We start from the raw sequence: 1034819 nt of genomic DNA, 5'->3' as shown, positions 1-1034819 counted from the left end.
AGGTTTATTTGAACACAGGCTTACGTATTCATTTACATATTATCTGCAGCTGCATTTCTGATGTGACAGACCTGAATAGTTCCACAAGAGATCATATACCCGAGAAAGCCTCAAACATTTACTCTCTGGCCCTTTGCACAAAAAGCGTGCTGACCTGTAGGCTACCACAAATCGTTGGTCACCAGAAAGTTGAAACACAGATTGTATTAATGTAATTCAGCTCAGTATGAAATTTGCCTTACAGCATTTTACTCAGCTCCTGAGAGGAAACAATATAACCTTCCAACCCAGTCACTTTTCTTCCAAGCCAGGACACCATTCTTCAGCATTCCTCAATCATGTGGGCTTCTCGTTCCTTGCATAAGCTGGTATTTATTTAGACCGGTCTCACTAACCCCTTAATGTTTCAATTGTGTCCAGGCTTCCAGTCCCATGAAAGTCTCCTGGCCTCCAGAATCCCACCCTAACCTGTGTTCTGCCAGATGGAAGCAGTTGCCCTTCTGCCCTGCTGGAGCATTTAGGCTGTGAGGTCAGATCATCTAGCCCTGATTAATAATGAACTGTTTCTCATTGCTGTCAGCTGTGTTGAGTGTCTGCTGAAGTCTGAGGGGAGCGCCTCCAGGAAAGAGCCTCTCCTGAGCACTTTTTTCTGTCCCTCCTACCTAGGGCCACCATGCCCATTAGTACACGATCAACATGCATTTGTTGATTGATTCATTGGTGGACTGATGGAGCGGCTGGGCTAGTGGAGGAGCAGCTTGGGGTAAAGGAGGAGTGATCAGAAAGACCTTTATGTGGGCTGTGCCTTGGTAAGTGTCCATTAGTTTCGTGCCCTTTCTCCTTCATGCCCCTTCTGGGTTCACTGGATTTGAATTGCGTTTGAGAAGGGGAGAAGGTGGTGCAAGTGAACCAAAGCAACTTAACTCCATCTGCCTTCGATTCGAAGGCTGAGAAAACATTTCCCAAAGGCCTGGTGCATAAGAACCTGACATGGTGACAGGACGTTCTGTCTTCCTCTTGTTACACAAGCAAGCGTGCTGCGTCTCGGCAGCCTCATAAATCCTGAGGGCCTTTTCCAGCCGCCCTGTTCAGGTCACCTGCCCCCATTCCAGGAAAGGGATGCTTTGAAACCCCCATCATAAGAGAACATTGTGTTCTGAACATCCGGTGCCACTGGGGGTTGACTTCTCCCAGTGCAGTTAGCATGGGCCAGCCAGTGAGGTCAGATGTGCTTTATGCTTCTAAAGCTCTTGCCTTTCAGAATTTTGCAAGAAAATATAAGCTGCCCAACACTGCACAGTGCTATGTTTGAGTGAACTGAAATATGTATTATAAATTCATGTCTTGAATTTTCCAGGAGGAGACCCAGAGATGTGTGGCCCAGGGGTTAACACAGAGTGGCTGCTTGCAGAATGGAACTGGGATGAAACCAGGGCCCAGGGAAGGGGTCAGGAATTCGTATCAGGTCACTGGCAAGAGGAAGAAAAGTCTGGGGCCCGGCATGGAGGAAGAGGAAGGGAAGAGGAAAGAGAGAAGCGGGGACACTCATAAGCCAGACACCAAGCCCAGGCCCCTTCACAGACTCCCACACCCACAGCAATGGTATCTTGGTACTGCCCCCTTTTCTACTTCTTTTCTCATCAATATTTGTGGTGTTTCTGGCCACACATAGAGTATTTGATGTTTGGTGACCCATTTTTAAAACACATACAAAAAAAACATTATGCCGGCAAGGTACCGAGTTCCGGTTTGGCAACGCATTTAAAACACACACACACACACACACACACACACACACACACACACACACACACACAAACGTGCCAGGAAGGTGCTGAACAGCAGGTTCTCTGGTGTGAGACCTTAGCAAAGCATTATGTTCAGTTCCTTCTTCTATAAAATGAGAGACCATAGTATCTACCTCCTGGTGTTACCTTGAGAGTTAAGTCAGACACTGTCTGTGAAAGTACTTTATTCACCACTATTCAAGCAGAAAACGTTACTAAGAAGCCTGGAGTACTAAGTATGTGGCTACAGATACACCTACTATGACTAGGGCCACTAGCCCTGCAAATATTACTAGACATGCCAATCAAAGGGACAGATGACAAAGTGAAGAATCTGGAAACCACATCATATCTCAGAGGAACGGCTGAATAACCCAGCTGGCACTGGACTGTACAAACATCTCAGTGGGAAAATAACTATCTTCAAAGATGCAAAGGTTTGTCATGTGGAATAGGAGGTGGCCTCGCCCCAAGAGCCTCCAGTAAAAACTCAAGACCACAGAGCAGGATTAGGATTAGAATTTTTCACTGGCAAGTAAACAAAAACTATTTTATTACAGGACAAGGAGAACTTGCTCTTAATATAATGTCAAACAGTGCAAAATACCATCATGGGACACAATGAAGACGTTGTCTTGGGAAATGCCAAAGGAGAGAGATGAACATCTATACAGACAGACTTCAGTCATTCAGCCACTGATTTACTTCTATGACAATGTCTATTGATGGCCTTCTGAATGTCAGGCAGTGCTTTAGGTACTGAGAACACCACAGTGAACAAAACCGATTCTTGCACTCATAAATGGTCCATTACATAGGGCCCTGGGTGGGAGGGCGATGCTGCATCACTATAGCCATTTTTTATCACTCCTATCATTTCTCTTTTAGAACACTACAATTTCACAGGTATATGATTAAATGGGAAGAAGGAAACGATTGACTCATATCTTGGTTTCTTGCTTTGTACGTTGATTCTCCCTCTCTCTACCTGGTAGAGAATGGTCCTGGCAGTAGGGAATGAGTAGTGAAATAATCCTCCAATTCCCCAGGAACCCTTTCTTTTTACTCAGTGGCTCTCCCTTGATGAAAATGGCCTGCCCACCCCCAGTGAGTTTCAGGTAATGGCTATCCTGAGAGCTGGACTTCCAGGACAGTCCTCCAAGGAGAGTTCCTGAAAGATGAAAAGCCCTAAGCCCCCAAGACATCTAGGAAGCTCCTGCAAGGGGAAGAGCAGGGTTCCTGCACACGGGCACAGGTGACTGCAAACAGGATGGTGTAACCCTACTCTGCCTAAAATACATCTTCTCTTGCCCGGAAGGTAGTCCACAATTCTCCCAGGCAACCTCTCTTAAAATGCAAACATTCCTGACAGGAATCCTCCTTATTGCCCAAATCCAAGCTTGGTAATTCCTGAAGGTTCACCCTCCTAAAACTTCACCTGGCTCTCTCTCCTCCCCTGCACCACCACTGCCTGGCCACATCTTGCCCAATGTGTTCTAACAACCTCTCACCAGTCCTCTTGCCTCCTACTAAAACTTATGCCTGCCCGAGCAGCAAATCTTTGTAACACTGGAGCTCCTCAAGAGCCTGCCACTTTCTGAGTAACTTTCAGTGGCTCAAGAGGGAGTATACATGCCCCAGGACTCTGGGAAAGAAATACTAGAACTTCTCCGAATATGTTTTCCTAAAAAGTAAGAAAAATTAATCTTTACCGATAGAGCTAACATATAGATGAGGGCAGGTGAAGTCTTTACAAGGAAAGGAGGTAGCGCATACCAGATGATGGCCCCCTTCAGGTGTCTATTGGCATTAGGACCCTGAGACATAGTGCAGTTAAGTGGATTTGACATTATACTATTTAAACTATCTAAACCAGCCTCCACACATGAATAACTGGTTTAAACAATTTGCTACTTCAAAAACTCCTGCTAGTTGAAGAGATGAGGAAATGTGTGAGTAAACAACAAGATAAAATAGAATTGTCGTTTGCCTCATTGTGCAGTTATGAGGAAACGTATGAGTAAACAAGATAAAATAGAATCGTGGTTTCCCCAGGTTTTATCCACTGTATGACCTTCATCAGCTCCAGTACAAAGTAATAACAATAACCTAAACAATAACAATAGCCTAAGTTACAAGAACCTAAAGACATCTGACAAGGAGGCTAAAACATGTTTTAAGTCCCTAAGAAGTCTGCTCCAGACCCGTGTTTACATCTACCACAATTAACACTAGACTACTTCTTAAGATCACATCCTGAGCATATGAACTGCCTTGAAACATAATCAAATAATTATATGATAATTAGCAGGACATTTAAAACCTTAGGAGTCACCATTTCATAAAAGAAAAAGAGACAAATAATAATATGCATATATTTGTATATATGCATTTGCTCTATTTGCATAAATAAATAGTAGAAAGGGTTTATTTGTATAAATAAATATTAAAAGGTAATAAAAGTTGTTCACCGTGTGGGCAAAGAGGATGAATGGATGGGGCTGGGGTGAGAGAGACTTCTCATTTCATACCTTCCGAAATCACAGTGACTTTGGAACAATATGACTATTAACTATTCAAAATATTAAGTGAAAAAAGCTTTGACAACACCATGTCGAACTATGAATCTTTAGCAAAATTTAGAGTCATGTAATAATCCAGTTATTTGCAAAATGTCACTAAAATTAATAACAACGTATAGAATCCTTGTTTATATTTTCTTAAAAATATGAATACAGTGGAACATGTATAAAATTTAGAAATACCTAAAGATCAATATATTTGAGATGCCTACTCAAAATTGTTTTATAGACAGTTGTGTGAAGACACAAATATTTGGTAATGACTGGCCTAGAGGGTTAAGTCCAAACTCTCAAGGCTGTTCTTCTAGACACTATCTTAGCCTCCAGTCCTTCCCTTTCCACATTCATTCTATGCTTCAGCCACATTTTGGCCACTCCCCTGCGAGAGACTGAATATACAAATGGACAATGGTCAGACCATATATAAAAAGAGAAAACTTGGCCGGGTGCGGTGGCTCACACCTGTAATCTGAGCACTTTGGGAGGCCGAGGGGGGTGGATCATCTGAGGTCAAAAGTTTGAGACCAGACTGGCCAACATGGTGAAATCCCACCTCTATTAAAAATACAAAAAAAATAGTTGTGCATGGTGGTGAGCACCTGTAACCCCACCTACTCAGAAGGCTGAGGCAGGGAAAATTGCTTGAACCCAGGAGGTAGAGATTGCAGTGAGCTGAGATTGTGCCTCTGCACTCCAGCCTGGGCAACAGAACGAGATGCCATCTCAAAAAAAAAAAAAAAAAAAAAAAAAAAAGGGGGAAAACTTTAACCCATGACCAACAGTAACCTGCCCAGAAACCAACCCCTTGTTGACAACCCAGGAAAAACACACCTAGTCTAAGACTTACAGGAAGCCAGATCACTTTCTCTAGTGACAACTTGGGATGCTAAACAATAACTTCTGTAACAATTAGTCCAAAATGGCCAGGACTCTAGTAATAATGGACATTTCCCTAATTTTTGACCCTGTTTCCAACGTAGGAGCAACCAGCAAAAGACAAATATGCACTTCTAACCAATCACATGCCAAATATTCAATGTACCCATCTATTCATCTCTTCATCTATTTTTTTTTCTCCCTTTCTCCTTTCCTCTCTTCATCCTCTCCCTCCCTTCCTACCTTCTTTTGTTCCTCCTTTCCTTCCTCCCTTATTTTTCCCCTTCCTTCCTTTCTTCCTTCCTTTCTTCCTTTCTCCATATTTCTTTGTTTCTTTCTTCCTTTCTATTAGGACTACAAGAAGAAAGAGAACAGCGCCACTGAGAAGTAGGAATCTAACATTAGGAGATCATTTCCTCAAGCGCACAAAGCTCAGTTCCTAAATGAAACCCTGAACTTCAGGGGCCATCAATAGGTGGGATGATGGCCTGAGATATGCAGGGAGTGTGGAGTTTGCAATTTTACAAAAGAGCTAAATATAATAGTAATTGACAGAAGCAGTTAGATCAAAATAAATTATTCGCTAGGCAGTTTCAAAATCAGAAAATGCTTAAAATGCAAACCACAAAATGAAGACAACCTGAAAGGTTAATGAAAACCTGCAACAATAGACAAAGGAAATGAAGAATTGCAATAGAGCCTCCTCCCAAATCTATTAAGCAGTCATACCAACAGCCTTCCAAATGGGGAATGCTATCCAGCTCCATTTATTCTGCCTTGGAACTGCTGAAATAAGGACAAGATGTTAAGATAAAACGCCTCAGTGGCTTCTCTCTCCACCAGACCAAGAATAAAGACACTAGTCCCTTCAAACATTGCTGAGACAGCACTGGCTTGTGCAGCATGGCCTAGTAGGTGTCCCGTGAGAATTTGCAGAATGAATTAAGAGTCCATGGGTCTAGCCAGTTAAAAAGGGCAGAGAAGAACTAGGGAGAATAGAGGAAAAGAAACTGTGTGGTGGGTCTAGTGCAGAGCCAAAAATACTTGTCCAGGGAAGGAACTCAAACAAAGTCAAGAAGTCTAAGCTCATAGGAGTGACTATTAAAGTTAAAAGGTAGACACAAGGAGGCTGAAAAAGTAAAATTGGGTAACAGGTTCTGGGTTGACAGAAGGGAATTCAGTGCTACGGAGAGTACAAACTCAAGATTCAGAAATTTAGGAGGATGCTTAAGTCTGAAAAATAGAAGAATATTCAGCCCTGGGAATAGGAATGGAGACAAGTAGACATAGGCCCTGGGGCACACAGACGGGCGAGTTGCCTCCAGATCTGTAGGATTTATATTCGTAGAACCTGGCCCTATTTTTGTCAGAATGTATTCTTAAAACAGCACTATGTATTGTAGTCTGGCAATGAATGCCTGAAAATCAAGAATTCTGGCTTTATGCTAATGTCCTGTTCTGTACCCTTAGAGATGCCACTGAAGTCCACTCACTACAGAAACAGGAAAAAAAAAACCTGGTTCCTGAATGATGAAATAGCCAGGCATAGGCAGGAGAGAAAAGCCATTGGACGGTTGTCAGGAGTTCTGGTTCAGAGCCTGGCTCCATAACCAATTTATGTGTGGCCTTGGACAACCATCTACACTTTTTGTGTTTTAGTTTGCCCACCAAGAAGATAGGGATGAAATGCCCTATAACTTGCTCCTGTGTTTATTGTGGGATCCAAGTGAGATCCTGCAGGTACATGTCCTTTGGAAACATAAAAGCACTATTCAGACATGTCACTTATACTTATAAGTCAACAGTAGGACAACTAGGTTTGTAACTATTACTTAGGGCACCACCAAGCACTATCCTAAAATCGTTCAATTTCTTTCCAAGGAAAGACTGAATTTTGTTGGGTTGGGTTTGTTTTATTTGCCTCCCTCAAATTTTTAAGTTACACCTGGGAAATTGGTGGCTGGCCTGATCCAGGCCTGCAGGCTCCTCCTTTCCTTTGCTTGGCATGGGATTTCAGGTGCTTTGATGTCAGATGCTTTGCTTGGCGACTCCAGCATGGGCAGCATTTTCCTTGTCTCACAAGCTGTCAGGACAACAGGAAATTTTAGAGTTGGCATGGGAGTATAACCCAGCCACCCTGGACTCCGTTTTCTCCAAGAGATAAGCTTAGTTGACCGTGAAGACAAATGGAGGGTAATTCTGCGGAAAATCGCAGGGAATTGGCCCATTTGGGTGCCATGTAGTTGGGATTTTGTGCTCATTGGGTGAATTGATTTTCAATAAAAACATCACCTCTGTCTGTTCCTTTTTTGCTGACAGCACACAGGAGGTATGCTGAGCCAGGAGAAATCAGTTGCAAAGTTTACCCTGTGGTCTCCCTGACACCCAGTCATATAAACATCCACTGGCAGAAGCAGCCTCTGGTCAGGGAAGCTCAACTGCAGTATGATTATAAGTTAACCAAGAGTCAAAATGGCCAAGAAGACAAAATTGGACCCTCAAGCCCATGAACCTTCCTTTTATGCCTTTGCTCTCTTCTGCCTCTAAACGTTGTTTTTCCCCTTATGCTTCCTCAAAGTTTGCTTTCCTGAGAGTCTGATATTATTAATGAAGCCTTAGAGTGACATGCAAAGCAGTGAGCCAAACATTGAATCAAAGGACTTGGGTTTAGTCTTTAGTCTTCCACTGTGCACTGGAGTGACATCATTGCCATCTCTAAGCCCAACTGCCTCCAGTATCAGCCGAGAAAGGGATAATATAACCAGAGCTTCTCTCTTACTTCATGCAAGTGTGAGAGTCAGACGAAACTAATAATGGAAGGACACTGTGAAAAATGGAAAGTTACAGTACTTTTGATGGGTTTTTATTAGTAAAAATATTTGTATTGGGAGTAGCCATAGGAGTAGCATTAGTAGTAGCAGTCTTCTAAATATCAGAAAGAACCAACATCTTCCCAGTCTAACGCTGTATCAACTACTAACCTCATTACCATAATTACTATTTTATATGCATCTCTCATTTTATTTTTTCTATGGCATTCTCTTAAGCACAACTGATGTCTTTCTATTCTCTTCCATGTCTCTCCTATTCAAACTTGCTCTTGGGAAAGGATTTGATCTCAGTCAACAAAACAAAAAGGGTAGCTGTGGTAGAATAAAAATCCTAAGCCTAAAGAGGACAAAAGTGAAAAAGAAAGAAAGAGAGGGGCAAAAAAAGAGAAGAAAAGCATTCTCTAGGACTTAGAATCTCATGGAGAAAAAAGAAAGAGAGGCTATGTTTAAGGTGTCATCAGGGCCTCCCTCCTCCACTTCTGTAGGCCAAGAAGAGTTTGTCCAGTGGTCATTTTCTTGGCTGGCTTAGACTTCCTCAATATGGAGAAAGAAAGTCCTTATAAAAGTCCCAGGAGGATTTGAGTAAACGTGGTCCTGCAATTCAGGGTAAAATCTTTGTGTTATTTTACACAATTAATTGCTTCCTCCACATTTGCTGTTAAGATGCTATTTTAAGAGGCGAGTGAGCCACAGGAAGCACTGATACTCCCTGTGCTGAATGGATGGACTGTGTCCTGGTGATCGAAATTCATTTCTGAGTTATTTCCTGAAATGGTATTTTGACACCTGGGTCATATGTTAGTTTTATGGAGTTCCTCTGTGACATGCAATGATGATGCAGATATGTGATAGAACATTATTCACAGAGCGGTAACTTGGAAGTTCATTGCTGCTTGTCAAACTGAAGTAAGTATAGGGAAAGGTTTAAGAACTTAGATTTGCTTAAATGCAAAGGATTAGTTTACTTTTTAGTTGCGATGACTTTCTCCTGTGGCATCATTCCCAATCCAGTTGTCGGTAGCAGAGCCTTCACAAGGCTAAATTATTAATTATAGGGCTACATGTATTAAGGGTAGAAGGATCCTGAGGGATCACCTTTTTCAGACTTCTGCTGCTGAAAAACTGCCATTATTGTCCCCAATTTCCTGATAAGCAAACTAAGGCACAATAGCGTAAGTGAGCCAGCTATAATCATGCAACTGACAAAGGCTGGGTGACAGGCTCAAACCCAGAGCTCTATCCCAGGTGGAAAGCAGCCTCTAACTTTTATCCATAAGTATCCTGGACTACTGTTGCAGGGAACAGTGAAATATCCTTTACCCCAGGCTTGAGAAAGATGTAGAAAAAGGTCAGTCACCTGGTGTGTTTTGTATCATAACTGTTGGTGTTTTCTCCTCCCTCAATGAGCCAACCTCATGAGTTGGCAAAATAGGAAGCGATCAACAGAGTATGAATAACTTGGCAGCCCGCCAGGGCCTCCAACCCCCAAAATACCTTTACCAGGGTCAACACCTTTCTTTCTTCAGTAAGTGCTAGACCTGGAAATGCAGATCTTCATGTGGTAGCGTGCTACCATGATTAAGAGAACAGTTTTCATATTTAGAAACACCCAGGATCAACTGGCTTGTCACCTACTAGCTGTGTACCCTACAACAATTATTACATACTGTAATCTGGTTTACTTCTTTGTTAAACAGTAGTACATCACCTATCGTGTGGGGCTGGTAATTGGTTAAATGAGATTGTGAGAGCCTGGCACATCAAGTGAATTCACCGGTTCCATTCTGCCCAGATGGAGAAATTGGGCAGTCTTTGGTTTCCTCTCCCAGATGAACTCTTGAAAAACTGTAGGAGCAAGAGGTTAATATGGATTTCAGGAAATAATAAGAACCACAAGTGAAGAATATCTGGGAGACTAATGTAGAGAGGTATGTGGTTACAGGGTGCAGCTAGAGGTAAAATTGAAGAAAAATGTTCAGTTCAGCACTATTCACAATAGCAAAGCATGGAATCAACCTGATGTCCACCCATGACAGATTGAATAAAGGAAATGTGGCACATATACACCATGGAATACTATGCAGCCATAGAAAAAGAACGAGATCATGTCTTTTGCAGGAACATGGATGAAGCTGTAGGCCATTATCCTCAGCAAACTAATGCAGTGACAGAAAACCAAATACTGCATATTCTCACTTACAAGTAGGAGCTAAATAATAAGAACACATGGGCGCAAAGAGGGAAACAACAGACACTAAGGCTTACTTGAGGGTAGAGGGTTGGAGGAAGGAGACGATTAGAAAAAATAACTATTGGGTAGTAGGCTTAGTACCTGGGTAATAAAATAATCTGTACAGCAAACCCTCATGACACAAGTTTACCTATATAACACACATGCACGTGTACCCTGAATCTAAAATAAAAGTTTTTTTAAAAAAAGATTACATTTAGCCCTCGCCTGTTCCACCAGTAACATTCCTTTGGGACAATCATTGCCTGAATTTTGTACCATAAGTCTGCAGCAAGAACCCAGACCACCAGGGCAGGTCAAAAGCTTTACTGGATGAGAAACTGAAAAATGGGTACAAGGGACCAGGTATGGTGGTTCACGCATGTAATCCTAGCACTTTGGGAGGCCGAGGTGGGCGGATCACCTGAGGTCAGGAGTTCGAGACCAGCCTGGCCAACATGGTGAAACCCTGTCTCTACTGAACATACAAAAAATTAGCTGGGCATGGTGGCAGGCGCCTATAATCCCAGCTACTTGAGGGGCTGAGGCAGGAGAATTGCTTGAACCTGGGAGGCGGAGGTTGCAGTGAGCCAAGATCACACCACTGCACTCTAGCCTAGGCGACAAGAGCAAAAGTTTGTCTCAAAAAAAAAAAAAAAAAAAAAAAAGGTATAAGGGTCTGGTTGTCTCTGGCATTCATTGCCCCACAGACTGCCAGTTGTTGTATTAGTTTTCTATTGCTGCCATAACAAATTACCACAAGCAACTTAGTAATCAGTCCTGTGTGGGGAAAGTCTGGGTACAATCTGGCTCAGCTGGATCCTCTGTTTAGTCTCGCAAGGCTGGAATTAAAGTGTCAGCAAGGCTGTGTTTCTAAGGCCCTGGGAATAAATCTGAATCCAAGTTCATTCAGATCATTGGCCAAATTCAGATCCTTGCAATCTGGGGACTGAGGTCCCTGTTTCCTTGGTGGCTGTCATCCAGGGGCCAATCTTTTCTCTTACAACCTGCCTGCATTTCTTATGCTTTCAATGTGGCCTCTTCCAGTAACAGTGAGTGAAGTTCCTCTCACACTTCAAATTTTGGAAACACCTTTTCTCTATTGTACCTGTCTGACTTCAGCCAGAGAAAGTTCACTGCTTTAAGGACTCAAGTGATTAGATTGCACTCACTGGGAGAATCCAGGCGCGTCTCCTATTCAAAAGCTCAAAACCTTACATGCACCTGCAGAGTTTCTTTTGCCATGTAACATGACATATGCACAGGATTCCAGGGATACAAGTGTGGACACCCTTGGGGAACTCACTCTGCCCGTCACAGCTGGCATGCTTATAGGACTATTTTATCAACACGAAAGACCTGTTTCATCACCTGCTCCTTCTAATCCCTTCACCTGTAGTCTAGATTCTTCTTCTCCTTCCCTCATCTGTTATTTTCTCTTTTGCATATATTTATAAACTGTTTCCCTAGGGCTCCTTACTCCAAGACTGTAAACATCTACTGGTTTCTCTCCAGCTCTTAAAACCCTCTGTCAGTCCTTATCCCCTCTTACATATGCTTTTCTCTTTTTCTATACCCTGTTTCAGATAACATTTTTCACTCGTCTTTGCCATTCCCTCATCTGCTCATTTCTCTGTCCCCATAACAAGACTTTGGCCTCTAGAAATCCAAGGAAACAGCTTGAGCACATATCACCAATGACTTCCTAGGTTTCTAACTGGAATGTAATCACCGTAATCCCCACGTGTCAAGGGAGAGACCAGGTGGAGGTAATTGAATCATGGGGGCAGTTCCCTCATGCTAACTCTCATGATAGTGAGAGAGTTCTCACGAGATCTGATGCTTTTATAAAGGGGTTTTTCCTTCTTTGCTTGGCACTTCTTCCTGCTACCTTGTGAAGAGCGTGTCTTGCTTTCCCTTTGCCTTCCACCATGACTAAGTTTCCTGAGGCCTCCACAACCATGCTGAACTGTAAGTCAATTAATCTTCTTTCCTTTATAAGTTACCTAGTCTTGGGCAGTTCTTTATAGCAGTAGGAAAATGGCCTACGACAGGGACCAAGTCCTACCCAGTATACTCTATTTCTTTGGCACCTTTTACATCTTTACATCCTCCATCCCCACTGCTGTGTCTTTATAGGAGCTACTATTTGTGGAGTCCCTATATATATGAGATATTGTGCGATATTGTTAGGCCCTTTGTTTTTTGTTTGAGACGGAGTCTCGCTGTCACCAGGCTGGAGTGCAGTGGTACAATCTCGGCTCACTGTAACCACTGCCTCCCGGGTTCAAGTGATTCCCCTGCCTCAGCCTCCCAAGTAGCTGGGGCTATAGCTGCATGCCACCACGCCCAGCTAATTTTTTATATTTTAGTAGAGACAGGGTTTCACCATGTTGGCCAGGATGATCTCGATCTCCTGACCTTGTAATCTGCCCCACCGTCAGCCTCCCAAAGTGCTGGGATTACAGCATGAGCCACCGTGCCTGTCCTTTATACCTTTTTTTTTTTTTTCCCTTTGAGATGGAATTTTGCTCTTGGTGCCCAAGCTGGAGTGCAATGGCGCCATCTCAGCTCACTGTAACCTCCACCTCCCAGGTTCAAGTGATTCTCCTGCCTCAGCCTCCCGAGTAGCTGGGATTACAGGTGCCCGCCACCAAGCCTGGCTAATTTTTTGTATTTTTAGTAGAAACGGAGTTTCACCATGTTAGCCAGGCTGGTCTCAAACTCCTGACCTCAGGTGATCTGCCCGCCTCAGCCTCCCAAAGTGTGGGATTACAGTTGTGTGCCACTACACCCAGCTAGACTCTCTTTGAAGATTATTTTAGTTTATCTTCACAACAATCTGGGGAGGTAAGCAATATTAGTTCTATTTTACAGCTGACAAAATGTAGGCATAGTTAGGTTAAGTGATTTAGCATGGATCAAATAGTTTCTAAGTAGCATCCCAGATTTATCTAGTTCTTAAGTCAATGCTCTTTCCAAAGCACTGTTGCAATATGGCATTTGAGATCTTAGCATCCTTCCTATGGACTCCTGCGATGTTTTCTCTAAACGGTCTCCCTACAGCCCTTCTTGTTCTCTTAATCTCTCCTCAACACATGGAATCAGAGTAATTTTTATAAAACAAAAATTCAAGGATATTACTACTTAGCTTAAAACCTGTCCATGTTACTACCTGGCTTAAAAAAAAATCTCCTATGCCACACTGAGATCATTCTTACCTCTTTAAACCTCGTTTTTGTTTGATTTGCTTTTGCCTCAAGCTTATTTTCTTGTTTTACTCCTATCTGCTCCCTACATCAAGCTCCTAGCCACTCCTATACTCACTTCCGTATTTCTCACTGCAACCTCCACTTGGGATTCCCTTTTCTAACTTGTGTTCTGGAGAACCTCTGTCATTCAAAATTAATCAGCTCAGCTTCCTCATTGAAACTATCAACCTCCTAGTAGAAAGCTTTCTAGGTTTTTCCAAGAAAAATGCAATGACACACTGTTTTCGTGTGTATGCATGCACCATGCCCGTACATTTTTCTCTTGTTGAACTCAACTTTGGTTCACTTATGTTTGTTTACCTTTCTTCTTCCTTCTATTAGAAGTATAAGGTCCAAGAGTCAAGGAACACATATTGCTTGTATTTACATTCCTACTACATGCTTGTCACATGTGAGGATTCAATAATTATTAAATGCATGAATTCATGAAAGACAGAGACTTGAAGGCAAGACTAAACAGTCTGGATTTTATTCCCTAGATTAAAAAAAAAAAAAAAGGGAAAGAAAAAAACAGTCATTGAACTTTTGGAGAGGTTTTTGGCTTGCTTTTGCACATGAGAGTACCATGTTCAAGGTGGATGTAACTAGCAGCAGTATGCAAGGTGGACCGACATGGGGGGCACTAGATCCTGGGAACACATTACTAGACCACTTCTATAGACCAATAAGCGGATAGAAATGTGGTGGAGGAAGACACTGATAATGACCTCTAAGACACAGTTATTCGACAAATGGAAAATGAGAGCATCATAGCGATTGTGCATTACTATGCTCTTTTGATGTGATGCACCAGCAGGCAGTGACTATGGAATAAAGCAAGAATTGTGTCAAGTGTGATTTCACAATGCCTTTGGATTTTGGAAATGGTGGATGGATTGGCGGGGGGAGTTTATCATGTCGTTTTATACAAATCATAAATCTCCTTGGCACCAATTGAAAGTAAAGGCAGCAGCCTGAGTGTTTATTTAGATTTTATGGTCCATTTATTGTCTCATATTCCTCCAGTCAAAGATAATTATTTCTTAATTAATCATACGTAAACAGTCTATATCCTTTGCAGAACTACTACTTAAAAGAACATTTAGCACAGCAATTGGTCCCATATACCCAACTGCAAATCACCCACTTTCAGCCGATTTTGCAGCAATCGACTCCTGATCATTTTTGTGTTTCTGATGGTTTGGGGAAGGCAGAGGCACAGAGATTGGAGGAGGCCAGAGGAGGGATAACATGCATAATTATCCTTTTTTCTTGTTAATTCCCTTTAAAAAAATGTACGAGTATAGAAAAAACCCACCTCCGTATATTGAGATATTGGCCATTTGTCTTGGAGTTGTTCAAAAAGTTATTTCAACCACAAGGAAAGCTCCATGAAGGGTTCCCCCCAGAACAATGCCACCACCATACTATTCAATTTTCTGGAGTAATATTTATAAATGATCTAAAACTGTAGTTGTGGGTTAGTGCCATCTTGGTATGGCTTATATGATATTGAAAGGAATGCACTGAGTATTTTATCCTCATGGGCTCCCCAGTGAAAATGCAATCATAGCATTTTGGCATTGAATCCAGGAATCTCTAGTCATTTTGTCTTCTAGTTCTCCAGTCTCTTTAGAAAGTACTAACTAGCTTTCCCTACCTTGTGGGCAATAGCTGATTGATTAGCAATGTTAAAGATTTAAGTTAGGCTAAAGTCCCCCTACAGAGACTAATCACCCAGGTTGTCCAGTTAAGAAGACTTTGTCTTAGAGACCGTAGTGAACCCAACCCTATGTAACTAAGGTAAGTCTAGAAAGCAGCAGCTTCAGCCATCATGTGGATCCTTCTCTTTGAGAGCAAGGACGCGATCTAATGGATCTTCATATCTCCTCTAGCACTTAGCTCTGTTCCCGGCTCCAAATAACAATGACAAGGATAGCAAGTATTTATGCAGAATTAATTAGGGGCCAAATACGATTCCAAGTGTTTTCCACATATTTAATCTTATCAACAGTCCCAGGAGGTAGACTTCTATTGCTATTCGTATTTTACAGGAAATTGAAGTATCAAGAAGGCGATTCACCCAAGTTTACAAAACTAGTATGTGCAAGTGCTTAATACATGTAAATCAATTGGGATTAAATTGTGAGTTCAAAGATGAACTGAGTCAGTTTTTCTCAGTATCTGTGTTGCTGTTTATAGTGCCTTAGATCCATGAGGGTGTTCCCTTCCCCCCATCATATTTCTGAGATAAAGGTTAAAAACAAAGTCATTCACCAGGCCCTCTCTGCTGCCAGAAAACCCACTGGGACAGGTTTCTCAGTCAACTTCATTGTTCCCAATGGAACATTCTGTCCATCTCGTTCAAGTGAAGCCTTTAAGAGGTTTTCTTTTCTCCCCTTTTTCTTGGCCCCCTCCTTTGCATTTTCGCTGCCCATATCTAACCTGTAAATTTTTCCAAAGAGCAGTGATATGTTCCATTTATCTTTTTTCCTAACTCCTTTTTATATAGTAGGCACATAATAATAAATGCACGTTAAATATCTTAAATATTTATATAGCAGGCACATAAATGCACATTAAAGAAATATATAAAGATTTTAAATATTTTAATATTTTTAAAGTGGCAAGCTTAATGAATTCCTTGAGGGCATTAAATTGCAACAATTGTACCAACAACACTTTGTAAACTGTCTAGTCTAATTCTCCTTGCTAAGAAATGAAGACACTGAAGGCTGGGCGCTGTGGCTAACACCTGTAATCCCAGCACTTTGGGAGGCTGGGGCAGGCGGATCATCAGGTCAGGAGTTTGAGAACAACCTGACCAACATGGTGAAACCCCATCTCTACTAAAAACACAAAAAAATTAGCCGGGCGTGGTGGCGCGTGCCTGTAATCCCAGCTACTTTGGAGGCTGAGGCAGGAGAATCGCTTGAACCAACGAGGCAGAGGTTGCAGTGAGCCGAGATTGCGTCACTGTACTCCAGCCTGGGAGACAGAGTAAGTTTCCATCTCAGAAAACAAACAAACAAACAAACAACAACAACAACAATAAAACGAGGACACTGAAGTTCACTGGAGGAAACTGATCTATCCAGTGCCCAGTTGGTTGATTTGCAGGAACCTGAAAATCAGGCTACTATGAAATTCTCTTCCTTCTCCCTCTTCTTCCACTTTCTTGCTTCCTTCCTCTTCTTTCCTATGATCGTGTGCATGAAAACATGGGAAGGGTTCCACCTATATAGTTAGACCTATTAAAAACCGTGTAAACAGGGTATTTTTCCCCCTCGTTCTGTAGATTTAGAAATTTAAAATTTACTAGAGTTAAAAAACCCACTTAAGGCACTTAAACAGTAACTGTTGAAGCTGCGTTTGTCTGATGCCAAATCCTGTGTTCTTACGTCGTTTACTGCAAGAATGATATGACTTCCTGAAAGAAACTTTCTTTTTGTATTGATATGGAAAAATCACCCAAGATATACTAACAAAAGATCATCAAGATATGCAGAAGACAGTATAGGGCATGGGACTTTGTGTAAAAAAAGAAATATATGAAAACATGTATTTCATTGGATTGAACATGCCAAACTATTTACAAGAATGGAAAGTAAATTAATCATAGGGATTACTTTGGAAACTTGGCAAATAAGGCAAGAGTGGGAGACTTCTCATAGTACTTTAAAAATACAAGTTAAAAATAAAATCTGAAACATACACATGGATTATCTCAATTTTTTTAAATTTAAAACAGGGTGTACAGAGTATATGGCTTTTTGTCTTGGCCATTTTGACATGGGGCATTTTTAACCTGGTCATTAATATACAACTACTGTAACTGTATAATTGCGCGTCAGACACACTGCAATTATTCATCGCTGAGCCATGCCAAATCAAAACCAGTACAGAAGCCTAAAGACTATGTCCAGAGCTTCTGCTTTTACCAAAAGTACATGAGGACTTTGAGAGAAAGGCATTGTGAGGCCAGCTTCCCAGTCTTTAGCCACCCGACTGCCACAAGGCCTCACGTAGTTTTGCCAGGTTGGAATAACCCCTGCCCATGGTCAGTTCTTTGGCCTCATAATGCTCATTCACTTTTGTTTTCCTCTTGACCAAAAGTAGATCTGTATCACCAGAATAGATTCACATTATCTAGGTTTACAAGAGCCTGGAATATAAACTACAGAGCCAGCTTAGTAATTTATAATGAGACATATAACAGAAGAGCCAACACATTCTCTCCCTGTAGGCAAAGACACATGGTGGTGCAACCTGTATTAACAGATTGCTTCATCCATATGCTGTGAGAACAGGGTGGATGAGCTCTGTGCTGGTGAGCAGTAGTTCAAGGTTGATACTACTATCTCTGCAGTAGGAATAGCTCTGCCACCAGGACCCGGTAGGTTCTGTCCTCAGGTCTGGACACATCACCCTGGGTCATGGTTTAGATGACCCTGGAACTCCACAGTGTTATGCTTCTGATAGACACGTTCTCCCTCTTTAGACCTGTTAAAATGTTCAGCCTGGTTACGTTTGACCTGGTGACTATTTGGATCTTTAAGATGACTTAGCACAGTTTAGTTCTAATCGCTACTTGATTGAATTACACGAACCTGCAAAGGCCAGCCTCATTTACCTTAATCTCCAATTTTAGTGTCTCCTTCCTGTGAACTTCGTGCCACCCCTACCATGAACATTCTACAGAACCCCTGTCTCCTGACCCCACTCCCAGGATTTTTCATGTACCCTTCCTGAGAGCTGACCAGCTGTAAGTGGTGGCCAACTGAAAATACTCAAGTCTGATATCCAATCCTGAGGCTTTGTTTCCTTCAGTCTGGAAAACTATATTTTCAATTCTTCTGTTTACATGGAAGGGAAATAGTTTATTTTTGTATTAGGACTATATACCTACATAAGAGTGAGTTGGCCTTCACATTAAGTGTCAGAGAGGACAGAAAAGAACCATAAGAAGATTCCTCCAGAGAGGAGGTGAAAGGACTGGACAGAGCATCTCGTTTACTACAGAAGGTGGTGAAAGAGCCACAGAGAGACTTGAACAATCTCACACTTTTGCTGATAGCTGATGCTGTAAGAGAGCATCCGAGGGAATTGAAGATCCTCAAGTCTATCCTCACTTCTGCTAAGGGTGGGTCCCTGGCAATTTTTTTTAAAAGCAAATTCCTCCAGAAAGATCATATATTCAAAGTCAAAAGTACAGAAGGATGTATGGCAGTGCCTGTCTGGGAACTGTTTTTTTTTTTTTCCCAACGTGAGGTCCTTCCTTTTTTGTTAAACTACATCGTACACATTCATTACTTGTTGTACACAACAGAAATTCAGAGTATAAATTAAAGAGTTAGAAACTTCTGTAGCAATATGACATTGCCTCTACATCCAAGCATGAAACAAGTGAATGTTGGCCCAGGAAAAGGGAAAAAATGGGTTTGAACATTGTCAAAGTCATGTGGTAAGTGGTACATAAAGCAAGCTGCATAGAAACATACATAATAGAACCATGCACTGGTCTGTAATAAATGAGGGGGGAAATACTTGTTCTTCTCCCACACAGGTAGCTTGGAAAGCACTTCTGTATGGTGAAAGTCTTGTTCTTATTCCTCAGCTATCCACTTCCTTCCTGGAGGCAATCAATGGTATTGGTCTCCTGTGTTTTACACACACACACACACACACACACTAGCTTATTAAATGTTCTGTATCTTGCTTTTGCTTTTTTCATTTAGCAATATGTCTTGAAGATTTTGTTTGCAACTTTTAAAATAGCTGCAGAATAACCACTTGTACAGAGGTTCTATATTTTAGCCAATTCTCTGTTTTGTTATTAAAATACTGCTTAATGAATAATTGGAAGTATTTTATTTCACACATGCAAATAAAATGTTTGACATTGAACAGTTGTGTTTTAAAGCAGGAAGCATGCATTTGATATGCATAGTAATTGTTTAATGAATGCTTGTTAAGTTAAAAATGCAAAAATTGGTGAAGCTTTTGAGGAGAGATGAGCAGATAATCTGTGGAGTCTTAAGTGCAGGGAGAATTCGGCCTCATAGGGTGGAGATTTTATGAAGTGGGGGACAGCTCACAGAGCACTCAGGTTTACCTCTACACTGCCTTGTAGGAAGGCAAGAGATTAGGAGGACTGAGCCTCAAACTCAGGCCCCTCCTATCTCAACTTCCTCCCTCTTCAGACTCCTGGGATGCTCTGCTCCTTTCTTTTTGTTAAACTACATGTGCACACCCATTACTTGTTGACTGGACTTACATCTCTCTGTAGCAGGACGAGCTGCAGACACTGAATTGTAGAAGGAAAGGGCTTTATTCAGCTGGGAGCGTCAGCAGACTCATGTCTCCAAAAACCGAGCTCCCTGAGTGAGTGATTCCTGTCCCTTTTAAGGACTTACAACTCTAAGGGGGTCCGTGTGACAGGGTCGTGATCGATTGAGGAAGCAGGGGGTATGTGACTGGGGGCTGCATGCACATGCACCGGTAATTAGAATGGAACAGAACAGGACAGGGATTTTCACAGTGCTTTTCCATACAATGTCTGTAACCTATAGATAACATAAATGATTAGGTCAGGGGTCTATCATTACTAGGCCCAGGGTGCAGAGCTGGGCTGTCTACCTGTGGGTTTTAGTTCTGCCTTTTAGTTTTTACTTCTTTTTTCTTTGGAGGCAGAAATTGGGCATAAGACAATATGAGGGGTGGTCTCCTTCCTTATCTCCTGTGCTTTTTCAGCTTCAGGAAGACACAGTGGAAAAGTGGAGTGAGTTTAGGCTTTGACATAGATGCAAGGTCCTGGCTTTAAAGCCTTCTCTACCTGTGGGACTTGGGCCAGTTGTTGCACCTCTCCATTTCTTGTGTCTAAAATGCAGACTGTAGTGTGTCCTCACAGAGAGGGGAAGTATGAATTAAGCTGGCTCATGTAACGCTCCAGTGCTGGTGTGCAGGTTGTAGTAAGCTCTCAAAAGGTTTTGCCCCCTCACTACCTGGAACACCTGCCCAGATGCTCTGTAAATGCTCACTAAACTGAATCTGGTCACATGAAACTTCACAGTACATTTCTGTATCTCTTCCCTATCAAGGTGGCTGCATTGTGACCTCAGATCTTCAGATTCATTTACTCCCAAAGAGCTTGGGAGGCCAACTCTTAGAGGCTCATTGCATTAGAATGAAAAAAAAGCACAAGAGGCTGATTTTCCCCCAAGGAGAAACAGGCAAGATACTGAAGGAAAGGGAGACTGCTGCTCTTCTAGGAGTTCAATGAGAAACAGTCATTAGAGCCAAAGCCTGCTGTGTAGAAAACAGACTGGAGTGAGCGTTTTGGATTCAATGACCTGAAGTTCATGCTTCCTGACTATTTGCTGCATTCTTATATTACCTTAAGAAATGTCAGCTTAGCTGTTGAATGTACAAATGGTGCACCGCACAGAATGCACTGAACATGTTTTGAGCTCAATGTTGATGCCTCCAAAAGGGCAGGGTGGGAAGGAAATGACCAGGGCTAAAGAGCCAAAGGGGCTAAAGGGTGCTCTGTTGCAAACTGGTCAATTGAGAGTTGTTTGCTGGGACATGCATTCTGGTGCGGGCTGGTGGTGCACTGGCAGGCTGTGTAGCTCCTGTTGCATCTAGTCCATGAGCTCCTTAGCCCAAATGCACTCAGATGCTCACAACAGGCTTTTAAATAGCACTTGCTGGATGAATGACAAGTGTGTCTTTGCAGTCTCCTGCAGGATTAATTAGCAGTTTCCTGGACTTTGGTAGGATGTCCTTAATGCTCAGCAACAATCCAGCACAAATCAAAACCTGTGTAATGGTCATTACCATTAGAACTCAATACTAGGAATCCTCACCTTTTGTTATAAACTATTTAACTGCCTCTGCCTCTAAGAAAAAGCACATTTTTGAAATTAAAGCTGCATTTACACCCTTAGAGAAAGGTGTTTTGTTTTAACTTGAATACTGAAAACTAGTCAGCCCCTCAGCTAATGTGAACATGATCCCCTTGTTAGTCTTTTGCTTTTCCCATGTAACACAAATGTCAAAGTCCTCAAAACCAATACAAATCCCCTGCTCTTGAAAAAGACTGGTAAAAAAGGATAAAGATGTGAAGAAGAGGATCTGGCCTCTCCAGGGGGACTAAGCAGAATTCATAAGAATGCCAAACTTTTCGACTGAGGCTTTAATCATTATCCATCCATCCACCCATGCATTTAACAACTATGGGGCTTCTACTATGCCAGAAACTGTGCTTTAGATAAAGGATGAAGAAACCAGTCTCTGTTTTCAAGCTTCTAGTTATGAGCATCCACCAAGAAGTTAACATAGGTAATCTTGTCAGATGACAAGAAGTCATCTGAATTCAGAGCAAGGAATTAGGGATGAAACCAGAGAAGGCCTGAGTAGTCATGGATAGAAGAACATCTATCTCCCTCAATACTTTTGTGAAATGACCAGTTTTCTGAGTCCTCTCCCTTTACTGGTAATAACACTAGTTAAAGATTGATTGCCTGATTTATTCCTTTTGGTTCCCACCTCTGAAGGTAAGGATTCTGCTTAAGGAATGTCTAGCAATTAGTGAACACCTAGAGCATAAGACTCGTGTCTTCTAGAATGCCAAGCTTATTGCTAAACACATGTATAACTAATAGGTGCCTGTCTGGCCTATTGTAGCTTTGGTATAATCTTCATTAGGTTCCATGAATACCGAGTAAGAACAGGACACTGGCAAAAATGGCAGTCATTTCTTTACCTGCTGTTTCTTCTTCATTCACACCACCTTCTAGAGAACCTCCTTTTTGAAATGTAACCCCAAGTACCAGAAGCTCCCCAAGCCCTGCCATGGCTAACTACACCCGATGAAGCTGAGGAAATCCATGTCTCTTCTCAGAATTAAAAAGGAATGCCTAGATTAAGTAGATTAAATTAATCAGTGTCTGTGCTTTAACTAGAAGCCTATATAGACTCAAAGGGTGTGGCCACTTTTGGGTACTGCTCTGATTTACATGATAAATGCATGAGTAGAGAAGCTCATCTGTGACAAAATAATGAAGCAGAGATGACAAATTCTTACTGCCTCCCAACTCTGCAGGTCCTGTGATGCCCCATTTATGTAGCCATTGGGTTCTATGAGATATATCTTTACATGTATAGCTTCTTTCTAAAATTTAAGCTAGTTTGAATAGACTTCTAGTGCCCATAACCAAAGGATAGCTGACTAAGGAGAATAAAGGTCTTGGTTCTTATTAGGAATTTATTAAGATGAAAGGCTAGATACAGAAGGAATATGAACTGTGGAGGTCAGAAAGAACCAGTCTGTGATAATCCAATAATCTTACAGAAACAGGAGAAGACATCAAACCAACATCAGCTTTTACCTGTTTTAGATTTAAAAACTGAAGCATTTGGTCTATTTCTGCTTTCCTGATGATCTATCTGGTATGAAATCTTGCACTGTCTTTATCTACAGCTGTTCCAGCTAGTTGGTATGGAGACACTGTGGCTTTACCACTGCAGCAGCACTGCCCAGTAGAACTTCCTGTGATGACAAAAATGTTCTGTGTCTGCCCAACATGAAAGTCACAAGTCACATGTGGCTGTGGAGCACTTGCAATGTGACTAAGAAACCGAACATGTCATTTACTTTTAATTAATATAAATGTAAATAGAGTCACATGTGGCACTCTTGTAGCTACTGTATTGGCTAGAGTGGCTCTGAAATACTCTGTCAAATCCCAACACTGTTATCTCAATGCTACAACCCACTTCAACAGCAGCCCAGAAGTTCCTCTCTTCTCTCTGTTACTTCATTATATGGCCATTCTTCATAAAGCTATGGGAGAGAGCTTCAAAAATACAAATCAGCTTAGGAAACCCTCCTGTTGAAATCCTTCCTATGCTTTATCTTTAAATTTGTAATAAAATCTAAACTTCTACAGCCTGAAGGTCCTACCTGGTCTGACGCTTGCCTACCTGTTTTGTTGTATCTCCTTCCAACCCTCCTACCACTCCATCCCATATTCACCACACTCCGGGGTCACTGGCCTTCGTTTTTGTGCCCTGGACACACCAAGGACACCATAAGCTCAGGACTTTGATTTAGCCTCTTTATGCTTAGAATATTCTCCCAGATCTCACTGTGGCTGGCTCTTTCTTGTCATTTAGATCTCAGTTTCTAAGATAATTCTTTCCTGGCCACCCTGCCTAAAGAAGCTTCCACAGTGGATCCTTTCTGTTAACATTTATTTATTTTCATCCTGTTTCATTTTCTTCATAGGACTTAGCACTTTCTGAAATCATCTTATATATATATATCTACCATACTACTATATCTCTAACCACTTATCCATCTACTCATCCATCCATCCATCCATCCATCCATCCCTCTATCTTCCAGTGCTCATAACCAAAGGATAGCTGACTAATATAAGGAGAATAAAGGTCTAGGTTCTTATTTTTTACCATCCATCTTGTCTTTTACTATCCACCTTTTACCTCTGTATCCCTTCACAAAAAGGTAAGCCCATAACAAAAGAGGATTTGTCTGTCTTAGTCACTATTGTAGCCTGAGAGCCTAGAGCACTGCCTGGAATACAGTAAGTGCTCAACAAATATTTTCTGATGGATGGACTGAGTCACTCATTCATAGTTTGGAACCCTTGGCTGAGGCCCTTGCAAGGACTTCTTCTCACACAGCACTGGATCCACCAGGAAGGTACTGATATATCAAAAACTGAGCTCCGACCTTCCCCCAAAAACTGACTCCTCTGCAGTTCTCTCTGTCTTGATTAGTGATAGCATCATTCTGGTACTGATTCAAGCCAAACACCTCTGTCATCCTTGACTCCTCACTTATCCCACATCCTATCCATCAGCAAATTTTGGCTTCAACGACCACTTCTGACTACCTGCACTGCTACCATCTCAACTAAACCACTAAAATATCTTCATCTAGTGCCCAGATTATGGTAGGGCTCTCTTAACTTCTCCTACTTCTAACCTTGGACTCTTCATTCTAGCTCAACAGCATGATTCTGTTAAAACATAAATCAAATTATGCTACTTCTTTATCCAAAACCCTACAGTGCCTTTATTTTACTCAGAGTAAAACCCAAAGTTCATTTAGAAAGACCCACAAGTCCTACACCATTGACCCCATCACCTCTCTGATCTCACCTGTAACCATGCTTTCTTCTGCTCACTTCTTACACCACACTGGTATCCTTGTGCTAATAAGATGCCAAGCACACCCCATCTTGGTGACTTTTACAGCACTGCCTTTAAAAACTAGAAGTCTCTGCCCAAGCCACTCCTATTCTCTTCCCACTTTATTTTTTCACTCTAGCACTTAAAATCTTTTAATATATTACATAATTTTTAAATTGTGTTGTTCATTCCTCATCTGCTTCTCATAGAACATAAACTCTATAAGGACAGGGACTTTTACTAACTTATTTGTTCTATTCACTGCTATAGTTCCTATAATAAGGCCTGACTCATAGCAGAATTCAACTCATCTTTGCTGAATGAATGAATGAGTGGCACATAGCCAGAAATTTAACTTAACTAATTTAAATAGCTAATGAGATAATTTTCCTGATAAAGTGACTTTGTGTTCTACATAGATGGAAGTGTCATCAATTGAACAGGATGCTAAAGGATCAACTTCTGTACCAAAGTATTGAGTCCACTGAGAGTCCAAGTTGATTGGCTCAACTACTCATTTTTCAGAGCAGAATATTCTCCTTCACCATTGGCACTTAACACTGAAAGATCATCAGAACAACTTGGCTAACACAGTATGCCCATCAGTCAATGACAAACACAGGGAGGAGGAGATCTTTGTAAATAAGTCAAGAAAGTGAATTAAAAATCTCCTCAGTCAGGATTTTCTTGTTAGCATTGTTTATAAACTGCAGGCTCTTCACAGCTGCTTGCCACCCTAGGAGATGGGGCCAGAAAGTAACAAAAGGGGGCCTGGCGTGGTGGCTCATGCCTGTAATTCCAGCACTTTGGGAGGCCAAGGCCAGCTGATCACAAGGTCAGGAGAAGGAGAGTGGAGATGCAAACACCTCAATAAATGAAAGGTCACTTCAAGAAATGGAGGAAAGGCAGCCTGGACCCATAGCTGCATCACTAGTTTTCCTGTCACCTCAGTTGTGCCAAAATGCAATACTTAGCTTCAGGCTACTTCAACAATACCAACAATAAAGGGAGTGAAAGTGGTGTCTTCCATTTTAAAATAATAAATCAAGGGTTCAGAGAGGCCAACTAGTTTTTGATGTATAAAATCTGCTTAGTGCATGTAGTAGAGCAGCCACAGAAAATCTCTCATCACATCTGTGAATTCCCTACACTCCTTACTGACATTCATAAGTTCGAATGAACTGAAGCTTTCTTATTTTAAGTGAGCATCCAGTAAACTACTGGCTTTCCTTGACTCACCATGCATTTCAGCTCTCCACTTGTGGGATAAGAGAGAAGAATCATTCCCTAGGAATTGTGATGATCTTGTAAAGCATTTTATGATCTGGCTCCACTATTTCATGTCTTATCTGTGGAGTACATATGTATTGAGTATCTATCTGCTTCGTGCAAAGACCTAAGCTAGGAATTGGATCTACAAGGACAAAAGAGAGACAGGACTCTGGTGACAGAGTCCAACCTGTAAAGAAGTAAAGGCAGAGGGACAGCCCCCTGTGGATGAACACTGACGTCGGAGAGCCATCCCATCTGAGGAATAGTTTCTAAAGCCAGAAAATACGATTTGAAGTCAACATTAGCTTGAAATATCTTAGGAAATACCACAGTGAGAACCAACTTAAAACTTTTTAGTAAGTCTATCTCAGCCAGTTTTTCCACCAGAGAGCTCTTTCCTGGCTGAGCACCAATGAAATGATTGGCTTTTGTTTAGGGGCCTTGAGAATACAAAACAAAACCAAAATGAAAACATGAAAAAAATAAAAAGAAAAATAAAAAAAGAAACCCTCAGACAGCAAAATCCTGGTCAATGTGGGAAGATTTCCACAGAACAAGGGTCACATGCAAACTGAGACTATCTCAGACCAGACACTCATGAAGGAGAATGAGCTACAGAATCACCATATTTTGTAGCTTAATGTTGATCTTTCCCTATTTTGGCTAAGCCCACGTAGCTGGGATGAAGTCCAGTGCCTGAAGAAGACAACAGGGTGTTACTATGGGTTGGATGCTTTGTATACTTTTCTAATCTTTAAAATTCATATACAAGATATACATCATTAGCTTCATTTTATAAGTCAAGGTGGTGAGGCATCGAGAGGTTAGATAACTTGGCCAGGGTCACACTGCAAGCAAGTCAAAGTCTTTGTTATTAGTCCCAGATGGCAAAATAAAATTGGATAAGTTTAGGATAGTCTAACAAAAGTATTTTCAAAGTGTGTGCAGGGTGTAGTGAACTACAGCAGATAGTGCAATATCCTGGTGTTACCCCAGTAAGCCTGAAGAAGAGAAGGGAGTCATAAGGAGAATGTGCAGAGCACCACTGATTGGGACCATGTTTCCCTTGAGGGATGCAGATAACTCAGGTGACCAGGCAGGGAGGGAGCCAGGGGAATAAATATTCTCCAACTTCTTTCCATTCTCTGTCTCCTCTCTCTGTCTCTGCAAGGTTCCTCATTAACTGAACCCGTCAGGAAGCAGAGGGCAAAAAATGGCTTTTGATATAGTCTGTGCTGTCAACCTTCTGGGACACTGAAGAGGGTGCATGGTGAGTCAGGAGCGGTGAGTGGAAGCTATCCAGCACAGTTCTCTGCCAGATAGTAAGTCATTCCTTCAAGTGAGCGATAGCGGCGTTCTCCTCATCTTTATATTTCACAGAACAATGTCTGTCATATTATAAACTAACAATTTAAGAATGCAATAATACCCTGTCTTTCTTTCCCTTTCTGTTCTGTCTCCAAGATGAGAGGCCAAAAGCAAAATATGGTATTAACAGCCAACTGTGGGCTGCTCGTGGTTGTCTAATAAGAGAAAGTGTTGTGTTCCTCTCCGCCCCCACCACAGTTTGCGTGGCGCTAGTGGAGAACATGCTAGAATGGGATTCCCTCTGGTAAAGACTCCATGTTCCTTGCCCTTTTGCAGTTGGCCTGGAGGCTGGGAACAGGGAGGGTAAGTGTTTCCTTTTCTGGGGATGCTTCCAAGCCATTTTGTAGAGCATCAGCAACTTTAATTTGGGTCAAGACCAAAGTTTGAGAACCAAGCTATTCAGCGAACTTCTTTACAAGATGTTGGAGAAAAAAAAATAACGCTATTTTCAAGGGATCAAAATTGTTGTAGAAGCACTTCAGGTTGAATCATATTCATGATAAAATGTTGCAGAAGAGAGCTGTATATCTGTTTCTTCAATTAGTACCTACTGTCTGTCAAGTTCTCTAGTACCATAAACAATCAGCTAGAGAGAACATTAAGGAATGAATAGACACTAGTTTAAAAGCTCCAACTAAGAACATTTTTTCTTCTCAAAACCCTTCCCAAAAATCTATGTCTCAAAAACTGGACAGTTATGCTCTGAGGAGGTTGTTTTGCTCTACTTGGAGTATTTGTTTCTGACAAACCTTTCATATGGTGTTGATGGTCTTTTAACAACAAGCAGATGGGATCTCACTATTCATTAAAATTTCTCTGGGCACATTTGCACAAGAAGAGAATGTGTAATGAAATCTTCAGGCTTAAAGGTCCCAGAGAGGTCATCTGGTATGTCCCCTGTCTTTTTGTACTCACTCTTTCCCAAACTAGTTGATAGGAATCTTCCTGAGGGTGAGAGCTTTGAAGAAGAAAAATCATCCTCTCTTCCAATTTGCCTTGTCTTGCTACAAGAAAGCAGCCTGCTACCTTTGAATCTTGTGCCTGTTCAGAATTAAAAATGGAAAGTACAATATTTTAATACGTTTTATGACCTTCATGTTTTATTAAATTTCATAAAGGCATTCCATTCAAAAGAGGGTCAGATTTTAAATTAAGGCTGTACAACAAATATTTAAACTCAGATTTAATAAAAAAGTTATTGTGTATTTATGCAATCACAATTGATTATAAAAGACTTAGGGACTGAAATTTTAAAAGGGTAATAGATATTGCAAATGGATAATAATGTTTAACAGGACACTGAATTTGGTATTTATCTGATCTATTTTAGGTACATTTTGAAAATTTATGGAACAATGCTAATTGTTTTTTAGATACAAGTGCTTCACACATAGAAAAGGCATAATAAATATTGATTTGAAAGAATGCACAGATTATATGAGTAAAAAAATCTGCAAACTTTATGATGTCTTGTGTTATGAGAACTAATACACTTTAATTAATTCAATGTGACAAAATTTCATAGGGAGTGTAATTTGTTCTAGCATTGTGCCAAGCTTTGAAGGAGCTACGTGAAATGTTCATGAGAGAGTCTGTATCCTTAAGGAGGGGGGCATTGAGATGAAGAGGCATGACCTATACAGACATAAAACACTGTGAGAATAAGAAAAAGAGACACTTGGCTCTGTTGCAGCTCTCAGGGGAGCTGGAATGGTGAGATAAGATTACTATGGAAGAAGTGAAATTAAGGCAGGTATTGAGTAACTTCCAAAGGGGCATATAATATGCTCTCCCATTTTATCGTAACAAGCATTTAAAGATTGTCAAAGGATTTGCCAAGGATTCTCAGTAAAGCAGTATCTAAAGGCTATTTAAAGAAATCAAACTTCCTCTCTCAGCCAGTATTTCTCTCTATGGAAATTTTATCTTCAGTTGTGTTTCCAGAAGTTTGACTCTATAGTGCCTGGATATAACACTTTTGTGTTTTTACCACTTATGACTTACTGAGCTTCTTAAATATGTGGGTTAGTGTCTTTCATCAGTATTGGAAAGTTCTTGAGCTTTTCCCCCTCAAATACTATTTCTTTCCTATTGTCTTAGTAATACAATTACATGTATATTCGATGGCTTAATTCATCTCACATATTCCCTTCTGTTTTGTTCTTTTCATTCTTTTGTTCTTCCCATGTTTTGGTTCAGGTATTTTCCTATAACCTCTCTTGAGATTCAATAATCCTGTCCTCTGTCGTGTCCACTCTGCTGTTAAACACATGCAGTGTCTGATATTATATTAGTACTCCTAGAATGTTCATTTAATGACTTCTTAATAGATTCTTACTTGTTACTGAAATATTTTATGTGTTTATCTATCCCACCCATTTTTCGCTCTATTTTCTTCAACATAGTTTTATAGGTTATCTCTGCATTTTATTCTGCTAACTTGTCTTATCTCTTTATTGTGAGTCACTTTTTCTGTTTCATTTTATGTCTAGCAAATTTTGATGGTATAGTGGACATTGTCTATAATGCAGTGCAGAGGTTTTAGATTATGTTATCATTTTCTAAGACATTGAATTTTATTCTGGCAGGTCGTTAATTGCTGGTGAACCCCTTTGATTCTTTTCAAGCCTAGTAAAAGTTTTGTTAGAACAGAGATATTTCTGTTTTTTTAAAAAAAATTAATATTCTCAGGCACAGTCCTTTTATAGAATGGCCATTTCAGAATCTCTAACTGGTGAGAGTGTTGCTCAAGGTACTGCTATACTGGCTGCCATCTGCGAGATTTCTGGAATCACTGATTAGCTCTCAACCTCTCAGCACCTGCTATCTCTAGACTTCCTATAGTCTCATGCTGTACTTGCACAAGCAAGGAGTTGGTCTAGGGTGTGATGCATATTTCCATACAGACTTTTGAGATGCTCCTTCTCTGGCAACATGCCTTCGAAAGTCCAGTTACCTTAGCAGGCACAAATTCTAATTTTGCGTCCTTTGGCCGTTAAGATCACTTATTCATTTATTGGGCTCCTCTTTCATGCATCAAATCCCAAAAGAGTCATTGGGAGAAAGTCTGAGTGAATCTGGCTATTATCTCCTCTGCCTGCTTCTCTTAAAGAATACACCGTTTAATTTGTTTGTTCTCTGATATCTGCAAACAAATGATTTGATACAATTTATACAGGTTTTATAGTTTTCTGATGAACAGAAGAATGTAGTACCAGTTCCTCCATCATGGCCAGAGTCTCCCTACTAAAGAGAAGTTCAAACTCATTTATACACATGCATAATATGCATGTTTAGTTGTATTCTCACATACATATGTGTTTGCATATGCATATATACATGCAGGTTTTCTTATGTGTGTAGATATGCACATACATATAAATGAACAGGTATCTATATATCTACATGCATACAGGTTTAATTATAAATATACACATGTATGAGGATAACTATGCACACACAAACATGAACGCAATTGAGGGTTAATTCATGCAGGCAGAGTTAGCTTTGTGTGGTTAGAAGGTAGAGATTTTTCTCCCCACTGCCGGGTAGTCTATTGGAGACTTATTTGGTTAATTGAGGATTTTCTTGAGGATTAGTTCACCAGCCATTGACTCCTTACTGTGAATTCCTTGAAATACTCTCCCTTTCTAGCAAGGTCCCATAAGGGTAAAGGCTAGAACTGGCGTTCCAAAACAGGTCTCAGCATTCCACTTCCAGTGTTCCTCCTGCTGTGTGAAATTGTGTGTCTCAAGAAGGAATTGGTTTTTTCTACTATTCTTCACTCCACAGATACATAGTTCTTTGCTGCACTGAGAATTGACTACTAATGGAGATGTTCTAGGCAGCACTCTGGAGATTCCACTCTGTCCCTCTGCCTGAAACTAATTTCAGGAATAAGCTTTAGCAAATTTTCCTTTAATTCTTTCTCACAACAAAAGAGGCTCTTATTCACTCAAGCAGGGTGAAGAATAAAAAGAAAAACTAACATTTAGCCAGAAGGAAAGGCTGGAATTAAGCAGAAAAGGAACCACAGCCCTGAGTGACTTTTCAGTTCAGAGGCTTTTATTTCTTATCCTCCCTGTTCTCTACATCTGATCTTGTCCCAGTCATGGTAGCATTCAAGCCTTCTCAGTATTCTTCCCATTCTCTTCTAACCCTCAGTTTCCTATAAAACTTCAATTTGAAGTGATAATAACCAGTAATATTAAGCTGAAATCTGTTCCCCTTGAAGACACTTGCATCTCAACAAAGGATCTTCTCCTTGAGCTAAATAAACAAAATTCCAAAGGCAGTATTTCTAGCATTAGAGAGTAAGTGAGGGAGGATTGGGCCAGAGCTTAGTGGGAGGCAGAAAAGTCTTTGTGCATCCCGGAAGTCATTCTCCACAGTAGAATCCCTGGGGACTAATAATATAAGATTGCTAAAATCCTAACATTCTACTCTGAGTCTAGGTCCATTGGAGAGGAGGCTATTTTCAGTCCCAGAGGGAGGGAGGATTACATAAAGAGACTTTGTGAAATGAAGAGAAAAAGAAACTCCCTGAGGTGCTCATTCTTTGTTTTTTTTTTTTTTTTTTTTTAATTCAAAAGCCGATAAAATGATTAGTCTGATCTAAGTTTAACAAAATTGTTTATACATCCTAGGAAGTGTTTATACATCCTAGAAAGCTATATGGTAAGAAAAAATTAATGTATTTAATTCTTACAGCAGTCAAATTTGTCTTTTAAAAATGTGAATCATATCATGCCTCATCACAGCTTAAAAACCTCCAATGTCTTCCTGTTGCATGAAGACTGGACTAGCAGCACCCGGTGATCTGGGCTCTGTCTTCTTCCTCTCCATTTCCAAGCTCCAATCATGCTGACCTTTCTGTTTGGAAGCCCAGCTTGTTTCTGCCTTGGAAATCTCACTTTTTGTTTTCATTTGAAGAAAGAGCCTGAACAGCTCTTCCCTCAGATCTTTCCTCCTCCTTGTCATTCAAGATTCACTTCCAATGTCATCTTAGAGTGGTTTCCATAACCCTTCACGCTCCATTACGTTCTCAGATTGCATTTTTCTTCAGCAACTCTGGATTTTTGTGCAGTCGTGGTCTAAGCCCTTTCTTCCCCATGAGAACGCTCGTTTTGGGGGTGGGGTCCCATTTTTTTCTCGTCTCAAGTATATGTTTGATTGGCAGAACAGTTACTGGCTTGGAGCAGGTTTTTAGTTTAGTGTGTGAAATGAAGGAATTAATGAACCAGTGAACAAATAGTTCATTCCGATAGGCTTACAAGAATTGCATTCATGGAGTCATAAAATGCCTAAACTGAGAAGCCCACAGAAAGGCTCTCATGTACTTTTCACTTAATGCAGCTCCTACACCTCCTTCAGCATTTTGATAGCTGCTTCTGCTTAAAACCACAGCTTTATGCAACAGCTCGTCTTGCTCAGACAGCCTTCTTAGTCCCACACTCACTGTGTGTTGACTTTCATTTACTGAACAGTTTTAACATGTTCTTCTGGTTTCCAAGTCCTTAGGAGACCTACAGCACCAGATTAGGAGAAGGAGGGGACTGTCACTGAGATAGGAGGAAGATGAGACATCTCATAGTTGACAGTGGAAGAGAAAGACAAAACTCTCTGAAGAACTCATAACCTGGAAGCTGCACCCATTTAGTTAAGGAAATAGTTGTAAGTGCATTTAGTAACTGAAAAGTATCATAATATAAATGAGGAGAGTACTATAAGAACCTAGACATTGTCACTGAACTGATTTGGGTTCAAGTCCACATTAATAAAGTGGCTTCAGATAACAAAGTTTACAAGCCCCCAATTGTTCCCTTGTACATTAGAGAAATAAGTCTTTTCCTGAGAGATACTGTACAAGAATCTTTGTACAATACTTGGCCTTCTGTACTGCCATGAAGTAAACCTTCAATAAATGTGAACTACTCTTATTACAATAATGTTCATTTTGATGGCCTTATATTATAGATAAAAGGATAAATTCTGTGCAGTAAATTTTACATATACCTAGTGCTATTACTTTTTAGGTTTTAGTATAAAATAAGTAAAACTTCAAACACCAAAATGACCTGACACAATTCATGTTAATACTAATATGTTTTATTTTTATAAATTTTATATTTTATAAACCCCTTTCATAGATATTCTCTCATTTGATGATTCACAGCTGCTCATTCACTGAATAATGTAAAGCTCTAGCAATATTTGGAATAAAAGTTACCTGTATTCTGGTTCAAGAAACAGCTGCATCTCTTCAGTCTTAATGTTTAGTTTGGCTGAATCAGACCTCCTATGCCAGAAAGTACAGAGCCAATTTGTTCTCTTGAAAGTTCAAATGTTAAAGGTAGGGAAGAAAAGTCTTTACCTTTAAAAGGCAGCTTGGAGATATCATTTAAATTTGCTGCCACCCACAGATGCTTAACCTGGAGAAATCAGAAATAATGGAGGATTAAAGATTATGTGCCTACAGTAATTTTGGAAAATGAAGGAGTCCCTCAGGTAGAAACATGATCCATTAGCCCCAAACTTTTCAAGTTACAGCCTATAAATATTTGAAGTGTTTAACTTCTAAGGAGGCAAAGGAATTACTCAACCTAGTACAAGGAGAGGTGATGAGGAGTAATGGGATGACATTAACAAAGAGAACATTTCCTCAGTGGAGGGGAACCGATAACTTAAAGGCTTTGCTTAAAATGGAGACTCTGTGACTTCGAAGAGTTGAAGCAATATGGCACTTTATGACTAGACCTGATGGCTGAGTCCCATTTTCAGTTCCTGTGGCTGGTCACCTGCTCAGAGTTCATGGAGGGATTTTTTAATGGTTCACTCGACACCTTTTAGTTTGGATTTAGGTGAACTAGTATGAAGGAAGAAGAGTCAGAATGAGTAGAAATATTGATGCTTCGTAGCACATCGACATCCACTTTTGCTGTTTTTCTTATTCAACACTGCCTATTGACTATACCCCATGTTACCAAGATTGCCTGTTTCCTTGATGGTTTTTAATGATGACTGAATAAGAAAAGGAAAAGACAAGAGGCAGGGGCCGGAAGAGAAAGGTGAATATGAAACCAGCTGTCATACACATGCAATCATTGATAAATATTCAATATCACCCTGAACAACTAGCACACAGGCAACTGTTTCTATTTGTAAATATATACTTCTTTCTGGTTCCCTTTGTTGAGTCTTTATCAGCAAGCCTGCCTTTTATATTAAATACAAGAAGAGAAGAAAACAAATATCAATAATAAAAGAACTAGAGTTGGGATATTTATGTCCTCCAATGTATCAATTTTGAATTTGATAACGATGCTTTAAAATATTTAGATGATGAAAAAAAAATAAATAAAATAAAATATTTAGATGATGCCAATGCAGTTTAAAAAATATTGGAGGATTCCATTTATATGAAGTATCCAAAATAGGCAAACTCACAGAGACACAAAGTGTAATAGAGGTTAGCGGAAGCAGTGGAGAGGGCACTAGGAGTTATTGCTTAATGGGTACAGAGTTTCTATTTGAGATGATGAAAAAGTTCTGGAGATAAATGGCAGTGATGATGATTGTATCATGAGAATGTACTTAATACCACTAAACCGTGTACTTAAAAATAGTTAAAGTGGTGAATTTTATATTATGTCTGTGTTAACACAGTTTTAATAAAGTTTTTCTTAAATTTTTGAATGTTAAATCTGAAGTCAAGGGATTAAGTATAACTGAATTGCTAGCTATAGGAAATTTTTTCAAGAGAAGACGGTTTTCACACTCCCTAGACATCCGAATCATTTCTTAATACCTCGTTTCCCTATTACCACTAGCAATAACTTTCTAAAATTTAAATTAATCTTTAAGATTAAATGCTAATATTTATTATTAACCATGTATTGATTTTAAATTTATAGCATATTATAATTTATGGTAAGATAAAATGTATTCATTTACTAATTCAAGCAACAAACACATTTTAGCACCTGTTGGTGAAGACTTTATTCTAGGTAGTAAATTAAATGAGGGTGGTATATATAAAGATTGGTGATATTAGTCTCTACTTTTAATGAGCCTAATATCTATCGGAAAATAAGACATGTATGTCAACAATTGAAAAAAATAGAAGTTAATATATGTTGAAGATACTGCAGCTGTATTTAAATTAATATACTGTAATGAATAGTTTCAGTTTGGAAAACATACTTGCATAAAAGGAGAATTTGTTTTAACATCACATCTTCATTGAGGGCTAACATTTCATCTAGGTCATAGAAGATGGCAGCATATTAATTCCCATTTTGTAAATTATAAAACTTCCCATAGCTATGTACAATCTAACAGTTTTGGAAAGTTTATAGATCTATAGTTCTAAAAGAAGACATGGAATTTGGAATCAGAGCTAGACTTAACTTCTAACTCTACTGATTACAACTATGTGATTGATGGCAAATTACTTAATGTCTTGGGAGTTTCAATGTGGTGTCCCATAAAATGGAAGCAGTAACTCCCTAACGGGCAAGTCCTGGTGACTGAGATAACGTACATAAAGTACTCAGATGTAGCAACTGCTCAATAAATATTAGTTGTCTTCTCTAGTCATGGTTGTTGTAGGTTAAGTTGTTATAACATAAGGCTGATTGATTCTGTGATTTACTTGGTGTGTTTCCTGAGTCAGGCACACCAGTCCCAATTATAACATTGTTTCTATCTAAAAGTATTACTTGGTTCTCAGTGATCTGCATTTGATAATCTTTGTGGATAATCTTTGTGGTGTGGTTTCCAATGGCATGACTCCATGAAAAGCAAGAACTGTCTTTTATATAAATGTGTGTGAATACACATATATAAAAGATATATTTATGCAATTTTCAAATATTTCAAGTAATGCAATCTAGTGTCTAACAAATTGTTAGAGAACAGGGCTCCTACCAGATGTGTTTGAATGACTGGATATCAATCATTTGTAATTAGCACACTGTATGTAAATTTATGCAACTTAAGTGCTTGAAAACAATTCATTCTTGTAAGTAGATTAAATTGTCCCTTTTACAATCCTGTTTACATCGGTAATTTATTTAACAGACCCTCATTTCATTGATGGTAAACTTTACCCTGCCCAAGTTCAAATTCTCTCAGTTTGGCTAAGTGCCATCTGAATTCGTGAGGTTATATTGTACTAAGGAAAAAAATGGTGGAGTACCAAATTCCATCAATCAAGTGTTGGCTGTCAGTGACAGGAAATTGGCACAAGTACAAGGACCCCTGACCAGATGGTAGACATCTGTGCTTTTCTCATCAGCAGGGCCAGGTCAACTGTGCACCCTCCGCAGATAGGCCTCAAAGAGTCAGAGCCCCATGGGTGGACGGCTCCTCAGGGCTGTTAAAACATTTTGGTTACGAACAGCAAAGAGGAAACTGACACCTTGGGATGCCTTGAACTTTTTTTTCTTTTAAAAATTATGTCACAGAACTTAGGGCAGAAGTTAAGTTTGATCTCCTTGAGAGTTGTTAAGACTGGGTTAGTGTCTGCATCTCCAGAATGCAGAGAACGGCACAGAGAAGCAATCTTCCAGCAGGACATTCTCAAAGGTATCCTGGGAAGGAGTGTGGGGAACTCTGGCTCTAACCGGAAGGGAGAACTTGGGCTGTTATATAGTTTGGAGTCTCAGTTTTTCTGTGCAAAATGGAACATATGCTCTTTGGTTTTTCTGCCTTCCAGGGAGGATTGGAGGATCCCATAAGCTGAAGAGTATATTAATGTAGTGCTTAAGTCCAGAGAGAACAGGAGCAAGTATTGCTCCACAATATGCTTCACCTACTTAAATCACAGCCACTCCATGACAAGATTAAGCATTATGTTCTCCATGAAAACTACCCCCATTCTTTCTTTTTCTTTCTTTTTCTTTTCTTTTTTTTTTTTTTTTTTTGAGATGGAGTCTCACTCTGTTGCCCAGGCTGCAGTGCAGTGGCACGATCTCAGCTCACTGCAACCCCTACCTCCCAGGTTCAAGCAATCCTCCAGCCCAGCCCCACTAGTAGCTGGGATTACAGGCACACACCACCATGCCCAGATAATTTTTGTATTTTTAGCAGAGACAGGGTTTCGCCACGTCAGCCAGGCTGGTTTTGAACTCGACCTCGGGTGACCCACCCACCTCGGCCTCCCAAAGTGCTTTGGGATTACAGGAGTGAGCCACTACACCAGTCTGAACCACCCCCATTCTTACCACGCAGGTCATGCCTCTTATGTCTGAAGTGCTAGGACCTCTAAGATCTAACCGGGACTTGTACTATTCTGGACTGTACCCTGAAATGATAAGGAATTTGAGCACAGGAGCCATGTCTTTTCATCCTCTTTCACAGGAAGATGCTAAATAAAAATGTGTTAACTGATTCATAGCTCTGACATTTCCACTCATATTCACAGCCCACTAGACTGCGGTACTTTTCCCTCAAATCTCTGGCTGAAATCCTGTTAAAAGGACAAGCAGGATATTTCCATTCTCAGGGATTGTCAGTAAGCACCAGCGCTGCCAATGCCCACAGATGAGTCCCTGCCTCTTCTGTTCTGTGAAAGTGAGGGGGACCCTATAACCAGCTTCTCCCACTCAGAGAAAGTCATCATTGAGCTCCAAAAGCTCTTGCAAATCTGGCTCTCTCTTTAAAGACTGTTGTTATTGAATTTTGATCACCAACAGTGGTAGCAAGGACAACATATGAGAAAGATAGAGAAAAAGATGGGGAAAGAGAGAGAAAGAGACTGATTCCTTATCCTTGTGGTGATTAAAAAAAAAAAAAAAGGCATAAAAATTTAGAGACCTGAAATCAAATTATAGTTCTGCTTTTAACCAGCTCTGTAAGCTTAAGCAAGTCATTTCATGAACTTGAGCCTCAGTTTCCTTGCTTCTGAAATGATTATTTGAACTAGATGGTCTCTAATGACCCTTTCCATTCTACCATGTAATGATTCCAAATGGAAAAATCACAGATAGCAAGTTATAAGAGGGTATGCAGGGAGTGGTGATGGGAAACGTGCTAACTCTTGAACTCTTTTCTGGAAAAAAGAAACAAACAAAAAACTGTGTAGTTATTTATATGTCAGCAGAATTAAGTCTCTGGTGCAGCAAACTTCAGAACTCTACTTGGGCAAATAGGGAGATTCCATGGATGAGCATGACAGGACGTTTATTTATTTGCATGTTTGCTTGTGAGTACATGTGCATTTATTCATCCATCATTTACATATTTACTTCATTGTTCAACAGATATCTATTGAGCATGAACTGTTGCACTGGGGCTATAGCTGCACACAAAATAGATAATCCTGGCTTTCATAGGACTTATATTCCAATATTCCAGTGGTGACAGATAATAAATAGATAATACATGAGCTAAGCTTAAGAAATCTGAATAAGAATAGGAAAAGGATATACAGTGAGGAATAGGAAAGGTGCTAGACATACTTGATGTGTTTGAGGGACAACTAAAAACACAGTGTGTGGAGAGTACAATAAGAAAAGGTGGGAAATGAGATCAGGGCAGTGGCAGGGACAAGTATTATAGCATCTTATAGGAAGGCAGGTGTGTGTTTGGGCGTTTATTCTGAGTGAGATGGAAACCATTGCAGGGTTTGGAGTAGAAGAGTGCCACAATCTTACTTAGGTTTTACAAGGTTCCCTCTGCTGCACTGTGGTGAACACTGTGAAGGCAAAGTGGGAAGCAGAGAGATGGAAGCAGAGAGACCAGTTGGGAGACAATTTAAATAATTTGGGAGAGAATGGATGGCTTCAGATTAAGGGCACAGCAATGGAAATGGGGAGACATGTTCTGGAATCTAAATACATTTCCAAGGTTGAGCTGACAAACAGTGCTGATGAATTATATGTGTGGCATCAGAGAGAGACAGATGTTAAAGATGACTCATATTAAGGAGACTTAAAGTTTTTTTCTTTGAGCAAGTAGCTGGTAGAATGAAGATGCCATTTGTGTTATAGGAAATAGAGTGAGAGCATGAGGGTTTTGGTTTAAGGCTTCAAATCAGGAGTCCTGTGTCAAACACGTAAAGCTTGAGTTACCTTTCAGACCTCCAAGTAGGAGTGTGGAGAAGGACATCATAGTCATGCATCTGGGGATCAGAAAGAGGTCAAAGGTAGAGATATAAATTTGGGCATCACTAGCATATAGCTAGTATTTCAGCCATGAGACTGAATAAATTCACCAGATAAAACAGATGAGGAGGATGACCAAAAACTAAGCCCTAGAACTCTCTGACACTTAAAGGTGAGAAGGATGATGAGAGAGTGATCATCTCAGTCAAATGATTCAGATTCTGGTAAGTCTAGCAGGATAAGGGATTTTATTTAGAATACCCATTGTGACACAGGTAACTTTTCTTTTCCCTCATATGCAATTGTGGTTCCAACCAATAGCCTTTCCTGCTCATTTGAATATAAGAAATGACCACCAAAATGAAACAAAGGCTCTGGTCCACTGCCATCCACCACTTGCATGAAGGCTCACGAGTGGCTTCTGTTTGGGATCAATTAGTGTGTGGGTGGGGATGTATGTGTGTGTCAGGGAGGCGGTGGTGGTGCCTGAGAGAAAGAGAGATAGAGAGATACAGAGAGACAGACAAGTTTTGTAGAGAAGCACAATAGAACTACACACTGTCCCTGGCCTTAAGTGCCTTCTCTAGAAAGACAGAAAAATCCCAAGTGGATGTAGATCAAAATATACTTAAATAACTGACTACGGAAAACCAAAATGGAGAGACTTAGCAATTAGACAAGTGCTATGGAGCTGGGAAGGCATTATAATGCCTGAAAATTATTGTGACTCTGCATTGGAAAACTGAAGAATTAATTTATTTTCAGGAAGCCATGCCTCAAAGTCATTTCTCAAATTATGTTAGTACGTTCTAGCTTTTGCTTAGAAATGTCCAAGGGTGTTCCATTTTCTGGAGGATAATCTTTCCCCCAGAACACTGACTGTCACTGGAGGTCTTTCAAAAACTCATCCCACTCAGTCCTTCTAACCATTCTAATTTATAGTGAGCTCCGCCTTCAAACTCTTAGATCACTAATTACCTGTCTATCATTCATTAGATGTTTTGTCTTTTAACAAGTGTGCTTTATCTCTTCACACAGATTATAAGCGATGGGAGAAATGAAACCTTGTTTTACATTTTTTCCCTGTTCACTATTACAGAACTATTATTAAATGGGTATTTAATAATGCTTCTTGAATGAATGCACAAAAACTTAAACATTTCTTTACCTGCCATTTCTAGTATGGAAATGTAACTAGGAAGATAATGAACAGACTTATTCTGGGGCGGTGGATGCACCATTGCTAAGGTATTGAGCTGTCATATTTTCCATATTTAAACAGAATATAACATGAAAGAGTTTAAACCCAGAGTTGGTGTGTGTCATTTGCGTTCTGAGAATTTCATGAAACCTATCTCAAAGCTGCCCTCTCTTTTACCAGTTAAATCGTGACTGACTTGTTGTTACTGTCATTCACAAAAAAGCAATGCCTTAACCCATGGGCCTTACATAGACTAATCTTATAATTTATAATCTAGGCTGGGACAGTTTTGAGAGTGAAAGAATATGCTAACAAAAATTATCTCAGACATTACTTTGGCATGGTGGCACACATTTGTGTTCCTAGCTACTCAGGAGGCTGAGTAGGGAGGCCAAGGCTGCAGTGAGCTGAGATTGTGCCACTGTACTCCAGCCTGGGTGACAGAGTGAGACCCTGTCTCAAAAAACAAACAAAAAAACAAACAAACAAAAAAACCAGATAAATAGACATAAACCAGGGCTATCCTGCCTTTTTGCAAATTCTCCTTGCAAAAGGATGAAAGTTATAGTTACTTTTTCCAGAAATAATTTAACTTATGTTTTAGGATATTAGGCACCACCATAGCCTATTCAAAATCACTGCTTAAAAATCTTTGACCCATATTACCTCATGTCCATTTAAGTGTGTTGCTCACACAGTAAACTCACACATCCACACTAAAGAATTAATATGATCTTCAAAGGCCCCAAAATAAAACCAGCTGAACAATACATAGGTACTGTTTGCTGTGCTTGATGTATGCTACCAACTAAGATGTCTGTGAAGTTTATTTCTATGGAAAATAAAAACCTATTTTCTGCAGCATTTTAAAGAGGGAGACATGTTCCCATTTAGGGGAAAATTGTTAGATATTGTTCTATTTATAAGAGCATAGTAATTACTTTTGAAATAGATTCACGCTTTTTCAGTACTTTCAAATATAACCCTAAGTCTTTTGTCTTTGAACTCCTTTTGGCCTCCTTGATACCAAGTTATAAAGTCAACGGACCTATAAGTTGTAATCTCTGAGGAAGCCTGGTGACTATAGCACATCCTGCCAATCACTGTAATATGCTGGGCTTCTCTGGGAACAGTTCTTATGCTTTATATTTTTTGTATGATATTAAATTTCCAACCATGAGTTTGTAATAACCTCATCACAACACATCAAGTAAGACTTATTGTGTATGCCCCACTCTATTCATTTTGTCCCTTCAGTTTTCTAAATATAATGAGCAATTAATGAAAATAAATGTTTGAGGAGGCACAGTCATAGGATGCTGCCAGTTGCTTGTCCTAAAAGATCTTTCTGTATGCGCATGCATAGACACATATATGTTAATATTTAGGATGGACTTTTATGTCTCAATGACTATTTTTAAAAATAAGATTTTAAAAAATCTCAAGTAACTATAATCTCATTGTAGAACATTTGAAATAAGGTGATTTAAACATTTTCTACCTATAAGTCCATCCAGCGGTAACCACTAATAGCATATACCTATTAATTTTCTATTTTTTCATGTATAACATACATATAAATAGCTTGGGCAATTTTTATAAGATGAATATTTATTTGTGTATATGTATGTACATTTATTTGCATTTTTAAACTCAGATAAAGGCATAAGCGCTTTCCAAAAATGTAGAACTTAGACTTAGAAAATAAAGATCTTTCTTCTTGTTTAGCGCTATTATATTACCGATGAAGAAATTAAGACATGAAATTCACATCCACTTTTTGATTTTTAAATTAACAAACACACAAAGAGCCAGTATTTTAGTAAGCGAATATATATATTGATGTTATAATATCAAATTCAGATGTTGTGGAGTGATTCAATAAACATATAGACTACTATGAGTACAACTATACTTCTTTGAGTAATACTTGAGAGATAAATAATGTTTTGGTATGTTAACTTCTTTAATCTCCAGAATATAGTAAATACCATTATTACTATAATTTTAATTTTAGGTATTAGGTAATCAAGGTTCGGTTCAGTGAAACAACACACCAAAATCAAGTAAGAACTAGATAGCTGAGCTGAAACTTGAAGTTCAATGCTCTGATTTCAAAACCTTGTTTTTGGATAGTATTTTGATCCAGGTGCTAAAGTTTACAAAATATGTTCTGCCATTAAGCATTCTTCCAGTTTTGCTGAAGGGACAATGGTATGGTTTGGCTGTGTCCCCACCCAAATCTCATATAGAAATGTAATCCCCATAATCCCCACATATCGAAGGAGGAACCAGGTGGGAAGTGATTGGATCGTGGGGGCAATTTCTCTCATGCTGTTCTTGTGATAGAGAGTGAGTTCTCACAAGATCTGATGGTTTCATAAAGCAGTTTTCCCTGATCTTACTCTTGCCTGCTGCAATGTAAAATGTGCCTCCTCCCCTCCACCATGATTGTAAGTTTCCTGAGGCCTCCCCAGCCATGTGGAACTGTGAGTCAATTAAATCTCTTTCACTTATAAATTACCCAGTCTCAGGTAGTATCTTTATAGCAGTGTAAGAATGAACTAATGCAGACAAAATGTATTCGTCAGACTACATGAACACACAGGCAAACAAAAATAGCTACAATTTACTGAAGATTCACTAGGGACCAAGTACTATGCTAAATAATTTTCTTTTATTATCTAATTTAATCCTCACTTCTAAGGTAGGAACTCTTATTAATAAGATGAACTTATTCACTTTACATGCAAAGAAATTGAGAGATCATGCAATAAACTAGTAAAAGAAATAGGGTTTGGTCCCAAGCAGTCATATCACAGAATCATAAAGCTGAATAATAATCCAAATATGATGAACTTTCTTTGCTGAAAAACTGAAGTTCTGTTTTTTGCCATTAAATCTGACATCTTTCCTGATGCTGGGAGTAGTAGAAAGAAGCTTCATAGAAATTGTAGAGTGTCGGACTATTGAGAGTCAAGAAGGGACTTAAACTCAATTTTGACATTGAATAAAAACACATGGATGAATTGAGTGTAAGAATAGAACTGTTGTCATTGCAGATGCAGACAAGAACAAGAGACAGATAGGACATGGTATTTATGGAAACAGTAAGGCAACTCTATAGACAGAATTCTGAGACCACAGCATGAGCAAATGTTTGGAGCCAGATTGCGAAGGGCCAGGAGTGCCTGGATGAAGAGTTTGGGCTTTGCCTTTAAACAGTTCAGGGCCATCAAATATTTCTAAGTATGAAAGTCTGACAATGGTGTGCCATAAAGCTGGAAGGAGGAGGATGTCTAGGTTAGTATAATTGGCATTGAGCAGGAGCAGCTGTCAGGAGCTTCAGTTTAAAAGCTCATCTTTGGTTTTGCCTACAGAGTTAAGGAAAAGAATCATTGCTGTCCATGGTTCTATTGTGACTATGCCCTGGGGCAAGGTTGAAAAAAAAATAAATGTCAGTCTGATTTATTCTGTTGAAAAGCAAGGAAGAGAGCATAAACTCTGCTCTGTGTTAGCAGTGTGAATTTTAGGAATCACTTTTCAATGGTTCTCAAGCCTGGCTACATGTTGAGTTACCTAGGGCAGTTTTCAAAAGCATGTATGCTCCTGACCTATCCTCAGATACTGTGATTTAGTTTCCTTAGGGAGGAGCCTAAGCACTGGGAATTTTATACACACACACACACACACACACACACACACACACACACACACTATATATTCTTGGATACAAGTACAGAATGTGTAGGTTTGTTACATAGGTATACATGTGCCATGGTGGTTTCCTGCACCCATTAACCCGTCATCTACATTAGGTATCTCTCCTAATGCTATCCCTTCCCTAGTCCCCCACCCCATGGCAGGACCCTGTGCGTGATGTTCCCCTTCCCATGTCCATGTGTTCTCATTGTTCAACTCCCACTTATGAGTGAGAACGTGTGGTATTTGGTTTTCTGTTCCTGTGTTAGTTTGCTGAGATTGATGTTTTCCAGCTTCATCCATGTCCCTGCAAAGGACATGAACTCATCCTTTTTTATGGCTGCATAGTATTGCATGGTTTATATGTGCCACATTTTCTTGATCCAGTCTATCATTGATGGACATTTGGGTTGCTTCCAATTCTTTGCTATTGTGAACAATGCTGCAATACACATACGTGTGTGTGTGTCTTTATAGTAGAATGATTTATAATCCTTTGAGTATATGCCCAGTAATGGGATTACTGGGTCAAATGGTATTTCTGGTTCTAGATCATTGAGGAATCGCCACACTGTCTTCCACAATGGCTGAGCTAATTTACACTCCCACCAACAGTGTAAAAGTGTTTCTATTTCTCCACATCCTCTCCAGCATCTGTTTCCTGACTTTTTAATGATTGTCATTCTAACTGGCGTGAGATGGTATTTCGTTGTGGTTTTGATTTACATTTCTCTAATGACCAGTGCTGATGAGCTTGTTTTCATATGTTTATTGGCCGCATAAATGTCTTCTTTTGAGATTCTGTTCGTATCCTTCTAAATGGGCAATAGCTGGAAGCATTCCCTTTGAAAATGGGCACAAGACAAGCATGCCCTCTCTCCCCACTCCTATCCAACATAGTATTGGAAGATCTAGCCAGGGTAATTAGGCAAGAGAAAGAAATAAAGTGCATTCAAATAGAAAGACAGGAAGTCAAATTGTCTCTGTTTGCAGATGACATGATTGTATATTTAGAAAACCCCATTGTCTCAGCCCAAAATCGCCTTAAGCTGATAAGCAACTTCAGCAAAGTCTCAGGATACAGAAGCAATGTGCAAAAAGCATTGAGAATTTTAAAAGCTCACAGCTTCTTCTAGGTTGAGAACAATTGTTTTAATGGATGATATTAAAACCGGTACTGGAACACCATATGTATGACTTTTCTTATAGCCTTAAAACAAAATCTCCTTTCCAAACCCATTAGTTAAACCTGAGCTCCCAGCCTCTTCCAGCCAAGTATTTTAGAAAATATATTTGGATTCTTTTTTTAAAAAAAATTTCTGTATAATTTTGCTACAGAATCCAAGAGAAGAAATAGAAAACTTAATTGTCCTGCCTGTATTTATTTTTCTCATCTTACATCTCTCAAATATAAAAAGTTTGAATTTTCCATCCAGATCTACCTTTCTGACTCATTTTCTTATTTTTCCTCTGGTAGCTTTCCCTAATTCACCACCGCTTATCATGTTATTTTGTTTTCAGCAATTGGGGTACAGTTTAAGGAAGAGATTCCCTTCCCCCAAGAAACCTTTGTCTGAATCATTCTTCAAGGCTCAGCCAAAGCAAGTCTTACCTCCTTCATGTGTTTATCCCTGGTGGTGGATTCTGTCCTGAAATCCTATTTTTCCTCACTTATTGGTACTTATGACATTAACAATATCTTGAAGCATCAAGCTTTTTGTACGTAAGTGTTTTATCTTTTCCTCCTCAAATTGCAGTGCCTTCAGTATCTTCATATACTGCTTGTGGCAGGTGTTCATTGAATCTCTTCTAATGGTCTTCTATGATGAACTTCTCCCCACATTCATGACTCTTTAACGCTGCTTGTGGGTCCTGATGCTTAGGTTGTATCACGTTTTCTCACTACTGTTAATTTTTTCACTGCTCATTCTAATTAGAGTAAATGACTCATGGTTTGTAGCATTTTCTGAGGCATTCTCCACAGATCTCTGGACCCTCTTCTTACAAGGAGACCTGAAAAACTGTATATTTTTGTAGCTCGTAGATAGTTTTGATTATTAACCAAGTTTGCAAAGAACTTCCTAGAGCAATATTTTAAATTTCTTCTGCTACAGTGCATAGGAATATATTTTTATACTCTGACCCAGTGCCCCACACACCCATAATTGAAACAAAGAAGTATCTACCTTTATTATATGTGAGATATTCTGATGTTTTCTATTCTATTTTGTTTCATATTTGTTTTTAAATAGTGATCTTACAATTCTCTGTTGGATTGCAACCCTTAGTCTGAAAATATACTCTCCAGAATATAGCAAGAGTTATATAGTTGTTGTTGTTTTTTTTAAAGCTAGTGGTATTGATTTTTATCTTTCTGTTATGCCATTCTGAGAAATGGTTTTACTTGAAAATATTTTTATTTCATTTATTTCTTTCTTAAGCTAAGTCATGAGTATGAGCCATTTCCCTCAGGCTTACTCTATTTCAGCTCTATGTTTCTTTAAATGTCTAGAAAGTCTTAGTGCTTCTAGGAGATGTCTCTTTGAAGAATATCGCCCATGCTCCAACCCATAAAGACGAGAGAGTGGTTGCTTTTAACACCATAAGGATCTTATAAATATCTCGATTTGTGTTTACTGTGCATTTTCTTTGGCGGACTTCAGCCTTCTAGAGAATACAGTTTTTGTCTGTTCCTATCTCTATTTCAAGAATTTGAAATACTGCTGTATGCCATTTCGTTGATTTCATTGTTTAATATATAGTTGTTGAGTGGTTGTCTTGTGCCTTCTAGCTTGGTCTATATGTAATAAAACTTGACATCAATTTATTCAAGCAGAGACCTCTTAATATACCATGCTGTCACTTCTAGCTTTCCAGTTGAAAGACAAGATGGCTGACACTCCTACCAAGGTGGATTGTGTCACTGGTTCTCCAGCGTGAGAAAGTAAGAACAGGAGCTGAGCCAAGACAATAAAAATTACATGGCCCCATTTATTTTTTAATTGCTTTTTGTAATTGCACAATGAGATCCTAAAAATCTTTGGCCAATCAAATCATTTGGACAGAGATAGAGATTTAAAAAAAAGTGCACCCTCAGTTTTTCTGTCCTGTGTTAATTGGACCAAAGGTGGGGCTAAGGAGACCCCTCAGAGCTTGAAGGAGTCTCTGTCACTTAGCAAAAAGCTGATGCAAAACACCTCACATAGCTAGTTGGATTGCACTTGGATATTATGGATGCTGCCTGGAGCAACTATCTAGATTAAAAATTGGCTATGAGTAACACACTACACTCTGGATGAAATTCATAGGGTTGGATTTAGGCTTGCCTTTTAAAATGTTTCATTTTAGACATCCAGGTTATTTTAAGCTACATCATGACCATCTTACAGAAGGTATGTAGAAAAATAATAATAGTTAAGAAACAGAACATCTTTATGCTGAAAGGCTGATTTTTTTATAGTAAGATATAGTTAAATTTATAGGTCCATATTTTATACACACACACACACACACACACAGAGTTAGCAAGACTAGCTCACACCATCAAAGAGGTCCAAATTCTGTTGGGCATGTGGAGCTGTGCAAGGAAGAAAGAGAATGAACTCCTCTGAACTGACTATTGATAATTGAAACTGATAACTTCTTTGAATGAATTGGATTAAATCATTGCATGAAGATCTTAAGATACAATTTTCTTTTGATTTTTATAAATTTGTTTTACAGATTTCTTTTAATTCATTCAACAATAATTTATTGAGTACTCATGATGTGTCAGGCAAAATGCCAGGTTCCTGACATTAAGGAGCTCTCAATCTAGTGAGAACCATGTAAACAAAAAGGCTTTTCGAATGATAAGCTTCAATGGAAAACATAATAGAAGCTATGTCAACTGATATAATCTGAACCAGTATTTTGTGTATTGAGAAAGTTAAAAAGAATTGTAAAATTGCTAATGCTATAAATACTGTATGTTTAGCTTAAAATGATCATTAATCAATTATAATGTAACATCAATGCCTTTTGTGTATGGGTTCAATAGCTGGTGTTTTACATGGTCTTTTTACATAAACCATGTCTAAATGCATTATGTTCAATTTCTAATTTTAGTGTTTTTGCTTTGAGGAAGAGTGAAAAGTTAAAGATATTTGCATCAAAACAATCTGAATGCTGAATACCTCTAGAACGTTTTATTTTTAACCCCACTGTTTTATAACTTTTCACTCATACCTAATTTGACTTGCTTTTATCAAGTCTTTCCAGACCAATTAACTTAATTTTCAGAAAAACAACAACCTTTATTTTTGACACTCATATCATCAGTTTAATACATGATTTAATTACATAATCACAATGAAAAGTTCAACTACCAAACCTGGGAACACACAGTCGGTTCTCAGGACCAAGGCACTAGGCAGAGGGTACCAGCCTCCTACTTTCAGTGTGCCGTGTCAGCTATTTTACAGGGGAAGAAATCCAGAAGTTAATGTGAAAATTTTGTCATTTGAGACATCAAAAAGCTTGATAGGGCAGTAAATGCTGTAACCTAGGGTCCAGCAAAATGGAGTAAGAGTGACTAAAGGACGGGGCGGGGGGGGTTTGGAGAAGGTTTCATAGAGGTGATGATATATGAACTGGATCTTCAAGTTTGAGTAGGAGTTTTCTTCATGAAGAAAGGAGCAAAAGTCATCCCAGCTGGAGAAAGCAGCTTGTTTAAATGCAGAGTCAAGAAAGATATAGAATGTTTGAGGTGAAGTTGGAAGTTGAAGGTAATTAAGCACAATAGTCAATGGATAGAGTAGCAAAAGATGAAGTTGGAGAAGTAGGATGCAGTAGATTGTAGAGGGACATATCAATTAATTAGAGATTCAAAATGTAGATACATGATTAATTATTAAAGTAGGCAGGGTACTCATTAGGTATTTACTAAGTGAATGCAAAGGAAAACAGCTGAGTGCCTATTAGTGTACATCACTTTTTAAAGAATAACCAGGTCAAGATTAAATTTTATCAAGAATGTAATATACAAATATTTTTTAAAATTATCTTCCAAATAGAAGGCTTGAAGTAAAAGCAAAAACACTGTATGTCCCAAAACTGAATATTTTTAAAAATCCAACTAGAAAATGGGCAAAAAACTTGCACAGACATTTCGTTAAAGAGGATACGCAGATGCCAAGTAAACACATGAAAAGATAGTAAGCATCATTAGCCATTAGTGAAATGTAAATTTAAACTACAACAAGATATCACTACACACCTATCAGAATGGCTAAAATGAAAAATAATGGCAAGGGAAAATGTTGGCAAGGATGCATAGAAGCCAAATCACTCATACATTGCTGGTGGAAATGTAAACTGATATAGCTACTTCAGAACAGTTTGGCAGTTTCTTTCAACACTGAAAATCTACTTAACATACACCCAGAATTTTCAGTCTTGGGTATTTATTCCAGAGAAATAAAGTCTTATTTTCATGCACACAAATGTTCATAGCAGATTTATTTATAATAATCTCAAACTGGAAACTACCCATATATCCTTCAATGGGTGCATAGTTAAATAAACTGTGGTTACCCATACCATGGAATACCATTCAGCAGGAAAAAGGAACAAATTGTTGACAAATAAAACTTGGGACAAACCTCAAGAAAATTATGCTAAGTGAAAACAAGCCAATCTCAGAAGGATACGTATTGGTTCCATTATGTAACTTTCATGCAATAATATACTTATAGAGATGGAGAATAAATTAGTGGTTTGAAGGGATTAGGGATATTGGGAAAGGTAAGGAAAGAGTGAGTGTGGCTATACAGGATAGCACAAGAGAAATCTTCATGGTGATGGTATGGTCGAGTGTCTTGATTGTGGTGGTGGTTATGCAAAGCTACACGTGTGATAATATTTCACAGAACTATAAATTTGCATCCCTCAACATACACAAATGAGTGCATCTGTAACTGGTAAAATTTGAATGAACTATGGATTATACTAATATCAAGTTTCTGGCTTTACTATGGTGCTAGAGTTGTATAAGATGTTAATATTGGAAGAGGCTGTGGAAAATGGTGCACTGGACCTTCACTGTACATTTTTTTTTTTGCAGCCCTCTGTGAATATATAGCTATTTCCCAAAAAATGATTTTATAAAACTTTGCATCTACATGTTATAATTTATATATGTCTAATCCATTGTGGCAAGTCGCTATGCTGAGCCATATCTGTCACCTTGTGGCAACCTCTGTGGTGGTAATTCTTTGTTAGGATGTGGAAAATCTATTCAGGATCAACCTTAAGCCCTAAGCCACAATACATGTAATGGTTGTATCTATCACCCTCAATGACTATAAGCGATAGACTTTGTGACAGCTGGCTTCACCACATGCTACATACCTTGTATAGAATAGGTCTTGGATATAGATAATTGCTCGTGATACATATGCATTGATTATACTGACATCTGCCAATGTTCAATCTCAACATACTATTGGATCTTTTCCTTAGGTAAGGGACAAGAGCACATTCCAAAATAAAGTAACTGAAACCTAAACATGATCTCAAAGATGGTTTTCTGCCCTATATATTAATGAAGATAAAAAAAGAAACACATGAATTCAGTAGAATTCTAATATCATTCCTAAAGAGTTCAAACTTTTAGAAAACCTTTGTTTGCAGGTAGAGAAGGGCGAGGTTTCAGGATTGTCATCAAAGATGCTGGTTTTTATACATCTTTTTCTTGATGCTAAAACTTTTATAACTGGGAGAAAATATTCTTCCTTTCAGATGGAGAAATCAGATGCACTACAAATCCCCCTAGAGGGAGGATAAATGATACCTTAATTTTTTCTTGAGTTAAAAAATACTAATATAAGGCACATTAATGATTAGAGGTGTGATTAAGAAGGCCAAGGGCCACCTGAAAAGGGGCTAGAGAATAGGGTCATGGCCTCCAAAGAGAGGTAAACATGGAGATGAAAGATGGAGGAAATGGCTGACAGAAGACTCTGCGGACATCCTAGTTGGGTTTCAATCCCAGTTTGTTGCTTGATAGTTGGGCTAGCTTGGTCCTTGTGACACCTTTTAAAACAGATATATTCACAGTAACTACCTCACATGGAAGCTGTAAGAGTACAGAAGTCCAGGGCCAGCTTCCTAAGGGGCCCACAGTCAAAGGTAGCCAGCAATGGTGGTGGTGATGATGGTTTCAGGACTGTTGAATCCAACCCAACACAGTATGTCTTGCATGTACTCTTTTTCACATTTTCCACCTTGGCTCTACGCCATAGAAAGGACAATACAGATCACAAACCCTGGTCTCCCACAAGTTCCACTTTCAACTAAGAAAGATAGAATTCTGCTCAATAAGAAAAACTCTCCAACTCAATTATAATTCCCTGAAAAGCAATCACTTTCTTGTTCCGTGTTTTATGTCTTCAGCAGGGTTTAGTCTGCTACTCACAGCAAGTGACCAATAAATGTTTGTTGACAATCATGAAGGGATTATTATAGGGGCTGGCTAGGTCCATGAAACAGAAACCCACTAAAGCCAATTAGCAAAAAGATATGGGAGAAGTGCATAGAACCCATTTGTACTTATACAGTGGTTATTATGCTCACCACCTGAAAGTTGTCAAAAGGCCATTCTTGGCCGGGCACAGTGGCTCACACCTGTAAACCTAGCACTTTGAGAGGCCGAGGTGGGTGGATTACCTGAGGTCAGGAGCTCAAGACCAGGCTAGCCAACATGGTGAAGCCCCATCTCTACTAAAAATACAGAAATTAGCTAGGTGTGGTGGAGGGCATCTGTAATCCCAGCTACTCAGGAGGCTGAGGCAGTAGAATCGCTTGAATCTGGGAGATGGAGGTTGAAGTGAGCCGAGATCATGCCACTGCACTCCAGTCTGGGTGACAAGAGTGAAACTGTTTCAAAAAAAAAAAAAAGCCTTTCTTTCTCCATCATCGAGACTCAGCTTCTCTCTGTACTGCTGGAGCTTTTCATTCTCCTTTCTCCATTAGGACATCTGCAAGGCTGTTAGATTCTGCTCCCCTATAATGTTGGCATGAAAGTGGCTCTTGTATCCTGGCCCAGTTCCACCTTATCAGTTCTGGTGCCTGAAACTTTAGACTGCCTCAGTCTCCATACTTCATTCCACTCTCCTGAGAGAGAGAATATGCCCGACCTGCTTCAATGAAGTTTTCATTTCTGGTTCAAAGAACTGTGGCAAAGGGGCAGGATCATGTGGTTGGATGCTGTCCTTGTTGGGCTATGAGTAGAGTAGCTTCTGCACAGGAAAGGGTGAGCAGGAAGGGCAAAATGGCTGCCTCTAGAACATGAATGCAAATATTTTATTTTCTCCAGAAATAAGTGTCAAAGAATCCTCAAGTTGCGTATGAATGCAATTTGCTAAGTAACTTCCAGGATAGGGCTCGGTATTGCTATGACGACTTTAGATTCAGGTTATGAATCTAAAGGTTATGAGGAATGTGCCTGAGTGTGCAGCATGAGTACGTGCTCCCCTGCATTCTGTAGACTGCAGGGCTAGCAGGAAAACATCCTGCTTTCAGAACCTGACCTTAAGACAGGCCCATTATTCTTGGATGATCCAGTGCTATGCCTTTTAGCACTTTTGCCCCAAGTGAGAATGTTCCTTCTTTCTGCCATAGATTGAGATCTCCCCAGTACCCAGCTCTTCTGCCATCTCAGGCAGCAAGGAAAAGAGGGCAGGTAAGTCCCTGCAGCAGCCCTGATGCACCACCATGTCATAGATTCTGATCTGTTCATACATTCTCTTAGCCTTGTTTTCTTGGTTCCTGGCGCCTCAGCTGCTCTCTGCAGCACGTTAAAGACTTGCCATCTCTATTAGCCACCAATAATGCACTAATACATTCGTCCTCCTATTACCTCGGACACTAATTTGGTGGAATTGGATAGTGACAGCACATTGATGTTGTTGAAGTTAATGACCCAGCAATTTACAAGATAAGTCACATTAGTAGTCAAATTGATTGTAATCATTGTTTCACTGAACAGAATCTGCATTAAGTACAGTATGTTGTGCTCTGTCCTTCACCACCCCATTAACAGAGAGAAAGAAAAAGATGATCAGAATCTTCTCCTTCATACCTTCTTTCGTGCCTCTGCAATGAATATGTTGGGACTTCTGCTTTCTCTTATAGCTTTCATTGAAAGATGTTAAGCACATACGAGAAACGATGGAATTTAACTTTATATACCTGTGAATACAACTAGGCTCTTGAAAGAGTTATAGTTATTCATCTCTTCTTTATTGGGCATCTATAATTTTCTTGGTTTTGTGATTTGTACTAGAGATTCCAGAATAAGTTGTAAGATGTAATTTCTGTCTTCAGGGAGCTCACATTTGATTAAGAATCCTGTAACAGCCAGGCGAGGTGGGTCACACTTGTAATTCCAGAACTTTGGGAAGCTGGGCAGATCACTTGAGCCAGTAGTTCAAGACCAGCATGGGCAACATGGCAAAACCCTGTCTCTACTCCCCCAGCTCCAAAAAACAAAAACATAGCAAGGCCTGCTGGCATGCACCTGCTCCTAGCTATTCGGATGGCTGAGGTGGGTGGATCACGTAAGCCCAGGAGGCAGAGGTTGCAGTTAGCAGAGATGGTGCTTTCATAATCCAGCCTGGGTAACAAAGTGAGACTCTGTTTTGTTTTGTTTTGTTTTGTTTTTTTGTTTGTTTGTTTGTTTTTTCTAAAGGAATTATGTACCAGATGATGAGATGGTAGGAGACATAGGAGACAATCTCAATGGGTCAAACAATCACTTCTGAAGAGAGAGTTGAAATAGACAGGGAGAATGTCATACTAGAGATGACATTGTCAGTAGGCACTAAAATATTTCAAAGATGTTGATAAATATCAGTAAGTAAGTCTTTATTCTTTAATTTGTAGTTAGAAAATATTTAAAATATACTTATCCCTTGCAGTTGTACAATTTTGCAAAGTATTAAACCTTGTTTTCCTCCTTTATTAAGTGAGGCTAGTATTGTTGGTTTCATGTATCTTTAATAATATGAGAATGGTCAAAATGGACATAAACTTCCTGGCAGAATGTTTACATATAGTAAGCATTTAAACAAAAGCTATTTGAGTCCATATCTGATTTAATTTTTAGGAAAATTAAGAGCCACTTGGAGCCAAGATGGAAATAAGGTGACTGGTCAGACTTAGAGATACAATTTGGGTTATGAATAAGCAAGATGTATCCCTGAAATGATTGCCTCAACTGTGTGTATGTGTGTGTGTGTCCATGTGTACATGGGTGCATATGGCCATGCATGTAAATAAACTCTGAAGGCACTGAAAAGGGGCATTCTAGAACTGTATTGAGTCAGGAGAGTAGCATGGCAGCATGCAAAAGGGGATTGAGAACTGATAAACCATGTGGTACAAACTCTTAATTTTGCAAATGAAGAAACACCCACCAAAAGAGGGGCAGAGGTAGATTGTTCCATGACATATAGTTATGGAACCACAAAGCCTGGATTAGAACCCCGATGAACTCATTCCTAGAAAAAATATTATTTCCACTACTTCAAGATGCCAAGGTATCTCTTGTGAAGAACAATATTGGTCATATATTCTGATCTGTTTTCTGCATGTTTAGTCTTATTTCTTTACCTTCACACATCCTATAAGAACTCTTCCTCTCATCTGGTTAATAGGGTGTTATTGTCACTCTTACATGTCTCTGAAACACAGGACCACCCACATCCTGTCTGTTGCCAAACTGAACTTGTCACCCTTCCTTTACCTGCTAATTATATCACAAGCTTCCTTGATTATAGATGAGTGTCTTGATCTGGGCTGAGAACCCCATTATGCCTGGTCCTGGTGGGTCCTCAAGTGACTTCCCCACCTGTTTTTGGAAGCTGGACAATCACAAATCATTCTCATGTCCTTACAAATTAGAAAAATTATGTTTGATGTCTTCTCATTTGAATTTCTGCTTTTGTGCTGTCAGCGGGCCTGGGGCATGCATCACGCCTACCTTGTGACTAGATTTCTGCCTAGATAAAGCCCAGGACCCTTTAGTTAATGCTAATGAAACAGAAGAGTCAGAAACAATATCAATAATAATCACAATAATAATAGCAATACATGAGTTCCTTCCAGTTTAGAGCAGCCAGAAAGAAAGGCATGTCAGGGACTTGCAGTGTGATATATTGTGGGAATGCAACCGTCCACCCTTGAACAACAGCACATACCAATTATTAAAAAAAAAAAAAAAAAAAAAAAAGACAGGCTTCACTGCCTGCTACAGATACAGCCTGGAAAAAATGAATAGGAGAATTACTGTCTGCCCAATGTTATACTTCTTATTAATTCATCATAATTAAAAATTACTGGGATGTTATATTCCCCTAAGATTTTTTGTTGGTCTCCTTAGTACGTTCTTGTGGTTTAAGATTCAAATAGGACTGGGTTACTGTGGTGTAATGATGATGTTAGCCAAAAAGGACCAACATAATTGGATTCTACAATGTTGGTAAGATATGAAGGAATGTGCTCAGGCAGGACAACACAGTTAAGTTAGGTGAGGAGGAAAGGTTGGCTCCTCGGGAGGATATCAAGTAATGTGGAGGCAGCAGGAGAGCAGAAACTGATTCCTACACATGATGGGAATGAACAGGAAGAGTGTAGATCACCAGGCTCAGCATCTAGAGAAACAGTCAAATAGTCAAAAGAACAGATGCCCAAGAGGCTTTAGAGCTTTTGAGATTTAAATCTAGACCTCAGAGCTAGTACAAGACAAAAGATGGTTCAGAGAGAATGGAATAAGTACCAAAGTCTTGCTAAGGTATGACATGTTAAAATGTTAATACTAGGACACTGGGATCAGTGCCATCTGCCCATTTAGTACTCCCCAGTTTTATGTAGCATTTCTAGAAGGCTGAAAAATGTTGGCTAATGCGTTTCTCTTTCATACTAGGATCAGGGTGCCTAGGAATGTGGATTGCCTCAGCCTCCTGAGTAGCTGGAGCTACAGGCATGTGCCACCATGCCGAGCTAATTTTTTTTTTGAGATGGAGTCGCACTCTGTTGCCCAGGCTGGAGTGCAGTGATACGATCTTGGCTCACTGCAACTTCTGCCTCCCCAGTTCAAGTGATTCTCCTGCCTCAGCCTCCCAAGTAACTGGGATTACAGGCACCCGCCACCATGCCCAGCTAATTTTTGTATTTTTAGTAGAAACAGAGTTTCGCCATGTTGGCCAGGCTGGTCTTGAACTCCTGACCTCAGGTGATCCACCTGCCTTGGCCTCCAAAAGTGCTGGGATTACAGGTGTGAGCCACTGCGCCCGGCTGCTAATTTTTTTTTTTTTTTTTTTTTTGAGATGGAGTCTCACTCTGTCACCCAGGCTAGAGTGCAGTGGCACGATCTCAGCTCACTGCAAGCTCCACCTCCCAGGTTCAGGCCATCCTCCTGCCTCAGTCTCCCGAGTAGCTGGGACTACAGGTGCCTGCCACCACACCGGGCTAATTTTTTTGTGTTTTTAGTAGAGATGGGGTTTCACCGTGTTAGCCGGGATGGTCTCAATCTCTTGACCTCGTGATCTGCCCGTCTTGGCCCCTCAAAGTGCTGGGATTACAGGCGTGAGCCACCGCACCCGGCCTCGGCTGCTAATTTTTAGTAGAGATGGGATGAGCAGCCTGTGGCCCTTCTCAGATGTCCAGTCTTAAACTTTTTCAGACATCAGAATTGTTACCCAAATAAATATTTTTTTCTTTATTTTTAATTACCCAGTCTCAAGTATTCCTTTATAGCAACATAAATGGACTAAGACAGTGTCAGATTCACCATTAGCTCTGGGTCTTCTCTTTGTGCCTAAGGCCCAGTGAATCTCACTCTGGTTGTTCTTGCCTCTCCCTTCCACTTAAACTGATGTTATTTCTTCCTCAATATTTGCTAGACTGGTTGGGAAGGGAAGAGCAGGCCAGAACTCTCTGTTGTCCTTATTCAGCCTTAGCTTTAGTCGTTGTGTTGCCCAGGCTGGACTTGAACTCAGGGGCTCAAGCAATTCTCCCACCGCAACCTCCCAAATTGCTAGGATTACAAGTGTGAGCTACCACACCCAGCCCTGGATATCCTCCTTCTAGCTCTTTGAAACTATGTATTATTGTTAACTATAGCTATCCTACAGTGCTGTACAACACTAGAACTTATTCCCCTTATCATGTTGTAATTTTGAATCCTTTAGCACATCTCTCTTTATTCCCCTTTCCCCCACCCTTTTCAACTTCTAATATCCTCTGTTCTACTTTTTACTGGTGAAAGGTCAAATTTTTTTAGCTTCCACATATGAGTGAGAATATGTAATGTTCGACTTTCTGTTCCTGGCTTATTTCACTTAACATGATGTCCTTTAGTTCCATCCATGATGCTTTGAATTAAAAGATTTCCCTTTTATTATGGCTGAATAGTATCCCATTGTGTATACTAAATTTTCTTTATTCACTCATCTGTTGTTGGACACCTAGGTTGATTCCATATTTTGGCTATTGTGAATAGTGCTGTGATAAACATGCGGGTGCAGAGGTCTCTTCAAGATACTTATTTCTTTTCCTTGAGATAAATGCTCAGTATCTGAATTACACGGTAGTTCTATTTGCAGTTTTTTGAGGAACATCCATACTGTTCTTCATAGTGGCCGTACTAGTTTACATTTCCATCAACAATGTGTAAGAGTTCACTCTTCACATCCTCACCAGCATCTGTTCTTTCTTGTCTTTTTGATGATAGCCAGGCTAACTGGGGTGAGATGATACCTCACTGTGGTTTCGATTTGCATTTCCCTGATGATTAGTGACACTGAGCGTTTCTAATATATTTGTTGGCCATTTGTATATCTCCTTCTGAGGAATGTCCATTCAGATCATTTGCCCTTTTTTTTTTTTTTTTTTTTTTTTTTTTTTTTTTTGCTGTTGAGATACTTGAGTTCCTTGTATATGCTAGATATTAATTCCCTGTCAGATGTATACTTTGCAAATATTTTCCCCCATTATGTAGGTTGTCTTCTAACTGTATTGGTTGCTTCCTTTGCTATACAGACACTTTTTGGATTCATATAATTCATTTGTTCACTTTTGCTTTTGTTGCCTGTGATTTTGAGGCCTTATTCATAAAATATTTTCTCACACGAATGCCCCAAAGTGCTTTCTATATGTTTTCTTCTAGTAGTTTTACAGTTTCAGGTCTTACTGAAGTCTTTGATTCATTTTGAGTTGATTTTTTTATAGGGGGAGAAGTAGGGGGTCTAGTTTTATTCTTCTGCACATGAATATCCAGTTTTTCCAGCACCATTTAGTGAAGAGATTATTCTTTCTCCAATGTATGTTCTTGGTGCCTTTGTCAAAAATCAGTTGGCTGTACATAATAGATTAATTTCTAGGGTTCTCCATGCTGTTTCATTTGTTTATGTTTCTGTTGTACACTATTTTATCTTTATTATTGGCTCATTATTAATATCTCTTTTAAAATTTTCTTTTCAGCAGTTGCCCCAGGATTTACAGTACACATCTTTAATTAGTCACAGACTGCCTTCAAAAGATAGTATGCCACTTCATGTGTAGTGTAAGCACATTATGACACCATACTCCCACTTTTTTCCATCTGTCTTTTATGCTATAGTTATTATACATTATGCTATTACTACATGCAACAAACACAAAATACTTTGTTACTATTTTGCCTTAGAAAGTTATATCCACAGCAATAAAAATTAGAATAAAATAAATTTTATATTTACCCTATGTTATTTCCATTGCTTTTTATTTCTTTTCACAGATTCAGTTTATTCTCTGGTATTATATTCCATCTGCCAACAAAACTTCTTTTAACATTTCTTGCGGTGTTGTTGGTAGTGAATTTTGTCAATTTTTGCTTGTATACGAAATATATTTTAGCTTTATTTTAGTTTTATTTTTAAAAGATATTTTCACTTGGTAGAGAACTCTCTATTGACATCTTAAAAATTTAGCAGTTTGAAATTACTCTCCATTCTCTTGCGGCTTGCATAATTTCTGATGAGTAGTCTTCTGTAATTCTTCTCTCTCTTTCAATATAGGTAATGTATCCCCCATCTACTTTCCCCCAGCTCCCTCTAGAGTTTTCTCCTTATCTTCAATTTTCAACAGTCCAAATATGATTTTTGTAGGTGTATTTTGGGGATATAGATAAATATATTGATTGATGTTCTCTAAACTGTACTTCTTGGAATTGTGATTTGGATGTTTTCATTAATTTTGAAAAATTTTTGGTCATTATATCTTTCACATATTTTTCTCCTTTTTCTTCCTATTATTTTTCTGAAATTTCAGTCATATATACATTAGACTGTTTGACATTGTCCCACAGTCCTTGGATACTCTTCTGTCTCTCTGCTTTTCTTTTCTTTTTCTTGCTTGCTTGCTTGCTTACTTTTTCTATTCTTATTTCTTTCTGTTTTAGTTTAGGTGCTTTTTGTTGATCTATCTTCAAGTTCACTGATTTTTTTTCTATTCTCTGCTATTTTTATGAGTTCATCAAAGACATTTTTGTATATTTTGTTTCTCTTTTATTAATTTTTGGCATTTTCATTTGATTCAGTCATATAATTTCCATCTTTCTGTTCTCTAAAATTTTTCTATATGTTCATACATCCCTGCCTTTTCTACTAAAGCCTTTAGCCTATTAATTATGGTTACTTTAAATTTCTTATCAGGTAGTTGAAGCATATGGGGCATAGCTGAGTCTGTTTTTATTGATTTTTTTTCTTGATAGTGTGCTGTTTGAATTTTTGCTTTATAATATTTTTTGGAAGATGAGCATTTGTGTAGGACTATAAAGGCTAAGACAAATACTATTTTTGTTAGAAATTGATATGCTTTTTACTTTATCATGCCTATGCCTTTAGCTGTGGTGGTGGAGATGTTGAGTCAATCTAGTTTGGAGTTGATCTGGGTTTGGATTTTGTTATTGCTATATTTACCTTCTGTTTACCACAGGCTTCAAATTCCTCTGGCATTACCTTGCACATGAAAAAAGGAACTGGTTTTGTCAGGGTTATTTTCTTAATGTCTGCTATAATTTGGTTTGTCTGACTGCTCCAAATCTTATGCTAAAATTTGATGTCTCATGTTGGAGGTGTGGCCTAATGGAAAACGTTTAGGTCATGGGGGTGGATCCCCCATGAATGACTTGTTTCCCTCTATGCTGTCCTCATGGTAATGACTGAGCTCTATCTCTCTATTCATTTCCACAAGAGCTGGTTGTTAAAAAGAACCTGGCACCTCTATCTCTTACTTCTTTTCTTGCCGTGTAATCTCTGCACAGCTGGCACCCCTCTTACCTACTGCCATAAAACTCAAACTCCTGACCGCAGGTGATCCACCCGCCTTGGCCTCCCAAAGTGCTGGGTTTACAGGCATGAGCTATCATGCCTGGCCGTGAATTTTTAATTTTTAGTAGAGATGGGATTAGCAGCCTGTGGCCCTCCTCAGATGTCCAATCTTAAACTTTTTCAGACATCAGAATTGTTACCCAAATACACCTTTTTTCTTATTATTAATTACCCAGTCTCAGGTATTTCTTTATAGCAACATAAATGGACTAAGACAATGTCAGATTCACCATTAGCATTGGGTCTTCTATTTGTGCCTAAGGCCCAGAGAGACTCACTGTAGTTGTTCTTGCCTCTTCCCTCCCCTTAAACTGCTGTTATTTCTTCCTCAGTATTTGCTAGGCTGGTTGGGGAGGGAAGAGCAGGTGGAAATTCTCTGTTGTCCTTATTCAGCCTTAGTCTTAGGAAAAGAAAATTCTTTGTCCCTGCGTCTTATGTACAGGTCCTTCTCCATGATCCTGCCTCTCCCTCAATAGTACAAGTTCTTTTACACTAATCAAGTGATGTTTTTCTGACCTCTTCCCTTCCCCAGGGATTAAGATTTTTTTTCTCTTCTATTCCCCCAGCTATGATGTGTTTCCACTTGTGCCCTGAGCAGTGCGAGGTTTTCTGTACTTCCTGCAGCAGCTTAAGCCTTTTGTTCTGCGGGGCAGCTAGAAGAGTAGAATCCAGGTGGGACTTGTTGCCTTTCCTAAAGTTACTGCTTCTTCCCTCCTCCAGGCATGCAACACATAGGAGGCTTTCTCTAATCTTTCTCACCTTGCCCCCATCTTTCTTGTGAGTCAACAGTATGGTCTGTGGAAAAGATCTTTAGAGTTTGTACTCATTTTTTTTTATGTCTGTGTCTCCGAGTGTTTCCATATTTTCACATTATCCTTTAGTAATGATTATTCTTTAGCAATTGTTACAAATTTTAGTTGAGTGTTTTTTTTACCAGATTGCAGGATGCCTGGCACCTACCCCTGATGAGCAAGTGCTGTGTCCTGTCTTTCCTTGGAGACTTCTCCCTTCCTTTGGATTTCAGGCTACTCAGTTGTCCTGCAAACTCAGCTCTCTGAGGTCTTCGAGAAAAATAATGTTTTCATAGATTATCCACTTTTCTTCATTCTAAGAGTGAGGATACATTTTTCAGTTTTCTGCATCCTAAGCAGAAGCCAGCTATCTGTAAGTTGTTGTTGTTTAATTTGCCAGCCTTTTTTGGGGGGGTCTCCTATTCCCTAAATATATTTTCTAAAGCTTTTAATATTTTTTATACATAGATGTAGTAAACATGGTTATTTTGTAGTATTTATGTGATTTTATGTAACTGTAAATTCTTTTTTTTTTTTTTTTTTTTTTTTTTTTTTTGAGACGGAGTCTTGCTCTGTCGCCCAGACTGGAGTGCAGTGGCCGGATCTCAGCTCACTGCAAGCTCCGCCTCCCGGGTTCACGCCATTCTCCTGCCTCAGCCTCCCGAGTAGCTGGGACTACAGGCGCCCACCACCTCGCCCGGCTGGTTTTTTGTATTTTCTAGTAGAGACGGGGTTTCACCGTGTTAGCCAGGATGGTCTCGATCTCCTGACCTTGTGATCCGCCCGTCTCAGCCTCCCAAAGTGCTGGGATTACCGGCTTGAGCCACCGCACCCGGCCTTTAACTGTAAATTCTTTGTGAGTGTATTTTTTTCTTTCTGATGTTTCTGCTGCTTTGTGGATGTATTCACTTATTTTGTGTCCCCGTTTATTCTGATGGTGGGCTAGTCCTCTCTCTCGAAAACATATCTGTGTAGGTTCCCAAAATCTTAGGATGAATATATTTTCCTCTAGAAAAAGTTTACTTTTTTTCTGGATCCCCAGGGCGCCATAAGCTCAGAATCACTTTAAATCTATTCTCGCATGGTTTGTGGTTTCTTTGATCATCCCAGGGATTAAAAGATGGGACATATATCCATACATAAGTATGTCCTCTTGGAATTAAACTCTCTTACTCTCTTTTTTCTGTCTCCCCCTTCCTTCCCTCCCCTGCCCCTTTCCCTTCTTCTCTTTAATAGCAAGGCAATTGTCCCCTACTTTCAGAAAGGAAAGCCTTCAGGATAAAACACTAGAGAAACTCATTTATACAGATATATGGAGACTTAGAAGGACAGAAATATTTGAATCCAAAGAAGCAATCCTTTATGATAAAATGTATCCCCACAGAAATTATTAAATGGAGTAGTCTATGGAAAAAAAGGGAGACAAAGAGAGACTCTTCCATGGAACCCTCCATCATCTTATTACCTATCTCTCTTACAAAGCCAGGTAACTGTTGGCCTAGAAGGCCAACTTTAATGTGAACTATAGACAGAAGAGAACTGGATGCTGGATCAACAACTTGCTGGATAGTCTACACCCGGAGAGTAGAAACCTGTGTGTGGGCAGCATTATTACTTTATTCAGTGGCTAGGCTGGTAGTTTCAATGAGATGGAATGCACTCTACAGAGGTCACTGAGATCTGGCCTGATTCCAGCTGCATGAAGCTAATCATTGGTTCCCTGTGCTTCTCTGAATGTTGGTTACTGAATCTTTTTTCAATAAATGTGTTTTCCATATCTTCTGCAGATCTTCAGCAAAGAATAAATGTTGATTCTACACATTTTTTACATAAAAATATATACTTCTATGGCTTTCCCTAAAGCAAGACAGAGTTAAGAGTTTATCAAAATCAATAAAGTTTAAGGAAAGGAATATCATTAAAGCTTGGCAAATCGGGAACCTTAAAAAGGGTCAGTTTTCCCCATTTCCTACCTTCTCCCAGTAGGCGTGAACTTCAAGGCCTGAATTTATCTTTTTGCTCCTCAGACTCAACGACTTCAGGATTGTTCTTTGAAATTTATACCTCAGCTTTGTTTCAGTTTGCTCCTATTATGAAGCAAAAGAAGAACTTTGCTCCTGCTTTTCTACAAAGAACTCTGCTTACATTTTCTGGCATTCATAATACAGGAAAACTGCCAGACATTTCCCAGAAAATCTAACCCTTAAAGTTATGGTGAATCCCTAGTCCCATACTAGCCTTATGTTATAGAATTAGATAACTAAAGAACAATGCAAATATTATTTTTATTAGGAGGGATTTTTTTTTTTTTTTTTTTTTTTTGGTCTAGAAGAGACTTTCAGGTACCTTACCAGGATATGTTAAAAAAAAAAAAAAAGCAAAATGGTAAATAAAGGAAAGAAGGAATTAAGGAGGAAAGGAAGAGGAGGGAGAGAGAGAGGAAAGAAGTAAAGGGAACCAAACATTTCACAAATACTTCCTATGCGTTGGCCACAAATTTGGTTATAAGATATAATTTAGTTTCCCTTGAAAAAAAACTGATGAATCATGCAAATTATATATTGTCTTACCAGGTTCAAAAAGATGACTTGTTCAGGAGACCCAGAACTCTCCTAACATTAACAGTAATTAGGAATGTCTCTTAGGAGGACTACTAACCATCATAAAGAGGACTCTGGGTAAAAGAATTAACAACCCCCTTTACAAAATCATTTGGGTAGCAACACAGCACACACTCCTTGGAAGCTTTTCTTATGAGATCCCTGAGCATTGACCAATGACACCATACAGAAATACAATCTATATAGGTAACACCACAGGAGAATAAAACAGTATATAATGGGGCCCCAGACATGCAGGGGTATTTCCGAGTCCTGGGAGATAATAGAATAAACTCACGGAGGACCTGTCCTTGAAGATGGATATTTGGACAAAGGAAATGATGATGTCAGACATCAATGTTTTGTATCTATTTTAAGTCTTTTAAATGTATTGAGTAAATACATGAGGAATATGGAAAGTTAGTTTTCCCAGTGACGTCAAGTGTTTTGAGGGATGATGTGATAAAACTTTGTATCCATAACACAGTGTCTAGGATATAGTAAATGTTCAATAAATAGTAGTCATTGAATTAAGCCAAAATAAAAGGCAAAAATGTACACAACTGGCACATTGAATAGTAAGAAGACTGGCCTGACTGAAAAGGAAGACTAGGTGGAGAGGAATTCAAATATTTCCTCTTCCAGGAAGCTTTTCTTTTTTAAAAATTGATTTTTTGTATACTTAATTTGTCTAAACATTTATTTTAGGTTCAGGGGTACATGTGCAGGTTTGTTATTGTGTATTGTGGGAGTTGGTGTACAGATTATTTGGTCAACTAGATAATAAACATAGTACCTGATAGGTTGTTTTCAAATTCTCACCCTCCTCCCACCCTTCACCCTCAAGTAGGTTGTGGTGGCTATTGTTCCCTTCTTTGTGTTCACATGTACTCAAAGTTTAGCTCCCAATCATAAGTGAGAACATGTGGTATTTGGCTTTCTGTTCCTGTGGTAGTTTACTCAGGATAATGGCCTTCAGCTCCATCCATGTTGCCGCAAAGGACATATCTTATTATTTTTTATGGCTACATAGTATTCCATTGTGTATATGTACCACATTTTTTCATTTTACTCTACCACTGATGGGCATTTAGGTTGATTCCCTGTCTTTGTTATTGTAAATAGTGCTGCAATGAACATACTTGTACATGTGTCTTTGTGGTAGAACAATTTCTATTCCTTAGGGTATATACCCCATAATGGGATTGTTGGCTTGAACAGTTATTCTGTTTTAAGTTCTTTGAGAAATTGCCAAACTGCTTTTCACAACGACTGAACTAAATTACTTTCCCACCAGAAGTGTATAAATGTTTCCTTTTTTCCAATGTTTCTTTTTTTCCACAACCTCACCAGCATCTGTGATTGTTTGACTTTTTAATAGTAACCATTCTGACTGGTGTGAGATGGTATCTCATTGTGGTGGTGATTTGCATGTTTCTACTGATTAGTGATGTAAGCATTTTTCATATGCTTCTTGGCCATGTGTATGTCTTCTTTTGAAAACTGTTCATGCCCTTTGCTTACTTTTTAATGGATTGTTTCTTTTTTTGCTTGTAAATTTAAGTTCCTTGTAGATTTCTGGATATTAGACCTTTGATGGATGCACAGTTGGCAAATATTTTCTCCCATTCTGTTGGTTGTCTGTCTACTCTGATGATAGTTTCTTTTGCTTTGCAGAAGCTCTTTAGTTTAATTAGGCCCCATTTATTAGTTTCTGTTTTTGTTGCAATTGCTTTTAGCATCTTCATCATGAAATCTTTGGCAAGGCCTATGTCCAGAATGGTATTTCCTAGGTTGTCTTCCCACAGTTTTTATAGTTTTAGGTTTTATGTTTAAGTCTTGAAACCACCTTGAGTTGATTTTTCGTATATGGTATAAGAAAAGGGTCTGGTTTCCATCTTCTGTGTATGGCTAGCCAGTGATCCCAACACCATTTATTGAATAGAAACTCCTTTCCCCATTGGTTATTTTTGTTAAAGATCAGATGGTTGTAGGTGTGCAGCAATATTGCTGGGCTCACTATTCTGTTCCATTGGTCAATGTGCCTGTTTTTGTACCAGTGTCATGCTGTTTGTGTTACTTAGCTTTGTAGTATAGTTTGAAGTCAGGTAACATAATGCCTCCAGGTTTATTCTTTTTGCTTAGAATTGCCTTGGTTATTTGGGCTCTTTTTTTCAGTTTTATTTTTTATTTCTATTTTATTTTATTTTATTTTTTATTTCAATGGATTTTTGGGGAACAGGTGGTGTTTGGTTACATGAATAAATTCTTTAGTGGTGGTTTCTGAGATTTTAGTGCACCCATCACCTGAGCAGTGTGCACTGTACCCAGTGTGTAATCCCTCACCCTCCTCCCCTTTCCCTGAGTCCCCAAAGTCCATTGTATCATTCTTATGTTGGGCTCTTTTGGTTCCATATGAATTTTAAAAGTTTTCTAGTTCTGTGATGAATGTCATTGGTAGTTTAATAGGAATAGCATTGAATCTGTTGATTTGCCTTGGCAATATGCAGGAGGCCTTTCTTATTCACTCAGCCTAAAGATTATTTGGTCAACTAGATAATAGATGCCACTTCTCCTGAAGACTTATTTCTCTGCCTACCAGGGGCTCCTACTAGGGAATTTTGAGACAGTGTTATAATTATTTGCTTACCATTCTGCTCCCGTTTACTCTCCCCACCTGCCAACCCAGGAGTTCCTTGGATACAAAGACTCAGAGTTTTATACTGTTGCATCCCAAGCCTAAATTCTTAATGAATATTGACTGAATGTGTAGGAAGATTGGGCCTGATTATTGGAATAATTTTGAAGGAGTTTGATCTCCATCCTTTACAAAGACTTTGTTCTACAGAAAAAAAATTAAGTTCCTTGAGCAAATGAATTAAATAAATATTCTTTTCTAGGAATATGAATGCTTTTATGTCTAGGTTTGCATAAGAAGTTATTAGAAATGAGACCTGTTGTAAGAACACAGGTCTGGAATGACAGGAAGCAGAATTATAGTAAACAGGTAGAAAACAAAAACAGTTGTCTCAGCAGGTTGTTTTTCATATCAAAATAGCTCATGCAGGGGGGAAAAAAAAGTTTAAAATGAAGTTTTGGGCCAGGCGCAGTGGCTCACGCCTGTAATCCCAGAACCTTGGGAGGCAGAGGTAGGTGGATCATGAGGTCAGGAGTTTGAGACCAGTCTGGCCAACATGGTGAAACCCCATCTCTACTAAAGATACAAAAAATTAGCTGGGTGTGGTGGCGTGCGTCTGTAATCCCAGCTACTCGGGAGGCTGAGGCAGAAGAATCGCTTGAACCTGGAAGGTGAAGGTTGCAGTGAGCCAAGATAGTGCCATTTCACTCCAGCTTGGGTGACGGGTGAGACTCCATCTTAAAAAAAAAAAAGAAGTTTTGGTTAAATTCTACTTCTTTCTTTCCTATCACATGAAAAATTATTGCCCCAAGTCCAAAAATAAATGTCCCTCCCATGATTATTCATATATCTTTAATACCCTTGGAGAAAAATCACAATAGCAGTATGAATAAGTCAGTAATGAACTGCCCTAAGGCTTTTCTGCCTTGAAGGGAATGAGGATTAAAGGGAACTCACATCTCTGAAAGAGTTGGGCTTGGGCTTTTCTTCTCCTACAACACTAACATTAGAAAGTCACTTACCCTCTCCTGGTGTCTACTTCTTTATTCATCAAAGAAAGGATAATAATATTTTCCATAGCTTAGTTATGGAGCTACTGAGAACTGAGACCTTGTCTTATGTCTGACTACTTAGCACAATGTAGTACTAGACAATCAGTGTATATCTGTCCGAAGAATGGATAAAGGAGACAATGAATATTATATTGCTGAGACAAGTCTACAGATCTCATAAATTAATGCCATTATAAAAAATAAAGCTATCTAATATTTGTGCCATTTCATGTTAGAAATCAGTCACGAAGAGAGAGGCAGTTTTTTTCCTCACACTGCGCTGCTTGTTTAAGTGTAGCTAGTGGTGGGGCAGGGATAGGGGATACTGATGTGAAAGAAATAGTGAGACACTTTATTTCTTCAGCCTCAGGTATTTTAGGGGATGTCTATAGAGATTGGCCATTTCTGTAGAAGATTCTAGATTCCACCCTGCTTGCCAGAGGCTTCTGTGTCAACAGCCGGAATGGACGTATGTCTAATCTTAACTCAAGTGGAGCAGACATTTATTTTGGGAAGACGGGATCCTTTTGAGAATGGCTGCATTTGCCTGTGGGTTGGATCAGAGTTGAATTTCTTGATCATTTTGCTTCACTAGTGGGGAAGATATTATTGAATTTTTACCTGGCTCTGATATGATCTCTTCCTTTAATGTTCTAAAGGATGATTAGAAGAATTTATTTTTAATTCTTCAAGATGCCTTACCTGTTGCACACTTCCTGGAGTCTTTATCTGATTTAGCCTTCATATATGGCTGAGGGAAATGTTTAAGCAGTAACCTTTGATAGTGTTTTAGGGGACCACGTTTCCCTCATCCCCCAGGGCACAGCAGCTGTGAAGAGAGAAGGAAACAGTGGATTAAGAGTTAGACTAGGAGTTCCTTCCAAGATCTTCCACTTATTGGCACATAACCTCAGGCATGAGAACTACTAAAAGCTCCCATTTATTCTTACATAAAATACATATATATGTGGAGATATATATATATATATATCTACATATATTTATATAAAATAATATTGCTTTTCTTGACTCCATAACTATGCCTGGAATTTATGTCATTCATCTTACACCTAAACCTTTCAAGACATATGTAACTTATTATTCTTGGAGTCTGTAAGGTCTGATTCCACAGTGATTCTTTATACCTTTTTATACTGCTTTAAAGACGGAATTAGGCATGAACAAAAAGAAAAGGATAAAGGAAATTTCAAAGAATTTCTTCCAGATAAGTCTGCCTCTGTTTGGAAGCCAGTGATAACAGTAAACACCCTAAAATGGCAGAACAACTTCTTGGCTAGGAGCTGGTGCCATCTTCCTCCCAGAGGAATGAGTACAGATTGGTGTATTCTCAAGAGCCTATGACCAAGTGCTGTTGCAGAGGTACCTACAGGCCCACAGGGCAACTTCATTCTAAGAAGCATTCTATTTGAGTTGAGGAATGTCTGCTTGAATCTTCTCTATGCCTCAGTGTAGGCTATATGGTGCTGGGATAGTATAAGAAATGGTCCTTGACCTCTAGGAGTTCACAGTTTACTGTAGGTGTAAGATATAGACCAAAGAGACAATCATAAAGCAATGATAAACAAAACAAGGTGGATAACAAAATGTAAGTGAAATGCAATCCAAGTAGGGTGACAGAGCAATGGAATGTCTGAAATGCCAGCTCGGATTCCACTAGCTCTGTAAGCTTCAGAAAATCACTTTATTTCTCTGGGATTCATTTTGCCATCTTTTAAATAAGGGGTGTATGTACAGATAAGAGGCAGATAGACTTAGATCTCTTGCAGTAAAAATCCCAAGTGTGCCTTTGACAAATTAGAATAGGACATCCTTTTCCCCAGGCAGGGCACATTGTTGGCTTGTTGAGCAGAGAATAGGTTATCAGGTCTCACTTTTCCTCTTCTTACCCCCGCTTTGCACAGTGCCTAACCTGCACAACTGTATACTGCAGTCTTTGGTCTATCCTGGCTCTGATACTGTACCTGAAAAATGGGAGAATTTATGTCTACTTAGCAGCATTGTTTTGAGTATAAAGTTTAATAGCCAATATAAAATGTTAGGCACAAACTAAGCATTTAGTGTCAGTTATGAGTGAAATCATTGAGACAATGTGGAAAATACCATGAGTATTAAATAAGTATCACATTTTTGAAAGCCAAGGAGAGGATCAGTATGAGCTAGATGTGACTTCGTGCAGGAGATGTGCCTGCAGGTGGTCCTTGCAGGATGGTGGAGTTCTGATTAGCATCTACTTGGGATCACGTATTTAAGGCATGGGAATCTTCATCGAGATCAGGGTAAGTGTAGTGTGTGACAGAGTGAGTGAGCAAATCCGCTTTCTTGGAATAGAAACTTGATATCAGGAATGTCAAAAAGAGGGCATGGGTATTCAGATGCTTCCGAGGATATTTAGATATGAAAAAGAACTATGGGAGGGATAATGATTGCTAAAGAAATTATTTGTAGAACTCCTATTAAATGCATTTGGAATTTCTAGATCAAGTTTCTATAACACTTAGTTTTGGTCTCAAGTTTCTGTTTACCTATCCTCTGTGTGAATACAACCTAACATCTACCTTACTGGTTTGCCCTTCAGCTGTGTCTGGATTTTTTAATTATATATATTTTTTATTTATATTTTTAAAACTCTTTTTTTGTCATAGGTACCTGCTCTTTTTTTTCCTATTAGTTTTTGGGAAACAGGTGGTATTTCGTTACATGAATAAGTTCTTCAATGGTGATTTCTGAGATTTTGGTGTACCCATCACCCGAACAGTATACACTGTACCCAATTTGTAGTCTTTCATCCCTCACATCCTTCCCCTAGTCCACAAAGTCCATTGTATCATTCTTTGCATCCTTAAAGCTTAGCTCCCCACTTATGAGTGAGAACGTACGATGTTTGGTTTTCCATTCCTGAGTTACTTCACTTCGAATAATGCTCTTCAATTCCATCCAGGTTGCTGCAAATGTCAACATTTCATTCCTTTTTATGGCTGAGTAATATTCCTTGAGATACATATACACATACACACACACACACACACACACACACACACACACACACACGTATAAAATGTTTTCTTTATTCACTCATTGACTGATGGGCACTCAGGTACCTACTTTTATTTTAATCTCCTGTTTTTGTTTTGTAGGCTGTTTTTCAAGAATATTTCATCCATTATCTTTCTGAGGATATTTAACTATCTTAAGAGCTTTTCAAATTACTCTGTTATCTCTGTTTCCTTTTATGGTGTTAGCTTTCTTCATATTATTGGTAGCTGTTGGTTAAATGTTTAGCTTCAAGAAAATTTTTCCACATAACTTTCCCACTCAAATTTTCATTATCTGTGGAAGTCTTCCTGTCAAGTGGCAAAGTAATGCTGTTCTGTCCTCATATCACCACCATGCTTTCTCCTGTCTGTTTCTCTTTTGAGGAAGTTTCTTCATTTTTTTGTTTATAATACAAAGTATGACTTCGTAGTAATTGATTTCTTTCTTACATATGCAATGATTTTGTGCAAGAAGTGAAGATTTCAAGAAGTACCCAGTCCACTTTTTAGAAATGAGAAATCCAAAATTATCTCTTTCTAACATGTCCTATATGTCTAAAATGTTATAATTCTTTATGTTTCCTTAGGCATATAACTACATGTTAAGGCACATTTTCTAGGTTTTAAATATTCTTTTTGCTTTCTAGTTCTTAAAAAGGTCAAATTGGTGTTTGCAAAACAGAATGGAGTCTGTACTAAAATATTACTGGACACTGATTTTTTTTTTTTGAGGTTTGTGTTTAGCCTTATTTGTTATTCATTTCCAAATAAAACCAATGCCACGTTTAATTTTTCCACATGGTTTAGAACTGCTGTATCCAATACAATAGCCACTAGCCACCCAGGGCTACTCAAATTTAACTTAATGAAACTAAAACTGAAAATTGAGTTTCTTAGTAACACTCACCACATTTCAAGGGTTTGGTAGCCAGTGGATAGCTGTTATCACAAAGGACAGCACAGATATAGAACATTTTTATCATCACAGAAATTTCTGTTGGATGGATAGTTATTTGGATCATTGAGATTCCAGAGATATAAGCAGAATCTCTCCTAATATATGTATTCGTGTGTATGTGTGTGTGTGCATGTGTGATTTCATGTATAATGCAGAACTTCTTCAGTAAACAATATGGAATATGACTAGCAAAAAACCAAGAACATAGTTTTTTAATATATTGACTGTATTTGTTTAGATCCTTTAGCTAAGACCATATGAATGGGCTGTGAGTTCTTTACTGACGCAAGTCCATTTGGAGTGGTCTCAACTCTACTGCTGTCTGTGCCCTGTACCTCCCTCTCCAGGATCAAGAACCCAGCAGGGTTCGTATCCTCTGAGGCTTCCTTTCTGCTTAACTTGCAGATGGCCATTCTTATGCTGCCTCTTCACATGGTCTTTGCTCAGCGTGGGTTCTTCCTTGCCGTTTCTTATGCCTGTCCATATTTTCTTTTCTTATAAGGACACCAGTCAGATTGAATTAAGGCCCACCCTAATGTCCTCATTTTAACTTAATCAGCTATTTAAAGGCCTGATCACCAAATACAGTCACATTTAAAAGTACTAAGGGGTTAGGGATTCAACATATGAGTTTTAAGGGAACACAGTTTACCTCCTAATAGATAGTGTCCTTAGAACTGAAGAAAATATAACCAACTCATGATATACTTAGAAGGCTATGAGTTCCCCTGATGAATTTAATTTTTTGTATAATTGCAGATCAAGTAGAAAATCCCAGTGGTTCCACCATGTTAGTTCCATGTAATTAGTCTGCTGGTTATCGGTATTTATTTTTCCTCACTAATGAGGGTGCTTGGGACCTGGGAGTGAATATTTCTTCTAAAATCATGAAGAAGGTTGAAGAGTCATCTTAGGATTGTCATTCAACTTCTTTGTATCTCTGTATCCTCCACTGTAACATGGAAATAATCACAACTGTCTTATAATGCTGTTTTCAGAGTTATTGTCTACAAAGCATCTATCACAAATCCTATTTCGTAGTTCATGCTTTATAAATGTCTTTTGGAAAAAGAGGAGACTAAGTCTGTACTACTTCCAGAAAACCTATATTTTAAAAAATTTCTTTGGCTAGAATTTTCTTCCCCTTTACTGGCAAATTTGAATGCTCAGCCAATGCAGTAAGGTCCATGTAATTAAGCACTCCAGTCAAAAGAATTCTAGCTTACTAAGATTTAGTGAAGAACTCAGAAGTATTCAGATGCAATAGATATAAGATTTTTTTTCTCCACCAGAAGATTACTGGCCACCCTTGCACAGAATACCTTGGGCTAGGGGAGTCATCTAGTTTGAAACAACCTCTATTCCTGTAAGTTTTCTCCAGGGAGAGCCATGGTGCGCTTACAATCCATCTGGAAGTCCCTGGAGGAGCTTGCTCCATTATGTGTCTCTCAATTAATTATATCATGCCAAGAAATAACTAAGACACCAATACTTTTGAATTGGAAGGAAATCTAATCCTATCTCCCATCCAATATAGGTGCCCTTTCTCCTACACTCCTTTCCTCCAGCATCATGGGCACTTAGGCATATCAAACTCACCATCTGACAACATACCCCAAGAATTCCTACCACACATTGAGATAAAAATATCCCTGTCTATCACTTTCAGTCCTGGAAGCAATTGCAATTCCCCTAAGCCCAGCCTTAAAAATGGCCTTTAAGCCAAGTTTATGGACTATAAAGAGAACAAACTCATTGATTTAATGAGATCATCCACGTTTTGCGAGGAACAGTTTTAAAATGCTGTTCTGAGAATCATTCCTGCAGTTCAAATTTGCCTGTTGTGAATTGAGTCATTACAGGTGTGTGGGTGAGTGGATGATGCCAACCTTATGGAGAGCTGGTTGAATGATTAATGGTCTTGGCTTCTGATTTTAGAGGTTCCCATTAATTACAAGGGATTGAGTCTTTTTCATGAAGACTCTGTTAGAGCTGCTCCTGCCATTTCCTCACTTCCTTTTAAAGTGAGTAAGATGGATATTTTTGATTTTGGAGTGTGGAAACAATTTCTTATAATTGCCTTTGGAACTTTCTGGACCAAATTACCCTAAAAACACATTTCTTAATCCTATACTATTTGAACCATTCTGGAACAAGAAGAAAACTGGTAAAAATGCCAAAGAATGCACTACTGCAGCTTGGTCTGTGAAGTTATTATCTTTATCATGGGGAATTTCAAGGACAGCATTTACAGAGGTCTTAATAAAAGAAGAATACCACTATCATTGGAATCATTAAAATGTCAAAGAAGCTGTATTTACCACCATTACTGTCTCTTGACCATGGATGGATAAAGAGTTACATGAGATGAGACCACAGTGAAGGGAAATTAGCCCCACAATGGGAAAATAATATTTGTGGTCAAATCCCAGTGCTGAAATTGACTGGCTTTGTTGCATATAGCTCCTACCTGCCTCCATTTTCTCATCAGAAGTAACAGAAGAGGAATCCAGATAAGGTTATTTGAAGACTATGGAAAAATCTGTATAAATATTAGATTCTTACCTAAACTTCACTGACTTCTTTCTTCTGTCCTTTATGACTCCAAGATTTTAGTCATACTGTGCAAAATTGAAGTGGTTTGCTCGGATAAATTTTCAAAGTCAGCAGCAAGTTGACCAATGGGACTGAACAATAGCATAGTGAGATGGAAACAAATGGCAGTCATACATTCCTGAGTTCAAATTCTCACTTTACTTGCCCATGTATCCTTAAGTAACTCCACTTCTTTCATTTAATCTTTAAAATAATATTTACTTCATAGGATTATTGTGAGATTAAAATAGATAATATATATCTAAAATAGTTGCATAATGCCTGGCACCCATTAGGTACTCATTAAATATTATAAATATGTAAACGCCTCTTCCCCTCCCTCTTTTTCTTCCTTCCATAAAAATCACCTAATCTCTGATCAGTCAATGTGGAACTTGTGATAGGGAATAGAGGAGACAGAGGATAGAGTGAGCAGTAGATTCAGCTGGAGCCAGAGAGTCTGCAGGACAGTAAGACAGTCTACCATGATCTTGCCCATCTGTTAAGGAATAGGAATTCTGTAAGAAATTTATTCTCACCTCCCATCACAGACCTCTGATGGGTCTTCCCTGCAATATGGTGGAGAAGCAGAAGAAGGGACAAGGAAGGATTCTTGATCTTAAAAGTTTCTACTACCGCCCTCCTACAAAATCTCATTTCCTAGGCCAGGACACTTGGCTGAAAATAAACTGTGAAGCTCTCTGAGCCACTTGGAAAAATGCCAAGAAGTTGCATTTTGACTTGTAATTCAGATAGAAAATGAGAGCATTTCAGATTTTGTTTGCATGTAACTGTATTGAGGGTTCCCTTCTTCTCAAACTGAAGTTACTTGGAACCTCTTCACAGTAATATTTCTCTACCATGAGTAAGTCATAAATACTCAGGGCCATTCCTGCCAATCTAACAAACCAAGCTTAAGTGGACCCCAGTAACTGTTGACCTCAGGGCTCATTGGAGGGGACTGGGTGAAGTTTTCATTAGGCAGGCACCTGGAAGGCTTAGGAGGGCTCAGAGGCAGCTCCAGGGCATGTGAAGAGCTGTGTTACAGCCTCAGAGACATGGATACTAGTCCAGACTCAAACGTGACTTGTTCGAGACCTCAGGTGGGTCTGTTGAGCTTTCAAGGACTCAATATCTCCTCTTTAAAATGTGGATAATGACCATTATACCACTTTACCTCACAATGATGGGGTGAAGATTAATGCAGATTATAGGTGATTATAGTTGTGAAAGTGTATAAAAACAAAACACTATTATTATCTCTAGTAATAGTCTTCTTAAGTCTTGCCATAGTTGCCCTGGGACTCTAATCTATGGGACCACTTTATAATGAGCTCTTTTGGGAATTCCTCTAACCAAATTTCCTTGGATGCCATTCAAATTGGACCAGTATCATAGTGTTACAGAGTGTTAAGAGCTAGAAGCAATCATAATACATCTAACCCTCTCATTTTACAGAGGAGAAAGAAGAGTCCTAAAGAAAGAGAAGAACTTGCCCTAGGTCACCCAGGTACAAAATAGAAAAGTTAGTGTAGGAGCACACAGCCGTACATAGTGAACACACTGAATTCTACTTTTACACGAAGTGTACATAAACCAAACCCACTTCGTCCTTTCATAGCAGCTATAGCTATGGATTGATCCCTCCCCCTTTTGGACTTTGAGTCTCAAAATAGTCCTCCCTAGTTTTCAGTTTGCCAGTGCCATCTCATTTTACTTACTGCCACATTGAGCTTCTTAAGGCACGTGTCTGATCACAACACACACACACACACACACACACACACACACACACACACACATTTTAAAGCTTCTCCACTATCTTCAATATAAAATTATTATTTTTTAAGTAAAGGGAATAAGCCATGCTAGGAGCAGCCACCCTTCCATCTTACTTTTAGGCTCTCTTTCACATGGACTTGACCCTCTGGGTCTCCTGACCTTGCCATTTGCCTGGCATGCTTTCTCTTCTTCCCTTTACTAGTTATCTTCTCTCTCCCTCAAGTCTTCTTTACCCACTCCGTTATGTAGCAAATTTCCCCCCAGTCGCCCATTATGCAACCTTCTCTCCCCACTCCCAAGCCTCTAGTCATAGGTACTTTATTCTCACCCCACACACCTGCTTATTTTTACATCTGCACAACTTGCAAGTTGGGAAGGGGAGATCAGGGTTGGCATAACTGAACTTTAAAGTCTGTGTGAATTCCAAACTTCTATCAATTTGTGCAATCATTGAGGAATGGAGCTTTGGGGAAGACTTTTGATGTAGCCATAGAAATTTGAAAGATAAAGGAGTTTGAAAAAAGCCGACAGAAAAAGATATATCAATATTTGCTTGTTCATATAATGTTTTATAAGACACTTAAAGCTGTCACCCAAGTTATGTTATAATGTCCTTTACAGCCAGAGTGCATGCCTAATTCTCGACTCTTGCTCATCCCTGTACCTTATGCCCAAACCGTGCTCTATATGCAGGGGTGAGGTGGTACAATTAGGCATATTTGTCTTAGAATATTGCAAAGAAAAATAACACTACTCTGTCAGTTTGGCTGCATACTGTCCTCTCTCCTTTCTCCTCCTCCTTTCCCTCTTACTGTCACTCTTCCTTCTTCAGGTACTTGTCAGGGGAAGGCATAGGAAGGCTAAGAAAGAATGTTCTAGATCACTCAGAAGGCACTGTTCAGTTGCTTTTGGTAACCCCATTCCATCCTAGACTAAGTGAAGAAAATGATTCTAAAAACACAACTCAGTAATTATAGAATAGCTCTACAGACTTTTGTGCCTATAATGTTCAAAAGCACCATTATTAGATGTCATAAAAACCTCTGCAGCAGGTGGATACCAATGTTATGATGACTATGTATCAGACAGAAAAACTGAGTCTAAAGGGGTTTATGTTACAGACCTAATTGGAAATGCTTGCCTTGGAAACCAGGGCCCTGACTACCTATTTTGTGATCACCAAGGGCAAAGTGCTTTCACAGACAGAGAGAACTTGAGCCTCCTATTTGCCCCTTTGGTGATGGAGGACATCCCCACCCTATGTTAATACTAGATGGCTGCACACCTACAATGACACCATGCAGATGAGGCTGGCAGCAGTTTATTAGTCATGTGTACTCACAGTCTAGGGGATGAACGGGGGAGAGGACACCACACATCATATAAGTCCACCTAGGGGTTGCACTCAGGACAGAGGGAACCAGCAGGAGATGTGGGAGGTAGGCTTTGTAATAACAAGAGGGTAAGGTGACCTCTGGTTCCCACAGGAGGATGCGATTGGCTTGTTTGTATAACTGCTGGCTGGAAGGGAGGTGAAACCCATTAGGTTAAGGACTGGGAGGGGTGCAGATTGTCTAGTTGATAGTAGAAATAGCCAGGTGGGAAACCTGTCTGTTGGGTTGGGGACATCTCTGGAGAGAGCAGAGGAACTCACAGTAAGAGCCTTGTGGTCCTAAGAGGCTCAAAGATGTCAAGGCAGCACATGAAATATTAAGTCTTACAATGCAGCTTTCCTTCCCTGTTCATAGAGCATCTGCTCTGCAGAAAATACTTTAATTCATTGGCACTTCCCTTCAGGCTTTCACTAAGATCTTCTCTCTCACACAAATAACTGTTCATAAAAGAATCCTGTCAAGGAGCTGACCTGTCCCTTGATGGCCCAATAGATAAGGAGGCCTGACGTTTAATTCATTTGCCTAATGAATAACATGGTAAAGTCTTGGTTTGATAAGTGCACCACTTACACCAAGGTCTTTCATTCACATTCAGCTTCATAAAATGGACGTCCCTGTAGAAACCAATGGAATATTGTTGGTGTCTGGGATAATGAACAATGTCAGCACACTTCGAAGATTAAAGAGCCACACCAAGGGGAAGTGGCAGCAGAAGAGATGAGCTGTGCTTAGTGAAGGTCACCATGGCCTCTCATGCTTGGACCATTTTCCCCACTGAAGGCATCATGATAACCAAACCACCCTCCAGTTTTTCTTTTCTAAAAGCCTACAGCTTTGAATCTCAAGATTTCATTGAAAGCACCTGATTTCCAAGAATGTTCATGTTCAATGACACTTACAATAACTCACAAGACTAAAAATTTACCTGGTTTTCCAAACAGGTTTTATATTATTTTTAGGGTTATGTTCTGACCCTCCCCTTACCCCCAAATCTCCTAATATTTACCCAAGGCGTAATTAGTGGGCCAGATAGAAATAGAAGATGTTTGCATCTTCTCTCCTTACAGATGTTGTCTCTGTACTAACATTTGCAAAGGATAGTGAATTTGTAGTGGTCCCATAAACTGGTACCTGGGGACATATGGACTCCTCTGTCTTTCTCTTTGCTACATTGTGATGAGCAATACAATTTGGGATTTATGCAGCAATAGAAAATGGCCGGACTATGGAAATTAAGATGTTATGTCCAATTAAATGCTTCTCATCCCAGTCTGCACACGAGAATGATTTGTGGGGTTTTTCCTGTTGTTTTTTGATGTTTTTTGTTTGATATTTTGTTTGTTTTACATGTTCCTGTACTCCTTCTATTTCTACTGAATTAAAATTTCCTGGACAGAGGCTATACAACAAACTGCACATGTGATTCACATGCTACTCTCATGCATAGCCAGAGGCAAGAATCCCTGATACCTTTTGAATAGAAAGGCTTTAGTGGTGACTACACATCCAGAAAAATCCATAAGTTCAGATCAGGGACCAGTTAATATGGAGAAAAGCAAAGAGGTCCAGAAAAGAGAAATCAAAGACAGTAAAAAATTGCTAGGAATGAAAGTAAAATTTAAAATCAAGCAATAAAGAGAAAACTGAAATAAGGAAGATTATAAGAATGGCTTTAGATGTGAACACAGTGCAACCTTTATTCTAAATACGACCTTTTTCCCCAAAGCCCTAGTTTTATATTCTACCAGGGCTCACAGAAGTCAATTTGGAGTTGTAGCTGGAATATAGTGATGCAGATTTGGACAGATTCAGATTCCAGAAGAAGCCCAAGGGTGGGAAGGGTGGTGAAAGGGGGTTGGCACAATAAATTCTACAAGGTAACACACAGATTCCAAATAGAGTAATTTTAGAATTTTTATATATATATATGTTCAACATCTGTCCATCTTGAAAGTTATTGACACAATTAACTACTTTTACTTGTGAGTGACTTATACCAAAATTTTACTAGGAGTATTTTTTAAAAGTAAAAATTACTGCACTATCCTCAGTGAATTAAAAATCTGGTTTTGGAGGCAATTCTCACAAAGTGTTGATTATGTGATTTAGCCTTATGCCAAAGAGGGAAAAGTTAGGATTGGTTAAATTCATCTCTTGCTGTTTCCCCATGTTCCTACACTCAGAGAAGCCAGAATGTAGAAACATGACTTTTCTTCTTCCCTTTACAAGTGATCTTCGACTTCTAGTCTCCTAACATGCCAGGCAGTTTCACATCTTCCTGTCTTTACTGGTGCGGCTCCCTCTGTCTGAACTGGCCCCAAACTTCCATAGCTGCCCAGCAATGCCTTTGCTTCCTGAGCAATTCTAACTCAGTAACATCCCTCCGTTAATTCTCTTCCTGACCTCTATCTGTCCTCAGAGAACTGACACTTCCTCGTTTGCAAGCCTGTCTTCTTTCAGGAGTGAACCTTTTTGGTTCTGACTGGTTAGAAGTTTCACCCTCAGACCAGGTCATGCCTGTTACCTGTTGCCCATGGGTGGTTTCCCTCATGGTATTGCAGGGAGATGGGAAATAAACATACTGTATGGTTAAGACAATTCCTTTTTCTGTTTGTTTTGATTTCTAGAGTCAGTCTTATGGTAAATATGCATCATATAAGAAAGAGCAGAAGTACTGAGAAATGCCAAGACCATACTACAGTCATACATGAAGAAAAACCAGGATTGGAATGAGTGAATGGAAGTCAAGTAACTTTGACTACATTCAGCTCTTAAAGCAAGGCCATTTAATTATCTTACTATCACAAAAGGAAATATCTTTGTATGACTATTTTCTGATTTTAATTGTATATAAGATATTAACTTCCTTAATATTATTGAGTACTCACTCTGTACCAGGAAATGTTCTGAGTTTTACACACATTGGTCCATGTTATCCACACAATGTCACTATAAGATAGGTTGTTTTGCAGCTATAGGAGCTGAGGTTGAAAGCAACATAGCCAAGAATGAGCAGAGATGGATTTTAAACCCAGATTGTCTGGTCCTGCAACCTACACACATAATCATTATGCTTTGTTTAGGGTAATCACCTGTCCTGGTTTCCCTAGAATTAAACAGGTTCCTGTTACCTAGAATGTTCATTGCTAAAAGCAGGAACGTCGTAGGCAAACTGAAACCAGTTGGTCATCCAGTTGTGCTCCAGGATCAGGGCAACTGCATGAGGTCTTGAGGGAAATATTTGTTTGCTAGGGCTCCTGTAAAAAAGTATTACAAACTGGCTGGCTTATACAACAGGAAGTTGTTGTTTCAGAGTTCTAGAGGCCTGAGCTCTAAAATCAACCTATAGGCAAAGTTAGTTCTTTCTGAGGGCTGTGAGGGAGGGATCTGTTCCAGGCTTCTCCCCTTGGCTTATAGATGGCTTTCTTCATGTTCACATGGCATTCCCTCTGCATATGGGTCTGTCTCCAAATTTCCCCTGTTTTTAAGAATGCCAGTCATACTAGATTAAGGCCTGCCCTAATGACTTCATTTTAATTTGATGATCTCTGTGAAGACTTTATCTCCAATAAGGTCACATTCTCAGGGGGTTAGACCTTCACCATATGAAGTTTGGGAGACACAATTCAACCCAATGCAAGGACCATTTGATAATCAGGAGTCAGGGTCAAGGTCAGGCCATCAAGTATATCTTAAGTCTTCCGTTTTGCTGTATGTTCAATTCACCTACATAGCATACAAATCAAACAACAGAAAACATTGCATTCAAGCCCCATACCTGACCAATTAAGTTGGAATTTTGATCATGGAGCCCCAGTGTTGGAAAAATTGTGAAAGCTCCCCAGATTAGTTTAATATACATCCAGGGCTGAGAATCTATTTGAGCTGAGGACCCTGCAACTAGCGGGATCAGAAGAAACAAGGTTGAGGGAAAGTGTTAGACAAAAACCTAGAAGGGAAAAGTATGATCAAGGGTTTGTATTTATAGCAAAATCCCCCATTGGGATTGGGAGTGTGGCACCAGGGAGGTGAGGGGACAGAGGAAGGTGAGACAGGGTCAAGCAAAGAGGTAGTGAACAGAAGCTATGTGCTGACCTGGGCCCCGCTCTTCAGCCCTTCAGACCTGGGAGGAATCATTTACTGGCAGATAATAGAAAGCAGCTGGTCAATGGCCAAATCCAGGAGCTAGATTTGCTCAAGTGTCTGTCAGAGGCTCTGTCTGCCCCTCTGCTGCTGCCGTTTATACACATCACAGACTCAGCCAGCCTACAGACACCTCTAATTAGGAGGGACATGAAGGATGATTTAATGTCTGAAAAGTGGAGGCTCACAGGTACCCCACTTTCAGCAGATACACAGTGTTTCAAAATCCAGATTTGTAAAATGGATGCATTAGAGAATATTTACTCCACAAAATGATTCACAGTGGGACTCCTTTAAATAGCCTGTTTCCCCTGGGCCAACTGATTTTATTTGCCAGAACTCATTGCACACGATGGTTTTCCATAAGCACATCTGGCAAGAAGAATCATGAACTAAGTTTTAGAAGACAATAATTCTTGTGTTTCTGACACCGGTTTCGAACTTAAACACATAGTGTACCTCTCTGAGACTTCATTTTCTTTTCTGAAAAATGAGAGTATGGGTCCTGACCAGCATCTTTAAGCAATGAAATATGTGTGAAAATAATTAGAAAATGCTGAAATGTTTTAACAAAATATATTTAAGGAAGACCATTATTAATACTAACATGTGGCTTGAGGAAATCTTATGATTCTATCGTTATTCAGCTCATAATATTGGATGTGATGAGATGGAGATGCTTGCTGCATCGATGGCTTCAGGGAGGATGCTTTATGGCCTGAGCTCTGTTCCAAATTAGAACAATTAGGAAGTCTGTCCCTGACTTCATCACAGCGAAGAGGAGAGAAAAAGTTCAGCAGAGAGAATATAGGCAGGGCAGAATTCTGAAGCTGGAGTGGAAGGGAACTGCAGGCACATCAAAGTCATTTCTAGAATTAAGAGCAGGCAGCTAGCCTTTTCGACAACAGAGGAAGGAAAGTCAGCGTTCCCTCCAGGAGCGTAAGCTCCCATTGAAGTTTGGGCATCTGCAGATGGAAAAAATTAAAATTATTAATAAGAGCCCTGGAATGGAAAACAATCAGTCCAGTGAGGAAAGACTGTGATGAATCAGCAGAAATGGGATGTAGGAGAAGGGGCACTGCTGTCTGATCCAGAACAAACAATAATGTTGTTGGTGACCTTAGGAAAAAGTTACCAACATGTCTGTTTTGCTTTTTTATTTTTTTAAATTATACTTTATGCCCTTGGATACGTGTGCAGAAAGTGCAGGTTTGTTACATAGGTATACATGTGCCATGGTAGTTTGCTGCACCCATCAACCCGTTATCTACATTAGGTATTTCTCCTAATGCTATCCCTCCGCTAGCTCCCTACCTCCCCAACAGACCCTGTTGTGTGATGTTCCTCTCCCTGTGTCCATGTGTTCTCATTGTTCAATTCCCACTTATGAGTGAGAACAACCAGCATATCTCTCTTTATGAGGCAAAACTAGGAGATGATATTAGAACGCCACTGTACATTATTGATAGCTAATTATTCATAAACTTTATTTTGTAATGAAATATAGTTATCATTAATAGTTCATTTTTAATCATTCTTTTGGGTTAAATCATGATGTTTTATAAACAATCGCTCTTAGTGCTTTCAAGTAAAGAATAATCTTGCCTAACTTTTGAGACAAGCTGCTGAGGTCCTGGCGGACACAACCAAGGCCAGCATCCCTTATGCAATAGGGTTGGACAGAGGCTTCTGGAGGTCTGTCCAGCCTATATATCGCACACACAAACCCCTTTACTCCTCCCTGACCCACACTCTCACCCCGTAACTTCTGTGAGAAGTTACAAACTGAGGACCAATCAGATTTTCACTTCTCTCTTCACATCCCTCCTCAGCAGCAGCACGCATATACAGGGGTAGAACTCAAAGCCAGAGGGAACCAAGCAGATGCATAGTGAAGATAAAACACCTGGACAGTATTGCAGGGAAGTCTGCACCTGAAGAATTAGTAGTTTATGCCAAGCCACTTGGGAATACATTTTCGTAAAGAGAATGGAAATTAATTAAAATGGGAACCAATTGTGTAAAGAAAGGGTTGAAAGTGTTACAGAAGGCTCGTCAGCAGGATTGTTTCAACACTGGCTCATCCTCCTTCTCTGAGTCTAGGTGTTTCTCATTCTGTCTCTGCTCTATTTTCAGAAAGATTCGAGAGGTAAAACAGGACTGAGCCACATCTGGAAATTTGAGAGGGAAACTGACGTTTGTTAGTGAGTTGCATGGAGGGTACAATAGACCATCAAAGGGTTTGCTCCTGACCACACCGTCCTCCAAATTCTTGAAACCACAAAGTGTGTTGAACAGTTACTGTCTACAGTCATGAGTTGGGTCAGCTGGAAAAAGTTTTTCTGGAATACAGAGCATTTGATGATAGACATGTCTAGGAAGCATCTAAACATTATCGTGGGAGTCAAGATAAATGAGTTGTCTGACTAACTTCACATGTTTCTTCAAGCAGGAGAGAATATATGTTTTGGAAGGTCTCTAGTGGCCTTGCCTAAGAAGTTTAAAATACTGTACAGACTAATCTAAAAGTGAATTTGGCATGACAGTTCCAGCTTGGGTGGATTCCTCTCACCAACATTGGAACCTGCTCTCAAGAATGTCAAACTTGCGACAGGGCTCATGTCTGAGGATAAGGTTCTCCAGGATAGGATGGTAATAGAACTTATGATCTGACTCACAGTGTATGCTCAGGTCTTTTATAATTGTTTTCTTTCTTTTTGTAAACTGTATTTTAAAATGTGATATAACACAAACATTACACAACATAGGCACATTGTCCTCAATATCTTTCTTGGCCCTGACTCAGATTCTGTTCTTGAGTTTAATTGGCTGAACCCAGTAAAGATGCTGATCTGCTCTGATATCAACAGACTGAGGCCAAATTCCAATCTCAGGACTCACCAGACTTGTGGCATCAGAGCAGTTCACATAAGCCCCATATGTGCCATAGTTGCTGCAGAAACAGCAATGCCAGCATCTTGTAACAGCCGGGAAGAATGAAGCAGCAAATACAGAGGTGGCTCCCAATACCAAAACTCACTCCCAATGCAAGATCATTAAAGGTTATTCTCATGCCAGCTAAAGTAGATGTGGTTACTTATCCTGTTCTCCCGAGGCCTCAAGCCTTGCCCCTGTCCCTGGGCTGGTTTGGCAAGAGGCCCAAAGAGGGCAGCACCAGCCTGGCTGACTCGGTGAGGTTCAGTGGCTCTCTGGTCAGGCCTAATAACTCTCTTGATGTGGTGAATTAGGCTACTGTCAGGAACCTGGAGCTGCCCATCGGGATTCCTAGGGAGATGTTATGGTCAATGGAGGGAAAGTCAGCTAGCAACATCTGGCCCTGCATTGTGACAACTGCTCAGAGAACATCCTTATCTCTGCTTCCTACTGCTCAATAAAGAGGTTATTGCCTCAATCAACCTCTTGATATATTTTATGTTGACAGTGTGGGATGTAATGACTTTCAAACATATTGACAGTTTGTTTTTTACTACACACCATATACTACTGAGTGATATCACTATTCTTGTTGATTTTTATGTTCAGCTGAGTCAACACCAAGCCTTGGTGCAACCCTGGATGTCAGATCTTTACCACAAGCCATTGAGTACATCTCTAAACAACAACTGAACACAACCAAAAGGAAGGCAAACCAAGCATTTGGGGCTAATGTGTTCCTCCTATAAACTCAAAGTTTAAGAATACACATATGCAACAGTATCGACAAACAATTATTGCACTCAGTGTGTGAAGCATCAGGGCTACAAACCAACTTGAGTTGTGTGGTTTTCTTATCAAGGCTTTTATAGAGATGGTGAGACACATTTATAAATAAATCTGTAATCCCTGTTTCCCAGGATATGGATGTCTGGGCATGAACAATCAATGGGTGGTTTCTGGCTTGGGAACTCCCCATTGAAACTTGGGAACTTAGACCAGCCACCTCTGAGTCTCACCTTGCACTCAAGCATCCCATGTAATCCACCTACCTGCTAGCAGCAACTGTGCTACCCTTCTGATGACTTTGGCTGCTCTTTGTTCTCAGTTGTTGCCTGGTTTGTCTCAGACAGGATGTTCTTTGAGCTCTCTGTATGGGAAACCACTTGAGACAATGCTGGACACATAAGCATTGCTCATTTCCCAGTTAAGTTCTATGGCTTTGTGTCATGACCTGACTGGAGCTCATATCTTCTGTGTAGCCCTCTTCTATATGCTTTCCTGCTGCTTCGCCATTTGTGTAACTGTGAGCTTGGTAGAGGCATCGTTGCAGATCTGCTACTACTAGGCATGGCCAGCTCAACAGAGAGCCAGTTTGTTAAACAGCTTGGTGGGGGAGTTCATCCGTCTTGATGTTGCCCTGAATCTACAACTTCATATTCAATATGCTAAATAATCCTCTTTTCTTTTCATGTGATTCATGATAGTGTCATCCTTATCAAGCTTTATCTTTCCCATTTCTTGCAATTTTCTCTTAAGGTAATACATAACTGGCAAAAAGGTAAGTTGCTTTAAATCACCACTTTAAAGTTTTAAATTTATTTCCTAAATTGCTCCAGAGGGAGAGAAAACAATATGATTTCTAGTATGAAATTTCTATTTATGGTGAATACCATGTGGGCTTTGGAGCCAGACATTTGGTATTTGAATTTTGGCTGAACCTCATACTCGTTTTTATATATGTAAAACACTGAGTGCCTCAGTTTCCTCAAGTGTAAAATGAAAATAACGAGTCATGCCTATTCCTTAGAGTTGTGTGTAGATTAAATTCAACCACAAAAAGAGTGAGAATAGGAGGCATATAAGAAGCACTCAGTAAATAATAGTGTTTAATAATATTTTTGAAATGTACTTATATTTGAAGCATAGAATTTATGTACATGAGCCTTTATATCTTGGCAAAAGTGACTTCCTTTTGAAAATTTACTATGTTGCGATCTAAGTGCTTAGAATATGGTTTATCATGAGAAATCTTTCTCTTTTGATGAAGCACTGAAATCAGGGCCTTGTTTTAGTGGAAAAGGAACTTTTTTTATGAAGCACTCAGTGCCCTGAACATGATGCTCACATCTGATGATGAAACATTCTAAAAATGAAAAAAAGGTTTTCATTATAAAATCTCCTGCTCTCTATATGTTAAACCTTTTTGGATATTTAAATTCTCGTGTCAAATGGTTTATAAAGGGTGTTTTTATAGTTTTGCATCATGAGACCAAATTCAGTGATGATAGAGGTCATGCCTGTTTCACTCTCTGCTGCATATGGTACCTGGATCCATGTCTGACACTTGGATGTTTGTTGACTAGATACACAACCATGGAAGGCAAGGATTTGAGAGTTTGACTCACTGAGAGATTAGTCATATGTGGTCGTTGACTCTAAATACATTCCTCTTATTTCAACATTTTGGGGGAAAAAATTGGAAAGAAAATGATGTTGATAAAAAGCCATGTTCTTTAAAGTCAGTTAATAGCCACAAGGTAGATTGTTGATGCAAAACTTCCCATATGAAGTATAATTTTTTCTGAAATTTGACTAAGTGTGATCTGCTGTTGTGTGGAATTTTTGTTGTTGCTCTTTGGTGAGCCAGTTCATTCTGCCATTGAGAGCTGAGGCTGCCCCATGTGCACTTATACAGTTCACTCCATAATTGTTCTGATGCTGATATTGACACTGCCAGCTCTCACTTGGCGCTTTCCTGCCTCTTGCCAACTCATTCCTCTTCTAAGGTTGCTCCCGAAGGTGTTACCTCTAGAGCTTTTGGATAAGGCTCTAATCACAGAGTCAGAGTTACATTAGGTTTTAGCATTTTATGTATCTCTCTTTATGACAAGTTATCCTGGGCTTAGGTTGAATATAATGAGATAAGATGACGTTCTGCCCAAGACCATTTCTTCTCCACCATACTTAACCTGTAACCCTGGAATCATCCAGAAAACCCTGCTCCCTTTTCCCACAGTGGCTTCTTTACCCTGAACACTGCCCAGAAGGTTAAGGATAGTCATAGCCCTTGCTTACGCAAGCCTTCGTCACATTTCCTAGCTACTGGGTGATACCATCTACTCATTATTCTTTTCAGTTGCACCATCAGGCCATTAGGAAAACAGCACCACAGGGACCACCCAGTATCCTTGCTCTTAAAACAGGGATTAGCTTTCTCTCAGAACCTGGCCAATAACAAAAACACAACCTAAAAAGGACTAAGTATCTCAAGAGGGCTACAACCAAAATGTCACCTGAGGTTAGAAGAGACAGAGAAGAAATTTCTGGCTGCAATGATGGGTCAAATCTTTCAGAAAGAGATGGTATGGTAGCTAAAGATGATTCTTGAAGAAGGAACATGGAAAGGGAACAAATCAAAGACTTTGGGGTCACTTTTGAGTCATGGCTCTATCACTCTGTTGCCAAGAGTTGTTGTACAGATCTGAGGTTCATCATTCTTCGTAGTTAAACCAGAATCCTAGGGATCCTTTTGCTCTACAACTTCACAGACCAGTGACTCTATGAATGGTGGGATTTGGAGAGGCAGAGATGAGGAGCATTGGAGACAGAAGCAGAAGGGCGGGCAAAGGTTCAAGGTGTGTTTGGGAAATGTTGAGTAATCTGTGGAAGGAGGTAAGACTCACAAGGGAAAAAAATAGATTCAGTATTGAAAGGAAGTTAAAGTAAAGAACTTTATTTTGAGGAGAAAAGCAGGTTGGTGCCCTTGGATTTCTGGGAGCAGGGATATACAACATTGAGTGTTTGCACATGGACACAAAAAGGAACTCAGGACCTTACAAGACATTTCAGATATGTGAGGAGGTTGGTTCAGTGTCCTACAAGACAGAAATTGTAGGTTAAAGGGTAGCTAGGACAAAATTGGCAAGCCAAAAATGCAGCTCTGCAATGACCTCATAGAACTTTTTAATGCGCTAGTACCTTCTATTTCTCACTGTTGCTGGTAATACTGATCAACTGCTCTGGACCCAGTGTTAATTTTCGTTGAGTCTCATTCTATTTTCCTATGGGTCTAGGCAAATGTGACATGATTATGTTGTCTGAGTCTGCTTGAGGAAGAGGCGGCCCATGTTTTGATAACTGGGAGCAAGTCCATTGGTTGTGAAGGAGTCCCACAGGAGTCTACCAATTACAAAATGATAAAAGGTGCCATTGGGGGTAGGAGAAGATGCAAAATGTGGAACACCCAGTTGTGTCTCTCACAGGATTTCTAATCTAGTTAGGGAAATCAGACAGACACAGACACTCAAAATGATGAATAATAACGTAAGTACACATGGAATGAGTCAAGCAGAGATCTATAGGATCTGGGGAATAGAAGAGAGAAGTCTGGTCAAAGATAGGGTAGTTAGAGTTGGCAAATCAAAATACAGGATGCCACTTACATTTGAATTTCAGATAAATAACAGATAATTTTTATCACACATATGTTCATGAAACATACTTGCACTAAAACATTATTGTTTATCTGAAATTCAAATGTAAGTGGGTGTCCTGCATTTTCTCTGACAACTCTAGTCAGGGGAGATTTTAGAGAAAAAGTCTAGTTTATCCTAGGGCTTTGTGGATATAAAAACCTTTAGAAAAAAAATCAGATCTTTAGTGGAAAAAGGAAGGTGTATAATGTTTAAAAGGTGACTCCCATTTGCAAAGGGAGGGTAAGTAAAATATATAGTCTAGAATTAAGAATTTATCTTGAAGAGAAATGTGGGCTGGCAGGAATTTACCACCTGAATTACATGGAAATTTTCAACTGCTAGGTTCAATGACTTCTGGATTGAAGATGTGAAATTTAGGTAGATATGATTCTTTTGTTTTATAAATAAATGTATGGACTATTAATGTGGAAGAAACACTGGCAGTCATCTCTCCCCTCGTTTACAGATGGAAAAAGCACAGCCCTACGTCATGGAGCCAGAACCAGAATTCTGACCTCCTAATTCTCAGGCCAATGTTCTTCCTCTTCTCCATGCTAGTTACATTCTTCTTCTTTCCCAAATGAGTAATACCAGATAAACAATGGGCCAAACCAACAATTTTTTAGGACACGGTGGTGAAAGCTAAGTAGTGAAAGTCTTTGCTAAATTCTGTCATGAATCACTCAAATCTTCTCAATTTTGGAAATCTTTCTTGGGTGTTCAGATTATTCCGTAAGGCCCTACTTCTTTCGTTAGCCCTCAGTGGGTCAAATTACTACTGATATAAAGTTTAGGGAGGCAGTTTTTCTCCTGAGTTCTGGTAGTTGTTATTTTCCACAGACAACTAAATTCTCCACACACAGATTTGTGCCAGAAAATAATCTTCCATGTGTATCAATGTCGTAAGCAGCAACTGGCCTGGGCTGAGCATGCAAATAAGATTTGGCTTCACTCAAATAATTATTCCCTTAGTTACTTAACTCCTCTTTGCACTCCCCGCAGGAACCCTTGCACTGACCTAGGAGTAGCTCATGTGACACCCTTTCCTAGGCCTACCAATACATTCAACCATCATCAAAACAATTTCTTGAACCCAGTAATTCATAAGGTTAAGTCAGTGCTCCCCTTCCAGGTGTGATAACACTTATAATGAGCCAGCATCATTAATGCCATAGAATACTGAAGAGTCTAAAATGGAAATGTCATCTCAGAAGTCACCAAGGATTGAAAGTCATGTTTGAGCTGAATGTTCATGGGTATTGGTGGTAACCGAACATTTTCTGGCAACCCCGAGCCCATGTCTTGTGGATAGTTATCTACCTTGTTTATATGTTTGTTGGGTCAAAAAAATCAATTCATTCATTCATTTATCAGTGGTTTGGGTATCTTCCATTTGTATTGCACTGTCATTGCCTCATTAAAAGCTACAGCTGGGGAGAGGTGATGTTTAGAAATTGTCTAGTCTTCTCTCTATTTTACATACTATTAGGAAACCAAAACTCAGGGAAGTGAATTTCCTAAAGTCACATCTTATGAACAAATCTTATGGCAAAATCCTACTTCTCCTGTCCTCCAATCCAGACTCATCCATAGATTGTCTCAACCTTGATGGAAATCAGTTCATAAAATGTAACAATTGGAATTGCATCCCCAACACAAAATAGCTACTAAAGATTACAGCTGATGTTTGGCACTTTTACTGTTAAATAAACACTAAATTGACACTACCAACTGCCAAATGCTTTCTGCTAGTTTGGAGAAAGTGGTGATCTTAGGGAAAGTCACTCTTCTTTTTGAGTTTCATATTCCTAATAGTTTAGGATGAGAAAAGGCATAAAGAACAATGGGTCAATGTCACACTGCTTTTAAAGGGATAAAATGGGAAGCCACATACTACCATTATTAAGATACCAATGTGATTAGCTGCCTGTACAGTAGTGAGTTTCTTGTCAGCTGGAGTATTCAGCAACTACATGACCCTTTGGCAGGGATACTGTATAAGACATTTTGAAATGGGTGGGAGATGGAGCTGGAAGATGTATTTAATGTTTCTTCCATCTCTAAGATTCTGTGATCGGAAATACAAAACACTAAAGGAAAACCCACATCTGATCATTTAAATCTAGAAGCCATGACAGTAACAACATGAATGAGGCATCATATAGGACGCCTAATCATAGTACTGGCTCAAATATGGAAATCCAGTATCTATATAATCATGTTTTTCCTTTCATCCTCATGCAAGTAAGAGTCAAAGTGTCAAGAGTAAAGGAGATTGCCCGAGAATTTCTCTTTTTACAAAAAGGAAAAAAAAAAAAAAAAAGGAAAAACTTACTGGATGGAAGTGGGAAGATGACTCAGCAAAATAACCTGAGAGAAGTCAGGTCTGCTGTGAACCCAGGTGTTTGGGTGCTGATGGGCTAATGAAGAGGCCAATAACTTGTCAGTGGCAACTGGGAAGGTTTTAGAACCTGACTTCGAACTTGAAGCATGAATGGATGACCACAAATAATTTTCAATTATTTTTCCACTAGTAATAACTACTATTTAAAAGTAAATTTCCTTTAGATGCTTAGAAATGAAATGTATGGCTCTGTTTGCTAGCAAGCTGGCTGTGGTACTACAGAGAATCTTAATGCATGAAGCTGAAAGAGGGGCCTGAGATGCTGCAACACACCCCTCCCCATTTTGCAGAAGAGGAAACTGAGCCCAAAAGTAGTTCAACAACCTGTCTCAGGACACATAGCTAATAAGTGACAGAGCTTAGATTAAGATCAAAGTTGCCTGGTTTTATTTTGATTGAATTGGTGGTCATATATTAAACCATTTCCTGAGTTTCACTTTAAAGGGTATTATGGAGTAAGCCATTACCTCATGTGAGTGTATGTTACTAGGTCAATTTTTGCATTGATTATGTTTCCCTCCCACCCCAGGGCAGCCCCTGACCTGGGCTCATCATTTCTATTTTAAAGCACAGGGCAGATCAGATATGTAAACCTAGGAAATGAGTTTTCTTCCTGGCAGGGAGTGTGTCACAGAAGATCTCTCCCACCATGTCAGCATCTCTATTAAGAATGACACTCACTCTGCCTTCCCCCAGTGATGACAGAGTCCTGGCCGTTTTTCTTCTTTACCGATGGATTTCCAGGTGACTGACAGGTGGTTGTAAGGGTAATTCCTCCTCGACAATTTCCCCCAAATTCTATTCTTTGCCCCACCATTTTCCTAACTACTATCTTGAGAATAATTGTTCTAGGGGGACCACTCTAGCAAGGTTACACATATTCTCTAATTTGCACATTTCTCTCAGAACTGGGAAGAAATAAAACCCTGCTAAAGTGGAGAGAGTCTGCCAGAATCACCACTTAAAAAAAAGGCAGAGTTTGAATGTCAGTCCTAAATTGCCATCCGTCCCTGCTTCGTTCCACTTCTAATAATAGTCTCATGTACCCTTCTGCACACACACGCTCATGTGCTTATTAACAGAGAATTCAGGAAAGAATGGGTCTTGACCAAAACACAAGAATTGGATCCTAGGATGGTGCATTGAAAATTAGGCAGGGTAGCAGGGGGCAGGAGAAGGACTGGACATGTTTAAAATATGTGAGACAAGGAACAACCCAGTGGATGGATGGATCATGCATATGAACAGAGAGCTAACAGAAAAGGAAATGCAAAAGGCTCTTAAATGAAAAGATGCATGAGCTCATACATAATAAGATAAATGGAAATTAAAATCACACTGCAATCCCATTTTTTACTTATCAGATTGGCAAAAATCCACAAGATCACAAGCATACCCTGTTGTCAAGGCTGTGGGGAAACAGACCCTTTTTAGACATTACTGGTGGGAATTTAAATAAGTACAACCCCTATGGAGGGCAATTTGGTGATATCTGTCAAAATTACAAATGTAAATACCCTTTGACCTGTAATTCCGGTCCTGGGAATTTATCCCACAGATATGCTTGCACAGGTGCAAAATGATACACCTACAAGGTTGTTAATTGCAGCCTTGTTCATAATAGCAAAGGACTGGAAACACACCAGGAGTCTGTCAATAAGGGCTTTAAAATAAATCATATATCCACACAGTGAAATAATATGTAGCTTTAAAAAAGAAAGGAGTTCTTTGTATACTGATTTAAAAAGCTCCCCAAGATATTTTTTTAAAAGGTGAAAAGAAGTCAGTGTCATAATATACTGTATTTAGTGATTTGTAATGTAGGGGTAAGAAAACAAAAAAAATTCTCTGGAAGATTCAGGTGTGGCCAATACCATTAGTTGTGTGTGGCAATGCCGAGGTCTTTGTGTGTTAACTGGGCAGGTGGGGAAAAAGGAATGGATCTCTTCACTCTTCATACTGTTGAACTTTTGTGACTTTATGAATGGATCATGTTCCATGGAAAATAGGACCACAGGCCTAAGGTCTTGAATAAGCTGTTTTCTAAGGTGACAGGAGGGAAAAAAAATAAGACTCAAGTTCAGTAAGTCACACCACAAGCTGTTCATTGTGACGGGTTACAACACTGTGGAATATTCTGTGGTGCTGACTTATTACTGGGCCATGAGGTGAGCAACCTTGAAGAGCCTGCTGTAAAGGGTGCTGACAGCATACTTTTGAACGAGGTTATATTATTTGTTCAGGGGAGTAAAACATAAGGGTTTTATCAGCTTGCTGAGCCCTTAATTGGCATTCTATTTGACAAGTAGCTCTGTCTATTATAAGGGGCTGATTACTTCTTCAAGTATCTGGTCAAATAAATAAAATTTTAAAACTATACCATACGACAATTCTCTGGCTAATAACTTTCTATTACTGCCCTGTAAAATTCATGTGAAGAAACAGAATAGAGAATATATCCTTGCAACCAGGTAAAAGGCTGCCAATGAGCAGACTGCCAGGGAGGCTCCACTGAGGTCTACACTGGCTGTCTGCCTCTGCCAACCCCTAGGAAGAGAATGAGCTTGCCCACTTGAAGTTGTAAGCACAGCTAATAATCACTAAAGGTTGCTAAGCACCAGGCATCGGCAGGAATACTTTGCAAATGCTGATTCACTGAATTCTCACAACCGTAATATGTGATAAGTAATATTTATATTTCCATTTTATATTTGAGGAAACTGCACAGAAAACTTGCTCAAGTCTCCTTAGCTAGCGAAGAAGCAGAAGCAGGATTTGAACCCAGGCAGTCTAATTCCAGAGTCTGTGTAATCTTGACCCCAATCTTAGCCCCTTTCTCTGGTTGAGAAACAGGATTTGCACCATACAGAAAATTTCCATACCATTAGTACTCATTGTCCAGCCTGAATTTTTTTTTTCACTTCCTCCCATTGCCAACTAATACTTCCATTTCTATGGCTTTCTATGGCTACTCACAGATGGAAACCCCCCAGAATGACATTTTTTACAGTCCTGGCTAGAAAAATAGGAAAGAAAGGCTAAAGGTGACAAAATGTCTTATTTGACTTGTTGACCATTACTCCTTCCAGAAGCCCCCTCTTCCCGTGGCTGCATTCGCCCACCCTCTCCTGATTTTCTCTCAGAATTGTGGACCTCTCTCGCCTAATCTGATTTGCTGGCTCATTCTCCTCCCTAGCCAATGAATGTGGAGTTCTACATGGCTTGGTCCTAATATGGAAGTTAATTCCTCTTTCTTGGAGATCTCAAGGACATCCAAAGCACAGGTCCATTTGCCAAAGACTCACAAATCTCCCAAATGAAGCCCAAACCTTTATTTTGAGCTCCAGATCTGTATTTTAACTGCCTTTTGACATTTCTACTTGGATGTCTTCAAGGCTCCTCTAATTGCAATCTTACTAAGAATAACCTCATGCTTTCTCTTTCCAAAACTATTTTTAAAATTTATCTCAATGAAAAACTCTGCCAGCAAAGCTGCACAAACCAGAACCTAAGGGGCATCCTTGACTCCTCACTCTTCTTTGTCTCCATTCTTCCAGCACATTTTGTTATGTTGCTCTTCACAAAATCTCTCCATTCTGCCCACTTCCTGCCATTCCTACCCAACTACCAGCTCCTGGCTGGTCTGTGTCCATGGTTGACACCCTAATTCATGTTCTTCTCTCCAATCAGGTTGATCGTCTAAAGACTAATTCTAGCATATCAATCACTACACTGCTTAAAACCTGGTTAGTGGCATTTCATTGGTTTTAGAATGAAGATCAGTGTCCTTAAAAAGAGCTGGCAGGGTCCTACCTGAGCTGGCCTAGGCTACTTTTCCAAAGCATTGTATTATATCCTCCCTTTTATACATCGTGTTCCAGCTGCAGATTTTCTTTTAGTCCTACCCCAGTGTGTGTTGCATGTACTGTTTCCCCCACCTGGAATGCTCTCCCTCCCATTCTTTTGATTAGCTCCCATTCACCCTTCAATTATCAGATTAAATGTTAGTGCCAGAGGAGTCTTCCTTGATCACTTCCAAGATTGGATTTGTTTTTGTTCTGGAATATATATTCATTCCATTACTCTATTGTATCCTTACAGTGTACAATAATTCACAACTATATATTTGTGGGATTATTTGTGGGTCCTTCCTGAGACATGCGATCAAATATATTTTTATTAGTAGGTTATTACTGGTGCTTGGCATAGAGTAGACATGCAATTCATAGTTACTAAATAGCCATTTGTTTTGAATGAATAAATGAATAAAAATGAAAAGGTAAGCCAAAGTAAAGATTTTGAGATGAAGGCAGAGTAAGGACACTAGTACCACGATATCCCCTGGTTTTTCATGTATTTCAAAGATGAAATTATAGAAGATGGAGAAGTTCCCTATCAGAAAAATGTCTTCTTCAGCCTATGCTTCAGCTGCCAACCCAAGATTCTACTCACACCCAGGAGGGTAGAGAGAAGAACCACAAGTAAACAACACAGCCTGCTTGTGGGTAACTAGAAGATTGGGCTCCATGTCTCTTCCAAGGAAGAAGCAGCAATTTGTTTTCTATTAGAATCCACAAACACACAAAACACTTAAAACAATAGTAAAATTGCATATCAAAATATAAGAAAAGTGAACGGCTATGAAAAACCATTTAGTATAGAAACAAGATGAAAATCTGAAAACAGTTTTGCATTCTTAAGAAGCACTAGAATTCAGTCTACATAAGAGTGACAGTCATATTAGGAAGGAAAGTAATGAAATAAAAACATGAGTGGATGAAATGAGAGATGGGTAAGACTAAAAAAACTGCAAGAAAACATAGCAGAATAAAAGCACACATTATTGGCATTAAAGAACAAGGAAAATATAATAAACCAGTAAATTAGAGAACAAACCTGAGAAGTTTTACATTAATATGAAATGAAAGCAAAGTAAATTATGAAAAAAGAGAAAAGATATAAATGCTTCCGAGTAGAGAAATAGCAAAAGAATTATAGGCATTCCCGAGGAAGGAGCTAGAATAATTGGAATAGAATCACTAGTCAAATATGCAACAATAATATCAAATTTTATCAAACCCTTGTGTTGTGCCAGGTCTGTGCTAAAGCATCATCATAAGCACATAATTACTGCCACATGGAACAGTACAAGTAGAAGCAAAGTTTTATCTCTACAAATAAGAAAACCGAGGCACCAACAGGCAAAGTAATTTGCAAAAGGATCTTCAACTTACACATGAGAAATCCTTGATGCATACCCTAGCTATTTGACTCTAGTGCCTGTGATCCTATTTACTATGATTATTTAATAAAATATTTTTGAGCTGAAGGAAACATCTGATCATGTAGATGGAAGGTGTTAATCACTTTCTCAGTAAAATCGGTCATTAGAATACTGCTACAAGTCTACAGAGAAATTTGTAAAATAGATGGTTGCTGGAAATGTCACCTGGAGCCTCCTTGCCTCTGACAGATACAGGTAAACAGTCTTTAATCCCTAAGTCTGTTGCCTGCGACAAACTGAAGTCTTCTCAAGTGACTTCTGAAAATTCCCAGGGAGCTTACTTACTCTTTAGTCTCTTCCCAGACACTGCTCATTACACCCTTATCAATTTGCTTGGTAGACTCAGGCCCTTCATCAGTTTCCATGGATCCTGTATCACAGCACACCAATCTATTTGCATCTATGAGTTTAGAGACTTGGGAAAGGTCGGAGAGGCCATTGCAGAGCATGATGTGGCCTTTTGTCATCACAGTGGCTTTCCTCTCTCCCATCAGCCCATTTCTCTCCTGTCTCCCACCATGGCCTCAGGCTGCAAGTCTAACCAGCTTCCTTTGCCATAGGAACATGCCTTCAGAGTCTCACCTTCAAGTTCTGGCAGTTTCTCAATGCACTCTTTTGAAGAAGGAAGAAAAAAAAAGAGAAAACAAAACACAGGGTTCTTCCTAAAAGTTATTCTGTGAATAATGCTTCTGCCACATTGTAAGAAGAATAAAGATTTTTTAAATTCTCCTAAACATCCAGCTGACATCAGACCTTTCCTCAGTATCACTGAATGCTGAAGGAGAACACAGCAAGGTTATCGCAGAATTTCTTTTTGTTTAAAGAATATTGTGCAGGTGAACTTAAACACAGTCTGGATTTCATAAATGAAAGAAATTAAAAACCATTCTCTGGAATATAAGGGTTCAGAAAATATACTACAAAAATATTGTTTTTGAAAAAAACCCGACAACCTATAGAAAGATTAATTAAAATTAAGAACTTACAAATGATAGGAAGCAGAGCAGATCTGGAAAAAAAAAAAAAAAAAAAAAAAAAAAAAAAAAAAAAAAAAAAAAAAAAAAAAAAAACAAGGGCTGAACACAATGCCTCATGCCTATAATTCCTGCACTTTAAGAGGCCAAGGCAGGTGGATTGCTTGAGCCCAGGAGTTCGAGGCCAGCCTGGACAACCTAGTGAGATCTCGACTCTATAAGAAATAAACAAAACATTAGCCAGGTATGGTGGCACACACCCATAGTTCCAGCTACTTAGGAGGCTGAGGTGGGAAGATAGCTTGAGCCTGGGAGGTTGAGGCTGCGGCGAGACATGATAGTGCCACTGCACTGCAGCCTTGGCCACAGCGTGAGACCCTGTCTGAAAAAGAGAAAATGAAACAAAGAAAACATGGGCCTGGAGCCTGATTCACTGCTGGGTTTTAAATGCTGTCTCTGTTGCCAACTAGCCATGTGACTGGGCAAGTTATTATCTCTGTGCCTCTGTTCAACTGTAAAATGAGGACAGTATTAGCACTCATCTCATAGGACTGTTGTGAGGATTAACTGAGTTATTATTCTAATGTGCTTAAAATTCTTAGTACCTAGAAATGACTATGCAGGTATTTGTTAATTATAAGAAATGTGGAAGTTGAAGTATTAAAAAAATGGGAAAATAAGCATTGAAATTATTCACTTAAACATAGAATTAAAACTGAATAATTCTTGTAAACATAGTAGCTTAAAAATATCAATGTTACTGAATTTGAAACATGAGTTAAGAATTGTAAAAAGAATTTGGGAGGCTGAGATGGGCGGATCATGAGGTCAGGAGATCGAGACCATCCTGGCTAACCCGGTGAAACCCTGTCTCTACTAAAAAATACAAAAAACTAACCGGGCGTGGTGGGGGGCACCTGTAGTCCCAGCTACTCGGGAGGCTGAGGCAGGAGAATGGCGTAAACCCGGGAGGCGGAGCTTGCAGTGAGCTGAGATCCGGCCACTGCACTCCAGCCTGGGCCACAGAGCGAGACTCTGCCTCAAAAAAAAAAAAAAAAAAAAAAAAAAGAATTGTAAAAAGAATAGTGATTTATTAACAGGCTTTGTAAAAACCTCAGTTTATATTTTAAAGGAAAAAGGGATGTCAAGGAAGTATAACAAAACCATGCTAAATCCCTTCCCTTGTTCAGCTAGGATTCAACAGATTCCATTCCATGTTTTTACTTTAAGAGTTATAGAAATATCAACTAAAACTTAGTAAAATGATATTTTTGAAAAACTGAAGAATTCAGAACATGGTATAATCCTTTCAAGTCTCTGGGACATATAAAATCAAATAATATATTTTACATAGCAAAATAAGAAAATAAAAAAGTTTACTGAAGCCTCATGAATAGAAAATGGGAAGCAATGTGTTATTCAGAGACACTCTTGGGCCATCTAGGGTGAGAAGGGGATTCAGGGAAGAAGGGGCACAGGACGCTGTCCCAGCTGACTGGATGGAGAGCTGGTATGCTGCACCACTGTGGGCCTGGTTGTAGTCTGCTCCCCAGCCTCAGGTAGCTCCCCAACCAGAGCACTTGTTCCCTCACTGGTTCACCACTGCAGGCCATCACTGTGTCCATGTCACCATTTAATGTCCCCAGATGCCATCAACTGATTGCTCTCTTATCTCCTCCCCTCCATAGGACTTGCACACAAAGTCTGTATGTCCACAGGACTTTGTACATCACTCTCGCAAAAGGACTCTCTTTGCCTTGCTTTCAAACTCCTTCGGGTGAGGGAATAATTGAGTTTGCCCACTCAACACTCTATGGGGTAACCTGTTGAGATCTTGGGTACAACCATTTCAGAGGCTCTCTTTGGATCAAGCGCTACTCCCTGCTCAGGGTGGCAGAGGTATAAAGCCTCAGGAAGGCAGTGTGGGTGGGGCAGGCACTGTGGCCTCACAGAGGGAGGTAGTTTCACGCACTGGATCTCCGCATGGTCTTTTCAATTACCCCCACGGAGGGCCAAATAAAAGATGGCAAGAGGGAATGTAAATTCTCCCAAACCTGCTTTTATCAGACTCTCGGTTTATAAAATTCCCAGGTACATATGTAACAGAATCAAGCAAATTCAAGCATTAAAAAGAACAAATGACAATATAAATTTCAGATAAACTAAAATTAAAAGAAAAATTGCACAAAATAAGACAAGGGGTCATTGTAATTGATAAATGATGTGTTCTGAAACAGATTTATGTACCAATTAATAACATCAAAATGTATTTGAAACCCATAAGCAATATAAAAAGAAATTTACAGAAAAACAGGTTACTTTAATATATCTGTGCAACTCTTTATTAAGTAGATTAAGATAATTTGAATATCATAATGAGGTTCCATTAATATGTAGTAAACAAGAGTTTATTTTTTAACCTGTGCAGTTTCTCTTTAAAAACTTGGGATAAGAGGAAATCAAAAGTATAATTACAAACTGGTTAAAAAGTTCCTAAAACGAGAGAGTATTTATCAAAATATATGATTTATGGGCAACTGGCAAAATCACACCATTATATGTTTTTGTTTATTAAGCAATAAGAAATGAAAGTAATTAAGCAGCCGAGTAAGTTTCAGAGGATTACCACGCTAACCTAAAAAACAGAGTAAAAGAGTATGTGTAAAATAAAAATTAGTGAATTATGAAATAGGAAAATTAGATAAACAGACTTTTAAAAATAATATTTGGTACATTAGAAAAAATAATCACAATAAATGACCTTAGGAAAATTGAATCAGGAAAAAAGAGAGGATAAGAGACACAGTACTTTTAAAGTAACACAATATTGTATAAAACGCTATAGTGATAAATTCAAAGAAATTGATCGTTTTCTTGAAAACGACTTTTCAACATCGATTTAAAAGGAAAAAATAACTGAAAAGAATTTCTTAAAGACTGCAGCTGATTTGAAAAATGTGTTATTCAAACTTTGAAAAGATAAATAATTCTTATGTTTTACCAGGGCATAGAAAAAGATAAAAAGTAATTAGTAAAAAAATTGACTTTAAAACTCCTAAGGCCAACAAGAGTATTTTATAATATAAAAGATACATAAACATCAGAAGCTTTCCTATATTTCACAAAAAAACAGAAAATATTATTAAAAATCCTTTTAAAAAATAAAAATATATGAAGCAACAACAAAAAATATATTAAGTAGAAGAGTATAAAATATGCTATAGTTTCATTAAGAAAATCACACAGCTGTCTGAAAAGCATGAAATATGACTTAATACATGAGAAATATGCTACATTTGTACATAGGAAAATTCATATAAATATGACAGTTCTTCTCATTGTAATTTATAGGTTAATTCAATCTGAAGTGATTCTAGAATTTATCTGGAAGAATAAAGGCTACGGATTGCCAAGAAATTTTTTTTAAATAAAAATCATGAGGGAATAATTAAAACAGTACCGTATTGGTGCTAGACTTGACAGATTGGTGACTAGAACAGTATAAATGGCCAAAAACAGAGACTGGTATAGATTAGAATTATGAACAGTTAGATTTGGAAATGTAGTTCCTGGGTCCATCTGTTCATAAGCCCAAGTGATGATGAGGGTACTGTTTACGCTGGCTTCCCCCAGTGCGTTCCCACTGAACCAGATTGAGAGGTCGTCTTTCAGTGCTTTAAACCCAGGCACACCCTTCAGCTTCTTGCTGATCCTCCTGCAATGGCTTATCCTTTAGGAAACCATGTCAGTTCCGTGAAGGCTGATAACACCTCTCAGGGTAGGCCGCTCCCTCCTTGAACATCTCTGTATGTGCTTGGAGACCCTCAGCAGTTAAAATAACCTCAACTTTTATCTTGCTGCACACTTTGATGTGCTGATTTGAATAAGCCTTGAACTGGGATGGATCAGCAGCCTACTAGCACCATATAGAGCTTTTATTTTCTCAAACTCCTGTCCTCTCAGAACATTTACCAAACAAGCCTCTGATGTTCATCATGTTTCTTTAGCCCACATCCAAAATATTTCCCATTAGCTTTGTTTGTTAGTGTAGATTATTTTTTATTACAGAAGAGTCTGACACTTTCCTAGGCTGCACAATTTGCTTTTGTCCATCTGAGTCTTTTCTTTCTTTTCTTTTCTTTTCCTTTTCTTCTTTTTCTTTTCTTTTCTTTCTTTTTTCTTTTTTTTTTTTTTCTTTCTTCTCTCTCTCTCTCTCTCTTTTGAGACAGGGCCTTGCTTTGTGGTTCAGCTGGAGTGCAGTGGTGTGATCATAGCCCACTGCGGCATCCAACTCCTGGGCTCCAGCTATCTGCCTCTCAGCCTCCCAACAAGCTGGAACTGTAGGCAGCACCACCTCACCTGGCTAATTTTCTAATTTTTTTTTTTTTGTAGACATGGGGTCTCAGTATGTTTCCCAGGCTAGTCTCAAACTCCTGGCCTCAAGCAATACTTCAATTTTGGGCTCCCAAAGTGCTGAGATTACAGGCATGAGCCACCATGCCCAGCCATCAGAATCATTTCTGACTGTGGAACTCTTCATTGTACACATGTGTGCAATATTTACCAGTTTCTGAGTGCTTGCAATCATTAGTAATGTTCTATTTTTTAAAACTCTGCTTAAAAATGGTCTTTACTTTTGTTTCTGTCATTATCTTACTATATTCACACTGCTATTGTGTTTTTCTGATATAATAGGGTTAATGATGTTAGAAAACTCAAATTTAGCAATGAAAAAAGCAAATACATATAGTAAATGAACTAAAATGACCACAGGTAACCACTAATGCCACTCTTTGGTGGCAAGTGTAGTCAAAATACTCTTGCTCTGGAACATAGCTTGATTCCTATTGAAGTTCATAAGGAGAGGAGATTCTATAATAATGTCATCACCAATCAGGAGAAATAAAAAATGAAGAAGTGGTTTGTGCAGACACAGTACTTAATTATTCAGAATGGGGTAAAGTTAGATCCTTGCCTCACACCATGCACACAAAACAATTCCACATGGATGAAACATCTAAATTTAAAACATTGAGATGCCAAGGAAGAAAACGTAACTACTGACTTATTTAATCTTGCAATAGAAAACCACTTTTTAAGTATAAAAGTAAAGGGAAAAAAATCACATATCGTAACTGAAATATTAAACAAGGCATAAGTAGTAAACTTTCAGCTGCAATTCACAGAAAATCTAACTTTTGAATGGCTTAAACAATAAAAAATAGTATTGTTTTACAACATCCGAATCCAGACGTAGAGCAGCATTGACTTTGTCCAGTGGGCTCAGTTCCTTCTCTTTGTGATCACTTCAGCTTCACCCATGCCTGTGGGTTGGCTTTATCCTTCAACAAGTTCCTCTCATGTTGGGAAAATAAATATAGTAGGTTCAGGTTTCACATCTGCACACCTTCTTAGCTTGAATTTCCCAGAAGGAAGGACGTATGTGCATGTATTTTATTGGAAAGTATAATTGAAGGGAAGTAGGAGTGAGGAAAAATGAGAATGGAGTAGCAACGAGTGGAGAGCCAGTTCCCTAGCTGGCCTCTGCTTTGAATCGGGCAACATGGATTGTTTCACTGCGTCTCACACTGGATCCACTTAGTGCTCCAGAAACATTTGTGTCTCCTAACAGTCCTTCCTAGGAAGGGAGAAAAAAGAATGTATTTGTCACTTGTCTCAAGGGTCAAAGGATTGTTCTGCACGGGGATATTTTTCTTGAACTTGCAGGTTGTGCACACTTTGAATGGTTCATGGTCTCTCATGCTTCATATCCACAGAGAAGATCTAAAGCTTGAGGCAAAAGGCATGCAGTGTGAACCTCTCAGATAGTGGCCACCTGAGGCTGGCCAGAGTCTACACAGACATGGTTACCTCCAAGGAGCCTGGTATAAGAATAAGCGACCTTTGCCCCAGAATCGGGAGGAATAGAAGGAAACGTCCTCAATCTGATGAAGGGCATCTACAATAAACCTACAGCAAATGTCATGCTTAATAGTGAGACACAGAATGTTATCTCTCTAAGGTTGGGAAGAAGACAAGGATGTCTACCCTATCACTTCTATTCAACATGGTGCTAAAAGTTCTAGCCAGTGAAATATGGCAAGAAAGAAATGCATCCAATTTTGAAAGAAAAATATAAAACTATCTTTACTTGCAGAAAATATAGTTATTCATGTAAAAAAACTAATGAAGTCTATGAAAAAGCTACTAGAACTAATAAGTGAATTTAACAAGGTATCAGGATTAAAAAATATATATACAAAAATCATTTCTATATACAAGCAACAGCCATAAACTGAAATTTGTTTTTATTTATTTTATTTTATTTTGAGACAGAGTCTCCCTCTGTCGCCCAGGCGGGAGTGCAGTGGTGCGATCTCAGCTCACTGCAAGCTCCGCCTCCCGGGTTCACACCATTCTCCTGCCTCAGCCTCCCGAGCAGCTAGGACTACAGGCGCCCACCACCACGCCCGGCTAATTTTTTATATTTTCAGTAGAGACGGGGTTTCACCGTGTTAGCCAGGATGGTCTCGATCTCCTGACCTCGTGATCTGCCTGCCTCGGCTTCCCAAAGTGCTGGGATTACAGGCGTGAGCCACCACACCCAGCTTAAAATTTGTTTTTAAATTCCACTTATAAAAGCATCAAAATGTGTAAAATATTTAGGCATAAGTTTGACCAAAATAAGACCAATACAAAGAAAACCACAAATATTGCTATGAGAAAATAAAGATCTAAATAAGTGGAGCAGTATACATTGTTGATAAGTAGGCAAATTCAGTATTGCTGTCAGTTATTTTCATATTAGTCTCTAAATTCAATACAATCTCAATAGAGATGCCAGCAGTCTTTTTTGCTGTTGAAATTGGCAAAATGACTCTAAAATTCCTGTGAAAATGCAAAATACCTACAACCCAAAACAACTTTGAAAAACACAAATTTGGAGTAATAATATTATGTGATGTCAATGCTTTGTATAAATCTGCAATAATAAAGACTATATAATACTGGTTTAAAGATAGACATAAGGTTAATAGGACAGAGGGCCACTTTTATATATGACCAATTGTTTGGTGCAAAAGCAAACTAAATGGGAAAGGATAGGCTTTTTTTCCATATATAGTGTGAAACAATTGGATATTTATAGGCAAACAGTATTTCACATCATCTACAAAAATTAACTCAGATTTAAATGTAAAACCTGAACTATAAAACTCATAGAAGAAAACATAGGGGGAAACTCTGGAGACTTCCAGTTTTAACCATGCATGTAGACAGCCAGGAAGTCCTCATTTCCTTCCTTACAAGAAGAGCTGGACAAACAGAATATCAAGAATTTTTCTGGACCCATCAGAGGACTGCAGTTGCAGGACAAACTGCCACTCCCAGATCTGGAGAGACAGAAGCATCCAGAGAGTCATAGCCAAGATTCGCTTAACTGGAGCATACACCGTTACAGTCATAAACTAGTAAGAATACTTACAAAGTAGTTGTGAAGAATTGTTGAAGACTGGGTGTAACCTACTATGAGAGGAAGAAATTCCCAGAGGCTGCCATCTTAGGGAGAGCCCCCAAATTTCTGTGAACTTTCCATCCAGGGATTCTACCATGTTTTTATGGTGAAGATCCTCTCATGGCTCTGTCTCCTGTAGCTGAAACATCACATCACTCCAAGACACTCCTTCACCATGAGATTCCTTGATATGAATCACTTTCTCTGCCAGGATAATCCCCTGCAGTCACTGCAGGGAAGCCATTCGATGGTTTTCAGAAATTACTGTTGCCCACCACAGCACAGCCTGGGTGCTTTTAGAAAGCATGAATTACTCAAAAAGTTAAATCACCACCCAGGAATATTCTGCATTTCCTTTTATCTCAGAGTGTTTAGTATACTTTGGTAACTGTGGCAGAAACACAAAAACCTAAGCAATGTCCTGTATGGATCAATCACAGAGAACCAAAGGAGATTTGGATGAGTTCTGTGGTTGACTGGGTAGACAGACAACCTCAAAAGTTTAGATGGAGCCTTCACATTGCCAGGGACCATGTATGCAGCCCAATTTTAAAGACAGCTTTTGAGATTGAGGTGGAAAGAATGCCAAACTGAATAAAGTGAAATCTCTGCCACCAACTCCAACATAATAGGACTCCCAATTAGAATTAAATTGTGGAACAATAAAGGTTTTAATCTGGGGGAACTAAAATTGTGAACTATGATATATCCCCTGGGATACTCCTCTTAGGATGAATAACTATCATTGTTTACTGGAGGCTGAGAAGGAAATAATCTTGGCACCATGGTGTTGAGTGATGCTTTGATCATCTAGCACTTTTATGGCATTAACGTGTGGTTGCCAAGAGCCCCCAAGAAGATGAAGCCACCTGATGCCCATCCAGAAAATTATCTATGACTTGGGCCAAAGGCATAACTTCCAGATCACTCCTTCTCTGTGTTCTGCTAATTACTCCCTTTCCTGATTTCTGCTTCTGATTAAAAAAAAAAAAAAATAGTTGTTTGGTAATAAGAGAATTCTGGTTTTGGAGAATATTGTGGAAAATGTTTATCTTTGTGAAAATATATCTTTTGAGGTGAGATTGAGTCATCTTATGCCAGTGGGTGTTACAAATTCAGAAAAGTTTCTTAAAGAGTCTATGAAATAGTAGGTTCCGGTTTTTTCCTACATTATATTGGGACTTCAGGACTTCTGTGGCTACTTAGGAAGTGTCCTGTCAGTGGAAATGGAGGGTATTACCTAATTTATCAGACCAGTCTATGCTATAGCAAGTCACTTCACTGCAGGTTCTTTTATTTTTAAGCCAAGTGAACCTTCAGAGCAGTCTCCATGGGCAAAGTGAGACTTAGATTAGGCTACACAGAATGTTTACATATCCTGGGTCACCAGATTTCCGTGTTGGGAGGGTGTAATTTAAAGGGTGTTAGAAATTAAACAATTGAGTATGTCTGTAATTCAAGGGCCCTTATAAATCAGACGTGGACATTTGAATTCAAGATGGTAGAAGATGAAGAGTTAGTGTTGGTAAACCAAAAATATAGTTTGAAGGAAGTATAAGAGAGGTAAAACTTTGTGGGCAACTGAAAGTAGTGCTGTATCTTGCCCCATTACCTATCTCCTATTCTGCCAATGTTCTCAGGTAAGAACTTAAAGAATCTTTGGGCACCTCCTCAGTGATGATCATCACTAATTCATCCTGGCCATTGATCCTGATCTTGTTGATATCCTGTGTCTTGTAAGTAGGTTACCATCTTTTCTTTTATGTATAATTCCCGGTTTTGGTAACGTACCTGCAAGCCAGGGTGCTCTGGGACTCCAATTGAGATGCTCCTAGAATTTTCTACCCTTATCTGTTTTCCAGCTACCTGTCTTCATAGGTTCAGGGTACTGCTTAACGGCATTAGTATTGCCCATCACAGGACCTCCAGGATCCCAGATTTCAAGTCCCTGCCTGAACATCTTTTCTTTCACCTTCTCCCAGATTTTCCTGCTCCTAAGAACTGTAAGTCAAATTCTGCAGTGAGGGTTTTCCTTGTCCCTCCCAGACTTGAAACTTTCTTTCCTTGCCCAACCAATTCTGCCTTCGATGGAGTATGAAGGCAGCCAGACCTAGGAAATTTCCAAAAAGAGAGATTAAGTATGAGCCAAAAATCAAAAGCTATTTGGACAATTGAGAGTTCAGGACACCCTGTGGTGTCAGAAGGCAATACAAAGGCAAGGTTGGAAATAAAGTATGAGTTATCTGACAACGTTCCAAGAACAGCTGAAAGTGGGAATACCTCTGCTTGCAGACCTCCTGTTGAATGATTCCACAAATATTTTTTGAGCTCTGTTACATGCAATGTAGTATGCTAGTTTGGTACATGCCTTTTCCTAGGTTTGGGTTTTGTAACTGTTTTCCGGGCAAAAGCCAACCTATAATCCTGATGTGGAAACAATTGATTTATGTGAAAAGCTAGTAAGTGGCAAACTGGATGTGATGTGTGATGAAAGATACTGACAAATATTATAGAGGACTGGAATTATGCTCAAAGATTACATGCTTGAGCTTTGTAGTCAGAAGACTTGAGTTCAAATCCAGACTCAATAATTATGAGCTCTGTAACCCTGAGAGCAAAATTCTCTCAGAATCAGGTTATTTCAGTTAAATGGGGATAACAATACAACCTGCTTTATAATGTTCTTATGAGGGTTGAATGGGATAAGGCACAAAAGCACCTGGAAGTGTCCCTGGCACGTTACAATACACCAATAAGTGTTGTCTTTCTTGTTGATAGAAAATAAATCTGGCAGCCAAATGTAAGAGGATATAGCCTATGGAAAAACTGTCATCAATAGATAAAATGTAGATATTGTAAAAGTATGAAAAAGTAGAGTAGAATGATCGAGACCTTGGGTCTTATACTTGGACTTCAGTGGTCTCATTAGTTGTGTTACATTGGCAAAATTATTTAACCTCTCAGAGTCTGACTTCATACATCCATTAGGTGTGATAATCATGTATGTTTCACATAACTGTTTAGACGAAGCATGCCAAATGCTTAAAGCAGTGCCTAGTGCTTAGTAAGTGCTCAGTGACAGATGATGAAATCAGTCATCCATGTGGGGGGAGTTTAGGACCTTTGCTTGGGTGACAATGGATGCAAAATCACAAACTGACAAAGTAATAAAGAGCCGGGGTATGTGTGTCAGTAGGCAGGCAGTCCCATCCCTAGGGCAGTCCCATCCTAGTTTACATTTAGATGAGCCCCAGCTCTCAGAGTTCCCTGGGAAATGTCACCTCTTGGCCACAGAAGATTCCCCAAAGCACAAAAGCTGAGATGATGGTCCTGGTTTTCCATAAGATACAGCTGATACCTGGGTCCTGAACAGGACACAAGTCTGTAAGCCACATTTGAACATAGGGGAAGGCTTTGCAGGTGAGATAAGAATAATTTGTAATTAGCACATTCTCTGTTTAGCAGAATTATTTGCATACAAAGTGATTTTTATAATTACTTGGGAACCATTTGTTGACCTTTCTTCTTTAGTAGGCTAAATATTTTCCTGTTCATATAATAATTATCTCTATAAACTCTTCCTTTAGATATTGCTTGGAGAAGCAGCATATTAAACTATAAAAGTTCTCCAAATCCTTTTCTGGGGATAGACAAATAAATTAGTATTGGCACTTTGTGTTTAAACTGACAGATCTCAAAGGACGACACATTTACAAATCCTGCTTTAGATTCCTGGAGTAGATGTGAAAAACATAGTTTCCCTCCTCCCATCCTAGGCTGAATGAAATAGAGCCTCTGGGTGGTTCTAATAGTCTACATTTTAAACAGATGTCCCAGATTATGAGTGTGAGCAGTTGGGTTTGAGGATTAGTATTTCAGGTCACTCCAAGTGGAATTTCTGCTACTGAATCAAAAACCAAATTGGTCAACTGGTTCACCTCCTGGTTTGTAATAGAGATGGGCCATGGCAGTGATATAAAGTTCACCAGAATCCACATCTCCTGATCCCCAGGCCAGCATCTTTTCATCGCATTCAGTTCAGTGAGAACCAGACACGTTTCTACCAATCCCATGACATGAAGTCTACCCTGCCGGCTTAGTTTGTGCAAAGCATCCACTAAGAGTCAGGCACTTTTATCCTAAGGGATATCATTTAATTGATCAACCAGAAATGAAGGTATAATTATTATCCCGGTATTACAGATGAGAAAACTAGCACTCAGAGGTGGGCAATAATTTGTCCAAGGCCTCACAGCTAAGAACTCCAGGGCCAGGATTATAAACCAGGTCAATTTTCTGCTACTCCATGTGGCCTTTTATTAGAAGGAAAATGAATCATGTTTCCCTTGTTCCAGGAAGGGCATTTTGGCTCTCAGTGGCATGTTACAGAGGGGGAAAACGTGCTTCTTGAGCTGAAGTACCTATAGCTCAATGGGGAGACAGGAGGACAGCCCCCATGGTGTCCCAGCTGGCATCCAGCTCCATGCCCTCCCAGCTTTCCTCCTCTGGGTTCATCTCTCCCCAAGTCACATTCTATACTAGATTCTGACCCCAGTCCTCTCACCCAATAGACTAAGCTCCTTGAAGGCAGAGGCTGTGCCCTGTTGAGGTCATGTTCATCCCAATTCCCCTCTGTTAGCCCAGCAATGCTGCCTGATCCATAGTCTCATTCACACATTATATGCAGTGGATTGTGTAAGAGAATAAATAAAATGGAAGCATATGAATTAAGGAGTCCCAGATATGTCTAAATCAGAGAGACATGATTCAACATATCTCCTGAACTGTCAGTTCTTCCTGGGGTTCCAGAAGAACAGGAATGTCCAAGGTAGAAATTACACAAATGTATACATCCATATAACAATTGTTTCAGAATACCTTCAATTATGGAACAACTTCTAAGTCATGTCCCAAAGGAAATGACATTTTAAGTAACCAATTAAATGATGTATCTTGGTTGTCAAGTCCAGTTCGGGCTGTTTCTCAGGGACTTCAGCCAGGGCACTCTTTTGTCTCCACAAACTAGGTCCCTTGGAGGGAAATTCTAGGGCTTTCTCCAAATAAACCTGCCCTTTCATCTTAACACTGAGACTCTGGGAGCTTGTCCTCACTTGTGGCATGAGACCTAGGGGTGTCAAGCAGACACCGCTGGGTGTCCACCCACCCACTGGGTAATTTATGTAGTGAGTGGGAGAAACCAGGTAGAAACAAGAGGAAAAAACCATGAGTAGATCTGGAAAGGATATCTTGCCTCTGCAGAAATTGGGAATGTTTATTCTGGACAAGAGGTATCCTAAGAGGAGTTAGGACAGCTGCCTTGGTATATTTGATGAACTGTTAGGAGGAAGAAGGAATAGCCCCAAAAGAGGAATTACAATCTGTGTGTGTAAATAAAACTTGCCTATTGAGGAATCCCAACTCATGAGAATATCCATATGCTATGGCTTTTTATTTTTCTTGTCTCAGCTTTCAACTGTGCTTCATTGAACCCCTCTTCCCTGCAGAGTAGCAACAGACATCTTGTCCTGATTCTAAAATAGTGAAATTTACTCTAGTCCCTTTTCATTTTCTTTTTAGTGTACTTGGAGGTGTGGTATCCGGCACATGTTCCAAACATTATTTTTCAGTTTTACTGAAGCCTAATTGACATATTACAAACTGCCTACACTTAAAGAATACAATTGGATATGTTTTGACATATGTATATACGGTTGTTTCCACTTCTTGGCTATTACCAATAAAGCTGCTGTGAGCATCCATGTGCAAATCCTTGTGTAAATGTATGTTTTTATTTGTCTTGAGTAATAAGGATTGGAGTACCTAGGATTAGAATGGTGGTAGGTGTTGTTTAACGTTTTAAGAAATGCTACATGGTTTTCAAAAGTGCTTGTATCATTTTACATCCCCACAGCAGTGTTCTGTTTCCTTCGCATCCTTGCCAATACTTGGTATGCTAAATCTTTTTCACCATTCTAATAGGTAGTGGTGTTTGTTTGAGGTGGAGTCTCGATCTGTCACCCAGGCTAGAGTGCAGTGGTGCAACCTCAGCTCACTGCAACCTCACCTCCCGGGTTCAAGCAATTCTCCTACCTCAGCTTCCCAACTAGCTGAGATTACAGGCATGTGCCACCAGGCCCAGAAAATTTTTTGTATTTTTAGTAGAGACAGGGTTTCACTGTGTTAGCCAGGATGGTCTCGATCTCCTGGCCTTGTGATCCGTCACCCTGGCCTCCCAAAGTGCTGGGATTACAGGCGTGAGCCACCACGCCTGACTGGCAGGTAATGGTATCTTATTGTGGTTTTTATTTTCCTTTCCCTAATGAGTATCTTTTCATATACTTATTTTAAACCTTTTGTCTTCTTTGGTAAAATGTGTGCTGAAATCTTTTGCTCATATTTGTATTGAGTTGGCTATTTTATTATTATGTTTCAAGAGTTCCTTATACATTCTGAATACAAGTCCTTTAGCAGACACGTGTTTGCCAATATTTTCTCCCAATCTGTAACTTGTCTTTTCATTCTCTTAAGAGTCTCTTTCAAAGAGCAACATCTGTAATTGTTATGAAATCCAGTTTGTTAAATTTTTCTTTTATGGATGGTGCTTTTGATGTTATACATAAGAAATTATTGCCTAAGCTAGGGACATAAAGTTTTTCATCTATTGTCTCCTAGAAGTTTTATTGTTTTAAGGTTTACATGTATAACCCTTTTTGATTTGCACATAGGACAAATAATAAAGTTCACTTTTTTTTTTTGGCATGTCTTTATCTAATTATTCCAGCACCTTTTCTAGGAAAGATCATCTTTCCACACCGAATTTTGTACGTTTGCAGAAAATAAGTTGGTCATATGTGTAGCAATCTATTTCTGGACTCTCCATTCTGTTCATTGATATATTTGTCTATCTTTCTGTGACTAGCACACTGTTTTTTTAATTATTATTATACTTTAAGTTCTAGGGTACATGTGCACAACGTGCAGGTTTGTTACATATGTATACATGAGCCATGTTGGTGTGCTGCACCCATTAACTCGTCATTTACATTAGGTATATCTCCTAATGCTATCCCTCTCCCCTCCCCCCTCCCCACAATAGGCCCCGGTGTGTGATGTTCCCCTTCCCGTGTCCAAGTGATCTCATTGTTCAATTCCCACCTATGAGTGAGAACAGGCGGTATTTGGTTCTCAGTTCTTGTGATAGTTTGCTGAGAATGATGGTTTCCAGCTTCATCCATGTCCCTACAAAGGACACGAACTCATCCTTTTTTATGGCTGCATAGTATTCCATGGTGTATATGTGCCACATTTTCTTAATCCAATCTGTCACTAATGGACAATTGGGTTGATTCCAAGTCTTTGCTATCGTGAATAGTGCCGCAATAAGCATACATGTGCATGTGTCTTATAGCAGCATGACTTATAATCTTTTGGGTATATCCCCAGTAATGGGATGGCTGGGTCAAACGGTATTTCTAGTTCTAGATCCTTGAGGAATCTCCACACTGTCTTCCACAATCGTTGAACTAGTTTACAGTCCCACCAACAGTGTAAAAGTGTTCCTATTTCTCCACATCCTCTCCAGCACCTGTTGTTTCCTGATTTCTTAATGATTGCCATTCTAACTGGTGTGAGATGGTATCTCATTGTGGTTTTGATTTGCATTTCTCTGATGACGAGTGATGATGAGCATTTTTTCATGTGTCTGTTGGCTGTATGAATGTCTTCTCTTGAGAAGTGTCTGTTCATATCCTTTGCCCACTTTTTGATGGGGTTGTTTTTTTTTCTTGTAAATTTGTTTGAGTTCTTTATAGGTTCTGGATATTAGCCCTTTGTCAGATGAGTAGATTGCAAACATTTTCTCCCATTCTGTAGGTTGCCTGTTCACTCTCATGGTAGTTTCTTTTGCTGTGCAGAAGCTCTTTAGTTTAATTAGATCCCATTTGTCAATTTTGGCTTTTGTTGCCGTTGTTTTTGGTGTTTTAGACATGAAGTCCTTGCCTATGCCTATGTCCTGAATGGTATTACCTAGGTTTTCTTCTAGGGTTTTTAGCACACTGTTTTAATTACTGTAGCTTTATAATATGCCTTGAAATCAGGTAGTGTTAGCCATTGACCTTTATTCTTCTTTTTCAAAGTCGTTTTGGTTCTTTTAGGTTCTTTGTATTTCCAGAGGAATTTTAGCACCAGTTATTCAATTTCTACAAAAATTCCTAGAGGAGTTTTTATTGGAATTACATTGATTCTAGAGAGTAATCTGAGGAGAATAACACTTTGACAATATTGAGTTTTCTATTCCATGACTACAGTATCTCTGTCTATTTCTTTAGGCCTTCTTCAATTTCTCTCAGTAACATTTTGTATTTTTCAGTGTATACATCTTGCCCATATTTTGTCTGATTTTTCCCAAATATTGCATTTTTTTGATGTTATAAATGGCATTTCCTAAGCTCCAATTCACAACTGTTATTTGCTAATAGAAAGAAATAATGTTGATTTCTGTATATTGATTTTATATTCTGCAACCTTGATCAACTCCCTCATAGTAAACTTTTTTGTAGATTCCATTGGATTTTCTCCATAAATGATCATATCATCAGTGAATAAAGATATTTTCCATTCTTTCTTTCCTATATGAATGAATGCCTTTATTTCCTTTCTTTCTATATTACACTAACTAGAATCTCCAGTACAATGTTGGCTAGAAGTGATGAAAGCAAAAACCTTGCCTTGTTCCTGATCCTAGGGAGAAAGCCTTGAAATCTTTTACCAGCAGGTGTAAGGTTAGTTGTCCATTTTTTTGTAGGGTCACCATCAGGTTGAGAAAGTCTGCTTCTATTCCTAATTCATGACAGTTATCAGAAATAGATGTTAGATTTCGTCAAATGCCATGGAAATGATCATGTGGTTTATTTTTGCTCGCTTGTTTAGATTTTACTTTTTCTTGATAAGGTAAATTACATTTATTTTCCAGTGTTAATTTAACTTTGTATTCTAAGGGTAAACTCTACTTGGTCATGAAATAGTCTCCTTTATATGTATCATGAGATCTAATTTGGCGAATTTGTCTTATTGTCTTTACATCTCTATGAGGGATATTGGTCGTAGTTTTTGTTTGTTTTTTTCTTTGTTTGTTTTTTGAGATGGAGTCTCGTACTGTTGCCCAGGCTAGAGTGCAGTGGTGCGATCTCAGCTTGCTGAAAACTCTGCCTCCTGGGTTCATGCCATTCTCCTGCCTCAGCCTCCCGAGTAGCTGGGACTACAGGCACCCACCACCACACCCAGCTAATTTTTTGTATTTTTAGTAGAGATGGGGTTTCATCGTGTTAGCCAGGATGGTTTCAATCTTCTGACCTCGTGATCCACCTGCCTCAGGCTCCCAAAGTGCTGGGATTCTTTTCTTTTAATATCAACCTTGCAGACTTTCCCAAATCTTTATAAATAATACTCTTGGAGATCTCCCTTACCTGGCTTCAGGTGTGAATTGGCAGAGAAAGAAGAAACTTCTTTCACTAACACTGCATTCCATAAAGGCAAATGTCTCAGTTTTTTCCTGCAGTCCTCTCCTTACTGAGACTAGTGATTCTAGCCTCTTCCTATTTAGATCTGGAGAAAGAAGAGCTAGTAGCATAATGAGGGAGGAACTATCTGTGGCCTCTCAGAAAGTCCTGAAGGGAGTGTCTGGCCACAGTGTTTCATAAGGAGTGTAGACTTTGGCCTTAGCCACAATCCAGGACAATAGGAGATGCTCCAAAAAGCACCTGGTTACAGAAGTTACAGAGAAAGAGTTCCTTATCAAATGTGCTAAAGAACTTCTTACCAGTTAGAAGATTGCTAAAAAGGTTGAAGCAGATACCAAATGATTGGGGAATAAGAATTTTTTTTTTTTCTTTGAGACAGAGTCTTGCTCTGTTGCCCAGGCTGGAGTACAGTGGCATAATCTTGGCTCACCAAAACCTCCACCTCCTGGGTTCAAGTGATTCTTCTGCCTCAGCCTCCAGAGTAGCTGAGACTACAGGCACATGCTACCATGCCCAGCTAATTTTTGTATTTTTAGTAGAGATGGGGTTTCTTTATGTTGACCAGGCTGGACTTGAACTCCTGACCTCGTGAACCATCCGCCTTAGCCTCCCAAAGTGCTGGGATTGCAGGCATGAGCCACCATGCCCGGCCAGGAACAATAAATTCTTATCTGGAATGTGGGGAAAGTAATTTCTATATCAGAGTCATGAATTCAAAGTAGCTGCTCACATTCAACATCTCTTAAAATATAATAGAATAGCATACAATGGGATAGGATAGGATGAAATGGGATGAGACGGGATAGGATAGGGCAGGACAGGATCTAGTAATATAATATTGTTAAAAATATTAGACAAATTAAATTGAACAGAGTTTAACTGAGCAAAGAACAATTTGTGAATCGGGCAGCCTCCCAAGCCAGAATAGACTCAGGGAGACTCCAGCACAGTCACCTGGTGGAAGAAGGTTTATGGACAGAAAAAGGAGAGTGACATACAGAAGATGGAAGTGAAGTACAGAAACAGCCAGATTGGTTACAGCTCAGCTTTTGCCTTACTTGAACACTGTTTGAACAACTGGCCCCCTTTCATTGTCCAAAACTCAATGACTGGCACAAAAATAGGTTACAGTTTGTTTACACTTCCATTTAGATTATAGTTCACTATGTACCCAGAAATGTTTAGACTAGAGTTAAAAGAGGTAAAGGGGCAGTTTTATGCTAAAGTTGATTTAACAATATCAAATGCACCACACACGGTAGTTAAGAGTTTGCTGAGACTTTTTTTCATTATCATTCTCTTTCTCTCTCATTCAATCACATGTATGTACTAGGTCACAATGTAAAAGGTGTTTCTTATTGTGGATCATAGTTGAAGATTTTTGAAGCTACTCAGCTAAAGGACTTTCCCTCTGTGAAGCTGTGATTCTCTGAAGTGGCCAAAGAAATTATGCAGTAAGGTAAGGTTTACAGCTATTGCTGAGGTTCTTTCTCTAAGTCAAAATCGGCTTTGAGTTTGCCAACCTTACTGTGATATTGAGGAATATTTCTTAAAACAGACAGCTGCCTTTGTAGGACAGTGGGGAAGCATGATTACAGACCATCTGAGGGTGCTCTGTGCCCCAACTTAACCCACCAAGTGTGACTTTGAAGGAAGCCCAAGCCAGAAGAGTGAATGTTGTGTCTTCTCTCAACAGCAGTCAATCAACACAAAGTTAATTCTCTAGTGCCTTGTAGGTTGTCAGCAAACTTCTCAAACTGTGTTTCATACCTGGAGCTAGGGGCTGTTCTCAAGGGGCTTTTCCATTTACTTGGCAAAAAGAACTAATATCCTTGAAATAACTCACACACCAAGACAACATACAAACAAGAGCTAAGCTGCATGCAGCATAATATAAGTACAAAAGGAGTTTAGCAGCACAGAAAACGAATGAGCCAATGGGGAAGACATCTCTAAGGTAGACTTGGACTAATGTTGGAATAATTACAAGGGTGTGCTGGCTTCAGGAATCCAGAGGAAAAAGGTAGGGGCATTTCAGAGTCAAAAGACATTAGACATAGATTTTGATGTGCCACACACATTTATCTTCCATCATGTCCACACTCCAGAAAAAAACAGCCTATTGTGCATTCCAACTAAGTCACTAAGCTGGGAGTTAGTCTAGGACCATGAAGAGAGAATTTTCCTTGTATCTAAATGCATAATTATATTTTAGATTACTGGTTACCTTTCTCATTCACTTGTTCTATCTCAAAAACCTGTGGTGTGAGACATTAACTTGGCTCTTTAGAGAGCTGCATGATACATAAAAGACCTCTATGCTCAGATTTTGTCCAACTGATGAGGAAAAAATGTGACCCAGTAAGAGAAGTGAGAGCCTATCAGTATCAGTCAATAATATTCAAGCTGTCCAGCTCTATAAACAAGGAAGACATTCAGGGTCAAAAATAGGTCACGGTGAAGAGCAGTATAATCAGAGAAGACATCCTGGAAGAAGTTGAGTTTGTGTTTGTGACAGTCTTGTGGGTTCTATCCGACCAACTCTTCTCAGCAGTGACTCAGCAAATTGATTTCAGAGGCAGCCTCTGAGCACTTACATCCCACTGATGGTTTTATAATGAAAATGCTGACGCATTCCTAAGTCAAACCAGGACTCTTGAGCAGCACTACAGAACTGAGTGCGTCATTTCCCCCTGAACAATGCATCTCATTCATTGCTTGAAGTGAGACCATTCATGTTGAAAATGAAATTCCGCAGAGTGATCTGTTTGGGGAAATTATTCCGAGCTACTCACTTAAAGATCTTGCTATCTTTTGTGGTTCTCAATTAAGGCTCACAAGAACCTCTCCAGGGTAAATTGGTGCCCATCTAGACATTGAGAGTAGAAGAAAAAATGAAAATCTAAAGCTCGTAGGAACTTTCAAAAGTCATTTCTAAGGCCCCTAGGGAGTAGATAACATACAGACCAAGTTATACTGAATATAAGTTATACTGATTATAACTAGAACATCTAGAATGTTGGTATAATGAATGAAAATAAAACATGGATGTGAAATTAGGAAGTGTTGGTCTTAGCCCTGGTTCTGCCTATAGCTACCTGGGTGCTTTGGAGTTAATAAATTATTAGACATAGAATGATAATCCAGTCCAAATATTTTTTGTTAAAAACAGAAAAACATAAGGTATGCAAAGGAAAGTTGAATAATACCTGGGTTTCTTTCACCCCTAATTAATAATCATGAATATTTTGCTATATTTATGTTGTCTCTTTTTTAATACACAAATCATAAACATATAAAGTTTACCTGAACCCCTCACCCAATACTCAAACACTATCATGAGTTTGATGAATTTGATTCTTTCAGTCTATTTAAAACATTGTATCTAGTTGATCACATATATGCTGCATGCATATTATAATTATTAAGGATTTTAAAATTTTACATAATAGACATCAATGCTATATACAAAGTCTTATTCTGTAATTGCTTCCCCCATGTACCTTTGGATTTATTTCTACCACTTTATTTTCTGTTCTCTATATACTTTTGCTTTACTTCTCTATTTCCCTCATTAACAGTCTTTTTTGAAATGATACAACATAATTTCCTCTCTTTGTTCTTTTCTCTCTTACACGGCTTTGTAAGTTATACATTTTATTTCTATTGTATTAGTGGTTGCCCTCAAATTTTTAACGTATCTGTGCCGTTACAATTTTTTTTAACAAAATGCACCAAAGAGGACCTTAGTATACTTCATATCCCTTAGATCGCCTCACTCCCAATTTTCCTGCTACTACTGTCTGGAATTGTAATTCCAACACGTTTTAAAGATAAAGAGAAGCATATTTTCTCAATTATTTACAGTAAACACCTATGTATTTTTATCATCACAATACTTAGTTTCTTTGTGCACCAATTTTCTTGATTCCCACTTCTTCTGGATTTAATTTTTTTCTGATGAATTATGTCCTGTAGTAGTTTTTGCACCATCTGATTTGATAGTATTAAACTTAGTCCTTAAATGTCTGAAGATGTCTTCCCATTTTACAATTACTCTTGAAGGAGTAAAATTGTACATACACAATTATTTTCACATAACACTTTCACCAGGTTCTTTTGTTAATGAAAAATAAGCTGCCAACCAGATTGGTAGATTTTATGGTCTCTTTGTTGCAATGCCCATGTGTAGGTTTATTTTTATTCCTCCTGCTGTGTGCACATACTGGGCTTTTCTAATCCGGAGGCTCCTATGTCTTTAATTTTAGAAAATTTTAGTTATTACCTAACTCTTTTAGACCGCTTCCCAATTATTTGTATTTTCCTTTCTTCTAAAATTCTTACCAGACAGATATTGGTGCTTCTTAGCCTCCAAGTCTGTTAATTTCACTTTCACTTTTAAAAATCATGTTGTCTCTCTTCATCTTGAAAAATTTGTTCAGTTCTTTCTTTCATTTTACAATTTCATTAATTGTGTCAGCCTAGTATTTAACTCATTGTTGAGTTTCTCACCTCCATCCATAATTTCTTTAAGGATTTCATAGACACTCATTTTAAAACTTATTTTCAGATTTTCCCATTATTTCTATTTCCTTGAATTAGAACCTCCCATTTCTTTGGTTTCACTCATCTCTCAGGAATTTTTCTCTTGTGCTCCTTCCTGTAAAGCCATTTGATGTCCCCTCAAACCTCTTGGTTGTATGGGTTGTCTGGATTCATAGGGCTCCTTATATTAGCAGCTAAGCTGAAATTTTCCTTTCACAAAAAGCTGGCAATTCCATTCTTAATGCTCATACCTACAGTAGCCTGGGAACCATGATCATGTGAGAATCTTGACTTTGGCAGTAGGTTTTGGAAAAACACCATGTTTCTAGAAGCCACCCTGGGCAGACAAGAGGGGATGTTCCAATCTCTATGAAGTGCAGTCTGTGTCTGATCAGGAGCCCACATGTCCCCATTAAAGGACCCCAGCTGGGCCATCATATGGAGCTACTTTCAACTCCCTGGTGGCCACGGGGCTTTAACCTCTGCCTATACCTATAGATTTTCTTTCTTTTGGGATCCTTGAATTTTTTTCTTAATATTTAGTGCAGTTTTTTATTTTAAAATATAAATATATTTATTGTATTCTTCGTGTTTGGAGTTGGGGAAAAGATTATACATGAACTTTTCTCTGCTATGGAAGTATCCTTCATTTTTCAGACAGGAAAACTAAACCCAGGAAAATGGAATCAGCTTGCCTAAGCCACAACCTGATTGTGGTCAATATGTAGATTAGGAAACACTTCTCTGCCTTAAATACATTCAGCATGTGTCTCTTTGCCCCAAGATTTGGATGTTCAAAATGGAGAAACTAATGCCTGCCTTACCTTTATCAATACATTAGTGCAGTAATTTGAAATTGCAAATAAATGTGAAAGTGTTTTGAAGTAAAATTTAGTCTCTTATGAGCATTATCATTTTAAAGTTCTGCTGTGTGTATAAGTAATGGCAATATTTTCATTGCTGAGAAATTATTTCTGATTTTTCTACCATAGAATTTACTTTTTTCATATGCCATTTCTACCCTCAAAGTCATTTTTAGTATTAAAAAACTCTTGGGTAGAAAGTTACTTTGGGTAAACTCATAGAGACTAAGGAACAAATTTTAGTTTTTCACATTCAGTAACACCTGTTGAATGCCATTGTTCTCATGCACTTAGGCTTTGCATGGGATGCAATATGTAGATTTCTTTTTTAAAAAGAAACTTAAAGAGTAGTTTTATACTTACAGAAATATTGCAAAGTTAGACCTCCCAAATACCCAATGCCTGCTTGCCTCTATTAACAGCTTCTATCATTATGGTATATTTATCACAATTAACAAACCAATATTGATTAATTATTATACTTTTATTAGTGTTTACCTCTTCTTTTCTAGGATCCTATCCAGGGTACCACATTACATTTAGTCATTATGTCTCTTTAGGCTTCTCTTGGCTATGACAGTTTCTCAGACTTTCCATTTTTGATGACCATGACCATAACAGTTTTTAGGACTATGGGTGAGGTATTCTGTAGATTTGTCTCATGTTTTAATTCTGATTAGAGTGGTGGTATGGTTTTTTAGAGGAATACCACAGAGAAAGGTGCTATTGTCATCACTTCCTATCAAGGATACAAAAAGATGATATCATTTGTGATGTGAGGTAGTGTTAGTCAGGAAATCTCCCCTTTCCCCTGAGCATGCTGTATGCACTGTTTGGAAGGTAATCATTTTGGCCAGCCCACTTAAAGAATAAGGAGTTATGTTCTATATTCTTGAGGGCTGAGTATCCACATCAATTATTTGGAATGGTTCTGAATGGGAGATTTGACTATTCTACTCATTTATCTATTTAGTAATTCATTTATATCAGTATGGGCTCATGGATATTTATTTTACTTCACTTCTTTATTTGTTTTTCAAGTTGTTTCAACTTGAGCCATTGGAAGCTCTTGGCTCTTGTGTTCCTTTGACATATCTAACACCTCCATGTATATATGTGTGTATTTTGTGTGTGTGTGTGTGTGATTAAATACTTCTTGCTTTCTGGGATTGAAAGATTCTCTATGCTCATTTTGTATATTTCCTGTTTCAGCCTTAGAATCAGCGACTTCTCCAAGGAATCTTTGTTTTAGTGAGTAGATTATTGACTAAAAGGAAATATGGCATTGAATCCAACATGACTGGACATTATTTTCTTTATTCACTCTCACAAAATATTTGGTACTTTTTCTCCTGTCAGTTTCACAGGAATAGGGTGAATGGCCTTATGAAATCATTAAATTTATTTGAAAGGGGAGACTTTCAAAATGGAGAAATGTAACTCCTGGAGAAAATTAAGAAATTCAGCCAAGATAACAGAGAATTTCACCCTTAATTGGCAATTCAGACCACCCATCTCTTCTAAGAATGGGTATAATAATGAATTATCAAATGAACATTTCTTAAATGCAAGAACAAATTAACTTGGAGATATACTAAATTTCAAGAAACAAAATCCTTTTTCTTTAATCAGAACTAAGGGCAATACTTCAGCAGGTATTAATAAGCTATTGTTGCTGTTTTAAACAAAACAACTTAAATGTTTATTGTTGCAATGTATCTTTTATGTGTGCCCAGACTCCAAAGCCTGATTTTATTTGTAAGGTTCCCCAACAGAGTGGTTGCTATAGATATAGTAAAAACCCAAGGGACAGCATGCTGAGCCTTTGGAAAAACAGTTTCATTTCCAAAGGCAAGGAATAGATATTGAGGCTTAAAGAGAGTTGATCCTTAGGATGAAGTCATAGCTAATGTAAGATTTTCAGAATAAAATCTAATATTTCAGAGAAATCTAGGGACCAATTATGTGATGTTCAAAGGAAACAGTGAATACAAGTGAGCCTGAGTTTTTACCCAACACTTGAGGCAAATATATGCAAGTTGTTCTGCTCACTGTTATGAAACATAACACTGGGGAGTAAAATATTATTTTTGTTTCTTTTTGTGATAATTACAACAAAGAGGAGGAGAATGAAATGAGGATGATGAAGTCTGGGGTTCTAGTCTCCTAGTTTTAAGTTACTCAGTTTGGAAATTACTGCAGTGGTGTAACTGGATTTCAGTCTGGTCCTCTCTCAAAGAGAAGGGAATCTGATTCTATGGGAAGAGTTTCTCTTGATCTCTTCTTTGAACCTGCCTCTCCCACCTGAGTTTCATCATAAAGTATGCTCATGTACCAACATTCAACATAGCCAATTAGTTTCTCAAATGGAGTTTTCCACCCGGAGAAGACCAGGTGTACAAGTCCTCCTTATCTTCCATCAGCTCAAAGACAGTAAGATTTGTAAAAATTTAACCTCTCAGTAATGTGTAAAGAAAAAAAAAAAAAAAGGAGGAAACCATATGGTAGAGGGGAGACCAAGCAGAACCAGAGTGGCCAGAGGAAGAATCACCGTTCCAGTGGTTCTGGAGGGGCCGCTGAGATGGTTTGTCTGGCTACTTAAGAAGCAAATTCTCCAATGGGAAAACAATCAAGTCCTTACATATCACTTGGCCATTGAAGGAGAACAGGATGCTAATGAGAATAGTCCAAGGAGAGGTACTTCAAAAGCAAATCTCCTGAAATGACAGGCCCACATTAGTGCTGAGGGACTAAGGAGTGGGGAAGGACTGAGTGAACCAGGAGAGCAACCCAGGAGAGCAAGCCCCTGGACACCTACGTGCCTTCCAAGACGGCTGTCTTCTTTGCCTTGATCACCTGAGAAGGACTCCACATTCTTACCCAGTGTGGTCTCTTAGGTGACATTGACTACTCTTCTCAAAACCATCACTTCAAGGTTCAGGCGGAACTGTGGGGTAAGGCATAGCTCTTTCTTTAATGTTGTCTCTTCTTACTAACGTTTAGAAATCCTTCTTTTCTACCTCCACATGGGAGACATTATTGATTTCTAAGTTTCTTTTCATTTCCCTTCCCACCTACCAAAATAAAAATACAACACTGTGTGTATGTATGTACATCATCACTTTCCTATTATTAAAATATCTGATGTGCTTGTCAGTCAATAGTATAGATAATTTGCAAGCCTTTTGAAGATGGGATACTACTTTTGGTGGCATGGAGTAATACAGTTGTGATTTCACATATGGCATCTTTCAATTTCTAATTCGTTTACTTTCAACAGCCCCCCATACCCTAATCCAACACCAATTTAGATTATAATGTTAAAAATATTATCATAAAATGTAGCCTTATGCAAAGAGATGATCTAATTATTCAGCCTTGCTGTATCAGCCTAATGAATTATGCGGTCTTGCCTGCAGTATTTCACCTGAGAGAATGAGTGTGTCAAACACTATAGTGCATGAATTCTCCAACCAGTCTGTGTAGGTGCCAGAGCAGTGAGTGTTTAGTGCCACGATCTGAGAGTTAGTTTTACAGAGCTTGAAGAGTGAATATTCGTAATTCACATTTTTTTCCTGTAGGGGTTGGGAATAGGCATTATCCTGAGGGGCTTGTATGCACATAGAATATACTACATGTGATAATTGTTGTATATTTAATAATGTTCATTCAAACAAAGGGTTGACTGTTACATAATTATTTGCACATTATTCCAGAGTGGTAATAAGAAAATCTAAAAGGAATCCCCCAAGAGTTCCAACAAGTTTATTTGGGACAGATGAAAATCAACCTCTTGAGGCTCCCGTCAGGAGAACAAGAGGACATATTTACAGCTCCATCTGTGCACATGGGAGAAAGCTCAAACATCTATTCCAGCTCTTTAGGTGTACTGAATGGCCATTAAATGGAAACCTTTGGGCCTACCTGATTGTCTGTTCCACCGTCACCATGTGTGATTGTAGAGCTGGCTTGTGCAGTCCCTGTAGGCTGTGGAAACTTTTGACTGGTCTGACGGGAGAGTTGGCATTTGATGACCTCTGAGAACATTGCTTATCAGTGCATTTAGATTCGGTATAAGTGTGGGTTTAAAGTCAATGATAGTGACCATGTATTCTTATTTTGTCTTATAAATAACACTCTCAAGAGTAATGCATACATTGTAAATTTATTGTGGCTAAAAAGCCAAGTGCTCATTGGCATTAGCAATAAAAGAGTGATGGTCAACAATTTATTGCCTGATATTCAGGTTAACTGGCTGATGTCAAGGGAAAATTTATTGGACATATAAGCCATGATTTTATATCAGTGAGCCAAATTCAACCAATGCATTTTCACGAATTAAAAGCAGCTTCCAATTTTAAACCTATCATTGAGGTTTAAAAAAAGAAACAAAACACCTTTCCCAGAGAAGGTACTTACCTCATTGCTTGCCAGAAACTTTCTGCCTCACACTCCACCTATGCTAATGTTGCATAAAGAGAGAAGTTTGCATGAAGAAAAAGGGAGGAGGAGAGTTGGCTGAGTGAGGAAATACCTCCCTTGGGTATCAGCTCCCTCAGCTTTGATCAGAAGACCTCAATAGAAGATGTAAGTATTAAGGCACAATTATGTCCTTGGCCATGGTATGGAACTAGGTGAGAACTGGGAATTTCCACTTGGTACTGGACATAGGGACCTCTCTGTGTCGAGATTCTTTTCCCCAGCATGCCGGCATCCTAATGGCATGGGGGCCTAGACCTTCCCCTAGCAGCACCAGCTTTCAGGCAGCATAAAGGGCCAGGGATTAGTATCACCATTCATCCACTGAGGGATGATGGATGATATTCTCAAATCAGCAGGCCAAAGGTGGTTTAGGTATAATTTATACAAGTACAGGTTGCATGAACTTTAAGCCAGTGAATGCGAAGGATGGGCTGGACTGTTATTTTATCAATTACCTGACAGAGGATCTTTAATGACTTCATGCTGTAAGTTGCAAAACATTTTATTAGCATCAACTCTAAATTATCTGGGGATGGAAGGAGCAGACAAAGATGTACATCAGCATTTGTTGAACTGAGCCATATAATGAGGACCACTGGGGGTTAAACACAGTAGTAGGGAAAAGGTCATTGTGGTGGTGGTGCTTAAGAGCCCTTGATGGAAAAATAGATTGGGTAGATGCAATTCAAAGACACACCACTTAAGACTTCACTTCTTGCATTGAAGCTAAAATCCTGTCACTAGCGAACCAACATAGTGGGTTTTAGAAATCTTTTCTGTGTTTCACATATTATAAACTTGAAGATTCCGTGGATCCTTCAGAGAACAAGGCCTTAGAGAATGGTCCCTGGCTGGACCAATCCAGGAATCCATTCATTCTTTTATTGAACAAACAGAGTGAGCACTTACCCTATGTGAATCCCTGTGATTTCAACAAAGGAATCTGTTGCTCTCCCCTTCCATGCTAGTGCAGGAGGACAGCATTATGGAAAGAGGGAGGGGAATCCCAAAGAAAAGAGGAAAGTAATGACTTAGTCCACCAGTTCCAGCCTAGAGCTCTGCATTAATCAGAAGACTCTCCATTTACTGTGAATCCAAAAGATGATTTGAAGAGGCCAGTGGAGATGGATAGGCCATGAAAATATAGGAGCAAAATGTGTTGTTTCATCTGCATATGTGAGAGGGTGGTCATGGAAAACAGAGTTGATCTTTACACTGAAATTTAAAAGATAATTGTTCTAGTAGACCAGATGGTGATGAAATCAAGTTTTTGACCTTTTCATGTAGTGTCCCATATAGCTACTGCAGCTCAGTCACTGGAGAACATACTTTCCTGAGAGACTGTTGGTGCAATGGAAAGGCTGTAATCCTGGAAATCTGAAAGATCAGATTCTTGGCTCACCTTTCCCATCTCTCCTGGTCCGTTTTTCATTTGTGACATGAGGGTATTCGATTAAAGAAGCCCTAACAATGATCCTCCAGAAATATCAGTAAACACACACACAGAGAGAGAGAGATTTGGCCTAAAAATGAGTCCTGCCTAAGACTATTCAGCAAGGTTAGCCTTACTGTGCAATAACTTGCAAATAACTTTATTATATTTCATCCGGTTTGAAAATTCTATGATTACATTTTTATATGCCTTTCTCCTTTATAATTGAGCATCTATTGCAAATCTTTTATTTCCTAGTGTATATTACTTTCCCTGTGTAGGTTTTAAGGAAAGCTGAAACACTACATTTTAAAGACAAAAATAATCTGAGCAGTTGAGTGCCATAAAGAGCTGGTAGGCAGGTACTAGTTTGTGGAGTTCTGCAACTCAGGCCTCTGGACGGGGGGTTACACACACCAAGAGCTAAGGATACCCACAGGATGCTGACTTGATCCATTAACAGATCAGCAGTCTACAAACTGAATATCCAAAAATCAGAACCTGTTGTCTTTCAATCCATTGTGGAAATAAGGGCCTTTATACGGACTCCAAGAGTATTCTGGTCCAGTGAGGCAATAATTCTCATCATATCATAGAAAATGTATTGCCCTAATAGGACATGGAATGCCTGGGAATGTTCTTCAGTATTCAAGTAATCTGCGTAGTAAATAGCATATTAACGATATCATTTACTCTGGCACCTAATGGTAAATAGCATACAGTTAGGTATATTTTTTAACTACTAGAGCATATCTGTGTGCTCTAGAAAAAATGGTGAGGCTTTGTAAGCATTTTAAGTAGACAGGGGCAAGGTAGAGGTAAAATATCCCACTTTAGTCAAAGATTCATGTGGCATTTTCTTATTTGAATGTGTATAGATTCTTGTTGGAGGAAAGGGAGAGATGGTGACATGAAGGAAAGAAGAGAAAAGTAGGAGAGAGAGAAGGAAGGAAGACAAAAAGGGAGAAAAGGAAGGATAAGGGAGAGAGGGAGGGGAAAAGAAAGGAAGGAAAGGGAGGGAGGGAGGAATAGAGAGAGAGAGAAAGGAAAGAAAAGAAAGAAAAAAAAATAAGTGTAGAGGATGGAAGAGGGGAAGGAAAGTGAAGAGAAGGGGAGGGGAAAAATAAACCTAATAATGTGTGTGCATATGTGTGTGTGGCACGTGAGTAGTTGAAAATCTAAGGTTGGAATCAGAATCTAAAATGGAAATTTCAGTCATAATACTTAACTGGGTTGCTAACAACAGCTTGACCATCAGCCTTCAAACAATAAAGAGAATAATTTTTTGTTAAGAAGTTGACTCTGCCAAATGTAATGTGAAGAGAGTTAGAGATGGGTCATAGAGCAATTACACAGACATAGGGGAATCATGTTTCATGGTAGAAATTAGTTTAGGGTGGTTAGAAATACTTGTAGTATTGCATGTTTTTTAAAAAAGCTAGAGATGCCCAGAATGTTTTCTTAATAATAACATTTGCAGAGCCTCTTATAGTTGACAAGGCATTTACAACAATTATCAAAGTGAATTCCCACAGTTACCCTATGAGTTTAAATATTAGACTTCCTATTTTACAGCTGAAGGAACTACTACTCAGGAGGTTAAGGGGCTTTTCTCAAAATCATTCAGGAGTCGGCCATAAAACTGGGACCCAAAGCCAGACCTTTTCACTATGAATTGCCCTCTCAGCCTCTCTGCCTTCACATCCATTGAGGCTTCTGCAGTTACCTCTCTATGACAAAGCTGTAACCACCTAGAGAACAGATATGCACTTCTCACAAGTCCATGGCCACCTAAAGCTACTTCTATAACCAACACAAAAACTTGGGCTTGGAGATCTAGCATTGCAATAAAATTGTTTAAAATACAGAACTAAAATGTATATATTTTTTCTCAAATGCAATTCTTTGAAGTATGCCTAACTTCTATAATAATAAACTTTGTTGTGATAAAGAAATAAAATCATATGAGTTGCTGAGTCATCAACAGTGACCCTGCTTGTGGACACTCATTTTTGAGAGACATAAGAGCTAATGTCAGGCTTATGAGTTAACACAGGTGGCCAACTACAGTGGTTACAACATCCCTGGGTCCACCTCTGCTTTCAGAGGAACCTGCAATAAGAGATGTTAAAGGCAGGGGACTCAGGAACGTGTGTGCCCTGGTTAGGGATCAGAGTAAGCCTCATTAGTTAAACTGAAGGGCCCACCTTACAGAGCATCAGAGTGAGAACCGAGAGAGAGAGACTGAAATGGCAGACTGAGAAGTTGGGTTTTATACTGAGAAGAGAGGGGTGTCATGATGGATGACAGAGTAGAAAGAGGGCAGAGTGAGTGTACTTAGGGAAGACAAATCTAGTAGGAGCATGGAGAATCAATCAGATATAAAAAGTTGGGGGTTTGGGGGACCTGTTGCAAAGATATGGTAGTATTATGGAATGAGGTAGTCTGAACGTAGAAATACCGGTAAAAAGAAATTATTATTTCTATTATTAATAAGCAACATTGTCAGAACTGGCTTTGAATCATTTTGAGATGTATGATCAAAAATGCATTTTGAGGAATACTGGTGCCTCTGGAAACTAACAGACATTAAAAAAAAAAAAAAAAAAAAAAAAAAAAAAAAAACACTGTGGCCGGGCATGGTGGCTCATGCCTGTAATCCCAGCACTTTGGGAGACCGAGGCAGGTGGATCACGAGGTCAGGAGATCGAGACCATACTGGCCAACATGGTGAGACCTCGTATCCATTAAAAATACAAAAAAAAAAAAAAAATTAGCCGGGCATGGTGGTGGGCACCTGTAGTCCCAGCTACTTGGGAGGCTGAGGCAGGAGAATGGCGTGAACCCAGGAGGCAGAGCTTGCAGTGAGCCAAGATCACGCCACTGCATTCCAGCCTGGGCGACAGAGCGAGACCCCGTCTCAAAAACAAAAAACAAAACAAAAAAAAAACTGTGGTCAAAATGTATAGAAATTACAGGTAAAATCAGGTTTTACAAATTTAAAGCAGGATTTATGAGAGACTTTACTATGTAAAATGTACATTTTTCATTTCTGAAAGGATGATAGAGAATGCTGCATTTTCTGAACATTTTAAAGTAATTAGAATCTCCCCCCGCCCCCCGCTTTTTTTTTCCTAGTAAAGAATCTTTTAGAATTTGTGGAAATGTCTTAAAGATTATTCTTCACTGGGAAATCAGAAACCTAGGTTTCAAGTTAGTTAGAATCTAATGGTGTAACCTTGGACTGCTATGGACCTTGATTTCTTCATTCATCTTGCTAACCTATTTTTCAAGATTAAGAAGATAAAAAGAGACTGCAGGGAAAGAATCAAGCTATTTGATTCAACAGCGAGTATAGCTGATGGACATGTTCTCTTATTGAGGCAATAATTAATTGGTTGCAACTATGCCCAGTGCTCCTGATTCCACTTGCTATAGTCCTCTAATACCTCAGGAAATTATCTACTGGAAACAAGGACAAGCTTTAGAATTTTCCTTTAGTTTTACAACTTTATGCATACCATGTCAGTATAAATGCCCCCCAATGGGATGGGAAAAGAAAGCCCCATAGCATCAGAAGTGTTCCTTCTCACCAACGCATGTCTTACCTCCTCAAATATCCATGCAGGCAACCCCTACTGTTGTCTCCAGATCATGGTCGCTTGAGCCCAGGGAAGGATGCTAGGCTTTTATGCCAAGATATAGGGTCTGCAGAACAGAAGCATCCAGGATAGAATGAATATTTCATACCCATAGATTGAAGTTGGTATCACTTTCTGCACCTGATATTCTCCAAAACTGTGTACAGATTGAAATGGAGCTTTACTGAAAGAGATAACACTCCAAGAGCAGTACTACTTTAAATAAAACAAAGGTGGCCTGGCATGTTGACTCATTCCTATAATCCCAGCACTTTGGGAGGACAGCCTGAAGCCAAGGGTTTGAGGGCAGCCTGGACAGTATAGTGAGACGCTGCCTCTATGAATATTTAAAAATTAGATGGGCATGGTGGTGTGCACCTGTAGTTCTAGCTATTCAGTAGGCTGAGGCAGGAGGATTGCTTGAATCCAGGAGTTCGAGGCTGCAGTGAGTGATGATTTCTCCACTGCACTCCAACCTAGGCAACAGAGCGAGATGCTGTTTTGAAAGAAAGTAAAGCTGAGTATTGTCATATGCCTACGGTGTGCCAGGCACTGCCACAGGCATTTTGAATGTCATCTAAGTGCAGTATCATGGACCACAAAATTGGTAGTGGCTTCAGCTTACCCTTGGTCTTGAGTTTTTGCTCTGCCATCTACTAGTGTAACTTTAACCAAACCATTTAAATTTCTCATCTGTAATATGGTACCAATGTATAGGGTTGTATTGAGCATAATGTGATATAAAATATGGAATGTGGTGCTGTGCATTCTGTAAGTGATTCATTCATGTTAGGCTTTATTAACACTACTACTATTTTTCTCTCAATGTAACTTCAAATATTCTCTAACACAAATGAAAGAAACAAAGACTGGGGCCCAGAACGACAAAAATCTACTTAGGAAATTTGCTAAGTGGAATTTTATTATTAAAGGCAACAGAGAATATTTTCCTATATCCCCTTTTCCTGAGTTGTGGTCTCTCATTTCAGATAATGTACTTTCAGATCTGAAGCACCAGAGAAAATATCTCTATTTTGCTTTGACTTTTCTAGAGGGAGCTATCATGACTTCCATCCAGTTTTGGAGTGCCAGAGTTCACCCTTTATCATGCAGCCAAAAAGTCAATTTCTTAACAGCACAACCAACATATTTCCCAGTGCCCAAAGTACAACTTGATGGAATGCTGTTTGCCTTTCTCCCCCTTTTCAATCCCACAGTCTCAGCCGGGGGCTCAGTTCTTAGCACATTAGTCTTTAGCCTATAGGAAAACTAACCAATCTTAGACCAAACAGAAAACTGCACGAAGTTTAAGGTGAAAAATAGAATGATCTGCAGTGTGCAAGGCAGATATTTCAAATTCCACATTGTTTGAAATGACTTATTTAACATTTGGGGAGAAGAAAAAAATTGCAAATTAATTCAAATTTATTGTCTTGTTGATCTCTCCACAATTCTACCCTCTTGTCCTCATCATCTTCTTTCTTCTTACCTTCTCTTTCCTCGTTACTCTCCTTCTCCTCTCTGCTCTCTCCCTCCTCTGCCTCTTTTTTCTCCTTCCTTATAGCCATCATAATCACTAGTGTTGACTTTTATTCAGCACTTACTCTTTGCCAGACACTGTGCTAAACACTCAATGTACACTACATTCTTTAGTCTGTCTCACAAAAACACAATGTACAGAATAATGCATTTTCTGGACAAAAAGAAAGTTAAAAGGCTGATGCCCAAAGGCTACCAAGTCTCCAGTGACAATAAACCAAAGCCGAGTGGGCTGAGTTAAGATGAGAGCCAGCCATCTCAATAGAAAAGGTTTTTCCTACATCACAAATGGAACTTGTATTGTTACCTTAATGCTAATGTATTTTTAGGAAAGTAGTGAATGGCTTCATTTAGGTATACATGTGGATTTGATATATCCACTTTAAAATTAGTTAATATTCTTTTAAATGACTCTCATTTTAATTGAATCACATATTGGAATTAATACTTACGTATTTTTCTGTTATAGGGGTCTTTAATAATTATCCTGGGGTGAAGAGGGGAAAGTGGAATGCCTTATTTATTCAACTTTTTATGTATATTTGTAGTCCAACATAAATCAACTTTTGCATTGAAGTTATTTTCATTTTGTATAATGCACATGCGAGTACTATTTGTGCAAACATACCACAAACCATATTCCCTGGAGTTAATTTGCACATTGTAAGAAACTGTAGCGAGTCAATGTGGTATGAAGCATGACTGTATTATGGTTTTGAAGCTTAGCAGAACTGGATTTTAATCCAAGCCCTGTAACTCCTTAGCTATGTGACCTTGGACAAGTTCCTTAACCTATACAAAGTCCATCAAATTTCCTTTGGTGAAAATGGGGCAATAGTAGGCACCTCTTGCAGCTGTTGTGAAGGTTACATGAGAAAGCACATGAAAAGGCCTGGCACACAGTACATGCAACAGAATCTAATCCCCTTCCTCCAACGTGATTCTTATTTATTGTAATAATGGCCCCCAATCTGTAGCTACACCTATATTGATCCCATATCTACGTAATCTAATGTGCATGTGTGTTATATTGTATATGTGTGCACATGTGTAGAGATACACTCACAACCACAATCATACTCCAAAGAACACACACATATGCTGCCCCAGGTGTGCCCTACAATGTAAGGTCAAACCTAAGGAGGTATAAAACACCCACATACACCCACTTTAGTCCGTTGGTACTCCATTAGGACCTGGCCTATACAGAGTTGTGAAAACTGATCCCATCCCTCTGTTCTGCCGTGGTAACAGTACCCACGTTTGCCATCGATGTGTCCTGGCGCCATCTAGTGGGGGAATCCAACTTTCTGCCCCATAGTGCCTCCTTAGGCTTGCTCCAGCCATTGCTCCCACTCACCATTTTGTAGGCTGCCTCCATCATCCTAAAAAGCTACCAAGCTGAAAGAGCTCCTCTGTATTTCTTTGCAGACCCTTTCCAGTTTTCATCCTGGGTGTTTCTGAACAGGATTATATCTCATTGAAATATTTGCACCTCTACCTACAGACAAGGAAAAGGCTTGGAGCACCTCCATTCATTGTGCCAACAGGACCTGAATGACCGTGAGTTGACCTGCATCATTTATAAGTCCATGTCTTCAGGATCTAGAAGGAAAACTCTGTATGCTGTAATTATATGACTTTCTGAATTCACTAAATTTAGGAATATTTTATATATTTTTTTCAGGAAAAAATATATTCTTTCTTTCAATAAGAATATTGACCCACAAAAAGATGCCACCAGTCAATTGTTTCAAAGAGATGAGATGGAACTGGTCATCCTTTAGCTATGAAGGAAGCCAAGGTGGTTATAGGAATTGTTACTACTATACCTAGATTAACCCATGTTATTCAATTTTCATTTTTTTAACTACTAGATTTTATATACCAAAAGCATTAATAATAGCGGAGAAAATGCAGGCCATTATGGCTCTGTCTATACAGCTAATTAGTTTTAAGTTCTTCATCCCATTCAAAATGTTAAAGGTGACTCAGCAACGTGGAAGAGGATGAGGTGAGGAGTAAATGTACTAGTTTAAATCTTATTGATTGGTTAATTAGTCCACATAACTAGTAAATGTTATTAAAAACCAGTCAAATCCTTATCAGTGTTCCAGTGAAGTGACCAGTTAAATGAATAATCCTGTTCAGGCTGCTTAAGTAACAGTAATGCATACACAGTTTTGGGGGAAAGTATCAACCCATGATTCTTGCTTTCCCATCATCTGCCCCAGATCTCTGCCAGGGCCCAGGGAAGTTTGGACTGACTACTTTTATTATTGTTTCACATTCGTCAGACCAATCGTAGTGCTGAAGATGTTACCTATAATACGATCAATAGAAATGGCCGAGCTTTCTGCCTAAGCATGCCCCACCTGCCAGGATGAAAGGAAGGGTATAGGTAGGGAAAGGGTATAAGAGTGGCAGAGATAGGTGAGATGAAGTTCATTGCTGGATAGATTTGACCCAAACTTCTGCTACATTACTATGCCAAACCTTATTGAAGAAGATAGGAATTCAGACAAGAAATAAGTAGATTATTTTACTCTTTGTGTGTACGTAAATGAGAATTGCATAAATTTACTCAACCTGACTCATATCATGAGAACTTAACTCATTTGAAAGGGTTGGGTTCGTTTTGGCAACAGTCGAATGCTCAGGTTTGCCTTCCTGCTCCTTTGTTTAAGGGGCAAGTGACGTGCATTCTGTGTATCTTGAGGGAAATCAGAATCTCAGTCTCTGGTTTGGGGAGATAGGGAGGAAAGGAAAGCCCTGTGCTTTCATTATGCTTGAAGTTACTTATTTGCAAAGAGGTTCTTCATCAGATGAACATATCTGTTATTCCACAATGGCCTCTCAGTTCTGCTGCCTTTGTTGTAATGTTACATTTTGTATCTAATATTTCTTGCTACTGCTTAGAAATCACTGTGACTACATTGGTCTTTATCGATAATTTTATGTAGTATAATCCATCACCATGTTTGATGTTGGGGCAGGGAAGAGGGTATTACTTTGTCTTTCACTTGGTGCTCAGACAGCTCTCTCACATTGATTTCTTGGCTTGCATGTTTGTTAAATGATGATTTGCACTTTTCCAGTATTGTGTTTATCCAGATTATGTTTCAGATGTGTCTATAACATATCATCATTAACAACAAACATTTATTGAACACTTACGGTCTGTGGATCAGGCTCCAGGCTAGGTACTGGGAATAATAAGAGAAATATAATGTGACCCCTACCCTGGGGGGTTTTATTATCTATTGGACCGTGTCTGTTAAAAAAAAAAAAAAAAAGAAAAGAAAAGGAAAAAAAGATACCTAACAGCTTATGTCCAGTGAGTGCTACAGGCAATAAGTACTCTTGGAGTTTAGAGAAGGCAGTGATTGGTGAGGACTGGATGGTCAGGGAAGGCTGTAGGAATGAGACGAAATTTGAGAGGCTTCTTAAAAGATGAGAAGACTCTTTTTATGGGATACTGAATATATTGAGTTTCTGAAAACCATCGTGCCAGGGAAAAAAAAAAGCAATGCCTGTATCTTTAAACTAAAATTGCCTTATACATTATTCATGAGTTTAAGACTAAGAATCAATATTCACCTGCTTTCCACAGGGCTTTGTGCTGAGTTCTATTGTTAGTAGCCTTGCACGCCTGTCTTGCACACCAAGGAAAAGTCAGCCCTGTTAAGTTTGTCATTTAGATTTCTGTAGCCTAGTCAACTTTTAAGATTGTCTTTTGCTTTGTCTAAAATTTGCCCTAGTTTTTCCCTTATTGAAAGCCTTAGTCAGAAAAAAAAAAAAAAAAGAAAGAAATGGATGTTCAATGACTTCTTAAGGTTAAATGAATTTTAAGATAAGAAAATAGGAAAGGGGAAAAAAAAGTGTGACTTCCTTGTGAATGCTGCTTCATCGCGTCATAAGAAGTCAAGTTTGACCCTAGAGAGGATATTAGTCCCCCAAGGGAAATATCCATTTATGAGAAGTTCTAGGGGTTTTCTTCCATAGGGGAGAGATGCTCAAACATTTTTGAAGATTGAAAACTTCGCTTATTACTTCTGTGGGACTTCACTGGTCTAGATAGATATTTGCCTCAGCTTATTGACAGAAAGCTTTGCAGGAAGACTGTCTGTGACTATGATTATTCGTATTCTAAGGACTAAGCTCTATGACTTTCCCAGTACCAGTTCTTTTTACAGAACTCTCTCCGTGATTTCTATAATGGTATTTTTTTTTTTTGTCTCTCTGTTTTATAATTTATTTTGGCTTTGGTGGAATGAGAGGCAGGGAAGAAACGAAATCCATATTTTCTTCTTTTTGTTTCTTCATACAGCGTATATTTAGGGACACCTATTGAGTACATAACATGAAGCATTCCACAGATCTCCAGGAAACTCTAGCCTGTTTGTTGTGCCAAACATGTAAAAAGGAGTGAACATTCACACACTCTGAGTTAATGGGTCAAAAAATAAAAGAATAAACTTTTTTTTCCCCCATAACCGCTATCCTCACTTCTACCAATAGTAGTGGGGTAGATTTAAGTATTCCAATTAAAGCCATTTCAATCTTTTGTATTTTAAAATAGTTTTTTTTTTTTTTTAGTGTGATTTGGTCTAATTTGGGCAAATATTTAGGGAATTTCAAGTATAAATGCTCAATCAGGTTTATTTTCCCTTTTGCAAGAAGCACCTCTGTGTCCCTTCCCAAGACGTCAATGTGTGCAGGGAAAGCTATGTCTTCTGGGACAAGGGGGTGCCTGTGGGCTGTCCTCACTGCTGGCCACCAGAGTGAGGCTGGTCTGGTCTGATTCCTGAATATTTTGTGCTGGCATCTGCTTGCTGTGGCTAATCTCATCGGTTTTTTGGGGGTGATGTGTTGGTGCTCACAGCTGAAGCCCATAGTCATTGAAATATATCAGTGTCGGAGAGGCCGTGGACTTTTTATTCTTCTCATCTAACTCACTGTTACAGACTCTCAGCACCCCTCTGTCCCCCACCCCACAATATGCGGTATATGGGAACTCACAGTACCCCTGCATGCAATGCACACATCATGTGTACTCAGAGCTCTCTCTGAGACCCACCTATTTGAGACTTCCCTCCATTTTGGACATAGAGGGGCCAAGCAGCAGTCCTGGGTGTTCTGGAAGACCTCATTTTGTCTAGTCCGATGTTTCAATCAACTTACTTCCCACCTTTAGCCAAGGCCCAAGAAGGGTAGAGCCTTTGATTCTCAGAGAAGCAAACTATATTCTTATCCTGGGGACATCCACACAAAATCCTCCTCCTCCTTATCTGGAAAAGAACTCTCCTCTTCCTATCTGGTGAGAACTTCCCTTCTTGTCTATTCTCTACACTCTAAGTTAGGGTAATAGTCTAACATTGAGTTGCCGGGATTGGCTGCTGATCTGGAAAGAGGAGATTTTGGAATTTCAAAAAGCCCTTCTCTCTTGGCCAAGCTTGATTTTCATAACCCTTATGTCTCTATGGATTCAAAACCCAATTTTCCTCCTTTTCCTTGCACTCCTGTTTTAATAATCCTTATCATCCCCAAAGCAACAGATGTTTCTAACCAAATATGGAGAGCACATTAAACTACATAAATATAAATATTTATATATGTTTTTATATATAAGCCAAGTTACATATCTAATATATAATATACATATATTACATATATGTATATTATATGTATATATATCATCGTATATACATATATAATGTACATATATTACATATTGTGTAATATGTAATATATATATATGCCAAGTTACAACATCTATCAAAAACCATTGAATAAGAAGAACAAGTCTCCACATAGTTATGAGTGTGATTATAGTAGCCACAGTGGGTTAGAACAATGAGGAATGGCTTCTTTTAGGCAGTGGGTCTTGATCTGGACCTCAAAGAAGGAAGAAATAGCGTAGGTGAGAAGAAGAGGGAAAGGGTTCTCAGACTTCATGTCTTCCTCCCCCACATGCCTAGAGCTCTGTATTTATAACTCATGCACATTTAGCACAGTCTTTGTTATCACCAAGTTACTCACAGACATGTTTTCCTGTAACATTATAAATTACCTGAGGATTGAGATAACAGCATTTTGTATTTTGTATTTCTGTCTGTAATATTTTCTGGCTCTGTGCTTGTATATGGTTGGTCCTTCTATATATTCAAAAGTTAACATGCTAAAAACTTAGGATGTTAAAATTATTTTTCTCTTAGCTCTCCATTTCAAAGTTGCTGTGTTGTTTTACCTTCTATATCACAGAAGAATATTTTCAAAAAAAATATCCAGGGAGAGATTTGCCTTAAATGTTCTTCAAATACCAGTTATTCAGAGTCTCCTTTCTCTTCATCCTTCTGATCTGTGGGATTTCCATAAGGTGATCACCTCCAGTTACTTTTTTTATTGTAGTAAAACATAAATAACATAAAATTTACCATTTCTTTAAGTGTACTGTACATGAGCATTAAGTACATTCACATTGTTGTACAGCCATTGCCCATCTATGTCCAGAACTTCATCTCCCCGAAGTGGAACTCTTTAATCATTACATTTAATAACTCCTCACCCCTTCCTTAGCCCCTGACAACCACCATTATTTATGTCTTTATAAATTTCATTCTAAGTACCTTATATAAGTAGAATCATAAAATAGTTGTTCTTTTGTTCTAGCTTATTTGGCTTAGCAAAACATCTTTAAATTTCATCCATGTTGTAGCATATATCAGCATTTACTTCCTTTTCAAGGCTGAATAATATTCTATTGTATGCAGAGGCCACATTTTGTTTCTCTCTCATCTCAAGTTCATGAAGAAGATAAAATGCTTCTTACCATCCAATCGGCATCTATATGCATGCTAGTATTTTTGGTAACCTGATTCCCTTTATATTGTGAAATATATGACTGTTTGACTTAAAAGCTTGAATACAGACCTTCCTAAAAATATATGCCATGTGGTACCAACCAGAAATAGCATTTCCTCTGGGGCAGTAAATAGTAATTCTGAGGTCAAGTCGAGTAATAGCTTGGATTTTTAAAAGAAAAACAAAACTTTTAAAATTTTATGTCTTTAAGCTTTCTTTCTTCTGCAAGTCTTTGAAGTGGCTAGAGACATCAACCACTAACTGGAAGAACACTAGTTCCTCAGACTACTCATCCTAAAAAGATGCCCTGCACGAAAGCAGTATGGAAGGTCAAATCGATTTGCGAGTGTAGCTTTCAGTAGCATCCCTTGCAGGTCCTCTTGGTCCACATGTACTAAATCTCTGAGAAGTCTTGCTGCTTTTTTTTTTTTTTTTTTTAAAGCTTCATTGATTTTACTCAGTGATTTCCAAACACATCTGAATTCAGAATTAAGTTTTAGTTGTTATTTTGGTAATACTTTGAAATATGCTGGATTAAAACAGGATAAAATCTTTAAGAAGACAACAAAAGTCGGGGCATCTGAAAAACAAAAATGTATAAGTGAGTCCTCTCAAAGCGCTGACCTGAGTGGACTGTGATCCATAGACAAATTTGCCTCAATTTTCCCATCGTTAGGACAAAGTTACTTAGATTCATAGCCAGATAATTCATATTATTCATTTTAAAATCCTTTAGCTAAACTGAAGAATTTTTCTTGCCTGCATAAAGAACATGGAAAAACCAATGCAGTAAACCCTTTTAATACCCTTGTCTGCATTTTTGTGAAAGACATATAGCAATGGTATTTATATAAATTTGTTTAAATAAAATGCTGTGTAAATAAAATTTTTTCTATAGTCTTTTGCTCTATGGAGAAAGTAGTAAGTGAAGGCAGTTAAGTCCTTTGTTAGAAGCATATTCACAACAAAGGAAACTGATTATTAACCATGGGGTCGGTCCTCATGTGGTAGAATCTAGAGAGTAAGAGGAGGTGAAAGGCAAAGGGTTATCAAAGCCATGGGTGAAATATTCAGTGGGGGCTATATGAGACTCATGGAGAAAGATGCATTTGCCAAATAGCAAAGACAGCTGAAAGAAAAATAGTTCCTTGTTTTCGTGCCTCTGAAAACCTGAAATACCAGTTACAAAGGACTTTTCACAACTTAGTAAATTTCCTATTGTTTGTTTCTAACCTGCATTTCAAACTTTCCTAAGTAAATATCTTTAGTTTACTTTTAAACAAGCATCAGGGTTATTGAGGGACAGGGAGGTAGGAAAATACATGTGGAAACTATGTTTTAGGAAGGGGAGAATCCCTGCAATAGAATGGATGAGTGGGCAGTGATAGGAAAAGACTGCAGAGAAGGAAAAACAACCAACAAACAAAATCAAATGTAAATAGACCACAAAGCTATTTAAGGTTGAAGAATTAGTCCACATGGCAGAGGGTTAAGACTTGCAGAGGGTTAAGACTTTGAATCTTAGCTCAATGATAGATTTTCTGTCGGAAGTTAAGGTGGCCATGCTACTTTGTTTTCTGACAGCCAGTAGGCTTGCAGTAGCTATCTGGTAAATGAATGAGAGTCTAACCTAGACTTAGATCACATTATTAGATTTTAAAAAAATGATCTTGCTCTCTATCAGCTAAAGTCATCCTAATAGAGCTAGGAAGTACCCATTCCTGATAGTAAGCAAGTAGCTGATTTGGAAGTTGGAAAAATGTCCCTGGAAGGATCACCTGGTCTTAGCCAAGTGACCACCTTCACTGGGTTTATCTTGCAGGAGAGTCTGTGTGAGGTAAACACCATCTAGAAGGAAATGCCAAGTGGTTTTTGCAATCAGTTATCAGGCCCTTACTATGCACAGACTTAAAGTCAGTTTTGTCATTACTTAGTCCCAGGTTTCTGGATTCTTTTAAGGGGAAAAGGTGTTTAGCAAACAAAAAATTGGGGGCAGCCACTAATTCATCAAACTGAGGCAGGGTTTTGAACTTGCCTGTTTTAAGCTTGACCTGTGTCCCTAAATGAGTCTACAGTGAGCCTGTCTATCTTTCTGTTATCACAGGCATTGGACCTTGGGACAGGATAAGAAGCCATTTGGGATATAAGTCACCATTATATTTGCTGAAGGCATTTGACATCCTGCATTCGTGTCCTTTAATTGCGAGACTTAGAGACTGATCATGAACTAATCTGAACTAAAAAGGGAAATGTTCGCATATGTATTAATTTGTTAGAGCTGCCACAACGAAGTACCATAGACTAGGGGGCTTAAGCAACAGAAATTTATTTTCTTGTGGTTCTGGAGGCTGGAAGGCCAAAATTAAGATGTTGGCAAAATTGGTTTCTCTCTTTTTGGTTTACAGAGGGCTACCCCCTCACAATGTCTTCACATGGCCTTTTCTCTGTGTATGTACATTCCTGGTGTCTCTTTTCTGTGTCCAGACTTCTTCTGTTAAGGACACCAGTCATACTGGATTAGGGACCATCCTAAGAGTCTCATTTCAATTGAATCACCTCTTTAAGAGCCCTATCTTCAACTACAGTCACATTCTGAGATTTTGGGGGTTCAGGGTTCAGTATATGAATTTGTAAGATGAGGGCACAGTTCAGCCCATAACAGGGTCGTTTGATCAAACCATCTAACTGCCAGGGGTATAGCTGGACCAGGAAAATGAGAAATCATACATGGTCAAGATTCTTTTCTTCTAAATGTTGTCTTTGCTCTTTCCTTTCAGTCTGCTTCGTTGTTCCGGAATAGCTCATGGCTTCTAGCACCTCTGGCCTCATATCCTTATTGCATTGTTAAAGATAAAAAGAAGTGTCCTCCTCCCAGTTTGTGTTTGAAAAATCCAGGGGAAAGACTCTGATTGGTCTATCTTGCATCCTGTGGTCTCCTACGGGCCAGTGTGGCATGGGAGTGAGACACTTTTACTGGTCCAGAATCAGCCAGTGCTCACTACCAGATCAGTCACTGCAGCCAGGGAGGCAGAGTGTAATCAAAATAGCAGCCCTCATCTGGAACATATTTCAAGAATGAGTGGGATGGGAGGAGGAGGAGTTCTCCCAGAGAAGCTTACCACCAGAAAAAGTGTGACCCATACAGATACTCAGTGTGTCATTTGGGGGTCAAAAACTGTCAGGTCAGCAGGAAAGTTTCAATGCAACATGAGAAGTACCCTGAATAGGGATCTCATGTAACCTTCAACAGAAAACATGCAAAGGATTTTACAACAGCACTTGGTGGGAGCCAACAGTGTCTTAGAGTGTGTAGAGGTCAGCAAAGACTTCGCATAGGAAAGGGTCTTCAATCTAGCCCAAGGAGAAGAAAGCTAGCCACATAAAGTAAGGCATGGGAAAGATAGGCAAAGGCTTATGTAGGAGCTTTAGGGGAACTCTAGGAATTTCACAATAGTGGCATGAAATATAAAAGTTGAGGATGGGGAGGGTACACATCCTCAAAATAAGCAAATGTTGGAAGACCCACGGTGGATCAAAAATGAGCATACATTTCTGGCTATTTTCTCAATGAAACAACAAAGGTCAGAAGTCCATTAAGATACAAAAAGAGAAGACAGAGAACATAATTTGGTTTGGTTCTCTCATGGAGTTTAACATATCCCATAGCTTGAGTACAGAACTACCAGTCTGGGATTTGACATTAACTGTGACTTTGGGCTAGAAACTTCTTTTCTTTGGTTCTCAGTTTACTTGTTTATTTCAAATAAAATTTGGACTGTATGAATGTTTAGGATCCTGCCAGGTCAATTAGTTGCTACTTATCTTTCTGTCCAAAAATGTATTAGTATGTTGCTTGAATGCTGGTTATCAGCTCCATCTGGCCTCAGTACTGACCTGGTTTTGTGGAATGCAAAAATCTGCATTTGGCATGAGTCCTGTCCATGAAGAACTGCAGACTAATCATTGGGTCTTAAATGTGAACAATGGCATATTAGTGCTAGGTCACCATACTGAGACTGACATGTGAGAAGTACAGACAGTTCTGTTTTAAGGGCTCAGAGGAAGGAGGGGGCATTTGGAGAACAGTGGTGAGAAAAGCTTGACGAGAAGTGGGATTTCAACTGGGCTTTGAGGACGATTGCGATTAACACAAAGATAAGGAGAGAGGTCATAGAGAATGGGGGTTGGGTAGCAGTGTGAACAAGAAGGCAGAGGTGAGAAAGAGAAAAGCTTATTCAAGGAAGAGGCATTCAGGCCTGCAAAGATCACCAACTGCCCTTCTGATATCACTGCACGCTATCTATTTTATTCCTTTATTTTTATTCCTTTATTTAATACTTCTTATTCACCTGCTTGGATCAACTTCCCTAGAAGTTGGTCCTACTCATATAAAGCAGCCATTTATGGGGCTTGGATAGTGTAAGATGGTCTCTCCCTTTCTCAGTGCCTGCATTCCCCAGTGATACTCAGCTGAGGCCACAGAAAACCCTTTACTTCCCACTCAGTCCTGTGCAGGGCCTCAGCCAGCCCATCAAGACTAACACTACACGAGGAGGGTGTAAGGACTGCCATCTTGGCCTTCATGCTTATCACCATGGACCATCATGGCCAACAGGACTACATGCTAAGGTGTTATAGTTACTATTTCATTTAATCCTTCCAGCAGCCCTATAAGGTGGGGTCTGTATTATCTCAAATGAGGAGAATATTGCTTAGAGAGGTTCAGTGACCCACCCAAGGTCACAAGATGGTAACCAATGGAACTGGGACTTAGGCTCTTGTCTCTGATGGCCGGGAGCTCACAATCACTGCATGGAGGAGGTCACAATGACGGAAGTTCAGGAAGGGAAACAGCCCACCAAGGGTCATGTATTAAGCACCATGGAGAAAAGGAGAGAAAGACAAAAGAGGATCCTTTGATAGATGTGTGTGTGTGTCTCTGTGTGTGTGGTCTCCCACCTAGAACACGAGGGAAAAAACATTTCTTTATTACTGGCCTGAATGTCAGAAATAATTAGGGAAAACCAAATACAGTCAGAAATCCTGGTCTCTGCTAGTGGATAGTCAAGGAGGAAACTCAATCTCAGGCTCTTCTTTCCAATGGTTAGTTTTCACGGTGTGTGTGTTGGTGGGAGGTACACACACCCCCTCCCCTGGCTAGGCTTCCATGGCCAGTCTCCCCAAGGAGTACTTATGTGGGAGGTAGCACTCTTTCCCACTGACCAATGGGAACACAGATGCCCTCTCCTAGCTCCCTTAAGGACTCTAAGACTCAGCCAGCCCTAAGGTCCAGGGGCAGGAGATCAATTGCCTTGGCCAGAGCCCTGAGGTGGGGCTTTGGAAGCAGGGAGACCTTCAAGGCTCTAGACTCATCGGAGCTGAAGTTGATCTCTGTGGGGCAACTCCAGGGAAACAGGCCCTTTGTGAAATGCTCCTTTGATGAGAAGCATAATATACATACAAATTGCTCTTATGTCAGCTTCTGAGAAGCCACTTCAATCCATTTGGGCACCTTTGATTTTTTTCCCCTCCAATTCCTTTCCTTCTTTAAAAAATTTAATAAGAGCATGTTTTCATCTGGCCTCAAGAGAGTAATTTATTTATTCAAAGTAATAATAAAGTTTCAGCATAATCCTTAGTTCCCAAGGGGTAAAGAGACTCTTTGAACAATTTATTTTTCCCATTCTTGAAGTGCAAAGGAGACCAAGAGGCTGCTGTGCGGTGTCCTAGAGCCCACTACCATGGCAACAGCCAAAGCCTCTTGACTGCCCAGCCGTAGGCTGCTGGGAGGCAGAGAGATGGGAAGTGATCTCGTAATGCTCTTCTTCCCCTCTCTCTGCTACAAGTCCTCTCTTTAGGAAACTGATGGACAGAATGGATGAAGCCCTGGATCAGCTGTGGGAGTAAGAACAGCAACCCTGAAAGCTTATTACAACCAATCAGGCACCAGGTTGGAGGCCCACAAGAAGCAGGTCAGGACAGATGGGTGGGATGATGGCTCTGAATTCACATTCACACTATGGAGTCAGAACATGGGGCTCTGAGGGCTGGGTGAGTGGGCCCAAATATGGGAGACAGGAAACCTTCAGAAATCTTGGTCTTCAGTGAGTGCTGTGGGATGATAGAACCACCTCTACCAGGAAAACCAGTGCTATTTGACACTTATCTGCCAGCCAGTGTTTTAAGCATTGTATGTTCATTATCTCATTTAGTATTTATATGAGCATATAACACTGTTATTCCTATATTTTGGATAAGTAAAACAAAGTTGTGGAAATTAGGTAGCTTGTCCAAGTTCATACAGCTAGTAAGTGACAGACCTGGGATTCAAACCTGACTGGCCTGTAGAACTCAGTTTTGTATCCATTACGGACATTGCCTCTTGGTTTGAACTGGTTAGGGAAGGCTGATGAGGGTAGTTCTATCAGTTAAGAATAGTTTCGTCAGATGGGTAGATTATAAAAATTTTCTCCCATTCTGTAGGTTGCCTGTTCACTCTGATGGTAGTTTGTTTTGCTGTGCAGAAGCTCTTTAGTTTAATTAGATCCCATTTGTCAATTTTGGCTTTTGTTGCCATTGTTTTTGGTGTTTTAGACATGAAGTCCTTGCCCATGCCTATGTCCTGAGTGGTATTGCCTAGGTTTTCTTCTAGGGTTTATGGTTTTAGGTCTAACACTTAAGTCTTTAATCCATCTTGAATTAATTTTTGTATAAGGTGTAAGGAAGGGTTCCAGTTTCAGCTTTCTATAGATGGCTAGCCAGTTTTCCCAGCACCATTTATTAAATAGGGAATCCTTTCCCCATTGCTTATTTTTGTCAGATTTGTCAAAGATCAGATGGTTGTAGATGTGTGGTGTTATTTCTGAGGGCTGTGTTCTGTTCCATTGGTCTGTATATCTGTTTTGGTACCAGTACCATGCTTCTTTGGTTACTGTAGCCTTGTAGTATAGTTTGAAGTCAGTAATGTGATGCCTCCAGCTTTGTTCTTTTGGCTTAGGATTGTCTTAGCAATGCGGGCTCTTTTTTAGTTCCATATGGACTTTAAAGTAGTTTTTTCCAATTCTGTGAAGAAAGTCATTGGTAGCTTGATGGGGATGGCATTGAATCTATAAATTACCTTGGGCAGTATGCCCATTCTCATGGTATTGATTCTTCCTATCCATGAGCATGGAATGTTCTTCCATTTGTTTGTGTCCTCTTTTATTTCGTTGAGCAGTGGTTTGTAGTTCTCCTTGAAGAGGTCCTTGTAAGTTGGATTCCAAGGTATTTTATTCTCTTTGAAGCAACTGGGAATGGGAGTTCACTCATAATTTGGCTCTCTGTTTGTCTGTTAATGGTGTATAGGAATGCTTGTGATTTTTGCCTATTGATTTTGTATTCTGAGACTTTGCTGAAGTTGCTTATCAGCTTAAGGCAATTTTGGGCTGAGACAATGGGGTTTTCTAAACATACAATCATGTCATCTGCAAACATCCAGAATCTACAAAGAACTTAAACAAATTTACAAGAAAAAAAATCAAACAACCCCATCAAAAAGTGGGCAAAGTATATGAACAGACACTTCTCAAAGGAAGACATTTATGCAGTCAACAGACACATGAAAAAATGCTCATCATCTCGGCCATCAGAGAAATGCAAATCAAAACCACAATGAGATACCACCTCACACCAGTTAGAATGGCAATCATTAAAAAGTCAGGAAACAACAGGTGCTGGAGAGGATGTGAAGAAATAGGAACACTTTTACACTGTTGGTGGGACTATAAACTAGTTCAACCATTGTGGAAGACAGTGTGGAGATTCCTCAAGGATCTAGAACTAGAAATACCATTTGACCCAGCCATCCCATTACTGGGTATATACCCAAAGGATTATAACTCATACTGCTGTAAAGACACATGCACACGTGTGTTTATTGCGTCACTATTCACAATAGCAAAGACTTGGAACCAACCCAAATGTCTATCAATGACAGACTGGATTAAGAAAATGTGGCACATATACACCATGGAATGCTATGCAGCCATAAGAAAGGATGAGTTCATGTCCTTTGTAGGGACATGGATGAAGCTGGAAACCATCATTCTCAGCAAACTATCACAAGAACTGAGAACCAAACACCACATGTTCTCACTCACAGGTGGGAATTGAACAATGAGAATGCTTGGACATAGGGTAGGGAACATCACACACCGGGGCCTGCCATGGCATGGGGGGAGGGTGGAGAGATAGCATTAGGAGATATACCTCATGTAAATGACGAGTTAATGGGTGCAGCACACCAACATGGCACATGTATACATATGTAATAAACCTGCATGTTGTGCATATGTACCCTAGAACTTAAAGTATAATAATAATAATAATGAATAGTTTTGATTGCAAGTAATGAAAACTGGACTAATTGTCACTTAAATAAATAGAAGTTTATTTTCCTCTCCTAATAAGAGTCCAGAGGTGGGCAGCAGCTGGCACACACTCAACAGCTCAGTGACAGAGGCTATTCTTGTGCTCTTTCTCTCATGCTCAGCACCTTCTTGTCACAAGAAGGCTGTGCACCTCCAGACGTTACATCAGTATTCAAGGCAGGAAGAAGGAAAGGAGAAAAGGCTGATGCCAGCACTATCTGTCGTCTTCTAGCAGGAAAGAAAATGCCTTTCTCTCCCCAGCAAAAGCAGACTTCTATGTGTTATTGGTGAGAGTCACACTAGCCTCCCCAGCTGAAAGGCAGGCTGAGGAATGCAGGAATTTGTCTTTCCATGCCCTGCAGTGGAAGGACAGGAATGGCTTTTTGCAACTACTTTCCAGCAAAAATGTGAGCCGGGCATTGGATGGTCAAAAAGAAGGACGGAATGCTAAAGGAGAAAGTTGCAAGTATGATGACAGTATCTCAGTCCATTTGTGCTACTATAACAGAATACCACAGACTGGGTACTTTATAAAGAACAGGAATTATTTCTCACGGTTCTGAAGGCTGGGAAGTCCAAGATCAAGGCACCAGCATTTGGTCTGGTTAGATCCTTCTTGCTTCATTATCACATAGCAAAAGGCAGAAGGCAAGCTAGCCAAAAGAAGCCTCTTTTATTTGGGCCTTAATCCCATTAATGAGGGAGGAGCCCTTCTGGCCTGATCACCTCTTAAAGGCCCCACATTTTAGTACCATCATATTAGCAATGCCTGACTTTTGGAGAGGCCACATTGAAGCTGTGGCAGATGGTGAAGCACTTCTAGGTCTGGATCTGGGGTTAATATGGAGAACCGGTGGGAGAAAAAATTGGAAAACCAACTGGGGCTTAGGCTGTGGTGCAATGTAAGTACCAATCCAGAAAGCCAAGCTTCATCTTTACAAGCATGTACTGTTTCCACACTCCTGTCAGCCCTATTCTCTTGCTCCTGTCTTTAACAAGATACATGTGTTAGTTATTTTAATTTGTTAAATTTCAAAGTACTTATCCCAAGGCTTGGAGCTGGACTTCATTGCAGGAAAAAAGTTCTAAATTCATATATAAAGAGATCCTTTGTGTTTCATTTAAAGTGGATTGTATCACTTTAAATCAATAATAGATTAATTCTTCCTTTTCTACTTCCATTTTCTCATTGCCATTGGCAATGTTCATTCTATAAGACAAGAGAGAATCTGCCATTGATTAAAGGGATTAAGAGACAATGACAATAGTGGTTGTGTTAGGTGACAGGATATGGGTTGATTTAGTAGTATTACAACATTTTCATGAAAGTTGAATTTTATTTTGTTTAAAACAAGAAGGAAATATTTAAGATCATTGGAAAAGAATATTTGGTCAAATTACTGTGACAGTGATTCTAGAAGAGAAGGATGAGTCTTAATAAATATAATGGTCAGAAACTTTTCTGGAAGGGGAGCTGTTACCACAGGCTTAGGGGTGGACTCTGGGAGTCCTCTCTTAGCTGTGCCTTGATGTGTGGATGCCCTTCTCCCCAGGTGAGCCCACTGCCACCATGGGAGACCTGCTGTGGCTCTTGGGTTCTTCCAGACTGGACTCTAAGGCAATTGTAATCTCTGGGTGACACAGAGTTCATGCCCAGGTGACTGCCATGATCTCAGGACACAGGTCCTCAGTGTCCCTCTTTGTAGGAGATTTCTTCAGAGGGATTTCTGGGCCTTCCCTCTTCTCTTCTCAGTGAGAGGGTGGGGAAGACATCCTTTACTAATCTGCAGGGAAACCAAAAGTTGAGGGTATCTCCAGAAGGCCCTCTCTTGAACTCTTCCTTGGCATCAGATTGTCTTTCACCCTCATCATATCCGGATGTAAAATGCCACTGGTCACCATTTTCCTTAAGAAAGCTAATTGTGTTCAACACTCTGTAAGCTTAGGACCTTGACAGAGGCTTTGAGAGGCCCCAGTGCATATGGCGAAGGCTTTGGCTGTCTCGCCTGAACCTCATGCTTCTCAAGCCCCTCTCTAACATCCATATTCCTAAGCATTGGCTTGGTTCCAGTGTTTTCCAGGGCCGTCCCCAACACACACATCCCCCATAACCGTCACCATCTGTCCCAGAAATCATGGAAACTGCCCAAATCCTGTATCCAAAGACCCTCTCCAACTTTTAGAAAGACCATTTACCATGTGTATGTTTCCCTACTTTTGCACTGGGAATTATTGGCCTGTAGTCTTTTCAGAAAGTAGACAAGGCACACATCCTCAATAAAATACGTTCAAGAACACATGACTCAAGTCATGTTACTGAATTCTTTTCTTGGAAGCTCCTGTGCTGATTTAGGCTCTGTAGTAGATGCTGGGGATACACGCAGATTGAAGCCAGGTCCTGCCTTCTGGAGGACCAGAAGTCAGAGGCCAATAACTAAGAGGTTAAATGTTAAGGAAAAGAATCGGAATTTGAAAAGTAGATACTAGATATAGATCACCTGGGAGTTAAGACAGCAATGATCCCTTTAAGTTTTTGTTTGTTTGTTGTTTGTTTTCTTAAGCCCTCTCCCACTGCCTTCCCACTCTTGCTTTCTTGATAGGTCAGGCGAGGGCTAAACAAGTTCTGCAGTGTCACTCCTTCACTCTGAAACCATCTATAGCTTCCATCTATCTATAGATTAGAACCTGAGTGCCTAGCATGGCCATACCTACATGATTGTTTTGAAGCTACTTTTCCTGCTTGTATATACTGGTATACCCTCCTGCACTCTACATGGTGCCAGCTCAAACTCTTCATCTTTCCCCAAGCACAGAGGTGTTCCTATGACATTGTTCATGTTACTTGAGCTACATAGTGGCCTCAATGGTCTGTTTACTCAAAATCCTACTTACCAGTTCAAGGTCAAGCAACCTTATTTAATCTGGGAGGTTGCTTCTGGGTTCCCAGGTGCAACTCTTCACCCTGTGGAATGAACATGATTAAAAGTATAAGTTCTGAAGCCAGAACGCTTAGATTCAGATCTTGGATTGGCACATGCTTGCTACGTAGCCTTGGGCAAGTCAGTTAATATTCTCACACCTCGGTTTCCACCTGTAAATAGGGTCAACAATAAAACATATCTCAAACATTACATAAATTAATCTGTATGTTGCTTATGATGGGGCCTGACATGTGGTAAACACTATTTGAGGGTTATTGTAATCATCATCATTGTCATTAATATTATCGGCTGATCCCACTCTTGCAGAATTAATCCCAGGTGCCTTTCATTGTTGTGATTTCTCTCCTTGTTCCTCCTTTGTTACTTCGTGAGGTCTGTATTAGTTTTCTATTGCTGACAATAAAAAATAACGACAAGTTTGGTGACTTAAACACCCCAAATGTATTATTGTAAAGTTCTGTAAGGCAGAAGTCAAACATGGGGCTTGCTGGGCTAAAATCAAGGTAATGGCAGCATTCTGGGGACCTTCTAGGGAATAATCCATTATCTTGCTTTTCCAGGTTCTACACTACCTACATTTCTTGGCCTGTGGACCCTGTCTTTCATTTTCAAGGACAATGACATTGCGTCTGTCTATTCTTCCACTGTCATTCCTCCCTCTCTGGTCACAGCCAGGAAGGGTTTTTGTGAAGGAGTTGTGGGATCAGATTGTACCCACCCAGACAGGTTAATCCAGAAAAATCCCCCCAACTCAAGGCCCTTAATTTAATCACATCTGCAAGTTTCTGTATCCATGTAATGCAACATATTAATAGGTTCTGGAGATTGAAACGTGGATATCTTCAGGGGCCATTAGTCTGCCTACCACAAGGTCCTTGAAGGCAGATCTTCTTTTTCCCCCTAAGTATTCCTTGTAAGGGTTGGCATAAAAATGCTTTTAAGAAATGTTGAACTGAATCTGGTTCTCAGAGTGTCAGGGAAAGAAGACTCCAGGAGAGTTCCAAAGAGCTGGTGGTTGTCTTCCAGAACATAGTTTCTTAATATTATTTGTACAAATTATTGGAATGAATAATTATGCTCTTTTGAGTTAATACCTCAGGCAGGAAAAATATTTTTTGAGCCCAGGTTTCAATTATGTTAAATGTTTAAAAAGAACAACAACAAAAAAGGTGTATTGGCAAGAGTGCCAAAGGCTAGGGTGTTTTACATTATCCTACCAGCCTCCTGGAAACATCAAGGATTAGAAGGGCATTACTATCCATGCTTTGCAGGGTAAGAAATTGATGCACAGAGAAGTTAAGTAACTTGTCCAAAGTCACAGTGGACAACCCAGAGGCAAAAGCTGAAATATTAACATCTTGATACCTTTTTTAATTTTTATATTTATTTATTTATGTATGTATGTATTTATTTATTTTGAGGTGGAGTCTTGTTGTGTCACCCAGGCTAGAGTGTAGTGGTGCAATCATAGCTCACCACAGCCTTGACCTCCTGGGCTCAAGCTATCCTCCCACCTCAGCCTCCTGAGTCCCTGAGATTACTAGCATGCCTGGCTAATTTTTTATTTTATTTTTTTTGTAGAGACAGGCTCTTGCTATGTAGTCCAGACAGGTCTTGAACCCCTGGCCTCAAGCAATCTTCCTGTCTTGGTCTCCCAAGTGGGAAGTGCTGTGATTACAGGTGTGAGCCACTACACCCCTCCAATCATGGTATCCTGATGATTAAGCTAGTCCTTTCTCACAGCTTGTGACACTAAAAACTCTTCTTTGTCTCCAGTCAGGGTACTGTGACCGTTCCTTTTTCATCATTAAACACTTGAATTATGCCCAATTCGTTGTCTTCATGCCATCCATGACATATTCTCCTAATATGGCCATATGCAAATGGCATGATCAATAATAGTGCAGGCAAGTGGGAGGCATGTTTGGAGAATGACACACATTTCAGTTATTCTATGCTATGGGGTGTGTGTGAGGAATTTGGTAGTTCATTCAGTGAGTAGTTACTGAGCATCTGTAAGTGTTATGAGTTCCCCTGCTGTCCTTGTGGAGTGTTTATAGTGTGGTGATGAAAGCAATCCTTCAAATAAATAAATATGTGTGTGAAAAGTGTTAACAAAGAAGAAACACAGGCTTCTCTGGGAAGAAGCAACTGATGAAGCTGGAAGCCTTTCATATGATGCCTTGAGAACCAAGCTAAAGGATATCAACTCGGAGTCCATTGCGATAGTGAAAAAAGCAAAATGATGAGTGAGTGAACCAGAGTTGAAGCTATGGGAGTAGAAAGGGAAGTGTATTGTTTATTCTCACACTGCTAGCAAGAACTACCTGAGACTGGGTCATTTATGAAAAAAGAGGTTTAATTGACTTACAGTTCCACAGGCTGTACAGGAAGCATGGCTGTGAGACCTCAGGAAACTTACAATCATGGTGGAAGGCAAAGGGGAAGCAAGCATGTCTTACATGGCAGATCAGGAGAGAGATAGTGAAGGGAGAAGTGCCACACACTTTCAGCCAATCAGATCTCGTGAGAACTCACTATCATGAGAACAACGAAGAGGAAGTCCATCCCCATGATCCAATCTCCTCCCACCAGGTCCTGCCCCCAACATTGGGAATTACCATTCAACATGAGATTTCAGTGGGGACACAAAGACAAGCCGTATCAGGAAGAATCAACTAGGTGAAAATAGTAACTTGTCTATACCAATTGTTCTAATTCTCCGGCATTCTAGCAATCATTTAGACATATGGAAGAATTAACCAACTTGGTTCCAACTTTGAAGATTCATTTGTCAAACCAGGGTACACCAGGCTGTCACCATAGACAATCTCTTTGTGAACCAACTCAAGATACTATGTACATTTTGGATTGTTACTTTTAATAAGTCTGTCATAACTTCAGCTTAATTGGTTAAGCCAAAAGGGCTTTAAGAGCTCCTCCTGTGTAGCCAGCTCAAGGCTAAATGTCATGGGAGATGCTATTAAGCAGCTTATAGGCCCATTTTGAGGCACATTCATGAAACCACAAAAGGGTAATGTGACTGAAAACATAGACTCAAGTTCCAGGCTGTGTGTAACTGGCTACCAGTGCTGTGTTGGTTCAGGAGGGCCATGAGATGAAAAGGTATAGGTTGACTTCTTGCACCCCAATTTTTCTCTACGTTAATTGTCTGTAGGAGATTTTTACCACTTGAAACACATTCCTTTTGGGTGAAACAATTTCCCCCTCTTGCAGTTGTCTTTGAACCTGAGAGAAGTGTTAGATTCCTTTAGTTTCACTCTAGGGAACAACTTTCTAACACTGAGAATGGTTCCACAATGGAATCCACACTTCGGAGTGGTAGTGAGTTCCTGTCGCTGGAGAGGCTCACACAGAACCTGAGTGAACATCTTCCTGCAACATTGAAGAAGGGATTTCTGTGTTGTTTAGGAGATTTCACAAGTTGACCTCTTAAGGTCAGCATTCTCCTAATCTGTGCTCATGTAAAGAACAAAAATGTATTGTTGGAATGCTACTTGTTCAAGATAAACTATCCCCTCCCCAAAATCAGCTCTGGTTATACAATTTATGTGACTCTTTGACCCTGATGAATGTGTTGTCTTTTTCTCTTCATATGGGTGACAGTGTATCATAGGAGTATTGGACACCTAGAAGCACTGGAAGAAACCGAACAAAGAAGTCCCCTATTTCATGGTCTTGCCTGGGCTCCCTCCGGTGTATCATGAAAATGTTTAGGCAGAAAAAGCAATCTCTGTGGCTCTGAAGAAAAAGTTAAGTTGTGATTGGACAAGTGTTTAACACCCTCATTAAGTTCCTAGTTTCCTTAGGCTTGTTGGGTTGATCTTTCTAATTGTCTCTTAGCCTTATTGCCTCCCGAGGTGGTCTCTATGTTTCTGGGTCTATTTCAAAGTACTCATCATTTTTTTCCCCACCCAGTGCCCCCATCTAAAAGCATTTTTCAGTGGTCACGGGGCCTTTATGTAGAAAAGTGGAGTTGCTTCTCACCTTCTCACTTCCACACATTTGCCTCTGTGTGTTTTTGGGCAAGGAGTGAGTTTAGAGCTACCTATGAGAAAAGTGAGAAATTAGCTCATTAGCAGAATGCAAGCTTAATAATAGATAAAGAAAGACCACCAAGACTATTCATTGTCTAGACTACTTACAGCCTTCCAGGTATTATCAGAGGTAATTTCTGCACACTATACCTCCAGCCAGAATCAATTATTCTTACTGTTTGAAAAATTAGGAAAAATTAAGTGCTGGTAACTAAATTCCTTAATCTGCCCAGCACCATCAGATCATTCATGAAGCTCACTGGAATTGTAGATACAATCCTGGGCTAAGAATATGGAGCCTTGGCTACCAAAGATGATTGCCCTAAGATATCTCCAGAGGGCTCATGTAGGGGTTGTTAGGTGATCTGCAAGGTATGAACTCATTTTGGAAAATTACTATTTATCTTTGAATGCATATAGTCTTAGAGTGTTCAAATACTCCATTTCAGTGGATTTACTTATTGGGCATCTGTTCAATCTTTACTTACACAAAGCATTCTGTGACTAAGAACATTTTAAAACTACTGATTTTAGTCTAACTCCTTTAGTTCACATTTAGGAAAGAGATCCCAAAGTGGCTAAGAGACTTCTAAAATATCAGTCAAAATTTTGGAGGTAAAGCTAGAGACCAGCAGTTATTTAAGTGGAGATGCATAGACTAGGTGTAAATTAGTAACACTTTCCTTCTAAATGTTTTCATTTCAGTCATTCCATTCTTTTGGCTTCCCTTCTGTGTTCACACCACGAATCAAGCATGCTTTATCTTTAACCTTTCGTGGGGAACCCATTTTAATTCTCTACTGCCTGTTGGGAAACGCTATCTGCCTGGAAGTTTCCCTGAAGTTTCTAGAACCAAACTCTATTTCTACTGGGATGAATTATTTATATAGCAGCATTTTGTTTTTATTATTTAGTGATTTTTTTTTTTTTTTTTTTTTTGCTTTTCAAAATACTTGTTTCTTTATCCAATACCTTACTTAGTCCTCACAACATCCCAGTGAGACAGATGAAGCAAGTGTTAGTAAAGAACATCACTCAAATAGCAAAGTGTCTGTGGAGGTAGAACTTTTGGTGTGTGTGTGTGGTTTTTTTTTGTTTTGTTTTTTTAAACAAGAGACATTGTCTTCTGTTTCATTGTGTAGATGGGCATAGAAAGTCACTTTGGAACTCTTCAAATCTGCCTCTTTTCTGAACAAACAAGCAATTCTTCTAATCAGGCAAATGTAAGATGTGAGGGGCTAAGCCTTTATATGCTTTCAGCATCTTATAGTATGCTTATCTGGAAAAGAGATGAGGAAATGTGCATACGTGCCAAGGGGTCCCCTGGCAGACAAGGGACACTCAGATTCTAAACAGATTCTCCTTTTCTTTTCATTAAAATGCTTTGCTTGTATTATTTTAATTGACACATAATAATTGTGCATATTTATGGGATCCAGTGTGATATTTTAAAATATATATATTATGTGTAATGATCAAATCAAAGTAATTAGAATATCCATCACTTCAAACATTTATTTCTTAGTGTTGGAAAAATTAAAAATCATCTTTTCTAGCTTTTAGAAAATATATAATAAATTGTTGTTACTATAGTCACCCTACAGTACTATAGAACACTAGAATTTATTCCTCCTATCTAACTGTAATTTTGTATCTTTTAACCAACCTCTGTATATTCCCTTTGCCTCTCTACCTTTCTTAGCCTCTAGTAGCTACTATTCTACTCTCTACTTTCTATGAGATCAGTTTGTTTGGTCCCCATTATATGACTGAGAACATGTGATATTTGTGTTTCTGTCCCTGGCTTATTTCACTTAATATAATGTTCTTCAGCCTCATCCGTGTTGCTGCATTCGTTTTTACGGATAAATAGTATTCCTGTGTGTGTGTGTGTGTGTGTGTGTGTGTGTGTGTGTGTACACAGACACAAGGGAAAGAAGTATATATGTGTGTGTGTATATATATATGTGTGTGTGTATATGTGTGTGTATGTATATATATACACACTTTTTCTTCATCCTTCATTCATTAATGGGCACATATCTTGATTCCATATCTTAGCTATTATGAATAGTGCTACAATAAACATAGGACTACATATCTCTCTTAAACACAGTGATTTCCTTTCCTTTGGCTATATACCCAGTAGTGGGATTGCTGGATTACACGGCAGCTTTAATTTTAGTTTTCTGAGGAAGCTCTATGCTGAAACATTCCCTTTTAGATCTTCTATGATAGCTTAGCAGAGTCAAACAATGTCTGTTGGTGGGAAATCACTTTAAACATCTGAAACTGTTGGTCTGGTCTCAACCCTGGGGCCTGGAAGGCTTGGGGGAAAGCCCAGAACTTGCGCTGCTGGGCATATGAGTTTAACCACTGACAGCTATAAGTAGGAGGTCACAAGTGAGGAGACCCACTACAGCCAACAGCAGAATGGAGACCAGAAAAAGACACCAGCTCAGCCACAGAACGAACATAGAGGACTGTGTGGTATACAGCTATTTTCATCTGGTGGCAATAGAAACAAAGGCAGCTCAACTGGAGGCTCACCAATAAATACACGAGGGCCCCAAATTCTCTCTCTTCTGACATTTGAAATGAAAATTAGCCTATTTGGCAGAAGTTCTTGGATAATTAAAGAAGCCTCAAGAGGAAAACACTAGACCCCTTGCTTTTATGAACATCCAGGATCCCCAGGAGGGTGTTTCTGGCTACCTATAGATGAGGTGAGGTATAGGTTCTAGGTAAAGAGTTGAAGGACTGTGCCCAAGATCACATGGCTAAGCAGATCCCAGCACTCAACCTTCCTTTCCAGCCCCTTGCTAGTTCTCTAGTTGGCACAGCATGCTTGATTCACTCCTAATGACTCTGCCTTAACTACGCTCCCCATTTCTCATGCCTCTGAGTGGAAATGTGACCTTGGAGTGGTGGCGAATCATAAATCCTCCTGAGCCTTTCTCCTGCCCAAGCGTTGGCTGTTTCCCATCTAATTTTTCATATTGTTAGGGACAGTTCTCGGAAACCATTAGATGTATCATCTAAGGGCCCTTAGGCACAGTTCTGAAATGCTGAGAACTCTTGTCTTGTTTGTGGGAGTCTGGAGGTAAAAGCTGATTCTCCTTCTCCAGACGCTTCCTGAGAGGCTGACAGTAAGACCAGGGGCACCTTAAGGTTTCAGCAGAGTCTGCAGGGCCCCTGGGAGTGCATTGTCCTGGATCCCACAGACTTCCATTGTGGTTGGTAGTATGCATGATAATGGTAGTTTAGTTCTTTTCCCTTGAAGATAGCTTTTAAATGTGCTCTGTTGGCCTCTTGATGAAATAGCTTCATGCATATTAATGACATCTTTTATTTACTGAGCAGCACCATTAAGCACTTTGAAATACCAGATTCCACCCAAGGTCTCCGGGGAGACAAGCCAATATCTCTTAGACTTATTGGATTAATTGGAAACTGAGGAAACAAAAAAAGCTCAGTAACTTCCTGAAAGCAACACAGAAAGTCCCTGAGCTACATGTGTTGTCTGCCTAGCAGATGGTTATGGTCTTGATTGGGTAGTATTATATCAGGCTTCCGGCATGTCCATTCATTCTTATAACAGGCTTTTATTGAGCACTTGCCATGTGCACAGCACTATATAGGATACTGAGTGTGAAGGAAGGTAAATACAAGACTAATAAGGCACAAAATGAAAGGATAGACTCTTTAAGAAACAGTTCAGTCTCTGCAAACCTGAGAGAGCGGTTAGAGTGTAGAAAGCAAGATCCAAAAGGTAAGATGGCAGCACACTGTTGAAGACTTTGAGGGATTGCTACTTCCACGTGCTCATGTTCCTTGACCCAATACTCTACTTCTAGGAATATAGCCAGGAACAAAAATGAGTTAGACACGGGTGACTTGTAAAAAATGACCTTTATGTAGCATTCAATGGGGAAAAAATCTTCAGACCAATGATTTGATTTTTATAAACTGCATATGTACCTGTTTGGGATTGTATGCATATATTATGCATGTAGATAAATAGATGGGAATAGATAGGTAGGTAGGTAGGTAGATAATAAAAGATAAGCAAAAGAGAGGTAACTAGAAAAATTAAGGAATTTCAGGAAGCATATACATACAACTAACGGCAATGTTGGCAGGGATAGAGGCACATTCTTGTTTCTAATTTCACATTGTATTTTAACAGTCAGGTTAGAAATGATTTTGTTTGTTTTTTAATTTTGCTTGTTTTTAATTTTTAAAATTAAACAAATTTAATTTTAAAATAATGAAATAATTTTAAAAAACAAATAAAATAAAATTTAATTTAATATTAAAAATTTTATTTTAATATTAAATTATAAAATTTTTAATATTAAATTAAACATTTTTATTTTTTTATTTTTTTATTTTAAAAATAAAATACTCAAAAATTAAGAAGGCATTGTCCCCTCAAGGACCTTATAGCCTAGGACAGAAGACAAAGAAGCATTAACTACACTATCAGAAAGAATAAAGCAAAGATACTATTAGCATATGAAGGATGTCTTCAATAAGTGTATATAAGATAAAAAGAAAAGGTGTATATAAAAAAAATGTGCACATATTGAAAGAAAGTTTCCTACTAGGAATGTTGACCAATGACTTCTTTCTTCCCTTTCTAGAGTAATACCTGCTAGTAAATCCACTCTTTAGGTTCTAGGGTGGCTCCTCCCAGATCCACTCACCTAAGGAGGAAACTACAAGCCAGTCCCATATGCACCAGGTAAAGCGTCAAAGATGAACCAACTCTTTCTAGGCTCCCATTCCAATCCCACTACCACTGTCTGTCTGTTGGAACAGAGACCGTAGGTGTATTAGGGCTGATCTAGGGAAAGATTTTGATAGCTTTGTTGATGTGAGTTTTCCCAGGGATGTTGAGCTTTGCTTACCATGTGTCGAGGCTAACTAGAGATAAGGTAACATAAATGAACTTTTTACCATGTGTGTATGCAACCCAGGGCAGGATCCCAGAGGTGGCACACGTTGAGGGTAAGGACGGCAAGCTAGGCTGATGTTCCATGCAAGGTGCCTGCTACGCTCCTGATGCTGCTGAAAATCATGCCCATCAGGGCACAGACACATGTTGTACAGCAACAGTAAAACTTCATAGACAAAAGCACATGTGGAGGGTGGAGAGGGCAAAGAATGGTGCCTCATTCTGACTGAAAAATCTGCGATGGCTTCAGTGGGGAGAAAACTCTTGTGCTAATCATTGAAGGACTGAATTTTAATTAGTAGCGAATATGGGAAGGGTATTCTAGAAAAACGAAATGCAAAATTTAACACTCAAATAGGAGCTAACATTTAAATAGCCCTTACCCTGCAGGTACTAACCAAGGATCTTCACATAGAGTGAATGAATGAATCCTTGTAACAATCCAATGAGGATTATTATACTTACCATCATGTCCTCCAGGCTCATCAATGTCACAAATGACAGAATTTGATTCTTATTTATGGCTGAATAATGTTTAATTGTGTATCTATACCACATTTTCTTTACTCATTCATCAGTGGACAAGTAGGTTGATTTCATGTCTTGGGTATTGTGAATAGTGCTTCAATAAACATGAGAGTGCAAATATCTCTTTAATATACTGATTTCCTTTCCTTTGGATAGGATGCCCAGTATATCTGTGATAGCTGGATCACATGGTAATTCTATCTTTAGTTTTTTGAGAAACCTCTATACTGAAACATCCCCTTTTAGATCGTCTATGATCTAAATACTGCTATTATACCCATTTTACAGATGAGGAAACTGAGGCACAGAAAAGTTCAGCAGTTTTCCTAGGGTCTTGGAGGAAGAAAGTGGTAACACTAAACTTCAGCCCAGGGAACCTGGCTCTAGAGACTTGCTCCTACCCTCTGAGAACCTTTAAGTGGAAGAATAATGAGCTCCAGGAGGAATAATGAGTGAGACAGGAAAAGGAACGGCATAGAGCACCAAAGGTAAAAAGTGCAGAGTGGCTACTCCCCTGGCATGGCTGCAATAGAGGCAGCAGCCTTTGGGTGATGAGCTGGCACTGCAATGGGGTGGTCCTCAGCCACTGAGTAAACAGCTAGGAACTTTATTTGAAGAATCAGGAAGCCACTGTACATGTTTTCAGAAAAGGAGTGACGTGCTCTGGCTGCTGTCTTAGGAAAATGCCTCTGCTGAGGACAGGAAGGCTGAACGTGAGAGGAGAGAGAATGAAGACTTAGAGGCCAGTTAGGTAAGAGATGCTGAGGGCCTGAATCAGGTAGCATTATCTGAGTGACAGAAGACAATGGAAACAAAAGGCCCTCTGTAGATGATAAATCACCTTCTATCTGCTTCCGCTTTGCCATTGGGTCCCTGGTAGGAAGTGAATGGTGAGCACAGAGGTGCAGCCTGAAAAGAGGCAACAGCCAGCAATGGCTACCATCTCCAAGCAATCTTCTGGCCTCTTCTCAGCCTTCACTGACTTATTTGGTTTTCTTTTTTGTTTTCTGTTTGTTTGTTTGTTTGTTTGTTTTGAGACAGAGTTTCACTCTTATTGCCCAGGCTGGAGTGCAATGGCACAATCTCAGCTCACAGCAACCTCTGCCTCCCAGATTCAAGCGACTCTCCTGCCTCAGCTTCCCGAGTAGCTGGGATTACAGGCATGCACCACCATGCCCAGCTAATTTTGTATTTTTAGTAGAGATGGGGTTTCCCCATGTTGGTCAGACTGGTCTCGAACTCCCGACCTCAGGTAATCTGCCTGCCTCAGCCTCCCAAAGTGCTAAGATTACAGGTGTGAGCCACAGTGCCCAGCAACTTACTTGATTTTCAAAACAATCTTCCTCCACCAGCATCTTCTCCTAAAACTCTCCTTTTCCCAACCTTGAAACTAAAAACTTCTGCATTCTACACGCCTAGGACAGTGTTTCAGAGCACTTTACTGCACAACAAAGCCAAAAGCAGCTGGCATGATTTTGGCTTTTTCTGGTCCAGCTCCTGGGGGAGGTGGCTTGAATAATTCCTGGGGGTTTGGGAACAGATGACACTAAGCCCAGGCCCAGTTTGCTCTACTCCAGTTGTAATTTCCTCACATTGTAGATTGTAGACATTATAGCCGGGCACTCTCTTTATGGCTTACTTTCATCTTGAAATGTTCCCGTGCTACATTTTCATGTAACTTATGCACCTCAAATGTTGTAAAAACTGCCGTAAAAGTCAATATAAATGCAATAATGTCACGTCAGTCAAAGGCGGCGGAGCAGCCTTTTGAGCAAACAATTGGGAAACTAGAGGGAAAACTCAATTGCTCCATGTTGCAAATTGATTAAAGATATGAATCAGAAAATTAAAGGGCTTTTGGAGTTTAGGTTATTACTAACTGCTTTACTTTATGGAGCAATTACTTTGATTCTATCTTGAGTCCAGTAAAGTGACTGCCGGCATATGGTGAGATGGGGCCCTGTGTCTTTCGTATTAATGTGAATTACTCAAGATCGGGCTAAATGCATGCATACATGCGTCTTAGCCATGTGAATTCATTTCTTAAGCACTGTATCTAAAATTGTAAAGAAATAATTTATACTTAGGGTCACATCTCTATTAGCCTAAACCTGCATGTTCTTCTCTGCCAGGAATACAAACCTTATTTTCAAAGAGTGAGATGTTGCAACAAATCACCTGTATATTTAGTTTATATATTTTTAGGCTATGTTGGAAGTGCGGGGAAGCAAGGGGTATTGTTTACATGAGCTGGTTTGTGCTACTCCCAGGTTTGGCCTATTGAGCTAGGTATTGAGATGTCAGCCTCATCTGATTATCTCAGTATCTGAAACTCCATAATGAGATAGCCTTCCTTTAAAGTTTAAACCTTTTTGTACTGAGTTCCTTGTGTAAGTATCATAGGATTGAAAAAACTGGGGCTCAGAAAAAACCTTAGCAATAATTAATCTGGCCCTTTGGGCCTTGGCAGCTGGGAAGCTAAGAGCTAAATTTAATATTCAGTTGTAGTAATTACCCTGCAATGGATTCCTGGCCTACCATGAGGCCAGGCACATTCATTGGGTGCTCAGTGAGGGAAGGCTGAATAGAAGCATGAGAGATAATGAATAATAGTCACGATTATTATTGCTTACTGTGAGTGAGAGCTTGCAAGTGTGCCAAGTGCTTCACAAACGTTACCGTAATTAATCCTAACAATAGTCTCCTCAGCCATTTTCATGACCATTTTACAGATGAAGAAGCAGGCTTGTAGAAGTTAAGAGACTGATCCATGTTCACCCAGCTTGGATTTGAAATCGGATCTCTATGACCCCAGAACCAGCAGTCTCAGCTCCCACCCCAAGGAATGATAGATAACATGGGTGCTTCACAAGGACTTGAAATGAGGAAACTAGGGTTGCCCTGAGCGTTATTTAGAAAAACATGGCATATCCGAACAGAGATGAGCTATTCCTTGTAGAGAGAAAAGTTTCCAAACAAGAAGGTTTTGACTGTAAATGTATTCGGAGTTTTGAGTCATCTTTAGGAAAAATGGATCAAGAAGGAATGTTGTTCAGCCAGAGAAGCACAGATGCACTGGAAATCAAGGAGGCTGGTGTGGGAAGTAGGCACCCAGTTGTGGCTGAGAGACCAGGTGTCATAACTGGGCCTTGCACATCACAGTTCTGTTGGCATCTGAATATACATTCATTAATTGCCAGAATTCCCCTGTTCTGTTACTGTGATCACCAAGAAGCCTTCTGGTTTGGTTTTGGCGTCCAGGTATGTCAGTCTACAGGCAGACATGTACTGGCTATACCCAATCTGATTGGCACAAGAGTTATAGTATTTGGGGTAAATTAATTAATGAAGTATCTGATTTATATAATGTCTCTGGGGTTAATTAGAGACCATTCCTGGCCAGCCTACTCATTCATGGGAGCTTACCAAACCGGGTTTCTGAGACTGCAAGACTGAGAGTCAAATCCTGGACTGCCAAGTTCTGGAAGCTTAGAAGGCAAGTCTCCGAGTCCCCTGGGCAGCCCGCCAATCTAGCCCTTCCTCAATATATAACTTCACATTTATTCAAATGTTTACAGATTACTTTATAAGTTATTATGCTCTGCTTTCTTTAACAATGATTCTGAGTCTGCGGGACACTATTTTATTTGTTCAGTTTTAGACACGTCTATGAATAGTTATTTCAGACTCTTTAAAAAAAGGGGTAGGTGGTGCTGGGCACAGTGGTTCATGCCTGTAATCCCAGCACTTTGGGAGGCCAAGGTGGGCGGATCACGTGAGATCAGGCGTTTGAGAACAACCTGACCAACATGGTGAAACCCCATCTCTGCTAAAAATGCAAAAATTAGCCAGGCGTGGTGGCACACCCTGTAATCCCAGTTACTTGGGAGGCTGAGGCAGGAGAATCACTGGAACCCAGGAGGCAGAGGTTGCAATGAGCCAAAATCATCCCACTGCACTCCAGCCTAAGCGACAGAGCAAGACTCTGTCTCAAAAGACAGAGGAGTGGGCGGATGGTGGGGGCGGGGGGCAGGCGGTGCTTTGAAATAGACATGCCTGTATGAGGAAAGCCCAAATCAGCAAGAAAGATTATATGGCATCCTGCTCTGATCAGGGTACTGAAGGAATAAGATACAGGGAAGTTTCGGTACAAAGAGGCAAAAAAAATAAAATAAGAAAGTTTTAAACTCTCTAAAATTTTTGCCAAAGGAAGACCCAATTGTCTCACATCTATTCATTCATCCATCTGTCTACTCATCCATCCATTCTTTCATTCCAACCAATACCTACCAGTAAGGAGTCATGTGCCAAACACTGTTGAGCCTAGGAATGTAAGTGGAAGGTGGTGATTCTGTCGGCCGGGCAATCCAACTCTTCTGGCTAAATGCTTTATGCCATGTGCTATACTCAGACATACTCATCACACAACGGCATGAAGGGTGCCTCTCTCAAGTTCCTGTGACTCCTTCTATCCTAACCTTTTCCTGCACCTCCTTTCTGCAGGAGGATCAAGGAGTATATAACAGGCAATGGAACAAACTTCTAATTGAGGTTTGCAGTTAGAAGTGGGAAAGGGGTTTGAGGTTTAGGCCCTGGGAATTTCTGTAGCCCTTGAATCATTTTATAACCCTGGCTTGCCTTATGTGTGAATACTTTTAAGAATGTAGCTGGAGATTTTCCCTAGGACTTCACGGTAGCTGGAGTCTGTGAGGTCTCCACTGTGTTCTCTGTGCTGTAGCAACTGCTCATTCTTATCCCTTATCACCATCGCTGTGACCCTTGCCTTACCATTTCTCCCTCGGACCCCATAATCATCTAATCTCTTGAATTTACCAGAGCTCTAGGCAGTATAATTTCATCAGAGGCAGTGTCAGAAAAACAAAACCTATTGGCCATTTGGGAATTCCTGAAGCTTTCTGAGCAACCTGTCTTCATGCCTCTTGATTGCTGTGCACACTCTAACTTGGCCTTTACTTGCTGGTCACAACTGGCCACCAAGTGGCCAAGTAGAGTGTAGATGAAGGGAAGGTGTTTTCAGTAAGTGCTGCCAGTTTGCTCTGTGGAAACAGTATGGAGAAGAGATCATTTCCACACAATTTAATTCATCATTCCTTCATAAAATACTATCCACTCATTCAGTCATTAATCATCCGTTTCTAATTATTCATTCATCCCTGTATTCATGTATTGAGTTCTATGGAACACCTCTTCAGACTACAAGCTGGTGGAATTTTCAAGTTCCCAGGTTTGGTATATTTTCTTCAGGAGCATGTACTATTGTTTTGCTCTTTTAAAAGATTCTTTGAAAAATAAGTCATGTTTCTAGAGCAGCTTCTGCGTAGATTCTTACTGAAATGGGGTTATGAACTGAATTGTATTTCCTCCCGGTCACAAAATTCACGTTAAACCCATAATCCCCGGTGTGATTTTATTTGGTGGAGTCTTTAAGGAGACAATTAAAGTTCAATGAGGTCATAAAGGAGGGGTCCTAATCTAGTAGGACTTGTATGCTTACAAAAAGAGGAAGAGACACCAGGAATATGTTCATATAGAGAGGAAAGGCCATGTGAGGACACAATGAGAAGGTGGCTATCTGCAAGCCAAGAGAGGAGACCTCAGGACAAACGAAACTTACAAACACCTTAGTCCTGGACTTCAACCTTCAGAACTGTGAGGAAGTAAATTTCTGTAGTCTAAGCCACACAATCTGCAGTATTTTGTTAGGACAGCCTGAGTAGACTAATACAGATGTTAAGAAAGGATAATGTAGCATGGTCCTAGGTAACAAAAAACTTACAATATTAAATAATACATATTTTATATAGCATATTGTTAGTATCTTACAGTGATGTTAAATTTAAACTGTCTTTTCATAGGCTCATCTCATTTCAAACTTCTCACGAACATTGCAGAGTAGAAATAACTGTTTTTGTTGTTGTTCTTGTTGTTGTTGTTTTTGAGACAGACTCACACTCTGTCGCCCAAGCTGGAGTGCAGTGGTGCCATCTTGGCTCACTGCAACCTCCGCCTCCCAGGTTCCAGCAATTCTCTTGCCTCAGGCTCCCAAGTAGCTGGGATTACAGGTGTGCGCCACCATGCTGGGTGCAGTGGCTCTCGCCTGTAATCCCAGCACTTAGGGAGGCTAAGGTGGATGGATCACAAGGTCAGGAGTTCAAGACCAGCCTAGCCAAATATGGTGAAACCCCATCTCTACTAAAAATACAAAACAAACAAACAAACAAAACACCTATTATTGTAATCCCCATCTTTGCAGAGGAGGGAAATAAGACTTAGCAGAGATAAGATACCTTGTTCAGACCATCCAGTTTGAAAAAGAAGAAACTGGAAACTGAACTCTATATACCCCAAAGGACTGCCTCAGCTGCAGTAACAGGAAAACACCCATGATACAACCAAAGATGTTTTTCAGAGCATCAGATTAACAGTACATCAAGTTTAATGTGTAGGTTCTTCCCACTCTGACACCCTCTAGAATTTCAGCACACCCAATATAAAATGTGTATTCAAACACAAGGTAAATTCTAAGGCTATTTCAGCACTGTTAGCAGAATTACTACTTTGTTTTAAAGGTCATTTCAACACCAAACTCCCCGGTATAGTCAAAATTTGATTCTCTCTTTAGAAAAATTGATTTACACACATTTTCCATAAACATATCTATTGTATAAAAAGTTATATAAGGTTTGTGAGAATCGAGCAAGTAATGTTGAAGAGATGCTGATAAGGAGAGTAATGGTGTGTGGCTTCCTTCAATGGATTGTGGAGGCCTGGAACCCATGACCTAAACATCCTTGGGTTCTGGCCTCAGTTACTTATCTGTATTCAGATTTAAATGTGGGAGAGAGATTTGTTTTACAAGCATTTGTTGATTTCTCTGATAAACATACATAACTTTGTCTATTCCTTCTTCTAGAAATAGAGTATTCCTCTTCCTTTCTCATTCAGTAGTTCCAGTGGGATCTGCCATGCTCTAATAGATCTCACCTGCTGAACAAGCTGGACCAATTAGAGAACCTTAGCCTGCTGACATCAGTTGGTTATTCTAGTAATGTGGGCCGGTTTTTTTTTTTTTTTTTTTTTCCATATTAACACAGTCAAAGCACTTCTTCAGCATTTTTTAATTCAGGCTCCAAAAGAAATTCTCTGGTGATGTGATATGAGGTGCTGGAATTGTAAGCAACCATGTCTCTCATGACCAAAGAAGCTAATCTATGGTAGGAGAGAAGGGACCTGACGTACACAGAAGCATCCATGAGAGAGGAAGGTGCTGGAATTACAAGTCCTGATTCCTGGTGTCCCTGGGGCCCATAACATCCATGCCCTTCCAGCATCCAGTTGAGCTCTTAGGTTCTCTTTGTGCCTAAACTGGCTCTGGTTGAATTTGTTAACAGGGAGCAAAAGACCCCTTTCTATCAGTGAGGTTCTGAGAGCACATATCAATAATTCATTGAGAAGATGGTAGCAGGACAATTTAGATTTGTGCAGTAAATGCTTAGCTGGCAAGAGTCACTGCTTGGAAAAGGAAGGAATTGTAGGGAGGTGGCAAAAAAACAATATCCTCTCTCAGTTTTGCCAAGGATAAACTTTGCCTTAGAGAAGAAAGCCCCTCCAACACAGAAAAATGTCATAGTCATTGTCAAACCCATTTTGCCCTCCCATAGCAAATACTGGATGCTTTGATTTGATTTTTATTTCTTCTGTTCTTGAGACATAAGTGCCTGAGGTTCATGAAAGGCACTAGTCCATGCAGACAGTTCGTGATCCCTGGGCTCAAGGGATTCAAGCTTGATTATTCTTATCCCAGCGTGAAACAGGAGGACTTGGCCTGTTCCCCCCAAAATCTCAGCCGTCATAAGACCCCTGAACCACAGAATATGGTACTAAAAATGTTGGTTGAGCTTGTTCAAACAAAGTCTCAATTTCCCGACAAGCGGTTGGAACTTGGGGTTACATGTTGAGGTAGACTTCAGACTATTTTAATGGCATGCAGAGACATGGCTCTCCAACCAATTGGCATTCAGGAAATGTTTATCAGTTCTGACAGCCACAAGTTCCACCCCGGCCAATTTTAGCTCCTGTGACTGGAAGTGACTTGGATGTTTGAAATTCTGTAAAACACAGGCTAGTTTTGAAATGGAGCCACAGAACTTCAACGGTATTCTGGCTCAGCTCTTAGGCAATTTAGGTCAAAATTCTCCTCTCTCTTCTAAACAGGGAAAAGCTTCCCTGAAAGGACTGGTGATAAATTTTCAATAAATCTGCAGGGTGGCGGGAAATGAGAGAAGAATTTTTTAAATGATTTATGAACCTGAGTGAAATGATATTTTCATTGCTGTCCACTTTCCATAATTTTTCTTTTTTAAATTCCCTTTAGTGTCTTTTCAAGGAAATAGAAGAAAGGAGCCAGTGTCCTTTAGGGGTTACCTCTAAGATAGCAAGCACAGCACAGAACTATATATAAACATGTGTCTGTTCATGTGTGTAAGCAGCTTCACTTGGGAGCAGCTGATAACTCTGTCTATCAGTGTGCTTGCTTCAGTATCAATAGAGAAGGAAATATTTTACACAAGTACATTTTTGGAGAAGTTTCCTTTATTAAGAACTCTTATAGAAATTTTCTTGCATAGTAATAGTCAATGCTCCAGCCTTATTTTTTGTTATCTGCCCTGTATGTACATGCAAAGGGTCGGGTGTTGCTAAATGTGTGTATGTGCCTGTGTATGTGCTGAACGTGCGTTGAGCACCTGCTCTGGGTTTGTGCTATTTACTTTATAAGCATTGGTTTTTTTTTTTAATATTCTCAAATATTCTTGAAACAACTATTATAACATTCATTTGAGAAAGGCATAACTGATCTCAGAGAGGTTGAGTAACTGGTCTGAATTTCAATGAATGTGTGGTCTTTTAAGAAACATCTGTCCTCTCTGGTTTTATCTCCTCTTCTGTCCAATGACTAGTCTCTCTCCTTACATCCAGGCACAAACCTTGACAGCAATGAATGGTATAACTCCTTTAGAAAATATCTATTTGGCCAGGCATGGTGGCTTACACCTGTAATCCCAGCACTTTGAGAGGCTAAGGCAGGAGGATCGCTTGAGCCCAGGAGTTCAAGACCAGCTTGGGCAACATAGCAAGACTCTGTCTCTACTAAAAATAAAAAAATTAGCTGGGCATGGTAGTGTACACCTGTAGGTCTAGCTACTAAGGAGGCTGAGATGGGAGGATCCCTTGTGCCCAGGAGTTCAAGGGTGCAGTGAACTATGATTGTGCTGCTGTACTCCAGCCTGGGTGACAGAGCAAGACTCTGTCTCTAAAAAGAAAAGAAAAAAGTGTTGAATTCATTCGATGAATCAGAGTCATTGACTAAATTATCAACCTAATAGCCACCAGAAGAAAAGATGGACCCTCACTAAGGCCAGATCTTGGATTTGAAATAAAAGAAAGTGGAATGTAAACCCACATGTGGAAACTCACACAATATGATTTACTAATAAGCATTGATAACACTATTGAAAATATGGTCACTTTAAAGAAACAAGTGACTAAAATCAACACAAGGTTCTTAAAGCAGTACTATTGAGCATCTATATCATGTTTTTCTTCTCAGAGCATTAGCTCCAGTTTGATCTTTGGTTTTAGATCATGAGTACCATTTACAAACACACACACAAGCACACATTTGGGGCCATATTTTTAACTAGTCCTCTTTGGTATTTTAATCTCATTTTTATTCCATGACTACTTTAAAACACTTGATTGTCATATCTAGCCTAATTCTTCCCCCCTTATTAATTCTATTTTTATTTTCTCCTCTTTGTTCTCTTTTTTCTCTCCTTCCTTTGTACTAATTTTTATGACTCTTGTTTTCTCTCTCACTTTGAGTTTTCCTATCCATCCTTGCTGTACTCACTTCCTGTTCTTCCTACTTTCTAAACATCCTTCCCATTTCCATTGTCTCCAAAGCTGTATCTGGGGATGTGTAATATTAGATAAGGATTTTCCATGGGTAACACACTGAATGGTGCTGCCCCGGGACTGAGAAAGGCCCAGGAGGTCAAAAGGGCTGAATGTTCCTGTACTTGTCTTACAACTGAATCCTCTGACTAGTGGCTTCGTGGCTGCTTTATTTTATTTTATTTTATTTTATTTTTGGCTTTGAGACATCTTGGGGTGAGAAAGAAGTATTATCTTTATAGGAATGGTTTCCTGAATTGAAAGCCAGTTTGAACATTATGGGAAACTTGAAGATGAGATGCCTGAGGCAAGTTAACTGGAAAAATGTGTAGGCCCCACCAGATATAATATTCACTGCTCCTCTGAAAGAGTTAGCAGAAGGCTGCAGAGAAATCAGGTTGAGAAAACTTCATAATTCAGCCACAGACATTAGAAAGGAATCTTTGTAATTTTTGATTTCCACAGGTTTTGGGGAACAGTTAAAGTACTTGGTTACGTAAGTTCTTTAGTAGTTATTTGTGAGATTTTGGTACACCCATCACCCAAGCAGTATACACTGAACCCAATTTGCTGTCTTTTATCCCTCACCCTCTCCTGCCCTTTTCCTCTGAGTCCCCAAAGTCCACTGTATCATTCTTATGTCTTTACATCCTCACAGTTTAGCTCTCACTTATGAGTGAGAACATACTATGTTTGCTTTTTCGTTCCTGAGTTACTTCACTTAGAATAATAGTCTTCAATCCCATCCAGGTTGCTGCAAATGCCATTATTCATTCCTAGAAAAGAATCTTACTCAGAAATACTTTCCACTATACTTGAGAGGCCCAAACTACCCTCTTGTTCAGAAAAGGACTCTTCTCCTGGACATGCATCATGATTCACAATCTGGGTAGTGTATCAGTTTCCTAGGATTGCCATAACAAAAAAACACATACTGAATGGCTTAAACAACAGATATTTAAAGTACCAATCCTGGAAACTAAAAGTCCAAGACCTAGTTGTCTGCAGGGTTGTTTCTTTTGAGGCCTGTTTCCTCGGCTTGCAGAAGACCATCTCCCTGTGTCTTCACATGACCTTCCCTCTGTAATGTATATATCTGTGTCCTAATTTCCTCCTCTTATAATGACATCAGTTGTATTGGATTAAGGCCTATGCTAATGACCTTGATTTACCTTAATTACTTCTTTAAAGACTCTATCTCCAAATGCAGCCACATTCTAAGGTACTGGGGTAAGGCTTCAACATATGAATTTTGGGAGCACACAGTAAGCCCATAACATGTAGTGAATAGAGTATCTACGCAAATACAGCAGCCTCCAGTTAATGATGATGACAGAGTCTCTCCTGGTGTAGAGTCTGGAGAATCTGAGAAGCATTAGCTTGTAAAATATTAAAATCATGATGGAGGAAACACATCCCTCAAGTCTTTGCTTTAGTGCAACAGCTTGCCTCAGAGGCTGTGTTACTGATGAAAGGTATTTCTGCAGTAGAAAGCCGTTGGTCTCCACTGTGACCAGCAATGAGAATCCTATCAAGGGTATGCTGATTTTCATGTCGAGCTCTGGCCTGGACAGACCCTGCACTCTGAACATCCGTATCAGAACCACAGACTTATTTTCTTCATGAAAAAGCCCAGGAATCAATTCTATCATGAGAAGATTTGAAATCTATTTTCACCTGAGATTGGGAAAGTAGAAAGATGAGGATGAGATGATAGAATTTTGAAAGCACACAGAGACCTTGGAAATTACCTGTATCTGTGTTTCCTGGACTTCTTGCATTTTGCCACTAGCAATTTTTAAGAGGAGTGTCCCTCAGAGCTCCCAATTTTTGCTTTGTCAAATATAGATAGACATCAATGAATGTAAAGAACATATTAACAAAAAGTTAGATGGATCTAATCCAGACCATAAACAGATATTTAAATGGAGTCATTTGTCCTAACAAGCAGGCAAACAAATGCAAACAAGACAAAAACAAAACTCTCTTCACTTAAACATCTTGCCTTACTCTGACAAGAACTTCAGTGTGGATCAGGAGCTGTCTGCTGACTCACGTTTGAAACCCTCACTGTTCTAGATCAATGATGTTCCAACTTGAGAAAGCTCAGACTGTCTACAAACTCAATTTGAGAAACATTAAAATCAAAGTTAGATGTTTCACTTTGAATTTTACCTTGGTGCAACATACTCAGAGCAATATTGACCTTTTTTTTTTTTTTTTTTTTTTTTCTGCAAATGAGAGAGCCTAATAGAGAGAGATCATAGGAATTAAAAAGCATGATTAGGCTAGGATAGAACAAAAGTCACAAAAGATGCCTGTTTCCTCCCATCATGTTTTTAAATATAAGATTTGAACATTTCTACAGATCAGCTAACACAAGGACAGTCATTCAGAAAAGATGGGTGTTGAGGAGCTCAGGAAACAAAGCCATGACTGATGAAATAATAAAAGGGTGCATCCATCCACCCTACAGTCTTTTCCTGCTCCAATTCTTAATCCCTTCTGCATCAGAATCACCCAGAGGACATGTTAAAACCAGATTGTTTGCCCAAAGTATATCCAGAGTTTCTGATTCCACAGGTCAGAGTAGGGCCCAATATTTCACACTGCAGTGATTTCCCAGGTGATGCTATTGCTGTTGGCTGGAGGGCAACACTTTGAGAATCCTTGCTCCAACACAGTCCGAGAAGTGGAACATCCTGACCACCCAGTACTGAGAGGCAGGAAAGAGCAAATGGGAAGATAGAAAACACAATGGAGGAAGGACAGAATGCAGACCAAGAAGCAGCTCCAAGAGAGTGCAGAGAGATCCAGGGATTTGGGAATATGAGCAGATTACTTCTACACAATACTTCTTAAAATAGTTGATCTCTGCATTATGCTGGATGCTTTGAAAACAGACATTCATTACAACTTTAAAAGTCAAATGACTGAAAAAAAAAATGTTAATTTGAAAGCACAGAGCCCAGGCACTTTAAAATTTGGTGAGCGTGCATGATTTTCCATCAGCAGCTGTTAGGAGGATAATCAAGGATTAAATTTTCATTTAATCATTTTTAGATATGAATTTACTTCCCTCTCCTTCACCCCCACCCCAAGCCATTTGAAAGATGGAACTGAACCTCTGGCTCCAAGTCTTATCTTCAGAGAACAAATAGATTTACTTCAATTTTGTAAACTCATTAAAGTGATTTTAAGAAATATTTGATTTAATTCCTATTTTCTAAATTTAATTTTTATAGTAAATAATAGTTTGTTTTCTTTTTACTATAGAGTTCTCATGTACCTGAATGGGTGAGGAGATTTTATTCTATATCTAGAAAGAAATCTGGGCAAATTATATCTTATTTGAATCCAAGGTTTGCTGGAAATTGGTGAAAGCGGACATGAGGGGGACATGAGGAAGTTTCTTAGCAGAACCGAAGAACCGAATGCTAGAAGGGGCCCTAGGGGTCATTAAGGCACATAGCTTTATTTTACAATAAAATAAAGGTGGGGTATCCCAGGTCTTGGGACAATGCCTGTGCCGAACATCACACAGCCAGGCAGTGTCCATCCTGGGACTGTCAACCAGCTCGTCTCATTCATAGTCTGAACACTCTTGCCAGCTGGTCGTGTGCCTCCTCAAAGAACCAATAGAACTCCAGCTGTATTAATTGGGTAAATTGTCTGTTAACTGGGTAAATTGTCATGTCCTGTATTTGGTTTTGACTCCAAGTCCAGGCACCCTAGGGAGGGACACAGGAACCTAGAGAAGCTTGAAAGCAGCCTGAAGACAAGCCCTGGGCACATGTCAGCCACTGGGCATCTCCAGCCCAGAGCAAGTGAGCTAACATATGAGAGGCCACACACATATTTCCATCACATGAGCTGAGATGCCGAAAATTTGGAAAGGGGTACTCAGGGGAAGAGGAGAGAAGTGTAAGTATAAACCATCCAATTACACAATTTGGTGAAGATTTTGCTTACATAGACTGTAAAACAACCTCAATTTTCATGCTTTGAAGGCCTGCAGGCAGCGGACTGGATTTTGCTTTTTCTCTGGGAAGAATCCACACTCCCCTGTGTCTATGTTTGAGGAGAGAAATCCTCTACTTGAATCTTCTTTATTTCAGCAATCTTGGTGAAAATAAGAGGTCACCGAGGAATGGGGTGTGGGGGACCCTAAGCCATCCTCAGGGGCCTGGGTTTCTATCTGCAGCATCCTGGAGTGGGCCATGTTCTTCCTGCGCCCCACAGCTGCCCCAAGGAGGCCGGTGATGCTGGCAGGCTCAAGCTGGGCTTTGCCAAACCAGAGGGAAGGACTTCCCACCCCTTCCCTGGGGCAGGCCTGGGCAACCGCCCACATTTACTCCGATTGATTCCAGCTGCACGGTGCCTGGCTGGCCTGGCCTTCTGCATTAGTAATGCTGTGTGAAGGGAAAGGAATATCAGCACGCTCACTCCCCTACTCATCCCCTTACCTCCACCTGGCCATCTTGCCAATTCTCTCCCCATACTCACTTCCATTTCCTACTTCTTTCCTTCTCTCTCTTCTTTTCCCATTCCCTCTCTCCACTTTTCACCTTCCCATTCCCCACAAACACACTGTGCTACCCTTTCTCTTTCTCTCTGCATCTTTTCTGGCTCTGCCTTTATATCCACCCAGCCTTTCTCCCTCTCCCAGGGGCTTGCTGCTGTAGCACCCCACTGTTTTCTGTTCCTACTGCTGGCTCACATCACCTCTGCGTCACACCAGAGTTAAGCCATCCTCATTGCTCCTTTTAAATAGAGAGATCTTGATTCTGCACAGCTGCAAGCAGGATTGAGCAAGACGGCTCTTTACAACATGGTCTTTTGTGGCCAAAAAGGGAGAGTGCATTTGTGTGTGTTTAGCAGCTTTGTCCGGGGCTCCATTGTCCAGCATTCAAGAGCACAAGAGCAGATCCCTAATTTGCCGGAGAATCACAGACAAATAGTCAATTTGCTTTAAAAGACTCTTGATTGAAACCTTTGGAGAACTCTACCTCTGGCCATGGTTTCAGAAAGTGATTGCCTGTCATCTCAAGATGTTAGAGTCAACAGCAGGTCTGCTCAGGACCACATGTTTATTTTCCACAGTGGCATGTGCTAGGTCACGTGGTGTCCATTTAATTTCCACGACTGACATTCCACAGGTCTGAGATTTCATTCCTCTGGGATTATTTCAAATACTTGTGGTTTTAACTAGCAGGGGAAATATATATTTAAAAAGGAAATGCATAAGCCACCAGCCCCAGCACCTCCTTCAATTGTGTCCTTGGCAGAGCTTTGTGGGCAGCTCCTCCACCCTTTACCTCTCAGAAACCTCCAGGCAGAGGGATCCCAGAGAGCATAGAAAGGCCCAGATGTATGCTTTCTAGAGATCTTAAAAGACTAAGCCTTTTGAATCGACTTCAGCTTTTCATAATTGGGGCAGTCATTGTACCTTTGATTCCTGACACCTGCCTTTGTCTCGCCCACTGACAAGCTGGGTTATGGGACTCAGCATTCTGGAGGTGCCAGAATAAATGTCCACCCCTATCCCCAGGGTACTTGATTTTTCCTGGTGAGGAGACTGGTGGTACCTTTTATCTAATATTCCCTAGTTAGATCTCAGACTGTAGAGGAGAGAGGAGAAAACTCTTATTGAAGTATTTGGATTGTTGATGTCTCACTGGGAGTTAAAGGAACAGAAATAGATAAACCATGGCTGCTACAGAAGAATGAGGTGTCAGTGACTGGCAGGGCCAGCCCAAAACTAAACTGTGGGGAAAAAAATAAGATGACATCATCTTCATTTCAATCACCCCTTTCCATCTCTTTGAATTCCACTGAAACCTGGCACTTCTTTACGATAGTCCAACTGCCTGGAGAACTCCTTATAGGTGTGTTGTGCAGGGCCAAGAATGGCCTTCTGTGTCCTGCGTCTCCTTCTCTGTGATTCTTACAAGTCCAGTGCTTCATTCCCTCTTAGCTAATCGTGTGCTAAGGAACAGTTAAACTTAATTTAGTGAAGGCATCTTAATGGATCATACTTTTGTGTTGCTTCTCTGATGTGATAATTTCATTTTAACAAAGGGTTAGTTACCAATGATAGAACTATCATTAAGACATATTCTAGAAGGTTCAAATCCAACAGGAAACTTGATATCACCAATTGATAACCAAAATCAGCAGAAACTGGTTGTGGTGATACATTTTCAAAGAGATAGAAGTGAACATTAAACTGATCACTGCATTTGGATCCACTGACTCTATAAAGTGGCAATTTGACTTTGGAAATTAATTGTTCCAGGGATGATGGACACTGAGGAGTTTTAGATAAATCCACACGTAATAGACTAAGTTGTCTAGGAAAGTTATTCCTAACTTTTTATTTACCAGTGCATGAGACACATGTAATCCTAATGCATACCTTATGGGCCTTCTGCCATTATTGAGATTTTGTATGCCAGTTCTTAAGCTCTTCCTCTCTTAATAAAATTGCAGGTCATCTGTTGGCCAAGGAGAGAAAAAAAGTCAATATTTCAATCAGTTTTAATCAAATAATGAGCTAATAATTAAAATACGCAAGTCATGAGTTTTTAAAATTACTCACAATATGGTTAATATTATTTCCAATTGATTTCCTTATTTCTATGTAACTCTTGGCAAGCTTAAAATATCAGTGTATTGGAGATTTCCTCCATTTCTTCAACCTCATAGAGGAGGTTCCCCGAAGTGAGAAGGTATAAGATCACTGGTATTAAGTAGGACCCAAGGGCCCCAAAGGCAAGTATGTTTATATTACCTAGGTTGGCTAAAGTTCAATCTCCTTCTTTAAGGACTTCTCCCAAGTTTCAATACTTATGTGCATTGTTTTTCATGGCAATTATCACATATTTGAACCACAGAACACCCTCTGGGAGGAATATCAGGCACAACTAGTGCACACAAGGACTGTTGCTCCCAAATGAAGCACTTTGGAAAACACTTGTAATAATAACAACAGCAGTAGTCACAACTGTCACGAGCATTTACTGAGCACTTAGTATATGCCAAGCACTGTTCTTCATACTTGGCATGTCCTAGACACTCGTTTCATCCTCACCACCATCCTATGAGAGCGCTATGGTTATAACCCCCAAGGCATAAAGGACATAAATCACTTTTCCAAGGTCACCTGTTGTTACTTTTGGAGATGTGATTTGAATGAGGCTGACTGACACTAAAGCCCAGACTCTGCACTCTCACATTGGGCTCCCATCCCTCCTTTCTGTGATGGGAGGTTGACAATGGTAGGACACAGTGCCCAGGAGCCTACCATAAGCCAGAAGCACAGATGCCCAGAATTGCCCACATCTCACAGACCACCCCTCTTGCAATAGTGAAAACATTACCAATATCAGGAGTAGGAACATTTGGTCAATATTATTATTTCCTATCTGAAATATTTAAACCTCTGAAATCTTAGAACCATTGCAATATACTACAGCCCACAATTTAGCACCTGAGTTGATTTGCTTTCTTATGGATCCAGCTGTGCAAGTCTGGACAAGCTAGGTACTTTTGTCCTCTCAACTGAACTTTAAGCTTCTTGTGGGCAAGGACCTTTCTTAATGCTTCTTCCTGACGTGTAATAAGTGCAAATTATATTGATCAGTTGATTTGGATGACCATTGTAATAACCATCCCTTTATTCTTTGTTATAGAATCTTATTTTCCAGTAGCGTCATCCACATGGTCCTTTGCAGTTTGTAAATGCTTTGACCTGAGTACGGAGATCATTGATCCCCATTACAGCTCAGTGAGGGAGATGGAAGCTGTCTCTCCCCTTTCCAAAGATAACTAGGGATGTGACTTGATCAGGCTCCTAGAGAATTTGAAAGTGGAAGAACTGGAACTCAATGTAGTTTCTTCACATCCAGGCCTTGCACTTCTCTCAGCTGCCTTGATCTCTGCATCACCTCAGAGAAGTGCAGCATCTCATCCAGGAACTACCATTCTCCTTGGAGTGTGTCCCCACATGCTGGCACTGGCACACTCACACATGGGTTCCCCTGAGCTCTGGAGCTACACTGCCTTCTAACCCGCACAGTTGCTCTTCAAATAGAAGGCAGTCGTTTTGACCTGCAAGACATCAGGCAGAAAAGAAAAGAAAAGGAGGTCTGGAAGACTTCAGAGCTACAGTCTTATCTCCTCTCTCCTGCTCAGAGGGTGGGGAAGGATCCCTATCACTCTGGAATAATTTTTAGGGTTAGGACAGCAATAAAGTTCCTTGGAATCATGAATTATGTCCACTGTAGAGTCATAGAGGCAAAACAGGAAGAAATACGTTGGAGAGAAATGACAACCCAGGGCAGGGGAGAGAAACAGCATTTGGATAATTCACCACAGCACAATTGCTGCTGTCTGGAAAAAATGAAAGGAGTTTGCAGTGTGCCCCAAATCTACGGGAATTCATTTCACATAAATGGCACCAAAATAATGATCATAAAGATAGCTACAGACTCAGGATTCCAAGTTGGCTGCCTTATGTTTGGCCAGAAATAATTTAGAAGTATGTAAGTGAGAGAAATACAAAGAGAAGGAAAGGTGAAGAGTAAAGATAAGAGTGATTCATAAATTGAATGAAGATTTTTTTTTCCTATGGAATAATGCATTCAGTAAGGAAACAAGTATGACTTCAAGGGCACTGAAGGAGCACTGCACTTTAGGTATTCAAAATGGAACCAAGAAGAATGTGGCCAAAATGCTTAACGAGAAGGGTGATATTTTATTTCTTTAGTAATTGCCAAGCATTGAAGCTCAAGTTTAGTCTGAAGGTATATTCTTGGAAGAAAAGAACATAAAGGAATAATCTGGGGAAGTGTATGGCAGGATTTGTTTCGTCCCTCAGACAATAGAAAAAAAAAGGGTAGAGCACAAAGCTTGAGCATTGAACTCACTATTTCTGAATTTGTCTTCTCAGATACGGTGCTAATAGAATGATTTTTTGGTAGAGGGGGAATGGGAGGGAGGGATGTCAAAAAGCTAACTACTCCCTTAGCAAACTCTGACAGAGTTCAGGAAAGACCAGTTCTAGCACTAGAGAATTTTCTATTTTCCAAGTTTGTTAAAATATACAGATGACAAGTTGGCCTGAAGCAAAATCGTGAAATAGGAGAACATTGGCTTTAGGACCTTATGAATCAATCCATCATCAGATATTTGTTGAGCAGCTCCTCTGCACAATGCCTCATACTAGGAAAGGCAAAAACACAAGGCACATGTGTCCCTGCCCTTGAACAACCTATGGTTTAGTTAGGAAGGCACAAGTTGCTATACCCAGAAGAATTAAATTGTATTCTGAGTCACATCATGAAGTAACAGGAAGAAAGATCTTACTGAGATCTTTAAATGTGAAGAGCAAACACTATGTAGCATTTACCATGTTTCAAGTCAACTTTTAAAAACTTCACACCCAGTAACCCTACTACTGGATATATACCCAAAGGAAAATAAATGGTTCTGCCAAAAGACATGTGCACTCATATGTTCACTGCAGTGCTATTCACAATAGAAAAGACATGGAATCAATCTAGGTGCTCATCAAGAGTGGATTGGATAAAGAAAATATGGTACATATATACCATGGCATACTACTCAGCCATAAAAATAATGAAATCATGTCCTTTGCAGCAACATGGACGCAGTTGGAGGCCATTATACTAAGTGAATTAACAATGTAGAAACAGCCAAATACCACGTATTTTTACTGGCATTTGTTGTAGAATCAACAATGTACTGGCATTTACTGGGAGCTAAACATTGAATACACATGGTCATAATGATGGTAACAACAGATACTGGGGACTATTAAAGTAGGGAGGAAGGGAGTAGGGAAAGGGCTAAAAAACTCTGCATTGGGTATGATGCTCACCACCAGGGTAACAGGACCATCCATACCCCAAACCTCAGCATCATGCAATAAACCTATGTAACAAACCTGCACGTGTACCCTCTGAATCCAAAATAAAATAAATTTTAAAAATTAATAATAAGAAAATATAAAAACTTTACAAATTGCCTCCTTTTATCTTTAAGACAACCTTATGAGGTCAATTCTGTCACTATCCTCATTTTATAGATTAGGAAATTACGACACAGCTGGTCAGCAGTGGAATGGGATGGGAACCAGCAACGTAAACCTAGAGCCTGGGCCGTCCACCACCTGTACATGCTGCCCCTTGTGAAACACTGTGATGTCCAGCAAAAGGGGAGTTAGCCAGGCAATCATACTGCAGGGATTCTGAGGAAGGGGATGCTAAGGTCATCATTCTGGTCCGGACTTTCATTGTGTGCTTTGAGCCTAACCATAGCCCTGCGAGGTAGGGTGGGTAGGCCCCTATTAATTAATGCCCACATCTACAATTGAAAGGATTGACCAACTTTTTCAAGGTCATACCACTCCAAACAACAATTTGGTGAAGCCAGAAACTGATAGAAATAAGATCCCCTTCCTGATAATCAGAACTTCCCACCCTGGATGGGGGAGCCACTTTGTAGTCCAGGCACAAGGCCCTGTCCTGAGTACCTGCTGTCTTACTGTCGTTCCTTCATTCGACAACATTAATTGAGCACACTGTTACAGACTGAACATCAAGGAGAGGATGGAACAAAGGCAACTCCAGCATGAGACAGAAACAGTGACTGACCCCTGAGACCTTGATCATGGCTTTAAACTTTATATTTTGAAAGAATTTTGGACTTAGAGAAAAGCTGGAAAAGTAGTACAGCAAATTCATACACATGCTTCCTCCAGCTTCTACTGTTAACATCTTACACACACATAACACATATCAAAACTGAGAGATTGATGTTGGTACAATATTATTCACAAATTCAAGCCTTTATTTCACCAGTTTTTCCAGGTTTTGTTTTCTGTTTCAGAATCTAATCCAGGGACCTATGTCACATTGAGATCTCATTGTTCCTAAATCTCCAATCTGTGTCAAGTCCTCAGTCTTTCCTCATCTTTCATGACCTTGATACTTTTGAAGAGTCTTGGTCATTAATTTTGTAGAATGTCCCTCAATGTGAGAGTGTCTGATGTCTTCTCATGATTAGATTCTAGTTATGCATTTTTACTAAGAAATTTACCAAGGAAGTGATGTATTCTTCTCAGTGTATAAGATCAGGGGCTTATTGATAGAGCCTTTTACTGGCGATATTAACCTTTATCACTTTATCGCTTGGTTAAATTGGTGTTTGCTGAGTTGCTCCACTGCAAAGTATCTTTTCTTCTCTCTTTGAAATGTATGGGTATCTTAGAGGAGATACTTTGAGATTATACAGATATCCTGTTTCTGTTCAAACTTTTTTGTTTGAACTAATTTTAGCACACATTGGTAGATCTTGCCTGTACCAATTCTAATGTAGAGTTTTAATGATGATTCCTTATTTCCCTCATTTTTCTACATTTACTAAGTAAAATTCTTCTGGAAGGAAGAGCTGTTGCTTCTATGTTTTTTAAGTGTTTATGTATATCAATTTGGACTCATGGATATTTATTGTATTCTGTTGTTACAGATCGGGTCATTGAGAACTCCTTCAGGTTGGTGTTTCCACCCTTTTAATCTGCCCACATTTCATTTAAAGCACTTTCTTGCTTTTGGCCACTGCATTATGTTCCAGGATCGTTTTGTATTTTCCTTACCACAGCTTTGGAATCAACCAGGTCTCCAAGGACACTAATGAACCAGGACTCCTTTTATTGGAGAATGGCATTTAGAAACCAAGATCTGGGCACTAGGTATACCCATTGCTACTATTGTGACATTACTCCTAAGTCCCCTCAGCAGACAGAGCTTAAAAATATACTAATGGCTATTAACACAAGCATATGCACTATCTTTTCTATCTGTCTATCTATATCTGTCTGTCTGTCTATTCGAATCAAAGGTGTCATTGTGAACAGTAATTGAATCAAAGGTGTCATATCAATCTACCTATCATCTATCTAATTATCAGATATGAGCTCATACTGACACCTCTGATTCTAACCCAATACCACAGAGTTCATTTTAGCCTTCCTATTTTTCTTTTTTATTTTTATTGCTCTTTATTTATTTATTCATTCATTTTCCAACAGTAAAAAGGAACAGTTTTTACAAACAGGACTTTAGGTTTTTCCAACCTGACTCTCATTTTCTACAATATATTACTTCCTCAAAACTATAATGCACATAAAGTGTTTTCAGAATTATTAATCCTTACTCTTTTGAGAAATAAATTTACTAACTATATTACAGTATTTTTATGTAGTTCATTTTATCTTTAGCTTTAATGTATTAGGCAGTTTTTTTCACTGCTGATAAAGACATATCCGAGTCTGGGTAATTAATAAAAAGAGGTTTAATGGACTCACAGTTCCACATGGCTGGAGTGGCCTCACAATCACAGGGAAAGGCAAAGGAGGAGCAAAGTCATGTCTTACGTTGTGGCAGTCCGGGGAGAATGAGAGACAACCAGAAGAGGAAACCCCTTATAAAATCAATAGATCTCGTGAGACTTATTCACGACCATGAGAACAACATGGAGGAAACCACCTCCACGATTCAATTATCTCCCACCAGGTTCCTCCCATAACACATGAGAGTTATGGGGGCTACAGTTCAAGGTGAGATTTGGGTGGGTACACAGCCAAACCATTTCACTTAGTATATGATTTCTGAGTTTTGTAAAACAGAAACATACCTTGAGCTTTCAGCTGTATTGTTCTCTGTGCTGGCCATATCTCTCATGGAGGGTTATGTTCTAGAGATTTCACTTTAAGAGGGACACCAGCAAAGCAGAGAATATCCAGAAAAGGATGGTTAAGATGGTGAGAAGTTCAGGAGCAAGACATCCATTAACCCAGTGAGTGGGCCATGTCTTTGTATGCACTTGTACATCCACTCAGTTATCACTGGTCCACTCACCCATTAAAAATAATTTATTTGGGGTATATAACACACCATATTCTATTAGCAACAAAATAGTGGGATTTTTGAGGTTGGCTCAGAGTCAGAGTAAGGCTATGACAATTTTCTTCAAGCTTGTGAAGAGCTCTCATGTAGAATAGGAATTAGACTTTTTCCTAAGTAGCTCCACAAAGCCAAACCAAGACCAATGGGCAGAATTTAGAGTGAAGCAAATTTTGGTAAGAAAGAATAATTCTTAGAATGGTCCAACAATTAAATGGGCCATCTTGTAGAGTTATGATCCTCATTACTGGAAATCTCTGTCAGAGGCTAGGAAGTTGGAAACAAGGTCCTCTAAGGTCCTTTTGAAATATGATTTTCTCTGGTTCTATAACACACCCCTTCATAGCCAGATATTCATTTGCTTTGTGTCTGCCTACCCTTTCATTTTATTTGGACTGTTGTCAAAGGCACTTGGCTTGATAGAGCACCATCAGAGACTGCAAAACCTGCACATGAATAACAGATTCTGTCATATTAAGAGGGAGAGAAAATTATAACCTGGACATTTAAAAATGGATGATTTGGCCATCATTTAGTATTCACTGGCTGAGTAAAAGGTGCTTCAGGAATAAGCCTGAGGAGAGGGCAAGCCCATCATTTGGGAAAGAAGTGGAGACAAAGGTAATTTATAAGCAGAGAATGAGTTGCCCTGTTGTTACTGTTTTTAGAATTTATTTCAGGTCAACAAATATTTGTTAAGCACCCGTAATGTGTGCTGGGTATCATTTTACATGCTAGGGAGAGAACAGTTATCAAAATAAACAAAAATCCTTGCTATCATGGAATGTGCCTTCCACTAGGCAGAGACAAACAGTAGTTAATTAAAGTATATGGTAGATTAAAGTTGATGCGTAAAATTGAATAACAACAACAACAGCAACAACAAAAAGCAGGTAAGGAGAATCAGGCTCACCAGGGTAGGAAGTTGTGGTGTAAAATGAAGTGGAGTTCAGGGTGAATCTCCTGAAGTGACCTTGACTTGAGACCTACAGGAAGGATGGAGGTCATTGCTGCCTGCTGTGCATCCTGAGGAGTGTACTGGAACTGTACTTCCTGGTTCCCTACTGCTTCAGTAAGGCCACGCCATCAGTCCCAACTAATGAGCTAAGAGAGGAAGTGGGCATATTCCACCTGTGCTGGTGCATCTAATGACATTGAATTTGGGGAGTTTGGGTTTTCAATTCTGACTGGTTCATCTCCCACTCACATTGCACTAAAGCCTGAGAAGGGGAGGAGGTCTTGGCCATGTCATGCTAACTATAGGGCTCTTTCAAGTCATCGGTTTTATTCACAGATCTGGGATCCTTTCATTTATGTTCTCCAAACTTCCATCCAGACAGAGTTAACTACACTTACTGAATGTAGGGCCTCTTCATAATTATTAACCAAGGCTTTATTTTCATAGAGAATTCAACCTAAACTTCCTTCAAAAAAAAAATCAGGTTGTTGATACTTTCCTCATAGCCTTTTATGGCCATAATGCTATGAAAATCTCACTGCAAACTAGTGATTATCAGTTGGTATGTGGCAGTTCTCTGGGTGCCAGTCACCCTTTGCAGACACATTCCCAAATCTTATATACAACTACGTGTACAATACCTTCATTACAACTGAGGACCCATAATTGTATAACTATGGCTGTCTGGCCAAATGCTGAGCTGGGTGATATGAGTACTTCTTGCTATCGGTCAGGGTAAGGAATATAGTGTGTGATCAAACAACTACCAGCCTAACATGCTGTATTTTTTATAACATGTGAGAACACTGCCTTTTGAGTTAACAAGAGAATGGAGTCAGGGCAGTGGCACGTCTCCTCAAACATGACATAGATCTGAAGGGAAACCAGGCAAACCGTGCGTACATTAATGTGGAAGCTTTTATGGGTACTGGCAGGTTCTCCAATCGTACTAGTAATGCATTCGCCTCATGGACAGCTTGTTTAGGAACATTTAGTGTTCAGTGTTCTACCAAAAATTCCAATTATTCAATTCAAAAAATTCTGACAACACATCCGGACACAGGCCTGTCCTGTAGAGTCATGTTTTCAAACATGAGGTAGGTGGGTGTGTCATAGCAGGTCTACTGAGATCTGATCTTCCTCATGCAGCTGATAGGAGATGGAGCTGAGAGCCTAACTTTGCTCCCCCAGTTCCGACCTCTGAGTCTCCTTGCTCTGCGACCTCATTTGATAACTCCACAACATTTTCTGAGCTCCCACCCTTCTGGTTATCCTCACCACACTCTTTCTGGTCCGAGCATCATGATGATACCACGCTCTATTCCACTGTGCTATCAATCCTTTTAGACTCATGGCATCCATTGTTGGGGAAACTGGGTATTTTTAGGAGTATGAGCTAGGCTACACATCAGTAGGCAATCATTTTCAAACATTGATCATTATCAATAATGCAATTATTATTGAATGTCTACTATGTGCCGGTGCCAGACACTGAGATCTCATGAACTGCAAATGTTCAGATGTCAGTGAACATCAGACTTGTTGTTTCTAGAGTTCTCTGGATCCTCTGAATCACACCCTTACTTGCCATTTATGTAATGTGGAGGACATTCCTGGACAGAAATATGACCATTATTGTTATGGGAAATATAAAGGCAAGAAACCAAACAGCCTGACACTGAGGACACTTAGATTGCAAAGGTGTTTCCCAATGACTGTGATGGAAACCGGATCCTTAGCAGCATTCAAGACTAGACTAAACAGAATTATAAAGAGATAAATTGTAGAGAACAGTTTGGCATGGACTAAAGGATGGGCCTGTTTTGTGTTCTTTCATCTCAAGTCCATGACTGTAAAAATTTTATTTTCTTAGGGATTTTGGTTTGTTTTTATGCCTCTATAGCAAACATAGTTCAATGCCCACAATGCAGCACTTGACCATAAAATGTCGTGCATTCATCTCTATTTGTTTCATGCTCATTAATCATGTCCACCCTCTCCCCTGCAAAAAATTGTAATCTCCAGAGAAGGGAGAGCATCGTAAAATTTTATTCTTTAAATCTCACAGTAACTAGAACAAAGTTGAAGCAAATACCAAGTGCTGATAAATATGTGTTGATAAACTGTGGGTTTATTTAACACAAATATCTGTCTAAGCGCTACACTAGGCTCTGGATAATTTAAATATGTTTCTTCCTCAAACTACGGAGAAGTAGAAGGCTACAAGTAGTTAAATGTTCGTGTAAAAGTTAAATAGAAATGCTGATAACTAATACATATAGCAAAAAGATCAAAACAGTCTCTAATACAGGATAAATTAATGGTACGATATGATCTACGCAACCACCTTGAGTGCTTTGTTTCATAAACAGTTGGACTCAAACTCACAGAAGATTTTGTCTCAACTGAAGTGAAAAAGAATGCTCTGATATTTTCACGCTTTGTCCTGGTGTCTCTTTGTGATAGCAACACAGTTACATGAAGTCTAAATATGTGGTTTGTGAGAGATTTGGAAGCCCCTAGTACAAGCAATTATGAGCAGCTATGGTCTTGACTCAAAGGTAGTGGACAGGTGGTAAAAAGGCTGGACTTCAGGCATTTCATCTATTGAATGGAGAAGGGTAGAGAGTTGGTATACACCATGGCTCAGACTGGCCAAAGATTGAGCCTCATATGACAGATGAGGCTGGACAGTCAAGCATGAACTATGATAGTATTTGTAGGTTAGAGCAGCAAAGGTAGAGGAATGGAAGTGGAGGCACCGAGGGGAGTTCTGATTTGGGTGGAAAGAGTCTTCAGCATCACTTTGTCTCCTTTATGCTGTTGGGGTGTGTGTGTGTGTGTGTGTGTGTGTACAAAATGGGATGGGAGGAGGCATGGGTCACTAACAATGATCATTGACAGAGGGAAGGAAACCCTGAGGGGGATTCCTTCTTCCCAAAAGAGACCTGAATGATCCAAGCTTTACAGGCCAAATCAAGATAAAACTATGAGAATGATTGGACCTCATTGTCAAGGCTCTCCCCTTTCATTTTCACTGCTAGGGCCCTTTTCACTCAAAAGCAGAGTGGATGGGCAGGATTTCAGTTGTGCTAGGAAGATTCTTCTCACTGTGGCTGATGCCTAAAGGGCATTCCTCTGGTATAAGACTTTGTTTTAAAGTAAGGATATGCCATGTAGAAAAACATGATAAGGTTTTAGCTGTCATTTGTACATTAGTGAGGCTGTTCTTCAAATCCTTCCATTTAGGGCAAGAAGTAGAGGGCAGGCATTGATAGATGGGGAGTGTAGCTAATAGTGCTAGTGTCCACAGCCCCCAGTGTCACTGTCCCCCATATGACATCTTACTGCAATTCCCTGAGACTGCCAGAGGTTCATGCCAAGCTCCAGCCACCAACCCCTCCATCATCAGTCAAACTGCCTTTGACTGATGATGAAATAGATGAAATGCCTGCAGTCCAGACTTTTTACCACCTCTCCACTACCTTTGAATCAAGACCATAGCTGCTCATAATTGTGTATACTATGTGCTTCCAAATCTCTCACATGCCACACATTTAGACTTCATGTAACCATGTTGCTATCGCAAAGAGACACCAGGATAAAGGGGGGGAAATCATTATTTTTCACTTCAGCTGAGACAAAATCTTCTGTCAGTTTGAGTCCAACTGTTTATGAAACAAAGCACTCAAGGCACTTGCATAGATCATATTGTACTATTTATTTATCATATATTACAGACTGTTTCTGGTCTCTTTTTTGCTATATGTGAGAATTAGTTCTCAGCATTTCTATTTAACTCTTATATGAACATTTAACTACTTGTGGCCTTTCTTCTACTTCTCCTATAGTTTGAGGAAAAAACATATTTACATTCCCCAGATCCTAATGTAGGGCTTAAACATATATTTTCATTAAATAAACTGCCTTTGACTGATGATGGAGGGTTGGTGGATGGAGCTTCCTCGTCGTTTAAGAGGACAACCTCAGAGCATAAACCATACACTCTTCCTAGTGTCCCCAGCAGAGTTGGACCCTACTTGCCCTTAGCAAGCAGCTACTCACTAATGTACTCTATGTGGGGTTTCCTTTACTTCTTATCACCTTTTGCCACTTTTCTACTGGTGCTTTTATTGTTCACACTCCAAATAAAAATTTGCACCCAGTTTTTTGAATTAAGATATGCTCCTGGGAAAACTCAACCCAAGACAGGAAGGGAAGAAAGTACTAGAGGGAAGAGAAGCCACTTTCTGCTATCTTCCTAATGTTATTGAGGTCTGCCCCAACTTCTTCCTGGTGCTGCATGGATGCTACTCTGCTGAGAGCCATAAAACTATAAATCATTTGGTTCTAAAACTTTATTTTATAGACTGAGTCTGAGAGGCAAAACAACTCATTCTAGGTTACTTTGACAGCTAGTGGCAAAACTTGGACCAGAACCCAGTTGTCCTTAGTTCCTCCAATAAACTGTTAGCTTGTGCAAAAAGTTTGTGCTCATTGGATCTCTATCATAACAATAACTGACACTGATAAATAAAATTGATATTTGTTTTGTCTACGTTCCATCCATCTTTGGATATTTCTATGAGGTCTTAAGAAGTATTCAAGTCCAGAGCCTGCCAAGAAAAATCAGATTCAGGTAAAAATGTAGCTAATAATGGAATGCAATTGGCTAAGAGATGGAGTTACTGGACTCTCTAGCTCAAGCTAAGTCTACAACTAGATCTTGGGCTTCACTCACCAAAATCAGCAAATGCAAAAATACTCTAAAAAAGTGAGAAAGCCCAAAAGAAAGCCTTGTTGATTTTAAGCAAATACAAATTTAGCTTTCAGCAGGGTAACAGTAAATATAGCAGGAAAATGCCTTCCTTTGAGTGTGTAAGGTAAAACAATTCTGCAGCAACTTCCCTTCTCTGCTTCCCACACACTTGCTTCCCCTGAAGCTTAGATGGTAGATCTCACTTTCAGATGAAGAACATTGATGTATCCGCTTGAAAATCAAGTGACATTTGCAGAGCCTAACCAAGTTAGAAGAGCAAAGGAAAAAGTAATTCTTATCTGAGCAAGTAGTCCTTGTCAGCCTTTCCCCAAGGGAAATGCCCTCTGTTGTGTAGACATCTTAGTGGCTGGGCCAGTCCTGTTTTAGTTCTCTCTAGCAACGGTTGTTTTTTCCTTTTCCCTTGGGAGGTGATTCTAGGAGCTAAAAGACCATGTTAGCACAGATTGTAGAAAAATCAGGAAATTTATGACTTGAATGGAAATACAGACTGATGATTAACTGTAATTCATGGCATTATACAAAAGAAGATAGCAGCTGGAAAGCAACTTTAAAAGTATCAGCAAAACATGCAGTGATAAAAAGCTACCTACAGTGAACAATCTGAAAAATCAAAAAGTAATTCCCTTTACAATAGCCACAAATAAAATTAAATATGTAGAAATTAACCAAAGAAGTGAAAGAATTCTATAATGAAAACTATAAAACACTGATGAAAGAAATTGAGGAGAACACCAAAAAATGGAAAAATATTCCATATTCATGGATTGGAAGAATCAATATTGTTAAAATGTCCATACTACCCTAAGCAATCTACAGATTCAATGCAATCCCTATCAAAATATCAATGACATTCTTCACAGAAATAGAATAAAAATATCCTAAAATTTATATTGAACCGCAAAAGACCCAGAATAGCCAAAGCTGTCTTAAACAGAACAAAACTGGAGGAACCACGTTGCTTGACTTCAAATTATACTACAGAGCTATAGTATCCAGAACAACATGGTACTGGCATAAAAATAGACACATAGACTAATGGAACAGAATAGAGAACCCAGAAACAAATCTGTACATGTATAATAAACTCATTTTTGACAAAGATACCAAGAACATACACTGGGGAAAAGAGAGTCTCTTCAATAAATGGTGCTGGGAAAACTGAATAGCCATATGCTGATAAGGATGTAGAGAAAAGGGAACCCTTGTACACTCTTGGTAGGTATGTAAATTAGTACAACCACTATGAAGAACAGTTTGGAGGTTCCTCAAAAAACTGAAAATTCAGCTACCATATCATCTAGCAATCCCACTGCTGGGCCTATACCCAAGAGAAAGGAAATCAGCATATTGAAGAGATAGATGTCTGTACTCCTCTTTGTTGCAGCACTGTTTACAATAGCCAAGATTTGGAAGCAACCTAAGTGTCCATCAACAGATGAATGGGTAAAGAAAATGTGGTACATCAACATGGATGGAACTGGAGATCAATATATTCCATCCATGCTGTTGCAAATAGGGTGACTATAGTCAATAATAACTTAGTTGTATATTTTAAAGTAACTTAAAGAATATAATTGGGTTGTTTGTAATTGGAAGGATAAATGCTTGAGGGGATGGATACCCCATTCTCCTTGTTGTGCTTATTTCATATTGCATGCCTGTATCAAAACATCTCATGTACCCCACAAATATATACACCTACTATGCACCCACAAAAATTTGCTTAAAATAAAAGCCACCTAAGTCAGCAACTGAATCCCTTGTAGAGAGCCTTGTCATTAAGTGAACTCTATACTGCAATATTCATCAGGAATCTTGCAATTGCAAATATCAGAATAATGGACTTGACTGACTTAAACTAAAGTGTGATTTTTTTTTTCACTCATCTATCTGAAATGTCTAAGAGTTTCAAGCTCAGATGGATCGAGGTGTTCTAATATCATCAGAATGGGGTTTTTCCTCCATCACTCGACTCTTGCTTTGCTATGTACTGGTTTTATTTTCAGTTGCTTCATCCATTGCAGAAGTAAAATGACCACCCGACAGTTCCGAGATTACATCCTCATAGCTGTAAGATCAGCAGCAAAGAGAGAATTATTTTCTCGAAGTAGTCCCGGAAGTCTTGTAACTGCCTTGTTGGCTCTGATTGGGTCACATTCTCATCCCTGAACCATTCACTGTAGACAGGGAAATGGGATGCTATGATTGATTACGCTTGAGTTATCTTCTCTGGAGGTAAAATCAAGATAACATTCAAACCACAGAGACTTTAAATGGGTAGGGGAAGAATTTCCCAGGAGAAAAGGGTTGTCCTACAGATGAAGAAGGAACAGGTAGTGTGCAATACAACCATCAAATACTTCTACGCTCTAGACTTGACATTTTTTTCTGATAATGTGTGCATATTTGTGGAAAGGAGTGGCCAAGAGGAGAAGGGGGAAGCACAAACAGGTGAGCAGAGTAATTGGGTATGCAAAGAAAGTCCAATAGTCTTTCTTAAAAAAGCATTAACCAGGAGCTAGGAGGCAAGATGTAGGCCAACAGCTTGAAAAACAAGCTGAATCCAATGTGTTAGCACAGATTGTACTATGGGTGACACAAAATTCTCTTCTCGTTTGGAAATTAAAGCTTAACTGTGACATCTGCAAGGCATTTTTTCCTCTCTGGACTCTGTGTGAGCATCTATAGAACAGCATCAAAGGGTGAAGAAAATTTAGATCAACTGAATACTAAGATTCCATTATGCTGTAAATTTGTTATATTTAGCATTTAATGCATTTTATTTAATTTGAGTTTTAATTCTAAGACAGGACTAATGAGAATTAGGTGCAAGAAAAAATGCAATACAATGCGCACTGCTTTCTCGTATCTTTGATTCCATTTATGTGATAACAGGCTTGCCAGGAATCCCTGTATTGGTGATAGCACAACCTAACTTGACCAACAATGACACCCACAACTCTGAGGTCTTCTGTTAGTGTGTGGGGGTAGGGGAGGCCAAAGTACATGAATCAGCTGTGATTTGGCTGGATTCTCTCACCCATGTAGACCTTTCCTGGGTCAATTCATGCAAGATGTGTGTTGTTCTTGTTAATGAGGCTAAACATCTGGCTGAAAGAAAATTTTAGTCTGCTACTTGCTTAAATAGCAAAATCTAAACCATCTACTAAGCTGAAGGGTTTTTCTTTCTTCTTTATTTTTGGAAGTCTTTGGGGTTAAATGATGCCTTGACCATTGTTTGCCAAAGCCAAGACTCAGCTATAGATCTTTTTATAATCTTTCCTTATAGTTGTAGTCCAAGCTTTCACAAGGTCCAGGTTTTCCAAATCTCTGATTACTCCACAGTTATGAATGCAACATTTTGTTAAGCTGCCTTTGTTCTTTGAGTTACTCACAGGGTAGGAAATCCAAGCTCTAACAGATTCTTACTTTCTCAGGGCAGGATACTGCCAGTCAACAGATGTCTGGGTTGGACTACCACAACCCAAGATACAGCAATGTCCTCAGATCCAAATCTATAATTAATTCTCTAGTAGTAGTTTGAGCCTTGCCCAAGGGAGTCTGGCCCACTTAATCCTCTGTGACTTCCTTGATAATTCATTTGTCCTCTTGAACATCATTTGCTCCTTATTGAACACATCCCAGTCTCCCTTGAGAATGTTATTTCTGGTGTGTGTTTCTCAAGCAGAGTTCTTCCAAGAACAGTTTTTCTAGACTTGATTCCCTGTTTGATAGATGCACTGGAAGGTCTCTTCCAGGGAGAAGTTGCAGGGATGCATTGACTGAATTATCTTTCTTTTTTTTTTTTTTTTTTTTTGAGACGGAGTCTTGCTCTGTCGCCGAGACTGGAGTGCAGTGGCCGGATCTCGGCTCACTGCAAGCTCCGCCTCCTGGGTTTACGCCATTCTCCTGCCTCAGCCTCCCGAGTAGCTGGGACTACAGGCACCCGCCACCTCGCCCGGCTATTTTTTTGTATTTTTTACTAGAGACGGGGTTTCACCGGGTTAGCCAGGATGGTCTCGATCTCCTGACCTCGTGATCCGCCCGTCTCGGCCTCCCAAAGTGCTGGGATTACAGGCTTGAGCCACCGCGCCCGGCCCTGAATTATCTTTCTTAAGATTTCTCCTTAGTTATGATTTTTCCTTTTTCAAACGTATGATTATATTTCTCTGTAATACTTTATTAAATCAAAACATTATAGAACATAGGGCTTGGGCAGGGGTTGGGGGTGGAGGCAAGTAAAGCTCTATTTTTCACATTTCAGAGAACGTGTGGTAGTTCCACATTTGCAGTGACTATTATTCAACAAAAATGAGTAATAATGAAAAAGTATGTGCAAAGAATAAAAAGATGAAACAAATACTTTGAAATTTTCTTATAGGGTTTTGAAAAAATGTATTTCCACTACATTGGAAAAAGTGTCATATTTGTTCAATTCATGTAAGACCAATGGTTGTGTTCATCTCTCACAAAGAAAATATATAAGATAAACTCAATAAGTACTAAATGAATTGTTGACTAAAGATGATGAAGTAGTTTTGCAAACCAGTGTTACTCACCTTCATGTATTCCACACACTGCTTCTCTCTGTCCTGCAACAATGAGATGGTGCAAAGACAGCAGGGTATAAAAGAAAGTGCATGGGATTTGGAAGGAAGATAGCGGTTTCCTCTTTTTAAATTGGGGATGAAATTACCCATATGCCAAAGCTGTTGTGATCAATGAGTTAGACAGTATATGTAAGGAACTTAAAATGGTGCATGCTTATTTAAGGTGCTCCAAAAAAGTGACTTCCCCTGGAAGTACTATGCCTGCAGTTCTGTTCTCTACCACCAGGTGGAAGTAGTCTCATTAAAGATAATAATAGATTTCATTTATTTTTTACTAATAGAGTGATCAGTTGTTTACTATTTGGAGATCAAAATCCCTGTCTTCACTGAGCTCACATTTCAATGAGGGAGATAGGTAACTCTTTTTTAAAATAGATCAATGTAAAATGTGCAGGTAATTGAGAAATGCTAAGAAGAAAAAGCAGGTTAAAACAGAATTTAAAAATAAAGGTGCTGTTTTTGACTATATGGTCAGGAAAACCCGTTTGCGAAGATGGCATTTGGGCAGAGATCTAAGTCAAGAGAGGAAATGGGCCATGGCAGATAACTGAGGGAAAAGTGCTCCAGACAGCTGCAACAGCAAGTGCAAAGGCCCTGAGGCTGGCTGCTTGTGGACAGTGGGTTTGGATGGAAGTGTGTGAGGCAGAGAGTATAGGTAAATGTAGTCTGTGGGGTAGCTGGGGCAGATCATCTAGAGTCTTGTAGGTTGTGGTAAGAAAATATTTCACAGGAAGCATATTTCATTTATTTATTCCTTTAGCAAGTTCCCTCATGTGTGAATCAGATGCTATGCTAATAGGGATCCAACAGAAATACAGAATCTTCAGTGCAGGTGCCTGGTTACTATAACACAGGTGTGTACAAAGTGTAAAGGGGATGTAGAAGAGGCTGTGTAAGGAAGTCAAGAAATACTTTTAGAATATCAGCTTTGAGAAGTGAATGTTGAATAGGAGTTTTCTAAGCAAACAAAGAGGGGGAGCAAGGAAGTTTGGATAAAACTACAGAAAACAGCAGTCAGAAATTGGAGTGTGGTGTGTTCAGGAACATAATTGATATCTGATAGAAAAAGCCTGCAATACTGCATGTGATTTAATTTTTTTAAGTTACATTGAACAAAAAGTTATTAGACATTACCTATGTTAACATTGGGTTAGAATACAGTTTGGAACAAGCTTAAAGTAAATTGTATTCCTAAACACAGATTGGTGACCTAGAAATAAGTGAATTATCATCAAGTACTCTTAAGTTACATTTTATTTTGTTGCTCTGCAACCTCCAATGCAAAACTGAATTACTGTACCAGTGCCCAGGACAAGCTATCAGAAAGGCGTCTGATGTTTAGACCCGACTTTCCACTGTAGCCCTGGCTGCTTCAACCAGTGATATCACTTTGCTTTAATTGCTTGTCTTCTCTGGTAGACTTAGATCCAGTCTCTCTTTATTGATGTTAATAATAATGATCCTGGACCTTTGGCTTTTATCTTCTTCATTCTCTCCTATTAGTTAAAACTGTCCTGAAAACAGAGAATAACACAAATGTACCATTTTCCTTAGCCTGTCATTGGAGCCAATCAATCATCTCAGGAAGAAATACTTCTTAGCTGACTTTCCCAGAGGATTGACACCTACCACTTGAATTTCCTTGGTAGAAAAGAAAGAAATAACCTACATATAGCATCTTATGGTTTCCAGTTCTGCTACATATTAGCTGTATGACCTTGGACAAGTAACCATATTTTATTAATTTAAAAATCTAAAGATTGTCAGATGCATCCTTAATTCAGACACATTAAAATATAAAAGAAGAAAAGCCCAACACATTATAAGATGCCACAACTTTATAATGCGTATCTATTCCAGAATGTTAAAATGTGAAACTGTATTTGTTTAAAATCTGAAAAATACATAGTAGTTGTTATTTTTTTCTTTTTTTAGAAACAGGGTCTTGAAGGCTGAAGCACAGTGGTGCGATCATAGCTCACTGTATCTGCCAACTCCTAGGCTCAAGTGATCCTTCTACCTCAGCCTCCTGAGTAGCTGGTACTATAGGCATGTGCCACCATACCCAACTAGTATTTTAATTTTTTTGTGAGACAGAGTCTTGCCATGTTGCCCAGGCTGGTCTTAAACTCCTGGGCTCAAGCAATCCACCCGCCTTGGCTTCCCAAAGTGTTGGGCTTACAGGCATGAGTCACCGTGGTCGGCCTACCTAGTTTGTCTAAGCCTCAGTTTCTACCTAATAAGGTTGTTTTGAAGATAAATGAGAAAGCATATGTAACACAGGATATGATACACAAGAGGGACACAAAAATATGCAGAGAACAAAAAGTTTCTGTACTTTCTTCTTTTCTGTTCTAAAGGGATTTCCTTTTTCCTATCTTCTGAACACACTTAACATTTATATGAACAGTCCCACATTGTGGATTTCTCCCAGTAAGTACACCCTGCTTTTACTCCACCTCCCACCCCATGCCAGACTGACTCCTTATAACTGAACTCACACAAGAGGACTTTACCTATGAGGTCAAACTCATATATAGTTAGGGCGTTCCCCAAACACTCCTAAATTCTGTAATAACCATTGTGACTCTGAGGTTTAGTGAACATACGGTAATTGACAAAGAGCTATTTCCAGGAGTTTTTCATTGTAACTCACAGCCCTCGAGATGAATCAATGACTTCCTTGTAGAGGGTGGGGTTTTCTGATATTTATTCAGTGTGACATTCTTGTGCTTTTGGTGGAAAGAATCTGAGATTCCCTGTTAAGGCAGGGTTTCTCAATCTTGACACTAGTGATATTTGGGGTCGGATAAGTTTTTGTTGCGAGAGCCTGTCCTGTGCATTGTATGATGTTCAGCAGAATCGTTGGCTCTGACTACTAGATGCCAATAGCACCCACCAGTTGCCAAATATCCCCTGGGGGAGAAAAATTTGCCCAATTAAGAATCACTGTGTTAGAGCATCAGATGCAGGAATTCTGACTTTGACCCTGGTTAAGCACCTGAGTTGGGCAGGAAACAATAAACTTGGCTCACCCATATCACAGGTCACTGTGATGGGCCAAAGGGAGGGAGCTTATGAAGTGCTGTGCCAATATAGTCATTCCTCAGTATACAAAGGGGAGTGGTTCCAGAACCCCTAAGTATACCAACATCCATGCATACTCTAGTCCCATAGTCAGCCCTGTGGAACCTGTATATACTTGGATTTCACATCCACAAATACTGTATTTTCCATAGTGTCTAGTTGAAAAAAATCCATATATAAATGAACCTGCACAGTTCAAACCCCTGTTGTTCAAGGGTCAGCTGTATTATCGATTGTAATTTTCCACCCAAAACCTGAAGGGAGATCATTACTTGGTTTACTTTTCTAAATAGCATGGTTGCTGACTGGTACTTACAACAGAACAGCCACTGTATGGGAAGCGTGATGTAAAACACTTTGCATACATGATCTCACAACAGTCCCAAAATGTTCTATCTATCCAGAGATAGAAACAAGTACAAGAGGCATAATAAGTAACTTGACCAAGGCCACATGCAGTAAATTGGGGAGGTGAAACCTGCCCAGGCATACTGGCCCAGGGCCTGGTTCTGGTCAGTTCTGCAGGCCACATGGAGGGTTCAGCTCCTCCTCAGCAGACATCTACTGACTGTCCAGTGGGCCAGGTTCTATGCGTGACATCAAGGGATTAAAGGGAACATGCCAACAGCAGTAACAGGTTGTCTGAGATATTTTAGGATAATTATGAGGGAGCAATAGGAAGATTCTGAAATTTGCCTACAATATTTTCTAGCAAAAACAGGTCACTTGAAACATTTCTGATGAATTTATGTGCAAAGGTGAAGTGTCCTCAGACTGCTCAGGCCTTCCTCATATATCATTTTGAGGGCTTGCAGTAAAAAGAGACGGTTGGAGTCAAACAGCCTTTCCTTTGTTGGCAACCTGTTGGAAAGCAGGGACTTGGCTGTATTTTTCTCTTTTGAACTGTTTTCAAGTGATCTGAATGTGGTTTCCATGTGATCATCTTCTACTATTGGGTTTTGTTGGGGGGTGGGGACACAGAGTATGTCGTTTACTTCCATCTCGTGCCTTGAGCAGATGAACCAGCGGTACCAAAGCAGATGATCTTTTTGCCAGGAGAGTCAGTCTCTTCTGTGATTCCTTTTACCAAGCAGGTGACTTTTACCAAGACTTTTGCCAAGCAGACTTTCGAGGCTTTTTATTGTGCAAAGCTCCAAATGAGAAACAAAGAGGCTTTAGACAGAGCCTCTGCCTACCCTTAAGAAACTTACAACTATCCAAGACTCACATACATAAAAAACACAAAGTGACCCATGAGAATAGAAGCTGCCATCAATGAAGAATCCACTCTGCACAAGACATTTAATAAGGAACCTCAGCACTGTTCACATTCTAGGCTGCATCATTCTTTGATGTGGAGGTTGGAGGGTGTCCTGTGCCTTTGGGATATTTAGCAACTTCCCTGGTCTCTACTCACTCGATGCCAGAATCCACACCTCCACCCCTACATACTGGCAAACGTCCCCTGGTGGGAAAGTGCTGATGTAGTTCTAACAAACCTGCTATTCGTGCTGCGTACTGTTCACTCCTCAAACCAGGAAACTGAGGCTCCAAGAGGGTAAAACCTTGTTCCAGAGCACACAACTAATGAGAGGCAGAGGTAAGATTTGAAAGGAGCCTTCCTGACCTCAGTGGGGTTGTAGCCCCACTGCCTGCCAGGAGCTAAAGGCGCTGCTGGCATGCACAACAGAAATCACAACAAAGACCCCACAGCCACCTGTGGAGGCCTGGCATGGTGGGAGGAAAAGGGGCCTCAGTTCAGACAGGAGGGATCAGGGAGACAGGCAGACAGCCTGGCTTCAAAGGCGTGTAAGGGTGTTAAGGGGGCCACAAGCAGGTTGGAAGCGGCAGGGAATCGTTTGATTTTGGTCGATTGAGGTTACACAATTGTCGGGGTGATATTTCCACCACTACACCGGGGTCTCCAGCCTTGAAGGCCACAGATTGCAGTGTTTTGATACCAGTCCAGGTTCTAGTTTCCATTCTGGGTGATGTATCTACAGTCCTGGGAAAGGGATTCTTTCTTTCTGGATGGCTGCCTCTGGTTGAGCTCTGTTCCCTGACTCTCAGCTCTCCTGGAGGCATTTGTCATTGGGGTTTCCCTTCCTGGAGCACTAAGCAAGCTAAACTCAAGGTGCCACACGCTTTGAAGAGAAATAAAGCCCTGAGAAGTGATGTTTATCCCCCTGTGGTCTGGCTTTTGACCCCTGCCTTTTCCTCTTGAATAATCTCTGAAAAGGTAGACCTGGTAAATGTAATTCTGCCCTTCTCACCTAACCCTGCCACCAGCATCCCACCATCACCCCACCATCACTGCGCCTTTATCTTTCCTTCCGTTCTCTCTCCTCCCTCCACTTCGAAAAGAATTCCTGTACAGGCTTGTCAATCTGTCACCGAGGTCTCCAGCCTCCTCCCCTCCCAATGCGCCAAGCCCCACCAAGCAGCCCCTCCTTGGCACTGTCCTTTGAACATCAGTCTAAACAGTCATTCTGTGTCTGTCAAAATACTGACAGCGCTTCTCCCTGCTCGGAGAGCATCAGATCCCATCTGTATCACAAGCAGTCTTCCAGGTTTATTTTGCCTATCACGTCTGAACACTTGCTATTTAAATTCCAAATCATTTTTCTGGGGGTTAACAGTGTCCCTGCTATTCTTGGAGTTTACTCACTACATCTCCAACTCAGCAACCTTATTTGTATGCTGCTATATCATATATATACACACACTTACACACACACGTGCACATGCACAGACACATCAGCAATGACTCCGCCATACCATCACTGCCATAAGCACCAGGCAGGATTATCGTTGGTGTCTGCATGTTACATGAACAACAAAATGTCTGAGATCATTCCTGCTTTCAAAGGCCATTTGAATTATTGGGAAGAAAAACAAAATATGGAATAAGTTTAGATACTTTTTGTTTGTTTCTTCAGGCTCTTTCCAATCCAAATTTCATTTTGTGACTGTCAGTTGAAATATGTTGAGAACGGTTGTCATCATTCTCTCTCTCCTCTCTTGGGGGCTGGAGGGGGGGGCAATTTAGAAGTATATCTTGGTAAATAAAACATGCCTATCATTTTCTATACTTAGTAGAAACAAGGCCACTTAATGGCTAAGGAGGGTGAGGTCATCCTGCCTGGGTCAGGAGTAGGAGTCTCTTACCAAATCTGACAGCTTTCTGTTAATGTGAAACACTTCTAGGTCTAATCATACCACTGCCATGCAGCTGAGAGTGTAAAATAGGTAGGGGAAACAGGATCAGGGGTCAGCCTTGTTCAGCAGAGTTCAATGGCTCAGCCTCTCACCTGCCTGAGCCCAGACACCTGGCTGCCTCCCCTGGCATCTCTCTGACCTGGTTCCTACTTGCGGCCTCTTCCTTCCCCGTGAAGCTGATCTCCTACCTACCTTGACTTCTTTTTTCCCAAATCTGTGCCTGGAATGCTGAGTCTTGGTGCAGCTCACTTCCCTGTGGCAATGGGAGCCTTTGGTCTTGGAGGTGACATCACCGGGCTAATGCAGACAAAAATGACATGCTGAGCCATTGCACCCCAGATCTGAGTCCAGAGAAGGGTTTGAGAGCTGGTGACAGCTTCAGAAGAGAAGGCCATCAGGCCCTTCTTAGTCCAGGCTGGCTTGAAATGGCCTAAAGAGTCAACTGTGAGTGAGAGAAGACCAGCAGCTGGGGTGCTTCAGTTACAAGTCATAGGGTGCTCAAGAGCTACTTGGACCCAACTTAGTTCTGTGGGTTGTTTTTCTCAAGCCTGGAGTTATTCTAAGAATTGGGGAACTGTCCCTGATCTATGATGGGCTCATCTGGCCTTGGAGCTTAGGTTCTACTTTTCCACCACACCAACATTTCCCCATACTTTTAAAACTATGTGCCTGTCCTTCCCTCTTACAAAAGCCAACCCAAAGTTCTGCCTTCAAAGAATGGTCTCATGGAGGACACAGGACTGTCAAAAGTAGATCCTGTGCCAGAGGGTACAGAGCAATGCTGGGGCCAGGCTTATCTACCCTGGAGCGCATCTGCATGTCTAGGAGACACCACCCTCGCTGTGTGAGGCTGGACAGTGGGCAAACCATAAAGACGGGATTTCAAAAATACAGCAGGGCATCTATTTTGTTATTGTACTCTGTGTGGGGTCAACTTATACTAGTTGTATATTCTGCTTTTGTTTGGTTCCCTCTAATTTATTTCTTCCCTTCCTCCCTCCCTCCCTCCCTTCCTTTCTTTTCTTCCTTTCTTCTCTACCTTCTTTCCTTGGATCTTTCTCATTAACTTGTGCATTTGTGCAAGTCCCCTTTGTGATTTTACTGAGTTTCAAAAGAATGCAAAAACATTTGTAAAATATGCATAGGGCGTGAAGACTAGAAATACAATCAACAGTGATGGACCCATGGCCCAGTTAAAGACATGTGAGATGGTCACAGCTTTAAGCCCCTGCCTCATTCTTTTCCCCGCTCCATGAGAACAAATTATTACCCCACATTGTGTGTATCTGACTGTGATCCTCCTGACTTATCGAGACTTCTCTAAGCCCAGAGTGCCCAGACACTGAATTAATACCCACTCTAAGGAAAATTTCCCTCCAACTCTGAGAAGGGCACATGAGAGAAGTTTCTGAACATGTCGAGTCTCCTAATTGATAAAAGTGGAAGCTATTAAAAACTAATATATCATCATCCAACGTCATCCAAAAAAAATGCTGCAGTCACTAGCACAGCTTATAATGTTGAAGCTCATTAATATGATGTGTGAAACAGTTTTAAATGTTATTAAATCTGGTATATATAGCACTGTTTTTCTCAGACTTCTACGATGCGTATTCAACAGGTCTCCATTGTGTTTGCTTCTTCCTCTTTCAATTCTGAGTTCAGTAGGAATTTGTTGAAACTTTCAGTTAGACAAGGTCTTTTTTAAAATATGGAAATATGCTCCCTCATGGGTTCTTGTCTTACCTCAAGGATCTTATACTCTCCCAGAGCCTGAAACCATGAGAGATCACTGGAAGCCCTTAAAGCTGTGCTTTCTAGTAGGAAGCCACTAGCCCTCTGTGACTACTGAGAATGTCTAAATCGAAGTGTGCTTTCAGTGTAAAACATATACTGGATTTCAGAAACTTAGTATGAAAAAATGGAAAAGATCTCATTTAACCTGGTAATATTGATTACACATTCAAATGACAATATTTTGGATATACTGGATGAAATAAAATGTATTATTAATATTTATTGCATGTACTTTTATTTTTAAATGTGACTATAAAAAATTTAAAGTAGCATTTGTGGTTCATGTTTCATGGCTTGCATTATATTTGTATTGGACAAAATATACAGTCAGGCATTATAGTGTGTTATACAGCTAACACATGGAACACTGTAAGTTCTTGGCCTTCTGCCTGCAGAACCAGTCCTTGTATTCTCCTGACTTCGCTTTGTATCACACAGGGGCTGACTCCTGTAATACCTTGTGTCCTAGATATCCATGACATCTGGCTTTTGACTTGTTTTGGCCAATGGGAGGCACTGTTGGGAGACTGGAGGGCAAGAAGAAAGGAGGAAGTAGTATGTTTCTCCCCCTCTCTGTCTTGGGCAGTGTTTTGGCAGGCGCTGTCTCCTTCATGTTCTAAGTCTCTACTCCATGCCTTGTCCCACCCTGCCCTGGGCTCCAACTCCCACCAGGGAAAGTGGCAGCTGGACTCCAGGCTCTACTAGCACTACCTTCTCCCTTCATCCTTCCAGCCTACAGAGAGTGACTTCCTGCTGTTTCCATTGCAGTCTCACTCTCATCTCCCCATTTCACTTTTCATCTTTTGCATTACTTCTGTCACAGATTCCCTGTTTCTTTTTCCCTAGTTGGATGTTGACTGATGAGAAAACCTGAATGAAGAGGGAGAACAGAAAGGGCTGGAGGAGATGGTGAAATACAAAATAAGAGTCTGGGGACTGAAAGAATCCAAAGGTTAGTTAGTGCATCTATGAACTAGAAGTACGGAATGCAAATAGGAATGATGAGGGAAGAGACAGAGGGAAAGGAAAAAAAACATTCAGAAGAGGAGGCTAGCCCAGGAAAAACTCAAACATGTTGATTTGTATGACCTGTTCAGAAGACAGGGAATAAACCACCCGGTGGGATGGGAAGGTTCTTTTTTAAATAAACTTTTAATTCTGGAATAATTTGGAGCATCCCAGGTTTTCAAAAAAATTGCAAAATTAATATAGAGATTTCCCATACTCATCTGACCTAGCTTCCCCTAATATTAACATCTTACGTAACTCATTCCTTGGAAGGTTTATTTTAAATGTGGAGGGTGATATGTTCTATTGGTAGAATAGAGATAGATTATAGAGGATCTGTATCGGTTTCCAAATTTTAGAATTTGAAGGGGTCTTGGAGATTGAATGGTTTAATCCTTTAAATTTTATCTATTTTTTGATATAAAAAAGCTAATGCCCAAAGAAGCTAAGTGACTTTTATTCATTTACTGGATATGAATTACAATCCAAGTACTGGACTACAGTGAAGAACAGTTTGCACGCCAGTGATTGTTCCATCAGTCACTGTACTGTACTTGGAGCAGATTAATTTTTTTTTTTTTTTTTTGAGATGGAGTCTCACTCTGTTGCCCAGGCTGGAATGCAGTGGCACAATCTCGGCTCACCGCAACATCCGCCTCCCAGGTTCAAGCAATTCTCTTGCCTCAGCCTTCCAAGTAGTTGGGATTGCAGGCACGCATCACCACACTCAGCTTATTTTTGTATTTTTAGCAGAGACGGGGTTTCCTCGTGTTGGCCAGGCTGGTCTCGAACTCCTGACCTCAAGTGATCTGCCCGCCTCAGCCTCCCAAAGTGCTGGAATTACAGGCGTGAGCCACTGCTCCCAGCCGGAGCAGATGAATTTATCTACTGACAAAGGGAGTCACAGTCAGAGTTTCATGCATGACATGTCTCAGGGCCTGGGCCTGTGTGGTCTCCTCTTTGGGGCACAGTTTGGCCACTGATTGGAGGATTCTGCACTACATTTCCTCAGAACAGCGGTTCTCAGCCGTGGCTTCCCATTAGAGTCACCTGGGAAGTTTGCAAAATGCCTGCGCCCAGGCCCAGCTTCTCACCTAATTGGTCTGGTTTGGAGCCTGAACACTGGTAATTTTAAAAGGCTCCATACCACTGCCCTAGAGGGTACAGTAGCTTTAGAAGTTGACACTTTCTGGCTTAACAATTTCTGTAGCTATTCTGGGGAGCTGAATACTGATCTGAGTGAAAATCTTCATTTTCACCGTGTATTGGCCAGGTGCTCTTCCAAGACAGGTCTTCCAAACTTCCTAGGAAACACTCAAGCTTTCACCTGGGAAATGCCCAGCCACCTTTATCACTGTTAGCACCCTCTTTACCATGTTCATTATTTCCATCTTTCTTCCTATAATCACATGGCCTTGATTCAATCCTCAGAGATGCTTGGATTCAGCAATGTGTCAAATGTAGTCTCTGGCACCTCCAGCCTCCTCACTCAGTGCCACTTGTTACATCCCACGTTTGCGCATGCCCAAAGCTCATTTTATGGTGGCCTTTCTTCTCTCCTTTACTAAAACTTGATTTGTAATTTCTCATTTACACCGAGTTCCAAATCTTAGAATCCAAGAATGTTGGTGATGGATAAAACTAAGACGATATCTACTTTCATTTTATAGAGGACTAAAGGTGGCTGCGTTAATTTTAGATCAAATATTGCCTTTGCTCATCTCCTACTTCTATCTCTAAGAAGTTGAGAAACTGAGGGGGTTTTCCAATGTTCCCAAATTCCTCTTTTATAATTGACATTCACAGTTTTAATGCATGCATAACACACTCTCTCTCTCTCTCACTCTCCCCAACTTTGTGTGTGTGTGTGTGTGTGTGTGTGTGTGTGTGTGTGTATGTGTGTTTGTGTTATGGTCTATAATATATAGTACTTCTAAATGCTCATAGATGGTATGGAAATGACAGAAGGGCTATGCAAATCTTGCAAACACCAAGCATGCATTATTCTAAGACTTTGGCTCCCCACATGTGAACCTGTAAAAACAGGTGATAGATTTATGTTCATATTAAACAGGCCACCCAGCCCCAGTGTAAAATCAGGGTGACAACTGAATACATCACTGTTCCCAGCAGCTACCTGTGTGCACTCATTACCCAGTGGAAAATGGGCCAGCCTTGTTCATTAGAGCTCCCTTCTCCTAAGGAGAGCCATTTGCACATTGTCTCATTTAAAACAAACCAACCAACCCCACAGAGACTCAAAACAGAAAGACCTTTTCCTAAATAGCCTCTGGAAGGTATTGTGTGTTGTTCCTGTTTGCCTGTGTCTAAGCTGTCATGGATGAAGGATAGCTGCACGCCTGCTTAGAAGAGGGAATTGTTTCCTTGTGGGAGGAGGGATTACCTGCCAGCATTAATTAGAAAGAGGTAGAATCTGGTAAATATTTTTGGGAGAAATTACTACAACTTGCAAGAACAGTATATTGATTGTTACCCACGTCAGCTCAGAGAAACAAATGGACTGATTGGATTTGGAGTGCAAGTGTTGTGAACCTAGCGTGCTGGTCAAGACCCTGCAGGGCAGGGTGAAGCGAGGCATGTGAAGCGAGGCAACTCGTGGCCCACAGCAAGGGGGTGCATTGTGAGACTGGTGGAGCTCATGGGGACAGGGTAGGAGTGGGGGCTGTACTGGACTTTGCTGCCTGTGGCTTTCCTCTCTCAAGTTCTGATGCTATGAAAATTCTGTGCAATTCAAGGATGGAAGCAGAGGCCACAGAGTGGGCATGAAAACTAAACGATCCCTCCTCATTCTGCCTATCCTCCTGCCTGCCTATGTTGCTGGCTGTTGTGAACTTCCACCTTCCCTGGCTTCCAGGCCCTTTGGATCCTTGCCCGGGCTTCCTGCCTCTCGAGCCATGTGGGCAGCATTCTCTGCATTGACCTTCTTTCAGATACCACCGAGTCTTCTCCCTCTGCTGATACCAGCTGCTGCGGATGAAGCATGGTCTTCCCCAGCCCCACAGGACCTACACTAGCACAGCCAGCCATGGCCATCCTTGACCCCAAAGGATACTGGACAGTCCTAATATGCCATCCTAAGAGCAGAGTAACTCGCTTGCAGTCCTAGCTCCCTTTGTCTCCTGCCCAGTGGCTTTGAGCAAGTTGCTTTAATTCTGTGTGCCTCCATTTCTCCTCCCTACACAGGAGCAATATGGGAGTAACCATCTTAGATACAGAAATATTTATTTCATAGGGCTTCTGCAAGCTTAAAATGAGATGAAGAAAGTGAATGCTACAAAGCTCTTCACTAGGGCAAATGGTAGCATTTGTTGATACTGACCCTCCTCCTCAGGAATGCTTCCTTGTGTTTCTGATGGGTTTACAAGAGTTCATCACCAAAAACTCAGGCAAACCTCATATCCTCCCAGTGATTAACCCTGTGCTTCAGGATCAGTTCTACACGTGGACATGTGAGCTGTCTCACCCTAGACTCGAGCAAACAGATGTCATGCAAGGCTCCACGCTGCACTCTCAGTGAGGCAGGAGTAGCGATGGTGACGATAATGTCTTGCACTTTGGGGTATAGTTGACTCTCCTTGTCTGAGGAAAGGCCCTTCCCCTACAAGTACGTCTGTTCTGGTGCCCTGGCAGCTTCTGGATAGAAGTGGAACAAGCATGAATATTCTTTCTTATAATTTCTAGCTTCTCTATTTGGTCTAAGTTGCCAGACACCCCAAAACAGATCAGAAGATTGAGGAGGCTACAACCTTTGGCCATTAGGCAGCTGCAGAAATGGGAAGAATCATAGTTCCTTCCTCATCCCAATTTTGAGGGTCAACTGAGATAATTCTTCAGTGACTCACAGAGCGTCATTCCGCAAGTGCAGACAACCTGCACTTTTCCTCTTGATCAACACAATGGATCTTGCCATTCCCGGTCCCCACCTGCCTCCCTGCTCTCACCTCCAAGAGGATATATGGAGACAGGGCTGGAGGTGCCCCTAATCCTACTTGTAGTTCCTGTGGGGATTCATCCCACCTTAATGCAGTAAGATCATACTCTACAAACTCATGTTAAATGTAAATGAAGGAGCCCCGGGGCTCTTTGCCTGCTGCTCACTAACCCAGGATCTCATTGCCTGAGCAGATGCTGGGAACCTTCAAGAGTAATCCCAAGCCCTGAGCAAACTGGGGCCCTGGACACTTGCTGTTCATTCTCAGCCACCTCAACAAGAACAGCCACCTTTCTTTTCTACAGGAAAGGTAGACAAGTGCTGGCAGGGGCTGGATACGCTGCCCATCATTTGCTTTAATTATTATATCCACCTCTCTTTCGTTATATTTTATTGCTTATTTTCTGATCACATTTTTAATCTTCTTTTTTACCTTTTCCTTTTAGCCTGGTAGATGATCCACACCAGCCCAAGGTGGGAGGTAGTGAGGGGGCTGCTGAAGCACTCAAGCAAAGGAGAACTGGCACCTTACCCCCACCTCCAGTCACCTCCATAGTAGTTCTTTGAGCCCCCTTGAAGCTAGAATTTAATGAAAATCCCTTAATTAAATCTTCTGGGGATTCCCCTGAAACAAAAATCTACCTATCAATATGAAAGGGTGACAATCCTATTTTTTTAAAAGCTCACAAAGCTGATAAACCCTAATGAACCACAGGTCAACTTTCCTGACTGTTTCCCCATCCTTTAGCCAGGGCAGCTAGGAGTCTTGCTTTAGGTACAATTTGGCTAAATTTCTGGAATATAATATATGTCCCCAAATGAAAAACTCCTTTGGCATCCTGTGTGTTCCCTTGTCTATCCCAAGCCTGTGTGTTTCCCCTAAAAGCACCCTTCTCCCTGGGCTGAGCAGAAAGGAGGCGGTGTCTGTTCCCCTGGACGAAACGTTAAGTCACAAAGACTCTCTCCTTTTAGAAGTGCCAATGTGTCGTGCAAGGATGGGTTTTGCTTCCTTTGAACATCACTTAAATGGTTACTGTCAAAGTCAGATGCAAGACCTGAACAACTCGAGAAGATCGCTCAGTGGCCTGATAGATGAGTTGTTTACACTGAGAAAGAGAAATATAGTACCTGGAGTGAGGCCTCCCTCAAGGACAAAATGGACAGATTCAATGAGTTCTTGATAATAACTTTGACAGACCTTCAATTGCCAAGATTTCATCTGTGGCTCATCTTCTCTCTCCCATCAGCCTTTAAAAGTTTTCGTTGCACTATTTTTTTTATTGTTTTGAAGTTCTTTTTTAAAATTTCAACTTTTATTTTGGATTTCGGGGGCATATTTGCAGGTTTGTTACACAGGTATTTTGCTTGGCACTGAGGTTTTGGGATATGACTGATTCTGTCCCCCAGGTAATGAACATGGTACCCAATAGGTAATTTGTCAACACTTCCACCCCACCCACCTCCCTGCTCCCACCAGTGGTCCCCAGAAGTCTTTTGTTCCATTCTTTATTCCCGTGCCATTGCAAAAATTTTTATGCCCACATTGTTAAAACCAAGACAAACTAGATTTTTCCTGAGACTTCTTAGAGGCTTTGTGTGACTAGGGTCTTTTCAGAGGCATTTGCTGGGTTGGGCTTATGGCTGAGGTTGACATGCAACAGGGAGAGAAAAGAATATTGCCCAGAGGGTTAGGAGATGTGGGTTCTATTCCTGGCTTGGCTACTAACTGGCAATGAGACTTTAGGCCTGTGCTGTTCAACACAGTAGGTACCAGCCCCATCTGACTAAGAACTTGAAATGTGACTACTCCCAACTGAGATGTGTAAGTGTGAAACACACACTGGGTTTTGAAGACTTCACATGAAAAAGAATGTAAACTATCTCGCTAATGATTTTCTTATTGGCTACTTGTTGTCATGATATTTTCGATATGTTGGATTAAACAAAATACTAATTTCATCTGTTTATTTTGACTTATCTAATGTGGCTACTAGAAAATTTATAATTTCACATGTGGCTTGCATTATATTTCTATGGAAAATAGAACACAGCGCTGCCTGAGACAAAGCTGTACAGCTTCTCTAATTTGGAAAATTAGAGGCATTAGAGACCATCTCTGACAATCAGTAAATTTCCTTGCATGAACTTTGTCCTCCAAGATTCATTGCTTTCTTTCATATTTTAAAAATGGTTCCCAGCATCATCAATAAATGTTAGAGAATTTTGAATGTTAGAGAGTACTGTCATGTGGGTTGAGTGTTGGCAACCAGGCACTATATAGACATGAAAAACACAGTTCCTACCTTCAAGTCACAAATGCTAGGGGTGAAGATATAAGATGTGAAAATATAAAGCAATTACTACTGATACATAGTCATGTGTGAGTAATTGTCGAAATAGTTTTTCTCACAGTATAGGATGCATAAGGCTTTAACAGGTTCAGAGCACTTCAAATTGGGAGACTACTCAGATCGAGTAAGAGTGAGAACAAAAACAAAGATGAGATGATTCTTTCTTTCTCTCCTATAAACATTGCATGGTATTAATGGGGAATGATGAGTGAGCGTGAAGGAACTAAATGTGTTATTGGTAACGAACATGCCTTCAGATCCATTACCTGTCCCTCCAAGAATATCTTCCCAACTTTTTCCCCATCAAGATCAGGAAATTTGGGTGGTGCTTCTTATTGCCCCTAGTTACGCAGAACCTCAGCCGTTTTCTCCTCACCTCGCAAGTGTGGGAAACCAGGAACCATGCCAGTGTCCTCAGAGGCAAGAGGGGACGATATTAGAAAATCTTGACAGCAAAGGACAGTAAAGGTATCGGCCACTCTTCAGGAGAAGAAGAAAGTAGTGGTTGAACACCACCCGTTGGCACATTAGGGATCTTCCCGTCTGCTTTGTGGATGTTCCTCCCCCACCGCACAAGAATGAATCCCCCCTCAGCACATCAACCAGAGCATTTCAAGCCTACACAGGAGTCACGGTGACGAATCAATCGAATTGTCGTCGTGCTATTCTGGGTTTCTCCGGGGGGCGGTGGGGGGACATGCTTTGGAGAAAACCACAAACTGGCCAACATCCTCTCTGTCCTTCAAAGTTCTCCTCCCAGATAATTCAGGAAATAGCATCTCAGAGGTTCCCATTCTGGCATGTGTGGTGTTTTTAAATCCTTTCTAAATGGCTAAGAAGGCAATTCTTTTCAGCCATTCGCTTTGTGCAGCCCTCCCCTTTCCTGGCGGAGACAGTGTATGCACTCTATTAGAGCATTTTTTTTTCTCCATATAATGGCACCAATTAAATTACCTTGCAGCCCGACCTTAATCTGGCAGGAATGATTATTCCATGAAACAGTTAGGGCTCTAATTGACATGAAGTGCCTGCAAAATATGTCTTTTGCAGCAACCCCTGTCAAAGTCACATTGATATGCTAATCCCTATAGCTGGCAGAATCACTTCATAAAGAGAGACATTGAAAATTGAATTATTTCAATTTCAGTACCTAGGAATCTAGTGATCTGTCTGTATATGTAACTAAGTAGGTGCAATACTTTATATGGGTAAACAGCTGTACTAGGGCGTTACCATGGAAACTGCTTGACTCATGGCAGTTGTGTTAGTGATGAAGTCATTAGCAGTGTGAAATGTACTTTGAGGTTGTCAAGTGTAACACTCCGGGAATATTTCAGTGGTATTAGTGGAGCCTTTTCATTTACATAATTTAGGCTTTCACACATGATCTCATTATGGTGCAAGAAAGGAGTGGGATGTGGGGGCAATTGTACCCAGACCAGATGAATCTCCATTACACCATTCAGTTATTATTCTTTCTCTTTAAATAGGGTCCCCCAAATAAGTCTTACGGGAAATTGATAACTCCCTGCTAACAATGACTTTGAAACCCTGTTGGTGGTGGGACAGGCTACATTGGCCTAGATATTGCCTGAGCAATTAGAAACCATTGACAAGATTGGGATGCATTAGTTACTTTTGTTCTGATGTTTCATTAACCTTGTAAGTTAGGAAATAAAACATTCAAGTCAAGACACTCATTTTTAATCAATATTCAAGTAAGTGTTGCCCTCTTTCATGTACACTCCCAGTGGCTCCTTAATGATCTTCAAGATTATCTGTGATATGCAAGAATTTTCAGTTCAAAAATTGTGCTCCAAGTTAAGTGACAAGCTTTGTTGCTTGACCCCCACCCCCCAAAAAAATATGACTCCGTCCATGCTTTCCAGATTCAGGTCTGCATGATTTCTGCTGTTTCATGAAATCAGAACACTCTGAATCAAGCTCTAAAGATCCTTCCAAAAGGAGAATTCTAAACATATTTAAGGCAGTAAATACATCAGAAAATATCCCATGGAGAACTTTTTTGATGTGCAAAACACTCCAATGTGTGTACTTAGGTGTATGAGTTTATAGCCACATTTCAGTTTTAAGTCTGGTGTTATTTCTTTCATTCATTCATTCATTCATTCATTCATTCATTCATGTATTCATTCATAAATATTTATTGAGTATCCATAAAGCACATGCCAGGAAGAGTTGCAGGTACTGGGGGGAAAGTGGTCAATGTAATGGACACAACACGTGTCTTCATGAAGTTCAATTTAATAGGGGAAGACATACAATAAAATATATGTATGCAATTATAAGAACCAGAGACAATGAGAGAGACTAAAGGCAAATGCCTATTTCGATTAGAGGTGTCAGTCAAGGTCCCCCCAAGAAGTGCTATTTAAGCTGAGAATTGGGAGAAGAAGGGGCAGTGAGGGAAAAGTAGGAGAATCATATTTCACAACATTAACTTTGTCCTATTCAGGCCACACAAGTTTGCTGAGCTTGAAAATGTAGTTAAATCAAGACAAGTTTGATCTTTAAAGTGGGATTCCAGGTTTGTAAGATGCCAGTGTGTGGTGTGTTTCTTTATGAAGAGCTTGTATTGTGCAGCCAAATATATTTGATCGTGGAAAATTATTTTCAAGTTATACCTATTAACATTTGCAAAACTCCTCTGCAGAAGACAACATAGCTTAGGAAGCACTTAAAAAATGTATGGGGTCCAAGCAAGCCACGTTGCATATTAGTTATCTTTTATACATTCCTTCCAGAAATTCTACAATATCCATATAGTTCCAGAAGATAACTGAGCGAGATGCAAAACAATAGCTTGTTTTGCAGAATTTAAACAGAATTTAAAGAAAGTAGGTGGGATCAAGGGGAGAGTTCACCATATCCCTCACATTTGGGGAAAAATAGATACTGTCTTAAAAGGGTCATTTATTTTACCATTCATGTGAATGGTGAGTTATCAAAGGATGCCCTCCGCATAGAATGAGAGTCTTCACACCTTTCAGAAATGTAAATATGTATTAAAATATCAAATAGCCAGATATTTTTATGTCTGCCTTTTTGTGTGGGAATATGTATATAGAGAGAGAGTCATTAAGCAAGTATTAGATTTTTACTTAAGAAAGTAACTTCTCAGCTATGCCATAGGGCCTAGACTAATTTATTTACTTCTCTTAACTTCTAAATACAGTTTCTTTCTAGTGAAAACATCCTGTATTTTGTGTATCCTTGTCAATTTAAGGGATGAATATTAGCCAGTATTAATGTTAGATTACCTGTTTCTGTTCAATTGTAAGACATTTAAGGACAAAAACAAGCTGTTATTCATTTTGCATTTCGCTCAGTTATCTTCTAGAACTATAAGGATATTGTAGAATTTCTGGAAGGAATGTATAAAAAATAACTAATATGCAACGTGGCTTGCTTGGGCACCATACATTTTTTAAGTGCTTCCTAAGCTATGTTGTCTTCTGCAGAGGAGTTTTGCAAATGTTAATAGGTATAACTTGAAGATGATTTTCCACGATCAAATGTATTTGGCTGCACAATACAAACTCTTCATAAAGAAACACACCGCACACTGGCATCTTACAAACTTGGAAACCCACTTTAAAGATCAGATTTGTCTTGATTTAACTACATGTTCAAGCTCGGTTGATCTTGGACCTTCCTCCATCCCCACTCAATTTTTGACCAAACATACGGCAGTATCTGTGAAATGCAGTCTGGGGAACCCAGTTCATTTTAAAGCTTTTTAAAAAAAACATTTGAAATACGTATATTTGTTTTTCACTTTTTTGAAAGCATACAACATTCTTTAAAGTGAATCCTTAATGAACCATGATACTTATTGTTTCATTCCTTTACTCATTTACATGCATCGATTAACCTCCAGTGGGCAGGTAATGTGCTACAAGCCCACACTTCAAGGGCAGCAGCTAATAAGAAAACCTGCTCTTGCACAGCAAAGCAGTAAGTGGTGCTGGAGTTGAGTCCCCGGGCCACTCCTGGCACAGAGGGACAGGCCTTTCCCATTCTGTTTTGGACCACTGGGAGACTGTGATATAGACCAATGATGGGTTATTTTCTCAAATTGGTTCTCCATTGTCCATTCACACAGCATCCCCTTAACATGTAATTAATATACATTTTTAAAGCGTGTTTTCTAGGAATAGGGGAATACTCATGGAAAATGCAGCTGTTCACTGTCTTCTAAGTCCCTGGGCCCTCCACTGGCAGTTGCAGTTGTGACTGTGACCATGACAAGCATTATAATGGTTTGTCATATGGCTGCCCAAGGTCATCATTAAGTAGCTGTCCATTCTTTTCCCAGTCTGTAGCTTTCCACCGCTGAAGAGGAGAACTAGTAAAGAGCCCATTACAAACATTTTCCTAGATGTGTTTTCCTTAGAAGAGGTCAGGGCACAGTCACTGCCAGATAAGAATCAGCACATTTCTCGGAAGCAATCCCAATCCTTTCCATCAGTCCTCCCAGCAAGGCATGTCATGTTCAGTCCATTTTTACAGGCCTTATCTATCTGAAGCCTGCCTTTTCACCTTGATAACTGATTTCTGCACCACCAATCACATTGGCTGTGGGAACTATCTGAAGGACCACAGAAGTGAGTGAAAGACTAGATTTACACTTGCCCTTTCTGGTCTCTTTTATCAAAGAAACACGTTTCTAGATCCCGACTTTAGCTATAGGACTGCATTAACCACTAAATGTGCCCATCTGAAAAATGGGAATGATAACTAATACTGACCTCAGGAGGCTGTTGTAAGCATAAATACTATGACTAAAGAAAGATACTTAGTGAGGAATCTAGTGGATAGTGAGTACTCAATCTAGTAGGTAGTGAGTATGAGCTATATTTTTACTCTTATGATTTCTTAGCTGTTTTTGTCAGAGACAGGTTTGGAAGTAATTTTTGAAGCCTCGCCTTCTCTTTGCATTAAACAAGCTTAACTGAGCACCAGACATGCAATTCAGCAAATATTTGATAACTACCCATAATGTGCAAGCCTTTGCACAGGGCTCTGGGGAAACAAAGGTAAACAGGTTAAGAACTCTGCCTCCAAAATGAAGTAAAAGAGAGGGGAACTTCCGAGTTCCTTCCTGTGCCGGGTCCTGGCGTGGGGTGGGATAGGTATAAATGTAGGAAAGAACTGTTCTTGCCTTCCGAAGACCCTAAACCTTCTCTGCGGTACAGAGACATCAGCTTTTTATTCAGGTAGTAAGTAAGTTGGGATATAATTGAATGCCAGATTGACAGGAGTGTTTCTCTAGCATTAGATAGAGAACCCAGATGTGAAGCTAACCTGGTTAGAACATCTGGCACCCAGGAGTTAATGAAGGATTAGCTAAGCCAGTCTCCTGATCCTTTCCATCTTCCAGGTGACCACCTCAAACTACATGCTGGATCAGGGAGTCAGTCTTCCCTCTGGAATGTTGTTCTTGGGCCCGTTAATTATAAGTAACTGTATTCCCCTGCTAGGCACCCCAGACAGCTCTCTAGACCCACTGGTAGAGGTAAGATAGTCCCTAGGCTCTGTTTTCAGGGAAAGTGATGGAGGCTTGTTTCTGAAGAGCTGTGGTCTTGACTTCCCCACTTTAGGGAGAAATGTATGACAACTTTTTTTCTGAATGTATTTTTCCCAGGGTAACCATCATAAAAATGTCAGTCTCTGCTGGCTGAGATATTTTTCTCCTTTTCAGATAACCTATTGTTATTTTCATGTTTATTGTTTCCTTTAAGCCTCTTTGATAGCTTCTTTTTGAGGGCTTGTAAGATATTTTGATACTGAGTCAGGAAGCCAGATGTGAGACCCTCTATTATTCTGCCTCTTATTTTGATTTAAAGTTACATGCTCCCCTATGGAAGAAAACAATAAAAGTTCAGTGCTGGAAGAAGGAAAGAAGGTTGGAAGATGAATAGGAAGCTGTATCATTGGCAAATGAAAGAAGAAAAATATTGGACATTAACAATCAATACAAGAGATCATGGGTGATGTGTAGATAGTCTATCCACCCAGTAATGCCTTGTTAGAAGGTGGTATTTCTTGAAGGTGCAGCAACTACTGAAAGACAATCTAAAACTGTGGTTTCTCTTGATATGTTGTCTAATTCAGTGTAATCATCATCTTTTATGTATTAATTACAGTTTAGTTTAACAATGGAGATGAATGACAGAGCTGGCATCAAATCAGGCCAGTTTTGATTAGCATCCTTCAACAGGATGGCATTTTGAAGACTGTGTCTTCTAAGAACTAATGTGGATGAGAGTGTTTTGCTGGTAAAGATGAGTGGGTAGCATATCAGCCTGGATGCTCTGTGCTGGAAGTTACTCAGTTCTAGTCCCTACTCTATTACCTGCTAGCTATGGATTTAGGACAAATCACTTGATCTTCCTGGTTCTCAATGCTTAATCTACAAAATGGAAGTAAATATATCCACTTGGTTGATCCAACAGGATTGCTGGGATGGCTCACTGGAAAAAAATATACATGAAGGTACATGTTCTAAACTTTATTTTATTTTATTTTATTTTCAGGTATATCAAGCCCACTTTTTTAAAAAATATACTTTAAGTTCTAGGGTACATGTGCACAATGTGTAGGTTTGTTACATATGTATACATGTGCCATGTTGGTGTGCTGCACCCATTAACTTGTCATTTACATTACGTATATCTCTGAATGCTATCCCTCCCCTCCACCACCCCATGACAGGCCCTGGTGTGTGATGTTCCCCACCCGGTGTCCAAGCAGTCTCATTGTTCAATTCCCACCTATGAGTGAGAACATGTCATGTTTGGTTTTCTATCCTTGCGACAGTTTGCTCAGAATGATGGTTTCCAGCTTCATCCATGTCCCCACAAAGGACGTGAACTCATCCTTTTTATGGCTGCATAGTATTCCATGGTGCATATGTGCCACATTTTCTTAATCCAGTCTATCATTGATGGACATTTGGGTTGGTTCCAAGTCTTTACTATTGTCAATAGTGCCGCAGTAAACATACGTGTGCATGTGTCTTTATAGCAGCATGATTTATAATCCTCTGGGTATATACTCAGTAATGGGATGGCTGAGTCCAATGGTATTTCTAGTTCTAGATCCTTGAGGAATCGCCACACTGTCTTCCACAATGATTGAACTAGTTTGCAGTCCGACCAACAATGTAAAAGTGTTCCTATTTCTCCACATCCTCTCCAGCACCTGTGTGATCATTAAGAAGTCAGGAAACAGCATGTTCTAAACTTTAAATTGTTAAACATGTTAGAGTCAGTTCCTGAATGACCAGAGACACCATTCCTGGCTGGACAAATAGAGATATCTTGACCAGTCTTTTTCAGGGTCCAGGTCAGGTGTTTCTGCATAGAGCAGGCACCCACAGAACTGACCACATGGCTTGGCTGCTGGGTATAGGCATCACCCTGAATGAGAGACTTTACAATCCTATTTAGGAGACAGATAAAATGTGACAAGCCACTCACTCAAAAGGTCAAAAGAAGTTCACTTTAAAGACAAAGAAGCATTTTGAACTTTATGCCTGTGTCTCCGTTTTAAAAGCAAATGGAACAATCCTTCAAAGACAAATTTACTTCATCAAGCCACAGTTAGAGCCATGAAAACCTATAATCATAATATAATATCTTCTGAATATTTATTACCTTTAACTACACATAAGCACCATTTAAAAAAAATTCCTAACACCATTCCCTATAAAATGGCGAGAGAGATCATTTAAGATTTAGGAAAATGTGTTCCAGAATCATTTGTTCGAGGAGACATCCCAGTAATTGGTGGAGTAACATGGGAAAAGCCAGTCATCCAGGAACAGGCTTGTTGCTGTTACTTGGAGAAAAGGCTCATGAAATACCCATTTATTTTCAGCGGTTTGCTTGCTTGTTTCCCCTTTGATGCAAATATAACCATGTAGCATACAAAAATCTACTGGGAGTCCAGGCTACACCAATCCAAGGGCATAGCAAGAAGTGTGGTGTGAAGACCTGTTTACTCCCTTCTGATCAGATCATTTCAACATAGAATTTTCTTTCCTTGAGGCCCCTTTAGCCCACTTTCCATTCCCCAGCCCATGGCCCTAATCACTTAATTTTCCTGCCTCCTGTTTAGATTAGTAAACCTGATCAAAGACCATCTGTCTACTGGCTTTCAACTGAGGTTAGCACACGTCAGAATGTGATTAACGTTTGATTGTATATTAGCATCATTCTAATTATGAAAATGGAAAGTTAAAAAAGATACCCAATTTAAATCTCTCCTACACTCAGCCTTCTCTATGATTCTCTGGGAGAAAAGGAAAGAGGATTCTCTGACCTAATTCAATGGGAGGACCTTGTGCCCCCAGAGACCTGGTTTTATTCCTTGCTTTTTAAATACGACAATGACATCTTTCTCAAGGAAGAAACAGTTCTCAAAAGTTTTTGTGTTTTCAAAGACGCAGTCTGGAGTTGAGTTACTTGACCCATTGGTTGAAAAGCCATTATTTAGTTGTTAAAAAAAAAAAAAAAATGCAGAATAACTGATAAAGCCAAACACAAGCCTTCTGGCTAAAAGGTAGTTTTGCTTTGCAAATTAGATTCTTTGACACATTAGGAATTCGGTAAAAGAGATACAGCATTCAGCCTGGGTTCTGAATAGGCAATGTTCACCGGAAGATAGCTCAGCTCCTAATACATAAACCAGTGGGGTACATTCAAGCTCCACAGTAACTGCTGACGAGGCCAAGCTGCCCCTGGTGAATGAGAATCCCTTTCTTTTTAGAGAGTTCCAGCATTCTGCACATTAGCAAGTTTCTAATGTTCTGTGTAAAGACTGGGAATTAGAGAGCAATGCTTTGCATGCCAGGTTGCCTATTGTCTTCTTGCCATCTTTTTCATTGTCCTTTGACACAGATTAGCTCCCAGGAAAAGCCAGGGGCGCGCACACACATGCACATGTGCGCACACACAAACATCCTTCTTACTTTATTGTTTTGTTTTGTTTTGTTTTGTTTTTTCGTTTTTTGTATTTTTTGAGATGGAGTCTTGCTTTGTCACCCAGGCTGGAGTGCAGTGGCACAATCTCAGCTTACTGCAACCTCTGCCTCCTGGATTCAAATGATTCTCCTGCCCCAGTCTCCCAAGTAGCTGGGATTACAGGCACACATCAACATACCTGTCTAATTTTTGTACTTTTAGTACTGTTAGGGTTTTGCCATGTTGGCCATGCTAGTCTTGAAATCCCAAAGTACTGGGATTACAGGTGTGAGACACCGTGCCTGGCACATCCTTCTTACTTTAAAATGCAGTTGAGGAAAAGGCAGCAGCACCAAGTCCCCTCCACCCCCCATGTCTTGTCTCAAGTCCTGGCCTGAGAGAGGCAGAAAGTTTCTAGTACTTGTCGTGTCTTGGCCTGTTCTCTGAGGCTGTCCCCATAGGTGCTGATACTTGTGGCTGGGGTGAAGACGTGCAAGGGGGTGATATTTTAGTTACTTGGCTGGTAATTAGGTTTGTGGTTTCACCTTATGCATCTTGGGCAGCAAGAGAAGGAGCCTCTCAGACATCTTAATCAGACATCCTTAAGCGTCCGTCTCCGGATCAGGCCTAGGTTTGACCTGGGTACATTTGAAAAGAGAAGGTTATCATGAGAAAGGAAAAAAACAAGATTGACCATCCAGTCTGGCGTCACTTTGTTCTTCCTCACAGTTATCCTTCTGGTCAGGGTTGAGCCCTCTCTGAGGGGCTGCAGGCTCCTATGTGTTGTATGTTTACCATCTCTTCCCATTTTTCAACAGGACTAGTGAGTTAGGGACTGTTGTATCTTCATTTTACAGTGGAAGGCACTAAGGCTCAGAGTGGTTAAGTAACTGGCTCAAGTTTGCACAGCCAGTTAAATGACAGAACCTGCTGTGTCTGTCTCAAGTTCTTGTAATTAACCAATATGCTGGTCTGCTGAACCCTCCCAAATTAAAGTCCTAAGAAGTTGCAAAATTTCTTTTCCATTTCATGTGAAACTAATGACAATCCTGACTTGTATTCAGTTATTTGCTTAATCAAAAAAAGTTTATTACACATTATGTGCAGGTCACTGGGCTAGATGATGCAGGGGATGTGAAGTTTTTTAAAAAGCACCTTTTTTCATAAATAAAAATAATTGATAGCTAATGTTGACTACTTTGATCTTATAAACCAGGCACTCTTTTAAGCATTTTATATATATGAATATGATTAATCCTTGGAGCATCTCTGAGGTAGGTTCTACTATTATCCTCATTTTACAGGTGAAGAAGTAGAAACATAGATGGGAAGTGCATTCCTTGCCTAAGATCACATAGCTAGTGTGAGTTAGACCCTGGATTTGAACCCAGTGATGTCTGATGGGAACCTATGCTCTGCACCCTCCAGGCTCCTCTCCCCCGGAGCTGGCAGCCTGATAAAGGAGGCAGATGTGTGCATGAACGTCTCTGCTATACCACAGGAGACGCTGCCTACCTGACAGGAGGGGGAGATTGTGACTTTGGCATTGAAGCATAGGAAGAATTTGGGGCCGACAACAAGTAGATGATGATGTGACTTCCTATATAAGCAGGTCGTCTGCCTGATGGCTGGGCCAGAGGCACAGTGCTCACCACTCTTCTTAACACACTTTGCCATTTTATAAAGCATCTTCGTGGTAATGTGGGCAGGGTGAGCAATAGTATTCCAATTTAGAGATCAGGAAACTGAGGCTCAGTGAGGATGAGGAACTTGCCAAAGATCATGTAATGGTGTTAGTAGTTGAGTCAGGACTAGAACCCCGACGCTGTGTTCTCAACTCTGCCATCTCAAGCGAATGATTTGCTGCATCAGTCTTCTGTCTCAGCCCCACTGAGCTTCCACACTGGGATGGGAGGTGACCACTTCCAGTGGAAAAAGACAACTTAGACTTTCAGAGGCAGCAGAAGTAGTCCCTGGAGTCCCACTCGCCCTAGTCAGAGGCCACCTCCATTCACAGAACCCTGTCAGGCCTGTGTCCTGAGGCCCTACCTCTCTGTCTTACCCTTTTGCCATAGATAGTGTAACTGATAAAAACTAAGGAAAATTGGTTATTGGCCTCACAGACACCCATATCTGTGCCTGCATTTGGCTTAAAGAATTGTGACTGATATCAGAAATTTGTTTTTGCACAATTCAATCAAACTGATTTGTGTGGTGAAGCTAGGAGCCAAAGTAACAGCTTTGAAAAAAGAAAATACAATCCATTGACCAGGTTGTTTTATCTCCATAACATCAAATGGTCTGTTGGAATGATTTTGTATCCTGAACAGTCTTCTGTCACTTCTCCCTGGAAACCTTTGTCCCAACCAGTCTGGCCCATTTATTTGTCCTTGATTGTGCCATAAACATTCTCACCATCATACTTTTACTTATGATTCTCTCCTAAGTCCATCCTCCTCTTTTTCAGGTCAGACCCTTCTCTGAAATTCCACCCCAGAGTCACCTGTCTTTGAAACTTTCTCTACAGGGCCAGCCCTGAAGTCTCACTCCCTCTGTTGGGTTCCTGCAGGTCTTGCACGGCCACCTTGTTGGGTATTTATCCTTTCTGCATCATAACCATCATCATCTGTGTTGAAGTCTCCTGTCTCATCATTTGTACTGGAAACCTCATAGAGGAAGAGGCCATGCCTGATGCTTGGTACTCCTTTCAAAAATATAGCATCATTCAAGGCTCTCGGGCAATATTTGTTACAATTGATGAAAGATAGCTTGAGGTTGGATCTTCAATGGGTCAGTTTTTTAGATGACAATGTCTCTGACTGCTGTGGGTTGGAATAAGTGGAATAAGAGTTGGTCTGTACTACTGCTTGCAGGCAGGTCGGAGCCATAAGAATTATCAGATGTCAGCACTAGTAGGAGCCCTACAGAATAGCTTTTCCAATGACTTCATTCTGTAGATGTGGTCACTGAAGCCCAGAAGGAAAATAACTTTGTCCAAATTCTCTCAGAAAGTTATGGACAGAGGCTTCAAGATTCTTTGTCTGGGCCCTTTGTCTATTTTCCCATCTCAATATCTAATCTTTCCACAATGTCTGCCTTCCTGACATTCTCTAGGAACAGAGGTCTTTATTTTGTCTATTCTTTGTATTTGTCAATCCTGAGTTAGGGTCTTCTTTCTATAGCCAACGGACACTCAGGTTGAAAGAAAAATAATATTCATTGTAGTCTCATATGCCTGGTGTACAGCAATCCACTATGGGAAATTCAGAATATATTAGATGCCGTCTTTTCTTATAAAATACATGTGGAATAATATGTAAGGAGATACGACATGTTTATATAAAATGTTAACAAAAATATAAAGTAGTAAGTGATGAATATCCAAATTGCATTAACCAGCCAAGCTACCAAAACAATTCCTCAGGAAGAGCTCTCCTGTAGCAGGCAGTGCTGGGTAGCTGGGGGTAAAAGCCAGTCTTGCATAACAGATGACAAAGCCAGGGTCTTAGGTTGTGGTTGATCAAGGAAATTTCACTTGATTAAAAAAAAAAGAAGAAGAAAAAGAAAAAAAGAAAAGAAAACTTCTGCCAAATTAAATTTAAAGGAGTTTAATTGAGCATTGAAACGATTTGCAAGTTGGGCAGCCCCCATAATCACAGCAGATTCACAGAGACTCCAGCGCAGCCACATGGTGGAGGAAGATTTATAGACAAAAGGGAAATGACGTACAGAAATCGACAGTGAGGCACAGAAACAGCTGGCTTGGTTACCAGCTGGCGTTTGCCTTATTTGAACATAGTTTGAACACTTAGCAGTCTATGAGTGGTTGAAGTATGGCTGCTGGGATTGGCCAAGACTCAGTTATTGTTACAGCTGCATACTGCTAAGTTAGGTTTTCAGTCTTGTCTGACTATTAAGCTGGGTTACAGTTCATCCACAAGGACTCAAATATAGAAATACGGAGTCCTCGGGCCATATTCAATTTGCTTTAACGCACTAAAGTGTCCAGGGTTGGGGAGCTCAGGCAAGACAGGGCCTCGTGTGGACATTGCTGGGAATAGTCACCAATGCTGACTGCTGCTCTTGTCCTGGTGGCACATACACAGGCTTGACATGTGTCCATGATGTGCCATAAGGGGAGGCATCTCTGCTTCTCTCACAATGACTTATATTCTTAATATTCATGGGTCTGGAATATCTTGATAATATTTATGACAGAAACACCTTGGCAAATCCGTGATAGGCCAGTTGAACCAGTGGATCATACAGTGTTACTTTTGTAAATGTGTCTATTATCAATATGTTATTTTTGGTTTTGCTCCTTCCATTTGACCGAAAGATCAAGTTTCCAGCTAAAAGATCAAGATGGTCCGTGGAACACTAATATTGGAGTAAGGTTCACCCCTTCCCACCAGTCAATGCTCCCACTGCTCCTCTAGCATCTAGCACAGAGTCTTGCAAACAGCAGAAGCTTTAGCAAGATGTGGTGATGAATTAATAACTGAAGGGTTTTTCTAATTATTAGACATCCCAACTGATGGAAGAGATGACTCAGAGATTACATTATTCAGGGTTTATATTATTTTTCTACAAATGAAGCTTAAAGATGTAGAGCAGAATTTTCTAACCTGTGGGCCACCATTCTCTAGGAAGACCAAGGAGCCATCGCGAGAGAATTTTAATTGCACACGTACGTATACATTTTCCTCACAGACACATAACAAAAGTCAACTGGGAGTATGCAAAAATGTATTTTACTTTTTAAAAGGATTTTTCCACTAAAATTATTAAGAATCAATGTAGAAAAATGTAAGAACAGTGTGAGACTATTCCTTGTGGGTTTCTCATGGCATAAGGGATGGAAATGGTGAGACTAAATGAGCCACAAGCCCACTGGTTCTCCTTCATGGACAAGGATTGTGCTTTGTGCTGTGGCCAGCAATGCGGTTTTGTTTTTGTCTCTGTTTCTAAGCTGTTTTCAAGAAGGGATAGGCAAGTCTGCACTTAAATAGATGCTGAAATGAGATATTTTGAGTGGTATAAAGAAAGTTCTAAGGCCCTTCAGACTTTTCTGCCACTTCCATGGTTAGAACTTAGTGTAAGGCATTGTGACTTATTAAAATGCAAAGCCCAGATGAAGGGTGGTCTGTGTATTGGGAAGGGAGTGATCATTCTTTATCACAAATGAACGGAAGATCTATAGCTGGTATTGGAAGCAAAAGACAAGACGAGACTCTGAGTGCTGAGGAGAGAGTAACCTAACTATACAGTTCTACCCCAGGACCCTGAGATGTAGACAACAGTCAGGATATAACCCCAGTCCGGATTCAACAGCCAGAAAAGAGGACTCAGAGGCCCAAGAAGTTCATGAACCCTCTCTGAGTGGAAGCCTGGCTCCCTGTTTCATTGAGGAATGTGGGGTAACTCTTCCTTAGCATGTGAACCGTGTCTAACACAGCTCAAATAGTGTTTTGTTAGAGAATACATACGCATTTCCTTGCCCTTGCAGGGCCTGTACGAGACTGTTGGAGAGGCAGAAACAACCCCTGAGAATCATTCCACAGTGTTTGTGGTCAAATACAAATGAGTGCCTCTAGCCTGACTTGTGACCTGGGTTGGGAAAGTGCTGATCCAGATGTAGAAAGCTAATGGGATGGGGCTGGGGAGGCCAAAGCATTTCAGGAGCAACAGCAAGGTCTAGGTGAGAGGTAGGGCAGACAGCCTGTTGTTTGGGAGACAGGATAAGGCACAAAGTGGGCCTGTGGGTTAAGGAAGGAGTCTGAGGTCCCTGAGCCTATTTAGGGGGCACCCAAGGGTGAGTCAAACCAATATGACTGTTTAATGTTATTACCGCTTTCCGGCTGAATGTGTCCATCAGTGGTCACTGGATTTCAAAGTCTTACTACTGATGCGCACTGGGATGCCATCTAGTTCAGCATTCACTTGGAGTGGGACTCTCCACCCCAGGATCCTGGATGGAATCCTCTGCTGAAAGTTCTTGCTCCTTTCAGATGGGTTTTAGTATTAATATTAGACTTTTCTCCCTCTGCCTCTCTGACGCTTCTCTTCTCCTCTTTATCACCAACCCTCCCCAGGCCTCCCTGACCCACCACCCATTCCACTTCCGCCCATCATGTGAACTCTCAATTAGACCTGGCATCTCTGCCTAAGTCACTAACGCATGGCTTCTTCTTTTATTAATTGCTGTGTGTAGCGAAGATGATTTTTTTTCCCCTGCCAGATTTCTTCTCAGCCTTATTATTGTTCGGAAACCATAAAACTGAAAACTGCATTTTTATGACTCCAAATGACCTTCAGAATTCCAGACATGGCTGACTCCTGCTTGGCTATAATATTTTGGCTCATTAATTTCAGAGAAGATATTTCGATTTACAATTTTATTAAGTTTCTGAGGATTTTTAATACTGTGTTTCTAAATATGATGAACTTCTCGCCACCAAACTTTAATTAGGGAGCATATTAAATCCTCAATTAATGCTTGCAGTAATGCATATTTAATATCTAATAACATTTGATCAGGATCCTTTCAGAGAGGGAGGGACTGAGGCATAGGTTCCTTAGTTCTCACTGATGGATGGAACAGGCACGTCTTCCTTTCTGTCCACTCCCTTATCAGTAGAGTAGAAGCCCATTATGAGATATTGGGCAGGAACACAATTAACACTCTAATTATTAGATTCCCCACTGCAGTGAGAAGGAGTGTTGGGCCACTGGGTATGCAGGATGCATAGCTCAGATTTTCTGAACAAGTCCATTCAAAGCACAGAAAAGATTTTTAAAACTAAGTGCCTTAAAGGTACCTCATATCATCTTTTCACCTCAAATCTATTTCCCTATGCATAGGAGTAAAATGCTTTAGTGCAAGTATCTTCAACATTTTTGTGCAAAGGTCCAGAGAAAAAAAGATCTGAGGGTGCAGAAGCCATTTAGTCTCTGTCATAGCTACTGGACCCTGCCCTCGTAGCATGAAGGCAGCCATAGCTAATACGGAAATGAATGAGACTGATAGTATTCCGAGAACACTTCATGGGCACTGAAATTTTAATTTCATGTAATTTTCACATATGATGAAATACTATTCCTCATTTGATCCTTTTCAACCATTTAAAAATGTAAAAACCATTTTCATGATTTGGCCAACGGTCATAATCTGCCAACCGCAGCTTGAGTAGAAGAGACCAGAGTCGAGGTCAGTAGACCTGGGTTCTCGTTCCTGCTTTGCCACGATGTCACTGAGGCAAGCCACAGCATTATCTCGGGAACAAGCTTCTTCATTTGTAAGGTAAAGGTTTCAGCTGGGTGGCAGCTAAGATCTTGTTCTAAAGACAAGTGATTCCTTATGCATGAGTCACTTGTTCAGGTACTCTTTCTGGGGTCCGCAAGAACTGTCTGTTCTCATTTCTTTCTCTCCTCTTAAAGTAATCCCTCACCTCCACCATCAGAAGACAAATTAGAACTAGGACAAAGGCAGCCAGGCGAGCTCAGGAATGCTCACGGCTCATGATCTGCAGTGCAGGAGTTAAGAGCTTCACTCTTGCCTGGGCTGCCATAGGAAACATTTCTTCCTCTGCTCTCTGGAACCTCCATCTTCTTGAGAGCATCAGTCTTCATTCAGAAAACCCACCTAGAAAGACTAACCTCGGCCAGGTGTGGTGGCTCACGCCTGTGATCCTAGTACTTTGGGAGGCCGAGGGGGGCAGATCGCTTGAAGTCAGGAGTTAGAAACCAGCCTGGCCAACACGATGAAACCTTGTCTCTACTAAAGTACAAAAAATTAGCTGGGTGTGGTGGCAGATGCCTGTAATCCCAGCTACTTAGGAAGCTGAGACAGGAGAATTGCTTGAACCCAGGAGGTGGAGGTTGCAGTGAGCCAAGATCTCGCCATTGCACTCCAACCTGGGTGACACAGACTCTGTCTCAAAAAAAAAAAAAAAAAAAAAGAAAGAAAGAAAAGAAAAGACTAACCTCTAGGGGAAGCACAAAGAATTCAGAGGCAAATGGCCTGCTGTGGAGCGGAGAACATATATCTCCTCCCAAAGGCTGGCCCTCAGCTGTGTTTTTAAGACTGAAATGAGGCTGCTCTCCCCCCAGCACTCCATCGTGGCTCTCTATCCTTCCACAGCCAGGCTTCTCCCTTCATACTCTTCTACTTTCTATAAAAAACCTACCCTCATAATAAGGACATAATTTCTTCACTAATGTCAAGATGAAAGCAATTGTTGAAAACTTGTAACACTAGAGAAAGCAAGAGAAATTTGGCCTTGATAACTATAAGAACCAACATTTATTGAATGCTATATTAGCCAGTTTGTGTTGCCATAAATACCTGCAACTGAGTAATTTATAAAGAAAAAGGGTTGAATTGGTTTATGGTTCTGCAAGCTGTACAAGAAACGTGGCACTGGCATGTGCTTCTGGTGAGGACCTCAGGGAGCTTCCAATCACAGCTGAAGATGAAGGGGTAGCAGACACATCACATGGCAAGAATGGGAGCCCGAGAGAGGTGAGAAAGGTGCCACGCTCTTTTAAATAGCTACAACTCATGTGAATTCAGAACGAGAATATCGCTTATTACCATGAGGAGGGCACCACGCCATTCATGAGGGATCTGCCCCATGACCCAGTACCTCCCAGTATGCCCCACCTTTAACACTGGGGATCACACACCCAAACCATGTAAGTTTCTTACTATGTGTTAAGCTCTGCATGCATGTTTATGTGTGTATGTGCGTATTTTTCCACCTAAAAATCCTCATTTTGCAGCTGAAGAAGTCAAGATCTAAGAAATCTAAGTAACTTGTTCAAGGTCACCGCCTATTAAGTGGCAGGGCTGGAATTTAAACCCACGTGGTCTAACTCTAGGACTCCCACTCATATCATACTGAATAGTGAAATTTGGAGAATCAGTAAGTAGAAAAAACATATTTTAAGACCTGGCCTGAACCACCATATTACACATCCTGTGTAGCTGCCCCTCCTTTATTTCTGCATGAGTTTACCTCTCCAGTCACACGATTTCCTCCCCTCATTCACAATTTGCCCGGAGGGAGGGTGCTTCTGTCCTGGCATCTGGGAGGTGATTTTCCTTGGAGCTGTTAGTGACGCCTCCCTCCCTTCCTCTCAGGTTGCCTTGCCATCCCTTGCAGTGTGATTCCATCCAGATGGCCAAATCATAACTCCATTATAAAGATAATTGGTTAACTAATGCTAATATTTATTATTTGATTCAGGATTTTCTTTCCCCCTGGTCTGAACATAACAAAAACACAATACTTTAAAATGCCACTGTGGCCATCTGGCTGTTTCCTATCCGTTCTTGACATCATTTGAGTGGCTTGTTTATTTTGGGGTTTCCATGACTGGGATAGCACAGGAGTCATTTTAGAAAGTACTGGGACTACTGAACAGGAACTCAGACTTAGGAGGGACCCAGGCGTCCCGACTTCTCCCTTCCTTGTTCTCCTAGCATTATTTCTACAGAATACCTAACAGGTAGAGTTCAGCCTCAGTTTTGGAGATTTCTGATCCAGTCATTGAGAGATTTGTTTTTAAAGAAGTTCTTCCTTTCTCTATGCCAAGGCTCTATCCTCTGGAACTACACAGTATAAGGGGCTTCACATGGGAGGCTGCTCCAAAATTTTAAAACCACCATCATGTCATTTGGAAGACACCCTTATTCCACAGGGAGGGTTTTTTCATTTCTTGTCCTCGCTTTCCTAATCTTTCCCCTCCCATTGGACTCCAGGATTTCTCTTAATATGGGTAACTATAATTCTCAGAAGCACTTTATTTTTTTATCTTTCAGAAAGCATCTTTCTCTGTCAGCTAGACTGGAGTGGCACAATCATAGCTAACTACAGCCTCCAATTCCTGGGCTCAAGCAATCCTCCTGCCTCGATTCCCATTGTACAGATGTATAATTCCCATTGTACAGATTAAAAAAAACTGACTCCAAGGTGGATGAAACCATGTGTTCAAAATCAACCCCTGATTTTTTACAGTCCAGTGGAAAGTCACTCCTTGTCCACTGTTCTTTTCTCTGTAGACTATTACCTGCTCATGGTGTAGGACTTTGTGATAAAAAGTGCTCAGAGCATTAGTTTTCTTTTTAAAAAAAAAATTTGTTGCGCACTTTTAAGTGAAATACTTCAGATACATTACAAGAGTTTGATTAATTGTGTAAGGAACACTTTTGTAGCCACTACCCAACTTCAGAAATAAAACATTACAGAGATCAGGTTGTATATCCTTGTGTAATAACTCCTATCCCATGTCCCTCCTTTTGCCTCAGAAGTAATCGTTATTCTAAATGTGGTGTTCATCATTCTCCATTTATATATATATAGCCCTACACAATAATATCAGTCTGCAGTTTATTAAATTTCATAGCTATCTATAATGTAGGTATCCTGATTTTTTTTTTCACTCAACAGTTTGGTTTTGAGATTCATCCATATCGATACATAGGACTATAATTCATGCTTTTCTATGGCCTATGGTATTCTTGTCGATGGATATTGTATTTATTTACTCTACTTACTGTCAATGGACATTTAGGTTCTTTTTCATATTTGTCATCTTAATGATGCTTCAATGAACATTGTACTTGTCTTCTAAGCTCTTGTTTCTCTAGGGTTTGCCTAAAAGTAAAACTGCTAGGTCATAAGGTATGTGGATCTTCAATTTTATCAGATATCACCATATTGCTTTTGCATGTTATGTCCACCAGCAGTCACTGAAGGGCTCCATGGTGCTACCTCTTCACCCACACTTAGTTGTATCATACTTTGCCAGCCTGATAGGTATGATCATCAGTGTTTTGGGCAAAACAGGCATCATTATTGCTAATTTATATTAGCATGTAGAAAACTAAACTTAATTGAAGTTAACTGGCCTGAACAAGCTACAAAGTCCAGACGGGAATGCAAGCTCTTTGGCAGGAGTTAGAATTTGGTCCACTGATATCAGCCATTACCAATATTTCCTAGATATTGGCTTAAAAAGAACACTAACCTAAGTGCCATGGGGCATTGCTAGGAAATATATTTGCATGTGTTAGTGGAGGCAAGGGACAGGGAAAATGGATTTACAGTTTGGACCTGTGCTGTTTTCAGAGATGTAAGTGACATGTGCACTATGTCAGTCTCTGTAACAGCAAGACATGTAATCATGAGGTTCTATTGATGTGGATGTACCCCACACTCTCAAGGAGCCTGTCACTGAATAGAGAAGCAAGTGAAAACTATGAGCATAGCCCAGATGGAGGGTAAAGAGTGTGGCTGAAGTTGAAGTTATAGAACTAGAAAGTCAACCCTACTTTAAAGATGTGCTCAAAAAGATGTGTCCTGCTGGCCTGTGGGTGACAAGAAGGCACAGATGACCAGGGCAAGGATATGATGACTTACTGGCCAGCAGGGCTCAGGCAGATATTAAAGCCAAAGCAGATCAGTGACTGCAGGAAGAAGCAAGCAGGACGGCGGGGTACAGCAGGCCAAATGCTAGTGGGGTTACGAGAACAGTTCCTTAGAGAGGGTTTATAGACAAATAGCACAGAGATGGCAGTGGCAATTCCCTTGGCACTGTTTGTTGGCCTAGAGAGGCCCGGGGCAATGGCTACTAATCAGATCCAGAAGCTGAGGCCTCTACAAACTTCTGCTGTGTGCCTGCCAGCTTCAGACACTGGCAGGTACTGAGATAATAGGTATAAGACCCAATTCTTGCCTCGGGCTTGGTATCCAGTCAGCCAACAAGAACAAGAAAGAAAAAAGCATTTTAGGCTTTGCATACACAGCACATACTAAAAAGAAATAAACATGATGAAAGAGTTTATGGTAGGGAGTAGCAGCACTAAAGCTGAAGGGAAAAGTCATAAGGCTGTGATAGGGAGCTTTGAATGCTGAGCGAAGTCACTGAAATATCACTTAGTAATTATATCAGCATACTTAGCCCCTGCTATAGTCTAGGCACTACACACTCTAAACACATAATCTCATTTAATCCTTTCAGGGACTGTATGAGATAGGTATACTCCTATCCACATTTATAGAGGAGGGAACTGGGCACAGAAAGGTTCAAAGCCTTGCCCAAAATCTCAGTTTTCCAGTGACAGAGCCAATCTTTGGACCAAGGCAGGGTAACTATAGGATCTGGGTTCCTGATCACAATACTCTACTCCCCCACTGTAAGATCTTGGAGCTCCTAAGTAGAGGTGAGTTAAAGACATATGACTTATATAAAAAATATTCAAATGCCTGGTCCCACCACTGGACATTCAGATTTGACATTTCTGAAGGACGGAAAAACTCCTTGGGTAATTCTGACGTGCATGCATTCTTGATTGACAGCCACTGCGTCAGCTGTTGTTAGCCACTTGGGTTCTGATAAGCCAACATCCTCAAAGTTAAGTTGTTGAGAAAGGGAGTGTTGTAACCAAAGTAATGTTTTAGGAGGACTGATCTGGCAGTTGTGCTTCTTGACAGGGACTAAGGAAGTCAGGGGAATAGAGATGGGGAGAGAGTGGCAGATTGTGCAGAGGCCAAGACGTGGGAGATGAGAGCTGCGTCAGAATGGGAGAACAGAAATGAAATAAGCCATTGATGCTGGAGACCAACTATGACTATCTAAAAATAGTCATGGATACGTTCAAGTCAAGAAGGCTTAGCGAGTGGCCAAGTCCTTATGCCATTGAGTCCAACACAGTGAGTGACATATGGGCTCTGGTTCAAATCCTTGCTCCATCCCTTACAAGCTGTGTGACTATGGGGGAAGTTATCTAACCTTTCTGGACTTTGTTTGGCTCATTTATAAAATGAAAATAATGATAGGCCCTCCATCATTGGGTGATTACACATACATAGCACTTAACGTAGTGTTTTGTTTTTCTCACAATGCACTATAGTAAATGTAAGCTCTTATTATTTTTATTGGTAGGATAGGTAAAATGGTTATGTGAGCAATATGAGAGACAAACAGCTAGGATTTCGAGATTTTGGTCTTAGATGTGGCAAGATCTCTGATCCTCCTACAGGCTACCTTCAGACTAGGGGAAAAAAAAAAAAAAAGCCTGCTTTTTTCAAAACGACAGCAGCTTCGTTTTCAATGAAAATGATGCTAATTACTGGGTATTGACCCAAGATGAATTTCTCTTTGATGAACTCCATAGTGCTCTTCAGAAAACCTAGCCAAATCATCTCAAATACCAGGAAGTGTGGGGTAATGCAGTAAATGGGGGGAAAATGTGGATCAGAAAAAATTATTGCTACAAAAATATTTTCAGTAAGTTTGTTCCCTTCATAAATAGTGTGAATGGAATGCCTCTGCAATCAGCTGAAAGCCTGATCTTCGCTGTGGGCTAATTGCTCGTCTGGTTAGTGCAGAATTTAATTTGTGCTATTGTGCAGGCAAGGCTGAGAGCGTGAAATAAACAATGTGTGTTAATTTCACGTTTTCCAGTCTACTTAGCCAAAGAGAGAGCTCAGGCTCCTCTCAGGCCTCACTCAACCCCCTCCCCAGCTTCGCATCCCAGAGTTGCAGACCACAGAGGGGCGGGGGATGTGCTGATTGCAGGTGCAGGGTTCTTGCCCCAAGACCAAAGGCTCAGGGAAGCCAGTTGGCCTGGGCAGTGATACTGATGGAGTACACGCAAGGTGCACACCCTCCACCACCACACGCCCAGGGTTGGTGCTCCAGATCTTCTGAGACAAATGGGCACCTGCTGATGCAATGCAGCTGGCTTTATCCTCTCAAGTTTGATGATGTCCTTGGTCCCCTGTGGAGCTTTCACTGGGGCAAATGTAGAGCCACCAAACCGGATGACATCCATACTGAACAGACTAATTTGATGAGCTGAGGGGATTCTCCTCTGGTGAGGGAAGAATACATATCTTCATCAAGAGGGGGACAAGATGCCCACTTCTAGGATGGGATTGGAGGAAGGCTGGGCTGGCCTCCCTTCCTGCTCCACACTAGGAATATGAGGAATGGGAGCTAAGTTACCCCCACCTTCTTTCTCCATGACTGCAGGGCCTGAGACCCAAGAGAAGTCATTTGCTCAGAGTCATAGAGGCAACTAGATTCTTGACTAAGCTTCAAACCCACAAAGACCCCATTCCCCTCCCAGTACTTTCTGCTATACCATCTCTCATTAGGTCTATATAATTTTGCTATATAATAAGCAAAATTATATAGACCTAATGAGACAATTAAATATCTTCTCCTTGATAATTATGAGCAGGGATCCTGGAGTAAGACTGCCTGAATTCAAATCCTAGTTCTAGCTCAGTAATATTTCACAAGCTACCGTGCCTCAGTTTCCTTACCTATAAAAAGAGCATATAGTCCATAGGGTTATTATGACTATCAAATGAGTTAATGCACATAAAGTGCTTAGAACAGTGCCTGGCATAACAAAGTGCTCAGTAAACTTTAACTATTATTAGTGTTATTATTTGGGATGTTTCAACATCTTACCTGTTCTTATCAGAAGATTATTTGTCTGTGTGTGATCAGATATTTCTGTTCTCCTAGAAAAGGGCTTTCTGTTCCCTTGCCTTCACTATGCCATCCATCCTGTTTTTTTTTGTTGTTGTTGTTGAAAATCTAAGAGGGGAATTTCAGTCTTCAGAAAGGCCTGGGGTTCTTTTCTAATTGAGAGAAGAGCAGATTTAAAGTCATGGAGGCCCATCCGTGCAATGGCAGGAAGGTTGCCTTATTTGTCCCTGTCTCTCCAGTGACCAGCACAGGGCTGACACAGTGTGTCTTGAATATGTGCCAGAATACCAGACAGCACAGCAGAAGAGGCCAGATGTGGTCTTCATGGCCACAGAGGTCAAAGAACAAAGTGAAAAGAAAATATCCTTGCCCTTGATCATGAGGATGACTGGCATTTCTTCTCAGGGAAACGATATCAGTCTTACTTTAATCCATTAAACCTTAGGGTAGAGGCACCTTGCCCCTGTCCAAGATACACCACTGCATATGTTCTCAGTGGAATCTCCATAAATATGTAGTAAGCCCCTGCTGGTTAAAATATGAAATACTGAAGATACAGAGATTGTGACTGTCCTCAGGGAAGCCATAATCCTCATAGGCCTCACTCAACCTCACATGGAAACAGCACCCTGCAGTTTGTAAAGCACTGTGTGGACAGTTTCTATACTGCAGATCAGGACACCAGGATAATGAAGGGTTGAGGGACTTGCCCAAGGTCACACAGTTGGGATGTGACCCTATGTCTCTTGCCTTGAGGTCCTCTCCCCTCTCCCCTGCACTGATCTATACCTCCATGAAATAAGGAGTATCTGTTCTGACAAACTTGCTCCACTGACTCTTGGCAATTGCAGAGAATAGGCACATTTTTTGATGTACTAGGTGGGACTGTGTCACCTGGAGGTAAAAGACCAAAAATCCTTCAACAATGTTGTAATGTCCTTCGAAGTCTGGGGAAATTTAATGGTACTAACAATAAAGCAACCACAAGCTAAGGAGCATTTACTGCATGTGAGACACTGGAGTAGAGTTATAAAAGGGGGCGCAAAGATAAGGAAGATACTGTCCCTGCCTTCTGATGTATCACAAATTAAGAAGATAATATGAGTGTCCACAGAAGCAAACCTCATGTTAGCATGTGGTAGCTGACTACCTGGGTTGCATGGACTGAATGTGGCTTCCAGTCTGAGAGGAGGTTAGTCTACAAATGCTGGGCTAGAGTTAAGCATATAAAAACAGAACTAGGTAAGAGATGACCCCAGAAGGCACATCAATGGCTCCCTGACAATAAGAGGAACTGTATCTCACTGCAGGTAGGAGTCATCAGAGGAAGCCTCAGGAAGCAGGGGAACCTACAGGGACCTCCAGAAGGGAGAAGTTGAATCATTGGAGTAGTGGGACAAGTGATTTCAGACAGGAGTGTCAAGATCAAAGACACCAGAAAAGGCAGGATGCATCAGATCTGATTCCAGTTGTAGTCTAATTGGAAAGGTCATTTGGCTGTGATGACAGGCAGACTCTAACACTCTAGCATGGGGAAGATGATTGTTTAGTGCTTTGCACAGCAGAAGGTGGGGGGGGGGGGAAGAACGAACGTTTGGAATAAAAACACTACCATCTGAATATTCTACATGACTTCCCTGTTTGGCCAGTGCTCAGAGGTTAGACAATGAATGAGTGGAGCCTGATTAGATAGGTAAACAAGAGGCTGAGAATTTTCCTGGATTGAAGGAACCTGAGCAAACCCCCTCCCTAATTATATCTTCGTGTCTCAGAACCATCCCATCCCATGGCCAAGTAATGCATGATTACTCCTGACTGGGGCTTGAGGGTTCCCTAAATGCTGGTATGTTGGCCGTAAGAAGAGAAGGGAATGAGGTGAGATTCAAGTGGTCCACAAACCCTCCACTATCCTCAAGCAGGCGTCACATGGTAGTTCTGTCCTTCAAGGTTCTCCTGAAGTTCATTTGTAGCTGATTTTCCCTAGATGGAAATATGTCAAGCTAAAGGAGAAGAGGTGGGTGTGGAAAAGGTAGCACACAGTGCCTTCCGAAGCCATATTCCATTGCTCCTTTTGAATTAGATGTTACCACAGTGAGAACATAAGCACCCCTGGGAGGGGGTCCCTATGAATTTCCATCTGCATTTAGGAGAGATTTTGCTTGTTAGACTTTTCTCTGTGCTTCCTCTCTGAGAGCTGACTTTTATGGGAGCTATTCTCAGGGACCCCAGATGGAGCAGGTGCCCCACACTCTATGCCATTATCTGCCTCCCTCCCGGCTTGGGAAGCTGTTGAACCAAAGGAGAGCCCAGAGGAGAAAAGTACAAAGCAGAGGCCAGCAGAGTCCCCACAGAAATTGCTGCAGCCTCACAATCTCTCAGCAGGCTAATGTGGGCTCTGTCTCCAGCTTTCCTTCCTAAGAAAGCCCTAGGAAGGACCTAAGGTCTCAGTCTGAAAAGACCCTCGGAGGGAGAGCAAATGACGGCCACCAGGAGGCTGCCTGCACTGCAGTGCATCAAAGGTTGAGACAAAGAGAAGAGGAGGTCAGAGTGTGGGATCTCAGAGGTCAAGTGACCCAGAGGGGAAGGTGAAGGGTTTGCCCTAGGCACATAGCCATTTGTTTCAGTAAATGCATCAGTGTGTCTGGCATTTGAAATCTAACATAGGAAATCGGATTTGTCCTCAGTTCCAAAGAAACTGACTGCTTGAGGGCATCTGAGGACCCGATATAAAGGTTTGGAGATCCTGCATTTAGACTTCTCATGATGCATGGACCTCCCTGGAGCTTCAAAAATTTACAAGTGTGAGAATTCTGAAGTGAGGTTTCAAGGAGAGTATAGCAGTACTCTGGGTGCTCTGACCTTTGCAGTCACCAACTACACACATGACCTGAAGGACTCTTTGCACAGGAAGCTTCCAAAGACAGAACTACCCTTCCCTTCACCTCCAGCTCCCAAACGTTTTCCATCCTTCAGGAATCAGTTCAAGGACACATCTCCATGAAGGCATCTGCAAATAGCCAACACTAATCTCTGTGCTCTCCTCCCAAGGGTGAGCTAGTGAAAGCACCCAGCTGAAGAGTGTTCACTCCATAGGCCCTGCAGTAATCATGGCTTTCCTCATTTATTTTCACAGCAAACCTATGAACTGGGCATTCCTCTGTTCACTGATAGGAAAACTGAGACACAAAAAAACTAAGGCATTAGAACCTAGGTCCAGCTGATTCCAAATTCTCAGCTCTGTACCATTGCATTCTAATGCCTCCTCTAGCCCTGACTGTGTGCATTGTGGTGTTGATATTAAAACAACCTTAGATTATAACTTACCTTGCTAGGCTCAGTGGGAAAATGAAGCACTATAAGATACACATCCCCTTTTGTTTAGGAAACTTAGAGTCTAATAGATAGATTAAGCATATAAATAGATAGTGAAGACATGGTGTGCAGATGCACACTTTATATCATGATATCAGCCCATAGTCATTGAGTATCTACTGTGTGTCACATACCATGCTAGGTTCTCAAAGATCTTAAGAGAGATCTCAGTCTATGCCCCAGTAAAGCTTGTAGTCCACTGTGGAAAATAGTCCTTAAGGAAAACGTTAGCCAATAGCTCTATAATTTACAGTATAAAATGTTAGGCAGGGAGAGAAAGATCCGTGAGATAGAATAACGGGAGCCTGTTTTAGACGGGAAGGTCAGAGAAGGCCTCCCTTCTAAATTGTCATTTTAGCTAAGATTTGAAAGATGAATAAGGGTTGGCAAAATATAAGGAGGTTGTGATATGGGGAGGAATGATTTCTGGTCAGAGCCCTGAGGCAGGAAGAAACATGGAGCTCTAGAAAATCTCTTCTAGCCCAGGCAGCCAGCTGTGTGTCCCCAGCTTTTGCCATCCTTTTTGGGTTTCTGGAGCCCCAGGACCCCACACTCTGAATGCCCTGGGCTTGGCAGATGGTTCCCCTTCTGTCACCTCTGCTGGTTTATTTCTGATGATGTTACCCACAGCTTCAATCTGAGCTCAGTCTCTTGCTTTGTCCATTTCCTCCTTTGGATTGCAGTGGGGGCTTCTGAGTCACATGGATGACAAGGCTCATGGTTCATGGGCCCCACCTCGAGAGCTTTGGAGCCCCACCTTTCCTTTGGAGCCCCACCTTGAGAGCTCTTTCCTTGTGTCTACCCCTTCCCAGCCTCGGCGGGTGCTAGGACCTGGGAAGGACTGTAAACTGTATATATTATTTCCTTTTTGATTAGGTGAATAAATAACTTGATTGAGACGCGCCTCTTTGGAGGGTGATGCTGGCAGGCTTCCAGGAGTGGGAGGCAGCTGGCTGTGAGCACCGAGGAGACAGCAACAAAGGCCCAAGGGACAGACACATTGTGGGGAGGCTTGGGATCCAGCCTAGACCTGGAGAGGACCAGCCAGAAGCACTTAGGGAAAGCGGCTTGCTCCTTCCCTTCCATGTGAGAGGAGGCCCAGGTTTGGGATGCTTTTCTCAGCACTAGGTCACGTGCTCCAGGTCCTGCCCTCCTGAGGAACAAGCTTCTCCTGAGAGAAAGGGACACAGGCTCAGGGCAGCTGACAACTGTTGTACAGCCCAAGTGAGGGAGTCCGTGTGAAAGTTCTTCATATATGCTAGGTATGACTGTTAAGGAAGACCTCTCGAGCGAGGCGCGGTGACTCACACCTGTAATCCCAACACTTTGGGAGGCCTAGTTGGGCAAATCACCTGAAGTCAGGAGTTCGAGACCAGCCTGAACAACATGGTGAAACCCCATCTCTGCTAAAAATACAAAATTAGCTGGGCATGGTGGCAGGTGCCTGTAATCCCAGTTACTAAGGAGGCTGAGGCAGGAGAATCGCTTGAACCTAGGAGGTGGAGGTTGCAGTGAGCAAGGATCACACCACTGCACTCCAGCCTGGGCAACAAAAGCAAAACTCTGTCTCAAAAAAATAAAACTTCGCAGGTCCTCCCCAGGCTGGGACATCACTCAGCCCCAGTCAGCGTGCTTGCTTCCAAGGAGGCCTCAGTGAATGCCAGGAAAGGCCAAATGTGCCACCAGATTTGGAGCCACCCCTGAGCTCATGGGGATGAGGACATTGTCAAAGGGACTAGAGAATCTGATTCTGAGTTGAATCAGATCCAACTCAGAGACCCCACTACAGAGACCCCTGTGCTATCTCTGCAGCAGGTTCCTCGTTCCTGCCAGGTGAGCCTCAGGCTGGCTACCAAGTGAAGACTTCTCACTCATATGATTTCTGCCCACCTTTGACCCTCACCTCCAGTTTCTCCATGAGCCCCAGCTCCTCTTTAGGACCACTGACTGTCCATTCCCTTCCATGCTTTGAGGTTCAGCTCAAAGACAGCCTCGTTGATGAGGATAACCCTACAACCCTCCATCTTCTGTTACCCACTCCTGTGATAGCACTACCACCTTGTTATATATATCTGCCTTCTGCTTCAGAAGGGAAGCCTCTTAAAAGCGGCATTGGTTATATTCCCAGCATCTCACATAGTGTCAGGCATATAATGGGCTCTTGTAGAAAGAATTCTCTGACCTCTACCATACTGCCTATCTTGGTTGGCTATAAAATCTCTGTACCCTTGCATTACACAATTCACACATATAACATGATGGGGACTGTCTGTATATTTGTGTGCACCATCCAGTAGGCCAGAGCACCAGGAGAACCGGGACCATGGTCATCTTTCCATTAGCCTAGCACATGTCTAGCATGGAGGAGGTATTCAATAGATACTGTTGAGTGAATGAACAAGACAGTCTGGGCTTCTGAAGACCAATCAGGTTATAGACTGCCTGGGTTAGATGTTTTATTCCAGTAAACACCTTGTTCTCTCAATCTAGGCCCCCTCCCACCATACTTGATCTGCCATTGTCCAGAATCCCAACATCATAAAACTGTGCTCACCTCACGTCACTGTGCTGGGGGAAGTAGCTGTAGATAAATAGCTTCAGTAGGGTATATTATTGTTTTTTTCAAAAAAAGCTGAGTTTTCTCCTTTGTTCTGGTACAAACAGAACATCAGCAACTAATGAGCTTTTTTTCTATTACATACAAGGAGAGAAGATAAATATAGTGTATCCAGTGGTAGGTTTGGTACTTTAAAAGATTGAGAAATCTGTGAGTGATGTCTTAGAAAAAGTTTTCTTCCCAGGAGTCGGGAGACCAGACTCCACCATTAAATTCCTGTGAGACCTTAGCAGATTCACCGAAGTTGCCTCAGTTTTCCAGTTTGTTTAATAATTATCGCAAAAATTTAAAAGTACTCTCACAAGTACCACCTTTTAAATGTTTATGAAGCTTATTCATGTGCTTTATCTCTTGTTTCCCAGAACTGTAAGCTAGCTAGGATAGTGGAATTATTCTTAATAAGGAGTCTAGACTGGATGATCTCTCATTTTTGGCACATCTTTCATTTTCTAAAAGGTTTGAGTTTAAAGCGTTGTACCCTTTGACCTCTAGGCGAGATCTCTTTCCCAAGGTGAGGCTAATGACTTTCATGTACTCCAATCACATGAGTCACAAAACCCAAACTCGTCTACATGGAATGGTAAGAAAGAAAATACAGAGGGGTTTATTCCCCAAAGACATGACTCCCTGGTGGAGAAATTTCCCCCAGTCATGATGGTCTTTTTTGGCAAGAATGTCTCCCTGCTTTCCTGTAAATCCCAGACTGGGGCTGACACCTTGCAGTGCATTGCATTGACCTTGCCTTGTGATCCTGGTGCTGGGTTTTTTGAGCCTGGCAGGAATGGTGAGAGTGTCAACTCTGAGATGGTCTGGACTTGCAGCTGAGGTTCAGTTAAGGACCCAAATCAAGTACTTTCAGCCACATTCCATTGCTTGCCATCATAAGATAAGGCAGCTATTTTACTATACTGCTTTTGAAATATGGTGCTTAAAGAGGTACAGCGACTGGCCCAAGAACCCCCCAAAATTCAGTGGTCAGGATACGTCGCTACAACATCCACTCCTTTTCCAGAAGGAAAGCTGACTTCTCATCTAAAAGTGCCTTTGAACGCTGACTAGCAAATAATCTGCATAAAGATTGCATCATCAGTGCTTATGGGCTTGAACTGAGTGGAAGCTATGTGATTTCCCATGGGGAAAATTCTGGGCAACAAGACATTGAACCAGGATTCTTAGCTGCAGCCCTAGTTAGAGAATTGCTTCCATATTCTGGGCCTGTTTTCTTGTGTTTACACAGGAGAATTGGTTGGGAGAAGTGGTTCTCACTATTTGGTCTAAGGATCGACTGCATCCAAATCATCTGGATCCATGTTTATAAAGACAGATCACTGGGCTTCTCCAAGATCTATTGACTCGGAATATGAAGGGGTAGGTCATGGAAATCAGCAGGTGATACAAGCTTACTATGGGATTGGTAAGCAAACTAAAGTTCAACAACCACAACAGGGGAACTATATGATCTCAGAGCTTCCATCCAGAAATATCATCATACGATTTTATGAATATATCATTACTGCAAGGCCCACGAGAAACAATAGCTAGGAACAGAACTATACTTTTGACCTCTTGATATTTTATTCCTCACCCATGCACCCCAGTTCTATGTGGAAAGTGGATGCATTTTCAAAAGCTTGTCCATTCTGTGGGAAACTGTAGTCACTGACACATCCTGAAGTTCCCTCTAGGCTGTTCTGGAGCATGGAGCCCTGAATGGTGGGGTGAGAGAAGAAAGCGGCTCTGTGTTCTGAGGGAAAGACAGAGTCCCTATAAACAGCAGTCCCGGAATTATCCTCCAGCGCCCGCGCTATTATAGAGAAGAGCTGACACAGCAGAGTCCGGGGGATGCTGTGTGTCTGCAGAGCACTAATCACGGAGGCAGGCAGGCTAAATGCAAAGAGAACATTTGCACAAACAGCACCTGTACCAAACAGTCATCACTATTTTTAGAGCTGCTGCAAAGAGCAGAGGGACATTTGGAGAGGCTCCTAAAGGGCACCAGTCAGTAGGAAGGTGGAGAGGTTTTGGCATGTTCTGTCTGGCTGATTCTGCAGTGCCCTGTCAGCTGAGTCATTGAAGACTTGGGCAGTCTGACATTTTTGTTGTGCTTTGGTTTTTGTTTGAGAATGGGGTGGAGACATGCTGGATGGTGTGGAACAAGGGGGTGACAACGAGAATTATTCTGATCGATCAGTGACGCTTTTGATGGCAGAACACATATTTAAAAGTTTAGATTATTTTGATCCTAGAAAATAGAAGAACAGTTTGTTCTCCAGGGCTTAATCTGGAGCAGCCCAAAGCGGGAATAAATGGCAAATACTTTCATCTTATTCATTTTATCCAGCTGCAAAAAGTCCTCCTGGTTGAGATTGTCACATCTTACATTTGTGGATAGAATAAATTATATAACTTAGTGTTGGACATATATTGGTTAGGTCAGCTTAATTAGAGCCTGGAGCCTGGAGGTTGTGGCCATTTAGACAGAATACCTAAACGCTCTGAGACTCAGTGCATCAATTCTTATTTTCAAATAAGGAATAATAGTGAACACTAATTGAGGGCTTAAAAAAGCATTTCCAAGGACAGGCCCATTGACAATTGGCTAATGACATCAACTCCGTGCATAAGAATAGAATGGGACTTACATAATGTTCTGACATGTGGAATTTCCCATCAAAGTGAACACTATCGATTTGATAAATGTTACACATTTGTTTGACCTTTCAGGTAGATTCGTAATACATCAGGTCAGCAAATGTCATTTCCTGATCTACCACCTCCTCTTCTCCCATTTGCAATTAGGAAATTCTTTTTGTTTTTAGTGTCTCAAGGAATTTTGTGTTGAACTCTCATGAGGTTTCTGGTCCATTTCTATCCTAATATGGATTAGCAAAATACTCTTTATCAAGACTCCTTCTCAAGCCCACACAGCAATCTATTTGCAGTTAGCTTGAAACCTAGATATGTGACTCCCAGCCCAGCACTTTCTTCACTTTATCAGAGACACTGAGGTTCTTTGAGTTGGAAGAACCTGAGAAGTCATCCAACATAACCTGTTATTGTCAATGCTTAAATTGATAAACTGAAGATCACACAAACTTTTTCTAATAATTATTTTGAAATCAAAATTAGACAACAGAGATGAATGCAAAGTTGAAATTATATTCTTTTGGTCCCGTTTGATGTAAAAACAAAACAAACAAAAATACTACCTGGCCGCATACTAATGAATAGTGGTCTTGAGGTGTGTGATTCAGACCTTATGGACCTCACAAGGCTATTTTTTCAGGGTAAACTAATTATGATGGGAACCAAGCTAGGCTTTTGGTGTGTAAATACTACGTATGTTCATTAATGCATTCTAACTAATGCAAACATATTGAGACTGTTGGAAAAATAACAACAGTAAACTTATTATTTACAGAACTATGAAAGAACAAAATACATCATTTGCAATGTCCCCTCTTCTTCCCAATTATTTATCTCTCTTCCTTGTGTCAGGCCTCTCCTCAGAAACCACCATTGTGTTAAACATCATCCTTCAGAGTCTTTCCCTCAGCCAGCTATATCCTCCCTTAAAGTATTTGCGCATAAAGATTTAACAAGTTTGGGATGGACAAGGGGAGGAGGAAAGAGAAATGGAGGTTTAAGAAGTACAGATTCCTAAATCTACCATATTTATTCTCTCTCCTTCTTTTGATTGTGTTTGCTTTCATTGTGGCTCTTTCAAATTCTACTTTATATTAGGTTGAAGCCTCTAAAATGGTCATTTTTGTAGTTCAAAACCAGTTAAACATTAGCAGTTTAATAGGATTTAGCCTAATGACATTGAGTCAATGTGTTCTGGGGAGACCAGGGATGTCCCACAGCATCCAAGCACTGTGTGCCACCTGATTAAATTAAGGTTCCTGTCTCAGTGGACTTGTTTGCCAAGGTAGGTTCCAAACACCAGTAAGTAGTCTCAGCCCTGCCATCCACCTCCCAAGACCAAAAATACATCCTGTTTTCTGGGGCATTTGCACTAACAGACATTGAGAAGTTGGAGGTTTTTCTTTGGGTTTTCATCACTCTTCTCAGAGATGACTGTTGAACTACAGTTAGTACTCCATGTAATATGCATGCACTGGGGAGTTCAAGTTTAATGGCCATAGGAAAGGAAGGCAAAAAAGAACGTGTGAAAGAGACATTATAATTTGAAAGCACAAAAACACTTTCTTTAGTGGTTTGTGGGGTATATGCCCATCTATTAAATTGGAGTAAGCTTCTCAAAGATAGGTATTGAACTTTCCATGCCCCATATATTAGTAGAAACATAATAGCTGTTCAATAAGTATCTACTGAGTCAAAGTAGAACACTTTGTTAAGGATCCTCAGTAGTGAGCCCATGGTAGTGGATCCAGAATGTCCTTTCTTCAGGCATTTTTTTAAACCACGCCATGGAGGCATCCACTGTTTCCTTGTACTTGTGAAGCCAGCTTTGATCCAAGTTTTTTCAATCTTTTTACTCTTTTCTGCACCAAGGCAATCTCCAACAATTATTTTAAGCAAGATTCGCATCTCTAAGTCCTTTTTTATTCCTCCCCCAAGGACTCTAAAAGCAAAGAAAACAAGAAGTCAGGAAAGTTGAAGCCTCTGAACTCCATCCTGGCCTCACCCCATCACGTCACACCCTCCTAGCTTCTGCAGGATAGGCTCAGCTCCCCTTCCTCCCCCTCACCCCACCCCCTGGGGCTGTTACCCTATCCCAAGAAATTCCAGCAAGTCTTGGAACAAAGACTGGCAGCACATGTAATGCCCTGTCTGGACTGAGACTAGAATGCAATTAGCCAGGGAAGGTTGTGAAATTTGTTTTTAAATGCTATGAATATTTTATCTCCTAACCCTCACCTCCATAACATTCCCCTTTCAGCCACCGCCCCCCCGTCCCCACCGCCCCCCCCCCACACACACACACAAAACCCCTTCACACTGGGTCTTTGCAAAGTAAAGTATGACCTTTAGATTGAGACATTCTCTGTTGCAATATGTTGGAATATGTTCCAACGCCGTAACTCGAGATCTATTTACTAAACTGGCACATTCAGCACATCCTGGGGGAATTGTTGGCGGGACCTGCGGTGCGTTTTTCACTCCTCCCTGATGCATTACCAGACATAAGGTCATCCCAGTCTAGCAAAGATGGGTGCTGTGCAGGGCTCATTACCTCGCAGCAAGCCAGCCAGATGAGGCCGTGGGATGTTTTCTCTTCATCATTCAAGCTTGAAGGGAGACTGTCAGCCTCCACTTGCTCTTAAAACAATGAAAATTTAGATGACAGCACTCTCATTAGCTCAATGGAAATGAAGGTTTCTAGGCAGAGACTTCCCCCTAGAAGTCAATGGGTGAGTCTCGGCTTCTGAGGAATGGGTGGTGTCAATGTCAATGACCCACACTCAGATGTCCAGAAACTTTCAGGACACACAGCTTCTGAGCTGGGGAAAATGGGCAGGTTTTACATAGGTGACAGGTTTTCCACAGCTCCCTCTTTGCTGGGAAATGGATACATTCATAGGACTGTCCTCTTGTGACTTACATGCATTCACATGACCAGAAAACAAGCAAGGGTATTATTACAATGGTGCATCCTCTCCCTAGGAGAAACTCAAGCAAAAGTGCCAAGTGTCAATCCTATTCTCCAGACTTACATTGCAGAATTTCTAATCTAAGAGGGTTTGGTTAATATTTGATGAACCACTTGGATAATGCACAGAATTATGGGAGTCCTAAAAAATGCTTACATTTGTATAGCACTACCTTCTGGGACATCCATATGCATTATTTTCTTATTTAATCCTTGTAATGGCCAGGTTGAATGTTCTTGGTGGGTATTCAGTCTGTTTTTTAATAGAATCATAGGAATACTAGAACTAAAGGTGACCTAAGCTGTAATCTTGATCAACGGATGCTAACCAGGGATGCATGTTAATTTATCCAGGGAAATGTTTCCAAACCTGTGTGCCTCTGTTCCCCTCCCCAACAAACTCCTCAATTCTTACTGTACCCTCCGAAATACACATGTAGAGTCTGAATCAGTGAGTGAGGGTGAAGTCCAGACATAAATACTTTTTAGAGACAAATACTCCAAGTGATTTCAAAGAACTTCCTGGTTTACACCACTACTCTAGATTCAGGCTGATGATTCAAGCAGAGATGTGATTTACTCAGAGCCACATACAATGGCAGAGCTTGCATTCACACCCACCCAGGCCTCCTGATTTCTAGCTGGGTGGCCTCCCTTTCACACTTTCCTATCATCTTTCTGAATTAAAAAGGGGATTACCAAGATGGTGCCATTTGTTTTAAACTATTTTTTTCTTGCATTGTCCTAGGCAGAAGAAAAACAATAAGAGATTGTCCAGAATATACATATGAGTAAAGTTACAAGTGCCACAATGTTCCACCTGAATGCATGTTTTTCACAGGTTTTACTTATCAGTCCCAAAATTTGTCTAAGATCCTCATAAATAATGATTCCCTTTTTCTCTTGGTGGCACCTCCTTTGGATTCTCTGTATCTTCTCAAAACTACAGGAGTATACCATTGAATGTGGGAATCATGGTATCAATATCTAAAAGGTATAGGAAAGCACTAATGAAAAAGAGGAAGGACTCCAGACTGCATATAAATTACGCTGAGGACAGGAGCAAAAGTCCTTCTCCCCAACTTCTCTGCCCCTTCAACCATTCCTTTTGAGTCATCTACCCTATGGTCCTGGCACTCGGAGAGGCTAATTGAACTAGGTAGAGGTAAGGTCCTTTTTGCAGACACATTTTACTAGTGAGCAGGGTTACTATGTGAAAGGGCAGAATGCTTGTCCTTGTGCTTCCTGCACCCAAGTACTAAGGCACGGAGGCTGGCCTTTCCAGGCACACCTCTTTCCTCGTGCAGGCTGGATAAGTGGACTTAGAGCAGGCTCTACAAATTTCCTACCCCCAATTCCTGTCCAAGAGTAGGAAGCCTCATTGAAGCCTCATGCCTAGACTGTATTTTTTAGTTTAGATTTTAGTAGAGGGTCTTACATGAGGGTGAGGATGGAGAGCAGGAACACAGAAAATCAGCTTTTCCTATAACAGCCAGGACTTCACAGAACCAGAATTTCCTTCTCCTTTATTGGAGGTATCTCTATATATCAATCAATCAATCCTATCTATCTACCTACCTACCTACCTACCTACCTATCTATCTATCTATCTATCTATCTATCTATCCATCCATCCATCCATCCATCCATCTATCCATCCAACCAGCCAGCTTTCTCATTAGGAAATTCCTGGCAGTGGAGGGAGTAGAGAGTTACCCAGCTCTCTTCTTAATAAAATATGCTCAACCCAAGGTGTTCCTGATTTAAGCAAGGTTCTAAGCACCACAGTTCCCTATTACGAGCTAGCTATTCTACCTCATTGGTAGGAGCCATAATATAATTAGTGTATTTTTTTACTCTTGAAGAATGTGCATTTGGGCTCTTTTTCTAGTAATAAGGGCCTGGAAATCAATAGCTCAGGTGCTTTTTTTGGTAAAATTTACATACAAATTTTACCATTTTTACCATGCTAAATGTCCAGCTCAGTGGCATTAAGTATATTCACAATGCCATGCAACCATCACCACTATCCATCTCCACACATTTTTCATCATCCCAAACAGAAACTGTACTCAAAGAGGAACACTTTACCCATTCAAAAACCCTCAATCTCTCTTCTCCTCTGCATTACAGTTCCTGGTACCCTCTATTCTACCTCCATCTCTATGAATTTGACTACTCTAGGTACTTCATATAAGTGGAATCATATACATATTTGTCTTTTTGTGTCTGGCTTCTTTCACATAGCATAAGGTTTTCAAGGTTCATCTACGTTGTAGCATGTGTCAGAATTTTCTTCTTTTTTGAGGCTGAAAACATTTTGTTTATGTATTTATCCATTGATGGACTAGGCCAGGCACTTTTATCATGTCATTGGTTGGTTGTGATGTATATTTGCCTAAATTATAGGGGTAGGGGTAAGGGAAGGGAATGATAAGGCTTGGAAAATTTATAGAGAGCCTCTGAATGAGGCTTCATAAACTGTAGAAAGATTATGGTGCCTACCTTTCTCTGAACTAAAAATGAGAAGGACATGACTTGACAGATATCATGTTTGTATGGGAATAGCTGAAGAGAATGTTGGAAGTATACTAGCTAGACAATTAAGAATTAAGCAGGTTTGGTAAACATAGTCCTCTTAGCAACTGAAAAAACAAAGTGGAAGAAAAAAAAAGTTGCTCCATAGGGATTTTCCTCCTGGAACAAAGGCTTTAGAGCTGCCTGTTCCCTGTCCTCCTCATGCTCCCTTTTCCCAGGCCTGGTTATCTGACTCTTTACTTATGCCTCTCATATGAAAGCAAGTACGTTCTCCTCCTGAAGGTGCTTGTGTCTGCAGAGCCAAAAGGAAGTATGGCCCTGGAGTCCCCAGCAAAAGCATCTCAGAGAAAGTTGCTCGTGGCTCAGGTAGGAGGTCTGTGTCATCTTTCAGCCTTATAGGCCCTCTATCTTGTTATCACTGGACATCAACCACTGGGCCAGAGGCAGGAATGATGGGCAAAGCCCTGGATAGCAGCGCAGGACAAAACCCAACTCTGTCAGAGCCTTTTCAGGACTTCAGTTGTGCTGAGGTTATGCCCTGAGACAGCTGCTGTTGAGCTCAGATAAGACAACTCAGTCCTGAGATTCATGAAGTCTCAGTAACTCCCTCAGGGGCTGTGTCAACTTCTTGGAGGGGTATTTGGACATCAAGAAGTTGATAGAATAACAATAGTATTAAATTTGTGATTTGGTAAAGAACAACTTCCCAGAAAATCTTCCTCCTCTTCCTTGACCCTACCTGGTGGATTTCATGTTATGTAAGAAGCATATGCCTAACACTAAAGATGGGAGCTCCTCCTGCAAGGTGATAGGGGAGCACTGGAGGAGGAGCCAATTGGTTTTTATGAAAAGCAAAGGAATTATGAAAAGCACATTGCAAATCTTGTTATTTTTTCTTATAATACGTTCCAAACCCAAACAAACTCAAAAAAAGTATGTGTGCAAAAGCAAACCTTAAACCATTTTGCGAATCCCACCCTAGATTTCACATTTCTCCAGTGAGGCTCACATTCCTTTATTCAGATTCCAAAAGTAGAGATAATTTGTTCCAAATGTTTCCAAAGCCGACCAGCAGAAGGGCCTAACGATTTTTCCAGAGCTGGAGAAAACTGTGAAATTTTCTACACTCTAATGGAGCATTCAAAGTGAAAGAAAAAAAGGAGACAAGTGAGGGGAAAGGGAAAAGAAATGTTTTGATGATCTATTTGTTTATTTTGTTACAGTTATGGCTCTTTGACAAGGTCTGGGGAGACATGCTGATTGCCAATGTCTTATTTCCTTTGGCAAGGTAGCATTTCTTCTGTATTATGGAGCAGATTATGATGGAGGAAATGGCCATACAGTTATATATTTCTTGCAAGATGGTAAGGCAAGTTCATTTCAAAGAGACTGAACTTGGGGAGCCTTAGGGATGATGAGTGTGTATGTGTGCATGCTGGCAGCACCCCACCTCTACAGTGATCCCCATCCTCCTCCCTAGCATATCTTCAAATAACCATCAATTTGCAGACTACAACATGCTCTACAAATAGAAAAGACTGTGTCCCAGGGAAGCTTCCATTTAGAAATGTACTTGAGCATTTGGGGCCAAAGCTGGTGATTGACACCTGAGGTAATTTATAAGGAGGCGGTAAGACTCAGTGGAGTAAGAATGAAAGGTTTTGTTTTTTTTTTTTTTTCACTTTTCTCAATTGCCACTAGGCTGTATTGTTATCCAATTGTTTGATATGTGTGTACCTTGCCTCTGCTGTGAGATTCTAAACGCCTGCAAGTCTGGAAGTGCATCTTTCTCTTCTTTGTAACTCCCACAGTGCCCAGTGCAGTGCTTTACCAGAAACAGATGTTTATTTGGGAAGGAAAAAGATAGAAGGAGATATTATACTTACATGGAGCCAAAACAAACAAACAAAAAAACAAAAACAGGTAAACTCAACTAAGCAGACACCCAGGTTAAATTCCAAGTCATCATGGTTTGCAATATAATAAATAATACTTGTAAACTTATTATCATCTTTGCGATCATGGACACCATTTATTGAGGTTATACTGTGTGCAGTGACAAGTGCTTTATATACATCATCTCACTTAACCTTCAAATAACCATTCAGCAAAGAGAAAATAAGTATCTCATTCTACAGATGAGGAAACTGAGGCTCAAAGAATTAAATAATTTTGGATTTCGGTGACTGAAGGTGGGTCCAAACCAGCTTGGTTGATGAGTCTTTGGGTGTAAGCTGAGACCTGGAAAGCAAGTAGAACTGATATCCCAGCCAGCTCATTCAGTAGGGTCAAGCAAGGAACTAGTGAGGCCGGGGCCATGACTGTGATTCTGGTGTTTGTGTTACATCAAGACAGGCTCTTTTTTTGGCTTCCAATTATACCCCTAAGCCTGGCCAGCTGGACTTGAAATTGGTCACAGACAATTGGTCACAGGCAAAAGAGTGTGGGTAGCTGGGGGAAATTTTATCATTAGGCTTGAGGCTGCATTTCAGAGCACATGGCTTTCTGATGGGAGGCTGGGAAAACATTTTTGTGTGTAAGTGATGACAGTGCATCTGCACAGCCTCTGGCAAGACGGTGCAATCACTCCTTGCCAGAGGCTGAGGAGTGATGAACGTGGAATGTAAGCCATGCCCTATCTTTGAGTGATAGAGGATATACTAAAGAAGGCAGAATGCCTGGCCATCCTAAATAGGCCACAGGAACATGGAATATGGACTTCATGAATTAGCATACACAGATCCTTTTCGAGCTCTGCACACAGACATGAGGTCATGAATTTGATGTACCCAGGCAAGTCTTCACTCTCCCGCCAGAGTCATCACCCTCAGACCCTTAACATGCTGTCCCTCGGGCCGTTTCCAATTCAGAAAGTCTTGTATTAGAGAAAGAGAATATTGGGTTTGAAATAAGAAGATCAAGATGCTGGATCAAGTTTTTCATTGCCACTCACTGGCTAAAGAAGTCATTGCACTGAGTCTACAATGCTTGAGCTAAAAGTTCGGGATAATCTCTGCCTTCTTGAATTTATGTGGTTGTTGTGAGGATAAAATGACACATACCACACCAACATGGAAGTGCTTCATGCATTTTCAAAAAATATGTGACTGAAAAAATATACGAATGGTGATATAACATAAAACCCAAGGAACATAAGAAAATACATAGCTAAAATTATTGATAAATATTTTTGTGCCCCCAGTTCTGTAAGACTTTTGGATAAAATAATTGGAGACATATATGACACCATTCAACCCACAACAGCCATATTCCTAACAAGTATTGCATCCATATTCAGGCATCTGTCTTTAGAATATATGGACAGCTAACTCCCTTTGTCTTCAGATTTGGGAACCCAGTGAAGTAAAACCTAAAGCCAAGTCTCCTGTAATATCCCCTTATACAAATACAAACTTATTTTAAAACTGCATGAAAATTTTGACAAGCAGCATGGAGCTGCTTTTCCTTCAGTGAGTTTCTAAGGATGGTGAAGAAGTAACCCTCTCTTTTTTAGTTTTTACATAATTTTAAAAATATTTAATCCTTCAAACATACACAGAATAGTATATATGCCCTCATGTACCTTTACTTGAACAATCCTCAACATTCTAGCATTCTTGTTCCATCTACTTTCCTGCACCAGAAACACAAACACAAAACCCTCAGACCTGCTCTGAAATATTCTAGGAAAGCAAATAATTTTTACTCCTAAATATGAAGTGATCTCTTCTTATCATTGGAGTTCAGGCTATATTTGACTTTCTTCTGTGCAGACAGCAGGTGGGGTTAACAATGAGAAGCATCATCTCTGCTCTTGAATGGCAGCTGGGTGGGTCTAAAAAACTTAGCTATTTGTAAACAATAAATCCTATCCCCTTCAAAATCCATGTCTACTCTTACCTCTCTTCTAAAACTTTTCTGAAGTTAAGGGAAGCTGTAACATTCCAATCAACTAATGTGGTGGATTTGCATTGTTTTCATGCTGCTGGATTTCTCCTTGGCAATCAATTCTGGTTTCAAATACAGTTGGCCCTCTGTATTTGTGAGTTATACATCTGCAGATTCAACCAACTGTGGATCCAAAATATTTGAAAAAAATTGCACCTGTGCTAAACATGTACAAACTCCCACAAATACTAAGGAATGACTGTATATTATAGTGCCCACTAATAATTAAGGAGCAGGTCCTGGATGGATGCTGCAGAAACTTCTCTCAAGAGACTTAGAGACTTCCAAAATAGTAGAAGAGAGGAAATAAGACAAATACACACATAACCATACATCAAAGAGAATTAAAAACCCAAAGAGAGATAAAAAATTACAAAGTTGAGTCAAAGTCTCAATCCAGGTTGACAACTGCTATCCTGGCCTACAGAGATATTTTTGGAATTATGGTTCCTAAACTAAGTCCAGAGCTTAGATCGAAATAAAAGTGCTGGCAACCGTTGAGGTGACACAATTTTGCACGAGGAGAACGACATAAAGGCTTGGGCCTGGTGACATTTACACAGTGAATTTCCCAGCCATGTTTCTCAAGATTCAGACCACCTTTGGGAGCAAATGCAGCCATTCAGATCTTTCCATTTCAAAGTTCTTTCCTGAAGAATTCATAAAAATGCAGCTGGGGTAAATGGGCTGAAATCTCCTGAGCTACATAGCTCTGGCAATTTATCATTCAGCAAGGCTTTTCTCCAACTCAATTTGGCTTTTTTCTCTTTGCTAATAATAGAGTGTTTAGGGTGGTTTGTGGTTTCAGGTTATCTCCTTCCTCAGCCAAATTATACTCCCAAATGCATCAATATCTTCTGGGGAATCATATCCATTGACAGAAGAAATTATTTGCCTTCTCAGAGGATCAAGCAGAGGAGTCTGGAACCAAGAGATGAAAATATTTAGATAGAGGCAAAAAAAAAAAATCCTTATTTGTAATAGTGGCTACAGAATGCAATAAAGCCAGTGACTGACTCTAAGAGTAAATCTGTAGGAGTTATTATACTAGAAAAGAGATATTTGGGAAAGAGTCATAATGCAGGTAGGAGCTATCTAACAGACATTTTTAAGGGTATTTTCTTAAAAGAATAGTTTAATGCCCTTTAATTTGTATTGACAGTATAATTTATATTCTACAATATGCCTAGAAAATAACAGTCAATCTGTACCAGAACTGGTTTTGAGAAAAATTGTAGAGTCAGTAAATTGCAATCAGTTAACTCATGAATCCTTACTGAAGGCTCATGAAGAACATCACCTTTGTGCTAGGCATGGCAGGAAGTTTGAAGCGGTGTAAACTCCTGCTCTGTCTAAAGGAGCTTATGCCACTAATAGCCAACTAGTCTTTAACACGCCTTGTCAAATTGGAAGGCAAGGGTAAGCTAAAGTTTGTGCTTATTCTGGGCAGGAGGATCCTGACTCCATTCATTAATTTAATAAGTGTTTATTGGGTGCCAGGCACTGAGCTCTGTACTAAGCCCACCCAGCATTGACACCTATTAATAATAATATTTGAAATGTTTTTTAACTTAAAAAGTGTCTGTTGAAATTGATGAAGCCCAATTTTATCATGAGAACTATATATAGTTTACTGTACATGGTGGCATACCATACAAACAGGTTCTGACATTAGTCTCAGTTTCTTCTTATGGAAACCAATAATTTAAGGTAAAGGGACTATTTCTGGCATCCTATTTGTTCAGCATCCATACCTCCTTGAGGTGTGGTCAGTGCTGAATGGTTTGCTCCAGGATTTGTAGGTAATCAGTGACATAATAGAAGAACCTATATAAAAATTGAATCATAGTCATTGCCCTTTATTGTAAGTGAAAGTCTGCATATTGGAACCCCAAAGAACAATTGCATTTTGCTTTGTCTATTGAATGAGAATTTCCTGTTAACCGTCCATTACAAACACGTTAGACCCCAGCCAGTAGCACGAGGAAGCATTGGAGACATTGGGGATGTGTGTGCAGCAGTCACATGTTTCAGTTCATGTGACGGCCACATATATTCCTCTTCTTTTTGTAATTCCGGAAACTTCCTGTACTACAGTGGCAGTAGTAAAGGATGTTACCAAATTCTCATTACACCACCTGAAGAGTAAGAAAGTTCTTAAGCACTTTAGTCACAATAACATATAAATGTATTTACTTCTGTGGGTCTATCTTGGTCTGTAAAATCACAGAACTTTGGAAACCATCTTTTGAATGTACATTCTAAATGACCCCTCACGTTTAGAACCCATTTTGCCTTGATCTTTCTTTTCTTTTATCCATAAAATAGGTTAAAAATTTTTGCTCCTCTATGTCCTGGAGTTGCCCTGAGGAGTAAATGAGTCAATAGCTGTGAAGTGCTGGGAGCAAGCCTGTGGCAGAGGTAGCCCTAGGTGAATGGTGACTCTTACTGGCTTTCATCTTTTCTTTGGGATCTGCACACAACAGAGCAGGTGCCCCCCCGCCATGCCTGCTGGCTGAGGGGTCTACTTGGAAGACCTGTGTTCTGCCTGTCTCTTCCACCTCCCTCTTCTCACTAAATGTTCACCTCCTGACTTGGTACTCAAGTGCTCCCACACGAATTTTGGTGAATAAGTGTGCAGTTGTTATTTACATAACAGCTTTACAGAAGTACAATTAATATAAAATAAATGGCACTTATTAAAGTATGCAATTTGCTACCATCACCACAATCAAAATAATGAAGTATCTATCGTCCCCCCAAATTACCTTATGCCCCTTTGTCATCCCTCCTTTCCATCCTACTCCTTTTCCTCCCCTGCCACCCACTCCAAGCAGCCTCTGATCAGCTTTTTGTCACAACAGATGACTTTGCCCTTGCTAGAGTTTCGTATAAATGGAATCAACATAGTGTGGCATCTTTTTCATTCTTTTCTTCTTTTATTTCTTTTTGTCTAGCTTCTTTCACTTAGCAAGATTTCTTTGAGATACATCCAAGTTGTGTGTGTAAATTAGATGCTTTTTTGAGGACATCATATTGAAGGTAGATTCATCAACTACAGTAGAGGAAGGAGCCACAAACACTATTATATGCAGGTATGAGAATGCAAAGTGTTTTGCATCCTGGGTGTGACCACCAGTCTTTCATGCTTCATGACATTCATTTAAGCCATGAGAATAGATGTCAACAAAGATGGCTCTCAGCAATAAAGACAAGATCAACTTGTGGTGAGTATTCTCTATTTAAGAAGACATGGAAATACAGAATATATCCTATAGAAATTTCCAAAATAGCTAGAATTATTTTGAATTTTGAAGACTAAGGAAGTCACCCTAAGAAACCTGAAAAACTTTCCTTGCCAGAATGATTCATTCCCCAGAGGTTCTGAGCCGCCAAGGTTTTACTGCATTTTACTTGTAGGGTTTCCTCTTCCAGCCAGGAAAGGAGTAGCCTCTCCCTGACTCATTGGATAAATGGCTCTTTTCAGGGGAAGGTGCTAAATTCTTGTTGGCTGCCTGGCCAGAACAGGTAGATGAAGGCTGGGCTTCCTCAGCATCTTTGCACGCTTAATGGGGCGATAACGAGGAGAAAATGGCTTAATCTGTGTTTTGGCCTCCTTCTCGCCAAGCTGGTTGGAATGAGAGAGGCTGTAACTTTGGAAAACCTAGTCATAAAATAGGTTTTTTAACATGGCTGTTTTTGGCAGGTTTAGAAAGACCCTAAAGGAGCAAGCGCCTGCCAGCTTTTGCTTTGAAAATGGACCAATTAATTAGAAAAATGAGGGGTAGCAAAGGAGATACAACATGTACCACCTGGACACCCGCTTTCCTGTTGCCTTGTTCGTAAGGAAAACATTTAAAAGAAGTGAATCCAAAAGAAAACAAAAGGGTATTTGAACTGGGAAAATGTCCTCTGGGCAGTAGCCTAACCGGATATAAAAGTTGAGGGACAGACCCTTGAGAAAAGGAGCTTTACAGGGGAAGCAGCAGGGGACCCTAATTAACATCAGCCTGACATAGTTAATAATCCTGCACTGGGCAGGAGGCTGGGCCAGGTGATCTCAGAGGGCCGTTTCTCACACTGAGATCCTAAGATGCTGATATTTACAGAGCAATATTGAGAACCTAGAAATCAACTGCTCTCAGGTGGTACACCTTGTAATGTCTCTTTCATCAGTTTTCCCCCTGGATCTTGCCTCCATCCCCCTGTTACCTCATTGCCAACAGAGCAGGAAGAGTATTCATAGATCCCTGAGTCACATCTGGAGGATATGTATTGGCCTCCAGCCCTGGACAGATGTTCTGAGATTGTTCCTCTGGTCCCATATTTCACATGGAAATGTAACAATAACTGCCTATGATGGCTCCTAGTTTCATCCACCACCAAAACTAAATCTACAGCCTGGAATTCAGCGTCCTTCATCAACTGGCCTCTGTCTTTCCTCACAGCCCAAATGCATGGAGGCTCAAGGTCTATTGGTTCAGGTTCTTAAGTCAGTTGATTGACCAACAAGTATATACTGAGTATACAACATGCGTTTACCTTGGGGTCAGGCTGTTAAAGTGGCTCCAATGGAAGGGGAATACATTTCCACACTCAGGATGTTTATAGCCTAGTTTTTTTTTTTTTTTTTCAAGTAGGCATACAAAAATATTTAGGAAAAAAAAACCTTAGATTACATAACCATGTATTGGGTTGTATACCTCCAGCTCTAAGCAGGATGGGAGTTCAGAATAGGAACTCAAAAGGCCTGGAGTAGCCAGGAGACTCTTTGGCTATGAGGAGTACTTGAACTAGGATTGGAAGGATGAGAACAAATTAGGATGGGGAATATGAAGGAGGGTCAATCTGGTAGAGGAGACCAATATGCAAAGAGGCATGAAATTCCTTGCAAACTGACCCATGCTGATCATTTAGTTATGATCTGTAGGTAATGGTTGCCTCCAAAGCAAAAGGTAGAATAGGGATAAATGCCAGTTTTCCTACTAACTTGCTTCCAGGTAATAATTTACCAAGTAGTTAGCTCTCCGTGTAGTACTTAATTCTGCCATATGCATACAAGTTTATTAGACAAGTATGAAAACAGTCACACAACCTGTAAGCCAAAAAGAAAATCCTAAGCTTCCTCAACCAACTGACCAGACACACTCTGGGCCAAGAGAACCCCAGAGAAACCTGAAAAACTGAATTCCCTGCCATGACAGGAAAGCAGGTGGGACATGCCTAATTATTCCTCATTATACCCTCCTCCCTTTGGAGTTTAGGCAGAGCTGACCAGCATTGACTTTAAACTAGAAATCATAAGACTGACAACAGATTCCTTTTGGCAATGAGATACCAAATTCCAACCTGACTCTGGCATAGCATCACATGACAGATAGCTGACCCTGAAAGAAATAGAAATATTTAACCCCACAATATATTTCTTTGGTATATTTTGCAACTGCCCTGCAAAGCCATCTTTAGTGGGGAAAATTTGCATCTGTAGAGATTCTCCAATAATGCAGCCAGGCTTTTCCTGGATCTCGGAGAGATTAAGAATATGACACCTTTTAAGGTCCTGAAACAGACGTTTGCCACTTATTCTTCCTGAAGGCTGTAACCTGGAGGCTTCATCTACATAATAAGAACCCTGTTCTCCACAATCCCCTTATATCTTAACTCAAGCATTTTTTCTACTGACTTAAAGTGTTTAGACAAAGCTTAACTGTTTCAACCAATTGCCAGTCAGAAAAGCTTTGAATTCGCCTATGACCTGTAAGCTAACCACTGCCCCTGATTCAAGTTATCCACCTCTTTTTTCTTTTTCTTTTTTTTTTTTTTTTTGGTGAGACAGAGTCTCGCTCTGTCGCCCAGGCTGGAGTGCAGCGATGCGATCTTGGCTCACTGCAAGCTCTGCCTCCCGGGTTCATGCCATTCTCCTGACTCAGACTCCCGATTAGCTGGGACTACAGGCACTTGCCACCATGCCCAGCTAATTTTTTATATTTTTTAGTAGCGATGGGGTTTCACCATGTTAGCCATGATGGTCTCAATCTCCTGACTTCGTGATCCACCTACCTCAGCCTCCCAAAGTGCTGGGATTACAGGTGTGAGCCACTGAGCCCGGCCAAGTTATCCTACCTCTTTAGGCTGAACCAATGTATACCTTTCATGTATTGATTCATGATTTTACCTACAATTTCTGCCTCCCTAAAGTGTATAAAAACAATGTGTAACCTCACCACCACAGGCCCACTTTCTTTTTCTGAGACAAGAGTCTCAGTCTCTTGAGACTGTTCCCCAGGCCATAGTAACTCACACTGGCTCACACATACACACACACACACACAAAACTCTTTATTTATAGAGTTTATTTATTTATTTTTGTCAACAACCTGTCAGTAACATGGGTCTTGTCCCTTTGTCCTTATGTGAAAACATGTACTGAAGCAGATGCAGCAATATTCTTGTGGCACAGTTCTGGTGACCTAATCTGATAAGGACAGATAGGGGACTCACTGGGTTCCTAACCCCAGGGACACCATTCCAAAGTGACAAGAAAGTTGCTCTCACTAGATTCTGACACCTTATTTTTTTTTCCTTGAGATGGAGTCTTGCTCTGTCACCCAGGCTGAGTGCAGTGGTGCGATCTTGGCTCACTGCAGCCTCCTCCTCCTGGGTTCAAGCAATTCTCCCACCTCAGCCTGCCAAGTAGCTGGGATTACAGGCGTGTGCCACCATGATGGGCTAATTTTTCTGTTTCTGTTGTTGTCATTTGTTTTTGTTTGTTTTTAGTAGAGATAGGGTTTTGCCATTTTGGCCAGGCTGATCTCAAACTCCCAACCTCAGGTGATCTGTCCACCTCTGCCTCCCAAAGTGCTGGGATTACAGGCATGAGCCACTGCACCTGGCCTCCTTATACCTTATTCGTACTAGGACAAGACTGCCTGTACAACACTGCAAGCCAATTCCATATTCTAGCCATCAATGAAAACATGCTTTCTAGTGTCCATTATTCTAATTAACAAAGCCACTGGTCATAACCAGAAATAAAGAAACTGAATGCCTGCAGTAGGTGCTTCTGGAGCCACAGTTTCTGATCTGAGTTTTTAAAATACTAACTATGCACCTCTGAGGTATGCAGTCCTTATTAAAGAACTACACATACTCATCAATCATCTCTATGTAGTAGATTAAAATGAACACACACACACACACACACACACACACACACACATTCATTATACTGTCTGCATTTTGAAGTAAATTACAAACAATATAACTACATGGAGAAGAGAATGACCTGGATTGTGGACAATGAAAAGAGCATCAGCTGAGCAATGGATGGTGGGAAGAAAGAGAGCAGGTTGTGTGGGCAGGTTTTTGGCAGATTGGTGATGCATTAGATTCCAGGCTAAGCAGGTTTGATGGCATAGTCCATGGGTAGGGTGACCATATAATTTATTGTCCAAAGGGAGACACTTCAGAGAGCAAAAGGATGCACTGTTAGTAGTGCCAGGACAAAAGATGTAAACTGGTACTGTCCTAGGCAAATAAGGCATATGGTCAGCTTAGCTGTGGTCACGGGATTAAAGTGTAAGGAAAACATGATGAAGCTGATGAAGCTGCATTTGAAGACGACTCATCCGTCCCATATTAGAGCATAGCCTCTGCTTACCTGGGCACAGAAAAGAGTCCTGGGTGGCTGGGTAGGTCACATGGGCTACCTGGAAAGGAAACTCCCTTTGACTATGCTTTAATTAATTCTCTCACATTTACTCATCTATGGCCAGCATGGAATCCTACCTTTCTCAGAGCAGCATTTCTGAACAAGTTCATCATCTGCAAATTTTGTGTTGTCCAGAAGCAATTACACGACAGGAAAAAAAAAGTACCTTCCTTACCATTTTGCTTATGCAACCTTGGGCAGTTACTTCTATGGGCCTAAGATTTAGAAATGACTGTGTGCTGATGGAGGGCTTTTCTATATGTTATCTCATTCCTCCTGATCTCCCTGAGAAGTACATGCCCTGCCCATCTGTCAAAGGAGGACACAAATAGCCACCATACTTTTATTCCAGAGTTCGTGAAGATAAAGGGAGGTGAGAAATACCTGGAAAAGTCAGAGAATTGGTTGTCCTGATTATGAGGGTAGAGTATCTCTGATATTCATTTGGAGTCCACCATAGAATGCCTAATGGAAAAGTCTTACCAATTGAAGTAATTCAAGGTATATTTGCTCTGGATCCTAAAGCAAGTTAGTGGTAAAAAATTACAATACAACTTTCTTGGTCTTTTGTAGGCTAGAGATTCTGAATTGGAAGCATTCGTTCTCTGCAATAATTGGTAGAGTAATGAAATATAAGCTGTAACCACAAACACTGTGTTTGTCAGAAAGGGGATTCTGTAGTGTGGAGGAAAGAGTATTGGTGTGGAAGAAACCTTGAGTTCTGGTTCCAGTGATGGACCTTTATATGTGTCACTTTGGGCAAATCACAGCATGGGTAAGGGTGAAGCCAACCTTCACAACCTGCAACCCCAAAGGGTGGTCCCTGCTGAGAACACACATAGTCAATGAAGGATTAGACCACAGGTTGGCCAGTCCCTTAACAATAGAGATGCTGAGTTGGAGAAGATTAGAAAAACAATTCTGAGCCATCCTCCTATTAGCCAGCCAGGAGGTCCATCTCAGATCAAGGCCCCAAGGGTGGCTGTAGAAAGGCTTGCATCATTTCTTTACATGAATAGACAACTGACCAAGATTGTTGGTTTATTTTTTCAATACATAGGCTCAGGCATTTCTCGTATTTATTCATTTTCTGAACATGTATTTATTAAGCATCTACCACTTCCTAGGTACTGTTAGGTCCTGTGGGTCAAGGGTAAAGCAAAAAATTAACAACCCTCAAAGACCTTATAATCGGTGGAGGATAAAATTGAATTGATGTTCATTATTTGCCAGTTCTGTATTTGCAAATTTGCCTGCTCACTAAAATGTATTGGTAGCCTCATTTGCAGTCATGCACAGAATGGTGAAAAATTAGAGTGGCCCGAAAAGCAAGTTCCCAGCTGAGGTTTACCAAAGTGACACTGATATATTTAATCTCTCCTCCTATAAACAAATGTCTTTTTCACATTCTATTGGGTGCCACACATGTTCTCATTTTTGCACATTTTGTTGGTGAATTCACTTTTTTAAATGGCCCCCAAGCCTAGTGTTGAAGCACTGTCTAGTATTACTTTTTTTTTTTTTTTTTTTGAGATGGGCTTTTACTTGGCCACCCAGTGGTGTGGTCTTGGCTCACTGCAACCTCTGCCTGCTGGGTTCAAGCAATTCTCCTGCCTCAGCCTCCCAAGTAGATGGAACTACAGGCACCACCATGCCTAGCTAATTTTTGTATTTTTGATAAAGACGGGTTTCACCATGTTGGCCAGACTGATCTCGAACTCCTGACTTCAAGTGATCCGCCCCCCTTGGCCTCCCAAAGTGCTGAGATTATAGGCGTGAGCCACCGCGCCTGACCCCACTGTCTAGTATTTCTAATCACAAGAAGGCTGTGATGTGCCTTACAAAGAAAATATGTATTAGGCAAGCTTTGTTCAGCCTGGAGTTATAGTGCTGTTGACCATAAATCTAATATTAGTGAATTAAAATATGTGTTAAATACAGCATCTTTAAACAGAGACATGCATAAGACAAAGTTATGCATTGATTGGTTGATAAAAATATTGTGACCAGAGGCTTGCAATGAAGTAGCCGTACATTTCCCTTAGGAATGAGGTTCAGTATTCACTAATTCAGGATTTACAGCAACATTGTTGAACAGAACTGTGAATAATGAGAATCAACTCTGTTAACTAAAATAATAATAATAAAGGAATGCAGCTGTGAACAGTTTCTGGCACTATGAGGTTAGGGTGACCAGATGAGACATTGCTGGATAAGGATTTGAGCTGAGATATGACAGATAAGAAGGAGGGAAGTAGAAGAGTGTCTGGGAGGTAGGAACAGCAGGGGGATTCCTTTGAAAGAAGAGACAGCAAATCTGTGTAGCTGGACTTGAGAGTGAGGGAGGGTGTGTGGTTTAAAGTCAAGGGCAGAGTCATGAACAAGGGCCAGTCCATGCTGGGACCTGGAGAATTTTAATTCAGAACAAAAGGGTTATGGTCAGATTTATATTTTGAGCAGGTCATTTTTGCTGAAATGTGGAGAATATATCTCAGAGCAACCAGATGAATACAGGGAGCCCAAGAAAATGTTATTGCCAGTGTCTTGCAGAAAGATAGTGTTTGTTTGCACCACAATATTGATGACTAGGATGGAGAAATTCAACTATTCAAGACATATTTAGGAGATAAATTGAGCCAGACTTGGTGTTGAACTAAATATGGAAAGATAATCATGAATTATTCCTAGTGTCCAAGACCTTTCCATGTCAATGCATTCTAGTGACTGGTGATTCTCTGAAACTTGAACTCTGTCCTGGGAAGAAATATAGAACTTCCAGATCTACTTCTAGTTATAGAAAAAATATTTTTAGAGCAGGAAGCTCCAGGTCTACCAATCCCTGTGTAACCATTATTCAGGCCTTTAATCAGTCTTTCTTTGATATCTGGATTACAAACTCCCAACGATTGTCCCTGTTCTCCAAAACCCTGATGAGTTGCCGAGACTAGCAGTAGCCAGAAAACTGGATACAGGAACCTAAATCTGGGTGGCATAACCTACCTGAGTTTGTCCTATCCATGCTGCTGCTGAAAAGTGTTCTCTCTCTTTGCCTTCCCCCCCCCCACCCATAAGCAAAACTCTAACCCAACTCCAAGGGAAGCTCCTGAAAGCTACCTTCATTTATTGAAGGTTGCATTGAGTCTCTCTCTCTCAGCTCTGAGACTGCATCTGAAATGAGTCCCACAGAGGAGATGTGTTATTTTATTTGGGGTGCCTTGTGCCTGCCAGTGTGTGGGTTCAGGTGATCAGAGGTAACCAATGCTAGGGCATCGGGGTGCTGCATGATGGTCCCCTTGTTGGTTGAATGCTCCCACGGCAGTCTCTTTCTCTCCTCTCACCTCACTGCTCCTCCCTCCTGTGACCCCCTGCGGTGCTACTGTGACACAAGGAGAGTTCGAAGCATTCTCAGGGCCACAGGATTCGGCGTCTCTCCATCCAATTAAAATGTTTTACTATCTTCCATTTTTATCTTGCCTTTGTAATTGGATTCCCAGTTTCTCAGTTTTCATGGCAGCAAAAGGAGGGGGAAAATGATAGTAATATCTGATAAAAATAAAATGCTATGATTTAATTGTGGCTGAAAGGATTCTCTCTTGCCTTTATGAAGCCTTTGAAAGGATTCCTGAGTCCCTGACTCCATCAAATTGTGGCCTGTGATTCCTTTGAGTAATCAAAGGGCCTTAGAAATTGCAGGCACCATGAGATCAGAAAAATTTGAAATCACCGTCTGTACCAAATACATGAAGGATCCCGAAGAGACAATTTGTGGAGTGATGACAAGACTAGATTTTGTGTGACAGCAATATCTGATTATGTGAGACCTCAGACATCCTGAAACTATAGTCCCTGGAGGGGAAGTAGGGAAACTGTATGAGGGCTCCTCTCCCAAGAAAGCAACATTTGTGATGAAATTTGTGCATAAAAGCAGCTACAATTTGCTGGTCCAATAACTTTCATCAAAGTATGTGAAAGACCTCTGTGTAATTGTCTAGTCAGAATTTGTCACAATCATTGTCATTATATTATTATCGCTCCTACTATGCCCCATAGTACCTGACAATCTCCCACGTATCTCCATCACTAAATCAATATACACTGATCTATTCGTTGGCGGACTACCTAATTTCTATGTGTTCAAATGCCAATCCTCCAGTACCACTTAGATGTCATACAATTCAATTCAATTCTGACACTAACTACCTGAAGTTCTCTATGACCCCATAAGCAAAGGGCTCCATCCTGAAAGACTGCCCCAACTTCTGACACCAGCCAAAAGTCGGGGTAACCCCAAGCTTCTCTGGCTGGCTGGCTACAAATTCATAGCTTCCCGTAACACCCTTAGTTTTGATAATTACCTAGAACAACTCACAGAACTCGGAAAACTTCTATGTTCACAATTACTAGTTTACTATAAATGATACAAATAAACAGCCAGACAAAGAGATACTTAGAGCAAGGTCTAGAAGGGTTCAGACAGGCAGATATTTTGGATGCAAGGGGGAAGAAGCAAATCCCAGAAATGCTGTCAAAAGGATGGAGTCAGTAAAGTACCTTATGATAAATAAATCTCCTAGTAGGGTCTTATTTAAATAACACTGTGCTGGGAGTGAGGCAGAAATCAAAAGATGAACCATTAAGCTTAGTAATAGGAAAGTGGTGTGCGTCAGCGGCATTACCACATCCCGAGAAGCCACATCAATTAGGTACCTAATGTGTGACCCGTCACATAAACCCGTCCAGGCACACGCCCCTCGTGCTCTCACTATCGATTGTTGCCCAGATATTTGGAATTAAACTGAGCCTCCTAATTATCCAGCATGCAGAGCTGTGCTGGTCCTGCCATCAGGAGACTGAACTGTGGCCTCTTCCCAAGGAATTTCCCTCACTGTGATGAACATGCTGTCCCTGTATCTCTGAAGAAAGTGTTGGACATGCGGTACAATCCATGATAGCCTGAGACAGTGTGTAATGGAGTTTCAGTATGTTCTGCCCAATTTCTCTGTGCTCATTTGCATTCCTGTTTATAAAAGTGCTTCATGTCAATACTTTTCACTTTGTGAAGACCCGCAGTGAGAAATAAAGAACACTGTCTGGCCAGGAAGTGAATGCCATGAGAATAGTCTCAGAGAACATCCTGTATTTACTCTGTGTTTCTTTCTACAAAGAAGGGGAGGATTGGTTCTAATCATTATTCATGCATTTTAAAATACATTATTGAGAATTTATGTTAGGAACTCTGATAGGTGCCAGAGAGACAGAAATTTTTTAAAGGCAGAGTCCCTTTTCTCTAACGATGTCACTTCAGATGTCTGATGGACAGGTGTTCAGGAGAGAAGCCTGCTCAGATCATGTCATGCACGTGATGTCCTGCAAAAGCTTCCCCACAAAGGCACAGCCCTGAGTCTTATCCCTTTTGTTTATTACCCTGCTCTTTTTAGTCCTCAGGCAAACCTCTCCCACCAGGTCTGTCTTCTGGACTTTATTTATAAGCATGATCCTTAGGCATCATGGGTAGTGCTCTATATCATTGCATTGGAAGACCATTCCAAAGCTTATTTATCCAGATCTATCAATCTCTTTTAATACATCTGGATAAATAAATTTATCCAGTTCTTATTTACTCAAGCTCCTTTGATAGATCTGAGAGTTATTTTCAACTGTATACTATGCAACAATTCATATATGTGCCTCCATGAACTCCCTGTGCGTTTTACTCTAGAGGAAATACTTACATGAAGAATTGAGGGAATATAGAAAATGTGCATATTTAAATTTACAGAAAATGCCAGCTGCTCTCCAAAATGGTGGTACCAATTTATACTCCCACTAACAGTAAATGAGAGTTCCCATCAGTCTGCATCCTTGTCAACACTTGGAATTGTCATACTTTGAAATGTTTGCCAATATCATGGATGAGAAACTGTATCTCCTCATAGTTTAATCTGCGTTTCTCTGATAATAAAAGGATGAACTTCTATTCATACATGTTTTCATGATCTGTATTTTCTCTTCTATGAATTGCCTCTTCATATGATTTGTCTCCTTTTCTACTGGGTTGTCTTTTTTTTTTTTTCTTTGTGATGGAGTTGCTCTGTTGCCTAGGCTGGAGTGCAGTGGCACAATCTCAGTGCACTGCAACCTCTGCCTCCCTGGTTCAAGCAATTCTCCCACCTCAGCTTCCTGAATAGCTGGGATTACAGGCATGCACCACCACATCTGGCTAATTTTGGGTATTTTTAGTAGAGACAGGGTTTGCCATGTTGGCCACGCTGGTCTTGAACTCCTGACCTCAGGGGATCTACACACCTCGGCCTCCCAAAGTGCTGGGATTACAGGCATGAGCCACCAAGCCCGGTCCCTGGGTTGTCTTTTTCTTACTCACATTTACTAGTTTAGAAAACAAATTCTGAATATTGATCCTTTGTTGGTGTTGTGAGATGTGAATATTTTCTCTGAGTCTGAATTCTTTCACCTTTTTAATGGCATCTTCTGATAAGCAGGAGTTTGGAAATTTAATATAAATTTATTGGTATCAAAACATCAGACCTAGGCTGGGCACAGTGGCTCACGCCTGTAATTCTAACGTTTTGAGAGGCCAAGGAGGGGGATCACATGAGGTCACGAGTTGGAGACTTGGCCAACACGGTGAAACCCCATCTCTACTAAAAACACAAAAATTATCCTGGCCTGGTGGCGGGCACCTGTAATCCAAGCTACTCAGGAGGCTGAGACAGGAAAGTCACTTGAACCCAAGAGGTGGAGGTTGCAGTGAGCCGAGATCATGCCACTGCACTGCACTCCAACCTGGGCAACAACAGAGCGAGACTCAAAAACTAACTAACTAACTAACTAACTAACTAAATAAATAAATAAATAAATAAATAAAATACATAAATAAATCAGACCTACTTTAACTCATGATTATATTTTCTTTTTTAAAAAGTTCTGTGGCCCTGCGTGGTGGCTCATGCCTGTAATCCCAGCACTTTGAGAGGTCAAGGCAGGCCAGTCACTTCAGCTCAGGGGTTTGAGACCAACCTGGGCAACATGGCAAAAACTCATCTCTACTAAAAATACAAAAATTAGCTGGGCATAGTGGCATGCACCTATAGTCCCAGCTACTTGGGAGGCTTAGGTGAAAGGATGGCTTGAGTCAGGGGACAGAAGTTTCAGTGAGCCAAGATCGCGCCACTGCTCTCTAGCCTGGGCAACAGAGAGGACCTGTCTCAAAAAACAAAAAGTGTTGTTTTCCATATTTAGGTCTTTTACCTACCTGACATTGATTCATGTTCATAGTATGAAGTGGGGATTCAATATTTGACTTTATTTTCTTTTCATAAAGTAAACCAGTTATCTCCACAAGAATGGGCCATTCCATCCTTCCTCTATGAATCTGCAGGGCCACCTCTGTCACAGATCAGGAACCCAGGAAGATAGGGGTTGGTTTCTGGCTTTCTATTCTGTTTTCCATTTCTCCTGGTACTAATATCGTGTGGTTATAGTAACTATAGCTTTACACTAAGTCTTTATATGGGAAGGTACATCCTACCTTATTCTGATCCTTCAGTCATCTTGAAGCTGTAGTTTCTCTTTTCCTTTTATCTCCCTTTAGTCCCCACTCACCATCTACTGGATTTTCAAGACTTAGTATAAACTTCCATGCTGCCATAAACACGTTCAGAACAGACCACTCAGAATGATTGCACTCAATTGCCATGCTTTTTTAGCACTTATACCTCTATGGTAGCATCTTTCAAGGTCTGTCTTAGGTCTTAGCCCATGGTCCTCGATGTCCCAACCCACCTGATATATGTCCACACATCTGTGAGCTCCCAAAAAAGCCAGAAATGTCATCTGTGCATTCCCATGGCACCTCATACCAGATGGACAGCACATGATAAGCACAAAGTGGAATTCGTCAGTTGAAGCTCTTTGTCATCATGATGGCAGTGATTTCTGTACTGCTGCACCGTCCAGAACACAGGGACATTTCGCCTGCAGGAGTTTGCTTAACTCTTCTAGCAGGACTTGGATGTACTGGCCCAAAGCCTGCAGGAAGCCCAGAGCGGGTAGTAGTACTTCAGTGAGAAATTCCGGTTTGTGAGATGTTTATGGAAAGTAGTTACAAGATTTGAAATGGACCTTGACAGTATTTAGTCCTCTTATCATTTATGCATGTGTTAAAAAAAAGTTTAGATTTCTGAAAACCCTTGCATATAGCTCATCCCCCTTGGACCAGGTGACAAGGGGTCCAAATACTCCAGTGGCTTCCTCAGTTTTCCCATTAATCCCGTAATTCCTCTGCTACTCTGGGATTCAACTCCTTCACTGTAAAGTAAAGATATTGCACCATATCCATCCCCAGGTGACTTCTAGCTCAAATATCCTATGGCTGGAATTATACTCATGGTCCCTACTGTTCCTCCTAAAGCTCCAGTTATACTATTTGACCTTGACATCACTGGACCTGAACAGTCTTATTTAACAGACAAATGTTGGACTCAACAAAATCATTTGCAGTTCCAACATGCTATAGTTCTGTATGCTCCATAGCCAAACTTGGATGGGTAGAACAGTAATGATTTTCTCTATTTAATAAATAAGGAAACTGAGCCCCAGAGAGCTGGAGTGGCTTGCCCAGGGCAACACTGTAGAAAGTAAAAAAGCAAAGACTGATAGTTCAGACTCTAATGATCGAGCTCAGTCTTGTTTCCTGGATCATTCTTTCCTTTGCATGCTGACCAATTGTGTGGCTCTGCCTTCCTTTTACATGGCTAGTCATAGAAAGACTCTGAAATCAGCAGCAGTTGACCAGAATGCTCATGTCAGAGGTGTCAGCTTGCTTCAGGCTCCTGCTGGTCTCTTGTGTCGGTAATAAACTTGTTGTTAACTCTGAGGAAAGTGCTGGATGTGTAGTACGATCCATGATAGCCTGAGACAGTGTGCAATGGAGTTTCACCATGTTCTGCCCAGTTTCTCTGTGCTTATTTCGCTTTCTTGTTCCTAAAGGTGCTTCCTGTTCCTTGTCCATTTGGATACAGCAGCTCATATTTGGAAGGACTTTCAGTTCACTGAAAAGCTTCACTTGATGAAAAACACATGATGCAGCCTGGGAATTATATCAAATAGGAGAAATGTTACATAATCGAGAATACATAGAAATGTTCCAGGGCAGATCTGTTTTCCTTTGTAGCCACATGAGAATGTTGCAGTATACCAAAAGTGGCATGCTGGGGCCCATTGACCCTGTTGCAGTGACAGAAGTAGATATTGTTCTTTTAAAAAGTTTGCTAGCAATCCCCTTTTCCCCTGCCCTGTGTTTTGATTGGCTGGCCACATTCCAACCTTCTCCTAGAGATGGAATATATATCAATGGGCTTCCTAGGCAGTAAACCAGCACATCCATTCCAGAACACAGCAAAGGTCAAGCAGAGACACACAGCAACAGTGGTCCCCAGGTTGCACTGGGCAATTCAATTCTCACAGGTTGTGCAGTGAATGCAGCAGGAATGGGAAGATGGCACAAACATAACCCATGGTTACAGGACTATCCTCCCCTGGGCATTTCCCCAGATGTTTCCCTGGAATTATCCAAGGTGTTGTCATCTCCAGGTTATAAAAAATTAAAAGGCAAGAAGTAGAACGTAGATGCAGATTAAGAGAACTAACTAGGCATAACTTAGCTAAATGAAAATGCCAGGGAACCTGAAAGCCATCTCCAAGGTTTTTACATGCTTAGGTAATTTGGCAAAAGGCAATGTCTAAATGCACCAATGGCAGGAAACGTTGACTGCTTCAAGTAGCATCAGAAATCAGAAGTAGTCAAAATAATCAATATTATCAACTTTTTATTGAGCTTCTACTATTTGTCCAACCCCAGGCTGGGCATCAAAGAGGATTTAAGACAAAAGCGAAATAATTATACTGCACTCACTGTTTGGGTCAACAGAACTAAAAACACAAAACACAGATCCTTGAGCAGAGTCCAGTGAGTAAGACTGACAGCTTGCTAAAAGAGTTCAGGGCATGGAGCATTTCCTATGACCGGAGGTAGCCAAGTAGCCAGAGAAACGTGTGAGAAACAGATTTAGAGTGTTTTCTCCAAAGCGAATAAATGTCGTTAAAAACCATTCTGTTAACACCTCAGAAATCACAATGCGTTTCTGACATACACTGAACAGTCGCCATTTCTGATGTCTCTGATTCCCGAGAACACCCCCATGGCTCAGATATGGTTGATTATAAAACAAACACACTCATAGCTCAAGGTCACAGGGACAGCATGTTCATCACAGTGAGGGAAATTCCTTGGGAAGAGGCCACAGTTCAGTCTCCTGATGGCAGGACCAGCACAGCTCTGCATGCTGGATAATTAGGAGGCTCAGTTTAATTCCAAATATCTGGGCAACAATCGATAGTGAGAGCATGAGGGGCGTGTGGTTGGACTGATTTATGTGACGGGTCACACATTAGGTACCTAATTGATGTGGCTTCTCGGGATGTGGTAATGCCACTGACGCACACCACTTTCCTATTACTAAGCTTAATGGTTCATCTTTTGATTTCTGCCTCACTCCCAGCACAGTGTTATTTAAATAAGACCCTATTAGGGGATTTATTTATCACAAGGAAAAGATTTATCCAGGAAAAAAAAAAAATATTCCCTGAGACACAGCAGTTCCCCTTACAGAGGCACCATAATAAAGAAGACAATAGCAATATTTTTACTGTTTAGGTCGATACAATTATAGGATGAGAGAAGGCAAGAAGCAAAAAATATAAATTTCACACTCAGTGACCTAGTAATTTGTCAGTCATTTTCTGCATTAAACCTAATGCATCCTCTGGGACTGGGGCAGAGGATACTGGAGAAATCTTAGCACTCCTGGCCTGATGTTCCTAACGCCACACCGTCTCTTCCTTTCTTCTTCCTTCTTGATCATTTTCTCTATGTGTGTAATTGTCTTTGTCTTCTCAGTTCCAATGCTTTCCAATGATGGTGTTCTTTGGTCTTTTATTCTGGTACCAATTGCTTTGAACATAATCACCTCTTTGTATTTCTTTATTGAAGGAAAGGGGCCTCATATGAGGTGGTAGAAAAATGTTGACATTGATCAATTTAACTTTATCACTATGGCAAAAGAAGAAAATCCTATCCTTCCTGGGTCTCCAACCCAAAGAGCAAATAGCCTCCTTTTTTTTTTTTTTTTTTTTTTTTTTTTTTTTTTTTTTTTCCCATGCAAGTCCTTCTCTACTCTACTTACGTACTTTTTTTTTTTTTTTTTTTGAGACAGAGTCTCTCTCTGTTGCTCAGACTGGTGTGTAGTGGTGTGATCCTGACTCACTACAGCCTTGACCTTCCAGTCTCAAGCAACCCTCCTGCCTCAGCCTCTGGAGTAGCTGGGACTACAGGCATGTACTACCACGCCCAGCTAGTTTTGTTCATTTTTTGTAAAGACAAGGTCTCACTATGTTGCCCAGGCTGGTCTTGAACTCCTGGACTCAAGTGATCCTCCCACTTGAGCCTCCCAAAGTGCCGGTATTACAGGCGTGAGCCACCATGCCCAGCCTACTTATGTACTCTCACTACCTACGATATAATATATTTCCAGCCAATTACTGGGTTTGAAAAGTATATAAAAGAGGCAGAAGGGAGATGTTCCCCTCTAAGAGCTTACAATCTACCTGGAGAGATGATGAGAGACATGAAACAGAGGACTACAAAGCACACTACAGGGTTAGTACGGGACTGGAAAAGCAAGAAAGGGAGCAGGTGGAACACCTGGATTCAAATATCAGAAGGACTGTAATGGGAAAGGAGTAGATAAACAGGAGAGCTTTGGGAACACAAATGGACTCAAGTCATAGGACCATCAGGGAGACAGATATTAGGTCAATGTAAAGAAAACGTCTCAATCCATGAAAAAGAGTCATCTGACAACAGCAGGCGATGTATATGAGGAACTCGTGGACAGGGCTGTGATGCGGGCTTGCTGCACTAGACAGGGCATGGGACAGTGGCCCCTGCAAACCTCAGGTTCTTGATGTGTTTTAGGAACCTGCAGAAGGTGCACATTCATGAGGGTTTCAGTCACCAGGGAAGACTTCAAAGAAAAGGCAAACACTGAGTTGAGTCCTGTGTAAATTTTCAGAGAGGACATGGAGAAGGGGCTTCTGGAAAGGGAATGACACACACACAACCTGTACCGCTGTACCACACCCCACACCCATTCTTCCTTATGATTCTCTGCCCAGAGAGCAAGTTTTCCTCTTTTAGGTAGAGATAAATTGTTCATGACATAGTCATTCATCCCCCAAAGAGGAGGAAGAGGCACATAAGTAGACTAAACTTTAAAATTTGATACTTTTATTTATTTATTTCTCTTCTGTCTTCTCATTCTTCCTATTCTATCTTTCAAAATGACTTATTGAGGCCCTAGACACTCGGGTTAGGTTCCACAGATATAATGATGTGTAAGTGCAAATTTGATCCTTGCCCCCATAGAGCTTACAGCTCATCAAGAGAGATAGACATTAGCCAAATACTGGAACAAATACATGTTTACAAGTGACACCAAAGGAAAATAAAAGAAGTGGTAAGAACAGGTAAGAGGAAACCCAGATTGAGGCTGTGGTAGAGACAGAATAAGCTTCTCTGAAGAAAGGAGAGTTGGGCTGAGATCTAAAGTTGAGGGACAGTAACCGGGTAAAAGGGGGTGGCAGTGAAGAGGGTCAAGAGATCAGGAGAGAAGGAATAATATTAAATAGTATTCCAGGAAGAGGAAACAGCAGCACCCAGAATCACAGCAGATTTAGAGACTCCAGGGATGCCTCCTGCATGGTCAGAACAAATTTATAGACAAATAAAAAGTGACATACAGAAATCAAAAGTGAGGTACAGAAACAGCTGGATTGGTTACAGGTTGGCCTTTGTTTTATTTGAACACAGTTTGAACATTCAGCAGTCTACGAGTGGTTGAGGTGTGGCTGCTGGGATTGGCCAAGACTCAGCTATTGTTACAGGCGCATACACCTGAGTTAGGTTTTCAGTCTTGTCTGCCTATTAAGCTAGGTACAGTTTGTCCACAAGGACTCAAATACAGAAGTACAGAGTCCTTCTCAGGCCATAGTTTGCTTTAACAGAGGGAGGACTACAAATGGTAGAAATTCAAAGAAAATTCTAGGGAATGCCAACAATTATACATATCCACAATGGTGGAAGACAGTTGAAATAGGTTCATAATTCATGACTAGGGATACAGGAGAAGAGTGGTGGTAAACTGGTGAATTGTGGGAACCTGAGATTTCCATAAATGGTACAGTTCTGATTTTGTACAGTTCTTTGGGAAGACGGGAAGGTTAGTGTCCTTACAGGTCAATAGTGTTACAGAAAATATTTATGGCTGGATCCATGTGACCTGGTATAGCACAGTTCTCCTGAAGTTCCAGTTATAACTTACAGATTAAAATTGTTGTTACCTCTTAGTTATCCATGCACAAATTATCCCTAGTGACCTGGGACCAGAAGTGGCTTTCTTTCCTACCACATCGTTAAGCCTCAACAGGACAATAAGAATGCATACTTTATAGCAGCATGATTTATAATCCTTTGGGTATAAACCCAGTAATGGGATGGCTGGGTCAAATGGTATTTCTAGTTCTAGATCCTTGAGGAATCGCCACAATAAACCATGCTGCTATAAAAACATATGTACACGTATGTTTATTGCGGGCCTATTCACAATAACAAAGACTTGGAATCAACCCAATGTCCATCAGTGACAGAACTGGATTAAGAAAATGTGGCACATATACACCATGGAATACTATGCAGCCATAAAAAAGGATGAGTTCGTGTCCTTTGTAGGGACATGGATACAGCTGGAAACCATCATTCACCACAAACTATCTCAAGAACAGAAAACCAAACACCGCGTGTTCTCACTCATAGGTGGGAATTGAACAATGAGATCACTTGGACACAGGAAGGGGAACATCACACACCGGGGCCTATTGTGGGGAGGGGGGAGTGGGGAGGGATGACATTAGGAGATATACCTAATGTAAATGATGAGTTAATGGGTGAAGTACACCAACATGGCACATGTATACATATGTAAAAACCTACACGTTGTGCTCATGTGCCCTAGAACTTAAAGTGTAATTAAAAAAAAAAAATTGCAAATGAAAAAAAAAAAAAAGAATGTATACTAAGTGTGGAGGATCCCTAGGGCTGGTGCATTTGAGAGAGTCTGGGTGTGGTAGGCATGCGTGAAGGCTGTGACTCGTGGTTTTCTTCTCAGCACCTTCTGAGACTAAATATACACCCCTGGATTGTCCAGCCTTTTATATTAGGCTACCTATGGCTGCTTGAGGCCTGCTTTACTCTAAAATCTTAGAGGTTTATGTTAAATGGAGATTAAACTAGTTGCTAATTGTTTTCTTTTTCCTGAAGTTAAAAAGATTTTTAGCAAGACGTATGGGGACTCTTCCAAGAAAGGCACAATGGTGGAGATGATGGAAAGTGTTTGTGCTCTCCTTCCACCATGAGAAAGAGGCAAAATTCTTCCCTTCATCTCTAAAATATTGAAGGTGCTGGAGGTAATTTTTCGCAGGGGGTAGGGTTGACATAAGTTATACGACAAATGAATAATTGTTCTCTTTAACATCAATACTAAGTAAATATGAAGACAAATTACCTACACTATAACCAGTAGAAGTCGCTGATTCAAGCTTATCTAAGCTATTGATGTTCCCTGGATCACCAGTCCAACTTGTTAGCATTCTATTTACCAGATCAATAAGCCTCAAGAGTCCCCAGTGAATCAGTCAGCAGAGCTCCTAGACACTGGGAGGAGCCTGATTTCTGAGGGACCTTGGGAAATAGGCAGAGCTGGTATATACTGGCTTCTGGGTGATTGGTGGTAGCAGGGGTGACTGTGAACTATTCTTCCACTCACCACTTCAACCCATCTTGAGTAAGGTCTGCCATGTGAGTGACACAAGAGAAAAACCATATCAGGGACAGTGTTGACTTGCGGAGGCTCCCAGTTTAGTGGAGCAGACAAGCTTGCAAGCATGTCCTCAGATCCCAGAGGCATACCTGGAGCCCTGTCTGGTGGAGTCAGGGAGCTACACCAGAGCTGGTGACGCTTGGTTATCTGGTGGGGTCGGCTTGTCAATGTCTTGGCAAAGCCACTACTCTGGTAAAGGACAATTTCCGTGGAAATGGCCAGATGAGGAAAAATTAGGAAGGAGATGAAGTTTTCCGAATTTCATGGTATATGCTGCACTTCTCCATCCTTCACTCTCCATGTAGCCTACTGGATCTACTATTCCACAAAGTGGCTCAACCTCCAAGTGACCTCTGGTTTACCCCTATTAAAATCCCAAAGGACTTTCAGCTGTGTGGACTGGGAACTCACTAAAACATGTCAATAACTGATAATTCTATGTGTTTTTTTTTTTTTAAGAAGTAAGATATCTTAAATGGAGCATATATTGATAGAACTGAGGAAAGATAATATTATGGAAGAAACAATTGAGTCTGACCTGCCTTTGAGATGAAGAAACAGGGCTCCTTCACCTCCTGGTTCTACAACCTAGGGCAGAGAGATGTTCATGGATTTCTATGCTCTTCGAGCCCAGATATCCCAGTCTATGAAATGGGGACGATCATAATCTACCTTTCACAAGGAGACAGTGTATACCATACACAGGGCCTAGCACATAGTAAGTGCTCAAAGAATGACAACCTTTATGATGCTAATAGAGGTATGTCTCTAATCCCATAGAGATGTAAGAGACTTAGGCCGGGCGCGGTGGCTCATACCTGTAATCCCAGCACTTTGGGACGCTGAGGCAGGTGGATCATGAGGTCAGGAGTTCGAGACCAGCCTGACCACCATGATGAAACCCCATCTCTACCAAAAATACATAAAAAATTAGCCAGCCTGTAATCCCAGCTACTCAGGAGGCTGAGGCAGGAGAATCACTTGAACCCAGGAAGCCGAAGTTGCAGTGAGTCGAGATCGCACCTTTGCACTCCAGCCTGGGCGACAGAGTGGGGCTCTTTCTCGGAAAAAAAAAAAAAAAAAAGGACCTGATTCTTTTTTAGCTGCCAGGGCAGTTGGGGAGGAAAGGTATTTTTGGATAGGAAGTACAAAGTACAAAGACCCCTGCCACACACTCCCACAGTCAGGCTACATTAGGCTTACTATTGCTTCACACAGAATGTCTGGATGTGAAAGCTCTGAATACTATTGTCTGAATGCACCCATTCATCTCAGAACACTGGGTGGGCTGACTAGGGAGCAGGGTCACATTTGGTTTCTGAGAGGACAGTCAGGGCAAGCTTAGCACTCCGGTAAGCAAGAGTTAAAGAGACCTAGCGGGGCAAATCTCAACCAAGGTGCAAGGCAGGAGCTGAATGCAGGAGCTGGGGAGTCTGGAGGCATAGAGAAAATCAGAAGACGGAGACCGAAACATAACTGGGGCAGGGGTTGGGGAACAGTACAGAACTGCTGAGAGCATTGCAGGGGTTTTGTGACAGCCTTTGTGATAGCTTTGATGGGGTGTGTGAGGGCTTTGTGGACATGCCAATCTCCAGACTACCTTATCATTGACTGAAACCAAAACTTCACTCAGTGTAGTGTGACCTCTGGTGCTCCAAAAATTCAAAAGGATAGGTTCTGTGGCTCCTTGAGCATGTTCAATACCTTCTCCAAATCGCAGTTTATAAATCTGTACAACAGGACTGACACTGCTGGGTCTTAGAGCTTTTTGTGGGACAAAATGAAATCATGGATAGAGAACAGCCTTGTTTTCTATGACAGGCTACTACTATGACTATGACTATTAGAGTTTCAATAATCATCACCATATAGGACTGCTGGTTAAACAGCAAAACCCATTCAACAGACGTTTATCTTATTTAGGGAATTTCCCCAGAGTGTGACTGTATCCCACTTACAGATGCCATGGAAGAAACCTGTCACATCAGCACAGACAGTGACGAATTGGACTAATGAGATACGGGAAATGATGTGGGAAGTGATCGAACCTGAGACCAGAAAGCTGGCTTTCCTTAAGGTCATAGCTGAAGGAAAGAAAATAAATAAAATGTAGGCCAACAGTCTAGATATCCAAACATCAAGATATGGGTTAGGAACAACATAATATTTAGTGGCCTGTATAAGAGGTGCTCAAACCTGGCTGGTGGTTACTAGAATTAGCCCAGGAGCTTTTACAAAAATATAGGCCTATTGAATCAGAAAGTGTGGGTAGTATCTGGGACAAGTGTTTGTAAAAGTTTCCTAAATGATTGACATGATCAGTCAGCCAGTTTTGGAAATGAGAGGCCTGTACCAGGTCTTGGAGCCACATACAGGAAGCCATCAGCCCTTCAGAATCAAGAGCCAGGTTACCTGGGACTGGGCATATTTAGCTGGACCACCACGGGGACACCAGGTGCTGGAACACAGCAGGAAGGATGATGCAGCAGGCTTCACTGGCCTCATCTTCACTGGATTTTGACTATTTGTTTAATTAGGGCTATATGCATTCCAGAAAGATAGGGACTTTTGTTGGGGATGTTGGAGAGGCAGAGTCTGTAGCTATGAGGAGAGGGAAAGCTACAGTGCTAAGAGAGGGGACCAGGAGGAGTGACTGAGTGTTAGACCAAGACAGCGACTTTTCTCTTCCCATTCTTTCCCTAATTTTTTTCCCGAGGCAGTGGCCTTGGGACACTTTTTTTTTTTTTTTTTTTTTTTTTGCTATTAATACTATCAGGACAGGTTGAAAAAATAGATCTTGAGGGGGAAATGTGGAATTAGAAGAAGGAGGCCAGGCATGGTGGCTCACACCTGTAATCCTAGCAATGTGGGAGACTGAGGCAGGAGGATTGCTTGAAACCAGGAGTTCAAGACCAGCCTGGACAACACAGCCAGACCCCATCTCCCAAAAAAGTGTTTCAAAAAGTTAGCTTGGTGTGGTGGCACATGTGTGAGACCAGGAGTTTGAGGCTGCAGTGAGCCATGATAACACCACTGAGTTCCAGTCTTGGTGACAGAGTAAGACCCTGTCTCAAATAAATAAAAATAAAGAAATAAGAAGGAAGAAGAAGACCACCCCACAGTGTGTGGGTCTGCAGGGTGTGGAGCCCCTCTACAGCCTCAGGCAGAGGAGGGAGGAGAAGCATAGGCCTGAGATGAGCCATCCCTCCGGGGCTCATGACCTCAGGAACATCAAGGAAGATTCAGGCAGTGGACTTGCAGGAGCCCTGTCGAAGAAAGGCTGAGAAAAGCTCATTCCCTGCCACATCTTCGGAGACTTCCAGAAAGCCCCCAGCTCTGAAGCATAGAGTTTTTGGTAACCACAAATTCAAAAATAAATCACAAATCACTCTCCTTGGAGACATGACAAAGTTAGTGAATCAGCACAGATGAGCTGGCAAGGGCCATATAATTCCCCAATCAAGGTAGTTGATTGTGCATATCTTCAGTTTAAGAAAAAATTAAAAATGAACTCTCTGAAGAAGAGAGAGAGAGAGAGGCAGAGGCAAAGAGGTTTGATCGTCTACCCTTTTTGCTGGGTGAAGTGCCCAAATGAGGGCTCGACATTAAATCTTCAAAAATGTGCCAGAAGGACTGAGTTGCAGCGAACGGTATGCTTTGGAAGGGAAGAAAGAGTAGAAACCCGCTTGGTTTCCCTGGCAGAAGCCTGTTTACCATGTGCATTGATTACTTTTGCAGCCACACTCTCTAATGTGCTTAGGTGGCCAGTGATTAATGACGCTTGGACAGCAGCCTGGTTGCTTTGTTGTGACAGATGATGCCTCGCCCACTTTATATTCCCGCTACTGGGGCTTCATTTCTACAACAAAGAAAAGCCCCCAAAAGCACTCCCTGCTCCTACAGACCACTTCTGTCAGGCTTCTCCTTCTGGATGCAGTACCTGCTTAGGTTCAGATGAAATCCTGTAAAACGAGAATATTGATAAGAATCCACAGAGTCCCATTGGCCCACTAGAGGAATATAATGAAACACTGTCATAAAATTTGACTGACTTCAAGTAGCCTTTCTTTCCCCATAATTTTTTTTTAAGAGACAGGGTCTTGCTGTGTTGCCCAGAATGAAGAGCAGTGACATAATTACAGCTCACTGCAGCCTCTACCTCTTAGGCTCAAGCAATCCTCCTGCCTCAGCCTCCTGAGTACAGAGATTACAGCCATACACTACTGCACCCAGCTAACTTTTTTGTATTTTTTTGTAAAGATGGGGGTCTTGCTATGTTGCTGGTCTCAAACTCCTGGCTTCAAATATTTCTCCCACCTCAATCTCCCACAAAGTGCTGGTATTCCAGGCATGAGACACCATGCCCAGCCTCTTTCCCCACAATTAAATGTATAATGTATGACCAAACCGGTGTAGCACAGAAAAAGGAAGGTGAACTTTGAATATCAGTTCCAAACCTGATTTCTAACACTTCTAGCTGCATGGCCTTGGGCAAGTTAAATAAACATCTGCAAAATGGAAGCGAGGATTCCTACACCTGCCACCTAGAGTTTTGGGGAGAGTCAGATGAGATAATGTCACTTTTTACAGTCTCTGAAATATACCAAGCAGCAATCCAATGCCTTAAAGGTGATGCTGACTCACGGCTCCATCCAGGATTTTTCCCAATTTTCCAGCCAGTTTTTTGGATTTCTCTCAGGTCCCCTTTTTATAGGGCTGATTTGAGCTGAAATGGAAGAGTGGGCTGAGGTGGAAGATAAGCTGAGAAGAGAGTTTGGGGTCGGACTGTGAAAGGAGATGGGAAGCAGGCCCACATGTCTAGCGTTTGTTCCAGAGTGGCTCCTCAGGGCAATGGTTCCTGCTCCAGCACCCCTCCTCCTCCCCTGCTTCTCTGCATCAGCCAGTTAATGTCTAACCCTGTGGTGCCTCCTCCTCCAGGGAAGAGATAAGGAGTAGGCCTCCCCAGACAGGCCCAGGCTGCATTCCTCCGTGCCCTGGGCTCTCAAGGGCACACCTCTGTGATCAGGTGCTTATCTCCAGGTGTTCGCCTAAAGGGAGGTCATGAAAAATCAACACCAATCAGGGCAGTTTCCTTGGAAGCTGAAATTATCTCACAGGCATCTCAGAGCAGGTGCCAGGCTATTTTGGGCCAGTAATCACTGTGTGCAGAGGGGGAGCATCGCCTCTCCTCTCAAACCAGGCAGCAGCCTGGAGAGCACCAATTATGGCAAGCTGCTTCCAGCCCATTATGTCTGTGCCGCCACCAAATGGAGCAGAGTGTCCTGGCATGGCACGGGTCTGCTGCCCAGCCACCGGCAAGGGCTTCTCTCCAACTGATGAAATGATAGGGGCTCAGCTTTCTGGACAGAAACAGAGCTTCCCTCACCTATATGGTAAAGTTCCCATTTCTTAGCTTGGAATTCAAGTCCCCCTGATTTCCAGACTCACTGTAACCTCCGCTCAAAATCTTTGCCTAGCTTCTTCTCAAGTTCATTTCCAGCCCAGGCCCTGCACTCCTGTCAGGAGATGTCTTCATTATAGCCCAGACAAACTGTACTCAGCTCCGACTTCTGTCCAACCTACCCTCACCTCCTCGCTTCCCAGTAAAAGCTCCTCTGACTGGTTTTTCTATTTCTCCAGATTCACTGTCTTCATCAACAAATACTTCCTCCCCTGACTGCTGCCGCAGCCCCACAAAGATGTTTCCCTTTTCCGCCCAGGCATTGTGGGAACCACAGAAGCCAGTCGTGCATCCCTGTGGACTCTTCAATGGGCAATGATGACTTCCTGGGCCTATGACACATCCCTCCCCAAAGAAAAACAGAAAGAGACTCAAGGGTCTTCTATTTCTTTGTGTTCCCATAGTATCTAAGAGTAAAGTCTGGGCACTCAATAACTACTCATTTAATTCCTACCTCCTAAATCTTCTGCAGAGCCCAGGATCTCCCCTGACTTGTCAAAATCTCCTCCAGCCACTCAAATCCTCAATGCCAGTTACAGGCAACATCCCATTTTCTAAAGGCTTCTGGTAAGCCAGTCCTTTCTCTCCAAACAGTCCATGTCAAAGGATGCGATGTGTCTTTTTTTTTTTTTTTTTTTGAGACGGAGTCTCGCTCTGTCGCCCAGGCTGGAGTGCAGTGGCCAGATCTCAGCTCACTGCAAGCTCTGCCTCCCGGGTTTACGCCATTCTCCTGCCTCAGCCTCCCGAGTAGCTGGGACTACAGGCACCCACCACCTCACCCGGCTAGTTTTTTGTATTTTTTAGTAGAGACGGGGTTTCACCATGTTAGCCAGAATGGTCTCGATCTCCTGACCTCGTGATCCACCCGCCTCAGCCTCCCAAAGTGCTGGGATTACAGGCTTGAGCCACCGCGCCCGGCCGGGACGTGTCTTATGTGGACTTCTCCAGGCAACATAGAAAGTAGGTGTTTATTGTGTGTTTTGTTTGCCTAAAGGCTCTCTGGCTGGTGATCTGATTTCTAAGAAGGGAAATAACTTGCATTGTAAACTGATTTATTAAAATAGGCGCCCATCATCTTTGTCTTTTAGAAACCAACAATTTTAAAAATACGCTACAGAGAGAAAAGGCAATTGAAACGACAAGGACTAACAGCAGACAGTATTTAGAAAACATCATGGCCCTGAAGAGGAAGTGGAGATTTTGTGGTGGTGTACATTGAAAGCTTGTCTGAAACAGTCCCCCTCTCTCTTTTCCTCTCTCTTTGTCCCTCTGTGCCACCCCTAATGTATTCACTCTTTTCTCTACTCACTCCCTCGCTTCCAATATTTAAGTCTTAAAAAAACATTGAAATAAAATGCAATGGACAGCACCCGTATCCATCAGTTCCTGTTCTCTTCGCCTGACACTGGGTAGCACATTGTGTCGTTCCTGTCAGACTATCCAGTTGGAAGTCCCCTCTCCTCTATCTGAGACCGGATAGCATTTTGTGTCCCTCTGATACAGCACAGATGAAGTCACCCTGGATTGTAATCATCATGTGTAAGGTTTTTATCCCTTGAGTATAAACCCTTAATATAAGAGACTGGGTCTCATTCATCCCCCAGTAGCCACAGGACAGAGTGCAGTGTTTTTTGGTATAAGGGGGTGGTCTTCTGCTAAAGGAGTGAGTGAGCTGTCATTTGAAACCTTGATTCTTTCCAGGGCTTGGCAACCCATGGACACATTGACATTAATCACCACATTTTGGTCCTACCCAGCTCCCACCTACACAACCAGACAGTCTCACACATTGACTCGATTAGAATAAAGAATCAAGGAAAAGGGCACCTCTACAATTTTATTGAATAGAATCCCAGACAGAACCCTAATATCAAAAACAGATGGGACAGTTTAAAACTTCTGGGCTTGGCATAAACCACTTTGTTGTAAGCAGAGGCCTTGAAGCAACCCCAAGTGGCCCCAGAACTCTGTGCCTGCACCCAGGGGACACTGTTGGGCGTAAGAGCTAGGCTGACTCAAGCACAGCCCTGGCAGCCCTCTCCCTCTCGGCCAGGGCTGCTCAGCTTCTCCGTGTTTTACAGTCTGAGATTTCAGGTAAGATTTTGCTTGAAGAAAGTCTTGCAGTAATTTTTTTTTTTTTTAATTTTGAAAACCACTGGGTTAAAACAAAGTTTTCTGGTAATTGCTGCATGGAACAAAATGACACAGCTCAGGCCCATCTTCTCCCCGGGAGCACCTCTTGACCACTTTTCCAAGAACCGCTTTAGACTGTGAATCACTGGTGATATTGTTGGACTCTGTGTCCCCACCCAAATCTCATCTCGAATTATAATCTCCATGTGTCAAGGGAGGGACCTGGGGGGCGTGGTGATTGGATTATGGGGACAGTCCCCCCATGCTGTTCCTGTGGTAGTGAATGGGTTCTCACAAGACACGATAGTTTAAAAGTGTAGCACTTCTTCACTCGCTCTCTCTTCTGCCGCCTTATGAAGAAAGTACTTGTTTCTCCTTCCCCTTCTACCACGATTGTAAGTTTCCTGAGGCCTCCTCAGCCATGCAGAATGGTGAGTCAATTAAACCTGTTTTCTTTATAAATTATGAAGTCTCAGGTAGTTCTTTCAGGACTGTGAAAACAAACTAATACAACTGGGCAGTAGAATTTGAGCTGGGAAATGTGACTGACAGTTGATCTCCTCCACTGACAGGAACCCTCTGGTGCCCCTACCCCACTTCCAAACTTTTCCATAAATGTTCTTCATTCCCAGGAGTGAATAACTCAGTGTGAGAGTCAGCAGGGCTATTCACATCCAGCCCAACTCCCTGGTCTTAGAGATGAAGAAATCTACTAAAAATTACAGAAAAAGTGACATGCCCAGAGTCACACAACTAGATGATGGCTCTAAAGACTCATTCTCTTCAGGGTCTTTGTATGTTTACAAGTTTAAAATATAAAATATCACACTAAGAGAAACCAGGGAAATCAGAGGAATTAGGACATTAGCTGCTACCAGGTAGGGCCACATTCCGTCCAAAGCAGGAAGCGTAGGTTTTTCTAGATATCCAGAAGCAGTTGGTATATCATCACTCACACTGCCCAGGTGCATAGCTGGTGTTGCAGAAACTTTTTTCCTGATAAACATTTGATAGTTTCAGCCACAGGTAAGTGGCCTTGGACTCCAAGACAAATATTTGGTTCTTATCTTTCCCAGTTTACCTGCCTCTGGTGTGTGCTGGATGGAGCTGCTCCCCCAAGCTAGGGACAGATGTGCCATGAGACTGGAGCTCACTGGGGGGTACCAGCTTGACAACCTCCAGCATAACGAAATCCACCAGGGCCTGGCACTTTTCTGCCTGCTCACATCCATTCCTGTCTGGCCCTGTCTGCCCTCCCTTGCGCAATGACCCCCCCACCCCCAACTCTCGGCCAAATCAAGAGCGTTGTATTTCCCAAACCGCATTTCACAGCGATATTGTTTTATATGGCCCCTCCAAAATACCTTGAATAGTCCCTTTTTATCGCTTCCATTTTCTGAAAACTCCAGCTGCTCCTCTGAAACCATCCAAATCTAATTAACCGCAGAAGCTGGAGTTAGGGAGAGTGGCTCACTTTCGGGTCCTTAGCATACCCATTCAGGCCTTCTTTCAATATGGGCACAAAACCAGGAATTTCTAATAATTGTATCTATGGGCCTGGAAGGGGGAAAAATAAAGAAAAAGAAAGAAAGAAAGCTGCTAATAAGTAGGTCTGTGAAAGGAGGGAGATCAGCACCTCGCATGAACTTGGCAGCCTGGCCCCGAGAAACTTGGAGACAATGCCACTGGGGGATCTAAAAAGCTTAGCCTCCTGACTCAAATCTTGTGAGAATGTACCCAGGCTGTGAATAGAGATCGGAGTCTCAGCCCTAAATTGTCCCAGCTCAGACTCATTGAAATGTCTTCTCACAGAATTAAAAAAGAAGAGGGCAGGAAAGTTTGCTGAATATCAATGAGGCCGTGCTTAGAAGTGGAAGATGGAGAAACTCAGAGGTTTATTCCTGAATGACATGGATTAAGACAAAAGTAACACATTGGGTCTTTGCCAGGTGGTGCTGACAGGGAGGGGCCGTGCTCCTCGGGCAGCTGTGGAGGATGGAAGCTACCTGGGCATAAGCCACTTCCTGGGGTGTCACGCTGGGGATGGGAGTAAGTCACCTTCTCAGGCCTCACTTCTCCTTTAACAGGTGAGAGGTGAGGCTCAGAGGAGGAAGGGGCTGCAGCAGGTACCCCTGACCTGGGCCTCCTGCCTCCCCAGAATGGCCCGCCTCAGCATTACAATGCAGTCTCCTCAATCGCTTTGCCAAAAAAGGCCATGTGTACCTAATAACTGTACCCATCCTTCCATTTCAAATGCCAGTGCCTCCTTAAAGCTTTCCCGTCTCACCTGAGCCCCCTCCCATCTCTCAGCTCTTCCCTGTGCTCTGTAGCTGTCTGAGCCACTCCCTCAACTCATCAGCCCTTGCCTCCTACCACATTTTTTGGACATTTTATTCCCTGCTCTAGATGGCTACTTGCAGGGGGTGCTAGATTGCATCATATACTTCTGCTATTCCCTGTCATTTCCTATGCTTAAAAGGTAATTAATAACCATTGTTTGAATAGAAAAATGACTGGCCCAAACTAAGACTGAAATTCAATGTCTTCTGACACTTAAAATATCTCAAAATTTCACTATACTAGGTGTGAAGGCTGTTTCTGCTGCTTGGTTGGTTTACTTCTCTTGATCACTGTGAGGGTAGAAGAGAAAGGATTTGTTCCTCTGTAGTATGTACTAGGTTGAAGGTAGACATATTATGAGAATTAACTTATACGTAAACATATATACACCTATGTATACATATGTGCGTATATATGTGTGTATACACAAAAATGTATGTATACACATATATGAAATGGGAGTAGATGTGGCTGAACAGAACAATTGCAGCAAGAGAGAAAAAAGTTTTCTTCTGAAAGATATCCATGATTTGTCATTATAAAGAAAAACAACTACAGGTTTTTACAAGCAGCAGGGATTGGGGAATGCACAATTTTTAGAATAGTGCTTGGCACCTAGCAAGCATGATATGTCGTACTTGTTTTTGTATCAATATTGTCTTGGGTTTTTCCTCCAGGAGTAGGAATGGGTTCTCTCTTACGAACAGGAACTCACTCATAGGACCTTGCCAGAAAACTTTTTTTAAAAAGAACTCAAGCACCATTCTCTGGTCACCTTTCGTGACAGTGATCTGAAGCCCAGCTCTAGCTCCAGATATGAAGAGTAACAGAACAGGGGCAGAGTGAATCACAAATTTTTGGGGGTCATAGAATTCTCTTCAGATGAAACCACAGGCGGGTAAGTAAGTCGAGGAACCCTGTCTGATTGAATGAGAATAGGGGAATAGGGGTCTTCTGTCCTCTTCCCACCTCCATCTCCCCTCCCCTCTCCAGCAGCCCCAAGTGCACTTCTAAGACCCCGAGCTCAGAGGAGTGCTACAGCAAAACCTCTGCTTCTCCAGTGTCCCAGCTTTACAGAGCTAGAGTTAGAAATTCTGGGTGCAGGTCCCAATTCTGCCTTTTTCTAGCTCTGTGACCTTGTGAGATCATTCTTCCATAGTAATCTTTGTAATCTTGCCCAGGCAATGGTCATTATAGGAACTTCTTTATTAGCCTGTAGGGTTCCTGCAGAATCCAGTAGGACCATGTGTGTTAAGTGTCTTGTTAGACAATTAATTTGTTCCCTCAATAATTTATTGAGCACTTACTTTGTGCTAGGCACGAGCTTCATGGAGTGGAACAAAACAGGTATGTGTGCCTGCTCTTGTGGAGCTTGCAGGATGCCAAACACAAAGAAAATGCATAATCCATTCAGACTCTGTGACTTCTTGGTCTTGGTTTTCTTCCTTGCTACTCTTATTTAGAGAAGAAACTGAGGATTAGAGAGATTTTGTATCATGCCCAGCATCGCAGAGGTTCCAGATATAGAACCTCTGCTCCCCACTCAGTGCTCTTCCCCTATGTCATTTGGGCAACACTTTTGGCGAAGAGGTCTGTCTTTTGATGGTTATGATCACAGACTTTAGAACCAAGAGGGCTGTGTTCAAATCACAGCGCTACCACCTGGCTTAGAGCAAGCACTGTCTGTGTTAGCTATTGTTACTGTTACTATTAATAGCATTGTTACTATTAATTGTTTTTCCAGCACTGTGAATGAGCTCTCTCTTATACACTTAGCACACATAAATTGTCCAATTAGCCCATTTAGGGTTGCAGCTGGGGCTAGATTATCCCATAAACAGACTAAGCACATACACCCAAGCAAAGCAAAAGGACCAAAAAAAAAAAGTCAACTTCAATAAACTTAGTTTTGTAATCAACAAATTCCTCTAGCATGAGTAGAGTGAGCACCACTACAGTTTTTATTTTTTCTTTTCCAAATGACTTACCATGAAGCAGAGTGTGCCCTGGAGCAGAAAACACAACACAGCTGCCTCCCTGGTCAGGTGCCTGACCCAAGCACCTTGACTTCCTCAGCAGAATCCTCTAAGTTCCCTGTGCTGGCTAGCCACAGCTGTCACCACGATCACACCATCCTTCCTGGGCTCAATCCCCCACTTCACCCCAGGGGCTTCCTTGGCCTTCCTCCACAACTGCTCTCCTCTCCTCAAGAAAGGTTTGGGATAAACAGAGACTCTGACTCTGTCCAGCCAGGTGCTACCAGGTGGGGAAGACATGTGACAATCAGACAAAGGCACCAATGTACTCATGCTGGGGACCCCCATGTGGCCACTCCTACCTACAAAAAGACAGTTTGCAATGTGGAAGATGGATCCCCAGCAAACTGTGAATTAGAGAGCTGTTTATCACTTCTACCTCCCTTTTCAACATCTTTTCTCTTCCTTTAGTGCCTTCTCCTCTCCCACCACCCAGAAGCTCCTGACTAGTTGCTTTCGAATTGCCTAGAAAAACTAGCTACAGCCTTCTGCCTAGGACATACCTCTGCCCCACCAGGAACTATGCGTGAATCTCTCTCCCACTTCCTTACCTCCATGCTTACCTGGAGTGTGTCTCCCATGATTGAGAGAACTGGCTCAGTTGGTATCTGGTGGAGTACTTCCTGATAAAAAAGCATTCAGCCTGCTGATGGACTGGATGTGCTTCATCAGAGCAGTCTACCCCCTCCAGAATGGAACAGAGTGTATGTGTAAAGGTAGGATATCAGGCCAAGTAATGGGCCTGTGGGAGAGTAGTTTAAGGGCAGAGCTGGGACTTACTGGTATCCTTTCAATCACACAACATGCAGAGGCCTTACACATGGAGAGAGAAGTAAAATCTGTCAGAATCACAGCTCCATGTAGCTGTGGGGTGGGCAACCAGTTATACAGCAGCATGTAAATGAAGAAAGGTGTTTCTTTGATCTGGAATTGTCATTTTGGTTTTATATTTTGGATCTGTAGCTTTTGTATTTTCAGTTTGGAGTAAGAGAAATGTTAGAACTATGAGAGAAATTTTGTAATCCACCCTTCTCATTTTATAATTGTGAAAACAGCAAGCCAGAAAGGGAAGAAGACTTGACCAAACTCCCAAGCAAGGTAGTAGCTTACGGATTTGGAGGATACTACCAAGATTTCATATATTTATAATGGAACTGGGTTTCCTATAGGTTATGGAAAAATTAGCTTCCTTGCCTCCTTGTATCTTTCTCCTGGGTTTTTAGGTTCTCAGAAACCAGCTGACTCTGTCATGTCCAAGAACAATGAAAAGAAAAAGAAAAAAATTAGTGCATGTAAAGAATTCCATCTTCCCATTTTAAATGGTACATTGACCAAATCGGTGAGCAAGCAGACTAGAACATCACGTCAACCTGTGCACTCAACATTTTAATGGCCCGTGACCTAGCAAAGGTCACTTTCTCTTAGAAGTCCAGAAGTGTACCAAGGCTGGCTCATACCAAGCCAGTGGTGAACATCATTCCCCAACTCCAATTTCAGTAACCTCACATTGGTAGATTAATGTGGGCCATGATGCAAGTATTTACACCATAGAAATCAGCAAGTGCTACAAATCAAAGTTTTGTTGTTGTCGAGCTGATTTATAAGTTTTCTTCCTTCCCAGGGGCTCTATTTACTCTGCTGTCAGAGCCTATCTTGGCTCAACTTACTTCCGGCTCTTGAGTCCAGGAACTGTAATCAGAACAAAGTGGCAGCTCTTTATCTAGAGAAAGAGGCACCGAAGGATTAATGTTCTTTTTGATTAATCAAAGGCAAATCTTGAGCTCACTGGTTGACACCTTGGATTGCAAACAGGAACATCTGGGTGGCTGTGATCCTTCATGTCTCTTTGCTGCTCTGTGCACGGTGGGAATTCCTACTGTGGGGATCCAGGAGGACAGAAGATAACAGATGCATCCTCCAAGCAGATTTAATTTGGGAGAGATGGAAAGACACACTCTGATGTTTTCCCTTTACCTAAATAAAGGGCACCTGAAACTTTCTGCAGTTCTCCTGAGCAGTGCTTATGAGCAAGGCCCCTCAAGAGAGTGATATGCCCACACTTATAATTTCCTTTGAATGTATAATTTGCCTTGTTGTTGAGTTTCATGATATTAGAACATATAGAAAAAGCATGAGTTGAGGGTGAGAGTGTAGGAGGGAAAGCAGAATACTTAAGATAACAGCCATAGCCTTGCATACCAAGAACTCAGAAACTCTGGTCCCTTAGATCCATTCGTTGCTTTTCCCTGGGCATAAGCCACCAGGAGTCAGAGACTGAGATGTGGGTGGAGTAGACGATCGCTTCTGTGGCAAGATTTAAGGAAGAACCCACAGGCTATTTCCTGCCACATTGGGCTTATGACTTTATAATGTCGTTTCCCTTGTTAAGCATTTGGGAAGTCAGATTTGTCATCTCTGTTTAACAATCCATGAAACTTCGCAAATGTCAAAGCTAGAAAAGTTTGGGGCCTCCAGTGTTGAGGTCAGAGAGGAAAGGCCATGCAGGCAAGGGAGAAATACAAAAAGCAAGTGGAGACAAAAGGGCTCAAGACAAATGGCAACCTGCTCTGAATTTTGTTTTGGATTGGCTTAACTGTTTGCTTCTCTCCTACCAGTGAGAAATTGGTCCTGTTGGACACTGAAGTGTTCTGAGTAATTGTAATAGCCAATGAAGACCAAAAATCTTAGTAATCCAATTAAATTGGACTTTTCAAAATTTTTCAGCCATTCAGCAGTAGGAGGACAGACCTTAAAAAGCGTGAATTCTCATCATCTTCAGCCAAGAAGAAGCTTGAGCAACAACTTAGGTTGTTAGGATGTTGTAATGGGGGTACCTAAAAATGAATGAGTGGTTGTAACCAGTCCACCTAGAAAAGGCTGATTCTGCATGAAGTGAAAGTGATCATTCTGCATGGGTCTCACTCAACATGGGAAAGGCAAATAAACACTAACACTGCTCATCTTTCCCTTTATGCACCCCTCACTAACCCTGATCCTCACCATATAAAAGGAAATTCCACTTGACTCCCTAGAGCAGAAAGATGAGGGCAATTCAGTCTCTGATGAAGGAAATTCCATTTCCAGCTTTCTTTTCCTGTATCTTTCTACCTATGCACTTCCCTTTAGGGTTAAACAATAAGGGTGTTTGGTCTCTTCTGTTTTTGTTAGGAAAGTTATTTTTCCAACTAATTCACATATTTGACTTAATGTGATGCCCAACCCAGGTACATTTGCATTTTAAAAGAGGTTAGTAGGAAAATGTAGGGCGAAATTCAAGGAAATATCGTATACTTAGTAGTGAAATCCCAGGGACCAAAGATGGGTATGTTATATATGGTTGGGTTGACTGAAGAATAGTGTTCGAACAGAGGATAAACTAAGATTCATTTTATATATGTACATGTTTTATGCTAAAATCATTGTTCTATAGTGCTTTCATTTAATTTCTTTTAATAGTAAAACCAAAGCTGTGAGAAAGGTGTATTTGCTTGTGTGTGTGTATATTTACACAAATACATATTTTACGTATGAACTTGCTCCAGGTTATATTTTTATTAGTGAACATCTACAGTGTACCAGGCACAGTGCTAAGCTCTAAGAATACAACAGGAAACCAAGCAAACATGATGACTCTTTGGTGAGCTTACAGTCTAATACACCCTCTAAAAATTGTCTAGCAGAATCAAATCCTCATAACATGTCCAGAATTCTTTCTACTGTGTTATAGTTGTTTCCCAGGGGAAGTTATGAGAAATGTGTATTGGTAGACTTTTTTCCTCCCAAAGGCATCCCTAGACTAAACTGTGTCCTTTATGAAACTCTATGGACTGACAGCCAGAGCTGTTGTGGCTCTAGGCAAAGCCATCTTCTCTAATCAACACTGAGGAGTCAGGTTGATTTTGATATTTCTCTACCTTTCCCTTCCCTGTTCCTGCCAAACATTCTTTCCTCATATCAGAGGCAACCCTACTAGAAAACACAAAAGGAGCAGAAACAGGATTACTCCACTTCCTGGAAAAGGAATATAAAGGCTGAACACATGGGAGAACCCAGGGTCACGAATGTTGAGCCCCCACTTCAACCACCCCTCAGAGATTTTTTTCCTCCCAAGAGACCCCAGAAGGAGAATCAGCCCCAAGGGAAGATTGAGGCAGGCCTCCGGAATGAGGGCTGGTGAAGAAGTAAATCCAGGCAACTCTATCATCTGCTCCGTGGGAGACCAGGCTGGTGAGCTCAGAGGCCTGTTTTTCCCTTAACAGATGCAAGAAAAGAGCCGGAAAAGGTCAGAGATAAATGCAGCCCTCACTTTGTTCTGCATATTCAAAAGAACTTCTCTAAAGAAAGACCCAAAATATATGTGTGTTCACTCAACCTTTTCCTGTCAGGCACAGGGTTCCAGATACGGACATGACAGGGTAACCACTGAGAAAATTTTTGCAGGTTTGCAAAATAGCAGTGCTTAGGAGCAGGGCGCCCAGAAAGAGTGCACTTCATGCGGGACCCATCAATCTGGTGGGAGAAAGAGAAGCTTGGAAACAGCATATTATCTCGAGAAATCACTCCCAGAAGGGAGCAAAAAGTTCACAGGGAGAATGCCAGGGAGTGGGAGAGAGAGAGCGACTGGAACACTGTCATCAGGGCGGCTGGAATTGGAAGCGGTCCAAGACCTCATCATGGCTGACATCCCCGCGCATAATCAGAAATTCCTTTCAATTATGTGGGAAAAGTCTCTTTGCATTGTCAGCCCAGATGCCCCCGTGAAGAAATAGCATGAAATGAGTCTCAGGGTAATGTCAGCGTGGGAGCAAGATCCGATTGCCAATAGCTCAGTTAGGAGAAGACAGGCCAGAGAGACCGGCTGATGGAATAATCTGTTGTCCCCCAAGGCAAAACAAAACAACACCCCCAAAGGTGAAGGAGCTGTGTACCCTGGCTTGGTGGTACAGACACCCATTTTCTCAGCATGAGTCAAAAATGTTTAATCTTGTAGCCCTGAAACGTCGCTCTACCTCAGTTTCCACAAAAATAACCCAACCAGCCTTTTGAGCCATAATTCCCACTATCTCCTTCTGTTCACCAAACTGGACTATCTCCTGTTCTCCAAATCTTGTTATACCTCAAAGACCTTTTCAAATTCCACTTTCCCCACGCAGTGTTGAAAGGTTAGTAGGCCCTGTCCTGTAATTCTTTTCACCCACATAATATCTAGCCCCATACTATATTAATTTCCATTAATAACATTAATAATAATAAAAATAGGTGATATGTATTGAACCCTAACACCATACTAAACTAAATTCAATCCTTATACAATCTATTGCATAAATAAACAATGATATCATTCAATCCTTTTGCAGAGGAATAAACTGAGACTTAGCTAGTTAAGTCTAAGTTTATACATGTATCTAAGACTACATATAAAGGCAGAGCCTGTATACAAACTTTGGTCCTTCTGACCCTAGAGCCTATTCTCTAAACCCTTGTGCTTTTCTGTCCCCCTCAATGTTTGCTTACTGACTCTCTCCTGAGGAGGAATTGATAAATGCCCATTGTGCAAATCTAGCCCAGAGAAGAAGCTCAAAAAGCCAGTCGTAAATGTTTGTTGGCTTCATATCTATTGTTTTCTTTACTCAGAGTCTGTTTTCCAAATACTAAACTCTCTACTACTTGCTTTACAAGTAAATTTGTTGATGAGTATGCGTACCAGGATAAGGTTTTTAAAAGCATACAGAACAGGATTATCTGATACAGAGTTAACAAATGTTCTTGAAAATAACTGGGATAGTATTACCTACTTAGATAAGACCTTGGGTGGGAACTAGAGCTTCTAAAATTAAATGTTATGATGAGTAATTAATTTCTTTTTTTTTTTTTTTTTTTTTTTTTTTTTTTTTTTTTTGAGACGGAGTCTCGCTCTGTCGCCCAGGCTGGAGTGCAGTGGCGCGATCTCGGCTCACTGCAAGCTCCGCCTCCCGGGTTCACGCCATTCTCCTGCCTCAGCCTCCCGAGTAGCTGGGACTACAGGCGCCCACAACCGCGCCCGGCTAATGTTTTGTATTTTTAGTAGAGACGGGGTTTCACCGTGGTCTCGATCTCCTGACCTTGTGATCCGCCCGCTCGGCCTCCCAAAGTGCTGGGATTACAGGCGTGAGCCACCGCGCCCGGCAATGAGTAATTAATTTCTATTAGGCCACACATGGTGGCTCACCCCTGTGATCTCAGCACTTTGGGAGGCTGAGGTGGGCAGATCACCTGAGGCTGGGAGTTCAAGACCAACCTGGCCAACATGGCAAAACCCCATCTCTACTAAAAATACAAAAATTAGCCAGGCCTGGTGGCACTTGCCTATAATCCCAGCTACTCGGGAGCCTGAGTCAGGAGAATTGCTTGAGCCCAGGTGGCAGAAGTTGCAGTGAGCCAAGATCGTGCCACTGCACTCCAGCCTGGACAACAGAGTGAGACCCTGTCTCATAATAATAATAATAATAATAATAATAATAATACTTTCTATTAGATAAAATTTCTACAGTATAATCATAGGGTTGTAGCATGCTGGATAGAGCTGGAGGTGATCTGGAAACATCTAGCATAGCTCCTTAGATGGGAAATCTAAGGTCAGACTGAGGATGGCCCTTGTTCTTGTCATTCAGGGAGTTTACTGCCAGAGCTGGCATTGTTTAAAATGTGAACAACAGAAAAGACTAGTCCACAAAAGAGAAACAGAGTCACTGGTAGAGGCGAGTGCTTCTCAAACTTTCATGTGCATACAAATGAACTGGGGTAATGTCAACATGCAAATTCTGATGCGGGGTAGGGCCTAAGATTCTGCATTCCTAATAAGCTCCCAGGGGATACTTGTGCCAATAATCCATGGACTGCACCTAAGATAGCCGGGATCTAAACCAGCACTATCTAATAGGAATATAATGCAAGCTACAGATGGAATTTTAAATTTTCTAGCAGCCACATTTTTTGAAGTTTAAAAAAGATTATTTCAAGAATATCATGTATTTAATATGTACATAATGTTATTTCAACATATAATGAAGATAAAATATAGTTAGATATTTTACATTCTTTTTTCATGCTATGTGTTTGACATCCAGTATGCAGTTTTAAATTTTCAGCACTATTTGGACCAGTCATATTTCGAATGCTCAATAGCCACACCTGGCTAGTGGTGACCTGATTGGCCAGAACAGCTCTAAAGTACACTTCTGTCACTTGTAGACTATCTCATGGAGTCTGTTTCATTTTGAAGTCTTGAAACCTGACTAGACCAGCTCCTCCATAAGAACAGGGCTTATTGCTATGTAGGCCCCACAACACTAAGTGTGGGCATATACAGAGCGATAGTTCCTTATAACTCATTAACTGATTTCCTCTTCTCCTTCTTAGTAGGAAAAAATATCCTTTCCTCCACTCTCTTCACACATTTATACTATTTGGCCCCAGGCTTTCTCTCTAGCATAGCTGCTGCATTGGGTGATGTTAGATTAGCTGACTTCCAAGCTTCTTTCTTCTCCCAAAAGTCAACGATTTTATCCATCCCAACACTAGCTGCAGTTATTGCCCCAGATACCTTCTCAGCTTCCTCTTTTTCTTCACAGAAAATAGTTCCTACAGCCCTCCCTCATTTCCTCTTTTAAAAACTCATTAATCACCTACATGCTCCCTCTGGAGCCAACTTCAGGCTACTCTCAGATTTAGAGGCTTAAGTGGAACACCAGAGTCTAATAGGGGACAACTGGGGGCACTATATCAGATGCTCCTGTTTCTACATGCCCACAGAACTCAGTCTTGTGCTTATATATGGCCCTGAGAAAAATGGCCCATGGTCAAAGTATTAAGTGTCTGAGGAAGAGTATAGTGTAGTGGTTAAGTGCACAGTCCCTGGGATCAGACAGCCTGTGATCACATACCAGCTCAGCACAGAACAAGTATGTAAATCCTCTATGCTTCAGTTCTCCTAATAGGTAGGTGAAAGAGACAACCCAAGTGAAGGACCTAAAAGACAGTGCCCCTACATAGTCAGTGCTCAACTATTAAAGTTGGTGGTTTTTGAATTGTGAAGATGGGATCTGATTTTCATTTCATGGCTCAACCCAAAGAAATACTGTGGCTAAAAAGGAGTGAACACATTGTGGGTTGTACCTAACTTAGAGCAAAACTATCTCTATTTCACATTAGCCATCTGATCATGACAACCTCAAGACCTTCTCATTTTAGTCTCTTCAGATCCTGTTGCTTGCTTCCCTCTCCTCACCTTCCTACCCAGCACCCACAGATGACCTTCACCTGGCTATTTATAAGAACCTGTCAAAGTACAGGTTATTGCAGAGAGGCCCACAAAAAGATATGCTGAATGACAGGCTTGTCTCCATGCTGTCCAAAGTCACCCTTGTGCAGTTTGCAAATAAACAACTTCTCTCCTGGAAGAAAGAACAAATAATTCATAATTGGCAATCTACATAATGAGTGGTGCATCTATGCAAATATAACATTTGGAATAAACTATTAATATCTCAACTGTGATGTCTGTGGGCCACCACTTCCCATGCTACAGAGCCAGAGCCAAATATTTTCTGACTCCTCTTGAGGTGAGAAGAGAGAATGACAAGCTGCTGTCTTCCTGGGGTTCCAATTAAATATCTGGAGACCACCAGAGTTGGAAGGGACCTCAGAAACTGTTCAATCCCTACTCCCACCCCCACCTCTCAGATTAAGGATAAGGAGTCAGAAATCCAGAGAGGCATAGAGGTTCCCAAGTTTACTGTGCTATTAGAGGCAAAATTAAGATCACAAGCCAGTTACAGACTCCCAGCCTCAGCTGCTGAAAACTTCAGTCATCCATGTGGGATTATCTCTTCTACTCCCTCCTCTACCTCCCATCCTTCAGAGTTGAACTCCTTTTGCAGATCTGGACTTCTAACCTAGGGAACCAAATTCTAGGACTGCAAGACAGAAGGATTACGGGACTCAAACAAAAAGCATCTGATCCCAAACAAGGTGGCCATTTGTGAGTTTACCTAAGACACAAGCCCTGGGTTGAGCTGAGCCCCTTTACTCTGAAAGTAGAGAGACTCTTGAACACACACACATACTTGAATAAATAAAGCCTCAGATTTACAAAGGTAATACTAAAACCACCTTTGCAAAATTATGACTGAGAGATGATGAAAGACATCTAACCTAACCAACTCCATCTTGCTTCTAACCTTTAAGCTGTCCTTGTTCCTTGCTGGCTGTAAACTGAACTAACTTTGGGAGGAACTTAGTTCATAGTTTATAGTTTAAAATAAAGACAATAACAGCCCTTTCCCTAAACAAACCTCCTTCTTGCCTGGGGACTAGACTGCCTTTGTAGGACTTACAAGTTAGCCACAAGATTAAAAATTTTGGTTTAGGAATCATGCAGCTGGAGGCTTAAAGATTCCCACCCTCCCTAAACTGCTCCTAAGATCAGTGCTTGAAATACTTTGCAGACCCTGCATGGGATGGATCAGTTGGCACTACCCAGATCGATAAACAGGCTCATCTGATCTTGTGGCCTCCAACCAGGACCCGACTCAGCACAAGAGGCCAGCTTCAATTTCCCATGATTTCATCTCCTACCCAACCAATTAGCATTCTCAACTCACTGGCTTCCCCCCACCCACCAAGCTGTCCTTAAAAACTCTGATTCCAGAATGCTAGGGGAGACTGATTTGAGTAATAATAAAACTCTGGTCTCCTGTACAGCTGGCTCTGCGTGAATTATTCTTTCTCTGTTGCAATTCCCCTGTCTTGATAAATCAGCTTTGTCTAGGCAGCAGGCAAGGTGAACCCATTGGACTGTTACAATGTTACAATACTACTACTACTGAACCACTAGCATTGAGGAATTGCAGGACAGGCTGTGTGAGCAATCCATGACTACATTCCCCAATGCTTTCCTTTTCATCCTTATGTCTCCAGCCAATCCTAGGCAGCCTCGTCACTTTCATTATGCTCCTTCTCCCCTTCCCTAGAGGGAACACGGGCTCCCTGTGTCACCCAAATATCTAACAAGCAACAGTGCATGTCCACACACCCGCTGGCAAGGACAGGCTGGGAAACTCTGGATGGGTACAGAGCAATCAGTTACTCAACCAGGCAGTTAACCATTGCCCAAGTTGGAAGAGTAGAAATGTGGATCTGGGAGGTTGGGCCATGCCCTGGCATGGATATTAACTAGCCAGCCCTAAATCCTTAATTTTTCTTTATGGTACAGGGCACATAGTTTCTTCTCCTTGATGCTTTTCTAGAGTTAGCTTCACTTCTCAAATTCAATTAATAGCATCTCCTCCTGCTCTAGTTTGTGCACACCATGATTTTTATTTGTACAATTTGTATTTTGCTGAGCTGTTTATATCTCTCTTGCAGGCTAAATTGTGAAGGTCCTGAGCACCTTGCACAGTGTCTTCCACAAATAAATGCTCAGAAAGTGTTTGAGAAATGACAGAACCAGTATATTATGTCATAAGCCTCTCCAGACTTCAATTTTCACCAGGGGAATGAGGGAAATGATGGACTTAGTCAACTTAATTCTATGACTAAGATAATATTAAACACCTGCTGTGTGCTCAGATTCTGCTAAGGGTTACTGAGAATTAAGGGAAGTACAAAAACTGCTCATAGTCCCCAGGAGTTTAGTTGGAAAGACAAACACACTCAGGAAAGAAAATCATTTCAGGCTACTCTGGGTGGTTCTAACTGTTGATGCAACAAAGGTTCAGAGAAAAGAGAGATCACTGCCAGATATGACATTTAGAGATGGTTCTCGACAGCTTTGAGATGGGTACAGGGTGGGGACATCCCACAAAGAGATGACTCTGTGAGCCAAGGCATGCTTTGAAGCTAGGCTTGTAAGCCAACTATCCGGGCATGGGAAATGGCAACCTCTGGAGCTGCCAATCTTGATTTCCGATGGTTGATTCAATAGAGACTTTATAATAATAGAGATTTGACTAGACTTTTGGTTCTTTTCTCTTGCTCATACTTTTCACCTCTTACTTTCTACCCATTTCCTCCTAAAAATAGATTCTTGTCTCTGCTATCTTAATAAAACACATTGTTAACCTTGCTGTCCTCTCAAAATGTTCCTTTACTTCCTGTCTCCTTCAAAGTGTGGCTTACATCACTGCCTCCATGCCTGAACAACCAATTGCCATCTGACTGCCTCTTCCACCATGCACTGATGCTGCTTTGTAAAGGTCATCCAAACATCTGCAGTTGCCAAAATCAGAAGCCATTTCTCATTCCTGGTCCTGTGTGACCTCTACTGCTGTTTAATCTATATTAACCCTCAGCTTATGTCTCTTCTGGTTTCTATGGTCTGCTCAGTGGTGACTTTTCTTTTTTCACTACCTTCTTCTCTTCTTTTCCCCTAAACACAGATATTCCCCCCCAAATCTCCTGAGGATCCCAAACTCAATCCCTTGATGGTTACACCTTTCATATAACATTGGCGTCTACTCCAGTGACTTTTAAATCCCCAGTACTAATCCCAACTCTTCTCTGAAACTTTAGACACTGGCTTCCAACTGCCAAATAAACTCTCAGCCTGGAGTCCTACCAGCACCTCAGAACCAAAGCCTAAAACCTAGTCCTTCCCATTTAACCTCTACCACTTTCTCCTCCCCATTTCACTCATTTCCCCCTCTCCTTTTCTAACCACACTTATTTCAAAGATTAAGCATCACAGGTCTTTCCTTCTCAACATCTTGGATTCATCCCCTTCTTTCCATTTCACTTGGCCACTTTGGTTTGAGTGTTCTCCACCTCTAAGACACCTGCATTATCACTCCCACTTCCAACCCATCCCAAACTTCCGGATGCACATTTTCTGTCCTTTAACTCTAATTGTTCCTCTTCTCTGGGTGAGAGCCTTCCATGATTCTCTATTACCTACTAAACTTAAAATGAACCCTTGGTCTAGATATCCAATCCTCTGTCTTCTACAGTCCCATCTTCCCACTTTACTTGCTACAGCTAACTAACTACCAACCACCCAATTACAGGGATCTCTCCAAGGAAATCTCACAAATTCCCATTTCTGTGGCTTGTTTATCTATCTTCCTTGAAAATCCTATCCCCAACCATCACCATAAAAAAATGCACACATCTTTCAAAATTCCTGTGAAATTGCATTTCCTTCTCGAACCCAGAAACCAGTGTAATCTCTATCTCCTTATTTCTCCCCTAAGGCACTTAGATACTTTACTTTGAATTTATAGTTATTTATCTATGGGCTCCAAACTACAGTAAGCTCCTAAGGCTTGGGACTGGGTCTTATTTATTTCTGAATTCTCTGGAGTATTTAGCATAGTGCCTTAAAGGCTCCTATTAAGAATTGAATTGAGTTGAATTGAACTGAACTGAATTGAATTACTGGTAAAGATGTCTGAAGACAGCTCCTTTTACTGAGGTCTCCAGAGTAAAATCTTAGGAGAACTACTTCTTGAGAAGAATCTATCAGCTGTTATAGCACAGTTAACATTTAGAATTGAGCTTGGATGGCCATCCCCTATCTCTACTGAAAACTGACTTCAGAAATTTCTGGAAGTAGTCTTTTCTTTACAACTCTGAGATGACATGATAGAGGCAAGTGGTTCAGCAGAAAGTGTTTGGGGTTGGACATCAATTGTCCTGAATTCTCATTTATTCTTTCATATGCAATCAAGTTAATGGGCCACATTTTGCTAATACTCTATAAGTCTTAAAAAATTAGTTTTTATTACCGTTCCTGCTGTCATGTTTAAGGTTTCAATGGAACTCTATGAGAGGAGGGGCCATGTCTGTTTTATTTGCCAAGGTATTCACAGGTCCTGGAACACACAAATGCTCAATGCATTTTGTTTCTGATCATTGCTGTTGTTGTTGTTTTGTTTTGTTTTTTAGTACTGAGTTTCGCCATGTTGGCCAGGCTGGTCTAGAACTCCTGACCTCAGGCGATCCACCCACCTTGGCCTCCCAAAGTGCTGGGATTACAGGCATGAGCCACCACTCCTGGTCGCTCAATGCATTTTGACCAAATGAGCCTTATGGTGAAAAGATACCTGAAAAAAGAGCTAATTAAATTAAAATCCAAGGTAGTGAATGAACAAATAAAAAACACAACATAGAAAAGTGACTGAATCTTATTAATCCTCGAATTCTCCACCCCACTTTCACTTTTACCCACCCCCTAACAGTGCCTGGGGTGACCTAACAGGACACATTAGAGATGGAACAACTGCAAGTGTCACAGAGTACAAACCTTCATCTGGTGCACTATCTGCTCTCAAGTATCCCTCACAAAACATCCTCCAGGTTATACTTAAATTCCCTCAGGAATAATAAGCTTACTGCCATCTACATTGTTGGACAGCTTTCTATGTTAAAAAGGCAATTCCTATATTGGGCCAAAAGCTGGCTTCTTATAAATTCCGCCCACTGGTCCTAATTCTGCCTCCAATGTAACATAGTGAAAGTCTATTTTCTCTTCTGTGTGGTGGCCTTTCCCATGTCTGAAGACAGTTATCAGATCTGCACCACATGAAACTATTCTCCAAGCTACCTCCTCCCACCCCGATTCCCTTAACCATTCCTCCTTTGACCTGGTTTCAAAACCACCCTTCCGAGTCATTACTCTTAGCTGAATGCACTCCAGAAACCCATGATCCTCTAAAAGGTTCCCAGATCTGGGTGAAATACCTTTAAAATGCTCAGTCTGGATAGTCACTTTCTACAGTGTGAATGAACCTCGTCTACCTTTTAATGAAGCCTAACAGTACATCAACTTTTATCAAAGCTGAATCACTGTTAACCCACACCAAGTGTGGGATTATTTTAAATCTTCATGACCCTTTTAGATAAAATCCTCCCCACTGAGTCTTCCATCTTCTAATTTTGCTGTTATCCCAGAACTTGACCATGACCAAAAAGGATATCATGCATGTACTCTATTTCATACATGGACCTGTAGAAATATGGTTGATAAGGAAAGGAATTCTTCCCTAAGTAGCTAAGGAACACTATGTAAATCACTTTCCATCCCACCTGCCAAATGGCACAGTAATGCCCACCCCACCTTCCTTGCCAGAGTAATGTAAGGCTCAACTGGAATCATATGATTTGAAAAGGATTTGAAAACTCAAAATAATGACTCAAATGGAAATTATTCAGATGATTCATTCTTCTTATACCCTAGCGCCTTTTAACTATCTCTTGTTGGGACCACAGCACTTTCTGGGCCTCGCTTTTATGATAATGGTGAGAGTGAGCCTTGTTTCTTTCAGTGGTGTGGTGTCCTGGAAAGAACCATGGGCTAAATATCATAAGACCAACTGTTACTAATTGTGTGACCATGAAAACCCAGTTAACCTCATGGAAATTGTCAATGCCCACTAGCCAAAGACCATCAGGAACACATCTATAGTTGGCCCAGTTGGGTTTATTACTGTTTGTAGCAATAGAGAGCACACACCATGAGAAATTATGGGCATCTGAGTAAGAGAATGTTAGAAAGAGCCTATTATAGAATTTAGGCCCTGGGTGGGTGATTTGGGGAAGGGTCTAAGGAAATAAAGGTTTGCTTAAGATTGAATGCTATCAGGAAGTAGAGACAAATCTATGGTTGGCAATCTCAATAAATTATTTCTGTAGTGAGAATGAGAATCTGCAGCTAGTAAAAAAAAAGTGGAATGCATTCATTCTACCCAAGAGAGGGTGTGTTTGATGTTTTAGGGTGGCACAGGGACCTTGTTTTTGTCAGTGTTTAGACAAAATTATGAAGTTGGCTGTGCTTTGTCTCATTTTGTCTTGGTCTCAGAGTAACCTAGTTGGGCGTTTGTATACTTTTGAGATTGTTTATGTCCAATAGGAGAATAACATGGCCTAGCTGCGAGTGCCAGACCAGCTTTTGGATATCAGAAACTGCTCTGTTCTCTTCCTCAAAAATCTATTTAACTACTTGTTGACCTTGAATCTCAGCTACCCCATGTAGAAAACATAAATAACAACTCTTAGCCTTGTTGTCAGAGATCAAAGTGGCAACACTTATGAAATGCTTTGTCAACTCTGAAGTTGTCTGATAAATATGTAGCTCCCATGTCCAGCTCTAGTCTCCAGGATCTAGATATGTGGACTTTCTTGAATTTTCCTGGGCACTGTTAGGCTGTCACCCCTCAGAACAAAAATCTCACCTATAGCTTCCTAGCTTGAGTGCTCCAAGGAAGCTGTTCTTGAACGTTTATGATAAACCTCTCTCCAAAGATGGAGCCAGCCAGTACTCTGTACTTGTTAGTGAATTATCTCCCCCACCAGTTAGAGCTGAGCTCTCTGGTAGGGCAGAATCTGGCAAGTCTGAGTCCACCATTGCACGTAATGTAGCCTGATAGTGATGACTGGCTTATATTTGGCTAATAAACAATTACAGACTCCGAATTAAAACATCATGGGATATTAGATTTGGAAAACAAACATTTCCTTGACCAAACCTCTTATTTTACAGTTGAGCAAATTAAGGATCAGAGAGGGGACGACCTTCTAAACTTATTTTCTGTGGTCTCTTCACCACAGTCACCCCAAACTGCATAAACCACAAAGACGCAGGACTGGGTTTGACACAGTTCCTTTGCTTCTAGATCCTGACCTCAGCCAGTTGAGGACTTTTCCACTTAAGTCCATATTTTCTTTCTTCTCCTGTATGTCTTGGGCATAGTTTTTTGTTGATCCAATTATATGGACTATAAGCTCCTCAAAGGAATAGACTGACTGGGAACAAAATTTTTATCTTAATTCAAGTAATATTTGGGAATAACACTTTTTTGTTGTACCAAATCTCTTTCAACTCTGGGGGTTAGGGGGAGGGGTGGTGAGTGGCACCAGGTTTGAGAGGTCAAATAAGAGATCCACAGCCTGCAAATGAGACATGGGGTTTTGTGGGGGACTTACAGTCAAGGGAGAGAGTCCAGTGGTAGCGGGCTGGACAGGAGAACCATCTTACATGCAGTCCAGTGGTAGCAGGCTGGATGGGAGAACTGCACCACCCGGGAACAATGGGCTGTGCTGGAAAACCACAACTGTTTGCAAAAGGCATGCAGTTTATATAACTTTTTCTTTTAGCACCCTCCCCCTAACAGCCTCTACCTGGCAACCATCATTCAACCCAATATTTGGGATGGGGCCTCAATCTCCTGTACAACTGCGTTCTATAGGACAGGCCAGGGGCTCAGATGATACTCGTAGACAAGGGATGGATCTCTGGTTGACCACTCCCAGATTCTCTAGTTCTGAACTTTGAATACACACATTCGGTGCATCTGCCATATAGGGTCATTCTCAGAGAATGCTTAAGTTATTGCTATCAGGTGTGTTTGCCATACAAATACTTGCGCTAGATGTTGGGAATACATATAGGGAGGACCTTAATAGAAGCTCTAGTTTCAAAGAGCTTAGACTTTTACAGAAAGTTAGTACATGGCAGAATCCATTGAGTAGTATAATGGGGGTCAAGGACAATGGGATTTTATTCTGTTTGAAAATGTAGGGGAAGACTTCATGCAAAATAGACCTGTATGTTAGCATTAGTCTACATGACTTGGTCTGCAATACACTTAGCCACCATGTTATGTCTCTCTGACTCTCTGTAGTACTTAACTTTCTCCACCCTACTTTTGTTACCTGGAGAATAAGTGATTTCCTATCCTGAATTATAAAAAAGAATTCTATGCTCTTATGAATCAGAATAAGTTTAAGGCTATTGTTATTAGTCCCTGAAATAGTTGTATCTTAGGCTGAATCTCTCTGTAAAGAACTTATAAAATTTCTAGACACTTGGTAGGCACTTACTAAATACTTCTTATTGGCACCAATGTCTTCAGATATCTCTTTTTTATTTCATGTAGCTCTTTTGAAAACAGCTGTAGATGTCTATTTTTTCTATGACCATGCCATTCATGGGCAGTGTATGGGAGAGGAAGAGTTTACTTTAGAACTGCAAATCAAGTTTAAAATTATCTAGTCCAATAATAGTAAGTAGTTTTAATCTCAAAGAAAAGCTCTATTTGGTTGATATTGGTTGTCTCCAATGCAATGTTGAGAAAGATTCTGAGTGGTGTTCAGTGGGAAAGAATGTTGCCATCTAACAGCAATATGTGCTATGGGAACAGACTGCTTGGCTTCATTTGTGCTGTACATTTGCCTGCCCTGAGGTATTTCAACTGCTGTATTTGACAGAAAAGCAAACTGAAAACCAGAGAAGAAAAATGACTTGCCCAAGATCACAGAATGGGTTAGCGAGAAAAGCAGGATCAAGACCTAGGTCTCCTAATTCATATACAGTGCTTTTCCCATAATCCCATGCAGCTCCCAGAAGCACCAAGGAGATCCTATGCAGCTGATATGCAGAAAATGGAGGCAACTGGCCTACTGTGTACTAAAACAGCTCAACTCCAGGTGGCAAACTTAGTGACCCTATGGAATATCCTTCAGCCTAAGGCATTTCAAAATTCCACCAAGCTCATAGAATCCCAAAGGCTGAGTTTAGATGGTCTTAGAGATTACCCAGAGTAACCCACTCAGCCCATAGAATCCCAGAGGCTGTTTAGATGGTTAGAGATTACCCAGAGCAACCATTCACCAGTGCAAAGTCTTGTCTACAGGTTTTCTGACAGCCCTCAACAACATTTTCATGTAGGCAAGATTTACATGTGTTAGGCTCTCACCTCCCTTCCCTTCTCTACTTCTCCCTTGTCTCCTGGGGCTCCCCTTATAAGCCTCCAGGTGTTCATATCCTCATGACACTCTGGATCCAATTAGACCTGCCACCCAGGCTTAATCTTGCCCCAAGTTGTTCCATGTGTCACAGTTTCTAAACTACCATCCCAGCGGCATGTGCTAGGAGAGCAATCTGAAAAATAACTTTGCGTGACTGCCCTGGGCTCTGCTTGCCTGGGCTTCTTTATTTCCTCTACTTCGGAATTCATTGGTTCCCCCCTCTCTCCTCCCTGCACCCCCAAGAAGCCCCTGACAGTCATGTGAGGTGAGAAGGATGAGTGAGGTTAATCTGAGATTCATTTGCAGGATGGATTTGAAGAGAAAGACCAATATGAAGGGTAAATCCCCAGAAAATGAACAAGTTTAGAGAGTCAAGGAAGGTCCCTGGGTTGAGCAGAGGGGAAGAGAATTGCTTTTAGATGCAAGACATGCTAGCATAGGCACTACACAGGAAAATAGAGATTGGAGGTCAATTGCATTTGTGTGAAAATGAGAGAGCTAGGAGTGAAGCCTTTGCGCTTTCTCTTAAACCACTGGGACCTAACCCACTGCATTAAAAGGAGGAGTGAGAACAAGTGAGGGGGCCACACAGACCCTCTCCTCTGGCTACTATGCACTGGGCTCACCTCCCGCAGTTGGTGAGTTCACCTTCAAAGTGAATAGCAGCATGGCATTGTGGAAAGCACCCTCCCTGGACCAGTCTGGGAATCCATGAAGAAATTTTCTTGCTGTAAAATGAAAAGTTCAGAACTTGGCTCCCTAAAGAGCTTCCTGGCTCTAAGATTTTCTATGTTTCTCAGTAGGAATAAGCCCACCCACCTCCTAAGGGAAATATTTCTCAATTTCTTGGGGCTGCAGGGAACACCCCAAAGTCACCCCCAACCTGCCTTAGCCTGAATCTGAGTGAAGGAAGAGATTTATGATCGACTGTTAGGCACTGCTGCCCTCTGCTGGGTGGTATGTAGCCAACTACCCCCCACAAAAGGTGTTCTGTCCCTCTCACCCCCCAACCCCAGCTGTCCAGGGGCTGCCCTCGTGTTGCCCCCACAGTGGTGACCTGTCTTGCGTCTCATGTTGTAAGTGGAAAACCACAAAGCAACTGAGGACCCAGGAGGGTTATGTGTATGTGTGATTGTTGCAGGGAGATGGGAAGTGAGGTAAATCCGAATAGCCAATTGCTGTCAATCAGGTGAAAATTTCTTTATGACTTCAGTGAGACCTTAACCAAGGTCCCACTCAGCTGAAAACCACAGACAGGTTTCAGCATGATGGCACCTTCAAGTGAAGATGAACAGGGAGCTTTGAAGCTTCTCCTGCCTTTTATTATCAATGAGCTAAAACGCGGAAACAAAACGGGAATAGTTGGATGCTAGGGGAACATCAGGGTATTGTAATTGTCCTCCTCAGAGATGAAAAGGGAAGCTGAAAAACATCTGCACACTGAAATCTGCTCCGATGCACTAAGTGGGCCAAGAAAACCTGCAACCGCCAAGTGGGGCTGATTTACTGCGCTAATCACCAGCATCCGATCTGAAGCCAGACACTATCTTAAAGTACACACCACTTCCAGGTGGCGCACCGCAAATGTTTGATTAGCACTACCAAATCCCCTGAGAGTTGATAACGCTGTTGAGTGTGCAGGAATCACAGGGCCCCACACTAAGGGAGTTGGGCTGCTGCAAGCTCCACAGCAAGGTGTTTCCCTCTGGGCCACAACCTTCCTAAGAAACACATCTCAGCCCTTCTTCCCAGTGTCTGAGACACGGGGTTCAAATCAGCAAAAAATAGAACTGAGCAGCGGAGAGAGGAGATGGATTTAGTAAATGAGGAGGAACCAGGTTGTTTCTAGTTAGGATTGAAAACACAATAGAGGGAGAGTGGGAGATTAGTAAAACCCATATAATATTCAATATATGTCAGGTGCTGAATATTTTGTATCTCATTAATTCTGCCATAATAGTACATGGTTGCCACCACTATCTTCCTATTCTGCAAATGAAAGAACTGAGGTGTAAGTGACTTGCTCAAGATGTCTCAGCGCAAAAATTATTACTGTATTATTTAAATTGGACTGACATTGATTAGGACTGACTGAAAAACCTTCAAAGTACATGATCTGAAAGAATAGGGGATCAAATGAGGCAATACAGATGTTAGGGTATTCCAGGGGTTATATAGAAAAGTAAGAGAAAGAGCATAAGTTAGTTGATAGTATCAGAAAAGATGGAAATAAAGTGAGCTTGAAGCAGCTAAAGCTTTCACTGAGCCCCCACCATGTCCCCAGGATAGGGTAAAAGACTGTGGGTGAAGCAGAAAGCACAATGACTGCCCACACAAGAGCATAGGGTCTATTTGAAAGTTATTTGGGCCAGAAATAAGAGATGCTGTGGGGTTCAGAGACGAGGGCTATGTTTGACGTACAAAGATGATTCAAATCAGCAAAGAGAAGAGCATAAGCCAAGTTATGGAGGCGAAAGGGATGGTGGTGAGTTATTCTGGGGTAAATGAGGAGTCCCAGATGAGAAGCTACATCTGTCTAGCTGGAGTTGGTTCAAAAATTGCACCTGGAATCTGCTTCTGGCTGGCTTTTAAAACCCAAACTGAAGGGTCAAATGTCTCATGGAAATTTCATTTCTAAAATCCATAGATAGGGAAGGCCAGGCCAGTACAAGGAACTCAGTTTTTGTGGCTTTGGGAGCTGGAACTCTGATTTCTGCAGTATCTTCTAGAACTCAAAGACCTCAGGAGGGTCTTGCAAAACCAAAGCCAACCATAAGCTTGTAGTCTGAAGGCACACGGCGCCCCCTAATGGACCCAAGCATTCCCTCTGTACCTGGATTCTCTCTGTTCTCCACTGGGTACCATCCTGGCTGGGTACCATCCTGAAAAGATTTGCTTCCTGCTCCATGGCTGTGGGCAGACCTGCATTAGCAGATAAACTGAGTCCTGCTAACACATAGCCCAGACTCCTCCTCCACTCAACAGCTGCTAAGTTCCCTGCTTTCAGAATTAGAACAACATCATGGTTGAGAGCATAGACTTTGGGGCCAGGCTGGAATTTGAGCCTCTGCAGTAGTATCAACTGGCTGTGGGACCTCGAACTGTTACTTAACTTCCCAAAGCCTCAGTTTCCTCAACTGTAGAATTGAGATGCTGATAGTATCTACCTCCCAGGGGCGTTGTGAAGATTGATGTTGATGATTTGTGTAAACCACTTAGCACGTAACCAGGCACATGGTGAGCACAGTCAGTAAATGGCAGCTTGTTATTATTAGTATAATTGTGATTCAGTCTGAATTACTCACTATGACACTCTATGAATATTAACTTTATCTCCCTCTAGACCTTGGCTTTAACTGTTTCAGGAGTATTCCTTTCTGAGTTACTATTTTTCTCTAAACTGGGCTCAGCCCAGTTGCTACTGCTTCCTTTGGGCCCTCACAGATATTCTACTCATTGTGGAAATCTCTCTCCATAAGAATTTTGCTGTATCTCCCTTACAACTTCTGTATGTTACAACCATGTATGCCCATCTCTTTTTTCTGTTCTTAAAAGGGTAAGCTACTTAGTCAAAATAGGCAAGGTTCTGCTACAGAATCAAGCAAACCCATATTTCAAAGTATTTAACCCATAACTTGCCACAACTCCTCAGCCAGAATTAGTTCTCTGCCTGCCCCCCAAACAAGGAGGCAGCAAATGTAACCCTCCCACATCACCATGTCACTCCCACAAGTAAGGAGAACCAGATAATGGTGAGAATGACTGATGGCTACCACACTCTGGAAAGCAAGGGCAGTCTCTAATTCTAAGTCTCTCTAGCAGTGTGCTTCATAGGCAGTAAATGCACACTATAAATCTTTGGTGAATAACTGATTGAATATATTAATTCACATTTATGTTATCTCTCTCAATCAATATCACATTTTGAAATACATATCCAGATCGAAAATTTCTTAATGACTACTAGTAGAAATTTCAGGTATCGTCAGGGCAAGTCAGAAGGGATGGCTTTGGGGACAGGGTCGAACTTTATTTCTCTCATGTCCACATCATGTGGTTTTGAATGTAGAAAGTTGTATGAGCTATTACGACAATCAACTGAGAAGGATTATTTGCCTTCAGGAAACTGATTCACACACTAAACAGCATTTACACATGAAACAGCTGGAAGAAAATCCGAGGCTATTTGTCAAAAATGCATGAAAGCCGGTATATGCTTTGTCCATAGGACAGACTGAAAAGTAGGGGAATCTCTCATGAGGTCAGGTTATGTGCAAAGAGGTCATTTTTGAGGTCAGGTTATGTGCAAAGGAGGTCATTTTTGAGGTCAGGTTATGTGCAAAGGAGGTCATTTTTTAAAGACTGTATACAACTTGGGAAAGCTCAAAGGAGGACTAAGTCCTGGATTGTCTAAGCTCACCTTGTTCATATCTTAAAGAAACTACACACCTGAAATGAAGTCTTGCTTTACTGTAGCTGGAAAACAATTTCACTCCTCAGCTCTTGACAGCAAGAGCTGTTATAATAAAAGACAGGGCATAGGCTGGTTAGATAGCATCTTCCATTCCTTCCTGGGATCTAGGGCTATTTTTGGCCTATTCCCTTCAATGCCCCAAGATTGTGAATACCTGGGATTGAAAATTTTTATATATTGAGATGCAGAATCTCTAATCCTTTCTCTCTGCCACTCCCTTTATATTCCCCAGGAGAACACTTAAGAATAGGAATTCCACTCCATGTTTCTCATCCCAGATACCAACTAGAAAGAAGGGCATATTGGCATTTGCATGAAGAACAGGTACAAGCTCTTCATAAACTCCTCAATGTGACCTATGAAGACAGGAGGTTACTAAAGGTCACAGGTGCACACAAATATGTATTTGTGAGTGATAGGACGATAAAGTGAAGAAATTACTATGCTTCCAAATGTGGATTGGCTTCTTCAAAGAAGGCATGTTGATGTGCTAGCATCTAGTGAAGATTTTAAAATATTGAATAAATAATTAAGGGAAAATAGAAGTTAAATATTCATATATAAATATGTGCATATAAATAGAGACAGTAATCTGGCATGGATGAGAATTAGCATTAACCCTTTGAGAAGCAAAACCTTTTGATTTCAAATCATTTTGATGGAAATTTACATAAAATGTATGACACCTGTGTAAGCCCTGGAATGTAGAGAAAACTGACCATTTTGAAATGATGTGCTGGTGATAAAAAGCACCTTTCTGACCAGCTATTGGGGTGGCTATGGAAGCTCACAGCTTGAGTGATGCGATGGAATGTATGCTAATTGCAAGACAGGTTTGCAACTTGTTTTCCTGACTAAATTTGCTTATTGGTTTGATGCTTTATAATTTTTCTATCTCATAAATATGGGCTACAGAATTCATCTACATCATTTTTGGAGCCATGTAACATAGCTCTCTCTCTCTAAAACTAATGGTCAATCCAGCGGTCAAATGAGGCTTTTCCAAAAGGATTGTCTCTTTATTCATCAAATCGCACTATTTTCTCGTTTTCAAGGGCTGACTATTCTTGCAGTATAAAAAGCATTATTCTTACACTTACTTCAGGATCCCAAATCAATTTCAACCAGCCTTCTCTCTTTCTTGGATTAAGTTAATAGGTTAAAAAGTGTGACCTTTTAGGAATTTTCTACCAAAGGTTCTTAAAGAGTTGTTCAACTAAAGAGCTAAAAATTGCTTTATATTTGAGAATATTTGCTTACAGGTGCCAGAGGCAATACAGGCAAAATAAGAAAATAAAGTTTGACATGAACCTAATGGGTCTCTCCACCATATTTCTCTCCTCTTGTCCCACAGTTACCCCCATTCCAAAATATCTGTGAATTAAATCCCACACCCACTCTAAGGAGTAAAAACGTTGACCCTGAAAAAAGATCTTTGCATTTTGATGGATATCCAAACTTTAAGCTTTGAGAAGGTAACTATAGCACGTAAAAGTCCCATTGGGATATCTCCGTACCTTCCTCCTTCCTCTCAATTTTGCTAGAATGAAAACTAAAACTGCTCCAAATAAATAAAATGAAAAGTGAACTTAAAACTGCTCTAAAAATATAAAGTTAAAATCTCATTGGCGTTTGGGGGAGAATTTGAGAGGCTAAAAAGTTTTGCCATAGGCCTGGAAGTGCATAATATAGGGAATGCTTATTCTGTCTACACACAAGGCTGCAGACAGGACAAAGATCGACGTGAGCACTGGGAGAAAACCAAGTTCTGAGACTGGCTCTGATATGTCCAGGTGGTACCAACAGGAGACCTTCATTTGTCCTGCTTCCTCTGGTCCTGAGCACCATCTTGTCACTGGGCTTCATGAAGCAACCAGTGAACAATCTCAGGAGTATCTAATCACTTCCTCAGTGCTTGTAGGGTCCTAGAATGGGACACTCAGGGTAAACCGAGTGATCTTCCCATCTGCTAAGCTTTATGGTAGAAATGGTGCTCCACTGTGCTGTTCACCAGCTGTCTGCCCCACACCCTAGTAGGTGAATTTATTCATTTATCACTAAACAAATATTCACTGAGCACCTAATAAATACTAGATATTGTTCTGGTAGTGGACAGAGACACAAGAATCTTATCCTAATGGAGCTTATATTTTATTACCTGAGAGAGAGAATAGTAAAAGATGCACACATAAGATAAGGTACATATAAAGTGTTAGGAGGTGAGGGTGAATAGGGAAGGGGTAGAATTTCAGATGGGACGGTCAGGTCTGAAAGATCTAAAGGAAATGATCGCAATTGCTACCTGTCATGCAATGACTGCTGGAGCCAGACACCAAGCTGAGCACCTTTCACCCAGATCATATAATACTCACAATAACCAGGTGAGACACTCAATATTGTTATGCCTAGTTTAGAGATGAGGTAAGCAATGTCTAGAGAAGTTTAATAACTTGTCCTGGGACACACAGAAAGTAGTGACAGCAGAATCAACACTTCAGAATCCTCACCACTGTGCTGCATCATCTCCTTGGAGTAGGCCAAGTGAAAGACACTCAAACTACCCAAGGCTACTGTGGCCCCCAGGGAACCTCAGGACAGCTGCTGAGGTCTCCCCAACACACATGCTTCTCCCCTATGCTTGCCTGGTTTTGTACTGTGTATCTAAGGGTTTGATTTTGTTTGATCTAATGAGTTTTTACTGCTAAATATTTGAAAGGAGGAGAATTTTAAAAACATAGTCAACTGGGCTTATGGAATACTTGGGCCAATGAAAACCTCATTGCCTCACAATACAGCATGGTAATCAGTGTGCATAATACTCGCCCAGACTTCACCATAGCTCTGTTTAAAACAGGTCAGAATATAATAACATATTTTTAAAAGATTTTTAGCCAAAATGGCTATTTGCTTTAGATGTCATGTACCATGCTTACATAAAGATTTCACCTATCTAAAATGGTAAGATAAACTATCATTTTGTGTAACTATACACTTTATATCTGAACATTTGTACATATGTACCTATATTTAGTGCAAAAATATGTCATTTAAAATTCTCACTTTGAAATAAAAATACACATACAATTAGAAAGTCCAATCTTTAAACTGTTTGAATTAACTTGTTTTCTTTTGAGAGCACATTTGCTTTCTAATAATGTGAATTAATCTATGTTCTTTGTAACAAAGTGGTAAGTTCTTAGTAAATGAAGATAAAGCATGAAAAGGTTTTTCTTCATAGGCTTCTTCAGCATTCTTTCTACAAAAAAAAATTTGACTGGACTCCCTGTCCGCTCTCAATGTCTCCCCTTATACCTTATGTGATCATACTGCTTAATGTCAGTTTTATCTGTTAATATGTTTTTAGAGCTAACTTTATGCATATGATCACAACCAATATTTCAGATGACTATACACTTTATATCTGAGTAAGTGATTGGCCTCAGAGTATAAGTTGGTGGACCACTATAAAGATGGAGAAAAGTCTCCAGTAGAGTTCCGGACTTTGTTATAGTAGTGAACAGAAAGACAAAAAGCTTATCCTGATGGAGCTTACATTTTATTATCGAAGAGAGATAAACATAAAAGATGCATGAATAAAATAGGATATATGTATATAAAATGTTGGGAGGTGTGAATAGGGAAGTGATGTGACTTTAAAAAGTCCAGGAAGACCCAAACACCTAAACATGCCTCATACGCCTCTGTCAATCCATGCCTCAATTTTTGCCAGTGGTTGATTTATTCCCTTGATCAAAGCCTTGTCCTCTCCAGCCCAAGTTTATAAAGTGTATGTACTCCTGGGAGACATGACACATCAGTTGTTTCAATAGGATAACATGTGCCAGTTCTTTTTTCTTCACAGAAAGGACTGTGACCATAAATTATCCCTGTGCATCATGGAAACCCAAAGCCTGGCACAGAGAAAAACTCAAAAACCTTTGAAAGATCACTAACCCAAGAAGGTGGGAGGGAGCTGGAAGCTCTTGAGAGTAATGCAAGCACTAGGAGTGGTCTGGGTTCATCCAGTCTGGATCGGCCTTCTCCAGATGGTCTGGGAGCACCTTGCTTGATCTTCCCCACTCTTTCTTGGATGGCTCTGGCCTGCTTTGCAGGCTGGATGCACAACAATTACCATTTTTCTATCAGTGACTTACCCTTTTCAGAGCAGCAGCCAACGCTCACTGAGTTCTCACTATGGGACACACATATGGGCCTCTGATCCTCTGAAATCCTCCCTAAATCGCTGTATGGTATCATCATCCTTATTTTACAGAAGAAGAAACAGACCCCTGAGTCATCATCATTAGTAAGTCATGGAGATGGGATCCAGATTCAGGTCTAAATGGCTCTAAGGTCCTAGCGCCTCTCCACTCTGTCCCTCAGATGATCTGAATCCATTCAGGTTTACCCTCTTAGGGCAACTCAGGATTTTATTTGCCCTCTTAAAGAAACCAGAAATATTATGAACATTGATTTCTTTGCTGTACTGTGATGCAATGACACTTACGTTAGCCCAAGTATTACATGGGACCAATCAATTGTTTGCAAAATTAAATTCTTTCAATCCTCATCTCTATGTTTTTCTCATTGTTCTTTTGTATATCAAGCTGTCAGCAGTCACTTTGAATTGTCATCAGTTCACTACTTTGGACATCCTTATGCCCTTTTAATTGCCTTTATATAATCTGTTAGGGTACTGGAAATCACAGAATCATGCTCCTTAAAATTATATGTAGATTGAAAATAAAAAGACTCTGAATCCAGCCATCAGGCTTCACAACAAATTAAATATATATGAAATTTGTAGCATTCTTTGAAACTCAAAGTGTTTTGGCTACTTTAAATTTGGAGTCACAGACTATAAAAGTAAAAATTACTTTTAAGAAATTGTCTATTTTTAAAAATGATGGCCATCCATCCTAACACGGTGTCAGTTGCTGTGGTTTTGATTTGCATTTCCCTGATGATTATATATGGAGTATATTTTCATATACATCTTGGCTATTTCTATGTCTTCCTTAGAGAAATGTCCATTCAAGGCTTTTGCCCATTTTTTAATCTAGTTATTTGGGCTTTTGTTGTTGAGTTGTAGGAGTTTCTTGTGTATTTTTGATATTAACTTCTTATCAGATATATGGTTTGCAAATATTTTCTCCCATTCTGTAGGTTGCTTTTTCACTCTTGATTGTTTACTTTGCTGAAATTGGAACTCTTGTGCACTGTTGGTAGGAATGTAAAATGGTGTGGTCACTATGAAAAACAGTATGCAGGCTCCTCAAAGAATTTAAAATAGTCCTACCATATAATCCAGTAATCACACTTCTGGGTACTTTCCAAGAAGAATTGAAATCAGGTGGGTACTAACCAAAAAGAATTGAAATCAGGATCTTGAAAATAGATTTTTACTTTCATGTTTACTGCAATATTATTCACAATAGCCAAGAGTTGGAAACAACCTAAATGTCCATCAATGGATGAATGGATTTTTGGAAAATGTTATATACATAACAATGGAATGTTACTTGACCTTAAAAAAGTAGAAAATCCTGTCATAGGCTATAATATGGATGAGCTTTATAGACATGCTAAATGAAAGAAGCCAGCCACAGAAGGACAAACATTATGCAATTCTATTTATATGAGTTATCTGAAGTAGTCAAGCTCTGAGAAGCAGAAAGAAGAATGGTGGTTGTCAGCATCTGGAGGAAGCCTCCATTTGGAGGCTGAGTAGAATGGAAGTTGCTGTTTAATGCATATGGAATGTCAGTCATGCAAGATGAAAAAGTTCTAGAGATCTGCTGCACAATAAGGTGCATATAGTTAACAAAACTGTTCTGTACACTGACAGATTTGTTAAGAAGGTAGATTTTTTAATATGTGGGGTTCTTACCACATAATAAAAAAGAAAGCAATTATCTAATCCAGCCTTTTGTTTTGTTTTGTTTTGCAGATGAGAAAATTGAGGCTTAGAAAGAGAAGGTGGCTTTCTCAAATCACAAAGCCAGTTAGAGAAAAATAACAGACTTTACCCATCCACTCAGAGCCCTGCCCTTACTGTATGCCAGGACTACCATCCCATTATGTCCCTATAAATCTCTCCAAGCTGAATATTTTTTCTTTTGGGTTGGCCGTCTCAACAACAGGTCATGAGCGACGTGCTTTTCAGATTTCTTTTCACCCTAACTATTCTCTCTGTCCTCATCCATATAAACACTGGTTTGTTCAGGCCCTTCTGTGGGAAGGACTCTTAGCACTGAACACATTGTTTTAGATGTGATCAAATCAATGCAATGGTCTTCATCTTTGCCTGAATACTACTAATTGCAGGGCCTAAGGGAATATATGGTGTTTGGCTAGCATATCCCACAACTGGAGTATAAAACCTTTTTGGTCAAATGAATCTTTCTTAATCTTTTTTTCATTTAACTTCTAGCAAATCAGTTTATCCATATTCCAGTTGTGCAGTTTTCTTTTTACCTGAATTCAGATCTTTATGTTTATCCTTATTAAAATGCATGTTGTTTATTCTTCGTCTAAGTCATATACTGAAATTTATTTGTCATCCAATAGCTAGTCTTCCCAGATCTGTGTGATCCCACAATCCTTTCTATGACTTCATACAAGCTATTGGTAAAATAAAACTGCTAAGCATGTCCAGGGCAGAGTTCAATGGAACTCTGTTAGAGACTTTTCTTCATCTTTATAATGGTCCATTAACGTATACTCTGATGTCAATCATTTACTCAGATACATATTCACCCAACTATACTATCATCCACATTGCTCCCCCGCTTGTCAACACATACTTAAAAATGTCAAAATTCTTCCCCTTTTCTGTCACTTTCTATGATTTTTTATCTTGGGGGGTTTTCCATTTATTTGTTTCTTTATTTGTAGAGGTATCAGAGTGTGAAGGTAAAGAATACAGCTTGGGAGTCAATCTGTGTTTTTTTTTTTTCTTTTATCCCTCTTTTTTTTAACTTTTATTTTAGGTTCAGGGGTACATGTGAAGGTGAGGTAAACTTGTGTCATGGGAGTTTGCTGTATAGATTATTCCATTACCCAATTAAGCCCAGTACCCAATAGTTCCCTTTTCTGCTCTTCTCCTTCCTCCCACCCTCCACCCTCAAGTAGACCCCAGGGTCTGTTGCTCCCTTTGTGTTCATGAGTTGTCATCATTTAGCCCCGACTTATAAGTGATAAATGTGGAATTTGGTTTTCTGTTCCTGCCTTAGTTTGCTAAATATAGTAGCCTCCAGCTCCACCCACGTTTCCACAAAAGACATGATCTCATTCTTTTTATGGTCACATAGTATTCCTTGGTGTTTATGTACCACATTTTCTTTATCCAGTCTGTCATTGACGGGCATTTAGGTTGATTATGTGTCTTTGCTATTGTGAATAGTGCGGCAATGAACATTTATGTGCATGTGACTTTATGGTAGAATGATTTGTATTCCTCTGGTATATACCCAGTAGTGAGATTGCTGGGTTGAATGGTAGTTCTGCTTGTAGCTCTTTGAGGAATTGCCATACTGCTTTCCACAATGGTTGAAGTAATTTACACTTCCACCAATACCATGTGTTCTCTTTTCTCCACAATTTTGACCACATCTGTGGTTTTATTGACTTTTTAATAATAGCCATTCTAACTGGTATGAGATGGTTTCTCAGTGTGGTTTTGACTGCATTTGTCTAATGCTCAGTGATGTTGAGCTTTCTTTTCATATGTTTGTTGGCTGCATGTATGTCTTGCTTTGAAAAGTGTCTGTTCATGTTCTTTGCCCACTTTTTAATGAGGTTGTTTGTTTTTCTCTTGTAAATTTATTTAGTTCCTTATAGATGTTGAATATTAGACCTTTATCAGATGCATAGTTTGCAAATATTTTCTCCCATTCTGTAGGTTGTCTGTTTACACTGTTGATAGTTTCTTTGGCTGAGCAGAGGCTCTTAAGTTTAATTCGATCCCTCTTGTCAATTTTTGCCTTTGTTGCAATTGCTTTTGGAGTTAACCTGGTTTATTTGAATACTAGCTCTGCCACTTACTAGCTATGGAACCTTGAGCAAAATAATGAATCTCTGTAAGTCATAGTTTCCACATTAGAGATAACAATAGTACCTACCTTTTCAAATAGATATTGAGAAAATTAAATAAATTATGCAAAAAACTTAGTTCAGTGCCCAGCCCATGACAAGCCCTCAAGTATGAGTAATGATGTGATTATAATATAATAAATCACATAACTGCCAGTTTACATCACTTTTTTGCATTAATCCTAACAAGGAGGTTAGGAAGCAATATTTATTGAGGGCCAACTATAAGCCAAGAATTTACACATGTAATCTCAGTTTTTACAAAAGTGAAGTTGATATTTATGCATAGAAATTACTTTATATACAGGAAAAATGAGACTCATAGGGAGTAAATGAATGAGGCAAGGCCCACACAGCTTTAAAATAAAAGAACCACGGTTCTCATGGTGTTCTTTCTGAGTCTAAAGCTCTTGTCCTTTTCATTAACTTCTCTTCTTCCTTTTTCTCTGCATTAAGTATGTGGCTGAGATCAAGGATAGATGTTAATTTCCTACCGAAATCAAACAATGAAAGCTGAGATTCCTGAGGGAAACAAGATGGCAGCACTATTTCCAGGCTATCTCCAGGAGTCAGACAAGGTTGTTTTCAGAAAACAGCAGGGATTGGGCAGGCAGAGGTTTTGCAAGAAACAATAATAAAATCAAAAGAATTAAAAGCAGGGATTCAGAGAGATATTTGTACACCAATGTTTATGGCAGCATGACTCATAATACCTTAAGGATAGAAACAACCCAAATGTTCAATGATAGATGAATGGATAAACAAATTGTGGTATATATATATATACAATATAATAGTATTCAGCCACAATAAGGAATGAAACTCTGACACACGCTACAACTTGGATTAACCTTGAGGACACTATGCTAAGTGAAATAAGCCAATCAATTCCGAAAGGACAAGTGCTATATGATTTATTGTCTCTCCACCCAACCAGCTTAGGGCACTTAGAGCACTCAAACTCATAGAGACAGAAAGTAGAATGGTGGTTGCCAGAAGCTGAAAGTTGAGAGAGAGAATAAACAGTCATTGTTCAATGTGTCGACCATCAGTTCAGGATGATGAAAAAGTTCTGGAGATAGGTGGTAGTAATGATTGCACAACAACGTACACATACTTCATGTCATTGAACGAACATTTAAACATGATTAAAATGGTAAATTATGTGTTTTTTACCAAAATAAAAAATATTTAGCCCAAAAAGAAATAGTATAATGACATTTATTGGGTGATAAGTTCCATCTCATTTCATCCTCAGAACAATCTCAAGAAGTTCTATGATTACCCCCAATTTTGAGATGAGAACACTGAGGCCGAAAGAGGTTAAGAAACTAATATGTGTTCACACAGATGATGAGAGCTGGAGTCAGATTTTGAACCCAGCCAGTCTGGTTTCTGAGTTTATGCTACACCTGGTAAAGCAAACTATCATTCCAGATTTTAAAGAGAACCTTGGACTTTAGGCAACTGGGCACATTCCCTGGGCCTTAGTTGAGGTGCTCCAAGAGGCAAGCTTGCAGTCCTGAGCATGAGATTGTGGGTACCTGAGCCCACAGAAGGAATGCAGCCCTTGAAGCCACTGCCACACTTCTCTAAGAGGCAGGGTTTCGAGTTTGTCTCCAGTTCTGAATGCCTCCCCAGAGCCTTATAAATATTCCAGATGTAGGTAGTCTAGCTGGGGTCCATTGACAAGAAGGCCATGTGGGTGAAATGCTACTTTCTTGCCTTCTCCTTGGCCCACAAGAACCTGGGACATTTCCTGGTAGTGGCTGATCTTTTTCCCTTTCATTATTCTGTTTGATAGGGTTGTAGGGAGAGAAGAAAGAATATATACCATGGTGGGAATTTTTTTCCATTCGTATCCATTTCTTTCTACTTTTTCAGATCTTTCTTCTATTTGCTGCCACCCACACACTGCCAACCACACAGGAAGACAACTGGTGAGATTACATTTGGAGTTAAAAGGGTTCTGATCATGCTACTATTCCTGGAGAGGAATTTGCAAATGAGAGTTGGTACCAAGAGCCAAGGGGCAAAGCCACCCCATCAACCTTCTTTTCTTCTTCCTCATCCTCATCACAATTGGCTGTGGCCCCAAAGGTCCTTCAGACGTGAGGCAATGAACTGTCTTCTCCCCACTCATGGCCATATCACAGGCAGCTGCAATTTGTGTTGCAAGGAGCTTGTCACTGGCAATTGTTAAAGCATGGAAGTTTAGAGCATAATTTTTTAATGTAATATTATCTGAGGCAAGTTCAAACTTAGAAAAACAGTTTCAAGAACAGGATAAGGACATATCCTACACTCCTCACACAGAGACCCCAATCAAATTACAACAAATGCCCCACTGATTTTTTTTTTATAGCAAAAGAGACCAATTCAGAATCATGGATTATAGTTAGTTGTCACATCTCTCTGATTTCCCTCAATCTCAAACATTCCTTCACTCTTTACTTGAGTCTCCTACTCTTGATGTTTTTTTTTGCGATTACAAGGCAGTCATTTTGTAGAATACCCCTCAACTTGGGTTGACCCAACCCTTTCTCGTGATTAGACCCAGGTTATGCATTTCAGTCAGAAATATCCCAGAAGTAATGCTGTGTTCTTCTCATTGGGATTCTCGAAGGTGACAAGAAATACTAATTTGTCCCATTCATGTTGATAGTATCTTTGATCGGTTGATTTAGGTGGCATCTTCCAGTTTCTCCACTTACATTAAAGTTACTTTTCCCCTTTGCACTTAATAAATATTTTCTGTGGAGATACTTTGAGATCTCTTCCATTAACCCCACTGCCACCCACCAGTTTTATTATCCATCAATGTTCCTTGCCTGAGTTAATTATTGTTATGATGGTTGACAAATGATAATTTTCTAATTCCATCATTCCTTCTACAGTTATTGTCATTCTGCTATAGGGAAAAGGTTTATTTTCTCCCCATGTTTTTAATTCATTTGTTTGTTTATGTCAATGCTTACTCACGGATTTGTGTTTTATTCAATGGATCATAACTTATTTCTATCATTATTTGTTTTGATGCTCAGATATGTCCTAGATTTGGCCAGAAGGAGCCCCTTCGAACTTCCTCCTGTGTCCTTTTCATCTGGCTGTCTCACTCTTTAAGTAATTTATTTGAATTGTACTTTCTCTGCCCTAGCCCTGTAGTCAGCCATTTCCCAAGGATCCCTTGTTCTTTTCAGTGAACAAGGGCCTTCAGAAGCTAAGATCAGGGTGATAGATGTACTCAGATCTTCTAGGGTGTTGCTGCTTGGAAGATCTCAGTTGACTGAACTCACTCCTCATTTCTGTTAGGTCTTCATTAAAATATCACCTTAGGAGTCCTTTCCTGTTTACCCTATTTAAAATTACAACCCCTGACATCATCCCTCACCACAGTACCTCTCTCTTCCCAGCTTTAATTTGTTTCTATCACTATTAGCCTATAATGTTATGAATATTTTTATATATTTACTTTATTATACTCCTCCATCCAAAAAAAAACAGGTGCCATGAGGGTAGGCACTATTTTAGGTGACCAAAACAAATGAAAATCCTTGTCATTATTAAAGAATGTGAAAGATAACATAGAAAGTACCCAAGAAAAAGCAAAGGAGGAGTATGCATAATGGCCCTAAGATTAAGAATGCCACAGTCACCAGGAAATGTCAGGAGGCTGAAGCTGATGACTGAGGATGGAAGAGTGGTGGAAATGAGGGCAGAGCTTTGCAGCTCAGCAAAAGAATTTGATTCATTTCATTATAAGTGCAACAGGAAGTCCCGGTATGATTTCAAATACAGAAGTGGCCTAATCCATCTTACGTTTTTTTTAAAGGTTGCACTGTTTACTAAATGGAGAAATAATTATTTGGGGCAAAAAATTTAGTAGGAATACTTATACAAAAGTTGTTTCAGTGACCTGAGAGGGAAAGGGTGAACTATGGTGGTGGCAGTAATGTAATGGTAGAAGATGTAGGAAATATTTTGGAGATAGACTCCCTAAGACCACTGGCAATACATTAGATGTGCTTGGTGAGGAGGAGGTATGTCAGTAATCATCCCCAGATTATAGTTTAAATAAGAAGGAGTTAAATCTGGATCTGTCTGCTTCAAACCCTGTTAAGGTGACTGCCTTGACATCCCCAGATGGCCAAAGACAAAGAACAAGGCTTTAGAGGTGAATATTTGGATTAAGAGTTGCTTTGTAAAATCTGCTGAAGCTTTCCCTCCTACCAGGAAGCCAAATCCCCTTCTAGCCAAAGAAGTAATGATACGAGTCCTGAGCACATAAGTCAGAGGCCCACAGTTCCTTTGGAGGTCTTAATAGAGAACTGGGCACTGTCAGGGAAACGCCCCACAGAAAGTCCAGGAATGAGGAATCACATTCCAGCCTTCTCACCCAGCACCCCTCCCTTCCTTTCCTCCCGCAAAAAAAATGTTTCTCTTTGTAATTGTCTATAAAAGATTATTGTCTGCATTTTATTTAATTATTCCGTATGAAGTAATTATGAGAGAATAATCAGCCAGTTCGCCGATAACAGACGTTTCATAAAAGAACACAAAAGACGCTAATAAAGGCAGAGCCAGCCCTCATCGCTGTCATTATTAGTTTCTCTACATCTTTAATTTTCATACATTTTTATTGTTTGCCTGAAATTAATTGTCCATTTCTTTTCCTAATCATGTTTATTGCAAGTGGGCCACTTCTAGATAACTATACCATTTGTGTGTTTATCTGGTGAATGTCCCAGTAGATGTTGTCAACATTGAAATATCTATCCAGGAGCCTAGAAGGAAAAGAATCATAAAATCATTGTGCCTTGGCACTCTAAAGGACTTTCCGAGAATTTACACACTCCCCTCCACCCCAACCCCACCTGCCATCTTGTTTTATAAGAAAAGAATCTGAATTACTGGGAGGAGTTGACACAGCTTGTTAGTGACAGAATTGAGACCAGAATCAGATATCTTGGATGCATCTAGAATAGTGAAGTTGTAGCAAGACTTAATCATCTTAAATGAAATTCAGTTTCTGTCACAGGCATGAATCATTTCAAAGAGTGGTGACTAAAGCTTCGTCATCCCTGTGCACACTACTAGGAATGTTCTACCTCAACTTCTAGTTGTAAAATACAATCTTATTATTAGTAAGACACTTCAGTATCACCTAACAGGATGTATTGATCTGTTAAAGCTGCCTTAACAAATTATTACAGAGTGGGTGGCTTAAAAAACAAAATTTTGTTTTCTCACAGTTCTGAGGCTAGAAATCCAAGATCAAGGTTCCAACAGGGTTAGTTTCTTGTGAAGGCTCCCTTCTCGGCTTTCAAACAGTTGCCTTCTCACCATGTCCTCATATGTTCTTTCTTCTGTGCGTGAGGAGAGGGAGATCTCTGGTGTCTTTTCCTCTTCTTATGAAGACACCGGTCCTATCAGATTAGGGGTCCACTCTTATGACCTCATTAATTACCTCCTTAATTACCTCCTTAAAGGCTCTATCTTCAAATACAGTCACACTGGGGATTAGGGCTTCAACGCAGGAATTTTAGGAGCACAAAATTCAGTCCATAACATGGGATAATAATTTAATTCTATTATAGAACCTAATTTTAAAAATTTAAGCTAGTAATAGCAATAATTGCTTAGAGACAACAATGGTTCTCCATGGCTGTGGGCCATGGACACAGCGGTGCCTCTCAGACCTTTGCTTAGGGTTGCCTCTGAATGCACTGCCTGCCTGGCCACTCCTCCTCATGTGAGCTGGCTGGAGGGCTTGTGCAGTGGCACAGATGGAGCATGGCAACAGGCAGGACTTAGCTGCATGCTCCACAGCCTACTTCATGGTCTTGGCCTAATTCACCCTGTACTCTGGGGGGGAAAAAAAAAATGCTGTATCTATTCTTCTTTCTATCCCCAGTATCAGAAACGGGTTCTGGCACAGAGTGACAATTTGATCAGCGATGAATGAATGAATGAACGAATAAATGAATGAGTGCACATTCTATAAGTCAGATTTGATCACCTAGCTCCCCTGCTTAAGATGCCTCAGTGACTCCCCATCACCCATAAGATAAAGGACAAGCATTTCTGTGACTTGACTGTATTCTACCCTTCTAGCACCTCCCATTTTGGCAATGACTTCTTTCTCCCTATGTCTCTGTCCACACTAAGCATCTTGCAGCTTTCAGAATACCTAAAGCTTTTCCATGCATTTGTGTCTCTTATTACACTGTTCCCACTGCCTGGAAGGAACCCATCTGTAGCTGGTTAACTGAATTTTGGCATTAAAACTCTTTCACCTCTTCCCAATTTGAGAGGTTCTCCCACTTTCTGGGCTCCCACTGCTTTCTGTCTGAACCTTACCTCAGTGTTATATGTGTCCATAAACTTGTCTGTCTCCCTCCTTTAGTTATGGGATAACTCATTTATCCTTGGGTTCTTACTGTCTAGCACAATGCCAGGTATACTATGGATTAATGAACCTAATGTACTATGATAGAAATTTTTGTATTATGTAGTAGTAAAGCTATATTTTTAATCTATAAATCAAAAGCCACTGCAGTACCCACCTTTGTAAGACAATTAATGGTCTTGAGGGCTCAGGGAATTTGAATGACTTCTGACTACCCCACTTTCCTTCCTTCTTCCCATTAGTAATGAAGTGTCTCCCTTATGTTCCTTCATACCTGCTAGAATAGGGAGCTTGAAGGTTAGAAGGCATAATGCAATAATTCTCAAATCTGTCAGAATCTCCTGAGGAACTTATGATTCAAAATATGATCACATCTTCCCAAGGCACATAACCCCATTGCTAGTGAATCAGTCTCTCAAGGACAGACCCCAGATATTTCTGTGATGTTCTCCAGTGCTTCCAGGGTGGGAACCACCGATATAATGGAAAGAAGCCTGAAGCTGGAGTTCCGCTTGATCTGGCCACTGATGAGCAGTGTCCTTGGGAAGGTCACTTTCCTCTTTAGGCTTTAACCAGTCTTCTATGCACGGAGAAGGTACAACTGGATTGGTGTTTGTCAATCTTGTTTTCTTAGCAATGGAACAAAATCTTGCACAGATGCCCAGTATATAAAACAGAACAAAGCAGGATTGCAATGTTTAAGGGTGAAGAGGACTCCTTATTCAGCCTTGTTCTCAGTGCAACCAGCACTGCCCTAAGGTGCAAAGTCCTCAAGGCACTTCCACATGGAACTTCCAGGGCTCTCCAGCATGTAACTTGAAAAATTCTAAACTAGAAGATCCATGTCCCTACTAGTTGCGGCATTTTGGAACTCCATGGTAACATGCTTACCTGGAAAGAAGCCCTCCAGTCACTTTCTAGACAGAGTCTGGGAAGTTGCAGAACATTCCCCAGGGCAAGAGAGCAGTCTGAGAATGTGGAGGGAACAGCTCCAAGAACAAAAGACAAAAGAAGACTTGGGACCATCTTTGGAGTTCTGATATCCAAAAAGTACAGGGAAAAGAACAGAGCAAGTTGGCAAATTAAGCCAGGAGAGGTTCAAGTAGCAAAGGATTGCAACAAAAGGAGAATCTGGGCAGCTATGTACCTCAGTCAGGAGTCTCTGTGTGCTTAGTGCTGAAACAGAAGTCAGCAAGAGAAACAAAGGAACCAAAATGGTTCCAGGTGACCACAATAAAGTGAGTATCACATTAAAGCAAGTCACATGAAGTGCTTGGTTCCCCAGTGCATATAAAAGTTATATTACACTATACTATAGTCTATTAAGTGTGTAATAGCATTGTGTCTTAAAAAAAGATATACATACCTTAATTTAAAAATACTTTATTGCTAAAACATGCTAATAATTGGCCAGGTGTGGTGGCTCTTGCCTGTAATTCCAGCACTTTGGGAGGCCGAAACGGGTGGATCATTTAAGGTCAGGAGTTCAAGACCAGCCTCATGGTGAAACCGCGTCTCTACTAAAAATACAAAAAAAAAATTAGCTGGGCATTGTGGCACACACCTGTAATCCAAGCTACTGGGGAGGCTGAGGCAGGAGAATCACTTGAACCCGGAAGACAGAAGTTGCAGTGAGCCGAGATCTCGCCACTGCCTGTGCGACAGGGTGAGACTCCATCTCAAAAAAAAAAAAAAAAAAATGCTAACAATCATCTAAGCTTCAGTAAGTTGTAATTTTTTTGCTGGTAGAGGGTCTTGCCTCACTGTTGATGGTTGCTGAAGGTTGAGGTGGACATGGAAATTTCTTAAAATAAGACAACAGTGAACTTTGCTGTATCAATAGACTCTTACTGTCATAAGAAATTCTCTACAGCATGTGATGCTATTTGATAGAATTTTACTCACAGTAGAACTTCTTTCAAAATTGGAGCCAATTCTCTAAAACCCTCCCATTGCTTTTTTTTTTTTTTTTTTTTTTTTTTTTGAGACGGAGTCTTGCTGTGTCGCCCAGGCTGGAGTGCAGTGGCCGGATCTCAGCTCATTGCAAGCTCCGCCTCCCGGGTTTTTACGCCATTCTCCTGCCTCAGCCTCCCGAGTAGCTGGGACTACAGGTGCCCACCACCTCGCCCGGCTAGTTTTTTGTATTTTTTAGTAGAGACGGGGTTTCACCGTGTTAGCCAGGATGGTCTCGAACTCCTGACGTCGTGATCCGCCCGTCATTGCTTTATTAACTAAGTTTATGGAATATTATAAATTCTTTGCTGTCATCTCAACTAAGTTCACACTATCTCCAGTAGGAGTAGATTCCACCGCAAGGAACCGCTTTCTTTTCTTTACTCATTCGTAAGAAGCAACACCTCATTTGTTAAAATTTGATCATGAGATTGCAGCAATTCAGTCACATCTTCAGTCTCCACTTCTAATTCTAGTTCTGTTACAATTCTACCACATCTGCAGTTACTTCCTCCACTAAAGTCTTAAATTCCTCAAAGTCATCCCTAAGAGTTGGAATCAATGTCCTCCAAATACCTGTTAATGTTATAATTTTGACCTCTTCCCATGAATCATAAATGTTCTTAATGGCATCTAGAACAGTGAATCCTCTCCAGAAGGTTTTTTTTTTACTTTGCCCAGATCCATCAGAGGAATCCACTATCTGTGGAAGCTATAGCTTTACAAAACATATTTCTTAATAATAAAATTTGAAAGTCAAAATTACTCCTTGATCCATAGCATTGTATCCATGCCTACTAACACAACATCCATTCTTGGCATGGAAACAATATTAATCTCCTGGTACATCTCCATCAGAGTTCTTGAGTGACTAGATACATTGTTAATAAGCAATAATATTTTGAAAGTAATCCTTGTTTTCTGAGAAATAAGTCTCAACAGTGGGCTTAAAATATTCATTCAACCATAGCATAAACAGATGCGCTATCATTCAGGCTTTGTAGTTCCATTGATAGAGCATAGTTGATTTAGCATAACTCTTAAGGACCCTGGGATTTTCACAGTGGTAAATGGGCATTGGCTTCCATTTAAATTCATCACCTGCATTAGCCCCTGATGAGAGAGTCACCCTGTCCGTTGAAGCTTTGAAGCCAGACATCGACTTCTCCTCCTGAGCTGTGAAAATCCTAGGTGGCATCTTCTCCCAATATAAGGCTGTTTCACTATGATGAAAGTCTGTTGTTTAGTGTATCCACCTTCATCGATGATCTAGGCTAGATCTTCTGGAAAACATGCTGCAGCTTCTACATCAGCACTTGCTGCTTTACCTTCCACTTTAATGCTATGGAGACAGTTTTTTTTTTAAGCCTCATGACCTAACCTCTTCTAGCTTCAAACTTTTCCTCTGAAGTTTCCTCACCTTTCTCAGCTTTCATAGAATTGAAGTGTTAGAGCTTTGCTCTGGATTAGGCTTCAGCTTAAGGGAATGTTGTGGCCGGGTTGATCTTCTATCTAGACCACTTAAACTTTCTTCATAAGAGCAATAAGGCTGTTCTGCTTTCTTATCATTCACGGGTTCACTGGAGTAGCATCTTTAATGTCCTTCAAGAACTATTCCTTTGCATTCACAACTTGGCTAACTGGCTCAACAATCCTAGCTTTCAGCCTGTATTGGCCTTTGACACGCCATCCTCAAAAACTTAATCATGTCTAGCAATTTATTTAAAGTGAGAGACATATGACTCTTTATTTTACTTGAACACTTAGAGGCCATTGTAGGGTCCTTAATTGGCCTAATTGCAATACTGTTGTGTCTCAGGGAATAAGGAGGCTAAGGACAGAGAGAGAGATGGGGAAATGGCTACAGTGGAGCAGCCAGAACACACACGACATTTATCGATTCAGTTCACAATCCTATCTGGGTGCTCTTCATGGCACTTCCAAACAATTACAACAGTAATATCAAAGATCACCGATCATAGATCACCATAATAGATATAATGGTAATGAAACAGTCTGCAATATTGTAATAATTACCAAACTGTAACACAGAGACATGAAGTGAGCGCATGCTGTTGGAAAAAAAATGGTGCCAACAGACTTGTTCAGGGCAGGGTTGCCACAAACCTTCAATTTGTAAACAATGTAATATCTGTGAAGTGCAGACAAACAAGGTCTACCTGTAATATCTAAGTCAGGTTGAAATCCATTTGGTGGAAATCGGGCTGTCTTTCTTTGAGCTGAGGCACAAATGCTTTGCTCTTCACTGTTCATGTCATTGCTGGGGAAATCAAGCTGGCATATGTTTTCAGTAACCACCACTGAGATCATTTTTCTCTCTCTCTGGGGTAATTCTGGGAAAGAAAAGCATTCAAAATATTATATTTGCTATCCCCTAGAACATTCATGTCATGTAGCACCTACAATTAATGAGTGGTACTTGTGAGGATGTGAGTCATTACAGCAAAGCATTTAATTCAATTCTTCTCCAACACACTGATTTAATCCACCTTGAGTGAAGCTGGAACTGTAACACATCTTCCCTGAATAGAGTACCATGAGATGACATGGTGTGTCTGAATGACAGCAATTTTGCACATGTACATAGCAGCTTCCAGCCTGGGATCTCCAAGAGTTGCTTCTCACATGGTAATTGATGACACCTCTAAGCGTTACATTAAACATTTAATTGAACAGTTAAATGTGGATTAATGAGGCCATTAATTAATACAGCGGGGAAGTCTGCAATTCTTATCTGTGGACCACAGAGAGGATTTCCCCACACCGTGTATTTGAAACTCCATCGTGAAAATTCAAAATTGTTGAAGCTGTTGAAAGTGGGAGAAAAAGAATGTGATAAGAGTAGAAATAATGTAAGGCTGACAAAAAGGTGACCCAGAATATGGGATACATTAGTTCAAGACTAGGTTCTATAACCAACTAGCTGTGTGACTTTGTGTATATTACTTTACCTCTCTGGGCCTTGGATTTCTTATCTGAAAAATGAGAGGTGTACATTGAGCCCAACAGACATTTTATTTAACCAATGCTCTGAGCCTGTGAATTTAACAAAATGGAATCTGGGATTGGCCCAGTTACTTGGACCATTCACATATCTTTTGACTTCTGCACATCAAACATTTGTCTGAGAGCTCCAGCTGTCCAGTTACAGCCCCCCAAGGAGAAGCAGAAGAGCCCTGGACTTGGAGTGATAAGACAAGTCCTGCTTTCTACTCTGCTGCTAGAAGTGAGATCCTAGAAGTCAACAAATGCATCTCAGTCTCTAGGTTCTCATTCTTAAAATGTAGACATAATAATCCACTGCAAGGAGCTGTTATGAGGACCAAGCAAGATATTTTAGATGAGAGCAAAAGAGTGTGATATATGTGTGAGCTACTATTCTTGTTTTTATTATTTTCACCTGGGTCACCGAAAATTGGTTCTGGGGGTCATGTCAATGCCTACAGCTACTCTGTCATCTCTCTATCTTCCTTCCCTTCTTCTCTGCCTGCTGTAATCTTCATTCTTGAGTCTGTATTTTTCTAAATATAAAGCAAACTATTTATTAGCAAACCTTTTGGTATCCATAATTCTTCACTCCCCAAACTATTATTAAACCCTTTTATGACTTTGATAGTGAAAATAAAACAGAAAAAAAACCATAAAGTTTCACAAGACGACATTGCCCCTCTCAAAATCAACCCAACCACTGAGCCTCCTGGGGAGCTTTCCTCCCACCCAACCCTTTCCCAGAAGATAGTTTTCAGGATGGTCCTGGGACGAAAATGAAGAAGCAAAAAGAACAAGTAAAAAATGATTTGTGCTTTTGTTTTATTCTAAATCAGCATGAGGAGTATATTCTAGAGCAGCAGTCCACCTTATAGGCATCAGGGGCTGGTTGTGTGGAAGATAATTTTTCCACAGACCAGGGTTGGAGGGGTGGTATTAAGATGACTCAAGCACATTACATTTGTGGTGTACTTTATTTCTATTATTATTACATTGTGATATACATTGAAATAATTATACAATTCACCATAATGTAGAATCAGTGGGATCCCTAAGCTTGTTTTCCTGTAACTATTTGGTCCCATGCGGGAGGAGCGGGTGGTGATGGGAGACAGTGACAGATCATCAGGAATTAGATTCTTATAAGGAGCACACAAGCTGGAGCCCTCACATGCACAGTTCACAACAGGGCTCACGCTCCTGTGAGAATCTAATGCCGCTGCTGATCTGACAGGAGGCAGAGCTCAGGTGGTAATGCAAGTGATGGGGAGTAGCTGTCAATACAGATGAAGCTTCACTCACTCACCTACCACTCATCTTCTGCTGTGTGGCCCAGTTTCTAACTGGCCACAGACCAGTACCAGTCTGTGGCCCAGGGGTCAGGGACCCTTGTTCTAGATAACTTATTTTACTTTAAGCAAACTTTATAAACTTTCATGGGCAGGTCCTTTGGGGTGGTCTTAATATAAATCTATGAGGTACATTATCAAAAAATCAAATTAGGTTTAGTAGCATTTACTACTAAATATGCATTACTGCGTTACCTCATATGATATATATAAACTCTCTCTTAAGCAAAATGTTTTATTTTTCTACTATATTGAATAACAAATCTTATTTATGTAAAAAGTGTTTATTGGGCATTCACTATAGCCAGCTACAGCACTAGGAATATACTTAAGTATACAGATATATTTCTCCATATTATATTATACAGTTGATCCTCATTGTTTGTGGATTCTACATTTACAAATTAGCCTACTCCCTAAAATGTATTTGTGACCCCAAAATCAATAATCCAGTGTTTTCACAGACGTCTGCAGAGTGGTGAAAACTTTGGGTCACCTGATGTGCACATTTCCAGCTGAGATCAAATAAAGCTATGCTCTACCTTCTTGCATCGGCAGACTTCCTCACTTGAGAAAACCTCCCAATGCCCTTTCTCTGTAGATCTGTAGATAACATGATAGCGTTAGATAACATAAGCTACTGTGTATAGTTATCTTTTTATACATAAGGATTGGTTCCCCTCCTGGACCATAAACTACTTTCAGATGGACTCTAGGTTCTATTTATCTTATACTTTAAGTATAATCTTTTTTTATTATTATACTTCATATTCTAGGGTACATGTGCACAATGTACAGGTTTGTAACATATGTATACATGTGCCATGTTGGTGTGCTGCACCCATTAAGTATACTTTTATACTTTAAACAGAAACACACATAAAGCAAGATTATGTATTGATTGGCAACAATGTTGTGATGAGAAGTTTGCAGGAACCTAACCCTGTATTCCCCTAAGAGCAATAGTTCAGAATTCACTAATTCAGTGTTTATAGCAACTTTATAAAACATAACGATTGCAAACAATGAGAACTGACTCTCTGTGCTATACGTGTGTATGTGTAATTGAGTTAAGTACTAGACATGGACTACACAGGAGCTTAATGTGTAAATTTATCCCGTGCTTTTGTATTTAGCCTGATAATCTCACCAGAAATTGCTAATTTAAATTAGTTCCTTTGCTTTTATTAAGATAAATGGAATCTCACCAGCTCAGTCTTAGGACACAAAGGAATTAGCCTTAGAAATAAAACTTTATTTTGTTAAAAACTCTAATGAAGGAAATTATACAACAGAAGCACAGTAAGGGGATGTCATTGCTCACCCTTGTGAGCACAAAACAGATTTGAATCTTCCCCATATAGCACAGATTCAGCTCCCTCAAACCACCCAAAGTGCAAACCGTGCCATCTCTATTCTCTTCTAGATCGCTGTCCACTCAACATTCACCCAAAGCATTCACCCAGTTTCCGACACACAGGTAATAAAGATAAGTCCTTGGCTTACAATGACCACATGTGTAATGAGCTGAGAGGAAAATATGGGAAGTCCACTGAGGACCACTCAGCCAGGGATGAACAGTGAATGTCTGTTAAAGCCACCAGAAGATGAGATGCTTGACCTTAGAGATGAGGAGCAGTTAGTATGGTGGTCTTGGTGGGATCCCCTGGTGCAAAGGCCCACAGCACTTACTCTGTGCAGAGCACCAGAACAGGCATCATGGGTGATTGAGTCAGTATCAGCCAGTATCCTCAAAGTCCAGTAATTCAAGGAAGCTTTCCCTGGAGACACCCTCTCCTCCATGAACACATGCACTCCCAACCAAGAAAAAGTCTGAATCTGTCCATAGGATTCCTTTCTCCTATCATCCTGGCACTTATTTAATCAGTATCTGTCTCCCCAAATGAAGCATATGCCCCTAAAAGCAGGAGCCAAGTATTTTGTTGTTGTTAGTTTGCTGTTGCATCTCCCACTGCCTCAAGACTTGCCTGGCATAAGCTGCTGAACAACTGAATGAAGATTGTAGAGTAAGGCCAAGGTCTTATTCGTGAGGTGACAGCTTTGCTAGGAGATTTTATAAGGTCATAGTATTGTGGGGACTTTGTTTCCACATAGGTATTTTTTTTCACCATGCTTTTCATTGTTTAACTCTTTGAACTAATAACTAGTAAATTAGCAGTCACTAGAACTGAAAAGAGAGAAAACAGGAAGATTTCAGGTCTTCTAACTTATATTCCTAAATGCAACCTATGGTCCTGGCATGTTGGCCTATATTCTTGGCTCAAACTGGGGACTTTCACAGGAGCAAGGGCTCATGTGCCTGCCTTCATCATCGCTTCCAGATCCAACCCAGAGCCTCACCCTGAAGGGGAATCATCTGCTTCTCCTCAGTCCCCTGCAATGTTCTTGCCATGAGGACCTCTTCTCTCCGGGGATGAGCAGTAAGACAGATAAAGTACACTCAAGTGGGACAGAAGTCACTAGCACACATCATGTTGGATGAGCTGTATCACAGTAGACACCCCTGAGATGGTGGAGGAATGCTGTAAGGCTGAGCCATAGGGACTTGCCCTTGCCTGTGTCTCACCTCTCTGTTGTGGGGTTCTCACAACCAAACGCTCAGATGGCCAGGCAGGTGGTCTAAGTAAGTAGAGGTAACAGGGTAGAAGTGTGGCAAGCCCTAACTGAAGGGAATAGCTACTGCTCAGCTCCATGCAAGAATTTGGGACCACTGTCACCAGATCTTCTGGTTTTTCAAGAGAAAGCAGAAGTGTGGGAACCAACTTTGTTTTCAAAGAATCTGGTTTCTCGAAATCAGAAACCATCTTAAGGTTGCCCATTTTTCATTACTGTTGTTTTTCTGAAATGCTTTTTGTCAATCATTAGGGAGAAGAGAAAGATAAATAGAATCTAGGGTCCATCCGAAAGAAGCTTATGGTCCAGGAGGGGAGCTAATGCTTTTGTATAAAAAGATAAGTACACATAGTAGCTTATGATATCTAATGCTATCATGTTATCTACAGATCTACAGAGAAAGGGCATTGGGAGATTTTCTTAAGCAAATTTATTGGGGAGAATCTCCTCCCTTTAGTAAGAAGAAAGTCAATTGTTTCTACATCCAGAAAATGACTTTTTTCTTTTAACCTCCTGCTCTGTCTCTGCTGAGACAGAAAAGTTATAGAGATACTTGTAGAGTTGTGTTGCAATATGATGAGGAGGCCAATGAAGGTGGTTCCATCAAAGATGTGCCTGAATTAAAACTAATATATTCAAGCAGTGATACCATTTTTGGCATTCTATAGCTCCCTTTTCTTTTTTCTGTCTCCTAATCTGGACTCAGACCCTAGTGCCTGACTTTCAGTGTGGCACTCTTTCCTCTCCCTGCTTAAGAAGGAGCAGCCAGAATTACAAGGTAATGGCAACACTGTAGATTTGAAATTCTACTGCCTTACAAAACATGGCTGCTTGAGCTCCAGCATTGCCACTTGGCAAGTTGATCAGAAATTCTCTTTCTGCCAATGCTGAGCCATGGTAGTTAATGTGTGGAGTTCTGAAGCAACAATTTGGATCCCATTTCTACTAACTTATCATATTCGCTGTATGACTTTAGGAAAAGTACTTAACTTGGTAGCTAAGCCAGTTATCTCATGTATAAAATAAGGTAACCACAGTGCCTGCTTGTTAGGTGTTTTGTGAAGATCAAATGAGATCATACAGGTAAACATTATGTGAGTAAAAAACCCCACAGGTATACTAACAGAGTGTAAAAAGTAAGATCATGTGGAGGACTATATTTGAAGAATGAGACCTGTGCCTCACACAAAGAAGTATTCAATTAAAGAAAGTCAACATCAGTATTACCAAATAGGGACATGAATCATTCCCTGCTGTGGAGTATTGTGAAAATAAGGATCTGCATGATTTATAATTTACTGCAAATGGAGCAAGTCAGTCTTGGCAAACTCGGATTTATTATCACATGGGTGGTGAATGAGCTTTGACCTGGCCAAGGGAAAAGTGTGCCACTCCAGGCATGGATGTCAAGCCTCAACATGTGCACTCAACATGCACAACATGTGCACTCAACATGCACAATTGCTGGACTGAGCTGAGGCACATTGCACGAATTTCAACTAATACCCCACCTTGGGTGATTCTCAGCTGGAAAGTGGCCCTAGCTAAATAATAATGGCACACTCAGAATTTTCCATGATTTTTGGAATTCTAGAATAATGAACTGTTTGGGCACAGGGGACTCTTCTGAAGTACCCAACAATTTAAAAGGGAGAAAAGTCCTTCTTGTCTCTCTCATCAGTCTCTTCTCTCTTCCTACCTATCCATCCATGTATCCAACAGAACCTGAATTAGAATATTTTGGTACATGTGTACCTGTGTAATAAAACTGCACATTCTGCACATGCATCCCAGAACTTAAAGAAACATTTTTTTAAAAAGAATATTTGGGCATTCATGCAATCCACTTTTCCAGAGGAAAGTTAGTCTTCTTTCAAATAATTATATAATTGCATCAGTTCATCAAGGATACAGTGGGCCTTTTCACATGCCAGGTGCTGTGCAAGGCACTGAGGGTAAAAAAAAAAAAAAAAAATAGAAAAATACAGTTCATGCCCTCAAGGATCTCGTAGTCTCAGAGGTAAGGTAACTTTTGTAATTCCCCAGCATTTCCTTCTCTCGTTTCAGAGCTCTTCACATACTAAGTGTCCAGTGTGTTAATTTATTTTCAGCAAAGAGTCTCATCAGCTTCTTTAAACATGAAAGACTACATGTTTAACTTCTCCAAATTATAAGGGTTTCTGCTTTTTTAAATGAGATGCTGTATCTTAAACCTAAAAGGTTATTTTGAGAATTTTAGACATGCTTGAGAAATTAAATGAAGCAAATTTTTATTAACTGTGTACATACTTGCTAACCCTAAAATGAGCCAGGTATGAGCTACCAAAAATTTCTTGTTCAGGATACTTCTTGGCCTTTCATGCAGGTTTCTGGAAGGCCCCACGTCTTGTAGTCACTCTTTATCACAGACTAGTAAAAAAACTTATGCTTTGGATCAGAATTGAGACCTAGGGGCAAAGGGTGTGTTTCTATCCTCATTCTCTCCAATTTTATACAACTAAGCACTTCTGTATTGCCCAAACAAATGTGTCATTTCTTGTACTCTTGGAGTGTCCCAGTATGTGTGTATACTCTGGGACTTGACGACAATGAATTTCCCCATCAAAGCTCTCTAACTGAGCCATCTTCACTATTTGATGGCATAAGTCAAATATTAGTCTTAATTTGAACCAGGCCATTATCATATTAGACTTCTCTGTCATTCTTGATGACTGCAGAACCAATGGCTCTCACATTTCCAAGTGTTAAAGAATTGCCACTTCAATGGGCTCAACTGTTCCCCAATTTTTATTTAGAAAACTGATAATGGTTGAAATAAGCCACAGGAGGTCAAAAAGCCAGGTGGCCAGGGAGCTTATACCCGAAATGAGAAAAGCCTTGCTACCTGCTGGTTTAATAGGCTGCCCTTATTTCTAATGGGGCTGAGTGGAGCTGAAATCAAGGCTGAGAGACCGTATCAGAGCGATCTTAACATCGAACCACCTGACATTGGGTCTGTGGGGGATATTTCATCATTGTCTGCTTGACCTTTGGCCTGTTAGACTCACAGCCCATCATTTCTGGGAAGCAGCGACTAAAAAAGCCATTTGTTCCCCATCGAATGTACCTGTCCTGATGTGCTGTCAACAGCTGTTTGCATTGCTAACTGCGCCAAGGGAAAACAATTGATGCTGGCAAACTCGAATTTCTAACCACCTCTTTTATTTTTGTCACTCCTGGTGCTAATGATGACCTATATTCTCTACCATAATGATTATCTTAAAAGTCTTTTTGGCATTGAAGAGAGCGTTTGAGTCCTAAGTGCCTGTATTGTGAAAGAATATAATATGGAGAGGTCTATTATCTTAGAATTCATTTGCCCATTTTTTTCTTTTTTTAAGGCAGCACTGTAAATTAAACCGCTTGAGTTGGCTTTGTAGGTTTCTTTTTTGTTTCCTTTTTTTTTTTTTTTTTTTTTGCATACACAGCAAGGATAACTACACCTCAGATTTATGAGCATTGTGAACAGGTTGCCATAGCAACCACTCTGGCTGCTCTACACCAAATAACCTTGTCATGTGAGCGTTTATCACAGGAACATCAAGGACTGGATTGCACTGTACGCTCTTTGGCTAAACAGCAGGATTTTTCTGAATAATAATTGGTCGTGGCCTTTTATTCCACCAGTCAGAGTTAATCATCCTCGGAATCTGAAATTAACCATAATGCATTCAAGGTGCAGTGTGCAGCCATTCAAAAATTCCTCTTTGGGGGAAGAAAACTTTCCAGTGATCTTTGGTCTTTGTTGTATATGATCATTGTTGTTATTGTTATTGTCACTATTATTGGAAAAGCTTAATGAGAGAAGGATGAGCATTTGGGAATGGCATCTAGAACTCATTAACATGACATAAGTAAAATGGGTATTTAACTACCCTATTATTTATGAGAAATAAGCGGCCATCAAAACCAGCAGGTTTTTTCCTCTCTCAAATTACCTTTATAGGACATTTGATCATTTGAATATATTTTATTAGGTTAATTTATTTTCCATAGATCATGTTTTAATACACACCCAGAAATCACAACGTGCTTCTGATGCATCTGAGGAGGGAAAATGAGTGGGGTGTAAAGGATCAGCGAGGTCCTGGTGCCTACACAGCACGTGTGTGTACATACACGTGGTACTTGTGCACATCCACACGAATCCGCACGATGGACCCTAGAAAGAAAATACTTACATCACAAGGATACAGTTGGCTCTCTATCACAGGCAATTATGTTAGAGCTAGGGGTTGGTGGGTGTAAAAAAAAAAAAGTCAGGATTTTGGTTATTTACAGCAGAGAGGTTTTCTGATCTGTGAAAAGGTGCCTTACAAAATTCTACTAGGGATAAGGCCACGCTTCAGCAAATTCAACTAATTATGGGATTTTTTTAGCATCTTAGCACCTCCCTTTTTGGTGATCCTTTCTTTTACCTTTGTTTTGTTGTTGTTGTTGTTGTTGTTTATTTGTTTTTACTTTCTTCGTCCCTAGGTCTCATTTCTTACAGGCCATTTGTATTAGTCCATTCTCACGCTGCTATAAAGAACTGCCCAAGACTGGGTAATTTATAAAAGAAGGAGGTTTAATAGACTCAGTTCTGCATGGCTCAGGAGGCCTCAGGAAACTTACAGTCATGGCAGAAGGGGAAGCAAACACATTCTTCTTCACATGATGGCAGGAAGGAGAACTGCCAAGCAAAGAGGGAAATGCTCCTTAAAAAGCCATCAGATCTTGTGAGAACTCACTGACTATCATGAGAACAGCGGTGTGGGGGGAACCGCCCCCAATTCAATTATCTCCCACTAGGTTCCTCCCATGACATGTGAAGATTATGGGAATTGCAATTCAAGATGAGATTTAGGTGGGGACACAGCCAGACCATATCACCTTTCATCACCATTATTCTTGATAATAATTGTCATTGCCTTAAATGTGACCTCTCCTGAAGATAGTTACTTTAAAAAAATCTCAAATGGAAGAATTTCAGAAATCAGTAAATAATAATTTTTAAAGAAATTATTCAAGGAGGAAAGGACATTTTTAAGTTCCCACCTACTCATACCTTCTAGGAAGCCACCAATATTGCCAACTTTTAACACTCTTTTATAAAAGGAACCTGTAGTCATTCCAGTCAAATGAAGCTAAATGATTGGATGTGAAGATGAAAACAGCTAAGTGGGGAAGATTTGGGTGCAGTTATTCAGGGAAATAGCACCATCCATCTCATGTCACATCTCTGCTCTTGTCTTTTTGTTGTTTTTCCTTTGAAATAAATGTATAGATGAGTCTGTAAAATAAGTTCTAGAAAAGCAAGAATATTCACTTATTCATGATATTATGTTCCTTGTAAATGCCAAGGACACTGTTAAGTGTGTGGGGGGAACAGCAATAAAAGAAATCGGATTCTTATCCTCTGGGTGCTTACAAGCTTAGAGGGGAGACGAGACATAAAGAACCTGGATAGTTACTGCACTCTTAATAAGAAACAAATGTGAGTGGCACAGAAGTGCCACTAGAGGTGGCGGCCATCTCTGGCATTGTCACAAGAGGGATCTGTAGCATGTGGTGTTGAAACAACTAACCTATAAGAAAGTGTAGAAGGCTGGTGATTGGAAGGAGAGCATTCCAGGGAAAGAGGATAGCAGGAGTGAAGTAGGAGACATACGAGTGTTTGGTAGAGTCTGAGAAAAGTCAGCATTTGTCGAGGACCCAGGTTCACATCCATGAGTTGTCAGCAAAAATAAAACTAGAATGGTACCTTCAGGTCAGATTTGAAGCTTGGTTACCAGAGGTCTTGAATATCTTCCTAATATGCCTGGGCATTTATTTGGATGGCATCAGAAAGTCATTTCAGGTTCTTAAGCAGAATACTGATGTGATCAAAGTGGTAGCAAATTTAAATGAGACTGGGGTGAGAAGGAGGAAGGAAGACATTCTAGAAGTTGTTTCATCATCTGAGGAGGTGGATTTACCTCCAATCCATGTTCAGCTGGCTTTCTCTTATTTTCCTGCTGAGGGAAAAAAAAGAGGCATCTCCCTTTTGGTAGTGATTTTGAAGCACAGCGTCAGAGGAGGGAAGAGGGTCCACTCCTGGTGCAAGCATCAGATCCATGGCGTAGCAATCAGAGGGGAGGACAGTTAGGAAAATGCAATTGATTATATTTGGGCTGTTCAGGCTGAAGCACCAAAGATACAGCTAGAGTCTCTTCATTTGATTTCTCAAGCTTTAACATGTGTTTTATGAAGAGGAAAAAAGTGATAAATATTTTTTACCAGCTCACTAAGCTATGACCAACCTGCCAATGAGCATTGCTGCTATTAGGCCTGCTATTATTATAAGAGTGCTATCCTTTGATACTAACAAGAGAAACATATTCACTCTATGTGATGGAGAATCTTTATGGAATTTTGCCGGAAACCCAGGGTTCCTAAAGCACACCCTGATTGGGATGATCCCCAGAATTTCTCAAGGTCCCCTTTTATTCTGTAAGGGGTATGATGCGTGTAGGTGAGGTTTAAAGTATGAACAGGAAAAAAATGATTCTCTCTCTGATGCCCCTTTACTCTTCCTTACTCTTGATTATCAAACTATTGAGCAAACTTGTTTTGTGTTGTCATTCTGTCCCAGAAGCAGTTCAAAATGAACCTTCAGAACATTTTCTCAGGTAGGGCGTGGTGGCTCATGCTTGTAATCCCAGCACTTTGGGAGGCCGAGGCGGGCAGATCACCTGAGGTCAGGAGATCGAGACCAGCCTGGCCAATGTGGTGAAACCACACCTCTACTAAAAACACAAAAATTAGTCAGGAGTGGTGGTGCATGCCTGTAATCCTGGCTACTCTGGAGGCTGAGGCAGGAGAATTGCTTGAACCCAGGAGGCAGAGGTTGCAGTGAGCCGAGATCACGCCATTGCACTCCAGCCTAGGTGACAGAGGAAGACTCCATCTCAAAAAGAAAAAAAAAAATCTCCAGTTTTATTTTATGTAATTCAGGAGGATAAAAGCAGTGCGTCCTTTGTACTTTCAGTAGAGTGGGCATTCTTGCTACTAGTACTCAATATGAGTCACCTCAGGTTCTCCCTGCTTAGAAATAGCTGCTCTGTTTAGGAAATTCTCTGTTACTTAAGGCTGCATAACAGATTGTTCCAAAATATAATGGCTTAAAACAACAATAGTCATTTAATATTTCTCACCGTTTCTGTGGGTCACAAATCTGGAAACAGCTTGGCCAGGTAGTTCTGGCTTGGGATCTCTCCTGAGATGTGAGCTACAGCTATAGTCATCTGAGGACTTGACCGGGACTAGAGGATGCACTTCCAAGACAGCTCACTCACATGGCTGGAAAGCTGGTGCTGGCTGTTGGCAAGAGTCCTCAGTTCCCCACCTGAGTCTCTCCGCAGGGTTGCTCGAGTGACCTCAAAACATGGTGGCTGGCTTCTCTCAGGGTTAGTTACTCAAGATACTAAGCAAGAAGTCTTTATGAACCAGCCTTGGAAGTCATACGCCATAACTTCTAGTATAGTCTATTGATCACATAGGACAGCCTGATTCAGTGAGAGTGTGAACTCACAAAGTGTGAACTCCAGGAAATAAAGTTCTCACAAGGTGTGAACTCCAGGAAATAAAGATCCAAAGATCCACACAAGGATGGTGTGGGGGCATGTCTTAGAGGTTAAGTATCACAGACGTGTATCTTTGCAGCTCAAATGTGGATGTGTCAGGTTCTGGTATTCAGAAGATGATACTACCCTGTTTCTGCCCCCAAACTGGGGTTGAGTAGTACTAAGTAATGAATTCCTTTAATCTGATATAATCTGGAATAATGATTGATAATAGGAAAGGATGGTCAAATTATTTTAAACATGTTTTTAAACTTATAAATATGCACTTATTTGCCAATTGTTTGGTATAGGTGGATTTTTTTCTTTCCCCGAGACGAAATCTCACTCTGTCACCAGGCTGGAGTACAGTTGTGTGATCTCGGCTCACTACAACCTCCACCTCCTGGGTTCAAGAAATTCTCCTGCCTCAACCTCCTGAGTAGCTGGGACTACAGGCATGCGCCACCACACCAAGCTAACTTTTGTATTTTTAATAGAGATAGGGCTTCACCATGTTGGCCAGAATGATCTGGATGTCTTGACCTCGTGATCCACCCACTTCAGCCTCCCAAAGTGCTAGGATTACAGATGTGAGACACTGCGCCTGGCCTGATTTTTTCTTAAATAAAGTTCTTCTCATTAAAGTTCTGCATCCTTTCTCTCCACAAATCACTCCAAGAATACATTATTTACATTAACTAGCTTTGGCTTCTTTAAAGCAAATCAAGAACCTCAAATGTATTTTATGAGCTATCTACATGCAGAATTTTATTATTTTTAACTAATCTCTTAAGAGTTGTCCCACCCACATTCAATTTAACATTGATCCTTTTTTTTTTTTTAAATCAATTTCCCATTTACTGGCTCTTTCCAAAGCAATCAACGTGTTTTTTTGTCAAATCAACAACCCTCTTTGAATTCATAGTTCATAGTTTTGCATAATATTTAAATAAATTACATAAATTATAACTACAACCAGCATAAAAAGGTTTGGGAACAAATACAATTGATTCTTGGGAAGCACACATTTCAACAGGTACGAGTGGCATGTAACAACAGAGAGGAGTGTCCTAACCCTAAGGGTTCATCAGAACGTCTTGAAGATAGAATGAACAGCATCAGCTAAGTGGCCAAGTGTTAAGGTGATGTTTTTGGTCAGTATTTTTACTTAATTTAAATTTCCTCAAAAATTTACATTGTAATGGGTGATCTTTGTATCCTTTTCTCAAAAATCAAATCTGTGCCAATAAATGCACCGGTCATGCAGCTGACCAGTCACAGACTACCAGTGAACCCACAATGCTGTCCTCACCAAGCATGCAGGATGATCTACATTCTTTGAAGACCTCAAAGAATGGGGAGATGAATGCCTAAGAGTTAATTATGTTTGGACCCAAACCTTACAATGTCAATGTGAATCAGCCACTAATCCAGTGCTGAATGATCATACCCGGACATAAGTGCATCAGCACCATTTTCAGGAGACAGGGTAGGCTACCTGGAGGAGGAGGTCTTGACTTTGGACTTGAATAGAATATGACATATCCAATGGGACAGGAGGTTATACCACAGAAATGAGAATGAGTGGGGAAGATAGGAGGATTTGTTGAATAGCAAGTACAACATGGAGAAGAGAAGCTGCAAATGTGATCTCTCCGAGAAGGTAGGGTCAAAGAGGCCTGAGGGTCTTGACTGTGAGAAATAGGGAGCTATGGCAGGTTTCTGAGCAGGGGAGTAGCATGACTAATGAGGTGTTGGAGGACTGTCAATCTGGCAAGAGGACACTGGGTAGACTCAAGCGGGAAGAAGCTGGAGCCAAGGCTAGTTTGCAGCGGCTATTACAGTGGTTTGAAAATGAGGTATGAGAAAGTCCCAATAAAGGTACAGTCTGTGAATATAGAGATTTCACTAGCAAAAAAATAACCAGATTTGGGAGCTGTAAGACAGGGAAGGTAAGTAGAAGAAAGGCAAACTTGAGTCTAGGGAGTTAGAAGAAATAGTTGGTGCCACTTCCAGTATGAAAACATGGAAAAGGGAACCAGGGTGCATGAGGAAATGAGGAACACAGATTTAGGCTGAGTGTGAGGTGGAAGGGGAGGCGTGGAGAGGACTAATGGAAGGTTAGAGACAGAAGAGGGCTGAGCCAGGGAGAGGGGCAGATTCAGGAATCACCCACAGAGCAGCCTGTGAGAGGCCCCAAACGTAGGCAGGTGAGGCAGCTGGGGAGGATCCTACAGAGAGTCAGAAGGCCAGTGTCAAGACTGAGCCACGGCCAGACTCCCTGCTCCATCGATAGAGCCAGAACTTTTCATGGCCCAGAAAAGGCAGCTAGAGCTGTTCCTGTCTAAGCTTTTACAGGCCACCTGCCTTTTTTTCATTTCCTCATCTCCTTGTCCTCTGTCTTTCCTTTCTGAGTCTCCATTTAGAGGACAGGCAATTACACCTCACCAGTGCGATTTGTACGCTACTGTCACGTGTAGGCTCAGCCCGGCTCCCTCGGTTCTCATTTCTGCTTTTTTTTTGCTCTTCCCTCCTAACTTTTCCACCTCTTCTACTACCTTACTTTTCTACCTCGTTAAGGACAGGAGCCCCTCCGTTAGAACTCACACTCCATTGTGTCACACATCATTTAAATATCTTTATCACTTGGCCGTTGGGAAAAACAGTAATTGATGGTATTTCCATTTATTTTCACTCTCTGCTCCATTTGGGGAATGATGACGGTTTCAAATAGCTCATTATTTATTTTCCACTCAGGCTCAAGTTGTATTCCAGCAGCGTCCTTACAGGACCCAAACTTTCCACAATCCCATAATGTTTTATGAGCAGTTTTACAATCAAGATGTTATATTATCATGTCCTTCTGAAAGGTGGTTATGTGAATTGTCAGGAAGTAGTAGCTGAAATACAGAGAAATTTCTGCGACAGTTTGACAGTGAGTTCATAGTCCTGTCCTGGGGGGAGCCCTTTGCTCAGGAGCCCTTGTGTGGAGGAGCTTCTGCAGTGGCTCAGAGTAGCCACTAATGTTGTAAAATGCTGTCCTATTTAATGACAACATGTACAAACAGAGGAGTTGCAATAGAACATCCTAACCAGAGGATTCCTTAGTGAGCATCTGGCCTATCCCACCTATTTTATGGGTGAAGAGAATGAAGCTTGGGTGAGAAATGTGACTGACAAGGGACATAGACAAAGATGACCTCTGATCTGGAAGTCAAGCTTTTTGACAGTCACGCACACAAAAAATCTTTTTTTGAAAAAAATTATTTTGTTAAATACATCATAAATATGACATCCAGCATATCTAGTCAACTATACTAATAGGAACAAAAACCCACAGATGATGACATACAGTGATTCTAACTTGATGTTTTATGTCGACAAAGCAAAGCAGGCAGAAGTCCTGGTAATTGCCATGTCCTCGTCTCATCCCCAGTGCTGGTGCTTGAGTGCTCCATTTTTTATTTACCTTGTCAGAGAGCATCATTTCAACCAAGATTTATTGAGTCCATGTGGAGTATGTTTTCATCCCTTATTCATCTCTCTTTTGGTTTTCTACAAGAGAGAAATAACGAGCTGAGCTAAGAGGCTTCTCCCACCTTATTTGAGATACGCTAACCAATGCCACTCTTGGGACTGGTTTCCAGAGAGATGGGATTTCCTGTAATAAAATGGGGTTGGGAAGTACACTGTTTAAAAGGCCTGGGATCAGAGACAGTAAAAAGAACTATGAACTTGGACCTGGGATCCAGTGCTAACTTTGCTATCAAATAGCTACATGACTTTTCAGAGCCCCCATATCCTCATGTCTAAAGGGGTTGGTTCTGTAGAGTGAGACCCCATCCAGTGCTCATATTCTGGGGTTCTATGGAGACTGTGCATGCGGGAGATGGTGAGCAATGATTGCAAAGAACACTGAAGGCGAATGCTAAGGCAAGGCTAATGGGAAACACATGGTGTGGATGCCTGAAGGCAGGAAGAAAGAGGGTAGGGTCAGAAGGCCCAGGGGCTTCCCATCAAGGCTTCACCTCTCCAGGAGCAAACTGTTTCTAAAATCACAACTGTGCACAGGCATGAGTAGGTAGACACCCACACTTACTTTTTTATTGCTCGTCAAAGGGGAGGAATTTATTATCATCTCCATTGACTTTCTTTTTTTTATTTTTTTATTTTTTTATTTTATTTTTTTTTTTTTTGAGACGGAGTCTTGCTGTGTCTCCCAGGCTGGAGTGCAGTGGTGCAGTGGCGCCATCTCGGCTCACTGCAAGCTCCACCTCCCGGGTTCACGCCATTCTCCTGCCTCAGCCTCCCGAGTAGCTGGGACTACAGGCGCCCACCACCACGCCCGGCTAGGTTTTTTTTTGTATTTTTAGTAGAGACGGGGTTTCACCATGTTAGCCAGGATGGTCTCGATCTCCTAACCTCGTGATCCACCCGCCTCGGCCTCCCAAAGTGCTGGGATTACAGGCTTGAGCCACCGCGCCCGGCCATCCATTGACTTTCAAACACGCTGCGAAGTAAACAGACTCTATTATAACATGTTTACAAATGAGGTCAACGAAGCTCCAAGAAGGTAAGAGACTTTTCAAGATTTATTGTTTACGGGCTGAGCTGGACAAGACCCAAAGTTTCCTAGGTCCTAGTCACAGGCCTTTTCCAACTCAGTTTCCTATAGCAACCACTATTTCTACAGAAATTTTTACTTGTAAAGTATATTAAAAAACCATTGCCTCATTTTTATCCTGCTGAAGGCCTGTCAGTTGGGAGTGTTGGGGGCTATTTCTCTTGGTTTAGAGATGGAGAAACTGAAGAGATTTTCCTGAGTTTCCTAATCATTCAGCAAACCCTCATAGAGCACCCATGATTCACCAAGCACATCCCAGACATGGCTGCCTAATGGCAAAGCTAACTTCTAGCTCAACGTGTCTTGACCACACATCCAGTTCCCTTTAGGAGTTGAGATTTGTGAGGCACAAATAAAAGTTTTCAAAAGAAGCTTCTAAATATGCCATGGACAAATGGTCCTGGAAATGGTAATAAATATTCCATCCAAATGCTGACCCTCCATAGCCCACTCTTATTTTAAGATGGCCTTCCAACCCTAGAATTAATGTAAGAGACATGTAACAATTCTAAGATTATTAATTCTATATGGCATGGCTATAACAACAGTTGATGAGGGCACCAGGCCCAGGCTTTGGCTTTAATTTGAAATAGGCAAAACATGTGTGAATGCCATCCACCCTGCCAGTGCTGTCTCCTCTCCATCTCCTCAGCACCATGATTCTGCAGGCTCCTCCACCCAAGAACTGAATCTTTGGTTCTGTCCCTGTTAGTCCCCCTAATGGATTGCCAGTATGTCAGTGGAACAGGCTGTCACAAAAACAGAGATGGGATGGCAAGCCCTAGAGATGGCTGTGGAAGATATGTCTGCTCTGGGAGAGGATTTGGACTAGCTTATGCCAAGATTCACTCTGCTGCTAAGGGTACACAAAATAGACTCACTGAAAGTACTTTAAATACCTTCTAGTCGTGTGGTCTCTCCTGGAATTCAGTGTCAACCAGGCCCCTAGTTATAATGGTAAGCAGTCCAGCACTTTCTAGTTTACACATATTCTGTCAACCTTCTACAGATTCTCAAAGCAATTCCCATTTCTGCATTTTCCTTTAAGACTTTCCCATGGATAGGCAAACAGTCCTGGGGTATTTTTTTTAAAGGGAGGGGGTGGATTTCATTTGAGTGAAAAGCTGTGTGCTGTCCCGGACTTCAGAAAAGGTGCTTCTCCTCCATTATCACCCGGGATGCTCTCTGAGCCTCTGGAAGTGAGGCATGTTTAAACCACTCACACTCTCTTACATCCTTTCTTTGTCATTAAAAGACAGCAAGTCCCTGGGAGCAAAGCGGAAGTCTGTGTTCTGAAAAGTGAGCCAAGCCAACTCTCCCACTCACTCCACATCTCCCTGGCACTGCATCCATGACCACCCCTCTTATCTAGCAGTCAAGACCCAACTTGAGTTCCACCTCTGCCTCTGATTCTTCCTGAACTATTCCCCCTCTGTTTAGCCTCTCCCTGTTCTGGACTACCAGAGTCAAACTTTCTTTTCCTCGCTGAGTGCCACTGATTGTCATTGTTAGCCTTGAATTTGGAGCTAACTTACAAAACGTGTAATCATCTAACTTACCGAGTGCGTAATCATGATTTTTCAACTAGAGTGTGGTTTTTCTGAAGGCAGAAGACAGACCTCCTTCAATTGTGGTCCTCTCTGTACTTTACATTAACCAGTCATATGGTACCTGTTTGTTTGTTTGTTTAAAAAGTGATGTCCAAGCAGAACATGCCCTTGTATGTTTTATCCCTGATAACACAAAGCAGAGCCAAATGAGCTAAGCATGCATATATATATATATATACACACACACACACACACATATACACATATATATATACACACACACATACATATGTACATACTCAATGGAAAAACAGCCCTTGAACAAAATTGGGCATTTTCTAAGGGAAGCAGAGTATTGTCCCATGTTCCTGGTTCTGCCCCTGGGAACCTTCACTGGTCATATGAGTGTGTGTGAGGAAGCCCCTTCTTGGCCAATTCTGGACCACCTATTGCAGCAGCAGGAAATCTATCCATCTGCTCTTTTCCCTCAGGGAATGACTGCATTGCTACCACCTCCTTTCACCTCTTCAGATGCCAATTTTTTTCATCTTTGCTCAACATACAGTTGGGGAAATATTTGTATTGGCTGAGTTGAGACTGTGGGTCATTTTACCCAGCTAACAGTGACCCAGTCATTCCTACATACCTGCTGAGGAACATAAGTAGCAGGAAAATGGACACCTCACCCCCTTTCACTGGTGGAAGAATGTGGAATGATTCTTTGTATTTGTCATGAGGGAAATCAAACCCCTGATCTGACATTCACTTAATTTTTCTTCATGAAGAAAGCTGTTGACTTCTTCTATTAATGGGGTTAGAAAAGAAAGGAAATTAAAAAAGGACTCTCCTGGAAATCAGAAGGCCTGGCTCTCACCCTGGCTCTGTGCCCAAGGCCTCCCCACCTGGTTCTTTCCATGGGACCACACACTAACACACTTGCACACCTGCCTGTCACTAAGTACCAAGCAATGGGTTCATTTGGATGCCAGCGTTTCCCTTGAAGACCACCCTGAAGTTCCTACTGACAGTCATGCTTTCTCCTTAAAATTATTGGCTGCAGGGAGACCAACATCGGAGATACATGGTGTGTGTGTGCACAGAGGTGTCAAAGTTCTACCTGGAGGGATTGGGAACTGAGTTCTGTCCCACCCCACTCACTGATCCATGTGTGACCAGGAAAGTCCCTTAAGTCACTGGGTTTGTTTCTATTGGTTGGAGATAATGACTCAGATAACCCCCACCCAGGGGTTTCTCCCAGCGCTCTTGTGAGAATTAAATGGGATTAGAAATGTGACTACATTTGAGAAGTAAACGGATGTGAGGAAACAATGGTGGCTATCAGAGCATCCTTGTGTGTGTTACCAAGAGGACAGGACAAGTGGGAGATCCTGGCATCAGGTTCTAGCTTTGGCCGCCAATGATGTCATCTTAGGAAAGCCATAGGATCTCTCAGAGCTTCACTCTCCTCATCTATCAGATGGGGATTAAAATAACTGCCCTGCCTTTCCCACAAAGGTGCAGTGAAGATCTGTAACAATATGCATGAAAGAGCATTGGCAAATACACAACATCATCCAAGTAAGAAAGAGTTCACTGTTTTTAGCAAGTCTGCTTGGACTGAAGGCCACTCATTACATGTAAGAAACTCACAAACTCACCCTCCTGAGAGGGAATCCCAGAGGGAGAGATTGTGGGTAAATCACCTAGCTACTGCACCAGCATTTCTTCTGGAAGTTTTGTCATTCAACCCAAGGAGCCCTAGCCTGGGAATTAAGAATGGAAGCTAGACATTTACAGGGAAAATTCACAATACAGCCAGTCTCTTGGGATAGCATATATTTTAGTAATATTATATCTGACTCAAATAAAACAATACCTTTCAAGGGCATGATGTCACTTCTTTGAATTATTGGATAGAAATGATCCATGTTTAAGAAACTATAAAACGGCAACTACAGACCATAACTTTAAAAACCTGTTTTGCAGGATTGTAACAAAAAACACTGTGCACAATATTGGAAGTGTGGAGGAGAGAGGGTGCTAACATGAACATAAAGCAGACAGCAGGCACCAGAGAAGTTCAGGAAGGGAAATCCTTGAGGACTGAAGAGGAGCCACCCTATAGGCTGGAGGTCATGAGCACCCCCAGGGCACATACCCCACAAGTCAGTCCTAAAACATAAACTGTACTTGAAAAAGAAGAAAGGAGGGAACTATGTCAAAGTGACATGGGCATCTGGGTAGAAAGGTGAGCAGAAGGAAATAGCAAGTTTAATGACAGAATGGACCAACACTTGAGACTGCATTACAAAAGAGCCTGTCCCACTTACCACCCAAGACAAAAGAAGAAACATTAAAGAAAACTTTCATTTGAGTTCTGTTTAATAAGTACAGGGAACATACACATTCAGCTTCTCTGATTGTTTTTGATAAATCTCTACTATTGGTTCTAGATTTCTGGGAAGAGATGGGAATCTGTTGTTCTCCTCAGAAGAATCCATGCACGTTTCCTAAATGCATGAAACCTCACCACCAGTGCTTGGTTGAGAGGATGGAGTACCAGGTGGTCCATTACTGAACGAGGACAGGAAGAGAGTAAAGGGGCCAACAGCAGAATTTACTTTTTCATATATTTCTAGGAACATAGTCCCTGACCAAGAATAAAGTTATAGCGGAGGATGGAAGACAAGACATTGATGCCAGAGTTCCATATTTACTGGCATAAAGAAATGATTACAATATATGATTAAATTTTAAATTACCAGATAAAACAATATATACTATATGTTTTCATTCTTTGCAGGAAAAAAGTCTACTTATTACATGAATAAATACTGTTATTTTTTTAAGTCTAAATCCATCAAGCCAGGAGACTGGAGAGTCTGTGGAAGACCTGCCTGTGACCGAAGTTGGCCATGGCTAAGCAGAGGAAGTTGGTCTTCATTCAAAATGATTTGAGAGGCATGGACCTCTCTGAGCAGAAGCAAACTGGTAGGGCACAGTTTGGACCATCTATCCCACTCACTCTTTAGGGATTCTACAGTGAGCACAGGGAAAGCCTTGAGGAAGAAGTCTAGCCCATCTAGATTCCCTGTTGTCAAGTATCTGTGATATGGACAGCAAGTAGCTCCTAAGACCCTGATTTAGAGTCAGAGAGGCCTTTCCAGCCTGACCAGTCTTACAGTAACGTAAATCATATTTTTGTGTACATTTCAGCCTCACTGATGGAGTCTAGTCTTTGACAAGAGTCCAGAGGGAAAGGAAGACAGAAGTGTGTGAGTTTGATCCTTGAAGCTAAGTTGCCTCCTGGGGCACCTGGAAGTCTCCTTCTGTGACTCCCCTGAGGTAGCTGAGTTCAGATCTTAGCAGTGGGAAAACCTGCTGTTGTAGTCTGATCCAGTAAAGGTCTGTAGTTGAGGAACAGAAAGAACCTGGTTCCCTTTGCTCCTAAAGTTGTTTCAGTCCCTCCCTAAGGAATCAGAGGGATTCACTGGCCCAGTGATGTTTAAGGCTTTATGGAAACTCAATAATATGCCCTAACTGACTGTGCTGTCTCTTGATCCTCATTCATAGATTTCACACTCAGCCTCCATTCTCAGAACACTCGGATGTTAAGCAACTCAGGTCTGGGGTGGGTTTTTCTTTGCAACTTCCTTTTTCTTCAAATGTTTAATCAATTCATTAGCGTATAGTTATAACTTTGGGAAAGGTCTTAGAAGTCCATTGCTCAAGCCTGGTCATTTTGGCAGATGGGAAAATAAGCTTTGAGAGTTTGATAGCTTCCCCCAAATCACACAGTTGGTTAGTAGCAATGCTGAAACAAAAAAAAAAATGAGTTTCCAAATTACTAACCCAGTGCTCTTTCTTACTACAGCTTCCTTTTAGCAGTTATATTTATTAGGTATTTGCTAAGAATGGTTAGAGAAAAGTATAAGACATACCCCCTACCTTCAAGGCTATAAATCAAGTTGAATAAATAAAACATACACAAGGGAAATCAGAGGGATCTTGTAATAACTCATGTAGCACTAACTAAAGATTTCAGAAAAGGGAGAGATCTGTGTGGATTGGGATAATTGGACTGGCTCTTTCAGTGGAAGGGAATTTATTTATTTTATTTTTTATTTTATTTTGTTTATTTTATTTTATTTTGAGATGGAGTCTCACTCTGTGGCCCAAGGTGGAGTGCAGTGGCGTGATGTTGGCTCACTGCAAGCTCCGCCTCCTGGGTTCATGCCATTCTCTTGCCTCAGCCTTCAGAGTAGCTGGGGCTACAGGTGGCCGCCACCACGCCCGGCGAATTTTTTTTGTATTTTTAGTAGAGACGGAGTTTCACTGTGTTAGCCAGGATGGTCTTGATCTCCTAACCTCATGATCCGCCTGCCTCGGCCTCCCAAAGTGCTAGGATTACAGGCATGAGCCACCATGCCCAGTCGGAAGGGGATTTTAATATCAGGAAGACAATGAAGAGAAAAGCTTGAGAAGGCAGGTTGGAAGCAGAATGGAAACCAGACAGAGAAAGAGAAAGCTTGTAGAAATGGTGGCCTTCACTTGGTGGGAAGAAGGGTGTCTGCTCACTTCCCACAAAAACTAGATCTATGGATCCATGGAGCTGATAAGTGGAATGGACACCCAGGGAGATCTTTTAGCCTTTGCCCAACGTGAGTTCTGGTTTAGTGAGACTCCCCTGGTTGGATGCTGATGACTTTTTAGAGGAGGAGGAAAAGTGCAGAGGAAGTTCAGGATCCAGGCATGAGATAAGAAGTATTGGATCTTATATAATCTTCTTTAGATCATTTACCCTTTATTTAGAAACAGTCATAGACTGTCTCATTTGGAGTGGTAATTACACAAGGTTTAATGCTGATTAGGTAGAGGGAATAGCTCTCTATATGGTATTCTTTCTGCTACAGCCTAAGTGACCATTAGACTCTCTTTTCAAGGGATTTCTGGAGTCAGTTTTGAAAGAATTAATTTTGAAAGAATTAAGATGTTATATTTTAAAAACATATTACATGTCTAGCAAGTAGATGAGTGTGTTTTACATGGTCTGTGTGTGTGTGTGTGCATTGTCTGATTAATGAATGAATCCTGGCCCCACTACCCAGTTCAGTAATGTTGTATAATTTACTAAACCTCTCTATGTCTCAGTTTCTTTCCCATGAAATAAAGACAGTGACACTTACCTGGCAGGATTATCAAAAGAAATAAACATTGTTTTTTTAAAAACTACTTTGTGCAGTGCCTAGCACATGGTATATACCCAAATCATGTTAGTTCTCTTTCCTCTTTTCTATCAATGGTCACCTAGCAAAGAATAGCACTTTAGGGGACACTAGGCAGGGGGACACAGAAAGCTGGAGGTTAAGGCACCACTTCATCCTGAAGGGACAGCTCATTTAGAAACTGGAGGTCATGGGCACAATAATGTGTGTGCAATGTGCTTTAGGCACAGGAAACAAGCAGTGCCCACAGGTCAGTGAATACGGTCAGAGCCTTGGTCCACACAACCCTTTCACTCCTCTTTGCAGAGAACTGGGCTTTGCAAGGGGCCCATGGTAGCCAATGGGAGGTGACAATCCACTTTAGTGAAAGTGAAGGAAGTCGGAAGTGTGACATTGGGGAGAGGAAGAAACAAACTTCCCTGATTAGAACCCTTGGCCTTTGGAGGGTTCTTGTGCTTCCAACAGTCTCTTTTGTTAGGTGATTTGACAATGGAAGGCAGTACAATGGCAGAACTGAGTACACACAACCCCCGGTTTATATAGTCAAAGAGGGAGATGAAAACTGAGCGCAGCGCTTCACTGTTGAATGTCATTCCCCCAGCAAGACAATGCCTCGTTTGAATATTTGTTCTTAGTCACTATTTGTTTTTATTCTGAGCAGCCATTAACCTCCTACTATTTCTCCATCTTTTATAATAAAAATAGCAGTGTTGGAAAGGATAACAACACTCCCAGCACGGAACCCTCCCAGTACAGTGTTCTGCATGGCAATGAAGGAATGAAAATGACAGACACTCCTGTGCAGAATGATAAGGCCACAGGGGCAGGCGGGACCCAGGTGATTGAATAAAGCTTCTCGTATAGGTTTTGGGAAATGGCCATTATGAAACCATCCTCCAAAGACTGTAGCTAGAAAAATACAAGGTGATTGATTAACAATTGGCTAGGAATACTTCAGTCCCTAATAAGCTCCTTGCCCATGATACACAGATTGCTGCAACCCAGGGAGTCCCCTGGGGATGTGCATCCTAACTCAGGAGGCCAGGAGTTCTGAACACATTGCTGGAAAATACCCAGTGATCTAGGGGAGACAGAGCCCAAGAGAAGTCACCAACTGCAGTTTCTTTGCATCAACCTAACACCCAGCCACTAACCTTCTGCCCTGACTTTGGCCTTGTGAGTAGATTGCGATATGTTCATGATTCCTGCACAGACCTGGACCGTATCAATCCAGCATTTGAGTCTTCCCAATACAGGGTCTTGTGGATGCCAGGACAGTCTAGTAGACATGTGATCCTAAGATAGGATTTGATGGCCACATAGACATAGCCTCAGTCACCAAAGGCCTACTGCATTGACCCTGAGTCATTAAATCTAACCTTATGGGCAAGAGTTTGTCTGGGATTTTGATTTCCATGTATTAGCAAATAAATCCCTTTTGTACATTTTTTGTGCAACAGATAAATAGGTAAATGAGAGCCCAAAGGCTCTATTTTGCCACCACAGATTTGCTAATTGTTCTCTACTTTTTCTGTCCTCCTCTAAATTCTCCTCATCCTTCCCTCACTCTCTGTAGATGAACTCCATCAACTTTTCTCTTTTGCTTCCTCAAAACAATTACTTACCTCCTCTGAACTATAACCTTCTCAATATGGATTAGATAGACACGGGTTTGAGTCCTGGCCCCAACATTTACTACCAAGGGACTGCAGGCAGGATCCTTTTCCTGCCTGAGTGTCAGTTTTCCCATGCATACAGTAGAGAATATAGTACCCCCTCAACATGCTATTGTGAAAGGTAAATGCAATAAATATTATTTTATAATTAATATTATATTACCAATATTGTTAACCAAATAACATGAACTTTTCTTTGAACGCAATCTCAGCTTGCCTATGTCCACTCTTCCCTTATCTTCCTAGGGCTTCTTCTATGACGGATATAAAAAGCCTTAGTCATATTTGAGAGGCATCTCAAAGGCATTCAACTTTCTCCAGTGCTCCAGATGGACATGCTTTCTTTAATTCTGAAACACCAGGGGACTCCACACTATTCTTGTGGCACTTACCTTATTCTGTCACACTTCACCTTGTACCTGCTACTGGGTTAAAAGGATCTAGAAAACTGGAAATAACATCCAGCCATTATATGAGATCTATAAGTGTGTTTTGGTCTGCATGATCTTAAAGTTTCCTGATTATTTGGGGCTACAATGACATTTAGCTTAATCGGATTCAAGCTAAGAGGATATGAATGTTGCTTAAGATCAGGGAATTTAAGCACTCAGTATTGATGAGACCAAGGCTAGGGAATGGGTATGGAGATCCTGAGTAGACACTGAGGATGACAATAGTTTTAAAAAGAAAAGAAAGTGTGGCTTTTCTTCCCCTGGAAGGGGGAAGATGGATGGTGGCCACATAGACACAGGAAGGGCCAGTGTTAGTCTGGTCAATTTCTCACTGCCTTCAGTTCATCCCATGCTTGTAATACTTACTCAGGGCTCCTGTGTCTTCCCTCAACGGCAGATAGTCCTTTACACCTAATACAACTTCATCCCCATATCTGAGGGTTATTCTGGGTTTAGGAGACCATTGCCTTGACTCCTTATTTCTCCTATCTCTGAATCACAGGGAACCCTATTGTCTGAACATCTCCCTACCCTTAACTGTGTAGATTGTCGCATATTGTTGTCTCTCTAAAGCATGAGCCCTCAGAGGCAGACACCATATTTTCCCTTCCTTTACTTGATTCATGGCCAGCCACAAAGCTGGTCCTTAAGAAATACTTGTTCCAAGACTGATGGGTCGAGAGTCCCACTTACAAATGGAGGTTATCCTCAATGATATAGAGACACTGTCGGTCTGATGACTCTGAGATGTCAACAATAAAAACTGTTAACAAGTAAAGGGAAAAGCTGTAAGACCTATTTTATGTTTTGTGCACTAAAAAGGCTGGCAGTTTAACTCAATTTCATCAGGAAATTTTGCAGAGCTTTGTTGTTGTTTTTGTTTGCGTGATTTTAAATAAGCTCCACCCATTAAACTGTTATGCACATGTGGATAGCACCAGTGGATTTCCTGCACAGAACCAAGAGCAGGGAAAACCTAAGAGCCACAGCAGTCTTTGGAATCCCCGCATTGTTAGCAGGTTTACTAACTGGCAGCCTGAAGGCAATCTATTTTATTAAGAGATTGAAAAATAGTTTAAAAAACCAGCACGTGAAGATTTCAATCAGAAATAGATGGGCACTTTTTAAACTGCAATTGGTTCCTAAAGAATGGGCAAGATAAGAATTGATAGAGGTGAATAGCTATCAAAACGTGGGGTGAAAAAATGAAGCAAATTGCCACCTACTTGAAGTGAATAGCTCTTGTAATGTAATGGGTTTTAAACTTTAAAATTGTTTTGTACTCTGACATACATAACCATGGAAGTCTGGATTGAGAGTGTTTATTGGTTTCTTCCAATGGAAGATTGCCTGTTTGGTATTTGAATAATAATCTCCATATAAAAATATGGTAATGTAATTATGCTAACTAGTATTTTCTATAATTCAAGACTCTGTTTATAATAATATGTCATATTTTGCAGTCAGGTAGGAATCCATTTGTCCTCTCCACCTGGGCCTGGGGATAGGAAGAGAAACTTTAATATACAGTTCTCTGCAATCAGGTCCTCTCTGGAGTTAGTTTCCCAGAAGATGATACAATAAATCTTACCAGAAATACCTTCATTTACCACATGCTGCCAAGCGGAGATGAAGCTGATTCTTCAGAATTTCGCAGATAAAGTTGCTTTGACCAAACTCACAGATGGAAACATGCTAGCAGGAAGATATTAGCCAAACTCAAAGGCAAAGGAAATGAGAGAGGAGCTTAAATTACTTTGGGGAAAAGGAATAGAATAGGTCAATTACATTTATTATTACACATGTGTTATTGAGAAATCTATGCATGAAAAATGAGTATTTCATCAGCTAGTATTATAATATCACACACACCAAAAAGTTAAGTTGCAGGATGGCTCTATACTGGACTGAGTTCTCTTTTAAATTGGCATGGTACTAAGACAATTTTGGCAACACTGTTGCTCTTATTTTTATACCAAGAATAACAGCACCAATGGAGTCCCTTTAACCTTCCAGCTAAAGAGTTTGCCTTTGGCTGGGACATAAACTCCAAAAAATACTGATTAATAGAGAAATAGCAATCCATTGTATAGTGCCTAGTGGCTTCTCCCAGGGCTCTGTATCAATCTATTCTGGTCAAGAACCTTAATAACTAGGATGAACATACAAAAAGCAGAGTATACAAAACCACAGTTTAAGTAAAGTGATAAATATATAGGAAGGTATGTTGCAATCCAAACTGGTTTCCATGGCTGGCAAAAGTGGGCCTGATTTAACCTATTAAAATGTACATGGATACATATAAATTCCTATATTTAGGTTTCTCAAAAACTCAAATCAAAGAGTACAGGACAGGGAAGATGTGACTAAACAGCAGCATATGACATGCCAGAGGAGTTTAAAAGCTTTGGAGCTCTAGTACTATTAATAGAGCCCCAAAGACCATGACCAGACAGAGGGAGGTGATACTGAACATAATACACTTCAAGTTTTGTGTTACATTTAGGGGCACCACCTTTTAATAAAGAACTTGATAAATTGGAGTAAAATGTCCAGAATGGTGAATGAGCAGTGACTGAAAAAAATTATGTTGTTTATGTTAAAAAGAACAGTCTGTTTTCAAATATGTTAGGGGCAATCAGGTCAACGTGCAAATGGACTTATTCTGGGTGAATCCAGAAAGCAGATGCAGTTCCAGTAACAGCATGGATCTACACACCACCTTCTCCGTCTTCTGATGACTCCCAAGTTTGTATCTCTTAGCTAGGGCAGCAGTGATGGTAATTTCTCCACAGAGGGGAGAGCTGGAAAGGAGGGAATTTAGAGAAAAACCCAAGAACATTGCAGGTCAATCTTTACAGGAAGAGACAAAGCCCTTTCAAACAGTCTTCATTCCCTTTCCCTCTATTACTTCTTTCTTCTCTCCTATCTCCTCCCCCCACAATTTTTTTCTTCTCATAAAAGAGTCTTGAAAACAGTGAACTGACCAGGAAAAGTATGTTGATTCAAACCTCTTACAGCATCCTGGTTACCTTTCTATTTTTGTTCCATCACAGTGACAGGCGATTTGAGGTGATGATAAATCCACGCATTTAAAGCCTTGATTGCCTGAATAAATAGATTGGATAGCTTCAGTAATTGGATAATTAAAGCAGAAGCTGAAAAAGGATAGCTGGAGATTTCTTTTTCTTTTTTTTTTTTTTTTTTTTTTTTACGCCAAAACCAAAGCTGTGGCAGTAGAGAAGGTTAAAACCATAAAACAATGCATATTCACATCAAAAGGTGGGTGCAAGGGAAAGGGAATAGAATTCCATTGAACTGAGATGCAAATGTCAAAGGACACATTTGAACTTTGTCTCCCAAAGCATGTTGGTCCTCCGCTCAGGATTCTAGGCTGGGCCACACAGGAGAGCAGAGACCGAGCCACGCTTCTGAATAAGTGCTCTTCCCACTGCCTGGCCCGCCCTACTGCCTACGCACACAGGCACATACAGACGTACGCACTAATGGACGCACGCATGAGTGCGCGTCCCTCTGCTTTGCCCTTTGTTTTCATCTTTCCATTTCTCTCCCATTCTTATTGCCCTTTCAACATAGTACTTGAAGCCTGTAGCTGGACTCCCAAATCTGTAAAGAGCTACCGGAGAGGGAATTCACTAAGGCGCTCCTCCTGTCTGTACACCCAAGGGAGCAGGAAAGAAAGCAGGGCCATGGTGCAGGCACATCCTTGTTTCCAGATAGTGGAAACCAGTCTCGTAGAGACAGTCATGCACCCAGGACGCCGCTGCCAGACAAGGAAGTTAAGCTGTTTTCTCTGCCTGTGGAGAGTCTGATGAGCCTCTCTCCAGGAGCCAGGCGTGCCCAACCAGCACCAGTTCCCTGCACAGTGCCCCACCTCCTTCAAGCTTCGCATCTGGGAGCGGCCCATCTGCTCCAGCTGCTGGCCACCCTCATGTCATGCGGCCCATGTCTATCATCCCCACGCACACCAACCGGCACTGGAGGTGGTTAAGTGGTGGCCATGCAAGAACTTGGTCACCGCCCTCCAGCCGCACCGGCAGTTGTTGTGTTGTGTGCTCACTATGCACTGACTAAGCTGCAACCGCAGCAGACAGTTGTGTTGGATACTATGTCGGACGCTGTGCTAAGCACATCGTCAATGTCTTGGCCCTCAAAAGTTACCTGTTGTTTCCCATTTTGTTGATAAGAAAATTGAAACCTGAAGAGGATAATTAACTTATTGGCAGATAATAACTCCAAGTATGAGGATTCATATTCATACTAAGCAAAATACGTGCTCTTAATGTATATGATACCCTGCTGTCTTCCAAAGGCCTAGAAATCTTGGGTTATAAATATACTTACCCCCTTGACTTCCTATTGCCCTTCTATGCACAGTCATACATCCAATAAAACATTTATTAGGCCCTTACTATGTATGAGGGTCTGTGCTAGGACTGAAACTGTAGAAGGGAACATCAGCATGATGCTCTCAAGGACGCGGAGAGGCAAAAATAAAGACTTTCACTAAGTATAAAATGTAGTAAGTTCTTTACTATGGTAGGTACTCAGTGAATATTTGTTGGATTCGATTGATTAAATTATTTTCATTAAACCTCCACAAATCATTCCCCTGAGAGCAGGCAGCCATTCAGCATCTCTCTGCATGACTGGTTGAGGCAGGATGAGGGGGTAGGGTGGGATGGGAGTAGGGAAGTCCCTTCTATTCCTATTGCAACCACAAGCTGGCCTGAAAAACACAAATATTTTTTATTCCACAGCTAGCAGAATTTGCCTCCTGTTATCTGTATCTACACATACAAACTAGTTCGAGAGGGTTCAGGGGCAAGTTAAAGAAAGGCTCCGTGTGTGTTTGGGTGTTCGTGTGTGTGTGTGCAAAAAAAGCAACAGAGGAGGAGAGAGATCTTTGTTTAAGACTGTGTTTAAGATTATTTATAATAGCCAAAGCAACTGTTTAAAACAAACCTATCCTGCTGGAGGCTAAATAATACCATTTCTACTCAAACAGACTGTGAATGAATTGTGTCCCTCAGAATGGAAACCAGGAATAAAAATATCCTAATGATCTAGCAAGAAAGTTGAAATTTAAGGCTTATGTATATCTATGATAGGAAAATGGACAGGAATACTGGCTGTCTTCCTGTCATTTAAGAATTCCTGTCCATATAAGAATTCATCAAGGAGCTGTGGGGGACATACACATAGTTCATTATTCCCCATATCAGGCATTAAGCACTTTCTGAACAATAACTCCTTTAATTTTCCCAGTGATCCTCTGTAACTCCAATGTTACCTAGGGCCTATAACCTGTCAAGAGTAAGAGAAGACAGTGGCAGCCCTGGTATTAAAACCCAGACAAGCTAGGCATGATAGCTTATGCCTGTAATCCCAGAACTTTGGGAGTTCCAAGAAGGGAGGATCACTTGAGACCAGGAGTTTGAGACCAGCCTAGGCAATATAGCCAGGTGCCATCTCTACAAAAATAAAAATTAAAAAATTAGCTGGGCATGGCACACACCTAGCTACTTGGGAGGCTGAGGATGGAGGACTGCTTGAGCCCAGATGTTTGAGGTTGCAGTGAACTATGGAGGCACCACTATACTCTAGCCTGGGCAACAGAGCAAGACTCTATCTCTTAAAAAAAAGGCCAGACAAATTTGCCTGGTTTGCTTGTCAGATTTCACCACATTGTTAACTTAGATACTAACCTGGTTACTAAAGGATTAGCTAAGGGATTTGGCTCTCAGAAAAGTGTTCAGTAAAGAAATTACTGATTCTCATGCTATGTATATATTCTGGAATTTTTTTTGTTTTCTTTTTGAAAAACTGTCAATGAACAGCTATTTATTGCACATCTACAGTATGTTTGGCACCATGGTAGGTGTTGAGGATTCATGGATGAACACAACCAACCTGTTTCTTGCTCTTATGATGCTCCCAGTCTAGTGAGGAAGAAATGCCAATGAAATAATTACACATAATTAGCTAAATAATTATACACCGGTCTCTGCTCTGCTGCACTAAGGAAAAACATGAAAAGGAGTTTTGCCCACATTTGGTGGAGAGTTTGGAAGGGAATGGCACCATATCCACAGCAGCACAGTGTTGGGGGTAAGGGAGACACAGGAATCCCTGTTTGCGAGAACCCAACAGAGAAGAGACCACTCTAGGGAAAGACTGGACACCAGTTGGCCCTCTACACCTGGAGAGCCTTCCCTCAGGCTCTACCCTGCACAGATCAATCCTTGGAGACTTTATGCTTTGTTTCTCATAAGTAAGACCATTTCCTTGCAGGAGAGTAATTTAGCATTGGAAAGCTAGTTGCAGTGCCCTGTGACTGGTTTAACTCAATGTTTCCCTTTTGCATGAATTGCTCTGGCATTATTTAAGCCCAGTCATAATATTGTGGTTCACCGGAAGCTAAAAAGAGACCTGTGTAGGTTGATCAAATCATGAACTAATGAAAATGGATGGCTGACTCTTCCAAAGGAGTATGAATCGTTTTTCATGTTTTTTTTTTTTTATATTCTTCATGACATCTGGACTAAATCCAGCAGTGTTGCTCTGTGACTTTTGCCAACATATACAGAGAACCCCATGTGGCTGTCCTCTAACACTCCATTCACCACTACCCCCACCTCAGCCAGGTTTGCCAAAAGATACTTACTCCAAGACCATAGAGCTGAGAAGTTGGGTAGTCTGGGTTTCCTTTCACTCCTCACCAGCAGAGCTGTTCCAATTTGTTGGAAATCAGAACATTTCTCTGGGTGCCAGACCACATGTCCTCTTTAGCAATTAGGTGGAAGGTGAACCCAGTAAGCCTAGTCAGTGGGAGGCAAACCTGCCAGAGGACATGGGCTGAGTGCGTTCCTGACTTGGTAGATAGAATTCCAAGAAGGAGACATGCCTAACTGGAGTCCTGGCACTATCACTTACAAGGTACATGACATCTGGAAAGTTGACTTCTCTCAAAGCTTCCATTTTGTCATCTGTAATGAGGGGAGTAATGGAACTTACATTAAAAATAAAACACTTGGAGCAACCCAGAACACAGAGACACTGTGCAATAAAGGGAAATGGCTGTTGCTATTGTCACTTAAGTCATAGGTGAGAACCTACTAGGAATTGAGACACTTTGAGTCCTTAGGTATCAGGCCAGCATTGCTCTAGGACTCAAATGCTGGGAGAATAAAGAGACAATAAAGAGCGTCCTGCCTGAGGATCATCCAGGCTGCCTTGTTGGTGCTGCATTATGTTTTGATCTGACATTGACTGACTTCTCTATTTCTGGTCTCCTGTTTTTGCCCAGTCTCTGGGGCTGAACTGTGGATTCGAAACCATCGGATTGCTTCTGCCTGCTCCCAACTGTCCCTTCCCTTGGACAGCCATGCCCTCTCCTTTTCCACTTTGGCTGTCTTTGACTGCATTCTACTCATGCCAATGTTTCAGCCTCACTGGTCAGAAAAATAATGAGGTGCCTTTTTAAAATGTAGTTTTACATAATTTTTCAGCTTGGGAAATGCTAAAATGGCTCTTTCAAGCAGAGATGCCAAGGATAAGTCTACATGTGCCCTCTTGTGGAGGGGCATTATAGTCAAATGATTTGGAAATGGAATAAAATCCAAATGGGCTGTCATCTCTCTGCCCTCACACTCCCCTTTTCTCCACCCAGTCAAAACCCTGAAGGAAGAATGCCATAGCCATTACATAGGGCCACCATGGATCTTGGTTTCAGGAGAGAGGGTGGGAGAACCCTCCTAAGGGTGGGACCACCAGTGCTTAGTGCTGGAAAGGCAGTAAGACAAGGAGGCCCAAGAGGAATCTGGTCTGTTTGGCTTCAGTGAGAAAGCCAAGTTCAACTTTTCTCTGTGAGTGTGTGTGCACACACGTGCGTGCATGCACATACGTGTGTGTTTGTGAAGTCTACATGGATGGATACCAGAGGGCAAGGAGGTACTCTGGCCACAGAAACTAGGAATGAGGAAGCACTTTAGGTTTAAACTTGACTTTCCTTCCCACCCCGATGAATTTAGGAATTCACTCTCTCAGAAACAATATGAAAGCATGCACTGCATTTGGGGGCCTCCAGTGCATTTCCAGGGCTAAAGAAATGAGAAGATTGAAGGGGGAACCTTTATTTTCTAATGTCAGCCCTTGGCATTTGATTTGGGATTCTGTTAATTGCTGAACGAGAAGAAACATGAAAAAAGGAGAGAACAGACCTCAGAGTGCTATTAGTGATGGGAGTGTGACCCGGGAGACCTGGCTGCCCTATTCCAGGCTGAAAATGAAGATGTATCATATCTGGCTTGCCATGGAGGAAAAACTAGTCTTTCCTAGCCTTTACCAGCACAACTTCCCAGTACCTGAGAAGCAGCAGAGCATGCAGATCCATGTTTGAATACTGGCTTTGCTCCCTACGTGCTATGTGGTCTTGGGCAGGTTATTTAAGTGGTCTGATCCTCAGTTTCCTTGTTGATAAAATGAGGATAATAGTACTCAAAGGCTTTGTAGTAGTATGCTAGCACTGCCATAACAAAGTGCCACAAACCAGGTGGCTTAAATAACAGAAATTTATTGTCTCACAGTTCTGATGTCCAGAAGTCAGAGATCAAGGTGTTGATAGAGTTCATTCCTTCTGAGACTGTGAGGAAGAATCTGTTCCATGCCTCTCCTCTTGCTTCTGGTGGTTTACCGGCAATCTTTGACTTTCATTGGCATGTCAAGGCATCACTCAGATCTCTGCCTTCATCTTCACTCAGCATTCTCCCTTTGTGCATGTCTCTATGTCCAAATTTCCTCTTTTTATTAAGACACAGGATATGTTGAATTAGGGGCCCACCCTACTCCATTATAACCTTATCTTAACTCATTACATCTGCAATGAACTTATTTCCAAATAAGATTACACTCTAATATATTAGGGGTTAGGATTTCAACATATGAATTTTGGGAAGATACAATCAACTCATAAAAGGCTTGTTAGAAAAAGTAAAAAGCGAGATGTATATAAAGCTTAATTACAAATTAAGTGTTCCATAAAGGAAGCTACTATCACCATTGTTATTGTTTGCTAAGCCTTCATTTGCCAAAGATTTATCTTTAACTAAGTCAGGTGGCTAGAAAAAAATTCCCTTCCGTATATATCAACCATATTGTCTAGGTTACCCAGGATGTGTGTGTGCATAGGGATTGGCAGATGCTAGGTTGTTGAAGCTTTTAGACCGTGTCTACACAATGTCAATATGTGGGACAGCTGTGCACATACATATGGTTCTATGTGCATGTTTTGAAAACTATTTGGGAAAGTTTCCTTGTTCCAAAGTCTAAACCCACTGAAATTTAACCATGAGATTTATCCCTGTTTCAAATTAACAGTTTCCCCGGTATATTAGTTGGCAACGTAGGTTCACTGTAGGGGAAGGGAAAGGTGAAAGTTTACTTTCTGAAGGTTCACTGAAAATCACTGACAAGAGGCAAATTAACAGAAGAGACATATAAATGTGTGTGGTTGTAGTTTTCCATGACATGGGAGCTTTCAGAATGAAGACCCAAAGATGCAGGGAAAACTGTCTATTTTTATGCTTAGGTTCAGCAAAGTAAGGACAACTGTGTAGAAATATGATTGGACAAAAAAAGCCATCATCTAATACTAAGGGACTGAGTGGGGATACCCAGTAAGGCCTGTCTGTCTAGATTCTTCTCGGCCTTTTTGAACGCACATTCTTTCCATGGATATGTGGCAGAACCATCTCTGGAATGGGGGTCTTATGACCTAGAGTCAAAGAAGATAGGTCAGATAATTTCTTGATGGCCATCTTGATTTACACAGAAGGGCAGTGGGAGTAGGGGGAAGAGTTGGAGTAATCTTTTAAGATTTTATGGCTGGATTGGGGGAAATGGAGTCCTAGTTTCGATGATCTGTAGGGCAGAGGGGTTCTAGTTTCTATGGCTAGCCTTGGGAAGAATGAGAGGTAGAGACAGGAGGGCAGAAGAAGGTCAGAGAAAGGCTTTTGCTTCTGAGGCTACTTCTGAGGCATTTGTTTTGGGGTATTTTTTTTTTGAGACCCTATATCAGTCACTCAGATCTGATTTTGAATAAGGGCATTCCCTCTCTTCATTTGAAATAATGATAGGCAGGTGGGTGCAGAGGCGCTTTGAAAGGGAAGGAAAAAGAAGTCTTTCCAGAGTAGTCTTTTCCATAACCCAGGCCTTATGGAGAGAAAGCAGGTGCAATTAGCAACAAAATTCCTGGAAACACACCTGGAGAGTGGGTCCCTAGTACAAGTAAAGAGGACCAGGGAGAGGAAATGGAAGCACAGTAGAGTAACCATCACCAACTTCGCAAATTTGTTTCTATCGTAAACAAAGAAAGTTTGGATCCTCTGTGGAACTGCCAGCAATATATCTGAAGGCAGGCTTTTGTGTGTGTACTGAAGAACCAACTGGAAGCCCTGTTCCAAGGTTTTCTGAGGTGCTAACAGCAATCCTAGAGACAAGACAAGTTGAGAGCTCTGGCTGTGGAGTCTGGAGGCTGAGGCTCTGCTCCTGCTTTGTGGCAATATCATAGGTTTTCTTATCTCTAAAGTGAGTGGATGGACTACCTTCTCCCTGTGGACCCTGCCAGTTCTGACATACTTTGATATTCTGATCCTGGCTCAGACCCCACTCCAGCCCCAAAGTCAGTAAGAAAGAAATTCTGCTGAATTCTGTCATGAAGGATAATGCTATCCCCAGCATAGGTTTCTTCCTGGCTGGATCTGAAACAGGCTTTCAGAAGAGGGTGGGGGGGAAAGAAGAAAAGATTATCTGTCTGTATTTAAAAAGGAATGAGTTGCCATTGGACGGAAGCCTGAACTGGGCTTGTGCATGCCTGTCTTTGAAGTGTGGAAAGGCACTATCATGTGAGTGAATATGATGAATTAGGCTATTTGATTAAGCAGGATGAAACTGGTGAGCCAGCTTTCTCTATTTTATTTTGTCTAATGGCTGTAATCAGAAATCATGCCATCATCTTTTTAAAAGCGGGAGCCAGTGGCAAGCCACACAGGTTGTTGTGCATCGACAGCTCTTTTTAAAGCTACTTCTCTCCTGGAGCCTATGAGAGGTTGAGAAAATGGAGAGGTCTCTACCAACACCAAAGTCATTGGATCACTTTGTCAATTCAGTTAATAGCCCATTGGTTCAATTTCCTTTTGTAAATTTAGATTTGATAGCCAGTATCTAGTGCAATGACTGGCACCAAGTAATGTGCTTCGAAAATATTTGTTAAATGAATTAATGAGTGAATGGAACTATGAGGGAATGCAAAATAAATGGAATATTGTAGATAAGGGAGTAAATGTGCAGATGTTTAACCCTTTGTGGCAAATTGACATCTTTTTTGTTTTTGTTTTTGTTAAGATGGAGTCTTGCTCTGTCCCCCAGGCTGGAGTGCAGTGGCACAACCTCGGCTCACTGCAACCTCTGCCTCCCAGGTTCAAGCAATTCTCTTGCCTCAGCCTCCCAAGTAGCTGTGACTACAGGCATGCACCACCATGCCCGGCTAATTTATATATTTTTAGTAGAGACGGGGTTTCACTGTGTTGGCCAGGCTTGTCTCAAACTCCTGACCTCATGATCTGCCTGCCTCAGCCTCCCAAAATGCTGGGATCACAGGTGTGAGCCACCGAGCCTGGCCTGACATCATTTCTGATAGGACATAAGAGATATTTGTAATGGAAGATCCAACTGTTTATTCTTTAGTGATAAAAGCAAAGATGTCTACATTTGAATTTATGGTGGTCTTTCCTTCACTTGCTGTGTAAACTTGGGGAGATTGCCCAATCTCTCTGTGCTTCAGTTTTCTCATCTTTAAAACAAGAATAATAAGAATACCAACCTAGCTCATAGGAATGATTGAAAGATTGAATGAGTAATATGTACAAACATTAATTGAAGTTAGTGGCCCAACAAGCTACAGATAGGTTAGAGGAGAATAGAGTTGGCCCTATGCGGATATCACAGATGGAGTAGACAGTTGCCTTTATGGCATGATATCAAGAGGCAGATGAGGCCCTTCCCACCCAAGTATTATCCCACTAACCTGTAGTGTACCTAAAATTCCTACTCTTAGAATTCTCTTTGAGCTAAAGAAAATGTCCAGAGAAGCCACATTAGTGACATGTGAAAAGGAACACTTTCAGGAAAGTGGTTCTTTTGGGAAATAACGACTGATTATTCTACCTTCAGAAGACAGAGCAGTAAGCAAAGACATTAAAGCCTTGGCTTTGGAGTCACTGGGTTCTAACTTAGGCTACATAATTTTCTCCAAAATCTTAGTGTTCTCCATTGTAAAGGATTAATGATATTTATCTCTTGGTGTTACATGGGGATAGTATGAGATAATGTAGGTGAAATCCCTGGCACACAGGGTTCATGCTCAGTTAAAGAGTGTGATTATTGTTAATATAATTGTTCTCTCATTGAAGATGTTCAGAAGAACATTGTTATGGATGGAATGTTTGTGTCCCCCTCATTCATATGTTGAAGCCCTAACTCCATATATGATGGGTTTTGGAGTCGGGGCTCTTGGGAGGTGATTAGGTTAAGATGTGGTCATTAGGGTGGAGCCCAGGTGGGATTAGTGTCCCTATAAGAAGAGAAAAAGACCAGAGCTCTCTCTTTCTGCCATGTAAGAACACAGTGAGAAAGCAGCTGTCTGCAAGCCAGGAAGAAAGCCCTCACCAAAGACCCAACCATGCTGACACCCTTGTCTTAGACCTCCAGCCACCAGAACTGTGAGAAAAACTGTCTTTTGTTTAAGTCATCCAATTGATGATATTTGTTATAACCACCCAAGCTGACTAATACAAACATGAAAAGCAGATCTATCTATCTGTACTATTTGGAGTAGTATCAGCATTATTGAAACAGCTTCAGCTCCCAAAATGTCCGCTTTAAAGGACACAACTCATCTTCTTGCAGCCCTTTCCCCACCTCACACAAGTCTGTGTAGTATTGACTGGCCCACACTGTCGGTGACTACTGGAATGAACAGGGGATTAGGGAAGGCCACTGGAAAGAAATAGTACCGACATGGGGCTCAGCAAGATGAGTAGGACAGGACAGGAAATGGGAAGAGCGTTCATTCCCGCTTCCTTGTGACTGTCAGCATTTTCATGAGCCCTCGGCTTCCTATCTCCTTCCCTCTCCCCCTCCCCACCCTGCTTCTCATCCCCACCTCCACTTTGTCCTAAAAGAAGCAGAGGAAGAGAAATTCATTCTCCTCTGGAAACCTGTTTTTGATTCACTAATTTGCTCTCAGCACTTTGTAGTTTGGGATACTGGGAGGCTGCTTCGTGTGCTTGTTCTTTGGCCATAGCTCCTGGTCGGGTGGGGATGGTGGCTAGGAGTAGTCAGTCACCTCCCCTGGGAGCTTCCCAGGCTCAAGGAGGGAGTATCAAGCTAGAAAATGCAAGGGCACATGAATTCTAGCCTTTTGCTGGTTTTAGAAATCATCTTTCTCTTTTGATGAGAACCTTATCTGGCTTCTTTACCCCAAGATAGCATTAAGGACACCAGCGTGTGTGGAGACAGTGACCTTAGGATAACCAGGCATTCCACTTTAACTTCTCCAGAGTGAAGATGGGAAGCCAGAGAGGAGAGGAGAAACAGACACATGCAAAACAATTCAGTGCAGTACCGTGATGTTTGGGTTGCTGCAGAGAAAGGGGTTAAATGGATATTTTCTTCTCATATCTTACTGAGATCATTTTATGACTCCAATCTCAAGGGAAATGAGCAGTTTGCACATTTACTGTTTCCTATCAGTCGACCATCTGTAGGCACCACCTTTCACAAAGAGCTTATACATTAACTGGTCACTTTATCATTGTAATATATTTGAAAAATCAAAAACCAGCTGCTATAAAGCTATAAACTGAAGATTTTATTACATATTGTTTATCATTGCTTTAGTATTTGGAGATTCATAATGCGTGGACTTTGAGATCTGTCTGTATTGCCAAAGAGGCCAAAGTTTATTTCCCTAATGATATGCAAATGGAGCCTTTATACCAGATAATGAATAATCACTAGATTAAAGGCTGAATTTTCTTTTAGTGGTACCGGCAGTGCAGCCTTTTGCATGCAGTTAATAATTAATTTAAAGAATTACCACTTCAGTGAGCCCTGCTTACATTATTTATTAAGTGTAATTAAAGTATTTATTAGTCAAGTAATAAATGAGGGACAACCCCCAGCACCTTAACAGTGTTGTAAAATAATCACAGACTATGTTTATCTGCAAAGCAAGACTGAGTATGGCTCGAGTGTGTTAATAGATTATCCATGATCATTGCTGTGTTACCAGCATACCTCAGCAATGAGTGTATGACTGGCACACCCACCTGCTTCCATTCTAGGCGAAAAGGGTACCTTGGCTTTTTCTTTTTGTTGATTTGTATTTGTTGATTTAGAAGCAAAATAAAGGGGATTTCTTGGTTCAAGCTTACACCCCTTCCCAAAATCTACCATGTTGCTTTCAGCTCAAACAGCTAATCCAACATTGTGACCTTAGAATTTCTGAAAGGCTGCTGAAAGCATTATCTAGAATTAAGATGCCTATATAATTCATTTCTCAAACCATGACAGTTTGTACGATGAAAGAAGGTTTATTAATAACACGTAAACTGGGAGAGCTCCAGGTAAACCAGAAAATAGCATGGACTTTTTCCAGAAGTTAGCATGGCCTTTATCTAGATGGGTTGTTTTCAGTAATGAAAACATATGAAATGATTTGACAAAGAAATGGCATGAGAATCAGCTTCTACTGACTGCCACTCCAAATGTAAAATTCTAGATAAAACCTAGAGCTCTGCCTTCCCTCAATTGCAAGTCCTGTTGTGCCGCACAGACTCTTCCCCAAAAAAACCTGCCTTGGTCCCTCCGTCCAGAAGTGACAGCTCATCCCTCTAACTCCCACCTCATTGCTTCCTCCTCTCTGGGTGCATATCTCACCGCTTGCAGCATCTTCAGTCATGTATTTTTTTTAACTCCACTCCATGAAGAGGCTGCAAATTCTTTGAGGAAAGAGACAGACTGTATTTGCAGATTTTTAGATCTTCAAACATTTTTACTCTGGTGTCTCGCTAAAGTAGGTACCCAGTAAATATTTACTAAATAGATTTACAGTTGGAAAGCACGATCACTTTCATTTCTGATAAGGAGAGAGGGTAAAATTTCAGTCCAGGATCACTGACCGGAATCTGTAACAGAGCAGATGGGCCTGTGGAGTGGACATAAGCAGAGGAAGGTGCAGCCAGCAGGTGGCCATCCCAAAGACCGTTCAAGTCAGCTGTGAGAATCACTCAAGAGTGGGATTTAACTGGCAAATCAATGAGCAAAGCCTCAAAGCCCACTCCAGGCAGGGCAGTGCTTCATCTGCCCTGCAGTATATTGCCCGAGCATCTTTTTTCTTTGAGTCCTTTGTCTGGACAGTTCTCCATCCTGTGCTCTTCAGGCAAACAAGGATAAAGACTATCCAAGAGCATACAGATTGAGACTTTCCTAAGGTTAGTGGAGTGTGAGGGGCATCTCTGCAAATCCCAATTCTTCATTTATAAGAATCTCACCTATCCCACATTCTACCTCCTCTCTGAAGCCTTCTCCTGACCGCCTCTCTGATCATTTCCAAAACACATTGTTCATACCTCTCATTTGCATCCTTGGCATCCTTGGATTGCTCTGCCTCATACACGTAAACTTCCTGCTTCTGGGGAAAGATCATGAAGTCACCTTTTCCTACATCTTCCCCCAGTGCTGGGCACACAGGACTCAGCAAGTGCAGAAAGGGAAAATCGGACATCACCCAGTTTTCCCTGACTCTTTCTCCTGACTGCCTGCTTGCTTCACTCACTTCCCAGAATCCCACCTGAAGGGTATTGTCACTTGCCAAATAATACCATCATATTAAGAAGGGAAGGAGTTGACGGGGTGTAAAAGTTAAAAGGGCTGAGTGGCATTCGGGAAAACAAACCCCAAGAATCAAACTTAGTTTTAATAGCAGCCAGCACTACTTGGCCCAAAACTTGTGGGCTTATAAATTGACTTGTCTTTGGGCCTTTTTAGAGAGTTGTTTCTAGGCGACCGACGGATTGGTCATAGATCATGTATGCTCCAGCCTCGTGCTGCAGCAGCCTCCTTCTGACCTCTTAATCAAGCCGAGAGCTGGGGCACAGAGAGGAGATACACGATCACTTACAGAAACACCCAGCTGGCACTGGTCCCACGAACCATCTGCCTGTCTCACTATGGTCAGACTGTCTGCTAATGCCCGCTTCTTCTATGAACCGTTTATATATTTCCCCAGTCTTTTTCAAAAAGTGGAAAACAAATAGCATTATTGGACGTGCTCTGCCTGTCTGCAGCTGTGAATCACAAAGCTGGAAATCAGTCCAAGACAGAGTCAGACAGCACATTCTCTGCTTGGTTGGGGAGAGATCCAAACTGCTGATCTAGCCTCATTTGATCTTTGATATTTTATTTATCTATAAATTTGACATGGCCCTGTTAGGAAACATCTTGCTAGTGTTCATTTTCCCATCCCTTTGGACTTCCAAAGGGAAGGGGCCTTTGGTTTAGTCTTAACCCAGGGTCAACATTTCTTCTTGGCCTTGTCAGGAGGTAATCACTCTGAAGACAATACGACTTGAGAATTATATACAGCTGGTAGCAGCAGGGATGGGAGAGGGGTTATAGGGGTTTGACATAATTCCCCTTGGCTCTCCACTGCTTACCAGAGCCAGTAATAGATCACAAATACAGATTAGTGAACAGAACCAGATGAACTTAGGGTGGGACCCTTGCCCATCATTTTTGTTCCATTCAACTAGAATTAAATGAGTACCACTGTAGGGGATAGCATCATGCCCTCTGAATAGAGAATGCACAGTCCCCGTATCTGCAAGGTTACACACTGATAGTCTATGAATTATCTGATCACCAAGTCAATATTAACTATAGCCTCTGTGCTTGTCTTAGTTTGAGTTCCCCCAGAAGCCAACCCTGCAGATAAAGGATTTGAGAGCAAACCACTTAGTCAAGAATTGGAGGTGACACCAGGAGACAAATGGGAAAAGTAGTATGAGGAGAAAAGGCAGAGAATAAAGGGTGTATCATTTAACCAGCTGCTACTGTGGGCCGTCGGAGCCTTAACTCTTGGGGAAGCTCTGGGAAATGGAGAAAAACACATGGCTCAACCACTTCAAGGGGCGAGGGAGCCAGGGTGTTTATACACCAACTCCCGAGAGCCATTGGTTTGAGGACTGCTCCTGAGGGGTAATAATTCCTTGAAGTTCTGGCCTGCCATATATAAACACAGCAAGCTTTCCACAATTAAGGCTGAAGAAAAAGAGCCTTCAAGCACAGAGAGGTCAACATTGGCAGCTGTAAGTTAGTTGAATGGTCCAGTCAACTAACCCTGACCCCTTCAGGGATTTTCAACTGAATGCCCAGCTGAAAATAGGCAGGGCCCTGAAAGAACCTGCTGAAAGCCTGTCCCTAAGAGAGAGGGTTCTGGGGGAGCAAGAAGTTGAAGATATACTTCCTCTGTTCTTAATGCATTCAATTTGGAAGAATAAAAGTATCAGAAAGCAATTCAATAATTAAATACTAAGTGCCATAGTGAAGACTAAGAAAAATACAGATTCAAAGGAAGGAAAAATAACTGTCTGATCATTGGGAGAGTTCCATGAAAAAGCTTAGAATTAAATTAGAATTTGAAGAATGGGTATGATTTGGATTATTTAAAAGGGGAAGAAATTTCATCATATGAAATTTACTTATTCCCAAAATTGAATATAAAAGCCCAACTTAAAATAAATAAAAAAATAATAAATTGAGGCTAATAAGCTCTCTTTTCTCCTATTCATGTTCACATTACATCTTAGAGACAGTTTATCTATGCCTGCAATTGCACTCCAATAAACCATTTTTCTTTAAATGTCTTGGCATCTCAACTCAATAGTCAAAGATATTTACACCAGATGACTCCTAAATTCCTTTCCTATCTGAGAATATTAAGAACTATGGGTCAGCAACAAACTATTCAAAAGACCGAGTACTTTCTATTTTGAAAGATCATATTACAGGTTCGGTGAATGATTGCTTCCCGATTTATCTGTTTGCTCATTCTGCAAGTCAAACCTCAGTTAACCAGAACATAGTTAATCAGAACCTCAGTAAACCACAAAATTGACAGAGATGACAAAAAGCTCAGTAATCCAGAAAAATCATCTTGCAATACAATATTTTTCAAATCAAAAATATGGGGGGTACTCATATAAAGAGTGGGGACAGCTGGGGGTATATCTGGTCACATGTCCCTTTGATGGAGGACTCGATGTGTGTTTAAGAGACACTCTCAAGTTCCAATTTGATCCTGGATGAGAGGCAAGACAGTGTAGAAGTTTAGCCAAAAGCTTGGACTCAGAAATGCCTGTGTTTGAATCCCAGGTCTGCCATTTACCAGACAGGACAATGCCTGTAAAATATGAAACCCAGCGCTTGGGATACTAACAACCCAAAATACAAGGAAACACAAGTGCATTTTTTTTAAAGTGCATTATTGCCAATCATCCAAGGGTGCACATCCCTTTGGTTTCAGTACTTATTACGATTTGATTTTACATACTATATCCTTCATCCATTGTTTGTGTGTGAGTGAGATGGAATTTAGTATTTCTTACTGGGTATGTGACATTTTAACCAATATCTACAGTTTAGGTTCTAACATTAGGAATCTAACATTAGGTGAATGCCATAGAAATTAGGCCTTTAAAAAGTCTGACATTAATTTTACGTGTTTATTATTTTTCTTGTAATTTACATTTTTCCCTCCAACACCATGGACTAGAAAAACACCATGCACTCACAAAAATGCTTCTTTGTGAGTGTTACTCCTGGGACAGCCACTCTGTGGAGCTGGCAGTAGGTCACAAGTCAAAGCCATGAGGGGCTAAGACTCTAGTAAGACAAGAGCAAGGTCAAACACATAAAAAATAGCTACAGGGCAAAGGGTAAGAGCTATGAAGCTTAGCTAAGGTCAAAAATGGTGTTTGAAGAATTCTTCAGCAGCACCAGAGATCCACAGAGATTAGAACTCAAGTGAAGGGCAGTATCTTTCTCCTTTGTAGTGCTCAGGAGTGGCCCACTGCAACAATTGCTCAGACAACAGCCTGACCCAGGGTGACCATATACTTAGCGTTCAACCCTGGACATCTTAGAGAGCAAGAGGAGGCACTGTTAATAACTGCCTTGAGACAACTGGTGCAACCAGGAATGTCCCAGCCAAACCAGGACCTAGACCCCTCTAGCCTTGAGGATGTCTTCTTCTTTTTCACTTGGAATTCAGACCCACCTACTCAGCTTCATTCTGCCTGGGAAGCCCAGCCCTCAAATTCCAAGGTCCCACTGGCTGTCCCCAAAGCTCTCTCTCACCGTTTTTCTTCTCTAGGGATGAATGGCAGGAGGCTCCCCTCTGCCTTTAGCTGTGCCCATTGCTCTCCGGCATCCCCTGGCTGAGAGCAGGAACTAGGGCAAAGCAAGTGAGGCACTCACTCGGGGCACAAAATTGACAGATGTGACAAAAATCTCAGTAATCAGGACAAATCAGCCTTTAGTGCATTTTTTCAATCAAAATTAATGTCAAAAATTTATGATAAGCAAAATATCAAAATGTTTAAATAAAGACAAGATCAGTAGCAGTGCTATGTTGAACCAGATTGGAGCCCATAGCAAAAGGAAAAACCAGTAATACCAATCCTGTCTTTAACATCTTTAACATCTTGGTGTTTCATTTATTATAGATTTTTGCATTAATTTTCATTTTTAAATATTGCATTAAAATACTATTTGTAATTCTTGAGTATTTTTGTGACCCTGTAAACTTTGTGCCTAAGGCTAGTGTCATTCTGCATAGATAACAATAGCTGCCACTCACTGTATCCACTTAAGGTAGGGACTCAAACATGCACATCTTGCATTCACAGTACCTCCCTTACTGAAACCTGCCCTCTCCCTCAACCAAAATTCCCATAGCAAGTTCCGCTTTCTTTTTTTTTTTTTTTTTTTTTTGAGACGGAGTCTCACTCTGTTGCCCAGGCTGCAGTGCAGTGGCGTGATCTCGGCTCACTGCAACCTCTGCCTCCTGGGTTCAAGTGATTCTTCTGCCTCAGCCTCCCAAGTAGCTGTGATTACAGGTGTGTGCCACCATGCCCAGCTAATTTTTGTATTTTTAGTAGAGATGCGGTTTCACCAGGTTGGCCAGGCTGATCTTAAACTCCAGACCTCATAATCCGCCCACCTTGGCCTCCCAAAGTGCTGGGATTACAGGCGTGAGCCACTGCATCCAGCCCAAGTTCTGCTTTCTTATACAATCAAAGAAGCTTAGAGCTGGGGACGGGTGGGGAACCCACAATGAAACATTCTAATCCTCAACTTCCTTTTCTTTACATGAGGATCTGAATGCATGTTAGACTAGTTAAGTGACCGATCCAGGTTCACAAAGTTATCTGGGGCTAGCATCCATTCATTGACTAACTTAAGAAATGTCTTTTTCTTATAAATTTGTTTAAGTTCTTTGTAGATTCTGGATATTAGCCCTTTGTCAGATGGATAGATTGCAAAAATTTTCTCCTATTCTGTAGGTTGCCTGTTCACTCTGCTGATAGTTTCTTTTGCTGTGCAGAAGCTCTTTAGTTTAATTAGATCCCATTTGTCAGTTTTGGCTTTTGTTCTCATTGCTTTTGGTATTTTAGACATGAAGTCTTTTCCCATGCCTATGTCCTGAATGGTATTGCCTAGGTTTTCTTCCAGGATTTTTATGGGTTTAGGTCTTACGTTTAAGTCTTTAATCCACCTTGAGTTAATTTTTGTATAAGGTATAAGGAAGGGGTCCAGTTTCAGTTTTCTGCATATGGCTAGCCAGTTTTCCCAATGCCATTTATTAAATAGGGAATCCTTTCCCCATTGCTTGTTTTTGTCAGGTTTGTCAAAGATCAGATGATTATAGATGTGTGGTGTTATTTCTGAGGCCTCTGTTCTGTTCCCTTGGTCTATATATCTGTTTTGGTACCAGTACCATGCTGTTTTGGTTACTGTAACCTTGTAGTATAGTTTGAAGTCAGGTAGCATGATGCCTCCAGCTTTAATCTTTTTGCTTAGGATTGTCTTGGCAACGTGGGCTCCTTTTTGGTTCCATATGAAGTTTAAAGTAGTTTTCTCCAAGTCTGTGAAAAAAAGTCAGTCGTAGCTTGAGGGGGATAGAATTGAATCTATAAATTACTATGGGTAGTATGGCCATTTTCACAGTATTCATTTGACCCAGCAATCACATTACTGGGTATATACCCAAAGGATTATAAATCATTCTACTATAAAGACACATGCACACACGTTTATTGCGGCACTATTCACAATAGCAAAGACTTGGAACCAGCCCAAATGTCCATCCACAACAGACTAGATAAAGAAAATGTGGCACATATACACCATGGAATACTATGCAGCCATAAAGTAGGATGAGTTCATGTCCTTCACAGGGACATGGATGAAGCTGGAAACCATCGTTCTCAGCAAACAACACAGGAACAGAAAACCAAACACTGCATGTTCTCACTCATAAGTGGGAGTTGAACAATGAGAACACATGAACACAGGGAAGGGAACATCACACACCAGGACCTGTCAGGGAATGTGAGGCTAGGGGAAGGATAGCATTAGGAGAAATACCTAATATAGGTGACTGGTTGATGGGTGCAGCAAACCACCATGGTACGTGTATACCTATGTAACAAAACCGCACGTTCTGCCCATGTACCCCAGAACTTAAAGCATAATAATAAAGTATTTAAAAAAATCTATTGAGCATTTGCTGCATCTTCTGTTTTAGACATTGGGACTAGAGTAATGAACAATAGTGACAATGTCCCTAGTCTCATGGAACTTACATTCTAGTGTGAGAAGGCAGTTAATAAACAGTTGAACACAGATGCATTTATGTATATTAGACAAAGAAAAGCTATGAAAAACTTGAAGCAAGATATGGGGGAAAGAGTGATGGAGTGAGAAGTGGGTATTTTCTTAGGGATTTCTGGTAAGGGGGCTTTGAGCACACACCTAAAGTAAAGGAAAGAGGAAGCCATGTGAATGAGGGTGCTAGGAGTTAATAGTGCCCACTTCGGCACTATTAACATTTTGGGTTGGGTAACTTTTTACTGTTGGGGGCTGACCTGTGCATTGTAGAATGTTTAGCAGCTCCCTGGCCTCTACCTATGGGCACTGGTAGTACCTCCCTCCCAGCTGTGACAATCAAAAGTGTCCCCAAACATAGCCAAATGCCCCCGGGGACTAAAATCATCCCCTGTTCAGAACCACAGGGCTAGGTAAAGGAAGAGGAAGTGCAAAGTCTCCAAATAAGTCTGGCTTCTCACAGCTCAGTGCGGCACCATCTGCAACCCTTCATCCCAGCTCATTCTAAGCACCTAGAGCTCTGCAGAGTTAGTGCCCCCAGGGGATGCTATTTGTCCTCTGATCCATTTTATGCTAGCTTTTGGTCTCCTTCCATCTACAACAGCAAAAGCTTCCTGAAGGAAGGAGTCCAGCCTTACACCTCTGTTCCTGTAGAGGCCTGGGCTCCTCAGTAAGGTGGCTGCATGTCTGCACCTCCCATCTGCTCCTCCATGGTGAAGACACTCTTTCCAAGTGCTCAGGGACTGGGGCCAGCTCTGAGAGAGCAATGTGTTCTCACACCGCAGCCCAGCCCAAGTCTCCAGTGAATTACCCTCTCCATGTACTGGAGGATGTGTAGCTTTCTCAAAGGGATGGCTTGTGATGAAAGTTCACCTTCCACTCAATTAACCTTGAGAGAGTGGTGTTTTTTTCCTTTTCTTCCCCAAGAGACTTTTTTTTTTTTTTTTTTTGATGACCTTTTTGAAGCATCTTATTTTCTGGGCAAAAAGCCAAATGATATACTCTCTTCCCAGCTGCAGGGCTGTTGCAGATTTTCAAAGCTGAGGTAAAGACAGCCTTTGGAATAAATGCAAGATGGGCAGTGGAGTTGGGAAATGTGAGGAAATGCTTTATTATTCCACCCAAGATGTGCCAGGAGGGACAGAGCGTCTGTAGAGGACATCCCTGCAGGACCCCCAAGATACAGGGACCTAGAGACTTCAGGACTGCCAGGATCTCCCCCAAATTAGGGAACACACAGCAATATAAATTTTAAAAACATCAATTCCACTTTGGGTGAAAGTCGAATATTAATAAATTATAACAAAGCACATCTTGCCTAGTACTTTGCAGTATACAAAGGTTTTTTAAATATTTAATCTCATTGAGTCTCAGATTCAGCTACCAAATAAGACTAAATCTTATTTAAGACTGGATCAATAGAGCACGGTAAACAACCGTAGCCCTTTTTCAGCCAGTTTGTTGGACAGTGGTTCCTGAAAGCCCCCCTACCATCCCAGATGTGTAGCATCCCTGGTTTGAGGCATGTCCCTGGTGGTGGATTTAGAGAAGCAACATGCAGGGGGTCTCCAAAGTCAACTGCATATATGTACAGAGGGGAACAAATAAAAGAACCCAAACCAGCTCCATTTCCCCATAGAGCCTCAATGTTGGTAGCTCAGGTAGCAAAGGAAGTTTCATGGAAGTGGCCAGGCTTGCTTTGAATTGCATTTGGGCCATATTTCTCAAGCCCAGAGGCATTTGAGAGTTCTCAAATCCCAGGAGCAGTGTTTGAAAGCAACAGGTTAGAGAGGGTCACTGGTGGTGACCTGTTTGGGGATGAGGATATTGTGACTGGCAGTCAGAAAGGTTATGGAGGTAAAAAAAAAAAAAAAAAAAAAAGGAAATCTGCATGGCCAAGAGCACAGGTTCAGGAGCTGGACTGCCCGGCTTTCCTATTCTGACTTTACCACTTACTACCTGTGTGTCCTTGGGCAGGTCACTACCTCATTGTGCCTCTGTCTAACCATCTATAAAATGGAGATCATGAGAGCAGCTACCCCTGGGGCTGGGGCGGTGGGTGGAGAAGCAGCATCCTGGAGTCAGATGCTGTCTTATGGGGAGACGAGTATCAAGAATCAGGGAGGAAAGTTTCTGGGAGAGGTGGCAGGGAAGCTGCAAACACATAGTGTGAGCCTTCATTGAAGAATGGTGTCAGGAAAAAAACAAACAAACAAAACAAAAAACGCTGATGTGACATTGGGATTTTGTTCTGAATGTGTGGTAATAGCAAAGAGCCTGGGCTGGGGATTTCAGGCCTCATCCCTGAAGGGAGATAGACAGAGAAAAAATGCTTGCCCAAGGGAAGCACTGCTGCCTAGCACCTGCCATCTGCAGCCGCTAGAGTGGAGCCAACAAAAGCTGGGCAGCACAAAGGAGTTTCTGGAAAGAGTTTGCAGCAACGGGCATTAATATAAAAGCATCTCATAAGTCCCGGCTCCTCTCATTAGTCTCCATTTGCTGTCACAGGGGTCAAGGACCAGTGATTTGTCTTCCATGAAAATGTTCTTCTTGAAACATTAGGAAAGGGAAATTGGCATCATAGGAAAACCCAGAGTGGCCTACAGCTTTTGGCAAGGTACCCCACACTCGGGGTAACACTCAGGAAAAGAAGCCCTTTCCTTCTGGCTGTGTGGGTTCCACACTTCCAAATCTCTCCACTCCCACACTTAAAAGTCTCCTTTTTCTCTCCCTGACATCATGCTTGAAACGATTAGCTACTGATGCATTTGATTTTATAAATGCCTCTCCTGGTCGATCAGCCATTTCTACTTCAGTGGATTAAGTTATAACTGGAAGAAAGCTTTGAAACATCTAGTCCAGCCTCCTCTTTTTGCAGAAGGGGAAACTAAGACACAGAGAGAATTTTAAAATTGCCCAAGGACATATTTACTAGCCACATGACAGCCTTCGAGTCCCAGTGTCCTCATACATTTGTGGATCTGTGACAGAGAGAGTGAGGGTGGTCACATGTCAACAGACGTCCAGGTGAAACTTCCTTAAGACTTTTCAAATTCCACTAAAGTTGGAGAATTTACAAGTGGTTTGGTGCAATGAATATACTGATGTACAGAAAGCTATACTTTGGGGGTACAAATGACAGCAAAATAGGACAATGATATTAAGGTACTCTCTAGAAACCCAGGGGAAGTCCTGAGATGGAGGCGCAATGTGTGGCAGTCCATTCCGGATAAAGGCTGATTTTCGGAGATCCCTGAGTTTGTCAGTGCAGCACATCTGCTGAGTGGTTCCATAAGAGTAATATTAGAATCCAAACTCTCCCCAGCAATGGAAAGGGCACCAGCCGAGCTTGGAGACACCATTTGCCCTTCACTGCTCCCTTCCAGGGATCCCCTTGCCAAGCGCTAAGCAAATGGGAGTTTTTGGGTGGAGACAGAGACGGCCTTCTTGTCAGTCCCAAAGCGAGAGTTCCCTGGCAACTGGGGCATTTGCCGAGCTCATCTCTACAGACTTTGCTTATTCAACCTTGTTTCCAGGTGTTCTAGAGGAGGATAAAAGTCTGTGCTCATGGTGCCCTCGCCTCCCTATTTCAAAGAGACTTTACCCTTCAGAGAGCTTCCCCCTTGGCCACACTGGAGGAGGTTGTTGTGATGCCACACAAATGTCCAGTGTGTCTTCTCTGCCTCAAAGAAACTGTGTGACCTTCAACACATCACCTCCTTGACTGGGCCTTAGGTCTCTTAACCAAGAAGAAAGGAAGGTGAGCAGCTGGACTGAAAGCATGTGCCACCTGCAGCCTGCTATTCCCGGGGCCTCGCCCAGTGCCTGGTACACCAGGCTGCTCAGAAAGCACACACAGAATCAGGGCATCTCCAGCCCCATCCTGGCCTGACATTCAGAGACTAGGTTTGGAAACTAAAAGCTCTCATGCTATGGCCTTTCTCATTTAAGTTTGTGGCTTCGATCATGCCTTTGAGGGTAGCATCCCCATTTATAAGAACCTATAAACATGTTGAAAGCTTGGCTTGACTGTGCTGTAAGAAAAACAAATTTGAAAAAACAGCAGAGACCTGGAGATGGCCGCATTCAGCCCATTCTTCTTCAACCTTCCCTTTGCCACATCTTCTTCCTCAAAACCTTAGCCCATTTCCCACCAGGTACCTGGGACTCTCATATTGCCCCATTCAGGTCCACTCTTTTTGGTCATCACCCAATATCCTGGACTCTTCTAGCTTCCTTTAATACTTAAACTGTTCTCTAAGACAGAGCCATTTGGGTTCTGAGAGATTGAGTTACCACTGGCATGGAGATGTGAGTGATCTAGTCCATTCTCAAGCATATTCCCACCCGAAAGGAAATAATGCTGCCTTCACCCAGTGATGGCTCTACCATGGCACCATTTCAGGCAGCCACCAAAGCCAGGTAACGGAGAGGAGGTAAAAGATGAGACTCCTTGCCGATGGTCCTCCATGAATCACAGACTGACTCTTCACCCAATCCACCCACCACCACCTCCAGGCTGCACCCTCCCAGTGAAGTCTTCCTATTCAGGTGCTGTCCCCACATGTACACATTAGGGCTGCCCAGTCCACCTTGCAGAAGGGTTAGCCCATAATTTGAGATTCAAGGGACCTTCCTGACTGTTCCTGAAAGCCTTCATGATAGGAGAATTTTCCTTTGTGAAACTCCCAACTTATGGGAAAATAGGGTTGGCAGGTCTGAACTGTAAGAGAAGCTAAGAAAGCCCTAATAAAGTTCACTCTACCCAACAACAAAGGCTATGCACTAAATAAAGAAAATACCACTAACATTTCATGTATCTTAAATTCATAATATTAGGCACTAATGAGTTCTGTACTATTAATTCCATTTACAGTCCCTCTGTCCATGGCAACTTTTCATGTTCTTTCTCCCCTGCAGTTTTAATGAGATACATGTAAATCCATTTTGCTTTGTTGCAGAAAATATTCACCCTAAGAAGCACTCAAATGAGTGGGCCTTGGCCTTGGGTGTCTTCAAGATTTTATTGGCTTCTGTTTCCTGGGTCTCACTGTGTGACTTAGAAGCAGGAAAGAAAAAAGGCTTTGACTCGCCTTTATTTGACTTGTTTGGTGAAGCCGAGTAGGTGTTTCATGAACCCCTTCTCAATACCTGGTGTCCTAAATCCAGAAACCTGACCCAACCTTTCCTACAAGATCTCAGCTACCACTCCCTCACAAAGGCCATCTGAAGCCAAGATTATTTTCCACAATTCCTCTTCATTGCTCCCCCAAAATGCACTCCTCCCTTCCACCCAATTTGCCTCTATTTTCTATTTTCTACTCCACCTTTCCCATGTCCTTCAGTTTCTTATTACTCCCAATACTGAAAATTGCAGGTCACAGTGGCTCGAACAGAGGTAAACCTAAGCCTACTAGAAGCTTGTATTGCATTGGGGAAACTTGCATTGGGGAAAGCATCATTGTGGTTACTTTTCAGAGATGCTCCTTTGCATTGGGGAACATGGGACCATGTGAGGATGAACCTAGGTGGATAGGAGCTGCCTACGTTGAGTGTAATTGAGCAATTAATTAATGAGAATTGCATTTCTCTTTCTTCTTCCCCTGCAAAGGATAGCATCCTGACCATCTTTTGGAAGCTCTAGACTACAATCCATTCCTTAGGACCTCATCTATTTTACGGAACAAAGCTCTGGGACCTGTCCCTCCAGTCTGCTAGAAAGGCTCCCACAGATATTTGAGATCAAAGTGCCTAGAATAGTTTCAGCTCTGTAAAGAGATCGTTCAGAAGCAAAATCCATGTGCACAGTCAGAATCAGCCTCATATTTAGACAGAGCCCATCATTGCCTGTGTGATACGACATGAAGGGCAACCAAAAGACCTTGAAATTCTGCCCAAACTTACTTCTTTCACAAGTGCCTAAAATTACATCATTTGAGTGTAATCATATATTTGGGTTAAGGAGAATTACTCATCTTCAGCGTTTTTTAAAAAGACAACAATTTATAAAAGATTGCAACTCATCAATTCTTCATAATTGCTGTGAATTAATGCTAGATTGTTTTCCTCCCTGGGAGAGTCTGAGGTGATGTGGGGCCTGGGATTATTGCAGGTGGGAATTGAAAAGGGAAGACATGGTAGGAGGGATGCAGAGGGTGGAGTAGAAAGTGTAAGAAACAAACTACACAGTTTTCCTACTTGCCAGTGCTGCTTGGAAGAAACCTGGCCCTCTCCAAGCACCAGAAAACATCAAGTTATCATTAAAAGAGTGAAAAACCCCATACAAAACCAATCAATGTTTCTGTTTTCATAAATCCATAGAAAACAAAGTTTCTTTCTCCCTCTTCAGCAGTTTCAAACACAGGGCAAGTATTTTCATACCACTCCATAAATCTAGATTCTGTTGAACTATAGGGAATTTCTTCTTCAACTGTCCCCCATAACAGCATCAAAAAGGAAAATAAAACCTCAGTACAAAAGGCATAGACTTTTAGAGCCAGCCAACTTGCTGGAACCAAGCCTTGGTTTCCATGGAGAGTCCACGGGCCAGAGACTTGCATTCCGAGCAGGCAAGGGACTTGTACACTGTCTAGCAGGGCCCATAAATTCCCCAACTTTAGGGTCCCCTCGTGATGCTGCCAGGCAGGAGGTATATATTGTCCACTAGAGTCTGAGGGTTCTGAGATAATATGATTTGAAACAGAGCCGAGAAAGAGTGTAGTCAGGGAGGCTGTTCTGCCTCAGTGACTGTTCCAGGTAATTGAAACGTATCCCTTTAAGTACTGGGATAATTCTGAAGTTTTAATTATTTAGTAGGAAAGCTTTCTAATCAGCAGTGTATACTTCCTTGAGAGCCACGTGGTAGTTGGAGAAGCTTTAGAAACAGGCAGCTTGACACTTGAATCCCAGTTCTACAGTTACAATCTGAATCAATCTGGTTTTGCCTTTTTATTTGTTGTTTGTTTTGTGTTAACATCTTTGAATTTTAATCTCCTCACCTGCAAAATGGGAGAATGCCTACTTAGCAGATTTTTGTAAAATAGAAGTGAGGCACTTAGCAAACTGCTTGTCACCTGCTAAGCAGTCAATATATGGCTTCTCTTATCATGACACCATTATGATGATTTCTCCCCTTTTAAAACGAAATATGCTGAATGTATGTTAATTTTTTGTTTTCCTTAGAGTGATCAATGTCCATTCTTATAATGTGCTCTGATACAGAATGTCTTTGGAAGCCAAGGAAGTATACAGGCAGGTTCAGCCCACCCCAGCCCCCGACCCAATAAGTAGTTCTATCTTCTCCTACTCACATGGTGACTCTGCTCCCCCTTTCTTCCATGAACCAGGGAGAATGAGTTCACCGTAGAAAGCCTGTACTCCCTTTGCTACCTTAATCTGGGTTCCCTGTAAATTGGGCAAAGGGGGAGGCGGTTGGTTAGCCTGGTGTGGAGCAGTAATAAGCTTTGTCACTAGAAAGCCTGAACCCAACACCCAGCAGCTTCACCCACCTGCTGTGTGATGTTGGTCTCCCAAATGTTCAGTTAGGGACACAGAGGACAAAGATGGTCCCTACTTAATGAGGTGATGGTAAGGATTTAAGGGAGATGATGAGGGGGAGCCTCTAACATAGTGACTTGTGCACTGTAGATGCTCAATAAATGACAGCTGCCATTATTAAGTAAAGACCACATTGCGAAAAGCAAGGCCATTCATCTATATCTTCACAATTGACATGTGCAGAGAGCATAGTTGGTTGTAGCCAGGTTTGTAGGACATTCTAGAATCCTTCAGTCACCTTTTTGTGTGTGTGCATGCTTCCATTTCCGGCTGGGGTTTCCCCAATGTTGCATGAGGCAGTACCACAGTGCACAGAGGTGAATCCCTAGTGGGCAGATGGTGAGCTAGTCACTGAACCCTATGGACATGAAAGTCTCCTAGTGAGAGTGTGTGGATATGGGCTAACTTGCCATGTAATAAATCCGTGACACGTGGCAGACCCTCAGCAAAAGGCTCGTTGAACATGAGTAAGCACTTTATGACAGGGCTTTGCCTCCATATTGATGAACGCAGTGTTCCTGCTCAGAGCCAGCTGAAAAGGCTCAAATCAGTCCAGGGGGATTAGTCCTGCACAGCCTCTTTCTAATTTCAGTGATTACCAGGATGTTTTGCAAGGTTAGTTGACTGGTTAGAAGAACATATTTTAAAATAAATCAGATACAAGAACTCTAACGCCTGACACCCCTGTGGTCTGGGCAGAATCATTTGTCTTCCTGAAAGCTCCGTTTCCTCCCTTGTTAAAGGATAATAATTCCACCATGCCTACCCAACAGAAGTAGTGGGGTGAAGTGTAAAACGAACATTTCCTCAGGAACCTAAATATCTGAGTTCTTGTCTGGTCTTTGCTACCAACTAACTGACTGACTTAGGGTAACTTAGCCTCTCTGGACCTCACATTTCCCACCTCCAAGATAAATGGTTTGGATTAAATAACCTCACAAGTCCCTGTCAGCTCTGAAACCCCACGGACCTCTGAGAGAGTATGTGTCAGGTCATAGCTGTGACTCTGTTTACAGAACTGCACAGCATCCTATAAATGTAAGGTCAGCTCCCACCCGGTACCTAGCATACTGTCAACGTTCCATGTAGTCTTGTGGATGAATTAGTTATAATATGTCAAAAAAGATAGACTCGAAAGCCACTTTTGAAAAAAAGAAACAAAGAAATAAAAACCGGCATGAGTGGCAGATGTCCAGGTGGAGAGGGCCAGTGCTGTGTGTAATTTCTATCTTTTGCTGCTCTTCGCCTGGCTTTGTGAAATGCTAGAAAGTCTAGAGGGACATTTGCAAATCTGCCCACTGTCAATTCCACTCGTAGAGCAGTCCATCTTCTTGGGAGTGCGTGTGACCTTTGCAGGTTGTCGCATCCCGGGCGCAGCACCAAGTGATCCTCCAAGGGGGCTGGCGTGGAGTAGCAGACCCCGAGCCGTGGGGTGGTACAAGCGGCAGTTTCCGGGCCCAATGCCAACCTCCAGATAATTGCCAGCAGCAGGAGAGAGATGGTGGAGGTTGGCGGAGCCTGTCTCTGACAGATAGATTGTCTCCTGCTCACTGTGACAGCATCATGGCAGTGAGAAAGAAAGCCAAAATGCAGGCAGGCAGGAGAGAAGTAGGGAAGGGCACAAGGAAAGGGGCAGCCTCAGAAGGAGAGAAACAGAAACGGACAACAGAAGGGACAACTAAAGAAATAATAGGAAGACAAGAGATGGTGGTCACATAGGTACCAGCTAAAGAGAGAAAAAACATACAGAGGGAGACACAGGAGGGTCAGAGAGAGAGAGAGAGAAATGCAGAAACAAACGGAGAGAAGAAGAGAACACTATCTCTGTCACAGAGTGTCATCCCCTCACAAACCTCTGGAGATATTTGGGGGTTCAGCGAGAGAAGCAGTGCCTCCAGAGTCAACTGCCTGTGTGTGCAGAGGGGAAAATAAAAGAAAGAACCCAAGCAGCTCCATTTCCTCACGGAGCTGCACTGTTAGCAGTTGTGGTAACAAAGAGGGTTTTGTGAAAGCAGCCAGGCTTGCCTCCCATCCCAATTTTCTATCATCTCTCCAAGGCCCAGGACAGGGCAGTGATGGGCATGAGCCAGCAGTCCATGGCAGGGGTGATCTTTTCTTCCCTCCTCCTCTGGCCTCCCAAAGCAGAAAGTATCTTGTCATCCCAGACCTGGGCCCGAAGCCTCCCTCCCTCCTTTCTTCCCTCCCTCCCTCCCTTCATCCATCCATCCATGCATGCATCCATCCATCCTTCTCCCTCTCCCTTCCTCAGGGCCCTATCTCAAGAAAATCATGAAAGCATGCCTGGAACAATGGGCTCCCAGAATCAGTCAGCTAGGAGCCCACCTGACGCAAGAAATGCTTTCCTAGAGATGGAGCAGCTGTAGCAAGGTGTAAACTATGATGGGAGGAGCAGCCAGCTGCCTGGCTGACTGAGAGACAGCCATAGGGGAGGACTCTGGAAGGGCATGGATGCGTGGGAAGCCACATTGCTAAGTATGAAATGGAGAAAAGTGTCACACTGCAAATATAAGAGATGTCTGCTGGACAGGAAAAAAAAAGAAAGTGTCCTCCTGACTTTCTAGGTAGCCCAAGACCTGTTAATAACAAAAATGATGACAACTGACACTTACTGAGTGCTTTAAATAATTCTGGGCATTGGGTTAAACTATAGATTTTATCAGCCATGCTCCCACAAGGTCTGTAGTAGTATATCCCCACTTTGCAATGAGCCCTGCAGCTGGATTCTATGTACTTATCTCAGTCAGGTCAGAGTTTGTCATTCTGCACTAATTTACACAGATTTACTAATGTATTATATTACCTGGACATCCACTTTGTGTGAGACTCTGTGCTAGGATGTGGTTGACTGCGAGTACAGGGAGGTGTGGTAGAAAAGAAGTGGGTAGAGGGAAAAGATGATGGACAAAGACAAAGAGAGGCAGAATGAGGCCTGCACCCAGGGAACATGGAGTCTTCCAGAGGAGGGAGGGCATGTGCATCATAACTCATATCAGTACAAGTTAGAGAGCATGAAGTGAAGAATGTGCTAGCAAAGTTGAGCAGCATGTGAGATTCTTTCTGAATGAGAGAAACAGGGCATGGGTTCCATCTGAGCTGGGTCTTGAGGCATGAGTTCAAAACATGGGATTGTGACATACAGAGAGAAGATGCATCCTAGATAGATGGAATTGCCCAAGCCAAGGCACAGAGTCTGCAGAGACAGACCAAAAGTCAGGTGACCTAATGTCCTGCTGCACACTAGGAGGCTCTTTTAACTAATAGGGAAGTCATAAGAGAGAAGGCTAGCCAAGTAGATTGAGGGTGGATAAAAGGGAGAGTTAAATTCAGAATGCAATGGTCAGTGATTGGAGATGACTGAGCAGAAAAACAGAGGCAACCCAGCACCCTGTACACCTCTGTGAATGAATAAATGACCACATTCACTGATTCTTCCATTCAGCAAACATTCATTGTATGCCCACTGTGTGCCTGGCCCCACCTAGACAGATGGGCACATCTGTTAACAAAGCAGGTAGAGAACCCTTCTCCCGTGGAGCTCTAAGTCTTGCAGGGATATGTGTATTTTGTTTCTTATCTACTGATGATGATACAACGTCCATGTGGGTGTCACTTTTGGGGTACCTAAGCAGACAGGAATCAACCCCCAAGGAACCCACAGTGATGCTGTATAAGGATACCCAGTTTGGGGTAGCCAAGGACAGCACAGAGCATCCGGGACTTGTGATGGGAGAAGTCACCAACAGAAGAGATTATATTAGACAGAATTCTCTTGATTGCAATTAACAAATCAAACAGGCTCCAGCAGCAGAAGGTAATATACAGGCTCATATAGCCAAGCTCCTTAAAACCCAGCGATGGGAGCTGGCCTCACAAATAACTGGCGTTGGAGTTCTAATACCACCCATCCTTCAATCCCCATTTATGTTTCTCTGTGGATATTATGTCATTTGCCCCATATTGGCTGTTGTTGAGATTTGGCATCAGCCCCTGCAACTTCATAGCCTGACAGTTTAATAGCCACAGAGAAAAGTTGGCTTCCTCTGTCCAGCTCCCCTTGAAACTCACAGAGAAGGACTCTGAGTGGCCTGGCTTGGGTCACATGCCCATCTCTTCTCAGGCCAATCCAACAGCCAGGAAGGTGAGGTTCTATTCTGTACTCAGGCTGGGTTAACTGGTCCCCTTCATGGTCATAGGGACAGGAACGGAAACAAAACTAATAGATATACACTATTGGGATTGAGACAACTGAAAACTCACTTTACCTAATGGACAGTTATGCTAAGGGTAACCCCAGCAAGATACATAATATAAGGTAATTCCTACACAGTTAGTCTAGGACATTGGTAAATGTTACCAACCCACTCCACCCTCTCCCACACACAAATTAAGAAGTGATACATATAACGTAGAGAACGAAAAAACACACTGTGAATGAGCTATCCTGGAGGAGGGGGAGGTAGATCATTCTAAAGACAGTGTGGGAGGTATGGGGAGAGTGGGGTTGTTCAGAACAAAACCAGGTAGAAGCAAGTTCCAGGGCTCACCAGAACTGCATCAGCACAGCCACCTGCCTGTATTCCCAGAGAATCAAGGCAGCGCTGCACCCCCTCTTCTACCAGCCACCACCCCCACCTCCCAGCAGGATCAGGAAGCTTGGTCAGGAGTAGTGCCTTCCGCTGGAGGCTCTTCATTTGCTGAGAAGGCCAGCCCTGCAGGAAATCCCGAGCTAAGGAACAAGAACAATTTGAAAGGATGCAGGAGGCATTAAGCCAAAATGGTTCTCCAGGGGCTGGCGGGGCTAAATGGAAACTCAGGCAAAGAAAACAAAAGGAGGATAGAGTGGAGCCATCATTCATGGAAGAAAAAGAATGCTTACCATCAAGGAAAAGGAAATATCTTCACTAGGAAGGAGAAATCAAAAGGAAAATAAGGAAAAATTTTAGCAAAAATCAGTGCTTTCAAAATGCATTTAATCATCTAGAGAAGAGTTCCAGAAACTTAGAAAAGAGGCAGAGCTTGTTCTGGTATAAAGAATATTAGACAACAAGCAGAAGTTGGGCAGTCTGGCCTCTCTTGTGCCAGTGATATACTGTGTGGTCTTGGACTCTTGACTTTATTTTCCTGTTTGTAAATTAAGCCAACAATCCCTGCATTGCCTACAACACAGTATCATGTGAAGGCCCACTGAGATAATGGAAGGGCAGCAGTTTTTAAAATATTAGGCAACTCCATCGTAATTAATTAGCCTAGGTGAATAATTAGAAAATGATGGTTAGAAATTGGGTCACTCTAACCTGGAAGGGAAGAAGCCGTGAAAGAGGTTAAGGCTTAGTACTCCCCAGAGGAAGTGATGTGTTTGTGAAGTCTTAAAAATTATGTCCACCTGCTGTTAGAGGGAGTGAAGAGCATCCAGAGAAAGGAAACAGTATGGACCAAGGCAAAGGCAAGAAGGTGTGAAAAGGAAAGCTCCCAGTTTGGGGCATGTCTGTGAACACCTGAAGAGTGGGAGAAGGCTGGAGAAGTAGGAAGGGCCACATTATAAAAGAGCTTGGACTTATGCAGCAGGTATGGGGAGCTATGAAAGGAATGGTAGCAGGGAAACAATACTGTCAGATTCTTTTATAGCTGTTTGTAAAAATACAGGGAGTTGAAAAGTAGAGAAAATCCCCAAATGAAGTGTGATGGGACTCTAAAAGTATTCTGATTTATTTTAACTGAAGGAATTGTATTTCTCTCCCACTCTTTATACATCTCCAGGCTTTTGTCTTTATATGTACTGCCTTTTAGCTTAATAAAAGCTGTTGCTATGTTTTTTGGTGCATAAATATTCATAATGCTTAGACCATCATTGCAGGTTTCAATAAAGTTTCTATCTTTGTGTCATTTACTGTTTTGAGCCCTGAACTCAACCTGTCTGATACATGCCTGATACGAAAACTAAGATTTCTAGTTTTTTGTTTTTATTTGCTTGCTTGCCTTTTTCCTTCCTTTTATTTTCAACTTTCCAGTCACTTTGTTTTAATTGTGTCTTTTGCTTACAACACAAAATTGTTCTTTACACTGTAACTTAAATGGAGAATCTATTTATTTTGACCGATACATTTTTACTTTTATATTTTTTGATGTCATAGATGTGCTTGGACTCAGTTTAGACATCACATACTTTCTATTGCCTCTTTTTATCTTTCACTAGCAGTTATGGTTTGTTATATTTTAATTTGGTTTGTGTGTAGGTTCATAGAGATAGTTGGGAAGGTTTTAATATTTTTTATTCTTTATTGTTTATCTTTACAATAATTTATATAGTATGTTTAATCCTCTGTATCCTTAGTAGCTATTGACTGTCACCTCTGCAAGATAACGAAATGTATATATTTCCTCTTCTGTAGCCTCTCAGTTTTCTACTCTTACCGAATTTTAATTAATCATGATAATGATGATGATGATAATGATATTTCTGCTAATCTCAACCTTATACTTTTTAATAAACATTTCCTTCTATTAGATTTATTAGCACTAAGTGGTAACCTTTGACCTTTGACTACCTTCTCTTTCTCTTCAACTTCTGAAATTTTTTAGCTTCAGTGTTTTAAAATGTTATTTTAGTTCATTAATACTTACATTGTTTTCTCAAATCATAATTGCCACAGTGTGTGTGTGTGTGTGTGTGTGTTGTAATCCTCAAGGCATTAAAAACCCACCACCAGTTCTTCTGCCATAGTTTCTTCATTTTCTACTGATTAAATTTCAGCCTCCACTTTCTTCAAGATGAGATCAGATAACTACATTTTCTGCATTATTAGAATGTGTGGTGAAGCATTTGTACTTGAACAACAGCTTGAGTTTAACAAAATTTTACTGTTTCTTATTTGTTCTTAGTGAGGTTTTATAAGCATCATGTTGCTATTGGAAAACTCTGACACCAACCTGATTTTCCCTCTTAGAAAATAAATTCTGGTTTTGATCTTGGTTTTGTTTTGTTTGTTTTGCTTTTTGTTTGTTGGGATGGCAAGAGAGTCTTTCTTTACCATTGGGTATCGTTTCTGTATCAATTTTTCCTGAGACGGTTTATGTTTTGTTTGTTTTGCCTTGCTTTGTAGGCAGATTTCAATATTTTATTTTAGAAAACTATTTTGTAATTATACTTCTCCAAATACATTTTCTATTCTATATGTTTTAGTATTCTTCAAGTACTACATTTATGCATAACCATAGATCTATTGTATATGTTTTATCTTCCATTTCTATCATGTTCCTTCTTATTCCTTTTTAACTATCCATTTTCATTGTGTTCTGCTCTCTTGATCAATCCTGTTCTTAAGTCTGTTTTTGTATCTTGAGCAGTTTCTTTTCATCTTCTTGTTGCTGCTGATGAGTCCCTAATTTTGGTAATGACTCTTTGTTTCTCCTTCACATCTTTCTTGAGCTCTGCTAGCTCATTTTTTGCTCTTTCAGTTGTCTTGACATTTCTTTCTTGATATTTTATTTTATATAATGATTTGTTTCATTAAGGCTTGTTGTTTTCTATTTGTATGTTTGTCTATGATCTCTTTTTTATTATACTTTAAGTTCTCGGATACATGTGCAGAACGTGCAGGTTTGTTACATAGGTATACACATGCCGTGGTGGTTTGCTGCACCCATCAACCCATCATCTACATTAGAGATGTCTCCTAATGCTCTCCTTCTCCTAGCCCCCGACCCCATGACAGGCCCCACTGTGTGATGTTCCCCTCTCTGTGTCCATGTGTTCTCATTGTTCAACTCCCAATTATGAGTGAGAGCATGCAGTGTTTGGTTTACAGTTCCTGTGTTAGTTTGCTGAGAATGATGGTTTCCAGCTTCATCCATGTTCCTGCAAAGGACATGAACTCATTCTTTTTTTATGGTCGCATAGTATTCCATGGTGTATATGTGCCACATTTTCTTTATCCAGTCTATCATTGATGGGCATTGGGGTTGGTTCCAAGTCTTTGCTATTGTGGATAGTGCTCCAATAAATACACGTGTGCATGTGTCTTTATGGTAGAATGATTTATATTTATTTGGGTATATACCCAGTAATGGCATTGCTGGGTCAAATGGTATTTCTGGCTCTAGATCCTTGAGGAATCGCCACACTGTCTTCCACAGTAGCTGAATTAATTTACACTCCCACCAACAGTGTAAAAGCATTCCTATTTTCCACATCCTCTCCAGTGTCTGTTGTTTCCTGACTTCTTAATGATTGCCATTCTAACTGGTGTGAGATGGTATCTCATTGTGGTTTTGATTTGCATTTATCTAATGATCAGTGATGATGAGCTTTTTTTATATGTTTGTTGGTCACATACATGTCTTCTTTTGAGAAGCATCTGTTCATATCCTTCACCCACTTTTTGATGGGGTTGTTTGTTTTTTCTTCTTAATTTGTTTAAGTTTCTTGTAGATTCTGGATATTAGCCCTTTGTCAGATGGATAGATTGCAAAAATTTTCTCCCATTCTGCAGGTTGCCTGTTCACTCTCTTGATAGTTTCTTTTGCTGCACAGAGGCTCTTTAGTTTAATTAGATCCCATTTGTCATTTCTGGCTTTTGTTGCCATTGCTTTTGGTGTTTTAGTCATGAAGTCTTTGCCCATGCATATGTCCTGAATGGTATAGCCTAGGTTTTTCTCTAGGGTTTTTGTGGTTTTAGGCCTTACGTTTAAGTCTTTAATCCATCTTGAGTTAATTTTTGTATAAGGTGTAAGGAAGGGGTCCAGGTTCAGTTTTCTGCATATGGCTAGCCAGTTTTCCCAACACCATTTATTAAGCAGGGAATCCTTTCCCTATTTCTTGTTTTTGTCAGGTTTGTCAAAGATGAGATGGTTGTAGATGTGTGGCATTATTTCTGAGGACTCTGTTCTGTTCTATTGGTCTATGTATCTGTTTTGGTACCAGTACCATGCTGTTTTGGTTACTGTAGCCTTGTAGTATAGTTTGAAGTCAGGTAGCGTGATGCCTCTAGTTTGTTCTTTTTGCTTAGGATTGTCTTGGCTACATAGGATCTTTCTTGGTTCCATATGAAATTTAAAGTAGTTTTTTCCAATTCTGTGAAGAAAGCCAATAGTAGCTTGATGGGGATAGCATTAAATCTATAAATTATTTTGGGCAGTATGGCCATTTCATAATATTGATTCTTCCTATCCATGAGCATGAAGTGTTTTTCCATTTGTTTATGTCCTCTCTTATTTCCTTGAGCAGTGGTTTGTAGTTCTCCTTGAAGAGGTCCTTCACATCCCTTGAAAGTTGTATTCCTAGATATTTTATTCTCCTTGTAGCAGTTGCGAATGGGAGTTCACTCATGATTTGGCTCTCTGTTTATCTATGATTGGTGTATAGGAATGCTTGTGATTTTTGCACATTGATTTTGTATCCTGAGACTTTGCTGAAGTTGCTGATCAGCTTAAGGAGATTTTGGGCTGAGACAATGGGGTTTTCTAAATATACAATCATGTCATCTGCAAATAGAGACAATTTGACTTCCTCTCTTCCTATTTGAATATCCTTTATTTTTTTTCTCCTGCCTGATTGCCCTGGCCAGAACTTCCAACACTATGTTGAATAGGAGTGGTGAAAGAGGGCATCCTTGTCTTGTGCCAGTTTTCAAAGGAAATGCTTCCCATTTTTGCCCATTCATTATGATATTGGCTGTGGGTTTTTTGTAACTAGGTCTTAATATATTGAGATACATTCCATCAACACCTAGTTTATTGAGAGTTTTTAGCATGAAGGGGTGTTGAATTTTATTGAAGGCCTTTTCTGCATCTATTGAGATAATCACGTAGTTTTTGTCATTGGTTCTGTTTATGTGATGGATTACATTTATGATTTGTGTATGTTGAACCAATCTTGCATCCCGGGGATGAAGCCAACTTGATCATGGTGGATAAGCTTTTTGATGTGCTGCTGGATTTGGTTTGCCAGTATTTTATCGAGGATTTTTGATCAATGTTCATCAGGGATATTGGCCATAAATTTTCTTTTTTTGTGTGTGTCTGCCAGGTTTTGGTATAAGGATGATGCTGGCTCAATAAAATGAGTTAGGGAGGATTCCCTCTTTTCCTATTGTTTGGAATAGTTTCAGAAGTAATGGTACCAGGTCCTCTTTGTACCTCTCGTATAATTTAGCTGTGAATCCATCTGGTCCTGGGCTTTTTTTGGTTGGTAGGCTATTAATTATTGCCTCAATTTCAGAACTTGTTATTGGTCTATTCAGGGATTTGACTTCTTCTTGCTTTAGTCTTGGGAGAGTGTATGTGTCCAGGAATTTATCCATTTCTTCTAGATTTTCTAGTTTGTTTGTATAGAGGTGCTTATAGTATTCTCTGATAGTAGTTTGTATTTCTGTGGGATCAGTGGTGATATCCTCTATCATTTTTTATTGTATCTATTTGATTCTTCTCTCTTTTCTTCTTTATTAGTCTGGCTAGAAGTCTATCTATTTTGTTAATCTTTTCAAAAAACCAGCTTCCAGATTCATTAATTTTTTGAAGGGTTTTTCATGTCTCTATCTCCTTCAGTTCTGCTCTGATCTTAGTTATTTCTTGTCTTCTGTGAGCTTTTGCTCTTGCTTCTCTAGTTTTTTTAATTGTGATGTTAAGGTGTCGATTTTAGATCTTTCCCACTTTCTCCTGTGGGTATTTAATGCTATAAATTTCCCTTTAAACACTGCTTTATCTGTGTCCCAGATATTCTGGTATGTTGTGTCTCTCTCATTGGTTAAAAAGAACTTATTTCTTTCTGCCTTAATTTCCTTATGTACCCAGTATTCATTCAGGAGCAGGTTGTTTAGTTTCCATGTAGTTGTGTAGCTTTGAGTGAGTTTCTTAATCCTGAGTTCTAATTTGACTGCACTGCGGTCTGAGAGACTGTTATGATTTCCGTTCTTTTGCATTTGCTGCGGAGGGTTTTACTTCCAATTATATGGTCAATTTTAGAATAAGTGTGATGTGGTGTTGAGAAGAATGTATATTCTATTGACTTGGGGTGGGGAGTTCTTTAGAAGTCTGCTTGGTCCAGAGCCAAGTTCAAGTCCTGAATATCCTTGTTAATTTACTGTCTCGTTGATCTGTCAAATATTGACAGTGGGGTGTTAATATACTATTATTGTGTGGATAGAGACCTATAACGTCTCTTCATAGGTCTCTAAGAACTTGCTTTATGAATATGGGTGCTCCTGTATTGGGTACATATATTTAGGATATATATTTCAGATATAGATATATATTTAGGAGATATATATATATATATATGATAGTTAGCTCTTCTTGTTGCGTTGATCCCTTTACCATTATGTAATGCCTTTCTTTATCTTTCCTGATCTTTGTTGGTTTAAAGTCTGTTTTATCAGCGAATAGGATTGCAACCCCTGCTGTTTCTTGCTTTCCATTTGCTTGGTCCTCCTCCATCTCTTTATTTTAAGCCTATGTGTGTCTTTGTATGTGAGATGTGTCTTCTGAATACAGCACACTAATGGGTCTTGACTCTGTATCCAATTTTCCGGTCTGTGTCTTTTAATTGGAATATTTAGCCCATTTACATTTAAGGTTAAGATCATTATGTGTGAATTTGATCCTGTCATTATGATGTTAGCTGGTTATTTTGCCCATTAGTTGATGCAGTTTCTTCATAGTGTTGATGGTCTTTACACTTTGGTATGTTTTTGCAGTGGCTGGTCCCGGTTTTTCCTTTCCATGTTTAGTGTTTCCTTTAGGAGCTTTGTAAGGCAGGCCTGGAGGTGACAAAATCTCTCAGCATTTGCTTGTCTGTAAAGGATTTTATTTCTGCTTCTCTTATGAAGCTTAGTTTGGCTGGATATGAAATTCTGGGTTGAAAATTCTTTGCTTTAAGAATGTTGAATATTGGCCCCCACTCTCTTCTGGTTTGTAAGGTTTCTTCAGAGAGATCCACTCTTAGTCTGATGGGCTTCCCTTTGTGGGTAACCCGACCTTTCTCTCTGACTGCCCTTAACGTTTTTTCCTTAATTTCAACCTTGGTCAAGCTGATGATTATGTGTCTTGGGGTTGCTCTTCTCGAGAAGTATCTTTGTGGCGTTCTCTGTAACTTCCTGAATTTGAATGTTGGCCTGTCTTGCTAGGTTGGGGACGTTCTCCTGAATAATACCCTGAAGAATTTTTTCCAATTTGGTTCCATTCTCCCCATCACTTTCAGGTACACCAGTCAAACGTAGGTTTGGTCTTTTCACATAGTCCCATATTTCTTGGAGGCTTTGTTTGTTCCTTTTCATTCTTTTTTCTCTAATCTTGTCTTCATGCTTTATTTCATTAAGTTGGTCTTCAGTCTCTGATATCCTTTTTTCCACTTGATCAGTTTGGCTATTGATAACTTGTGTATGCTTCACAAAGTTCTTGTGCTGTGTTTTTCGCTCCATCAGGTCATTTATGTTCTTCTCTAAACTGGTTATTCTAGTTAGCAATTACTCTAACCTTTTTTCAAGGTTCTTAGGTTCCTTGCATTGGGTTAGAACATGCTTCTTTAACTTGGAGGAGTTTGTCATTACCCACCTTCTGAAGCCTACTTCTGTCAGTTCATCAAACTCATTCTCCATCCAGTTTTGTTCCCTTGCTGGTGGGGAGTTGTGATCCTTTGGAGAAGAGGTGTTCTGGTTTTTGGAGTTTTCAGTGTTTTTGCACTGGTTTTTCCTCATCTTCATGGATTTATCTACTTTTGGTCTTTGATGTTGGTGACCTTCGGATGGGGTTTTTGTGTGGACATCCTTGTTGTTGATGTTGATGCTATTCCTTTCTGTTTGTTAGTTTTCCTTCTAACAGCGAGGTCCCTCTCCAGCAGGTCTGCTGGAGCTTGCTGGAGGTCCACTCCAGACCCTGTTTGCCTGGGTATCACCAGTGGAAGCTGCAGAACAGCAAAGATTGCTGCTCGTTCCTTCCTCTGGATGCTTTGTCCCAGGGGGGCACCCACCAGATGCCAGCCGGAGCTCTCCTGTATGAGGTGTCTAGGTGTCTGCTGACCCCTGCTGGAAGGTGTCTCCCAGTAAGGAGGCATGGGGGGTCAGGGACCCACTTTAGGAGGCAGTCTGTCCCTTAGCAGAGCTCAAGCGCTGTGCTAGGAGATCCACTGATCTCTTCAGAGCCGGCAGGCAGGAACATTTAAGTCTGCTGAAGCTGCACCCACAGCTGCCCCTTTCCCCTAGGTGCTTTGTCCCAGAGAGATGGGAGTTTTATCTATAATCCCCTGACTGGGGCTGCTGCCTTTCTTTCAGAGATGCCCTGCCCAGGGAGGAGGAACCTAGAGAGCAGTCTGGCTACTGCAGATTTGTCGGGCTGCGGTGGTATCCAGTGGGTTTGAACTTCCGGGTGGCTTTGTTTACACTGTGAGGGGAAAACCACCTACTCAAGCCTCAATAATGGCAGACGCCCTCCCCCAACCAAGCTCGAGCATCTCAGGCTGACTTCAGACTGCTGTGCTGGCAGCAAGAATTTCAAGCCAGTGGATCTTAGCTTGCTGGGCTCCATGGGGGTGGGGTCCACTAAGCTAGACCACTTGGCTCCCTGGCTTCAGTCCCCTTTCCAGGGGAGTGAACGATTCTGTCTCACTGGCATTCCACGTGCCACTGGGGTATGAAGAAAAACTCCTGCAGTTAGCTTGGTGTCTGCCCAAACAACCAACCAGTTTTGTGCTTGAAACCCAAGGCCCTGGTGGTGTAGGCACCCAAGGGAATCCCCCGGTCTGTGGGTTGCAAAGACCATGGGAAAAGCGTAGTATCTGGGGCGGAATTCACTGTTCCTCAAGGCACAGTCCCTCACGGCTTCCCTTGATTAGAGGAGGGAGTTCTTCAACCCTTTGTGCTTCCTGGGCAAGGCAATGCCCCACCCTGCTTCTGCTCACCCTAAATGGGCTGCACCCACTGTCTAACCAGTCCCAATGAGATGAGCCGTGTACCTCAGTTGGAAATGCAGAAATCACCTGCCTTCTGTATTGATCTCACTGAGAGCTGCAGACTGCAGCTCTATTTAGCCATCTTGCCAGTCACCGTCTATGATACTTTGCTTAGCACAGTTTCTTTAGCTGATTGTAACACAATTTGGTATGTGTTCTTTGTGTTTCCTTTGATCATTACCTTCTTTTCTTGCAGTATCTTTGTAGAGTTCTTCTGATGGTTTCTGTTTGATTCTGGCTCGTATTTGGCTGAGATAAGCTCTTTCTTAACCAGCTATTTTGCAGAAAAAGGAAGGCGTGAAGGGCCAGCCTATAGTGTCAACGAGTAGCATCTCTCTAGTTTATAGGGATGTGCCTGACAACACACAAGGTTGTGTGTATGGATATGTGTATGTGTTGATTTAGCGTTTACCTTTTTCCAGAAAGAAAAAAAGAGACTGGCAGTTGCCAAGACCAATTCATGTGGAACCTATCTTCTCTAACCTTCCTTCCTAACAGACAAACTTAAATAGAATTTTTAAGTGTTATCTTATTTATACCACATCCCTTTTCTTAATGGAAGAGTCCAGCGATGCTTTCACAGGCAGCCCATTCACCTTAGACCAGTTGTCTCCACAAAAGACGGTGTTGGGTCTGCCCTCTTTGGCAAACTCTGTGCTCTGCGAGCTTTGCTTGAGGTCTTTGGCAGCAGACATCTTTCAGCATCTCCTTCCTCAACAAAGGTGAGGTTTGCATTTCTGTTTCTTCTTCTTATTTTTGTCTTGGAGCAAATTCAAAAGGAAGTGAGCAGAGCTATCTTAACAACACTGTCTTAAAAGTAAAGCTCTTTTTAAAAGGTTATGTATCCCAATTTTGCCTCCCCTAAATCTCTAGCACCTAATGCTATATCTGACAAAGAGAAAATGCTCAGTCAATGTTTGTTAATATTAATAACTAATAATAAAATGAATAAAAGAATGAACAAACAATTCTCAAATGTAATAATTGAGATATAACTGTATTTCAGGCCTGTCTTCAAAAGAACTTTAACAACAAATTCTCCTTGATCTTCCTTGCAACAGCGTAATAAAGCATACTTCCCAGGGCTTGTCATGGCTCTGACATCTCCTGCCTACTTTTTTCTCAACCTTTGTTACGTCTTCTCAGCATACTGTTCTCACTCACTCTCTGTGCCAAGTCAGAGCACCTAGCACACAGGAAATAGTGAATTCTACAGGAAGACTCTATATAGTCGGTTTTTCTTTTCCTAGTCTGGCATCTAGCCTCAATTTTTATGGATGCATTTTGAATTTGTTTCTCTTTGGCTTGCTTCTAAAATTGGAAAAGCTCTATATCTGCTTTGCCATAAATCTTCAGAAAATCAAAGGCTTAATGATGCTGTTTTACCCCTGTTTGGGTAAGGAATGGAAATAATCACATTACCCACAGCACCAGGCCTCTGAGCCCCCAAAGGTCTGCACTCTGTCCAGATGTGGCCAGGGAGGAAGGATCCTTTGGGAAATGGAACATTGCAAGACATGAACCTTTATTGCACCCCTCGTAAATTCCATGGGGGTCTTCATCATGGGTGTGGAAGAGTGGATGGCTTTCTCCGAGAAAGGATCTGCATGGTTCAGTAAGCAGGGCTAGCAGAGTCCAGGTTTCTCTCTGGTTTCCATTTCAAAAGAAAGGGAGCCTTTGACTTAAGGAAGCTACCCATAAGTCCCCCCAAAACAAAAAGTATGTCTCAGACTATTCTTATGCCTTCCATATGAAGATATGATAGGTTTTGAGAAGTATATGTGCTCATTTCTGATTTGCTTGAGTCTACAAGTAACAAACACCAAAAACTTTGCTCTCTGCCCAAAATATTTCAGTGTCTAATCCCAGACAAGATTCTTCATTTCTTTTAGAGATCATCAATGGATTCTTTTCTTTCTTTTCTTTCTTCACCTTGAGTTTCCAGACCTCTTCAAAATGCTCATGTCCTATACTCTGTACTTTTCTCACTGCTGAGCTGAAGGCAATAGGCTGCCCACACCTGCCCATGCCTGTCTCCTCAGAGTGTTCATGCCTACCTGGATATCAACACTAAGATAGGTAGGACAGCAGGAAAGGGAAGGCCCAAGGGATGCATGCCTGTAGTCTACATCAGTGTTCTCACCAGGAGTACAATGACCAGTCATCTCTGCCCACAGCCAGGTACATCAGTGCTCTTTCTTCCAAACAAACACACATTGAGATTACACAGCCCACATAACCAGAGCAGAGCTGCCCTTACATGCCTGAAAACTCATGCCCACTGCCACCTTCCCCCTCCCCTGGGGGTCTGCATGGGCTTTCATTAGGGGCACCAAGCATCTTGGCTTGCCAGGAGCAGTCCCAACTAATGTCTGGTGTCCTGTCCAGAGAAACATTTGTCCCAGTCAAAAGTAATTTTTCTAATAGTAAATTATGTGTTCTCTCTAATTTAATGTTTAATTTTTAAAAAGCAGCATGAGTCAGAATGCTTCTGGTTATAACAAAAGTTCTTTTCTTCTTCCCAGTTTGTATATATATATATACACACACACACACACACACACACACACACACACACACATATTAGGACTCACTAAGAAAATGAGGCAGGCAGAGAGACCTGAAGTCCAGGTACACAAAAGACCTGGGGCAGATGATTGGTAAAGTTTAAAAAGTAAGCACTGGCAGAGTTGTCAGATGGGCTAAGAGAAGTTTTGTGTGAGGCTTGAGGGAGGAACCAATCCCCAAAATTAGGAGGACGCAGGATTCCAGGATCAGGGGAAATGTTTCGCAATAATACAATCCCCAGGCCAGGTTTTGGAGGACAGGCATTTTATGTGTCTCTCTCCCCTCTCTCCTCCCTCTTTGTGCCTGCATATTCTAGCCAATAATGCACCAGTGATTTTTCTCTGTTATTTCATTTATGGCAATGACTTCAGGTCTTGTGTCTGGTCATAATGGTGATCTGTGTATGCCATCTACACTGGGCATGGCTAATGAATCCTATTTTATTTCTTAATTAAGAATTTGAAAGTGCCGCAAATTACTGCAATTAACATGGATTTTCTTCCTCATTTATTTACTTATTTAGATGCCTGAAATTGCACCCTTAGCTTAAACCAACCACAGAGTTCAGAGCTTGTTAAAATATATAGCATTCATTAAAATATTTACTCTTCCCCAACAGTAAGGGTTGCAATTTGCAAATGGTGGTGGTATCTATGTATACAAAATGCTTCCAAAAAAATCTACTGGATAAATTCAGTTTATCCGGCTTAGTAATTTAAAAAGTTGAATTTATTGATAATGCTTTGTGCAACTGAAAAAGAACTTAGGATTTTCAAACTAGCCTGTTGTTATGTTGACTTCGACCAGGGAAATTGTTGTTTTCCCTTTCAAAGTTCATGAAGACTATGAGTGTCGCCACATTTTCAGGACTTCTGTGTCCATTGAAAGAGAAGAATAACAATTTGAGGGTGGTTGCATTTATCAGACTTATTTCAAAACAATGGTACTTTGAAAATTATTTAGTTTCAAATTTATCTCATAGTTTTCAAGATTCAAACTTAGTTTTCTTTCCTGGGTTCTTGTTTGGAGCTTTGGTTTTGATTTCTAACTGGTTTTCATGGAGACAGCTCAAGATAAAGTAGTTAAAATTAACCAAAAACACACTTCAAACTACAGCCAGCAGGAGTGTAAATGAATACAATCCTACCAGAAAGTGATTGGGGAATAGCATATCAAAAGCTTTAAAAACTGCATACCCATTGAAAGCCAGCTGTTCTACTTCAAGGAATTTATCCTTAGGAAAGAAGAATGTGTACCAATGTTTAAGTACAATAATATTCCTGCAGCCCTGTTTATAATAGCAAAACAAAATAACCAAAACGTGCAGCAACAAAAGATTGAGTAAATTATCATACAGACATATTAAAATATGAAGCAGCTATTTAAAATTATGTGATTTGTATCAGTTATCTATGGCTGTTTTACACCAAAACTTAGCAGCTTAGAACAACAAATTTATTGTCTCACAGTTTCTGAGGGTCTGGAATCTGGGCTTGGCTTAACTCGATCCTCTGACTCAGATCTCTCACAGGGCTACACTGAAGGTATTTGCTGGAGCTACAATCCCCTCAAGGCTTAACATGGAGAGGATTCACTCTCAAGTTCATTCAAGTGATTGTTGGCAGGATTCAGCTCCTCCTGGGCTGGTCTCCCTTAGCTCCTTGACATGGGCATTTCTGTAGGGCAGGCAGTTTGTGACATGGCAGTTGGCTCCATTGCAGAAAGCAAGCCAGAGAATAAGAGAGGGTGAGCAAGAAGATAGAGTATTTTTGTAACCTAATCTCAGAAATGATATCCCAACAATACTGCAATATTCTATTTGTTAGATGTAAGTCAAAGGTTCAGCCCACACTCGAGTGGAGGGGATCACATAGTTACACAATGGTGAGAACACAAGGGGGTGGTGATCAAAGGGAATCGTCTTAGAACCTTTCTACCACAGAGTTGAAGTTTATTTGCTGGCAAAGAATATTAATTAATATCTTATTCAATGAAAGAAAAGGTCAAAAACACCATGGACAATAGGATCCCTGTTTTGTAAACTAAAACCAATAGAAAATATATATGCAAATATACATAAATATTCATGAAACACTGGGTTAACAGTAGTTGTATCTAGATGGTGGGATAACAGATGAGTTTTATGTCCTATTCCCTAATTTTTATTTTCTTTTTTTTTTGTAAGAGGAACATGTGTTTTTTATAATTTTTAAAAGAGTAAATATTATTACATTTTCAAAAAGCAATTTAAACACTAAAGACTTCTTGATTCTGACCTCCACTCTCTTTACAGGATTGTTTCTTGCTTACTACTTGCAGTCGACTAAGTAGAGGTTCATAAGACCTTTATAGAACCACTGATACCACTGTGACCAAGGAAACTGTGAGTATGTTCTAGAACTTGTTTCTTTGTTTGTGTCTTCAAAACAGCTGCTATCAGCAATAATTAAACCATAAAAAACTGAAATTGTTTTTCCCTCTGGGGTGATTATAACCACATGGGAGCTGTGATGAGAGGTGGGTCCTGTGAAGAGCTCCTCCTTAAGTCTTCCCCACTCCATTCTGGTTGCTTCCAGACAAGTGGTAACAATAATCACATGCCCATCTCCTCTTAAAAATTTAAAAGGGATAGGTTCTATTTATATGTCAAAAATAGATGAACAGATCTGACACTGCTGAACATAATTGCAAATTTGAAAATGGAGCGAATGGGTGAGAGAAAAGATAAAGCCATTAATAGCCTCCATATTTCATTAGTTTCCCTGCCTCATGCCATCAGGGGCGTCTGAGTTGGGATGCCACTGATTTGGGGTTGGAATGATTTCCCCAGCAATGTAAAGTTTATCGGAAGGTCACTTGCTGATAGAAACTACTGTTTTGCCAGGCATCGATTTATTGGTTGTTTGACAAGCAGACCAGCTGTTCTATACCTACATAGAACACAAAGAAAGCTGCTCAAGATGGATGCGCTGGCATCAGTGGGAGAGGAGGGTAACAGCCTCAAAGATAGCAGAGAATTAGGATTAGGTCTGAAATACTGGTGGATCTCTTTTCATTGGGATCTATAATAGAATAGCTGTTGTAATAGATAATATTCAAACTTTGGTGGCTTCACAAAACAGATCATTTTTCACTCATATAATAGCCAAAAGAGTTTTTGTCCAAGCGATGGTCTGTGGTTTGTCCATCTTCTAGGTCTGTGGTTTCTCCATTTTCTAGGGCCTCTGAGTTGCATGTTTGGTCCTCTGTATCTAGCTGGGTTGATTGGGAAGGAGAAAATGAAGATGACACCCCCACTTCCTACCCACCTTGGCCTAAAATTGGCACACATCACTTTCATTCATACCTCACTGGTGAAAACTAATCATATGGGCCTCTCCTTGATGAAAGAGGCCCTGAGGTAGTCTCTGGCTGGTAGTTACTTCCCCACAATTCCACCATGCAGAAGGGTAGCACACACCGTGGGCGCCGTCAGGAAAGATCGTAGCATTAGAACCTTCTTGCTGAGGAAATTTTTACTGGCATTCATATATGCCTCACAGAGCAGGGATTAGTTAACTTTTCAATGACTCTTTGAATGATCAATTGTTCTTCCCTATATGGAGGAACTTCTAATGCCAGCTATATGCCCTTCTCATGGTTAAGTCAATAAGCCACTGGCAACAAGGTCCTACAGATTCTAGGTTTCAAGGTTGTTCTCCACTGGAAGTGGTAGGTGTGCCTGCCAGTGCTGGAAGTCAGCAGAACTCACTGGGGTCTCAAGATACTAACTTTCAATCAATCAATCAATCAATCAATCTCTCTCTCTCTCTCTCTGCTTTAGTTTTTTTATTTCTTGGCTGGTTGGCTGTTTTTTTCTTTTTTTGAGTGTGTGTATATGTGTAATGACAATAATAAGGTATGCCTCTTGGGCTTGTTTTAAAGTCCCAAGGAGATAATTTAAGAAAGAGTACAATACACATTATCTCAACACATAGGTGGCTTTTCCAGCAAGTAGCCACATATGTAAATAAGCCCAGAAGTGCCTTACCAACACTACCACAATTGCTGTTTCTTATAATATCATTGTTATTAATAGGCTACTATTATAATGATTAACACTACTGCCAAAGATAAAATCATAACATCTCTTCTATAGTGCTTCAGCATTTATTTACTTGATTCTCATGACAACCTTGTATAGTGAAAAGGAGACTCGCTGTGATCACATCTATTTCATAGATGAAAGAAATGGCCCTCAGGGAGGTCAAGGGATAATGACCATGATGATCACATGATAGCCCAGTCAAAGTGACCACTTGGTTCTCAAACCCTGGCCTTTTAAGTCAAAATTGTATTACTACACCAAATGTAAAATGGCATCTTACCAAAATAAATGGAATCTTTGAAGAGACTTAGTCTCAATTCCTCATTGTTCAGATGATTTGGGATACCTGGGAAGATTATTCTTTTTTATTCCACTACATGCTACTGACCTCAGGTCATCTTACTTTTTTCAAGACTGGTCAGCCTAATTGCACCTGGGTTGGTGAGGAGGAGCAAATAGTGTTAATGTTGGTGATGTCAGTTTACAGAGGCCATAATGTAGAGGGTTCTTGGAAATTTCTCCAAGGAATGTGAGTGGGGCCCCAAGAGGGAAGAAAATGGGTGCCCTCCAGTTTGGTATGTTTGGAAACAACACTGTGTGACCAGCATCACAAACCCTAGTAGGCAGGTGACAGTCTGAAATCAACTTCTTGGTTTCTTAAAGTTTTTTCTTCCCTTCAACTCTTTGGCCTTTTCCTAGCTAACTTTAGTAAATAATTATCCAGTGACTTTATTTTTTCCTACTGAATGCAAAAAGAACTGTTACAGTGGCTCTAGGTTTGCAGTGTAAAGTCTTTGGAGACTGTGTTTGACCCTGTGTTGGGTGACTCCAACTACCAGGAGCAATGAGCTATAGTCAACATAGACCTCAACATGGAGACCAGCCCCCAGCCCCAGACCTGCCATTGGCTGCTGTGATGACACAAGTTTAATTCGGACTCCGAGGAAGCCATGTTTTTCTCAGCTGTCAAATCAAGTGGATGATGTTCACCCTCTCTACTTCCCCCACTTTCTCAGAGAAATACTGAGAACTTGGGGCTCAAACCAGTGAGTAGACAGAAAGTGCTTTGTAAAGCATACCATCTAGATAAGTGTGGAAGAGAGTCATCATTAGAATTCTGCTACTGCCATTATTGTTTTAGGGTCAGCTCAGCTTTTCTTAACACAGAGCAGTTAATGGAGTGGCAACTGTATTAGATACCCACTGGGAAGGCAAAGGAGCCAGATGAAGGTTTCCTTTTATCCCATTTTAGCATCCTGTTTTCCTTTCACAACAGCTGTGTCTTGCGGGTTTATAAGTATTTTAATTATAGTGGCATTTTATTATACCTTCTCCTGACAAAATTTAGGCTAGAGACTTTTTTTTTTTAATCTGAAAAATGGTGGATTTTCCTAGAGGCTGATTTAACTTTCATCAGCAGTCAGAATGCTGCCACCTTTGATCCCACTTATAAAGCATGGTAGCTACCACTTTTCACAAATTATTTTCAGCATAACCAAAAAATAAAAATGTATTTGCAGGTCCACTAGCAAAACGAAAAGTGACAAAATCTATTAGCCATCCAGCTTTGTTTCATAAATTGGTCACCAACTGAGAAGCATTTCTCCCATGGCCATCAGGAGTTACGGAATAGAAAATTTAGATATCAACATAAAGACTGACCAGAAGAGTTAGACAGACAAAGAAGAGGAGTATCTCACTCCTCATCCTGGTGTCTGGCCATTCTGTTGCTTTCTGCAGCATCTCAAGTAGGTTTTCCCAGCATAATCATCAAAAAGACAAGTAAACACTGCCTTGCTAGAAGAAAAAAATAAATGTTGCAAGGTAGGTAATCCATACAGTTAGAATGAAAACTGTCAGGTTGAAAAAGGCTTTGCAGCATGTAGTCTAAAACTGTCATTTTACAGGTGAGAAAATTAAGGCTCAGATCAGTGAAGGGCATGTCCAAGATCATGCAAAACAGCAAGTATTAAGATGACTCCTAAGGGACTGTATCAGTTTCCTATTGCTGCTATAATGAATTACTGCAAACTTTAGTGGCTTAAAGCAATACAAATTCATTGTTTTACATACAGTTCTGTAGGTCAGAGGTCTGACAAGGGTCACACTGGACTAAAATTAAGGTATCAGCAATGCTAGGTTCCTTTCTGGAGACTCCAAAAAGAATCTATTCCCTTGCCCTTTCCAGCTTCTAGAGGTTGCCTGCATTCCTTGGCTGATGGCTCCTTCCTCCATCTTCGAAGGCAGCAACATTGCATCTCCCTGACCATTCTTCTGTAGTCCATCTCTGGCCACAGCCAAGAAAGGTTTTCCACTTTTAAGGACTCATATGATAAGGCTGGATCCACCTGAATGATGCAGAATAATCTCCCTATCTTGAGTTCAATGACTTCTAATTACATCCGCAAAGTCCCTCTTGCCATATAAGGCAATATATTTGCAAGTTCCTGGGGATTAGGGCACAGGCATCTTTGAGTGGAGGTGGACATTATTCTGCCTACCCTGGGGAGGAAAGATGGCGAGTCAGTAGAGAGTTGGTTGGTTAAACAAGGAAATAGTTGTGGATACCTGTTGCAGGTTGGGGTCCCCAAGCATCAGACTCTGAGATGAAGGTGGGTGTGTTGGAAAAAAGAGGGCTTTTGGGATCAGCCACTGCAGAGAAGCGGAATTAAAAGAGGCAGAATAGGCAAAAGGAGGAGCTGGACTTTCGGCTCATCACAAGGTCCGGCTGACCCCATGGGGTTCCCTAAAATGGGATGGCCTCTCAGAGTTATCAAGAGGGGCTGAGACTTTAAACTCTTTCTCTGATTGCTATGACCACATCAAGCAGTCACAGGATACGGGCTGCCCTGTGTATGTGTGTTGGGGAGAATTGCTGGTATAACTAAGTCAGCTTTCTTCTGACAGGGTCAGCTCCCAATAGCTAGGGTAATATGTCCTTCAGTCATGAAAGATGATTTAAGCAAATAATCACAACTACTACTTGAATACCTGTACCTAAGCTTCACTTTTACATGCGAAGAAAATAAAACATCAGTTGTAGTCTGGAATGAAACCTGATTATAAAGTGGTCCTAGACTCAGAACTTAGGAATCAGAAGGAAAAGAATCATGTGTTTCATCTACAGTGTAAGGAGAAACGAGGTATGACCTTGAAGGAGAGTGGAATCTTGGAGGATGTATGAACATGGGAGCAAGAGCAGGCAGGGATAATGTGAGCATGGCAGAATGAGATTGAGTTGGATATGGATATGGAGTGGACCCCAGAGGAAAAAAACAGGCAGATCGTAAGGTCTGGGGACTAAGATCCAAACCAACATCCAAATCCAGGGTTCTGCCCAAACAACAGCAAAGAAGTGGCATTGGCAGAGGCTAAGGGCAGGGCAGGGCAGGGCAGGTCATGTCATCCTGATACTGGCTTAGAAGGATTCCAGCAACTTTCAGCAGGTACTGGTGGTCAAAAGAGTAGAGTTTATGGTCAGCCATGGAAGTGACTGAAGAACAGGTAAGAAATCTTATTTCAACAGAACTGAGGAAAGGGTAAGAACTTCGTGGGGAAAAGGGCATTCTGTGTTACAGTAAGCAGGTGTACTACAGTTTTGCGTCATCTGGCCCATGAATGTCATTGGCTCAAGCCCAAGTCTGATCCTGGTGCAGGAAATGAAGATGCTCTGGTCACCTGAGTAGCAAGGGTTAAAAACATTAAGGGGCTGGGAAGGCAAAACCATCTGCTCACTCCAGGGGAAATGCTCTCACATTACATCAGGGCTGACCTCAGTGTTCATTCTAATTGAATGGTATCCACACTCAGCAAGGAAGGTACAAAGACTGATTTGTTCCCACCCTTTAGTCCCCAAGTTCTCACTCCCTCGGGTCACTGGTGAGCCAGCACTGCATAAGGATCGTTCTTCCTGTTTGTCCAGATGGACAAGACGAACTCCCCAGCCATCTCCACTTTTCCACACATCCAGGCTGCAAAGCCTAAAGGAAATAGTATTTTTAAAAAAGATTTCCTGCATCTTCTAGAAGACTGTGAAGACGTTGCACTGGGCCAACCATACTTGTAGACAAAAATGGTTTTGATTATCCTACATGGTTCAATTCAAGTGGTAAGAAACATCATTGCCTTTCTGTAAGTCCTTTCTACATGCAAATGTCAGCAAGAACATTCGTAATAATGCCTCATGATTCTTATAGGGCTTCACATTTTACGTAACTCTTAACCTATACTAAATCTCTTGAATTTCACAATGCTTCTTATAATCCCAGCACTTTGGGAGGCTGAGGCCGGCAGATCATTCGAGGTGAGGAGTTCGAGACCAGCCTGGCCAACATGGGGAAAACCTGTCTCTACTTAAAATACAAAAATTATCTAGTTGTGATGGTGTGCTCCTGTGGTCTCAGCTATTTGGGAGGCCGAGGCATGAGAATTGCTTGAATCCAGGAGGTGGACATTGCAGTGAGCCAAGATTATACCACTGCACTCCCGCCTGGGCGACAGAGCAAGACTCTGTCTCAAAAAAAAGAAAAAAACAAAAACAAAAAAACAAACAAAACAAACAAACAAAAAACAATACTACTTGGGAGAGAATTATTAATACTCTTCTTAAAGGTGAAGAAATTGACATTCAAAGAGTTTAAGTGCCTTACATTAAGTCACGAAGAGGGAGTCCGAAATGGGACCCAGGGCATATAAATCCCAGCTGTCCCCAGCACATCATCATGATAATTCTACCCTGAACAGAAGACCTTTGCATCTCACAACACTGGAAGTTTGACAGAAAGGAGTGTCACAAAGGGTAGAAAAAGCTGGGGGAGAAATAATCTGAATTTCACATTTTGTCTCAGAACATCTAGAGATTATTGTTTTTAACTCTTTAACTTGGCGTTTTGAACTGTTCAAAGCATCTCTCATCTTTATCTCATTTGATCAGCTCAGCAATCCTGTGATATAGGCAAAGCAGATCTGACAGGTGAGGAAACTGAAACCCAGAGAGATTAGGGGACTTGCACAAGAATAGACGGGCATTTGGTGACTGATTCAAGGCTGGAACCTAGATCTTTGAGGGCAGTAGCCTTCAGAATAGGAATGAGATGGGAGAGAAGTATGTGTTAGATGAAGTAGGAGGGAAGCATTTTATTAAAAGATTAATCAAAATTCATCTGAAAGCCAAAGGGCCAAGAACAGTCCAAAGAAATTTGAAAAAGACTATGAAGAAGATGAATTTACACTGCAGACATCAAAGCACAGGATAAAACTGTGCAAGAGAAGTATAGGTATAGAGAGACCAGTGGAATAAACTAGAAAGTCTAGAAAAAGACCCAGACATTTTGGAAAACCGTTACGTGATGGGGTGATTACAACTAAGTAGGGAAGGAATGGACTGTTTGATACACATTGTCACAGAAATTGGCTCTTCATATTGGAAAATTAACAGAGCTCAATTTCATATGCAAAATAACACAAAATATTGCAAATAAATTCCAGATAGATTAAAAGTTAAAGTAAAAAATTATCTTTTAAACTATTCAAAGAATATTCAGGAAGATAGTTTTATAATATCTGATTAAGAAAAATTTTTAAGAACACAAAAGTAAAGAAAAAGATCAATACATTTGACTATGTTAAAATTTAAGACCAAATTTACAGTCTTGTACGAACAAAGTCACCATAAACAAAACTAAAAGATAGGTAAGAGATTTGGAGGAGAAGTTTGCAATGCATGTGACCTAAGAAGGTTTAATCTCTGAAAATGTGTGTATATGGGATAGGGAGTCAGATGGGGACAACTATAAGTAAAAGACAAACAGCCCAACAGAAAAACAAATATAAAAGCAAACAGTTCACAGAAATGGAAATCAAAATGATCTACAAAAATATGAAAAGATGCCCTACCTCATTAATAATCAGGGAAATGCCCATTAAAAAGCAAATAGATAGCATTTCACACCTATTCAACTGTCAAAAATTGAAAGGTTCAGTAATGCCAAGTTTTTATGGGAAATGGGCACTGCCATCCTAGAGGAAGTGCACATTGTTTTTATCTCTTTAGAGGGCAATTTAGAAATACCTTGTAAAAGTAAGTATATACGTATCCTATGACAAACTAGTTTTATGTCTAAATATAATCCCTAGAAAAATTCTTACTCCTGTGTGTAATAGGACAGGTAAGAGGATGTTTATTATTGCATTATTTACAATATTGAAAATTGGAAAACAATTTAAATGTTCATCAATAGAGCAATGGGAAAACACTGTACAGGCACAGCAGTGAGTTCCCGTGAGCTAGACGCAGGCATCAAGAAAGATGATCTTGAAAAAATCCAAGGTCTGTGTAAAAAATCAAACCACATTAATATACCATTTACACACATATTTAAAACATATAAAACAATGTTATCAATCAAATATGGATTCAGACATATGCATAATAAAAGCATAAAAACACAGAATGCATGCAAGTTCAAGAGAATGCTTTTTTGGAAGAAGGAGTAGAATAGGCTCACAGAGAGGATAAAAAGGATGCGATTGTACCTATAGTGTTTTATTTCTTTAATTACAAATAAAAATAAAAATAAATCAGAAATATTAGCATAAAAATATTCTGGGCAGTGGATATTGAGAGTTTAATATGGTAAACAATTCAGAAAAGGAGAAAAGGAAAAGAAAAAGCTCCTCACCAGCAGCCTCACTTTCCTCTGGTGGAAATGAGAAGGCAGTGGGGAGCAGGAGGCTGCAGGAGAGCAGAGCTGACAGCTTTGACAATTACTTGGCTGTGGATGTCTGCTCATGCACACACCCACACCAAGATAGTTCCACACACGATAGTAGTGGGATCATTCGTGGAAAGAGCAATGCTGAGCAAAGTCACCATGGACTACTGGGGGCCCAGCCAGCACCAGCTCTGCCAGGGCATTCCAGGACTAGGAATGGGGTTTAGAATAACAAATGGCTTAAATACGGTAGGAACATGTTTCTCTCAACTTAAAGGAAGTCCAGAGGTAGGCGGTAAGGGGCTAAGATGGTGGCTATGCCACATCCCCAGGACTCAAGCTCTTTCCACCTTTCTGTTCTGCCATTCCTAGTCACATGGGTTCCATCTCCAAAGTCACCTTAAGATCTGAGGTGACCACTGCAACTCCAAGCCATCCTGGTGAGACACAAGAAGAAGTGAAGGTGAGGAGGGCAAAATGGTCCCTACTGGCTGACTATACCCCTCTAAAACTTCTTTCCTGGAGCCCCTTAACTTGCATGGACATTTTTGGATCATCCCTAATGCCAAGGGAGGCTAGAAAATTGTATTAGTTTGTTTTCACACTGCTATAAAGACATACTTGAGGCTGCGTAATTTATAAACAAAGGAGGTTTAATTGACACACAGTTCCGCATGGCTGGTGAGGCCTCAGGAAACTTACAATCATGGTGGAAGGGGAAGCAGGTATGTTGTACATGGCAGCAAGTGAGAGAGAGCGTGTGTCAGTGCAGGGAAAACTACCATTTATAAAACCATCAGATCTCATGAGAATTCACTATCACAAAAACAGCATGGGAGAAACTGCCCCCATAATCCAATCACTTCCCTCACTCCACATGTAGGGATTACAATTCAAGATTAGATGTGGGTGGGGACACAGAGCCAAGCCATATCAGACATGTTTTCTTTAATTCAATCAGCAATGTGCCTAGCTAAAAAGTTAGCTATTGCTAAGGAAAAAGGGAGAATGGCTAGTTGGTTCGCAGCTAATAATGACTACCAGGGTTGGTGACTAATTGTGTGCCCACGGACAAGAGCTTTCTTCCTCTAAACATTGCTTTCTGTCCGTGCAAAAAAGAGGATAGGTGAGGTGCTGCTTTCCTCAATAGAGCCAATCATCTTTTCTCACCTTGTTCATTGCTTCAAACTTTAATCAAACTTCAATTTGAGACTATTATCTTGACAAAGCCTTTGTCTACTCATTCTCTCTCCCTGACTGCAGGGATTTGGGTCGTTGAAACTTTTTCTCCCTGCATAGTTTTGGTTCTATATCTATGTTGCACACTCACCTCTCTTTGGGAATTACAACTTCTCTTCCAGGTTTACCAACTGCTAGAAACACCCAGATTTTAACTTTCCAACTCACTTCTTCCAAGAAGCTCCCCCTGGTATGATGCCACCTCCTCTGAGACCACTTCATCCCACTGTCCCCTGTCAAGAGCATTTTTTTCACTCAGAGAATCAAAATTTTCGTTGAAGACAGACCTTATACCATCTGGCCTAGTGATTTGCAACTTGTTTTTTAGAGTCCTTTCTGCAAGTAAAAAAGTATATGAAACCCCAAGATGATGAATAAAATGAATAAAATGTAGAATGGGATGGGGCAGAGGAGCCCCAAGTCATTTCAGAACATAGTTAGAAAAGATAATATCTTGCCCTCATTTTATGAATAAAGACATTGCTGCCCAAAGATAGAATTCAATTGTTCATGTTTTGTAGCTCATAATAGCAACACCAATAATAACAACGGCATTAGCTAACACTTACCCTCTGTGTGAAATACTGGTGTGAGTGTTTTATGTATATTAATTAAACTTTGTGTTAACCCAAAGTTGCATAGGTAGTCAATGAAAGACCCAGGATTTGAATGAGGCATTCTGACTCGAGAGACTGTGCCAGAAACCACTATTCTATAAGCATTTAAGCCACATGGCCTGAATAATTCTAGTCCTCTAACTCCTAGGCCTAAATTACCTTCTTTGATTTGCTTTATATTAGTTTTTTAGTTATGGATTCTGAACATGTTTCTTTAAATGTTTTTCTGTGACTTATATTTATTTTTTTGCTGCATACATTAGGCATTTAGTGAAGACTTATGATAAAATATTTGAGTTCAGTGGGCAAAGAACAACTGCTTTTCACTTGAAACTTTGATGAGATTTGACCTGGCTCATGAAGGCCGCTGCATAAAGATTAAATAGAAACATCAAACCACATCCTTAATCGCCTAAATGGAAGACTAAATTCCTGCCAAATCATGTCTGCAAAGAGGAAAGGCAAGCATCTTGGGCAATGTTCTGTGCATGGTCATCTTTTAAGTCAAGTCCTGGCAGGGTAGAAAGTAGTTGTACCTTGTTAGTGTCCTGTACTTCTTTCTCCACAGTGGTGGTATAGGAAGGGTGATCCAGGGACCAGGAAGGCAAGAATTGGGTGACTGTTTGCAAAGCCCAATTTTTCCATGTCCACCTTTCTATCTGGACAGTTGAACTCTGCAGGAGAAATCACAAATTCCCCAAATTAGTGCCTACTGTACATTCATGGTCCCTTCCTCAACTCAGGTTATTCTTCATCATGTCCATAGTCACTCATCATCAACTCTGACAAGAAACAAGAAGTGCTGCTGCTGCTTCTCTGTTATCAGCAACACCATCCACCCTTGTGATCAAGCCAAAACTTGGTAGTCATCTTTTATTTTTTTCTCACTCTGTCACCCAGGCTGGAGTGCAGTGTTGCAGTCTCGACTCATGGCAACCTCCACCTCCTGGGGTCAAGTGATTCTCCTGCCTCAGCCTCCCAAGTAGCTGGGATCACAGGCATATGCCACCATGCCCAGCACATTTTTTTTTTTTTTTTTTTGAGACGGAGTCTCGCTCTGTCGCCCAGGCTGGAGTGCAGTGACCAGATCTCAGCTCACTGCAAGCTCCGCCTGCAAATTTTTTTTTTTTCAGTAGAGACAGGGTCTCACCATGTTGACCAGGCTGATCTCAAACTCCTGACCTCAGGTTCAGGGTCTTACCATGTTGGCCAGGCTGATCTCAAACTCCTGACCTCAGGTTGATCCGCCTGCCTCGGCCTCCCAAAGTGCTGGGATTACAGGCGTGAGCCACTGCGCCCAGCCTGGTAGTCATCCTTGACTCCTCTTTCTCCCTCCACACCATCATTGAGACAGTCACTATGCCTTGCTGTTCCTATCTCTTTCACCTCTCTTCAGTCTGTCCACTCCCCTCTGTTAGTCTACACTTTGTTTTGAGCCAGCACCTTCCAGCCCATTCTTGGTATAAGGAAACCTTATACACACACCCTTTCTTAATGGATCTCCCTAATATAAGTTTTGGGATAGAGTCAAAACTCATAAAATAGAAAGCCAAGTAGTTCAGTGTCTGGCCACTGCTTTCCTCCCAGCTTCATATTTCCTCACTGAGATACTGGATCCCCTAAATGGTGGATATCTGCATATGCTGCATCCTGTCTGATTCTCTCTCTCTCGTCCCTACCTCTCAGTCAATATTTGGCAAATGCATGAGTGAATTTGGATGCAGAAGGAGAAGAAAGAAAGGACAGACAGAGGAAGGAGGGATAAAAGTAACAATAACAACAACAACAAAAAACCTGGGCATGTGGATGGAGGAAGAAAGTTTGTCCAAAGCAGAAAAATAGGAAATAAAAACAAAACAAAAACAAGCAAACAAACAAAAAAAAAAACCACAATGGCCGGGGCCTCAAAGCCTTGTTTATAAGATCCTGGTGGCATATTTCTATTTTAAATTAAACTCTAGGACATAAATTTCACTTGACTGGTCCCCAGTCAGCCCTATAGACCTCAAAATGCCACCCAGCCACCTGGTGATCCTACAAAGCAAGGTGAGGGGTTGAGCCTTGAGGACAGATCAGAGGAGTGGTGATTAAATCCAAGACTGAGTCTTGTTTCAACCTTGGGATTATATCAATGTGCATTTCTACTGAGACAGGGTCCTCTTGCCTTCTTACTGAAGTGAGTCATTGCCTGTGTTAGCCCCCTTCTTCCCTAGTCCTCTCCACGACACCCTGGGAAAAGTATACTTACTGATAACTTGGCTCCATTTTTTGAGGGATTTAGGTCACTTAATATGTGATGGCACTTAAGAGAAGCCAGTTAAATTTGGGGCTGAACTGGTTAAATAATTAGTATCTGCAATGTAGCAGCCCAGAGCACAGAGAAAAGAGTGGAAAGAACATGGAATGCCTATGCCATGAGACAAAGTGCTGCTATCCCAGCACCTTGACAAGTCCCAGCTCCCAGGTCTGACCTGCTTGCTGAAATTTTGAAGACCACCCAAAGGCACTTTAGCAATTCATGTGAGCAAAGGCCTCATGAAGCTCCGTGTGGCAACACCAGTTTCCTGGGGGCAATTCTTCATGCCTATTAATGTGATAATCTGTTTTCAAACCAGACAGTTTAAGTGAGAAAGAAGAATGAGAAGAGATGATTCCCATTACCAATGGCAACTTGATCCCTAATAGTAGTGGCAAATGTGAACAATTCTTAACACACTTAATTTCATTCAGTGCTCACAACCCTCCTATGAAAGAAGTATTATCCTTATTATACAAAAGGGTCTGAAATTCAGAGAAGTAACATTTCCAAGTGTGATGGTTAATATTAGGTGTCAACTTGATTGGATTGAAGGATAGCTGGTAAAGTATTGTTCCTGGGTGTGTCTGTGAGGATGCTGCCAGAGGAGATTGACATCTGAGTCAGTGGACCGGGAGAGGAAGACCCACTGTCAGTGTGGGTGGGCACCATCCAATTGGCTGCCAGAATAGCTAGAACAAAGCAAGCAGAAGAAGGTAGGATAACCTTGGCTGGGTGCAGTGGCTCGCTCCTGTAATCCCAACACTTTGGGAGGCTGAGGCAGGCGAATCACTTGAGGTCAGGAGTTCGAGGCCAACCTGGCAAACATGGTGGAACCCCATCTCTAGCAAAAATACAAAAATTAGCCAGGCATGGTGGCAGGTGCCTGTAAACCCAGCTACTCCAGAGGCTGAGGCAGGAGAATTGCTTGAACCCAGGAGGTAGAGGTTGCAGTGAGCCGAGATTACGCCACTGCTCTACAGCCTGAGCGACAAGAGCAAGACTCCATCTCAAAAAAAAAAAAAAAAAAAAAAACAAAGGAAGGTGGGATAACTGCTTGCTGGGTCTTCTGGCTGCCTTCTTTCTCCCATGCTGGAGACTTCTTCCTACTCCTTCTGCCCTTGGACATTAGACTCCAGGTTCTTTGGCTTATGGACCCTGGAACTGGCACTAGTGGCTTGCCAGAGGCTCTCAGGCCTTTGGTCACAGACTGAAGTCTGCACTGTCAGGTTCCCTGGATTGAGGCTTTCTGACTCAGACTGAGCCACTACCAGCTTCTCTCTTCCCTAGCTTGTAGAGAGCCGATTGTGTGACTTTGCCTTGTAATAGTGTGAAGCCCATTCTCTCTAATAAACTCCCATGTATATGGGAGTGTCTATATGTGTGTGTATAAATACACACACAGACTAGCTGATGACAGAGGCAGAAAGTGATTGCTGGACTTCTTAGTTCCCAATTTGGCTCTTTCCTCACTATACTGCTTCATGGACTCTTGCAAGCATGAACCTAATAGACACAGTCATTCAACAGTTAATTCAATAACTGTGTATTGATCCCCTCCCAGGCACCAGGCACTGTGTTAGGCCAGTGAGGATACAGCAGGTTCAAAACAGAAAACGCTTCTTATCCTGTGTGGGGGTCATATTCTATTGAAGAGACAGACATACAATCTTTCAAGCAGAGGGCAATACACCCTATGTCCTCTGCAAAATAATAAAACAAGGCAAGGGAAACAGAGAGCAGTGGGGCAAGAGAATAGATTTTGTTTTTCAAAGGTGGCCAGACAAGGCCTCTCTGTTGACACCTGGCTTTGAACTTTCCAACAAAATCCATTCCAACCTTGATGTATGCCTTGCTTGTACCCACACTGCAGCAGGAGGCGGACAATGAGCACATTAGAGACAAAGAACAACCAGTAGGCATGGTGTTCCCATTGAGAAGGGAGGATTCAAAAGTAAGCCCCAAAACTGCCACAGTCTTGCCATGGGGCAATTTCACAAGTAGAATGGGGTGGCCACTAACTAGCTTGGCAAGCAGAGAGGATTTTTTCGTGACTAATCTGTCCCCAGCGAAAATGGCCCAATGACTCAGGAGCTTAAGGAAGCTGTCCTTGCTATCTGATTCTGCCTATGAATGCCTTCTGAATACCTTCTATCAGAAATATAATAGCTGGATAATTGCAGGAGGAGAGCAAGGGGAAAGCCTTTAGACATGCTTCAAGATTTCATTGAAAATGTTTCGTTCATAGACTTAGGAGGTTACGTTTCTGGGAAAGCCACTAAAAGTAAAATAAGAGGAAGACTCTGATCACGCCTTAGAAACAATGTGGAAGTTCATTCCCATCTAAGGACCAGAAAAAAAAAAAACTTTAAAAACAGAAAGTGACAAATATAACCTATTTCATAACTATAATGCAATATATCTTTACATTGTGTAGTGTAAGTTTTTAAAAAAGATTTAGCAATCAAATAAATCAACAACAAAGAAAACAATTTCCCGGGTACATACTTCCCAGGAACATATTTCTGTATTTTACTACTGAAATCACCCCCAGAAGAGTTATGTGAGGCTGAGAGCTCAAGAAGAAGTACCTGACAGGGTCAGTGCCTGAAGCTGGGAAATAAGAATGCAGAACAGACAGGGAAGGGCAGCGAGAAGCTGCCAGATGCCCGGAGCCAGGAAGTTTTGTGCCCAGGGTGACAGGAAGCAGCCTGGTTGGTTGGTGTCGCTTGCCGTTTGCTGCAACGCCGTAAGTTCTACGATAGATGAAATTGGCAGGAATCAAGCAAGAAGCTCATACTCCCTCTGTATCTTCACCTCTCCCTCCCATCTCCACTCTGCTCCTGGAGACTCTCAGATCTGCTCTGAAGTTAACCTCCATCTCAGCTCGGGATTCATCTCCTCCTGTCTCCTAATTAGGCTCCTTCTCCCTCAGCTGGTCTCTCCCTTTCAATTAGAGTCTTCCTCCCATTTTAAGGGAAAGAAAAAAAGAGAGAGAGAACTTTCCTTGGTCCTGCTTTCCCCTCCAAGCTGGCATTCCATCTCTCTACTTTCCTTAATTGCCAGATTGTAAAGAAAGGTTTCCACGCTCACTGTCTCTCCTTCCTCCTCTCCACCTTCTTTAACACCCACAGTCAGCTTGCTGTTCCCACAACTCCACAGAAACTTCTCTAACTGCTGAGAAGTTAGAGAATGTGACAACTTGTTTAAGCCTTCAGCCTCGGCAGTTCTGTCACTGTAACCATTACTTGGACCCAGCCCCTTAAAAGTTTTGCCTCATTTGGCCTACATGACTCTGTCCCCCTTGTCTTCTCTAAAGCCTTCTTGTCTTCTTCCCAGTCCCAAACACCAACACCACCACCTTAATTTTTCACTGGTGGAAAAGAGACGAGAATCAGCAAACTCCCCGGTTGTTTTCGGGTCACACACCCCTTTGAGACTCTGATGGCAATTTTAGAGTCTCCCCAAAATGTCATTTTATTGATACATATTCATATACACACATATGTATATACATATGTAAACATTATCTCAAAAGATCCCTAAATTAAGAAGAGCCTCCGTCACAGAAAATAGCTGTTTTTACAAAATGTGACTATGATATCATGTGGCTGATCCATACTACACTTAAACCACACATTTCTGGTGAGTCCTTGACTTTCAAAGGTGCTATATTAGAGTAAAACATTTTATCAGAAGGCTGATCCCAGGATTCTCATGCAGTTTTTACACCCTAAAGGCTGTATGATCTTGGGCAATTCACATCTCTAAAACAAAGTTATCTCCTCTATAAAAATGGGTATTATAATTTCTTCTCTGCCTCCCGAGTTTGTTGTAAAGATTAAATGAGATCAGGAATTTGAAATATTTTGTAAACTTCTAAGTATTACAGAAATGATCACTATCAAAATCATTGATCAGTATCCTTGGAGCTGCAGTGTGTTGGGGAAGAGGAGCCAGGAGGTTGTCGACATTGGGTTTTAATCCCATCTTGGGCACCATATTGTGATTTGACCTGGGTCCATGTTCCAGTTTGTAGACCAGAGATGATCACAGGTCTCCTAGCTACCTCGTAGAGCTAGTCTGAGTATCAAATGAAATAATGAATGTGGAGGGACTTTACAACTCAGCAAGACTGGGACGCCTGCCATTTCTCATCCTCTTCTTTGTCCCTCTCCATGTGCATTAATTGAACTCTGTGAGCCAAACAGAGTGAGCCTGCTCTCACAAGAGTCCCACCGTGCCTGATGATGGAGCATTCCTAAAAAATAATTCTAGAGTCAAATTAGACTCCCGTGAGTTAATCATGGATAATGTAATTATAAGAAGCAGCAAATAAATTGATAATAATTGGCTACTTATTGTTTTTTCAAAGAGGGCATGGAGAGAAAGAATACAGTGTACAAGAAAGATTATCCTTTGTAGAAATAGTCACTCCTCCTGGTCACTTGGCCTATATTGGAACCCACCCCAAGGAGTGCTGGTGTCTCTCTGGCATGCTGGGTTGCTATAAAATGCTTTCTTGAAATCCCTGACTTGAAATCCTGCCCTTATCCTGATGCATGAGTGTTAGTAACCTCTAGCAGGTTTCCAGTTCCTCAAGAAAGAGCATGGTGGCCAGAACCATTGCACATTCCTTGTTCCCAATCCCTTCTTTGCTTCACTGCACCCAACCAAGGTTCAGAATATAAAGGTCAGGGGCAGATGCAAACAGACCAGCAAAGTTAAAGTCAACCCATCTCTCCCTTTTCACCAGGTTCTATCTGGTTTTGGGAAGAGATGGGATTTTCATAGCACTATGAGAAGGAAGGGATCAACTATTGTCTTGTGAGAACAAGCCTGGTCACTGTCAGATAACATAGCAAAAAGTATTTCTCAAAAGGACCTCCTTTGCAGGGGTGAGAAAAGACAAGTGTCTGGGGCTCCACCTACAAGGGCAGGAAAAAAGGAAATGGGAGAGAAGCTAACATTACTGAGCTAAGGACATTACCTATATTATTTCATTCAGTGCACTCAACAGTGACCTCTAGTATGTGTGTATTGTCCCGTTTTACCAGCAAAGAACCTGAGGGTCAAAAAGATTACAACTTGCCCAAGGTCACACAGAGAATAATGAACAGAGAAGACTTCAAATGCCAGACTGTTTTCACTCTGGCAAACTGGCTCACCAAAGGTGAGGACAGCCAGGAAAAGAGTGATTCTCTACTTGTGTCCTGTCCATGAACACTCCCCTTTAAGGGACCTGTGATTATGATGAGGGCCACAAACTATGAGTGAGTCAGAGCCAATCTGAGACTTGAGTCACCCACTTGCCAGTTTTGTGAACTGAGTCCTTAAAACATAGCAATAAAGCGAACATAATAGTATCTCTCTGGAAAATGTGTAAGTTGCTATGTAGTTCCAATGCAATGTTTTTTGTAATTGTTTCATCTCCCACCTACATAAGGCTGCATTGTCAGGTAGAGAAGCGTCATTGTCTCTATTGAATGGGGTGCAGGTGAAGGGCATGTCCCTGCAAAGATGCAGAAGAGCAAGGGCCATAGAGGTGCCGGGACACTGGGCAAGGATAAAGTTGGTTTTAGAGTACCCAGAACACAGCCAACGTCCGATAATGAATTACCCAGTCAGAGCAGGACTGGCGGTGACAAGGGATTCCTGAAAGGTTGCTCAACACCTCCCCAGGATCAGAGTGATCCAAGAGTCTTGGGCAGAGTTACCATCATCCCATGGTGGGGCAAGTGACCTCTGCACTGGGGGAAAAAAAAATTATGAAGGAGGAAGCCTGCAAGTCTTGGCTAGAACAAGAACATCATGGGACATGAGCTCCAACTCTGATTTCTTCCTCTTATCCGTGGATGTGATATCCTGGTTTTATGGCTCTTGAGAAAAGCATAAGCTCCTAGAGGTAATGGATTCTATAGTAAATGTTATTGGATATTTCACAGGGCTTAGAGGAGCATAGAACTCAAATAAATGGTCCCTAAAGGCGGGATTCCGTGGCATCTGTCTGTGAGTTCCCATAGTTAACTTTTCCCATAGTGACTTTAGTGTGGGGCAGAAGATGCTGGAAGACTTGTGAAACAGGCAGATTCCCAAATTCCACCATGAGAGATTCAGATATGGGAAGGTTAGGGGTGGGGTTGTTTAACAAACTCACTAGTTGTTTCCAAATGCAGTTGATCGTTGGGGGAAAATCTTTGAGAAACTCTCTGATAGTCTATTTTTTCACATATCATCTTGTACTAAAGTTAGTTGTTTAGAGATTAAGCTGCCTCCGTGAAAACATAAGCTCCTCCAGGTCAGGGTCTATGCATCTCATCCCGGTACCCCAGAGCCTAGCAGAGCACCTGGCATGCTGTAGGTGTTTGGTTGGACTCAGCAGAACTGGAAGATCATAAAATACATCTCATTTCCATAGGAACAGTTCCATGTCTAGGATTTGTGTTGTGGACAAGGGTCACTGTATCCTCATATATCATAAATATGGGTAACAATATTGCACCATGAGATGCTAGAGTGATCAAGCTGAAAAGTACCCTAATTCATTATTTAACATTCATAAAGCAAAAGAACAGCTCTGGACCTCTGCAGTCACTGGGAATGGTAAGATTATGCTCCAAGAAACATTCTGTGAGAGCGCATCTAGTCAATGTAATAAAGTTTACCTTACAGTCACTTTGTAGATAGGAGAACTGAAACATAAAGAGTTAACTGACACATTCAATGTTGCATCATGAATCAACATCAGACCCAGAATTCAGACCCAGGATCCTGGATTTTCTAGGTGGTGCTTCTTCCAAACCATAAGATTCTGATAAGGACCTGTGTGTCCTATGTGTCCTATTTCTGGGATTTTTTTTAAAGAATGATCAATAAAATCTTTCCTTTAGTAATGCTTCTACTGCTTGCTACAGGGAAATTTGTCACAAGAAGAAGGCATCATTTTAAAGTTCCATGGGCAGCTCTTTCCAGAGATGTGGTCCATGGAAAGTCTTTCCCAGAGCCCGTTGGAATTCTAAAAAGGAAATAAAGTGAGAGTTAATTAAATGTGTAATTGATGTTGATTGTGGCAAGCATGGTTCTTTTATGTCAGATTGATGATGCAGGGGAGTGCTAGTGTTTGTGAGTGTTGTATGTTTTTAGGATTTTAGGGCCCTTGTCTAAGCCCTGGGATTTTTACTTAGAGGCAGGCTTTGTGAGATTAGGGAACAGGCTCTACAAGGGGTCTCTCCACGTTATGTACATTAACCAAAATGGGGTCATCCCACGCTCTGCACTTACTGAGCAAGTTTCCCTTCAGCACTGCCACATCCCTCCCCAGCCAAATGCTTAACAAATCACACCAACCTGACCAACTCAATGTCTGCTTCTTATTTTTCCTCCTTCCCTTTTCTGTGTGCCATTGTAACCCTCCTGTCTTAATGATTTTCTGCCTCTTCAGGAATTTTGACTACTCCATTAAGCTTTAGTCTCGTCAAAACACATTCCTATTAGTCAGTTCTCAGACACAATCTCTACTTTTTCACCTTATGCAAAGCTCCACATACTCTTTCTTGGCAACTGCAGTTAAAATGCTAAATTACAGAGGTGGGCAGACTCTATTGATAGTAGAGAGACTGGTGCCCCTCTCTTCTTGCCTACCTTTGCTAATGACTTGAAAATAAATCTCTCCAGTACCTCACCTGCTGATCTGCTGTGGCTTAATCAGCCTAGTAGATTCAGAGTAATTTTCCCCATCAAAGACCGTGTTCTCATGATGCTTCCCACACCACTGGAATTAGGTAAGACAGAGAGAAGTCTACCTATTTTGCAGGTTCTGAAGCTCAGGATCAAGGATTCAGCTGACTTACCCAAAGTTAGTAACAGAGCCCCTTCCAGAACCATCGCTTCCTGTCTCCTGGTCTAATGGTCATAAGTCCTTATTTCTCTCTGATCTTGCTCTTGCTGTGGCTAAAGTGCACACACAAGGGTGACTGATGTGTCCTCAGTAAGATGGAAGGGAAGGAGGAGGGAATCTTTGTTTTCATCTCCTGGAATGTTCCAATAGTTCCAGCTGTGGCTACAGTTCATGACTGCGGGGATTTTTTGCTTGTTTATTTTCTTTTGAAAGATTCTATCTAGATTCCAGCAAACTTTCCAGCAAACAGTACTTTGAGGCAGCTGGAAAAGGGAGGGCTCTTCCTTCCCTGTCATATGTCCTTAAAATAACACAACAGGGGAGGAAAGCCCACAGGGTCCCCTTAAGGTACCAAAGATAGCATAATGAATTTGCTAATCATAAATGGTTTGCTCCTGAGTTCCAAGTGATATGGTAATGAATTGCCAGCGAGCCATTTGCCAGACCGCAGCCATATGGTAAGGGATGGGACTCTGGTACATAGTAGCCATACTGTGGGTTTTTCTGCATAACTGTTCCCATCCAGAACCTTCCCATCTCTATGGCTGCTAATTAACATCCTGTTTAAGCTTCTGTTGTCAAAACAAGTCATTTGTTTGCCTTATGCAGATAAGTCTTTCTCTTATCTGGTCAGTAATAGTGACCATTAAGAAATGAAAATGTGTTTGAATCCACATAAAAATATTTGAGTTACACATCTTGCATTACCCAATGGGTACCCAGGTCTAGCAGCACTAGCCTGTGGAAGCAACTCAATCTAGGAACTTATTAAAACCAACAAATTATCATCTTCCCCTACAGAAACACAAATGAGGATTCAGTTCATTAATTTCCCCATTGTTCTTCCTTTCTGCGGACATTACTCTAGTTGGAACTCTAGCTATAAAATGTGGATTTTATTATAATAGCGATGATAATAAAAATAATTAGGAGAAGAAGGAGATTCATTTATCAGAACAAGTCACCCTTTCAAATACACACTCCCTCTTGATTTGATGAGATGGTGAGATTTGGGAAAGAATCCACTGTTTCCTTGCTGCTTTTGTTGGTTTCCTTAGCAGTTACCCAATGGGGCTAGAAAGAAAGAGAGTTAGGAAAGGAAAAATAAAAGTGAAGTGACTCTAGGATCAAAGGGAAATGAGAACCTATGATGAGTAAACAGCAAAGCAAATCAGAAAGAAACAATTTTATGAGGGATTCAGAAGCACAGCAGGCTAGGGAGAGGCTGTTTGGACAGTCCAGGGTGTGTCCAGTGTCTTACACGCCTCACCACCACCACCACCACCAAGGGCAGACGGGGAGGTGGGGCAGAGATTGTCCCTCTGTCCCCCGTGCCCTCTGCCACATCCTTGTGACAGCCTTTGACAGCCTTTTTCCACTAAGACTGCCTGCTATCCATGTAAATGCATTTTCCTTTCATAACGACATTGAAGAATATGGGAAAATGGAGGCAAAAAAGAGAAGATGGAGGGGGTGAGGAAACCCACAGAGTAATATTCCCTGAGAATACTCCTAGGTCCCTCGCTTCCTATAGGACCCAGTAGGAACAATCACTCTCTTTCACAACTTTCTGAGTTTTCCCTGCATCCACATACCTCACCCCAGAAACAGCCAATGTGCTAATTGCAAGGTCAGGCCAGTGTCTTACGTGGCATCTGGGACGTGGTATAATGCAAACAGATTTCCATATGTGGTCCCTTCCAGTAGTCCTCGGCCCCCCGAGCACCCACACCACGTGAGAACTCGGCTTCTCAGGAGACGTTGACATTTTAATTGGAAGCATCTGTTGCCTTTTCTGTTATTTTTGGCCAGGTTTGGTTTATTTGTATGAGCCGATGTTTGTGTACAGACCCGCCTACATGTTTCACAAAGCCGAGCCTTGCCTCCTCTCTCATTTTCCTCTCAAGTAGCTGACTGGGATGTGTGATGGGGCCACTTGCCTTCACCCTGTCCATTCTGATGTGGATTTCTCTCTGCAGAATTAAGGTGGGGAGGGGCCAAGCTGAAAACAGAAAAGTACCTTCTTGAAAAAGATGTTCTGAGGGAGGGAGGCTCACTGCTTCCTGCAAAGTGTCTGCTAGCCTCCCAGCAGGAGATCCTGCTTCCAGCTTCAAGGCTACAGCCAGCTTTGAGGATGCAGGGGGACCTCGAAGGTGTCAGGTCCAGTCCTGTACACTCCCAGCTCTGACTCACACACTAACTGAGGTCCTGTCCTCAAGTCTCCCAGGAGTCCTGCTCCCTGCAGCCTTTGAGACCTGCCCTCCACTTTATCCTCACTTAGAAAACCCATCCTTCTTCTTCCCATCAAACCCAACCGCCTCCACAGACCCTTCCTCTAGTTGTCCAGTTAGCCTGATCACACACCAGCAGAGCGACTATCCATCAGTAATCCAGTGGCAACTGGGTGTTTGCTGCATTCTGAGCTGTAGTGGGTTGAATTGTGCCCCTTCAAAAGAAAAATAGCTCTACACAGAACCTTGGAATGTGAATTTATTTGGAATAAGGATTTTTGCAGACAAGTTAAGGCTCTCCAAATGAAATCATCCTAGATAGGGTGGACCCAAAAATCCAATAATGGAAGAGACAGAAAAAGACATGAGAGAGAAAGAAAAAGGGCATGTGAAGACAGAGGCAGAGATTGGAGTGATGCTACCACAAGCCAAGGAATGCCAGGAGCCACCAGAAGCCAGAAGTGGCCAGAATATTTTTTCTCTAGTGCCTCCAGAGGGAGCATGGCCCTGACAACACCTTATTGTGGATTTCTAGCTTCAGAACTGTGAAAGAATGAATTTCTCTTGTGCCGAAGCACCGAGATTATTGGTAATTTGTCACAGCAGTCCTAAGAAACTGATATTCAAGCCCTGGGCTAGGGTACCATGGTGTACAAAATCCTAGGAATCAACAGGAACTGGAATCTGTCTGGACATAAAGTGAGAGGACCTGACTTTCCTCCCCTGAGGGGAACCTGACTTACCCCCTCCTCAAGGGGATATCACCACTCAACAGCTATATCTCCTCGAGGGGGTCACTTGAGCTCCCTGGTTTCACTGTCCTTTCCTATACATTGAGGGAGATGGACAGGACAAGGTCTATGAATCCCTGCAGCTCCAGTGTTGTCTTTTTTGTGTAAGAAAGGGAGATTATAACTACACAAGGTGATGACATCATAACCCCGGGTCCCCACTGTGAGATGCACACTGAAATGAGCACTACAGACCCTATGAGGGGAGGGTTCAAGTAGAGTCAGGGAAGGTCCTAGGGGAGGTGGTCTCTGAACTCAAGGGCAGGTTGCTAAAGAGGAGGAGTTGGGAGAGCATTGATGGCCGGGCAGAGAAATCAATGTGCAGAGGTCAGATGAGAGAGTGACAAGGAGGAAACTAGCCAGGCTGGAGCAGAGAGGACTGCAGGAGCACCATGTCCATACTCACCCAGAAATCAGTCTTTGGTAACCTCTGCCCCATAGCCAGGGTCTAGCATCAAGGGAAGTGCTTTCCTCCATAGAAGAGACCAGGCTCACCCTCAGGTTACACACATCCACATTAAATAAATACGGATCGAAAACTCGCTGTCACCTTGCAGTCCTGGGCACTAAAGAGTCTGTGGGGACACAGACTCTGTCCTTAGTGGGCATACAATCTGATGGTAGAGGCAGCCTATTGAGCATGTAACTGTGTTCAGCGAGATAGGTATTTTAGGCAGAAAAATGTACAGAGGAGCTTCTGCTGCTGTTTGGGGAGCTGGGACATCTTCCTGGAGGAAGGGACTTTTAAGCTACTTGGGAAATGAATAAAATTGGCCAGTTGACAGGAATGGTGAGAGTGTCCCTGTAACTCTCTCTCATGTAAGTCCCATCAGACTCTCTTTGCTTACTGCAAAGTAAAATAAGGAAGCAGAAACATACAACAAGAATAAATAGGAACCGTGAGAAAAAGGTAAGAAGAACCAACTAGAAAAACATGGCAATCTGGGGGAATCTGGCACTGGGGCAAATATCCCTGCATAAACAAGAGCCTGCCAGGTACCACTCCAATCCTGTAATGCAAGCTTAAAATAGATTCCATGTACTCTGCTTATCTCAAAGGTAAGAAGGACTGGAATACTTAGAAACTATCATCCAACATGCTCAACAGAGGCATCTCAGCACTCTGAAACACTGCTTTGCGTAGATCTCATGTTCCAGCTGGGGCTGACCTCCTGAGTCTTCCCTGTGTTGACTTGTTTACAGGCTGGTCTTCACTTGGGTTCTTGATGTGACTCTTCTCTTCCTCTCTTAGTCTTTGGAAGAGGACAGGGCCTTTGATATGATTTGGTTGTGTCCCCATCCAAATCTCATCTTGAATTCCTGTGTGTTGTGGGAGGGAACCCAGTGGGAGATGACTGAATCATGAGAGCAGGTCTTTCCCATGCTGTTCTTGTGCTAGTGAGTAAGTCTCACAAGATCTGATGGTTTTAAGAAGGGGAGTTTCTCTGAGCAAGCTCTCTTCTCTTGTCTGCCACCATGTGAGATGTGCCTTTCACCTTCTGCCATGATCATGAGGCTTCCTTAGCCACGTGGAACTGTAAGTCCATTAAACCTTTTTCTTATGTAAATTACCCAGTCTCAGGAATGTCTTTATCATCAGCGTGAAAATGGACTAATACAGCCTCATCTTGTCTTTGCTTGCCAGCCCACTCGTGGGTGCTCAACTCTCTACAAGATGTTTCTGTAGGATGGCCAGTATCCTTTAGATGGGTCACCTCCAACCTTCTGGAATCCCTCCATTCTGATGGGCCATTGGAAGTTGTCTGACACTGGCCCAGTCCCTCAACTCGACTTTATCAAAGGCCTACTAGGTTCAAGGCATCTTGCACACACAAAAATGCCTGCTCCAGGGAATTAACAATCTGGTCCTGCAAATGAGACAAAAATATGTAAACATGTAAACAGAATTACAAATTATCAAGATATTGGGGGCTGACAGATGACCTTTGAGTTGATTTCATGGATAACAATGCCAGCATCCCCCAAACCTTCAGATCCATCTAAGGCAAAATGTTAGGATAGAGGACCCATGGCCCTGAACTCAGGGACTTCACATGGTCATGACTGTCCTGGAGCCACCTGTATAGCCAGTGGTCTTGCAAAGCTTTGGAAGAGTCCAAGAAGTAGAAGGAAAATGAAGACTCTATGTGTCCCTTCATGGGATACCTTGCCCAGTCTTACCCAGCTCATCTGTGGATTCGACTGTTTCCATCACATCTCTCTTTGTAGATAGGAACTCAAGAGGAGATGGAACAAATCTCCCTGTCTCTGCCTAAATTTATCTCAGTCATCTCCTCCATATATATATATGTCTTTCTGGCCATCAATACCTGCTTGTCTCTCTCTCTTTCAAATTCTCCATAAGTGTCCTTTCTGTGGTTTTCTCTTTCCCTACCTTTGTCTTTCTGTCTCAGTCTCTATCTTTCTGTTACATACCCATAAATGTTTTTCAGGGAAACCTACTTCTCTTGTCTCAGTGAGCCTCAGTTCTAGTTTATTAGCATGAAAGCAATCAAAGTTTAAAAGGAAAAAAAAAGACATTTACAGAAAAGCCCAGATATGGTTGTGACAGCATTTCAGGTCATGGAGGGGACAGGGAAGGAAAAATAAACTAGACAGAATGGAAAAGTTGAGACTAGGAAGCCAGGTCACATGGTGTCGGCAATCTGCCACTCAAGTGGCCGCCGCTCTGCACCCTGTGGGCCCCCATTCCTGCCTCCCTTGGATGGTTCTTGAGGGAGGTTCCAGGGGCCAAAGCCCTTGAGAAGTTCCATTGTGATGAACTTTGTTTTTGTAGAGATGTCTGATCCAGGGTCCACACTGTGACTTCTCTATGGAATGCAGAGTTCTGTAGGTCACGGACTGGGCCTCTGCTCCATAGAAAAAGGAGCATTGCTGGTTCCATGTTAGAACCCAAGAGACCCCTAACAGAGAGGGAACCTGAAACCTGAGTGGAGGGGTTGTCCATAATCCTACCCCCTGTTAGGGGCAGAGCCAAGCCCCAAGCATTTCTCCCTCACCTCCTCACTGTCCTTCCCAGGTTCCAACCTCAGTTTCATCTTTGACGGGCAACTTCAAGGGAGACACTTAATCTCTCTGAGGCTCCGAGTTCCTATCTGTAAAATTAAGGACATGGAAGTGAGCATTTGTGATGGCTTCTTACAGGTGCTGTTTTTTATAATTATTCTCACACTTAAATGTGACAACAGATTTGTGTTTTACAGTAGTCATTACAATTCCCGTGTGATAGAGGAGGAAAAAAATGAGTCTCTCTGAGATAAAGTAAGCTCCTTAAGGTCATGCAACTCATAGAGGGATTTATCTGTGCCCCCAAGTCATACTAAGTGTAGGTTTGGCGGAAAATGAGAAGGAGTGCAGAACCAAAGACCAGGCTCTTCTACACTCCCAGGCCCCTCTATGTGGCTCCTACTGTGGAGGCAGGGAGTACCCTCAGTCCAACCCTGCCACCAGTGGAGAGGTGCCCACAGGAGGACAGCCTGGCCCACTCTTTCATGGAATGTCACAATATTGCCTTCCCCTTTGCTTGCTGATCAGGGTTCTGCCTCCCGAAAGTGACCTAGGCCAGTGTCCCACCCAGTGGCAGAATCAAAAGGCATTCAGCCATGCTCCCCATACTTGGGTTTCTACTCACCAAGAGAGAGGCATAGAGATGCCCAAAGCCCCTCTCAGAACAGCCAGCTGATCCCGTCATTGAGAGAACTTGTTTGGAGTGGTGACAGTTCCCTAGCTTGTTCTTGTCCTGCTTACACAGCAGAGCAGTGTTTCCAGCTGGCATTTGCAAAGGCCACTTGCCTCACTTTGCATTCAGGACTCTTCCCCACCAGCCAGTGCTCAGAGAGGCTGCACTGTTAAATGTGTCTTTGCACACATCACTCACACACATGCACACCAGAAATGCTGTTATTTTTAATAAGACTTCTTTTTCCCCCTCCTCTCCTGAAAATCCAAGACAGTCCTCTACAGGGCAGAGGCCAAGAGGGCAGCCATCCACATCATAAGATTTGCAGACAGCAGAAAGGTCCCCATTCCTAGCTCCTGTGTTAATTTCCCTTTTATTGTGTTTTTTTTCTTTTTCCCCAGCCTTCTGCAAGGGGCATTAGCTGGCCCAGGCATCTTTGAACTTGATACATCCTTGGCACTTGTTTCTATTTAAAGTAGCACTTTATTATGTACAGCCTTAAATTATTGTTTCACTATTTACTCTGTAAAGAGTGAGAAAATTTCCTCCCCAACTAGGTTATAGCTCCTATGGGGAGAATATTGATACACCTCTATATTTTGGGGCAGTGGATCTCTGAAATTCTAGAATTTATATAGTAGCTTAAACATTAATTTTTCAGACTCTCTGACATCGCTCAGTAGTGGATCCTTTTAGGATCCACTAGAAGACCCTTGTCCCCTAAGTCGACTCCTACTCCTCCCTTAAGGTCTCCTTGCAATCTGTTCTTTATTGCATCCCTTCCCTGGGCTTACTCCCACCACACTTAGTACACACTTTACAGATTACCTTATCACAATGGTTCATATTTACCTGTTAAATGTCTAGCTGTCTCTCCATTTGGAAAGTGAGCACCTTGAAAGTCGAGTAAGTGCCATAACCAGGAAAAGCTTGCAGGATGAGCTAGGGTCTCAGGTGTATATGCTTGAGAAAGAAGGAAGTTAAAACTAGATGCAAAGAGAAGAGGAAACTAACCTGAGTGTCCCAATTTCTACCCATATGTGTTCTTCCATTTGTGTCAAGTATTCTCCCTGGAAGGGTCCTTATAAAAAGTACTTTGGATGAAGAGTACAGATCCCAAGGTACTTGGTGATACTGCACAGGGTTCAAGCCTCCATCGGCACACCAGGGAGTTCACTTTGGGAGATAAAGCACTAGGGCAAGAAAATACTCACAGGAGGAGCAGTGTTTGAAGACAGGTAGACTGTGGCACCAAGACATTGACCCTGAAGAAAGAAGAAGGTAGAAAAATGGACTCTCAGCTCTCAGGGAAGGAACCTAGGTAGAGCCCAGGCAAACAGACTAAAGTTTGAGGTGCTATTCCAAGCCCAAAATGGATTAAAGACGCTATATGGGTAAACCAAGGGAGGAGCCCAGATGCATGTACAGGAGCACGTTTCAGCAGAAAGAGAAATGCCTGGGGACTATACACCAATATCCATGGAGCATCCCTGGGCAACAGATGAATTCCAGTCCCCATCAGATGGTGGAGGTAAGGCTCCCAAATGAGTTCTTGTCCTCTTCAGGTAAAGCTCAGGAATTAGGAGTGAACCAGACTAGCACGGAAGGAGTGGAGGAAAAAAAAATCAAGGTCAGATGGGTAATACCTAGGCCAGGGAGAAGAGTCCTTCCTCAATTTTACATTCGCCATACCCAGAAAATTGCCTGATGCATACTAAAGAGTCAAGAGAAATTTGTTGGAGTACAATTTAAAGGAGAGAGAGGCTTCCAGATGCCTTTCCATCATTTTGGCAGGTAACTCCCCGCTTTCCTGGTCAGCCCTTGCTTCCTGGAACCCTTCATCCAGTGCCACAGAGAAAGTGCAATTTCCCTCCTGCACTGCTGCTCATTACCAAGAAAAATGACAGCCTGATGGTCTTCCAGCAAGAGAGAACAATCTATTTCATTTGGAAGTTTGGTAATTGATTAGGGCAATAGATTTTCTTCAAGGCAGCCTCCCTGGGAGAGTCTGGCGAGGGCACAAGATTTACATACATCAGACTCACTCTGCCTGCAAAATCTGTCTTAGAGGATGAGATCACAAGGCCATTACTGGACTGGGGGAAGCTGGAAGGGTGGGAAGGCAGAGTGGAATTCCCAGACATCATTTCTCAACAACCAGGGCCATGGCTAGTTCAGAATGTTTTCAAGTACTTTCTGTCAGTAACTTGTAGGTAAATCCAAGGTTCTGTCTACTCAGGGTGTGATCAAGCAAGTGATTCTTTGAGGGTCTCTGTTGACCAAGCTTCTGTGTAGATGGGCCTCAGAAACTTACTATTAGCCTATGTCGTCACCAACAATGGCTACACTACTCTATGGCTGCACCACAGCCTCAGTGAAGTGGTATCCTGAGAGTTTATATCGTGGGGATTACCATGAAGATTAGCAGGGTCACCTTTTAGCAAACACTTGCTCTCTACTCAGATTCCTTCTGGAGGATATCTTGATCTTATATACCACCTTCTCCCCAGATTTTACTTCTAACTCTTTCTGCGTGTCTCTGGATCAAAATCTGCTGTAGAAAAACTTTCAAACCTGTCATTTACCTTATGTAAATATAAAGCATGATGTTCCCTTTCTCAGAGAAACATTCATTTTAAGCCTTATCGCCCAATACGTGATAAAGAAATTTCCAGCATCATTGTATTGATGAGAAGCTAGAGGGAATATATACCAAGAAAAAAGCATATTTTTTAATGTTACTTACATTGGAATGACACTACACACTCCATTGTGTAATGGGACTTCCTTTCTTTGGTCACACCACCTTCTAAATTAGTTGAGGCCAATAGGACTGTAATCAGAAGTTGACTATGATACATAGAAGTTTGAATGTAGTCCCAAATGTAAAGGTTGAAGGGTAAGAGTGTTTAGATTTTATCCATATATACATAAAGAATTTGTGGATGAATTGTGCCTCTATTGCCTGGCTCCAGATGTCCCAGCATTCTCAATAAGAGTTAGGGCTGTGGCCCCACAAATAGTTGGGAAACAAAGACATATCTCTGGGGTGACCTAAGGATATGAGATACTTATATGATCTGTTTCATTCTTACTGTACCATCTCAGACCCATAATGGAGGAAGTTTCTCTCTTGATCAGCCAAAAATAGACCCAGTTTCCACAGGGACCCCACAGATTAAGGAAACATCTCCACCTCCTTCTCCACCCAACACACAGAATGTTCTGCCTGGAATAGTGAAAAATTGTGCCGTTCATGTTCATTTTCAGGTAGGGATCCTACCCTTTCTAATTTACAGTTGCTAGTTTCATCTCTGGAACTAAAATGTTGGTCCTAATCAAACCAATAGCATCAGCCAGCAGATGGAAAAAAACATTTTTTCCAAGGATGATACATGGAAGTTGTATTAGGCCATTCTTACACTGCTATAAAGACATGTCTGAGACTAGGTAATTTATAAGGAAAAGAGGTTTAATCGGCTCATGATTCTGTAGGCTGTACAGGCTTCTGCTTCTGGGGAGACCTCAGGAAACTTACAATAATGGTGGAAGGTGAAGGAGAAGCAGGCACGTCTTCACATGGCTGATGGGAGAGAGACAGCATGCAAAAGGGAAGATGCTACACACTTTCAAACAACCAGATCTTGTGAAAACTCCATCATGTGACAACACTACAGGAATGGTGCTAAACTATTAGAAACCACCCCCATGATCCAATCACCTCCCACAATGCCCCATCTCCAACACTGGGAATTATAATTCAATATGAGATTTGAGTGGGGACACAGAGCCAAACCATATCAGAGCTAGACAATCCCTTAAAACTGGCCTTGTCGATGAACTTGAGGTATCAGAAAACGCTGTGGATCTATTAGACAATGCTGTGGATGCCTACATTAGGTGAGCATCCTAATGTAGACCTGACCTATATTCCTTGGTAAGCATAAGGTAATATTAAGAGGCATACCTGGCAATCAGCAAACTTTATTGAGCACCTATTATGTGCAAGTTTTCATGCTCTGAGGAATACAAAGATGAGTAAAGCCCAACTTATACCCTCAAAATGTAGATGGGGAAACACCCATGTAGTAACTACCACAAACTCACTTTTGCTTATACTGCACTGGGTGGCTATTAATATATCATTAATATATTAATGATATTGATTTATTTATACCTATCATGGCTATATTATTTCCCCTGTTCCACATTTTATCAAATAGAAATGCAAGTACCAAGTTCAGTGATTCTCTTGAAACACAATAAGAAAACAAGAACCCCATGAAGCATCCTGACAGCGCTGATTTTTTCCTGGAATAGGTGGAGGAGAACATGCTGACTGAGCAGAATTAGCATACCATTCACACACGTTAAAGAGGCCTGCAGTATGTACCTGGCATGACAACAGTGTCTGACACTAAGTAGTTTGTGGATAAATATTTGTTCAAATGAATGATTAAAAATGGAAGATTTCAAGTGTTTTTAATGCAACTATGAAATCTGGATATTATGATTTTAAAGTAACTGCTTTTTCATACTGACGGTAGCCTCACTTAGCTAAAATGAATTTTAAGGAGCAATGATTATAGAGTGTAGACAGAGTGTCAATTTGGCATCAAAAACATGGGTTCTAAGCTTGATTAATACTAACTAGCCGGGTTGGCCTTGGGCAGGTCTTTTAATCTTTCTGAGCTTCCGTTTTCTCATTAAGTAGACTGAGAAATGGAGCACAAAGGAATCAACAGAACCAGTGGGGGTTAAGTTTGGGTTGGGGGCACCAGGAGACACAATACTCTGAGAAAGAAGAGATCAGCACGTGGGCTGCTGTGAACATAGAAAGCTTCACATGGGGATGGAACTTGAGCCTTGAAAGGTGAGCAGGATCTAGAAAAGAAGAGGAGGCCCCACTCTGCAGACATGGAGGGAAGAAAAAAAGCAGGCATAGCCCAGCTGACACTCAGGCAAACTCTGCAACTCATCCCTGTGGATGTAGACACGTGGGGCCTGGGAGAGCAGGCCTGGGCAAAGGCACAAATTGGTGCAATCATTGGGTTTGTACTTCAGAAAACCACACATCACAACAAACAGAACCATAGAAAGAAGGATTCAGACAAGCTGTTCTCATAAATGAAGCAGGGCCTGCTCTGCATGCCCGCATGCCCTCCTTGAAGTTATCTCTGGAACATAGCTTCAAATACCCAAGCCATTGTGGTAACTATAGGAATTACTAACTGTCAGAATTCAAGTTGATAGGCAATGTGAAGTTTTAGTATTAATAACTATTTGAGTTAATCATTAATATCTGTACCTAAATTTCTTTTCTGAAATTCTCCATACAAAACTTAATCTTTGAACTTTTAACAGGAGAGGAGCTCTGCTATACCAAGCATAAGGCTGTGTTGATGCTGAGGTCAGAAAGAAGAAAGTAAACTCTCCATGATGTATTGAATATATATTTTTTCCTTTAATTCCTTTCTCTCCCCCTCTTGCTACTGTTTCCCTTCCTTCCTCCCTTCCTTTCTTTCCTCCCTCCCTGCTTCCCTTGTTTCCTTTCTCTTTCTTTCAGCCAAAAGTTAGTCAATGTCATAGAATGGAAATGTCACTTAGGTAACAGTATGAAAACCTTGGTCCCCCTCCCAAATTTGCCACTAAAATAAGTGTGTGAACCTGGCCAAGTCACTCTATTTCTCTGGCCTTCAACTTTCTCATTTGTAAAAGGAAGGTCCTGGACAGATCTGTGATTTTTCAAGTGCTGCCCCAGGGACGAGAGTGGGAGAGAAAGATAGATGGGCTTTCCAAATCTCTGTATGTTCCTCAACCCAAAGAAGCAAACTTCTTACCTTTTATATGCAGGGGAGGAGATTCCACAGTCATTCATTTGAAAAGAACACAGGGTTCTTTTTTCTGCTTATAGGAAAAAAATTAGAAACTCACTGGCCTAGTTGATCTGGGCAGCACTTCCCCACTCCAGGGTTGTAGGTTTCTCCTGTTCATTGATTTCTGTCATGTGAAAGACATTGTATCTGATGCTATCAGTAAAGATGGGAGAAATACAAGCATTGGCTCCAAGGAGCTCACTCGGCTTCAAGATTAACCAGTGGGGGTTAAGTTAGTGTTGTGGGCACCAGGAGACACAGTGCTCTGTGAAGAAATAGATCAGAATGGGCTGCTGTGAGCAGAGAAAGCTTCACATGGGGGTGGAACTTGAGCCTTGAAAGGTGAACGGTATCTAAAAGAGAAGAGAAAGCACTGTGCAGACAGAGAGAGCTATTTCTTCTATCCCCAGGCTCTCACTGTGTGCTGTCTGTGAACTAGGCACAGGGACACAGAGGTGAATGAGACTGGCAGGGTCCCCGCTCTCCTGGAGCACACAGTTCGGTACAATGTGCACAACTCACCAAAGGACACAGAGGGCTCAGGGCCCACCTCCATCTTGTGGGCTTCATACTGAAGACAGAGCTTTTCCCACAGATTCATCTGCCTCTGGTTAGCTTAGGGAAGGCTGCCTGAGTCAGCATCAGGGCAGACTAATAACCTCCCGAAGTAACTTCTCATGAGACACGGCCCTGGCTGATTGGGTTTGGCAGGAATTCCGAGACATTCCAATATCTGCACAAAGGGCAGGCCCTTGCCCCAGCCAGGCTGACCTCAGCCTCCCACCTCCCAATAGATAATTATGCCTGTAGGTCTCCGAAGCAAGCCCTGTCGTGGGTAACCCTTGGAAGTGACATGCTGTTTTCTGATGGGAATTAAAGGGTCTGGAGTGGCCAAAAGGCTTCTCAGCAGGAGGGTTTGTTATTCTTTTAATTGTGGCATTAAACCTCAGGCTGGAATTGCATCAACATTCATGCTGCTATCCAGCTTGCCAAATTTGCTTCTTCTGACAGACTTTATCATGGCCAGGTCCAGTCTCACCCAGAGGTGAAGGCGGCCACCAATGCTTAGCTGGAAGTGGTAAATCTTGGAACTCGAGGAACTGCATACCCTGAACTTCCCTCCCAGGACTTTCTCTCCTTTTGACTGATGCCTGGAATTCTACCTTTGGGACTTTAGGGCATTCTACTGAAAACTTTAATCTCTCTTTCCCTGGGAGAAAATATTAGCTTAAGTTCATAGGGGTACAAAAAATAGAAGTTCACTGGTTATAGAGAACAATTAGAAAACAAACAGCTTGCTCAAGTGGGCAAGGGATGTAAGAATAATGTGCTTTATTGTAACTGCTGTAGAAGATTGTTGAACTGGAATTTACAAATTAATGCCATACCTTAACTTTGACATCTTAAATTAGATATCTTAACTCCAAAATAATAATAATAATAATAATAATAATAATAGCAGTAATAACACAACAGCTAGATTCAGTCTGTTTTCTACTCCATTTTATGGAATGGAATAGGATACATATTTCCCAATTCCAATCCTAGTCTGTAAAAGAACTGTTACCTAACAAGGCTTACATCACACAGTTCTGGGTTGCTCCAAGGCCTCTGAAACATCTTTGAGATTGTCCATCTCATTTCACAGCTGATGCAAACAGAGTCCCTGTTCCCCACGTGAGACACACTTCAGCTTTCATACTATTAAATACTATGATTTTTGAATGAATAATGATTCTCTTCAAAAATTACACATTCATTGTTTACATGTACCCAGTGTCAAACTCCAGCTAACTCCCCTATGATAGCATTTGTCTTCCTTCCTTCCTTCCTTCCTTCCTTCCTTCCTTCCTTCCTTCATTCATTCATTCAGCCTATTTATCAACTGTCAAGTACAGCATGGACACTGGTGGAAAGCAAAGCTCCCAAACCAAGTTCACAGTCCAGAGGTGAAATAGACATTAGTAAGTAATACAGCCCTATAACTGTTGGAGTTGAGTCATGTCAGAGAGAACCCAGAGGAAGGGACTTGTTAACTTGCCTGGGGTCCCTGGAAAAGCTTTACAGAGGAGTGGCTCCAACCGCTGGTGTCTGGACTTGGCCACTGATAGTCAGGGATTAAGACCAGAGTTGGCCCTTCCTCTGTGTTTTCAGAAAAAGATGGAAAATCTAGGTGACTAAAATTGAATTTTTTTTCTAATTCTTTTCTTAGGAAAAAAGAGCAGGAGGACCTCAGGTTTTTTGACACCTCTTCAATAGAGGGCCACCTTAGCTCCTTCTCCCTGGAGAGCAGAGCCCAGGGCAAGCAAGTGGTTTTGCACAGGTGTCAGGGAAACCGAGATGTGTCCACTGTGATTCTGGTTAAGCTGAGAGTCCCAACTGGCAAGGGGCCAGCCTGGTGGCATGCAAGTAATATAATACACAATTTAATGCAAGTGTGTGTGGCCTGTTTGGGGAGTCAATTAATAATAAGCATATACATCCATTTACAAAATAGCAGTGTGCGAGAGTATGCCCACATTGTAATTGGAAACTGAAATAATATCAGGAGGAATAATCATTTAAAAAAATCCTCCAAAAGCCAAGAGTAATACTAAGAAAATAAAATTTAAAATGTCGTCCATCTGCAGAGTTATATCCTTAGGGAAGCACTGCGGAGCACACTAACAAGCAACTGAATCCATGTATAAATGAACTGAAACCCATGAAGGCAACAGAAGGCAAGGTGGGGTGTGGAAGGAAAAAATCTCCTTTGTAGATTAGCTACCCCTGAATCAAGCATAGTTCCATTTGATTGCTTCTTGTAGGAGATGGAATGCTCCAAGGCCAGGCACAACCCTCAGGGGAAATTATTCTTTATCTGCCCATTCACAGAGTCTCGAATGTTAGTTTTGAACTTGGATCCTCCTTTCCCACTTCAGAACCCCCATGGCCATGCATAAGCACGAGCACACACACACACACACACACACACACACACACACACACACCCCTCACTCACCCCTGGGAGAATCCCAGACACATAATTTACTGTTAGCTGCTAGCTGGGGAAGATTCCCTGCCAGAGAACTAACCGGAATAAGGGGACAGAGTAAGCATGAAGGAGGAGGAGAGAGCTCATAAACCCCAACTTGTGAACTCTGCAATCAAACAGGGGCTAAGCCAAATATCTCCTGTCTGATTTTTTTTTTTTTTTTTTTTTTTTTTTTTTTTTAGAAGGAGTCTCGCTCTGTTGCCCAGGCTGGAGTGCAGTGGTGCAATCTCAGCTCACTGCAAGCTCTGCCTCCTGGGTTCACTCTATTCTCCTGCCTCAGCCTCCTAAGTAGCTGGGACTACATGCGCCCGTCACCACACCCGGCTAATTTTTTTGTATTTTTTTAGTGGAGACAGGGTTTCACCATGTTAGCCAGGATGGCCTCGATCTCCTGACCTTGTGATCCACCCACCTCAGCCTCCCAAAGTGCTGGGATTACAGGTGTGAACCACCGCGCCCGGCCCTATCTGATAATTTTAAGAACATCTATTTCTTCCTTTCTAGACCAGAGAGAACAATCTATCTAATTTGTGGGTTGCTGTGCAAAGATAAGGGAAAGGCTTAGTAAGTGGCAAAGCCCAGGGCATATACAAGCTGTTAGGATCATGATTATTATTATGACAGAAAGTCTGCACAGGTAACAGGGCCTTGGTGTCTGGGTGCTTCCCCAGCAATGGGAATGGGTGGGCCTTCCTCCTCCCACCAGGTCCTCTGAAATACTCTAGAATCTTAACAGCTGGCCCAGACAAGAGTAGTGTCTATAACTATCCAACAGGTCTACCTATGTCCTGGAACCATGACCTGCACCTCCCATCACCCCAGTTCTACATCAAGTGACCTGTCAACTGTCATGCTTAGCACACCCATGTTTTTTAAGGGAATTTTTGAGAGCTTAGTTGAGGCTTTAACCTGCTGGGGACTCAATGCCAATTTGATGATGGGCTTTGCTTCTACAACATCTTGATTATCCTTACTGATGGAGAGTTGTGTTAGGCACTGAGTCCAACAGGGTTGAATGACTCATTCCAAGATTACAGCAAAAACATATTTGCAGTCTCTGGCATTGTGCTAAAGACTACTGGGAATACAGAATACATAATTCTCTAAGAGTGCACAGGGTTAGGGATAGAGAATTACACAAGAGAGACCCTCAGTAACTGGATAGTACCGTAAGCAGGCTACAGCTCAGGGACCAGAGAGAGTAACACAAGAAAGGTACAAAAAAGACTTGGAAAATTGAGAGAAGCCGGAAAGAAGAGAGAGGACATTGAGATATGAGCAATAACTTTGGAAAAGACCTCCAGAAAGTAACCCTGTTTCCTTTTTCATTTTTTTCTTTTTCTTTCTTATTTAAATAAAATTACCTTTCGAGGAAACAGATTTACATATGAGACTATGTCTGGCTCAACTGACCTTTAAAATCCATTGTATTCCATAAACCAGCAAGTTGCGAGATTTAATGTGTGTCAGAATCACTTGGTGAGTGTGTCAAAAATCAGAATCAGAATCTCTGGAGCTGGCCCTCATAAATGCAGTTGTACCAAACAGCCAAGTGATTCTGGAACTTAAGCTAAGGGGGGCAGGAGGGGGTGTGGCTGATTATGTGGGCAAGTCCATCCAGAAGGTAAGAGGCATTTTCCCAGAGGTCTATGAGGCAACTGGCCTTAGACATCATTATTCTTTGAGCTATGTCTCATTTGAGGGCAGCTTGCCATGGAGGAAAGTGTGCTGGACTGGGAGTCAGCAGACTCATGTTCTAATCCTGCCTGGACTATTTGCCCCTTGAGCAATGTAAGGCAGTTGTGTGCCTTTCTGACCTTTAGTTTGCACATTGTATGAGTGGAGATCACCATCCTTCATATGAGGTTACTGGGGACTTCAAATGGGAGCATGCATGTTAAAGCACCTTAAGAAATAGTAAGTGCTGTAGGAAAGTTGGCAGCATCAAGTTCTGGGTATGATGTGTTGTGAAAAGGAGGCATTTTTTTATGTTTAGCCTTGCTATCCAAAACAGCTAAGCCCTAGAAGCATAAACACTATGAGCCCATGAGAAAATGTCCAGCTTGCCATGATAAACTCCAGAAGGTAACCCCGGAAGGTGCGCCCTTGACATTGCAGACCTGGGAGAGTTTGAGCCCTGCCATCCTCAGAGCGGCAGCTTCCCGGCACCATCCCTCAGTCCCTGACTCTCATTCTGCTGGAGATGGCCCCAAGCTCAGGGCGGGAACAATCCTACATAACTCACTACCCGGAATGGAAATGCCACAAAGCACATTTAATTCTGCACTGACAGTTCCCGGGAAACAGGCCTAGTCCTCTATCGACCTCTAAAATAGATGATGGTTTTGGTAATAGCACTTTCTTCAGGAAATTCCATTCATGTTCATTCATTTATTCTAGACCACAAATATTCATGAATTTTGTACAGCGTGCTTGTTGTTGTGGTTGTTATTTGTTGTGTGAAGATTTCTGTTCGCTTGCTTGCTCACTTTACTCAGGCTCTCATTGGATTTCCCAATTCTTATTAACATGTGGATCATTAGAAAATGATATCACCAAACAGCTATACCCTGTTGCCTTCGTCAATAGAAGTCAGAGGCCATTTTGTTGAGGACATCTGGTTTAAGTATCTGGGTTGCTTGGGGTTCCCATTGCTGCTAAGTTCCAATGCAGAGCATGCCATGGCTTGGCACACATGCAGCCAAAAATTGATCTATCTAAGTCATGGGTGAGAGGGCAGAGTGTCTTATCATGACCCCATAAGTGGTCTACAGCCGGCTGTGGTCTACAGTAGTCACTGGTGCGATGTGGGGTGGGGGTTCTCCACTTTCTCAGCTGCTGAGATCTGTACTTTACACTCAATTTGAGAAAAGGATCAAATAAAGGAGGGAAATGCCAAGAAAGTTCTTCCAGCCCCAGCCCCTGTGCTGAGTCTGAATAACCCAACCCAGATACCTTGAGATGTGGATAAGTATCACAAAGACAGGTTGCCCAGGGCAGCAGCAATGAGTACTCTCATCACTAGTGTTTTGTTTTGTCTTGTTTTGTTTTGTTTTGTTTTGGTTTTTGAGATGAAATCTCACTCTGTCACCCAGGCTGGAGGGCAGTGGCATGATCTCAGCTCACTGTAACCTCTGGCTCCCTGGTTCAAGCAATTCTCATGCCTCTGCCTCCTGAGTAGCTGGGATTCCAAGCACCCACCACCACGCCCAGCTAATTTTTTTTTTTTTTTTTTTTTTTTTACATTTTTTAGTAGATACGGGGTTTACACCATGTTGGCCAAGATGATCTCGATTTCCTGACCTCATGATCTGCCCGCCTCAGCTTCCCAAAGTGCTAGGATTACAGGTGTGAGCCGCCATGCCCGGCCACTAATTATCATTCTTTAACCCCACGAAATCTCCCCTGTCTTTAGAGACCCAGTGCAAATGATGCATCCTGCCTGTAACCCTCCCCACCTGACACCTGCCTCTGCTGTGACATAGTGACTGCCTGGATCTCCACTGAGGGCTTCCTTTAAGGGTACTATTTTGCTTTTCCCAGGTCATCCAGATCTCTGGCCACATTTGTCAAGAACCTACCCTACACCAGGCCGTTTGTGTGCCTTTTACTGTTTAATCGTCACATCTGTCCTTTGAAGAATATTTTGTTATCATCTTTCAGATAAGAGAATGAGAGATACAGAAAAATTAAGAAAGTTGCCCCAAAGACACATAATTTGTAAAGGATAGAGTTGAATTGAACCTCAGGACTGGACACAAAACTGGAGCTCACCCGAATACTCTGGGCTGCCTCTAATACCTGTCTTTCCTAGCTATTGTAAGGATTGGCAGCAACAAGTATAAAGCACCTGGGATGGAGCCTGGTCCTTAGTAGGTGCTCAATAAGTGATCCTTATTACTTATTACTCTCAGCCTCAGGCTGTGAGACTTGACTGTTTACAGACCTGTCTTCCTCTTGAACCTTGAATGGAGAGTATTTTATTCACTTAGTGCCCTCAACACCTCAACAAGTGTCTGGCTACCCAATGTTTTGTACTGATGAGGTCCTCAATAAATGCTTGTTCAATCCCATTGCATTGCATTGAATTCAGTAGGGACTTGAAGACCCAGCAGGGTGTGAACAGAATGCGAGAAAGAAAAGACAAAGGCAGTGAGAGGAATGTGCCCTGATAGGGTGTGGGACCAGCCCAGCTAGACCTGAGGTGACAGGAAGTGTTGGACATAGCCCTCAAGGAAGCCCAGAGCAGCCTGATCACCTACAGTAGGCAAGGTACACTGAACCTAGTTTCCCATCCAGCCCTATGTGTCTACATCAGAAGGCTAACAGGTGATGCATACACATGAAACTTTGGCATTTCATTCTTCTTAGTTCAGGGCTCATTTAGAGAAATGGGTAAGTGACATCTTCATGGAAAGAGCACAGGACTGGATATGAAAACACACAGGTGTAGACCTAACTCTGCTAAGCCCTTAAATGCCTCACCTGCCTTCTCTGGCCTCAGCTGCTCCATATGAAAAATAAGATGTAGACACCATGGCCCCACCAGCCCCTGCCCTTTTTCCTGCCTTTTTCTCCTCACCCTATCATTTGGAGTTTGAAGGAAAGTTTTCTCCCAACTTTGGTGAGATTTCTGGTAGGACTAATTCAGGAGACTTAAAGCATCTCCTTATTATCAAGATGAAATGTTGAAGTCAAATTTGAAACTACAGGGATGATACAGAGAGCTTAAGGGCAGCTTTTAATATCCACCTCCCTGCTTAAATCTAAACCAATCTTATGCCTTCCAGATAAAAAGGATACCTCTTGGGGGTAATTCCCAAGATGTTTTTGAAATATTTGCATATAGACACACACGCACACACACACACACATAGCTGTCCTCCCTTCAGCTCCTTGTCCATCCTATAAAAATTTTCCCTCTGACCTAACTAGGATGTTTTTTTAATGTGGCTTCTATTGGTAATGAATCAAATGCAGTATCTTGCAGTTAATCATAAAGCTAAGCAAATGAAACAGGACTTCATGGGCTCATCCTTGGACTTCTGTCTCCCTGACTCCTCTCTTGGGAAAGGTTGAATGGATTAGGCTTGAAGTAAGTGACTGTAGTGCTGCTGGTGCATCCACCCTGCATGTCTTGAGGAATGTCTCCTACCACTTCCAAGATCCCTAGAGATATGCAGCTTAGATATGCCTTGGCTCCATTTCCCTTTATTACTGGTTATTAACTCCTTTGACTTGTTCTGAACATGTGCCAAAGCCCTTGGCCCAGACACAGAAATGACTTTTATTAAACACTAGTCATAAAAAAAATATGCTTGTATCACCCATGGTCATTCCAAAATGCTCACAAACTTAGCTGAATTATTTGCAATGCATTCCAATTAGCATTTGGTAGATCTGCCCAAGAGTTATCACATTTTAGATGATGCTTCCTAAGAGCAGGAGTGTATTTTCTGTTTGTGTCCATATGACCCATGAACATACAATGGGTCACAATGCAATAGCAATTCCCCATTTACAATTGCACAAATTCAAATTTGCGGGAGATGTGCCAGTTTTAAAGAAGTTGGTGGTGGCCATTTTGTTTCTAGGAGTTTGCTGAGACATGATGGAATTCCAGGTGCATCTTCAGACTCTTTCATAGTGTAACAAATCTCACCAAAATCAATTCAGTAGCTCAAAGGGTATTTGTAAGCAAAAAGACAAGAAAATTTAAAAGTGTTAAATGGTAAATAAAAGCATCATTTTACTTGGTTAAATAAAGGAAGAAGGCAGTAAGATATTGAAACGTTCTCCACATAAGGGATAGCTTCAGAGAAAATGAATTCACGTTGTGGCTATACGTATCTGGGTTATGCAGGGAGGGTCTTTAGTGCAGTGTATCTTAGCCTGCACAACTATTCTCTTCCCAACAGTGACCCCTCATGGTTTTTAGTCACTGGAATTCCCTGTCCAGCTGAAGGGAATAAAAAATCCTCTTAGCTGCTATGATCTGAGAGAACCTTGTGTGGCACGGCCAGAAGTCATTGTTGGGATGCCTTGATGCTGCAGCAAAATGTTCATTCCTAATTCTGGTGCCTGAGACGCAGGCTTTTCTGAAGGCACTAACCCATAGGCTGGTGCTTTCAGACATCCTCACCAATCAGTAACACCAGACTACGTGTGCTTAGCATGATGGATACAGAAGAAAGAATCACAGGATATCTGAGTCAAGTAGCTTGTAATTTACTTGGAAAAATAAAGAAAGTAAAGAAAAATAACCAGAATATCCAGTAAATGGAAAACAGTAGGGCCAAGCTATTGCTTCTAATAAGAAGTGATTTTGGAGTGAACTTGAGAGGTCAGTGAGGGATCACAGGGTGTATAATATTAGAGAACTGAGTCATATAGAGGGGAAAGATGGGTAGAATTCTGACGTCACTGGAACAGAAAGTTCGTGGGGAGGAGAAAGGGGAAATACACTGTGGACAAGCCAAACAGAGCCAGATTGTAAGGCCTGAGCCAGGCAAAGTAGGGTGGATTCTTTTCTAATAGTCTGGATCAGGAACCTTACGGACAAGGAGGAAGTTGCTAAGAACTTCACCATGACCCCAAATAGAGCAAGAATAGAGAAAACTTAATCATGGAAGGAGGAATCAGACAGGAAGAAGATTCTTGAAAATCAGAATAAGGGACACTGGATGGATACTAATGGAAGGCTATAAACAAAAACTGTCAGACCTACAAGGATCATAGAAGTAATCTACCAAAACCTTCATTGTTTAGACCAGAAAAGTAAGGCCCAGAGAGGGGCATGACTTGCCCAAAAGTCACAGAGTTGGTGAATGACAGAGCTAAAATCTTCCAGTATCTGTTCCCAAGAATCTTCCAAGAAAATGAAGTTTGGCTGTCTGTCCTGGAGAATTTAGGTGCTTCCTGTTCTGATGAGAGAGGTTGGGATAGCAGATTTATCAAGGTTCTATTGAGCAATAGAATCCTGAGCCCTTAGGTGGCACCTCTCAGCTCCTGAATGACACTCAAAATTCCAAGGCTTGAGATGATTAGGAGTAAAGTTGCCTTTATGATCCCATTTTTTTATCTCAAATATCTTAACTCACACCCCCTTAGCTGTCTCATTTATTGTAGATGATGTTGATGGTGTTAGAGAAAACAGCATAAGATAAAAGCAAGACAGGCTTCCCCTAAAGTTAGCAATAGCAATAGAATTATATAAATTACTCAATTTATGCCTTAATCTATTCAACTTTTTTACAAGAAGAAAGACATTTAGAGAAAATAAATACATTTAAGTCTTTTCTACAGACTCATGATATGGGAATGATGTGGCATTTGGAGTCCAAAGCCTCAGGTTAAGTTCTAGCCTGGATACTTATAGCAGCCATGTCCATTTAGGCAAATAATTTGTTCTAAGTCTATTTTTCTCAACTGTAAAGCTCAGTATCTATGTCATAGAATTGTGAGGATTAAATGTAATGATATATTTTTAAGTGCTTTACAAACCTGTAAATGGACATACAAATGTGAATGATTACAGTTCATAACTCTTCTCTACTACCCACAATTTCTCTCCTAGAAAGCTATTCTTGTGATCAAATCAACAGCTCTTTCCAAGAAAAAAAAGATTTTATTGATGTGACGTCTTGACACTGCCTCCTGGGAGCATCATCCTGTAATCAAGGACAGAAAACTGTGTGTGTACATGTGTGTAAATGCATGTGTATGCCCATAGGGCCACCATTAGGCTAAAAGGCCCTTATGACATCCTTGTGGGAATTACCTCCTCCTCCCTCCAGGTAGATGCAGCCCCATGCTAACTTGTGGAACAGGTTTGGTTTCAGGCCACACTTACTCTTTTGACCAAGGGTACGACTGCTCACAATAGGTTTGGGGGGGGGGGGTGTCTATATGCAAAGATTTCAAAAACATACCAGAAATTACTCCCAAGAGGTATCCCTTTTTATCTGGAAGGCATAAGATTGTTCTAGATTTATACAGGGAGGTGGATATTTAAAGCTGCCATTAAGCTTTCAATATTATTCCTGTAATTTCAAATCTGACTTCAAAATTGATGTAGAGAAAGATTCGCTGACATCCTGACGTCTTGGGATCCTACCAGTTACCTTCCCCGGACTGAAGACCTTCGAACATCCACGTTGTCCAGTAGCACTCACCCCACAGCGTCATAAATCACAAATAGTTGTTCTTTATTTCAGTTTACTTCATGAATTAATTATCCAGCCAGTAGGAACCCCATTTCTCCACCCCCCCCCCCACTTACACACACACACACACACACACACACACACACACACACACACGGATCAGTCAAACCCTGATAGGCTCCATCTGAACCAGAACCATGGAAGATGGTCGAGATACACAGATGAACAAACCCTGATCCTGGCACTCAAGTTACTTAGAGTCTCAAAATCTATTCAATTAATTGAAAAAAAGTCAAATCTGTGCTACATAGCACCGAAGGATGACTGCCATCAATTCTTCCTTTCCCTGTGTGCTCCTATCATCAAGAAGCAGAGGCTAGTTCACCGCCTCTGGGGCTGGCCTCATGACTTTGTTTGACTAACAAACTATGTATGGTAAACTATGTATGGCACTGTGCCAATTTCAAGTTTAGAACAGAAGCTTCCACTTTTGTGCTTTCTGGGGAAGCTAGTGGCTATAAAGAAGTATAGGCTAGACTTCTGAGTGGTCAGATACCACATGGAGAGAGAGAGGCCACGTAGAGGAGAATCAAGACTTCTTCCAGCCCTACCATCAGTTGAATGAAGCTAAGTGACCTGAGGGAACAAAACAGCCTCCCAGCCAAGAGCCCTGCTCAAATTCCTAACCTGCAGAATCATGAGAAAAACGTAGTTTGGGGCTGTTGGTTAGGCAGCAATAACTGAAACAAAATTACTGGTGAGAAAATTAACACAGTCAAAACAGCTATTTAACCTTGTGCAAAAAAAGTACTGCTTTAAAAAGCAGACATCTCACTATAGTCTACTTTCTCATTGGTTGTCTGGTCATATACTGACCCAGGTATTGCATATGAAACCCTATATGAAAAATCATGTGGACTGGAGGGAATCCAAGAGAGAGAAGTTGTGGTTCCTACAACCTGGTACTTCCTCCACCTCTAGATGGTTTTCCATAAGAAAAAAAAAAATATGTCTTCCATTTCTTTGGCACCCTTCTATTAAAGAGCTCTACATATTATGCCGAGCACATATGGGCCATCAATAAATACAAATGGATTGAGTTTCTAAAGTTTAACTCGAATTTAAATCCCCAGTTTGTTCCACTCTCTGCCTTTGAATCTTTAGTCCTGTTACATTGAAGCCCAAGACTTAGGGTTGAATTGGAGTATCTTGGTCAGCAAGAGAAAAGGAGTTTCGACTTAAGAACCCAAGGCCTAGGAGAATGGGGTAACGTGGTCACCTCGCATGTTCTCTTTAGCACACCATTCCTGCATGAAATTCCATCTCTAAAGCCCTTTGGTGGGGGTCTATATTGTATGTGACAGTTTAAAGTAAAAGTATCTGGACATGGAGTTTCCTACAGCCTTCAATTCTTCAAAATAGGCATAAAACAGTGCCAGAGTCCTAACATATTCCCAGGCTTCCAAGCCAGGCACCAAGATGGTTCACATCTACTATTACAAGAAGCTGTCGTTGAACCAGCATCATTCTCTGAGAAGGAGGACCTTGCCTGCTTAGCTGATAGGTGTCCCATACAAATTTTTGTTCATGGACTCATTAGGAAACATGGTACATAAGTGAATTTCCTAGAAATTAAAAAACACAGCCATTCAAACAGCCCTTCTTTTCATTCATTCATAAAATGTTTATTGAGTATTCACTGTGTGCCAAGCATTGTGCTAGGTACTTGGGACACAGAATACAAATCAGGGTTCCTGTGCTCAAGCGAATCTCATTAACAATAACCTGTTTTAAAAAATTGGCTGATGTTTGTTGTCAATTCTCCTGACAGAGATTATTTCCTCCCTACTTTCCTATAAAGCAAAGGCTAAAATGAAATGAAAGCTCTTCTCCATAACTCATTATTAAATAGGACAAAAATATCACAGACTACTAAATCTACAAAAACATAGAAATGTCCTTGTATATCTGTGTTTTTGTGTTGAGTCCAGACAGGTTTTCTTTTATATCTCATACTGTCAGCTTCGTTTCTTCCTAATGCCAGTGCCTCTCATAACCCACTTGCTATTCAGATTCTTGATAGCTAGTCTTCTGTAAGTCTTGGCAACCATCTATGTCTCAACATGTTAGAAATGTGTGTCGAACAGTGGCCATTAAAGTGCTGCTTGAGAGCCTAAGAAGAGAAGAAGGTACATGAGCTTTAGTTATTGAAAAAATTCTGTCCACCACCTTTTCTAATGACTAAATCTGGCTCAGCAGTTTTAATAAAGCCAAACATTCCAGGTCCAAGAGCCCAAATCAGGAAGAATGTAGGGAAAAAACAACAACAAGAAAAAAACCCTTGTTTAGGTTTTTGAGTTGTCCCAATTCTTAAGCTTTTGTGCTTCCCATCTAGGGAACAGAGAGGTATGGTAAAATTGTGATTTTGCTTGGGAAGGTGCTTTGAGTGTGAGGAAGCAAAGCTGCAACTTTGGAGCTGGGAGAGACCTAAAGGGTTCATTTCACATGCATTCCCTCCACGAATTTCACTTTCTCCTCCTCATCACTGCAGAGCATTTCTTTACAAGCCTTCACTGAGGTTGGAGGGATGATTCTACAGTGGAGTGGCAAGTCTTAGAAACAGGGAGCTAGAAGGGCACAAAGACTAACTCTCAAGCACCTACATTTATGATCAAAAGGGAAGAAAGCCCAGAGAGGTACAGACGGGACATGCCTGGGACAACAAAGCTGGTTAGCAGCTGAAAAAGAGCTAAAACCATCCCAGTGGTTTTTCTACTATACAGTGTAAGCAGGCCTCTAAGCTTCTTCATTTTATTTCACCACAAACACTTGAGATCAAGGCCTCGTAAATTTAATCCTCTAATGAATAATAATGATAATAATGTAGACCCTTGAAACAATAGCATGTCGGGAACTTTAGAGTTCATCTGGTCCAAATCTCACATTTTACAGATGCTTACTCAAGGTCAAGCGAAGGACAAATTGAGCCTTCATGGAGGATATAGGACATAGGCAAAGGGTTGAAAATAGAGCAAGAATATATAAAATTATAAATTAGGAACCTCAGAGATCATTTTTCCAACCATGCATTAGATGAAAGGTGACCCTGAGATCGCAGAGGAGAACTAACTAGTTCTTGGGTCAGTTAATGGTAGATTATTTTCAGCCCTATGTGCCATTGACTGCACCACAGGGCATCTTTGTAGTCACTGATGGGAAGAAAAGTACAACCTGCAAACATTAACATACTGTAAAATCTCAATTTACTGGAATTCTCAGGAAATGAGGCATTCTGGTTAAATGAATTAGCTAGTTAATGAGACCCAAGCTCGGGTGGATGTCTGTCATTCTTGCCCACTTTCCCATCTGCTGTGATACCTGACCCTTTGCGAAGAGGCAACGAAAAAGCTCTTTCTGTTTGTGCTCTGGTGTTTGGAGATCTTTCCAAAATGTCAGATTCCCATTGTCTTTTTCTAGTCAGTTGAGTCTGGTGAGTATCACTGCCCTTTGTTTGCCAGGGAAGGAGCTTGTTAGCACTACATAACACTTACTATTAATGACAAAGCTGGAAGAGATTATTTTACGTACTTCCATCATTTCTGACAACTTTTCCAACTTGAACTGAATGTGACAAATAGAAAGAGTTTGTTGAAAGCGTAATTGGTTTCTACCTTTTTCTGTCTGGAGTTTATGTGATCAGAATAAAAGTTAAGGAATGAAGGTTCACTGAGCTTCTGCAGTACACAGGCTCCTTTACTCCATAGCATTCTTATTGAATTGTTCCGACTGTACCGTGAGATATATATTTCCGTCCACATCTTACAGGTGAGGAATCTGAGGCTCAGGGAGGTTGAATAACTTGTCCAAGATTGTGCAAAGAAGGAATAATGGGGCTGGGATTGAACCTAGCTCTGAATCCAGAGTTAGCAGAGACTGTGCAAGTGACTAGGAGTATGTTTCCAACTGCTTGAGTGAGCAAAAGGCCTGATGTTTACACTCTTGCATGGACACAAAATGAAAAAGTTTCATGGTTCTTAATCTTTTGGGGTCACTTTTTCTGCCTAGCCTCAGTTTCCTCATTTGTAAAATAGGAAAAGGAAAGAAGTGAACCAGATCCCTACTTACTAAACAGTCTTTATCCCCTAGCCCAAGTGCCTCTCCTCTGCCATAGTTGGACTTGGAACTATAGACAATGAAGGAGACAGATCTGTTTCTTGCCCTAAGGACATTTAATCAAGGCAACAACATGCCAATGAGTGAGCAAGTAAAGATAAATAGATGAGATGGACTGTCGACATCTTAAGCCAATGCACATCAACGATGAATAAAAAAGCCAGATGTTCTAGAGTTTTAACCTAAAAATACAGGGATATGAAGAACATTGACTTCCTTTATCCTTCTTATTGTCCAGGAGGGCTTCTTGGAGGAGCTATTGTATTGTATATGTGAGAGAAAACACTCTAGAGAGCGAGGTCATGGTGCCCTGAGGTGGTGACCAGCAATCTGTTAATGTTGAGAGAAGGCTCTGAGACAAGAGTGGGGTGGGCTTGGACAAGAAAGCATAAAATGTGTATTTATTTCCTAGTACCTGGGTACTCTGCTGTTAACAAAGTTCTACAAACTGGGTGGCTTAAAACAACAGAAATTTATCCTTTCACAGTTTGGGAAGCTAGGGAGTGAGCCATGCAGGTAACTGGGGAGGAGAGTCCTGGACAGGGAACAGAGCCAGCACAAAGCCCTAAAGTGGCAGTGTGTTGGCAGCAAAATGGCTAGTGTGGCCCCTGGGAAGTGAGCAAGTGGGGAGAGAGATGGGAGGTGAGGTCAGAGAGGAACAGAAGACAGCTTTGTAGGATATTTAAGGACCATAGTCTTTGTTCTGTGAAATGAGGAAGCCACTGGTGAATTTTGTTCAGAGGAGTGTCATGATTTGACCTACATTTGGTTGGGATCATTGGCTGCTGGGTAGAAAATAGACCACATTGGCCACAGAAGGAAGCAAGAAGCAGACAGAAGTTGGTAGGAGGCATCCATATAAGAGCTGCCCCCAATTGCAATGGGGAAATCTATGGAGCAGCAGGTTGGGAGAATGACCAGGAGTTGAGTTTTGGAGTAAAGGAAGGAATGTAAAGGAGACAGTGGGATATATAGTTCTGGAGTTCAGCAGAAAGGTCTGGGTTGGAAATAAAAATGTGGTGCCATCAACATATAGATGGTGTTTGTAGGAGTCATTTATCACTGCATAATACATTACTCCCAGACTTAGAAACCTAAAGTAACACTCATTTGCTCACACAGTTTCTGAGGTCAGGAATGAGGGAGAAGCCTAGTTGGGTTTGCCAATGGAGCTTGTGAGTTCAAAAGCTCGGTGCCCCTCCATGCAGGTGGGACTTCCAAGGGCCTGGTCTCAGAGCTGAAGATCAGATCAAATCCAGACCCTGCCTCTATCCCCATGTCAGGCAGCCCTGCTGGAGCTCAGCCAGGCAGCCCCATCAATCCTTTGAAATATGGTTGCCTCTTCCTGGGCCTGTTCACCTTGCCCCCATGGTGTCATTTCCAAACCCATTACATTCCAATGGCTTTGGGATCTTTTAATTACGTGGGACAAAACCTTGCTGTTGCTGGCTCTGGCTTAGGGTCTTTTATGAGGTTTCAGTTAAGCTATTATCCAAGGCCACAGTCGTTTCAAGGCTCAACTGGGACTGGAGAATCCACTCCTAATCTCATCACCTGGTTGTTGGCAGGCCTCAGTTCCTGTCTGGCTGCTGGCCCCAGGCTTCAGTTCCCCTGTGGGCTTCCCCGTAGGACTGCTGACACAACATAACAGCCTGCTTCCTCCAGAGTGAGTGAGTCAACAGAGAAAGAGGGAAGAAGACAGAAGCCACAGTCTTTTTTATAACCTAATCTCAGAATTGACATAGTGTCACTCTGCCATATGCTATTAGTCACACCCATCAACTCTGCTACAATATGGGAAGGACAGGAACCTGAATACCAGCAGGGACCACTGAGGGCAATCTTGAAGTCTGATTCCAGTCGTCATATTATTTAAAGCCATGAGATGAGAAGAAATAACCAAAGGTCCTTCTCCCCCTTCCTTTATTTTTTTATTTAATTTTTATTTTTTTGCTTTCTTTCCTTTCTTCCTTTCTTTTGTCCTTTTTTGCTTTCTTTCCTCTCCCCTATTTATTTTGCATCCCTTCCTTCCTGCCGCAGCTTTGTGGATCACATACTATGTGGCAGGCCTATGTAAAGTCTATAAAGGTCAGAGAAGACTTAAACACAGTCCTTGTTCATGAGTCACCCATAGGGATAGAGAAGCAGTCAAGTAAACAGATAACCACACCCAGCACTATAATATTCCAAAAACTGGACAGTCAAGGTCCTCTGGGAGCCTAGAGGAAAGAGCAATGAACTCTAGGTGGATGCAGGGATTCAGGGAATCTTCAAACAGAGCATGAGGTCACTAAAGTGACGGCTTCTGGAAGAAAGTTGGGCAAGAATAAAAGGATTATGGTACTTGTGGGGAAGATGAACACCAAGACCTTTTCCCCTATCTTGGGCTTAGGTTATGTCTATCTATAAGACCGTGTTATTTCCGTGCTTCTAGAAACCTGCCTGCCAGGATAGAGGATGCTCACTGCCATCAGAGGTGGCTGCCTGAGCAGGCCAGGCCAACGGAGTTTGTGAGTTCAAAAGCTCGGTGCGCCTCCATGCAGGTGGGTCTTGCAAGGGCCTGGTCTCAGAGCTGGGGATCAGATCAAATCCAGACCCTGCCTCTATCCCCATGTCAGCCAGCCCTGCTGGAGCCCAGTCAGGCAGCCCCATCGATCCCAGACCATGCAGGAGAGCCTTTGAAATACGGCTGCCTCTTCCTGGGCCTGTTCCCCTTGCCCCCATGGTGTCATTTCCAAATCCATTACATTCCAATGGCTTTGGGATCTTTTAATTACATGTGACGAAACCTTGCTGTTGCTGGAATTAGACGGCCCGTGTTGACGATTTATAGTCCTCAGCTTTCACGCAAGCAGGGTAATAAATAACATGAAATGGGCCCTTCAGTATTAAAAACTTCAGAGCTACCCACTAAGCCATGACAGAAAGAAAAAAAATGAAAAGAGTAAAAAAAAAAATTAAAAAAACAACAGTAATGTCTGCGTCTCATGTGTTTAAAATACTGTATGTGAAACAGGGAATGTCAAAAATACGGGGTGCTGAGCAATAGGCAACTCGTAAAATTTTATCTCTGGTATGAGGATTTCCAACCATATAATGAGGCCTTTCCTTTCCTTTCTTTTTTTCTTTCTTTCTTTTTTAATCCTGGGCACTTTGTGCCTGATGAGGTGACTGAGAGGGCAGAGTGGCTGGGACACCCATTTTGCTGCTGCCCCAGATTTAATGGCAGGGTGAGGACTGAAGCGGGCAGGACCTCCCAGCCCCCACACCCCATTCAGACTCTCCTCCCGGCCCCCTTGCCCAGCCTCATCTGTTCCTTGGGTCTGCTCCTGCTGTTCTCAGTTACTGGAGGACCTTCCCACTCCTTTCCATCCAGCCCCACATTCCCACTCCCCAGTGCCCGGGGCTGCCATTGAGCCTTACTCCAAAGTCACCCTGTTGTGGGCAGTCACATGCTGCTTAGGGGTTAGCAAGCTGCTGCTCACAGGCTTTATCTGCCAGAGTGAGTCGGGTGCGGTGACTCACACCTGTAATCCCAGCACTTTGGGAGGCCAAGACAGACAGATTACTTGAAGTCAAGAGTTGAAGACCGACCTGGCCTACATTGGGAAACCTCATCTCTACTAAAAACCCAAAAAAAAATAGCCAGGTGTGGTGGAGGGCTAATCCCAGCTACTCAGGAGGCTAAGGCAGGAGAATCACTTGAACCCAGGAGGTGGAGTTTACAGTGAGCTGAGATCACGCCACTGCACTCCAGCCTGGACAACAGAGTGAGACTTCATCTCAAAAATAATAACAATAATAATAATCTACCAGTGTGGAAGCTCCCTGAGGGCTGGGGTGGGACATCTTCCCTCCTTTCTTTTCCCTCTTGCCACCTGGCTGAGGGCTGAGCCTGCAGTAAAAATCCATGAAGCCTTGCCCTTGCCCTTAAGAAGCTAAGAATCAAGGATTCCACTGGGTTCCAACTCCGAAGGGCAAGAAATAGCCTGTGAAAGAGGGTGATGAGAAGGGAAAGGGTGGGACTGAAGCACAAGGAGGAGTGTCTTATCTAAGCCCTTTGAGAAGAACATAAGCTCAGGATGCCTTAAGCACAGGGGCCTCCTCCCAGGGCTCCATGACAAATGGGAAGCTCAGAGTCTAGGGATCTAAGCCATTCAGGAGTCAGAGATAATTTGCGCCTCTCAACAACAGGATTCTTTGTCTTCTTGCCAGTGGTTCTGCCACTCCAATGATTCAGCCGTGTGTGTGTGTGAACACATGTGCACCTGTGCCCACATCTGGTGCCACTACTGACAGCGTGATGAGCTCATTATCAAGATTCGACTGGCCCACTGAAATCGCATGGCCCCTTTGCTCCTTTAGACAAATCTCCCAAACCAAGACCCTCGCATTAGGCATCTGGCCAGCCTAGAGACAGGCTGCCCTTGAATCTGGTGCCCATCCTAGTCCATTCATCTGTCTCCAAAGAACAGGCTGACAGACATCAGCTTTGCTGTTCAGGTAAAAGGCCAGACCTGTGTCTGTGTAATCAATGAAGAACAGGCTTTCTTTGGGCTTCTAGTATAGAGTAGTTCACAGAAATGGCTTAACTTGGGTTGAGCCTTAAAAGTTAGTTCAAGTGTAACTAGGAAGATATCATTCTAGGCCTGAGATAATGACTGAACTAAGAGCCAGACCCAACCCTTCCTGCTGGACATTAGACATTCAAGCCTTATGGATAAGGCAAGATCTAGATGTTCAAATCTAAACAGATGGGAGAGAATTGGTAGGAGATGCAGAGGCAGGTCAGAGCCTATGAGGTCACTGCATTGTCTATTTTCGCGTATGGCTGGGGCTTCATGAGATATAATTTCCAGATGGGCAGGTGTCAATGGACACCCTGTTTACTGTGTATTCCCAGTGCACAAAACAGGGTCTTGCACAAAATAGGTACTTGTGTGGTGAAGGAATTAGTAATGTCTAAAGACAGAGACCTCTTGCTGACAGCAGGCTAACTTCTTTGACAGACATTACGAGGAACATCTTTCCTAGGGGCTTGTTAGATGAAAGAGAAAGGGTTTGGTTTTTTTTTTTTTCTTTTGAGTTTCCTTGGCATCAACAATCAGAAAGTCTGGCTTAGGTTTTCAGTTCTCTTGCCTGAAATAGCCTCTAGCACTATCACAAAGGTATGTTTCCCTCCTTAATAATAACTTTCTGATCTCAATGGGCTTCTAATTCTCAGAGGGCATGGCTGAGAACTGCTACGAGTGCCTTTGGAAGGCCCAGAGGAACCCAAAGTGGATGTCACGGGCAAAAGATTACTGCCGAGGACTCCATTTCAAGGAATGGGCAAGGGGAAGACAGAATCAGGCTAACTCAGCAATGCCAGTGTCTCGAGCATAAAAAGTATTTGAGTAGAGTTTGGCAAAAGAATGGAGAAATGAAGAAGTTAGATTTAAGACACTGAAAGTGGTGAGCAGCAGAAAGCTTTGTGGTGATTTGTGTATTCTCTTTCCTCCGTGAAACTCCTGCAGTGGATAAACAATGATCGCATCCATAAAGATGTACCTTGTTTTATATAAGAAAAAAAGGATTCCTGAAAAATATTAAATAAAAATTGAATTTCATTTTCCCACTGACTTTCATTACTGAGTCTCAGAGGATCTGTGAAGTACTGTCTAGTAGATCTGGAAGGTACCCTAGAGGCTTAGCTCAAATCTCTTACTTTACAGATGAAGCATCTGAAACTGGGAGAGTCTATAGCAAAAGGGAGAACATGACAGTGAGGTTTCTGCAGTGGAAGGGAGCAGGAGCTGACGAGTATCCACTATTTGCTCATCTCACTGCCCTCAAGGAGTTGGATGTGGCCTCTTATCCCTGGGCTATTTAATATTTACTGTAATATTTTTATATATTAAATCATTTTATTTTTAACTATTTACTTAGTATTTAATATTATTTAATATGTGTCTCTTTTTTTGAGATGGAGTCTCACTTTGTTGCCCAGGCTGGAGTGCAGTGGCGCAATCTTAACTCACAGTAACCTCCGCTTTCTGGGTTAAAATGGTCCTCCTGCCTCAGCCTCCCAAGTAGCTGGGATTACAGGTGTACACCACCATACCCAGCTAATTTTTGTATTTTTAGTAGAGATGGGGTTTCACCATGTCTGCCAGGCTGGTTTCAAACTCCTGACCTCAAGTGATCTTCCTGCCCAGCCTCCCAAAGTGCTGGGATTACAGGTGTGAGCCACTGTGCCCAGCCTGTGTCTTTAAATTGACTCCCATTTTAAAAAATAATAACCTTACCCAAGATAATATCTGTGGTATCAGAGTTTTAAGGAAAAAAATATACACACATATATATAAAATTATCTTATATATTTAAATACACATCAAAATAGAAGCCAGCTAACTCAGTTAGTAGAGCATGAGACTCTTAAATACATGTCAAAATAAATATACGAACACTAAAATACAAACTGTTCATCCATAGATGGCCTAAATCGTCTTGCCTACCACTAGTGGTATAAGTTTGTCCTTTGGAAAGTACTGGACTAACGACCTCTGAACTCCTTTCAGTATTGAGATTCTCTGATATTTGAAAAGGGCTTCAATTTTGTGAGCATTGACCACACCTGTAACCCTTTCCATTTTTCTCTCTACCTTCCTAAAACATGGCTCAGCTCAAACTCATCTCTCCTCCATGAAGGCATTGGTACAGAAAAAAAGCCAACATGGCAGATTTGAGACTGCTATCCCTAGAAAAGCCTGTTGCTTTGTTGACCTTTGGCTGGTGTCAAGGAACTTGGATTTTAAGAGTGTTCCCACCATTGTCTAACTGATAAGTGTGGCTCATTGTGCCTAAACTGTTTGTACACACCATGTGGTTTATGCTAAACATCCATGTTCTGAAATGTTGGCAGGTAGAGGTAAAGGGTGGCTATGTGGCCAGCCCCAAGTAAAAACCCTGGGCAGTGAGTCTCTAATGGGTTTCCCTGGTGGATAGCACTTTACACTTACCACAACCCAATGCTGGACAAATTAAGCACATCTTATGTGACTCCCCTGGGAAAGGATTCTGGACACTTGTGCCTGCTTTCCTCTGAAATTCACCCAATGCACCATCCCCTTAGCTAATTTTGCTTCATATCCTTTCGCTGTAATAAATCTTAGCAATGAGTATGACAGCATACTGAGTCCTGTAAGTTCTTTAGTAAATCACTGAACTTAAGATGGTCTTGGGTACCCCACACACAGCCTTCTTCTGTGATCATCCCAGCCTCCAATTTTCTTCCTATCCTGAATCCCTTCAGCAACTTCATTAAACTCTCCTGTTTTGTCAATTAGTGTATATACAGTCCTAGTAATACACAGTATCTCTCTCCTACTCATTAAGTGTCTGTAAAACTAGGGACTTTTTCTTATACAACTTTCAATTGCATTTGTGTTTGCTCCTGGTTCATAGTAATCATTCTAAGTTTCTTTATTAAAAAACAACACAAAAACATCAAAATTTTTGGATGCAATATGTGGTTATTTAAAAAATTTAGAAAATACAAAGAAGCCAAAGAAAAAAACAATTAAAATCACCCAAGATGCCTTACCTGGGAATAACCATCTTCATTACCCTTGATTATATATCCTTTTAGTCATCTTGATATCCATAAATAGCTTTTATAAAAATGATATTATGATATTTACTAGTTGCCTTTTTAAATTTAACATATTATAAATATGTATTCATGTGATTATATATCAATAATGTCTTTTTTTTTTTTTTTTTTTTTTTTTGAAATGGAGTTTCACTCTTGTTGTCCAGGCTGAAGTGCAATGACACGATCTCGGCTCACTGCAACCTCCGCCTCCCGGGTTCCAGTGATTCTCCTGCCTCAGGCTCCCAAGTAACTGAGATTACAGGCATGTGCCACCATGCCAGGCTAATTTTGTGTTTTTAGTATAGATGGTGTTTTTCCATGTTGGTCAGGCTGGTCTCAAACTCCCGACCTCAGGTGATCCACCCGCCTTGGCCTCCCAAAGTGCTGGGATTAAAAGCATGAGCCACCAAGCCTGGCCAATAATGTCATTTTAATGGTTACATGAAAATTTATTATATTACATATCCCAAACTTTCAAGCTAAACATCATCTGCAGACATGCTTTATTCGTGTAGCATAGCATTAGCCCAATGGTTATACATAATATTTTGGAATTAAAGTCAATATTTTAAGCTTTTATTTTAAAGATGGTAACAGCACATCCCTATCGGGCCACATAGGTGGAGCTAGGTGGAAGCTGCTGGGTGGAGGTGTTCCCTGTTTGCTGTAGTCCCTCCCATTCCCTGTGGTCTCCATAAAACTCAGGCTGAGGGTCAGTTGCTATTTGTCATGCTCTTGGGCTGATTTTCTTTTGCTGCAGTCAAGATGGAAGTGAAATAGTTCTTGTCCTCATATGTCTATCAAAATAGAAAACATATTTCTGTGGCCCCCAAACTGTGCACAAAGGAACCCCAGGCTCCCACAGGAAAACCACAAGGACAGTTTAGGATTTGTATAATTATCGAGAAACATGCCGTAATATTCAGTGTTGTCAGACACCATGCAAACTAGCAGCTTGAGTGAGTTCAGCATTTTAACAATAGATCATGCTACACTTGGTATCATCACATCTTTGGAAAGCTGGGTTTTCACTGGTCATTATGTTAAAAAGCAAGTACCATGAGAAAATCATCAAACAGGAAACCAAGGTAGAGGTGTCCAATCTGACTCTAGTTTAATTGTACAATGCTCAATAGGTACACATCCCATTAGAAAATATATTTAAGAATGAAATTTATATATTTTTCTTTCAAATTATGTGTAATATTTTTAAACAGCTATTAAGTTGTTAGGACATAAGTACTTCCTGGTTTATTTGCGCTCATATACTTAATAAACCTAACTATGAAGCATTTATTTTTTCCTAGAAATGCTGTAAAACTATTACTGAGAGAGTTTGGGAATATTTTGTATATTGCCAGTGGAACTAAAGACACTGCTGACTGTCCTCATTCCTGCCTCACTAGTCTCAGCCCACATGGCCACTGTGTCATTGCAGCTTATGACACCTGTGTTAGATACATGTATTATAACCAGTCTGTCCCTATCCCAGCAACATACCTATTACTTTTGCTATTTAATAAACAAAGAGGAGCATCTTCAGAGCTAATATTCCCTACATTCAAGATTTTATATCCTTAGAATAGACTCCTAGAAGAATTGCTAAGAGAAGTTATTCAAACATTTAAGGCTTTCAGAAATTATTTCTGAATTGATTCAGCTTCATTTGAGAATCCTAAAGACAGAGCAATCTGCCTGACACACAGTGATGCTGAATTCATTGTGGAACTGAGTTGAATTTAATCGAATCGAAGCAAATGAAATTGAATCTCTAAAGACAATGAGCTATGCCTTTACCTCTCTCTGTCTGAAGCTGCCTCTGTGTCTAACACAGACTCTACACTTAATGGTCAGCATTACTGGAGCAGGAGAGCCCTAGCTATGGAAAGGAAGCCTGTGGGCAATTCTTTTACAAAAAGCGTATCTGAGCCCTTTTCAGGGTCAAAGAGCTTAATAGTCAAAGGATTAGTTTTGAAGCCAGATTGATTTCAAATCTACCACTCACTAGTTGTTAACCTTGGGCATTTTACTTCAGTGCCTCAATTTCCTCATCTGTAAAATGGGTATAAAAATAGGACCTACCTCATGAGGTTGTAATGCAGAAAAAGAATTATATACACACACTGCACATTGCCAGGCAAATTCTAAGTTCTCAATGGGAGCTATTCATTTTATTTGTCCTCTTGGATGCTTTTAGATGTCCCTAAAGCAAGGTCCACCTTGATTTTCATTCCTTCCTATGGGCTGGCTACTCTTGCTGCTGTTTGAAGGCATAGGAAACACATAATCAAACCATGCCCAGCCTTCTCAACCCAGGGACTAATCTATGGTCCCTGGACCCTCTTGAGCCAACCTGAGCAGAGGGCACTTTCTAAACTCCTTTCTGATTAGGGCATAGGTCCAGAGCTCCTTCATGTCCTGGGTAGCAGTAGCTACCAGACCAACCAGTTCTTTTAGTTATGAAACCAAGAATTTTGCTATCTGAGCTAAGCAAAAGGAAAAAATAAAAATAAAAACTGTTATTGATCTTGGCTTAAGAGGCATCATGATGTTTAGAAACCCATTACTTTGAACACCAGAGAACCTCATTCCCACCTTTAATGAGTCCTCTCAGGAAAAATTTTTCAGGGACATTTAAAGCTTGACTTTGTGCCCGTAAAATGCCCTGTGTCCAAGCCTTTTCCCTCCAATGCCCTTCCAGTCTGTCCCACCCTGCAGCAGTTCCTCCTCTGACTCTTAGATTATCTTCAGCCAAGAGAGCCATAGAACAGGGAGCAGGCCACTCTGGAATAAACTAAGCCAGAGCATAGGAGTGCCCGCAGCCCCACCAATGCATGAGCTTCACTGCCTATGTTGCAACTGACAGAACTCTTAGCTTAGGACCTGAGAACAGTATCTGAGTCCCGGCCCAGCCCCTTGTGGGCCCTCTGATGACTGCCTTGTGATCTTGGGCTCATTTAGTCTCCTTAACCCTTGGTCTGCTCACCTTTAAAATGGGGATGATAACGTCTAGGAGATGATAAAATGAGATGATCTTCATGAAAGTGGCTGGCAAAATACTTACATAACTGTGAGGAATCGTAGTTAAGAAATGAAGTTGAAGCCCAGTGTATTGATCTGGTCCAGGAAGACTTTTTTATAGAAAGAGACTTTGGAGAACAGAAGGGCTGCACAGCAGACAGATAATGAAAAAGTGTATGAGGGCCCAAAGAGCAAAAGGGTTGGCCTGGGGCTCAGAGGAGGGTAAGACTGAAAGGTGGACAGAGTAGGCTAGGAGAACGGGTTCAGATAGGACTTTGCAGCCCAGGACTTGAAGTCTTTTCCAAGAAATCAATTACTCAAAACATTCCAAGGGCCCAGCCTGGTGCCAGCTTGATTTCTGATTTCAGAAACTCAGGAATCTGTTTAGGGGAGGCAGGATCATCTGTTTGTGGGAGGCAGGAGTCAAAACAAGAGAATGACCCATGATAGCAGTGAATGAAGGGACTGTCATCCAGTGGAAGTTCTTCAAAAGGAAACAGGAAAGCAGGCCTGCCCTGTGATGTCATCCTGGGCTTAGGCTAAGAATGGAGTTTGGAGTGAGGGCCTGAGGCTACCAGAAAGACCCTCTGTGGCATCAGCTTTTCCATTAGCACAGGAAGAAGACTTGTGAGGAAGAAGACCCTGAGAGGATGGACCACAAGAAAAAATGATTTTTGATTCGGAGAAAAGAGTAGTGGAGGAACTTGGTTAAATAATCACAAATTTGGCAGGGCGTGGTGCTTCACACCTATAATCCCAACACCTTGGGAGGCTGAAGCAGGTAGATCACTTGAGCGCAGGAGTTTGAGACCAGGCTGGGCAACAAAGTGAGACCCTGTCTCTACAAGAAATCAAAAAATTAGCCATGCATGGGTGACATGCACCTGTGGTCCCAGCTACTCCGGAGGCTGACGTGGGACGATTGCTTGAGCCCAGGTGTTTGAGGCTGCTGTGATCTATCATCGTGCCACTGCACTCCAGCCTGGGCAATGGAATGAGATCCTGAAAACAAAAAATAAGAATCACATAGTTTACAGCTCCCCGGGATTGGAGTTCATCCCTCCCCAACTCACTGCCCTTGCTGTACACAAGCTGAAGTTTACACAAGTGATGCCACTTAACCTGTAGCTGGAAGGCAGGTCTCCAGCCTTTGGTGATCTTTTGACCCCTTGATGGTAATCTAGATGCAGCCAAGTGTAGGACTGTGGGGACAGGACTGGATAGCATGTTGGAGGATCTGCAGCAGGTATTGTAAAGATCCTGTGCACCTAGATGAAGGCAAAAGGGGCCCCAGAGAGTAGACCAAGAGTGGCATTTACAATTAGTCTCACAATATTGCCAAAGGCTGGTCCCTTCTCCATCCTCCTTCCTATGCTGCCAGTTCCCCTTTCTTCACAGTCAGGATTTGGATGTGCAGTGCTGCTCAAATAGAAGTAAAATGGACGAAGGACTGGAAATGTGATCATAAGGGGCTTCGCCATTCACTACAGTGGAGTAGTTAATGAAGTAGGAATTTGGCTTTTGGTCCATCAATGCTCTGCCCTCAGTGGATTCCTGGAACCAATAAACTTGGGTGCCCCAAAAGAAGGGCTATGATGTGCTGGGCTCACGATTTATGCAAACAACTGATATTCAGATGTGCTACCAGGATGGCAGGGCCAGAGCCAGCCAAGCTGTGGAAAGCATTTGGGAGGAAGGATGTAGCAGCTGCCTTCTCAAATCCTGAGCCCCACCTCAGTGTGGCCCCAGCTCTGCCTTCCCCAGACAGGAGACAGCTTGTTCAAGTACACTTGTGAACGTGAAAAGGGAGAGGGAGGGAAACAGGGGGGAAGAAATCCATTCTACCTTGCAGCTTTCCATCTCTGCCCCAGTGGAGCGCGGGTAATTTGTTATGCCTAATGAGCAAATGCCGCCTTATGTGGAGGCAAAAATGCCAGTGGGATGCTAACGTGAGTTGCCATGGGAGACCAAAGGACTCAGTGAAGTTCTGCAGCCTGGCAAGGGAGTCTGCAAGAGGAAGGAGTGACTGGCTCCTTCCATCAGAGTAATAAGCCCTTGTGTTTGTGCTGAGTTTCTTGTGTTTTGAGGTTTTCTTGCACCTATTATTATACTTTGAGCCTCATAACCATCCAATACAGTAGGTGGCTCTGGTGTCATTTTCCCTATTTTTTAGGTGACAAGACTGAGGCCTAAAGGAGTTTAAAAATTTATCCAAAGTCATGAAGGTAATAGATGTGTATCTCTCCCAATTCCTAGTTTCCAAATGTTTTTCCATGTCTTACGGGTTTTTTCTTTAAAGAAAATGTAACTGGACTAAAGGCAATGAGGAACTTAAGAGGTGTCAACTACATCAAACTGCACAGAGAGGTGGAAATGAACAATATAAGATAAATCAAAGGAAGTCCTTCTTCATGTAGAAGAGGAAAAGCTCATAGACCTCATTACGAAAGAAAACTTTTCATTAATAAATGTACCCATTACAATTTGAACAATGACTGGGGAAGCCTGGAGTGGGAGTCCCTTGCCAAGCAAGTTGGGGCTCCCTTCCTCACCCTCCTATTTGCAGGCTGAATTCTCAGCATCTCCCATGTCTCTTTTGTCTTAGCCACACAGAACAATGGCTGCTCCCTGAACCCTCCAGTTCTTCCCACTTCCATGCCCTTGTGCATCCTGTTCCTGAACCCTCAAGATCAAATATCAAAATTTGGAAATCCCATGTTGAGTCAATTGCTCCCTCATCTGAAATCACTTGGAAATGCTCATGTTTTGCCCAGTCTATCTCCTCCACTAGACTCTGAGCTCTCTGAAGGTAGGGAGTGTGGCATAGTCATCCCTGAGCCCCAGAACCTGCCCATATGCCTGACACTTATTAGGATCCTAGCAGATAAATGAATGGCTCAATCACCATTACCATCTTATTTTTATCAGACTCATTTATTGAACCCCTCACGGCTCTTGACAGAGAGTGTGCACTATACTGAATTCTGGCAATTTCATTGACATCATAAGAATCCAAGTGTGGTGAAAATCTGAGCTGTTTAAGGCTGGATGTGAGGAGCCTTGAAGGAAAATAAGGGATTAGAGAACATTCCAGGACACTATAGAAAGCTTCCTTCTGGGCTGGGTTCTGTGATGACTGCAAGATCAACATATTCCCAGTTGTCACAGAGCTGAGAGATACAACGCCAACACAGTTGAGGCATATAGAAGAAAATTAAGGAGTAAGAGCTATGGAAGTGCCCATTTCTGCTGTGGTGACTTCAGAGAAGGGAGGGCTAGAATAATCAGGAAGACTTCATGGAGGAGGTGATATGAGCTGGGCTGTGAATTTCATTTAGATACAGAAAGATAGATGTCCCTAGAACAGGGAAAAACATGGGCCTATAACCAATAATTAATCAATATGGCTTAGAACAAGCAACGAGTAGCCCTAAGTTCATTCTGTACTCTAGGACAAGTTCTGCCACAGGCAGGAAAGACACGAAGAAATACCTTCCTTTGTACCAAGATACTATTTTTTTTTAATATGGGGAATTAAAAAAAAAAAAAAGAACTCCAGATGGATTTTAAACACAGTGGGGAATTGGGCGGTGTGATGGCAGATGGCTATTTCAGCTGCACATGGGTAAAAATAATTCCAACTCCCCAATACCCAGGACTGCTCTGAACTTGTGAAAACCTTTTAAGGAAAAGCTGCAGTGTGATGCTCAAAGCACAGAACTGCAGCAGACTGGGGGCCAAGGGCTTGGAGCTGACCAATAAGAAAACAGTTACCGCTGTTGGGACAACAGAGCCCAGCCCATTTGGGGAGGCTCCCTTCTGACCAGGTTCTGTCTGGGCTGGCCCTCGGTGTCAGTCCAGGCTCTCTGGCATGTCTTCCTCTATGTTGGGAGAAAGGGGAAGTGAGATATCTCAACATGATGGCTATCAAGTAGGGAGGCTGTAAGATGAAGGCATGGGGAGCAGGAAATGTACAGAAGGGAAGAGTGGTGAGTGCACGCTGTGGGAGGGAAGGTTGGCCCAGAGGAGGGCAGGGCAGTGACTATGAAAGGTAGCACTTCTGCGTGTCTAGTGGCTACAAATGTTGCCACACTGGCTTCACAGTGGAAAGCTGGTCTCATCCACATTTACTGTCATCTATACCACATGCCAGAGTTGGAAGGGGAGACTTATGTGGAAACTCCCTTTGTCCATCTGAATGCCACCTTCTGAAACACTGATCCTCAGCTGATGTTGCCATAAGTACTATTGCATAGTATTCTTAAGAGTTTAAAGTTAATTTGCATCTCACATCCCTTTTCATAATAGAATCACTTAGATTTTGAGATTTTCCTAACAAACCCTTCTATTTTGTAGCTTTAGAAATAAGACCCAGAGAAGTGAAGTAGTTACTTGTTAGTAGCAGATCTGTGACCCATACAGGGCTCTTGTCCATATATGTCCTTATTTATTAGCCCACCCTTCCTTGGGATTGAAAGATACAAGGGACACAGGAGAACAAAATGGGCCCAAGCAAACTCTCCATGCAGCTTGCATTAGGGCAGAAAGGACAATGAGGGACACGTGATAGATGAGGTGCCATGAGTTTGAGTGACTGAGCTTCAGTCCTCTGACTCCCATGACCCCCATAGCAGCAGGGAGAAGGGGAATGCAGCTCGGCCCTGCCAACCCCAGGCTCCTTCTCTACCCCACCCCCTGCATTTTCTTTGTGAGAGCTTCCCTTCTCCTTTCTTGCTCTCCCATCCCCAACCCCCATGTCCTCAAGCTGGGACACTCATTCATTTCACAAATACCAACATAGCCCACACTACGATGCAGCCATAGACACCTTGGACAAAGTACCTGTTCTCACGAAGCTGATGTCCTGGTGGGAAGATACAAACAAAAACAAATAACTATGAAGTTATGTGGTGCTGGGTGTGTGTGGAAAAACAAAACAGGGATGAGGGAGGAAGACTGCCATGGAAGGCAGTGGTTAGAAAAAGAGGAGCAGAGACCTGGAAAGGGTAAGGACACCAGCTATTTGAAGACATAGGACAAGTGTGTGATGGGCAAAGGGCAGCAGCCAGTGCAAAAGATGTGAGTTGTGCACTTGCCCAGCATGTTTGAGGGACAGCAGGGATCTGCAGAGCTGGGGTAAAGCAAACAAAGGGGAGAACAGCAGATCAGCCCAGAGCATGAGGCCATGGCAAAGGTTTGGCTTTAGCTCAGGGTAGATAGCAGCCATGGGAGGGTTCAATTTAGGAGGACCTAATATTTTAAAAGGATCATCCTGGCTACAGTGTTGGCTAGGGATAGAAGAAAGGAGAATGTGCTCAGGCTAAGGTGGCAATGAGGTGAGAGATGATGGTGACCTGGGCCATCAGATCTACCCAGGTGACAGGGTAGATCAGGGGCTCCCAAATTTCCCAGCTCAAAAAACCCTGTTTGTCATTTAATAACCTTACAAACACTTTCCAGCCTAGTAACAGTTACCATTCTGGCACTTGTAGATTGGGCAAACACTTGATGTCCACATTTTTAAATAAATCCACAATGTTCATAGCCCAACAGGCCTTCCATACATTTGACAAAGAATTGTATGCACAAATAGATGATTTTCAGGCCACCTATGTCATTGTGGCCCCAAAGTAGGCCACTGAAACTTTGCTTCCCTCACTTTTCCCATTCCCTTGACCAGCCTAAGCCCCGATTTCTCCAACCTCTCTGCCAGAAGGGATTTAATCAGCTTAAGTGGGCAATAGTGTTGATGGGTGAGGATGACAACTGAGCAGGGATTCCTAACTTAGCATTGATCCATAGTTGAAATTTGAAGAGCCAAGAACAGCCGGAAATTGTGGACAAAATACCTACGAGTGGGGTGAGGGTGTGCTGTATGAGGTCAACTTTCATTAGATTCTCAAGGGCCCCTTACTAAGAAAAAAAGGGAGAGGGGCAAGAACCACAAGTTTAATGAGTTACTCCTCCCAAATATTAAATATGTTTTAGCAAGGACCGTCAGTGCTTAACCCCAAATGGAGAGTGACAGTTGGGGAAGGACAGACATTTCAAAACCATAAGGCTTCAGGTGGCCCTAAGCAGAAAGGGACCCACACAATCTATAGCTAGAACATAACATTTCTGACTCCAGATGACAGCTTTCTTTCCCTCCTAAAGCCAGTCTTGGACCCTGCCTATAATACGCTCAGTTAGAATTTGTGGAATGAAAAAACGCCATACAAGGGTTCCCATCTGAGAAACAACAGAAAGGCAATGGTGTATGCTGTGCTGCAAGATCATTCCAAATGAACTCATGTATTCAGAGCAAAACTAAATAAAAAAGCCAAAGGCTGTATGCTACTCTTGGATAAATCATGCCTGATTTGAAGGTCAAGAGCATTACAATGCCCCACTTCACAGAGGTGCATGAAGGCCGAAGCTTGCGGTATGGTGGAAGAATTTGCAGGGTATAATTATGCACCCCTTCCACATCCCCACTGGCTTCCATGTGATGTGAGACAATGTGTCACAGTCCCATACAGTCAAAGCCATAATTTACAAGAGTCAGCAATTCCACGGGGCAGGTAGGCTATATTTCAAAACTGGAAAGGGAGTTGGGGGGAAGAAGGGGGAAACCAACCGATCAATTTACAAAGATCCTGTTTCTCTGCCACTCTGTTGACCTTTCAGGCAAGACCTAATGCCAATTAGCTCAGTTATAAAGTCCATAATTCTTGTGGGGAAGGCCATGGGTAGCACATGATCATTTTACAACGTTTGCCCTAATTTGCAGCCCCCAAACATGGACTCCTGGGGCTTCAAGGGGTGGAGGGAGTTTGTTGGCAAGCAACGGGAGCAGCTGGAAGGGATCACAGAGCACAATTACTGTCTGCGCATGGCCACATCTGGAAAACAGCTCCGTGCTGGCTTTAAAACAGCATTAATAAAGAATGGAACCTTGTGCTGGGAAGGAGGGGGGTGGAGAATGAGGAGGGGTGCCCTTCTGCCCAACATGGTGGGGATAAAAAGACAACAAAGGAAACAGCAGGCGGGGTATAAGACCAATTCCAAGGAGAAGAGGGTGTTGACAAGAGAAGGGCAGCAGATATGCTGCTACTTTAGGGAGAGATCTCTAAACCCCCTCATTTCTTACCATCTTCAAACCTGGGCATCCATGCAGGGCTGGTCCTTTTTATGTTAGTTATGCAGACATTTGTCTGTAATGTGGGATTTTAGTAAGGCTAGTCCCTATCAGTACCAAAATTCTACCCTTCAGTCCTTTGGTCAGAGAGTTCCTTCGCTTGAGATGGAAATGTACCTGTTGCCTTTAGGGTACCAGGCACGTAGTAGTTGTTCAATAAATATTTGTTGACTAGAACCAGATTGAATGAGTTATTTTGTGGCTGTGACCAAATTAATTCCTATCTCTGGTTTCTCAGCTAAAAGGGTTCCAGGAGACCGGTGATTCTCAATAGTGAGAGCAGAGAGCACAAGGTAGCATATCCTCATAAGGAGTGTATCACAATTCCAGAGGGAGGGGAGAAGGGAGCATTCATGGTTTTAATAAGAACATTCAATGGTATAATACAGTTTTATACACATGGTCCCTGACTTACAATGGTTTGACTTGTGATTTTTCAACTCTCTGATGGTGTAAAAGTGATACACACTCAGTACAATCTTTGACTTAAGATTGGATAAACCAATGGTAAATTGAAAATATCATAAAGTCAAAAATGTAAGTTGGGGAGCAGCAGTATTTGAAAACCAAAGAGCCTACCTGTGACTTCCTTAATACAATCTACAGAAAAAAAGCTCAACAGACTCTTCATGGCTGATGAGGATTCATACATAAACTGATCTTAGAATTCAAAATGGGCACTTCCCATCCCACCAGAAATCAGGGCATCTCTGGGTCTCCAAGGTAAAAGGGGGATTTTTTTTATTATTATGAGTCAAAAAAGACTTAGAATCTCTGAGTGGATGGATTTGAGGCCTCCAGCTTGAGTTTTCTCCATTTGGCTGCTTCATGTTCCCTCGTGGAGACAGATCAGCTACTTGGGTCGCCAAGGGCTGGGTTACATTAAAGAAGCGGCAAGGACAAATTACAAAGAAAACAGGGATTCTGGGGGTGTAAACAGACTTCACCCACCTTGCCCTTGTGCCAGACTGCCTGCCCAGTTCCACATCCTTGGCATTGCATTGGAGTATGCAGGGTCCAGTTCATGGTCTTAGTTCATTTGGGCTGCTATAACAAATTACCATAGACGGGATGGCTTATAAACAACAGACATTTGTTTCTCACAATTCCGAAAGCTGGAAGTCCACAATCGGGGTGCCAGCATGGTCAGGTTCTAGTGAGGGCCCTCTTCTGGGTTTCAGACTGCCATTTTCTCCTCGTTACATTCTCATGTGGTGAAAGGGGCAAAGATGCTTCTGAAGTCGCTCTTATAAGGACAGTCATTGCATTGATGAGTGCTTTCCTTCGTTCCTGAATCACCTCCTAGTACCATCACCTTGAGAGTTGGGATTTCAACATATAAATTTGGGGGAAACATGACATCCAGACCATAGCAGCCACTTTATCATATGTTTGAGTGTTTGCCCCTGCAGATCTATGGTGTAGCCTCCTGAAAACCCCAGAGGCCACGCCACAGACCTGAAGACATGGAAGGAACCTTATCAATCCCTAACCCTAAGGCAAAAATTCTCTCTTCAGCATCCCTGACAAGTTATCCTTTATGTCTTGTGTAGACACCTCCAGTAGCACATAGAAACTAAGGCCTCCAAGCAGATCTGGGTTCTGGTCCTACTTCAGACACTTACCAGCTAATTGACCATGAGCAATTTATTTAATCTCTCTCTATGTCTTGACTTCCCTTTCTGTAAAATGAAGATAATAGTAGTTAAATCATGCGATTCATGTGAAGATTAAATGAGGCAATATGTATTGTGATTTCCCTGCTGCTTAAAATTCTGTATTTATATTTATGCAATACAATTTATATTTACCTACCTATGACACTGTATGCAGTCTGTACATAGCTAAATCCACGGATGCGTTGAGTGTGCCTGCCAAAAATGATGTAGGCAGTCGATTCCAATATGGAGCACCCACAGGGGTGCATGGTTGTGACCTTCCCACTCCTGAGACACACCACTCCTGCACTGTTATTTGCCAGAAACTTTATGCATATAAGAAATCTTTAGAATACTAACATTCCCACCAAAACAAAGCATTCCCACAGGTCCCAAATAAACCCAAAGTAACAGATCTCCAAACCTGAGTCCAACCAGGTTTATGCTACAGTGAAATATAGAATCAGTCCCTGCATAGGGTAAGTGTTCAAGAAAGAGTAGGCAATGCTAGTGCAGCCAGCACCTTTGCTTGTTGTACAATTCTCAGATATTTGGAAGCTAATATCCTTAGTTTTGCAGTCTTAGTTTTGCTGCCATGGAAGCACTGTCCACAGTGTTGACCCTCGCCCAATAACAGTTTAATAGACATTTGACTACTGCAGTTTTATAACCTGCCTCATTCTCACCCCATCATCTCATGCCATGCTACCTGTTTCCCCTTCTCTGTTTCTGCAATAGGTTCCCTCTAGTCCCTGCCACGCTGGGCTGGATGTCCTCAGTCACCAATGCCTCTCTTTGAAGGCAGTGCCTAACATGCTCAAGCCAGGCTGCCAGGCTCCATTAATGTGTCTAAGTTGCATTTATTTTCCTGGTATCCTGTCACACTGTAGGCTCAGGTTCTGTGTCTATGTACTCTTGAACTTCCCAAGGAAAAGGCATTTGGAAATAGCCTTGAGCAGCTGGGTCTGACTCACATTCTCCTCTCACCTCCCAAAAATGTCCCCAAATGCAGCCTCTTTCAGGGTCCCTATTCTTAGCTTCTCTGGAGTTGGATGATGGCCATGAGAAGTTTTTCCCTTCCTAAAACAATGTCAGAGGCCCCATATATTGGCCTGGAGTTTGTGAGTTAGGCAACCCCTCCTAGTGTGGTCTTCCTCCCTTATTTTGCCTATTCTGCCTGGCAAGTGCTTTTTCATTGTCCTTGCAAGGAGCCTAGCCATAGCGTCTTGCCCATTTAATTAATCCTACCTAGAGACCATTCACACCCTAATGCAGATTAGGCACTTAGGAGAGACCCTTCCTAGACTGGCATCAGTATAGACCCATAAGGGTGTCTTCCCTTTGACTCCTGGTGAATTCACCCCATGCCTCAGGATTGGGGCATTTCCATAAGTGGCACACCCAGGCTGGTCACTCAAAGACATTCAGAAACCACTTCAGGTATAAATACCTGGCATTACTGAGGGCCTGCCAAGCTGTTTGCCAGGTAGCCTCTCAGATCATTCGCATTCCTTGCCCTTTATCTACCTTTCTTCTCCACCTCCTATATTCCCTCCTTTCCAGCTACTCTCTCAAGTCACTTTCTCCTAACACCCTTGGCTCTTGGTTTGATACCTTTCTCTATCCTTTGCCCTTCCAAATCCCACCTGTCCTCTAAGGCTCAGTTCAAATGCTGTCTCCTTTGTAGACCCCTGAAGACACCTACTTGAAGCAAGCTCAGTCTCTCTGGAAAGCATCACTTATGTCACTAGCATGACCCTGCCTCGTGCAGTATTAATCTGTGAGTCTGGCTCATCCCACTCACTCCAGCTAAGCACTGGAGCAGTAGACACTGTACGGAGAAGACGGAAATGAGAGAGGAATAGCACTGGTAAGGAGGGCCACATGGGAGCTCACACTGGGCTATGAGTTTGTGTCCCAGGAGTGGAAGGCAAGTAAGTGGTTAGAAACTGAGTATAGAGCAGAGAAGAAACCACAAAAGCAGCATTGCCACAGGTGTTGTGTTTTCTGTAGGAAATAATCATGAGTTTTAGCCTCACTGGGGTGAACTGGAAACTATGGAAGTGAGAGTCAAAGCCAGGTGTGGGTCACCTGTTAGTGCTTGCACTTTGGAGAGTATGAGTTTGAATTCCCCACAAGTGTCCATTTGACCATAGGTACCAAGGGACAAAGGATTATTTGGTCAGTAAGGTTCTACCTTTCCAAGAGACAGAGATAGAATCCTTCGAGTTTCTCTTTTTTTTCTTTCTTTCTTTTTTTTTTTTTTTTTTTTTTCTGAGATGAAGTCTCACTCTGTTACCCAGGCTGGAGTGCAGTGACGCAATCTCGGCTCACTGCAATCTCTGCCTCCCAGATTCAAGCTATTCCCCTGCCTCAGCCTCCAGAGTAGGTGGGACTTCAGGCGCCCACCACCATGCCTGGCTAATTTTTTGTATTTTAGTAGAGATGGGGCTTCACCATGTTGGCCAGGATGGTCTCGATCTCCTGACCTCATGGTCTGCCCACCTTGGGCTCCTAAAGTGCTGGGATTACAGGCGTGAGCCACCGCACCTGGCGCCTTTGAGTTTCTTATGTGTCCAGCATTGTGCTAGGTGGATTAGAGGGGGTTATAGGCTAAACACAATCAGTTCTCTCAGGGGGCTCATAGTATAAAAGAAAAGATGAGATACGTAAGCAGCCACAATGTTAGGCAGAGAATGCTAAAAAGTCAAACGAAGGAAAGAGGCACTGAGCATTTGGGGAGGTTAGAAATGGAAGAGTGGTGAAGACCAAGAGGTGTCACTGAAGTTGAACCCCTTAATCCGGTGGGAAGAAGGTGAGATTTGAGTTGGGCTCTGATGAGATGGTACAGTTGGCTAGGAAGAAAGGAACAAGATGGCACATTAAAATGGGTTAGTGTGTTCTGCTCACTCAGCAGAAAGGAGGCTTGCGCAAGACAGCCGAAGTAGGAGAGATCACAAGAAAGGCCATCTGGCCACTTTGTGGAAGGGTCCAGTGTCCAAATAGTATGTTCAGACTTTGTCTCCCAGAAAAATGGGAAATTAGGTGTCTCAGGTGGACAAAGCCCTGTGTTATAAAATCCGTATGGTCCTCCCACTCTCCTCCAAATTATCTCCAACTTGGATTTGTACCAAAGCCTTCTCTAATCACCTTCATTGTTGTCACCTTATTTTCTAAACATTTGGTTATGGTGCTCTGGTGCCATTGGCTAAACTCAGTAGAGACTAGATTACTAACATCCAAGAGACTGCTTTGTTTTCCCTGTCCTCCTTGGGGTGCACTCTACTGTGGCCTCCAGCTAGAGTGCTAGAACCTGCAGGATCCACCATTAGCTGAAAGTACCACGTTTCGGCCCAAAGGCTCTTCCCTAGGGAAGAGAATGTTTGACCCAAGCTGCCTTGCCTTCAGGAAATAAGGGACCACCACATCAAGGTCATGGAGCAGAGGCTTCCTGGATGTGGCCCAAGTCCCTATTAAATGTCCTTTCCTGGATACTGCTTCTGCCTACACATTGCCCTGGACCTCTGGACCCACCTGTGAACACATGCCCCCTCCCAGGGAGCTCATTGCTTCATCATCATCTGCCTATTCATTCTGGCTGGCCTGCATTTGTCTGGCATCTACTGCATTAGCGAGGGCAATAGCATATATTTGGATAGCAGCCAGTGGTTGTTAAATACTCGTACCTATTTTATTCATTAAAACCTTAGCAGTCCAGCCAAGTTGTATCATCTCTTTTCTAAAAATAAGGAACCTGAGTCTTAGGCAGGCTAAATAGCTTTGTCCGAGGCCAAAAGGTCAGTAACTGACCATTGCTCCACCACAGATGAAGACCCCATCTCTGCCCCCAGGATCTCCTCTCCATCCTGGACTTTCCCACTGCCACCTCCTTTTTATCCACTACCTCAGGGATTTAGCCCCTTTTTGGCCCTCCTTCTCAGCCATGGTCTCCAACCCTCTCAACAGAGCCTTCTACTCCTCTAGGATAGGCTGAGGAATAGGAAGCTGATTCCAGATATCTCCCCCACCTGCCCAGCTGCCTCTGAGACAAACAATCCCGTTGCATTCTAAGGGAACTTATATGAAGCCCCTATGGAGGAATGAAAAGTGATAACAAAAATAAGAAATACAAGAAGCCATAAAGCTTAAAGCAACGCAAGAAACCCTGGCTAGAGTTAGCCTTGATCTTCTCAGCCCCTTCCCCAATAGCTCATTATCAGGGCCCCCATACCCTCACCTCTTTCATGTCCTGGGGTTGCATTCCTGCTTATCCCCACCTCTCTCCAGGAAGGGTCCCTTTTACCCTAGCTCTAGAAATTCTAGCCTCTGAAGAGGCCGATGTGCTATGAACTCATTGGGCTCCTAGAGGAAGACCAAATTAAACACTGCTATTCTCTTCTCTTCTGCTTAACACGGAAAAAGTCAACTTAGGTCATTCCCTGACAGAGAGATACAAAGATAAGGCATTGTCCCTGTCACCAAGATATAAGCAACAGCACAGGATAGTGTGTGGTGAAAGACAAAACAAGCAGTACAGATAAGATTTCTGAGGACTGGAGGGAGGATGTAAGGAGTGAGGGATGGGCCACGGGAGGCCACTGTCACCAGCCACAGTGGCCTGGACCAGGCAGAAGAGTCTTATGGTTGAGTTTGTGCCATAACAGCTGTAGGGAGGATGTTCTGGGTAGGAGGGTGAATGAAAAGGCAATGTGCCTGTCAGGGGGCCAGCCGGAAATCCATCCTGTAGGGAGAGGAAGGCCTTGGGACTTTGCTCAGTGGTCACGCTTCCCTCTTCCTGTTCCCTATGGTCCCACTTAATCTTTGGAAGCTCTCTGCAAGAGAGTGACAGCAAAACAACCAGTTTGCCAACTGCTAGGGCTGCGGACCCCAGGCCAGGTGTTCCAGAGGCCACATTCCTGGCCTGGCTGCAGCTCACTGCAGATGTCCAGCCTTGTGCCAGCAGGAGGGGCAGCCCCTTGGGTGGCTATCATGCCTGTCTCTACTTCACAAACACCTATGTACCCATCAAGCAGAAACAGTGAATGTTAACCTTCTCTTATTTGCTTCATATTTTTTAATAAAAACGAAAAATATTCAGAAGAAATTAAAAACCCTTAGGTCCCATTCCCACTCCCTTCCTTACCTCTCCAGCAACAACCCTACTATGAATTGCATATATTTCTTTTTCATCCATGTGTTCTCAAATGGATATATTCACATATTCTTTAAAACACTATATAGTATTTGTCGATATGGCACTGAATTTACATAAATTGTATCTTAACATTATTCTGCAACTTTTTCACCCAACATTTCTATTTGGGGATCTATATAGATTGATGATTTGACTCCATTTTCTTTATTTAACTGCTCTATGGCAAGTCATCACATTCCCTAATTTCTTTATCCATGGCCCATTGATGGACATTTAGCTCAGGCATGTTTTTTTTTTAAGCAAACAATGCTGCATTGAAATTCTTGTGCCTATTTCCTGAGGCACCCAGTTCTCTCTCCTGTTGTAGAGAAAATATTGAGACTCCCTGTTCCAGTGCAAATGCAGTTAGTACACCTCCATCGGGTGCACAACACCAAACTAAATACACTGAATTATTCTAAGAGATGCATTCAGAAGAGTTCCTCCCTTTAAGGAGGTTACAGTCTAGCAGAACGGATAAGCATGTTGTGAATCTAAGTGTTAAAAGCTCTAGGACAGTGCCCAGTCTATAAGTAATTAAAAGATAATGTGAGTTGACCTGATACAGAAGAGTTGAAGGTAGACCAATTAAGGGTGACATCTACATGGATATGGGTCTTATCAGGAAAGCTTTCCTATAAGAATTTGATCTTGATAGGGGCCTCAAAGAAAATACAAGCTTTAGGCGCTTAGTAGTAAGTGTTCAATGAATAGGAAAGAGGACATTCCTGGCAGGGGGACAGCAGGAGCAAGTGCCCTGGGGCAGGACTAAGCGTGGAATGTGAGATGTCTTGTCTGGCTGGAGTGTCTGGCTGGATTGAACTTGGAGCCATTCTTCTGTTTTCAAAGTTGAGCTTAGCCCCACATTCAGGATGATGTCCATGTGGCTTGTTGCCCCGGGCAGCCAGCCCGGGTGGTATTTTTCCATTACTCCGAGCAGAGAAGAAGTTCAGTCACTTGTTGATGGCAATATGACCATTCAAGGAGAAAACAATTAGGGATGCTGAGCTCTGGCCCCCAGAGAGGAGGGAGGGCAGGAAAAAATTCTCCCTGGGGGGAAGGGGCCGGGTGGGAAACAACCAAGAGGGTAATTGGTAAATATTATTGTTTCATTCCATGTTTGCCTGCTCTGCTCTGCTCCCTCTGCAAGTGGTGCATTTAAATCACACTGTCTGACTTTGGCAGGTTTAATTGAGTCGCCACTGAAAAAGAAATTATCCCTGTGCTATTAATTTTTATAGTTCCTCGGGGCTTTTAAAAAGTGTTTGGATTTTCTAGGTCTTTGAAAATGAAAACATTAAATTTTATTAAAAGGAAATGTAGGGGGGCTGGCAGGGCCCAGCCAGGCCCTGACAAGATGGTTAGTGGGAAGGTTTGGGCCCTCTGAGGCGGTGTGACAAAAGTTTTGCCCCCTGTAGAATGAGAGGCAGGTGGTCTCTAAAGATGTGTGAGGTCAGCCAGACCTGCATCCCCCACTGGCTCAGGATAGGTGCCTTGTCAGTGCCACCGCAGACCCCGTCCTCATGGTCAACGTCTGTGCTGGCAGCCACAGGTCAAAGAGTGCTGTGACGGGGAGCTCTCCGTAGGAACTGGGGGAAATGTAAGGGCAGACCAAGGTTGTGGAGGCAGAAGCTTTCGCAATTTAGAAGGCCCCCTTGAAGAAAAAGAATTCAAAATCCCAAATGCAAAATTACATTCGAAAGTGCAATTTTATTGAGAAAGAGTGAAGTCACAACAAATTACACATTTTAAAAAGCTGACAAATTCTACAGGCACCACAAAATCTAAAATAACTGTCTGACACATTCGTAATACTTTTCTTCCTACATTTTTTTTTTGGCTACAATCTCTTTGATCATCTCTTTAAATGACTATAAGTTTTCAATATCATTTTTATAGAGAGAATACAAAGATAATTCCGTCTATCTTTTACCAAACTGCAAACTCTTTGATCATCTCTTTAAATGACTATAATTTTTCAATATCACTTTATAGAGGGAATACAAAGATAATTCCGTCTATCTTCTAACAAGTTGATCAAATTTTGTGCTTTATTATTCACGATTTGGAAGGGTTTCTTTCAGCCTCACAATTCGTCACTGGCAATGCCATGTGAATTTTCAGGATTGTTATCAACTTTGGGAAAACCTCTATCAAATATCTTTCACATATGAGCTATGAGATTTCAGCGCATTTCAACTTTTCTTTCACAGCAACAAATCTAAAATGCTCTTTGAATTTATGAAACTTACTAACCAGATTGTCATCGATGCCCTCATTGTAGTGGTGTATAATGAGTTTTATGTTATCTCCATCAATGTCAGTATTTCCTGTCAAATCAGCAAGACATTTAAACATGGGGATTCTGATAAATTCTAAGTCAGTAATTCCCATCAAAAAAGAAACAAGATGAACGGTACATACATAATTGTATTGCTTTGCATGATCGAGTGTATTCTTGACAAGAGAGAACTTTTATTCTAATGAGGCAGTGATGAGAATGCTCTTGTGATTTTATATACCTAATGATTGAAGGAATTTCCCACCAAGTAGCTTCTGGCTCTGGGCGTTTAAAAACTTGTTTCTCTTTCACCATGTATATGCTTCCAGTGCTGGGTCCTGCAGGACACAAATACGCAGGTCTCTGTACAACTTCATCCCCTTCATGGCACAAGACAGAGGAGATCTGCACAGTGGGCAACAGGAGTGTTCCTGGCAGCTTTTTCCACATGGTGACAGCTACTGATGAGTGAGTTACACAGAGAAGTGGCTAAAACTACACAAATGCCTCCCACTGAACCTAAACCAAACACAGCCCCAACTTAACTGTCCTTTAGGTAGTTTTCAAAGTGGCAGCACCAATGCCCCCCAAAATGAGGAAAGGGTGCCAGGAGGAAACATGCCAGGGAGAAACAATGGTTTTAACAGATTATAGTTGAAATATCTCACTTTTGCCAGCTACATAAAAACGTGTGACCATGTACATGCATTGTGCCAATGAAGGGCCCTGGAGTTTAAGCATCATTAGCATGACAGGAAATTCACTTGTGCACACTATGGAAGTTCTCAGGGAGAGATCTTTGAACCTGAGGCTGTCAGGGAATGAACTGCATTTGAAGAGACAAAGACAGCACAGAAGTATAACAACTGAAACATGACAAGGCAACTAAAATGAGACTTTGTAGGGGAGGCTTTGAAGTTGAGACAAGCAAGTGATGAGGGTAGGATGGGAAGGCCCAGGAAGTCAGGGGGTAGAACATGAACTGGATATGATTCAGATGACTGTGGAAGAACACACGTGGGTGTATCTGTGTGTGTTCGTGCATGTTTGTGTTTATGGACATGAGTGCCTGCACCTGTGGTGTACTGTGAGTGTGCATGCATGTGCTGCTGCTTCTTTTTTTTTTTTTTTCTTTTGACAGTCTCACTCTGTCACCCAGGCTGGAGTGCAGTGATGCAATCTTGGCTCACTGCAAGCTCTGCCTCCCGGGTTCACACCATTACCCTGACTCTTCCTCCCGAGTAGCTGGGACTACAGGTGCCCACCACCACGCCTGGCTAATATTTTGTATTTTTAGTAGAGATGGGGTTTCACCGTGTTAGCCAGGATGGTCTCCATCTCCTGACCTCGTGATCCGCCCATCTTGGCCTCCCAAAGTGCTGGGATTACAGGCATGAGCCACTGTGCCTGGCCACATGCATGTGCTTCTACGTGAGCATGCATGTGCATATGTTGTGTGCACTTGTGCATGTGTGAGCATGTGTAGGGAGGGAATGAAGGGATTATCATGAAGTCTGCAGGAGAAATGGGCTGGCATCATGGTGGACATCTGACTCGTGAGGACAATGAGGCTCGGGAAAGCAAGGCAGCTTGCTCAAGACGGCACATCTGGTCGGTGGCAGAACTCGAGCTATCCCCAGGCCTCCTGACAGCTTGTGCAGGATGTTCCCCACCACACGCATCAGTTTCTACCCACATACAGCCAGGCCTGAATCAGCGCGCCCTGACCCGCTTCTCCACTGGCAAAGTGCCCTTCTAGGCACAGGAAGGAATGCCAGTTCCGTCCTGTGATGGCTATCCTCCCTCCGCCTCAGGGGTCACTTCATTCCAATAAATCATTCTAGGCAGCCCTGACTCGGGAAAGAAGAAAGTTGCCTTGCCCTTTTACCCTGACACCTTGGCTCCAGCTCTGTCCCCAGATAAAGTCACAAGGCACTAGAGTGTCAGGTGGGGACATGTGTGTTTTGTTTCAGTGGCGGAGTAGTGGGCAGTTTGTGCACAGCCTCCTTAAGGAAACAAAGCATTTCTGTTGTGGAAGTAAAAACTTTGGTTGGTTTATGAGTTGTTAGAGGTAAGGAAATAAAAATGTGGAATAACCCAAATGTCAACTCAGATAGAAAATCAAGGAATAGTCAGATTTCCCTCCCTGGGCTAGGCGTTCCGCAGTCCCAACTCTGTAATGTCAATGCTTTGATAATGCCCATTTTATAGACAAGGAAACTGAGGCTTAAAGAAGTTTAGGAGTTTGCCCAAGTTACACAGCTAGAAATCACGGGGCCAGGATTTAGATTCAGATAGTCTGATTTCAGAGCCTGTGTTCTCATTAGGATATACTGCCTTCAATGGAAGAAAGTAGGGAGAATTCTCCCATAAGCACAAACTTTATTCAGATTCCCTAAAACACAGGACCACTTAAAAACTCTCTTAATAAAAAGTGATGGCAGGCCTCTCCCGTTGTCACCCTGTTGCACGTACACGCGCGCACGCGCGCACACACACACACACACACACACACTGTGTCCACATCACTGCTCACCCCAGCCTTCCCAACTCAGCCCGAATTCCTTCCTTGTGACTGTCCCTCCACTGACAATTAAGGTTTCAGCCAGCTAGTTGCTAATCTCTGACTCCCATTTAATCTCCACAAGGACCTTCAATACTTAATAACTCTTGCCCCTCAATATTTCAGTGTATTAAAGGAAGAATCTCAGGGGCAGGAAGTGATATCTCCGTGAACAGTTAACTGCAGGGCGGTACAGACAGAGAATACTTCCAGCTTTGCTCAGAAGGACAGATTTATCAGGAGTACTGGTGAGGGCTAGAAGGCAAGGTGAGAAGCTTTCAGAATGGGGGTGTGCATGTGTGCTTATATGTATTTAATGTATTTTCAACTAACAACTAAAAGTTTTTGCCTTATGTGGTCAATGGGAATCTGGTGATTTATTTGCGTTGAGGATTTGAGGACATATAGACACAAACCACTATCACTCTGCCTCATTCTATAGCTGAGGACATGTGCACATTGTGTGTGTGTGTGTGTGTGTGTGTGTGTGTAACAAGGAGAAAAGGACCAGGGAGCAAGCCTGACACAGATTGAGGGGTACCCGTTTGGAATTTTCTTTGTAACTGTTTACAATTGAAGAGACCCACTTGCTCCTGTAGGGAAGGCTCACGCCCCCTCCATCCCAGACTAAAGTCATAAATCTCAAGCCTTGTGGGAAAAGGGTCCACCCTTCCCAAGCCGAGATAGACAGAGATGCTGGCCCAGACAGTGTGGAAACTTCCACTGGCCTGCGTTTGACCTCCCTACCTCCAAGTTTTGCATCTTAAAGGGACCCCGACTGATAGAGAGCAAGCTGGCTGGACAGCCCAGATCTGTCTGCTGATTTCTGGCTGTTAGCCTTGAACAAACGGAAGCTTCTCTGTTTTATTCAATACCTAGCATATTTTAAAAACTGGGAAGGAGTCAGAGTGTCCTTTAAATTCAGAAGCATGAGGCTATTTTAATCTGTTTCTGAAAAAGCTAACCTGTGTCCAGGGGTTAGCCCGGTGAGTGTGACCACCCCAGGGAGTGTGAGGAAGGCAGAACTCCTGGTCTTTAGCCATCTTGCCTCAAGCAAGCCCCCTGCCTACCTCTCTCAGTTTCCGCCTCTCTCGGCCTCTACCTTTCCTGATCACTTCATTGGACAGTTACTGGGTTCAAAGTCAAAATAGTCAGTACTTCAAGAGGAGGGCCTATAAAACGATGTTAACAGCTTTTTAACAGGGCAAGTGCAAGTGATTCATGAATAACAGACCCACCCCAGGATCTTTCAGGAGAAGATGGTGAAGATGTACAGAAGGGCAGCCACAACCCTTACAACCTGTTCTTCAGTTCCTGGGTCAGGGGAGGTGACACAGGCTTGACCCGGGCAGGTCTTTCCAGTGCTCTTATACTCGATTCACTGCAATCAGACCAACATGGGTGTTCAGCTGTCCTGATCCCTTCATTCAAACACTCATGAAAGTGCCCAGCTCCCAATCCTGAGAGGCGGTGGGGGCACCAGACCCCTCAAAATGGCAGCATCAAGGTCCCAGTCATCATGAGCAGCCTCCCTTCTGCGTCTTCCTAAGGGATCCTTCACTCCAACTGCTATCCCCAGCAGGCTTGTGCCTCACCCCTGCCTCACCTCACCTGTCTAATGAGCTAAATGGCCTACGGCCTACAGGACCAGGCTAAGTGATAAGCTCTATGGGCACAGCCAGTGTGTCCCTACCTTGTGATTGGAGCCATGGCTGCCCCATATAGCATCTCCACCAGAGAAGCAGAGGGCTGCTCTCTCCTTGCCTTCAGGGAACGTGCTGTCTAGCTGGAGGAGTACTGCTGGCTAAATATGTTATGGTCCCTCCCCATGTGAGGCACATGGTAAGACTGTACTTCCTCCTCATTATGATGGGCAGAGCCATAAGCGTGGTTCTGAAGAATGAGTTGTGAGCAAAAAATGTCATGTCTCTTCTGAGCCACAGAATTAATTGCTGAGGCAAGACTTCAGAAAGTATTCTTTTATCCTTGGCATGAGGTACCAGCAACATTCAAGAAGGGAGCTCCTTTGTCACCTAGCCTGCCTGATGAGCAGCCCTTTGTCAGCCCAAATCCCTGAATGACAATACTGAGTAGAGGCCAGCACCCACTCATGTATTATACTATGAGCAAGAGCTAACCCTTGGCTGTCTCAATCCACAGAGACTTGAGGGGTCGTTACTGCAGTACAACCTAACCTATCCTGACCGATACAGAAATGTGTGGCATATCAATCTGGAATAAAACAAGAGTAATACAGGGCTGTGGATAGGTATGTTTTGGACACTATGGAATTGATGGTAAATTCTGGATGCAGTAACAGGAATTTGTTGTAAGCTGGTATGGACTGAGAGCATTTCCAGGAGACTGAGTAGGATTTAAATTATATTGATGGAAGTAGGAGGAAGTGCCTGCCTCTCCCATTTCTCCCTAAACATTAGGTACTGATTCTAGCCTAACTTGCACTTCTAACATTTCACTAGTTAGGAGGGCATGGGCCTTCAATTGCTCCCCTCATGCCCCGCTGTCCTTATCCCAACTGCTTCTCAACACATAGCTTCAATCTTCTATTTATTTCTATCTTCACCCATCCTTACCTTCAGTCTGAAAAAATCTGTTGCCCTCCTCCTGTCTAAACCCAGTTCTCTCTCTCTACTGGTTTCTTACCAATAGCCTATGAATGCTCTCAACTATCTCCCTATTTGAAATAAAACTCATCTCTTAACCTGGAACTAACCCCTTTACTCTATTCTAAATGATTCATTAATATACCAGTGCTACACTTTCTTACTGCCTTAGAATCTACTACGAGTTTCCTCCTTACAAAATAAAATTCAAGATTTAGAGATCCAATGCCATAAAAAGCAACTCAAGGTGTATTTAATTCAGACTTCATATCTCATCCCTGGCCAACATTAGCCATCTCACAACAATATATCTGGGAAATCAATATTCTATGAAATAAGGATTTCAAGGAGAAAGTTCACCCTAGCTGACTACATGTGGGTAATTAGGTAAGCTGTAGTGACAATGGACCTGATTTACTACCAAATGCTCATGTCATTACGGCAAAGTTATCTGGCTCATTAAATAATCTGTCTACCAAGAGTGTGAGTCCACACAGATAACCACTCCAAATGACAGTGGGAGACACAGCCCTGGGAAGGAAGCCAGGAGTCCTTGGGCCCCTTTCCAGCCATCAACTAACCAGCTGTGTGACCTTAGGTTAGTCACATTCTTCCTCCAGGCTTCAGTTTGCAGCCTACCCCTCTTTACTCTTAATCAAGAGAGTTTGACTAAAAGCCCTGCAATGGCCTTTAAAACTGCAAAATTCCTTGACTCTCATCATTGTTTTCTGTGCTAAATTATAGAGTCATCAAAACTGAAGAAAAAATTGGAACTATATCAAATGGTTCCAGATATGCAGGAAAAAGTGTCTTTCATCCTAGAGCAAGTGTGTGTGCCATTGAGGGGCACCAGCTGGAGACAGAGCGATGTGGACTAGTATGTGGTCAGCATCTCTTAACAGCAAAGAAGGATGAAAGAACATAGCCCTCTATCCTCATCTTAGCTCCATCCCTAATTTTCCATGTGACTTTAAACCTGTCACTTAACCACCCTGGGCTACCCTTTGGCTCCAAAATTCTATGACATCTGATATGTTCTTTAAGACCCAGCCTCCAGACTCCCTACATACTCACCTATCTCACCTTGAAATGAAACTCCTCTTGGATTATATGGCTGGCATTTAGCCCAGATGGTAGATCTTAAAGCACCCTCCTCTAAATCCATACATGCCTATATGTACCCAAATACCAGAATCTGAGAGTGAGAAGAGAATAAGAGCACTTTAGAGAAAGCATAGCTAAGGCACTGAAGTCCACTGCATTCTGGCATATGGTACATTAGTCACTTGGAATTATAAAATTCCTAAAAACTGTAGCCATCCCTTACAATTTACATAGGATTTTGATCAAGCAATATAACCTCTGTCCTTTTACTTGATCCTAACAAACCCCTTATCCTCTGTCCTCCCATCCGGGACCACATGCCTTTGTTAATACATGGCAGCAGGCCAGGCACCAGGACCATGCCCCTCCTCCTGGAGTATCATTTGGTACCAAGATTGTGAAATGAGACAAGGAGAGTGTTTAGAAATTAGAAGTTGCAAATAATGTTTCCTTGTTTCTACTTTCAACAAATACAGATAAATCATGAAATTTATTGTGTCTCTCTCCACTAGAATAGAACAACATAAAACTAGGGTCTTTTTTATTGTTGCTCTGTGTTGAGTCCTAAGTGCTTAGAGTAGTGTCATGCATGTAGTAGGCACTCAGTAAAATTATGATGAATGGATGAAAGAACACTGTATATGAGTTGTTAAGGTAAAACTTGAGACTTTGGAGAAATGACATGTCATCAAAGGTGTGTCACTTTAGGCTCTAACTCTAGACTCGTCAGAGTTTATTGGTTGATTCTCCTGTGCCTTTGGGGCACTTCCTGAAGACTGATTAACTCCCCTTTAAGGAGGAGGAAGCCAGTGCTGTAGATGAATAAATAACACACTCAAGGACACACAGTCCATAAATAATGGAGGCTAGGACAGGACACATGTCAATTTGACAAACATTTATTTAATAAATTCTTTGTGCTGAGTATTGGGTTAGTTGTACTTTTAAACACAATGGAGCCATGAGGGACTGTTGCTCCCAGCTGGCTTTCTTCCTGGCAGCCTGCTCTTTTCTCTGGAAAGCTGTCCACATCCAGGCTCTGCCTGGGGGTTCTTCCCTCCAAGATGCTATGCCACAAAGCCCTCCAGTTCTCCTCTCCTGACAATGAGCCGGCCGGACTTTTTCAGTTTCAAGGATTTACTGGTAGATGCTTTGAGGCTACAGAAGGGAGTATTAAAAATAAACATGTGATCATTATAAAATTCTAAGAAATCAGACAATGTCTTTACAGTAATGGTCCTAATCTGTAGCTCCTGACTCCTTGCTGAGTGTTACACAGAAGTCTTAAGATGGCCTTTCCACTGCTCCACTCAACGGGGCCCACACCTTACGTTTTCTTCTCTGGGTCCATATTTTTTTATTACACTAGCCAAGATCACTCATATCTACCAGACTCCCCAGCCTGCCAAGACAATGGCAGTCTGATCCATTACTTGAAGAGTCACCAAAAATCAGAGACAACTGATGTCTGAAACAACAGAAAGATTTTCTCATTGAGCAGAATATAATATGGGTTGATAGGGTTGGTTGAACATTATCTGAACCTACAGTTATACCTGCTTGCTCCTCCAGGGGCAGTGGTTCACTCCCTGGCTGCACATTAGATCCACCTGGGGAGCTTTTAAAACAGTGCATAGACCCCCTCCTGGACCAATTAAACCAAAATCTCTGGGGTAGGGTCCAGATATGGATTTTTTTTTAAAGCTCCCCAGTGATTTTAATATATAGCCAGAACTGAGAGCTAACGCTATGATGAACTTGTTTCCTTTCCTCTGGGGTATCTGAAACTTTGTGGTTAGGTCAGTCTTTAAAGCTGTTCGGAGTTAATTAACACGTATGCATTTAGACTAGCTCCATTGAGCCAGCCAAGGCAATTCCCAAAACAGAATTCAAGGGTTCAGAACTAACTTCTGTCTTCTTTCCTAAAAGCCTGTAATAAGATGCCCACAACCAATCACCTAGTAAATATCCTTCTGACCCTGAAGATATCTAAAACATAACCATTGACCTCTTATGTTAGTGTTCTCTCTTGGAGTTTCCAGGTTCTTTTGCCTTCTATCAAGACCCTCAACACCTGGTCCCAATATCTTTTCCAAGTTGTCTTCCACTAAATCTCTCAACACACACCCCATTTCTGGCAATTGATCTACTCATTGTCTCCACTTTGCACCCCCATTTTAGACTGCCATATTTAACCCTGGCATTCACTTGCCTGAGCTGACCAGGAGTGCCCCTCCTCACTATTCATCTATCTGTAACCTATCTTTAAGTCTCAATCCAGAACTCATCTTTGAGATGCAACCTTCTCAGTGTGACCACTCCAGCTCTCAGAAGCTGCTTCCTCTTCTGAGGTTATTGTCATCATATATACCACTTATCGAGGCACTTCAGGTATACTCATTCTATGGGCAAGTGTGTGTGTGTGCTTCCCCACTGGGCTGTAACACATATGGTGGAAATCAACATTTCTCGATTGTGCAACCCAATGTAAAATAATGAAAGCCTGGGCTCCCTTTATTCTGAGAGGTTTTAAAAAAAATCCATAAGGATGGGTATGTAATAAATTATTTGATCTTTAATACAACCTTATGAAGCATCATTATTATTGTCACCATGTCAGCAGTTAAAAAAACTAAGAGCAGAATAGTCCACCTTTATCCTCCAAAACACCAAGACAGACAGAAAAATGGGCACAAGGAAACCAAGACTCAGAGTGAGTCACACAGCCTTTAGTAACATAGCCAGAGCCAAAATTCAGGGTCTACACTGCCAGCTCAGTGTTCTTTTAACTAATAGAGTGATTCACAAATTTTAGCATGCATCAGAATCACCTAGAAGCCTTGTTCAACTGATAGGTCTGGACTGGGTCCTGATAACTGCATTTCTAGCAGGTTTCTAGATGATGCTTATGGCACTGACCCAGGCTTCATAATTTTGAGAAATACTGCTTCAATATAAGCTTCTTTCTTGAAAGAAGAGAAATAGAAACAGGGATTCCAGCCCACTAGAGAAGATGTTAGAAAAGCAAACCAAATGTCATATGGAAATAATAAGAAATAATAAATAACTGAATTTATTTATTTCAACAAAAGATTTTCTACAAGAGTAATTTGTTATAAGTTACAAATAAAAACTCAAAGTCGTAATACAGAAATCATTCTTATTAAGACTTCAGGCCAAAATATCAATATGTTCAAAGGGGCTGAAATGAATTCAGGCATTATACGTCCATAATACATCAGAAACAATTCATTTAAAATGGCAGAGAAAGAATGGAAGCCAGACCACCCGTACTCTGAAAATTCCCTTACATGGGATGTGGCTTGGCAGCAAATCAGTTGATCCCTCCATCAATCTGCCTATCACTTAATCAATGGCCCTTTTCTGCATATCAACTTTATGCCATTAAATTCTGTAGGCCGGCCGGGCGCGGTGGCTCAAGCCTGTAATCCCAGCACTTTGGGAGGCCAAGACGGGCGGATCACGAGGTCAGGAGATCGAGACCATCCTGGCTAACACGGTGAAACCCCGTCTCTATTAAGAAATACAAAAAACTAGCCGGGCGAGGTGGCGGGCGCCTGTAGTCCCAGCTACTCGGGAGGCTGAGGCCGGAGAATGGCGTAAACCCGGGAGGCGGAGCTTGCAGTGAGCTGAGATCCGGCCACTGCACTCCAGCCTGGGTGACAGAGCGAGACTCCGTCTCAAAAAAAATAAATAAATAAATAAATAAAATAAATAAATAAATAAATAAATTCTGTAGGCCAATGAGTAAAATGTAAACATGGCCCAGCACAGAGTTCCTGCTCATCAAAAATATATCATCTAGTGGCCGGGCGCGGTGACTCAAGCCTGTAATCCCAGCATTTTGGGAGGCCGAGGCAGGCGGATCACAAGGTCAGGAGATCGAGACCATCCTGGCTAACACCGTGAAACCCCGTCTCTACTAAAAAAAAAAAATACAAAAAACTAGCCGGGCGTGGTGGTGGGCGCCTGTAGTCCCAGCTACTTGGGAGGCTGAGGCAGGAGAATGGCGTGAACCCGGGGGGCGGAGCTTGCAGTGAGCTGAGATCGCACCACTGCACTCCAGCCTGGGGCACAGAGCAACACTCCGTCTCAAAAAAAAAAAAAAAAAAAAAAAAAAAATATATATATATATATATATATATATATATATATCATCTAGTTTAAGACAAAATATATAACTGGGAAAATTTAGACAACAGCGTTGAAACTTTATTAAAATGTAGTAGAAATGACATATACAGATGTTCAGAAAACAGACATCAAGGCAAACTGGATTAGAAAAAATATGTATTCACATGGCTGTAAGCTAGGGCTTAGTACAGTGTCGATTACTATCGTATGAATTAATGAATAAACAAAGTTTATCTAGGAAGTTAAACTAGATGTTTTTAAATGGGTAGGATTTGGATGGGATGCAGAGACCAGCAAATGGTATTTGAGACAGAATTAGTGTCATGAATCAATTGACGGGAAGGAACCTACTTACCTGCACATACGTGTATGTGCACCTATGTGCATGTGTGCTTGTGTGTGTATGCATGTGTGTGTAATGTAGGGAGTTATGGGGAGAGGCGCATGGAGAAGTAGTGAAGGGGCTTGTGCTACCAGACAGAAGGTTTGTGGAGGAGAAGAGGATAGTGGTGAGAGATAGGTTAAAGACAGTAGATTAGGTCCAGAATATTCCATAGGTCTTCAGGTTCTTCCTATAGACGGGAGCAGCCATTGCTGACTCTTGAGCTGAGGTGGTTTGGGAGTGGAGTTAAAATTGAAAGCAATACCACACCACAAAAACTGTCCCACCCTCAAGGGAGAGGGCTGAAGAAAGACTGAGCTCTCCGCAGGTTGACACAATAGACCAATGACACACACTGCCTCTGTCCTTTGCACAGACCCTGTCCTAACATTTGCATGCCTAGGGCACAAGTACATATGGAAGCTCACATATACCATATGGCTAACTATGCAAGAGTTATAAATCAAGACAACAAATGTCAAATGCAATATGTTTCTTCCTTCTTCATTGACAAATATACCTGTTCATCAACCTGAAAAGCCAAGTTTGAATTTCAAATTCTCAGAATTCTCAGCTTTCTGTAGCAAAGCTGGAGGACTCTGGCCTATACCTCTCCTCTCTTCCCACCCTTGGCTCCATCCTACATTTTATGAGACCTGGGCATATGCATATGAACATCCTAGGCTGTATGTCCAGGCTTTTCTACAGCCTCCTATAAATGGCCACCACTTAGCCACCTTCAAGTCCTGAATTGCACATATCACCAGTGATATCTATCCTCAGAAAGATGAAGCAAGGAGGAGCTCTGTCCCCACCGACCATGGAAGTGGGTCTGGATCCATTTATTCAGGAAATTATTGATCCCAGGTACCCCTAGTGAGGCCAAAAAGAGGGCAGTGAGTTCCACGTGGGCATATCTTCTGAGCCCTGTGGGTTTCTTGACCATGAAAAGGCATGGTAAAAGGAAGGTCAGAGTGGGGAATCTGAATCAGGGAGCTCTCTTGCCTGGGACAGAGGGTGATTCAGTCCCTGAGCCACAGTGAGTCTGGATTCCACTACCACCACCCACTGCCAGGTAGCCCCCTCCCTCCATGCCCCTGTCATTCTCTGCGTGTTGTAAGTTTCTCCTTTCTAGCTGGTGATGGAAGGGTCACTAAATCAAAGCTGCCAGCCTGGGCTCTCAGATCCCCCTTTTGATGGAGAACTCAGTCTATGGGGAACCAAGCCAAACAAAGCATCCTACGGGGGTTTCACCTGCAGAGATTATAGTTCATCCTTCACAGTCTCCCTCCCCACACACGAGGCACCCGCAGATCTAGGGCTTCAGAAGCTCATCTCATCACTTCCTTTTCAATCCCCATGTGAGCACTTGTGCTCTCCTTCAAGTGCTCCAAGGTAATTTTAAAGAACACCGCATTTTGCTTTCATTTTGCTCTGGCCTGGCCTTCCCATAAATCAGGGCTAAGGCAGAACTTGAGAGAACTGGGCTAATCAAGACTTCAATCTCAAGAAACGTTTAAATATAAATCAAAAATAGTTGAAGGCTCTCCAGATCCTCAATTTTCTTTGAAAGCCTAGTTTGTCTTTTCTTTTTTTTTTTTTTTCCTTCCCACTTTTTTTGTTTTTCTTGTTGGCCATGCTGAGCTCTGAATTTCCTCCTGGTGCCCCAAGAAATACTTCTGAGTAGTTTTTGATGTTCTCTTTGAGATATCGTACCAAGCAATACAAGAGAGATGTTCCTGGTGCCCCGGGTGGGGAGTAGAGGCCATCAACAGCATCTTGCTCTAACTTGAAGGATTTCAAATTTTAAGAATTAAATGATCTTGAAGAGTCATAAATAGTGATTTGGCAGTCAAGGGGAATAAAAATGAAACCTGCAGAACTGTAACTCTAATCATCTCTCCTGTTTCAGATACCTATGACTGTAACAAACTGTCCCAGCTTAGTGTTATAAAACAACAATAGTCATTTATTATGATTGTCTCTCCTGGTTCTGGGAGCTGATGGGCAGCTCCTGCTTGGAAACATGCAGGCAGTTTCAGTCCGAAGGTGGCTGGAGCAGGGGTCTTCTTTTATTTTATTGTATTTTATATTTTATTTTATTTTATTTTTTGAGATGGAGTCTCACTCTGTTGCCCAGGCTGGACTGCAGTGGTGTAATCTCGGCTCACTGTAACCTCCGCCTCCTGGGTTTAAGCGATTCTCCTGCCTCAGCCTCCTGAGTAGCTGGGACTACAGGTGCGCACCACCACGCCCGGCTAATTTGTTTGTATTTTTAGTAGAGATCGGTTTCACCATATTGGCCAGACTGGTCTCGAACTCCTGACCTCGTGATCTGCCTACCTCGGCCTCCCAAAGTGCTGGGATTACAGAAACCACTGGAGCAGGGGTCTTCTTAAAGGCTTCTTCAGTGTCTGGCTCCTGGGCTGAGAAGGCTGGAACAGCAGGGGCTCCTTGCCTCTCCCTCCCTCTCTCTGTGGTCTGTCCATGTGGTCCCTCCAGCTTGGCAGACTTCCTACATTGTGTTTTAAAATGTAGCCCGCATTATTCAGATGTGATGAGGCCAACGGATCAAGAGACAACTGCCATTGCAAGGACAGTTTGTTATACTCAGAGATGCCAAGGGGAGGGGCATGGCACGCCGAGGGGAGCCGCATGGGAAACACAGGCACCAGGGTTGCAGGGCTGGAATTTGGGCAAGAGCCTTTATTGTGTTCCTGTGGAAAGGAATGGGCAAGGGAGGCAGGGCAAGTAGGTTTAGGATTGTCTAGTTTGAATAATTTCAGTGGGCTCTAGGGCATAGCAGCTGTTCTTAGTTGTCTGGTACATGGCCCTGGGGTGATTAGGCCTGAAACAGAGAGGTCTGGAGTGAGAGAACTCCACAAAAGAGGTGGTTGGGGCACAGGCTCTGGTTATTTGGTGTGCATATGAAGGGCACCCTCCCAGAGGAGTTGTTTCTTATCTCTAGGAATTAGCTAACCCTGAGAGGATTAATTAGCTAACCTCCAGGGTCAGCAAGGCCTCAGACATCAAAGCATCAAAATACCGAGAATAAAAACATACTTAATACACATGGTAGATCAGGGATTCAAAAGCTTCTCCAAAGCTACAGAGAGCCAGGCAGGAGCTATCTTGCCTTTTATGAGCTAGCTTCAAAGTCATACAGTATCACTTCTGCTACTTTCTGTTTGTAAGAGGAGAGTCACTAAGGCCAGCCCATAATCAAGAGAATTGGACTCCACCTGTTGATAGAAGAAGCATCAAAGAATTTGTGAACCTGTTTTAAAACCAGCAATCTTTCATAACGGAGTATTCACAAAATGTCATTTGTGATTAATGGGCCCCTTTCCCCATCCCTTAGAATCCAGAAGCCTTTGACTCAAAAGGTGCTAAATCCAATTGCCCATCTGTTAGCACCCCATTTCCCAGGCCAAAATGCTAGACAGGGTGACACTGTTCTGACTGTAAAATGACGGGGGTTGAGACTGAGAAGTTGTGATCCCTTTGCTGTGAAGTACAGCAACATGTCCATAGTGAAGTTTATCATTAGTCAAAGTACGCAGGCCAAAATCTCCCAAGTCCAACTCCATGAATAATATCAAGAAAGGAGAAAACTAGCTCTGCCCTACAGGAATTTACACTGTGGTGGAGAGGAAAAGTCATTAATTACTTAATGAAGGACATGGCATTCAGAACAATAATAAATTATTCTTTGGGGAGTAATGAGAGAAGGCTTCATGGAAAAGGTGGACCTTAAAGGACATAGAGGCAGATCACAATCTACTTCCATGGATAGCTCACTCCATTCCAAGGCCCTGAAATTTCTTTAGCCCTGTGGGCCATATTTCCTGATCTGTCCCACAAACAAAATACACACCCCCTTCCCCTAGACCCTACCATTTCCCTGTCTGAAAGGCTCTCCTCTTTCTCCTTTGACCATTCAAGTCCTGTCCTGTTCGGGGTTCACTTTCTCCATGAGTCCCTTTCTGACATCTCCCAAACAACCATCACCATTTCTACCACGCCTTTAGGGCCTAGACCTTCTACCACAAATTTCACCACTCACTTACATGTCACCATTTGCATGTGGTTCGTTATTACTTCATAATTGTTGACTTGTTTTTCTCCATCTTGATTTAGGTTATTGCAGACTATAAACCACACATTCTGCTTACCCTTAATGCCACCCACTGTCTCAAGGTCAAGCCTAAGCACCCAGTAGCTACTCCATGTATCTTTTGGGAGTGGTTGACTGGTGGTATAAATGTAGTGTTGTCGAACTGTGTTGATCCAGGGCCCCCCAGGGACCACCCTGCAGAAAAGAGCCAAGGAGTAAGAAAGGTATAGGGTTCTAGGGCCCTATGCCAGCTTCAACAGAATAGGTACTCTTTTGACTGGCTTTCCATATTGGAATACATACAATTTTGCCTGAAGGTAGAACTCTGTGTCCAACCAATTATTGAAAACCACCACTGTTAGACACAGCACTGAATTAGGAACTGAAGCTTTGCCTCCTCGAGCCTCTGATTCCTCATTCCAACAATGGAGATAATTGTTACTCCTATCCTTTTCTCTTATAGCGTCTATCAGTTAGCTAGAGGTGTATAACAAATCACCTCAAACATATTGGCTTAAAACTACAGTTTATTTAGCTTAGGAACCGAAGGTTTCTAGGGGCTGGCTGGTCTAGGATGGCCTTGCTCATGTGTCTGTGGGCAGCTAGAAGTTCAGCTACCAGTTGGCTTTGCTCAGCTTGCTCAAGCATCAGAGGTCTTGGCTGGGATGAATCAGCTGACTCAGCTCTGCTCCATGTGGTCTTTCATTCTTCAGTAGGCTGGCCCAAACTTATTTACATGGTAGTCACAGGTGTCCAACAGAGAACACAGAAGCTGCAAGGCCTTTGGAGGACTAGACTCAGGACTAGAAAAGAAAATGTTACTTCTGCCATATTCTACTGGTCACAGCAAATCACAAGGTCAGCTCAGATCCAAGGGATGGGAAAATAGATTACACCTCTTGATGAGAAATGCTACAAAGGTTCTTTGTATGGGCTTGGATGCAAGGGGGAATGGAGAATTGAGACCATTTTTGCAGTCTGTCACAGGGAGGTTATGAAGATCAGATGAGATTACCAATGTAGAGATCTTTGAAGAAACACACAACTTCATGCAAGGCATAAATATTATCATGGAAGATTTTTTTCTCATCAATAGGGTTTGGGGTGGTAGTGATACTCTCAGATACATTTGCATAAATGGGGAACTTGCTTTTCCCTCTTTAAGTGGCTTTATAAGCTAGTTATTTTCAAATGTTTCAAAATTATATTTCCTTCTAAAGAAAAAGAAATCTGCATTTATGGTTCAAACCTCTGTCTTTTTTAGGTATATGTTAATGTCATGCCTTTCTAAGCTTTCATGTCAGCAGCATGAAATCAAGAGTACACTCATTCATTCACTAGGCATGGGCCAGACACCAGCTGCACCAGGCCCACAACAGGCACTGGAGCTGCAGTGACAAATAAAACCTCATCCCTGCCCTCAAGATGCTCATAGATTAGTGCAAAGTATTGGAAGTATGAACCAAAACTTGTGGAAAACAGAAAGAACGGCAGCAAATTTTACTTGGGGGTGTCGGGAAAGTCTTTGCAGCAAAAGTAAACTGGGTTCAAAACAAAGAGAGGGAGTGTGCACCATGCAGAGAGTCAAGAAGAAAGAACACCACGTGGAAGAAACACGATGTGCAAAAGCATGGAGTTGTGAAAGGGAATGGGGGACTTGGGAAGCCTTGAGGCTGCCTTGAAACAAGTATGAGACATAGGAGGGAGAGATGGGATATTGATGTTGGGGAAATAGATTGGGGCAGATTGTAAGAGCTACAATACCTCAATCCTTACGCAAAGCCACAGGATCAGACTTTGTGTTTCGGAAGATGTCTGTGGACAGCAGGGAAGGTTTTGATTGTGTAGGAAATGAGACAATGTAAACCAGAACTATAGCTAGGCCAGTGGTGACAGGAAGGAGGTAGCACTTATCTACATTTTGCATTTTTTTATGATGAACATGATTGCATGTACAATAAAAGTGTCAGAATTTGAAAAAAAGGGATGTGGTCATCGTCAGCAGATCTGTCTTAGCTAAAGTCGTGGGAGTGGATGGGATCACTGGGGAAGAACATACAGCAAGGCTGAGGCAAGGAAGGTTAGGGGAGGACAGTCCTGAGGAGCACCAGCCTTTAGAGAGAGTGTGGGGAGGAGGTGGTTACTTCAGAGGAGCCTTAGAAGTCTCAATCTTAGGAGAGAGGGAAGCCTGAAGGAAAATGGTGCCTAGCCATCACAGAAGAAGACAGTCTAGGGAGCATGGGAGGAGAATAATTGTAGCTAGTTCTCAGTGATGGCTTACCATGTGCCAGCCCTCATTCTCGCTGTTTTGCATGTATTAAACTTTTTAAAATCATAGCAGCCATATATTGTAGGTAATGCGATGAGTCCCATTTTAAAGATGAAAAAATGGAGGCACAGGGAGGTCATATAACCTGCTCAAGGTCACAGAATAGGTAAGGGGCAAAGCTGAGATTCATACTGAAGCTATGGTGACAGAAGGAGAGATAAGATTGTAATTTAAAGGGGACAGTGGGCAAGAGACTGATCTTTAGGATGAGAGAAGCAGGCACATTTACAAGTGAAGAGGAAACTGTGCTAGAAAAGGATTGAAGGCAGAAGAGGGAGATACTCAGGCAAAGCCAGGCTGAGCAGGAGGCACAGTTGTTCTGCAGGACAGCTGGAAGGAAGAAAGTCCTTGAGAGGAGACATGGCAGAGAGGCAGGGAGACCAGGGCCATGGGGAAGGGAGCGAATGTGGAGGGAATTTCCTGCTTTCTCCATGAACTATCATCTTCTTTCACTGTGCAGGGAGGGTGGAGTGAGGGTATATGGGAACGAAAAGAGCAGTGATTGTCTAGAGTGGGCATTTTGGGAATGAGAAAGGGAGATGAGAACAGAGGGTAGTGGGGTGTGGGCCCAGTGATGAGGGCATCTCATGGGCATGGACCACCTGTGTGCCTTGCACAGGGCTGCAGGGACAAAGGACAGGTGTGGGACAGACAGAGAAGCAAGGGACCCAGGGTCCTAGAGAGTGACCCTTTGGGATGTCCAGGCTCAGTATCCAAACTAAGGAGAGAGGCCGCGGAGCCAGGAGAGCCCAGAGCAGTGGGCGAGGGAGTTGAGAAGTAGCAATCTCAAGAGTCCTTCTAAGAGTAAAGGAAAGCTAGAAGTCGATGGAGAAGAGAAACTCACCACACCAAGTGCATTAGATGGGGCAAAAAACAACACCAACATCAAGGGCCCTGAGTCATACAGACTGGGTTTTAATCCTGACTCTGCCATTCACCCAAGATAAGCGGTGTTTCTCCTCTGAGCCTCAGTTTTCTTGTCCTCAGAATGGATATAATAATAATTCTGCTCACACAGTTGTGGGGAGAAGTGCTTGACACATAAGCAGTCAGTGTTAGCTGTGTTGTTGTTGATGTTGCTGTATTGTTATCAAGCAGACTCTGAGTCCTGAATGAGCCTAGAGGACAGTCAGAAGGCTGTCTAGAAGACTAGCCTTGATCTAGTTTCTGAGTAGCACTACCTCTAAGATGCCCAAAGAGAATCACAGCCTGATCTGTTTCTAGTCCTCCAGAGAAGCTGCCCTCATTTCCCCATTGTATGCTCAGCCTGGTGAATAAGCTCTCTTAGTTCATTTTCTGTTGCTATACCAGAATACCATAGACTGGGTAATTTATAACGAATGGAAGTTTATTCAGCTCACAGCTCTAGAGGCTGGGAAGTCCAAGAGCATGGTGCCAGCATCTGGTGAGTGGCCTGAACAGTGAGATACAGATGAAAAGAGAAAAGGTCTAAACGAACATACAAGACACCATTCAGCTCAGAATACCTTTGCTCTGACCTACTGACTTCCAGAGCAGCAAGAATCTCTCAGATACCAGGAGATGATGAACAAGAAGGGTTCACCATCAGCACACAGTCCAGGTACCCAAGCCTCCACCTCTAGCATCTAAATAATATAATTCCTGACCTAAGAAGGGATTGAGATGGCCCCTTACAAATTAAGAAAATGATACTGGGCTAGGGATGCTAGGAAATGTGCAAAATCCTCTGCTTCTAGGTTAGAAATTCTGCACTTTAGGACTTAGTATCCAGACATACCAGAGCAGGTGGTATAACATGCAGAGATAAGAAAGGATTTTTTCTATTATGTGCCATTGACCATTTGTAATACTGACAAAAGCCATATCTATAAAAAATAAAATCAAGTTTATTTTATGAGAAATACCACCATGCTTAAAACATAGGAAAAGGGAATGTAAAATAATCAATAAATACAATAAACATTAAAACACATAAACTTTAGTCCAACTTGCTGATTTTAGAGATGAGGAAACTGAGGTCCAGTGAGGAGATGATATTCCCGGGTCACACAGAGAACTTTCTGACCATGTGCTCTCCCACCACCGTTTACTGCAGTGTCACTATCTGTGACTTACTCCTGCTGGCTCTTCCCTGTCATTCTCACACTGACGCTGTCACCGATGGGCATCTTCACATGGCATCGTCAATGTGACACACCCCTGGGAATTTCAAAGTTACCCACCCCCTTAAGAACACTCCAGATGACAAAATGGAACCACCCCCTGCCCAACCACCACTCATGGAGTCTCATCTTCCTCCTGGCCCTTGTGGAGGGGTCTCCAGGTACAGTCTAATCTCCTCACCACCCACCCACCAGAGTCTGGTATCAAAGCTTTGTTTCCTGCATGGAATCCTGATCCTTGGGACATGAGGCTTCAAGGTTAGATGCTGTACATTCTGATTATCCTTTCCTGGAAGGAGACATTGGAGAAGGGAAGCAGGAAGGAGTAGAGTAAATACATTTGTGTGACTTTTCAGCATGTTGTACACAGCTTTCCTCCTTGTGCCCTAAATCCTCTTTCAGTCTCATTTAACAGGACGCCCTGTTCCTACCTCCCAGGCCATGGCAACTCCAAGCCACTTGGCAACCCCATTACACCTGAAATGATCTCCCCCAGCTTCTCTCTTGACAAACTCTTATTCATCCTTAAAGATCCAGCTTAAACAGCCCTTCCTCCCTGAAGCTTTTTCTGCCCCTGCTTCTCACCCTTGTCCAAGCACTACAGTCTGTCCTATTCACTGGGTTTCACTTTTATCTTTGCCTTGGAAATCTGCTTCAATTTCTGTCCTGTTCTAGATCATTACTCTCACTAACTCCAGAGTGCCTAAAAGCAGGATTGTGATTTATTCATCTTAAATCTACATGGTCTAAAATAGTACCGTATACATGGTATTTATTCAGTGATTGTGGATGAATGAATAAATGAATGTGATAATACAAGCACTAGGGGAAAGAAACAAAAGAAAGCATTCAGAACTCCCACGCTCAACCTGCACACCCAGATAAGAAATCTTGGGAAATAAAACATATAGAATAGCAATGACTGTGAAATATAATGTAAGGAGTGATGTGCTGGTAAACCAGCTCTCAAAAACAACAAAAAAAAGCCCCAATTTCCATGGTATAAAAATACCCACTGTGGTTGATTTCACACTACCATTATGACCTCACTAAACACAGAAATTGAGAGGAAAGACACACAAATGGCTCTCATGAACTGGTGAGCTGGCTCTAGTACACCATTGCATGCAAGCCATATGTGTAATTTTAATTTCCCAGTAATCACATTAAAAATTGTAAAAAGAAAAATTTAATAATGTGTTTATTTAGCCCAATAGACCCAAAATATTTCTTAAATTATTACTGAGTTTACATTCTTGGTTTCATATAAAGTCTTTGAATGCTGTATGTATTTATACTGCAGTACATCTGAACTTGAACTTGCCGTTTTTGGCTAGTGGCCACTGTGTTAAAACTGTGCAGGGCTAGAATCACAGAATCAGAGCCACACAGTGACAGAATAACCTGGCCACCACGTTTTTTTAAGATTTTGTATATAGGGTGATTTTTTAGATGGTGTTGCGTTTTTACAACTTCAGGCAGAAACAGTACTTGTCTTGTGGGCTAGATTAATATAGGAGGATTCCAGATCTGTTACAGTTTAACAGGAACTCATGCCTCATCTCAGCCATATGCCTGCTCCATCAGGATCCTACACCACATGCCTACACTTATTAATTACCACATACTCTTTCCAGCTTTGTATGTGGAGTTGAAGGCAGCTAATGAACAACCTGTAGAAGTTTTTTTCTCTGCATTATGTGTCAATTCGGCATCAGAAATGGTCCTCCTTCCAAGACTGCTCCTTCCATCACAGAACGATGATTTTTCAGAAGTTAGATATGAATGCACAGTGTTCAGAAATGCACCTGTTGATTAGCCAAGGAGTTGAGATGTCCCTTAGGAGCCTCAAGATAGCGAATGTAGGGGCCTTCTTTTTTGAAAAGAGTGTTTGCAACTTCGAAGCAGAGGCCCAGGCATCAGAAGTCGTGGAACCCAGCTCTAGCTCTGTGTGAGCCAGAAAATTCCTTCATTTCTGTCACTTGGCCTATGCTTCTGTAATCTGACTTTAAGACTCTGGTAGCAGGTTTCTGAATATATAACAAAGTGATGTTTATGAAAATGCTCTGAAAAAAATGTTAAGTACTGGAATCTTGAGATGAAACGCAGCAGATCTTAGTGGGAGATTCACAGAATATGAATAGGAAAACCCAAGTTCTTTTCTTGGCTACATCAAAAATAGTCTGTGGGCAAGTCATTTAATCTCTCTGGGCCTTTTCCTGATCACTAGAAGGAAAGGGCCAGTCTAGGTGACCAGTGGAAATTAGATCATGACACCCTCTCCTAACACCTTCCAGTGGCTTCCCATGTCCCTCAGCGTCAGATTCCCACACCCCACCTCTCTAACACCATGATGACCTCCTCCTCCTCCTCTCTGGGCTTCAGACATTCTGGCCTTCTTGCTGTTCATTTGACCCTCACATCTCATTCACAGGACACCTTTCAGTGAGGTGTTCCCTGACTGCTCTATTTTAAACTGTAACTCCTTCCTCTATCATATTTCCTTTATAGAAATTATCACCTCCCTAGCATATCATTTACTGATATATTTTGATTATTGCCTCCCCTCTAGAATATAATCTCTATAAAGTCAGAAATTGTTGTCAGTGTTTTAACCTGGTATATTTCCAGTATCTAAAACAGCACACAATAGGTCCTCAACAAATATTAGTTGAATCAATGAATGAATAAATGGGAACCATCCTGGCTCTCACATTCCAAGATTATGGTTTCCTATTAATATAAATTAGCATTCTACCAGAGAAGTTGAGAGCCAAAATTCTAGAAATGTATCATAGGCATACCTGAATTACCCACCCTGCAAGGTAGATCCAGCTTAGTTCCCTAGAGCCCTGAGCCCAGAGAAGTGAAACTAACAGGATGGCTTCCTTTGTCTGATAAGCCACAGCCTCCCATTCACGCTGCCTGCTCCTCCAATCCTCAACTCCACTCCCTCCCTACTGCAGATACCCTAGTGCCCACCTGCCCCCTTCTCCCTCTGCATGAGCCATTTTCAGAGATGCTCTGATGGCCTGCTCTGAGCAATGGCTCTACAAGAGTCCTTGAGTACCTGTTCCTGAGCAGGACTGGTTACACCCTATCTTGCACTTAGAGCAGGCTCAAGGGTTCCTGTGATGCCACCTCTCAGTAGGAAAAGTAAGGCTTTATTCACTCACTTATTCAGTCTACATGGATTAATTGGGTGTAATGGGGAATATGGAAGCCAACAAGACAAAGTGCCCTCTGCCCTCCTATGACAAATACGTTAATATATAATACACCATCAGCTAGTGATAAATACCATTAGGTTGGTGCAAAAGTAATAGGGGCTTTGCCATTGCTTTCAATATTTTTAAAGTGAGGTGGGTTAGGCGAGAGAATGGCAGGGAGTGCCACTCTAGGTGAGGTGGTCAGAGAAGGCTGCCCTGAGAGACCTCAGTGAAGTGAGGGAGCAAGTCCTACACCTGGAACCAATTCAGTACAAAGGCCCTGAGGCAGGAGTGCACCTGCCTTGTCCAAGGAGCCTCAGATGTCAGTGTAGTGAGGAGTGGGGGAGGAGAAGAGAGGAAGTAGAAGAAATCGCTAGAAGCTGATGCTCATAAACTGTGAAGGCCTTGCCACTGATTGGGATTTTGTTCATAGTGTGCTAGAAAGAGATTAAAGGGTCCAGAGCAGGGAAGTGCCATGATATGACTTAGGTTTGCAAAGGATCCTTCTGGCTGCTGAATGGAGAATATTCTGCAGGGGAACAAGAGTGGAGGCAGAATGGCAGGCCATTGCACCATCCAGGTGACACACAGTGGTGACCTACAGGCCATGACTGCTTGCCCTTCCCCATGCCCCAGCGTACTGCAAGCTGGTCCACGTTTTGAGTCCCTACTCTTCCATCAGAGTCCACAGGTCCCTTTTCTCCATCTCCCAATCTACAATCAGGTGTGTCAGTGGTTTGCAGCCTTTGGTTACCCTACCTTCAAGCTGAATGAGGGTCCCACAGACCACACCCTTCCAGGCAAGGGACACTGGCAGGGATTAGAGGGGGAGCCTTGGGGGTATAAGAAGAAGTGGAGATAAAATGCCAACTATAACTTTGTCCCTTTCCCTATCAATTTAAGAACTTATAGAATATGCATGAGTGAGAATAACTGTCCTTACTAGAAAAAAAAAAGTGTTATTTTTTTGTTTTGTTTTGTTTTTGAGACACAGTCTCACTCAATCACCCAGGCTGGAGTGTAGTTGCATGATCTCAGCTCACTCTCAGGTTCAAGCAATTCTCCTGCCTCAGCCTACTGAGTAGCTGAGATCACAGGCACTCACCACCACGCCTTGCTATTTTTTGTATTTTTAGTAGAGACAGGATTTTACCATATTGGCCAGGCTGGTTTTGAACTCCTGGCCTCAAGTGACTGCCTGCCTCAGCCTCCCAAAGTGCCGGGATTACAAACATGAGCCACATTCTTTAATTTTTAAATTATGCCCTCACAAACTCAGTATCTTAACTATACTAATAGCACAGTAACGGCTTGCAAGGTACCAATACGGAATCAGTTGCTTTCACCAGTACATCAACACCAGGGTTGAAAACTGCATTCCAGGATACCTTTTGGGGCATATGGTTATAAAATGTCTTATTCAGCCCTTCAATTCTGTCCTCTTGTCTATTTTTTATCCAATGAACCTAAAGGTTGGTTCCCAGGAGGCAAGAACTGCACCTTCTCCTCCTCTGGTCTAGTTCACTGTCAGCACCAGTGGATAGATGAGCAGAGGGCAGCAGGATCTGAGATACAGAACCTTTCAAGGCACCAGTTGGCATCAAAACCTGCCCTTATGGGGCTGTTGAGCCAGAAGGGATGTTGCAAGTTACTTAATCCAGCTCTCTGATTTCCCAGAGAAAGACACTGATGCCCAGGAAGGTGAAGTGACTGGCCCAGGACAGGTAGGAAAGGCAGGTGAAGATAGTGAGGTCGAGAAGCTATGTATGGAATCTCCCACCCTCACCAGTCCATGGTCTGCTATGTCGGTGTTGAAAAAAAATGCAGAGGGCACAAACCTCTTCATTTCATTGCAATCTTCATAGCCATCCTAGAAGGCAGGAACAGATGCCACAGCTATCCCTGTTTCATAACTAGAACAAACGAAGCCCAAGATTCTGCCTAGTGGTTTGGACCGTATGTTGCAGCAGGGACTGGGGTGGCAGGGAGATGATTGAAAGCTCTGGATTGATCCTTTTTTTAATCCTTGAAAAGGGGAATGCTGAGGTGAGTATGATCATGGAAAGACTGTTATTCAGAGAAAAATTCAAATTCTTCTATGTAGCTCCAGAGGCAGAATGAGGACCAGCAGAGCAAGGAGCCAGAATGAGGACTTGGGCCCAACAGGAAGGAGAGTTGTCTGATCACTAGGGCTCTCTGAAAATAGAAGGAGCAGGCTGGGGAAATGGTGGGCTCCCAATTTCTGAGATGTCCTGGGCCGAGGCTGGAGGTCAGTGAGTCAGGGGCACTGCTGAGAGGACTCCAGCTCCAGGGGCAATTGGACTGAATGGCCTCTGAAGCCTCCTTCAGGCCTGATATGTAACAGTTCTGTTTACGGGGACTTGGCATTGGATTCTGTCTCAAAAAAAAGTGTTTCTCCCACCCACATGGCTGGAGGCATTCTCCCTAATGAAGTCATCCCAAAGGATTGCAGCTGAATGTCCTCCATCCCCTAAAGATGGGATGAGGAGAAATGGCCTTAAGTCATGTGACATCCATTGGCCCTGTGAAAGACTTCCTATGTTGTGAGCTTAGACGTAGGGTGCAGCTGCCAGAGGGTGTTACTAAAACTCCACTCTGGTGATCTCTGAGGAGAATGGGGATACCAATGGCCCTCACGGCTTTGGATAAAGCAGTGTGCAGGCAGGGGGATGGATTTCATGACCTTTCCCAGTTTCCTCCAGCCTGTTCCAGCTACAACTCTATGATAAAACCATTAGAGGGCCCAGAGGTGGTTTAGCCTCACTTCTCCCATTCTGGTGATTGAAGACATTTTTTCTAAAACCCTATAAACCCTAAACCATAATTCTTTTACAGCAAAGGGAAAGACGGTACAGTCATGCACAGTTTCGAGCAAGGGAGTTACAGGGAGAGGTGAAAGGGAGAGGAAGGTTTGTTTAGTTTGTGGTTGTCTTTTTTTGTTTGGGGTTGGTGGGTGGGGGGTGTTAAATGTGAAGTTTGATGACTGAACAAAGAGAGCAAAGGAGAAAAAAGAATGTGAAAAAAGTCAAACCTGCAGTTTTCTGATACACAGAAGGGAAACCCAAACTCCACTCATTATGGCGCATATTTATGGCAGATCATAACATTAAATTACAACTCCGCAGCCTCGGCCAGGACTGTGGAGTTCTTCCCATGTGCTTCCAATTAAGCCTGTTTGAAGTTGCCCTGGATATTTATTTGTAGGGGATTTACTGCGCAGAACGATTAAAGTTTGTTCTTGTTAAGAGTTGGGGGCTAGTTTGCGGGGTGGGGAGCTGGAAAAAAGTTAGAGAAAGGGGGACTGCAAGGTACCCCAAATGGATATACATGTATGTCTTAAAGTGTGCACAAACACACATACAAGGGTCCTTTGTTTTCAGCATGGTGAGGGGCCAACATCCCTGACTGTGATTTTGTTTATAGGAAATCCTTTATAATGCACGTTTAGTGTTTCCATATGGAATTCTCATAGGACATTTCCCCGCACCACCCTCCCCACTCCCCTTTTTTTTATTTGGATAAGGCAAGAGAAAAGGGACTGTACATTCCAAAGATTCATAGTCATTCCGGATCAAATTCAATGGATTTTGGCAAGAGTTGAAAAACCCAGATGCAGGGCTTCAGCCTCCCGCTGAGCCGCCTCCAGCTGCGAGTGTCTGGTGGAGGCACTTTGTAAAATCATGAAAACCCTATTAAATTCATGAAATATGATATACTGTCGTTTCAGACTAACTTTCCATTGAACTGTCCATGAAGAGAGAATTTGGTTAACTTGCTGAAGAAGAGGGAAGTGGCAAGGCTGGGGCAGGGAGGGGAGGAGGGGAGGAGGGAGGTGCTATTGAAGAAAGAATGCAAAGAAAGGTAGGGAATTCTGAGGAGCTTGCAAATTTCTGTGTCTGAGTGTGAGAGCTCCTTAGGACCCCAGCAGAACTGGGCTTTCTTGAGGTTTGGCTCTTCTCAGAAAATGAGGTGGGCGCCATGATTCCTCTCCCAAAGGGGTGAACATCTCACTTTGACCAGTCTAGCCGCTGGGATGATTTGTTTCAGAGCACATGAGACTCCAGCAATTCCTTGGCAGACATTTAGGTTCTGCTCCCCCTTGTCTTCTAGCTGAGGAGCCAACGGCAGAGAGAGAGAGAGAGAGGGAATTACTTGCCCAAGATCCAACCATTTGAAAACCCAGAGTTCCTGAATCCCAATTTGGTTCTTTCCATCAAAGCATGTCCCTTCACAGGATGAGATGGAGAGCTTCACTGCCGGTGCTGGCTGTCCTTGCCTCTGATCAGAGCTGCTGACAACATTGTTTTTTGCATAAACTCACAGGCCCATACTCCCCCCAGCTATGAAATGGTCCATCCTAAAGAAGTTGGACAGTCTTAGTTCATTTCCCAGTGGACTGTAATTCACATCATAAAACTATTGCTTGTTTATTTTCAAACAGAACAGGGTGAGGAGTCTCTGGAGGTGAATTGGTTTTGTTTTCTGGAAACCACCACAGGACACAGGCAATTGCAGGAGCTCACATGTGTGTACAGAGTTTGTCTTGCAGAAAGCCAAGCGGGGCTCTCCTTTCCCAGGTCTTGGCACCCTAGGGATCTAAAGTCCAGGATCTAAAGTCCTGGAATGTAAGGGCAGACAGGAACATCAGGACCCACCTGCCATTCATGCAAAGACCCTGAAGTAGGAATGTCACACCCTGCAGTTGGCAGCATCTCTGACCCAGCTGCCAGGAACAGCTTCATGCCTAGAATATTAGAGTAAAAGCTGACATTGACTGAGTGCTTACAGTGTGCTAAGGCACTGTTCTAAGGCACTGCTCTAGACATGGATTAAATCACTTCATCCTAAAAACCCTACAATGTAGTGACATTATCCCCATCTTGCAGGTGACAAAATTGAGGCAAGTCGCCCAAGGTCTCACAACAGACTAAGATCACATAACCAACATAAGTGACTGAGCCAGTATTTGAACTTCAGCATGTGTGCTCCAGAGTCTGAGCTCTCAAATTGCCACTACCCTCCCCACTCCCAATCCCACCCCAACACACAGACCTAAATACCACATGTCAGTCACTGAGGTCTTAACTCTCCCCCTTCTCACCCGCATTGGAGGTGCATTTTTTTAGTTAAACTTTTCCTGCCCTCTCCTTACTCTTCTGAAATGCAAATATCCCTGAGGGTGGTAATAGCTTAAGTCACTAATAATCTAAGCCAATGCTTCTCCAACTGTAATGGGCACACACATACCCCCAGCAGTCCTATTCAAATACAGGTTCTCATTCAGTAGGTCTGTGGGGGAGTCTGAGATAACAATATTTCTTGTTTTGTTTTGTTTTTTGAGACAGAGTCTCGCTCTGTCGCCCAGGCTGGAGTGCGGTGGTGTGATCTCAGCTCACTGCAACTTCCGCCTCCCAGGTTCAAGCAGTTCTCTGCCTCAGCCTCCCAAGTAGCTGGGATTACAGGTGCCCACCACCACGCCTGGCTAATGTTTTTGTATTTTTAGTACAGTCAGGGTTTCACTACCTTGGCCAGACTGGTCTTGAACTCCTGACCTTGTGACCCACCCGCCTCGGCCTCCCAAAGTGTTGGGATTATAGGCATGAGCCACACGCCCAGCTGAGATAACCATGTTTCTAACAAGCCCCCAGTGCTGCTGCTGGGTCATAGGGCACACTTTCGAGTAGCAAGGCTCTAGGCTATTTACCCGATTGCTTCTCTGCACCAAAAGAGACCCCACTATACACTAAGAGTTGTGGGTACATGAAATGAAGACACACGCAGAAGAAGGTACCTGGGAGGGCCAAAGACATTTCATCAGTTTCACAGCTGTGGTCCAGGCTAGCCCGTTTGCCACCCATCAGTAGAGCCACTAGATTTCCAAACCTCAAGTGCCAGGCACTGGTAGACATGGGGAAGAGTGCAGAGTCTTTGGAGCCCTGAGAAGCCCTTTGATTTTAATCTCTTCAGCAGCATGCAACAGCCAGATGACACAGGAACAGAGAGTCCAATACCTCTATACCCATGGCAGGGCAGTAATAAATATATAATAATCACTGGGGCCAAGAACAGTCAGCACCCAATCCCTCCCATCCATTCTGGGGAAAGGTTGCTTACCAAGAGGAATTGGCCCAGTGATGGCAGTTTCCATTTTCTTGCTGGGAGAGTTAGGGCAGATATTTAACCTTTCTGATTTCAGGGGTTTTTTTGAAATGTAAAATGAGAAAATTACACTAGATGATTTTTCAACCTATCTCCCCTCCTTACCCCTAATCTATGAGTCTACAGAAGCCTATATAATAAATAAAAATCCACCAACTCTCTGGATGTCTCAGTATTCCGATGTCATTGTTGCCAATATCATGCATCAGGATATCAGACAGAACCAGTTTCATTTCCATCTGGAGGTTGAGTGCCATAAAAGCATAGCTTCCACACAACCCTAAGCACCCCATTCCCAGTCTCATCTTGGGAAGCAGATGCAGGAAAGTTGGTTTCCCATAGTGGCCAAGCATGCTGCCTGAGACTCAAGACTAGAAGGTAGCGGTCTAGTCCCCAGAACTCTGCTCCACAGCCAAAGCACACTGTATTATATTCCCACCAGCTCTCAATGCTTTGCACAGCCAAAAGATACAGGCATTTGAGAGCAGCAAGGGGCAGCACTTGACCCCTGGCCTGTTCTGTCTGGCTGTCTCCGGCAATGGGAAGCCAAGCACCATGGCCTAATGAGGGCCTGGGAGGCTCAGTAGACAGTTCAAGTCCAGCAGAGCTGAGCCCAAATCCTTGCTCTTTCATGTCTGGGTTATGTAATTGTAACCTCTGTTAACTCTTTAAGGCAAAGAGTAGGTGGGCAATAATGTGAAACTATTCCTTTGAGTTACTGTTGGCAATAAATCAGATACTCTCTGGATTAGGGGATCCCTTGGAACCTGCGTTGTCAAACAACTAAAGGTCCAAAGTTTTAAACCAGAGCTGTCCAATAGAAATAACATGTGAGCCACCCATGTGAGGCAGTGTGAGCTGGTGGGGAGGGACGTAGGCGAGAGCTCTCCCATCATCTCCTACAACCCCCCAAACAATAATAATATTAATAATAGTGAAATCCCAAGAATGACATTCTGAGATATGAAAACTAAGCATTTCCTTAATCTTTTTTTTTTGAAACGGAGCCTTGCTCTGTTGCCCAGACTGGAGTGCAGTGGTGTGATCTCAGCTCACTGCAAGCTCCACCTCCTGGGTTCATGTCATTCTCCTGCCTCAGCCTCCCAAATTGCTGGGACTACAGGCGCCCACCACCACGCCCAGCTAATTCTTTGCATTTTTAGTAGAAATGGGGTTTCACTATGTTAGCCAGAATGGTCTCAATCTCCTGACCTCGTGATCTGCCCACCTCAGCCTCCCAAAGTGCCGGGATTACAGGCATGAGCCACCACACCTGGCCGCATTTCCTGAATCTTATGTAAAGGGTAAATAAAAGGATTTTTAGAAAACTATGCTATTTTTATTGACCTTTAGTATTTGACCTAAGCAAAAACTATACAATAAGACTCTTAAGACACTAGCATGTTCCCCCACTCCTGGCCAGACCAGTGCCCCTAAGCTCCTTCAGTAAAAATTTCCATAATTATAACTGACCAGTGGAGAGGCCAGTGGGCAACCCAAAATAGCACCTACCAGAGTTTCTCAACCAGTGAGGTGGTTAGTGCTATTTACTTTTTAAAAATTTGATTTGAATGAGAAGACCTTGATTACTAGAGCACGGGTGCTTGCATGAGTGCAAGGTTTGGGACATAGGGCCTTGGGAGACAAGAGGGAGGGGTCAATTTGTATGGCACACACTAGTCACTGTGACAGCAGAGGATTTGAGAAGGACCACAAGCACACGGGACCAGGATGCAGAGTATTAGGAAATGCACTATAGCAATGGGATGTTTAAGTGTAAGACACATAAAAGAATGCTTGGACATTAGATATGAGGTTAGATATGAGGTTCAAAGGAATCAGGGCATGGAGTCTGGGGAAAGCAGAATTTGAACAACCCATAGACTCATTTGGTCAGAAAACGGTACTGCAGGTTTTCTCCATGAACTTCAATGATCACCTGCCAAGCTTTCTTTGATCTTCATTTGACTGTTAGGATTGAAAGGTTCAGCTTGTCCCTCCCTCTCTCATCCCCTCCTCTCCTTTCTCTCCTGGACCAGTCATTGCCTCTGTGAACAAAAGGCATCTGGACAGCAGGGCGGACCCAGGCAGAGTGGGCACAGCCTTCCAACCATCCAGAAATTAGATCCATCGCAGCTCACGGCACCTTACTTGTCTCTTCCTTGTAAAAATTGGGATACTGTTTTCTAGCCTGAGAGATGGGAGGCTGAACCAAATGTCTTCTAGCTCTAAACTCTGGAACTCTTGGAAACAAGTCAGAACTCTAGAGCCTAAGTCTTGTCACCAAAGTGAGGTTCTCCCACACAGACTTCATGGTTCATCACTAACCTGGCTCCACCACTCCCAGCAGCCGTCACACCCTGGTCAGAACAGAATTCCACCAGGCAACTACGCATGCCACACCTGCACAACTTCCCCACCGACCCCCAACCCCTGCAAGACTTCATCCCCTTCAGAAATAACTGCTTCCTTCTCCAGAATGTAATCCTCTCCTCTTTCCAAACCCTACCCAGACATTCACTCTGCCGTGAATCCTTTCCACATTAACCACCCGGAAATCCGACCATCTCATTTACTCAACCATCTCAGCATTTTCACCTGCTTGCACAACCGCCTTTTTAAACCATTTTCTTGTATTATAAAAAATAATAGTATGCTTTACACCCTTTCTATGTGTTTGCATACATGTTAGAATACTAAGCTTAATGTTATGCAAAAAGCAGGGTCTCAGTAAAACTGGGCTAGAAAAATGATCTTCACAACGTCTGTGTGAGGAATTAATGATAGTTAACATTTATTTTGCACTCCTGTGCTAAGCACTTTATATGCAGTATCTCATTTCATCAATAACCCTGTAAGGTAGGTATGATTTATATCCCCCATTTTGCTAAGGCTGAAGCATATAAGATGCTGGGCAATCTTTTTTTTTTTTTTTTTTTTTTTTTTTTTTTTTTTTGAGACGGAGTCTTGCTCTGTCACCCAGGCTGGAGTGCAGTGGCGCGATCTTGGCTCACTGCAAGCTCCGTCTCCCGGGTTCGTGCCATTCTCCTACCTCAGCCTCCCGAGTAGCTGGGACTACAGGCGCCTGCCACCATGCCTGGCTAATTTTTTTGTATTTTTAGTAGAGACAGGGTCTCACCATGTTAGCCAGGACAGTCTCGATCTCCTGACCTCGTGATCCACCCGCCTTGGCCTTCCAGAGTGCTGGGATTACAGGCTTGAGCCACCGCACCCGGCCTGATGCTGGGCAATCTTACTTCAAACCCCACACTTTTGCCACTGCACTTAGAATGTCTTTCCACTTAACCATTAAGTAAACTGGGGTACCCAGGCATTAAATGAATTACTTGAAGTCACATGGTTGGGGCTAGAAATTGTGTACTCTCCACCAGGTCTCATGGCCTCTTTCAAGCTTTGCAATTAGATTCTCCTTTCCACGTGTGCCTGAAACAGCAAAGACTGTAATGCCAGGCAGAGCCTCTGTTTCCTAGCAGGGTTGCTGTGAGGATTAGGACTAAGAAACACTTTCAGATATGGCCTGGCAGGTGCTAGGTACTCAGTTAGTGGCAGCCTTTGTCCTCTTCCCTGCTCACCACCTTCCTCCCTTCCACACACTCTGAAGCCTTGAATGTCCTTGTTCAACTCAATCTCTGATGTTTGGAGCCAACATCAGACTGAGCTGGCTGCCCCCAGGGTGTTCATTGAGGAGGGTCCCCCTCTCGAATCATGAAGATGCAGTGCAGAAATGAGGTCATGGGGCCCACGTTGCTCACGCTTCCTAGAGCCCTCCTGCTGAGTGGCACAGACTTCATCTAAGAAAAAGAAAACCACCCAGTACAGACTGGAGGAAAGCATCTGTTCCGTAAAGACCCTCCCCTCCCTCTGTTCACAAGGCACCTCTCCTCTCTAGTCTCCCTGTAAACTCTGCCTGTGCACCCCAGTTGCCCTCTCCTATCTCGCCACAGTGGCATAAGGCTAAATTAATTAATGTGGGTAAACCATGTGGAAAGGCCTCGCTTGCCAAGTGCTCTCAGTAAGTTTGAAATACTATTGGAAGCAGTGGAAATTGGCACAGCTACCTAGAACAAAATTAATCTCACCCCCAGGACTCCTGAGCTTGATTTTGGTTAATGGAGGCATGCGCAGCTAGAACAGAATCTTCATTCAAAGCACTGCGGGTATATTTCAAACTCTTATTGGGGAACAGGGAGATATTAGAATTAAAAGGGAAGGAAGATGGCCAGAATGGGCATTTCCTGTGATATATGAAACCCAATGGGAATTACCCAGGAGTTGAACAAGAGAAGGGGGTAACTTACAAAGTGAGGTCTGTAGGGCCGTGTTGGTTTGGGTATCTCTGGGAGACAAGAGTCTTCCTACCATGGCATGTGTGCGTGTTCCCATCAGGAAGGGCGGCTGGAACTCTCGGGCAAAAGCTGAAGCTACTGTTCACATGCAGAATTTCTATTTTCCCAAGAAAGCTTCGGTGCTACCTTTCAGGCCTTTCAACTGATTACATCAGGCCCATCCAGGTCATCGAAGATAATCGCTCTTAAAGTCAACAGATTATGAACCTTAATACAGCTACAAAGTACCTTCCCATACCAACACCTGGATCAGTGTTTAATTGATCAACTGGGGACAGTGGTCTCACCCAGATGACATAAAAACTGCCTTCACAGCTGCTCTGCACTCCTCACCACTCAGACCCCACCTACCTCCTCTACTGTTGGACCCTTTTTCTGCCTCCTCTAGGATGTCCCATCCCCTAGAAATGGCCTTTGAGCCATCTATTAACCAATCCCATCAAAACCTCAGACAAGTCTCCAAAGAAGGTTGGTTGCAGCCGGGCACGGTGGCTCATGCCAGCACTTTGGGAGGCTGAGGCGGGTGGATTACTTGAGGTCAGGAGTTCGAGACCAGCCTGGCGAACATGGTAAAACACGGTAAACACCGTCTCTACCAAAAATACAAAAGTTAGCCAGGCATGGTGGTGTGTGTCTGTAGTCCCAGCTACTTGGGAAGCTGAGGCAAGAGAATCGCTTGAACCCAGGAGGCAAAGGTTGCAGTGAGCCGAGATTCTGCCACTGTACTCCAGCCTGGGCAACAAGAGTGAAACTCCATCTCAAAAAAAAAGAAAAAAGAAAAAGAAAGAAAGAAAAGAAATCGAGTTTACAGTGACAGTATTTTGCCCATCTATTCAGTAAATATTTGATTATGGCACTTGTTACAGACCCTGATCTAGTGAAGGCCTCAACCAGTGACTACCTGGTAGTTCCCCAAGAATGCCAGGTAATGGTGAGTATTTTGGGGAAAATGGTAGCTAAAAGGATTGGAAAGTTTGGGGGATGAAGGCAGGAGGTAAAAGATGATGTCAGAGAAGTGGCCAGAGGCCAGGTCATGGAGACCAGTGGGACACGGAAGGACTTTGGCTTGTGTCTGAGTGAGCTAGGAGGTCCCTGCAGAGGTTTTGAGCAGGACAGGGACACTGCTACATATTCAAAGGAATGCTCAGGCTGCTGTGTGGAAAATGGACTGAGGGCAGGCACAGGAGGACGCAGAGAGACTAGTCTGGAGCCTATTCACCTAAACCAGGAGAGGGATGGTGGTGCCTTAGACTTAGTCACTTTGCAGTAATGATGATGAAAAAAGTACATTCCAGATATAATTTAGAGGTGGCACTAATAGGAATTGCTGTTGCATTAAGGTGTGGTGTGTGAACGAGAGGCCTGAGCCACCAGGCAAGTAACAGTACCTTGTACTGAGACCGGGGAGCCTCATGGGAGAATGGGTTGTGGAGAGGTGCAGGCCAGTCATGCACACCCAATCAGAGGTTCCCAACACATTTTGCATTTTACTAAATGGGACTCTCTACAAACGGGCAATCAAACATTCACATGGCAGTTAATGGCTCACACGTACTGTATTGTAGAGACCCAAGACCCAATACCTCAAGGGCCTTCTAGTCAAAATGAAGCCAGCCAGCCCCTACTGTTAGTGTGTCTCTGCCCATGTAGGTTATCTGTCTAATTTTACCAATCAGAATAGATCACCCAGAAGCTCCAGTTCCCTGTTTGAAATGATCTCTCTGTAGAGACAAAAAGATATTTAAGATCCAAGGGCTTCAAAGCAGTGGAGAAGGGGAGGGAGGAATGATGCAGCACTGTAGCTTGGGTCTGCTTCAGGAGACTGGTCCTAGGTGCTTTCCTTTGTAACTCCCTTCCTCCATAAAAATATAAACAAAACTTGTATTTTATGGCTGTGTTGGTATTGAGACAAATGCAAGCATGATACTATGCATTTTTTTCTCCTGATTTTAAAAATTAAGGCATTTTGGCTGGGCGCAGTGGCTCACGCCTGTAATCCTAGCACTTTGGGAGGCCAAGGTGGACGGATCATAAGGTCAGGAGATGGAGACCATCCTGGCTAACACGGTGAAACCCCATCTCTACTAAAAATACAAAAAATTAGCAAAGCGTGGTGGCGGGCGCCTGCAGTCCCAGCTATTCAGGAGGCTGAGGCAGAAGAATGGTGTGAACCTGGGAGGTGGAGCTTGCAGTGAACCAAGATTGCGCCACTGCACTCCAGCCTGGGCGACAGAGCGAGAATCCGTCTCAAAAAAAAAAAAAATAAGGCATTTTTATGGGCCCCTAAAAATATCATGGGCTGTAGGCATTGTGCCTCCTGTACCCAGTGGATAAGTTGGCTTTCTGTCTAGGAAGGAGAAGAGGTGGGTCTGCATTGGCAGTGGGCATTAGGGACCTGGGCTCTTGTCCTGACTTTCTAACAATTCGCTCTGAGACCTCCGATCAGTCCCTCCACCACTCAAGGTTCCTCTTTCCTTATCTTTCTAAGAAGCCTCTCTCAGCTGCCTTCGGGCAATAATTCCTCAATATTCTAACTAAAGCATGCAGACCGCTTGCTTGATTTTTAAACTTTCTTACCCCAAGGGAAGGCTTTTCCTCCCAAGTATAACATTAAACTCATTTTCCCTTTCTGGATCTTCTTCTCTCATCAAATCATGTGCTGGTATATGCAGCCACTAGTTTCCAAAAAGCGGCCATAAAACCATAACGAGCATGAAGATACCAATGTGAAAATGACAGAAAGTCATAAACATTCAAATAAATATATAAATATAAACAAGTCTATAAACCAAACCCTGGAGGCATTTTAAACACATAATGTAGCATTTATCTCTCTTACTTTGCACAGCAGAACTTTCAAAGGAAATTCATTTAATTCTATTGCTCACGCCCCTAACCCCCATCCAGGAGTAATCGCTAATAACCAGCACAATTACTGCTTCCCTCCTGATCAAGGGTTCATTTCAGAAGCTCATTCTTGAATTCATTATCGTGCTGGCAATGAGTTGAATCACAGCGGATGTGGCCATATGACAACCCCCCTTGCTCTTCTTCCAGTTAGGTTCAGCGAGATGCCTGATACGGTCCTGGCCCCGACCTGCTCTGACTGTTGCAAAAGTAGTTACCTTTCTGTTACCTGGCCCAATTTAAAGAAGTCAGTCAGGACTTAGGAAATGAGCAGACAATTCTGTTTTGTGATGGGCTTGTTGAATGGAGGGACACTCTCCCATGGAACATGACTGTGTCCCTCCCTCCCCAGAGTGCAGAGAGCATGACCCAGCCATTCTGCATCTCCAGCAGGGACACAGGTGAAGAGGACACTGAGCACTACCTGAGCAACAGGCACTGTTCTGAGTCTGTTCTCACACTGCTGATAAAGATATACCTGAGACTGGGCAATTTACAAAAGAAAGAGGTTTAATGGACTTACAGTTCCATGTGGCTGGGGGAGCCTCACAATCATGGCAGAAGACAAGGAGGAGCAAGACACATCTTACGTGGATGTCAGCAGGCAGAGAGCTCATGCAGAGAAACTCCCCCTTGTAAAACCATCAGATCTCGTGAGCCTTATTCACTACCACAAGAACAGCATGGGAAAGACTTGCCCCCATGAGTCACCAGCTCCCTCCCACAACACATGGGAATTCAGGATGAGATTTGGGTGGGGACACAGGCAAACCATATCAGAGCCCTTCTCGGGTACTTGCTCATCTAATCCCCACAACAGCCCATGAGGTAGATATAGACCCAGCTACAGGATTTATAGGTGCAAAATGAAAATGTAGGGCGCTTGTTAAAAAGCAGAGAAAATAAGAGGCAGTTAAATATACTAAAATATAAAACTTGTTTCTTTCTCCTGTGAGCGCTCTTTTTCTCTCTCCCTCCCTCTCATGGTGGTTTTTATTTGCTACTTATTGTCACACTGCTTGGGATACAAAAAAATCTTGCTAGATGAGTGAAGACCATCACCGGAACCCAGGGGTTCCATCCTGCAACTCAGTGTACTCCCAAATGGCCCACTGGCCACCAGGTTCCCCCAACAAACACAGCAGCCATCAGACTGACCTGCTGTGCGCAACCAGGAGTGGAGAAATTGAATCAGGCATCCCTTCTTCTCACAGGCCTTCCACCTGCACCACAACACACAGTGAACAGGCAGCCTCAGGGTATGGTAATCTCGATGCCAGGATACACTTGGCACCAGGATTAGGCTAAGATGCTGCAGGGTACATGCACTCAACTCTGACCCTCACCTGTGCATACCTCTGCACGGACAGCAGCAGCAGTCACTGGGTAGGGAGCAAGGAGGAAGAGGCTGGGCAGGTCCTTGGGCTCCAAAAAGTGGGTAATAGGCACTCAAGAACCGTGAACCAAGGGAGGCAGCAAGAGGTAGGACTGAGTGTGAGCAGAAGATCTAGTGGCTCATGCTCCATTGTCCCACTAGACTTCCCTTACAAAACGCAAATTCAAGCTTTTAAATAATGGAAAATATTTGAATTATTGTGAATTTCAAGATGGTGACTATAGAGCCCTTTTTATACAGGGCCATATGCAACTTGTACTGGTTGCTGCTGGTTGCAGGTCCATGAAGCCAACTCTGAGTCAATTTTACGACCATCCTTATTTGAAGGAACTCATGTGCTGTATTGTGCCCAGAGTCATAATGCAATGAAGTAGGGTGGGATGGGAGGTGAGACCAAGACTTAAACTCAGTCATCTGCCTCCAGAACCTCATTCTTTACCACTTCCCTAGGCTGTCCCTTATTCCACCAAACCTGACTGCCACCCCTCAGGATGATCAGTGCTGCACCACATGGTATGGTGGAAAAACAAAAGAGAATGCACGGCCCAACCTGCAGCTTCATGCTAACTGGCTACCAACTGGCTTCATGACCTTGGCAAGTCACTTTACTTTTCTGAGCTTTATCCTAACCTACCACATGGAGGCGCTGCAGAGAAAAAAACCCATGGGGTCATAAAGGTACAATTGTCAGAATTTTCCTCAAATTCTTCAATAAAAAGCAAAGCCTTTAGTGTCTAGTGGGAGAGCCCTAGCCAGAGCCCAGATCTCTCTGCCATCTCCTCCTTTCCCAGGCTTTTCCCCACTCCTCTGGGCAACTGAATGTCCAAGAGGAGAGCATGCATGTTCTACCATTGAATTGTTCTGTGGCCACATAGTAAGAAAGGGACAAGGTTGGATCCATTCACCACTCAGGGCTATAATATTTTCTGGGTCTGTATACAACTACTTTGACTTTGTTGTCTTAATTCCAATGGGGTTTTTCTTTCCCCTCTATCTTTTCAGTCCAACTGGATAGTGCTCTCCATTCATGATCCAGAAGGAATCCCCAACTGAACCTAACCAATGTTTTCTAAATGAACATCATTGAGAAAAATTCTGACAATGCTTTTTTCTGAAAGCAAGTGATCAGACTGGCCCATTAATAAACATTGACTTGAAGGGACTCCAAGTCTGTAGCATGATGAAGCAACACCATGATGATCTTCAGTCTTTAAGTCGTTTCAGCTGAACTGTGGTGACTTACACTTCCTTGGACAAGATTGCAAGCATTTTCTTTGGTCTTATCCAGGAAGCATCTGCTTAGGCAGGACTGGCTGAAAGATCTAAATGGTCAGAGCCTTTGGCATTGGCCATTCTGTCTGGTGAGGGCATGTGCAGCTATACATGATGCCCAGGGGTCTCCTTCTTTCTGGGATCCAAGTCCCACTCTAGGAGTACTCATTCACTGCCCAGATTAAGCCAAAAATATGCAAACTCCACCCAGACCTTCAGTTCTAAACCTCAAAGAAGCTTATTTCATAAAATATCAAAAGGCCATGGATGAGCCATACAATGGTAAATAGATATGAAAGTTAAAGGAGACAGTGTGTTTGAAGTGCCCAGCACAGTATTTAGTACACAATAGGTGTTCAACTAATGTCAGTCCTTAATGAAAATTTCATCTCTCTTGAAGAGGATTAGTGAGCAGGGTGATTTGCCACTCATTCCTTACAGAGATTGGAGGATATCTGCCCTGGAGAGGGAGAGTATGAGGGCATTGGATACCCTGTGAAGGTGGAGGAAGATCTAAAAAGGAATTTGAAGCAGGGCAAGGAGGCAGGAGCAAGGATTATAGAAAACTGAAAAGCCACTTCACCTGTGTGGCTTTTCCATGGATGAGCTCTGGCCTCACCCCAAGGATAGAGGTAACATAGGGGTCTTTGATGTGATGTGAAAAATACTTTCACCCCACACTCATTTCAGCTGCTCTATCCTCTGCAGAGACTTAAAACATGACCATGATGGGGCAGAGAAGTTGGTCTTTCCTTGAGAAACTCAGGCCCTTGCAAGAGATCAGAAGACACAAAATTTCACTCAGACTCTTTCGAAGAATTCTCCTCTTTTTGTGTCTTAAGGCCAAACGCCTTCTGCTTCCTCATGGTAAAATGCAGACACTTGTGTGCTTTCTCCAAAGCAAAAATTGGTTGACACTCCCCACTGATGGATTCAAACATTTTGACTGAACTCATTCAAATTCCCATCAGTTTAGCCAATTGATGTCATCTCAAATATCTGTCAGCACAACCAGCCAAGTCGATTAGACACCTGGTCTTTTTAGTTAGCTAACTTGTTATTTCCAAAAACAAAAATAAAAAATCAAGATAAAAATAACCCATCAATTTAGTTAGCAACTGACTGATAGATTCTATCAAAAAAGTATATTTTGTCAAACAACTTTGATTTTTTTTTTCACTGAATCTACTGAGTCAATCAGTTGTTGGGATGGGGTGATATTGAGCAGATGTGTCAGCTTGCTGAACAAGCAGGGAGGGGAACATCACAAATGAGTCATCACAAAGATTCAATCAGAATGACCACTGCTCAATCATTCAAAACAGTGAGAAATGGAATCCTGATAAGTGTATAACAGGTGATCCCCAATCACAGCAGTTTTGTGCTTTGAAGAAAATTTTTCTATTCTTTCTAGAAATTTGTTCTTCCTGTCTCTTGTTGGTCCATAATTGATAAGAACATGGGTGTGATTTCCAAGAGAATGGTCTGATCTTTGTCCTAGATTAACCACTGACAGTCAACAAGCAGATGACAGAGTCACTGAAAACTGGGAGTTCGCTGTATTTATTGGGGTCTCTTGAATAGTGTATTACATTGAATTATTCTGAAAGATGTGAGTTCTACCCAAGACCAGAGGGTGATGATAAATTCAGTGATGTAGTTTCTAGGGTTACAATCAAGGTATTTATTTGTCAAAACTGAAACCATTATAATTAGCCTTTTCCACTCTCCTCCCTCTACCTTTACTCTTTTTCAACCCTCAGCTCTCATCCTCTCTCATACAGCCCCTCCCAGGATGCCCAGAACCCGAACACTGTGCCAGAGCTCTCCCAGTGGTGGAATCATCTAAAAGACTAAGTCACCCTAAAGAGTCATTGACTTGATGTGCTAACTCTTACTAGGGGTGCTTGTTTTTCAAAAGAAGATACCTGAAGTGGTCTATGCTTACCCCAAAGGAGTGAGCCACTAATGGTATAATTTCAGATGCCAGGTAACTGGAGAGGGTCTAAGAGTCAGAAGACATGCTTTTAACAAAACCATGTATTTGAAGAACAATCTTACTTAGAGAACCAGAACATGTTTGCTTTCAAATGTCTTCATGCATAATTAGGTGGCTCACTTTTGTTGGATTCAAATTTTCCATCGGTCAGATTTTCTCCTGGTCATAGACACTTCTGCACCAGGAATAAGTTGATTATTTATTACTAGTCACTCACACCTATAATTCACTTTTCCAATATTTCTCTGTTGCCTATACAGTGCCATTTTGTCAATCCCCATGGTTTATTAACTGAGTTTTGATGGCTGGGGTAAACAAATTACTTCAAGAATGAATATGACGCAAAAAAGTCATTTCTCACTGGGTTCTAAATGATGAAATTGGTGTGAGATCCAATTAATCCTAATGTCAGGAAGCCATTCACCATCATGTGGAGGCATGTTACCATAGCCCATCCTAGCAGCAACATAACTTTGTATGGTACATAATATTTACCATTTTAAAATTCTAAGTAAATATCTGACAATATCTAGATCAAATGATTTTGCAGTTAAAATACTCCAAATCATGCAGTCTACTCCTTTAAAACCCATTGAAAACACAGTGCAGAGAAACAACCCTGCTTTATAAATGCATCAGGAACATCGGTAACCAACGGGTCCACATTCTTATGTTACATCAGAAGATACGTATGGGGTCTAGTGAAACTCTGCATAGTCATAACCAAGCATGTGCCTACTTCAGTGGTCTCGAAATTTCTTTACTGTGCAATTCCATTAAAAATATATTTTTGGGCAGTCACCCCCAATATGTTTGTTTAAATATAAATTACATCTACATCAGCTAATATGTCAAGGCAAAATACACACTTAGGTGTGGGTCATCTTTAATGACAATGAATGTAAATCCTTGTTTAAAGTAGACTTCACAGTTTTGGAGGGCCTGTTCTCATCGTGGTTGATTAGATTATCATTGTCTTTACTTTACAACATAGATGGTGATGAGCTCATAATCAGAACGAAGGAAGCAATAGCCCTACCACTTTTGTATGAATTATTTGGGCTTCCATTAGTCTTCTTTGCAAGAGTCTGATTAATCTGAGTATCAATTTTGTGTACATCCTTCTGCACAATGAGGCTTCCACTCTTCCCCACAGTGATCATCATCATAATACAATATTGATAACCAATAGGAAGCACTAATCCAGGCAATCTGGCTCCAGAGCCTGCACGAGCAACCACCAACATCTTCACTTTGCAATGCTGATCTTCACGTACAGTAGACAAGGACCACATGTGACAGGTAACAACTTGAAAGACAATCCTAACCAGGCTAGTAAAGCTTAATTTCCTTCTTAACCTTTGAATAAAAATATACATAAAAGTTCTAATATTTTCTACCCATGCCCTGATGGACTGTCTCATGTACCCCTCAGGGCAAACTCCCCACTTTGGGGACCACTGGTTTTAGTTCACCTTAAAATACAACCCCCTCTGGAGAAGAGGGTGAAGATGCCCACTGAGACAAATAAGACTTTAAGTTCTGCCAGGAGTTTTGACCTCCCAGGGGCACCAGGAAGCATTAAAGAGTCTTAAATGAGAGGTGATGGGATTCAGTGATAAGATGATTATTCTGGTTGCTGTAAGAAGGATGGACTGTGGAGGATGCACAGATAACAGAAGAAATAATAATAGTCTGAGTTAAGGTTGCAGCCTTGAAACTGGAGAGAAGTGGGCAGAATCACAAAATTTTAAAGATTTGGTTATTAATTAAACTTGACCAAGGTTAAACAGCTGGTAGGCAGCAGAGCTAAATTTAGATCCCAGGTCTCCTCACTCCCAACGCAATGATTTTTCTTCTGATTTGCCATGTCAGAGAACACCTGGTCCCTCCATTTTATCCTCTCCCAGAAAGATAAGTTATCAGGAGCGTAGCATGGAACAGCAGCCTGCAGTCTCCAGAAGGGTGATAAAGGAAGGCTACAGGAGAGGAAATGCACCGCCTTTTCCAGATACATTTATCTTTGCAGGATCCATGAGACCACTACATGAAAATCTGTTTTCTGGGTATTGAGTTCCATATTGAAATAACACATTTCCCACTGACAACAAACAGAAACTCCAAGTAACTATTCAAGTCCAGGCTTTAATAAAAACCATAACCATCCAGCTGGAGGGGGGAAGGTGATGAGGAAGTATCAAGTTGGGGAAAGGAGAAACAGCCCCTTTCAATCACTCCCACCAGGGAACTCTCATCTCTCCTGGGCTGTTTGAAATCCTTACTCCTTTATGCTAAAAAGTTACCTCCTCCAAAAATTCCTTTCTAATTATTCCATCCCTCCCCTCCTCTCCACTGCCCCAATCTCATATAACACTATCTGGTTCCTTTCTTATGGAATCTATCAGTCACAGTTCAGCATAGGAACCACTGTATTCCAGGAATCAGTCAGTCAAAATCACGACGCCACTGTAGCTATTGCTTCTCAAACCCCGTAAAGCTGGTGGCTGAGCACTGAATGGCAAGATAACCTCATATGCCCATGATCTTACTTACTTTCATCAGAAAATAGCCAAAAAGAGCAGGAAAAAATCTTTTGTTTCACTCTCACCTTCTAAATTTTACCTAAATGCCTAAAATTGACAAATTAAAAAAAAAAAAAAAACTGGCTGCAAGGAATGCTAAGAAATCTAATTTTTAGTTATCTAGCCTCTTGGGTATAGTAAGGTACACTGTGAGGAGGATTGAGCAAGCCAGACTCAGGTTCTACCACAGGAATTTTCCACATAATACATCCTATGTTGTTTTTATGTGTCTGATCATCCCTCAGTTCCTGGAGGGCAGGAATCATGTATTTCCCATCCTCAAGACTACAGACATTGCGAATGAGAGGTTCTTGCTAAGGTTGGACAAATAATTAAATGATGGAGCACTTCGACTGTTTTAATATTTTCTTACTTTGCTTTCTGATTTTTTTTTTCATGCATTTGAGCGTTGTCTCTGCATTCAATCTCTCTGAAGACAATGTTGGTTAAGTACTTCTTGGGTATGTCCCCAAGGGGTAGCCAGAGGGCTTGGTATGTACAATTCTTCAATTAATGGGTTGTGTCTTCAAAACCAATCCCCAGTCAGGGTTTTATCCCCAAGAGACGTTTATGCCCCATGAGACTCAACCAATGGGAAACTAATTTCCTGCAAAATTGTGAAACCAACTGTGCAATTTTTTTGCATATCTTTCTAACATGGTCTGTCATCCCATTTTGTCAGCAGACTACCTCCAGATTTATAGGCAAGTGCCCTCTACACTATTCTACATGGTTGCTAGGAGGATTAAATAACACAGGTACCAGTACCTACCACATAGTAGGTAGTCAGCAAATATTAGTTACTTCCTTTCACCAAGAACCTTTTCCTCCATAAAAAGTATACCTTTTTTGGGTTCCTGCTAGAAGACCAGCTAATTCTGATTCTTAAAGAGCCGTTAATGGCTAATGTATTAGTTATCTATCAAGGTGTGACAAGTTGCCCAAACTTAGCAACATAAAATGATAAATATGTATTATCTTCTTAATGTCTCTGGAATTAAGGAATCAGGAGGAGCATAACTGGGTTTTTCTGGCTGAGGCTCTCTAATGAGACTGCTGTCAGGATGTCAGTCAGGGCTGCTGTCACCTGAAGGCTTGACTGGGGCTGGAGGATCCACTCTCAAAGTTGCTCCCTTACATGACGGGCAAGTTGATGACAAGAGCTCTCAGTTCCCCTGTAAGGAACTCCATAAGGCTGCTTGTGTGTTGTCATAACATGGCAGCAGTTTTCCCCAGAGCAAGTGACCCAAGAGTGCCTCTCAGTCCTTGAAACAACCGAAAGATTCTCTCCAATGCCTCCATTCTCTATTCCTACCCTACAGTGGGAACGGCTACGACCCTATTCCTGGGCATTAACAGTTACTTTCTGGTTTCTGTTAGAGCATGATGAGTTTTTTCTTGTTCACTGTTGAATCCCCTGTGACTGGTACATAATAGGTGCTCACCAAACACTTTTGAATGAATACTATCTGGTACAGGATGTGCTATAGAGAAATTGGTGCTTTAGAAAGATTAACCTTCCTATTTACTTCAGCAGATCCACTCTCATTAAATCCCTGATGGTTGGAGTCTTTAGCACTTGTGAACAACCCCAGAAAAGATGGGAAGGAGGTGAAAACTGACACTTGTTGACACCTACTATATACCACGCAGTACACTGGGCCCTCTGTGTGTTGCCTCACAAGGCAGTTCTCACCATCCCTGCCTCATGGATAAGGAGGATTCTGTGTCCAACATGGCTCTGGAGTAAGTAGAAGAGCTGCAATTTGGCTGTGCTCCTGGGTCCATGCTCTTTTTGTTCCACCCGCTGTGACTGTCCCAGTGGGTTTTGCTCATCAACACTCACCCTCCTTTTAGAAAACATATCTTCAGAGATTTCACAACAAGCTCAATTTACTTTCCAGTGATGTCCAGACAAATTCCATCTTTTCAGAGTTTTGGCTGTTTAAATATAGCCAACTTATCTGTCCCATTACCTCAGTCAACCTTCAGAGGAGTCAGACAACAAGCATCTTGGCAAATGCCTTCCAGCCACTTCCAGCATGCTCATATCCCTTAACGCTCAACTAATGCAACTCTAAGTAGCTTCTTTGGGAAGTAGCTTCTTTGGGAATATAATGAAAGCTCATTTGGTTAGGCATGAGGGGGGCATGGAATAAAACTAGAATTTGCAAAGTTGTTTCTTCATGCCAGGTCCCCTCTGCACTTCCTCCTTGGGTAGCTGGTCCACAGGATGTCTATTTCAAAGTCCAGCTGGTTTTCCAGGAGCCACAGGGCAAATGGAAAAGAAGAGCCCCAATGTTGCTTCTCAAGGAAGATTGTTGCTTCATCCTACACAAGATTCGTGGAGGAAGGAAGGGAGGAGGGGAAGAAGCCCCATCAGGGAGTCTTTGGCAGCTCGCAGGCTGTTGCCCCTTTCAGAGTAGGGACAAATGGCTCAGGAGCATCCATTTTTCTCCCTGTCTCCCTGCTCCATCTCCTCTTTAGGCTTGTTTGGCTTCCTTCTTGGCACATCCCTTCCTGCCATCACACCCACTGCTCCTTCACTGTGGCTTCATTTTCTCTTCTCTCCTCCTTTACCCCATTTTCTCCTTATTCTCCTTCCTTTTTTTCTTGCATCTATCTAAAATTTTACAGTCCTTTCACTCTTTCCTTCCTTTGTGCCAATCACAACTATGTTTCTCTTCTCACTAACTCCACAAAATGTCCCTTTCCACTCCAGGTGGGGCTTTTTATGTCTTTTCTTCTTTGGTAATGCAGAATTATTATTCAACTACTTATGGTTTTTACTAGAGCTCTCCACTAAGGCATCCACCACTCACTGCCAGCATTCCTCATTGGAGTTTATAGCAAGACTCCATGAGGGTGCCACAAGTAAAGCCTCCTAAGTTTGGTTCACCTCAACCTAAGTCCAGAGGGCCCATGCTTCTGTTCCCGTCACGGTTGGGCAAATCAATAACCCGTCTGTCTCTCCTCTCTATCCTCTTGTGTGGGTTTACAAAGCAAAGGTGAGCATTTCATTTAGCTATTTCAATAGCTGAGTAAGACTCCATTTCCAAAGGTGATACACTTTTATTTCTGGAATTGTATACCACCTATAACTAGATTCCTCAGGAGCATGCCATTGCTACGACCCTGAGCAGGTTGCATAGGAAGCAGCAATTTAAATTCCACTGGCCAAGACACAAGCTGAAAAAGACTGGGGTGCTTGCCACTTCCTTTCATCTGGAGATGCAGGATGCAAATGGCATTTAATTAAAGTCATAAATCTAGTTTTTGTTGAGTTGGTTTTGCTGTTGCTAAATCTAATCTGATTTTGCTTGCTTACTGAATGCTTTGACCACTAAGCAAAAATTGTAAAAGAAATGAAGATAGTTTCCAGCCCCTCCCCCACCATCCCTTCTCCCTTCTTATAGCTGTCTGCACCCCAGTACTGCCCCATTACACCCCTGAGAAGCCTGTGTGCAGACCTGAGCACAGGAGTCACCTAAGATGTTATTCAAAATACAGATTCTGTTATGGGGGTGGGGCTGAGAGCCTGCATTTCTAACAAGCTCCCAAGTGAAGCTGATGCTGAACCCCCACTCACCTGGAGTAGCAAAGGCATAAAATATATGCAGAAAGAGCATAGACACAAAGATCTAGGTCAGGGGTTCTCAATCCTGGCTGAACATTACCATTACCTAGGGAGCTTTTAAAAATTCCAGTGCCCGGGTTACACCAATTAAGTCAGAATCTCTGGGGAAGCGACCCAGTCATCAGCATTTTTTAAAGCTCCCTAGATAAAGATGACTGTGTGCTGTCAAGGTTGAGGATCTCAGCTCTCAGGGCTTCAAGGAAAGAGTGTTCACATCCAGCTGAAAGGGAGGGGGAAGGCATTCTAGAAACAAGGCTGTAACTGAACTAAAAGGAACCCCTGTCTCATGGTAGGTTTCAGCTCTTGTCAATAGACCAGCAGGAGGCATATGTTGGAAATGGTACACTTTGCAAAGCTCTGTAATTCCATCACTGCATGGAATTCCAGACTGGCCTAGTGTGGCCACACACATCCATTGATGGTCTTCTTTCACCTAGAGGTTTGTTTTGCTCTAACCCTGGTCTTCCCCAACACCCATAGATCACCAATGAGGTGACAGCATCATCACCTACTACCTTGTCAGTTTTCCACCAACTCAGGATAAAAGCATGACTTAGGGTCTTCTTGTACAGAAAATGTGTGCTGAAAGCCAGTTTTAAAGGACTGTTGGTTTACTGCCTGCGATGACCCTAAAACACATTTTGCCATGATGAGAAACACCACGTAAGGCACAGAGGATGGGCACACCCAGGTGCTGCACGAGAAGAACTCAGCCATGGTGGGCCCATCAGCTGGTGCTTAAGAAGACCTGAGATTCAACACCAGCCCATTAAGCATTTTCCCTACCCTCACCAAACACCAGCCTCCTCCCATTCCAAACACCCCCATTCTAACTGCAAGTTATCCTTTTCCGCACCAGGAATACCTTTAATAGTCATCTGACTCTGAGCTTTACCTGAATAAGAAGCTCTTGGGACAGCACCTGATGGGATCCATCCTGATTTCCACCCCCTCCCAGGGACAGCCCTTCCTCTTGACTCCAAAGCCATGTTGTTCTTAGAAAATAAACATCTGTGCAGGAAAAGGGGATCAAGGTTCTGTTGAAAAGGAAGAAGGTAGCTCAAAGGCCTAAAGGACATGCCACACTGAGCCCTTACAGAGGTCAAGTGCAGAAGTGCATCCTCACCAAAAGGAAGGAGAAGGTCTACATGCCAGCCCAGCTTGCACACAGGAAGACCCAGCTTCACACCATGGCCCAGCACCTGAAAGGAGATGTGTGTTTGTACACATTGAATCCAAAGACAAAAAGCTTAAGCTACATAAGGCCCAGCTCCAGGGAGAAGAATCAAGGACTCACATGCCCACAGTCACTGGATGAGGGAGAGAACCTTAGGGAAGAGTCTGGGGCCCAACACAAGTAGGTTGGGAATGCTGTTGAGCAAAGCAGGCTGAGACAGTCTTAGCTCCTGTGTCAACTCACTGTGTGGCCCATGTGGCAGGTACCCTCACATCTCTGACCCTGCAAAACAAGAAGAACAGCACCATCTATAGCTTACCCCCTATCATGAGATTGATTGAGGAAATAAATGCAGTTTGAAGAAGGAAAGTGTTTTGTAACATATAAAATACCATATGCATGGTGACTTCAAACAGTACAGAATTTGTAAAGTTCATAGTCTGCAATCTTCAGTGAATACTTCACTCATTCATCAAATATTTATTGAGCACCTATTGTGTGCAAGATGCTATACTTCAAGAAAACAAGGAAATTGTCCATAAGGGGCTCCCATCTGTCTCCTAGAGATGAGACATATACATAAACAGCAATGACAGATAGCTGAGGCCTGGAAAAGGAAAGATGAAGAGCTCTCAAGTAGTTGTTGCTGCTCCCAGCCTCCATTTACAGGTGTTTACTCAGAGATCTTCCAGCCCAAGGTCATCAGAGAAAACTGCCCAGAGCTCAGTGGGAAAGAGCAAGGATGGCTCACACTCTGTGGGCTGGCAAGTCAAGCAAATCAGCTGGTCAGAATATTATGTGCCCATGACATTCCAATATGGCAAGTTTAACTTCTCAGACCATGCAGAATAGCATTTAAACTCCTTACCCATCTCTCTACTGCCTGAATCCACTTTTGGTTGGGCTTCTTGGACATTAGCCCTGAAGATGCTCAGCCACATGAATACATCACTCACAGCACAAGCATGAACAATTAAAATCACTAACGTTTATTAGCTACTTAATATGTGCTAGGCACTGCACTAAGCAACTTGCATGCATTATTTCTTCTAAAACAATCTTATGAGGTAGGCACTATTATTGTCCTTACCTCACAGATGGGATGAGAAAACCAAGACACAGAGAGGTTGTGGGGCTTCCCCAAGGATGCACAGCTAAGTAGGTGGGTGGTATGGTTTGGCTCTGTGTCCCCACCCAAATATCATTTGGAATTTTAATCTTCATATTCCCCATGTGTCAAAGGCGGACCCAGTGGGAGGTGATTGGATCATGGGGGCAGTTTCCCTATGCTGTTCTCATGATAGTGAGTGAGTTTTCACAAGATCTGATAGTTTTATAAGTGTTTGGCAAGTTCCTCCTTCTCACACACTCTCTCTCTCCTGTCGCTATGTGACAAGGTCCAAGTTTCCTTCCCCTTCTCCTTCTGCCATGACTGTAAGTTTCCTGAGGCCTCCCCAGCCATGTGGAACTGTGAGTCAATTAAACCTCTTTCATTTATAAATTATGCAGTCTTTGGCAGTTTTTTATAGCAGTATGAAAACATACTAATACAGTAAATTGGTACCAAGGTAGAGGAACACTGCTATAAAGACATTTGAAAATGTGGAAGCAAGTTGGGAACTGAGTAACAGGCAGAGATTGGAACAGTTTGGAGAGCTCAGAACATAGAAAGATGTGGGAAAGTTTGGAACTTCCTAAAGACTTGTTGAATGATTTTGACCAAAATGCTGATAGTGATATGGACAATGAAGTCCAGGCAGAGGTGGTCTCAACTGGAGATGAGGAACTTGTTGGGAACTAGAGTAAAGGTCACTCTTGCTATGCTTTAGCAAAGAAACTGGTGGCATTTTGCCATTTCCCTAGAGATCTGTGAAATTTTAAACTTGAGAGAGATGATTTAGGGTATCTGGCAGAAGAAATTTCTAAGGAGCAAAGCATTCAAGAGGTGACCTTGGTGCTCTTAAAAGGATTCAATTTTATGCATTCACAAAGAGATGGTTTGAAATTGGAACTTACATTTAAAAGAGAAGCAGAGCATAAAAGTTTGGAAAATTTGCAGCCTGACGATGTGATGAGAAAGAAAAACCCATTTTCTGGGGAGAAATTGAAGCCGGCTGCAGATATTTGTCTAAGTAACCAGAAGCCAAATGTTAATTGCCAAGACAATGGGGAAAATTACTCCAGGGCATGTCAGAGACCTTTGCAGCAGCCCCTACCATCCTGGACCCAGAGGTCTAGGAGGAAAAAAATGGGCTGGCCCAGGGCCCCGCTGCTGCCCTGTGCATTCCAGCCACGGCTAAAAGGGGCCAGTGTACAGTTCAGGCCATTGCTTCAGAGGGTGCAAGCCCCAACCCTTGGCGGCTTCCATGTGGTGTTGAGTCTGCAGCTGCACAGAAGTCAAGAATTGAGGTTTGGAAACCTCCACTTAGATTTCAGAGGATGTATGAAACTCCAGGAGGACCAGGCAGAAGTTTGCTGCAGGGGTAGAGACCTCATAGAGAACCTCTGCTATGGCAGTGCAGAAAGGAAATGTGAGGTTGGAGCCCCCACACAGAGTGCCCACTGGAGCACTGCCTAGTGGAGCTGTGAGAAGAGGACCATCGTCTTCCAGACCCCAGAATGGTAAATCCACTGACAGCTTGCCCCGTGCACCTGGAAAAGCCACACACACCCAACACCAGCCTGTGAAAGCAGCAGAAGGGGAGCTGTACCCTGCAAAGCCACAGAAGCAGAGCTGCCTGAGTCTATGGGAGCCTACCTCTTGCATCAGCATGACCTGGATGTGAGACATGGAGTCAAAGGAGATTATTTTTGAGATTTAAGATTTAATGACTGCACCACTGGATTTTGGACTTGCATGGGGCCTGTAGCCCTTTGTTTTGTCCAATTTCTCCCATTTGAAATGGGAGCATTTATCCAATGCCTCCTGCACCCCCATTGTATCTTGGAAGTAACTAACTTGCTTTTTCTTTTTTTTTTTTTTTTTTTTTTGAGACAGAGTTTGCTCTGTCACCCAGACTAGAGTACATTGGCACTATCTTGGCTCACTGTAACCTCCACCTCCCAGGTTCAAGAGATTCTTCTGCCTCAGCCTTCCAGTAGCTGGGACTACAGGTGTGTGCCACCACACCCTGCTAATTTTTGTATTTTTAGCAGAGACAGGGTTTCACCACATTGACCAGGCTGGTCTCGAACTTCTGACGTCAAGTGATCCACCCAACTCGGCCTCCCAAAGTGCTGGGATTACAGGCGTGGGCCACCGCACCCGGCCATTTGCTTTTGATTGTACAGGCTCATAGGTGGAAGGGACTTGCCTTGCCTCAGACGAAACTTTGGACTTTGACTTTCAAGTTAATGCTGGAATGAGTTAAGACTTTGGGGGACTGTTGCTAAGGCACGATTGTGTTTTGAAATGTATAAAGAACATGAGATCTGGGAGGGGCCGGGGCAGAATGATATGGTTTGGCTCTGTGTCCGCACCTGAATATCATCTCAAATTGTAATTCCAATAATCCCCACATGTTGAGGGCAGGACCCAGGGCAAGGTGACTGGATCATGGGAGCGGTTTCCCCCATGCTGTTCTCGTGACAGTGAGTGAGTTCTCACAAGATCTGATGGTTTTATAAGTGTTTGGCAAGTTCCTGCTCCACACAATCTCTCTCTCCTGCCGCCATTTGAGAAGGTCCAAGTTTGCTTCCCCTTCGCCTTCCGCCATGACTGTAAGTTTCTTGAGGCCTCCTCAGCAATGTGGAAGTGTAAGTCAATTAAATTTCTTTCTTTTTTTTTTTTTTAAATAAATCACCCAGTCTCAGGTAGTTCTTTATAGCAGTATGAGAATGGACTATTACAGTGGGGGAGCCAAGATTTGAATCCGGGTATTCTGTCTCTACTGTACCACCACTATCTAATAACACTAAAATTAACTACCCAGAGCCACCTCGGGGCAGCTCATGTGTATATAAGTATGTATGCATGTGTGTGTGTGTGTCTGTGTAGGGGTATATATGTGTGTGTGTGTGTAAGAAAGGGAGAGAGACTACTGCATTGTGAATTAGTCCGCCACACAAGCCAGAGCAGAGATCACCATGCTCATAAGAGGCCAGGAAGGTGCCATGGCCATGGTAGGGCTGGGTGTGTGAGCAGGATGTGTGTGAGTAAAGCAGATCAATATTCATGCATGCAGAACTGAACTGGAGGTAGCTGTGGGACCTGAGGAGGCCGCCTGCCCAGAACAGTGGCATATGCTGCAGAGAAGCTGAAAATTGTCTTGGGCACAGGTGGAGCATTCCTGGGTAGAACTGTGGGAGATTGAGAATGTTGCTATCTTCAGAGCTTCTTAACTTCTCCCCCTAAGTAGCCTCAACTGATGGGGAGAATTGACACATTACCCCTAGGTAGTAGGAGGGCACAGCCTGCAGCAGCCACCTGCAGACTCTACATTTCTTCCCTTTATATTTTATTTTAATAATATAAAGAGTTGCATTTGACTCTTTTATAAGCCATGTTTGCTTAAATATGCAACTATTATTCTATATTAGTTCATATCAAGCCCAATCAGCATTCCAGAAAACCGTGCTTCTCTGTGCCCTGAGCATTGACTACCCTGGCTCAGAGTTTCATGCCCAGTTCCAGGAGCGAAGGACTCAGACATGGAGCACCTCAGAAGGTTTTTGAGCAGTGGCACGACCAAGTCATGTTTTAAGATAATTTACCCATCACCAGTGGCAAGCTGGAGAAAAACTGGGGAGCCCGAAGTGAGGGAAGTCAGCTAGAAGGTGACCTGCATTGGGGAGGGCCTGGCTCAAAGGGAGATAATGGGCTGATCCAGACTGAGAGCTCTGAAGGAGAACTTGATGGCTGAGTAATTGCAATTGATGGAATGCAAGAGGCAATAAATTGCCATTTATTCATGGGATGAGAGGGCTCAATATGTGGAACACTGAAGGGTCACCCCACTTTAGAAGTGTCACATAAGGGCCAGGCACAGTGGCTCACATCTGTAATCCTAGCACTTTGGAAGGCCAAGGTGGGCAGATTGCCTGAGCTCAGGAGTTTGAGACCAGCCTGGGAAACCATCTCTACTAAAATACAAAAAATTAGCCAGGCATGGCAGCGTGCACCTGTAGTCCCAGCTACTCAGGAGGCTGAGGCAGGAGAATTACTTGAACCCAGGAGATGGAGGTTGAGATTGCGCCACTGCATTCTAGCCCACGCAACAGTGGAGACTCCATTTCCCAAAAAAAAAAAAAAAAAAAAAAAAAAAAAAAAAAAAAAAAAAAAAACAGTCACATAAGAAGAGTGTGGTGATCTATAAGATTCTTCCAAACACAAGCTGGGGAGGAGCGTCAAAAGAGGTCAAGTGGTCGCCTCTCCCCCACCTCATCTCACAGTCACTGCAGGCTCCTCAGAGCTTTTCTGCTGGAGGCCAGAATTCCCCTGCCAGGCTCTGGTTGGATTCTCAGCTGCAGAACCCCAGCCCTGGCCCTGCAGCAGAAACCAGAAAGATAAAGCCCCTGGCCCACTGGCCACCAGCCATCTCTAACCCCAGCCAGTCCTCAGAAGACCCAGAGGAGGTGGTGCTGCCTCTGACTTCTGCCCCACCCAGCCTGACCCGCTGGCCCCAGTGAGTCAGTCTCCTCTCAGCCCAGATCAGACTTACTAAGTTGGAGCTGCCAAGAAAACTCTAAGCCACCCCTAATAAAAGCCGGCACTCAGCCAGTCTCTTATACAACCCAGCCCTGAGCAAGGCACCTCTCAGCCAGCTACTGGACTGTTTACCTGCCCTGTACTCCTAGTGCCCAGGTGTCTCCTGGATTCCTCCCCTCCCTGATCTCCCTGGGGTGTGATGCACCAGTCCAGGGGTCTCATCTGTTCCCATTCTGGCAGTCTGACCAAACATCCACCTAGCCCCACACACCTGATTTTTCACCTTCAGAGTCTACCAACTCAGGGATGAATGAAGCCAGTGCTCCCGGGGACCCAGCCTGACTCACTCAGCAAAGTCCTTTCAGAATGATGCTGTCACTGAGATCCTGGTGGCAAGATGGCAGAGAGTCTGGGGGCTGTGTTTGGTGAGCCAGACTGAAGAACAATCAAGTAGACTGCCCTAGAAAAATGAAGGCTTAGGATCAACCTCTGAAGTGCTCGTAAGTGGGAAAAGGAGTCCCTAAATCCTGTGCAGGCGTCATGGACAGAACTGGAAACAGCAAGGAGAAAAAGTCCCAGGGACTTGATGTCAGCTCCACAGATACAAGGGTTTCTAGTAAGCAGGGCCGTTCTCAACAAGAACAACTTGCCTCAGGGGAAAGGGACCCCAGCCGGGAGAAGCTAGGTATCCAGAGGTGTTAGAGAATGGATTCCTTCATCATTTGAGAGAGGGCAAAGAACATCCCTCTTGGTTCTAAGGTCGTAGAAATTTATGGAAACTCTCCTTGCATCAACTGCAAGGTCTTAGGCAAAATATATCAATCCAACTAATATTCTGGAGAACTTGCTAATCACTTTTACTTCTCCAGAGCTGCCGTGGCCTCAATAACTCAGTTGGTTAGAAGACGAAGTAAGGCCAGGCACGGTGGCCCAGCACTTTGGGAGGCCAAGGCCGGTGGATTACCTGAGGTCAGTAGTTCAGGACCAGCCTGGCCAACATGATAAAACCTTGTCTCTACAAAAAAATACAAAAATTAGCCAGGCTGGTGGTGGGCACCTGTAATCCCAGCTACTTGGGAGGCTGAGACAGGAGAATTGCTTGAACCTGGGAGGAGGAGGTTGCAGTGAGCCGAGATCACACCATTGCACTCCAGGCTGAGTAACAAGAGCGAAAGTCTGTCTCAAAAAGAAAAAAAGAAGTAAATGGGGCCATTTGAGATTCATCCCCAGATGACCAGGGGACTGGTATACTTAAACCCAAGAGACCAGGGATAGGGAGAGAGCTTCGACTCTGCACTAATTCACACCAACAATTGAAGAAATCCCTTTGAGCATGGGCCCCTTCCCTCCCAGGGCAGCAGAAGCATGAGAAACAGCCACAGCCCCTTTTCACTGGGCATGCGCGTGTTTCTGCAATTCCACTGGAGACGGATGGTCTTTAGGAGAAAATAATCAGGAGAAGAATTTCAAAATTAGTATAACAGAGCAGGAGCCACATTTTTTGTAACCATTGGAAGAATTTGGGTCCAAACCTAGACACTAAGGACTCCTCACAGTCTGATTCTGACACCCTAGTTTTGTCTTTCATTGCCTGCTGACATCTCTCCCAAGCTGCAGTAGGGTCCGTGCTGGAACTTGCTGGCCCAAACCATGTATTTTCTCAGGCATTTCTCTGGAGTGTGCTCCTCTTTCTTGCCTGCTCAGCCAAGTCCTGACATGGAAGCTGAGCCCAGTCTCCCCAGGGCTGGGAGGGCAGGGCAGCCGCTCTGTGCTCTCTGCACCGCCCCCTTGCCCTCTGCCCTCCCTTGTGCCTCCCGCTCAGGACACAGTGCCTGCTCACTGCTCCTCCTGGCCACTCGAATGTGAGCCCTTTGCAGGCAAGGCCTGGACCTTCCAGCTGTGATCCCTCCAAGGTAGCCCACAGGCGTACGGTAGATATTCAACAAGGAGGGTTCTTACAAAGAGGATGGAGGAGCCGGTCTGTTTTGGGAGCCCCTTGCCAGACATTTGAGGCCTGGTTTTTGGAGAGACGTGGGACTGATCCAAACAGCCCTCTCTGTCCATATTTCTGAAGGAAAAGAGGAGGTGTGGGCAGCCAAGGAGAGTCCGAGCGCGCCAAGCAGATCATTATGTGTTCTTGGAAGCAGGTTTAATGGACTGGCGCTGAGCTGAGTTGGGAACGGGCTGAGGCCCTCAGCCGGGACGTGGCTCGGGCAGGGATTTCACATCCAGTTCTAACAAGTGGCGACGCCTTATGGAAACTTTTGAAAGCTATTCTGTTTCAGACCAGCCAGCTTGTACTTCATCTGGCTGCTCTCACCCTCTCTCCCTTCAATTTGGGAGCACGAGAAGAGGGGAAAGTAAAATCACTAAGCTCCTACTATGTGCCAGGAACCAAATCAGCAATTTCACTGTCCTGAGAAGCCTACGTTGACCTTCGGAGACATGGAGGCCCATGCAACCCGGAGTGGCAGAGCAGGGAGGCAGGAGCAGACCCCCCTCACAGCCCGTGCTCCTTCCGCGTGCGGCGACCTGCTCTCCACAGGGCCATTGGTGCTGCATGTCTCGCCCCTACCCCAAAGCCAAAATTCCCCATTGTAACAGGATAAACATTCCCGTGGCAAAGGAATGCTGTATTCCCTACAGGAGATGCAAGGCCCTGTTCCTGTAGAGGATACGTAGGCTTGAGAAACACAACACTGGGCTGAGGCCCTAGACCCAGGCGCTCGAGGGCCAGCCACTCGGCTGTGCAAGGCCCAGCCAGGCAGACAGAGTAATGGAGAGTGCGGCGGGAAATTGGGTCTAACCTTGACTCTGCAGCAAGCTGCTCATTTTCTGGGTCCTGCAAATGTCACAATGAGGTGAGCTTACTCTGGAAAATGCAGACAGCAACATACACATGAGAAACAATTCCTATTTTGCTTTTCGAGGACTTGATTTATCTGTAAATGAGAATATTGTCTGCATGCAGAAGGGACTCAAAGGTGAAGTACCTTTTTGGAGAGTACCCTAGAAAGAACTTCCCTTGTGCAATAGTAATAATAAAGGGATTTTTAGGTGTAAGGCTTTCTGCTGGGTGGTATAAATGCAGAAATTAAGGTAATCGCCCCTGATCTTAAAGGGGTTATAAAGTAGACACATTTTTTCATCAAAAGAAGTATAAAAATCTTTAAATTCTTATGGTTAGAAAATAATTTCTGAGTATACCCATTCTCAACTCCTACCTGGACACTTCAGCCCCACCACTTAAAAGAACATTATATTTCCTTGATTATATGATGTATATTATTGTCATATTTTAACATTTCTAAAATCAAGATGCATCTTGCAATTATGAATGGAAGCATTTTCTTCTTTATGATACCTAATTAGTGATCAATCTGACAGCTGATAACATCTTAGATTCCATGAAATATGTTTAGGAAAAACCTTTATCATTACCACTTTTCGGCTAGACTTTTAATAGATTTCATAGCCACTGAATTTAACACAAGGCCTTTCCGGAACATTTCTAGTTTATCCAGTTGTATGGTGTCATGCAGATTCTGTGTGTAGATATCTGATTGCCCCTGCTTACTTTTTCTATGGTTGGCTTGGAGGGAAATTTTTACCAAGGGCCAGGGATGCTGTATCACCTCTTGGCCACCAGAGGGAGAGAGCGCATTGGAGAGGAACAAGTTCTCGGGCTTGTCGGATTTCAACGTCTCCTAAACCTTTCTGGCATGCCCCCTCTATGGTAGTGTGCCCACCCCTTACGGAAACCCTACCTACAGGGTCAGAATACAACGAAAGGCCTCCATTCCGGAGTGATGGCAGCATCAGGGTTAGTTAGACCTGAATGACATTTGCAGACCTACACAAAAATTCACAATGGTCTAATGAGCTCCTCCTGGGAATGAGAACGGTGCTAGACATGACAGGGGGTTCTGCCTGCAGAAAATGCATGGCTGGTGGGTGGCCCCGCACTGTTCTGAAACCACTGGAGACTCCTGAGATCCACAGGGATTTGTAAAGTTATCCAGAGAAGTGTTCCCTATCTAGCAGTCACCAGTAGCCTTGCTCACAATCCCTTCCTCCCCACTCCCTCTCTTCCTTCCAAATTTATTTATTGAACCCTTACTACATGCCAGGCACTGTGCTAGGAGCTGGGGATGCAGCAATAGACAGAACAGAGGAGGCCACCATCCTCATGAAATTTAAGTTCTGATGGGGAGATAGAAACCATACAAATATACAAACCTCCCATGAGAGTATGTGACAGGAGAACATGGTGGGTGGATCTGCGAGGGTTTGTTTAGCAAGTGATCATTGAGACAAAGTCTGGCAGAAGTGTAGGGGTTGATCAGGAAGAGTGAGGGAAAGGTCTTCAAGCCAATGAACCAGCACTTGCAGAGACCCTGAGGTGAAAAGTGTTCAACACCTTACAAGCACTAAAAGGAGGCCAGCATGGGGCCAGGAGTCATGGAGCTGGAAAGCAAGGGACTCACTAAAGCACAGTGGGAGCTCAGAGCCTTGCACACCCTGTCAAAGAGGTGGTTTTCCATCTGAAACCATGATGGGCTTTAAGCAGAGATCCAACATGAGTGGATTTGAATATTAATATGGCACCTCTTCCCTGCGGGGCATGGCTTGGAGGAGAAACCTGGGAAAAAGTAGGGATATCCAAATGAAAGTCATTGAAGATGTGGTTAGAGGTGACAGTGGCTAACTGGTGACCATGAACGTGAAGGTATATTTTTTAGAGACAGAATTGTTGACTTTAGAAAGTAAGGAGAAGGGAGCATTAAGTGTGACTCCTGAGTTTTCTGAAGGAACAGCTTGGAAGGGGGAGACAGCTTTTCCTAGGGTGGTCACCTGTGAGGGAGGATAGGATTTGGGAAGGCAACATTATGAGTTGTTTTGGCAAATTAAGGTACTTGGAGCATCTATATGCAAGTGTAAAGTAGACAACTAAATCTATTAATCCAGTGCTCAAAACTGGGCTGGAAATGTGAGATTTGAGGGTCATCGGCATGGAGATGGAATACGAAGCCATGCTGAGGGCTGACATCACCTGGGTAGGAGCACCAGGGCTGAGAAGAGGGCCCGGAACAGGGGTCTGCAAAATGCTCCTGTTACATGAAGAAGAGCCTCCAAAGACAGTGTGAAGGAGCAACCAGAGAGGGGATCAGGAATAAAGGCCAAAGAGTGTGTCAAAGAGGGTGAACAACTCTCAGAACACCGCCGAGCAGCCTGGTGGGATGGGGACTGAAAGTGGACTTGCCATGGAGGCCCTAGAGACCACAGCAAAGGCAGCCATAGCAGAAAGCAGACTGAGCTGGACTAAAGACAGAAAAGGGAAGCACCCAATGTTCACCTGAGGACAGCAATCCAACTTACAGTGAAAGCAATCTACTCAGTTATTACCCTTGTTCTCTAGCCATGTTCAGTTGTTTGGTGAAAGCATGGAAAAGTTAGACATTTGGGTTTATCCTGGCTGGAATTTTACCATACAAGCATGAAGGAGGGAGACAGGAGCAAGAGAGTTGGAGGAAGTAACATAAGGGGGCATGAAGTTAAGTTGGTCAAGGAGGGAAGGGAAGACAAGGGGCTGTGGGAGCTGAAGGGCTGTCAGAGGGGTCATCTGAGCAGGTGAGCCAAAGGTACAAGAGGAAGTGGCCAGAGGAGAGATCTGACTTTTGAGATTTCCAGTGTGTGTGATATTAAGCCCATGCTGGGACTGTGGAAATCGGCTGTTGAAAAGGCGAGGTGAAAAGGTCCACTGGAGATGAGAAGGACAAGGATCTAAGAAATCAGAGAATAGGATGATGAGTCATCTGCCTAGATATTGAAGCTGCTTAAAGTTCCTGGAAGGGGGATGAAGATGATTGGTAGGAGCACCTCAAGTCTTCATTGAATGAGACAGTGACCAGAGAGTCAATAACACAGCAGTGAGCAGTTGGAGAGGATGGTATGGCCATTTGGGATAAGCCTCAAAGAAGAAGGGTTTCTGCACAAGCAAGGTGAGTGGTGCTCAGAAGAAATTGTGGAGAGTAAGAATTCCTCTCGTTAGGAGCAGAAGAGGTAATAGCCCAGCGAAATGGAACTAATGCAAAATTAGAAAAGGGACTTTATCCCCTTTTGAAGGGAACCCTGCAATCTTTGAGCAGTGTCTGGAATGATAAGTATATGGAATGGTAGTACCCATGTTAGGGATCTGTGATCCCTGTCCTAAGAGAGACTGTCCTACACTCAAGGGATGCAGCATGGAGCACGGAGCAATGGGGAAAGCTCTAGAGGAGAGGAGACTGCATGCAGGTCCAAAACCACCTCTCAAATAAATAAATAAATAAGATATAACTGAGCTGGAGGAGGCTAAAGAAGAATGGCACAAATGGCTGGATGGGAAGGAGAGAGTACAGCACTACCAAGGGGAAGCCAGACAAAACCAGGAAACTGAGGACCTTAGGCAAAGGATGTTCCAAAAGCAAGTCATGGCATAAGCCCTAACCCTGGTGGTACAGGGACAGGAGCCCCATGAAGGGAAGCTCCTTCAGCTGGGATGCACACAGCTTGCAGAAGAATAGACCAGTGTTTCCTACTGTTCCTGGGGAAAGGAAATAGGGAAGGGACTGGAAATGGTAGAGAGAAGAAAAGGAAGACTGGAGATCAATTGTAAGCAGTGTAGCCTCCATGGCAATTCAGAAGTAGTTTCTCTTAGACACTCCCCACCTCCAATCAGTACTGGATCTGTGTATACGTATCAAGGGGAAAATACATGTACCACTAACTACCACAATAGGATGGCACAACAGGCAATATGAGAGGCGGAGAAAAAACACTCAGTGATCGAGAGAAAAAGAGAGACTTCCATTCTAACTCAGTGGTCAGGGATATCTTCATCGACCAAATGGACATTCTTCTGGACTCGGAGGAATGGGAGGATTTTGAAAGGTAATGAGGTAGAAAAATGGCCTCAACTCTTTCTGGCAGCAAAGCTGCAGATCCCACGTGTGTCACCGTCCAACCCCCAGGACAGACCTGAGGTCTGAGACCAGCCTCAGCCAAGTCCCTCTGGGCCCCGTCCTGACTCACTAGCTCTTTCCCTTTCCTTCCGTCTAGTCCATTGATAAAAAAGCAGCTGTGCCCTGAAGGAATGTCTGACCCCCACAGCAGCCCTCTCCTGCCAGAGCCACTTTCCAGCAGATACAAACTCTACGAGGCAGAGTTTACCAGCCCGAGCTGGCCCTCGACATCCCCGGATACTCACCCAGCTCTGCCCCTCCTGGAAATGCCTGAAGAAAAGGTGAGGAGGGTTCCTCCTAGCATGTTTCCTGGGAGGGAGGGGATAGGAAAAGGGCATTAAAAGATGCCGCTTTCCTGCCTTCCCAAAGAACTTAGCACACTGAGAAAGTGCCACTGTCAGTACATGGTGACACCCATGGTGGGTCCTACCTGGCCTTAGATAGTGTGGTTTTGTGAGACATGATTTTAAGGACAAGTACAGAATACAGGCACTCACTCACCAGTCTTCCAACCAGTCTCCAAAATCTTTCCCCTTAAACCTGCTCCCTGAACTACCCTACTGTCTCCAAATGGAAGGCCTTTGTTGAAACACAGGCCATTAGCATCCTCGGTGGTAGCACAGAGGTAGACTGGCTGGCCACTGCTGCAGTGGAGAGGGACTCAAGACTGCTGGGATGGCCTTCCAGAGCTGTCCTGACGTGCAATAAGGAGGTCCCATATCTTTACTCATCACTACTTTGAAATCACTACTTTGAAATGATCACTATTGGATCTGCTGTGCATACATGTATATCATAATTTTTAGTATGATTATCACTGTATTTCAGTATAATTGGTTTGGTTTGCAGTCCTATTATCTGATATTTGCAATTACAAACATTATTCTGAAAAGAAGCTCATGGGCTTCATTAAACTGCCAAAAGGGACCCATGGCACGAAGTGAAGAAATCCTGCTGTGAAGAAGGTGCATGGTCCCGGGAAGAGCAGGCTTGTACAGGGTACTCTATGCAGCCGCCGACAATGGGCATGTGTTTCACCCTTTGTCTCATGATCCTTTATTTTTATCAAAAAAACTGCCACTACCCTCTATCCCCAAATGTCTCTGGTCTCAGAAAGCTGTATCATTTGATGTCTTGTTGGTTTCTCCTAAAAGGATCTCCGGTCTTCCAATGAAGATAGCCACATTGTGAAGATTGAAAAGCCCAATGAAAGGAGTAAAAGGAAAGAAGACGGGGTGGCCCATCGGGACTCAGCAGGCCAAAGGGGCATCAGGCTCTGCAAAGCAGTGGGCTACCTCACGGGTGACATGAAGGAGTACAGGATCTGGCTGAAAGGTAGGAAAATACCCTGGGCAGAGGCAGCCAGACCAGGCCAGGCCGGGGAGACAACCCTCTCTCCGGTTTAGTCCAAAGCTGGTCCCTCACTCATTCACCCTCACCCTGGGTGGATTCACCCAGGACTGGACCTCACCCAGGGCTGGAGTCCACAGCTGGGGGTACTTCAGCCCTAAGCTGACTCCAAGGGGATATGATATACCCTACTGGCATGGAATTCTCATGGTTTCAGAATTAAATGCATTGATCTTAGTTCTTTGCAAATTGCTCGTTCCTATGTGAAATAGATACAGGACAACCATATTAGCAACAGATAAGCCATTTCCCAAGCTAGTTAACTGATCATTCCTTCACTCGATTCACTTGTTGCACAGCCATTTATTAGGTGCCTATTATGTGCCAAGAAAATGTTGGCTTCATCCTTCCCAAAGCTTCAGGATTGTTTCCTTTTAACTTCTTTCCGAACTAAATACTGAAAGGAACACCACACTCTTCCACTCCCACTAGCCCCGACACCTGCACAAGTTGTCCTGGAAACCAAACCAGCAAACGAGGCAGAATGTATGCCCCTCTCCTATACCTGGCCTCCTCCAGGCCCTGACTCAGTACTGATTTTCACAGTTGGGCTGCGACAATTTCTTCCCCAGTGTCTTTTCTTCAGGCTACTTTTTTTGCTTCTCAGATACCAGCCCTCAACTGAGTCATCCAGCACTACAGAAAAAAGAATTTCCTACCCCCCACCCCCAACCTTCCAAAACCCTTTCTTTTGGACCAATAAATTTCCCTTGGAAAAAAAAGAACCTCCCAGAGCTTCTTTTCCAACCAAGCCAATGGCTGGAACAGCGTTAAATTAGTCTCAGCACGGTGCCTCTGGCTATATGGCAAAACCTACCACCCACTGCAGAATGATTGCTGGGCCACTGAGAGATGTGGGCTGGGCACCAGCCTCCCCTCTACCCCCACCCCTCCATCCCCACACCTGGCCTGGCTGAATGGGAAGTGTCCTGGCTTACACATCCCTGTTTTCCTTTGTTGCCATGCCAACCAGCATCTCAGCACAGCAGCCCAAGCTGGACCTGCTGATGGCTCGCTCTCTCTCTTTCAGACAAGCACCCTGCCCTCCAGTTCATAGACTGGGTCCTGAGAGGGACTGCTCAGGTGATGTTCGTCAACAATCCTCTCAGCGGCCTCATCATCTTCATAGGGCTACTGATCCAGAATCCCTGGTGGACAATCACTGGGGCCCTGGGGACAGTGGTCTCAACCTTAACAGCTCTCGCCTTGGGCCAAGACAGGTGGGTCCCTCTCTATAGGGATTTTAGCAAGATGCGTGGGACAGAAAGTAGAGAGGTGTTTACTTGAGTAATCAGCCAACCTGACCCTCCCAGACAGCCAAAGTCTCCTGAGTATCAACTTTAAGCAGGTCACTGATGGTCCTTGCAGAATTACACTGCTCCTGCTCACAGCATGTGACAGTGTCAACATTCACTTGACTGTGGAGACTTCTGCAAACACTGTCTCAGAGGGAGGTGCAGAGGAATAGCTAAGCTGTTCTTCCCTCACAGAGCCTACCATCTAGTTGAAGGAGACAAGATTAATAGGCAATGAATGTCTCAGAATAATACGGTACAGTATGTGATTGAGTTCAGAGAAGACAGACATCACCAAGTGCTGGGGAGATTAGAGAGGCTACTTCCTAGCTATAAAGGTTTGATATGGGGGACTGGAGAGAAGGCAAGGAGAGGGGAGGACAGTGTGGGAAGGGGCTCTGAGGAAGGGAAGCAAACAGGGCCAGCAGGAGGCATAGATACAGATGTGGAAGAAGCTGGCCTCGCACTGGCTGTGCAAAGTCAAGTAACAACAACAAGGGCCAGGCACGGTGGCTCATGCCTATAATCTTAGCACTTTGGGAAGCTTAAAGCAGGCAGATCACTTGAGGCCAGGAGTTTGAGGCCAGCCTGGCCAACATAGTGAAACCCCATCTCTACTACAAATACAAAAATTAGCTGTGTGTGGTGGCACATGCCTGTATTCCTAGCTATGCGGAAGGCTGAGGATCTCTTGAACCTGGGAGGTGGAGGTTGCAGTGAGCCAACATCGTGCCACTGCACTCCAGCCTGGGTGACAGAGCAAGACTCTTTTTCAAAAAAAAAAAAAAAAAAAAGCAAGAAAAGAAAAGAAAAAATAAAAAAGAACAATAACAATTCACATTTTGTAGAACTTGACCACTTCCTCAGACTTTGCCGTATATTTTTCCAGTGGTTCCCAAACTTTCCTGATGGTCAGAATCACTTAAGGTGGTTGTTAAATAGTTTCAGGCTGGGCACAGTGGTTCACACCTGTAACCCCAGCACTTTGGGAGACCTAGGCGGGAGGATCACAAGGTCAAGAGATTGAGACCATTCTGGCCAACATGGTGAAACCCCGTCTCTACTAAAAGTACAAAAATTAGCTGGGCATGGTGGCACATGCCTGTAGTCCCAGCTACTTGGGAGGCTGAGGCAGGAGAATCGCTTGAACCCAGGAGGCTGAGTTTGCAGTGAGCCGAGATTGCGCCACAACACTCCAGCCTGGTGACAGAGCGAGACTCTGTCTCAAAAAAAAAAAAAAAAAGAAAGAAATAGTTTCAGTCCACCCCTCCCCTTCCTCTCATAGCTATGCCAATTCAGTGGATCAGGGAGTGTGTACTTTTAAACAAGGTCCTCCTGGATGCTTCTGATGCTTGGGAAACACTGGATTATCCCCTATCTTAGTGTTTTTCAATTTGGGGATCACCAACCCATTTCCAGATCATGAATTAATTGTCAGCAGCATCTTTTAAAGTTAAAACAATAGCATAAAATAAAACTGATGAGAGTAGTCTATATATGGTAATGGTAAATATTATTTGGTGAAATTTTTGTTTATGTTGGGGATGTGTGTGTGGGACGGAGGGAGAGAAAGAAAGAAAGTGAAAGCTAAGTCATAATATAAAATGCATTTCTTACAGTGGGTTTCTCTCAAAAAAAAAAAAAAAACTAAGAAGCACTGTCATATCTTGTTAGCTGTGACTCTTACCACCATTCACAAGGCACAGTGAAGGCAACAGAGTCCACATCTTGCACGTGGGGAAAAGGAGACTGGAAGCGGAGAGATACCTACCAAAGGTGCCACAGCCAATGGGTGGCAGGACTTAGGCTTGGAGGCATGACCTGCATCTTCTGGGCTCAAGGTCATGCTGTCCCCATCATGGTACCTGTGAGGACAACATGGCCAGAGGCCCATTGGTAAACCCAAAGTAATCAGAGCTGGATGTGTTGTAACCAACGTCAGGCCCAGCTGACGTTCCCCATTCCACTGAGACAAACCCGTGAGTCCGCCTGGCCCTGAGGAGAAGTTGCTCATGCACCTCTAGGGTGGCCTTGGAGGACCACTCCGATTCTAGCATGCTAGGAGGCCATTCGAGGTCAGATGGATGAGGGGCTGAATTCTTCTGAGTGCAGATCTGGTGGGTGAGATTAAAAATGGGCTCCAGCCAGGATCTTGTGTCTGCTTTGGTTAGTGGGCCTCCTATTCCTTGTTCCCAAGTACCTGTCAACCATGGGCAGCTGGCATAGAACTGGGACCCTGGCAGATCAGCCCATGCCTCACTGCTTCATCACTGTGTGCTGAAATTTACCTGGGGTGAACTCTGTGCAGCCCACTGCCTTCTTAGCTGTGTGTCTCAGGCAAGCACTTCCCCCTCCAGCCCCATTATCCTGTCTGTATAATCTACTGTCCAGCTGAGACGAGCCCAAGACCCTCCCTGCACTGACACTCTGATTCTTTGATTATCCTCCCCACCATTAATCTACTGGTAAACTTGCCAAGCCATTCAGAGAGTCGCTTCACAGACTTCAGTTTTACAAGGGGGGACGCACACCAGGCATGCCTAATCCTCACAAACATCCTGATTAAGAATTTAAGACAAATTGCATCAGATAAAAACCCAGCCCCTCAGCTTGGCTCCCCAAGTGTCATTTGATGGGTCTTATGCTACCTAGTGCTCAATCAACATCACACTTGTCCCTAGTTAAGTACTTTTGCTTCTGTGATCCCTGACACCAGCTGTACCTGTCTATCTAATTCTACCATTCCCTGGAATCCTTCCTCCCACAGGGAGCCACTCCTGATTCCCTCTGTGCTCTCTGAACCTTTCTTTCTCTCTGAACAACCACAGAACACATCCCAGCACTAGACTGAATTGTTCTGTAAGTTTTTTTATTCTTCTTTCTCTGGCTATATTCTAAGCATGTTCAGGAGAAGAAGTTGGTTTCCAATATGCCATATACACCCACAGTGCCTAGAAAAGATCTAGGCTTTGTTGCTGACAGGTTGGTGCCTTGTTCTACGCCATAGGCTCAAAGCTGTAGCCACTGGACACAACATCCATACACATGTCTTCTAAGGAGCCACGAGCTCACTGCTGTCCACAATGAACCACTGACACAGTTGCATTTTTTTTTTTTTTTTTTTTTTTTTTGAGACGGAGTCTCGCTCTGTCACCCAGGCTGGAGTGCAGTGGCGCAATCTCGGCTCACTGCAAGCTCCGCCTCCCGGGTTCACGCCATTCTCCGGCCTCAGCCTCCCGAGTAGCTGGGACTACAGGCGCCCGCCACTGCGCCCGGCTAATTTTTTTCTATTTTTAGTAGAGACGGGGTTTCACCATGGTCTCGATCTCCTGACCTTGTGATCCGCCCGCCTCAGCCTTCCAAAGTGCTGGGATTACAGGCGTGAGCCACCGCACCCGGCCACAGTTGCATATTCTAAGCATGACCTCTGCCACCCCTGCTACCCTTTAATCACCCCCGCTGTCCCCACCCCCAGTTCCCCACTAGCCTAAGACTGTACTTTACAGATGGTAACTGAAGGTCAACACCACCAACGCTGCAGTTCCCTGATGGAATGTGGTCTGAATGGAGACCTTTTTGGCATTGGTGTTGAACCTAATTTTGTATATTTTATAGTCAGGGATGGAAATCCAGAAGCCAGCAATGTTTTAGTAAAAACAAGAATTCTGGAGGAACACTCTCCACAGAGTGGGGCAGCTATTGGTATTAAAACAAAAAAAAGCACTAAATTATATCACCAAACACAAAAGGGAAACTGTAGAGAAAATGCAAACACACTAAAAATAATGATTCTCCCAAAACGTGGATTTCTGCTCTTGAAGTGCTCCCCAGTGGTCTTCTCTGCCACCTCCCTCCATCCCACCTGCTGCCTGTCTCCAGCTGCCCCCGTATCTTCCTGGCCTCAAGAGCAGCTGATGACACAGCTTGTCCTGTGTCTAGTACAAGTGTCCACACATGTACCTTGTGCTACAGCTTTCTTGCAGGAAGCTGCCTAGATATGCGCTCTCCTGCCCCTTTCCCATCCTCCTACTCTCCTCTTATCTAGGTTACTAGACCTCCTGGTCACTACAGAGGTGAAAGGTCCTCCCCCTTCCAGACCTAAGCCACAGCCCCTGCTGGGTTGGAGCCCTCCTCTAGCCAGAATTCCCTTCCTGCATCTCAGGGAGCCCTAAGCTTCCAGAAGCTTCTGCCATGCAAGAACAGCCAAGACATGGTAAGGTTTAGCATGCCCACATGTTCAGTCAACAAATACTGGCTGAGCAGCCTCCATGCACAGCCTCCTTGACATTGCTTGGTTACTGGGCCACAGCAACAGACACAGAGACACACTTCAGCCCTCATAGAACTAAAGTGAGTGCAGAGGGACTGACCACAAGCACACACAGGTCATTCCTTGGCAGGGGTCTTGCAGTGCAAGCTGCCCACACCCCTCTCTCACCCACAACCCATGCCCCTCACCCGGCAGAGCAATTAGAAAGGTCAAGGACAGTGTTTATTAGGATCAAGAGGAGAATTGTAGGTGCTCACCCCAGCTTCTCCTCTGATAAAGAAGGAGGTGCCAGACTCGTGCATGGATACTATACCACACTTCTGGGCCATTCCTCACCAAGGAGCACCTGGGAACCCGGAGCTAAACCAGCTTATTCACTCTGGTGCAGACATGCAGAGAGAGAAAGTACCCAGATTCCAGCTACAGATAATTTTTTTTTTTTTTTTTTTTTTTTTTTTTTTTGAGACAGTGTCTTCCTTTGTCACTGGAGTGCAATGGTGAGATCTTGGCTCACTGCAGCCTCAACCTCCTGGGCTCAAGTGATCCTCCCACCTTAGCCTCCCAAGTAGCTGGGACTACAGACATGCACTACCACACCTGGCTACTTTTTGTATTTTAGCAGAGATGGGGTTTCACCATGTTGCCCAGGCTGGTTGAACTCCTGGGCTCGAGTCATCCTCCCGCCTTGGACTCCCAAAGCGCAGGGATTACAGGCATGAGCCAGTGTGCCTGGCCAACTACAGAGAATTTTACACAATGTAATCATAACACTCTTTCTCCTTCCCTCTCTTCTCTCTCCCTTTCTCTCCCCAACTCCCACACACAACTTCCATGTGTCACACCTCAGGTTTCTATTATATTTCCCCCTATACTTAGCAGTCTAAGTCTCCCCTGATAAGCAAAGAAGAGCTTTGCCACAGAAAAAGTGCATAATTTTAATTGTTGATCAGCAAGACAAGGAGGGGGTGCAGGTGTGTGTTTTATCAGGAAAGGTGCTGGCAGCTATGTGACTGCCCAATATTCACTGAGCGAACTCACTTTTTTCTAAGCATTATTATTAAAGGAATCACCTAAATGAAGCATATCCTCAAAGCACCAGGAGGGAGGGGCCCATTAACACCGCCAACTTCAAATGCAAAGTTACTCTGTTTCCCCACCAGGTCTGCCATTGCCTCAGGACTCCATGGGTACAACGGGATGCTGGTGGGACTGCTGATTTCCGTGTTCTCAGAGAAGTTAGACTACTACTGGTGGCTTCTGTTTCCTGTGACCTTCACAGCCATGGCCTGGTGAGGCACCTCATTTTTTCTGCTCACAGCTCCATGGGGCCCCAAGACATTTGTGTGTCTTACACTGGCCAGAGACAGGACATACACATGTGGGGCCCAGCCCCTTCACAGCCAGGCTAGCTTGTCTGACACTGTGAAAGCCCATGAGTTCTCTTGTAACACAAGGGGGTCATTTGGAGATATGGAATAAGGAGGACTATTTTGTTTGTTTGACACAGAGTCTCGCTGTGTCACCCAGGCTGGAGTGCTGTGGTACAATCTCGGCTCACTGCAAGCTCCATCTCCTGGGTTCACACCCTTCTCCTGCCTCAGCCTCCCAAGTAGCTGGGACTACAGGCACCCGCCACCATGCCCGGCTAATTTTTTGTATTTTTAGTAGAGACAGGGTTTCACCATGTTAGCCAAGATGGTCTCGATCTCCTGACCTCGTGATCCGCCTGCCTCAGCCTCCCAAAATGGTGGGATTACAGGCATGAGCCACCGCACCTGGCCAGGAGAATTCTTTAAATCAACAAGACAACTTGTGTTTTATTGCAATGGTAATCTTCCTGAATGACATTCTTAGTAATAAAGGTCAGCATTTCCTAAGTTATTCCTGCTTGCTTGACATAGTGCTAAGCAGGGCTTATGCAGTGCTAAGCACGGCTACATTTGCCCACAGTTTACAGAAGGGAAGACCAAGGCATGCAGAGATTAAGTCACTTGCCGCAGGTTGTACTTTTTGGAAGTTTTTGATGCTGGCATTCCAAATCCAGTATGCACTATTAAACCGCAGGTTGCATGGGAATTGTCTATTATGTGGCCTAACCAAGACCTAAAAGCTGAAAACCTGCTTGTGATAGAAGCAGAGAGCTTTCTTGGAACAGAATATTTATATGTAAAGCATAGAATCTTTGAACTGGAAGTATCAGTTGAGATCTTGCTGGGCAATCACCTCATATTGTAGATGAAATAAGAAGGTCAGGATGAAAGGGCGGTTAGGAACAAATATTCACCGAGTGAGGGGTTGCTGGGCCATTCACACGTGTGATCCTTAGTTCACATGAATTTACAGCAGGTCTGTCGAGCATCTCAGGGTCTCTGCTGTGTGCTCGCTGTCATGGTGAGCCTTTGTCCCCCAGACCCTGACTTCACATGTGTATACCACCCTGTTCTCAACTTCCCTCAAACAGGGCGATTTATTCCTATTCTCAGCAATAAATCAGACAGAATGATTTATTTTTAACATCTCTGAGAAGTAAATGCCTTTCTTTGGTTTCAAAGTCTGCAGTTACTAAAACCAGTTAGTTTAATTTAGCTTAAGTACTGTTTTATTGCTTTTTAGTAGTGCTTGCAAATAAATTACTGCATTAAGCATTCTGGGCAATTTAGTTTTCTTCTTAGGGTTTCTTTCTTAATCCATTGGGACAAAAAGCTAAGACAGTCATTTCTATGGGGATTTTCTTAATGCCCCCCACATTCCCGCCTGTGAAAAGGAGAACTTGCCTTCATTTGCATACATTTGGTTTAAAACTACATAGATTAAGCCCCCTCAGCACAGCTCCTCAGCCACATTGCACTGGCTGGCAATTAGACTTCAGTGCCCTCCATCCCACTTCCCAATTTAAAGGACAAAAAACACTAAGCACCCCACCCTGGGCTCTGTGCTACTACTCCAGTGCATTCATCAATCCATTTATGGGGTCCCTGAAATTCAAGTCATAGGGCGGGTATTAGTAGTGCCATTTTCCAGGTTCGTTCAGTAAACAAGTATCTGTTGAGTGCCTGAAACTATTTGTTGAGTGAAAGGTCGATCCCAGATGCTGGGAATATTTGTAAACAAGGAAAAGTCTCTATTCCCTTGGAGCTAACATTCTTCTCGGCTAAGACAGAAATAAACTTATAAACTAGTTAATAAAAGGGATCATTTCAAGATGTGATAAGTGCTTTGAGGAAAGCAAGAGAGGCTAAATGGGACAGCAAATGATTCCAGACATGTGTGATCAGAGAAGACAACTTTGCAGAGGGGACATTTGAGCTGTCGCCTAAATGATAAGAAGGCATCTGTCATCTGAAGACGTGGGTGAAGGATGTTGCAGGCAGAAGCAGCCCCCAAATGGGGAAGTGTGATGATGTATTCTAGGAAGACAGACAAGACTGGTGTGGCAGAAGCCCAGTGAAGGATGGAGGAGTGGCAGGAGGGGAGGGCAGAGACTCGATGAGTCAGACCAGGTACACCCTGAAGACCCAGTAAGACTGATTTCTATATCAGCTTATCAGCTGTGATAGAAAGCAGTTGGAGAGTTTTAGGCAGAGGTGTAATGGGATATGGTTTAAATCTAAACAAATCACTCTGCTTGCAGGATGGAAACGGATTTTAACTGGAGTAAGACTAGATACTGGAAGCATCTGCTACAATAATCCACAATTATCTGCTACAAAACCCCACAGAGATGACAGTGTTTAGATTAGAGTAATATCCATGAACATGGTAAGAAGTGAGTGGGTCTGGGGTATATTTTAAGGACAACAGAGGCAACACAACTTGTTGGGATGTTGTGGAATACCAAGAAAAGGAAAAGAAAAGAAAATCGAATACACTCCTACAATGTGCCCGAGTACCTGGGTTAATACAAAAGACCAAGAGAAGAACTGGTTGTTGTTTCACGCGTCCGTGTGAAAAGATCACCAAACAGGCTTTGTGTGAGCAACATGGCTGTTTATTTTACCTGGGTGCCAGCAGGCTGAGTCCGTAAAAGGAGTCAGCAAAGGGTGGTGGGATTATCATTAGTTCTTATAGGTTTTGGGATAGGCAGTGGATCTCACAAAGTACATTCTCAAGACTGGGGAGAATTACAAAGAAACTTCTTAAGGGTGGGGGAGATTATAAAGAACTTTGATCAGTTAGGGTGGGGCAGAAAAAATCACAATGGTGGAATGTCATCAGTTAAGGCTATTTTCACTTCTGTGGATCTTCAGTTGCTTCAGGCCATCTGGATGTATACATGCAGGTCACTGGGGATATGATGGCTGAGCTTGGGTTCAGAGGCCTGACAGTTGGTGGCAGGAGACAGGATACAAATTAAGAATTCTGTTTGGACACATTATACTATGGACTTCCAAGTGGAGATGTTGTAAAGGTAATTGGATATACAAATCTGGAACACAGTGATATGATCAAGATTCGGGAGGCGGAAGCACACAGAAGCTTTCATCTATGGTACTAAAGGCAATCACCCAACAGAGAAGATTTTTTTAAGAGAGAGAGAGAAAAGATTCAAGACAGAATCATATGCTTTTCCATCATTTAGAAGTCTGGCAAGAAAGGGGAAAAACCATCAAAAAAGACTAAGAAGGAGCAGGCAAGAGGAAAACTAAGAAAATCCAGTGTCACGGTAGCCCAGACAGAAAGTATTTCAATATGGTGGGCAGGTCCAACTGTCAAATCAAAGCAATGGGGAATGACCATGGACTTGGCAAGATAGATGCCATTGGTGAAATGGACAAGAGCCATTTCCATGGTGTAATGAGGGCACACACCTGATTGAAGTGGGTTTGGGAAAGACTAGGAGGAAAAGATTGGGGACAGCACAGAAAGCCAAACATTTCGAAGGATATTGCCCTGAAGGGAGCAGAGAAATGGAGCCACAGCTGGAGTGGCCATCAGGTTAAAGGGGGAAGATGTTTAAAGGTAGAAGACACTAGAGCATGTTATATCCTGATGAGAATGATCTGAAGAAAAAGAAGGGATTAAAGCTGTAGGAGAGAAAGGAGAAAATTACAGGAATGAAGTCCCTGAGGCAGATTAGATCCAAAGAAAAGGGAAAAGAATTGTCCTGATGAAGGAGCAGGGACGCTTCAATTATGTGAAAAAGGCGGAGAGGCAGAGTATGTGGGAAGAAAGCAGACAGGGTGTGGATTTTATGGCTGGGAAAACAAGCCTTTCTCATCTTGTCACTTCTATTTTCTTAATGAAGTAAAGCCAGGTGGTTGGCTGAGGCTAAAGGGAAGCAGACAGTAAAGATTTGAGGAGAAAGGTGAAAATGTGAAATACTTGTCTCAGTAAGTTGGAGAGTTAATTGGCAAGGGATGTGTAGGAGGGTTTTCAGGAAGTCTTAAATGCCTTTTTGAAATTCATGGTCATTCATTAAAAGCAGACCATTTAAACAAATCATGCAACTTCAGGTTTTGCCCAGCAGGTCACTGAGTGTGGGTGATGTGGGGTATTCGGTGTCTAGGGTGGCTGGTGCCTTCCAGAGGAAACTGAAGCTAAGGGAGATTAATTACCTAACAATGTTCCTTCAGCCTGTACCCATAGGAGTGAGTTAGGATTTGTGCTAAGCTTTGTCTGTCGCCAACATCCATTCTCTTTCCAAGGAAAAGGTGAAGAAGACAGAGGGTAAAACAACTGAAGGTCCTATTTTTCCCCTGGCAGTTTCCAGAGTAGCTCCAAGTATTTTTGCTGAAATTAGACCTGCAACTTGCCCATATGCCATTGCAGCCTCCTCCTAGAAGGTCAGTCTTCTAAAATGTTATCACAGCCCTGAACAATAGTCATTGTACACCTTGGTGATTCAAAGGCAACACGTTACATTTTGTAAGGGTCACATTTTGTTTAGTTTTCTCAGTTTAAAAAACAAGGAAATATTTCCATTATTTTATAAAGTGTTTTACTCAAAATAAGTTACGATATTTTTAAAATGTGTTTCTCAGTGGTGTAAGCTTATGAAGCAGATGACAATAAATTGGCCAAAAAAAAAGAAAAGAAAAGAAAAAAAGGTAAGAGCTGAAATTGAATACCTTATTCCCTATCCCAGATCAGTGGAACACTGGAGTCTCAAGGGGGCCAGAAACGCTGTGCCTAGGAGAGGAGTCAGTGGATGATACAGTGGCCAGAGCTGCTGAGACAATGTAGACCTCAGGATGTCACAGGGATTAACCCTTTGTCTCTTCCATCTGCAGCCCAGTTCTTTCTAGTGCCTTGAATTCCATCTTCAGCAAGTGGGACCTCCCAGTCTTCACGCTGCCCTTCAACATTGCAGTCACCTTGTACCTTGCAGCCACAGGCCACTACAACCTCTTCTTCCCCACAACACTGGTAGAGCCTGTGTCTTCAGTGCCCAATATCACCTGGACAGAGATGGAAATGCCCCTGGTAAGTTACCCAGTGGTGATGAGTTGAGACCCCCATATTCCACTGCAGGCCTTCTTGCCAAGCAATTTGTGGATTACCCATGCTCTCAGCTTCTCTAGAAACATCTCTGCCAGATGATGGGCCTCAGCAGGGTATCAGAAAAGGTTGCTGCCATGTCCATAGATCCTTTCAACAAGTACTTATTGAACAAGTAACGCGGCCTGGATGCTTTTTCAGATACTGAGAACACACAAAGATGACATCCTGCTCTTGTGAAACCTGCATTCTATACAGGGAAACTCCAACACACAAGTGAACAGATAAGCGTTGACAGTACAGAATCATGGTGGTTGAGTAAAAGATATTAGATAAAATGTATTGTCAGATAAAGGGGCAAGATACTAAAACAAACATTTAAAATTAGGATTTTAAAGGCATTAGCATAGAAGGCAGAGGGTTAATTTTTATATACTCTCTCTCTTAGTGGTTCTCAGGCAGGGATAATTTTGCCCCTTGGAGACATTAGGCAATGTCTGGAGACATTTTTATTGTCAAGACTAGAGAGGTGCCACTGACATCTAATGAGTAAAGGCCAGGGACGCTGCCAAACATCCTACGATGCACAAGACAGCTTCCCCCTGCCCCTGCAGAGAGTAATACAGAACAAAGTGTCAATAGGGCCAAAGGGGAGAAACCCTGCTTTCTGTCCTTTTGTGGTAAATGTACATATTCATTAATCTGCTGATCTCTAGACATTAAAGATATAGGAATGTAGTAAAGATCTAACATAAGATTAAATATATAGAATTGTAAAACTTTGGCCTTGTTAATGAACAGAGATAGCTAATAGCTAATACTTAGCAAGCTTACTATGTATCAGATACTGTTCCAAGCCCTTGACATATTAACTCATTTAGCCCTCATAATATAACCTAATACTGTAGGTACCATCATTATCACTATTTTATAGGTGAGAAAACTAAGACACAGAGAGGGTTAGTTGCCCAAAGTCCAACTGCAGATAGTGCCTGTTCTTAAACCCCAGGCAGCCTGACACAAAGCCTAAGCTTTGAACCATCACCCGCCTAGTCCAAGGCAGGACATGTACATGCAGCTTGAACAATCCCAGTGAGGCAAAATCCCCTACTTATTGGTGCAATCCACCCTGTCATGTTGCAGTGTTCTTTACCTTCATCAGAAATCCATCTCCCTTTATCTTTCACCCATTGGTTCCAGTCTGCTTTCTAGAGCAATTCAGGCTATTGTTTCTGCAACAGTCTTTTGAATATTTGCTATCATAACCTAAGTCCTCAAATATTGTTTGTGTGATACGATGCTTGAGTCCTGCCCATCTAGGTGTGCTGCAACCTCAGTGTAGCCTGCTGCTGTGCTCAGCTCTGGAGCTACCACTCCAGGGTCCTCCAGGGACAGCCACACTCTAAACCTAAACCCAGCAGAAAAGGAAATGCTTCCCCAGCCGTGGTTGTTAACACTGCAGCAAACAATGCAAAACCTTTTCAAGTTGTGTCTGAGGCTGGGGCTGGGGCACGAGTGGCAGTGTTAGGGCATAAACCCAAGAACATGGAAAAGACAGAGCTCTGCATTTAAGGGAAAGCCCACCTTCTCAGGTGGAAAACAGGCAGAGCAGGAGCAGACACGACACTCAAAATTCCGCCAGGAGCATCGGTGACAGGCCGTCTGACAATCAGGCCACAGGCTGTCCCTGATCCCTATGCATGAGGTATTGCCCAAGTAATGGCCAAAGGCACATGTGGCACCAGCAGGAAGAAAGTCTCTCCGAGCCCCGACTCCACACTGCTAGCCGGACAACCCAACACCGAGGGGACCAGTGTGGTATGGTCCACCCTTGCCATTCCTTTCACAAGATTATAGACTCTGGTCCAAATAGCATTTGGTTATTAAAAGGCCATTCATTCAGATACAAGAGTGGGCAAAGCTTAAGAGCCCTCTAGGCTCTTCAAATACTACTCCCTGAAGAAATCATACTTATTCCAGAATTAAATCAAATTGTCAAAAAAGTACAAAATCTGGTCCAAAGGGAGAAACTAAATGATTCCCAGCGTCTATAGCAACATCGACAGTGTGGTATGGGTCACAGAGAAAAGATACCTCTTGTTCACCTTCAAAATAAGCAATTAGAAAGTGGTAGGAACCAAACCCAGGCATCCTGAGACCCATACCCACCCCCTTAACACCCCACCAGCCCACCACTCTGACAACCACCTTCCTTCTCTTCCCACCTTCTGGATCTGAGTTTTGAAGAATCAATGCCACTTCCCTCTTTCTCTTTGAAACAACAGAGAAAGGCCTTCCTATTTGTTTAATCAGCTTGTTGTTGCTACATAAGAATTATGAGGAGTGTGGAGAAGGCCTGGTGCTCAGTAAATTTCCATGGCACACCTGACTGCCCTTCACCCAGGGTGTCAGCTGCGGCCTGGGAGCAGTGTGCTGGGAGGGAAGGCCACCTGGGGAACAGCTCACCAGGCTGAAATGTGGATCCCAGTGGAGGAAGCTTCATTCTAAACCCAGGCTCCATTGCAAGACCCCTCATTCCCTCATTCCTCTCATTCTTGAGCCCTTGAGTTTAAAATCTGCATTCCCACATGGAAAGGTGGATGTGAACTCCCCTCAGCATCCCGCATTCCTCAGATCTTGGCAATCATGGGGTATTTATTAAGTAGACTTCCAGCCTGTTCCCAACATTTAAACTGAGTTCCCCGGTCTGGTACAAAGTGTTTTCTGGGTTTCTATAAATATGATTGAGCACCCCACCCTTGCCATTCCTTTCACAAGATTATAGACTCTGGTCCAAATAGCATTTGGTTATTAAAAGGCCATTCATTCAGATACAAGAGTGGGCAAAGCTTAAGAGCCCTCTAGGCTCTTCAAATACTACTCCCTGAAGAAATCATACTTATTCCAGAATTAAATCAAATTGTCAAAAAAGTACAAAATCTGGTCCAAAGGGAGAAACTAAATGATTCCCAGCGTCTGTAGCAACATCGACAGTGGATCATCCGTAACTCATCTCCAGTGCATGCCAGACTCACCTAAGCCCCACCATGCCCCATATCAATTAAATCAGAATGTCTAGGGAAGAGCTGGCCATCAGTGTTTGTTTAAAGATTCCCAGAGGATTCTACTGTACAGCAAAGTTTGGGAACCACTGACCTAATCAATTCCTATTTGTTAAGCACCTATGATGTACCTGGGCATAAAGGGCCCTGTCCTCACAGAGGTCATGTGACCTGGCAATTATGAAAAGAACTACAGAGTCTTAAAGCTGGAAGATCATCTGCCAAGCCAGTCTCCTCATGCTATAGATGAGGATGTGACATGCTCACAGCCATACAATGAACTGTGCAGAGCCCTGATGGAAGCTGGAGCCCTCTACTCCCAGGCCAGTGCTCTGCCTGCCCTGCCATTCTCCCTCCTTTCTTTTTCTGCCCTCAAAGGACTCCAAAATATCCACAATTCAGCCTGGCCGAAGAAAAGCCATCTGACAGCATTGCCAAATAAATCCTCCCGAATTCCAGCACCACCAAGTTACTCTCAGGCTCAGGGATGTTTGGACTTCAGGCCATTCTCCAGATGTTCCACATACTACCTTTCCACAATGCTATGCAGTCTCTGTGAGCAGGGGACACACCTACTCCTCCTTTCCAAGGGCTCACAACCCCCAGGGTAGCTGTGAATGGCCAGGGGCCAGCAAAGAGGATGTGTCAGCAGTGGTTTGACAAAGAGACAGCAAGGGTGACAAAGACCTCAGACCTGAGCGAGGGGTCAAGCTCAGAGCCTCTAGTCTGCACTTGGCTACCAACAGGCTGGGTGACTTTTAGTCAAATCATATATCAAAATGGCCTATTATATTTCCAATATTCCTAGAATATTTGTATGGATTTCAGAAGGTCTAGAGGAAATCCCCAAGAGCCCTGAAACTCCCATTGGCATTCTAGGGAGGAGGTGCATTCTGGTCCCCTCAAAGCAGAAGCCATATGTTCCTCAGAAGCATCCATGCCCAGCCCGTGTTGGGGGCCCTGGCTTTGCATGAGGGATGCTCAGATGCCTGCTGGGTGGTGGAGTGAGGAGCTGTTTGTTCCAGCTCATGCCTCCCGTGTTCTCTCACACACTGGAAGGTGCAGTCATCCTCCTGTTCCACTCGATTACTCCCCCAAGGAATGGATCAAATCTGGTCCTGAGTCTGGTTTTACATTACTGGTCCATGCTCCAGTGACCTGTATTCTGTTAACTTTGCAGCTCTTACAAGCCATCCCTGTTGGGGTCGGTCAGGTGTACGGCTGTGACAATCCCTGGACAGGCGGTGTGTTCCTGGTGGCTCTGTTCATCTCCTCGCCACTCATCTGCTTGCATGCAGCCATTGGCTCAATCGTGGGGCTGCTAGCAGGTAGGACAGAGCTCCCTTTCTTCAGGTCCTCAGGATAATTCACTTGAGGTCACTTCTCCCCTACATACAGCAAATCTTCCAGACATTCTCTTCCCTGAAGTTTTAAATACTTTCAGGGAGCCAGGCATGGTGGCTCACGCCTGTAATCCCAGCACTTTGGGAGGTCGAGGCAGACAGATGACCTGAGCTCAAGGTGAAAACCCATCTCTACTAAAAAATAAAATTAAATTAAAGTTTAAAAGTACAAAAATTAGCTGGGCATGGTGGTGGGCACCTGTAATCCCAGCTACTCAGGAAGCTAAGGCAGGAGAATCGCTTGAACCCAGGAGGCAGGGATTACAATGAGCCAAGATCGTACCACTTCACTCCAGCCTGGGCAATAGAGTGAGACTCCGTCTCATAAAAGAAAAAAAAAAGAAAAAAACCAAACAAGCAAACAAACAAACAACAACATGGAGAGATGCAAAGGGGTAAGAACAAAGCTGGCCTGCAAACTGAGCCCCTAGAGCTGAGGGTGCTGGAGGGACACAGGGATGGGGGCGGGAGCAGTAACCAAGACCAACTGTGATATAATAAATGTCCCAGCACTTTGAAATTTTTGGTAAGATACAAAGAAAATTGTTCTCAAACATTGGATTGCCATTTGACAAATGTGCTTTAATATTGTTACCTGTGTATATGTATGTACACACATTTAGATAGGTATTTGCTCTTTCTGACAGCAGAGTCAGAGATTGGGGTGGTAGCATTGGGAGTAGGAACCTGTTTTAGACTTCTTCCAATATTTTTCAAAGATTTTTTGGAAGCAAAATTTTTAAAAGTATTTTTTTATTTGGAAATAATTTTAAACTCATCAAAAAATGGTAAAAATAAAAATATGAGGCATCTGTAAATTCTTTCCCCAGATATACCCACATCTTACTCCTTCTGCTGTATCATTCCTTTATCTACATATATCCATAAGGGTAAAGAAATATTTTTCTGGGCCATTTGAAACGTTTTAAAAATATTTGTTTAAATCTTCTAAAGGTTTTTGGAATCTTTCTTGCTAAGACTGTAGTTGCTGTAGTCAAAGGAGTAAGAAGGGGCCTAGAATCCCACCTCCTTGCCTCTTCTCACCTAGGAGGAAATAGTCGGACCTCCAAGTAAAGCCTGTGGCTTGGATAACTGATTTGGAAACCACTGTTCTCTTCTCATTGAAGGTTTCCTAAGACCAGATGCCATTTGTAGAGGTTCTTTTGATAAGCAGGTTTGGAGATGTGGGGTGAACAACAGTATGGAGGCCACCCTGAGACCTGGCACCAGCCCCAGGGTGGTCTTTGTTCTGTGGCCCAGAATCAGACAGAAACATCACACCTTGTCCCACAGCCCTGTCCGTGGCCACGCCCTTCAAGACCATCTACACAGGCCTCTGGAGCTACAACTGCGTCCTCTCCTGCATCGCCATCGGGGGCATGTTCTATGCCCTCACCTGGCAGACTCACCTGCTGGCCCTCATCTGTGGTAGGTGTTCAGAAAAGCTGACAACCAGGTTACTCTGGCTACTCCTTCCCTTCTTGTCTCTGTGAAACCCATGGGAACCACTAATCAATACTGTTCAGCAGTGACAGAAAGGCCAATGGCTGGCGTCCTAATGCCAGTGCTGCCCTTAACAGCTGGGATTTCAGGTTCCTTTCTGTCAAATGGGATCACAACCACCTAATAGTGTTACACGTACACAGTGTTGTAAAGTTTACAAGGGAATCACATACACATTTCCCTGTGTGCTAATGACAGCATTCCTGCTCTCTGTAACTCCTCATTCAACAACTGTTTATACAGCACCATCCAGTGCCAGGACCTAGTCTAGGCACAGAAGTTACCATGGTGAGTACATCCTCATGAAGCCACAGCCTAGCAGAAGAGAAGTAATTGCACAAATAATTACTAAGACTGCAGCATCCACAAAGGTTGTTGGAATGATCCAGTGAGGTGATGTACTAGGAGCACTAAAAATCATAACAACATTATGCAAGCTCGATTTCCATAGAGTAAATACAGAATATGCTGCCAGAAGGGAAATCAGCCATAGTCCTTCTCATATACCTGTATCCCAGCACCATACCCTGTTATATAAATATATGAACTCATTTAATCCCCCCCAGAATACCACCAGGCATAGCCTGCCTGGCCCATTTTACAGATGAGGAAATGAGGCTCAGAGGGGCTAATTAACTTGCCCTAGAAGATAGCTATTAATGGCAAAAGGGAGAGTCAATCCCAGCCCCATCTTCCCACCAGCTCTCCTCTCCTGGCATTGTTCTCTGGAAGCAGGACAGGACATTAATAAATAAAACTGGAGTCAAGGAAACAGAAGAATAGCATCTGGAACAGCTTCTCTTTTGTTTTTTCTCACTTATGCATGGAGACTGAGAATGACTTTCACATTCCTTGTAGCCCCCCTCAGCAGCCAGCATGAGGCTGGGCATGGAGATAGTGGGCCCAGTAAATATTTGTCAAGTCAGAAGTGCCTGCTATTTTGAGGTTCAGACTGTAACTGCCGTTGGCCTTCAGAGAAGTGGCAGATTCCAGTGGCTGGAATCGTCTGGGAAGCCTACAGGGGGAGGCTAGGGTTTATCACAACACTTCTGGTAGGATTGGAGTTGACAAACAGAGAGGGAAGAGGTGCTCTGGATAGAGAAGGAGAAAGAGCAAAGCTGCAGGGCAGAAGGAGTTTGTCCAGAGACACCAGCTACATGGACAAGCTTTCCTGGCTGTCCTCAGGACTCAGCTCCCATGGGGCAACCCAGCTGCCTGGCTCCTGGGGACTGGTTCAGGGGTCCGGTAAGGTTCAGCCCCGGTGAGACCTGGTGAACATCAAGCAGCATCACAGCTGCTCAGAGTTTTGAATAGGAGGGACTTTGGCAGGAGCTCATATAGTCTGACCACTCTTCCCCCACAACAGACAATCATCCAGCCTGTACTAGCTCTTCACTACCATCAGCGTAGACAAGCAAATGATGTTTATTGACCCCTGACTCTATGCAAGGCCACTATAGAAGCAGGGAGGGGACAAAAAGAAATATAAATTTTAATCTCTACCTGAAGAATGAACAGTCTGGTGGGAGACAGGCCTCACCTATCTACAGAGATAACAAATAATGCCAGGCAAGCATGCCAGATGTCAGGGCATGGTGCAGAATCTGAGGCTGCAGGAGAGAGGGTGGGGCTTCTGTTCTTGGTCTGGGCTCCCTAGGCCGCAATGGCAGTGGCTTAGTGGGAAGGCCCTGGGAAGCTCACTCTGGTGATCCTTGTTCCTCCACAGCCCTGTTCTGTGCATACATGGAAGCAGCCATCTCCAACATCTTGTCAGTGGTAAGTGTGGATTCTCCTGAACACTACCCCAAAGTGCTCTTCCCAGAGCTTCTGGACATACGGGGTTGTGGGGTCTGGTAAAGGAACATTGAGGGGATAATGGTAGCTGGTGCTCACACAACATCTCTGTCAAGGTTTGTCTAAGGTTGTCCAGAGGAGAATTGACAATTGCATACATGTATCTCTAGGGGAGTGAGGTGTGTGTGTGTAGAAAGATTGCAATGTAACTAGCAGCAGAAAACACGGACGGACAGATGGCACTGTGTGACTGGATGTGGGGGACCAATTTGCAGCTCCATCATTGAAAGATTCTGATTGTGCCTCAAATTATCTGTTTTGTTTTTGTTTTCTTTGCAAGACAGGGTCTCGCACCGTTGCCCAGGCTGGAGTGCAGTGGTGCAAACTTGGCTCACTGCAGCTCCAACCTCCCAGGATTCAAGCCATCCTCCCAGTTCCACCTCCTGAGTAGCTGAGACTACAAGCATGCATCACCATGCCCAGCTGTCTCTTGTATTTTTTTGTAGAGATGGGATCTCACTTTGTTGCCAAGGCTGGTCTGGGCTCAAGTGATCCTCCCACCTTGGCCTTCCAAAATGCTGGGATTACAGGCATGAGCCACTGCATCCAGCCCCAAATTCCTTGACCAACTACTGTGACATTGCAAATCTGGGAATATCAGTGCCTTCACTGGAGGGAGGATCTCCATCCTCAATGCCCATCACATTCTTTTCCCCCAGGGTCCCCAGTCCAACATAGCAAACTAGGAAACTTCTTCAGCCCCCAATGCTTTTGTTTCCAGGTGGGCGTGCCACCAGGCACCTGGGCCTTCTGCCTTGCCACCATCATCTTCCTGCTCCTGACGACCAACAACCCGGCCATCTTCAGGCTCCCACTCAGCAAAGTCACCTACCCCGAGGCCAACCGCATCTACTACCTGACGGTGAAAAGCGGTGAAGAAGAGAAGGCCCCCAGTGGTGACTAGCCACGTTCCGGGAAGAAATGCTCTTTGCCTGACCTGATGTCTGCTCCCTGTGTTCTCAGCTCTGGTTCAATCAGTTGCAGCACTCACTTTCTTTGCCTCTCCTTGCACCTGTGTAGAACCAAGCACACCTGTAACTTTCTTTCCCTAAGCTGATTTTCATTCTCTGCCTGAATCTCCATAACTACCTACTGTGCGGCATTAAGGGTAATTGGTATTACAGTAAGATTTCTGGAGTTAGCAATAAGGAGTGTGTTTTAAATGTTGTTGACTTAAAACAAAAACAGTAGTCCTTTGGAAAGGTAATTAACAGATGATCTTCTTGGCATGTTAGACTAAATAATAGATGCTATAAAATTAAACTTGTTGAGTGTCCTAAGCAGACACAGAGTAGGGGGGGTAAGTCAGGGGACACAGGCTAGGAAGGGAAGGCTCTCTAGTGGCTGAGCTAGAGGTTAATGACCACAGAGAGAAGAATTTTACACTGATGGGATTTTAAAGTCAAAACAGGGACAACTGGGGCATGGAATTATCTAAAGGAGTCTTGACCATTCAGTGGTCTTTGTAAGGGGCAAGGCGATATTCCATAGCAGGGAGGAATTAATAAATTAGAATCCTATATATGACTTTATTATGCATGATAAGCATTTCCTAGTTCCTGTCATCTAGGTTGTAAGCCCCACATGCATTAGGTATTTGTCCTAGTGCTCTCCTTCCCCTTGCCTCCCATCCCCCAACAGGGCCCAGTGTGTGATGTTCCCCTCCCTTTGTCCATGTGTTCATTGTTCAACTCCCACTTATGAGTGAGAACGTGCAGTGTTTGGTTTTCTGTTCCTGTGTTAGTTTGCTTAGAATGATGGCTTTCAGCTTCATCCATGTCCCTGCAAAGGACATGAACTCATTCTTTTTTATGGCTGCATAATATTCCATGGTGTATATGTGCCACATTTTCTTTATCCAGTCTATCACTGATGGGTATTTGGGTTGATTCCAAGACTTTGCTATCGTATATAGTGCTGCAATGAGCATATGTGTGTATGTGTCTTTACAATAGAATGATTTATAATCCTTTGGGTATATACCCAATAATGGGATTGCTGGGACAAATCAAACCAGCATCTTTAAGCAGAGATTTCAGGTAAGGAAAGTACCCGATTTCCATGTGTAAAAAGCTTGGGAAATCTACTTCATTCTTCTATTTGCTTGTGAGCACGGGAAGCTTTATGAAGTGTATGATATTTAAGACAAATAGGTAGCCCTGACGGTGGAAAGATAATTATCTATGAATTTCATAATTTGGTTTCCCAACTATAGTCAATAGCTTTCATTTGGTCTTTAAATGTATATATAGATCAGGGGTCAGCAAACTTTTTCTGTAAAGAGCCAGATAGTAAATATTTTCTGATGGGAGGCCATATATTCTCTTTGGCAAAGTCTTAACCCTGTCATTATAGCATAAAAGCAGCCATAGACAACACGTAAATGAATGATTATGGCTATGTGTCAATAAAATTTTGTTAAACAGGCAGTAAGCTAGATTTGGTCCCCAAGTTGTATTTTGCAGATCCCTGATAGAGACAGTCAACATATTAATGCTTACAAACTGGTGGGCAGTGCACAGGCCCAGATAGACACCACCAAGTCCCTTGCAACAGACATAGCAAAGGAGTTTGACATGCTGGGTGACGGCATGAAGACCCTCAGGAAATGGAGGACGCTCAGAAAAGTGAGAGTAGCATAACTGGAATCAGGAGGCCCTGCTCTGGGGCTACTGGAGAACTTAGTGCACAGTGATGTGCACTAAGGGGTGCAGTTTTAAACCAATAGTTCCACATTGTCTGGGAACTATTTCTAAGGCTCACTCTTCTCCAACCTCTCGCCCTGTTCTCTCATCTGCCAGAAAGCACACCATTCTTGGACAAGGAAAAAAAATGATGACCCTTCAGTGCTGGAGTTTTCCAGGCAGGAAGGACAGGGAGGTTCAGAGAATCCCAAGGTTGGAAGGGAGTGTAAAGATCAGGTGGTCCCATCCCATGATGCAGGAAAACCTCTATATTATTAGGATAAGGGCTTCAGTTCTCTGCTGCGTTTCCAGAAGGGGTTCAATTACCCAAAATGGAGGCAAAGCTCCCAAAGTATTTTAACAACAGATAACCAGAACCAGAGACCCCATTCATTGTCCTAGAAAATCCCCTCCTGTCTTCATTAAGCCCTTTGAGACCGTCCACCCAAAGCATTGGGTCTGATTGGGAACTGTCTTTTAGTCATGCTTACTGGATCTCCAGGAGAGGAAAACTATTTGGATATAAAAAATTATTTCAGCTGATTTGGATGAGATTATTGCTTTCTGTTCCCACCAACTCACCCCATCTCCCCCAACCCCTGCCAACTCTTCACCTCATCTCATGGGACTGGAGAGCTCCTGGAGTGATCTTGTCCCACCTTCCCCAGGGCTTCCTCGCCTCAGCCACCTGCTGAATGGGTAGGTAAAAGATCTCTAAACTTACAGATTCACAGCACCAACATGAGGTTGCATGGACATGATGAGAGAAGAAGGGTTTGGGGACCCATATTCTGGCAGTTTTTCTACCATCACCCCAAACTACAAGCAAAAGCTCTTGGCTATACAAATGATAGTGTCTATGTTGAACACAAATATGCAATCATTAAAGGTGTGTCCGTTTGGAGAGAAAGGGACTTTAGAGGAGGCTGTGTCTCAAACTCTTTCCCTATGGCACCCATCTTCCACTTCCCCTCTCCCAGTTTCTGCCCTCCCCAACGCTTTCTCCCATCTTTATCTCCTCTCATACAACACTGATGAATTCTACTATCAGCCACGACAGTCTTGTCCTGCTGCACTTTAAAATGGCAGATCTTAAATCATCTTTCCAATTTCTTCCATAATTGACATAGTCAAGTTTTCTGCTTCATCTTGAGGTTTGTTGCCATAGAGTTACTTACAATGTTCTCATAGAATAATTTCAATCTCTCCTGTATGCATGGTTTTATCCCCTTCTCATTTCTAATCTTACATAATTTTGTTATCTCTTTTCTTTAATCAGGTTTGCAAGGGGTGCATTCATTTTATTGACTTTTTCAAAGAAGCAGTTTTGGATTTATTTGTCCTTTCTACTTGTTTTGGTTTGTATTCTATTGATTTATTTTTCCTGTTTCCTTAGGGTTTAAATGTTATTTTCTAATGTTTTAAAATTGATCTAGAATTCTTTCATTTTAGGTCTTTCTCTTTTAACAACAAAGTCATTTACAGCTATTAATTTTCTCCTGAGTACGGCTTTAGCTGGGTACTATAGGTTTTAGAATAAAGGAGTCTACATTTATCATTTTTTAAATAGTTTGTAATTTTAATTTCTATTCCTCTTTGGTTGTTTGAGGATTATTTAATAATGGGTTTCTTAATTTCTAGCATTTAGGAATCTTTTGATATTTTTTAACTTTGTATATCTAGTTTTATTGGATTATGAGCAGAAAATATGGCCTGTAAAATCTTTATTTTAAAATTGTGTGAATTTTTCTTAGTTGCCAAGTACCTGATTTTGGACATATAAAATGAAATTTTACTTTGAAGAAATACATATTAAATTGATTTGTTAATTGTATTATTCAATTCCTCTATGTTCTTATTTTTTTGTATATGGGGTCTTAATTCTGAAAAGAGTTTGTTAAAAATCAACTATAATTGTACAGTTTCATTAATTTATTTTGCGTTTCTAAAGCATTTATCTCATATAATAAGTTACCACATTGTTTGATGCCTATTAATTTATACAATCATTGATTCTTCATAAATTTTGTCTATTATAAGTTACCCTCTTTATTCTAGTTAACGTTTTTAACCATCACTCCAACTTAACCAATATTAATGTTGTTGTACCTTCCTTCTTTCTGATATTTTCTTATCCCTTTGTTTTAACCTTTATCATTTTTAATTTTTAACTTTGTTTACTTTTAACTATTTCTTAAAAATAACATATGGCAATGTTTCATGTTTTTACCTAATCTCAGTGTTTCTATAATTTAATAAGTTAACCTCTTCACATCTTATGTAATAACTAATATACTAGTTTTTTTCTTTCACTTTATTTTTTTACTATTCATTTTTCTTTGCTTTTTTATTTCATTTTTCTCGTTTCACAAGTTTGATCATGGTACTCCCTCTTTCTTTCTTCCCTTCGTTAATTTGGTCCACTGTTGTTTTACATTCTGCTAGTGGTTACTGCTCCTTTCCCAACACTCATAATCAAAAGCATATTTCTCTCTTATAAAAACAAGATGAAAAATAATTTTCCCTGACAAGATACCCCATTTCTCCAATGACCTTTCCCTACCCCGAGAAACTATGGCCTTTGAAATAATTTCACTATTCCCCTCCCCAGCGCCCCAGTCCCTAAAATGTGTTTACTTCTCCAGCCATCTCCCACTCCTAAATTGTGCTAAGATCATTTATCATTTTTAATTATTTTCCCCTTGCAATATGTCTCTTCTTTTCACAAGAGTTCTTACTGAGCCATTCTATCGTCCATTTGGAGTTTACCATTTGTATTGAACATGTTACCTTTTATTACTCTTTCATCTGTTCTTCTTCCCCTGTCTTGCTATCTCTGTTCCAATTCATTTATTACTTGTTTACAACTCTTTGTATTTTCTTCAAGTAATCTATGAGAGAATATGGTGACATATTCTTTGACTCTTTGCATGTTGACAGAGTTTCTTACCCTGGCAGATGGTGACATTTTGGAGGCGTGGGGCTCCTGCCCCGCAGTCTTTCCCCTCAGTGGTCTCTAGATGTTGTTCCTTCATTTTCTGGCTTTTGGGTGCTACACATGAGAAATGTGGTGCCAATCTCATTCTTTTTCCTTTGTAAATAACCCGTTCTTTCTTTCTAGATGACTGTTAGGTGTCTTTTTTGTCTACGGAGTTCGGGGATTTTATGAAGCTAAGCCCGGGGTGTCTTTTCTCATCAATCCTGCCTTTAAATCTGCAAACTCAAGTCTTTCTTCAGCTTAGCGACTTTTCTTCTAAGATTTCATTATCGGTTTCCCTCTATCTCTTCCTTTTTTCTGTTTCTGGAACTCCTATATCCATGTGATAGGCCTCCTTGATCTCTATTTCAAGTTGCTTGTGTTCTTCTTCACAATTTTTATCATGTGTATTTTTGCTCTGCTTTGAGATATGCCTTCCATTTGACCTTCCAGACCACTGATTTAGGTCCCAACAATAACCTTTCTTTTCTTCAATTCAACAGATAAGTTGAACTTTTTTAGTTTAAAAATCATGTTTTTAGTTTCAGAAAATCTTTGAGATGAGGGCTAAAATAGAATCTCCATGTGTGCTTATGATTTTTTTTTTAATTTTCTATCTCCTCTTGCTCCAGAAATCAGATACAGCTTCTCACAACTCCTGGCCCCAAGCTTCTGCCCATTCCCCTTAATCCATCACAGATGGGCCCCTGTGTAGCCTGCCCAGGGCCATTTGCCAACTTTCATGAGCTGAGAAGTTCTGTCTGCCTCATGGCCTAACCTTATTCACTCATTCACCCAGAAGACATTGCGTGAGGAACTATTAATGTGTTACTCAGGCCCCAGGATTGACGACAAATTAGGAAAGAATCAGAACAGCTCCTGCCTGCAAGGAATTCATTTTATGGGAATATACCCGGCCAGGTGAGTAGTCTCACCTAGGGTGAAGATGAGGATGCAGACTGCCTGAGCCCACTGAAGGTCACAGCACCACCTCTTTTTTTTTTTTTTTTTTTTTTTTTTTTTTTTTTTTTTTTTTTTTGAGACAGAGCTTTGTTCTTGTTGCCCAGGCTGGAGTGCAATGGTGCGATCTCAGCTCACTGCAGCTTCCACCTCCCAGGTTCAAGCGATTCTCCTGCCTCAGCCTCTCAAGTAGCTAACATTACAGGCACCCACCACCATGCCCAGCTATTTTTTTTTTTTTTTTGTACTTTTTAGTAAAGACGGGGTTTCAGCACGTTGGCCAGGCTGGTCTTGAGTTCCTGACCTTGTCAGGCTAATCTTCTGCTTAAAAAGTGTTTTAGGCATGATTTTAAGGGTTCCAGGAAGATTTCAGTGCCCTGTCCCCTTGTATCCCCTATCTTTCCATTACCTGCTGCCCAAGTATTCCCAGCCATTCCTTCAACTTAAGGCTTTGAATCTGTTCAGCTGTAAATAGTCCTGAGAAGGTACCACAGTAAGCATGATCAATCATTTGTATCTTAGGCCAAAGGAGCCATTTCTGAGAACAGATTCGATGAAAAGGGAAGAAAGAGTACAAAGAAAAATGGGTGGCACATTTCGAGAGAATCTTTGGCAAAGGAGGGCATGGCAAGATGAGGCCAAGCTGGATGGATGGGGGTCTGGAGCACCCTCATCTCACAGGGGAGAATGATGATGAAGCTGGTTGTGTTTGGCTTGGAGAAGAGATGAAAGAGCTAGGGCTATGTGTGTCTGCAGTATTAGGTAATGATTGTGGGAGAAGTCAACGTGTTCAATGTTTCTTCAGAGCACAGAGGGAGTGCACTAGGTGGGAGTGATAAGCAAACAGACTTTGAATCAGTGGAGAAGGGCGCTTTTTAACAGTGGAAGTTGCTTGAGAGATAATGTCCTGTGAGGTCCTAGGATTCCTGCCCTCATAGTGCAGGAGCAGGGTGTGGAGGCCAGTTGGAGATGCTTGTTTTGGGTGGTTAACCAGACCAGATGACCACTGCAGCCTCTCTTTTCCAATTCCCAACTTTCTGTGATTCTATGACCCTGAATTCCCAAGGAGGAATAAAGAGGAGTTATCACTGAGGTGGTAAAAGGGTAAGAACATGAGGACCATGTGTACCAAAAATATACCACAAGTGCCTTTACTACTTTTCTAGAGCTTGACCAGTTAGCCCTTTGGCCACTTTACCAAAATGCTCAACATGGTTGCTTACATGGACAAAAGCTGGAGACCAACATTCTTCAACCGCACATTGACTTTCTCCTTCCCATCACTCTCCCCTCTGAAGGGACTCTCTTTCTGGCCAACCCTCTAAGATCTGCCTGTCAGAAAACTATGTCTTCACAGCCTGAGTTTGTGGTTATATCAGACCAGCGTGCAAACATCATGGAACATTTGTTCATGCTTTCCTGTATGAGCCTGAGCTTAGTTTTCTTGGGTCATGAAGGTTGTGATGGCCTGAGGACAGCTCTAATCTAAAACCAGGCAGGGACTGGCAGTTTCAGTATGGGTATGATTTCTACTCGATAAACCATGGTCTCATCTGGTAACTTTAAAGGCATTCACATTTTATATGAGACTTTTTTTACTTGCCTGGTTTTTCCTGTCTCTAGTCATTCAGAGAAAAACGAAAGAATCCACAGGGAGCCCTTCTACCCCAAGTGGAACTAGAAATTCCAAGACCCCAAGAAGGGCACAAGCGAGAAAATGACAAGTCCTTTTTAATCCTCTGCAAATTGATAACAAGGACCTCCCAGCCCCCTTCTACCGCTGCACAGGCTGCTGGAGCAGAATGAAGCAAAGTAAGTAGCCCTTTGGAGAACTTCCAGCTCCAGCTTGCATTTATTCCACACGGACTTGGGCCCTTTCCCTTGGAGGATCTGACCTCCCCAAGTTTAGCTCCTGGTGGTCAATGCAGGCCTCCTCCCTCTGTAAGGTTGAAAACGTAGAATTGAAGGAAGCCACTAGCATTGTGAAGAAAACCTCGTTCTCAAGTGAATTCCAGTTGAGCCTTCAAATAAAGAGTCTGTAGGCATAAACTGATCTCTTGAAGAGCCCTTGGTATCTGAGCTCCAGTCTTTAGTAGGACCTGTTGGGGACAAGATTCCATCTCGGCCTTCTGCTTTCCAAGATAGCACTTTATTGCCCCATCCTGAGTCTAGTGCGTGTGACAGATACTCAGTACATCTTGAAGAACCACAGTTCCATTTGGCTAATGGAATGTGTATGAACTTCCTGAAAGCCTTCTTAAGGTCATCATTTTCTGTCTTTTCAAATTAATGATATATTGTTCACAGGTGGCTCCCTGTTATGTCTGGAGTAGGTGGATGCTTAGGTAGCTGGAGTGAGCTCATCTCAAGAAGTTCAGGAGCCCTTAGGAGAAGCCAGGGCAAGAGAACAAGGGACAGCAGTGAGGGCTGAGCCAACAGGCCAGCCAGCAGGGACAAGAAAAACATGAAGGCTCCGTGTTGCCAGCAGATAGCCATGGGCCCTGAACTAGCAACACAAGGACAGGCCCCTATGCAGGCGACCGACCTCCCCTCCACACCATTCCCCACCTCTCCCTGGAATGTCGGGGCCTGCTGGGCACCTCCCACCCCCTTTGTTTGCTTTCCTTCCTCAGAAGGCCCTCCGTGATTAGGACCCCTCTTTAACAGTTCCAAAACGCCTGGCACGGTGGGAAGGGGGCCTTTGACGTCAGCGGCGGAGTTTGTCTACTCAGGTGTAGCTAATTTCCTCAGTGTTAGGAACCTGGGTAGACTGCCTCACACCCCACCACTGAGTGTGTGTATGTGGAGTGGGGAGGGCAAAAGCTTGGGGGTTGATGCATGACCCATCATACTCACAAAGCCAAACAAAACATGTTTGGATTGGGCCCCCTCCCCAAACTCCAGGCCCCCAGACCCTATGGCCTCATGGGACTTGCAATGGCCAGCTCCCTAATATACAGATCTCAGAGTTCTTCCTGCTGGTGGGGGTTCATCACACCCTTCTTGCTCTGAGAGGGTCCTGCAGTAAGCCTCCAGGTCCCCAGGACCCCAGTCAGCAGGAATCAGAAGGAAGAAAGGTCTGAAAATTTCCATAGAACTAGAAAGGCAGCATCTAGTATCGGGCTGTGCAGAAATTTCCATTCAGATGCTGATGGCAATACTGTTCCCCTGTGCCCTGCCCCTATGGGGAATTAAGGGAGTTTATTGAGGTGGGAAGGCAAATTGGCCCCCGGAGGAGATAACACTTAAATAATTGCTCTAAAGGCAAATGCTGGAGCGAGAATTCTAATGAGAGGTGCAACTGGGAGGTAACCTATGGGACAAGAGAGAAGCTACCAGACAGTCCCCAGCTCTGCCTCTTTAAAGAGAACCTACCTGATCCAACCAGGTTGGGGGAACTATGGTAGCTGAAGCTAGTCCTCCCCAGGGAGTTTAGGAAATAGTCTTTTGGCAGGAAGGCTGGGGGGACATGGGTGAGCATTTGTGAGAAGGGGCATTTGTCTGTCTTCTCCCCGGTCCTCCATGGTACCCTTCCTCAACTGGCAGACATGCGCCAGGCACAGGTTCAAGGAATGCAAGCTAGTGAATTTATAGCAAGTCAGCCAGAGGATGAGCTGGAGGGCTCAGGGAGGTGAAGAGGTTGGTGTTTAGGAGAAGTCACAGCACCTGGAGTTGAGGACCAGAGACACCGCCCAATCAGAAGGAAGCTGCTGCTTTCTAGTCCCAGTGGTCTAGATTCCTCCCACTGCATGCAGGAAATCAAAAGGAGCCCAGGTAAGAGGTCCTGGGAGGGAGAGCTGAACCAGGCACACGTCCTAGCCAACAAGACCACTTAACTCTTCAAAGGAAGAGAAGAAAGAAAGGCTGGTCTTGTTCTGTTTCTTCCTTCTGTTGAACTGCATCTGGGGAAGACAGTCCTGGGGTGGGAACCTTACTAAGAATGCCAGAGACAATGTATATATTGGAAGCTTCAAGCTGGATAGGCCTTTAAATATTTATAGTTCAAACCTCTTATTTTATAGATGAGGAAACCACGGCTTGTCCAGACACTTGTCCAGGTGGTAAATGAGGCTGGACAAAAGTCCAAGTGTCCTAACTCATAACCCTGAGTACTTCCTGCTCACCTGCTCATCTGCTCACCTGCTGCTGAAACCAGGCTCATCCATCAGCCCTCAAATCCCTCACCACCACACACGCCCACTGGATGAGCCATCTCATTATTTGTCATCCTTTCCATGACTCTATGACCCATGGCTGTGACATCAGTTTGATTTCCAGGGCAGCACTGTGCCAAGTTGGGCCTCTGGGATATCACCTCTGGCTAATGAGATAGAAGTGAATACCTTCTGCCCACGATTCATTACCTGCAGCTTCCAGGGAAGATGCTTCTGATCCAGGCTCCTTGGCCTCTCTCCTCAGGTCCTGTACCCCTTCCTCAGAAACACCAATAGAACTGGGTTCTCCAGTGTCCACAAACATCTTAACATCCCAGCTCCTAACAACCTGTCTCCTGTCCCTCTTCTACATACTCAGATTACTGTAGACCTATTCTGTGCAGCCACTGACAGCGGATGTGTCTGGAAGACAAATAGCCATGCCATAAGGAACAACATTCCAGGATATTGAAGTTCTCTTATCAGAGAATGGACAGCCTTGTAAAGTATGTGATATCCTCCAAAACCAGCACCAAAGAATATAAGCCTTGGTGAACTTGGTGAGGGAAAGCAATCCTGTGAGGTGTGGATGTGCCCAGATGTGGTAGGTAGCGCCAGGCCTCTACCTACTATCACCACCCTGGCCTCGTTGGACCCCTTCTCTCAAATGTATGCAATGTCCACACCTTTCTGTGTGGCTAAAGGGAAAAATACATTTACTCTAAAGTGCCTGATTGGTACTGGTTTTCAAGATCATTGTGTTGAGAAGGATTCTGAGGCTGTATCTAGACTTATAGGGAAAGAGTGCTGGGGTCAATTAGCTATGTCTGCCATAGGTTGCCATACCTTCTGCATAGCTATGTCTGCCATAGGTGGTGAAGAAGAAGGCATAGAAGAGCATGTGGAGAAAGGGAGTATGAAAGAGAAGAACTTTGAACTTTCTATGGCCTTTCAGGGGGTATTGCGATTGTGATGACACACCAGTGTTCATTATTTTTGGTAATTTTTGTAACTCCTTTTGAGATACAAAATAATTCTTAATTTTTTTAATTTAAAAAGTTGAAAATCCATTGATATCATTTGAGAAGGCTCCAACTGTCTGTAAAACACCTACATTGCAGGAGTAAAGAATCCAAAACCAGGAGGTCGAAACCTTGCTTCCTAACTGACCAGGTGCGGCCTCAGGTATGCTACTTATCTCTGGGCCTCAGTTTCCTTCTGCCAGTGCTCAAACTCAAAGGACACTTGGTTACATGGAATTGCTAATTCCAAATAGTTTCATTAGATTGGAATGTATGTATTGAATACTGGTTATGTGCATTGTAACTATCAATAGGAAACTCCACTGCAGCCCCAACTTCAAAAGATGTAGCGTAGAGTACCCTCTGCAAGTACAATGGGAATTCAAGGGCTGGAATCACCCATATGACCAAATAAGCCAAGGATGGCTTCATGGAGGAAGTAGAACACAAAGCAGACCTTGAAAGATGGATAGAACTTAGGCAAGAAGAGGCATGGAGGGAGCACAGAGGGCCAGTGATAAGGCCAGAACACCTTGGCACGGTGTGCATTGGGAAAGAAACGGGTGAGGCTTGAGGATGAAGTTGTTGTAAGAACATCAGGAAAGCCAGGCAGAGGAATTTGAGCATAATACTTTTGGCAATAGGGAGCCATGTAGGTTACTGAGTAAGAGAGTGACATAATAATATGGTCTAGCTGCTGAGGTTTAGAATGGATTGAAAGAGGGAAGATTAGGGAAACTGATGATATAGACATGCCATTCTGAGGGTGTGGGCCAGGGTAGGAACAGTGAGAAGAGTGCAAAGACATTCTGAAGAAAAATCAGTCAGGTGTCCCGCAGTTAGAGATGGGGTGCTCTGACCTTTGTACTCTCTTTAACTTCATTTATGAGGCTTTATCATCAGGTATCACGAGGTTCAATAAGGCATCAACTCATTTATGCTAATTAACATCTTCCCCACGGAATGAGCCAAAGACACTGAAAGAAACGAAATTTAGGCTAGTCCGTTGGCCAACAAGTGAGCTGCGTGGGAAGGAGAAGAGAAAGTTTAAAGCATTTGCTATAAGGATGAGTCTCACTTCTTTCAAGGTAACAGTGACTTATACCCCCACCTTCTTAAAAATAAAAAATTGGCTAATGGAGTAAGAAGTTGAGGCTTCCAAGTAATTTATCTCCAAGTGTTCCCATGGACCTGGTCTTCCTCTTCCTTACATGCATCTCTCATCCCACCTCCCGGTCCAGATAGGAAGTCTCAGGAAGACTGGGGTTTTTCTTGAGGAAAGGAAGCCACGGTTTAAAGAGAAATTGATTCTAGAATACCTACTTTGGCCATTACATTCCAAAGCAGAGTTGAATTGAAAGATTTTAACTAGGCTGGGCATGATGGCTCACGCCTGTAATCCCAGCACCTTGGGAGGCAGAGGCAGGTGGACCACCTGAGGTCAGGAGATCAAGACCATCCTAGCTAACACCATGAAACCCCGTCTCTACTAAAAATACAAAAAAAAAAAAAAAAAAAAGCCGGGAGTGGTGGCATGCACCTGTAGTCCCAGCTACTCAGGAGGGTGAGACAGCAGAATTGCTTGAACCCAGGAGGCAGAGGTTACAGTGAGCCGAGAACATGCCACTGCACTCCAGCCTGGGTGACAGAGCGAGACTCTGTCTCAAAAAAACAAAAGAAAGAAAGAAATTCAAACTAAACCCCTAATGGGGAGTAAGGTTTAGGGAAATAAATCTTAGACTACAAGATACGAGAGAAGAGAGACCTATGTCTTATCTATGCTCAGCTCTGCCAATAGCTGTGTAGCCTAGGGGAAGTCATCCCATTTCTTGTGGCCTCAGTTTCCAAATCTGTAAAATGGGAGAGCTGGACAAGATCATCTCAAAGCCTTTTCCAATTCTAACATCCAATGCCTTAGAGAGTTTAGGGAATGATCTTTGAAAATTTCTACTAAATACAACTTCACAGAAAAAGGTACCACCCCACTTACCACCCACAAGTATCCATATCACACACACAGAGAATAGCCAGAGAAATTACAAGTCTTAGTGCAAAGCTCAACTTCCATGTGGGGAAACATTTATCCGAACTGTGGCCAAAGCATAGTCAGTCAAAGCATAGAACTGGTTGTAGAGAAAAAAAAAAAGATCAAATTATATATGATGTGTCACTTCAAAGAAAGTGGTTCTGGTATTGCAGCCAGGAAATTGCCTTGCGATGTGTGGGTTTGTCCACAAACAACAGATCAGGAAGCTGGAAGGCCCAGGAAGCTGGGGAGGGATGGCAAGTAGGTCTTGATGGTAGCTTCTTATGCTCCTTATGTTGGACATTGCTACTGAAAAATAGACAACATCCATTCGCCCCCAGGAGAGAGTAAATCTTGTTCAAAACCTGAGAAAGGGCTGGGTGCAGTGGCTCACACCTGTAATCCTAGCACTTTGGGAGGCAGAGGTGGGCAGATCACCTGAGGTCAGGAGTTCAAGACCAGCCTAACCAATATGGTGAAACCCTGTCTCTACTAAAAATGTAAAAATTAGCCGGTGTGGTGGCACACAGCTGTAGTCCCAGCTACTTGGGAGGCTGAGACAGGAGAATTGCTTGAACCCGGAAGGTGGAAGTTGCAGTGAGCCGAGATCGTGCCACTGCACTCCAGCCTGGGTGACACAGCGAAACTCCAACTCAAAAAAAAAAAAAAAAAAAAAAAACCTGAGAAAGACAACTCACAGAAAGTGTAGAGGCATGGACCTGTTTGGGTAAAGGTCGATTTTTCAGAAAAAGGGTAGATTATTATTCCCCCTCTGAAAGAAGTCACATATGATTTAGGTTTATTTTGTTCCTCTCAAAGAAATTGTAATAAGTGTTATAACTTTATTTCACCAGTGGGCGCTTCTATGAAATCTTTTTTTTTTTAACCACTGATATTTGAACAGTTGGCATGAGTCAGAGGCACGAGTACTTCAGGATCACTTCTCCCAAGGAAAGTGTTCCTGAGCAAACCATCATGGCTCATAACTGTTCTTTCCTTCCCTGAGTCAATGAGAAGAAAGCACCATTGGCCTCCTGCCTGTTAAAACACAGGATGATGGCAATCCTCGAGGGCAGGGACCGTGCCCCTGGAACGGTCCTGAATGGCCCCCAGGGTGGAGCTACATGCACCTGGACACTTAATAAGGCTAGTTAGAGGAGAGGAGAGCAGCAGCCCCTACACCAGGCAGGCATGCCGAGGAGTTAACTCAGCTGCCGAGGCTCACCCAACAGCTTTTCCAGGACATGTGTGTAACTGCTCAAGAGAGCTACCCCTGACCTCCAAGCAGCCAGGTACTGTGGCAGAGTTCCTGGGCCCAGGCCCTCTAGCCATAAACATAATCTGTTCACTGCACCATGCTGTACAAATACTATTTTCTATGTGCGCCATGGTATTGGAGGTGGGGAGGGGAGTGAAAAAAGTGATTAAGGCAATTATTGAGTGCTTACTGTAAACAAAATTTACTCTTGAGCTATAGAATGCCCAGTCCCACCTCAAAGAGCTTAGGGTTTCACAGCCAGATGGAATGGACCTATGTAATATCTTAGCAACCAAAATAAATCACAGGGAGCCAGATCCCCATCTTCAATAGCCTATTTTCTTGTCTTTCATTAATTGAGTTCTTCTAGTGACTCTTTCAGAGCTCCTAGGTTTCTGGTTAGTTGATCATAAATGACCAACCATTATATCACCATCTATAAACTTCTACTCTTTTATCCAAATAACACTAGAAATAATCAGTCCTTGCCCTGCAATTTCCAAAATCGTACACAATTCAGCTATAACTTTTTTCAGCCTATGAAGGACTCTCATCTGTATTTCAACGTCTATCAAACATTTAACATTTACCCTAAGATACATTTTTTTTAATTTGTTTATACCCTGAAATATCTAATGACTTTGTCCATTATGCTATTCAGAAATTAAAATGCAGGCTGGATGTTGTGGCTCATGCCTGTAATCCTGGCACTTTGGGAGGCCGAGGCAGGAGGATCACTTGAGCCCAGGAGTTTGAGACCAGACTGGTCAACATGATGAGACCCTGGCTCTACCAAAAACTAACAACAACAATAATAATAATAATAATTAGCTATGCATGGTGAGGCATGCTTGTAGTCCCAACTATTCAGGAGGCTAAGGTGGGAGGATCACTCAAGTTCAGGAGTTTTAGGCTGCAGTGAGTTATGATTGGACCATTGCACTCCAGCCTGGACAACAAAGCAAGACCCTGTCTCAAAAAAATATTAAAATGTCATAGGATAATTATCGCTCGCTAATGTGTTCAACAAACACTTCTGAGTACCAACAGTATACCAGATTCATGATAGTTAGTGGGGGACCAAGGTAAAATGGCATAATCCTGGCTGTCAAAGATCTCACCATAATATAAAGGTGATAGTCAAGAACACGTAATTAACTCTTAGCAAGGTAAGAGGCAGTGCAGGTAGGTGTAAAATGCCAGGTGTGACCTAAGGATAAGGAACTATCTTGCCTGGAGCAGAGGGGCCTAGTTCCATCAGAGGAATGTGTCCTCCCTCAGGAGATGCCTAATGTGTGAACACTGCAAAGTTATTTTCCAGAGCATTTTGTAAGCATTATCTCATCTCCATAACAATATGAGAAAGAAATGGTAGGTACCCCTGAGATATCTGTCATCATTTACAGTTTGGGTTTGCAAGGTCAACCCTACAGGGTCTGTATATTTCTTTCTGGGAGAATTTCATGCCTGCCATTGAGGAAACTGTGAATGAGATTATGTGACTTGCAAAACACCATGCAGACATTAGTGACTTTGGTTCCCAGCCAGCGTTATTGTTTTCTTTTCTCCCCACCTCACCAATGGCACATCTCATTTCTAAACATGTGATAGACATGTTCATAATATTCTTGAAAGTGTCTTTATCCATGATGAAAGTCCTAAGAATTTGTCCCAGAGGCCAGTGGTAAATTGCTGTCACCTTCACTGTAAGTGTTTGCACAGCCTTGAGAAGTTTGCTATTTTATCTCTAATCTTCTTTGTGGCATCTGTTCCCCTCTCCCATTCTCAACTCTTGGCTGCCACATCGTGAGGAGCTGCTGCCCTCCCTAGCTGGTCTATAGCCCAGCACTCCAGTCTTGGCCACGTGAGAAAGGTACTTTTTGTTTTTGATTTTTGCAACTGGGCCATCAACTCTGGGAACACATAGCGCAGAATCTGGGCTGCTAACTGTGAAGAATCAGGGAGTGGAGGCTGAGCCACTGGCCTTCTGTAGCCATCTGTCAGCTCTGCCAGGGCAATCACCTACCCACCCACCCACCCACCCAAAGATCTTCCACCAGCAAGCTCAGCACTCTCCACCTGTGTTACTATGGCTGACTCCTCAGTGGACAAATCTGGAGTATCTTAACAACCAATAACTTTCCAGGTAGATGTTGCCTTATTTCGTTAAACTGCAGTACCTCTTTGGATATATGAAGAATATTACTGGTTAGTAAATGATGTCTGTCATGCCCTCCGATATCCAGGTTCAGGCCCTAGACTAAAAGGAAAACTCCTTTCTTGCACCAAACAGGTCTGTGCCATTCAATATAATGCAGCCTCAGGGTGGAAAGAGCAGTGAATTAGGAACTGAGAGACCCAAGTGCAATTCCTAGCTTTGCCATGATTATGAACTGTATGATTTGGGCGAGTTAATTTCTCTGAACTAGGAAGGTGAACTGTGATCTTGAAACTCCCATTCAGTTCTGAGTTTATGATTCTAAGGTCAAACTAGGATTACCAAGGGGATAACTGGGGTAGCAGACACTTGGCATATGAGGAACAAGAAGCAGTGGAAAGGCAGAGGTGCCTTCCCAGTCTGGCAGATGTGCTCTGGGGAATGGCACTATGGGAGAATGCCCTGCTTGGTCAGGTGATACAATGATACCCCTCAGTTCTCATCCTGCATGAACCCTGCCTGCACAGGCATCCCAGGACAAGTTGACACTCCAGGTGTCTCTGAAGTGCAGAGTAGAGGGGCACTTCTCAGCCTCAGGAGTTATAGCTCAACACTGACCCCTGGACAGGATGCTGAAACAGTAGCTGCTTCTCTATCCTGAGCCAGAGGGAAGGGACGTGATCAGGTGTGTTAACTTTCAGCATGAAAATATAGACAAGGCCGGGCGCTGTAGCTCACGCCTGTACTCCCAGCACTTTGGGAACCCCAGACAGGTAGATCACGAGGTCAGGAGTTCAAGACCAGCCTGGCCAAGACGGTGAAACCCTGTCTCTACTAAAAATACAAAAATTAGCCAGGCGTGGTGGCGGGCACCTGTAATCCCAGCTACTTGGAAGGCTGAGGCAGGGAATTGCCTGAACCCGGCAGGCAGAGGTTGCAGTGAGCTGACATTGTGCCACTGCACTCCAGCCTAGGTGACAAGACTCTGTCTTAGGAAAAAAAAAAAAAAAAAGTGTAGACAAGACCTGCTTTCCTTAATCATGCATGCACCACAGACTCTCTAGTTGTTGGCCCTGCTCTGTTCTGAGCTTTGCCAAAGTTGTTTCTACATAAGCAGTGGGAGCTACCCCAGTGCTTTCCAGCTTTCGTATGCCCATGAATCAGCTGGAGATCTTGTTAAAAGCCAATTCAAATTGAGTAGTTCTGGGGTGGGGCCTGAGACTCTGAATTCCAAGCAAGCTCCCTGGTCCACAAACCAGACTCTGAGAAGCAAAAATGCAGAGAAAAGGATTAGGAGCTGAGTCACGTGACTCGCCATTTATAGGATGCTAAAGAAATCACTCTGAGCCTCCATTTTCCTCCTTTTAGTGATAATGTATAGTGCCCCTTCTGTTCAAGGCACTACTGAAAGGGCCAAGTGCGTCAACCCAGAAAGTGTACAGATGTAACAGTGTGAATGTTTTCTACTGTTCCAAGCAGCTGCTGGACCATCTAACTCTAGTGTGTACTGGAGCCCGAAGCAGAGCAAGTTAAAACTGCATACTCCCCAGGATCACCAGATTCTCCAATTACGAGACCTGGGGGTGAGGCTAGGAGCATGCACTTTAACAAGACACCAAGGTAATTCAATGCTGTCAGTTCTTGATCCACACACTGAGAAACCCTAGCCCAAGTGGTAAGAGTGCTCTGCTTTCCTGATAGTGTGAAAATTGAAGATAACAAGGTACAGCAGAGAGCTTCTTGTAGGTGATCACAGACTCAGGACTCCTAGCTCCCCATAAATTGGTATTGGTCAAACTTTAATAAGCACAGAATTCTCCCAGTGGATGTTGTTAAAATACAGATTCTGATTCCATCAGTCTTGGTTAAAGCCTCAGATTCCGCACTTCTAGCAAGCTCCCAGGCAGATGATGCTAATGCTGCTGGTCCAGGGACCACACTTTGAGTAGCAAGAGCCGATGTCAGTTCTCAGCCCAAGCTGCATATTGGAACCATCTTTTAAATACCATGGGCATTCAAAAAGGTTAATTTTGAAAAACTGGTCTGGGGTGGAGTTCAGGCATTTTTTTAAAGCACCTGGGTGACTCTAACATGCAGGCAGCTTTGGGACTCCCTGCCACAGATGAAGTCCAGGACGCTGGCTACCACCTGCTGGTGCCAGTGCAAGTTGCAGTTAAGTGGGTCTTAGAGTGCTTCCTTGCTGGAGAAATAAGGCAAGCTGCTCATCCATCTCTTGATGGGCTATAACTTGGGTTACTGTGGGGAGAGGAAGCAGAAGTTTCAATGGGAGAAATAGAGAGCTAAGTGTTTTATGCGGAGACTGATACAATTACTACTCCAGCTTCAGACTTCATCGCTCTCTCCTTTCCAGCATCTGTGTGATTTTTCCTGGCTCGCTGCTTGGCGCTCTCAGGCGTGGACCAGGTGGGACACTGACCTGTCTTATTTTGCCCCTGGCTAGGAGGCAGCGGGGAGCAGCCACGCACAGCGGGCCCAAAGGTGCAGGAGGCCTCGGAGGCTGTGCTGTCGGAGCACAGGAGTGTATTTCACATCGAGCGGTCATCCATTCGGAGGAGGAGCAAAGGTGTGCATTTCCTCCCCCTCGCGCTTGGATCCCTGCCTTCCTAGTCTCTAATAAAACAGGGACGGCCGGGCGCGGTGGCTCAAGCCTGTAATCCCAGCACTTTGGGAGGCCAAGAGGGGCGGATCACGAGGTCAGGAGATCGAGACCATCCTGGCTAACACTGTGAAACCCCGTCTCTACTAAGAAATACAAAAAACTAGCCGGGCGAGGTGGCGGGCGCCTGTAGTCCCACCTACTCCGGAGGCTGAGGCAGGAGAATGGCGTAAACCCGGGAGGCGGAGCTTGCAGTGAGCTGAGATCCGGCCACTGCACTCCAGCCTGGGCGACAGAGCGAGACTCCGCCTCAAAAAAAAAAAAAAAAAAAAAAAAAAAAAACAGGGACAATGGCAATACCTACTTCACAGGGTGGTGGGGAGACTGGCTAGAGTCAGACTTGACCTCTCATACCTGACCTCTGACCAAGGCCACAGTTCCCCGGATGTGTCTGGATGCCTGCTGGGTCTCCGAGAGGTTGAAGCTGGGACAGGCAGTTAGCTTCTGGGGTCTCAACTCAGCTGCACATTGGAACTACCTGCATCTCATCCATTTAATTCATCTGGGGAGCAGCCTGGGTGGGCATTAGGAGCTTTTAAAGCTCTCCAGGAGATTCCAATTTGCCAGCAAATCCAAAACCACTGGTCTAGGAGGCTATAGATGAAAAGTTCTCACCTATGGCAATGGTGGGGAGGCCAAGGGCACAGGTAGAGACCCATGGTGGGGAAAGGGCTGCCAAAGGCCAGGAAGAGGGTATCCAAGGACCGCTAAAGCTGAATAAGTGGAGGCCAGAAACTTGGACTTGGAAGCTGAGAACATGTGGCAGCAAACAGGGAGGAGTCTGGGGAGATTTCCTCAACCAGCTGCAAGGTTGGAGCAGCCTCGTGAAGATCCAGGACACAGGGACAAGCTAATCCTACCCCCAATCTCCAGATACGGGGGCAGCATTGCCCAGAGTCACACAGCAGACTAAGCCCACTGTTGGAATAAAAGTGACTCCCGAATTAGTGCAACATCTCATGCTCCCCAGAAGATGCCTGAGTGACCTTCTTTCTCCAGTTCCTCCAAGTCTCATCATTTCATACCACAAGTCAGCCAGCCCAGAGAACTGGACCTGGAATGACTATGGGAAAATACCTGAGGTGGAGTGGGGATTGCCAAGGACATTGCATATCTCAAGGGCCCCTGTAGCTCAGGAGTTTGTCTTTGACAAGGGTTCCCCAGCAGAGTGTGGAAGAGACCATGGTTTGCCTCAAAGGCTTCATAACTTCCTCCTAACATCGTCTTAGGACAGGGGCTGGGATTGGGGAGAGCATAGTAGAGAGCCCCACAGCACAGGCAGAGAGGAGCTCCAGACAGAAGCAGCGGGTCAGTGGGGATATCACACACACAGGCCTCCAAGTTCAAGTGATCCTCTCTGCTTCCTACTCTTCCTTTCAAAGCTTTCAAAGTGAATTTGTTTCTCCTGAATAGGGTCACCTCCTAACCATACTGGTATCTGCAGTCCCTGCCCCTTCAGAAGTGGGAACACAGTGCCTTTGATATATCCCTTCTAGTGACACCCTGATGACTCATGAGTGCAGAACGGGGCAACAGGCAATTCAGACTGAAAACACAGGGTCAGAGCCCAGCCTGCTATTCTCCCACTTGACCACAGGAGGGAACCAAAGCATCAAGACGGAAACTTCCAAGGGCCTGAACATCTTTCATGATGCACAATACTCTACTGAAATTGGTCGTCTCTAAAAATAAATAACCTGTAATAATAAAAAATGTTTAGATCCACATTACAAGAGTTTTCTAGAATTACAAAGGCTTGCCAAAATCTGCTTCAAGAGATTACATGGATGTCTCTTGTCCTAATCCCACCAGCCATTGCTACTACAATACCTTAAAAAACAAAACAAACAAACAACAACAAAAAAAAAACAGAACAGCCTGAGGTCATCCAGGTGAGGAGAATCATGGGCAAATTCAAACACAGATCATGCATGGCTCATGGCTTATGGCTCAGGCAGCTTAATACTTTATGAACAGGAAGTGAAGGGCTTCAACAACATCCAAGTTTTTGTTTGTTTTGTTTTGTTTGTTCACCTGCAAGTTCCCCATGTGGAACAGGAGAAAGAACCCTGGATTCCGGGATCAAGCACAAGTCACTGTCTCTCCAGGCTGCTGTTTTCTCATCTAAAAAAATATCAAGGTTGAGCTAAATGAGGGCTTCTTAATTAATAGTGGAATCTCTGAGCTCCCTAAATTCCTTGTAACATGCCCTGTTTATATGAAGATGTATACTTTTTTCCCCAAAGCGAGGGCCCGGATGGATCCATGACCAGTAAAAGAACAAAAGAGGCTTCAAGCTGCTGCAAGGCTCCATGATGCTGTGCTTCCTCAGGAGAAACAGGAAATACTGCTTAGTCTAACACCTGAGCCTTGCAGGACATTAGCTTCTGAGGTGCCAGAGTAGAGGTGTCCTAATTGATGGTCCTCTTTCCTTCTAACTCCAGTGTTTGGAAAAGGCGAACACCAGGAGAGACAAACCAAAGACCCATTTCCCTATCAACAACAGAAGCCCACAATGGAGCTGCTTGTGAGTACTGAGTGTCCTGGATCAGGGACAGCGCCCTGCAGTCACAGAGCCCACAGCAGATGAGGGAGCTGAGAGCTATAAACAAGGTTCTCTGATTTAGGCAAACTTTTCTTGCCTTCATATTTTCTGAAATGTAATTACCTGGGACAAAAATGTCTCTTTCACAGTTTACTTTGTGACTTTTCATATTCGTTTTATTTGAATTATTATCAGGCTTCCTTTAAACCCAGTATTCAAGCATTTAGGAAATAAGCTGGTGCCTGTTTTCAAAAACAGAATCTTCCCATGTTCAATTTCATACCCTTATGTTTATGAACAGTTATATCTTAAAGACTGGACATGCCAGGGAGAAAGGCATTTCTTCTGGAAAGACTATTAATGTTTTATTTAAAAAAAAAAAAAGACTAAAAATATGTGGTTAACTCAGTTCTGCTGTTTGACCTCGACCTTCAAAAATGAGAACCTGCACATGCCAGAGTCCTCATCTACAGAATGAGAGTCAAGATGTTATCTTATCGTGCCTCACAGTAGTTAACCTATTAGATGAGGTAACGTGTCAAACAAAAGACAGTCTAATCTACAGAAACAGGGAGAATGTTAAATTGTAATTTAATGAAATACCAAATGACAATCTTATTTGGTCCCTGACTGACCACGAGCATGAATTCTCAGTGTAAGAACCACCAAATGTGGGAGACTTTTGCCTATCTCTGTCCTGGACAGGATCTGGACACCATGGAGGAGAGCGCTGAGATAAAAGTGGAAACAAACATTTCCGAGACATCCTGGATTCGGAGTTCTATGGTTGCTGGTGGGAAAAGGGTTAGCAAAGCCCTCAGCTACATCACAGGAGAGATGAAGGAGTGTGGAGAGGGACTCAAAGGTAAAATTTTATGAGAGCAACACGGACCCTGACCCTAAAAAGTCACCTCCACCCATCGCCAGGAAACCTATTGCCATGGGGGTTCCCGATAGACTAGACTGCGCTCGGTTACTGTGGTCTTTCCTGAAAGCTGGGAGTTCTGCTGTTATAACAGACATACAGCCTCTTGGAATATAAATAGCAATACATGTAAGAGTGTGAGCTCATGAGCTCTCATTTCTGAACATAACACTTCTGGTATCTCAAATATCCCATCTAAATATTGCAGACGGGTGTTTTTCGCATTGGGATTCTAGAGCCAGCATTCTAGAAAAACACCATCTGGATGGCTCGTGGGAGAACTGTGTCTACCATGCCAATAGGTTCTCTTTAGCACTCCTTCCAGAGCTCAGCCCATGGGTTTAATGCCCTCTATGCAGCAAGAACATTTTCTTGAAAATTCATAGTACCACCATAGGGGACAGAGACAGCTCAGGGCACCTAATCCCCCCTGCCAGAAAACCAGCCTGAAGGTCACATCCGGCTGAGACGGGCCTCGAGAGTTTCCTTGGCAGTCAGATGCTCTCTTGGGTTCTTTATTTACCGTCTTTGGTGGCAGGTGACAGCAGGTGGCGGGCTCTCTGCAAACCCACTTCGGACATCCAGATGCCCTCGCACCCTCTGCCTGCCCACTTACAGCCGCCCACACAGAGCACTCGCCTACTTCCTGCCCTGCTTCCATTTCAGACAAGTCCCCAGTGTTCCAATTCGTTGACTGGGTCCTCCGAGGCACATCTCAAGTGATGTTTGTGAACAACCCCCTCAGCGGCATCCTCATCATCCTCGGCCTCTTCATCCAGAACCCCTGGTGGGCCATCTCAGGCTGCCTGGGTACCATTATGTCCACCTTGACAGCCCTCATCCTGAATCAAGACAAGTAAGTCCCAGAGGCTCAGGGTCCAAGCATGCGGCCAAGAAGTCACTCCCCATGGGGACCATTCTCCCTCTTCCCAGCTCAGAAACCCTCAAAATAAGGACACTGATAACTAAAAATGACTGTTGCCTGGTTTTGTCATAGCAACACATGGTCTAGAGAAAGATGAAAGATTCATAGGGTTGTCTTCCCTCCCCACTCCCAGAAGCTTGGTCTGTTTGAAGGTGTATGTAGTCAGGTCCCAGGTAAAAAGAATCTGCCTCAATAGGAAAATGTAAAAGGCCCTGGGGAAGCCCCTGCTCCACCTGCCCCTCCCTCTCCTGCCAGGTCAGCCATCGCGGCAGGACTTCACGGCTACAATGGGGTGCTGGTGGGGCTGCTGATGGCCGTGTTCTCAGACAAAGGTGACTACTACTGGTGGCTGTTGCTCCCCGTCATCATCATGTCCATGTCTTGGTAAGTTTGCTTTTGAGGGGTTGTGGGTTCATATCAAAGGCCACCAACCTTTTCATCCCAACCCCATGACCGTCTGTCTAAATGTGACACTAAAGTGGGATGTATTTAGCTTGCACATCAGAAATGCCCACTGAAAATAATGACTAAGTTTATACCATGGCAGCCCCATGCTAGGTCTATACACAGTATCCCATTAGTGACCACTCTTTAGTATTTTTTTTTTTAATCTAAAGGGTTTTTGGTCTCACCCTGCAAGAGCACAGAGAAAGAAACTGAGGCCCACATTGGTTAAGAGCTGCACTATAGGGTCCTGTCAGTTTCTCGAAATCTTTTCAACCCTCCCCCAGCCCGGCTTTTCTAAATCCTTGGCACTCCTGTGCAGACCAAAACCATCTCCCAGGGTAGGCTGAAGGCCCAGCCACAGGTAAGCCCTCGGTGCCTGCTCTACCCCATGTTGAGAAAACACAGGGCACCCTGGCCACAAAGCCAATGCACACGGCCACTCAAAAAGCATCTGTTGAATGAATGTGATTCCCTCTCCTCTGCCTCCCCAACCTGCCCTCTCTCCTGATGCCTGGAGATGGAGCTGTAGGACTCCCGAAGGAAGTTCTAAGACCGCCTGCCTTGTATCCCCTTCTGAAGTTGAGTCTGGGTGCCCCACCCTGTCACTGTGCAGGGAGGAAGAGGCCCGGGGAAAGACCTGCTCAGAGCCAGTCAGGCTCCAGAGAATACCCAGCAGGCTGCTTTTCTCTAGGAAGGCACAGGGAGCCCCCACTGCAGCAGTCTAGTGTTATGACCAGGCGGTTTCCTGACCAGCATCTCTTCTGCCGTCAGCCCCATCCTCTCCAGCGCCCTGGGTACCATCTTCAGCAAGTGGGACCTCCCAGTCTTCACACTGCCCTTCAATATCACTGTGACTTTGTACCTGGCAGCCACGGGTCACTACAACCTTTTCTTCCCCACAACGCTGCTGCAGCCTGCATCCGCCACACCCAACATCACCTGGTCAGAGGTCCAAGTACCCTTGGTATGTATCACGGAAGGAGGAAGGGCAGTGTCTATCCACACTGGATATTAATGGCATTTGCATATTTTGCACATCAGAAACATCCGCAAGTAATAATTCTTAACAATTACATGGTACCAGGCATGCTACATACATATCTCGTGAGCTGCCACCCTTTTCTACTTCTGAGAGCAAAAAGGGCTAGTTTTGGTCCCACCTTATGATAGCACAGAGAAGGAAACTGAGGCTGAGTTAAGAGACCTGCCTTAGGTCTTACAACCAATTAGGGAGGAGCAAAGTCAAGACTAGAACTTCAGCCTCCTGACTTCCAGGCCTGGGCTCTTTGTGGATGTTTAAAAAGTCTTTTTGAGGCTTATAGCTTACATTGTGTATTTTCTTTCATTCAAGTACACGGAATCACTCAAGTCATACACACCATGCTACCATCTATTGGCTTAAGAAGTCATTGTTCCAACCTCCAGAGTTTATTCCCTTCACTCGCCAAAGCTGGGCCTGGTGGCACATGCCTGTAGTCCCAGCTACTCAGAAGGCTGAGGTGGGAGGATCTCTTGAGCCCAGGAGTTTGAGGCTGCAGTGAGCTGTGATTGTGTCACTGCACTCCATGAGACTCTATCTCCAAAACAAAAACAAAAACCCCAGAATCAAATAGTTTGCTTGCTAAATACTGGTGCTTCTCAGTGTAAACTCAGGGCCCTTTCTACTACACCACGCCGTTGGTTTTAAAGCACAGGTGTTCTTTCATTAAGAAACATATAACAGAGCTTTTAAAGTTTTTTTTTTAGTAAGTATTCTGTATATAATCCTGACCTCTGGAAGTCAGCCAAGGTGATTAAGAAGAAGCTGCACTCACAGCATTAAGTCAGCCTGGAGAAATGTGCCCATTAGCCAGCCGCCTTATCTAACTAGGCATGTTTTCTCCGAGGCCCTCCTACTTTCCGTTACACGAAACGGCCCACAGTCTGGCGCTCACTCTGAGACTTCGTTATTGGCAACTCATCATCTGACCACAAAGTCACTTGGGCTTGTTGAAGGAACTTTCTCTGAAATAATGATGCCTCATTTCTCTTAGCCTTCCACAGTAAGCAACAGTGTGGTGTAGTAGAAAGAGCCCTGAACTTACACTGAGAAGCACCAGTATTTAGCAAGAAAACTATTCGATTTTGGGGTTTTTTTTTTGTTTTGGAGATAGAGTCTCATTCTGTCACCCTGGCTGGAGTGTAGCGACACAATCACAGCTCACTACAGCCTCAAACTCCTGGGCTCAAGCGATCCTCTCGCCTCAGCCTTCTGAGTAGCTGGGACTACAGGCATGTGCCACCAGACCCAGCTAATTCTTTATATTTTTTTGTAGAGATCGGCTCTTGTCATGTTGCCCAAGCTGGTCTCAAACCTCTGGCCTCAAGCGATCATGCCACCTCAGCCTCCCAAAGTGCTGGGATTACAGGTGTGAATCATTGCACCTGGCTGAGAACTATTTGTGTTAGTTGCATCCTTGTTGATCATTTTGGGTGTGAGAGGACCTTCTTGGACCAGAAACAAGAAAAGGTGCTGTGCTGGCAGTTCAGCTTCTTAAGCTGCCCATTCTTAGTCTACCCAATTAATATCTTTTGGAGACAAACTTGCTCTAAGTGGTATGCTATGGGGAAATGATGTTAGAAAATGCAGATTTTAGATATTGCATTCTCTATGTCACAGTTTCGGTTGAGAAGATATTTTGAAATTTTATAGAAATGGAAAAACAATGAATAATCCTGTACAAACACTTGAGAACCCCCACCGCCATCACCACTCCACCAGCGTTCCAGGAAAGAAAAATTCAATTTTGTGGCATTGTTCTTTAAGAAGTAACTTCCTGGCCAACTGAATAGATTATAACAATGATTCATATGTTTTGTCTTTTTGACAAATTAGAGCCTTGAGTTTCTGATAAATAAGCGGTGAATTTCAGAGGGAGAGTCTAAGCTTCCCAGTAATGTTGAGTCCCCACAGGTTCCTCTGCTCTTGTGACCAGAGAGCCCCCTGAAGGGTACAACTGGCTGGGAACAAAACTGCCCATGCTGCTGCCTCTGTATATACAACTCTCTCTCGCCTGTCCCCTTTACCCTGCATAGTGAGGCCAGAGCCCTCATTCTGTTCTCTGCCCTGGGTAACAGGAGACTGAGCCCAAAGCCTAACTCACTCAGCTGGTCTCCTGTACACACACTCACTGTGGTGTGAGGGCCCCCAAGCGGCAGGATCTCCCTCCCCCGCCATGCCGAGCGGGAAGAGCTCTCTAGAGAAGATCATCCTTGCCATAACCTATACACAGACTCGCCCCAGGACACTGCCTCTCCTCAGCTTCCTGCCCGAGGGCCTTGGCCAGACCCTCCAAAAGACAGTCCCTGTGGCTGGGGAAGCTGGCATTTCCAGGAACTCTAGGACCCTTGTGCAGGTGCCCACACGGCACCAGACTTTTTCAAGTGCTTTTCCATTCAGACAGGTCCCACCAGCCCCGGAGATAGGTGGAGGATGGAATCAAGCAGGGTGCTCCGGGGGTTTACTAATCAAAACAGCAGATGCTGGGCGATACTACCTTCTCCTGGCCCCTCCTATAGATACTAGTCCAATTCCTCCTCCAGACCTTACTAACACAATCACACCCCAAACATGTTGTTCTTGAAAACACACAGGGCCATTTTTTTTGTCTAATATTTCGCCTTCTCATCATCTTTTTAGCTTTTCAAAAAAAATCACAGCCAGGCGTGGTGGCTCACGCCTGTAATCCCAGCACTTTGGGAGGCCGAGGCGGGCGAATCACCTGAGGTCAGGAGTTCAAGACCAGCCTGATCAACATGGAAAAAACCTCATCTCTACTAAAAATACATTAGCCGGGCATGGTGGCACATGCCTGTAATCCCAGCTACTTGGGAGGCTGAAGCAAGAGAATCTCTTGAACCTGGGAGGTGGAGGTTGCGGTGAGCCAAGATTGTGCCATTGCACTCCAGCCTGGGCAACAAGAGTGAAACTCCATCTCAAAAAAAAAAAAAAAAAAAATCGCAAAGGGTTTTTAAACCCCAACTTTGATCAGACATATATTACTTTTCTAAAGAATAGTACCCTACTTTGAAAGGTTTTCAGGTTCTCTTCCCTGCGGAATAAATGTCTTACACTCATATTTCTAAATAAAGGAAACTCAACATCCTAATCCATCAGTGTTCCAAGAACTCAATATTAAGATAATAAAGCTTTTGTTCCTGTTAAAGGTTAACCTATTTGAATAGAAATAAAAATCTTGGACATCTGTTGCAAAATGTTAGCAGGGAGGGTTCGGTGCCAAGTCTCTTGCAGCGAAGGTCAAGTTGTCTCTTTTGCCTCCATAATAAGCATGTAATCCTGTTGTGCCTACAGCTTTTGAGAGCCATCCCCGTTGGAATTGGCCAAGTGTATGGCTGTGATAACCCCTGGACTGGAGGCATCTTTCTCACAGCTCTGTTCATATCCTCACCTCTCATTTGCTTGCATGCAGCAATTGGATCCACCGTGGGGATGCTAGCAGGTCTGTGTCCTCACTTCCCTGGGCTGTGAGGGGGTTAGAGCCTGGGGCTGGCTCCAAATAAAATGGTGACTTTCATCTTCAACACTACACCTGCTGATTCCTGTGAACTTTCCCTCCTTCTGTTGTACCCTGTTTCTCTATTTTTGGTCTAGTCCCTTTATCCTCCTCTGAGCTACAGCTGCCCTCAAGAAAGGCTTTGGTGTTAGTCATTTACACCTTAGTATAAATTTAAAGTTTGGGAGAAGTTTCTTCCAGGCATATTTACATGTTAAGTCATCTCCAGTGACAACAAGAAAGATTTGTTCTCCATTAGAGAATTAAGGTATCGATGAAGGAGAGGTTCTCTTTCTTGGCAGGGGAAGGATATTCTCTGGGCTGTTTAAATCAGACTTCTGTCCTTACTCAAAGAAGCTCTTCAACCCATGCCAGCTTAACTGCTAGTATTCATGGGACTCTATGGCCATTTGTTTCCTTTAGATGTTTTTTTCACAGAATAAAGCCAAAAGTCCTTTTTGTATAACTACCTAAGAAGATAACTGGCTCTGGGCTTTGAGGACTGTGGTAGGTTTCAGGGCCAGCAGATGGGCCCCATAAGACCCTAGACTCAACCCTGATGCCTGCCTTCTCTCACAGCGCTCAGTATTGCGACGCCCTTTGACTCCATCTACTTCGGCCTGTGTGGCTTCAACAGCACCCTTGCATGCATAGCGATAGGAGGCATGTTCTACGTCATCACCTGGCAGACACACCTCCTCGCCATCGCCTGCGGTAGGTACTGCCCACAGAATTCCCTGATGACCTCAGATGAGACCTTTTTCTATCCTGGCAGAGAAAACCACCCTGAGAAAATTCTGCTACTCCCCCAAATATGGATGGGAGGACTTGTTTCCTTTATAAAAGGGTTTTTACATAAAACTGTCTTCCATGGTTATTTAGTAATTAATAGATTAAATGCTATTTTCACCGAATACACAATGTTCAGTCACATGAAGACAGTGGTGGAGGTTTGGGTGTTGTTCCTGGGCTGTCTCCTATGATTGCTACTCTCCTGGCGGGGGTTGGAGCAAACTGACCGAGCAACTCTTATGCAGGTTACTCCTTACATATGGAATTGGGTGATTTACATCATCTACAGCGTTTCACCTTAAGCACTCAAACATTAGCTGTGGCCCTTCAAATGACCCCTGTTTGTTATGTATTGGTTCAGAGTCCCAGGAAATTAGATCAACTCTAACAAGTTGTTAGATTTATATGTCCTCATCCTTGACCATCCTTTATTTCTTGATGTTATATGAACAGAAACCAAACAAAACTCCTTTTGAGCAGAACATTTAAAACTGAAGTTCTATTTCAGTACACCCGTAGACTCTGTGAACATTATCTATATAAACTTATTTTATTTTATTTTTTTGAGATGGAGTCTCGCTCTGTCACCCAGGCTGGAGTACAGTGGTGCGATCTCGGCTCACTGCAAGCTCAGCCTCCCAGGTTCACACCATTCTCCTGCCTCAGCCTCCTGAGAAGCTGAGACTACAGGCGCTGCCACCACTCCTGGCTAATGTTTTTGTATTTTTAGTAGAGACGGGGTTTCGCTGTGTTAGCCAGAATGGTCTCGATCTCCTGACCTCATGATCCGCCCACCTCGGCCTCCCAAAGTGCTGGGAATACAGGCGTGAGCCACCGCACCCAGCCTATAAACTTATTTTTAAAAATACATTTATAATAAAAATTTTCCAAATATTCTTGCTAGGGAAGATATTCTGGATCTGCTATGGCCATATATTTGTTTCCTTAAGATAATTTGTAGATATATTTTCTTTTGCATTTTATGACAGTCACCACAAACTCTAAACAAGATACGAAGGGTAAAGCTGCTTTTTCATTTGCTCTTCTTAAAATTACTTTTTGCTACCCCAACCTAAGGCCAGCACACTGTAGTTACTTTAAAAAAAAATAGTAGCTGTCATATTGCCGAAATAAAGGGTAGCCATTCACCTAACACCCACCATGAAGTAGGGATTTTAAATACCTCGTCTCTACCTTTAACACTAATTCTCCAAGGTTGGTATTACTATTCATATTTTACAAACGAGGAAAAGTTGTGTCAAAGAGCAAGACTAAGGTGAGACAAGGGAGACAGCTGGGATGCAAAATTTAAGGAGGTGCTTACTCTCAGAGTCAAGCAAGTGATGACCCTGACATATCCCCGTGACCCTGAGAGTGAAGGCCACCTGAAATTTTGCACCCCAGGTGCTTCACTCACCTCCCCAAGTCCCAGCCTTGTCAAAGAGGTGAAGCGGCTCAACTGCGTAGTAAAAGACAAAGCTGAGACATGAAGATAGGTCTTCCTCAGTCCAAACTCAAACTCCCCACCCCCTTTCCCAGCATGGCACCTCTCTCTGAAGCCTCTCATAAACCAAGGCGCACTCATTGGCTTCAATGAAACCGAGTCACATCATCTTCCAAAAGTGCCAACGGGCCTGATGACTTCAGGAAACATGAAAATACACTAAAGTGAATTTTAAGCCCTTTTAGGTGGATCCTTGAACTTTCAGACAGACTACACAGTAATAATATCTGACATTTATTGGTTTTCACCAAAACACTTTTCCAAATATTACTTCATTATATCATTTTAAGAAGCTGAAAACTGCAGCTCTATTTCGTAGCCATGGTGCCTGAGGCTAAGGGAGGTAAAGGGACTTGCCTGTGGGCAGAGGTAGAGTCAACCCTCCTTCTACAAGTTAAAGAAAGATCTGGAAGCATCCAGTGATGATACTTATAGACCAAAAATGGGAAAGCAGTCTATAACATATACAAGTAGAGTTTGGGGGGCATTTCATTGTTGGTGCTGTTTTGAGACAGGGTCTTACTCTGCTGCCCAGACTGGAGTGCAGTGGCATGATCACGGCTCACTGCAGCCCCAACCTCCCGGGCTCAAGTGATCCTCCCACCTCAGCCTCCTGAGTAGCTGGGGCTATAGGCATGCACCACCATGCCCAGCTAATTTTTATATATATATTTTGTAGAGACAGGGCTGCACTGTTTCCCAGGCTGGTCCTGGGCTCAAGTGATCTGCCCACTCAGCCTCACAAACAAATGTTTTTATAGGTTCAATGAAAAAAAGAAGTTGAGGCCATCTAGAAAATCTGGAACGTGTAGTCAAGCTTACTTGTGTGTAGGGCCCATTGATAGGCAACCAGGAGGCAGTGAGAGCAGGAGGGAATGATAGCTCCTTCACAGGCAGAACAGCCCCACTGGAAATAAATGTCACTGTTAATATTTTAATTTAAATTAACTTTAACTTCTTAATAGGCTGGCATTTTTACATGATCTGAAACTAGACCTATGCCTAAGTTCCTTCCTTCCATAAAAATGTCCCAATGACAAAAATTCTAAATGCTCAGCTATCTTTAAAATCAGTCATCGTTTATATTATTAAATTGGTTTGGGCCTCATCCCATTAAAAATTAAAAGTTTGAATGCTAGAAATGAAAAGTCAAGGAGTCCTGAAATTTTTAGATTCAGAGTCAAGACTGTGCCACTCTAGGCTCTCTTAGTGGCCCACGAACTCCACGTAAGATCAGAGCAGGTGGCCCGGTTGGGGAGTTGGTGGGGGGCATAGCGGGGTGGGCAGGTGGCTGCATCTGGAGCCTGGAGCTGTAACTTCTGTCCAGAGTCTCAGAGGACAAGGATATCTAGGATACCAGCTGGGAAAGGACATTACAGGGTATCCCTGGATACCAACTCCAAGTTCTGCTTATTCACTAAGGAATATTCATGTTCAACAAACAAATCTTAAATGCCCAAATTAAGTCAGATATTGCCCTGGTGGTTCTCAACCAGGGGTGATTTTCCCCTTCCCCAGGAACATTTGGCAATGTCTGATGACATTTTTGTGTGTCATACCTGAGGCTGGGGGAAGTGCTACTGGCATCTAATGGGTAAAAGCCAGAGATGCTCTTAAACACCCTACAATACACAGGACAGCCCCCTACAATAAGGAATTTCTCCGTCCAAGGTGTCCACGGAGCTGGAGCTGTGAAACCTTGGCACGGGCCATCTCATTTAATCTTCCCTCCAGCCCTGTAAAGTGTGTGGATGATATTAATACCCCCATTTCACAGATGGAGAAGCTAAATACATTGCTTGAAGTCAGGTCTGCCTGACTGTAAAAGACTGTGCTCTTTTCAGGACACCACACTGTTTCCTGAAGCCAGTGCTTTCTCTACCAGTGAAAAAATTCAAGCCCAGAACGGTTAGGCCCTTTTCCAACATCACACAGTCAGTGATGGATAAGACAGGCCAGGTGGCCAGGCATCCTGTCACAAAGGTTCCTTCCACCACAGCCTGCTCTGCACATCATCTGAGACGGACAGTTCTCCCTCCAGCCCAGGCAGGCTGCATGTCTCATTTCGTCTTCCTTCTTCTAGCCTTCCTCCTCTCTCCCAACTCTGCAAGCCCTACAGCCACACAGGAGTCCACGCGGGGTTTTCAGAGGATTTTCCTGCTAGTAACAACACCAAATTTGATAACATAGCAAATATCAGTGGGGGAAGAGGGAGAGAGAATGAATCCTTTGGCTCTGGATTCCAGGGAAGATGGATGGAGTTGGAATCTTCCATTCTTCACAGACCAACACCAGAGTCCCTCTCGGGCCATCTGGCTCCCCTTTATCCTGGGGCCTTGGTGGTGCTTGGTTTGCCTCTGTCTTTTCAACCTCAGATCTGAGAGGCGGGTTAAGAGCCCACTCACAGAGCCAGATGGCTGGGGCTCTGCCACTGGTTAGCCATGTAATCCTGGGCAAGTTGCTTGAACTCTCAATGCCTGATACTCACAGTGCCCAACTCCTACAGCTGTTGTCAGGATCAAATTAGATCATTTGTGAACATGATGAGAATAATGCTGACACATAGGGAATATCCAGTAAGCGCTAAGCTCTATTATCTCTAGTTAAGTGATGTATGTTAATTAATGAGGATTCAGCAAACACAAAGGATGGCATGGGCTCCTGTTTGCTCTCAGAGAATAAGCTGCCTCATGTGACCCATGATGCCCATTGACAGCCGCACACTCCACTTCATATAACTCATGGAACTCATTCTCTTTCGTTTGTTTGTTTGCTGTTTTTTGAGACCAGGTCTTGCTCTGTCACCCAGGCTAGAGCACAGTAACTAGCATGATCATAGTTCACTGCAGCCTCAAACTTCTGGGCTCAAGCCATCCTCCTCCCTCAGCCTCCCAAGTAGCTGAGATTACAGGCACATGCCACCACACCCAGTTAATGTTTTTGGTTTTTGTAGAGATTATATCTTGCTTTGTTGCCCAGACTGGTCTCAAGTGATCCTCCCAAACTTGAGGACAGATCCTCAAGTCTCAGCCTCCCAAAGTGCTGGGATTACAGACATGCACCACTGCTCCCGGCTGTGTAACTCATTCTTTAACCTCATCTACTCTTCCACCTTGAATCTCCACCTCCAAAACAAAAGAGACTTCTCTAACTGAAATATAGGCCAAACAGTCATGTTATTTCACCTCTCTGAGTCTCAGTTTTCTCATGTGTGAAATGATGACAATAATAGTGCTTACACTGTAGGAATGCTGAAAGCTATGGTAGTATTGCCACTAGCTGGGCATACAATAACACACTAATAAAGGTCAGCTCTTGTTAATATAATCCTAAGGACAACTGGGATGCTCTCAGTGAGAAATGAAGGGTTTGGAAGCAAAGGCCAATTACACTAGCACATTTTAATAGCTTCTCCCCTGTTGCTGACACTGGGCTCATTCCCAGTGGTCAGCCTCATCGTACCTTCCACAGGGGCTACACGACAAGGCACTGGGCATGTCAAGTCTTCCTCAAGCTTTCAGAATGCTGCTCTTCCCTAGAAACCCATATTATGTTAATAACTTGTGATGAAATATTCCAGTAGGGAGTTCTGGGATTCACTTGCCTTCACCGTATAGTAAAATTTTCATTTATGGTTTATGCTGTTAAATGTTCCTTTACTGGAATGCAAGGTGGTGGGACCCAAGAGAACTGTAACAGCTCAATTCTGGCCCTTTTTAACAAGTTCATCTGCTGTCTTCGCTGCGCCGGCATTTGCATGGAATTGAACACTTTTAAAGCTGCCAAGGAACGGAAACATAACTCAAATTTTTAAAAAATCTTAGAGATAGCATTTGTGGCATAAAATTGATGGGAAGAGAATATGTAGACCAATCTCGAGGTGCTATTAAATAGTTACTGGTCTATTTCTTGTTTTGTTTTTTTTTTTTTTTTTTTTTCTAGCACTGTTTGCTGCCTATCTGGGCGCTGCCCTGGATAACATGTTATCTGTGGTGAGTCGACACAGGTTCAGAACATGCCTACAACACCCTTCCTGGTGTCCTCTTGGTTTCCCCCAAACCTGCAGAAAACCTCTCTCCTCTAAGAACCATTCCCCAGTTCATCTCCCTCATTTCAAGTCACGCTACTCACTTTAGCACCTGCTAGGCAGAGAGAGCCAGGCCCCAAAAGTTTACATTTCAACTATGGGCCAATCCATTCCTATCATCAGTAGGCCAGGAGCTCCTTAGAGGACAATTTGAGGAGCATTATCTTGTAAATCAAATTCCTCTCTATCGTCTTCTGTAAATATTTTTAAATATTTATTATTTAATTTGTGTGTGTCTGCCCAGCTAGCTTGTGAGCCAGCATATATCCTTGCCCCATGGCAACTAACCAGCTCCTCTCCATAGAAGAAGGGGAGTCAAGCCCCAGCCAGGCCAGAGAGAAGCCAGAGCTGAAGCTTAAGATCACGGGCCAGTCTGGGAACCCCTTCCTCATCTGGGCTCCAGTAGGGTGATGTGTGAGGTCAGGAGGAGCCCATGCTGGCCCCCAACCCCAGTGCAGAGGGCTCAGGGCCCCACTTGCAGCTGGTGCCTCCCCTTCTCAGATAATGGTACAAGGGCACACTTTGCGCGGACAACCAGGAGGAGTCCAGGTGATCCTGTGGATAAGGAGGGGGTAGGCATTCTAGTCACACCTGCCTAAATCTCTCCTTTACCTTTAGTGAAAATGGGTGGTTTGGACTTAGCATAGGAAGGAATTTTTCTAAGCAGTAGAATTTGCCTTCCCTGATACTATCCTGTCTTCCCCAGTGAACTAAATCTCTTTTCTGGGCCTCATTGTATTTGTGCACACCTCAGCTAAACACTTGATGTTGTACAGTTTTGTGATGAGTCTAGTACTCATTGTACTAGATGCAAAAGACACTTCTCCAACAGGGGCTGACGGGAGAAGACACAGGATGACCATAGTTCCTAGAGTTAGAAGTCTAACCTGGCCAGAAACACAGCTTCTGACAAAACACAGCTTCTACAAAAGGCATATTATGCTTTGATGACTTCTACATGAGGGCATATTAGCCCAACTATTAGGGTTCCCAGTGGCTGCATTTTGAAGATTATGTGTTCACCTGTTATAATGCAGATGAATAGCACTGGCATGATTTTATTTATATTGGTCATCAATGAAGTATCTTCATCAATGCCCATAAAGCAGCCCCTCCTGTCCCCAGGGCTGTAGGTGATTGATAAGGGCTGATTAAAACAGCACAAGCACCTGATATGACCAAGGCTTATCTGTGTTCTTTCCCCCCAGTTTGGATTGCCACCCTGCACTTGGCCCTTCTGTCTCTCAGCTCTCACCTTCCTGCTCCTGACGACCAACAACCCCGCCATCTACAAGCTCCCGCTCAGCAAAGTCACCTACCCAGAGGCCAACCGCATCTACTACCTGTCCCAGGAGAGAAACAGAAGGGCATCAATCATAACAAAGTACCAGGCCTACGACATCTCCTAAGTTTCCCTCTCTAAAACACATCACTGTAAATTCAGCCTTCAGCAGGCAGTCCAGGTCCCCAGGATAAGAGACCACTTAGCCTTCCCTTCGGTCTGCTCTGGGACTCTCTCCCCAAACACAAAGAAACATGTATGTAGTCACCATTCCAGAACCTCTCTTTTCTAAGATGCACAACGCTGTTCAAAGATATGTTTAGTTGAAACTTTATACCCATAGTTTGTTCCATAAGAGCTCCCTTTGAGGGGAACTTGCCCTCTTCTGTGAAATAAGCCTCATCCTTAAAGAGAAGTCACCAAGAAAGGGATAGAGGTCAGCGACATGGTCACACAACTCGGTCATTTAATATGGAAAGCACAATACCAGGAGCTGTGTGTTAGCCCGGAAGGCAAGAGGGCTGGTTCTGCCCCAGCTCTGCTGCTAATGAGCCCCTACCATGTTGAGCAAGTCCTTCCCCACTCTCCGCCTCAATTTCTTAATCAGTTTCATGACAGGGAGGGATGTGAAAGTCCTTTCCACCTCAGAAGTGTTGATTATTCTCTCTCTTCTATAGTCTGATGAAATCAGCATGACAACAAGTAATTACTTTAAGTCAAGGATGGAAGGGTTACCCGAGAAAAGGCAGGAGAATGTTAACGTTCTATAAAGTTTTATTTTTGGGTTATGGGAAGTTGCTCTCCAGACTTGGGGTTAGGAATCTAAATTCACTGAAAATGCCAATGTGCTTTCCTTTACATTACAGAAATATTTCTGGAGGTGTCAGATGAAAACTGATCTGTATCAACACTCAAATCATGTTATAAACAAATGTGTTTCCCTTTGTAATATTCATAATCGTACTCTCATTAAACTGTTGAAATTTGCAAGTCAGCATCAGGGTTTTCTTAAAATGGGGCTCACCTAGAGGTTCACACATTGCTTACTTGAGGGGTTTTCCACGGTCAAGCATGTGCCTGAAAAGAGACAAGGATGGGCTCAAAATCATCAGAACAGGGTTTGATTTGCTTATGGAGTGAATTACACAGAAATGACCTTGGATATGGTTTTCTGTTTGAGTTGAAGCACAGATTGTTAATAACCCATCTCACTATTTAGGGTAGAGTCTGTTAGCTTTGTGCCCCCAAATTACAAATCAAGCCAGTCTTGAGTGGCTAGTAACTCTTGTTTAGTCACTCTGGTTATAGTTTCAAGCTCCTGAGCCACAAACCTTCTTTGTGGAACTCCATGTGGCCGGACCTTCCCACCCCTTCTCCAGGGGGAATGAACCTCTCATAGTGCCACAGTGGGGCCTCCCACCACCCCCCAAGCACACATGCACTCCCAGTTTAATGTCATGGAGATGAGGACATAAGAGGGAATGTGGGGGAGGAGAGGCAGGAACAGACCCTCTATAACCACAGCTTTAAAGAAAGAATTACATTTTACCAAATGTAATTCATTTAGAAAAAGTTAATTTCTATGTTTACCTTTTCTCAGTCTGCCCCCAAGATTCTGGCCATCTTTTAGCAGCCCAAGAGCACTGGGCGGCATATTTCTCTTCCACATCATATCTAGCCCATACGACTTCTCCAGGAAAATGCAGCACTTAAGGGTAGAAACAAATCCTCCACATTGAAAAAGCGAGTCACACTCCAGAGGCTACCTCTGAGTTTGCAATCACACCTTGAGGCCAAGAAGGTCTCAGGCTGTATTTTAATGACCATGGAATTAGTGCTCTCTGAGGATTAAGCATCCAGGAATTTCACCAGAAGGCTGTTTATGCTCACAGCTCACTTAGTTGCCCCAGAACCTCCAAATGATGACATACAACTATTAAAGCACCAGTTTTCATGCATTTTCCACCAAAGTGTTATAATCTGGTTTTATTAAGAGCAGGAAACCCTTCACGTGCATGCTGTTCTGGTTATTGACCGCTAATAAAGCCCTTCAGCTGTTCTAAGTATTCCAATATCCTCGGCTATAAAGCAAGCTTAGTTGGCCCACGATACTAAGCAAAGTAGAAATAGATGGGGTAGAAGAATTTGACCTATGAAAACATACAAGGTCTACAGAATACCAAAGTAGCCAGTCTAGTCCAGCACTTCAATTAAGCACCAACAGTGGAGAGCTGCAGCCGGTTCCACCAGCTCCTGCGAACCCACTACGTGAGCACATTTCTCCCCATGCCATTCAGTGACATCACATTGATAGCTTGAAACTGGCCACAGTGGGAATATTTACATCACAGAAATCAGCAAACTCTATAAATCTTGGCATGAACACAAGACACCAACACGTGCTTTACAAGCACACATACAAACAACAAGACAAAAAGGTATACAGGAATGTGAGAGGGAAAAGGGAGTGGGGTATAAAAATAAAAGGACAGGGCTGGGCGGGGTGGCTCACACCCGTAATCCTAGCACTTTGGGAGGCCAAGGCAGGTGGATCACCTGAGGTCAGGAGTTCAAGACCAGCCTGACCAACATGGAGAAAACCCATCTCTACTAAAAATACAAAATTAGCCAGGTGTGGTGGCACGTGCCTCTAATCCCAGCTACTCAAGAGGCTGAGGCAGGAGAATCGCTTGAACCCGGGAGGCAGAGATTGCGGTGAGCAGAGATCATGCCACTGGACTCCAGCCCAGACAAGAGTGAAACTTCATCTCAGAATGAATGAATGAATAAATAAAATAAATAAAAGAATATACACACCTATATATCCCAGATAAGGGCCTTACATGGGCCCATGAAGATACGCTGGGGACCAAGGCACATGATTAACTCAACTGTCGGGGAAATTTTTTAAATGAGTGGGGCAGAGTGTGTGACACATATATGAACACATACATGCACACGCACACATGCACAAGTTTTTTTTCCTTCATTGAACTAGCCCATTGATGGCACATAATAGCCCTGAGAAATAGCAACTGAGTAATTGACTGAAACACCCTCCTACCCCTCTGTCTCAATGGAGCTGCTTTTCTATTCTCTCTACAGAATAAATTCTGTAGACTCTATTGGCTGGAATTTGAAAACCGTTTCACGCACACAACAACGTACTTATAACAGATACACAGGCTCTCAACTAGGCCAACTGACTTGCCTCCAGAACTTACTGCCTGTAGCCTCCTCCCAAAACACATGTGTAGGGTTCAGGAAAAGAACTTTTCAGAGTGGTGCATGGTATCTAGCCCTCAGCATTCCATCATTTTATGAGCAATAACTTCAAGCCCCTTTTGCAAACAGTCTTCTGCAACCATCCTTTCCTTACAGAGCCTTTGTTATATTCAGACATTTAAACTATGTAATGTTCTCAGGTGAGGAGCAGGTAGATCAATGGTAGATTGGTTCTCAAACTCGAGTATGTATCGGAATCACCTGGAGACCTTATTTAACACATGTTAGTGGGCCCTATTCCAAGACTGTCAGTCAGTGGACCTGAGGCAGGGCCTGAGAATTTCCTTTTCTAACAAATTCTCCACAGATGTTGATGCTGTGGGTCTAGGAGCCCATACTTTATGAGATAGACTTAGAAATAGGATGCTGCCTCCACTGATTTATTTTCCTTTCATTGCATATTGTAATTCACTGGTTGCAAATCTAAGAATAGACACACTGGTTGTACATCTACGAATCATCTGCAAGGCTTATTAAAACACAAATCCCTGGGCCTCAACCTCAAAGATTTGGATTCACTAGATCTGGGTGGAACCAAAAATCTGTGCTTCTAACAAACTCTCAGATTATACAGATGTGGCGGGATCCAAGTTCAGAGATCATTGCACAGGTTCTTACTCTCGGCTAGATAAGGATCCTCTGATTCTGATGCCAGGCCCTACCTCAGGCCAATTAAGCCAGCAATGGGCCTGGGCACAGGTAATTTTTTAAAGCTCCTGGGGTGATTCTAACATGCAGCTGGGGCGGGAAAACAACTGTGCTGCCTATTTCTTGGGCCCCAGCTGTTTCTAATTTGAGTCACTCTTCAGCCCTTCGTTAACCCCCAGTCCCCATCCTCAGTCCCCAGGTGGGTTTGAACCTGCCATGGGATGCAGGGAGAAGCGCTGGGCACTGAGGCAGGAGGAGCACAGACAGCACAGAGAATCCTCTAAAGTAAAGTTTGTCTCTTTCTCACTGTTGTTGGGGGCTCACCCTGCACCCCAAAGAAGACTAGATGAAAAAAAAAACCACTAACCAGTAACATCCGGCTCAGTTCGCTGAGCACAAAAACAAGGTTTTGCTTTGGCCCTAGAAGCCTGCTGAGTGAGGCCAGGCGCGGTGGCTCAAGCCTGTAATCCCAGCACTTTGGGAGGCCGAGACGGGCGGATCATGAGGTCAGGAGATCGAGACCATCCTGGCTAACACGGTGAAACCCCGTCTCTACTAAAAATACAAGAAAATTAGCCGGGCGAGGTGGCGGGCGCCTGTAGTCCCAGCTACTCGGGAGGCTGAGGCAGGAGAATGGCGTGAACCCGGGAGGCGTAGCTTGCAGTGAGCCGAGATCGCGCCACTGCACTCCAGCCTGGGGCACAGAGCAAGACTCCGTGTCAAAAAAAAAAAAAAAGAAGCCTGCTGAGTGAGTGCCTTGGCACTAGAAAAGAGGAGCAGGGGATTGTCCGGAGTTCCTCCAACCATGCTGCTCTCAGGCAGCACAGGCACCCGCAGAGCTGGCTAGAGGTCAGAGGTGTGGCCCCAGTGAGAAGCAGCAGGTGTGCCCTATGAGCAGGTAGGATGGGGTTAAGGGCTGGCCTGGAATGAGGGCAGAAGGTGGAAGTTGGGGGGAATGGTGATGACAGCAGTTGTTGCAAGAGGGCAAGCCGGTGGGCAGGCAGTGGGTGTAGAAAAGCAGCTCCATTGAGACAGGCATGCAGGGAGCCCTGTGCAGGCAGACATCTGCGGTCAGGGGTGAAGGAGGTGGAGAAAAGCAGAACATGGAGTCATGTAGAGAGCAGGTACTAGTGGCCAGCTGGCACTGTAACAGGAAGAGGGCAAAAAAAAAAAAAAATTAGTTTTGGAGGTGGGGTGAGGCTCCACCCCTCTGTGAACTGCCCGGTGGGGCCAGCGCTGGGCTGGGACAGGGATGGGGTAGCTTTCAATCCTTTCCCCAGTACTTGCTTCTGGAGGGGTCAGTCTGGGTCACTAGGAGCCACGTGTCACTTACAGCATGGCCTGAGCAGTAGTTGTAAAGGGTGTCATGGGGTGGGGAGATGGACAAGTCAGGCACTACAAATTACAGCAGAGCATTACAAATCCTGGTGCCCAGGCAACAGCCCAGACCAGCTCTATCAGAATCTTAGGGGTGGCCCATGCCTGGGTGGTTTCCAAAGCTCCTCAGGGGGCCCCCTCAGTAGAAGCTGTGGGGGGCACTCGGTGCTGTGCTGCGCTATGCAGGGCTGCAGGGAGAAGATTCCCTAAAGAGCTCTCAAGTGGGAGGAGCCCCAGGCAGCATGATTTTGTCAAGTGGAGATTGTCTCTGTCCCTGGGGTCAGAGGAGACCTGCAACCGTGCAGTTCTTAACCTCTGGATCTGGACAAATGTAAGCTTTGCTCTTGGCCCCTCTAAAGACCTGTGAATCCTGTTCTGCTCATCTGTGTGTCATTCTTGTTTTTAAGCTTCCAGAGAGACACTGATGCTTAGCTAGTTTCTAACCCTAGCATACAGCAAGATGGAAAGCTCAGGACACGAGATTAAAGTGACAATCTGGAGGGCAGGACAGGGACTCTGGGCTGTGGCTGGAGCTGGGCCACAAGCCGCCTTCAGGGGCTGACTTCCTGTTCTCCCAGGCCCCACCGTGGCTCCTTGGCCTTAGCCCCAGGTTCTCAGCATGAACAGACTGTGAGCTCCTTGTGAACAGGGATGAATTTTGTACATTCCCCTAACTGGGGCCTCTCTCCCCAGGGGCAGTGAATGAGTGAGTGAGTGACAGACACAGTTATCCTAAAGTAGGTCCTCCAAATTATGTCCAGCAAAAAAGAGGCATTGCCTTCTCTGTTGTTATCTGTCCTCCCATCAGTGTCTCACAAGTCTTAATAGCTTTTGAACAAGTGGACCCATATTTACATTTTGTACTGGGCCCCATGAATTACGTAGCTGGTCCTGCGCTGAGCTCCTGGTGGCAACTGGAGCCTGCTCTCCCATGGCTGCAGCATCAAAGATCCCTCTGGGCTAGTTCTCTGCTTTCAAGCTCCTTCCTCACTCATGACAGCATGAGAGAGCAACGCAGAGCCGCAATATACACAGAGCCTCACTTGTGAGGTACTCACTTGACAAGCATCCCAGGGAGCAAAGGAAGTGCACCTTCCACCCTGAAGACCCAGCACACCCAGGCTCCATGGTGCAGGGACTGGAACAAACCAGGATGGCACCCAGCAACCAAAATATTTGTGGATTTTCCAGCTGGAGCAAAGGAAAGACCGAGACAGACCCTTACTCATAATCAGCTCGTGAGACGCCCTACTGGAGCAAGGCAGAAAGAGCAGCCAGACTTTTCTCCATCCCTGCATACCGCCCTGGGGGCTCTTTGAATCAACGTTTAGCTGGATTTCACCCAATCACAAGCGTGTGTGAGCACGGAGTACCACCATGACTTGGCTTCCTGCCCAACACATCACACCACAACCTGTTGAGTAACCCATCTTCCCCACCACGTTATAACCTCTGAGGGGACAGATTATGTATCTTCATGGCCCCCATCTCCAGGCCTGGCACGCAGCAAATGCTTGATACATATTGACTGACAGATGGATCCCTCCTTCAGCATCCCTGTAAACCTGGAATTGATTCCAGGAGGTGTGTACTAAGCGAGGTAATGTTTAACCAAAATGCAGATTCTAGCACCTCCCCTGAACCCCAAGATAATGGGATTCAGTAAGTGATGGGGTATCTGCATTTTTACCTGCATCGCAAGTGACTTAAGGCCAATTCTCCTGACTGTCTGAAGAACTGAAAGAGGCAGGCAGAGAGAGGGGGCCTCAGCACAGGAATTTGAGTAGAATTCACGTAGAAGCCCAGGACGTGATTGCATGAGTGGCCGTGGGTCAGTGGGCAGCTTGCAAATCCAGTCATTGTAAGGCCTTATCCTAGGAAGGCCCTGACGGGGACTGCGGATGGGGGTGTAGGGTCAAGGCAGGTGGCTACCATCTGCCAAGAGCAGCAGCAGACCTGCGGCTGGCTCCATGGCCTCTGTGGTCCATGCCCACCCTCCCTCCTTACTATCACAGCAGTCGCCCAAATGGCCCAGAGAGGAGCTCGTGGGAACCACACTTACTGTTGACACTGGGAGAAAAGAATGGAAATATGATTTGGCATAACTTGAGGGACATATAGTTTGTGCCTTTCACACCCGAAAAACCTCAGTTTACATCCCTTATGAATGTCTTAGTAGCTTCTGTATTCTTTAAGAAAACTCTAGTTTTTACATAAAATTTAATCTTGACCATATACCTCAACATTTAATTTTATGTTATCTGGTATCACCTGTCACCTGGGTGAAGGGTTTTATTTGCTCAGCAAGGTGAGAAACTCTAAGGTCAAAGACCTCATCTTATAATTACTTGAACACAACATACTTTGGAGACCAAACACATTACTGAGCACAGGATATCCTTGCTGCTTGATTCACTTACTATTTGAACTCCTGGTTCTGAGATTGTTATCCGAGAAGAATAAAAGGATGCTGGATGTGCTTCCATGGAGAGACAAAACTGTCTGAGTTTTCTAAGGGCAAAGGCTAGGGAGGAGACAAAACTCTTCTTCTAAAAGTTTCATAGCTTTAGTTCTTATATTTAGGTCTCTGATCCACTTTGAGTTAATTTTTGTGTATGGTAGTAGAGTCCTCAATCTTCTGCAAGTGGATATTCAGTTGTCCCAGCACTATTTATTGAAAATACTATTCTTTTTTGCATATGGGATTGTTTTTCAGAATCTAGAAAAATCTTTAGTTCTCATTCCTCTTGCTCTAAGGTAGCATTTCTGTAACTCATCAGTCAAGGATCTTAATAAATACATATCCAAAAGAAAAAATTTTAAATAAGAAAAAGTCATATGATCCAAGGAGATCCAGGTACATTAAGCCAAATAAAGTTAAACATCTTTCATACCATTGGCTTCTCAAAGACTTTAATGCTAGTGTGCTTTTAATGAATCACTTATCCTTCTTTTACCAGAGAAGGCTGTGTGTGTGTGTGTGTGTGTGTGTGTATGTCCACATAGTAACATCTCTAGGAGTATACTTCCAAACACCTCAAGTTTTGGAATCTTTCTTTTGCAAGAATAGACTTACTGACTTGAACACTATTGGGTTGTTTTAATTTCATCTTGGAGAGTTAGGCTAACAGGATGGTTGGGGTGTGTGTGTTTTGTAGAGTTGTAGCTTTTATCTTTAACTTAACCAGGGCAAAGCAGAAATAACACAATAAACTATGAATTCCTCTGGGGTTTTCTTTAGAAACTGAATGTAGAAGCCACAATTTTAGTTTGTTTCTGAAGTGCCATTTTTCTTAAACTGAAATATTAATGAGTGTGTTGTTGTTTTGTTTTACTTTTTGAAAGTGTGGTCCAAGAACCACCTCAATCAGAATCACTCGGGTGTAGTTAAAAAGCGCAGATCCCTAAGGCCCCTTCAGACCTAATACTCAGAAACACTGGGGCTGGAGCCCAGACTGCACCCCCCCACCCCAGGATCCCTGGTGATTCCTGTGCACATCGAAGTTTGAAAAGCATGCTTTTCCTTGAAATTAAGAGACAGTGAACCCAGTTATCTGCAAAGAGATAGGGGACAGAGACTGACATGCACCTAGGACCAAGATGGCTCTTTCTGTACCTTTGTCCCTTCCCTTCTTCATCTGCACTGCCCACCTTCTGTGCCCTTTTGCATGCTCACACATCCTCCCTTATCATCAACGGACTTGAGCACACTGCTCACTCCTTGGCTTATGAAACCTTCACGGTGTCAGCAGAGGGCGCCAGAGCCCCTCCAAAAGCCATGGAAGGTTCCATTTGCTCGTTGCCCTCCTTTTGCATTCCAGGCTTTTGCATTCTATTCTAGGCATCTAATTTTCCAGGCTTAGGCCTGTCTCCTGCCTCACTGATTTTCAAAGGGACATTGGATCTCAGGAGAGTGCACAGCTGCTAAGAAACGCACTGATTATGGGGCCTGGAAATTTATTTACTGCCTCTGAGCCCAAATTTCACATCCTAACAAGGAACTAATTTATTAGCCTGTTATTGTAATTGTAGTTCTTTTAATGGTTAAATGAGGTAACAGGTGAATGTGCCCACGAAGGTCAGCAGCCCTGTGACTGCCAGCACCCTCCCCTGCGACCAATGGTGCAAGTGTAAGCATAGACACTGGTAACCCTGCTCCCACCTGCACCCTGCCACAGGTACAAGGGCACACAGGAATGCAGCAGCTCTACTTCTGCTGGTACCCCATAAGCACCCTGCCATGCTGCCACAGGTGCTAGAACACGTGAGTGAGCACAGATCCTGCTGCCACCGCCCCAAAGAAGCACTTTGTCTGGCACCACCCATCAGAGGGTTGTGGCCAGTGGACCGGGAACACCTTGACCCCTCTGATGCAGCAGGTTCCCAATCTCAGGGGGCCAGATAACAAAGCTGGGGTCCTGGTACCAGCTCCCCAGAGTTAGAGTCCACCAGGAGTGCTGAGCTGAGCTGTGACCCTAAAATCTTCCAGAAATGAACCCAGTCAACTGAACCCACCTTATACCACAACGAAACCCCCAAGGGTTTCATAAAAGAAGAGAAAAGCAAAAAAAGAGAGAGACAAAAACAAAAAAACAAAAACAGATTGAACGGACAGCAACTTCAGAGGTTGAAGGGACATCAGCCCACACAGATGAGAAGGAATCAGCACAAGAACTCTGGCAACTCAAAATGCCAGAATGTCTTCTTACCTCCAAATGACCACACAAGTTCCCCAGCAATGGGGCCTAACTGGGCTGAAATGGCTGAAATAACAGAAAAAGAATTCAGATTATGGATAGGAACAGAGGTCACTGACATCCAGGAGAAAGTTGAAACCCAATCCAAAGAATCTAAGGAATATAATAAAACAATACAGGAGATAACATATGAAATGGCATTTTGAGGAGGAACCAAACTGATCTGATAGACATGAAAAACTCACTTCAAGAATTTCATAATATAATCACAAATATTAACAACAGAATCAACCAAGCTAAGGAAAGAATCTCAGAGCTTGAAGACCAGTTCTACAAAATGGACAAAAATAAAAAACAATAAAGAAGAATAAATAAAACCTCCAAGAAATATGGGATTATGTAAAGAGACCAAATATACAACTCCCTGGCATCCCTGAAAGAGAGAGAGAGACAGCGAGAGAGTGAGAGCGAGCACAGAGCACAAGCAACTTGGAAAACATTTGAGGATATCATCCATGAATATTTCCCCAACCTCAGTAGAGAGGCCAACATTCAAATTCACGAAATGCAGAGAACCCTTGCAAGATACTATACAAGATGACCATCCCTAAGATACAATAGTCATCAGATTCTTCAAGGTCAAAATAAAAAACAAAATGTTAAAGGCAGCTAGAAAGAAGGGGCAGGTCACCTACAAAGGGAATCCCACTAGGCTAACAGTGACTCTTTCAGCAGAAGCTCTACAAGCCAGAAGCAACTGGGGAGCCTGTATTCAGCATTCTTAAAGAAAATAAATTCCAATCAAGAATTTTACATGCAGTCGAACTAAACTGTATAAGCAAAGGAAAAATAATATCCTTTTAGACAGGCAAATGCTCTTGGAATTCATTACCACCAGACCTGCCTCACAAGAGATCCTTAAGGGAATGCTGAATGTGGAAAGGCCATTACTGGCAACTGCAAAAACACACTTAGGTACTTAGACCATTGACACCATAAAGCAACCACACAATCAAGACTGCATAATAACCAGCTAATAACAGAATGCCAGGATCAAATCCACATACATCAATATTAATCTTGAATGTAAATAGGCTAAATGTCCCAATTAAAAGGCATAGAGTGGCAAGCTGGATAAAGAAGTAAGACCCAAATATATGCTGTCTTCAAGAGACCCATCTCACATGCAATGGCATTCATAGGTTCAAAGTAAAGGGATAGATAAAAATCTACCAAGCAAACAGAAAATAGAAAAAAGCAGAGGTTGCTATTCTAATTTCAGATAAAATAGTCTTAAAATCAAAACCAATTTTAAAAAGACAAAAAACATTACATGATAGTAAAGGGGTTTAATTCAACAAGAAGACCTAACTATCCTAAATAGACATGCACCCAACAGAACCACCTAGATTCATAAAGCAAGTTTTTAGAGACCTAGGAAGAGACTTAAATAGCTACACAATAATAGTGGGAGACTTCAACATCCCACTGAAAGTATTAGACATATCATCAAGGCAGAAAATGAACAAAGACATTCAGGACCCAATCTCGATACTTGACCAAATGGGCCTAACAGACATCTACAGAACTCTCCACCCCAAAATAACAGAATATGCATTCTTCTCATCTGCACATGGCACATACTCTAAAATCAATCACACAACCAACCATGAAACAATCCTCATCAAATTCAAAAAAATCCAAAATCATACCAAACACATCCTGAGGTCACAGAGCAATAAAATAAAAGTCAATAGTAAGGGGCCGGCTGCAGTGGCTTACACCTGTAATGCCAGCACTTTGGAAGGCTGAGGCAGGTGGATCACCGGAGGTCAGGAGTTCAATACCAGCCTGGCCAACATGGTGAAACCCTGTCTCTACTACAAATACAAAAATTAGCTGTGTATGGTGGCACATGCCTGTAGTCCCAGCTACTCAGGAGGCTGAAGCAGGAGAATCACTTGAACCCAGGAGGCAGAGGTTGCAGTGAGCTGAGATCGTGCCACTGCATTCCAGCCTGGGTGAGAGAGCAAGACTCCATTTCAAAAAAAAATAAAAAATAAATAAATAAATAAATAATAAACCTACTAAGGAAATTGCTCAAAACCATACAATTACATGAAAATTAAACAACCTGCTCCTAAATGACTAGAGTACACAATAAAATTGAGGCAGAAATCAAGAAATTATTTGAAATTAACAAGAACAAAGATACAACATACCAGAATTTCTGGGACACACCTAAAACAGTGTTAAGAGGAAATTTTCTAGCATTATCCTACATCAGAAAGTTAGATCTCAAATTAACAACCTAATTCACATCTAGAAGAACTAGAGAAACAAGAGCAAACCAACCCCAAATTTACAGAAGACAAGAAATAACTAAAATTAGAGCTGAACTGAAGTAAACTGAGATGTGAAAAACCATACAAAAGGTCAACAAATCCAGGAGTTAGTTATTTGAAAGAATAAATAAGATTAATAGCCTGTTAGCTAGATGAATTAAAAAAAAAGAGAGAAGATCCAAATAAACACAATAAGAAATAACAAAGGGAGATTACCATTGACCCCACAGAAATGCAAAAATAAAACCCTCCAGCAATGGAGGGTTATAAACATTTCTATGCACACAAACTATAAAACATAAAAGAAATGGATAAATCCCTGGAAACATACAACCTCCCGAGATTGAACCAAGAAGAAACTGAATCTCTGAAGAGAACAATAGCAAGTTCTGAAATTGAATCAGTAATAAGAAGCCTGCCAACCAGAAAAAGCCCAGGAACAGAAGGATTCACTGCTGAATTCTACCAGATGTACGTAAAAAAGAGGTGGTACCATTCCTACTGAAACTATTCCACAAAAATAAGGAGGAGGGACTCCTCCACAACTCATTCAATGAGGCCAGCATCTTCCTGATAGCAAAACCTGGCAGAGACACAATAAAAAGAGGAAACTTCCAGCCAATATCTTTGATGAACATAAATGCAAAAATACTCAACAAAATACTAGCAAACTGAATCCACCAGCACATCAAAAGGCTAATCCACCATGATCAAGTAGGCTTTATCCCTGAGATGCAAAGTTGGTTCAATATATGCAAATCAATAAATGTGATTCATCACATAAACAGAACTAAAAACAAAATGATCATCGCAATAGATGCAGAAGTCTTTCAATAAAATCCATTATCTCTTCATGTTTAAAATCCTCAACAAACTAAGCATTAAGAAACTTACCTCAAAATAATAAGAGCCATCTATGACAAACCCACAGCCAACATCATACTAAATAAGCAAAAGCTGGAATAATTCCCGTTGAGAAACAGAGCAAGACAGGGATGCTTCTCACTACTCCTATTCAACATAGTACTGGAAGTCCTAGCCAGAGCAAATAGGCAAGAAAAAGAAAAGGCGTTAATAGAAAAAGAGAAGAATTCAAACTATCTCTGTTTGCAGATGGTATGATTTTATACCTAGAAAACTCCATGGTTGCTGCCCAAAAGCTCCTAGATTTGATTAAAAAAAAAAAATTCAGCAAAGTTTCAGGATACAAAATTTATGTACAAAAGTTGCATTTCTATACACCAACAATGTCCAAGCTGAAAGCCAAATCAAGAATGCAATCCCATTTACAATAACCACAAAAAGAATAAAATATCTAGGAATACAGTTAACAAGGGAGGTGAAAGATCCTACAGTGAGAATCAAAAACACTCCTCAAAGAAAGCAGAGATGACACAAACAAATGGAAAAATTTTCCGTGCTCATGGATAGGAAGAATCAATATTGTTAGAATTACCATACTGTTCAAAGCAATGTATAGACTCAGTGCTTGTATTTATCTATTCTCACATTTGCTATAAAGAAATACCTAAGACTGGGCCGGGCACGGTGGCTCAAGCCTGTAATCCCAGCACTTTGGGAGGCCGAGACGGGCGGATCATGAGGTCAGGAGATCGAGACCATCCTGGATAACCCAGTGAAACCCCGTCTCTACTAAAAAATACAAAAAAAAAAAAAAAAAAAGAAATACCTAAGACTGGGTAAATTCTAAAGATAAAAGGGTTTAACTGGCTCACAGTTCTGCAGGCTATACAGGAGGCATGGCAGCATCAGCTTCTGGGTAGGTATCAAGGAGATTTTACTCATGGCAGAAGGCAAAGCAGGAGCAGACATCTTACATGGCAGAATAAGGACCGAGAGAGAGAGAGCGGGGAGGTGCCATGCACTTTTAAACAATCAGATCTCATGAGAACTCACTATTGTGATGACAGCTCCAAGGAGGATGGTATTAAACCATGAGAAACCACCCTCATGATCCAATCACCTTCCACCAGGCCCCACCTCCAACACCGGGGATTACATGTTGAATCATGAGATTTGGACAGGGACGCAGATCCAAATCATATCATTCCATCCCTGGCCCCTCCCAAACCTCATATCTTTCTCACATTGCAAAATCCCATCATGCCTTCCCAACATTCCTGCAAAGTCTTAACTCATTCCAGCATTAACTCAAAAGTCCAAAGTCCAAAGTCTCATCTGAGACAAGGCTAGTCCCTTCTGCCTATTAGCCTGGAAATGAAAAACAAATTAGTTACTTCCAAGATATAATGGATATTATAGGCATTGGGTAAATACTCCCATTCCAAAAGAGGGAGATCAGTCAAAAGAAAGAGGGAATAGGCCTCATGCAATTCTAAAACCCAGCAGGGCAGTCATGGGAAGATTCATCCCTGTGGGCTCACGAGGCAGGTTTATCCCTGTGGATTTGCAGGGTTCAGCCTGCAAGACTGCTCTTAAGGGCTGTTGTTGAGTGTTTGCAGCTTTTCCAGGTACACAGTGCAAGCCTTTGGTGGGTCTACCATTCTGGGATCTGGAGGACTCTCTTCTCACAGCTTGACTAGGCAGTGCCCCAGGGGGGTCTATGTTGGGGGGGTCCGGCCCCACATTTCCATTCCACACTGCCCTAGCATAGGTTCTCCATGAGGTCTCTGCCCCTGCAACAGGCTTTTCCATACATCTTCTGAAATCTAGGTGGAGGCTCTCAAGCCTCAGTTCTTGCTCTCTGTGCACCTGCAGGCTTAACACCACATGGAAGTCACCAAGGCTTCTGGCTTGCACCCTCTGAAGCAGTGGCCCAAGGTGCACCTGGGTCCTTTTTAGACACAGTTGGAGTAGCTGGGATACAGGGTCCAGTGTCCCAAGACTGTGCAGGGCAGCAGGGCCCTGGGACTGGCCCATGAAACCATTCTTTCCTCCTAGGCCTCTGGGCCTGTGATGGGAGAGTCTGCTGCAAAATTCTCTGAAATGCCTTTGAGGCCTTTTCCCCCATCGTCTTGGCTGTTATCATTTGGTTCCATTTTACTTATGCAAACTTCCGCAGGCTGTTTGAATTCTTCCCCATCAAAATGGGTTTTTCTTTCCTACCACATGGCCAGGCTGAAAATTTTCTGAACTTTTACACTCAGCTTCCCTTTTAAATATAAGTTCCAGTTTCAGGTCGTTTATTTGCTCACACATTGAGCATAGGTTTTTTAGAAGCAGCCAGGCTACTTCTTGAATGCTTTACTACTTGGAAATATCTTCCCCCAGATAACTCATCATCACTCTCAAGTTCAAATTTCATAGATCCCTAGAGAAGGATCAAAATGCACCCAGGCTGTTCGCTAAAGCATAGCAAAAGTGACCTTTACTCCAGTTGCCAATAAGTTCCTCATTTCCATCTGAGACCTCCGCAGCCTGGAGTTCATTGTCCATATCACTCTTAGCATTTCAGTCACAACAATTTAACAAGTCTCTAGAAAATTTCAAATTTTCCCTTGCCTTCCTGTCTTCTTTTGAGCCCTACACACTCTTCCAACCTCTGCCCACTACCCAGTTCCAAAGTCACTTCCACATTTTGAGATATCTTTATAGCAATGCCCCAGTCCTTGGTATCAATTTTCTGGATTAGTTTATTTTCACATTGCAATAAAGAAATACTTGAGACTGGTTAATTTATAAGAAAAGAAGATTAATTGGCTCATGATCCTACAGGCTGTAAAGGAAGCATGGTGGCATCTCCTTCTGAGGAGGCCTCGGGGAGCTTTTACTCATGGCAGAAGGCAAATGGGAGCAGGTGTCTTACATGGTAGTAGCAGGACCGAGAGAGAGAAGGGGAGGTGCCACATAAACAACCAGATCTCATGAGAACTCATTCTCATGATGATAGCACCAGGAGGGGATGGTGTTAAATCATAAGAAACTGCTCCTATGATGCAATCATCTCCCACAAGGCCCCACCACCAACATTGGGGATTACATTTTAACATGTAAAATGTTTAGATGGGGACACAGATCCAAACCATACGAATGTTATCCCTATCAAACTACCAATGACATTCTTCATAGAATTAGAAAAAAAAGAAACTATTCTAAAATTCGTAAGGAACAAAAAAGAGCCCAAATAGCCAAGACAATCCTAAGCAAAAAGAACAAAGCTGGAGACATCGCATTATCCCACTTCAAATACTTTGACCAACTAGCCTTTGGTTACAAGGCTACAGTAACCAAAACGGCATGGTACTGGTACAAAAACAGACACATAGATTGGTGGAACAGAATAGAGAGCTCAGAAATAATGCTTCACACATACACCATCTGGTCTTTGACAAAAGCCAAAAGTTGACAAAAACACGAAATGGAGAAAGGACTCCCTATTAAATAAATGGTACTAGGATAACTAGCTACATGCAGAAGATTGAAACTGGGTCCCTTCCTTTACCGTGTACAAAAATCAATTCAAGATGGATCAAAGACTTAAACGTAAAACCTAAAACTATAAAAACCCTAGAAGATAACCTAGGAAATACCCTTCTGGAAGTAGGCCCTAGCAAAGGTTTTATGAAAAAGTTGTCAAAAGCAATTGCAACAAAAGCAAAAGTTGACAAGCAGGACCTAATTAAACTAAAGATCTTCTGCACAGCAAAAGAAATGACCAAAAGAATAAACAGACAACCCACAGAATGGGAGAAAATATTTGCAAACTATACATCAGACAAAGGTCTAATATCCAGAATACATAAGAAACTTAAATTAACAAGCAAAAAACAACTCTAATAAAAAGTGGGCAAAGGACATGAAGAGACGATTTTCAAAAGACGACCTACACATGACCAACAAGCATATGAAAAAATGCGCAACATCACTAATCATTAGAGAAATGCACATCAAAACTACAAGAAAATGCTATCTCCCACCAGTCACAATGGCTATTATTAAGTCAAAAAGTAACAGATGCAGGCAGGGTTGCAGGAAAAAGGGAACACCTATACACTGCTGATGGGAATATAAATTAGCTCAGCCACTGTGGAAAGCAACAAGGCAATTTCTCAAAAAACTTAAAAAAGAATTACCATTGGACCCAGAAATTCCATTATTATATACCCAAAAGAATATAAATTATTCTACCAAAAAGACATGTGCACAAATACATTCATCACTGTACTATACACAATAGCAAACACATAGAATCAATCTAAATGCCCATCAATAGTTGACTGGATAAAGATAATGTGATACATATATACAATGGAATACTATGCAGTCATAAAAAGAAATAAGATCATATCCTTTGCAGCAACATGTATGAAGTTAGAGGCCTTTATCTTTCTTTTTTTTTATTTTGAGATGGAGTTTCACTCTTTTTGCCTAGGCTGGAGTGCAATGGCACAGTCTCGGCTTACGGCAACCTCCGCCTCCCAGGTTCAAGCAATTCTACTGCCTCAGCCTCCCTAGTAGCTGGGATTACAGGCATGTGCTACCACGCCTGGCTAATTTTTGTATTTTTAGTAGAGACAGGGTTTTCTCCATGTTGGTCAGGCTGGTCTCGAACTCCCAACCTCAGGTGGCCTCGGCCTCCCAGAGTGCTGGGATTACAGGTGTGAGCCACCGTGCCCGGCCGCTAGAGGCCATTATCTTAAGCAAACCAACACAGGAACAGAAAACCAAATGCTGCATGTTCTCACTTATAAGTGGGAGCTAACCATTGAGTACACATAGACATAAAGAAGGGAACAGACAATGGGGCCTTCTTGAAGGTGGAGAGTGGGAGAAGAGAGAAGATCAAAAAACTACCTACCAAGTACTATGCTTATTACCTGGGTGACAAGATAATCTGTACACCAAACCCCTGTGACACACAATTTACCTGTGTAACCTGTACATGTATCCCTGAACCTGAAATAAATTAGAATTTTTTTAAAAATGAGATAACAGAGGTGAAGCTCTTTGATCAGTTCCTGTTACTTTACCATGAGGCAATTATTTGCATTTCTAGAAAATCAGAAACCTTGAATTACAAAAATAATGTTGTAATTTTGTAATTTAAAATAAATTTTAAATTTTATCATTAACAAATTATTAACAAGTCTAAGTTCAGTCATGGCTGTCTTTCATCCATATACTCAGAATCCTTCCATTTCCTCCATAATTTTTGGTCTTAACCTTGTAATTTTGCTGGCAGCACTAATGGTGAGCAGAAGAGCGCAGGTTACAAAAGAGAGGTCTCCCTCCAACAGATCAGCTCCATTCTCATGCTTTACACTCCACTCACTCAGCTTTCTTTCTTTACGTTATGCTCATCAATTTTTAAAGATGTATAGTTAAAATTTTGTTCCCTGGCCAGGCATGATGGCTCATGCCTGTAATCCCAGCACTTTGGGAGGCCAAGGCATGTGATCACCTGAGGTCAGGAGTTTGAGACCAGCCTGGCCAACATGGTAAACCCCGTCTCTACTAAAAATACAAAAAATTAGCTGGGCGTGGTGGCGGGCGCCTGTAGTCCCAGCTACTCAGGGGGCTGAGGCAGGAGAAGGGCGTGAACCAGGCAGGCGGAGCTTGCAGTGAGTGGAGATTGCACCACTGCACTCCAGCCTGGGTGACAGAGCTAGACTCCGTCTCAGAAAAAAAAAAAAAAAGTAGCCAGGTATGGTAGCGGGCGCCTGTAATCCCAGCTACTCGGGAGGCTGAGGCACAAGAATGACTTGAACCTGGAAGGTAGGGGTTGCAGTGAGCCGAGATCGCAACACTTCACTCCAGCCTGGGCAAGAGAGTGAGACTGTGTCTCAATAAATAAATAAACAAACGTGTTCCCTAATTAATTGTGCTGTAATTAGCATTATGAAAATTTATTCTGTGAAGACAATTATTGTAATAGGTACTCTGGTGATGATGCTGGAGGTGGAGCTGGTGGTGGAATTGTTGGTGATGATGGAGTTGGTGGTGGCATTTGTGGTGGTGAAGCTGGTGGTGGCACTGGTAGTGGTATTGGTGGTGGTAGAGGTGATAGATTTTCCTACTTAGCATCCCTTAGAGGTTCTACCTATCCGAAGGATAAAGCCCAAACTCCTGAGCTTGACAGACAAGGTATTTCATGCCACAGCTGTTGCTTATCTCTTTAGACTCACTTCTCCCCATACACACACACTCAATCTCACTCACACTTACTCACTAAGCTCTTCCACATTAAATTACTCTCTGAGCCTCAGACCCAATGCATCTTAATTTTATTGTCTTTGTTCATGCTATTCTTGTCATCCCTTTCTTCCGTTTTCCACCAGAAACACACTTTTCAGTCCTTAATACCCAGTTCAAATGTCACCAGCATCTTTTGTAGGGACTTCTCTGATCCTCAAGGCAAAGTTAAGTTTTCTTCCTCAACATTTATGTACACTTCATCTCTAATATTTCTGATCTGGCTTTTAAGACACTGGTGGGGTCTCCCTTCTCACCATAGGTGGCCTTTTGATTGACCTCTCCACTGACCCCTCTAGACTGATGTGAGAACTCTGACCTGCTGCCCTCAGGGTAAGCCACCAGTCACTCCACTACAGGATCGCACACATACTATGAGGTCGAGCAGCAGGGCAGGATGTGCTCTGGGCTCAGAAAGCCTGTGACAAGTTTTTTGTTTTTTTATGTTTTTCTTAAAGTATAACATCTATCCAGAAAAGTGAGCAAATCATAAATGTACCACTTAATGAATTTCCCATAAATGAACACACCAATGTAACCAGCATGCAGGTCAAGAAACAGAATATTACCACCATCCACAAGATTCTCAACAATTGTACATAAAAATGCATTTTAAATGTTTAAACTTACTGTTAAAAGTTATCAAATTTCAAATATGCAAGCAGTTACTAGCTTTTTGAAGACATTTTAGAAGTTACAGAAGCCAAAATGCCACTGAGGAAGTCACTCTAAGGGTCTGGAGATACTGTGTTCCATTCCAAAGAAAAACTCAAGCCCTCAAGTCACCTGAGCTTTGAAGCTGAGCCAGGTGCAGGAGCAGCAGGTACATTATCTAAGTGAGTGAAGCTGTTACTGAAACACCAGGGGTTCAGTCTAGGTCCTACTGCTCACCCCACAGAAAGCTAATGACTGAGATGATGTTGCCAAGGAAGAAGGCTTTAATCAGGTGCTGCAGCCAAGGCGATGGGAGCTCCATCTCAAATCCATCTCCCACACTGACTAAAAGTAGGGATTTACATAGCAGAAAAGAAATTTAACAATGTGTAAGAAAACAGGAACTAGGGAGCGGCGAGGAAGCAATTATGATAAACAAGGGATTTGACATCTCATTGTCTGGATGCAGCAATCTGTTCCAGAGTTTCAGTTTTTTATACTTTTTTGAGAGACCTGAAGGTCATTTCCTAAAAGAGGAACTCAGATAAAACAAATGTAAGTTTCAATTTTTAAGACAAGCGTCCATTTCTGTTTATCCAAAAAATAAAAATTTAAAAATAACATCTGTGTGACAGCTGGGTCAGTTTCAAAACAACCATAGATGTCTGGAGAACAAGATGACTTCAACTATGAGGACATTCCAAGCAAGGGATAAGGGAAGTGGGGTGGAGAACAACTGTGATTGCCTGCCTGCCAACTCTATACTGGTCTCTCTACTAAGAACTTCACGTATACCATCTCACTGATACCACTGAGAGGGTCGTCCCCCTTTTAAAGAAAAGAGAGACGTAACAGGACTTGTCCCAAATCTACATATTATGATACTCAGAAGCCCCCAAACCAGGATCTCAATCCATTTGGCTCCCAGTGCATCTTCCTAGAAAGAACAGCACAGGCAAAGGCCTGGGATGGGAATAAGGACAATTTGTCCTGGGGCACTTCCCCTGTGAAGGAACTGACACCCTCATGCAACATCCCATTGAGGAGTAATGAGAGTTAAGGATGGAGGGGCGAAGTAATGCCCCATTACATAGGGAGGGTCCTGAAAACAGGTAGAGGAGCTTGATGAAGGGCATCTCTCACTGGCCCCAACCTGCTACTTCACCCCTCCATGTGTGATGGTTGAGAAGACTTTGCGCGCGTATGTGAGATCTTGAGTGTAGTTTTTCTTCTGCATTTCTTCTGCAGATGTCTTGATGTTTCATGTGGGTGTGTTTGGTAGTCCCCACAGCCCTGGGATTTTCTATGAGAGAAAACGTGCTGGCTCTGCTATTGACACATCACCCTGGCTCCTGGCAGTACACAGGAGTTTGGAATGGCACCCTGACCTCCTGGCCTGATGCGCTTACAGGAAAAGCACAAGCCCAGCCGCTCACACAAGGCAGTGGGAAAACAAGCCTGTGTCACTGCTGTGTGTGCACGTGGATTCCAACACATTCCTCCTTTATCCCGAGAGGTCCTGTACTCCAGGCAGTAGTGCAGAGCAGCATGTTGCTCACCACCCCCTCGGCTGAGCTTCAGGGCCCTTCTGTGAGGCCAGCTGACCTGCCCAGGGTCCGCCCTCTGCTGTTGAGAGCTGCAGGGTCAGAGGCACCGCATACCGTGAAGTGTGCGGGAAGCTGAACAGGTTCCATCACTCCGGTCCTCACCAGCCCTGGACAGCTCACCTCGCCAACCCTCTGTTTCCTCAGCTTGTAAAAGATGATGCCACATGAAACGATGACGAAGCATCTGCCCCACCCCATTAAAACGTAAGTCCTAAAGGACAGAAATCACAGCTGGCAGAACCAAGCGCAGGGACCTACGGGGGGAAAATGCTGAACATGCCCCTGATGAACGGCTCTGCGCACTCCTCATCCTCCTGCCTTTAACAGCTAACTGGATCTAGTTGCTTCTAGCTGGCTCCAACTGCTTCTAGCTGGTTCTAACTGCTCCCCTATGCCCGTGCTCTCACCTTCCCTGTCACTTCTGTGTAAACGATCCCCAAATTCAGTGTCTCCAGCCCTGGATTCTTGCCCAGACCAGAGTCCCACATCTCCAACTGCATCCTGGCCGTGTCCACCTGCCTGCCCAGACATCTCAGACTTTGTCACAGAATGGACTCCCAGGTCCCTTTGCTCCACTTCCTAATTTCATTTTAACATTGTTATTAAAGCGTGATAGATTTAAAGTGCACACATCACAAGTGAACAGCTTGATGAACCTTCATGAATGGACACACCCAGGTAACAAGCACCAGATCAAGCAGCAGAACAGTATCAGCATCCCAGAAGTCCCCCAGGGCCCTCTTACGGGGTGACCAATGGCCTGACTTCTGTCTGTTTTTGAACTTTGTATAAATGAAATTATACAGTCTGTTCTCTTCCATGTCTGGCTTCTTTTGGTCAACATTGTGAGATTCACTCATACCATTGCATGGAGGTGTAAACCACCCATTCGCTTGCTGTGCAAGTACAGTATTACTTACCCAATCTACTGCTGATGGCAATCAGATTGTTTCCCTTTGGGGATTATGAGAAGTCCTGCTGTATTGAACTTGATGGTGCATGTCTTTTCTTGTGACTATACATACGCATTTCTTTTGTGTATAGTCCCAAGAAGGAACTGCAGGGCCATGGGGTATGCGTATCTGCTCTCATAGATGCTGCCAGCAGCATTTTTTGTTTGTTTCTTTTTTTGAGATGGAGTCTCACTCTGTCACCCAGGCTGGAGTTCAGTGGCGTGATATTGGCTTACTGCAACCTCCACCTCCCTGGTTCAAGTGACTGTCCCGCCTCCGCTTCCCAGGTAGCTGGGATTACAGGCACCCACCACCACACCTGGCTACTTTTTTTTATTTTTAGTAGAGACGGAGTTTCACCATGTTGGCTGGGCTGGTCTCAAACACCTGACCTCAGGTGATCCGCCTGCCTCAGCCTCCCAAAGTGCTGGGATTACAGGGATGAGCCACCACGCCTAGCCGGTGCCAGCAGTTTCAAAGTGACCGCATCAATGTACATTTCTACTAGCAGTGTGGGTAAGATTTGGCAACTCCACTTCCCTGCCAACACTTGATGCCATTTTTGATTCACCCTTCCATCACCCCCATGCCTAAGGTATTTCTTTTTCCTCCAGAATGATCTCATATTTTCAGCCCTTTCCTCTCAGTACTGTCCTGCTTCAGGAGAGCTCACAGTGAGGCTCCCTGGCACTGGCCCTCAGGCCACCCCATGGACTGCTCCCAGATAAGCTCCCTAAATGCTGCTTTCATCCTCATACTGTTCTGTCCACAGAACTTCAATCCCTCCTGATCTCCAATTACTTCAGAGCTATATCTGTTCGTCTGGTTTTTGACACTCTACAAACCCGGTCAATGATCAGGAAGACCTCATCTTTCCTTTGGGCTTCATAATTCCCACATATCATTTTCCAACGTCATCATCTCTCTTCCAGTAAGTCTCCAGCATCAGCTTGCTTGGCAGGAAAACTGTCTTCTTTGTTAGCAGTTCTGTAAGGAACACCCCCTCCCCACTAGCTGGAGAGGGTAGTGGCGGCAAAGCCTCAGAGAACTTGTTCCAACACCCTTGTTTTCAGAGAAGCCCCAAGTTGTAAAGAACTTTTTAGAAAATCCTAATGACTTGGCAGGTTTTCATAACTTTCTTAAAGTGGCAACCACCACTTCTTATTTGTTGGTATTCTTTATTTGATCCGAAAGCAGGCAGAACTTTGGAGCTACAGTTATCAAGCATCTGCCGCATTTAGGGAGGTTATATTTTCATTTATTTATTTTGAGATGGAGTCTCACTCTATTGCCCAGGCTGGAATGCAATGGCACAATCTTGGCTCACTGCAACCTCCACTTCCTGGGTTCAAGCAATTCTCCTGCGTCAGCCCCCCGAGTAGCTGGGATTATAGGTGCCCACCACCACGCCTGGCTAATTTTTGTATTTTTAGTAGAAATGGGGTTTCACCATATTGGCCAGGCTGGTCTCGAACTCCGGACCTCAGGTGATCCACCTGTCTCGGTCTCCCAAAGTGCTGGGATTACAGACGTGAGCTACCACGCCTGGCCAAGAGGGGTTTTAGACCAGCAGAAAGTGTTTGAAACCTTCCATCATTACAGAGAATCATAGAAATGCATGGAAAATAGAGAGCAGGGAAATGGTGCTTATTTCTCCCACATTAAGAAGAAAAATCAGACTGCTCTGTTTAATATTTGCTTACAGTTTATTGTAGTTATTACTTGAATGTTATATAGTTATTAGAATGTTATGTAGTTATATATAACGTGTTATATATTGAATGTTATAACAACATAGAATGTTGTTATAGTTATTACTTGACTCCTGCTTTACATAGGAAACCCCAATGCATTCTAGTTCATATTGCCCATATTATAGAACATAGAGCATAATTTCGCTATTTTAAATGGCATAGGGGTTCATAGTTGCATCTTGTCTTTGATAATGTAGTATTTTTCTTACCTGTACTTTATTTGATGCTGAGTCCTTTGGTAGGGGCAGTAGGGGCTCCATGCCTGGTCATTATGTCATACAACATGAGGAAGGGAATGTCAGAAGATGCTATCAGTTCTGATGCCTTATGCAAACAAAAAGGAGCAGTGCTTTTCTTGTGGATGTAAGTGGGGGCTAGATTTGTAGGCCATGACTGACAGCACACACCTTCTAGTCTGATCACAATCTGTTTGCAGCCCCTAAAACAAGCCATGCTTCTCTCGGCTTATCCTTAAGTCTCTCCCCTGAAGGCTTTTCTCTCTTTTCCTGCCTTCGTTAAATGCTACTCAAATATTAAGGGCCTTGTTAGGCTGATCTCTTTAGTAAAGTTCCTTGTGCTTAGACTCTACTGATATTACCCAAACTCTCTTAATCCTAAATCGTGTCTGCCCACAATTTAGCACTTAATTGCGTGTCACATAGTATCATTTAGGGGAGACTTAAAATCTGGCAGTTCTTGATTGAACTTGATGGTCATCCTGTCCCTCCCTGGAAGACCACATAATGAGTTCCCTTTTAGCTCATGATATTACAAACCCCTTGTGTGCTAAGGAAGAAGCATTATTCTGCCCCAAGGTCACCACTGATCTTATGCAGCCTTGACTTTCACTGATGCTCCCTGTGCCTTATTGCTGCCCCAGGTGCGAGAACTATCTCACACTTCACACCATTCCCTGGAGTCCAGAGGACTTACCCAGACACTCAGCAGGATGAGAAACTGGGGGTGAACAAATGACAGTTAATTGGAAGGGCATGGCCTGCAGCCTGAGAGAAGGTGCTGAGTTTGGAGAGTAGGAAGGTGGTGAACTGGCCAACCAAGAGATCATGAATTTACAGCCTGTGACCACAATGTAAAGGAGGACCGGTCCCATTCCGCACCTGATCCTTAGGGACCTCAGGCCCCTGGGTTTGGCAGCTGGGATTGGGATTGTCCTGCGTCATCCACAATGATCTCTGCCAAAGAGGCCCTGAAGACACAGGCTTCCTTCCTGCTTGCCATCCTCAGAACGCCTCGGGTGTCCCCGGAACTGACCAATCTATGCACTTAGAGCTGAGACTTGACACTCCCCAGGTTCAGGGCAGTCCTAGAAGCAAGCAAAAGCCTCTCCCCTCGGGGTAGATCTGCAAGGCTGGCATCTTGAGAGCTTCATGCATAAGGCTGATTCACCAGCCACAGGAGCTTTAAGATCCATGTGTGTCCCCAGTAGCAAGGGCACTAACCCTGGGCTACCTGTCCCAGTCATCATTCTGGAGCCCTGATCTGAGGGCTATATTTAGAGGAAGTCTGCCCCGACTTCCCTGCCAACCTAGAGACACACACACCCTATCTCAGGACCTCACAGGAACTCATCCTAGTCTTCAAAAGTGTCAGAGTCATTCACCCATTTATTCATCCATATACTCAGCAAATAACTATTGTGAATCTCCATGAGCCAGACACTGAACCTGGGGCTACAGTAGTAAACAAGACCATCCCAGACTCTGCCCTCAGGAAGCTAGCCAGTGAGTGCGGAAGCTCTATAAAGCAGACACTTGCAAAATCCTGTAATTACGGTGAGAGGAAAGAGAAATATTTTGGGAGATGCATGCCAATGGCTGTGGCCTGAAGTTTGACCTTTCCTCCAACAGGGAGTCATGATGGAAGATGCTTACCCACCCTTGTGCTGAGATAGGAAGGATAGCAGATGGGATGGCAGTGTCATTTAGAAAATTGCCTTCAATATGTCTATTGTTATAATGTAGGCTATAGAAAGTATAGTTCCACACAGTGTTTTATTTTTGGCCTTTTAGACAAAGAAGTTTTACGTATACTGGGGTGGCATGGGAGAGAATTATTGCAGGGTCCTGGAATTTACAAAGGTCAAGGAATCCAAGGTGGAAAAACCGGGGCATGGGGCCCACCAAGAAAATGCTTCAAGGAGTTCCCTGAGACCCTGGGATGGGGATTGCTCCTGCAATGCAGTGGGTGTCAGTCCTGTGGGTGGGCAGGATGCAGAGGCCTCTGGCTAGACCACTGGAGGTGCTGCCAGGCTCCCTGGGCTGGAGGAAGTCCTGCTCCTGTGCGTGCGAGCATCACCCTCCCATGACATGTGATGATCTCTCATGTTAACTGATGGCCTCAAGGCACTCACCAAACCTATGTGAAGCAACCAGCACCACGCAGAAGGCAGGACCTGATGGAGACTTGATGGAGTTTAATGGGATGACAAGGCTTGGCCTAGAGTGTTGCCTTCCTTTGGTGTGGCCCAGCATGCAACAGCACCCTCCCTGCTGCCAGCTGGAATGCCACCATGACTCACTTGGGCTCACCATGGCATCTCCAAACAAGACATTGGAATTTGTAAACTGTCCCCACTCCAGGGGCTGAATTCATGCCTTTTCACCTAGTCTCAAGGACAGGGATGCTTTAGAGCAGTGCTTTCCAAACAGTAATGTGCACACAAATCCCCTGGGGACCTACTGAATGCAAATTCTGATTCTGAAGGTCTAGGTGGGGCTGAGATGTCTCATTTCTAAACAAGTTCCAGGGGATGTCAATGCTGCCAATCTGGGGACCACATTCTGAGTGGCAAGACCTGAAAACATTCACCAAAGTGAGTGAAATTTAACCTGCACTTCTCCTTCCCAAGGGAGGATGATCGGCTCCACCATCTGGTGCTCACTCAGCAAGCAGTTGTTGAGCCCAGGAACTGAGATAATGGTAACACCATTGAAGGAAATCGTGAAGTTAGATACAGGAACTGTTTTAGGAGAAATAATAATAATAATTACCTTTGCTTGAATGCCTGACCTGTTCTATGATCTTGTTTGATACTTACATTTGGAAGGTAGGTATTATTAATCTTCATTAATTTCATAGTGGAATTAGGTTCAAAAAGGTGAAGTGATTTTCCCTGAGGTGTTACTGCTGGCTGGAAATTGAACCTGGTCTACTAAACTCCAAAATCTATCTGATCCCACTGTGAAGCTGTTCCTTGTTTTGGAGAGTGGGGAATTAGGGTTAAGTAGATTCAACATAGTGGTTCGCAACCCTGCCTGCACATTACAACCACCAAGAAAAATTTAAAACCCCCCACACCCCAAACTCATTACAATAGACTCCTAGGGGAGAGATGCTCTATCCACATTTTTTATAGCTCTCCAGATAGTTCCAATGTGCAGACAAGCCTAAGAATCACTGAGTTAGCCCAACTCTTCTCCTAAGAAGTGAGCAATTGAGAAGCCAATAAATGAAATGGCAACTTTGTCAGAACTAGTAGCTCTCCATTCCTTCTCCAGGACTCTTTCCAATAAACTGGCTGAACATAACATGCTGTAGTGAGATGAAGCAGAATGGGAAAGAAAGTAGGATGCAGGAATATGCCAAGGGAAAATACATAAGGAGCCGAGAATCCAAGCCAACACTGGAGGCAACACACATTTAGGAGCTGAGGAGAAGATTCCAAAAGATAGAGAATTTCACCAAACTAAAATCCTTAACATCAAGAGCAACACTTCTTCATTTAGGAGTCCTCCTGTGCTTGGCATCTCTTATGCAACGGATGGATGAGTGAATGGAGGGAATGAGAAAGGTGGTGTGGCTCTAATGGACAAGAAAGTTCAGAAGCCAAGTTGAGTAGGAAACGGGTGTCACACTGGGATTCAGGAAAGGGATAATAACAGGAGAGATGGCTTTACCCAGTGTGAATCTACCAAAGTAAGGAGTACAAAAGTGAATGGCCTCCATGAGGAAGCCATATTGTAAGGTTTTCTGATTAGGATGATTTTTTTTTTTTTTTTTTTTTTTTGAGATGGCGTCTCGCTCTGTCGCCCAGGCTGGAGTGCAGTGGCCAGATCTTGGCTCACTGCAAGCTCCGCCTCCTGGGTTTACGCCATTCTCCTGCCTCAGCCTCCCGAGTAGCTGGGACTACAAGTGCCCACCACCTCGCCCAGCTAGTTTTTTGTATTTTTTTTAATAGAGACGGGGTTTCACCGTGTTAGCCAGGATGGTCTCGATCTCCTGACCTCGTGATCCGCCTGTCTTGGCCTCCCAAAGTGCTGGGATTACAGGCTTGAGGATTTTTAAATAATAGGATGGAATACACCAAGTAGAGAAATAAATGGAACAATCTGTTTGAAGCAAAAAAAAAAAAAAAAAAAAGCTTCAGGCTACTCTAGGGACCATAATACACCATCTCTTGCCATAATCAAGAGAAAAGGTCAGAGGCCCCTACCATCTCCTCAAAGAGAAATCTCAGATAAACAGAACAAAGCTCTGAGTACTACACTGACCGACCACTGGGATGCCCCTGGGTCACTTTTCATCCTTCAAGACTGTCATGCATGTTAATTTAAAGTGAATTTCTCTTTTTTTTTTTTTTTTGAGATGGAGTCTTGCTCTGTCGCCCAGGCTGGGGTGCAGTGGTGGGATCTCAACTCACTGCAACCTCCGCCTCCCAGGTTCATGCCATTCTCCTGCCTCAGCCTCCCGAGTAGCTGGGACTACAAGTGCCCGCCACCATGCCCAGCTAATTTTTTTTGTATTTTTAGTAGAGACGGGGTTTCACCACGTTAGCCAGGATGGTCTCGATCTCCTGACCTTGTGATCCACCCACCTTGGCCTCCCAAAGTGCTGGGATTACAGGCATGAGTCACATGAATCTCTCCTTTTTAAACATTGAGGATAAAAAGCTATTGAGGATCAAGTGTGGTCCTCGCCCATAATCCCAGCATTTTTGGAGGCTGAGGTGGGAGAGTTGCTTGAGGCCAGGAGTTCAAGATCAGCCTGGGCAACCTAGCAAGACCCCTTGATTGCAAAAAATAAAAATAAAGCTATTGAGCAATTGGTTGTGAGACTTACATGGCAGTCAAGTCTCTCGGAGGTTCTTTTGACCCCAGGTTTTATAAAAATGTGAGTCAGAAGGAGCCAAAATGCTAAGTGACGTTGGGCATTAGAAGTCCACACAGGGATATTGTTTTACACATCATATCACGATGTGTGTTTAAGTTTCTGCCTGGGATTTTCCATCTCACTCAGCAATGTTTAATTCATTGTCCATGTCGATGTGGGTTTGATTATGAGATCACAGACACTTCAAAGATGACATCTCCTGAACCATGCCTTAGGCATGCTTCTGTGTGCAGGAAGGACATTTCCTCACCCATCCTTGCTCCCCTGGCCCGCTTTCAGACCTCCACTGACACTTTGGGACTGGCTGGCCAATGTGCCAGTGTGTCATGCTGCTGGGGGCTAGAGAGCTAAGTGACCTACCCAGGAATAAACTCTTTGACTTCACTCACATCAGCACATCCCAGCCACAATGGGCCACAGAACAAAACTAAATATTAGCCCCCAATTTAAATATGTCCCTTGGTCCAGGTGTTGGGAGAAAATAATCAGCAACCTCAGCTGAGTGAGAAAAAGACAGCAGGTAGGGAAAATGGATAAACAATGGGAAACCCATCTCTCTGTCTATGCCCTATTGCTTCCCACATTGCTATTTCTCCAGGACCCAGAATTGACACCTCAGTTGGGAGAAGGCTCCACTGGTCCCAAGAAGCTGAATTAAAACCTGGCTTCTTGCAGTAGCAGCAACAGAAACAAAGTCAATGCAAACACTTCTCCAACTAAGAGTTACAACAGTGTTTAGAGTTGCCATCTTTTGTTTAAAAGCAGGGGTTTGTGATTAATCAGGAACCGTGCTTTTAGTTCTATCACCATTTATTCATCTGAATTTTGAATGAGAAATGGAAAATGTTGTATTTTTCCAATGCTGTACAGAAAGGATAATGGTGCTGTAATGCCTGATTTTTTTAAGTACTAATAAGAGATGTCACATCCAAAATAAATAAATAAAGTCTTCTCTACTGGGTTTTAATCTTGCTTTTGAAGAAAACTTGGAGTCAGGTTTATTCTTTAACAATAGGATACCATGTTAGAGGTACGGGGATTCCCCTCTATGTCTGTAGCATCCCTACAAACTACATTTCTTAGGCCAATGCTATTATACTGAGAGTTGCTAAGGCTGTGCTCAGTTAAATCATAATACTTCAGTTTACCAGCTCAAGAAGTTGAGGATGCAGCGTGGTCTAGTTTCAAGTCAACTGATGGGACAGATCATTGAATAGTTTGCCCAGTTTGCCCTTAAATTTCTTCTGCCTTTGCCCCGCATCCCAGCCTCAGTGATACCAAGAGAAAATAAAGTAGAGGCCAGGGGAATGGGAGGAGGTGTCAGGGCCAAGGGACTTTGAATCACTCTCCAGCTCTTGGCCGCCAATTGGTGTAAGGCAGGGGAACAGTAACAGGGAGGATTCCTAATAACCCCCAAAGGTCCTTAAATCAGGCTGAGCAGACAAAACTGTGCAGCTGGCAGATACTCAGTCTCCAGTTGAGACAAATGATGAGGAAGGGGCCTGAGCCAGCTGCCATCTCCCCAGTTGCAGAGAGCAGATGCACTTTAACACACCTGCCCCATCCCAGCCAGGCCCCTGGTGAGTAACTCAGATCCTGATCTACGCATGGGCAGTTTAATGTTACACATAATTTTCACCTCAAGGGTATGTAATTGGAAAGCGCCCACACTCAGGAATTCTACAAGACATTCTCAAGCTTCTCTGTCTCCTCACCCTCAACAAAGAGAATGGCAAGGACTGCAGGTCTGGAACAGAACATTCCTTTGCAGTGTGTTTTGAGCCCACTGGTGTTTTGGTTTGGTAAATCTTCAGACAAAAAGGTAGTAGATCGATCTGGGTGCCCAGCGAGTCCCATTCGCAACGGTGATGCCAGGCCATCCCACCTCCTCTTCCTGGCCCAATTATCACATCGAGCTCAACTTCCTGAGCTTGCGGCCAGCTTCCCCATATCTTTCACAGTGAGAGAACAATCCGATGCGTGTGGTTTACCCTCCGCAGAGGGCCTAAGGAAACGCGGCCATGCCAGTCCCCACCCCTCATTTTTCCCAACACCTTACTCTCTTTCTCATCTGAGCCTAAAAAGATTGAAAAGATTCTCCTACCTCTTTTCCTATTGTTCCTCATTGGAAAATGACTTTTTTTTTAAATCTTGAAGAAGCAAAAGGCGCAAGCGTGGGAGGCTGGATGATGCCCCAGGTAGTTTAGTGGATGGGATTTGGCACTCTCACCACCATGGCCCTGGTCTGATTCCTGGTCAGGGAAGCCTTTCTTCTTGCCAGGAGTGGTGGCTCATGCCTGTAATCCCAGCACTTTGGGAGGCTGAGGCGGACGGATCATTTGAGGTCAGGAGTTTGAGACCAGCCTGGCCAACATGGTGAAACCCTGTCTCTACTAAAAATATAAAATTAGCCAGGCATGGTGGTACATGCCTGTAATCTCAGCTACTCAGGAGGCTGAGGCAGGAGAATCCCTTGAACCTGGGAGGTGGAGGTTGCAGTGAGCTAAGATTACACCACTGCACTCCAGCCTGGGCAACAGAGCAAGACTCTATCTCTTTAAAAAAAAAAAAAAAAAAAAAAAAAAAAGAAGAAACAAAAGCTAGCTTCTCAGTGTTCAAAAAAAAAAAACAAAAATGAAAATTTTTAAAAGCTAAAGGTATTGCTAGACAATATGGCTCCTTGCACAGACACACTAGCACCCCTTTTCTCAAGACATTTTAGTGCCATCTGCAAGAACTTTGTTGCAATAAACACATAAATGTCTAGAACACTAATAGTGACCCCCTTAGGCGTGGTGCATTTGTGCAGTGCACAACCTGCACACCCTTACACATTGGCCCATGACACCAGAGACCACATTATGAGCCTTACACTAGTATGATTTTAATTTAAAAGATGGAAAGGTGACAGGTGGGCATCTGATGAAAGTTGTAGGTAGGGATGGAGACTACCTGGACCCTCTGCTTTGTGAAGGAGGAACAACATCTTTGGATGCTCCCAGCTATTGAACCCCTTTTACTTCTAAAATGGATGAAATAATTTCAGGACTGCATTTAAAGGGAGCTAAAAACTTAGGGACCTCAGTGCCTCCTTTCATCACCCATCGTGTTCCCCCAGCAACGGCAGGCGGTGGACGTTTGAGTGAGACTTTTGTACTCTGCACTGGCTTGGCCCTTGGCTTCACTCTAGGGTATGCCTACCACAAAACATCCCCTCCAAGTGTCATTCTGGAAGTTTTGGCTCTCGTCTGGCGCCTTTTTGTCTGACTGTTTGCCAAACCAAAGAAGTCAGTGGGCTCAGAACACACTGCAAAGGAACATTCTGTTCCAGACTTGCAGTCCTTGCCACTCTCCTTGGCGGGGGTGAGGGGACATAAAAGCATGAGAATGTCTTGTAGAATTCCTCAGTGTGGGCACTGCCCAATTACATACTCTTGAGGTGCCAATTATTTGTAACATTAAATTGCCTATGCGTAGATCAGTATCAAGCAGCAATCTAGTGAAACAGTGCTATAATTTCAGATTAAAACAACACAAATTTAGAAACACCTACAAATGCAAGGTATTGTAGAAAAAATATGAAAATTGTGTTTTATCCTGTAATCCCAGCACTTTGGGAGGCCGAGACGGGCGGATCACGAGGTCAGGAGATCGAGACCATCCTGGCTAACCCGGTGAAACCTCGTCTCTACTAAAAAAATACAAAAAAAACTAGCCGGGCGAGGTGGCGGGCACCTGTAGTCCCAGTTACTCGGGAGGCTGAGGCAGGAGAATGGCGTGAACCCAGGAGGTGGAGCTTGCAGTGAGCTGAGATCCGGCCACTGCACTCCAGCCTGGGCGACGGAGTGAGACTCCGTCTCAAAAAAAAAAAAAAAAAAAAAAAAAATTGTGTTTTATCCATAGTTGCATTTTCCTTTCTCCATTTTGTCACCTAGTCCTTATGTCCTCTTACATATATTTGATGAACTGCCTCAAAATCTTTCTGGAAAGAGAGAGGTCCATTATGAACAAAGAGAGCTATTGGATCCTGACTTCATCATCCTGTACTTTCTGGCTCGGATGGGACTGTGCATCGTAAGATATATTTAAAAATAATAAAAGACAGTACCAGAACTGTTGCAGAGCTGGGGGGCATGATTTCATGCCCAGTGAGGAATAGAGATGGAAACTGCTTTAAGTGCACAGAAGCCCACTGGGAAATCCAAATAGATTTGGGCAGAGCATGGGGAGGGGGAGGAGAGAGAAAACATCCTAGGGGCAGAAACTCCAAGGAGAAAGTCGTAGAGGAGAGCAGCTTTATGTATGTTCATTTGTGATTGTTCCAGGCAGAGAGATGGAAGGTGCATTCACGTGGTATGGGAACAGAGAGGGGCACCCAAAGAGGAGATGCAAAGGAAAGACCAAGGAAAGACAATGTTAGGGCATGAACACTCAGCAAACGACTCTCTGGAAATAATAAAGGAGCTGCTGTAGAAAGAACAGGGAAAAGGTCATTGTATGAAAAATTAGGCTGCTTAAAAGCACCGAGAACACAGATATGCACGTCTTGCATCAGAAAGTTACCTAGTTCACAGTTCTTGAATGAAGTTAATGGTTTCCTCTGTACTCATAACTGCACTCCTTCTAATATCAAAGCAGAGAGCAGCGTGTCCCCTTATTCAAGGCAGGAGGAAGGTTCCATTTGGAAATCCGCAAGGTAACCAGTGCTGACTGAGAGGGGCAGACATCAGAATGGTGGCACCTCTACATGTTCAGCATGGTGCGTTAAAGATGTCATCCCTCATCACAACATTATAAAGGAAGTAAAGTTACCCCACTTTACACTGAGGAATCTGAGGCTCACAAACAGTGAGTAACATGCCTGAGGTCATACAGCTTGACAGAGAAAAGCCAGTATTCAAACTCAGGTTTATCTGACTTGGAATTCCATGTGACTTGCGCTGCCTTGTGCATACAATATGGCAAGGCTATATTTTGTGACCCCCGCTTAAGGTGTGGCTTTACAGGGACCAGGAAAAAGGCCAGGGAGGGAGGGTGGGTACAGAAGGAGGTGGTTTTTCCAAGAAGACCTGAGACTCACTACACACCCTCAGCCCTGACCAGGGCCACTGAGGCAGAAGGCTGCATAGGTGTCATGTGGAGGCAGCTTCAGGACGAGGTTCATAAATATGCATCATGGCCAAGTTGAGTGAAGGCATTAATGAAAAGCAAACATACAGGCAGAAGCTGGAAATATTGGACAGCACTAGAGTGGTTAAAAGTACAAAATTTGAAAAAAAAAAAAAAGTATAAAATTTGAGTCAGACTTTGAGCAAGTTATTTAAACTCTGAGCCTCAGTTTGCTCATCTACAAAATGGGGACAATAGTATAATATAGGATTTTTGCGAATGCTCAACCATTTGTGGCAGTTATTATTCTCATTACTATCATTATCACGATTATTTCTATCAGGGACAGTGGCCCATTCGCATAAGGAAGTCATGGAGACACTAGTATGATTCCTTTCATTCCCAAAGCAGGCCACTCACACTGTCTCCTGGTGATTCATTTTCCTCCTTCAGGGAAACCCTAGCAGCTTATTTTCTCCTTATTTTACCAAGGAAAAAAAGTTGGAAGGAGACTTGCCTGAACCTCAAAACTCTTATTATAAACCTAGACCTATACACACTCTGCCTGAGCTGCTCAGGAGGCACTTGGGAGGAAGGATGTCCCAAGCAGACAAGAACCCTGCGGTCTGGCGGGTGTCCAGCGGGTGGAGCCAGAGAGCTCCCAGCCACGGGCCACCTTGCCGAAGGCTGATAAGTATTATCTGCACATCCAAGCAGGCGGGAGACCCAGACGAAAGAAGACCTATGACATCTGCATGACTGGTTGTGGGATCATACATATATACATACATTTTAAATTCTGTGCTCATAAAAGTACATATGAGTTAGATTTTTGCCATAACAGAACAAGCCACAAAATTGAAATTTAAAAAGAAGGGGTAAGGAGGAGATATTTTAATTCAGTTTTAAATTTCCCTGCTATGGAATGTTTGCTTCCCGACTTTTAAAAAGGCAGCAGAGTATGTCCAAGAATTCTCACCTGGGAAGAAGGATATTCCAGGGAAACACATTTTTGTTTTCTCCTCACTGGGAAAAAGGGCAGCTGACTTTCAGAAAACAACTTGCACGTACCTTGTCTTCCCCACCCTCCCAACAGCCCCTCAGGCCCTTGCTGGAGTCTTACATCTGTGTGGAAGTTGTGTCAAATCTAAGAAAATTTCACCCCAGGAGCAGTCGCTTAGCTTCCGAGTCCACACAGCAGCAACCTGCCCCATGGTTTTTAGTTTGACACTGTGTTGATCCTTTCCAGTTGTAAATATTTCCAAAAATATGAGTAGGGGCCAGAGGAAACAGGAGAAGAAAAAGATGTATTTTTGTAGGATTATTGCTGGTCAAAGACCCTGGAATGCTGTGGAAACAGTGGCAAAGCAGTTGGCACCATGTCAAGAACAGAGAGAGAGACCTCAGTTACTGAAGCCAGGGGACCAGGTTCCTTAGTGTTGCTTTGGCATTGATGCCTGAAGTGGGAGGAGAAAGCCGAGCCCACAAACACACAGAGCAGAGCGGGGCTCTGGGTATATAACTGTTAGGTGCCTCCCTTCAGCACCATCTCCTGAGAAGCACTCTCCCTTGTCGTGGAGCCAGGCAAATCTTTATCAGCCACTGCCTTCTGCTGCCGGGAAGCCTGCTAGAGTGGTGTAAGTACCCATCCTCATTTCTATTCATTTCCAACTAGTCATCATTTGGGGCTTGTCTTCACAGTTCTAAGTCTTGCTCTTTTTCTCTTTTTCTTCAGAAGAGAATGTTTTATATCACCAGAATTGATGAGAAGCAGCAAAATCAGAGTTCTGGTAGACTAGAAAGCAATTTACCAAAGCCACAGCTTCCTCCTGGAAGCTCAAAGGCAGGCCTTTATTCGTGATTTCTGAAGCAAGGTGCATGCAGCACCTGAGTTGATGTGGAAGCAGGTTTGCAGGGAGGTGTCCACCCAGTGCGCTCAATGAGTCCGAGTGAATCAACACCATTAGGAGTTTCAGGCTGTGTTCTTGAAATCATAATTCAGGCTGTGTTCTTGAAATAAGTTTGAGACAAGTGTCTACGTGACTCAAAAGAAAAAAGTGGGCCACTGGGAATGGCCCTTTCCAGTGATGGATTTATGTACTCCTCTGCATGTGCTGTCATGCTGAGGGGAATGTTCTTGTGCACCCATCGGGAGAACGAGTCAGTCACAACTGAAGCCACGAATTTGGCAGCTTCCTCGCAGCTGCACTCTCTGGTGTCTGCAATCAAGACTTCTGGGAGTAGCGTTTTCTGAGGAGGGAAGAGTTTTAACCAGGATACAGGAATATCTGACAGCATTTTCTTTGTCTCCAATTACAGCTTTAAAGAAAACTGGGGCCGGGCGCGGTGGCTCAAGCCTGTAATCCCAGCACTTTGGGAGGCCGAGACGGGCGGATCACGAGGTCAGGAGATCGAGACCATCCTGGCTAACACGGTGAAACCCCGTCTCTACTAAAAATACAAAAAAAAAAAAAACTAGCCGGGCGAGGTGGCGGGCGCCTGTAGTCCCAGCTACTCCGGAGGCTGAGGCAGGAGAATGGCGTGAACCCGGGAGGCGGAGCTTGCAGTGAGCTGAGATCCGGCCACTGCACTCCAGCCCGGGCTACAGAGCAAGACTCCGTCTCAAAAAAAATAAATAAATAAAATAAATAAAAAAAAAAATAAAGAAAACTGGGCATCTCCTGCTACTTAAAATCAAAAACTACATAAAATAAAGATTATAGTAAGTACCAAATAAGTGTCAATGCTGAAAGTCTCTTTATTAGGCTAGAGCATGAGTGTTTAAATGCTTTCTTCTATATCCATATCCAACACTTCATATTATTTTTAAAAGTAATAGCTGAAGCATGGAAAATTGAAGACTTCAGGTCTCTCCAATTGCACAAACTTCTAGTACATGCTGGCAATAGAATGTATTTCATTTTGTGTAATAAAATAGAGGATATTAGTTGAATTGAAATCTTGATATTGCCTTGTATTAAAAATGCTAAGCACTGCTTCATTTTACTAGTGACCTGGGATATGAAAAGCGCTTTTTCACTTCTGCTGGAAAGCTCTTCAGGTGCAGCTTCCGGGATATTCTTGGGATGTTAACTTCAGCACACACAAGTCTTGCTGTAGATGTGTCAGCTTTGAGGCACAGGGAGACATTTGTCAGAGAGTAACTGCTTCTGACAAGAGCATAGAGTGAAAGTGGGGATCGCAGAGCTCTTTCTTTGTGGTTGTTCAACCCCCACCTGAAGATTAGTTCAAAGTGACCGTGAAGACAGTCTGTGCCCACCGCATCGCTGAGTCCTAGCCCCCACTGCCTACTCCAGCACACCAAAACTGCTGCTTCACTTGTTTGTCGACTTGAACAGAACCTTGGGTGGCATTAATGTGCCTGGCTCGACTGAAAAATTGAGAACCAGAGCTGACCTATTCCGTAAGACCCACTCTGCCTGCCACATGCTGAGTGAATTTGGATGGTGCCCACTCTGAACCTCGATTTTCTCTTATATAAAATGAAGGCTTGAACTATGTGGTCTCTAAAATCCTACCTAGCTCTCAAATTTCCCTATCTCTTGGTTCTAGGAAAATATTGATGTTGAGCTCAAGGAAGGGGTTCTCCAAGGTGTGTGATATTGGTGGTAGGGGAAAGGCGGGCGCCAGGCAGGGGCAGAAGGGGAAGGCGTCCACACAGAGAATGTGACAACCCCTGCTTGTCTCTTTTTTCATTCTTCACTCTTTCTTCTTTGTTTTTAGCTTTATATAACATGAGATCCCTACCACTGGGTTTCTTAACCATTTGTTCTTTATCAAATAAAAATATTTCATAATGCAACACGCAGGCACATCAGTGTGGTACAGAACTAGCCAGCTAGTTCACCACAGGTAAATACACACACATGCATATGCACATACACAGGTAAATACACACACATGCATATGCACATACACAGGTAAATACACACACATGCATGCACATACACAGGTAAATACACACACATGCATGCACATACACAGGTAAATACACACACATGAATGCACATACACAGTTTTTACCTGAGACATGTCAGAAGTATTTCCCAACACTGGATTTTTCCAAGTCACTCTGGTAAAGGGTAGGTTTTCAGGTTTCAGGCCAAGCCAGTAGAAAAAAGTAAAAATAGAATAAACAACAGGGGGAGAAAAAGAGAAATACCACACACACAACTGTTTCAGAACTTCTGGAAAAGGAGTGATATTCTTGGACGCAATGGAAGTTTTAAAAAGGAAAAAGAAAATTTACAAAAAGCTGCCACACTTGTGGAATTCAACTAAAAACTGTTTATTATTAACAAAGTGATGTTCAAAATTTAAGAGTTCCTGGCCTGGCATGATGACTTATGCCTATAATCCTAGTGCTTTGGGAGGCTGAGGTGGGAGGATCGCTTCAGGCCAGGAATTCAAAACCAGCCTGGACAATACAATGAGACTTTGTCTCTGCAAAAAGGAAAAATAAAAATAAAATAAAATAAATTGGATGTGGTAGCACAGAAAACAAACAAACAAACAAAAACACCATTTAAGAGTCTCTTAAAGCAGGCTTGTGAATGCATACAAAGCGTGGCTATTATCTTACTATAGAAAACAGCCCACATCATGTATCCTTCTCACATTTCATAAACAAGGCCAGGGGAACCTGCTGTGGGGCAACCTGTTGCTTTGGTGTTGGTCCTCAAGATGCAGCCCTCACAATCTGCCCCCAAACATATCAGAATGTGAACCCCCTCCTCCCCCTCTGGAAGAGGCGGCTTCAGATCCAACAGCAGAGACACGCAGCAGAACGAAATCTGGTCATTGGTCCCTGTGTAGGATGACTTCCCATTTTGTTTTTTTAAGCAAAGTAAATGAACATTTAATTTCCATAGACAGCTGGTTGTGCTCCGCCCACTGAGAGCACTTTGGTGAAGGCAAAGTCCTCCCCCTCTGTTAGAGGTCTCCCGTGTGGGGTCACATCTTCCCTCACCAGGAACCCACTGGGCACGCTCCAGCCCTGCTCAGCTTGCCTTTTGCGTGGTCATTAGAGCTAGGGCACATGTCATACTGATTCACATATTTTTGCCCTTTGTCATGTATTGAGAAAAAGTAAGGATGAATGGACGGTCTTTGATTGGCGGCGCTGGTGACGCCTGTCATGGTCCCGTTTGGAAGGACCCTTTTGGAACTAGAGCTGGTGAAGCAGCGCGCAGAGGCATCACCCGGCTAAACTTGGCCCTGGCAGATGGGTCGCAGGAACAGGTATGCTTCCTTCGTGCAGCCTCTGGCTCGGGGGACCTGGGAGCCTGCTCCAAACTCAGGTGTATCTTTTCTGGGCAGATCCTGGGAAGTGGGGGTTGGCTGTGAGCTGAGTCAAAGGCACAGGGATCTTGGTCCAAAAAGTCCGACAGTGCTCACCTTGGTTTAGAGACTGGACCATTGAGCCGAGTTTTGACAGCCAAGGAAAAGCTGGGGGAGAAGTCACCTGGAGTTTTACATTTACCCTGCGTCTATTTTATTAGAGTGCCTTTTATTTATTGTCCCTTCTTCTTAGTTGAAATTAATGGCCTACTTCACTGGGGCTAAGATGTTTGAATATCAGCAGAAGGTCCTGGCTCCATAGCCTTGCCTTGTCTTCCCAGTTAGGATGTGTGGACTCTTAAAGTTCCCTAAGAAATGCAAATATTCTAGCATGGCAAAATTCTAGGGCAAACTACAACTGTAAGTGATGGATTTCTCCTAAGTGGTTCTCATTCCTGACTTCTAGAGCGAGTAGTCAGGGCTCCTAGGGGCTCCAGAAGGGTTAAGCAGTTCAGAATAAATGGTTCCTGGGGACTCCAAAATAGCAGCAACTGTCTGCTCAGGTCATGAGAAGACCCCTCTCTGCAGAACATCCTAGCCCTACAACCCATCCCAATTATGTTGAAATTAGATTCACAAATGGCAATAAGTCTCCTATATGTTGGGCTGTTGATTTGGAGAAAACTAGTTTAATCTTTACTTAACTCTGGGTGGCTCAACAGGAGACTCAGGCCATTCAGGTTCTCAATCACGTCTGGCCAGTTATATTATCAGGTTTCAAATCTGTATCTCCAAAATCTGAGGTGATGGGCTATTTCAAGCCCTCTAGAACAAATATATGCTGAGAATTTTGAGAACATGAATTTGTTTATTCTGAAATAGCCCATGTTCCTGCTTTGGGAGTTGATGGAAAATGCTGCTTGAGTGTTTTCATTTGATGCTGCCACCTTAGGGTTTTATAGATTCAGTTCCAGAAACTCAAGGCAGTTATGTCTTTGGGCTGCTTGTCCTTGCCTGAGCTGAAGCCTGATGCCTCCCATAAGTTGGTATGGCTTTGAAAATGGGTCACTGCAGCAGAGGCATGCAGTGTTTCTTTGGTCACGTCTTATGTGGCTGTGGCTTCAACATTTCACAATTATGCCTTCCAGGGTCTGATGATTTTGGCGTTTCTCTGCTTCCCAATTGACCTGGCTGTGCTGTTGACTGTTCTTGCACACTCAAGGTGGTTTTGCCATTGGCTTCCTCCCTCAGCCTGCCTCTGGGATTATGCCACTGGTATTCTTTTGCATCTACTATCAGCACAATGAAATCATTTTTGTCTTCGAGGTACCAAATTCTGGTGATATTGGTGCTTTCTTGCAGATACTTATCATGACAAGTGAATGGTCCCATAGTGAACACAGTCATGGTTATAGTGTTCATATGTTCCAGAGACATGTTTCCTATAATTTTGCCCTGTACATTTTTCTATCATACAATCCTTAGATTACAACTCTTTGGTTTTCAACAGCTTTGTCCAATTCCATCTTTCCCAGTTTCTCTATCTTGGTGAAATATCCTTCTTGCCTGGTTTTACACATTTAAATAACAAATTCCAAAAGTAAAGAGTATCTGAGACAGTCACATGACATAAGGACAAATTCAAGCAATCTTAGACTTCCAGAGGGTGGGGAGGCCATGTCAACTCACACAATTTTTAAACATTCTTCCCTTTCAATATTTTAAAAACAAAATTTTGTAAAATGAAAATTTAAAAAGGCTACCTGTCTTGGCAAGTAGCTGCTCAGCCCGCATTGGTGAGCAGGCCATTCCATAACCCGATTTCTTACTCCTTAAATGACAGCATGGAGCTAACGCACTTAATTTTAGCTCTTTCTACATGATTTGACTCATTCTGTTGACATTAACTGTTTTTCAGTCTTCTCAACTAGACTGAGCTCCTTAAGTGCAGGAAATACGTGCTCAGTAAATGTTTGTTGGACCAGACACTGAACCTTATGAAATTAAAGACCAGAACCTTTCCATGGTAGCATTAGAGACACTGATGGCAAAGGTACAGTGGGATTTGAGTTTGGGTAATAAGCTCTGTGGTGGTGTTTCAGGAGGAAAACGGTGCTCTCTTAGTTCTATGGAACACAGTGGTCCAGATCTTCTACTGTAACCAGGCCCAAGGCTGGCTGATCCGGAGGGCTCTGCCTTAGGGATACTTATAAGCTCTGTCCTTCCCTTAAGGAGCCAGAGGAAGAGACGGCCATGGAGGACAGCCCCACTATGGTTAGAGTGGACACGGGTGAAAACCAGGTTTCACCATGTAAAGGGAGAAGGTGCTTCCCCAAAGCTCTTGGCTACGTCACCGGCGATATGAAAGAACTTGCCAACTGGCTTAAAGGTATTTATCCTTTCATCTTTTTGGAGAGGCAGGAGAAGTAGCTTTGGGGGAAATGGTTTCCTGGTACTTCTACTTATATCTTTAGTCATATTCTCCAACTTTTTATAAATCTCTTTACTCACCATATTTTTTTTTTTACTTTTTATCTTTTAACCTGCAAACCTCTCCACCATTTTTTTTTCTTATGGAGACAGTAGCCAGGGCCCAGCTCCTATGAGAAGACACCTGGCTTCATCTTGTAGTTTCAGTACTTAAAACTTAAATTTTACTATTGGTAATTCATTCCTTTGGCTTCAGAGTTTGTGCCTATAAGCATGATAAATAAGCGCATTAGATGCTTTCAGGAGCTTAGATTCTAGGAGGGGCAGTGTGGGTTGAGCATACTGTAGACAGATGCTTTCAGGAATCTGGGTGCCACTAAAGCGACAATGGGTTCAGAAAGAAATATTAAAGAAATATCAAAAATGTTTCACTTCCAGGAGGTTTTGCTGATTTTGCTCAGGGTGGGCCTGTGGTTGAGGAGTCTCACTTGGCTGCTTCCTTAGCTCTGCTTTACCTCATCCCTTCCAGACAAACCTGCGGTGCTCCAGTTCATTGACTGGATTCTCCGGGGCATATCCCAAGTGGTGTTCGTCAACAACCCCATCAGTGGAATCCTGATTCTGGTGGGACTTCTTTTTCAGAACCCCTGGTGGGCTCTCACTGGCTGGCTGGGAACAGTGGTCTCCACTCTGACGGCCCTCTTGCTCAGCCAGGACAGGTAGGTGTACCCTTTCAAGCCTTCTCAGCTCCCTTCTAAGACACAGGGGCTGACAAGTTACTATGGGCAACAGTGATAAAATCACATCCTTCCCAGAAGAAACAACCTTTAGTCCACAGAACTCTTTATATTTGTTTTTAGTCAGAGGTCAGGGAATCAGTTCCAGTCTCTCGCTCTTGATATCTGAATAAGTGGCTGGTCTAAATGATGCCAGATTCTTGTGGCATTATATCCTAACCAGGACTAAGCTGTAAGTAATTCCCTGGAGAGGTTCTGAAGGGATCTTCTTTAATGATTGACAAAATTATTTGTCATCAGCATTCTACTTGGGAAAAAAGTGCATATGAATTCAGGAAAAGTTTTAGTGGCTTAATAACACCCTTTATATCTTGCTGCCATGATGAGTTTAGCAAACTCATTCTTCACAGACAGTGCAAAGGTCAGCTCAGCTCCTGGAGAAAAGAATTACCATAAATTCCAATTAAGTGGATTCTGACTTAAGAAGCCTTAGTGGGTGTTCCGATATATTCATTAGATTAGAAATAGCATGCACTTTATTAATTGATCTGTCATTGAAGAAGTGATGAGCTGACTCTCACCAGGGTAGTAGACAGCTCCCCACTGGCCAGTTCCTTCAGGGAGGGAACCAGTATCCTAGGTGTCTGGGATCAATGCATACTTCCCAAGTGTGGTCATTACACAACTAAGCTCTTGTAACACTCGCTGCAAATTGCCTAAAGAGGTCCATGGGGAGAGAGTTAGCAAATGCTCCACTTTTCCATCAATTTCAAAGAGTCTGATTTGCTCCCCGTAGAAGAGGATTTTATAGCCTAGGTTAAACTCTGTTCCAATGCATGCCAAGAAAGTCTTCTCAGTTTGGGGATAGAGTCTAGAATTGTGCTATATTGAATATTCCTTTATTATTTTGCTCCAATGAAATATGATCAACTCATATTTTATCAGATATCATTTAGAAGACAAGTCATATGTGTTAGTTTCAGATGTTTTACTTTCCTTGGTCTGAAAGTCTGAAAAGACTGCATTAAAATGGCAATCTTCTGTTTTAAGTAAATATATGTCTTCCTGTGGCTTTAACTATGGCACTCCACAACTTGTAGATGTGGCCATTAATTTTCCACTGATCAAACTCAAGCATTAACATCTCCAAGTCAGTTGTTGAGAGGACAAGTCTGCAGAGTTCTCCATTGTCATGTGTAGTCCCAGTTTCTGGCTTGCACCATTGCAAATTGCATCACCTTCCATTTGCCCTCAAGGATTATTTAAGGGAGACAAAGAACTTTTGAATAGGGAATCCCACCTCTAATGTTCATCCGATTAATGTACGTGACATCCTCTTGCCTGTTGCAATGGTGCCTCCTGGCCCAGTTAGAAACAAGTCAAGAAGCAGCTGTCATGCTATCTTTTACCAGCCCCTGCGGTGTGGCTCATTGGCTGTAGCACCTCCTGTTCGAGCCCAGCATTAGGCCTCACCCACTCGCTTCACCATCTTTACTCCCCTGTCCCCCTATAGACATCACCCTTGAGTGACAGGCCCTTGGGAAGTGGATCCTGTGCCTTTCATGGTGCCAGACACTGCCAACTCTGAGTTGTGGGAGTCCTGGCGTGTCAGGTCAATCAATGTAGGTACCCATCAACAGTGGATTATATAAAGAATATGTAGTACATATACATCATGAACTACTACATAGCCATAAAAACGATTGAAATCAGCAACGTGGATGCACCTGGAGGCCAATATCCTAAGTGAATTAAGGTAGTAACAGAAAATCAAATACTGCACGTTTTCACTTATAATTAGGAGCTAAACATTGGGTAAACATGGACACAGAAATAGTAGACAACTGGGACTCCAACAGAGGAGAGGAAGGGAAACGAGGGTTGAAAAGCTACCTATCGGGTACTTTGTTCACTATTTGAGTGACGGATTCAATAGAAGCCCAAACCTCAGTCAGCATCATGCAATATATCTATGTAACAAACCTGCACATGTACCCCTTCAATCTAAAGAAGGAGAAGATGGGGAAGAAATGAGATTGAATACTAAGCAAAAAGTAACCTCAGAAAGAATTGGGTGCTCAACAAGCACATAATTAAATGGGGTACTTCTCCAAGTAAGAGAAAAGCAATCCTTCTTTGCAATAACTTTGAAATGTATGTTTGGAGACAACAAAATAGAAGTATCAGAACACAAAAATGTATACTAAGCTGGAAGATTAATGTTGATAAGATCAAAGACACTAGAAAGTGAATTTACATTTCAGGAATCTCTCTCACCAAGAAATCAAACTTAGGCAACAGTTTCATATGCTAAAAGTGCTATTCAAGTCAGAGGCTCTTGATTTAAAAGAATAACTTTCCAAAGGAAAGGCTAAAATAGAGCAGATTGCCTTGCTAAACTCCCCTTTCCTCTCAGCCGCTGTAGACCTGTCTTTAACTGTGACACCTGTAGAGGGAGTCGTTCTCTATCAGGGGTCCCCAACCCCTGCACTGGAGACAGGTACCAGTCTGTGTCCTGTCTGTGGGAACTGGGCCGCACAGCAGGTGAGCGGTGGGCGAGGAGCATTACCACCTGAGCTCCGCCCACTGTCAGATCAGCAGCAGCATTAGATTCTCATAGGAGTGTGAACCCCATTATGAACTGCGCATGCGAGGGATCTAGGTTGCTCACTCCTTATGAGAATCTAATGCCTGATAATCTGAGGTGGAACAGTTTCATTCTGAAATCATCCCCCATTCCCTTTTCATGGAAAATTGTCTTCCATGAAACCTGTCCATGGGGCCAATAAGGTTGGGGACTGCTGATCTAAATGCACATTTATATTTTTATCTATGTATATTTCACTTAATGTCTTTATTAGTTTTTGTACGATGCTTACATAGACTTTGAGATACATTTCCAAATATAATTTCATGTTTTAATATGAATATGATCTGGAAGTTACTAGTGTTATTTATGTGCAAGTGCAACCGAAGCCCACCCAGGAAATGTCCATGCTGTGTCTCTTGCCCCGCAGGTCATTAACAGCATCTGGGCTCTATGGCTACAATGCCACCCTGGTGGGAATACTCATGGCTGTCTTTTCGGACAAGGGAGACTATTTCTGGTGGCTGTTACTCCCTGTATGTGCTATGTCCATGACTTGGTAAGTTACCATTGGTTTTCAAAATGCCTTTTTAAAAAAACATGGCAGGAGGAAGGAATGGGAGTTGTTATATGGGCATAGAGTTTCAGTTTTGCAAGATGAACAATATTCTTTGAATGGATAGTGGTGATGGTTGCACAACAATGTGATTGTCCTTAATGTCACTGAGCTGCACACTTAAAAATGGTTAGCCAGGTGCAGTGGTTCTTGCTTGTCATCCAAACTATTCAGAAGGCTGAGGGGGAAGGATCACTTGAACCCAGGAGTTAGGTGCTGCAGTGAGCTATGATTATATCACTGCACTCCAGTTCCTAGAACCTCCTTGCTTGGGCTAAGTAAAAAGAAAGAGGAGGAGGAGGAGGAGGAGGAGCAGGAGGGAGAGCGGGAGGGGGAGGAGGGGAAGGCGGATGGGGCAGGGGAGGGGGGAGGAAGGGAAGGGGGAGGGGGAAGGGGGAGGGGGGCCTTGGCAGGAGGGGTGGGAGAGGGGAGAAGGGAGGAGGGGCAGGGGAGGAAGGGGAGGGGGAGGAGAGGGGAGGAGGGGCAGGGTGGAGGGGAGGAGGGGCAGGGGGAGGGGAGGAGGGGCAGGGGGAGGGGGAGGGGAGGAGGGGCAGGGGAGGGGGAGGGGAGGAGGAGCAGGGGGAGGAGGAATAGCAGGAGGAGGAGGAGGAGGAGGAAGAGAAGGAAGAGGAGCAGGAGGAGGATAAACAGTTAAAACTGTAAATTTAAAATTGGATTCCAGTAGATTCTGTCTATTGGAAACAGAAACAACCATTTTAAAAGATGTATATTTCCTTACAACCAGTTATTTGGCCTTTTGTCTGATCTGGCTACATATCCACCAATATCTCTCAACCAGAGGTTCTCAACCCTGGCTGCACATTGACACTTCCGTGGGGAGCGGAAAACAGTGCTGCAATGGACATAAAAATGCAGGTGTCTTTTTGGTAGACACACACTGATGCACGTGGCCCCCATACACCTGACTCCTCCCTCCCAAGACTCTACTGTCATTGGTCTGCAGTAGCACCTGGGCATTGAGAGTGCTAAAGCTTCCCAGGTGGCTCTAAAGTACAGCCAAAGTTGAGACCCACTTCCTCCATCATTGCCTCTCAAACTTGAGCGCTATGAGAATCACCTGCAGGGCTTGTTACAACACAGGCACCTGCTCCCAGGTCCCAGGGTTTTTGATGCAGTCTGCCTGAGGTGGAGCCTGATAATTTGCATTTCTAATGCATTCCCAGATGATGCTGGGAGAACCACTGTGCCTACGTGAATTCTTACCCACCTGCCCCCCAGGTCTCCCTTAGAAAATTTTTGTTTACTGAATTCCCTTCAAACTAGTTTTTATGTTGACAATGTCTTAAATCCTTTTCCTGGAAATAGAGATTTCCTTCTTTCTATATTGCAGTTAAATATACAATACTAATATGCACATAAATAAGAAGCACAGCCTGTTGTGGGCAATGTCTGCAGAAGGGCCACCCACCCTTGCTGCACCCACAGGTGTGTAGAGGACCTACTTGTAGAGCCAACCTCTTCAGGAGGTAATTTGGGACCTGCTTTGAAGAACAGGTTCATGGGAAGGAGGCCTCGCCTGCAAGTGCTCACCACGCTCCCTTCCACAATCCAGGAAAATGGGAGTTCTGGTCTTTAAGTGATGGCTCTTTGATTGGGTCAAGTGAGAACCTACAAGGGACCTGGAGACCATGCAGCCCAGCCCACCAGTTTATAGGTTCAGAGCCTGAGGAGATGCACCTTGCCTAGGTCATGCAATTTATCAACAGCTCAAGGACGCACACTCTGCCCCTCCGACTGTGAGATCCTTTTCCTCCAGCTCACACTACCTGCATCCTTGAACAATTGTTTTTTTCCAAAAATAGGTATATTAAAGAAATGATATATGCCAAATCAGGATCACAGTTGCCTCTAGTGGGGAGGGAGTGACATAAGAGCAAGCAGAGGGATGAAGGGGACTTTAACTATGTAGACATTATTTTATTTTGTATGTCATAAGTACTTCAAAAATATTTTTTAAATCTCAATATATAGCTCACTCTGAGCAACCCCAGAGTAGAATTTTTCAAAAGCCAAATAAGCTGAGAGTTGATTTTTTTTTACTTTATGTAGTATTTACTGCCTCTATAATAGAATTTATCCCAAGTTTTCTTTCTGTGGCAAATTTGCCAACACAACATGTAAGGGGCCTTTTGGCAGGTGAAATAAAGGCCCTCCAGAGTATAGCGAGATTCCATGTGTCAGCCTGGTTTGTCACATACACATTCTTCTGCTCTGTTCTTTTTTTAGCCCAATTTTCTCAAGCGCATTGAATTCCGTGCTCAGCAAATGGGACCTCCCCGTCTTCACCCTCCCTTTCAACATGGCGCTGTCAATGTACCTTTCAGCCACAGGACATTACAATCCGTTCTTTCCAGGCAAATTGGTCACACCTGTAACTACAGCTCCAAATATCTCCTGGTCTGACCTCAGTGCCCTGGAGGTAAGACACTGGCTTCTCACATTCCCCCTGGCTCTGCAAGATACGCAATGGCCTCTGGTCAATTGTCCACAGATGTCAGAGTCCCCTAGATGCTCAGGACTATGGTGGCCTTTCTGCCTTCATCTTGCCATTTAAAGCATTTGTTCTACTCCAGAACATTAGGGTCTAAGGGATTTTAAAAAATTACTATTTAGCCAGGCTAATTTTTCTGCCTTTTCCCCTAAACATCTACAGTGCTAACCCCAGAGTACAGTTCCCCTGGGAGTCACTCCATCGTAAGCTTGGGGGTGGGTGATGGGAGCCAGCCCTTAGGGCATGTGGCCTCCAGCCTGGTTTTAAATCTTCCACAGTCTACTCCCTCCAATCAAAAAACTGGATGCTTAGAGTTTATGACAGAACCTCTCTATTCTGCTTTTCCTTATGGCATAGCTCATAGAACATCTACAATAATTTAGGGTTCCCAAGCTTTGGTAGGCATCAGAATCACCTGGGGAGTTTTCAATACCCAAACAGGCTTCATCTCAGACCCTCTAAATCATAATCTCTAAGTGTGGGGACTGGAACCTGTTTTAACAAACTCCCCAAATTGTGATGCGGGCCAGAGTTTGAGAACCTCTGTATTAACGGATGAATCCTATGTATCTCTTTAAAGATGACCATAAAGAGATCTCGTACTTTTTAAAACCTGGCTAACCCAAATCAAATTCCAGCTCTTCCTGTTGGTGTGTAATAAATATGTTTAAGGTTTCTGGACTATCAAGAACAAGAGAATACCTGAAATTAGAAGAAAACCAAAAAAACAAACAAAAAAACCAAAGCACATTACCTTTTTAATGTGCTCTCCCACTGTCAGGTTATGAAACGCCCTTTTCTGTCTTCTTTGTTGAGTGATCAAAACACATGAGGAGCTCAAGTCACCTTCTCTTTAGCTTCTTGCCAGAAAATTAAATGAAGCACCTGGAAATAATTCAGAAGGAAAAATCAAAGATTCATTAGAACTACCCACGAAAAATAACAGTATAAAATAGCATTAATCTATCTAGAACTGCACGAATACAGGAGCCACTAGCCCCACGTGGCTGTATAAATTTAGATGTAGTATTGTGAAAAATTGAGTTCCTCAACCTCTCTAGCTACATCTCAAGTGGTTGATAGCCACATGTGGCTAGGACCCACTGTGTTAAACATCACAGATACAGACTATTCCATCATCTCAGAAAGTTCTCCTACACAGTGCTGATCTGGGGCAGGAGAAGCTTTGTCCTTCTCCTCACTCCGAATGACCAGTCCATCATCAGCACCAACCCCAACCCCATGGCTACCTGAGACAGAGTTCTGCAGTCAAATCCGGAAAAAAAATAAAAATAAAAAGGGTATGCTGTCTTTGCCAAGTTCCCTGGTCTAGAAATACCAAAATGTTTAGACATGAAGACCCAGCATGGGCTAGAAGAATTGAGTCCATGTTAGGGTAGAGTCAAACTCACACTATGGTCTGGTGCCCAACCAGAAGTTCAGCTGTAAAGAATGATCATTTGTTAGGTTCAGTCAAACCTTGTTCACTCCTGAGAACTGCAATTCTGTGAACAGAATAACTAAATTCAGGCCTCAGCCAGAAAGCAGAATTGTGACATTTCCATGTATTTTTGTGTTTTTAGACCTGCTTGACAGTTGTTCGTAACTAGAATAAGCTAAAGATATCTTGGTTTAAATGAATACATGTTCCACTTAATGACAGAAAAGAAAATTCACAAACTTGCTAATAATTGCTTCTAAATTGTGGATAAGATAACCTGGTATTGGGTCTCTGGCTTTAGCATAAGCATCCAAATTGTATGGTGATAATAATCTCTCTATTGAACAAAGGGATGCACAGATAGATCACCCTCAGCACTGACGGACATTTGAAAGCAAAAGAAGTGTCAGCTGTGGTTCCTGCCATCCCCACTGGGAGCATGGCAGAGCCTCACAGCCGGGAGCAGTGAGTGGCACCACACTGAGACCTTATCAGTGACCCAGGCCAAGTGTCAGTGCAAGCAGGAGAGCCCGTGAGCACAGGGGGAACTTTGAGAAGGCATGTGTGGCATGCACCAGGGAAGGGCTGGTGTGTCTCTGGGGATAAAGCTGAAGAATGACTGGGATTTTTCTGTAATCAAGGAGAGGGAATTTTAAAAGGTAGTAACACTGTTCTTGAAAGAGATAAGGTATATCCAGTGTAAAATTATATTGTAGGAGTTTGTGGGTGTCCTGTGGGTTTCTGTTCAGTTGTTTCGGTGGCATTTTTTTAAAAAATTTCTTTTGCAGTTATTGAAATCTATACCAGTGGGAGTTGGTCAGATATATGGCTGTGATAATCCATGGACAGGGGGCATTTTCCTGGGAGCCATCCTACTCTCCTCCCCACTCATGTGCCTGCATGCTGCAATCGGATCATTGCTGGGCACAGCAGCAGGTGAGCACAAGAGCCCTTACCAAATATTGAGCACCTCCTCCATCCCGTGCGTTGCCTCAGGCATCTTCTGTGCTCCAGATCTTTGAGATCATGGCTTCCTAGGGACCAATGGGAATTCCTGGGATGCTTGCTGCTAACCTTCAATCCCACCCTCAGTCTCCTTCCAAACATCCTGCCTTTAGTCCTGAGCTCTGACCCCTCCTGTCTTGTCTAACAGGACTCAGTCTTTCAGCCCCATTTGAGGACATCTACTTTGGACTCTGGGGTTTCAACAGCTCTCTGGCCTGCATTGCAATGGGAGGAATGTTCGTGGCGCTCACCTGGCAAACCCACCTCCTGGCTCTTGGCTGCGGTGAGTCTCCCACACCCCTGGGGGAGGGCTGCCCATGACTACAGGATCTCAATCAAGGACAAGCAGTAAAAACGGACTGTGTGAAAAATCAGGGCCAGGGTTCTGGCTTGAGCCCACTTGCTAAATGTGTGAACAGGACAAGTGACGTCCCCTGAGAGCATTAAAGTCACCTCTGCCTACCTCTCTGATGACTGTGAAGGCAGGAGCCTATTGAGTCATATTAACATCCTAAAATATGGATGTTTGGGAGGATAGAAAAAAAATCCCAGTTATTCTTCAGCTTTATCCCTAGAGATACACCAGCCCTTCCCTGATGCATGCCACACATGCCTTCTCAAAGCTCCCCCGTGCTCATGGGCTCTCCCGCTTATGCTGACACTTGGCCTTGGCCACCAAGAAGCTCCCAGCGTCGTGCCACTCACTGCTTCTGGCTGTGAGGATCTGCCATGCCTCCCAGTGGGGATGGCAGGGACCACAGCTGACACTACTTTTGCTTTCAACTGACTTGTCCTACGTTCTTCAAACTAGTTGTTTGACCCAAGAAACTAAAGGGAAATAACTCCAGCTAAATACAAAGCAATGTCCCCTGGTGAATCAGGGTTGATGACATTTACCCCTTTGAGCGTCACAGTAACCCAGCCATTCTAAGACTTGAGAATGCATCAGAATCACCTGAAAGACTTGTTAAAACACAAATCGCTGCCCCCCCCCCCCAGTCTGATTCGTTTAGAGGTGGGGGAAAGATTTTTATTTAAATTTTTCTGAAAAACAGTCTCATTCTGAGCCAAGATAGTGCCACTGCACTTCAGCCTGGGCAACAGAGAAAAACTTCATCTCAAAAACAAAAACGGGTCTCATTATGTTGCCCAGGCTGGAGTGCAGTGGTGTTAACACAGCTCACTGCAGCCTCAGCCTCCCAAATAAAGTCGCTAGGACCACAGGCATGCCACCATGCCTGGTTAATTTTTTGTTTTTTACAGAGACCGGGTCTCCCTATGTTGCCCAGGCTGATCCCGAATTCCTAGGCTCAAGCAATCCTCCCACCTCCACCTTCCAAAGTGATGGGATTACAGGAGTGAGCCACCACTCCGGCAGAATTTCCACTTCTAACAAGTTCTCAGGAGGCACTAATGCTGTTGCTCTCGAGACCACATTTCAAGAACTGCTGTATTAATCCTTTCTGACGCCCAGTGTTCTAGCCAGACTCAGCCTGTCAGAGGAAGAAGGCACCCTGAGACCTCCACTCCATCCTTCTTACTTTACTGTTGGGGTCCTGAGGCCAGAGAGACTAAGGAATGTGCCGCAGGGAATCTGGACAGTGATGGGTAAATCCGCACCCAGAACCCACACTTACCATATCCACTTCTAGAGTTATCCCACCGCACTCCTCTGCTTCCCTTTTGTAGCATTCAGGCCCTCATGGCAACCTCTTAGGTGAAAACAGATTGCATGTGATTTGAATCTGAAAAGCTAATAGAAGTCCCAGGTGGATTGTGAGTGGCAGCTCATTCACCCATAGCCTCTGGCATCCCTAATGCAATCAAAGTGTAAGCATTTAAGATAATGTTCTAGAGTGGAGAGAATGAGATTCACTTGGGAACAAAAAGGAGGCGGGACACTGTAATGTGGAGAAATTATTTCTGATCTAGTGGAAATATATGTCTAGAGTCAGTTTATCACCAGATTAATCAAGCCAAAATATTTAAACCGTTATGAAAACGGTGGGCCACGTATAAGGCAGGGTTTAGAATAGATTTCTGCACTAGAAAATGGGATGGTACCAAGGGTTTCTAAAGACCCATTCCATTTTGATGTGATGCTATAGCAAGAGTATATACATAACTCAGGTTGCTGGGTGTAGCCATGTAGATGTCATTTTTGTCAAGTTATTTACTATTACTCAGCTGTTTAACCTAATAGTTCTGTTGAAATGTTGTGCTCTTTCTCCAAATTTGTTCACGAGCTTAGGATAAAGGAGAGGGTTACAGACAGGTGCTGTAGCCACCTGAGTTCAGCTGTGTTAGAATGTTTATCTTACAACCTTTCAGCTTTATTCTGAGATTGGTTAGGAGTTTCCACCTGAGTTCAGCTGGGTTCGAATGTTTACCCTACAACCTTTCAGCTTTACTCTGAGATTGGTTAGGGGTTTCAAACCTTTATTTGGGATGCATACCTTTACTTTTCTGGAGGCAGTAGCCATAAATATGTATTAAACACACATGATACAATTAAGACAGTACCAGGAAGAGCAAGGAGTTTAGGAGCTTTAGGATCCATGCAGTTCCTGCACACAGAGTGTTACAGTAGAGGGCAGAAGCCAGGCAAGAGAGGGAGCCCAAGAGGACCGTGCAATCTTTGTGGAAGAAGAAGGAGAAGTCCACAGTACAGGATTCTCCAGGGGCCCATTTCCATTCAGAATTATCACCAAGTGCCTCCTGGAGAAGGGGGCTTTTCCATAAATGCTAGAAAATAAGAGGAGGAATTCTGTTTGGTGGAAAGGGTGGTGCAGGCCAGCATGGGGACAGCCTGAGCATGTCCTTCAAGATCAAGGAGAAGGCATTTTGAGAGCACAGGAGATGGCAATGAGGTTTTTGTTTTTCCGTTGTTTTTGTTTTTGTTGTCTTGTTTTTTGTGTTTTTTTTTTTTTTTTTTTTTTTTTTAGACACAGTCTCGCTCTGTCACCAGGCTGGAATGCAGTGGCACAATCTTGGCCCACTGCAACCTCCAACACCCTAGTTCAAGCGATTCTCCTGTCTCAGCCTCCCAAGTAGCTGGGCTTATAGGCACGCACCACTATGCCCAGCTAATTTTTGTATTTTTGGTAGAGATGGGGTTTCACCATGTTGGCCAGGCTGATCTCGATCTTCTGACCTCGTGATTTGTCCACCTCGGCCTCCCAAAGTGCTGGGATTACAGGCGTGAGCCACCGCACCTGGTGGGTGCTGAGTTTTTTTTTGTTTTATGTTGTTGTTGTTGTTGTTGTTTGAGATGGATTCTTGCTCTGTAGCCCAGGCTGGCATGCAATGGCATGATCTCAGCTCACTGCAACCTCTGCCTCCCGGGTCCTGGTTCAAGCAATTCTCCTGCCTCAGCCTCCCAAGTAGCTGGGATTACAGGCACGCACCACCATGCCTAGTTAAATTTTTTTGTATTTTTAGTAGAGATGGGGTTTCACCAGGCTGGTCTTGAACTCCTGACCTCATGATCTGCCTGCCTCGGCCTCCCAAAGTGCTGGGATTACAGGCGTGAGCCACCGAGCCTGGCTGGTGATGAGGTTTTGACAGACCATGGAGAAGGATGAAGCCAAAGCTCTCGACATGTGTTTCCCCAAAGTGGGAATATCTTTGATATTTTCTCAATTATAGAAGCAGCACAGGTTTATTGTATAAAACAAAACAAAAATGTAATCTGTATAGAAATGTCTGAACAAGGAAGTGGAAATACTCCATTTTACTCCCCAGAGAGGGCTTTTTTGCCCGCTTCTCATAAGGACCCTTGTGATTTCACTGGGTCCATTCAGTAGTCTAGGAAACTCTCTCCATCTCAAGGGCTTTAACTTAATCACAGCTGCTACTAATTCCCTTTTGCCATGTGAGGTCACATATTCTCAAGTTCTGAGGTTTAAAATGTGGACATCTTTGGAGACCATTATTCTTCCTACCACACTCACCTTCCTTTGGATAGATACTCTTTTTTTTCCACTAGTGTAGCATAATGGTTGAGGCAGTCTACTGAGCTGGTTATGGAGCTCAGACTCTGGTGCCAGACAGCCTGGATTCAATTCCAGCAGCTCTGCTACTTACTAGCATATTTGCTTATGAATGTAAGCAAATTATAAGTAATTTGCTTTTCTATGCCTCAGTTTCCCCATCTTAGAAAATGGAAGTTACCATATTTAATTCATACAATTGTTCTGATGATTAAATTAGTTAATGCATGTCCGAAACTCATAGAACAAATAGTGTCTAGGACTCCGTAAGCGCTATTTAAAAGTCTGGAAAAAAGTTTTTCTGGTGGCTTTGCATAACTTATTAAGAATCAAGCTTGTTTATTTTCTCCTGTCAATTTCTTAAGTTTATTAACACCTGTATCTTCTGCCCAAATATGACTGATACATGAACCTGCCTTTACTTCCTCTGAGAAGGCCCACCCCTAACAACTAGTAAAACCATTGATACTGTATAGAATTTTTATTTTGGATTCGTTGTTAAGTGTAAGTTTTTGTTTTGGGTACTTGCTTATTTAGGCAACTGTAAACTTTATTAACTGCTTATTCACTCTGACTTAGTTCATATTAACCTTCTGTACTTTTTTTTTTTTTTAAGAAAAAAGTCTCACTCTGTTCCCAGACTGGAGTGCAGTGGCACAATCTCAGCTCACTGCAGCCCCACCTCCTGGGTTCAAACGATTCCTATGCCTCAGACTCCGAAGTAGTTGGGATTACAGACATGCGCCACCATGCCCAGCTGATTTTTTGTATTTTTTGTAGTGACAGGTTTTTGCAATATTGGCCAGGCTGGTTTCGAACTCCTGACCTCAAGTGATCCGCCTACCTCGGCCTCCCAAAGTGCTGGGATTACTGCTGGATTACTTCTTCAGAGATGGTTTGCAAAGAGAGTTTTGTTTTCTTTAAAGAGGGTCTGCAAAGAGACCTTGTATGCTGGAGAACATCTTCATTTCACCTTCATTTAAATTTTAGTTTAGCTGGCTACAAACTCAAGATTTAACATTTTTTTCTCAATATTTTGAAAATTGTCTTCAAAGACTACTCCATTGTCTTCTTATACCCAAAATTGCTATTAAGGTGTCTGAAAAGAAACTAATTCTTGTTAAAGTGATTTTACTTTTCCTCTCTGGACTCTCTGAATTTTCTCTTTGCGTATGAGATATATATATGGTTTTATTTCACTATTATCTGTCTAGATGTAGCTTTTTTTTTTTTTTTTTTTTTCCTACTAGGTACTCAAATCCTCTCAATGTGAGCCCTCATCTCTTCCTTTAATTCTAGGAACATCATCATTTTTCACTTTGTCAAATCTTTTCCATTTTTCCCCTCTCCTTCTGTGATTTCTAGTATTTCAGCATAATACTTTATGCTATTTTTTCATAACTCTTGACTTTTTCTTAATATTTTCCATCTCTTTATCTTTTCATGAGGCCCTTCAGTTCAGTTGATTGGCCTGATCATTCTTTGGCTCTGTCCATTGTGCTGATCACATCATTCATTGAGTTCTTCATTTCTGGGTTATTAATTAAATTTTATTGGCTGGGAGCGGTGGCTCACACCTGTAATCCCAGTACTTTGGGAGGCCAAGGGGGGCAGATCACAAGGTCAAGAGATTGAGACCATCCTGGCTAACATGGTGAAACCCCATCTCTACTAAAAATACAAAAATTAGCTGGGTGTGGTGGCACACACCTGTAGTCCCAGCTACTCAGGAGGCTGAGGCAGGAGAATCTCTTGAAACCGGGAGGTGGAGGTTTCAGTAAGCCGAGATCGCGCCACTGTACTCCAGCCTGGGTGACAGAGCGAGACTCTGTCTCAAAATATATATATATATATATATATATATATATATATCTCAACTGTAAGTTGTTCAGTTTGTCGTCCTTCTTTTATGGTATTGCTCTCCTGGGATGTCCCCTTTCCCTGTCCTGGGAGCTCATGTTTCCCTCAGGATATCAGCTGTTTGGGTGAGTCTCTGGGCAGAGATGGAAGCCCAGGCTGGAGCTGCATTTTTCCTGGTGTATTTAATGAAAAAGGGGGCCCATGCTGCAGGGTATAGAACCTCCACTGCTCAAGGCCATGGAGATGGTGACTGTGTAGACACTTTATATGATAAGTGCCCTCTTGCTGGGGAAAGTTCAGATTGCTTCTAGTTTGAAACCATTACAAACAGTTCTGCAATGAATATTTTTGGCACAAATGTCCTTGTGTACTTTGTACAAGCATTTCTGTAAGAAGATTCACCTTCTTTTCAAGAAGCTAAATTGATGGGTTAAAGGGAATGCCAATTTTTATTTCAATGGATGCCAACTTTATCTCCAAAAAAGCCATACCAGTTTCCACTGCTGCCAGCAGTGTGTGAGAGTGCCCACTGGGCTCCCACAGGGTACAATCAGACTTTTAAATCTCTGTGCATGGATTTTTGAGACAGATCTCCAGCCCCCCTTGGAAAGCGAATCTCACATGTAAAATGCCACACCAAGTTTCAGCTTGTCCACATCACCCTGATACTGCCAAACAAAAGACCAACCCTGTCAGCCAAGGTAAATAAGTGACAGACATTTATTATAGAGCTGTTATTTATTAGTCCCCGATGGCTTTTATAAGGAAGTGGACTCAGGAAACTCTGACAGGACCTGGCACTGCTGTCTTTCTGGCCTCTAAGCCAGAGCAACTGCATGGCCAGAGAATATCTCAATGTTGTTGTTTTATCAGTGGAGACTGTAAACACATTGTGTATCTCTTCCAAATGGTTGGGTTATCACAGTGGGACTCACCCATTGGAAGGGACACTATCCAGGAGGAGCTAAAATCCAGTTTCCCCTTCAGTACTCAAGGGCCTTTTCTTCCCTCAGCTACCAAGAACGTTGTCAGGGTCATTGCCTACAAACTGATGATGTTGTGCAGAATTGCCCCTCTACTGTAAGGCTTTCCCAGTCCTACTTGGCGAGTCTTAATTGACATGCCTACCATTAAATAATCTATCACTTTTACTATGGAGAGAAAAGCAACTTTGAATTGGAGATCACTTCAAAGCAACATAACAGTATGAGACGTAAACGTGCCAAAAGTGAGCCTTAGAAGTGTAATGGATATTTTAAAAAGAGAGAAGGCAATAAGGCCTCATGTGCTCAGGGGTGGTGTTGTAGCAAAGGGGGCACTCAAGAGATCAGGGACAGAGGACCCCAGTGCTTAGCAGAGGGCCAGTGAATAGTTGTTGAATTAATTGATTAAACTTTAACAATGAATGAAATTGGTGTAACCGAGGAGAGAAACCCTTCTAAGCCAAGCCGTGAGCACCCTTCTGCTCAGAGCAGTCCCATGGTGAAAGAGATGCATTTACAGCTGTATTTATGGAAATAAATCTCTCATTTGAGATTCATCGCCTCCCAGTAAGGCAGATCTTCAAGATGCCTTTTTACAGATGATGAAACTAGATTCCAAGACATTCAGTGATTTGTTATACAACAAATAAAATGGCAGAGCTGGGATTTTAAACCAGTACTGTTTCCAAAGACCAGCCCTTCCCACTAGTGTGAGACAATTCATACATGAAAGAATTTGATATGCTATTGAATAAGAAACACCAGGATAAAAAGACAAAATATTGGTAAAAGGACAGAAGTCTATGGTAAAGTAAATGAGGATCACAGAGCTCCCCCACCGCTGGCGACCATGTCCTGCCACATCCCCACACACCAAGATAGCTGATGTGATTTCTCACCAGACATGGAGACAAGATGGTGAGTGTGTCTAACGGTGAGCTCTGGTGGCCCAAGTGGCTAGGTGGCCATTATATGAAGGTCATTCTTCAGGCTATCCCCATGAAACCTGAGGGCTTCCCTGAGCCTCCGTGAGCCTTCTCTTCAACCAAAACTGAGGAATAGATAATTATCTGGTTGAGATCTTTGCATTAGTTGTTTCACATTGAAAGTCACCCATATACTCAAATTACTGACTCTACAATTTTTTTGGCCACTCAAAGTAAATAAAAACATAAGACATTTATTCATTGATTTTAATGGTATTGGAGAAGATGTTATCAAGGGGAGGAATCCCAAGTTTGTGTTCAGTTCCTGCTGTTCTCTGAGTTCTTTCCTTCTTTCTTTCCTTCTTATTTTATAAACATGGTTTTGTTTTGGTTTTTAGTACACACGCTGCCAAAGCAAGCACTATGATTTTTTGTAGCTTTGAATCCTATTCATTAATATGAGAATCCTAGATGCTATCTCAAGAAACATTAATAGGTTTCATTTAATTCAGCTATGCTTGGATAATTTCATTTAATCCAGCTATGCTTGGATAAAACATCAGAGAAATTTATTTTCCATAGAAGGCCTTTCCCTTAAGTATTAGCAATAACAACAAAATAGTAACCATAAAACAACTACCTTTATTGAACACTTACTGTGTGCTAAACACATGCATTCTTTCCTTTCATCCTCACACCAACACCATGAAAGAGATATTCCTTTTACTTCCATTGTACAGGTGAGGAAATGGAGGCTTAAAACAGAGCCCATGGAGCTCCTAAGTGGTGGAGCCAGGATTTGAATCCAGGACTGCTGACTTTAGACTCATGCTTGTAATCAGCGCACTGTGCATTCCAGGTGATTTATATTGGAAGGCAGCCTTTCCTGTGATTAAAAGTGCATCTACCAAGCATTGTTCTTTCTCTCTCTCTCCTTTTTTTTTTCTGTAGCCCTGTTCACGGCCTATCTTGGAGTCGGCATGGCAAACGTTATGGCTAGGGTGAGTGTGGTTTAGTCTCACTTTTCATTTGCGTAATTGACCAGCTTACGACTATATGGGAAATGCTCCTGAAGTCCACTGGGCTGGCATCCAGTGGCAGGATCCACGACCGTGAGAAGCACTGCCCTACCTTCTGCTGGAACTCCCTGGCCTTTCTTTCAGCATCACAGCAAACTTTAGTCCAAACCACAATCACCCAGTATGTTACAAATATCAGATTGCTTGGTTTAAAAAAATGAAACTTAGGTTGTATAACATATTGTCAAGTTCAGAGTCTAACTCTGAGTGATAAGAAGTTGACTTTAGGATACCTTTTACTTAAACAGAAAGCCAGATATTCCATTGCAGGTGATACCTTTTACTTTAGGATACCTTTTACTTAAACAGAAAGCCAGATATTCCATTGCAGGGCCAGTTTCTGATAGCTCAGTCCATGTTGATGTCGTCATGGCTGCTAAGGAGTCAAGGCAATATCTAGCCCTCTTGGCAACAGCATAGAGATTTTATCTGGGAGGGTCCTTAAGGAGACACAGTATCTTTCTGGTAGAAAGCCAAAGTCCCATTACAGGCATGCATGATGGAGAGTACATCAGAGCACACGGGACCCTCCACATGTCAACAAAGAAGGTTCACAGGCATCAGTCCATGGACCCAAATGGGCAAGCTGCATACCAGAGTCAGCTAGGAAGACGGGAAAATATGGAGCCTTAGGCCTTGTGTCCTTGGTATTTCTGATAGAGTAGATCTTGTACGATGCTTGAACATCCATGTTTTTTTTTTTTAACTCCCCCAGATGATTCTGATGTGCAGTCAGGTTAGGGTACCCCTATACTCCATCACACCCCAGGGAGGTCCATGCATCAGGCCAGAGCTAACCAATGGCATACGCTCAGAATTGTGTGAGTTTCCATGGGCAGCACAAAGAGGACCTACCCTCAAGGAACTTAGAGTCTATTTGGGAGACAGAATGGAAAGAAATAAAGCAAGTCAAGTCTAAGATCTAGACCAGGCATAAGTCAAGGTCAGAGAGGTCACTGTGGGTTGGACTAATCAGAGAAGGCCTTGTGGATGTGAAGAGTGGTCAGGGGCCATTTGCAGTTCGCAAGTGTCATCTGTTTGTCAAATGTCCTCTTGGCACATCTGGTGCAGGAAGTCTGAATATATGAGAGGGAGAGAAAGACATACATAGAAGATAGAGACATAAGTGGCTGCCCTAAAGAATAGATGTCAACATTCCAACAGCTCAATGCCCTGAGATTATAAACTCAGTCTCCACGAGCATGCACAGAATCCAGAGCAATGCCCCCAGTGGTTCATCCCCTTGGGCTGAGTGCAAGTAGAGGGGGATGCTTTGTGTAGCTCAGCTGTCAGATGGGATCTGAAAGGAGCGTGTGACTTTCTCGTCTTCCCCAGATTGGATTGCCAGCTTGTACCTGGCCCTTTTGTTTGGCCACGCTATTGTTCCTCATGATGACCACAAAAAATTCCAGCATCTACAAGATGCCCCTCAGTAAAGTGACTTATCCTGAAGAAAACCGCATCTGCTACCTGCAAGCCAGGAAAAGAATGGTGGAAAGTCCTTTGTGAGAACAAGCCCCCTCTGTAGCCATGGTCACGAGTCCTTTCTGCCTGACTGCTCCAGCTAACTTCCAGGGTCTCAGCAAACTGCTGTTTTTCATGAGTATCAACTTTCATACGAACGCATCTACGATCTGTTCTTAGGCTCATTTTGTATTTTCCTTTCGACTCCAGGAATATCCTCAAGCATATGAGAGCCACATCCAGGTGATGTGCTCTGGTATGGAATGTGAAACCCGAATGGGGCCTCAGCACTAAGACTGGAATGTATATAAAGTCAAAGTGCTCCAACAGAAGGAGGGAGTGAATACAAACTATTAGTATTTATTGATATTGTTGGTGTTTAGCTGGCTCGATGACATTAACAGTATTAAAAATTAAACCCCATAAACCAACTAAGCCTTATGGAACTCACAGTCACAAAATTGAAGTTAATCTAGAATTCTGTGATAAGCAGTTTGGCTTTTTTTGAATCAATGCAAGTTACACATTATAGCCAGAGTCAATATCACAGAGGGGCAAGTTGACAGCTGAGCTCGGTCCCCACTTCCTGCAAACAATGGTCTGCACCCTATGCCTTGTGTGTGTGACGTTCTCTCATGGGACATAGTTGGGGTTTTTCAGACTGACAGGACTGCAAGAGGAAGAAAGCAATTTTGTCAATTAAAATTATTCTGTATTGCAACTTTTCTCAGAGATTGCAAAGGATTTTTTAAGTAGAGATTACTTTTCCTTATGAAAAATGATCTGTTTTAAATGGGATAAAATAGGAGAAGTTCCTGGCTTAACCTGTTCTTACATATTAAAGAAAAGTTACATACTGGATTTATGAAATACTCAGCTTAGGTATTTTTACTTTAATCCCTAAATTGATTTTGTAAATGACACAAATGCATAGAATTGTTGCCAACCTCCAAAGGGCTCTTTAAAATCATTTGAGGATGTCTTATAAAGACTGAAGGCAAAGGTCAGATTGCTTATGGGTGTTATTTTTATAACTTGTTGAATTTCTTAATTTAAAAAAGCTCATTATTTTCTGCACACTCACACTCTCTCAGAAACCAGTGGCATTTGAACCACCAAAAAGAAATAAAGGGCTGAGTGTGGTGGCTCACGCCTGTAATCCCAGCACTTTGGGGAGCCCAGACGGGCAGATCGCTTGAACCCAGGAGTTCAAGACCAGCCTGGGCAGCATGACGAAACCCCACATCTACAAAAAATACAAGAATTAGCCAGGCATGGTAGTGGGCACCTGTAGTTTCAGCTACTTGGGAGGCTGAGGTGGGAAAATGGCTTGAGCCCAGGAGGCCGAGGCTGCAGTGAGCTGAGATCGCACCACTGCACTCCACCCTGGGCGACAGAGTGAGACCGTGTCTCTCAAAAAAAAAAAAAAAAAAAAAAAAAAACAGGTAAGGATTCCCGTTTTCCTCTCTTTAATTTAAAAGTTACCAGTTCCGTAAAGGCTCTGTCACCAAACATGCTGAAGACAGCAACAGAAGTCACATTCAGGGACTGGGCACAGTGGCTCACACCTGTAATCCCAGCACTTTGGGAGATGGAGGCAAAAGGATTTCTTGAGCCCAGGAGTTCAAGACCAGCTTGGGCAACATATCAAGACTCCATCTCTTAAAAAATAAAAATAATAACATTAGCCAGGTGTGGCAGCACACATCTACACCAGTTACTCAGGAGGCTGAGGTGGAAAAATCGCTTGTACACAGAAGTTCGAGGCTGCGGTGAGCTACGATCATGTCACTGCACTCCAGCCTGTGTGACAGAGCAAGACCCTATCTCTAAAATAAATAATAATAATTAATTAATTAATTAATTTTAAAAAGAAGTCCTGTTCATTTACCTTCCACTTCAGTATGTATGGTGCAATAGTTTGGAGGTTGGAAAGTGAAACGTCGGAATCCTGAAGATTTTTTCCACTTCCAGTTTGCAGTGCTCAGTGCGCAATACACAGCTTGCCGAATGAATAAACAGAAATAGGGAAGTAAACCTACAAATATTTTAGGGAGAAGCTCACTTCTTCCTTTTCTCAGGAAACCAAGCAAGCAAACATTGTTCCAATTTTAAAATCCTGTGACCAAAGCCTTTGAAACTATGAATTTGCAACTGGCATGGGTTTATGGATATTGCTGTGGAGAAGCTCAATTTTCAGTGTTTGAACTGAACCCTTTCTTGTTAGGGAATGTGTGAAAGAAGAATTGTGGGGAAAAAAAAAAAAAAGAAAACAAGCATAACCAAAGATCATCAGCAGTGAAGAATCTAGGCTGTGGCTGAGTGAACCAGAGGCCTCTAAAATGCACCCAAGTCGATCTTCAGAACGGAGATCTACCGTGTAGGATCTTCTTGTGCTCACACAAATCTGTAAATAGGAACATTGTACGTCGTCGAATTTAAATGATATTAATTTTCTCAAGCTATTTTTGTTACTATTATCCTAAAAATAAGTATTTGCAGAGAGCACTTATACTTTTTCCTAATGTCTGTATAACAAATTTCTATGCAAGTACATGAATAAATTATGCTCACAGCTCAGTTTTGTATAATGTGCCATTGATAGCCATCATGTATATGAACAATCACAAGCATAAGTCAGTATTGCTTATGTTGCATGTGCTAGGATCCTTATTCCTTCCTTACACTTGGTAATAGCACCAGATGCATAGTTGAGTAAACCCTTTTCAGTTTCAGATTGACAGGCCCATCCCCTTGGGTATCCTCTCAACTATCCATTGTTCTTTCAACTCGGGGATGAGAATGAATAACTGAGGACAGTTGTTAAGAACATGCTCCTAACACTTTGAGATTGATATCCCGAGAGCCACTTCCATGCATTCCCAGACAGGTCCTGGGCACCCCCATCAGGGCTGACCCTGGGCCACGGCATGCCTCAGGGGTCAGCTCTCTAGAATAAGCCACTTGTCAGAATTTTATCCCCTGAGGCCAAAGCCACAGCCATGCTTGTCTCCGCCACAGAAGCACTTCTCTTCTACCTCCTTTCACCATGGTTGGCAGATTTGAAAGAAAATACGGTAAGAAGGGAAATTTACTTCAACAAGTTTGAATGATAAGTTTCAAAGCAGCCCTAAAAGGAAACTAAAAAAAGGCACAATGGGGTCTCCCTATTGAAGTGCCCTCTGTCATAACATTCTCCCACCTATGGTTTCAAGGTAAATTCAAATAAATTTTCCAGAGTGATCTGGGCATTCTATGTCTTCTTTTATCTGGGGGAGAAACGACAGGCTGTGAGGTTCTTATGCTAAAGACACTCTATCCTTTAGGAGCTACAGGGGCCAACTTGCCTGTTATCCATGATACATGATTAGCATGGATATTATGTCAAGATCAAAGCCAAGTTTTACAAGAAACCAGGAATTTCTAAGGAAGCTTCTTATAAACAACTTTGCAAGAATATTTTTGTGGTTAGTAAACATAACATTTCATGCACAAGACTGTTTTCAGCCTTTCTCCTTATCTAACTAGTTCCTTCCAAAAGGCTTCACTCTTTAGTTTCATCTTCTTGAATCTGCATTGACAAGCCCCAGACTATTAGGAGGGCTGATAGCTTCCAGGCTGTAGAGTTCCACTTGCTAAAACAGTCAACAATGCAGATCCTGAAGGAATTTAAGGCTTAATAAATGAATATGGTAAATAATAGACTTTTAGAGAATGATATATAAATATAGTCTGCTTTCACAGCTCTTCATTAAACTATAAAGTAGATGCTGTAGATCAGACCAGACATGTGCAAAGTCACCTAAAAGAGAAAATTGCTCCCAGGGCTGACCTAACCTTATTTAATATTAACCTGGTAGGTATGAACTTATCTAAAGCAAGCTTAGGTCCACCTAATGGGGTAGAAAGTCAACCACTGAGGCTCAGGAGAAGAAGAAAACCTAGGAAGGGGGTCTTCAGTATTGGAACTTGGGATGGGACAGCCACAGGTGTCAAGGGTGAGCTCTGTGGTGGAAATGGCACTGGGGTATTATGGTTTAGTAAACTGAACTATATAGACCAAGCAATTAATGCTCCTTGTCCAATCCTGTACTCACAAGCTATTTGGCTTCCTATGTAGACTTGTCTTACAGGGTAAAAACACATGTATCCACACTGATGAGCTTCTCTGATCCTTGATAGTTACATTTCTCATTTTAGTTGATAATTCTAATTTTTATACATAAATCTTCTAAAATTTTATTTACCAAACTTTATATGTCACCAATCACACACCCTCCCCATGGTGCTCCAAAAAAGTTAAGTTTCTGAGGCCCCAAAGGTCAATAGGGTGACGGGTGGGTAGTTAGGGAAGGCCTCCCTGAGGAAGGGATGTTTAGGCAGAAATCTAAGGAATAGGCAGGAGGTGGAGGAAGGTGGAACATGAAGGGAGCGGTACCCTTGGCAAAGGCAACCTTGTGGATAAAGGCCTTAAGAAAAGGAGATTGGTGCTTTCAAGGAGTGAAAAGATTGCTGTGGCTGGATTATGGTGAATGAAAGGGCACTGGAGTGAATTGAGCAAACCAACTGGGAGGCCATTGCAATAGTGCAGGAGAGAAGTAATGGTGGCTTGGACTCCAGTGGTGATGGAGAGACGTTCATGGATATGAGAGACAGGAGGCAGAATCACCAGAACTCTGTGATGAGTTGATTTGCAGGGTGAGGGAGAGGGAGGTGTCAAGGACGGCTTCCTGATTTCTAGACTGGGCCACAAGGTGAATGGTGGTGCCACACCGTCGATGGAGCACTGAGGGGTCACTTCTCCTCTCATACTGCACACTCTTCCTCGCCAATCCCATCCTTCTCATGCTTCAATCCAGACCTTATCTTCAACTCCCTATAGGGACTGTTCCAAAAGCACTTCCTCAAACTCAACATATCCAGACAAAACTCATCGTCTTCAACTATTCTTCTCTCCCTCCCATGTTGACTCATGGAGAAAGGTAGCACCCTCCACCCAACTGGGAAAGCCAGAAACAGGATGCCATCCTTGACCTCATTCTCTCACCTCCAGGAAATAGATAGCCAAGTGCTGAGGGTTCCACCTCCTTGATAGCCGCCATTCATTCATTTATTGAATGGCTGTTTACTACATAACAGGAACTGTAACTACATAGTGAATCAGACAGCCATGGTCTCTTCCCTCACAAAAACTTTATGAGGTGAAATGACGAGTAAAGGAGTAATATAATATAGTGCAGTGATGATGATGAGTAAGAGACAGCCAGGTGACAAGGTTGAGGGAAGGGTATGGCAGTGACCTCTTTCTTCTAAAAAACAAAGACAAGAATATATCATTAATTATCAGGCATCCATACTAGTTAGGAGGCCTTTGCCTGCAAGTAACAAAATACCTGACAAAAAGTGGTTAAAACAGCAGGAATTTCATTCCTAAAAGTAGGAAGTTCCAGATTTGGTGCTCGATGATGTCACAAAGAGTGCAATGTCTTTCCATCTTCCTCATCATTCTCAGCATCCTCAGAAGGCTCCACTTTCATCCTAGAGCTTGTAGCCTCATAGTTACAACATGGCTGCCCGGGTTACAAACATCACAACCACATCAAGAAGAAGAGGGGCAAATAGATTTGCAAGAGGGCCATCCTCTCATGTTTCTCTTCTTTATCATGGATGGAAATCTTTCTTAGAAGCGCCTCCAAAATAATTACACTTGTATCTTTTTGGGAGAACTGGGTTGTATGGCCGTTCATGGCTGCCTAAAAGTCTGAGAAAGTATGCATCTGGTATGCAGCTTCTCTTGTAACAGGTGAACTCTGCCATATTGGAGCAAAAGCAAGAGGAATGGCAATTGGACAGGCAGCCAACATGGCTGCTATGGTGGTATATAGTACCACCATATAGCGTGTAGTTCCTATGTGCCCCCACGAGAGAAACACAGTGACAGGTTAAACTGTCTATTGTGGGATTCACAAAGGGGTTTGGAACAGAAATCTAGACCAAGACCTTTTGCACAAGAGATTCTTTGTGGAATACTTGCTGGAATATTCCCAGAGTATTTTGGGATACCCCAGACTCATACAAGGTTGTATAATCTCTAACTAACAAGATTCTAAGCAAAGGATGAGACGTGATCATGCTCAGGCAAGGAAAACAGGGTCAATTAATGTTCTAATTAGTTCTCTTGATCTAACAGTTAAGGCTTCTAAATCATTCCATGTCAGAAGCCCCACTGGAAATAGTTGAGGGTCAATTCAGTTACAGCTCAATGAAGTACTGAAAACAAGTGTCTAACATTTTCTGGTTCATGGTTTCAAATAGATTTCAAATAAACAATGAGGAAGCCAGTTTCCTGTTTGGGTTGGGTCCATTGGATCCTAGCCCATCAAAGCTTTGAATTATATTGCAATGACATGCAAGGACTAGAGGGGGAAGAACTGAAGCACAGAGGAAAGTTGGCACAGTGCTAGGAAACCTGGCTAAAATTAAGTCCCTCAGTCCAAAGGAAACAATGGCAGCTAGGACATGAGTCAATGATCCAAGTGCAAGTGCATTTGGGGGCTACAAGAGCACACACAAGCAGGCCATGGAACTGGCCAACCCAACAAGAAGGTCTTTCTACATTCTGAGACCCCCCCCCCCACTGTTGGCCTCTCAACAAGAGGGTAGATCTGTACTATTAAATATAGTAGCCACTATCCACGGTGTAGCACTTGCAGTGAAGCTGGTCCAAACTGAGATGTGTTCTACATGTAAATTGCACACTGGGTTCCAAACACTTAAAACAAAAGAGGAAAAAATATCTCAATAATTGTCTATATGAAATTTTGACATGAAATAAAATATATTGTTAAAATTAATTTTAGCTTTTTAAATACATTTTTAAGATGGCCACTTTTGAAAATCTAAAATTATACAAATAACTTGCATTTGTGGCTCACATTGTACTTCTATTCAACAGCACTGGGCTAGACAGTGCCCCAGCCCTGGGTTCTTAGTGGTTTACAAAGTCTCCATAGCAACTTAGATGGCACTGAGCTGTTGGAACTCAAACTTCTGGAGAATTCATTCATTCCTCCTCCAGAAATAATGCATGCAAAAGAAACCCTTCTTCTGTCATGTTGTGGAGACAGAGCTTACTGATTCTGGGGTCTCTATCTCAAATTCATCAGTTCAAAGATTCTTAAGGTCAATTTCAGGTAAAATTGTATACTTTTCCAGGAGGGCTAAGTGCTGTGCGCTCTGAGGATTATCTTAAAATAATCATTTCTTAAGTCATTTCTTAAAATAATCATATCATGGCTACAGAGTGAGGAGACTGGTTTTCCTGCATGTGATATTAAGTTATTCTGAAGGCAGTACCTAAAGAACAGCCTCAGAAACACTTGGCCCTCAGACAGTACCACTGGGACAAACAGGCTGCCTCTCCATGTGTCCATGTGCAGGATAACTCTAACCTGAATGTACAAGTGCTCATCAGTCATAAGCTATGAAAAAAGCGAAGTACCTGGATATAAGGCAATAGGGAATAGTGGGGACGGGAGCCAACTGAAGACTGCATGCCTTCACCTAAAAGCATTCACACACTATGCTAACCAAACAAAGCACATTTGGGAGATGGATTTCTTTCGTGGGTTCCATTTTGCAAGTTCTATTTCCAGGCAGCTCTTATGAATGCTCTACAATGCTTCACAACCAGGGGCATTTATCAGGCCTAAGGGCCTTTGAAAAAAATTCAGTTATTCCCATCTCTTCTTAGACCTCTTGAATCTGAATTTCTAAAGGTACTACAGATGATTCGAAATGTGAAAGGAAAATAAATCTCAAGACCCCAAAATCATTAAGCCAAAGGGAAAAGTTAAGCTGGGAACTGGGTCATGCAAAACTGCCTCCTGTTTGGTTCCTAAATCAGATGGCTATAAGATGAAAAGCTACACACCACCCTCATATTTTGCCCACAGGGAAATTCCTAGTGAACTCCAAGATCTTTACTCTGAAGTGTTTCTGTTAAAATTCACCATGGCAGCCACGCACAGTGGCTCATGCCTGTAATCCCAGCACTTTGGGAGGCCAAGGCGAGCGGATCACAAGATCAGGAGATCAAGACCATCCTGGCTAACACAGTGAAACCCCTTCTCTACTGAAAATACAAAAAATTAGCCGGGTGTGGTGGCACGCACCTGTAGTCCCAGCTACTCGGGAGGCTAAGACAGGAGAATTGAACCTGGGTGGCGGAGGTTGCAGTGAGCCAAGATTGCGCCACTGCACTCCAACCTGGAAACCTGGACGACAGAGCGAGACTCCATCTCAAAAAAAAAAAAAAAAAATTAACCATGGCAATGTAAATGGTAACTTATCTTTATAGGTGCAACAACCCCTCTTCCCACATGATACAAATGCATATCTGATTGTTCCCCCCTCCCCATCACCCCCGCCCCAGTTGTCTGTTATCTTATGTAAAAGTGCAGATTCCCTGATTTCCCCTTTCCCATTTGGCCATCTTATCTTATGTAAAAATCCAGATTTACTGAGCTAGACAAAGGCATGAATATTTTCTCCATACCCTCCTCTTGCTCAAAAATTGTGTGCTTCTCAATATCCTGCCCTTTCCCCTTTAAATTTGGAGCCCTCAAAATCATCTTTGGAGAAAAGCATAGACCCGTCACCCAGGTGTGCATCCTTAACTTTGGCAAATAAACCTCCTAAAATGATGGAGACTTGTCTCATCATTTTTCTCGATTGACATAATGGGCCCTCCTACATAAAAGCCACTGTACATTCAGAAAATTCAGAATCCCCTGGAGGCTGGAGTAAATGAGGATGGCTTCCTGGAGGAGGTGTGACTCTGGCCTCATTCTGACACATTCCCTCCCTGGCTCACCTAGACTTGGCTTTAGGAGCTCATCTGGGCTCCCCCTGGACCCCCAACCACGCCCTTTCCAGAACCACTGCTAGAGTCCAAGGAAATGATGCTCTTACCAAGGGGCCATGTTGTGGTGGGGCCTAAGATCCATAGTTCAGGCAGTGTATACAGAAGGCAGCCAGAGAAGAAGGGAGTGGCCATGGCACAGAATCTATTTTCTTTAAATGCTCAAAGCTTATGTATGTCAAGTCAGCCCATAACAGCCATCTCTTCCCATTTTGCTCGCACCCCACACTGACACAGCCACGGCAATGTCATGGCATTTCTCTTAATCACCCTCATGGTCTGCTGTGTGCTTACTCCTTTTCAACTGTAAGGATAACCTAGAAATATATAACCATATTTTACATAAATACAGAACTGCCTAAAGAAGCAGCTAATATTGTGATTCCTCTGGCCCTGCCCCCACCACTTCCTGCCTCCAACCCCCCACCCACCATGTGAGGAAAGCTTATGCTTCTCTTCCCTTCTCCTGGGGACCTCCTTTCACTGCCACGCCAGTCCCACTTGCCCTACCTCTGACCAACACCAACATTCCTCATGGACAGCACCCATCACCTACAGCTCTGCCTCTCACTGCCAGTCACAGGGCCCTGCAAGCTCTGAGCCACAAGGCCAATGATAGCCTAAGGACCCCCTTCCTCCGCACCTCAAATCAACCACCACTGTCTGCTCATCCTAGGAACCTCCAAATTCAGACCCTTTCGACCCTCAGGACTCCAGATTATTCTTCCCTATACCCACATCTAGGAATGACCCACTGCTGATTCACACCAGTGCAGACATTCAAATTATTAAACTATTGACTTATTTTGTGCACTTTGTGGTAAGTAGTCACTGCCCTGAGCCCTGTCCCCTGAGTCTCTCTATAACCTTCAGGAATTTCTCCACAATCCAGCAACTAAAGGGTTAACACAAAGCACAGCTAAGAGCTCCAGCAATAGTTCTGACTGATCGGTTCCCTTGCCTTACAAGGTGATTAAGGTTTTAAATGTCACCCCGGCACTGCATGGCAGACAGATTTTGTATGCCTAATGCTGGTTGTAATTTAATGCAAATCATCATTTCTTTTGAGGCTGCAAGAAGGGGATCGAAGGACTCCAGACTCAGCGTAAGGTGCATGAGGGCATGCGAACACCTGGCATCAGGATCATACAGTCACACCCACATCAAGCCAACATCTGCATAATGCAACTGAAAGGCAGCAAAACTGGTCCCCTAAGATGCCTTCACCAGCAGCCCACCATGGAGCCTAACATTTCTCCTCTCATTCCCTGAATTTTCAGGGAGAGAAGCAACACAGCAAGATCTCAGATATCAACACCCCAATTGAATTAGTTTTACCTGGTCTCTTCCCACCTAATAGCAAGAGAAAGTCCTGGCCAGTGCGGTGGCTCATGCCTGTAATCTCAGCACTTGAATGCTGGGATGGATCACTTGAGGTCAGGAGTTTGAGACCAGCCTGGCCAACACAGCAAAACCCCGTCTCTCCTAAAAATACATAATTAGCTGGGCACGGTGGTGGGCACCTGTAATCCCAGCTACTCAGGAGGCTCAAGCAGGAGAATCGCTTGAACCTGGGAGGCGGAGGCTGCAGTGAGCCAAGATCGCACCACTGCACTTTAGCCTGGGCGACAGAGTGAGACTCTGTCTCAAAAAAAAAAAAAAAAGAGAGAGAGAGAGAGAGAGAGAAAGTCCTATAGGAAAAAGACTCTAGAAAGATTAGTTTTCATGGGAAATCCAAGGAAGGTAGCCATCCAGGACTAGGGCCGTATCAAGCGAAGGAAAGGAATGAGGCATAATAGGGGTGTACAAGAGGAAACCCAGGACAATGCATCATTAAAGTCGTATTCCCCTGAACATACTGCAGTGAAGAGACAAGCCAGTTAGCAAAGATTTGACTCTTTAGTCAAATGAGGTGTGAGCCTAGGCTTCCCTCCTCCATGCCATTTACAATGTGGTTACTTCCTCTCATAATCTTCAAATCCTGGCTTGCCTGCTCTAATGGCCATTTGTTGTTTTTGTCTTCCCTGCATGCTTCCCACCTTCTTCTAGTAACAGCGCCTCCCCTTCCTTAAGGGATCTGCTCCTTCCCTATCCATGGGGGTCCTTTGAGGCTGCTGGCCTCAGTACCATACTCCCAAACACAGTGGAGTCAGTGACTCAGGTGTAATCAATCATGGTACCTCAATCCCCTGGCCATGGGGATGGACCCAAGGGTCAGCCACTTAACCCAAACTGAGCCAATAAGATTCTTCCTTGCAGGAATTTGAAATCTAAGTACACAGACATCCAGGATGAAGGGAAATTGAGGCTGGGTCTGACAATAGTGCTCTAAGAGAAAGGCCACGAGATACCCAGAACCATCCTGGTTTCTTTCCCTCCCAAGCCCAGGTTACTATTACCTTGATGCAATAACAACATCAACTAACACCCAGCCCCATATCTTTCCAATAAACTCAATTGGTACTTAAGTTAGAATCTGTTTGTATCATTTCAAGCACAACCAAAATTCATACAGAATGTTATAACCCATAGAAACTAAGGTTTCCTTTAGCTCTTCCTAAACGGGGTTTGAATAACCCACTAACCATGTTTAAACAGGTCTTCTTAATCATAAACATCACCGTAGAAGACAAACATCACTCTTCTATTACGTGGCTGCCTGTAAAACCTAGACAGCTTCCTGTTTCTGTGTTTGGACCTCATGTGCGTGCCAAGGGTATGCACCATTTCCCAGTAGCTTTGAGGGAGGCATAAAAGTCAGAGCCCACAGGATTGTGTTACTCGGTCTTTGTCTTAGGTCTCAGGTGGGGCCAGATAGGGAGAGGAGTGTCACATCTTGTTGCATTACTAACGCTGCTGGTCACCCAAAATACCAAGGAACCCAGCTTCCAGCAGCTCAGTGTGCCGCCCTTCTCCTTCCCCCGTTTCTTCCTGCTCAGCCAAGAGTGTCCAGCAAACCCTTCCCGGCTGCCCACAACCCAACAGTTCCGCCCTCCTGAGGGTTCTCAAGCTCAGAGTCTTCCAACCTTCCAAAAAAATACAGCATTCTGCCCAGGAGGTATTTCTTAAGGTTGTTGAATTATCTGGTTCCTGTATCTCTTGGAGATGAAGGTTCACATGTCAACATACACTTCCCACCTATGTGAGTCTTCCCACCCTCAACCTTGATCATGTCATTCCTCACCTCACTTCCCTCCTACTGCACTTCCAATCTGGAAAGGCCCCTCTTCTCCTGTCCACCCAACTAATGGCTACCTCGCCCACCAAAGTACACTTCAAGCCCCACCTCCTCTCTGAAGCCTCCACTGCCCGCTCAGGTGACTTTCTTCTACCATTCACAGATGGTAACATGTGTGTATCATTCCTACCTAAAATGCTGGAGAATGGTGTGTTAACTCTTCCTATGGTATTTGTTTTCTCAACACTATCTTTAAGTTCCTGGAGTGCAGAAAGTGTGTGCTGTCCATGTTTGATTGCCCCACATACCTAATAAAGGACAATGTGGATGGAAGACCCATGATCAATACACTCAATCAATTAAAGAGACAGGGCATGACATTGTTCAGGCAGCTGTTAAGAATAATAACTAATAAAATTAGTTGCTATTTTAAGCCTGTGTTAAACTGCAGAGAACAAGACAGACCCAGGGATGACCTACAAGCTTCAAGACTCGGATAATTCAACAACCTTAAGAAATACCTCCTGGGCAGAATGCTGTATTTGTTTGGAAGGTTGGAAGACTCTGAGCTTGAGAACCCTCAGGAGGGCGGAACTGTTGGGTTGTGGGCAGCCGGGAAGGGTTTGCCGGACACTCTTAACTGGGCAGGAAGAAACAGGGGAAGGAGAAGAGCGGCGCACTGGGCTGCCGGAAGCTGGGTTCCTTGTAAAGGGACGTTAGTCCACCGTCCCTAACATCACCCCAAGCCTCAGCCTTCTCAGGAAAGTCGCTTATGAAGCTATGACTCAACTGCTGCAGTGCTTGGGCCCACGCTTCGCAGCGGCGGGGCGGGGCGGTACAAGGAAGCTGTGCGAAGCGGAAGGGGCGGCCTCGGACCAGCAAACTTACCCGCCTGGCGGGTCTTATGGCTGAGTCACCGTGGCGGCGCAGCAGCTCGGGCCCCGTTCTCCCGGGCTGGGGTGGTCACCTCTGCAAAGCAGGCTTTCTGGGCCGTGATCGGGTCTTGCCCGCGGGCATATCGGGAAACGCCTGCTGCGCTCCCTGCCTGAAAATCCACTCTTGAAAATGCACTCCCTTAGGTTAAAACGCTGCCTTTCTTAAGGACCTTCTTTAAAAGTAAATCCTAATATAAGTTGGTGCAACCAATTTCCTTCCCTTACAGACGCTGAAAGCAGAGCACTGAAGGGATGGGATTCTTGAAGGTGAGGGAGGTAAGGCTACTGATGATTCTGGAAGGGACAGCTCCACTGCGAGGGGCTTAGGGGAAGGAGGGTGTCAGCTCTAGTTGCTTGGTGAGTTTACCCTATTTCAACTGACGACTTTTGTTAATGAATTTCACCTCTAGGGCTCAGTGGTTTATCTGAAAGAAAAGGCTGGACTAGAGCAGTGGTTATCAAAGTGGTCCCCAGACCAGCAACATCAGCATCACCTGGGACCTCGTTGGAGATGAAAACTATAGGCCAGTCCTAGATCTACTGAATCAGAAACTCAGCGGAGAGCCCAGGAATGTCTTTCAACAGCCCTCCAAGTGTTTCTGATTCATGCTCTAGTTTAGTGACAAACGACTAAATGATCTGGCGAGTCCCTTGCAGAGAAGAGAGCTGATACTTTTTAATGTGGCTCATGAGGCCATACAAGGCCCTCACTGACCCGGTCCTTGTGTAACTGTCCAGTCTCTTACAGCAGCAGTCTTTCTCATCTACATAAGACTGATAAAACTTTCTCTAAAGAGATTTCCTCTTTGAAATCCAGCCTTACATATGCTGCTTTTCCTGACATAGCCTTTTTCTTCCATTACTATCTCCTATTTGTCCTTCAAGACTTGTTTTGTGATTACCCCTTCCAGGAAGGCCACCTCACACCTCCCAAGGTCAGGTGTCTCCCTTCTGTGTTCCTGTAGCACCTTATGAATCTGTTATATCCGTTTACCACCTTTATCAAGTCACGCACCAGACTGAGTGAGGTGTGGGCAGAAACTTGTACTTCTGCACATTCAGTGTCTGACACAATGTTAGCCACTACAGTATGTCCTCAGTAATCATCAATGCATGAGTAAATGAATGGATGACTTGAATCCTTTTGTCAACGGAGGGCTCAGATAATGGCTTGCTGGTTCTTTTTGATCTCTAATCATTGATAATTTAATGCTTTTCATGTTACACCAATGATTGATCAATGCTTATTACTGTTAGTAATTTTTTTTTTTTTTTTTGGGATGGAGTTTCACTCTTGTCGCCCAGACTGGAGTATGATGGCCTGATCTCGGCTCACTGCAACCTCCACCTCCCGGGTTCAAGCAATTCTCCTGCCTCAGCCTCCCAAGTAGCTGGGATTACAGGCATCCACCACCATGCTCAGCTAAATTTTTATATTTTTAGTAGAGATGGGGTTTCACCGTGTTGGCCAGGCTGGTTTCGAACTCCTGACCTCAAATGATCCACCCACCTCAATCTCCCAAAGTGCTGGGATTAGTCACTATGCCCAGCGCATGTTAGTAATTCTTTATAGTACATTACATAATACAAATTATTTCGTATCTATTAGCCCATTTCAGCTTCTCATCAACCTCATGAGTTAGAGTAGGTATTGTTTTAATCATTTTAACAGCTGCAAAACAACTCACAGATATTAAATGGCTTTCCATGGTTACCTATTTCTGTAAAAAATATTTACACAGAGTACAAATAAAACACAAAGTGTCTTCGTGGCAACGCATAGTGATAGACACATAGGAGATAAAAAAGTTCTTAAAGACATTATCCTTATCCTCAAGGAACCTCTATTTTAGGAAAAATAAATCATATTCTCCAAATAGCCACAATATAATAAGTGTATAATAAATCCAGTCTTGAGTGAGTCATTCCATCAAGGATCTAGGAGTTTGGTGGACAGAGGAACTGTGGGTGGCAGAGTAGTGAGGGGAAACATGACTGGGGCAGAGGTGGAAATTGCATGATGACTGGACAGAAAAGGATGTGAATAGATATAAGAAAGCCTCCCAGGAGCAGAGAACAGACTAATAAATGAACAGAGACTGGAACAATCTACACAGGGGCGGTGAATAGGTCTAATAGCTGTAGCAGATAGCAGAGATGCTGTGAAGGGGACCTGTGAAAGTCAAAAATAGAACTGGTGGTGGCACTACATATGCCACTGAAAGTGGGCTTGCTGAGAGGATTTTTCCCACTTTTATTTTGCTATTAGTGGCCACTCTTGAAATTACAACATACATCGTTGATTTATTAAACATTAATGTTAACTCTTAACTTTTCCATCCTCCCAGACAATGCAAGGACCTTAGAACACTTTAACTCCATTACCCACCTCTTGACTTGCTATTGTTATCATGGATCTTGAGTATTTTAAACCCCTCTAGTCATTATTTTCATTTTGCATAATCAGTATTCATTTATATTTACCTGTGTTGTTTCCATTTTTCATTCCTCTTCAATTTTTCCTTCATCTCCAAGCTTTCATCTGGAATCATTTTCTCTTTACCCAAAGAATATCTGTCAGAATTTCCTTTAGTGCAGGTCTCTTGGTGGCAGCATCTTTCAGTTTTTATTTCACTGACTTTTAAAATCATCATTACTGGAGAATATTTTTACTATGTGTAGAATTCTAGATTGGCCAAATTGAAAATATCGTTCTACTATATTCTTATATGAGTTATCATTTTTGAGAAGTCTGCTGTCATTCTTTTCGCTCTCAGAGATGAGGGTCTCACTGTGTTGCCCAGGTTAGAGTGCCATGGCTAGTCACAGGTGCAATCATAGCTCACTGCAGCCTCGAACTCCTGGCCTCAAGCAATCCTCCCACCCGCCTCAGCCTCTTGAGTAGCTAGAACTACAGGCAGGCACCACTGTACCTGGTTTACCACCATTCTAACTGTTGCTTCTGTCTTATTGTCACTTTGCTTTTAAAATTTTTCTCTTAGATTTTGGTCTTCTGAAATTGGACTATGATATGTCTAGGTATGAGTACATTTTATTTATGTTGCTTGGGATTCATAGGACTTTTATCTGTTTGGGAGAATTCTCAAACATTATCTTTTCAAATGTTCTCTCTCTTCTCTCCTTTGGGGACCCCATTTGAATATGCACACATTTAGTATATATTCTGATCAAACTGCATATGTCTCTGACTCTTCTGAATTTTTCATACTTTTTCCTGAGCTAAGTCTGGATAGTTGCTTTTGACCTTTCTCCTAGTTATTTCATTAACTGTATTTATTTGCTGCTAAATACATCATTGAGATGTTGATTTTGATTATTATATTTTTAATTAGAGTGTTTCTGGAGGTTCTCTATCAAATGTGGACAATTACTTTTTATAACTTCCAATTTCCAATTCTTGTCAACAAATTTCAAGTTTGGCCTTTCCTTTTTTTTGTTTTTTGTTTGTTTGTTTGTTTTGTTTTGTTTTTGTTTTTTGAGACAGAGTCTCGCTATGTTGCCCAGGCTGCAGTGCAATGGCACAATCTCGCATCACTGCAACCTTTGCCTCCCGGGTTCAAGCGGTTCTCCTGCCTCAGCTTCCTGAGTAACCGGGATTACAGGCACCTGCCACCACACCTGGCTAATTTTTGTATTTTTAGTAGAGACAGGGGTTTCACCATACTGACCAGGTTGGTCTCGAACTCCCGACCTCAGGTGATCCGCCCACCTCAGCCTCCCAAAGTGCTGGGATTACAGGTGTGAGCCACCACACTCGGCCAGGCCTTTGTTTTCTTGAGTATATTATAATGTTGCTTTAGATTCTGTGCATGGTAATCCCACTGTCAAGAATGACCATGAATATCTTTCTGTTACTTCTTGTTTGTGCTGATCTTTGAATGTTGTCTTCATTTCTTATTTGCTTGGTCATTTATTACTATGTGTTGAACATTATGTTTGAAAAAGTATCTTTAGAAATAATGTGAGACTTAGGATGATATCCTTCTGGACATGATTTTTGATTTTCAGTTTCTATGCCAGGCATTTAGGGGCACTAGTAATCCAACCAAGATTGCTTCAATTCAAAGTCAAAGCTTCAAATTTTTTGAGCCACTCAGATGACTAAGGCTAGAATCTATGTGAAGTTTAATTCCAGTTTACCTTAGTCTGACAGTGCAGCTCTTTGGGGCCCCAACTCTGAGTACCAAGTAGTTTACCAGGGTCTCCACCATGGAAAAGAAAGGAAGCAGTAGATTCGAACTTATGGACACCTAGCCACCAACAGTTTTCAAAAACATGGCTCATCTCTCAGCCTTCTTTTTAGATGAGCCAATGCCCTCTGGGCAAAAGTAGCCCTAAATGCCAAGCTTGTCCCTCTAGAGCTTCATCTTCTCCTAGATCTTGGCTTGCTTCCTCACTATCCTATTAGTTTTTGATATTTTAGGGAAAAATTTTTAAATGTTTTCTCTGAATGTGTTAGTTGTTTTCAGAGGGAAGGTTGGCCCATATTAGCTAGTCTGCCTCTATTAGAAGCAGAAGTCTGATATGGACTTTGGATAGAAATGAGAATCAGCAATTTTTAAGAATAGAGGGACATGGCCGGGCACAGTGGCTTACACCTGTCATCCCAGCACTTTGGGAGGCCGAGGCAGGCAGATCACGAGTTCAGGAGATCAAGACCATCCTGGCTAACGTGGTGAAACCATGTCTCTACTAAAAATACAACAACAACAACAAAATTAGCGGGGCGTCGTGGCAGGTGCCTATAGTCCCAGCTACTCGGGAGGCTGAGGCAGGAGAATCGCGTGAACCCGGAAGGCAGAGCTTGCAGTGAGCTCAGATCACACCACTGCACTCCAGCCTGGGTGACAGAGGGAGACTCTGCCTCAAAAGAGAAAAAAAAAAAGAATAGAGGGACATAAGCAGATAAATGAATCAGAAAGTGGTGTGTATGATAATTTGAGGGGGCTGTTGCAGGGGTCAGTAGAGAGATAAGAACAGAATAAGATTCTTTTTATTGGTTCCCTGGCTTCAGCCAGCATAAATGATCAAATAATTTATTGCGCTAATGCTCAAATTGGTACTTCTAATCCCAGTTAAACCCACGGAATTTCAAAAACAGGCAGTATTGTTTAACTTACTTAGTTGTTTCCTTGTTGGGAGGCCTTTGATTCCAACTGCAAACTCTGCCAAGAGAAAAGAGAAACCTAAACCACAGATGGATTAACCCCTACTCTAGGAGCACTGAACCATTGTCCCTGCTCTCAGAGAACTGCCTGGAGCCATGCCGGGGCAGTGGCTGAATTCAGAGAATCAAGGCTGCACTGCTGAGACAAACACCAGTCAAGGTGCATTGCCCTCTGCTGTGGTCAGGGCTATAGGTGCTGGAGCTTGTGAATAGGGATGACGGCAGACCCTGCTGATTGGGCAGCATAGTACCCATCCTCTACCTCCTTTACCTTTACTTCTTTCCATTAGAGAGGCTGCAGTAGCTAAATATTCACTCTCCCAATATCCCTGTATCATAGAGTGGTCATGTGATACAGTTCTGGCCAATGAGATGTAATCAGAAGTTTGGCAGGAAAGTTCTGGGAAAGTTTTAGCTTTGCTAATAAGAGACAGATGGGGCTGGCACTAATCCTGGTATTGATCCTAGACTTGAATGCAGATGTGACACTTAGAGTTAAAGCAGCCTTTTCATGACCATGAGGAGACATGCAGGAGGGAAAGGCCCAGAAAATCTCCAAGACACCAGCCCTAACATTGCTTTTCTCTTATGTGAGAAAAAGAAACCACTCTTGTTTCAAGCTACTGTGGGTAGGCTTTCTATAATTTGCAAATAAAAACACTCCTAACTGACGCAGGGAGATTCCTAATGTCAGGACCCAGCACCTGAAAATCATCTTTGGCTTTAGGATTAAAAACTTGATCAAACAGCAAATATTAACCAAACTTCTTGTAAAGCCAGCACTGAGCTAGGTGGCACTATGAAAATCACCGAGGTAGCAGGCACTGAAGGCATTCACAGCCTAATTAAGAGGTAGAATTTAATACAAATGAAATCTCATGATCATGATCAAATGCTAGAAAAGTCTTTAAGATGATCTAGTGGTTTTGGACAGGTGTTGGCCATGATACCATCCCAACACCATACAGAGACTCAATGTGTACAACATAAAATCTGCTTCATTTTAAGAAACCTGTGCAATTGGCCCCTCCATATCTTTGATGATTTGTGGCTGAAAATTTCTGAGTAGCACTGCCATCGATTTGACAGCTGAGAAAACTGGGGTCTCCATGGCAGAATGGAAGTAACTTATTCTAGGAGATGTAACAGGTTTGCCATGGTGCTGAATGAAATCTACATCTCTAGGACGATTTTCAAGGTTGTTTCCTTCCAAACAGTGATCAAAAGAAGGGAGTGGATTATTACGTGGTAAACTGGAAAGCAGCAGCAATAATTGGTACAGGAGACCAAAGAAAGGAGAAATTAGCATGACCAGAATTAACCAAAGCAAGCTTCATGGAAGAGGTGGGACTTAAATGAAGTCATGAAGGTTGGATAAACTCAAATTGGATCAGTGGTTCCATTGGCCCCCAGGGGACATTTGGCAATGTCTAGAAACGTTTTTGGATGTCACAACCTGGGATGGGGGGTAGCATTTAGTGGGCAGAAGCCAGTGATGCTGCTTAAAGTCCTACAATGTGCAGAAAAGTTCCCCACAACAAAGCATTATCCAGCCCAAAATGTCCCAATGGTGTCCAAGTTGAGAAACCCTGGAATACATGGAAAGAAGGCCAGGCAGAGGGAATGGTATACAAATGCAGAGGTATACATAAGCAATGAGTTCCTTGAGAACAGAGACTGTGTATCCCAACACACATCAGTGGCTGCCTGATGGGTAGTTATTTGCTGGACGGATGAATAAACACTGTTCGTCTTTGAATTATACCCTAGTACTTTGGCAGCAAAGAACTTTGCTCAGAATAAGAAAAGCAGTCAGCCTCATCAATACTTATTTTCCTGATTTCCCCTGCCTCATCTGTTCCTCATCCCAAGTCTTTAAGAAAGGAAGGGAGTTGGAGACTGCAGCTGTTCAATCCAACTTACAAGGGATGTAAAGGACCTCTTCAAGGAGAACTACAAACCACTGCTCAGTGAAATAAAAGAGGACACAAACAAATGAAAGAACATACCATGCTCATGGATAGGAAGAATCAATATTGTGAAAATGGCCATACTGCCCAAGGTAATTTATAGATTCAATGCCATCCCCATCAAGCTACCAATGAGTTTCTTCACAGAATTGGAAAAAACTGCTTTAAAGTTCATATGGAACCAAAAAAGAGCCCGCATCTCCAAGACAATCCTAAGTCAAAAGAACAAAGCTGGAGGCATCACGCTACCTGACTTCAAACTATACTACAAGGCTACAGTAACCAAAACAGCATGGTACTGGTACCAAAACAGAGATATAGACCAATGGAACAGAACAGAGTCCTCAGAAATAATACCACACATCTATAGCCATCTGATCTTTGACAAACCTGAGAGAAACAAGAAATGGGGAAAGGATTCCCTATTTAATAAATGGTGCTGGGAAAATTGGCTAGCCATAAGTAGAAAGCTGAAACTGGATCCTTTCCTTACTCCTTATACGAAAATTAATTCAAGATGGATTAGAGACTTAAATGTTAGACCTAATACCATAAAAATCCTAGAGGAAAACCTAGGAAGTACCATTCAGGACATAGGCATGGGCAAAGACTTCATGTCTAAAACACCAAAAGCAACACCAGCAAAAGCCAAAATTGACAAATGGGATCTCATTAAACTAAAGAGCTTCTGCACAGCAAAAGAAACTACCATCAGAGTGAACAGGCAACCTACAGAATGGGAGAAAATTTTTGCAATCTACTCATCTGACAAAGGGCTAATATCCAGAACCTACAAAGAACTCAAACAAATTTACAAGAAAAAAACAAACAACCCCATCAAAAAGTGGGCAAAGGATATGAACAGACATTTCTCAAAAGAAGACATTCATACAGCCAACAGACACATGAAAAAATGCTCATCATCACTGGCCATCAGAGAAATGCAAATCAAAACCACAATGAGATACCATCTCACACCAGTTAGAATGGCGATCATTAAAAAGTCAGGAAACAACAGGTGCTGGAGAGGATGTGGAGAAATAGGAACGCTTTTACACTGTTGGTGGGATTGTAAACTAGTTCAACCATTATGGAAAACAGTATGGCGATTCCTCAAGGATCTAGAACTAGATGTACCATATGACCCAGCCATCCCATTACTGGGTATATACCCAAAGGATTATAAATTATGCTGCTATAAAGACACATGCACACGTATGTTTATTGCAGCACTATTCACAATAGCAAAGACTTGGAATCAACCCAAATGTCCATCAGTGACAGACTGGATTAAGAAAATGTGGCACATATACACCATGGAATACTATGCAGCCATCAAAAAGGATGAGTTTGTGTCCTTTGTAGGGACATGGATGCAGCTGGAAACCATCATTCTTAGCAAACTATCACAAGAACAGAAAACCAAACACCGCATGTTCTCACTCATAGGTGGGAACTGAACAATGAGATCACTTGGACTCAGGAAGGGGAACATCACACACCGGGGCCTATCATGGGGTGGGGGGAGGGGGGAGGGATTGCACTGGGAGTTATACCTGATGTAAATGACGAGTTGATGGGTGCAGCACACCAACATGGCACAAGTATACATATGTAACAAACCTGCACGTTATGCACATGTACCCTACAACTTAAAGTATAATAATAATAAATAAATTAAAAAAAAAAAAAAGAAAGAAAGGAAGGGAGTACCTCTTATTCATCCTTCTAAATTCATTTACATTCTTACACCCAGGTTTCTCTCAATACTCACCAAACCCCTTTGCTACCTGGGTCTCAGGAGCAAGAGAAGGTACCAGCCCTCACCCTTACTGAGCAGGCAGATGACAGGTGCCAGGGAACTGTATGTTCTTTTGTACTCATAACAGCTTTAGGGGACTTCCAGCCTCATAGCCCAACCTCCCAGCTCCCACACTTGTAAGTGGAGGAAGGGAGGGAGAGTGGGGTTTGTGGTCCTCCTGGTGCCAGTATGTTTCCAAGATGAAACTTAAGGCCCCACCCTCTTCTGGGGGGCTCTTTCAGGTAAATAATAGGTGCCCTGTGGGCCCAGATCCACTGAAGGTTGTTAATGCATATCCTGGTAGGAGATGGTTCCTTGAAATCTAATTGCTTCCAAGACCTTAATACCATCCATTTTATTGTGTACAAAGAATGCTCAGGACAGCAAATGTGAACATGGGCAAGCCCGTACCTCAAGGCATCTGGCTCAGTAAACAGTGTGTTCAGGAGACAGCAAAGGATTAAACAACCACCAGGGCATCCATAGGCAGGACTCTCTGTCTGTGCCCTGCTGCACCCCAATTCCTTATGATCCCCACTCCTACTCCTCACTCAGCCCTGTTCCTTTACCTCTTATCCAAATACTTCTGTAAGATGTCCTATCAGTCACTGACCCCTCAGTCTAGTACAGCTCCAAGGGGACTATATTGTCCTATCTCTGGTTCTAGAGAAAAAGTTCATCCTTCCTAAAATGAGTTTTAGGCTCTGGGTCACAGGAGAGGTTGGGACTTTGTTTTGTGCTTATGACAATGCTTACTTGAGGGAATTCTTCCCTGGATTCCTGAGATTCCTGAGTATTACTGCCTTCTTCATGGAAGCAGAACCCTGACTCTTTCAGATCGTCTTACTCCCATTCCTCAGATCCGAGCAGTATCAGATCTGAGAGGCTAAATACCTTGTTCTGGGTCAAGGAACTAAGTGCCCAAAACAGTAGTTCAATCCAGACCTGCTCCCCCCCAGAGACTGAGACTGTAATACTCCTAAACTAGAAGAATGGGAAGCAGCACCAAAGGGCACAAAAGTGTGCCCATGTATGAAAATCTATTAACCTGAAAAGGCTGTTATTTCAGTGAGGGTACGAGTAAAAACAGATATGTACTCATGCTAGAAATGCACACACAAACACATCCACAGCCAGATCAAAAGCATGGGATTCTCCCTTAACAGACCTCCTAAAGTAAATGAAGATGCATCAAGCTGGCAGATAGAGATGGTAAAGGGGCCTCCCCAAGAAGTCAAGTTCTGCTAAAGTTGTAGTGCCTAATAAGGTATTATCTTGTCTCTCTATCATTTAAGTTGGAAAACAGAGGCAATAACAAGAGGAAGTGGTATGGTTTCTCGGTGTTTATATCTGAGTAAAAAGAAATAACCAACCAGAGCCATGAAAGTGACATCCTTGGGAGGCAGTGATTTCTCACCTACTGTTGAAAGTAGATTTTATTTATTTATTTATTTGAGATAGAGTCCCACTCTGTCGCCCAGGCTGGAGTGCAGTGGCATGTTCTCAGCTCATTGCAACCTCTGCCTCCCGGGTTCAAGTGATTTCCTTGCCTCAGCCTTCCAAGTAGCTGGGATTACAGGGATGTGCCATGATGCCTAGTTAATTTTTGTAATTTTAGTAGAGACAGGGGTTTTACCATATTGGCCAGGCTGGTCTCGAACTCCTGACCTCAAGTGAGTCAGCCTCCCAAAGTGCTGGGATTACAGGCATGAGCCACTATATCCAGCCTGGAAGTGGATTTTAAAATACCATAGACCAGATATGTATAGAAAAAAAAGAGAAAACTACATATAAAAATATTAACAATATTTTCCTTTGAGTGTAGAGATTATATTATTATTTGACATTTTTTCTCTTTGTTCATTTATTTTTATCTTTATTTAGAGGCAGAATCTGGCTCTGTCACCATCCTGGAGTGCAGTGACATGATCATAGCTCACTGCAGCCTCAAATTCCTGGGCTCAAGCAATCCTCCTGCCTTGGCCTCCCAAGTAGCTAGGACTACAAGGCACACACCACCAGGACCAGCCATCTTTTGGTCATTTCTGGATTTTCATGGGTTTTTTTTTTGTTGTTGTTAATAATAAACAGAGATTGCTTTTATGATTACATATATATGTATGCTTCAAAATTAATAATACATGAACAAATCCATAAAATGAAAGAGCTTTGAAAGTTTAGATAGAAAATTCTAAGAATAGCATAGACATATCCAAAGTCCAGAGTGAACAGGACTTATGAAAACTGCTAAAGACCCCAGAGAGGCCAGTAAAGTTGTGCTCAGAGCAGAAAATCAAGGAAGAGGAAGGCCTGTGGCCTGAAAAGCAGGCTCCAATGTTGAGGACTGACAAAGAGAAATCAGAACTCAGCAACATCTCTCTCTGAACACCTTGTCTCCACCACAGGAAACTGTCCTCAAGTTGGAAAGGGCCCAACAGACACCACTATGAATTCCAGCCTAATATGGATTTTAATGAGGACTCTTGGATGCAAGTAACATAAACCCAACTGCTATCAGTTGACAGAGAGGAGGGAGGGGGTTCTGGAAAGAAGAGTGGTTGGTGTCACTCTCTGAATCAGAAGAACTGCAGGATGTGGGCTCCTGGCCAGAAAGAGCCTCGGTGAGTCTCGGCGCAGTTAGGACACTGCCTGTCTCTCTCCATCTTCCTATGTCACTATTGCACTGTTTTGTCCTTTCCCTCCCATTTGCTTTCTCTCAATCTTTCTTATCTCTGCTTGTCTCCCTAGGCTTCCATCTTCAGGGCGGGAAGATGCCCACCTGCAGCCCAGCAAACCCAGGAGAGAAAGAATTTCTCTCTTCCAGTGTCTCTAGACCAATCCCAGGAAAGGGGTCTGACCATACTTCAGTTTTCACAGTTAGAACCAATCACTATTGCCTAGAATTTGGGTTCCACAATTAGCCAAGCCTCTCCCTTTGGCCATGTACTGGGACTAATATCCATACTCAGCAGAAAGAACCAGAGAGCCCCTAGGTACTCTCAGTTTGTCTCCAGGCTCAAATATTTTGCACCCTATCATTTTAAAATAAATGTCTTAAGCATCATCAGATTTATCAACAGTAATATTTGGTAAATTATGGAAAACAGGACATATTTGAAAAGGAAACATACATTTATTTAAAGGGGACAAGGAGTGTTTTGAAAGACCCTCTGAAAAATCCCCAACATAGACCTGAGTACCCAGACGCTTCTATGCAAATCTTTTTTCCTTCTCAATGGAAGCAAATTTGGATTAATGGTAGTAACTGTTTATTGTACTTAAATAAGGTACACCAAGGTCTTTGTATACCTTCCATGGAATTGGTTGCATATGTGCCCCCAGGAACAGTTAGTAGAGGGGCAGTGCTGGCCTTAGGTAAGGTCCTGGACAAGCCTCTACTGTCTACCCTACGATGGAGTGAGCTCCTTTGATATCTGAGAACATTCTAATGGCTGGCAACCCTCACGCAAGGGCAGAGGTCACGGCAGCAATATTTGGTATTATAATGGAAAGAGGGGGTGATACAGGGCATATGAGCTTTTGTACCAGTTGTAGCTCTTGCCAATAATAAAAATCAACTCTGGCTAACTTAGGCAAAAAAAGAACATATTGGTAGATCAGCCAGGTGCGGTGGCTCATGCCTGTAATCCCAGCACTTTGCAAGACCGAGGCAGGCAGATCACTTGAGGCCAGGAGTTTGAGACCAGCCTGGCTAACATGGTGAAACCCCATCTGTACTAAAAATACAAAAATTAGCCAGGCATGATGGTGGGTGCCTTGTAATCCTGGCTACTCAGGAGGCTGAGGCAGGAGAATCACTTGAACCCAGGAGGCAGAGGTCGCAGTGAGGTGATATCATGCCATTGCACTCCAGCCTGGGCAACAGAGTGAGACCCTGTATCAAAAAAAAAAAAAACATATTAGTAGATCATAGAAATGACTGGAATGCTGGGGAACTAGGCTTGGAAGGCAAACCAGGGAGGCTGGGCAGAAAGTCATACAACCGGTATAGCCACGAGGGGCAGCCTAGTTGGGAGGGCGCTGCTGGCACTGTTGGTTCCACTGGACTGTTGCCGCCACTGTCTCTGGACTCTTGTCTCTACCTTTAATGATCAGTAACCTATAACTTGTCCCTGCAAATTGCATTTTCCTTCTAGGTTCAGAGTCCAGGTGGGATCCTCCAACAGCCCAGACTTAGTCATGAACCCACACTAAGCTGCCAAAGGCACAGAGATAAGCTGGCCCTTTGCAGATGCCATATTGGGAAGGGACACCTCCCACTAAGTTGCACAAACTGGGGAATTCTCCCAAATAGAGATGAGACTAAGAGGCAGCTGAAAACAAAACAAAACACCACAGGCAAACTATGTGTGTCTTCAAAATCTGCAGGGCTGGATTGCTTCGGCAGAGTTCCTAAGGGCAGAGCTGAGATTGGGGGGAGGAGATTTCAATTCAGATGAAGGAAAAACTCCCTCAGGCTGAGAACTGCCTGGAGATAGTTCCTGAAGGGCAGCCCATCTGCACCTCAACTTGCTGACACAGTTCAGAACAGAGTTTCTTGCACTCAGCAAGGCCTTCAAACCCCATCTCTTCTTGCATCTCCTTGTTAGAGCATAAGCTTCCCTGAGAGAGAGGACCAACGTTTATTTATTTTTGTGTCCCACAGTGTGTAGCAGAGGATGCTACACTGAGAGAAACTGAACAAAAGTTGGCCACATAAAAATAAGCAGCACATAAAAATATGCTACATGATGGCAGGTCAGATTTTCCAATCATGTAGCTGGCAAGATGCTCAGCAAAAGACCTTCCATACAGCACAACTAAAAATGTTGCCAGGCACGGTGGCTCACGCCTGTAATCCCAGCACTTTGGGAGGCCGAGGCTGGCAGATCATGAGGTCAGGAGTTTGAGACCAGCCTGACCAACATGGTGAAACCCCTTCTCTACTAAAAATACAAAAATTAGCTGGGTGTGGTGGTGTGCACCTGTAATCCCTGCTACTCAGGAGGCTGAGGCAGGAAAATCGCTTGAAACCAGGAGGCGGAGGTTGCAGTGAGCAGAGATGGCACCATTGCACTCCAGCCTGGGCGGCAGAGCAAGACCCTGTCTCAAATAAATAAATAAATAAATAAATAAATAAATAAATAAATGTTGGATTTTTAAAAGAGGCATATGAGCCAGTGGGAAAGGAAGAGAATTCCACAGAGGCTAGAAAGATTTTAAAAATGCAATCCAGTAGGTTAAGAACACACCGGAAGTCGAGAGCATGAGACATACCTATAGTCCCAGATACTGGAGAGGCCAAGGTGAGAGGATGGATTGAGCTCAGGAGATCAAAGCTGGCATGAACTATGATCACACCTGTGAATAGCTACCGCACGCCAGCCTGGGTACAAACATAGACTTGCAAGACATGGCCTGTATGAGAAGAAAAAGACCTCACGAAAGCAGCGAAAGAAGCACAAGAACAGAATGAAGAAAGTCAGGGACACTGCAAAGACCAATATTGGTGCTGGCAAAAAGCCAAAGGAGTAAAGATGCTACAGTGACATCATCTGCAGACATCGTGTGGATTTTTGATGAGCAGATTAATAAACTAAAAGCTTTCATGTGGAAAATAAAAAAAATTTAAAAAATTTAAAGCAGTAATTCAATTCAGCAGAAAGAGAATAAGCTAATATATGATGGTAGTGGTGCTGCTGCTGCTGCAACTATCTGGAAGAAAATAAAAATGAACACATATGTCTTATACTATATATTTTTAACCCCACTTGAATTAAAATGTTGACTATTAAAAGTAAATATGGTATAGGCTGGCTAGCTTCTGACTTTTCCTCTTTCTGAGCACTGAGAAAGACATTTCCCAGCCTCTCTTCCAGTTTGGTTGAGACCATGGGGCTGGGTTCCATGCAATGGAATATAGGAGGAAGTAACAGAGAACACAAAAAAGTCCCTTGAGTAGTTGTCCTTTCTCTTGCTCCCTCTTCCTCTTCTGCAGTGACTGTGGGAGTCACATGTTGAAGATCCATCACAAATGGAAGGGATCTGGGTCCCCAACTCATTGCTCAGGGTTGACTGTCCCACACCTGATAAGACTGATTGAAAACTAAGCCTCTCTTGTGCTGGCCACTGAGGCTTTGGAGTTGTTTATCTTAAGTAGTGCTCATTCCTGTATTACAGAAATGAAATAAAAATCTCACAAGGAGAATCTGGTAGACAATATGTTATTGACTGAGTGTTTGTGTACCACCTCCAAATTCGTATGTTAAAGCACAAACCCCAAGTGTAATGGCAGCAGGAGGTGGGGCCTTTGGGAGGTGATTAGGGTCAGATGAGGCTATGAGGGTGAGGCCTTCATGATTAGATTAATGTCTTTATAAGAAGAGGAAGAGACACCAGAGCACTCATGAGCTCTCTCATTCCCTCACTCACTTTCTCCCTCTTTCTCTCTCTCTTACTTTGTCTCTGCTATGTGAGGACACAGCAAGAAGGTGGCCATCTGAAAACCAAGAAGAGAGTCCTCACCAGAAACTGAAATTGCCAGCACCTTGATCTTGGACATCCCAGCCTCCAGAATGGTGAGAAATAAATTTCTGATGTTTAATCCACCCAGTCTACAGTGTTTTGTAATGACAAACCAAGCAGACTAAGACATGATATATATGAAATAGCAGAGAAGGCCTTCATAACCAAGACTGAGAACTTAGAAGCTATTTAAAAAAAAAAAAAAAAAGATGGGAAAGAAAAAAAAAAAATGGGCATATTTTGACCATTAAAAATTACAAAGAAAACAAGAACTTTTGTACAGTAAAAGGTTCCATAAACAAACTACAATTGTCCCTTAGTGTATGCAGGGGATTGGTTTCAGGACCCCCTCTTATACCAAAAGTCAGTCCTGCAGAACTGGCATATATAAAAAGTTGGCCCTTTGTATATGGAATTTTTGCATCCCATAAGTACTGTATTTTTGATCCACTTTTGATTGAAAAAAATCTGCATATAAGTGGACTCATGCAGTTAAAACCCATATTATTCAAGGGTCAACTGTACAGTAATGCAGTTGTCCAAAGGAAAATCTTTATAATGCAGATGATATAAAGTTAGTTCTTAAAACATGCAAACAGCTCTTACAAGTGTGACAAGAAAAAGACAATCATCACAAAGAAAAGTGGACAAATCAAATTATTTAAAAACCCATAGAGGAGCAAACCCAAAAATCCAGCAAACATGCTCAGATTCACTCACAGACATGGAAATAAATGTGACATAGTTACAAAACATCATCGTACGCCCTTCTGATGAGAAAAGAAAATTAACACTTAAAACTCCTATTGCTGATGTGGATGTAGAGAAATAGGTGGTATTTTCCTCTATTATAGTGGAAATGTGACATATTAGAATCATTTTTGATAGCCAACTGGGGCTTTCACTAAAATTAAAACTATATGGCCAGGCGTAGTGGCTCATGCCTGTAATCCCAGCACTTTGGGAGGCCGAGATGAGTGGATCACCTGAGGTCAAGAGTTTGAGCCCAGCCTGGCCAACATGGTGAAAACCCATCTCTACTAAAAATACAAAAATTAGCAGGGCGTGGTGGCAGGCACCTATAATCCCAGCTACTGGAGAGGCTGAGGCAGGAGAATCGCTTAAACTCAGGAGGCAGAAGTTGCAGTGAGCCAAGATTGCGCCACTGCACTCTAGCATGGGTGACAGAGCAAGACTCCATCTCAAAACAACAACAACAACAAAAACAAAAACAAAAACAAAAACTGTATATGCCCTTTGGCCTAACAATTACACTTCTGGGAATCCATCTTATAAAAATAAAATTGCCAGTATTTGAGGATATATGTGTGAGGGTGTTTCTTACAGGATTGTTCATAGTGGGGGAAAATGAAAACAAATGAAATTGCCATTAATAGAGACATAGCTAAATAAATGTGGGTATACCCACACCATGAAATATTGTGCCATTATTTAAAAGAATGAATAAGACATAACAAATGGCTTAAAAAAGTCTTCAGCAAACATCATTGAGTAAGAAAACCAAACCACAGTCAAATGTTCATAACTTGATCCATTTTAATAAGTTAATCACTTCAAAATGCTGTATATGTAAATGTTTATATGTACATATAGATGCTTGTATTATATGTATACATATCTATTACATATATACACACGTATATGGCATGAAGAAATATGGCAGAGTGAATAGTTGTAAACGTGGTTTACCTGAGGTTGGGGGCAGGATGATGACGTGGAAGGAGTGAAACTGCCATTGCAGAATTATAGCTGAGACAGTGAAAGAGATCTGACCTAACCAACCCCATCTTGCTTCTCACCTCCAAACTGTCCTTGTTCATTCCTGGGCATAGGCTGAACTAACTTTGGGAATAACTTAGTTTATAGTTTAAAGTTTAAAACAAAGACAGTAACAACCCTTTCCCAGAACAAACCCCCTTCTTGCCTGGGGGCTAGGCTGACTTTGTAGGACTAACAAATTAGCTACAAGATTAGAAATTATGGTTTAGCCACAATGAGATACCATCTCATGCCAGTTATAATGACAATCATTAAAAAGTCAGGAAAAAACAGATGCTGGAGAGGATGTGGAGAAATAGGAACACTTTTACACTGTTGGTGGGACTGTAAACTAGTTCAACCATTGTGGAAGACAGCGTGGTGATTCCTCAAGGATCTAGAACTAGAAATACCATTTGACCTAGCAATCCCATTACTGGGTATATACCTAAAGGATTATAAATCCTGCTACTATAAAGACATATGCACACATATGTTTATTGTGGCACCATTCACAATAGCAAAGACTTGGAACCAACCCAAGTGTCCATCAGTGATAGACTGGATTAAGAAAATGTGGCACACATACACCATGGAATATTATGCAGCCATAAAAAAGATTGAGTTCATGTCCTTTGCAGGGACATGGATGAAGCTGGAAACTATCATTCTCAGCAAACTATCACAGGGAGAGAAAACCAAACACCGCATGTTCTCACTCATAGGCGGGAATTGAACAATGAGATCACTTGGACACAAGGTGGGGAACATCACACACCAGGGCTTGTCACGGGGTGGGGGACTGGGGGAGGGATAGCATTAGGAGAAATACCTAATGTAAATGACGAGTTGATGGGTGCAGCAAACCAACATGGCGCATGTATACCTATGTAATAAAACTGCATGTTGTACACATGTATTCTAGAAGTTAAAACATAATTTAAAAAAGAAAGAAAGAAAGAAAGAAATAATGGTTTAGGAGTCATGAAGATGGAGGCTGCAAGATTCTGACCCTCCCTAAACTGCTCCCAAAATCAGTCAGTGCCTGACATATTTTGCAGACGCTGCACTTGATGGATTAGCTGGTACTACCGCCCGGATCAATAAACTGGCTCGTCTCATCTTATGGCCCCCACCCAGGAACTGACTCAGTACAAGAGGATAGCTTCAATTTCCCATGATTTCATCTCCAACCCAACCAATCAGCACTCTCGACACACAGGACTTCCCCCACCCACCAAATTATCCTTAAAAACTCTGATTCCCAAATGTTCGGGGAGATTGATTTGAGTAGTAATGAAACTCTGATCTCCTCCACAGCCTGCTCTCTGTGTGAATTACTCTTTCTCTATTGCAATTCCCCTGTCTTGATAAGTCAGCTCTGTCTAGGCAGCAGGCAAGACACAGCCCAGCTGTTACAAGAGGAAGGGAACCACTGGGCGGTTACAGGAGGAAGGGAAAAAAAGGAGGAATAAAGAGCAAATCAAAAAAACAATAAAAGGGGGAAAATTGTACACAGACGAGTATATATACAGTCATATTTTTGCAGCTATTAAATGTGTGTTTGCAGGAAGTTAGATATCCAAGGATATTAAGTTGAAAGTGTCTTGTTTTTCAGAGCAGTAGAGCAGCTACACTATCTCAATTCAGGGAAACCCAGTCCTGAGGGCCCTGCAGCCTAGACCAGGTAATTGGGATCGAAATTTTGGGAAGTTTTGGAAAGTCTCTGCCTACATCAGAAGCATAACAAGACCTGTCCTTCCAGCGGCACAGCCTTGAGCCACCACCTGTTGGCCTCCATCTATGTGGCAGGTGACCCAAATGTTAGCACCAAAACCACAACGGAAACCAAAATCCAGGAAACCTCACCAGGTCCCACCTCCCTTGACTCGCAAATGACTCTCAAACTCTTAGCAATTCGATCCTCAGCATTCAGCCACAAGTCCTCGCCTCTCTTTTTTAAAATCCTGTAGTTTGTGGCAAGAGCACAGGTCTTAGGAGCCAGCCAACATCTCTGACTCTCACCACCTGTGTGCCCTTAGGCAAGTTCCTATCTCTGAGCCTCTGCTTCTTCATCTATACAACTGAAACGGGGAATATTGAAATCTGTCAGGGTTGCATTACTCATGCAAAGATTACTCATGCAAAACACTCAGAATGAAGTTGAAATTTACTACAGATTCGTTGATTCTCTTGTGATCGTTAATCGTGTCATTGTTTTGGGGACAGGCTCAGGAAACTGGGCGTGATGGGAGGTCAGGGAGATGTGTGACTTTCCTTGTGATTACAGCAACAGAAGGGTTTTTCCAGCTTGCAAATCACCTCTCAAAATAACCTGAATTTCCACCCAGGGCTGGTGGGAATGTAAGCTGATATAAACTTTGGGGAAATAGTGAGGTGGAAGACAGTAACTGGCTTAAGAACATACAGGGCAGAGGAATGGAGGTTGAGACTCAGCCTCCTAGGCTTAAGGGAAACCTGTCCTGGTCATCACACTTCTGGAAGTCTGTCCTAAAGGACTTGTGCACCAAAATGTTCATTTCAGATTTACTTATAATAACTTAAAAGTAAGGTAGAGTTGGAAACAACTCAAATATAAAAAAATAAGCAGATTTGTTAAGCAAAATAAGCATATACTTTTGGCAGGTTGTCATGCAGCCATTGAAAATGATGCTTACAGAGTTTTAATGTCATGGGAAAGTTCTATTGACATGGAGTTAAGTTTTTAAAGTAGCATAAACAGGACAGCTGAATGTGTGGTGCATACCTATAATCTCAGCCACTCAGGAGGCTGAGGCAGGAGGATCCCTTGAGCCAGGAGTTCAAGACTAGCCCGGGCAACAGACTAAGACCCTCTCTCACAAAAAGAAAAAAAAAGTAGTATACACTATTTTATCTCAGGTATAAAAGAAAAAAAATAGATGAAAAAATACAGTAGGTAGTAAGTTCATAGACAGTTTTCATGAACCTCTTTATCATTTTCTCAGATTTCTACAATGGGCATGCAACACCATGATGGCTGGGGAGGAAAAAGCTAAAAATAAAAAAGTCAAAAATTAAAACAAAAGCTGGTTTTGTTGATCCATAACTGCACATTGTGGTTGGAGGTGCCAGCTCTTGATGAATTTGCAGTCCTCACACTCTCAATATTGGAGCTTCTTCCTCCTGTGCTGCCTTCTCTGCCTGGGGAGAGCTGTGTCCCTCAGCTAGGCCAGCCAGGGAATCACATGGGGACCCTGAACATTCCATCCCGTCAGGCTGTGCACAGGACTGGCTGCATCTGAGATCAAATGATGTTCAAAGAAAGTTCAGGCTCCAGCACTCCAGTTAGGGCAAGTCTCTTAGAAGGTGAGAGTCTTGATAACTGTTTGGAAGGAGGGAACAGTTTTTGCGGGAAATTCAGGTGAGCATTTTTAAAAGAGGTGGTGTATAGACTCCAAAGCATCCTCCCCCTACTTTCTTAAGTTTTTTTGTTTTGTGTTTGGGCTTTTGTTTTTTGAATGGGGGGTTGTTTTTTGGGGTTTTTTTGTTTTTGTTTTTGTTTTTTTTTTTTGAGACGGAGTCTCACTCTGTCACCCAGGCTGGAGTGCAGTGGTGTAATCTCAGCTTACTGCAACCTCTGCCTCCCGGGTTCAAGCAGTCCTCGTGCCTTAGCCTCCAGAGTAGCTAGGATTACAGGTGCATGCTACCACACCTGGCTAATTTTTGTATTTTTAGTAGAGACAAGGTTTCACCATGTTGGCCAGGCTGTTCTTGAACTCCTGACCTCAAGTGATCTGCCCGCTTCGGCCTCCCAAAGTGCTAGGATTACAGGCATGAACCACCGCATCTGGTCCTGTGTGTTTGTTTTTTGAGACAGGGTCTCATTATGTTGTCCAGGCTGGTCTTGAACTCCTGAGCTCGAGCAATCCTCCTCCCATGGCCTCCCCAGTAGCTGGCTTTTAAACATTTGATGGAGGGTGCTGGTGAGCAAAACTCAACAGTTATGAAACAGGAAACCAGCAGGAAAAGGACCTGCCCAAACTTGGAGGAGGTGGTGCCAGGGAAGAGGGGATGGCACTGAGCTCAGTCTGCAACCCAGAATTTGTGACAATTCCATGACACATCCTCTTGTCATTCCTGTCAGTTTTATTCATTCCCCTCCCTCCCTTCCATTCCTTTCCCTGCCTTTAATCCCCCTGCTCCTCCCCTTCTCCTACTCCCTTAATCACTTAGAGTCCCACTCGCAGGAGGAAGGGGTACAAGAAAGTGTATTTCTCCTCCTGAAGTTTGCTGTCTGCAGCTGAAGCCACTTAGTCCACAGGAAGGAAGGCCAACTGGCGGGAGTTCAGATGGCAGCTGCAGCCACCAGGGGACGGCTTTGGCATCCACCATCTTCAGGGCTCTCCTGGAAGGCAGGAGCAGTGCCCACCCTAGGGAGGGCTGAGCTTTATTACACTCTCTGAGGGCTCTCTGGGTCCTGCCTCATCAGCTCTGATGGCAGAAGGGTTGACAGGGGGCAGCAAGGTTGGTTTTGGCCTGTGGCACCTCACCCTGCTGTGTCCACTCCCTCCTACCCGCAGTCCCTCCCGTCTTGCCTCCTGTTCCCCGTGATCCTCTCTTGGTGGAGTGCTGATGTGGTGGAGTGGCCCTTCCTTGGAGACTCCCCAGAACAATCCAAGTCCCCAACACTCTCCAGTCAGGGAAAGCTGAAGCTACAACAAATGCTGGCACTGATCTTTATGACTCAGGTCCAGGCTGGGCGCAGGGGCTCATGTCTGTAATCCCAGCACTTTGGGAGGCCGAGGCAGGTGGATCATTTGAGGTCAAGAGTTCAATACAAGCCTGGCCAACATGGCCAAACCCTGTCTCTAATAAAATACAAAAATTAGCCAGGCATGGTGGCGTGGACCTGTTATTCCAGCTATTCAGGTGGCTGAGGCAAGAGATTCTCTTGAACCTGGGAGGCAGAGATTACAGTGAGCTGAGACCACACCACTGCACTCCATGCTGGGCAACAGAGCAAGACTCCATTTCAAAAAAAAAAAAAATTTCTGGTCCTTTCCAGCTACTGCCCAAACATCCAACTCCATCCCAGTGTCCAGAGAAGGGAGGAGGTAGGGACTAAGCCCAGCAGGGCCCAATTGTGCCCAACACCTTTCCCCACTCTGTCCTAGTGCCTCCCCTCGCCTTCCACCCCACCCTCACTCTACATGACTGAATGACTTAATTCAAATTGCATTTATTTGCTCATTTCTAATCACATCCTAAGATCTCATGCTCTCTTGATGGTAAATAAAAGTGAACAGAAAATGTCTTCTAATGAGCTGATAAATCAAGTTTATTCCTTTCCCAAATCAGGGGCAATTTGCTCTAAATCTATTCAAGTCAGAACCAAGCATTAGTAGGTGGCCTGACCACATGGCCACTTCCCCCAGTTTCTTAAGGCATAGTGAGTCACTAACAAAGGCCAGCTTAGCCCTTCATGAGTCAGTATCTCCTGTTTGTGTACACAGTCATTACTTTCTCTATAGGAAAAAAAGGAGGTGGTGGCGGGGGTGCTTGTCTATAGATGGACTGGGCATTGTAATTTGAAAAGCATTGAGAAAAGTCCCCATCTCCAAAAACATTATCAGCCTTACATAGTATCTGAAAACTTACCATTTGAGACATTTCTCAGAGCAATGATCCTTTATAGAATATGTGATGAGGCCAGAAGAGCCATTTTACTATGTGACAGTCAGTACAACTCAGTGGCCAGGAATCAGGATCTGGATCGAGTTCCACTTCTGGTATGGCTGAGTAAATGCTTACTGTACTGAGCTTCCTGCCAATAACAACTATAAACTCAGGGGTTGTGATAGGACAAAATCTATCCGAAGGCCCTGGAGAGTATACAAGAGCAAGCAGGCTCCAGAGGGAAGTTAACACTTGGAAGAAAGGATTAGTATGAGGTTATTCTCCTGTTTTTACCACTTTTGGCCTGAGGGTCAGCTGCAGTCACTGTTCTGAGGGGCAGCTAAAACTGAGAGGAAACTCACCATCTTTCTTGCCTGAAGAAGTGGCAGACAGAGTTTGAGGGCAACCCCAGCTGCTAGAAAGTGAGGGAGAATCCTCAAAAGGAAAGAGCCAGAGACAGAAAATCCCAAATTCCATGTATAAAGTCTGCCCCAATTTTTGCCTGACCCCCAACCACCCATGTACAGGAGAGATTGTAAGCACCCTATCTAAGGGTGAAAGAACAGAAAACAGATATGAGGGGCCACTCAAAAAAACAGAATTTGCAGTTTGAACCCTACCAAGTTTATTTCTTATTAAAACAAAAAATTCAAAACTCTGAAAGAATACAACGGAATCCAGTCTCCATAATATGACATTCACAATGTCCAGAGTACAATCCAAAATTTCCTGACATATTGATAGACAGGAAAATGTGATGCATTCTCAGGAGTAAATAAAATAGGCAAAAGTCAAGCTCAAGATGACACAGATATTGAAATTAGTAGAAATTTATTTTAAAATGGCAATTCTTACTATACTAAATGACATAAGGAAAATGTGCTTATAATGATTAAAACGTAGTATCATCACATAGAGACACCTAAAAATATAATCAAATGGAAATTCTATAATTAAAAAATACAATATCTAATTTTAAAAAATTAACTGGATGGGGCTTAACAAAATTTTTTAAAACAGATGAAAGAGTAGGTGAATCTAAAGAGATATCGACAGAAAATATCCAACCTGAAAGACAGAGATAAAAATGATAGTACCTGAAGGATGGTATTGAAAGGTCTAACATACATACAATTGAACTCCTAGAAGAACAGAGGAAATGGGGTAGAAAAAATTATTTGAATAAATAATGGCCAAAAAGTCCCCAAATTTGGCAAAACACATAAATTTACAAATCTAAGAAGCTCAGCAAATCCCAATCAAGTTAAATAAAAGAAAACCATGTCTAGGCACATTAGAGTCAAATGAATGATAAAGTGTCAAAAGCATGCAGAGAAAAACAGCACATTACACAGAGGGGAATAATGAGTCAAACGACTGCTGATTTATCATATCAGAAACAATGGAGGCCAACACAGTGAACCAACATTCTCAAAGCACTAAAAGCAAAAAAGATCTGTCATCCCAGAATTTAATATCTGGCCAAAATATCTATCAAATATGAAAGCAGAATAAAGACTTTCCAAATAAAAGAAAATGAAGAGAATTGATCACTAGCAGACCTTTATTATAAGAAATGCTAAAGAAAGTTCTTTATCTGAAGATAAATGATATCAAATGAAAATATAGATCTTTAGAAAGACACAAAGAACATCAAAACTAGCAAACAGAAAAGACTGCTTTTCCAGTCTAATTCCTTTCCAATATATATCACTATTCAAGGCAAAAATTATGATCTTGCATTGTAGGATGTGTAATGTATACAAATGTCATATGGCAATCATAACACAAAGGAAATGCTGGGGGCAGGTATAAGAGGACCTACATGATTGCAAGGTTAGTATATTTTATGCAAAGTGGGACAATGTAAACTCAAATTAGATTACAAAAAGTTAAGAATGTATATCATGATTCTTACAGTGGGCACTGGGTAAAAAAATACAATAATATATAGAAAAAACATTAATGTAAATTAAACTGAAATTCTAAAACATGTCCAAATAATAATTTTTAAAGGCACTAAATGCAATATGGTACCCTAGATTGGCTCCTGGAACAGGAAAAAAAGGTTATTTGTGAAGAAACAAGGAAATGAATAAAGTCTGACCCTTAATTAATAGTACTGTACTAATGATGGTTTCTTAGTTGTGACGAATGTACCATGATAAGGTAAGATGTTAAACTTCAGCAGAAACTGGGTAAGAGGTATACAGGAACTCTCTGTACTATTTTTGCAACTTTTATGTAAATCTAAAATATTTTTTAAAAAAGAGCTTCTTTTGTAAAAAAAAAAAAAAAAAAAAAAAGACAAGAAAGAAGGAACAGAAGAACAAAAATCAGAGCAGGCAAAAAAGAAAAGAAATAAAATGGTGTATCCAAATATAATCATCATAATAATTATATTAAATATTAGTTGGCCAAAAATTCCAATTAGCTAAAAAAAAAAAAAAAAAAAAAAAGGAAAAAGCAGAGCTTGTTGTAATGGCTTAAAAACAAAAGTAAGATTTAAAGAAAGGCTGTGAATGGGACCCACCTTGAATATAATTATACAGATAGATTGGAAGTAAATAGATGCAAAAGTATATACAATACCATGCCAGAAAAAGCCAGATCATTCAAGACAGAAGTATTACCAAAGATTAAGAGGGATATTTCACAATGATTCAAATGTCATCGGGAAAACATAACAATCTTGTATGTGCATGTGCCTAATAACAGAGCTTTAAAATACATGAAACAAAAATTGATAGAACTAAAGGAAGATATGTGCAATTCTACAACCATAGATTTTTGTACAGTTTTGAAGATTTTAGCATCTTCTCTCAGCATTTGATAGAAAAATTAAGATAAAAATTCAGGAAACATAGATGGCCTGAATAATGCTTTTTAAAAACTACCTGTTTTATTTATAAAATGGAAATAAAAATAAACTCACTGTTTGAAATTGCTATAAGGATTAAACCAGCAAATAGTTTAGTCCAATCTGGGCACATTGTAAATCCACTATAATTATTGGTTATTATTAGCTACTTATCTGGGAAGGGAAAATTTATCAGTCCAGTAGTATCCCATTGCCAGGGATTAGTTTGCCAAATTAGCTAGTTTGGGTGTAGTGAAGAGCAGATACTTCAAGAGCTGAATATAAAGGAAAACTATTTTTACCATAAATTAATATATTCTGATAACAGAAAAATGAAAACAGTGTAAAAGAATAGAAAGATAAGGGGATCATGGTGGGTGGGAGGCAGGACTAGATTGCAGTTCTGACTCCGACGGACAGAGCCGCATGTGGAGGCTCGCATCATTAATTTTTGCTCCAGAATGACTGCAGGAATAAATCAGGAAACCTCACGGGACCCCCAGACCCTCTGAAGGAAGCAGATTGTTCCTGCAGGACCCAGGAGACACACCAAATACTCTGAGTGCCCAAACTGTAGAAGTGGGAAAGGGACATTGTCTGCCCCTGAACACACCCCCTGGCCCACCAACTGGGGAAACTGAAGGTCTAGAATACAGGAGAAGACTCTGACCCTACCTGGAGCCAAGTCAATTTAGAGAGCCGAGCAAAATACAAGGGAAGAGGAAGCAGTGGGAAAAGACCTGTGAGCTTGCTGGGTCCCCTAGCAAGCCATTTCTGCCTGGCCTCACACGGATCCTTCTGGAGGGCAGCCATAAGCACTGGGAAAAGGCCACAGGGAGAAGGAAATCTCCAGTTGAAATTTGAAACAATTTGAACTGGTGGAGAACTTTCCTGGTCAGAACTCAGGGGAGGGCATGAATCTGGTGTGCAGACTCCACAGGCAGGGGAAGAAGGAAAGACATACTTGCTACAGCAGCTGGGAGGCAGGTATCCTGGGGCAAGTCCTCAGCCCTGCTCCCCCAGTTGCCTGGAAACAGACTCAGTGCTGTTGGGGGGCGGGGGGCACAGTAAAAATGAGACCAGCCCTTCGGATTTTGTGGGAGCTGGGTGAGACCTGTGACTGCCAGCTTTCCCCCACTTCTCTGACAACCTGCATGACACAGTAAAGACAGCCATAATCCTTGAAGGAACATAACTCCATTGACCTGGGAGCCTCATCCCCATCCCCCACAGTAGATGCAGCAGCAAGGCCTGCCCAAGGAGAGTCTGTGCTTAGACATGCCTAGCCCTGCCCCCACACAATAATCCTTCCCTACCCACCCTGGTAATTGAAGACAAAGGGCATATACTCTTGAGAGTTCTAGGGCCCTGCCCACCTGCCCTTCCCCATACTACTGCAGCTGATGCTCTCTGGAAAGCGCCACCTCCTGGCAGGAGGCCAAGTAGCACAAAAATACTACATTAAACCACCAAAGCTAAGGACCCTCACAGAGTCCATTTCACCTCCTCGCCACCTCCACCAGACCAGGTGCTGGTATCCACGGCTGAGAGACCCACAGATGGTTCACATCACTGGACTCTGTGCAGAAAACCCCCAACACCAGCCCAGAGCCTGGTAGACTTACTGGGTTGCAAAATCCTAAAGAGAGAAAACAATCACTACAGCTCGTCTCTCAGGAAGCCACATCCATAGGAAAAGGGGGAGAGTTCTACATCAAGGGAACACCCCGTGGGGAAAAAAAAAAATCTGAACAACAGCCTTCAGCCGTAGACCTTCCCTCTGACAGAACCTACCCAAATGAGAAGGAACCAGAAAACCAATTCTGGTAATATGGCAAAACAAGGTTAACACCCCCCAAAAATCACACTAGCTCACCAGCAATGGATTCAAACCAAGAAGAAGTCCCTGATTTACCTGAAAAAGAATTCAGGAGGTTAGTTATTAAGCTAATCAGGGAGGCACCAGAGAAATGCAAAGCCCAATGTAAGGAAATCAAAAAAAGATATAAGAAGTGAAGGGAGAAATATTCAATGAAATAGATAGCATAAATAAAAAACAATAGAAACTTCAGGAAACAATTGACACACTTATAGAAATGCAAAATGCTCTGGAAAGTCTCCGCAATAGAATCGAACAAGTAGAAGAAAGAAATTCAGAGTTCGAAGACAAGGTCTTCAAATTAACCCAATCTAACAAAGACAAAGAAAAAAGAATAAGAAAATATGAACAAAGCCTCAAAGCAGTCTGGGATTATGTTAAATGATCAAACCTAGAATAATCAGTGTTCCTGAGGAAGAACAGACATTTGAAAGTTTGGAAAACCTATTTGGGGGAATAATCGAGGAAAACTTCCCCAGACTTGCTAAAGATCTAGACATCCAAATACAAGAAACACAAAGAACACCTGGGAAATTCATCACAAAAAGATCATCACCTATGCATTGTCATCAGGTTATCTAAAGTTAAGATGAAACAAATAATCTTAAGAGCTGTGAGACAAAAGCACCAGGTAACCTATAAAGGAAAACCTATCAGATTAACAGCAGATTTCTCAGCAGAAATCCTACAAGCTAGAAGGGATTGGGGGCCTATCTTCAGCCTCCTCCAACAAAACAATTATCAACCAACAATTTTGTATCCAGTGAAACTAACCTTCATATGCAAAGAAAAGATACAGTCTTTTTCAAACAAATAAATGCTGAGAGAATTTGCCATTACCAAGCCACCACTATAAGCACTGCTAAAAGGAGTTCTAAATCTTGAAACAAATCTTGGAAACACATCAAAACAGAACCTCTTTAAAGCATAAACATCACAGGACCTATAAAACAAAACTACAATTTAAAAAATAAAAACCAAAAAACAAGGTATACAGGCAACAAACAGCACGATGAATGGAATGGTACCTCATATGTCAATACTAACATTAAGTGTAAATGGCCTAAATGCTCCACTTAAAAGACACAGAATTGCAGAGTAGATAAGAATTCACCAACCACTATCTGCTGCCTTCAGGAGACTCACCTAACACATAAGGACTCACATAAACTTAAGGTAAAGGGGTGGAAAAAGACATTTCATGCAAATTGACACCAAAAGTGAGCAGGAGTAGCTATTCTTACATCAGACAAAACAAACTTTAAAGCGACAGCAGTTTAAAAAGACAGGGACATTATTTAATGATAAAAGGCCTCATCCAACAGGAAAATATCACAATCCTAAACATATATGCATCTAACACTGGAGTTCCCAAATGTATAAAACAATTACTAATATACCTAAAAAGTGAGATAGACAGCAACACAATAATAGTGGGGGACTTCAACACTACACTGACAGCATTAGAGAGGTCATCAAGGCAGAAAGTCAACAACAACCAAAAAAATGGAATTAAACTATACCCTAGAACAAATGGAATTAACAGATATATACAGAACATTCCATCTAACAACCACAGGATATACATTCTATTCAACAGCACATGGAACTTTCTCCAAGATAGACCATATGATAGGCCACAAAATGAGCCTCAATAAAGTTAAGAAAATGGAAATTATATCAAGCAATCTCTCAGACCACAGTGGAATAAAACTGGAAATCAACTCCAAAAGGAACCCCCAAAACCATGCAAATACATGGAAATTAAATAACCTGTTCCTGAATGATCATTGGGTCAGAAATGAAATCAAGATGAAAATTAAAAAATTCTTCGAACTAAATGACAATAGTGACACAACCTATCAAAACCTCTGGGATACAGCAAAGGTGGTGCTAAGAGGAAAGTTCATAGCCTAAATGCTTATATCAGAAAGTCTGAAAGAGCACAAACAGATAATCTAAGGTCACACCTCAAGGAGTTAGAGAAACAAGAACAAACCAAACCCAAACCCAACAGAAGAAAGGAAATAACCAAGATTAGAGCAGAACCAAATGAAATTGAAACAAAAAAAAAAATACAAAAGATAAATGAACCAGAAGCCTGGTTCTTTAAAAAGATAAATAAAATTAATAGACCATTAGTAAAATTAACCAAGAAAAGGAGAAAATCCAAATAAGCTCAATAAGAAATGAAATGGGAGATATGATAACTGAAACCACAGAAATATAAAAGATCATTCAAGGATACTATGAACATCTTTATGTGCATAAACTAGAAAACCTACAAGAGATGGATAAATTCTTAGAAAGATACAACTCTCCTAGCTTAAATCAGGAAGAACTAGATACCCTGAACAGATGAATATCAAGCAGTGAGATTAAAATGGTAATTTAAAAATTACCAACAAATAAAGGCCAGGACCAGATGGATTCACAGCAGAATTCTACCAGACATTCAAAAAAGAATTGGTACCAATCCTATTGACACTATTCCACAAGATGGAGAAAGAGGGAACTCTTCCTAAGTCATTCTATGAAGCCAGGATCATCCTAATACCACAACCAGGAGAGGATATAACCAAAAAAGAAAACTACAGACCAGTATCCCCAATGAACATGGATGCTTAAATCTTTAACAAAATACTAGCTAACCAAAGCCAACAACATATCAAAAAGATAATCCGGCCGGGCTTGGTAAGCTCATGCATGTAATCCCAACACTTTGGGAAACCCAGGTGGGCAGAACACCTGAGGTCAGGAGTTCGAGACGAGCCTGGCCAACATGGCGAAACCCCTTCTTTACTAAAAATACAAAAATTAGCCAGGCATTGTGGCGCACGCCTGTAATCCCAGCTACTCGGGAAGCTGAGGCAGGAGAATCACTTGAACCTAGGAGGCGGAGGTTGCAGTGAGCTGAAATAGTGCCACTGCACTCCAGCCTAAGTGACAGAGTGGGACTCTGTCTAAAAAAAAAGAAAAAAAAAAAAAAGATAATCCACCATGATCCATGATTGAGTGGGTTTCATAGCAGGGATGTAGGGATGGTTTAACTTATGCAAATCAATAAATGTGATACCCCACATAAACAGAATTAAAAACAAAAATCAATCATCTCAATAGATGCAGAAAAAGCATTTGACAAAATCCAGCATCTCTTTATAATTAAAACTCTCAGCAATATTGGCATACAAGGGACATACCTCAATGTAATAAAGGCCATCTATGACAAGCTCACAGCCAATATAATACTGAATGGAGAAAAGTTGAAAGCATTCCCTCTGAGAACTGGAACAAGGTAAGGGGATGCCCACTCTCACCACTCCTCTTCAACATAGTATTAGAAGTCCTAGAAAGAGCAGTCAGACAAGAGAAAGAAACAAAGGACATCCAAATCAGTAAGGAGGAAGTCAAACTGTCACTTTGCCGATGATATGATTATTTACCTAGAAAACCCTAATGACTCCTCCAGAAAACTCCTAGTGCTGATAAAAGAATTCAGCAGTTTCCAGATTCAAAATTAATGTATACAAATTAGTAGCTCTTCTATACATCAACAGCAACCAAGCTGAGAATCAAATTAAGAACTCAATCCCTTTCATAATAGCTTCAAAAAATAAAATAAAATACTTACGAAACTACCTAACCAAGGAGGTGAAAGACCTCTACAAGGAAAACTACAAAACACTGCTGAAAGAAACCATAGGTGACACAAACAAATGGAAACACATCCCATGCTCATGGATGGGTAGAATCAATATTGTGAAAATGACCATACTGCCAAAAGCAATCTACAAATTCAACACAATTCCCATCAAAATACTACCATCATTCTTCACAGAATTAGAAAAAGCAATTCTAAAATTCATATAGAACCAAAAAAGAGCTCGCATAGCCAAGGCAAGACTAAGCAAAAAGAACAAACCTAAAAGCATCACATTACCTGATTTCAAACTATTCTATAAGGCCATAGTCACAAAAACAGCATAGTACTAGCACAAAAATAGGCACATAGACTAATGGAACAGAATAGAGAACCCAGAAATAAAGCCAAATACTTACAGCCAACTGATCCTCGACAAAGCAAACAAACACATAAAGTAGAGAAAGGACACCCTTTTCAACAAATGGTGCTGGCATAACTGTCTAGCCACGTGTAGTAGAATGAAACTGGATCCTCATCTCTCACCTTATACAAAAATCAACTCAAGATAGATTAAGGACTTAAACCTAAGACTTGAAACTATAAAAATTCTAGAAGATACCATTGGAAAAACCCGTCTAGACATTGGCTTAGGCAAGGATTTCATGACCAGGAACCCAAAAGTAAATGCATAAAAAGATAAACAGCTTGGACTTCATTAAACTAAAGAGCTTCAGCAAAAGGAATCATCAGCAGAGTAAGCAGACAACCCACAGAGTGAGAGAAAATCTTCACAATCCATACATCTGACAAAGAACTAATATCCAGAATCTACAACAAACTCAAACCAGCAAGAAAAAAACAAACAATCCCATCAAAAAGTGGGCTAAGGATATAAATAGACAATTCTCAAAAGAAGATATACAAATGGCCAAAAAACATGAAAAAATGCTCAACATAACTAATGATCAGGGAAATGCAAATCAAAACCACAATGCGATACCACCTTACTCCTGCAAGAATGGCCATAATCAAAAAATAGTAGATGTTAGCGTGGATGCAGCAAAGAGGAAACACTTCCACACTACAAATTGGGAATGTAAGTACAGCCACTATGAAAAATAGTGTAGTGATTCCTTAAAGAACTAAAAGTAGAACTACCATGTGAGCCAGCAATCCCACTACTGGGTATCTACTCAGAGGAAAAGAAGTCAACACACGAAAAAGATAACTTGCACACGCATGTTTACAGCAGCACAATTCGCAATTACAAAAACGTGGAACCAATCCAAATGCCCATCAATCAACGAGTGGATAAAGAAACTGTGGTATATAAATATGATGGAATACTACTCAGCCATAAAAAGCAATGAATGAATGGCATTCACAGCAACCTGGATGAGATTGGAGACTATTATTCTGAGTGAAGTAACTCAGGAATGGAAAACCAAACATCTTATGTTCTCACTCATAAGGGAGAGCTAAGCTATGAGGATGCAAATGCATAATAATTACACAATGAACTTTGGGGACTCAGGGGGAATGGGTGGGAAGGAGGTGAGGGACAAAAGGCTGCAAATAGGATGCACTGTATACTTCTCAGGTGCACCAAAATCTCACAAATCACGACTAAAGAGCCTACTCATGTAACCAAACACCACCTGTTCCTCAATAACCTATGGGAATAAAAAATTGTTTTAAAAAATGAAGCAATATGAAAATGAAAATGTCTGTCTTTCCTTTTTTAGAAAATTTTTTTAAAGTTTCTTTCCTTTCTTTTCTCTACGACTACTTCTACTTCTATATTAGTTATTTACTGCTAATTACAAGGACACCAAAACTTAATGGCTTAAATCAACAAACATTTATTTTATAATTCTGTGAGTGAGTAATTCATGAGCAACTTAGCTGAGTGGTTGGGCCCAGGGTCTCTCATGAGGTTGCAGCTAAGATGTCAGCATCTTCAGGGCTGCGATCATCTGAAGGCATGACTGAAGCTGGAGGATCTGCTTCCAAGTTGTTTTATTCATGTGACTATTGACAGGTGGTCTCAGGCCCTCACTGCTGTTGGTGAGAAGGCTCAGTTCTTTAGCACACCAGCCCCTGCTAATGATAATACAGGTTGTTTACAGTTGTCTACTATAGCAAAACAATACTGTAAGGAAGATTTTAATAAGTATATTTTTGTCAACTTCTGTGAGAACAGCTAGAGAATCAAGCCCTTGGAGTAGAATTGCTGGGTAAGGGGATACACACATTTGCACCCTTGATTGATTATGCCTAATTGTTTCTAAAGACATGACTGGTTGATACATTCACCTGTATCGTTAAGAGTTCCTTTTCCTACTCTTGTAAGGTTTTCACCTATCTTTGAAATGTTTGCCAGTCTGATAGGTGAAACATGGTATTTCATTGTCCATTGAATTCGCAATTCTTTCATTACCATTAAGTACATTTATCAGTCAATTTTGTTACTTTTCTGTGAACTATCCTGTATTATGTTAGTGTGTAAAACAAAAGAAACTAGTCCTTATCTACCATACATGCTGCAAATGTTTTCCCCTACTTTGTCATTTGCCTTTTAACTTTAATTGGGTTTTTTTTGCATAACCTTTTTTTTTTTTTTTTTTTTTTTGAGATGGAGTCTTGCTCTGTCACTCAGGCTGGAGTGCAGTGGCGTGATCTCAGCTCTCTGCAACCTCTGCCTCCTGGGTTCAAGCGATTCTCGTGCCTCTGCCTCCTGAATAATTTGGATTACAGGCACCCTGCACCATGCCCAGCTAATTTTTGTATTTTTAGTAGGGATGGGGTTTCATCATGTTGGCCAGGCTGGTCTCAAACTCCTGACCACAAATGATCCACCCGTCTTGGCCTCCCAAAGTGTTGAGATTACAGGCACGAGCCACCATACCTGGCCTAAACTTTGAAATAGTCAAGTTTAAAGCAAAATTTTTAAGAGGTCAAATTTATCAAAACTTTATTGTTTCTGGGTTTTTTTCCCCCAAACTTAGAAATATCTCCATTTCATGACTCATTTAAATATCACCCATGTTTTCTTCTTGCATTTCTATGGTTTCAATTTTTACCTTTAAGTAATTGCCCATCTGCAATATGGATTAAGAATTGAGAAGAATATGTAGCTTTGTTTTTATTCAAATAGTTTTCCCAGTACCAATTATTAAATAATCCACTTCTCTCCAATAATTTGAAATATCTTATGCTATGTTTCCCTCTCTTTGCTTTGTTTCATTGATCTGAAGTGGCCCTTTAAGGGAAATTTTTGAAGTCCTGAGAAGAGGAAAAAAGTTCAGCAGCTGAGGAGTTCAAGGCCAGCAAGGAAACACAGCTGGGGCGTGAGAAGGAGTCGGGGTGAGGATTTAGGGAGCATTGGGAATGCAGAGAATATATAGATATCTAAATTATATAATTGTATTTTAAAAAGCAATTGTGTTGCTTCTCAAAACAACTAAACCAACAATGAAGACTTGCCCAGGCCCTCAGAGGATGCACATTAATTAATAGAAGATAGGTGTGTTAATTTCACCAAATGTTTCTAAAATGCTTGAATCAGCCTCTCATAGGTATCTATTTTCCACTACTATCTCCTGTCTAAATCTTGAACTCATGTTGTTTTCTCTGAAATATGTTGTTTTCAGGATGAACCTGAATCGACGTGTATTCCACACAGGTGGGATCCAAAATAAAAAGATCATGCTGCATTTTCCTGATGATTACTTGAGGACTTACTGTGAGCCAGGCACTGGGCATCATCCCTTTTTATATCACCCCGTCATTCTTGTAGCAATACCAGAAGGAGGCCATTATCATCCGCATTTTGCACAGGAAATAAAATATGTACTTGCCCAAAGTCATCCTGTTGTTAGTGAGAAAGCTGGGACCCAGTTCCACCCCCATCTGGTGCAGAAACTGTGCTCTTGCCAGGACACAATATGACCTTTCCCATGTGATGGATAGAGTAGAGGAAAAAAACAGCATGGGAAGCTGAAAATAACTGGGTTTTCCAGAGAACAGAAGGCATGTAGAAGAATGACTATCTTCATCCAGAATGAGTAAGAGGACATGGCCTCATGGACTCTAATAGAGAATAACTTAGAAAACTCCAAGCATTCTGTCCTTCTTCCCAACCTAAGTGTGATATAAGCTGGTGTTCCACGGACCTCACTCAAGTTCCCCATGTCATGTACTAGGAAATGTTGTGCTCTCTGGCAGCCTCTAGGCAGAAACCTGATTTGACCTCCCTGGCTTCCTAACCACTCAAGCCTTGTAGCTGGCCCTGGTTCTGGGGCCCACTGAATTGGAGCATCACCTTACCTGCCTGGGGGCCAGCATGGAGTTGGCAGGTGCTGAGGAATGAGAAATTCAGTTCAGCCTGAATCCCTGCACCCTCCCAATGGAGATTCCTGCAGGCTTCTTCTGCCATTCCTTCTTGCTGCTACACGGCCACCTGCTGCTGCTGAGGTTGATGCCCCTGTTCCACTGACCTGGGCCAGCTGGGGGCTCATCTTCATCAAATCAAACCTGGTTACAAGTGGCAGGTGGCTGAGACAGGCCCTTAAGCTCCCCAGAAACAATCCTGGTTTCATGTTGCAACCCTTCCTTACCTTTTCCCCAACATTCACACAGGATTGTCACATACCCTTGTGCAGGCTGTATACTGCACGATCTCATGGGGAATACAAATCACAATGGCTCCTGATCCACATATTCTTACCTGTTTGAGAATCTGTTTGGGAAAGACTTGTTACCAAGTCCCTAAATAGTAGTCCCCTGGGACAACGTATATGAGGTACATGAGAGTCAAGAAAAGAACCAGTGAAAACCAGGGATCATCTCATAAAGTTCAGAGACAGCTTCCACAGTATTTCATTGTATACATTTGTCAAACGCAGATAAATAATTTCTATTCTGCTCACTTCCCAGAAATATTATTAGGGTAGGACACACTCATGGATGTCAAAATACATTGTGAAGAAAAAAGCATCAAGGAATGAGAGCAATTTTCCTGTTGATGACTATCAGCTAAGCAGTATCTATGGAGAATAGACTTTATGTTTTCTGAGAACCTGTAAACATGTGTTTCCTGTGCTCTCTGCAGCACTGTGAGCAATCCATGCATGCACTATAATGCAGCAATGTGGGGCAGTGCTGAGGATATCTAAAACAAACTAGCTTTATCCTCCTTATGCCAAGTTGCTATATGTGGAATTGTTTTAAAATCAGTAAGATTAGGAATCAAATTAATGAATGAATATACACTAATTTACCACAGGGTGCCTAAGACAAAAAAGAGAAGGCATTTTATATGAGAACATCTAACCTAAATGTAAAACCCGAAACTATAAAACACTAGAAGAAAACATAGGGGAAACACGTCAGGGCATACATCTAGGGAAAGATTTAATGAGTAAGACCTCAAAAACACAGGCAACAAAAGCAAAAATAAGCAAGGGAAATTATATCAAACTAAAAACCTTCTGCATAGCAAAGGAAGTAATCAGCATAGTGAAAAGACAACCTGTAGAATGGGAGTAAATATTTGCAAACTTTTCATCCTCTACAAGGGGTTAATATCCAGAATATATAAGGAACTCAAACACCTCAACAGCAACAAAACAAACAATGCAATTTAAAATAGGCAAATGATCTGAACAGATATTTCTCAAAAGAAGACATACAAATGGCCGACAGTTATATGAACAAATGCTTGACATCACTAATCATGAGGGAAATGCAAATCAAAACCACAATGAGATATCATTTCACCCTTGTTAGAATAGCTATTACCAAAGGTACAAAAAAAAAAATAAAATATAGTGAAGCCACTATAGAGAAGAATATGGAGGTTCCTCAAAAAAACTACAGATAGAACTACTATATGATTCAGCAATCCCAGTAGGGGGCATTTATCCAAAGAAAAGAAACTCAGTATATGAAAAAGACATCTTCACTCCCATGTTTCTGGCAGCACTATTCACAAGAGCCAAGACATAGAATCAACCTGGGTGTCCAACATCGGAGGAATGGAGAAAGAATATGTAGTATACACAACGTAATACTATTCAGCCATTTAAAAAAAAAGAATGAAATCCTGTCATTCGTGGCAACATAGATAGACCTGGAGGACATTAAGTGAAATAAGCCAGAAACAAAAAGTTAAATACTGCATGTTCTCACTCATATGCAGAAGCTAAAAAATGTTGATCTCATAGAAATAAAAAGTAGAACAGAGGATACTAGAGTTTGGGAAGGGTAGGGAAAGGAGAGGATAGAGAGAGATTTGTTAAAAGATACAAATTTACAGCTAGATAGGAGGAATAAATTCTAGTGTTCTATAGCACTGTAGGATGACTATAGTTAACAAAATATGCATATATAGTTTCAAATAGCTAGAAGAAGGATATTGAAGGTTCCCAACACAAAGAAATGATAAATGTTTAAGATGATGGATATGCTAATAGCCCTGATGTGGTCACTAGACATTGTACATATCAAAAAAATCACTATGTACCCCATAAATATGAACAAATATTATGTGTCAATTAAAATGTTTTTAATTAAAAACAATTAAAAATTAAAGATTTTAAAAAGAATATATATTATCTATATCTCTCCTTGAAGAATTTATAATCCAATCAGAGAAAACAGATTAGCCCAAGAAACAACCAGAAAATAAATCGAGACAGAATATAATCAGGCTGCAAGTGGGGTGTCCTTTCACTGATGCATTCATGCTTTCCAGGACTAGTTATTAGGTACCCCCTATGGTTTGGCCCTGTGCTTGGTGAGGGAGAGGTAAAGTCACAGCCACATCCCCAAGTTCCCTAAAGTCTAGAGAAAAGATAGACAAAAATATCAAAGATCCTAGGGCAAGGGATATACCCAGGGGTAGAGGTTACACAGAGAACTGTAGAAAAACACACAGGTGGGAAGCCAGATGAGACTGGGCTTCCAAGGAAGACTTCCTAGGAGAGGCAACGATGGGAATGAGTTTTGAACAACAAGCTAGGGGTTACTGAGATTCAATGGGGTGGGAGTGGGGATACTCCAGGCAGAAGGAACAGTACAGAAGGTGGATGGGAGTTGCTTTAACAACAAATTTAGGAATTTGAGCTTGATGCTGAGGTTTTAAGGAACCTCTGGAGACACCTGAGATGAGGGTGAGGGGGGCATGATCAGATTTTCACTGTAGCAGATTCATCCTGACAGCCACAGTGCGGAGGTGGTATTGGAAGATCTAAGAGGCAACTTGAGCTTTCCTAGAAGAATTGGGACCCTTTGTCCCTAAATTACCTCTCTCACCAGTTCAATGACACTTGGCATTCCATCGGTAAAGCTGTATTTCCTTAACCCCAATATACAACTGTGAACCCTTGACCACTGCATCACCCTGGGAGAATGAAGTCATACTCCTGGCAACCCTCAGCCATTTACACCGAGTGTGAGCGAGTTTCAAGTATCTTCCTGAGAATATTATTTTTATTTTGTTATTTTATTATTTTATTTTATTCATCTAATTGATTTTTCTAATTGCTAGTCTGCATAAAGTCCTGCGATACAGATCAGAAACACGGTTCTCTCCTCCATAATTACAGCCCAGGAAAAGGAGGGTAGGTAGGAAAGGCGATGGAGCAGACCAGCAAACAGATGATAACACAGCACAGCGCGTGCAAGGAAGGAGGTCTGCACACAGGGAGCAAATGCCCCTGCATTCTTTCAAATACCTCTCCAGCACCTATGGGATGCCAAGTGGCGCTCTAGGTAAGAATCACATGGCAACTAGTGCTGAGCACCTGGACCTTATGTCTGGGGGAGGAGAGGAACAATAAACAAGAAAACAAGTAAGTGCATAATGTAATTGCAGGCAGAGATGATACTGAGGACTAAGGGTTAAGAAGGAGATGACTCAGAGGATGAGAAAGGGTTGGGAAGACCACAGGTGCAAAGATGGCTTGGGAACTGTGGTTGGGTGGGGGCAGGTGAGGGAGAGGGAGGCACAGACAGTAGACCAGCCCCTGGCCTGGGTCCTGAACCTGAAGGGCTTCCTGTGTCAATCTCCAGTCGGAACTTTTTTTAAAATTTTTGAGACAGAGTCTCGCTCTGTTGCCCAGGCTAGAGTGCAGTGATGTGATCGCAGCTCACTGCAAGCTCTGCCTCCCGGCTTCATGCCATTCTCCTGCCTCAGCCTCCCGAGTAGCCGGGACTACAGGCGCCCGCCACCACGCCTGGCTAATATTTTGTATTTTAGTAGAGATGGGGTTTCACCATGTTAACCAGGATGGTCTCGATTTCCTGACCTCGTGATCCGCCCATGTCGGCCTCCCAAAGTGCTGGGATTACAGGTGTGACAGTTGAAACTTTAAGAGAGAACAATGAAACGTCATGAAAGTGTTTTAAGTAGGGAAGAGAAATTACCAATTTCATTGTTTTCAAAAGTCACTGTGCCTGCAGAGGGTGACCAAGAAGTTGAAGGTGTCTCATGAGAAGGGATACAGCCTGAGGCAAAGCAGGGACGGCCGAAGGAAGGAGGAGGAATGGAACACGGGACTGGCTGTGTGTGGTGAAGAGGAGATGGTGTCATGGGGGACTTGTGCATTTCTGGCTCAGCTTTCCTGGAAGGATAATGCTGCCATCCAGTGAATCACAGAACCCAGAAGCTTGGGGACAAGAGAAGGCAGACAGAGTATGGTAACAGGCTCTGTGGGCATGTTGAGGTGGAGAAGTCTGCAGGCAGCTGAAGAAATGGGTCTGGCTCTGGGGACTCGCAGCTGAGTTGGAGATGCAGGTTCAAGAGACTAGGAAGACCCCCAAGTACGGAGGAAAGGGGGCAGAAGGACAGGGAGGTGGCTAGCAGGGGGTGTCAAGTCACTGTCTAAGGGAGAAACTGCTCCACAGTTGGGTCAACTGCTCAAAGAGCAAACATCTGTGTATCTGCCCTGTGCATTCTTAACCAGGCCCGGAGACCCAGCCTAAGCTTTGAGAAGGGAGGGAGGGAGGGAGGGATAAGGGAAGGAAAAAAGGGAGAGGAGAAGGGAGGAAGGGATGGAAGAAAGAAGGAAGGGAGAAAGGAAGGAAGAGAGGGAGGAAGGAAACGAGGGAGGGAGAGGCAGGCAGGCAGGCAGGCAGGCAGGAAGGAAGGAAGGAAGGAAGGAAGGAAGGAAGGAAGGAAGGAAGGAAGAAAAGGTGAGCGACATATAAAGCATATAACAACAGTTTTCTGTGAGGGGAGGGCAGTCACAGGAAACGGCCCTGTTTCTTTCCCATCCTCTTTCCTGTTTCCTGTCCTGGAAAATCATCTCAGTGGTTCCCCTCTTGGTTTTCCACATGACTAAACTCCACGGGGCTTGAATGATCAGGCTGCCAGGCTGCCTCTCCCCAGTTCCTCCAGCTCCCACAGAGCCCACAGGGACCTGCAGATCTGGGCGCCCTGCCCATCCCCTTCTTTCCCCCACCACACCTGGGAGGGCCCTCACTGGGGAGGGGGCCAAGAGTGGGTCTGACCTGGGATGTTCAGATGCTCACAGCATGGAAAGCTCCATCCGGCTGCTGGCCTGCTTGGCGTGTGTCCTCCCGACAGGTAAGTGTCTGCTACTCTCTCTGGCCCATGCTCAGGACTGAATAGATGCTGACGGCGTCAGGTACAGTCTCCCCTGGAAAGCAGGAAGTGCGTGTGCACAGGGCCCCCAGGCCTGTAGAGGAGGAAGAGCTGAGCTTGGGGCCTGTGGTGCCAGAAGCCAGAAGTTCAAATCAGTGCTGTGTCTTGGATTTCAGGTGACTTGAGGCAGGCACCCCATGTCTCTGGCCTCAGGGTGGCCGCCTATATAAAGGCCACTTACCCCACTCATTCCTTCGCGGATCCAGAGGACAATAGGCCAGGTACAGAGAGGACATGACAGGCTCTGAACAAGCTTCATGTGCTGCTGTCACCCAAGTGCCGTGTGTTTTGATGGGCACATCCTGAGGAAGAAGGGAGGGGAGCACAGGGGCGTTTGGGGATGGTGCTGGTGCATGGGAGGGGGTGATTTCATGTGGGGGATATATTGAGGGATAGAGGCCCTCCCAGCAGGAATCCCAACGGGTGAGTGGGAACTCTGGGAGGTTTAAGCAACAATGTCATCAGTCACTTAGCTCAGTGACTTGGTATCCTGGGAACAGTGTTTCAAAGGGCACAGGGGCCATCTGCGTCAGAATCCCTGGGGTTAGGGGAGGGCATTTGCTAAAATGCAGGTTCTTTGGCTCCACCTCAGACCTGCAGAATCAGAGTATCAGGCAGCAAGGCCAGGAATCTGAATTTTCACCACCTTGGGTGATTCTCATGCTCGATGCAGTTGAGGGCACCTGGGATTAATGGCAAAGGCAATCCTCAGAGCCCCTGTCTCCATATCCCAGTCCTTCCCCCATCCCCATCCTAGGACTCAGCATCCATGCCACTGTATGCTCGGCCATCACAGGCCACACGCTGACATCATGGGGTCCAGAGCTGTAAGTCAACATTCCCTGTATGGGGTCCTGGCTCCACAACTGGATGATAAACTCCCATACCTTACACCCCTTTGCCCTCTCCTCCAGCGTTGCACTCAGACTGGAGTCCAGCTCGGGGCTGGTTTGGGCAGTAACAGCAAACCTCTGCACAGCTCTCACCACGTCCTGGGCACTTTAGTAACTCACGTAAGCCTCATAACCCTATGAGAAAGGAACTTTTTGTTTGTTTTGGAGACAGAGTCTCACTGTCACCCAGGCTGCAGTGCAGTGGCGCAATCTCAGTTTGTTGCAAACTCTGCCTCCCAGGTTCAAGTGATTCTTGTGCCTCAGCCTCCCAAGTAGCTGGGATTACAAGTGTGTGCCACCACGCCCGGCTAATTTTTTACACTTTTAATAGAGACAGAATTTCGCCATGTTGTCCAGCCTGGTCTCGAATTTCTGACCTCAAGTGATCAGCCCGCCTTGGCCTCCCAAAGTGCTGAGATTACAGACGTGAGCCACTGCGCCCAGCAGAGAAAGGAACTCTTCCCTACGAAACATTCCTTTTTCACAGATGAAGAACATGGGGCCCAGAGAGGCTTGGCAAGTGGCAGGGGTGGAGCTGGGATTTGAACCCAGGTGTGTGGGGCTTTTGGCTGGGCCCCCTACTACCCCACCCCACACAGCCATGGACTCTTGGTGGGCACTGACAGGGAAGGAGCTATCTTTTCCCAAGTTGACCTAACTTAGCCATCTTTTTGGGATGATTTAGGGTTGGGTCCCACTGAGACAGTGGTCAGACCTGAGTGGCTGATGGGAGAGGGGTTGAGGGTGTAGATGTTGGCAGCAGGGAAGGTCTGAAGCTCGCCTCTGCTTTTTACTGGCTGCACGGCCTTGGGTAGGCTGCCTACCTTTCTTGAGTCCCTGTAAACTGGGGTCCTTGCCACCTTGAAGAGGTACTGGGGAGGTTCATGAGACACTACATCAAAGGCCCCCAGCACAGCTCCTGGCCCTCAGTGGCTGCTCGATAAATGGCCATGAAACCTTGCCAAAGTCACACTGTTACAAGAGAGCCGAGGCTTTGGGGATTTTAGGGAGTTTTTTTTTTTTTTTTTTCTCCTGCTACGGGTCAGCTGCTATGAATCAGCAAGAGACAAAGGATTTAGAGGAAGCTCGGGCTGTGGAGTCACATGTTCAAAAACAAAAGCCAAACCGCACACCTGCTCTGTTGAGATTACTGAGTGCAGCCAAGACACTCACGTGAGCCAACTCAGCTGCAGAAAGTCGTTTTCTTTACAAACAGCAGCTGCTTCACAGTCAGAACCAGGGTGGTCCAGGCCCCCCACTTCCTGACGCTCTTCTGGCTGCTCTTCTCCTGGGAGCCTCTCCTCGTGGCTCAGCCAGAAGACGTCCAGGCCACGGCCTGGGTAGGAGGCCCGAGGAGCAGGCTCTGCCCCACCACCGTGTGTGCACCAGAGGCTCTATAAGCAGACGCCTGTGCCAACGCGGGCCCACAAGTCATGGTCCCTTCCCTGGCCCAGAACAGCCCCTTGGTGAGAGAAAAGTGAGAAGCATTCGTCCCAGAAAGGCCCCTTCCACTTTCCATGTCCTCCCCTGCAGGCAGGAGACTCCCGTACTCGACACCCAGTGCCCAGCAGCCCCTAATCTCCCAGGGGCTCCCCACATAGCCTCCCTTGTCCTCCCTCATCTCCCCCCATATCTGCTTTTAAGAAGCTGGAGATGCCAGGGAATGTGGGGCAGCGGGAATAACACTGGCCTGGGATCTCCAACCACCCAGGTAACCTTGGACAAGGCCTCAGGTGGTCCTCAAGCCTGTGACAGGCAGGTGTCACAACCACAACCGCTGTCATCTTCAGGACCCCTTGTGCCAGGCCTGTGACAAACAGTTCATTTACTCTTCAGCACAGCCTTGCAAGTGAGGCTCATTGGGGTTTCAGTGACTGCTGGAGCCTAAATGGGAACCAGAGGCTTCTGAGTGGGTGTCCACTTCGCCCACACCCTCCTGCAGTGGGCAGGGAGCCTGGGCGAAGCCTGGTGTGGAGAGCGATTTACTTCACTAGTTCTGAACTGCTGCAGAAAAACCAACCCAAATGGCAAGACAAATAGCAACGGTCACCTAAAGATGCAGGGGTGTTCATTCGGGACGCAGGGAAAGGTCGGAACCAGAGGAGATGGGCTGGTGTCACAGCCCAGGAGGAAACGGGGGGCTTTAATGAGCTGGGGCTCTTCTCTCCCAGTAGTTATTGTGAGCAGTTTGCTTGGACTCAGGATGTCCTATCTAGGGCGGGAAGGGGAGGAGTGAAGGAGCAGGGCCCACTATGGAGGCTGGGCAGGGGGTGGGGGCACCAGCAGGGACAGGCTATATCGGGCCTCTGAAGAGCAGCACCCTGGGGTAGGCACAGGCCCCACGGCAGGGTCAGCCTGTGGCCCTGCCTCTCCATCAGCTCAGGTAAGCAGGGCCACACCCACACCACAGTCAGCCTGCGGCAGAGGCATGGGTTAAAGGGGAAGCCAGATAACCCTGAGGCAGATGGAGACCAGCTGGCCTTTCACTAACTACTCACACCTCACCCCTTCCCGGGAACCTTCAGGGTCTGGTTTGTGCTGACAGTTGGAATTTCTGCTTCCTCTCCCTCCTCTGCTCTCTGATCTCCACCCCATTCTTGCCCTTTCTCTGCTGATAACCTATGTTGACAACCTGCAAGCCCAGAGAAAGATTTGTAGGGAGCAAACCGAGGGGTGGGAGGGGAAGGGCTGAGCTGCAAAAAGCCTCAGCTCCACCTACATACCTACGGGTGAGGTTGACAGCCAACGGCAGTGTCTCTCCTTGCCCCCAAAATGCCCTCTCCTGGCCCTCCAGGTGCCACAATGCTGGAAGTTCCACCCCCGGAGCCACTCTCCGGGAGCACCCGTTAGCATGACCAGGTGCCCTCAAGGAGCGTAGCCCCTCCCAGATTGTTGGGCTCCTCAAATTGGCCACTTGTCAGCTGGTAATGTCAGCCATGTGGTGGGGGCAGGGGCACAACAGACATCTGAGGCACTCCAGCTCTGAGGGCCACAACGCTGTCCCTCCTGGAGGCGTGGTCTTCCTACAGTGACTGGCCCCCTTGGCTCCATCCTTCTCTTACCCCCTCAAAATCCATGTCACATAAAGCCCACCCCAGCAGACCTAATTCTTGTTAAAGTGCCATTCTGTAAGGGTACCCCCTCTGGCCATTATTCCACCACGTCTACCACAGGACTCACTTTCCTGTCTGTGACACCCTGGAGAGGGTCTTTAATTCCAGGCATTAGTAAAACCTCCACAGACAGCAAGTGACCCGTGCTCCGCCATGAAACCGACAAGCAGCTTTCTCTCTAGTTAACAGAAGTGTGTGACAACGCCCACAAAAGATCTACACAGAGGTTCCCGTGCAAATTCCTGCTTTGCTTTCTTCCTTACCAAGAAACTGGTGGAAATCTTTGGTCAGCTGTGGCAAAACCAAGGTTTCTGTTTCTGCCCCTATCCAATTGCAGCTTCTCCTGGTGTAGGCTCCCCAGCTCTGTTTCTGTCTCCCTGGAGCTGTCTGCCTATTCTGTCACCACAGGTATAGGGGCTTTAGGAGAGTAAGTTTGGCATCAGTCAACTACTCCCTAGTGAAATCATGATTACAATGATGTGAGAGCTAATGCCCGATGCTGCAACCCCAATCCTTCCTCCTTTAGATCCGTCACTGCCAGGAGGCATGAAGGGAGCTACAGGGGGAATTTCGCTATGAAAGACCATCAAGGCATGGATGCTTCTTTCCAAGTAACTTTTCCAAGTCGGTTTTCTGAATACCTAAAAGTCCTTTGATTTAAGCTAGATATTTTTCTTTCTTTCTTTCTTTTTTTTTTTTCTTTTTTTTTCTTTTTGAGACTGAGTCTCACTCTGTTGCCCAGGCTGGAGTGCAGTGGCACCATCTCAGCTCACTGCAACCTCCACCTCCCAGGTTCAAGCGATTCTCCTGCCTCAGCCTCCCAAATAGGTGGAACTACAGGCACCCACTGCCGTGCCAGGCAAATTTTTTTTTTTTTTTTGTACTTTTAGTAGAGATGGGGTTTCACCATACTGGCCAGGCTGGTCTTGAACTCCTGACCTTGTGATCTGCCTGCCTCAGCCTCCCAAAATGCTGGGATTACAGGTGTGAGCCACCATGCCTGGCCAGCTAGACATTTTTCTAAAATGTTTTATGTGCTTTCTTGTCATTTTTATCCAAGTATCATTTTCAGACACAGATTTTTAGAATTTAATGTCACCTTAGTAAACATCTAGAGTTATCAACTCATGGATGAGACACTGATGCCAGAGAGTTATGGCGACTTGCCTAAGGTCCCAAAGTCAGCATCAGAGCTAGGGCTGGAGCCCCGGACAGACCCTGACACCCACTCTGAACGGCATGCCACTAAAGCAGGATGCCTCTTGCGGCAGTGAACCCCTCCATGGTGCCTCGGGTCATCTCTGTGTGCACCTACTACACTCGCCTGCTGCAGTGTTGTGATGGTTCAAAGCCTTCTGGGTTCACTCCTTCTCCAAATAGTCCCTTTGACACTGTACATTTATCATTTCTGCCTAAGCTGTCTTTCCATTATTTTTTACTGAAACTTTCCTCCCTCATGAATGTCAACTCTCATTTCTTGCTGCTTTCCAAGAGTCTACAAACAGAAACCACGTTCTAGCTTTTCAATTTTCATGCCCCTGGGCTGGGAAACCAAATAAGTGTGTTAGAATTGTGCCTAAATTAAAAAACAAATAGTGGCTGAGCAATGGCCAGACTGTCAACATAAGGAGGAGGCTGCTAATTGCCACTGCAAGTGTATCCCCAGCACCCAGCAGAGTCTCTAGCACATGGTAAACTCTCAATAAATACCTATTGAGTGAATACATGAATGAATAAATGAAGAAATTCCAGGTGAGTTAAGGACAAGGACTGGGCAATTATACTTCAGTTGGTCCAACATGCTGAACTGAGCTGCAAATGGTGTAGTGTCCAGGTACTAACATCTTTTTCTTTTTCTTTTTTTTCTTTTTTTTTGGCAGAGTTTCACTCTTGTTGCCCAAGCTGGAGTACAGTGGACTCCAGAGCAATCTCAGCTCACTGTAGCCTCCACCTCCCGGGTTCAAGCAATTCTCCTGCCTTAGCCTCCCGAGTGGCTGGGATTATAGGTGTGCACCATCGTGCCTGGCTAATTTTTGTATTTTTAGTCGAGGCGGGGATTCACCACCAGGCTGGTCTTGAACTCCTGACCTCAGGAGATCCACCTGCCTCGGCCTCCCAAAGTGCTGGGATTACAGGCCTGAGCCACCGCGCCCAGCTCAACATCTTAACCCCCTGTGGCATCACCCTGAACATTTCTCCACCACCTTCCGTTCACACTCCCTGTACAGGACTAGTGAGGGAAGGGAACTAACACATATGGAGCATTTGCTGTGTGTGAGGCACTGTTTTCGGTGCTCTACATACATGGTTTCATTCAATCCTCAATCCTATGTGGAAGGTACTACGTTCCCCATTTTGCAGCAGAGGACCCTGAGACCCGGGATATTATGTAACTTGCCCAAAGATCACCCAGTAAGTGAAGGAGCCTAGGACATGCCAGGCACAGATTGGGTGCTTGATAAAATTCTGATGAAGAATGGCCAGAGGTGGAATTGCCACCTAGGTCCGGCTATGCCAAAGCTAGCATGCTTCCCACCATACACTATGGCCCACCATTGAGGGAGGGTGTTTGGGACAACAGGAAGAATGTGGGTCTCCTGATGACCCCTGAAGGTTGATGGATATAAAGCAGAGAGATTAGAGACCCTACAGTAAGGAGCCATGATTCCAGCTCAGGAATCCTCCCTCCCCTGTCTTAGCAGACAGGCATAAGCTGCCAGAGGGAACTGTAAATGTCACAGGATGCTGGGGAGCTTGAATTCCAGCCAAAGCAAATGTACTTTTTTCCCTGGGCAAATCCTGCTGAGTCCTTCCTACCCTCGCCCTGAGTCCTCTGGGCAGCCTCATCCAAAGGTCCCTGTGTAAGTGGGAGTCCAAGTGCCCGCTTCTTTGAATCCCATTCAGCAGGTAAACAGGAAGCATAAATCTCTTCCTAATGGCAGCCAAGATCGTAACCCTTGGTGAAAGAGCCCCTGTGTTCCCATTCTGCTCCTAGAGCAAAGCCCACCCAGGGAGTGAGGGGCCCAGACCTGCCATTTGTAGCACACTTCAGGACATTTTCAAAACTGGCTGTTGTCCTTGGTCACTGGAGCCTACAGGTAAAGGTAAAAATCCTTTGAACAAAGGAGGCAAAACTACCCAGGGTTAAGCCTTGGCTCTGTGACTTCACCAAGTTGCTATGGTTCTGCAAGCCCCAGTTTCCCCTTCTCTAAGAGGGAGCTAATGATAGCACCTGATGGGGTTGTTGTGCATTTTATTTTTATTTATTATTATTATTATTATTTGAGACAGAGTCTTGCTCTGTTGCCCAGGCTGGAGTACAGTGGTGCAATCTCAGCTCACTGCAACCTCTGCCTCCTGGGCTCAAGCAATTCTCATGCCTCAACCTCCCGCATAGGGATTACAGGTGACCATCACCATGCCTGGCTAATTTTTGTATTTTTAGTAGAGACGGGGTTTCACCATGTTAGCCAGGCTGGTCTGGAACTCCTGACCTCTAGTGATCTGCCTGCCTTGGTCTCCCAAAGTGCTGGAATTACAGGCATGAGCCACTGCACCCAGCCTCTTGTGCATTTTAAATGAGATGAGGATATCATTGAGAATGATATCCTAACGTACAGATTTAATGCAAACCAAGCAAATTCTCAAAAAGAGTTTACTGCTGTCGTTATTGTTGCTGTTAGTTCATAAACTAAAATTTCTATAAAAGGGCAAAAACCGAGATATAGATATATAGGACTGAATAAGAGGGAAAAGGTGGGGAACCATCCAGATTCATTAGAACCCTGTAGTAATGAAGAACATGGCATGCTGTATTGATACGGAGGTGAACAAATTAACCAAGATAAGCAGAGATATAGGAAAAACCCGTGAATCCATGGAAACATGACACATGACAGAGTATTGCTTTTTAATGAGATGAAGACTCCCCAAAACACTGTGTGCTCTGGCCTCATTATGCCTTCATGCCTGGCAACCTCTATGCTGATTGATGTCCACGCCTTGTGGCTTTGCTCTGCTGTTCCCTTTGTCTACAATGCTACCTCAAGGCATCATGCAGTCCCCTCCCTTTCTCAAGGCTCTGCTGAAGTGACATGGCCTCTCTCAAGGGTTCTCCAATCCCTGCCTGCCTAATCCACCCCTACTCTAACCACCCCTACCCTCTCCTGTCAGCCTGGACACCCACCCTTCTGCTCTCACATAGCAAATCAATCCAATGTCAGTGACTAGGAGGCAGGTACCATGATGGGCAACAGCAACACAAATAGAACCGGATAGATGTGGTCCCTGGCCTGCCGGAGCTTCTGTGTGTCTGGGCAAGACACACAGTTCAAAGGCAATGCTCATACTGAGGAAGTACCTATGCCAGCTCTGGGGCACAGGGGAGGGAGGCCAGCCCTAGGGTTGGGGCTCTGGGAAGTCCCCCTGCTGTAGGAAAGAGTCAGTGGAGCCCTGAGGATGAAGAGGAGGAGCTGGTGAGTGACATGGGCCAGAAGCCATGTTCAGACAGAATATTGTTGGGATATTGTTCATGCCCATCTTTACGGCACCCGGCAAACTGTAGTGTAATTATGTCCCTACAAATCTGTCTCCCTTTCTAAGCCATGAGCCCCAGCAGGCTGATAAGATATCCTGTCCACCTTTGTCACCACAGCTCATACCCCAGTGCCTGGCATAAAGGGGAGAAGTGTCCAATACATGTTTCCTGAATTGATGAATGCACAATAGCAAATAATATGTGGGGAATCTGTGCCTGGCTCTGTGATGCCCACAAGATGCATGAGGCCAGAGGAGGCTGAGGTCACAGAAAGTGGGAAATAGCAGGGAACTAAGGCTGGGGCTCAGCCTCAAGATTGGATAGGTGCTTTCTGCAGCTAGAAGCAGTGACTGAACCAGCCAATCCTTCAGACAGGGTCTCTCAAATTTGGAACAAGGTTCTTTGATGATTAATGACTGAATAAACAAGATTTTTCTAGAGATAAAATGTTAGGTCCTCCAGTCGGGTTCAAAAATGTAATTACATTTGTCCAGAAAAAAAAAAGAGAGAGAGATTAGGCTTAAAAGCAGGTTGTATGAAAAAAGAACTTGTAGTTTTGAGGCAGGAGAATAGTAGAGGGAATTGGAGGTTGGATACAGGGTGGAATGAGTAGGAGCAGAAGCAATGTGAAGGGGCAGGTGAGCAAGAAGCAAGAGAAGAAGCAGAAGTTGAGCAGCCAAAACAAAAGGGAAATAAGCAAGTAAGAGCCCCATGGCCGGCAAGATCCAGACCAGACCAGTAAAGGTAAGCTTCTCAGAGATAGGCATGCGCATTAGAGAGAAAGGGTATACTTAAAATGACCCTGTATGGTAATTAGCTATTTAAGGTTCATGCATATGGACTGCATCTCATGCATGTACTTAAAATTATGGGATGGAGGTGACGCACAAGCACACAAGGGCCAGAGTAATTAAGCAGCCTATCAATCAAAAGGCAGATGCTGGCTAGAGATCAGGCAGCTCGGGAAGAGAAGGGAAAAGAACATAAAAGGCCATGAAACGTAACAAACTGGTGCTAATCTCATTTCATAGAGGTCAGTCACTCTCCCACTCCAAGGGTGTGATACTGTACTTCATACACTCTTGCTGCTTTGCTTTGCTATTTCTGTCACGTCCAGTTGTTTGTGGCACCAAGAACCTGGAACTGAACCATCGGGTAACACTTTTACTTGATGGCAAGCTGGGCATGAACACACAGTGGGATTTTTTCCAGGTACAGCTCCCACAGCCCAGGGCAGCACGATGGGACTCAGGACACTGCAGGTCCAGCACACCTAGAGCACACACCTGGGGCCCCCCAGGCTCAGGACACTACAATGAAGGAACAGGACAGTGAGGATGAGGAGGGCCAGGGGAGGGACTGGGATTTTTCCACCAGAAAAGAGAAGGCTCGATGGGTCCAGGATAGTCATGACAAGACCCTGCATAGGGTCATCATGGGAAGGTGCTGTACACACACCAGAGAACAATGGCGGTCCTGTGGGCAGCGGAAGATTTTGGTTCCGTGCAGAAGGAACGTACGGACCTGTGATTATTCATAGATGGATGGTTCCCACGGAGGATGGTCTGCCAGCCATGCGCTAGGGCTAAGAGGACTCCTGCCCAAGGAACAAATTGGGCTAAATTATCTCAAAAAGCAAAGAGCACTGGGCTTGGAGTCAGAAAAGCTATATTTCTCCCATCTTCAACCTGTGTGACTCTGAGCCTTCATTTTCTCACCTTTAATAATGTCTGCCCTGCCTTTCTCCACTGGGTGTTTTGAGGGTCACATGACATGGTATCTATGAAAGCTGTGTAAATTGCAAAGCCCTTTGGAAATACAAGGGCTGCTGTATTCTTTCCTCTAAAGATCCTTTTGTGAACTGCACCCTGGGGCACCAGTTGGGCAGGCTTAGAAGCCTGCCCTCTCTCCTTGGGAGGCACCACCCCTGGCCTGATCCTCTGAGGCACGCTCCCCTGTCCCCCAAAGCAGCACACAGAGGCAACCACACACACCCTGCAGTTCACCAGCCCTCTGTGAGCTGGAGGCAGACCTCTGCTTCCAGACCTTGGCTCAACCACACATCCATGGTTCACAAGGTGGGGAATGCGGAAACTGTGTCCAGAAGTGCTTGCACAGAGCAAGGAGGCAGTGAAATAGGCCACCTCTCTTGTCTCTCAGCTCCCTCCCTGCCCAGGCACTAGGGAAGCCAGTCAGGGCACAGTCCACTGGGGTATACCTGGATTCTAGAGGAATCTCATGCACCAACTCAACGCATTCGCTTCCAAACACACTGCCCCCTCGCAGGGGCTGTTTCCTCTCTGTAAGTGGAAGTGCTGTTGTCCTCCGAGGAGCCCCAAAGTTCCCAGCCTCTAGTGCACTAGAACGCAGGCTGTGGAGTGAGGCGATCCTGATCGCTGGCTTGGCCTCATGCTGGCAGTGTGACTTCAGTTACTCAACTGAGCCTCAGTTTATTCACGTGTAACCCGGGGATAACTGTGTTTATCTGTAGGCTCATTTGTGAGAACTAAAATAGATACTACGGAGAACTTACTCAACACAGAGGTGCACAGTAAGTGCTTTTATTATTATCACCATCTCGGAGATCTTGGGAGTCTGTTTTAACCACGGGATCCCAGGGTTTTTCCACAGGGCAGGTTTTGATGGGGAAAAACTAAGGGTAAGAATATGGGGACAAGGGGCCTGCAGGTGAGTTAGGAAACAAAGAGGGGAATCCAGGCACCTCCCAAGTCAAGGGAGTGCAGGCACCAGGAATTGCCCCTCAAGTCACAAGAGGGGGTTCCCGCTCCCCTGGAAGTGGGGGATGATCCCTGAGTCCTGGGGTTTCCAGGCTGGGGGTTGGGGGAGCGCTTCCTGGGTCGTGGGGTTTCCAGGCCGCGGGTGCGGGAGCCTGGGCCCCCGGGCCCCGAGCCTGACACAGCCCGCCCCGCTCTCAGGCTCGCCAGCGCAGCGCTGGTCCATGCAGGTGCCAGCCGAGGTGAGCGCGGCGGCAGGCGACGCAGCAGTGCTGCCCTGCACCTTCACTCACCCGCACCGCCACTACGACGGGCCGCTGACTGCCATCTGGCGCGCGGGCGAGCCCTACGCGGGCCCGCAGGTGTTCCGCTGCGCTGCGGCGCGGGGCAGCGAGCTCTGCCAGACGGCGCTGAGCCTGCACGGCCGCTTCCGGCTGCTGGGCAACCCGCGCCGCAACGACCTCTCGCTGCGCGTCGAGCGCCTCGCCCTGGCCGACGACCGCCGCTACTTCTGCCGTGTCGAGTTCGCCGGCGACGTCCATGACCGCTACGAGAGCCGCCACGGCGTCCGGCTGCACGTGACCGGTGAGGAGGCGCGGGAAAGGGTCCCCGGCCTCCCTTTCCGCCGCCCGCCTGCCCAGCCCTGAGGGCTACCTGGGTGACAGGAGCTGTGCTGCACCAGGAAGGGCAACGAGACGCAGCCCTCTCCTCTACCCCAGGGATCTCACACCTGGGGGTAGTTTAGGACCACCTGGGAACTTGACACAGAGGCAGAATACAGGTCCCAAGAAGGGCTGAGGTGGGCCTGGGAATAGGCATTGCAGTGACTGTCGTAGAGTGACTGTCCCCAGTGGCTCTCAGACGAAGGGGAGAGAAAGACAAGTGAATGGCAATCCTAAATATGCCAAGAGGTGCATCGTGATGTGTGCTACCAGCCCTGAAAGACACTTGCAGCCCCTCTACCCAGCGGTGCACAGAGAGCCCACCCAGTAGTGCCTAGCACTTGCCAGACCCTGCGATGCAAAGATGCCTGAACCAGGGTCCCGTCCCTGGAGCAGTGGCTCTCCACTCTGCTCTGCGACGATAATGGCCACTTAGCATTTGCTAGGGGGCCAGGACCTAGTCCAAGCACCCCCACAAGCACGAATTTGCCAAATCTTTTCAGCAACCCCTTAAGACAACTGCTATCATGATCCTCACTTTACACATGGAGAAACAAGCAGAGATGATAGAATCGTTCGCCCAAAGCCACACCTGTATTGGGACTGGGGCAGCCTGGCACCCAAGTGCCCATTCCTCCCTTCTGACCCGCCCCCACTGCTCCGGCTCTGGCATCCAAAGGGCTAAGGGGAGGGGTGCCCTTGCCTTTGCCCGCCGCTGGCGCACTGCAACCCGCTTTCTCACCCTACCCCAACCCCGCCTTGATCGCGGCTAGTGACAGTCACCCGCCTTCTCCCCTGCAGCCGCGCCGCGGATCATCAACATCTCGGTGCTGCCCGGCCCCGCGCACGCCTTCCGTGCGCTCTGCACTGCCGAAGGGGAGCCGCCGCCCGCCCTCGCCTGGTCCGGCCCGGCCCTGGGCAATGGCTCGGCCGCCGTGCCGAGCTCGGGTCAGGGTCACGGCCACCTGGTGACCGCCGAACTGCCCGCACTGAACCACGACGGCCGCTACACGTGTACGGCCGCCAACAGCCTGGGCCGCTCCGAGGCCAGCGTCTACCTGTTCCGCTTCCATGGCGCCAGCGGGGCCTCGACGGTCGCCCTCCTGCTCGGCGCGCTCGGCCTCAAGGCGCTGCTGCTGCTCGGGGTCCTGGCCGCTGGCGTCGCCCGCCGCCGCCCAGGTGGGTGCGCCCCAGACCCAGGTGGCCGCGAGGGGCCGGGCCAGGGCTCTCCTCTTAAATAAGACCACCTGGCTGACCACCTGGCACTACCAGAACGTCGGTTTTTTGCCCTATACATCCTGGCGCTTTCCTCTCTGCATGAAGCCCAGCAGGTGTAACCAGCGTGAAAAAATCCCATTTTGCAATAAGGAAGCTGAGACTCAGGAGGTTAAATAAGCTGCCTTTTGATAGTGGCACAGAGACAGAGAGACCCACACACGGCTTACCCCTTTACCACCATCCGGCAAACGATTCCTCTGGAGGGGCTCTGACTACAGACCTTCCTAAATAGCACCGTTTCTGAAGACCTACTATGTGCTGTGTGGGTGCTAGGAATACATTGATGAACAAGGCATGGTCCCCTGCCCTGCAGTGGGCGCTGAGCGGTAGGCAGATCATTGCAATGTGCCATGAGAAGGGCTCTCCTCCAGGGGCGGTGTGCAGAAGCCAGAGGATGGTATGCCTCCCTCTGGTGGGGCATCTGGAGGTTTCACACAAGCAGTGCTGAGAGAGCTAAATAAAAATATGTAAGTAGGCATGAGCTAGGAACACAAGGAAACGCTCTTCCTAGCAGAGATCGTGGTGGCTTGACTAGCAGGGTGTCCTGAGAGTGCCACCACTGCTGTCGCTGTTCTGCATCAGAAATCTGCCCTGTGCCCCAGAGAGGGAGGGAGCTTCTCGGAGCCCCTCAGAACTCCCAGGTCCATAGCACTAGCCTCACACTCTAGTGAGGAGATCAGACTTTGTCACAGTGGCCCTGGCTGCTGCCGTGGCCACAATGGCTTTCTTGCCGCTTTCTTGGAACTCATCAAGTGTTTTGTGCTCAGGGTGCTCAGAAGAACAGACTTTTTACCAGATTTCTCCTCAGTCCATCCCTCTCCTAACTCACTCCCCAGCAGGATTCCATGGTGCAGCTTCACACCATGCTAGTCTGCTGTTTGCTTCACAAACAGTGGTTTCCCCGAGACCCCTTCCACATGGCGTGGGTGGGGGTGGGTGCACAGGTTGCAGACTGCAGTGGAGATTCATGCCTGCTCTCTTGCTGTCCCTCCCACAGAGCATCTGAACACCCCAGACACTCCACCACGGTAAGTGAGCTCCCCGCCTCCACCCCACCCCACCCCACCCACCTAGTCCCCATCAGCCAGGGGGTCCAGGCAGGAGGAGGAAGAAATGGCAAAGGGCTGGGGCTGGGCCCTCCTTGCAGCCCACCAAGGCACCCCTCTTGCAGCCTTCCAAGGTCTTCCCTGGACAGACCAGGCCTTGCTGACCTGCTCTTCTCCCACAACTCCAGGCTGTTTCTTCCTGTAGTTTCCCCTCCACATTCTTGAACAGGCAGATTCACACAAAAGCCACATTGGGGACACTCATCCCTGTTCCCTCCCAGCACTCTGCAAACAAAATTTCTAGAGTTTCTGAGAGCCTAGGTGAGGGGCCCAGGGACCCCTAGGAAATCACTGAGTCACTGGGTCTTTACTTGGGTCATTACTCTCCTCTTCTGTGGCATTCACCCATGTGAAAGCTGGTGTTGAAGGAGAAAGAACTCAATTCATAGACCCTGGACAGGCTGTGCCTGATCCTGGCGGAGGGTAGGAGTGGGAGAAGGAGCCCAGGCACTCCCATAACTCCACCCACCTGTGCCCTGAAGGCTGGAGGTGCCACACTGCTGGTGGCCCCACTCCTGCCAATCTCTCCACAGCCCCACAACCTGTCCCGTGTCCCTGTTTGCTGATTTACTGTCGCACCAATGCCCCTGAATCTGAAAGCCAACTGTTGTTCAGTTATTTAACTGAGTACCTACTGTGTACCAGGCACTAGTACTAAAGACACAGCAATATCCCTGACCTCACAGAACTCACATCCTATTGTGAAGAATTTTAATAAATACAGAAACAGGCCACCTGACATTGTAAAGTAGGAGCTGTGAAGGAAATGGACACACAATGCAGCAGATCCCCTGGGGAGGGGGCCCGCTGCTGGGCTGAGGCTGCTTTAGATCAAGTTCTCTCGGAGGACATGACGTTGAGGGGACCTGAGGACGGAGGCTGAGGCCTGGGCAGGTGAGGGGGTGGAGTTCCAGAGAGCAAGCCCCACTAGAGTGTGGATGTCAGACGGGGCAGTGGGGGCAGCCCGGGAGAGGAAAAGGCAAGTAGAAAGGCTCAGGCAAGGCCCAGAAAGGAGACAGGCATTTCCGGAGGGTGGGCAGGAGGAAGGCAGGAAAGGCGTGGGGGTTATTGTGGGTGCAATGGGAAGTCACTGAATGCTTTGAAGCAGACGAGTGGCCCCAACAGAACAAGCTGGCCCAGGAGACTTGGGTGCAGGTCGTTGGCAAGGCTGAAGCTGGTTTGGCTGCTTGGACAAAGGTGCAGGGGTGGCAGTGGGGAGGTGGGTAGATGGGAGGCAGGGCTTGCCCAAGGGCCCAATGGGCAGCACACAGTGTGGGAGGGAGCCAGGCAGCCCGGGTTGGGAGCCTGGGCCCTGGGTCCCACTTCCTGAGATAAAGACAAGAGGAGAAGAGAGTGGGGTGGGTGTGAGGGTCATGCGTAGCACAGTGGACATTGAGATTTGAGATTCCCACTGAGATGTCCTAGGAGAAATCAGGAAAGCAGTTGGTGACCAGGAAGCCAGGCCTGCAGATTCTGATTTGTAGGTCAGGGACATGCAGCCAGTCTTGAGGCCTCAGACAGAGATAGCCACTCTATGGTCTGGGCTGCCCTGGCCTTTGGGAGCCCCTCCCTATTCCTGACTCTGCCCAGCCTCCGATGCCATTCATCTCTAAGCCCTGCCAGTTCCAGCCACACTGCTCCCCAGAATGTCTCCTCTTCTTGGCCCACTGCTGGCATATAGTTTGGGCAGTTGGGGACCTCTGACCTGTCTTGGGTGGCCATTCAACTTTCTCCTGTCCACAGGTCCCAGGCCCAGGAGTCCAATTATGAAAATTTAAGCCAGATGAATCCCCGGAGCCCACCAGCCGCCATGTGCTCACCGTGAAGAGTCCCTCAGCCACCAATATCCATTTCTGCACTGTAAATAATGAAGCCAGTGCAAGGCTTGGCTGGTACGGCCCGTCCCAATTCCCAGGCACCTTGGCAGCCCCCAGCCAGCTGACTCCTCCCCTACTCGGGGTCAAGACCCTGCTCAAGGAGGCTCATCTGGCCTCCTATGTGGACAACCATTTCGGAGCTCCCTGATATTTATGCCAGCATTTTGTAAGTGTGCATGTGTGTGTGTGTGTGTGTGTACATGCATTAACTTGAGCATGAAACTTCCAGAAATGCTCCCTTGCCCTTTCTTACCTAGAACACCTGCTATAGTAAAGCAGACAGGAAACTGTTTACAGGGCCTGGAGGCCCAGTCTTGTCCTCCTCTGTCACCGACTTGCTGTGTGGACCTAGGACACTTTCTTCACTTCTCTGGGTCTCAGTTCATTTACTGTTGAACACGGACAATCATATTCTTCCCTCCTGGCTGGGAGGACTACCAAGATCTGAGGAAATAATGGATGTGAAGGGGCTTTGGAAAATACAAAGCCATCTACTCATGAGGGGCATGACAGGACCCTCTTTGCAGAGTGACCTTTGGACGTGCAGAGAGTTCTTGGAGAAGTGTGGCCCCTGCAGCAGTGTCACGGAGAACACAGAGTTCCAGAGAGCAAGGCTGGGGCAGGGGCTGTGCAAACCTGTGGTCAGAGGAACATTAAATCCTGGAAACTTGGTGGCAGGAAGAGGCCTGGGGCCTTTACCCCATGCCCCCTGGGATCTCCACTGTGATTGTCCCACACCCTCTGCCTAACTCTTGCCCCATCAGCTGCCCTACATTGCCTAGGGAGCTGGGACCGCTAGGAAATGGAAACCAGGCTCCCCTCTCTCAAGGCATTTGGGAACCACTGTCTCAGGGGCTGAAGCCCGGAGACCTGAGGGGAGGTCTGGCTGGAGGGTCCCTGTGGGTAAAGCAGCTACAGCTCTGACCTCTCTCTGACCTGCAACCTCTCAGGGCATGCAAAGTCCAAATGCACTGGCAACTTCACCCCCTTTGCCCTAACATGGGCAGGCTGACTTGGAGGGGTGCTTCCCTATTTACACCTCAGGGTGAATTTGTTGACCACCTTAGCTCCTGTGGTCCTTGGGGCTTAAGGAGAGGTGGGAGGCATGCCTGGGTCCCAGGTGAGCTGGCAAGAGGAAAGGGCCGTAGGCTAGGGCACTAATGAGGCCATGAATGAGACATCTCATCCGTTACAATGACTTTTATCCAAAAGACAGGCAATGACAAATGCTGGTGAGATTTCGGAGAAAGAGGAATCCTCATACACCATTGGTGGGAATGTAAATTAGTACAGTCACTATGGAGAACAGTACAGAGTTTCCTCAAAAAACTAAAAATAGGCCAGGTGGGGTGGCTCATGCCTATAATCCCAGCATTCTGGGAGGCCGAGGCGGGTGGATCACTTAAGGTCAGGAGTTCGAGACCAGCCTAGCCAACATGGTAAAACTCCGTCTCTCCTAAAAATACAAAAATTAGCCAGGCATGCTGGCGCATGCCTACAGTCCCAGCTACTTGGGAGGCTGAGGCAGGAGAATTGCTTGAATCCAGGAGGCGGAGGTTGCAGTGAGCTGAGATCACGCCACTGTCCTCCAGCCTGGGCAACAGAGAGACTCTCTTCCAAAAAAAAAAAAAAAAAATAGAACTACCATATGATCCAGCAACAGCAATTCCACTGCTGGGTATCTGTCAGCAAGGAAATCAGTATATTGAAAAGATACCAGCACTCCCACGTGTACTGCAACACTATTTGCAATAGCCAAGATATGGAATCACCCTAAGTGTCCATCAACGAATGAATGAATAAAGAAAATGAACACACAATGAAATATTATTCAGCCATAAAAAACAATGAAATCCTGTCACTTGCAACAACATGGATGGAACTGGCAGCCATTATGTTAAGGGAAATAAGTCAAGAACAGAAAGATAAATATCACATGTTCGCACTCATATGTGGAAACTAAAAAAAGGTTGAAATTGAACTCGTGGAGTTAATAGAATAATTACCAGGGGCTGAGAAGGATAGCAGGGAGCGGGGGATAATGTGGGGATACTTAATGAGAGCATAATACAGTTAGAGAGAATGAATAAGATCTAGTATTTGCTAGCACAAGAGGGCGACTATAGTTAACAACTTATTGTATATTTTAAAATAACTAAGAGTGGAACTGGAATGTTCTTAACAATAAGTACTTGAGGTGATGGATATGCCAATCCCCGATTTGATCATTGCACATTGTATGCCTGTACCAAAACATCACATGTACCCTATAAATATATAAATACATATATCCATACTAATTAAAAATACATTTTTAAAAAAAGAGGTAGTGATGCTTTTTCCAGGGAGATGGTCTGACGGTCCAGGGATCTTCACAAGATCTTCACAAGTTATTATGCAGGCCAGTGGGTTGCAAAGCTCCACTCCTCACCAGAGCCTTCACCAGGGCAAGAGGTGGCTCCTGATTAACCTTGGGATTCATCCAGGAGCCTGTCTGAGCTGTTAAGAGGTCACAGGAGCGGGCTTACGTACCTCCTTGTATGGGGATGCTTTGAGGCACCTCTATGGAGAGTCTTGCATAACCAGGGAAGTTAAGGACACAGGAGTGGTATGTATTGGAACATCTGCCTGGTCTTTGAGGCCAGTTTCACAGCCAAGAAAAATTGCAATAGGAATTATTTCTTAAGTAACTGCTTTGTGCTCTATTACCTCAATACTATTACCACATTGGAGATTGATTCATTAACATGAATTCAATATCATTTTATAGTCCATATTCAGATTTCCGCGACTGTCCTCAAAATGTCCTTTTGAGTTTGTTATTTCTAAGCAGAAAGCAGGTGATTCTTTTTTTTTTTTTTTTTTGAGACAGAGTCTTGCTCTGTCGCCCAGGCTGGAGTGCAGTGGCGCAATCTCGGCTCACTGCAAGCTCCGCCTCCCGGGTTCACGCCATTCTCCTGCCTCAGCCTCCTGAGTAGCTGGGACTACAGGCGCCCGCCACCGCGCCCGGCTAATTTTTTGTATTTTTAGTAGAAACGGGGTTTCACCGTGGTCTCGATCTCCTGACCTTGTGATCCACCCGCCTCGGCCTCCCAAAGTGCTGGGATTACAGGCATGAGCCACCGCGCCCGGCAACTCCAAGTGATTCTTAAGCTAATGGCTGAGACTGCAGCTCTGGGTGCGCCTGGTGTTGGCATGATGGTGATGTATAAGGGTGCCAAGTAATCAGCTGGTGCTAGCTGATACATACCCTCCTGCGGTACTTGCATTTTGAAGAGGGCTTCTTGGGACCGGAAGAAGTGCCATTCCTCAGAGGGACACTTCCTCTGTTGGCGTGGTTTCAGATGCAGTGATGGGCTGTGGGAAGCACGTTGAGGAGGGCCAGCCGGCTGGCACCCCCTTTAACAAATGCACACAGTGCACAGGCAGCCCCCAGATTGGCCTCCTGATAAAGCCACTGCTCCTAGGGTCAGAGGGGAGGGTGGTGAGGGGACAGCACTCGGCCCTCCCCAAACCCTCTGAGCTGCCCTTGGAGCCTGGCACTGTCCCTGTAAGAGGTCTGGGTGGAGCAGAGCTGCCTATCTTCCCCCACCTGCCCTCTCAGAGTACTCAGGCTCTGTCACTGGCAACAAAGACCAGAGACAGGCTGAGTCAGCTCGGTGTGCTGCAGCACGGAGTCAAGGAGAGAAATGACCTGGAAGACTTGGTGTTTTCAAGACTGGACTTCCTGTGATAATGCAGGGCACAGCGTTCCATGAACATACTCTTCCCAGGGGCTTCTGACGGGCAGGCTGCAGCCTGCAGGCTTCCCTCTGTGGTCAATGCCCACCAGACTTCGAAGACAGCAGTGAGAGGAAGTGACCGGCAACCACCTTGGTGATCTCCTGGGTCCACCAAGAGCCCAACACACTTTGCCTGCTGCCAACTGAGGTTTAAAACTAGATGTAGCTACATGAGAAGAAACCGCCCAGGGGATAATCTATGGTGAAAGTAGGCCCTGCTTTGAGATGGAAATGACTTGGCTGGAGGCACCATGGGCTGAGCTTTCACTTGTACCTCACTGGTCAGACAGGACAAGAGAGCCAGGGTCAGGGGGTGCTTGGTCCCCCACCAGTCACAGAAGCCTCAGGCTGGAAGGCTCCTTAGCCAAGAGTCAAGCGTCCTGGGTTTTGTCCCCGGTTCCAGTGCTGGCCACTTAAGTCCAGCCCCACTCCTTCTTCAATAACAGCCCCTCACATTTCTGGGCCCCCTGTGATCCCCAAAGCCCTATAAGATCCCAGTGGGGGCCAGGCACGGTGGCTCATGCCTGTGTCACTTTGGGAGGCCAAGGTGGGTGGATCACCTGAGGTTAGGAGTTCAAGACCAGCCCACAAGGTGAAACCCCGTCTCTACTAAAAATACAAAAACTAGCCAGGCATGGTGGTAGGTGCCTGTAATCCCAGCTACTCAGGAGGCTGAGGCACAAAAATTGCTTAAACCCAGGAGGCGGAGGCTGCAGTGAGCCGAGATCACGCCACTGCACTCCAGCCTAGGCAACAAGAGCAAAACTCCGTCTCAAAAAAAAAAAAAAAAAAAAAATCTCAGGGGGTTCTAAGAGCCCAGGAGGTAAGACTGGAATTATTCTCATTTTAAAATGAGAGGAGGAAAGAGATCTTGTTACCAGAAAGGGGTCCCAATCCAGACCCCAAGAGAGGGTTCTTGGACCTCGAGCAAGAAAGAATTCAGGGTGAGTCCACAGTGCAAGGCAAAATCAAGATTAAGAAAGTAAAAAGAGTAAGAAAAAGACTGGGCATGGTGGCTCACGCTTGTAATTCCAGCACTTTGGGAGGCCAACGCGGGCGGATCACGAGGTCAGGAGATGGAGACCATCCTGGCTAACACGGTGAAACCCCGTCTCTACTAAAAATACAAAAAAAATAGCCAGGCGTGGTAGCAGGCACCTGTAGTCCCAGCTACTTGGGAGGCTGAGGCAGGAGAATGGCGTGAACCCAGGAGGCGGAGCTTGCAGTGAGCCGAGATCACGCCATTGCACTCCAGCCTGGGCAACAGAGTGTGACTCCACCTCAAAAAAAAAAAAAAAAGAGTAAGAAAATGGCTACTCCACAGGCAGAGCAGCCCCGAGGGCTGCTGGTTGCCCATTTTTTTTTTGTTATTTCTTGATTATACGTTAAACAAGAGGTGGCAAAGAAAGACCAAGAGGGAAAACGGCTGTCTTCAGAAAAGCAGCATTTTCGGAGAAAGATCGTTTCTTTCACAGTGTCCCCACAAAGATGCCCACTGGTCTGGAGGCAGTTAACTTGGCTCCTGCAATAGAAGGAGGTGAGACAACCTGCCTCTAGGCCACTTTCCAACCCTTAAATCCTGTGGTTCCATCTGATTTAAAAAGCTGCCAAGCTTAGACAAGGGTGAGGGAGACATACTCCACTCCCAGACAGGCCTGTCCCCAAGGAATCCCAAATTGGTGTAATTCTCAAATGGAATGTGCAGACCCTTCTCCACACCTTGGCCCATTCAAAGTGCATCTTACAAATGTGAGTGAAAAATAACACTAAAGAGAACTCCCTGGGCATCCCATCACTGAAGGTGGATTTCCCCAGCAGACCATGACCAAGCTGGGGTTACACTGCCAGAAGCACCCCCACTCGCATCTCATTTGTGCAATTTTTATGGCCCTGCTCTTACCAAGCTCAAGGCCACATCACAGACCCTCCTGACTTCTCTGGGATCAGCAGGTGGCCTCCTGTCCCTGCCAATTCTTACGTTCTCAAGTTAAAACTTCCCTTTGAAATTAGAGGCCTCACCCATCGTGGTGAAAGGTCACAGAGTAAAGATTCTATCCATTACAAAGTTTCTCATGTAAAATTTTTCTTATTGTGGTTTATGTGTGAAAAGACTATCAACCAACTTGCAGGAAACAATGAGACCGGCCCGGCATGTGTAAATTAAATTTGAATCTAGTTTATTTGCAGAATTTTACTTAACCAATTGTCATTTCTTCCTGTTTCTCACCACTATATAAAAACTTACCCATTGTACAGGTATGAAAAATGCTGAACAATGAATAAGTAGTGAATATTGCACATTTAATGTCCAAAATAAAGTTGTCGTTTTTAAAGGTCACACTACATATGTGGGAAGAAAAAGAGTTGAACACACTTAAGAAGTATGTGTCGCCACATAAGTGATTTTAAACTATTGAAAGAAAAATGAATTCTAACTCTCAGTGCTCAATGAGAGGTAGTACATCTGTACATTAAAAAATAAAAATTATAATCGACAACATTCCTTAGCAATTGCATTATCCCAAAAGAGGATCAGTAGTATAATTATTTTTTTTCAAGTTATTTTCATCAGGAATCAGGAACCTACCAGAGTGAAGGAAACCTCAAATACAGCTACTCCTGGACACTGATGCCTGAGGCATGCTGTGGAAACCGGACCAAAATGAAGTCTGCATTAGTAAGTCTAGAACTTTACCCAGCACAACCCAGACATAAATGCAAGATGGTAGAAGGAGATACTTTTTTAAGCAACACACTTATTTTCCAACATTATATTCTTCACTTTGCTTAATAAGACAAAGTTAACTGATCAGAAAAATGATCAGCTACTATGTCAAAATGAGCTGTACAGTTGGCCCAAAATGAAGAGCAGGCAGCAGTAGAGGATTAAGGGCAAAGTGCCTTGTTGTTAGGCCTGTCATGAAGATGTGGGATGAAATCTGTCTCGGGCAACAACTGATGTTAAGCTGAGGTCTGCAGTCTCAACTTGCCGCTAGCTTAATGTGCCCTGCATGGGGCACAGCTACTGAAAGTTGATGCTGCCTAAGCATCTAGGGAATTACACCACTTGGACCACACTGGCGCGACTCTAACCCCAGGGCTGGGGCCAGAATGAGGTAAAGGAGGCACCACGGGTGTAAACCCAAAGAAGCACTCTCTTGGCACCTGTAGGCAAGCACCAACTTAGATGTGTGCCTCGTTTGTCTCACCCTAGACCTGGCCCTGCTAACCCGGGGCACACCCCTTTTAGGATAACATGGACTAATTTGGACACTTTCCCCAAATTGCAGCCCAGTAAGACATGATGGTGGAAAAGGTCTAACTAAAGACATTGCGGGGGAGACAGGGTGCCGTGGCTCACGCCTGTAATCCCAGCACTTTGGGAGGCCAGGGTGGGCGGATCACAAGGTCAGGAGTTTGAGACCAGCTTGTCTCAACGGCTGGGTGAAACCCCATCTCTATTAAAAAATACAAAAATTAGCCAGGCGTGGTGGCGTGCGTCTGTAGTCCTGGCTACTTGGGAGGCTGAGGCAGAAGAATAGCTTGAACCCAGGAGGCAGAGGTTGCAGTGAGCCGAGACCATGCCATTGCACTCCAGAGCCTGGATGACAGACAAGACTCCGTCTCAAAAAAAAAAAAAAAAAAAAAAAAAAAAGACACTGGGGGATTTAGCCTGGAGAGGACTAAGAGGTGAGGGATGGGGTGGAAGTGGTGTCAGACATGTGATAACAACTGAAAATATCTAAAAGTCTGCCTCAAGGAGGGGCAAGAGAACAGCCCCAGCCTGAACTGCTCTAGGCAGAACTACGACCAATAGGCAATGTAGAAACATCTCGGTTCAATAGAAAACAGAACTCCAGAGCCTGTCAACGGCAGCCTGGGCCTGCCCATCACAGGCTGGACCACCAGGCACTGGACAGGGGCGGAGGAGGATCCCTGCAGAGTGAGAAGGGCACTAGATGAACCTGAATGACCCTTCTGACTTTGAAAGTCTACGATTCCAGGACATTTGCTTCCTGCTCCAGAAGAAAGAATTTTAGGAATAAAAACTCAGTGAAAAAGTATATATCACCTTCATTTGAAAGGAACAAGGACATGAACACTCTCGGCTTGTATGACATGTACATGCTGATTTTGATGATGAACTGGGAGGAACAAGGAGGCTGTCACTTGGTTGAAAGGAAGTTAGGCTGGTCTATGGGTTTTCATTTTCTGCACTAGGCTTCCCCCAACCTCAAAGAAGTGAGAGACTCAGGCACACAACACCTGTGGGGCAGAGGCATGCGATGGCTGAGCCAACAAAGGGTGGTGAGACTAAGAAACGAGTCCTGCCTTGAAGCTGAGGTCCCAAGTGTGCAGGAGCTTTGCAAACATGTACAGGTGGGTCCCAACTCCACTGCTACTGTCATGCTGTGTAGACAACTGTGTAGACACATCTGGCAGGACCTCCCTCCCTCTATGTCTGGTGTGTTCCAGCATCCTGCCCTTCACTTGTTCTATTAATAGGCAATGGGGCAACATGATTCAGGGATGCAGCCTGCCTCTGCCGCCCACCTGTGCGCTGCAGCATGGGGAGTGATGGAGAGGGAGAGAGATGTTTTTCATGGCAACCAGAATGCTGCCTCCTCCCGAACCCAGGAAGCAGTTAGACATCCTTATTTGGTCCCAATGCCACTGTCGGCCACCCTGCGGTGAAGTCTGGAGCCCGCAGCCGTTCACCCTCCACGCTGCTCAGTCCACAAGGTCTTGGTCTTGCTTGATTCCAATATTGATGTGCAGCACCCATCACTGATTCTGAAACCACAGCCTCATGCTCTCTGGAGGCCAACAATTTTTTCAAGCAGAGGCTCCCTACCCCTGCAAGCCAATGGGCGGGCTGGTCTTTCTGCTGCCCTTCTTTCCCAGGAGGCTACAGCAGCATGGCCATGTCTGAACCATCTCAGTGTCTTTATAGCACGTTCCTAGCCCAGAGTTTCCCATAGAAACCTAGGAGTTGAGTCAACCTTCCAAGGTTAAGCAAGAAAGAGTTAAAGAGGAAGCGCTTTCACTGACCATGTCTGATGATTAATGAAGTTCAATGTCAAATAAATTAAATGACATCAGGCGTAACAACCTACAGCAACTTTAGCAGCTGAAACACTTTATAAGATAGTGTGATATCCCTATAATTTGGTTTTTAACCAGTTACAACCAAAGATTGATTTTATTTTTTATAATATTTACAGACCAAAAACATTATACAGATTAATCATAATTTTCTTTAAAATATGCATACTGTCACTCAAAAATTTCACATCCTAGGATAGCAATAATTATATCCTCCTCAAAGAAAACACAAAATATTTCCAAACAAAAATCAGTGTTGCCAGATCAGACTATTAAACCGTCCACAGCTTGTCAAATTTTCTTATACACAGAACAAGATGACTAATTTTGAAAATAGAGAGAAGCAAAAACAAGAAAAGCTGAGACAGGTCCCTCTGAGACGGACATTTGGTGGCCTGTAAAACTCAAAGAGACTGGACAGGATGTTCTTTATCAAAGCTGCAAAGCGTTGTCTGTGAGGAAGAATCGTTCCGTCCAGCTAAAGAAATTCAAAGTAAAGAAAAGCTCCTACCAACTTCCCAATCTGGGGGGAAGCATTCCACAAGGACATCTGAGGAGAGATTAGCACTCTGTTAACTACATCCCTATACCCCATAAACGTTCTTGGTGGCTTTTTAGACATTTCTAGGTAAATATTCTCGGGCTACAAACTACCCATACACAAAGACATATTAAGCCAGCTGTGCAGGCAAAATCCACGTAGAGCTGACAGAATGAGGAACGTGATAACAGAAGTCAAACTGCTCATTCCCAGGAGAAATAACATGAGCAAGAAGATGGCCACAGAACAAGGCAGAGTGACACACAGGCTTTGGTAATGAATGAACTGTCAGCAACAGAAGGCACGTGGCTATTGAAAAAAAGCCAAATTTCAGTAGATCTCCTGACCTGACCCAGTTTCCACAGACAAGTGTTTCAGCAGACAAGTGGCTTCATCTGAATTTAAATATGAAGTTAAAAAACAAGCAGGGAACAGAGAATGAGGTCTTCAGTCTCCCTCAGTCTCTGTCTCCTGACAGTGAGCCTTTCAGATACCAAACGTGGTGTCTATCAAAGGGTGCAAACTTAGGTGTCGACAGGGGCAAGTGATGTGAATGAGGCTAGGGTCAGGGCCCGAGGGAATGCCCGGACTCTCCTGACTGGAGAGAGGCAGCCCTGTCTGTACGCCTCACCAAGTGGACCGAACAAAACACCTGTGTGAAACATGCTCCTCCCAGACTGCCAGCTTGCCACCCTGATTCAGACAGGCAGCTCCTTTTCCATGAGGACACGTGGCTGGATGGAAATGGACTTGTCATCATCTCTACTGCCCACTATAATCATGATCAACGGTCATATTTTACACATGACCCACTTTAATGAACTCAGCATTTTTATCTCCCTTCTGAGAAAAACGATACTTTAAAACTATTGTATCTCCCCACATTTGAGAAATGCAGAAATTTTCGAAATTGACTTTTTTACTTTGGAGGAGCACAAATGGGGTTTAAAAGTAAGGGTACTATGTGACTTCCAAGGTTGTCAGATCTGGAACACTTACATAAAACAGAGACAGAAGTGGAAACATACAAAGAACTCCATCTGGAGGTCTTGTGAGATGACTGGGACATTCCGCAACTGTGAGTGGCTCTGTACCCAAGTGGAACTTAGTAAGTTTCTCTTGTGGATAAATATAAAAACTGAAAGAGTCTCCAGAAGGTCTTAAGAGCTAAGAAAGCGCGCGCGCACGCGCGCGCACACACACACACACACACACACACACACACACACACACACACAGAGACACAGACACACACACCCCTCAGAATTATCTAATATCTAATGCCTCCCAACTTGCATCTCAGTCAACTACACACGGGCCAAACTGAGCTCTACAGTGAAATTGAGCAAAGTTACTTGTGCAACAGGAAAGTTAAATGTAAACATAAACAGCAATGGGTTTTTCAAGAGCCTCAGTGCTACTATCGTATGTGGTCCAAATAATGCACTTCTGGATACAGACAGTTAACGAGAAGAGCCAAGAAGCTTTTCCCATCTTGAAGGCAATGGCCAGGATGCCTTATAAATTGAGTGGCTTGCAATATTTGATCCTGGTATTCAACATACTGCTTACTTGATGACATGGATTCAAGAGCATTCAGAGCCTAAAAGACATGGAAGACGAGAGGGTTAACTCCATAGAGGCACATAATGTGACTGCCAGAGGTGCAGCACACCCATTATTACTATGTACTTCAACTGTGAGCCTTGTGGGAAGGAGCCCTACAGAACTGAGGTCAGGAGTCCGAAAGGCAGGCATTGATTAATTTAACCACAACCAGAAGGAGGCCAGCAGCCAAAGCCTCTGTGACCTTTGCAGCATCCCACACCCAGCCTTCCGTTTCTGTTCTGTGCTGTTTCCCAAACTTGCCTTACCAAGAGCCACTGCTGTGGCAGGCTGCTCTTGTTGCTGGGCACCTCACCTGCCACACCCATTTCTAAAGCCTGCCCTGTCCTCATTCTCCCCAGTCCCACCTGTGGGGTCCTCCCCACCAGAATGTCCACTCCCTCCGTTCCTAGGGCCCAACCGGAAATTCCAAGCACCAGCCTCATCTTGCTAAGGTGAAATCTGTTCAATCTGCTGTTGGATATGTTCCTAGATTATGAGATAATGTTATATGAAACTGTCTAACGGAAAGGAATTCTAGAGGAACCAGTTGCTAAGTGCTGCCAAGAGTAAGTGAGGTTGTTAAATCTGCCAACAAGCATGAAGTACATAGGTTCCTCCCGAATCCTTCTGACAAATGACACAAAATCATGGCAGAAACTGTTTCCATTCCTCTCTTCAGAGGAAGAAGGAAAGAAAAACATTCTTTGACTCCAGAATTTTGATTATTCCTTTCTTCATAGTAGGAGAAGAGAAGGGGAAGAGACTGTATATAGAGAAAACAAAAAATCAACAGTGGCCCTTGATTTTTAGGTGGGGAGTTTCATTTTCCAACGTGACAAACTCATCCACCCCAGGATTCTGATGGTGTTCCCCTCCTCACTGGGGGACATCCCCCACCATGGAGTGCCCCACTCCCTCCTTGTCCCTTTTACAGAAACCATTGCACTAGAAAATATGTATTAAAAGATGGAATGTGGTTGATTCAAAAACAAAAAGAAGTGATTTTTTTGAGGATGATAAATAAACCGGATTTTTAGAAATTAACTACCAGGAGGGCTGTAGATGGAAGTCTTTAGGTTGAAAATAAACTGAAGGTATCTGGGCACCAAATTAGGAGCTATGTAAACAGAGTTCAATTTAAGAATAGGAATCAATTGGGACAAGCATTTCCCATGAACCACAGTGTCTCTCTGTCTCTCTCCCTCTCCTTTCCTTCTTTAAATTTAGTCCCCCAAACAGTCTACTTTGACAGTTTGCCTAAGAATAACCATTTTCTAAAAAGACAACTTTCTTCAAATCTGAATATCCTGATGACAAATATGTATGGGACATGCAGGGAGTCATCACTCTAAGTCTAAAGAAATGAAGACAAAGAGGCCAGGCCTGGACAGCCCAGAACCCCAGTTAAAGCAAGAAACTGATGCTCCAGGTACTGGTGGCCACAGGAGACGTAGCCTTCTCAAATACACCCTGCATCTCACTGACTGCACAACCTGCCCTCAGGATTTTCATCTGCCCACCGGGATGTTTCATGTAAGACAACACGGGATTCAAACAGCAGCTGTCTAGGCAATGAGTGACAACTATCAGCTATTTAATAAGCCCAGATCCCTGTGAAGAACCTGTTAATTATTCTGTCTGATCCTTGCTCTTAATAACCAAGATCTGACATTGCACGTGGCTGGCTTAAACATGAAAAAGCTGCCCCAGCAGAGGAGCTCAGGTGTTTAAGCTCTGACCACTTACAGAGACAGCCCTGCAGAGTGGGGAATGGGAGAGGCCTGGAGCCAGACTGGCCAGTATGAATTCTAGCCCCAACACTTACTAGGTGTCTGATTTGGGACAAATTACTTAGCCTTTCTCTATCTCTCTTTCCTCATCCAAAAAACCAGGATAATAATATTTCCTAGCTGGATGCAGTGGCTTATGCCACTTGGGAGGCTGAGGGTAAGAGGATCACTTGAAGCCAGGAGTTTGAGAACAACCTCAGCAACAAAGCGAGACCTAGTCTCTACAAAAAAAAATTTTTAATTAGCCAGGAGTGGCAATGCATGCCTGTAGTCCTAACTACTTGGGAGGCTGAGGTGGGAGGACTGCTTGAGCACAGGAGTTCAAGGCTGCAGTGAGATATGATCACACCATTGCACTCCTGCCTGGGCAACAGAATAAAACCCTGTCTTAAAAAATAAAATAGTTTCTGTGCTATAGCATTGCTATGAGGATTAAATGAGTTAACGCTTTAACTCATTAATATTGGTCAAGTTAAAACTTGTAACAGTACCTGGCACAGAGGAAGGACTCATGAATGCTGACCATCATTTTTTACTGTGCACCTTTGTACCTGGCCAGCATGTCCATAGGAATGTGGCCTTCCATGTGTGTAGAAGAAGCTGTCATTTCTAGCTACCATTCTGCCCATGTTAGGTTATTCTAGCGTCAGTCAACAATAGTCAACCTTCAGACTCACAAAACAGGAACTACTTTCTCGGTTCCAAGCTAAAGCTCAGCTAATTTCCATCCATTCCAACTGTAGCCTCATCTTCTGTGCAAGATCCCAGTCCCCAGCTCCAGCCCCTGCTCCAGCCCAAGCAGGTGGCAGATAAGTGCATATTCACACTTATCAGAACCAAATTTAATCCTAGACAGACTTTCATTTGGCCTTACTTTTCTACAGTGACAGTAACAGTGATCTAGACAACTGCCTACAAAAATCTGGAGGTGGGCACATGAAACCATTTTCCAATAAGTAGGGCACATGAAAGGGAACAGTGTGCTACCACCACAGAGCATCATGTCATGATGGGCACAGGCTACGGCTGCCACCTCACTGCCTTCTAGGGAAGATGTGCAGGCAAACTTCTAACCCTTCATTGTAAATACTGACCTGCTGAGCTTTGGGAGTCAGATGTAATTCAGAGCCAGGCTTCAAACGGATCTGATCTTCCATAGGAACCTGAACTGAAAGGAAGGCAGCCATGCTTCGGGCAACCACTCGGAACCTTAGGCATTAGGGAGAGGTCAGAAGAAGTAAATGGCTATTAAAGTAAGCATTTTGAAATAAACACCATATTCTCTATGACAAAACAACACTAACACATTTCCAGATCGACTGTGTTGTTCACCTTCTCAGGAAAATCTTAAAATATGATCAAGAAGAAGTTTTATCCATTATCACCATCCAAACAATGTATGTATAAATCAGATTCAAGAATGAAAGTGTTGGCAAAGATGTGGAATAACTGGAACCCTTGCACATTGCTGGTGGGAATGTAAATGGTGCAGGCACTAGGGAAAACAGTCTGGCAGTTCCTCAACAAGTGAAGCATAGAGTTACCATAGGACCCAGCAATTCCGCTCCTGGGTATACACCAAAAAGCTAAAAACAGATGTTCTAACAAAAACTGGTACACAAATGCTCATAGTAGCATTATCTGCAATAGCCAAAAGGCTGAAACAATCCAAATGTCCATCAGCTAATGAATGGATAAACAAAATGTGGAATACAAAAGAATATTATTCAGCCATAAAAACAAATGAAGTACAGATACATACTACAACATGGATGAACCTTGAAAACTTTATGTTAAGTGAAAAAAGTCCAACATAAGCGGCCACACATTATATGATTCCATTTATGTGAAATGTCCAAAATAGGACTGACTATATAAAGTCATAATGTCAATTAGTGGTTGCCAGAGACACGGGGGTTGAAGGGAATGGAGGTGACTACTTAATGAGTGTAGGACTTCCTTTTGGAGTGATAAAAATGTTCTGAAGCTAGATTGTGGTGATGGCTGCAACAATATTGTGAATGTTTTAAATGTCACTGAATTGTGCATATGAAAATGGTTACCGTGGAAAGTTTTAAGTTATGTGTATTTTATCACAATTAAAAAAAAAAAAGAATAAAAGACACAAGCCAAATTTAAGTAAAACAAAATCATGCAGTCCTGCTATCTTCTACCTCAAACCAAGAAACAAGATGTTAACTGGTTTGGAATGAGTGAGTCCCAATACAACACCACAATGGGCTATTCCACAAGAATGCTGACATCATCAAGTTTGCAAATTCTTTTCAACACTGACAAGGGCTTAAAAAGAAAACCATGACGTAAGCAAGTATGATGAGAGAAAATGGGAAGCTAATGGCAAATTCTTCCATGCCTTGGGATTTTTTGCAACAAAAATCCAGACTTGTTTCTCATTACTTAGCCTTCTTACCAACAGCCTTTTATTTGTTTTTTCTTTTTTTTTTTTGAGACAGTCTTGCTCTGTTGGCCAGGCTGGAGTGCAGTGGTGTGATCTTGGCTCACTACAACCTCTGCCTGCTGGGTTTAAGCAATTCTGCTTCAGCCTCCTGAGTAGCTGGGACTACAGGTGCTTGCCACCACACCCAGCTAATTTTTGTATTTGTGTTTGTATTTTTATTTATTTATTTATTTTTGAGACAGGGTCTGACTCTGTCACCTAGGCTGGAGTGCAGCGGCATAATTTCAGCTCACTGCAACCTCTGTCTCCTGGGTTCAAGCGATTCTCCCACCTCAGTCTCCAGAGTACCTGGGACTACAGGCATGTATCACCATGCCTGGCTAATTTCTGTATTTTTTGGTAGAAATGGGGTTTTACCATGTTGGCCAGGCTGGTCTCGAACTCCTGACCTCAAGTGATCTGCCTGCCTTGGCCTCCCAAAGTGCTGGGATTACAAGTATCAGCCACCATGCCCGGCCACCAACAGATCTTAACCCGGCTTGACTACTGAACAGTTCACTAGACTGAGTCCCTCACAGGTTCTGGGTTTCCCTGAACCCATCAAGTACCCACCTGACTTGGCTTTTAAACTAAGCTCGCATACCATCCATGACTGGTTCCAAACCAAAAAGAAATCAGTAGTGCAGTTAGGTTACAAAATCCAAACACAACAGGAGATACTATTAAAAGTACTGTTTGAACTGAAAATTTTCTTAAAAGGTAAGAAAAAATTAAAAATGCTTTTTAGAATATAAAGATGTAATCAGGCTGTGTTTTCTTTTTTTTCCATTAATCTCCCTGGAGAACCTAGATCCTAAGTCGAAAAACCTACTAAAGTATCACAACCTGTAAGTAGGTACAGATGTCTGAGGCCTGTTTAGAAGAACAGTGTTAGAAAGGCGCTTCCTTACCTGTTAGACAAGGGCGACTTCCGGCCCAACCCAATCGCTCCCAGGATCCCAGAGCTGAGTCTCTCCTCAGCCACGAGGTTCTGCCTGCTCTGAACCATGAGCAGAATTCGAATGACAGATTCTGTCAGGACGGAGTCATTCTGCTCTGTCTGAATGAGGGAGAGCTGAAGGACTTGGTGCCACCACAAAAACAGCTTTGCCTCTTCCTCCACGGAGCTAGGGAAGGCACCAGAGGAAAATAAAATTAGAAGTAAATTTTTTCCACTCCGATTTAACTGCAAGTCCACATCAGAGTTTTAAGGATAGAAGACATTCAATACTTCAAAAGCATAGGCTAACGGCTGATGTAAATAGAGCAATGGGATTGCAACTGCCGCCATCTGTGGAACATCTACTACATGCCACCATGATGAACTTCGTGTTCTTCCACTTCATCCTCATGACAGCCCTATCAGGTAGGGGTTACTATCTCCACTGAACCGGTAAGGAAACTGATGCTTGGCGTTTCAACGTGCCAGTTTTAGGAAACAAAAAATCTCCTCAGAAGATTAGCCCATTAATTAAGAATCTTTCCAAAACCACTGTCACCATACCTTAAAACCTTATTTTGTATGCACCACTTGGTTCTGTGTACTTAAAGCTACACTTAAGCTCTAAATTCCAAGTTAACCAAATACAGCAAGTTTGATGTAACAGCCTGAGGGCCAACGTACCTTGGGTACACCTGTTCCAGCCACTTGCTTAAGATGAGCAGCACTTTCATTTCGTTCCTTAGAGTCTGTTCGCTGTTTAAACACTGAAGCAGGTAGACGTAAAGAGTCAAGTAACTGCCCAGGGTGAGGCACTCCTGCAGGAACTCTTCCATGGTGAGCTCGGGAACCTGAAGGGATACCAGAATGGGCCCCCATCCTGAATTCTGATTGAGAGGGCCTAAGAACATGAAGAAGAGACATTAAGATATAGGCAAGAATACAATTACTTGACAACTCTAGCAAATACTTTCACTTTAAGCTTCATGATTTTTTTTTTTTTTTTTTTTTTTGACATAGCAACCTATGAGATAAGCTTCGTGTCAAGACAACATTTCTTACAGTGACCCTGGAGGCTACAAAAGTCAAATACACCTCAGGTCTCAGACTGGGAAGCCCTTGGGCCAGATGCTTGTCTCCAGCGTAGCCACCAGAAAGGTTTAAGAAATCAGAATTCAGGGTTGCATACGTATAAATCACCTTTCTATCACATTATGATCCTTAAAACCACATGTAGACACTGCCTGTCCTGATCAGCTAAGAGGTTTAACTTTAGTACCCTTTTTAAGAACATATGAACACTTACGCTTTCCCACGGGAAACTCTTATCACTCAATCTGTGAGAAGTTTTAGTTATCAAAGCTTAGTTTACCTCATGTATTGAAACTGTTTGATTTTTAGGAACACATAAGTTTGGAATAGCAGTGTTATTCTAATGGTTCTCCACTCTTTGGGGAAGGGAGGGTGGACTAGCATGGTGACATGCACACCACCTCCATGTTGGGCATGTGCTGTTCATGGGGAGTCAGGACAGGGCAGATGGCAGGTTGTGGGCACCTCCTGAATCCTTGCTCCGATACCCTCCTTCTCACCCCTCTTTCTCTCCCACTGACTGCAGTGTGATGTGTTATCTGGATATCAGAGGTGAGAAATGCTGTTCTCAGCAATTCTTAATCAGACTAAGCCACTTCCAGAGTCTGAGAGTTTAGAAGTAGACAGTAAAACATATTTTTAAAAAGGAGGGGTGACAATGAATGAGCCCTTCATAATGCTTTAAAAGATCTGATAAGCAGCAATTTTAAAAACTTCTATGAAAACTCCTTTTACCAAAAGTGACAAACACAGGGAAAATTAACCTCATGAACCATGGTATATAGCATTTGTTTTGAGGACTATGACTTGGCCTGTGACACAACACAATTTGCATGTCATAACAGGTTGGTCTGACCCTCCAAAACCAACGTGAAGTGGATTAGAGCTTCTCTCCCTTGAAACGTGATTGTACTAACAGACATGGCCACAGGTTCTCATGCTAACTGCAGATCTTTATGAAAAATACATATATTCAGAAACATCCACAACATTTGCAGAGCAGAAAATTAGAATGACACATCCCTCACTGGGAAGAGTCTAGAAAGATATCTCCTGATGACAATGCTTTCATCTTTCTGGAAAAGACCAATACAATGGAGCGTAAGATGACCTCCTCTTACTTTCTTTGAAGTAGGCAGTGATGCAGGCTTCTGTAGTCTCAGCCATGTGGCGGACGGACGCCAGACTCTGGCAGGCTGCTGTTAAAAGGGGCAGCACCACCAGTCCATGCATTTTTTGGCCAATCCAGGTCCGGATACTGCCCCGAAGGAACTCTGCCGTTGGAATAGTCGCGTTGTTCATCATCATCAGGACTTCCATAAAGAGGCTGCTGAGGGCCATGTGGCGGGTCTGGCTTTCCATATCTGAAAGGAACATAGAGACACTCAAGAATGGCTGCCAGAAAGGTGCTATCCACGTGATCAGGAGAATAACAGTACTTCAATCTTAGCTGCTCTCCAGGGAGATACTCTCCAGTGCTAGTAGCTGACTGCAAGGGACCAGAAGGAAGGCTCTGGATGGTGTTGAGTTTGTACAGATAGTATGCGGCACACAGTTTCTAAGAGTAAAAGCAGGAACTACTGTGAGTTCCCTGGGTACAGCAGCATAGCAGAGCAATACCTTAATAAACAGACAAATCTGAAGCTGGTGTGAAAGAGTAACTTATCAGAACATGCCTAGTCAGTCTTTATTTTCCAACCTTTGTTCATGGAAAACCAAATACGTAGATCTCACCAGTCATTCAGTAAACCAAGAGCAACAGTACCCACTATCACTGCCATCACTGTCAATATTCTAGGGTGATTTCCACACATTAAAGGTTATTACTTAAAACTAAATATAAATGTAAGGAAAAATCTTAGCAAAGCGTCCTAACAGCAGCTCTTTTATTTCTTTGTTTTTTAAATAAGGAAAGTAAGCCGACTGGTAATTTTTCAAAAAAGTTGGAGGTAAAAAGAGAGGAATTCAAGAAAAAGAACAAATTCATTTTACAAGAGAACTGCAAATAAGAGAAGTTCACTGAGGTAGATTCCTTCTTCACATTCAAAAACAGAAAATATATTTTACTGAGAGTTAACTGGAATAATTATGACAACTCTTCTAGCTCTCCCTAAGCTGGGTACATTTTTTTTTTAAGAAGTAGAACTGTAGCTTTCACACCACAAGGATTCAGTATTTATGTCAACAGGAAGGGTAAAAAGTTGAGAGATCTTATTCATCGCATCTATCAAAGCAAATTCATCTACTTAAGCAGGGTTAAATAAACCTCACTTAATCTTTCTGTACGACCTACTTACTGTCAAGCAAGGACTTAAAAAACAAGTTTGAGAGAGATAATAACAGTATGTCTGTCTATTTCTTCATGTATTTCCACGGGTACAAATATTCTTGGAAATAAAGGCTCATCTCTGAATTTCAACTGAATAGCAATTTAAATTTTATCTCTTAATTATGACTAATAGGAATAGATTACTACAACAGACCCCAGCCTCTCCCATTTCTGTTCATCATCAACAGGGCTCTCAAATCTTTTCCTAAATACCATATCTGATCCTATCACTCTTCTGACGAAGATCTTTCCAGAATACCCTTCTCCCCTTTCCATGGCCAGCTATTATTCAACCCTTCTGGTTCAATCACATCTGACCAACTCTAGAACAGTTTCTCCAGCATTGCTTGCTGATACTTCTTTTCCATAAGATTCACTGAATGTGGCTGACTTGCCAGGCTGATGCTAAAATTTTAGATACTATCTCACCTGATACTTACAATATCTACATGAAATAAGTATGATTATTAACAACATCTAGCACTGTTTCATGTTTATTGGTCAGCAGGATATTTTCTTTTACAGAATGTCGTTTCAAGGGTCTCGTCCATTTTTTTCTACTAAGTTGTCTTTTTCTTCCTTGTTTTATCTGGTGTGACAATCTTAATCATTCACAGTTACTATAATTAATTACTGACGTAGCTGGGTCTAAGTCTACTGTCTTCCTGTATGTATCCTATTTGTCCCTCCTATTCTACATTCCTTTTTCTCTCTTTTGCCTCTTTTAGATTATTATTCTATTTTTTCCCTGTTTCAGCTTGAAAACGAAATCCTCTCTTAAAATTCTCATAGTGGTTATCCTATAAATGAAAACATGCATTCCTGATTTTTTGAAGTCTGATGTTAATTGGTTCCCAGATGATGTAATGGCTTTGGAACATTCTAATTTCATTTCTCCACTGTTGCCATAACCCAATAAGCCATTTCTATTATTATTGTTGCATACAGTCAGATTTCATTTAGATTTACCCACACATTTACCAGTTTCATTGTTCTTCATTCTTAGTTTCTTACTATTTATTTTCTCTTTATTATTTCCTCCCTTCTACTGCCTTTGATTGTTATTTTGCTGTCTTTTTAAATAACTGTTTAATGTTTTTTAATTTTTACCTTTTAAAAAAGTCTATGATGAGCATTTATGGCCCTAAAAGTAACTGATACAGTTTGGATCTGTGTCCTCACCAAATCTCATGTTGAACCGCAGTCCCCAGTGTTGGAGCAGAGTTTAGTGGGAGGTGGCTGAATATGGGGTTGGGTCCTTCATGAATGGTTTAGCACCATCCTCTTGGTGCTGTTCTCATACTAGAGTTCTCAGAGATGTGGTAGTTTAAAAGTGTGCAACATCTCCTTCTCACTCATTCTCTCTCCTGCTCCTTCTCTGGCCATGTGGAGTGTTACTCCCATTCTGTGTTCTGCTGTGATTGTAAGTTTCCTGAGGCCTCTCCAGAAGCCAAGCAGATGGCAGCATCATGCTTCCTGTACAGCCTCTAGAACCATGAGTCAACTGAACCTGTTTTCCTTATAAATCACCCAGTGTTGGGTTTTTCTTTATAGCAGTGTGAGAACAGGCTAAATCTGTATCCCACAAATTTTGATGCACTGTATTTTACTATTCAGTTCTAAGTATTTTAAATTTCTATTATGATTGTTCCTTTGGCCATCAGTTATTTAAAAGTTTGCTTCTTAATTTCCACAGTGTTTCTCCCTCTAGTTCTATTTAGTTACTGATTTTTTTTTTTTTCTATGTCATGCAACTTCAGGGCAGAAATACACAGAGATGAACATCTGGCTTTTACAAAGTTTTCTGCCTTACAGTTCTATTTATCTGATATTAATATAGCTATGCCAGCTTTCTATTTTAATATTTGCCTGATATAATCATCTTATGGAACGCTTTCTATATCTTTATGCTTTTGATGTATTTCTTACAAACAGCTTAAAGCTAGATGTTTTTGGTTATTAATCTACCTTAACAATCTTTGTCTTTTAACTTGAGCATTAGTCCCTTTACCAACACATTTGAATTTTATCATCTTATTTTGGTTATTTTTCTCACTTTCTCCATGCTTCCTTTCTTGCCTTCTTTGGACTGAACATACTTTGGCCATTCCTTTTAATCTCCCTCTACTGACTTGGAAATTGTACATTTTAATTTCTATCCTTTTGGTTAATTTCTTAAAGTTGTTAATATTCATACTTTATCAAGGTATAATCTCTTGACCCACTAAACAGTAGTAGAACCTTAGAACACTTTTAACTCAACCTCCTTCCTAGCGTGCTTTAGTATTTTCTTTAGTGACATCTACTGGGACAAACACTCTCAGGGCTCAATGAAAGTATGGTTCTTTACCTCCTCGTCTTCATTAAAGGGTGGCTTTTCTTAGTTTACAATTCTAGGTTATGAGTCATTTTCTCATAGCACATTGAAGTTGTTATCCCACTGTCTCCTGTAAGAAGATTCTTTGATTGATATTGAGAAGTCAGCTGTCAGTCTAAATGTTGCTCCTTGGTAGGTAATCTGCCTTTCCTTCCTGGATGTAAAGGGTTTTGTTTTGTTCTATTTTTTAAATTTTGCCACTGGTGCTTCTGCAGGTTCACTATAGTGTATACAGGTTTGAATTTCTTTCCATATATCCTGCTTGGGATTTGCTGGGTTTACTGAATTTGAGGATTGTTGTCTTCATCAGTCCTGAAAATTTTCAGCCTTACTATCTCTTCAGATATTGCTTCTCCCCAGTTAAGTATCTCCTCTCCTTCTGGAATTCTACTTAGATAATCGGATGTATATTATACCTTCTCAGCCTATCCTCTATGCCTTTTAACCTCACTTTCACATTCTTTTTGTTTGTTTTAGAGATGGGTTCTCAGTATGTTGCCCAGGCTGGAGTGCAGTATTCAGACACAGTCATTGCACACTGTGGCCTCGAATTCCTGGCCTTAAGCAATCCTCCTCCTCGACCTCCATGCCCAGCTCACTTTTACATTCCTTCTCTGTTTCTCTGTGCTGCAATCTGAGTATTTTCTTCAGTTTTATTTTCCAGTTTACCAATTTTCTCTTCAGATGGGTTTAATCTACTGTTGAACTTATCTATTAACTTTATTATAATCTTCATATTTTTCATTTCTAAAATATATAAATCTCTCAAATCTGCATATTTCTACAATCTCTTGCTTCTTACTGATATCTTCAATCCTCTCTTATTTCAGCATATAATAAAAATGTCTTTTTGCTTACTGTAGTAATTAATCCACTATCTTCAATCTTTTCATTTCTGACACTGCTGTTGTTTTCTATTACTTTGCTCATGGTGTCTTGTGTCCTTATGTGTTTTGTGACTTTTTTTACTGTGACTTTCTTGGAACTTTGAGGCTTGAGTTAAAGATGGGTTTCTCCAAACAGGATCTATGGTTGCTTTTTGCAGTGGCACTGCCAACCCAGAACTACTCTAAATTCTTAGACTGAGGTTGTTGTTATTATTGCTGTTTTTAACGATCTAGGTAGTCTGAATTCTTGCTTCAAAACCACATGAGGGTCAGCTTATCAATTCTCAAAACAGATATCTCTTTTCCTGCATAAACATTTAACCTAACAACATTTCCTACATAAACATTTAACCTAACAGCAAGGCCAAAACGGATAACTGTCTTTGCCTTCTTTTCACAAGAGGAGGTTTACTTCTAGATCATCTTTACAGTAAAAATGTCACCCTGTGGATTATGCATTGGATTTCCTTTTAGGCTCCCATCTTAGGCAGGCCCTGGGCTTTACCGCCTCCCCCTAATATCCAACATATTCAGCAAAACTCTTCAGGGTGACAGCAGCCTCAGAACTCCATCTGCCTTGATGGGTTTCTCCTTTCACTTAGGTTTTGGCCTCTGAGGTTTCCTTACCTTTTGGCCACTCCACTGATAAATTTAATTTCCAGTTTCTTGAAAACATTTCATCCAGCACCTAGTTTGTCTTCAGCAGGAGAGGCAGTCAGTATGTCTAGTCCACCAAACTGCCAGGAGCAGAAGTTCTCCATACACAGTTTCTTGACAAGTCTACAGGTGATTCTGAAGTGCACTCCCAGTTAAAAGCCAAAATCCCTAGAAATACCGCTCCATAAAAGGTCTCTGGTATCTCCTAATCATTAGATCCCATTGTCCAGCTTAACGGTCAGTCTCACCCATCACCCACCAGCATCTGCCAGTGTCAATCCTTCCCCACTGCTCAGTCCCTGGTGTCCAAACACCTCTCTGATCATTGATTCTCTGGAAAGAGGAGTGCCAGTGTCCTGAACACCCTCCTGATCTCACAGTGCCTCACGCACAGCAGGAATGCATTGACTGAATGAATACAGGACTTCTGACTAGTCACTTACCGGGTGGGTTAAAGATAATGATATCATCTAAGAGCTTAGACATTTCCTGTTCTAGGACTGCTAAGGTGATTTTTCCATTTTGTTCCAGGGTGCTGAGGAATTGAACCATCTGATGAGTAAAAGCTTGGCATTTTGGAACTGCATCCTGACAAAAAAAAAAAAAAAATCATTCAAATGAATACAAGCAAGGAGTGTTAATTGCATATTTCCTGGGAGCATGGCACTGCAATGAATGCTTGGGTAGGGAGTAGAGGAGACAGAACAGGAAGCCACATGAAGACTTAGTCCCACGTGGCCCAAGGGCCCTGAGTCTAGTAAAAGGCAAATCTATGGTAACACTTTGACCAGGGCCCATGTTTTCCCAAATTCTGGCAGAATACTCTTCCTTTTTTTACTACAAGAATAACAACCAAACACTAACTACTTGCCAGACACTTTTCCAAAAACTTTTATGTTCATTATCTAATTCAACCCTCACAACACCGCTTTGAGGCAAGGTACTTTTTTTTTTTAAGACAGAGTCTCACTCTGTTGCCCAGGCTGAGTACAGGTTGCTCACTGCAACCTCCACCTCCTGGGTTCAAGCGATTCTCCTACCTCAGTCTCCCGAGTAGCTGGGACTACAGGCACATGCCACCACACCCAGCAAACTTTTGTATTTTTAGTAGAGATGGGGTTTCACCATGTTAACGAGGCTGGTCTTGAACTCCTGACCTCAGGTGATCCGCCTGCCTTGGCCTCCTGAAGTGCTGGGATTACAGGCGTGAGCCACCGCACCCAGCCTTTGCAAGGCACTATTTCTAATCAGATGAGAAAACTGAAGGACTTGTCCTGTCAGACCTCAAGCTCATATTACTACCCTCCCTCCCTCCCATTCTGCTGCCAATGACATTCAGATCATGAAACCAGCAGCTTGCTGGCAGCCCTCAATCCTTTTGACCTTTCGTCAACATGTGACATTGCTAGTAAGTAAAGGCTCTCCCAAAACGAGAACTCAACCCAAAAGATCTACAAGGCCAAAAGATGAGTATATGATAATACACATCCTCCAACTTCCTCTGCTGAGCACTTCCTAGGTTCATGACTGTCCTTTGTAGCACTTATGCTACTACCAATCTCCAAGAACAGTCCCTGCCTTTTAAACTACCTCTCAACTTACCAGATGCTTCTGGCTGTCAGTAGGAATAGAAAGGCCCGCAGACACTTTTAGGAGCTTCATGATTAATTCAGCATAAGATTCTTTTGCCAGGATGATGGATGGCGGGTAATGGCTGCTGAAATAACCTAGCACACTCTGGTACGACACAATATCCACGAGATGCCATGAAAGTGAGCTTGTCTGTCCAAGAAGACTAAGTAAAGGTGAATCCTAAAAATAAAACACATATTCCTTTAGTTCCGGAGCCCCAACTTTTCCAGAAATATGTGTTGCTAACTAGTCTGTCGAATAACCACTAAGGTGGCCTATGGTAAGCACAGAACAGTTACAATATCAAGTAAGTATCTACTCGAGTTAGGGGTACTAGTGAAAGCAATAACCAAAGTCTTGGCAAAAACACATTCATATTAAGATGTATTGAGTATCTGGAACCCAGGTTCTTTTCTTTCAAATGAACTCTCTGTTCTGGTGGGACATGCCAAAATTGACTTCAAGAAGCATACAAGAGATTGAACTAGATATTAATGAGATGTAAAATAAAGCTGATTAATATATTCTAACTCAGTGTGGTTCTTTGTATAATTTAGAATCAGATAATGAGCTATCCAAGAAAATCAGGCATCTGGTTAAAGGTACATCTCATATGCCAAGCATCTGTTCACACTGATAGGGGCACTGGAAAAACAAATGAAAAACTATGACCTAGTAGAAAGCAAAGATCTAAGCAGCCTTGCCAAATGTTTGCCATAAGCTTCCCAAACTTACTGTTTGGTCTACCAGTTGAACTTCCTTTGCCAATAAAATCATCATGAAAAGGAGGCAGACAATCATGCTGCGGGTTTCTGGGTGGGGACTGGGATTCCAGGCATCAGAGAGCACACTAACCCAATTGACTTCACAGAGTACAGACCCCAAAAATAAGAAACAGCTCTTGGGGCTTCCTCGTTCCACCTAGAAGGAAATGAATTAAAATCAATGTGTTGCCTTGTGCTATCTATGTATCTGGAAAATGTATGTAAATTATTTCATAATTACGTTTTTAAAAAACACTTTTTCCCCAGATTATATCACTTATAATCCCACCTCCTAGAGATTTAGACTTAATATTTGCAATATCTCTCCTTCCACAATGTATGTGTGTATATTTTAGTTTGTCTGTTCAGATTTCAGCATTTATTCCAATCATTCTTAACAAGTGAGGAATGACCTTCCCTAACCCCAACCTGGGTGGAGAATCGCTGCCACAGTAAGTCACTGGAGCTGCAGGGAGTGTATCAGAATCCTCGGGTGTGCCAGGACAGGGCAAAGTTGAGATTTACTAGTCAGTAGTTCCCAAACTTAAGTGCGCATCAGAACTAAATGGAAAGTGTATTAAAACAGATTGCTGGGCCTACCCCTAGAGCTTTTAATTTTGCACGTATGGGTTGGGAGCTCGAATGTGTAAGTTCCCAGGTAATGCTGATGCTTCTGTCCCAGGGACCACATTACTTTGAGATCTACTACACTAGTGTATATTATTTATATTGCCTTTTTTTTTGAGATGGAGTTTCACTCTCGTTGCCCAGACTGGAGTGCAATGGCACAATCTCGGCTCACCACAACCTCTGCCTCCCGGGTTCAAGCAATTCTCCCGCCTCAGCCTCCCGAGTAGCTGGGCGCCCACTCCCACACCCAGCTAATTTTTTATTTTATTATTTTATTGCTTATTTTTTATTTTATTTTTAGTAGAGACCAGGTTTCTCCATGTTGGTCAGGCTGGTCTTGAACCCCCAGCCTCAGGTGATCTGCCCACCTCGGCCTCCCAAAGTGCTGGGATTACAGGTGTCAGCCACTGTGCCCGGCCTATATTCCCGTTCTAATGTAATGTTGTATTATAACAATGTCTCCCCATTATTAGTCTTTACAATTTTTGATGACTGCATGTTTAAATTCTACTTAAAATATATTAGAGAGGCCGGGTGCAGTGGCTCACGCCTGTAATCCCAGCACTTTGGGAGGCCAAGGCGGGCGGATCACAAGGTCAGGCAATCGAGAACATCCTGGCTAACATGGTGAAACCCCATCTCTACTAAAAACACAAAAAATTAGCTGGGCCTGGTGGCAGGTGCCTGTAGTCCCAGCTACTTGGGAGGCTGAGGCAGAAGAATGGCGTGAACCCGGAAGGCGGAGCTTCCAGTGAGCCAAGATCGCGCCACCGCACTCCAGACTGGGTGACACAGCGAGACTCCATCTCAAAAAAAAATGAGAGAATGAGGAACAGATGTACTATAAAGTATATAAGAAACCTCAAAGATCTCTTACAAGCTATTTCAATACTTCTAATTTGTTTAAAATAAAACATGGCTACTCATGAATTTTTCCTTTCAATATGAAGATTAAAAGCTCTAGTCTATTTATAAAATCATGATCAACTGAATTTGGTGATGATTCATTTCTTCTCATTACTGTTATTATATTATGCTAACTACTAATTCTCTTCCTTTTAGAAAATGATTCTTCATTGTCCATTATAATCAGTTCTCTATCCTCACCCTCAACCCCACCAAAAAAAATATAGTTTATTATGCCAAGAAGACACAAAGAATTAAAACATCCCCAGCTTCTGGGGTGGTCAGGGTCATCTGCCATTAGAATAAAACTCCTAGAGACAGAGTCTACAGCGTCCCTTAACAGGCTGTGCTACTATTTAATCTGTCTTATAGCTAAGGTCATCCTTTTACTTAGTTAAAACTCCATCTTATAGTTCTTTAAACCACCTTTCTCTAGTATGGTCATAATGGTGATAAATATTTACTTAACGCCTGTCTCATATACTAAATCTAGCTATAAAATCATTCTTAAGTCTTGAATTTCTCTAGAACAACTGCCCTCAGCTTTTCTTGCATTTCAGCTACTGAGGAGTGGCTGACAAGACAGCACAGATAGGCTTCCATTAAGGGCACTAAAAAAGTTAAGTACATTTTGCTAACTGTCATAAATAAGTGTACGTCTGTATCAAAGCACTTAAGGTGTCTCAGTAATAAATGTGATAGTAAGAGTAAACACTAACTGATGCGACTATGAACAAATGAACTGAAACTACCATAAAAGCCTAAGATAAGAGTGTAATTAAAAAAAAAAAAGAAAAAAGAAAAGCGATAACAGCTCCAAATGCCTGACTGATATGTAAGTTACACTACACTGTCTGTTTTCTGGTTTTTGTAACCATTGCTTCTACTGCAAAGACTCGCACATACTCTCTTTTTTCAGGTCATTTCAGGTCTGTACACGATTATGATGCATTCGTCAGTTGTCACAATGCATTTTATCTCATATAATCAAATTATTCACTTGCATGACTGCTAAAAGAAACTAATAGCTTCAGTACCAATTTACATTTTGCTTTAATAGAACATTTAACAATACACAGTTGATGACACAAACTGTAATGACACAAACACATCAACAACAACCAAGATTAAGCATAATGGAGGCATTAAACTATGTACTCACACATGACAAAGCCTAGGGGATGACTGACATATTATAGATCAAATCTTTCTCTGGGTTTTAAAAACGGTCCTGTAGATGTGTTAATACAATGAAATGACTTCCATGGGACACTGTTTTCCACAAGCACCACCGAGGCAACACAGAATGTATTCATGGTCCACTGGCACACACTGCCACTATGCCTAACAACCACAATGACCAGGCTGCTCCCTGGAAACCAGATCTCTCTGGGCTGCAACCCAGGGAGTGAAGGGCTTACTTTGAAGAAGGCCTCCATGAGCATCTGGTCAGGGTGCAGGTCCTTCCACGGCAGTTTCCGGTACGCGCTATGGAAAGTGTACAGAATGAACTCTGGCATTTTGGGTGCTGTACATGCTTCGCAATAATGCATCAGGTGCAACCAAAGGGCTCCTTCATCACCTGGCAACAGCTTATCTAGAATTTAAAAAGAAAATAGAGCTGAAGACCTTTGGTTTACCTTTTTTAAAAAAAATGCAAATTTGAACTAAAAATCTAAAACCGAAGGTTCTCGTTATTGACCCAATTTCAGATTTTCATGTGGGGAGAGTGCTTAAGGGGACTACTGGTAGATTAGTAATAAAGAATGGCACTTCATTTACCCACTTGGGTAACTGGAGTGAGCAGACGCTCATTTTAAGCTTTTCTTTAAAATTTCTAAATACATGGCTTTTTAACTGAAATATGCTCCTACAGCCTGCTGCCCTCAGTATGTATTCAGCTTTACACATTTAGTGCTTCATTCATTTGGCACTCAGGAGAAATCCAATATTCCCCAAAAAGAAATGTTCCATTTTTTAAAAGAAGACATACAAATGGCCAATAGGTGCATGAAGAAATGCTCAGCGTCACTGATCATTAGGGAAATGCAAACCCAAACCACAACAAGATATCAGTGCACAGCTGTTAGGATAGCTGTTATCAAAAAGATGAACGATAACCAGTGTTAGAGAGGATCTGGAGAGAAAGAAACTCTTAAACACCGTTGGTGGGAGTGTAAATTAGTACAACCATTATGGAAAAAGGCATGGAGGTTCCTCAAAAAACTAAAAATAGAATACCATATGATCCAGTAATCTCACTTCTGGGTATACATCCAAAAGAAAGGAAATCGATAGGCTGAAGGGATAACTGCACTCCCACTTTCACTGCAGCATTATTCACAATAGCCAAGATACGGAAACAACCTAAGCATCCTTCAAAAGATGAATGGATTTTTCTAAATGTTGTGTATACACACAATGGAATACCAGTCTGCCTTAGAAGAGGAGGAAATCCTGTCATTTGCAACAACACGAATGAATCTGGAGGACATCATGCTAAGTGAAGAAAACCACGCACAGAAAGACAAATGCCACATGATCTTACTCATATGTGGAATCTAATAAGTTGGACTCACTGAAGTAGAGAATAGAATGACGGTTACCAGAAGCTGTGGGGTGTCAGGGGGAAAGGGAGGGAATGAGGAGTTGCTGATCAAAAGGGCACAAAGTTTCAGAGGGCAGGAGGAATAGGTTTCAGGATCTATTGTACAGCAGGGTGACTACCATCCACAACAATGCATTACATATTTCAAAATAAGAAGAGAACAAACTTCAAATGTCTCGTCATAAACAATGATAGGTAAGCAAGGTGATGGATACCTTAATTAGCTTGATTTAATCATGCCACACTGTAAATCACACTGTACCCCATCAATGTATATAATTATGATTTGTTAATCAAAGATAACATTAATAATAATTTTTTAATTTAAGAAACAGTGGAAATGTTCCAAATGACTAACACTTAATTAACCCTTGGTGCAATGAAACTAGCCTATTAACTGTCATTCATGTAAGTCATTCTAAAATAAATCTCACGCTTTTCTGAGACCTGGATTATTACTCAATATTATCCTCACAAGTATCAATTCCATTAATGTCTTCAAGGGCTAATGACTATATAATGGACATTTAGTCTAAAACAAGTGGTTTCAAACTTTCTGGTTCCACGCAAATGGAAAGCAGTCAAAGAAGAGCGAGCCACACACAGCAAAAACAAAAACCTGACGGTGTTTCTCAACACAAATCTTTTAAGAAATGGCCAACAAGGCTGTGTGCAGTGGCTCATGCTTGCAGTTCCAGCACTTTGGGAGGCCGAGGCAGGCAGATCACTTGAGGTCAGGAGTTCGAGACTAACCTGGCCAACATGGTGAAACTCTGTCTCTACCAAAAATACAAAAATTAGCCAGGTGTGATGGCAGGCGCCTGTAATCCCACCTACTCAGGAGGCTTAGGTGGGAGAATTGCTTGAACCAGGGAGGCAGAGGTTGCAGTGAGCCAAGATCACACCACTGCACTCCAATCTGGGTGACAGAGTGAGATTCCTTCTCAAAAAAAAAAAAAAAAAAAGCCAATGAGCATCAACACACTGTACCAGAAAACTCTCATTTCTAATATGCTTGTGCTCTCAATTCCACAACCCAGCATGAAACAGGAATGCATATTTTTAACAACCTTTAAGATAGAGGTTAACGATAGCGTTTGTTTAAATATGCATAAAAGACAGTTTTGTTTAGATAAAGTTGGGTAAGTATGTAGAAGATATCCAGGAGGATGTCTTAGGATAAGACTAAGCCGATAGTTCCAGTCAAGACACAAATTCTATGACGTCAGATAAATTCTTTCCATTTTCAGGTTCCCACTTTCCTCATCCATAGAAGGAGCTAGTGGATCAGATAATATCACTAAAAAGCTACAATACTTCTTCATCCTACCTTGCAAAGCTCTCCTGTTTCCTTTCTTTGAACCCAGCTACCAAGTCTTGATTCAAGTTTGTGTGCCCCCCTGTCCCTATGCCACTTTCTCATTTTATTTATATACACAGGCAAGAGAGCCTTGGGGTTCTTTCCCCTATACGAAGAAATTAAATACGGCCGGGTACGGTGGCTCACACCTGTAATCCCAGCACTCTGGGAGGCCAAGACAGGCGGATCACAAGGTCAGGAGTTCAAAACCAGCCTGACCAATATGGTGAAACCCCGTTTCTACTAAAAATACAAAAATTAGCTGGGCGTGGTGGCAGGCACCTGTAGTCCCAGCTACTCGGGAGGCTGAGGCAGGAGAATCGCCTGAACCCAGGAGGCGGAGGTTGCAGTGAGCCAAGATCCCGCCACTGCACTCCAGTCTGGGCAACAGAGCAAGACTCTGTCTCAAAAGAAAAAAAAAGAAATTAAATATATAGCCTTTATGACTATCATTTGGTGCTCAAATCTTTTTCTCAGTAATCAACATATTCTGGATGGTAAAAAGCAGCTAGAAGTCCGTCTTTCCAAAAAAAAAAAAAAAAGAGTACTACTAGGATTTCATGTGTTACTCACTGAACTACTATTTACCAAACACAAACTGAGAATATGGCATAATCCGTTTTGTAGGGAGCAAAAAGAAGCAATGAATAACATTTGTTATTCTATGAAGAGTTTTCACCTCTTCAAGACAAGATCAGATACGTAAAAGATAAATCAGAAATACAAATAAGGTACAGCCAGACAAAATGAAATGAGCTATCCAGCCATGAAAAGGCATAAAGAGACTTCAATGCCTATTACTAAGTAAAAGAAGTTAATCTGAAATGCTATGATTCCAACCATAGGATATTCTAGAGAAGGTAACACTATGGAGATAGTAAAAGGATCAGGGGTTGAGGGGAGGGAAGGGATGAACAGGGAGAGCACAGAGAATTTTTAGGGCAGTGAAACTGCTCTGTATGATACTACAATGGTGGGCACATGTTATTTGTCATTTGTCAAAACCCACTGAATGTGTTCACCAAGAGAAAATGCTAACGTAAACCACGGACTTTAGTTGATAATGATGCCTTAATGTAGGTTCATCAATTATAACAAATGTATCACCCTGGTGTGGAATGTCCAGAGTGGGGAAGGTTTGTGCATGTGTCGGGGCAGAGGGTATAAAAGAATTCTTGTACTTTCCACTTAATTTTGCTGTAAACCTAAAACTGCTCTAAAAAATAAAGTCTGTTAAACAAAAAATAAAATCTATTATGGAAAAAAAACCAAAATTGGATGACATATGGTTAATTATGTATTAGCTCCTTTTTACACTGCTGATAAAGACATACCCGAGACTGGGTAATTTATAAGGAAAAAGAGGTTTAACAGACTCACAGTTCCACGTGGCTGGGGAGGCCTCACAATCACGGTGGAAGGCGAAAGGCATGTCTTACATGGCAGTAGGCAAAAGACAGAATGAGAACTAGGCGATAGGGGAAACCCCTTATCAAACCACTAGATCTCATGAAGCTCATTCCCCATCACGAGAACAGTATGAGGGAAACCGCCCCCATGATTCAACTATCTCCCACCGGCTCCCTCCCACAACACATGGGAATCATGGTAGCTACAATTCAAGATGACATTTGGGTGGTGACACGGCCAAACCATATCACTCTATAACTAAATGCCACACAAACACATGGCAGCCACAGAGGCACTAGGTACGCTCAGTGGAAGAAAACACCATGGGCCAGAAGCAAAGAGGAAGCCAGAGTGTTAAACAGATGTTGAAACCAGCCAACCAGGACTATTTGCCTGCTGAGTTTTAACAGCACAAGAGGACAGAACATGAGGTTTTCTAAGGACTATATTCTTACTGAAAGGGCAGAATGGGGCAAAAGAGGAAACTTCTCTGCCTTACCCTGGATTGTGAGTCAGGAGAGATAAAAAAGTTTACTCTGAGAATTGAGGCCAGTCTGCAAGTGAGTTTGCGGTTTAATTTCATGTAACTTGTAGCATGGGGAACCCCAAACCAAGAAGTTGAGCAGTTCCAACTGACAACAAATGTAAATCCTCTCTGGAGGCCTTACATACCCTCAGACTAGGCCTTATGAGATTCCCATCAGTCTCTCTAAATATGGGCTCACAATACAAAATTTAAAAATGCACAAGGACACAAGCCTCCAAGAACAAGAATCCAAAGGAAAATTAAACAGCAGCATAAGGCAATCCCCAACAGGGATTTCAGATAATAGAATTATTGTATATACATCATAAAGTAAGCCTGTTTAAACATTTTAAGGAAATAAAAAATAGAATTTTTAATGAAAGAAAAGATACTACCAAAAAGGATCAGGGTAGATTTGAAAAACAAACAAATAGATGTAGAAATGGAAAAAATAATCACTGAAATGAAAAATTCAATTGATATATTTTAAGCAGATGAAACACAGCTGGAGAGAGACTAAAGAACTGGAAGGAAGACCTCTAGAAATTACCCAGAATAAAGCAAAAAAAAGACAGAAAATATGAAAAAGAGGTTAAGAGTTAGGGAGGACAGAAAGAAACTCAACATGCAGGATAGGCAATACTGGAAGAGAGAAAGACTGCAGATTTACCATAACTGAGAAACTCAGAGCAACCTAACAAAAAAAGGTAAGAAGTTACACACTTAAAGGCCGGGCGTGGTAGCTCATGCCTGTAATCCTAGCACTTTGGGAGGAGAGGCGGGCAGATAGCCTGAGCTCAGGAGTTCGAGACCAGTCTGGGCAACATGGTGAAACCCCGTCTCTACTAAAAATACAAAAAAATTAGCCAGGTGTGGCAGCATGCACCTGTAGTCCCAGCTACTCGGGAGGCTGAGGCAGGAGAATTGCTTGAATCTGGGAGGCAGAGGCTGCAGTGAGCCCAGATCGCGCCACTGCACTCCAGCGTGGGCGACAGAGCGAGACTCCATCTCCAAAAGGAAAAAAAAAAAAAAAAGAAGAAGAAGAGATTACACACTTAATACTAAATAATTGTATCAGTGACCTTTCTTCAGTCACAGATAACTGCCTATTAAATAAAAATTCAGTAGAGAAAAGCAGAAAGAAAAGACTGACTGAATGACTTAGGGAAAAATGAAAACTAAGCAGAGACAGCCTGACATCTTCCTACCTTTAAAACTCTCATGCAGTGAGTCAATACAGTCAGTGAACAGCTGCACAATGCTTGAGGCCACCACAGTATCACTCTCTAGCCAGGGGTAATGGCGCTGTTGGCTGCTTTAAAGAAAAGAAACACACACTTAGGAATGCAACCATGATTAAATTACTGTAAGTGTCAGTGTCTGGGGCTGGCCTAAGTCCTGGAAGCCTGTCCATTATGTAGGCCTGACACACATTTAGAATACTTCAAAGGCTGTAAATACCTGCAGGCAAACTGTAGCTTGTAACACCAGCCATATAATTTTCTTTCCTCTCCTTCCTACCCCTTTATTCCAATGCAATTATATTTCTAAAATGTGCTATACAAATAACCCTTAAATTAACATCTTTTTACATCTAATTTAGACCCTTTGATATCTTGGTTATTACATTTCAAATGCCGTAGAAAAACACCCTAAGGCAGCTTCAACAGTTTTCTCTACTCAAAGCATTAAAAAAAAAAAAAAAATCAAATTCACATAACAAAGAGACGGCCAAAAATTAACAAATAGAAAATGACAAAAGAAATTTTTTTTTTTTTTTTTTTTTTTTAAGGAAGAGAGTGTCTCTGCCACCCAGGCTGGAGTGCAGTGGTGCAATCTCGTGTCACGGCAATCTTCACCTCCGGTGTTAAAGGAACTCTTCTGCATCAGCCTCCCGAGTAAGGGGTTGCAGGGGCCGACCACCATGCCCAGCTTTTTTTGTATTTTTAGTAGAGACAGGGTTTTACCATGTTGGCCACACTTGTCTCAAACTTCTGACCTCAAGTGATACACCTGCCTTGGCCTCCCAAACTACTGAAATTACAGGCGTTAGCCACCACGCCTGGCCCAAAGAAATTCTTTATATGAAAATTTTAATTGGCCAGGCACAGTAGCTCCTGCCTATAATCCCAGCACTTTGGGAGGCAGAAGTGGGCAGATTGCTTAAGGTCAGGAGTTCAAGACCATCCTGGCCAACATAGCAAAACACTGTCTCTACTAAAAATACAAAAAAAAAAAAAAAAAATTAGCTGGGCATGGTAGCACACATTTGTAATCCCAGCTACTCAGGGGGCTGACGCAGGAGAATTGCTTGAACCTGGGAAGCACAGGTTGCACTGAGGCAAGATCACGTCACTGCACTCCAGCCTGAGCAACAGAGTGAGACTCCGTCTTTAAAAGAAAAAAAAAAAAAATTATTTTCTGAATCTGGTCTAGAAAACTCAATATCCAAATAAGTTCCATTAATTCTTACTGGAAATAAACAAGCAGCCAACATTATGGTAAGCAGTCTATATATACACAGTCACTATAAAATCTTGAAGCTTGCAGATTATTCAGATAGCCCTCTAGCAAAAGCAAACATTCAGAACCTTTTACACTTTCCTTAAGTGGCTCGTAAAGCAACATGGGTTAATGCAAAGAGTCTAGAAACAGAAGTCTAAGACCTGAGCTCTAGTCCCAGCTTCGGCACTAACCAACCAGTTATGAGACTTGAGTATGACATTCATGTTCTCTGAGTCTCAGAATCAAGTTCAAGTTTTTGAAAATACCTCCTATAATGTGATGTTTACCACTGTCGTAATTTCTATAAAACCCTGACAAGTTCAACTAGCTTCTGCTTGTATACTTTCAGGGAAAAAAAAGACTCAGAAGGCAACTCACTGAATTTGGACAGCTGTCTACCTCTACGTATTGCAAATGCTTGTGAAATAATGCTTTAATTGCAGAGTTCCAGAATTAAAGGTAATTCCCACCCAATAATTTTATAGCCAACTTAGTTCCAAAACACAACAACTGATACAGTAGAGAAAAATCAGTCTCATAAAAATCTAAGAGAACCCTCAGGAGAACAGCATCTGTTTTTCTGAAATTAAACACTAAAGTTTGTTCAACCTCTTTATTGTGGAAAACTGGAAATGAATGCCCAGTTTTGTTCCAAAATTAATATCAAGATAATATCTCTTGATGACCCAGACTAGCAATTCCATAAATAGAAAAGGTCTTAAGTTTTGAAAAGAAGCCTTTTCTAAATTTAAATATGGCCTTACACTAAAAAACTAAATCTGTGAACTCATCACTTCTACCGAATACCATTCAGAATTTTAAGTCTACAAATATCAAAGGAATTTGAATATCTGAAAACCTATTTACCTTTCATTGTCCTCTAAAACCAGGATCCATGGCTTAAAGAGCTGAATGATTACTGAATGTAGGCATTTCAGCACTAAAAAGTTTTAGAGACAAAAAAACAAACAAGGTCATCATTTGTCATTTGTCAATATCACTGCTCACATTATACAGAAAAATCTACCGCTTATTATCTATAGACTCATAAACCTATGTCAATATACAAACAACAGGCTTAGTATAACTAAGTATGTTTATGTTTTCATTGGCTACACTGGAATTTCTCCGAATTGAAGAATTTGTATTACAATATAATATCATGGATAATTTTATAACATACTTTTAAAAAAGATAAATGTATAAATATTCAGAACCCTTTCCTTAGTAAAACAAATGACAGAAAAGGTAGGAAACTGAAACCTATCTCTTTGTACCCCACCCTGCAAAGGAAGGGCAGAGACAAGCCATAGCAAGCACCCTACATTCACTATGTAATGAATATATCCATTCATATATCATGACACATATATGACACATACATGGGCTCATGCCTGTTCTATATATTTCTACTTTTTCTCCTTGACACTCAATATAAACCTCTTAATGTGCCTATTTAAATCTCTTTTAATGGAAAGTCCAAACACCTAGCTCCACATTGCACTAAAAGTACCTGTTTTCCTGCTGGCAGTTGGGTCTTGGGCCAAACAGGCCATTTCCGAGTCAAACAGCCTTTTCACGAGGTAGCCCAAGAATGTCTTCACATCAGCCATATAAGGACTCCATTTTGAGAATAAACCAAAGCTTTTAAAGTCCATCTTGGATAACCGAAGCTTATAGAAAAAGTCTGAAAGCCACTGTATAGTCTCCATTACCTGGAAGAGACAACTAGTCAAAAAACGCTTACTAAATGTGTACTTTTAGTAAAGTGTTACGACACATTGTGATGAGAGTGTATGTAGTAGGTCTTTGACTTTATAAGAGAGTTGCAAAAATATAAAGCATATGAGAAATAAATCAATGGGTTTCTTTTTTTTTTTTGAGGTGGAGTCTCGCCCTGTCACCTAGACTGGAGTGCAGTGGCATGATCTTGGCTCAACACAACCTCTGCCTCCTGGGTTCAAGCGATTCTCCTGCCTCAGCCTCCTGACCATGCCCAGCTCATTTTTGTATTCTTTAGCAGAGACACGGTTTCACCATGTTTCTCAGGCTGGTCTTGAATCCTTGGCCTCAAGTGATCCGCCCACCTTGGCCTCCCAAAGTGCTGGGGTTACAGGCATGAGCCACCACACCCGGCCAACAATGGGTTTCAATCAAACCTTTTCTAAAGCAGTGGAACCATTATTTCAAATAAATTCTCATGCAAACCCATATCAAACAGAATGGATAAAACCGAGAACTCCATGGGACACCGCATCATAGAAACCCGAGCAGTGGTCTCAGGGTGGAGGCCAACGGGCTAGGGTGGGCAGGAAAGGTCTACAGGGGAGTGCCTGCCCTTGTCTCAGACACACGGGCAAGAATCAGACTCAGGGGAATGGAGTGAGCCACCTGGACAAAGGGGACATGAGGGAAGCAAAGCACTTAACAAGAAAAACACATGGCTCTTAAAAATAACGCACAAAAGTTTTCCAACTGTTTAAAAAATAAATAGCAAGGGAAATAAAAAAGAAATGCACAAACACGTCAGAGACCAAAAGCTACACACCTGCTTGTCTGACAAGAGAGCATCGGAAGAGTTGGGAAGCACGGCGCCCTCGGCGGACGCTGCCCCCTGCTGGCAGCTGGGGGCGCAGCAGCCCAGGGCTCTCAGAGTCGCTTTCCAACACTCGGGGCTCAGCAGCTGCTCCGCGGAGCCTGCCAGCAGGGATAGGAAGAGCAAGTCAGCGGCTTTCCCAAAAGAAATGTTTTAACTTGTAACAAAGAATACGAGTACCTTACAAAGTAATAAAAATTAAACCAAAATCCAAAACAAACTCACAGGGGTATCTAGAGTGAGGAGGCCCAAGTAAAGAGAACCTAAGAGAAGAACTGGCTGCCCGCACATATGGTTTTCCTGGTTCCTGGTGACGCTGCTGGGAGTGAGCGCTGCTGAAGCTACACTCAGAGGGGTGGGAGACCTGACCCTCCGACCCTGGCTGGGGAATGGTGCCAGTGCCCCTCTCCTGGCTGGGGGACCACAGCTATCTATGAGTGTGACAGAAACAACAGTGACAGGACAATGGAGACTACGTGCTGAAGGCAACTCAGGGCCTGGGCTCTCCGGAAGGGGTCTCCTACCAGCCCCCAAATTCCCCAAAACCAAGACTCAGAGGCAGCATGGAAGAGCTGGGCAAGTCCAGCAGCCCGTATTCTGAACTAGTTCCAATTTGGTACTTAATAATTTCGCATCCCACAGGACAGGAGTAATATCTCCTAAAGTACTTTCCATCCAGAGTGAACATGAGAATCAAGTAAGAGAACAGGTTCACAGAGCAGGTCTGAGGAGAATGATGGTGAGACCAGCTGCATTATGTCCAGTGTGAGGTACCTGGGGGACAGTGACCAGTCTGTGCCCAGTGGCCACTGGGGTCTGGATCTTAGGACAGCGCCCCGAAATTAAGCTAGCACTGTAGAAATCACACATGCCTAGAAGACGGCAGTGACATCAGGGAAAACAATGGGCTCACCCAGAGGGAATGAATGCAGCAGAAGAGCAAAGGATGCTCCCAAGGCAACATCAACATGGTAGCCAGGGAGGAGAAAGAAACCAGGAGGCAGCAGCTCATGGCATCTGAGAGGTATCGTATTGGTACTCTTTTTTTTTTTTTTTTTTTTTTGAGACGGAGTCTTGCTCTGTCACCCAGGCTGGAGTGCAGTGGCCGGATCTCAGCTCACTGCAAGCTCCGCCTCCGGGTTTACGCCATTCTCCTGCCTCAGCCTCCCGAGTAGCTGGGACTACAGGCGCCCGCCACCGCGCCCAGCTAGTTTTTTTTTTTGTATTTTTAGTAGAGACGGGGTTTCACCGTGTTAGCCAGGATGGTCTCGATCTCCTGACCTCGTGATCCGCCCGCCTCGGCCTCCCAAAGTGCTGGGATTACAGGCTTGAGCCACCGCGCCCGGCCCATATTTGTATTCTTAAGTCTGAATTACTTATCTTGGGAAGAATAAATTTCCTGCTAAATTCAAGTCAATAGTGGTCTAGTATAAATGGTTTACAATCTCTTTAAAAGATTTCAGGGAAAAATCCACAACACACACTATATCAAACTTAAAGCTTAGAGCAAAAATTAGCTATGCACATATTCATTGAAATTTGTAGAAATGAATTTCCCTTCCAACATTCTCCACCCACCCTGCAACCTGCCTTTGTAGGAAACAATGAAAGCTTGAAGTGTTCTGAAAATGAGAGACTACACATTTCAGGGCCCTTTGGGTAACCCAATACACTGGATCATTAACTTATCCATCAAACAATTTCTATTATGTAACACAAAAATTTGGTATAAAGCAAAATTTCTTTTTCTACTACAAATATAAACGGTATGTTTGCATGAAAAAAGTAAATACTATCTCATTTATCAAATTTTAATAAAATTACTGCCTAGTAAAACTCCAAAAATAAAAAAGCCTACCCTATTTATTTCTCCTCTAAGCTCTAAAACTGCCATGGAAAATTGTAAGAAGAGGACAACAGAAGTGGCAGGAATGTGGAGATTGTAATGCTGCTCTTTCCCTTGGTAAATATAAATAAAGTCTATCATTATATATGGATAAAATTAATTTGCCAAAAACAAGAGTAAAAAAATTAGAAAGGAAAAACTCCCAAAATGTCATAAGGCACAACCTGCCTGCTTTGCCAGATCTGTCATCTGCAGAGTAAGCTGGTCCTTCCCCACCCCACTTCAAGAAAGCTGAAAAGTCAAGGCAAAGAAGTAGTTACATGACTGTGGACTCCACCAAATTCTAGGTGCTGCCTTGCCCAAATTAGAGCCCATTCTCACCTTTAGAACAATAACTGGCCATATTTACAGTAACAATTTTTTGGGCCTTGTTCATCAAGCCCTTTAGATGACAATCAGTGATTCTAAACTCCTATACTGGTATTACTTTCATACCTTTGAATGACATCTGCAAAATGAAAAAATGTGATATTGAATATTCACTAAGATCTAGTTAGTTACAATTAAATGAAGACACTTACTTTGCATCAGCAGCCTGAGAATGTCACTGTACTGGTCAGGAAACTGGTAGAGAAGAAGATAAGTCCAGTGCTTACAGAAAAGATTAAATGGCATCAAAATATCCTCATCTGGTTCAAGGCCCCAGGCAGTAAGTGCCAAGTGAATGGACTCCAGAAGCCTGGTACGATCAGACAGAGGAGGTTTAGTGGTGCTTAACCATTGTTTAAGATCGAACTAAAAAGAAAAAGAAACAAAAAGTCATTTTATTTACACTAGAAAAATAGTTTAAGAGGACAGAAATCTGTGTAAATTTAGTTTAAAGGCCAAAAATTACCCAGCATTTTATAAAAATTGAAACTAAAATGTATAAACAGGTACATAAAAGATTCAACCAGAGGAAACTAATTGCAAAATAAATAAATAATAAAAAAAAGAAGTACATAAAAGAATACAAAAAGTTCATTAATTGAGCCAGGTGCGGTGGCTCACACCTATAATCCCAGCACTTTGGGAGGCCGAGGCAGGCAGATCACCTGATATCAGGAGATCAAGACCAGCCTGACCAACATGGAGAAACCTCGTCTCTACCAAAAACACAAAATTAGCCAGGCATGGTGGTGCATGCCTGTAATCCTGGCTATTCAGGAGGCTAAGACAGGAGAATCGCTTGAACCTGGGAAGCGGAGGTTGCAGTGAGCCGAGATCGCGCCATTGCACTCCAGCCTGGGCAACAAAAGCAAAACTCCGTCTCAAAAAAAAAAAAAAAAAAAAAGAGTAGTTCACTAATTGGTGCCATTATGCATCTATTTCTATGTTACTATCTAGAATCTCAGAGGCAGTTTTCTTAGCTCTGTGTGCTTTTCTTGCAATTTAAAAATCTTACTGATGATTCATTATTGGCTTATAATTTTATACTGTTCCTCAGAGACTCATATATTTCTGTCTTATAATAAGTTTCCTCTCCAAGACCTGGATCAGAACTTCGTAGCTCTCCTTCACTGGTGACAATGCCACAAATGAGCAGCCACTTTATGAAACTGTCTCAATTTAACAGCCTTGTTTCTGGGTCTGCATCAGTTACCTGTCTCAGTTAATAAAATTCAGACTGTTAATATTCCCTTCCCAAATCCCAAACTATAACACATGTTCTCCTCCATTATAGGCTGAGATCAATCTCTAGGCCCTAAAATTGTCAAGGTTTTTTGTCTTTTTTTTTTCACAACAGATCTCACTCCATCACCCAGGCTGGAGTGCAGTGGTGCAGTCACCGCTCACTGCAGCCTCAACCTCCAGGGCATAAGCAATTCTCCCACCTCAGCCTCCCAAGTAGCTGGGAGTACCACTAGCTTGGTTTTTTGTTGTTTTTTTTTTTTTTTGTAGAGACAGGGTCTCTGTTTTGGCAAGACTGGTCTCAAACTCCTACACTCAAGCAATCGTCATGCCTTGGCCTCCCAAAGTGCTGGGATTACACACATGAGCCACCGTACCTGAGCAAAACTGCCAAGGTTTTGTTGATTCATAGATGTAAAAGAAATACAAGTGGAGGTAAAGTAGTTAAGACTCTGAAATTCTCAACTGGTTAAGTAAACTCATTACCTAGGTCTAAAAGTTAATATTCTAATGTTATATATTAATATGAAATCTAATAATATTAACAGAGTTAATATTCAGAATGAGATCAAAGGCAATTTGCTTAGATCCAGCTTATTCTAAATATGAGACTAATAAAACTTTTGTCAAACACAATTTAGGCATAAATTCAAGATAAATTTTAAAAAAGGATATACTAAACTAATATGAATATTTTCAAAACTATATTAAGTTTTAAAAAGGGATGGGAATTAGGTCCTCTTTACACTAAGTGGAATAAGACTACCCTATACAACAGGGGTCCCCAAGCCCCACCTCCTGTCAGATGAGCCATGGCATTAGATCCTCATAGAAGCACGAACTCTATTGTGACCTGTGCATGTGAAGGATATAGGTTGCACGCTCCATCTAATGCCTGATGATCTGAGGTGGAACCGTTTCATCCCAAAACCACCCCCCCTACTCCAGTCCCTGGAAAAACTGTATTCCATAAAACAGGTCCCTGGTGCCAAAAAGGTTGGAGACCACTGCTATACAACACAACCAACGCTCCACCCCGCTAAGAAGCAGCTGTGGGGTCAGACTGCTTGAAGCTTATGCAAACTGTGAAAAAGGCCTCTCAGCCTCTGCTGTACCTGGAAATAAAACTTCAGAGGTCCTTTTATTTCTGTGGAGTAGGAAGCGACAATCATTGCTATGTTTCAACAATATGGTGAGGATGGAATTACATCTTACCTTGGTTAGCAGCATGAAAATCATATCACTGTTGTCCTCACTTAGAAACTTGACCACTTTCTCATACAGCTGTATGAACTCTGCGGGCGCAGCATTGGGAGTAAAGAAAGGAGACAGCAGGGAGCAGAGCCTGCTGTTCTTCAGAATGGTCTCAAGTACTTTTCTGCACTCTGATTTAGTGCCACTGATAAACACCTTGGAAAAATAAAAAGGAAAAATGTCACCAGATTCTTCCCTTACAACCTTTATTTAAGCAAGCAAATTTTTAAGGGGCACCAAATAAGGTGAATTGAATTTTTTTCTAAATGAAAGTCTGAAACAATCAAAAGACAGCTAAAATCAACATAGATAAGCCTATTGCTTCCAATGTCGGTAATATTAGAAATTCTGAAGAATCCATAAATCTGATTTGGACAAGCCACATATAGAAAATGCTGAGTTAGGGCGGGTGCAGTGGCTCATGCCTGTAATCCCAACACTTTGGGAGGCTGAGGCGGGTGGATCACCTGAGGGCAGGAGCTCCAGACCAGCCTGACCAACACAGTGAAACCCCATCTCTACTAAAACTACAAAAATTAGCCAGGTGTGGTGGTGGGCACCTGTAATCCCAGCTACTTGGGGGGCTGAGGCAGGAGAATTGCTTGAACCCGGGAGGTGGTGGTTGCAGTGAGCTGACATCGTGCCATCACACTCCAGCCTGGGCGACTCCAGAGCCAGACTCCATCTCAATAAAAAATAAAATAAAATAAATAAAATAAAATAAAATAAAATAAAATAGGCCGGGCGCGGTGGCTCAAGCCTGTAATCCCAGCACTTTGGGAGGCCGAGACGGGCGGATCATGAGGTCAGGAGATCGAGACCATCCTGGCTAATACGGTGAAACCCCATCTCTACTAAAAATACAAAAAACTAGCCGGGCGAGGTGGCGGGCGCCTGTAGTCCCAGCTACTCGGGAGGCTGAGGCAGGAGAATGGCGTAAACCCGGGAGGCGGAGCTTGCAGTGAGCTGAGATCCGGCCACTGCACTCCAGCCTGGGCGCAAAGCGAGACTCCGTCTCAAAAATAATAAAATAAAATAAAATAAAATAAAATAAAATAAAATAAAATAAAATGAGTTAACCGTACTACAAGATTTTTAAGAGATTAAAATATTGCAGTACTTTGAATCCACAAACGTGCAATGTCCCCAACGTGGTGCTGCATTACGTCAGGAAAACAAAACTTCCAGGTTATAGATTTTAGTGAGAGGTGTATTTAATACCTCTCAAAAACCAACTTTCATAATAATATATAATCAAGATGACATCAACTTGTTTTAACTTGGTTCTAATATTAAAAAGTACTAGAATATAAGCAAAAATTGAAACAATTTCACCGGCAGGAAGGCTTTCATATGGTTGACCAAAGGCAAAAATAATAAAAGAACAAGACTGATAGGCTCGAATATATTAAAATTTTAACTTCTATAAGATAAAAAATAATCATAAAATTAAAGAAAAAAATGATAAACTAAAAAAATGTATTTATAACACATTCCAGATGCCAGGTTAATAGTGTGAGGAGCTCTTTCAAAGCAATCAAAAAACAAGAAACTCCAACGGAAAATCTACAAAGGACCATAATCAGCAATTCACAAAAGTATATATAAATGGCCAATAAACATATGAAAAGGCATATAACTTAACAAGTACTTAAAGAAGAACAAATTAAAATAATAATGAAATACCACTCCCTTATCAGATTAGCAAAACTTAAAAAGAAGGAGAATTCCTAATGTTGGTTATGGTACGAAGAATAACAAACTCAAACAGTGCAATGATAGCATAAATAGGTGCAAACTTCCCAGGAAAGGCAGTGTAACTATATCAAGTATGATGTAAAACGTCAAATATACAATGTGTATCAAATTCCTTTGACACAGCAATCATACTTCTAAGAAATTATCCTAAAGAAAATAGTCTGACAAGTTCACAAAGACATACGAGAATATTTACCTCAGTCTTATTGTAGCAAAGCAATCTACCTAAATATCCAACCATCAAACACTAGCTCAACACACTGTAATAAATCTGTATCAAGGAACACTACAGACATGCAACGTCATGATATAAGTCTGTATTTATTAACGTGAAATACTGTCTAAAAGATGTGTTTAAATGAAAAAAGAGGTTACAAAATAGCATAAGCCCATTTTAAGTGCCTATCTATATCTATATATCTCTATATATGTAGAAATGAAATATCATGTTTACAAATAGAAACACATATACAAGACAAACTATAATAAAATGTTAACTATGTAATCAGTATCTCCAGGTAGTTAGGATTATAAGAAATTTTTCTTCTTCATACTTTCTATACTGTCTGCATTGCTTATAATAAGCACACATTAATTTTTTTTTCTTGAGATGGAGTTTTGCTCGTTGCCCAGGCTGGAGTGCAACAGCATGATCTTGGCTCACTGCAACCTCTGCCTCCCGAGTTCAAGAGATTCTCCTGCCTCAGTCTCCTAAGTAGCTGGGATTATAGGCATGCACCACCACACCCAGTTAATTTTGTATTTTTAGTAGAGGCAGGGTTTCTCCATGTTGGTCAGGCTGGTCTCGAACTCCCAACCTCAGGTGATCTGCCTGCCTCGGCCTCCCAAAGTGCTGGGATTACAAGTGTGAGCCACTGTGCCTGGCCAGCACACATTAATTTTATGATCAGGATGCGGAGCTTGCAGTGAGCTGAGATCCGGCCACTGCACTCCAGCCCGGGTGACAGAGCCAGACTCCGTCTCAAAAAAAAAAAAAAAAAACTTCCTACAAAAAAATCGATGATAATACCTGTTCAGCATTACTTCCTTATAAACATCCAATAAATAAGTACTCATTCAGTTGAATTTGGGTGACAGTACATGGTTAATTAGTGTTTATATATTTCAAACAAGAGATTTTCCTTTCTTTTATGAAACATTTCATAAATCTGCATGATTACCCTTGCCCTTGTTAAATATCCATCTATGTAACTGTAAGCCAAATAAATAAATAAACAAATAAATGTTGACCAAGGCTAGCAACCGGGACACAGCAGTGGGGAGGTGGGGCAAGCACTGGTCAGAAGCCCTGGGATTCAGTCTCAGCTCCACACTCACCAACTGAATTCTTTAGGCCAGTCACTTAATCTTCTAGAACCTAGTTTTCTCATCTTTAAGATGGAACTCAATCACACAGATTCCCCATGAGGATGAAATAAACAAACTGGAAAGTATTTTTATAAACAATGAAGAGCTTTAGTAATGTTATTGTTAAGAACACCAAAGATACATGACAAATTCTGATGTCTCCCTAGACTTTCAAATACGAATAATTTAATCTCCCTTGTATGAGAAGCAAAATTCTATACCAACAGTTCTAATCATATCTTGAGAAGCCTACAACTCCAAGAGGCTTCTGACTTGGGTAAGACTCTGAACCTGTAATGTAAGTCTGAGGTCAATGCTGACTATCTCTAATGAAGACACTGCAGAGACTCATTATCTGATCAAGGCAAAAGGTACAAATAGCCTTACCTGTCCCAAGATCTCAATGCATGAAGTAAAGAACTGCCTTGTTGGGGGATGACGCTGCGTCTCATCGCTGACATAATCCACAATAGTAAAGAAAAGGCTAATGCCAACTTTCTGAATCCCAGGTGTAGGCTGCAACTTGTAGGCATTCACTAAGGCCCTGTGGGAAAATGTGGGTAAGACTGCGGCCTACAGTAAAAGATTCCATACTCACAAGGCCTTCTTTGATACCCTACGTTTCTCAGGCAATATTCTTAAGAATCCTCAGAGCACCCACGAAAACGTCACTTTAAAAATCATGATTTCATGGAGTAAATATATTATCTTCTAATTTTATTGACAACCGATTTTTTTTTTCTTTTTCTTTTTCTTTTTTTTTGGAGACAGAGTCCCATTCTGTCGCCCAGGCTGGAATGCAGTGGCGTGATCACGGCTCACTGCAACCTCTGCCTCCTGGGTTTGAGTGATTCTCCTGCGTAGCTGGGATCACAGGCACACGCCACCACACCTAGCTAATTTTTGTATTTTTATTTTCTTTTATTTATTTTTTTATTATTTATTTATTTTCTTTCTTTATTTATTTTCGACGGAGTCTCACTCTGTCACCCAGGCTGGAGTACAACGGCACAATCTCAGCTCACTGCAACATCCACTTCCTGGGTTCGAGCAATTCTAATACCTCAGCCTCCCAAGGAGCTGGGATTACAGGAACCCGCCATCATGCCCGGCTAATTTTTTTGTATTTTTGTAGAGATGGGGTTTCGCCATGTTGGCCAGGCTAGTCTTGAACTCCTGACCTCAAGTGATCTGCCTGCCTCAGCCTCCCAAAGTGCTGGGATTACAGGCATGAGCGACTGCACCCGGCCAATTTTTGTATTTTTAGTAGAGACGGGGTTTCACCACGTTGGCCAGGCTTGTGTCAAACTCCTGACCTCAAGTGATCCGCCCGCTTTGGCCTCCCAAAGTGCTGGGATTACAGGCATGAGCCACTGCATCTGGCCAATTTCCAATACTTAGTAATGATTTCATATTCTTCTAGGGGAAAAAAAATCAGCTATAAGGACTAATTAACATTCTCATCCTTATTAAAAATGTTCATAGTTTGCATGTAATTCATAATTTGTTATTTAACTTTTTATACAATCTTTATATAATTTTTTTGAACACAAAACCCTGACTTCTCTACATTTTAAAATCCAAAACACTGACTAAAGTTGAGATAAAGATTTCTGTATAGAATAAGATCCTAGAATAAAGATATCCCTTCCAATTCTCACACCTTTTTGTGTCCCTTTCCCAGTAAAAGAAACATCAACTTCTTGTTTGCCTGGTCTCCTTCTCCTTCCCAGGTGCCCCAGCCCAACACACAAAAGGACTCAATGCTCCCCGCCATACACCATCCTACTCTACTGAGGGGATCAGCTGCTGGAATGAGAATGTGGAGTCAGTCACCTTAAAGTAAGGGCAGAGTCAAGCCCACCTCCCAAGTCATGTCGTGGTGGCTTTGGAAAGAAAGAGGACAGTAAGAGTAAGCCACAACGAAAGGCAAAAGAAAACCACAATGGTCAAATGCAAGTTCACAACCACACTTGAGAGCCCTGATTCCCCTAAATAATTGTGCTATGAACTTTGTTCAGTCATCTGAGTTGACAATGATAAGTTCCTGGGTAAATGTGACTTTGATATAAAACATAAGCACTAAATCTCTCCTCAACTTAATTTCAATGCACTGTATCATGTCACAATTCAGGGGTCAGCAAATTTTTTCTATATAGGGCCAGATAGTTAATATTTTCTGCTTTATATCTCTGTTACAACCACTCAATCCTGCTGTTGCAGCATAAAAGCCATAGAAATTATAAATAAATGGGAATGGCTGTGTTCCAATAAAACTTTATTTATAAAAATAAGTAGCAGGCCAGATTTAATTCAAAGGCCATAGTTTGCTGATGTCCGTACTAAATTAATCTGTGGGTGCTACAGGGGTGGTGGTGGTATAGTAGCATGTATGATTACTATTCATGATAACAAAACAGTATTTCAAATTATAATGCCCATAAAACTTACGTGATCAAGTTTTCTGCATGTACAGCAGCTTCCACAATATTAAGTGATGGTGGTTTAGCAGCTTCTGCTTGCAACTGCTTCACTTCTTTCCGTAAAACATGAAGCTGTTGGCTTATGGCTTCATTCTTATGCATGCCTTCAAACTAACAAAAATTAAAGTTATCAAAAGACATTTCCCCCCCATGTTTCTAGAATAGCTATTTTATTACAAACACAATAGGCATATGACAAAGAGAATAGTATTACAACTAATATTATAATTTAACTTAAAACTCTCAGTTGAACTTCAAGGTGATCGAAAAACTTTGTCAAAACACTGTTCAAGAATCTCAGGTTTTCAAGGCTGGGCACAGTGGCTCATGCCTGTAAAGAATCTCAGGTTTTCCATGAAGACTCAAGCTTAAATTAAACAGAATTAGTGTCTTATAAAAATACCAAAATTTGTATCTCTTTATATGACGGCCTTATAAACTGATAAGATCTTGAATTAATTTATCAATAGTTCAAAGCCTTTTGTAGGGAGCACGTCTTCTACCACTGAGGCTTTCCTTGAAGCACAGGAAGCCCTCCTCTGCTGATCATGGCTCCCCAGCCATAGCCCTTCTGTGTGCTCTCAATCCAACACACAAAACACAACTCCAAACATTCGGGCTGCATACACATGTGTGCCTAGCATTAAAAAAAGATGACACAGATGCTGCTCACAAATGTCATTTGGAAAGGAAGAAAATATAATCATAAAACAAACAACAAAATAAGATAATATATGGGGAAACGCCCAAACCAACTGCATGCCAAGGAAAGAGCAATTGGCTAATTCCTAAATTCATCAATTAGGTTCCTAGAAGCTGGTCTTTTATGAAATTTTTATTGGTTTTCAGTAAAGGTGTGAAAAGGAGAATTTATTGAGCTTCCTTAAAAAAAAAAAACTAAATTTTTTTCAACTCAAAAGACTATCCTTTTTTAAGATTAGCCTTTCTTATTTGAGAAGCCATCAACAAACCCTTTCTCTGACTGATAGTGACATACATAACTGGTTTGTTTATGCAACTTTAACGTCATTTTTTGGATGTGGATAGAGGCAGAAGAAAAGAGAAGACATCCTGGGCCCAGATTGCAACACACACACAGAACTGACATGACAGCTGTGGGGGATGTGGGACAGAGAGACAGGAAGGAGGAGCCCGGCCAGGGTTGCAGGGTGCAGTAAACTCAGACTGGGGAGCTGAGAGAGCCCTCTTAGGGAGGCTTTGAAATGCAGGCCAGGGGCCAGGCGCAGTGGCTCACGCCTGTAATCCCAGCACTTTGGGAGGCCGAGGCGGGCGGATCACAAGGTCAGGAGATCGAGACCACGGTGAAACCCCGTCTCTACTAAAATTACAAAAAATTAACCGGGCGCTGTGGTGGGCGCCTATAGTCCCAGCTACTCAGGAGGCTGAGGCAGGAGAATGGCGTGAACCCGGGAGGCGGAGCTTGCAGTGAGCCAAGATTGTGCCACTGTACTCCAGCCTGGGGGACAGACTGAGACTCCGTCTCAAAAAAAAAAAAAAAAAAAAAAAAAAAAGAAATGCAGGCCAGGAAGTCTGGACTTACTGAAGAGACCAGAACATTTAGAAGGCAAGACTTCCATTTAGAAGGCAAGAGTTCCAAATTCTACATTCTTCCCCAATCACATGGGGGAGCAGTAGGGTCTACATTTTTCCTTTACATGCACCTGCCCAAACCCAGTCTTCAGCCATTGCTGCAATGATTAAACGTATCCTTTATAAATAATGTAAATACTTAATTCACAAACTTATTACCTGAGGCTCTTAGGTCACTTATGAGGCCCAGGGTTATTATCATAAATTCTGTATAAAAGTTCCTGAAGAGCAGCTGGGCATGGTTGTTCACGCCTGTAATCCCAGCACTTTGGGAGGCCAAAACAGGTGGATCACTTGAGGTCAGGAGTTTGAGACAAGCCTGGCCAACATGGTGAAACCCCGTCTCTACTAAAAATACAAAAATTAGCTGGGTGTGGTGGCAGGCACCTGTAATCCCAACTACTCAGGAGGCTGCGGCAGGAGAATTGCTTGAATCTAGGAGGCAGAGGTTCCAGTGAGCTGACATCACGCCACTGCACTCCAGGGCGACAGCGTGGGACTCCGTCTCAAAAAAAAAAAAAAAAAAGTTCCTGAAGGGCAATGGTCCTTCCTATTTGTTTTACTTACCCAGAACCCCAGCACAGCATAAATCTGACAATACACTAAGCACCTACTTTTTATGACTGTGACAATAGTAACTTCCTTGTGTAAAACTCACCAATGTTGTATTAAAAATCTTTACAAAACTTCTTCTTTCCTTACTCTTTATACGAAAATTAATTCAAGATGGATTACAGACTTAAACGTTAGACCTAAAACCATAAAAACCCTAGAAGAAAACCTAGGTAATACCATTCAGGACATAGGCATGGGCAACGACTTCATGTCCAAAACACCACAAGCAATGGCAACAAAAGCCAAAATTGACCAATGGGATCTCATTAAACTAAAGAGCTTCTGCACAGCAAAAGAAACTACCATCAGAGTGAACAGGCAACCTATAGAATGGGAGAAAATTTTTGCAATCTACTCATCTGACAAAGGGCTAATATACAGAACCTACAAAGAACTCAAACAAATTTACAAGAAAAAAACAACCCCATCAAAATGTGGGCAAAGGATATGAACAGACACTTCTCAAAAGAAGACATTCCTACAGTCAACAGACACATGAAAAAATGCTCATCATCACTCGCCATCAGAGAAATGCAAATCAAAACCACAATGAGATATCATCTCACAACAGTTAGAATGGCAATATTAAAAAATCAGGAAACAACAGGTGCTGAAGAGGAGTGGAGAAATAGGAACACTTTTACACTGTTGGTGGGACTGTAAACTAGTTCAACCATTGTGGAAAACAGTGTGGCGATTCCTCAAGGATCTAGAACTAGAAATACCATATGACCCAGCCATCCCATTACTGGGGATATACCCAAAGGATTATAAGTCATGCTGCTATAAAGACACATGCACACGTATGCTTACTGCGGCACTATTCACAATAGCAAAGACTTGGAATCAACCCAAATGTCCATCAGTGACAGACTGGATTAAGAAAATGTGGCACATATACACCATGGAATACTATGCAGCCATAAAAAAGGATGAGTTCGTGTCCTTTGTAGGGACATGGATGCAGCTGGAAACCATCATTCTCAGCAAACTATCACAAGAACAGAAAACCAAACACCACATGTTCTCACTCATAGGTGGGAATTGAACGATGAGATCACTTGGACACAGGAAGGGGAACATCACACACCAGGTCCTATTGTGGGGAGGGGGTAAGGGGGAGGGATAGCATTAGGAGATATACCTAATGTAAATGATGAGTTAATGGGTGCAGCACACTAACATGGCACATTGTATACATATGTAACAAACCTGCACATTGTGCACATGTACCCTAGAACTTAATAAAAGAAAGAGAGGGAAAAAAAAGCAAGAAAAAAAAAGCTCTATGACATCAAAATGCATGAAAGTGAATACTCAAGAACATATAATGCTAACAATAATTTTTACTATTGGAGAAATGAAAGATTAAAAAAGAAATTACTTGCATTTAGCTAGATAATAAATCAATACAGGTATCTGAATTAAATTTGAAATATTTCAAATAACAGACCCATGTTTAATATCCTAAAATGTAAGTAGGACTATCTGCAGTCAGCCTTTTTGTTCAATACGTCACCAATACAGTTAGACTGGGACTACGCGTGTCACAGAATCCCCTGGCTGGCCTGGACAGAAAGCAGCCAAACAGGAAAAGAGAGAATCTGAGATGAGAAGGGAAGACACAGAATGAAGGGAGGTGCAAAGGAAAAGGATCCAAAGTCCACTTGGTTGGAAAAATGCAGAGACAGGACTAAACCTACTTTGTTACCCAAACTTTACAATTGCCATTCCATGTTGTAGAAACTACTAAAATAAAACCAGCTGGTTTGGGAAAGTTTAGACTCTCTCACAAAAAAAAAAAAAAACATCCCCAAATTCTTATTTTCTAGTCTACTTATTTTTGTTTATTGTTCCCACTACTGTTGAAAGTTTTCTTTTTTCACTGCAGTGAAGGTGAGAGCAATGGAATGACTATCAGTTCATAATTACAAGAAGTCGTAGACAATAGAACAAAGTAGCATGGTAGAAGCCCCTCCACTTGAGTCATTTTAAGTGGACACAGAAATTTAAAAGTGTCCTTGTCTAAATTTAAAAGTTGGACAAAGCATGTCCTTCAGTCAGTTTTTACAATAATGTGGGGCCCTCAGTGGGTCTTTTCCATCATTCATTTCTAGGAATGACCGAATTTTTCACATGATAATAAATCAATCCTGGGGCCAGCAAGCATACCCACAATACAAAAGTACATCAAAAGGAACCCAGTTATAAATCACCCCATTTCCCCAAGGAACATCAATGAATTGGTAGAGGCTACTACTGGGAAGAGAGAACACAGAAAGCAGCACGTTTCACTTCTCATAAAATATATTTGCCTCTGTATACCCAAAACAAGCTATACATAGCTCAAACGCTTGCAGATAGCTGGAAATTTCCAGGACATTCTTTCCCAGAAAAATTCTATTAAGGAATAAAATATTTTCATGATATAATTTGAACTCTTAATAAAGGAGTCATTAAAAATTATATTTAAAATCTGAAGTCATTTCCCATAAAGCTAATTTTTAAAAACTGATCTAATCTAGAATGTTAAGATCACAAATTCTCTAATCACTGAAAAAAGAAGGCAATACTATTATATAGACTCAGAGAGAAAATGAAATGGTACCTATGTTGATGGAGCTACTCACTAGCTATGTGACTTTGGCAAGTCTCACAGTGTCTCTGAACCTGTTTCTCTGAACTCATCCTCATTCTATGAAGACTAAGTTGGATAAGCTAGGTACAGTGCCTCACGTCTGTAATCCCAGCACTTTGGGAGGCCAAGGTGGGCGGATCACTTGAGGTCAGGAGGTCAAGACCAGCCTGGTCAACATGGTAAAAGTCCATCTCTACTAAAAATACAAAAATTAGCTGGGCATGGTGGTGTGCCCCTGTAGTCCCAGCTACTCGGAGAGAATCACTTGAACCTGGCAGGTAGAGGTTGCAGTGAGCCAAGACGGCACCCCTGCACTCCAGCCTGGGCGACAGAGTGAGACTTTACCTAAAAAAAAAAAAAAGATTAAGTTGGATAATAAAAGCAAAACACCTAGCATAATACCTGGGACATGGGAGTGCCCAAGCAAGTGACCAAAAGTACTGTGAACATGGCTGGGAAAACAGTGCAACCATCCTCACTGCTTCCCAAGACTGAATATTTGGGAGACATTTATATTAGAGTAAAAATGTACAGTAAGCAGTGTATAGTATTTAAGTTGAGTATTTAAGTACAGAAAGTATTAAGCTCTTTAAAAGCAAAGGTAAGCACAATCAAAGAATGAACTGTTAATTTTTAATAAGAAAAAGTTCCAATTTCCATGATGTCTGTCATGGCCAAATAATATCCACAAAATTCCAACATAGTTAAAATCAGGGAACTTACTTATGAAGGGCATAAATCTAGAGCTATTCATTCCTTCAAACACATCCATTTTGCAGCACTGACTGTATGAGGCACTGATGATATAAACATGAATAAGACAAAGTCCCTGACCTTATGTAACTCAAAATCTAGTAACAGCATAGAACTAAATCATAACACAAAACATAGAACTAATCATAACACACAACACAAAACAAAAACAATTAGGTTGTAACACAACCTAATGAGTGGTTTGTTACAAATAAGGATGCTTCCTTTCAGCAGAGGTGTACTAAAAAAATTAAAATAGGCTGGGCACGGTGGCTTATGCCTGTAATCCTAGCAATTTGGGAGGCCGAGATGGGTGGATCACCTGAGGTCAGCTGTTCAAGACCAGCCTGGCCAACATGGTGAAACCTCATCGCCACTAAAAATAAAAAAATTAGCTGGGCACGGTGGCACCTGCCTGTAATCCCAGCTACTCGGGAGGCTGAGGCAGGAGAATTGCTAGAACTCAGGAGGCAGAGGTTGCAGTGAATGCCACTGCACTCCAGCCTGGGTGACAAGAGCAAAACTCCATCTCAAAATAATAATAATAATAATAATAATAATAATAATAATATTAAAAACAAATAAAGATGGAAACCCTATTCCCAAAGAGTTCAGTCTGGCAGGACAAAACAGCAAGTGACTGCAACAGCATTTAGCCAAAAGCTGCAACGAAGGAAAGAACATCTCAATTTGACTGGAAGAGTCCGCAAAGACCTCAAGAAGAGGTTTGGCCTCAACTAAGTACTGAAGGCTGAGCCAGAAAGAGGTCAGAAACAGGTGGGAGAAGAACAAAAGCAGCATATGCGAAGAACAAAGGTATTCATGTGTATGTTGTGTTTAGAAAATGGAGAAAGTCTAAATGACTGAAAAGTAAAATGTCTGCGAAGTGGGGGACAGGATAAATGATGCTGCTAGAAGAAGACCAACAACAGATTATTAAGGGCGCTAAGGGCCATATTCCTTTTGATACTGCCAAGTAAGTACGGGTTTTTAGCCTGGAAATGTGATCAGATCTGTTTCAAAAGATGAGTAATGAGAGAATGGAAAACAGACTAGGCAGGGAGAGAGATATAGAGAGGAAATCTAATTAATGCAATAGGTCAAGGGAGAAGCGAGGTATGCCTACCATGGAGAAATGGCAACAGAAACACAGAGAAGGGAATGTCAGAGGCTTCAGAAAGCTATTTCAGAGGCGGAACCAATATGGAAGCAACTACGGAAAATACGGGAATGAAGTAGGGTAGAGTAACTGGAAGAGATGATATTGATGCCTAAGTTTCTATCTGGGGAGATCAGCTATGTGAAATTATAGGAAGAGATTTGGAAGGTAAAGATGAGATTAATTTGAGAAATATGGAGTTTGAGGTATTTGTGGGACATTCGGTTAGAATGAGGCAGGTGGAAATCTAGATTTGGAACTCAAGAGAGAATTCTGGACTAGAGAAACAGAACAGGATTATCAACATATGAGTAAATGGTTCTTTTGTTCTTTTTCGAACTATTCTGAGATCTGCTGGAGTTAAAAACTCTCCAGAAAAAAAATTTACATACACTTTCACGAACTTCACCAATTCTCTAAGGACCATTCACAGACCCCAGATTAACAACTCCAGCACAGACAGTAGGCAAAAGATGATGTCATATGAAGAAGAGAATCAGGATAACTAGCAATCTAAGAGTTTGAGTTGAGGAAGAAGAAACCCTGGAAACTGAGAAGTGGTTAGAGATTCAGAGGGAAGAGATGAGACTACATAAAGTTCAGTATCACAATAGGAAAATGTTAAAAGGAATCAAAACTACTGGACATAGCCATGAGGTGGTCACTGGACACATCTATATAGAGGGCTACAGTTTTATGTATAAAAATAACACAATCTACTTTTTGCAGGACATAATCTCTCCCAATGACAGTTTCATGATGAGTCATAAACACTGAGAACTCACCCTCTCTATGCTCCATTAACACCTCTTTTTCCAAAACTAAAGTCATCTATAACCAAAATTATCCATTTGGGTAATGGATGGCTTCATATTTAAGTATAATCTTTGGCCAAAAATCAGAGCAAAACAATCAACTTGCATAGATAATGCTCCAACTTCATAGCAGGTAGTTTCAGCTTTCCTCTGTCTTGCCCTTTGCCATTAATGCGTAACAAAACAGATTTTTATCTTCAAGTCCTCTAAGTATCAACCAGCAAATACTGCCTGGGGTAGCCTCAACTAGCAACGACAGTATTATATAACTTTCAAGCTTATTTAAGTCTCAGCCTATAAAAGGTGCTCACTGTCTTCACGTTTTTAATTGCCCTGGCACATCTGCATGTCAGGCAAAACATTGACTGCAGTCGATACTATTATTGATACTGAACTTCTAGGAGCCATCAGTAGGGGATTTCAAGCTTGGAGAACTTCCCAAGTGAGGCTAAAAGTCAGGGCACTAACCAAACAAGTGAGGCCAGCAGAAAATTAAAACCTGCTTTAAGAAAACTTAAATATTTCCAATGAGGTTAGGCCCACAAAATACAGCTATTTTTTCAAATTCTTTAAGCTTCTGCAAAATCTCCTTTCTTCCCTCTGTCCTTCATTACTTTTCCCCCTTCTTTCTTCAAGCTATATTAGCAATTACCAATTTTTCTTTCTTTTCTTGAGATAAGGTCTCACTCTGTTGCCCAGGTTGGAGTGCAGTGGCACAATCACAGCTCACTGCAGCCTTGACCTCCTGTGGTTAAGTGATCCTCCTGCCTCAGCCACCCAAGTAGCTTGGACCACAGGTGTGCGCCACCATGCCTGGCTAATTTTTGTATGATATTTTTTGTAGAGACAGAGTTTCTCCATGTTGCCCAGGCTGCTGAACTCCTGAGCTCAAGCAATTTCCCCACCTTGACCACCCAAAGTGCTAGGATTACAGGTGTGAGCCACCACGCTCAGCCCAAATTTTTTTTTAAGGAAAGAAAGCACAAGAACTTTGGTATGTCTGTAAAAACATCTAAGCCATGTTCACATCAGTCCTTATCATAAATCATCTTTTCTCTGACCTCCCTTCAATCAAAATCACCTAGAAGACATTTTAGAAAAGGTGTATCTTTTTATTTCAGAATTAACAAAGCAAAAGATTATGTTTAAAATCTCAATTCAAGGGTTCAGACAAATAATATAATACTATGATCCCTTTTTCTGTAAAGGAAAAGACAATTCACTGGTAGGTTTAGAGTTTCAGCTCCCTGGCTTGCCTGGTGGTATTTTCCACTGCAAGACCCAGAGAGCTAACAGGAGGTTAGGGCAAGAGACCTGTTCTTTAGCTGAGGCAGTAAATATTTACAATTCTTCACAGAGCAAGCCATCAGCCAGAATTGGAAAAACATTTCTTTATCGTTATCTCACTTGTCACTTATAAAAATGCATTTTAGAATTCTCTTCTCTATATAAAATTAACAGTCTGGTAAAGATATGTAGTTTTAAAATACAGAAAAACACAAATTGGTGAAGACATCCCTTTTTTTATTAAAACTGGATACATTTTCAGTTTTTTCCTCACTAACTCAAACTCCACCGTAAATTGGCAAACTTTTCTCCCAGTTTTACTACTTCAGCAAGTGATTGTTTCTTAAATATTTCTACCTTGGTCTTACTACAACAGCATTAGTAACTGGGAAAAAAATACACCAAAAGAAAACTAACTGTATAAAGCACCTGGCCAAAGATAACTCAATGTTTAGGAGTCGCACATATTTACAATAATATACAGGAAAATAAGTTGGACACATCCTAACTTTTAGGTCAAATTTCTGAACTTTAGACACATACAACTATGTTGAAAAATCAGAGATACATTTTGAAAGTCATGAAAAATACAATACATACAAAAGATTATTTCAGAGAAGACATTTTGTAGAAAAGAGTCTCCCAAGGAAATTGATGGAGACATTGGAATAGTTACAATGAAAATTAGCAAAAAATGAAGGGAAATTTCTGAAAGACAAACAAGAGAGAATAAAATAAATTTTCTCCAATTTCCAAAAGCTAACAAAAAAGAATCATTCGTGTGTAGACTTAGATTTAGACCATAGGCAGTGCTCATCTCCAAGCATTTATCTTTCAGCTTAGGGAATACTGACTTCATTCGAAGGAGGAATACAGAGCGGTGATTAATGAACACAGGCTGGCCAGGTGCGATGGCTCAGACCTGCAATGCCAGGACTTTGGGAGTCCGAGACAGGCAGATTGCTTGAGCCCAGTAGTTTGAGACCAGCCCAGCCTGGGCAATATGGCAAAATCCCATCTCTACTAAAAAACTCCATCTCTACTTTAAAAAGAGCACTGGCTCTGGAGCCGGACTGTCTGGGCCTTTCTGGCTCTGCCACTTACGGGCTATGGCACTTTAGGTGCACAACTTAATTAACTTGTCTGTGACTCTACTTCCTTACCTGAGAAAAGAAGATAATATGATAATGGCCACCTCACAGAGTTGTTGTAAGGATAAAATAACTTATTTAAAGTGTTTAGACAGGGCCTGGCATAAAGTAAATGCTATGACATGCTAACTTCAGCTAAGCTTCCATCATGAAGTCCATACGATATCGCAGATCCAAATTCTGCCTATATTCCAGTGCAAGAAGGTAACTCTGAGAGGCAGTTCAAGTTTCAGTCACGTTGTTGCATGTCTCTCCTCTTTCCTGTCAGCAAGCTCCACCCGACTAATTTGCTTCCCCCATTCATCTTCAGGGGTTCCCTGCCATGTGCAGCAGATAGCCAGAGCTCCCAATGATGGTGCACACCAACCTTTCCAACGTGAATTCCCACCACCACCTCGAAACACTTGGAACAGGCTGACCTAGCCACTGACCCCTAAATGACATCAGGGCCACCCCACTTCCACATTCCTTCTAACTGCATCATCACCAAAGTCTTTTAAGAATCAGTTGAGGCCAGGCACGGTGGCTCATGCCTGTAATCCTAGCACTTTGGGAGGCCGAGGCGGGCGGATCACCAGGTCAGGAGTTTGAGACCAGCCCAACCAATGTAGTAAAACCCCATCTCTACTAAAAATACAAAAACTAGCCCGGCCTCGTGGCATGTGCCTGTAATCCCAGCTACTCGGGAGGCTGGGGCAGGAGAATCACTTGAACCCAGGAAGCAGAGGTTGCAGCGAGCCAAGATGGCGCCACTGCACTCCAGCCTGGGGACTGCATTTCAAAAAAAAAAAACAAACAATAAAAGGAATCAGTTGAAGCCCCTCTCTCTAGGAATCTTCTCGATGATTCTGATTTTTTTTGAATTCCTATTTGAATATCTGTCTTATAGGACTCATCTGGTATCTACAGAAATATGTGATTAACTCTATGAGTGTTTTCATACGCACCAAAACTAGTAAATGTTTGGGACACCGACAGTGTGCCATATATGTCTTTCAATCTTCCTCAGTGATATGCCAACATTACGGACTCAATTAAAATTCTCTAAATTCTGAAGAAATGTAAACACTTACTTGAACTGTGACAACTGCAGCTCCTTGGCATTTCTTACCACTGCTGCCTCTGCACTCCAAATGCAATGTGGTCTGTTCTTCACGATTCACATACTGCTTTGGCATTGTGTCCAACAGCTCACCATCCAGAGCAACCTGCTGAGATTCCCGAAGAGCTGCGTTTCTGAAAAACATCATCAGGGGGTAAAAGAAAGTCTTAGGAAAAGTTATATGATAAGTGATAAAGGCTTCCAGTTACCCACAGCCAGCATTATAGTGCAGCAAAATACGCATATACCATAGTAACAGAGGACCAAAGGTTGTGAGCCAAGACTTACCCAAATCATTCCCCTGGCAGAGAGGCTGAAGAGAAAGCTAAGAAATGAAAGAAAAGCCTATAGAAAAGTGAGACAACTTTATAGCCACAAACAAAGCTTCATTTAGAATCCATGTTATACCAACAGACCCTACAAGAACAAATGAGAATTCTATCCTAGCTTAATCATCCCCAAGGGGTGCCTTAATTGTAAGTACCAATGACTTCTTAGGTATTAGCAACTCAAAATGAAATGTCAAAGACCAAGAAAGCAGCTAATGGCATACATGGGGTGTCAAAACTGGTCTAACCGTATGTATCATTACATTAATGGGCAGGTGCTTATGTGTGCACTCAACACACACTCAACAAATGCCTGGACCAAAAACAGCCAAGGAAAAAAATACCAATAAGAAACTGATTCACATAGGATTTGTAAAAGTGAGGCTCACTTACTGTTAATGAAACAGACTCCACATATGCTCCTTCTCACAAGATCTCAAGTTAGATCAAAACCTTAAACTGTTGATCATTTTGTATCCACCATGTGAACTCAAAATACTTAATAACTTTTCCACACTTCAATCAATGTTTATGTCAATTTCTTAAAGAATATGGAGAGGTAAAGAGTACAGCAATGAGAAAAGAAAGGAACTCTCACTTCGCACCTTTCCAACACCATCTTTCCAATATCAGAAGATCTCTTCATGAGAAGCATAAGAAAATCTTAGCTGGCACTGCTGATGCTCAGAAATGCGACCACAGGAAACGAGAAATTGATAGTTGGTGAGAGTACCACATAATTTTGATGTGAAATTATAAGACTTGTCACAACTTGGTTAACCAAGTGAACCATCTGGGCCAGCCTGGGCAAACTATCCTCATGGTAAAAATGCTGACGAGGAAGCCACTCCAGGTAGCAAATCATCCAGACTGTCAAAGCCACCAGCATGGGAACATGATCCTTGAGGCTGCACGGTCTTACCTGGCCTGCTGTTGCAACAGATTCAGGTCTGTGCACACCAGCTGGGTGGCGTCCTTCTGACTCAATAGCACAGCGGAGGAAATAACTGGCACAGGAGGCTTCACTGGGTGCAGAACAAGGGGAGGCTGGGGAGCCTCATGCTTCCGCAAGTTACTTAAAACTCTTTCTTTAGCTGAAAGAAAATTAAGTCATATATACTGAGCAATCAGGTGAATTAGCAGGAGATCAGAAGCATGTGGTACAATTCAGCAGCATTCCTATCCTCAAAAAGTTTACAGTCTTACGATAGTTAAAGAGTTAAAGCTCATGATCTTAAATTATTACCCTAGACAGGCCTTGCATGACACGCTAAGAAGTTTGAACTTGATATTAGTGTAAAGCTACTATCTAGTGCCTTACACTAATATCAGGTGGATCTCATGAACAGCTCTATGCAAGCTTGAGTCAGATGGTAGCTATCATCTGAATAATGGTTTAAGTGAATGGAGTAGGTCTGGAGGCAGGTAACCTAGTTAAGGTTTTTTTGTTTTTTTGTTTTTTTTGAGACGGAGTCTCGCTCTGTCGCCCAGGCTGGAGTGCAGTGGCCGGATCTCAGCTCACTGCAAGCTCCGCCTCCCGGGTTTACACCATTCTCCTGCCTCAGCCTCCTGAGTAGCTGGGACTACAGGTGCCCGCCACCTCGCCCGGCTAGTTTTTTGTATTTTTTAGTAGAGACGAGGTTTCACCGTGTTAGCCAGGATGGTCTCGATCTCCTGACCTCGTGATCCGCCCGTCTCGGCCTCCCAAAGTGCTGGGATTACAGGCTTAAGCCACCGCGCCCGGCCTAGTTAAGGTTTTAATGCCATCATCCAGAGTTCAGAGGAACTGAAGAAAAAGGAATAAGCATTATGGAATATAGCTGAGTTAAAAATCTGAAATCAGGTCAAGGTTTGAACAGGAGGACTGGATGCAGTAAGAGATAAAATGAATGAAGACATATGCATAAGTTCCTTCAGCACTTCTATTTATGCAGTCATATAGTCCATCAGTCATTTACTTATTCATTCACTCAATAAATGATTTACGGAGTCCAAATAAGCAATCCACTGCCACACACACACACACACACACACACAAAGGTAAACCTCTACCATGCAACTTTGCCCTAGATTACACATGATCTCATACTGTTTAATCAAATTCAAATGTTTGATACTTCTAAACTTAGTACAGAGCTGAATACACAGTAGATATCCAATAGATTCCTGTCTTCCCTTCCTCTCCCTTTACCACACTATACACATACCACACAGCAGGTGGGGACTGAATAACATGAAGAAAAATGCTGCTACCTACCCAATTCTTTTCAATAGCAAGAAACAGAGGAGGGCAGTGGTCAAGGGAATTTCAAGTCAATAAGTCAAGTCAACAAGTACTTAAGGGACTACTATGAATTTCCGATTACATTCCAGATGTAACATTCCATTTTCTATTCTTGTTGAGAAAAATTAAAGAAAAATTAATAGCCATGACTTTACTTGGCATAAGGAGACTTGTATTGTTTGTACCCCAAACAGATGGAATTCAACATTTCAAATAGGTCAAGTACAGCACTATCCCTTATAGCTGGCGTTTTTCCACTAGAACTAATCACTGTTTGCACAGATGTAACCAAGTTAGGTATTCATCACTGGATAAGACTTGTGACTATGTATGTTAAAGTTCCTTTCAAGCAACATAAGAGGCCACGATGCTAAAGGAAAACTGGGGGCTCTTTCAAACCCAAAATAAGTTACCGTAAAAGAAAAACCAGGGATATTTTAAAAACAAACAAACAAAAAAATCTAAATTCATATTTAATAGGAATCACCACTCTGGACCATGACTGACAAAAATATTGAAGCCAATAAAACAAATTTAGTTTAAGAAAAAGGGTGCTAGTGAAATTTTTCCTACAACCAATCACACCACAAATTCAATCATTTGATATAATCATCAACTAACCTCTTACATCTGAGAAAAACCTGAAACTCACTATTTAGAAGTCTAGGCCCTAATTTTGTTTAGAAGTACAAGGTATAGTGATCACCAGACACAAGAGGTAGAATACTGAGTGGTGAACAACAGGTCTCTGGAATCAGACGGCTCTGCCCAATAACCAGCTATTGGTGGTTAGTGGCCCATGCGGGCAGGTCACCTAACCAGCTTACAAATTGGGTTTCTTATCTGCTCAATAGGGATAACCTCACAACATAGGGTTTTTGTGAGGACTGAGTTAGTGCATATAAAGCACTGAGACACTGCTTGGAACAAACTAAGGGCTTCATAAATTACTAACTCCAGCGAAAACAATTTGTCTTTTAGGGCAGTGTTCAGGCAACACAGCAACACTACAAATGGAAGGGCACGAACAGAAATCATTTAATAGTTTCCAGATCTATTCACATATTTCTTCCTCTTCTTTAACAAACTTTCAGGAATAGAAAAATGAGAATCTATGTTGCTGGCTTGAGGGCAATTTTCATCCCTTCCTCTATATATACCTTTCTATATCATTTAATTTTTCAAATTAATATATATAACTTTTATAATCAGAAAAACATATTATTGCTTCAAGAAAAAAATGCAGGGAGAGGAAATGTTGGAAGGAAAAATTTTAGAGCCTTTGAAGAGACCAGCCAGCACCATTTTACAGATGAATGGCGTGAAGTCCAGAGAAGTTCTTATTTCTCTCTCTTCATACAACTAACGCATTTTGGTTGGTGGCAAGCTGGAATAAGAAGGTATTTTCCATTTCTCTGGATCACCTCAGTGTCTTATTACACTATATATTGTAATATTTTGGTCGACAATTGAATTTATATGTCCTATATTTTTGAAATATAGTCAGTAATTAAAACAGGTTACCCCAAATATCAGCAACTTTAAATGGGTTTTTGTGGCCTGATAGAAAACTAACTGGTAATTTATACCACTCTTTCTCTAGAAAAATGTGCTGGGAGAAACAAGTAACTTAGAAACTTCAGGCATCTGATTCATTTGTAAGGTAAGAGTTCCAGGTACAGAGGAAAAGAGTTTATAAAAGAAAAAAACAGACTTCCGATTTTTAAAACTGCAAAGTAATTACATTTACAGTTGCACTTTACACCACTGTGTAAGTAAACTGAAATCTCTTTTTAAAGCATCAGAGGAAAAATGAACACTGGAGGAATAAAGTATGTCAGCCTCAACCTTCAATGGCTCTGATTCAATTATTCATTCACTCATTCGAAGCGGTGGGTGCTCCCAGGACCCACCCAGCAAAGGATCAGTGAAGTCCAGCTGCACAGACGAACTACAGGGTGTGGAATGGGACTCAAGCTTGGCCTGTGTCCACAGACCAACAGTCTCCTGAAACTCATGGTAGATGCGCTCCATGTTCAAATACTCCATCCACAGATCCTGAAACAGAACGACAGTATTTTAACTCTGACAGACAAGTCATAGATTCACATATAAAACTATATATTTAATTATAAAGTGAACCAGTAAGTTTCAACATGAAGTGGTCTACTCCAAGTCCTCCAGCATTAGGATAAATTGCCATTAAAATGACCACTCTAACAATCTCTGCAGTAGCTACAAAACTTTTTCGTGTATCATGATTAGAAAAAGTTTTAACAGCCCTATATGTATATTTAAAAATTATACACATACATTATAAAGCTAATACATTACGTATACTATAAGACATAGGTAAAAAATAGCAAATGTTAAAGAGATAAAAAATAAAATGTTAAAAAATAATCAAATCTGAATTAGATCAAGACACTAAATCCAACTATCAATTTACAGTGAGCACAGGGGACAGAAAAACATGTTAAACTACACCATGAAGATACAGTTAGCAAAATCCATATGTTGGGGAGCCTCTATGGACAAACGACTCAGTTTCTTCAACAAATAAATTGCAAGAAAAAGTAAAGGGATAAGGGAAGGACTTGTACATTAAACAGATTTTTAAGACATATCAACCAATCACAACATGTGAATCCTGATTCAAACTATGAAAATAAAAATAAAACTTTTATGACATTTATGAGAAAGGTGGAAACTTGAATATTGACTAAATATTTGGTATAAAAAATTATTTCTAATATGTTTAGGTATGCTATTAGGTTATGTCATTTTTTATCCCTATCTTTTAAAATCTTCATGTATCAACTGCTCTCTGGGATTACCGCCAAGATAAAATGGAAGAGGAAGTGGATGCGCTATAGATGAAACTAGACACATGGCATATGCGGGGAGGGGGAGAAAGGCATGCCCATTATACTGGTCTCCCTATTTTCCTATACGATGGAATTTTTTCATAATAACAGGTGTCACATAAGTAAACAAATAAAATGAGAAAACAATAAATATAGCAGCTCTAGTATCCTCCCCCTACACTCCCGTGGGCTGTCTTACCTATTTCGAATTATATATATTTCACTTTAGTGATCACTACGCATTAGAATGGGGGACTGCCTTTAACAACAACAAAAAGTCAAATTATCAATGAACTTCAAATAGTAACAGCAAGTGAGCAAATAGGGACTATGGGTTTGTGGACCATGATTTTTTTTTTTTTGGATTTTAAGTGCTCTAAAGGCACAAGGATCCCTCTAAACCAAAAAATGTCCCTGGCTTCTCCATAAGCACACTGCTGTGAAGTCCCAAATCATTATTTCCAAACCAACCCCACAGCGCAAGGCATTCCAGACTCAGAGGAGGAGCTCCAATGTAATCCCAATCACAGTCCTGAATTCTACATGCAGCTGACTGTTCAATGTGCTGGGTCAGATCCTCCTATTGTATACACGCTCCTTTAAATAGGGCCACTCTGTCACTTTCTCTGTCTCTATGCTAAGGAACTGTTAACAGAGGCTAACGATCAGAGCAAATACTAGGAATTAACGATAGGTAAACAGAGATGTCTTAGAAACCATAAAAATACAAAAGAACCCTGAGCTTGAATTACAGATCAAGAAATTATACATCAAGCGCCAAGCAAAGGCTGAATTAAAAAGAAAAAGAGGGAGAAAGAAATCAATTAGTTCTGTTGATGCTGAGGAACCAGGATAAATCTCAGAGAACCAAGAAAGCAATGGCTAATTTTTAAAAACACTGACCAAGTACCTACCATGTACAAAGCTTTGGATATGGATGAGGGATGTCAAGTATAAAAAGATGAGGATGGAACTGCACTCAAAGGATGTCAGGACATCATGGTCTCATGTGTATTTTTCCTGTTTCTCTGGCTCTATATTCTCAGTCTTATTTCTCTGTGCCTTAAATGCTGTTATTTCTCAGGGTTCCATCTTCAGTCCCCTTCTTAATCTACGTATTCTCTTACCACTAAATCCACATATCCAACTTTGCCTCATTCCTGAATTCTAGATCTGTATCTCCCCTTCTGACCAACTCCTTGATAGAGAGCTCTTGTTGAAGCCCCTCTGGTACCCGCTCTTCCAGGGTTTATCTCTGGGGGCCAAAGTTAGAAATTTGGAAGTCTTTGGGTATCTGATTCTTCCTCGATATATTCTTAATTCATCTATTCATTAATAACTGCTGCTATTTCAATAGCTTTCCAAACGAAGACTTCAAAATACAAGCCAAATTCTTTCGAAACGTATACATGGTCCTTAGGGATTTCACTCCTACTCACCTCTCTGGTTTCATCTGCCCCGCCTCAGGTGCTTTGCCCTACCCTGCACCTTTCTGAACATGCCCTACTCTCTCTCACCTGCTATGTCTCTGCACACACTGGTCTTTCTGCCCGTTAACATCCTCTCTGCCACTCCCTAACACCATGCCTTTCCTTTCCATCTGCCCAACTCCCATTTGTCCTTCAGGGCTCAGCTCAAAGGTCACCACTCCAGGCCCAATCCAAATGAGGGGTTATTCCTCTATGTTCCCATAGTACCATGTGCATTCCACTCTCCTAATTTTTTTTTTTTTTTAAGATGGCGTCTCTCTCTGTTACCCAGGCTGGAGTGCAGTGGCGCGATCTCAGCTCACTGCAACCTCTACCTCCCAGGTTCAAGTGATTATCCTGCCTCAGTCTCCTGAGTTGATGGGATTACAGGTGCCCACGACCACACCCAGCTAATTTTCTGTATTTTTTAGTACAGACGGGGTTTCGCCATGTTGGCCAGGCTGGCCTTGAACTCCTGACCTCAGGTGATCCACCCGCCTCGGCCTCCCAAAGTGTTGGGATTACAGGTGTAAGCCACGCACCGGGCCCATAATCTTGATCACAAAATGTAATAACTGTTTGTTTAGTCTCCTGTTTGCCAATAAGCTCTTTGGAGGCAGGGAATGTATCAGATTTCTTTTTGTATCTTTGGTACCTAGCACTTAGAAGACACTCAATAAATACAGAAGAAAAGGAAAGCAAGAAGAAAGGCAAGGAATGAAGGAAAGAAAACAAGAAAAAGACACCTACTGGAGATAAAATATACACATGATATGAAAGTAGGAGCGTTTAAGGATCCAAATGAAAGTGTTTCAACTCTTAGAGGTTCCTAAATCCCATCCTGGTGCTGGGTCAATGCTCAAAAGACTGCAACCCTAGAAAAAAAAGAACTAGAACAGAAGAGAATTGTCTTCTCCAACCCTTTTTCCCTGTCCCCAAGAAGGCTAGAGAAGCTTAGAGAAAACTGAGATTACAAGTGTTGGCCTGAAAAAGGGTCACAGACATCTTTGAGTGCCTGGGAGAGAACAGCTTAGGACATATGAAGACTGAAATCAAGTGGTTCCAGAAGAGCAACCAGAACTGTGACAAGGACAAGTAAGCACCTCCAAAGCCAAACAAAGGTGAGCTCCTGATCTCCTCCCTGCAACTAACCTCCTACATCACATATGGATGCTTACAAATTCTTACAAATTTTTACACTGCATATAAGAACGGGAGTAGAGATAATTGCTTAAAGGTGTTTAGCTGCTAAGAACTTCCAATTTTAAAATATACACAGTCAGAGGAAGGTTATGTTTATGACGTTGTAAAAAGCTCTAAACAAGCTTCGAGCCTTCAAGTAGAAGGCACGGTGTGGCTGGAGATTCAAAAGGGAGTATTCCCTCCATATAATCACTTAGATACTGACAAAACTCATAGAAACAATGACCATCTGAGTGACTATCCATTTTCTTATCAATAAATTTGTGTATTATTATGAATATGACCAGTTCAAATTACATTCGGATATGCTAAAAAAAGAGTGCTATAGTTTCACCTGCTGATTCTGCATCACTTTTGCTAGCCTGTGAATATCATAATGCTTTGGTAGAGAAGGGATATAGGTATCTCCTTTTTGAAAATTCTCATCTTCTAGCCATAATATATATACATTGAAGAGCCTAAAAGATAAAAACATAATTATATGAAACATAAAAAGATGAGCATGCAAATGAAGTTTCTTTACATCTCTAGGAACACTGGCACCCCTACGTAAGAGTAAAGAAAGCCCATAATACAGAAAATGTGGTCAACAACCACCACGGCTCCCAGGGAACTCCTGGTTCAGCAGGGGAGGCATGTTACAGATCATTCAAATATGATGCGATAATTGCTAAAACAAAAGGTATGAAGAAGGGGCTCTGACAACCATTCTTTAAAGTAGATTTAAATACAGTACACAGAAAAAAATAACTGGAAAAGGTGATTTTTACCACAGACCTGGGATCTGAATTTGGAGCTTTTCTTTCCTGAGCAATTCAGTCAGTTATTTTTGCTTGGAAAATAAAAACATTTTCAGAGAAAATATTAAGAGCTATTTTAAACTTATGCATTGTAGGAATTTTCCAGCTTTAGGCTCAAGAACCATCTCCCACCTCAAAGAATCACAAATAAATATCATAGCATGTGTGTATGCCCCTCTCATCAAGATGGAATAAAATAAAATCAGACTTAAAAAAATAAAAGTTCTGGCTGGGCACAGTGGCCTGTAATTCCAGTACTTTTGAAGGCTGAGGCGGGCAGATCACAAGGTCAGGAGTTCGAGATAAGCCTGACTAACATGGTGAAATTCTCGTCTCTACTAAAAATACAAAAATGAGCCAGACATGGTGGTGCACGCCTGTAATCCCAGCTACTCAGGAGGCTGAGACAGGAGAATCACTTGAATCTGGGAGGCAGAGGTTGCAGTGAGCCGAGATTGCGCCACTGCACTTCAGCCTGGGTGACACAGCAAAACCCTGCCTCAAAAAAAGTTCCAAGTTTCCAGTAAAAACCTTTTTAAAAATATGATACTTCCTTCATTTTTAATTTGTTTTGTTTTTACCAGCAGTACTAGAAAAATAGTCGGCAAACACACAAATTACTAGGTGGGGGACTGGGAGGTGGCCTGGCCTGACTTTACTCAATAAAGTGGAAAATTACCTCCTTTACCTCTGCAACAGCCAGTCTAGGAACAGAGACAAGGACAGGGCTTTGGGGTTCTTACAGGGAAGAGGTTGCTAGGTAGTTCTCTCCTCCAGTTTCTGACTCAGTGAAATAGATGGCCACTTTATGAACACATACCAGGAAGGGGAACATAACAGAGGCAGAAGGGAATATCTAACACTTTCTTGGCTTATCTAAAATGTTCACAGAGAAAGCCTTCCACTGCTTAAGGCTAGTTAAAAAGAAGTTCTCCTTCAACAAGCAACATAAGGGGAGAAATCATTCTGGAGGCTGAGAGAGAGCCCTAAAAGGTTGAGGGCAAGTAAACCTGAGGCCTCAGTGCTAGTTGAAATGGGGGCCTCATCGAGCTATTGGGTATTCAGGATTAATTCTTAAGAGCCATTTTTATTAAGTTTTATTTGTAAGACTAGTATTTGGTTTATATCAAACTTATAAATGAAAGATGAAGGAATAGTGTAAAAGGAATCCAAACCTATCTTCAGAGTTCTTAACCTTTTACAGGAAGCAAATATTGTACCCTGATTTTATAGGGCACATATTTTTGGGAGATTACTAGACCCCTCATCCTAGGTGGATCCCTGAATCTGGTGGAGGATGAACCAACTAAAAGAGCCCTGCCTCGGTCATTTGTTTCTTTTGAAGAGTTATTCTAGGCTACGTGTGGTGGCACACACCTGCAGTCTCAACTGTTCAGGAGGATCACTTGGGCCCAGGAGTTTGGGGCTGAGGTGCACTATGATCGTCTCACTATAATTGTGCCTATGAATAGCCACTGCACTCCAGCCTGGGCAACATAGTGAGACACTCCTTCTTAGAAAAAGAACTATTCTAGCAAGGTTTTTTTGAAACAGAGTCTCACTCTGTTGCCCGGGCTGGAGTGCAGTGGCATGATTATGGTTCATTGCAGCCTTGACCTTCTGGGCTTAAGGGATCCTCCCATCTCAGCCTCCCAAGTAGCTGGGACCACAGGTGCATGCCACCAGGCTTGGCTAATTTTTTTTTTTTTTTTTTTTGTAGAGATACGGTCTCACTATGTTGCCCAGGCTGTCTAGTAGGCTTTAATCGTTGCTTACCTGCTATGATAAAATTTGGTTTATTTCTATTTTTACACAAAGAAGTAGAAGAGGATTTATCACTCAGACTACAGGCACTCGACACAAGTACATCCAAACTGTTGATTCAGTTCGCTTGAGGAACATAAAAGAGAAACATTTCAAGATGCAAATCTATATCAAAGCCACCTTCCATACACAACCAAACCATGTTAAGAGAATAACATCCAGCAGTTTGTAACACAGTTAACTGCTCCAGCATAGTACCTGTGCTGCAGACAACAATGTAAGAGGCTAAATAACCATACTCACCTCACCAGCTCCTTGTGCAGTTCTGGTGAAGTCAGGTAACCAGGGGTGCTCTCTGGCAGCCCTTCACTGCCCTCTGCTGGAACACGGAGGGCCTTGCTTGCAGCATGGTGGAAGTCAGCCACCTCGGTCAAACGTCTCTTCATTTCTTTCAACAAACTGATATGAGCAGGGCTTTGAAAAAACCTTCTTCCAATACAACCATCTATGGGTAACCTTAAAAAAAACGCAAGCACAGATCTATAACCTTTCAACACAAGATGTTCTTTCTGTATGGCATAAAATAGCAGTCAATTAGCAAGGCAATTTACTGTGATTGTGGATATACACCATTAAATTAATACCTATTATTTCTACCTCAAAGATTATTTTGATGGTCCAACAAGATGGTGTATATGAAAGTAGTTTTACAAAGTGTGAAATGCTACACAAATTTAAGACATCATCACTATTTAGAGGTACAGCATAGATAAAGATGTTCTCTATTCTTGAAGAACTTGCAATCTGGCAAAAACAAAATTAGAACTGACTAAGAATCTATCTAACTTTTTATCTATCTATCTATTTATACACACACACACACACATGCACACACATATATATAGATAGATACTTTTTTTTTTTGAGACAGAGTCTCGCTCTGTTGCCCAGGCTGGAGTGCGGTGGCAAAATCTTGGCTCACTGCAACCTCCATCTCCAGAGTTCAAGCGACTCTCCTGCCTCAGCCTCCCAAGTAGCTGGGATTACAGGCACGTGCCACTGCACTGGGCTAATTTTTCTATTTTTAGTAGAGATGGGGTTTCACCATGTTGACCAGGCTTGTCTTTAACTTCCGACCTCAAGTGATCCTCCCACCTTGGTCTCCCAAACTGCTGGAATTACAGGCTTGAGCCACCATGCCCAGTCAATATCTATATATTTCAAATGAGTGAGTTAAGGGAATGAGGAATTGAGGCAGGAGCTAGAGAGCAATGGTTGGTAATAGTGGATGTCTCTGGCTGGGTGGAGTATCTTCATATGAATCCCATGAAAATGCTAAATATTCCCAAGTACAACCCATAGGTGACAGACACAGACTGGCCTTTGTTCACACCTGCACCACTCATCACAAGGTCCCCTCCCACAAGCCCATGACAGTCACACAGGCAGCCAAGGTTTGAGACCGTTGTTGTCCCTTTGTATCTCCAGAAGTTCTGTGTGAAACCTTGCCCAATCCCAGGGTGTTGTCTTCACTACACTGGTCATGGAAGATGGTAAAGAGAAGCTGCCACAAGACACCACCAACTCAAAAAAGATCCAGTCTAATAAATGTCAAACATAGAGACAGACAAAGAGTCCTCGCCAGAGATCACCAAAGAATGATTCCAACTCACACTCCACAGTCTAAGAACACATAGAAAGAGAGCAGTGAAAAGGCAGAAATGGACTCACAGAAACCTACAATACTGGGCACCATACCCATACTGTGGTCCTGGGCGGTGAAGATACAGAAGGAAGAACTTCTGCCAAATGAGTGGCAGGAGAGGGTGATCAGAAGGCGTGACCAGAGCCTGGTGGGCCCAGCGATAAATCAGCAACCTCTGGAGGGATGGCACGATGGGGAGCTTCAGCTGGGTCTGGGCTTTCTACAAAAAAGGAAGGGCTCTGAGTAACCACAAAATGAACATAAATGCAAATAGTTAACTCTTTCTAAGTGATCCAAATGAAACACCAAACATTCTGTTTTCAATTCAATAATATATTTTTTAAAAATCATATGAAACTTACCTCTCCAATCCACTAGTTAACATTTTAACCTCCTTGGTAGCAAGACATGTAGGGCAGCTTTTTTTCTGTCAAAACACTTCACAGACTCCAGAATGGGTATGGGTCTTAAGAGTCATCTAGTCTAACCTCATTTTCATTTCTGAAATTCCTTGGCAAATACAACGTTATAGTGCAAGGGAACAGAATGAAATGAAAACCAAAAGTAAAGCCAGGGGCAGTGGCTCACACCTGTAATCCCAGCACTTTGGGAGGCCAAGGCGGGTGGATCACTTCAGGTCAGGAGTTCAAGACCACCCTGGCCAACATGGCAAAACCCTGTCTCTACCAAAAATAGAAAAATTAGCTGGGTGTGGTGGTGCACTCCTGTAATCCCAGCTACTCAGGAGGCTGAGGCTGAGCCATAAGAATTGCTTGAGCCTGGGAGGTGGAGGTTGCAGTGAGCTGCGATTGTGCCACTGCAACATTCCAGCCTGGGCAACAGGGCAAGACTCTGTCTCCAAAAAAAAAAAAAAAAGTAGATGTGACTATGTGACCGTCAAACTTTATCAATCTTTTGAAAATTCAGATTTCAAAAGGACATTCGAGAATGCTGAATTCTTTGACAGGCTCTGAAACCCAAAAGCAAATTCTTTAACAGGCTCTGAAACCCAAAAGCAAAATCTATACTAAAATAGAAGGCTCTTTAAAGCCTTATTCCAGTCTTTCCCACACATTAGTAAGCCTAAGAATCAGCTGGGAGTTTTAAAAAATAAACTCCTGGTCCCACTCCAGACTCAGAGACTCCAAATCTCAGAAGGTGAGGTCTAGGAATCTGCTTTTTAACGAGCTCTCTAGGGAATGCTGATGTATGTGGGAGCCAGTGGCAACCCCTGTCACATGTGCAATGATCCAGCCTTCAAATATTAGGTTGAGACTCTTGTTAAATGAAACTTGAGAAGCAAGTACTCTTCAATTACACAGTTTTGAGTACTGGTTTGGTTGTTGAGCTTTCCAAACATTCACAACAAAAGAAGACACAGAAGCCCAAAAGCTACGGGTGAATCCATCAGCAAAAGTGTAAGCTACCTTCTACCACTCAAATACAGAACTGCTATTTGTACCTTCAGAGCTTGGTCAGGGGTGAAAGCAGAGTTTATCACCAATTCCCCTTCAATAACTCTCCGGAGCTGGGAGTCCTCTTCAAAGATGGATTCCATGTTGAGCACTGTCCAGGCAAACCAGACCTACAATGACACCAGATAAAGGGGAGGGGAAGGAGGAGCTTGCCCCACTGACAAAATACATCCTGATATTCCACATTTATATTCTCTTCCTATCTCAATCTCAATCAGCAAATATTTGCAGTTTCTAAAATTAACACATTTTTATACCCACCTATATTCTTGTCACAGATATAAATTTAAATAAAATAGATCATTGGAAAATGTTATGTTCCTTTGGAAAGGCTACTTTAGTACAAGAAGATGTTCATTCACTCCATATTTACTGGGCAAGATCTGTGTGCGAGAGAGACAGGAAAGAGGACCAGACGGGGGCCCTGTCTTTAAGAAGTTTTCCATCTATTGGAGTAGACAAGACTAATAAGTAAGTAACCAAAATGTGAAGTTGAGCAGTGGCAAGGACTGAGTCAAGGTGAAGTGCTACCTCAGAGAAGGTTCTATGTAGAGGTCAGAGGGAAAGGCATGCTGGTAAGAGAATCCGCTAGGCAGAGACAAAAAGAGGAAAAGCCAGGGATGTGTCTAGCTAACAGCAAGGAGTTTGTTCCAGCTCAATCCATGAGAGGTGGGAAGAAGAGCAAGAAGTAAGATGAATAACAGGTTGAAGAATGTTACTACTGATTTAAGTGATGAAACAGACATAATTTTATACACAAAGTGTAAGAGGTGGTAATGATAAAAATAATGCTGCTGATGATGATGACAATAATAATGGCCAACACTCAGTAAGCACTGGCTACGAGCTAAGCACTGTTCTAAATGCTTTACACACAGGTGCCATCATTATTCCCATTTGACAACTGAGAAAACTGAGGACAGAGAGGTAGGCAAGCTGCCCAAGGCACAGAGCTAACAAACAGCAGAACCCAGATTGAAACCCAGGCTGTCTGGCTCCAGTGCCTACTCTAAAGCTCTCCGCAGTGCTGCTGGGCAGTCTCTACAGTCAGCTGGCTGGAGTCTGATTAAGAGCTGTCTATTCCTGAGATAGCCCTTAATTCCACTGAACCTCAGTTATAGCTAGGCACAGTAGTGTGCCTGTAGTCCCCAAATACTAGGGAGGCTGGGAGCAGGAGAATGACTTAACAAGAGGAGATTGAGACTAGCCTGCGCAACAAAGTAAGGCCTGGTCTCCAAAAACGTTTTTTAATTTAAAAAAAAAAAAAAAAAAACCTCAGGCTGCACGCAGTGGCTCACATCTGTAATCCCAGCACTTTGGGAGGCCAAGACGGGCAGATCACCTGAGGTCAGGAGTTTGAGACCAGACTGACCAACATGGAGAAACCCCGATTACTAAAAATACAATGCGCTGGGCATGGTGGCGCATGCCTGTAATCCTAGCTACTTGGGAGGCTAAGGCAGAAGAATAGCTTGAATCCAGGAGGCAGAAGTTGCAGTGAGCCAAGATCGCGCCACTGCACTCCAGCCTGGGCAACAAGAATGAAACTCCGTCTCAAAAAAAAAAAAAAAAACACTCCGTTAACTCCTCTGTAAAACAGGAATGACAACAGCACAACCTCAGCAAAGGGCTACTACAAAGATTAAATGAAAAAGTATACTTATACTAGAATAAGGGCTAAATAAAAGTTAATTTAGACTATTAGTAATTTCTTTGCAAGGATGATCATGAGATTAAAGTTCACAAAGATAACAAATGGTCCTCTCAGTCAGTTTCCTACCTGAGTAGGTGTGGCCAAGCCCTCCACAAAGGAAGGAGTGATGTTGCCTGCCACAATCCAGTTCACCAAAGATGAGAGCAGACTCCGGTCACAATGGTAACCCAAGGCATTCTACACCGGGAGATGTGGAGCAGAGAGAGGAGGCTTTAAGAAAAATCTTATCAATGACCTTTACAAGAGTATCAGCAACTGTCTTACTACAATATAAGATTCTGATAAGACAGAGATTTCAAGGATGTGTCCACCAGCAGCAATAGTCCAAGGCAGAGCATTACAGCCAAATCTAAAAACTGTATTTGGGGGAATCTTTTTAGAAAGCTACTATACTTAGGCCAGCCACGGTGGCTCACACCTGTAATCCCAGAACTTTGGGAGGCCGAGGTGGGCAGGTCACCTGAGGTCAGGAGTTCAAGACTAGCCTGACCAACATAGTGAAACCCAGTCTCTACTAAAAATACAAAAATTAGCTGGGCGTGGTGGTTCACACCTGTAATCCCAGCTACTCAGGAGGCTGAGGCAGGAGAATCACTTGAACCCAAGAGGCGGAGGTTGCAGTGAGCTGTGATCATGCCATTGCACTCCAGCCTGAGCAACAAGAGCGAAACTCTGTCTCAAAAAAACAACAACAAACGACTGTATCTAGCCAATCACTGAAAGATAAATTTTCTAACAGGTTTTTTACCTTATGTTGCTGGTAGAGTAATTTCTGTATGCAGTCTTCCTGCATCAGCTGAAAAGCTGCTTTACACAAGTGGTCCATGAGGAAGAGGATAGGTTGTTCTCGGTACCAGAGATGCTGGCTTATGAGAGCCTGAACCCAGAACTCCAACACAGCAACGGGGCCCACTTCATTGGGCTGAGTGCTTACAGATATGTGTGCCTGTGGAGAAAAGGCTCATGTGATGGGACAGATAACAACCAGCCTCTCATTTTTTAAATAGCAATAAAATAATATTTACCTCCACTAGAAAGCCCAAATCTACTGCCTTTCTTGGCCAAAAGCACACTGAGCCAAGTGATCTGAAATGACTAAAACATAAGCGTGCTAACACTAGAAGTGTGTTTAGGGGCTTGCAAGGGCCCTCACCTGGATCATGCTGTTGAGAAGTTTCACATTGTCCCCATGGCTGGCTCCTGTCAAGTGCTGTGCCACCTTGTGGGTGACCTGTTGTGTGACACCCTGAGGGACACCGCTGTCCAAGTGTAGGAACAAGAGGAGGTGCGACAAAAACCTGCCAAGCACACAGGAGGATGCACTTTACCTTCCAATCAGGAGTCAACGGAATTTTCCCCAGCTAATTACTTACGAGGAAACAAAAAATTCCTAAATTGGTCCCATTTTTTGACCAAAGCACTATTTAAGAAGGGACTCTAGAAGAATAAAGTTTTCACATTTAACATGGGTTAAAAAGAATTCTCTCTACCCACAGAGGTGTAAGAACAGATCCACGACACAAACACATGCAAGTTAAACAGCATTACGAGAAAGACCCAAAGGCACCACTCTCCCCTCCTCACTCCCCACCTCCATGAATAAAGGCAGAGATGTTTCCAAACCATTCAGTTTCCAAACTTGCCTCATGCCCAGGGTGCCGATTCTTAAAAAGGGGTTGAGGGGTTGGGTGAGTAGTTCCCTGGACCTAACCCATTCCTACTAAAGTAAAATCCCCAGGGGAGAAACCTGGGAATCCATATTTAATAAGCTCTTTTGGCCAAGTTGGAGACATACTGCTTGAAAAGACACACAACAGGAAAACTGTAATGCTCCCCTTGTGCCTTTGGATGTACTTCATGTCCCCACCGAACAGGGCTCCTCCACATGCGGTGAGGCCTCACCTCCCCTTTCATTACTCTTTATGAGGCCCCAGCCAGATGCTTTACTCTCTACTCCCTAGACAGGTTGTTCTCTTCCCACCTTCCTACGCATCTTATCTGTTGGCAACACTGCACTATATGCACCGTAAACAATTAAAAACAATCTTTTCTATTGTTACAATGGCAAAGCCATTTGCTGCTCAATATCAGAAGCACGATTCCCAGAATCTCAGGGAAAAAACTGCTCCTTCATATACTTTATAAGCTTTAATAAGCAATTCAAAGTTATAATAAGTGAAAAGGAAAAATATCTTTCATGGTAATAAAACTGGAGTCATTATTAGAATCACTGTTCATCAACCTGCATTCTAAACTGGGGTGCAGAATATTTTTGCCCCATAATACACTGTTGAAATAGCATTCCCTTTATTTTACTTAAGAAATCAGAAGACACAGTCATTTGTACTTGCTGGACTGTTTAAGAGTGTCTCCTGCCACAAATGGAACACACTTACTGCTCATTCTTCAGAAGGTAATACTGGCAAGGGTAAAATAAAGGTAGAATCTTATCCAGGACATGGACCACTGTTCTCAAATGTCTTGACTGGACCAGAACTCCCAACAGTGGGATGCCTTCTGCACAGAACTTCTCAATGCTACGGAAAAACAGAAAGGCAATGAATATACAAGGTAGCTGGTTCATAAAATTCTGTTCTTCCAACGAGTTATGAGCCTTCAATACCTTGGGTTATCTCAGGTCTCCAGCACATGTTTTATACCCAGTCTTCACATAGAAATACTAGACCCTAATCTTCACACAGAAATTCTAGAATTGCAAAGGAACTTAAAAGGTAATCTGTATTTTCATTTTATGGATGAAGAAGGTGAAGTATCATGCCCAAATTCACATAATTTCCTAGGGTAAGGTCAAAATGAGAACTCAGTTTGCACATTTCTAATCCAAAGCACCCTCCACTACCATATTTTGTTTCTCAAACAGAGCTTCTCCTAAGAGAACCACAGGGGCTCTCCTTGTCTGGATATTCCCACAAGGTGTCACAGCAAAGAGGAGACTCAAAAGTGAGCTCAATCTGTCAGTACAGGTTGACTATCCCTTATCTGAAATGCTTGAGACCAAAAGTGCTTTCCTAGATTTTGGAACACTCGAATCATACTTATAAGCTGAGCATCCCTAATCCAAAAGTCCAAACTCCAAAATGCTCCAATGAACACTTTCTTTGAGTGCAATGTCAGAATTCAAAGTTTCAGATTTTGGAGCATTTCAAAGTTTAGGTTTTCAGATTAGGGATACCCGACCTGCATAAACTACAAAATTCTGCTAAAACCAATTTGGCATAAAACGTTTATTATTCTCTGCCTCACTTCAAAGAATCTATCCTTAAAAAATAATCTCAAATATGGAAAAAAATATAAAATACGATCCATGTAAAGATGTGCTTTTCAGGTTTATTTTTAACTCTAAAACTCAGAGGTAGAAAATAACTTAAGGAAATTTTAGAAAAATCCTTTCAATTGGAAATACTATTGCATCATTTTAAAATAATACACATGATGACCAAAGGCAATGTGGAAAAACACTTCTGCTATCAAGATACTAGGGAATAAAACATAAAATTTTATACTCGTGATCATAACTACCAGTTAAGAAAAGTTATTTGTGGAGGGGAATACAGGGACAATGTCACAACAAAACAGTCATTGTACAACAGTGGCAGAAGCGAGTGGCTTTTTCTCCACTTTCCTAATTCTGCAGTTTGGTTATAACCGCTTTAATTCTGGGGGAAAAAACCATTTCAAAAAATAAAGTAATTGTGCAAAGGTTATGCCACAAGGAAACTACTTAAAATATTAAAGTGAAAAACTAAGGATATAAAATTATACATACTTTTTTAAAAGATCAAAGGAAAAATGATAGATGAAAATAAACAGAAAAAAAATCAATGATTTTATGATGGGAAATATTCTGGGTGAATTTCTGACTACTCTTCTCTGCAATGTCCGTAATATTATATTCACACACAACTTATGTCCCTGCCTACTCCGCCCATACCTAAGATTGTTTTAAGTTACTTCTGTATTCTAGTACATCTAATCCTAAATGCCCACCATGGAGTTTTACAGTAGAGATCAGCCCCGAGAGGAAATGCTCATTCTCATGCTCACTCCCATTCAAGATTTAGTAATCAGCACAAATCAAAAATTATCTTTAGAGAGAGCCCACAGCAGTATCAGTGAATAAAGAGCTATGATCCCAGAATGGATACAAGAAATTCGAGAAATCATAAAACACTTAAGTTCAGATAACTGCACTCAAGAGAATCACGTTAGACACTGTTCTAGACATGTTACATGTGTTCTGACTCACTTAAGCCTCATAAAGTAAGTGTGATGTTATTATTACTCCCATTTTAGAGATGGGAAATCCAAAGTACAGGAAACTATTAATAACACTAGAGCTACTGGAAACAATATAAAGAGTGTCTTCCTAAGGACCCTTATCAGGTCTCCTCTTTTCTAAATCAATTCTACCTTCTTTTACTTGGCTTTCAAATATCTCCATAATTTGGCCCAAACACCTGATCACCTCCATTCTCCAACGTGGATCATAGGCATCACTGAGAAGTGTTTCCTCATCATTTCCCCACCTCTCCCCTTACCCACTCAGACACCTGACTCTCCTTTCCACATTCATTCAACCCACCAGCATTTGTTGAATACCTACTAAGTATAAGATCTGGAGATACACAATTGAACAAGATAATGTCCCTACCTTCATAGAGCAAACAGTCCATGAGGAGCGGGGGAGAATACAATGACAAGAAAACACAGTGAGTGTGCTGTTCAGAATGTACAGGAGCTGCACGTGGCAGGAAATGGCCCTTGAGCTGAATCTTCAACAAACTGTGGGCACTGAGTAACTGTAAGAGGAACACAACATCACTCTGCTCATTAGCCTAGGATGTTGTCTTAGTCCATGTTGCACTGCTATAAAGGAAGACCTGAGACTGGGCAATTAATAAAGAAAAAAAAAGGTTTATTTGAGTCATAATTCTGCTGGCTGGAAGACTGGGCGTCTGGTGAGAGCCTCAGGCTGCTTCCACACATGGCAGAAGGCCAACAGGAGCTGGCAAGTTCAGAGATCACATGGTGAGATAGGAAGTATGGAGGAGGCGGGGTGCCAGGCTCTTTTTAACAACCAGTTCTCATGGGAACTAAGTCAAGAACTCATTCATTACTGAGAGGATGGCACTAAGACATTCATGAGGGATCAGCCTGCAAGACCCAAACACCTCCTATTAGGTCCCATCTCCAACAATGGGGATCAAATGTCAATATGAGGTTTAGGGGGACAAACATCCAAACTACGACAGACGTCTTGTCTAATTTAAGACTCCTTTCCAAAACTCAGCTCTTCCATGAAGGTATCCCACTCTACTGATCTCTCCTTCCTTTACATTCTTTCTGCTCAGCTTCTAAGTAGTTCTCAATCCAGGGTGTACATTAGAGATACCTAGAGAACTGGCCCCCAGCCCATTTAGGCCAGGATTCTCACCCTTTTCCCTGCACTGGGATTTTTAAAAGGCTCCAAAAGTAAATCTAAAGAACAGTAGAAGTTGAGAACCACTGTTCTCCACATATCATCCAGCCTGCAATTATATTCTATAGTACTGCTGATTGATTTGTCTATTATCTCAACTAAACTGTCAACAACCCAAGGGAAGCCATCAAGCTATCAAACAATTCTGTATCTCTCCTACTTCACAGCACAAGGCTGAAGACTACAGCTGATTGCAACGGTATCCCACTGAAATTACACTTAATGTGGAACAATATGTTGAAATGAGGATGCTAAAAAGAGTTACGGTGAGTCTAAAATACAAGAATCAGAAAGCAGAGGTCAAAGAGTCTGAAGACAAATGAAGAGACTAGAAAAAAAACTATGCATAAGAAAAGAATCTTTAAAGAAAGGATGTTTAACCAACTGAGAAGTCATTCATGCATTCAGTTATTTACTGCAGCAGATATAGTCTTCACCACTAGGGATAAAACGGTAACACAAGACAAATGCCGTTCCTGGGCACTTCTCTCATAGAAGTTATATATAACTGAATCTCTGAGAAAATTAAACAGATTAACTATGATATAGTGTGATAAATAAATGCTCCAGTGGAAGACATACAGACAGCTATGGGCTCATATCAGAGAGGCATATGACCTGGTCAGGCATTTCATTCTTCTAGACAGTTAAGGGGACCTCTAGTTAAGAAAACCAAACACCGCATGTTCTCACTCATAGGTGGGAATTGAACAGTGAGAACACTTGGACACAGGATGCGGAACATCACAGACTGGGGCCTGTCGTGGGGTGGGGGGAGGGAGGAGGGATAGCATTAGGAGAAATACCTAATGTAAACGACGAGTTAATGGGTGCAGCAAACCAACATGGCACATGTATACCTATGTAACAAACCTGCATGTTGTGCACATGTACCCTAGAACTTAAAGTAAAATTAAAAAGAAAAAAAAAAGAAGCTTGAGTTGGGCTGCCATCAATTTTTCAAAAATTTTACTACAGGTGATCAATTATTTTTATTTGATCACAATTCTGAGGAAGAGAGTATGAATCTACTGCTGACATGAACATTGCACTCCAGGAGACAAGGAGAACTCTCTTCATAACGTAACAAGGTGACTTGCTTGTACAAATCTGAAGTATGTGAATTTGGGCAGCATCTCCCCTTGATAAGCTGTTAATCAAGGATTATTATTTGGCCCTAATTACTCCTCAATAGGTTTGACAGAGGCCTCAGAACTTGGGATATGGAAGATAAAATTCTAGAACTATCTATAAGGTTCAGTAACCCTAGTGGTTCAGCCCAACACTGTACCTGTGGCCCACAGCTGTCATAGATAAGGCTAGATAACAGCCAATGGGCATGCCCGCTTTCACAGCCTTCAAGAGAGGATGAAACGTGGGTGACTCTGTCATGTCGGGCACAGTGATGGAGAAGGGAACAGCTGGACAATTCTGCTGTATTCCATAATCGTTTTTGTGCAGTTTTAGCCTCAAGATTAAATTCCAGGCCCATTGGTTAAATGAGGTCTCGGGCGTCTCTCCATATCGAACAATACTGGCCAAATATGAAACCTAAAACAATTATTTATTTTAAGCCACATTAGTCACACACAAATTAAATCAGTAAGCCCCTACACTCATCTCCTTTTGTGACCAACAATGCCCTCAAAAGAGAGGAATATTCTACTTGCTGGTCTCCAATTAATGTTTATTGCACTACATCGAAGCAATTTCTCACTCGCAACTTCTGCTTACTTACTAGTCACTCTGTGAACCTGATCTTAGCTCATGTAAAAGAAAAGTGACATAAAAGTTGATACTCAATGAATAGTGTGCTGATAAATAAGTTTAACCATCAGACGGAGGTCTCATTTATAGCACTTGCCAATTTTGGTGGTGTAAAAATTCCCACCATGGTCAATTTTAAGCTACCAATAGTTTAATAACCTGGCTTGCAAAGTTCCTAAAAATTTAAGTCAGTTCTCCAGAGCCAGTACAACCAAGCTCTAACACACCACTGTAGTTCAACTCAAATTCTGTAATATTAGAATAGTTATATAAAGGCTATTTTTTAAAGAAGAATCTTTATCAAACCATAGAAGTCAATTATAACATCTTAAATTGCCAGAAATGTTCTTAGGATACCTAATGGTCAATAGTATAAGTTTATCATCTTTATTTCTAAATGTCTTGGGAAGATAAAGATTCATGTTTCCAATACAGAAGAGAAAGAAATACCTGCTTCATACTTTCAGAAAGAATCCCAGCATATGGCTTCTGTGCAAGGTACTTCTGGTAAGCTTCAAGAACCATTAAAGCCACTTCAGCATGAACTGCTTGATCCAGATGAAGGGTACCCTTTTAAAGAGAAAAATAGTCACAAACATAGAACCTTGGTTTGGTTTTGTTTTTGTAACTTTGAATCAAAACATTAGACAGAATAGTAAAAAAGGATTTTCGATGCAGAAGCTAAATGTTCCAAAAATCACATCCCACACAATGAAGCTATAAAATGAGAATAGGCAAAAAACTGTCAAGGGCCATAACACTGCACCTAGATAGGTTTGAACCTGACTTAACCTCTACTCCAGCCAAAAAAGGTTATCTTTGAATGTCATACCCCATTCCACCCAAGAATCTCTACAAACACTTCAGGTCAAGGGCAATGCCACGAACCAGGAAGATGCTTAGTTAATTAAACAGAAAAATATTTAATAAACTGTCTGGGCATGATGGCTTATGCCTGTAATCCTAGCACTTTGGGAAGCCAAGACAGACAGATAACTCGAGGTCAAGAGTTCGAGACCAGCCTGGCCAACATGGTGAAACCTTGTCTCTACTAAAAATACAAAAATTAGCCAAGTGTGGTGGTGCATGCCTGTAGTTCCAACTACTTGGGAGCCTGAAGCAGCAAAATTGATTGAACCCAGGAGGCGGCGGTTGCAGTGAGCCAAGATCGTGCCACTGGGTTACAGAGTGAGATTCTGACTCAAAAAAAAAGAAAGAAAGAAAGAAAGAAAGATATTTAATAAATTATGTCTACATTCCCTTTTCCTGTTCCATCATTAGTTAAATAAGACACTCGGCAACATAGGTAAAATATTCCTTCTGGTGCCTGAAGTTGCCTATCAAATTTCTTACTCTATCTTCCTTTGCAATCTGAAAAAATACATTCCTTAAACCTTTCAGAAAGATGACTTTCCTAACTCTAACAAAGGCGTGGGAAGACTCTCATGCAGCTCTTCGAGAGGAGAGCCTGGGTGATTCTGTTCACAAGCCAGAGAATGTGAAGGTGGAAAACAGCTCCCTGTAGCTCTTGCCTACAAGCATGTCAATGAGAGAGGGCCCAGATGAATCTATGGGCAGTCCCAGGTGGTCAAGGACACCTCAGCAGAAAAGCTCCCAGGCTTCAGTTTCCTCATCTGCACAACAGGTATCATGCTGTCCAGATGCAAGATGGCTTCCAGGACTAAATGACTTGCTCAGAACAAAATCTGTCAAATAGGTGTAAAGGGCTGAGTTTTCCACCACTTTCTCTTTTAAATGTTAATCTTTTGATGGAGGAGCTAACAAATAAGGTCCAAGGTAAAGAGGCAGGGAAGGTTTTTTAACAGTGAATACCACTTGAAATGTATCTCTGAAGATACATGCTACAGAGCAAACCCTTAATAATAACCACACTACTGAGTACTTAATGTGTGGCAAGAATCATCCTAAACATCTTGCATTTCCTCGTTTGTTTAATCCTTACAACAACTCTGTGCGCACTGGCACACGTCTGTAATCCCAGGTACTCGGCAGAAGGCTCTCTTAAGCCCAGGAGTTCGAGGCCAGCCTGGGCAGCATAGTGAGACTCCATCTCAAAACAAAACAAAAAACAACCCTGTGAGATATACTCATTAACATGAATGTTTACAAATAAGCAACCAAGGCCCAAAGAGTTTAGGAAACTTGCTCAGAGTCACACAGCCAGAAGATGGCAGAGCTGGGATTAGAACCCAAGCAGGCTGGCTTAGAGCTCAGACTGTTAACCAATGCACAGTGTTTCAGAAAACAACTCTGACAATGACATGCAAGACTAATTACAGGAGAAAAAGGAACCAGAGGCAGAAGAGGCAATTAGGAGAAACTAAAGTAGCTAGAGACAAAACAACAGATACAGCCGGGCACGGTGGATCATGCCTGTAATCCCAGCACTTTGGGAAGCCAAGGCAAGGAGGATCACTTGAGGTCAGGAGTTCGAGACCAGCCTGGCCAACATGGCGAAACCCTATCTCTACTAAAAAATACAAAAATTAGTCAGGCGTGGTGGCATGCACCTGTAATCCCAGCTACTTGGAAGGCTGATGCAGGAGAATCGCTTGAACCTGGGAGGCGGAGGTGGCAGTGAACCAAGATCGTGCCACTGCACTCCAGCCTGGGTGACAGGGCAAGACTCTGTCTCAAAAAAATAAAAATAAAAAATAAAAACACATACACATGAATAAGGAAAAAGGGAAGAATTTTCAATGTGGAACAATTTATCTTCATTTAATAGTTGCTCATTCTGCAAAAGAGAATTAAAGAGAAAATCCTAAATTCTGACATAGCTAAAAGAATTTGTAGACCTTGCAAATGGTACTCAAAAATGTTAGTGTTCTGAGAAAATCCTTCTTTGAAACAGATGCATGTACAACCTCCAGTCTCCAGGGAATGGTTTGAACACATACCTGTTTAGTAAATCCCCAATTCAGTCCTTCAAGAATAACACAGGCCAGTTTATTCTTCACCACTGTCAGGTTGTAATTCAACAACCAATCCCGAATCACCGCTATCTCAGATGCAGAAGGTTGCCAAAGATACAAAGGCAATTCTTTAAACAAGTATAGAGAAACCTTATTAAAAAGAAAACAATAGTCATTAAAATAAAGACTTAGAACAATGCTATATTACTACAGTATTATATGATTAAACTGCTTATAAAAAATGTTCTCCAAAAGGAACTGGGGTTTTGTTTAATTTTTAGACAAATGAAATGGAAATCACGGACAACCAAATCAAGTGGGTATTAAAATTGATGACACACCAAAAGCACATTTTATAATCCTTTGTAAAGATCAATCTTTTTTAAATATTCAAATCGGTATGCTTCAGTTTAGGTAAACCACCATGCTAATGCACGTTTTTAAAATCATGATAAATCAGGGGACAGTTATTCACTTTGCAAAAGTATTTAGCACTTTAAGTAATTATTCATTCTACGGCATTTAAAAAGATACTCTATTGGCTTCCAAGCCATCTAGGCCAGGGGTGGGGTGAGTGGGAGGGTGGTAAGATGAAACAAGATCAACCAAGAGACCAAGAGTTGATAGTTACTGTTAAAACTTGATGATAGGTCATTATACCATACTATTGTCATTACTTTTATATGTATTTGAAATAATCCACAATAAAAAGTTTTAAAATCCTATTTACAGAAAGTCTACAGCACTACTTTTAAAACAACACATCCGAGTATGCAAATTAAGATAAATCTGGGCCAGGTATGATGGTTCATGCCTGTAATCCCAGCACTTTGGGAGGCCCAGGCAGACAGATCACCTGAGATCCAGAGTTTGAGACCAGCCTGGCCAACATGGTGAAATCCCATCTCTACTAAAAATACAAAAATTAGCCAGGTGTGATAGCATGTCCCTGTAGCCTCAGCTACTCAGGAGGCTGAGGCAGGAGAATCACTTGAGCCCAGGAGGTGGAGGTTACAGTGAGCTGAGATCGTGCCGCTGTACTCCAGGCTGGGTGACAGAGTGAGATTCCATCTCAAAAAAAAAAGATAAATCTGAGTTCAGTTAATAAAGTTTGCTTTAAGGGAGACTGATCAGAAGAACAATTCATTTTACGATGTCTAGAATAGTGCTGTACAACGGAAAAACAATGCAAGTCATATGTGCAATTTCGATTTTTCTAACAGCCACATTTTTAAAAGCCAAAAGAAACAAGTAAAATTAATTTTAATAATGTATTTTATTTAATCAACTGTCCAAAATATTATCATTTCAACCTGTAACTATTAGATAGAATTGAGATGTGTTACATTATTTTGTTAATACAAAGTCTTCAAACCTCAGTGAATATTTTACAGTTAGAGAACATTTCAACTTGGACTAGCCACTTTTCAAGGGCTCCATCTATAGCCACATGTGTCTAGTAGCACCATATCAAACAACCCAGGTCTAGATATTGGCATTTATCAGGTTCCTGCACTGTTCCAAACTGAAGCCAAAACAAAATTTTTAAATAGAATTTCAACTTTTATATTCATAAGGTACATGTGCAGGTGTTACCTACTGTGTGATGCTGAGGTCTGAGGTAAAAATGATCCCATTACCCAAAACAAAATTTAAAAAAAAAAAAAATAGTAGAAAGAGTGAATTTTAAAGAAACCATTCCTTTCCTTTTTAGATTCTTCTGTGTGTGTTTACTTAATTACATTTTCATGAGGATTCATTAATATAGGTCTTGGATCTTTCAAATAAAATGGTAAAATGAAAATTTCAAAAACAGAAAAGTCCTACTGTACGCTGCAAGTATCTGACAGAAAGAGCAAAACAGTAGTGCTAGAACAATCAAGTACAGCAATGAGATCTGTCCGGAAAAGCATCTAGCCTAGTTATGTAAAATAATGGCTTGGCACATATCTGTCCATCATAGTGCTAGAACAATCAAGTACAGCAATGAGATCTGTCCGGAAAAGCATCTAGCCTAGTTATGTAAAATAATGGCTTGGCACATATCTGTCCATCATAGTGCTAGAACAATCAAGTACAGCAATGAGATCTGTCCAGAAAAGCATCTAGCCCAGCTATGTAAAATAATGGTATGGCATATCTGTCCATCAAGAATGAAAGTGAAGCTATCAGAAAAGACCCCAAGAGACATTAAAAGAATAACAAGAGACTACTATAAACAACTCTATGTCAATACATTCAACAAGTCAGATGAAATGGGAAAAACCCCTTTAAAAACGTATCTTACCAAAACTGACTCAGGAAAAAATAAAAACTTGAATAGTCCCTTATCTGTTAAAGAAATCCAATCGTTGATAGGCACAGTGGCTCATGCCTGTAATCCCAGCACTTTGGGAAGCCGAGGCAGGCAGATCACTTGAGGTCACGAGTTTGAGACCAGTCTAGCCAACATGGTGAAACCCCGTCTCTACGAAAAATACAAAATCAGCCGGGAGAGGTGGTGTGTGCCTGTAATCCCAGCTACTGGGGAGGCTGAGGCAGGAGAATCACTTGAATGCAGGAGGCAGAGGTTGCAGTGAGCCAAGATTGCCACCACATTCCAGCCTGGGTGACTAAGCAAGACTCTGTCTAAAAAAAAAAAGAAATCCACTGTGTTGGCCAGGCATGGTGGCTCACGCCTGTAATCCCAGCACTTTGGGAGGCTGAGGCAGGTGGCTCACCTGAGATCAGGAGTTCAAGACAAGCCTAGTCGACATGGTGAAACCCTGTCTCTATTAAAAATACAATAATTAGCTGGGCATGGTGGCATGTGCCTGTAATCCCAGCTACTCAGGAGGTTGAGGCAGGAGAATTGCTTGAACCTGGGAGGGAGAGGTTGCAGTGAGCCAAGATTGTGCCACTGCACTGCAGCCTGGACAACAGAGTGAGTGTCTGTCAAAAAAAAAGAAAAAAGAAAAAATCCAATGTATGATCAAAAGACTTCCCACAAAGAAAACTCCAGACCCAGATGATTTCACCGGTAAATTCCATCAAAAAGTCAAAGAGGAATTAATAGTAATTATGCAAAAACTCTTTCAAAAAACAGAGGAGGAGAAATGCTTTCCAACTCATGTTATGAAGCTAACATAGCCCTAAAACCAAACCTAATAAAGACATAACAAGAAATCAAATGACAGAGCAACATCCCTCATGAACATATGTAAAAACTGTCAACAAAATATTGTCAAATTGAATCTACCAATACCTCAAAAGAATAATACCTGATGATGATCAAGTGTTTTTTATTCCAGAAACACACAATGGCAGTTTAACATTAGAAAACCGGTCAGTGTAACTCATCAACTTAAGAGAATGAAGGAAAAAAATCATAAGATTATCTCATATGAATGTGGAAAAACCACTTGAATACTCATTCATGAAGAAAACTCAGCAAACTGGAAATAGAAAGATACTTCCTCAGCCTAATATAATGCACTTTTGATAGGAAATCAAGCAAGAATGTCCATTCTCACTAATTCTATTCAACACTATAATAAAGGGCCTAGAGTCAATGTACTAAGGCAAGAAAAAAAAAAAAATTAAAGGCATAACAATTAGAAAGAAGAATCCAATTAAAAATTCCAGTGAGAGTTCTCAATAAAATAGGATTTACATAATACGTTTTAAAATATATTTATGCTTTCACCGAAAGTAAAAGTATCACTAACTTTACTTGAAGAGGTTAAAGGAAAGATGCATGGATTTCACTATCAAATATAGAATGTATCCTCTGAAGTGGGCCAATTTTTGAAATTATACAGTAGGCCAAAAGAAAAATAAAACATAGGCCGGGCGCGTTGGCTCAAGCCTGTAATCCCAGCACTTTGGGAGGCCGAGGCGGGCGGATCACAAGGTCAGGAGATCGAGACCACAGTGAAACCCCGTCTCTACTAAAAATACAAAAAATTAGCCGGGCACGGTGGCGGGCGCCTGTAGTCCCAGCTACTCAGGAGGCTGAGGCAGGAAATGGCAGGAACCCGGGAGGCGGAGCTTGCAGTGAGCCGAGATCGTGCCACTGCACTCCAGCCTGGGCAACAGCGTGAGACTCCGTCTCAAAAAAAAAAAAAAAAAAAAAAAGAAAAATAAAACATCAATTTGCAGGTTGTCACCAAATAAATCTCTGAGTTTTATATTCTGGGATCTCCCAAAAGGTTTTGTCCTTAACAACACTTATCCTAACCCACAGCAATCTCTACACAGGATGTGCCTCATGCTAGGCCTCTAGAACAGAAAGTTATCCTCATACTCCAAGTGTGTCACTGAAAGTTCAGAGCCCCCAGCCACAGCTCATTCTCAGATTCTGGAGCTAGGGTCTGATTCCAGATTAGCCCAAGGTCACTGTGAAAATATTCAAGGCCATCATATCCATCTGAAAGCATGGGGGCTTAAACAACTTCCTCCAAAAACCTCACAAGTTCATAGAGCACAATGGAACCACATGTATAAACCAGGAGTGTAGGCAACTTACACTGAAACATTGTGGTTTCAATTTTCACACTTAAAGTTAAGCAAATTTGTGGGCAAATTTACTACTAGAAGTATTATGGCCAAATTTAAAAAATAAATGTAGGCCGGGCGTGGTGGCTCACACCTGTAATCCCAGCACTTTGGGAGGCCAAGGTGGGTGGATCACGAGGTCAGGAGTTCAAGATCAGCCTGGCCAACATGGTGAAACCTCGTCTCTACTAAAAATTAGCCAGGCGTGGTGGTGCGTACCTGTAATCCCAGCTACTCAGGAGGCAGGATAATCGCTTGACCCCAAGAGGCAGGGGTTGCAGTGAGCTAAGATTGCACCACTGCACTCCAGCCTGGAGACAGAGCAAGACTCTGTCTCGGGAGAAAAAAAAAAAAAGGAGCTAAAAACAAGAAAAACACTTGAGAAAAATGTCATGAGCTCAAACTGAAAGAATCATATGATCCACTGTACATTTCTCCAGAATTCATCCACTAATCACTCAAGAAGAAGCAACAGAAAACTTCCTACTGTATTGAACTGTATATGAAAAGCTTTTTATCTCAATATAATCATCTTGCAGTAGCATACAATGTTTTTCTTAAAAAGAAAATGTACCATGTACCACCACTATGGAAAACAGTATGATGGCTCCTCAAAAGATTAAAAATAGAATTATGACATAATCCAGCAATTCTACTTCTGAGAATATGCCCGAAAGAACAGAAAGCAAAGCCTGAAAGAGATGTTTTTATATACACATTCATAGAAACATTATTCACAATAGTCAAAAGGCAGAAGCAACCCAAGTCCCCATCAACGAATGAATGGATAAACAAAAAGTTATACACACACACACACGCGCGCGTGCACCAAGGAATTATCATACAGGCTTAAAAATGAAGTAAATGCTGACACATACTACAACATTGATGAACCTTGAGGATATCATGCTAGGTGAACTAAACCAGTCACAAAGACCACATATTACATAGTTCCATTAATATGAAATGTCTGAAATAGGAAAAAAAATCTAGAGACAGACATTAGATTAGGGCTTAGGGCCCTAATCTATGAAAGTTGCTTAGGACCCTAACCTAAGAAAGTTGCTTAGAGCTGAAGGAGATAGAAGAGTAAGAGTAATAGTTGGGCCAGGCACGGTGGCTCATGCCTGTAATCCCAGCACTTTGGGAGACTGAGGCGGGTAGATCACCTGAAGTCAGGAGTTCAAGACCAGCCTGACCAACATGGTGAAATGTTGGGAGCAAGCCCCCCAAAATCCAGCCATAAACTGGCCCCAAAACTGGCCATAAACAAAATCTCTGCAGCACTGTAACATGTTCATAATGGCCCTAATGCCCACACTGGAAGGTTGTGGGTTTATGGGAATGAGGGCAAGGAACACCTGGCCTGCCCAGGGCAGAAAACCGCTTAAAGGCATTCTTAAGCCACAAACAATAGCATGAGCGATCTGTGCCTTAAGGACGTGCTCCTGCTGCAGTTAACTAGCCCTAGCCTATTCCTTTAATTTGGCCCATCATTTTTGTTCCCATAAGGGATACTTTTAGTTAATTTAATATCTCTAAAAACAATGCTAATGATTGGTTTGCTGTTAATAAACACGTGGGTAAATCTCTGTTCGGGGCTCTCAGCTCTGAAGGCTGTGAGACCCCTAATTCCCACTTCACAACTCTATATTTCTGTGTGTGTCTTTAATTCCTCTAGTGCCACTGGGTTAGGGTCTCCCCAACTGAGCTGGTCTCATCAAGTGGTGCCCAACATGGGGCCTCGAATCCAGGTTGAAGGGTCGCCATAGCGATGGTTAGAATGGAAAACTAGCTGGAGGACACCCGAGTTCTCTTAAAACAATCCCCATCATGAGTAAGAAGGGGAGCTCCGAAGCATCAGAGTAACAGTGGGACAGGTGTGGGGTCTGGTTCGTTCCCCTTGGAACTTTTTCACACTGATAATGAGGAGGAAGGAGAGTATAGCAAAGTAACAGAAGACGTTACAGAGTATGTTTATTTACCAGCTAAAGCTACAGCAGCAAAGGAAGGAGAGGTTCATCCCTACCCTTCTGCACCCCCTCATTATTATTTTGAAGAAAAAGACCCTCCAGATCTTACTTTTCCGGAGGACACTGGGCAAAAAGTAGCTGCCCAAGTGACTGTTCGAGCAGCACCTCAAGCGACCACTCTTAGTTCTATTTAGGCAGGACTTCAGAAAGCTAGACGAGAGGGTGATTTAGAGGCTTGGCAGTTCCCTGTTAGAACACACCCCACAGATCAACAGGAAAATATTACAGATACATTTGAGCCTTTTCCTTTTAAATGACTCAAAGAATTTAAACAAGTTATGAATCAGTATAGACCAGGTTCTCCTTTTGTAATTGGAACCGTTAAAGAATGTTGCTGTTTCTAGTCAAATGATACCTACTGACTGGGACGCTGTTACTCAAGCTTGTCTAACTCCTGCTCAGTTCTTACAATTTAAAACTTGGTGGGCAGATGAAGCTTCCATTCAGGCTGCTCGCAATGCCCAGGCCCAACCTCAAATTAATATAACTGCAGACCAACTTTTGGGGGTTGGTGGCTGGGCTGGTTTCGACGCACAAGTGGTCATGCAGGATGATGCCATAGAACAGCTTAGAGGAGTGTGCATTAGAATTTGGGAAAAAAATCACTTCAGGTGGGGAACAATACCCTTCCTTTAGTGCTATAAAACAGGGACCAAGAGAACCATACGTTGATTTTATAGCTCGGTTACAGGAGTCTCTTAAAATTGCAGATTTGGCTGCTCAGGATACAGTGCTGCAGTTATTGGCTTTTGACAATGCTAATCCCGATTGCCAGGCTGTTCTGCGATCTATCAGAGGGAAAGCACATTTAGTTGATTATATCAAGGCCTGTGATGTTATCGGAGGTAATCTGCACAAAGCTACTCTGCTAGCACAGGCAATGGCAGGACTGAGAGAGGAAAAAGGAAATATTCCATTTCCTGGAGCTTGTTTTAACTGTGGGAAGCATGCTCATACTAAAAAAGAATGTAGAAAAAAATCAGCGAGTCAGGCTGCCAGATAGGGGAAAAAAGAAAACTGTTGAGCCTGAAGTATGTCCAAAATGTAAAAAAGGAAAACATTGGGCTAATCAGTGTCACCCTACGTTTGATAAAGATGGGAACCCGATTTCAGGAAACGCTATGGGGGCCCGTCCTGGGCCCTGTTCTAAACCAGGGCATTTCTAGTTCAGGCCATTCCCTCACCCCTGTACAATGTCTGTCCCCCACCACAGCTGGTAGTGCTGCAGTAGGTGTATGCTGCACAAAAGCTGTGAGCCTTCTGCCTGGGGAATCCCCACAAAAGATCCCAACAGGAGTCAGTGGACCCTTGCCAGCAGGCACAATAGGATTACTTTTAGGAAGGTCCGGTTTAAGTTTAAAAGGCATACAAATACATACAGGAGTCATTGATTCAGATTACAATGGGGAAATTCAAATTGTTGTATCTACGCCTGTTCCCTGGAAAGCAGAGTCAGGAGAGTGCATAGCACAGCTCCTGACTGTGCCATATGTGGGAATGAGAAAAAGTGAAATTAAACGAACAGGAGGATTTGGAAGCACAAATAAACAAGGCAAAGCAGCTTATTGGGTAAATCGAATTACTGATAAACGTCCTACCTGTGAAATAACTATTCAGGGAAAGAAATTTAAAGGTTTGGTAGATACAGGAGCGGACATTTCAGTCATTTCTCTACAGCACTGGCTGTGCACATGGCCAATTCAACCCACTCAGTTTAACATAGTTGGAGTTGGTAAAGCCCCTGAAGTATATCAAAGTAGTTATATTTTTGCATTGTGAAGGGCCCAATGGACAACCTGGGACTATTCAACCAATTATAACTTCTGTACCTATAAATTTATGGGGAAGAGATTTATTACAACAATGGGGAGCACAAGTTCCAATTTCAGAACAATTATATACTCCTCAAAGTCAATATACAATGCATGAAATGGGGTATGCCCCTGGTATGAGAGTAGAAAAAAATTTGCAAGGTTTAAAAAGTTCCCACCAGCCGGGTGCGGTGGCTCAAGCCTGTAATCCCAGCACTTTGGGAGGCCAAGGCGGGCGGATCACAAGGTCAGGAGATCGAGACCACAGTGAAACCCCGTCTCTACTAAAAATACAAAAAATTAGCCGGGTGCGGTGGCGGGCGCCTGTAGTCCTAGCTACTCAGGAGGCTGAGGCAGGAGAATGGCGTGAACCCGGGAGGCGGAGCTTGCAGTGAGCCGAGATCGCGCCACTGCACTCCAGCCTGGGCAACAGCGTGAGACTCCGTCTCAAAAAAAAAAAAAAAAAAAAAAAGTTCCCACCAAAGATTAAGATATCATTTTTGATGGTGGCCATTGTTAAGCCTCCAGAACCTATACCTTTAAAATGGTTAACAGATAAGCCCATTTGGATAGAACAATGGCCACTAAGTAAAGAGAAACTGGAGGCTTTAGAGACATTAGTTACTGAACCATTAGAAAATGGGTACATAGCTCCAACATTTTCTCCTCGGAATTCTCCAGTTTTCATAATTAAGAAAAAAATCAGGTAAATGGAGAATATTAACTGACTTAAGAGCTATCAATTCAGTTATACAACCTATGGGAGCATTACAGCCAGGATTGTCTTCTCCTGCTGTCATTCCAAAAAAACTGACCTTTAATAGTCATAGAGACTCTTTCTTTACTATCCCCTTAGCTAAGCAAGACTGTGAATGATTTGCATTTACAATCCCTGCAGTAAACAAACTGCAGCCTGCTAAGTGTTTTCCTTGTTTTACAGATGGGGTCTACTAATGGTAAAGCTTCTTATTCTGGAGCAAAAGGTAAAGTTTTCCACATGCCTTATACTTCAGCTCAAAAAGCGGAGCTTGTCGCTGTAATTGAGGTATTGACTGCTTTTGATATGCCTATTAATGTGATTTCTGATTCTTCATATGTGGTTCATTCCACATAGTTAATTGAAAATATTCAGTTATTATTTCATACAGATGAACAACTGATGACTTTATTTACCCAATTGCAAACAGCAGTTAAGAGTAGAATGCACCCAAAAAGGGTACGTCACTCACATTAGGGCTCATACACCTCTTCCAGGACCTTTGACTGAAGGGAATCAAATGGCTGATTGCCTAACTGCTAATGCAATATCTAATGCTAGACACTTTCACAACTTAACCCATGTTAATGCCTCTGGTCTCAAACGCAGATACAACATTACCTGGAAAGAAGCTAAAGCTATTATCCAGCGATGCCCAACTTGCCAAATGGTACATTCCTCATCTTTTACAGGAGGAGCTAATCCTCGAGGATTGGAACCTAACTCTCTTTGGCAAATGGATGTCACATATATTCCCTCGTTTGGGAGACTAGCTTATGTACGTGTATGTGTGGACACCTTTTCTCACTCTGTCTGGGCTACATGCCAATCAGGAGAGTCTTCTGCCTGTATTAAATGTCATCTTTTGCAGTGTTTTGCGGTGATGGGCATTCCAGTTTCTATTAAAACAGATAATGCCCCAGGCTATACTAGCCAAGCTCTAGTTACATTTTTCTCTATGTGGAATATTAAACACATTACTGGTATTCCATACAATTCTCAAAGACAAACCATAGTGGAAACAATGAATGTCTCCCTAAAACAGCAGTTGCAAAAGCAAAAAGGGGGAGACAGAGAATATGGAACCCCACAGATGCAACTGAATCTAGCATTATTAACTTTAAATTTTTTGAGCCTGCCCAAAGGTCAGATGTTATCAGCAGCTGAACAGTAACTATAGAAACCAGCTGCAAAGACAGAAGCAGAACAATTGATTTGGTGGAGAGATCCAGTAACAAAAAGTTGGGAAATAGGTAAAATAATAACTTGGGGTAGAGGTTACACTTGTGCTTCTCCAGGCCAAAATCAATAGCCGATTTGGATACCATCAAGACACCTGAAACCTTATCATGAGCCAGATGCAGAGGAATAGACTCCGGGAGGATCCCAAGGATCCCCCCGTTGCAGCCATGTCAAGACTGAGGCTGAGGAGGGCCCCAACTGTCATGAGCAACACCCATCGAACACAGCCACCCACCTGGGGACAGATCAAGAAGCTGTCACAGATGGCAGAAGAAAACCTGAGGAAAGCGGGACAACCAGTCACGATGAATAATTTAATGGTAGCTATGATAGCGGTTATTACCACTGCCGTGAGTATTCCTTCCATAAGGGCTGACACAGAGAATAATTATACTTATTGGGCATATCGATCAATCTTGGCTGGCAATAATGCCTAGATGTAAATCACTCTGACACAGTTACACGTGCTTTCTGATCTCAGTATTTACCATAATAAATCTGCTCCTATTATTGAGGCATAACGCCCTGAAAAACCTATTTGTAAACAGGATTGGACCCAGTTAGAAATAATGAACATACTTGTTTAGGAAGATTGCTTTGCAGAACAGGCAGAGGTGCTACACAACAATTCCTATGGAATCATTATTAATTGGTCCCCTAAGGGGATGTTTAGCTTGAACTGCACCTCTCAGTCTGCGTGCCATGGTCACACTATGTTCAGATGATCTGAACAAAACGGTCAGACGGTAAAAATGATAAGAAGTACGTCAAAAGTTCCTATTATCTGGAACCATGGCGGTATAGTGGCACCTCAACCTCAAATGATATGGCCCGCTCTAGGAGCTAAACATAAGGATTTGTGGAAACTATTAAATGCTCCTAATAAGATCAAAATATGCAAAAGAATAAAAAAGCACCTAAAAAGACACTCTACAAACTTGTCTTTGGATATTGCAAAATTAAAGAACAAATATTTAAAGCATCCCACACACACCTGACCTTAATGCTAGGAACTGAAGCGCTTGAAGGAGTTGCAGACAAAGTAGCAGCTAGTAACCCATTAAAATGGATAAAAACACTTGGAAGCTCTGTGATTTCAATGATGATTGTGCTTTTAATCTATGTTGTTTGTCTTTGTATAGTCTGCAGATATGAATCCTGACTCCTGCAAGAAGTAGCTCACTTGACAAAGCAGCCTTTGCTTTCATCTCTTTGCAAATCAAAGAAGGGAGACGTGTTGGGAGCAAGCGCCCCAAAATCCAGCCATAAACTGGCCCCAAAACTGGCCATAAACAAAATCTCTGCAGCACTGTAACATGTTCATAATGGCCCTAACGCCCACACTGGAAGGTTGTGGGTTTACGGGAATGAGGGCAAGGAACACCTGGCCCGCCCAGGATGGAAAACCGCTTAAAGGCATTCTTAAGCCACAAACAATAGCATGAGCGATCTGTGCCTTAAGGAAGTGCTCCTGCTGCAGTTAACTAGCCCAACCTATTCCTTTAATTCAGTCCATCCCTTTATTTCCCATAAGGGATACTTTTAGTAAATTTAGTATCTATAGGAACAATGCTAATGACTGGTTTGCTGTTAATAAATACGTGGGTAAATTTCTGTTCAGGGCTCTCAGCTCTGAAGGCTGTGAGACCCCTGATTTCCCACTTCACAACTCTATATTTCTGTGTGCATGTTTCTAATTCCTCTAGTGCCGCTAGGTTAGGGTCTCCCCGAGCTGGTCTCTGCAGTGAAATTCCATCTCTATTAAAAATACAAAAAAATTAGCTGGGCATGGTGGCGGGCACCTGCAATCCCAACTACTTGAGAGGCTAAAACAGGAGAATCACTTGAACTTGGGAGGCAGAGGTTGCAGCAAGCCAAGATTGAGCCACTGCACTCCAGCCTGGGCAACAAGAGCAAAACTCCATCTCAAAAAAAAAAAAAGAGTGATAGCTGAAGTCTATGGGGTTGCTTTCTGAGGTGATGAAAATGCTCTAAAATTGACTGTGTTGAGAGTTTCACATACCTGTGAATAGACTAAAAACCACTGACTTACACACTTTAAATAGGTAATTGTATGGTATGTGAATTACATCTCAAGAAAACATTTGAAAAACTACATGAAGATTGCAAAATGACAGAAACAAATTAAATCTGTGTCCTCCTCAACTTATTACTACATACTATTTATTTTGCTTTTGACTGACTTTAAATAGGACCTTCTTTGTCAGTTGTTTATTCCAGGTACAAAATATAAAAACTATGAAAGCCAAACAAGTTATGAAATAAAACTGTTAATTAACTATAGGTCATAAGTAAAGTAAAAATATGTTATTGAAGGAGGTGAACAGGTCAACCTTGAGATTTGAGAGAAACAATCACATCTTTTTATAAGCAGCAGCTAATCCCAAGTTGGCACAGTGAATGACACAGAGGCCGGCACAGTAAATGTTAGTTCCTTTCATCCTGTTTATACCTGCAGTGACAAGATCATTCCCAAGAATCTTCCTATTTTTGCCAATGTTCCATTACTCCAAGATTTAAAAAAACAAAACAAACAAAATCAGCGCTCTTACCATTCCAACCTGGTCAATGGTCTCTTGAACTCTATCCAAAAGAACAGAAATTATCTCAGGATGAACAGCTGTGATGGTCCCTAAAAGCTCTCGACCAACCTTTGAAAAAGTCTCTCTGGTAGACAGGGTGACATAAGATACCTAAATAGGGAACAGGGGGAAGAAGATGGCACTTTCAATATCAATTATCAGTCAAAACACCCTTATATAGTTTTTTCAAGCAAAGCAGAAAGAATCTTATATTGAGCCTTAGTTGACACTATGTTCCAAAAAATGTTAAAACTTCATATAGGCAACTGTCTACTCTGAGGCTGAAAGGTGGAGGGAGAGGAATATAAGAGAATGGCAACTTTTTATAACAATGACTTCAAGTGTGGATTCAAAAAGCATATCCCAAAGTTCGTCGGTAATAATAAAACGGTTCCTGCAGTTTCAAAACTTTTCTAAATTTGAGGAAATCACTACAATGGTGAAAATCAGAATGTATTTCATGGAAATGCCTAGCTTCCCCTACAAAATAAGATCCCTAACTACAAGGTCTTCTAAAACATTAATGTTTACCAACTTGTTTTGAATTAAGTCTTTCAAAGTCTATGTTACAATCCATTAATGCCAATGGTATTTTTTAACACAATGGAATAAACAGAAAAATAACATAGAGAATAAAATAAAATGGAAAAATGTAATAGTGCTTCACAGGTAGATTAAGTATTGCTTCAACTGTACATACACACAAAGGATCAGAATGTAATATAGAATGTAATTTTTATTGTGACTCCTAGACAAAACACTGGAAACTTTACTCAAGAGCATAAATATTACTTTAGCAACAGATCTTGAGAATGTCACTTAATGTATGTGAAAATATGTCTTGTCTCCCCAAGTTTTTCAGATCAAAGACAGTCTGAATTCCAGATCCATCGAGATCTTAACTTTATGCATAGTTATGAAGTACAGGTATAGGAATCGCTGAATCAAGTATTTGATCCCGGAAAGAACATCCAGGTTTGTCATTCTCAAATGGATTATTAGGGGAAGATAATAAAACCCAAATAATCATCTTCAAACATAATTTTACTTGAGTACACTTGAATAGTTTGGAGGACATATTTTGTATGCAGAGCAACAGATACACGAGAGTTTAAAGTGTAAAATGTGCAGGGCTTTTAAAATATACAAAAAACTCCAATGAACGTTTTGGTAACCACCTTGGGCTAGTCCCTAGATGCTCAGGGGTCAAAATTTCACTCCCCTTCACCCTCATGGATGGCTTACTGAAAAGATGTAGAATGCAAGGATCTCATCCTAGCCTGTAATTTCATATTATAGATGAGGAAAATGAAGCCTGGGGTTATACGTTATCTTTTTTGATGTGAGATGGTCAATTAATAGCAGAGTTAAAACACACGTATCCTAACTCCAGGTTCAATATTCTTCCCACCATCTCATTTAAACTGGCTGGGAAGCTAGGTTTCTGCTACTAGCTGGAGTGGAAGAGTTTAGCTGAAGGGGTGGGGTGAGGGAAACATACAGCATAAAAACTGTAAGTGTCAGGCTGTATCACACTGTCTCTTCCTTACTGAAAGTGGTGCAACAAATTTCAAAAGATAATAAGTACTGGGGAATGGATATAATTCACATTTTCAATAACCCCTGTAGCAAAATAATGTTCCACTGATTCTCCATCCCTTCTCAAAAGTGTAGACAGTAGCTAAATAAGTCACAGTTTGTAAAACAAATCCCCCCCAAAAAATCAACAGATGGACAATCCAAAAGAAAACATTTTTTAGCTAATTTCTAAAACTTCATATTCTAACCTCATATATCTCCAGAACAATAATTTTTATGAAGTCTTCATCCACATTGGTTCTTCTGGCCTGAGCCATCTGAGCAAAGGTAGTCAGAAGGCAAATCTCTTCTGAGCTATTCATAGAAGAAAGACACTTCTCAAAGTTGGTGAAATGTTCTGGGTCTGCAAGTTCATATCAAGAAAAGTAAAGTGGGGAAAGAATAAATTTACATCTTTTAATCACTCTTCCAGAGAAAAAGATTTAGGAATATTTAAAGATACAAAAGTTCTTTCTTTGTTCCAAAATAGATTTCTACAGGCATCAGGAATGAGGCTGGACCAGATGGCCTCTGAAATTCCAATGAACTCTAAATATAATGTAACCTCACAAGAGACATTTAACATCTCTAAGCTTCAGTTCGCACATCTGTTTCAAAAGGTTATTTAAGAAGAAGATTAAACAGCATGTCACTGGTGACGTGCTTTGTTAACTGCAAAGCACTGCTGCTGTCACTAGGCAGTCACCTTCAAAGGCAGTACTGCCAATTTCAAAGGCACACTTGAAGCTACTTGGTAACCATCAGACAAACAAAGACCTGACTAATGAAAACTGCTAATACTAGCAAACTACTTGGCACAAATAGGGCATTCCAAAAAAAGAGATTTGCTTATAAAGAAAAACTGGGGGCAAGAAATTAGTTATAACCGTAACTGAAATACTAATGAATGTCATAAACAATATAATAAATGTGATGTGTTTTGCCTATATCGCAAAGGATGTTGTGTAAGCAATACTAAATTCTGCCATTAGAAGGCAATATTCACAAATATACATGACAGTAAACTAGATGCAAAGTTGTACAGTGGAAAGGAAAAAAAAGCCCATTGAAAAAATATATGTCCTTGGCCAGGTTCTGTGGCTCACACTCGTAATCCCAGCACTTTCAGAGGCCGAAGGCAGGCAAATCACTTGAGGTCAGGAGTTTGAGGCCAGCCTGGCCAACATGGTAAAGCCTCACTTCTACTAAAAATACAAAAACTAGCTGGGCGTGGTAGCACATGCCAGTAGTCCCAGCTACTCAGGAAGCTGATGCAGGAGACTCACTTGAACCTGGGAGATGGAGGTTGCAGTGAGCCAAGATCATGCCACTGCACTCCCGCCTGGGCAACAGAGCAAGACTCTGTTTCAAAAAAAATTTAAAAATTTAAAAAATAAATAAATAAAATAAATTAAAAAATAAAATATATATATATAAAAATATATATATATTTCTATACATATCCTTGATGGAACTTTTCACAGTAAGAAGGCAACAAGCCAATAATTCCGTTCACATTTACACATTTGAGAAACCAAGATAGCTCACCAAATTTCCTGCATTTTCAAAATAACTCCAGGACATTTACCAAACCAATTTTCATTTTCCATCTCCAAATTGGATTTAGAGTGGAAATTATTACACAGAACATTCTCAGAATAATGAAAATTGGCATGATCATTCTAACTTACATTGTGAAAGGATATTTAAAAAGAAAAAAAAGAATTATCATTCCAACTTACAATGTTCAAGGTACAAATCAAGGAAAAGGCATTATATTTTAAATAATTCTATAGAAAAAACAATGGGAAAGTGAAATAACTTTCTAATTAGCTTTTAAAATATTAACTATAAGGACAAACAAACATATTTCTACATTTATTTATCATCGAATTTGCTTATGGCTACACTTTACTAGTAGTCAGAATGTTGATCAGACTAGAAATAAACAAAAAGAAGCCAAATTAAAACAGACCAGTTTTTAACAATCACTGCTGAGAAATGTGTTAGTTAGGAAATGTTAAAACTAGTTAAAATGTGTTCCTTGGAAACTGATTTCAAGCTCACCCTACCCCCATTACCACAGATAAATAAGAACTGGTTATAAAGAATAAGCACTTCTGGCAATTATTAAATATAAAAAGTTAGGAAGGTAAAATACGTTAGGAAGCCTTATTCTTCCACAAACAATAAAAACCAAGCCTCCTAACAAAATTGGTTTATAAAAGATTAAGCAAAGGAGAAGATGAAAAAACAGCAAATTAGAGCAGGAGATCAGTGCAAAGACTCCAATCTCAAGCTTAGAATGTAATAAGGCAGACGAAACTTCTCTACTGTGCCACTAGCTCCTGTGTCAGGTGATACAGGCCCTAAGGGAGATAAAGATAAAAGTGCCATGGGAGCCTGGAGTCCAGACAGAGAACTCCAGCAGCAGGATCCAAAGCTCCAGGGCAAGGCAAGGCTGGTACTGCCGCTTCAGGGTCTGGAATCACATCCACTACAGAGCTGAGCTGTTCAATATCGGCTCCATCTGCCACATGGTAACACAGAGCCTGGCAGATAGTAAGTCCGCAATGAAGGGAGATGACACTACAAAGGAGACCTACCCAGGATTCAGGTATAAAAAGAAGTGCTGCTGACCATCCCAGCACTTCCAAAGGAAATGTCTGCTTCTGTGTTAGCTATTTCAACCACAGAAATAGCCGCCAGAGGACAGACAATGGCTGTGAGGCCTCTCACCTAGCTCACTCGTAAGCCCAGGTCCAACCATGGCAACAGTCTAATAGAAGCACTGCCCCCAGGACAGCAGAGAAGCATTTTACAAAGCAGAACAATGTAAAGGAGTCCAGAGCTACCACTAAAAAGATAAAAAGAAAAACAAGAGACAAAAGGGGATGCATGCAGAGCCCCAGAAAAGAAAAAAACAGAAACAGAAGAATAAAGACATCAATCTAGAGAGAGAGAAATGGAGGCTGAGTGCGGTGGCTCATGCCTATAATCCCAGCATTTTGGGAGGCCAAGGCATGTGGATCACTTGAGGTCAGGAGTTCAAGACCAGCCTGGCCAGCATGGAGAAACCCTGTCTTTACTAAAATATAAAAATTAGCTGGGCATGGTGGTGCACACCTGTAATCCCAGCTACTCAGGAGGCTGAGGCAGGAGAATCACTTGAGCCCAGGAGACAGAGGTTGCAGTGAGCCGAGACTGCGCCACTGCACTCCAGCTGGGGCAAGGCTCCATCTCAAAAAAAGAAATGGAAATAAAAAAATAAATCATGAATGTCTGCACAAACTACTTTGCAAACAGTAGAGGCTCAATAATTTTTAAAGTATATGGTTTTCTTTTAAGTGATACAGACATTTAAAAATTTGGAAAACAGTCTTTACTTCCTGTTGTGAAGGAAAAAACATTTGGAAAATAGAATTATCTTTTGTGTTTCTTTTTAATCTTGTATTTCAGTATATTGTCCATCATTTTTTAATGTATAGGGTAGTTTTTTAAAATCACTACAATATACATCTAATTAAATAGCGTTTTTCATTTTGAACATTGTAATTTTTGTGATAAGTAAATGTCCTGGCCAGGCACGGTGACTCACACCTGTAATCACAGCACTTTGGGAGACCGAGGTGGGCCTGAGGTCAGGAGTTCAAGACCAGCCTGGGCAACAAGATGAAACCAGGTCTCTACTAAAAATACAAAAATTAGCCAGGTGTGGTGGTGTGGACCTGTAAGTCCAGCTACTTAGAAGGCTGAGGCACTAGAATCACTTGAACCCAGGAGGCGGAGGTTGCAGTGAGCCAAGAGCACTCCAGCCTGGATGACAGAGTGAGACCCTGTCTCAAAATAAATAAATAAATAAAAATAAATAAATATTCTATAGTTTAGAGGTGGTATGACACAAAAACTTAAGTTTTCACCAAAATTTATTTTTAAAGTACACCTATCTATATCTTTAGTTCATAAAAACAATACAACTTTTAAAAAAACAGCAATAAAAGAAAGATATTAGAGGAACGGCTGGGCACAAAGCCTTAACAAATTTCTAGACAATTAATACATATCTGTTAATACAACTGCCAACTAGAATAATTTCACACACAAATGCAAAAAAAAAAAAGTGCTTCCTAAAAGTTAGAATACTGTGTGTATTGGCATACTGTTTGGGACTAATCAAATTTTGATTTCAGATATGCTAGTTGCTGTTTAATACATCAAAACTGTGAAGCAGTCTGTTGAATTTCAAAATCATTACCCTTGAATACGTATGTAGAGCAAAACATTTTCTCTTAGTCCCTCTAAAAGTAAAAATTAAGCCCTGAAGAGAAGCACAAAAAGATAGGGAGAGCAGAACACCGACTGCTCGGTGGGGCCGTACCTTGGAGCTGCTGCTTGCACTGGGCGGGCTGCAGGGAGGAGGAGAGCTGCTGCAGGTTCTCGCTCTCCACCTGGTGCATGAGGTAGAAGAGCTTCCACAGCATTTGCACAGACAGAGTCCCAAAGGGCATCTCGGACATAAACAGCCAAATGCCAAGTCTGCATGTAAGCAGGAATCGTTTTATTTATTAATCAGCTTCATTACATTAAGAAAGTAGAAAAACCATTGGCTCTCAAGGAAAAAAAGATTCTTAAATCACACTACGATTTTTCTAATATGCTTTAGTCATACACACCTCAAGGATGGCTAAGAATAACAGCAAATACAAACCACCCAGTCTGCACCAGGGACTGTTCTATCCACTACAATGTGTGCATGTGTGTGTGTACACATATAAGTACAATATCAACTTAAACCATCCTCGCAAAAACCAAGACAACAATTATGGATATGGCCAGGCATGGTGGCTCACGTCTGTAATCCTAACAATTTAGGAGGCCGAGGCAGATGAATCACTTGAGGTCAGGAGTTCAAGACCAGCCTGACCAACACAGTGAAACCCCATCTTTACAAAAAATACAAAATTAGCCAAGTGTGGCAGCGCATGCCTGTAATCCCAGCTACTTGGGAGGCTGAGGCAGGAGAATCACTTGAACCCAGGAGGTAGAGATTGCAGTGAGCCAAGATCACACCATTGCACTCCAGTCGGGGCAACAAGAGTGAAGCTCCATCTCAAAAATAATAATAATTATTATCATGGATATTAGCACCAACTCACACAGGCTACTAAGGCACAGACAGTAGTGGATGGCAGAAAGGCCAGCTGTGGATGTGCGTGTCTGAGCACACATACAGGTACACATGTGCACACAGACACATGTGTAGTGGGTGAGAGGAAAATCTAAATCCATCCAGTGACTCCTCTCTGAGCACTGAACAAAGTTCAAACTCCTCAGCCCACACTCAAAGGCTTCCACAGGATGGCTCTGACCCATATTTCCAACCAGAGCCCTCTCTGCCTTCCTTCAGTTACTACTGCATTCCACCAAGCCTGGAGAGACCCCACACCTCCAGGCTGGCTGCTTCCATGGGTCAAGCCCTCCTTGGACTTCCTCCTCTGTGCTATTACAGAACTCCATCAATACCTGACTTTGCCATCATCATACCTTTTGCCAGTAAGCCTCACACTATAGTGGCAGAAAAACCACCTGGAGACTTTGTGGAAAATGCAGATTCCCAAGCCTCACCTATAAAGACCATGATTTTGTAGGTCAGAGCTGGGGCACAAGAATTTGCACCTTTTATAGCCACCCTTGGTGACTCAGACTCAAGTGATTCTTTTTTTTTTTTTTTTTTTTTTTTTGAGACGGAGTCTCGCTGTGTCTCCCAGGCTGGAGTGCAGTGGCGTGATCTCGGCTCACTGCAAGCTCCGCCTCCCGGGTTCACGCCATTCTCCCGCCTCAGCCTCCCAAGTAGCTGAGACTACAGGCGCCCGCCACCGCGTCCGGCTAGTTTTTTGTATTTTTAGTAGAGACGGGGTTTCACCATGTTAGCCAGGATAGTCTCGATCTCCCGACCTCGTGATCCACCCGCCTCGGCCTCCCAAAGTGCTGGGATTACAGGCTTGAGCCACCGCGCCCGGCCTCAAGTGATTCTTAAAACACAACATGAGAAACACCTCAAGGTACTGTAAATTACATATAACATACTAACCTAACCACAATTTGAGAGCAGAAACCAGGTCTTGTTCATTTTTATATAAACCAGTTTATAACTAGAACCCTGTATTTTAATTATCTGCTATCTAAACCAGTATCTCAAAAACAATCAGCATTCAATAGATAGATGCTTATTAAAATTGTATGTGAATGTTACCACAACTAAAAAAAAAAAACTTGTATCAGGATGGTGGCCATGCCCCAAGTCAGAATCTGCTAAGGAATGGCCGGGTGCAGTGGCTCATGCCTGTAATCCTAACACTTTGAGAGGCTGAGGCGGGCAGATCACTTGAGGTCAGGAGTTCGAGACCATCCTGGCCAACGTAGTGAAACCCCATCTCTACTAAAAATATAAAACTTAGCTGGGCACAGTGGTGCACGCCTACACTCTCAGCTACTCGGGACGCTGAGGCAGGAGAATTGCTTGAACCCGGGAGGCATAGGTTACACTCCATCTTGGGCAACACAGTGAGACTCCATTTCAAAAAAAAAAAAAGAAAAAAGAAATCTGCTAAGGAATGTATAGCAACTTACCTGCTATTAAATTTAAAAAAAAAAAAGAAACTTAAAAAAATAGGAGGCACAACTACTACAAATTATCCTATTACAAATTATCTAATTACAAATAAACCAAATTTTAAAAAAATGAATAGTGTATTATGCCTAATCCACATCTACGAACCTAAACAGGCAACTGGTAGCTCAAACCCACACTCACCTGGACTCCAGAAAAGCCAGCTAGACTCCTGACTAAGAGATTAGGAAACTTCTCTAAGGTCAGGTGGGCCAGGTTTCTATCTTATTAATTAACTATCCTAACACTTCACATGGGACTTGATGCTGTTTTATAACCCCAAAACAAAGAAGGAAAATTGTAGAGGACTTAAAAGTAAAATCACAAACAGGGTGTATTTCAGGCTATAAAATTCCCTATATGGCAGACATTCAGGAAGTCTGGCATATATACATACACATATATATACACACACACATATATATTTATATAGGTATTTATATACATGTACATATATATATATTTTGAGACAGAGTCTTACTCTGCTGCCCAGGCTGGAGTGCAATGGTGCAATCTCAGCTCACCGCAACCTCCACCTCCCAGGTTCAAGTGATTCTTTTGCCTCAGCCTCCTGAGTAGCTGGGACTACAGGCTCCTGCCACCAAGCCTGGCTAATTCTTGTATTTTTAGTAGAGATGGGGTTTCACCATGTTGGCCAGGCTGGTCTCAAACTCCTGACCTCAGGTGATCCGCCCACCCCAGCCTCCCAAAGTACTGGGATTACAGGTGTGAGCCACCATGCCCAGTCCTGACTTCTATTTTTGTTGTCTGTCTTTTAGTATAGTTTAGTTTTGTTTTAGGTTGAAGGGATAGCTATTGCCAGAAATTTCCATTTGAGTGCCAAATAAATTTAAATTTCATGGCTTTAAATATCTGGTTCTCATATAATTTGTTTCCTAAAATAAACTTAAGAACAATAGCTGTCAACATTTTAAAACAGTTATCTTTGTGAATTATATACACAATGTTACAGGAAGGGTTCACAGCTGAATATATAAGCCCCAGTAAGTAGGATGACAGCTTTGCCTCTCCGCTAAGCAAGCACAAAAATAAGTGACAGATCAGAGAAGGAAGACTCCTCCCATGTACCAGGCTGGTGTCAGTGGGCAGGTGCTACTGCACTGCTGCCCTGACAATCCTGAACAGGATTTGGTGCATCTCATGAGACCACAAAATTTACGGTATATGTGTAACAGGAGTAATCTAAAGATAAGGCCAGGTGTGGTGGCTCATATCCGTAATCGCAGCACTTTGGGAGGCTGAACTGGGCAGATCACTTGAGGTCAGGAGTTCAAGACCAACCTGGCCAACATGGTGAAACCCCATCTCTACTAAAAACACAAAAAATTAGCCGGGCATGGTGGCAAGTGCCTGTAATCCCAACTACTTGGGAGGCTGAGGTGGAAAAGTCGCTTGAACCTGGGATGCAGAGGTTGCAGTGAGCCAAGATCATGCTACTCCAGCCTGGGCAACAAAGTGAGACCCCATCACAAAAAAAAAAAAAAAGATAAATTTCTATACCCAAGTTCTATTTAAGTTAGACTTATGCCTTCACAGTGTCTAAAAGTGGTTAACACTTAGCTAAGAATTCCTGATCTTTCTCTAAGTCTCTAGATTATTCTATTCCCCGTATGAAACCACACAAGAACAACCCCCACTTACATTTGAAAAGTCCTTTGTGGTTTAAAATGTATTTCCTCATATTACCACAATTCACCCTCATCACATATCCACGAGGTTAATGGCACAGTAGTATCATTATCACCATCTCCATTTTATAAATGAAGAAAGTGAGACCACAAATATTAAGTGACTTTCCCAGGGTAACAGTAAATGGCAGACCAAAACCCAAACTGACTATACAACACAGAATAAATCGGGGGCTGAGGCTAAGAGTCACATGGCAAGAGGGAGTGTAGACAACTAGCTCAGGAGAGGGCCAAAATAGGGGAGAGCTAGTAGTTCATAAGTAGAGCTGGGCAGGGGTGGAGGCAGGCCTGCATCTCCTAGTGGAGGGCATAATTCTGCAGCAAAGCCCACTCAACTGGGCCAGTGGCTCAGGGAAGGGAGCACGGGATGTGCAGCTGTGCCCCTGCCTATGCCTCAAACAGGTCCTAGGCTACAAGCAGTGACACAGACAGCATGATCCAAAGACAGTATTTACAAAGCTAAGATAGGGAACCAAGATCCATGACATTCCCAGACCTTAAAACCCTTACAGGAAGGCAACTTGAACAATAAAATCAGCAAATCATTTGCACCACATGCTGCGCACCTACCGCTTCTCACTGCGGGCACCGCAGTGGGTATGTGACAGATACAATCTATCCTGTTTTCCCCTGCTCGAGGCTGCCCCAAAAGTTCAGGGTGGCAAAAAACTGAGACACCAGAATAGTGTTATCTTACAACAGAATGAAATTGAGAGAGAGAGAGACCATTTCAGCCAACAGGGAGGTACTACAGATAAGGAAACTAAGGCCCAAGAATTTGCCCTCGATAAGAAACAGATGAAATACACTAAGAAACTATTATAAAAGACCTACTTAAGTGGCTTTCACTCGACTGGTTCTTATCAGTGAGGAAGTAACTTCTCACCAAATATCATATGTCTTACTTACCTTTTGGCCTTCAGCACATGTAGGACAGCCCTCAAAAACAGCTCATCAAATTCAACCTGTAGTTTCTCCACAGAGTAGGGCTGTTGGGCCAATCCTGAGCCTTGGTTATGGCTCATATACTGTGCCCAGTGGTCACTTACATAACCAACGGTCATTCTGAGCATGAGGAAAGATAATACAGTACTTTTCATTAGCTCAATATCTGCACCTTTATATTACATTTACAACATTCATTATTCAACACATATGTATTGAGCACCTACTATCCACCTACTACTGCCCAGGTTCTGAAAGTAATGAAATGGGGAAAAGAAAATCCTACCTTCATAGAGCTTACATTTAGTGAAGGGCAAAGAGACAACAAATAAAATAAAGTCACATATAGTCTGCCACATGGTTGTAAGTGACACTGAGAAAAAGCCAGAGAAGGGAATAAAGTATGTCTGGCGATGAAGGGGTACGCAGGGTAAGGAGGTGGGTTGGGAGCATGAGAGGCCTTACTGAAGAGGGACATGTGATAATGCCTGGAAAAGTGAAGAATCACAGGAGTGTCTATGAGAAGAGTGTCCACATAGAAGAAACAGCCAATGCAAAAGCTTTGAGGGGTGTCAGGTATGATTAGGAACAGCAAGGAGGCCAATGTGCTAAGAGGGAGACTGGCTGGAGATGAAATCAGAAAAGTGGCAGGAAACCAGAACGTGAGGCACCCTGCAGGCCACTGTGAGGACTTCGGCTTTTTCCCTGAGTGCAGCAGGGAGCACCGTAGGGTCCTGGGCAGACAATGGGCTGACTCACAATTCATAAGCAACACTGGCTGTTTAAAAACACACTGAGGTGGGAAAAGGGCAGAAGTGGGCAGTGGGCAAAGTCAGAAGCAGGAAGATAAGTCAGGAGGTCTAGGAATGAAATGGGGTGCTAGCAGTGAAGGTGGTAAGAAGCAGCTAGATTCTGGAAACAGCATGTTTCACTGATTCAAAAGAATGCATGTCTTTCACACTAATCTCTCTGCAATTAGAACGTCAGAATCCATGTTAATGTTAATGATGTGATGCCATAATTTGGCAGCATTTTCCCTATGTTAGTGGCATATAAAATATATCTTAAAAAAATAATTAGTGGCATCTTAGATTTGATAAAAGATGGTATTTTGATGGTGGAGATGATAAAATTTGCAGTTAGATTGAATGCGGGGTATAAAAGAAAGAAAAGCCACGGGTGCCACCAGGTGTTTTGGCTTGAGAAACTAGAATAGAGTTGCTACTTAATGAAACTAGGAGGAGTAGTTTGGAAGAAGAGTGAGTTCACTTTGAGAATTACATTACAATGTTAATAAGTCATCCAAGTGGAGGTGCTGAGTTGGTAGCTGAATATACAATGTGTTTATGAGAGAGGTATGGGCTGGAAATACAACTCTGAGAATTGTAACAGTGTTTAGATATTTAAAGAAGAATGAATGACATCTGAAGAAGCAAGAGTAGATAAAGAGAAGAGGTTCAGGGACTGAGACCTGAGACACTCTAACATTAAGAAGTCTGGAAGTGAGAATGAAACAACCAAGGAGGCAGAAAAGGAACTGTCAGTGAAATGGTGGAGAAATCAGGAGAATGTGGTATCCTGGAAGCCAAGCAAAGAAAATGTTTTAAGGATAAAATTATCAACTAACTACAAGAAAGGCTGCTATGTGACCTACGTGAGAGATGCCAAGTAGGATGAGGAGACCCAGAACTGGCCAGTGGATCAGGAGTACAAGGTTCATTAGAGATCTTCATCTGTAGGAGCTGTTTGGGTAGTGATGGGAGGAAAAGCAAGTTCAAGTGAGGATGGAGGAATAAAATGGGAACTAACAGGCGATCTGAAGAATGAGACCTTATGGGAAATTGTTCTGCAATTAGAAGGTATGAGACGAATCTGCACTAGATTCACAGAAAAGTAAGCAGATGGAAAGAAAAACAAAGAATAATCATAATATACTACAGCTGTTATTTACACAATAATGTAAACAGTGATCTTAAAACAGTAATGATACCAATGTCCTTCCTATAGAGTTACTGAGAAAATAAAATAAGAAATCACAGTCCTGGCATACAGTAAGCACACAATCCTATATCTGTATGTGAGCTCATGGACCAATTTTATTTATGGTCTTATTTATTAAGCAGAATCAGAAAACAGATGTCTGGATGGACTTCTGTTAATAACGGTAGATGGGCTTTTAGCTTTTAACAAATTTATCTCCAAGTCACCAGTCATCCTCCCTCCCACTATCTCATTCTCCTAACTCTATACTCAAGGCTTTCTCTAGATCTCAGAAGGGACCCCCAGGCCGGGCACAGTGGCTCATGCCTGTAATCTCAGCACTCTGGGAGGTCAGGACGGGCGGATCACTTGAGGTCAGGAGTTGGAGACCCGCCTAGCCAACATGGTGAAACCCCATCTCTACTAAAAACACAAAAAATTAGCTGGGGATGGTGGCACACACCAATAGTCCCAGCTATTCAGGAGGCTGAGGTGGGAGAATGGCTTTAACCTAGGAAGAGGTTGCAGTGAGCCGAGATCACACCACTGCACTCCAGCCTGGGTGACAGAGTGAGACCCCGTCTCAAAAAAAAAGAAGGGACCCCCACCCTTTCAGGGCATCCTATAACCATTTGACTGATTAATAAAGCTAATAGATACATATCTAAAATAAGTGAATTAGGCCAGGTACGGTGGCTCACACCTGTAATCCCAGCACTTTGGGAGGCCAAGACGGACAGAACGCTTAAGCCCAGGAGTTTGAGACCAGCCTGGGCAATGTGGTGAAACTCCGTCTCTACTAAAAATACAAAAATTAGCCGGGTGTGGTGGTGCGCAACTGTAATCCCAGCTACTCAGGAGGCTGAGGCACAAGAATTGCCTGAACCCAGGAGGCACAGGTTGCAGTGAGCCGAGATCGTGCCACTGCACTCCAGCCTGGGTGAAAGAGTGAGACTAGTCTCAAAAAAATAAAAAAATAAGATAAAATAAATGAATTAAAAGTAATTTTATTTTGGAAGCAAAAGTAAGGAGGGAGAGAAGTTTTGATAGTTTTATGGAGTTTCTTTTGGGTGGGGAAGGAAGTTGAATAACAGCATGTGTATATGCTGTAAGAAATGATCCAGTAAAGACAATTAAAATTAATAAAGCAGAAAAAAAGAGTATAAAATTAATTCAAAGAAAAGCAGTACATATTCTCTAAATTTATTAAGACACTTGAAGCAGTAAGAGCCTGCATTTTCCTAGATGCCTTCTCTCTCGCCCAGACTTCAACCCAGCAACAGCTTTGGGGATCTCGACTCCAAGAACAATCATCTAGCAAGCCAGTTAAATTTGAGATAATTAACGAAATATGCTGACTGGAAGCACTTATGAAATTCCCATCTTATAGATGGTGAAAAAATCTTAACTTTCACAAGAAATAAGACCTGAGGTTTACAACTAAAATGTCCATCATCCCAATTATGCAGTATCTGTGTCTGACCAGGGTAAAAGGAACAGAGAAGAATGGACCAACGGCAGTATTACCTGATCATATAACCAATTCGCTTCACAAACTGCCTATAGCGTGCTCTATTAAAGGTTTCTAAGCCCACAGCCAGAAGTTCCACTAGCGAGTTGGCAAAGGCAAAAATTTTCATCATCTCTTGAGGTCTTGTTGTTTCAGGTAAATAATCACCTAGAAGTTAATCAGATAAAAGAAAAAAATCACAATTACTATGAAAAAACACCAATGGAAACAGCTGTACACATATTTAACGAGGACTCAAAGCCAAGATGGAGAAGAACTGACAATCTCATTACTCTGGCTCCCATATCAACATGAAATGGGAAAAAACTTGAGACAATGTGCAAATTAAAAACAATTTAAGCTGGGCAATGTGCAGGCTAGTTAGCTTTCTCACATTTAAGCACCAAGTGGGAAATTACAAGCACAAGAGAAGCCTACAACAGCTAGGCACAAGAAACCTGAGTTGGAGCCTACACAAGAAGTAAGACTCAAGCTGGGTGCAGTGGCTCACGCCTATAATCCCAGCACTTTGGGAGGCCGAGGCAGGCGGATCATGAAGTCAGGAGATCGAGACCATCCTGGCTAACATGGTGAAACCCCGTCTCTACTAAAAATACAAAAAATTAGGCCGGGGGCGGTGGCTCACGCCTGTAATCCCAGTACTTTGGGAGGCCGAGACGGGTGGATCACGAGGTCAGGAGATCGAAACCATCCTGGCTAACACGGTGAAACCCTGTCTCTATTAAAAAATACAAAAAACTAGCCGGGCGAGGTGGCGGCGCCTGTAGTCCCAGTTACTCGGGAGGCTGAGGCGGGAGAATGGCGTGAACCCGGGGGGCGGAGCTTGCAGTGAGCTGAGATCCGGGCACTGCACTCCAGCCTGGGCTACAGAGCGAGACTCCGTCTCAAAAAAAAAAAAAATTAGCCGGGCATGGTGGAGGGTGCCTGTAGTCCCAGCTATTCGGGAGACTGATGCAGGAGAACGGCATGAACCTGGGAGGTGGAGCTTGCAGTGAGCCGAGATCGCACCACTGCACTCCAGCCTGGGCAACACGGCAAGACTCCATCTCAAAATAAAAAAAAAGACTCAATGCAGAGTTTCTGTGTTTGCATTTGCCACTACCCCATTTTACACATGATAAGAGAAATGAGTCTACCTTTTACTTTAAACCCAAGAAGATGTTGAAAGAGTTCATGAAAGGGGAACTGTGCTAAAAGGGTAACCAAATCATCTTCATTAAGGAGAATCCAACTGGTCTCAGGGTCTTCATCCTAAGGGAAAAGATAAAAAGTCATGTCAGCTGATTTGATCAGATCACACTATGATTCAGAGTTACAGGAGTTAAATTATCACAGGTCTCAATGGTATACATGTGATATCCTCATGAGTCTTCATGGACCTTTTCTCCAGGACAGAAATTTATAGTCTCAGTTCCAGAGATAGTTCCACAGTAAATCCCCTGAAATTGCAAGCACAATTTTATATGTATCTGGGTCATGGTCAGTGATGAAACTGCTCTCATTAAATGTCCATCCCAAAGAAAATAGAAAAAAAGAAATCCTCTAGAGTGAGGACCTTACTATAGGGATCAGTGCTTTGATAACATCAATTAAAGAACCACAGATGGGCTGGGCACGGTGGCTCATGCCTGTAATCCCAGCACTTTGGAAGGCCGAGAAAGGCAGATCACCTGAGGTCAGGAGTCCAAGAGCAGCCTGGGCAACATGGTGAAATCCCATCTCTACTAAAAATACAAAAATTAGCCAGACATGGTGGCGTGCACCTGTAATCCCAACAACTCGGGAGGCCAAGGCATGAGAATCATTTGAACCTGGGAGGCAGAGGTTGCAGTGAACCAAGATCACACCATTGCACTCCAGCCTGGGTGACAGAATGAGATTCCATCTCAAAAAAAACAAGAACCATAGATGAGAGTTCAAGTTATGTTAGCTGCAATTCTCTTCTCCCAAAATCAAGGTCTATGTAGTATTCGACAGACTTAAGAGGAAGCAATTGACATTTGCTACAGATGACTAAAGTTCTGTTGTCAATCAGTGCTGCCAAAAGCCATATAAAAATAACAGTGGTCATACACAAAGATTAAATAGAGGAAATCTTTGCGGTCTTTTTGTTTGACACAGAGCACTAAAGTCACCTTAGAAACCAAGTTGATTCATGTCCTAAGATAAACGTTAAAAAGGGAAGGAAGTAAAAAGATCCTGAGAACCTGAAGAATAGAATGTATCACCTCAATTTCCACAAGGGACTAATGCAAATCATTCAAAATTTCCTTAAGCCACTCAATTTTTACAGTCTTATTATGTGTCTAAAATGTCTAACAAACAAGTGTTTCAGAAACTCTACTTAAGGCAGTTCTCAACTTAGCTATTCTCAACTCAGCTGTACATTTAACCACCAGGTAGGCTTTTAACTATTTGGATGTCTGGGTGTGGGCCTGGGCAAGGTTTGCAAGTTGCCCAGGTGATTCTAGTATATAGCTAGTATCAAGAAACCACTGATGTGGGTAATTCAGAGTGCCTTCCTCCCCACAGCCTTTTCTGAGGCCATGGCACTCCCAACTTTCTCATCTATTCCCCAGTTCTTGAATTCGCTGAATATTTAGGGAGTGCTAACCTGGAGCCAGGCACCAATGCAGGGTGAGATAATTAATCAGATATTTTGACTGGAAGTATTTATAATGCTTAATCATTACAAGTAATTATAATGCTCCTTAATCATTATCCGTCTGGGATTAAATGCAGGAAACCTACCAGAAGAAAAGATTTCTCCCCCAAGAAAGACCACTCTAAAAAAAACATACTTCCACTGCAATCTTTAAAAGACCAATCTGTACTGGTTCCTGAGAAGCTTGCTTCAGAATGATTCCTCAGTTTCTAGCAAAGACGCTTGCACGTCCACATCATTTACCACCACCTGACCACCTCCTCCTGCAAGTCTCAGGAAGAGAAAAACGACTGTGACGGGTACTCCCCACTTCTGAATGAGCACTCTGGGAAATACACAGACACAATCCCACAGCTGCCATGGCTGTCATTCTGAAAACTGTTGGCTGAACACTTTCATCTCCTTTTTTTTCTTTTTGAGACAGAGTCTCGCTCTGTCACCCAGGCTGGGCGCAGCCCAGTGGCGCAATTTTGGCTCACTACAAGCTCCGCCTCCCAGGTTCACACCATTCTCCTGCCTCAGCCTCCCAAGTAGCTGGGACTACAGGCGCCCGCCACCACGCCTGGCTAATTTTTTGTATTTTTAGTAGAGATGAGGTTTCACCATGTTAGCCAGGATGGTCTCAATCTCCTGACCTCGTGATCCTGCCTCAGCCTCCCAAAGTGCTGGGATTACAGGTGTGAGCCACCGTGCCTGGCCTCACCTCCTTTTAAGAGAGGGATTATAATAAATTGGTCACTGAACATCCTAGACAAGAATATCAAATCAAGATTCAGAACAAAACAAAGGACTAGAACTGACAATTAGCAGCAGAACAAAACTGCTTACAAATATACTCACGATGGGTATAGTAGAAAGGAAAATTAACAAGGGTGATCTTGAGAAGCTGTATTTCGATCATTAAATTATCACTAAAAATGGAAAACCATCTTCTACCTTTCAAATGAGAATTTCCGGATAAGAAGTTTATGAGTTAAGGGAAAACCTTGCTAAGCTCCAGCTCTTTATTACTCAGATTCACCATCTGTAGGTAAGGCTCCAACCACAGAAACTTGTTACTACATAAGGAAACTCCTAATATACATCTTATGTAATATGACTTTAATTTCCAAGTGCCAAATTCTCCGAGCTGAACAGAATGATATTCTAGAGAAGGGGTGCAACACAGCACACTGGCTCAAAGCACAGGCTCTAAAGGCTCTGCATTTAATGACCCTATGGTTTGAGAGAAGGTACTTCACAGCCCTGCACCTCAGTTTCCTCATCTATAAAATAGGAATCATAAGTCTTTACCTCATGGGGTTGCTGGGAGAATTAAATGAGATATTATGTGAAAAGTGCTTAGAACAATACCTGGTGCATAAGAAGAGGGCACAATAATTCATCAAAATAATGCAGACATGACAAAGTTACCTCTTCTCCTCCTTCGTCTACTAGCGTCCAGGTCCCAGACCCAGGCCCTGAGGAGGATGGCTTCCGCTCGCTGGGCTTCATGTGGCACATAAACTCAGCTCGATTTCTAAAGGACAAGAATAATCACTCCCATCACTTAGATGAAGGCCCATGTGAGTGCATTCTGGATTATCCACTCATCCTGAAGAAGAGCCACACATCAACCCAATCTTCAAATGGTTTAAATTAGTGAATAAGAACTGGCCAAAAACCAAGGCTACTAAAACTGCACTAATTTTGGTGACAAATGCAACCATTCTGAATTAGTAATGATGAGTAATTGCAGAAAGCAGCTATACTAGCACAGCTCCCTGCATGACGCAGGACCTCAATACATATGCTACAGACCTTAACTCAAACCAGGCTCACAGAGTCTTGCCAGGGAAACTATTTTAGCAACTATGACTTACTGAATAAAAAAGAATGGAGGCTGGGCACGGCGGCTCGCGCCTGTAATCACAGCACTTTGGGAGGCTGAGGTGGGTGGATCATGAGGTCAAGAGATCGAGACCATCCTGGCCAACATGGTGAAACCCCGTCTCTACTAAAAATACAAAAATTAGCTGGGTGTGGTGGCACATGCCTGTAGTCCCAGCTACTCAGGAGGCTGAGGCAGGAGAATCTCCTGAACCCAGGAGGCGGAGGTTGCAGTGAGCTGAGACCGTTCCACTGCACTCCAGCCTGGCGAAAGAGAGAGACTCCATCTCAAAAAAAAAAGAAAAAAGGTAATGGAGAGGCTTGTTTAGGGCTAAAACATAGATATCAATGCAAAAACACTTGTGAGTCAAATCATTATCTACCATGTGCAGGAGCAGGCCCTTGTATCCAAGGCAGCAAGGCATCAAATCTAAATTCCTCATTTAATTTTAAGGACTTCTATAATCCAACCCACCTTTATTACCAGCTCCCGCACACACCTTTGCTTCAGCCACACTGATCTACCTGTGCTCTGCACAGCTATCCTAACCTGTGTTGGGGCCTTTGCTCACACTGTTCTCCCACCTACATGTTCTCCATTGTCCCATTCTCCTACTGAAATCCAATCCATTCTTTTTTTTTTTTTTCAGATGGAGTTTTGCTCTATCACCCACACTGGAGTGCAGTGGCACGATCTCGGCTCACTGCAATCTCCGCCTCCCAGGTTCAAACGATTCTCCTGCCTCAGCCTCCCAAGTAGCTGGGATTACAGGTGATTACACCACCATGCCCGGCTAATTTTTGTATTTTTAGTAGAGACGGAGTTTCACCATGTTGGCCAGGCTGGTCGCAAACTCCTGCCCACAGGTGATCCATCTGCCTTGGCCTCCCAAAGTACTGGGATTACAGGTGTGAGCCACGATGCCCAGTCCAATCCATTCTTCAAACACAGCTCATTTACCATGAAACCCTCTCTGACTACTCCATTCAACTCTTTGTTCTCTTCATTTCTACTGCATAGCTTCACAATTTAGCACTTTAAATCTCTCTGTGCTATTTCTCTTCTGGCATTAAATCTCTTCTTCCAAGAAACAGATCACCTTTTTTGTCTGTAGCACCTTTCACAATAGCATATATGACAAGAGGGGCAAACCCACTAAAACAGGGATCCCATAAAAATAGTTGCTTATATATAAGCAGTTGAAGAGTCACTTTGAAACAAGAATCAAACCCAAAGAAAATCTGCAATGTTAAATTCTAGAATGCCAACACTTCCCTTAGCTGTTCTTCTTTGGATCTAGGCAGTTTCAGGAGCCAATCCTTTAGAAGAAAGAAGCATTTCAATCTCTACTTCACAAAGCTCTTCCACACTTACTTGACAGGAGACATCAGCAGGGCAAGGGACTGCATAAAATGAAAGACCCCTGATGGGTTATGCAACACTTTGATCTGAAATCAGAAAAGCAAAAAGCGTACTGTAGAAAACAAATAACCCAAGTGTCCATAATCTTGGTTCACAAGCATTCTGACCAAAGTTGCTGTTAAGAGAACAAAGCTGAAACTGGTACCTAATACACAAGAGTAAAGCACAGCCCATGGGTTACTTGGCGGCACTGAGTCAGCTGTACTCAAAGAGCAGAGGTAGCTGAGCAGTTTCCATCAATTATCTGTAACAACATAGGATGAAGGACACTACTGCTACTTTAATCCAAAGAGAGACAAAACAAAAACAAAAAAATCCTCCTTCTACCTAATAAGATTCAGACTTCTTGCCACCAGAAATGCTAAAGCAAAGGAGATGTGGAGAAGCTGAACTTGGCAAACATTTTGGCTCCTGCCCATTCTAAGTGGTTGCTATGAGTAACTTAATGACCCAAAGGCAACAGCAGAGAGGAGAATCTAAAAACCACATAGTCAACTCCTAAGTATACAAGAGTTGATCCCACAGGCCTAAGATCTCTGCTAGTATTAAAGAACTTTGAGATGTGGTGGCTTCTGTTTGACCTGTACCAACTGTGGTGTGAGACAGATTGACTTAGGAAGCTGTATTGAGTACCACGGGAAAAAAGTCCTGGTGAGCCTTCCTGCACAGAAATTGTGTAGAGTTAAATATGACTGAACCTACCCAGCCAGACCACAAGCAAACTTAGTACAGTTCTATCAGTTATGGGTGGCCCAAGTTTCAGCCTAAGAACTTTTATAAATGTATACTGGATATATTTTAAGATTTTTATTTTAAATATTACTATTTTTTAAATAGTCTTTTTTTTCCAGCAATTTCTTTAGGAAAAATGTCTAATAAAACCTCTCCCCCAACCCCTCAGAATGAGGTAACCATTCATCATACCTGGATGAAAGGAACAGCCCATTTACTAACACCAGCGGGGCATCGAAGAATATGGTTTAGAAGGAAGAGGTGATCTCCAGGACAGCCAACTCTTTGTAGCACGGACACCTAAACAATAAAGGTCATATGATCTCACTATTTTTTTAAAAAAGAATAATTTATCTAGGGGTCTAGTAAAGTCATTTATCCAATGCTTCAATACATGCAATCTTTCAAAAGAGTAACCAGACACAAGACATACTATTCACTGGCTTAGTTTCTACCACAGAGGCACACCAGAGGCCTATGAATCTATAGTACTATGATGAAATCACAAGCAGATTCTCTACAAATCTAGTTTTTACTTCTCTGGCAAATTACAAGTCACTAATGTTCCTGGCCACAAGTGAAAAAATATAAGTCAAGTAGTTTAATCTATAAACATAACCAATAAACAAATACCCCTCTTCTTATAACACACCTAACATCTTTCCTAAGTTTTTCAAATCCTTATACCTTTCTTCTTTCTCTTAAAAGAAACTGTTTTAATCATGACATTAAATATCACAAGACAGAAAGAATGAGATATAGAAAATTTTTTGATCCATACCTTATCTAAAATGCACAAGACCAGAAGCATTTCAGATTTCAGACATTTTTGGATTCTGGAATATTTGCATAAACGTAAGATATCTTGGTAATATGGTTTGGCTGTGTCCCCACCCAAATATCAACTTGAATTCTATCTCCCAGAAGAAGATAGAATATTCTTCTTCTTCTTTGTTGTGGGAGAGACCCAGTGGGAGGTAACTGAATCATGGGGGCCGGTCTTTCCCGTGCTATTCTCATGATAGTGAATAAGTCTCACATGATCTGATGGGTTTATCAGGGGTTTCTGCTTTTGCTTCTTCCTCATTCTCTCTTGCCACCACCATGTACGAAGTGCCTTTTGTCCTCTGCCATGATTCTGAGACCTCCTCAGCCATATGGAACTGTAAGTCAAACTAAACCTCCTTTTCTTCCCAGTCTCAGATATGTCTTTATCAGCAGCGTGAAAAAGGACTAATACATCTAATACATTTGGGGCTGAAACATAAGTCTAAACACAATATTCATTTGTTTCATATACACCTTACATAGAGCCTGAAGGTTGGTCTATACAAAATTTTTTGTAATTCTGTACATGAGACAAAGTTTCTATTAAGTACTTAGGTGTGGAATTTTCCACTTGTGGCATCATATCAGCACTCAAAAAGTTTGGAATTTTGGATCGTTTCAGATTTCTGAATTAGGAATGCTCAACCTGTACCTATATGCTGAATATACATCTAGTCTTCAATTTAGCATACTTCCTGCATTTTCATTTCTTTCAAAGTTGAAGTCCAGAGTTCATTCAGCATAATCTTTATCAGAGAGAAACATACTTTGTGCTTAATAATGCACTAGATAAATAACTTATTACCATGTATCATGATCAAAGAAAAGTCATTAATAAACTCATGAAATAAATTAGCTGAAAAAGTTGTTGAAGACCAAATGTAATGAAATAACAGATAATTCCTAAATTATGAGAGAAATAAAACAAAGACTACAGTGTCTATTTTTGTCCCCTTACCAATTTCTGCAGCCAGAGAAGAATATCATCATGAAACTGAGTATCTTCATTAACCCTCCTGGTGAACATGAATAAGACACTAATGCATTCCTTTAGTTGACACAGATCGGAGGGAATGCTTTCTGTCTGCTTAGACACTGTAAATGAGAGAGATTAAATGAGTCTCTCATAAATGGTGTTTTGGGGGGAATTTTTAGTGTCTTCACTTAAACCAACAACAATAAAAAATCTTTAAAATATTTAGTGCAGATTAAAAAAAAAGGAGAAAAGTTACATAAAAATATTTAAATTTTTATAAACAGACAAGCCAAAATGTGTTTAACTTTGAAGTATTTCAAAATAACGGAAAAACTAACCTCATCATAATTCCTTTTTTTTTTTTTTTTTTTGAGACAGTCTCACTCTGTCACCCAGACTGGAGTGCAGTGGTGCGATCTTGACTCACTGCAACCTCCGCCTCCTGTGTTCATGCCATTCTCCTGCCTCAGCCTCTTGAGTAGCTGAGACTACTGGTGCCCGCCAACACGCCCAGCTAGTTTTTGTATTTTTAGTAAAGAAGGGGTTTCACCATGTTGGCCAGGCTGGTCTTGAACTCCTGACCTCAAGTGATCCGCCCACCTCAGCTTCCCAAATTGCTGGGATTACAGGTGTGAGCCACCGCACCTGGCCATAATCCACTATTTTTTATTTGAAAATCAGTACATCTCTGATCTACCCCCAGTTATTTGATTAGTTAAGAAAATAGGGGAGGGGGACTTTTACTTTAAAGTATCCTAATGTATCCCCCAGAAATAAAAACTGCATAATTCAATAAGCATACTTAATATTCATGTCATAAAGACTAATTTCTTAAAATCCAAAATAAGATGAAAAATTCAGAACATTATTAATCCTCTGTTGGAAAATTAAACAAAACAGTCCTACAAACAAAGCAGCCCAAACAAACCACAAGAGATAAAGGGTGAAGAAGTATTCCGATGATTACTTTTATAATCAAAAACTATATTTGGACTCAACTTGGTAACAAGCACATTAACTAGGACAGCAAAGGACATTAATGATAGATAGTGAGTTTCTGGCATCCTACAGAAGCAGAGAAAGACAGCCACGGACAAAGGAGACCTGGCAATGCTCCCAGGAAATGTCATTAATGCAGATCTCAATCCTACACTTGGGGAAGCCTGGTAAAACTGCAAGCACAAATGGTATCTTGTAAGACCAATTACTATACAGTCAATTCAACCAGACTATAGCCCTCAATTTTTTTATTTATTTCAAAATGCAAGAAAGAGTGAGAGCTTCATTACTTACACACCTTGGCCTTGCTGGTGAATTACTAAAGATCTCAGAACAGCTGAACTACTGAGCAATGCATAGATGTAAGACTCCACTTGCAACCTTGAGAGCACAGAAGTATAAGAATGAAGGGCCAGGGTCTGGTGGAGGTGTTCAGCTTTGGCATCGAATAGCTTCTTTAGCTCCACCAGTGCGTTTTCATTCATTTCTACTCTTTGGTAGCGATGATAGCTGGAAACTTTCACTTGATCTGCACAGATACCCTACCAGAGGACAAAAAGGTACAATATGAAACCAGTTACTCTTTCCATTTGAAGTAAGCAGGCAGCAAGTATAAGATACATAGGATTCAGTACCATCTTCAAAGAGCTTCTAATCATGGTGAGGAGACGTATTACTGTGTAGAGAACATTACCAGCAAATATATGATCAGGTGCAAAGGAACATAAAGCCAATCACAAATACATCGCAAGTTCAGAGAAGGGAAGAGTAACTCTAACAAGTAGTCAGCAGTGGGCCAGGCGCGGTGGCTCACGCTTGTAATCCCAGCACTTTGGGAGGCTGAGGCAGGTGGATCACGAGGTCAGGCGTTCAAGACCAGCCTGGCCAACACAGTGAAACCCCATCTCTACTAAAAATACAAAAATTAGCTGGGCATGGTGGTGGCGCTATAATCCCAGCTACTCAGGAGGCTGAGGCAGGAGAATTGCTTGAACCTGGGAGGCGGAGGTTGCAGTGAGCCAAGATTGCGCCACTGCACTCCAGCCTGGGCAACAGAGCTAGACTCCATCTCAAAAAAAAAAAAAAAGTAGTAGTCAGCAGTGAAAGCTGCAAGAAAATAACAGAACTTGTCCCTAAGACTCTCATGATTGATGATCTTACCTTCTATTTTATGAACATGAAGCCAATGTGATATCCCCTAAACTTCAAGGTACCTTAAAACATCTCTGGATCTACCCTCATCATTCTTTGTAGTTCTACTCAAGAGAATACACACTCCACCAGCTGTGTTCTTGATTCTATCCTCCCTTCTTCAATGCAGTATTTCCAAATGTTTCCCTCCTTCCTATCTACAGAGATATACAGGCCTGCCAATGAATTAGGATTAGGGATAAGGGAATCACGTTTCTCTCCAATATCTCCTCCAGCTTCCCTTCACTGCTAAACTAGTCAAGAGTAACCTCTTCTTCCTTGCCATCTCTCCTAAGCCACTATGAAATGGCTTATGATCACTTTGGCCTCCATAGGGTTGCATCTAATGGTTTTCCCCGTCCCCTCTCAACCTTGAGAGGACGTCTTCCCCTTTCTTTGGGGCCTCTATGTTACACGTCAGGGACTCTCCATTGCTTATAGTTAAGAAGGTGAGTTTCACTCTCATTTTGTCCACTGGCATCATCCTGGAGCTAGGAATCGGTTGCTACCTTCAGATTCCTCATCCACACTCAATGGGGAAGACCATCAGATACAACCCTATGGAGGCCAAAGTGATCATAACACCTTCAGTTTCCTCATGCCTTCTTCTCAACCTTGACACTCTCTACCCATCAGATGTTGGTAGCATTATGCCCAAGGTCACAAACTAATGACCCATGGGCTGAATTTCAGCTGGAGACATGATTTGCTTGGCCTACACTATGTGTGTATGCGTCTGATTAGTTGCTAACATTTGCAAATCAGGATTCCTCACACAAAAATCTAGATTTCTAGTTTTTCTTGGAAAATCATAAGATGTGGCAATGCTGAACCATCACAATCTCACAACAACCATCGACTAGAACTCAAGAGCGGCTGTCCCCCCTACACCAGGCACAGGCTGACCCAGTGACCGTTGTCCCACTCAGCCTGCTTCACTCCTCCAGGTTATACATCTGGCTCCTGCAGGCATTTGACTTTGTGATCCCTGCACTCTACTACTCTAGGCTGAGGCAGGGGCAGTGTGTGTGTAAGGAACAGATTCCAGACCTGGACGGCATCCCAGGAATGCAGTTCTGCTGCAAATTCCCCAGGCTTCTGATCAAAATACCTGTACAGACATTTGTTCCTCCTTAAACTGCCACAGCCGACTTTTAGCATTCTGGCAATCAGATGTCAGAGTAAGCAGCTCAGCTTCGGCCAGTAGCAGTTGCTTCCTACATCGTGAGTAGTTCAAAAGCAACTCATAAAATTCATGCCTGTCTTGATGAGCCATGCTGTCAAATTCTTCTAAATATGACTCGACATTTTCCAGCCATGAACCAGGCTCCAAGATTTTTAGCTGTTCTTTAGTAAATGGTACTAGTTCTGGTTGAGATGGGAGTTCTGGGTAGAGTCGCTCACTACGAAGCAAGGGTTTCACTGCCACCAAAGCTGGTGCTTCTCTGGCAATTTCAGCTGGCAACTGGGGATACAGTTTCTTCACTCTAGGTGTCTGAAAAACATGTTTGGCTTCGCAAGAACTCTGCAAGCCAACATTCTGTGGCACCTCTGAAGAACAAACCAGGCCTTCTTTGTCTTCTTTACTATTCTGAGTTTCTCTGACTTGTGTATTTTCCATTTCTGGCTGAGTATAAGAAAAATTAGATTGGGGTACACTTTCTGAAAGTCCACCTTGTACTGACGTATTTTCCTCTACCTCTGTGAAGTTCTTGGGGGTTTCTACTATAGTTCCAACACTGTCTCCAGGCTGGACCTTTGGCGTGACTGCACTGTCCCCCACACAGGGTCTGGCCTCTCCCCCTTCCTTTGGGGGCTCTGTGTTACACGTCAGGGACTCTTCATTGCTTATAGTTAAGGAGGTGAGTGGTATATCAAACATTTCACTCTCATTTTGTCCACTGGCATCATCCTGGAGCTGGGAATCAGTTACCACCTTCAGATGGTCTCCTTTGAATTCACAGGCTAGAGAAGGGATTTCCTGCTCTCTGGAGGTTTTTGGAAGGGAGACTTCATCGGACTCTTCCCTCTGAAGGGTTTCATATTTCTTCTTTTCCTAAAAACAACATACATAATGTGAAATAATTTATCACAATAATTGATGGTTTCAGCAGGAGGAATTTTAAAGCTGCACATAGAATCTAAATTTCATCATTAAACAAATGAAACCTAACTTTGCTTTATCAGCAATGTGTTTCATATTTTGTATTATCCAATATTGAGTGTGCTAAATTTGGAGATTCACTATTCTGATCGTAATAGAAAAAGACATCACAGTAAGCAGCAAATTCTGATTCAAAAAATAAAAGGGGAAAGTTAATTAGATTGTACACCATTTTGCCAGAGGTTAAGTGAAATAGATCAGTCTCTACGTATCTTCAGCCACAACAGGTTTGTCTTCACCTTGACAAACAAATTCACTCAAAACTCAGGGAGAAAAGGACAGAACAACTTGAGCAACAGAACAACTGTAGTACTGGAATAAAATAAACATCCAGGAGCCCATACTGACATAATTACCTGAATGAATAAATACATATATAAAATGGGTAAGAAGTGACAATTCTTCCATGCAGGAGAATTCCAATTAATAGAATTAACAGAAGGAATGAGAAAAACAGAAAATTTTCCATAAGAACACCATGGTTAACTGTCACAGGTAAGATCTACCCATGGATGCTAAAGTGAGTGAGTGAAGAGTTTAAGAGAAACAGAGTATCTGCATAGTCTCAAAGTATCTCCTCCCAAATGCTTAATAACAACAAACAGGAAAATAGTAAGTTTCAGTGGAGAATCCTGGAAGATAATGCTTTAACTAAGTGATCAAGGTTACGACACCAGTAATACTGACATCGGATACCCCAATAGGATATTCCCAATAATGTGTAACCTGAATCTAATCATGAGAAAACATCAGACAAAAACCCAAACTAAGGCGCAGTCTACAAGATAACTAAAGGAATGTGGTCATGAAAGACAAGACTGAGAAACTGGTAGAGACTGGAGGGAACTACAGAGACCTGACAACTAAAGTGTATTGCGGGACCTGGATTAGAAAAAGGACATTAATGGAAAAACTGGTGAAGTCCAAATAAGTTCTACATCTTAATATTGCACCAACATTAATTCCGTGGGGGGTTTTTTTTGTGTTTTTCTCTTTTTTGAGACAGAATCTTGCTCTGTCACCCAGGCTGGAGCACAGTGGCGCAATCTCGGCTCACCGCAACCTCCACTTCCCGGGTTCAAGCAATTCTCCTGCCTCGGCCTCCTGAGTAGCTGGGACTACAGGCGCCCGGCTAATTTTCTGTATTTTTTAGTAAAGACGGGGTTTCACCATGTTAACCAACCTCCTGACCTCGTGATCCGCCCGCCTCGGCCTCCCAAAGTACTGGGATTACAGGCGTGAGCCACCGCACCCGGCCAATTTCTTAGTTTTAATCATTGTTCCATGCCATAGAATGTATGGTTATATAAGATGATGACACAAGAGGATACTAGGTGAAGGGTACATGGGAAGTCTCTGTATTATATTTGCAACTTTTCACTAAGTACAAAATTATCTCCATCATCATAAAAAAGTTATTCATTAAAAATAAACGTATGGTTTCAAAAAAACCTTCAGGCATTAATACACAAACTAGATAACATAGGAAGTTAGGCTGAATAAGGAAGAAAAAATTATTTAAATGACATTAAATAAAGTTGTTTCATTCAAACAGACTAAAAACCTCATTGAAATCACTCAAATACTTCCTTTCACAAAGAAATTTTAAGGTAGGCAAACATGAGTTATACGAGCTCTTGGTTATTTTGGATTATTCTGCTCTGAAGGTCCAGCAGACTAACAGCCAAAAAAGTGGGGCCTTTATATATTAAAAAGAAAGAAAAGATGAATGTTTTTGACATGGAATTTGAGGTCAGCTTGTTGAAATGAACCTGACTGCCAAATATTTACAAATGGTAATGATTCAAGAAGCAAAATGCCCCTCCAAATAACTTCGCCCCCACTGTGAATGGTGGACATTAGATCCAGAAGTCAGCCACCCAATGCACATCTCATACAAACTAGTTTATTAAACTGCCTAAAATCACGAATAACAGAAAAACATTATATGAGTGTTAATAAAACAAAAAAGCAAGCCCAAACTATGCTGCAATGATGTTTAGCAAACTTGCTGTAATAAACAGGGTTCTCAGACAGAGAAGTCAGAAAGAAAAAATTAAGAGGGAAAATGATTACCACAGCAAGAGAAATGTTAGTGGACACATCAGGGACTCCTCATTGCTTACAGTTAAGGAGGTGAGTGGTACATCAAACATTTCACTCTCACTTTGTTCACTAGCATCATCCTTAAACATCATCCTTAAAAATACATATGATTTGCTTGGCCTATATTGTGTATGTATGTGTGTGTGTATGTGTCTGCTTAGTTGCTAACTGGCAAATTAGGATTTCTCCACAAAAATCCAGATTTCTAGTTTTTCTTGGAAAATCATAAGATATGGCAACGCCGAACCATCACAACCTCACAGCAACCATCAGCTAGAACTCGAGAGCAGTTGTCCCCTCTAAACCAGGCACAGCCTGACCCAGTGACCATTGTCCCACCCAGCCTGCTTCACTCCTCCAGGTTATATACCTGGCTCCTGCAGGCACCTGACTTTATGATCCCTATACTCTACTAGTCTAGGCTGAGGCAAGGTCAGTGTGGCAGAGGCCAAATTTTAGTGAGTTGACAATCAAAAAATGAAATTGGTAAAACAATTTCATTTACAATAGCATAAAAAGAACAAAGTATTTAGGGATAAATTGAGAGAAAAAAGCATAATACTTGTACTCTGAAACTTATAAAACATTATTGAAAGAAATTATGGAAAGACATTCTATGTCTTTTACAATATCGTTAAGATGAAAATATTTGTCAAATGGACCTACAAACTCTACACAATCCCTTGCAAAATCGTAGCTACCTTTTTTTGCAGAAATTGTCAAACTGATATTTAAATTGCATACAGAAATGCAAGTGACCCACAACAGACAGAAAATGTTGAAAAAGAACAAAGTTGGAGAACTCGCACTTGGCAATTTCAAAACCTACTACAAAGCTATAGTAATAAAGACAGTATTGGCATATGGACAGACAAATAGATGAAAGGAACAGAACTGAGAATCCAGAAATAAAACCTTACATATATGGCAAATTGAGTTCGACAAGAATGTCAAAACAATGGGGAAATTTGAACAAATGGAGCTAGAACAACTGGATATCCTCAAGTGAAAGAATAAACTGGATCCCTACCTTATATCATATACAAAAATTAATGCAAAAAGGATCATATACCTAATATGAGAGGTAAAACTTTTAAACTGTTAGAAGAAAACAAAAAGATCTTTATAACCTTGGGTAGGCAAAGCTTTCTTAGATATGACACCAAAAGCACAAGCAACAAAAGAAAAAGATCAGTTGGACTTCATCAAAATTACAAACTTTGTTGCTGCAAGTACCATCAAGCTCACGCCTGGTCTGGCACCAGCTGATCAATAAACTGGCTCATCTGATCTTGTGGCCCCAATCCAGGGACTGACTCAGCGCAAGAAGACACCTCCAACTCCCTGTGATTTCATCTCTGACCAATTAGCACTCCTGGCTCACTGGCTTCCCCCCAACCACCGAGTTATCCTTAAAAACTCTCCTCCCCAGATGCTGGGGAGACTGATTTGAGTAATAATAAAATTCCAGTCTCCCACACAGCTGGTTCTGTGTGAATCACTCTTTCTCTATTGCAGTTCCCCTGTCTTGATGAATCGGCTCTGTCTAGGCAGTGGGCAAGGTGAACCCCTTGGGCAGTTACAAAATTAGCCAGGCATGGTGGCTGGCGCATGTAAACCCAGGTACTCGGGAGGCTGAGGCAGGAGAATTGCTTGAACCCGGTAGGTGGAGGTTGCAGTGAGCCAAGATTGGGCCACTGCATTCCAGCCTGGGTGACACAGTGAGACTCTGTCTCAAAAGATACATAAACAGGGGCCAGGCATGGACAGCTCACACCTGTGATCTCGGTACTTTGGGACGCCAAGGCGGGCGGATCACAAGGTCAGGAGATCAAGACCATCCTGGCCAACATAGTGAAACCCCATCTCTACTAAAAATACAAAAAAATTAGCCAGGCGTGGTGGCAGGTGCCTGTAGTCCCAGCTACTCAGGAAGCTAAGGCAGGAGAATCACTTGAACCTGGGAGGCGGAGGCTGCAGTGAGCCAAGATCGCACCACTGCACTCCAGTCTGGGCAACACAGCGAGACTCTGTCTCTAAATAAATAAATATGGCCAGGTGTGGTGGCTCATGCCTGTAATACCAGCACTTTGGGAGGCCAAGGTGGGTGGATCACCTGAGGTGAGGAGTTTGAGACCAACCTGACTAACATGGTGAAGCCCCATCTTTACTAAATACAAAAAATTAGTTGGGCACGGTGGTGCGTGCCTATAAATCCAGCTACTTGGGGGGCTGCAGCAGGAGAATCACTTGAACCCGGGAGGTGGAGGTTGCAGTGAGCTGAGATCGCGCCACTGCACTCCAGCCTGGACAACAAGAGCAACTGCCTTCAACTACCTACTTCAGTTAAAAATAAATAAAGGTCAGGTGCAGTGGGTCACACCTGTAATCCCAGCACCTTGGGAGGCCAAAGCAGGAGGATCCCTTGAGCTCAAGAGTTTGAGACCAACCTGGGCAACACAGGGAGATCCCATCTCTACCTTTATAAAAATAAATAAATAAAGACACAGAAGGAAGACATAACATACATATAATAATTATAGATCACAAAATAAAATTCAAACAACTTTGTGTATATCAATTCCATGTGTATCAAGTAACACAATTTAAGCAAAAGGTATTTCCTTTTTAAAAAAAAAAAATCAGAGACACTGTCTCACTGTGTTGCCCAAGCTAGAGTGCACTGGCTATTTGCAGGCACAATAACAGCACACTGCAGCCCTGAACTCCTGCGCTCAAACAGTCCTCCTGCCTAGCCTCCCTCCTAATTGAAACTACAGGCTGGTGCTATCATGCCAACAAAAGATATTTCTTACAACTAAAAATGCCAGGCAGATTAAGAAAAATCTATTTCTTTATATTTAATCTCCACATAAGTTACATACAGGTAAAAAATCAATTTTAAAGTCATTCAAATGGAGAAACAATAACCAACTATAAAGAAAGAGTTGATAAACACAGAAAAACATACTTAACTATACATTACAGTAAATATGCTCTGGAGTGTGGGTATATGGGAAAAAAACCTAAAGAAAAATACAGCAAACAATTATCAACAGTTATTTCCAGAAGATGGAATTCTGGGCATTTCATTTCTGGGTTGTACAGTGTGTGAGAGTGTGTATATGTGTACACTCATACACACTTTAAGCAATGAGGAATGAGAAAGCAAGTAATTGTTTAAAACTGAAGTTTTTTTTTTTTTTAAGTTTTAGGAAATAAATGGGAAGTTTCTATTCATCACTTGAAATAAACATGTAGAGATATGGAGTAGGCTTGGAGTCACACGTCCTAGCCTACTCCGCATTGCTACATGTTTATTTCAAAATTAATATACCTAAAACCAAACTCCTGATCTTCCCCCTAAAACCCGTTCCACCCACAGCTTTCTCCTTCTCAGGGTCTTCCTTGACTGTTTTCTCTTACATCCCACATCCCAACCTCAGCAAACCCTCTTGGCTCTCAGACTTCAAACACTCCTCACCACCTTCTCTCTGATGATCCTGGCCCAAGCCACCATTACCTCTTGCCTGGGTGACTGCAATAGTCTCAGATGGTCTCTGCTTCTACCCTTGCCCCCTTACAGTCTATTCTCCAAAAAGCAGGCACAGTGATCCTTTAAAGCACAAGTGGAATCATGTCATTCCTCTCCTCAAAACACTGTGTTGATTCCATGTCACTCGGAGTAAAAGCTCATGCAAGGCCCGATGTGACTGGGCTCTGCTACCTTTCTGACTTCATCTCCTACTGTGTTCCCCTCACTCACTCCGCACTAACCACACTGCCTCCTTGCAGTTCCTAGGACAGGTCTGGCACGCCACCGCCAGACAGCCTTTTCCTGGCTAGTCCCTCTGCTTGAAACACTTCTCCCCCAATATCCACATAGTGAACTATCTCTTCCCTTTCATGTCTTTACTTAAATGTCACCCTCAATAAGAACTAGCCAGGCCACGCGTGGTGGCTCATGCCTGTAATCCCAGCACTACGGGAGGCCGAGGTGGGCAGATTACCTGAGGTCAGGAGTTCGAGACCAGCCTGGCCAACATGGCAAAACCTTTACTAAAAGTAAAAAAATTAGCCGGGCGTGGTGGTGGGTGCCTGTAATCCCAGCTACTCAGGAGGCTAAGGCAGGAGAATTGCTTGAACCTGGGAGGCAAAGGTTACAGTCAGCCAAGATCACGCCACTGCACTCCAGCCTGGGTGACAAGAGTAAGACTCTGTCCCCCCCCCAAAAAAAAACAACTATCCAGACCACCCATCCTAACCTCTAACCAGTACTCCCCAACTCTTCAACCTGTTCTTTTTCTTTTTTTCCATAGCACTTATAAAGCATGATATATTTTCTTCTTCATGGATTTTTGTTTGTTTAGCTTGCTTGATTTTTGTCTTCTCCCTCTGGAATGTTAAGTTCCACTAAAGCCAAGTTCTTTGGGCTTTTTTCTCTTTTACATCCCAAGAGCCTAGAATAGTTTTTGGAACATAACTGGTGATCAATGAGTGTTTGTTTAATAAATGAATGGCTTTTAGGAGACACAAAAGAAGCTAAATAATACTATGCAGCATCCCCCAACTTCACGCCAATAACCACTCCTGGTAGAAAGGGACTAGAGGTGGAAATCAATCATCTAGGCATGGCACAAGGGAGACGGGGATTTAAAGGTTTTTCCTGTGACCTTCTGGGACACATCTGTCTGTCCTTAGCAATTACCGGATGCTCTCACTATTAAAAAGTTGTTGGCATTCAGAATTTAATATTAACTGTTAAAAAAAAAAACCTATAAAATGCACTACTTCTGCAGAGTAAGTCCAAATCTAAGAATCTACTGTACTTAACTTGTAATTTATCAAGAGTTGGGGGATTTTATAGCAGAGAATGATAATAAAGAAATGAAAACATTATTGGGTCTATCTCTTAGGCATCAGGCAATAAGCACCACATACCTAACCATAACCTATCAGCAGAGGTTAGCTACCAGATGATTAACATTGAGGAATGTAGGTCAGCTGCTGGGTAAAATCCAGAAGCCACTCAAACTGTCTAAAGGCAACAGCACATGACACTATCCACTTCCTGAACTGAGACTTTGAACCAGTTTGTGCTTCCCAAAATAGTTGCCAAATTATACTACAGATGGTAAAGGTTTCATTAATGCAGGACTTTATAACCATAAATGAACTGTAACCAGCACTAACAAGTGCATCAATTTACTCCAAAAAAAATAATAACTTTCTAGATTGTTTTATTCCAAAAGAATTAACTTTCTAGATTGGCAAAGATAGGGGCTTTGTTGGTGTCATGGACATTTTTCATCCGTTTTCTCATACTAGTCAGAGGAAATTTATTAAATTCTTCTGAGTGACCATGCTTGGAAATATTCTTCATTACTGGCATTTATTTCATCATTCGATGAACATTATCAAGTGACAAAGAGGCTGTAAAGGGTACTGAGAACAAGACAGGTCCCTCCCTCAGTGAGTTCAAAATCTAAGGGAGAAGAGAAATGTGGACAAAGTAACCACAAATGAGATGAGTGGCACAAAGGGCAGAGGAGTGCTATTGGAGAGGCAGTGACACCAGGGAGATGAGAAAAAGCTTCTCTGCCGAAGTACTGTTTAGCTGACACCTCATAAATGAGTAGTGGGCTAGGTAAAGAGGGACAGGAAGGGGTGTCAGAGGAAACAACACAGGCAAAGGCCCTGAAGCAGGAAAGGACATAAAGGACATAAAGGTTAAGAATCAAAAGAGAACTTTGGGAGGCCGAGGCGGGTAGATCACCCGAGGCCAGGAGTTTGAGAAGAGTCTGGCCAACGTGGTGAAACCCCGTCTCTACTAAAAACACAAAAATTAGCCCGGCATGGTGGCAGGCACCATAATCCCAGCTACTCAGGAGGCTGAGGCGAGAGAATTGCTTGAACCAAGAAACGGAGGTTGCAGTGAGCCAAGATCACACCACTGCACTCCAGCCTGGGCGACAGAGTGAGACTCGGTCTCAAAAAGAAAAGAAAAGGAAGAATGGTGGGAGTGGTGGTAGAACTGAGGCTGAGGAGGAAGACAGAGGCAAGATCATACAGAGCCCTTAGTCTATGCTTTGGACTCTAGTCTCTCAGTGATGGGAAACCTTTGATAGATTTTGAGGAGAGTAACATGATCAGTTTTGTTTTGAAAAATACATATCCAGCTCAGTTTAGAGAATGGGCAGCAAGAATGAATGTAAAGAGGCCAGTTTAGAAGCAATCCTCCTTGGAGTAAGGTCATAGTAGTTAGGATGGAGAGGAAATGCACAGAATCAAAAGAATATTTAGAAAATGCAATTGGCAAGGCTTAGTGAATGATTAGATTTAGAGTGTGGGCAAAAGCAGATGTCAAGAATTTTTGGTTTGACAAAATGCCTCTGAAATAAAGGCCTCTTCATAAACTTTAACAACAAAAAAAAATTAACGTATGTTTGTATAGGAAAGTTGCCTAAGATGGATAAAAAAATATAATCAATTGGTTTTTCATGATGGATCTAAAAGCTTAAGATTTTTAACTTTTTAATTTAGAAATTCTGTTTTAAACAAAATAACTTATGAGGGAATCCCCTTAACAGACTCTTTTTAAAGTATCTGCAACATTCTATCTATGGAAAGACAAAAGACATATGAAATATGAAATAACTATTAAGCTCCTGGATTGAGAGTCAGGATTTCTGGCTTTAACCTGAGTTCTCTCACTAACTGCATGACACTGAGCAATAATTTCACCCCTGGAGGCTTTAGTTTCATCAATATATTGGGGAAAAAAAACTAGAGATTAAGACTTGAGATTCCGCTCTCATAGATAAATAACATTTCTGTGTTATGCACTACTGCATTCTAGGTTCGGGGATTTTTTTTTTCTTCACTGGATAGGTATAATTTTTTTTTTTTTTTTTGGTAGTCTCATTGTTAAGCAGGTTTAGGGATCTTATGCATAGCTGGCCAATGGCTTTTTTCTTCCTCCTGGACCTGGATAGTTCTTTACCAACCCAATACAATGCAAAAGCATTTCTCTTAAAAATATTTCTGAGCGGGGTGTGGTGGCTCACGCCTGTAATCCCATCACTGTGGGAGACCGAGGTGGGCAGATCACCTGGGGTCCGGAGTTGGGGACCAGCCTGACCAACATGGAGAAACCCCGTCTCTACTAAAAATACAAAATTAGCCAGGCATGGTGGGGCATGCCTGTAATCCCAGCTACTCAGGAGGCTGAAGCAGGAGAATTGCTTGAACCCAGGAGGCAGAGGTTGTGGTAAGCACAGATCACGCCACTGCACTCCAGACTGGGCAACAAAGGTGAAACTCTGACTCAAAAAAAACAAACAAAATTCCTGAAAGTCGGTACCAAAATGACTTTCTCCCCAGAATAACTCCTCACAGACATGAATACACCAATGTGTCTAACTCCACTACAGCCTTTTAAAAAGTCATATCAAGAAAATGTGGTAAATACTCAGCATGGAATACTACGCAGACATAAAAAAGAACAAAATTTTGTCCTCAAGAGCAACATGGATGCAGTTAGAGGCAATTATCCCAAGCAAATTAATGCAGAAACAGAAAATCAAATACCACATGTTCTCATTTATAAGTGGGAGCTAAACATTAAGTACACATGGACACAAAGAAGGGAATAATAGATACCAGGGCCTACTTGAGGGTGGAAGGAGGGAAGATGGTGAGGATAAAAAAACCACCTGTCAAGCACTATACTCATTACCTGGGTGATAAAATAATCTGCACATTAAACCACCAAGACGTGCAATTTGCCCATGTAGCAAACCTCCACATGTACCCTCTAAACCTAAAATAAAAGTTAGAAAGAAAAAAGAGAGTATCATAATGAAAGAAATCCACATAAGTCATTTACAGTCTATTAGGTATGGTACTTATGAACACTAGCCTCCTGTTAAAACCTTGTTCCCATGAGAAAATCGGATTACAGTATCATGTTTAAATTACACCTGCTTTGGACCACCACCCACTTCTGGGGAAAAAAATGTCCTGCACTTGTAATACCATCCTCCTTATTTCCCAAATGTAAACTCTGTTTCAGGTAAGCCAAAATTATGAGGTCTGGCCATCCGGTAGCAGCATTTGATCTGATCATCTTAGAAAATATATATAAACAGGCCGGGCGAGGAGGCGCACGCCTGTAATCCGGGCACTTTGGGAGGCTAAGGGGGCGGATCACCCGAGGTCAGGAGTTTGAGGCCTGACCAACAAGGAGAAACTCCGTCTCTACTAAAAATACAAAATTAGCCGGGTGTGGTCGCGCATGTCTGTAATCCCAGTTACTCTGGAAGCTGAGGCAGGAGAATCGCTTCCCAAGTAACTCCGACCCAGGAGGCGGAGGTTGCGGTGAGCCGAGATTACACTCCAGCCTGGGCGACAGAGCGAGACTCCGTCTAAAAAAAAATACATATATATATATATATATATATATATCATATATATATAATACATATATATCATATATATATAACACACATATATATAAACAAAATGAAAATCCAGACTGCACTTACAGACAAATCAACTTAAAATCACTCTAATACCACATGTAGTCTAATACAGGAAACCCAGAAAAGTCAAATACTTCCCTGTTGTGTGAGTCCCGCCCTGGGTTAATTTCTAGCCATTCGTGCCCCTTATAAACAATCAAGATAATAAGAAATAAACAGAGGCAGCACCAATGTCATCTTGAACTTTCAAAGTGATGAGAAATGGCACATCACTAGTCTACTTATAAAGTTCTGCCAAAGGTACCTTCTCCGCGTGGAGGAGAGGAACGTTCCCTCTTTACGCATGGCAGTGACTGAAAATGTTCTAGGATATAAAGGAGTAAAGAGAGAGTCAACGATGGGGCTGGAAAGAGAAAAATTATTTCACAGCATGAAACCAGACCCAGGTGAGGAAAGCCAAGAAGAGAAGTGAAAAAGAAGAGGCCAGTGAAGTCACAGGAGAGAGAAGGAAAAATGGGGTCCTGACAGAGTGTGGCACGGGGGTGTGGAGAAGGAATGGAGGAGAAGGGCGGATGTCAACGGGTGGTGGGATCAAATATTGAAAGGTGGAGGCAGAGGATGCAGACGGCTCAGGGAACGGGAGCAGATTTGGCTGGGGAGGCCGAAGAGAGGAGCAGGGAGACACAGCACACTGCCAGAGCCTCGGGAGGGTGGGGAGATCCTCACCTTTGTTTTAGTCCGGCTGGCCTTGGCCTTGGCCCGGCGCTGGGGCTTCACCGCCTCGGCCATAGAGAGACCCTGCCGCGGCGCCGTCACCGTTTGTTTTTGTGAAACCCCTGCGCTTCACGCAACCTGCCCGGTTCTGGCCTCCGGACTGTCACATGATCGAATGTCCGCCACTCCCGGAGAAGAGGCGGTGACTCGGAGCCTCTACGGGCCGCAACGTAGGACAAACCACTCCGGGACGCATTTGCACTGGAGGACGGCGGGCCCGCCCCCTTCCCGGAGCCCAGGCCCCACCCCTAACCCTGGCTCCACCCGGCGCACTGGTGCCTTGGGTTACGTTGGACTAGGGGGTCGACCCAGGCTGACCGACCGACCGACCTACCCCGTCTCCCGGCTCTGCAGAATGGCACTCAGTGTGGACCCCGGGCGCGCTCGCACACCTCAGCCGCGTCGGCTTCAAGAAATCCGGGAAGTGGATTTGCCAGTCTTTTTTTCATCTTCAGATAACCAGATCCAGTCAGTTAGCCTAAATCCGCACTGCGCGCAAGGAAGAAACCCTGACGCCCATTGGGGTGTGCACTGCAGTGTCCTCTTTTGTAAAGGGGAATGATCATACCTGCCTTTTCGGATGTCATGAGGATTTAATGGGCTCTCCAAGAAAGGTGCTGGTAGCAGCAGGCATGTCGGTACATGGTAGTTATTATCATTACTGTACAAATTCCTAGACTGGAAAAGAGACATGTGTTCCTAAAAGGACAGGCAAACAGGTAACAAGACAAATAAGACCCGTAAAAGTATTCTTAGAATACGTTTTACACAGTGTGCTTCATCTGAAATTTCCAGATGTGAAAAACTTGTCCACATCTTCCCTTCCGAGCTCTAGGATTTCTGTAATTTGCTTGTATCCTTATTGTTAGTGTCTGTCAGTCCTCCCAGAATGTAAGATTCTCAATGGCAGGATTCTTGATTTTGTTGTCTGATGTATCCAAGGGTCTCTAGAACACTGCACATAGTAGCACATAGTAGATACTAAATAAATATTTCGTGAATCACACAAATGAATATAAGTTTTGTCTGGTGGTGGGGTAAGATAGTTGAAATGGAGTGGGCCAGGCGCAGTGGTTCACGCCTGTAACCCGACACTCTGGGAGGCTTAGGTGGGTGGATCACCTTAGGTCAGGAGTTCGAGACCAGCCTGGGCAATATGGTGAAACCCCAACTCTACTAAAAATACGAAAAAAAAAAAAAAATCACCTGGCGTGGTGGTGGACGCCGGTAATTCCAGCTACTCGGGAGGCTGAGGCAGGAGAATCTCTTGAACCCGGGAGGCGGAGGTTGCAGTGAGCCAAGATCACACCATTGCACTCAAGCCTGGGCAACAAGAGCAAAACTCTGTCAAAAATAAATAAATAAATAAATAAAAGAGAAATGGAGTGTATGGGAGGGAGGAAAAAGACCATCCACCCACCTGTAGCATACCCTAGAATGAAAAATCCAGGAATATGGCATGAAAAATGGAAAAGACTTCAGAGATGCAGTTTGCTTGTTTATGATCATATTTTAATTGAGTATATAATACAATTTCATGTATTTTATTCCCAAATCCTCAACAACAAAAATTATTAAGCTACTCAGAATGTACACGTACTTTGTATGTCCTGGTGTGTGTGTGTGTGTGTGTGTACATGTATATAAAGTTATCACCTGCAAAGAGTTGGCAAATATGAACCAAATCTTTTTACCACCATTACTATCCATAACTTTTGCTGATATTTCTCCCAGTATGGAATACCCTTGCTCTCTGACCTCTCCCAGTTTAAGTCATTCATGACATTTAAAGTTCTCTACGTGCCACCCACTACTTAATCAGCAAAACACAACTGACCCTACTCTCAATTTGCATGTTTTACAGTTTGGTTAGGAAGCAGACACAACGCATAGATACATTGTGATATGTGTATCATTGCCTAAAGGGGAAAAGAGGCATACATTGGAAAGACTGAATGAAGGGGTGACACCAGGAACTCACCAGGGGTGAGTTCCACACAAAAAGAGGTTAATCAGGGAGGATGGGAGAAAGAGGAGGAGAAGGAAAGAAATGAAGTTTCTTTAAAAAGTAATTCAGCCAGGCACAGTGGCTCACACCTATAATCCTAAGCACTTTGGGAGGCCGAGGCAGGCGGATTGCCTGAGTTCAGGAGTTCAAGACCAGCCTGGGCAACACAGTAAAACCCCATTATCTACTAAAATGCAAAAAAGTTAGCCAGGCGTGGTGGCGTGTGCCTGTAGTCCCAGCTACTCGGGAGGCTGAGGCGGAGAATTGCTTGAACCCGGAAGGCGGAGGTTGCAATGAGCCAAGATCGTGCAACTGCACTCCAGCCTGGGCGACAGAGTGAGACTCCATCTCCAAAACTAAAAAAAAAATTTTTAAAAAACAACTCAAAACCACAAACTCCCAGGACTGCCTAAGGTACTTCGCTGCATTTATGTGGCTCACTGCACTTGTCAAGATGGTGAATGTAAGTATGATGACCGGAGAGGCCAGAGAGAGTTGAATTGCTCTGTATAAAAAGAGATTTAGAGAATTAGAGAGGAAGGAGCAACCAGATATCAGGGGAGGCAGAAACCAAGTCACCTGGCAGAGGGCTAACTACTAAGGAGACCTACATTTTCCATCACAAAGTTATCTGTCACTGGATTAATTTCAGAAAGTGGGGTCAGCAGCCAGACAATTCAAGTTCAGTAGAATCCAAACAAATTGTAAAGCAACTATCAGTTAGGTAATGATATAATTTGAACCCAGAAGGTGGTTTTGAAACTACTCCTTTTGAAGGGTATAGACTTGAAGTCTCTGTTGCCACAGCAACAATTTTAAAAGGGAGAATGGGAATAGGGACTCAGAAAAGTTCCTGGACATATGCAGTCGAGGATTTCATGTTCCAGTCAGAAAACTGACTGACAAGCAACCTGAGTTCCCAGGGCTGCTAACCCCAGCTTGTTGAGACAATAGCTTGAAAAAGTAAACTGGCCGGCAGTGGTGGCTCACACCTGTTATCCCAGCACTTTGGGAGGCAGAGCAGGGCAGATCACTTGAGGTCAGGAGACCAGCCTGGCCAACATGGTGAAACCCCATCTCTACTAAAAAAAATACCAAAATTAGCCAGGCATCATGGCACACCCCTGGAATCCCAGCTACTTGGGAGGCTGAGGCAGGAGAATCGCTTGAACTCAGGAGGTGGAGGTTGTAGTGAACCAAGACGGCGCCACTGCACTCCAGCCTGGGTGACACAGCGAGACTCCATCTCAGGAAAAAAAAAAAAAAAAGAGTAAACCAATTCCTGGAAGTAAGGAATCATCAGCATAATCCTTTTGTGTTAAGTTAGGAATAAACTATATCTTTTTGTATTTAAAGTGCTTGTACTGGTTAAAATAATTTGGCAAATTAAAAGTTACAGACCTTGTGATTCCAAATTATGTATTTTACTACCGGATTTTAGATTACATATATCTTAGTTAAAAAATAAGATAATTCCACACTGCTTACATAATCATGGAACATCTCTGAGAAATTGAGATCTAACATATCTATAAACTGAATTTGTGGCTGGGTGCAGTGGCTCATGCCTGTAATCCCAGGACTTCGGTAGGCTGAGGCGGGCGGATCACAAGGTCAAGAGATCGAGACCATCCTGGCCAACATGGTGAAACCCCATCTCTACTAAAAATATAAAAATTAGCTGGGTGCACACCTGTAGTCCCAGCTACTCGGGAGGCTGACGCAGGAGAATCGCTTGAACCCAGGAGGCGGAGGCTGCAGTGAGCCGAGATCATGCCACTGCACTCCAGCCTGGTGACAGAGTGAGACTCCGTCTCAAAAGAAAAAGAATTTGTTAGACTTTAGTAGACTGTTTAAATAATTAGCTTGAATCCAGGAGGTGGAGGTTGCAGTGAGCCAAGACAGCGCCACTGCACTCCAGCCTGGGCGACAGAGACTCCATCTCAAAAAAAAAAAAAAAAAGCTAGTGCTTATACATGACCACTGATATATTTTTATGCATTTTTTCTATAAAATCAATTTCTAGATGTACAATTGCTGATCAGAGAGGCATTCTCATTTTTAATTTTGATAAATATTTACCAGATTTCCCTTCAGTAGGCTGTATTAATTTTCACTGTGGCTTTAAAAATTTATAATACTTTTTAATCTCATGATTAAAATCCTGATCAATTAAAAACAAGAACAAGGCAGTCGGGGGTGGTGGGTCACCCCTGTAATCCCAGCACTTTGGGAGGCTGAGGTAGGCGGATCACCTGAGGTCGGGAGTTTGAGACCAGACTGACCAACATGGAGAAACCCTGTCTCTACTAAAAATACAAAATGAGGCAGACATGGTGGCACATGCCTGTAATCCCAGCTACTCGGGAGGCTGAGGCAGGAGAATCACTTGAACCCGGGAGGCAGAGGTTGCAGTGACCTGAGATCATGCCATTGAACTCCAGCCTGGGTGATAACAGTGAAACTCTCGATCTCAAAAAAAAGAACAAGGCATTCATAAAGAGACTGTAACTCACATATTATGTTATGGCATTCCATAACAGAGTAAAACCAAGGTTCAGTGAAAGCTGCTGAACTCTAGAAGGTACGATGGGTTGACCTTTCTTAAATCCACTTGCAAAATTCCATTCCAGAGTCTCTGTTGCCATCTGGTGGCAATGCCTGCTTGGCGAAACCTCTTACATATGATTTCCGAGAAGTCATTCATGCTGCTTTCCATACACCCTAACTGCACGAGGCATTATTTCATCATTCTTCATTACTAAATGCATTTTGTAAAATTGCGAAAGAATCAGGTTACTTCTAAATTATTTCAGTTTCTTGAGACAATTAGCTCCCAGAGCAAGTAAGTACCAAAAATGTACAACCTATGTTTTTCTAACAAACTCTCTTCCCTAGGTGGACTCTTTTCCATTAACAAACTTTTGCTTCCATAGGCAGCAAAGCATATAAAATTTGTCCTTTTTTTCCTCTTATAATCTCTAAACATTAAATGAGTCATACGAGTACAGTTGACCCTTCAACAATGCAGGAGTCAGGGTCACTGATCCTCCACGCAGTAGAAATCTGCATATAACTTTTGACTCCCCCAAAGCTTTATTTTATTTTATTTTATTTTATTTTATTTTAATGAGATGGAGTTTCCCTCTTGTTGGCCAAACTGGAGTACAATGGCACGATCTCGGCTCACTGTAACTTCCGCTTCCCAGGTTCAAGCGATTCTCCTGCCTCAGCCTCCTAAGTAGCTGGGATTACAGGCATGCGCCACCATACCCGGCTAATTTTGTATTTTTAATGGAGACAGGGTTTCACCATGTTGGTCGGCTGGTCTTGAACTCCTGACCTCAGGTGATCCACCCGCCTTGGCCTCCCAAAGTGCTGGGATTACAGCTGAGAACCAGATATTTAAGGCCATGAAATTTAAATGTATTTGGCACTCAGATGGAAATTTCTGGCAATAGCTGAAACAAATAGCTTCAACCTAAAACAATAGCTTCAACCTAAAACTAAACTAAACTATACTAAAAGACAGAAACAAAAATATAAGCCAGGGCTGGGTGCAGTAGCTCATGCCTGTAATCCCTGCACTTTGGGAGGCTGAGGCGGGAGGATCACCTGAGGTCAAGAGTTAGAGACCAGCCTGGCCAATATGGTGAAACCCCCGTCTCTACTAAAAATACAGAAACTAGCCGGGCGTGGTGGTGGGTGTCTGTAATCCCAGCTTCTCCAGAGGCTAAGGCAGGAGAATCGCTTGAACCCAGAAGGCAGAGGTTGCGGTGAGCTGAGATCATGCCAAAAAGAATTCCAGCCCCTCTCATCTTGACTTGGTGGCTGGTGCCCTTTTATTTGTTTTACAAAAACAATTTAGCCTTTTGGGAAGGGCTATTAAATAAAGTATACACTAAATTCCTTCCCTAAGCTAGTTCAGAGTATGCCCAGGAATCAACAAGGACGGTTTAGAGGTTAGAAGCAAGATGGGGTCGGTTAGGTCTGATGTCTTTCACTGTCATAATCTTCTCAGTTAATATTTCTGCAAAGGCGGTCTCAATCAGGATGAAATGAAATGGTGATAACATCTGTGCTGCACCACAAAAAAGAACGAGATCAGGTCCCTTCTGGGAACATGGATGGAGCTGGAGGCCGTTATCCTTAACAAACTAATGCAGGAAAGGAAAACCAAATACCACATGTTCTCACTTATAAGTGGGAGCTTAATGATGAGAACACATGGACACAAACAAGAGAACAACAGACACTGGGGCCTATTTGAGGGTGGAGGGTGGAAGAAGTGAGAGGATCAGAAAAGATAACTATTGGGGTCAAGCATGGAGGCTCACACCTGTAATCCCAGCACTTTGGGAAGTTGAGGGCTGGAGGATCGCTTGAGCCCAGGAGTCCAAGACCAGCCTAGGCAACATGGCAAAAGCCGGTCTCTACAAAAAAACACAAAACTTAGCCAGGAGTAGTGGCACATGCCTATAGTCCCAGCTGCTCAGGATGCTGAGGTGGGAGGATCACTTGAGCCTGGGAGGTGGAGGTTCAGTGAACCGAGATCATGCCACTGCGTAACAGCCTGGGCAACAGACCAAGACTCTGTCTCAAAAAATAATGATTGGGTACTAAGTTTAGTATCTGGGTGACGAAATAATCTGTACAGCAAACCCCTGTGATACCAGTTACCAATATTGAAATGCTTCATTCTCTTTGACCCATTCATGAGAAATAATTATTTCTCCCGTGAACCTTACAGGTCTTTGTAAATGCCTCTATTACCACATTGCATTTCAGTTATGTTCATATGTAATGCAAGTCGTTGGAATGCCAAACCCATGTGGTTCAGTCTTGATGTGATGTAATGATTAAAGAGGCACAGGCAGACAAAAACAAACAAACAAACAAACAAACAAACAAAAACACTATGCTGCAAAATCACAGTTACTGAGGCCTCACCTGTGGTGAATTTGGGTGAAACGGGTGGAGGAGCTCATGCAACATTACTAACATTTGAAAGATGTGGGGCAAAGGTAGTTCTAAGGACTATCAAGTAGGTTGGTTTTTATCAACTGCTGTTGATACACTGCAGAAATCATAAGCTCAGGTCACTCAGGGAATAGTAGGAAAGCCAGAAAGCCCTTGTGGCGTCATTTAAAGAGATGCGTTTTACAAAATTATAAAGGTAACGTGAATATAAAAAGAAATGATGTTACTTCCAAATTACTTTATCTTTCTTCAGATCCCGAGTCACAGATCAGGAGGGCACATCAGTAATCCTTCCTGCAGTGGAAATGGTACATTCGGGTTTCTTTGTTGTTGTTGTTTATAGAGATGGCATCTCCCTATGTTGCCCAGGCTGGTCTCAAACTCCTGGGCTCAAGGGATCCTCCCACCTCAGCCTCACAAGTAGCTGGGACTGCAGGTGCATATGATTGCACAGGGTAGAAACGGTACATTCTGGATCAGGCCTAAGCAAATCCAGGGAGCACAAGTATGTTGCCCCAAAAGGTGATGCAGACTCATCAATTACCTTTACCTGTGCCTCTCCCTGACCTCATACCTATGGCCTCAGAGAAGGCATCCTTCAACCTAGTTGATGGAGAAAAACTCAGGCCCGGTCAAGAATAGGGCAGGTCTGTATGTTAATTGTTGCTCTGTACCTATATGGACTGCTGCCACATGACAGTCCCATGCAGGAAGACTGTGGAAAACAGCAGCAAAGAGGAATATTCCCAAAGCGCAGGAGTCAAGCAGTCCAGCTGCTCATCAGCTTGCTGTGAAGGGAGACATTGCCCACAGTAAATATATATATAGATTCCTGGACTGTGGCACGCGACCTGACTGATTGGTAAGGGAGGAATTAGAAGACTGAAGACAGGCTGGGCATGGTGGTTCATGCCTGTAATCCCAGCACTTTGGGAGGCTGAGGCGGGCAGATCAGTTGAGGTCAGGAGTTCGAGACCAACCTGGCCAACATGATAAAACCCTGTCTCTACTAAAAATACAAAAATTAGCCAGGTGTGGTGGTGTGTGCCTGTAATCCCAGTTACTAAGGAGGTTGAGGCAGGAGAATTGCTTGAACCCAGGGGACAGAGGCTGCAGTGAGCCGAGATCACACCACTGTACTCCAGCCTGGGCAACACAATAAGACTGTCTTAAAAACAAATAAAAATAAAAAATAAATAGAAGACTGAAGACAAAGAGTCCTAGGGAAAAAGCAGGCGAGTGGCCTCTGGGATTAGGCAACAAAACATGCAATTCTTTGTGTCTCATATCAAGGCCTGTGAGAAAATATCCATCACAGAGCAGGTGCAGAGCAACCAGGTGGTGGGGGTGACACATCCAGTGCGGTAAGCAGGCCTCTGTCCTTGGCCACTCTGGTGCTTGCTCAATGGGCCCATTAACAGAGTAGCCATGGTGGCAGGAATGGAGCTATGGGGACTTCCCTGTTCACCAACCCTGAGGTAGCAACTACCACTGAATGCCTGACCCATTAGCCTAAAGACTGAGGCTGAGCTCTAAAAATGTTACCAGTCCTCAAGGAGTCCAACCAGCCACTTGGTGGCAAATTGATTCTATCAAACCTGTTCTGCCCTGGAAGCATTTCTCTCTACTAGCATTGCCTCCGCCAGCACCACAATCCAGGAGCTTATAGAGTGTCTAATGTAACATTATGGTTTCCAATAACATCATCTTAAACCAGTGTTTCTCAATTTTTTTCTTTCTATTATTATTATTATTATTATTATTATTATTATTTTGAAACGGAGTCTTGCTCTCTCTCCCAGGCTGGGGTGTAGAGGCCAATCACAGCTCACTACAACCTCTGCCTCTCAGATTCAAGCGATTCTCCTGCCTCCCTGAGTAGTTGGTATTATAGGCACGTGCCACTGGGCCTGGCTAATTTTTGTATTTTTAGTAGAGACAGGGTTTCACCATGTTGGCCAGGCTGGTCTTGAACTCCTGATCTCAAGTGATCTGCCTGCCTCGGCCTCCCAAAGTGCTGGGATTACAGGCATAAGCCACCGCACCCGGTCTTCAATTTTTTTTTCATTATCACTCCCTTAAGAGCTTTTTTAGACATTTTTTTCCTAATTGTCACCCTATGAAACTTCTTTTTTTTATTCTTTTCTTTTTTTTTTTTTTTAACATGCCTTCTGAATTCAAAAACTCCCATGAAATTTTAATACCACAGATATACTGTATTTCTTCTTCTCCTTTTTTTTTTTTTTTTTTTTTTTTTTTGAGACAGAGTCTCACTCTATTGCCAGGGTTGGAGTGCAGCGGCACAATCTCGGCTCACTGCAACCTCCACCTCCTGGGTTCAAGCGATTCTCCTGCCTCAGCCATCTGAGCAGCTGGGATTACAGGCACCTGCCACTACGCACAGCTAATTGGTTGTATTTTAATAGAGACGGGGTTTCACCCTGTTGGCCAGGCTGGTCTTGAACCCCCGACCTCGTGATCTGCCCGCCTTGGCCTCCCAAATTGCTGGAATTACAGGCGTGAGCCAGCGTGCACAGCTGTATTTCTTTTTAAGCAATGTGTGTTTATCTATGCTTTATACATAAAAATAGTAAGGTTTGTTTTGTCTCTCAATAACCAATTTTCACCCCCCTGGTGGCAATACTGCCCCCGTTGAGAATGCAAATCTTTTTTTTTTCTTCTTCTTTTTTTTGAGACAGAGTCTCGCTCTGTCACCCAGGCTGGAGTGCAGTGGTGTGATCTCGACTCACTGCAACCTCTGCCTCCTGGGTTCAAGCGATTCTTCTGCCTCAGCCTCCTGAGTAGCTGGGATTACAGATGCATGCCACCACACCTGGCTAATTTTTTGTATTTTTAGTAGGGATAGCGTTTCACCATGTTGATCAGGCTGGTCTCAAACTCCTGATCTCGTGATCCACCTGCCTCGGCCTCCCAAAGTGCTGGGATTACAGGCATGAGCCACCACAGCTGGATGAGAACGCAAATCTTACACTAAGAGATATTCGCTTTACGGCAAAGGTGGTACAACAATGGACAAATGCCCATCAATTCCCCTTTGTCTACTGTGTACCGCATCACCTAGAAGCTGCTGTCCTGACAGAATCACTGGAATGTCCTCTTAAAGGTGCAACAGCTTGAGAATAATACCTTGCAAAGTAGGGGTGCTGGCCCTGATGATGAGGTATTGGTGTTTATATGGCCACAATCTGTTACTGCATGTTATGACTCCAATAGGTGGAAAACAGTCTGGAAACTGAAGAAAATTATGTATACAGTGGTCCATTTCCAGGACAAAGGGCCTTGAACTGGCTTAGATCAGCAAACTACAAAAGAAACAGGATATGTGAGGCCTCTGCTTGGATAGCCAACGCCTGCTTGTTGGCCTCCGCCTTCCCCATAACTTAGTTGCCCTCAGCTGAACCAAAGCAGTTTAATCTAGGATGAAAGTTTACCAACCTGCACAATAGTTCATTTTGTCTGTTCTTGTCAGCCTGCCCAGCTATTTAGGTTATAAGTCCAATACTTGAACAGCGCCTGAGCTAGGATTGCAATGCATTGTGGGCTGCAACAAGATGCAGCAAGACAACCCTAAAAAAATACCTAAAACCTTTACCCAACAATCAACTGGCGATGTCCAGGAAGATTGTGACCCCATAATACTCAGCCTGTGAGGAACCAGGGGAGGGACCTGTGCACTAGGGGATAAATTGCCTGTTGAAACTGTGCTGGGTGTGCCTGCCCATCAGACACCTGATCTTGCAAGACCGTCATTAAAAGTCTCACTTGTGATGTTCTCCAGGTCTCTGAGACCATTCTTTGGGTTTGGATGGGTGAATTTGTTTCTCACAGACACCAAGAGGTAAGAGTGGTGTCTGTCACTATAGCTCCCACTGACCCACAGGGGCAATTTGTGCTTCCCATCCCTTCAACTTTAGGCTCTGCCAGACAAAAACTCCTGACTTTAGGAGGTTGGCAGGGGATACCTATACCAGGGTATATAGAAAGGGTTCCATAAAACTATGGCCAATGCCTGGGCTATTGGGATTCCTGATACCAACACACCAGCAGATAAAGAGAGGCATACCAATCCCAACAGGAGTTAGTGAGTATCATGAGAAAAAGGGGGCAAGGATGAATATATCTGGAATGCAGGAGTTTCCCTGGGGTGCTTCCTTGTGTTCCCATGCCTGGTAATTAACATAAACTGGCAATTTCAGCAAACAGGACAAAAGCCTGATAACCAGGGCTAAGACCACCTCCCCCACCACTGCCGCCAGGGAGGAAGATGCAGGTTATCCCACCAGCCAAGCAACCTAGACAAGCAGACGAACTAGCCAAGTTTAAGAGGATTCTAGAATGTCTGTGCATTAGTTCACTAAGGGTGCCATAAAACACACACACACACACAGAGATTGGGTGGCTTAGACAACCAAAATTTATTTTCTCTCTGTTCCAGAGGCTGGAAGTCCAAGAGCAAGGAGAGCAAGGTGCAGAGTTGGTTTCCTCTGAGGCCCCTTTCCTGGGCTTGTCACTGGCAGATGGCCACCCTCTTGCTGCCTCTTCACATGCTCATTCCTTTGTAAACATGTGCTTCTGTTGTCTCTTCCTCTTCTTTTTTTTCTTTCCTTTTTTTTTTTTTTTTTGAGACAGAGTCTCCCTCTGTCACCTAGGCTGGAGTGCAGTAGCGTGATCTTGGCTCACTGCTGCAACCTCCGCTTCCGGGGTTCAAGTGATTCTCCTGCCTCAGCCTCTTAGGTAGCTGGGATTACAGGTGCCTGCCACCACACCCGGCTAATTTTTGTATTTTAGTAGAGATGGGGCTTCACCATGTTGGCCAGGCTGGTCTCAAACTCCTGACCTCAAGTGATCTGCCAGCCGTGGCCTCCCAAAGTGCTGAGATTACAGGCGTGAGCCACCGCACCTGGCCTCTTCTTCGTCTTAGAAGAACACCAGTCACTAGGATTAGGGCCCCACCTCAACGGCCTCCCTTCAACTTAATCACCTCTTTAAAGGCTCTATCTCCAAACATGGTCAAATTCTGAAGTACTGGCTAGCAGTTGGGACTTCAACATATGAATTGTGTGTGACGGTGGGGTGCACGATTCATCCATAACAGGGGGTGGAGGAAGGAGATGATGAATATCAATTATGGATTTAGGATTATCTCTAAGACCAGGAAATATAGCTGGTCCTGCTAACTGTTTCATTTATATGTATGTGTGTTGGCTTTTGGAAGTTGGGACTTGAAGAAGTAGTGCTAGGATGGAATAAAATGTGGGGTATGGATGCGTCTGAACCATGTGGGGGTCAGATGCTGTCAACGTCCCATCCACATCCCCTCAGTACCTCTCAATTCCTTAAACACACAGTTCCAACTGTCAGGAACTGTGTCCCTGCCTAAGGACCCTCTCAGACCATTCTCCAGCATTGGAGACAGTCCAGAAGTGCCAGGAAATTAATGCCTCCTGGGAGTATTCACAACCAGTGACTGACAAGAGTTGGTGAATAAATACTCCAGGTCCCTTGCGGCTTAGGTCAATATCTCCTAAGTGTGTGTGTGTTCTTTTGGGTTTTTTTGTTTTTGTTTTAGCTTTTCTGTTGCCCGTGCTGGAGTGCAGTGGTATGATCTTGGCTTACTGCAACCTCCACCTCCCGGGTTCAAGCAATTCTTCTGCCTCCGTCTCTTGAGTAGCTAGGATTACAGGCACGTGCCACCATGCCCGGCTAATTTTTTATTTTTAGTAGAGACAGGATTTCACCATGTTGGCCATGCCGGTCTGGAACTCTTGACCTCGGGTGATCTGCCCACCTCGGCCTCCCAAAGTGCTGGGATTACAGGCATGAGCCACCGTGCCTGGCCCTAATTTTCTGTTCTGCACTGTTTCCCGGGAGTCTTCAACAAGAGTAAGCTCCAGCTGCCTGCCAGGTAGCTTACTTCATAATGCATGCTTTTTTTGCCTTTCTTCTTTTCCCTATCTCATGTCCCCACTTCCATACTGGTACTTTTTGGAAAAAGTACTTGCACACAAATCCTTATCTCAGGGTCTGCTTCTCATGGAACCCAAATTAATATACCAACAGTCTATAGAATAGCTCACATTTACTAAATGTAACACATGTACTCATTTGACTGGCTTCACTCACTTTGTACTTCCTATTTCTCTTTCAAGTGGTTGTTTCTCTAGCTATGTTTTCTTATAGGCCACTAATTCTTTCATTGTCACTACTACGTGCCAGGTGCTGGAGATACAGCAGGAAAAAGAATAGACAACGGCCCTGCTACCGTTGGGGTTCCAGTCTAAAAAGGCAGACAGACTTTGAACAATTAATTTCAAAGGTGAATCATATCATAACAAGGAAAATGGAGGGGCAGGAGAGATACAGCAGTTGGATCCAACCTAGTCTGAAGGCAGAAGCGGTGTCTCCCAGAGGAAGTAACACTGCAACTGACCTCTGAAGGATTCGTGCAAAGTAGTTCGGCACCGTCTCCATTTGGCTTCCCTGACCAGGAGTTTGTCTTTTTGAAGCCTAACAATCACAAATGTGGCAAGGGGTCAAATAAAGCTTGGAAGAGCGATATGGTCAACACAAAAATACGAAACAAATCCCAAATTACCAAGAACCTTTATTTAACCTACCAAACTAAAAGAGGAATAAAATAAAAATATTTTCCATCCACAAAACAGTTTTACATCAACTACACTGACCAATACAGAGAAAAGGGAAATCCCTGAGGAACTGCCAATAATAAATAATGTACTTAAAAATAGAATGTTCTGAGTGTGAAGGAACATTTCCTGAGCCCGTTCAGTTTGGAGAAGTTTGGCCCTTTGCAAAATTCAGTTTCTCAAAAGGATATCCAACTGATGCAAGTTTCCTGCCATGAGAAGAAGCTGTCATGTTCAGTGGCACCTTACATGAAAGGTGGGGAAATAGGCCGGGCGCAGTGGCTCATGCCTGTAATCCCAGTACTTTGGGAGGCTGAGGCAGGTGGAACACCTGAGGTCAGGAGTTCGAGACCAATCTGGCCAATATGGTGAAATCCCATCTCTACTAAAAATACAAAAAAATTAGCCAGGTGTGGTGGCAGGTGCCTGTAATCCCACCTACTCAGGAGGCTGAGGCAGTAGAATCACTTGAACCCGGGAGGCAGAGGTTGCAGTGAGCGAAGATCGCGCCACTGCACTCCAGCCTGGGGGACAGAGCAAGACTGTGACTCAAAGAAAGAAGGAAAGAAGGAAAGAAGGAAAGAAGGAAAGAAAGAAAGAAAGAGAGAAAGAGAGAAAGAAAGAAAGAAAGAAAGAAAGAAAAAGGGGGAGAGAGAGAGAGAAAGAGAAAGAAAGAAAGAAAAAAGGGAGGGAAGGAAGGAAGGAAGGAAGGAAGGAAGGAAGGAAGGAAAGAAAGGAAAGAAAAGAAAAGATGGGGAAATAATCAATCTTCTTTCAATCAATTTGTCCATAGTTCTGGAAAAGCTACTGCACAGAGCTGGAGAGGAAACATTTGCTCTCTGTAATACTGAAAAACTGAGAGAGCTATTTTAACTTGTCAATAACCAAAGAGTACCATTTTCTCACAGTGCACAGATGTTGTACAAAAAGTACATGACTTCCCTGCTGTTTGTGAGTGAAAAAGGAAAACCCAAATATTTGTGAAAGTGTAAGACGGATGCATTTAAAATTCTGGGGTCTAGCAAGGGAAAGATTCTCGGTGAAGACCCAAAACTGAGGACTGGTTTTGTAACTCTAAAATGATCTTGAGGAGTGGAATCAAAATATGGTATTTCATTGATTCCAGGATGTATTTTTTTTCATACTTTAGCATCTTAAATTCAAATGGGCTTGGCCACCAATGGTCTGTCACAAGTTTATTGGCAACTCCTCGGCCCCACCTTCTTAGTGCAACATAAAATAACGGCATGTTGTACAATCAGTGGCTCCTTAGATTAGATTAAATGTCATGCTGTGTAGTTCAGTACACACAGTGATCCACATAAAAATAAATCTGACATTTAAACCCTGCTGATTTTCCCAATTGAAAAAGTGCTGGCAAAAATATTTGGCATCTTAAATTTCAGCATAAGCATCACAACTTCAGGAAGGGTTAGAGGAATAGTGATGTGGGTTGGACTTGGGCTCTAGTTCTGGTTCTGTCCCTAATCAGCTAGGAAAACTGTAAGGAAATTAATTTCACACTTGTAGGCTTTGTTTCCTCATCTGTAAAATGAGAAAGTGTGATCAGGTGGCTTCTAAGTCTTCTAGCCAAAAAGGAAGGTAATTTTAAACCTTGCACCACTGAGGCTGTGTGTCGCCGTGGAAACTCCACAGCCAGGCTGCCCAAAGCCAAAGGAGCTACTGCTGCAGCTGGTGGCTCGGAATCCTCTGCTGCCACCTCTGCTCCTCAAGTGGACACTCCAAATCCAGAAGTGGATTTCATGCTTCCCATGTTGAAAACTTAATTCATTCACAACCTGAGTAACTGGGAAAGAATAATTCTTCAGAATGGGGCAATATGTAAACTTCAAAAAACTGCAGAACTCTACTTGCTTATGTTGTCCTAAATGTCTACCATAAATTTTAAATCTCTAAAAAATTATAGCAAGGGTTCACTTCAAAGTCTTCATGACTGACATAACGTGGCTATAGGTACTGCTGCTCTGGGTGCCCTTTCCATGTCATAGAAGCACTTGCCGGAAAAAGCTCTGGTTTCTGAAAGAAAATAACAAAGAAATTTCATATGAATGAACAGTGCTTGTCAACACTCTCTCCTACCTTGAGAGTATATTCAACAAGAATAAGGGTGCAGGCCAAGGAAAACAAATGGTGAGGAATAGGTATTCCAAGCAATGAGAAATGGAATGTGATGATACCAGCATTGCTTTGTGGTAAATAATACCTACATTTACATTTTTATACATATTTTAAATTTGAAATTTTCAATCTATCTTTACCTAAACATGTTAGAATTAACAACAGGAATAGCAGCTAAAATCAGCAACTACAAAACAAATCACAAATTCCTAACTTTTCCTGTTTAAATTTTTTTTTTCTTTTTTTGAGAGAGAGTCTTGCTGTGTTACCCAGGCTGGAGTACAGTGGCGCAACCTCAGCTCACTGCAACCTCCACCTCCTGACTTCAAGTGATTCTCCTGCCTCAGCCTCCCAATTAGCTGGGATTATAGGCACCCGCCACTGCACCTGGCTAGTTTTTGTATTTTTAGTACAGATAGGGTTTCACCGTGTTGACCAGGCTGGTCTCAAACTCCTGACCTCAGGTGATCCGCCCATCTTGGCCTCCCAAAGTGCTAGAATTACAGGCAAGAGCCACCGTGCTGGGACCCTGTTTAAACTTATTTTCCAAAAGTTCACTCAAACTATTTTAATTGTTGTGATAAGTTGCTTAGTAAGTTACTCACTAAATTAGACTCCCTTCTTTAAAATTTTCTGAAATTCAGTATATGTTGTATATTGAATATGAATGTGTTATATACTCCCTTTTCTAAAATTTTCTGAAATTGATGTATATGTTGAACCCCAACTCATTGAATGGGCACAGATTCCAGTGAACTCCAGTGAAATGATATAACTCAAGTAAATGTGTTGGCACTAGCATCTTGCATTCAAACATCACACTCTTCGACTCTGAGGAACTACAGTTGTTGGGTCAAGTGGTACTATTAAGCTACCAGAATATATTCTTTACCCAAACAAGTAAGGACAGAAAAGAAAGAGGTAAAAAATAAAAAGAAACACTTAGGACTGCCAATGGCCTGCCCATTATCTACACAGTGCTCCAGAGAGCAGGTGCCACCTCTGAATTCCAAGTCGTTGATTTACCAGGTTTCCACTCTACCTTCACTAGGGCCTTGCCCCTTTCCATGAGAAAGAGGGAGGCTTATGAAACGAAGAAGAAATGATGACTGTAAAGACTAGAATTTATTTGTAGATTTGTAGGTCCGAAGTTATATACAGTTAGAGAACAGGGTACTTTATGTCTTCAAGTTCCATATATTTTATAGCAAAGTTGCTTAAATATTAAATATATTAAGCAATTATGTTAAGCAATTTAAGGACTTATGTTTAAATATAATAGAAACTAGTTGGTTTTTTTTTCTTTTTTTTTTTTTTTGACTGAGTCTCGCTCTGTTGCCCAGGCTGGAGTGCAGTAGCGCGATCTCAGCTCACTACAACCTCCACCTCCCGGGTTCAAGTGATTCTCCTGCCTCAGGGTCCTGAGTAGCTGGGGCTACAGGTGCCCACCACCCTGCCTGGCTAATTTTTTGTAGTTTTTTGTTTTAGTAGAGATGGGGTTTCACCATGTTGACTAGGCTGGTCTCAAGTGATCCACCTGCCTCGGCCTCCCAAAGTGCTGGGATTACAGGTGTGAGCCACTGTGCCCGGTCATTAGCTGATTATTTTTATGTAATTAGGACAAGTTGGCATCTGTCCTAGATAGCCAGTTGGCTATAAGTCACAAAGTAGGTGTTTTTAGAGGACTGGAGACAAACAATGTTTGATGTGCTCACTTTGGTGGTATAGAACACTATAGAAAATCACCCTGGAGCACTGTTAAAATCTGTTTAGGTTCATAAAGGACAGTATATGTAACCAACACCAAATCAGGAAGCGTGAGAGAGGGGCTGCTGCCTTTCTCAGTTGACTTCTGGCATCCCACCCACCCACTGCCTGCCACTTTGTCTTCTGACACTGTTATCCAGGGCATAAAGTAACAAGAAATGCAAAGACATGTAGTTCAGACGTGTAGCTCAGTCCACACTGAGATCAGGAATATGTAAGTGGACCAACTCTTTAAAACAGTTTTTAGTCAAAGTAGTAACACATTTTCATTGCAGACAAATTCAAAAACAGAAAGGAAAAACATTACCTGTTTAGGAATATATCTCTTCAGACCTTTTCTTTGCTCATGTGTACCTATATAATTCATTTACCCCAAGATAAGCCCATTGGGGTAAAAGAATGATACTTTATGAAGAGTTTCTTTTAGTATCACTACTTTGGCTTCTGAGGCATTTCTTCACATCTGTGAAGAATGATTTTGACTTGGAGAACGTTCCAAGCACCTCAGTGCCTAAGAAAAAGAGTTACCATGCAGTATATCTTTGCAGGTGCAGTTGGCTTAGCAGTGTTCAGTCCTTTTCTAAGAAAAGCTCGTTCAGAGCATTAATACTCTGCAGGATGACCTCTGTGATGACCTTGTGTGTACAGTGAGTGTGATATCATTTGCACTTCTTTTTATTTGACTTTTCCTCTTTTAGATGGTGGACAAGTAAACTAAAATCTAAATTACTTTAACAGTGAGGATGATGTGTGTTTTGTTGATGAGCACTGCCTTAAATCCAGGTGTGTAATAACTATAAAAGAGCTTAATAAGAGCAGATAAAGAGGGCCGGCGATGGTGGCTCATGCCTGTAATCCCAGCACTTTGGGAGGCTGAGGCGGGTAGATCACTTGAGGTCAGGAGTTCAAGACCAGCCTGGCCAACATGGTGAAGCCCTGTCTCTACTAAAAATACCAAAAAAATATTAGCTGGGTGTGGTGGTGTGCACCTGTAATCCTAGCTACTCAAGAGGCTGAGGTGGGAGGATCACTTGAACCCGGGAGGTGGAGATTGCAGTGAGCTGAGATTGCACCACTGCACTCCAGCCTGGTGACAGAGCGAGACTCTGCCTTGAAACAAACAAACAAAAAAAAGCAGATAAAGAGTTACTACGGAATAATCAATGAAGGAAAAATAGCCTCATTTAAATAGGTATGGAGGGGTCTCCAGTCTGCTTCCAGCTGTGGGATCCAGAGAGGCATCCTCAAGGGACAGCATGCTGGCCAGTGTGCCTGCCTGATGCAAGGCCTTGCTAGTTTGTGGTGGTGTTATAAAGAAACTTCAAAGGCCTCAAGAGCACAATTGCCAGTCTACACGCGACTCAATTCAATAAAGGTTCTTACCATTGATGTTACTGATAGAGCAAACTGTAGTCATCAACCAAAGAGTAATCAGGATCATCTGCAAAAGGCAGAACACAGAAAACAACAGTAACATCAATTTTTCATAATAAGATCTCAGCCCTTTTCAAGCCAGGGCATCTCACTGAGAGATTCCGGTGACTACCATTTTGTAAGGAGAAAATAGATCTGCCAACAAAAACTATAAATGGCAGTCACTACTCCAAACCAGAGGACATTCTGGAAATCACTATGCTGACTTCTTTGCCCTCTTTCATCCATGCTCAGGTACAGTACCCACAGTAAAATCATATTTAAAAATGGACAGAAATAGCATCCTACATTACCAAAGGGTAATTCTAAAGCAATAAGAAATAAAATACCTTAAATCTTCATATTGTTCAAAGATAGAATTTCAGCCACTACATTTTTTTTCCATCACTAAATTTTTTGTGAACTGTTAAGTACAGCATAAGCTGAACTCCTCCCTTATTGATAGGTTTTGGCTCTGTGTCCCCACCCAAACCTCATCTTGAATTGTATCTCCCATAATTTCCACCTGTTGTGGGAAGGACCCAGTGAGAGATAATTTGAATCATGGGGGCAGCTTCCCCCACAATGTTGTCATGGTAGTGAATAAGTCTCACAAGATCTGACGATTTTATCAATGGTTTCTGCTTTTGCATCTTCTTCATTTTCTCTTGCCACCACTATGTAAGAAGTGCCTTTCACCTCCCACCATGATTCTGAGGCTTCCCCAGCCATGTGGAGCTGTAAGTCCAATTAGGCCTCTTTTTCTTCCCAGTCTCAGGTACCTCTTTATCAGCAGCATGTAAACAGATTAATACACTCATTCTCTTGAATATGGATAGGTATATCTTTTCTTTACTCAAATAATAAATATATGTTGAGCACCTACTATGTACTCAGAACCGTGTCAAGTGTTGTGAGTAATACAGAAGACAAAGTTGTACCTGACCTCCGGATCTTATTAATATTCAAGGCATACAACTAACCAGAGCTTGTTTGGAGTAGCTGCAGGGGAATGCAGCTATTTGTATACTCTTGACCAAAGACTGACCCTCCTCTATCAGGAATGGTCATGCTCTTTGACTGAGCACATAGCTTCGGCAGGGACGCACATGGACTGGTGAAGGAGGAAGTGGACACCCGCCTAGCCAGCCAGATGTGCCAAATCAACCCTAGCAAACAATAGGCTGACAGATGTTGCAGCCAAACTGCCCTCACATCCCATACAACTAATAAGAAGTGCTAAGATGTGTACTTCTCCCAGAGGTATCATAGGAGTTCAAAGAAAGAAAGAGACTGCTGTAATTAGTGAAAGTTCTCATTAAAGATAACATTAAGTGACATGTTTCCTGACGTCCATGCCTTCTATAAATTGTATTTCTGTGTAATCCAAGGGGAACTACATCTCAGTTCTGCTGTTCTCACAGTCCAAGTTGAAATAATCTTTTAGGTAAAATTTGCTTGCAATAAGTTTATTTTGGTATTTCAGTAACACAATTATCTTGGATAAGCTATAAAATAGACCACCAGTTATCATATTCCACTCTGTGACAAGTAGTATTATAGTAAGATTCTAATAGAGACTCATTCCCTTGGGAATTTGATTCTATTTAATCCTTTCATTCCCTTTATTTCAAAGTTCTAGCTATTTAATTTTAAAGAAAATGCAATATAAGAATTTTGTTGTTGTTTTTTGTTTGTTTGTTTTGTTTTGTTTTGTTTTTGACACAGTTTGACTGTGTCACCCAGGCTGGAGCGTAGTGGTGCAATCTCGGCTCACTGCATCCTCCACCTCCCAGGTTCAAACAATTCTCATGCCTCAGTCTCCTGAGTAGCTGGGATTACAGGCACACGCCACCACACCCAGCTAATTTTTGTATTTTTAGGGAGATAGGGTTTCACCGTGTTGTCCAGGCTGGTCTCGAACTCCTGACCTCAAGTGATCCGCCTGCCTTGCAATAGAAGAATTTCAAAAGACCTTTTTTAGTGGCATACCTGGTGAGGTTTTAGGAATTGGGAGGGGTCCTCTCCTGTAAGAAATGAAAACCAAAGTATTTTAGATAAGTTCTTGTTATTTTTATAATATTTTTACTTCTTGCTACAAGCCTATTGTACTCTAATCAGATCTGGTTTCTGCACTGGAGGGTCAAGAAAGCTCACCTGAAGCAAATGATCGGTAGCACTGACCTACGGAAATCTACGTTGCAGACGTTCTATTATGGCAAGAGACAGCATGCACAGTGATTAGTAGCACAGAGCCTTATCCCCACAGCCTAGACTGGCAGGATTAAAATCTTAGCTGTGTGGGAAAGACTCCCTGCGTGCCTTGAACATCCACATCCTCATACGTAAAATAGGAAGTATAAACAGCTCCTACCTCACTGTGGGGATTAAATCAGCTAATTCACGCTAACAGTTTTAAACAGTGCCTGACATGCTTAAATATTGATAATGATCATGCAATCTTTCCCAGGCACTCCTCATCTTTAATAAAACTGGAGTGAAAATTCAGAAGCTTAGACCGCAAGCTGACTATGTCAAACAGAAGTTTCTCTTCCCGCAGGATCCTTTACGTGAACGGCAGCGAACTTTTTGAGTAAAGGGCCAAGTAGTAAATGATTTAGACTTTGCTAGCCACATACCATCTCTCTTGCAACTCTACTCATCTCTAGTGGCAAAGCAGCCATAGACAAAACCTCAGTGAGTGAGGGTGCTTGTGTGCCCATAAAACTTGATAGAGGAACACTGAAATTTGAAATTCAAATAATTCTCGCATGTCACAAAATAGGATCATCTTGACTTTTTTCTAGCCATTTAAAAATGTAAAGACTATTCTTAGCTCACAGGCCCTACAAAAATGAATTTAACTCTCAGGGGCCATAGTTTGCTGACCCCTGCTTTCTACAGGCTGTAAGAGAAGTATAGGATTCATACATGAACAGTAATGATCAAGTTCAAGCATCATATACTCCTCCCTAAACTATGACTATTAAAATCCACTTAATATTTGTCCTAAAAATACTATTTCCAAAAAGCAAGCAGCCTTATTAAGCAGATGCAGTAGTAGATATATTCCAATTCTAGCAAGTCTTAGAACATTCATGATAACAATGTTTGCTAAAAGTAATTTTCTTCATGTGAAAAGCAGCTGGTTATTACCTTGCCAAATTAGGCCCTGTAGCCTTTCCTGGTGGGACTGCATTCTTCTGGGGGGAGTAGAAATTCTCATACATGATGGGTGCTAGGAGAGTCACCAAGAAACAGGACATGAAGAGGCAGGCGTCTTTCATCCTTAATGACATCTAACAAGAAAGGCTAATAGAATTGTGTAAATAACACTCCCCACCCCACCACCCCATTCACCTGGTGGAATCTGTCCAGTTTTGCGTTGATTCACAAAGTATTCAATGTCCTTCTGAATGCTGCACATTTCTAAACTCTTTCGGACTTGTTCGTACATCTAATAAAAAAGAAGGTCAATTAATAGGTAGAAGTATGTTGAGATAATTGTGACACAGCTCCTTAAAGACATGGGTTTGAGGCAGGGCGTGGTGGCTCATGTCTGTAATCCCAGCATTTTGGGAGGCTGAGGTGGGCGGATCACAAGGTCAGGAGTTCGAGACCAGCCTGGCCAACATAGTGAAACCCCATCTCTGTTTAAAATACAAAAAATTAGCCAGGTGTGGTGGCGGGCGCCTGTGGGGAGGCTAAGGCAGGAGAATTGCTTGAACCCAGGAGGCAGAGGTTGCAGTGAGCCAAGATCGTGCCACTGCACTCCAACCCCAGGCGATAGTGCGAGACTCCATCTCAAAAAAAAAAAAAAAAAAAAAAAGAACAACAACAACAACAAAAACATGGGTTTGATAGAGAGCTGACTCTTCCAAATTTTCTTGTTTTGGAAAAAGAACACATTCCAAAGTGCCAGATTCATATTAGAGCTTTTCTCTGATGCACATCTGCTATTAATTTTTTTAATTTTATTATTTCTTTTTTTTAAGACAGAGTCTCGCTCTGTCACCCAGGCTGGAGTGCAGTGACACAGTCTCGGCTCACTGCAACCCCCACCTCCCTGGTTGAAGCAATTCCCCTACCTCAGCCTCCCGAGTAGCTGGGATTACAGACGCATGCCACCACATCCGGCTAATTTTTTTTGTATTTTTACTAGAAATGGGTTTCACCATGTTGGTCAGACTGGTTTCGAGCTCCTGACCACAGGCAATCTGCCTGCCTTGGCCTCCCAAAGTGCTGGGATTACAGGTGTGAGCCACCGTGCCTCGCCTACATCTGCTATTAATATTTTAAAGATGACAGAAAATGTATCTTTGTGGCAGGACAGAAGCCTTGGCTGAATTATTATTATTATTATTATTTTTTGAGACGGAGTCTCGCTGTGTCACCCAGGCTGGAGTGCAGTGGCACAATCTTGGCTCACTGCAACCTCTGCCTCCTGGGTTCAAGCAATTCTCCTGTCTCAGCCCCCCAAGTAGCTGGCACTATGCACCACCATGCCTGCTAATTTTTGTATTTTTAGTAGAGACGGGGTTTCACCATGTTGGCTAGGCTAGCTCAAACTCCCAACCTCAGGTGATCCGCCCACCTTGGCCTCCTAAAGTGCTGGGATTACAAGCGTGAGCCACCGCACCCAGCCTTGGATAAAATTTAAGAATACTGATGGAACCAAAAAGTAGATATCAAATCCTATGGCACAAAACCAATGCCACACACAAATGCAAAGACAATTACTTAAAGAAGAGTTTTCCATTCAATCCTATCAGTTTTCTGGGTGTTTAGTTGTTCTTCTAAGGTGAATGTCTCATCTAAGTGAGAGTGGCTACTCCTTAGCAAAGAAGGTTGTGATAACTTGATTTGACGCCTCTGAGATGTGGAGAGCCCATTACTATTGCTGTGTACAGGTTAAGCCTGGACAATGGACCAGCAAATACTGTTGAGGTAAGTCTGAACCCTGGCGCAACCATTAGCCTGGGAAAAGGTCAGTGTCCTAGTACTCGGTGCTGTCCTGGAGCGACCCCATTCCAGAATGGAGCCGTGTCTGGGATGCACATACATGCTGTGACATCTGTCTTCCGTACATGAAACTATATTTGGATTCTATCTGTTCTCCTGCCCTAACTCTGAATTTACTTTTGTGCCCTAACTATGAATTTCTTATATATATATATATATAAAACCACCATGCCCAGCTAATTTTTGCATTTTTAGTAGAGACAGGGTTTAACCATGTTTGCCAAGCTGGTCTCAAACTCCTGACCTTGGGTGATCCACCTGCCTCAGCCTCCCAAAGTTCTGGGATCACAGGTGTGAACCACTGCTCCCAGTGGTGAATCTCTTAATGAGAAAATCATGGTGGCAAAAGAGCCAGGAGTCAGGTTACATGTTATCTGGATCCTTCTATCAACTCACTGTATGGCCTTAGGCAAGTCACCTTACCTCACCAGGGGCGAAGTGAACCAATCAATATCTATAGTTCCTTCTACTCTAATGTATCCAACATGCACAGGACAATCCTCAGTGGATGCCTCTGACTTACTTCATCACTGGTGACACATTGTTGTGACAGCTGATTCACATGTAACCACAATGCATTCCGGAAGAAGTTTATTCGTTCACATTCTTGAGCCTCAAATGCCTACAGAAAAATAGCTACATGTACATAAATATGCAAGGAAAAGGGCCATTCATTTTGGCTGGCTGTGACTTAAGAAACAGTGTCAACCTTTAGTTATCTGTAAACTTATTGTCCAATTTAGAATACTTCTCCCCCACCACTCAGGATGCTCATAAACTCATACCACAAAGAATGCAAACAAATCCTAATATAGTAACACAAACAGGCTTGGAAATAGTTCTGAGGATAAAAAGTAATGATGATCCCAGACACCAATGTTCTAACTGAGTTTCTACTGACATTTCCAAATATCTAACATCATCTCCACCTGGGCAGCCTGCCAGAGCCTCAGATTCAACATGCTGCCCCTCCCACCCTGGAATGAATGAGTTTAACTGGCAAGATGGTCATAACTGTTGATGCTGGTTGATGAATACATGGGAGGCCATGTACTTGTCTTCTACCTTTGTGTATGTTTAATTGTTTTTCCTTAATAAAAGGGTTAAAATAAAAGTCATTGCCTGAGATAGTTTTTTGGATATAAACAAATGTCACCTTTTAGAAAAATCAAGCTATTCTACGAAGCAGATGGCATTCTATTCAACAGTGGATGTGATATATCAGTGTATTTTAAAAATATTGAATACCATAGCTATTTTTAACATGAATGAATTTTATATTCCATAGCTTTTATATACCACAGCCACTTTGCCACTCTATGAGGAGAAAAGGATGGGGACAGGCATGGCTATAAGTGGTTCTCATACTTGAATTCACATCAGAATCACTTGCAAGGTTTATTAGCATAGAGATTGCTGGGCTCCACCTCCATAGTTTCTGATTCAATTTCATATCTCATACTATAGGTTTTATTCAAAACCATAAAATTTTGAATGCCTTTTAAAATTTGCTACATTTTAAAACTTATTATAAAATAAACAAAACTTCAAACATATACAAGAGTAGAGAGGTACAGATAGTATGATGAATCCCTATGTACTCATCACCAGCTTAAACATTTATCAACTCACAACCAATTCTGTTTTATCTATATCTCTACCAATTACCCTACTGTCTGGAGTATTTTGAAACAAATGCATTATTTCACCTCTAAATATTTTTATGTCTATATAACATAGTATAATAATTTATTAATATTACATTAGTTTTGTTATGGGATATTTCACATAGAATCAGATAGCAGTATCATAAATACCTATATACCAACTACCCAGCTTTGTCAAAAACTTCAGCCATATTTGTTTCAGATTCTGTAAAAGCCCCTGTGTGATTTACCCAGTTTCTATCGCCTTCTTCCTTCCCCAGATAGCCATTATCCTGAATTGTATCATTCTTATGCAAGTGTTTTGTTTTGTTTTGTTTTATGGGGAAGGGGTTGTTTTGTTGTTTGGTTTTGGGGGGTTTTATTTTGTTTTGTTTTGAGACAGGGTCTCACTTCGTCACCCAGGCTGGAGAGCAGTGGTATGCTCATGGCTCACTGCACCTTCAAACTCACGGGCTCAAGCAATTCTCCCGCCCAGGTTCCCAAGTAGCCTCTGCCACCATGCCTGACTAATTTTTATATGTCTTTGTAGAGACAAAATTTCACTGTGTTGCCCAGGCTGGTCTTGAACTCCTGGGCTCAAACAATCCACCCGTGTCATCCTCTGAAAGTGCTGGGATTATAGGCGTGAGCCACTGTGCCTGGCCTTTATGCAGGTTTTTACATTATATATGTATCCATAAAATGTATATGATACTGCTTTACATGTTTTTAAACCTTATTTAAAAATGGCCTCATTCTAGGCTTTTCCTTAAGAGTGTGGAGTTACTAAAGTAAAGCAGAAAACAGTGTTTTAGGAGAAGCATAATGACCCACAGTATCAGATGGCAAAGAGAGGTCAAATAAGATTAGAAACTGCAAAGGCCCACTGGCCCTCATGCCAAGGGATTGCTGGTGCCCTCCAAGACAGCAGCTGCAAGGAAGCAAATCCCAGATGCTGTAGGCTGGGACAGACAGGACAACAAGGACTTGGAGACAGCTCCTTCAAAAAGCGTGGCTGTGAAGAAGGGTGGGGGTGGTAGCGGTCGTAGATAGGAAAGCAAGAACTACTGGGGTTTTGTTTTTTTTATTATTTTGGGGTTTTTTTTGAGATGGAGTCTAACTCTGTTGCCCAGGCTAGAGTGTAGTGGCATGATCTCGGCTCACTGCAACCTCCACCTCCCGGGCTCAAGTGATTTTCCCACCTCAGCCTCCCAAGTAGCTAGGATTACAGGTGCTTGCCACCACACCCAGTTAATTTTTGTATTTTCAGTAGAGACTGGTTTCACTATGTTGGCCAGGCTGGTCTTGAACTCTTGACCTCAGGTGATCTGCCTGCCTTGGCCTCCCAAAGTGCTGGGATTATAGGCATGAGCCACCATGCCTGGCCGAACTGGTGGGTCTTAAAGCTAGGAAAGAGCTGAGTCTGTGTGTAAGATAACAGAAGTTGACAAATTCTCTATGTCCAAGAAGGTGGGGAAAGGCAAGATGGATGAAAAAAGATCTTGAACGAGGAAGGAATAGCCCCTTTTCCATGCTAAGAAGAAAAAAAGAGTGGGGCAGGCATGTCTGCCAACGATTCTCATACTTGAATTCACATCAGAATCACTTGGAAGGCTTATTAGCACAGAGATTGCTGGGCTCTACACCCAGAGTTTCTGATTCTGTAGGTCTGAGGTGGGTCTGAGAACCTGCATTTCTAACAAGTTCCCAGGTGATGCTGATGCTACTGGTCCTAGGACCTCACGTTGAGAACCACTGGAAGAAAATGTGCAGGCAGGGTGACAGAAAATTAAGGAAGCTTCCAAGTTACGCTTTTTATTTTCTCTTGGAAATTGTGAGGTCATTTGCAGCAAAAGAAGGGGAGCAGCGATGAAACTGAAGGTAAGAGGAGAGTAAAAAAAGAAAAAAAAAACCCTCCAGCCTTGCATGGTGGCTCATGCCTGTAACCCCGACAACACAGGAGGCCAAGGTGGAAGGATTGCTTGAGACTCAGGAGCGCAAGACCAGCCTGGGCAACACAGCAAGACCCTGTCTCTTTAAAAATAAAATAAATAATAAATAATTAACAAGGCATGGTGGTGCATGCCTGTAGTCCCACCTACTTCACTTGAGCTCAGGAGTTTGAGACTGCAGTGAGCTCTGATTGTGCCACTGCACTCCAGCCTGGGTGACAGAGTGAGACCCCGACTCAAAACAAACAAAAAGCAAACAAACCAACCTCCAAAGCCTGCTCACTTGCTGTCGGCGTTCCCTTTAGAGCGTATTGAGTACAGGCCAGGCTCTCCGAAGGTAATTACGTAATCGACCATTACCTGATGCAGCTATTCTATGCCTGTGCTAACCCAACATGAGACTAAAGCTTTGAGTAGTTGGACAGCATGGTCAGGATGGGAACGAGGCAGACAAGGTTTGGGGAAAACTATTCCAGTTCCTTCTATTCTTCACTTAAATTTCTGATTTCTTTTGTTGTTTGTTTGTTTGTTTGGAGAGAAGTCTTGTTCTGTCGCCCAGGCTGGAGTGCAATGGCACGATCTTGGCTCACTGCAACCTCCACCTCCCAAGTTCAAGTTATCCTCCTGCCTCAGCCTCTAGAGTAGCTGGGATTACAGGCGTGTGCCACTACACCCGGCTAATTTTTGTATTTTTAGTAGAGATGGGGTTTCACCGTGTTGACCAGGTGGTCTTGAACTCCTGACCTCAGGTGATTCACCTGCCTCAGCCTCCCAAAGTGCTGGGATTATAGGCATGGGCCACTGTGCCCCACCAAATGTCCGATTTCTAATTTGCCCTCAAGCTCTGTAACTCTATGAGAATCGGGGCAGATCATTTCTACAAAAGTAGACTCTCCAGGTTCTGGGCAGAAGACAGGCTCCTGCCCCCCCATCTCCCCCTCCCCGCTCCCCTCCTCCATTCCCCGCCCAGTTCCCCCCACCCCATCCTGAGCAGCTTCCTGTTACACCCCCCGCACCCCAGTCCTGAGCAGCTTCCCGTTACGGGTACCTCACAGGCCTTGATGTGCTCACTCTGCCACTCTTCTCGGACCTTATCCAGGGTGCTGATGTGCAGCATGTATGCTTTGTCTGCAACAGAAGGGAGAGACCTGGGTCAGAAACTAGACAGGAAGATGGCTCGCAGATACCCCCACAGGCTCATCTCAGATGGCAAAAGAAACTCATCCGAGTTGTGCTCAGCTCACAAGGCCCCCAGGACTCTGAGCACTGGGAGTTATTCCATCTCTCACCCTCATCATATTTGGTGAAGCAGGTGAAGCAGAGTATCACTGTCTTTTTAAAGATTGGACCAAACATTGAGAAAGAAATGTTCTAAGGAAGGAGAAGTGAAAGCTGATAAGAAACCTCAGCCAAGTTTTCTTTGTCTAATTCCACCTCAATGCTTCCCATCACTTTTCATTTTCAGAATTGTCTGATGAAGGGTGCAGAGAAGAGAACTACCTTGAGCCCTAAAGGGGCACCAAGTTACTTTAGTTTCGAATGTAAAGATTAAGATCTTACATGACCACAGTTACGAGGGATATTTCCGGCAGGATATTCTGGGAATTAGGAGCTTTTGCAAACGCCTGGTTTGGGTCTTAGATTTCAGTGATAACAAGGCCTTGCAGCTTGGCTGTTTCACAGCAGATAAGGGCTACCAATACATCACAGGAAGCACCTTATTGCAAAGCCGCTACCACATGACTGCACCATCACCACTCACTCCCATGTAAGGCAGCAAGATCTAAGCAGACAGCGGCCAGAAACGGCTGCCTCATAGCCTCCTCCCACCTTCCAGGATTCTAATACACCCTCCCTTCCTCTCTCCTCTTCTTTCCTTTCCTCCCTTCTTTCCTCCCTGCCTTCCTTACTCTCTCCCTTCCTTCCTCCCTTTTTCGCTTCTGATATCTCACTAATCCTGCTGAATATCCTTATATTCTCTCTTTAAGGTATATAAAACTCCCTTTCTCAGGGACACATTTAGGATAACATAGACACCACCAGCAACCCTCCCCCATTCGTAGGAACTGCCCCTCACCGGAGTCCTCTACTGCAGTCTTTGAAGTTGCCAGTTTCACAAAAAGCTGTGAAAACAAACAGAAAAAAAACATAGCAAGCATTGGGAATGCTGGACAAGGCTTCCATAGGCAAAACAGATTGAAAAGCAGTAACTATGAAGAGACCAGGTCTAGTGCAAGTCCTATGTACATCTCCCTCGTGAGCAAATAATTCAACGTGCCCTGCAATCTTATCAGTCTTGAAAAATATCCATAAAGCATCTTACCCAGTGTCTTTCTAAAGACACATCCTCTCGTTGCAGAAATCTTGTATCTAGATTTTACAAAGTTAAATTTGTAGTCCACCCAAGCAAAAAGCAACCTGACTACAAAGAATACATAAGCTGAGTATTTAAGAAAAATGAAAACAACTGGGAAACCCCTCCAACCTCTTATCACCCCAACTCCCTCCCTCATAGCCGTGCTTCTATCACTCTTCCCCCAACCCCCAAAAATGTGACAGTGGTTTTTCAGGTTCAGAAGACCCCAATACGTGAAGGAAGATATTGCCAGGAGTTTAGGGTACAGGTTCATTTCTTATGAATATTCATAATTGGCTTTAGCCTGATATTGGTCAATCTCGGATTTTTTGGGTTGTCAGCCCTCCCAGGTACCTTTTCTTGTTGCTTCGGGTTCACCAGGTTGGCACTCCGGCTGACAGCCTGTTCTGCCTCATCTTTGTCCCGGCATTTCTGCTCATAGTTCTTCTTTGCCTTTGTCATTATGAACAAAGAGAAGCAAAACAAATGAACAGAGGGTAACCCCGAAATGCAGCCCCCTTGGCCCAGGAAGTCCAGCATGGACAGGGCCCTCTGATTGTCTCTAAGCCTTGGGCTCCCAGAGGGCAGATGCTTTTTTTTCTAAGTCTTTGAAAGCTCACTCTCTCTCTCTAGCCCTTTTTCAAATTATGTAATAGCGGCAACCTGATCAATGAAGTAATAACTCCTATTTGGCAACATAAAGTACATGAGCTTTAAAAATGGACTGAAATGAGGTCGGGCACGGTGGCTCATGTCTGTAATCCCAGCACTTTGGGAGGCCAAGGCGGGTGGATCACAAGGTCAGGAGATCAAGACCATCCTGGCTAACATGGTGAAACCCTGTCTCTACTAAAAATACAAAAAAAATTAGCCGGGCTTGGTGGCGGGCGCCTGTAGTCCCAGCTACTTGGGAGGCTGAGGCGGGAGAATGGCGTGAATCCGGGAGGTGGAGCTTGCAGTGAGCTGAGATCAAGCCACTGCACTCCAGCCTGGGCGACAGAGTGAGACTCTGTCTCAAAAAAAAAAAAAAAAAAAAAGGACTGAAACAAAAGATGGAATTTGAAATAGACAAAATTAAGGCCAGGCACCACGGCTCAGGCCTATAATCCCAACACTTTGACAGGCTTAAGTGGGTGGATTGCTTGAGCACAGAAGTTCAAGACAAACCTGGGCAAAGTGGGTGAAACCCCATCTCTACAAAAAACACAAAACTTAGCTAGGCATGGTGGCACACACCTGGGGTCCCAGCTACTTGGGAGGCTGAGCTGGGAGGGTCGCTTGTGCCCAGGAGTTCAAGGCTGCAGTGAGCTATGATCATGCCACCGCACTTCAGCCTGGGCAAAAGGGTGAGACTCTATCTCAAAATAACAATAATAACAACAACAATTAAAATATTTATGTAACTCTAAAACGTGTGGTCTAAAATTTATAAAACATTCATAATCCTCAGAATGCACGTACAATCCCTTGGTTATTTGGTACCAACTCACTCTAATTCTAATGAAGCCTCTATATTCACCACAGCATGTGAACAGTGGGCAGGGTACCAATGCCATCATTTATTTTGCTTAAAGATAGTCGTTTTCCTTATTTATTTACTTATTTATTTAGACAGAGTCTAGCTTTGTCACACAAGCGGGAGTGCAGTGGTGTGATCTCGGCTCACTATACCCTCTGACTCCCAGGTTCAAGTGATTCTCCTGCCTCAGTCTCCCTAGTAGCCGGGACTACAGGCAAGCACCATCATGCCCCTCTAATTTTTGTGTTTTTAGTAGAGACAGGATTTCACTATCTTGGCCAGGCTGGTCTCGAACTCCTGACCTCAGGTGATCCACCCGCCTCGGCCTCCCAAAGTGCTGGATTACAGGTGTGAGCCACTGCGCCCAGCCAGTGTTCCTTTTTTATTTAAAGAATTCTGTTTTACGTAGTTTAAACGTAGGCCATGGTCTATCATGTGCTACCATTACCACCAGTATTATGGAAACAGTTCACAAACTATATTCATTAGTGGATCATAAAAATAATTTTCTGTTTCAACTATGAAAGCAAAGACTTTTTTAAACACCAAAGCTGCTTTATCTTAATTCCAGGAAGTAGGAAGAAAACCAACAAAGCTGTGAATCAAACAGTTAGCTAATAAATAAAAATGATGAGAAAGAACGGTTGACTAAGATAAATAAAGAAAATATGGCACATACACACAATGGAACACTATTCCACTATAAAAGAATGAAATCCTGTCATCAGTGGCCACACGGATAAGCCTGGAGGACATTAAGTTAAGTGAAATAAACCCTTTGATATACCGATTTCCTTTCCTTTGGATAAATACCTGATAGTGGGACTGCTAGATCATATAGTAATTCTATTTGTAGTTTTTTCGAGAAATCTCCGTACTGCTCTCCATAGTGGCTATACTAGTTTACATTCCCACCAACAGTGTGTAAGAGTTCCTTTTTCCCTAAATCCTTGTCAGCATTTGTTATTTTTTGTCTTTTTGATTACAGCCATCCTAACTGGGGTGAGATGGTACCTCATTGTGGTTTTGAGTTATAGTTTTCTGATGATTAGTGATGTTGAGCATTACAAAATATATTTGCTTGCCATTTGTATGTCTTCTTTTGAGAAATGTCTATTCAGATCCGTTGCCCATTTTTTAATCCAATTGTTTGTTTTTTTTCTTTGCTGCTGAGTTGTTTGAGTTCTTTTCGTATATTCTGGATATTAGTCTCTTGTCAGATGAATAATTTGCATATTTTCTCCCATTGTAACCACTGTAAGTGTTCAATTCAGTGGTATTAGACACATTTATAAAGTTATGTAACCATCACCACCATCCATCTTCAAAATTCCCTTTATCTTATAAAACTGAAATTCTATGCCCATTAAACAATAACATCTCAACTTCTTCTTTCCCCAGCCCTTAGCAGCCCTTTCCCCATTCTATTTTCTGTCTCCCTTTCATTATTTTTTTAATTTAAAAACATTTTTGTGGGTACATAGCAGGTTTATATACTTATGGGGTATATGAAATGTTTTGATACAGGCATGCAATGTGAAATAAGCACATCATGGAGAATGGGGCATCTGTCCCCTCAAGCATTTATCCTTTTAGTTACAAACAATCCAATTACATTCTTTAAGTTATTTTAAAATATGCAATTAAGTGATTATTGACTATAATCACCATATCATGCTATCATCCCCTTCATTTTAGAAGATGTTTTCACTGGATATAGGGTTATGTCTTAACAGTTCTTTTCTTTCAGCATATGTGATATGTTGGGCCACTTCTTCATGGTCTCCATGGTTTCTAATAGGAAATTTGCTGTCACTGGTTTTCCCTTTTAGGTTTTCCCTTTTAGTTAAGGTGTCATTTCTCTCTCATTTAGTTTTCAGAAGTTCGACTATACGTCTTGGTATGGATTTCTTTGGGTTTATCTTGTTTACAGTTTAATCAGTCTCTTGGATATGTAGGTTTATGTCTTTTGCTAAATTTGGAAATTTTTCAGCCATTATTTCTTCAAATAATGACTTAAAGCTGGGCTTTTTCAGCCCACCTTCCTTCTCCTCGCCTTCTAGCATCACAGACACATTAGCGTTAGATCTTTTCTTATAGTGCAAAAAGTCCCTGAGGCTCTGTTAATTTTTTTCAGCTTATTTTCTCTCTGTTGTTCATGTCGGGTAATTTCTATTATTCTGTCTTCCAGTTAACCAACTCTTTCTTCTGTCTCTTCCATTCTCTTCTTAAGCCCATATAATGAGTTTTCTAAAATTTTGATTATTATATTTTCAGTTCTAAAATTTCCATTTGGTTCTTCTTTATATCTTCTATTTCTTTGCTGAGCTTTTCTATTTCTTTGCCAGTCCTTTCTTTGTTTCTTTCATTTGTTTCAAGTGTGAATCAGGTGTAGTGGCACATGCCTGTAATTCCAGCTACTCAGGAGGCTGAGGTGGGAGAATCACTTGAGTCCAGAAATTGAAGGCCAGCCTGGGCAACACTGTGAGACTCCCCATCTCAAAAAAATTGTCTTTGTAATTGCTTGCTGAATATTTTTGTAATGAATGCTGTAAAATCTTCGTCGCATAATTCCAACATCTCTGTTATCTAGATCTTGGCATCTATTGATTGTCTTTTTTTTCCAGCAGTTTCGTATCTTTCTGGTATGAAGAGTGATATTCGATTGATTTGGGGGAATTTTTGATATTACGTTACAACACTGTGGGTTTTATTTAAGGCTTCTGTTTTAGCTAGCTTCCTCTGCACACCACTCCAGCAGGGGAAGGTGAGGCATCATCTCATTACTGCCATGTGAGTGTGAAAGTCCAGGTTTCCCCTCCTTGGTCTCCACTGACACCACAGAGTGTGTGTGACCTAGTTACTGCTGGAAAGTGGTTAAAGTTCTCATTCTCCATTAGACCTCCTTGGACAACATCCCAGCAGGGAGAGGGTGTACGTCATTATTTCCTGGTGCAGGTGGAATCAGGGTTCCCCACATGGTTCCCACTGACACTGTGTAGAGGAGGCTCTGTTACCTCCTGGTGGGAGTGAAAGTCCTGGTTCCCTGTTTGTTCTCTGATGCCACCTTGGCAGGGGAGTTGGGTGCTCTCTACAGCCTGGTGTGGTGGAAGTTTAGACTCTCCACTTGGCCTTTGCTGATGTGTGGAGGTGGGGCCCCCGTTTTTTTTATGTGGTGTTTGGCTGCAGTACAATGGTTATTTTCTAAAGTTTCTGTCCTGCTAGGCTGCCCCTTTTCTGGTCTTTTGGCTGGAGAGAACAGGCTTTTCTTGGAGCTTTTAAAAAAATAATAATTATTATTAATAATAATAAAAATATTATTTTTATTATTAATAAAAATTATTATTATTATTTTGTGTATGATCGTTGGCATTTCTGGGATGCCTGCTTCTTTGGCACTCAGCCTGTGACAAATGAGGCAAAAAGAAAGCCCAGGGAACTCCTTGTCAGGTTGCTCTTTGAGTCCAAGGTCACTAGCCAGTGTGCCGCCTTCTCTCCACCTTTCAGAGCTGTTTTTGTTTTGTTTTGTTTTGTTTTGTTTGAAACAGAGTTTCACTCTTGTTGCTCAGGCTGGAGTGTGCAATGGTGTGATCTCGGCTCACCACAACCTCCGCCTCCTGGGTTCAAGCAATTATCCTGCCTCAACCTCCCAAGTAGCTGGGATTACAGGCACACACTACCACGCCTGGTTAATTTTTTTTTTTTTTTTTTTTTTTTTTTTGGTATTTTTAGTAGAGTCGGGGTTTTGCCATGTTGGCCAGGCTGGTCTTGAACTCCTGACTTCAGGTGATCCACCTACCTCGGCCTCCCAAAGTGCTGGGATTACAGGCGTGAGCCACTGTACCTAACCAGAAAGTTATATTTGGATAAGCCTTTCTCTTTAATTATAAAAAAGCTTGCCCCAGATTGCTTAAAATATAAAGGTCTGGGAAAAATCATCTATCAACCAACACTATTTCTGTATTACACTGACATCATTCCCTATTTATCAATTGTTTTTGAGGGATTTCTGCATCAAAGAGAAAAAGAATGCAGCAAAACAGATTGCATATGTTATCAACCTGGTAACACTTCCCTGTTATGTCCTACTCATAGAGTATCATGATGATACTTCTGTATCAAGATGGAGTCATACATGTTCTAATAACAGAGTTTGTTGTATCCAGAGTCAATAGATTCATAAAAGCTAGAGAGAGATTTCTAGCAACTTGTCCAATCTCTATCTTACCAAGCAGTTTTTAAACAAATTACTTCAAGGAAAGGTTTTTATAATTTTCTTTTTTTTTTTTTTTTTGAGACGGAGTCTCGCTCTGTCGCCCGAGCTGGAGTGCAGTGGCCGAATCTCAGCTCACTGCAAGCTCCGCCTCCCGGGTTTACGCCATTCTCCTGCCTCAGCCTCGCGAGTAGCTGGGACTACAGGCGCCCGCCACCTTGCCTGGCTAGTTTTTTGTATTTTTTAGTAGAGACGGGGTTTCACCGGGTTAGCCAGGATGGTCTCGATTTCCTGACCTCGTGATCCGCCCGTCTCGGCCTCCCAAAGTGCTGGGATTACAGGCTTGAGCCACCGCGCCCGGCCGGTTTTTATAATTTTCAGATACCTTAAAACAGAAAGGGATCACTCAATAAAATAGGTAAGCAATCAAGATTCAAAATAGTAACAGGGTAAAATTGCAAATTCAACAAGATAAAGGTATTGTACACTATATATGTTTTTATATATTTGCCTAAAATATTCGAACTGACTTGCTATATTTTCTTGGGTTACCAGAAAGATAACCCCGTTGCATTTCCACTATCAGTGTCACTTTCAATCTTTCCAAGGCCTTAAAAAAACAAAAACATATACACTGTTGGTGGGAGTATAAATTAGTTCAACCATTGTGGAAAGCAGTATGGAGATTCCTCAAAGAACTAAAAGCAGAACTACCATTTGACCCAGCAATCCCATTACTCGGTATATACCCAGAGGAATAGAAAGCATTCTACCCTAAAGACACATGCACGTGAATGTTCACTGCAGCAAGATTCATAATAGCAAAGGCACGGAATCAACCTAAATGCCCATCAACGACAGACTGGATAAAGAATATGTGGTATATACATACCATGTAATACTATGCAACCATAAAAAAGAATGAAATCATGTCTTTTGAGGAAACATGGATAGAACCGGATGCTATTGTCCTTAGCAAACTAATGCAGGAACAGAAAACCAAATACCATATGTTCTCACTTATAAGTGGGAGCTAAATGATAAGAACTTTAAATATAAAGAAGGAAATAACAGACACTGGGGTCTACTTGAGAGGGAGAGGGAGAGGAGGGAGAGGAGCAAAAAAGATAACTATTGGGTACTGAGCTTAATCTCTGGATGTAATAATATGTACAACAACAACAAAAAAGAAAACCCAAAGCATTTAAGGTTGTTTTCCCTAAAACACTGCACTAATAAATAATAACATTTTTGAAACATTATTTGAGTAGGAATATGTTCATACACAGCACAGGATTTCAGAAAATGTCACCATTATCCCAAAAAAGACAATAAAATGTGACTCACATCCATGGTTTTCTTGAATTGTAAGCTCTTCTGTTTATGGACGGCATCCATTACAAGCTCTGTCTGTAGAGAGATCATAAGCACTATTAATAAAAACAGAAATCATTAATAAAAACAGAAATCATTATCAATAGCAGTTTATCTGGAGGGTTAAGTGTTCAAAATGATTACCCACATTTCACAATCTTCAGAAAAGAGAGACCAAACATTGTGCCCAAGGTCTTATTCCTAGCGAATAATGGGGCCCATCTTTGAACTTGTACAGGCAAACACCAAAGCCTGAACTCTCAGACACCGTGGAGAGTCACTGATCAACTCAGAGCAGTCTCTTGGGTAAAATCTGGAATCAAGGAACTTTGGTTTCAAAAAGGAATTTTAAAACTTTTCTTAAAGTGCCATTTATATTTTAAAGGAGGTCTTTATTCTTTAAGTATACATCAGCACAGTTAAATTCGGTACTTGTATCACTTCTGCAGCCCATCAGTGACACATCCATGACCATCAGGGCGCCCGGTCAGTATGAAGGAAAAAAGAGTTTGTCAGACAACTAAAAGAAACTGTTCTGTTACTCTTTTATTTTTTTATTTTTTAAGACAGAGTCTCGCTCTGTCGCCCAGGCTGGAGTGCAGTGGCATGATTTCATCTGACTGCAACCTCTGCCTCCTGGGTTCAAGCAATTCTCCTGCCTCAGCCTCCCGAGTAGCTCAGATTACAGGCCTGCACCACCACACCCGGCTAATTTTTGTACTTTTAGTAGAGATGGGATTTCACCATGTTGGCCAGGCTGGTCTCGAATTCCTGACCTCAGGTGATCCACCTGGCTCGGCCTCCCAAAGTGCTGGGATTACAGGCGTGAGCCACCGCGCCCAGCCCTGCTACTTTTTATACCCCATCCAAGTGAGGTAAATGCCTCGCTGGGAGTAAATCTTTTATTGTGGCTGTGCTGTTAATACTTGTTATTGAAAATAATGGTGTTAATAATAAAGATGTACCTCCCAGACATAATCGTAGTAGCTTCCATTTATCAAGCACTTACATGCTAAGCAGTTTTCATGCATCACAGCTATGTGAGTACTCTCTCTCCCATTTTCCTGATGGTACTGAAGTTAATTAACATACCCCAAAGTAACACAGTCAGCAAGTAACAGAATTGAAATTTGAACCCAGGAGCCCTGACCCCAGTGCCCTTGTTTCTCACTGTTACCCTAGACTATCATTATCCTTATGATAGCTCTGTAAAACCAAGCTGTAAACAACGAAAAGACACAATAATTCAAAATGAGCAATGACACTAACACTGTGCCAAAATAATATTGAAAATACAATCCAAATGTAGTTCCTTTCAGACACACAAAACTTAAGTTTTTGTCTGCTACTATAACACACAAACATCGTTTGAAGAATTCTGAAGATATCTGAATGGAATATTGGGAATGGTCTCACTTCAAATATGAGCTTTGTGGAGTACATGAAATTCCCTTGGAGGAGCTTCAGATGAGCCCTCAGAGAATCCAGCAGTCATCTTCCAGCCCACGTGAAAGTCAGCTGCCAGGTGCTGGCCATTCGCCTGCGACAGCAGAGACATAGAGAATAGACAAGGTTCCAAGAGGAGCCCAGCATGAAAAGTCACATGGCAGATCCCTGCCACTGCAGTCAGGAACCTGCAGTCCACATGCATGACTGTGTCCCTCTGCCAGGAGGAGAAGCTGGGTTTATTTATTTCATAATCTTTACCGATTTTCCCAGGCTACACAGAGCAGATCAGTTAGTAACGCTAGTCTGTTCCAAGGTCTTTTCTAGTCTAAATACACATATGGCCACTGTTACAGTTGGGAGTTGCTACTGTATTATATTTTGTGGCCCCACCTAGGCCACCTTACCTGTAGTTCTACATAACACTTGCTTCAAACACCTCTCAGGTGGCTGCAACATTCCACCAGCAGCCAAGTCTGTTCACCTCCTATCACTCCTCTCTCTGCCTTCATGGATTCCTGGCCTTTGAAACTTGGCAGGAGTCTCGAAAGCATTCCTCCACCTCCCTAACCTAACAGGCGTGGACCCTGGAGCCCAAGAGGTGAGATGCTTTGTTCGAGGTCACTCGTGAGTTAGTGTCAGAGACAGCAGGTCCAGCTCTGTCTGCTACACTACCTGGATTTACGTGTCCTTACGTCCATATTCACTTATAGGGTGACTTATCTGTGGTGACCCCAGTAAGACAAAGGTGCCCTTTCAGAGCTCCTCAGTGTCTCTTCTGAGACTCAGACTTTCTGCTCAGACCAAATCCAGTGGAAATATGATTGGGTTTTATTACTGACAACACAAAGGAATGCAAAAACACAACAATCTGTCATAGGATGAGGAAAAGCAAGACAGGGGAAAGGAAGAGATTTGCAAGTGGCCCTATAACCCTGAGAGAAACCATTGGAAGAGCTGCTTCATAGCCCATTTTTCTCTCTACTCACACTCAAGCTGTATTCTATTTTTTCATTTTTAATTTTTGTTTTTTTGAGACAGAGTGTCACTCTGTTGCCCAGGCTGGAGTGCAGTGGCATGATCTCTGCTCACCCCCCACCCCAGTTTCAAGCGATTCTCCTGCCTCAGCTTCCCGAGTAGCTGGGATTACAGGCATGAGCCACCACACCTGGCTAATTTTCGTATTTTTAGTAGACACGGGGTTTTGCCATGTTGGCCAGGCTGGTTTCAAACTTCTGACCTCAAGTGATCCGCCCACCTTGGCAAAGTGCTGGGATTACAGTCATGAGCCACCGTGCTCAGCTTTAAGCTGTATTCTAGAAACTGGAAGCATCGCCTCTGGAACCACAGAGGTTCCTTTCTTTGGAGATGGCTCTCCACACAGGCAGCACGAAACTCTCCCATGACCATCCCAATCTCAACTGAGGGGATAAAACCATGTGGGCACCAGAGGACAGAGTGTCTGATCATGTGTTGTCATTGTCATGCTACAGACAGTTATGGACTGGGGGAGAAACCTCATGACCCTCAAGTGTCAAGACCGCTGAGAATGGCTCCTACCCGCCAATCCCCTGGGGTGAGTGTCTCACTCCTCTGTACAGCCTTTCACCCCAGTGGTTTCAGCATCAATGTCCTTCTTCCAGGAGGCCTTCCCAAGCCTCCAGATGACATTACGTGTTCCCACTGTGTGTTCAGATGGTGTCTTCCTCCTTCCCTGCATCATGTAAGGCATATCAGGCTTTACCATGATTCCTGGGTCACATCCACCTGTCTGGCCCTGCTCTCATGCTTAGTGAGAGAAGGATGACCGTGTACGTCTTGGTCACCACCTTCATAAAACATTAGCTGCGAGGGAGCACACCACGAACTTCTGGCCAGCCCTTCCAGGGCCTGCACCTCCTGTGCCCTCATTTACTGAAAGAAACCAACTGATGGCTTTCCTTAAGTGGAAATGGCTTAATTTCCAAGAAGTGAAAGACCAAAGCGTGCATCTGACCAGTGAAAAATGAGAAGTTAGAGTTGGCACATTTTCTCCCAAAGTTTTATGTTTAAAAAAAAAAAAAAAAAAAAACAACTAGCTAAATACGGAAGTGGTAAAACCCAGAGTTCATTTTGACAGAAGTAATTACAATTTTATTAATAAAATTTGGACTTCTCAAAGAAAGCTAGCTCTGAAGGCATTTTCCCACTGTAGAGAGCACACAGAATAAAGGGAACTTAGAGGGTGGCAGGGGACTGAGCACAGGTGACTTACGCAATTGCTTAACATAGTTCACAGCAGAGTTCAGGTCTAGCTTAAAATAATTTGGTCTGTGTAGCGTATTAGGATGAGGAAGTTTCAGAAACCTTGCAAAATTAACAAAACTCTCCCTGAAAGGACTAGGGCTACCAAGGGCACTGAAAACATGCAAGGAAATGATTCTCCTCTCCTCTGAGGGGAAATCAAGTGTGCATAGATTCTGGTTGTCTAAGGCATTTTTGATTCTGAAAAGTTATAATTCCCCTAGAGGGGTGAGCAGTCCTGGCTATGTCAGCCACAAGGGTCTGACCATCCAATGGGTTTAATACACATGCTATTTCTGCTCTGAAAAAGGCTTCAGAGCCTTTTTTTCAGAGGCACTCCTCAAACCTGATACATCAAGCTTGACAGAATATGTCAAAGCACCTGACAGAGTGTTCCCATGTTCATTTCTACCCTTCCTTCCTGGTAAAAGGCACAGCACAAGTACAGGTGTGAGATGGAAGAGGCAGTAGTGTGCTAAAGGCAGCTGGTGAAACAGCAATAAGGGTAAGGCAGGCAGGTTCTCAGGATGCTGCCTCCCATAATAGAGGCCAGTGGCCGCCAGGGAAGCTAGACCTAGACTCCAACTTAGAGCCACAGGCAAAGTTGCTGTGACTGAGGTCAGGGTAGAATCAGCCTTAACAGCTGGCTATTTATCGGATATGCTCATTGTAGACAGCAAGCTCAGACCCAGGATAAGAAAAGGTTTTCAAAGGGACCCCCAGGAAGGGTGAAAGAGGTCACCGAAAGTCACGCAGAGCTGTGCTGGGAGACCTGGGTAGACATTTTTGGGTGCCAGATAGAGGAGAGCTTGTCTCCTATGTGAGGCCCAGGTTCCAGTCTTGAAAACTAGACACAGAAAAAAATTCTATAAGGACCCTACATGGCTGCAGGATCAGCCTGAATATCCAGGTTTTCAGGAACAAAATAGAAAAGAATAGAGTTGTGGCTGGTCTAGTCTAACTAACACTTTGATATAAACCTGGACTTCTTTTCTTGATCCCAAACATTTGTCAGTTTTGTTAACTCTTGTTCACCCTTGTCTTCTTCCATGTAGTTGGTCAGAGTAAATCTCATGAATGAAAAAGAGCCTATGTAAAGCTGCTTTGAAGACAAAAGGACTTGGAGTTCCCAGGCCTTCCGTTTTCCCATTTGTACAGTAGAGTAGTTGGACTACATTATGGTCTTCAGGGGGAGCGGGACTCTTCCACTACTTCTCCCTTCCCCTATTGCCTTGTCCAGGATGAGGAGTGTGGTTTGGGAGCCCTCCAGCTGGGATGTGCTAGATTCTATTGAAGTCAGAGGGTTTCCCCTTTCCATTCATAGTCTGAATAGTGGCAGTAGACCTGAAAAGAAGAGGAATGCAAGCTGGACCCCTGAATCCTACATGAACTTTAAAAAAGGACAACTGGCCTGGGGTATAGAAATGCATATACCCATCTGGATTGAGTCCCCACGTGGGGACTCCAATAAGTAATGTCTCAGGTCATGATTGCATGATGGTAGGAGCTGAGCTGAGGAGTATAACGAACAAACAAGCCTGTAGTTTTCTACAGGAGGAAAGGAAACACCTTAACACATATGCAAATCCAACCTTTTTCCGTTGTAGTTTTTGCTTTTCCCTGAATTCTTCCATCTTCCTGGCCTCTTCTCTTAAACTCTGTGCAAGCTGAATGTGACATTGTGCCACATTGTCTACTTCTGCAAAAAAGAATTTCAAAAAATCAAGGTCTACATATGTCTGAATTAAAATACATAAAATCATACAAAATAAATATGTATATACAAAATACTGGAGTAAGTGGTAAAATCAACATCACTTCATTTGGTCACCAACATTTATTGAACCTCTCCATACGTCCAGCATTGCCCTGGCCACCAAGGTCAGAGCTAGAAAATCTTTGGCTTTGCCTCCTACCGCTAACTGTTACTAACCTAAGGTGCCCAGGACTAGGGAGAAAAGCAGCCAAAATCCCATTTCATGAAGGTTACATCCTAGGAGACATTACCAACGCCACCACAATTTCAAACCTGATTCTTCATTCTCTGTAGATGACCTCTAAGGTTCCTTCTATCTCTAATGTCTCATAAGCCTGAACATTTATAAGAAAGGTCATATGCCAAAATTTTGGTTACCAATAGTTATCTCTGGGTAGAAAGATTATTTGTGATTTTTCCCCTTATTTTTTAAGATCTTTTCAAGGAGCATGGCCTGCCTTTGTAACAGAAAAGAATAAATTCTTGTTCTAAGAAAACAAATCAAAGCATGGCATTAAAGCTAAAAAGACTGACAGATAAAGCTAAAAAGACTGAAAGATGGTCAGATTGATCAAAGAAAAAAATGTAAACTTGTGGGTATCAAAACAATCTTGAAGAAGGTTAAAAGATATATGACAAACTGGAAACATATTTGCAATTTACATAACAAAGAGCAAATAGTTATATCCAAAGAGCTTCCAAAAATCAAAAGAAAAATACATATTCCAGTATTTAAAAACCAGTTAAAGAACATGAAATTCAAAAAAGAGTGGCTAAATGGCCAATAAACATTTGGAAATACACCCAGCCTTAAAACTATTGAAAAAAAAATGCAGAACTTTAAAATGCAAACCTTTCAACTGGGCAAAATTTTTAAAGCACAAAAATTCTTGATATTGGCAAGCATGGAACAAAACATCATTGTTGGAAAAAAAAAAACAGCACAACCTTTCTGGAGGAAATTTGGCATTTTTTAGAAACAAAATTTTTTAAATGTAAAAGAATGAGGCAGATCTATATTAATTGAAATGAAAAGTTGTCTACGATATATTGTTAAGTAAAAAAGCAAACTATAGAGAGATATGTATAGTATAACAGCATAAAAACTCATTCATGTCTATATATATATGTGCATCTACAATTAAAGGAGAGACAGTTGGCCGGGCACAGTGGCTCACACCTGTAATCCTAGCACTTTTGGGAGGCCAATGTGGGCAGATCACGAGGTCAAATGATTGAGACCATCCTGGCCAACATGGTGAAACCCCATCTCTACTAAAAATACAAAAAATCAGCCAGGCATGGTGACGGGCGCCTGTAGTCCCAGGTACTCAGGAGGCTGATGCAGGAGAATGGCGTGAACCCGGAAGGCAGAGGTTGCAGTGAGATGAGATCGCGCCACTGCACTCCAGCCTGGTGACAGAGCGAGACTCCGTCCCCAAAAAAAAAAAAAAAGAGAGAGAGAGAGTTGTAAATTCACAGAGAAAGGTCTGGAAAGATATACACCAAACTACTAGCATGATTTTAAAATGATCGTTTTCATTTTAAAAACAATATAAAAACATATCTGGCCCCATCCCAGAAATTGTAGATCACTGCCATGGTATAATACTATTTCCGTATATGAATAAATACATATATACTCTACATATATATGTTTAATTGCATTAAACTGTCTGGAGACAATCACTGAGAAGTGAAAATTCCAGTGCTTACTATCTTCTTTGCAGCTAGTTGTCTCGTTTGAATTTTTAAGATAAATATATATATTATTTTAATAAGAAAATAAAACTTATTTTTTTTAGAAAAAGAAAACAAGTAAAGGAAAGGCAAAAAAAAATTTTAGGAGACCCAGCCTATGCTGAGGTTTGACCTTGGGCCACGCCATACTTGGCCTTACAGTGCATATAAGGGACGTGAAAAGATACTGTCTCTACCTTGAGAAATGTATTCACTGACAAGTTACAGAGGGAAGAAGACACCTTCTATGAAAACGTTAAAATGAATATTGAGCTAACATTTACAAACGTCTAGAACTACTCAGTGAGCTACAGAAACACTTTAGGCACGTATTAAACATACTATGCTGTGTTAAAATTCTTAGCTTGGAAGGGCCAGGTATTCTGAAAAACAGAAAGCTTTAGAGGCAGGTTCTGAGTAACAGGCCTGAAGAATATTAGAACTGGATAGGACCCCTTGAAAACCACAGTGCCAGGGTCCCACCCTGGATCGCCCAACTTCTGCTTGTCATCACATTAGAATAATAGGAACTAAATAAAAATCTGTTGACTGAATTCCAAGTTGCAGTTATAACCAAAGGCCACCAAGTGGAAATGAGAACTGAGAAATTAAGAAAGGATGCTGAGGACACTATGACTTACGTCTTCCATTTCCCCTCCAGACTCATACCAATAAATAATAATTTCTCATACCAAGAAAAGCAAAGACGACCAACACAGGAAGAAAATGACTCCTCAGCCTCAAAAAGATGAAGGGAAATAGAACTTCACCCCAACAGAGATGAACTCTGACAATTGTGACACTGGTGTTTCCAAAGACTTTCTATTTCCTTTCTAAATTAGCCTTTACCACTCTCAAGAAGTATGATAAAATTAGAATGCCCCATTCCAAACAAGAAAATAAATCCAAACATGAGGGAACTTCCCACTGGTTTCTCCTCTTAAGACGCTGAAGGAGAGGCTGAAGAAGGGATTTTTTTTTTTTAAACAGTCTCACTCTGTCGCCCATGCTGGGGTGCAGTGGCAAGATCTCTGCTCACTACAACCTCTGCCTCCCAGGTTCAAGTGATTCTCGTGCCTCAGCCTCTGGAGTAGCTGGGACTACAGGCACATGCCAACATGCCTGGCTAACTTTTGTATTTTTAGTAGAGATGGGGTTTTGCCATGTTGGCCAGGCTAGTCTTGAACTCCTGATCTCAGGTGATCTGCCCGCCTTGGCCTCCCAAAGCGCTAAGATTACAGGTGTGAGCCACCACACTGGGCCAAAAGAGATCATTTTTAGGACATAGCATCCTGACCCTGGGAAGAAAATAATAAATAAATAAGAATTCTTAAGGAAACAACAGGATGTGGTTCTAAAAACACAGATCTCAATGGCTGAGTACAGTGTCTCACACCTGTAATCTCAGCACTTTGGGAGGCCAAGGCGGGAGGATCACTTGAGCCCAGGAGTTCAAGACCAGTTTGGGCAACACAGTGAGACCCCATCTCTATGAAAAGTAAAAAATTAGCCAGACGTAATGGTGCATGCCTGTGGTCCCAGCTACTCATGAGGCTGAGGCTGGAGGATCGCTTAACCCTGGGAGTGTGAGGCTGCAGTGAGCTGTGACTGTGCAGCACTCCAGCCTGGATGATAGAGTGATGCCCTGACTTTAAAAAAATAAAAATAAACAGATCTCAAACTTCCTTAGGCAATCAGCCTGTAAGATCATGAGTTCAGCTGCAAATATTTTGAATTTAAGGTGCCTTTGAAACACCCAAGAAGAAATATTAAGTAGGCAACAGGATGTAAGTTCTGGTCCTTAGAGAGTTCGGGACTGAAAATTTAGAACTGTACATTCTTTATGAAAAGATGGGCCGGGCGCGGTGGCTCAAGCCTGTAATCCCAGCACTTTGGGAGGCCAAGACGGGCGGATCACGAGGTCGGGAGATCGAGACCATCCTGGCTAACACGGTGAAACCCCGTCTCTACTAAAAAGTATAAAAAAACTAGCCGGGCGAGGTGGCGGGCGCCTGTAGTCCCAGCTACTCGGGAGGCTGAGGCAGGAGAATGGCGTGAACCCGGGAGGCGGAGCTTGCAGTGAGCTGAGATCCGGCCACTGCACTCCAGCCTGGGCGACAGAGCGAGACTCCGTCTCAAAAAAAAAAAAAAAGAAAAGATGATAGCTGGTGTCAGGGATGAGGATGTTTATCTAGGCAGACTGAGAAGAGAAGGGCTAGGACCAAGTTCTGAGGACCTGCAATATAGAAAGGGATACAGAAGTAGCCAGAGAAGCAGGAAAAATCCAAGGGGGTCAGAGGGATGCTGGTTTCCAGAAGAAAGAAATGCACAACAGTGCTGAATGCTGTTGAAGAGTCAAGCTAGAAGAGGCCCAAAATTGTCCCCTAAACTTAGTGACCCAAAGGTTGCTGGTGTCCTTGGAGAGGGCAGTTCCAGATGAGTGGTGGGGTCACAGGCAGATTAGAGTAAGAGGTGAGGGAATAGTGACAATACTTCCTTCGATGCTTACTGTAGTTCACTTTATTCCGGATACAAATGTCTGGTGATCTGGGAGAAATGGCAAAACACGCACAACACAGTCCCAAAGTCTGAAGCCCTGCAGAGATGGCTCTGGGAGAAGGAAGCCAGACTGAGCATAAGAACATACCAGAGGTTAGGTTGCTAGACAGTCTGGCAGGTGTGGGTGTGGAGGAGCACTTGGATGACAGTGTCTCCGTCTTAGAACCAAGAAGTATAGACAATTCTCTGAGGCAACCATTCTCCCAGCATGGTCCCTGGACCAGTGGCCTCAGCAATACTTGGGAACATGAGAGACACGCAGACTCCCAGGCCCCACTCCAGACTTCCTGAATCAGAAACCCTGGGGATGGGTCTCAGGAATCCGTGTCAATAACAAGCCCTCCAGGTGATTCTGATGCTAATGCAAGTGTGAGAAGCACGGCTCTGAGTAAGGCAAACACACATCAAGATGTGCAGGTGTGTAGCTTCTCCAGTTCATTTCAAGCCTGCAGCACTTTGTCTCACCTGAGGAGTTGCTCTAATTTTTTTTGACCCACTATGAAACTGCTGTTCAAATTAGAACACACCTTTGACAACAGACACAGGGTTTGTCAAGGGCAGTGAATATATATTTTTTAAAAAGGGGTTGTCAAGGGCAGTGAACATATATTTTTTAAAAAATCACTTACGCTGTTTGAAGACTTCAAGGGCCCGCTTCAGGGTGCTAAAAAGACAAGTACATATATAATTTCAGTTCTGGAAATTCTCTGCACAATCTTATTATAATGCCTTTGCATGCTTCTCTCTGCCTATATCTTAACTTAGGACCTACAGACCAATTTTTGCCCATGAGCTAGAGAGACAGCAAAAGACCGAGACTTCTTAAGTCCAGTTTCCTCAATCCCAGGCACAAGAAATTCTTCAGCTGTTCACTTGGGGAGAGCAATATGCCAAAACTCTTTGTGTTTCATTGTCTCCGATGATAGTATAGGAGTTATGACCCTTTCTCATAAGAATACCAGTGATTCTTTAAAGTACGACAAGGAGGCTGAGGCAGGAAAATCACTTGAACCCGTGAGGTGGAGGTTGCAGTGAGCCAAGATCGCACCACTGCACTCCAGCCTGGGCAACACAGCAAGACTCCATCTCAAAATAAATAAATAAATAAATAAATAAGTAAGTAAGTAAGTAAATAGTACAGCAATTCAAAATATGAATACAAGGCAACAAAGGAAGGGTTCAAACCTAGTCCTGATTGCCTCCTTTTTCATTAATTTACATTCATTTAATCAATCATCATATATTTATTGACCATAAACCAGGGGCCAGGCATTGTGTCAGATGTTAGTAAATCAATTGTACAAGACAGACCTCATCCCAGACCTCAGAGTCTAATGGAGGAGACAGACATTAAACAAATTGTATCCATTTTTTTATTGCTGCATGACAAACTTAGCAGCATAAAACAACACATATTTATTATCTCACAGTTCTGTGGATTGCCAGTCTGAATATGGTTTAGCTGGATCCTGTGCTTAGAGTATCACAGGCAGCAATCAAGGTATTGGCCAGGCTGCATTCTCATCTGGTGGCTTGACAGGGGAAGAATCTGCTTACTCAAAGTTAATATTTTACTTACCCTCAGCAATAAAATACCTAAGAATGTTTTAACCCTGATTATCCTTCCTAAAAAGTTATAAGCTTTCAATGTCCAATATTTTGGCTCCATCTTATTTTTTAAATCACCCAAGTTGACATTAATACCATTTATTTATAAACTGTTTAGATTTATCCATATGTGCCATATTCTTTGCTCACTATTCCTTCTTGCACTCCAGACCTTTTGTCCCGGATTTTTTTCCTTCTTCCTAAAGTATATTTTTTAGAAATTCCTTTATTGAAGATCTGCTCATAGTTAACTCTAATTTTTTGTTGGATAACATCTTTGTTTTTCCTTCTTTCTTGAAAAATAATTTATCCAAGAAAAATAATTTTTCCAGGTTGATAGTTATTTCCTCTCAGTACTTTAAAGACATAATTCTGCAGTCTCTCACTTCATCATTGCTGTTGAAAAATCAGCTGTTGCGCTAATAAATGTTCCTTAGTAGGTAATCATTCTTTCTGAATGCCTTTAGGACTTTTTCATTAACTTGGATCTTACTCAGTTTGACTGTTCTTGTGTGCTTGTGAATTTCCTTCTAATTTATCATTCTTGGGATTTATTTTGCTTCCTCAATCTGAAGATTCATGGCTCCCATCAATTATAGAAAATGGTTAAGCTCTGTTGCTTTAGAAGTTTTTTCTCATTGTTTCTGTTCTCTCTTCTGGAACTCTAGTTAGGTTTGCATTGAACTTCTCATCCTATTCTCCACGTCTCTTAATTTTTCTTTACTTTTAACCTCTGATTTTTTTCTGTGATTAATTCCAGATAATTTCTTTTCTTTTTTGAAATGTATTTACTTACTTGACAAATAAAAATTGTATGTGTTTATTGTGTACAAAACAATGTTTTGAAATATGTACATTGTAGAATGGTTCAATAGAACTAAGTAACATATGTATTACCTCATGTACTTACACTTTTTGTGGTGAGAACACTTAAAATCTACTCTCTTAGTGGTTTTCAAGAATATAATACATTGTTATTATCATAGTCATTGTGTTGTACAATAGATCTCCTGAACTTATTCCTCCTAATTGAAATTTTGTATCCTTTGATCAACATTTCCAAACCCTGTCCCCAGTCTCTCCTGATTTTTTCATTTCTAATTTTTGAATTCCCTCTTCAATTATAGTTAATGTGTTACTTAATGCATCTCATATACTGAATTTTTATTTTAAGTATTTTCTATTTTCTTTATATAAGTTCTATCTGAATCCCTTTCAAAATTTCTTGGATACCTCTGAAAGTCACCCTACTCATGCACTTAATTCACTCTTTTTTTTTCTTTAAATATACTATATATACTTGTTTTTTTAGATCTGTTAGTTCTAGTATCTACAATCTTTGCATGTCTAATTCTGCTATTTATTGCTTCTGTTGACACTCAGGACCACTCTAAACTAAATTTTTAGCTTAGGATTCTTCAGACCACTCTGATGAAATTTGGTAATTTGGAGCTCCAAATCTGCAAGATAACTGGCTTGTAATTACGGATTCTCAGGAGATACAACCTCTTCCATCATTTATAATCAAGGCTTAGAGAGGTATCTTTCCTTTTTATCTTTTTCTTTTTCTGCAACAGTCTCACTCGGTCACACAGTCACCCAGCCTCTGCCTCCTGGGTTTGAGCAATTCTCCTGCCTCAGCCTCCTAAGTAGCTGGGATTACAGATACCCACCAGCACGCCCAGCTAATTTTTGTATTTTTAGGAGAGACAGGGTTTTACCACATTGACCAGGCTGGTATCAAACTTCTGACCTCAAGTGATCTGCCCTCCTCGGCCTCCCAAAGTGCTGGGATTACAGGCATGACTTGATATCTTTTATTGAGATTTTTTTCTCTAGTTTAGCTTTTCATTAAGACATTATTTCTCTTCTGGTTTCCACGCTTTCTCTGGGATTTAGGAGATGAAGAAAAGCTTGAATCCAGAGAGCTAAGTGAGCACTGAAAGACACCTTTGATTCATCTTTGGCCTGGAAGGATTTTCCTTACTTTCTTGACAGCATAGTCATATATTTATCTTAAGTCATTAAAATATATTTTAAACTAGCATTTTAAGTGTTTTACGATGGGAGGGCTTCCCAATATCTAGTCTACCATGTTGTGGATATGGAAGACCGTGATTCATTTTTCATACCTTCTCTCAATCTCCCCCATCCTCTCCCTTATAATCAACTTGGCTTTGCCCATTATTTCAGTTCTCCCCCAACCTACACTTCCTTAAGTGAACCCCCTCAGAGGTGCCTTGGCCCAGATAATTTTCTTGCTCACTGCTACTCTCACGGAGGCTGATCTCATGGAACTGTGGACTGTGCTCGCTCAACCTACCCAAACAGGGTTGGGATTTTGTTAACTCATAGTCCCCTACCACAGCAGCATAAGATCATGCATCATTTTAGATATGTGTGTATATATATATATATATATATGGAAAATTCTATTATTTTAGAAATTAAAGGCCCTGCATTTTCCAACTGGCCCCTTCTCCCAACTACCTCACTTTCCCCCCTCTATCTCAAAACAAACGTTCTTCTTTCTCTCTGCCTTTTCTCACATGAACACTTGCACCAGCTATTACAAATACACTAAGCAGGACAGTCTAAGTGCACATTCTCCATTCACTTTACCCATCTTATGATACAATTTATCAAGGTGTACAATGCATTATAATAGTGTCCATATTGAGGCCGGGTGCAGTGGCTCACCCCTGTAATCCCAGCACGCTGGAAGGCCAAGGCGGGAGGATCACTTGAGGTCAGGAGTTCGAGACCAGCCAGGCCAACATGGTTTAACCCCTTCTCCACTAAAAATACAAAAATTACCCAGGTATGGTGGCACATGCCTGTAATCCCAGCTACTTGGGAAGCTGAAGCACAAGAATCATTTGAACCCTGGAAGCAGAGGTTGCAGTGAGCCAAGATTATACCACTGCACTCCAGCCTAGGCGACAGAGTGAGACTCCAGTTCAAAAACAAAAATAAAAATAAAAGTGTCCATATCCAAACAAATGCACCAATGGTCAACTGGAACTAATAAACCCACTCTTCAGTGATGCTCATTTGTCTTCAAAGTATGGGGAAAAAAAAGACGGATATGATAGGAGATACAACTGGGATTATTTCCCTATAGTGAGTCATAGGGTTGAAAGGCCAGCCTTCCAGCAAAATTGTCTGTCCCAAGTTTAAAACTTTTCTCCCACCACAGTGACTGACTGAAGGGCCCCTAAAGAGCAGCCCCATTTTCATTTCCTTTGTCATCGCTTTGTTGTCTCCCATCATCACTTCATTGTCATTCCTCATGTTCAGGACAAAATGACATTCCAGGAATGGAATCTGAACCATGGGAATGGTGGCCTAGCAACATTCACCCTCTCTTCTCCACGGTGTTCTCCCTGACTGTGGAAAAGGAAACTATTCTACAACTCTTTTTAAAAGGACGTTGGCCTTAAGCCCTAACAGGTCCCGTCACAGGCTTGAGTCTCTCAGGGTAGCCAATGAGGTGGAAGATCCTAGCTAGTCCCTGGATAAGCAAAATCATCCAGCTGGGCGCGATGACTCACGCCTGTAATCCCAGCACTTTGGGAGGCCGGGGCGGGTGAATCACGAGGTCAGGAGTTCAAGATCAGTCTGGCTAAGATGGTGAAACCCCATCTCTACTAAAAATACAAAAATTAGCCAGGCGTGGTGGTGAGCGCCTGTAATCCCAGCTACTCAGGAGACTGAGGCAGAGAACTGCTTGAACCCCAGAGGCAGAGGTTGTAGTGAGCTAAGATTATGCCACTGCACTCCAGCCTGGGTGACAGAGTGAGACTCCATCTCAAAAAAAAAAAAAAAAAAAAAAAAAAAAAATCTGCTGTCATCTAGAACATCTTCCTAAAGATCATGTCATGAGGTGACAAAAACAAGTCACCTAAACAGCATTTCACTTCAGCCTTGGAAAGGATCCCAGTTCTCCTATCTTATTACTACTTCCTCTCTGAGGTATACTCTTAGAAGGAAAACTGACTGGCTTTTATCAAGCAACAGAAAAGAACTGTGTTACAGTCTCTCTGAATTTACCAAATAACAAGGCAAACATCAAACATGTAAGGATATAAGAAATATCATTTCGGGTCAGATTCATTCCGTTAAGTATCTTCTGCAGGAAGTAGTAGAGAGAATATGGCCATTTTCCATCACATCACCTCAAAAGTTTCTGGGTATATTGCCAACAGCTTATGCTTTCGTTAGAAACAAAAAAGTTTTTTTGGTCAACTGACCCACTTATCTTCCATGAAATGTTCTAAACCATTCTTTAATTACAGTGAAACTTGTCTAAGTTGATGTACTTTGGACCCTTGGACATGCAAATGTTTTACATATTCAAAAAATAAAACTAAATCAAACAGGAAAAAGAAAACAATCCCTATAATTTAAAATAAACTGAAACAAATAAACTTAACTATAAGTAAAATTGGTTACATAATCACACAGAGAAAGTAAATGTTTAAGTGACCTACATGGTCTAAGATCAAAAGGAACTGCAAAGAAATGTTAAGCTTTATTCAGAAGTTTTATTGTTAGTAGCAATATTGTATTATCTTAAAATAATTTTATATATATAACAAAATAAAGCAGATAATTATACTAATATTGTCAGGTCTTCAATATAAGACGAAAGAAATAAAAACATAAAATTTTAAACATTACATAAAGCCCTATAAAGTTAAATTAGAATTGGAAATATCAGTATGAACTCATACTTTTAAAATCCGTTCCCTGCCAGGGCCTACATACAATGATGCCTCTGTGACAATGATCAACATTAAAACGGAAAATTTGGGCCAGGCACGGTGGCTCATGCCTGTAATCACAGCACTTTGGGAGGCCAAGGCAGGCAGATCACTTGAGGTCAGGAGTTCGAGACCAACCTGACCAACATGGTAAAATCCTGCCTCTACTAAAAATACAAAACATTAGCTGGGCATGGTGGCAGGTGCTTGTAATCCCAGCTATTCGGGAGACTGGGGCAGCAGAATTGCTTAAACCCGGGAGGTGGAGGTTGCAGTGAGCCAAGACAGCGCCATTGCACTCCAGCCTGGGTGACAGAGCGAGACTCTGACTCAAAAAAAAAAAAAAGAACTGAAAATTTGATCTCTAAATATAATTAATCACTAAAAGGAATGGAACCAAGTATTCTTGGAGAAAGAGCTAATTCCAGATTTAAATTTAAAGCATTTACATTGTTAATAATTATAAAATCTTGGTGACAAATATGAGTAACTGCAAAATCTAGGTGATAGGTATATAGCTATATAGCTACTTACTATGCTCATTTTTTAACTTTTCTGTGATTTTTAAATTTTCTTTTCTCTCTCTCTCTTTTTTTTTTCTTTTGAGATGGAGTCTTGCTCTGTCGCCCAGGCTGGAGTGCAGTGGCGTGATCTTGGCTCACTGCAAGCTCCGCCTCCGGGACTCACGCCATTCTCCTGCCTCAGCCTCCTGAGTAGCTGGGACTACAGGCACCCACCACCACGCCCGGCTAATTTTGTTTTGTATTTTTTAGTAGAGATGGGGTTTCACCATGTTAACCAGGATGGTCTCGATCTCTCGACCTCACGATCCACCCGCCTTGACCTCCCAAAGTGCTGGGATTACAGGTGTAAGCCACCGCGCCTGGCTGATTCTTAAATTTTCATTTAAAACATCAAAAATATATAATTAATCAATGAAAAAATAAACCTTCCTTGTGCTAATTTCCTATGTCTGAGGGTATCAAGATTTTTAGGTTTATGTAACTATTAATATTTTCAATATCTCCCAATGTTTTCCTCCTCAGTAGTTCAATACCTTTCTTTGTGGTCTAGGACGAGTCTGTGTGTGTGTGTGTGTGTGTGTGTGTGTGTGTGTGTGTGTGTGTATCTGTGTTGTATGTGTGTTTGTTTTAGAAGCAAGAGAAGACAAGAGCAAGGGCAATGTCCTATTTGTCCCTATTAGAGCCTCTGAGGGGACACAGATCTCTGGGCATCTCTGTTGATAGCACAGCCAGAGCAGGATACAGGAAAGTATGTTATGTGGTTAGGTCTGCAGAGAGAAAGCCTGACTTCCTTCTCCAAACCCTCCCTCAACATATTGGGGAAGGAATCTAGAACTTTTCAAATGAGTCGGACTGGCTACATAATTTGTGAGTCCTACTGCAAAATGAAAATGTGAGACCCCTTGTTTATAAATTATTAAAAATTTCAGAATGGTGATAGCAGGGCACTAAACCAATTATGAAACCCTTCTAAGTGTGAGTTGCCATAGGACACCAAGGAAACCAGCCTTGTATAAGAGGGAGTGTATTCCTAACGTAGGTACCATGTCCTGGTCATTTCTGTATCCTCAAAGTATTAAATGAATGACTGAAAAATAAAAATTATGGTACAGAAATCTCACATGGGTGGTGACAACTATAAAATGATGCAAGGAAGACATGAAATTGACCTAAATGCCCACCAATGATAGACTGAATAAAGAAAATGTGGTACATATACACCACGGAACACTAGGAAGCCATAAAAAAGAATGAGATCACGTCCTTTGCAGGGACATGGATGGAGCTGGAGACCATTATCCTCAGCAAACTAAAATAGAACAGAAAACCAAATACCACATGTTCTCACTTATAAGTGGGAGCTAAATGATGAGACCACATGGACACGTGGAAGGGAACGACACACACTGGTGCCTATCAGACAGTGGAGGGTGGGAAGAGAAAGAGGATCAGGAAAAATAACTAATGGGTACTGGGCTTAATACCTGGGCGATGAAATAATATGTACAACAAACCCCCATAACACATGTTTACCTATGTAACAAACCTGCACATGTGCCCCTAAACTTAAAAGTTTTTTTGCCAGGCGCGGTGGCTCACGCCTGCAATCCCAGCACTTTGGGAGGCCGAGGCAGGCGGATCACCTGAGGTTGGGAGTTCGAGACCAGCCTGACCAACATGGAGAAACCCCATCTCTACTAAAAACACAAAACTAGTCAGGCATGGAGGCGCATGCCTGTAATCCCAACTACTCGGGAGTCTGAGGCAGGAGAATTGCTTGAACCCAGGAGGCGGAGGTTGTGGTGAGCCAAGATCGCACCACTGCACTCCAGCCTAAGCAACAAGAGCAAAACTCCACCTCCAAAAAAAAAAAAATTTTTTTTTAAATGGTGCAAAATCTCCTATAGTTATCACAAACCAAAAAATACATGTGTAATTTTATATTTTATATATAATTTTACAGGTATTTTACTTAGGATAGACATTATAAAATAATATCAACACAGCCCTCTGGGCACCTCTGCTATCAATACTTGCATAGATGCCCAGAAGTCTGTGTCCCCTCAGAGGTCCTAATGGGGACAAATAGGACATTGCCCTTCCTCTTTTCTTCTTTTGCTTCTAAAACACACACACACATACAGTACACACACATACATACACACACACAAGAAGCCCTTCTATTAAATTTCTAGTATAAATATATATAATATAACTCTATCATTGAAAAAGTATGCATATAAAAAGACTTCAAGAAAAACTTAGACGGTATTAATAACAGGTCGTGGCTTCATAGTCCACTTTAGCCATTTTTCTGTTTGTCTTGATTTTTCACAATTGAACATAAGAAAAAAAAATTGCAATTTTTTTTAGGCCAAGTACAGAGACACGTGCCTGTAGTCCCAGCGACTTGGACAGCTGACGGGTAAGGATCGCTTTTTAAAAATCTTTTGAGACAGAGTCTTGCTCTGACACCCAGGCTGTAATGCAGTGGCGCGATCTCGGCTCACTGCAACCTCTACCTTCTGAGCTCAAACCATCCTCCCACCTCAGTCTCCCAAGTAGCTAGGATGACAGGCATGGGCCACCACGCCCGGCTAATTTTTCTATTTTTAGTAGGGATGGGGTTTTGCCAAGTTGCCTAGGCTGGTCTTGAACTCCTAGGCCCAAGTGATCCACCCGCCTCGGCCTCCCAAAGTGCTGGGGCTACAGGCATAAGCAACTGTGCCTGACTGAGGATCTTGAGTTTGAGCCCAGCCTGGACAAAATAATGAGACCCCATCTCCAAAAAAACAAAAATTTTTTTTCAACCTCCTGGTAACTCTGTCTGCTGAAGCAAAGGGGCTCCCGGGCATTATTAACCAACCTGGAAACCAGAAAAAAACTTGGTACATACTTGGTTTCAAACTGTCCACACGGCTTCTTCCTAGAGAGGCTGAGCAGATCTTTGCCATATCTCTCTTCAACTGCTGCCCTAGGGGAACAGAAGACAGGGTTATGGGTCCTTCTCAGAGTTGACTCTTTGTTAAGACACAATGACCCTCCCCTGGAAAGCAAAACTGCACTTGTGACCGCAGAAGCTCAGATACAACACCATTCTCTAAAATGCAAGACTCCCTCTATATGATGGGGAACAACTGTGAAAAGATCAATGGCCCTCATCTCTCTGGTGGTCTTCTCCAGTTAGAAGTCCCTAACATGAACATTATGTGAACATTACAGTAAAACTGAACATTTGTTTAAGTGGAATAAGAAATGCTCAACCCTCCTCCATCTTTTCTAAGAGTGCCCTTTACCATGCGATAGAGCCCTTCATTCACAAGCAATTCAAATACGTAACTAAACTGTACCAAAGGAAGGGGAATTTCAGGAAAGAAACTCTGTAGTCAGCGTACCCTATAAAAACACTGATTGTTACTCGGCATTGCAGGGTCAGTCCCAGTACTAAACATCCTCCTTCCCCTTCCCCTCTCCCCGCTGCTTTTTGTCACCATCTCCATTTCTTGTCCCAGCCCAGCCTTATCTAAACCATACGGTTAGGACAGAGTGATTTAGGCTCATCTACCCTACTTTTTTCTTCAGATTTAAAAAAAATATGTAAGTAATAAACGAATATATCCTCACGGTAAAAGACTGCAACATCACAAAGGTAGACAGTCTAAAACACGCCAGCACCTTCCCACTCTCTTCCAGCTCCACTGCTCTCCCCAGGGGCAGCCACTGCCAAGGTTGTTAGTTAGCTTTCTAGTCCCTTTTCTCTGCATTTACATGCCCGTATCTCACATATACACATATATGTAACTTTCATATTTACATAATTGAGATCATTCTATTACTAAAACTAATTAGTAATAATATTTGATGATGATTGTAACAGGGATTTCTTTCTGCAGGTATACAAATAGGAAGGATGAACAGATGTATGCAACAAATAATTTTTAAAGAATAAGACCATATGACCGGGTGCAATGGCTCACACCTGTAATCCCAATACTTTGGGAGGCCAAGGCGGGTGGATCACCTGAGATCAGGAGTTCGAGACCAGCCTGGCCAACATGGTGAAACCCCGCCTCTACCAAAAATACAAAACATTAGCCAGGCATGGTGGCCCATGCCTGTAATCCCAGCTACTTGGGAGGCTGAGGCAGGAGAATCGCTTGAACCCGGGAGGCGGAGGTTGCAGTGAGCCAAGATCGTGCCATTGCACTCCAGCCTGGGCGACAGAGCGAGACACTGCCTTAAAAAGAAAAGAGGCGGCCAGGCGCAGCGAGGTTCCACGTGAGCACTTGGGTCTCTCCTCAAACCTAACGATGCCGCGGGAACTGAGGAGCCAAATGAAACTGGACGGGAGAACCAAAGCGAAGCCGAAGCGTTAGCCCAGAGCGAGGGCGGACTGGAAAGCCGGAGCGGGGCCGGGCGCACCGCCCGAAAAGGCTGCCCCTTCATCCCAGCGGTAACCGCGGCGGAAGAGGAGAGATGGCTCCGGCTCCGCCAGCGGCACCGCCTCACGCTGGAGGAGGGCAAACTGGGCGTCGAGCGGTGCCTGGAGGCGCTGGTCTCTGGCGACATCGAAGACGACGAGATCGGGCGGCTGCGGCCTCTGCGGGGCCCGCGGGTTCAAGGATATTAAGACTCGGGTGACTCAGAAGCAGAGAATGAAGCAAAAGATAATTTTGCACCTCAAAAGAAGCCAGTTTGGGTGGATGAAGAAGATGAAGATGAGGAAATGGTTGACATGATGAACAATCGGTTTCGGAAAGATAATGATGAAAAATGCTAGTGAAAGTAAACTTTAGAAAGACAACCTTGAGAAGAGACTTTAAGAATTCCAGCATGCCGTGGGAGGAGTACCTGCCTGGGCAGAGACTAATAGGCGGAAAACATCTTCAGATGATGAAAGTGAAGAGCATGAAGACGCTTTGTTGCAAAGGACTGGGAATTTCATATCCACAATAACTTCTCTGCCAAGAGGAATCCTGAAGATGAGGAACTGCCAGCGTTCCTCATCTGAACGTCCTACTGCTGCTCAGATCTCATCTGTGCAGTTCCATCCGTGTGCACAGATTGTGATTGTCGCTGGATTAGATAACCTGTATCACTATTTCAGGTTGATGGAAGAACAAATCCTAAAATCCAAAGCACCTATTTGGAAAGGTTTCAAATCCTTAAGGCTTGTCTTAGTGCTAATGGGGAAGAAGTTTTAGCCATGAGTACCCACAGCAAGGTTTTTTATGTCTATGACATGCTAGCTGGAAAATTAATTCCTGTGCATCCAGTGAGAGGTTTGAAAGAAGATGGTGAGGAGCTCTGAAGTCTCCCCAGATGGGTCCTTCTTGCTCATAAATGGCACTGCCAGGTATTTGCATTTGCTATCAATGAAGACCAAAGAACTGATTGGAAGCATGAAAATTAATGGAAGGGTTGCAGCATCCACGTTCTCTTCAGATAGTAAGAAAGTATATGCCTCTTCGGAGGATGGAGAAGTTTATGTTTGGGATGTGAACTCAAGGAAGTGCCTTAACAGATTTGTTGATTAAGGCAGTTTATATAGATGAAGTATTGCCACATCTAGGAATGGATAGTATGTTGCTTGTGGTTCTAATTGTGGAGTAGTAAATATAAACAGTCAAGATTCTTGTCTCCGAGAAACAAACCCAAAGCCAAAAAAGCTATAATGAACTTGGTTACAGGTGTTACTTCTCTGACATTCAATCCTACTACAGAAATATTGGCAGTTGCTTCAGAAAAAATGAAAGAAGCAGTCAGATTGGTTCATCTTCCTTCCTGTACAGTATTTCAAACTTCCCAATCATTAAAAAGAAGAATATTTCTCATGTTTATACCATGGAATTTTCTCTCAGAGGTGGATACTTTGCCTTGGGGAATGAAAAGGGCAAGGCCGGCCGGGCGTGGTGGCTCACATCTGTAATCCCAGCACTTTGGGAGACCAAGGCGGGTGGATCACCTGAGTTCAAGACCAGCCTGACCAACATGGAGAAACTCCGTCTCTACTAAAAATACAAAATTAGCCGGGTGTGGTGGCAGGTGCCTGTAATCCCAGCTACTTGGGAGGCTGAGGCAGGAGAATCACCTGAACCCAGGAGGCGGAGGGTATGGTGAGCTGAGATCGCGCCATTGTACTCCAGCCTCGGCGACAAGAGCAAGACTCCGACTCAAAAAAAAAAAAAAAGAAAAAGAAAGAAAGAAAGAAAAGGGCAAGGCCCTGATGTATAGGTTGCATCATTACTCAGACTTCTAAACAGACTATTTGAAGTCCAGTTGAGTCACAAGAGAAGCCTGTCTTGATATATCATCTCAGAAAATTTCCCAAATGTGTGATAATATGTGGAAAATGGTTTATAAAGCCAGCTATGCTTAAGAGCCAGTAATGTCTTAATAAACATGTGGCAGCTTTTGTTTGAAAAAAAAAAAGTAAGAGGATGGAGATATTCAAACATTTTAACAATTGATTTCTATTTTTGACCATTGTAGATGTTTGACAGCATGCTGGAAGTGTTAGATAATAAGCACTGTTGTACTTCCACCTCCTCAATATTGTTTACATTTTGTTTCATTTGTGTATAACATATTCTGTTCTCCAATCATATTTCCACCAGTTGTTTAGTCTGAACTATTTATTGAAATGAATTTGAAGCTCAATAATTGTCCTGTTATCATAATTATTCATCTCAAAGATTTTAATTTGGATTCATTTCTTGCTTGACTAAATTTTATCACTACATAATCTTTTGTCAAAATAGCTCAAGGTAGGAAAGGGGTCAGTATTCCCTGAGGTCTTTCATATTTGAGACTATTTACCTGTGGCCTTTATATTGGACTGACAACCTCACTGGTGTAATGACTGCTCTTAAGTGTTCCCTCAGAACTTGGCTGAACTTGTTCCACTGGCTTCTGTCATTGTACAGAAGCCTGGGGCCGTCCCAAATTTCCCCTGATTATTTCTGTATAGACAACTTGTTTTTTCCTTCCTGCATACTTGAAGAATTCTTTATTTAGTTCAATAACTTAGCCAGGATGTGTGTTAACATTGATCCTTATGTAATCATAATCAGTATTGATTACTGTGTATCAGAGTTTCCTGGTTCATAGTGTGCCCTTCAGTTCTATTTAGTCCTTCCTTTCATGACATTTTTCCTGTATTATATCTTGGAATACTTCCACTACTCCTTTGGGTAAATTTTCTACTTGGGTCAGTTATCCAGATGTTGGATTGGCTTTGTCTGTTCTTGAGTTATGGGCTCTGGTTCTTTGGTTGCTTTTGCCTTGATATCTTTCTTCCTTCCTTCCCTCCTTCTTTGGTGGAGGTGCATTTGCATGGCTGTTTTGGGATTTGGCTTCATCTTGCTCCTGGTACTGCGGGCAGCCCTATCTACTTGTCTGAGACTATGCAAGTGATTTCTCCTTCTGGTCTTAGACAGTACTCAGTACTACAGTTTCAGCAATAACCCTGTTTCTTCTCAGGACTCCATTCTTCGACTTTACTTCTAAAGTTTTTTCAGCTCCTGACAATGTAAAGTACACCTGAAGCTGACTCTAGTTACAGAAAAAGATGCATCTTAACTCCCTAGTAACCATTTCTAACTTTCTGAATCTCTGTTCACTATATCTATATAAAAATTTATTAACATGCTACAATGACATTTAATATTTTTACCGGTAAAAAGACATTCAGGCCATTTTCATTTTTAAAAATATATAATATACAGGCATTTTATCCTTTTATCCTCAGAATCATATCCATTAAGATTTCTTTAGAATCTTTTGTTGTTTCCAGGACGAGAAACCACTCACTCAGTCTCCTTCTTGTAAGAGGAAGGCATCATGAATCTAAACATACCATAGGCAACATCTTGTTCCCCATGAAACAAGATGTTCTCCTAGAACCTGGGAAGTAATGAGTTCCAGCAAGCACCATGGTGTGCTTTTTGGAGAAAAGAAGGCGCTTTAATAGAAGTGAAACTAGAATCTCAGCCTCATAAAACCAGGGAACAACCACTGAGGTTGAGAGGGTATTTCCCTAGTAAATGGGAAGCAATGGGTCCAGGCAGGCAATGAAGGAATTACTAGAACATCACAGAAATCATGCTTGAATAAGTAGGCCTTTATCTAGATCACCCTCCTACCACCTATCCGATTTTTTTCTGTCTCATCTGATCATCAATTTGTCATTTATTGAACATCCACAATGTGTCAGGCATCATACCAGGTGCTAAGAACACAGAGATGGCTGAAATATGAGACCTGCCTAGTGGAGCTCATAATCTAGCAGAAGAGAGAGATGTAAACCAATATTTTAGTTTACTATCACGTAACAAGGGCCAGATGAAAATGTACAAAATAGTACAGGAAACAGAAGAGACAATACCATACCTCTGAGCACTTAGCTGGCTACACTTCACAAAGCTCTCCTTAAAAACCCCAACTCCCTTTGACCTCGCTTCTCTCCAAATTCCCAGACCGGGAATAATCCATGTGCCATTTTCCCTTCAGCAACCCATGACAGGCTGGGTGCCGTGCCTCACACCTGTAATCCCAGCACTTTGGGAGGCTGAGGCGGGCAGATCACCTGAGGTCAGGAGTTCGAGACTACCCTGGCTAACATGGTGAAACCCCGTTTCTTCTAAAAATACAAAAAAATTAGCTGGGTGTGGTGGTGTGCACCTGTAATCCTAGCTACTCAGGAGGCTGAAGCAGGAGAATCGCTTGAACCCAGGAGGCAGAGGTTGCAGTGAGCTGAGATCATGCCATTGCACTCTAGCTTAGGCAATAAGAGTGAAACTCCGTCTCAAAAAAAAAAAAAAAAAAAAAAAAGAAAAAGAAAAAGAAAACAGGAAGGAAAGAAAGGAAAAACAACCCACGACAAACATCATCAGATATCGTCTTTTCCCTCAGGTCTGAAAGCAGCCTCAGGATGATTCTCAGTCTAGTGCTCCAGGTTGCCCCAAAATCAGAGTGAACAGATAAGATGAAATCCTTTTGCCATAAAACCTGACACTTAAATATTTTTCTCAATTTTACTGTATATGCCATTCACAGCACCTCAACTGAATAAGTTCCTTGGGAAGAATTAGATCCAAGGGGCTCTCATAGAACATCTCATACAATCCAAATTTTACGGCTAAGGAAACTGGAATCTAGAAAAGTCTAGGGCCTTGAATAATATCCTATAGGTGTGGTGGCTCACACCTATAATCCCAGCACTTTGGGAAGCCAAGGCAGGTGGATCACCTGAGGTCAGGAGTTCAAGAACAGCCTGGCCAACATGGTGAAACCCCGTCTCTACTAAATACAAAAATTAGCAGAGTGTAGTTTCGCACATCTGTAGTCGCAGCTACTCAGGAGGCGAAGGCAGTGAGGAAACCAGGATTAGAAGGCCGCCCAGGTGTCTAAACTCCCATCCCAATACTCTATTTCCCATGTTGCTCTCAGCTTCCAGTACATTCTTTTGGGCACAGGTGTTCCTCCCACAAAATAGGTTGCAGTCTCAACCCCCAGCATCTTAGAGTATGACCTTATTTGGAAATAGGGTCCTTGCAGATGTAATCATTGAGATAAGGTCATACTGGAGTAGGGTGGCCTCTTAATCCAGTATGACTAGTGTCCTCACAAGAAGACAATGTGGGCTGGGCGTGGTGGCTCACACCTATAATCCCAGCACTTTGGGAAGCCAAGGCAGGTGGATCACCTGAGGTCAGGAGTTCAAGAACAGCCTGGCCAACATGGTGAAACCCCGTCTCTACTAAATACAAAAATTAGCAGAGTGTAGTTTCGCACATCTGTAGTCGCAGCTACTCAGGAGGCGAAGGCAGGAGAATCGCTTGAACCTGGGAAGCAGAGGTTGCAGTCAGCTGAGATCATGCCACTGAACTCTAGCCTGGGGGACACAGTGAGACTCCATCTCAAAAAAAAAAAAAAAAAGACACTGTGAAGACACAGGGGAAGAACACCACAGGATGATAGAGGAAGAGATGGGAGTTATGCAGGTGCAAGCCAGGATATGCCAAGGATTACTGATGACACCAAAAACCAAGAGAAAGGAATGGGACACCTTCTCCAATAAAGCCTTCAAGACAGCAAGATTCTGCCAACATCTTGATTTGGGACTACTGGCCTATGGACTTGTGAGAGAATAAATTCTGTTATTTAAAGCCATTCAGTTAGAGGCAATTTGTCCCAACAGCCCTAAAAAACTAATATAGTACATAATGGCTTCACAACTTTACCAGCTAATGCATGAAGGAATCTGTCATTCCCATCCTGGCAATCTGTCCTTCTTAAGGCTGTCCTGAGACGTAGCCGACCGCAGTGAGGGTCCCGGAAACAGAGCTGTAGCCAGGGCAGGTTGACCATGGGACGTACAGGAGCTTATGGGGAAGAGTACAGAGTCCCCAGGCACCGGGGCTGTGGATCCCCAAGAGCATAGGTATAGCTGCTAATCTACAAATGGTAAAGAATTCTGGACATAAAGGCGTTCCACAAGCACGTTTCCCTCCTCCCTACTCAAGAGACCATTAAGGATCCTATCACAGCACACAATTAAGAGAACTGACTTGGCTGCCAAGTTCCTGTTCTCCTTCAGAGAATACACCCAACTTTCTCAAGAGACCATTAAGTAAAGTGGAAAAACCACCAGACATGAAGTCAATAGGAATCCCAGCTTTACTACTTACTGATATTGTAATCTTGGGCAAGTCATTTAAATCCACTAAACTTCAGTGTTCTTGTCTGTAAAAGGAAGCTAATGATATATTCCCTACTTGGCTTCTACACTTAATATAACAATATTAGTAAAGGTTATGGAACTTGCCTAAGATCAGTGGGTACCATTTACTCACTATGTATTGTGTACCAGCTACTCTACTGGGCACAGTGTACTGGTTAATAGCAGATTCCAGGGCCCAAATTTTCTAGGTTTGAAACCATATCTACAGCTAATTAGCTGTCTGACCTAAGGCAAGTTCCGTAGCCTCTCTGAACCTCAATTTCTTCAATTATAACATAAGGATGAGAAAACTTACCATACAGAGTTTTTATGAGAATTAAATAATATATACAAAACACATTGTAGCTTCCATAGAGTAAGCTTTCAATAAACAGAAGCTATTAATGTAATCTCATTTAATCATCCCTAGCTACCCTCTAAGGTATGATTAACCTTATTTTTATAGTTCTCATTTTCTGCTCATATCAGGAGCTCATTATATAATATTTCGCCACATCTGGGCATCTGAGGGTGGGAGAGTCCATGGGCTTGGGCTATCAGTGACAGGATGGCTTCATTTTAATTGTTAACCGGCTGAAAGAATTCAGACTAAAGTCCTATGTAGAATGTTTCCTTTAAAGAGAAATAAGGTCCTTTAAAGAGAAATAAGGTCGGGTTGCTCACGCCTATAATCCCAGCACTTCGGGAGGCTGAGGCAGACCAGATCACTTGAGACCAAAAGTTCAAGACCAGCCTGGCCAATAGGGAGAAACCCCATCTCTACTAAAAATACAAAAATTAGCTGAGTGTGGCGGTGCACACCTGTAATCCCAGCTACTCGGGAGGCTGAGGTGCAAGAATTGTCTGAACCCGAGAGGCGGAGGTTGAAGTGAGCCGAGATTGTACCACTGTACCCTAGCTTGGATGACAGAGCAAGACTCTGTCTTTAAAAAAAAAAACAAAAAGTGGGGGGGAGAGAAATGAAAGAAGAGGAAAATTTGACCTGGACTTGGAAGGATGGGGAGAATTTACTTAGGCATCAAGGAAAAAGGAGGACTTTCCAGGTGGGGAAATACTGAAGTAAAGAGGTACAGGCAGAGACATCCAAAGCATGCTCACCAATAAACCCATCTGGCTGAAATAGACAGAATGGGTATAATGAGTGAGATTGTATAAACAGAAAAGAGAAGGAGAGTGTGTCTGTGCTGGGAACTAGCCCATCTCCTCAGATCGCCACCAGCCCTTTTGCCGGTGTTGATGAATCATAAACACAGGGGTTGTATGAGACCCCCGTCCTCACCGCCCCTCCGGACCATTCTGGGTTCTGTCACTTTCTAGATTCCCCTGGTAAATTACTTAAACCTCATCTACAAAGCTACACTTCTGTTCCAAGAAACCTTATGCAGCCAATATAAGTACCAAAGGGATGTGTAAGCCTCAATGTTATGGTTATATTACGTAACTATTCAGATGTTGGCTGTGGTTGCCAGCATCACCTCTGTTATTGTTGTGCTTTTCCAGCTGAGAGGAGGGTAAACCAGATAAATTTACAATTCACTGATGGAGTGTTTGTTACTGTGTTTTGTTACTTATAGTATTATTTAATTATATATTAATTTAATTAATATCAATTTTGATTTAATATTATTATAATATTAATTGTTAATATGCTACAATATTAATTGTAACAATTAATTGTAGTAGTTATTAACAATTATTATAACAATGTAGTAGTTATAAATAATTATTGTAACAATTGTTAATAATTATTAATTATTAACAATTATTGTAACAGTTGTTACAATAACCCTGTATGTTAACTGTTCTCATCCTTATGTTACAATTGAAGAAACTGAGGTTCAGAGAGATTATGGCATTTGCCTAAGGTCAGACAGCTAATAAGGGGTAATATGGTTTCAAACCTAGGAAAGTTGGGCTTTGGAATCTGCCCTATGCATCTAGCAAGCCTTCAATAAACAGCAGTTATTATATAATCTCATTTAATCACCTGTATCTACCCTGTGAGCTAACTTTATTTTTATATGTCTACCCTGGATGCAAGAATCTGCCCTGTGGGTGGCAAGAAAGGCAGCCTCCCTGTCCCTCCAGAGCAGCACATGAGCGGTTCCTTGCACTGGGGTGATTGTTCTGTCCAACCCCACGGAGTGCAGATGAATTTACTGCAATCTGTCTGGGTACAACCAACGAAAAGGGTATTTCCTAGTTCCCGTAATGGAGGTAAAATGTGGCACGGAGGGGTGCAGTGCTGGGTTCCATCCAGGGAAGAGAAGGGCGTGGGAGCTCACCAGGAAGTATAGTATCTCCCCCTTCCCCTTGCCACTAAACTGCCAGAAATTCGAGAGGCCCATGGTAGGACTTTGACACTTTTGGAAAGTCTTAAAAGTACCCCATTAGATATAAGGCATGTTTAGTCATGTACCATATAAAAGTGTTATAAATGTATGTGTATTAAATTTGATGAACTCAAAATAATAAATAACGTATGACATTGGACAAGACGTGGTTGTTCAAAAACAATTATTACATATAACAGTCTGTTATCTTTGCCCTTGTATTGGTGTGTGTTTGCCTCTTGTCTCTAAGAACCACAAATATCCCAGGGTTCTACATGTAATTTTTGTTTGTTTGTTTTCTGTTTTTGTTTTGAGACGGAGTTTCACTCCTGTTACCCAGGCTGGAGTGCAATGGCGAGATCTCAGCTCACTGCAACCTCCACCTCCTGGGTTCAAGTAATTCTCCTGCCTCAGCCTCCCAAGTAGCTGGGATTACAGGCATGCGCCAGCACGCCTAGCTAATTTTGTATTTTTAGTAGAGATGGGGTTTCCCCATGTTGGTCAGGCTGGTCTCAAACTCTCAACCTCAGGTGATCCACCTGCCTCGGCCTCCCAAAGTGCTGGGATTACAGGTGTGAGCTACCACGCCCAGCCTCTACATGTAATTTATGACAGCTCAGTCATATAATGTTTAAGACTCAAGGAGGATGTTTCAGTCATATTAGATTATGGCACAAATGCAGCCAACTGAGTCTCAGTTCCCACAAGCATCCTGCACCCACCTGAACAAGAGGAAAGCTGGACCCCTACGCCTGGAGGACTGTCCTTCTGCACATGAATTACCCTTGAACAGGACACAGTGGAGGAACAAACACACAGGCTCAATGACGGCAGCTTCCTTCCTGCAAGCGTGCCACAGGAACAGAGGCCCAAAGCCAAGCAGGCCACACACTCAGGGGCTGCATCTCCACGCCCAGGGCATGCCTATCTGACACACTGATCTAATGCCTGCAGATTCTTCCCCAAAATTGGAAAGCACAAGACTGACTTCCTTTTGCTATAAAACCCATGGTGGGAGAGAGAACATATACTAGAAATACAATATAAATAATAATTTTTATTCTCCATATATTTCCTACTCTTACGTATTTTTGTGAATCATTTTTAAAAGTGAGAACTTAGCTTTGGCGTCCTATTTGGACTAGTGTTTTTCAACTGTGGGTCACGACCCATTTGTGAGCCATAAATCAATTCAATGGATTATGACCAGCAATTTTTTTTTGAAAGACAGGATCTCACTCTGTCACCCAGGCTAGAGTGCAGTGATGCAATCAGAGCTCACTGCAACCTTGAACTCCTGGGCTAAGTGATCCCCCGACCTCAGCCTCCGGAATAGCTGGAAGACTAGCATTTTAAAATGAAATACAATTGGATAAATTGACAGGGTAGTCCTGTTTCATTGTTTTGTTTATGCATGTGTGTACTGGGTGGCTGTGTAAAATATATTTTTTTGAGGGTCACGTTCAAAAAAGTATGGAAGCCACTGATTTAGATAAACCCCACTGTATCAGGGGACCCTTGGATGGTCTTGCCAGGCAGTCAGTGCCTGGGGTCCTGAGCCAACAGATACCTCCTTTCTCTGCAGATGTATTCCAAGGCCATTTCATTCCCAGGAGGACATTTATAGAAGTCATAAATGGAGGAGGAACAGAAAAAAGCAGAGTCCTCTGCAATCTCTAGATCCTTCATGCTCATGAAACTCTGTCCTAGCACTGTTGAAGGAAGGAGGAAGCCCACCACCAGTGTTTGTAAAAAGAAAGACACACTTTTTAACTGGGTGTCAACACTGTCAACCATCTTGGGTAGAAAAGAAGGGAACTGCTCCCTTAAAGGGGGAGGAGCAGCGGCCAGCTCCACAGCGCTGACAGTAGCCGAGCCTCTCTTGGTTCACCCCTCCTCAGGCCTCCAGGTCCTCCAGACCTTTGGGATGGCTCAAGGAGACAGGCCTCAGCACCCAAGGGCTGGGCAACCAGTGTGAGTAAGTTTGATCGTTTACCAAATTTTCTCTTGAGTAGAAAGTGAGAGAGTTGACCAAAAACACTTTGATGTCTGTATCTCTGGGTTCTGAGCCTTTCACTTACTGCCTTACAAGTAGAACTTGTTCATTGATTTGAATCTTGGCAAGGATCCTGATCTTTGGCCCCAAATCCTCTTAACATATTCTTTCATCCAGAACCTCTGTAAAATGGAATATTCTAGATGAGTAAGTTTCCACAAAACTAAGTTTTGTGGGTTTTTTTTTATCTTATCCATTTTTAAAAAGAAGAAGATAAGAAAATCCTCTAAACCATGGCAGTTCCCCATGGACCACCATGCCCTGCCACCCCCAGGAGCGTCGTGATCGGCTTCACCGCTTTCCCACATCTCCTCATCCTGCTGGTCTCTGAGCTGCGCTCTGCCTCCCTCTAACCACGTGGGCCATCTGATTCCCACCTCGAGCGTGCTGTTCTCCCAGATATTCAGGTACTTCTTCACCTGTCAAATCCACCTCACCCTCTGAGGGCCACCACAAGGACCTACTCCTCCGTGAAGCCACCCCGTCCTCTATTTTATTTCCTCCTTTCTTTACCTCCCTCCCTCCCTCTCTCCTTCCTTTTTCCTTTCCTCTCCTTTCCTACTTTGCCAATCTTCAGCGGTCTCCTCCTCAACAGTCTAAAAGCTACATCATGGGGTCTTTCAGTGTTATTTGTAACACAGTACTAAGTATGTTTTGTTTCTTATTATAATTCGTTCACAGTTTCAGCATAAATCTTATGTGTCAAACTTGTTTCTAAGAACTTGAGGACAGAAGTATCATGTACTTCTCGGGTATCATCCCATAACCTAGAGCAGAGGGTCTTCAGAACCATTCAACGCAAATGAAAAATAGGAAATTGTTCCTTGTCGGTGTGGAGACATCTTGGCCCACCCTCTTCAGAGAGGACAGGGCATCGTACCTTTCTTTTAGAAACTCTTCAAACTCTTTGCAGTTCTTGCGGCCGTTGTTCAGATGCTGGATAATGCTGTCGTAGCCGACGGTGCTGAGGATGTCTGCGCTCTGGGGGAAAGACAACATAGCATCAGACCAGGAATGGAAGGCAGCCCCGAGGCCGGAGAGAAGATGGGGCAAAAGAGGTGAGAAGCTGGCCATAGAATGTTGCTGACTCACTTTGAGATGGTGCAGGGACCCCCTTAGGAGCCTGTCAGACTTCTCCACCCTCACCCTGGAGATGAAGGAACATGTTTCAGTTCCTTCAAGGAAAATTCCAGGTATCTAGCTAGCCCTGCAACCAGAAATTAGGGAAGTGAATGAATAATCCACCAAACAAGCCACCCAAGTAAGTCAGGATCACAAGATATTTGGTTCCCTATAGAAACAAAGATAACATCTTTACATACATCCTTGAGTTGTTTTTCAGAAACCAGGACTCTCACCCGATGACAAATGCTGATCACAGTCATGTTGACCTTCGACAGACTGGAACCAGGAAACGGATAAAGAAGTTCCAGAAATTCCTCAGCCCCTAACTTACTTTGGAAACCCCCTCACTCCTGCCTTTAAAAACCCTTGCTTATAAGCCATCATGCCCCTTTTCCTTGCTTGGTGCCCTGCAATAAATGCCTTTCTTCCTGTAACTGCAAACCTTTGTGTCAGTGTTCGGCTTTGCTGTGCCCAGTGAGCAGATTCAAGTTTAGTTCAGTAACGCTTTACCTCCAAGCCACCTCCAAGCCGAGAAGAACAATGCAAGAAGTAAGAACACATGTTGTGTGAAACAGTTTTTTAACTGATGAGACTGAAGGGCTACAAAACAGGAAGTGACAGACGAATCACAGGCACATGGATGAGGGAGCTGGCTAGGCTGAGGTCCCTCTGTGGATCCTCTACTCAAGCCCAAAGTCAGGCAAGGAGAGGGAGAAGGAGCTGGGCACCCAGGCCAGCCTTCTGTCATGTGCTTCCTTATACTGCCGGATGGAAACTGACCTACGCTACAGGACCATGTAACCTGGTGCTATACAATTTTTCTCTGTCCTTAAACTTGCCACTGAACTTCACCCTGATAGCTCTTCCTACCACCAGTTAGCACTATTGAGGGTCAAGGGTATCTCTGCAAAAGACAAGCAGCTCTAAGCCAGGAGCCAGGAACCAGGACTCAGGAGTGGGAGAATAGGGCTGTCTGTCCACTGGGAAGCATGAAGCATGCTCTCCGTGGTCATTGGCCCCAATTAGGGGAGAAGGACTATATATGTGTGTATAAATATATATATATGTATTTTTTTGTTTTGTTTTGTTTTGTTTTGTTTTTGTTTTTGTTTTAAATACAGAGTCTCACTCTGTTGCCCAGGCTGGAGTGCAGTGGCACGATCTTGGCTCACTGCAACCCTCGCTTCCTGGGCTCAAGTAATCCTCCTGCCTCAGCCTCCTGAATAGCGGGGACTACAGGATGTGCCACCATATCCAGCTATTTTTTGTAGTTTTAGTAAAGTCAAGGGTCTCACCATGTTGCCCAGACCAGTCTCAAACTCTTGACCTCAAGCAATCTGCCCATCTTGGCCTCCCAAAGTGCTAAGCATGAGCCACCATGCCTGGCCAAATTTTTAAATTAGCAACTTATTTATATTTTATTCTACTGTGCTCTCCAAGGTTGGAGGGACCAGGCTAAGTCCCCCAACCAGCAGCCTCAGATGCAGCACATTTTAAAAATCAAGCCGAGTCCCCAAACCAACAAATCAGTACATTAAATAACACTCCAAAGTGTTCCCTAAGGAGGCTGGTTCCCTAGTTTCCACCCCCAAATGCATACAATGGGTTGTCTGATTCAGACCATAGACCCTAAGAGGTTGGTTAGCTGGCCTCTGAATGTGCCCTGGGGAGTTTTGAACTCATCCACCCCATCCCAGCCAAGGCAAACCAACCCTTCCCAGCCCTAGTTTGCAGAAGGAAGTGTGGTTCCGTATGGGATAAGGGTATATATATATATATATATATATAGATACACACACACACTTTAAGTTCTAGGGTACATGTGCACAACTTGCAGGTTTGTTACATATGTATACATGTGCCATGTTGGTGTACTGCACCATTAACTCATCATTTACATTAGGTATATCTCCTAATGCTATCCCTCCCCGCTCACCCCACCCCATGACAGGCCCTGGTGTGTGATGTTCCCCACCCTGTGTCCAAGTGTTCTCATTGTTCAATTCCCACCTATAAGTGAGAACATGTGGTGTTTGGTTTTCTTTCCTTGCGATAGTTTGCTCAGAATGATGGTTTCCAGCTTCATCCATGTTCCTACAAAGGTCATGAACTCATCCTTTTTTATGGCTGCATAGTATTCCATGGTGTATATGTGCCACATTTTCTTAATCCAATTTATCATTGATAAACATTTGGGTTGGTTCCAAGTCTTTACTATTGTGAATAGTGCTGCAATAAACATACGTGTGCATGTGTCTTTATAGCAGCATGATTTATAATCCTTTGGGTATATACCCACAGACACTTCTCAAAAGAAGACATTTATGCAGCCAACAGACACATGAAAAAATGCTCATCATCACTGGCCATCAGAGAAATGCAAATCAAAACCACAATGAGATACCACCTCACACCAGTTAGAATGGCGATCATTAAAAAGTCAGGAAACAATAGGTGCTGGAGAGGATGTGGAGAAATAGGAACACTTTTACACCGTTGGTGGGACTGTAAACTAGTTCAACCATTGTGGAAGGCAGTGTGGCGATTCCTCAAGGACCTAGAACTAAGGATAAGGGGTTTCTAAAGATACCTCCCTACCCAGCCCTGGACACTAGAGAAGCAGAATTTCTCTCTTCCATTTGCTGCCACTTATGATGGCCTCGTTGAGCAGACAGCAGTCCCAGAAAGACCCAGTGGGACCCAGGCCTGGGGCTGATTTCAATTTGGCACCCTGACAAGCCATTTTGCCTTGCACTTTTTAAATGGATGTATAAAATCATCAAAACTTTTATAGATTATGAATCTAAGTTAGAAATGTTTGATTCTATGCTTTGTAACTGCTGTTTGAGCACAAATTTAGACCTTAGAAAGCCCAAAAAACAGCTTCCACCAAAGCCTCATTTGTCCACTGGCCTGCTCCACACATGCCCCTCTGTCTTAGCCAGGAAGGCATCTAACTGCCCCCGAAATACAGCACTCAGCAGCAGCTCTAAGATGATGCTAACATTATCGTCTCCTGAATTCGGATATAGCCCCTCAATTCCCAGGTTTTCCCAAAGACTTCTCTGAGTAGCCCCATTACTCCCTTCTCTAGGTTCTCAGAGTCCCCAGCATCTGAATTTGTTGTTTGCTATCATGCCTGTGAATACCTTTCTGTCCCAACTCTACTGCAAGTGCTTGCAGCTTCTTTCAAGTTTTGAACTACCCCTGCACCCCCTCCCAAAAACTCTATCTTAATATTATTCACATCAAAGGCCTACAGTAAAATTCTGGAGAATGAAAAGGCCTATTGTGCCAGATGCATTAGAAGAGAACAATGAAAACAGATTCCTGAGTGATGAATGAATGGGTACCAAATGGTCAGTGTCAAAACTGGTTTGTAGACAGGAGTCTTTGCTCTTCCCAGAGAAAGACACTGAGCTTCCTCTTTTCTTTTCTTTTCTTTTCATTTTGAGACCGGGTCTCACTCTGTCACCCAGGCTGGAGTGCACTGGCATGAACATGACTCACTGCAGCCTCGATCTCCCAGGCTCAAGCAATCCTTCCACCTTAGCCTCCCAAGTAGCTGGGACTACAGGCACACTACCATATTTGGCTAATTTTTTTTTTTTTTTTTTTAGTAGAGGTGAGGTCTCACTATGTTACCCAGGCTGATCTTGAACTTCTGAGCTCAAGCGATCCTCCTGCCTCGGCCTCCCAAAGTGCTGGAATTACAGGCATGAGCCACCAAACCTGGCCCCTTTTTCTTAATTAAGGATGTGGAAACTCTTTGAGTGGGATTGCGCAGGTGGAACTAGGCCAGAGTTTCCTGGAAACACAAACCAAAACCACAGACCTCCCAGCTGCCAGCCTTTAAAAAAACCAGAATTGCTGCTTCAGAGGAGTGGCTGGACTACAGAGGCAGCCAAGAAAGGAAATCCCCAGGAGAAAAGAAAGAGTGCTGAAGGCCAAGTTAAAGTGGTGGAGGACTTGGTCTGGAAACTCCTGACTATGTTACTCAGAGAACACAGGTGGTAAGTTGATTGACAAAAATAAGCATAGAAGGGCCAAGAAAAAGGGCAAGACATCCTCTAGCATATACTATTTGGTATCATGAGTTAACATCTTTTTAAAAAATCATTTAACTCCTTAAAGGGCATCTGGATTATGCCGAAACTATCATCCACAGTAGTTTCCATATTAATACTGTTTGAGAAATGTCTGTTAATTACATATCAACTAATATGAAGTACTAAAAAGTTTACAAAGCCAGCATAAGATAGAGTTCCTGCAATCAGTCCCTACCATTCATTTAGAGAGTTAGTAAAAGACATGTACATAAAATAAACATGTGTGCACAAGGAAAATTAGAGACTAGTATATAAGACTATACAAAGAAAATATAGAATGGATGCAGTAGACAGGAAAGGACAGGATAGGGTCATCAGAGAAGAGAATAAATAAAATTTAAATTGAGCCTTTTAAAACTGCTAGCACTGGCCAGGCACAGTGGCTTATGCCTATAATCTCAGTACTTTAGGAGGCCAAGGCAGGCGGATCACTTGAGGCCAGGAATTCAAGACCAGCCAGGTCAATATGGTGAAACCCCATCTCTGCTAAAATACAAAAATTAGCTGGGCGTGGTGGCGCATGCCTCTAGTCCCAGCTACTCAGGAGGCTGAGGCAGGAAAATCTCTTGAACCCGGGAGGCAAAGGTTGCGGTGAGCCAAGATTGTGCCACTGCACTCCAGCCTGGGCGACAGACAGAGACTCCATCTCCAAAAAAAAAAAGAAAAGAAAAGAAACAGATATCTGAAAAGCCCTATATGTTTAAGGAAATCGAATACGTAATTTGACACTTTCCCACAAAGAAAACATTAGACCCAGATGAATTCACTGTTGAATTCTATCAAACATTTAAGGAAAAAAGTAACACTAATTACATTCAAACTCTTTCAGCAAATAGAAAAATACTTCTCAACTTGTTTTATGAGACTTGCAAAACCCCGTTACCAAAAAAAAGACAAGCGCATTATTTTTTAAAATAATAGAGAATATTACAGAAAAATATCTCTCATAAACAGAGATGTAAAAACCTTTGCCAAAAAGTATAACACATTATGATCAAGTGGTAGCTCAATAACACAAGTTAAACTTTTTTTTTTTTTTTTTTTGAGACAGAGTCTCCGTCTGTCGCCCAGGCTGGAATGCAGTGGCACGATCTCGCTCACTACAACTTCTCCCTCCTGGGTTCAAGCCATTCTCCATCCTCAGCTTCCCAAGTAGCTGGGGTTACAGGCACGTGCCACCACACCCAGCTAATTTTTGTATTTTTTTTTAGTAGAGACAAGGTTTCACCACATTGGCCAGGCTGGTCTCAAACTCCTGACCTCAAGTGATCCACCTACCTCGGCCTCCCAAAGTTCTGGGATTACAGGCATGAGCCACCATGCCTGGCATAGTTTAACTTTTGAACGTCAATTAATATAACTCACTATATTAACAGAAAAATATAAGAAAAGTCATATAATCATTTTACAAGATGCAGAAAAAGGATTTGAAAAACTTCAATACCACCTCACAATAGAAAATCAACAAATCATTAAGAGAATGGAATGTCCTCAATCTGACAAATAGTATCTACAAAAAGCCTATAGCTAACAGCCTACTTAAGGTGAAAGACGGAATACTTTCTTCCTAAGATTAGGAAGGATGTCTGCTCTCACTACTTCTATTCAACACACTGAATGTCCTAGCCAGTGCTAGGCAAGTAAAAGAAATAAAGAACATACATATTGGAAAGGAAAAAGTAAAACTTCCTTATTTGTAGACAACATGACTATGGACAGAAAATTCTAAGAAGTTTACAAAACAGTTACTAAACCTAGTAAGTTTAACAAGGTTGCAGGACACAAGGTCAATACACAAAAATCTCTTGTGTTTCTATATACCAGTGGCAAAAAAGGAAAGAAAAAAATGTAAACATTTATTTATAATGGCATAATAAAGATAAAGTATACAGGGATAACACAAGAAGTTTTACAAGATTTCTTCACTGAAAATTACAAAAGGTACAGCTAAAAGAAATGGAAGAAGACCTAAATAAAGGTAGATGTATACCATGTTTGTGGATTGAAGGAGTGAATATTGTTAAAATACCAATTTCCCCAAATTGATCTATAGATCCAACACAATCCCAACAAAATCCCGAAAGTCTTCTCTGTAGAAATTTGCAAGTCAAGACTAAAATTGATAAAGAATTACCAAGGACCTAGAATAGGCAAAAGAAGAAAACAATTTTTAAGAAGAACAAAGTTGGAGGACTGATACCACCTGACTTTGAAACTTTTCTTGACCCGGGTGTGGTGGTGCACACCCCCACCTGTAGTCCCAGCTCCTCAGGAGGCTGAAGGAGGAGACTCACTTGAGCCCAGGAGGTTGAGTCTGCAGTGAGCTTTGCACCACTGCACTCCAACGTGGACGACAGAGCAAGAGCCTGCCTCAACAACAACCGAAAACCAACTTTTTTTGAAGCTATGGTAATCGAAACAGTATGTACCTTTCAGAGGACAGACAAAGAGACCAATGGAACAGAATAGAATGCAGAAACAGTTTTTTTTTAAAAAAAGTTTAACCTGTGTATTTCCTTTATATATGGTCAACTGACTTTCAACAAAGTTGCCAAAGCTATTCAATGGGAAAATGGTAGTCTTTTCAACAAAGGCTCTGGAATACGCAGGCTCTGGAATAACTGCATAAACTTGCTGGGGGGAAAAGCCTCTACTCATTCCATGCTGCAGGGCCTCTGATAACTTATTTCTATGCCCCTTTTCACCTCTTCTATCCTCCCATGGCCTCTGGGCAGAAGGGTAAGGAGTAGAGGGGAAGCAAACAGCACCTGCAGTCTCCAAAGCCACCGTCAGGGTTACAGGTCTTGCTGCTGAGCATCCGCACATCTAGTTCTGTGCTGCTTCCCCAGCCCGCTCCTCTTACGATGTCTGCTATACAACCTCTATAGACATGGGCTCCAGGGATTAGCAGGCTAGAATCACTCAGGCAGCCTGTTAAACATGCAGACGCCTCAGTCCCACCCCAGCCCTGCTAATTCTGAACCTGGGGCGGGGCACGACAGTCTCTACCTTTCTATACACCTTCCAAGTGACTTGGAATGCAGTTTGACAACTGTGGCCATTCAAAATATAAAAGACTAAAAGAACCATCATGGTTCCTGCCGAGAGGAGCTTATAAGAAAAAGAAAGCAGGATGCAAGCCTGTGAAAATAAAGAAGACTACAGAATGGGGAGGTGACAGAATGACTGTCAGAAATACAAAGAAGAGGCCAGAGAAGACCCTCCGTGGTTTGCATTTCATTTTTTAAAAAACCTCCAATCTTGAGTAAAACATGCAAGTTGGCAATGATGGCTTTTGGAAGCCCAGAGAGCCCCACTAGAACAGGGAGGAGGCCAGTTACTTTGCATCTCATACAAAGGCTGTAGTTTATTTGGTGCCTGGGCATAGGGTGCATAAGTGCGCTGCACTTTGCATTAAAGAACCACATGTTCCACAAGCACAGTGAGACAGGAGCTCTTTCTATGTTTTACAGGTGGAGGAAACAAAGCACTAGGAAGCTTTCCTTATTCGCTTTCCTTATCACTGCTTCCAGCCACTATGAAAAATTTTAATTCTTAACTAACAATATTATCTAAATCTCTCAGTTATTTATTAAGAGCTATAAAACAGTAGACTTGGGATAAAGACCACAAAGTTCATTTTACCTCCCTATGCTGTCAACCTTGATCTTTCTTTCCTGTTTACTTACCACTCTATGAGGTAAAACCAAATGGATCAAATTCTGCATATATGGATTATCATTAATTAATATTAATAATTATGTCTAGGGCCAGGCACCGTGGCTCATGCCTATAATCTCAGCACTTTGGGAGGCCAAGGTGGGCAGATCATGAGGTCAGGAGTTCGAGACCAGCCTGGCCAACATAGTGAAACCTTGTCTTTACTATAAATACAAAAATTAGCCAGGCATGGTGGCGCGCACCTGTAGTCCCACATACTCAGGAGGCTGAGGCAGGAGAATCGCTTAAACTCGGGAGGTGGAGGTTGTGGTGAGCCAAGATCATGCCACTGCACTCCAGCCTGGATGACAGAGTGAGACTCTGCCTTAAAATAAAAAACAAAAATATGTCTAATATACATTGAGTACTTGCTGTGTGCCAAATAGCATATCAAGTATTTTGCATGGAATATCTTGTTGAATCCTTACCACAATGCTATGACATAGGTATCATTATTAAATATCTTCCTATAAAGCATAGCCCATTGAGGGTTAAAATCTATATTTTGAAACAGACTATAGTCTGAATTTTTAAACCACTCAACTACATAGCTTCCCTTATTTGAGGAACAAGGACCATATCTAACTCTTTGTCCATTAGTCCATTTCCTTGCAATTCTAGATGCAACACACCCAGGCTTTCACGCTACACTTCGGTTTGCGTAGCAATTCTACCATTCACACACTATGTGACTTTGAGCTAAAGACTCAATCTCTCTCACTGCTAATTTACTAGACTGTAAAATGGGGAATATTGGAAGGATTAAAGGAGGTCACATGCTTTGAGTTTGTCAACTGCTTCAAGAATTAAAAGAATGAAGAAGATAAATCTGGATTTTTCAAGACCAGGCACATTAGCAAAAAAGGATGTGTTTGGACGCTGTGAATTTTTTCATTGAAAGCAAACAATGGTGAAATAAACATAGTCTGTTAGATATTCAAAAATGTGTGTATTGTCATCTGGGAAGGAGTTGGAGACATGTCAGATATACCTTAGCAAAGGATATGAAGATGACTGTTAGCACGTCAGTATGTTCAGCCATGTTCTCCCAAGCCTAAGGTCAAAGTCACTATAATGGTTGTGTCCCTCAGCCTTCTTAAATAATGGTAGTGGACAGTGCAGACAAGCATGAAATTCCACCCCAGTTCCTGCTTCAGTGTTATTCCACAAACCCACAATCTGCCCACCTCGCCTCCTACAACCCTCAAAAATCCTCGGCGTCATCTAGGCTAGATCCACACTTGACATTTTCACGTGTCTAAATGTGCCTAACCTCAAGTCAGCAGGTCATTTAAAAAGGCAACTTCACTCGATTCAAAATAAGTTAAGTGAAAGTAGAACCTCAGAAAATGTGTAACCCAAGAACACATTAGAAAAAAAAAAAAGAAGAATATGTACAACCCAAACACTGAAAGTAATTTTCTTCTTAGCACTTTTCTACATTTTCTAAACTTTCTACAATATACTTACACTGTGTTTATAATCTGAAGTCTTTCTCCCTACCTCCATCCCTTAATGGCAAATTGAAGTTTTTTGTTTATCGCACATCTGTTCCCAAACCACACTGAAATAACACATGATCCACAGCAACAACAGAAAACAGGGAGGGGCCCAATGAGGAAACTGGAGATTTGTAAGAACTTCTGTACCAGAAAAAGCAGATGGGACTAGATAGACAGAGGTCGGAAGACAGTATTCCAACCCAGACAAGACAGAGAAGGAAGTACACAAACTTTTCCAACACAATCCTAGAACTGAAGCCCCACGCTCTCCATCAGCAGGGGCTGAAATTGGAGCTGCCTCAGAGCAGGGTGTTTGGAGGTCACTGGGAACCCAGCCAGTGACCTGCCCCACTCCAGGAGGAAGCAGAGCAGCTGGTTCTGACATTTGTGCCAAGGTTGCAGTTGGTCCGAGGACTCCACCCCGCAACAGGCGCCTAACATGGGCATGAAAACCAGAACAGCAAAGGCGCTGTCCCCAGCAGTCTTCAAAGCTTCCCCAGTAAAAAGTTACAGAAAAAAAGGATAAGCACAGCTCTGAGGGCCTCTAAATGCCCTCCACTTCCTGGGCAATGCCTTTCCCAACTTCTCACTACAGACAGAGATAAAAATATCAAAAATTGTTAATACAAGTATCTACTTAGAAAACCAGAGATTAAAGTGAAAAACTGGGAACAAAATATAAATATACAAAAAAGCAACAGCCTTCTTATATGTCAACAATAACCTTTTAAAATGTAATTTAAGGGAGGCCAAGATGAGTGGATCACAAGGTCAGGAGATCGAGACCATCCTGGCTAACACGGTGAAACCCTGTCGCTACTAAAAATACAAAAAATTAGCTGGGCGTGGTGGCAGGTGCCTGTAGTCCCAGCTACTCAGGAGGCTGAGGCAGGAGAATGGTGTGAACCCGGGAGGCGGAGCTTGCAGTGAGCCGAGATCGCACCACTGCACTCCAGCTTGGGCAACAGAGCCAGACTCCGTCTCAAAAAAAAAAAAAAAAAAAGGGTAATTTAAAATACAAAGATCCTATTCAAAATGCCAACAAAATCTTTAAAATGCCTAGAAATAAGTCTTTTTTTTAAGTGAAAACAAGTTTATTAGAAAAGTAAAGGAATAAAAGAATGGCTACTCCATAGGCAGAGCAGCCTAGAAATAAGTCTTTTTGAAGCAATACTACCAAACATTGCCAAAGAACACAGAGAAAGACCTCAATACAGCCTAGAAATACGTCCTAGATGAAGATGGGAAAATCCAATATCGGAAAGAGTCAGTTCTACCCAAATAAATCTAGAAAGTTAAAACAATTCCAATTAAAATCAAAATTCTGGGATTTCTTTTTAAATTTAAATGATCGGCCACCACACCAAGCCAACGTAAGTGATTTTTGACACAATATTTTGACTACGTACTCCTAGCCAAAGCTTTAAAAAAAAAAAAAGTACAAATATGAAACTCTAGCTTGTTTTCACAACGGTATGGTTAGCAATTCTGCTTATTGTGGATAACGGGAGCCAGGTTTCTCATAGAAAAAGGAACAGTGGCATGCTGGAGCTAGCTTACTTAGTAAGGATCAATTGTACACATCTCTTTCTAATTCTCCATTCAGTAATGTCATGTTGCTAGCTTGAAACTGGCCATGGAAGGGAGCTTTTATACCATGAATGCTGGCAAACATTGCCTATCAGGCTTTTTATCCACTGGAGAACCAGTTGTTAAACATCTGCCAGCACACCACTAGAAGGGAATGGAAACTACAAGTGAAGGAAGGCTAGAGTAAACCCTATGATGTTGAAATGGAATTGGAGGTGTCATCATACATAAATGTATTTCCTAGCTCTGTCTGTTGGGAAATCCTGGAAACATACAAATTGCAATGAGCTTCCCTAGAGCACAAATCTTAGTTTCTTTTTTTTTTTTTTTTTTTGAGATGGAGTCTTGCTCTGTCACCCAGGCTGGAGTGCAGTGGCTGAATCTCAGCTCACTGCAAGCTCCACCTCCCGGGTTTACCCCATTCTCCTGCCTCAGCCTCCCGAGTAGCTGGGACTACAGGCACCCACCACCTCGCCCGGCTAGTTTTTTGGGGTTTTTTTTTTTGTATTTTTTAGTAGAGATGGGGTTTCACCGTGTTAGCCAGGATGGTCTCCATCTCCTGACCTCGTGATCCGCCTGTCTCGGCCTCCCAAAGTGCTGGGATTACGGGCTTGAGCCACCGTGCCCAGCCACAAATCTTAGTTTCTTTTTTTTTTTTTTTTTTTTTTTTTTTTTTTTTGAGACGGAGTCTCGCTCTGTCGCCCAGGCTGGAGTGCAGTGGCGCAATCTCGGCTCACTGCAAGCTCCGCCTCCCGGGTTCACGCCATTCTCCTGCCTCAGCCTCCCGAGTAGCTGGGACTACAGGCGCCCACAACCGCGCCCGGCTAATTTTTTGTATTTTTAGTAGAGACGGGGTTTCACCGTGGTCTCGATCTCCTGACCTTGTGATCCGCCCGCCTCGGCCTCCCAAAGTGCTGGGATTACAGGCGTGAGCCACCGCGCCCGGCGCACAAATCTTAGTTTCTAAATATTATTCTCTGCTTAATGGAACCAGGACTCTTTGGAGAAGCGGCAGATTCCAGAACTGGGGCAGGGAAATTACCTATTAAGCCTGTAACATTTTGTTCCAGTTAACATGGAAGTGCTCAAAGAATAATGAGGATATATCAAAGGGAAATATGATCCAGTTTAAAGGAGCTTCCCACTGTCCAAATCGAGACAATTTGGACATCAAGATTAATAATGATGGTAATGGTTGAGCATGGTAGCTCATGCCTGTAATCCCAGCACTTTGAGAGGCCGAGGCGGGCAGATGACTTGAGGTTAGGAGTTTGAGACCAGCCTGATCAACATGGCAAAACCTCTTCTCTATTAAAAATACAAAAATTAGCTGGGCATGGTGGTGCATGCCTGTAATCCCAGCTACTCAGTAGGCTGAGGCAGAAGAATCGCTTGAACCTGGGAGGCAGAAGTTGCAGTGAGCCGAGATCATGCCATTGCACTCCAGCCTGGGCGACAGAGTGAGACTACATCTCCAAAAAAAAAATAAAAATAAAAGATGGTAACATATTATAATGCATTAAATAAAATAAGAATCCATGAATCCACGCTAACATGGTGGGGAGGGGAGACTTCCTTACAGTAGAACGCCAGTTTTATTATGTAGATAGAATTAGAAAACCACCATACAAAGATTTATACATGAATGTTCACAGCAGCTCGATTTGTAATAGCCAAATACTTGAAACAACCCAAATGTTCATTAATAAGTCCAGGCTGAGTGCGGTGGCTCACGCCTGTAATCCCAGCACTTTGGGAGGCCGGGGTAGGTGGATCTCTTGAGTCCAGGAGTTCAAGACTAGCCTGGGCAACGTGGCTAAACCCCGTCTCTACAAAAATTATAAAAATTAGTCGGCTGGGCGCAGTGGCTCACGCCTGTAATCCCAACACTTTGGGAGGCCAAGACGGGCGGATCACGAGGTCAGGAGATCAAAACCATCCTGGCTAACACGGTGAAACCCGGTCTATACTAAAAATACAAAAAATCAGCTGGGTGTGGTGGTGGGCGCCTGTAGTCCCAGCTACTCAGGAGGCTGAGGCAGGAGGACGGCGTGAACCCGGGAGGCGGAGCTTGCAGTGAGCCAAGATTGCCCCACTGCACTCAGCCTGGGCAACAGAGCGAGACTCTGTCTCAAAAAAAAAAAAAAAAAAATTAGCCAGGCATGATGGCACAGGCTTATAGTCCCAGCTACTCAGGAGGCTGAGATAGGAGGATGGCTTGAGCCAGGAGGTGGAGGTTGCAATGAGCCGTGACTGCGCCACTGCACTCAAGCCTAGGTGACAGAGTGATACCCTGTCTCATAAAAAACAAAACAAGTCTATGAATAAACAGTGATATGTCCATAAAAATAGAATACTATTCACTAATAGAAAAGAATAAACTATTAATACATACAACAACATGGATAAATCTCAAAATAAGTATAAGTGAAAGAAGCCAAGCGAACAAAAGTACTTACTTTGCTCCAATTAGTTGATAGAAAATGCAACTAATCTATCATGACAGCAGATCAGTGGCTGCCTGGGAAGAGTATAATGTGGAGGGAGAGATGTCAGAGGGCCATGAGGAAACTAGCAGGGGATAATGAACACGTTCACTATCTTCATTGTGGCGATTTCATGAAGGTAATACACATGTCAAAACCTATCAAACTGGCCGGGCACAGTGGCTCACACCTATAATTCCAGCACTTTGGGAGGCTGAGGCAGGCTGATCACCTGAGGCTGGGAGTTCAAGACCAGCCTGACCAACATGGAGAAACCCCATCTCTACTAAAAATACAAAATTAGCCAGGCGTGGTGGCACACACCTGTAATCCCAGCTACTCGGGAGGCTGAGGCAGGAGAATCGCTTGAACCTAGGAAGCAGAGGTTGCGGTGAGCCGAGATCACGCCATAGTGCTCTAGCCTGGGCAACAAGAGCGAAATTCCACCTCAAACAACAACAACAACAACAAAAAAAAAAAAACCTATCAAATTATACACTTAAAACATGGGTATGTAACTATATGTCAACTGTTCTTCAACAAAGTTGGGAAAGAATTTTAATCACCACTTGGCAACTGTCTTAGCAAGAATTGATTAAGGCAAGAATTTTTCATGGATGTTAAGACTAATGGATTTAGTATGCATTTGAGAAGAAACTGGATATTTATGTGGTTTCAAAATATTTCCCCTGAAGATACTTATTAATTATAAAGGGGGAATCAGTAATTTCACAATTGAGAAACCTAGAAAATAACACTATGCTAGGCTAAATAAGAGCCCCTAAAGATGTCTACATCCTGGTCCCTAGGACCTGTGAATATGCTTCCACACATAGCAAAAAGGACATTGCAGATGTCATTAATGTCTTGGGGTGGGAAAATTTCCCTGGATTATTCAAGTGGATCCAACCTATTTACAAGGGTCCTGAGAAAGAGCCAGGAGGGTCATAGAGTCAGGGTAGGAGATGTCAATGACAATATGGAGGCCAGAGAAAGAGATTTGAAGATGCTACACAGCTGGCTTGAAGATGGAGGAAGGGGCCATAAGGCAGTGAGTACGGGCAATCTCTAGAATCTAGAAAAGTCAAGAAAAGAGATTCTGCTCTACAACCTCCAGAAGGAGCCAGCCTTGCTGACAACTCGATTCTAGCCAAGTGAAACTCATTTTGGACTTATGACCTCCAGGACCACGAGTAATAAATTTATCTTGTTTTAAGCATAAGTTTGTGGTAATTTGTTATAGCAGTAACAGAAAGCTAACACTACCACCTTAACCAAAAGATCAAAGTTACCACCACCAAGTAACAGCGCAAATAAACATCACGTGTCTCCTGTTACTGAGATTAACACAGCATCACTCCTGCTATGGTCCTCCCAAAACACATGGCCTGAATCTAATCATCAGGAAATGGACAAACTCAAATCAGGGCACATCCTACAAAATAACTCTCCTGTACCCTTCAAAAATGCTAAATTCATAAAGACACATAGAGACTGAGGAACTATTCCAGGTTAAAGCAGACGGAGGAGAACTGGCAGCTAAATGCCACATGGAATCCTGAATGGGAAATGTTTTCTTCTTTGGTTAGAAAGGACATTATTTGAACAACTGGGGAAATTCGAGTCAGGTCTATATATTAGCTAATAGTCTTATATTGATGTTATTTCCTGATTTGTCATTGTATTGTGATTGTGTAATAAGAAAATATCCTTATATTTAGAAAATACACATTGAAATGTTTGTGGATAAAGGGAAATCATGCCCATGTCTTTACTTTCAAATGGTTCAGAAAAAAGCGTGTGTGTGTGTGTGTGTGTGTGTGCGTGTGTGTGTTTAGAGAGAGATAGAGAGGGAGAGAGACAGAGGGACAGAACTTTTGAGGAATCCAAGTGAAGAGCACAGAAATTCTTTCTACTATATTTACAAGAGTAAATACAAGAACAGAAAACCAAATACCACAAGTTCTCATTTACAAGTGGGAGTGAAATGATGAGAACACATGGACACAGACAGGGGAGCAACACACACTGGGGCCTTTTGGAGAGTGGAGAGTGGGAGGAGGGAGATGGTCAGAAAAAATGACTAGTGGGTACTAGACTTAATACTTGGGTGATGAAATAAGCTGTACGACAAACCCCCATGACACAAGTTTGTTACCTGTGTAACAAATCTGCACTTGTACCCCTGAACTTAAAATAAAAGTTAAAAAAAAAAAGATATTCAAACAATGTAAAAAGACATGACAAATAGGGAGGAAAAAAGAGCAAGAATATTTAATCAAAGACTAATGTGCGTAATGAGCCCTAAAAATCAATCCCATAAAAATGAACAACCAGCCAGGTGAGGTGACTCACGCCTGTAATCCTAGCACTTTGGGAGGCAGAGGCAGGTGGATCAAGAGGTCAGGAGATTGAGACCATCCTGGCCAACATGGCGAAACCCTGTCTCTGCTAAGAATACAAACATTAGCTGGGTGTGGTGGCACGTGCCTGTAATCCCAGCTACTTGGGAGGCTGAGGCATGAGAATGGCTTGAACCTGGGAGACGGAGGTTGCAGTGAGCTGAGATCACGCCACGGTACTCCAGCCTGGTGACAGAGCAAAACTCCGTCTCAAAAAACAAAACAAAAAAAAATGAACAACCAATTTTCTCAAGTGGGTAAGAGATATAAACAGGCAACACTCTAAAAAGAAAAAGGGTTGATAAGCAATTTTTAAATAAGAGAATCAATATTAATAATCAAATAAAGGCAAACGAGAAGATACAATTTTTCACTCATCAAATTAGGAAAAGTTGAATATTTCTAACATTGGCAAGGAACTATAGGGAAATACTGTCAAATTCTACTGGTAGAACTGCACATTGGCATAACTTTTTGAGGAGGAAATTAGCAATATCCATTAAAATTTTAAATATGTATAGCCTTTGACGATGAGGAGTTTATCCTACAGAAATAACTACACAAACATGAAAAGATTCATACACGAGGATGTTCCGTGCAGCATCATAATGACAAAAAATTGGCCAAGTGCAGTGGTTCACAGCCATAATCCCAACACTATGGGAGGCCAAGGTAGGCAGGTCACTTGAACCCAGGAGTTTGCGACAAGCCTAGGAAACATGGCAAAACCCAATCTCTACAAAAAAATTTAAAAATTAGCCAGGCAGAGTGGTACACATCTGTGGTCCCAGCTACCTGGGATGCTAGAGATCGAGGATGCAGTGAGCTATGACTGCACAACCACACTCCAACCTAGGCAATGCAGTGAGACCCTTTCTCAAAAAATAAAATAAAATAAAAATGATAACAAAGAATTGGCAGCAACCTAAATATTCAGCAATAAGGATTATTTAAATAAATTATGTATGATCACTTGATGAAAAACTGAACAGATATTAGAATAAAGCAGAATTGTATAGATTAACATAACAAGATACAACATACTAGGAGAAAAATGAAAGTTACATATATGAGCCCATTATAAATGAGCCCATACTTGTTAATGTACAGGTCCATTATATGTAACTGCAAAGAAAAGAAAGGGACACACCATACATGTACTAGTGACAACCTCTGTCTTCGAACAGTTCAGATTCTGCTTTTGTTTTTGTTTTTGTTTTTTTTGAGACAGAGTCTCACTCTGTCACTCAGGCTGGAGTGCAGTGGTGCAATCTCGGCTCACTGCAACCTCCACCTGCTAGATTGAAGTGATTCTCCTGCCTCAGCCTCCCAAGTAGCTGGGACTACAGGTATCCACCACCACGCCCAGCTAATATTTTGTGTTTTTGGTAGAGACAGGTTTTCACTATGTTGCACAGGCTGGTCTTGTACTCCTGACCTCAGGTGATCCACCTGCCTCAGCCCAAAGAGCTAGAATTACAGGCGCGAGCCACCGCACCTGGCCTGTTTGGATTCTTATAACAAAAATTGAACATAAGGCCGGGTGCAGTGGCTCACACCTGTAATCCCAGCACTTTGGGAGGCCAAGGCAGGAGGATCATTTGAGGACAGGAGTTCAAGACCAGCCTGGGCAACATGGTGAAACACTGTTTCTACCAAAAATACAAAAATTAGCTGGGTGCAGTGGTGGGCACCTGTAATCCCAGCTACACAAGAGGCTGAGGTGGGAGAATCGCTTGAGCCCTGGAGGTGAAAGTTGCAGTGAGCCAAGATCGTGCCACTGCACTCCAGCCTGGGCGACAGAGCAAGACCCTGTCTAAAGAAAAAAAAAAACAATTGAACATAAAACTGAAAACAACACAGATTATTTTCTACTATGTATGTTGAGGTCATGGCTTTTTAAAAGACCATTATCCCTGGAAACTTAACATAGAAGGCATAAGAGTCAGTAGATTTCAATGTTCAGAAAGTTGGTTAATGTTTGACATTACCCATCTAAACATCAACATGATCCAAATCCCAGAAAAACCCCAAATCCCCGGGGACATGAGAAATGCAATTCACAATTCCATTGAAAGAGAAAACCTGAGAACTGAAGTAGGTGTTTTAATTCATAAACATTCAACCACCTCTGAGTGTATTACTAAAGTTAACGTTCAGACTTTTCCAGTTAATAAAAAACAAGTTGAAGTTCTGTTGGATATCCCTGAGAGGTAAACAACCACATACATCACAGGGTCAAATTAGTGATGCATCATATTACTGGGTAAAATCAGTGATGTGTCCAAGATGTGTGAAAGGCAGACCCCACGGGTCTCCTCCTGATCCATGGCATTCCCTGAGAACCCCCGGGCATGCCCAAGACAGGAACGGGGAGGCAGGCAAGTGCCAGGAAGTGGCTATACCCAAAACTGGAACTAGGTCCACAAATATGGGACCAGAGGAACAGAGTGAGACACCAAACCTCAGCAGCCCAAGAAAGCAACCCAGATCAAACAACAAATGTGCTGCCACTACTGTCAAAAGCAAATAAAGAACTAGGAGTTAGGAACTTGAACTAGGTCAAACCCAGGGGAATGTCCAACATTGCTTCACCAGCTGACTTGTGTTCCTTCTCACTACAAGTACAATATTCGGGGCCAACCCATAGAAATTCCAAACAGCTTCTGACTACTATGTCACACCCCTACCACAACACAATTTTGAAGGTCTTTGATCTCTATTAGCCAGCCTCTAGTCAAGCCAGATAAGCAAAGTGTAACAAATCTTGAAGGCTTATGACACCATATAACTGTGAAGACCTAACCACATCCCTGCAGAAGTAAATGCTAGGATGCATTTCACAGCTGCTAACTGGGGAACCTTGGCTTCTCTCTTTATCCCAAGAAATTGCAAGTTAATAGAAAATGTTTAATGCTAATTTTAAAAAACTTTTTCTAAGGTAAAACCTAACCTCAGTGCATTCATTCCCATTCAGTTTCTTCCATCTTATCTATCTTCAAACCCCAAAGCGTAATTGGAAGAATCCTCTAAAACAAATTCCCTTCCATTCTCCGCACTTGGATTTTCCCAGACAAAAGTAGATTTTTAGTTTGTAACACTTTTTGAACCATAAATGAATCAGTGTTCATTATCGATTAATCAGAAGGTACAATTACTAAGATTATCCCATCTCCTAAATGTTCTAGGTAATCAAAGAGTCTATTTACTTTTCTACAGTGCTCTAGTTGTAGAGTGCTAGGATATCAGAGGTAGAGTACATCTTGGAGATCAATCATATCATTAATTTCCATTTTTTTACAAATGAAGAAAGAAACAAGCATGGATTACAAGTTGACCAAAATCTTTAGACTCTTAATATGAACAAAAATACATAAATACAAAAAAGTAATCTCCAAGTTTACACATCAGACAGATTAACTTTGCCTCCGACAAGTAACGCCAAGTGTCTGTTGTTTATTCCAAGAACTTTTCACTCCATGTCTCAGTGGGTCAGCCTTCTCCAATCCTTGAAATATGTGACTCCTGTTTCTACTTACTCTTTATAAAATTGACATTTTGTGTTGTCCTTGAGGTTTTTCACCAAAGTTTTCACTTAAATTAAGTTTTAGATTAAGCTTATTTTTAACTTCACTTCTGCCATTTCACTGAGGCCAGCCCAAGTTCAGTTTACTTCAGGTCCATAATTCATGGGAACGAGAATTTTTATATATTCAAATTTCAGAATTAAGCAAGTCTTAAATGTCAGGATTTTAGAAGCGACTTACAGGAAGCGTTTCTTTCAGTACATGTTCATCGAAGTCCAATGCCTTTTCTACTTCTCTAACTTGCTGATTTTTTACCCAGCTTGATCTAATGAACATCTTGCATGAGTTTTGAGTACAGCAGAGTATGCAGACATCTTGATGTGAAACACATGTGAAAATGACATTCAACTCAACCAGACCATTAAGTCTCATTCATTGAAACTAAACCTCAACCAAACTGACTTGAAAACTTATGCCTACACAAACTTGCACACAAATGTTTACAGAGGCTCTATTCCTAATTACCAAAAATTGGAAGCGACCAAGAGCCTTCAATAGGTGAGTGGATAAACTGCTACATCCATACAATGGAACATTAATGAATGACAAGAAGAAATGAGCTATCAAGCTACAAAAAGACATGAGGGAATCTTAAATTCATAGCGCTAAGTAAAAGAAGCCAGTCTGAAAAGGCTACACACTGCCTGACTCCAACTACAGTCATATGTCACTTAACAATGGCAATATGTTGTAAGAAATGTGTCATTAGGTCATTTTGTCATTTTTTGAACATCACAGAGTGTAGTTACACAAACCTAGATGGTGTAGCCTACTACACAGTGAGGCTATATGAGATGGCCTATTGCTCCTAGGCTATAAACCTGTACAGCATGTCACTCTGTTGAATATTGTAGGCAATTGTAACACAATGGTGAGTGTTATGTATCTAAACATATCTAAACAGAAATGTTACAGTAAAAATACTTGTATAGAGGATTTTTAAAAATGGTACATCTGTATAAAGCAGCTCCATTATTATTTTATGGGACCACCATCATATATGCAGTCTCTTGTTGACCAAAACGTCATTATGTGGCCCATGTCTACATATGACATTCTAGAAAAGGCAAAACTATAGAGACTGTAAAAAGATCATTGGTTGCCAGGGGTTTAAGAGAAGAGAGTGATGGATGAGTAAGTGGAGCACAGGGGATTTTTAGGGCAGTGAAACTACTCTGTATGATACGATAATGGTGGATATATGACATCATTCATTTGTCAAAACCTATGGGACACAAAGAGCTACCCCTAATATAAACCATGAACTTCAGTGAATAATAATGTATCCATATTAGTGCATAATGGTAACAAATATACCTCATTAATGCAAGATGTTAATAATAGGAAAAATAGGGAGAATAGATGGGAAATCTGGGCTTGAGTTCAAGTTTTCTGTAAACCTAAAATTGCTCTAAATAATAAAACCTACTGAATTTTTTTTTTTTTTTTTTGAGACAGAGTCTTGCTCTATCTTGGCTCACTGCAACCTCCACCTCCTGGGTTCAAATGCTTCTCCTGCCTCAATCTCCTGAGCAGCTGGGATCACAGGCACGTGCCACCACACCCAGCTAATTTTTGTATTTTTAGTAGAGATGGGGCTTCATCATGTTGGTCAAGCTGGTCTCGAACTCCTGACCTCGTGATCTGCCCGCCTCAGCCTCCCAAAAACCTACTAATTTTTAAAAATTGTTGAAAATGAGGTGACAGCATATTTTAGCTTTGTCGGTAATTAACAGAAACAAGTTTTTAGTGACTTGATCGTTTCAGCAAATTGGCTCTTGTCAACTGATTTTCAGCAATTTGGCCCATTCCTGCCTCCTACTGAAGTCACACTGGTCTTCTGTTCCTCCAACTGATCCTTTCCAGCCTTACCGTTCTCTCGCCCCTTTCCCCAGTCATCCACAAGGCTGGCTTGACCTTACCACACCTCAATTCAAATGTCATCTCCATAGAGAAGTCCTCTATGGTCCCTCTGTCCCTCATACACATCCAGTGCCTCTCCCTCCAATCACCTAATGTGGTAGGTAGATAACGACACCCTCCCCCAAAGATGTCCAAATTCTAATCCCTGGAATTATTAATAATTTGTTACCTTGTATGGCCTCACTCTGCAACCCAGGCTGGAGGGCAGTGATGTCATCACAGCTCACTGCAACCCTGACCTTCTTGGGCTCAAGTGATCCTCCCACCTGAGCCACCCAAGTAGCTGGGACTGCAGGTACATGCCACCATGCCCAGCTAATATTTTGTATTTTTTTGGTCAAGGTTTCACGATGTTGCCCCGGTTAGTCTCAAACTCCTAGGCTCAAGCGATCTGCCTGCCTCGGCCTCCCAAAGTGCTAGGATTACAGGCATGAGCCACCGTGCCCAGCCAGTGCCAACACTTGTGATTGTTAAGGCTAATAATGCACACAGACAAATCCTCTCCAAAATAACTCTAACAGTTTACCCTGCCACTCGTAATGACTAAATGTTCATTTCCTGCACCTTCCCCCAGTGAAACATACTGACACTTGATACACTTTTTAAAACTTGCTAAATTTAATAAGCAAAACTGTATAATGTGGATTTTGTTATTAGTAGTAAAGTCTAAAAGTTCTCCATATTTTTACAATTTACTTTTAGACTCTCATTTGTGTGCTGGAAAAATCACTTTTAAAAAAGGATAAGGAAAATAAAGGTAGAGAAAGCAGACAAACAAGCTTCTACTCCACGGGAAAACCGAGTATTTTTAGACTGTATCTTTCTTGTTTAGTAAGCGCCTAACTGAACTGCAGGTGCATTTTCTCACCAGCACAGCTTCTATAGGAGCCTCAAGCACAAACCTGCCCTCTCCCTTCTCTCTCTACAGCAGAGGTGGGCTCCCCACAGCTCCCGCAGCCCTGGAGGGGCTGGGATGATGGGGAATCCATGCTGGGTCAGCTTCTTATCTGCAGGTGCTCCCTCGGCAACGTAGATCCCTTAGCCGTTCTGGGAGTCTGTAGGAATTCCCTTTGCAAAATGGATCATCACTTATGTTCTCCCAGCTCCCCTCTCCAGGCTCTCCCTGCCCACCCCAAATCCATGCTTCCCTCTGTTGTGCCCTGTGCTTCCTTAAAGGGCTCATTGGTCCAAAACGTCACCCTCCTCCAGGGCCCCTACTAGGGTGAGGCACGGTCGTGCAAATGCAGGGTTCAAGTCTGTCTTTCTTTACAATTTTGAGGGGCCAGGCGTGGTGGCTCATGCCTGTAATCCCAGCGCTTTGGGAGGCCAAGGTGGGAGGATCGCTTGTGGCCAGGAGTTTGAGACCAGGAGTTTGAGACTAGTCTGGGCAACATAGCAAGACTCTGTCTCTATAAGATATTTTTTAAAATAGCAGAGCAAGGTGGTGCACACCTGGTCCCAGCTACTCCGGAGGCTGAGGCAAGAGGCTCACTTGAGTCAAAGAGTTCAAAGCTGCAGTGAGGTATGGTTGCACCACTGCACTCCAGCCTGGGCAAAAGAGTGAGACCCTGTCTCTAAAGAAATAAAATTTTGATATTTTGTTCCTTGCAGGGTTTTTCTCATTACCTTTGATTTTTTTAATATTACATTAAAGAATAATTTATCTTGGCCAGATGTGGTAGCTCACACCTGTAATCCCAGCACTTTGGGAGGCCGAGGTGGGCAGATCACTTGAGGTCAGGAGTTCGAGACCAGCCTGGCCAACATGGCGAAACCCCGTCTCTACTAAAAATACAAAAAAAATTAGCTGGGTGCAGTGGTGGTACCTGTAATCCTAGCTACTTGGGAGACTGAGGCAGGAGAACTGCTTGAACCCAGGAGGTGGAGGTTGCAGTGAGCTAAGATCAGGGCACTGCACTCCAGCCTGGGCAACAGAACAAGACTCCATCTCAAAGGAAAAAAAGAATAATGTATCTTGACTATGGATGGTTTTTTTGGCACCCCCTTAAATTTTACATGCAAGGCAAGTGCCTCAGCCTAGCCCTGGCTCTGCCTCCCTCCCACTTAGCAGAGACCCCTCCCTGCCTCCACAGGGACCTCCCTCAGAGCAAAGATTGCTCGGTCACATGAAGGTGCATGTGACTCCACCACCCCCTTTCTTGGGAGACATTTAAAATATTTTTTCTTTTTCTTTTTCTTTTTTTTTTTTTTTTTGAGACAGAGTTTCGCTCTTGTCACCCAGGCTGGAGTACAATGGCACAGTCTCAGCTCACTGCAACCTCCACCTCCCCGATTCAAGCGATTCTCCTGCCTCAGCCTCCCGAGTAGCTAGGATTACAGGCGAGCGCCACCACGCCTGTCTAATTGTTTTATATTTTTAGTAGACATGGAATTTCGCCACGTTGGCCAGGCTGGTCTCAAACTCCTGACCTCAGGTGATCCACCTGCCTCCATCTCCCAAAGCACTGGGATTACAGGCGTGACCCACTGTGCCCGGCCAAAACTATTTTTTCTTAATTTACAGAATATCTCAGTGTTCTACTCAGTGAACACATTAGCAAAAAAGAAAAATCAAAAATCACCCATAATTTTAAAAACCAGGTAAAATTTCTATTTTTATGTTTTTAAAAAAAATACAAAACTCTGAGTCAGAGGAAAGGATGGCCTGCTAACCTGTCATTCCTTAGCATGATAATAAGCACACTTTTTCAACACCTCATGTAGACAATTACACTAGCCTACCTGTATAGGATGGGGGACCCCTGGAAAAGACTCTGCAAAGATCCTCTATGAGTAATTTACCCCTGGAGGTTGGGATTTGAAGGCTAAGGGAGGGAGTTTTGTGTTTTTTTACTCTATATACATCTGTATTGTTTTGATATTTTACAATAAGCATGTTACATTCCTAGCTTTTGTTTTGTTTTGTTTTTTGTTTTTTTGAGATGGAGTATTACTCTGTTGCCCAGGCTGGAGTATAGTGGCACGATCTTGGCTCAGTGCAACCTCCGCCTCCCGGGTTCAAACAACTCCCCTGCCTCAGCCTCCCAAGTAGCTGGGACTACAGGTGTGCTCCACCACATTCAGCTAATTTTTTTGTATTTGTAGTAGAGATGGGGTTTCACCATGTTGGCCAGGCTGGTCTCGAACTCCTGACCTCATGATCCACCCGCCTTGGCCTCCCAAAATACTGGGATTACATGCATGAGCCACCGCGCCCTGGTCCTACATTCCTAGTTTTTTAAGGTACCAATAAAAATGAAAAATAAATGGCTCATGGAATCCATAGGCGGTTCTCTCTGCTTAAAGGCAGGGGTGCTGAGGAGAGGTCTCGCTGCAAGATAATTGTCATTAGGCAGGTCCTGTCACCAGCGGGGTGGGACCCTCTGTGTCCTCAAGGGAATGGTTGTGGCCTTGCCACAGGCAGGTGGCCAGGACCCAGGACCCAGGACCCTGGACATTGCCTAGGAGGCTGGTCCACTTCCATCTGGGTTTGGGTACAAGTTGCAGGTTTGGTAATTTCATTCTATTCTAAACAAGCATACTTGCTCTTCTTTTAATACATTAGGGGGAAATCCTCTTAATGCTTCTTCTTTTTATTTTTATTATTATTATTTTTTTTGAGATAGGGTCTTCCTCTGTCACCCAGGCTGGAGTGCAGTCGGGCGATCTCAGCCCACTGCAACCTCCACCTCCCGGGTTCAAGTGATTCTCCTGCCTCAGCCTCCTGAGTAGCTGGGATTACAGGCACACACCACCATGCCCAGCTAATTTTTGTATTTTTAATGGAGACAGGGTTTCAACATGATGGCCAGGCTGGTCTTTTTTTAAAATTTAAGACAGAGCCTCACTTTGTCACCCAGACTGGATGGAGTGGCACAATCTCGGCTCACTGCAACCTCTGCCTTCCAGGGTCAAGCAATTCTCCTGCCTCAGCCTACCAAGTAGCTGGGATTACAGGTGCCCACCACCATGCCCAACTAATTTTTGTATTTTTAGTAAACACATGGTTTTGCCTTGTTGGCTAGGCTGGTCTGGAACTCCTGACCTCAAGTGAGCCACCTGCCTCAGCTTCCCAAAGTGCTGGGATTACAGGCATGAACCACTGCTTCTTTATTTTAAAAGTTATGCTTATTTTGTTATTGAAAAAATTTAAGTATAGATAAGCAAAAAGAAAATAATTTTCTTTTTTTTTTGAGACGGAGTCTCGCTCTGTCGCCCAGGCTGGAGTGCAGTGGCCGGATCTCAGCTCACTGCAAGCTCCGCCTCCCGGGTTCACGCCATTCTCCTGCCTCAGCCTCCCGAGTAGCTGGGACTACAGGCGCCCGCCACCTCGCCCGGCTAGTTTTTTGTATTTCTTAATAGAGACGGGGTTTCACCGTGTTAGCCAGGATGGTTTCAATCTCCTGACCTCGTGATCCGCCCGTCTCGGCCTCCCAAAGTGCTGGGATTACAGGCTTGAGCCACCGCGCCCGGCCAAGAAAATAATTTTCAAATTGCCTAAAATTCCACAGAAAACAAGAGTTAATATTTGCTATGTAATCCTCATATATTTTCCTAGTGACATATGACTGTCTTCATATTTTTTTTAATAAAAATGAGGTCTAGGCTGGGCATGGTGGCTCACACCTGCAATAGCAGCACTTTGGGAGGCCAAGGTGGGTAGATCACCTGAGGTCAGGAGTTTGAGACCAGCCTGACCAACATGGTGAAACCCCATCTCTACTAAAAATACAAAAATTAGCTGGATGTGGTGACTGTTCTCTCAGAATCGATCACAATGCCCTCTAAATGGCTGCAGTCTTGTACACTCAGACTTTACGTGGCGGGGGAGGGTGCTGGTCTTTCCAGGCATCCAGCTTCCCCATGCGAGGCTCCGCCCAGAGGACTAGTTTCTTTGCCCTCTGAGAGCAGACAGGCTTCTATAATAACTTGCTGAGCCCTTTGACCTTAGGCCTTTCTGCTTAGTTTCTGCAGGGAAGGGCCATGTGCTCACAGGCAGGTGCCTTGTAGTCTATACTACTCTATCCTTGATATCAATATTACGTTACTAATTGACAATGACATGTATAAAACAGCAGAGATGAAATGGTCAGTGGTTGGCAGATAAGAGGGAATGCACCAATAGATGCACATTAATAAAAATCACACATGAGGCTGGGCACGGTAGCTCACACCTATAATCCTGGCACTTTGGGAGGCCGAGGCGGGCAGATCGCTTGAGGTCAGGAGTTCAAGACCAAACTGGTCAACATGGTGAAATCCCATCTCTACTAAAAATACAAAAATGGCCGGGCGCGGTGGCTCACGTCTGTAATCCCAGCACTTTGGGAGCCGAGGCAGGCGGATCACGAGGTCAGGAGATTGAGACCATCCTGGCTAACACGGTGAAACCCTGTCTCTACTGAAAATACAAAAAATCAGCCGGGCGTGGTGGCGGGTGCCTGTAGTCCCAGGTACTCAGGAGGCTGAGGCAGGAGAATGGCGTGAATCCGGGAGGCGGAGCTTGCAGTGAGCTGAGATCGCACCACTGTACTCCAGCCTGGGTGACAGAGTGAGACTCCGTCTCAAAAAAAAAAAAATTAGACAGGCATGGTGGTGTGTACCTGTAATCCCAGCTACTCGAGAGGCTGAAGCAGGAGAATCGTTTGAACCTGGGAGGTGGAAGTTACACTGAGCCAAGATCACACCACTGCACTCCAGCCTGGTCAACGGAGCGAGACTCATTTCACAAAACAACAACAACAACAACAAAAATATATGAAGTTCATGAGCAAAATTAGGCTGCTTTGCACAGAGAAACAATAGCTCTAAGACAAAGGAAGCAGATGAGATGGAGATTCAGAGGACCTGGCAGGAGCATCAAGGTCCCTTATCCACAAACTTCCTGCCCTTGCTGCCCAGGAAAAGGCAATACCAGTCTGCGTCAGCCAGGGAGAGGCCTGCCAGCCAAGACAGTGGCCCTGGGCTGTGGCTGGTCACAGTCAACATAAACCACTCTTATGGGCAGGAATTAGACAAGAACACTGATTAAACAGTTAGGCCCTAACACAGGACAGGTAGATGAGGAAACCTGAGCTTGGGACAGACAGTCCACAGGACAAATCAACAGTGCCCAGACCTGGCCATCTGCTGAAGCACTGACAAAGGCCTGAGTCAATGCTTTTTATTCCTGAGAGCTTAGGTCTTTTTAAGCCCCTAGTTCAGGCCTTGTAGGGCAGGATCTGGATCTCCTGGGACAGAGAAAACAATCTCTGTATTTGATAATAAGGGCTCAGAGCAGATTCCAAGAGGTGGGGCCACCAAAGTTGGGAGCACTAAAGGGACTTAGATGCCCATATTCCTAGGGTTTTCAAATATTTGTGGCCACTTATGAAATTATCACTTCCAACAGCTATTCTTTCAATAGTAATGTTCAAAGAGAAGCAGAGACCAAGCACTACAGGGCAAGTGTAAAGAGGACACACCATGGAGACTGCATTCTCTGGCAGTTCAGCTTGCATGCCTCACTCAGCAAAACTAAGCTCAGAAGTTAGTTAGGCTCCCGCCCCTTAGAGGGCATGCGCTTCAGGTAGGGATGGGGTCTCAGTCTCCCTACCCTGAGCAGCTTATTCAAGTCTTCCTTGCAGCCTTCCAGCCCTGTGCCACACCATCCCCTCCCTGAGAGGTATTCTGAAAACCAAGATTTCTCCATCTTGTTGCATGCCCAGTGCCACTTTAGCACTCTTCAATGACTGGTACCCTATCGCACCCATCCAGCCAGACTTGTCCCAGAATCTTGCCATGGTATGCCAGGCATGGTGGCTCACGCCTGTAATCCCAGCACTTTGGAAGGCCGAGGTGGGCCAATCATGTGAGGTCAGGAGTTCAAGACCAGCCTGGCCAACATGGTGAAACCCCATCTCTACTAAAAATTTAAAAAACTAATAAGAAGAAAAAAATAAAAATAATCTTGCCCTGGTAAACCACTCTTTTTTTTATTTTTTGACAGATTCTCGCTCTGTCACCCAGGCTGGAGTGCAGTGGCGCAGTCTTGGCTCACTGCAACCTCTGCCTCCCAGGTTCAAGCAATTCTCCTCCCGAGTAGCTGGGACTACAGGCATATGCCAACACACCCGGGCGGCTAATTTTTTGTACTTTTAATAGAGATGGGGTTTCACCGTGTTAGCCAGGATGGTCTCAATTTCCTGACCCTGTGATCCACCTGCCTCAGACTCCCAAAGTGCTGGGATTATAGGCAGGAGCCACTGTGCCAGGCGGGTAAACCACTCTTTTTAGCTTGAAGGAGAGTAGGTCGGTCTGTTTCCCATTAGTATCCTACATCTTTGTTTGCTTCCTTAAGAAGAATATAGGACCCTGAGGGCAGGAATCCACCTTCTCCTCATTTTGCAGGTCCACACACATTTCTGACTTATGCAAATGTCAGAATACATAAGCCCTCGTACTCAAAAGACAATATTTTTAGTGAGACAGAGTCGTGCTCTGTCATCGAGGTTGCAGTGCAGTGGTGCAATAACGGCTCACTGCAGTTTCAACTGCATGGACTCAAGTGATCCTTCTGCCTCAGCCTCCTGAGTATCTGGGACTGCAAGTACTGGCCATCATGCCTGGCTAATTTTAAAAAGTGTTTTGTAGGGACAGGTCTCACTATGTCGCCCAGGCTGGTCTTGAACTCCTGGACTCAAGCAATTCTCCCACCTTGGCCTCCCAAAGTGCTGGGATTATAGGCATGAGTCATGGCACCCAATCAAAAGACACATATTGAGTAAAACTTGGACCATAGAAAACCTTGATGTGTAATAGAAGACATCACAAAACATTAGATCAATCAACTTGACTGTATAAAGTGTTTTCAAAATCCATATACATATATCATTTTACAGATGAGGATGCAAAGCTGAGGAAAGCTGAATGATTTGAACAGGGGCACACACATGTTTCTGCTTGAAAGGAGCCAAACTGGGAATCAAACCCAGGAATGTCCAGTGCAAAAGCTTGAGGGCTGAGGACTGCCTCTCACTGTGTCATGCCTATACTGAATGTTAGAACATGTGAATTACACACACACACACAGGCACGCGTATATATACAAGAATATATATTTTAAAGTATGCATATAAATTTGCAAGCAAAGCATGAGGACGAAAACAAAACTGTTTGTAAAAGAGGAATTACAAGATAATAACCAAACATGCGCTCTCCCTGGTGATAAAAACGCAAATGAAAGTTGAGTAAGGCACCAATTTCTGCTTATTAAATGAGCAGAAAAAAAGACAACAGCTATGATTGACAGAGTGAAACTAGAATCCTCAGATATTATTGGGAACACTGAGAATATGCCCACTCTTTAGGAAATCATCCTGGTTCTACACATCAAAAGTTTTTCAATGTCCTCCTGTTAGTTAATGGTTTTTTCACTCATTCAGCAGGAATTACTGAGAATCTGTCATGTGCCAGGCATTGAACCAGGTACCACTGGAGTAAGCAGACAGGAGTGCGGGTCCTCACTCCAAGTGCAGCCATGCCAGCCCTGGAATGACCAATTAGGGGCTTGTAGACGAGAGAGTAATAAACCTCTTCCTTGTCTAGGCCACTGTTGTTTTGGGGTTTTCTATTACTTGCAGCCAAACTGAATCCTATTTACATAGAAGGCAAGTGAGCTTTCACCAGCTGCTCTGGTTTCTTTTTTCTTTTCTTTTTTTTTTTTTTCTCTTTTGAGACAGAGTCTCACACTGTTGACTAGGCTAGAGTGCAGTGGAGCGACCTCGGCTCACTGCAACCACCCCCTCCCAAGTTCAAGCGATTCTCCTGCCTCAGCCTCCTGAGTAGCTGGGACTACAGGCACCCACCACAACACCCGGCTAATTTTTGTGTTGTTTTTTTTTTTTTTTTTAGTAAAGACAGGGTTTCACCATGTTGGCCAGGCTGGTCTCCAACTCCTGACCTCAGGCGATTCACCCGCCTTGGCCTCCCAAAGTGCTGGGATTACAGGTGTGAGCCACCCCACCCAGCCCTACTGTCTGGTTTCTTAATGGAGTAGAGGCAAGATTACCAAAACACAGTGAGAATGTGGGAGGGATGTGGAGGTTTGAGTGGAAAAGGCATGAAATTATCACTACAGACAGGGAAAGAGTGATCTTATTAGAGAAACATGGTAAAATGGCTGGGCAATTATGAGTTCTGTCTTGAGTTTCCAGAAATAAATACTTAAAGAATCCAAATTTTAAATACCTTACATGAATGACATGCATCACATTCTTCATTATAGAAAACACTGGGCCAGGTGCGATGGCTCACGCCCGTAATCCCAGCACTTTGGGAGGCTGAGGCAGGCAGATCACCTGAGGTTGGGAGTTGAGACCAGCCTAACCAACATGGAGAAACCCCATCTCTACTAAAAATCAAAAATTAGCCAGGCATGGTGGCACATGCCTGTAATCCCAGGTACTTGCAAAGCTGAGGCAGGAGAATCGCTTGAACCCAGGAGGTGGAGGTTGCAGTGAGCCGAGATCGTGCTATTGCACTTCAGCCTGGGAAACAAGAGCGAAACTCTGTCTCAAAAAAAAAAGAAAGAAAAGAAACCTCTGGAAATTACATAAATGCCAAACAGTGACAGAATAGTTGTATCACTTACAAAACTTTTCTAAATAATTGTTAGGAAAAGTAGATAGCAATATATAAAATAAAGTTACAATTTTTTTTTTTTTTTTTTGAGATATAGTCTGGTTCTGTCGCTCAGGCTGGAGTGCAATGATGCGATCTTGGCTCACTGCAACCTTCGCCTCCTTGGTTCAAACAATTCTCCAGTCTCAGCCTCCCAAGTAGCTGGGTACAGGTGCCTACCACCATGCCTGGCTAATTTTTGTGTTTGTTTGTTTGTTTGTTTGTTTGGAGACAGCATCTCACTCTGTCGCCCAGGCTAGAGTACAGTGGTGGGATCTCGGCTCACTGCAACCTCCGCCTCCCAGGTTCAAGTGATTCTCCTGCCTCAGCTTCCCGAGTAGCTGGGACTGCAGGCACCCGCCACCATGCCCAGCTAATTTTTGTATTTTTAGTAGAGACGGGGTTTCACCATATTGGCCAGGCTGGTCTTGCACTCCAGATCTTGTGATCCGCCTGCCTCAGCCTCCCAAAATGGTGGGATTACAGGCGTGAGCCACTGCACTTGGCCAATTTTTGTATTTTTTTAGTAGAGATGAGATTTCACCATGTTGGCCAGGCTGGTCTCAAACTCCTGACCTCAAGTGACCCACCCGACTCGGCCTCCCAAAGTGCTGGGATTACAGGCATGAGCCACCGTGCCCAGCCAAAGTTACGATATTTTAATTAAAGCAGTAGAATACAAGATAGTACAGATACTATAGGATTATAATTATGCATGGAGGAAAAAAGTTGGGAAAGTACCAAATCACTAATAATATATATTTTAATAACCTTAATTTTATGTTAATATTTAAAACTATTGGCCAAGCACAGTAGCTCATGCCTGTAATCCCAGCACTTTGGGAGGCCAAAGCAGGCAGATTGCTTGAGCTCAGGAGTTTGAGACCAGCCTGGGCAACATGGTGAAACAGCGTTTCTACAAAAAGTAACCAAGCATGGTGGCATGTGCCTGCAGTCCCAGCTACTTAGGAGGATTGCTTGAGCCCAGGAATTTAAGGCTGCAATAAGCTGTGATTGCACCACTGCACTCTAGCCTAAGTGACAGAGCAAGACTCCGTCTCAAAAATAAATATTTAAATTAAATAAAAACTATTGTTTTAAAATTTCATGTTGAGACTCATCTTCTTGAGTAGCTAATAATCTCTTAGAGGTGAGATGTTGTGTGTCTGTCTCTCTGTGAGCCCACCGCAGCTACCACAAAGCTGGCACTCAGACTTCACATAGACATTTGCTGAGTTGAACTGCCTGAGACTACGTGGGAAATGGAGAAGACATTCCCGTCTTCAACAAGTCGCTGTGTTTTCTCTGTTGGTCACAAAGTCTCTCACCAGAAGGTGAGCCCCACATGTGTGGGCGTTGTGCTGCACCCCTTCTTGAGTATAGGGCTTCTAAAGAAGCCAGAGCCCATCCTTGATGATATTATTCTCCTCATGCAAGACCACCAGCCACTTACAGCAGAACAGGTTCTTTGAAAGGGTGGAACAGGCCAGGCGCGGTGGCTCACACCTGTAATCCCAGCACTTTGGGAGGCCGAGACGGGCGGATCCCCTGAGGTCAGGAGTTCTAGACCAGCCTGACCAACATGGCAAAACCCCCATCTCTACTAAAAAATTAGCCGGGCGTGGTGGCGCATGCCTGTAATCCCAGCTACTCGGGATGCTGAGGGAGGAGAATCGCTTGAACCTGGGAGGTGGAGGTTGCAGTGAGCCAAGATCTCGCAACTGCACTCCAGCGTGGGCAACAACAGTGAAACTCCATCTCAAAAACAAAAGGAGGGGGTGGTGGAATGACACTTCCCACAAAAGGCAGTGTAAAGACAGAGATTTTACCCCATTTGCTGCCACATGTCTTTCTCACTGTTGCTTCATTTATTCACTCATTCCTTCTGATACCTGCTGAGTCTGTGACTTTGCCCAGATACCTGGCTGGGTGCCGGGGCTACAGTGCTGAACAACTCAAGCACGCCTCGTGGAGCTTACAGTCTGATGGGAAGCAGATGAGAGAGGTAATGATAATATCACGAATGTGCCTTATGCTGGGGGCACAGGATGCCTCGAGAACAGGCAGCAACAACAAGTTAATTGGTTAGTTGGAATGAGAGTTCATTATCTGGTAATTGACCTATAGCTGCTGTGGTAGAGTAAGTGATGGGGAGATAGCAGGTGAGGTTACATCAGGCAGGTTGTAGGCCATGGTCAGACTTTGGACTCCGAATGCAATGGGAAGTCACTGGAGGAATTTAAGCAGAGGAATGACATGACCTGATTTGTTTTTAAGATCGCTTTAGGGGCCAGACATGGTGGCTCACGCCTAGAATCCTAGCACCACTTTGGGAGGCTGAGGCAGATAGATCACTTGAGGTCAGGAGTCCAAGACCAGCCTGGCCAACATGGTGAAACCTCGTCTCTACTAAAAATACAAAATTTAGCTGGGCGTGATGGTGGTCGCCTGTAACCCCAGCTGTTCGGGAAGCTGAGGCAGGAAAATCACTTGAACCCAGGAGGCAGATGTTGCAGTGAGCTGAGATCGTGCCATGCACTCTAAGTCTGGGCAACAGAGCAAGATTCCATCTAAAAAAAAAGGAAGGAAGGAAAGAAGAGAGACAGAAGGAAGGAAGGGAAGGAAGGTGGGCTTTAGGGGACATGAGATCTAGAAAACAGTGGCTCCAACTTAAGAGAGCACTAAAGGGAAGCTCAGGATGACAGCTGTGCAGCAGACCCAGAAAATAACCAGTCCAGATTGGAACAGGGGATGGAGGGCTCCAGGAAGGGGATCGCCATAGGAGGATGCAGGTGGAAATGATTTTTATAAATAGTTGATATGCTGGTGCATGAAAAAAATGAGAGAGATAAAGAAGAGGGCTACAATCAAGATAGCCTACAATAAAGGTAGTAAATGCCACCAAGAGAAAAAAAAAGGCAGATAAAAGTTCAGGAAAAGTAAGAATAGAGATGTGATTATAGTGTACTTAGCTTTGAATAAAACAATCTATATGCTGTGACAATGTAAACTGATTATTTGGTTCAAAACAGTGCTATTTATTTTTAATTATTCAGGGAAAATATACACATCCACTTATCTATTGAGAGACTTACAACAAATGGGGTTTAACACTGGGGAATCCAAGTGAAGGTTGTATGTGAATTCTTTATACCCTTGAGATTTCTGTAACTTTTAAATTCTAAATAAAAAACTAAAACTAGTAATATAATTATATAGGGAAGCGGAAGTGGTGATATAAAAGAGCTAAATCCTCCACTGTAGTAGTAAATCAGTGTATAATGTTCAAAATTGCTCTATCAAGAAAGAGAAGTATAATCACATTATTTTATATCATTTTATGAAGTGGTGGTAACCACTAGAAGAAAGAGCTAAGAGTTTCTACATAAAGATGTTGAGAAAAGCTGGAGGCAAATGGGGTAGGTGAAGAAAAAATACTGTTTTTTACCACAAGGCTTTTAGAAATATTGGGATTTTTTTTCTTTTTTTTTTTCTTTTTTTTTTTGAGACAGTCTCACTCTATCGCCCAGGCTGAAATGCAATGGCACAATCTCAGCTCACTGCAACATCCACCACCTGGGCTCAAACCATCCTCCCATCTCAGCTCCCGAGTAGCTGGGACTACAGGTGCGTCCCACCCATGCCTGGCTAATTTTTGTATTTTTGGTAGAGACAGGGTTTCGCCATGTTACCCAGGCTGGTCTCGAACTCCTGGGCTCAAGCAATCTGCCCACCTCAGCTTCCCAAAGTTCTGGGATTACAGGTACCACCATGCCCAGCCAATATTTGGATTTTTATAGTATGTGCTTTAGTTACTTTGATTTTAAAACAAAAACAAAAACAAACTTTTATGTTAACTTTTCTCATCCAAAAAGGCTCTATGTCCAGATTTTGTTTTAAGTACTTTTTTCATGCTTTTTTTTTCTTTTTTTTTTTTTGAAATGAAGTCTCACTTTGTCCCCCAGGTTGGGGTGCAGTGGCACCATCTCAGCTCACTGCAACCTCTGCCTCCCAGGTTCAAGTGATTCTCCTGCCTCAGCCTCCAGAGCAGCTGGGATTACAGGTACCCACCACCATGCCCAGCTAATTTTGTATTTTTAGTAGAGACAGGGTTTCACTATGTTGGCCAGGCTGGTCTCAAAGTCCTGAGCTCAGGTGATCTGCTCACCTCGGCTTCCCAAAGTGCTGGGATTATAGGCGTGAGCCACCGCGCCAGGCCATTTCATGCATCTTGTATATATTTCTTTTTTAAAATCTGACCAATGGATTCATGTCACATGTTAATGTATTACAATAAGAATTTTTTTATTTTCTTTAAAAAATAGGTCCTATGCCTCTCTTATTAAATGTTTAAGATAAACAAGAGAAAAGGTTTTTGACGGCCGGGCGCAGTGGCTCACGCCTGTAATTCCAGCACTTTAGGAGGCTGAGGTGGGTGGATCACTTGAGGTCAGGAGTTTGAGACCAGCTTGGCCAACATAGTGAAACCCTGTCTCTACTAAAAATACAAAAACTAGCCGGGTGTGGTGGCACATGCCTGTAATCCCAGCTACTTGGGAGGCTGAGGCAGGAGAGTCACTTGAACCTGGGAGGTGGAAGTTGCAGTGAGCGGAGATTGTGCCATTGCACTCTAGCCTGGGCGACAGAGTGAGACTCCATCTCAAAAAAAAAAAAAAAAAAAAGGGATTTTTGACAATTATTTTAAAGCTACCTCCCTCCTGCTGCTCTATGAAGAATGTATGGGAGAGTGGGTAATTGTTCATGACTCTATCTTTCTATCTTGCCTTTTGCCACTAGGCAAGACAATAGGAAATAGCCCTCCTGGTATGTTTCTAGGGACCAGATTGTCAAATTAAATTTGGCCTCAAGCTGCCTCCATAAATAGCAAGCCACAACCTAACTTAGTGTGTAAACAAACCGTAACCTAACTAAGAGTATATTCTTGTAACAAGTAGCTGGGTCTCTGCCAATCATAACAGGGGAGCTTTCAGCCAATCCCAGGCTGCAGACTGCCCAGTCAAGTCCAAATAAGGCAACCACCCAGCTGTAACCAATCAGGCTATTTCTGTATCACCTCCTTTTTCTGTCTGTAAGTATTGCCTGCCCACTCTTGCCTTGTGGAGGTCTCTGAACCTTTACTGGTTCAGGGTGCTGCCTGACTCATGAATACTTTCTTTGCTCAGATAAACTCTGCTAAATTTAACTAGCGTGAAGTTTTTCTTTTCATAAAATCCAAGAGAGTATTTAAAAATAACAGCAACAACCTAAACATTGTACAAAATACACTATGGGGTTAGCATGGAGAGCCTGTGGTGTTAACCTGTATTCTTTATTTATTTATTCTTTAAAGCAGCCTCCTATATTTATCTAGAGCACTGTACAGTCAGCTCTCCATATCTGCATCCATGGATTCAATCAACCACAGATGAAAAATAATCCAAAAATTAAAAAATAAAAATATAACAATTAAAAAATACGAATAAAAAATACAGTGTAAACAACTATTTACATATCATTAACATTGTATTAGGTATTATAAGCAATTTGGAGAATATTTAAAGTATACAGGAAGATGTGTGTAGGTTATATGTGTGTAAGCCAGGCATAGTGGCTTACACCTCTTTTTTTTTGAGATAGAGTCTCGCTGTGTCACCCAGGCTGGAGTGCAGTGGCATGATCTCGGCTCACCACAAGCTCTGCCTCCCAAGTTCATACCATTCTCCTGCCTCAGCCTCCTGAGTAGCTGGGACTACAGGTGCCCGCCACCACGCCTGGCTAATTTTTTTGTATTTTTAGTAGAGACAGGGTTTCACCGTGTTAGCCAGGATGGTCTCGATCTCCTGACCTCGTGAGATCTGCCTGCCTCGGCCTCCCAAAGTGTTGGGATTACAGGCATGAGCCACCGCGCCCGGCCAGCTTACACCTCTTATCTCAGCACTTTGGGAGGCCAAGGCAAGAGGACAGCTTGAGGCCAGGAGTTTGAAACCAGCCTGGCCAATGTAGCAAGACCTAATCTCTATTTTGAAAAAGATAAAAGAAAAGAAAGGACTTGAATGTCCATGAATTTTGGTACCTGCAAGGGAGTCCTAGAACCAATCCCCTGCAGATACCAAGAGATGACTGTATAGAGAAAAGCCATTGAGCAAAGCCAGATGCAACATCAGTTCAAACTCTGCTAAGGCTCCAGAATGACAAGATTCCAATCTGGTCAAAGGTTTGGATGAGAGAGACAGCCCCATGTTGACAGCAGGGCAATGAGCCAGTTCAGACAGCCCCAAGACTCGCCCTAGTCAATCCCAGGGAGAGAGAAGCCCTGCCCACTACAGGAACAGGGTTGCTGAAACAGCAACTAGGAAGCTGGTCTACACCAAGAACCTTGGGAATCAGGAAGGTCCAGGAAAAATAAGTATCTACAGGAGGTTCAGGGACGATTTGGACCTCACACCCAAGTGAAGAGGCTGGAAATCCCCAGGGGTGAAAGAACTCTGCTTTCATCTACCCCTTCCAGAACAGGTCCTACTGTCACCCGTGCACACCCATATCTGAAGGACACTGGTGTCTGATCATCCCAAAACTGGAATTTCTCTCATTGTGGCCTAGCTGTTTCCCTGGATCTTTGGAAATCATGGTCACTGTCTTATTCTGACAAGGTACAATCAAAGTTAACCAAGACAAAGTATACAGCACCGCTTAACCAAAGTGCCACAAAGGGAAGGGTGGGAGAGAAACAACACACAGGTGTGCACCAATAGCAGGCAAATTCACCTGGGGCCAATCCTAGTTTTACTCATTTATTTTAAAATGATTTTTAGAGACCCCTGTCTCCTTAGTAGCTGGGACTACAGGTGCATGCCAGCTCCAATCCCAGTTTTAAACACTGATTATTCTCTTTCGAAGCAGATTCATCGAAGGTTTCCTTAAATAAACATTTTCATGAAGCATTTAAATACATTCATTTATGAAGTGTGTGTTGACTCATACCTTTTCAGGAACACGTACAAACACGTTTGACCACAGTCCTCTCACCTTCCTTGGAATGTCCCTCTCTTGGGCCTGTGATAGCTCTTTCCTGGTTGTATCCCTTCATCCCTTTTTCTATTTCTCTGTCCCCTTTCTCCTCCTTCATCAATAGAGGCATTCACTAAGAGAGCTTCTTTGTGGACTTCCGATCTCTTCATTCTTTCTCCTTGAATAACCATCACTCACTTCTTTCACTTGTCACCTCTGCTGCTGATAATAATAGCTGGCAACTATAGGTGCTCTCTGTGTGTCAAGTACGGTACTAAACTCTCAAGTTTAATCCTCCCAACAGTCCTATGGAGTAGACACTGTTATTATCCGCATTTTTATGTACGGAAAAACTGAGGCTTGGGGGTGGAAGCAGGCTGCCCAGGGTCATCTAGCTAGTAAGGGGCAGAACTGGATTCAAACCCGGGCAGCCCACCTCAGAGGCTTCATACTGTTAGGTGAGCTCTCAAAACTGGACATCCTTCCCAAGGTGCGGGGCCATCTCCACCAGCCCCTCAAACCCGGCATGTCACCCACCAGACATCAGAGAGTCCTCACTGACATGTTTTACTGGCTGTGCAGATATTAAAATACTACAAACTCTGCAGCCTGGAACCCTGTCTTCACCCTGTCACCCTCTCCACTAAGACCTCCCCATATCCAGCATCCCTGGCATGGGGCTGAGAGGTGGAGGCTGGTGGGAAGGGGCTTAGCACCCTCCTGGCCTTGGTCTTGCCAGTGCTACAACTATGGCTAAATACTGAGGATTGCGTTGTTTGGTTGGGTTTGTTTGTTTGTTTTTGAGACAAGGTTTCACTCTGTCATCCAGGCTGGGGTGCAGTGATGTGATCATAGCTCACTGGAACCTCAAACTCCTGGCCTCAAGCAATCCTCTTGCCTCAGCCTCCCAAGTGGCTGTATCTACAGGCACGCACCCCCATGCACAGCTAATTTTTAAGATATTTTTGGAAAGACAGAGTCTGGTTATGTTGTCCAGGGTGGTCTCAAACTCCTGGCCTCAAGCAATCCTCCTACCTCGGCCTCCCAAAGTGCTGGGATTACGGGCAAGAGCCACTGTGCCTGAACTACATACTATTAGTATCACGTCTGCCTCCTTCTCCTTCTGTCTCCACAAACCAGTTCCTCTGCTGACTTCCTTATTTCTGGGGCCCACATCTCATTCCCCAGATTGCATTATACAGAGCCTTTTTCCCACAGTGCCTGCCATGGGACTCCACCGTCCTCCATTCTACCTGAAAAACTCGCAGGCCTCTTGTGAGAGCCAGCTGTGGTGCCCTTGGTTCCTCTGTGAGGCTGCCACCACCCTGCACCCTAGGGTGAGCAGTGCCCCAGGAGGACCTCACAAACTCCAGTGAACGGACTCACAGGCAGAGTCTAAACTGTGTCCCTGAGGTCCCCAGGCAGGTTTCTCTACCCTGCCGCCCATGTAGGGTAGAGGGACCATCTAGGCAGCTGTGAAGCTACCTGGGTGGGAGGCAAGCAGGAGCCTACGTAAGGAGTCAGGGCCCCTTGGCAGCTGTGGGCAATTTTGAGGTGTGCGGCCTCCTGCTCTTGTCTTAAAGGGATGAGGACAGCTCCTCTGAATGAGGGGGCATGGACCTTGAGGGGCACCTGGGGAGTGAGAGGACAGAGGGAAGAGGACTGGACAGAGGAGGGGGACAGGCAGACCTGCTTCCTCCAGGCTGGGCTGGCCCTACCGGGCTGCGGTACCCCCTGCAGCTCATAGGGTCTCCCACACCATCAGCCCACTGTGGGACCTGGAACGGATGGGCTGGGGCAATGGCTTGGGGAGGGAACTCAGGAAACAGGGCTGTCGGACAGGGCAAGCTCCAGCAAAGGGAAGCCCTCTACGCTGTACGTTTCCTGAAAAAGAAGATCCCGGGGGGCAGCTGCTGCTGTCAACCCGGCAAAGCTCACAAGCCCCCACACCAGATTCCCAAATCCTCTCATGGCTCAGCTCCAGGGGCCGGCAGAGACTGTCCCTGGACGGGTCTCGCCTCCCTAAGGGTCTCTTCTTCGCTTGTGAGAGGAGGGGTTGATATCCTGACTCTAAGGTGTCTCGGCTCTCTGTGTCCTCAGGAGCACGTGCTGCTGGGGGCGCGGGCGGCAGAGGGTGGGCCCTGGAGTCCGAGCCCCCGGGACTCGCGGGCACGCGCGCTGGCCTCCCGCCCGGGCCGGGCCCAGAGCCCCGCGATCCGCTGTCGGCCCCGCAACTTACCCAAAAGTTTCCCTTGAACAGCGAGCGCGTCATCGCGGCGAGAGTGGGGGCGCAGAGGAGAGCCGGGCCGCAGGTGGCACCGCGTGGGGAGGCCTGACTGCCACTGCCCGCTGCCCCGCAGGCTCAACTTCGGCGTTCCACACTCGCGCAGGGAAGCCGCCCCCGGGTCCTAAACCACTCCCGATTGCGATAGCCGCCGTCTGCGCTCTGCGCTCCCCGCGCGGGACCTGGGCGGGACCCGTGGCGCTCACCCGGCCAGGGGCTGCAGCCAGCGCCGGGACCCAGGCCCATTTAAAGCCCCACAGCGTCAGGCGACGATCAATATATCAGCCCGAAGCTAGCTGCCTCCTCCTGGAAGCCTTTGAGGATTGGAAATAACTGGTCCTGGCTTGGGCTCCTGCGCACAAGACCCCCTGGACCGAATGAAATCCAGGCTCTGCGGGGTGATAGAAGCGATCTGATCAGATGGTGGTCGCAAGGACCCGGTGTAAGCTCCAGAAGGCCTGGGAGCCCACAACGCCCGCAGTTGCTAAAGGTGTAGACGCCTTGGCGTCACGGCGGGTCACGGCGGGCCCCACCGGCACCTGTTGCAGATCTTCCCCTGGGGCACGTTTCATTTTTTATTTTACTTTTTGATGTTGCAGGTGTTTTTAATGAATGGGGTCACGTTTTAGTCTAAAATGTCATGGAGAGGTCATCGCTGCTGTTTCCCCTTGACTCTGGTTACTTTGTGGTGTCCTAACAGGACCTCCAGGAGCTTAGCTGCTCTCTGACTCCCTTTCCATTATCAGGAGGCAAGACCCTTCCCTGCCTATTCCACCCCAGCAAGAGGGGCCCAAGATTCCTTCTTCTCCCTCCACTCTTCCACCCTCACAAATAAAACCCCTCTCTGCATTGTATTAGATTGGTACAAAAGTAATTGCGGTTTTTGCCATTACTTTTAATAGTAATGCAGGGCTTATGACAAAGTACTCCCTGGTATGACAGGCCCCAAGCCCAACCTGAGGCCCAGAGGGGTTGAATGACTTGCCCAAGATCACAGTTTATTTAAGGGATGAAGAGCTCAAGGTTAGAGCTCTGCCCTTCTAAACAGAGGCAAAGACAGACATCCTTCCTGGGGCAGATCCATCCCGGACAGAGGAATAGGTGCTCAAGGAGGGGAGGATAAAGGTCAAGGTTGCCAAGACTGGCACCAGCCCAGCCTGGAGAAGCAAGCGTTCACCCCTGGAGCAGGTTCTAGTTACGCCCAGACACAGTGAAAGGGCAATTGCTAGAGTGATGTGAAGCACCTCGAACAAGTTCTGCTCCATAATACTGCCGCCAGCGCCACTCAGATGAACTCCCAATAAAGTCATCCACAACTGCAAAGACGGAGAGGTGGCTTCCAGCCACCAAGCATCTCCAAGGGATGCATTCATTTACCTACTTGCTCATATCCTTTGAAAGCAGTGAGGTTAGAAGGAAGGCAGAGAAGCCTGGCAGAACCATCAAGGGGCAGCAGAGGACATGGTAGGCAGTAGGAATCTTGGCTTAACTGCAGAGGTAAGAAATGGCACTAACTGGGGACACAGAAGCGGGACGGTTGGAGACACCACTAAGGTTTTTCCTAGAAGTTTTAAATATTCTGGAAAATAGTTTAGATGCAATTCTAATTGTCACATTTTCATGTTTAATACATGTATAATTGTTAAGTTATTAGAACGTTTCACAAGCTCTCACAGTACATTGTGCTTGATTTTCGCGACTCAGACCCTAAGCTCCCTGAATTTTAACTCGCTTCCGCCATCTGGTGACAAAGTTTGTAATTGTAAATGCTCATCTCGCTGCTGGAAAATACTCTTCATTCCTCAAACATTTAAGTTCATCTCTGGGGCAGGTATTGTGAGTAAAAAGACAAAGTGTGTGCTATATCCAAGGGGTATATTTAGGATATTTTACTAACTTCTATGGTTTGAATGTTGCCCCCTCCAAGAATTCTTGTTGAAACTTAATCTGAAATGAGACAGTTTTGAGAGAGATAGGGTCTTTAAGAGGCGATTGGGTCATGAGGGCCACTAGTCCCATTCATGGATTAATGGGTTAGTAGATTAATGGATTATCAGGGGATGAAACCAGTGGCTTTATACTTTACAAGAAGAGGAATAGATGGTTGGGTGCAGTGGCTCATGCCTGTAATCCCCGCACTTTGGGAGGCTGAGGCAGGTGGATCACCTGAGGTCAGGAGTTCAAGACCAGGCAGGCCAACATGATGTAACCCCATCTCTACTAAAAATACAAAATTAGCCAGCGTGGTGGCACACGCCTGTAGTCCCAGCTACTTGGGAGGCTGAGACAGGAGAATCACTTGAACCCAGGAGGCGTAGGCTACAGTGAGCCAAGACCGCGCTACTGCACTCCAGCCTGGGCGAGACAGAGTGAGACATCATCTAAAAAAAAAAAGAAGAAGAAGAAGAAGAAAAAGAAGAGGAAGAGAGGCCTGAGCTAGCATGATCAACCCCCTTGCCATGTTATGCCCTGTGCCACAGAGTCCCCACCAGCAAGAAGGCCCTCACAAATGCAGCTCCTCAACCTTGAACTTTTCAGCCTTCATAACTGTAAGAAACAAATTCTTTTCCTTTATAAACTACCCAATGTCAGATACTCTGTTATAAGCAACAGAAAACATATTAAGACATTAACAAAGTTAAACAATATTATTATAGCAATTATGAAATTATTTAATACATTTAAGACAAATAATACATTTAAGATAATCACTGTATTTTGGCATAATCTCTTTCAACAATATATATTTGCATGAGTAAGTTCTTATTGTATGTAAAATGTTGAGTCTAGCTTTTTTAACTTAATATTTCATAAGTATTTTCTAAAATCACTAAATACATTTTTTCTAACAAAAAGTTTGATAGAACATAGGGCTGGCCACTTTATAAGCAGACAATCTTGCATGTAAAAATTGAAAATCTCTGTGAAGGGCTGGGTGGGGTGGCTCACACCTGTAATCCCAGCACTTTGGGAGGCCGAGGTGGGCAGATCACTTGAGGTCAGGAGTTCAAGACCAGCCTGGCCAACATGGTGAAACCCTGTCTCTACAAAAAAATACAAAACTTAGCCGGGCAGACGTGGCACAGCGCCTGTAATCCCCCCTACTTGGGAAGCTGAGCCAGGAGAATCACTTAAGCCTGGGAGGTAGAGGTTGCAGTGAGCCAAGTTTGCACCACTGCACTCCAGCCCGGGTGACAGAGCGAGACTCCATCTCAAAATAAAATAAAATAAAAATATCGGTGAAGAGAAATTTGGCCATGTGATCAAAATGTAAAATGCCCCTACCTTTTGACCCAATGAGTCCATGTCAAAAAACCTACCGTTCAAGTATATTCTTACATATGCAAAGTAAAATATAATACAGTTATTCATAGCAGTGTGGTTATTTTGGAAAAATATACTTGAAATAATTAATGTCCATCCATGGATTACTAGCTCAATATATTGTCATATATTGATCCAACGAAGTCATATTTAGGCATAAAAATTGAGGAAGCTCTTTGCGTATTGGTATGGAACAATCATCAGATATATTAATAAGTAAAAAACAAAAGGCAAAACAAGCTATGACTAGAGTGAGAAGAAAAAAGAACACACACACACTTTCAATGGTCCCCTCTGAAGTGGGGGTCTGGGGCCTGAGAGATAGGAGAAAGAGAGCAGAAGAGAGCCCTACTTTTCATCCCGTGCCCTTCTGGACCTTAGAATTTATACTCTGTGAGTTTATTATAAACCCAAAGAAAACTCATCAATATCATTTTTAATTTTTGCATAACTTCCCATCAAGCAGATATACCAATATGTACTTAGCATTTCCCTAATGCTTTTGGAAATATTACTGTGATAAATATCTTTTATACAAATCATTGTTAAAACTACTCACAGTGGAGGCCAGGTGCAGTGGCTCATGCCTATAATCCCAGCATTTTGGGAGGCTGAGGTGGGTGGATCATTTGAGGTCAGGAGTTTGAGACCAGCCTGGCCAACATGGTGAAACCCTGCCTCTCCTAAAAATACAAAAATTAGCTAGGTGTGGTGGTGGGCACCTGTGATCCCAGCTACTTGGGAGTCTGAGGCAGGAGAATCGCTTGAACCTGGGAGGCGGAGGTTGCAGCGAGCTGAGATCACGCCACTGCACTGCAGCCTGGGTGACAGAGTGAGACTACATCTCAAAAAAAAAAAAAAAAAAAAAGAAAGAAAATTACTCATAGTGGGATTACAGGTTAAAGAATATAAATATTTTTAAGGTTCTTGAAATATATTACCAAATAGTTTTCCACAAAAGTTGTTTCAGTCTATACTCTCAGTAGTGTACAATGGTGTCCCTGCCTTTCCAGAAACATTGGATAACATCATTCATAATCCTTGTTATATGATCATGGAAACGTTCTAGTGCTGTAAATTTGCATGGTTTTTATCACTACTTGATCAGGTTTTTCATATGCATGTTTTTTCAGGCTATGCCATCTTTTGGGAATTGTCCTTGTCCTTTGTCCAAATTTATCTCTAGAAGTTTTGTTAGTTTTCTTTTTTTTTTCTTTTTTAAAGCCAATCAAATTTAGTAGTGGGGGACTGTACATCAACTTTAGTGACAATAATATTAATAAGTTCTGATAATCCACTACCATTGGACCAGTGAAAAGTCGTGTTGCTTTTTTTTTTTTAACCAATTTGCCATTTTTGTTGCAAACATGTCTTGCTCTGTATTTCACGGCCTAGCATGCTATCTAGCACATCATAGGTGCTCAATAAACATTGATTTAACTGAATTAAATTAATTTGTATTTAATTAGATTTTGCGGGGCCCAGTTTTCATGTTTATACAACCCTATGTATTGACGTCCTCTGTCATTTTTTCCATTGCTTCTTTTGTTTAAAATCCCTTCCCCATCCAGGATCAGTGCAACACAGATGTGACTTGGAAGAACCTTGGAGCAGTCCAATCTATCTCGTAGTTACAAGGACTTGCTGACTTCAAAAAGTAAGAAATCATCCCACCCAACCTGTACTCATTACCTACCGCTGCAAAATACATTACTTCAGAAATTGCAGCTTAAAACAAGAAACATTTATTATTGCCCACAGTTTCTCAGGGCTAGGGATTTTACAACTGTGTGAGTCTGGCTCAGGGTAACTCATGAAGTGGTAGGCAGGCTGTCAGTGGGGCTGCAGTAGGCCTGAGCCCCACCAGGAACTGGAGAATCCGCTTCAAGCTAATTCCTGTGGTTGTCTGCAGCTGCTTGCTGGCTGTTTGCCTAAGGTAAACGTCATGGTGGCATGGGCTTTGTCATAAAGCTGCTCACAACATGGCAACCTGCCTTCCCCAGAGCAAGGGATCTGAGAGAGAAGGAAACTCAGGCAGAGGCCATGTTATTTTTATAACCTAATCTCAGAGCCCTATTTCAGGCCATGTCACCAACAAGTGGCAGGAGTTCCTACCTAACCCAGACCCCAACCCTGGGTCTGAATGGAGATTCCCATGCAACTCAGATCTGTGAGGCACTGCTGTGTCTCCTCTCTGCCCATCAGTGGTCACCTACGCACAGCATTAACACTGCTAGCTGAAGTCCAGGTTTTGCTTTGGGGAGGAACCCATACTCTTGTCAGAATGCCCTGGTACAGTGAACTAGCCATGCCACTTAGAAATTCCATGGCAGGAATGCAGTGGAGTGCCATGGAGTGCAGTGGCAATGATCTCGGCTCACTGTAATCTCCACCTCCCGGGTCCAAGCAATTCTCCTGCCTCAGCCTGGGACTACAGGTGCATGCCACTACGCCCAGCTAATTTTTGTATTTTTAGTAGAGACAGGGTTTCACCATGTTGGTCAGGCTGGTCTCCTTGAGTTACGTTTTTATGGATATGTTGTTATACATATTCCAAAATTATTTTAGATCCCTAAAATTCTCATATGCCTTGGTATGTTATCATGTAATTATGGTAATTGTTTTAAATTATTATAGGCACAGAAATAACCAAATTTATTTGTCAACTGTGTGTTTAACTGTGACCATTTCAAGTCATTTCCACAGTTAAGTGCTTAGATCCAATGCATTTTCTAAAAGCTCTTTGCAAGCAAGTAAAATCCTAAAGTGTGTCTTCAAAGAGATTCATGAAAAGGATGGAATTGACCTTGACAAGCACTCTTGAATACAGGTTTCCGGTAACTTAGGATCATATTATTTGGACTGGATAAGAAGTCTCAGAACTCTAATGAAGAGACTGCCTGGTTTATGAAACTGGTAATACAAGCAGGACAAAAACTAATTGAATATCAAGAAAATAATTTGCCGGCCGGGCGCGGTGGCTCAAGCCTGTAATCCCAGCACTTTGGGAGGCCGAGACGGGCGGATCACAAGGTCAGGAGATCGAGACCACAGTGAAACCCCGTCTCTACTAAAAATACAAAAAATTAGCCGGGCGCGGTTGTGGGCGCCTGTAGTCCCAGCTACTCGGGAGGCTGAGGCAGGAGAATGGCGTGAACCCGGGAGGCAGAGCTTGCAGTGAGCCGAGATCGCGCCACTGCACTCCAGCCTGGGCGACAGAGCGAGACTCCGTCTCAAAAAAAAAAAAAAAAAAAAGAAAATAATTTGCCATATTTTCATGCCAAATTAGTCAAAACTGAAATTGTTTATATATGCAATTTGAATGAACACTTATGGTCCAAATCATATTACCTATGATAGCCCATTTAATAAATAGTGCTATGCACCTGAATTAGAGAAACAAAATTGGTATTTAGGAGGATACAGGCCAGGTATGATGGCTCATGCCTGTAATCCTACTGCTTTGGGAGGTCAAGGTGGGAGGATCACTGAAGGCCAGGCAGAGCAACATAGTGAGACCTCAGCTATACAAAATATTTTTAAATTTTTAAAAAAAGGATATAAATTCAGTGTCAAGCATGGACTCATGGAGAGCCTAGATGGCCACCTGGTCTTCCCTGAGTCCTTAAAGCTTCCATTATTAAAAGCTCTTCAATCTACGGATCATTATGGAAGGGCTAAAATAATCCAAATAACGAGTATGCGTGTGTGTGTGTGGTGACTGTCCTAAATCACTAAAATGGTTTATGACCAATATTTGGTTTGTTACATCCATCCCATAATCCTGGGAAGACAATCAAAACTTCAGGTACATTTCTGCTACCTGAGGGGCTAAACATTTACAGAGGGATTTCATTGAATTGCCATTTTCAGAGCACATTTTCTGGTTCTTTTCTGCTTTCCCATGCAAGAAGGCTGATGCTATAAGAGTAGCTAAAGGGTTATTAGGAAATCTCTCTCCCTCATGGGGCATGTCCAGAGAAATCACCAGTGACAAAGGTACTTATTTCACTGGACAAGCTGCAAAACAGCTAGATGAAGTATTACAGATATAAAAGCACTATACAGGCCAGGCATGGTGGCTCACGCCTGTAAATCCTAGCACTTTGGGAGGCCAAGGCGGGTGGATCACTTGAGGTCAGGTGTTCGAGACCAGCCTGGCCAACATGGTGAAACTCCCTCTCTACTAAAATACAAAAATTAGCTGGGCATGGTGGTGTGCACCTGTAATCCCAGCTACTTGGGAGGCCGAGGCAGGAGAATTGCTTGAACCTGGGAGGTGGAGGTTGTAGTGAGCTGAGATTACACCACTGCACTCCAGCCTGGGCAAGAGAGCGAGACTCCATCTCCAAAAAAAGGAAACAGGCCAGGTGCTGTAATTTATGCCTGTAATCCCAGCACTTTGGGAGGCCAAGGCAGGTGGATCACCTGAGGTCAGGAGTTCCAGACCAGCCTGGCCTACATGGCAAAACCTGGTCTCTACTAAAAATACATAAACTAGTCAGGCACAGTGGTGGGCACCTGTAGTCCCAGCTCCTCAGGAAGCTGAGGCAGGAGAATTGCTTGAGCCCAGGAGGTGGCGGTTGCAGTGAGCCAAGATTGTACCACCACACTCCAACCTGGGTGACAGAGAGATTCTATCTCCAAAAAATAAATAAATGAATAAAATAAAAGCAGTATACAAAGCTGATTGAATCAACTGGTCAAAGATATTGCAGATTGATTACAGTCAGATCCATTTCCAGTGGAAAACAGAAGTTGACCCTTTATGAAATAATCACTGGAAGGCCTATGCTCCTAATAATAGAAACTTGTGTATCTTCAGCTCCTAAACTCTGATAAAACCAGATGCTGCGAGGCTTTAATGCATTTTGCCAAAATGTGTTTTTACTATGTAAAGGAAGCTTTTCATGTAAAGGAAGCTTTTCATGATCCGTCAGCTGAGGACAATCAAACCCTTTATGAGCTAGAACCTGGACACTGGGTCTTCTGGAAACCATCAGAGAAAGACTTCCCTTTCCAAACACACTGCAGCCAAACTTCAGGACCTCAAACCTTAGATCTGTAATCTCACAACTTAGAAGGGACTTCAGACTCTTACAACTGTACACACCCAATGAAAATCTTTTTTTTTTTTTTTTTTTTTTGAGACGGAGTCTTGCTCTGTTGCCCAGGCTGGACTGCAGTGGCCGGATCTCAGCTCACTGCAAGCTCCGCCTCCCAGGTTTACGCCATTCTCCTGCCTCAGCCTCCCGAGCAGCCGGGACTACAGGCGCCCGCCACCTCGCCCGGCTAGATTTTTGTATTTTTTTTAGTAGAGACGGGGTTTCACCGTGTTAGCCAAGATGGTCTCGATCTCCTGACCTCATGATCCGCCCGTCTCGGCCTCCCAAAGTGCTGGGATTACAGGCTTGAGCCACCGCGCCCGGCCTGAAAATCTTAAGGTAAAGCTAACTAGGTAAATTTCTCCCCAGAGACAGATGGCATCCTAGATGTGGATAGCCTTCCCAAGATCACAGAGCAAGACTTCTCTGCCATCATATGACTCTTAGCTATTAACTTTTTTCTTGCTTATGTCTCTATGATGGAAAAATGGTCTTGTGCACCCCATGGAGTATACTTTTGTGGAAGAATTTGCAGCCGACTTTATACATGGGCAACTTTATGCCTTGATGGATAGAAGACAAAGGGCCAATGTGAACTAGGAATGTTAATGGTATATTTGTTGTCCCATCATCAGTCAGAAATACAACATTGGTCCACTCTCTTAACTTACATCATAGGTTAAAGAGGACATTGTCAGGAGGCCCTCACCATTCTGTATGGGCATTATTCACTAGGTCCCTTTTTCCATGGCTTGGAGTAAATGTAAATGAGGCCATGATTTAAAATGTATCATTTATAATAGGCTCTATAGCAAATGCTACTGCAAAGGCTATGTTTAGATGAAAGACTTCTTTCAATTATCTTTCTAAAGTTGTACTAGGCCAGAAGCAGTGGCTCACGACTGTAATCCAAACACTTTGGGAAGCTGAGGTGGGAAGATCACTTGAACCCAGGAGTACCAGACCAGCCCGGACAACATAGCAAGACCTCATCTCTACTAAAAATAATAAAAAAAATTAGCCTGACATGGGGGCACGTGCCTGTATTCCCAACACTTTGGTAGGCTGAGGCAGGAGGATCGCTTGAGCCCAGGAGATTGAGGCTGCAATAAACTATGACTGTGCCACTACCCTCCAGCTTGGGCTACAGAGCAAGATCCTGTCTCAAAAATAAAATAAATTGTACTAGATCTCTAGTAGTCTAGTGGTTAGGAAAAAAATTAAGTTGTACTAGATAACACAATTGCTCTAGACTACCTACCGGCTGAACAGGGAAGAATCTGTGCAGTTGATAACACTTCTTGTTGCACATGGATGAATACATCAGGCATTATAGAGACTCAGTTGCAGAGGATTAACAAACAGGTTGCTTGGTTAAAATGAGTGGACTCTTCATTTGGCTCATTCTTTGATCTATTTGATTTTACTTAGTTTGGTTCATGGCGCCCCTGGGTAAGGAGCTTACCCCAAATTATTGGTATTATTCTCCTGATAGTCATAATAGTAGTCTCCCTGCTGTGCTGTATTCTCTCAAAAGTTTTCAATGTTTGCATGTAGCCATTCACAGAATGTCAAATGGCCTTTGACTGGAATGAGAAAATATTCAAAAAAATAAATGTGACCATCAGAACACTGTAACCTATAAATGATGTGCTGAGATTGGAAACCCAAAACGTAACTGGGAGTGGCACTAAACACCCTATGTTTTAGTCACACTGTCACCTAAGTGAGAACCTGACCAAAAGGGGGGAACTGTAAACAAAATTATAGGAGGCCATTGTTTTGGACTGAGCTCGTGCACTACGTCCTAAGAGACCAGACCAAACCAAAATGAAGTAACTCATGCTAAATGCGACATAATACAACTGAAACTTTAAAGGAGGCGGATATATCCCACAACAGATCGGGGGTTTTGTTGTTGTCGTTGTTTCGGCTTCTGAAAACACGAGATTCCAACATAAGAAGTCTCATCTGCTCTCTAACCTTTACAAAACAGTAAACCACCTTTGTAAGGTGGGAACAGTAATCCTTGTACCCACCTTACAAAGCCCACTGTTTCACTCTTTCCCAGTGGGATTTGAGACCAAATAAATACATTTACAGTGGTGACAGAGTGACACCAATGCCTAAAGTTTTGGTCAACATCTCAATTTTGAGAAATGTCAGTTTTAAGAGGTTGACCACAAGAGGGTAATTGGAAATTGTTTAGGCTAACGCTGCCTCCATACTTAAGTTTGACCTAAGATTCTCCATACATAATGAGTTGTAACCTAACTGGATGTGTAAACAGACTATAACCTACTCTTGCAACAAGTATGTGAGTTTCAATCACAGCAGCCATGCATCAAGCAGTTACAGGCAGCCAACTGTTCAAATCGTTTCAAATAGGCAAATGTCAGGTGCAACCAATCTAGCTGTTTCTGTACCTCACTTCCATTTTGTTACATCCTTTTCCTTTTTCTGCCCATAAATTGTCTCTGACCATGCAGCAGCACTGGAATTGCTCTGAACCTATTCTGGACCTGGTGGGATTGCCCACTTCAAGAATTGTTCTTTGCTTGATTAAACTCTGTTAAGTTTGTCTAAAAAGTTTTTCTTTTAACACATATAATCCATATACTGCAAGCAGGTTAAGTCACTGTTCCCAAAATAAACTATGTTCCTACTTTCATTCCTCTGTGTATGCAGCTAGGTCTACCTAGGTCAAGAATGCTCTTGACTTTCATTCTCTGCTGTCAAAATCTAACTGATGTTATAATACACTGAATTTTTTTTTTTTTTTTTGAGATGGAGTCTCTCTTTGTCATCCAGGCTGGAGTGCGGTGGTGCGATCTCAGCTCACTGCAACCTCTGTCTCCTGGGTTCGAGTGATTCTCCTGCCTCAGCCTCCCGAATAGTTGGGATTACAGGTGCCCACCACCACGCCCAGCTAATTTTTGTATTTTTAGTAGAGACGGGGTTTCACCAGTTGGCCAGGCTGGTCTCAAACTCCTGACCTCAGGTGATCCATCCGCCTTGGCCTCCCAAAGTGCTCGGATTATAGGCGTAAGCCACCGCGCCCAGCAATACACTGAATTTTTTAAAAACCTGTGAGTCTACACTGATACAAGAAAGCTTTCCTTTGAGAAGAATGCAGCCATTAAATGGAGAAAATAAGTATAAAATCACCATTTTATAACTCCCAATGTTAAAACTACTTCAGGAAAGGATCGAATATATCCTATACCATTCAGTAAAATGTGTTTGGGGAACAAGATATTCACAAATCCCAAAGCATTACCCCAAAGAATACTTATTACAAAAGAAAAAAATGTATCTTGTCACATGTGTCCCTACCAAAAATCTTTATCTTGAATCTAAATCTCTAATCAAATTCAAAATGTGGTATTGTGTAGGACAACTAGTTGACTCCTCAAAAAATTCAGTCATGGAAAACAAAAGACAACGAATGGGGTATTCAAAGATTTGTACTTAAAGAGACTAAAACACACAAAGTAAATGTCATAGGTAAATGTGGCTTTAACTCTGGTTTTAAAAAGATAACCATTGTAAGATTCTAGGAAGCCGAGTGCAGTGGTGCCAGGGGCAGTAGCACATGCCTGTAGTCCCAAGTACTCAGAGGGAGGTGGATGAATTGCTTTATCCAGGAGTTTGAGACTTAGCAAGACACGATCTCAAAAAAAAAAAAAAAAAAAAAAAAAAAAAAAAAAAGCTTGGGATACAATTAGGGAAATGTTAATATGAAGTGCATATTGCTGAATTAATTTTCTTAGGTATAATAATGGTATTGTGGTTATTTAGAAGAATGTTTTTACTCTTGGGAAACAAAGACTGAATTTTTTTTTTTTTTAAGATGGGGGGTCTCGGCCAGGCACGGTGGCTCACGCCTGTAATCCCAGCCCCTTGGGAGGCCGAGGCAGGCAGATCTCACGAGGTCAGGAAATCGAGACCATCCTGGCTAACACAGTGAAACCCTGTCTCTAATAAAAATACAAAAAAATTAGCCGGGCAAGGTGGCGGGTGCCTGTAGTCCCAGCTACTCAGAAGGCTGAGGCAGAACTTGCAGTAGGCAGAGATTGTGCCACTGCACTCCAGCCTGGGCGACAGAGCGAGACTCCGTCTTTTTTTTGAGACTAGAGTCTCAAAAAAAAAGATAAAAAGAAAAAAAAAAAAAAGATTGGGGAGGGGGTCTCATTTTGTCACCCAGGCTAGAGTACAAGAGAATGAATTTTTTTTTTTTTAAGACAGAGTTTCGCTCTTTCCCTCAGGCAGTGGTATGCTCACTGCAACCTCTACTCGCTGGGTTCAAGCAATTCTCCTGCCTCAGCCTCCCAAGTAGCTGGGATTATAGGCACCCGCCATCACACCCAGCTAATTTTTGTATTTTTAGTAGACATGGGGTTTTGCCATGTTGGTCAGGCTGGTCTCAAATTCCTGACCTGATGTGATCCACATGCCTCGATCTCCCAAAGTGCTAAGATTACAGGCATGAGCCACCACACCCAGCCAAGACTGAAATTTTTGAGATGAAGTGTCAAGATGTCTGTAACTTACTCTCCAATGATTCACCAGAAAAATAATAAAAGAAAATGCACCAAAATATTAACAAGTGGTGTATACTGAAGAAGGGTAAATGGATATTAATTGTACTATTCTTTCAATTTTTCTTTAGGTCTGAGTATTTTCATAAAGTCAGTCAAGTCCGGCAGCCTTGTAACTCTTGCCAAAAGTCAACTCCTCCATAAATCCCTTCCTAGTTCTACCATTAAACATAGATCTTTTAATCCAAATGGCACTTTGTAGTGGTTACTCCATCTTATTTGTATTTCTATGTAGCAATTATATAGTATTTACAAGTCATGATGAATTGGTCTTTCGTTCTCCCTCCTCCTCCTTACTCCTAGGTTAGGTAAGTTGCTGATGGAGTCCTTTTGTCTCTTACTCATCTTTGAATCCTTTTTAAGTGTTCATCTCATAGGTAATGCTCAATTAATAGCTGAACTAAGCACTACTTTAGATATGCTTACCTTAATATTCTTGCAATCACAGATTATAGAGCTGAGACGCTAAGAGACTTTCAGGAGAGCAAAAAAGACAAGACCTTATAGTTAACAGTTTTTAAAAAACAAGTCTGAAAGCCGTAAAACTTCGTATTTCAAAGGTCAAGAGCCTTCTCAAACGTTCACCACCCCCAGTGATAAGATAAATGCACACAGACACAATTTTGTAACAGTCACTTGGTTGCCACATAGAAGGACCATTTGGCAGTGTATCTAGGCCTGCCTAGTAAAAACAGCCAGGTGCCTATGAGGTCTTCTATGTCATTAGTCTCTAAGTACTTAGTAAAAAGCAGTATTTCAATCTCATGGTTCATTGCTGTAACAGAAAGGGCTGGATTCTATAGCTCAGCAAAGGCACCGGGGAAAGGACTATGCAGTTTTAGGGGAGATCTTGAAGTCTCCTAGCACAACTTTTTTTAAGAGTCAGGGTCTCACTCTGTCACCTAGGCTGGAATGCAGTGGTGTGATCATAGCTCACTGCAACCTGTTTCAAACTCCTGGGCTCAAGTGATCCTCCCAAAGTGCTGAGATTACAGGCGTAAACCACTGCACCTGGGCTATCATATTTTTTAAAAATATCACGTCGAGGCCAGGCGCAGTGGCTCACATCTGTAATCCCAGCACTTTGGGAGGCCGAGGCGGGTGGTTCATCTGAGGTCAGGAGTTTGAAACCAGCCTGACCAACATGGTGAAACCCTGTCTCTACTAAAAATACAAAACTTAGCCAGGTATGGTGGTGTACACCTATAATCACAGCTACTCAGGAGGCTGAGGTAGGAGAATCGCTTGAACCCAGGAGGCGGAGAAGGTTGCAGTGAGCCAAGATCGCGCCATTGCACTCCAGCCTGGGTGACAAAAAGCGAAACTCCGTCTCAAAAAAAAAAAAAAAAAAAATCATATCAGACCGGACCAGTAGTTAACAATTGGAATTTGATTTATAATAGACAAACATAGTTATCTTCATTTGAGAAGCTTATTGAGCATTTACGTGCCAGGAGTGGGCTAGGAGATACAGTCAACAAACAAACAATACATATTCCCAGTAATAAATTAATTCCAATCCATTAGCCACTCAAAAGTATTTTTCTCCGTAGTAATCACCACTGACACTAGGTATAAAATGCTCCAACAGGCCGGGCACGCTGGCTCACCGTTGTAATCCCAGCACTTTGGGAGGCCAGTGGATCACCTGAGGTGAGTAGTTTGAGACCAGCCTGACCAAAATGGAAAAACCCCATCTCTACTAAAAATACAAAATTAGCCAGGCGTGGTGGCGCATGCCTGTAATCCCAGCTACTCGGGAGCCTGAGGCAGGAGAATCGCTTGAACCCAGGAGGCGGTGGTTGTGGTGGGTTGAGATCGTGCCGCTGCACTCCAGCCTGGGCAACAAGAGTGAAACTCTCCAAAACAAACAGAAAAACAAAACAAAACAAAAAACACCTCGAAATGTGCAGAACCTTCTAACTAAAAGTAACTTCCTTATTCCAGAAAAGGCAAATCAGATCCAGAAGTTATTTCTCGAGTAGACAGCTAGAAAGCAAGAGTCAAGATCAGAAATGACCAACTGCTATCGAGTTCAGTGTTCCTCTAAGTACTGAAAAGGACTTATGAGTACTTTAAGGGCTCTCCCTTTCCTACCAAAGATGTTGGAACCCATATATGTAAATATATTTTGACTTACTGGAGACCAAGTGATGGATAAAAATGAAGTTTCAGTATAGCAAATCTCCATCAACAAAATTAAATGGCAAGGGAGGGGGAACCCTAGGAAAAATATTTTAGAACATGACCATGCATGATCCCTACAGACAAAAGCCTTTATAAATCCGTCTGGCTAACATGGTGACACCCTGTCTCTACTAAAAATACAAAAATTAGCAGTGCATGGTGGTGGGTGCCTGTAGTTTCAGCTTCTCGGGAGGCTGAGGCAGGAGAATCGCTTGAACCTGGGAGGCAGAGGTTGCAGTGAGCCGAGATGGGGCCACTGCACTCCAGCCTGGGTGACAGAGAGAGACTCCATCTCAAAATAAATTAAAAAAAAAAAAAAAGGTTAACACAGTAAGAATGAGCAAAGGCTATGAAAAATTAAAAGTAAATAAATCAATCAATCAGTAGGCCGGGCGTGATGGCTCACACCTGTAATCCCAGTACTTTGGAAGGCCAAGGCGGGCAGATCATGAAATCTGGAGCTCAAGAGCAGCCTGGCCAACATGGTGAAACCGTCTCTACTAAAAATACAAAAAATTGTCGGGAGCGGTGGCTCAAGCCTGTAATCCCAGCACTTTGGGAGGCCGAGACAGGCGGATCACGAGGTCAGGAGATCGAGACCATCCTAACATGGGCTAACATGGTGAAACCCCGTCTCCACTAAAAAATACAAAAAACGGCCGGGCGCGGTGGCTCAAGCCTGTAATCCCAGCACTTTGGGAGGCCGAGGTGGGCGGATCACAAGGTCAGGAGATCGAGACCACAGTGAAACCTCATCTCTACTAAAAATACAAAAAATTAGCCGGGCGCGGTTGCGGGCGCCTGTAGTCCCAGCTACTCAGGAGGCTGAGGCAGGAGAATGGCGTGAACCCAGGAGGCGGAGCTTGCAGTGAGCCGAGATCGCGCCACTGCACTCCTGCCTGGGCAACAGCCTGAGACTCTGTCTCAAAAAAAAAAAAAAAAAAAAAAAAAAAATACAAAAAACTAGCCAGGCGAGGTGGCGGTCGCCTGTAGTCCCAGCTACTCGGGAGGCTGAGGCAGAATGGCATAAACCCAGGAGGCGGAGCTTGCAGTGAGCTGAGAGCTGGCCACTGCACTCCAGCCTGGGCGACAGAGCGAGACTCCGTCTCAAAAAAAAAGTTAGCTGGGTGTATTGGCATGCGCCTGTAATCCCAGAGACTCCAGAGGCTGAGGCAGGAGAATCACTTGAACCCAGGAGGTGGAAGTTGCAGTGAGCTGAGATCACGCCGCTGAGATTGCACCACTGCTCTCCAGACTAGGTGACAGAGCAAGACTCTCTTAAAAAAATAAATACATAAATCAGTTTAAAAAAAAAAAAAAAAACGCAGTAAGGATGAGCAAAAGTTATGAAAAGTTAGTAACAGAATAAATAAAGTAGCTCTTAAAATATTAAAAGATGGTCAGGCGTGGTAGTTCACACCCGTAAATCCCAGCACTTTGGGAGACCAAGGCAGGAGGATCACTTGAGCCCAGGAGTTCATCATCAGCCAACATGGCAAGACCCTCTCTCTAGAAAAAAATAGAAAAATTGGCTGGGTATGGTGGTATGTGCCTGTAACCCCAGCTACTCAGGAGGCTGAGGTAGAAGAATCGATTGAACCCAGGTGGCAGAAGCTGCAGTGAGCTGAGATCACACCACTGTACAGCCTGGGTGAGAGATGGAGACCCTGTCTCAAAACAAACAAGAGATACTGCCAAGTTTTCATAATCCTATGCATTCTATCTTCTCAGCTTTTGTTCCCAGCAGATTTTTTCATTTCCCCGGGAATTTTAACTGTCGTATTATTTTCCTGCCTACAGTACCTCTTTATGCAGGTACACCCTCTGGGCAGAGAAGCCAGCTATGCTCTTCGGTATTGTCAGCCTGCCACATACATCAAGTTTAGGAATTTTTCTTAAACACAAAGCATTCTAGAAACTTACAAAGAGCAGCTAGGTGTGGTGGCTCACACTTGTAATCCCAGCACTGTGGTAGGGCAAGGCAGGTGGATCACCTGAGGTCAGGAGTCCGAGACTGCCCTGGCCAACATGGTGAAACCCCGTCTCTACTACAAATATTTAAAAACTAGCCAGGCATGGTGGCGGGCACCTGTAATCCCAGCTACTTGGGAGGCTGAGGCAGGAGAACTGCTTGAACCCAGGAGATGGAAGTTGCAGTGGGCCGACAGGGTGCCAACTGTACTCCAGCCTTGGTGACAGAGACTCTGTTTCAAAAAAAAGAAAAAAAAAACTTAAAGAGCTCAGCCTTGAATTATCTACCCCAGTTGACTGTACCAATATTCAAGTAAAATATATCAAGAAGCATGTTTACCAATTTCTCAATTTGATCTTGGTTTTAAAGAATAACAAATGACAGAAACAACTACACATTATGGAACCTTTATTTTTCATGTGATTTCTGTACATAAGGAGTATCAGAGTAACCCTTTTACAAATGGAACTAATTTACTAGAACAATGGCAAAATTGAACTGGTATTTGATGTGAATCCACAGGAGTTTAAGCTTCAAATCCAGCCAAGAACTTTGTTACAATCTCTTTCAGCTTTGCATCTGATTCTTCTGAGATCTTTCCATCAGCCCTATTTGGAAATAAAAGCAGGTCATAAGTTCTGACCTGGACAAAATTTTAATGACTAGCCTAACTACAGATTTGAAAATAATTTTAACTTTATATCTTAAACATAACTTTACAAAACAGGCCAACAATTGCATTCATACCTGATAGTACCCAACAGGGCTTGGTGCTGGCTGATAACATGAGACAAGAAAGCATTCTCAAACTTTGTAATCTTGCTGGGCTCCAGTTTATCAAGATAGCCCCTTACACCCGCATAGATAACAGCCACTTGTTCTTCAATAGCCATGGGAGCTGGAAAGATACAAAAAGAATGCCAAGTGAGTTGCTCAAAGAAATGAATGCCATGTTACCAAAGTCAGGAAAACTTACTTTTTCTCCAATTCCTAACATGTCCCTGAAATTATCTATTCTTCACAATCTCAGTGACCGAGAGCTCCACTTAATAATCCTTCCTCCCTCCCCCGACAGAAAACAGTTATTTCTTATATTTTCAAGGCTTGAAGTACAATCTTTCAGTATAGTCCATAAGCACTGTTTATAATCTGACAGTATTAATACTGTTTTGGGTATAAATATTTTGCTGAAATCACTTGACAAAATAAAAACATATTAACTTCCTTTTAAATCTGCCAAATTACACATTCATATAGCCAAGTGGGGGAGGGGAATCTAACAAGCCTTAATTCCTGAAAGGCAGACATTATACTTCAGTTTTCCTGGTTGTGAAGCCCCTATCATTTACATTCAAATGACAATAAGAAATGTAGTTTGGGCCCAGTGTGGTAACTCACACCTGTAATCACAGCACTCTGGGAATCTGAGGTGGGTGGATCCCTTAAGGTCAGGGGTTCGAGACCAGCCTGGCCAAAACAGTAGAGGTTTTACCATTTCTACTAAAAACATACTCCAGCCTGCGTGACAAAGGGAGACTCTGTATAAAAGAAAGGAAGGGAGGAAGGGATGAAGGGAGGGAGGGAGGGAGGGAGGGTGTTAGTTTGGGGCTGGGAATGGTGGCTCACGCCTGTAATACCAGTACTTTGGGAGGTGGGAAGATGGCATGAGGTCAGGAGTTCAAGACCAGCCTAGGCAACACAGTGAGACCTTGTCTCTAACAAAATATAAAAAAAATTAGCCAGACATGGTAGTGCATGCCCGTAGTCCTAGCTACTCAGGAAGCTAAGGCTGCAGGACTGCATGAGCCCAGGAGTTCAAGGCTGCAGTAAGCTATGATGGCACCAATGCACTCAACCCTGGGTGACACAGCAAGACACTGTCTCTGTTTAAAAAACAAGGCTGGGCACGGTGGCTCACGCTTGTAATCCCAGCACTTTGGGAGGCCGAGGCGGACGGATCACGAGGTCAGGAGATTGAGACCATCCTGGCTAACACGGTGAAACCCCATCTCTACTAAAAATACAAAAAATTAGCTGGGTGTGGTGGTGGACACCTGTAGTCCCAGCTACTCGGGAGGCTGAGGCAGGAGAATGGCATGAACCTGGGAGGCGGAATTTGCAGTGAGCAGAGACCGTGCCACTGTACTCCAGCCTGGGTGACACAGCGAGACTCCGTCTCAAAAAAAAAAAAAAAAAAAAAAAAAAAAAACAGGGCCGCGCACAGTGGCTCACGCCTGTAATCCCAGCACTTTGGGAGGCTGAGACAGGGTAGATTGCCTGAGGTCAGGAATTCAAGACCAGCCTGGCCAACATGGTAAAACCCCATCTCTACTAAAAATACAAAAATTAGCCGGGCGTGGTGGCTGATGCCTGTAATCTGAGCTACTTGGGAGGCTGAGGCAGGAGAATCGCGTGAATCCGGGAGGTGGAGGTTGCAGTGAGCCAAGGTCGCACCATTGCATTCCAGCCTGGGCCACAAGAATGAAACTTCGCCTCAAAAAAAAAAAAAAAAAAAAAATCAAAAATCAAAAAACAAATGTAGTTTAAGTAAAAGTGCCTTTGATGAAAGATAACAGATAACACCACATAGTACAGGCTGTGATATGTGATGTAGCTCTGTGGGCCTGAGAAGACCTTGATACACAATAGGAACCTGACCAAACGAAGAAAAGAACAACTCACAATACTGTCCTTGCTTCAGCAACTCAGTTAGACGCACACCACGACTCAAAAGTTGTTGAGTGGCAGCATCGAGGTCAGAACCAAACTGGGCAAAAGCAGCAACCTCACGATACTGAGCCAATTCCAGCTTCATGGTACCTGCCACCTGAAATACAGAAATTACTGTACTGTAACTCAGTGACACAGAGCACTATACAAATATAGTTAATATATGAATACTTTAAGATGCTAATCTAATGATAGCCCCCTTCCTGCCAAGTGAGGCAAAATTACCTGCTTCATAGCCCTGGTTTGGGCAGCAGATCCGACACGAGACACAGACAGACCAACGTTAATGGCAGGGCGGATACCTTTGTAGAACAATTCTGTTTCCAAGAAGATCTATAAGGTAAAGAAATACACATGCTAGCAAGCTTAAAGTAAGAAATCAGCTATCTTCAAATCTGTCATTATGTCAAAAAGCTGAAACTCAAAACCTAACAATGCAAAGCGTCAGTCCCCCAATCTTTCATGACCTGAACAGACCTGTATGTTTTATTGCTGCAATTAGGAGATGTGCATGAGATGAGAAAAAAACATAATAGTCAACATCTTTATACTGAAATATATACAAATGAAGAGATATAATTTCTATTTGATTCAAAATTATCTAAAAGGGAGAACAGTAGTGGTTAAAAATGAAACAAGAATGAAACACACTACTCTATGAAATAACTGGGTGACAGATACGTTGGGTTTCACCATGCCATTCTGCTAACTTTTCTATGTATTTGAAATGTTCCATAATAAAAAGTAAAATGCATTTAGCAAATCAGTTAATATACCATTAGTCTAAACCAATGCCTTAGAATTATCCAAATCTTTTTTTACATTTATTTTAATCATAATATAATACCTGTCCGTCAGTGATGGAAATGACATTCGTTGGAATGTAAGCAGACACATCACCAGCCTGTGTTTCTATGACTGGCAAAGCAGTCAAGGAGCCACCACCAAAAGCATCGTTCATTTTGGCTGCTCTCTCCAACAATCGGGAGTGTAGGTAGAACACATCACCAGGATAGGCCTCACGACCAGGGGGACGGCGCAGCAACAGAGACATCTGACGGTAAGCAACAGCCTATGGTACAGAATAGGTTTGTGAAGTTGACCTATTAAATAGAAGTTGCATATGTGAACTTTCACTGCAGTACAAATAAGTAGATTCTAAAAATACATTTCCTTTGACCTGTTTGGATAAGTCGTCATAGATGATCAAAGCATGTTTGCCATTGTCTCTAAAATACTCTCCCATGGAACAGCCAGAGTAAGGAGCCAGGTACTGAAGTGGGGCAGCATCCGAGGCTGTAGCTGACACCACAATGGTGTACTTCATGGCATCTGAGGAGAAAATACATATTATGTTTTACAATGTTATCGATATTGTGATTTTAAATTGGAGGCTACTATAAAAATTACCCAAGTGCCAGAAGTATTTACTATTAAGAGTTAATCAGGCTGGGTGCGGTGGCTCACGCCTGTAATCCCAGCACTTTGGGAGGCCAAGGCGGGTGATCATCTGAGATCAAGAGTTCGAGACCAGCCTGACCAATATGAGGAAACTCCGTCTCCACTAAAATTACAAAAGTTAGCCGGGCGTGGTGGCATGCACCTGTAATCCCAGCTACTCGGGAGGCTGAGACAGGAGAATCACTTGAACCCGGGAGGCAGAGGTTGCGGTGACCTGAGATCGTGCCATCGCACTCCAGTCTGGGCAACAAGAGTGAAACTCTGTCTCAAACAAACAAACAAAAAAGAGTTAATTAGAATCAAACAGCTTCCACTTTAAAGAAACCAACAAAACCTTTAAATGTATTAGTGTTTTATATTATTTTACTTACTGATTTGTATTTAAAAGTTCAGCTCATTAGGGAATAATTAAAATAGATCATCATTAAGGAGAAGCTATTCTACAATTAGCAGTAATAGGACTTGAGATAATAGCAACAGGACTAAATTTCTTTTACTACCTGCATCTGTAAGTCTCTTCACCAACTGGGCAACAGTGGATCTCTTTTGACCAATAGCAACATAGATACAGTACAGCTTCTTCTTTTCATCAGATCCATCATTGAAACGTTTCTGGTTAATGATTGTGTCAATAGCAATTGAGGTTTTCCTTTAAAAAGATAAAGTAAACATAAATCTTCCTAAACTTAAAAGGTAAAATTTTACTACTATTAATCCTCATATTACATTCTAATGTCCCCATTACCATTTACCATTCCAAAACTAAAATGTAATCCTTCCATTGAGCAAATTTTAGTTAGCACTTTTAATATGCTTTTGAGTCTTTACCCAGTCTGTCGGTCACCAATAATCAGCTCACGCTGACCACGACCAATTGGCACCAAGCTATCCACAGCCTTAATGCCAGTCTGCATTGGTTCCCGCACTGAAATTCGAGGAATGATACCGGGGGCTTTCAGACCAACTCGCCTACGGGTCTTGGAACCAATTGGACCCTGTTAAAAAAATGAAAAGAAAAACCCTAAGCATAATCAGTTCTGATGTTTGTTAAAAGCTGCAACTATATCTAATCAACATTAAACCTACCTTTCCATCAATAGCATTACCAAGAGCATCAACTACACGACCCAACAGCTCCTCACCAACTGGAACGTCCACAATGGCTCCTGTCCTCTTCACTATATCTCCTTCCTTAATCAGTTTATCATTTCCAAACACGACAACACCAACATTGTCAGATTCCAAGTTCAAGGACATACCCTGCACAAAAGACACAACTGAACATCAACGAAGCTAAATGGGCACTCCTCCCCATACACCAATACTACCTAAGAAAATAGCCAGGGGGGAAAAGCAGTATTGTCCTTTTCACCTGGTTTATTCTTTAGTACTTTTCCAACTAAATAACCCTCTCTGATTGAGACGTTTAAAATAGCAACATATTCCCTTGAATAATCTTAGGACAGCACATTGATAAGCCTAATATGCTATCATATCCTCAAATAACTGTTACAGAAGCAAAGAAATTGGACAGGTTAATAAGCTTTTTCCACTGCATTTTCTTTGGCAATGACTCTTGGGCTGGGTGATCAGTATGAAATAAAGTGATGGAAATCTTAAGACAAATGTGATTATCATCTTTTTTATGTGTGAGAAGCTCCATAAACAGTTTCAGGCCGGGCGCGGTGGCTCAAGCCTGTAATCCCAGCACTTTGGGAGGCCGAGGCGGGCGGATCACAAGGTCAGGAGATCGAGACCACAGTGAAACCCCGTCTCTACTAAAAATACAAAAAATTAGCCGGGCGCGGTGGCGGGCGCCTATAGTCCTAGCTACTCAGGAGGCTGAGGCAGGAGAATGGCGTGAACCCAGGAGGCGGAGCTTGCAGTGAGCCGAGATCGCGCCACTGCACTCCAGCCTGGGCAACAGCGTGAGACTCCGTCTCAAAAAAAAAAAAAAAAAAAAAAAAAAAACAGTTTCAAAAATTAATCAAAACCTGTACTCTCTGGGTTAGTAGAAAGTGAAATTAAAAGCTACCTAACTGAAACCAATCAAATACAAATTTTTCGTAACCTAACAGCACCAAATCACCTCTCATCATTATAACTATATTTTAGATCCTTAAATCATGTCTGAAGCAAAAAGGCTATTCCAGGAATAGTCTGGTCAGTAATGAAAACTCTGGAGAAGTACTTGGAGTATCATGGAATATCATTACAGGTCCAAAAACTGTAATCTACATCTCTGATGTTCAATACAGCATCCACTAACCACATGTGGCTATTTAAATTTGTCAAATTTAAAAGATGAAAAATTCAATTCCTGTCACATTAGACATATTTTACATGATTAATAGTGATAGTAGGTACCATATTAAACAGATGTATTCTCATCACTGCAGAATACTATGTATGTCCAATACTATTGGACAGTATTGTTCTAGACACTTGGATTTTAAAAGCTAAAAGGGGAACTCGGAATTAATTTGTTTCGACCTCACCTTTCAAAAATACTGTATACTGAAGATGTTAAACTGGCCAATGTCTTAGAGCTCATGATAACTTTGGGCTCTGTATTTAAGTCTTCCACATCAAGTGGCTCTTTTTCCATAGTAGACATTAGCAAGAGTATCAAGACTATCTTTTCCCATACCTGTGTGCCTACTAGACAGTTCTACTCTCTAGTTTATCCAGATGTCATCTTCTGCTTTCCCTAACTCCTATAACTTATGTCTCATACCACTGACAGATGAGACTCAACCCAACAGAAAGCAGACTTACATCATTAGAGAGCTTCTGATAGCTACACCAAAACTCGCCTTTGAACAATAGGTCTACTCACTAGAAATACAAAGTCACGAACTTCCAACTTTCCACCAGAAAAATTCTGTTGAAGTTATCAAATGCTTTGCTTTTGTATAAAATAATCTTAACAGCAAGAAAGAACAGACTTGAACTTCTTGGATTTGCAGTTAAAGTTTACTCAATTTTATATTTTGGAGCCAGTGGCTACAAGTTATATATAAATCAGTCCCTAGAGTAAAAAAAAAACCTGGCAAATTCAAACCCTTAAGTTTATTCTCTTTACGATATATGATAATAACAAGAAAAAAAATATGAGGCAAATTGAGACAAAGTTTTTAAAAAATCTGACACAATCTCTGATGCACTAAATGAATAACTGAGAAGACTTAGATACCAAAATCTTATTTTATAATTTACCTTTAAGCCTGAAGAAAACTCTACCATTTCTTCTGCCTGAACATTCCTCAGCCCATGTACGCGGGCAATACCATCACCAATACTTAAGACACGCCCAGTTTCTTCAAGGTCAACAGAGATATCAGCTCCAAGAATACGCTCTTCAAGAATAGAGGACATCTCAGCAGTCCCTATGGAAGACATTTCAACTCAATTACAAAAATTATCTCGGCCAGGCGCGGTGGCTCACACCTGTAATCCCAGCACTTTGGGAGGCCGAGGCGGGCGGATCACCTGGTCAATCTCAAAAAAACAAAAATAAAAAATAAAAACCAACTGTGTGTCTTTAACACTTTAACAAAGTGTGTCTTTCTCTTTCAAGGCACACAGGGTAGTATAGGTGGTATTCTTCATCTTAGCATATAGGGGTCAGGTGCAGTTGCTCACGCCAGTAATACTAGCGCCTTGGGAGGCAGGCGGACCACTTGAGGCCAAGAGTTCGAGACCAGCCTGGCCAACATAGCGAAATTCCATCTCTACTTAAAAAAAAAAAAAAAAATTAGCCAGCTGTGGTGGTGCATGCTTGTAATACCAGCTACTCGTGAGGCTGAGGCAGAAGAGAATCACTTGAACTCAGGAGGCGGCGGTTCCAGTGAACCAAGACTACGCCACTGCACTCCAGTCTGGGTAACAGAGCAAAACTCTGTCTCAAAACAAAACAAAACAAACAAAAACATCCCAGCACTTTGGGAGGCCAAGGTGGACAGATCACCTGAGGTCAGGGCTTTGAGACCAGCCAGGCCAACATGGTGAAACTCTCTACTAAAAATACAAAAATTAGCCGGGTATGCTAGTGCACGCCTGTAATCCCCGCCACTAGGGAGGCTGAAGCAGGAGAATCACTTGAACCAGGGAGGTGGAGGTTGCAGTGAGCCAAGATCCCACAACTGCACTCCAGCCTGGGCAACAGAGTCTCAAAAAAAAAAAAAAAAAAAGGAGGCCAGGCACGGTGCCTCACACCTGTAATCACACCACTTTGGAAGGCCAAGGCAGGTGGATCACCTGAAGTCAGGAGTTCGAGACCAGCCTGGCCAACATGGTGAAACTCCGTCTCTACTAAAAATACAAAAATTAGCGGAGTGTGGTGGCGGGCACCTATAATCCCAGCTACTCAGGAGGCTGAGGCAGGAGAATCACTCCAACCCGGGAGGCAGAGGTTACAGTGAGCCCAGATAGTGCCAATGCACTCCAGCCTGGACGACAAGAGCAAAACTCCATCTCAAAAAAAAAAAAAAAAAAAAAAAAAAAAAGAACATATATATGCTGAGTGTGTGGGTGTGTGTGTACACATACACGTATACATACACACACTCACACACACATATATATTTAACCTTTATTTTGAAAGTCCATATACTCATCTCCAAAGAAATTCCCCAACCTATAATGTCTTCCTATGCTCACCTCCCCATTTCCCTACCACATCTGTAATGTGCAAGTTCACAGACTGCCAAATATCTAGCAGCTACTGCCTTTGAAAAATAAAACCTATCATTAGGAACTTACATGTTTTCTGGCACAAGTATACATATGTAACAAACCTGCACCTTATGCACATGTACCCTAGAACTTAAAGTATAATAAAAAAAAAATAACAACAAAAAAAGAAGTTACATGTTTTCTAACGCTTTTTCAAAGAGGAAAAAAGAAGTCTTTCACAGGTCAGAAAGATTCCATTACCTAGTATATGGTCCTTCCGTTTCTACCCAAGGGCCATTATCAGAACAAAGAAGCTGTACTAACATCAAAAGAAAAACATGTAACTGTAGTTCATTTGATTATAACAAGAGAACCACGACAGGGCTAAATGGCACACAATGGTTTAAGAACCTGAGAGTATATATAAACTAAAGAAAAAACTAACAAATGAAAAACAACCCACAACAGTTACATGATGTATATAATTTTGATCTTCATCTAGTGTGATAATTTGTATCTTCATCTAGTAAGTGCAGTGTAGACTGAGAAATAGTGACTTACCAGTCTTCTGAAGATGAGTGTTAGAGGCATGGAGGTTCCTTGCAGCAATGAAAGATGAACCCAAAGCATTTCTGGAGACCTAGTGCAAAAGTATTCTTAAAAATTTGAATTTTAACAGAGCCTTTATAAAACTGACAAGCTTAAACAAATGCCAGCTTAGTATGATCAAAGTACTGGTGAAAATACTTATTATATATAAAGCATTTTGTTTAAAATGTTAAATGAAATGAAGTACCTTTTGATATATGCGAAAACCTTTTATACAGCTCCTAGTACACAGTAAACACTCACATATTTTTAAAATGCAGTCTGTATTTTATTACTATTTTTTTGAGACGGCTCACTGCATCCTCCACCTCCTGGTCTCAAGCAATTCTCCTGCCTCAGCCTCCCCAGCATCTGGGATTACAGGGGTGCGCCACCACCACCCGTTCAACTTTTTATATTTTTGGTAGAGATGGGGTTTCACCATGCTGGCCAGGCTGGTCTCCAACTCCTGACCTCCAGTGATCTACCCGCCTCAGCCTCCCAAAGTGCTGGGATTACAGGCGTGAGCCACCCCCGACTTACTTTTATTTTTTGGGACAGGGTCTCATTGTCACCCAGGCTGGAGTGCAATGGTGCAATCACAGCTCACTACAGCCTTGACTTCCTGGGCTCAAGTGATCCCACCTCAGCCTTCCCAGTAGGTGGGACCACAGGAGTACACCACCTGGCCAGGCTAATTTTTCTATTTATTTTTTTTTGTAGAGACAGGATTTAACTGTGTTGCCCAGACTGTACTATATATATATATATATAAAATATATAAATATATATAATATATAGATCTAAAATACATAAATATATATACATAGTATAAATATATATAAAAATGCATAAATATATAAAATATATAGATATAAAATACATATACATACATAGTATACATATATAAAAATACATATATTATATATACACAAATATATATATTATATATATAAATACACACACACGCACACACATATATACACATACACATAATCTTTTTCCCCCCCAGACGGAGTCTCACTCTGTCACTCAAGCTGGAGTGCAGTGGCAAGATCTCTGCTCACTGCAACCTCCACCTCCCAGGTTCAAGTGCCTCAAGCCTCCTGAGTAGCTGGGACTACCAGTGACCACCACCACGCCCCGTTAATTTTTGTATTTTTAGTAGAGACAGGGTTTCGCCAGGTTGGCCAGGCTGATCTCAAACTCCCGACCTCAGGTGATCCACCCACCTTGGCCTACCAAAGTGCTGGAATTACAGGCCTGAGCCACCGCGCCTGGCCTTGCAGTATTTTAAAAAGCAACTGTTGGCAGGGCTCGGTGGCTCACGCCTGTAATCCCAGCACTTTGGGAGGCCACCAAGGCGAGTGGATCACCTAAGGTTGGGAGTTCGAGACCAGCCTGACCAACATGGAGAAACTCCGCCTCTACTAGAAATACAAAATTAGGTGGGCATGGTGACACATGCCTGCAATCCCAGCCACTCGGGAGGCTGAGGCAGGAGAATCGCTTGAACCTAGGAGGCGGAGGTTGCAGTGAGCCGAGATCCCGAGATGTCCCAGCCTGGGCCACAAGAGGAAAACTCCGTCTCAAAGAAAAAAAAAAAAAAGCAACTGTTAACAAAACCTAAGTGTCTTTCCCTTTAAAGGTACCCAATTTTTATTATTTTGACTTAAGATGTCAATGTATTTCCAATTTTACTTAAAAAACAAAAAACAAAAAACACAACAACAAGCGACCAGGCATGATGGCTCACGCCTGTAATCCCAGCACTTTAGAAGGCCGAGGCAGGCGGATCACCTGAGGTACGGAGTTCGAGACCAGCCTGGCCAACATGGTGAAACCCCGTCTCTACGAAAAAATACAAAAAGTAGCAGGGCATGACGGTGGGTGCCTGCAATTCCAGCTACTCGGGAGGCTGAGGCGGGAGAATCGCCTGAACCCGGGAGGCGCGGGTTGCAGTGAGCCAAGATCACGCCATTGCACTGCAGCCTGGGTGACTGAGCGACACTCCGTCTCAAAAAAAAAAAAAAAAAAAAAAGCAAATAAAAACCGAATAAATGCTAGAGTTAGATTAGAAACTAAGAGTTATGGGATGTGGACTTATTTTACTCTCTCAACAAATCCTGCAGCCACCTGGAACTTCCTTTTGTTTCTTTCCTTCAAGTTTTAAGTCTGCGACTGGTTACTGTCAATTCTGAAGCTACTACCTTCCATAGGAGCCAGATGAAAACCGTTAAAAATGCATTTTTGTTAACAGAAAACCAGGATGCTACCAGCAGTTGTTAAGGCAGCAAAACAGCCAACATGTTTATTTCAACTTTCAAATTCAGATTACTTTTAAAACAAAAAGAAAGTGTCAGCGTCAATGCGTTTACACTGAAATGTTAATTTCAAGGGAAACAACCAAGGGCATTAACTCTTACAGCCATTTTCCAACCTTGTTCTCTTTTACTTGAATTCTCAATCACTAAAAATTACTCAAAACCAGGTGGAAAACTCTAGGACAAATTATTTAAACACGTTCAAGTGCCACAAAGCACACTCTCTTGCCGGAGAGACAATTTAGAAACCAGCTTCACTGCTGCCACAGTGCTGGCCACATGAAATGGTTCTTTGCACCTGCACGATGTTTTCACGGTCGTTTCGTATTCAGCACTAAGAGAAAGCCTACTTAAGTATTCCAAACACCACCTCCATTTATTCCTTTCCTCTAAACTGAGCTCCAGGCAAAGGTGAAATGCTGCTGACCTTCACACAATGTCAGACTTCCATGACTAGCCTCAGCAAGAGCTGACAGCAGTTTCCTGACCTTCAGCAGGACGCGACCCTAAGAATCCGCCGAGGAACCTCACCGATTCGGAAAAGGCCTCGGAGAGCTAGCGCCCAAGCCCTGACCTTCACCCAAGACCCTACTTCTCGGGCCGCTCTCAGTCGAAGACAGGAATCTTGAGGCCTTCTATCTGGACACCGTCGAGTTCTCTGTCTGCCCTGTACCATTCTGCCTCACTCTGCGCAGGCAGCGAGCAAAAGGGGACCTCTGTCGCCCGCTCTGCACAGCCCCAAAGCCACGGGTGCAAGATGGCGGCATCCGCCACAGCCCCTCGCCCTCCTGCAGAAAGAGCGCCCGAGCCGGCGCACCACCACCCTGCAGCCCCGCCCGGCCGCCTCCACCATGCCGGCCCTCGGTGCTCACCAGTCCGGCCCGCCGAGGGAGGGCGCGGACCACGGCCGCAGCAACGCGTACGGACAGCATCTTTGCAGTTTCTCCGCAGGCGTTACCTCTGCAGCCGCAGCCTCCGGACTGACTGGGACAAAATGGCCGAGCCGCAAAGAAGGTCAAGACAGCCGGCCCACCTGACCCGGAAGTACTGCCCCTCGCGTTCACCACGGCTCTGCCCCGCCCCCCGGGGCCACTCTGCATTTTTTGGCAGGTTACTTATTTTTTAAGTAACATTTTTAAGTTTAAACCTCAAAATGAATGATTAGATATATTCCAGCTTTGTCCTGGCATTCGTTATACATTTATTTTTGTCTTTTGGGTCGACCTTGTGGTTGCCCCAGGTGACCACGTGGGTAGCGGAACCTGCTAAGCAGCAGTTCCCAGGCCCCATCCGGTGCTAGAAGATGAGGGCCTCACCCCGTCGGGGGCCCGGCAGTCTTGAGGACCAGGGCCATTAATAGTGTCGGTAATGTTAGACCGCGGTTTAGCACGAGTAGCAACAGTGAACAGCTAAACCGCGGGACTGGCCACCAGCAGGGCGTCTCCCACAGAGCCCTTTAATCTGCAGGTCGCTAGCCCCACCTCAGACCCTCTGAGTAGAAAATTTGGGGCAATCTTTATTTTTAACAAACACCTGCACTGTTCCAGGTGATCCGATCTGCACTCAGGTTAAAGATTCCCAGCTTTTTTAGATTCATTCTAAAAGAATCCTGTCAGTGAATTAGAGCAAACTGTTTAAAAATCCTGATAACTGGGGGAGGGAGAGCATCAAGGTAAACAGCTAATACATGCGGAGCTTAATACCTAGGTGATGGGATGATAGGTGCAGCAAACCACCGTGGCACACGTTTACCTATGTAACAAATCTGCACGTCCTGCACATGTATCCCAGAACTTAAAAAAAAAAAAAAAATCACAAGGAGGCCTAGTACAGCGATTGCCAGTCCTACTGAGAATTGTCCAGAATCAGAAGTCTTACACCAGGACAGGACAAGGACTCACTTTTTCCTCTGCCAACATCTAGTTTCATGCCATTGGGAACTCTACTTCTTCATTTGGACTAAAAGGGAGATGATGAAAAAATGCTTTCTATGCTTACCCCGATGGGCTTTTTTTTTTCTCCACATAATTACTATACTGAGATTGTTGTGATATATGCAGGATTTGTGTGTATGTGTGATGCTGGTTATGTCATAGTGGAGACTTATTAACGTTGCCTTCACTTTTCTATTTTTTCATTTATTTTATTTTATTTAAGACGGGCTCTCACTCTGTTGCCCAGGATAGAGTGCAGTGGGTTTATCACCATTCATTGCAGCCTCGAACTCCTGGGCTCAAGCAGTCCTCCGACCTCAGCCTTCCAAGTAGCTGGGACCACAGCAGTGCACCACCACACCTGGCTAATTTTTTTGTAAAGCCGGCAGGGGGTGGGGGTGTCTCACTATGTTGCCCAGGCTGGTCTCAAACTCCTGGCTTCAAGTGATCCTCCCTCCTCAGCTTCCCAAAGTGCTGGGATTACAGGCGTGAGCCACCACGCCTGGTCCACTTTTCACTGTTTGGAGAAGCATTTTCAGCTCCATCCCCCAAATCCTGGCTTACACCTAAAACCTGAATTTGGGTGAGGCAAATGAATATCCGGGCTACAAGGGTCATCTCCTGAAACATGGCTTGTAAGCATGTAATTGGCCATCCTTTTCTCTAGTATTCTACTAACTTTTCAAGGTAAGCCATGGGGAAATAGAGCAACAATTTTCCTGGGAATCAGGGGTAGAAAAAGGCTGTCCAAGTTGGGTGCAGTGGCTCACACCTGTAATTCTAGCACTTTGGGAGGCCAAGGTGGGTGGATCACCTGAGGTCAGGGCTTTGAGACCAGCCTGGCCAACATGGTGAAACCCCATCTCTACTGAAAATAGAAAAATTAGTCAGGTGTGGAGGTGGGCACCTGTAATCCCAGCTACTGGGGAGGCTGAGGCAGGAGAATTACTTGAACCCAGGAGGCGGAGGTTGCAGTGAGCCAAGATCGCACCACTGTCCTCCAGCCTGGGCAATAAGAGTGAGACTCCATCTTAAAAAAGAAAGAAAGAAAGAAAGAAAAAGGCTATCCAAGTAAAATAAAATACAGAGACGAATTCTCCAAATTTAAAATATTTAGGAAGCAATAATTGCCATTCAGGGCATCCACACAAACAGGGTGGTCTTTGGTATGTCAGAAGAACAAAGAGATGGTTAGAGGTTTTATTTTTGCAAAAGAGAAATGTAGCCAGAAACAGTGGCTCATGCCTGTAATCCCAACACTTTGGGAAGTGAAGATGAGTGGTTCACTTGAGCCCAGGAGTTTGGGGCTGCAGTGAGCTGTGATCACACCAGTACACTCCAGCCTGGGCAACAAAGCAAGACCCTATATCAAAACAAAAACAAAAAAAGAGAACTGTTACATATTGCTCTTTAAGAAAGTTCATTGTCACTAGTAAGGTTTTGGGGAGCTGGCAAGTTTTGATTGGCAAGTGATGGCAACTAGGTAAAACGATTCTTAGAGTCACTGCAGGTTGTTTTAGCAGTTAATTAGATAAAACTGGTTTAGGTTACAGCAGGCAGTTTCAGCAGTCAGGCTTGCAGATAATTACATTTTTGGAGCAATGTTATGTGCCCTGAGTACTTTTTTTCCCTTTACCTCTCAAAACTGTTTTAGTTGGGGATGACAAGAATGACCCAATCAACTTTCACAAGCTAACAGGAAAAAAATATAGTTTATAAAAACAACAAGGCTGGGCGTAGTGGCTCACACGTTATCCTAGCGTGTTGGGAGGCCGAGGCGGGCAGATCGCCTGAGGTCAGGAGTTCAAGACCAGCCTGGCCAACATGGCAAAACCCTGTCTCTACTGCAAATTCAAAAATTAGCTGGGGGTGGTGGTGCATGCCTGTAACCCCGGCTACTCGGGAGGCTGAGGAAGGAGAATCGCTTGAACCCGGGAGGTGGAGGTTGCGGTGAGCCAGGTGGAGGTTGCAGTGAGCCAAGATTGCGTCATTGCACTTCAGCATGCACGATGGGAGTGAGACTCCATCTCAAGACAACAACAACAACAACATTAGTCGGCATGGTGGCTCACACCTGTAATCCCAGCACTTTGGGAGGCTGAGGCAGGTTGATCACTTGAAGTCAGGAGTTCAAGACCAGTCAGGTCAACATAGTGAGATCCCCGCACCCCCTGCCCCGTCTTTACTAAAAATACAAACATTAGCTGGGCATGGTGGCACATGCCTGTAATCCCAGCTATTTAGGAGGCTGAGGCATGAGAATCACTTAAACCTGGGAGGTGGCGGTTGCAGTGATCACTGCACTCTAGCCTGGACAACACAGTGAGATTCTGTCTCAAAAAAAAAAAATACAGGGATATTTTGTAAAATTTGTAGTGATAAAAGTGGACACAAGACATAAAGATAACTTTTTTTGCCCCATACTGAAGGGCTGCACCAGTTTATCTGAAATTTGGTTACAGAGCAGAGATATATTTAGTTTTTGTTTTGTTTTGTTTTTTGTTTTGAGGCAGGTTCTCACTTTGTTGCCCAGGCTGGAGTGCAGTGTCTCAATCTCTACTCACTGCAAACTCTACCTCCAGGGTTCAAGTGATTCTCTTGCCTCAGCCTCCCGAGTAGCTGGGATTACAGGCATGTGCCAACGTGCCTGGCTAATTTTTGTATTTTTAGTAGAGATGGGGTTTTGCCATGTTGGCCAGGCTGGTCTTGAACTCCTGACCTCAGGTGATCACCCGCTTCAGCCTCCCAAAATGCTGAGAATATAGGCATGAGGCACTGTGCCCAGCCAGAGCAGAGATATATTTGAAGCAAAAAGAATAAGCAACACAGGTTGGGTGTGGCGCCTCATGCCTGTCATCCCAGCACTTTGAGAGGCCCAAATGGGAGCATCACTTGAGGCCAGGAGTTCAAAAACAGCCTGGGCAACATAGCGAGACCCTCTTTCTACAAAAAAATACAAAAAGTTAGCTGGGTGTAGTGGTGCACACATGTAGTCCCAGCTACCCAGGAGGCTGACGTGGGAGGATTGCTTGAGCCCAGGAGTTCAAGGTTGCAGTGAACTATGATCACCACTGTAGAAAGAGCAAGACCCTGTCTCTAAAAATAAAATAAAATAAATAATAAGTAAGCTTGGCTTGCTAGTAAGTTTCCTTTGAAAAGAAAATCATTTTAGGCTAAGCGCGTTGGCTCACACCTGTAATCCCAGCACTTTGAGAGGCTGAGGCAGGCATATCACTTGAGGTCAGGAGTTTGAGACCAGCCTGGTCAACATGGTGAAACCCCCCACTCTACTAAAAATAAAAAAATTGGCCATGCATGCTAGCGCAAGCCTGTAATCCCAACTACTAGAGGGGCTGAGACAGGAGAATTGCTTGAACTCCGGGGGCGGAGGTCGCAGTGAGCCAAGATCATGCCACTGTGCTCCAGCCTGGGGAACGGAGAAAGACGCCATCTCAAAAAGAAAAGAAAATGCCATGCGCTGTGGCTTACGCCTGTAATCCCAGCACTTTTTTGGGAGGCCGAGGAGGGCGGATCACGAGGTTGGGAGTTCAAGACCAGCCTGGCCAATGTGGTGAAACCCCATCTCTACTAAAAATACAAATATTAGCAGGCGTAGTAGCATTTGCCTGTAGTCCCAGCTACTTGGGAGGCTGAGACAGAAGAATCGCTTGAACCCAGAAGGCAGAGGTTGCAGTGAGCCGAGATCGTGCCACTGCACTCCAGCCTGGGCGATACAGCGAGACTCCATCTCCAAAATAAAAAAAAAAAAGAAAAAAAGAAAATCATTTTAAATATGCAAATGACTTAGGAGGAAGATATTTGGTGCTAAACCTGATCCACAATTTGATATTAAACCACACTTGACAGAAAGTTGAGTATATGATCCTTCCTTTAGCTATCCTCTTTTCCTAGTAACACAGTACCCAATAGGAGGTTGCTGATGGCAGTGTGGAGACGGAAACACTCAAATGGAGCCAGAACGTTTCGGTCACCTTCCAACTCTACTACCTAATCTTGATCAAGTCATTTAATCCTTGTGTATATGTTTTATGTAAAAATGGGTAAAATAATACGTGTCCATTTATTTTACAGAGACCCTGCAAGAATGAAACAAAAATATAAAAACATATTAAAAAGTTACCTTGCTATATAAATATATATGAAGAACCTCTCATGCTGTTTAAATACAGGGTGATGGAGGGAGGAGACTTAGGGAAGGCAAGAAATGAACTGAACAATGGCTGAGCAGCAGTGACAGTACCAGCAGATCGACGCCACTAAAAAACATTTTCCTGGCCGGGCGCGGTGGCTCACGCCTGTAATCCCAGCACTTCGGGAGGCTGAGGCGGGCGGATAGCCTGAGGTCGGGGGTTCGAGACCAGCTTGGCCAGCATGGCCCGTCGCTACTAAAAATACAAAAATCAGCCGGGCGTGGTGGCACATGCCTGTAATCCCAGTAGCTACTCGGAAGCTGAGGCAGGAGAATCGCTTGAACCTGGGAGGCAGCGGAGATCGCGCCATTGCACTCCAGCCTGGGCAACACAGCGAGACGCCGTCTCAAAAAAAAAAATTTTCCGTAGTTCTTAGGTAGGGGGAACTAACGGACCAGGTTAAGATTGCCGCAGCTCATATTGCCAAGGTAGAATATAAATTCTAAATGGATGCAATCAATGTGGAAGAAACACAAACATCTTGCTAACCAAGAACCAAACGTTTCAAGTACTTTTTTAAACGACAAGTGATTCAAGCGAGAAATAAAAATAAAAGAAAGAAAAAACAACCTGGTTCTAGGCTGCTCTATTTCTCGTAGTGGAGATTATACCGCGGAAGGCGGGAAGAGCTGGGAAGTGGCAAGCAGGCTTGCGATGCCAGAGCCTTGGACCAGCCTTGCACAGGCGCTCAGCGGCCGGCGGCCCAAGGAAAAACCACAACTCCCAGAAATCCCGGACCCGGCGAGGGGCGGGTGCCCACGGCGTGTGGGCGGAGCCTAGGGAGTGAGCGAGGCGCGTCTCCAGCGGGAGCGGCAGCTATGGAGCCACTGGAGGAGAGAGAAACGCAGGTGCTGTGGCGGGAATGGGGATCGGTGGCCTCCTGGAAAACGCGTTTTTGACACCCCCGCGCCGCCAGCGGGTCTCCTGCGCGCGCCACGTCTACTTTTCTCTCCCGTATTCCACACATCCGTCTTTCAGTGCTGCAGTTACTATCTGCAAGCCCCCTTGTGCTTAGACCCTCCTGAAAAATGTCTTTCTCTTCCTGCCCGGGCCTCCCCTTGTTTGGATCTGGCCTCGGAGAGGCGTTGAGCAGCCCCTGGCGACAGACTCTGGAGTGGGACTTAAGAAGCCAATCCCGCCTTCCGGTTCGCTGCTCACCCCTATGCTTCCACATCTGAGCGGCTTCCGCGCCCTGCATCCCAACACTGGGAGCCTCCCGGCGCGGCGGGGCGTCTGGGGATCGAGGGACAATTGCTTTTTTCAGGCCATGCACGGTCTAATAATGCTTTCTCACTGTTCTATTAAGCTTTACGGTTTTTCAAGGGGGGCAAATTGTTAGCCTGTACTGCTTTTGTAGATTTGGGAAAGAACGGATAGTTCTCTGGTAATTTTTAGTCTTGTTCATTGTGTACTTGCTCACTTTTTATTTTGCTGATATCTAGTATCTCCCTAAAGACAAGTGAGGTTGTGAAGTAGGCCTCCAAAATAGTCACAGAAAGCATTTAATTTGCTTTTGATCACTTCTTTGTCATAATCTCATCGAGCCATTACAGTAAACAAGGCTTATAATATTTGTCTTTCTTTTAATGGTTAGGTTGCTGCGTGGTTAAAAAAAATATTTGGAGATCATCCCATTCCACAGTATGAGGTGAACCCACGGACCACAGAGATTTTACATCACCTTTCAGAACGCAACAGGGTCCGGGACAGGGATGTCTATCTGGTAGTAGAGGACTTGAAGCAGAAAGCAAGTGAATACGAATCCGAAGGTGAGATTAAGTCCAAAGTTTTGAACGAGAATAAATAGAGGTAACCAAATTTTATAACTCTAAAGTATACAGGATTAATTTACTGTAGACTACTTGTTTTGCTCCTTTATTTTTCCCGGATTTTTCATCCACTGTGTTATAGTAGTAACTTTCTTTTTTATTATTGTTTCATGTTATATATATATATATATTTTTTTTGAGGGGGGACAGTCTTGCTTTGTCACCCAGGCTGGAGTAGAGTGGTGTGATCTCAGCTTAATGCAGCCTCCACCTCCTGGGTTCAAGTGATTCTTGTGCCTCAGCCTCCCAAGTAGCTGGGACTACACCATCACGCCCAGCTAATTTTTGTATTTTAGTAGAGACAGGGTTTCACCATATTGGCCAGGCTGTTCTCGAACTCCTGACCTCAGGTAATCTGCCTGCCTCAGCCTCCCAAAGTGGTGGGATTACAGGCATAAGCCACCCTGCCCGGCCAGTAGTAATTCTCTGAATAATAAATGTTATTATACTAAATACCATATTGGTACTCCGATAGAAAAATAGTAAGCCTTAAAAGAGTCTAAACTTGTTAGCCTGACACACAAGATGCCTTGTGGTGTTTTACTTACCTATCTGTTTGGTCCATTTCCGGTCTCGGTGATTTAGTCATATGAACCTATCAGGACACCTGAGGTGGTGGCCATGAAATATGAGACTTGGACAAAATTACCCTATGACTACGTATCAGGAGATTGCATTCGAATTTTCTGCTGGGCATATATAGTTTGAAAAAGTGCATTCACGACGCCTATTGTTTTTATAATACAAACCACAAAAGTAAAGATTGACAAAAATCTTTTTAGATATGAGAATATACCAAAGAGAGAGGAAGTGAGGCCTGCATCTCCCCTATGTTTAACCAGATGTATGGTATTTGTTACATATGATATTTTGAATATAGTGCAGTTTATATTTGATTCTATTGCATATGTGCATTTTTCCAGTTTTCTTTTAAAAATCAATATACAGCAGGACCAGGTACAGTGGCTCACACCTGTAATCCCAGCACTTTGGGTGGCCAGGGTGGGCAGATCACTTGAGGCCAGGAGTTTGAGAGCAGCCTGCCAAGATGGTAAAGCCCCGTCTCTACTAAAAATACAAAAATTATCCAGGTGTGTGGATAATTTTTGTGTGCTTGTAATCCCAGCTACTTGGGATGCTGAGGTGGGAGAAATGCTTGAACCCGGGAGGTGGAGGCTGAAGTGAGCAGATATCATCACACCACTGCACTCCAGTCTGGGCAACAGAGTGAGACTCTGTCTCATAACAAGCAAACAAACAAACAATTAATTAAAAATTAACATATGGTAAAACTGACTTTTTGTTTTTGTGTACCATGTTAATACACTTAGAGTGTAGAACCACTCCCACAATCTGAAATCACACACACAATCAGGATGCAGAACAGTTCCATCACCCCAAAAACCTCCCCTGTGCCACTCCTTTATAGCTATATTCGCCCATATATGTGCTTTTAAAATTGTCTAATTTTTAAATGATTTTATTTTTATAATTATTAAAATACAGTACAGAGAAAGGGACTTGGAGCCCAGAAAAATCTCATTTTATAAGAGCTTTCTTTTTTGTCTATCATATACTGTAACCAAAAATCTAAGCATTTCAAAGTACAATTATTTATGTCTGTCCTTAAATACCTTTCAGGGTGATACATATTAAATAACAAATGTTCTAACTAATGTAAGCAAAATTTTAACACAGTTTTTTCTGTTTAGGTATCTAGAAAAGCATTGCCACCATTGATATCTGATAACTCTGTGCATCATTACTTCTCTTTTCTAAGTTTTTCCTTCTTTTATACAGTGAAAGTGTTGAGCAGAAAATGAAAAATATGTGGAACTTTATAACAAGTGTACATTCATGTGTATTGGTAAAGAGTTTCAGTTTCTTCTGTTTGCAATTCTAAAAACTGAGTAGTAACGCCATATATAACTCTCTGAACTTGAATGACCTTTGAGTTAAAAATAATCCAAATCATTTTTTAGGTGCAGTTTTTATTTCTGCAAAGCACAGTTCTTTACAGCACATGAGATTGGAACATTTTGGAAATATTTGCAGGAATTGGGAAAGGACATAAAACTTTTAGACGAAGTTTTTTTGTTGTTGTTTTTGTTTTTTATAGTGGAGAGATAGAGTCTTCCTATTTTGCTCAGGTTGGTCTTGAACTACTGGGTTTAAGTGATCCTCCCATCTCAGCCTACCAAGTAGCTGGGTTTATAGGTGGACACCACGTGCCTGGCTGTATGAAGATATTTAGTCATGAGGAATAAAGATGAAACTATTGAAACTATTTATTCTTCATGCCACCGATTTGTCAGTTGAGGAGGCAAATGAAAAGAAATTGCCCTGGCTAAAACCTCCAATACGGTGCTGGACAGAATTGGCAAGTGCTCTGTCGCTCTGTCACCCGGGCTAGAGTGCAGTGGCACGATCTCCGCTCACTGCAACCTGCACCGCCCAGGTTCATTTGTAGCTGGGATTACAGGCAGGCGCCCACCACACCTGGCTAATTTTTTTATTTTTGGTAGAGGCAAGGTATCACCATATTGGCCAGGCTGGTCTCAAACTCCTGACCTCAAATGATCCACCCACCTTGGCCTCCCAAAGTGCGGGGATTACAAGCGAGGAAATTTACTTCTATTCCTAGTTTGTTGAGTATATTTATCAAGAAAGGGTATTGGATTTTGTCATTTGCTTTTTTTGTGTCTTTTGACATGATCATGTGATTTTTGTTTTTTATTCTGTTCATGTGATGTATTACATTAATTAACTTTCAGACATTGAACCAACATTTATCCCTAGGAAAAATCTCAGTTGCTCCTGGTATAATTTTTTTTTTTTTTAATTTCTTTTTTTTTTTTTTTTTCCTGATGGAATCTTGCTCTGTCACACCCAGGCTGGAGTGCAGTGGCACGATCTCAGTTCACTGCAACCTCTGCCTCCTGGGTTCAAGCAATTCTCCTGCCTCAGCTTCCCAGAGTAGCTGGGATTACAGGCACCCACTACCACACCCGGCTAATTTTTGTATTTTTAGTAGAGATAGCGTTTTGCCTTGTTGGTCAAGCTGGTCTTGAACTCCTGACCTCAGGTGATCCACCCTTCTTGGCCTCCCAAAGTGTTAAGATTACAGGCGTGAGCCACCATGCCCAGCCAGTTTTCTTTTCTTATAATGTCTTTATCTGGTTTTGGTATCAGGATAATACCAGTCTGATGGAAAGAGTTGGGAATTACTTTTTTTTTTCTGTTTTTTGGAAGAGTTGGTGAAAAATTGTTATTAATTTTTCTTTAAGTTATTTGGTGGAATTCAGTGGTAACGTCATCTGGACCTGGACTTTTCTTTGTGAGAAGGTTTTTTATTGCTAGTTCAATCTGTTCACTTGTTGTAGGCCTATTCAAATGATCTGTTCTTGAGTCAGTTTTCGTAGTTGGTTCATTTCATCTAAGTTTCCTAAGTTGTTGATATACAATTGTTTTTAGTATTTCTTTATAATTCTTTTTATAAAATAGGTTGATAGGACTGTTCTCGCTCTCATTTCTAATTTGTCTTCTCACTTTTCTTCTTAGACAATTTATTTATTTATTTATTTTTTGAGACAGAGTCTTGCTGTGTCGCCCAGCTGGAGTGCACTGGTGCAATCTCAGCTCACTGCAACCTTTGCCTCCTGGGTTCAAGTGATTCTTCTGCCTCAGCCTCCCAAGTAGGTGGGATTACAGGTGTGTGCCACCATGCCCGGCTAAGTTTTCTATTTTTTTTCAGTAGTGTTGGGGTTTATCCATGTTGTTTAGGCTGGTCTCGAACTCTTGACCTTGTGATCCGCCCGCCTCAGCCTCCCAAAGTGCTGGGATTAAAGGCATGAGCCACCACTCCTGGCCTTATTTATTTATTTATTTTTGAGACAGGGTCTCACTCTGTCTCCCAGTCTGGAGTGCAGTGGCGCCATCACGTGAGCCTTAACTTCTGGGACTCAAGGGTTTTCCTGCCTCAGCCACATCCCACACTCCTCATGCCTGGACCCCCTTCCCACCCCAACTCCTGAGCTTAAGCAGTCCACTCATTTCTGCCCCACAGAGTGCTGGGATTATAGACTTGAGCCACTGCCAGGCCACTGCCTCTCCATTTTGTTGATCTTTCTAAAGAGCCAACTTTTGCTTTCACTTTTTTTTCCCTATTGTTTTTCTATTCTCTATACTATTAATTTCCACTCTATTTTTTTTCTTTCCTTTTTTTTTTTTTTTTTTTTTTTTTTTCCCGAGACAGAGTCTCACTCTGTCACCCAGGCTGGAATGCAGTGGCATGATCTCATCTCACTGCAACCTCCGCCTCCCGGGTTCAAGCAATTTTCCTGCCTCAGCCCCATGAGTAGCTGGGATTCAGGCACAGGCCACCATAGCCAGCGAATTTTTGTATATTTACTAGAGACAGTGTTTCACCGTGTTGCTCAGGCTGGTCTTAAACTTCTGACCCTGCCTCAGCCTCCCAAAGTGCTATGATTTATAGGTGTGAGCAACCACTCGTGGCCCACTCTAATTTTTAGTATTTCATTACTTCGGCTTGCTTTAGGTTTAGTCTGCTCTTCTTTTTTCAGTGTCTTAAAATGGAAAGTTAGGCTATTGATTTGAGATCTTTCTTCTTTGTTAAAATAGGAATTTACAAGTATAAATTTCCCTCCACATGCCATTTGCAATGTATTTCATAAGTTTTGTTGCATTGTATCTTTATTTTCATTCTTCTCAAAGTATTTTCTAATGTGTTTGATTTAATCTTTACCTGTTGGTTATTAGGAGTGTATTGTTTAATTCGACTTTGTATTAGTTCGTTCTCACACTGCTATAACGAACTACCTGAGACTAGGTATAAAGAAAAGAGGTTTAATTGACTCACAGTTCCATGTGGCTGAGGAGGCCTCAGGAAAGTTACAATCATGGTTGAAGGCGAAGGGGAAGCAAGGCACGTCTTACTCACTATGCCAGAGCAGGAGAGAGAGAGCGCGCAAAGCTGGAAGTGCCACACTTTTAAACCATCAGATCCAGTGAGAACTCACTATCACGAGAACAGTAAGGGGGACGTCCGCCCCCATGATCCAGTCACCTCCCACCAGTCCCCTCCCCGACACGCGGGGAGTACAATTCAACATGAGATTTAGGTGGGGACACGGAGCCAAACTATATCACACATATTTGTGAGTTTCCTAAATTTCTTTCTGTTATTGATTTCTAATTTCATTTCATTTTGACCAAAGAATACCTTGCATTATTTTGATCCTTTTAAATGTATTGACATTTGTTTTATGGCCCAGCATAAAGCTATTCTTTCCTGAAGAATGTTCCATGTGCCCTTGAGAAGTATGTATATTCTCTCGTTGGGTGGAGTATTCTTTTTCTTTTCTTTCTTTTTTTTTTTTTCCTGAGACAGAGTCATGCTCTGTTGCCCAGGCTGGAGTGCAGTGGCGTGATCTCGGCTCACTGTAACCTCGCCTCTCGGGTTCAAGCAGTTCTCCTGAGTCAGCCTCCCAAATAGCTAGGATTACAGGCACATGCCACCACGCTCAGGTAATTTGTGTATTCCTAGTACAGACAGGGTTTCAGCATGTTGGCCAGGCTGGTCTCAAACTCCTGACCTCATGATCTGCCCACCTCGGCCTCCCAAAGTGCAGGGATTACAGGAGTGAGCCACCACGCCCTGCCTCAGTTGCTTTTTTGAACAGTTAAGAGAAGAAAGTAGAAAAAATATGCATGTATGTTCTCTTTATAATTCCATAGTTACCATTACTTACAGTCTTTGTTTTTTCATATGCATTCAGATTACTATTTGAGGCTACTTGATTTCAGCCCACAAAACTTCCCTTAGTTCTTGTAAGTTGAGTCTGCTAGCAACAGATTCTCTCAGTTTTTTTCTATCTAGCAGACTTTATTTTGTCCTTTTTTTTTTTTTTTTGACACAGAGCCTTGCTCTGTCACCCAGGCTGGTGTGCAGTGGCATGATCATAGCTCACTGCAGCCTCAAACTCCTGGGCTCAAGTGACCCCCCTGCCTTAGCCTCCCAAGTAGATAGGACTACAGATGTGAATCACCATGCCCAGCTTAATTTTTTAATTTTTTTTTTTTAGATGGAGTTTTGCTCTTGTTGCCCAGACTGGAGTGCAGTGGTGCAATCTCAGCTCACTGCAACCTCTGCCTCCTGGGTTCAAGTGATTCTTTTGCCTCAGCTTCCCAGTAGCTGGGATTACAGGCATGAGCCACCACACCTGGCTAATTTTGTATTTTTAGTAGAGGCAGGGTTTCATCATGTTGGCCAGGCTGGTCTTGAACTCCTAACCTCATGTGATCCACCTATCTGACCTCTCAAAGTGTGGGATTACAGGCATGAGTCACCGACCTGGCCTTTAAAATTTTTTTGTAGTGGTGGAATCTTGCTATTTTGCCTAGGCTGTGCCTTCATTTTTTAAAGGTAGTTTTGCTAGGTATAGGATTCTTGGTTGAAGATTTTTTTCTGTTTGAGCACTTTGAATGTGTTATTTCACTGTCTTCTGGCCTACATTATTTCACCAAGAAGTCAGCTATTAATCTTGCTGGGGCTTCTTTGTAAGTAACAGGTAGTTTTTCTATTGCTGCTTTCAACATTTTCTTTTTTTTTTTTTTTTTTGAGACGGAGTTGCCCAGGCTGGAGTGCAGTGGTGCATTCTCGGCACACTGCAACCTCCACCTTCTGGGTTCAAGCAATTCTCCTGCCTCAGCCTCCTGGGTAGCTGGGACTACAGGCGCGTTCCACCATGCCTGGCTAATTTTTTATATTTTTAGTAGAGACGGGGTTTCACCGTGTTAGCCAGGATGGTCTTGATCTCCTGATCTATCCAGCTCGGCCTCCCAAAATGGGATTACACGCATGAACCAATGCACTCGGCCTCAAGATTTTCTTTTACTTCAGCATTTTTTACTTTGATATGTCTGTTTGCAGTTCTCTTTACATTTATTTTACTTGCATTTGTTGAGCTTCCTGAATGTGTATATTATTGCAGAGCATGGTAAATTTTCAGCATTGTTTCTTGTTATATTATTAATGTTATTATTTTTGAGACAGAGTCTCACTCTGTCGCTCAGGCTGGAGTGCAGGAGCGTGATCTCGGCTCACTGCCATCTCTGCCTCCCCAGCTCAAGTTCTGTCTCAGCCTTCTGAGTAGCTGGGATTATAGGCATCTGTCACCACACCTGGCTAATTTTTGTATTTTTATTAGAGACGGGTTTTCGCCATGTTGGACAGGCTGGTTTTGAACTCCTGGCCTCAAGGGATCCTCCCACCTCAGCCTCCCAAAGTGCTAGGATTACAGGTGTGAGCCACAGGGCCCAGCCCAATTTTTGTATTTTTAATAGAGATAGGGTTTCATCATGTTGGCCAGGCTGGTCTTGAACCCCTGACCTCAAGTGATCTGCCTGCCTCAGCCTCCCAAAGTGCTGGGATTACAGGCATGAACCACTGCACCCAGCTAATTTCTTGTTATATTATTTTCACTTCTTTCTCTTTTCTCTCCTTCTGGGACTCGCATTATGTGTGTGTTGATATGCTTAATGGTGTTCCACATTTCTTTGTGGCTCTCTTCATTTTCTTTCTTTTTTTTTTTTTTTTTTGAGATGGACTCTTGCCCTGTTGCCCAGGCTGGAGTGCAATGGCACGATCTCAGCTCACTGCAACCTCTGCCTCCCAGGTTCAAGCTATTCTCCTGCCTCAACCTCCTGAGTAGCTGGGATTATAGTTGCGCGCCACCACACCCAGCTAATTTTTTGTATCTTTAGTAGAAATGGGGTTTCACCATGTTGGCCAGGCTGGTCTCGATCTCCTGAGCCTCGGCCTCCCAAAGTGCTGGGATTACAGGCATGAACCACTGCGCTTTGCCTTTCATTTTCCTTTATTCTTTTTTCTCTGTTCTTTGGCTTCCATATTTTTATTTATTTATTTTATTTATTTATTTATTATTTATTTATTTATTTTCCATATTTTATTTTATTAATTTAATTTAATTTATTTATTTATTATTTATTGTCTCACTCTTGTTGCCCAGGCTAAAGCAGTGGCACAATCTCAGCTCACTGCAGCCTTCACCTTCTGGATTCAAGCGATTCTCTTGCCGCAGTCTCCCAAGTAGCTGGGACTACAGGCGTGCACCACTATGCCTGGCTAAGTTTTGTATTTTTAGTAAAGATGGGGTTTCACCGTGTTGCCCAGGCTGGTCGAAAACTCCTGACCTTGAGTGATCTGCCTGTCTCAGCCTCCCAAAGTACTGGGATTAGAGGCGTGAGCCACCATGCCCAGCCCACAATATCTTTTGATCTATTTTCAAGTTCACTTATTCTTTCTTCTGCCACTGCAAATCTAGCGTTAATTCTCTCTAATGAATTTTTCAGTTCAGTTATTTCACTCTAGAATTCTCATTTAGTTCTTACAATTTCTTTCTCTTCATTGATATTCTTTATTTGATGCAACATTTTCATCTTACCTCATGTTCCTTCTTTAATTGGTTTCCTTTAATTCTGTGAACACGCTTATGATGGATATTTGAAGTTTTTCCTGATAAAGCCAACGTCTGGTCATTCTCACAGGCAGCTTCTGTTGCTTGCTTTTTTCCATTACAGTTCCTTTCTTGTTCTTTGCATTCCTTGTTTGTTTGTTTGTTTTTTGAGACGGAGTCTCACTCTGTTGCCCAGGCTGGAGTGCAGTGGCGCGATCTGGGCTCACTGTAAGCTCCGCCTCCCGGGTTCACACCATTCTCCTGCCTCAGCCTCTCGAGTAGCTGGGACTACAGGCGCCCGCCACCATGCCCAGCTAATTTTTTGTATTTTTAGTAGAGATAGGGTTTCACTGTGTTAGCCAGGATGGTCTTGATCTCCTGACCTTGTGATCCACCTGCCTCGGCCTCCCAAAGTCCTGGGATTACAGGCGTGAGCCACCGCGCCCGGCCATGTTCCTCTTTTTTGTTGTTATTGTTCTTGGAAACTGGACATTTCAGACAACATATTGTATCCTTGCTGGGTACTCATCTTACTTCCTCCTGTTATTGTTATTTGCTTAGCTGTCTGCTGGCTGGACTATTTTAGTGAAGTCTGTTTATCCCCTACAGTGTTAAACTCCTGATGTTGCTCCTCAGGGAGACACATACTTGAGTATCCCCAAGCTCACTCTGAGTTGACAGTGTTTGGGTCAAGCTGACTTCCTCTCTTTCACTGAGCACACCTAACTGTAAAATTCCACTAATTGACAGCTGTTGTTTTCAACAAGGCCCTGGGCATAAACTGCTCTACAAGCAATTCCAATCAAATTCTAGCTCCCTTGGAGGAATAGTTTCTGAGGTCAGTTAGATATTTGTTTTATCTTCTGGATGGCTCCTCCTAGATGTCGTACTCACTGGTTCTCCCCTGCAAACTAACTGCCCTGCAGTTTCGCCTGTGTCTTGATTCTGCTCCCAATTCCTTTGACCACAACTTCTACTCTTTTTGAGATTGCCGTTAGGCTTGAACCTCTCCAAGCTCTGTTGCAAATGTAGTCAGTTCCTTTGGGAAGAGATGGGGAGCCATCTGTTTTGTGACTTGCTTTTCCCCCGAGGCAAAATCTCTGAGCCCAGCCTCTAGAGTTGGAGTTGGGGCTGGGTAGGGAAAATGTCAAGTTTCTCACTGAGTGATATGCCAGCTATAGGAACTGCTTGGTAGAGAGGGAGTGCGGCAGCCTTAGGTCTTCTTGGCTTGCCTCTCCTGGTGTGGAACCACCACCTCACTAGCCGGAGCAAGGGCCACTGGGACTCCAGTATTCTCAGCTTGCCTTACTCCAGGAGCTTCCATTCCAAGAGCAGTGGCTGGGCAGACACCTCTCGACCACATCCCCTTGGGACTTGGATGCAGTAGCAGATAGCTAGCGGCAGGATAAAAAAACACTAAAATCTTGCTTCTCCCAGGAAGAAAGCCTTCTAGCTGGGAGCTGGGAGCAAGGAAAACCCTGTGTTGACTGTAGCAGTCTGGAGTGGAGTCTCCGCCTCAGTGAGCTGAAAGGGAGGAGGGAGGAGTCTTGGTTCAAATACCACAAATTCTCAGTGTCCTTACTGAGTTTTTTATAGATTTTATTGAATAGTTGTTTCTTCATTTGCTGTTTACCCTTAGGACCATTTTTAGAGGCTTTAAATGGTTGGGTTTGTTTTCTTTCTTGTAATTTTCACCAGTTTCACTGAAGAGCAGGTCAGCCCAACTCCTGCACTACTATGCTATAAGTTGATCTCCTGATCAACTGATTTTTGACAAGGGTGTAACAAGACAATTCAACCGAGGAAACAATAGCGTTTTCAACAAAAGGGACAACTGGATATCCACATGCTCAAGAATGAAGTTGGACTCGAACTCACACGAAATAGAAGAATTATCTCAAAATGAATAAAAAGCCTAAAAAGGCCAGGTGTGGTGTAATCCCAGCACTTTGGGAGGCCGAGGTGGGTGGATCACCTGAGGTTAGGAGTTTGAGACCAGCTTGGCCAACGGAGTGAAACCCCGTCTCTACTAAAAATGCAAAAATTAGCCAGGCATGGTGGCATGTGCCTGTAGTCCCAGCTACTTGGGAGGCTGAGGTGGGAGGATTGCTTGAGCCCAGGAAGCAGAGGTTGCAATGAGCCAATATCGTGCCACTGCACTCCAGCTTGGGTGATAGAGTGAGACCCTGCCTCAAAAAAAAAAAAAAAAAGCCTAGAAAATATAAGAACTAAACCTAAAATGCATAGAAGGCAACAAAGGTATATACCCTTGTAACCTTGGATTTGGCATTGGTTTCTTGGATATGATACCAAAAGCACAAGCAACAAAAGAAAAAGTACTTAAATTAGACATCGTCAAAATGTAAAACTTTTGTTCTCAAAGGACACCATCAAGAATATGAAGACAGGCCGGGCGTCATGGCTCACACCTATAATCTCAGCACTTTGGGAGGCTGAGGCAGGTGGATCACCTGAGTCTCGAGTTCAAGACCAGCCTGGCCAACATGGTGAAACTCTGTCTCTACTAAAAATACAAAAATTAGCTGGGTATGGTGGCATGCACGTGTAATCTCATCTATTTGGGAGGCTGAGGCATGAGAATCACTTGAACCTGGGAGGCAGAGGTTGCAGTGAGCCAAGGTCGTGCCACTGCACTCCAGCCTGAGCAACAGAGCAAGACTGTCTAAAAAAAAAAAAAAAAAAATGAAAAGAGACAGTCCTCAGAATGGGAGAAAATATTTATAAATATATCTGATATGGGACTTGTATCTACAACATGTAAAGAACTCTTACAACTCAATAATAAAGGCTGGGCACAGTGGCTCACACATGTAATCCCACCACTTTGGGAGGCTGAGGCGGACAGACTGCTTAAGCCCAGGAGTTTGAGGTCAGCCTAGGCAACATGGCGAAACCACAGCTCTAAAAAAATCACCAAAATTAACCGGGCATGGTGGTGGACACCTGTCGTCTCAGCTACTTGGGAGGCTGAGGTGGGAGGATCACTTGAGCCCAGGAAGTGGAGGTTGCAGTGAGCAGAGATTGTGCCACTGTACTCCAGCCTGGGTGACAGAGCGAGACCCTGTCTCAAAAACAACAACAAAGAAAACCTCAATAATAAAAAGACAACCCAATTTTAAAATGGGCAAGGGGTATACATAGACATTTCTCCTACGAGGATACACAAATGGTCACAAAGCCCAGCATCATTAGTCATCAGAGAAATTCAAATCAAAACCACAGTGCTAGGCTGGGCACAGTGGCTCACGCCAGTAATCCCAGCACTTTGGGAGGCCAAGGCAGGCAGATCGCTTGAGTCCAGGAGTTCAAGACCAGCCTGGGCAACATGGCAAAACACCATCTCTACAAAAAAATACAAAAATTAGCCAGGTGTAGTGGTCCACAGCTACCTGGGAGGCCGAGGTGGGAGGATCATCTGAGATCGTGCCACTGTTCTCCATCCTGGATGACAGAGGGAGACCCTGTCTCAAGAAAATAAGCAAATACCACAGTGCTACTTCACACTCACTAGGATGGCTATAATCAAAAAGACAGATATTACAACTGTTGGAGAAGATGTGGAAAATTGGAGCCTTCATCACTTCTAGTGGGAATATAAAATCATCCAACCACTTTGGAAAACAATCTGACTGTTCCTAAAATGTTTAAACATAGAGTAAACATATGACCAGCAATTCCATTTATACCCAAGAGAAATGAAAACATGTGTTCATATCAAAACCTGACATGTACTGAATGAGTGTTTTTAGCAGCATTTATAATAGCCAAAATGTGGAAACAACCCAAATGTCCATCAGTGGTTAAGTGGATAAATAAAATGTGATATGTCCGTATAATGGAATATTATTCAGCAATAAAAAGGAATGAAGTACTGGTACATGCTGTGGCATGAATGAACCTTGAAACTATTGTGAGAGAAACTAGTCACAGAGGACCACACATCTTATGATGCCATTCATATGAAATGTCCCAAATAGGCAAATGAGTAAAGACAGGAAGTGGTTGCTAGGGTTTCATGGGTTGGGAGATTAGAAAGTGATGACTAAACAGAGCTGGGCATGGTGGTTCACACCTGTAATCCTAGCACTTTGGGAGGCTAAGGCTGGTGGATCACCTGAGGTCAGCCTGGGCAACCTAGCAAGATCTGGTCTCTATAAGAAAAAATAAGCCAGGGGCGGTGGCTCACACTTCTAATCCAAGCACTTTGGGAGGCTGAGGTGGGCAGATCACAAGGTCAGGAGTTCAAGACCAGCCTGGCCAACACAGTGAAACCCTGTCTCTACTAAAAATACAAAAAACATTAGCTGGGCGTGGTGGTGGGCACCTGTAATCCCAGCTACTCAGGAGGCTGAGGCAGGAGAATCACTTGAACCCAGGAGACGGAGATGGCAGTGAGCTGAGATTGCACCACTGCACTCCAGCCTGGGTGACAGCGAGACTCCATTTCAAAAAGAAAAAAAAAAGAAAAAAGAAATAAAGTGATGACTAAGGGTTGTAGAATTTCTTTTTGGAGTGTTGAAAATGTTTTTAAGAATAGGTTGTACCGATGGGGATACAACTCTGAATACACTAAAAGCCACTGAATTACATACCTTAGGTGGGTGGCTTATATGGTATGTGAAGTATGTCTTGATAAAGCTGTTAAAAATGTTTTAAAAAGCAAACAGTCACCATGGAACTCTTTCATGTTTTTAGCCAAGTATCTTCAAGACCTTCTCATGGAGAGTGTGAATTTTTCCCCTGCCAACCTCTCTAGCACTGGTTCCAGGTATCTGAATGCTTTGGTTGACAGTTCAGTGGCCCTTGAAACAAAGGATACCTCACTAGCTAGGTAATTCTTGCTTCGGTTTTAATTTCCGCAATCATATCTGCTATAAGGTCTTAAAGACTTTTTGTTCTCAGCATAATTCTATATGAAAAATTGGCAGTAAATACAAAGCACTGAATTTAGTTACTTCATGTCTTTGCCAGTAAGTATAATTAATTTGGATAAACTTGGTATTGGTTAATTTTTAGTGTTTTCTTCTTCCAGGATTAGGTTTATGAAGGGTGGTTCTCATGTATATTTGGAAAGGAGTTACTATCACATTGTTTCCTGTGTATAAGAAGAAAGATAGTATGCTAAATGATTTGGTTGAGCATAGTAAATTTTGGTTATGTCTACCTTTTTGTTGAGTAGGTAAGGAATTTTCATTCTTTTTGACAGGCATTTTACTTATATAATAACATGATTCTTCCAACAACCTTTAGAGGAAACTGAGGGTCAGGAGGTGTGGGTTAAATCATTTCTCCGAGCTACTAAATGGTAGAGCTGAGATTCAAAACCAGTCTTATAAAGTTCATATGACTATCACTTTTGGCCATATCTTAGCTAGGACTACTAATATTTTGTTTTTGTTTTTGTTTTTGTTTTTGAGACAGAGTCTCGTTCTGTTGCCCAGGCTGGAGTGCAGTGGCGTAATCTGGGCTCACTACAACCTCCACCTCCCGGGGTAAAGCGATTCTCCTACCTCAGCCTCCCGAATACCTGGGATTACAGGCGCTTGCCACCATGCCCGGCTAATTTTTTTGTATTTTTAGTAGAGACAGGGTTTCACCATGCTGGCCAGGCTGGTCTCAAACTCCTGACCTTGTGATCTACCCACCTCTGCCTCCCAAAGTGCTGAGATTACAGGCGTGAGCCACTGCCCTTTAGGACTATGAATATTAATATAACCTATAATCAAAGAACAACACAGCAGAACAGTTTACTTGTCAACTTAAAGGCAATTTATATATAAACTCAAAGAGTAGTGTTTCAGGTATAAGAACATGCCTACTGTATGGCAGCAGAAATCTAGACTTGAATTAAGTAAGTTCAGCAGATAACAAATACCAGTTGTATGTTGATTGCATAAGCATTGGGGAAGCAAGGATGAATCATATAATTTCTTGCCTTTTTTTTTTTTTTTTTTTTTTTTACAAATACAGTGTGTTTTAGAATTTTTTAAACTTTTTCTGCTACTTACATACTATCATACAACTTAAAGTCACATTATGTTTTGTGCCTTCTTACTATAGCTCTGGTATAACACTGGGGAAGCAAGATGAATACGATAGTAACTGCCTTCAAGAACAGTCTCTGCTTACAGTCAAATAAGGGAGATGGAAATGTAACTATAACATAGTGTGACAGCTGTAACAGTAAAAGTATGTATAAGGTACAGCTGGGTAGCACAGAGAAGGAGGTAGTTAATGCCAGGATGACAGTGATGCTCATCTGAGTTTGGAAGGAACAAATGGAACTTTGCCAAATGAAGAAGGGCATTCCAGGCAACGGGAACAGTGTGTAAAAAAACACATAAAGGTCTGAACAGCATGGTTATATAAAAATCTACATAGCAGTAAAGTCATTTTTAGCAATAAGGAGTAATTATAATGATTGCCCATTAAGCCCTTGTATATGACCAGATTCTTCTTTTAGTTTTATCCCTGCAGTGAATGATTTGACCTCTAATCTCTTTCGTACCAAATCAAAAAGTGAAGAAATCAAGATTGAACTGGAAAAACTTGAAAAAAATCTAACTGCAACGTTAGTATTAGAAAAATGTCTACAAGAGTAAGTAACTGAGTTCTAAATGGTGACAATTTATAACTAAGGGAGTAATAGGACATTGTCAAATTTAGTTTTGGCAGTAGGTATGATTTTAAAAACATTAGGAAATAGGGTCCATGAAACACTTTTTTAAGTAGGATGATTAGTGAAGCTGGAGATCGTTGGATATGACTTTTTCAGCTTTTTTTTTTTTTTTTTTGAGACGGAGTCTCGCTCTGTCACCCAGGCTGGAGTACAATGGCGCGATCTCAGCTCACCGCAACCTCCACCTCCCGGGTTCAAGCGATTCTCCTGCCTCAGCCTCCTAAATAGCTGGGATTACAGGCATGAGCCATCACGCCCAGCTAATTTTGTATTTTTAGTAGAGACGGGGTTTCTCCATGTGGGTCAGGCTGGTCTCGAACTCCCGACCTCAGGTGATCCACCCACCTCGGCCTCCCAAAGTGCTGGGATTATAGGCGTGAGCCACTGCGCCCAGCCTGACTTTTTCAGCTTTTATTCATACAATTTCTTACCTTGTTTTTTTTCTTTTCTTTTTTCTTTTTTTTTTTTTTTTTTTTGAGATGGAGTCTCGCTGCAACATCCAAGCTGGAGTGGTGCAATGTTGCAGTCTCGGCTCACTGCAGCCTCCACTTCCCAGGTTCAAGCGATTCTTCTGCCTCAGCCTCCCCAGTAGCTGGGAGCACAGGTGTGCACCACCACACCCAGCTGATTTTTGTGTTTTTAGTAGAGACAGGGTTCGCCATATTGGCCAGGCTGGTCTCGAACTGCTGACCTCAAGTGGTCCACCTGCCTTGGTTTCCCAAAATGCTGGGATTATATGCATGAGCCACCACGCCCAGCCTCTTGCCTTTTTTTAAAAAACAAATAATGTGGGTTTTAGAATTTTCAAACTCGGCCGGGCACGGTGGCTCAAGCCTGTAATCCCAGCACTTTGGGAGGCCGAGACGGGCGGATCACGAGGTCAGGAGATCGAGACCAGCCTGGCTAACACGGTGAAACCCCGTCTCTACTAAAAATACAAAAAACTAGGCCGGGCGCGGTGGCTCACGCCTGTAATCCCAGCACTTTGGGAGGCCGAGGCGGGCGGATCACAAGGTCAGGAGATCGAGACCACGGTGAAACCCCGTCTCTACTAAAAATACAAAAAATAAATTAGCCGGGCATGGTTGTGGGCGCCTGTAGTCCCAGCTACTCGGGAGGCTAAGGCAGGAGAATGGCGTGAACCCGGGAGGCGGAGCTTGCAGTGAGCCGAGATCGCGCCACTGCACTCTAGCCTGGGCGACAGAGCGAGACTCCGTCTCAAAAAAAAAAAAAAAAAAAAAATACAAAAAACTAGCCGGGCGAGGTGGCGGGCGCCTGTAGTCCCAGCTATTTGGGAGGCTGAGGCAGGAGAATGGCGTAAACCTGGGAGGCAGAGCTTGTAGTGAGCTGAGATCCGGCCACTGCACTCCAGCCTGGGTGACAGAGCGAGACTCTGTCTCAAAAAAAAAAAAAAAAAAAAAAAAAAAAGAATTTTCAAACTCTGTGATTTTTTTTATACTTATAAACTACCATACAACTTAAAGTCACATTATGTTTTGTTGTGCATTCTTGCTATAGCTGTGGTATCCCTCTTATGATGCTTTAGGCCTTTTTCAGGTCCTTTTTGCCCCAGAGATTAGGGCCTATAGATCAGGGGTATGTGTACATATGCACAAGTAATTTGGCGGTATGTAAATTTATTCAACAAATATTGACTACATATGTGCAAGGCACTGTGTTGTCACATTTATCTTTATTTATTTATTTGTTTAATTTGTGTTTTTGAGACAGAGTTTCTCTCTTGTCACCCAGGCTAGAGTGCAGTGGCGTGATCTCAGCTCACTGCAACCTCTGCTTTCCAGGTTCAAGTGTTTCTCCTGCCTCAGCCTTTCAAGTAGCTGGGATTACAGGCACCTGCCACCACACCCAACTAATTTTTTTGTATCTTTAGCAGAGATGGGGTTTCACCATGTAGGCCAGGCTGGTCTCGAACTTCATGTCACATTCAGTAAAGAGGTTTTTAGGACCTCCTATTTCAAATTGACTTCAGGATATGTTAAATTATTATTATTATTATTTAAACAAAATTCACAGTTTATTTAGGTTGAAATAAACTATACAAAATTGACTTTCTTTGCCAAAAATAACAGCGATATTTTCCATATTATTTCTAGATAAGCCACAAAACAAAATATGGAACGCTTCACAAATTTGCACATCTTCCTTGTGCAGAGGCCGTTCTAATTTTCTCTGTATTGTTCTAATTTTAATATATGAGCTGCCGAAGTGAGCACCAATTTTTTTTTTGAATGGCTGATTTACTTTCTTCAAGAATAATTGGCTTACATTAATTGTAAAATTGTTGTAAACCTGGGCAGCATAGTGAGACTGTCTCTACAAAAAAATTATTTATTTTATTTTTTTTTTAAATTTGAGATGGAGCATTACTCTACCGTCCAAGCTGGAGTGCAGTGGTACAATCTCAGCTCATTGCAACCTCCATCTCCCAGGTTCAAGTGATTTTCCTGCCTCAGCCTCCCCAGTAGCCAGGATTATAGGTGCATGCCACCATGTCTGGCTAATTTTTGTATTTTTAGTAGAAACAGGGTTTCACCATGTTGGCCAGGCTGGTCTTGAACTCCTGACCCCAGGTGATCTGCCCACCTTGGTCTCCCAAAGTGCTGGGATTATAGATGTAAGCCACTGTGGCTGGCCATCTACAAAAATTTTAAAAATTAGCCAGGTGTAGTGGCATGTGTCTGTAGCCCTAGCTATATGGGAGACTGAGGTGGGAGGATCACTTGAGCCAAGGAGCTTGAGGCTGCAGTGATCACACCACTGCATTCAAGCATGGGTGACAGACCAAGACCTCATCTCTTAAAAAAAAAAAAAAAAAAGCCCAGAGTGCAACATGGAGGGAAAGATGACCTGGTTACCAACTCTTGGCCAAGCCAGCATTGAATCCAAAAGTAGTAGAGTTTCTATTGTACAATACTTTTACTGAGGAGAAGAAGAAAATGTTTTTAATTTTGCTTTTTAAAGGGATGTCAAGAAAGCAGAGTTGCATCAGTCTATAGAAAGGGCCAAAGTTGATAATCGTCGTCAGAACATGGACTTTCTAAAAGCAAAGTCAGAGGAATTCAGATTTGGAATCAAGGCTGCAGAGGTTTGTATGAAGGACTGAATATAGTTAGCTCTCTTCATCCTTATTTTTTACCATCACCCTCACAGCTAGGCATTATTATTCCCTTTTTACAGATGAGAGGACTACGGAGAAGTTGGTAACTTGCCTAAGATTACGTAGCCAGCATTGTAAGCAGATCTAGATTCAAACTCAGGCATCCAGGCTCTGAAACTCAGGCCTTACACACTGTACCCATCTTGTCACAAATGCATGAGTGTGGAAAGGATTCACATGTAAGGTGCAAATGCTTAGATACATGTACAGTTTTTCATTTATACTTTGTAGCTCCTCTTTACTGTGTTATATGTTAAAAATATTTGATGGTGGTCACTTTTGAAATAATTTTTTAACTGAACTCCTTTTTTTGGTAATTGTAGGAGCAACTTTCAGCCAGAGGCATGGATGCTTCTCTGTCTCATCAGTCCCTAGTAGCACTCTCGGAGGTGAGCTTATTTTAACTTAATTTAACTTTCTTTAAAATTTCACTCCACGATCTGCTTTTTCATTTGTTTATTTTTATTTGGCTTTTATTCACTGTGGACCTGATTTCTTTTCCTTTACCATTGTACCCTATATTCACTGGTATTTATATCTTTTATTCCATGTTTAGCTGTATATGCCCTCACATTTCCATGGTTTCCTTTTTATTATAAGTTAGAAACTCTGCTGGAGTCACTTATGTATTATGGATGTATTTATTAGACAGATTTATTAAAGGACCATAAGCTAATCATCTAGGTGCTCCCCTTTCTTCTCTTTCAGTAGACAGTAAAATGCAGGTCTCCAAACTCCTGTAGTTACCAAATGCAATTCTGGGATTTTAGGTTATATAAAGGTTTTGCCTGTTTTGGTGGGAAGAGAGAGAAATAGCGGGTTTTGTTTTGTTTTATTATTCTTAACATTTTTCATACTTCGTTCTTGGAATCTAATGTTGACAATTCATAAATATGTATTTGGGACTCTAGTTCTTCCTTTACATTTTTTTCCCTTGTTTTAATAAATAGAGATGGGGGTCTTGCTATGTTGCCCAAACTGGTCTCAAATTCCTTGGCTCAAGTGATCCTCCCACCTTGGCCTCCCAAAGTGCTGGGGTTAGAAGTGTGAGCCACCACACCCAGCCTCCTTTAGGTTTTGATTCCTCTTAATCACATTCTTTTGTATTCTTAGACAGCATACTTCAATCCTATTGTTAATAAATGGGAGTAAAGACCATGCATGGTGGCTCACACCTCTAATCCCAGTACTTTGGGAGGCAGAGGCAGGAAGATTACTTAAGCCCAAGAGTTTGAGACCAGCCTGGGCAACAAATCAAGACTCTAGCTCTACAAAAAGTTTAAAAAAACTAGGCCAGGCGCGGTGGCTCATTCCTGTAATCCCAGCACTTTGGGAGGCCAAGGCAGGCGAATAACATAAGGTTGGGAGTTTGAGACCAGCCTGGCCAAAATGGCAAAACCTTGTCTCTACTAAAAATACTAAAATTAGCTGTGTGTGGTGGGACATGCCTGTAATCCCAGGTACTCAGGAGGCTGAGACAAGAGAAAGGAGAATCGCTTGAACCCGGGAGGCAGAGGTTGCCGTGACCTGAGATCGTGCCACTGCACTCCAGCCTGGGTGACAGAGCAAGACTCCATCTTAAAAAAAAAAAAGAGCTGGGCACGGTGGCTCACGCCTATAATCTTAGCATTTTGGGAGGCTGAGGTGTGTGGATCATAAGGTCAGGAGAACGAGACCATCCTGGCTAACACGGTGAAACCCCATCTCTACTAAAAATACAAAAAATTAGCTGGGGTGGTGGCACATGCCTGTAGTCCTAGCTACTTGGGAGGCTGAGGCAGGAGAATTGCTTGAACCCAGGAGGCGGAGGTTGCAGTGAGCCGAGATTGCACCACCTCACTCCAGCCTGGGCGATAGCGAGACTCCATCTCAAAAAAAAAAAAAATTAGCCAGGCATGGTGGTGCATGCCTGTGTTCCCAGCTACCTGGGAGGCTGAGGCGGGAAGGTTGCTTGAGCCCAGGAGTTTGAGGCTACCGTAAGCCGTGGTTGTACCACTCTACTCCAGCCTGGGCAACACAGAGAGATTCCGTTTCAAAAAATAATAATTAAATAAGAATATCACTTTCCTATTTTAAGCATCTAACAGGTGCTGTTTCCATTTGGAGTGAGTTTATCTATTTATCTTAGAAGCTCTTTATTTGATAACATTATTTAAAACATACTAATGTAAATGCTTTGTTGTGTTTTATTTCAGAAATGGGCAGTATTAGTTGCATTGTGAATGTTTCTGTTACTCTGTGACTGTGTTCTTTTACCCCCAGAAACTGGCAAGATTAAAGCAACAGACTATACCTTTGAAGAAAAAATTGGAATCCTATTTAGACTTAATGCCGGTAATACTTTTCGTGTATTAAAAAAAAATTGTTTCCTCCAACCTTCCCTAAGGGTACTATATGACCATGAAAATAGTGTGTTTAAGCCAGGCGTGCTGGCTCACGCCTGTAATCCCAGCACTTTTGGAGGCTGAGGCAGGCTGATCACCTGAGGTCAGGAGTTCGAGACCAGCCTGACCAGCACGGTGAAACCCCGTCTCTACTAAAAATACAAAAATTAGCTGGGCATGGTGGTGGGAATCTATAATCCCAGCTACTGAGGAGGCTGAGGCAGGAAAATTTCTTGAACCCGGGAGGCAGAGGCTGCAGTGAGCCGAGATTGCGCCATTGCACTCCAGCCTGGGCAACAGAGTGAGACTCCCTCTCAAAAAAAAAAAGAAAGAAAGAAAATAATGTATCGGTTTTTAAGGGTTTAAAGTCAGTGGTCAATTTCAGTGTTATATGTACATTGGGTCTTCCCTCTGGGAGGCTTTTTGCCTTTTGAAAAGGATTGTGGCATTATTTTTCTCCTTGAGTCTGAATTGAGGCAATATGACCTTTCCTTGTTTTATTTTTTTTTTTAAAGAATCCATCTCTTGCTCGAGTGAAAATTGAAGAAGCAAAGCGTGAATTAGTAAGTAGTTCCTGTAATTTTTTCAGATTTTTTAAAAAAGAAAATAAATGCTAATATAGCTCAAGTCCTCTTCATCCTTCTTTCCTTTCTCCTCAGCAGTAAACTGCAGTCCTAAAGTTACTGTGTATCATTCTCCTGCAGCTTTTAATGCTTTTTTGGTTGTGTACGTGTGTATATATTTTTTCCATTAAAAAACATATAGTAACTGGGCATGGTGGCTCACACCTGTAATCTCAGCACTTTGGGAGGCTGAGGCGGGCGGATCACCAGAGGTCAGGAGTTCAAGACCAGCCTGGCCAATATGGGGAAACCCTGTCTCTACTAAAAATACAGAAATAAGCTGGGTGTGGTGATGTGTGCCTGTAATCCCAGCTACTCGGGAGGCTGAGGCAGGAGAATCGCTCGAACCTGGGAGGTGGAGGTTGCAGTGAACCGAGATCACGCCACTGCACTCAGCCTGGGGGACAGAGCAAGACTTCATCTCAAAAACAAACAAAAAAAACCACATAGTAGTATTTTAGCCTTTTAAAATTTTGTGTAGATTTCCCTAGTGGAAAAAGGGGGATATATTGGGACATACAGAATATTCTAGGCAAAAAGAATTTGCAAAGTCATATAAGCTGAAAAATGGAGGACTTATTCAAGCTGTAGCAAGTGATAAGTTCCAGCTGCTTAGAAGCATGAAATGTAAGATGGAGTTGGAAAAAGTTCATTGGTTTATGATGTAGAGGGCCTTAATATATAAAGAGTGTTGAACTTAGAGGATGTAGAGACCATGGAAAGCTGCTGTGTGTTTCCTTGTTTTTTAAACTCAAGAGAAATATCAAAGCTATGCTTTTTATTTTTTTTTGAGAAAGAGTCTTGCTCTGTCTTCTAGACTAGAGTGCAATGGTGTTAGCTCACTGCAACCTCCGTCTCACAGATTCAAGCAATTCTCATGCCTCAGCCTCCCAAGTAGCTGGGATTACAGGTGCATACCACCATGCCCAGCTAATTTTTATATTTTTATTTATTTATTTATTTTTTTAATGGAGTCTTGCTCTGTTGCCCAGGCTGGAGTGCAATGGCATGATCTCAGATCACTGCAACCTCCACCTCCCAGGTTCAAATGATTCTCTTGTCTCAGCCTCCTGAATAGCTGGAACTACAGGCACCTGCCACCACGCCTGGCTAATTTTTATATTTTTAGTAGAGAGGGGGTTTCGACACATCGGCTAGGCTGGTCTCGAACTCTTGACCTCAGGTGATCCACCCACCTTGGCCTCCCAAAGTGGTGGGATTACAGGTGTGAGCCACCACACTCGGCCAAATTTCTGTATTTTTAGTAGAGACGGGGTTTCACCATGTTGGCCAGGCTGGTCTCCAACTCCTGACCTCAAGTGATCCACCGGCTTTGGCCTTCCAAAGTGCTAGCATTATAGGCATGAGCCACCAAGCCTGGCCAAAGCTATGCTTTTTGATCAGGTTAGTGCATTAGGAAGATTATTCTGTAGCCAGTGTTTAGGGTTGATTGGGGGGGGGAGAAAGAAAATTGCAGAAACCAATTTGCCTATTTAGGCCAGAGAAGAAGTAAAGAGGACAGTGGCAATGAAAATGGAAAAGAAGCCGGGCGCAGTGGCTCACACCTGTAATCCCAGCACTTTGGGCGGCCAAGGTGGGTGGATCACAAGGTCAAGAGTTGAAGACCAACCAGGCCAAGATAGTGAAACCCCATCTCTACTAAAAATACAAAAAAAATTAGCCAGGCGTAGTGTTGGGCGCCTGTAATCTCAGCTACTCAGGAGGCTGAGGCAGAGAATTGCTTGAACCCAGGAGGCAGCGGTTGCAGAGTGAGCCGAGATCGTCCCACTGCACTCCAGCCTGGGTAACAGTGACACTGCGTCTCAAAAAAAAAAAAAAAAAAAAAAGCAGAAAAGAGGTGATGTGAGTGACATTGTGGAAGCATATTGTTTTAGTAGCAAAGGCCAGAAAAATTTATTCATGTGTCATTACAGATTTCTCTCTCTAAAGGTTTTTTTTTCTCTTCCCTTCACATGTTTCTTAGAATCACTTAGGGGTCTGAGTGCTTTTGCAGGGGAAGAGAAGGGAGATGTAAAAGCAAGGGAATGTCTAAAAGCGTATTAGATATTCATAATGGTATTTTTAAAAATTTTTGTTTTAATGTTTCCTTTTTTGCTTCCCTTATTTTAAATAACATTAAATAAAAGTTAGAACATCTGTTTTATGTCGTTATTTATGGTATGTCTTTCCTCCTATAGGATAGCATTGAAGCTGAACTTACAAGAAGAGTAGACATGATGGAACTGTGACATGAGCCAAATAAACATCCTTTTCCCTAGCAAAGTAAATCGAATAGGACTTTACAGAGTTCTTTTTCCTCTTGGCATTTCTTAATAACAAAATTTTGTGTGTTCTTAGATTACAGAATGTCATATTTGATAGAATATGGTTTCTTACTGTATATTGCATTTTTGTGCCCAAATACATAGTTTTCATATTAAAAAGGTTTTTCTCTTACTTCATTTCTATGTGGTTGGTGGTTAAGAATCCTTCAGTAGCTCTACAAGGCAAACGTTACAACAGTTGTGCATGTATTCATTAGGTCAGCTAAAGTGAAAAGGAAAGGTTCCACAGCTCCCCAGTATGTTTCTCCCACTCTCTTCTTCCTCCAGGGGTTTGCTTTCATTCTTTTTGATCAGCTCACTGCCTGCCTCCAAATGTTAATATATGCAGGAATTTAGTTTATGAAAAAGATGACCTTTTAAATCAGTAGTAGAAAGATGGATAATTCAACACTTGGCATTAGGTCCATACTTCACACCTTATGTCAGGATAATCCAAAGAATCAAATATTTAAATTTAAAAAATTTAAAAATAAAGGTACTAGAAGAAATCGAAGGGAAGTTTTAATGTTTTGACCTCTTTTTAAGAGACAGGCTCTTGCTATATTGCCCAGGCTGGCCTCAAAATCCTGGACTCAAGCAATC

At 42.4% G+C, this 1034819-nt stretch overlaps 7 protein-coding genes, 5 long non-coding RNA genes, 1 other non-coding gene and 1 pseudogene across 32 annotated transcripts; 8 read left to right on the top strand and 6 right to left on the bottom strand.

Moving 5' to 3' along the window:
• Positions 1-108670: 108670 nt before the first annotated feature.
• On the top strand, positions 108671-594117 carry LOC105499549 (solute carrier family 14 member 2). 2 transcript variants are annotated; one of them, XM_011772176.3, is made up of 23 exons: positions 108671-108852; positions 116284-116409; positions 132884-133015; positions 399489-399578; positions 535877-536060; positions 536934-537114; positions 538220-538409; positions 543915-544043; positions 548985-549177; positions 553435-553582; positions 554951-555085; positions 556887-556936; positions 557736-557910; positions 576715-576837; positions 579375-579457; positions 580181-580340; positions 581067-581256; positions 581581-581709; positions 582544-582736; positions 586124-586271; positions 586905-587039; positions 592564-592613; positions 593917-594117. In XM_011772176.3, the coding sequence occupies exons 5-23, from the start codon at positions 535911-535913 to the stop codon at positions 594115-594117; spliced, it is 2763 nt and encodes a 920-aa protein (XP_011770478.2). In that variant the 5' UTR covers positions 108671-108852; positions 116284-116409; positions 132884-133015; positions 399489-399578; positions 535877-535910. The 2 variants fall into 2 exon arrangements, with proteins under 2 accessions (XP_011770478.2, XP_011770481.2); XM_011772179.3 differs by lacking the exons at positions 108671-108852; positions 116284-116409 and adding an exon at positions 123091-123312.
• Positions 482202-710757, bottom strand: LOC105499544 (uncharacterized). 6 transcript variants are annotated; one of them, XR_011616899.1, is made up of 8 exons: positions 710552-710757; positions 709846-709966; positions 699552-709659; positions 673833-673877; positions 643660-643790; positions 632767-633186; positions 548823-549152; positions 482202-482433 (listed from the first exon to the last, which is right to left on the bottom strand). It is a non-coding gene; the product is annotated as an uncharacterized lncRNA (long non-coding RNA). The 6 variants fall into 6 exon arrangements; XR_011616901.1 differs by lacking the exon at positions 482202-482433 and adding an exon at positions 490145-490732; XR_011616902.1 differs by lacking the exon at positions 482202-482433 and adding an exon at positions 523201-523410.
• Positions 598691-657931, top strand: LOC105499522 (solute carrier family 14 member 1 (Kidd blood group)). 6 transcript variants are annotated; one of them, XM_011772133.3, is made up of 10 exons: positions 630172-630359; positions 633898-633984; positions 636256-636412; positions 636983-637172; positions 640208-640336; positions 642641-642833; positions 645135-645282; positions 645500-645634; positions 654064-654113; positions 655527-657931. In XM_011772133.3, the coding sequence occupies exons 3-10, from the start codon at positions 636277-636279 to the stop codon at positions 655698-655700; spliced, it is 1155 nt and encodes a 384-aa protein (XP_011770435.2). In that variant the 5' UTR covers positions 630172-630359; positions 633898-633984; positions 636256-636276; the 3' UTR covers positions 655701-657931. The 6 variants fall into 6 exon arrangements, with proteins under 6 accessions (XP_011770450.2, XP_070941541.1, XP_011770435.2 ...); XM_011772148.3 differs by lacking the exons at positions 630172-630359; positions 633898-633984 and adding an exon at positions 598691-598821; XM_071085438.1 differs by lacking the exon at positions 633898-633984 and having other exon boundaries at positions 630172-630357.
• On the top strand, positions 709358-725832 carry LOC105499515 (sialic acid binding Ig like lectin 15). Its single transcript, XM_011772107.2, has 6 exons — positions 709358-709586; positions 720699-720758; positions 721144-721527; positions 722406-722783; positions 723880-723910; positions 725732-725832. Exons 1-6 carry the CDS (start codon positions 709358-709360, stop codon positions 725811-725813), a joined length of 1164 nt encoding a protein of 387 aa, XP_011770409.1. The 3' UTR covers positions 725814-725832.
• A 256-nt stretch (positions 725833-726088) lies between these two features.
• Positions 726089-863410, bottom strand: LOC105499564 (ectopic P-granules 5 autophagy tethering factor). 9 transcript variants are annotated; one of them, XM_071085437.1, is made up of 45 exons: positions 863251-863266; positions 861780-861863; positions 850883-851827; positions 848879-849122; positions 847564-847700; positions 845970-846077; positions 844998-845071; positions 843167-843272; positions 840225-840339; positions 839085-839235; positions 835542-835697; positions 830632-830789; positions 826463-826617; positions 824646-824786; positions 811679-811843; positions 809208-809327; positions 808282-808541; positions 803887-804027; positions 802644-802788; positions 802239-802436; positions 801557-801667; positions 799764-799886; positions 798328-798521; positions 796900-797112; positions 794367-794490; positions 790407-790551; positions 787132-787303; positions 785852-786014; positions 774718-774860; positions 772654-772810; positions 769102-769296; positions 766797-767010; positions 764322-764470; positions 763287-763488; positions 762641-762713; positions 760477-760583; positions 754786-754961; positions 751800-751985; positions 751035-751244; positions 749876-750020; positions 744304-744546; positions 742775-742991; positions 742062-742277; positions 739787-739901; positions 734832-736897 (listed from the first exon to the last, which is right to left on the bottom strand). In XM_071085437.1, the coding sequence occupies exons 3-45, from the start codon at positions 851651-851653 to the stop codon at positions 736715-736717; spliced, it is 7521 nt and encodes a 2506-aa protein (XP_070941538.1). In that variant the 5' UTR covers positions 851654-851827; positions 861780-861863; positions 863251-863266; the 3' UTR covers positions 734832-736714. The 9 variants fall into 9 exon arrangements, with proteins under 9 accessions (XP_070941535.1, XP_070941534.1, XP_070941536.1 ...); XM_071085436.1 differs by lacking the exon at positions 863251-863266 and adding an exon at positions 862829-862888; XM_071085434.1 differs by lacking the exons at positions 734832-736897; positions 861780-861863 and adding an exon at positions 726089-726309 and having other exon boundaries at positions 863251-863410.
• Positions 746922-749869, bottom strand: LOC139360026 (uncharacterized). Its single transcript, XR_011616906.1, has 2 exons — positions 749128-749869; positions 746922-749097 (listed from the first exon to the last, which is right to left on the bottom strand). It is a non-coding gene; the product is annotated as an uncharacterized lncRNA (long non-coding RNA).
• Positions 765260-774125, top strand: LOC112423000 (uncharacterized). The gene is made up of 3 exons (XR_003013455.2): positions 765260-765393; positions 766249-766332; positions 774000-774125. It is a non-coding gene; the product is annotated as an uncharacterized lncRNA (long non-coding RNA).
• Positions 863411-874020: 10610 nt separating the features above from the next.
• On the top strand, positions 874021-876660 carry LOC105499572 (uncharacterized). The gene is made up of 3 exons (XR_011616905.1): positions 874021-874145; positions 874743-874773; positions 876524-876660. It is a non-coding gene; the product is annotated as an uncharacterized lncRNA (long non-coding RNA).
• A 231-nt stretch (positions 876661-876891) lies between these two features.
• LOC105499584 (proline-serine-threonine phosphatase interacting protein 2) lies at positions 876892-973678 on the bottom strand. The gene is made up of 15 exons (XM_011772225.3): positions 973522-973678; positions 933051-933151; positions 919934-920011; positions 910769-910803; positions 905677-905783; positions 900329-900391; positions 893604-893702; positions 892971-893016; positions 891942-892021; positions 887819-887917; positions 885634-885730; positions 885430-885511; positions 884266-884300; positions 882244-882301; positions 876892-878991 (listed from the first exon to the last, which is right to left on the bottom strand). The coding sequence occupies exons 1-14, from the start codon at positions 973552-973554 to the stop codon at positions 882252-882254; spliced, it is 1005 nt and encodes a 334-aa protein (XP_011770527.1). The 5' UTR covers positions 973555-973678; the 3' UTR covers positions 876892-878991; positions 882244-882251.
• Positions 921348-932936, top strand: LOC105499580 (U3 small nucleolar RNA-associated protein 18 homolog pseudogene; annotated as a pseudogene).
• Positions 973679-975896: 2218 nt separating the features above from the next.
• LOC139360025 (uncharacterized) lies at positions 975897-987087 on the top strand. Its single transcript, XR_011616897.1, has 3 exons — positions 975897-976115; positions 978462-978547; positions 986668-987087. It is a non-coding gene; the product is annotated as an uncharacterized lncRNA (long non-coding RNA).
• Positions 987088-991146: 4059 nt separating this feature from the next.
• ATP5F1A (ATP synthase F1 subunit alpha) lies at positions 991147-1003559 on the bottom strand. The gene is made up of 12 exons (XM_071085427.1): positions 1003408-1003559; positions 1000185-1000263; positions 998166-998335; positions 996033-996206; positions 995775-995941; positions 995447-995595; positions 994666-994817; positions 994333-994557; positions 993711-993818; positions 993438-993582; positions 991503-991653; positions 991147-991363 (listed from the first exon to the last, which is right to left on the bottom strand). The coding sequence occupies exons 1-12, from the start codon at positions 1003465-1003467 to the stop codon at positions 991282-991284; spliced, it is 1662 nt and encodes a 553-aa protein (XP_070941528.1). The 5' UTR covers positions 1003468-1003559; the 3' UTR covers positions 991147-991281.
• A 5864-nt stretch (positions 1003560-1009423) lies between these two features.
• On the top strand, positions 1009424-1034336 carry LOC105499764 (HAUS augmin like complex subunit 1). The gene is made up of 9 exons (XM_071085426.1): positions 1009424-1009528; positions 1010275-1010449; positions 1023724-1023859; positions 1025492-1025626; positions 1028690-1028813; positions 1029209-1029274; positions 1031148-1031219; positions 1031785-1031832; positions 1034091-1034336. The coding sequence occupies exons 1-9, from the start codon at positions 1009499-1009501 to the stop codon at positions 1034139-1034141; spliced, it is 837 nt and encodes a 278-aa protein (XP_070941527.1). The 5' UTR covers positions 1009424-1009498; the 3' UTR covers positions 1034142-1034336.
• LOC112423333 (U6 spliceosomal RNA) lies at positions 1027835-1027941 on the bottom strand. The gene has a single exon (XR_003013785.1). It is a non-coding gene; the product is annotated as a U6 spliceosomal RNA (small nuclear RNA).
• Positions 1034337-1034819: the final 483 nt, after the last annotated feature.

The sequence above is a fragment of the Macaca nemestrina genome, chromosome 19, assembly GCF_043159975.1.
Source record: "Macaca nemestrina isolate mMacNem1 chromosome 19, mMacNem.hap1, whole genome shotgun sequence".
Taxonomy (NCBI): domain Eukaryota; kingdom Metazoa; phylum Chordata; class Mammalia; order Primates; family Cercopithecidae; genus Macaca; species Macaca nemestrina.
The sequence above is the reverse complement of the archived record's forward strand: the minus strand, read 5'-3'. Positions and strand labels throughout refer to the sequence as shown.

What these genes read in the sequence shown, in the direction of transcription:
- LOC105499549 (XM_011772176.3), top strand. Translation starts at nt 535,911, where the DNA reads ATGTCTGACCCCCACAGCAGCCCTCTCCTGCCAGAGCCACTTTCCAGC. An exon ending in TGGAAATGCCTGAAGAAAAG is followed by an intron (nt 536,061 to 536,933) that starts GTGAGGAGGGTT and finishes TTCTCCTAAAAG; the next exon opens with GATCTCCGGTCTTCCAATGA. An exon ending in TCTCCAACATCTTGTCAGTG is followed by an intron (nt 556,937 to 557,735) that starts GTAAGTGTGGAT and finishes TTTTGTTTCCAG; the next exon opens with GTGGGCGTGCCACCAGGCAC.
- LOC105499522 (XM_011772115.2), top strand. Translation starts at nt 633,838, where the DNA reads ATGAATGGACGGTCTTTGATTGGCGGCGCTGGTGACGCCTGTCATGGT. An exon ending in TGTGCTATGTCCATGACTTG is followed by an intron (nt 640,337 to 642,640) that starts GTAAGTTACCAT and finishes TTCTTTTTTTAG; the next exon opens with CCCAATTTTCTCAAGCGCAT. An exon ending in CTGACCTCAGTGCCCTGGAG is followed by an intron (nt 642,834 to 645,134) that starts GTAAGACACTGG and finishes TTTCTTTTGCAG; the next exon opens with TTATTGAAATCTATACCAGT.
- LOC105499515 (XM_011772107.2), top strand. Translation starts at nt 709,358, where the DNA reads ATGATCAGGCTGCCAGGCTGCCTCTCCCCAGTTCCTCCAGCTCCCACA. An exon ending in CGTCGCCCGCCGCCGCCCAG is followed by an intron (nt 722,784 to 723,879) that starts GTGGGTGCGCCC and finishes TCCCTCCCACAG; the next exon opens with AGCATCTGAACACCCCAGAC. An exon ending in ACCCCAGACACTCCACCACG is followed by an intron (nt 723,911 to 725,731) that starts GTAAGTGAGCTC and finishes TCCTGTCCACAG; the next exon opens with GTCCCAGGCCCAGGAGTCCA.
- LOC105499564 (XM_071085428.1), bottom strand. Translation starts at nt 863,313, where the DNA reads ATGGCCGAGGCGGTGAAGCCCCAGCGCCGGGCCAAGGCCAAGGCCAGC. An exon ending in ATGACAGCTGTGGGCCACAG is followed by an intron (nt 804,028 to 808,281) that starts GTACAGTGTTGG and finishes GTTTTTCCGTAG; the next exon opens with CATTGAGAAGTTCTGTGCAG. An exon ending in CTGACAGCCAGAAGCATCTG is followed by an intron (nt 750,021 to 751,034) that starts GTAAGTTGAGAG and finishes TTTTTTTGTCAG; the next exon opens with GATGCAGTTCCAAAATGCCA.
- LOC105499584 (XM_011772225.3), bottom strand. Translation starts at nt 973,554, where the DNA reads ATGACGCGCTCGCTGTTCAAGGGAAACTTTTGG. An exon ending in AGCACATCAAGGCCTGTGAG is followed by an intron (nt 887,918 to 891,941) that starts GTACCCGTAACG and finishes ATTTTTCTGTAG; the next exon opens with GCATTTGAGGCTCAAGAATG. An exon ending in AATGTGTCACCAGTGATGAA is followed by an intron (nt 885,731 to 887,818) that starts GTAAGTCAGAGG and finishes CTTTTTTATTAG; the next exon opens with ATGTACGAACAAGTCCGAAA.
- ATP5F1A (XM_071085427.1), bottom strand. Translation starts at nt 1,003,467, where the DNA reads ATGCTGTCCGTACGCGTTGCTGCGGCCGTGGTCCGCGCCCTCCCTCGG. An exon ending in GAAGAGACTTACAGATGCAG is followed by an intron (nt 994,818 to 995,446) that starts GTAGTAAAAGAA and finishes TTTTCTCCTCAG; the next exon opens with ATGCCATGAAGTACACCATT. An exon ending in ATGACGACTTATCCAAACAG is followed by an intron (nt 994,558 to 994,665) that starts GTCAAAGGAAAT and finishes TCTGTACCATAG; the next exon opens with GCTGTTGCTTACCGTCAGAT.
- LOC105499764 (XM_071085426.1), top strand. Translation starts at nt 1,009,499, where the DNA reads ATGGAGCCACTGGAGGAGAGAGAAACGCAG. An exon ending in AAGGATACCTCACTAGCTAG is followed by an intron (nt 1,023,860 to 1,025,491) that starts GTAATTCTTGCT and finishes TTCTTCTTTTAG; the next exon opens with TTTTATCCCTGCAGTGAATG. An exon ending in TTGGAATCAAGGCTGCAGAG is followed by an intron (nt 1,028,814 to 1,029,208) that starts GTTTGTATGAAG and finishes TGGTAATTGTAG; the next exon opens with GAGCAACTTTCAGCCAGAGG.